Raw genomic sequence first — 1,130,659 nt, forward strand, 5'->3', positions numbered from 1 at the left:
TGCTGCATCAAAATGTCAAAAGTGATTTGATTGAATTTCTTTCTTTTAACACTTTAGAGGTCCTTTTTCCTTGGTGGGACAGAATATTTATATAGATGAAAACCAATGTAAACTGCAATAGGACTGAAGACTATCTTATATATTCACAGTCAGACAGAGGGGGAAAAAAATCTCCACAGAACTATTTCTTTTTAGTAATGTACATATTTTTCTTTTTACACACAAGATTATCCTAAATTTCAGGTGTGTAAGTAGAAAAGATCAGATAACCCACGTGTACTTCAATATGCTGGCTAGTACACAGGTTTCATTTTTGCTCTTTTTTTAGATTCTTTTTTCCCTCCTTCTTTTTAGTTTCTTTGCTTAATTAACAAGATTCAAAATAATCACATGACCTTTGGTGCTGTTCAACATATTGAATAATTTCAATATATTCAAGAACATCTATTTCTGTTTGTATAATATCACAGCATAAATAGTGTCATCTTCTAACAGAGTGTGACAGGAGCTTAATTCCTGGTGCCTATGAATCAGGTCAAGAGCTCTGTCGATGACAGTGAGTTAGAGATTTACAGTAGACCAGACAAACTATAAAAACCTATGGTAGGGATTATGAGTTATCAAGATGTGCTGAGCTGGCACATGCTGCTAAGTCTGTGGTCAGCATTATCCAGGGAAGCTACAGGGAAGCTACAGTGCCACAGCTGCACAGCCCTCTATTACTACCAGTTAGCATCAGAGCGAGTATCAGCAGTGCAAAGACTTTAAAAAGGTTTGAAGGCAGGAGGATAAAGAAGGGAAATCAGGAGGAAAATGCATGACAAACAGTAACATCTCCAGGACTGGCAACTCGTAAATCCAAAGGTTGCTAGCAAACAAGCTGTACGTTCAGCACTTTAATGAAACCATTCAAGGAAATAACATCAACATCAAATTGAAAGCTCTCTATTCCCTTGTTCTGGCAGGAGTGTGAGGAAGCAATAACTGGGAGAGGCAGCAGTTTTTCATGCAGTGATTTTTTCTTTGTTGCACATATCATCAACAGATTATTTGCAATAGAGGAACATGCCAGGCAGGAAAAGGGCTTCTTGTCCTGTCATGCTTTTTCTTGAACTCTAGCAATTTCTTTCTTCATTTTTAATATATATAAACACATTGCTTATGGCTCTATATATGCTTGCACCAATAAAAGTATATGGGCATGCTAGCTTTTCTGAATTACTAGATCTTCACAGACTACAGTAGAGGTTAAGTTCAAGTATTATTTACTCAAAATTGACTACATATCCCAAATAATATTCAGTTTGAGCACTGAGATATATTTAACAATGATTATTCATGCTTCCAGCAGTTTTCAGCCTTCCGCACTGAGATATGGACAGAGCTTACTAAGGTCTTATACATTCAAAATATTTGTATTTTCATTTAGGTGATGGGTTTACTTTTCATTTAGGTTTCCCTTTTCATCTAGATGATTTAGAAAATGACAGTCTCTATGAAAACTTTTAGGTTTCCCTGGATGCTCTCTTCTGCAAGACTTTAGAACATAATGAAAAGCCTGCCATGAGATCACAGCCTATCACAGACAGCGGTTTGAGGTATCAGTGTTCTAAACTTCTTTCAATGTCCTGGGCAAGGAAGTTGATAATACTGAAAGAGGTACAGAAAGTCAGAATAACATACTGGTTTTGCCAGATGAAAATAAAAATGTGGTTATACTTCTTTAGAACAGACAACATTTACCCTGTCAGCAATCATCATCAGGAACATCCCCCCATCCACACAAATTCCACTTTATCTCAACTGAGCCTCCCCAGAGGTCTGGTTCTAGAAGAATGAAGAGCTTAAACCTTCCAGTGTGATAGGAGAGAAAGACAGCTGGGTGCCACCTGCACGTTAGTAAGTCCACTTATAGTCTCAAATGTTCTTGCATACATAACAAATAAAAGAGCTGCACAGAGCACCATCCTGTAGAGTTTCCTATAACAAAGGGCCCACTAAAAAAATCATCCCATAACATCCTTTAAGATTTATTGGAAGGAAAAGAATTGCCTCAGCAAAGATCAACCATACAATTCCTACCAGATACCCGGGCAAGCCAAGAACATCTTTAATTAATTGTACAAAAAGCATTTGAAAGATATAACCATTATGCATTTTGGTCTGAAATGAGCAAAGCATACATGGCTTCCTGAAATAATTAAATGAGCTGCATGCACTTGCGCCTTGTAGCAAATTCCCTCTTCTTCAATTCCTGAGTTTGATTTCTGTCAGGCTTACCACAAGAGTGATATAAGGCAGCTGTACCAGCTGTTACCCATTGCAGAAGATGGATTTTTGAATGTATATCCTGAACACCTGCTAGAGGTAACCCATGTCTTATAATTCTATAGAAAAGTGCTGAAAACTTGGTTAATGAGCCATTGCCTTTTTAACAACCACACTTGGGTATCTGCTATCTGTCTTTAGAAAAAAGGTAACCGACAGCTATCTCCAAATTCTGTTTGGAAGGATTAAAAAACACCCAAGAACTTTGACATATATCTCTCCTAAAAACACACTTTCTCAGAATCTGCCTAGTAAATTTTTACATGATCATCTGCAAAGTACACATAAAGTCACCTACCACATGGCAAAGGGGGCCAACTACATGTCTGCAAGCAAGATGCACACTGACCTGCCAGCAGGGATTCCAGTATCTAGGAATTTATTAGTAGAAGACAGCCATATAGCAAATGGTTTTATTTACTCCTTTTTGACTTTTTCAACATGCAGGAGGCTCCTTGAACTCAATGGCCACTAAACTAAAGACTATGTCAAACGCAGGCACTGGACAAACAGATTTCCCCTTCTCCCAGTTAGAAGAGTGGTGCTACTATTAACATACTGGACAGTGGCCAAGTCAGCCCTTGCACTGAAAAACAAGGTTAGTGATCACAGAGGATCATTACTGGCTATGAGTAGGTAGCAGGCTACTATTTCTATATTGAGTGAAGCCATAAGAGCTGTAGTACTTTCCTTGAGACAGCCAAAGCAGAAAAAATTGAGTAAGCCATACTTCTGTCAGAATTTCCTGTTTTCAAGCTACAAATGAATGTTGGACAGATGTTTTCTCATACAGAGTATGTCCTTATTCTAGGATACAATAAATCCTGTACTATAAAAGCAATTTAAAAAAAATTATTACCTGATTTAACAGTTACAACATTTAGATGTTAAAAATGACAGTATATAAGAGAAATTATTTTGTTTTTATGAAACATGATTTTTTTAAAACAATTATTTACCAAAATCATGGCAGTTGCTCAAGCTAAAGGAAGAGATTTTAAATCCTAAAGTCCGGTGGCACCATAGTGGGAAAGTGGAAGCAAGAGGATTTTAAGACCAGGTACTTCAAAACTGACTAAGAAATAGCAGCAGACTCTGCACATGCAATGTAGGAATTTAATTTTCAAAGCTTTACTGTGCCATCCTTGTTCATCATATCAGACCCTACAATTAGAGTGGATGTACTGCTTTTCACCCCTGGGACATAAGCAAAACAGAATTATGAAGAGCATGTTTCCAGAACAGCCACTTGGTTTGGTTTCCAATCACTGAGCAAAGTATAACCTCTATCCCACACCCCCTTCATGCCTTCTGAGCCAGAAGAGCTACCCAGGCTATCAGCACTGACACCTGCTTCTGACCCAAGCACAAATAATAAGCAATGAATTCTCTGCAGCTGCTGTGGGCTCAGAATGGCAGATGGAAGACAGAAGAGATTGAATCGTGGAAGGAGCAGGGGTATAAAGGCATGGCCAAGAGGCTAGTTTCACAGGGGCAGAGGAGCTTATTCCTGCAGTTCACATCCTGGAAACTAAGACTAATATTGGATCTCAGTCTCTTCTCTTGTCAGCAGCTGTCTGTGAAACTCTTAAATGAAGTTTGTCTAATTCCTTTCTAACGACTAATGCAGAGAGAGGTCAATAACCCTTCTTTGGCTATCACTTGACAATTTAAATGCTTGACGTCTGTGCATAAATCTAATAATCTAAAATCCTTTGAAAATAAGCTACAAGTTATGCTTTAAATATTGCTTGCTCTAAATGTGGAACAGTAAACTCATATATATAATAGTTCTGTGTGTCAGTCAAGATTTAGGTAACAAGAACCAAACTAGCCACACACAGCCTGATTTTGTTCCTTTGTCATGTACACCACAAAGCTCCTGTTTATGCCATAAAACTACTGAACTACTCAGAGCACAGATTGGATGCTGTGCCCGGGTCAGTGCAGTCAATGAACCTGGTGTGGGGCAAGAGTCTTACTTCATCTCTTACTCAAGTTAAAATGTGAAAAAAACCAGTGATGGCCAATACCACTGAACACCACTGTTAGGAAATGGAGCTTATCTTTCTTCTGCCAATGATTTTTTTTATTATGCTGAACAAGTCACTTTAAGACTTTAGAGGGAGTCACCAGCTGTGTTATTCCTTGAGTTACAAGTGATCAACATGAAACATGGGCCAATTCAAACCGTACTTGGTATTGACTGGAGTTTTACTCTGAAATTTAGATCCTTTTTGTAAAAAACCAAAGATGGAGGGAAGTCAAGGCTGTAGATGTCTCAATATGAACATCTTGGAAAATTCTACCTTTTTTCTTTTCACTCTGCCAGAATTCTGTGTGTAAAACTGAAAAAAAATAGAAAGCTGAAAAAGAAAATTCAGTGATAGTTTTGAAGAATCTGTGGCCATACAGTGAATGCAAAATTTAAGAGGTAAACAAGTATCTTTCTGACTGAGTAGCAGTAGTCTAATGGAAATATCTGTAAGGACTAACCATAACATACAGTTTTGGGTGTTGGGGGAGAAGGTAAGAGCATTTTAGATGCTCTGTTTTCTGATTTAGAGAAACAGGTCCTAGTGAAAACTCCTCTAGAGAAGTATACAGAAGTCCTAAGGAAGTAGGAGCTAGCAAGCAATATTCTGTTTTGCTGTTCTGGCACTTCTTGATTCAAGATCTTAAGTTGCATTCCTGGTAGTGTTTTGATGGTTAAACTTGGCCTTGCAGAGATATTTCACTGTTTATGAAAGGTATCTCTGCAAGGTGAGAGAGGAATCAAGGTCGACAGCGATAATGTGTGGTACCCACCAAGCTCTGGGATGAAAGCAATTATCAGCTTCTCATGGGGCAGATGTTTGGTGATTCTCAGCCCCAGCATCACAGTGTGACATGGCAAGCTCACACAAGCAGCAGTCACACCTGGCTGCCAAGCCAGGAAAGGTTTGCAGAGAGGAGCAGAACAGGCCTGGCCTTTGTTTTGGGCTCTACAACTAGGCATTGCTAGGCAAAGTGCACACCAGCAGAACTTCTGACCCACCTGTCAGCCAAAGGGAAAACAGAAACACAGCCAGAAGCCATCATAAATACATTGCCAAGAGAGATATGCTGCTTGTATGGGATGAAAACATGACTACTTTGTAGACTACTTTGTAACTGGAAGTGGAATATCTTATCCCTACAACAGTTATCGGGCAGGCAGATAGAGACAGCTCAGCAGCTTCCAAACACAAAGACACCAGAGCCTGACTTGACCAGAGCTCAAGTGGAGGGGATGCAGGTTTAACTAGGACTTAAATGAGATACTTAAATCACAAATCCAACCAGGCAGAAGAAGTGGCACGTGCAATTTGCTTGAAATTGGCTTTGAAATAAATGTGTTATGGTATTGCATACAGACCTATGCACCAGTGCTGGTGAACACTTTTCTAAGACTGCAGTCCAAATGTCTTGTGATTATTAGAGGTGATTTGGCACTTTGGAAAGGAGTGAGTAAAGTGGTTCTACACAGGTAACTAAAAATGCTTGGCATTTAGATATTAAACTTTCCTACTGTTTAACTGAACATTATTCCCCATTTTACGTCTCCAAATCTATATGGCTCATCCTGTTATATTTTACCTCAGTCTTTGAGGTTTGAAGATAGTGCCTTTGTAACACGAAACATATAAGTTTAGAACAGAAATGCTTATTCACACAATGATTATAGTTCTCCACAGGTCTTTGGAGATTTGTAAAGACATTTTTTAAAACAAATAACAGAAATAAATGTACTGATATCTATTCCTACTACTAACACTTGATTTTACGTAATCATATCTCCAGTGATTCCATATATCCAATGATATTCCATAGCCATGCATCCATATGTATGATGTACACAAACAGAAATATAAGACCTGCCATGTAGTTAGAGGAGTATTAAAATGTTTTGTTTCAGAATAGGTGCTTGAAAAAAAAATTACAATCTGTATTATTTTCTTGTCATCTCATTTTCAGGACAAGTGTTAGGTTGGCAGGGCTGTACTTTCCTTATAAAGAGACAACTTCCATCTGCTATTCAACAAACATCAATTTCTCACTCTTTTTTTATAGTCTATTTATCAAAATTTACTGTAGAGTCTTAGTTTTCTCTCTCTGTTGCTCTATACCCTGTGCACTCAGATTTTTAAAACAGACTGTGCTTTCTCTTGCCATATGAAAGAAAAAAGAAAAAGATGTTCACTTTGGCTCATCTGCTATGTTAATCACAACTGCTTGCAAAGGATTGCTTTATGACCACTGGTTTAGAGTTTCTGCTTTTTAAAATTTTTTTGCTATATAAGCATGCTGTTGCATAGCCTGTCAGTCAACATCTAGAGCTTTGAAAGGATTTGAATATAGCATATGCTGATTATATATCCTTCTGCTTTACATTCCATGATTACAAACAGCTTTGCATCAAACTGATACAGGCTTCCTTCACCCCAGAAACAGAGTGATCTCCAGTTGGAAACACCAGCAAAGAGCTTTCAGTTGGAAAGGACATTCCAAAATCATTTTAGTCAAAATATGAAATTGCAGCAGGAGAAAAATCATGTGTTAAAACTACTTGAAAAATTCAGATGGGCATAGTGCTAGATCTCCAGGCTGGAACACAGACAGTGTGACAAATAATATAGTCTTGTCAAAATAGCCAGCTGGTGTAAGTCATTGTCAGTGTACTGCTTTCAAAATAACAATGCTGATTTACATCAGTTGTGAACCGGGCCAGCTCTTTCTCAATTTAGGATCCTCAGAAGGTGGATACAGGCAGCAGCACAGACATCCCCTCAGCTACTAGGACAGGGGCTCAGAGAGGTGCACAAGGCTCCTCCTTACAGTTTTCCCCCAGTGTTTGTCATCCAAATATTGATCCACAGCTCAATTCATTAAGATTGACAGGATTGCAAATTTTGCTGGTATGACAGGCCAGTTTAATTGCATTAAGTGTTTTGGGGTTCTTGATGAGCTACACAAACATCAGCAATGCATTGTGCAAAAAACGTTTAAAAAATCTCACAGTTATCTCTTAAGGTTAAAGGGACAACTTCTTCTCTCTAAAGAGGAGGAGGTAGGCAAAAATTCAATAGTTTTATCATAGGCAGTGAAATTTATTACATGAGAAGAGCCTGAGAGGCTTGGGACTGTAGAAAGTACTGATATATGCCTTTATGGAGCTTAACTAAAATGTTATTTTGTAACTGCCATAAAACATAAGAAAATATTGATGGCTTTTTTTAAACTTGATGTCAGCAGGGTATAATCAGAAAAGGAGAGGATGAAATAAAATGTGGAAGATCTTTCTTCCTTTACTGAAAGATGCTTGCATACATTTATTTTTAGAGATTAAAATCTAATGTAATGCTTATTTGGTTAACTGCGCTTCAGCTTGTGGTTTAGTTTGAAGATTTTTTGCTAGCTTTAGTCTTACAGGGATTGTCTGTGGGACTGTAATGTCTTTTGAAGGGACAAATTGGTGAGCTCAACTATTAGCTGGGTGACATCAAAGAGCATTAATCTTCTGTTCTATAGCAAGGCCAAGACCACATTAGTGCATTTCACCCAGTCATTATTAAGGCTGTAGCCCAAGGGTGTAATAAATGTTTTATGGCATGCAAACCAAGGTAATGGAATGCAAATTCCATAATACATCCATACATTTATTTTCTAATAGAGTAAATGATGATATATTTTATCTTAGAAGAACTCTGAATGACAACACAAATTCAGAAATTCAGAACTGAAGATAAATATAGCCTTTTCTTGGTTTGGGACAGCTGTGTGAGACAAGAGGAGGAGACATCTGCCCTGCTAGAAATTACCTAGTTAAAATCTTTAAGAGCAAACATTTTCATCTTGCTCTTTAATGTAAATCTCTTTCTGGGAAGGTGGATGTGGTTATCTTACATTTTTATTTCTAATTACATTTCCCTCTTTGAATATTAATGGATTATTTTGCTTATATTTGCCTTAGAAATATATGGGAACATTAATGTATGAGATTTTATAGGTATCAGGGCAGGCATTTTCCCAGCAGAACTTAAGTTATGCTTTATTATATTGTATTCAGAATCTGAGGGATTAAGAATTCTTCCTGAGGTAAAACAATATAAGTAACCTAAAAAATGACAGAAATATATATCAGTGTTCTTGTTACTTTAACCTATCAAACTACAGTGCAGACGTGCCAGTAGGCACAATGCTGGTTGAGTGGATTAGTGTGTGAAACCTCTGTAAGCCATTTTATCTGCCCCTAAGAAATGTTTTCATTTCATTCTTACCTTATTTTCTGATGATGCACAGTGCTTTTGATCCCACCTAATAGACAGTTTCATGTTCATTCATTGCTGTTTCTCATATAGAAATACAGTAACTGAAAGAGTAAATTGTATTACAGAGTGTAGCCCAAGTACACACTCAGTACTGATAAGTTCTAAGACTATAAAAAGCCTCATAACTAAGTAGGAGAATGGACAGGGAAAGGTTCTCAGTGACAGCTGCACACTAAAGTCTGGATCATGCACAGCCAGAACAATACAGTAATTCATGACAGGAAAACAAATCTGTTTCAATTCTATCCTCTCAATCCTTATTCTCCAGGGTAATATTTTTCTGGTGTCATTCATAAGGCAAAAGGTTTGTCTTTGTGGAGTAAAAGTTAATGAGAAGGACATCAAAGTGTTCTAGGCCCTCACATAATTTTTCACTGAAGTAAGTTGTCTTGATGACCCTGGATCATCTGTAGGATCCGCTTCCGAGTCACATTCTGGCTGAAAGCATTTACAGTATGATTCAAAACATGGAAGAATTATTGGAAAGATTCGCACTGATTCCACTGGTTCTTAGACCAGGCCTTTTATAGAAATATAATATTTAATATATCACTACTTGTGTTTTCTTTCCTTGAGTGAAAGATTATAAGATAACTCAAAGGGAGAAGCTCATTCCTGCCATCACCAGAGCTCCCCACAGCTGTGCCTGGGAGCCTCAGTCTGTACATGCAAGCAGCCCCTTTACGTCCCACTGCTCCCAATCTCTAGGGCATGCAAGCACTATTTCTATGGTGCCTGAGGACTTCCAGGTGAGGGCAAACCTTTTCTTCCTTTTAAAGGGAAAGAAAGAGAATATCAGTTTAAATGGATCTTGAGTAACACTGGTATTGATTGAGAAGGCACAATTAGTTGCTGTGCTGTGGTTCCTGCTGTGCTTGCCAGAATCTCACTGAGGTGGTAGTGCACTTACTTAGGCTTCACAGCCCAAAACTTCTAGTAGGAAGTGATGAAAACAAAGAACAAGCAAAACCATACAGAAAATATTCTGAACCAAGCAAACTGTTTTATTTAATTTCAACAGAGCAACAAAAGAAAAACCTGCTGGTCACACACAGCCTGTGGCACAGCTGAGATAATGAATATTTTAGCATACAAGGAAGTTTGACCAATTATTTTGCAGTAGAGAAGGAAGCCAAAATGAGGAAGAAAAGGCATATACTGTGCTACATCTCTCTCACCTTGTTGTGACAAACATGCCCCCCAGAAGACAATATGTTCTTAACTCTGGGAAGTACAAGAAGAAATGAAGATTTCACAGAGATATAATATACCAGACCCACTAGCTGCCAGTTGTGACAACAACCTCTGAAACAGCCCAGTAGTAGTTTGATGTTTCTTTATGTTTTTAATAAATGTGAAAGCCCACCTAGATTATTTCTGTGACCTACAGTCTAAGCAGAAAGCTCAGGCTATGAGATCACCTAGAATACCTGACTGAAGTCTCGGCTTGCTGCACTTTAAGGATTCACTTTTGCAGGCTGGGATGAGAAGTGTGGTGGGTCTTATAGCACTGCACCAGGGAACTCTCATCAAGCATGAGGGGCTACAGAAAATCTTTATCTGCAGTGTCTACCACAACTTAACATGACTAATTCCTCCCTATATTTTACTCATAAGGATTATAAAACTGTGCAGACTATCTACCTAAAATTCTAATTCATAAAATAGTGATATAGATGTTGTAGTTTATGTAACTTAGCAACAAATTTTACAATATTTTTCTCGAGAACAGGACCAGAACCATCCAGCTTAGATGTAGTTTGTCAGTATTAGTAATCTAGGTTTATCTAGTAAATGAAATACCTTCAGTAAGAAAAAAAAAAAAGGCTAAAAGCTGTAATGAATAAAACCATAAAAAATAAAAATCAATGTTCACCTGGCATTTACAATCCAAATTGAACAATTAAAATAGTCTCTGGCATGATGTAAGCACTCACTATTGCAACACAGGATTTATTGAATATCTGATAAGGAGTGAGAACCTTTGAGGACAGCTTTAGAAAGCATTTAAATTTACTGCACATTTCTGTAAGATTTTTTGAAATAATTGTTGTAAAACATGATGCTAACTTACCAGTTATAAAACTGTCTACCATATAGATTAACTAAGAGGCAGAATCTCATTGTTATATCAATGCAAGAAAATGCAGGTTTATTTACTCTTTTGAACATACTGTTTTGCTTAAAAAATTAGAAGTAGATTGAGATAAATTGTATTGCATTTATTTTTCTAACTTGTAATAAAAAAGGGGGAAAAGTTGGACAGTACTGAAAAATAGTTAGAAGCCCACTTCCAGCTTATTCTGGTTTGGGTTTTTTTTTTTTTTTTCCTGATGAGAAAATCAAATTTGACCAAGTTATAAAGCTCTTCAGTTTATTTGCATTTTACCATGGAATTTAATTTGCAAACACTGACTATATTAATCATTGATTCATCAGCCCATTAAAATGACAGTTAGCATTAACCTCTGCTAAGTGATATATTAAACTTGCAGCTTTCTAGGTGCAAAAACTAAAATGAAGTTCACTGTTGTATGTGCTCCTTCTCTGCCCCTTTATTCTGGGAATGAGAGCTCTTTCATTTTCTATTTCCTGATGAATGATTAAGGTGAAGTTGTTAAAATTAGTGCTCAAATAACAGATATTAAAGAGCTTAAAAGAAAAATACACAGAATTTTATGCACTTTTATGCATTTCCCAAGATCACAGGAGGTGCTTGAAAGCTATAAAGATTAATTAATTTCCCTACATCATAAGCACAAACAATTTCAGTATGAGTTTCAATCTTTTTTTTTTTTACTAGCGTAGCATGGATTTCAAGAAAGAAAAAAGGCAGGATAGTTATGAGCAGTCTCCAACACAATTGCCTCAAAGTCACACAAATGCATGCATATAGGCTAATCTCACACTGTTACAGCAAGACCTAGGTTAGGTTTTGAAAAATCAGCTGTCAATTTAGGTGTTCCTTTCTGAAGGAACAAAGAGCTCAGCATCTTCTGCTTTAAGGTATCTCCAGTTAGCCATCCAGAATCATTCATAAATTGTTAATAATCACTAATAATTGTTAATAATTCCAAACCTATTTGGTGTAATTTCAAACCTATTCCCAATAACATAGATAGTAAAGATTATTTTACTGTTGTGGTTTGGAATAAGACTCCCTGGCACTTCTCCCCATCCCCCAAAAATTCATCTGGAAATGCGGACCCTAAGTTAGCTCTACTTCAGCTTGCCTCATGTATCACCACAAACAATTTGCAATTAGATATATAGCCCTTACACTGCATTACTGAAGTGTAGCTGCTGAGGCAAGAGGGAATAAGAATCAAAGGTGCTCTCTCTACTCCTCCACTTATATTTTTCTTGCAGTCCTCTGAGCAAAACACAGGAACCAGCACAGTTGTTGAAGAGGTAACGTGAAGGCAGAAAGGTGGAATACTGAGAAAGAATACTATTGCTCATAGCAAATCCGTCAGGTGTGATTGTTATTTTCATGGGTTTATTGAAGAAAAACTTAATTTGTGTATACAGTGTAGAGGTGTAACATGGCAGCTTTATTGGCATTGTGATCTTAAAACCACATAATAGAACTTTCTAGCTAATCACCATGTAAGAAAAGACAAATCTGTTTATCATTTCTCCTTGCACTGATTTGCTCAATTGTTCTCAGCATTAATATGCTATATAACCCCTAAATGCAAATTAATTGGGTCAGATTCTTTCTATCAGCCTGAATATATAGTAATGTACAAATGTGGAATAGGAAAGACATGCTTTACAGTCTTCCTTTAAGCTAATTGCTTTCCTCTAAAATGAAGACACCACTGAGTCTGGGCTAAGACTTTTTATATAGTGGTATATTAAGGGACAGTAAATGATTCAGCACATTTCCTGTATGCTGCTTCATTGCCTACATAATATAGAGAAGTTCAATTGATTCCAGACATTTTAATGTTTTTATTTTGCCAGAAGAGACCTCTCTGCCTTTCACTTGGCAAACTAGGAACACATTTTTTTTTGGTCTCACAGCTTTGGGATATTTTATTCAAAAGTTTCTTTTATCATCATATTCACCTCTTCTGGAAAAATCTAAAATAGAAAATACACTTACAATTTACCATTTATCTGGTAGAACAGAGTGATGTGGATGGGGGTGACCCCTGTCACTACTGTGAATGCAAGTAATAAAGTGAAGATCTATTTTTCAAGCCAATTAATTTCTCTGTATTGCCCAGAGAAGAGCTGCTCTTGTATCTTTAAGCAGCACACAAATGATGAGGCCTAGGTCTACAACAAAGAAATAAAGAGACAAAGGGTAAAGGACTGTAGGACAACACAGGCGCATTTTGCTAGCTGTTATTGACAACACCCATTTTCTGATTTATGATACAGGTCTATGATTACAATGTCATCAATCGTCCAGTACAGTGAGGATGGGCAAAAAAGGGGAAACAATTTTGAGACAGGTAAGTCAATTTTTGGTTGCAAATGCTAAGTGAGATGTTGCACTAACTAATAATCCTGTACTCGTTCACTGATTTGGCTGAGAGCAACAGATTCCTTGGATCACAAGTTATGAAGCCCGTTAATTTGATAATTGTGCAATATTTTTCAATTTATTCCAGATTTTCACTCTCAAACATTTTAGTCTCTAAAACCCTCATTTAGCTCTGTGCAATACAGGCGGGTGAAGAAGGTGAAGAAAAGTTCTTTTCCAGAGTCTTATTATAATTTGAATGAGAGGGAGCAAAAGAAGTTTTCTGCCAGAGATGGTATATGAGACTTCAGACTGGACTTCTAAACTATTCCACACTCAACCCATTGGCATCCATTTTGTTGAAATTGATTTTAATCTAAATTTTGCTGCACTAATGTTTGGCTTGAGGCAGAAGAGAACTAACTGAGGAACTATTCCCTGGCTAAAGCCATAATTTTTAAGATGTCCTTAGACACAGTCCTAGAGTAGCTGGATACACTAACCATAAACGCAGCAGATGATATCAAAACTAAAATCCTCAAAGTTCACTTTAAAATCTAAGAGTCTCTCTATTACATCATTTTTATTAGGAGCTCAACACAAGTAGTCCAATCACAGACTTTTTCATAGTCATAAAGACTACATGTCAGTTTAGCAGAAGTTGATGAAATCTTCCAAGAACAAAATAGTACAAATTTACTTCTGTTAGAGATTCAACATTACTTCCAAGAGTTTAATTGCCTTAAAATTTTGTGTGGTCTAACAAAGTATACATTTTAGTATATATATACACCATATATATGACTCTATAGAAGTCAAATAAAAATCCCCTCAACTTTCATTGCCATTCCCTCCAGAAGAGGTGCACGCTTTCAGCTAATAGATTTACAAGTCATCAACACAAGAACTGGAAAACTGTAACTGTGGCTCAACTGCAGGTAAGAGAGATTCTGCTGCCTATCACCACATCTCTTCATAATATATGTATCCTGAAAGAAGAAGCAGGACAGGATGGCTACTCCATGATACTAAAATATTAGTATTCATCCCTTTCCTTTCTAGTCTCTGTGCACTGAGACACTGCACTGACAAATACAGGTCAAATCACAACTGATGGCTCTCTCTGAGGCATTGCTGTGTTTGGAGAAGTTACTCCTTAAGAGAATTGGGTCAACATATTTATTGGGAACGTTCTATCGAAAGGCAGGCTGTAGCAAGAAGTAATTAGAGCTATTAATTTAGAAGCATTTTCCCCTTCTGAATCACTAATAAACCCTAATAAATGTGCCCACTATTAAACTAGTACCTGTTAAAGGGATGCCATCTTGCAAAGCTGATATCCTGACAAATGTGATGACTGCCAATTCCACTGTGCTCTTGCAAAAAGTTCTGAGCAAATTCCAGTCTGAGGAATTACATTACATGTACTCCAGATTCCCCATTAAGTTTTAGCTGAAAAAAATGGCATCTTATATAGTGAACATATAAGGGTTAGCTAGCTCACAAGGGACTGTGTTTTGTCATTACTGTGAGGAATGATTCACTCTTATACCCTTATGCTTGGAAACAATTGCTCATGGAAGGACTTTTATCTGTACATATATCAAAAAGTTAAGGAGTCATGTCCCAGTGGAGTCAGCTGATGGCTCAGATCCTGCCTTGCAAATGATTTTCCAGAATTTCTAAGTATGCTAGGCACACAACAAATTAAATAGGCACTTAGTACACAGTGAGGCTGTTCAGTGACTGTACAGGAACAGAGTGACTAAGCACTCAGAGAGCAAGAGCAATGAGTGCTGGCACGGTTTGGAACTGCTGTCAGTGCAACAACATTTGCAAACATCTCTTTTTTGCAGGCTGATTCCTACACCTGCTTTCCATTAATAGCCACACATAGCATACTAGAGGAAGTGAAAATGGCCGAGGATTTGTTACTAGCATAACACCAGTTTAATTTAGCATGTGACTGCCATGGAAATTGTTGCCTACACATCTAGAAGCTTTCAGACCTGCAGACTTTACCCATTGCTTCATCTGAATTGACAATTTGCAACCCTGATCCTTCTCACACCATGGTCCCAAGACCTCTGTCTGTACCTTCACTTTTAAACCTGATTCTGACTTTGTGGCAAAACTCACTTTCATTTATGGAATTAGATTCACTTACAAGTTCAAGACCAGCAGGATATAGACTTTGTATGGATCTTCTGGACAGGAATCAAATCCATTTTATAAAAGGTGGCTAAATTCACGAAGTGAACTAGCCTTAATATGGGCAGAGCATTTTAAGTTCTCACTCCAGAGAATCCAATTTCCTTGGAAGAGGTTGATCAGACAAATCTGGTCAGAAGAATCTGGGAACAACCTACCCAGCTGTAATTCTGATGCAATGGCACTGCAAGGGAAGGCCATGTGGTTAGAAAAATCTAGATACTGCTAACCACCCCCCCCCCTTTTTTTTTTTCCCAAGTGTATGCTTGGCATCATTCTTGGTTTCCAATGGGGAAAAAAACCCCAAAAAACCACCTTTTGGCTTTAAGCTCTGAGCATATTTTTCAGTGATGATTAAATTAGCTATGATATCTTTTCATTTTAGAATGGGATTTTGAAAGGCTCAACCTAAACCTTTAAAAGATTTGAGCAAGAGTCACCCCTCTTGAGGTTTGGTGTTTGTTTTTTTAATGAGAAGAAACCTATAGAATTGATTTCTAAACATATTCCAATCTCTCCAGACCCAGCAAAAATATTTATCCCCTACAGAGAAAATATGAATTGTACAGGTGGATATAGTTGTCTTCACATAGCACAGTAGCCCTGTACATTGCTTACAAACAACAGTGACGGCTAATTCAAAAATGTGTTCCTAATTATAAACTGGAACTTACTTCTTCAGGTGATTGGTAGGTATGAGAAGCTTTATTATTTTGTATGCCTTACAATATATTTTCTTGTAAATGTATATTTCAGATTTAGCATTTCTAAATTTTGTAGCATCAGTGACACAATCAGCAATATTTCTCCAATCTCACTCTTCTGATGTCTTTATGTTATGTTCTCAAGTGCTAAATATTTCTACTTAGATGCAGATGCTGTAATCTCTAAAAGAAGGATTTGCAAGTAAGGAGAAAGTGAAAAAAAATTAATATTAATAAACTACACAAAAAGAGAAAATTATAAATACTATATGGCTCAGATCCATGAGAAGAGCAGGGCATCAATTTGTAATGGACAAATAATTCATAAAAAGTAACATATTCAATAAATTTCATCTCTTTTTTTTTTTTTTTTTTGTGTTCTAGCAAATTGCACACGAGCAGATAGTGATTTTCTCTAATTTACTCATAATTCACATTTTCTAACCATGTACTCTCTGCAGAGTTATTGGTCTTAAGCAGTTTGTTTCAAAGTATTCCATAGTAAAAGATATTTTAAGAAAGAGGAACCAAGTTGAGAGCAATTTTGAATTAAAACTTTAAATAAGTATTTATTTCCTGACTAGACAGGTGTAACAGTAAAGGTTCAGTTTTCTGTTCTAAATGTTCATGTTTACAGGCTTCTTCGATTTCAAGAAATATTCCCTATATCTAATTAAAATATTCTACTAGCTCATTGTCTTGAGTAACTCTAGAAGGTGACTAGAAAAGAAGCAAAAAACTCACAAGCAAAATTAAAATGTCTGAAAGAAAGAAAAAGGAATTGATACTCAACAGGGAGTCACAGCAGTTTTTAAGTATGGAATGGAGTAGTATTTATCAAGAGCTTCACGACAGTCAATACATTCAATAACTTTCTATATTAGCTGGTAAAAGAGATGGGCAAGAAAAGACAGTCCCTTCCTGCAATATGGGAATGAAAAACACGAGTGATGCACGAGTGAGAAAAAGGTTCCCTTTTGTGTCCTTCTTTATAATATTAGGGACCATCTGGGGTTTTTTTCTGCATTGATGTGGCTTGCTTGGGGTAATCAAAAAAATAAACAGAAAATCAGAAGTATACTGAAAATGCATAGCTGAGAGAAACATCTGCATTTTTATGGAGACTTGAATGTCCAAGAAGGTATGTTAGATATTATCCTTGTGTAAATCATGTTCAGTCTTTTCTGAGCTCATGCAAACTCCATTTTAATTAAAAGAAATCAAAAGTTCTTCCCTATTCACTTGCCTTATTCATCGCAGAGTTATGAGGCAGAATGCCCAGCGTGACCACTCCAGCCCTGTGCACTGCCCTAGACACCTGGCAATGCTGACTCTGGCTTCAGCAAGGGACAAGACACCACAAGTGGATCCACAGCCTGTGGCACTTTGGGGAAAGCATCCAAGGGGAGAATAACTCTGTGCACAGTTGCAGTGACGTTTTGACAGGTGTGAGTGTGTATGTGTTAAATCGATCCCACATGCACATGTGCATTAGTGTGAGAGATTTGTTTCATTTCACAATGGAAAGAGGCGGCAACTTTAAGCTTCTTCCACTGTGAAGTGGGCTGAAGGAAAGAGCCACAGAGCCATCTTTCAGAGCAGAGCTCAGACACTGCTTGAAGAAGTAATGTGCAGTGACATGAGCCTGGCTGCAGGAGGAAGCATCAGGCATATGTCTCTACACTTGCACTACACTAAGAGGGAATTCTTCCCAGTATGACACAGTAGTCTACTGAAAACATGTCTTTTAAGTGTTGCACATTTTTAAGTACCGTTGCTCATTCTAAATTAGAGTTTTCCTCTAAATAAGCAACAGAAGAATATCTATGCCTTCAATAAACACATATCACAAAAGTCTACACGGATCATGCAAGCTCTGACATGCCCAGGTGGAGGCTCATGAATACACTGGCTATGAAACCTCAGTCTCAATTACAGTGTGTGTGAAAGATTGATATCAAAATTCAGACAGCTTTGTCATTTTTTAATATGATCTTAGCAAGGGCTTGTTGGGTCAGATCTACTTTGTTATCTGCAGTTCTTTGCTTTTGGTTAATGAATATGCTGTTGAACTCATGAGTGTCTTTCCAGTAAGAGTGATATTTTTACTTGAGCTTTCAAGGACTGCAATGGCACCATCAACCAGCAAGAAACCTTTTCTTATGGGATGTAAAACATTGATAAATAGAAGGTAGAACTGCTCCTCTTCAATGCCTGTATCAGCATTGCTACCTCTAGAACCTGTCTTTTGCATTTCCTTCATGTACTGTAGTCTTAATTTCAGTGACATTTTATTTATAGTTCTGGCTTAGACCTCACAGTACCTCATCAAGTATGTTCAAGATGTCCCTAACCTCACTGGCAGGTGTTCTAACATTTCTAGCCATATCCTGCAGGTGCTATGAGTCACACAAACTTATTCAAAAAGTGAAATATCTGTGGGAATTTCCCCAGGAATGTAGTTACATCCACCATGAATACTGTAATACCATTAAATACACTTGAACAGTTTTGGGAAGACAAAGTCAAAATGAGTAGTTTCTATAAAACTTGTCTTACAACAATGTCAGTTTTTCAACACTCATAGATTTTCTATGTGTACTCAGCGCAACACATAATCACATTTTCCTAATTGCTCATCCAAATTAACCACATGGTACCAAAACAGAGTAAGAGGATTCATTTGAAAAAGGATGAATCAACTCAGAACTATCCTAACTCTGATTTTATGAAAGTAATGACTGCAATAGTGAAGAATGAATTTTATTAGAGTTCTGCAGACAAAACTGATTCTGCTGCCCTCAGGTAAGGAACAGTATTATTTGTTTTGAATTTGTTGCAAATTCAAGCAACAAAGCTTGAATTTGCAACACTCTTCCAAGCTGTGGCAAAGGAAGAGTGCATTGCATGGAAAGAGGTTTTTTCCCTTTTCTCTCAGACTGTGAAATAGAAGTGGAAGTCCAGGGTGTGGGAAGATTTGAGGATTTAGCAGAAAAACACATTTTCTCACTCACTTTTTCACCACTTCACTGTATAGCCTTTTACCCACGCCAGGTCGTTCCAATTTGCTGGGACCTGATTTTGTAGGACCTTGTGGTACAAAAGTACAAGTGGATATACTGTAAGCCTGGCCTCTGATGCCTCTGGTTGAGCTGGTGAAGAATATGTGGTCTACTACGAAATCCACTCTTCACAACACCACCTCTCCTCAAAAATTTTCCTTAATCCAGCCCTTTCCTCCAAACCTATGCAGCAGTAATATGGTATTTTAAAAACAAATATTAAAGAAAGATTACAAGACAGACTACTACATGCATTAATTGTGCCAATAATGTTCCTATTTAACTTTAAAGATGTTTTTGGAAGGGGAGTTCCAAAACACATGAAAAACTGGGCTGACTACTTTCTGTTGTATTGCTTTTGTCCCATGACTTGAGTTTTGCAACCTGCCTTTCAGTTTAAGGTAAGCCTTTCAAATTCAGATCACATTTTTGACTTATCATCAAGGCTCCTATGCCACGTTGTTTGGCATTCACCAAGAGAAACTTTGTCTCAAATTGAAAGTTAACAGGGTGATTTATTATGCCTGTCACAGAGTATGTAGCTTGGTAGCTAGTTTGCATTTCTAGTTAAACCAATGCAGCCCATCTGACTCTTAAACTACTGGTTTATCATTTTTATCCTTCCCTCTTTCTTTTCCTCTCTGTTGGAATCAACTCCATCTCCAAATATCATTAGGAATTGATGGACATAAGTTTTCCCATGCTTACTTGGACACAGTTCAAATGACTTATGAATAAATTGAAATGACTTATGAATAAATTAAGTTCCCCACACACGAAGTTCCATTGCTTAAGAAATCTCAGTGTACTGCTGGAAACAATCCTGGCTGGATGGGAAGATGAAATTGATTATTTAATAGAAGTTTTCCAACTCTCCCAGTTTTTTACCCTGTGGGCACAATGCTTTGAACTGGAGAATTTCAGAAGTTTAATGAAATTTCTCCTACTTCTATCAAGGCTAAATCTAGCTCTTCAACAAAAGCAGTTTGTTTTTCATGAGCAGTACCTTTTCCCTTTAAAGGCTAGTCAGAATGTTTTTTCAAACATGGCTTCAAGAGACAGTGGAAGGAGTACAGAAGGATTGGAATAAATCAAATAGTAGTGTTCCCAACCTGGAGCCAAGCTTTTTTTCCCTACTCCGTATTCAAGCAGAATTCACCATGCTGTAAACAGCCTGTTTGCTTGGTTGAGACAAACTGACTGACCTATGCATGGAAACAACCAACCAACACTTTCAATATGTAAGGGTGTATTTTCACCACAAAGCCAGCACAGAAGGCAGGTTCATCATTTGACACACATAAAAAGGAAAGTTATTTGGACAATTCTGTAAGAACAAACACTCATTATTGAGTTAGTTAGTAAATAATAATGATAACAGCATCAGACTGGTGACTGCCATCAATGAGTAACAAGCTTATACTCTTTGTGTATTTATTATTATATTTCTGTGCTCATCAGAAATTGAGTGTAGCTTTGTTCACTACATATATCTTCATATTGCAATCAATATAATGGCACACTTTTCATAGACATCAGACTTTAATATTAATTTGCTCTTACTTATACATCACAGAAAGACACAGAACATCTTCACTTCTATGATAAAGCCCTCATTCAAAATAAAGTATGGTTATATCATCACTGGGGTTAAGAAGACTTTATGTTTACTACTCAGAAGATTAATGGGTCACTCAAGCATTTACATTCTCATACATTTTTATGACAGTGCTATGAAGTAAATTTGATGTATGTTCAGAAGAGAATGATAGGTTTAAATGTCTAACAGCTGCTCTTTTGAATTTCTGCAATGTTTTAAGTGTTGCTACCATTTAGCATTTCCACCGCTCACTGCAATTTACTGTTTGCCAGCGTTAGTTATTTGTGTTTGCACAGGTAGACAAAGGAAAAAAATTAGGTGCAGCATAGGCACAGTTTTACTTTCTTTAAGCCACCTGAATCTAATCAGTCTTGCAGCAAGCACTGCTGTGGAAAAAACTGAAACTTTTCAGAGTGTTTATTGAAAGACTTCACTGAAAAAGCATCTTAGGCTGTGTGCACAAATACACACCCTTTCCTGGATGTAGTTTGAAGCTTATTCCACATTTTGAAATGCATTTGATGGCTCCTATATCGCAAAACCAGTTTTGATGAGTAAACATCCCAGAGGGGGGCTGATTTCAGCAAAACAGCCCATTGAAATTGCACGGAGTTGGGAGTGGCAGTAGCAGCAGGAAGTTCTGGTCTTTTAGCTCCAATCAACTGAAACAGCTTCAAATGCTGCTGTAGTCTTTTCCTATGTGACACTAAATGCAATGCACTGGGTACACTTCACTTAAGACAAGACTGTTTAACACAGCAGGGAAACACGGTTCTCTAATCACCCCCTACTATGAACCAGAGCCAACACAGGGGCAATTAAATAAGAAAGATCAGAATGTCACTACAGGCAAGAACAAGCTGTGTCAGGGGACAGGGCAGTCATCATTAGGGACCACACAGATCTGCTTCTACTTGCTTTTGTGACTCCATATGTAGCATCAGTTGTTTCATGAGTACCTGTAGACTATAGCAGGCCCCCCAGCAAATACGGGAGGAGTGGATAAAGCAGGCAGCTGGGGATGCTGTACAAAACCCTTCTCTAGCCCACTCTGTACTGCATACAAAGACTCAGTTCTATGATGAAGTTACATGTGTGACCACACATTCTCATTTGTCCCCATTTTGAAGAGGGCTTAGTTCACCCCTGAGTCAGAGTTTCACAACTGCTTCATTATGTGAACAAGCAAAAGACAACTATGCTGAATTCCAAAAGCACACAATAAATCTTTCAGAAGCCTAATTTTATTTTAGGAATGGTGCCTCAGGCAAGACTTGTGTGGCTTAGAAAGGGAAAACGTTTAAAACATTTGCAAAAGTTCTGTAAACCTGGTTTAGCTAGTTTCTGCTCCATGTTACACTATTCTGAAGAGACTTGAAGCTGAATGGCTCCATCAAGTTGAGAAATAGAAATACTTTGCCACTTATAGAAGGCACAGGCACTTGTTAAGTCTAAGGTTATCATTGCAACACACTTATTTCATAGTCAACATTGTGACTGCCTGGAGGAATATAACATGGAATTTAGTCAAAGAAGGACTCTAACAGAGTTCTAAAATGACAAGGCAGAGTTCATCACCCATGCTACCCTCACTTTCTGTCATGCAGAACAGAAAATACAATCCTGGTAAATACCAGCTATGCACCTCACTGGATTGGTTCTAACCTTCCTAACAAGGTTTTCATTGTTCCAAGCCCCATTACTCAACCCAATGATATCCTCTGGTCCAAGAACACTCTGCAGAAGAGCAACTGTAACAATTAGCTTTAGCTCCTGGCATCTCATAGCACCCCTAATCCCTCAGTACCTGGTCCACCATGAGACACACACAACAAGAATCACATGACTTCTGCAGAGCCAATCTGTGACTACCTATCATGTCTCAGGGAAAGGCACTTTGCCATGTGCGAAGTAAAGTAAGAAATGCTTACTAACTCTGCAGCAAGGCTTGAGACTTTGGAGATACAAAAAAGACTTAAAGAAGAAAGAGGGGAAAAAATAGAACCAAAGAGAATATTTTTATAATATGGAACTTAAAAGAGGGTGGAGTAGATAGTTCATCATTCTCTGAGTGATGTGCGTCTCTGAAGACTCTCTGTACAACAACATTAGCAGCCATCCAAAAAACCTATGAAAATTGAAGAACAAAAGGAGAAAATGTCTCATGAGCTTTAAATGCTTCAAAGGAGTGAGGGTCAGCTCACTCAGGCATGCAGAGTAAAGTAACTCACAAGTACAGAGCAGAAATATCACAAAAGAACTGCCTATTGTGATCTGGATGCTGGCTAAGCAAAGCTTTGAAATAATTCACAGATTGGTGAAAAATAAAAAAATATGTAGAAAAAGTTTATAAATGTCCAGTACAGAGAAACTGACTTCTTAAGACATTTTAAGTAAAATATAAAAAAATCTGGTCATTCAAATTTATTGGTTACTTTGCCTAAATTCATTGTCTCTTATTTCCCTGTGCTTGGGACTTCTTCTGTACACCATAAGGCTCATACTGGTTTTCCACTTGTCTCATATATGGATGAATGATTTTAAAGCATTTATTCAGACTCAAAATGTGTCAGAAGAAATACAAAATTTTAAGTTATTTAGGATATAGCACTATGCCTAAGAAATAACTCACTCCAATAGAAAAATTTAGACAATTAAGTTCCCTAGAGCTTTTAAAAATGCTCATATCAAACTTCTTCCCACAAATATTTTCCAGAAGAAATTAATTTCCATAATGAATTAATAAATTATTATAAATCAGGTTGACATTAGGTTGCATTAACATGTGAATTTGGAACAAAAAATTCTTAATATCATTTTTGAACAATTTCATTTCCAAGGTCAGATTCAGAATTATTTTTTACTTAGACACTTATTATGCAGGCAACTGTCCCTGAAAATAATTTTTAAAATATATTAAAAACCCTAATCACAAATTTATATTATTATTTCTATTCAGTAAATCAGAAACAGCCTCTCATTATTATAATGATATTGTTTAGCATTATCTTTTTCTGTACATAGATTAGTTGCACAATTTCTCCAAACATGCTTCATTATGACTAATAAAAAACACAGATAAATAAGTGTAGATACATAAATTAGGAAAGATATCATGTTAATAATGTTATTTTAATTTATACTCCCAAGAAAACTTACAGCAAGGTATAAATTTACTTGCTGAAGAAAATAAATGAAAAGATAATGAAACTCTAATTAAAATTACACTCTGATGTACAGATGCAAAGATGAGCAATTCCTGCTAGAGCATCATTAACCATGTACACTAACATTTGTTTGTACTTATAGCTAGGCATGAATTTATTCAAAAAACCCCCAAGACCTCATTTCAATACCCAAACACATGCTTAGTGCCCCCTAAAGATGGTGTGTTTAAGTTGCTCAATAGCAGCAGATTACCCACATGCTTAAGAGCAAGCCCGAGTGAGTGCTTTGCTGAATTAAGTCAAAATGTGACTCAGACACAGACTCAATTTGTGCTTCTGTGCTGCATGAGGGGTGGAGTGGGGAGATGTGGAAGCAGAGTGCCTCATCTTTCATAATTTCATATCAGGGGTGTGAATTGTGTCAGTCCTTGAACTCCTAGGGCAGAAGTGGGAGGGTTTAACTCTAGAAGCTGGACAGACACAGCAAGAGCATGGCTCACCCACTGCTTGACAGCCAGCACAACCAGACTGATAGATATGCACTTAAAAGCTCAGGTGGGATCAAGATGTAAAGCACAGCACACCAAGATCACAGTGTCAGCACTCTGCATGCAAATTACGTCGTGCGTGCCACTGATACCATGCCATGCACAGCTGCAATTCCTTGTGTGTTTCTTTGCAAGAGCACACCACAGCTAACTCTGCATGCCAATTGCCTATGCAAAACAAATATGCAAAGTGAATGCATATTCGCTTATGCATAAAGATCAAAAGCAGTGTCATAGCATTTTTTTGAAGCATGCAATGAGTCACTGAAGAGCCACTAGTAGAGGGTAGAAGGCCTCCTTCGGTGCATCTAGATACACCCCTACCACAGTCTCTCTCGCCTACTTGATCTGAAGCTGAGTATGTAGCAATTCTACACCTTTGTCCTCTATGAGGTCTTCAGACACCACAGATGGCCCTTATATCCTACAGCACCCTAGCAAACCAGCCCAGGCCAACAGCTCAGCTGAGGCTCTTCTCTCTCCCTTCATTACCCCAAGCACATTTTTTGGTTTCCATGTTTCATAGCACCCTGATGTTTGCCTTAAACACAACTGACAGCAAATACTCGCCTCTGTAAACACAGAGGAGGGAGTGAGTAAACATGTACCCTTCTCCACTTTGAGGGGTTGGAAAGGTATTTCCAAAAGATATGAAATGAAATTCACTGATTTCTATACCCAATGCAATCTCTTGATGACTCTGGAATAGCTGGAGTGAATCATCTAAGATGTAAGGACGCTGCAGCTTTGTTCTAAATTGCTCTGCACATTTTGCAACTGCAAACAAAGTGAATCTAAAACCCTGCAAGTCAGAACTATTTGGTTTTACATTTGCTTCCCTAGGCTGATATGATGCAAAGATACTCATCAGTCTAGAATTACTCAGAAATTTTTATATGCTTCTCAATAGTCTTTACAGAAATAGAAACCTTAGACATTTAATCTTACAATGAGTTACAATGATTTCTTTTTTATCAGCAGCTATTTATATGCTTATGTTTTCACCATTATCTACACAAAATATTTTCAATCATAAAACCAGGCAGCATTTATTTTGGCTTTTGGCCTTCTATTTCTCATACCTCACTGATTATCCTGACTTGCCTTTAGACTAGCAGCACCTTACTTTCACAATTTTCACTTTGGGAAAGGTCTCTCCTTTGGAGTCTATGGAAGAAACATCATGGGACAAAGTACAAAACACTCCAGACTCAAGGCTTCAGTAATCACACTGTGGTCAGCATTAAAGACTGGATTATACAGCTAGAAAAATGACAGAGAGACATCTCTGATGGTCTTGAATTCATTCTTATGGAGAAGGAAAATCTGTTATAGTCTTTGTAAAAGGCTTCACAGGAAAGGAATATTTATGGAAGCCTCTAGAAAAAGCATTTCTAAATACTACTGTCCTTCCATTGAAATTAATGATACAAAAATTTGTTGACCTTAGGAACATGACTTCCAAGTCTATAAATAAAACATAACTAGAAAGCTATACAACATAACTGATGGCATTTTTCCTATAATCTAATGGAAATAATCTGTCCACACTGTGTTTTAAGGAAACTCTTCTGCAGTTTATTCTTTCCACCATACAATATTTTGTTTAATTTCTAATCCTCTCAATAATCAAAAAGTTCTAGAGTCTGCCTAAATATTTGTTTGTTTCAGGCAAGAAAGAATTGAGCACCATCAATTCTGCCTTATCTTCTCCGCCAAATATAAGGTTATTCTGATTTGCAAAGCTAGTTCATCTAAGGTTACAACAGCAGAACGTTGCTCTGAGCACACATGCTGTGAAATACTAATAAAAAAATGTTCAGGCAGAGCTAACACACAGGATACAGAGGAGATGCATCCAAAAGGCTTTCCAAAACGTGCTAGTGCTCTTTGGCTCTTTAGAGACTCTGGGCCACACTCTGGCCCCTGCTCTCCACACCTTGTACCATTATTTTGCTGAGTTGACTCCAACAGCATACCTGGCTGTAAAAGAAAAGCTCAAGCAGTCCCAGAGTAGACTCTGTGGTGAAGAGGGGGAAAGGGCAAGGCAGGCTGCAATCAGCAAAGCTGGGCTTCACCCAGAGGCCTGGGGGACAGCACCAGCAGCCTTTGAGGCCCTTGCATAATCCTGTGTTTGCAAGAGGGGACAGTGGCTCAGAGCACTGAAAGCCATGAATTTTCTAACCTGTCTTGGGAAGCAGATGAAGCTTGGGCAGTAAACCTTTACTTTAATCCTCATTCCTGACAGATAAAAATGTCTCCTGCTAGTTGCCTTAAAGAAAAGCGAGAAGAAATGAAAACAGACACAAGCTTTTTTAGCATTATTTGTTAATATTTTTTGGCAGCTGTACATGCACTACTCTCTTGCTGTGACCATAATCGAAGCCTAATGTTGCTCCCAAGGAATGCTGTGGCAGTATTCCCACCGACTGCACTGCAAGCAGATTTGGGGCCTTTGTTTGGTCAAAGCTGTTCCAGATGGAGTCCAGAGGATTCCCACCCGGCAGTCCGGTTGTAAAGAACGACTCTGCCTTTCTCTTCCAACAGGAGTTCTCTGGCTTGAGGTACAGTTGACCTCTTAGGATCAACTGTGGAAACAAACCATTGTGTAGGATGACTGACCTCTTGGGAGAAAAGGGCAATGCCATGTTTTATTTCCTGCATACCTGTCTAATCAATGTTAAGGTAATTCAGTTTAATATTGTTGTATATATTGAAAGGGTTTTTGCTGATCAAAGGAATACAGCTGCTCCTAGGACAGAAATATAATTGTAGTACACCAACAGAACAGATTTTTGAAGGGATGTGAACTTGCAAATCCTGGTACTGGTGTACCTACCTACATGAAACCATACCAGGAGTATGATTCAGGAAAAATGTAAGGTTCTTCAGAAGGAAATCTTACAATCACAAAAGGGAAAATTATTTCGTTCTTTTGGGATCTTTAATGGTGAAAAATGGCTTAGAAACTTATATTTGCATCACACTTCATAAAGTAGTAATATTTTCTGTCATTATTACTGAACTATTAGCCTAGCAGTAATTTTTGTGACAAGCTGGAGTGGGGCTATTTGTCAGATGACAGATGTGCAGAAACAGCAAGTTTGCTGGTACTTTCTATTTCAAAACTCACTGGTCACTTCTGAAAATTTAGGCTGTTAATATCATTATATATTACTTTGAACCAAAACTCTTCCTCCCTCAATTTTGTTAGTAACTCACTGCTGATCTATGGCTCTAATTTTGTAAGCAAACTGGTGTTTGTTCATGCAAGTAGGACTTCTGAGCAAAGGCTGCAAATTTAGGCCAGTAGAAAAATAACCACCCAAGTTACCACAATACCCAGCTTGAAATTTTGGTCCAAAGCATTGGATTTAACAATACCGTAAAGCATTGCCAAGCTCAAAATTCAGATGAGAAGATTCACCAAATCATGCATAGAAGTTTTTCAAATCCATACTTATTCAGAAACTTCCAGGATAAGAACTAAACGTTGTCCTCTCTTATGTTATGAGGCCGAGTCTGTGCAGGCCCAAAGCCAAGAACCCTGACTAGTATTCTAATCAGAATACTAATACAGAGAGAAACACTGTGACACCTGTGTAGAATCCATTGGCACAAGGCACCTGTATGCTTAGATGGAAGATTCCTTGGTGGGGATGGCTGCTGGTATACGACATTGATACCTTTGGTACACACTGCAATCACCAGTTTAAGAATTTGTTTCATAAATCCAGATTTCCTAGTTCTGGTCAGTTTAGGCTTAGAAACCTGACAGACTTCAAACACATAGTGACATGCAAACCCTGTTACTGTGTTCTAAGAACAATTATGCTATAATGTGACCATTTAATTATGGCATGCATTGAGGAACAATTGCACATACCAAGCAAATTATTTAGGCATTCCTGTAACACATCTAGTATGCTTGTGCATTGAATCAACAATCTGAGAAAAACAGTAGTTCTGACCAATTATGTGGAGAAGAAAGCAAAACAATGAATGTACAGGCTTCACTTTCTTTTGAATCATTGTAGATGTTCCTGTTTGCAGAGGGGCTTCATTGGCTCAGTTACTTTACAAGACTAGGAAATACATATAAGCTTACAAACGCTAACAGACAGCAGGGGGTGTAGGAGGGGAGCAACTTTTTTCCTACATTCACTATTATTCACTGAAATAGGCTCGTTTGCTTGTTTCCTAGTATCTTGGGAGCAACGATTAAAAACAAACCCAGCAATATTTTCTTGTAAGGTTCTGAAGCAAGCAGCCTTCCTTTGACTTCACCAGACACTCAGCTGGGCTTTGAGTAAAGTTGTGATTGCCTCCAAGTGACACAGCAGTGACCCAGACTTTGCAACCAAGAAGTAGAAATAACTGTAATGCCTTATGGGCTTCCAAAACCTGTCTAACAGTTTTGCCTTTTTTAATGCACATTTCAATCTGATGAAAGATGGGCAAGGAGCAGAAAAAGCACATAAGGTATGTGATACTTTGTGTTCAGCAGGCAAATCTGTATGACATTTTCTCCTTCCATTTTCTCGATGAGTGAGTGAAAACTTGCACATGTTTGTCAGACTGGCCCTCCATTAAATGTCTCTTCATGGAAATAAGGGGATATTTATGCACAGTGACTAATGAATGGATGCATTCCAGCATCTGCTATTGTGTATTTCCTGTAAAGTCATTTATTATTCTATCTAACAAACACAGTGTTCTTGGGTTGATGCTTAAGATTAATGAGGCATTTACTCCTATTCAAGAAACAAGTTCAGAAGATGCATTTTCTCCCATTCAGCTGTGCTGATAGTTTAATTAATGCCATTAATACATATAAGTCACCAAAAACTGTTCTATGGTAACACTGAGGAAAGTTGGCAAAGCAAGGAAATTTCAGAGGTAAAGCTACAACATAACACTTCCCTTTGTTTCCAGGTAGCATAGGATTCTCCAGAGAGCGGGTGATCTTGACTACATGACTACATGAGTAACAAAACCCCAAGATGTAATGAGCTGAGGTAATGACAGAATATCAGTCTTAACTCTCTGCTTGTGTGGGCTTCGTCAAATCCTTAATGTGATTTCACTACAAATTTATTTTTATGTAGATGCATGTCATATTCCCGTCCCCACCCACCCCCCCAGTATTAGAGACAAAAAGAAAGAAAACGGCCTCTTATTGAAACGTAAGAGTTGGTACTCTAGACCATAACCAGTGCTATGGTCTACGGTTTAAAGATATATTAGGGGAATTTTTCAAAGTATGTACAGTTTCACTGATATGACAGGAGGAATTTAATGGCTCTTTCAATGCTTGTACTATTTTTTTGGTCAAGTTTCTGCATTGTGCCTTTTTCTGTTAGGGAGGCCTAATTGCCAGGCCCACTCAGGCCAGCACAGAAAGCCAGGTGCAAACTGGACTATGACTAGGTTCATATTTCAGAAACAGAGAACTTGAAAGAAAGAAGTGAGAATGAGAATATGCACGTTTAAAGGAGAGGATAGAATATAAAAATACAATGAAAAGGTGGTACTTAACAGGGCTTCACAACCTTGGTCCCAGAAGAAAACAACACATAAAGGTACGTCACTCAGGCATCAAAACACAGGCCTTCTCATGCTGAAGTCTTATCTAGAGCTAAATTTTCAATTATAGACTCATGACTGGGTTAATCTCCCTGTTGTCACCTAAAGTGATCATCTCATGACCTCCCCAGATGCAGAGATTATGCACAAGAAGCACCTTGAAGACATCATTCTTACTGAAATACAGCAGCAGTGCAAGGACCAGATCTACTAGTGATACAGAGAAGCAATTGCAACAACCTACAGCCATATTACAGCTATAGACAGCTGTTTGCTGAGCTTCTAGAGACAGAGCACTGGTTTAATTTGTTTGAGCCTCCTAATGGAACTTTTCTCATTTTCAGTTTTTATCTCAAGGACTGGTAACAGGAAAAGAAACAAACATAACAATGACAAAATCCCAAACCAAACAGCCATTCAACATCATTTTAACTCTCCAAACAGGAGACGTAAGCAAATCAAAGCACAACTGGCACTGCTCATAGAGGAGCAGCAGATCTTAGTGTGCCCAGGCTGTTGGCACTGCCGTGCAGTGCTTTGTCACCATACAGCTTTGCTGCTTGAGCTAACACCTTCTAAAAGGCCACTCCCAGTCTGCAGTGGACAACTCCAGGTACAGGGATGGATGTTGAGTTTGGTATAGTGCCTGGTAGAACAAGGAGCTCCTGGACAGCTGTACAGACAAAAGCCCATTACATGCTCTGAGTGTTACTCCAGTTGCTTAAGTAAATCAACAAAGCCCACATAGCTCAATAGGATAAAAAAAGAGGCTTTGAGGGAGACATTTAGGTCTTCAAGAAATATTTCTAAAACCTATCCTTCAACAAAACAGTTTTTCTCATAGTGAAAATTCAATGATTAACAAAAGAACACTGTATGAACTGTATTCATTACTTATAAAAATACCTCCTCTTCTCACTGTCCTGGCCAGAAGCTTGAAATGGGCGCAATAGTGTAGTAAACATCTGAGCCTGAAACAGTGATGCTATCAACAGGTGCAAGGACATGCTATGGGCAACCATGCAGTAAGACTTGCTAGACAGGCATACAGACACCACCCATCCCTTATTGTAGGAGTTATACAGATAGAATTACATGTCATTTGCCCACAGAATAAAATATAACACACAGTGTAATTCTCAGCATCATTAAACACAACAAATCTACTATTAAAATTTACTTCTCCAAGTTGTTTGTAAGAAGTTTGATCAACAGCCTCAAGAAATGTTTTTCTTTTTCCTGCAAGGGTTTCCTAGTGCTCAGCCTGCAGCTGTTAGCATTGGATTTCAAGACACACTGTACTAAACCGCATTAGGCATGTGAAAGGACTTTCATTCCTCATTAGCTGCGCATAAGAAAGGATTGTAACTTTTAAAAAGAACTAAGCAGCTTTATAAAAAACTTGAATTTTGCTCTAACAAAAATCATACTTGTTAAAACTTTTTTTTTATTCTCAGCTGAACTATGCTTCAACTCAAAGCAAATAAAGTCATCAGTTGACTCAATTCTATTAGAGGACAGCATTTAGAAAGGGAGAAGGGGGGAAAAAAAGAAAGAAAAAAAGAGTCCAATAGGTCTTTGAACAGTGGTCCCTTGTCTGTCACATCAAGACATGGCTTCTGCTTCACACACTATTGACCACGAAAAGCAATCTTGCGACTTTTGAAGCCCCATCACAAAAAAAACAAGTGCGAGAGAAAACTTTTCTTGAAATGTCAAGGATGGGGGGCTGACTGCTCTCATCTCCTATGATTAATGACTTGTGGCCCTCTTGTGTAGAGGCTGCTAATTAGCTTCAGACTGATTAGGGCTGCAGAATGCAAAATTCAGCTTGATAAACCTGAACAGCCTCCATACCCCACCTCTCAAACAAGCCTGGTGCAGAAACTCTGGCATCTAGTTTTGTGGTAAAAACATGCTCATTGGAATTAATGTAATTCCCAGAGACTCTGGGCTTCACCTATTAGAAACCTGAAGTGCAGTGTTTTCCTGTATAATTACTTTTCAGTCCTGTCCTAGTTACCTGCCTTTTATCTAAATACTTGCTTCACACTTTGAGTAAGCAGACATCGTATACTAAAAATTTAGTTAAAAAGCAAAACAAAATAGCAGGAGGATACTTTTAATATTCCATTATCCCTTTATTAACAAATGAGAGCAAGTTCATTATAATGCTTCTGAAAAGTTGCACACAGCCTTCTTGGATGTTCTTTATAGATGCATTTAAAAAGAGAGCAGAAAAGTGGCAGTTCCTAAATTGTTATTGACTAACATTCTGACCACCTGCTTTACTGGAATACATGCTGAACCCTTTATTTGGTAATAATCGCCTGCCATAGCTTTAGAGGTGGAAGTCTAGTACACAGGGAGTTTCAATCCCTTCTGCCATGACCCCCCTCCCTCTCTCCTCTCAGTCTTGGATTGATTCTTCTCGTTACATTGATCTTCACATAGAAAAGCATTACATTCTACCAACACAGGAAGGTTGCAAATACTTATGCCAGATTTTTAACATTAACCTCATCAAACTGATGCACTACAACATAAGGCTGATTAGCTTAATAACTGATTACTCATCCTCTGGGCACTAGCAACCAAAATTAGAAACTTTAGCAGCTCATAAAACAAAGTAATGTGAGCTTATTTTTTCAGATATTTACAGTTCTGAGAGGGAAGGGAAGAAAAAATAATGTTTCTAGGCTAGTAACAAAGAGGGAAAGTTTCTTGATTTGGGTGGGATGGATTGAAAAGCTAATTTCCTCTCCACTGAATACCTAGATAAAAAGATCACGTAAATATCTGTGCACAAAGATAAATTAATAGTTGGATTAATTTTAATTTCACATATATACAAGTCTGAATATCTTCAACACATGAGCTGCTTGAACTCAAGAGGCTTCTTTTTTTGCTCTGGATTTCTCAGAGCATCCTTCACTTGTACCAACAATTACTCACAATGCTTTAAACCCACAGGGCACCTGTTACACCAGGTACTGTATGTAGTGAAAAGACAGTCATGCTTCAAAAGAGTAAGTTCAGTATTGCAAAAATACTGCCACATGAGTAGGCAGCAGGCCTTGCCAAGGGGAGAGTTTGCAGGGGTAGCGCTCAATTTATGATGAAAGGCAACAGGTGGCCATTGGAAATAGTAACTTAAGGGACCATGAGATGACTGTGATGGACAATGCAGGGAGAGGACATCATCCACAGCCTCTTTCAGGTCCCCAACAGGAAGCCTAAGTTTATGCCTAACTTGAAGCATGCAAGCAATCTCTTTGAAGCCAGCAGTAACCAGATTTTTAAGTACTTGTGTGTGTATGTATTTATTTTCACTGTAAGTATGCAGCATGTACACTGTGTGGTGTAAACACTAACGGACCAACCTCAGCATCCCGTAAGGTAGCACAGTTCCTCTGTCATCAATATATTGCTCAAGACCTAGGATTTAACTTACTGTTTATAAGCATTTTTCTATGCCTTACCCTGTTTCTTTTTTGCCTTGTTTTGCTTTCAGCAAGGCTCTCTGTAGTATCATAACTCACAATCTTTCTAGTCAAGACTTTGTTTATAAAACCTCTATTGTTCCAGAACAATGGAGTTGTGACCTGTTCGAAGGCAGGACTGCAATCAGGGCCCTCTCCGTACTTTCTCAGGGTGTACTTTGTGATCAAGAGAATAGACCACACAACCCTATTGATGTCAACCAGGAGGGGAAAAATAGGCTCCCTCAATAAATCTCAACATAAATCTTCTTGCCCTATCTCACCATCTGTATTCACCTAAAGCACAAAATTAATAAGCAGAACAAGTATCTCCAAGCCTAAAAGATTGAAATACTGCTTGCAGACCAAAACAGATTTGTTTCATACTTAGGGCAGTTTTGGGGAATTCACAGGCATAGAAAGCAACAGGTGGAAACATAGCTTGGGCCAAGACAAAGTGAATGAGATTGACCCTAGCATCATGAATATGCTTCACCCTTCTGTGTCAGTTCCCCACTATAAATTTCCCCAGTGGCAGGTTTGTGGCTTCTGTTGCTTTCTTATCACCGATGACTTTGGTTTCTAATTTTGCCTCCAGTGTTACAGAACAATTATCCACACAACACAAGCACTAGCAGTGAAACAGCCACAGCTTTTTTCATAGTTCTGGTTTTGAAGGTCAGGAAAGCGCTGCTTAGAAGAGGTTGAGGATGATCTAGTCACTCACCAGTACCACCCAACGTCATTCAGCTTTACATATTTTTTGTACTTATGTTAAGAACATGAAGAAAGATAGTCAAAGAAATCTGCAGACAAAAGAAATAAAGAGGTTTTTCCTTATCTTCAGTGGAAACAGCCTTCACATGTTGCCTAGGTGTATTCTAGGCAGTTAAAACATGTGCATTCAATACAAATTTTCATTATCATTCATGAAAGAGGAAAACAAAAAGGCCAGAGCAAGCACCAAAACAAGCAAACAAATGGAGCCTCCAACTTAATTGCATAAGTGTTTGTGGGAAAACTGAAAGCACTTCATAGCAGTGCTACCTTTTTGTCCAGTGTCAATACATCTTCTAGCACAGCAGGGTTCCAGATTGTGACCAAGTCTTTCAAACAGTGCTGCATTGAGCAATAACAGTGTAAAGACAGCTAAAGCCAAGTTATTTCTAAATTCGAATTATTATTTATGTTTTTAAGCATTCACTCCATTTTGACAACAATAAAATTCTTCTAAAATGTCTTCCATCTGAGTGGAGCATATCAAAGTGCTTTGCAACAAATTACTGGTTAAAATGTGTAAAAGAAATTTAATTGTTATAATGGAAGGCAAAAGATCTCAGTCAAGTCCTGCTGGAGGGAAAATACTACTGTAAATTCATCAGGACTAAAAGCATGACAAAAACTGATTTTATAAAGTTGTATTTCTGCTGAAACAAGACATATTTATCATATATAATCTTATATAGAAAATTGCAGGCAACTTGTTATATTGCTGGTTAGAAAACACTTCAACTTAAAATGATTGTTTAGGCACCATCAGTAAAATTGCACACTTACTGGTAATACAAGCTATCATACCAGATCAACATTTGCAGATCTCTATCTGCTGACCTGGTCATATCTACTCAACGACTAACCACTCTGAATGAGTGAAAAACGAAGGGGGGGGAAACACCCCTGTGAAGCAAACACTCACCTTGGATGTTCTCAACAGAAAAGAAGGAGAGCAATCAAACAGAGCTCCTTATGTGAGAGACACATGCAGGGGGCCAGCCTAGGGGTGAAGTAAGGCAGGGGAATCCACTGCTGTTTCTCCAGGACTTGTGAAGATATAAGGGAGTTCTCCATAAAGCGCCTTCCATGAGGAATTCATTCATTTCCCTGTGTTGAAAATACAAGATAAAAAAATGAGCAACCTTAAAAAAAAGCTCAGTTATGACATCCCTCCCAGATTCCCTCCAGATAGGCAAACCTATTTAGAACATCCACAATCAATTCATTCAGTAGCACTGAAATTATTAAAAATGTGTAAAAATGTAACTACTTCTAGTAAAGCCAGAATAACTATGCTTTGCTCTAGCATAAAGCATTTTACAAGGTACTATAAAGTAACCCTACCATACACAATGCCTTTGTTCCCAAGTAATATGCAAAATACTTTGTTAATTCACCTCACTGCTTTTATACTCTGATGATTGGTTCAACAGCTGAATATCAGCACCAAATCAATTCAGGTGTCCTTCTTAATACCTTCATTCCCTGTGGCTACAGGGCATAGGCTGATTCCCTGAGCACTGAAGGGAATGGCCACAAAACCCAGCTCCCACTACTCCTATCAGCAGAGGACCTGTGGAAGGCTGTAAGGATAATTGGAGTTCAGGAGATGCTGCAGTACCAGAGAAGAGGGTAAGGAAGAGTGGGGCCAGGGGTACAGCTGCCCAGGCATCCCCACATCTACTGAAATACTGTACATGAAATTAAGTGTGGCAGTTGAGAAGGGAAAATACTTATGTCTGTATTAGAGTTTGTGTGTCTGAAGCACAACACATCAGCCAGGTAGCTAAGGAGTCAGAAGCAACAACTGGAGAGATCAGAGTGCAGAAGTGCTACAGGAGGCTCGAGGGAAAAGAACTGGAGAACAGATGTGAAGATATGAAGACCTGTGATAACAACTCAAAAAATACATTCAGGTTATGCATCTGTTTAACAAATTAAGATACCTGAAAATAGACTGTCTGAATACTTTGTAATAAGTCTAGTTGTTGGACATCTAGAAGAGTGTAGCAGGGCCAACCAAGTCAGCACCAGAAATAATTATAGGTCCAACAGTGAGACCATCACAATCTACAGACACCCTTGAGGCAATAAGAATACAATGGTTTGGCTTGAAAGCAGCCTTTAAAGTAGTCCAGTTCTAAATCCTCTACTGTGGACAGGGACACCTTCCACTAAACCAGGCTGCTCAGAGCCCCATCCAGCTTGGTCTTGAACACTTCCATGGATGGGGCATCCACAACTTCTCTGGGCAACCTGTTCCAGATACTATGTGTTGTTAGACAAATTGTGTGGAAGCTTTTGAGTATACAATCTTTTGTTTGATGGCATGAAGGACCTAAAAGTTGGTTACATGGGCAATCTTGGCCTCTTGGTGTTTTGAATATGATGCACAAAATTTTGGAGAAATAAATTTCTTATTGCACAATATAAACCAGCTCTCCCAAGCTAGATCATAACTGACTGAGGGACACCCAGAGCTTCTATTTCCACTTAACAACTAGGAAACTATTTTCAGCAATTTGTGGTGTACTACAAAGCTACCCAAACGAAAAACACTGTGCATTTTTAGATGCTGTATAAAAATTAGTGCCCTGGGATGTGTGTGGGAAATAACCAGTACTTAAAGTTGGTAATTAAAATTATTGATAATAGCAAAAAGAAAAAATTCCAGTCTCCAAGCAAGGCATCATAATGCTTAATAATTGATTGTAATTGTAATAAATACTAATGAATTCATTTATAAAGTAATATAGCTTTATATGTTTATTCACTCTCCTAAGAAATATTTGTATTGTGTTATGTCAACAATTTAATACACTAATATAATTTATAATTATTTATTATTAGTTTCAACACTTAATAAAAAGCAGTTGTTTCATATAAATACCAAAGCAATCTTCAGAGCACATCTGTGTCCCCAGCAAGCATTCAGTCTGGCTTGATTCCTTTTACCATCTGTGACCCTGCAGGATGGAGCTGCACCAGCCAGCTGAATGTCCCAGAGCAGGCCTGCAGGGCCTAACCTTGTCCTAAGCTGGGGTTTACCAGCATCCAGTCTGTCTATCTCCACAGCCACACATTTCCACTGGGAAGAGAGCAACTCCTCAACAAGAAAATCATATGTCCATAGTGAGTGAGTAGCTCTGAATAATCTCTGCTACCCCTATACAATTTCCCACCTTTCTGAAATCTGTCCATATACTGCTTCATCTTTTAACAGCATTCCTCTTCCTCCATTAACTTTGCTAGGGATGCAAATACTTATGACAGTTTTTTCAGCTCAGCTGTTTGCTTCATCTGTGAAGGTTATTGGGTACTACATTACCTCTTGTGTGCCACTTGGGATGTATATCTCGGGCTGCACTCACATTGCTGATGTGGAGCATCACTCAGCAAGAGTGGCAACAATGAGTAGGGCAGTGCTCTCTGTGGAGCTCCAGGAATGTGATTGCTGGTGGTTCCTGCAAGGCAAGGGGACACAAATCTGCCTGCTGTGAGCTCAGAGCTAATGGTGAGGCCAGCTGGTCACCTTTTCACTGTGCACACTGACAGGGAGATGCTGTCCTGCATAGGAAACACAAACCTGTAATCCCTGGCTCTAGGACTGAGGTGATTATGTGGTCAGCACCATCCTGCCCAGTACCTAGAATCCAGTCAGGACTGGACCAGGTGTTGTCCCTCTAGACACAAAAGATCACATCTACTACAGCACTAGTAGGGATGGTGGTGAGGCATGTGGTAAATAGGACACATCAAAACTCTCTCTTTCTAAACCTATCACACCTGGATCCCCACTCCTGTATCCTAGGGCCACCTCAGAAGGCCCAAACTGTGCCTGAGTCAAACAGTGGCCTGCATGCCCATGCCCTTGTCCATGCCTCTACAGTACTGTTTTATGCAAGTCATGCCATCAGCACTGAAGCCTGATTAGCAAGGAGAACAAAAGGAAGGGGATTCACACTGTTCTTCTAAGGTTTACAAGTGCTGGCATGCCTTTTTCATTTCTCTGAACTTGAAATCCTGGGCACACTCACCACCTGCCTGCTTTGTTAGGCTCCTCCATGGTGTTTGACAACAGCAAGTTGCCATCTCATTTAAATGGAATTATTGATCTGACCCACAGGATTCAGTACACACAGTATAGGGTGTTTTAGGTCAAGGAATAGACCTTACCTCAGCCCAAAGTACAGAAGAGTACTGAGAACTTTCAAGGACACCACTAACTGACCTGTTTTTGATTCCATCAAAAACAAAGCAAATGACAAAGTCCTGGGATGGCAGTAGCCAGGCCTGTTCATCTCAAGAGCAGTATGACAATAGCTGGATATTATCCTAAGTGCTTCCCTTGCTCTTTTAAAAGAGCAGGTCTTGCTACAACCACCAAGACCTCATGAAAAGTTGCTAAATTTGCCACCTCAAGGGGTACTGCAATGCAGTAGTTGCAAAGAGGAGGAAGCCAACCTCAAGGAGCTCAGACCTGGGACAAATTTTTGTAAATGCTTAGCTGCTATTCTGCTCAACCTTTGCTGTAAATATGAAGCTCTACAGGATGAGGTTAAGAGCTAGGCTCTGTGGCTGACTCATCTAGCGGACTCAGAGCTCCTGTGGACTGTGTTGAGAGACAAACACAAGGAATAAAGGGATTATACTGTATTGTAGGTTGAGAGCCAGTTTTGGTGGAGTGTTAATCTCCAAGAGTATCATTGCCAAAGTCACTCCTTAATGTAGCAGCTCAAGAGACAGTCTCTGTCTTAGGACCCGAGGCTAACCTATTTGATGTCACACTACAAGTAGAGCAGGTGCTGGGTTTGCAATGTATATTTGATGTCTAGTGTTGAAAAGTGAATTGATTGAAATGCTGTCAGGCTGCATTTTGAATGATTGCACTACTAATGTCATCTAGAGGCAACTTGATGGACATTCTGCCATACACAGACTACAGTAGGCTGGAAATCATCATTTGCAAATCATCACCTTTGAAAGTACAACAACCAATCCAGCTGAAAAAAAAAAAACAAAACTGGAAACATGTTGAAGAAACATTAACCTGAGGAAGTGAGCAAAGCAGGAACACCAAATATTTAGGCTCATGGATTTCTCATTATGGGAATTTTCAGCCAACTGTATTTCTTTTGAGCTGTTGAATTTCAAAACTTGTATTTTGTTTGATAATGTAATTCCACCACAGGAAATCTAATCAGTTTGTCTTCCAAGGTTTTAGTGATATACATTTGGGGTTTTGTTCATTTATGAAAGTAGTTTTACAAAATCTGTCACTATATACAAAAGTGACAAAATTAGTAGTAACACACTGGCATATTTTTGAAAGGATATAGGGATTTAGCTAACTAATTCACATTTAGATTAATAAGAACTTAGTATTTAAATTCTATAGTTGATCATATAAATCATAGTTTTGACTTATATTTCCCTGCCCTGACACCAACGTGGGTTAGAGTTTATAAACATTCACGTCATAGGACAGAGTAGGGAAGATTTACTTATTTCCAGTGTCAGCTCTTCTCCACAAAAAATTAATTCTGCAATTAATTTTACACCAATCTGGAGATTAATTTTAGCAATGTGGTAAAACCATTGGCTTATAGGTGCTCTCAGAACCAACATCCCAGAAAGAGGAAGAAGCAGGACTAAGGAAACATGAGTATTTCACCACAGTCACCTACTATTGTAAGCTATTGTTAGCTCGTCAGCAATAATGCTGAAGCCTTTCAAGTACTCTCTATCAGATTTACTGCGAAATTTGGTATGAATTTACTATGAGTGTATTTTTCTAGAAAACAACAACAGAAACTGAGATACAGGCTAGATGTTCAACTGTTCCATTTAAAAATCCTGTGGGGTTTTTCTTCATATACCAGTGCATTTATATATACCCTCAAGGATATTATGATTTCCTTAAGCATTACAGAACACAGCATCTCATCAAGAAGAACATTTGAATTTCTATATGAATTTGGCACTGCACCAGGGAAACTCTATCCCTTCCACTAACAAATGAGGACAGGAAGCCATTTTGAATCTGCACAAAGTCACATAGCAAGTTAGAGAGTTCTGTTCTGTGACTACTGAAAACAAAAAGATTTCATGTTGAAGCAGGAACTGCTTTCAAAACCAAGTAGAATCAGGAACAGAATTCTTCTCCAGGCCCTTGAACACCCCTTGTTCATGTTACCATGAGTAGCAGTGAGATGTTCAAGCAGACTCTGCTTTTCTTGAGCAAGGAACATGGGCCATGGGAAGGCCAGACCATGACTAAATGCAGGCTGCCTGGGAGGTCTCATGCTGCAGTGCACACACGGATTCCAAATGGGGCCACTCATCAGGGAACAGAAAGAGCAGGGCATCTCCAAGGAGAGAAGAAGCTGGGGAATGAAGGTAACTTGAATGAAGCCCCACATTGCCTGAGCAGGGCCAGGCTGGTGGTTGTAATAGAGTCCATTGACAGTCCCAGACTAGGTGAGATAAGGAGTCAATGGCAGCTTCCTTCCAGGAAGGACAATCAAGAGAGGAGGCTGAAAATGGGTTTGTGACACAGCTCTAAGGTACACCCAGGATACAGACAGAAGTTATAAAGTGTCTTGTAGGGAACTTCTGGAGTTCACCCCAAAAAGCCAGTCAGGAAGCCAGAGCAATGAATGGATGGCCTGGAACACCTATAACTTGGCTTAGCAGACAGCCCAAGGCTGAGTAGGCATGGACCTGCAGGCAGGTCATCAGGTGAGCCTCACCAAGCTCCTAAAGCCTGTCAGGGCCTCATACAACCCATATACTACTATACTTTGGGAAGAGATGGGAGTCTAAAGCCTTGTTTCGGCAATAAATATTGCTGGTTTACCTTTTAATAAAAATACATACCTGCTCTTATGCTGAAAAGCTGTAATTTGGCCAACAAAAGATCAGGTTTTTGTTCAGCACCTGATATAACCTCCCATACAGGCATGTGTTTGGGAAAAAAAGTTCTGCACAAAGGGTGATGGGCAATCTTGCCTCTTACTTGTCTGCTGTGTAGACTGCAAAAATCAGTTTAATGAGCAAATTTAAAATATATAAATATTTCCATAAGAAACAGAAAAAAAAATGTACCCAGTATTCTGCTTTCTAAATTTAGCCTTAAACCATTAACCATTAACTCCTATTAAAAATCTCTAAATGAGTAAAAGTCTTAAATGAGTAAATGGTAGGCTCCTCAGTCTGTCATTTTAAACATTAAATTAACATCTTCTAAGGGAATCTTTCAATATTTAGAAATTTGATGGCTGCCAAATTATTGAGAATTTGTATGCACATTCTTTTCTTTCCCTGATCTGCTCTTTCAACATCAGGAATGGTAACACTCCGGGAATTGTTTACCCAAGATCAGCATGGTTCAAGTGTTACTTAGGATCTCAGTTAGCATTTCTTGGGTTTTAAATGTTTAGTCCTTGGGGAGAAGTGAAAATGACAGCAGGAAGAACCTGGAGTACTAAGTCCTGCTGAAGCTGGCACTTGATGACAGGAGGAGAATGAACACACAAGGCACTACATTTTATGATAGAGCAAACAGGGAAGTTTGTATTAGATTGTATCAACTTGCGCTGTGTCTTGAGCACATGTGAAAGAAAAGAAACTGACGAAAGTTACAGGGTACAAAAACAAGCAGAATGCATGGAGAACAGGAAATTGGGAATATACATAAAATGGAAATAAATAGTAGAGGAAAAAAAAAGAGGCTTGTCACCTCTCACATGACAACTGTTCTAAGTGATGGCTTTGCAGTTCAGATGAGAAAGAATTTGTTCCTTCCTCCGTCACCCCCAGGCCCACCAGAGGGAGACACTTTGCCCAGGGGGGAATGGCTATGGTATCTCATGATCTGAGACTCACGTCAGAAAGATGGATAGAGTAATTTTCTCTGAAGTAAAACAGGCAAAAGGGTAAGGTGTGTGCAGGTAGTGTGCAAATCTGTCTTTGGTTGGCCTAGAATATTAGAAAGGCATCCACCACACAAGGAAAATATATCCCACCCAAAATGCTAAGACCCATGGATTTGTGTTTGCAGAAAACTGACATCAGGCTGTTTCAGAGCTGTCAGCCCTCTGTGGACCAATTGATTCATCCATGGGTACAAGCACCCCAGCTCTGAGCACTTACACAGGGTTTGGACGCACAGACACCGGCAAGCATCTTGCTGACCCTACTGTATTACCTACTGCTTCCAAAGGCACAGAGATGTTCCATCTGGTCAGGGTCCTGCCCTCCTAGGCAGTGTTCCTGAGCACAAAGAGTGGACCTTTATTTCCTGCTGCCATCACTTGCCATCGATCAAAGCTACAGCAGGGTGATAACCCACTGCAGACCAGAAAGGCTATAATACACTCTTCCAGGAAGACAAATGCTTTCTGAGGCTTCCCTATAGCTATAACATAGCCTTCCATCCATCCATCTGTCCCTGCACTTAGAAACAAGTTGGCTTAGTAAGGATTCAACAGCAACAGACAGTTTGCTCTCCCTTCCAGATGTGCTACTCTCTTCCTCAGTAGGTCAAAGTCCTCTCCCTAAAGTGCAGCCATTTTTGGGAAATGCTACTGGGAAGAAGAATGCCTGCCTCTCCTGTGTTACCTTCAAAATATAATTGTAAATCTGCAACACTCTAAGCAGGCCACAAATTCCACAGGTCAAACTGTAAACACTGCAGGAGTTTGAGGTCCTTGACATTTCACGGCAAGCAAAACTGTGAGACTGAGGAAAACAAGCTAAAGGCTAAGTTAAGATATGTCTACTAGCTCCTAAGAAGGATCAGTTCAAATAAGAAACTGCAGTCACAATCTCCTGCTTGATTGTCACTTTCTTCCAGTGAAGAAATAGTCTGCAACTGGCCCTTGTCAGGAACAAATTACTTTCCCTTCACTGCCAAGTCAGCTCCACATGCCCTGCACAGAAGAGAAGCAGCACTGCAAAAAGCCAGCTTTCCCCAGAGGTTAGGAACTACAGAGGCTGGAAATCTGTACAGATAATTTTAAAGGGGTAACTTACCCTGCATTTACTTGAGAGCAGTATAAAGGACTAAGTGGGAGTTTCATTCTAAATTAATTGAAAAAAATCTGCCATGCAATATTTTGCATAGGAATTCTCAAGAATGAAACTTTTTTATCCCCTGAGAGCAAGCTTTAGGGAGGGCTAAGACAGAATCTAAATCCAACCGTAAAAGAAATGTGATGAAAGCATATTGGTATTTTAGCTTATGTTCTCAGATAGAGCCAATCTGTACCAATAGAAAAAGCTAATTAAAATTAATTACAATGACAAGCTTTTAAAGACATACTATTTTCAGACTTTCAGTTTGTTTGGTTTTAGTGTGGGCAAGATGCCATAAGCATTCTGCTTAGGCCTTCCTCACTTCATTCTTTCAAAAAATATTATTTGTGTGAGAAAAAGGGAAAATCATCAACAATGAGGGTCCCAAGTGCAGGGCAATCATACTGGAGGGCCATTTGGGGTTTATTCTATGGCACAGTCTAAGAGTCTTTATTCAGCAGTTAAAATCAATGGTAACTTCACTGAGAAAGGCATATCTGTCAGAGTTCAGGCCTCTGAAGAAACTGTTGAAAATAGTGAGAATAAAATCCCTAAAGCAATGATGAAAGCTTTAAATTAATTCCATTATCAAAAACACTTCACATGTAGATTTCCTAGTTTCTCAGTTAGGAGGTGTACTTTGGTGCTTTACCTTTCTTTGTTCAGCTGAAATGAACTTTCACTTCTATCATACTTCAGTAAGTCCTGAATTGGATAACTCTTGACTGCTTACTCAAGTTTTTGGACTTGTTCTCTCCTAGGCAGAGAGTAACTTGATCCATGCATCCTGTTGATTCTTTCAATGTCTAAAATTAGCACTGTGCATGCACGATTCCTCTACCTGGGAGCATGCTCCCCAACAGAACCAGGGCGCCACTCAGGCTCAAAGGCCTAACTGTTGTTTTTTCAATAGAAGAAACCAGAGATTTTTACCTTTAACTTCACATACAAGGAAGAGATTCCATCCCACTCTCACATCCAGAATATGTGACAAGTACCATTTTGTTCAGCTAAATGCTGAAAATGGTAATATGGTTTGTAATCACAAGTGGTGGCACCCATCCCAACATATGATCAGCAGGACCCATGGCTCTGACAAGTCCAAGCATGGCAGAAGCTGTGTGGCAGTCACTTGGAAAGGTTAAAGAGAATCCCCCAGCCTCTCATCTGTCTCCTCCTCCACTCTTCCGTTCTCACAAGGATCTCTTGGGACACCCTTGCTAGAACAACATTTATCAGAAAACGGAAGGCAACCCAATGGGAAACATCAGTGAACCTGCATTTACTTTATTTAGAAATGACACCCCATCCCTGTCCCCTGGGGTAAAACTTCTTTTCTAGACATGACCTCAGAGATGTGCTACATGCACCCTGCACAATTTATCACCATGCTGCCTATAATTAGGTTTGTTAACATACAGCCTAGTGCAGTCTTGTTGACTGGGAACTTAATCAAGTTACTATTGAGTTCTTGTATGCATTGCTTCGGGTGACTGTTTTACTTGTAGAATTATAGCTGTGACCAACGTGAGGAAATTAGCTCTGGACACAAGTTTTTTACTTTTTTTTCCCCCTACATGTGAAAATATTTAGCAAACAGTGACAATGATGGAAAACAGTAGGAAACAAAATGTTCTACATTAGTATAAAACATGAAAAATGCAGCAAGGACCCTCAGTGGTACAACATGTGTTATGCTGGCTGGCAGTCCATTAGGCTTGATAGACATTTCACTTACCTAAGTCAAATATAACAGTCTAGTATTCATTAATATAAGAAGGGGGTTGTGGAATCAAGCCTACCATCTGGTTAGAACGACAGAATAATCTACAACTCATGATTAGGTCTAAGGAGTGGAATTTCACTTTAATCTTTTTCATTGCTCGAAATTTCCATCTGCGCAGTACGGCACATCATTTTTCTTCAAGACAAATGTGCTGTTTTTCATGTTCCAAAATTAGATCAGAAGAAAACGATTAATCATGTCATGGCCTGGGAAAGGAAACAAAGCCCTGATATTTCTCTCTCTCTCTCTCTCTCCCCCCCTCTTTCCCCCAGCCCCCACCCCTCCCAGCTCTGGCTCTTTGCAAGGTCCTTTCTTTCCCTGCCTCAATTTTCAGCATAACTTTTAGAGATTCACATTGTGGTGGGCTAGAAACACTCACAAAATAGGAATCTTAAATAAAGATGCAGCTTTGATTTGCACGGCCGTTTTTATTTTCCCCTTGCCTCTCCCCCACCCCCAGTTTGCCACTTCATCGTTTCCTCCTTCTCTCTCGCTCTCTCTCCCTCTCCACCCCCTACCATGTGCCCCCTGGCACAGGACGACAGATGGTGACCTGTTTGCATGTGACACGGTAACTGAATCTAAACTCAAGGAAACAAGTCACCGGGCTGCAAATTAGTGAGACCACACAACTGTCAGGTGGCAGTCCCCTTTGACAGTTGTAGGCCATTATAGGAACATTGATGTTTTCGCAGTGTGACAAAAAGGAATCCTTTTTGCAGCAGACCTGTCTGTCAGCTGGCTCTCAAGTCATAACAAATCCCTGGCACTCAGCTGAGGCTGAACATTCGCAGCGTCAGGAGGATGATAAATGACCTGCAGGGCTTTGAAGTGCCTTGGCAGTTCAGATGGGTCCGTAGTGCTGACAGAGAAATATACACAACAGCGTAACCAATAATGAGAACATTAAACATTCCTGCTTTGTGACAGGCTGACAGAAAAACCCAGCCTCACATCAATCATCTGTGGAGATATAACCTTGACAATTAGCCCCCTCTCTGATACTCAGAGTAACCTTTTTTCCTTTTTTTTCCCCCTCCCCACCTCCCCTTTTTTTTTTTTTTTTCCTTTTGCCTGGCTTATCTTCCCTGATCTTTTTTTTCTGGTATGGCAGAGAGGGGAAAAAACAGCAGAAAAAAATCTGACATCAAAAACGATCTTTTCCTTTTCCTCCATGCAAAAATAAAATATGCCAGGACAAAGTTTACTTGATGGACTTCCACCTATTTCCCTTTAGGAGAAAGGAATATATTTTTTGCCCTATCTACCAAAGCATCTGTCACTACAAATACTCCTAGTAGAATATTGTTTACATATTATGCTTATTTTGTTCCTTAGGTTTTTTTCCTTTCCCCTACTCTCACATTCATATCAGTACATTCTGTTGTCAAGCATCGTTTCCACTTGTAAGAGTGAGATGATTAAGCACATGACTGTCCCCTTGTTCCTTGTTACAGTATTCCAGGATCATTCAATAAAACAGATAGAATCTCAGCTTCTTTCCATAACCTTCTGTTTTCTTTTTTTTTTTTTTTTGTATGTGTCTATACTGGTTTGCCATTTTTTAGAACCCTTTACAGAGAAAAAATAATCTTCAAAGGACAAATGAAAAGTGTGGCTGATCTTCCTGAAAACTAAACACTTTTTACAACCTCCTGCAATCATTCTCACTGAAGGGCAGGAATGCATCCTGATCTTGAGGACACTCTCCACTCACAGAATTTCTCTTGCTCTCCCCAGTGTGGGATCAGCAGAAATTCCTCCTGATATACATGACTGAATTCTTGCCATGGCTCTCTTCTGACAGCAGAGGCATTCAAGCAGTGGGGTCAATGGGAGTGTTTGTACTCTGTGAGAGGCAAATTAGGCTTCTGGGCACTTTCTGCACTCCATCCTGGTGGCCTGGAGTCTCCTAAGTTGCTAACTCAACCCCACAGAGAGGTTTCAAAGGAGCCTAAGAACCCTTGTGCAATAGCCTCAATAATAAATAGGTTCAAAATGACATTTTTTGCAGAAGATTTCATCTGGAGAAATGTCAATAATGTAAAATCCCCAAAACTTTCTGTCACTGAATTAGCAACAAATCTTCTATGGTGTGTTGTGTTCAGGTCTCTGTCTCCCTGTTCCCAAAGAAATTTCTGCTTCACTTATGCAATGACAAACATGCACTCTTGCTCTCATCAAGTACAGCACAGCACAAATACTTTGATGTGAAGTTTGGTTAGTGAAACAGATTTACACACAACCAAGCACTTGCAAATTAAAAAAAGCTGTGTTTCTAACCCTGAAGTAAAGTCTGTCCCCAAGGTCCCTTTTCCTACACACAATTTAAGATCCCTGTGCAATGCTCATGTAGTGGAAAGAAGATGAAAAGAACACACAAGGCCTTCAACCTTCAATAGAGTTAAAGAAGAGCCAGCTATAGACCCAGATGGTGCTACTGAAATTATGTATTCCAGAGTCTATCAGCTGAGTCCTGCTGCTGTCAAAGTATGTCCTGGGCCTGTGGCCACAGCTGACTTCACTATTAGAAGAGATCAATGTGAAGGAGAAAAGAAAGTTATTAGAAAGATGATCAACAGTAAGTAGCAAAACCTGTTCAAGAGTTGCCTGACCTCATTTGTACTCTGATCATACTATTCTGATAAAAACACAAGCTATGCAGTGCCTTTTTCATAATACGGCAATGGAAGATTGGCCTCTGCAGAACCAAGAGGAGCCATTTCACTCCCAGGTAAATACTTTTAAGACACTGGGCTGACAACAATGGAAACAAAAAGCTTTTCTTTGCCTTCGTTATACCTGCTTAGTGGTTACTGACTGACTGTCACAGCACACTGGAAACATACTGTGTACCACATTCCATACTCTGTGTGGAGGATCTAGAGTCAGGCATTGTGGTTGCTATGCTCTGCTCAAGCTTTGGAAAGCCCAGATGTGGTAGTGCTTGCCCACTGCAGGCTGAGGCTGTAGCAGAGCCAGGCAGTGAAGCACGAGAAGGGTACTCTTTCCTCTGGATCTGAGACTGGTGTCTGGTGACAGAGGGACATAATTCAATCTTTGCTTCTCTACTGAGAGAATGAATTTCCCAAAGACTAATTCTTTATCTCATTAAAAACATCGACCTTTTTGTTTTGAGCCTGTCTCATAGCCAGATGACCTTTTCTCACCATGACAGCAGGTACAAAGGAAAGGGTACTCTCAGCTGGTGCACTGTATCTGTGGGATCTCTCACACACCTTCAAAGAAACAGCCACACCCCACTTTTTAAATTGCAGCACATATGAGTTCTAGGCCTGCCAGACAGGCTGGATAATGCCATCCCCTCTGCAGATAGCAGCACACAGAGAGGGAGCGACACTCATGGAGCTCCTTGCAGTCAGTCTCTGGCCAAACAAAGTGTGATTTATGACCTATGAACACTGAGGGCCCAGAAAGAATATCTTCCACCATCCTAACCCATTCCCATGTGATGCTTTATGGCCTATCCTGCAGCATCACCAGTAACTATGTTTGGGTAGTAACTGCTGATGACCAAATCTATAGACGATCTTCATAAGATACATGTGCAGAATAAATGAACACTCCTGTCTCAGCAGCTTTTTCCCCTTCCACCTGCTTACCCATGGAACAGGACAGGCTGCTTTCCATACTTTCCAGTGGGCAGATGGATGAAAAGTTTGCCCTTGACCACCAGGCAAGGAGCTTCAGGCCTTCTCCAACTAACATTGCAGAGTTTATCTCATAGAAGACCATGGCTGTAGGAGTGGGTGGACGCATTCAGGTCCTACCCTAAGAGTCCTCTCAGTGGAAAGGCATGAAAGGCCTGAACCATTTGCTGAGAAGATGGCAGAGGTAGAGTGTAGCCACTCACTCCTTTTCTCCTGATCATATTGGAGGACTGAACAAGCATCTGGTGTGCCCAAAGACTGGTGAGGCCAAAACTGGACTGAGGCATAAACAACTAGTCATCACAAAGGCTAAGGAAAGGAGGAGTCTGGAAGCTATTTGGCTCCTCTGCCATTCAGGCAGCCATCATCCATGTTGTCTGTCTGATTAAATTTTTAAGAACCAAATTTTTCTGAAATTATCAAATCTCCTAATCTCTTGGGCCATAATTCTTACTCTAACATTTCATTTGGCTCACAGCCTTGAGCTAATCACCACGCCCTGCCTCAGTTTCCTCAAAAACAGGAATGGATGCATTCAAATTACATTCACCTGAAAGGCACACTGTAAAATTTAATTAAGCCCTGAAAAGTGCTCTGCAATTGTGAGATGAAAAGGTGCCATTAAAGGCTTCTAGTATTATATTTCACTAAGACTCTCAGAAATATTTTGGATGGAGTTAAAGAGAGAAAATAAAAGGCAAATAAATCATAAACATTGCAGAATAAATGCTGCCTGCCCCTTCTTATCTGTAACTCACAAGGCATATAGATTACATCTAAATAATCCTTTGTATGAAAAGCTGTCCATACATTTGCACACAAGATGTAAGGACAATGCTGGGTTTATATGAAAGGGAATATACATGTTTCCTTGCACACCCTCAGTGAAGTTAAAAGGGTTAATAAAATATAAGTTGAGATCAAAAGAAATCTGAGGTGACATTTTGGCCTTGAGGCCTTCCCTTGGCTGTGGGAAAACAGAATGAGGCTGCTCTGCAACATACAAGCTGAGGTACAATTAGTGATGTTTTCAGACTGCATGTTTTTTTCTAACTTAAATCTGTAGAGATATAAGCATATGCAATGAAAGCACTGTGAATTCAGTTTTACCAGTCGAGAATTACTAACAGTGTTATAGATATAGATAGAGACAATTTGAGAAAATTCAAAGCTATGTAATTAGAAGATTATATCCAGCCAGAGCAGAACCAGATATAATAGTAAAATGATGATTATTAAATGCACTCAAAAGGGAAGGGCTTGGCGCATGTGTATGCAGCTGCAGTGTCATGCACACATCCTGAGGACAACTGGAGACAGTAGGCCTTTTATCTTCTGACTCAAGACCTTCCCAAGACCTCTGCATTACAGCACGAAGAGCCACACACTCTATCAAACATCGTTATTTACATAACACATGGCAGGGAGTGGTTATGGAATAAATCAATACTTTGTGATATTTGTTACAAGCCACATGGCAGCTGAGCATTTCTAAGGCCTTATCCAAGGTCTGGCTTGAAGGGAGCTTATTACAGCTATATTAAAATTGCCTAATAAGTGAGGTTACCAGAGAAGTGCACTCTGCCTTTTTTTTTCCACTGGAGTGTAGCCTAGTGAGGGCAGGGCTTTGACTTACAGTTGAGCTCCTGATCTGACCCCCTTCAATCCAGACTGTCTTCTCTGTAAAAGACCAGCTGATCACCTTTGCCTGCAGCCCCCTCACAGTGACACTGATCCCTAAGCATAGCTGTGATTTCAGAGGTGGACAATTGTCCTAGATTTAGTGATATAACTCCTCAAACAACCCACATAACTGTTCACTACTGAGACTCTGCCTGTGCAGATCCCTGCTTGAGGACAGCAGTGTGGCTGCACAATGGGAGAGTGATACCTATTCTTAGAAGTCCCTCGGCCAGCAGGTTTTATGTGAAAGGGGATCTTCCAGAGGACAATGAAGAAGGGGGTACCTACTTCTCTTAATTCAGTATATGAGGAGCCCGGACCTCCTATACTCACGCATGCACGCTAGATTGCTGAATTTTGATTAAGTAAATCCTGCCTATACCCCACAAAAAGCCTTGGGCATCGTGACAAGCTCTTGCAAAACAGCACCATTTCTGGTTTAAATACGATCCAACCATCACTCTTCTGTGGTCTTATAAATTAGGTTTTAGTTAAAAAAACACAATCAGGAAACACAACTAACCTCTCCAGTTTCATTCTGCAAAAGCATATTCATTAAAATCTCCAGTGTGGTGAAGACTGTTTTAGAACACTAACAATGCTTAAAATACAATGTTATCAGTTCCAAATGCCAGAGCAGCACAACAACCATTAATAAGCTGTAAATTCACTGGGAAAAAGCCCATGCTTTCTTTGCTTTTGCTCAGCACCTGGTTCACAATTAGGCCAAATAAAGGATCTAAAATAGGAAGTGGCAGTGATTGCAAAATATGATCCACTATACTGGATATATAGTGATTAAATAACACTATAAAAATCACTAAATAAAAAATTCCTCTTTAAATGTAAGAGACTTGTGTAAAAAGAAACACAGTAAACAAAGTATCTCATTATGTTCTTTCTCCTGTGTTAAGAATATAGGCAATCACAAAAGGTAAAGAAGAACAAGGAATTAAAAGAGGTGTGCCAGCCCAGTAAGGAATCTCCACCAAAGTCCAACAGGCACAGGAAAAAATAATCTCCAAGAACCATGAGGCTGTCTGAAGCACTAAGAGGTTACATAAGGAACTTGTTACACTCTTACTAAACTGCTGCACAGCTGAATTTAAAAAATTAAAATTAAACTATGTATGATACATTAGACATTAGTAAATCATTTAATGGAAAGATACCTGAAATATTCAACTACATTTGTATCGATGGTAACATAAAAGGGGTCTAAAAGCTAAAAATTCAGCCTTTTCTTTATTCTACTGCTCAGAGTTCATATATTAATCATCTGCTGCCTCAGCTACATCAAAGCATCTTTTTTCTTTTTTTTTTTTTTTTTTTGGTCTCAAAACTTTCTTACTCCATTTCTTTTTTAAATGGACATCTCAAGTATTTTTTCTCTTTTCATGCTTTTCTTTCTCAGCTCCCTGGCTTCCACTTATAAATCAAATTCAACACACCATTTTAGGGCACTACAGAGCACTGTCCTTGGACATCTTTCTTCACCACTGCTTTCACTAGTCCTGATCCTTAAAAGAAGTCTCAGGCTTGCTTGGTCTATCTAAGTCTTCTTGCCCTATGGTAGTCTTTCTTTTTTCACCTATGACATGAAGCATGTTTGTGACAGCTTTAAATTCACTTTTTGCTAGATGTTTCCTGTAGAAAACTCCCATGTGCTATTGCACAACCATGTCCCTATGCCCTAATTATGCTGTTTCACACCTTTGAGATGTCTGTAGATGAAGTCTTTCAGAGCAAAGAAAGCATTAATTGGCATCAGCAATTTCTGTTGAGTAGTCAAATGTACATCCACAGTGTCATATACACTAGCCATGAACAAACCCCCAAGAACAAATGATTTGAGGGAACTGCCCCTTGGGAAATTTGCAGAGACTGTGCTAAACTGAAGTGATACTCAGTAATATTTTAAAACCACTAATCAGGTGATATAAAAAGTTGATATAGTAATTAAATTTGTAGAAGATGCTAAATTAGGAAGTGTTACAAACATAAGCGAACACAGAGAATAACACAGAGGGCCTGAAAAAGCTTAAAAATAAGAGCAGAAAATAACAAAATTAATTTCATCCGGGACACGTGCAAAGGTATCACACATCTGAGGGAAATGTTTCAAAATTAAATGCCAAAAGTAATCCGATCTTGTGGTTCAAGGTGTAAACTGATTGCCACAGCTGAAATAATCCTCTCAACCTTCCTGCTCAGCAACATATAACTGGCAAGGTACATTACGAAGGGTTTTGAAAGATCAGGCACAAGATATTTTTGGAGGCAGGATGCCTGTCTCTTACAGAAAATCCTCTGCGACATCTAAACTCAGAGAAATAGGGAGGTTCATTGAGAACATTACCACTCGTGGGCAAGCAAAATATTTGCTTACTTTCATGCCCAACAGTTTACCTGCATGTCCTCATTTGCATTCTTACTAACAATTCAGCACAGGCCCATGACACAGTGGCAGTGGCACTAACAGCACAAGTTGAAAAGAACAGGCAAGGGGGATGCCAGGCTGGTTAGAGGTTGAATTATCTGGGCTCTTAATATCCCCAGCCTCTGAGAAACCGCCTCAGCTTCTTTTCACTCTCAGTGGCCACAGGGACTCCTATACCAGACAAGCAGTAATGTTGTCAGAAACACAGAACCAGATACTCAGTTGATGTCAATCAGGGCTCTTCTGCTGACTTCAAAGAGAACAGCAAATTTAATGTGAGTTTGCAGTGAAATAGGATATTGAAATTCTTCAGTGCTCCTTAGTTTTCCATCCTTGGGCTCACCACAATCAGGAACTAGAGAAGAGATGAGGCTTTGTACAGCACTGATAAAACTGCAGCAAATCTATCACTAGGCTTTGGCCCTTGAATGCCATTAACTCATAGAGAAACTGAAGGAGTTGAATGGAAATCAATAACAATGAAGGATCTCAAACAGATGGGCTTTGGAGAAAGTCACTGTCTTTTGTTACACATAAAAGACAAGAAATGTCATTAAAATAAATAAATTCATGATAGCGCTATAGCAAATCAGTTGCTTTCCATCTCTGCTTCAGAGCAGAGATTCTGTTTAGGAATTAACTTTCTACTACAGCTCTAAAGAAACAGCACATATATCCTCACACATTCCCTGCCCTGTTCTTCCTAAATAAACAATCTGTACAGGAATGAAATTAGAAACGAAGATGAGTCATTGGTTTCACCACTCTTCCAGATCTGTTCATTGTCTAAGCCCCCACGCATTCAGTTGATTCAATTTCTTATGAAATCCCAGAGGTGTGAATGGCTGGACAATAGCTTAAGGAGGCTTTGCAGCTGGATCACCTCTCGTCACTGGAGTGTAGCAGGGTTAACATGGGCCAAGAACAGGATTTCATAGAAACTAAATTGAGATTGAATACCTTTCCATAAAGATTTGCTGTAGCATAAAGAACAAATCATACACTTTCACAAGAAGTTTTGAGTCAAGTTTACAGTTTGTGTCAAGCTGACAGCCTTTGCTTCTGTCTGATGAGTGTGAAGCCAGTCTTGCAATGTGGCTATCCTTAAAAAGTCATACTGAAGCATATAAAATGTCCAGCTCCTGATCTCATGGAAATTACTTCTCTGAGGGCATTTATGCTAGCAAATGGAAAGAAAAAAAAACAAAAGACAAAACAAATTCTCGGAATAATCTCACGATAACTGTGGTCAGCTTTTTACACTGGGATAGCTTGAAAGGAGCATGTGGTAATGCAACTTAAAACATTTAATGAGGGAACTGTTACCAAACAGATACCAGAGAGATAAGGATGATCTCTGGTTAAAAACAATATGTGGATCTTAAGTGGTCTGGGGCCTGTCCTTCACTGTGCAACATATTTACTGTACAAACCTAAGCAAATGGCTTTAGAAGCACCCTAATTCCAGGTCTGCAAAGTTGGAACTTTGTCAGCCACTTCTATTCATGCTTCAAGCTACATACATCTGTAGTGTATCTCACAACAGGGAACAGATTTGGAACAAAGGAGAGAAGGTATTTCGAAAGCAGGTACTACTATTACGGGTAACTGGCACCATCAGGCATGTATGTCTAGAAAATCTTCTCCAGCCAGAAGAGGGAGATCTGTGGTTTGAGATCTCCAGACCAACAATTCATATGAATCACTTTGGGTGGGCTTACCTTGCACTTCATCATCAAAACCTATGCCAAGCTTATGGGTAGCACCATTATGCACAGTCAGATATCTTTGGCTCTCTGTGGCATGTAGGTTTTCCAGCTGTCATGAGCCCCTGCTCTCCACAAGCTTTTTATAAGAAGACTGAGCATGAAGATGGAAATGCAGTCGTGATATAATGGAGTGTGGTGCCTGATAGTATCAGGGTTTTTAATATTAGTCTCATTGCTGCGGGGTTTGAGCACTTCCAGCTGAAGTTGGGTGCTGCCATCATCCAACTGTCTGATAGAGAGACCTGCAGGCAAAGTTGTGGTTGTAAAACTTGAGATGAGCAGATCTTCTATCTGTATAATGAGCTAATTAAAAATTAATTTAAACATAGTCTGTATAAAGTGCTGAAGCATATGATGTGGGGTATAATCCTATGCTGGATTTGACAACTCACAGCTGCTACTGCATATTCAGTGTTTTTGAACAAAATTATATGTTCCTTCTGCCAGACTCCAATGGGAATTTTCTCTCACTGAAGACTTGAGAGTCTGACTCCAGGATGCAGATTGAATGGTTAGTCTATGTGATGATGTGCAGAGATAAGAACTCAGATCTAGAAGCCATTTGACTGTGCTTGCACACATGCTGTTCCTTAGACTAAGCAGTGTTCTAGAAAATAAGCATAGATACATCCACTGTCCTTCCCACCATTCTTTGTTCCAGATTTCTCATGCTGCACCAGCTTCTGTGTCTCAGCACTTTCAGTGTTGATGTATCCATAAATAGGATGAAAATATCTGTATTGGCAATAAGCACAAAAGGTTTTTTGCCTTCAAGGCATATAGACCCCTGGGAACTATGTGGAAAGCTGAAAGGCAAGCTCTGATTGCTTTCCTCTGCCAATGACTCTCAGCTGGGACACAGATATATATGAGGTATCCGAAGTTGGGGAAGCAGAAATCAGAGAGGTAGGAGTGCACTTAGGAAGCCATGAAGAGAAAGAGCTCGTACAATTCTTGCTCTCTTCTTGGACAGGGAACTACCACAAGCCAAAACTGAGCCCTGCCCCATATGAAGTGCTAGTCACTGTAATGGAGAGACATTGGGACTCCTGGATACACAAACTCTGCTCCTTGCAGCCATGCCAAAACTGGGATAAAATAGTATGGTACTGCTTGCAGAACCAGCTAGAGGAAGAGGCATTCTCTTGCTTGCTTAGCAATGATATTTAAATAGCCTAGAATGAACAAATATTGCAATGGACTTAAAAGAAAATCCCTTCCAGTTTGAATGAGAGCAACAGGATGGTTGCCTTGGCTTGAAGACGGAAAACCATATAAATATGAGTCCAGCTATATGAAGCAAGATAGGAATAAAAGGATTGCTTCTGAAAATAATTACTTAGTGTGATAGTTTTTGAATCTGAAAACAACCACTTCCACTGACAGTTCACTAAACACTGGTGTGTTGCTTACTGTATTATTAAATAAAACATTTTCCTTCTTGCCCAAAAAGCATGTTAATTAATCGTAATGAGATATAGCCTAGAAACACAATTAGGTAAGAATTATGCATGGCCACACTTTTGTGGTGTTACCAGGTACAAAATCACTATGACTTGATGGAAATAACATCAAACAGAGCAAAACAGAACAGCAATTATGAAATAACTCCCTAGTTACTACAAAGAAAATCTTGCATATTCAGGAAGCTTTTTTAAACAGCAAGAAAACATTTGTTCTTTACTCACCACCTTTATTCTGCCAGTGTCCCCAAAGCAGGAAAGGCACAGGGGCCTCAGGACTCTCTGAGTTGCAGTGGAGAAGCCCAAGGATAGCAATCCTCAGATTAATAAAGAGAACCATGAATAACAGGTAACTTACCTGAATGAGACACAGAATATTTAATTTGAGAAAGAGTCTTCCATTATTCCCTTAAAAATTCAGCAGTAAAAAATCAGCATAGAATGAAACCATTAATTAGCTTATTCTAGCCAGCTACTGTGTATTTCTTATTGAATTCTCATAAGCTCACAAAGGCCTTGGTTGTTTCCCCTAAAAGGGGGCATTTGTATGTTTTCACAGTAGTACTGCCACCAAGCTACTTTTGCTTTGTGCTACCTATGAAGATATTACATAAAATTTCAAACCAATATCAAAATTTTTTTTAATTTTTCCTGAATACTTATGTACATATTCAAGACCATCATCAATTAGAGCCCACTGTCGTAAAAGGACACTCTACAGAAAGGCCAGAGTTCATCAGGACAAGAGATGGGTTCTCTTGTAGGCTCGTCAAGACTTCTTTACGGGACAAAGAACAAATCTTCAAGAACTAAATAACACTGAAAACTTTGGCCTCTTTTCTTCTATGCCCATAATTGCCCATCATTGTTCTATGCCATCATTGCTTGCTTTTTCATAAAATGTAATGACACCTACATGATATTGGAGAAATGACCATGATACAAGACCATGTGCAAAGCAGCATACATAAGAGATTGGATAAAACATTCCTTCCTAACCCTTCTTCACATACATATGCCAAAGATTTGGTAGCCCTGACTGTTAGCTTAATATCTACCAAATGAGATCTGATTGATGTCTTCCCAGTTGCAGGCAGTCAAATTTTTAATGATTGCCTGTTACAAAAGAAGAGAAGCAATGCATTAAGTGTTGAGCATAGAAATGCATGGTAGAAAACAAAACCTCCATCATAAGAAATAATACTCTCACTTCCTCTACCTCACACTTCAAAGCTCTTTTGCATGTTTCCCCTACCACACTTATTGATTGGTGATTTGTAGAGCCCATTCTTTAGTCATTTACCCACGAATATAAAATTTAAAGGATGACAAAACACACATCATGCCTATTTCCTCCTGCCAATTTTATACACAAAAACATTTTAGTAGAAAAACCAAATGGAATACCTGAATCTTCTCAGTGTTTTTTTATGCAGTGCTGATTAAGGATGTATTGGGGTTGCATGGCAAGGTTTTTCCAGTGGGGGAAGTTACACGGGTGGGCTTCTGTGAGAAGGTGCTAGGAGCTTCCCCTGTGTCTGACAGAGCCAATGCCAGCTGGCTCCAGCACAGACCCACTGCTGCCCATTAGCAGCAATGCCAATGGCCTCTGGGATAGCACAGTTAAGAAGGGGGAAAAACACCCCTGTGCAACAGCAGCTGGGACGGGAGTCAGCCAGGGTCACCCCTCCCAAAACAAAGTCCCCGGGAGCTGTCTGGAGTTCTCTTGCAGCCCAGGCTGTTCAGCATGGAGGCTCTCCACAAAAGTTTGCCACAAGGAAGATGCAGAGCAAGGTTCCCATGGCAGTTAACTCACACTCAAGAACAATTTTAAAAATCCACAGTTTAATTGCCACAAATAGAGTTTTCTCCAATCTTTTCTTGCTTTTTTTTTTTTTCCCTGCTTCATCTGAAAGGAAACAGTAAAATTATCTTACAGCAGATTTCTTTTTAGGCTGTGGTTAGGTGCTTGGAGAACAGATGACTCTTGTGTAAGGTCCGTGCAGCAAGGGTGAGAGTTTTGAGATATAATGTGATCAAAGATTTTTGATGGCTGTATCTTTCTCAGGCTCCCCTGACAGCCTATTTTCAAATTAAACTCCCCCTTATAAATACTCCTTCAGCTTAGGTTTTCAGAAAATCCCTGTATGTGACAGATCCAAAGCACAAAACTGCCAAGAATAGTCTTTCAGTTTCCATTTACAGCAGCGTTGTTCTGGTTTATCAGGAAAGTAAAACACACAAGTATTTACAGGAAAGACTTTAATTGTTTCAATGGCTTTGGTCTTTTTATCCTGAACATTTCTAAACACATGAAGCATGTCTACATGTTTCTTTTTTTCTTTTCACTTGCTGAAGGATTCATCTAACAAACTGGGGTCTAAATGGAAAGAGTAGAGATGTAGCTACAGTATGGGAGTGATTTCATGGTCAGCTTCATCTAGTTAACTCTGAAATACTACTGCAAGGGACAAATCTTCCCCCATCTCACCTGTCTGTCCTCCACGCTTTGTGTCAGCACATGGAGATGCATCCTCAGCAGTCAGCCAGATCCAGTCCTCTGTGCAGCTGTACAGCTGGATGAGTGCTGCTGCTGACACAACACAAGGACCAGGGACAGACACCCTTTCACCACCTTTTTGGTATTTAGAAATAGATTAGCCATGGTTGATATAAAACTACACCCAAGTATCACCCCTTTTTGGTGAAGAAAGGAAATAGCAGATTCCCATTATTTGTTATTTGCTGCACAACAACAAATCAAATTATTGATAAATAGTAAGCATTTGAAATACCTGCCTTTATGATATGATGGTCATTTGGTAATACAAATGAAAAGAGATACACCAGACAAATGTTTGTTTCAAGAGATTGGACAAGAAATGTAAATTAAACCAAATGAAATTGTAAGAGAAGCGTTATGGACAGGGAAGTGTGAGGCTTGAACATTCATTTTTCATTCCTTTCATCTTCATCTCAGAAGAAACAGCTTCCAAAACTATACAGAATATTGGTGCCATACTATTTAACATTACATGAAAAGGTGGCTTAGGAGAAAGTGCTAAACCAAATGGTGGAATGGAAAAAACAATACACTAGTGGCCTCAGCACTTTAACATTGTTTGTCCATTCCCCCGCTGTCTGCTAGACACACAAAAAGCAGGAAAACTTCAAGTTCTGTAAAAAGACAAGTTTGGGGACTACAGAATGAGTAGTGCAAAGTTAAATTCTTTTTTTAGAAACAGATATTCTTACTGTTGAGAAAAAAGGGCCGCTTCATATCAGAAGATTTAAATAATAAGAGAAAAAGAGGCAATTTCTCCACAGCAGTTAGCACTAGCCATTTTCAGTGCCAAGATCCCAGATTAGATAGACCACCCCTCTGATCCTTATATCCAACTCACTGCCCTTCCCCTCAGCACCAGTGGCACAGTGTCTCAAGCCTTGACTCTGCAAGACAGCAGGATACAGACACCAGCGCTCTGTTCTGCAGTCGGATATACAACAGCAGTTCCCACAGCCATCACACGGAGCTACATGGATACCTATTGCCAGGAAGGGTGGGGTGAGAGCACTTGGAAAGCAACTACTGAAAGTTCAAGTCAACAGGTTTGGAAACTTGGCAAAGACAGCGTAGACAAATAACTCAAAGTTTGCAGGGCACCTCTGTGACTGGTATAAATCAGATGAGTACTACTGAGTTCAAGGGAACCTGCCAATGCATGACAGATGTGCACCCACTCCTTTGCAAATGCTCCTCTGAGTCCTGGTATCTGAACTGCTTGGATCTCATCCAATTTTCTAGTGTTTCCTCCAGGCCAAGATGAGAACCATGCAAAGTGTTCTGCCATTCTCAATGCAGTGAAAAATGAAATCACAATTGATCACGAAAGTTGATCCCCCATTTTTTTACATCAGCAAAGATACAGAGGAGATGTAAAAAAGATTAAGGAACTTCCTCTCCTTCTTTCAAATCCCCACCCTGTAAGTGCTTTCCTGCTGCTGACAGAAATGAAAGTCAGGCCTGGATGAATCCAGCAGAGACACCCAGAGGCACCGGAGCAGTGCTGGGCCCCTCCCAATGCCACACCGCAGTTCAAAGCCTTGAAAGGCGGCAGATCTCCCACTATGCTGCAGTTCAGCTCCCGCCTGAAGAGCCGCATACCTTGTAGCAGTGCACTCTGCAGCAGTGTCTCCTCTGTGACAGCAGGTCCTTATCTTCTCTGCCTTCTACCAGTACAGTCACATGCTGCTCTCATGGTGCACAAATGCTGAGCAGCATCTCTGCTCGTCCTGCTTGTTTCACCTGCAGCCGCAGGTCAGTGCCGGGCAAAGTTCTTTATTTGCTGAGTGTATTTGTTCTGGTTTAGGGCAAATTTGGGAGGAAACTTCCAAAGGCATTCCTCTAGAAAGCAGATTCAATTGGCCCCTTCCTCAGCTGGGTCAGGAAAAGATTTCCTTGGAGAAAAGCGGAAAAAACCTGTTTATTTAACAAGAAAAACATTCACAAGCATGAAAAATGAAAAATATGAAACAATAAAACCTCTCACTGTTCTGAAGAGACTGCAAATTCAGAAAGTCCTTCTCGTGGGGTGTAGCTTGGCTTGCTCAGTCTGCTACCAGTCTCTCCTGTGCTGGAATGCAGCATCTCGGGCCCTGGTGGGCCACAGGTGTGTGCTCCTGGTGTTTTTCTGGGTTTTCAGTCCAGAGCAGGGCTGATCAGTTCCAAGAAAAAGAAAAGCCACAGTCTGGGGAATTTTTCTGCCTCAGCTAGCTAAAAAAACTAACAGAAAGCAAAGGAGAGCTGTCTCCTGCTGTCTGTACTGCAGACAACACAGTCTGTGAGAGGGAAAGCTGAAGCTCTTATCACTATGTTTTTGAATATAGCCACCTCAGACATTCCACCACTTCTCTTCCTCCACCCTTCACTCTCAGATCTAGTTTTAAAGGTGCAAAACTTATTTCTGGGCTAAAAAGATGAATAATGATACAATTCATCATCATAAAGTCACCCTAGGACACTGAGCTTTGCCCACTGCTTCTGCCCCAGCTCCCTTTTGAGGTGCTGGCTTTGACAATTGCCTTTCTAAACAAGATTGTCATAAGGATTTTTGAGACAATGAAGTCTGTAGTAAATGGGAGTCTTGATAATAGCAGAGAGATCAGATTTCACTCCATGCATGCTGCACACACCCAGGTCAACTGCACAAAGTATGCACTGCTGAGCCCTGAGATGGAGCTTGCAGAATTGCTTTCCTGCATATGCAGGAAAGTAGCATAAGCAAAATTGCTTTCCTGCATATGCACAGTAGCTTTTTCCTCAATAGCCACTGCCACCAGTGCCAAAAAGGCACCCAGCTGATGTGAAATATTGGAGGAAGCTTTTCTGTAAACTTTTCATATGAAGCATAAGACTTCACTGGGCATTTAGAGAGGACATCTGGCAACTCCTTCAGTGGCCGAGAGGATTTGGAGATGCCTCCAAAATCATGCAGCAACAGACTGTAGTTTTCAGGTTTACCGATGAAAATAAGTATGAAATAAAGATGTAAAAATGCAAATGAAACAAATAAGTCAAAAGCAAATCAAAACTTTTCAAAAGTTAAAAGGATTTAATACATTTCTTAGCAGAGTAAGGACTCAGTTCCTTGAACTGCTGATTTAGCTAATATTTTGACTACAGTAAAAGATGGCTCCTAGTTGCAAGACCTGGCTCTATTAATACCAACCTCCAAAACAACTGAAATTGTCAAGCATCTGGTTGAGTGTCTTACAGAAAGTCAGGGCTTGAACTCCAAACAGAGATTTGTATTTTACTGCATTTCAGGGCTGATGGTGAGAGGGTTGAACTATCAAGTTCCTCTTACGCATCTTCAGTAAGACAAACACAGTTCTCTAACCCCATGATTATCCCAAGATGCTGCTGTGGTGACAGCTGAAGGGCTGGGAGAGAAAGGAGTGGAAGAGGAGAAAGAAGTTCCTCATCCCTCCCTATTGCCCTTCCTGTTTTCATGTCTTTATGCTTTATGCAGAGGATTGTCTTTCCACAAGCAAACAACGAGAGACAAGCTCAGTCCAAATGTATGTTCTCTCATGTTTCAAGCACTTGCTCTGTTCTTGCTGAATGTTTAGTTACACCATGAAAAATGGATATGTGGAATTAAGACATTTCCCCTTTGACTTGCACATTTGCTGAAGGTATGTCAAGGATCTGAGGCAAGGGGTATGGGCAAGCTTTCAAGAGTTCCCCCCCCCCCACCCTTCTCCTTTGCTTGCTTATTAGAAGAGCAATAAATATCAAGCAGACAGACCCTTCTCACAGTTACAAAGCCTACCTGTAACTGAGCTGGATAATTAGCAGCCTTGAAGATGATATATGACTTTCATTACCCTTTGGGACTGGAGACTAAATGAGGACAGAGCTAATTGCCGTGCAAAGCAGTTTGGCATGAATGAGAAAAATGCAGGCGCTGTCTCCTGCCAAAAAAGGGCCCTATTGCTGCTCTGATCTCATGGCTGGTTTTTGCCGCAGGAGTTCACTTGGTGTCCATAAATCATGGTCTGCTTACAGCTGAAACTGCACTGAGTCATCAACATGCAATAAGCTGAGTGACAGATTCCAGCCTGACTACATTAGAACTTCAGACTTAGTCCTCCCCCCCCCACTCCCCGTACTTAACAGAAAATTAAACCCAGACTACACAGACATGAAGGCTGTGAGAAACACAAGGCTTGTTTACTTGACAATAGTTTTTTAAGACTGATGTTTCCAGGAAATAACATCATGCATTTTGAAAGGGAGAGGGCCACAAGCACTGAATTTATAAAATGACCCACTGCTATAGCACTTGGCTTGTCCTTCCTCATGTAGTAACTGATTAAAATGTATTGCCTTCCTTTAATGATCTAAAGTGGCACTTTGTCATCTTAGTTCTTATGGAGATAGATTTAGTCAGCTAACTGAGAAAATATTTTGCTGCTCTTTAAAATTAGGCCAGAAGAACCTGAAATTTGATTGCAAACCTGTTTCCAAAGTGACCTGGGGCATATTAACATCCATATTGTACCCTTAAGAAGTGTGGGCTTCTGGGGAATCTAACCCATCAGTGCAAAAGAGAGTCCTTGAAGATACTCTTTTCCTCTCCCCATTCTGTTTTACAGGAGATCTTTTGCTTTTCCCTAAAGGTACCTTAGGTCTATTTTTTTTTAATGGAAGAGATTGTGCTGAATTTGCAATATGGTATCCTGTCAGATCCTAATCAATTAGCCCACATCAGCTCAGCATAAGGCAGATACCAATTTAACTCAGAGAGCTAAGCCTTCTGATTTTCTCTAAGGGCAGTCACATAATTCATTCTTTGTAGTGCCAAATTATATTTGACATTTAATTTAAAACTCAAGGTACCATAATGCAAAATCTCACTAAAAATAATGGTGATAAAGCAGAGGAACATTTCATTTGACAGTGAGGATTTTTTCAGCTTATTTATGCACCCAAAGTTTTCCCCTCACCCACCTTTCAAAGGCCCAGACTCAGGAGGCAATCACTTTCAGGTGATTTTAGCCTCTACAGGTGCTTGCATACAGTGAAAGGGCACTTAAAGGTGAAGCATACATGGTGGTTGCTGATCACCTTTTGGTGGGTGAGCTCTGCCTCCCTGATGACACAAGCTCTACTTTTCATTTTCTATTTTTGCTGCTGCTGTAGATAGTAGAAAGAAATATTCTCAAAGAGTGGCTGGGCTAATTGGAATGGTTGTGTGTGGACTGGGGGAGTGGGAGTCAGCCTGAAAAGGTTGAATTTTTTGCATTTAGAAGACCCAAGAATAGAGAGAAAAATATAAAAAGCGTTTAATGGCTTCATTCACCATGCTCTGCCATGCAGCAGCTCCATTCACAGCTTCCTAGCACAATGGAAGTCTGGTGGTTCATCAAGCATGTCTAGACTCTGACAATGCTGGTTCATGCACAAATGATAATAAAAATCCCAAGTTCTCCTCCTTTCTTGAAATGTGCAACACACTGTGAATCCATGGGGAGTTCTAGCCATGGGCTCACTCAGCACTTCCAGTAACAGTCAAACTCTAATAAAAGCACTACTTAGAAAAATTGTGCAGCTGTCTCTGTCAAGGTGAGTGGCTTGCAGGGACTGACTCTTTCTGTTGGTAGCGTGCAAAATGCTAAGCAGCCAGAGATCTGCCTGGCTGTTCCAGAGCAGCTCTATGAGAAGAGAAAGTAATGGATAACAGCAGGCTCTGTCTGCATTTTTGAGACAATCCCAGATAGCAATAAGCAAAGGACACTAGTAGTGTAATCCTCCTGAGAGGGACTCAACTTTTGTCCTGTCAAGAAACAGCAACTACTTTGCAACAAAAAGAAGCAAATGTCTAATGTTCTCATCCTTTATGTGCCAGATTAGCTCTTGGGGGAAAAAAATCATCACTGGTCGCAACATGCTTCTCAACAGAAGATGGATGACTCAGATTCTGGGATGTTAGGTCTTAACTGTGGATTTCAATCCCTGATTAAGCTGAAAACAGTTCAGGGCTAAACTCTGGTATTTTTAGAGTAAGTGTAGGCCTCAGGTTAGGCATTCTTGCCCTATTTCACAGTTGCTTGTAGGTGCATGCATATGCTACTGGGAGACAAGCTCAAAATTCTGCCCGTGTAAGTGGATCCATTTCTTTTAGCACTTGCTATGTGCTCCACATTTGTGTCATACAACACACAAGGCATTATCTGGGGTACGAAATGTGGACAGGAACAAAGTTGCTATGTACCGGAGTGAGAGAGTGCATTATCAGCATATTTGAAATCAAAGAAACTGTATTTGATGTTGATACAGAGTGGCTGTGTGACAGGTTTAAATTAGTGGAACAATTGTGAGAGCATAACACCGCTGTAGGATTTCCCTATCTTCCATCAAATTTCATGGTAGAATAAAAACACAACCGCAAAACTTCTGGAAAAGCAATTCTTCAGCATTGTATAATACAGAGAGCTCCTTTCTGTGGTGTGTATCCTGGAATTCAGCTCTTCCAGACTTCCTGAGCTGAGACTGTATCAAGACATCATTTTCAATAGCAAGGATTTGGTATTTTAATTGTAAGGATAAGAGTACCTTTCTCAAGTCTAGATAACTGTTTTCTTAGTCTAATTATACTTTGGCTTTTATAGCATACTTTACAGTTCCATAGTTTATTAATATTTTTATGTGGAAAACCACTTCCATTGGTTTAAGGACTATTAACAATTTTAAGAAATAGAGATGAAGCATTCCTTATTGCTTTTTCATAAAATTTAAGATTGTATCATGAGGAATTATGCAGCCTTCATACCTCTATTTCTAAGCTCATTTTACTTAACATCTTCTCATCTGGAAATCTTTCCAGAAACTGGCTCACTGCTTTTACCCATTCTAAATCCTGTATTAGGGTCCTTTTGAGTCGAGGGCAAGATATAATTTTCAAGATGTTAACCTACTATAGATTCATATCATATCAAGTACTGTCCCAGAAATTTTTACAGTTGTGAATCTGTGTAGGTATACCTATAACACCTCACCAATTTAATAGCAATATCTCGGCACACAAACATTCAAGTGCATAAAATCTTTATAATATTTAAACCAACAAAATATTCTGCACCAAATTCTTAAGAATATTCAGCTGGCAAATACTTCAAAATAGTTTTAATCTTCTCAGAAAGGAAATTATGCAGGAACTAATACAATTTTATTACTGTAAAGAAGTTGGATTAGCTAAATGGCCATTTTAGTAGTCCATTTATATCACTAAATTTTTAATATTGCAGGGACAGAGGCTTTAAAAATAAGAAATCATTTAAAATGGTAGTAAAAAGTATGCAATCAGTAAATATCTAGATTGGAAAACTGACATTTTGTACTACAAAGAATCATTAAATAGAAGTGAAGGCATAAGGGCACTGACTGAGATTTCAGACCCTCAGATACATGAGCTGGTTCCAAGTGCTGAAAACACTTTCACTGAAAAAAAAAATGTTAACAAGAGTCTAATTTTAAATTTATGCTTTCTGAAGGTCTTGTTTATAATCTCTCTTCATACGTGGGATTTACCATATTGCTTTTAAGGAATCTATCAAACATGGAGAGCTGACTTCAGAGTCCTTGCATCCAATAAGGAAGCTGATTTTTAATTATGTTGTACAAAAACTTTAGCGATAAAATCCTCTTATAAATACAAACAGAAAACTAAATCATAGTGTAGGAAGCCATAAGGAGAGAGAGAGCCATAATGCAGAGAGAGACTGAAAGACAGGATGCAAATGACCCTGCGACACACAGCCTAATTTCTGAGGAGAATTCTACTTCAATTTACGGTGATGTAAAGGAGGTTCAGAAAACAGCTTGTTTAGTCCTTGTTTAAAATACTCCCAGAAAAATGGATTATAGTTTCTTTAAATCACTCCTGCTACTGGATTTCATAATTAATAGCTCAGACACATTTGTCACCATTCTTAATCGTGAATATTTGTGTGAAGATTTCAACAAGTTCTATTTTGTCCCAGTTTAAATTCCTTTAAATTCTTCCAAGCTCCATTGTGGAATAACTCTCTGCATGATTTAAACTTGTGTTTGACCCCTGTTCTGGGTCCTTTCCATATCTCTATTGAGGAGCATTTTTCTGAAGCACAAACAGCAATAATTTCAAACAATTTTAATTTCCTGGCCACTGTCCATCCATCCAATCTGAGGAGCTATAGTATCTTACATTTCCTTGTTACTGACCAAAGTATTTCTGAAATTCCAAGTTAATTAGCATCGCAATATTCCAAGGACTGTTCAAAGCTAAACCCTGGTTTTCCAATGGAATAAGCAGGGGTTGCTGCTGCTCCACATTCAATAAAAATAAATTCTCTAGACAAAAACAGTAAAGTCTCAGTTGCCAGATAACAAAAGATGAAAAATAAAGGACTTCTTTTTCTCACATTATAGTTTAGGAAACAAAGGCTGAAAGAGAACAAATGTTTTGCCCAAGATTGCCAAGACTAGGCAAAACAAGGACAAAAATTGAGTCCAGATTTCTTCAGACTCATTATGGTTCCTGTATCACATGATCATTTTGCTCACTAAATGAATGGCAATCACAGCCTGACCAGCAGCCTACTGAATTCAACATGAAGAGCTCTTGCTATTTCCAAAGGGGATTTTGATTTTGAGTCCATTGAGTTACTCAATGCATACAGGCAAAAGAAGCCTGCAGCTAGAACAAAAGCTGAGGACATGCCATAGCAGACTAGATTTCTTCTTTTTTAAGGCATCTCTAATTCATTGGCCATGAATAATATAATATTCACGGAGTCCCATCTGGTGTTCAGTTTTGTGTATAAGTGCTTTGCATTGCTGGTCTGATAATTTCAACTAAAACCAGTAAAGTGATATACAGGACACTGAAAACAGTAGTGGGATAAAAAGTAACAAATTGAATAAAGGAGAAAAAATAAACTTGCTTTAGTCTGTAAGGAACAAAATTGATGCCTTTTAACCTTACACATAAGTTCTGCGCCATTGCTTTTTAAAATCAGCTGGAAATCATTTAAAATCAAATTGATTTTGGCTTTTACATTCAGATGCACTTCAGCTTCTCACTTACTGGCCTATATAAGTAATGCCTTCAGCCAACCTGTGTTTAGAATGGGTTGAAAATCAGTTTGTACATTCACATGCTTATTTGGAATTTTCTCATTTCCATTTCACTCAGAGCCAATCACGATCAGTTTAACTTGCTGGGGAATATGTCAAGAGGCTGACTAAATGGGTATTGTAGCAAAGAAATGGTTCTTAATACAGTGATTTTTTTTTTTTTTTTTTTTTTTTTGCTTATAACACATTGTCTATTGCCAATTTTGTGTCAATAAATGGAAAGATAATCAGAACTGCTAATACTTATTCTGAAGAGCTCTCTTCTCCATCATATGTAGACAACCATGAAAGAACTGTAAAATCCCATGAAAATATTTCCTAGTTTACATCTGTTCCTTTCAACTGACAAAATCTGGAGTATCTGCAGCCTTCCATGTATGGACTGGCAGGGTAGGCTTCTGAAATGGACACTCTCCTGTTCACCTGCTGCCATCCAACTGTGTATCATTTGGATTGGATAACTGCTATCTGAACTGACATTTAGTCATCCAGTCTGAGAGCAAGTATGCTGAAATGATGCAACATAACATGCTATCAAGGCTGTAATAGGACATAGAACACCTGCCATTGACTTGGATAGAAAGGATAAAATGCTTTGAATTGCTTTGTTTTCAACATACTCTTGCCCATACTCCTCACATGTCCATTTTTACTTAATTTGTCACTGATGCATTAAGGAGAGAGAAATGGCATGGTTGGAGAACAAGAAAATGTGAAGCAGATGCCCAAGTTCTATTACTAACTGTTGGTGACTGCATAAGCTGTTTCTATCATTGTATCGAGTTCACTGATTTAGATGGCTTAGTTTTAGGTTTCCAAACTGAGAAGATGCGCACTGCTTTCCACTGTTAGTCAGTACTTCAACACTCATCATATTCAAAAAAAGAGTTAGAATGAGTCTGCAATTAAGGTAGTAAATATGCCTCAAGCTCTGCATCTAAAACCTCAACACTTACAATTAAATGGTATCAGGAAAATACTGACTGTAAGCTCACAGTAATTCAATTAAGTTGCCTCTAAATGAGAAATTAAAAATGCATCACAAAGAGAGATATTATGGGTTTAATCAATTGCTTTAAGGGTCTCTGCAAATCTAAAATAAGATGTAAAAAATCCATGTGCAAATATTACATTGCAGAGATGATGAATGGGAATGGAGTGGGAGGTTATATAACCTGATAATATCAAGGATGTGAAAGAGCTTAAACTATTTAACTATTCAGCAGTGAAGAGAAGTCAAGAAGGATCACTGGAGACAAGGACTGGAAATACAATATAGAGGCTGACTTGCGCAGCCTGACATTCTTCTTCAAAGAGTATTAGTGCTAGAGAGTGGTTACAAAACTATAAGTCTTTAAAAACAAGTCTGATTTAATAAATATTTACTAAATTGTATAAGGATTGCCTGGCATCAAGCTATAAATATTCAATTGTAATGTATATGTAAAAAGAATGATGTTTTTTCAAATAATCAATTTAAGATTATAAGAATTTTTGGGTTAAAAGTAAAAATAATAATTAAAAAATCCCTGAAAGTCAAACAAAAATAGTGATGGTTAAATTCCAAAAGAACAATCCACTCAGAGTTCCTTTCATGTGCCAAAAACTATTATTTATATTGTTTATGCACTTTCATCATGACAGCCCTAACGCTGAGCAGAGCAGATAGAGCCTAACAGTTACCACATTAGAGAAAAAAATCTCTCAAAAGGTAAATAAAGTGAAGTGAGGCTATATTTTTGGATCTTGGGGGATGTAAGGCCATTCTGATATGCTGCTTATATTGATTATTTTTATTGTTTAATGAATTTCTGTACTCTTTCTACAAAACAAAGATTGGCTCAATGACTAGAGCCTGCACTTAAAGGAACCACTCTATTAAAACTGGCTTTGTTTGTGCCTGGAGAATCAGAAAAATTCCAGACAGTTTGTTTCATATTTTACTTGAAAGCTCCTGTTCTATTAGTATGATATAATTTCTGAGACAAAGCTTAACCACAGTGTCTTTCCCCTTTAAAAGGTAATGACACCATCTAAGCAAAAATAACAGTGGGGGGAAAAAAAGACCCCCATTATAGCAAAATGTGGTATTAATGAAATTCTGTTTGTATTAAAATTTTCTTTCAACCCTGGTCTTCCTGTTCAGGGGGATGGTGTCAACCTGTCAAACTTTTAATCAAGAGCAGTTCATTGATGCTTCCATTATGTCAAAATGCTTCACCTAGGTGACTTCAAGGGAAGACAGCAGGTCTGACTTTCTCAACATCCAAGGCTATGAATTTTTCATTTCTTATCCCTCAACTTTTAATTTCTAGTATATGTATGTGGATAGACACAATGTCTTTTTTCTTGTATCAAATCCATAAATAGTGTACAGTTCAATCAAGTGGTAAGGTCAAGAGATTAAAGAAAGGTAAACACATGAAAGAGTATTTCTTAAATTTTAGGTTGGTAAAAGGGGATAGTTAGAGGACTGAAATCTATGCCTTCACAAAATCTTTTAAATGACAGCTTCTTCAGCCAAAACTTTACCACAAAGTATCATGATTTATAATCTAGAATCTCCCTACAAATTATTTCACTGAGGTGTTGCATTTGCAGATGTGCTGATAATAGTGATATCATTCAGCCTACTAAAGAATCCTTACTTTATTGCATAGATGTCAAATTTGAGGTCAGATCATGACCTCCTGCATGTAGCTGCTATCCATCAGCAAGACTGAAATGTACAAGATGTCAGCTTAATGAAGCTCCTGAACCTCGTGCTCTGTTGGCAGAATGCTTGATTTGGACGACAAAAATAAAAGCCCCCACATGACAGCTTTACAATGCCTTCCTCTGCAGCTTATCACTTACTAACCTGCTGCAAGTGAAGTTATAAGGGAACTGTGACTAGCAAAGGCTCCCTCTCCCCAGTTCCAGGGAACCAAAGTGATTGCTTAAGGGCGTTAAGAAGGTGACTGAGAACAGCCTTAAGAGAGTTCTGATTTCCATCTCAGCATCAGCACAGTATGTCATTGACCCTATGTGATAGGCAGAAAGTTCTTTATACTGTGTGCTACAGACAGAAAGCAAGTCCCAAGGAAATGTACAGTCCTCTCAGGATCTCAATTTAGTCCTGCAAAAATTTTACTGAATTTCTCTGATACAGCTTTTGATTCAACAGTTTCTATCATACTCACAAACAAAGCTACATTTTTGCATTTACAGTAAGATCCCTTATCTATCAATTAGATGTATAGTGAGATGAGTTTTGACTGAAAATACTTTGTTGCTTCATGATTAGGAAGTGAATTCAGGAAGAATTACGACAACCTAGACATATTGTTAAAGGAGCTTCCAGATCTTGAGTTATTAAATAAGTTTGCAAAGGCATATTAATGGGGAGTATACTACATAATCCATCAAAAATATTTACTTTTCACTCTTCTGCCAAAGGAAAGATTCTCACCCAAACAGTTTGGTAGGTTTTGTTGTGTTTTTTAAACATATCATGTATAATTAAAAGATGACTATATGAGTCATTTATAAAGCCAAACAACAGGACCAGAACTCTCACAATGTGAAATGACCAGCTAATTACAAGACTGGATTAAATTATGTTCCTAAGTATTACTTGTTCTTTCCATAATGGGCTGGATATCTGTACTATTAATTCAGCCCCAAAGACCAATTTCATTCTTGCAAACATATTGCACATTTAAAATGTAGCAAGGTTTAAATCATCCAAGCTTATTGTTTTAACTTCCAGTATTTCATTATTCTACTTAAGGGTTTGAACATTATTTTATACAAGTACAATATAATTTTCTTGCAAGATGTAAATAAAAACCAACCAAAAAAGGAAACCTATGTCCCATTTGCTTCCAAAAGAGATGAGAAGTGATGGGACAGTAGACCTAAAATACAGTGATGTTTTGCCTACAGACAGGAAAAGCTGAAGGTTGTTCAACATATGCTTAATTGGAAGGTACATACTCTGAGTATTAGTAACATTCTGAATTTGTCCGCCCCTCAAGATCGGATTGGCAGAAATATAAAGAAACTGAGCCAGCCCAATCTCTCTCTTATTGTAGTGAACTGGAACATTGACAGCTTTGGCTGGGCCAAGAGAAGGCACTAATTTAGGCCCTGTGGCTTCTGCACTGGAGCAGGTTTTGTAGCTGGGGATCACAGTTTTGAGAGACCCATCCTGGGGGGTAAAATACGAAATGTGCTGCACGATCCCTCAAAACACAGAGGAACTGAAGGTATAGCCTGCAGTCTCGGACACAGTTTCCTTCTTCCCCTGGGAAGCCTCAGGTGGCAGTGCCTGGCAATCAAGAACTACATCAGAGTAGCTGATGTAGTTGATCTCTAGGACTCCAGGTGCCACTGGTTAGAGGGATGGAAACAAAGGCCCCAAAATGAGTGGAAAGAATTCTCATGCATTGCCCCTACAAAGTGCAGATATTTGCCTTTAGCATTAGGAGATCAATGAATAATTAAAAAATATATTTTAAATTGTTCTTTTGTGTGCAATACATAAATTACTTTTTCCCAAAACTATTTTAGAAAATATTTCCACAAAGCCTATCCAGTGAAGCACTGTATCTGCCAAGATGTTAAAGGATCAGTGCTTTCCAAGTGCCCTCAATTGCTCCTGTTCTACTTGCCTTGACCTGTTGCATCATGTTATGAGATATCAAACTGCCATCACGTTCCATGTTAGAGCTGATTATGCTTCATTGGTGGGCAACGTTGCTGCTTGCTGAGGGTTTGTGAAGTTTGATTAATTAGTGCTTATGAAGTGCTTTGAAATTCTTGCATGAATGATGTTACAGAAACACTGAATATTGCTGCTGTTATACAGGCAGGTACATGATTAAAGATTTGATGTTGCAAGGTGTGGCTGGGCCTTACCTTCTCTTTGGGAAAGTGTTCTGGTTTCCTCTGAATTCCCTCTGGCAAGCTAGTACAGTCTTCCAACCAAACCAAACCAAAACACTTCAATTGTCCTAGGGTAGGGAAAAATAATAAAAAGAAAGATTAGATGAAGGATATTTCTGAGAACTCATTGCCTGTCTAGGATATTGCACCTCTAGGTGGTCTAATAAACTTCAAGAGCACCTTGGTGATTAAGATTATTCTCAGACTGACTGCATTTTCTTCAACTTTTTTTAATCAACTATAGCTCTTTTAATTGCTTTCTCCTCTTAGGTATTTTACATAGATGCTTGACTGCCTGTTAAAGCATCTTCCTTAAGCATACTTATCTGTGATATCCTCTGCTTGGCTGAAGAGACCTACCTATTCCCTCCTCTCCAATCTCTCCTGCCCAAAGGGAGCTCTTACACATTGCATCCCTTTCCATAATTTCTGACTCTGAACCCGACAGCTCCCATCTGCTCTGGGAAATGCAGCACCCCACAAGTGATTCATTCTCAGCCAAGGCAGGAAGCTGTAGGGCTCAGCCCACAGCTAGCCTTAAAAGAGCCAAGCTGAACACAATTATTGCACGGACATACCTGTTCAAAGATTTGTTCAACTTGCTCACTGCTGCCATGCTTGGCTGTGACCATGACCACACTGTTGTGGCCCTTCAGGAACGTGCTGCTTCACAAAGCAAAGGCCAGGATTCCTGTCCAAGGCACAGGTGCCCAGTGCCATTTGAGAAGGCTGTAAAGCATCCAGGATATCTGCACAGGAATAGCAGAGATGACGCAGGACCTAAAGCCGACTGACACTCCACCATGGTAGTGAATGGATGCCAGGCAGACATCTGCAATAGCTGAAACAACATCAAATGCCAAGAATGAAGCCACCAACTTCTCTGTGTGCTGTCCAACTTCCCTGTTTTCTACTGCTATTGAAGGCATTCAAAAGGATTGGCCACATTGATCCTTTGTGTTGACCACACAATTCACATACTTTTGGTCTTGCTTACATTAGCTTAACAGACTATGATCACCTGTGCTATCTTCAGTTTAAGTCACAGCATGGTATCTGGAATTTCATTTTTCCTGCTTGTTCTACTCATTTCACATCCTGCACCCAGTAACATTTTTTGTTACTTTTCATAATAACCTAATGGCTACTTTTGTACACGCCTTTCTGCATACAGTAACCTCTCGGGTTTCGGGGCTTTGCGCTTGCTTAGTTTCCTAAGAACTGTAAAGAAAAAATATTGATTGGTTTTGCCTCAGGCTTTAGTAGACAAACTTACCTAGACTGCAAGGACAGAGTCTGAGTACATGTCACTATTTAAACCATGGGAACATTTAGCACTTAAGAGGTTCAAAATAACCAGGCCAAACACCCTTATTACTATCTAACACTGCCAGTTTCCTGGCTGCTGCCAAGGCTGATGCCATAGTCCTATCCTATTGCATATCTTCAGAAACATAAATCTTATTAAGAAGTATTTAAAGGTACCACATTTTTCAAATGCTTAAATGAAGAGTATCAGGAGCCTCTCACTCACAGTCAGTGAGTTTTTGCACATCTCAAAAACTGTTCCTTCAGTTTTCTGACTGTTGTTCTTGTCTGTGCATCTTTCAAAAACTGGGTTATTAATCTACTGTGCCATAAAGTTACTTTCATTAGAAATTAACAAGTTTGTTCTGACCTTCTCCTAGGTCTGGGCTGGAATTCCAAGAGGCATTTCTCGTCAATCACTGTATTCTTTGCACAGCTTGCAGTGCTCCATGTATGCTTTCAACTGGGTATTCATGCCTGGCCTGTAGATACATTTCCTGGCTCATCTCAGGCATGTCTCTATTCCCCAGGTGTGAAATATGTACCCACCGCATGATGTCAGCTCTTAAATCTATTGGGATTACTGTTCAGCTCCATTTAAAACAAAATCCATGCAGTTCCTCATTCACTTCCTTGGGGTGGGCACAACAGTCTGTGGCACTTACTGCTTTCTCTAGGCTGACCATGGATTGCACATTGTTTTCTTGCCTGTCACACACCACGCTGTTTTGTAAGACTGCCTTCAATAAAAGTAGTTGAAGGAGCAGAGTCAGTAGTAGGTCTTCACCTCATTGTTTCCCTTTGCTGGATATAGTAGAACTCCATCAGTAAACACTGCGCTCTGCATCTTTACTCCCAGAGCTGGTTCTGCTCCCCTTTCTCAGGCCTCCCACACCAGCACTTTCGGTGCATATAATGCTTTAGGGACTTATGCCCCACTTTAAATTTTCTTCTCTCAATGCCTTTTCTTTCTAATACTTGAGTATTCTCACAAGATTCCATATCAATCATTTTCATCAGTCAAGAGAATTCCAGTGGGATGGATAGATCTCTAGTTGAGCTCACTCTCAGTCTGCCTTCATTCACCCTAATATTTTGTCTCCAGCACTCACTGAGAAAAGCTATCACAGATAAAGATACTGCACTTTTTTTGCCTGTTATTTTACATCTCTTTCCTGAAATAAAGATGCCCTAAGTTACAATGCTGGCAACTAGAGGCACAGTTTCCAGTTAATATCAAATATCTTTGAATTTGAGCTGACACTGATAATCGTATGTGCTCATCAATACCTACTACAAGGTGTGGCAAAGGTTCTCAGGGAGCTGAATAGCTCTTCCTCTTTAGCATGCAAGTTATTGACTCCCTGATCTCTTTCTTAATTCTTTAATCACCTACCCCATCATGACAGGATATATCCCCACAGAAAATAATCCACGTAAAAAGGACACAGATGGGAGTGGACAGAATGGAGGCATACACCTAGCCCAAGCCAGGTAATTACTCCTACTTTGCCAATTAAAATCATATTGCCATTTTTGCTGGTTTAACAGCAAGCATCTATTTTACATTCAGCTCTTTGTTTCAGAGCAGATGTGTTCATTCTTACTTTTTAAACTATGTCACCTTTCCCTCAACATGGGCTTAGGTTAATAAACTGTACATCAAACACTGCTTAAAAGCTGGCTTTGCAGGATGATAACTGATGAGGGAATTGCTTTTAATTACTGTACAAGTGAGCAGATAAAAATCACAGTCCTAATAATCAGCTCCAGAAACTGACAGCAGCAAAGTCTCACATTTCAAATGTGGATTATTTTTTCTTTCAGCATTCAGCTACAGAAGGCAAATGTTAGTGGTTGGATCATCTTCTGTAAGCAAGCCAAAGTTATGCGTAACATTTTTGGATGCTAATAGTACACAGTTCTGGCAGAAAAGAAATAAGGGTAACAGTAAAGATTAGAGCAAGCTTGGAAGGGAAGAAGAGTGCTTTTCTCAATTCAGACTTTCAGAAGAACAATAATCTCACCTACATCTGCTGCTAGAACTTCAAAAGTCCAAGGACAGAAAAAGCAAACAACTTGCTTGCACAGCTATCAAGAATGAGAGAGAGCATGAGGCTTCCCAGATTGCCTTCAAAACCAGCAGCATTTGGCCCATTATCATCCACACCAGGCTAATGTATTTTTAATAGTTCACCACCTAAAGAGATACTGTAGGCCATGAGATGTAAATTAGGCAGCCAAAACTGAGCGAGTTTGTGCTATGAGAAATTTCAAGGGAGAATGAAATAAATGAAAGTAGGATTACAAACTGGGTTTGGTGCTCTGGTGAGAGGAGAAAAATGTGCTCATAAAGGCCAATAAAACTTTCTTTTTCTGGTTTATTAGGTGTTTGCAAAACGTCTCAGTTGCAAAGTACGACATGTTCTTTTTCTGAAGACTCATTTACAGCATGGAGGCTCTGATAAATCAGCCGCTTTCTTTTTCAGCCAACTACACAGTGTATGGGAAGCTGAGGTTACTATTACTGCTTTGTTAAAACATTAGATGTTGCCTGAAAGCTGCCATGTGTACTCCATTTTGAATGTATTTCAATGCAGGTTTTTACAATAGGAAAAATAAACACTTAGGAGCTCAGGAAACCAGGATCTAAAATACTGAAGACATGGATTTGTTTATTTGTTGCTTTCCTGCTATAGATCAGCCTGTCAGGATACCTCCTTCATGTAAATATTTAAGATGTACAACAAGCTACAAAAGATCTACAACAAAACAATTCTGATTAAAAAAAAATTAAGGAAAAGGAGGATGCAGAGTTTATTTTAAAAAGGAAAAAAAAAAAAAAAAAAAACACCAAACCAAACATGGATGCGGGTCTCTTTGGATCTATCAAGTGTACTGTTGATGAAAGGGAAAAATATTCTGACTGTAAAAGTGTTCCATCCAGCAAATGGCCCTTAGTTCCTTGGAATCACATGTTCTATAGATTTCAAGTTAGCATACTCCTTTTTGACTTTTTTTTTTGTTTTAATGGGGCAATAATATTAGCTCTCAAAAGTCCACATGAGAAACTGAAAATCCAGGATTTGAGAACTAGAGAAGTTCAGAATAGTAGTCATCTGGAAGTCTCCTCTTTTCATGTCGGTAAAGTATAATGTTACTTCACGCCATTTGGCTGCAAATGTAAATTACACCTTTTTTCAGTTGTTAGGACAGGATAAAAAACCACATAATTCTAATGAGTCATAAATGTTTCACCATTTTTTTCTTCATTTAATTCATATGGTGCCAACACCTGTGAAAACAATCAGCATCATAGCTGTGTGCTCTACTTAAATTTGCTTTAGGGTATGCTTGAGTAAAAGCTTTTATATCTCATTTCTCTACATTATTAACAACATGATGCCCTGAATCATTCTATAATTTAAGTATGCTCATTTCATTCTCAGCCATTTTATTAGGACTAGAAAAGATGCTTAAAGACTATGACAGTCTTAAAACAGACACACACATACCCATTCCTGATTCTTAATGTAACAAAATATCCATAACAAGATCTTCATTTTATTTTTTTATGTGCTTTGGCGGTTTTGCACCTTGAATTACGAATCTAAACTGTTAGTACAAGAGCCATACTACAAAGCTTTCTCCCAAAAAGCTTTGCAGCCATTGCTCTAAGGTGAGTTCTTTTCATGAGAGCAACATCTGCACTGATCTGAATTTTAAGCTATTGCCTAAGGAGAGCACGTCTTGTTCTGCAGTGGGAAAGAGCAATGGTTGGAAGAGTCGTTCTGGAATCACTAGATGGTGCCAGAGAGAATGTGCAATGGCAACTGCAGTCCTGCTTCAGTTACCACTGGGCAATGGGGTGGGTAAGCTTGAGGACAAATTTAAAAAACACGCTTCAGTGTCTGAAGAAATAACTTAATGACTGGAGGACACAGAGAAGATCCTAAATTCTTGTCTTTCAGTGGACATCAGGCCTTTGACCACTTTAGGAACCCTCGGTAATTCCACCTGGCCTCTACATAGCCCTAAATTACTTCAAATTGAACTGTCTGAAAACTTTTACCTACAATTTTATAACATAATTTAAGGGGATACTGAGCCCTCCCTATATTTCAGTGGGATTGTGGCTCAAACTTCCTTTGTAAAATTCCCCATCTTAACCCAAGCAACATAATAAATATAGATGAGTGAGCACAGGGCATGGAAGCTGGAAGGTGTAGAGACCATGATATTTCCCAAAGCGATCCTTCCCCAGAATGTACATTCCAGTGTTAAACAGCATATTACAAGTGACCATCCAAGGCCAATTCATGATGAGAAAGCAGGCCAGAGCTGATAAACACTTCAAGAAAAATGTTTGCAGTTTTGATTCACTGCAGTAACTCCCTTGTAATCCAGAGGTGGGGACATACTCCAAACAGCTTAAACCAGCTAGCTCAAATCCAGAGAGCAGTGCAGGGCCCAGCAGGGTCTTGGGTAAGGACTCAGACTGTCACAGCTCAGCAACTGAAGTCAACCCAAGCTAGTCAACTTAAAGCTTCTGAATTGCAGCCTTCTCTTCACACTGAATCACAGTATCACCTGCATCCATTAAGATGTGAGGGCTCAGCTGACCACCCTTTCATGCCTACAGAATTTCAAAACTGACTTTGAGGTGGTTAAAACTAAGTAGTCTGCTAGTCATTTCAAATAACTTTATAATAAAGTTATTCCAGTAATCTGCACATTTTTACATAGTCTTTGGTTTCTTCATGGATAAAAATCTGTGCTTGTGATTACTCACCAGCGCCTTTAGGGGCAGGTTGCACAAAAGATACCAATAAGCACAAGTCAGAGGATGAGCCTTCTTTTTTTGCTTTGCTTCTCTTAAGGCTTCTTCTTAAGAGGTCTTCCACACAGACATGGGACTTTGGGGAAGTGGGGGGGGAAACATGAAAACCAATCCTACTCACAAAACACTTATTTGCATATCTAATTATTTACAACACCATGCACCAGACCCAGTGTCATTCAGTGCCAGATGGGTACACACAGCAACATGACTAGATAAGGCCAAATCTCAGCCAAACCTTTCTCTCCATATTTCAATGCTTTCTGTTTACTGGGACCAAAAACAACTGCTTCTTCCAATTTCACCTTTTTCTAACTTGCTTCCTCTTGATCTACTAGATTTCACTTTGAAAGCCTAATGAAAATCCCTGTGATCTAGATAGAACCTGTCTTCACCCTTAGAGGAAAGAGGTTGCCCTTGCAGAATCCATTCAAAAGGCCACTCAGCACAGTAGGACTGTGCTTGCGTTACATTGTTCAGTTCTCAGTAGTTCACTCAGCTGAAGGTCTGTTTGATTTGGATTTCTACTAGGAAGTTTAGAAAATATGAAAGTAATGCATTTTAAAATTTCACTGAAATAATCTCCATATTCTTGAAGATATTCAAACTTCCTGGCCAATACAGCACCCAGGAGATGCAGCATTTTCCATAGCACATACATGCATTCTTAATTTTGAAATGGAACAAGAAGGAAATATTTACACTGGCTGTACCTTAATTAAATTAAATTAATTAATTTAGCTAGGAAATCCTGAAGTAAAGAGCACTGAGTATGAGCTTTAATTTTCTTTCTCAATAAAACTGATCTGTTATGGAAATGCTCAGCTGAAAATCAGATATTTTACTTCGGGGAATACTCATTTGCCTGGCTGTAAGCTGCAAATCTTTCAGTTTCAGTTCTTCCACTATGAAGGCAGCTTCTGTGCTAGGAATTTTAGGAGGACAGTCTTGAAATGTTATTAATAAGAACTTAGTGTATACTTCATATTTGATGTAGGTGCACTCTGCCTCCTAATGGAAGTCGCATGTGTTTTTTCCCCAAGTATGCACCGGTAAGTAATGACCCATCATCAGGCAGTAACTGATGACAATTGATCATATGGCCATCTACAGCAGCAAGAAATTAGAGTAATCTCTCAAGAGAATAATCAGGGAACAATTTTCCAGGGCCATTACTAGCAAAGAAGCTTGCTGAAGAAGAAAACAGTCTCAGTCTTCACTCTGGATTTTCTTTTCTCCTCTGGATTTCATTTTATACACAAGGTTTACATTTGGTTTCAGAAAATTTTATGAGGCAGACTGAAATGTTAAGGGGATTAAGGAATGGAAGACAGTCTTTCACCTCCAAGTCTTCAGTTCAAATCCAGCTTAGGCTGGTAATGAACAAGAAGTATTTACCATTGCTGTTCACTGTCTGTGCAAAATGGATTGGTGGCTCTGGCTCAATTCCCAGCAATAAACCTGCATGCCACAACTGGCAACTCCATTGCCATTCTCAGCAGACAGAGCCAAGAATTAAATGAAGCATAGGAAGCAAAGCTACCTCTCCCCCACTACAGGCCAGGGTGGAGGCACATTGGGAGGAGAAGCCTTCTCTGCTGCTGCCTGAGCAGGGTTGTGCCGCAGTCGAGCACAAAGACATTGCTGACAAACTACCACTTTTTCATAAACTGAATTTACTAATTTTCTTAAAATAATAATAAAAAAAAAAAAAACAGGTGCCATCTAGGGTGGGGCAGGTTAGTGACTCAGACTAGGCCATGTTGTTCCTTATGCTAAAGTATAGATTAACCTGCAATTACAAAGAGATTGAAACTTGGTGTAAATGCAATGAATCGCCACTAGAAAAGGCTTATCCTGCCTGTGACAATACCCTAGAAGAGAAAAAAATCAGGACTTTTTTTCCCCCAGAAGTCACATGAAACATAATTTCTCAGTCTAGGAGACTTTGACTCATTAGCACCAGAAGCCATTACACCAAAAAGTTTTTTTTTTTTTCCTCAAACCATGAATTTGGAGTAACTCCACTGAAATAAATGGAGCTAACCACCCACACAGAGCAGCATAAAAGGAAGCAGAGCACACCCCAATCTTTATTGGTCCAATACTGGAAAGAAAAAGTGACTAGCAGAAAATAAAACATGCCACTATACTTCTGTGTATGCCACCATCAACAAGAAGGACACTGAACATCCTTGCACATGTGCACAGCAAGAAAAGAATCCAGCCTAGGCTTTAAGCCTTGGAGTGATTTTGTCATTGAACAGTGCTGATTGAAAAATGCATGAATTTTATTCTAAAAATAGCAAGATGGGTAAAGAGAATAATGATCTCAGTCTACACAGCTAGATGAATTTATGGTGATGCCCTCTTTTATATTTTATAGGATATTCACTATGGACCCTACATTTTCCATGGCTTTGAACACTTTATTTATCCATATTTTATTACCAGTGTAAACCTAATTATCACAGCATCTTCGTGCTGAAAGTGATTGATAGATTTTGCTACTTGCTTGTCAAGATGCTCATGTTCACTGTATTCAGCTATCACACCAACCCAGAGACTGATGACTGTTCTGGCCTATTTATAAAAGTCTATTACAGTGCATTGATGCTACTTCTCTCAAACAGTATTAATGCAAGCTCTGCGGCAAGAGGCACATTTTTTACTTGCTACAATACAATGAGGTCTATTTCATTATAATTACTAACTCTTTTACATTTTACTCATGTCCATTCTTATACATAAAGAACAATCACAAAGTCTTCTCCCTTAATTTCCCATTGTTTTAAAAATGAGTTGCTCACCAGCCCATTATTATAAAAGCAATTAGTGATTTTTCAGTACCTGTACTTGCAACTGCTGCAATTGAAACAACATGAAGTGCACTTCATACGAAGACAACTTCATGAAACACTGAGTAGTTACCCTTCAAAAACAAAAGATTCACAAATTGACAACTCAGATATTGAAGGATTCAAGACCAATCACTGATTGTGAAGATCTTATGTTCAAGCTCAACTGGTAACAGGCAATGAATGAAAAGTATTTCTGCAAATAATATGAGATAGGAAAGCAAAATGATAAAAAAAACCACCAACCTTGAACATGCTCAAAGTGGTAAAGGCAATATGCTGTCAATATGTTTTTCTTCTTATCAAGCAGGACATTCTATTTTCCTATAAATGCTCCTCTAGGATGAATTTGCCTTACGTCACTTGAGTTTTGGTTCAATATTATGATATTCAACCAGAAATGTCTCGATCCTGCTAAAGAAGCTAAACTATTAAGAGTTAAGATACTTCCAATACTTCTAGATATGGAGACAAAACTCAGCCTGCAAGTCAGGAAAATGGCAAATGGATATAAGATACTGACCTCTAACACCTCAACTCAGCTTCTTTTTTTTTAAGTAGAAATTGAATAAGCCACTAATTCCAGGCCTTCCACAGTTACTTCACAGTATTTTAAACAGAAAAACCTGAAAAACAATAAAACTGACTCTGCCCAACAAAATGCTTACAAACTGTTTAGCTTTAAGTATGGCATCAATACCTGCTAGTTTTCTTTGATGAAGATACTTACCTTGCAGCAGTTAAGCATGTACTTAAATGTTTCACTGTGAGTCAATAGCCTTATAAAAACTGACAAGGTTTCAGTATGAAATGACATCAATACTTCGGTTTTAATATGTATAATTTTCCAGAAAATCTAGTTTCAGCTATCATAATCTGAATGAGCATGCCTAGATACTCAGCCTGCACCAACTGTTGGTGCTCCTCTGATTTTAAGTAACCCATTGAAGATACAGCCTCAGGACCCCCAACAGTGTGGGGAGCCCTAATGGCTCTCAAAGGCTGAAGGCTTGGAGCTCACTCAGAGAGGTTGTGCTGGATTTAGTGATAATGGCTTAAGAGGTTACCTCTCCCAGCTGTCTGCAGCAGTCCCCCACCAGAAGCTGAAACAGAGCCATCAGAAAGCGATATGGTCCAATCCTCATCCATAGAGCTCTGAGCCAGCACATTAATTTTAACTGCCAATGGTCTGCAAACTGTAACAGTTGATAAACTGGCACTTGCTTACATCTGCTGCCTCCACTACTAAGGTGAAAGTCTGAGGCAAAGTGGTAGGGTAGACATTAAAGGCAGTAACCCCTTCCTCCAACCCACCAAAATTAATAGCACTTGTTTGCCAGAACCCTAATCTGCTCAGAGTAGAACAGTATGTTGAAAGAAGCAACTCCATTTAACTTCGTTTGAGGGGAATGAAGAGCAAGGATTTTCTACATTTCATGAGGCAGTGAACGGCAAAGAATTAGTGTATATACAGTACCCCTTGTAATTTTAATTCACATTGCCCCCTCTCAGTGAATAAATCTTGTTAAACCTTATCCTCTCCGAGACCATCTGGATGAAAACTATTCAGGAAACGTCACCATTGGTACAAGAACTTAAATCTCACCATAAATCTCAGCATGTCAAAGCCAAGCATGCATGCCTTAAAGAAACTCCGCAGCTGTGACTAGCTCAGAGTTGCAGACATGTGTGTGCAAATGGTGCCTCCCAAGAAACACACTGCTACATTTCAGTAACTCTTAAAAACAAATGAAAGCAAACTCAGGAATTTTCTCATTTTCAGATAGCTTTACCCTATTTTAAGTATAAAAGAAACAAAATGGTTTAATAAAAGCTACATAAAATTTACTGCCCTATTATAACTGTACTGGTTCAAATGATCTCCACCCTTGTCCTTATCTTGCTCTGATTACTTCTCCCTCTCTTCCAAAGTACATGTGCTAATGTGGCAACCTATGCTGAAAATCAGAAATCATGATTACTTTGCTCTGTAATCTGATTGCCTGTATAGTTAGACACCTGCCTTCCTGGCAAATTTCTTTATGGTAACAGGGTAGGAGCAGGTTGGCCTTTTAAGTGCCAGATACTGACAAAACGGCTCCAATCTAAGCTCAGTGAGAGCACTACTGTTATCCAACAGCTCATATTCTCCTTTCTCCACCCCAAATCTAGTATAACTGTTTTTACAGAAAAGGATTTTAGTTCACTGACTTCAAAATATGGTGAAACATAATGCAAAATTTACAAAACAATTCATACAGTAAGTGAAAAAATAGAAAAGTAACTAAGATAAATAATCTAGACTCAATGCTTTGACCAAAAAAAAAGGGGGGGGACATAAATGCAGACTTGTTGAAACAAAAGGTTCTGCAACTTTGCTTCATTTTTCTCATTTCCATATAGGGAAAAAAACCCAGAAATATTGGAAAACAACTAAAATTACTGACTTCTGGTAATTTTAAAAAACTATTTCTGAAAAAATATTCAAGAGGAGCTTGTTCAGAAGCATTTTTCAAGTTAGGGAAGAACTTATTAAACATAGGTAAATCTTATACAGTGCAGGTTTTTTTTTTTCATTTAGACAAAATATTTTACTTGACTCAAACTGAAATTTTTCAGTTTTCTGTCTTCTGAAAAATTTGCACTTTGGAACTGCCAGACAACTTAAAGAACAGCTACTTTAACACTGTGAAAGTAGCTTTGGAGCTTGGGAATAGGTTAATTAGATGTGCTAGATGAATACAAGTTTCATCAGCCAAAGCAAATAGAATATTTCTGATACATCAGTGTACCACAATTGATGAGCCAAGCTTTCTTCAAAAGTTGTGCAGGTTTCTTGATGAGTCAGCAAAGTAAAAGTGATGGACTCAATGATCTTAAATTTTCCAACCTGAATGACTATGATTCTAAGATTACTGGACTTAACTCTTTAATTCAAATACAAGTGATCCAGGTTTATTTTTACAAGTTAGTCCAGTTCTGTGCAGCTGCATATCACCACAGTGAAGCATTTCAGCTACCATCACAACAGCAGACATGGCCTGCTAATGCAGGTTCTTGCTTGACTAGCTTAAAAAAAAAAAAAAACAAGACAAAAAGAAAAGAGGAACTCAATTAGCCTTAAAGGTAATAGGTGCTAGTAAAACATGCCAAGACTGCCCTGGTGGCTCCCTGTGAAGTAACCATCCTTTCTCCACAAGTGCAGAGATGGTCATTAAGAATTATCAGCCTCCACTGGAAAAGCAATGCTGGGCCTCAGTAAATGGGCTTTAGCACACAGCTCCCTAAGAACTGTAGAAGGAACCAGTTGTATCCCCCATAAAGGAAACATTTACTAGTTCAGAATGCAAGATCCTTGGCAATGCATTGCTGACATGCAAGGTGTATTGTTTCTTGTTTTTAAAGCTGCATCCCATGCTGGGCTCTAATTCCTCCCACATGAATTTCTAGATCAAACTGGGGAACTAAATGAGGAAGGGGAACTCTTTTTCTCTGCCTGCATACTCAATGGATGAAGACACGTGGGCTAAATTAGCCTCTGGAGGTGCATATCACTTTCCAGCATCAATGGGGAGCCTTGGGTGATTAGGTACTAACTTAGGTGCCACAGTTTTATGCTTGAAGTCAGGTGGCTCAAACCCAGGAGCAACTGTGCTTCTCCTTCTGTCCTAAATTGGTGCGTGCTGCTGCTACACATTGCAAAACAAATAGCAAAGAGTAGTAGTTTTCATGGAAGTGATAACAGCTAGTATAAAAGTTAGTGCTTTGGATTTAAACCTAGAATACTATTATTATTACAGGAATCCAGCCTGTTTCATATGTCCTTTAACTTCACTATTAAAACTATGCAGTGCTGCATAACTGAACATACTGTGTAAGATTATTTCCACTTTTCATGGAAGCTTCACCCAGAGCTAGCCATTACTGGAAGCAGGACAGCAAATTTTCAAGGCCAACTTGCTGCTCTGGTACAGTAAATCAGTTGTTCCTACAGCAAGTAGCATACAGATTTTTTTTCTTTTTCCAATGCATAATACAAGGAAAGGATGACTCAAACTGAGTTTCACAGGTGAGGTTCAGATGAGTTCAGATCTATTCAAGCCCTCTCAATGTTTCCATATGCTTGACTCAAGTCCAAACATTCAATCGTAGCTCCAAACAAAAACTTCCAATGAAGAAGCAGAGCAGGGAATTGTGAACTCTGCTTTCCAGCACTAAGGACTTGAGCATTTTTTTTTTTATAATCTGTCATTTGTACTTTTTCATACTAAAGGTGACAGTCTAATTCACATATGACCAACACCCATAAATCATGCTGGGGGGAGGAAATATTCATAAATCCATATCAAACAGAACCCAAATTATGACAAATGACATGGCAGTCATAAAATTGCACAAGCACAACTCACCAAGTCATTAATTTCATGGCCGTGGAAAATAAACAGACACATTTTTTTCGCAGCCCTAATAAATTTTAAAAAACTCAAAGAATGGTCCATCTGCTTCGAATAATTTTTAATTTCCTATTCTGTCTCGTTCCCATTAGCTATTCCACTGAGATATTTGCTAAATTCTTTCATTTGCCTCCTCCCATCTGTATTCAATTACTCTATTCCCAAATAGAGTTAGTTTTTCTTTCTCCTAAGTGCAGTACAAAATATCCCCACCTGTACCTTAAAGCAAATGTTATGTGTGTTTTATTATCTGTTAGACTCTATGAGTCATTCTAACTCGATTGCCTGTGCTGAAAGACTTGGAGGGCAATCTGATTTTGATGTTTTCTGGCTTTGGTGAAAAACACCTGCCTGATTCTCATAGCTAATCTATTAACTTGGTAAATGCCTCAACAGATGTTCTAGAATCAGCTAGGGATCAGGGTCTGTCCTCGTGACAGCGTCCGCTTGTAAGCTTGAAATATTTAAATGTTCAGAGATCAGAGGCCAATGATGTGTTTTGGGTACAAGCTTTCACTAAATCATATTTTTTCAGTCAGTCCCTGGAGTGCATTCCACATACAATAAGTGGCTGGAGTGTTCTGACTGTGCAGGCCAACAATACAGGCCTCCTTGAACTTTGAAGGGACATGAATTTCAAGGCAGCATTGGCTTCTTTTATTGAAAAATGGAACAAATTTTAGACTGTGCCGATGCTGTTCCCTTTTAAGCTACATGTCTTTTTTTCCAGTTCCTTTTATTTCTCTCTAATGAAACCCATTAAGAAAGTATAAGGCTTGGCTGAGACCTCCCTTTCCAAGGATAACCTAATGTCTCCAAGGAACCTGCTCTAAGCCATCATCCTCTGTTTGGGTCAGCACCGGCCTGCATGATTCACTTACTGTGTGCCTGATCCTCCACTTTTTAACACTGATTTTAATCCAGGGTTGCTCCACTGACTCTAAGCCATTCCACTCTGTAACAGCCCCTGAGGCTCACAGACTGGCTGGGATCACCAGAGCAGAGCAATCCCTTGAGAAGGCCTTAGTCCTCCCATAGGAAGGGTGGGATAGATGCATGACATCAGCGTCAAGCCCACATGAAGGGGCTCCCATTTTGAAGCTTAAGGCACTTTTCTGTCAATCTAGCACCACCAGAAAAAAAACACAAATGAAGTACAAAAACTCAAAAAGGCTCACAACACAGAACAGCCCACAACCACTGCTGGCCTCATTCTGCTATAAGAAATTGCCTCTTGAAATTCAAAGCTGGACCTGAGAGCCTAAAAATGTTCATTACTTTTATGAGCTTTTATATTACCTTGATTCTTGTAAAAAAAGCTCAACATTGTGATAAAATGTCCAAATGTTTCAAACTAAAATGGCTGCAAGCTCCACTGAAAAAATTTTCTCAATGAGATCACATAAAAGCAGAACAAATAGAAAACAGGAGACCTTCCTCTGACCTTCACTTATCACTTGACTCTGGTCATTTCACCCTTTGTTTACTTGTTTACCTCCACTTCTTCATTTGCTTAATGGGTGTCATTAATGCAAACATACTTTGTTGTTTTAAAGCTTAATTAGTTAATGCTTGTAAAGTGTTTTGAGATCAATAGAGCAGTATTACCAACATATTCAAAATCTCATCTCTGCTGCTATTTGCTCTTGGAGGCTTGACAAAAAAGATTTCACTGTTCCACATCTTCAATAATGCTCAGAAGAAGCTCTGATGTTAGAGCTCTCATATGAGTGATCAGCAGATGGAGTTGGAGGAGTGAGAAGGGTAAGACAGATTCTTACTCTTACTGCTGTTACACATGCTGCTTTCTAGAAAACAGAAAATATGAAGGGAGGGTTGATATCAAATACTTAATCAAGTAAAGGAAAACACTGAAAGTACAGAGAACTGCTTATGTCTGTTCTGAAATTACTGCATTTTTCAGAAGCACCCTTCTGGGAAAGCCATCAGGTTGGCCTCCAAGCCTGACAAGGGCTGGAGAAAGGTTCAAAATGTGAAATGAAGGAGGAGAAAGAAGAAAGGTTCACTAGAAACAGTGTTTCCAACTGAGGATCTAGGGTGCAATTCACTTCATTAAGGAGGAAAAAAAGATTTTCTGTCTGTAATCAAATGCAAAAGAGTTTGTCATTCTTAACTTACCTCCAGAAATAGTTTCTTCCTTCAGCTTTCAGACTGTACCTCTGCTAAAACTAAACCTAATCTTCCCCTGTAACGGAGATTAAAATAATTGAACCGGTTACTGGAAACATACAATAACAAAGTTTGATTTTAAAGTATAATCCCTGCAATATTTTTATTATAAATTAGGCTAAGATCATAGAAACACAGAATACAGGGAGTTGGAAGGGACCCATCACGATAATCGAGTCTGACTCCTGGCCCTGCAGAGAACACCCCAAGTGTTATACCAGGAACCTCAGAGCATTGTCCAAACACTGCTTGAACTCTGCCAGGCTGGTGCTGTGACCACTTCCCTGGGGAGCTGTTACAGTGCCCAACCACCCTCTGGTGGAGAACTTTTTACTAATATCAAACCTAAACCTCCCCTGCCTCAGCTTCAGGCCATTCCCTCAAATCCAGTCACTGCTCACCAGAGTGAAGAGATCAGTGCCTGTCCCTCCTCTTCCCCTCAGAGGAAGCTGTAACTGCAGTGAGGTCTGCCCTCAGTCTCCTCTTGTCCAGGCTGCACAGACCCAGTGACCTCAGCCGCTTTGCATTCGGCTTCACCTCCAGACACTTCACCATCCTGTGGCCCTCCTCTGGATGCTAAAAGTTTAATAATGCCTTTTTAAATATACTTATGCCCTCAGGAGTCAAGATGAGGCTGCATCAATTTGCAGAGCAAAGTGGGACAGTCAACTCTTTTGTCCAGCTGTTGATACTGTGCCCATGCACCCCAGATATGTTACACTCACTCTTCACTTGTTGTCTATTTTGACATTTTAGAAGTGGTATCACCAGAGGCAGATGTGATACGATCAGTGCATATGGCAAATATAGGCTTTTTCTTGTGGACTCACCAACCTGGAGCTGATCTACAGATTGAAGCAAGGTTGCCCGTCTACACTTCTATTTTGCAAAGGTTAAGACTACGGTTTGGTTTCTGTAATCTACAACAATTTAGAACCTTTTGTTTGTATTCAAAGAATACACAAGAAAAAGAATACATTTTTCACATTCATGTAGCTCCATTGATACAAGTTTTATTACATTTGTAAACCCTTTGATACAAAAGAGGTACACAAGGTATAAAGAATAATCAGTATGATGTTGTTATAGCTGTCCACAGCAGAGGGTGCTAAGATTAAAGAGTTAACATTTGGTGCAATGGGAACAAATTTGCAGCAAGCAGAGATTAGTGATTAGAGTTTGTTGATTAGTGAAGCAATAAAGATATTGGTGGACTCTTCATGAATGATCTCTCTGCTGTTTGGGTTTTTTCCCTGAAATGCAGGTTTTTCATAAGAATGGAAGTACAACATCCAGAGCAGAAAAATGATGCGTGGTTTCATGCATCAACAATTTTACTCAGAAATTGAATTTAGCTTACACACTAATAAAAACAAATCAGATCAAACAAACAAGCAGACTGTTCTCCTATACTTTGCCTCTTTTTTCCCCAGAAGTCTTTAATTGTTCTCAGGAAGACACATTTATCTTACACCAAAAGCAGCCTTAAATAACTAAAAGCACAAAATTCAGAAATACTTCCGCCAGTGAAACTGGCTGTTACTGCAATGAAAATGAGCTATCTGACTGATAGCTTAGCTTCTATTGTGTTCCAGTGAAAACACATCCTTGAATTTAGAGCTGTGTAATGACATTATTACATTAAACTTGTTATTTGATAATAGACAAACAGCTCCAAAAATATCCTGCTACCAGACACATGTTTGGCTTCATCTCTTCAGAGATGACTGAACATGTCATTAAGTCCTCCCTCCTCACAGCTACCAACCCATCGGTTTTCACAGACTGTTAGGCTTGCTCATGGGGCAGAGTGAAGCAGAAAGAAGGGAAGAAACAAAAGCCCTGAAGTATATGAACAAAGGCTTGGAAAGATCACAAGTTTGCAAAGGATTACCAAGTCTTTGGCTAATGAGTCATTCTGAAATCAGAATAGGAACTAGTGAAAATTTTTACCTTTTGATGCAGTGTCCTTTATCAGTAGTTGCTCATCTTCATCACACAAGGGAGGCCTCCTGGATTCACTGCTCCTTCACTCACATTAGGCTTCTCTCCCACTGAGCCCTGCAGCAGCAATTGATGTTCTCACTTGGAAACACCTTGGAAACTGCCATCCTCAGCATCAGCTCTCTGACCTACAACACCAAAATCCATGAACAAAAAAAACCCAAACCAAAACAAAAAAAGTCTTGTAAACAACATAAAGTAAACCAAAACCCATAAAACCCCCAACTTTACAGATATCAGCAATCAATATAGGTTTTTCGCTTTCTAGTTTTGACATCAGAGGAACTACTGATTTATACCAGAATGGGAAGTCACAACTGGGGACAGAACAGATGGTTCGACAGTTCTGCTTAAAAACTCAGTATACTCATGCTGAAGAATGAGAAAAGGCTAAAAGACAGCCTTGCAGAGAAAACCACATACACTGCGTCTGGAAACTTGTTGGAAATCCAGGCTTTGATCATCAAAGCAACTGAGGCGGCTCTCCACAGACACCTACTTGTTTCAGCAGAAGTTGGGAGGCTGAGTGGGAACTGGGGTGTTCAGCATTTTGGGGAATCTGGACTTCATAACTCACTAAGACCATCATGCATAGAGCCCCAATTTCTAATCTTGTGGCAGGATGATAGGAATCTGGTTACTGATGATAAGCTGAAAAGAAAAACACAGTAATACTCAGTAGAGCATATACACAAGTCCTAATGGAAGAATTCCTGTTATGATGGGCATCATAATACTGAAATTCATTTAGCCACCATTCAATTCCATACTTTTTTCTTTCCCCTCCAAGTCACCACTCTCACTAGGCATGACTGCTCACTGAAGAGTGAAGACAAGTAGTAAATAAAAAGCAATGAAAGCTGTTTTACATCTCTTTTCATCTCCACTATGCAGCTCCCTCAACCTTAAAATTTAGGGGAATAAAGACCAGGTTTTCCATGCAGACAATGAAAAGTATATGCATTGAATGTCAATTCTATAGGAAAGAAAAGAAGTGACTGAAAGAAACCCATAAAAGGAAATGCACCACATTCTTCCACCCTCTACCCCAACAAATCCAATTAAACTTGCCAAGACACACACACATGCTGTCAATCATTCCAGATCCTATCCACCCTATCAATATTTCAGCAGCATTTCACTCTCTTACTTTCCAGGACTATGCACACTCCACACAGCATGCATTCATTGTTCCCCATGCTCCTTCCCTGCCCCTCTTAATCAGTCACAACAAGTCACATTCATTCCTTTCCTGCACCTTATGCTACACCAAACTAGCTGGTTAGCTGGCACAGACGAGCTTCTTTGTGCTCCATTGAAGCTTTGGGGCTTGGCTGGTTGGGGGAGAGGGAGGAGGCTGTTGTTTTGTGGTTTGTCTGTTTGGTTTTTTTAAAGGGTGAAAGGCATGATGCAAAATATGGTTATTTATAGACAAAAGGACACCAAAGACTTGTGTTCATGCTTATAAAACAGTTTTGCTTATTATGAAATACTGTTAGCCTATTATAGTAGCCTCATTTTAATGAACACAAGGACAGTAGACTCAGAATTTCTAGTATTAACAGACGCAAAAATTCTCCAGAGTCCTTACGTATCTGACATGGGCATTCTCAAAGCCTGCCTAGATGCAACATCATTATCAAAACATCATTATCAAAATAACTTCCATAATTTGGACTGTTCTTATGCAAACAGTTCTGGCTCAGAATGCAACTCAGTCTCCTTAATGGGAAGGGGAGATGTATGATGCCTTTTTCATTCTATCTCATGCACTCTCAGGGATGCCCTTGAGCATGGTCATACACAGTAACTCATTTTCAAACATAAGGATTATTTTGGGTGCACTAGAAAGATAACACTCATATCTTGTACCAATATAATAACAGAACAGGTCAATCAACTTTCTCTTTGAATTCTCACTTGATATCACCATGAGAAACATGGAAATCTAACATGACAGAGAATTTCACCAACTGTTGGGCTGTCTTTAGTGACGTTACAGGCAGTAACCTAAAGTGTCTCCAAAACAATGGCAGGGCTTTCAGGCCGGCAGTAGCTGTTCCAGCAGAGAAATATGCCTATAAAAATTTTTCCCTTTTCCAGTGTCACTATGTCCTGAGCTGTTCCAGTACTGAGTGGATTCTAGGCTTGAAGCTCTGTTCCTGCTGTGCATTCCTATTCCTAGAACAGGATGGGAGATGAAGTTATGCTGTCCAGATGAACTCCCTCTTGCTATTGAGAGCTGAGCAAGCATTCACTAATGTTTAAATGAAACTGAAGCTGCAAAGCTAATGCTTAAATTCATTCTGTGTAAAAGTTGCAGTGAAACCATGAATCTTTTATCTCTGAATTTTTTTTACTGATAACAAGAGAAGATTTATAATCATAGAATTCACATTTTGTGCAGCAGCCTATTAAAATTTCACTGGAAGTTAGTGTGGTTATACAGAGAGACAATTCTTAGGAGTGTATCTGAAAACTGAAGGTGGGACTTTGAAAAGCATTTTTAGACTCAGAAATTTGAGCTCAGCAGGTGGAAGGCTGTGATTCCAGAAAAGTAAAAACCCTCTTTGCAAAAGAGGTAAGTTTTAACCTTTGCCTGTGTCTGTTTGGATTCAAGGAAGAGTACAGACTGATCATTAAATCCTATGTATTATATGTATTCCAAGCCAAATATATCCAGTTGCACGACCGGTCTTTACTGTCTGGTGGCTGTGCCAGCACATACAGTGGTCACCAGTGTATTTCTGTGCCATTTCATTTGTACACTCCAGCCCCTTTGGACTGGATAGCATAACTTCATCTCCCATCCATGACAAGTACATTCCCTTGGAGGATCTTGTTCTGCTTCCTCATGCTGAGGCATAGCACACAGTCCTGTGGGGCCCACAGAAAAAGCCACTTGATCATGCCTTGAAAGTGCAGGCAAGGCCAACTGCGTGTGGAGCACCACAGCTTCCTCCAGCTGACACCTTGCTAATCATTTGAGAGTGGGCTGGGATTAACAGGACCTGAGTAAATAAAGGCTTCTTATTCAGATAGTTAGTTCACTGACTTTTTCAGCAGTTCTGCTGGAGATCTATGCTTTGGAGAACCCCAATCCATCATCTAAAAGGGAGTTTCAGAGCTCCTTTGAAGCAAAACTTTCTCAAAGCATGAAGGGAGGTTTGCAAACTTGGATCTGAGGTAAAAAAAGCAAAAAATTCACGTTTCACAGTTCCAGCTTTAATATAGTCCTCAAAGTTTTGAAAACAGACTTCCCTGAAGGTGCTGTCCAGAAACTGTGTCTTCCTTGACCCTCAGAGTTAAAAAGTTTTCCAATTTTTAACTCTGCGAAACTTGCTTCCACAAGGCAAGAATCCAAATTTTGAGGAGACAGAAGAAGAAAATGGGAAAATGAGAAAAGCTGGTGATCATTGCTCCTCTGGGCAAGTATCTATCCTGTAAATAATTAGTGTTTACTCACTTTTGTAATATGGTTATCTGCCAAACAGAAACACTGCTTGCTGCAAATAGCTCAGCTAGAAAAACCAAAGTCAAAAGCAGCTCCTGAATGAGTCACCAATCAGACCTGACCATTGGGCACCTGGAAAATATTGACTGCAATGCGACCCATTTCCTATATTTGGTGAGCAATATGTGATTTCCAAATAAATTGTAAAATTACTTTTGACTAAAAAAAAAGTCAAAGTTGTGCAGGCATGCAGTCTGAGTGCCAACTACTTATCTCTGGTAACATGAACTCAGCTGACTTGGGGATTGCCTGGAGGCCTCCAGGGCACTAGCAAACACAGCATCAAATGACTCCAGCACAGCCTTTTCGGAGAATTGTTTGACACAGAAGGATGCTGTGAGTCATCCTGGTTTTATGTGCAGTGCTTGTGGGAAGCCAGTGCAAAAAAAGAGCTGAGGAGCATTCAAGAATGTAGCTGGCAAGGTGATGACATGTGATTCTAATAAGGAAATTACAGTTTTTCTCAGCCCTGGTTTTGGTAAGGGGTCACTTGCGGCAATGTGTGGAATTTCTTTAGAGTGATGCATCTTGCACCCTGTTCTTGGGAACACAGTGGGCAAAGCTCCCAGGGTATGATTGATTAAAATAGCTACCACATGTTTATCTGTGTATTTATCTGATGGCAGAAACCATGTGTATACACACACTGCAATTCTGACCTTAATTTACAACCAGGTCGCCTGTTTTCTACTGCACTAAGGATGTTACGAGGTAAAAATCACAGCTGAAAGGAGTAAAGCTCCCTCTGTTTATGTTGGAAGGAAAAATGAGTTCTGAAGTACTCAGCAAGCCAGATTTGCCTGTGAAGGATGTTTGCATTCTAATATTTGTTATAGTGCCTGCTCATGGAATGCAGAGAGAGTAAGGCAACCAAAAGCCAGCATCCTCAACAGGGAGCAAATAAAGCTTGCCAACAGGGAGTTTAGAGGAGCCTCTGTCTTCTGACTTCCCAACTCTCTTTGCAATTTAGAATATATCTTCTCAAACCCTGACCTTGGTAACTTGCATTTAAAACTTACATCCTTGAACATATGAGGCTTGGAATTATAACCTCACTACTTAGAAATGAGGAAGGGCTAAGAGCTGTTGTCTTTCCTAACATATCCTAGAAGGGTATGTGCTCTGTTCTAATCCATAAGCCTGGGTTTTAGGTCCTACACACAGAACTAGACTTCTGAGAGAGTCTGTTGGTGGTAGCCCAGCGAATGTGCACTTAAGCCTTTAATCTGTGAGTCTGGGCGAATTTTGATTAAAGCAAGGCCCAGAAAGGGTCAGCAATCTCAACATCAAGCAGCATTTTTGGTCGTTTGACAAGATTAACATCAATGGGTTTTATTGTGTCTTCAGTGCTGGGTGACAGCCAAATAGGTTTTTGACAATCTAAACAGTTTGTCACTTAGACCACTTGGTAGAATGGCCTTGTCCTCCTGTCATTTCTTCTTCCCCAATGAGCCTGCGAAGCTATGATCCTTTCTATGCCTCTACTATTTCCTCATACACTTCCCTTTAAACCAGTCTGCCACTAGAGATGCCGTTTGGAAGCTTTCATCTCAATTGACATTTTACTAGGTAGACACTTAATGTGTTCTTCAGTCAGAAAAAAGGGAAGGATCCTCCCACAGACTTATTCTGATTGTTTTTCCTGCTCCACCACACCACTCAATTCCTGAAACCCCAACCTCAATTGTACAATTTATAGCAGTCAGAATATGAGCAACACCTGCATGTTTTGTGGAGAAGCAGCTAGCCTCCTCCTTTGAGTGAATGGAGCAATGAATTCCTTTCCTCATTATTCAATCAAATTGAAAATTATTGCTAACACAGCACCTGGACAAGCTGCCATTTATCAAACAAACAAAATCCCAGAGTGAATGAACTGTTCTCATCCTTCCATTTTCTGACACTGTTGTTACATATTAGGTGCAGTTAGCAGAATGTGTTACCTAGGATTCGTATTTGAAAAAGATAAGAATTTCAGACGTAAACCTAACTCTGTATTTTCCCTGCAGTGGTGTATGGGGACATGGAACAGGATTGAAATTGTTCATTCAAAAGATGGCAGCCAGATGCAGTCTGTGTCTGACCTTTGCATTAGGTGGGTATTCAGATCAAAAGCATAGTTTCACCACTGTCTCTGGCTGGCTCCCTTTCCACAGATCAACTGATTTTTCAAGGTGTTCTGGAAAAGATTAATTTAAATTAACATTTTTAATTAGTTTTTAAATTAATTCAAGTTAAAGTGTGTTGTTACTATCATGTTATGAAAGGCATCTAGAGAAAAAGCCTTCAAATGAGGGACATATCCATCAAGATATGTCAAGAGACTGATATGACTAGTACCAGTCTTCAGCACAATGCTTTCTGTCAGATTTGCAATGTAATGGGTTTTTTACTTAAAAACACACAGCTCTCCCAGCCACCCCACACCAATCCAAACGCTGGATTATTTGTAAAGACCTAGACTAGGATGATGCCTGCATCTTTAATGTATTGCTTATATGTAGCATCTACAAGTATGTATTTCTTAGAGACACTTTTTGTGTTACACTGTTATTTGAATGCACATGAACAGTTTCCTGTGACAAAAGATGATAAATAAGAACCAGTAAAGGCATAAACACAAACTAGGAAACAGAAATGAACACAGACACACCAAGCAACTCAATGCAACAGTAAAGCAGCCAACTGTCCTGAAGTCCTTGCATCATGATAATTTTATTGCAAGCATTCAGGACTTTTGTTTCAATATTTTCACACAGACCTCCTGAGTAAACTGTAACAATATTCTTCCATTAGTAAGACAAACAAGTCCATGTTATGGGAAAATCTATAACCTTCTAACTCCTCCCCAAAATGTCTATGGACAAGGACAAGGCTGTTGAACTCTGAAGGACCGCTGGAAATTCCTTGCAAAAGGCTATTGGACTGCCCTTGATGGAAAGGAGAACAGATTATTTACTCCTCCTAAGAACAAGCTCTCACAGATGAGATTTGAAGGCCAACAAACTAACAGCCCTTGAACAACCCACATTTCAGATTTAGGTGCAGTTTACATGCCAACGGAGGCTAGGGGCTGAGTCAGGCAGCACAGCTGAGGTTCAGCACACAAGCCCTGTATCCACATGAAGGTTGTGAACTGTGAGGGCTATAAATGGAGGGAAAGGGCCTTGGGTTGTGCTATGCAGCCACGAACCCTTCATCCCCTTCAGGGGATGCAGAGATGCTTTTACAGGCAAGTAGAGAATTCTTTCAACTCTTTACTTGTTCAAGTTGTACCTAGACAATCAACAGGCTCCTACGTAGATTGATTTGGGTGAGCTTTTCTTCTTTCCCTAAAAATTCACCTTCTTGGCCATAAAATATCAATTTAAAAAACATTTAAAAAATCATGCTAATGATTTTTCGGGGTCCATCTGCATTTACATTTCAGACAACCCTGTCTCCACAACGTCTAGATAACAAACCAGCTTGGTAGTATTCATTTGTTTCAGCAGTTCTACAGAGCTGTTCAGGTGCTGGGATTTATCACAGAGGAAAAGGTTTAAGGCTCTCCTGAATTTAAAAAACCCCAAATCTCAGTTTCTAAAACAGTATCATGTTCCCAGGCTGTAACAATAACAGATTTTACTGTTGGGTGAATCATCCTTTCAGATCTATAATTTATTATAACAGCAGCATGAAAAGCCAAGCTGTGTATGAAACAGAGTTAAATTTAGATCTGAAACAAAGGGTGCCCTGCAGAACAGAGGGTCAGCTGAAATACACATTGGATTTCTATGGAGAGGTAGAGCAGTCCTTTGATCAAGAAAAAGAAGCAAGACTCAGAGAAGATGGGCTCCAATCAAAGCACACTTCCTATAAGGAAAAATGATCTCCCTCCTTTCTATCTTTATTTCCTCAGTGGTGGCACAGGTTGGCTTGGGAAGACAGTAAGATCCTGAAATGATGGACAGTATTTGGAGAGCAAGATACTGCTTTTTCAACAGTTGCAGATGAGCCCAATTCCAGATACTTCTCACACAAACTCACACACACATTGCTTCATTTTGTGAGATTTTTACTGTGATCATCATAGACCAAGAACATTAACTAAAGTGTACTGAAGACAATGACACTTTTTCTGAGTCAAAACATGCAGAGTCTGGCCTTGTCTGTGGACAGTGAGGAGACACCTGAGTTCTCATTTCAGCAGTTTGCTCACATATGTGTAAATGTGAGCTGTTAGTTTAGTTAACACTTTGTGCACTTTATGTAATCAGAAATATTTTAGCTGATAGTTTCAAATTCCAAACAAAGCTACAAATTTCAGGTGTAACCTGTGATTTTTACAACCCTTCATGAATATATTTGGTTTATGATTTTCTTCTTATGATTTAAATAAGAATCCCTTTACAAAGCATGCCTGAGCAAAATCTCTCCTAATGCTGGGGGTTTTTTATTTGTGAGATAAATAAATTATCTGTTTGCCATCTCAGCACCATGTTTGCGCAGTTTTGTGCATGAGGGCAGTGCCAGCTGTGAAAACTGGGCTTAACAATAAAATTTTAGGCAATTAAAATCACTTTTCAACAATTTCCTAGCAAAGGGGTAGAGGGGAGGGGAAGGGAAGGGTATTCAAATTCAAAATCCCATACAATTTGTTTGTCTGTTCTGAAAGACCTGTTTATTAATTAGGACTGTTTCTGATTTGCAAGTGAAATCAGAGCTCGAGAAAGTCATAACCTTCACAGTTACGTACCTCAGCCTCGAGGCACTCAGAATGCTCCAAAACAGAGGACATCAAAGATGCCCATCACACTTCCTAAACACTTAAGTATATTAATAGAGATGATGGACTATGTAACATCACACTTTTCTTAGTTAGGGATGAATGGGTGCAATTTTGTTTTTGAAAATGTATTTTTACTTCTCTGCCAAGAGCAAGGAAAATACAGGGAGCTTTTAAAAGAACACAAGCTGGTGAGGGGATTGGGTATATTTCATATTATTTATTTTTTTAAGAACAAACCACATATACCTCCATCCTGGGACAAAAGCAGACTCACACAGTATTTGGGCAATATCCTCTTCCAGAAGTCACTGGAAACATACATAATACTCAGTTCTGGGGATGTGGTTATATCCTTACAGTAGTCTTCAACAAACCACTGAACAAAGTCCTCGTCAAGTCCTTTAGGACTCCACATAATGTAAAGTAACATAGCTTTTCAACTTTAGATAAGAATGTACTGACACATTGCTAACATTTTCAAACCTCAGAAAAAAATGCATCACGAGAAAACACCACAAACATGCCTTTCTATTCCAAGGGTACCATCTTTGTGACATATGGGTAACATGGGTAGGTCTGACTATTTGTTATGTAGTAGTAGTTATGTAGTGAGTGCTATAGAAAAGGAAAAAAGTAAAAAATTCCTACAGCAACATTGACTCTTGAATGCGATATGTCCTATGTAATTTTAGCCAGACAACAGAAATTCCATCTGAACAAACTTTTGTAGAAGAACAACAACATTGTCCATTTTGTAGAAGAAGGACAACATTCTTCAAATTATGAAAAGGTGACATTTCTCATCCTTAAGAGTGCTTTATAAAGATAGGAATAAAGGTAAGGGTGCTGCCAGAAGGCAGTGAAAGGGTTAGTTGTTTTGAACATGGTGTGTGTTATGTGGTCAGATGCTACCTATTCATCCCCAGCATGAATTACCTCACCAGGCCTGTGATCTAAACACGTGTAGTTGCTAAGCAATACCAGTCACAAGGTCTCCTGTAATCCATACCATTTGCTATTTTACTAGAGATGTGCCCTGGTCAGTTTGCTAAAATGACACCTATGTTCCCACATTGGGTAATAAACTCATTTACCAGTAGGGCTGGTGGGTCTTGTAAAATAAACTGTTAGAATGCTTCCCCTATTAAAAAAAAAAAAAAAATCAATAAATAGATAAGTTAATCTATTCTGTCTACAAAAGCTCTTCATATCTTTTCTGCTCACTGCCATAAGTCCACCCAGCACTGATGACATGCACCTAGGGTCTCCGTTATACATGACAGCTTTTCATGCTGTAAAGAACATTATTTTTGAATGAGGAGGGAAGGAGAAAAATCTGATTTTCCTTCTTGCAAAAAGATTTGAAAAGTTAGTCAATTTACTAGGGCTGACCAGACCATGCAGAGAGGCTCCTTGCATTTATTCCTGGCTTTAAGCAATCAGTCCTGATTGACATTAACTTCAGCAGTCAGAAGTCTATGTTCTGGAGCAAAATTAAATGATCATCCTCAACAGAAATGCTTCAAGTCTGGGGAAAGAACAGAAAAATATCATTTCCTAAGATACTCAAGGACACACAGATCACCTCTGCAAGCTTGCAGGCTGACAGGACACTTGAACTCTGCTCTCCTGCTTAGGTGACATCATAGGATTATGCTAAAGCAAAACAAGCTCATCTTTCAAAGACATGTAGTCCATTCAGTGCAAATGTTAAAAATCATTAATAGAAACCGTACTGAGGCTAAGATTCCTCCCCCCATCTTAATAATCCTTAATTGTCATTACAATAGCAAAATTCAAGTAGGAACTCTGGATATCTGTGCCCTAAGCAGTACTCAGGAGCTAAGTGGGTCTTTTAACACATGATTTGAAGGTCAAAAAACACCCCAACAATGAAGAGACACATGGTATAAGGATAAGCTGGAAGCTGAAAACACTTCTCTCTCAGGGTCTGGTTCTGCAACTCTCATTGAATTACATGATCAGTCAGAATCCCTACTCACAGAAGTTGCCCAGTGAGATTAACGCCTGTGCAGGAACCTGAGCTGGCTTAATGTCACTTTAGAAATTGTGACAGACTGTGAAAGCTAACACCTAAGATAATCTTACTGTCATTTCTACAGGTAGTTTGTCAAGTCTTGCCCTTAAACATCTAACCTATGAGCAATTCAAGTCAATGCAAACTGCACGTGTTCTCTCTCTTCCTAACATACTTTCCAAAGAATTAGGCCCACCCTAAAAAATAAGAGAGGAAGAACTTGTTTCATACTTTACAGATTTCCTTTTCCTCCTAAAATGAACAAACTACTGTTAGAATAACTGTTGTAAATAGTAATTTCCAGCCTCAGACTGCACACCAATAGGGTTTATTTTAATTTCTTTAGGACTTAGTGTGACAGGAGCTGTGAATTTGATAAACACCTTCAGAACATATTATGCAGTCACTCCTCTTAATCAAAAATGTGAAAACCAAGCATGAGTCGACATGAAATACATATGATATAGCATAGAGCAGGATAATAGGTCTAGCACATATGGTATTGTGAGAACTGATTTTCTGTGACAGCCAAGTATGACAATGAACAGAAGACAAATGAATTTCCTGCACTTCATCCATACAGTTGGCTGTCCTGCAAAGACTTATATAGAACAAACTGACAAGATCACCTGGAATTACCTAATCTGATTGGCATTATATGTGACAGATAAAACATCTGTGTAGAGAAAATAAAATGTACTTATCCATGACTGAGATACTGACCAAAACCAGACCAAACAGTGGGAAACATCCCTCAAAACAATTTTAACAAGTTTTGCAAAGAGGTCTCAAACAATTTATGGTAATGCAGAGACATGGAACTCAGCACACTTTCACTTCTAATGACAAGCATGCCACAGCTCATTTAAATGTTCAAGTTGCGTGATGAGTAGAGAAAGGTATGTAATTTTGAAACTAAAATCATCTGGAAGAGAAATAGGTGAAATGGGAATAATTCAAAATAGTATGCACCAAGAAAAAAAAATCCACTGTTGATGTATCAGAAAGAAAGGTACTTTCATCACCACTGTCATGTTGTCTTTTCCCAAGAACAAGTTTCTATCAATGGATTTTAAAATGCTGCTTTAAATCTGGAAACAAACTGCCCTTCAGAAAACCAAACATTCTTGATTTTAGTACCTGGTGGTTGCAAACAGCAGAAACTTAGCAAGTATACACATAGCAGAAAATCTGAATTTTGAGAGGAGATACACAATGAGATTCCACTGACACATTTATTCTCATTAGTAAAACTTAGCAAACTAACCCAAACCTCATGGATTTTCCCAAACTATACAAATTATCTCCTCCTCTTGAAGAATTTGTTGCCTGTATCTTAAAACTGTATATGAGGTTGCTTCAATTTTGGCGACAGAAGAGCAGAAATTTTTAAGTAATGCATACAGACAGGAGATTTAGAGGGAGAGAGAGGACAGAGCAGTGCATGGGGAATGGGCTAGGTAGAAAACATTGAGAGTCTAGATGGAGGACTGCTGTGGTAATAAGGGTGACATGGTAGTTGATGGGAAGGTGCTGCAATTAGGGTGTGGGTGTGACAGCATCAGGGTGATGAGAGGAAAATTACTTTACCAGACATGCTTGAAATGAAGTGGAAGGGAGAAGCCAGTCAGTCAGAGCAATGCTCGTTATACAGGTGTCATAGGCACAAGGACTTTGTTTTTTCTAGCTGGATACAGTAGGCACAGCATCCAGGCAGCTTAAAAATGCAACTTCCACAGGAGGCTGCACAGGAAGGCAGGGGCCCACATGATCACAAGTTGCCCAAACCCATTTCAACTGCAAGGCCAGGAATCTGCTGAGGTAATCACAAACCATGGTTCTGCTACATGATTCTGATTGTGGAATCATTGTAGCTTGGGAGATAGCATGACTGCAGTGATACTCAGACATGTCCTCCAGTTGCCTCAAAAATCAGATATGAGTAATTTAATCAAAGTATGCTATCATGAAACAGGCAGCTCCCTTCTTGTTAAAAATACCAACATTAATAATGCCCTCTTCTTACCTTAGGCCACATCCTGAAGCTTTTCCTCTTGTTGAGCTAGTGCCTTCAGCAGGATTATTAGGGACAACTCAGCTGTCAAGCATATGTCTTTAACAAGGACCTTCTTTAGGTAGCAGGCCTCCTTTCACCCATAAGCATGGTACAGCCCCACAGAAGTACAGACCTAACACTTTAACTGTGGATCAACAACTTCTCATGAGATACAGCTGTTCCAGGGGATCCACACTGCAGTAGGCCACAGGGACTTTTTCAAACGCTCATCACCTTACAGCCTAATAAGAGATTTCCAACAGGCAACTCTACCTGACAGAACTCCATGTGGTTTTTTTGGACTACTTGCAATCATTCCCACAAATAGCCAAAGCTAGTCCCGGCAAGATGTAGCTAAATCAACTTTTAAGAGAGTAAACCAAAAAATGGCTATACAAAAATCTCACTGGGATACAGCACTGCTGCTTCAACACAAGTTTTATATTCCACCTATAATAAATGGAAGAGACCAGTCTCTGGAGAGGGAAATTTACAAGAGGTGTGTCATAAGATGCTTTGATTTTCCCCTCTGGAAAAATTTCAGTTTCTCCACTGTCTGCAAGGAGCCTGGATAGGCCAGGCCACAAAAGCACAACAGCAAACTCTCTCCATAAGAGAGAGTTATCAGAAAAATCATCATGAGAATTTTTCCAGGCAGGGTAGTCTCACAAGGCAGACAAAAATCTGAACAATAATTATGCTTAACTTTCTCCAATAATTTCGATGAAAATTTTTAACAGCAAAAGAAAGTAGACAAATAAGTTTGTACACTGAACTACTTCTGTAAATAATATGCAGAGAGAGGAGAGAACCTGGATTAAATTATTAGGAACAATGAAAATTCTTTGGGGGTAAATCTGAAAGGAAAATGTATGCTGTATTCCACTTGGGAGGATCTGTTTCATGTCACGTATGGCATGAGTTTGCCAGGGCACTGCTTTACTTTTGTAACAAAATACTTTGTGAATATCCTGGTCTCCAAAGGCAGACATGAGGAGCAGCTAGGAATCCTTCAGTTCAGAGCTTAACCCATCTGATCAAACCCATACACTTCTCTTCAGCAGGAGAGAAGCACTGTTGCTGTGTCGTCTCAGACCCTGTACATCCACCCTAATCTTCTTCCTGTTTCATCTTTCCCAGTATTTTCAGTCTGGACAGATCATTCTGTTGTACTTGAAGATTCACACACTCTCGTGGAACTGTTTTATTTCAGCCCTCGCTCAGCAAGCCATGCAACAAAAGCCAGAGAAGAAGAGCAAGCTCTGCGTACTGTCAGTGCTACATACTTCTGACTATTATTTCCGCTCCATGGCTTTGGTTTTATCCAAGGATTATTCAGTTTGGGAATAATAGGAGATTTACATGCTTGCACACAGGTCAAATTACAGTCAGAAAGCACATGTGTTTCAGTTTCTTCACCTGCAGATTATTCCTGGTGACTGTTATTTTAAAGCTTCCCTAACTGGCAAACAGCAGAAATTACTGTTGGAATCCTGTTTGCAGATGAATGCTGATGTCCTCCTGGCATTCCAGCAGGATATTGCCCTGATTTTGAATGATAAATTGTTTCAAATAGTATCAGATTAGCTCTTCTAAAGAGTAATTCTTCATGACTGAATAGATCACTAAAATTCAAACTTACTGGAAATTTTTTGCAAGTAGCGATTCTTTAACCAAGATTGTAACCACGTTATTTTGAGTCGAATACCATTTCAAGCAAATTAACATCAACTGTAAAGCCTTCTCTCTGAACACAGGAACAAGTGCCAACGTTTTATCATTATGGTATTTCTAAAGGCTTTGGTAGTCATTTGGAGATATTAATAAGGAAATAAATAGAGAGTTATGCTGAAAGTGAAGCAAAACCAATGTGAATTTCACCACCGGTCCTGTAACAAAGCAGGGGAAAAAAATGACAGTTTTGCAGCTTCTGAGGAATTACTGTGACTGAAATACAACTGTGACTTTTGGATGTAAATAATGAGAAGACAATGTAGGAAAAAAACAGTACCTTACTGATCGAGTTATTCATTTTTAATGATGATGTATACACAGGCAGGATAAGGAAGCGTACTGGCACCCAATTTAATTTTCAAGTTAGTCTAAGTTTTCTAGAACAACATAGTATGATCCAGACATGAAAGTAGGCAAAGGATTCCCCTATTCCCCTTCACTTTTTGGGGTTTTGTCAGTAAGTATCTCCTCAAAAATATTCACAGTCACACGTTCAAATCTAGTGCCCAAAACAAGACACTCTACCTGGGGTTACACAGGGTTTAAAATTAAATTAGTAAATGGTCTTTTCCACCTCCTTAACATGTAGCAATAGATGTCTGGGTAGGGAAGAGAAAATGATAATCTCAAAGTGGGGCTCCTAAATTCACTTACCAGAAGCATTGGTATATCAGGCACTCCAGCTCCATCAGCAGCACACCAGCAGGGTTCAGCCTCTCAGCTCATTCAGGACATTGCCACTCTGTTCTTCCTGAGCAAAGAATTTTGGCCACAGCACAAAGGTAGGCCTAACCTCTGGAGCACTTCCCTCAGCTCTTAACCCCATATGAGGCTTTCTAGGGATGAAGGATGTGCACCAAGGAACATCTTTGGAACAGGAGCTTTAAGACAGAGGCCTATTCAGTGACTGTAACAGATCAGATGGCTTTTTTGTTTGCTTGATTTTAATAAAGAAGAGCTCCATCATAAATCTTCACTTCAAATTTGATTGCTTTATAATATATCATACTGTGATGTAACTGGCATCTGCACTTGGCTCTTATTAGGTGATACCATATGGTACAATTAGAAGCAGAGACACAGAGTGACACTGAAATAAGTTAAACTTCATTCATCTATGATTAAACCATCCTCATTCCCCTGTATGCATTCAAGATCCTAATTTAACTTCTAAACAAATTCCCATTCAATTGTGCATATATATTTTGCATTTTTGAAACTCTACATCACTCAGCTGAATGTCTCTTAGAGCTTCTCTAAGTTATTTATTTGCTTTCTTACTAAGATGGTTTCAGTCTATGGCAGGGCCATCCAGACGGGGAAGGTGCGCAGTTTCCAAAACTTCCCATTTGCAAAGCAAGCACAGGCTTTTTGACACATTGCCTGCCTCCCTGTGGGAGATCTACACAATGATATTCAGCTTTGTCTTGTGGTACCCACGTTCTAGCTATAGCAGAAAATAAATCTGCAGGTTATCAATAAAGGATTTTTAATTGGCAAGGCTGTTTTATTTATTCATGGGAAGATAAGAGTCTCAGAATACCTTCTTTCCCAGAAGGTTAGGGGGTTGCACACAACTCACAAATCTTTCTTGATAATCCTCTAGTTGAACCAGAAATTATATTATGCTTTTGTTCTTTCATGCCTAAAACTGACCAAGCGGGCAATGATTTATTAAGCTAGAGTCTTGAGTCTCCTGCCACACAACCCACTTAGTCACAGTAATGGCTATGAAACAGATCATGCATTCTAAGATAGGCCATAATTTGTGTTCAAGAAACTTTTCTGTTTTAATGACCAAATTTAATTTGCAAAGCCTTATAAAGGTTATGAAGTAAAAAGGAACAAAGCAGCTAAACTTTAGGTTGCTATGTTATGTGTTACATATACAGAGTAGGAGAAGAAAAAAAATTAATTTGGCACAGATCCAAAAGATAAAGATCAAATGGCTTCAAATAATTAAACATAGGATTCTTCCAATCTACAGTTTTGCATCCTGAGTCTCTGTTTACAAATAATCAGAGGTAAAGCAATAATATATATTTCATTTCCTCAGTGAAACACTGAAATTGGAGACCATTTAGAAAAAAAGTGGAGAGGCTTCTCTTCAGGGACTGAGTTGGGGTCTCACACAAAGTACCACCACACATTTTTAGATGCTGATTAAGAACATCTTACATTCGAATTTTAGTATCACTGATTTCAACTTATATTAAAGGCTAGGTGCATTACAAAGTAATTGAAGTTGGTGTTCAAAAACTGGAGCTTTCAGGGAATGCACAAGAAAAGAAATAAAAACCTTCACAATTTTCAAATAAATGTAATTTTTCCAGCTACCTGAAATTACTTGAAATATATCAATTCATTAGAACTCACTTTAATGATATATATAGAAAAGACCGAGGCAACTGTAATGTTACTTTTCAGGTTAACAACCCAATTTTTTGCTTTGAAACAATGGATAATAGAAGATATTATCTATTATGACCATTGCAGCAGATTCTACCAGCTACTTATTATAAAGATGAAAAAGGAGACAGAAAGAGGCACTTTTGGAAGTTTCTCCAACATAAAGTATACACTGACCTCAAATATCACAATAAATTTATGGTTTTCTTTTCCTGTGTGAATGTGCAGTTAGGAGGAGGGAACGCTCACGGGGAGGAAACAAACAGAAAGGCAGAGAGAGAGTGAAAGAACTGAAGTGGAAGATGCAAGGGACAGGCACAGCTGAGATGCACATGGGGAGGAGAAAGCACAATGAGTTCATGGCTAGCAAAGGCTGGCACCTGACAGAAACAGGCTCAGAGGGAGAGCCCCAGCCAGAAGGTAACATCCTTGTGATAAGGGGATGCTTTCCAAGCTGACTTGGATTATTTTGAGTGTGAAGGGCCCACTTACATCCTGCCACTGAAACTGATTAAGTATCATCAAATAATTTCAATAGCCAGCATCAAGACTTTCCCTCCACATTTAATTTTATATATCATCTACTTGTTCAAGAGAATAAGAGCATTAGGTTTAGGTCTCAGTCACACATGTATCAGGCAAGGTGGGAATTTCCTTAATTTGGAACTCTGCAGTAATAATATGCACTTCAGAAAAGGGAGATATGGTAAATTTCTCCCCATGCCCACAAGCTCCTTTCATGATAACCCCAAGCAAACTGCTTCAATTACCTCTATTTCAACTTATTCTGTAAAGCAATTACAGCAGTATTTGCTCAGTCTGAAGGAATTGGAAAATTATGCTGGAGTTCACAACACAAATTTTGATCCCTGGACTGCAGCTGTTATTGGTTGAAATGATTATTGTGCAGCATTTTATTCAGACAGAGAAAGTTTCTGTAAGAAAACAGAGACTGGTGAACCATTTTAGACACCTTCGAAATATTTGTGAGGGATAGATGCAGATCTATTCTAAAGATCTAGTCTAGCATCTGTTCTAGATGCAGATAGGTCTGGAGAGAGATGAAGGAAAGGAGGAGTTAGGAAATGAGGCAGCTGTAACCACAGCACTGCATCCATCACTGACAGTATTTGTGGGTGACAAAGCCTCACAGAATGACACACACCTGTGAAGTGTGTATCAAGATACAGGCTTGAACACAAGCACACTCACCTGCACCATCTTAACAGCCACACACTTAAAATATTGACATTCCTTTCCTATTTCTCCTCCACTACTCATTCAGCACCCTGAACCAATATATGATTCCCATATATTTTATAGTAGCTACTTTTCAGAAATTGCCCTGCATTCTTCCCAACACATAGTTTCCAAGCAGCACTCCAAAATGCAGAGATTGCAGGATAAGATTAAATGTTTTTGACAAGATTTACTCTGAATTTTAGACCTGGTAATCTTGTTTCTTTTAGTGATTGATGAGAGATCACTATTGAAACCTTCAATGGGGTCAGCAGCGTGTGCAGCACAGATGAAGTGTTGGAAGTACGGAAAAACATAGACCAGAAAAACGGTCTTGAGGCTTCCTATTAAAATATACAGCCGTGCACCTGGAGCAAAAAGGCACAAAGCAACCACCTAAGGCTTTTCATAAAGGATCTCTATCACAAGAATTACAACTATGAAAAGATGTTGTTATTAAAACATATAAACAAATAAGTAAATTATAATTTTTGATAAAATTAATGAATCAAATTTCTAGGGTGTCTACTATCTAAAGAAGTCTGCACTGGAATGGAAAAGCACAGATATTACTAACCATCTTCAGCTGGCCATGCTGTGAGGGAAATTCCTGTGATAAAATAGCACCAGTGTGGGAAAGTCTCAGACAAACATAATGTTGTATTACCCTAGGGCTTGAGGTTACTGAAGTCTGACCCACATATGCAGCGGGCAGGTCTTTTCAGTGGGTGTTTTTGTCAGGAGCTGCAAGACAGGGTGCTGTATCTTACAGATGAGGCTTTTTCAGGACCCATGGGCTTGCAAATATGATGGCATGTGTAAAAATGGGTGCTCTTCACACAAACAACAAAGCCTATAGGCAAAAAAAGTAAGTACTTTGACTAGCCATTAGTTTTTACTTTTCACTTAGTTTCCATTTATGTTTCTTACAGAAACCTTATCAAATATAGGGGGAAAACTTCCCATGAACAGACAGCATTGATGTCAGCGAATAAACAGCTCTTCAATATATTTAGACAGTATTTTTAAATAATAAAATATTGCAGGAATTATAATCTATTTTGAATTATACATCTAGACTAATTTTCTGACATTTTTATGAAGGTTACTTTCAGTTGGTCAGAACAATTTTTGATGCTGAAAAGGGCATAATTTGTGCTACACAAGTTTTTCTCCCTGACAACCTCTTACATGGCAGGTCAGCCAGAGACAAATTGTTCCTTTCAAGCTCTACCCATACTTGACTGCTGAATGCTGGTCTCATAGCATCCTGAGGAGGCAAAATGCTCATTACCCTAAACAGATAAGGCACCCACACAAATTAGTGTGGGGCCAACTTACCACTGAAATAGTTCCATGGAAGCTGATCCTATTTAAAGTGACTATTGATGTGAAAAAAATGGACATGCTTTTTTACTGGTTTTTAGGAGCCACTCTAAGAGATTTTACACAAGTGCAGTTGCAAATCACATTCCCCTAAAGTCTCTTCCTTGTTGCATTAAGCCAGTAACAAAAGACAGTTTAAAAGAAAGATGAAAGTCCTGACAGACTGGTTAGAGAAGTACAAGAGAACATGTGACAGGAAATGATGTATGAATATTGACTGGGATGAATGGGCATGCTCAAGGAGGGACAGCAAATTCAAAGGTGCACAAGAAGTCCTAAGCAGCAGCAAACCCTGGAGCCCAGAGTCCCCAGCTATTGTTTGTTAAGTGTCTGTCAAAGCTGGGAAGACTAAATTTATTCATACCCATGCTTCTGTTTTGGTAATACAGGTTTAGAAAGGGATAGAAAGCATAAGAAAAGAGAACCATACAAACACATCCAGTAAGATATTGTGACTGAGATGGGCTTTCTAGTTCTGCCTTGGAAAAAAATGACATTTTGCCCTGGTATCATGCTCCCAGACTGCAAAAGCAAAACCAAATTTTCAGCCACTTAGAATTCGTGCTTTGAATGAACAAAAAAAAAAAAAAAGCCAAAAAAACCAAAACCAAAAAAAGCAAAACAAAAACCAAACAAATAAACAAATAACCCAACAAACCACCCAAATCATACCTGAAAAGACCTGATGATATTACAGGGAATCCAAACCCACTGCCACTACTGATTATGAACCAAAGAGCTCCCTGAGTACAGCCGGCTTGCCTCTGGAACAAATGCAGTACAACACTCCCCAGCTAGCACTGGAAATGGGACAAAGCATCATCTTTGTACACGACTGTTCACCTATGTCCTAGGGAGTTGGGACATGCCTTAGAGTCATTTGCATGTATGAATCACCCTAAAAATATTTATGGCAGGAAAGTTTATAGTGAACCTTGGACAAGGTCACATGTACTGGTGGACCCTAGGGTATTTTCTTTGCAACCAACACACAAGTTGTCTTTTTAATCCCCGCAGTGGCCAGGCAGACTTTCACATACCTGGCTTCCTACTCTGCTGTGCATGATGGGAGAGGTTCTCTGCTTTGTGAACTTCCTTTGACTTAACCTTGGCAGAGGTTAAATATCTGGAAAGCCTAAAATCTTCCACCAAAGGGCTCAAAAGACATAGAGGTGTAAGTTTACTTATGGCTTTTCATGGTTTGCAGCCTAAGCATGCAATTTTCTACCTTCCTTTATCTCTACTAAACCCTGGCAAGACTCTGTCTGAGGCTTCAATGCCACAGGAGCTGCACAACTGTAATATAAGTAGGTCTTCTTAGCTGCTGTACACTTGGTGGACTTGGGCACACTTCAGAGACAATGTGAGTAGCACATTTTCATCTCAAGTTCACCTATCTAAGCGCTCAAAGCATGTGATGAAGCTAGCTATGATTATCCCTGGATGACTCCTGCTGTCTTCTCTCAAGACAGATGCTGGATTTAATTCTGAGACTTTTCAAATTTGAAATTCTTTGGTATTAGCAACCTCCAAAAGGTCTCAACAATAACTCTTACTCTGAATCAAGCTTTGATGTGCCATAGATTGCTACATTTGAATTAAACATTGCCCAGTAATACTGTGCTTTTGTTTAGGTGAACCATTAGGTGCAATCCCTGCTTCAGTGCGGACTCAATCATGTACAGACAGCTAATCCTGAATAGGTCTCTGCAAGCATAATTATCTAGTCTGATTAGGATACAGATTTTATACCACCACTTTTGAAGCTCTGAAAAAGCCAACTAAAGATTTTGAAGATAAAGGTAATTGTGTAAGAGAAGAATGATCACCACACCTTTCAACACACTCTTTATAAAAGAGACTCATCCTAATGCACAAAAGGAATTTAATTGTACAGTTATTAGACATCACTAACTTTTCAGCCAAATGCTTTTAATTTAAGCGTGACAATGCAAGAAGCTTTTATTATGAAGGGAATACCCTACAAAAATCTGTGAAAATATCTGGAGGCCCCAAAACTACAAATAAACATATATATAATGCTACTGCACTGTTTGCCATTACCAGTGCTATTTGGTACCCTGCTACCAGCTGCATGTCTTTCAGGCCTCTCATCCTAATAACATAAAGTGATTCCTAAAATTTACCCAGTGATCTAAGTGATATTAAAGGATCTGACTAAACCTTACAAGAATGAAGTGTAATTTGGAGTGAGATGAAGTAGCATTGGAGAAAGACTCCACTGCAAAGACCAAAGTGGGATTTCTAGGGGATAAAGCACGTCAAGAATGTAAGAAGGACAGCTCTGCAGAATGACTTTATAATTTTCAATTTATATCACGTGCCATGAGGCATAAGTTTATTACTGAGTGCAAAGACTTCAGGATGCTTTAAAACTACAGATTACTAAGGGGTAAATGGAGCACAGCTAGCATGTCTCTGCTATGAATTCCTAGACATGTTCAAGATGATCCACTTTGCAAGAGGCAGATTTCATAACAGGTATAAATGAAGCCTGCGTTGCTAGGGGTACACTAACTCCAGGAATTACAAATCAGCAACATAAGGAAAAATATCAATTTATGATATTTTTTAGTGCAACAATACTAGAAAATAAAATTTATAGTAACAGAAAATATAGAAGTACAAATGTATAAACATATAACAACAAAAATATATTAACGCCAATATAAAGCAATAGAACATAGAACATACGCTCATTAGTTTCTTCTAGTATTTCTACTGCAGAAGTTCTATCCAAGCTGACAGAAAAGAAGATATACAAACTGAAAAATACTATCTAATCATAGTAAAGTAAATGTCAGATTTCTGTTTCCCAGTACAATTATTTCCATGTTAACTGTTTAAAAATTTTATTTGGACCTAATACAGTTTAACAGTTGGGTGTGGGATGCAATCCCAAAGAAGAAGTCTTACAAAATTCAATCCAAGATAGTCATATTCAGGAAAAGCAGGTGCCAAAATCCTCTGAATTCCACTTCAGCCTAAAAGATACTTAGTTCTATAATATTTCTAAGTGCAGTCCTACAGTTCAAACTCTGTGCTGGAAATGGAGCAACACCTGTAGAAAAAGGCTGCTGCTTCTATTTTTGGGGTCTGTTTAGGTTTTTTTTAAATTCAGAATCAATGTAAAATAGAAATAAGACTGGGAAATGAAAAGGGGGCTTGGAAATGAGACATTTACTACCTGAAATCTCTATCCCTCTCACATTTTCCAACACTAGAGGAGAATGCAAGGCCTGAAGCAGTGAGATGCTGAGTGGACTTAGCTTCTGCAAACACTAGAAGGAGTGAAGGATGCTCACCCTTCAGCAGGTGGAGTTTAAAACCCAATGGGATCTAGCCCCCACCATGCATGTGGTATTCCTGAGCTGTGGCTGCACATGTGTCCTGAACAGAGTGTTCTCGTCCCAGCAGTAACAAATGTCAGACGTGAGGCTGGATTTCACAGCTTCAAAATAAAGCATGCTATGTTGCCCTCCAGAATGTTAGCCACATCTTTGGTTTTTATTTACATGACTGCTCAAGTCACAGTCAAATTTGGCTTCTACTTGTATGAATCTATGACGAATTTTTCATTAGAGGGCCTGCACATATGCTGGATCTCTACATAAAGTCCATACTAACTGTTTCTGACATGGAATCACTGCAAGTTATAGAAAGTCAAGGAGCTGACTCTGGTTCCAATTACAAACATCCAAACCTCACAGTCTCTAGAGCATCACTTCACCCTAAGGTTTATTTAATGAGAGCACCTGTTGATTGTGTAAAATCTTTAATTTTGTATGGTAAGCTGAGCAGATAATAAAAATACAAAGCATGACAAACTCATCGAGTGTATGCCTCCACACTCCAGCAAAACAAAGGCCAACAACAGTATTGAACAGGGATGGGTGGGGGAGAAATTTTGCTAGCTGAAGGAGGTATGCCACCTCAAATAGAGCAAGTGCAATAACCAGGTGAAGTGATTTCAGAATCTAGTTACTTATAGAGAGCCTTTTCAGATGCTGACACTATATTTCCAAAGTGAAGAAGAAGAATCTTTGCAAGGGTATTTGGAAGAATGTTCAAATTACACGATGCTTGGAGTTTGGATCCACAGAGCTAATTGAGTATAGAATTATAGCAATTTGGCATAAAATAACACAGAACACAATATTTTTTTTTTTTTTTTTTACTATTTACCTTTCCTGAAGTACTGGAGGAATGAAATTAAATGGTTCCAGTTTTCTGACGTTTATAACATACTTGAAAGCACTGAAGTGCGCTTCCCTTTCAAAACAAGTGATGCACACCATTCCTGAGGAATGCAAGTATGCTGTCACACGGCTTGCTAGCATAGTGATACATCTGAAATGAAAATTAGAGTCCAGAACAACAAGAGTCAGAATATCATTGGGGAGAATTCTTTCATCCACTACAGTTCTGGCGCTTAAAAGAAATTATTTTGATACCGATGGCTTTTGCAATGCCATCTCAATGACAAAAGTCAAATTATCTTATCTAATATTTGACTGGGTAATCGATAATCCTAGCCAGGAAAGGTCTGAATTACTACCCCCACTTTGTTTTTGCTTTTATCTTTTCTTCTAAAATTGAAATCCAGGAGCTCTTCAGAGAAGAGGATTTCATTCTGACAGATAAAAGGAATGTGATGTTTCCCCGTCAGGGTTGGTGGATTAAAGACAGGATAACATTAGGAAGCAACTCCGCACATAGAACAATCCACCAAGACAGAAATCTGCATCCTTACATTGTTGTTAAGGAAAATTATAGTGACACATCACTGTGAAAAATCAAATATTGATGCAAAATGCATCGCTTTTCTTCAAAATAAAAGTCATCTAAAATCAGAGAAGGGAGATGCTTTATTCTGATATCTCGAGGTCCATGTACTGCACTCACATACCAGTACACATAAGGCACAGCTCAAGTGCATTTAGACCAGATCTGTTGTGTATCAAACTTCACCATACAAACACATATATTTTGGAAAAAATTAAAAAAAAAAAAAAAAAACCAAGAAAAAAAAAAAAGAGCTGGTTGTAGCATATCTAACAGGTGAAGCTGTCCCTTGCAACTCAGAATGAGGCAAAATACACCATCTTCCATCACAAGAATGTTGCATTTTTGTGTAATGACTTACAAGGTATTTCAAAGGTTGACATACTTTATATTCCAGATTAGGACCTGCTAAAACTTGCTATGCAAAATGGGGCCCTGATCTTAGGATTACCAATGTGTTTCTTAATACACTATTGCCCTGACTTCACTGACATAGCAGGCAGCTAGAAAACAAGGACAAGGGTAGGCTTACATTTGTGATCTTACTCTTTTCTTTTACTGGAGGGCACTTAATCTTGCAGAGAAGAAAATACTGTAATTATTGATGAGTGAAGGGACAGGGTAGCAACTGTGCTTTCTGAAAACCACAGATTCTTTTAATATACTACACCTGGGGTTTCTTCCCTCTTCTTTTTCCTGCAGTACTTTCTGCAGAACAATCACTTCAAAGGCTGTTGTTTAGTTTATATCATAAACATCATTTTCTCCTGCCCTCAGGATGCCATCAATCCAAGGAAAGATACACCAGTGTGCTGTTGTCAGGGACACAGATGTTTGGAATCTGCACATTGATTCCACTGAATAGTTTTAATGTGAGATAAACTAACCTACCCCAGATTGAACTATATGTAAATGAGAAAACAAAGAGCAATCCTTTCTGTTCAGGTACACGTAGCACCTGATATTCAAAGTAATAATCTTAAATCTCAAGAAACATTTGCCTTCAGTGGTCCATCTGGAATGGGAGCACTCATAAAAAGTATTGATTCAATGCCAGAACTGCAGAAATCTTATGGAGACGCTGTCTATGAAAAGCTAAACAGGGGTTTAAGAGGATTGCAGAGCTGGTAACTGCTGTTTGGTCTAAGAAATTTGTTCTGGCAATGACAATAAGACACTTAAAAAGAAAAGCAGAGTTGGGCTTAAGTACAAGCTGAAGTCTACAGCATCGCACAGGATTGAACAGGCATACAACATCTTCTTGTACCAGCTGCCTTTCCTATAGGAGGGCAGCTTTAAACCCCTCCCTCCTCCTATAATCAGGATATTTGTCCTTCTTATGGCATTATTAACCTCACTAAGCTGTTATTTTTCCTTTCTTTGGAAGCTCTGGAATACAAATGGAAGTACGACCTAGGAGAGAGGTGGAAGTAAGAGCCAGGAGGGACTTGTAGAATGAAACCAAGAAGCAGCAAAGAAGAGAGCAGGAGAAGCCAAACTACACACACGCCATACCCACCTACAGCAATTGCATGTGAACATAATTAAACTTTTAAAAAAGAATTATTGAGAGAGACATTGATAGGAGAGCTAAATCCTGCCAATATAAAATCTATCTTCTGCACCTGGAAGAATTTAATAGAAAGGTGGAGTCAGTGTTTCAAGGACACACAAGTATGACCACAATCTCCTTTCCTCTGAGGGTACTAGGGAGCGTGGAAGATGGATTTCCGTGGTAAAGCAAATGCTGTAGATGCGTTAAGTATCAAAAGACTAAGTCACACAGGGAGAGAGTGCATGTAAGTACACACCAAGAAGCAACATCAGATTACATTTGTAGGGCATGGGAGATGCTAATAGAAGGGACTCTGGAAGGGAAACAAAAATAACTTTGATAGCTAATTCTTAATTTAACTCAGTGACAAAATGAGAGGAAGAGAAATGATAGAGAAGGGAAAAACAATAGGACAAAAAGGAATGGCTCAAGACTCTTAGACAGACAGACTATTAACTTAGCAGGAAGCTAAATACCATTCGTGCTGGGGACACGGCCTCACATCTGTTACTCCTACTTCCAATTATTGTACAAAGCATCTCTTTACATTAGTGCTCCCACAAAAACACCAACTGACTTGTCATAGATGTGGTCCATTCATCTGTTCCACATGAAGTTATATAGTGAACAAAACATCTTTGGCCAAGTGGCATCACAAAGAACAGTAGACCACAAACAACAGTGGAGCTGAATAGGAAACAGAAATATTTATATTGAAAACACAATCTGTGGATAAATAATTCACTCTATAAAACATACAATTGTTGTGACCAGACACAGGCACAGACATGAAACATACACTAAGAAGGGCTAGATCTTCTACTATGAAAGTAATATATTTTATACTCTGAGGTTATTACTTTAGTATTTTACTTTCATATTTAGGAAACTTAAATCACAGCCAGCTAGAGGGACTGCAGCACCCCAGCAGGACATGATTGGCCAGCTGTGGTCAGTGAACAAATGCACAGTGACAGAGCCATGGGCTGAACTGTAAGTTAACCTCTAGTCATGGGTGGTTTAAGTGCAAATTTCCTTTTTAGGAAAAACAAAAAGATTGATGGATGGCAGGGACTGCAACGCAGGCCTACCGCCCCAGAAGCAGGATGAAAATTTTGATACTTTACACAATTTTAGACTGTGTACAATTTCCAAATATCACTACATTTGGCTTGATCCCATTCTTGGGTTTTGAGTGTTCATTATGGTCGTTCTCTGTGTTAAATAATCCTGACATAGGTTTTCAGCACCTTGCAGGCACTTTTTGTATGGATAAGCTGCAAACTTGGGAGCCAGGCTCATCTGGTTACACAAACCCACATCTCACACCAAGTCTGCATCCTGCCTCCCTGCTTATCTACAAGGGCACCCCAAAAACAGTGCTTGAAATTCTCCACTTGAGCAAAGCCCCAATCCAGGCAGATCTTTAGAAAAAGTAATAGCAAAAGACACAATTTTTTAAATTTCTTCTTAAGAAAGGTGTGATGCAGCAGGAATGGTTTGAAACTGTATCCAGCTAGACACCCAATAATAACAGGCTTTAATTAGTGGATATTCCAGGCTTGTCTGGAATATCCACTAATTAAAAGCCCATCAGTAGTCACAGTCCCCCATACTCTCCTGAAAATGTATTGCCTTATGCTCCAAGTCACTCATTTAGAGCCACATCTATTGGTATGTTGATGTGCCTTAAATATCAGTTTGAGTCTCCAGCAATTACACTCCATCATTACAAATGATCTTTCCTAGTTTGCATAGTATCTTTGTAGTAAAATACTTTCTAGAGCTGAGACATTTTGGGATGGAATGAGAACTGACACGCTATTTGTTATTTATAATAAGTAAAAGCTAATACAAAGTAACAAATAAAAACACAGTCATCTGAAACCACAAAATAAGACAATCAAACCCAAGTGTATATATGACCTCAGAAAGAATATAATTCAGAAGGAGGTAACAGCAAATTTTAAAAAAAAGTGTAAGCATATAAAAAACTAGTACGTAGATAAGGATACTTCAGCTTTGTCACATTTTATGTCAGAGCCATTGGACACCTACGGACAATGTTCCATGTCCCATTTTACAATACTTGAGTGCAGAAAAGTCAAAGGACAAACACCAAATATATGGCAGGGTTGCTTCTCCATCACTCATTTTACCCTCAAATCTTTTAAACCAAACTCTGAAATCTTAATATATGACATCCCAAATTTAGAGCAAGTTCAACAGAATTTCAGAAATACTTAAATCACAAATCAACAAAAATTTTAAAATTTACAAAGAGAGACCAGTTAGAAAGCTTTTGGAATGTTTGCATCCTCACCCTGAAATACAATAAATTCCTGTATGAACTGTATGTCAATATAGATACTCAACTATTAAGTAAATTATTTTATAGCAACATGACTGACTTTTCCCATGTATATTCCCCTGTACGATTTTGGTACACAAACTGTATATTAGTTGCATGTGTGTATATACTAATTGTATACAAGAAAAGCAGTGTTGGTGGCAGAGTTAGTAACAGAGTTGCAGCATGTGGAAACCGCTTATCACAAGTGTCAGCACTTGCTGGGAGGTGACGATTTAGTCTGGGAGGCCTATTTACTTTCCAGTTTGCTCGGGGAAGCAGTTATCTGTAAATCAGTAGAGCACTTTTGGCTTCCATAGTTCTTACTGATTTATAGCTAACACCTTTACACAACCAGAAAAAAATCCAAAACCCAGAGCAAGGCACGGGAGACCATTATTTAGGTTTCTATATCAGCACTTGGAGACAGGACACACCAGCTATACAGCTACTTCTACAAATTGAATTACACCATAATGCATGCTCACCACTACACGCTATATATAATGGGGTCTTATAGAGGAAAAATGACACTTTATAATTGTAAACAGATTGCAATGCCATAGTAACAAGACACAAAGGAAACTATTAAGATAAAGGAGCCCCTTTTCCTCTCACAGTTCATCTACTCTGTGGTACATGTAGGACAGACTCCAGAAGCTGGGACAGCATCCTGGTCCTGTGAGAGAAGTTACACACTGAGTGCAGGAATCAATGCAGTCTGCAGGCATTGCTGCTGCTCCTGCTGCTGTGTGGTGTCAGTGGCAACTCGCTGCAGAAGGCCCAAGCACTGATGCTGCTTTCACTATACCCTAGTATTGTGTGGAGGTTCACAGCTGAGAGAAGAGGGATGACAGTTTTCCAATATCCTTTTTATTTCAGAAAAGGAAATTAATTCATTACCTTACAAAGTGTTTTTCTTCCCAAAATTTTTCAGCTGTTTGGCACAAACATTCACACATTAGTGCAAACATTAACAAGTGTCAACAGATAAAAGAAAAAACTTCTCTGCCAATGCAAGCTTGCACCAAGTCCAATATTATACACATCAGCTGCAATGTACTTATTTTAGAGAAGTATTTATAACCTGAAACATATCAATATAAAGGAGATATTTCACACTGAAGCCTTTGAAAATCCTAATCAAATACTTGTTAGATTTCTCTGTTCTACCATAAGCCCACAAATTCTCTTAAACCTTTCCAGTTCTCACAATTAAATTTATTTGCAAAAACGTTACAATGCAAATTACACTGTGCAAGCAGCACTAATTCTCAGTGACATTAAACAAACTGTATAAAGAAACCAGAGATGAAATCTTAAAAGCTTTTTGTTTTAAAACGAATTCAAAACCTGTCATTTGTCGTAGTAGTAGTCAAGAGGATTTGGGGTTTCATTTACAACAGGTAGAAATGTATTCTTTTAATTTGGAGGCATTTAAAGGAGAAAATAAGATTCTTTTTTCCTCAAAGCATCTTTCCCACTGTGCTGTTTCACAGCAATCTACTGGACTCTGGGAAATGTTTCATCTGCTTTTATGGAAGATGGGCATAAGTGACTGCAGGTAGCAAACTGGACAAATCCCACACTTCTGTAAAATATGCAGCCCCATTGAGTCTATTAGAATTAGATGTACAGAACAACTTATCTTACACACTTACTCAGTTGAATGTCCTCTGCTGGAACAGAGAACTAAACACTGACTTCACTAAAAAGCATCAAGATCCCTATAGTGTTCCTGAGGGGTAATGGAAACAAGCAACCAGCACTTAGCATGCTTCTCTTATTTTTGTAGCTAAATGTCAAGTGTGCCCTTTAAATCAGTAAACTTGTTAATAAACCTGAACTGAAATAAATGCTGAAATTATTTACATGAAAGCTGTTCCAGGCACAAATTTGTGAATAAATGGGGGCTGTTTAAAAAAGGAAAAAAGCTTTCTGTTTTCTTCACTCCTGGCCACCTGCTATCAAGATGTGATCAAGGTGCATTGTAGCTGGCTGTCTCCAAGCAAAGTACAGTAGGTATTTTAGGGTCTTTCTTACAGCTGATATGCAACTCCATCAATCACACTTGTTTTCACCATAAATTACTGAAATCCCAAGATGCTTTATGGTCCACCATACTTCACACATCCCTGTTCCCCCTTTCTAAAATCTCTTCAGTTATACAATATACATGAGGAAGAAAATAATCTATATTGGTTTAAATGCATGGCTTGTCAAAATAAGTTTTCCCTACAGCTGACATTGAACTTCGTAATTATTCCTGAATGTTGTGTTTTGGAGGCTGTCCCTTGATAATATGGAAATTGTTTTCTCTACATCTTGACTACATGCATGCCCCTCTCTGAATAAACAGGAATATCATGTCTTTTTAAAAGACACTTCTCTTCCTCCCTTCATCTTTCTTCCCTTGTATTTTTTTACTCAGATACTTGAGCCCTCAGTTTTGAGGGGACTGTCATTTGACTTTGAGGAGCAAAGTCTCAAGAATAAGGACAAAAGCACAAGGTGAAACACTCATGCACATCCTGAATCTGACAACGGCCTGCAACTGCACTCTAGTTCAAAGTCCAGATGCATGTTTTAAGTGAAGGAGGGGTCCAGGGAGAAGAGACATCATCTCACCTCTAAAGCTCTTGGGCATCACTTTCCTTCCACCCTGAGCACAAACACCTGAAAGAGCTACTTATACAGTAGCCCTGTAGCTAAAGCACTCACCAGGGAAGTCAGCCCAGGGTTCAAACCCGCACCTTACTCTGAGGAGACTGTTCTGCCACCAGGCTCTTGAAGAGACTGAAGTGGGAGCATACCTCCTCCTGAAAGTGTAGTAATGTGCAATCAAACATACAGGAGGTGGCAAGAGAACAAAGCATTTGAACAAAATGAAGTTATAGGCTACTCTCCATGGCACACACCTGAGTGGACAGGTGAGGGTAAAACATGAGTGTAAGTTAAAAGAGTTGACTAAAATAACAAAGATTTGACTCATGCAAGTAAAATATCTAAATCCTGAAGCAGACTTTATTACAGAGCACATACCAAGCCTGCTTAAATTCAGTACAAACATAACTGTCCAAACTCAATAAGAAGTAAAACCCTCTAAATTACATACCTTTAAAATAAAATCCAAGATGTTTCTGTGATTGAAGGCATATTATGAGCTCATAATTCAAGCTGAAAACCAAGCAGATGATACTGGGATGCAAATTACTGCATATGTGGTGAAGGACACTCTCAGAAACACCAAATATACCAGGAAATGTATTAGCTCTTGGATAATCCCCATTAGAAGCTATCATCCCTGTGTTACAGGGCTGCACAGCAGCTTTTGTGATATCTATGTTAGTCAAGCAGGCAAAAGGTCACCAATAAGAATGATCGTAGTACAATATTCAGATTTAATATTGCAAAATTAACATCCTTAAAGGATAAGCAAGATAAGCTGAGATTACAGTAAATGACATTCCCTCTTGCATATCTATAGAAAGAATGAAAAGGAGTCACATTAAAAAAAAAAAAAAGGAAGAAGGGATTTATAGAAGCGAATGTTGGCTGGATGGCAAGATCAGAAATACATGTGAACTATTTTCGTCAGTGGCACAGTCTTCTTTCAATTTAAAGCTCCCTTTTGTGTCAAGCTAGGAAGAAAGGGTCCACAAGGTATCAATATATCAGCATTTTGTTCTCTTCATGACCTTTCAGAGGTGAGCCCATCTACCCAACTAGGCAATTTCCCCTCTCCCCTTGCATTTCCCAAGAGGCAGCTGTTGGGATAATCACCTCCTTCAAGATCCCAGAGACTCAGAAAACACAAATAATGCACTAGGCCAGCAGTTCAGCACTCTCCTTCAATTACCAATATACGTAAGTCAGGAGAAGCAGGTAATAAAATATCCACTTTAAGGTAGACTTTAAGAGGCAGAAAAAACAAACCCACACATACACCCTCCTCGCCTCACCACATAAAAGTAAAAATTTGTTCCCCCCCTCCTGCTTCAAAACATCATCTAGCAAGGAAAACTTTTTTAAAAGGAACAAAACATATATTCCTCCTTAGACTCTCCTGTATCAGAAGGGAAATTTATCATTCTGTGTGTCTCAGCAATATTTTCTCCTTCAGCCTATATGCTTTCAAATTCCTGTCCAAACATAAAAGCAAAGCATCGATGAAAAGAAAATTGATGTACCAACAAGCAAGAGCTCTTGCAGTGACTACAACCAAACAGCAATTGGCATGAAGAGAGCCAACATTTAATACCATTTTAAGATATAATTAAAAAAGAGAGCTGCTCAGAAAGAACTCTTTACTAGAAAATATGGCAGATACACACTACAAATACTCCACCAGTTTTTTTCCCATGCAGCACAAGCCTAAAAATCTTCAGATGAAAATGTATGGTGGGTTTGCAGAAGCCCTTTACAATAACACTTAGGGGCCTTTCAGCACATAATAGACTTTGGCACCCTGTTCTCTCTGTCATCAAGGGTGGCACCAGAAAGATTTAGAGCTGGAGTTTGCCTCCTCCCTATCTCACAGAGCAAGTACTATAAAAGGTTGGGGTGCTTCCACCACAATCTGATTTAGGGGAATTTGATAGGACGACAAATAAAACCAGATTTTTTTTGTTAAATGTCTTGTCTCCTCTTGAGTAATACCACAGTTTAAAAGGAACTGTGGAGTGAAGGGGAAACCCAGAGAAGTCTAGCAGCAGAGCATGGTAACTGCAGAGATACGAGCTATTTCACTAAATGAAATAGGAAGCTCATTGCCAGGAATTTACTGGTGCAAAGCAGGGAGGTGTTCAGTTGTCTGAAGGTTGGTACAGTTCTTCATTTACACAAGGGCTAGCTGCAGCTGGAACTGGATCCAACTTTCTCTCCAAAGCCTAGGATCTAAGTGTAATCTCAATGCATTCAAGTACCTAACTGAGCAACTAGTGAAAACACTAGGCATCACAGCCAGCTGGGGAGAGCTTAGCTACCTTATACCATACTGGAGAGGAGACTCAGTAAGATGTGCCCACACCTCTGATGGCTGAGGCTTAGTGCTGAGCTGACAATCTCCTCAGGCACACTGAGACACCTTTTCTTTTTACAGGACAAACATATTAATTTCAAGGTGTAGAAGCTAAGAACTGCTTTTACAGTATAGAAAAGTCTTTTCAGCTTTGGGAAAAAAAAAAAAAACAACAAAACCAAACAACTTTTCACCTGGCTCTACCAGTCATCACAATGGTTTTGAATTGTTTCCATCTTTGACTGTAGAAAATCTGAAGTTTTAGCTTTAGTCTTTTAAAACCATTGGCTGCAAATGGCCTGAAAGAGACAAAATTTCTCCAATTCACCTCTAACCCTTAAAATACAAATAACATGGTCTATGCTAGAAGTTCAAGCAAAGACTTGCCACCAGCAATTGTGGTGCAAAGTGAGGCACAAAGCAGGACACTTGTATCACAGAATTGCTGAAGAGCAACTGAAAGGTGGAGTTACAGCATCTAAGAGAAAACTAACTTCCTGTGAGTAAATAAATTAAAGTGCTACATATTAAAACCCTAGGTGTCTTTTGGCTAGGGATTGTTCTGCAAGACATCATAATATTTTTAAGATAAAATTGTTTTGTCTGATATGCAATCACATCATCTCTGCTCAATTTCACTGAAAACCAACAGGAAAAGATCTTTTAAAAATTCTTCTTCACTCAGGTTAGGGGACTCCATTCTCAAGGACCTGACAGCTTTACTGGCCTTTTAATTTAGAAATGTGTCAAAAAAAATCTTTTTTCTGGAAGCTGAGAAATAAGTCTACACTCAATTCCCAGCAGCAGAGAGGGCAAACTCCTACTTGTTTTACTCCCAACTTACTTTATACTGTTTAAGAGCCATACTAATGCAGCCATCCTTGCCCAACAGTGCAACCTACCAAACTCTTGATAGAAAATTCAGCACTTCCCTCCTCACAAAGCACATACAGAAGTACCTAGTTTATTCTTCCAGTTTACTAGCTGGCATTTTGGGTCACCAGATGAAAGCAGGTCCATGAAATATTCTAAAAGTAAATACAGTTCTCTCTGGAAAACCAGCAACTCTTGACTCAATATATATTTTTTTAGAGAATGTCAAATTCTAGGCAGCAAATAAAAAGATGGCCACTATTGTGGCAGCTTGGTGCACACATCAGTTGAAAGCACATGAGAAAAACATCCATGAGAAACAAATAGGTATAGAAAAATCACTTCTGTAATCTCCGTTAAAGAATAAAATCAGGTATTTCAAAATACAAGGCCTAAAAATTTGTTTAGCCACAAGAGGGAGACAAATACACAAATGGACAGTATTTCACATCACCTACAGCTTTCAGTGACAATCTTATGGAAAACATAGATGTGGTCAAGAGGCATAAATTTAACTTTCATCTTATCAAGTAATTTCCTGTCCCTAACCTTAAAGGATCCCTGGATCTAGTGGAATTCAAATCCAGATCAAGATAACCACATTAATGCTTGAAGTAAAAACTTGGTATTTCTTTGCATACAACAATTCCAGAATATCAAGATTGAAGAGAAAATTGAATTTCCATTTTAAGCATATTTTCTAGGAGAAAGACCTTGTTGCAGTGATGAAACACTTCAGCCATAAAAATCAAACTTTTCTGAAACATCAGGGTTAAACAGAGTTCACAGCATCCTCAAGATACATTTTTATGACATCTATAAGCCTATCATATGTTATAAATTAATGGCAGATACAGCACATTCTAATTATATCACTCATGTCTATATCATTTAAGTAATAGCTCTAAAGGGTGGATTAAAATGATGAAAACCTGAGGAATTGCTGCAGGTAATTGTGCGAGGTGCTACAACACAGATTTACAACCTACTGTCCACCATCACCCTCTGCTGGGCATTGGTGAGGAGTATTTACATGGCAGCATCTGACAAGATTGCCTCAAGGCTCCAGGGGCAGAACAGGACTGGTGGTGCCTTATTTGACTGAAGCACATCATCTGGTGCACAGTTTAGACATTTAGACTATAAGATTTCATTACAGCTCATCATAAACCAATCAACTGACATCACAGAACAAAATAGCAAAGGTACATTGGATGTGCCACAAATAAAATAATTCAGACACATGGTTTTACAAGGCTCTGCTTCCCCCTCACCTGCTATGGCTGAATTTGAAAGCACAGAGAGCCCTACACAGACAGGATTAGACCCAAACCACATTTTATATGTTATTTTAAAGAGAAGAACTGCTTGGAAAAGAGCCATTTCACAAACCAATGAAAACAGCAGACAACTTAATCCTTATTTCATGTAATTCATATAAGTTGGTATTTGCAATATCAGGCTACCCAGGCACCACTGTTTGAAGGTACACACCTGGCATTTGGTCTGTAATACCACTGCAGCAATATTGCAAAACCCATAAGAAATTCCAATAACGCAAAAGGAGAGGACATAAAACCTTACCCATGTTTCACAGGTAGACCAATAGTTAGCTCTAACATCACAGAACACCAGTCCATGAATTAATTCACTCAATAAGAAGAACAGGCACTCATGCCACTGAGCACAGGAGGCTAAGGAAGGGCAGGCTGGCTGCACATCCCGTGTTGGTGGGCTGGGTTTGACACTAGCCAAAGGCAGCTGGAGGGCAGGAGGCAGCTCCACCCAGCACCTCACCTGGCTGAAGCTGTCCCTAAAGCAAGCTGGAGTCCCCCAGGCAATGCCATGTCTTGAGTTAGTTATAGTGGCCTCCTATGAGACCATTTAGCAGGCTAGAGTAGCTAGAAGGCAGCATGACTCACAGCTCATTCTTCTTGTGTCTCTGTGTGGGCTTTAACCACTGGGGAAATCACCTTTACACCAAGCATGGTGTAGCACTAGCTCTCCAGCCCCATTTCCCTGAAGGCAGGCCTTATCTCCATCATTTGTTCATTATATTTTACATCTTGCATTCTGAAACAGGACCAATAATGCCAGAAGCAGCTGTATTTAAATCATTTTAGAAAGAGCCACACCATTATACAATTCTGTTCTGAGCAAATTCACACAGGCTGCAGTTTTCCCTGACTCCAGTGCATGCTGGAGACAGCACATGAAGATGTGTTAGACTGCCAACCTCTCCAGAACTGCGAGCTGCTCTGGATTTAAGATGCACTGCACTGTGGAAACCAACTTCAGGAATTTTTCTCTCTTACACGTGCAAGAGAGGTAAAGTAACTGAAGTTCTTTTTTGTTTCATATATATAACAATATTTTTTAAAATTATATTTATTTCATTAAAAGGTGAATTAATTATATGGCATAGAAACAATCAGAAAAGCAAGAAAAGAGGAATGACACTAGAAGGAAGAACAGACTTTCTAGACAGGTCTAGATTTCAGATTTTTCTCTTAAGTTCAGAAAGTCAAGGCTATTTTGTGAACTTCTTTTTAATCCATTATGAATGGAAGACATGCAGATCAAATGTATTATGAATTTGCTTTCAAATTAAGACTCCATTTGCTGATTCTGATTAAATGAGCATAAATAAATCTTAAATTGAAATCAATGTGATTATCTCAGTTTGCATCATGAGTTTAAAAAATTACCTATAAAAATCGAAGCAAACACTTGTAATCACATGTTTTAATTGACCCAAAGTGTGAGAAAATCAACATGTTCTTTCAAGCTCTTGCAGGCAGCCAGATAGAATGCAAACAAATCATACTCCAAAGAAAGATGTACGAGCACAGTTTTAAAGTAATACTTACTTTCCTTTTTCTTAATAAGTCTGTTGAATGTTAAAGGAAAGTGATTATCACTGCCATATGAATCAGGGTCTAAGAAACTCTGTGTAGCAACAGACTGAAAACAAAACTCTCACCCTTATATGACCCCAAATTGTGCCATGAACCTCACTGGTGCACCTCATGTGCACAAGGGTGGCAAAACAGGACTACAGAATTTTCTTGACAAGAGAAAAGTTATCTCCAGTCCACAAATTTTGTTTTTGGGCTGCAGATAAGTCAATAACTTCTGTAGTGTAAACTGCGGAGTAAAGCCCTGCATCTAAGTCTTGTAAGTGAACCCAATGTGCCTGTGTTTAAATTCCCAGTGAACAGCATAACCCATCTCTGCCTAGGAGAAACTAAGCCAACAGCAGCACCAATCTCAATTTTATTCAAAACCACAAGTCGTGCCTTTAGGATATAAATTTATCCCCTCCCTTTCCCATCAACACACACGTTTTGCCACTCGCCTTGGGAAGCATGTTATTAAAAAAAATTCATTTCCCTCTTGGATACATTTTTATATTGTATACTAAATTATGCATTTAAAATCAAATAAAAAGAATTTACTGCCTTAAGATTACTGCACACATCAGAAAGCTCTCTGTTTCTAAATTTTGGAAGAATTTTCCACCTTCCCACCCAAGCCAAGCAAACATCCAGTGTTGTTACAGCTGAAGCAGTGGGGAAAAAAAAAAGACAAAAATATTTTTCACATTAGAAATCTGTGCTTCAAGTAGTAGGGAGGAAAAATGCACATCCCAGAAAAGCTACTGCTCAATGCCTCCAAGAGGGAAAGGGAACTTTTAATTTTGAGGGAATATCTAAAAAGTTCACAGTTTAGGTCAGTCTAAGATAATAATCTTTTGATTCTCTCCTAAACAATGTGAACCTTAGACACTGATTAATTAGCAGCCTAGTGCTGAAGTTGATCTTGCAGCATTTCATTTTTCAGTCACAGTTATCCTTGTTGGGAGGAAACAAAGAGGTGAAACAACACACTAGGACAGTTCAGACATGGCAAACAATATTCTATGGTTTTGTTCAGAGGAAGGCAGAGGATGGTGAGAAGAGGTGACTTTTTTCCTGGTATTAACACAGACTGAAACCTACACACAGCAGGAAACATTCACAAAATCTGAAAACGTAAAATATAAAAACCCCAGTTCTTATTTAGAGGCTTAAATTAAAGTGCCTGGTTTTCCTCAAATGATTTCATAACACATCTCCTGCACCTGGATTGCAGCTGCTCAAATCTTCCAAAAAATCAGGAGACTTAGACCTTTAAGTATAATTTTATGACATTAACTGCAGGTAGTCATATTTGAGCAAGTTTAACTTGGGTTCCTATAAGGAGCAACTGCTGCCTGTCTCAGGCTTTGTCTACCACAATGTTCATTCTTTCACTTACACAGAAGAAACGTATAAAATAAGGAGAATAAAGACAAAGCAGGCAAAGATAGGCTTAGTTTAACTATATACTAGATTTTTTTTTCCTCCAATAAGTTACATTTAAATAGGTAAGAAACCTCATCTGGACAGAATGGTGACCCATTGTACAAACTGCTGACATTCTCCTGGAAATCCACCAATTCAGGTAAGACCTGCTTCCCTGCTATTCATGATGCCCCTGAGTTCATCAGTGAGTGGTAGCTACAACTGAAGAGAAGTTATGTGTGAAAATAGAAAGGAAACAGGAGACCCAGGCTCAGGAACATTCTTGGCTAGAGAAATCAAGAGATAAGTCTGAACAGAACAGACAATACACTGAAGAAAGGACAGAGGTTTCAGACACAAAGGTACATATATGGTGCCTGCCAGAATAGCTGAGGAGGGAAAACCAAAATAATTTAAAAAGTCAGCATAACACACCCAAAGATGGTCTAGGAGCAGTGAGATGAACAGGTCAAGAGGTAGATAAACAAATCTGCCAGGCAAGAGAAGAGAAGACAGTTTGGCACTAGGTATATATGGTGCCACAAAAAAAAAAAAAAAAAAAAAAAAAAAAAAAAAAAAAGATTTCCAACCAAGAATGCCAAGGACAAAGCACATCAAACACCTCAGCCTAATCAGTAACCAATTTTGGTTGATTTATTTTTAATACATATACTTTTAACAAGCCAGGTAGTATTACAGATGAAAGAGTACCTGATGCAGTAGCATCATTATTTCCCCCCTATATGTAGAGATTGTGCTTCTCTTCCCTTCTGGAAACTGCAAGCAGAGAGATTCAGGTGGCTGGGAAAATAGCAGGAACCCAGTGGCAGCTACAGCATATTTGTTGGAAAGGTTTGGTTGTACCCAAAGCCTTCACATAACTCCACTATTTCCTCACTCCTATGGTGCAACCAGATAAACCATATGTTGGGTACTGTCACTGAAATGGGTTTAACATTCCTACGGCCTTCCCCAGATTTCAACTCCAGGCCTCTAGGTTGCACGTAAAGGATACCATCATAATTTAACTCAGCTCACGGACACTGAAACAGGTCAAACATTTGTCAACTCATTTTAAATGTCTTTTAAAATATTTCCAGAACCACTAAATAAGCCCCCAGAGAAGCATGAACAAATAGTCAGAGTCTGCTAAAGAGAAGCGGAAGGATTGCTCTCTCCCAAAAGGGGATAGTCAGGACATCTGTTGAACACTCCAGGTTTTTTTCCTTTCTTAAGGTAATTGTTGACACAGTCCCATGGTCCCACTTACACTTTCAACTGGAAAACTACAATTTGGATATTGTTATAATTCATTGTTGGACCTTTCTACCCCTGAATTAAATGAGTAATTAACATGGCTCCAGGGACTGTGGTTGGACTCCTTGTCATTGTGCATTTGATTGAATTGGAAGTCTCCATAGTCCAAAGCAAAGGGGAAAATTCCCTTACCAGGCTCAGTGTAGCATACCACATACAAGGAAGGGAGTAGGTTTATACCATCAGTGGTGGTGAGCAAGAAGTCACCAATTCAACAGACTGCACAGGACCCTTTAAGAAAAAAATTAGTTTTGCTATGGCCATACTGCAGTTTTGCTAGAGCCATACTACTGCTCTAGATTCTATGCTCTAAATACAATGAGGGTATGACAGACAGGGTTCTACAACAGTGGGGACACAAAGCTGATCAGGAAGAGAAAGTCTTCCTGTGCCCCACTTTTGCTGAAAACAGCAAATTAGCATTTCTGCCTCCAACAAACCTGCGGCCTTCTCTGAAGACAGCAGGTGTTGCCTGGCCCTAAAAAAAAAAAAAAAAGAAAAAAAAAGAAAAAAAAAAAAAAAAGAAAAAAAATCCAACCTGCGTGTGTTTCTTCCCCCACCGCCCTTCCCCGTCAGTGAATCTAATGATAGTAACAGTTGCCATATCAATGAAAGAGGAGATACAAGTTTTCTGCTCTGGCAGAAAAAGTTTGTACAACCTCCTCTTTGTGCCTGGTGAAAGAGAAGTTCTGTATCTTCCCCGGCACTCCGCCTCACTATCAGATCACAGGAAAAAAAAAAAAAAAACACACAAAAAAACCCCCTTCAAAACAAAACAAAAAAAAACCACAAAAAAAACACAATTAAAACCCCAGAGAGCACAGAAATAAAGGTGGGAGACATACAGAGATTCAGATCTCTGATGAGTTGAACTGAGGAAAAAAAATTCCTCTCAAGAAGGCCATGATACAGGTGCCTCAGAAGTTAAATAAGAATGACCCCAGTGCTCATGTTATCCAGGTTAAAAAAAAAAAAAGGGCTCTACAAACCCAAAGAGCTTTGCTTGGAAATGATAACTTAGCTGATTCAACTTTTGAATTTCTGATAAACTCACAAACCTTATTCAATGGAGCTGATATTCTCACACAGCTCTTCCCTCTAAGTCCTGTGATCAGCTTCAGCATGGCCAGGATCTGACACTAGCTGAGAGACACAGACCCCTAGTTAGTGGAGTTTTATGTAAAACCTGATGCTCAGCATGTAAGCAAAACATCAAACTGCTCAAATATTTGTGAGTGTTGGTGACAACATGTCAGTTTGTCTTCTAGAGATTCTGTCAAGTGAAAATTGTGGCTGCACTGTAGATGGGTGAATGCCTGCTGGCATGAGGCTAGGTTATCACCAAAACTGAGTACTTTTAAAGGAAACAAAGAACTAAACAATTTTCCTGGTACATTCATAGTCGATAAAATAATTTAAATTGCACTGTAAATTCACTTCTTATAAAAAGCCTTGTGCATTCATATGAGAAATCAGGATCTAGCCTTTGGTGGTTAACTGCATCCCACAGTAGATCCTGGAACAAGCAAAGATGCTCCATCTAACCAACAAAGATTAGAGGGTGAGAACTGTGTTGAAAAGTTCCTGCTGCCTGGTGAGCTGTCAAATTCAGTGCCAACCAGCAAATGCATCTTGCGTGACTACATGAAAGCACTACTGTATATAGTGGAAAGTTATTTCTTAAGGCTGTCCAGTTTTGAACTGTGTGACAAAAATTGCTTTTGTGCCAATTCAAGAGGAGTTGATTGTCAGTAGGAAGTGATCTACCTTTCACACTAAATGTTTTATACACACAACAAAAATTGATATTTCTGTATTTGTTGGTCATGTGGTCATGGTTCTCTCAACTGCTCACTAATGACATGTAGTCAAGTGTTAGATTTTATTTGCATGTTTCACATGAATCATTAATGCAGCAATACAGAACATAATGTTGTTCCTAAAGCTATGGGAGACAGAGTATGCCCATATAACACTTATACAAGGCAAATGACAAAAGAATAGGCATGGGCACATGCTTGTTTGACTTTCACAAGCTGCTGTGGGAAAGGGCCCCTCATGCTTCTTTGTATTTACCTATTTTCATTTCGGTTTTCTATGTTTTGTTGTTTTGGGGTGTTTTTCCAAACAGTCTGTTTACACTTACATTTGTTTTGATTTCTTAAAAAACAGTTTTGCAGTGTTAAATGGACTGGCTTAAACTAAGTCAAACTTGTGGTAGGCAATCTACAAGATTGTTGCCATGTGGATCACAGACGGTAGGTTTTTGTCTCAAAAGATATTGACGCATGCTGGCACAACCAAGCTAACACTTCACAATGTATCCCCAAGCAGCAGCTGCTCCTAGCTTTTAAGACAAACCTGCACATATTTTCTATCTCATTTCCTAGACTCCTTGCTAATGCTACAAATAAGATGACTCCATCAGCCAAGAAGGCCAACCAACTGGTCAAAAAGATAATTTACAGTTAATGTAAACCTACTCAGCTGGATTACCAGCATATTTATACACTTACAAGCATTCATGAGTGGCATATGATGCTAATGGACATTAAAAGGAAGGCTGCATGATGAATGATGGTAATTAATGATTAAAGCATTACACAACACGTTTCTCTGGGAGAGCCATGTTAGTGTAACTAAATTAAGATCCATCAACCTGCAGTTTGAGAGGTCTTGGGGTTGCAAATCGCTATTTTAAAAAAAGGTATTTTTTACCCTTGCACTTTTTTAACCACACACAGGAGATTATTACAAGACTGAGGACAACTCCAGTTTGACAAACATATAAGTATGTGCATAGGGAGTGTGCACGTGACCCCTTTTTAGAAATCTTTAGCGTTTCCTAGCTTACAAATCTGCCTTCCCCTCTTAAAATGCTGTTTTAAGACCTTACATTAAAGCCTTATTTGCATCAATTACTTTTCTAATATGTATAAGAAAACACATATTTCCTTTCCTACTATAAATTTACAAACAATCTTCCCTGAAAGGAAGGCAATGACAGAATTTGTGGTATCCTGGTCAATGTTAAACCTGAGGTGTTGATTAGGAATACATCAGGGAACAGCAGCAGTGCGTGTGACACTAATGGCTAGACAGCAGATACCTGAGGTTACTTAACTTCTCGTCTGAGCAGGTCTGAGGGTCCCTGGCTGCTGCCTTGTGATCTTACAGTGCCCAATGCCACGTCAAGCTGTGCTCATGCCTGGCTCCAGCTGCACTCAGCCTGGCATTAGTTGCTGCAGGGTCACAGGCTGCTGCCTGCCCAGCCCGTCACCAGCAGGGAGCAGATGCCACATCTCAGTCAACTCCTTTTTGCTACCTTAGCCCAAACACAGTGCTTGAATTTAGTAGTTTCAATTGTCTAATGGAACAGATAACACTCGGGTACACATGACAGCCTACCAAAACGGCTGTAGAAGCAGGAACCTTTAGAAAGGGAATTGGGGTGGACAGACAGATATGGAAACACCTTAAACTGCAGCAAAATGATAAGCAAGAAATGAGTCAGCCAGAATCCTTGCTTTAAAAAATCTCCAGGTGGTGACTAACAGCCTGTGTTGGGGTTTTTTTGGTTTGTTTTTAGGGTTTATTATTGTTATTTCTTAAGCATGTTCAGTCTTGTCACAGCTTCAAGCCTCAACAGACCTATCTGCCATGATTTTTAAATCCTATATATCCAGCCCGTTTCTGGGAGGATTAGGTTGCACAGTGCTGAAGAAGCAAGAACATGCAAGATGCAGGTCAGCATTAGAGCTTCCTAACACAGTAAAGATGTAAGCTGGTCTTACAGGAATCAGTTTGTAGCACAAGAAATCAATTTTCCCTGTCTCGTGTGCTAACCAGACAGACTTGCTACTTTAACATAGTATCTACTGGAATGATGCTGACTCTGCTAATATAAGTAAAGCTAGCTGTTATAGCAAGAGATGCAGGTACTGGAAGAGCTGCCTTGGCTCTGAAATTAAAATTATTCCCTGTATTAAATTACCTTTAAAAATAACAGAAGTTAATTTAAAACTCATACAAATTCAGAGAACACCATTGTATGCAGCTGCAAAGAATAAGACACACATACATTTCCCCAGCTATATGGTCAATCAAGTTTATTCCATCAACCATCTATAGCCTGAACATATTTTTCCATTCTCAGTACAAACACAGCACAGTGTTTTCAGGGCATGAGAAGCAGCCAGTTAGAAAAGAATGAGAAACTTGAAGTGATCACTTGATCCTCATAAATGCTGCTAAAGCTGATTTCAGAAGTGGGCCTTTGTCTTCCTAATCCCAGTAATTCCTTTAATTGAAACTGCAGAAGTTGTCTTTTTCAGCCAGGAAATGCTAGTTCTTCATTCTTAAAGTGACTAAAAGGGGGTTTTTCTCAGCCTAGAAGGTATGTAGGATTTGCACAAAACACACTAGCTGCAGAACCAAGAAAAAGCAATGATTGAACAAAAACTTCTATGAAATTGTCAGACAATTCATTTTCACAGATTGAAAAGCAGATGTAATACTGTGAGGAAGGAAGGAAGCAAGTGGTGGAAGGAAGGAAGTGGCGGAAGGAAGGAAAAGTTTAAGTCCCTTATTTTCCAGGGACTTAAACTAGAAAATTAGTGGTGATGAGCTGTTATGAAGTGAAGAGGAATTATGCCTAACAGTGGTGTTCCAGTTAAAAAAAGAGTAGAGGACAATTAGGAGTCACAGGTTCTGAGTTCTGTTTTATGCTTAGTTAGTGACTTTGAATAAAAATCTTGGGGCCTGGTCCAAGAGAATATGGGGCCACTGAAGGGCATCCTTAATGTCAGTGGAACTTCCACATGGGATCTTGAACCATTCTAGGGGTGGGTTAAGTAAAGCAAGAATCATCATAAATCCGATGGTTTGCAAAGACCATAGAGATGTTAAAAAAAAAAAAAATTCACCATTGTCAGATAAAATCTAATCAAGTCCAACAGCATGAACACTTACTTCTGATTTCCAAAGAAACTTAGCCCATGGTGTTATGTGCTTTCCCAACAAAGAATGTCACTTTTTCCTGGAGCAGGAGCTGGAGAACTACAAAGTGCACATGGTGTATATGCCAGGACACCAGTCAAAAGACAACCGTGAGACTGAGATTCTTTAAAAGATACTTGTAGTGGTGTCTTTAAGAGATGGTTCTCTGAAAAGTAAAGGGTTCTCTGAAGAGTCTTTCCAATTATTTCTGCATCTCAAAAATAGCTGGGAAGAGACCTGAAGGATGAAAGCTGGCAGACTTCCACTTCTAAGAACCTAGGCCACAATCCACCTGCTTTAGGATATTTGCTCATGATCTAATTGCAGCCTGGTGCTTATAGGGCCCAGCTGAAGATACCCAACAGACTGCATTTGTTTTACATGAAGGAATTAATTAGACTTTCAAAGACAGAGAAGTCAATGGATGTCCATGGTAATGAGTGTACCAATGCCACTTCAAAAATAGGCTTTTGAAAGAGAAGTCAGGAAAAAAAAGAAAATACATTTGCTTCCATCCACAAGAACAGAAGGAGAGACAGATTGCAGATGCTTAAGAAATTATGATAATAAAAGTACCAATACCAATATATTACACCAAAAGTACCCAGCTATCAGCTGAATAACTGGAAATGAAGATTTACAGGTTTCAGTAGCACTACTCTAGATTTCAGCTTGTATAACTAAAATTGGAATATGGCCTGCTGTCATTAAATTGTACAAAGCAATACCAGAAGACTTTTTTTGCAAGCAGAAATGCAGCACCAATAAAATGTTTTTTTCATGTGCATCACGGTAAAGTGAAGTATTTTCCAGAAGGAAAACTTCAGAAACTCAGCAAGCACAGTAATGTGAGCCCAACTTTAAGAAAAGTCAAGGCATCAAAGTGAGGATGAAAAGTACTAATTACAATTTCTTTTTTATCTCCAACTACAAAATTAGCAGAGATCACAGGAATGCTACTCATAAAGCCCTTATGAAAACATCTTCCACTATTTAGCGCTCAGGCTCTTTCACTGTGGCCTCTTCTTGCTCAGTTTGCCATCAACTATAGTAGACACAGTTGGTCATGGCAGTTGGGTGAATGCAAATGACTGCACCTTTCCAGCCTTGGAGGCACCAGCACTTAAAGTAAACAATGCAGTTCAAATGATTAACAGTGCTTTTCCATTCCTATGTACTGTGATAAGTATGTTACAAAGTTGTTACTAAAAGCCATGATTATTTCAGTTGGTACACAAACACCTTAAACTAACACCATCCTCACCTCGCTGCTCCTGTATGAGACCACATGCAAACTATAGCAGGCATGACACACCAAGCACAATCAGGACTCCCCCTTAGGCTTCCCATACATTTAAATATTTTTTTTAAAAGTCAGTAGTACCTAAAAAAGGAAGGCTAAATGTCTGCAGCTTGAAAACAGACAGTACTATGCAAATGAATTTAGTGGATTGAGACTTTTCAGAAATGGCTTTATGTGACAAGAGACTCTCAGTACATGGGCAACTTCAAGCAGAGGCACTTTGGTCTCCATCTAGAGATTTGCAGTTATCCACATGAGAATTTACTGAGCATGACTACCTACACTCTGATTATCACTGAAGACATTTTTGAGCGCTTTTTTTTCCCATTAAGATTTTTGTCTTATTTCACAGGAACCTAAAACTTCCCATTTTTTCAGGTTTGGATCACTTCATCAAAACTATCTAACGAGAAACCTACTTGTGCTTGAGCACAGCTTCCTCTTGGTATGAGGAAACTCTTAAGAGTACTTGCTCATTAATCTCACTTCCAAAGAGGAAAAAGTCCATCTCCTATCACCAGTGCCCTGCAGCATGCAGAACGTAAGCATTAGTAAAAGGCAAAATTCAACCAGGATGACCAAAAGTTATTTTAATCAATTTACAGACTTCTACAGCTTTTGCTTCTATCAAAAAATGTTTAAATACTTCTCCTAATTCAGCAGCATTTCCAATCCTAATGAAACTAGGGAAACAGTGAAGAAGTTACAAGACAGTACTTTTTTCTTTGACCCACAACACACACTTAATTTTTGTGATTTTCTTTGGCAAGATAATCAGATGAATGCTTGAGACTTGAAAACAACTTCATGACACTCCTTGAAGAGGAAGGAGTTGGGCACAAGAATCTTGTGCTACCCACTGAGAATTACTGGTAACACACACCTTAACCATGATTTTTTTTTTGCCCTTCAGATAAAAATGGTTTAACCTAGTCTAAATTATAGCAAAAAACATAAACAACACAAATTGTTTGGCTACTCTTTTTTTAAAATGGGGGGAGAAGTGGAAGAGCAACAACTATTCACACTTCAAAAGATATTATACATTGATGTCTACCCCATTAGCTACCTATGATTTTTAATTTTTATTTTAGATACATTAGTATTATTCCTTTCCTGAAGAACAGGGAGGACTGTGAAGTGACAAGACTTGATTTGAACATCTTGAATGAGTGAACTTAACTACATCAATAAGGTCACAATATAGGTCACTAGCAACATCATTTTCACTAGGCTGGTAATAAGTTCTCAGATTTGACATATGACTTCTCTGTCACAAGATGTTAATTATTCCCACTGAGGTAATATGCAGGCCAACATAGACAAGTGCATGTTCTCTTCTGATTTATTAGAAACTGTATTAATTTACAAGAATAAACACAGAACTCATTAATTTCAAATAATGCAATTTAACTACACTGAATTACACCTATTCCTTAGCTCTACCACAGAACAAAAAGACATCAGGTATAATAAAAACCTGAAAAGGATTAAAATATTGAGTCAGGCTGGGGACTATTGCCTTTTTTATTTAATGCATGCATTGTCTATTACGAGCAATTTTCTGAAGGCTATTGCTCTTGCATAATATCCTGTATGAACACGCAGAGGGTGGGGTCCCAACAGCCCCATTCTTTTAATTCACTGAAGTGGAAACAGTCAAGAACAAATGGAAAGCAGAGATCAATTGCTCCCACTGGTGATGTCACCAATTATGAATTCTTTGGAATTAAAATGAATTTACCATCTTGGCTGTGTTATTATTGTTACATTGTGTAACATTATGAAAAGCACATTCATCTCATATATAAAATTAGCTGAAATAAATGTATAATTTTTCTCCTTTTGAAATACTGTACACGGTAATGATACTTGATCTGTTCTAGCAAGATGTCTCAGGCTCACTTTTTAACTAGCCACAAAACAGCTGTCAGCAGTGTCAGGAAGCAAATTCAGGAAAAAAGGTAAAATTCATTTAGCCACACATCAACAACATCTGGAACAATCTCAGTGAGACACCAAGGAATCTGACAGCCCCATTCTTCCACACTACTTCCAAAGGTGAATTGCCTTGCTTTTGAAGGGGTAGATTCCAATACACAGTGATAAAAGAAGAGACATAAATTTGGTCTTCAGCTTTGAAAGCAAACTACATAACTCTGTGTTATAAGTATCAAATAGGCAGCACCATCCTATAGAGAGTAAGCATACAAATAGGAAAAGCAAACATTGTGTTATTCTTTTCCAACAATATTCATCACCCAGTGTTATCCAGTAACAACCAGATCATGAGTGACTGCAGCTGAAGGCTAGATACATGGCAATCTCCATTGTGTCATCAGGCCCTACAGACTTGGGGCAAGGAGTAATCTTTTTAACCACTCAAAGTAAATTCAGCAATACTTATTCATCACAGCTTCTAGACAGCTCCAAAGTCATTTTGTCTTTTGGATGTGAGAAAAGGAAAAGGCTTCTTATGGACAACTGATACTCCAAATTTGCCAAGTTTGTGTTTGGAAATGAAAGAGAGATAAAGCAAATACTTCATTGGTCTTATTAAAATTTGGGATGGAAATTAGAAAACATATGACTACTTTACAAGGTAGCATGAAAAAAAAAAAGGCTTACTTGCATCACGAGCTCCTAGCAAGTAAAGGAGTGGTTTGGCACATGGCAAGCAGTACAACTCACAAGGACCTCTCCCATTATGTTGATACCAGGCACAGACTAAACTTAAGGAACAGCATTGTGAAAGGAAGAGAAACTGGGGGAGACAAAAATAAGAAATAAAAGCTCTACAAAAGCTTAGATTCAACCAGAAATAAGATCTCCTAATGGCATGAGAGAAGGAAGGCAATTTCAATAAATCAGAAGAAAGAAGCTTTTACAGAATAGAAAGAGGTTGCAGAGAGCATAACATTGGAGAGGAAACCTACACCATCAGGACAGCACTGCACAATGACATTTTGCACAGCCTGAACAGCAAAGAAAAGCACATCAGATTTGGTTAGAAAATCAGCCTTTGTACAATGTACTAAGACAGCACTGATCCACAGCACTTAAATGGAAATGACTACACTGTCTGATGATATAGGAGAGTCTAGAAAATTACTGTAGATATACTAAATTAATTTATGGGCATCTAACAGCATTGAAAATTTGCCTCCCATATTGGTATTTCCCTCTAACAAGGAAAGGACAGATAGTGTCCCTCAAATACAGTTACAGGTAATATTTTAGAAAAAAACAAAACAAAACAGGTGAGCCACAAAAAGGAATGTTTCAGGTACTTTCCATCATTTTTCAGCAGTTCTAGTTAACTGAGGATGTCATAGTTGAGTGGAATTTAGCAAATGTACTGTCCATCCAGAAGGATTGGAAGGAGGATCCAGGCAACTTACAGGTCTGTCAATATGGGACCTTATTGTGAGGGGAAGGTCGCAGAGCAGATGATCTGGAGTGCCACCACAGAGCACATGCAGGACACCAGGCTAGCAAGCCCAGCCAGCCTGGGTTTATGAAAGGCAGGTGCTACCTGACTATCCTCATCTCCTCCTATGACAGGGTGACCCACTTGGAGGATGAGAGAAAGGCTGAAGACTTAAGCAAAGCCTTTGTTACACTGTCTCCCACAGCTTTCTCCTGGAGAAGCTGGCAGCCCATGGCTTGGACAGGCATACTGCTTGCTGGGTAAAAAATTGTATGGATGGCCAGGCCCAGAGTGGGATGGTGATTGGTGTCACATTCAGATCAATCATACTGCTAATAATAACAACATTCTTGAGGAACAAAATAATTGTCTGTCTAGGACAAATGTGAACTGTCCTCTCCCAGACAAAACTGGAACACTCAAATACTTCATTAACCCGGTTTCACATCTACAACACATCAAAAAACATAACACTACTTTGAGCCCCTGGAAATTCTTTGAGGATGGACACTGAAATCTCTGACCAGCACCCAAAACTACAGGTGTCCCTGTGAAACCCAATGTAAAGATTCATGCTCTTGCTAATCTGATCCAATACACCATCAGGCAATAGCCATCAGATCATGGTAATACATAATAATGGCTTTTGAACAATAAACTTCAAGTAAGTGATGGACTATCACAGATCCAAGACTTACTGAAGCTTGAAAAAGCCCCCTCCAATACAAACCCCAACCAAACACACCCACTGCTGTCACTTCTAGAAAAATGGAGAGAAAAGAGATTTGGGGAAAACCCTGCTACAGAACACCCAGATTCCCTTTGTCCTCCCTATAGCAGTGTTGTACAAGAAAATCAAGGTGACTATGCAAAGGATATTCAGAAACATCCTGCAACAAGGCCAAATTCAGCAAGCTGCTGAGTAAGTACCTCCCACAAGGTGCTGAGTGCCCCTGACTCCTGCTTCAAGTTATATCGCAGAAGCCTTGACACATTCGGACGCATGGAGGACACCCATTATTTCAGCCATTTGAAAGGAAGTCTGATTGATATAAGACACCCACAGGGGCAGTAGAAGATGGCTGCAGTCTGCTCAGTGACATAGGAAGGTCAGAGAGAGAGGTAGGGGGACTGCACTAAATCAGATTTAAAAAATAAATACCTCATCCCCCTACCAGAGCTTTGGAAATGACCTACGTATCATTCTATCAAACAGTTTCAGTGGTGATACAGGCCAACCTAATAGTAGTGGCAGCAGCCCTGATTGGGACTGGGCAGTGGGGAGATGTAAATGTGCAACAGAGAGAGTTTGCTTTTCCCTATTTGCAGGTCTGGAGCTCACAGCAAAGTGCTGCACTTGGGACCACAATAACAGCTTTCTTTTTGCTACATTTTAAAAACATTAATTAGCTAACATCAATTAAGAAGTTTTTAAAACCTATTAAACCCTATTAGTAGCACATAGCTTACTAGATGTACAGAATGAAAGAAGCATTGCTTTCCACTAGTTAGTAAACATATCTAAAGATAAATTTTTTGCTTTGGTTTAAGAGAGTGAGGACGGGTAAATTACAGAAGCAATCTTATAACATACATTTTCTGCCTAGAAAAAACCTAGTTTCAGAGTCAGTATTTCTAGAAATGTAAGTACTGAAACCGCACTTTAGTTGTCAGTAAATTCATTATCACATTAACTAGGTCTAAATTATTAAACCTTAATGATGTAGGTTCTCAAAATGTGTTGGGCTTTATTTTCCCACACAGAATCAATGTTAAACATTAGCAGTATAAATTAAGTAATACTTTACTGTGGCATGCTGCTGCTTTGAATTGAGTTACCCCAGGAAGATGTATATTCATGGCTACAGGCTCTCTTTGGCCTCCTAGCGAGGATGATATAGTTTATTGTAACAAATGAGCAGTCGACCTGTAATGACTTAAATGATGTATACATTTTTGCCAATGAAAATGTACCAGTGAGGGCCTTTCTGCTTAAGGGAATGAGAAGAAAACAGGAGCATGTACTACAAACATGATTTCCATGAAAGCCTGGGGGAGCATCTCCCTTTACACAGTTTAGAAGCATGGCGCATATCACAAAACATTTTAGGATAGTTAAATTAATAGAATATAGACTCAGGCAAATTTGGGAAGGATGATTTTTTAGAAGAGTATTTCAGCTTTAACCCTGTGCTGCTTTTCTTTCCTTGGCATTCAATCTGAACTGTGCAAAAGACAGTTAGGAGACTGTACAGTTATCTTGATGCAATTTATGGGTCCTTAAAAGAAGAAAGTATTTATATTGTGAAGTCATCGTAACTATTGTCACATATTGCTAGGCTTCAATTTCTTTTCTTGCTATTTCTTTTGCACACCCAAAGGGCTTAAAAAAATGCAACAAGCAGTTTATCTGATAGTCTAAATGTTATAGCAGTGCATGCTTTGCAGAGATACTTGAAACAGAGAGAGCAAGGTAAACATTCATCTTGTATTGCTTTTCCAGGATGCCAAAATCAGGCTGAATAGCAATAGATGCAGCTTGTCAGAGTCATCAGCGACTATCAGCAACACACATTAACAGGTTGAGAAGAACAAATTGAAGACTGATAATCCAGGCCACCCGCCACAGATCCCTTGACTAAACTGCAAGGACTATTTCACCTCATTTGGAAGTGTAAAATGAATGCTGCATCTGCCCGGATACAGAATCAGAGACTACTGAACTGAAAAGAGGTACATGAAAAACTGAGGTGTGACAGACTGTAGTCAGTGTGACAGAGATTCGCTTTCTCCTCCATTGTTTGAAGTATCAGGAGGTAAAAGAAATATTTTCTCTACCTATCATGAAGTACAAAAGACAAGTTACCAGAGACAGATGACAGAAACTTACACCTAATCCAGGAAATAAAGAGAAAAAGGATGAGACAAACTTACGAATGTTGATAGTGTGGTACAGTCCTATGAGTGGGACGTGGAGATTCATACATGTCCTGTCTCTGACAATATTCAAGTGATCCAACATTCTCTCACATTTCTCTAATAATTACACAACGACTTTTCAATAAAATCTTGCTAAACTAGGTCTTTTCAGTACTGAAAAGGCAGCCTATCTCATTCATACCAGTCAGGGTGAAGAATAAAGAAATACGGAGAGCAAGTTCCATCCCCATTCAATTAGAGGACAGAACTGCCAATGCCAGTTGGACCAGCCAGAGCATAAAGATGATCGCACCATGGTGGCATAGGATGCTCTTTTTTCCTGCTGGGGTTGTGTATGTGATGGACCTTTATATACAAGACTGCTACTCTCAACTGCACTGAAGTAAGTCCACAGAAAATTTGCATCCCAACCTTCCCAAGAGACTGGCACACTGTCAACAAAATGCAACAAGTTAGATAATAACATGGAATTTTAAGTCAAAATAACCACACTATCCACAAACAAAACTAAAAAACCCAAAAATCCACAAAAAACACCAAAACCAAAAAACCTGCCACTATCACCACCCCCAAGAAAACCAAACACAAAACTAAAAACCACCAAAAACCCAAAAAAAAACCAAAAAAAACCAAAAAACTAAATTCCAGGAAGCTCTGGGAAGGCAAAAGGAAGATAAACTGCTTTTTTAGCTACTACCTAAAACATTTTTACCTCCACTGCAAAAACCTGCAGTGGCATTCACATATTCTGAAATTACTTCCAGGTAGCCAATATTTCAGAAATGTGAATCACTGCCTTTAGTAATTTCACACCTGGATTCTATTTTTCTAACCGTTGTCAAATCTACAAATGACTGATATTTAGAAGTAGGAATATGAGACAGGACCTTGGCTATCATCCATATTAAATAGTAGACGTCACATTCCAAACAAACAAACCCAATCACCCAACACAAGCTATTGTGTTACTGGTGAATTTTGCAAAATTTCAGGTTCATCTTTTCTAACAGGTGCCTTTTGAATAGAGATCCATTTTCACACTTTTAATTAGTCTAAAGGCAAGCAATTTCTAGAAAGTTAACAATGAAACAGACTAATTTCATCAGTCTTATCCTGCTTGAAATAAAAGACTGCGCTTCATGGTATTGCCAGCTGGCTTCTATGGACTCAGATTTATGAGTCTTTTTTGAAAAGTTAGATTAGCTAGGGATGCTGGCTTATGAGAAGAGGGGCATTAGATCTCCAAACAAAGATATTCACAAACATCTCAGCCTGATACAGTACCAAACACTGCTGGTGTACAAGTATGTCCAGAAATGCTTCTACAGTACCATCTGGCTATATCTGTGCCTTTGCTACAGTATCTTGCAAAGACTACCATGTAATAGTTTGGAGAAGATGACTTTCTCATTCACATATTATCAGAAATGGTTTGAGTCAAAGGCTGCTTTCACTAACACTTGTCCTAAAGAAATTGGCTTAACAATACTATGAATCAATTTACTTCCACATTAAAATACTTATTCAAAAAGAAGAGAAAATTGCATAGTGCTTTGAGAATCTTCTACTAACAACTAATGCATGTTGTATTAAAAGTATACTGTTCGAGCTGCAGAAACTGCCATAGTAATAATGGCGGCCAGACAAAAAATAAAACTAAATCTGGATTTCCATTTAAATAGTATGCTTACAACTGGAATTATTTGTATTTATATATTTCCTCTTGGGTTTCATTCCTGACACAGGGGATCTTTAGCTCCTGTAACCCTATTGCAGCATTTTTATACAACAGCAATTCAGGTACACAGTATAGTTTAGAGAACATTTCTAGCCCATGGGAATGAGTTTTCCACTCATGTAACTTTAAGGACACAGAGTGCTATTGCCTGCAAAGTAGTAATAAAGCCCTTCCTTGACTCATTTGGTTCAACCACCAAGTAGCTCTCAAGTCTATCTGTTCCACTTGTTTAGTAAACTCACAAAATGCAGCAAATTGCTTCTCTTCTCTTTCTATCTGAATACTGCTCAGAGGACCACAGAAAAGGGTCTGTTTCCAGTTTCATATTAAAACTGCTCCATCAGTGTCAGTGCTATGACCAGTAGCAGCAGAATTAGGCTGGGCATCTCTTGAGTGTTTTTAGGTACCATGGCAACATAACAACAGTAGGCCTGGGTATGAAGGTGTAATGTTACCATCTATTTACACAATCTCTAATAAACAACAGTTTTGTGCTTCCTGTTAAAAGGAAATTAACCTAAAGAATGAAAAAGGAGTTTAATCTATTTCTAAAGAACAGCAAAGGCTCCAAAGTTTTGTCATGATGACATTCCATCTGGACAAAGAATGCACACGTGCACCACAGAGAGGTATAAATTCAGAGTAACAAAAAAACTAAACACACCAGATATTAGGCCATCAAATTCTAACACTGTCATCATCCCCATAAACATATGGGGAAATTAAAGAGAAATTAAACAATATGTCCAGGAATTTATGCGTAAGAACACTCTTTAGTCCTGTAACGGCCATCTCTTGAGTATACTGGCAGGCTCCTGCCACATACAAACAAAACCAGAAAGAGTCAATTGCCACCAACCAATTGACCAGTTGAGAGGGGATCTTACTGGTGTATATAAATAGCTAAATGGAGAGTGTCAAGAGGACGGAGCTTTCTTCTCAGTGGTGCCAAGCAATAGGACAAGAAGCAACAGGCAGAAACTGATGCACAAGAGTTCCACCTGAAGGTGAAGAAGAATGTCTTTACTATGTGTGCAGGTGACTGCACACTGTAACAGATTACCCAGAGCAGGTGTGGAGTCTCCCTCACTGGAGATATTCGAGAACTGTCTGGACACATTCCTGTCGTGTGGGCTCCTGAATGACCCTGCTTAAGCAAGGAGGTGGGACCAGATCCACCCACTGTAGCTCCTTCCAACCTGACCCATTCAGTGATGCAGTGACCACATTAGAGCTAACACACATCTCTGGAAAGTGTGGTACCTCAGGAAGAGGTACATCAGAACCATGAGGGGGACCACAGTTAAGAGGCTACAGTCACAGCATACCAATCAGACCACCAATGGGCATCCCAGAGAATCAGATACTGAGAAAAACAGTAGTGAGATGTCCAAGACACTGCAAAGTGTAGGAGTTGCATTTGGCTGACTCAGTTGTTACACTGCTCCCACTCTGGATTCATTCACTGTACATAAAGAAACAGAACTGCTGTAATGCAGTTGTGAGAGTGGTGCACAAGCATACAGAAGGTTTCAGTCAAAAGCAGGGAGGTGTAGATAGCTGAGCATTTTCAACTGGGAAACGAATGACATTATGTGCCAAATAAATAGACGAAGGAATGCAAACCCTCCAAATCTGTTTGCCATTGTATCATTACATTACACTGAATTTCATTGTTCCCACTTTCAACTGTCCAAGATCAGCCACTTACAGAAATTATGTTCTTAAATTTAACTGTGTCATCCTTATTTAAAAAGAGAAACTTGAATGTTTGGTGCAACTCCATCTGTCTGTTTTCATTTAACAGAAATTTCTTTATGCGGCTAGAGGATAAATTCCATATCTTATGCTAAGATGGAAAAAGTATAAACCTATTAACATAATCATAACTATTGGTTCTGACTCTGAAACACACCATTACATCCAAGGGGCAGCATTAAACTGTAGCAGGTTCTTTTAGGTTACTCCCAGCCAAGCAGAATTAATTTAGGGCCCTTCTTAAAGATCAGTTTTTCCTAACACAAAATGAAATTATGCTGTATGTTTTGGCTACTCACAGCAGCACCTTTACATTATGTCTGGCTCTTGATTGCTCTTAGTGTGAGCAAATTGCAGAGCACACTGTTAGGGATTTTCACTTTAGCCAAGGATGGGAATTTATTGCTGGTTTTATGCTAACACATTGGTGTTCTGAGTACTTAACATATCGTTGCATTTGTTATTAATAGAGCAGTCTGCTGGAGAGGGATTAAGAATCGATAAAACACTCTTACATCTGCATTTATAGTATTTAAAAATAAGGTAATACATACACAGTCCACAGGGTTTACTCAGAGAGATGTGTTTCATGAGCAATTTCTTCATTCTGCCTTGGGCAGGAAGTAGGTCATGGGTGTGGATAAAGGGTATCATTGGAATGTGATGGTGAAAATAAGAAATTTAGAAGCAATATAATCTACAGGTTGAAAAATGCTAAAACTCGAAGTTCTGTCCCACATAATTTATATACTATAGGGCAACTTTTAAGAGTACTTGACTGTCTAAAGATGGTAAGTCATGGGATTCCCATAGGTGTCTCAATCTCAATCATTTTCAACTTCTCCCAGCTCACTAAATAAAAGTACCTACACCATAAACTAAAGCCACAATTAGTTTGACAAGCTCTGAGTTGCAATAACATTTCATGCAGGTCTAACATAAGATCTGAGTGGGTGCAGAACCTAATTCCTAGGCAGCCTGCAAAGGTTACATATACATGTGAGTGTTTAAGTGGAGAGAATGGTGCACAAACATACTACTCTGTCTAGCTCTGAATTTTCCCAGTCTCCATACCAAACTTCCCTTTTGTCACCTGCAGGGATCTTATATCTGTGTTCCACCTATTGTGATAAACCCAGATTTGGTCTTTTCTGAGGCTTGTGTGCACCCGGAACTCCACACCATCACCACTTCAGAGATCCCTGCCTGTCGGGCTGTCCATCGTCACATTTCCTACCAAAGGGCCACACACTCCTGCTTGCACCAGTCATGTCCAATTTTCTATGCCTTGGCAAAGCACTCACAAGTCAGCAGGATGTATTGCATGCCTTTTGCAGGTTTCCAACTCCTGTTGGGAGAGCACCTCAACAAACCTGAGCAACATGAAAGTGGCAGAATCTGCCAAAGGACTGTTCACAAATTTGCACACCAGCAGCAAACAGGGAGCATAAAAGATTTTTGCATCTTCTGCCTAAAGGCATTTTGATGGGTGAAAGGTTGGTAGCTAGGGCAGAGAGTTAAGGAAAAGGCATATGAGTCTGCCTCTACCCAAGTAACAAAGTAGACTGTGAAACACCCGTGCAGTTGTGCCTTGCTCCTCCTGCAAGCATCAGCTTCTTACTCTTCACAAAAATTTATCTCCAGATTCAGGTCTCTCCCTTCTCTAACCCCTTGAAAAAGACACTTTCCAACACCTCTACCCTTATTCATTCTCTCTACCTATCTTGCAGTGTTTCGATCTTCTTGCTTCTATTTATAAAAGAGGAACATTAACATGTTTTATTTTAGATTCACAGGTAATTTTTAATCTCATGTGGCTTCTGGACTAAACCTTGCCTAAGGACTCCAGTTAGCGTGCAGGAACTAGTGATACAAATAATATAATTATTTGCTAAGAACTAGCAAAAGAAGAAGTAAATGGTACCAAGAAAGCAACTTGTTTCCAAGGACCCTTGTACAGGTCCTAATTTATGTGGCTTTAGCTGCAAAGGTGTTCACAGAAGTCAACAGCTCTGGACCTGACAATCTGGAATACAGCTATATCACAATAATTAGATGACAAAAACTTCACTCCCTTTGGTTAGAGAAATTTGTACTTGTGGGTGTGGCAGTAAACAGAGTCTATGTTGCAGTCAGTCCTGAGTGACGTTTCCCTTAGTGCCATTTTTTGGGCATAGAAATGTATCACTTTCTGTGGGTGCCAGATTGGTTTCAAGCATTTGCGGATGGGAGCGCTAAACTATGTAGATAAATTTCAAAAGACAAACGAGCATCTGCACTCCAATATAATTTATATGCAATAATACATGTTATTTATACACTCTGAAGGCTCTGCCAGCCAAAACATCACCATTTTGTCTATTTTCTGAATGTATAAATAAGAGATAGGATTGTACAGAAATTATATTGGAGAGCAAAGGCTCATTTATCTTTTTAAATTTACTTGCATACCCTTTACACTAAGAAAAATAATACCATCCACAATTTACAGAGAAATAAAATCAGTCAGATGAAAGGCTTCATATAAAAGTGTTATGGTAACATGTTCAAATTAGGTAAATTCAGCCTTTTTCAAATTCATTAATCCCCACTATAAACTAAACCCAGTTTTAACTCTACATGTGCAGAAAACGTGATTGCAAAGGCTGGTCAAGTGAGCTGAAAACAAAGAACAACTCTTGCAAGTGGGGCCAAATATTTCTTTCACTTACACCAAGTTAAGAGCCAGGGACTGAAAACTATCCTTCTAGTCTTGCACAGATTGAAGCCACAACATGATCTGCTCTAAGGGAAGAAACACTTGCTCAAGCTTGAACTATCTCTAGACTCAAGCATGTATAAACTGAAATACCATTTCTAACACCACAGCTCATCTCCACTATGCATAATTAACTCCTGCACAAAAAGAATTTACATAATATACTTATTTATTACCAGCAATTAAAAATTCACTCTTGTTATGTCAAGTGATTAGAATTAACATCCTTCAGTTACAGCATTTGGAAGAATATATTTTGAAAATATTTTCCCAGTCTTTGTAATATAAACTTCAAATTTTTTTTAGAATAGTAAGTCCAATGTTAGAAGGTCAGATCCCTCTGTCCTCCTGATAACCACCTCTTCCTTTTTATACAACCTAGTCATTTAATGCATAAGCCCCTATGGTTTCTGTTTCATGTTCTGGGAAAACCCACTGTTTTAATGACTAGGTGGGGCTACGGTTTTCTTGTAGGAGAGTTAAGACTGACAAAACCACCGGAACACAGATGTTGTCAGAAAAGCTAATCCAAAGGCACTGAGCTTAAAGGAGACATTTCAGCTTAGATATCAACAATTAAGTAAGTCAATAGTTTTGCTCATTCTCCCCTAACTGCTCTCTCATCTTACATTTTTAAACCTTGTCTTTGTCACACTTGAACTAAATAGCACTTTTAATGCAGAAAGAGCACTGGGATTTCTTACTTTCAAAAGAGATGGGCTAAAACTATTTGAAACTGCAAAATACACCAAATCCCACATGAAAATGACAGGGTTTAGAGCACTTTTCTCCTTACAAGTTAGAAAAGGAGAAATCACCCTGTGAAAGAAGAACCACATCTAAGAACATCACAGTCCTTTCTAAAGAGGATTCTTCTTGTTTTTTCTACCATACAGACATACAAAACTTCTTCTCAAAGTAAAGAATCAGAGAAGGATAAATCAAAACAATTCAAAATTTCCTTAGATAGTCTGGAAAACTCCTTTTTCTAAAGAGACAATTTTAGAGAAATCAAAGCTAGACTCTAGATCTCCTGCTTCTCCAGTCACAAAGCATAACCAGCAATTATATTTCTTCCATGTAATGCAATTCTTTAGATACCAGTTCTGGTATGGTCTGTTTAAAACCACGACAGGGTGCTAAAACTTCTGCTACACAAATAAATAAGTGATGTTTAAGTGCACTGTGGGATGAAAGCTTTCTAGATCCAGAAATATTTTTCATGTGCCAAGTTTTGCAGCACATACCTGCTTAAATCCTTATGGCAACATCACATGTGGCCACAGTCAGAGAGTTCCCAATCCATCAGTCTATTCCTTTTTTTCTCTAAGCACATTCCTAGTACCAAACAGCAGAACTAACATTTGAGAAAATGACAAAAGACGATAAAGCATTTCTTAAAATATAAACAGCCAGAAGCAAATGTAATCACTCTATTTCTATACTTTGGAAGGCTGTAAATAAATACAGGAATACCTCATTGAAACTACTGAATTGAGCTTGATATCCAGGTCTGGGTAAGGTGACCTCTGACGGTGACTTTTTTATTCACTACAGTAAAAGAACATCTCTATGTTCACAAATAGTATTTCAGATTTTTTTTTTTTTTTTTGCATCAGAAAATTAAGAAAAAAAAAATTAAATGCATCTCAATTAGATATAGCCAGAACAGATTTTAATTCTTAAATATAATAATTTAAAAAAAAAAAAGAAGCCCATTCATGAATGCAGCCTGGAATGTCCTTTCCAAGTTGAAAGAGGGAAAGTAACTGACAGCAGAAAGGAGACTTTCACTGGTACAAATGCATTATCCAGAGTTTTGTAGCTAGAGCCCATTCAACCCATGAAACTAGCTTCCCTTCCACCCCAAAGAAGAAAGCATTTCTTGATTCTAGATATTAACCTAAGTTAAATGTAAAATTTAAAATGTAACTTCTTCTCCAGGTGTTCACAGATGTCAGGTGACCTCTTGAACATGTCTTTCTAATACATATCAAAACCATTGCACATTTTTTTGACACCCCAATCAGGAATTTGTGGAATGGGACAGTCAAGGCTCTCGCCACCATTCAGATGCCCAAACAAATTGGATGGGACACTCCAAATAAAGGGTGCCAGTCCAGGTAGGTTTGGCTAGGAACAGAGATGGATGGAAGAGGCAGTCCTTCTCAGCATGATGAACATGCAGAATGACTTTTGCACTGATATCTCATGAAAAGGCAGCAGAGCAGAGGTCATACTAACAATTAAAAGGGCTGTTTTGTCTAAACTGTTCTTTCTTAAATTTGAGAAGAGTGTGTTGGTAGGGGCTTTTTTTTTTTTTCCTGTTTGAATTACACGCATACATGAAAAAGAAGAGATGATGGAAAATAGATATAGCTCCTCTTAGAAATACATGATTTCCATCCCTGTCATGAATTCTCTCCAGAATTTTTGCAATAGCTATGAAAAGATTACTGCCTGCATTTCAGTTAGGGAGCTGAAAGCAGCAGCAAACAAGACTCCAATCCAGCAAAACCATATTTTTTATTATTGTAGCAATTTCTAGTGTGAGAACAGTAGGAATTTGCAGTCAGTATTGACTATCCCCCTAACTGCTGCCACTTAGATAAGTTTGCACTTGAAAGATAATATATGCTGAGTTGGATCAGTAACTTCTTGTCACTCCACTCACCCACACATGCCTTTGTGTCTAATTTCCAAGCCTGGGAAGAAGGCTACAAGCTTAGCATGGAGATAGGAGCCCTTTCTCTGGAACAGGGTACGCACAGCTGAGCACCCGCTGCGGTCACTACACCATCACAATCTTCAGACATTGTTATGAGACAGGTATGCCTGTGGAAATCTGGACTTATTTAACCTAAGAACAGACCTGTTTTAGCAGCATGGAAGCTGATTCACTCTGTTTTGCAAGCAAACTTCACATCCAATGCCAAGCTTAGTGCTGCTGCGGTCAGATCACAAACATTTCAGCTGGCTGCTTTGAAATCAGTTCATGCAAAGCTCTTCATCTGCAGCTCTCAGACAGCCCTGCTACTCCAGCAGCCACCTCACACCCCACCACTTTGACAAGTACTTCACCACTGAGAGGGGACATTGTCCAAGAGCTCCTGGGAGCACAGTGAAGGAATGTGCTAATGTAATGACAGCTCAGCCCAACGGGTGTAACACAAAGATCCACTGAGCCAGCTTCATCCAGGGAAGATGCAGACAGAGCAGAGAGCAGAAATGACACTTGCATCAGTCTATGACACCTCTGCAGGATGCATTATGGCAATCCCAGGTTTTGTCATCTCGTCATCCCTGCTCCCCACACAGTCAGCTCTTACCTGGCTTAGAGCATCCCCAGCACCACAAGAGCCTTACCTGACATATCCCAGTGCACTGGCACTGCCAATCCCTACCAACCACTCTTTCCTCCCTTACAAGATATAACCCACCTGCAGCCCTCCCTTTGACGAGGCTTTCATTTGGTTATAAACTCTTTTGGGCAAAGATGATATTTTATTATGTGTTGGTACAGTGCCCAGAAAAATGGAGTTCTGATCTCAAGGCACTACTGTAACATAAATAACAATAATTCACTCCTACTAGCCTTCAGTAACTCCAGGAGTTTCACTGGGAGATGGCAAGTCATGCTAACATGCATTTCTACAGCACAGAAATAAATCATTTTTGCACATTCCAGTATTTTGGGAAGAAGGAGGAAACAGAAGATGCAAAATGAATCTAAAACACATTTGATTCATTAAATCTATAATAAATCTAAATGATTTACCAGAACATAAAATTCTCACATGCAGAGTCAAGGACTGAATATTCTATTCATGTGCAAGAGTCACTTATTCATTTATAATTAGATAAAATGAACCGCAATTTTTTAAGAAAAAAATTTGCATGTGGCAACAGTAATGTATTACAGAAGGGTGGCACTTTGTTACTATCCATTTGTTAGTCAGGACACTGGAGCTGCAATTTAATAGACAAGAAATAAGTACAGTAGAGGAAGGGAAAAAATTAAATTCCGCGTGATCAGCAAGGTTTCGAACAATCGCTAGCCAACTGAAGTGGGTGCCATATCTATAAGTCATTTTGTTTTATAGGCCATTAGGATCTCCTGAGAGAGGCTGCATGGAGACCGCTGCTTTTTGTTGAAATTAAAATGTCAGAGAAAAAGAAATAGAACAAAACAGGGAATCTGCAATTAATTACAAGGCCATAAAAATTCAATAATCAGGAGGCAGTGCTGCTGTAGGCACAGCGGTATCTGATTCAGGCTAACAGGAATGGAATACATTAATCTTTTCAAATTAGTTTTTTAATCTGACAGGGATATATAGTGACGTGTTCTTTTACTGTTTGAGCAGAGCCACTGTCTAATATATAATGCTGAGTGTCTGGAATTAGGACATCTATAGCCGTTTTGTGACTACAACATTTTCACGGCATTTATTCAACCCTATCTGTACACCTGTCCTACAGAAATCAGGCAAAACATGGTCAAAGTTCATATCCTAGATACTGCTCATGAAGAAAGAATTAAAATGCTGGGATTAAGAAAAAAATAGCAGGTTTCCAAAACAAGGTTGGCTCAAGGCTGCTTAAAATTACAGTCTGCTCTTCAGGATATACCACCAGGCTGTGAAACTGGCTTCCCATTCCTTGTCTGCATTGAGCTCTCCCTTTCTTTTCCCCACCAAAAGTGACTTGCAAAGAGACTGTCTCCATGCTGCTATGTTTTAAATCGTTTAGTCCTATAGAGCAAAGCCCTAAGAGTTTCAGAGATTACAGGACTTTTTTATTTTTCCCATTAAATACCCATTACATCCCTGAGACCTACCCTCCTGGTGAAAGCTTCACCAGTCTTCCCAGCAGCCCTATAAGGAGCCCCAAAAGCACACTACAGAGTCTCACATGCTACTTAAACTCTCAAGGTGGATGAATGCTTACTGGACACCAGTTATCCAAAGCATGTGTTCACTCTCAGAGAAATATACAAAGACTATTTGACCCTAGTTTTTTTACACAAACATCTTTCCTTATTTGTGGGAAAGATGTTTGTGTAAAACAAACATCTTTCCCTAGGCTTTATCCCCTAATTCTACTCAAATTACATTTTGGAAAAAAAGACTTTCCATTTAAATGAAAACCCAGGAGTCAGGTCCTTCTTTATCAACCGGCCCAAAGATCTCTTTCATTTTAAAATTATGCAAACCCCCCCACAAAGCTTACTTCTACACTTTCTCTCACATGATTCATTGGAAAAAAGGCACAGAAAATTCTCCTTATACATTGTTCAGAAATCATTTCTCATGTTTTTTAAGAAGAGCCTTTTTATAAGGCATCTCTCTAATGTTACCCTACTGAAAACAGCAATATGATTATCAAAGCCTACTGGTTCCAAACTTTCCTGTAGGTGGCTAAAATCACTGTCCTCCTGTTTTTCCTGGGTGCACTGGGCACACTCATTTTGCTCCATTTGAGGTTTCAGTCCTGTCAGAACACAATCCAAGAAAATCAACCTCCCCAGGTGAACATTAAACGTCTAAGTTCAGGTTGAATTACGACTTTAAACCTTTGGCTAACTCCTTTTTTATTTTACAGATTTTTTTTTTCCAATCAAATTCCAGCACACTCACTTGATAAGATGTTTTTCAGTTCTTCACAGTTCCTCGATGTAAAGTAACATCATTTATGTACTCATTGCTTTTTCCTTCAAGGCAGAATAAATGGGCATGGATGCATTCTTTTCATGACTCCTTCAAAAGGATAAATAATATGTTCGTGTGGACACAGATGAAAGAAAGGGAATGAGGGAACAAGAAAATAAGGCCTAATACGTTGAGATAGAATTTGCAGGTCAAAAGAAAGAGTAGCTCAATTTAGGAAACATATTCAAAGCATAGGAAAGGGTACAAAAAGCTTCCTTCAATAAGCATTAATCATTTTCTATACTTTAGTTTTCTTTTAAATCATGATGACAGCAGGGCTCTACCTTCTGTGGTTTGTTTATCTAAAACACTTCTCCTACAAGTGTACTCTATCATACTTATGCAATGAATTGATCTGTCCTAGCTCTCTACTATCCCTCTGTTTAAAAACATGCTTTAGCAATTTCAATGCAAGATAACTACATTTTCTCACCATAATCTTCCATTACCAAATTCCTCTCAACCGAATGGGTCCCAAGATGCAATTTTCTGACTACAAAAGCCATGTGTAGCAAAAACATACCCTTGACAACGTTTCAACACAGCATCCATTCCATATAACATCTTAGTCCAGAACAACTTGAATGTGGAACACAAGAGCAGTTTATATGACCAAAATTTCAGGGGAAATTCAGGCAGACATATTTCCTGAGCTGTAGAACAGCCTGTAGGGCTGTGGTTCTCATCTCTGCTACACTTACAGTGCTTCATGGAAGGCACTGCATAATGAACAGGCCAAGGAGAATTAACTCTCATGCTCGTATCCTAAATGTGGCCTCACCAGCTAAGAGGTAAAATCAGAGCTTAAAAAAACTGGTTTAAAATTAATACATTAAAACATTTCCCTGTTCATAAAGTGTAATGAGCACGTTGAACAGAATATTACTTCCATAAATGTTAATGGCTCAAAATTATTTGCAGTATCATCACAGCAAGTTGCCCACCACAAGTGTTGAATACTCAGAACAAGCTGGGTCTCCTCGCTCATTCAGTTTACTTTTCAGTCCTAATGAGACAAGCATAATCAATTGGAAAGACACAAAAAAAGAAATGTTGTCAAATTCAAAAAGCTTCCAATACACTACTACTACTGTTTCAAGAAAAACAAAGCATGAACAGAGCTATCATAGAGGGGGGGCTCAATACAACAAACTAATTTATTTAAAAATTTGCAAAAGAACTTAAAATGTCAACCTATTGCACAATTGTCCAGCTCTGCTTGCCACAGCATGACTTTGTCTATACAACTCACTGACAGTTTCAAACACTGTTTCACAGCTGTGCAGCACTATTTAGAGTCAAGTACTAGCAGCACTGAAAGCCAGCCCAGTAGATTTAAACAGCAGATACCCAGCTCTGAAATGAATAAATCTTGGAAGACAGTGGCTGTAACCTGTGTCAGTATCCTCACACCTCTGCTACTGCTGAAGTTGCACTGGTGATAGTGACTAGGAGAACATTTTTTTAAAAACCCCCCAACTTATATACAGCATCCACAAGAAAGGGTAAAATGGTTCCGTTGGCTCTTTTTTCCTACTGTCCAGACTCTGAGGATAAACAGATGTCTCTTGAAACATGTCCTGCTGGCAAGAGACAGCAGCCTTAAATTCATTTAGGACAATGACACATTCCAGTGTAAATATTCATTGTGACTTATGGGGAAATTAACCATGCAGCTCTGATTAGCAATAACAGAGACAAGAACAGCCAGTATCTACAACAAAAAAAAAGATATTAAACATACACCATTGTTTCTTGCAGTCCCTTTAACAGAAAAGTAACACATTCTAAAAAATGTCAAAAAGAGAGAAAATACTTTCCAGTTGTCTTGCATTCTGTTCAGCTAAACACTAAGTGTTTAAGACTTGTTATATCCATAGGACTTATTATATTTATATAGAGATGATAACCTGACATCTGTTAACATAAAAAAAAACCAAAAAACCACTTTCAGTTTGGAATTCTAGGCAGTCTTTCAGTTCTAAGACACATTCTTGGTCTATCAAGATTATTTTTTTATATAAGAATTTTCAAGTAATGTATATGTTCATAGTATGATACCAAATAAGATACAAAAAGTAAAATACTATAACAAGTTGATGTGAGAACAAGATAATGTTTAACCAACCTGAAAGCCTTCTACAAGGTGACTAGCTCATTACATGCAGGAAGAGAAGTGGATTTTGTTTCTTGACTTTTGCAAGATTTCTGACAGTGGGCCAGAATATCCTTACAGACAAACTGAAGAGGGGCTAGATAAAATGGCTGTGATATAGGCTGAGACCTTGCTGAACTGCCTGGCTCACACAGCTGTGACCAGTGCATGAAATCCAGATGGAGGCCAGTCACTGATGCTGCAACCTCAGAGGTCAGCACTTGCATCAGTACTAACATCTCCATTAATGACCCGGATGACAGGACAGAATGCACCCTCAGAAAGTTCGCAGATGATAAATTGGCAGGAGGGGTTGAAACATGGGACCACAATGCTGCCACTCAAGAGTACCTTGATGTGAAGAAATTGGTCAGTGAAAGTCACATCAAATGCTGTGTCACTGTGGAGCTCCCCAGGAGGGATGGGGAGGGAAGGAACAGACAACACAGACTAGACCAAATCCAGCAAATGGCCACATAGATGGTCACAGGACTGGAGCATTTGTTATCCAAGGAAAAGCTGAGATAACTGGGTGGGACTGCTCAGCCTAGAGGAGGTTCACAGGGGATCTTATTCATGTATATAACTAAACAATAGAAGCAAGTAAAGATGACAGATCCAGGTGCTGTAGCAGTCAGTGAAAGACAGCTGGCATAAACTGGCATGTTGTATGTTCCATTCAGCCTTAAAAGAAAAAAAAATCATATTTTTACTGTAAGGGTGATTAAACTCTGCAAAAGCCTGAATAAAGAAGAGTTCTTGGAGTTCTGTTTAATCCGTGGAGTTCTGCCTAATCTGACTGGACACGACCCTGAGCAGCCTACTGTAGTTGACCATGGTTTGAGCAGGGAGATCCTTTCCAACCTCAACTACTTGGGGCTTCTGTGAATAATTCAGTTTGTAGGTATCATGAAGATGACTACTTGCACTGTGATATCCAATACAGGGTCCAGCCATGAATGCAAGTTGAATATTGACATGTATATGTTGGGGGCAGGGTAGGAGAAAAGGGGAAAAATAGAAGTCTCTCTCATCAAGACATTGCTCAGCTTCTCTTGAAAAAATTATACATTTAATAAATCAGTTCTCTGCTCTGATAGCCTCACAGGATCACAAACTGGCAACAAATTCTATTTCCTCAGCACCCTTTAGAGTATGAAGGCATACACTTTAGCCTTCGGTCTATTAACAATAGGTTCAGTTTCAGCTTTCCCCAGATAATCAGAAATCTGGAAATGGCTTTGCATGTTCTAGACAGGTATCCTGCTGCATTTATTCTCACCATGTGCCTACCTCTAGGCCTGTGACACAAGTACTCACTCCATGTAAGAGTAACGAAAATGTGTGTGTTTTTAACATACATAGTCTCACTCATTTGATGTGCCACCATTAATTCTTCTGGTAGGCAAATAGAAGAACAAAGAGTAGATAAGCATGAAAGCAAAGCAGGCCAGAAGTCAGGTTTTGCAAATCACTGAAAGTGAATAGCAGTGAACACAGAACCCCAACCTGCTGGGATTACAGAAAACAGTCAGAAAAAAAGAGCAAAGAAACCTGTTTCATATGAATTATTCAGAAAGGCCAACTATACATACTACCTGAAAATACTCTTTACAAGCCTGGATGTCCCAAAGTGCTGATGCTCTGGGCATTCAAATTCAGCCTGTAGAACTGAGGAACTTCAAAATCCCATGACTGGAAAGGGAAGCAAGGGAGTGGGGGTGGGAAAAAACAAACAAAAAAACAAACACCACCACAAAAAGCCAGGAAAAAGGTTGAGCTAGAAAAAAACACATAAAGGCCCTAAAAGAGAACATGACATAGGAGAGCTCAGCTCCATGACAAATGCTGAATTGACATGAGAATGGAAGGAAAATGAACAAAAGCAAGCGTTCCAATAGCTGAATGGTTCTCAGAAGTCATCTCTGCCCAAGAAGTAAACCATTAAGTGTCATTTTGACACCCTCTTCAAATCCAGAAACCTTGTAGAAAACACTAGGTTCAACCTACTGAAAATTAATTTAAAATGCAGTCCATGTTTTGGCATTTCATATTGACACAGCATGCCCTGTCTCTCTGTTTTACTCTCACATGTGCAACAGCAACACCAACCTTTCAACAATACACCAAAATAACAGATGGCACAGGCAAAAGAAGCCAAAAATGCAGCATGGGACCTTACTCTGACTAGCTCATGGTGTCAAGAGATGGAGTAGTATAAGTACATCACTTATGAAAAAAATATTTTGGTTGCATGAGCCAGGAAACTTGACTTAATAGACAATTTGTAAATAATAAAAAATAATAATAAATAATAATAATAAAAATAATAAATAATAATAAATAATAATAAATAATAATAAATAATAATAAATAATAATAAATAATCCATTGTCCTTTGAGCCTTTGCTAGGCTACCACTGTTATTTTACATTCTCAAGACATCTTCAACAGCCATTCTCCACTACCACCACTTCTTAATCTTGTTGTGCAAGAGCCTCCAGAAAGGTGCCAAGAACTGCACCAGTCTCTGCAATAACATTGTTTGCCCAGACCATCCACTGATAAAATATTCCCAATTGCAAAAAACTGAGAATCATGTGGGCAAAATGACAGCTCTGATTTCTAGTCTTCTGCTCAGATGCATCCCTGGTTTGGCTGGAAGAGCTTACAAAAGAATGTGAATCAAAAGGTGAAAGTACTTCATATAAATAGATATAAATATATCCATAAATAGATACAATATATCTATATCTAACAAAAAAACTATGTAAATGTCTTGCACATTTCATAGCCTCTCTTTTGGCTCCAGTAGTAATGGAGGGAAGATGTTTCAACTCAGCTGCTGTAGATCAGAAACCCATCATTTCTGTGCATCATTACCTTGGTGCTATCCAAGAACCACAGCAATTAGAACCACACAAAAAAATTTCATTGTTTTCACATGACACAACATACTGACACAGCACTCCAACCACAACATGCACATTTCCTAAATGGCAGCACAGCATTCAAAACAATTCATTCAAAGTATTTAGAATATAGAGGTACATATATTTAGAATATAGGAGTAGGGAGGATGAGGGCAGAGTGAGCACTGACTGGCTGCTGGAAGGCCATGGTAGATGTAACTATTGTAACTCACACAGCAAGGAGGAGGCTGGGCTCAGAGAAGAATCCATAGCAGGATATACAGCACTTTCCTCAGTGTGTCCTGGCCTACACTAGGCAATGTCAAACACTCAACATGGGCACTCAAAACCACTGTTATAAGAATGCTTTATTTTTTGCCCAGTCACTCCTACATTATTCCCCCCTCAAGCTACCCACAGAGAAGTAAGCCTCATCATGTGAGGTGTTTAGAAACAGACTGGACAAGCATTAGAAGCTGTACTCCAGGAGACTGGCCTCAGGGGACAGATTAGATGACCTCATGCAAATTTTTTTTTCTCTCTAATTTATGCAGTTGGATGAATACTCATCTCTTACTGAAGGTTCATCAAGGGTGCAATGATTGCAATAATCATGATTTGATACAACAGTTTTCTTCCAAATTAGATGGCTAATACAGTCTTTGTCTCATTCCTGTCTTCCTTCCCCCAACTCTAATTAACTTCTCTGTGCAGTGGCTCAGGAATGCATGTAATCCTTCCTAGAAGGGTTTTTTCCTAATCCTCCAGGACAGGACTCACAGCATGCTGATATGGACTCCAAAGACAGATGATCCAGTGCAATTAGAGAAGCATGCAGCAGACTTGCTGCAAAATCCTACCACATTCTGCTCTGCAGGAATGATGAATTTGAGGATCAACATTTTTTATTTGTTTTGCTTCTTTGGTTCTGGAGGTGAGGTGTTGTTTTTTTGGTTTTTTTTTACATTAGCATCCAATTGATTTCTGAGTTGACTAAGGAAACAGGTCAGGAACTGTCCAGTTGTGTGGGATTAGCATCAGACAGGTGGAGAAAATTAAAAGACAAAAAGCTTGTTTAAGGGGTCAAACTGAACTGCCATCCTGTCTTCACTGAACACCTGAGCCTTGTGAGGAATCTCACTAACTCCAGCCACAGAAACAAGGCTTTCAGAAAAACTGTAGCAGTAGCATGAAACAGCATAGAAGCTAATCTGAACTCCAGACAGCTAACAGCTAAATTCACTCATAATTATTTCCTTCAATGATTTTGAGTGAAAGGAAACTAAGGCAAGTTAAAAATAATCCAAAAGATTCACACTAGAGTAGCGCAAAAGGCTGATAGAGAAAAAAAAAAAAAAACATAGGTCAGAGTGGAAGGAAACTGCCTTCAGAGTAAAAGAGAGAGTCACAGATAGGTGAAAACACAGGAAAATGAATCTAAATTGAACTACCAAAAATGACCCTGAAGATGATCAAGAGCCTGTTTTAAAATAATATGATAAAGTAGATGGGGAGAGACTCAAAGATGACAGTTAATGTAAATGTATAAAAAGTTGCATTTTTAATGTTAATTGAAAAAAATGCACAATTTTCAATAAAAAACAAACTAAAAAGTTCACAAATAAGATGGGGGTAAGAGATTAGCAGGATGGAGCCTGCAGTAAACTGGATATTAAATAATACCAGTAATAAATTAAGACTGTAGGTCTAGGAACAAATAAAAATTTCACCGTCCAGTAAGCTCCAGGAATCCAAAACACATTCCTTATAAGTTACAAGGTAAATTGTGCAACATACTGAAATGAGTGTTGTTGACAAAACAAAAGTCAAAAATAAGAGAGCATATTTCCATGGTTTATTCAGATTCTTGACTAAACAGTGAGAATCCCTAGTTCTAAATTTAACATTGTGCTCTAGAAAAATAAAGAATTGGGGGTGTTTTGAACATTGGTCTGGAAATGAGTGAGTTGTCATATTTTGGACAGTTCCCCAAAAGTTCCATATGAGCTACATCAGAACTATTCTGTCACTGTTTAAATAAGAATCATATAAAAATCTATCCTGAACTTCTGAATATTCAAATTATGCCACATTAAGCGCTGGTGTCATCCTTATCTGTAACCTGTTAGAAACACCACTCCTGGAAATTATGATAGCAAAGAGGAGTGTGTAGTAACACGCTTTCAAATTGACAGGACTCTAAATGAACGATCTCAAGAAAGTCACTTGACTTTCACTTTTCCCCAAGAAAGCATTGGATGAAAAGCAAAACAGCTAAAAATACACACCAGAGTAAGCCAAATTTCCTGACATCAGAGCCAAACATGATGATGGATTGCTTTCATCAAGTAAAGGAATTCAGAATTTGGAGTTCTTTCACAGTGACTCTGACCATGTCTGAAATACGACAGCAGATTCCGGGGAGATGCCCAAAGGATTCAATGTACAAGACAGACGTGATGAGAGGGTTCAGGGTGCAGAAGAAAGTTGTGATACAATTTGACTGGTGTGGTTTGGTATAAGATGATAACTATTTTATTATAGAACTTGACAATTGAATTAATATCTGGTCAGTAAACCACTTAACAAAGCAATTTTCATACATTACATAGATTTAGAAAAGAGAGTCAAGGTAACTATTAAAAACATACTGTTTAACTGCTATAAATATAACATATGTATATAAAAATAGCTGCCAATGACAGCAGCCAGCCACTCAAGTTTATAGGCTGCTGCTGTCTGTCGCAAAAGCACAGTTTCTCCAGAAGATGATGCTGAGCTCTGGTGTCAGTGGTTCAAAGGGGGGGTCTTACTTCCAGCACCAAAATAACCCAATTTAACTGAGTTTCACTTATGAAAAGGATACGTATTTCGTGACCACAATTACATTTTTTACTTTTACTTTTGCCCAGCTCTCCATACCTTCTACTCTATCCAGAGAAACAAAAACCATAAAAGGCAAATGACTGATATAAACACATCAGTTTCACATGTTTTAGCATGAAAAAGTGAAATTATTACAGACTGAATATAGACAAACACAAAGCATGCAGCAAATTAATTCCACTGAATTTCCAAAAATAATTTTTCTTAAAGATTACAAATAAATATAGAAATAACACTAAGGAGACATCCTACTTGAATAGTCAAAAATACCCAGATTTAATAAGAATTCCTCACAAGTAGTGAAAAGATAAACCATAAAACATATACACGCAGGAGAAGTGTTTTAAGTGATAGAAGAAGAAGAAGAAAATGAAAGGGAGTAGAATGCCTTACATAAGACTAGGGAATAGTAACTATATCCTGTACAACAACTAAAATTCTTTTTAAAACACACCTAAATCCCCATCCAAAACCCCACTCTTAGAGGATGACAAGTCACAGAAAGAAATTAAACTGTCAGGCAACTTAAGACTGCAAGTTATGATTATCCTAATCAACTTAATACCCAAAACTGAGGAGTGTAAAATAAAGCAGTCATTAAATTCCCCTTCAAAAGGGCCACAACAACATAAACATAGGACTTCATAGTCAGATAAAGATATAATAGCCATCTCAGACAGGGAAAAATCCAGTTCTTCTGGATTTGCAGTAGGTGAAGCTTAGATTAGAATCCACCCTTCAATAAGTATATTGGCTGTTCAGGCATAAATCTACATGAACCGAAAAATATTTATCTTCAGGAAACCATGGAGCAGCCCTTAGAACCATGGATGTATTTTTAAAGCCCTATGCAGGATATAAGCAACATTGCTTCCTTTCATGATCTGCCATGTTGGTCTCCTCTGCAGAGTTACTGTAAAAACATTGATGTGAGGTTCCACAGTTCACGTCTTTCAGCAACTTCAGATCAAATATATTGAATTTATAAAGAGAGGAAAAATATTTTTTCTCCCAGCCACCAACTCTGAAAACTCATCCCAAGCTGGGTTTGCTCCTCCAAGTTACCAAGCCCTCCTAATTACTACTAATTACAAATTAAGGTCCCACCAAGCAAGCCAGGTCTCTAAGGTAAAGCTCCAGTACATTCTCATTGTCCCTGCTGGGCTTACACAGGTGAAAAAGATCCACCACAAGAACCCACTGCACTGTTCAGCAGAGGCATGTGATGAACCCAGTTGGAGCTACTAGCTTCCCTCCACCCTTTTAGCTTGTATTCAAAAACACTGCAATGAATGCCACTGAGAAACAATTGCTTTACTTGCCAGGTGGAATAGAACACGAGACTCTTTTCCAAGAGTTTTTGGTGTATTTTGATTACAATAAAATTGAGTAAAGAAGAATGCTTTACTGAGTTTTCAGATGAGAGAGAAGGATATTTTTTGCTGCTAGCAAACTTTATATTCCTACACGAATCCAGATGGAGCAATATTTCTGTACCTATCTTTATTTATTTCTGTGGTACATGAACTGTCCTTAGACTAAATTTTCCTGAGCAGTACAACTTACAACAAACAAAGAACTTCTTGAAGGAGAAGGAAATCTTGGCGGGGGGAAGTGGGGGAGTCCTCCCTAAATTTTAAATAAAAGGTCATCCAGGGTTAATGCTTTTGAGGGCAGTACATTATGAATATAACTTGACTTATTACTTCTGTTACAAGATAAAAAGTTATGAATCAGATGATGAGCTGCAGGGTATAAAAATCTCAAAGTGATTGCTTAGTTTGACACAGTTCTACTCTATCTTAAAACATGTAGAATTCCCTGGGCTCATGTAGAGGAAAGCTCTTATAGGATTAAGAAGGAGTGTCAGAGACAATGCTATTTGTTCAATTTTTTTTTTTTTTAACTTATTTAGCCATTCAGGTCTAACATCTCAAAAAATAACTCATTACTCCTGGGAAGTACTGTCAATATGATAAATGAGAACTAAAAGATGAGAGTATGGCAAAAAAGTATGAAAGTAGAAAGCTTGTATAACCTGGGCTTTATCAGTAGTGAGAAAAAAATGTCACTAATCAAAAGTTAGTTAAAAACTTTCCTGCTCACCCCATAACTTTGTAGTCCTCTTCGGCCTGGCAATTTATTTATAAGAATAGACAGCAGGCCTTGTCTTATAGCTCTGTTTGATGAGATCCCTCTTACAGCTAACATTGATCAGGGAATGAAATACTTTCAAATATCAAAAAGATCTTCAGTCAAACAGGTCTTTACTTGCATGATATAAACATGAACAGTCAAGCAATGGAGCATACAGTGTAATTCGTGGCAATGGCAATGACACAGAATCAGAGCCAGAAACTTCAACGAGAAACTTCAAACAAAAAAGGAAGAGGTGGCTTTCTAGTTTACGAGCACAAATATTTCTCAGCAGCCAAATGTTGTTGTTTCTTATCCAAAATATCTGGAAATGAGATACAGCAACCAAGTGCTAAACACAGATTCCCTGGACTAATTACGCCAGACAACCTGACATCTAACCAGACTACAAATTTCATTACAAGAGGAACTGCTACAGAATTTAACAATACAAGCTGCTGTTCTTTCACAGATGCCAATGTAGGTCTCTATCTAAGGTATTATTTAAGATGTGCAGACAATTGTGTGTTATTACACAAGATATTTCAGTAAGATATTCATTACTAGTGGGTCATCATTCACTTTATCAAGGCAAGAAGCCAGTATTTCTCAGTGTTCCTGGGAGGCTGATGTTTTCTTTCATCAAACAATACACACTGGTGCGAAGCTGTAAAATAGATGGTTCCTGACCTAACTATACAGGACAAGGCAACACAAACTTTGGTATTCTTGCCAAGCATAAATATTTTCACTCTTGGGGTTGACTTTGTATGGAATGCTGGTCCTATAACAAATTCAACTTCAGGACACGACTTTTTGAATGAAACCCAAATCCACTGTTTGCATTGGAAGATTCTAATGAAGCCAGTCATCTAAATGGATATGATTCAGAAGTGGAACCCAGAAAAAACATTACTTTTGGTTAAAAGCCATGTCATCATTGGGAGTTCCAACCAAATCAACCAAAAACTAGTTGAAAGAAAGATATCTTACACTATCCAGTGAACTGAAAAGTATCAAAATAATCAGCTACACCGTAATGACTGGAACACTGACATTGGTTTCTGTGATGTAGAGTAACATCCATCAGCTCACATGCAGGGAAGCAAAAAGTTTTGGCAAGTATCACTTGCATTATTTTTACAACAGTTACTAAAAAAACCCCCCAAAATTCTCACATAGAAAACCAAAACAGTCACCTACTGAATGGTCTACTTGACTTCAGTGGAAACCAGGCCTGAGCAAAGACTGCAGGAAGAAACCACATCATGTTACCATGAAGAGAATGAGCAGAGAAAACAAACAAAAATTTCAAGGAACATTGGCAGAGGATTTCAAAAATAATAGAAGGAATTGGAAGTTGGATATGCAAGTCCCCTGTACTTGAAATGTTATCTTTTAAGCAAAAAAACAGTGACCTAGACAGGGCTCCAAACATGACACACATTGACTCTGGAGAAACTCAAGAACTCATGATCCACACTAGATAAAAGTAACTTTGATTTGACAACTTTTTGGTTTTCCAAGGTGCCAAATTCCTGACTAATTCATCAGAAAACACTATGAGAAACCACTAGCAGAACCTGGTACTATTTTTATATTATATCCTTCTTCACACACCTTTTACACGTAACTTGGTGTGTGTAAGGCTCCTCTGGGACCCTTAAAAACTGGCAAGAATTTCTCAAACATGAAAGAAGTGGGGAGTGGGAAATAGGTAATGCAAAAGATTCCTCGCCTGTTTTCCCCATCTGGTCTTCTAAATTCTTAAAGATGTTTAACTGATTGTTTCCAAGCCGAATAAAGTAGGACCCACTCTCAAATAAATGGAAGGAATTTGCAATATTAATTATAGGAGCCAGAAAAACTTTTCACTATCTAAAACCTGCCATTGTATCAATTACTAACTGCAACTGTCCCTTACTAAATTCTATTCTGTTTATGGTTTACGAAACAATTTGAACTCTGACTTATCTGAAATTTAAGTTGCTCATGATATTTCAGAAAACTTCGTTAATTCACTACATTAAAAATTGATGCATTATAGGTTTCAAATCAAGAAGAAAATAAACATAAATGCCCATTAGTAGGACCATTTTTTATACCAAGCAGCATAAAGAAACCCTTAAAGCTGTGCATAAGGAATAAAATAGAAAGAAGACTTCAATCTAGAGAAAAGGTTTCCTGAAGACAGTAACTGACACACCTCAGTCTAGTGCTGTAATTCTGAGACTCCCTGTTTTTTTGTCTTGCAAGCAGGGAAACCCATGCTAGTTCCACTATTGTGGTTTGACCACTGCCTAAGCAAATTTATCAATTGTGAAACAACTGTATGCAAATTCTAGCCTGAAGAAGACATTTATCTGTCCTGGTGATAAATACAACATGATCCAAAGAATATTTAAGATAGAAATTTGATGTTGGACACAAAGCAATTCTTTTCTACATCAGTATATCAAATAAAATTCACTACATTACTGATGAAGATTCATCATCATCTAAGTGGCTTTTCACTTGCTTTGAAATGCATCCATATTCTTGTACACAAAATTTAGCAATTCACAATCAGACCCTGTTAAAAGAAGATTTCAACTAGACAGCAAAATGACTTTTCAGATGACAAATACAATTTTGTCAACAATAAAACCTTCTGGAGTATTGATTTCTATGATGGAATATTTAATTTAACTTCTTAGGTTTGTCAGTTAGGCTGTATTTCATTCTGACTTTTAATTTTGTATTACATTTTATTAAAATATCGGCATATATATTCTCACATGAGGCTAAAGTGTTCCAAGATAAAAGCATTTTGACATCTCTAAAATGAAGTGCTCCTGACTTTTCATGCCATGTTTAATCTTACACCCAATGAAAGAAGAAAAACTGTTTTTCCAAAACATTATAGCTACCCTCCGGGATAGCAAACCTGTCAGCTAGATACATCCACTAAGAGTAGCTTCATGGCATTAACTTGCTAGATCCTGATGCATGGGCATCCACAGACAAAACACAGAACTACCTCTATGCCTGAATGATAAAATCCAGAATCAGAACTGGAAATGAAATTACAGTCTACTTCTTTCCACAGACAGTCTGAAGCTTTATCAACTATTTGCATCATTTGGATCTGTTCTGTGCCTAGAGAGGATTTTGGTCTCGAGTACCTTTCTCAAGAACAAAATTTGTACTAAGAACATAAGGGAGGAAAGGGACTTATAGGCAGAACATGTTGCAAGCCAGCAGTTTCAAGGCAGCAGATTACAATTTTGTCAGCTGAGAAAATTAAAGGCCTTCTCTACGCTTTTGTTGAAACCAGCATTCAGTGAGTTCAATGGCTAACACAAGTGCAGAAATGCATTTCAGGTATACATTTGAATGAGGTGCAGTAGTACATGTAGTGACTATCATTTATCAACCAACTGAAATTAGGGAGCACCAGAAAGGGGAAAAAAAAGACACACAAAAAGACCTAGAACTTCTCTACCTCACTATTATTTCATACTTTTACAAAGCCAAGACTCCTCACAAATGAAATACTCAAGTAACATACCCTCGTGAGCAGGCTGATAAATTACTGTTTCAGATGGTTGCTCTTCTCAATATCACTTGCATGTTCAATTTCAAAGTCAAGAGAAAATGAACTTTTTCCAAAACTGTTATTGAGAAGCTGCTGCCTGTAAATGTGTATTCAGACATTGTTGCAGGCTACTTTCACAAGACAGAAAAAACATTGTCCAGCTAAAATGTGTTTTATGAAAATATAAATTCAATTTCAATGGTGCCAGATACAGTATATTGATGGCATTGACAATACCCCTTTTGATCCACAAGTCTGTGAATCACCTTCCTGAGAACATAGTGGCACCGGCTGTGTGAGACAGCAAGTGTCACTGTCTACTGAAGGAACCCCCTCACATTTATACCCAGTCAGCTAACCAACCAACCAGACTTAAGGATAAACAAATCCTTCCTCCAAAGTGCCACACCACACTTCTTTGTACAGATGCTGCCCTCCATTATTACACACCTTAAGCAAGGAAGCTTTTAGCAGCTGTTGACCTGATAAAGTAGCCACCTTTTTGACACAGGGCTCTTTACAAAGCAAAAGGAGGATGTAAAGGATAAAAGTCACCTACAGTAACCAGCCAAAGAGAAGAAACTGAAAAACTACAAGCAACTAAAACAGCTACATTAACCTAATATTTTGCATGTGCAAATTCCTCATGTTAAACTCAGCAAATTGCTGATGCTTCTTCTTAAGGCTCATGTGTCATTACTGATGGACCCCATTATTTTCCTTTTGCTCCAAATTCTGTCATGTACAGAGTAAGCATTTTTCCCAACCCACTTTTTATGATATGACTGCTTACATGCTTAGAAAAGCAGCACATTAGGTATCAATGACATTAACCTTAGGCCAACGACTCTGAGGTGTATTCAACAGATTTCTTATATTATTAGGACAACTTAAAAATACAGCCCATTTCCCTTCCATGAATTAGCAGGGGATTGAAGGCAAGTGCAAGGTTAAGACCTCGTGAAGAGTTGGAGGAACTATTCCACATGGTGGCAGCAGTGGTCTAAAATACAATGAAGTTCCATGTTCCAAAACATAGTCACACCTGCTCAAAATTCATCTTACAGAAAGAAGCCTTCCTTTCCTTGATAACCTCCCATAGTTTAGTTTCTTTCAAACACTAATAGAGTTGTTGTCTCTCTGCTCTTTTTCCACGTGATTTTGAACTTCATTACAGGACTGAAAACAACTTCCAAGTCAAGAAAAAATTCAAAGCAGTTTCTTTCTTCAGTGAGGTTGGCATAAATACAAAACAATAAGCTAAACAGTAGTCTGAGAGGGAAATTACTTTCATCCAGCATATCCACTGCATTCCTCCACCAAACTTTCACAAGAATGATATGGAAAAAATGTCATTTTCTGTGGTGGGTTGACCTTGGTGGTTACCTGGCATCCAGCCAAAGCTGCTCTGTCACTACTTCTCTTCAGCTGGACAGAGGGAATATTAAAAAAGGGTCAAGATAAAGACAGGGAGAGATCACTCAGCCATTACAGTCACAGGCAAAATAGATTCAGACACATCCCCCCTGCCCCACCCCACCCCCCTTTCTCAGGTTTAATTTTACTCCAAATTTCTCTACACATACACACACACACACCTCCACACCCTTTCTCCCAGCAGCACAAGGAAACAGGAATGGGTGTTGCAATCAGTGCATCACACACCACCTCTGCTGCTCCTTCCTCCTCATGGGGAGGACTCCTCACACTCTTCCCTTGCTCCAGCACAGGGTTCCCTCACTTCAGACAGTCCTCTACAAACTTCTCCAAGATGAATCCTTCCCACAGGCTGCAGGGCAAGAACTGCTCCAGCGTGGGGCCCTTCCAGAGAGTGCAGTCCTTCAGGAACAGGCAGGTTCCCTATGGGGTCCCAAGTCCTGCTAGCAAAGCTGCTCCAGCATGGGCTCCTCCCCATGGGTCCACAGGCCCTGCCAGGAACCTGCTCCAGCACAGGCTTCCCTTGGGGCCACAGCCTCCTTTGGACACATCCACCCCACAGCCCCACTGTGGGGCTCTCCATGGGCTGCAGGTGGATGTCTGCTCCACCACGGACCTCCATGGGCTGTGGGGGGACGGCTGCCTCACCATGGTCCTCACCTGGGGCTGCAGTGGAATCTCCACCCCAGCAGCTAGAGCACCCCTTGCCCCTCCTTGTGCAGGGACCCTGATGTCTACAGAGCTGTTCTCTCACATCCCCTCACTGGCTGCAAATGCTGCTGCACAACTTTTCCCTCTCCTTAACATCTCTGGGATAAAGGAATTACCACCATCTCTGATGGGCTCAGCCTTGGCCAGTAGCAGGTCCATCTTAGTACCAGCTGGCATGGGATCCATCAAATACAGGGAAAGCTTGTAATACCTTCTCACAGACACCAGGCCTGTAGCCCCTGACATGCACTATCAAAGCCATGCCACACAAACCCAATACACCTCCTCACAGTGTTCAGTGAGTTCAGTGTTCTGGAAAAAGAGACACTGATAGTGGGCCCATATATATGGCTTTTGATGCCAGCTCCATCAAATAATATTAATGTAATATTTTCATTCCATTTGATGAAAATATTACAAACCAAAATCTTGTCCCTAGAGCAAATCCTGGGTATACAAACCATGCCCAGTGACTCCTTCCTGCCAGCAAGACAAGTATATTGTTAAACTCTATCACACAAGCAAAACTGCTCCACGATAGTGGTAGCAGTTCTCCATAGATCTCTATGTTCCCTTTCAAGTGATACACATAACTTTTAGCAATAATTGACACAGCTGCAGACTAGTACAGCATTAGTACAGTACATTTGATGCTTTTAAAGTTGATGTTGGGTTTGGGAGGGGTTTTGTTGTTTTGGCTTGATGGAGGGAGGGGGTGTGGTTTGAATGAGGAGAAAAAGACAAATTACTCCATCTACACAGTTGGTGCACAAGTTATCTGCCTTTCTCTTTGTGGTTCCCTCTTTGCTCTACCACAGATTTTCTGATATTGCTCCTATGCTGAAAACTGCATACAAAAACTAAATGCTCTCCCTGCTTCTTTTAATTGTAGGTGAACTACTTCTAGGAACTTGCTGCCCTAAGCAAACTAGGAAATTAATGGTGCTCCCAGCTCAGCTGCTTGGGCACCACAGTCAGCAAGCATTTCTTTGCCCTAAGCAACCACCTGCTCCAAATGCATTCCAGGGTCATCTGCCCTTTGGGTGAGAGAATACTCGGTCCCTTACAAGAACTTCTGGTGACTTACACCAGAGAGTTATTATTAGTCTCTCAGTCATGAGACAGGAGGAAGAAAGGGCAAGTACTTATTAGAGCAGGGAATTATTCATATTTGGCTATTAGAGATGAATACACGCCAAAACTGCTCTCCAGTCTTAAGTAACATAATCAAATTTCATAAGGAAGGCTTTACTACACAGACTTGAAGCATGAGAGAAAGGAAGGCATCAGCTGAAGGAAAGGCATTTATACCTAGTCAGCCTAGGCAATTGCATTCTTCTACAGTTGCGGCCTTGGCATTTTGTTTTCCCTTGGGCATCTTCCACCTGCTCTTTTCCAAACTTGCTGCTTGTGTTTTAAACTCACCTCGGTCATCTTGATCCTCTGAAACCCTTTATTATCAAATAACTACCTTGAACTGAAACAGAGCTACTTCCTTTTGAAAATATGCAGCTTAAACTGAAGAGCAAGGCTTTCTGACCTAGTGGCAGACAGTACTTTTGTGGATAAATATAGAGGAGAAGCCATGACATTTAAATGCTAGAGGGTGGGTGCAAATGTTTTCAATGTGCTTCTGAAGACCTCTGAACTAACAGGATCTTCATCAGGTCCCCATGGAACTGCTGCAACAGCCACAATTAATAAGCTGCTTCACAAGTGGAACTTGTTCCTAGTTTGTAACACAAGAACATCCTCATTCACAATTACAGCTCTTCATTTAAAATTGCCTATAGAAAGCTTTTTTTAAAATTTGTTTGGGTTCTTTTGTTTAGAATGTGCAAACCTGCTAAATATTCAATTGTGTAGATTGATTCAGGTCTGGGGAAGAAAAGATCTTTTAAAATGTCAGTAAGTCATTTAAAGCTCATTTTCCTTTTTCCCTTCATACTAGTATGTTTGAAAAAGCAAAATCCATTTGTTACCCCCAAATTTATCATCAAAACAAGCCTGACATTAATTGCATTCTGTTATTACAATCGGAGGTCATATGTGCTTTTCTTAATAGAGTTTGCAGCTTTTATTTTTATAGATATTCCATGTAGGCCAGATAACACTAGGAAAGCTAAGGTCAAAGCCAGTTATTTCAAAGGAATAAAGGAAAAAACAAGACATCTGGTGAGAACAGTTTATAAGGGGAAGCAAGGCTTTTCTTCTGAGATTACACCAATTGAAGCCTAAATTGGGGAAGAAATCCCAAAGGAAGACAAACTCCACTTGGTAAATCAATACTGCTCAGAGATGCAACAGATTTGATCCTGAATTTCAAATAGATGATAGCCTCTCACATTCCAGGAAACTTCCCGACAAACACGAAGTTTTGATTCCCATAAAGCACCTTTGGATTTTCTCTCCCTTAAGCTGTTCTCTTTCCCTGCAATAAAGCAGTCAAATGTCCTGTTCAGGGGTTTGCCACTTCCAGGTCAGCCCAGCTATTTGTCACCAACCCATACCTGCCCTCACACATACATTCTCTCAGGTTTGCTGATGTAAATGTTTGTGAAATAATTTCCTTAAACAACTTCAAAGTTATTTGTCTGGGTTAAGCGTTTTTTTCTAAGCAAACTGATTTTAACCACTATTCATTTAGCAGCATGGAAAGGAAGGTGATCCAGCTCAACAATCAGCCCTACCCTGGGCTCAGAGTTGGTGTTTCTCAGCTGGCTCTATTAATCCAGCTCAAGTGGCCCTACAGCTGAACATGAAACTACAGCTAAGGCAGCACTGAAACATGAGTGCAGCAGAATAAGGGACATGGGGCTGAAAATTCAATACACCAGCACTGCCACTAAAAGTTGTATTGTATAAATATAACACAGATATACACAGAAGACTTTGGTGAGATACTTTTATGAGTGATTGTGTCTGCCCATATACATTATCTTGGGTAACACACACAGTTGAGTAAGAGTTATTCTATAGTTTCCAAAACATGTGTAAAAAACTTTTCTCCTGAGCATTCTCTAGGCTATCTGCACCTCAAAAATAAGTTTAAGCATCCCTACACCCAACTTTGGACTGCAAGATCATGGTGAAAGAAAGATCGAGTTGCATCTCTCCCACCTGTTCCAAATGCCAAAAGGTAGCAGTAGACTCAAAATTGTGGATATCTGCACCAGATACCAAGCTCTCAACACTGAAGGAACAGTCATCAAAAAGTGTTAAGTTTCAGTAACCGCCAGATCTGAGCTTAATTCAAATTTCTGCACTAGTCTGGAAATGGTTAGTGCTGTCCAGATACTATTTGCTTGCTTTGTTACCCAAACCCCTCTCTCTGTGGGAGACAGTATGTGTGGCTGAGACCCTGCTAATCCATCTGGAGATGGGCACCAGCACTCAGCCTCTCACCTCTATGTGCTCTACCCCATGAGCTGTAATACTGCCTGCAAATGCATTAGCAATGTCTTCTTTTACAGGTTATATGGCAGAACAGATGCTGGGTATCAGGATGATAAATGACCCAATTTTGGCAACCCTAAAATACAGGGACAGTGAGATAGGAATGAGTGCAGCATATCACAAACTATACACACCAGAAAAAAAACCCCACCATGTCTACAAACAAGAAGTTTCAAACTTTGCATTGATTCTTAATAATATGAAAAAACACAACTCTCTGAACCACAGAAAACTATGTACAATTGCTCAAAAGCCTGCACAATAAATGTCCAATTCTCTAATTTGTTGAGATGTTGACTGCAGCTATATACATTGGTTCTTTTTAAAAAGGCATTCCATTACTTCACTTTATACGAAAGGTAGAACATTAAGGCTCTCTCTAATCAGGTCTTTTCCCCTTAGAAAACTTAGGGTTATTCAGCAGTTTCATTACAGTTCCATATTAAAAGATGTCATGCCATACGATCTTCATAATCTTTTAAGTGACACTATAAAAATGGGAAAAGAAAAAAACAAAAACAAAATCCAATCCTATCTGTGTGACACAGAAGGAGAAAAAAAGGTAAATGTGTTCTAATTTGCTGGCTTTTTCCTTTTTGCTTTCCTCCTATCTGTTCTTATAGCATAATTAGGTGGTCCCTCTTATCCCTCTCTTATTCAACAATTCCTCTTCAGTTCCAGGGTAGAAATCTGCTGGGAATCCCACTGAGAGGTCACTTTGGGCGAGGCTAAAAACTGCTGATATTAGTCCTTCTTAAAAATTGTAACACCTGGGTTCAACAGTGTTCATACACCAAATCTGCATCATCTGCTTTAATTACCCTCTATTTTCATCACTCTCGTTCTACTACTCTACCTATTGGAATACTATTTCCATTGCTGCCGAATCTGAGGCTGGATTTTATGCATCTTCAATAACTTTGCAATTAAGTAGCCTAGTATGACATCTTGCCCCCAAAAAACTGTTATTCAACTGCCTTCCTACAGATATGGTGGACAACCCCCTCTTCCTCCTCTCAGTGATTTCATCAACTATTATGAATATAACACATTGTCTAGATTCTTTCCTTTTTAGCCTTGTCCCCCAATACCTATTTAAAGACTATGATCTATTATTTGCATGGCTTCAAGTTAGAGCAAAAACTTACGTGGCCAGCTGCAATATCTATAGCCTGTAGGTTTGCCTCAGGCTAAACCATCTCCTGTACTAGTAGTCAAAGCAAGTACCATCTCATTTATTAAAGATGTGTTGCATTCACATATCTACAGCAGCTGCTGTGGCTAACTACATAAAAGATAAACTACAGCCAACCTTTTTGGATAATGTTCACATCAGACTTTTGCACGCCCATCTCAAAAAAAACAGGTTAGAAAGAAACAAATGTAAAAAATTATATTTTAAATTTTTTTTTACGAACATGTGGAATTAAGACATATCATCTAGAAATCGTGGCCTCAAAAAATCAGGGATAATACAAACAGGCTCAAGTTCACAGAACTTCGGAACAGAGATCCCAGTACAAGATAGGATAATCAGAACAAACAGAGTAAAGTCATGATCAAAGCTTACCCTTTAGACCAGTGTCCTTAATTCAGCCATTTGGATTTAAAGGTAATTGTGGATGTGGCAAAATCCTATCCACAGCTATAGGTAATATTGGATCCAGCATGAGAGGACATCATGCTGCCTTTTAGTGACCCAAGTACAACTGTTCAGCACATTAATATTCCTCAACCTGTTACAAAATCGAGATAGCACACCAGATCTGGTGGCAAACAGCTGGAACGTTTCCAAGTCAGATTCAGAAGATAACACCACTAATCATACATCTCTGCCATGGCGTCACCCTGTGCACTTCAAGGAAGCTACACACAGCCTAAAAGTCTGACTAAAAGTCAGACAGCCCCAGGCCTGAACCCAAGAAGGTCCCACAGCTTCCTTTCTGGATATGGTGCTGGAAGCTGGCATTGACTGAAGACTTCCCCACTCGGTCCCTTTCAAATTTAGCGGTTTCTAGCTCAAGCAGAAGCAGTAATCACATTGCTATGAGAGGAAGGTAGAAGTATATTTAACCTTTTCCTCCAAATTTATTCCTAACAGACCTATTTCTCCTCTGGTGCTTCTCAGGCAAAGTCTTCAGAAACAGGAGGAGATTTTCCTTTCTTACCATGCTACTCTCTAGGGCTATGTGTTCAGACAATAGAGCCCTAAATTGCTTTTGGAACCTTCTCCAAAAGCCATCAGCTATATAAAGCAGGGAAGGGCAGAAGCCAACCAGCACAAAATTTCATAGGTTTGATGAGAAAAAAAATCACTATGGGAACAGTCTTCACAGTATCAGGTAAAAAACATTGCAAATTACCTCAGGATGCTCCCAGAGCAGAGCATTTACACCTACATGCCCCCTTGCTACAGGGCCTTCTGTGTAAAAAATTGTTAAAGAACAAGAAAAAATTTAAAGAAACAAACCCAACCCAGAAAACCTCCATAGGTAGAGTTTCTACAACCTGAGTACTCTACTTCAGCATCCAGCTGTCTTTAGCTGAGAAGTTCCCTCAGCATCTCAGCTAAGAACACCAACATTTTGATTTACCTGATCAGGAAACCTGGAAACACTGATACTGGAGAAAGTTTAACAGCTCGAAATTTCAGCTCAACATCCCTAAAATAAGTAGTTTTCTGAAAATACTGAAGTGCACATTTCATAGAACAGACACAGATTCAGTGGGAACAAGACCTGCTTGCAGGAGTCATGGATCTGGTCCATAGCCCTCGGCAAGGGAGTGGTGGGAAATTAAATTCTTTAAGTTAATTCAAGTGTAATTTGCAATGAATAAGATACAGAGAGACCAATGATACTCCTGTAAGAAGAGCAAAAGGCAAAAGATAAAAGCTTGAGAGAAAACTACTTGATTAATTTCAAAGCAGAAAATATTTATCTTCTGATAGTTCTGCAATAGGAACTTTTCCTCTACTGTTCAGGATGACTAATATGCTACAGATACTATGTTTTATCTGATGGATACAGATTCAGTACAGTGAGAGCTACTCCTTGCAGTATTAGTGAAAAGGCACATGCTGATAAACTTTGAGATGGTCTTGTTCTGAAGCTCTGGCAAACCAGAAATCAGCTTACTCATAAAAAGGCAGCTCTTAAAAAATTGTATATGGAAATCTTACCTATAAACTACTTAGCAATAAGCTGAAGTTTTACCAGTATTCCTGCTGACACAATGTGGTTTCAAGTCACAAAAATCAGAGTCAGAATTAGAACAACCTGATATGTCAAGAAACAATTGTTACATTATATAATTTACTAAAGCTACATGTATATTTAAAATTAATTAGTATTGAGAAGTGGGTTTTTGCAGTTCTTGTCTCTTCTTCAGCCCATAAATTTTTCCCTCAGTTTTATGACCAAGAGCCTACACTAGAACCTGGATTCATTTCTCAGTCCTGCAGTTTAATTCCTGGAGGGCCTCTGTCAGTCATTTAACCTTTTTTCAGCCAGGGTCTCAATTACTTCTGTATCTGTCAACTCAATTGCTCTGTCTCAGAAGAGCAGTGATAGTACTTACTTGCTTTTGCTTGTCTCACCCAATAGCAAACTTTTTGAGCAAGGACTGACTCTTAATATGGGCCAATACAGCAGCTAGCAAGCTGAGGTCCTGTCAGCTGGCTAAACCAAACAAAACACCCCAACTTCCTTTCCCTCCACTACCACAAGAAACTCCAAAACGTTGTTGATTATGTATTATGATTTCTTTTCCAGATGCATTTTTTTCTTCCAGTATCTTCTAGCATCACTTTATTTGAAAGAAGGCAGCTAATCTTATGGTAAAACAGAGGGAGGGCTTCATGCATAAACCATCAACTCTACTCCACCTCTACTTGCAGTGCAAACCCAGCTGTTGTGTCTATCCAGTGGAGGAATTCTGCTCAGCAAAGGAGTCACCATACATGTTCCAGAAGAATCAAGCACAGAAATAATTTCTGCACTGAAGCAAGTTCAGGAACAAAAATTTTGAGTGATTTTAAAAGATGACCCAACCTGAGTCTTCTGCACAAAAGCAGAATGTATTTTCTAAGCCCAGTACAGCAAATATAACAACACAGAAAGTGATCAAAGTATACCAGAGTTAGAAGACCCTCCAGTGATTCCTACCCTACCCTTGCTACTGGCCACCACAGCAGAATTACAAAATAAAAGCCTAGGGTACACAACAGGTAAAATGAGATGTGTTAAAAGTGTCCCTTCTGGCTTTATTTCCCAGCTTAGATGGCAAAAGAAATAAGACAGGTAATAATATTAAGCCTAATATCAGCTTCTAGCTACAAAGATACAGGATTTTCTATAGGCACTGCTGCTCTCACCACACAGCAGTGGAATTACAATTACTTGGGCTCCTTGCAGATTGCTCCTGACAGCAGCTTGATTTAAGGCTCAGGCATACCTGAGATATTCCACTAAGTACCTATTTAACCAAAATTTTCTGAAGACAACTACACATCTGTTCTACTCAAATTTTCTTAAGGGAGTCTACATTTTTCATTTCCACTTGTTACTGTGCCTAGGACCCTCAGTTTTTCAAGAGAAGCAGCCCTTGCCTTTCAAGGGATTATAATCATCTGACTAACAAAAAGGCCAAAAACATGGCATATATTAAAATATGGCCTCTTTTCTAAGTGAGACACTTGACTCCTTTCATCAAATTCATAGCGAAACAGTTACTGAGTTTTCAATGCCATAATGTCAATTTCCAATTGATCTGGCAAACGTACAGAGACACAGAAAACAATGGTGTGTAAAGTCTCCTTAAAAGAATTTCCCTAATTTTCATTCAAATAATACCACAATATATCCACACTAGAAATCAAATTCCATTGGTAAGACATGAAATTCTTATCTAGCACAAACAAAAATCTCTTTCCAAAAGATCCCATCAAGACATGACAGGAATTACAGACACAAGCCTGAGGCAGGCACACAAATTCTGAGAGTGACCTAAAATACCTGTTAAATTTTACAATCTAATATTACAAGGATTCATAAAAATATATAAAAAGGTACCATGTAATTTTGCCAAGATCATTTTCAGTGAACTTCCACTTTTTCTTCATGCCAGAGTCCTGGCAGTTATTTTTCTAGCTTTTTTTTTACTCATATCAGAAATTAATATGGCTTATCAAAGCAGCTTTGGTGTGATGGTTCTGTGCTAAGATAATACACCACATATAATAATTTACATTAAATCTTTTTGCTAAATACATATTGTTCCCATCAGTGAACAAACAGCCTATCCAAACGTCCAGATAATTTGTTTTAACAACATGTTACTGTTCTCGGGTAATGCAACAAAGCAGGCAATCACAGATGAGTGAGCAATATGCCAATAAAATTGAAAGAAATAAATTAGTATCATGGTAACACATGTGTCTTCACAATTAATAAATTCCACTCCATCAGTCTGTGATTTAATTATGCATTATGTATAGGGCTACCATGAATCATTCATGTATTCTGTTAACTAAATGGCTAGATACAAAGCTTATGATGAGAATATTTACATAAGTTTTCATGAAGAGAAAGATCCTTAATTAATTTTTTGTTCCTAGGGTTGGTTTGTTTTGGGTTTTTTTGAGGGGAAAAAAGGTCTTTTGGGGTGTTACCTAGGTGTTTTGGGGTTTTTTGGGGGGGGGAAGGGGCAGTGGAAGGGGGGGGGGGGGGTTGTTCTGTTTTGGGGGGTTTTTTAAATAAAAAAGATATCCCTTTTGGCCAGACAACATAGCTTTCTTTTTTTTACATTCAGATGTAATGAAGTGAGTTTTTACTGCAATATTCCATAGCTAAGGGTACTAAACAATTTCTTAATGGGCTCCTTTTCAAGAGATCCAGCTCCGTCCAGTGTCTGCCGGCAGAACCCTAAATGAGGTTGCTCAGAGTCCTGTGCAACCTGTGGTCTTCTCATTTTCCTCACACTCTATTGCTCCTTTCCGTCAAGAACCATCTCTATCAGGACTTCCCATCTCTTGACAAACTGACAGGGCTGCAGATTAATATGTAATGCTTCCTACAGAGGAGGAAGGCACATATAACAGGTGCAGAACACCATGTAGGCAGACAGGACCTTAGGACTTACATCTAGATCAGTGGAAAAGAATAATACTCAGTCATTCTCTGCTTGGAGGAATTATTTGGTCTCTTACTTTCAGGCCTGATGAAGGGACTTGCCCTTTCACAGTGCCTGCTTTAAAGATCACTCTAAGAGTATTTTGTTTAACTATAGTGAGTCATAAATGAAACACTGAAACAAGGACACATGACTGTTTAGGATTTGCTGCTTGTCACTAAGACCAAAGTTAACTGAAGACATGTCACAGTGAGGGAGGCTTGAGACAGCTCAATATGAGAGTTCAGCAAGCTTCGTTTATTGATTAGAGCATCAGACATTTAAGCACAACATGTAATAAGCTCATGCATATTCTGTAAGCTAAGCAATCTATTGGTTATTCTTACTTCCTCGTTCTTTACAACTTACATCTCCCTTTTCTCATGCTCTGCTCTCAGCTACATCATCCTGCTATCGGACTACAGCTATACCCAAGGCCACTGCAGCCTTGCAGGTGCAGGGACTCAGATTAGCTGGGTTCAGTACTTTTCCAATTCTCAGCTGTCCAGAGCATGTCTACGTGGCTTTTGTCATGTAACTATCATCCCTCCACAAAGACACATCACAATTCAACATGATCAGGCATTTTAAGAGGCAAGAAAGTCTTGCAAAGGCAAAATAAGAGCAGGAGGTCCCCTTCCATCCATCACTTCTGGCAGATTTTCTTCTAGTCCTATTAGAGTAAAACTTCAGAACAATTTTGTGAAGACAAAGATGGTCTTGTTCCTGAAGCTACTTTATACAATCCTTCATTTTAATATCTATTTTATGAATATGGTATGGACAAAGGATTCTGACATTTCAGTCATATGATAAAGAGTTGGATATTTCTAACATCTTTTGAAAGTTTATCCAGATTCATCCTCCATTTCCAGGGAATTGTCCTGAATAGTACAAGAAAATGCTGTGATTCCATCAGTTCTTGACTAAGTCTAATAGCCTAAGGAGCTTTGGAGCCCTTTATGTTAAATTCACCAATAAAATGCTCTGTGTGACCATTATTCATGTATGTAAACAGGAACTAAGGAGAGAAATTGGCTAAAGTTAAACTTGGATTTATTGACTTTCATTTGTCCAGAAATACTAAAATGTGTTACCAAGTACATCCTGCCCTAAGTTGAAAAGTAGAAATACAGTCTGCTCCAACCCTCCACAGTTTTACCTGACACATCCTGTCTAGAAAGAACACTCCAGGTCCTTATACAACACACTGTATCAGGCATAAGCAATCTGCATCATGTCCTAATACCAAACACTTCCATCTCTAAGGCTCCAGTACACCTTGCAATGTAAGTACTGTTCTGCAAGTCTCCACAGAGTGGGTAGCAGTAGACCACCTCCTCTCTCACTACCAGAGCAGCTTTTCTTTCCTGATATTCCTGAAGCTGTCTTCCTGCATAGCCCTCTAGTCCTGCAGGAGGCAGAGGAACAGAACATCCCTCACTCTTCCACTGCTGGTTTCATCACTAGGTGCACTGGCAGCAAAAGCTTGTTGTACTTGCCCCAGTTAGAGTCAGCTAGTAAATGATGTCTCCAAAATACAGCAGGTACTGCTGAGGCCACTTTGCAGAGTTTCCTGCATGACAATAAGCTAAACACCTCAGAAAGGGCATACATGTTCACATCTAGAAAATATACTCTGGCTCATTGCCAGTTTAAGGGCAGTGAGGGAATCCCTATGTGTATTTAATGAAAGTTGCAGAGCTAGTGTCAGATAACAGCAATAATTTCAACTGTGTAACTGCTGCAAAGAGCCTGGAGGATCAGGAGCAATTTTATACACTGAGAAAGAAGCAAGTAATTTGGGAGATGGAGTGAAAAATGTAACTTATCAATCAGATACATATTTGGGGATTTCAGGATTATCTGGTTCCTGGTTCTAGGAAACCCTAAGGCTAAGTCCAGTCTGAGCACTTCAAAGTTCGAGGAATGTGGGCAGCATCTTCTTTTCAACAGCCAGGTCCTTGAAGGAACAAAGACTGAGCTCCATTAGAAGGCGTCTGCTTCTGGAAACACACAAACCATGAGACTCAATGCAGGACTCTAAATCAAAGGAACATTATGAATATCTGGAAAGGATAAAAGGGGGGAATAACTAGAAGGGGGGAAGTGCTGGACTGATAGCAATTGCCAGGACTCAGTTTGTGTCAACAGTTAAGAACTTGTTTACCTAACAAGGAAATCCAAAGGAGAGGTTAGTTCAGAGCCACATACATTTTGGTGGTATTTTTTAATTTTCAGTCTACCTCTCTCTACTTGAAGTATTTACCTGGGATAAATAAATCCATGTTTTCAGCAAACTACAGCTGCTGTCTTTTCAAAGGCTGGATTGTGGAATCCTTCCCAGAACTGTAAGAGGGGTCAAATCTATCTGGGCCTGCAAGGAGGCAGCATGTCCCTGCCCAACAGAGACACTGCATGTTCAAGTAGTACATTATAAAAACAGAATGAAAACTGCAGCTTAAACATCTCTAAGTACAGACCTAGAACTGGATAAAGCAAAGTTTTCACCAAAAAGAAAGAAACATATATACACATCTAAAACACTAAGACTAATTTCAGTTGTGGAAGAAGCAACTCTTTTCCACCAGTTTATGTTGTGCTGTCAAAAAGGCAAAGCACCCAGCCTTTCTTTACAGAATGCAGAAAAAGCCTTGCTCAGTTCTGTAGGCAATCAATGAAAAATCCTGACAGAGCAGAAGAAACAGACTGAACTGGGCCTTGCTAAGTCAACACTCTTCTCCACATTACCACTGCCATCATGGATGTTAACTTGATCTTCAGTTCCATAGTCCATACTCATAAAGGAGGGAGATGAGGGGGGACAGAAGTAAATTTAAGAATATGTTATGCCCATGCCCTCCTTGTTCTAGTTTTGCCCTTTCTCCCCATCTCCACTATGGTTTAACAACAGTGCTGCAATTATCATTTATGATTAATCCTAGCCACAGTAGAAAGCTGCAATCGGAGTTTTTTCCTGGAGGAGATGTTTTACTTAGTACAGTGTAAAAATTTGTAATGCATGCTGACATGCTATGCAAGTCTTGGAGGAGGGTATCAAAAATGAGATATCTTGACTCTTTGGAGCAATAGGGTAAGGTAAAATGGATCAGGACTTCTGCTTCATCTGGACCCATGAAGATTTATGTGTTTTTGAACATTGCCATACTGAGTCTATATACAAGAGGATCAGATTTTCATCCCCATTTTTAAGGTGTTGATGTGTATAGCTTTAGTTGTGGTGGATAATGCAGGAGACCAAAATTTTCATATGGTAAAGTCTCAGCAGTCTAAGTTCAAGCATGAGGAAACAACATCTGTATTACAAGGAAGCTGAAAAGGCAGTTAAAATGCCAAAGAAAAAGTGCTCACAAGGCAACCACCTATCATACACCTAAAACTTGCTCCCTCATTACTGAGAAAGGAAAAAAAAGTAGTTTTGCCCAGCAGCTACATGAATTAGGAAAATTTTCTTAAAAGGAAGATATAACAGACACATTATACAGAAAATGGTTTACATTACCTACTGTGGGGAATAAAGTTGCCTACAATATGTTCATGCTTCATACTAGATCATTGTACAATTTCAGTCCTGTCCAAATATTTAAATAAGAGATTTTAGTGCACGGATCTTTCTAAACAGCATTGGACAATTTTCCTACTGTGCACTGAAGCACGGGAAATTTTTTTCTAGACCAGTTGAAAGACTCGGTAGATAAATCCTAGAGAAAATGTCTGTAGCTGTACCAGTTCAGAAGCATGGGATCTCCAGCTTTCTGGGATGCCTTGAAGCATAAGAACAAAGTGTCTCAGCTTATTAGGAAAGGGAAAATAGAGGAAGAAGCTTGACAGTTTTCTGGCTAGACTTAGCCTATGTGTATTATGCCAAGTCTGCTCTAGAAAATCACTTTAGTAAAAAGCTTCTTTATGTTTCAGAACTAGTTTGGTTTCATGAAGTATTAAAGATCAGCCATCAGAAGGGAACATGTCACTACGAACATTCCTCACCCATTCAGAAACATCCCACAGTTAAGTGACATGACATTAATGTCACGTTCTTGCCCTGTTACTTCCCAATGACTGCCTGCTGCCTGGGCCTTTAGAGAAGCCACAGCCTGGTTTTGAGAGTCTGTTGTTTCCTGAACCTTTACCTAATACAAGAGAAGTGGATGTGGAGTAGGACAAGTTTTCTAGCAAAAGTGAATTGTTTCAGTTGAAGAGAGCTATGAAATCTGAGACACTACAGTTGTACTGGGACATTTTGAGGGACCAAGGAACACGCTGGCAGATGGTATTTAACTTGCAGGAGTTCAAACCAATGTACGCTGGCAAAACAATCTCAACTTCTCCTGTACACTGTGGAGTTGCTAATACAAAGGGAGGCCTTCCAGAGGAATAAAGGCGGAGGAGTCAACCCAAAAATCACAGTAAAGCTGCCCACTCTCTTCCCACTCAGAAGACTTACTAAAGCAGACATGTGCCCTCTTTCTTGGCTCTGTTTAGCAAATCTCAAAAACTATCCACACAGAGATAGGCAGCTTCTAAATCAAACTGTCATCTGAAATACCTAGCTCAATCTTCCCTCCAGAAACACAGGGAAGAGACCAAGATAATTGAAAGCAGATCTAGGAAGATGAGTGGAATAAAGAAGAGGCTGCACAGGAGCTAGAAACATTTTGGTCTCTTATGAAGTAGTTTGTGCTCTCTGCCACTAAACAAGGCCACATAAAGGGGGCTCAAGAAATACCCTTTACTTCCAGTGCCTTTTTCATGCAATGATTGAAAAGCAGTCACCTAAGATCAGGAGAGGTTCACTAATGAAGTTAATGACAGAATGCAACAATGATTACACTGATTCTTTTGAAGCAAAGCAAAATGCAGCACTAGAAGCAAATTTCCAAGATTAGAGACTTCTAGTGTATTAAGAAACTAAAATCTGGTAAAAATAATTCAAGTGTGGTACATGGGATCTGGCATTTAAAAAGGACAGTTTCCACAGAGCAGAGTCATACAAATTACATTATCACACACACAAAGCTGAAGCCAACATCTTCCTCTCATGATGAGAGGTCACCAGCATCCACTACATCTAGAAGTGGTTGTCAGTTTTATAATTAATCTGTGCTGACAGATCCATTAATTGGAGCAGATCACATTGCCCAAGCAATGTAGGTCACAATGTTTTAACAATACCAATACAAAGCAGTCAATGTTTCAAATGACCTCATGCCACAGCCATTTCTTTTGCAAAAATGGCCTCCGCAAAGTAAAATCCCTGCACCTTTCTCCCTTTCACGGCAGTCTCCTATGATAAGGAAAGATCAAGCTGAGGGCAGATGTGGGAAAAAGTCATTTACTATGCTGGTAAATGGTAGAGGCAAATGCTGCACTGTCAGTTGCAATTTAATCTTACAAACTGTTTCATTGGAAGTTTTATGTATAGCAATAAGATTTCCCTGCTGCACCAAAAATAAATCTGTCCATCTAATTACCAGCAAATTATCAACTGTTAACTTCATTAGTGAACAGTAATTTTCTTCCTATCCCATAGGGGGAAAGTAAGATAGAAAAATCCTACCCCTGCCTGGCTTGAGTGCAGTTACAGCAAAATTGTTTCTAATTCACAACTCTTTATGTGCCCAGAGCGAGTTCCCAGGTCACTATAGTGGACTTTGAAAGTAACACAATATTATGGAAACCTGTGATGGCAAAATAAGCTCTGAATGGAGTAACACTGTTGAATCACACCTACACACAGCTTCTCTTCTGACTGCACTGATGCAGGTTCCTTATGACACCCTGCAGAGACATCTGTTCTACATCAGACATAGCTGGCCTGAGGACACAGCCTCCTGCAAGGCAAGGACAGTCCAACTCCCAACATACACTTGGGCTGCTCTCAACATCCCAAAAGGTGAAAGTTTAGCCGGAGCAAGCTGGAAGTGAAAGCATTCAGAATCACAGCAACAAGTTCTTAAAGAACATCTAACCCCTATCTGTTCCTTGGGGAAAACAGATATGATTAACTACAGACTAAGGGACTGAAGCCATTCTTGCACAAGTTTCCACTCATTCCAGGCACTCTAGTTTTGCATGCTTGTTAAAAGCTGATATTTTGTCATACACAAGAAACTTTTTGGTCCTATGAAACACAGAGGCATCAGCCTGTATATTCTTGATTGCCACCTACTGGCATTTTACATATTAGAGTAAGGTTTACAAATGCACACAAAGTAGAAATTAGGCAGCTTCAGGTAATCTTTGCTGAAGCACACATGACAAATAATTTTCTAAATACTAGCTTAAGTACTGTGAACAACAAAGAAAGGAATGAAGCTTCATAAAGCCACTACTTCATGACTAATTTAAAACATTACAAACTTAGAACCTGGTTCTAGAAAAAATATCAAGATGCCCTAACAAGGATTTTTCTTTCCACCAATTTTTATCTTATTGACAGAAAAGTCCTTCTTCCTGCTTCATTGTATTAGAAATTTGAAACTAAATCTTTAATCTGAGTTGGAGTTTCCTTAAAAGGTCTGCAACACAAAGAGGTAGAATAAACAGCACCTAAAACTTCCAGTAGCACTTTTCACCAGAATATCAAAAGTACCAGGATAAGTCTTGTCCTGCACTGGTAATGCTCACAGAGAAAAATTTCTATATTTCGCTTTGCATCTTAAAGGAAACCAGAATCCTCAACCCTGCTCACCAGTTACTGAACTGGACACAAGAAATGGGCATGGTTTACCTGAGACTACCCAGCAAACCAGAGACATGACCAGGACAGAATACAAGTCATCTCTAATCGCTCAACCACAGGACACATTCCCAACTAGAATCCAAGCTACACTCCCAGCAGAACAATTTCACCAGTGATGGAGCCAGCCTTGTAGAACTTCTGAAAGCAATCATCCTCTTCTAGGACACAACTTTGCATGACTCCCACTACAGTCAGCTTTCAGAAGTCAATAACAGCTTTTCAGAGTTACAACCTGACCTGACCTTTGCATTATATTTATTCGACAGTTGGTCCCTCCTTTCATTCCAGTGCTGACTTTCCACATGGCAATAATTAGGCTACTCAAAACGTAAGGAATAAAATGAAATTATCCAGGTTTCGCAGGTTTTCCAGTAAAACCACGCTTTCTGAGCGGGTCTTTTAGGCAATGCTGGAGGGACAAAATAAGAGTGTATTAAGACTATACCAGGTTCATAATTATGCTATGGCACAAACTAAGAAATAAATTCACAAGTTACAGAAAGCAAAAGTCAAAGTCAAGAGAGTGCAGAAAAAAAACCTTGTGTATTTTCCTTCTTATAATGAGTCAAAACAGTGAGATTTTTACAAAGTAAGAAGAAAAGGAAATCAGTCTCTCTATTAAGCCATTCATCAAAAAACTCGAACATAGTCTACAAACTTAAGTCCAAAATTAGTAGGTTCCTTCTCCTATTACTGTTCGACCTTCACACCAAATTTCAGGTACTTGTGCACCTTAGTACAAAGTAAAGACTTAAATAGCAAAATATGATACTCATAACGTGACACCTTCACAGAAATCACAAGCATTTACAAGTTTGAAACCCAGATCAAACATAAATTCATTTCAAAATAAAGCACGGTCCTTTGTGGAAGAGAACAACATACTCTGAAATTTGTGCAACTGTAAATGGTCAGTTCTCCTAGTAGCATTTTGAACTGATATCAGCTTTAGTGTATATGCCAGGGGTTTTTTGTCTCTAATGCTTAACTGTTTCTATCCCTGTTTATTTTAATCAACTATTTGCTGCTAACCAGTAGCAATACTTGACAGAATTTCTAGGAAGAAAAAATCTTTATTTTTCAATTTGCTTTTCTTAAGTGAGTCAAGTAAATCAAGAATCAATACTCCAAAAACATTTTTTACACTTGAAATGTAAGCATTCTTCTCAGTAGAAGCCCAGACCTGAGGTAACAGTTTCCTAATACAGCAAAGACCAGATCCAGAAATACTACACCATTAGACAATCACCCTTGCAAGCTACCTCAATCAAACCCAAAATAAATATTTCATTCTGTCAGAGTAAGAAACTGAAAATATTCTCTCTGTATTTATTTTTCTCCAAATCTCTGCTTTCCACCCAAAAGGTAAATTTTTTGATGAGCAACAAGAACAAACAACAGTTCCATGCCAGCACAGTATTCTTCTTCTTTACCTGGTGATCAGACTGTACTCAGTCTCCAACCAAAAAGTGCTTAAAATAAATAAGCCACATTACAAAATTCTGATTGCCACCCAGGCTATTTGCTGCTTAATTATAATATTCACATTTCCTGCCAGACAGAACACAGATCAGGACCTTTGTCAAGTCATTGATCTAAAAACAAGCTTATCATAGATAGGATTAAGACAAAAGCATTACATTCAGAACCAGACTTTCTAAAGTTGAGAACAATTTCACCCAGGCTTTGTAATCAGTTCACTTCTACTTCAGAAGAAAAAAAATAAATCATTACTTATTTGCTCCACTTCTATTATTTTCCTGCCAACTTCTCTGTAATCTCATAAGCCTCCCTGCATTATGTGACTATCCAAACCATTCTTCCTTGTCTCTCTTTTCTCAGCAAATCAGATAGAAACTGATGGATCAAACTTCCAAGGGCAAGTTTATCTTTGGTATTCAATATTAGACAACTTATTTTCAAAGACTAAAGGTTGAAACATATGTTTATACATATTCTACCTCAAAAAACTAATGATAGTTGAATGTTGTGAGGATAGTTTTCATTAATTGCTCTCCTAGCAGGAGAGGAAGAACAGACCTCAATATTACAATCACCCCATGCCAAAGTCTTGGAATAAAAATACAGGGAGGTTATATTATACAGCCTCTGTATTGAACCATACACATTCAGGCTAAAATCAGGAGTTAGTCAAGTTGCATGACTACTCTGGAAAGAGAAGTCTAGAAGCCTTCTATGTGAGTCACAGGAGACAGTACTGACACTGTCACAACTGCAACTGCTTTGAAGATCTACTAACAGAGGAAACCATGAAGCCAGACACAGCCTCCAATAAAGAGTCTGAGAGAGAACAGAACATCACCATTTTAATTAAATATTATGCAAGTAGCTGAATGACACTGCAGTGCACAATTAACTGTAGATTCTCACCTACCTCTTTATTTCATGTTCAAGCAGGGGGCCCTCACTTTACAGAGACAGTCTTCATAATGGCAAAAGACAAAAGCAAATAGAGCATAAGGAATGTGCTCCTAGATGACAGTGCGGAAACCAACAGGAAAAAAAATTAAAAGGCCTTAATTTTTTGCAGCTGCTAAGACATACAAGGCACTCCAGACTGGAGATCAGCTTTACAGCTTCTCTTGGAGAAAGCTGCCTGAGTTAGAAACTAAAGGTACCAGAATCAGATAATCTCAAGACCAAACTGACTTTAGTGAGGTAGGTACGGCTCAAGTTAGCACCTGGCTGTGTCAGATAAGGCTTCATGAAAACCAAGTAGAGATACAGCTCCACTTGCACAAGCCCCAGTTGGATTCTGTCAGTGCTACTCAACTACTCTGTGATTTACTCTTATGAGTCTCCTCCCCTACAAATACTTTCCTTTGACTAGGTTACCATTCAGTTATTCTAGAAACACAGCTCCTACCCAGCCTCTGATCAAAACATCACAGGAAAGATGCAGGCAGCTAGATAGGTATTGTACACAACCGTGTTTTACCATGCATACACAGTGCCCACTAACATCAGCCATCCTGTTACCTGTCCACAGCACAGGAAAAGTCAAACCTGTGCTGCCACAGGGCAAGGGTTTTCACAAGGGCCCAGGCACCAGAGAGCTCTTCTGAGGTACCCATATATAGTACATATGTTAAACAAAGACTCCCACTCAGCCAGCTCTCAACGTACCCAGACCCTAAATGTGTTCATTAACCAGTTACAGGATTTTCTGTAAGGTGGGAAGCAAAGACTACAAGTTTCTCAAATCCTTCTGCCTATGCTATATATAGAGACCCTCAGGAAAAGCCAGGAAAACCTCTCCTGCCATGAAGTCCTCAATATATCAAGGCAAGACCTATAAACGTTGCTATTCATATTCGTATTACAGGCAACAGGAATAAAAGAAAGTTTTGGTCACACCAGAGTCCTTTGGCAGGAGACTTAGTAGATGATGTCAGGTCTCCCAAGTCATAGAACAGTGCTTCTCTTCCAAGAAAGAAGGTCAGACAATCACTTAAAGCCTTTTAAGCTCCAAACTAGACAGCCAATATCATAACCAGAGCAAAACCAAATCTAAACTCAGAAACAAGCAATTTCCTCCCTCTGCATGACTACTAAACAAAGCAGGAAGGACTTTTATGCACTCATGTATCTGTCGGTTTGCCCACAAGGAGAATGTGGTGGATTCCTAGTGATTACTTGTAGGGGTTTGGGTTTTTTTTGCCAGGGGGAATATTAAAAAAAAGTCTAAATTCCAGAAAGATGACACTCATGCTATTGGATGCTAGTCTGTAAAAGCAGAGGAGCATCTGACAGGCTGGGTTCTTAATCTAAATGATCCACATTGACAACTGACAGTCCTTTCAATGAAGAAGCACCTGAGTACTTAATAACAGAGAATTAACAATCTGACAATGGGTAAGGCACTTGCTCAGGCATTAGTAAGGAAACAGAGTGACACCTTACATGAAAAGCTACCTGCATGCCATTTAAACTTGTCAAATTGCAGAAAAATAGAACTTCAAAGTGATAAAATCAAGGTTATTCATTATGTGAACTAATGTCTAATTTTCTTAAATTGCATCCATTTCACACAAGTTAAAACAAGGGAGCTCTTCTTTCTCCTATTTGCTGGAGCAAACTACCCAGCATTGCCAAGAACTACTATAATGGATTCTCAGATCCTGCAGCTAGAAGACACCAAACCAATCACCCTTTCTGACCTCCTGTAAAACACAGATCATACCAGTCCCTAAATGAAGTCCCTGGTTTGACTAGAGCATGCTGTCAAGGAAGACTGAAATTGCCAACAGAGAAAATCCATGACAACCCTTAGTAAAACACTCCAGTGGTTAATTAGCCCCATTCTTTTTAAACACAGCTCTTCTTGTCTAAACTTGTCCAGCTGCAACTTCCAGCCAGCAGCAATCACAGCACACTTGTCAGCTAGATAGAACATTTCTGGTCCTTATACAGGTACTTATAGACTGGTCAAGCCACCTTTAAACTTCTGTGAAATAAGCTAAAGCAGATTGTGCTCTCAGAGCATGTCACTAAAGGACATCTTTTCAGACCTTTTAATCATTCTGACATTGCCTCTGATCCTCCTCCAATTTATCAGCATCCTTCTAGCTGTGTTGAAATGAGAGCCAGGCACACTATTACAAAAGCAATTGCACTAGTGACAAAGGAATTACCTCTAGCCTCTCATTTAAAAATCCCTCGTTTTCACACCCAGAGACCTCATTAATCCTTGTGGTAACTTAGGAATTGGTTATTCAGCAGATGCCTCAAGTCCCTCTCAGAGTCTGCCCCTCCCAATAGGGTCTCCTACTCTGGAACCACTACCTCTTTAGTTCCTAGACGCCAAATTGAACTTTTAGCCCCTACTAGGAAGCTCCACATTTGCTTGCTTACATTTTCTTATAATATACTACTGGCTTGGAAACCTGGCATTATGGAATAGCATCTTCCTTGTAGGCAGAAGACTTGGGGGACCATAACTGCAGACTTTAATCAGTAATGATCTTGGGGGTTATTCCACATTCATGTAATTAAAAAGCATTAAACAGATCTGGGAACAAAATGCTGCAGAACCTTACTAGAAACACATAGCAATAATTCCTTGTTCACCATCATGTTTAGAGACCTGTCAGAGCTGGCCAGTTGGTAATATCGTTAGTGTGTGCCATGCTAGTTCTCTATCCCTTTTTTCCAAAATGTCCTGTAGTAGCGAGTCAACTGCTTTAGAGATGTCTAGAGAATTTCCTTTAATCAACTAAATTTATCAAAAGAGATATCAAGTAAGTTTGACAGGATCACTTTTCCATAAACCCAACTTGACTGACATTAATTACATTACTCTTTTTAACTCTTTGCTACTCAAATCCTTTAATCAGCCATTTCATTATTGTGCCCGAGATAAACATCAAGTTGACAGGGCTATAATTACCAGATTTGTCTTGTTTTCCCTTTTTGTGCACTGGCACAACATTAAGTTTCTTCCAGGCTTCTGGAATCTCACCACAAATCCAGGAACAAACATCATCATCGGTATCACAGAGAGACAGATATGCCATCATTTTAAAAACTGCTTATGGTTGTACAGGGTAAATCAGCTCCAGAACCTACATACCTGTCACAGGATATGCATCATGTATCTCACTGAAGCACAACTAAGCTAGGAGAAAACACCAAGAGAGAACAAGTTAAAATGCTAGATGGCAGGTGTCTCAATCTAGCACACTTTGAAGGCCTCAAATTACCACAATAGCATTTCAAGACTCCTTTGAGAAAAAAGCCCTCTGCAGCTGCCTCCTCATCTGTCCATTCAACAGAAGTAGGGAGAGGACCCCTGAAACGCTGCCCTGCTTTGCATAGTTTGATCAGAGTCCACAAATCAGAGCAAGTGTTGAACTGTGCACAAATGAGCACATTTGGGAAACTGGTAACAACAACTCATTACCATGAGAGAAGATGCTGTTTGCTGAAGCCTTCTAGGCATGGGCTGTAATTGAAATCAATGCTGAACTCTCAAAGTCAGGAGATACAGAAGCTTAAAGATGTCAGCAAAATCTAACTCTTAATGAAAAAAAGATTAGACAAGTGGAAACCAGGCTAAGAAGGGGCTGGAGGGCCTAGATGGAAGTGATAGTTGATGTAAGAGATGGGGACATGTCAAAGAGTAAAAAATATTGCAGAAAGGCAATAAGGCAGCAGAGGAGAAAGAAGTAGTTAACATGGAAAGGATGGTGGAGGAGAAAGATATTAAATCAATGATACCACTGCAAAAACAGATGTAATTGCTTGAAAGCGCATTTCAACAGTCCCCTCTCAGCCTGCTTCAGTCAGCTTTCACAGCCTTTGCTTAGTGCTGTCAAGTGCCATCCCACTGCACAGAGGGGAACAAATATTACAGGCAGCAAGAAAATAAAACAGAGCTTGCAGGATGGAAACCTGGTTCTCCTTACCAGTCACTGTTGTCATGTAATGGTAGTTGCTCTGCTCTCCAGGGCTGTAACACAACCTGTGTTAACACTGGGCAGAGCCAGAACATTTGTCTCTGACAGAAATGGTAGACAACGAAAGTCTTACTGGTGGATGTGCTACAGGTCAAGCTTCTTATTTGCCTCCTGACACAAGCAGCATGATGGTGCATTGTTCTGAAGAGAGGAAGTCACCAATCCAAGAAACTTCAACATTTCAAAGAACCACTCTCACCCTTAAAAGCAACCTTGGGCTTTTAAGATGGATTGATGATGGGGGTTATGCATTTCCAATCTTATTCAATTGCATTGTCCAAATTAATTCTCGTGAAAGAGGCAAAAGGAAGGAATAACATTTCTATCTCAGAAAAAAAAGCAGGATGTCGATGGCAGTGATGCACTATGGCAAAAAACAGAAGAGGGATATATTTTGAAAGGACATGGATAACTGTAACTGACTGCACAAGGCCTTCAACTGCAAGGGTGACAACACTGGCAAGGGAATGCTAGCTGTGCCTCACTTTAATGGCAACAGACACAAGAAAAGAAAAAAGTATCATCAATTTACTAGGTTTAGTAAAACTTTATTATGCTATGTTCAAAGTATCTTTGCCTCTATTGAAAACAATACCAAACCCATTGCAGACCTGGCCAAATTGGCTGGCAACTCAGAAGAGATGGCACACCTAACAGCAACCAAGCTAAAATGTTGGGACTAAATCAAACTGACAATGTCCCTTTAAGGGAACAAGCATACTCAAATAGGTCTATTTTTAAACCACTTTTGCAGAAGGCTGCCATTTCTGACACTGTTACCAGCAGCCAAGACAGCATCTGTGGCAGCAATTTAATAGAGACAGTATAATGGCAGGATGTTCCTCTACCACCTCCCCCCCCAGCTTTGTCTTGGGAAAAAAGCAGTGGAGAGATTTTAATGAATTTTGTTCCCCAAAAAACTCAAAGCAAAGCAACCAGCTCACAGTGCATTCATCAAATGGAACTACAATAGCCATGGCTGTACACACTCCATGCTCTGATCTTTCAGGCAGTGGTGTTATTGTTAGTCAGACCACTTGTGGCTCTAGAATATCAAAGAGGGAGAGATGCAACAATTCATCAGTATCTGTAAGAAATGGGCGAGATTTAATCCACAGCCAGAACCACAAGGCAGCAGATTTCAACTCCCGGTAAAGATGGGTCTCTAGAGGGCCTTTCCTCCTCTCCTCCACCCAAACACAATTCATTCATTTTTCAGAAAATCTTTTAGGCATTAGGGGAAAAAAAAACTTTTTATTGTCATGTGAAGAAACAACACTAGTCCTTGCAGAGTAACTTAAAAGACACCACAATTTTTATATGTTCTTAAACCAATTTCTTTTATGACTTCTCTGGTCATTCCTATACAATATTTGGAAACAAGTCTCAAGAGGAGATGTAGCACACCAAATCAAAGGACCCATTTTAAAATACTTAAGACCATATTAGGCTTGGAGGAAAAAGCCTCCAAAATGAAGTATGAAGTATTTTTCATCTCCCACTAAAGAAACACTAGTGAAGAGTCAATTGATCTAGCTGATTCATTCAGATGTAAAATCCAAACAATGCTTAGGAAGGCTGTAGTTTTAGATTAATAAATTCATCTGACATAGCCCTTAAAACTTGCTTATTTGCAGACTATATTCTCAAAAAACAGGCAAATAGATGCTAATTAACAGCAGCGCTTCTGAGAGCTGAGTAGTTACACCCAATATTGGCAACATTTTAGGTTTCCACACTAGGGAACACAGCACTTGGGTCAAGCCTCTTTGCAATTCTTCAGATTTCTTTCACATTGTGGGACACAATTTAATAGAAGAACAACCTCCCCAACACTTTCCCTTTCCCCATTAACAAACTTCTAATGTCCCTGTGGCACCCTCAGCAAGTGCTTATGTAGCAAAGAACTAGCAGAGAGACATTTAAACTGTTTCAGCTGTCTGTCATACAGTTTTAACCATGTGATCAGCAAACCTTACAGACCACAGCAACCCACAAACTGTAACTTCATTATCTACTGCAAGACTGGACGGCCACATAGATTGCAACAGTGTAGCAGAGAGCTCATAAAACAGCCTATTCTAACCTTAAAAAGCATAATTTCCATAGTAGAAAGTGCTCCCTTATTCATTAACATCAAAATGTCACTAATAGTGTCACTAGACATCAAGCAGCATCCTTTTGAGAATTTGGCACATTCTTCACTCCCAGCTTTCAGATGAGTACAGCATTCAGCTGAATAGCTTTTTCAACAAATGACATGTCACAGCCTTGACACAAAAATACTTGCACCTTGTCAATCATTCACTCACCATCAAGTTCAAATGCTCATCTTCACAGAGATGAATTTGATCTGCACTGCAGTTAATGTTAAATATGGACTCACAGAGGAGAAGACAAGCGCAAGTAAAAGTACAAAGTAATTTTGGCAAATCAGAGAAAATACCATGTCATTTGTACATTAAATAGGCAACTAGGAACTTCTGGAGCATGTAGACATTCAGGCACATGGAACAACAATAGCCGAGTGTTAGATGACAAGGATGGAAATGTAAGCTGATATGGATGGCCTCCAATTTTAAACTGCTGACCTAGACATCCCAGCCCAAAGGTTAGCTACTGTTTTATCCATCAAGGTTGTTATATTGCAACCATCACTATAATATAACACAGCCAGTCAGGTACTTTATTGCCAGAGAGAAATCCATGTGTCATTTCCAACACCCCAGTTATTTTTTTGATAGATGTATAAAACAAAGCACTATTGCGCACAGCAAGTTGCCCCTACTAGCCAAGGCATCCTTCACCACACAACTCAAACCAATTCAGTCTGAACTAAAAAAAAAAAAGGTAAGAATTAAACATAGCCGCCTCAGAATTATTCAGGAAAAAAAATAGTAATTGCTAACTTTTGTATATAATCTCTTTGGGTGTATATCACAAAAATAATTCAAATATCTTAAAAATGCCAGTGAGGAAAGAGCATAAGCCACCTCAAGACCTAGCCTGGCATTTCAAAGAGGTGCAAAAGAATTAAATTCAAAGGAGCTGGTTCCTTAATACTTGCAGGTCACTTCAGAAATAACAACCTAAAATGCCTGAAATGACAAAGTTGTCCCCACTGAATCCAGATGCTAGGGGAATTGATAGTAATGCAAGACATAAGCTACAGAAAATGTCTCAGTATTACACTCTTCCTGCTTTTCAGAGTGATCTTAGACTTGTCTTGGCCTCATTCTGCCCTCCTCCGGCAGCGGGCTTTACATTGAATTCTACAGTATTTCACAACTGCATTTTTAATGGAGAACTACATTTAATAGAGAAGGCCATTTTCTAGCATAGCACCACTTTGACATGATGTTTTTAACCAGCCTGTTCCCGGAGTTTTCCCAAATTACCTGGAGCAGACACTTTAAACATCAGTAAAGGCTATCTCCAGTGGAGATCCTGTTGGGCCAACTCACATAGCTAGGACACAATTGAGTTTTTAATCAGGCATGTCTCACTCTAGAGTGAAGGACTGGAATATATTATTCCTCTCATGTAACATTTTGTTTATTTCCTTTTTATCTTGACACCAAACACCTTAGAAAATAACAGATTAAACAAACTGGTCAGTCATCATACATCATCTAAATTGATATGCAACAGTTCTAAGGTTATTGATTCTTATAGATTTTAATATCCTGTTGAACAACCCAATGTGATTAACTCAACTTTATTCAATGCCACTCATTCATTACTTTGAGCTCTTAACTTCCACATGCTAGGTCAGCTGGATTTCTGTCTCCTAAGTTTTCTTTTCATCCTTGCGTCACAGATCAGGTTACTCTATACAGTATTTGCAGTCAAAGACCTCAGGGAATCAATTCAAGAGCAGCAAGCATCAATAAAGCAGTCTCTCCACTAAAGAAGGCTTCAAATAGCCTCTCTTTGAATGAAGATGCTGCTGCTTGGGCATTCCCAAGACCCTAAGCAATGGATAACTGGCAGGATGGATAGCCAGGACACACTGGAATACCGTCTCCATGTTCAGTGATGGCATACAGAAATCACAGAATCATCAAGGTTGGAAAAGACCTCCAAGATCAAGTCCAGCCTTTGGCCAAACATCACCGTACACTATTTGGCAGACCAAACTAAACCATAGCATTAGGTGTCAGATCCAGTCATTTGCTGAACACTTCCAGGGATGGTGACTCGACCACCACCCTGGGAAGTCCATTCCAGTGCTTAGCCACCCTTTCAGTGAAAAAAATTCTTCCTGATATCCAACCAGATCCTCCCTGGCACAGTGTGAAGCTAATGTCCTCATATCCTGTCACTGGCTGCCTCGGAAAAGAGGCCAACCCCATCTTGCTGCAGCCTCCTTTCAAGTAGATGTAGAGAGCAAAAAATCATCACTGAGCCTTCTCCAGACTAAACAAACCCAGCTCCCTCAGCCCTTTTCCTCATATGACTTATTCCCTAGACTCTAAGAGCAGCCTGCTCTTGTGCCTCTCTTGGCATTTTGATTCTTTTTGAAGCTACTCTGGGAAGGCTGGAAGCACTACACATCCTCTTTTCACAGTGACCTCTACGCACAGAGCTTCTCCTGCATTACTGTGCCAGTACAATACAACCATATTTCCCATTCTAAGCCCTTTCATCTAAGGAGGGCTCTCAGATATAAACACTGGCATGAGGGAGAGAAGGAACATAACAGCAAGTACTGGAGCTCTTAAAGCAATTTATTTTTCTCCTGGTTCTAAATAATTTTATTACATCTCAGATTTTCATCACATTTTCTCAAATGGCAGGAACTGGCCCACCACTTGCTTACATAGCATTGCCATTACTGGAAAAGAGCATTTCTTAATGGTGCCAGGGCTATTGCTCCAACAGAAAAAAAAAAAAAGGGATTGTGGTAGGGTGCCCATTTACCCACTGCCACCTCATTTCATCAGCCATTTATCAACACATTCTTCATTTGGAGAAATAAAATCAATGGTAAGTGGAGCTCTTTCAGTGCATTTAACTTCCCTGGCATGATACAGGTGGTAACACAGCTGAGATCAAACATTTTCATCTTTCCTCCAGAGCCAGGTTGGCTGCAGACTAGCTGCTTCTCAATTAGAGACTGCAATATTTCTGGCAAGGATTATGTGTGCTTTCTACAGCTCAGATTTGCTTCATTGTTGTTTTTATTTAAAGAACAATCACTTTCTTACTAGATTATTCACCTTTTACCCAAGGTCTGCAAGAAATAAAAAGGCCTGGCTCAAGTTATGTATGTGACAAGTCTGCGGAAAACTTTAGGCATGCATGAAGACTGAGATTTTAGAACACTGATTCTGTGTTACAGTTTATAAATCCTGTCGCACACTGCAATAAACATTTCTCTGTTGGTTTCCTAAAAGAGAAGGGTTATAACTGCATTTTGAACAAAGACCAAGGAAGATTCAGAAGATCACCTGGTCTGTTGCTAAGTCATTTCTGTATCCAGGACATCTTTACGCCACATTAGGATAACAACGGATCCCTGACAATTGCCTTGCACAGCAAATTTTATCAAGTTTAATTTCTTCAAATATCCATGACGACAACAGAAAAGAAGTACCACCATTCCAGTGCTTTGCAGGGAGAAAGAGGTACTTGTAGTAGCTTGTTCCACTTTCAGAATTCTTTTTCCCTTTCTTGTATTTTCGTTCTTATATTTAATATGCAATTTAACAGGTAAAATTAGCTATCCCAGCTCCAGAAAGATTAGAGATCCAGGAATCAAACTGTTAGTAATGCCTTATATTTCCACAGCACCATAAGTGAGATCTCTGTAATGGCTTGTAAGAATGGCTGCTACAGAATCAAAACCTAAAGAGAATTCATACCAATACAAACCTTTTCTTTTTGACAGGGTGGAGTATTTTATAATACAAACCAAGGAACAAAAAAGAACAACTAGAAGTTCCTGTATTTGACATAAATTCCCCACTAATGACACTTATTACTTTGTGACCTTTATCTGCATCCACACCTCTCTACATCACCTTCAGGGTCCACAGGATGACAGTATGCCACTTAGTTCATTTAAGCTTCTACATATTTGTTAGTATTTGCTTCAGTTGGTCACTCCCTGAAATTTGTCACCCCTTCACAACTAACGTTGCAATGAGATGCCTAGTTTTTAAGTTTAAAGCCAAATTACCTAGTAGTAGTCTCACCCATGATAGTGAGATCAGTAATATTTGGCAGACAGGTAACATACCTATTTTACACACACAAGTGTTTAAAATGCTGCATACTGGAGACATTCACCCCCCCCACCACCATCTTCAGGCTAGCTCCTCATCCAGTAATGTACACATTGTGTTTTGCACCTTATGAACTCCTACTAGGCATGTAGCTCAATAAATCAGCCACAGCCTCTGTGTTGAATCCATCTTCCCACTCCCTGTCCTGAAATGCTTTGCCAGCAAAGGCTTGAGCTATTGGTTCTGCAGGTGCAGGTAGATCAATATTAAACACATGGCAGTTTAGTCTGCATTGACTAATTTTAGCTCTGCTCCCCCAGACATTTGAGAGTGCACATACCTGGCTGAGATTAGCAGAGCACTCAGCACTGGCCAAAGTCACCAGTATAACTCTGGTTGACATCCAGTATACAGGTTCTCCTGTAAGCATCGATTATACTGGCCATGGACAAAAATGTTCCTGCGAGATGAGGAAGTAGGAGCACCTAAAAAGGAAAAACTGGATGGTTCAGAATAAGCTGTTGTGTTGTGGCTAACAGCTCCTTCACCTGCTGAAACCCACAAACTTCAGCTCTCCTGAGAACAGGCACATCTTTCCACATCCATATCACATAAAACTATCTGTCAGCTTAATTTTTAATCTCTTCTACAGAAGAAAAATGGGTACCCAGAACTCTCACTTTACTACCTTTTGCTGATATTCAATGCAAAGAGAAATCCAATTTTTCTACACATTTTAGGTTGCACCTTGCCTGACACTCAAGGAAATAAAATCATGAAATTTTTAATAAGAAAGGAAAAATGCATACCAGAGACCAGGCTGAAGTAGCACTATTTTGTACCAACTGTTTTCATCTCCAAAAACAATCCTGACTCTTAATTCCATCAACATTTCCTCTTACCAAAACATTCGGAAATGGCTTTGCTGCTTAAGTACCACCGGATTTTTGGCAGAGTATCATCATAAACTGATGAAAACCAGAGAACTGGATATTATAGGAAAAAAATTATCTGTCGTCTACTTGGAAAGGATGTAGAAAAGCAACATCAAGGAAGCAGCAGTGTTTCAGCCACAGGCATCACAGCTTAGTACAGAGTCCCAGAGTCAACATGGGAGGGCAGCAAGTTGATCCAGGGGTGCAAACTCAATCAGAGACCATAACTGATGCTTCATATAGAGGAAGCTGCCAGCACTTAAAAAATAAGCAAAATACCCCACCCCACACTCACAAAAACAGTGTCAACATACTCTGCCTGCCGAGCTCAGCTGTGTGGACAGGCAATAAAAATAATTCATACAGCAAACTTAGCACCTCTGTCAAGGAAGACAGCATGCCTATCATGGAGTGTCATGACATACTACAGACAAACAAAGCCCTTCACAGCTTTCAACTGACAGGTAAATCAAGCACAAGAATAACCTTTTTCCTTACGGCATCACCACTGGAATGCAGTCTCCTCCAGAGCAAAACACTGGAGAGATTTAACAGCAAAAATGTAACACCACACTGTAGATAGCATAAAGGATCCACAAAGGTAGGTGAACTAAGGAAACAGAGTATAACTGGAAAAGAGCCAAGTACTGGAGAAAATTCTGGTTACATAGAGTGATGGGAAGCAACACCACTGGTTAATGGCCACTTAAGTCTTTGCCTTATAAACCTACCTGGAAGGAGCTCTACCAGTTAAAATAAAAAGCACAAGTCACCCAAGTCACCTAATAATTCATCACCCCATTTTCTGCAACATCCAAGGGTTCTGCATTCAAGAGCTCACCTGAACATCATCAAGATCTTGCCAATCACAACCTGAGTGCAGCTTTCAGAGAGAAGGTACAGGGAGGCTCTATGCTGCTATGACAGACTGTTCCATCCTGTCAGTAGGAGTCATGAATACTCTGTCAGACTGGATCCTTGCTCTGGACCAAGGTGGCACAGTTTAAACCCAGGCAGCAACCCAGCCCCACACAGCCATTCATTCACTCTCCCACCAGCATGATCCAGGAGAGAATCAAAGGGTAAAAGCTAAAAAAACTTTAAATTGAGATGAAAACAGCTTAATAGGCAAAGCAAAAGCCACACATACAAGCAAAGCAAGGAATGAATTCGTACTTCCCATGGGCAGGCAAGTGTTCAGCCATCTCCAGGAGTATGGGGCCCCATCACATGTTAACAGTTACTTGGAAAGACCAACACCATCACTCCAAGCATGTTCCCACTTCTTCTCCCTGATCCCACAGGTAAGGAAGTGAGCCAGCAGCTGCATGGTACTTGGTTGCTGGCTGGGCTTAAACCACAACACAAGGGCACATTTTTACAGGCCCCAGTATGAAATATGCAGGCTATTACACTTACATACAGCCTTCATGTTCCAGCTGCTTTGGGAACAAAAAAAACACAGTCCATGGAGAATGCCTCTGCTCTTTCCTCTTGTTCTTTTGCTTTGCTTTTAGCCAAATGCCGAAGATAACAGGCTTTCGGGATCCATGGCAGGACTGTACGCCACAGGGAGACACATCAAAGCTGTCAGTCCTACACACACATCACCATTTACTGAGAAATTGCCCTGTCCTATCACCCACCCACCCCTCAACAGATAAGCAACCCTCACCACGTGTCGGTCTTCAGCATGAAACGGAAAAGCCTGCAGTGAAAGCAACAGCTGCCACAGTTGATTTAGCCAGTGGCAGAAACAGAAGTGAGGGAGAGAGAAGGCCGCTGAAACTCTGTAGACTCCGCTGTTATTTTTATTACAGAAGACCTTGATCAACACCGTTTCAGATATAACACCTATACACATTAAGACCCTGGATCAGGGCAAAATCCCAATACAGGAGACATGCAAGAGAACTATTATTTCTGTTTCTACAACTCAAATAATATAGTGGCCACATGACTAAGGTCACAAAGGGAAAACTAGGATTTGTGTCTCCTGTCACACTGATCAGCACCAGACTAGGGAATAAGGGACCAGTCACGTGCAAGAACTCCAGCAGCCCAAAAGAAGCCTTTAAGAATAAAATTCAATGGGTTAGTCTCAAAAGTGTCACAAAACTTTCATGCTAATGCTCCTAAGCTGCTCCCAGGCCCTGAAATGGCTTCATTATTTATGTGGAATGCTGCAGTAGAGGTGAATACCAAACACCAAACCCACAGCACACATTCAGACCAGACAATCCAGCACCAATTTTCCTTCTCCTGAGTTCACTTTTACTAAGCCTTCAGCAGAAAACTCTACTCAAGATCTCAAGCCGAAGGCTCTAAGTGGTGTTTTGGTGGAATGTTTTTTTGTTTGGTCATTTTCCTCCTATGGGAGCATAATTTCCACTCATGGATGATCCAAGGGGGAGACAAAGAAAGAATTAAGGGAAGCTATAAGCCTTTTGGCTATTCCATTAGCACCAAAGATGTGCATCTATATTTCAAGATGCTTCTGAAATTACATAAATTCACAGCCCTCTCTACCTTGCAGGATGCATTTCCCCTGTCCTCCAAGCATATCCATGTCTGTACTACGGTGGCAAGTAATGGCTCCAACCAGAGGAGGACTCCATGATGCCAAATGCAGCCCACCTACAGTAAAGAAGCAGCTCCCTCCCCTAAAAGCAGTCATAATTTAAAACAAGGTGAAATGAGGGGGATGAACCAAATACAGAGGACAAGGTAAAAGGATGGAAAAGCTTTCATATGAACAGGACTTTAAACTGACCGTCTCTACTCCCCCTCCTGTTTTTTAGGGAGCTTAGCTGCCCACAGACAACACATCATAAAGGCTAAAACAATGAACTGGTGTTTGAGGCTTTTTTTGATGCAGAAAAGGGCAGAAATATAACAAAGAGTTACCTTAATGCAGGGAAATTCAGCTGTTCCCATGCTCTTTTAAGCAAGTAATTACAAGTGATTGGGTGATTCTCTAGAGGTGTGTTAGGGGAGGCAGGGATTTAAATGCTGCTCTGAATTTTACAACAGGGAAAGGTACTTATCTACCCTGACCGGGCCCTGCTTTTTATGACTGGCTTATTCCATTCTCAGATGCCTAAAAAGGATAGGAAAGAATCAGAAACTGTGGGAGTACTCTTCTTTTATCCCTGCCTGAAGCAAAGAGAATGTTTAATTTATAGCATGCCCACTACACACACCCCTCCACAGCTTGTATCACTCAGAATCCACAGCAGAAGGACACAACATTTCTCCAGATTGCAGTATGTCCATTTATTTTCAGATACCAGTACTGCTGCTTAGGATAATTACTGAACACCACGAAATTACCAGAGGGGAAAAAAAGAAAGAAAAAACAAAACTGCCATGTGCCAAGAGAAGAGGGGACACATGAGCCAAGCTCTTTTCCAAGAAGATTATGCTAGAAAACTAAGCAGTGATCTGAAAGGATAACTTCAGATGAATAGACTCATATGCAGCCCATGTATTTAGCCATGTATGCCAACTGCCAATATAGCACAGCTCTGCTATTCATCCCATCTGATTGTAAAAGGGTGGGAGTTGAAAGCTTTGCACTGCCAAAATGCCAGCCACAAGCCAAAAGGTACATTTGGTTGCTTGTCAGCACAGCAGATGTGAAATGGGCAGCCTTTCCCTTCTCTGACCTCCTCAAGGACAGCAAAAGCAGCTCAGAAAAGAACAGAGATCAAAACTAATTGATTTTCTGAAAGTTCTGCTTTTTGGCACTATTCCTACATGATGGGATTTTTCCCACCAGAAATTTGTCAAGAAAATCGAGTCCCCTTAATGTTTATCTCTTGTGTAAGAAAACCTAGGGAGCTGAGGACATTCAGATTAAACAAAAAAGAAGAGAGTTATTGATAGCAGCAAGTAGGGCTTGTGCTGACAGGATTAAGTGGAATGCTGATCAGCATGGGGGAATACTGAACACATAGGACTGAGACACCACAGAAAGATGAACCCATAGGAAATCTCTCTGTTTTCTCTTACAAATGCCCTGTTTACTCACAGCCTTTTGAAGCACTAAAACATATAATGGGGTATCCCATATCTGGAGACACTTCTTTTTAAGTTCTATTGCCATCTAAGTACTGGGAGAGAAGTTGCTTCACCTTGCTTTGCAGCACAGAAAAAAATTACTGTGACCATAAATAGAGAAGGAGAAGGCAGGAGGAAAGGAGTTTAACTTGTTAACTTGTTGGGGAGAAATCAGATGCAAACAGGGCAGCTAGAAATCTGTATGTAACAACTCTACCCTTAGAAGATATTCCTCCAAGTAAAGATATGACAAAAAAGCAATCTTGCTGCTTAACGCAACAACAAATATTTCACCAATCCTACCACAATATAAAACAGTCAAAAGAGGGCATTAACTGCACCAGCTAGACAGATTTCATGCAAAAGAGAGACAGCAGAGATATGAGTAGATTTACAGAGAAGAGGCTTCACAGAGTTACCATTCTGAAGAGGAAAGGAGGCTTGCTCCTTGGTATGCTTACCACCTTCCAGGAACTCCACCAAAAAACTGACAAGCCAAAAATACTCAGTTTGAGCTTTAAAAAGGCTAAGATTTTTACATCTGCCTGTTAGGAAGAACTCCTGTATTACATATAAATCTAAGCAAGCTGATTGGATAAATCCATGGATGATAAGCTTTTAAAAGTTACTCATTTAATTAGCCGTTGTATTTTCAAATCGGAAACCATATTTAAAGCCACTGGGACACTGAAGTTATTAAAAGTAGGGTTTATTTACAGAGCCATTCTTAGCAGCATATTTAGTTAATAAAATATAGGTAAATTGTATGTGCTATTAATAAGCTTATTAAAACAGTTACCCCAAGCATATTTCTTACTTAATACAGTAAACCATAACCTTCTCAGAGAACCTCTCCTTCCCTGTTCAAGGAAATTTACTGGGACCAAACTCCTATTTTTGAATTCAGGCTATAAGTGGTATATTCAAAAGGTTAATTTTAATGACCTATCTTTTAACACATACTATCTAATCAGAATAATAAGAATTTTAACATGTGCCACTTAGTCACAACTCCTTTAAAAAAACAAAAAGTTCTTCTGTTATCCTGGTAGTGCCAGGAAATAATGGAATTTCACCTTAGCAAGCCCGCAGTAATAGAGTAATTAAGTAATAAAGATCAGATGGAAACACCTCTATAAGTAGAAAGACTTCCATCTACAAAAGCACCACCAACACATCCAGCTGGAAATGCCAGGAGACAAAGGCAAAGACCAGGAACCAATTGTCTCAATGAAGAACTAAGTTTCTCAGTTACTGTAGTGTTATTGTGTTCTCTCAATTACACATAAATAACTTTGAGATTTCCCAAGTACTCCTGAAAGGAATTAACATTATTCTCACTATATTCCATTTCCTTTTCCAGCCCAGAGAAGATGCGAGGTGATAATGTGTCACAGTTACATGCAAGGAGGAACTGGATGATGTGCTACACCAATCAAAGAGAAAGACAAGCCTTTTCCCTTAACAGCTGAAGGTTCATAGCTTTCCATCTCTTCTGCCGCTAGTTTCTCTACTGCCATCTCTACACAGAGGTAGGACAACTCAAAAAACTTTCCAGTTCCTGAAATTCAGTTTCTCATAACACTATTTCAGTAACTAATGTCTATTCTTTGTTAAAGCTTCCAAAATTCACAAATGCTTCATTCACTCCATGCAATATGAGATACTTAAAACTCTGACATCTACACTTGATCTAATAATACGGAGTCAAGGAGCAACAGGCATTTAAAGAACACAACCAATCTTCAGAGATTTTTGGCAACCTACCTTACTATGTGTTGTGCATCCAGAAACACCTGTTTCTCTGTACCAATGATATACAAAAGTCTAGTCAGATGCAGGTGGCTAAAGATATTCAGCTTAATTTAACCACTTAAATTCAGATTTACAGAGCACTTCTTCAGAGAAACAGTAGATGAAGCAAAGACACAAAATTAGTAATGAATGGTGCCAGAAATACACTTGCAAATAATATTTAAAAGCCCCACACTAATTTCCCAACTCAAATTACTTGTCACAGTTGCAGAGTTTTTCAGCTCACCTCAGAGCCAAAGTCAAGGGTATCTTTTTGCCGTCCTGCACATGAATTTTCTTGCATTTCCCATAAACAAGTCCAGCTCCCAGTCCTCATTTTCAGGCCCTCCTTTGAGTGAGTTTGATCTGATGATCACAGTTCACTACTTCAGTATCTGTTTGCATAGTGCAAGCCTGAAAACACCAAAAGCCCTTTCTTTACCTGAGACAGTATCTTGTAAACAATCCATTCCAGATCACTCTGCATCAGGTCCAAGATTTTTTTCACCCACCAGCCACAGTGTTACATTAGCATAGACAAAATGGAAACAAGCTCCGTAGTATAAAGTCCCAAAAAGGAAGGGAGGTAATTTGGAGATGAGGGAGAGCAAAGCAACCCCAACCACCAACAGTTTGGTTGAATACAATCATAACAAGGTAATTATGAAGATTAATATTTTGTTTTTACAAACATCTAGGAGGAACTGAACAATGCGAATGCTCTGTACTGACTGAACAGACAAATTCCTTTATAATGGCAGAAAGCAGGATTGTGACAGGAAGCAGGATTTTTCACTTCTGTTTTCAGACAATTACCATTCATATGGCTCAGGTTTTGGTTTGTACTAGGGATATTTCACAACATTTCGCTCAGAGACTACTGTCCCTTCGAAATGGATTCTGAAAGGATCATTTTGCTACCTCCTGTGTTCAAGGCTCTAAAAATGTGTTACATCAAGGAAAACAGAAGTGAAGGAGAACTTGCTCTAGTACTACAGTAGCAAACACTAGAAAAAAGCAGCTTAGCCAGAGTTTGAGGTATGTTAGTGAAAAAACAGAACAATATATGGCATCAGCCTGCAACACCAGCAAGCACTATTCTCTGCCAGAGAGTTGGGTGGACCCAATATGTGTACAGTCAAGTATTAATGCCTAACAAAAGCTCTTAGCATTTTCCATGTGAGGCCAAAGCTTTGAAGGCTCCAGGGAATCCCCAGGTACTCCTGAATTCTCACACTGCATCAGACTGTGTGTGGTGACAAGAACAATCCTTCAATGCCTGCACACATTAGAGCTCTCTCCTTCAATTCAGTGAAGGAGAAACCACCTTCTACTGAAAGATGCCCCACCGATGGAAAATTCTCTGTCCATGGCTAGGTGGACAACCATTCTATGATGACGTTACATTCATGGTCTCAGAAGGTATAGCTTCTTTCAAAGTATCTAGATTGCTCCTCTTTTTTCACTGTCTTTACTTCATCAGTTTATTAAGAACACACCTGTTGTCACTTTTGTGCTTTAAGACAGGAAATAGGTCTGATCCAACATAACAGAGCCAGGCTTTAAAGCCTGGTAAATAATTGGGTCAAGTTTATTTCAGCACAGAAGACCGACTGCTTCTTCTAAGGATGTACCAATACAAATACCATGGAAAAGGTAGAGAACTGGGGAAGGGCAGTCAGCCTCATTTACTATAACTGCTATGGGATGTACAACACTTGGTTCACTGTGCCATTTGCCCTTTTTAAGGCCAAGTTGATTGCACAATAAACACCAAGTCCACACTTCATGCCTTATTTTACGTATACAAAAATTCTGTGGGTGAATAAACATCAAAAAGCTAAACAGTCCATGAGAGAGACTGCAACAAGGCTGGAGTGGTTACTAAACCCCATTTGGCCACAGAAATTGTCTCTGCCATGGAATGAGACAAACAACTTTGATTTTCCAAAAGGCGTTTCATCAGGAAGGTGTATGGCACACAGTAATTACCCATGTTCTCCAAAGTGTTGAGACAGATGACCAGCTGCATACCTATCCTCCTCCTGGCCTAGCTCCCAAGTACTCTGGCATTTCCTCCTGTAGCCTACATGAATGTGACTGAAGACAAAGGCAAACTGCATTAAGGTTTCTGGCAGTTGGGTAGCACTTCATGTTTTAAGGACCACAGGCTAGGATTCAGTTACAACAGTAACTGTTTACAACATGCTACAAATACCCTGTTAGGAAACATAACAGCTCCAAACTGCTCTGTTCTGTGAAATTTGTCAGCAGAGCTTTGCCAGGGTACAGCCATGTTAAGTATTCTGCACATCCTTGAAATCCAAATTTTTATGCCACCAAACCTGACTAACCTCTCACATACACTTCCTGGATAAGAAACTGAAGGTGGCAAGATTAATCTCTACATTTCTATGTGGATGGGGGGATGGGGGGGTGGATTTGCTGTTTCTTTCTTCTGGGGTGTTTGTTTTGTTTGTTTTTGTTTGAGTTTTTAATTTTTTTTTTTTACAAATAAAAATAGTGTTTATTGTTCTGCATCATTTGCTTCTGTCCTTATAAAACAGGACATGTGAAAATCCAGAGGCAAATAAAAGCAGCTTCTCTTCAGTGATATGATATGACCAGAACTTCAATATACCTTCTCCAAGTCACCTGTTACCTCTGACACCTCATTCAGAAAATCACTTCCCTCTTTTTAAGGAAAGAGCACTTACAGTAATAAGGAGCTACTGCTCTCATTACAGCTTTAATTTAGTCTAATTGCCCAATTACAGCTGCTCCCATTTTCACAGGAGACTATATTATTTGAAGTATTCCTCTACCTAGCAGTCTTTGCTGATATCAAGCAGGTACAGCGCAATTTATTTCAGATAAAGATGAAGAGAGAAACAAAGTAAAGCTTCCAGGAAAGAGCACAGCACGACTGTGTTTCCCCTCTGTGGCAAAATCTAGCAAATTCAAGAACAAAAGGGCACCAGAAACCATCTCTAAAAAACACATGAAGGTACGGGGGGAGAGGGAGAAAGAAAGATTAAAAAAAGTAGTAAAGGACTAGCAGTTTTACAGCTGTATTTGGAATAAGGGACTACCCACAAAAGGAATGCAAGGTGAAAAGGACTATAGGGAACATGAGGTGCAAAAGGAAGACTGTGAAGTAAATTTCTCCCAGATATTTCTTCAAAGAGCATGGCGAATTCAGGAACAGATTCCATAGCAATTGTGCAATGCAACCCAAAAGAGCTAACTGTTGTCCAGGGATATTTATGATGCTTTATACAGGGAGACTATTATCTCTTGGAATAGACTACAGAAGAATCATTTTGCTACCTCACAGGTCCAAAGCTCTAAAAATCTGTGTTACACTTAGGAGAGTAAAAGTGAAGTATGCAGAAGTGATCAAAAGAGAACAGGCTGGGTTTATAGCCTGCAGGGGAAACAACTGATCATATATTCTTCCTATGACAAACAACTGAGAAAGTAATTGAGAGCCTAGCAGAAACCAATGTTGTTACCTCAGCATTATTGATTTTCAGCAGACATCTTAATCTAACACATGACAAAACTTTGGTCATTCCAGTAAGATATAGCTTTCAAGGAAAAATGGTATTTATAAAGGTAGTTTATGGTTCAGTTAGAGATTCTTATGAAGTCAAGCTCAGGCTATAAAGGAACAGAAAGAAAAGGACTTCTTAAAAACAAAACTAATAGAAAGTTTGATTAAAAGGTGAAAATATGATAAAAGTATACTAAAGCAGAAGGATCTTCTGATGTTCAAAACACTAAAAGGAGGTAGTAAAAACATAACTTTAAAATACTGTACTAAGAAAGGCTCATTCTTATTAAAAGGATGAGTGGCACTGAAGACTCACAGTTCACCTGTTAGGCATTCTTTAAAAAATCTCTCGCAAAATTTACTAGAAATGTTCCCACTGCATATAGCAAAAGAAACTGGAGTTATTTACACACGTGTATATATAAAAAATGAAACCATAACAGGATAAGAAGATAAAAGTCCATGTAGTCCTTTGTTAACATTCAAACTCAAAGAAATACAACAATAAGAAAATAAAAATTATTCATATATAGAGCAAAACCTCATAAAATTACAAGAAACATCTTATAAACATACATTGAGAGAAAAAAGTGAGTGTGGCTCACAGCAATTACAAAGACTGCATCTTCAATTAAAAAAAAAAAAAAAGGCAGGAAAATAAAGGGAGCATTGTATACAACTAAAAAATTCCTTCCTACCTTGCCTCTATTTCCTCCTACAAGCAGCCTGCCCTTTACAATCTCAGATATCATCCTCTGCACATCTCACTCTCCTGTTTCCTGGGATAGCTGAGCCATTCCCCCCACTAGGGCTTTTTAGCATGCATGGAATAATGCACCACTCATGGAGTTTCAGGTGATGACACAAATTGGACTCTCTCTTCAGCAGGTGTTTTCTACCTGCTAAAGTAAGTACTGCCTTCTTCCCAGCTGCATCACATTAGCAAACCACAGCTGATTAACACAGATGGCCCCCTCTTTGTTTTTCCAACTGACAAATAGTCTACTAAGAATTCTTGCTTTTAAGTCCCAAAGATAACAGCCAAGCACAGTTTTTACATGCTTGTGACAAATTCTTACTTGTGAAATGAAATCTGACCTAGAGCTCTCTAGAAATCAGGCCTAGTGAGATGACCATTCATCATTCTTTAATATGCTTGGGGTAGGCTATCTAATAACAACCTAGTCCTGCACCTCTCCTGCCATCATGCTGCTGCTGTTGCTTTTGTGCACTCTTGGACAAATGCCTTTAAGGGAAGGGAAAAAGAACTCGCTTCCAAAAGTACTCTTTATTTTTGGTATCCATTTCATGGCTGGTATGAAACAAATCCAGCTTGCTGAGCTTTGACATAGATTTTTTCAGATGTCAAAGAAGAGAGGCAAAATATATAGGCATGGGAGAGCCTGGTTAATGAGGTGTCACAGCTATGGTTGCTTTGTTCACTGCTTCTTTAATTGTATTATTTGTGTAAGAGTGATAAGGAGCAGCATTTCTCACATTTTGTTTATGCACTATACAATTTAAGGCTTAAGTGGAGCAGCTCCCTGAGACTTACAGCAGGCTTTGTAAGTGAAGCAGAATGCTCCACTCAAGTTGTGTCTATTTCAATCACACGGGGACCATTTGTAGGAGCAAATGAATGCTACGCTTAATTCCTCAGTAATAAACATCCATTGTACCACTGTCCATGCACTTGTTCCAAGTGTGAGGCTGGACCGTGACCTGGAAGGAGATCATTCAGAAAAGTCTGACACTTGTTTTGAGGAATTCAATGTGCCTCTGATCCATGTACTTTGACTCTCTTTGTGAGGAGAACTGCCTCTCTCATTGGATCTGTCAAGCTGAGCCACTGAACAAGCCATTTCACTGGGCCTCCCCCAGTCAAGCTCAATTTGAGTTTTACAGTCCTTGATACTTGTGGGATTTTGTCATTGAAGCCATTAATGTATTTTGCACCGGGAATTATGCTGCTTGGCAGGGGCTATCTCTCCTCACAATATTTGTATGTCCAAAGCTCAACCTAGTCTTGTAATGAGATTGCAAAATGTAGTCATATATATTCAAAATGTTGGCCTGTAAGCCAGTAAGGCCTGAAAATATTTACCAATATGTCAAAATGCTTCTAGCTGAAAACTGTTTCTAAACCATTCACTGTTTGCAAGTTTAATGGCTTAAGGCTTATGGGCTCATGAATCACCTGCTTTCTTAGCAGCAGCATTTGAAATGTTGATATCTTAGCCTTGAAATAGATGTGAAGGTACCACAGCCTTTACAAGCTGTTATGGAAAGACATACTTTAAAAGCTCCCACAAAAGACTGAATGCAATAGAAGTAGCTGAGCAGGATGATAGTAACTGAACCAACTTAGTTAAAGTCATTGTTCATGTCTGTTTTCCATTTCAGTGATTACCCTCCAGCTGGACAATGAATCATATTAAAGGAAGCTTTGCTACTCACAGTTTGTCTGATAAAAAATCCAGATGACTTCAGAAGCAATGATGAGTATTTGGGAAACTATTAGTCTTATTTCAAATTACTGAATTCAACAAAAAAAAAAAAAAAAGAGCGATTTCATTTATCACAAATTTTTTTGTTAAAAAAAATGTACCATTTTAAAAATTTCAAGATTTTTAGCTGAGAAGATGAATGAACATTTATGGGGAAAAAATTGCTATCACAAATATGTCTGAAATTAGTATCTCTAAGGTCAGCTAAGTTATGCTAGTAAATGGCATACCCTGCTTTACAGAACTGCAAAATTAAATGTTAAGCATAATACTAGAAAGATAACAGGGGTGGAACAGACAAATACATAGCAAAACCAATTAGAAGAAATAAGAAATCTCAATTCTGAATAAAACAATAATTTCATGTACAATCCTCTAAAATATACCATCATCAAGTGATTTATTGAGGTCTTGCAAGGGGATATACACTGTGGACTGTAAAATTATAAAATATACACATTTTTCATCTACAACACCCAAGACAAATGAATGAAGACATAAATACGGTAAATATGTTGTGTTTCAATTTTTTTAAAAAGATATTACAAAAACCTATTAAAATAGAATAAATGAATACAATTGAATGCTTATGGGTTTGCTTATTTGTGAATATCTTAAAAGGTAAGGAATTCATGGCCTGATGTCTCTTCTGAGTATCTGGCCCAATCTATGCACATGTCCATGCAGACAACTTGCAAATATGCCTCTTCCCTCCTATCTTTTTAAACCAGATTAAAATCCCAATGTGTATCAAACATTTCTCTGAGGATGGCTAAGATCAGGTCAGCCTCAGCTCTGCAAACTTTTTGCTCCATCAATATAGATAAAAATTATTATTTGGCTATCTCTCAACCTACAAGTCTTCATTGTCAACACTGATTTCACTCTGAACCCTCACACTCAGCTATGCGTAAACAAGCAGAAATATTTTGACACATTTTCAAGATTGTATTTTCATCTTCACAATTAAAAGGTTTGTCTAAGATGGCATTACCTTGCTTACTACAACTTCTTCCCCTAGCTCTCATCTCATTCAAGTCCCATTCCCAGAGAATTTCAACCCAAACACATTTTCAGCAATTAATCTGACCATAGAAATGCATGAATGCATTCTTCTTTGGTTTCTCCTTGTATTTGGGCTTTTACTCATTCTGCAGTCATACTTGAGGTAAACTTTTAAACAGCTCCAAACTTCATTTTCCTTCCTGCTGATCATTGCTTTAAACTTTGCTCTGATTTCTCCTAAGAAATTTGAATTAGGCTACTGCCAAGCACACAGCTCAATACAATCCAATTCCCTACACTTCCTGCCCATGACATGGTTTTACATTCACATTGCAAGCTTTTGGGGACAAAGACAGCTGTCTTCTCTTTCAGCTGTAAACAAGTATCAAACATTTTTTCCACTTTACTCACTAAACTAAATACATGTAGCATTTACACTTGCTTTTCAACACTTTGACATGATTTACAGGACTGTGTAACTGCAATCCTCATTGTTAACAGAGGAGAACAATGTCTAGCTAACTAAGATTTTAAGCAAGCAACATTTAAATTACACCTGAAGCCACACCACTGCAGTCTGAATGAAGCAGACACAACATGCAACTCCACTGAATGCTTTCCAATGTCATAGGCCAATATAGCCTCAACAAATATGTAGGGCAACAATACATGTAGGGCTTATTTCCAGCGAGTTGTGCAGTTCAAACATGCCTCTACATACTTCCTTTGGGATATCTGTGATACACAGCGATTTTCCACCACAGAGTATGATTCTGAAAGAGTCATCTTTACCCAGGCTGTTCATGCTGGACAGAGGCTGAAACGCCCATAGATTTTACTTCTTTTTAGTGCAGCAGTAAGATAATCAAGATACTCACTACTCTTTACCACCACCTTGGAGCAGGCCACAGAACATCACCAACGACCTGGAAAGCACAGCCTGCTAGAACAGGCTGAGTTCAGGAAGTTGACACATGGAAGAGTGAAGAGGGAAATAAAAACAACAACAGAAAAAAAAAAAAGGTAAATTATGAGGACAGTGAAAGGAAAAACTTTCTATACTCAAGGCAAGTCATTTAGCATTTTACAGCGGTGCCTCAGTTACCAGGCACAACTGGTCCATGTAAAAATAGTTGCAAACGAAAGGCAGAAACCCAGAAGTGAGATGACAGCCTTATCAGTAGGCTAACTCTCTGCCAGTCCCATTTCTACAAAAAGTCTACACAGATGACACCGAGGCAGATGGTGTGCAACATTCTCACATGGAAAAACACTCCTGGAAGGAAGGTTCCAGGAGAAGAACAGGCTATTTCATATATTCATTACCCAGGGTCCGTAAAACCTTGAATAGATTATCAATATAAATAAAGTGAGGATTTGTACACCCTGAGGTCAGCCCCATCCTGTCTGTCCCACTCCATATGTTTTACAAATGCGATCATGTTCTGCCTCCAGCCTGAATATGCTGCCAAAACCCTCCTACCCTTTCTAGAATGCAGTCCAAGAGAGAAGGCACTTTCAGGAACAGCAAATATGCCTCCTGACTACAGCACTGGGAGCAATCCTGAACTCCCATGAAATCTGTGCAAATGAACTCCCTACATATTTATGGAGCCATGGGGTTTGTATCCAAGCCCATATTACACTCGGTTTTTAATCTCTAGGTAGCCTTCACCCTACTTAGCACAAGTAGAAGGCAGAAATCTACCAAAATGTTTAAATGCTCAGGTAGCCACAGCACACTGCAAGCACATGTCTAATAAATTTGTTAATCAAAGGTTTCTGTTCCATATATATCACAGAGTTAAGTAAACTGAAAATGGAAATGGCTCAAAGAAAAGCTGATGGCTCCATTCTATCCAGCTGGAAGATTATAACTCTTTTGAAGCCCTCATGAAAGTTTTTTATCATATCTTAGATATCTGAAAATTGACTTCCTTATCTAAAGGAAACAACCTGCTGTCCAGTACAGTGATATCGTAAAACACCTGACACTGCCAGCAAAGGTAAGCTATTACTGATTAACAGCTTGGGGTTGTGAGGAATTTCAGAAACACATTCAAGTGTATTAGCAATTCAGTTTACCAATTCTCTTGGAGCTTTCAGAAACTTGACGTTCCCAGAGATATCCAAATGGGTCATTGCTTCAAGTCGAGAGGTCAACACAGCACTGGAAGCTTGCACACTTTGTGCGTCACGTTGAACAGAGTAACCCACGGTTCCTCTCCCTTATGCTGCAGTTGTAGAGAAAAATCACTAGATGGAGCCGCACCGTCACAAATCTGATTTATGGCCGCTGCAAGAATTGTTGCCTCCTACAGTTGTTTGGCCTAAAACTGACACGTTGCAGCACATGCTGATAACTCATCTTCTGAAAGACGGGATGAAATGCTCTCATTTACAAACGCAAAATGTACACAGAGAAAGTGACAAGACACTGAATGAAAAAAAGCCACCAAGAAACCAACAACACTCACAGCTTTCAAAACCAAATAAATTTTAGAAATGAACTGGAAGTTATTTTATCTGCCAAAACAGATCATATGTCTTACTTTGTTCCACAAATCAGAAATCACAGCAGACTCCCTAGTGAGTGGCATGATTAGTTGCTGCAAAAGAAATACAAGAGCTCTGGGGGCAAGTCTTTGTAAATAAGCTCTAACACACTAAAAATGCAGGGATAGGCAAACACATTTCCCATAAATACCCTGGTGATATACTTAATCCCACACTTAAGATGTACTTTAAAAGCATCTTTTTCTTCTAACTGCACTGACATTTGTTTTGCTAGCATAGGGAAGTAATTGAAATGTTTTCATCCAAACCTACCAACACACAATTCATCTGGCTTTCCAAAGATAGACTATGTGCCAAAACAGAATTTTTTTCCGGCCTTCATCCTACATCTGTGGAGGCCAAGTTGCAACCCAATCCATTCCTATGTATTCCTAGTCTGTGTGCAACGGCACTAATTTCATTTTCCATAGAATGTCAAAATTACGGATCTCCATATTTTGCTTGTGTTTTCCAAAACCCAGATATTACCTATACTTCACACAATGAAAACCGAATTCCCAGCCCATCTCCAAAAGGTACAGAGGCACAAAAAACTTTAGGCTGACATTAAAAAAGATTACACTTTACTTGTTACTCATAAACCAACTCCCACAGCAACAGATCCAGCCAGGGATGAGATCCCTCAACAAGGCTGCTAAAGCAGCAGCAAGGGCACTACTCCACCTCACCTGAAACGTACTGCGTAAGGGGGCTGAAACAGCAGTGGAGGAAACCAGGCCCCATTCTCCCTCTCTTGGAGAATCCTCCTTGACTCCTTTCACCTGGAAACTCACAGGTCACAAGACTAAAATTCCAAAATCTTACATGCTTTTTGACGAGTAATTGCTCACACCTCAGCTGCAAAGAAACCTATGTTCTAGGGGAAGGAGAGAGCTCCCTTCCCGGGCTAGTTGAAGTACCAAGCCTCTTACGAGCATATTTCTGTGAAAAGCTTCTCCACGAGAGCCCATTACGAGCACACTTGGTGTTTTGAGACGAAGACTGCAGCGAAGTTGTACCAGAACCAGCCTCTGAGGAGGTGGTGGCACGAATCCCGGGTGCTGTCTTTATCACTTTACGCACCACAGCCGAGTATGTCACCGAGAGGAAGGCGCACACCTCCCGCGGATGACCCACCCTCTCGCCACCCCAGCCGAGCCCAGTATCCGGCACGCCGGGAAGCGGGGACCCTAATGGCCCGCAAGACGAACCGAAGCCGCCGGACCGCCACCCACGGGCAGCGCGGCACCGCCCTCCCGGGCAGGCGGAGCGCACCGCACCGCCCAGCGCCGCGCGTAACCAGGCGGCGCCGCTCCCCTCGCTGCCGGCTCCAAGATGCCGCTTCTCAGCGTGCCCAAAGAAGTCGCCGTAGGGACGGCGATGCTGGGGGTCGCCTTTGCCACGGGTATGCTTGCAGGTAAGCGGCGCCCCCAAGCCGTGCCACATACACGGAGACGTAAAGGCTGCGCCTTCCTCCTGTCCCCACCGGGGACGGGACGGGAACCGCAGCGCCCGGCAGGTCCCTCCCAGGGCGGGCAGGAGTTCCGGGTGCGGCCGTCAGGGAGCAGACCCCTTGGGGCTGCCGTTCGGGCAGAGATTTATTTTGCTGAGCTGCTGCAGTAGATACAATGATGTTCCTAAAGCCCAAGCCGCTCCCTGTGATCTAGCGCTACCGCAATGTGGGGCCGGGACAAAGTCCAGCGAAAGCGAGGACATGCTCCCCGCCCGGTCCCCTGCCTGCGTTTGTTCGGCGAGCCCGGAAAGGCCGGGGTGTGGTCCTTGCGCACAGCATTGTTCTGGTAGCAGTTTCGCCTTCATTCCCCGGGGGCCCCGGAAGAACGAGCCTACGATCCGGGAGGGGAAGGAGGCTGGTGTTGGGTTTGTAACTCGGGCACTTACTTAATCTTTGATTTAAGGCAAGTTGAAATAATTTACATCTCGGCGTGATCGTCTATAAAAAAAAAACCATTAACAAAAAATAAACCCCTCGAAATAAAAGCGTTCTGTCGTAGCAAACAACTACCAGGAGATGTGGAAATTAATTTCTTGTTATTTGTTCAACATAGTTAATCCATTTGGTATAAGAAACATTGGGCATGAAAGCTGCAGTCGGTTCTGTGTTTGAGTAGACATGTACTAAAACTTCAGCTTTCAGCACCTACTTTGTCTGCATACTGGTTTCATGCTAAAGAAGGCATTTTGCAATACGACATTTCCCCTGGCTGGAGGGCAGGACAGCATCATGAGGAGAGCACAGGGTTTGAGAAGACACATCAGCTGATGGTGTCAAAGCCCAGTGGCCTCTATTTATCTGCAAAAGAAGGACCACAGACTAAAAAAATTGTGCACCTCATTCATGTATCTCTCTTTAAACTTGCCTTTTGAGTTTTGATGGGGTTACTTTTCCTGTAAGATTATGGCAGTTTGTAACCATCACACTGGCCACTGAACAACACAGTACTGAAGCCTTTCCCTTTCAGCCTTTGGAGGCCTGGACTAGGACATCTTAGAGACTAAAAAGGAGAAAGGAAAAAAAGATTATTGTCCACCTGGTTGTCCAGCTATGTTGCATTTTCCATTTCATGGCTATTTTAGAGCGGAGAACTTTTTAACCTTTGGTAATACTTCAATGTTTACTTTCTTTAAAATGGCAATAACTGAAAAGTGTAAAAGTTCTTATTACTTAATTTTTGGTAGGTAAAAGATACCCTTCTTTAATCTTTGGGACCCCGAGTGGTATGATCAGGAAAAATAGTCCTCTCCGGCAATACATACTGGATCACTCTTTGCGGGAACATCCAATTCTAAAGAAGCTGCGTCTGGTCAGTATCACCCACACTTCGTCCTGAACTGCTGGGATCCTGGTCACATTTCCCTCCTCCATCTCATTTGCATACCCACTAGAGGGGATTTTAAAGGCTCATCTATGTTCAGGGCTACCTACATGACTGTTTAATAGTATTGGCATACATTGTAGACATGTCTTTCTATCCTCGGCTCCCAAGGCCATGTGTCAGGGCTGCATTTGATTTGGACTTGAACAAATGACTTCTGTTCACTTTGGTTGGCATATAAGGAACCTGTAGCTCAGAGAGGTGATGTCTTCCATCAGGCTCCAGTGTCAGAGATGAGACCAAATATCCTGACTCAGGTTTGAGTCATTTCAGGTGAGACAAACTGCTCTTGTATAAAAGAAATTAAATGCTAACTGCATTGGTCAGAATGATCCCTAACAGAAGAAAGGAAATAGGAAGATACACTTTCCCTTCAACTGTCGTGGCACAGTCCTGCTTCTCTCATTGCCCATTACTTCAGTGCCGAGAGCCCTTCCACCCTGAGATGGGCACAGATTCTCCACGTTTCTAGTGTGTAGCTTGGACTACGTGGTCTGACCTTTGGCAGAGATGAACCTAGCAGTTCATTAAAGCATTCTACACATCTTAAAGGAAGTGCATCTGTTTGTGCAAATTCACAGAAATAAAGGACTTTCACAGTCAAAGTTCCTCTATGATTCTTCATTTAGTTACAAATATTGCTGCATTTGCCACAGCCGTGGTAATTTTGGTGCATATTACTGCTTTGAATATCCACTGCTTACGACACACATAACATCCATCTTATTTATAGTTAAATTCAAGCCAATTTCTGGCTCATAGATGGCTCCATCTAGCTCCATCCACAAAGTGATCTATAAGAAGACAGAGGTGTCTGTTTTTCCTGGAGTTTCACTGGGTTTTTTTTCTTTAGGATATTGGTTTGGTAGATTTGGTTTTTGTTTGATGTGATATGTTTTTTTCCCTTTCCTAGCTCACTGCTGATCATCCCCATGGCAGAATGATGGTGTCCTCTGAGGAGGCTCAGCTTATGGCAAATTTGGCCAAACTCATTAAAGCCAAGAAAGTTATTGAAATAGGTAAGAGTGTCCCTTTGTAGTAAAATAAAACTCTTGACTATCACTCTCCAAATAGCAGGCATGTTTAACATAAAATATCCAAATACAGGAAGGTACTGCATAACTGTCAAGAAACAGGTGGGCAAACTACAGCATGAAAAGGAGTATCTGATTCGCATCTGGTTGCCACTTTGTCTAACTGTGCATTAAGTAGTTCTGGCATCAGCATGAATGGCTCATCCATTCTGAGGCAATCTGAAAAACTGAGCTAAATAGATCTCCTGAGTCTTCAACAGTTGCAGGACAGAGTGTATATTCTCCTTCCTGTATCACTTTCTTGCTAGAAGAAGATATTTTGCTGCGCAGGCCCTGTATCGAATCCACTTTGCTTGACACACCTATATTACAAGGATGTCCTAAAAGACAGACTGATGCTGAGCAGCCAGGTACGGGTTCCCACCATCTTCATTCTTGGCCTGGCTGTTACAATTCCCTGGTATTTTGCTGCTGATCCAGTCTCTCTGGGTTACACATTCAAGACTGGACTCTGCCTTGTCTGTCCATGAGCCTTTTGGAAAAAGCTAACATTGAAGTTTGCTAAAAAAAAAAAACTTCTCAACATACCATTACATTAAAATGGAAGGAAAAATGAAAAATCTTTACTGTCCATTAACAAATTGCCATCTTTGATTCCTTTGGGGATTTTATTCCTAAAGAGAACCGTGTAACCCTTTTTCCACAATACAGTAAGTGTTGATGTCTCTTATGATTTTCCTAGGTGTGTTCACAGGTTATAATGCCTTGAGTATGGCACTTGTCCTGCCAGATGATGGCCGAGTTATTGCCTGTGATATAAATGAGGACTATGCCAAAATTGGAAGGCCACTGTGGAAGGAGGTGAGCAGCATCTCCTGTACAGTGGGGACAGCTGGCTTTACGTGTGAAGAGATTTTGTTATTTTAGACTTGCAAATTAACACAGAAGTATTGTTACCATTAAAGGAGGCTGATAGAGTTCTGTTTGGAAAGAAAAATAAGTGGTGTTTGGAATACAGAAATAATAGGAAAATTATCTGAATCCCAGTCACTCCCTGAGTACAGCCTACTAACAGGTTATTTCTTGACCACTTTTATCAACACTGTTCTTTTTCATCTTAGGCAGGAGTAGAGCATAAAATTGACCTGCGGATTAAGCCAGCAGTTCAAACACTTGGTAAGTAACCTGAAATAGCAGACTGTTTCCCCTTCCCTAGAAATAGAAGAGGGATGCAATAGTGATGAAATTTAAGACCAAATATGGTTGTGAATGTGATCTCTTTTGCTAATAGGGAGGCAGCTTCTCTTATATTAAAAAGTAAAAATCTTTAGGAGTTCATAGTTTTCGTACCTACTAGGAAAGAGGAAGAAAATGCTTGTCCTGTGTTGTTGGCTGTACTGGTCACTCACCTGTTTTGTCCATCACTTTGTTTAATTTATCAAATACTATACTGCTTCTGGAAAGCTGATTAAAACACATTAATCAAACAAAGCCAAATTTCTCTTAGCATTGTCCATTCTAAGCAAGTATTCCTTTGTTAAGAGAGGAAGAGTTCTCTGAAAGGGCTGAGGCGCAGAAAAAATTCAGAAGCTAATATAATTAACTTAGGCTGAATTGTGTTCAGAAAAGTTCAAATTAGGATGTGCCAAAAGCATGCAAGACCATTAGTGAGGCAATGACTTTTCTCATTCAAGGAAAGAGAAAATGTGGGGCAGAGGAAATACTAAAAAATGTTCTGAAAATGCAATACATTTTCTAGGATTGTTGATGCAGAAAGTTTCCAGCAAAGGTATTTGGTGGATCCACAGATCCACTGATAACCTTGTATTACTTTCAAATCCATCCTTTCTAAAGAGGCGAATACAGGCAGTTTACTGCTATGCACACTCCTTGAAGTCTATCAAAGCAATGCTTTGTCCAGGCATTGCTTCAGACAGAAAGATCTTCTGCTGACAGAGACTAAGGGCGAGTTAGAGGGGTGTCAGACTACCTTAGGAGACAGAAATCACCTCCTCTGAAACTGGCAATTTGGAATTCTCAGTCAAGAAATCTGTTTAGGAGAACTTAAAACTGAATTCTACTTGCCTTGGCCCGGAGAGGGACTACTTACAGCAGTTTTTTGCTGTAAATATCTCTGGCAGGGTTTGAGCATGACCAGTGTCATAGCCCTTGATCTGCAAGCAGAGATTAGCATTTAGAACCTGTTCATAAAGTGAGAAAAATTCTAATCCACTCAAGAAAACACTTCTCAGCTGAAAAAAAGCTGAAGGTGTAGAGTATGTCCAGTTTCAAAGTGCTTGACTTGTTTTTGCTGTACCTTTCAGCAGTCCCAGCTGTATCCTTCAGGTTTGGAGCTACTCCACAAACTCCTAAGCATGCAGACCTCAGTAACTGGGTGTTTTATGGCATACATAATGTCTAGATTGGTTTCTGTGGGATAAGCTTTTCTAGTAATTACCTGTGGAGGAATAGGCTGCCTGGTCAAGGCAGCAGAAAACATTTAATGAGAGCTTTGACACAAATGGATTACTTCCTCCTACACAGCACTAACCAGGGTATAACAACTCACTGTGTTGCTCATCTAGATGAACTGTTGGCCAATGGAGAGGCGGAAACCTTTGACTTCGCTTTCATTGATGCCGATAAAGAAAGCTACAATGAGTACTATGAAAAATGCTTGCACCTCATAAAGAAAGGGGGAATAATAGCTATTGATAATGTAAGTACTGCAGTTCTGATGGTAATGCACAGGCAGTTACACATAACACAATCAAAAAGAAAATTCAACATAAACTCTTTAAGAAAGCTATATAAAACACTAATAGAAAACAGAAATTTTTTTGTTATTTATTACAGAGAATGCTGTGTATTATTCTTGTTTGTCATGTAGCCTATGTACAGTACTTACACAAGATCAAAAGTAGCACTTGTAATCACTAACTATTAAGAAGTTACTAATTAACTACTTTTACAAGAAACAAAGGATATTGAACTTCAGGCACCTTTGGGGTTATGGTGGCAGCCAAATAGGAGCTCTTAAAAAACCTATATTTATAGACATCTTTTTTGAATTTGCCTTTAAATCTACAGTAGAAATACAATTAGCAAGTTCTGTGTACTCTCAGTCCCACTTACTTTTGAGAGTTCCATGTCAGAGACCATTAGACCTCTGAAATTTAACAAATAATATCAATCTATAAGAAATATACAGGAACTTTTCCAAAGCTTCCTTTGTGGTCCAAGGACCATATTAGAACAAAGGAGGTGCATCATATTTCTTTTTTCAATAGGTCTTTTGGAATGGAAAGGTGCTAAAACCAAGGAAGGATGACTCGGCAGCGCAGAGTATCCACCGCCTCAATGAGAAGCTTCTCAGAGATGCACGTGTCAATATCAGCATGCTTCCAGTGGGAGATGGAGTCACATTAGCATTCAAGTTGTAACTCAAGGAAGCCCAGCAGATGGGAAATATCAATCACATCATCAGGAAAAATGGAGGTGGAACAGTGTCAAAAATTCAATTTAACCTATATCTCCACTGGATAGCATAGCCTGGGAAAGTGGATTTTAGGAGCAGCTGGTTCCTAAGGGCAACTAAGTAGAGAAGAGAGATTTATTATGAGATCGACTATGGTTTCTTACTTTAATTGTAATAAAGGAAATAAACTTATGTGAAATTGTCCTTGTAAGACAGTGGTTGAAAAAAATCTCCCTCTATAGATTGTCCAAGTGCCTTAATACAACAAAGTAATTTTCTGTCCTAGAAGAGCCTCTTGAGCAGCAGAATAATCAGTCAGTACCATCAAAAGTAAAAAAAGTGCAGTTTATTAATGTTTATAGCCATAATAGAAAAATGGATTTTTAATGAAATGACATAAGGAGATTGCTAGCTTTCTCAGACTAAAAAGATTATAAGTCATTCTTTATCTTTGAAGGATACTACAGAACAAGCCTCAAAAAGACATTATCTGAAAAAAAAAAAAAAAGTTGTTTTTAAAAGCTTGCCAAAGGACAAACAGTATTCGCAATACAGTAACTGTATTCTCTAAAACCTTTTTGCACAAGAACTGGATTTCTTTAGCCTAGGTAACAGTGCAGATAGATTTTTTTTTTTTAAGTCAGTATGAGGAAAAGCAAATGGGCAAGAAGTAAACCAAAACAAGTCTCCCTCTTTCCTGCATCCCTCTCCCTTGCCCCCTCAAAGAAGCAACTTGCTAGATGCTTGTTTCCTAGAAAGATGCAAGCACAGAGTATTGGTGCAAGCCTGTGGAAGGATTCTGATTGTATGAGGATGCAACACAGCTGTGAATTGGCTGTTCAAACTGTTATTGCAAACAGAGATTCCCTTCCCTAGGCAGCATGTAACAAAATTTCAGCCTGCAATTCTTTAGTACAGATAAAAATTTATTAAATAAGGAACTGAAAGTAGGATTTTAGAGGCAAAAGCTTCACTGGTAACTGTTTTGGGGGACTAATAACACTGCGTATCATATGTATAGAGGAAGGAGATGTTCAGTTTTGTTGACATCCTGAAGGGAAGTATCAGAACTAAGAGAATACTTTGTCCATTTGCTTAAACAGTGCACTTGAATGACTCGAGACACTGGGGGACAAAGATTTCTTGCCTCAGAATGTTTAAGACTGTATACTTGGCTTCTGTTTTTGAAATTTCAGCTGGGTGGCTTGGGTTCTGGTAAGGGGCAGAAGTTCAGAGCATGGCTCTTGACTGTCCCAGACACTTGCCATAGCATACTGCAGTGGAGAGAAATGAAGGAAGGAAGCATTGCCTGATAGCTGCAGAGTAGGGTTATGACTGAAGAGATCTCAATTTTATTTCTGTCACTTCCACTTAAAACCCTGATTCAGCAAAGCATATCAGGATCTTCTTAATTAAGGACTGACTACAAAATCCATGTCTGGGAGAAGGCCAGGACAAGGTGCGTGTTGCCCTTAAATGAGAATTTAAATAGGGTATGAAGTTTGCCCAATTTATTTTTCTGAGTACAGATTTACCCTCAGAGCTTCAAACCTCTGCACTCCTCAAATATCTTCTCTGCATAAAAGAAATTATACCTTATTAAATTCTTAGTGGCTATAACAGCTCTCAGATGGAGCGGCTAAAGGAGGGTACAGGATCATTACACATTTGCATGCAGAGCTTCTGGCCATGTTCTACTTTACAGTTTTACTTTGTCAGTAGATACCAAAAGAATCCTAAGTGTTAAAAACACAAAACGGGACACTTTAATGCAGGGGTATCTTCTCAAATTTTCCTGCTTTTAGAGGCTAGCAGGTGATAAACATGAGCAAGCTAGAAGCTGTTAAGAATACATACCCTGCCCTAAAAGTACCATGGTGGCCTTTCCCAAACATGGAGAAGTCATTGGAAGATAAATCACAGACTGCAAATGTTTTACTACTATTTTCCAGATTGCCAGAATCCTCCCAGTGAAGCTGAGCCAAAAATGGACAAGCATCATGAGTATTTTTGCCAGAAACTAGAGTTTAACAACATTCAAAACCAGATACAAGCACTCATAGTTGAATAATTAAAAAATAACTATTCTTTCTGTGGTGGGATCTAGCACAGTCCCCATTATCTGTGCTAGAGGAAGACCTATCAAGTGCCTGAGGCTAAAGCCATGTACAGCAGCCAGCTATTGTTTTGCCTCTTCTTTGGACTCATATTTTAAATATGCAGATCGTAATGTGAGTATTTCATCAAACCTGTCTCCATCCTGATCACCTAATTACCATTAGAAAGAATAGCAATGTGTCCCTAAACTATAGATTGATGAGCCATCTGTAAGTGGAAACAAAGAGCAGAAGGAAGCTTAATTGAATCAAATATTTAGAATACATTACTCTATCTAGTAGTTACACAGAAACTAGCCTTCTCTTTCAGACTTCTGTCTTGCACATCTGGAGTTCATCACTGCTAACTGCATTTGATCCTTCAACCTTACTATGAAATGACTGCTGATAATATATAATCAGGGTTTAATTCAAGTGGTGAATCAGCTATGGGGAATTTATGGGGCAATGAGAATTTAGACTTCCATTAGCTGATGAGAATGGGCCACCCAATAATGCAGTGGCAAGTCTTTGTCTCTCTCTAATGGAGATGCCAGGTATGGAAGCTCGTGGGTCTGCTCACCCCTCTCAGGCAATACACCTGCCTGAGCTACTGTAGAGGCTCAGGATTTTCTGCCCCATGAGAAGAGCTGACCCAGGGGCACAGCTGTTGCCCAAACCCTCCCAGCCCAGCTGTTCCTGCAACACCAACATCTCTTCTGGTTGCAAGAGAGGATCCCAGCCAACACAGGTGACAAATGTACAGCTGGGACTTGCTCAGAAGCAAATGGGGCTGAAGGATGGCCATTAAACAGAAAAGAATGACAAAAACAATGAAAAAAAGAATATCCCCTAGTGTGGTAACTCCCAAAAACCACCATGAGAATTAAAGCATGTAATCCTAGCTGCTGGTTAAGTATCTGAGTCCCTGCTCCAGATACATTCAAAATGGTATGGTATGATATTTACATGAGTGACAGGGAAAGGAACTGAAGACTTTTTAAGAGTAGGCTTTGCATCTCTGCTAGCTAATTAAATAAGAAGGACTGAGACTAAATGCTCAGAAATCTAGAGAGAAGGCCACCCCCAAAAAAAACAGCTCATTGTCCAAGCTAGACACAGGGCTGAAGGCTCGGTTCTGCATTTTCAATGCTGCAGCTTTTAATTCTGCTAGGACATTGGGGGATGCAGGGAGTATCCTTAGTCTTTCATGTTACTAAAGAAAGCAATGGTCTAAAGAAAAACTGGGCTACTGAGTGTAACATAACTTTCAGGCATTTACTGAACATCTGACACCACTTTCAGTCCTTCTTTTAACACACTCAAGTGTTTTTAATCTATTTAAATTCAGTCACATCGCACACAGCACTTTCTGTGAATTGCTGCTCATGGAAGACAATTAGCAAACTTGTGACAAAGCCCTTAAGATACAGAAAAAGGAACATGAATATAAACTTCATCCCAACTCCTTCCTTTGAGGCATGAGCAGTTCCCAGAAACCCTTGCAGCTCAGATCTGAGGGATATGCCTTATCTCAAGCACTGCAATCTTGATACTGGAGTGGCAACAGCAGAAAGTGCCATAACTGGCTGTTTTTTTTTTTTTTATGTGGTAGCACAGAGTTGGCTGCATCCCTGCTTATATTCTGTTTTTCACTTGAAGAAATCAATCCTAAATGGTCACAATGGGAGTAAAAAAGCTAAGAGATCAGTACCATTTTAAGAGATTTTTCTCCTTGTGCACTGGGTTGGGCTGGAGGAGAGTTCATTTTTTTCGTAGCAGCTAGTACAGGGCTATGTTTTGGGTTTGTGCTGGAAACTGTGTTGATGTTCCTCTCACTCCACTGCACCAATGAACAGGCTGGGGATGCATGAAAAATTGGGAGGAGGGAGAGCTAGGCCAGCTGACCCAAACTGACCAAGGGACATGACATCATGCTCAGCATATGAAATGGGGGGAAGAAGGAGGAAAGGGAGGGCATTCAGAGTGATGGTGTTTGTCTTCCCAAGTTCTGTGGGATGGAGTCCTGCTTTCCTTGGGATGGCTTCCCTGCCTGCAGGTGAGAAGTGGCAAATGTTTTTACAGCTTCTGCATTGTTTGTTAAACTGTCTTTATCTCAGCTTACAAGTTTTCTCACTTTTACCCTTCCAATTCTCTCCCCCGTTGCACCAGAGGTAGTGAGGAAGCAGCTGTGTGGGGCTTAGTTACTAGCTGGGGTTAACCACAACATCCTACTAGCTGAGATTAATACAGCTTGGTTTTATCTACCCCATCTACTGAAAGTGCACAGGTCTCCTCCATTGTGTCACCAGCTGTGTACTACCTTGAGGAAGGTGACCATGCTGTGTGGCTCCATCCAAAGTGCACAGGTCTCCTCCATTGTGTCACCAGCTGTGTACTACCTTGAGGAAGGTGACCATGCTGTGTGGCTCCATCCCTTCTTCCAAAGGGATGGAGCCACAGTAGAATAACCTAAAGCACCCCAAACACAAACAATCTGGGCCCATTTCTGCATCATTTGCAGCACATTTGATTTTAATGCTTATTTCATTTTAATGGGAGAGGCAGCTCTATCATGGCCTTCCCAGAATGAAAATGTGGGAATCACAAATGCAACAAGAAGCATCTTTTGGGAAGGGATTGGTGATGACATCCCAAACAAATATTGAGCGAGAGAATGACAAAGCTGCTTTTTCCCTCTGTGCACACCTAAGAGCTGCAAACGAGCATTTCCTGCCACAGTGAGCACTGAAGTTTCTTCAGAGAAGCTTAAAGAAATTCTTTTGTTTCCTAACTCATCGCTTGCTCTGCTCTCTGGTCTGTTAAGCCTTTTCCCAGGGCTGTGGCATTTCTCTGCTGCTGCATATTGTGCCAGTGATCTGCACTAGATGAAAAGGCTCTGCACAAGTATAAAGCATTACCTCTCCATAATTCTAATCACACAAAATTGGCCTCATGCATTTGCAGCTACTCATGGTTTCCAAGTCACCTGTTTTATAATAATATCTGAAGCAATGTTTTGAAAGAGGAAATTAACAAACATAAAACCTGCAAAAGAGGGAAATGAATGGGAGATTTCAGACAAGTTATTTATCTTCCTTTTTGGCTCAGTGCAATACTGTAGGTATAAGCACATAACTAGCTGCTTTAATATTTACTCTGATTATAAGAAAAATAAACATTGATGATAAGTCACTGCTTTCCAAGATTAGATTTCATATTTTAGAGACTGCTTTAAATTAATGCAGAAGCAAACATTATCTTTTCTTTTTATTCATATATTTCCCTAATGAGTTCCAAGCAAATTGTGCCTACTTATATTTTATGATTTTAAATAATTAAAACATTTTATGGAGGCAACTAAAATTCTCCCCAGAGTTAGCAGAAAGATTATTGATTGAACAGATCTCAGGCTACAAGGAAAAAAATTATTATTTAGTTTAAAGGCTCATAATTTTATTCCTATTGACCTACTAAAAACCAAGAGACTGTGCATTTTTCCAGCAGCCTTTTGAGTTATGCTGGGGTAGGGACTTGGGTTATATTGGTGAGATGAAAGTAGTAACTTTTTGACATCATGAAATTAGATTTCAGAAGATAGTTAATGAGAAAGTGTTATTGCTGCTGTCACAAGTAAATGCAATACCTAAATACTGCACACCCACACACCACCACAGCATTCATTACCCAAGAAAAAGCCCTCCTGTACATTCACAATGCCAAGAATTTTAATCAAATCCACAAATACAAAACATCAACAGAAGAAATCCACTCTCAGAGAGGACTGGTTCACAGGATACCCAGGCTGTCATGTCATGTGGTATGGCCAGAGAAGTCTGTAGGGTTATGGCCCAGATGTCACTGTCCTGTAGTACAACAGCCAAACACCCAGCAACCGAAAAGGGGGATTCTTCCAGCATGAAAAGAAAAGCAAACAAGCCACCAAAAAAAAAAAAAAGAAAAAGAAAAAGAAAAAAGAACCAAATCTAAAAGAGACAAATGCATTTTAAAACAGGTGCAAAGAAACCTTCACAATAAGGGAAATGGATGTCTGCAAATTCAAATAGAAGTAACAGCTGCTGGTAAAATTTAGGCTTATTTTTAAGGAACCTTATGCTTGTCCATGATGCCACCATGTATCTTTTGTTGTGTAGGGGTTTAGGAAGCAAATATTAGGAGTTTACTTTTAAAGGTAAGCAAAGCATGTAACTCCTTGGAATAGCAAAAAAAAATCCAAAACCAACCAACAACCAAAAGAAAGCAACCAACCAACCAGAAAAGACCCAAAACACCTACAATACTTAGCTCAAAAATGCTGATTTTGAGCATTATTTTTACCCTGTGTTCCATGTCCTACCCTTTTTCTTGCAACAGCAAAATCCACACAGGCTGTGGCTCACAGCTCTCAATGTTTACTTCATAAGGTGTGTATTTTTCCATCTCCCTGCCAGAAGTCAATGCTGCTGATATCTGCTACAAATCAAAACCTGGAAAGCCGAGGAGCAGAAACAGCTGCATGAGCAGAACTGGAAAGGTTTGTCAGACAACAATGGACACCTTTGGATTCAAGCAGAGCTGTAAAGACTACATGGGGTCAGGGAGGGAGTCGGCAATGAGATCTCTCTGCTGCTCTATGTGGAGGGACACATATCTGTCTCCACCTCTGGCAATGTTCAGCTCCACAAACAGAGGTGAAAAAGGGTACTAATGACTGTGCTGGGACTCCGTGTACATCTCTGCTACAGCTGCCCACACAGAAAATGTTAGGAAATGTGACTCCGAGCCCAATTGTTTTGAAAAAGAGAAGGTGTTTTGGTTAGGTTGTGCTGTCTTGGCAGAGAGGCTATCAAAACTGCTACATCAGTGCTCACCCATGAACTCACCTTATCATGGCCATGATAAAACTAAACTAGGGGAGCTTCAAGTAATTTCAACACAAGCTCACATAGTCTAAATGCAGAGAGGACCTGTGCTACAAAGCATTAAAACTCATCCAAAAGCCAACCAGTCTTGCACCGGGACTGAATGCTGCAGCAGATTTCCTAAGGTACTTCAAAAGACTAATACAAAAGTAAAATATTTTCTCAAACACAGTGGAAGATCAGCCTTCTAAGACTGCAATATTAGCCTACATCCATAGTAAATTACAGCACCATGAAGACTATTTGTGAATTGCAGTTCTCTTAAAAACATTTCATAAAACACTGATTCCAGAAACACGCACACTTACCTAGTGCCATCTCTCTCAGGGCAAATTCTGCAGCTGACAGCATAGAAGGCTTGCCACATCCAGGGAATGTCTGTCAAAGCTGCTTCTGTTCAGCCCAACAAATGAACCTCTCAGGTATGACAGCAAGAGCTGCTACACACTCCATCACAATGCACAGGCTTCTGTTAGGGCTAAGGGACACACTGCACCCCACCACCAAGAGAAAGCAAAAATACTCCCTACCCTGCTCCCCAGAGCACATGCTGACAATTAGAGAAAGGAAAACAGCTGTCAATTTGGCCTGGGGCCAGGCTCAGCCCCAGGGCAGCTAGCAATACACCCATTTCTCTGACTCCCTAGGAGCTGAGGGGGTCAACACAACTGGCAAAGAGGTGTTTGCTTGGAAGGGAAACAAAGCCCCAAAGACCAACAAGGGTCCCCAAAGAGAACAAGGTGAGGCAACAGCCAGGAAGAGGCCATGGGAAGCCTGCGGCAGCAGTTGACTACCCAGCATCATGGATGCACTAGTCTTCCGTTTTTGTCCAGGAAAGACAAATTTTGTATGTACAAAACAGCCCAAACAAAAATTGTGTCTGCTCCCCATCCTCATCTGAAATATTCTGCACAGCAGCTTTCTAACAGCCCCTCTGTTGCCTGGGAGAAGAGGCTGACCCCAGCCTGGCTACACCCTCCTTTCAAGTACTTGTAGATAGTGATACAGTCACCTCTGAGCCTCCTTTTCTCCAGGCTAAACAATCCCAGCTCCCTCAGCTGCTCCTCATAGGACTTACCCTGTAGACCTTTCATGAGCTCTGCTGCCCTTCTCCGGACGTGCTCCAGCACCTCAATGCTCTTCCTGACCTGAGGGGCCCAAAACTAGATGCAGTGCTCAGGGTGTGGCCTCACCAGTGCCCAGAAGGACAATCGCTTCCCTAATTCTTCTGATCACATAATTTCTCATACAAGCCCGGATGCCATTGGCATTCTTGGCCACCTGGGCACACTGCTGGCCACATCCACATGGGACAGGCCCTTTGCAGACTTGCTGGGCTCTCTTCCCTGTCCCCGTGGTCCAGTGGGTCGATTGACACAATCAATTGCAATTACAATCAATTGCAATTAAATAAATTGCAATTAATAAATTACCATTAATTGTGATGGGGGAAGAGTTTGTGAGCGACCCACACTGGAGCAATGTGAGGTCTCTGGGCTGTGGCCATGTGCCCGCACTTCTAATGTGTCCTGTGGCCGCCACAGCGTTGGTCCAGCCCCACCACACAGCCTGATGCCACCAGCCATGGGAATATCACCAGTCAGCAACGTTTCAAATCCTTCCCCTTTGCTTGCTGGGTTTTGGCAGCTGGTGTGCCCTGTCCTCCTGCCAGCAAGTGTTTCTTATAGCCAAGGGTGGCCAGAACATCTCTTTGGAAATCAAGGTATCTCAAGCCATTTGGGGATTTCTTGTAGAAAAGTACAGTCACGTCAGGGGCTGAGCAGCAGTCGGGAAGACAACTTGTTGCGGTAATTAATTGCGTTTAGTGGAGTGGAGGATCCCAGGAGTGGAGGCTCCCAGGAGCCAGCCGCCGCAGGCCGTGAGAACAGCGCTGCCTGCTCCCTCAGAGCCCACGGGCGCTGCCCGGGTCTCAGCCGCAGGGATACAGCACCCCGAGTTCCGGCGTACGCGGGGCCTTTCCTCCTCTAATTCTATTTCTTCCTCTCAGAAGGAGCTCGGGCTTGCTGCCATCATCATTTCCCACTGCCTCCCTCGGTCGGTGGGCTGGGGACGGTGCCCGCAGGAGCGGCTCCTCCTGAGGGCGCAGCGGCGGCCGCCAGGTGGCGCGCGCAGCACGCGGCGGACGCGGGGCGGGCGCTCGCGCCCCCGATGGCGACGGCGGCAGCGGCCCCGGCCGGCCCGGGGCGATCGTCCCCATCCATCATGGCCAGCCGTGGCACGGACTGCAGTGGATCACGAGGAACCAGTCAGTTGGCAACAAAGCTCTTTCGGAAGCTGCCGGGAAAACATCCGGGACTCTGCAGGAGAACTCAAACACATCCCTCCCCACGCCGCAGCCAAACCCCAGCCACAGCACAGCGAAATTTAGCGTTTCTTAAACGAAGGAACCGCGTGTGCGTACTAAAGAGTCACTTTAAAGTATATTTTTAATAATGCCACCACAGACCGCTAAGAATCCGAGGGCAAAGCTCACTGGTTCCTTGTGGGCACCCACCCCAGCTCTCCCCTCGGTGCCGGCTCTCGGGCTGAAGCGGTGACACAGCTAGAGAAAAGGGACATTTCTGTAATAGTCATTTAGTGTTTCAATGCTCACAGGAACAGGCAAAATAAACAAACAAACAAAAAAAAAAAGTGAGTGTTAAGAATGCCAAACCCTTGAACAGCGTCGTTGCTTCAGCATTAGGATGTTCTCCCATGGATCCAGCACAAAGAATAACCCACAAAAAACCACAAAACATTTCTGATATGTGTGCTACTGTTAGCCAGCAAGTGAACTGCAAGTTCTGCCATGGTATTCGGCTCAGTAGAAAATCCTCATTTAAAAAGATCTGAAGTAAAGGTCAAATATTTGGAGCTGAAACAGACCAGGCTTGCCATCTTTAAAGGTCTGTCAGCACTTTTCCCAACATCAGCAGATACACGAGGGTAGATATGAACCAAATCTCAGTATGTAACACCTCACATTTTGTCTAATAGCATTTTCATAAGTTTTAATTACAGTCTCAGAAATTGCTTTGCAAAAAAAAAAAAAAAAAAAAAAGTTTTCCTCTTTTTACATGAGCATTTGTATCAAACTTGCAGCTGAAGTAAAAGATGCTGCACATTATGCTCAGAAAAATCCAGTTGTTTATTGCTTCCCATTTGATCCAGCAGCATGTGAAAGAAGGACCCAAACCACAACTAAAAGGCAGGCCCAGAAACAATAATGAGAAACAAAACAATAATAAGAAACAATACCATTGTAAATACAATGAATGCAAACTACACTAATGGATATAATCTATGCTTTTATTACTATTCCAGATTGGGAACAGAAACATTCCACTGCAAAGGGAAACTGACAAACACAATAAAACCATTTACAATAAACCTAGCCTTTTCATGCCCCATAACAACCCAGCCAGCTTTTTCTTTGGGTTTCCCTTCCTGTCAGCTGGTTCCAGGAAGCATTTCTACCTGCCATTAAGACACTACTGCTACTGGTGTGAGCCAGTTATATCATTACTGCCTCGCCTTATAGAACTGCTTCTGTCTTCGCTCACTGGTTTGATAAGGAAACAAGGACCTTTGGTAGAAGTAGGGCTGAATCATCCGCGCATGAGCTGTCTCGTTGCCGGGTTCTACTTCCCCTAGGAGAGCAGCCAACAGGGATTAATTGTGTATTTGTGCCTGTTGCAGCAATGAGCCGAACACCAGAACAGGACATTAGAGGGCAGCAAGAACTCTTACTGCTGTCTCGCTTTATCCAGCGCCAAGGGCAAGGTAAAAACCCGTCACAACGCTTGGGAGCAAAAGGTTTCCCTGCCCATTACCAAAATAGTTCAAAATGTCCTGCTTTTGAACAACTTCGGTGTGCAAGAGGCAGATTTAGGAATATACCACACCCAGTTGAACCACATGAAGAGTGCAAGGTTAAATTAACCAACCTGGAGAATTTCTACAGCACAGGAAGAGCATAAACATTCAAGACACTCAGACAGTAACTCGTGAAATTCAGGGCATCATAATCTCATGTGAAAGGATTTTTATTTATGAAAGCGTGATTAAATCTCCTTGCAATGTACACAGACACCCCCTTACTCCAGCTGTACCAGGCAGGAATGCAATGCTACAATTCACACAAACAAGATGCAGAACGATGCTCTGGTCATTGGTTATCTCAAGTGGTGGGGGTTTATTTAGAACACCTGAGGAAAGGCTGTCTGGCACTGAAAGTTATCGTTAAGGCTTTTTACATATTTTAATTAAATGGAGCTATATAAACTACCAACATTCCTTACCACAGAACTCCAATTACACCACAAGCTTTTATAAGTTGAAAAGTTAGTTTGAAAGCCATTTTCAATATGCCTTACTTGAGAGATATTAAGAAAAAGACACTGAACTTCCTTTTAATGTTTAAAGTAGTGATTTTTGACAGAGTATTTTAGAAAAACTCACATTTTCACAGTTCTCTTAACTACTGCAGAGCCCTTTTACTTCTCTGGCTGCCTATCAGCACGGTAACAACTACAACTACTTAAGGTTTAAAGGGCTAGTTAAGTCATGCACATTTACAAAGAGTAAAATGAATAGGTTCAATACTAATTTTTAAGAGTTGAAGAGAAACTCAGCCATATATGCTTTTGTTTCACTTAGCCATTTTGTAACCTCAGAAAAAAAATATCTAGAGGAACAGGTAGTGAAGGAAAAGGTTATAGTGTTTGCTTCGAAAATAAAAAAAAAAAACCCAAAACCACTACCACCAAAAACAAAAGTCAATTACAGCCCCCTCAAAAGCTGAGAAACATCAGTGTTGCTGGTTTAAGGATAGAAACAAGGCATTCATAACCAAAAGACATAATCCATTATTTGTCTGGGCGCTGCAGCTGGACAATGTCTACAGGCACACGATGTTTCAGGGAGCTTTTTTGGTTTTGGTAGGTTGTTTTGGGGATGTTTTGGTGGTTTGGTTTTTTGGGTTTTTGTTTTGGGTTTTTTTTTTGGTTTTTTTTTTTTGTTTTTTGGTTTTTTGGGGGTTTTTTTGTGGTTTTGGTATCAGAAGCCCAGTCTGTGACATACCAAAGATGGTAATACTGAAAAGAAAACACATACAAAAATTCAATGTCTGTCTGCACGGTTTCTAGCTTTTAAGTGGTCTAGCACATAAAACCACCTCAAACTAAAAATATGCACAACATGCAATAACAACAACAAATTGCACTTTACATGCTTCTTCCATCCTAAATGGTGGAAATGCACCTCAGACACAGGCATTCAGTGACAACAGCAGTAAAGGTACCCCATAGTACAAATGCTTTACTGTCATGTAAGAAAACTAGTCAAACACACCAGCAAAGCCTGCTCAAGAGCCTGAGCTGGAGGCTTAAGCTCTACTCTGTCTTCTGCAAAGAAGGTGGCTCAGCTACTCCACAGCTAAAGTCTAAACACAGGCAGCTTATAACATTCATATGAGAATTTCAGTCTGAGGGCAACAACACGATGGAACAAGACCTCGGGCAAACCACTGATACTTTTATGGACATTAATTTTAATCCAGTATCAACTGGCAATACTTTCAAAGCAGAGAGAGCTTCCTCATCATGAGCCAGCCACCTGCACTCTGAAGGGAGCTGCAAGATTAAGTATCAAGACACCCTTCTCAGCTATGAGAGTGTCTTAAGTAGGCTCCAGGCATTCCCCCAAGCTCAGTAAATTCCAACTCTTAAATGGAAGCAGTAAAACTACATGTATTTAACGTATTACACATTAAAAGCATTCACAGCTAGTTCAACCTTCAGGGATGTTAGGTCTGTAGACTAAATATCCCTCATGCTTATAATCTCTCTTATTACTATTCTGGAAAAAACATGAGAGTTTTCCCATTATTCTGCAAGTTTCTGGACTTAAAATGGGTATCTGCCAAGATTTATTAGTTAAAGGGAAAGCAAGATCAGATGCATATTCCTCTGTGTCCATTTAAAATTGTCTTTATTTCAGTCATTTTAAGCAGAAACCTCTCACAGCAGTTGGGATAAGCAGGCTGTTATACCATTACACTGTTACATTCAATTGCAGAGATACATCTCACTTCATACAAATATAAGCAAAAGGTGTGTTTGTGGTGAGGTTTTTCAAGGAACATTTCTTAAATGTCTCAGTGTGCCAAGTACACCGATCTGCACTTTTTGCATCAGAAGGCCAACTAGGAACACAGTACATCTCGCTCGTGGATCACAGGGGGAATAAACCATTGTGTCGTGACAAACCTTACCTGACAGAAAAGCACATTCAATTTGCTTGAGAAATCCAGCTGTTCACATATATTCAGTATTGTCATGGGTGGGGGTCCTTAATTGCACAAAGGTACAGAGCGACTACTTCTTGGATTACTTGAAGTTAAAACTTAACTGAGCACTCCCCTCGTATCTTCACTCTTAAAATATGAGGCACAAGTATGTGTGTGTACTTGTTTTATTCATAATTTGTCTTGGGATACCAAATGTATTTCTAGTTCAGGTCATTCAACAAAATTGTTGACCTCATTTCAAAACATCCAGTGATCCATTTTTCATTCAATGGCAATATCGAATGTTAAAAGGAACATAAAAACAAACATGCACACAATTGTACAGTTTTCATAAATGTCTATTTCATTATTTGTGGGTAGCGCATTAAACAGTTAAATACATTTAAATAATGTTTAAGTGACTGCACTAATGCAGAATTTTAACTAGATGGGTAACCAATTTAACTAGAAACCAGCTAACAAGTAACTGTCTAAATACTTCAAATACAGCTCTTGTTCTAGGTCATCCTTCCTGGAAAAAAGCCTGCTGGTCACATTGGAAATACATTTTAAGGCCAAATTCTTCTGATATCCCTTCTCTGCAGCAGTTTCTTCACCTTTTTAAGCCTCCAGTTCCAGGCCAAGACCAAGTTTATGGCCACCAGCATTGATGTTCTTTCCATCTATCAGGGCGGACAGTGTAAGCTTCACACCTGTAAGATTTTTAAGTATGTTTAAAACACGGTAGCTTTCATGCAACTTAACGTCTGTCATCCAAGTCCCAATTGTAGCTCTCTTTTTATACAATTACTTTCCTCTAAAGATTTTTAGAGGAGAATACATCCATGAAATCTACTGAAAGTTAGTCCCATGAAGAAAGCTATATGATTTTTGTAAACAGTTATAACATCAATATACAAAGTCTCTAATTGCTAAATATGCAAGAGCTCTCCTCGCCTGCAATAAGACATGCAAAGGAGGAAGAAATCTGTATGTAGACAGACACTCCTACCTATAAAGGGATGGAATTAAACTAGATTTTTCCAATAAGGAACTAACCAATGGTAATACAGCCTTAACAGGTACTTTCATACCAAAGTAGACCAAGTTAAGGTCTGGAGGGTTTCTTTACTAAATAGGAAGAACAGGAAGTGTGGGGTTTTGACAATCATAATTTGAAGACCTGCTATCATTCAACACAGTTTGATTGGACAAAGCAGTGCCAAAAAAGAAGACATGCTTTGTCTAGCCTAAAGCTAAGCTGTCAAACATAATACAGTCCACTCCTGCACAGATCAGTGAGGAATATAATATATTAATATCATTAGATAAAACAGAGTTTGTCTTCCTTAGATAAAGGTTTGATGTACAATTGAAGCTACTGTAAAATATCTACTTGGCATTCAAAAAAAAAATATTCTGAAGGAAAAAGACTGGATATAAATGCAGAGACCTCTGGTTTTTTTAGGATGCATAAAAGATATATATATGATATAATTCACATGATAGCTCTTACCTGGCCTCAGGGTCTGGGTATAACCCACTCCAATTAGACTAGAATTGTTCACCTTTGCCTAAAAAACAAACAAACAAACAAAAAACCCACTGAAATGCTGAAACTGTTTAGTTATTTGTTACCATTTAGAATCTAGAATAACTATGGCAACACTGCTGTTATCACTTTAACCAAATGTTATCTGTTCTTTCAGTATGCCTGTGTTTCCTGAATTCTCTCCTTCCAGCTATGCCCTCGTCCTTCAACTTACAGCTGAAGCAGTAACATATTTTAAAGCAACAACATATTTAAGAGCAGAAGGAATGTACGGGTAGGAAGAACTGTTACTGAAACACAGTTTCACAGGTGAACTTCACCACTTCCAGTTTTTCAAAAGGCCAGAAACATTTAACACAGTCTCCTAAAAAATGCCACATCAGAGGACTCCTCCATGTTTATATTACACAGCAATTAGTATCTTGTCAGTCGCACAGCAAACATTGGGTAATATCATCTTAAACAATAGCTAAAAAATTATTTATCTCACTTTGCATCACATCCTCAACAAAATGATTCCAACTTTGTAACATACAGGAAACTTTGCTGCTTATCAACTTTTAACCAGTATTGCCAGAGTTCTTGGAGAATGTGACATAGCTCCCCAAAAACTGGTTTAAAAAAAATTCTGTAAACTTACAGAACCAGATACAAAAGTTTTTTTAAATTGTGTTTTTCTTTTTATAAATACATTAGGATCTCCAACATAAGCATATCTGACAGTCAGATTCTATGAGACTTTGCTGTAAGCAACATGACAGAATTTAAATACTGCTGGTTTAATTATAATTGCTTGGACTGTAAGAGTAATTCCTACAAGGCCTCCCAGCCTATTTTGTACTAATAACACAGGGATTCACAGCAACTGAAAATGCACTGTACTTTGCACAACCCTTCAAGTTATAGCCATACTTACTGAAAGAGAAGCAGTGGGATCCAACTTGTATTTAGCTGCAAAGCCAAAGCGAGTGCTGTTGCTACCTGCTGTCCAAGCCAGGTTTATAGCAGTTTCAAGAGACTCACTCACTTTTTGGTAAATTGACCCACCAAATTCGGAACCATCATTGCTGCACAAATTAAGAGAAAAGTTAGCTTCCTATTTGCATATCCACTCCTTTTTTTTAATCCTTTTTTTTTTTACTACTTCAGATTTTTAGTCAAATAAGAATTTCAAAAGTTTGAGTTGTTTCACATTTTTTGAAAAGAGAAGGGGAGATGAACAAAGGCTTCAGGGCAAAATTAAACTACAGTAATTCATAGAAATAAAAAGGTATTTTAGAGTGCAACAGCTAATTCTCATGGTAATTGCCAAACAAAGTCCTTGAACAAAATTCTAGATCAAATCCTTACAAAACTGACCAATATGTGTTAATGGTTACAAAATGGGCCTTCTGAACTTATGATTATTGAATATGTGAAACTCCTAGAGAACTGAATGACCTTTCAAAAATCTGTCACAATGTTTTACATTAGCAAACTGAAATGGAATTCTTACAGCCCGCACTCTAAAGTATTTTATAGTTTTCTCCTATATTCCTCAATTTCCATTAATTCAGAGAGATACAATCCCCATGCTTTCCCTTCAAAAGCAAAACTTCTAACTATCTAAACACACTAGAACTCCACCAATTTTATTTACTTGGATTGAAAACATCGTGTTTTTCTCTATGTCTTGATCAGATTGCTCTGGAGTAAGATCTAAAGGCAGGAAGTCTGAAGAAAGATGTCTTACACTTGTTTACACTGTTTCATGCATTCTTAATCCCTGACAAGCAAGAAGATGAACCTCTACAAAAAGCCCAGAAGCAATGCTCTAGTCTTGCTCTAGAAACTACTACAGCATTAATGCAACACTAATTACTACCTCTAACAAATCAACTGCCCTTAAATTGTAATCTGATACAATTCAATATAATGGGATAGCCAGAAAAAGCATTATGATCAGTTCTGCATAACTGAAGTACAGCACTTCTAATCTGCAGGTACTTCAGTATCTGTACCACACATGCTGCAAGCATTTACTGTTTAGAAAAAGAGAGATACAAAGTATCATTTACATTTATTTTGAGTTTCCTATTGAAAAATGCACTCCATTAATGGCCTTGTAAGCACCTCTTGATATTTCAAGCATTTGTATTTTGACTAGAAGGTAAAGGAAGCCTGCTTCTGGAAAGCTGGAGCACTTTTCAGTACTTACACATTAGTGTGCAGTTGGAAGTCTCCAGTCTTGTAACCCACAGAGAAATTATTTCTTGTCAATTTTGACTTGGCAGTATCAAAAGTCATCTGATAACCAGCAAGCCAGCCTTCATAACCAAAGACAGCTGAACCATGGACTGCAGGCCCGGCAAAATCAAAGTCAACATCACAGCCTAGGTTTATGCATTCACGTTTGTAAGATGACTTAATTTTACCACTTTTCTTTCTGAAACAGAGAAAAGAGTTATGTTAAGACAAGCATACATGATCTTCCTCAATGACGGCAAGAATCAAGCCCTATGACTCTACACAACACATCTAAAAGTCTGGCACATGCATCCCCTGTACCAGGCAAAGTACAGCCAGCCCATTCAGAGCACCCAGGGCTATGGCAAGCAGGCATTTTCTGATAAATGTAGTAACAGTTTCATGTTCCCTGCAATCTTCCAGTATTTCTATCCCAGAAAATAAGCAAAGTTGTGAAATGTGCAATACTAACCCCACAGTGATGTCATGGTAAAGAGGAGAAGCCTTTAGCACTGTGATTTGCTAAGCTGGATCAATAGCAAACCACACAAAAAGCTCTGTCAATACTACAGACCAGATCAATGGACCATGGCTGCTGTTACTCCCTAAGTAAGGTAAAAATGTTAACAATTCTTACCCTGTGTTTGGTGAGAAAGTTGTATCAAATGTCACCTTCAAGCCTTTGGCAAGCTAATTGAAGGAGGAAGATAAGATAAAGCTATAAATTCAGTTCTTACACAGAGTTAAAACCAATAAATATTTTCCTAATCTATTACCTGATCTTCAATTGCAATTTCTGTTCCCAGAGTGTTATCTGTGTTCCATTTTTCTGTAAAAGTCAGACCATACTCAGCCCACTTGTATTTGGTCTCCAAGCTTCCATTCACTTTTCCAGTGTCTGTGTTCGATGAACCAGATGTTGTGAATTCCTAAAAAGCACAGAAGATAGATATGATCCTGAAAGCATTACACAGGATTACTTCAGCAAGCACTAAGATCATCTTATTACATGGAAAAAAAGAGAAGGGAGACTAGCACAGCCAAGAAGAATTAATGACTCATGCCCACATAGAGGACTCCCCACCATCCCCATGTCAACTGCAGCGTTCCTGCCACTCTTACAAAACCTACAGGGTGGCAAATTAACTCCAAAGTAAGACAGTAGCCACCACAAGGACTCTCCTCTACAGCAGCAACAAGTTCTTGAAATCTAAGGTTCAGTTTGATACTCCCAGTGAGCAACTTAAAAATCAAACTAAGAGCCAAGAACACTATTAGGCACATATTACAACTCCAGTAAAATTCTTTAAGAATCATACAAGTATTTTGTGATTTTGACATACACATACGTATTTTGTGATTTAGCCTATTTTTTACATTTTACAGTGTGCAATTTCAAAATGTCATAGAATGGCATCATTTTTCAAACTGAGGGTGGGGTGGGTGGTTTGGTTTTTTGTTTGGGTTAGGGTTTTAACTGTTTTTTAATGAGTTCTTAGTCTGCCCAATGCACTAGCTTTTCATTTTAGCCATAGGCACACCTTCTACTAACACCTATAAAATTCCTATTGCCACTTTGGTTCAATAACACACAGAAATGCTGTTTGAAGTGGGAGCTTAGCAAACAGGCAGGGTTTAGAGTATGGAATGATCTGACCTGGAATTCTTGAAAGTAACTTAGAAATCAACAGTATCACTCACATTTCTTTATTAAAGGAAGTAAACACTGATGTCTCTCACTATTTGGATTCTCACAAAGAACAGAATGAATAGTTTCTGTGTTCCACTATTCAAAAACTGAAGGTAATTAGAAGTGAAAGCCAGGTTTGCAAATATCTTTTAAAGAGTTCTTTGCAGTGAACTATTATTGCCCTTATGATTTAAGAAGTCCATTATTTCAACTTTTTAAAACATATAAATAAGCATTTTTATCTCTGTCTTCCTCCATACACAACATTATTTTCAAACAAAATTTTCCCAGAGGGAAACAGAGATTTGAAATTGCCAGTCCTTAGGTACTCTTAGTAAAAGCCCCAAGAGCACAAAACAAACATGGTTGAGACTGTTCTTTAATGGTGGCTGATCAAATTTGACCACATCAAAGACGTTTATCTGTATGATGTTAGTGACACCACACACAGTTGCATAATTCTAGCAGGTCTATTTCTTGGCAAGGGATGGGAGCTACACAAATACCATCAGCTTTAACTTCTTGCTTTGTGCTATCCCTACTGTACAGGGTCTCTGTGACTGTAACCATTGGGGCAATAGCTTCATGAGAAACAATTTTTCAGGAGAAACAAATTATTATATTATCTTCTTATCTCTGCTTTAAAACATCTGTTAGTACATATATGCCAGCAGTTTCTCCTCCTGGGAGGGATGGCTTGTAACTGATACAGGATTCACATCAGGGCTTGGATTTTTCAGAGTTTTACCAGCATAAAAGGTAGTCCTCCAAAGAAACAAGCTACAGTAAGAACTACTACCTCTGTAATAGGGCTCTTGCAAACTGTGTTTCGGTTGGCATACAGACTTCTAGAAAAAATAGAGCATATAACCCATGAACCTTGTTTCTAACAGTAAGTTACAGTACTCAGGCTCCAATTATGGGGAGAAAAAAAAAATCTACCATTATATTTTGCAAAGTCTGCTCTAGAAATAGATAAAAGTTACAGGGGGCACTGCTTGCATGACAAGACATCTTGCATGGAACACTACTGCAGCACTTAAGTACCTAGAGGAGCCAAAGATTCAACATGCTTATTCAATGCCAACTACTTCATACAAAAACCAAGATGCCAGAATTTTCCACCAAACAGTACCACAAGGTATTTCAGAAATAAAATCTGTATACTATAATTGGTATGTTAAAATCCTTTATTTGTTTACCTTCACATGTAAGACCAGGGACAATTAATAAGCCCTTTTATTATAAAAATATTACTAAACAAGGCAATATTCCTGATACATTCAGAACTTTAAGGGCTCCTGAAATTATTTAACACCAGATATTTATCATTCATATAATCTATAAAATACTTAACATAGCTAGAAAAAAAATATAATGAATAAAAGTTATTTAAACTCACCACTCCACTTGCAGATTTTGTTTTCACATCCAGTTTCACCAACCCAAAGCCTTAATAAACAGAAGTCAAAGTTACATGATTAACTAAGGCCCTGCACAATTTTCAATAAGCTGGTCTTTCAGGCTCAGTAGTGTCCTACATATATACATAAATATGTATAAACAGCTATAGATTGACTTCAGCATACAGATGCCACAGCAGGTAAAGGAGGCATCTCCAAAATAAGGCAGGGAAGTGCCTCTCAGTTCTACGTGAGTACATTTAACTACCAAACGATGCCTCTAAAAGGAAATACACTTCCTGTCCCTGGAATGGAACAGTTTTTATATAATAGTCAATGCCTTTTAAAGATCTATCCCAACCCACAAAACACCTCTTTCTGCACCAAGAAAAAACATCTCAAAGTAAAAAACTCTAAAAGCAAAGTCACTGGGAAATACATAACCAATGGAACTGTAATATAAGTAGGTTTTGTGAGAGTGTCAATTCACATTGTTATCCAGAGAGGTGAGGAACAGTCTTAGTAAAAAAACCCCCACATTTCCAAAGACCAGAAAGAAACAACACTGTGACAAAAAATGATTTAACTATGCAGGTATCTGGTATTAAAGCATTTTAAGATGTGGAATGATTCTTTATCCCAACAGCCATTGAACATTCTAGTCCAAAAAAGGCTACATTAGACTGGTATATAACCCTTTCTATATCAACAAATGTTGTGGCACAGGCAGACCAGTAAACAAAGTGCTGCTAAGTTAAACTACACTTGCTGCTGGCATTCTCGCATACTTGTACACCTCTGACATTTACGTGGCTCAAGCAGTAAGACTTCACAGCCTTCACATCAAAACAAGCCACGAAAGGCCTTCAACGATCTGTTTGTTGGTGGCAAAGATAAAAAACACAGCACACCTTCCTCCTCCCCAAAAACACTGGCATTTGATCATTAAATTTTCCATACAGACTTAAAAAGGCAATTCATTGCTGCAGCTCAAACACCACTTATAAAAGGTACTATTCTTACCATATCCTTTATTGAAGATATCTCTGGCAGGTTTGCCAAGGTCTACATATGATGGAGGAATCGCCATCGGAGCTGAAAGGTAAAGGGCTAATTAATAATGAACCTTCTCCCACTGCACACGTGAAAAAATGCTACCAAAATCCATTCAAGATAGTTTTTAAGGCAGATTCATCTACATAAAAACAATTAATAGATATAACTATATATTTAAAATTAATAGATATGATACTACAGTATTCTGTGAAACACAGATTTTCACTGAAGGTCACTGTGAACATGAGATGTTTTCTTGGCTTATGCAGAGAAGGGGCATTGCAGAGAAAAGGCATTGCAAGACCATCCAGTTCTTAACTTTTCAAGTAGATTTATCCATACATCTTTCATTACCAGAAATTAATTAATAACTCACATTTCCAGAGTTGCCATAGCTACTGCCAAAAACCTGGATACTAGAAATCTAAAAACCTGTAATGCACACAGTTATTCCCCGAAATTCCACAAAGTCAAATTTGACACATACTTATGAAAACTACGTAAAGAGAGAGCATATCTGCTCTCCAACATCATTTTTGCCCTATGTTTTACATGGAAGACATACAATTTTAAAAAGAAGATCTAATGCCATTAACCAGCAATCAATCTAATAAGAGAGTTTAAGTTTGGGAAGCTGTCCTGTTAGTTTAAAACATCCAAGCAGGAGGAGTGTGGGGTCTGGGGGAAGAGATCTCTTTACAAGTGCCTTTCTCAGACAGGGAGCCTCTGGCAGCCCCGCTGTTAAAGAACCTGCCACTGCAGATGAGCTATGGCCCAGCTCTGGCCCGAGGGACAGACACCAGGCTAAGGTCTCAGGCAGGCCCCTATCGCTCTCGTCCCTGGGAACACACACTCTTATCTGCACTTCCTTCAGAGACTGTTTTCCCATGATTTCAATAGCAAGAGGCTGCTGTTACAAAGGCCCTGTATTTTAAAGTTGTGAAATATAGGAAACAGAGTATATTAATAACTCCCCCCCACTGTGAAAGGGGGGGAAACGAAACTAACTAGACAAGGCCATGAAAAGGCTAAACACATGCAAACAAAAAATCTTATCTTCTCAAACTGATTGGTCACATTGGTTTAGCTGAGAGACTCAGATTAACATAATTGACTTTTTATCTTCCTTTTGTGTGGTGGATTGATTTTTTTTCTTTTAAAGTAAATGAAAAAATTATCTTTAGAACTTGAAAAATAACAATGGCAGTGTTCTCATATGTTAACTTCCTAACCCTAATGACATCTGCCATATACAGCCAAATTGTATGAACTGCTACTAATTAAAAACAAACAAAACAAAACAAATCAAAAAAAATTACCCTACTTTAGCAATCAATGGGAAGGCAGAAGACCACTCCTTATTTTTCTACAGTTCATAATGCAGATCTCCAGAGTACCCTACTTCAGCTCCCTACTGCCCCAAGGGGATAATTTCAACTTCCTCTAAGAAACAATATTTACACTCAGTTTCACACACATACACACAAATTCAGAAAAACTTCTTTAGCAAAGATGTCTAAACTCTACAACCAAGTCACTATATCAAGACATCTATCACTTGCTCAAGAAAAAGTCTGGTTTTCCATGGAGTTAAACTAAACTTTTTTTTTAAAAAAAAGAGACATGAAAATGGCTTAAAGCATCTGAAGCATAAAGAAGCTTAGCCCAAATTCAAGTCTATAGAAGGACAGACCCTAATCCCAGCAACAAGCCATTGAACCGTTCCTATTATTTATGCCATAGAAAGAAGCAGCTGATAGACCAATTACAAGAGACTGTGAGGACTCGCCCGCAGAGTTCTGCTGTACAGCACCCCTGCAATTCAGCAGTTCAACATCTTACAGCGAAGGTTTAGCTACACATTTCCTCTAATGAACACATCTCACCTCTAATTAGCACTGCCAGAAAAATAATTATTTCTAGTTTTGGAGTTTTATATTAGCCTTTACCACAGACATGCTTTTAGAGTATAAATAAATGAGCTTTTCCCTTTTGTTTTCAATGTTTCCAAACTGACTAGACAACCAGTACAGACAAGTGATTTATGCTAAGCAGAAACATCCTGAGAAGTTAACAAACTTGTATCTGCATCAAAATTTAGAGGATTATTACAGTAAAAAGGATGCTACTGTTCTATCTGGCCTAGTTAAGCATCCTTACCACTTCAGGAAAACCAACCTGTATTTGTCAGACATTCCAGTCCACAGATACAAGTTTTGTAATAAAATGTTGAAAGAGAGTACAACTGTCACACTGCTGTTCTAATAATATACTGTAATACTGACAGGGATGGATGAAGACAAAACAGGAAACCAAGAGTTAATTTTGGATACACTAAATGCCTGATAAACCAGTGTCACCATCAGAACACTCGTTAAATAAAACAGGGCCATAAAAAAAATCAGTCCTGTGTCCTTCAATGTTAGATAGGTTCGCAAATTCTTATAATCATAAGTCATTTTTTTCAAGCCTATTTTGAAGCATTTTCCTCTTAAAAACTACTAATTAGAAGTCACTAAACAATAAGCATCATTTAACAACTAGAGGTTTGCTGTAAAAACTGTAAAATAATCGACTTGAAGTACAGAATATACTTGAGCCAAGTGAGAGCTCCACCCTAATCTTTGTATCATGCCACCGTGATGAAAAAATTTTAATTAATCTGTTACTCGGGAAACACAATCATGCTTTCTTCTGCAATTAAAAAAAAAAAAAAAGTCACCCCAAGAACAGAAAAATGTATTAACGTTATTGGAATTACTACACCACAGTTCTCCTTGGAGGCAGTTTTTCCAAAGTCTCATGCTTTACAATTAAAAAATGCCACAGGCCTCTAATAGGATTTTTAAAACTTTTAAGATCTCAAGATATTCAAGATCAAACTATAAAGCATATCAGCCTATAATAGATTTTTTGAAAAGTGTACTCACCAATTTAAAAAAGCAACAACCACACCGAAATTATCCCACTATCCAAATAAACAACAGAAGAATTGAGATTATTTAAAAATAATTTGTTAAAATACATCGGACACACGGTGACCTTCAGGCTTACACTGATAGTGCAGAGAGCTTAAAAAAAAGCCACCTCCTTACCCGTGCATTAACCGTCTATTCACAGATCGGAGGTGGACACGCAAGCCTAATATTGGCCACGCCAACGTAGAAACTTTAAGGACAAAATCTGGAAATGGACTACGGACTCAGGAAGCGAAGCGGGGGCAGTAAAGCAGCGCCTCCCGGAGGGGAAGGGCAGCGAGGGGCGAGCGGGGAGGCGGCCGCAGTCCGGGCAAGGCCGGGCCGGGCCGAGCGCCGGCCCCAGGCGCGCCGCCCGCCCCGCCGCAAGGTGAACCGACCCGCTCGGCGCGGCCATCTTGGGCATCCCGGCCTGACCCGCCCGCCCCGTCGCGCCTCGCGCAACCGAGCCCGGCCGCGGGGCCGCGGGGACAGCGGCCATAGAGAGCCTCCCGCCCGCCCCGCGAACCCGGGAGCGCTGGAACGAGCCTGCGGCCCCGCAACCCCCGGCCCACGAGGCCCCGGACCCGCTGGCCGCCAGGCGAGCCCCGCCCGCCCCCCCCCTTGCCCCGCGGGGCCGGTCACGGCCAGGGCCGGCACCTGTTTGTGGCGGGTCGCCGGCGCAGGGGGACTCGAGCTGCTCACGGGCGGGTGCAGTCGTGCGGCAGACCGCGCTGCTGCAGCCTTGGGCAGTGGAGGGCGAACTGAAGGAGACACCGGTCCGCCCGCCCGCCGCTGCCGCCGCGCAGGACCCCAGTACGCCCGGGCCGCCCATCCTGCCGCCTGCCCCGCCCGCCGCGCCACACCACTACCGGCCCCGCGGGAGGCGCCGGCGCCCGCGGCCCAGAGCTCGGCAGCGGCGGGCGGCGCCGCAGCCCCGGGCCAAAAGCCGGACGGCGGCGCCGCGGCCCAGCAGGCGCTCGGGCGGGCAGCCGCGGCGGCGGCGGGGGCCTGAGGCCGGGCGGGGCCTACGAAGTGGTGAGGCCGGGCGGGGCCGCTGCTCGTAGGGCGGGCGGAGGGGCTGGGGCCGCCTGCGGGGCAGGAGGGGCTCCGCAGCGGCCGCGCCGGGGAACCTTCCGCCCCGGGGCCTGCTGGGCAACGTTCTTCTCTCCTTGGAGACGGGCGGCCGTCGGCTGTACATACAGCAGCATGCACGCGCCGCTGCCCCTCCTGGGAAACTACTGGTCACCCTCTCGGGGCCTACCCGCCTCCCGCCCTGGCACACGGACTGCAGAAGGCCTTCAGCCGCGGCCAGCCGGGGCCTTTGTGCCGGTGGCGCTTGCCGGGCACAGCCCCTGCTCCTTACAGCCCCCAGGAACCCTTTCCTGCTACGGAGAACAGCTTTCGCGGAGCTCTGGGCGATGACGCAGTGCCCGGCATCGCTCCGCAGAGCTGCTCGCCTTTGCTGTCCACTGCCACTGAACACAGTACACCTCACACGTTCCGCTGCTGCTGCCCCAAGGGCTCAGACACACAGGGAGACCCCGCAGGAGATAGGGCTGTCCCATTGCTGGTCTGGCAGTTGTACTCCATCTAACAAGGTTTCGTGCCTCCTGCAGATAAGTTAACACAGACTTTCTGATTGTCTAAGCTCCGTTTTTAGCAGTCACCACCCACAGACACCCCCGTAAGAGCACAGCGTGTCTCAGACCAAGAGAAGCAATGACCCTCAAACTTTTCCTAGATAGTGCTGTCTGACCATAAATCATAGCTGGAGAACCCAGTCACAAGACTATTGTGCAGGAGCCACTGCACAGCACTGCAGGAGCAATTACCGAGTCACCAATGCAGACCATTGCAAAGCCAAGGAACTGCACAATAGCCATTTCTAAAATTCATATTCTTCTTTCCTTGCTTGTATTATGACATGATCTCAATATCCTCAAGAAAGTAAAATTCATTTACAAATAAATATATTTTTCTGATATGAAAAATACATAATAGCACAATTCATTTTCCAGAATACATTGTACAGCAGTAATTTTCCAGGATGTTAAGAAGAGAGCAGATTAGCAGCAAGGCCCAACATAATTCCAGTCAGCACCTTCTTGTTTTAGCAAAAGATAAGCAACAGATTTTTGTGTTTGTGTGTGCAAGTCCAATGCTTTCACATCAAAAGATCCAAGAGGTGTTTCATTCTGACAGTTTTAAGTAAGACAGTTTGGCATTGCACAGATAAATACGTGTTGATGAATCAAGAAGGAAAGCCACATTACTGAGAAAATAAATAACAGTAGGAAAAGAAACCCAATGTGTCTTACTTTTCATGGAAACATAAATTAAGAATAAACAAAGATCTGATTAAGTAAAAATAGATTGTGGAATAGGTTGTTCATTATTTAAAGACATGCATTTATTATTCATACCAGTACTACAAATCCATTCTGAATAAAAGTTCAGTTGCTTATAGGACACATCAGCATTCTGTCTTTATTTTTTTCCCTTTAAAGATTAATATTTGAGTAATGGTTTGGCTTTATTTTTAGCAATCCAGGAAAGCAATTACTGCCCCGCCCTGAGCAAAAAAAAAAACCAATGAATCACTTGCTTTGTGAGACAAGGCAGAAGCAATAATCTGAGACAGACAACAGCACACAAACTCCTCTGCATTACAGGGTTCTGTAGCAACAGCCTCTGCCTGCCGGGGTTTGTTACTCACTCTTGCCCTGCCCCTGCCTCGTACAACCATACCTTATTTCTCTCAGCATATCTGCTAAAACTCAGAGCACCAAAAAGGCACAGCTTCAGGCCTCCAATAGCAAGCCTTCTGAATTACTCTGGACCTTCCTTCTTAGCAATGTCCTCATACCATTTAGTGCACACACCTCCTATGTAGGTACACTTCCTGTGAATGGGCTGGTTTTCTATTGAAATTCAGAGGTTTAGGGGCCAGTTGAACTGTTACCATTTTGTATGAATACAGCCATATTTATGTATAACTGACACCACTTGGAGAAAAACAACCCACAGGTCACTGTAAGTTTATTGCCATTTGAACACAAACTCTGCTTCTCTCTCCACAGTTTATAATCACAATTACTGTAGCAGTGCATGTGAGCAACAAAAAGAGAGCAAGTGCCTACAGTACATACCAGTGTCCACCAAAGAGTTCACATAACTTACGTTATCTTCTGACACGAGCCTGAAGTCATTGTTTGCTCTCCCCTCCGGGTGCAGATCTCCAGTTGATGACTCAGTGGAGAAGCCTTACCAAAGGTCTAGCTATGAACAGCTGCCTCATTCTGAAATAAGCTGATTTAGGGCATATAGCAGAGATTATGAAAGTGTAACCAGCAGAGAAAGGGTGGAAAATGGTTGAAGCTACCAAGAAACAAATTCAGAACAAACAAAGCCAAGGGTTTTTTCTGCGAAGGAGTGCAATCCAGTGGAATTACCTGACACAAGAAGCTAAATATTTATATGTGCTCCAGGGCAAACTAGACAGGCTCGTGGAAGAGAAATCCAGCAAGGATTACTAATTACCAATCCATTCAAGAATTACATATGGCTGTATAGCCTGAAGTCAGAAAATCTGAGTTGCAAATGGAAGTATCATTTAAGTTTATCCTATTCTTAGACTGTTTCCTATAGGGGTGTGCTGCTAAATAATTGTTTACTTCATCATCCCAGAGGCAAGGATATTAGATTGTCTGTACCTTTTGTTTGATACCCTACAACTGCCCTTATATGCAAACTAGGTCTCTGGAAAGCCTTAAGAGGACAACCAGCAGAGGCCCACACTGCCAGGATCCTTCAGACTGACACACTTAATGCCTTTCCCTTTTTTTCCTTAGCAGTTTTAGGTAACCTTCTTTCATTTTAGCTTAAACTACTAGGAAGAACCTTAACTTAAACCAGACTCTAAGACCCACTTTAAACAGGTCCAAATAGAGCTAATACATTTAAGAATCTGAAAACGATAAGAGCTTAGCTCAGAGGAACCAGCTGATATTAACAAGTGACTTTTGGGCTGAGAAAGCGCCGTGGTTTAATGAAATGTGCTTTTCTGTTAGTGCCGGCCCACAGGCTGCAGGGGTGGTGCCCTCTGGGGACCTAGCCAATCAGCTGCCTGCTTTGTAAGAGCCAATCAGCTGCCTGCTTTGTAAGAGCCAATCAGCTGCCTAGCTTTGAAGATTGACACCTGGTTGAAAGAGTTGAACACGCTTCTGTATAAAAATGAGCAAGACCCGGGAAAAGCTTCCGGCTTTGGAACAGGCCGAGCTGGGCCGGGCCCACATCGCCGGGCTGGCACGCAGCTCGGCTGCGATTCCTGCCGCTGCCAGGCCATGCCACCGGGACTGTCCCAGCGCTGTGGGCAACCACCCGGCTGGGAGTGGCCCTGTGGCCGGACTGCTCGTCCAGGATCCGTGCAGCCTTGGCAGCGCCATGCAGCCGGGGGCACACCGCGTGGCCACGGCTATTTCGGCATGGTTCACAAATGAGCTCTGGGACCACCGCCGGGAGTGGCCCTGTGGTCAGCGCTGAGGGCAGCCCCAGGGCCAAGAACGGCCGAGGCCGGGAGTGGCCACTGCCATCCTGGACTGGGAGCAGCCCTGTGACCAGGACTGTGTGGCCGAAATCGGTGCGACTGCGGCAGTGCCATGTGCCACAGCTGTCTCGGCATGCCTCACAGTGGACTTTGTTTGCTTAGCCGCTTTTAACCAGCTGGACTGCAGACAGAAGGACAAAAGCAGTGACAGCAGGTTTTTTCTTTCTCCCGGCACCCTCCGTGAAAGAAAGGTGCAGCGGTGGTGCCGGCAGCCAGTGCGGCTGGTGCGGTGCTGGCAGGGACCGTGTGATCAGCAGAGACAGACACAGCGATTCCTTAACTGCAGAGCCTGACAAAATCAGCCTTTAAATGTTGCAGGACTCTGCTGTTTTAATTGATAAAGCTGGAGAGCAAATGAACCTATGAACACTAATTCTCTCCCAAGTGAGGAAAAGGAAAGGGTGAAGACACGTAGAGAAAATAACATGGGACACTGAGTTCGGTAAAGGAGTCAAATTCTAGATGGGAGGGAATTGACCAGGTGCCTTAGTCTTGGGCTGAAATTCTTTTTGTAAGACTATGGTGAAGGTATATTTGATATATCAAACTCTTTTTTCCCTGTAATTCACGGAATGTGTTGGGGGGATGTGTTCTAACTACAGCCATGAGCAGAACCATCAGTGTTGAAATAAGCTGATGTTGCAGGAGCTGTGATCCAATGAAAAGTTTGAAGAGAGAGAAATGAGAAACCTTGCCCTAGGAACAGAAGAAGAAAATCTCTGTTCCCAGGGATGGATTAAAAGAACGTTAGTTTTTATGCTAGAATAGCTCATCCTTAAAAATAGCACCCCAATAAGTTGACATGGTCCATGAATGCAGCTGTGGGAAGGCTGCAAAAAAGATGGGAGGGACTTCATGATTGCAGATTTCCGTGTGGCTGCTATTCATGGAAATTAAAAGCCAGGAGAGAACTGTTTCTTGTGGAGAAGTCTCCATGACATTGCAAGAGAGACTCCCCTCCCTAAGAGAACTGAAGAAAGACTCTTTTAGAGGTGGTAAACTTACTGAAAGTCCCAGGTTTTGTCTCTTCACGTTGTTGGTGGGAAAGAAAAGAGGGTGTGGGGGGAGGAGAAGTGTTCTGAAAGTTTATTCTGATTTTCTTATCATTTAATAAAGTTTTCTTTATACCCTTTAAAGTTTTGAGTCTGTTTTGCTCTCCTCCTCCTAATCCATATCTCAGAGCAGGAAATGAGTAAATTATTTCTAGTGAATGGGCATTTAGCCAGCATTAGACCCACTACAGAAAATAAACAAAAACCAAATTTGAGAAAGTCAACAAGGGAACTTGTTTGCAGTACCTACTAAGACTCATGGAGACACAGAGCACTTTACAACTACGTAACTAATGAAAGGTGATTGCCCATAGCTCTACAAGCAAAGCAAACTAAAAATCCAATCCTACCTGTTGAGACACTGTGGCCTGTGAAGATTCTGCATGCTCTTCTAGTGCATGTTCAATACTAAAGCATCTTATTCCCAAATAAATAATAAGAGGGATGTGGAAAAGGTTCTGTTGAAGAGCAAGAAGAAACTGAAATATAAAACAACCCCATGCAGAAGAGCCTGTACTTATTCATTCTTCTGAATTTTAATTTGATTGATAATAATATTTTCCTTCTTTTTCTTGCAGTTTTCATTGCCTTCTTGTTGGGGTTTTTTTATCTTCAAGGAATAAGACATTTTTTATCTTCCTGATAGATTTACAAACCATCAGGTGTCCTGACAGCCGGAAATAATTAATAGGCCCCATTCTTTGCAGGGGATCAATTCAAGAAAGGGTGGGGCAATCACACAATCAGATGCTGACCTGTAAGCAAAACACAACAATCACACTGAGAAGCTCAAAGCGATATGCCCAGCGTTCCAAATCACTTATGCCAAACACTAGGTTTGAGAGATTGGTGCAACAGTTCTTACCTGAAACAAATGAGACCAGCTACTGTATTGTTGAAATTTCTGGTCGTGGTGAAGGCTGTAGCAGTTACTGTGTCAAATGAATGCATGGCACTTAGTTTTAGAGGTTACATTTTTTTCTGTTATCTCAAGTTTTTTGTAAGAAGTTGACTGAGGATTACAGGTCTTGGAAAACCCAGGACACTTTACACCAAAGGAATTAAAGTGCAGAGCAACAGACCTTCAAGATTGTACTTGCCTTGTTGAAAAGAATTTGGTTGCCTCCAGGACCCTGCTTTTCTTCTTGTATAGCTTGACCCAGTAAGGGACACAGGCGCACAAGATGTTGAGCAATGTTTTTATGGCCTTGTCTCTCACTGAAGCCACTCCAGGGTTAAACCTAAATGTTGTAAATAACACCTTGGTGGAAACAAAGCAAAGCTGAGCCATGGAGGAGGAACATGCACAGGACTGTGCCCAGGAGTTTTGTTCTGTGTTCAGAAGGGGGCTTGGAGAGGGGGAGTAGAAAACAGGCAAATCCCTCTCTGAGAAAAAAAGTTCAACCCTGGCTTCACAATCTTTCACATTATTTACAGGGTGTCCTTATTGTGCTCAGAATATTCTGATGATGGTCTTTATTGTAAACTGCTCTAATGTACAGCTCTAAAACTGAGAGCATCTCTACAGTAACAGCACATGTTGTTGGCTATTTCCTTTTGAAGGACTAAGTTTCCCTCTTAAAAAATTAGCAATGCTAAAATCCTGATAATATTTGCTGTCATACCAATCCGCACTTCACTCAATTTCTCCCTGAAAGTAGGTTTATCTTAGGGTCACCTGTCTTTCTAAGCAGGTGATGGCAGGCCATTTGCAACAGCCAGGCTGGGGGGGTTCAGGCTGTTGGAACCTGAGCTCCTGCCCCAAATGGGCTCGGACTTCGAGGAAGCTTCAGCCGGGCCAGGCTGGCTTTGCTCTGACACGGAACGTGCCTTGGCTCCGGAGGCCGAAAGGCGCCATTCCCTCTGGGTGGGAAGGAAGATCCATGGGTCATGAACAAGGAGAAAGCAGGAGATTCTTGGAAGCAGATGTGCTGTGGGAAGGATGCTGGTGCTGTGTGACAGGACGAGGCTGAGCTGGCCGGCGGATCGCACACCCTGCGGCGGCTGTGGCGTTCGGCTTCTGGGGGCGATGCCTGGGACCCCGAGCGAGCGGGACCAGCCTTCGAGCAGCCTAAAGGAGCGGGGCGCGGCCCCTGTTTTATCCTGCGGGCACACGGGAATGGAGAGGTGCCGGCCGAACGCTGCCGCTCTGTGCTGCAGCCCCGGCAGGGCCGGCACTTCTCTGAGCGCGTCATTCCCTGACATTCCCTGACATTCCCTGTCACTCCCTGGGCGCTGCCTTGCGGGAGCGCGGCAGCGGAGGGCAGGCTTTCCCGGCCGGCTGCGCCACCGAGACGGAGCTGGGAGTGCTGAGAGACAGCCCAGGCTTTGGACGAGGAGACAGCGACACAGAGGGAGCTCAGGCTCAGGGCACCGTCCTTCTCAAAGCAGACTGACGTGCCGGAGAACACCGAGTGCTCCCGCACACCCGGCGGCACCTCCCGTGGGGCAGTGCTCAGCGCAGATGGAGCTGACGGAAAACCGACTGGTCTGTGATCAGCTGGAGTTTCCCCGGAGCAGGCTGACACAGCTGGTTCCCTGGGAGGAGAGGCTTGTCTTGATAGGACAAACCTACAAGAAGTCATTTATCTACAGCTGTATTCTGACAGCAGTCATGCTAAGAAATATAAAAGTACGAATTTGTTACTTTTTCTGCCTACGTGATTTTCTTGAACAGCATGTGGAACGTGAGCAAACTTTGCCAACAATTGTGTTTCGTCCAGTCCTTTAATGGTTGCATTTTCATTTGAATATGAGATAATAGAACACACACCCTCACACTCACTCGCGCACACACGCACACACACACGCAAAAAAAAAAAAAAAAAAAAAGACCTGTGGCAGATTTTTCCTCTTTTACAGAAATTTGAGTGTATATGTACAGTCGTGTTCTAGTTATTGTCCAGTGCTGGACTTAGCACAGCAGAACTCATGACAGTGGTTCTTATAATTAGATATGCCTAATCACCACCAGCAAATGTCTTATTTTAGTAATACCTTATTTCATAGATTCGTTTTTATTTAATCACGTTGGAGATTCTAGTCCAGAAATTAGTGTAAGTCAAAACATATTTTCAGAAGTTTTAATTAAAATGTTCAGTGCTCTATAAGGAAAAATGCCATTTACCTAGTTGAAATAGTTCTTAAAATTATTTGAGACAGCTCTGTGTATTTCATGTAGAGGTAGGTATTTCAGATACCACATGAAAAAATTGCCCCTTTGCTGTCTAGTAAAATTCACCCACTCAACCTGTAAACTTCAGAAGGATCTCCCCTGGTACAGTCTGGCAATTGATTTCTGTTAAGGGTGTACTGATGGAGGCACAGGCCTAATCTCTGCTGTTAATGTAATTGGTCTAAGCCATCTCCCCAGAGCACCTGTGCGTACTGCATCCCACAGCTGAAACAGTGAAATGAGATTTCTAATTTAACCCTGTATTGTAAATTTGACTGTAGTTCTGAGCAGAATGGAAAGTCCCTACATGTAACCATTAAGGAGCATTAGAACCCTGAATGTGTTCCTAAATGTAAACACCTCCTGTGTTCAGGAGGAAAGAGAAAAGGGTGTAAAATCCAAAGGCAGACAGACAGAAGCATAAGTACAAATAAAAGGGGATAACAAACTGTGACAGGAATGAGGGCAGAGGTGTCTGCTGACAAGAATGAAGAAATCAGGGCTTTACTACAGGTTTACCTCTAGCAATTAATTTCACTTCTCTTCAAGACTCTTTGTCCTTTCGCAAAAAGAGAGTAATGACATTGACCTCTTTTGTAAGGCCCAGCAGAAAGTGAACATTGAAAAAATTGTCCTGCTTTCCAACCCTTACATAACTACAACTTATATTTTTTAATGTCACTTTGAAAAACTTGCATACCCAGGTGTAAAATTAACACAGCATGTAATAGAAAGATAAAATATTGCTTAAAAATCTACACACACTAAAATCCTCCACATTCTTAGGTAACAAGACAGGTACAACAATATCACATATCACAGTCTAAAGAGGTCGTATTATTTGTGTACAGCCAAACCACCAGGAGAAATCATGCACCATTCTAAAATAAAACTAAATCACTTCCTAGCTGTCCCCTTCCTGTTTGGAAGGAAGACATGTCTAGGCATACCTATTTCACACCCTCAGAACACATTCACCACATTTTCACAGTTCAGGCATTTAAAAAATTTCTCCTACGCTGTGGTTTGGAGAGACATTTGTCTGAGCTGCTGCCTACTAGTAGAAGTAGCTATTGCTAAAAATTGCTGGCTTTCAGATACAATATGCTGCAGAGACTTGAAAAGCCTGTGCTGTGGAAAATGGATAATGTGTGGTTGCAGATGGGCTCACAGGTGCAGGTTGTGGAAAATTTCAGTGTCACTCACTTCATCTGTGTCACTTACAACCAGAGCCCAAGACAGATCTTTAGGACAAAGATCTGCAAGTAATGATCCACAAAATACATAGTTCTAAAAAATGTCACTGAGGGCTGTCAACCAAACAGACCTCTGTCTCTGCATGGGCATTCACAGCAGGACATGGGCCAATGATTCAATTAACCCAGCAACAGATTAAGGAAGTAATAAACATTAAGAGGCTAGCCAGGACCTATATAGAGAAATAGCACGTGGTTCATTGATCATAAGGAGTGATCACAAGGAAGGAGTCCTTTCAGAGAGAGAAATGAGCCTTTGCTCCATTTTTGTCATGTAGAGATAAAGTTTTCTGGTAGATGTTTTCAGATCCAGGATGAAAGTTTCCAGGCAACTCACGTGATTCAAACAGAAAATATAACAGAAAATATAACAGATAAATAACTGTAACAAAGAACTACAACTCAATTCAATTCAGTTCAATAAATTATAATATACCTTTTAACTTCACATTTCCAGCTGCATTTTGATTAAAACTTAGGTACACACTGCATATTAAGTTCATGAATGTAGTAAAAATATATATTTTGAAACAAGATGATTATTTTTTTCTGAAACAGCTTCCAACATTTTAGAAAATTACCAAACATATTATAAACCCTGCTGTTCTGTAGTGGTTGTCTACAAATGTATTTTCCATGTGAACATCCACAGCTTAGTTATGCTTCCTAAGTGACACTGACATTGGATTATTACAGTCATCCAGCACATCCAAGGGTCTCCTTGTGTGAATCCATGCATTTTTGTTTGTCAGGGCCCATGAAACTGAAAAATAGAAATGGTTTTGGTATGCTTCAGTAAATGGATATTTGGCTTCGTGCATTTCAGGAGCTGAGAAACTTAAAAACTTTTCTTTCTATTGTCTCATTTGCCCTAAATCTGACTTCTCAGGTCTTCAGTCCCACGTGCCAAACTGCTTTAGGTTATCCCACCCCAGGTATCCTTGTGGGGGAAAAAAAAAAAAAATCTTATTTTACTTCAGTACTTCTATTCTTCTTGCAGACAGGCTTGGAGATTCAACCAAACCACAGTAATTATAGTTCTAAGTCAGGCTTTAGCTGTTGTGCTTTCTTGATAATACAGCTTCTTCCTATTTCTCCTGGTAAGAGGGCCAAAATTTATAACTTTTTATGACTGTAATAGAAAGCTACTAATTAGAATAACCTAGATATATTAATTATTTCAGAGAAAAAAAAGGAGAAAAAAGGAAAAAAAGATTATGCTGTACCAAGGTTGCAAGTAATGGAAGTAATAGAGATTCAGCTATGGAGGGAGTCTTAGGGTTGGTGTAGGCAATCCTGCATTTCCAGTATCACTAAATCAGCAGCTACCCAAAAGTCATCCTTCAATGTGCTAGATTCATCCACCAAGATTAGATATTCATAGGAAAAGACTGTAATGAGATGAGAAGATAATAATATAAGATTTATTATACAGAATACTAAAACAGAAGGTAGAGAATGACAAAGATAAAGTTTGCAAAATGCTTTACGTGGAGATCTTGGCTCTGTTTAGACACAGGAAACAGCTCCATCAAGCAGCAGCCAAACATGCCTCAGCTTGATGGCAACATCCAGAGTCCTGCCATCACTGAAAATTCACCCAGTAGCAGTAAATGGAAATATCTGCACTTTGCAAGTGTGAACAGTGTTTTTTTCAAACACTTTCAAGCCGGGAAGGGCCAAAGAATCTGCGCTTTGAAAATCTAACCCTGTGATATCCAATATTTTTGACAATTTCTCAGGTTATAAACAAAACCAAAAATCTTAAGATAAAGATGGCTTTTTCATTAATCAAATGCAGTTCCAGGCTGTATATCCACAAGCCCAGCACCCAGAATGACTGATTCAGATACAGTGAACTTCTGCACTTTGTGCCATTATATGGCTGTTAACATTTGTTCAGTACTATAGCATAAGATTAGCTGCACTAAGTGCCAAATATAACATGAGTCATATTGTGTAGGACTTCATCCTGGGGTGTCTCAGCTGAGTTGTGGTCATTCTCAGGAGGGGGACATTCTGTTCCAGGCTTTCATGCCTCCAGCACCATTTTCAATATAGTTGGCAGCTTTCTTCTGACACAAGTTGCAGTGAAAGTAGTGTGAAGTGTTGCTGTGGATGCTTTCTGATACATCTGCCTCCCTGGCCTTTCTCCGCAGCATCCAACCTGCCAATCAATCCACAGCCTGGTCTTCTCCATGCCTCTACAGCTGGCACTGCCAGCAGCTCCCAGCTCATCAGGCGCTGTCAGCTGGCTTAGACTGCGTGATGCATGGGACCAAGAACAACAGCACACACGTTTTTCTCTCTCTCTCTTAGTTCTTTGGGGTTTGATTCTTTGGGGGGGATAGAGGGGGAGGAGGTTGGGTTTTGTTTTGGGGTTTTTTGTTTATGATTTTTTTTTTTTTTAGTTTTACTCATCTCCTCATTCCAGGCAGCTTTATTAGTAATGTGTTTATTTTCTTTTATTGTAGTCCTGATTTCTTACAGATCAGGGAATTTATATATAGGAGACTTACTTGAAGATATTCTCACTCTTTTAAATAAGCTCTCTGAGAAGCCAGGGCAGTATAATAGGCTTGTCTGATTAAGCCCACTGCAATCTTTGGCATGCCTGGGACTGCTGTGCTCTCATTTTCCAAGAGGATGAATCTCAGATGTGCTTTGAAATCCTCAGAGCAGGACACAGATGTTCAAGTGACAAAAGCCAGTGCTCAGAAATCCTAATGCACAAGGATACTTCTTTTGGCAGGATCCTGGCACTCAAGCTGTTATTCTGATCTGCTGGTTGTCTGCTTTTCATTAATCACTTCTGGCAGAAGAAAAGGCCTTCCAAAAATCTTTCACCTTTGGCCTATACTCAGGCAGCAAACAGGATGTAGCAGCACACAAGGTTGGTGCCAGACGGATCCTCAGCCTGAGAGCACGATTCTGAGGTTTTTGCAATGAGATTCCCCACAGGTCTGTCCTGGAAGACTGAGCAATCCTGTCAGCCACACCCCATCTTAGGTTTCTTTATCTAAATAGGGTGGTAGTCCTCAGTTACCCTGCCTGTGTTTGTAGCAAGCTGACAAGTTAGTTCATGCCTAGCACAGATCCTGCAGGACAATATCCCAGGGAAGGTGATTGGAAGATAGATAATGCTGTACAATCTTTTTCTTAAGGCTTTTGTGACTGAGGAAAGAAAAGGAAGAAAGGGAATCAAGAAAATATGGATCTGAATCCAAGTCAACTTCAGCCTTTTCTGCACTTGGGAACATTAATGTACAACAATCTTTAGAGAAAACTAAACTCTTCTTAGTGATCTAAAACAGAAAAAACCTTTCAAGAACACCACATATTACTAACCATTAAGATAAAATCTTCAAGAAAGTCAGCACTCTTGATTAAAGAACCCAAAATACCTTTATTTTACTCCTGATAAATGTCTTCAGAAACACTGAATGAATTTATGTATCTGTCACTCCACCCTCAGTTAAGCTCCCTCATTTCTCACGAAAGGAAGTAAGAAATCCTCCTTTCTAAGCCAGCAACTTTGTTACCTGTCTGAGAATGAATTCTCACAGTTCTTCAGTGGTCAGACTGGCATTTGAGATACCAGGGACCTGCATCCCAACCACCTACTGCCTCAGGATCCAAATGGCTTTATACTCCCACATCTTGCACAGCTGGGTCTGGTGACCAGTGCCTCTTAAGAGCTGAAACAAGAATAACAATGATAATGATATGTGCATTAAGCCTTATGTGGGGGATTTCTTCAGATTAACCCAAAGAGCAGAGACAGGTCTTAAATCTTTGTGCAGCTCTAGGTGTAAATTCTTCCTACATCTCACATAGTAGCATTGGGTTGGCTGGAACTGAACTTTGAACATCTAGGCAAGATGTGAATAGAGATAAGCTCAGGCTATGGTCTTCCTCTGGATAACATGCTCACCACACCATTTGCTGGCAGGGAAGATCCTGTGGCTTCCTGTGGTGCTGCAGTGGTCTGGGCTATTCTGTCATTCATTGCCAACTCTCCCATGCCATAGAAAAAGCAGAGCATGGATTAGTATTTATAAATGGTATGTGGAACACCAAGGGCAAATCAACAGCCATCAGATGATAAAGTCCACATCCCCCTGGAAAGCAGAAGTGAAAATGACAGAGGCTGTGAACCATCTGTGAACCACACCAGCTAGGGCAGGTGCATTTGCATGTGGTAGAGATAATGCCCGAGAAGGAGCCTGTCTGTGGATTTGGCTCTAACTGTCCTATAGGAGACTGTTCCTGGAAGATAATAAAAGAATTCTGGCATATAAACTCCATTCCTGGTTAATGTACACACATCAGTACAGCCCTGACTTGGTCATGCCTTCACACCAGCCTGTCCCTGCAGCCTGAATCCCAGTCCAAATCATCAACACAGCATTTGTGCAGTGCTGGGACGAGATAGCACCTGAGTGGAATTCCATGTTCCAGCTGGCCAGAAGCACACCCAGCCTTGAACTAAAGCTCTGGTTTTCATTTGTGGCAAGCCACAGCTTGGGGAAACAGCTCGATTAAGAGAAAACCAGAACCAAACAGAAGAGCACTCTTGGGTAGGAATCATCTCCAGAGCAGCCAGAGGCCTTCAGCAAGGGCCACCTTCAGCAGAGCCTGCTGAAAACCTCTCTGCTTTTTCCTGTACTCTCTCCTCATGATCATCTTATAGAACCTGCAGAAGAGCAGGTGCTTTTCTAGGTATTTCCAGCCTCCTGACTGACAGCGTGCACCTGTCCCATGTAGGGCTGTTACATTCCCTGGCATTAGCCAGGGGGCTATTTTTAATTGGCAGGACAGAAACAAGAGGTAGAGCCTTTGGCCAAGTGTTGCAACCCTGTTACTCAAGAGTTTGAATCACTTTTTGGCACCCTCATTAAAGCACTTGCTAACAAACTTGGCTGTCTTTTGAGGAGCACTGGTGCTGAGCAGTGCCCCACAGCGCCCTGCAGTGCTGTTTGCTGGTGTGGGAGCAGGAGAGCACACCTTCAAATCACTCAGCAGGAAACTGAGCTAAGGCAACATCCTCCATAGCCTAGTCAGTGTCTCACAAAAGAAGGCAGAGCTTGCTAAGATACACTGGGATTCACTGGGAAGCAAAATAAGGACTGCAAGAACCCAGGCCTAATCTGGGCACTGACTACAGTCTGGCTGGAGCCTGAAGCAAAAGAACATTTGTGATTTTACAGAAGATGAAGCTTGTGCTTTATGTTTTTATTGCTGCCTTCTCTCTCCATAACTTGGACTCATTTGTAGGTCAAACTGCCACTTGGAGCAAACAAAATTCAGGAGCACCTCTGAAAGGCCCTTTGGAGCCCAGTGCTGCCACAATCCTACTCCTCCAGCACAGCAGGATGTGCTCCCTTTACCTTCTGCCATAACGTGAAATGCAGCTTGGGTCCTAGCTTGGAGGGGAGGATGGGCACAACATCACTCACTGTATTTCTGGCAGAATCATGCACAAAAGTTTTTATGATGTGTCACAGGTTTCATGCCTATGTAAACAAGTCACATCAGGTTATTGTTCTGTACAGATTAAGTATTACAAACTTCCCTGCAGTACTAAAAAAAACCCACTAAGGAACCTTTTTTGAAGTGCCATTAGGATACAGAAGTCTTATCTGTTTAACTTCGCCAAAAATACCCCACAAACCCATAACATCATGAAATAATTTGAATCAAAAAACTCCGGAAGGGGCCTTTGTGATGAGACAGTTACTTCTCCAGAAATTATTTGAGGTATATGCAAATACTTGTAACAAATTCCCACAGCATGTGCCAATTGTATTTTGTCAGCATTACTTACTTCCATATTGAAGCAAGACCTCATAGCACCATCACACCTGAGGTCAGGAATACTTTCACAGTCACAGCACTAACAGAGGCAATGAGCCATCATTTTGCATATAAAATAAATCAAGCATTTGTCATCTTTCAAATATTTTATTTTAGTATTTTTAAATATGTTTAACACAACAAAGATATAAAACAATATATTAATTCAATCTGAGTTTAGAATCAAAACAATATTTACTTATTTACAGTATTCTACACTTCACTGGCATACCTTCTAGCCATTAGGTAACACTATTTTCTCAGTCAGGACAAAACTGAAGTAACAGTTCCGTGTGAAAAGCCAGGTTTCTACATCCTTATTAAGTACCATGTACAATGCAGTTTGTGGATTCTCAAATTTGACAAAATTTCTCCTTTTTTGACAAAAGTGAATTAAAAGAGCAAAACTAAGTTACAGTTAGTCTTTCTAACTACACAGTCAGCGCCAATAGGTCAGGTTATTGTGCTCCACATTTATCACCTTAAGTTCTTACACACTTATTACAAACTGGCTTTTAAAATGTGCATGTCACTGAATTATGTACATAATACTCACTGCAAATTTGTTAGGACACAAGTGGTAAGTCTGCAGGATACTGCTATATGGAAGATTCAGTGTTCACAATACTGTAGTGTTTGAGGAGTTGTGAGGGTTTTTTTGTGGTTTTCTTCATATAATCAACAAGGCATCAGTAGGTTCACTCTAAAGAACTTTTTTTCCCCCAGGAATACTGTTTCAATTCAAATAGTGACAAGGTCAAAGATAGATCAGAAATATTTTGTATTTTCTAATTTTATAAACCAGTGGTCTATCAATTAACCCTTACTGTTGAAGTCTAATGCACAAAATAATTCAGAGGCTAAGCTGTCTCACTGCTAGGACTTCTGTCAAATATACTTCTATCTTGGAAAGACTATGGTGGTATCTGCAGTTACAGGTCAGATTTCTAAAAAGGTACCCATGGTTATTAAAAAAAAATAAATCAGTACTGTCTGTAAATTACTGCAAATCCTCCCTAACTCTTCAGCAGGAACTACACGGACATGATGTAACATCATCTATCAACATCATCAACTATTACAGTTGTTTTGCATTCTTTTTGTTACACTCCAGGTCCATAAAATCTACTGGTTTTTTGTTTCGGTTCCTTTTTTTGTTCTGTGACTGATGTTTGAAAACCAAATGGGCTTTCATGCACCAGAAAACTAGCTAAACAGTAATAGACGAGTCTAGCACTAAGCATGCAGGCAATGGTTAAAATGCAAGGAGGGATTAATTGCTGCAAAACACTTTTACTGGTGTCTGAGCCCAACTCTTTCCTCTTTACTCTCTTTTTGGCACTACACAAGATACAGTTGTATAGAAAAGATTATGGGAGCTTGTGCTTTTATCCTCCTTAGAGGGTTTCAATATTTCTCAATGACATTATTTAACATGCTTGCATCAAAAATAACTTTTTTTCCCCCAAATAATTTAACTGACCCTTGCTTCTTAAAGCAGGTAATTATCAAGGTTTTACTCAGTCTTTTGGTTTTTGACAGATTTCTTCTTTCAGAACCCAGTTAAGAAAAAATTTCTTTGAAATTCTACTGGAATGTTTTCTTCTACAGTAGATAGGAAGGGAGACATCTGAGAAAATCAGAAAGAAAGTGACATTGCCTATTCCCATTACTGTAGCAGGATACCACACAGTATGCACTGGGCCTTATGCAAAAAATGTTTAAACTAAAATGCTAACACTCACTAAAGTCAAGAGTATTTAGTAATTTGCTTGAAGTTAAGCATACAAGTCAAGCAGTGCACTTACGGAATCCAATTCTTGCTGGTCTTGGACATTTGAATACTTCAGGCCTATCTACCTTTCTGTACTGACGCTTTGTGTGTTACCATGTTTGCCACTGGACATGAAGCTAAATTGCACTTATGGAAGCTTTCTATAGCATTGTACAAGATCAGCTGGAGAACCTTGCTTAAAGATCCTTTCACAAGTTTTTGTCAGCGTAATCAGAATTTGTTAAAAAACACATCTATGAAGGTCTAATTCTGTGCAGGTGTAATGTCATAACCCACTTTAGGGATCTTTGAGAAATGAAAAACTAAAGGCAAAAGGTTTAGGAAAGCTATAATAAGAAACTGCGTCATAAGGTACAATAAACCAAAGAAAAAGGATGGGAGAAGAGCCTGTGTGTCTATCACTTGCAAGTATGTGCATACATATCCCCAGACCTATTAGGAAGAGTTCAACCCTATTGCCAAGTCTCAAATATTACAAAATTTGCTAAGCTAGCAAAAAAAATGTTTCTCCCCTTCTTTTGTATATATGGTTACTAATTTCAGACTTTGCTACTTGATTCCTTTGTGCACTTTGTAGCACTAATGTTGAGACACTTGCACTTGCTGGCATTACACAGTAATTAATTCATTATTCTGAGTTCAGATTTATGTGGGCACTCACACAGACCACAGAAGACAAGTCAGCACAAAAGAGGTGCAACATGGTAAAGGAGAGCAGCGGTGGCATGTGAACGTAAAGGAAGACACCCCTGGACATACTAACATTAAACCCAAGGCCCAAGGTGCTCTGTTGCCTTTACTTAAAAGTGCTTGTCAGCAACAGAAGCAGAAAAATGCTTTTAAAACACTGACTCAAAAGGAGGTACAAAATGTTAAGCCTATCAGTTACCTGCAACTTGTTTCCATCTAATTAACAATAAAGCTTTCATTCCCAACTTTACAGACTGACCTGTGCTCTCTTGCAAGCAAGATCACATTTTTCTGTCTTCTGTCAACTTCAAGCTTTCCTCTTGCATGCTTACAGACAGACACAATGAACTTCCAAAACAGCAGAGGACAATTACCCTGACAATGTTTCAATCCACTCCAATGCTAACAAAACCAACCATTTAATATTACTTACCCTGGACTTAGGTATCTAGCATCAAGGGAAACAGCACAAAAGAAAAAGCTTCTTTTAGAAAACAATGATAGACAAGGCTGATTTAAAATGCAATTTACTTAACGAAATCTGAAAATTAAATTAGAACAAAAAATCCTTATGTTTCAATGTATATGAACTTCACTACAAAAAAAAAAAAATTGAAATGACAGCTTTACTTTCTGTAAACATTGCTACACTGGGCTGTACTTGAAAATTCTCCTGCATGTCTAAGTTGCAGAATAGTATTTCAGTTTAGATGCAGTTATGCCAGTTACTACTCAAATGGTTATTTTCAGAATCAACAGCTTTGCAAGTTTAATTGCATACCTCTCCATATAACTCAGATTACAATCCTGCACATCCCAAGAACAGATGTTTCCTAGAGTTTAGAAAAACAGCATTCATAACTGTGTGCATTGCAAAGGCAAATATAAGTTAACAAATAGAGCTCTTTCATTATAAAGTCTCAAGAGGAATGTTCAAATTGCCTTTCTGAAATCAGAAAGTTAAGAGCAGCAAATGGCAAGTCTTTAAATCTTTCAGAATATTTTCTTTTTTTTTAAGTGTAAGCATACTCCCCCAATTTGGATGGCAAAAGCCATCAGGCTATGGTAGATTGAACAATATATTATTAAACCTGCAATTTTGCTAAAAAATTGGAATGTTATAAATATAAAAATCTCTGTAATAGTACAGTGTACATGTGCTCGTTGCAGTTGGCAGAGATACTCCAAGATGCATAATTTTTCTGTGGAACAGGAGCTAAATTAAGTTACAAAAATAATATACTACGAAGAGTGTAAGGTAGTCAAGTTAGTACAATCAAGGTTTATAAAAAGAACACAATACAGCAAGGAGTAGCCCACAGTAGGTTACAAGCCCCCAAACACAGAACCTCGCAAATTCCAAGTGGATTCATTTCTATGCACACACAAGTACATAGTGCCCATTAAGTCACCTTGTACCAAGCTGGGAATTATTTGTGTAATTTTCTAAAGCTGACTTACACTACATTTGCACATCTGAACTTGCAATAATCAAATTAAAAGGCCTATGCCATTTTTATGATTTTGTACCTTGTACCTATCAGTTTTCATTTAGCACAAATCTAATTTCAAGGCTCTAGAGACTACATTAGTATTGTCCCTTCACAATCCACTGCCTAAGAGATCATCAACCCTAGTGTGACCCTGCTCATGCACTATGGACTGAGAGTGTTGGTTTGAGGTTTTGGGGGATGTTTTGTTGTGGGTTGTGGTTTGGTTTTTTTCAACAAGCAAAACTCAACTGTTCATGGTATCTTTCAGGGTAGTAAGTAAGCAACTTAAATTAAGAACTAGCCTCTTTTCATAGTTGTTAGAAAAACATATACTGTGTGTTTATATATATATAACCAAATATACTGTGCATAAATATATATCCAGAGATAGTCACCATATTGCTGACACCAGAGTGCTAAAACATACATCAACATGAGCACTATTTCCAATACTCACTATTATTACTATTCCTGAAAGAGTTACTACATGCATTTTCCCCATCCATTTACAGGACAGTAAGACACACGAAGACAACTGTTCTGTTTTTCCAACATTAAAGAACTGCTCCTGAAAAGCATGCACGAATTTGGGTATAAAGCAATTAAGACCACACAAAAGTTACTTTGTGGCTTTAAACTCACGTCAGCTAAGTTTACTTTCAGTGGATGTTCCACTCACTGTAACTCATTTAAACATAAAAGGGAAAACTTTCAAGTGCTAGAACAACCATACAGACAACTGATAAGACTAGACTAAATAAGTTCTCATTTAAAAAAATATCATCACTGCACAGCCACAAGGCAGACTTTCATTTTTGGCAACCTGTACGCAGATCATTTATACTGTCAAGACTTGAAATTTAACAGTTAAGAGACCCTCTCAGCATGGAACTATACTGTTTTCTTCATTATGACACAGATCTCCTCAATCACTAAATATACACAGTTTGTTTTAAAAATTACATTTATGACTGCTTTCAAAGAAAGGCTTTATAAAGTTTTAAATTTTTTGTCAGTATATGTAAAGGCTGGCACTCGGGTAACAAAGATTATCTGGACCTGTAAAGGGTGTGTTATATTCAATACATATTGCAGGTTAATGTTCCATAAACATTCACACAGAACCTTACCAAGGGTAACAGTATTCTGGTTTATAGTCGTGCTTCACTGATAGCCTTTATGCATCTCTGCATTGTTTTCTGTTTTCTCAAGGAGAAAACAAAACACATCCTTGTAAAGTATGGAAACCCCATTTTATGGCTAAGAATCCAAGAAACAAGGCAAGGAGGAGATCATGGAGTGAAAAATGTTACTTGACTTCCCCCTTGTAGCAAGCCTTGTAGGATCTTAGTAATAATGCTTCATAAAACTGTGAACTGACCCACACAGTCCTCAACCAATTAATCTTTTTAGTATAGTAGGTTTTGAAAAGGGCCAGCAATACTCATTGGGAACAGTACCATTAACATTGCATTCAAAAAAAGAAAACATTGGAAACCATATCCTTGCCCTCCTACTCTGATGATATGCTCTAGTATTAGCCAATGTATGGTAATACAAAAAGAGCCTTGTGGTGATGTAAAAGGCAATGAAGACATCTATAGAATAATGTTCATGTGCAGCCAAAATGAAGAAGATTCCAAAGAGATTCAAGACCCAGGACAAGGTGTGCAAGAAGTTCCAGCTCCTTGGTGTATCTAGGAGGAAACAGAAAGTGATTAACCGTGACTGTCTCAAAATGCAGGCCTAGACATTCAAAGTTTTTATACAGATTTTTCATCCAAAAATGAGATTAAGGTCCTCTCTTCATTCAAAAATGTTTTATACAGGTCCAATAAATCCAACAAAAGAAAACACACAAGTTATGTATGTCTATCAGTTCATGACTTCATTTACAAATGCATTTCTGAAATAACAAGAGTATCCTTAAATGGTTTAGCACCCTGCAAATCAGAATTCTTTGTTCAACCAACTTCTTTTATTGAAAATCATGTCTTTCCTATGTTACAAGGAGGAAGATGTAATGAAAGCTACATTACTGTGATTGTAGTCATTATATCATAGCTGAACTCCAACTTATTATCTTTGATTGCTATAACATGTATCAAATCACCCTTGGTGTTTACAGAAGGGTACTGCTGTTTCATATATTCTCGCTTGCTCTGGGGTTTGGTGTTTGGCTTTAGGGATTATGCTAAATGTATAGAAACCTTGCCAGGTTTTAGCTGACAGGAGTCAGCGGCAGATACCTAAGGAAGGGAATAGTAACAGACAATCCTAAATATCTTCCCAAGTATTCTCCCAGTAGAAAGCCAGGAAGCCTTTCTAATTCCTTGGCTCACATTTACTGAAAAGTGCCTTATTCATCCCCCCATGCAAGGAGGTGGTGTTCTTTTCCTCGCTGTGACTTGGCTGCCACAAACCTGAGAAATGGAGCACAGCAATCTGAATTTGTATTTGTTTGCTTAAATGTTACACTTTGAACTTTCTGAGAAGGTCAAGGAGCAGATATTCTTAATACTTAAGGACATTTAAATGTTTACACTCTCACACCTCTGTACATACTCTTAAGGACATTTGAGTATTGACACTGTACTCACATTCTGTGACAAAGAAGTTGAGCATGGTCAGGACAACAGTGTGACCACTGAACATATAATCTCCACACGTATGCACTCCAGTCAGAGTCATTCCAAAGCCACTCCATATTGCAAATGCCCGCTGGAGTTTTGCCCAAACATTGCCATACAACTGAAAAACAGTGATATTAACCTTTACTAAGTTCCAACTCCACTGCCCAAACAGTATATCCCTAAAGTTAGCTGTACTGCACTATGTTTGTTTAATACCATTTATCATGTTGTGTCTTTTATTAAAATGCAGGTTAGCACATCTTTGGATTTCACTGTGGCAATGAGTCACATTAGTAACTGCAATTACTAAGTGTATTCATTATACCTCTTATGAATACTGGAATTTAGAGCAAGTATTTTGTTCCAAATGATTTACCCACAGAGCCTGCCACCTTTTTTTGAATGTGTTCAGTCTCCCAAATGTATCATTATCAAGCTTTCCATTTGTTCAGCTCAAACCTCTCCAAACTAAAAGTTAGGATGAAATCATAAAATCTCACATTCTAAGAATATCCCTTATGAGAAGGGATGAAATAGTAATTGTTTGTTGGGTTATTTTCAAAACCATGAACCAACAAGACAAAGAAACAATTATTTCCCTTTCAGTCTTTCTTCATGAAGTTAGTAGCTTAAGTGCACACACCTCTTTGACTTTCTATCTCTTTTTTACAGTGTGAAACATTGTGAACACCGTTCCCCGAATAACCATATACTCTCCAGAGTGGCAAGTGCTTCTAGGACCCCTAGGGATGTTTGACTGCCTATGGTAATTAATGCAAAGACAAGGAAACAGGAGAGAAAAATGATGTTCTTAAAAAACACACATCTAACACTATGGTTGCAACAATCTAAATCACATCTTAAGTATTTTTTTACAAAAGGAAACAGGAAAAATAATTTAAAGCACTTCAAGTTTTTACCTTTCCAGTACACTGCAAGTGCTGTCCCGGCACCGAGAGTGAGGTAACAAACATTGTAATGCAGCGTAATAGGAACACTGTCCCCATGAGGCTGCACAGCCTGCGCAGCAGTATAGATCTGGGGAAAATACACAGGAACTGAGATCAGGGAAGTTATGATAAAAATATTTCACCTCACCCCAGCTTAATCCCATTAAGTCTGGTCATCATCACCGCAAGTTTCACAACAATTTTATTTTTCCAATTAAGTAGTACTGTAAAAATAAGGTTCCACATGACAGGGTAAGACATGAGACATTGTAGCAAGCTTATTCGCACCAAAAAAGTACAGCTCCACCTCTGCAGCTACTCCTGTGCTAGCTTTGGCACTCATACCTTCTGTTAGCAAACTGATAAAATCAATGAACCAGTGAAAATTTAACTTAAAATACGCATACACACAAAAACATTTTCTATCCCTCTGTGAAAGCAAATTGCCAGGCTGGCTCAGACATTCTGTGGTAATTCATCCTTGTGGCACTTTCTTATATACAAAGCTCTAATAGCTGTTATAGCATGAGTGTATATAGTGACAACTCTCTGAAATACCTATGTTCTGAAGGAAATTACTTATAAATACAGTAGAAAAGTAAATTCAGATTATTCCTTTGAAAGATTCACAAGCCGTCATTCTTGATGAAATCTTCCCTAAGCCATTTTAACAGTGACATACTGGGAGCTGACAAGATTTTAAATAATGGAACTTCCTAATCAATCATAATAAATTCTTGTTATGGTCTTTTCTCTGCATCAAAGTACCAGTTAATTTGGATTTTATAAAATCTACCTGTGTTTGTGAAGCAGAAGAACCAAGAGCCAAATGTAGCAAAGAATTACACCACATACTTCAGTCATAGCAAAAGCCCATGGTATCCTAGGGACACTAAAATCAAAGACAAAGCAGAAAATTATACAAAGGCTTAATTTTTTTACTAGTCTTGGTATTGAAAATAAGGGCATGTGAGGGTCTAATCTCAAAATTTATTTCCATTCATCTGACAACAGTATAAACTACAGTCAAAAATACTTTTGTTAGACTGAATGAAATAGAATTTAAAATATATTCAGTTATGTTATCTCCTACCTAAGAATGTGCTTTCAGTTTCCACAGATTTCACTAAGGGAAAATCTCTAGTATGCTCTCTTAATTCACATGTGACTTACTAACAGGATGTGTTCCTCCACTATTGTTTCACAACAACTTTTTTCATTCTGACAAAAACTTGCATCATGTCTATTATGCTGCTTATGCTTGCAAGAATGCCATGTCAATGCAATGAATTCCTTCATCCAAAGTTTTTTTTATATCAAAACACCTTAAGCTTCATGGCAGAAACTGGATTTCAGAAAATGCATATGGCTGCCTATCTATGCCAGCTGACCATCACACTTTTTACCAGAATGCAAGGATGGACGAAGAAATTACTGCGTTGTAATGAGTTTAAGATGTAAAACTAAATATAAACTAGGTAGAACAACAACTTAATTTATTTTCCCCTAAACCCAAATTTCTTCATCTAACTGATTGGCATTTCCATCGTAGTAGAAGGACTTACTAGACTTTCATTACTATTTTGCAGAGGCATCTTCTAGAGCACATGAAACTTTCTTATAGTGCATATGAAACTTTGAAAAGAGAGAAATGACAGCCTATATTTTAACCATCACATTACTATTTTGCTTAGAAAGAAAATGTCTTACCTATCTAGAAATATGTCCGGCAGAGGTGGATATGTTTGCATGTCAGGTACTCGCTCGTGTACTATCACCATGACAAACGATGTAAAGCCAAACACTATGAAGACATACACACAACTTAAAACTGTCTTCCAGTACTCTGGGTCCAGTCTTCGTGTGGCATGTTTGTTTTTTCCATTTGCATATTGATACTGATCACCATTCAAGTCAGTAATTGGTCCATCATAGTCCCGAGGTACTTCACCATTACAAAACCAATCTCCCCCCTGTAGTGAACCAGCTGGGCACACTGTGCCAGCATGACCATCACTGGTGTAACCCAGCTCTTCCAGGACATCAACGTGCTGCTTCTGCAGTTTGCGTATGGACAACATCAGCCTCTTGATATCCCCCAAGATTTTGATTTCCAGAGGAGGAGATCGCAAGTCATACTCAGTAAGTGTCAGCAGGGTAATTCCATCTAGCCTGTGTCTGTTGCACAAAAGATCCACGTATTCACAGAAGCCTTCTTCCTTCAGCCACTTGGCCACGTTCTTGGTAGTCCAACGTCGAATGCAGAGTTGGTTATTGCCTGCCATCCTGCCCCTTTATCCGCCAATCACACTGACCTGCTGCACAGCCAACACGGAGAGACAACACCAGAGCGTTTAACACAGAGCACTGATGTGCCAGCATCTGTTGTGCAATTTTAGATGCTTAATTAGCCCAAGACATTTTACATAAGAGATAGCTAAAAAACAGACCTAATTTGTAATGCAAGTAATATAAAAATGCCTTTTTTTTTAATTCAAGAAAAACTAAATTAAGGTTATCTCATTTGCTCCTAAATAGAAACCTAAAGCTTCCAAGAAGCAGAATATTTCCTAGATATATCCAGTATACTGTTCTAATTTTGTTGCAAATAAGTAAATAAATAAATAAATCCCGCTTTGTTAATTACATTTGGCAACGAAAATCAAATACTTCTCTTTAAATACCAGCTTAATCATTAGACTTTTACACTGTGTGCAGTTCATCAACTACATGAGGAAGTACAGCCAGCAAACACACAAAACTGAATTAAAGCTGAAATAATACATTTCAATACAGTCCAATATATCCCACTGTTTAAAAATACATACTGAAGCTTTGATGACATAACATTCCCCCACTCCTTCCAAGTAAACCTAAGTCTAGATACCTGCAACAGTATTGAGCTGAAGTACGTTAGTTGTATTATGATGGTACAACCATCCCATTTCTTTGTTTGATCTCAATAATTAAGATAGGTACTTACTGAATTGTCAATCCTTTAAAACACTCAGCTTTCAAAAATAACATTACTAGAAATGAAGTACTGGTTTAAGCTTCAAAGCATTTTTAAAACGGATATAGTAGTAGATCGCATAGTAACACACCAAAACCAGAGGAGAGATGTTCTCTTCATACAGATTTCTCAATAATTGTGTTCCTGACTCTAGAATATTGCCTGAAGGAAGGAGAGACAGCTCAGCAACATTTTAGTCACATGATGGTGACAAGTCACCAGAACAACAACCAAGAAAAAGGTAACCACAGGACATTATGAGGAACACAACAGAACTCTGAAAAGGCTACCAGTGAAGTAAAAGTACTGAAACATTTATGCAATATTGAAGACCCACAGCAGCAGAGAATGGATTTGTGCATAATTTATATTTGGTGGCTCACATACAGCTACCATCTAAGAAACAGCTACAATTTCACAGCTCTTTTGTACTCGAAAAAACAGTCTAATTAACTAAAATGCTTCAATCATGCCAACCAAATCTCAGAAAATACAAGGCACTACAATACACTACTGCCACATACATCATTCAAGGCTTTCAGAATGAAAGCAAAGAAACAGTGTATTTAATCTATTATTTAGCTGCTGTCTATAGTAAACTGGTACTCAAATCCATGATGAATATTCAGCACTTCTGCATCTTTTTCAGGGGCACAGCTCTTCCAAAACCAGAATGTCTTTCCTTCTCAGTTCTTTTTTTAAGGAGGTACAGTACCTACTGTACTCTTAATATAATTACTGGATGCAACTTTTTCTTCTGGCTTTCATCTAACAGAACCACAAACTATTTTATACTATATCAGAGAAGATTCAATTTGCCAAATAAGATTTCCCAGCAGTGCAAAAACAATATTTTAGAAGAAAAATGAGCACATGAGTCACACTTGCCCTTCTAAAATAATTAAGGGCATAATCTGAAGATATTCTCTCAGGAGTTGATTGTATATTAACAACAAGTACTGAATTCATTGCTAAAATTTCTCAATACCTCATATAAAGTCAATAAGTATATCAGCTTTAACACCTTGATTTAAATAATTGCCCAAAATTAAAAAAAAACCAAACTACTAGAATATCTGTATGCTATATGCTTCCTTCTCCATATGAAAGGGTATTTTCTCATTTTTATGTTACCTAACTATTTCTGAAAGTGTAGCTCAAAAATAAGTGTAATAAATTATTTTGGTCACACGGCTAATAAAATAAATTATGACATTTAATTCAATTAAATGTCCTGGCCCACTCCCCCTGCAGTGGGATGGGGGGGGGGGGGGGGAGAACTGTAAAAAGGTAAACCCAAGGGGTTGAGATAGGAACAGTTTAATAATGGTAATTAAGTAAAATACAGTAATAATAACAGGGGAAAATAACAAAAAGTGAGAAGAACAACACCCAAGAAAGACAAGTGATGCACATTACAACTCCTCAGCACCTGCTGACCATTGACCTTTGTCCAGCCAGCTCCCCAGCAGTGGTCGGCCCCTCTGGGCCAATCTCCCCCCTCCATTTATATACCAAGCAGGGCATTCCATGGTATGGAATGTTCCTTGGGCCACATTCAGGTCAGCTGTCCTGGCTGTGTCTCTACCAGCTTCTTCTGCCCCTCCCCACTGGCAGAGCAGGGGAAAACAAAAACTCCTTGATTTAGGGTCAGCACCACTGAGTAACATCTAAAACACAAGTGTATTATTAGCAGTGTTCTTATACTAATCCAAAACATCCAATAAAAATAAACAAATTTGAGTTGCTTATCCGAACTTCCAGCTTTCTTTACTCAGAAATACAGATCACATACTGGAAAAAAAGTTGTTAATCACAGTGAGTTTTATAATATAGTAATCATCATGAGTTTTCTAAAAGCAGTGAACATAAACTCACGACCACAAATACACTCAACTTACTGATACTGTCTTCTAACCAAAGCAACTTCTGAGGACAAAGGCAGAAACTGTTCCTAACCTAAGAGAATTCTACTCATTTGTTACAAGTCAAGTAGCCTAACAGCAGCCTAGTCTTCCTTCATCTGGCACTGCTGGAATAAAAACTACCCTTATCAAAGGTGCAATAAAAGTAACCTTACAAGACTGAATGAGCACACCCATCAAAGGTCACTATGGGCTGGACCTGGGAGAAAGTCTACATTAACCTCAAGATGCAACTGATAGGACCTGCTCTGTTTTTAAATGCTGCCAACAAGAAGACACTTAACCAACTGGAAAAGAGAAAGAAATGACCACAAAACACAAATTTAAAATATTTCACAGAGCAGGTCGCTAATTTCATCTCAACAGCAACAGTTAAACTCATTTTTCAATGACAAAGCAACTTCTTAAACACTGAAAGTGCCTTCCCTTTCAGACTACTCAATTGATGACACTTGAGTGGTTTAAAGGGTAGAAGGCACTCTCCCTAATGATTCTAACACCTGGAATAGAGTACAGAGCCCTGTGTGCAACTGCTCTTGTTCCTTTTTGAAGCTGAAGAATGCTGCATAACTTTGACACCACTAGACTGCTATGTAAGAATAACACAGGAGAGGCCAAGTCCCCTAGATAACTGCACCTGTCTTCTGAAAGGAAACAACTCTGGGAACTACTCTGCCTTCCATATTACTAGTTTTATCACTAAACCAAATAATGGGTAACATTATTTAATGATGAGTAACACATGAGTAACACAAAGCAAGCACAGACTTAGGCGTCAGCGGGTAAAATATACTTTTCACCTGACATCAGCAATGTCTGTAGCTAGTTAGTTGATTATTTTCCTGGTACTGTGACTTAGCAAGCTTGTCAACAGTATGTATTGTGTGTCCCATTTTCGTGCACCAGCCTTTCAATTAAGAGCAAGAACACAAATGCATATGAACTGCATAAGTATTTACTTTTTAAAAAGACAAAAAAATTATTTTGTGAGCCATAAACATTCCTACAATTTGACTGTGGCATCTTAAGAAATAAGATGCCTCTGAGAGGCTGACTATACCCTAGGTGATAGCAAAATTTCCTAGATGTATATATAGAGAAAATTAACCTCCCTCAACACAATTGTCCATGATTCTATCATGTTCCCAACTACTGAATACTGCCAGTCAACCATTAATTCCCTAACTTTCCTAGCTTACAGACTTAGAGACTGTATATTGAGGTAAAAATGTGGGAAGTTGAATCTGCTTATCGCTACTCTAGCCAAAGAAAAGTAGCATTAATACCATAGTAACATGAGGCTGCAAACTTGATTAGAGCAGAGTCATAGCTGAAGGGTTAAACAACCTAGTTAGGTCTGCAGCACTCAGCAAAGTGCTGACTGGTTTTGTTTATTCTAAACACATGCAAAATCTCTACTGGCACCATTATTCTTTACCACCTGCCCTCAGGGAGAGCCTTGCCCCTTGATTTTTTCCCCCTTGATTCAATTCCCACCATCCTAGAAAGGAATTTTAGGAAGGATGCTGAACAACTACCAGATCTCAAGTGATTTAACCTACATTTCTGTGTGAAGGTTTCAAGCTGCAGTTTGGAAACAGGCCGTACCAACTCGGCCCCCCCTTCGCTGGGTCTGCTGGAGCACATCCCACACCTCAGGGGAGAGGCTGTTCCCTGCAAAGGCTACTTCACCCATGGGGACAAGGCCCATGTTGGTGGCCTTGGTTCCCCAGCACAAAAAAGCTACACAAAAACATGTGCTGAGCCAGCCTGCAATAATAAGGCTACTGTCACACACCAAGTTAGCAATGCTGTGCTGGAAAAAGAACACACAGCACTGCCTTGTTATGCAGCACAAGGCTCAGCTACTCTGCTGACTCTGACTTACATGAGAAGCTTGTCACCTGCTCTTCCTGGAAACTCTAAATTCTTCAGTGCTTATTTAAAGCAAATAGCACCAAAGATTTCACTGCCATATAGCATACAGTGGCTCAGTCCTTACCTTCTAAATGCCACCAGACACATATAATACGGTAGGTGTCTTGTAAGCAGGACATAAAGAACACATGCAAAAACAATACATGATTTTTCTAGAGTTTTTAAATACAATGGCTACCATATTACATATAAAATTGATCAAACACAGCACAGTGCCCACCATGAGACAACATACGGTATTCTTCTCAAGCAAGAATACAATAATTTCAAATGCATAAATATGCTGTAAAACTTGAGTTTTAATTAGTGACTTTGGTATCATAAGTGAGATGATCAGCAGTAGCTTAACTGCACTCAAAGGTCTTAGTGCTATGTATGAAGGTAAGATAAGAAATCTCAAAGTAACACTAGTTTAGTCTTAGGTTTTAAGCCATCAAGGAAGATGAGCTTTCTGAGAATTATTTATTGAAGTGCAGCTTGTGGATCAAATATTAGCTCTATATTCTTAGCAGAGTCTTTCTGTTGAGACATCTCCATGCAAGAGTGACAGCAGCTGCTACAGAAAGTCCTGAATGTTACATGTTTGTCTTAAGAACCATCAAGTACAGTTACATATTGCATCAACATGAACACAATACATACTGCTCCCTGACTCTTACCCCTCATTAAGCCAAACAGGTTGTATTATACTCAAGTGAACACTAAGAGCAGCTGACCACCTAATCTACTAACGAGCTAACAAAACAAATTTTTATACTACTGCCATAATTCAAGGCACACAAGTGATTTTTAAACAACTGATCAAGTACTCCACCACTTATCTTAGGATGTCATTCACAGTATTTCACTACTATTTGACTAAGTTCTTGAACATTTTACATGCTAAATATCAAGTGTCAAGTATTTTTCTTCCGGTTTCAAGTAGTATATCCCTTCTGTGACAGAATGTTAGCTGCTCTTTATCCCTATACAACTTAGGAGTACCAACTCAAGTTTCTTTCTCCCCTTTTCTCCCCACACCCACAGCTTACAATGGAAAGAGGAGAAGACATGAACAAACTCTCAATCCAAATGAATACCAGAACAATATCTGAAGTGAAACTGTGTTTCATCTTACTCTCCACAACCATTTACAATCGGATCTTTCTGGTCTAGTGAAAATCTAATAGTCTTCCTCATTTTAGATGCATTAAAGTAGGTAAGGAATAAAAAAACTTCTAAAAAGTATGTGATTATCAAACAAACATACACAGTGTAATATGGTTAGTGGACCTCAACCAGCTAAGTGGGCTGCAAAAGCAAGCTCTGTACAAAGAAAAGCGATACTACAGAACTCAAAAGATTGCAGTTCCTAGGCCAACCTGTATTTTAATAGTATTCTACTAAAATAAACCCCCAACCAGCCAGCAAAACCAACACCACATAGAAGAGCAAACAAGAAAATTAAAAATTCTTGTGCTTTACAAATCTACAGAACATTTCCTTCACATCTAAGCAGTACTTACACAAAAAAAACCTTACAAACTTTATCAAATTCCTTTCACCTGGTATAAAAATCACTTCACACTAATACTACAGGTTAGTTCCACCTTTCTTCTATATCACAGAAAGCAAAAGGAAGAAAAAGACACAGCCATTTCCTTACCTCTGATATCCAGCAAGACGCACCCCCTACCAAACAGGAGGGGCACTTAAATGCCAGGAAATGTCTTCTGAGCCCTTGCCACTCCAGAGCACAGCATGATCAGCTGCTCTGTGGAGGTGGCACAGACACTGTGTCCAGCTGCACAAGGGAGCTCTGTGGAGACAAAGCAGACATTAGCCAAGTTGAATCTTGCCATCAAGTCATCTTACAACACAGAATGAGCATTGCACATAAAAAAATTTTATAAAATTAATTTTGCAAACTGAAGCCTCAAATACAAAACCATGAGATCACTTCAACTTCTTACAAATGTTAACATTAACACTACCTCTCATTTGCCTCTTCCATTAACTTAGGGAGCTGGAAAAACCTATCTTCTTGAAGTGTTGGGGTTTTTTTAATAGCAATCAGCAATAACTAAGTGAATAAGGCCATATAATGCATCAGTAATATAGATTTAAGAGACTGAGTTCCAGTAGTTTCAACTACCTTATGCTCAGGCCCTAAACTTGCACAAACACTCTCCCCACAGGCAGATCCCACCATTTAACCCTGAAACTCGAGGAGCACACATGCTAACCAGTAACTGCACTGTTCCATGCTGCCTAAATAATCAAATCCTACACACTCAACAGCATTTTTATACAAAACTGAACATTTTGTCCTCAGAAAACACACCAATTTTACTGAAAATAGTAATATCTATTTTGACCGGTACAACCGTTTCGTTACCTGACTGTAAGACTGACACAAAGCATCTTCTCCAGGAACGATCTGTTTGCTGGGGAGCTGAGGCGGGAATCAGAAACCACACGGGTCCCCTCTGCCCCCAGGCCCCACAACAAACGCACAGGGCCCGCAGGCCCCGGCCCCCCGGTGCCAGTCCCGTCCCCGCTCGGTGCCGTCCCACACCTTCCCACGCCTCTCCTAAGGAGGCTGGCAAAGTTCACCCGAGAGCGGCACAGCCGGGCCCAAGGGCTGACCCCTTCAGCCCGAGCCCGGCCGGCGACACGGCCCCAGCGCGCAGCAGGTGCTGCCGGGCCGGGCGCTCACGCTCGCCAGAGATGTGCCGGGCCGGGCGGGCGCGGTAATTTCGGCGGAGCAGATTTTAGCGCGGACACAGAGCACGGGAGGCTCGCCTTCCCCCCGGCAGGCGAAGCTGCTCTCCTCCCGCACAGCCTCTGCGGCGGGGCAGCCCTTTTGCCCCGAGAGCCGCGGGGCCCAACTGCACCCTGGGGGTTCACGCCGCAGCGGGGGCAGCGACGGGGACCCGGCGGGCTCCCGCCTGCGGGGCGGCCCCGCGGGCAGGAAGGGTCCCCGGTACGGGCCTCCCGGGAAGAGCCCCGCGACTCGCCCCGCCTCACCTGCCGCCGAGTGGCGGTGCCGCCGCGCCGGCCCTGGGCGCTGCGGGAGCGGCTCCTCCGCGCCCTGCCCGTGCCTCTCCTCGGCGGCGGCGGCGGCCACCGCCACCCCCCATCCCCCGTCCGGAAGCAGCGGCGGCAGCGCCGGCGGGCGGCGGCGGAAGGGGCGGGGCGGGGCGGAAGGACGGGGCCGCTGCCAGGAGGGGCTTCGAGTTGTGCCGGAGGCGTGGGATCAGTGGATCGGCAAATATTCCCATCCTTCAACTCAAAGCATATACCAGAACAGAATAACAGAGGAAACTTACAGGACCTTCATAGCAGGCAGTCATTACAAGACATTTCAGTTGCATCATTGTTCTTTACTGGTGTCTCTATAAAAAGAATAAAACTGGCTGTCAGCACTTGGCCGACAGCGCTCAGTCATATATGTGCGTTGGGATCCAAAGCACAGATGTGAACAGCACACGTGACTTAGGAAGGCTTCAGCAAGGCGCCGCAGTTTTGGGATCTCCATAGCCTACAAACAGTACAGGTGGAGGGGATAGAATGAGACAGACAAACTAGAAGCAAATTGCTCCAGAAATAAATTTATTTTGGATATCAACTGCCTGGGGTAGCTATCAGCCCTTTGCAACTGTTTGAGTAACAGTCAGAATTTGTTTTATTGATGATGTAATTACTATGAGGTCCAAATCAATCTTAAGTTGTAGCTGCAGTTGAAATAAAAGGAGGTGCCAGGGTATCCATGAAGTTAATGACACTGCCTTTTCAGAGAAAGTGGCCTTGAGATCCTTGTTCTAAAAAAAAAGAAAAAAGAAATCTATTGCAAAGTTTATATGCTGCTAAGAGTGAAACAAGAAAATTTGCATTTCAAAATTCTTCAAAGCTAAGTCAAGTTGTCGAGTCATCAAGCAATCCTATGCAAATATGCACTCTTGTACTATCTCAATTGTAATGGACTGTCTATCTACCAGATATTCAGAAGAGAAACTGTGAAGATCTCTCAGAAGGTGTGAGAACATCTGCTCCTTTCCCCAAGCCTTGATTCTGGTTCAAAGATGCTTATCTCTATGCAGTCTGTTCTGTCCCTCTTTTGTTTTTTACACTAAATGATCTGTAGTTTCCCAAAATGAGTTGCTGAAGTTGGAGGGTGTGTTCCACCGTTTTTGCCCGTTTAGCAGCATCTGCAAACAATGTAGGAATCAAGTGCAATTTCAGTCCTCGCAATGTTTTCCTTCTCTGCCGTTAAGGCACTAGATGAAAAACTGACGAGTCTGAATTAATCAGTGACAAACACTTACATGTAAATCTGAAAAAAAATCAAATGGACCTTGTCTTCCCATTTCAATTAATAAAGCTCGTTGAATATTGAAGTAATTTTGCTTACTCCAGGCCCACATGTTTATATTCAAAAACCCCTAGCATTCATCTGAGAAGGAAAACAAAATTACAGGAGAGGAAGGCAAGTAAGTTAAACGAGGTTTTGTGCTTCTCTATTATGTGCATTCTCTACTGTTTTTGACATGAATTCTTGTTCACCAACTGCCAGTCAATCACAACTTTTTGCACACTTCCAAGTGCCAAGTTGGTACCATCTACAATACATGGCTGCATTTGCTTCTATCTGAACAACTGGTTTAAACCAAAAATGTAAAAATAAGCACAAACTAAAATTAAAAATTGCTGCAAAAACAACCATAGCAGGCTACAGAGCTATCTTGTCATGGAATAGGTCACTGTGACAACCTAAAGCACGTGCCATGAAGCTAACTCACCATTAGGGATCTCACTCTTTTCATGAGAGGTACCAGGAAATTGCTGCTTTGTTCAGAGTGCTATGGCTTTGTTGTTTTATTTTACATATACACATGCACTAGGGTCTACCAGCTCACCAGATTCCAGGAAGGAAACAAAAACGGAAGCAGAAGTTTCCTAACCCTGTTCCCCTGCGCTGTAGCAAAACCAGCAATCCACCTAAAAAAATTACATTCCAAATTCAGTGTCCAGACTTTAGAAGTCTGGGTTGGAAAATGAGCTGGATTTAGACATGCATGTTAATCCAGGACTATCTGAAGTTTACAGGTCCTAAGATGTGTTCTTCCAGAAACAGATTTCCATGCAGGGAACCCCTGGCCAAGAGCTGCATCCAGAGCAAAGGTGAAGAAGACAGACAGACACATATACAATGGAGAGCAGCCTGGGTCTGGCTGTGGAGGCTGCTGGGCTGGTTTGCAGAAGCGATTTGCCCAGTGAGAGGACAAGGAGTAATGGCCATAAGCAAAGAAACAAGAAGTTCCACCTCAACATGAGGAAGAGCTTCTTTATGTGAAAGTTCGAAGAGCACTGGAACAGGCTGCCAAGGGAGAGCATGGAGTCTCCTCTAGAGACAGTTCAAATGCACCTGAATGGTTCCAGTGTCACCTGCTCTAGGTGACCCTGCCTTGGCAGAGAGGTTGGACTGGATGATCTCCAGGGATCCCTTCCAACCCTAAAGAATCTCTGATTCTGTGAACCTCAGCACTGGAAAAAGGCTTGGTGGTCAGTTTCTATCTCAATTTTCTGTCACTGCTAATGGCATTTTTCTGCTCTGTCTGATTTCATCATCTAGCAAATATTTTGAAAATTGCAAAATAAGCCTGTACAGAAAAGTAATAGAACATAATTTAAAACCTGTAACACTTAGATATGTAATAGCTGCTTAGTTGTTGCACTTCAATACTGAAAACTACTTCTCCTTGCTAACATTTCATGTTCTTTAAAAGGGTGAATTATCTAAATAGTTAGTGCTTTATTTAACAGAAATTTCCAATAAACCTCATTCCGTCACTTTGAGTTATGCCACTTCATGCCATGTGACATGAAGGCATTGATGTAAGTTTGACAGGCAGTGCCAGTGCTGACAAGTCAGTTTGAGGATTTATGACAAATTATATGCTACAGATATTTTTAAAACAACTGTGGATTGCCAAGGAAAAAAAGAATTTAAAATGTGTAATAACACTGATATATCTTTAGATTGAAAAAATTTATTAAATTCACATAGTTATACTGATTTAATGTTCAGGCTGACACTTAATGCAATAAAAGAAAGGAAATTTATATCGAAAATTCCCAACTAGCTCAAGTTACAATATATTATAGAGCAAAGGGAAATGAGATGTGTTAATGTAATGGGCTTTTTTTTCTTCTTCTTTTTTTTTTTTTTTAACATTGTCCTAAAGTAATACTGTTAGCATTTAATAATTTGAAATAATCTATCTCAAATGCTAAGGCCTTACACAGAAAAAAAAGGGCATCTGCTGAACAGAGAATTAATTGCTTATGAAAATTCTTATTCAGCAAAGAATACAACATGGCAAGGGCACGGTATCTTTCACTAGAAGTGCTAGTGGATTTAAATGTTTTTTCCTTTTTCTGGGTTTGGGGTGGGGTTTTTGGTAATCTCATTTTTCTACAGATCAAGTCCTGCCTCATAATTTCTTCACAATCTCTGTATTTCAGTTGAAGCCTGCTTAGATCAGTCATGTGTGAACGTTCATACATCTATTTTATCTTCAAATGTCTCAATTCTCTAAGGGAAGAATAAGAGATTGAAGGCCTAAGGACTAATCAAATTAGTGAACCATAATAATTTTTCTAAGACGAAAAACAAGCTTATTAGAAGAGTATAATAAAGGAAAAAAGAAAAAGGAATAAACTCCATGTCCTCAGCAGACAAAATTGTTCCATGTGTTAAAAGTACATTGTTGTAGATCACCAGAAAACGTCTCACTTACTCACTAAGTGTTGCTCAAAATGTACCAGAGTTCAAGTACTTCTATTCTTCTTTAGCAGTTAACCATCCCAAAAATCAAAACCTGAAAACAGGCTACTGAGTGAAATGAGAAGAACCCTTTTGCAGCTGGAGATACTGTATCTATAAAATCCTATCTAACTGAACTGTCATGCTGTAACTTTTTCACTGTAAAAGCTGCCTTCTCTCAGGGTATGTGAAAGAAGTCTGATTTTGCCTTTCTTTTTCAGTAGAGAGATGGCATGGCATCGGTTAGAACTGATAGGAATATTTTCAAGGGAAGAAATAGAAGAAGAGCAACAATGAATTTCCTGTTTTCAGCTGCTGCACATTTTCCTGGCAATGCCATGCCATGTGCTACTAGAGCACTCCATGGCAATTTACACTGCTGCCACCTAATACATTATTAGCCAGGAACTGTTTGATTTAGATTATTGCACCAAGTGCTACCTTCTAAGCAATCACAAAGGCATAGTCTGGTTAGAATGACATCTGTTGCATGTTCCAAGATAAGGCATGCATTAATTTCAGCTAAAACACCAGCTGCTTAATGTTCATATATAATTGCACACAAATGTTTGGTTTAGAGTTGCCCAGCATTCAAACAGCCAGGAGAACCTCCAAGTGACTGGAATCTCAAAAAGGGCCTCCTGTACAGAGTGCTAAACTTGCCTCCATTCAGTGTGACCAAATATCAGTCTGTTGCTTTCTACATCCTTTCTTAGCAGATGTTGAAAGGGCCAGACAAGAAGCATAGATGTAGAGAGGCAAATCCATCTGAAAGCCAGATCTCTGCCTCCTGTCTGTTTCAAAGGCAACTCCTGGCTAAAAAAGGTCAGTGGCTTTACCAAAGCCACATTTGTAGACTGTTAAATGTTTAGAAGATGTTAGATATAGAATGGCAGAATTTTGAAATAGATAGATGTTATGCATACAAATGTTCGAGGCACAGAGGACTTGGGGATCACTTTTCTGGAGTTTGTGTTTTTCTGTTTGTCACCTTTCATACCACAGATGAACTTTGAGTTCTTAGTCATTGCAATTGGTGGAGAGGCCAGTAAAAGTTTTACAGCTGAAAAGGGCTAGACTTAACCATGAGTTTCGCCTTTTTCACAGAACTTGATTAGCAACAAATGGGCTGGGGTTATATTTATAAAAAACTGATAGTAAAGCCTCACCTTGAGTCTCCACCCAGAAACCTGAGAAAAGTAAACTAAATTGAACAGCTTAACCTGCTCAGTCATTTAATTTTCCTGATTCATGGGCACTCATCAATCAGCTTAAAGCATGCTGAAACAACAGCAACAAACCCAAGAACAAAACAGAAAAACAAGGTAATGTATTAAGGGCATATACATAGTGCTTGAAATATAACTTCAGCCATTTTTCCAATCCTTTCCTCTGTTGGGTCTGGCCAGCTGGTTGCCTGACCCACAGCAGAGCCTGGTTGCCTGTCCCACTACGCTCTCTAAATAAGCACTTGCAGCACTGTTACTTGTAGTTTCCCTCATTCATTATTTTAGGTCAGAACATTTATGGCAGTGGGAAGTTACAAGTCTCTTTGTATACCAGAAGCTTTTAAACAGTTTCTTCCCTAAATACCACAGAATGTAAGTAATTTCTGCTTCATGAAATATTCTATACAAAGTCTCTTTTCCCTTGTTGCATATGATTTTGTCCTCTGATGCTGTAAACTATTGCATTGTATTATGATGATCTCTCATTGAGAACTCCTAAGCCCAGTTAATTAATCCAGACTTTAATATCCAGCTTGGAATGTTCATGATATATCTCTTGATAAAATAAAGCAAATCTGTCATAGTATATCAATGCCTATGGAATGAAGTTGGCTCAGACCTGACCAAGAGTTTCTTCTATTCATGACCTTTTTTTCTACAGGGGAAACTCTTAGCAACTCAAGCTTCTCCTCTTGGGTCACCTTCTCTTCTGGATTGCCAGGCTTACAGAGGAAAAGTATGAGCATTTCTTTGGTTCTGCCTTGTAGCTCTACCACTGACAATTTTGCAGCCCCTGCTATGAGTCATCCTGGAGAAGTACAGGCACTGCCCTTCTTGAAAAGACCCACTAATACTACAATTTGATATCGTGGATCTCCAATTTATGGCTTGCCAGACTTTCCTCTATAAACTAACTCAGTGGGCTTACAAGTTTCACCTGACAACCATTACACTCCTGGCTTTTGTTCTCTTTTCAACAGAAGAGGGAGGTATCATGCAGTGTGTGGCAGATGTACCGTATTAACCCAGTGAAGGACTGCTATATGAAATATTAAAAACCAGTAGCTTCAAGAAATAAATTTCCCTAGATTATCAGTGACAGGCAAGGCATCATCATCATCCACTTGGTATTAACCTCCTGGTGACTGTGTTGGCAGGACCCGCTGGTGCATTTCTGACCCTTTCACCTCAGACTAAATGACGGGCAATTGTTACTGGGACAGGTTGCTATTTTTCCTTTATCAGGCTTTAATTGCAGTGATGCCCAGATCTCGCTGACTGCCACGGCTGTGTCGAGACACGGCTGGGGGCAGTCACACAGTGTTCGTGTCCTGCGGGCAGGGGGCTGTGCCACACGTGGCTGACGTTCCCCGGCTCCAAGACTGCTGTGTAGAACAGTGCGGCTCCGGAGACGAGCCCAGAGAGGCAGACTGGATCCAGCAATGCCCACTTTGGAAGCTGCATCTGTTTAGAGCGGCTGTGCCGGTCGGGGCAGGGCAGAGGCGAGCGGCCAGCCCTGGGTCGGGCATGCCTGGCTGCCAGGCTGGCTGCCCGGCACCTGCCCCAGACCATCTCGCAGCCTTCCCGGCTCTGAGCGGGGCTGGCAGCGCCCCTGTGCCGCTCCTACGGCCGGCGGGAGGGAGCGGCGTCTCGCCCTGGATCTCAGCATGTCCGGGCCAGGGGCGCCGGACACCCAGGACCCTGAAGGCGCTGGGACATGCCCGGAGGATGTCCCCTCCCTCAAGGAAATCGAGCAGCTCCTGAACACTGGGCGGCCCTCTTGCAATCACGTTGATGAAGTATGGCCTAATCTCTTCTTAGGGGACCTGTAAGTACAGCTTTATGGACACACCTCTGCCATACCTTCTGTTAGTGTGCCTCATGGGTGCGGCTTTAGACAGCTCATAGTTTTGCTAATTGCTGTCGTTTACGCTGCAGACAGCACGATTTCTGAGATAAAATTATGACTAAACTGGTATTCCCTTCTCGATTAGCCCTTAGAATAGATGCATGAACTGGTGCTCCAGCAGTGGTTTAGGAGATGCAATCTCAATGCTTCTGCTCTGTGAATATCACTGCACCCATCTTGATTTGTCTTTGTCTTTCCTTAGAGTAACAGCACACAATAGATTTATTTTGTGGAAGATGGGTGTGACCCATGTTTTAAATGCTGCCCATGGCACATCATACAGCCACGGAGGCCAGGACTTTTATGGAGCAACCATTGATTATTATGGTGTACCAGCCCATGACCTGCCAAGCTTTGATATCAGCCAGTTCTTTTTCTCTGCTGCACAGTTTATCCACAATGCCTTGAACACGCCAGGAGGTATGACATTTTTATTGGTCACATTTTGATGTGAGTCAGCAGCCTCATGTAACAGGTCAGCTCCACAAAGCTCAGTGGTGGACAAGTCACTACATGGTGTCCTGCCAGGTGCTGGTCGCCTGCACGGTGGGTGGCAGGAGAAGGGACTGCTGTGTATGTGGGTGTAGCTCTGACTAGGTCCCAAAGAGCTCATCTGACAAAACAAGATGAACCGTGCAAGAGAGAGCCTGGGGAGGAGAAAGTAAATAATTTGGAAGGTAAGGCTCATTCAAAAGGGGAGAAGCAAAAAGATGCATTGGAAATGGGCACCCTCTTTTGAGACTGTCTTACTCCAAGAACAAATGAATAAAAAGACTAATGTCCTGGTTTCTGCAATCACCAACTGTATAAAGAGGTTCATATATTGCAGATGAGTTTCTTGTGTGAACAGAGCCTGCAAAGCTGTGCCTCCAAGAATCAGGTTTACTTTTACCCAAGGAGATTTACAGTGAGTTCCACAAGAAACTCAGCCTCTTGGCAGTGGTGCAATAAAATTCTAATTGACCTGTTTTAAATAAAAAACCATTTCTTAGCGTGAGTAAACTGGCATTAATGGAGCTGTCTCTGTATCACAAGTTCTGACTTCAAAAAAGAACTACAGTTGCATCAAATTGCCTGATTATGCAATAGTACTAGGCCAGTCATTTTTCTTGGTGGCTAATGTGGCTGTGCCATCCATTCAGGCCAGATTTTAGCATTCTTCCTTGCATAAGCCAGCCTGCTGAAACGAATGGGTCCTCTTTTCCTCATGGTCAAAACAGAACAGCTTCATTACTCTGAGAGGGTTTTCTTTGATTTACAAGTGTTTCTGGTAAGAGATCAGTTTGGGGTCTCATAGCATTTCTCATGCAAGTGACTGTAACAACGGCAAATTAGACGTAACTAATTAGCAGTTCATGTGATTTATCAGAAGTGAAAAACATTTAAATTAAACTTCATCCACTGTACTGCTTCTCTTGATGGTTGTATTTTTTTTTTTTTTACTAGCCAAAATATTGGTACATTGTGCAGTTGGAGTAAGCAGATCAGCTTCTCTAGTCCTAGCATATCTCATGATAAATCACCACCTCCCATTAGTTGAAGCCATCAAGACAGTGAAGGAGCATCGATGGATTTCACCCAATCGTGGTTTTCTGAAGCACCTGCGAAACCTGGATGTTCAGCTACGGCAAAGGAAGGAGTGCTGAACGGGCAACCCCATCTACATTCACTTGACTGAGTTTCACCCTTCAGAGCCGCTGTGCACATACAACTTCCCATGATCAATGCACATGATAAAAATGAAGACAATTATGCATAGACATAAAAGGCCAAAAGAACGGTAAATGGGTTAATTCTGATAGCTCAGTCCCTCCAAAACCAGCACAGACAACCAACACTATAACCTCTGCACAGGGTGGAACTGCTGTGCCTTGAGTGGTGCTACTGGATGAATCTACTGAAGTGATTTAGACAGACCAAATTTGTCTCCGGTTTCCGTTCATGCCAGAGGCAAGTTCAATATTTGCATCTAGCTGTAAGGATGTGAGTCCCCTTTACTTGGGAGTGTAACATAATCATCTTTCTCAGTTTGGTTACAGTTCTCACATGCATGTTCTCCTAAGAAAAAAATGTCTTTCAGTTTCAGGCCTGATGATGTGACAAGGACAGTTTCTTGAGAGCCCAGGCACTCCTACAGAAACGTTCCTCTTTTTCTGGTCTGCTAAATATTATGGTGTGTCAGCCACAAGACCCACACTATCAGAATAAATATTTGTGATACTTCTGCAGCCTGGGTTAGCAAACCCCATGAGTCTTTTCTTATTAAGTATGTTTTCAAAAAGATAATGTATGTCATGTAGTAAGTATATTGAGGATGTTAAAAAGACTATGTCAGATCTTCAAAGCATTTCGTTAGTGGGACTCCTCAGTTCACTTGCACTCCAAGTTATCCCAAATCAGTTCTGTGTCAGTGGCTTTGGATCACCCATGGTTTAATATCAGGTAGACAGTTTACATCAGTGGCTTGGCCTAATTGATACAAATTAGTTTTAACATGTTTTGAGGATGTCAGTTTTCCTATCACTAGTTAATCAGTATTTAAACCAATGTGATTTTTAATACAGCAACAGCATTTAAAATTCATGCTACCACTCTGCCTGAAAATTAGCTTGTTACCTTGTGGTGAACCCTGAAGTGATAATCAAATTTGGTTTTGCCCTTTGCTGCTGGTTGGATTTATTGATTAGTTGACCTTAAAAGATTCCCTGACAGATTAAGTAAATACATTTCTGCTTGCTTGTTTGCATTTGAAGCATCAGTTCTGATTATTTTATTCTCTGCTGGAAGAGACTTGCAAGGTTATTAGAAGACTAATATAATGGTGACTTGGGAGTTGAACCTCTTCCTTTCCAGACCATATTTCCTTTTTCATTCTTGCAGAGGTTATGACATGAATGCTGATTCTGCTTAGCATTTAGGGGAATGTAGAAATCCCTCCCTATTTCACTGTACACAAGTGCTTTGCAAAATAAGCATATTTAAGATCCTTTCAGACATCAGTTTGACTGTTGAGATTTTCCTAAACATGCAAAAGAGCTCCATTGATGAGAGAAAGGTAAGACATTGTTGTGTGAAAAGATCAAATAGGAAATCAAATTTAAAACCCAACAGTGCTAGGACAATCTTTATACCTCACAAAGCAGCAAAGCGGTGGAGGAGGAGCTTTGTTTGCTTTGAAGTTCACAGAAAAATTAATAGGGATTTATATGAGTTAATATTTCATTATAATTTATACTTCATTCAAATTACAGTATGTTTTAGTCTGGAAACCTTTTGAAGACACAGCATTGAAAAATCTGAAATTCATGTGAGTGAAATAATGCATCTGAATGGCTTTAGGCTGGGCAAAATTAGACACATGTGAGCAAGATTAATGGAATCCTCCCATCAGGATAATGTTTTGCATGCCTCTGAGCATCTGTCCTACAAAGCCACAGCTGTGAAAGCTGCTCCTGTTGTAAATTAGTACCTGCTCTTGAATATACTGCTCATCCTGGGAGAGTATTGTTTCACCACGGGCAGGGAAAGGAAGAGCACAGAGTGAAGCTGAGTCAGTAGGGCATCCATGCCACCAATGGCATGGTAGTGATCTTGTAAGCAAGACTTACTTACCTCAGTGGAAGGAATGAATTGGCTAGAAACTTTTTTCAAGGGCATTGTCAAATCACAGAAGTGCTTTTAATCTGTGGAGTCAGTGTTGCTTATATTTCCTGCCTGTCTGTATTGCTTCTTTATATACAGATTTACTTTGAGTGCACATTTGTGCAGGGGAAAAGCTTCCAGTCAACATAAGCAAAAGCAGAAAAACAGTCCTGTAACTTCTTAAAACAGAAAGCATTGTCTGCTGCAATGTGCTAAGAGGAAAAGGGACCTCCTCACCTGTCACACTATCCATAATTCAAGTAATGATGTGACATGACATTAGTACTTCACTGCTTTCCACTATCAGCATAAAAACTTGTATTTTGAATGTTAGTTTGGCAAGTTAGATTGGGGAACCAAAATGAAGGAAAAATACTGCCTCCCCAGTGGCACTTCATTCAGAAAATACACATTTGTCAAGAGGGTCTGCAAACCTGGGAGAAGGTGCAAGTGAACGGAACTGTCCCTGCTACAGCTCTGGCAGACTTAAATCTGCTTAAAGCAATCATAAAATCAGTGTCACCTGAAGGGACCCATGTAAAGTTCCAGTGAAAACATCTCTTCATTTTATTTTCCACTACAAGAACTGAGGGCATCAGATGAAGTCACTAGAAATCAGGTCTGAAACAAGAGGAGGGCTTTACGTGAGCTGTGTAACACTTGCCACAGGATGCTGCAGAGTGTAAAAGCCTATAGACATTCAAGTGGAAAAATTTGAGGGACAGAAATCCATTCAGGGTTACCAAATACTTAGAAACTCCATCCAGATCAGCAAGCTCATAAACTGCAACTGGAAGCTGGGAGAGTGTTATTATTATATACACAATTATGATTCGTGCTTGTGTTCTTACATTCTGTAGGCATTCACTTTCAGTCACAGTCAAGCACAAAACAGTGGGCTTGGTGAACCTTGGGTAAGGCCCAGGACCAGTGTTCTCATGGTGTTTATTTTGAACTCACCCTCAAGCTGTGCTGTCCCCTCTTTCGTGGTAGTTTATTATTAGAACTGGGTCACATGAGGCATTTGGGACTGCGTCTCAGTTGCACTGACTGACATTTCTTTCACAGGGAAAGCTCTATGCCGGCAGGAACAGCACCATAGCTTATGTGAGGATGAGAGTAGCATTTTTTTGCATAAGATTCACTTAAAGCAGAAGGTTCATTTTTCTGGCTGTTCCCAGTTGCATCAGGGATGTAGTGCTGAGCTAATCCAGGGAGGCGTCAAGGCGCGAGCTGTATTTAGAGGCAGCCACCTGCCTGGGAACATCAAGCGGCAGAAAGAGCCTGCTTCAGCAAAACCCTGCCTGTGCATTCCACAGCAGCAGCTGCCAGCAGGCCCTCCCTCCTCGGCCTGACTCTGCGAGAGGCCTCCAAAAGGGTCAGCACCTGAAGACAGACCCTGTCAGCCCAGGAGTGCTCTGAGCCTGGCACTCCCTCTGCCCAGGAACTGCCAGATATTTTGGACAGCTGCAAAGTGGAATTAAATCACGTGGGTGAAGAGTGGCCTAATCTCTACATAGGCAATATGTAAGTGTTTTTTGAGGCTGAGCTGTTCTGAAGGGCTGGGGAATACAGTGCTCATTAACATATGGTGTCCAACTTTATATAATTAGCATTGGTAAACTTCATTGCCTTAAAATAGACAAAATTAGCACAGAAGAAAGCAAAAGGACTATCCATTAAAGAAAGAACCTACTGCACAGAAAAACAATTAAAAAGAGAATTCGACTTTCTTTATTGCTTTGTAATAATTTATAATTGTGCAACATACAGATTTTATAAATGCTACAGCATTTACCATACAAAGCACAAGACAGACTCATGATCCTAAGCAGCCTTAAAATTGAACAATTGGTTTTTACCTTTTTTGGTGTAATTTTAACTAGAACGGAAATTTTCACATTAAAAAGTATTCTGATTTTGGCTGTTTATATAACAACTTGATTTGCAGTTGAAATTTTGACAAATTATGGATATTCTGAATGACAACAGACTTCACTATTTCTGAAAACTGTGCAGATGGGTATTTCACTCTGGAGCATAGAGAAAGCATGCAATCATCTTCACTCAAAGTGCCTAGTGCCCAGTGTGATGTCAAAACAAGGGTTTTTTCCACCATCATCAGGTTGCAAACTTGTTGAAATATCTAGAAATGACAATAATTCCTACAGGACAGAAGCAGGGGAAAATAAAAACCCTGTTGATTGCCCACTGATTACAGCTAAAGTGGCCATTCTTTTAGCTATGAAACAGCAAAGCCAAAAAATGAGCTAGGTGACATTGGGGAAGTAATCTGCATTTACAAAACTTGGTTTCACAGATGGCCGCCTGCTTCCTGATGTCCCTGCTCTTGCAGGCAGGAGCGTGGCAGCCGGCAGGTGGCCCTGTGCCGTGCGGGTGGGGACACCAGCAGCACGGGGCCCTGGTTGGAGCCTGGCTGTGCTAAGGCAGACGCCACAGCGGCGTGCAGCGCTTCGCTAGGGGAGTGTGAAACTGACACTTGCCTTTCCGGTTAAGCCTTGTAACTACACTTGGAAATTACCTCTTTTACTTATTAGAACCATGTGTAGGGATTTGTAGAATTGAGCCTGACAGGTAGTACAGGCAAAGATTTAAGACAAACATCACTGAAATTGTGTTCTCTTAACAGCAACATTTGATTTTAGACAGCCTTTTATGTGCAATTTCAAGACCTCCTTTTAATGCCTGTGAATATACATGTTCTAAACTACTCTTGAATGTTTCTTTCAATCACATTCTGTCTTGTAGTGGGAAAGAAATGGTAGAGAATATAATGAAAAAAATATATAGATAACAACAGTGTGTATGTGTAGTAAGGAAAAGATTAAATTTTGAGAACATTCAGCTAACAGAAATAAAAATGTAAACCGGTTTCTTTGTTAATGGAACAGCTGATCACTAATACCAGCTTAAATACAAGTTACAGACTCCAAAGAGTGAAACTGAAGTTGATCAAGTGCTACAGATGGAATTTTCTTGATTGTGCCAACATCAATAAAACAAATAGGAATAACACCTGAGATTAAGGTTTCATGGGCTCTTCATGAGATAGAAATGGGGAATGGAGAGAGTATGTGCATTTAGGGCCCAACCCAGTACTCAGTGAAGTTAATAAACAATGGATGTTTCTGTTACTGAGCAAACCCATGCCAGCATCAGGACTTGTGCCAGAGCTAAAATAACCCAGAGCAGTACCATGTATTGTCACTTCTTGTTTCTGTGGAACCATTTATGTGCAGTTTCTGAGCAGCTACTTGGAAATCAAAGATCAGTCTAGAATTAATGCTGTATTTTATAAGAACTATTTCTCTGTAGGCTTTTATCAGAAATCTGATGTTCAGCATCTTTAAACAAGTTAAATATATCATAAAATAAAGTAAGGATGGCTGACTTAACATGATGACTTTCATCCTGAAGGACTTTGAAGTTGTCAACAAACTGATTATTAAATATTTGTCTGGCTATCAGCCATTGCTGATTTACAAGGCCAAGGCCAAGACCCTTTGGGTTTAAAGGTACAATGTTTTCTGAAGTGCTATATAATAAGCAGCTGAGGGCAAAATATGTAAAACATCCTGCAGAAGTCAAACTTCATGCTGATCTTAAGCAGGCAGGTTTATTAGCTGGAGTTTAACTGGATCAGCAAAGGTAATATCACTTCAGCAAAGAAACATTGTACAGTTATGCTAAAACCTCAGTGTGTTCAACTATTTGAAACCCAGTTATAGAGGGACCTGAGCTACCTCCTGAGGTGTATTTTTGTAGGGTGTTTGGGCTAGCAGTCTTCAATGTGATTGTAGCCATCTGAAGTCAGTAAAACTTGTTACACTTATTTCTATGCAGAAGTGAAATAATGTGGAATTCTGCATTTCCAGATATGAGTATATTCAGAAATTGCAACCTTGTACCATTCTTCTACTACCTTACTTTTTCTTACACAAAAGGGGAAAAAATGTCTTAGAGTGTGGTGGGCACTGGGCTCTACAGACAGGAATACATTACAAGGCAACAAGATAATTTGAGCTTCTTGTAATGATGAGCTTTCATAGAAGACACAGTCAACTTTGACCTTGTTGCACATTTCTGTACATTCTGTGTGCATTCACAAGGGCAAATGATGAGTCCCTGTCTCGGTGGTAAACTGCTGCTCTTACACAGCACTCGCATTAAGCAATCATAAATTACTTTAGCAGCATTAACTAAATGTCACTCAACCACTCAGGTAAGCCTAATTATCCACTTACAGACAATGTCTTCATTGGCTCGTGGGAAAACAGCAGGATCCTGAGAGATTAGGAGTGACCAACAAAACCATATCCACATCAGTGGCAAGGATCACACATGGTGTACTAGTAATCATCAGAATGTATCTGCTGTCACAGGAGAGAAAAAAGAAGAGCAATTATAAAAGGGAAGCGAGTTTCTCTCAGTAAGAAATCACCAATTTATTATTTTTAATTTTTCTGTATTGATTTGTCAGAATACACAACAAAAATAACTAAAAATAGTTACTTTCTCATCTGAGAAATAGTCAAAAGCTGCAAAGAGCTATTGCAGAGACATGCCAGCTGGCCATTTTCAAAGCCTCATGCCATGTGTTTTTCTCTGTTTCTGGACTCAGATCTCTAGTAACAAAAAGCAGTTCTTGATTTATGAAAGGGCTGTATGTAATACCCTGGAGGCTACTTTATCTCAGCTGCTGTAAATTGGATCTCTCAGAGATGAGATGAGATGAGATGCGAGTGAGGCAGAAGTACAAATTTATGCAATCTGTGACCATAGCACTATTCTGTGCAGCCTGGAACAGCACTATGTGTATTCCTTTCTGTTTTGAAAGGAAAAATCTTTATTTGCTGTATTCTTAGAAAAAAGCAAATCTTCTTCCTTTATGCTGGCTTACCTTATGATATTTTGCCACTTTCCTCTAGGCAATGCTACCTAAAGAGTTACCCAGTCGTGAGCAATTCCATCAAGCTGCTGAACTAAGATACACATACATATTACATATACACTTCTGTAAACTCTAAACTCGTATGAAATTAAAAGAACACAAAGTGACAAAGAGAAATGTCAGACGAACAATCTGAATATGAGATAAAGATGAATGAAACATGACCTAAAGCTTTGGCATCAAATGTATTTTTCCTCTCTGTTTAGGGTATAGAATGTTCCTGAATGTTGCATGCTCCTCTCATTCCTCAATCAATTGGTTAAATGAAGGCAGCAAATATGCTAGGTACTCCTCTGGGATACATTCCTCATTTGCTGTCCATTCTGCTCATTAAAACTCTTAAAACTCACCTCCAAGAGAAAATAGGTCCCTGTTTAAAATTAAAGCTCTTAAGTGTATCCCTGGACACAAAAAGCTGCTAACCTGTTTTGCTAATTTGGATCAGCAGATGAAAAGGGGAAAATATTGCCCAACCTGTACAAGTCACCTAGATGGGAGACAGTTTTCTCACCCTGCTGACAACAGATGCTCAGTGGCTGAGGACTGGAGAAGGTAATGCAGTGCTCCATCAGAACACACCAAAGCTGGGGCCATGCTAGTCCTTGTGGAAACTCCCACCCCAAACCAGTAGTGTAACCCAGGGGTGAGTTTGCCCTCCTGTTTCCAAAAGGAGACGTCTGCCAAGGACAGTATGGCCTAAGAGGCACGCATTGCTGGCAGGCTCTCAAGTGTCAACATAGAGCCAGCGCTGCCAGCAGCATAGATCCTGCGCTTCGAAGGCAACACACAGACAGGGAAAACAGTCAAGTTGTCGAGTGGAAAAAGCGGCTTCCCAAGATTGCTCTGACCATGGTGTGATTGTGATCAATCCACATTGGCAAGTATCATCTTTCCACGTGTGTTTCGCCTCCCGCAGGCTGCCTGTGGAGAGCAGCCTGGGCAGGCTGATGCATGCTTGTTATTGCCGGCGTAAATATCTCTGCCTTGTGCTATTGTGGCACAAAGCAGCTGGACCATTTGAAAATCATTTAAAAAGCACTATAAAATTAGGGCTTCAGTGCTCTTATTTTATGGCTTTCACGAGCAGCCATTGCCTAGAGAGAAATTATCCTCTTTATTTTCAAGGCTAAAGGTTCTTTTAACATTCATCAAAATCAAAGTGCACCCTTGGTAAAACATTGAGCTGTTACTTATTTAGTACAGACTCTTTACTTTCTGCATAATATCACATTTGAGATCTCAGTTCTTCATATACAACTCATTTCATTGTGTCTGCTGCTGTTTTCACCAAGTGAATTTGCACAGTTTCAAGAGAGGCTGGATGATGACCTAAAACATATTCTTTCCATAATTCCTTTTTTTTCCCTTTTTAAAAAATGGTTAGAACAACAGCCTCAAGTGTTTTTCTTTCTGATCCTTCTATAAAAATGGCCAATTACCTCTTAAGCAATGGATTCGCACAGACCAATTAAGCACTGTAAGTGAAAGATTTTCAAGGGCAGAAATAATACTTAGGTGCATAACCCAACAGACTCATTTTGAAACATCTTTTTCCCTTGTATATTAAAAATCTGTCTTTGATAATTTTCTTTTTTTCCATTCTTGTTTTCACAGACAGTTTCTTTACCAAACTGAGGAAAACGGTGAGTGAACCAAAGCAGCATGAAAAAATGCACACAGTACAAAGGGAAAGCCATTCTTTTTAGAAAAAAAAAAAAAAGCACAGCTGTATTAACCATACTTACAGCTCAGATCTGAAGGGCTTAGGAAGAGATACTGCATGAAAGCATCCATCAGCCACAAAGGTGGCAAGTGGGGAATGGTAAGGCTCTGCACATGCTCTGTGCTGCAGCTCAAGAAAACCACTCTGTGCCCCTCTGTTGTTTAACCTGCCTTACATTTCTGTAAGAGACTGGTCATTTTATTATCCAGACATCAAATACAGACTGAATATAAACATTTACAAAGTCATAACCTTAGCTCTGTTCTCATGGTTCCCTCTTTGGCCAGGATTTTGTCTTCATGTTCTCTGGGGACAGCAGGCTTATTCCTGTGACAAAAGGCAGCACTCTTTCAGATCCCTGCAAGGAGGGTGGTTGGTGCTGATAGATCCTGCTGTGAAAGCATGTGTAGCCACACAGAGCAGCTGTAAAGTCAAGATACACCATCCTGCCTGGTGGAGATGTAACTGGGCAGAAGGCAAGGCTGCCTGTGTGCAAGGGCAGCTCCATCGCATACCAGCACCTCTGAGAGCAGAGGGAGTTTGAGTTTTTAATGACAGAGATTTTGCCTGTCATCACCCAGTCTGTGATCCATCAAGGGAATGGTTAAGCTAATAGAGAGATGAGATGAAGTTACCTGGTAATCACTATTGTTTATGAACCTAGAAAGGCAGAAAATGGGACAGGCATGACAGACATCTTTATGGAAGAAGGAGGTGGGACAGACATTAAGTAAGTCAGGATAAGAAAAGCACCTCAGCTCTGTGACACATTTTTCTGTTCCAACAGTCAGCAGCCCCCTTCCTGTGCCTGACAGTCTCAGAAATAGAGAGAAGGGCCCAATTAAGCTCACATAGCTATGGGCCCCTGCATTTTGGATCAGATTAGATCTTTTGGGTTAAGACTTATCCATCCAATCTCAGCCTTACTTGCGGCAATAGTGGAAAGTTGCAGAGAAGAGCAGGGGTCAGTGTAACCTCTCAAGACATGATCCAGCACCATGAGGGAGATTATGTCACCTGTGCAGGGGGTTCCTCCCTTCAGAGCTGATGTGCACATGTGTTTGTTCCCTCTCAGGCATATATACCTTGCTCAACAGAACAAAAATTAAAAACTCAGATAGAGTTTTATTACCCAGTAGAATAGAAATAGAAAATCCCTTCTACCCAGTGGTTTCAAATTCCTGGACAGCCCTTGCTTTGGGGATAAACTACCTGTGGTAAATGGCTTCTCAATATTGTTTTCTCTATAAAAGATAGCAAATTGACACTTGAAGTCAATGCTTTAGTGCTGAAAGAGAATTTTCCTTTCAAGCACCGAAGGGGCGCAAGTGTCTAGAGAATGCTGTTTTTTTCCATACACACATAAACTACTAACACCTCAATCTGCAAACTATTGCTCACCTCACATCCAGAGCGGGATTAAGCATACCCTGGAGCTGTTTTGACCTAGATGATCAGTTCCTGAAAGCCTGACAAAAGGACCCAGGTTGTAGGATGTCCTGCATGAGCTAAATTCAAAGTAATTTTGTGCTCAGTTTAAACTGTTAATTTCAAGGAAGGCTTAACCTACCTTTAAATAGCAGGTGGGACCCTATAACTCAGAGGTGGACAGCCAAAGGGCAAAAGAAGGCTCCTGGGTGCTGGCAGTGTTCTTGTGGTGTTGCCAGCAGCTGCAGACCTTCCATCACTTGTTTTCACCACAAAATGAAGCTTCTAACCGCAGAACCAAGCTGGGACCACAGTAATTTTATGAAAAGAAGCAATACAAGAAAGAATATCTTTAAAATCCAAGTAGGATCAGAATCTGGAAAAGTGTGAAGGCATTAGGATCTGTTTTAGCATGTCATGGGACAAGGGTGTTCCTGCCTAGGTGAGGGGCACCCATATTATCAGTTCTTTTCCCCTCATCATCTCAACAATTGAAAACTGCTGTAAGCATTTTGCTTTTGCTTCTTCACTCTTGCTGCCTTGTCATTCTCCTCCATGTTGTCACTGTGAAATGAACCTTGGTTCATAATGACAAATGTATTGCCAGCCTGGGAGGCAGATTCTGGATGTTTGGTGCCCATGTTATAGAATTCAGTATTTAGTAATGAGTAATGTGTACACGGCATTCATAAGACAGGTGGGAAAAGAGCCTGTGCAGGTTGGACCTGAAGGGCTGGCTAGTTATTCATTCTCCATCAGGTCAGGTCAGAGTTTAGAGAAAGGCAGCATAAGAAACAGGACAGCTGTGTATCCTCTGGCTTTTGGCTCTCAACAGATTGGCTACTTCTTAAACCTCTTGATGCTTTTAATCTCTACAGACTGAATAGAAGAACTGGTCCTAGCACAAAAGTCCCTAATTGCTCTCATGCCCCCAACGAGCCCCTTGCCTCCATCAGTTCCAAGGATGGCTGAAGGCTGGGGGGGGGGGGGGGGGGGGGGGGGGAAAGAAAAGGAGGAGTGAAGACTGGGTGAGAAAGAAAGGTGAATGGACAGCTGAGGAGCAGGCTGGATGGACGAGGAGGAAGGCTGGATGGACGAGGAGGAAGGCTGGGTGGGTGAGGAGGAAGGCTGGGTGGGTGAGGAGCAGGCTTAGCTGGACCCTCAGCTGGAGGAGGCTCTGGGGAGGCCACTGCCACGGGGCAGCACAGCTGCCATGACCATGAGCTTTGTCCCCTCACCAGTCAAACTGCAAAGGCACTGATGAACGTCCTCCATGTCTCGGTGAGGGAAGGCCAGGCCGGGTCGGGCCGGGCCAGGCCAGGCCATGCTGGGGAGCAGTGGTGTGGCAGGGCCGGGACCAGGGCCGGGACCCACCGGGCCTGCGCAGAGGTGCCATTCACAATTAACTTCTACCAGTTAACGAGCTCCTGGTGAGCAATAATCTTTGTGAGTTTTCCTCAGCTTTCTTTTATCTGTCAGAAGAATGGAGGGGAACCACCACACTGGCTGCTGAGGAGGAACGCCTCCCGATGACTCAAAACCCCCAGCCAGTCTGGTTGTACTTTCCAAACCAATTTCTGTTCTTGTAGAGGGTTTACTTCCTTTAAGAAAAGTATTTGAAGTGAAAGCAGCTGGGGAGAGAGCATGAACAGCCCAGACTCCTCCCTTCCAGCCCTCTTCCAGAGCCCCAGCAGCTCCTGTGACGCCCATTGCATTGAAGGGCCAGTTTTCCCAGGAGAACAGGCAGGAGGGACACTGATTTGACCCCACAGCCCAGCCCAGCAACCCAGTGCCACAGCCTGTTAGCACCCAGGCGTGCCCTCCTGCCCAGCTGCTGTCCCTCGTGTCTCCCAAAAGCCAGAGCAGTGTCCTCTAGCTGGGCTTTTTTTCTACTATGGCTGGAGGAACAGGAAATGGGAAGAGAACCATATTTGGAAGACAGTATAAAAGACTAAAATAATCACCTTGCTTTTTACTTTAGGTGAGTGCATTATGTCTTGGACTGGTTTGTACAACAGATTTTGCCAGCAGAACAAAACCAGGCCAAACTGCACAGTGTTCAGAAAAAAATGAGCACTGTCGCAGGCTTTTCTTATACACAAAACCTGCATGGGAAAGGATACGGTGTAGATCTTTTGATGTATACACCCAGGTCAATACCAATCTAATTAGTTCCATGCATGTCACATTTTTCTTCCATCCAACGTGCAGTTTCTTGTAAGTTCTCCCTTTAAATGCCGGCCAGGAGTGTATTCCGTTCTGCGAGGCCCATCTCTGTGTATTTTTAAATTCCCCAACATTGTTTTTTCCTGCCATCTTGTGGCAGCAGGAAAAATCACAGCGTTTCACTAGCCGCAGCACTGCCCACTGGCTTAAGACAAGGGTTGTCAGTAAAACATTCTAATCTAGAATTAGATTAGTTGGCATCACTGCGAAAAAAACACAGCCCCTCTTGGATATTTAAAAGCTTGACTAATTTTTCCAGCTCCACTAGTTGATCTTGTAGCAGGGGTTCTTTTGTTATCCCAGAGCAAAGTGCCTGTTTTGTAGACCTTTGTGTTTTCTGCTGTCTATAAAGAGCAAAGGAGAGTTGCATAACAGGTGAGACTTAATCATGTTATGACAAGACTTCATCAAGTGGACCCTAAATATTTTGAAAAGGCTCCTTTTGCCAGTGTTGCTCTCAGGTCTTCATAGCTCCTTAACAAAGCCATCTTTGTTTCTTATCAAACCGTAGGAAGATCTTGTCTGATTGGCATGTAAAGCTTTTCCTTTTACTGCAACCACTATTGCTGTCTGGTCTCTCAATATAACCACCACAAAACCTGCCCAAACATCTTGCATTATTTGCTTAATTCTAAACCAAAACATTTTCATTATTTTGTTAAAAATGCATGTAAGATTTATATAAGACTGAATTTAGGTTCCTGGGTTTTTCCCCCTTTTCCTGCAATTGCACAGAGGATTTTTCAAAATGAATACTTGTGATCCCAGCTGTACTGTCACAATAGCTCTTCCCACATAGATGAGGTAAAAATATGAAAATTATATATGATTTTTTTTAAAATTCAAAAAGAAAAAAAAGCCAGTATTTTCCCTTAAAGTAAATGCAAAATTCAGAGTCAGTAAGAAAAACTAGTCACTACTTACTAAGAAAATTTCCAGCCTGCAAAGAGAATGTAAATAAAAGCTCTTCAAAGCTTTGTTCATTTTCACTAGCACCCGCAAAAATGACTTTTTGGATTCCAGGCATGGAGAGAAAGGATGTTAGTGCTATTTATAGCTCACAGGTGACTCCCATTGCCATTGTACCTGAGAATGTCACAGTCCTTAATAGATTCCTGCTCGCAGCAACTTCCTCAGCCAGGGGCCAGCCTTCCCAAGGCTGTGCTGGAGGCACAGAGGTTTGCTTTGGGAAAATGGACTGTTCTGTTTGCGGTGTGTTCCCAAACTGTCTGCTGTAAACCACCTGCAGCAGGCACAACCTCCAGCAAGGACATGCTCCTTCCTTCTAGCTCTGCTCAACTCTTCCTCTTGGGAGCCCTGAGGCTGCTGCTTTGCTGGAGGCTCTTCTCCCCTCCATCTCCTACCTACCAGCCTTGCCATCCACCTACAGTCCACACCTAGGGCATGAAACAGAATCAGAAAAACAACAGCATAAAACCTGGCTAGATATAGTGGAACCTGGCAATAAAGTGAAAACACTCTCCAAAAACTTGCTGGGACAAAACAACCCTTTTCTGGCTTCTGCCCTGCCTGACCAACTGCAAGGCTTGCATAGCTTCAGTCTCAGAAGTGGGGACGCTCAGTGCTGCCTGCTTCTCATAGAGATATTGTAGCAGGGCCAGGCAGGCAAACTCCTTCCCAGTAACCCTGGGACTGGGAGCTCCAGGGAGCAACAGCACGTCCCCACTGCCTTGGCCCTCATCCCTCACAGCCTGGAGAGGCAGCTCCACACCCTGCTTTGCCCACTGATGAGGCAGTTCCTACCTCACTCTGATTTACCCGGCACCCTGGAACCAGGGAGGTGCAACAGAAAAACCACTCACTTGTATTTCTTCAAATTTAAGGTAAGAAATGAGGAGCAAATATTCATGAGACACATAATCAAAAGTTGCAAGAGACAGGAAATCCCAGTTTTATGTCTTAACATCTTCTTTTAGTTATTCTCATGTGCTCATCAGTGGTCAATTCCTCTGTGACATACAATCTTTTAAAAAGATTACTTAATCAAAATCAAATAATGATTTTAAAGTCAGCAGTTGAAAAAAAAAATCAAAAGAAAAAACATTCCGCTCTGCCCCAACGGAGCTGAGAGTGTCACTGGAAAGCTCTATGATATGCCTGAAAAACTCAAGTGCCAAAATAGATCTACTGCAGAGTTTTGAAGTTTGCTCTTGATTCCATAGCAAAGAATTTGTACAGCTTTGTCAGCCTTAGAAAAAGGTGCCTTTTTTGTATGTACCCTTTCAAGAAAGGCAAAGCAAGGAGAGCACTACTTAAGTTAAAAGTGCAGGGAGAGACAGCTCAAAGCTACCCCTGCCAAACGACTGAGGAATATCAAAACCCTTTTCTCATGCCTTCAAATATTCTGAAATCTTGCAAACTTGACAGCATTGTCAATTTTGTATTGATAACAGCAGCCAGATAAAAATCATTTGAGGAGTAAATCAAGGAGAAGAAAAAAAACCCTTTAATCCACAGTCGCACAAATCCATACTGCCTGCAGAAGTCAAAGTGCTTTGGAGCCCCTTTTAATAGCAATATATTAACATCCTTGTTTGTCTTTCCTGAAGCTTGCAAGACATTATTTCCCCACATCCCTCTCTCAGTCTGGCCTCTGACACCATTTTTATCAAAACTGACCATAACTTACACCTATCGACAGCCTGTGATGCCAGTGAAGTCTTGGCACAGCACTGGCTGTGACAGCACTCACTGAACTGTTATCAATATCAAGGTAATTTTGTTTTTCTTGCTCTCACTGCAGCTGCAGCTTCTCTGCCCTCAGGGCATGAGCTGCCCAAGAAAGCTTTCTAGGCTCCTCAGAAGCCACAGCCTCTCTGCTCCATTACTGGTGTTATGTAAGATTAGAGTGAAGTTTCTACTATTAGAAGCAGTTAGCTGCATGGTGATTGTGTGCTCCCCTGATTACAGCATCCAGCAGTTATGGCTGCTGGCAGCAGGACTTAAGACTATTTTAATTCAGGGAGAAGCATTAGCACAGTTGAGATTCATCCAAAAAAATCAGTAGTTTTGGGGGTCTTGAATTCCTAGCTGTACCCTGGACGGGAATGCCCCAGAGGAGAAATAAAGGGGAAAGCATCACCCTAGGCTCGAATATATCCACAGACAGTCGGAAATTGTGCTAGCAGCCTGTGGAGGGCAGCGCTGTCTTGCTGGGGATGGTTCATTCCATAGCTTAGAGATGCCAGCTGCTAAGGTAATACTTCTTTTTTTATCTCTTTTGAATCTGAAAGCTGGTGTCATGCCACAGCCATGACCTGTCACTGCCAGCAGGACTCCCCATTTTTCCAACCAGTGCCTCCATTTTTAAGCCATCCTTTCCTGCAGCCTTAGCCATGTGCGTGGGCAAGTGCTCCTTCCTAGGCTGCGTGACTCAGATAGGAGGGTTGGGGGAGGAGGGAGGGAGGGAGGGAACACAAGGGTTCTACCCCTTTGGAATGACAAGTTTTGGGAAAATATTTGCAGGTCTATTACATTGCAGAGAAGAGGAAATGCTCTCCAGGAGCGCTTCTGTAAGGTAGCACCCTCTTCCCAAAAACTAGCAAGGCACAGGTGAAGCTCACCCCACTGAGCTCAGCAAGCTCTGCCCCTCCCGGGGGCTTGCCTTATCCAAGGGCAACAGTGGCTGTGTGACCTGGGATGGGGCTGCTGGGAGGCCTCACCGGGGCTCCCCACCTCACTCAGGGGTCCCTCTGAGCTGAGAGGCTTGGGCTCCACCTCCACCTGCATGCTTGTGTCTAGCCATGTCTTCCTACTTCACCTGGGACCTGCCTCACCACCAGAAGCTCTCTTCTGGCTATCCAAACCCTGTCTGAGGCTGATTCCTAGCACCTGCCCTGCCCTGGGATTGCTCCCTCTACTGAAACGGCCTTGTGCATTCCTGCCTTCCCCAGGTGGAGGCAGCTCCTGTGGGGCAGCGGCACAGTGCCTCCATCACCATGGGCAGCCCTACACAGGAACAGGAGGACTCACAGAGGAAGAGCCTTTAGCTTTCCAGCCCAGCTCAGACTCCTTGCAAGCAGAAGTTGGTACCTTCCAGCTCAGTTTGGAGACGTGAGAGGGCCTCATCATAAATGTACAAGGCTGGATGTAAATGGAGATGTCAGGAGGGAGACCAAGCGGTGACGAGGTGTGAAGACTCAGATTTTCTCCCACCCTGTAAAACGCGGTTGCCAGTGTAGGGTGAGGGGCATCTGCAATCTGAGCTGGGCTGGGCTGAGGGGGAAGTCATGGAGGAGGCTTGGAGGCTGCTCCTGCTCTTTCCTGACACCGCGGTTAAAGGGCAGGCTGTGTTTTCCAGAGCCCTCAATCTGGCATCCTTCCCAGGTAGTAAATTCTCTTAAAACCTGAACCAAACAGAGCTTTAATTGTACATTTTGCTTTTCTCTTCACTCCAAAATAATGGCAGCATTTGTACAATGCTGCATTGAACATGAACCTGCTCTGAGGCTGAGGGACCGATTCTGCTTTCCATTATTCAGGGGCACTGCCTCTAGCGAGGCAGATCAGAGTTTGAACACTGAGCTGGAGCAATGAACTTCTACTATTCCCTGCTGTTTGACTGTGGGCAAAATAAAAGGCCATAATATATGATGCAGTCAGCCAAGAAAGCAATATTGCTCTGCCATGTGCACAGTCTACACCAAGACAAGTCCAGGATCTCATTTCTAAATTCCCATAGGTACCTCATTTAAACCATCAGCCATAACCTGCTTCTCATTTTCAATACCACTTGGTATTAGAGCTGCAGTGAACTGCTGGTGAGAGATTCTAATTCCTGCAAACAAGCCCCTGTAGGCTTGCAAGGCAAACAGAGAGTTCCCCTCTCGGTTGCCTGCTAGGTTCCCATCTGGCTGTTTTAACTTTGCTATTGCTTTTAAATGTGCCTGTTTCTGCACACGAAGCTTTCAGCTCTACCTCAAGAGACTCCTGGGCTCTCTTAGCATCAGATTCTGACCAAAGTATAGAGACACAGACTGGGTCTTCTTAACAAAAAGGAATATCATATTTCATGTTACAGTATCTAAAAGATTATTTCGACTAACATGATCATTTCCTTGTGAAACACACTTCTTTCCATCTGGAATTTTCCATCAGGAGGACAAAGAGCCATAGTGTTACACATTACCTGAGAGAAAAGAGCAACGAGTGTAAAAGAAGAGTGCAGAGATGCTTGCTGAGAGAAAAGAGAAGGAAAAAACCAGAGTAGACAGCATTTTCAAATGCATCAAGAGGCTGTTTTTAAATTTTTTCCCTTTCACATGAATTATATTCTGACCCCATGCTTTGGAATTTTGAACCATTTAGTTTGTCAGGTTTTTGATACAGGAATTTAGGATATTTGGCTGGAGAAGCTTTCTGTATCATATTATTGTTAGGTTGGGTTTGTGCTATTGCAGTATCCACAGGCCCTGCTGTGCCTGAGGCTCTCAATAATCTCATGTAAGGACTTGTTACTGAAAGACACCTGTCCCCATCTGGGCTATCAGCATAACCACAGGCAGAGCTGTGCCAGCCAGGAAGGTGCTAGCAAAAGGGAAGGAGCAAAGATGATTTGGGTCCAACTAACGTCCTGTCAGATTCCTCTTGGGACTCCAGACATTGATTTAATCTCTTTACAGCTCAGTTCCATCTTGAGGAGACAAGGGAACAACCAAGGCAAAATGGCAGGGAGTTACAGAGGTGAAAATTTGGGCTAGGCAAATAGGTGGCTATTCAATCTGTGTTCATTGTTAGTGAAATAAAACATATTTTTCTCAACAAGGAGCAAGCTATTTCATCTTGTTTCAATGTTTTAAAATATTTTGTGCAATACAGGAGAACAAATTCCAAAACAAAGTAGCTGAATAGAAAAATGGAAATGGTAAAATTTTTTTGAAATAACAAAATTAATTATGCAATATCTTAGAGTATTTGCATTTTTACCCCCAAAATGGCGCTCAGATTTTTTCCACTAGAATCTTCAAGTGCAATACAAATCTATTAAGTGCTTTAGCCAATTCAAGTCACTGGGGCATTTGTGTGGATTTTTTCTTTTCTTTTTTTTTTTTTTTCCAGAGATGTTCAGTAGAAAAGGGCAATCATTTCCACCACAGAGAAAGGAAGGAAAAAAATAAACCAAACCAACAGACCAAAAACCAAACCAAAAAGCTTTGCAGACTGTAGTATTCAAGCGGCTGGACAATATTGTGGAGATACAAAGCTCCACTAGGTTGTTGTAGACAATGTGCTGGCATGACTTACTCCCTTAGGAGCTGCCCCCAGCTGCATGCAGACAGCATGGAGTCACCCACAGCCTTTCCTGGGTGCTCCCTGCAGCCAGGAAATGTCACCTATGGCCACCTCTAGCCTGGACCTCCAGGGCAACTCCTGGACCACTGGGGAAACCCAGGCTCCACAGGCCAGACGGGTCTAAGCTGGCGCTGGCCATTTGGGCTGTACCCCAGCGCTCCAAGTGGGTGGGAAATGATGCAAAATGACAAGACAGTTTTAAAGCCTGTGTGCTACCTTGTATTTTGTGGATTGCCATTAAAATCTCTGTCCGGCCTCAAAAGTCTCCCATAGGTTGAGCTGTTTTGTTTCTGTTGTTTTACTTTTAAGCAGAAAAAAATAGGAAAGAAAGATAGAAAGATAAGAAAGATGGAAGGAAGGAAGGAAGTGGCAGAAGTGGCAGAAGTGGCGGAAGGAAGGAAGTGGCAGAAGGAAGGAAGTGGCAGAAGGAAATGGCAGAAGGAAGGATGGAAGGATGGAAGGAAGGAAGGAAGGAAGGAAGGAAGGAAGGAAGGAAGGAAGGAAGGAAGGAAGGAAGGAAGGAAGGAAGGAAGGAAGGAAGGAAGGAAGGAAGGAAAGCTAATGAGATGACCACAGCTTAAAAGAAAAGTAATCCTATCCTACTTGCATGGTTTAAATCTCTGCAGAAAATGTTCGTGACCTTGTAAGACAGAAATTTTTCCCTCAGGTACAGGGATTCCTGCCCTCCTATTGTCACTATTTCCAACTAGAGCAGCTTCTGGGAGCCACCCAGAGGGGGAAGCTAAAAGTAATGTAATCAGTGGCAGCACTTTTGCTACCTCTGCAGTATCTCAAAGTAGAAGGTGGGGGAAAACCTTCACCAAAGTCCCTGGCCTTCAATTAAAAAACTCATATTGCTTTCCTCATTAGTCCAGTCATCTGCTAAAGCTATTTCAAGCCTTACCCTGAAGGCCCTGCAGAGCACTCCAATTTCAAGTCAGTGCAGCGCAGGCGGGAGCTGTGTTCTTGGGAGGAGCCATGCTTGTGTTGACACAAGGAGCTCAGTTGTCTGACATTAGGCATGTGAATAAAACAATGCTGGCACACCTTTTGGAAAGAGGATTGCTTTATGAAATGGAATTCTGTTGCAAAGCATTTCCCTGACTGCAAAGGCAAGAGTCGTCTGTGAAGTGTCACTGGCACCAATATGACTCAATTTTGGGAGAACCTCCTCTAAGTCAGGTCTTGGACAAGTGGCCACACAATCTAATTCTCTTTGCTCATCATCTCCATTACTGAAACTAACTGAGAGGCTACAATAGAAGTGTAAAGCAGCAGGGTCTAGAAGTGAGAGTTTGGTATCTATCTGCTCCACAACTTCAGCCCTTAACTGTTTGCACCAACTCAGAGTCAGCCACACTCCTTGAAAATGAGCCCGTGGTCCTATTAATCTCCTGATGTAGAAGCTGTATTATCTTATTCTTGATTTTCTTTAACTGCTTCAGCTTAACATTCTGTGTCAGTGGAAGTACAAACAGGTCATCATGAAGATGCTGGCAGTAGCTCTTGAGCACAGTGCATGACTTTCACAAGGCAGTAAAACTTGTAGGGCAATGCACACTATCTCTTTCTGTGCTATTCTTCACGCTAATCTGGGCTAGGATTGCACAACATAGTCCTTTACCAAAGCTCTTGATCTTACATTATCTGCCCTGAAAAATACCTAGGCTTTTATCTCTATTCTATTTCTCTCTACTTCCCTGCAGTTCTTTTCCTCCATCATTAAAAGTAAAACTAGTCTTTTTTTTCCTATGTCTCCCATCATCTTTATTGTGCTTTTCATATCTTGCTTATTAAGTAGTTACCCTAGGGAGACCTCTTTCTTATTGGAACATACAAAAAGCTATAACTGCACTTAACATTTGTGGGGAGGAGGAGGGAGGAAGGGGCAAAGGAAGCAAATTTAGACTGAGGATTCAGAAATATATGTGAATGTTCAGTAATATGCCTCACATCAACTCCACTTCTTTTCCTGTAAGCAAAAATATATTCTCCCTTGTTTTCTGCTTATTCCCCAAATCAGCCTACATTGTTAAAAATAATGTACATGGACAAAGTTGTTGTTTTAGAAGCAACATCCGTATGGCTGCTGCTGCTGTGGGGCAGGGGACAGACCAGATGACTTCTGAAGGTCCCATCTACACTTGTTTTCTAAAATTGCTGAGAAAAGAAACCCAAACTTTAGATTTAGGCATTCAGGCATTAGAGTGAAAGCTAATGCCATACCAGAATAAACACCATTTACCCTACTTTGGGAAGAGTTCCTTCCCAAAGAAGAGTTAGTGTGCCTTCCACATTGATTATGACTCTAGTAAGAACAAGCAACCAAATAAATCTCATGAGTTTCAGGGGGCAAGAACAGCAATTCAGGATAATGAGATCCAGGCAGGAGAAATGTTCCTAAAGTCTCAGAGAAGGGACTGCCTGGATATCTTGCTCTTGATTGAGCTTGCTTCCAGCTGAACCATCTGACCTGGGCTTGCTGGGTCTAAACCAGCAAACAGCATTGCAAAAGGGTTGCCTATATTCCACAGCATGATTTGTGAGGGTTCAGAGTCTGTGATCTCAGAGACCTGTGAGGGAGCCCTAGATGGGATTCTCAACAGGACAACAATGCCAGAACTTTTAGCTCTATAATTTCAAACATACTCTTTTTTTCTCACATTCTGGGTAAGTACCCTGCCCCTCAGACAAGAGAAATGGCCCCTCTCTGGAGGGAAGTAGCTATCACATTATTTATACAAAGTGGAACAGGTCCCAGAGGAGAGATTGAGACAGACAGGCACAGGACTACCAGTATAGCTGAGTGTCCAGGGATATTCAACTGAGACAGGAAAAACTAGTTCAAATCCTCTCGATTACTCTTTCGATACATACAGACATATACAATATATATGTTTTTACATGCATGTGAAAATCCTTTCCTATGTATGTATGTATGTGTGTAGGTGTGTTTAAATGCATCACTATAAATGAAATAAAATTGTATGTACACACTGTATATATGTGTGTACACATGCACAATACAGATGGCACTCAGATACACATCCTAAGATTTTTACTGTGGCCCTAGAAACTTTGTAAGTCAATTAACTGATGCATTCAAAAACTTCCAGTTTTAACTAATCAGAATTAAGTGTACCCAAATACTCTGGTAGCACTTCAACAAAAAGAGAAATGTTACCTGTGCCTACAAGGTTCATCCAGTCTGCATTCAGGTGGTGCAGATGTTCTTTACCAATAGTGTTACTTGACAAGAAATTAAATCACATGATCTTATGCTGCTTTCTCAGGGGAAGAATTACATATCTACTGTAGAGTCCTACCCCTGAGTCAGTCCTGCTCTCTGGATGCTTTTAGCAACGCCTGCAGGCCCTGCTGCACTCACTAGTTCTAATAATGGAATCCTATTTGGAGGGTAATGAACAGGTCTACTTTCTAGGGAATAGTATTTCTGTATGAAAATTTACTTTCAATTCATTTCAGAAAAGCTGTCCCTAATACAGCCTGAGTGCATGTAAAGGAGCAGCAAGATGCTTCACACCAGAGACTCTTCATCTGTGACTAGCAGCACTTCCTACGAAACACCACCACTATCAGATCTTCAGCAGCTCCTGTGGCTCAGAGGAGGCTCTGATAATCATGTGGACCAAGTCTGGCCAAATATCTACCTGGGAGATGCGTAAGAACACTTGGTCCTATTGTTAAGCTGTTATCAGTCCCTGGGGGGGGGGAGGAGGAGGAGGAGGAGGAGGAAGAGGAAGAAAGGGTGTGGTACTACTGGGGAGCAGCTTTTAGGTCTTCAGGAATGGTTTTGTGATACAGGCTTTCAAAACTGATGATGTAAAGAGTTTGGATGTCAAGAAACATATGACACGCAAAATGGTGATTATTCATAGCATGTCTGAATTGGCTTTTTATATTCTTTGAGCCACCATAGATTTAGCAGGGTAAAAATTATTCTAGACTAAAGTCCTCAGAGAACCTATGCCAAATTGATCAATTTTGAGATGCATTATGTGGCCTGGAAATTATGCTCTAAGGCAGCAGACAAGAGGCCAGTAGTCCTAACAGTCAAATAGGGGTAGCAAGATTAAAACCCAGAAGGAGGAATACCCAAATGGATTGTACAATAGTGATCTTGACATTCAAAATCCAAGCTTTCTTTCAAAGATGATAAAACTGAAAATATCAAACATGAATTTTCATGCAAATACCTTATTCTTGTGACCAATAATATTTATTGCTATTTCCTTCCAATTGGATTACTGCAGATTACCTAGATCATTACCTCATTTTTCTTAGCTACTCCTCCTCTTCATGAATATATCAGTTAAGGTTCAGAATTTTGTCGAATGCCTATAGTCCTAGTCTGTGGTGGGAAGTGGGGTTTACCTAGCTGGTGAACACAATGCATCCTCTTCATGTCCAAACCAGGAACAAGGTGTTGCTGCATCTGTGTGAACTCTCTCTCTTGAGACGAGATACACTACCAATGAGAGATTAGCTCTCAAATTTCCTAAACAAATATTTAAGGAAAATCTTGACCACTTCATATAGTAAGCCATGTTCCCAGGGATTATCTGATGGGAGGCATTTGTTTAACTGACAGAAACCCACTGGCAAGTCTGTGCTCCCGCTGTTCTCCACACCTCCATATCACATTTTTCATGTGCAAAGCACTATGTGCTTCTTGAAATTTGCTCCTCTGTAAGCACGATGCAGTTCCTGCATCCTTCCGTAGTGGGAGCAGGCACTAACTTTAAACCATGCTATTTTTACAGAATGTTAGGAGCGTTGCCAATGTGCCCTTCATGTCTTTCAACAGGTGGGCTGCTAGGAGCAAAACTACACTTCAAAGCCTCAACATTACTCATATCCTTAATGCAGCAGATGGACCATATAGCATCAACACAGGAGCCAAATATTATGCAGATCTGAAAATAGAGTACTATGGAGTAGAAGCATTTGATGATCCTTCCTTCAATTTAAGTGTCTTCTTCTATGATGCTGCCAATTTCATACGCAAGGCCTTAAACTCTTCAGGAGGTAAGAGAGAAGCAAAGATAAGCTTTGAGGGGAAATTTCAACACAAGCCAAATGACTTTTCATTGCAGTAACAGGCACCAACAGAACTCAGAATCAACATATGGTTCAGGGGAGCACATACAGAGCCACTGAGCAGAGGATGGAGAAAAGTGCCTATGCCATGTGCTGCAGGGAAGTTGGCTGTGCCAGGTCCCCAGGAGTTGCAGAAGACTGCCTGCCCCCAACCCAGCATGGTGGAAAGAAGGGCAAGCTCTGGGACTGGAGTGAAGAGGGAAGGGCAGAGGTTATGGCACAGCAGATGCTGCCCCATGGGCCCATCCTGTAGGGATCAGCAGGATCTGTGTGCCCCCACAGGTCCCTCCCACCCCTCACACACTGACAGGGGCTCCAGCTGGGGATCCTGCCCTGCATGTTGTTCCTGCTCCTTGTGGGAACAGCAGCACTTCGGTGCTGGCTCGAATGCTTCACACGCTCAAGTACTTCACAGAATTGCAGCTTTATTCAGCCTGTCTATTAAGCTAGAGAAGCAGCAGAAGTTAATGAACTAAGTCAAAAACTACGAGCCTGATCTGCAGCCTGCTGAATTTTTGTCAGCAGAGTTTGGATTAGGGCCTAGTTATCATAATTTCCATTTGTTCCAGAGTTTGCTCTCTGACTGGCTGCAGGATCTGCTGCTTTCACTGGAGTGCTTTATTAAATCCTCAGTTATAGCTCACACTGGGCTGCTGAGATACAGTAAATTACAACTCCATTTTTACAGGCAGACTATCCCACAGAGTTTGTGGGACTTGCCAGTGATCACAGTCAGGGCTGGGCCAAATTTTTCTGCCAAAACTTTTTTTTTCCACAGAAAACTATACTAACAAGTTTAGTCACAGAAAGCTTCTCCTTCCACAGAAAATTTCAACTATTTCAATCTTAGGCCTAAATTAGATGCAGGAGGTTATTATGAACTACTACCTTGCCTGAGAGGTGATCTTCCTGAAAGCATGAAGATCCACTAATTATCACCATTGCTTTCTTAACTTGTTTCTACTAATTTTTTCTCTTCCCTTTGTCTTTTCCACTTTAGAAATGGTAAAGCACACTCACCTTGCTGTGCCTTTTTGTTTGTGCAGGTAAGGTGTTCGTTCATTGTGCCATGGGAGTGAGCCGCTCAGCAACTTTAGTGCTTGCCTTTCTAATGATCCATGAAAACATGACACTTGTGGATGCTCTGAAGACAGTGAGTGCTCACAGAAACATCTGCCCAAATTCGGGGTTCCTCAGCCAGCTCCGGGACTTGGACATTAAACTGAATGAAGAGAGGAAAAGAAGCAGACCATCTGCCACCATAGGCCTGTAAGAGGGTATTGCTGAAGAAAGAGGACAAAATCCTCTTGGAGTTGCCTGCATCTCTTCCAGATGAACTGCATTTATAAATTTAGGACACAAGTTTATGGGACACCAGGACGCATGCTATTAATAAAAGTAGATTTTGCTTGATCTTTCCATTTTGCAAAGCCTTCCTAGATTTATATTTATGTTTGGTTGTATACTCTATCCTTCACTCTCCACCTTAAAACATTGCTGTCTGCTAGCTAGCCAGAGAAAAAAAAAAAAGAAAAAGAAAGAAAAAAAGAGAAAGAGATCAGGTTCCACTTCAGAAATAGCTGTGTTTCAGCAAGTAGTGGAGCTCATATCACTTTATGAAGTGTTAGGCTATTTGAGGTGAAAGATGCCATATTATTTATGCTACAGTAATGCTTAGAAGTTTTCTTATGAACCTATCCCCCACCCCTTTGCTCCCTGTATCTCAGAGGGTTTATATTTTGAGACTTGAATCTGGCACTGGTTAGTTCTTGCTTTTACAATTGGCGGAGCTCCTGAGTTGGGGTAAGAGGCTGTTTAAAGGCAGAGCAACTGGGAAACAATGTAAGCCAATCTAAGAAATTATTCCAGGTATCTCTATAGGCTTTTCCTTTTGGCTGTTCATCAGAGCTTTTTTCCTCCACGTAAATACATTTCCTTGAGAGGGCATTCAAATATTGTTCATCTTATGAACTAAAAATCATCCAGGAAATGCTTCAGAAAATGCTTCTAAAGAAGAAGGTGGGTTACCAGCTAAGGCTGGTGCAGGAAAATATTTGACAAAGTTCAATGTATCCCACATTTGTCTGGCAGTTAAAAATTACAAAACTTGGGATTTTCTTTCTCAAAAATAAAAGGTTATTAACATTGCAACATCATATTCTGTGGCATTTGCTTTTGTGAGGTGGACTGAAGTGAAAACTGAAGACACACAGGAATGGCAAGGGAGGTGTTGACAGGCATCAGGCTTTCATCTTTGTGTCTCTGGGCCACCACAAGAGCACTCAATAGCTACTGTCATGTCATGGATCAGTGCTGCCTGGAAACTATGTGAAGCACATCTGGCTTTTGGTTCCCAGTGGACAAGCATTTGCAGCACAAAGCCAGCTCCAAAGCCAGCTGGGGATGGCAGTTTGTATTCCTAGTACCAAACTCAGGAATGCAGAGGCATGAATACTCCCCACTATGTGAGCTGACTACTCAAAAACAGCACGGCAGCAAGGGAGAACATTCCTTGCAATTTCCAGTATTGTCTACAAGGCTAATTTCTGCCTTCAGGACAGACAACTCAGCACCTTTTATAATACTCTTAGGTGATACCTACATCTGCTCTGTGGGACTATAAGAGTCAGAGCACAAAGCAGAGTATTTGGCACTGAGGATCTGACCATCATACCAAGGATGTCTCAGGGGATTTTACTTTGGACTAACCCTGTAGATTGGACATCCCTGAGCAGCAGTAGAGCAGTATGGAAACACTTCTTTGCTTTAGTTCCCTCCTGCATAAGGAAACCTCATGAGCTCTAGGGCTGCTCTACAAAGGCAACAAAACCTCAGTAAGCAGGAATAGCCAAATTAAAAGTATGCTTCAGACCCAAGTCAAAATTTAATATGAATGTTTCCGTTACCAATTAAATCTCATAAAGTGATTCAAACTTACAGAACAAGTCAGGAAAAACCCCTCAGTGTATCTGTCTACAGAGATGCCCCCAGCCTCAAGCAGAACCACATTTTCTTATCCTTTCCCCTCTCAGAAGCAGGAACCAACCAGCCATTTTCAGGCTGGGGCAAAGGGCAGAGCTCAGGAGTCAGTGGGGGTACTAAAACAGGGGCACATTAAATACATTTCACAGGATACAAATTTACCGCACTTTTATTACACTGACTGGTACAACTGGAAACCTGGAGCTTACTCTAATGGTAAAAATACTGTAGACACAGCAAAGTAACACACAGAATGAAACTTCTCAGGTTGCGATGTCTCGCGCGAGGCTTTTCTCCCAACGGCACGCACCGCATCCCACCCCACATCGCACTCCGCATCCCATCCGCGCCCGCGGCTCCGGCTGCCGCCGCCAGGTGGCGCGGTCGGCCCGGCGCGCCCCCGGCCGGTCGGGAGTGTTCCGGTAGGGTGCCGGCGGGGCCGCGCCGAGCGCTGCCACCGTGGCCCGAGCTCCAGACGCCCCTTGGCCGCTCTGATCCGAATTCGGGTCAAACCCCGGGGGAACCGGGGCAGACGATGCGGGGCCTGTGCTCGGGAACGCGCTCGCTCTGTCTCGCCGTGGGCGGCCCGCGCCGCCTGGCAGGCTAGGGCACGACCGGGACGGACCCGGCTGCCGCGCGCACGGGCTAAGGCCAGCCCTCCCCTCACGGCTCTCAGCTGGGCTGAGCAGCAGCTGCCCCGCAAGGAGCAGCCGTGGCACCCCCCGCTGGCGGGGCAGCCCTCAGGCTCCGAGTCCCGGGAGCGGCCGCACCCCCGGCCGGTCAGAGCCGCTGGCACCGCCTGAGCCCCGGCGTTCTCCACAGCTCAGCCCCGCAGCTGCCTCACCCCGGCTGCTGCTGCAGGTCCAAACAGGGTAGCGGAGTACGGGTTACAATTAACAGAATTAAAAATAGGCTTTGAATAAACTGAGCACCCGGAGAGGCTAGAAATTTGTTGTGCAGGTGGCACGTTAGGAGGAAAATGAGTGGTATTATTCAAACAAAGTTAATCCAAGACACCCCAGCGCGGGAGCTTCGATACCAGGCAAGTACCTTTAAGCTTGTTTACGAACCAAGCCCAGTGCGGGCAGCACCTGCACCGGGCAGTGCAAGCCCCCAGAGCCAGCTCTGCCAGCAGCGAGCCCCCGGCAGGGCCAGGCCAGAGCCTGGGCCCTTGTACTCAGGAACTCCAATATTTGGGAAATTCGAGTTTGCTTTCCAGCTGGACTTAAGGCTGAGGATCTCTCGCTGAAAAAGATGCTACAAAAAAACAAGCCTATTTTATTTAAATACCAATCTGGCTTGTATTTAAATTTCTTACAGATCTATCTTTAAGATAATAGCCATGAAACACTGGATGTGGGTTTCCTTCCTCTCAGCTGATGTTCACAAGTCGATCCTGGGAAAGGAGAGACTGTCCAGCTGGTTACACTGGAGAAAATGTGAAACAGATTTTGAATAAAATGCTGTGCAGTTCAAAAACGAAACCTGGGAGAAACAAAAGGAAAGAGTAAGAAGTTGGGGGGGGGGGGAGGTGTCTTTTTTTTTAATACTAACTCTTTATAGTTTTGGGTATTTATGGATTATTTATAACTAGGATCGAGTTTTCAGATAGAAACGGGATTTTTAATATCAGCAGTCTTCAGAATTTTTTTATTGAGGAAACATGCTTGTATGGCTGTGGAAGCCATTGTGATGACTGGAGTAAAAGAGTACAGATGGAGAAGACTGGGTTAAATTAATTCCTGTTAAATACCTACCAGAAGGTAGGTAATACCTACCAGACTTGCTGTCTGTATGAGGAGCTGGAGACAAGAATTGTACCAGGGTAAAAAGGATAGTGTGGCTATTTATAGTGCTGCCTTCAACACCATAGGAATTCAAAGGATAACTCCACCTTGGCACACAGTCCTCTCATCATCTTCTTCTGTCAAGATTAAATGGGGCCTGAGATAATTTCCCATACAAATCCTTTCCAGGAAGGATCTGTGCAACAAGGAGCTACCATGGTACAAATCACTGCAGAGGCCAAGTCCTCCTCACCCAGCCAAATGTCAGCACTTTCCTTTTGGTAGTTGGAGGAAGAGGAGAAAAAGACCCTTAGAAGCCTCATCACTTAAGCAGGAAAGACCAAAACATTTTGCCTGCCATGCATCCTTTCTCCCTGCACTGTCCCCTGCCCTTCTTACAATGGGTGCTCTGGGGGACTTGCAAACAAAGGACAAATGTAGCTCCAGCACAATCCCAGTGTCAGGCAGCAAAGAGAGGAATAGGAGTGCAGTACTGGCACACAGTCATGGTCATTCATGGGTGCCACTTGAGGTGAGGCCCTTACCCTGTGTGCCCCTCTTTCCTCTGCAGAACCATCCATCTCTGGGAAGGAATGGGCTCCAGTAGGTGTGCAGGGCACCTATTTATCCATAGAAATTAGCTTTAATGTTGAGAATACAAATGAAAGCAGCTTTGGAAAGGGTATTAACAGAAACCTGACTGCCACTCTAAAAAAAAGATACACTCCTGGAGTTCCTTAGCTTCCCTCTTCTTTTAGCATCATGGTGCCTCAGATCTTTCCTTCTCATCTTCCACCTTCCAGTTTCTTTTTAATAGGAGCTGCTTTTTCATTCTTCACAAAGCACTACATACTCTGTCTCAATGCTCCTCTTTTGTAATTCTGTTACCAAGCTGTCTGCTAGGTGGGGAGCAGAACGTGCAGGACTTGGTACTGCCTTTGAGGTACAGGTAATTATTATGTGCATCTGTTATTGTGGTTACTGCCTCAACAGGTGGAAAACATGCTGTTCTCTGATAGATTTGCAGCACTCCATGCTCCTGCCTTTTCTTTTCTCTAAAGCCAGTCGTGTGGTGTTCCTAAAATAATAAACACAGCCTCACTGCTGCCACAAAAACCCCTGGTAAATATATTTTTATGGGAATGAAGTATTAAAAGATTTGAACACTTACTCACTGAAAGCAAAATATGAGCAGTAAGGTTGGGTAAAGATTCAAAGGCTGGTTTGCTTCCTTTCCCTGGGGCACATCAAGGCTGTACTGTTTGCACTTCAGAGATGGATAGTGGGGAATTACTTAACCTGAAATGATGGAAACAATTCAGACTATAATAATATAGCATAAGAGTTTCTCATATTACATCTATTCCCCATACTGCTGGCTATACTCTGCCTTCAGATTCACGTGCACAACTCTCATTGGAATCTGGAGGAACTGTATTTGAAGCCAAAATGCATTTCATTGTCTTTCTGAAGTCTCTCTGCAGCTTAGTGGCTAAATTCTGAGCTCAAGAGCTGGGAACAAAGCTTGTCTAAACATTTCCCAGGGTCTGTCTCTGTGAGATTCCCATCTGTTGTGTTGTATTTTGAATTTCATCTTCCTACTTTCCTAAAAACACAAAGCAGAAACACACATTTCCTCTGCCCTGGAGTACAGCAGTCACCTAATTTCCCAGCAGGTTCTCTCAACAACATACAGTGGATCCAAGTTTGTCTAAAAATGCTACAAGCCCTTTGTGGAGAAGAAAGGGAGGCGACCACAAATGTGGGCCAAGTTTCTGAGTGTTATGAAAAGCCCCTGCCCCCTGAAGGGGCTCCATTTCCTGTTTCCTCTCTCCCAAAATTGTCACCTGGGCTTGGGTTTTGTTAAGAGAAATATACATTGCTCAAGTCCAGGCTCTAGGTCTTTGGTTTGTGCTTCCTGCTGATACTGCAGAGACTACAAGAGCCATGAAAGCTGAGTCTGACTTTGGGGATTCACATTTGCAATACCAGAACAAATTAAATGGAGAACATGTTAAGTGAATTGGGAGATTGTTGTTGACCAACAAATCTTCATTAAGTTCCCACACCAAGCTGTGCTGCACCTCTAATGAAACTGATCATTGTTTCTCCTATGTTTCAGCTATTTTGGCACCAGGTTTGAGAGAAATTCAGACTTACTTGAGGTTTAATTAGAAATAAAACACAATCTATCTTGCGCACCCAGTTTGGAGTGGTTGGTGCATCTTTCCAATAGTTTCATTCTGTTCCCCACCTGTTACTTACTGCCTTGGTTTTTGCTAGTTCTTTTATTTACTGCCAGTGACTCATGGAGACTTTGTTCACTGGTTTATAGTGACTTTCTGGATCACTGGTTTAAATCACCATTAGTGGTTTGCATCACCAGATGTTTCAGCTCAGGAGTTGCCAGCATGAACCCCAAGAGTTTGTATGACTTGCACCTCCCAAAAGCTAATCCTATGCCCAGAATAACAAGCTTTCACAGGATTAGAGCGAAGTCCTGTTCTGATGATTTCTGTGACTGAAGGGAGGCTACCACAGCTGGGCCTCTGAGAGCCTTCCCTGCAGACCATTAGAGAAATATGACCCCATAGGTATAACTCAGATACCAAGTTGCTCTGCTGTATGGCTTTAAAAACACTCTGTCCAGTTTAGGACAGAGAAGTTTAAGGGAAAAGTACAGAGTGAACATGAGGAAGTACTCAGCAGTACTGAGAATGACACAGCCTAAGCAGAGCAGGATCCTCTGCTCCAGACTGTCTTTGCCATGAGGGAAGAAACAATTACTGTCTCTTTTAAGAATAACATAAGAAACAAAATGTACATGCAAATATAGCATAAGCGGGGAAGTTAGCCTTCAGTGTTATCCTCTGACAGATACCCTTTATGGTATGGTGGCCAATCTACTTGTTGGCTGTGGAGCTTGGCCATACCCCATACCACGTTGTCCTCTGAGTCAGATAACACTCAAAAAATTTAGATGGCCCTCAACCTTTTCCATACATAAAAGAACACATCAGTTATTTGGATCTATGCAGTAGCACCCCAGCACACAAACCTATGGGTTTCCAGCACTTGGGCACTGCAGCCTCCCCTTCACAAAGGTTCCTCTTGTGTCCCAGGTTGCACTGAAGAGTGCAACCGCAACAGCTGCCTTCTAATAGGATTTTTTTTTTTTTGTATTAGAAGTTACCTGTTTGCTATGCTGTGGAAGAAAATATGTTCTGTTTTTGTAGTGGGTGATCTATGACATTTGGGGACATATTTTTAACTGCTGGTTTGTTTTAGAAAAATGGTAAGAGTTAACCTGAAGGACAAATTATCAGAAAAACCTATAATCCCAAGAGCTAACACAATTGCTGAGAAATTCTAGGCCTCAAATCAGCTCTGCTACAGATTATGATGAATTTTTATTTTTTTCCCCTGCACAGACTTAGAAGCAAGATTTTACCATAAGAAGAAAGCAATTTTCTTAGCTAACTAGGGATTTCATCTCTTTCCCTTGCATCTCTTAGACTATACACACATAAGCAAGCAAGTTTCAGCTGTGTTCAGTCTCACTCTGACCTCTGTACTAACTAGATTTACTGGTTTTAGTTCTCAAATAGTGTATTACGTTATAATTCAAAGGATCTGATTAGAACTAGCCGGTATTTTAATGATTTATGAGGGGCATCTGCAACTGCATGGGTAGCATACACATTGTGTCACTGCTGTAGGAGGAATTTGCATTGATCATACCAGCATGTTTCAAGACAAGAGCATGTCAAATTCCTGTCAGCCTGAGTTCACAAACTTGATCTGACAGGTGGCCAGGCTTGCACTGGGACTGACCATAATTCTCATGGTGGGAATAAAACAAACCAGCTGGATTGCTTCTAGCCATTGCATTATGAGCAGATTTCCATTCCTTTCTGTTGTTTTGTCTTGCAGTGCTTAAGAAGGTGTTTATCCTTCCCAGTTTTGCAGCCAGGAACCTGGGCCACAGGAACTTGCAAAAGCTCTGTCTGTGGTTTATCCTTCTGCCCTCTTCCTCCTTGATTTTTTCCCCTGATCTTGCAGCATCTGTCAGCTTAGACTGACAAGTTTTGGTCCTTTGCAGTGCAGCTCTTTTCCTCCCAGAGCATTTTCTTGTAGTCACTAGATGTCCCAATTTTCTGGTTTATTGTTTTTTTTTTTTTTTCAGTTGCATTTCATTTGATCCTACCTCCTTTCCAGAATGTTTGTAAGCCTTTCTTTTCTGAGGAGCAAAATTCCGTTTCCCTTCCCCAAAGGAAATGAAATTTCCTCTGGGGAAGGGAAATGGAATCTTGTGGAACAGCAAAAAAAGGCTTACTAACATTCTGGAAAGGAGATAGGATCAAATGAAATGCAATTGAAAAAAACCCAAAAAAACCCCAAAAATCAGGAGATTTAGTAACTACTAGAAGGTTGTCTGGGAGGAAATGAGGTGTAGTGCAAAGGACCAAATCAGGCCAAAACTCACCTCACAGATGTTGCAAAAGCAGAGGAAAAATCAAGGAAGAAGACAAAACTTTGAGGGGAAGATACGAGGGGCATTGCATGGCTACTTAAAAAAAAAATCTTCGTTTAAGTAAAACCCATTGAAAGGCATGGCATGCCATCAGCTGCAGGGACATGCACCAAAGCATTCCCAATGGATCCCCATTGAAATCTTGCGGAACTGCAAAAAAAGGCTTACAAACACTCTGGAAAGGAAATATGATAAAAAGAAATGCAATTGAAAAGAAACCCAAAAAACCCCGAAAATCTGGAGATTTAGTGACTACAAGAAAGTGGTCTGAGAGGAAATGAGGTGCAGTACAAAGGACCAAATCAGGGCAAAACTAATCTCACAGCTGTTGCAAAAGCAGGGGAAAAATCAAGGAAGAAGACAAAACTTGGAAGGGAAGATATAAGAGACATGGCATGGCTACCTGAAAAAAAAAAAAAAAAAAAAAAAATCTTCGTCAAAGTCAAAGCTATCAAAAGGCATGGGATACCATCAAGGATATGAGATTGGAGGAAAAAAAAAATTTGGGAAATTTAGGGACTACAAGAAAATGGACCAGGATTACAGTAGGTGCAGTACAAAGGACCAAATCAGGGCAAAACTCGCCTCACAGCAGTTGCAAAAGCAGGGGAAAACTCAAGGAAGATATCACTGGTGGGAGGGTCTATATGAACAGGAGGGGACTGGTGTGGAACGTGCCTTGAGCTGTTTTATTTTTCAGCATCAGTTTCATTACATGGTTATGGCAATGGGAAGATGCCATCAGCTCACATCCCGGGCAGCAGACCAAGAACTTAATGTTACAACTTAAGTTTATAACCTTTTTGACCAATAACACAAAGCAGAAGCATATTGACAGTGGTTCCATCCAACCAAGCACACATACCATTGGTTAAAACAATGCCTGCTTATTTTGAATACAATCCCCGCTTGTAAGCCTTAAAATACAATGCACAGAGCTCCATTAATAAGTTTCAAACTTCCTAATATCATGCTAGATAAACTTTTCAGCAGCTTAGGGAGTTGTGCTAGTCAAACGTTAATACACGGACCATTGTTCTATTCATCCTGTCTTTTCTACTTTTTCAATAATTTTTCTCTGGACAAATCTCATGACTACTGCTTACCTCTAATCACAGTTCTGTTGTCTCTGAGGCATGCCTATTGAAGCTTTCCCAAAACCCCCTGATTTCGTGTATTCCCATTAAAGAAGACAAAACTTGGAGGGGATGATATGAGAGACACGGCATGGCTACTGGAAAAAAAAAAAAAGAGAAACGAAATTTTATTTAGGAACGGAAACGAAATCTTGCGATTTCAATGGGGATGAATTGGGCAAGCTTTGGTGCAAGTCCCTGCACTTGATGGCATGCCATGACTTTTGATGGCTTTGACTGGGCGAACATTTTTTTTTTAAGTGTCCTTTCCATTTCTCCCTTATCTTCCCCTTCAAGTTGTGTCTGCCTCCATGATTTTTCCCCTGCTTTTGCAACAGCTGTCAGGTTAGTTTTGGCCTCTTTTGGTCCTTTACTCTGAACCTCATTTTTGTCACAGCCACTTTCTTGTCGTCACAAAATTTCCCAATTTTTTTTTTCCCCTTGAATTTCATTTCCTTTGATGGTATCTCTATTCCTGAGTGTTTCTAAGCCCTTCCTTTCTGTTTTGGCCTTCAGCAGGGATATGTTTTGGCAAGCCTTGGTGTACGTCGTGCATGTCCCTGCACTTGCTGGCATGCCATGCCTTTTGGTTGCTTAGAATTTGGTGGAGACCTCTTTTTTAATTTTTTTTTCTTGAAGTATTTTTTCCATTTCTCCCATATCTTCCCCTCCAAGTTGTGTCTGCCTCCTTGATTTTTGCCGTGCTTTTGCAACAGCTGTCAGGTTAGTTTTGGCCTCTTTTGGTCCTTTGAACTGAACCTTATTTCTGCCCAGACCACTTTCTTGTAGTTACCAAATTTCCCATTTTTCTTTTTTTTTTTTTAAATTTTATTTCCTTTGATCTTATCTCCATTCCAGAGTGTTTGTAAGTCCTTTTTATTTGTTTTGGCCTTCAGCGGGGATCCATTCTGGCAAGGCTTGGTGTATGTTATACGTGTCCCTGCAGTTGTTTGCATGCCATGCCTTTTCATGGCTTTGACTTTGGCAAAGATGTTTTTTTTTTTTTTAGTATCCATGCCATGTCCCTCATATCTTCCCCTCCAAGTTGTGTCTGCCTCCTTGATTTTTGTTTTGCTTTTGCAACACCTGTCATGTTAGTTTTGGCCCCTTTTGGTCCTTTGCACTGCACCTCATTTCCACCCAGACCACTTTCTTGTAGTCACCATATTTCCCAATTTTCCCTTTTTTGGGGTTTTTTTGCATCATTTCTTTTGATGATATTTCCTTTCCAGAGTGTTTGTAAGCCTTTCTTTGCAGGGTCGCAAGATTTCGTTTCCCTTCCCGAAAGGAAATTTCATTTCCTTTCGGGAAGGGAAACGAAATCTTGCAATTTTAATGGATTAGACCTGGAATATTTTGATTGTATTGTTGGTGACTTAGCTTTGCCTGTTGAAAGATGTCTGGAAGGTGTGCCATTTCATCAGGAGCTGCATGGGAATCTGCTTTGCGATTAACTTCTTCGATGTCTCCTGGCAAATCGGTGGTTGACCTCACATGCATCACATAGAAAGGGTGCTCCGGCTGCGAAACGAAATAAATTAGTTTTGAGAGCAACCTGTGGAGATGCTCACCCTCAATGTCCTTGAGAACTGCCTGCACCGCCCTGGACACTACTCCCACCACGTAGGCTGAATCAGTAACCAAATTAATTGGCTCCGAAAACTTTTCAAAGGCTCTCACAACTGCAGTCAGTTTAGCAATCTGGGGCGACCCCTCCACAAACTCAACATCAGCTTCCCAATGCTGGGTCCTGGGATTTCTCCAAGTTATCACCGACTTGTGGGATGCTCCAGATGCATCAGCGAACACTGTAAGTGCCTTGAGTGGCCTACGACTCCTCTTCTCAGGAGCAATGAGATGGAATTCCTCGTTGAACAGCTTGTGTGACGGGGCCTGGACTGATACCTGTCCACTGTAGCTGTCCAGCGATAGCTGGAAACTGGCATTTTTCTGGAATAGGTCATTGAACCTTTTCTTTGTCAACTTCTCAGGAGAGCTCTTTCCCTCCTTAGCAAGATGGACTGGAAGGTGAATACACCTAAAGTCACAACCGGCCAGCTCACGCAATCTTATCCTGGCCTTCCAGATCAGCTGAGCTATCAGCTCCTGTGGCTGTGTGATGGTTTTGGATCTCTGATGGGAGAGGAAAACCCACTCTATGATTAGAAGTGGATCTTTTCGTACTTCAAACCACTGGAATATCAACCCATGTATGTGTGGTAACTTCCCCAAAACACTGAATTCGAAAGGCAGCTCAGGCTTGTAACGATGAGCCTGCCTCTCGGCCAAAGCCTTCTGAACTTTTTGGAGGGCAGTTTTAGCTTCTGGGGTCAGTTCCCTGGGAGAGGCTAGCTCTCTCTCTCCCTTCAGTAAATTTGAGAAGGTGAGATGGGTCCCTGTTGGTGAGACCCAGCCAAGGCCTCACCCAGTTCAAAGACCCACACAAGGAATGGAGATCTGCTCGGGTTTTGGGATCACTCTTTAATTTCCAATTTCTGAGGAACAATGGTCCGCGCAGTGATTTGCAAGCCCAGGTAGTTCCAAGGTGGCATCCTCTGAACCTTGTTTTCCTGCAGTTGGAATCCAGCAGAGGTTAAAACTTTTACCACTAGGTCAAGTGTGTCTTGGAGTATTATGGCATCGGGGGCACACACAAGCACATCATCCATGTAGTGTAGGATGATTGCCTCCTTTTTCTGGGCGCGCACTGGGGACAGCAATGAAGCCACGTACCATTGGCAGATGGATGGACTGCATTTCATTCCCTGTGGCAACACTTTCCAGTGGTAGCACTTCATTGGAGCTTTTTGATCGGTGATAGGAACGCGAAAAGGCAAACCGTGAGGCGTCTTCCGGGTGTAGAGGAATATGGAAGAAACAGTCCTTGATGTCTAGGACAGCCAATTGCCAATTCTGGGGGAGCATCGTTGGGGAGGGCATCCCTGGCTGGAGAGACCCCATGTCCACAATTCTCTTGTTTATTTCTCTTAAATCATGGAGGAGCCACCACTTATCCTTCCCTGGCTTTTTTATTACAAAGACTGGGGGATTCCAGCAGCTAGATGTCTCTTCAATGTGTCCTTTAGCCAATTGTTCTTCCACTAGCTCCTCAAGCGCCTTTATGTTTTCATTACTGAGTGGCCACTGTTTTACCCAGACTGGATCATTTTTCAGCCATGTTAACTTGTGGGCAGGATGCTCCACAGTGGCCGCTTTTAAAAATCCTGTGGTGTCTTAGGGATGACCAATTTGACTCCCCACTGGGACATGGTGTCTATACCCCACAAGGGAGCTTTGTATTAGTAACAAATGGACGGACACTGGCCAATTTTCCGTCTAGTCCCTCAATTTGCACGATGCTTTTTGATATCTTTGCCAATGTGACTCCTCCTACACCTTGGATTTGACCAGCCACGGGCTGTAAATCCCAATGTGACGGCCACAACCTTTCAGGTGTGATTGTCACATCTGCCCCAGTGTCAAGCAACCCTTTTACGTGGAGATGTTCTGTTCCACGCATTAGGTTGCATCCCATGATGGGTTTGTCCTCGCCAACCACTTCTGCCCAGTACACACCAGGTGCCTTGTCATCTACTGAAATTTCTGCTGGAACAGGAATGGCCTGGGCGATGATTTGCCCCTTGGCCAAACAGAAGGGTGGCTGTGGACAGCGCTTTAGGAGAATGAGGTTAGGTGTGTCCCCTTTGATGGTCATGGGAACCACCTCAATCTCCATGGGTGTGTGTGCAGTGTCCCCCATAACAAAGTACTCACTGTCCAATCCTGTGCAATCTTTTGTCAAGTTCTGCGAGTCTTCTGGTAGGCCCACTCCAATGACTATCCATTGGGTAGACCTGAAAGAAAAAGCTTTGGTGGTCACAAGCTTGAAACGCTTGTGAGACCACCAGATTTTATCCTGTAAATGGTTATTTTGTTTTCCCCCACCCTGCTTCCCTTCCTCCCCCTTTTCTATTTTGAGGGAGGTTTTCCCCTTAGGGAAGCCCTCCGCATTTATGTCGTGGTGCTGGGTGGGTTTGCTGGCTTCGGAGTTTTTTGGTGTGAAGGGTGTCTTTTGTTGCTGGCTCTGGGGGCAGTCCTGGGCAAAGAGTCCTGGTTTTTTGCACATGAAGTAAATGACATGTTGAAGTTGTTCTGGTGACATCTGTCGCCTCCTGACTCCTGGAGATACAGCTGCCACCACCTCTGGGTTTGTTGACCTTGACCATGCCTCCCATGCAGCAAACAGTTCCGCCTTCCTAGCACAGGCTTCGATCATCTCTGCCAGTGTAGGTGGGGGGTTGAGAGGCAGTCCCAGGAGGACCCTGCTGCAGACTTCATTGGCATTCCTCTGTGCCATCTCTTTCACTTTCTCCATTTGTGTCTTGGGGTCCCGTACTTGTCTCTCAACCAGTGTACCGAGTCAGTTGACAAACTGCAAGAAACTTTCTGAAGGAGACTGTTTAATGTCAAGGAAACTACCACTAGGTTCAACAGTTGGTAACTGGTTAAAAGCCTTGTATGAAACTTTTGAAATCTTATCTAGAATGAATTTTGACAACACCCGAGCTTGGTCCTCAGGCTTATTCCACTCCTCCTCGCCGCATAAATGTTCATAAGTAATGTTATTGCTTTCTAAATCTTTGGCACCCTGACGGGTTTGCTTAAGTTCCTCCACAAGATCCCTGAGAGATCTCTTCCAGGAGCTTTCCCATAGATCAAATTGACTGCGTAAGCAGGCACCGGAAAAGATCTACGACATCAGTAGGAACCAATTCAAGGGATGTTAATGTAGCTCTCATCATGCTTCTAAAAATTTCACTATTTCTCCCAAATTCTAATTGACTTTTACAGAACTTGCGCTTTGTGTGATATGAAAAGGGCTGGTAGGTTCTAGGACCAGCCCTACCACCCGTGTATTGAACAGGGGCTACCAAGGGGATTACTTCTTCCTCCCGGTTTTGGACCCCAGGATTTCCCCTTTCAGCCCCACCCCCGTGGGACCTGGCAGGGGGACCACCCCGTCCCCCAGCCCCACTCCCATGGGAACCGGGAAGGGGACCATCCCCTCCCTCAGCCCCACTGCTTGCGAAGCAGGCGGGGAACACCCTTCACCCCACCCCTATGGGGAATGGGAGAGGGTACACCCCCTGCCTCTGCCCCCCCCACCCCAGCGCCTTGGAAACTGGGAGGGAGGACATCCCCTCCCCCTGCCCCACCCCCGTGGGAAGCAGGCAAGGGCCCACCCCCCCAGCCCTCAGCTCCACCCCCCCAACCCTCGGCCCCACCCTCTTGGGACCCAGGCAAGGGGGCGTCGGGAACAGGCAGGGAGGCGGGGCAACTGTGGGAACCAGGGGCGGGGCCACAAAATGACATGACGGGGGGCGAGGAGACAAAGGGAGGGGGAGAAGCGTCCGAGGGAAGGAAGGGGTTGTGAGACCAGAAGGGGTTGGGGGAGGGGACGGGTGGGTGAAGGGGAGAAGAAGGGTAAGTGGAAGGCTGAAACACGTGGATGCCGCCATTCTGGGCTCCGGCCATGTGGTCGGCAGTATCCTGAATGCCAACCATGTGGTCCCAGCCATTTTGGGAAGTGGGGGAGTCAGAACGCAAATTCGGGGTAACAGAAGATGGGTTAGAGGGGTGCAGGGAAGGTGCTCTGTCAGCCTGGGCAGAACTGCCAGGGCCAGGGTACGGAGAGAGAGGTGGGAGGCCAGGGAAGCAGTGGCAGTGCCAGTTACCCTGCAATTGCCAGATATAGCCTCGCTTGACTTTCTCAGTTCAGGGGCAGAGGGTATGGGAGGAGGGGTAGGAGAAGCCGCGGGAGGGGAGATTTGTGCTGGCTGTCCTGTAGAATTCCTCTTTAGGACTTCTTTCCAAATCACCAGGAACACAGGAAAAAACTGAGACAGTATCCCATCTGCCTGTTCCGCTTTTGTTGTTAACAAATTTCCTATTTTGTCCCAGGCAGAGACAGAATCAACATTCTGCTGGGTAAACTGAGGGAAATGTAAAGAAATCCACCGAACGAACCGTTTCAAAACTGCTTTGGAGGCTGTAACGTTTCCACTACTTAGGGTGTCTAAAACTAGGGTATAAATGCCTCTCTGTGTCGCAGAAAACCTAGCACCCATAATTGCTTTCTGCAGCACTCAATCTACCTTCTTTACAGCTAGTACAAACAAAACTGAAAGCACTGAGTCCACAGCCAATACGGGAAAGAATCCGGGCAGCCTCCCCCACTTCCTCTCCGGGGAAGAGACGAACTGCTTGCGTACAAACCGCGCGGCTTTTTTAAAATGGCGGGCGCCAGCTGCCGGCTCCTCCGTGCCACGTGACCGCCACGCGGGTGCTCGGAGCCGCCCGCGCCGGTCCGCCGCCGCTTACTGGGCTCTGCCGCTGCCCGGGGGCGACCGCTCACGGCAAAAATGCGAGCCGCAGCTGCTCTGCCACTGCCCACGCCGCCGCCGCCGCGCCGAAACGCGCCCGTGCCACAGAATCGCGCCGCGCGCAGCGGTGCCGCCGCTTTTGGGAGCTGCGAGCTGTGGACAACCTGAAACTTTTGTGGATCATCTCACAACCTCTAATTTTGCCATACTTGTCCTTTACTGCGTCACCTGTAAGGACTGGAACCTTCAAGTGTGATCTGGGGCTTTACATGCTTTGCTGTTGCTTTTAGGCTGGAGTTTTGGGGTTTGTTTCAGGTTTTGTTGGTTTGCTTGTGTGGGTGTTTTTGAGAGTACCTGCTTTATGAAAGTCTTAAAGGGACAGATTAACTTTGTAATGCATGTCATGGAATTAATTAGCTCTCCTTCATTTTCAAGACACAACATGTCCAACACTATTGCACTATGGGTGGATGAAACTGTCAACTTCATTTTTATTCATAGGCAATTCCTGTATTCCATGACTTCCCACAGGTTTGTGAGTATACACAATTAATTACAGCATATTGGTGCTAAATTTACAGCATTAGATATTTCTGTTTTTCTTTGGGAAACAGTGCTTTCTACTCACAAAGATTTTTACTGTTAACATTTAACTGTGCTGTCCACATCAAATAGCTCCCATATGCAACTAATTTCTTAAAACTGTTAAGGAGTTAAAACTTAAAGAACAAGCTTTGGTTTCTTTACTCTTCAACCAGTCTGCAAATTAGTCACTGTAATGGCATTCATTAACTTTTTTTTTAAAGAGTTAGCAAGAGTTTAAAAAACACCCTCCAGAATTAATGACTCAATGTTTAGATTTAGGATGGATTTAGCAATCACATAGGTGGCTTGTAGTGTTCATCCAGAGATTCCTAAGAGCATTGTGCTGTGAAAAAATTATCCATCTTAAAAGCTCCAGGTGGTTTGCCAAAATGCCTCTCTCAAAGCAGCAGGCTGTCATCAGCTGGGGCTGCAGAGGAGAGCACTGGCAAGTGCTGCACTGCTCATGGTCTGGTGCCTCAGCTCCCAGCACAGTTCCAGTACAGTGTCTGACTCTCTCCAGGTTGCATGCACATAAAGTCTGGATTATGACAGCTATGAGAAGTTATCACTTGTAGTAAGGGTTACATTCAGGACTGTTGTTTCCATCAATACCCAAGGCACACCCAATTCATGGCCAGGCATATTCTGCAACAAAGAACAATAATGATGAATAACTTTTCAGGTATTCTACTCTCAAACCATTTCCCAAACTGACTGCAGTGGGCTGCCACCAGGAGTGGGGGCAGCATTTCTTCACCTCCTGAGTTGCATGAGCACACTCTTTGAGCTACCAATCCATCCTCACATTCCCTACCCTTCTGCTTTTTTCTCTCCCTTTAACTTCTCTTGCATGACTCAAGCTGGGATCTCAACCTCTACCACAAATTCCTGAGATAGAATTCTGACACTATGCTGCCCTTGGCTCTACTGCACCACCACAGGGGTCAACCTGGACCATTACTTCCCTGCTTTCCTACTCCACACATAGCACCATATTCTCTTTCATCACCAGAACCCAGCAGTGCTGTGGTGTTTTGAGCCAGCAGCTGGGGGGGTGGCACAGAAAACACAGCAGTTCCCTGCCTGGCTGCAGTATAAGCTCATGCAGGAGTTACAGGGCAACGCCCTTGCACCAGTTATGCTGTTTTGTTTGATGTTGTGTGGTGCAGTGGGATCCTCTGACTGGCTGTCATTTCCCCTGAGGCTCAGTAAGGAAATTAAAGGGTTATGGGGACACAGGTCATTATGAGTGGGAGGGAACAAATAATTATGTTTGTCAAAACAAACATTTCTAAATTTAGAGTGATTTATGGACAAAATGATAACAAGAGCAGAACAAGTAGAAGATTTTAGGATTAAGCTTTATCAGTCTATTGGCTTTTGTTCTTCTAGCCACAGTTAAAACTACAGGGCATATCTGGGAAACTCATTACCTGTCAGTGGGGTATCCTCCTTCACAAAGGTTGACCAAGGCATACAGCTGTCTCAGTGCATACTCATACTGAAATAAACAGACATTGTTAATCATTTCAGTGATGAAAAGCAGGTATTGTTTATCCAGACTAAATGGTGGAAATAATTTAGAGCTGCCTTATTTGAATAGGAACATCAAGATTTCACAGGTGAGGTGTGTTCAGATGTACCTTTTTTTAAAACAAAAATTGCTTCATAGTCACCCCTTGACTCATTCCAGATACTAGAAAAGCAAAATCTGATAATCTGCAGTAATTTATTAACATTTTGCCTGTATGTGTTGCATATATCATTTTCAACCTCAGCGTTTAAGGATGAAGTTCAAACAATTCAGAGCAGCAAGTTATTTGACTATTGTCCTGCTGCTTCTTTTTTATTGTTCTCCTCAGTGCCAGGGTGGGATTCTTCTGTTCTGTTTCATTGCTATGCCTCTAAAATCAACTGTCAGATGAAGATAGACTTCACAGTTTTTCTTTAACAAGGTTAGTCCTTCCAAATGGTTGAATTCAAATTCTTAAAGGTTTTATAGTCATTCTTATACGTAGAAAAATATATGATATAGCTCATAACCAATAGTCAGAAATATAGTACAACTTAGTAAGGTGGCATCATACTTTCACATCTCAAACTCTGCAGGAGCAAGATGAATAACTGACATCAGGTATCCTTCCAAGATTTATTATTAGGCCCTGAAATGTATTAACTACATTCTTGAATAATCTGAATTAAATAAGCCATTATAAACTATCAGTAATTATAAATCTTACATTCCACTTAGCCAAACTATAATTTATTATTCTTCATATATTAAAATACTGCAAAACTTAGAATCATTTGTGTAGCTTAGTTTACAAATAATTTAAGCAAAATACATCACTTACAAGTTTATTTGCTCATATTACTTTTTCAGTCACAAAGATTTTTTTCATTAATTATAAACCATAATTCCACTTCATTAGAAATGGAATTATGATTTATACTCAGCCTCAATAACTGTACACATGCTACAAAGACCAAGGCTGGGATTAGGCAAGCAATTCTTCCAGCTGATTAACTGGTAAAGCTCTCTCTGTTCCTCTGCCACTCACTGCTAAGTCTGGTCTGAGTTTGACCTAAGTCTTCTGCTGATTAATCAAACTGTTCATGTACATTAAAACAAGCCTTGGAAAATCCTTTCCAAGGAGAAGGAAGTCTCAGAAGTCTCCAAATTTTAGCCACACTATCTTAGAATTGCCATTCTTGCAAAAGCTAATAGTCTAAATAACAAATACCTTAATACAGTTAATACTACCCTCTAGAACTTTTATACCTTAATCAGTGAAATATCAGCAGTTGCTTTCTTGTGATGCAGAGTTTAAGAAGCTAGAACCACTGTGAAGGACCTGGAATTGCCATCAATAATTTTGCTGGATTCTTAAGTTCCTCTAATTTATTATTTTGTTGAAATTAGTGTCAATTTACAATGACACATGCAATTATTTTCTAAATTAAACTTCTCTTACCTTTTCAATACTTTTCCTGATCCCACCCCCTTCACTGCTTCCCCATCTCCTCTGAGAACTGCAAGAAAATTCTTAGGAGTAACATCCTAAGGATTTGAGAAGATTAAAGTTAGAGCTGATCATAAAAACAACAAAATCTTCATTTAGAAAGATGGCTTCTTAAAGTTAGAATCTATGCATGGATGACAAATTTAGCTGGCCATCCTTTTCAATACATCTTTATCTAATGACTCACTTGGCTGCTGAATCATGAAATCACGGAGTGACTGGATTACTGTACTGATTTAATGAAACAATTAGGTTTACATAGCTGTTTTTCAGATTGAGTTACAGCATTTACAATCCAAGACCTTCCTTCCTTTTATTTCAGGTGTCAGCATGGAAACAGTGTAAAGGTTCACTTTTATGACCAATGCGTCACTTCAAAGAATCTATTGTCTATGTTCATCTTATGAACACCAAACTTCATGCTAAACCATGAAGGTGAATAAACTTGGTGCTTTATATTACGTGCATTTTGGAGTGTAAGCTACAGGGTGAAAGAATTTATTCAGACATTGTAGAAGTAGAAGAAGACACTAATCAGGGCTTCTCTACACTGATGGATGAGTAGACCATAGATCCCTTCTCACTCTTAAAATATCACACACCTCTGTGATGCTGACAGGAACCTTTACAGGCTGGCAATAGGGAAATGCTTAGGCATGCAGTGATACAGTATCACCATATTCAATCAGCAAGTGTCTGTGCTCCCACAGATATGTGGCTGGCCAGTAGGGACTTTGGAGGTGTTTCAACTTATCCCAAGTACCCAAAATAAGTTAAACTTTGTAAATGCATATTATCAGGGGTTTTGTTCTGTTTCCGCTCCTTCCTTCTGGTTCATTCATTTACTCAGTATGTCCTGTCTTAGCAAATAGTAGTCATTAGCAAAATCCCTACTGTAAAGGAAGACAGATCCATGTAGTCAATTCCCTTCAATCTCAACTTATGCCTGTTTGGGGGTTGTCCCAGCCTTTTAAGGCTTCTGCTAAGGGAACTGCCGGTAGCGTAATGATATCACCAGCAAAGGCTAGAGCAGCAAAAAACATGCATTCCTGCTAAAACTCCATTGACTAAAGTAGGATAGTTATGAGTAAACAGTCAGGGTTTATTGCTAGAGCAGGGAGGTGTATATAGAGTATTTCCTGTTGATGTCTAACTGCCTCTCAAATACTGCTATTTGACCCTGTTTCTCTCTGAAATATTTCTGGTATATCTGCAGCTGTAAACCCCTCTAAAAGAAACAGTTGTTCACTTGTTTCAGATCTCTTATTGGTATTATTCTTGATGGTTTAATATGTGAAATGCGTGGTATGAACATTTACTGGATAAACTGTCACTAAATCATGTTTCTGTGACTGTGATTTGGGTAGGGCAGCAGCTGCCCCATACAGCACAGGAAAAGGTGCAGCTGTACAGCTCCTGCTGCAAAACTGACCTTATGGGTAGCTCCAAAATGGACACTCTTAAGGGCATGGTTTAGACCTTTCACCCCCTGGTTAGTCTAAACCCTTTGCTACATCAGCAAATTCTGATGGAAGATCTGCTTAAATAATTAACTCCTAGATTTTGAAAGTATGGGCATCAGAGAGTGAATTACCCTGTTTTTCTGGCACCCCAATTTTCCTCTGCCATACAGCTGTTTACACATTTGAATGACAGAGCTTTTAAGCAAACTGCCTGGGGGGATTTTTGGAAAAATTAAGTTGTTTATGACACGAACTTGCATAAATAGTTCCTAAAGGGAAAAGCTTGGACTTGTGTGAAATTGGTTACTTCTTGTCTTGTGACTGCTAGGTTCATGGCTGAAAGGAACTGTCAGCTTTATCTTAAAGCAGCACAATTCCCACTAAAGCTGTGCTGAAATGTCACAGCCTAAACAAGAATGAACTCTAATATACTAACAAAGTAGAAGGATATGTCTGAAATCCCAGCCATATATTATTCCTTTGCTTAAATATACATCAGTGAATCTGCCCAAAGATATAACTCTATCAAGAATTTAGGAAAGGTTTCCTAAACTTTTCAGTTCAGTTGAAATTTTGTAAGCACAGTGAGAAAACATTAATTGAAGGCCAAGGCAGCCTTAGTGTCTGTTACCTACAAGACAGGAGAATTTAAGACTGTCCTGGAATAAGATACTGCCCTGGCTGGTAGTGTCTAGGACATTGAATAAATAGTCTCTGACCCACAAAGCTCAGTAAGTGTAAGACTAAAACAACAATGGAAAACGGACTCATGTATACAAATTCATATTTTTTAAGTTTTAATTTTAACTTTGCCAGACTTTTTCAGCCTGGCATTTCTCTTGAGGATGCATTCCACCTCTAGTAAGACTCTTGTTTCACATCAGGCTTTTCCACAAACTATGTGAGTTTGAGTATCCAGGAAGCGTGGGTCTGTTTCTTTTTCTGATCTGATGTGAAGCCAGCTTTAGATTTGAGTTAGCTGGTATGTTCATCACACAGAAGAGCCAGATTATTTCTTCTAACGAGAACTAGTTTGTTGAGTCATTCTCTAAATCTGTCAAAAGCATTTAGTACTGTATTTGCTCATGTATGCCACCGAGCTTTCCAGAGGTGTTTTATCCAGCTCTTTGTGCAGCAGAGAGCTGAGCCACTTTCCCTAGGAACAGGGGGAGTACTCTTGAACAGTAGCCAGTCTTGTAATAGAAAGCTGCTACAGAGAAGCCAGAGTAACTGCTGAGGAGCAGAGAGGAGCACACTGATAGCCCTTCCACAGCCCAAGCAACTCTAATCAAAACCACTAAAATAAGGATAAAAAGGCCAAAGAACTGAGAAGCCACAAGCACAAAGCAATGTACAAGCTAGCCCTGCGGTGACAGTAAGGCTATCACACTGGGGTCTATACTACACAAAACACTTACATTTTATTTTAGGAACTGGATGAAATAAATGTGTAAAACAAATTTAGGTCATCCTGATTAGGAAGAAGTCCCAGCTCAGCCATCACAGTGGAAGCAACTGCCTGTGAATGTGAATCTTGCTCATATTAAGCACAAATGGTGGTTTTTCTCCTTTTCTAGCCTTGGTTTGTACTGATAGTGAATCCTGACCACTGACATCTAAATAACCAGTCTTAAGCAAAGTTTCGGATTCCTTGAGGTTACAGGTGCAAACTTGGTGTTTCCTGGGTCTGCAAAGTCTTTACAAACTTATTATTCCTGGGGTCTGTACAGCATTTCATGTATGAAATTAGGTATTTTTGAATATGTAATCTATTTCTTCTGCTGTTGTGGTTGCTCAGTCAGAAGAACACATTACCAGAAGATAATTACATGTCTGTGGTTTATCCTTCTGCCAGAAGACACTGGTGTGAAATACAGGCTACTGGAATTAACCTTCCAGACCTCTCCACATCTTGCCATGGCTATCAAATTGCTAGCAAGTCTTAGATCAGAGAGGCTGGGGTGTGAGAAAGATAAAGAAACAATTAGACAGCACAGTTGCTTTAAAGCCATAATGTCCCTGGATTTAATAAGAGATTATACTATTTTTTTTTAAATAACTGAAATAAAAAGACTTAGCAAGCACAGAAAGAAGGGTATCAGGAGCACCATTATAAAAGTGTTTCTTGTCCTTCGTTTGATTTTATGTGTTCTTAATTTTCTTTTGAGTATTGAAGTCAATATCTGGTCAAAGCATTCCTAAAATCCTTGCCCCCAAGAGCATGGAAGTCCAGCCTTGATGGTTACTCACCTCCTAAGCTGCCTTTTGCTCACTAGTGGTGAGTAAAGGCTTTTGACCCACATTAAACCTGAGAGCAGCTCTTCACTCAGGTCCAGCTATCACTACCAGTGTTTGGCAGTACTCTGCCCTTCAGCCGCCTCCAGCTCAGACTTGGGAAGAGATGTAGGAAAGTCATTAAGCTTAACTTCACCATCTGAGCCTGTGCAGTGGGAGCAGCCCTGTTCCTCACAGGATCACTAATAATATGTATGAAAGGCATTCCAGTGCCCAAGAAACACCACAGAATCTTGGCTGTCTGCCTCCTGCTGTTTCTCATCTTAATTCCTAGCAGGTTACTCAACCCTCCTGCCACTGTAGGGGATAAATGTCTGCTCTCTCCTCTAAGTTGGGTAGCATAGAGCTGTCTTTGTGGTGCTGGTAGAGACCACAGGACAAGAACAAAGAGCAGTGAAACTTCTAATGCCCTCAAACAGAAGAGACACAAGAAAAAAAAAAAAAAGAAAAGGCAGCAATATATTGTTTTTAAGATAGAAGAACATACCAGAGCTAGTCACAGGGGAGAAAAGCTTTGCATTGTGCCATCCTTTTGGTTAGATCCTTGGGGCAGAAACCATTCACTTTTAATGGGATTCTTTGAATTCTGAAGCCTGATGTTTTCAGTTCTGGGCTGGAGGACACTGCTATATTAGTTATTGTTAACAGCAGCCTCATTCACCTTCAGATGTGGGCTGCTAAACTCTCTTGGGCCACAAGATGATGACCTAAGGGACTGCATTCCAATTGGGGTTTTGTGCAAGGCACAGCACAGGAAATCCTTGGCCTCTAAACCTTGCCAAAGTAGGAAAGAAACATGACTTCAGGTCATTTAGCAGGTGACCTGGGAAAATTAGATGAGGCTAGATTAAGAATATGCAACATGGAGTAAATCTGAAGAATGAAACCATAGCTGAGAGACTGAAAACAACACCCAAGTGACACTTCATGCTCCTTTGAGCAAGCTTGATGCAGCACACCCAGCAACCCACCTGGCTTTCTCACATTGAGTTCAGCTGGACATGTGCTGTCCAAATCAACACCCCTTAAACAGCAGACTGTATACAAAACAGTGTGGGACTTGGACTCTGTGGTAGCTGCAATTTCAGCCCAAACAGCCATGAAAATGGAGCAGAGCTTGTGCTGCAGCAGGAACAGGCTCTGTCTCCTACACAGCGACAGTGTGAGGCTGAAGAACATCACAAAGGTGAGCCTCCAGGCCACCAGGTCTGTATCAGAGAACAGATTCAGCACATTTCAGGCCATCTGTGAATAAATCCAAGCTTGTATGTCTCCCCAGGGTCATGCTGTACTAACATCATCCAGTAAGGAGAGCAACACACGCTCCCTGCAAGTGCAGGCAGCAAATACTGGTAAAGCATTGCTACAAGCCATGAGAAAGCAGCTAGGATTTATGTCGTTCAGGAAGGGTGAGGACTTTGGAGTAGTTGTACCAAAAAACCAATGTCAGCCAGACAACCCAGCTGGTTCCGACTGGCAGCTCCAAGAGAAAAAGTGGCACATGTTGCTCCTTATTTAGAGCAACCTGCATCAACTTGCCAGCCTGTCTTTCAGAAAAGCTTCATCCTTCAACTTTTCAGTAAGCTTCTGAGGGTGTTTTTAGGAGGAAAAACAGAGTTTACCAATTCAGAGAATACCAGTTTTCACCCCCAACATGTTATTGCTGGAGGTAAGAGAGATACAGTGATGTAACAATTCTTGAGCCCAGAAGAAGAGCCAGCCTTAACACAGAACAACTAAATTTTAGGTATGCTTGTCTTCAAGTGTAAGCACAGTGATATCAAGAGTGTTTCATAGCATGTCTAAGAACTGTTGAGTGTGCTAAATACTATAGCTTGGGATTTTTGTTTTCGTAAGAAGTAGTGAAAAATGTCAGTATTGAATGAAGTAAGGAGTTAGAGACTGTCAGAACTGACAGTGAAGTCTGATGGCTGAAGTCCATTGCAGGAGAGGACACCAGCAAAAATATTTGAGTAGGAGAAGTAGCCTGGCTGGGAGCTATAGAGACTCTCAAATGTGGGCATGGTGCTGCAGTCATAAATAGCATGGAGATGTGGGAGATGCATTTTGGACCAGCTACTGTCTTTGGGTCCTTTGAAGTGTATCTGCTGGTCTGCCAGATCAGATTGGGTTAACGGGGGTAAGGATGCAGTTGGCAGCTGAGCACAGAGGTACCAATGGACTCCAGAGGGCCTAGTTTTGCAGCTGAGCTGGGCTCACAGCCAAAAGTCACATCTTTGCTGGGCCTAGGGCTGGAAGGGAACCAACTTTGCTTTACCTGCTCTGACTTGCCAATAGCCAAGTTCAGGTCCTCAGAGCTCTACAGTGCTCTTGCTCCAGCTGATGACTTCACGAACACCTAGTGCTGGGAGGAACACAGTTCCCTGTACAGCCTTAAACTCTCTGTTTCCCTGAATATGCAATGACATCATTGCCACCTGAGGGCCCAAACTCTGGTCTTGGCAGGTAAAAGCCTTTTGGGTCACCTTACATTGGGGTTCTTGCTTTCAATGCATATTTATGTAATGATCACTGGATGGCTGTAATTAAATAACTGTAAAGCACTACCTAAAATGCACCAGTAATAAATTCTTAATAGCTGATGCTATAACAACCAGTTACACAAAAGAATATATCGTAACATGCAGATTGTTAACAGTGTCTGGGCCTGTTTAATGCTCAGCTTTAAATAGTTACAATGCACACTATTAAAGAGCATGTAAAATTTGTAACTAGTAAATAAAAAGTCCAGTTCAGAAACAAAATATACCCAAGCTTCAGGGTGAAGAAGCCACAGAAGAGCTTGGGGATGGATAAACTACCTCTTACCTCTGCAATTCTTGTGGTGGTGCTACCTATCAGCCATGGTTTCTTGGCAGAGATTCTGTCCATGCCTCTGTCCTGACTCATAAACATGGTTAGGATCCCACTTACATTACAAATATGTGACCAGGTACAGCAACCCATGGTTTTGCATTTTGTGAGGAAAGGATGGGTCAGGGAAAATTAATTTGCTGCTCTTATTTTTCACTTCTCTTATCCACTCAGAGCTGCTGGGAGGGCAGTAGCTATATAGGGTTGGTTTCCCATGGCTAAAGAATAAAATAAACATACCTTCAAGACCCAGAATAGTTAGCAAAATCAGCAGGTGGCCAGGTTTTGCACACTTGGTACAACATTGCTGCACATCAAAGGATGGCTCAGTCTGTCTAGCCACTGTCAGGATCTGCACACATGGTTGGTAAATACAAATGTACTAACCAGCTGATGACGAGAGAATATTTTATACTACAGTCACAAAAAAAGCCCTCCAAGACCACCCTGCCTTGGGGCCTGCATGCTAATGTTCATCCTGAAACAGTCAAGACTATTAGGTTTGAGAACTACGGCCTGGCCCACAGACGTGCTATGAAAAAATTAGACATTTTTGAGGCTTCTGAGGCCTGGCAATCCATAACATCAGTGGAAACAGTGGTAAATTCAACATATTTGAGAACCAGGATGGGTTGATTAAATTCTTCCTTACATTTGAGTTGTGCTTTGTACCAAAAATGTAGCTGCTGATTTCCCTGGATGGCACACAGAGAAAATTTTACTTTGACAGTGGGGAAGCGTCATAAATCCTCTAAAGTTAGAACAGAAAATGTTCACCAATGCAATACTGAGAGGAAAAAAAGTCAAATGTTTTTGCCTTGCGCTGCTCAAAGCTGTCCAGTACAGAAATTTAGTCTGTTCCTCAACATAAGCCTTGTGTGAGCTGTGGAGAGCAAGTCTACCTAATGGATTTTGCCACATCCCACCAAGTGGGTGCATTGCCCTAAATGCATAGCTGGGTTACACTTATGGGTCTGAAAGCCTCCACTAAATTTGGAAGTGCTGTTCAGATTACATCCTCCAGCTGCTGAAGAGATTTTGTTACAAACAGTTGGCTACTCAAATACCTTGTGCCTCTCTAGACACTGCCTCTATCTCAGCTTTCAAGTCCAGCCAGCCCTACCTCAGTCATTGCTGTTTGATTCATACCATCTATATCTCATAGTGCTCCTAGCAATTGATAAATTATGACTCCTGTGAGACTATTGGGTTAAACGCTAAGGAAGAAAGAATGATGACAGTAATACTTGTCATTTGTGTGGCGGTGTAGCAACACAAAACCTCTCTCAAACATAGGTTAGCTTGGAGGAACTTTTCCGGGGGATAGGCTTTCTGAGAAATGTTTATGGCTTTTGAATACATGATAGGCATGAACTTGACATGACCTACTTGGCCAAGCCCTGAGCTTCAGCCTAGTCTTTTACCATCACAAATCAGTGTATTCGAAGTATAGCCAGACTGGGATGGCAAGGCTATAGCACATAGCAGCCTGAGAAAACACAGGATGGAGGCTACTTTGTTCTCAGGATTTAAAGACTCAGAAATATTTTTACTAATGTCATAAGAAAATGGCTAAGTTCTACCCATACAGAAAAGCCAACATAGGCCCTGGGATGATTAAAATATTTTACACTTGATTGAAATGAGCACATTAACATCCTTCTAGTATACACAGATTCTTCCTTTATCTTAGCATTGGAAAATGCAAGTTAAAGCAGAGGTTGTTAAGGCTGTCTACTAAATATCCTAGACACAAGAGTGCTTTTTCCTCCTGACTTACCACAGTATCATGCTGCAGGATTTTCTGCAGTTTCATCTCAGCCTTCCTACCATCCTCTCAACGTGATCTTGTATCAGGTGTAATGTTAAATTGTCAAATTACAATGACTTTTCATTTTGTTATTTAATTAAATATCATGGAATTGGAGAAATTGGATGAAAGGTGGCATATATTTCCAAGGATTGAGACACCTGTAAAGGAACCTAAAGTGTCTAAAGGCCCTCGCCCCAGCGTGGCACTGAATAGCACCAATTCTGTTACAGATAAAGCTGTAGTCACTGAGTTAACTGAAACCCAGCCAAAGGTGTATGCTCCGTAGGGGCATTCCCTACTGGGCAGACAGGAATCCTAGTCACGAAGGAGATGTTATGTGGGACCTCTCGCAGGACCACTTTTCTTTCTTCCTGGGATAGTTGATATATAAGGAACCATTAACCTGGTTGCTCTCATCACCCAACTGCAGCAATGCCACTAACACACTTCAGTCCAGGGAGGTGGCTACAGGGGCAGGCAGGGATGGTGGCACAAACAGCCTGTGTCATACTCTGGGTTACTCTGCATCATCAGAGTGACCTGCTTGCAATACTCCTCTGATTGCAATCCTCCTGCTAGCTGTAATTAAGGAAATTCTATTGCATAGTACAGATACAATTAAAGTTGCAGTACCTGCCAATTCAAAATTAATATAAATATAATGGCAACATTTTTCCTATGTAATTGAATAATTACCATAACACAACTCCAGTAGAGCAAAAATCAGGAATGTTTCATGTCATTATCATCCAGTATCATCATCCAGAAACCATCATTTTAAAACTGTGTTGCCTGTTCATACAACACACATCTTAGAAATAGATCCACCACAAAAAGTCAGTATAGAGGAAGTGAGCTGAGAATCATTAAAAATATATTTTTTAAAGTAACATTATTACAAATAATCATTCTCCTTTCTCACTGTTTTTAATCTATCCACGTTCCTTATAAAACATTGCACATAGCATTGTTTTCCTTAAACATGTGCATTTCAGTAATGAAACTTGCATGTATAAATTTAGCGAGTTAAGATGATAGACTGATGCCAGAACTGAGTAGTCATTTTAACAAGATTTTTTTTTTCTGAAAATCTGTCTGTAAATTTTCTACGTAAAGCTATTCTTTTTTCAGTGCATTCAATATTCACCATATTAGTCAAATAGTCCTACTGAGGCCTCCCTGGTTTTGAATCATTTGCAGCCTGTTAGTTACAGTTATTTCACATTTGAAATTTGAACTCTAGTCCTTCCTTTTTATTGGATGTAGAGTTCACGCAAACTGATGCTATTCTCCAGTTAAAAAAAATGTGACCAGAATGAAAATGAAATAAGTTAAAAGTTATGAAATAAGTTATGCTCCCTTTTAGAAACAAAACAAAACAGTCTTTGAAGGAGCCCTTTTCCTTAGGTGCACTATATGTCACAGTTATCTGCCCAGCTCCTGTGAGGCTTAGGAAAGCAAGGCTGACAGCAGCCTTCAGTCCTCTGAGGTAATAGGAAAATTAAAGTATTTATACAGTGAAGAGGGCAAGAGAAAAGGATAACAGGCAGTACTGAATAAGAAAAAAACAAAACAGTTTAAAGCAATTTTACAGGGAGTGACAAGTGCCCTGGAGTGGCCATTAGAAACACTGCAAGGAATTAGGTACACCAAAAAAGGGGAACATTTGCTGCAGATATTATGAGGTGGGAAGGATTGGAGAAGGTTGTTATTCTTGAAAATACTTAATGAACTGGCAGATGGCCCTGTGGTCAGGGCACAGGAAATCCAAGTCCCATTTCTGCTGCAGATCTCCTGTGTGGGATCAGAGAGGTGTTCAAGATCACCAGCAGGAGCCAGGCAGAGCTGGCACAGGGGACACTGGGGTGGCCAGTGTCAATGCAGTGATCAAAATCAATGGCAAATGCATGTTCCAGTAGGGAATTCCTCCATGCCTCCTCTTGCATAAAGCCATCCAAAATGGGCAAGAACATCTGCTTTTGTTTTCACAGTAAAAGCTGACACTGGAGGAGATATGCACACTTGGGAGGGGAGCACATTCCGCAGTGGAGCTCTTTGTAATGCTCTTGTAACAATACAATGCCATTCTGGGAACATCACTTGGTGAAAGCTTACTGTATCCAAGAAGCCAGAGCTGCCATAAGGGGGCAGGAGAAGGTGTACTGAAATGATAGGGGGCTCCTCTTGGCAACTGAGTGGCAAGGCAGATCACCCCATGCACATGTAGGGGCCATTCTGTGGCCTGACACTTCCCTCCTTCTTTTCTATGGGTATTTCTGTGGGAATTAGTTGCTCCATTTGCCCTTCAGCAAGGCACTGTATTAATATGAAGGTGCAATGAGCTCCCTCAGCAGGCTAGCCTTCAGATCCTCTTGCTTGGTCTTTGTGCATGCAAAATAAAATTACATCAAAATGTAAACTTAGGGCTAGAAAAAATATCTGGATGGGAAACTAAGAGAACATTTCACCACAATTGGTGTTTGAAAAGAAATGGTCAGTGAAGGTGCTTGAACTTAAATACAACCTATTTGTTAACAATAGATATATTCAGCAGAAAGATACAAGATTTCAGGTTTGCTGTCCTGGACTATTTTACCCCAAGCCACACTTCAAAACATTTATGTACAAGACATGCTTCAGGCAGTGCCAGAGCAAGACTTTGACTCACTGGCCACAGCTTCATCCATGTCCTAGACAGGTGCTTCTGTTCTAAGGCTCATGAGTTGACAGACTTCCTACTATCTCTGTAATGCAGATATTTGGGTCATTTTTAGCACATACAAGAAAAGAAGTATAATATTTTCTTAGAACAGAACTCTGGGAAAAATGTAATTTCTATTACCCTCTTAAAAAAATCCACCCAACGGTTCAAATCTACAGCTAACACTGTAGAGGAACCACTATTTCAAAAGAAATGTACCATATGGAAACAGAGTAATTCCAAAGATAAAGTGATGCCTGAAAAAAAAGGGTTTCTCCTTGTAACTGAAGTACTTGCTTCAAGATTAGAAATGGGATAGTTCTTGGAGGGAGCAGAGAGGAGAGGAATGCAAATTAAAACAACTTACTAAAAAAAATTAGTCAATGCTCATATAAATGCTCAGCTGGAATCACTGTAACTCATCCAGATTTTTCTAACATGAACATTTCTCATGAGGACAACCAGTATGGCCAGTAAATACCATTGGAAAGAACCAAACTACTCCTTACAGAGTTTTCCCCATTGAAGTTGGCAATTAATAGCTAACCAGTGAATAAGATTTTGCATGACTGATTCTACTCAGTCCAGATCAGTTTGTTGAGCAAATCAGAAGACAGATCAGATTAAGTATATATAAGAAAGCCCTAGTTACCTGGTTAAAGGAAAACCTCAGCATACCATGTTAATTCTTTGTTTCTATGCCCTTTGAGTAGATGTATTTAAACAAGACATTTTCCATAGCATTACCTCTTTCCATGTGAAAGCAGAAGCCTTGTGCTGGCATATCAAGGGCTGGGCTTTTTCTCTGTGCTAATAATAGCATTTAGAATTCCAGACAATATTAGGAACTTCCCCATTTCCTATGAAGAAAATAATCTTTAAAAATATAATGACGTTTTAATCAACTTTTTGACAAGGTAAGAGGAAGAAAGGAACCTGTCAGAAATATCTCTGGCTGGTGGTGAGTATCTTCTCTCCCCTTTCAGGATGGCCTGGGACACCTTGTGCAGCCAGGACTTATGGCCTAGGATAAGAAGTGCCTCAAGCTGGATGCCCGACAGTGGGAGCAGCACCGGGACACCATCCCTGGAGGAGCTGCGGCGCCTGCTCTGCACATGCACACAGCCCACAGGGCACGTGGATGAAGTCTGGCCAAACCTTTATGTGGGAGACCTGTAAGAGACAGGAAGGGCTGAAGGTTATTGCAACTCTTCCCCCAAATCTTCCACTCTTTATTTAAAAACAGAGAGCTAGGCAGTAATCTGGGACCTTTCACAACAGATCTAACTGTTGAACAAGATTGAACTGTGCACAGGATGCTGTAGCATTGAGAAAATGCCTCTTAACTGGCTAAAAACAATATCCCCCGCCTCCTGGTTTCTCCTCCTGCATTAGTGCAGGAGTGACACACTGCAACAGCCCACTGGAGCTGTGGCATTGCTACTTCAGGCAGTCATGCCAGAAGTGCCTGTTTTATCCTGGGTAAAACAGGATCCAGCTCATTTTCTCCTCACTTTGCCAAATGGCATCAGATCTCTGAACACGTGAATACTCAGCAGAGGTGACTTGGGGAGAAGGTCTTTGAAATCAGAAAACCCTTAGCTGGTGCAGAAACGTCTCCACCACCACCTTTCATCAGTTGAGAACCATCTAAACATATGTTTGGGAAAAAACGGAGGGAAATCTAAGAGTTAGTTTCTTAACAAGTCACTTCTGTCTTAAAGCATCCTGATGAACACTTTGAACCTGATCAACCTGTCAAAAAAAATAGCCACTACCACTTCCTGCAGTTGTAACAAACGCCCCATCAGCAGCACGTTCTTCCCTGTGTTGCAATGCAGCAGGCAAATATAATCCCCCATCTTTCTTCCAGGTACATTGCTCGTGACAAGGCCCAGCTGAGCCGCTTGGGCATCTCCCAGGTTGTGAACGCCGCTGCCGGGAGGTTTCGCATCAACATTGGGCCCAAGTTCTACAATGACTTGCCTGTGGATTACTACAGAGTAGAAGCAGAGGACAAACCAAACTTTGATCTCAGCATTCACTTCTATCCAGTTGCTCAGTACATCAGAGAAGCACTGAATTCCCCAAGAGGTAACTAGACCATCTGTGCAGGCTGCATATTTTCTGCACAGTAGACAAGCAGGGAAAGTTATTAAATATTATTTAACGTAGACCAACTCACCTGCATGTGGGTAGGAATGGAGATACCAAAACAAAGCAGTATTCTACCTGCCTCCTGAACTCCTAGTGGTAGTTCTTCTGTTTCACTGAAACAGGGAAGGATGCACTAAACAGGCTTTTAAAGGGGTTCTCCCTATGCCTAGTGTTATTCATCAGCAAAAGACAAAATAGCAAGTATCCTTCATTACCTACAGGGACACACTGACCTGGGAAGAGGCACATTATTTGATATTTTCAAATTAGTGATGGGATTTAAAATAAAAGACAAGGGCAAGTGTCATATTTGAGTAAGAAGATTCAACTGTAATGCTACGGTCTGTGCAAATCCTACAAACAGAATAGGGAAGAACTTGCAAGAAAGCAGTTCTATAGAAGGGAGATCAAGCAACATCACCAGTCTGGAATAATGTCATGCTGTTTCTAGAAAAAGTATAACTTTTAAATAGGAAGACAACCCACAGAATCCTCAGATTCACTGAAAACGTGCCAGGTGCAACACCAGAGGCTTGGGCCCAATGGGAGATCATTACTACTAAGGTCAAGCCTTCACAAAAGGAAGTCATCACTGTGCCACAAAACTGTACAGATACTACTCAAAAGTAAGTTATTTAATAAGAGAACAGTTGTATACTCAGCAAACCATTTTGCTTGCATCATGGTGAGCTTCAATTGCAATCAGGTTCCTAAAGTACTAACTACCCAGCTTAATTGTATGCATTGGTAGATATGATCCACATCCTACTAGCCAGGAAGGGGAGTCACAGTAACTGCAAACAGTGTACCTTCATGCTAGGTACCTGCGCATTTCCTGCTCTTTAGAGGGCTTGTTCTGTTCTGCAGGAAAATATTTGCCCTTGTGCAACTTCGGGCTGCATTTGGGGAATTTGGATTTTCACCCATTTTTATTACAGCATACGCTATTTGCAATTGAAGTCATTATTGGCAGTGCTCCAGAGAAAGGTAAGATCCAAAATCTGTTCATGTATGTGTAATAGCGAAATTCCAAATCGATCAACAAAAGACAGAAAACAGCAGATGAATTGTAGAAGCCACAATAGCAAACAAAACTAGTGCTTTGCAAAATGCATGCCAAAATACTAAGTTATGAATGCAGAACAAGTTACAGCTCAAGGCATATTTATCCCAGCTCCCATGCTTTAAGTATTGCTTTACTGAACTCCATATGGAAGTAGAGTTCTGGGAATGGAGACAAGGTGAAATTTAATCATGCACTGTCCAGCTGTTGCTGACATTCATCATTTTGAGGAAAGAGCAACAGTTTAGAAAATACATAAACAAGATGTTCTGGAAGCATAATTTCCTGAGGTACAGAAATTTAGCAGCTAAATACCCATGACCTGTGCAGGGATGAGACAGGGACGGGATTGTTATTCACATCATTTAGAAGAAGAAAAAAAGTGGTGTTTATTATAAGCAGTGAAATTGAACAACAAACAAAACATACCAGGTGATAAGGGGCCTATCCATATTAAATACAGGGTGTAACAAGGTACTACTGCTAGGTTAAGAAGTCATTTAAGACTGCTACTTAGCTGTTACAAGCAAATTCAACATAATTTTTTCTTTAACATAAATATATTATCCTTTTTACCTAAGAGGACAAGTCAAAGTTAAGACTGTATGAGGCACAAATGTATTTAAAACTAAGAATCAAGTACTCATTAGAATTAGATAAGAACTGTAATTTCCATCATGCTTGAAAAAGAAATCTTATGCTTTACACCACAAGTCCAGAAAACAGCATAAACAGATTTATTCCAGATTCCTACCTTAGCTGAACAGAATATTATCTTTGATGATGTAAGGAGTTTGCTTTTAAGGCAGTTTCTTAAAACTCAGGTGCCAGAGTGTTAGCAAAAGGAAGCAGAGACTTCCTCCTACGTGGAAGCTGTTCCTGTCTCAGTGGTCAGTGGCTGCATTGCACTCTGACTTCCTTCATAGTGTTTGTTGCAGGAATTAGACAATGTGTGCACTACTATTGCAGCCATGCCACATTAGAATTGTTTTATGATCCCTACTTCCTTGACTGCCTTTCCTTCAGAACAGCCCAGCAGTTTCTTTGCCCTTGTAACAGAGCTGTTTGTGAAGGTTCAGACAAGAGGGAACAGATGCACAATCTGTCCCCTTTCTTACAAGGAAAAACATGGAGTTGGGAAAGTACTAGCCTCCCTCATGCTCAAGCTCAAAGGACAACACCTTGAATATCAATCTTGACCCTTTGAATGGCAAATTTGCATTTCTCTGGAGTGCAGCTAAACCTAAAGTAAATCATCAGGGTTTTGTGAAGTCTAACAGAAGGAGAAGGGAAAGAGAACTTGATGAAAGCATGTCATGAAAACTATTAAACTAAGGCTGTACTTAGAGAAAGATTCAAAGTAGAGAGCTTTGCCTTTTATTGACCTCTGAACATGTTTAAAACAGGCAGGTTAAAACCACCCATTAAAATCTTGAAATGGCAGAATCTCTCAAAGTAATTTACCTTCCTCCACTTCAATAGAGCAAATGAAAAGCTAGGCTCTCCTAGCCACCTTCTTGTTGGTGGGAGTTATGAAAGCTGCTTAACTTTGGAGAAAAGGGTCTTCTTGCTTGACTTCACTGTAGGTGCATTACATACATCAGTCTGACCTCCTCCCACTCTGCAGCAGATGACAGCTCTTACCTGCTCTGACTTGCCACTATTTAAAGCTCTCTGTAGGCTTCTTGCTATTTTCAGCTGTGACAAAACAGATACTGGGATAATCAGGAAATAGGCAGTGGATTCTGCACCTGGCTAAAACCTAACAGGAGATGAGAAAATAGTAGAACAAGCCCCTAGGGCCCATTAGCCCAGCTGAGCTCTCCTGCTGAGCAGAATACTTCAGCTGGATCCAATGGAATGAGGGCAGCGGGAACATTGACTATGGGTGACAGATCTGGAGCCTCATCTTAAGCCAAATTGAATCCATCCTGCAAGAAAGCAAGGGCTAGTTTAGGACATTTAGCTCATTTAATGATGATTAGCAAAAGGACAATAAGTTATTATGTGTTTTAATGACTGATCTTGTTCAACAACATTGAATTTCCTAACTTGAATTTGGCCAACAAAGTTGAATGTGCAAACTTTATCCCTAGTGCAAACCCTTTGATGTTAGTAGAGTTACAGCAGGCATGAGCTGGATAGAATATCCATAATCCGCTGTTAAAAACCAAGTATTATTGTTCTGCACAAATCCCAGACAGATGACAGTTATTGTCTGTCTCTGCAAAAAGTAGCTTGAGATGTGTGGTGCAAAATTTCAAAAAAGAATTGCAAGATTTAATAATGCCAGAAGCTAAGTGGCCCTTCTTCTCCTCAGTTAATCCCATTATTCCTAAGGGATCCTGTTTCATGCTCGGAGAGGAGGTTGCAACATGGTCCCCTAATGTGGGACCAGTCCAGCCTCTTTTTGCACTGTATGTTAAATCAGATGGGGGTGGGGAAGACAGAGTTGGAAGATGACAGCTCATGGCACGGATTCTGTGGCGCAGGAGATGTGGTTATAACCTCCTTGCCTACCACACAGCAGGGGAGCTCTGTGAGTGCTGCTCTCCATGGCTGTGCTCCAGCAGCCACCCAGGAATCCCAGCCTGAGGGCTGGGCCCTCTCAGCTGCATCCCACCAGGGGCTGATGGAACGGCCACAATCGCCCACCGCAGTCAGCCCACGGAGCAGACGTGCTTCAGGCGCTGGTCACATGCAGGATGCCACCAGGGGTTCAGAGTGTCACTTCACCCATTTGCAGCCACTGCTAAGAGACGAGGGTCTGACCCTGTAAACAGAACCAAATAGCAACACAGCTTTTGTTTCCTTACTCAAGTTTAACATTCAATTTGTTTGCTAAAAATACTCGCACAGTAAATTCAAATCTGCTTTCATTAGAGCAATTTTACATTAATTAAATCATTTCACATGACTGATTTATCTGCAACAAACAAGTCATTTTATTGTCAGTGTACCAGCATTTATCATAGCCCTTGTTTCACTGTGCACAGAGGTTAACAATGTTGGAATACATATTGCACTTGTAAAAGAGATAATACACCTACATCCTCATGGGAACAAGTGATTAGAGAACCAGGCAGATTAGGACCAAGGTCAGTACTTGGGGCTTGTCCAGGTTTTTACTGAGACACCTTCTAAAGCTCTTTGCTGATAGAAGAGAACTCTTCTGAAGTGCAGATAAGCCAGAGAAACAGGGAAGAAAATTCAGTGTATTCTTTTTGGACACAGTCTTCTCTCAGACACAGACGCAAAACAATAGAGAGCCAGCCTGTACAAGCAGGAGCCTGGCATTTGTTCTGCTTTCTGTGCCTCCAACAAAAACACAACAGGCAATATTTAATAGCAGCATTTATACCTGTGCTTAGTTTGATCTTCAGTTCAAGACTGCTGGTGGGGCAGAGCATTTTCAAAGGCAGAAGTCTTCATATAGGTGGGGGGGAAGGACTCAAACAGTTTTACAAAAATTAGATTCAGAACATCAAGCCTCCTGTCCCCCATCCAGTTTATGCACAAATTTAGATTTAATTTCAAAATACATAGTGATGCAAAATCAAATCTAACATCAAGGCCAGTTCTTTCTGGTTTTTTTCCTGTTTGTTTTTCTCCCTTATGATGCAGTTCAACCCATAAATTCTTATTCTTTTAGTTGGAGAGCTGGTTGCTCAGAAGTTTTCAGACAAAGACAAAATAAAACAACCAAAAAAAAAAAAAAAAGAAAAGAAAAGAAAAAGAGAGTGGTTCTGATTCCAAGAAAAATTTTAAGAGCATTTTGTTTCTTGGCTTCTGTTATTCGGGGTGCACATTTTGGGTGAATGTCTGGATTTCCCATTCCTGCCAACACATTGCAGTTAGGCCTCCTGCAAACTACTGAAGCAAAGACTTTTCAAAAATCTTTTGGCCTAGCCCTATTTGCAGTATTTTTCAAAGTGAAATTGTGCTCCTGATTCCTTTATGCTCCTCTGAAAATCTCAGACCAGGGTTATTTGGATCCCAAGTACCTCCTCTGGGGAAGATAATATGACATACATACTCTACAAGGGTGGTGGGAAGGCTAATGGAAGTGCAGCACATTGAATAAGAAGTCTGATGGAAATTCAAATTAGCATTATCTTTTAGCTGGGGTGCAAAACATTTCTCCATATGCCCATAAAAAGCAGGACTTTACTTCCAAGAATTTATATGAAGTTAATGAATTGACAGATAGATGCAATTTAACTTGAATAAGGGCATCAATATCTCAGTAAATTCTATGAAACTGTATCTGGATGAGAAAACAGCAATAGAAATTCTGCAAAACTGGCCTTACATTGGAAAACCTCTTCCTTTCCCCAAAGGTTTTGATGCCTGGTCTAAGTCTGCTGTCACCAGAGCTGTTTTTGCCACTTCCTTGGAGACTATATTTGTCCCTTTATTTGTACTAAAGACATGTCTATCTTTAGACCAGTGCTCGGATTTCTCATGCCAGGATAATGAGAGGTGGCTGTGTCACATACATTGTGGAATTCAACACTTCTCTCAACCTGCTGGCTGGAGCAGGTTTTCACAACACATGCTCACCCTCTCTGAGCATGTGGCTGTGCCATCATCATTAGTCAGAACTAGAATAGTTGCTAAATAAATACTCTGTCATAAACAAAATGGGATTTAAGATTAAAAGCTGTGCACAAAGTACCCAGAATTAACACCTAGGGGGATGGGGCAGTCAGTCTGAGGGTTTTGTCTGGATCTAGGCTCATCATCCAACAAGGATATTTTTGTCTTGCTCCCTAGTAATAGAGAGATTAACATGCTGTAAGCACAAACAAAACGAGGAGCTCGCCCTGAAAAGCTGTCTGTTCTTTCTACCCCTCCTTACATTTTGCAGAGAAGCAGCATCTGAGATAGTCGATTTCATATTCAGAGGAAAAAAGTAACCTGGGATTGTCGTTGCTGATTTTTCATCTTTTCTGGATATAAACTGTACTGCCACTAAATTGCATTTTGTACAGCTATGCAATGAACCAAGAAGAGACCACATATGTGACAGTTAAAAAAAATATTTTAAAAAGTAGGAAATACTTTGTTTCAAACTTGTGAAGATTTCCAGTGAAGAACTGTTCAGAAATTTCCATGCTAAAAAGACATTTTCTTCAGCTGCCTTAATGGGAGGTTGTCCATTTGGTAGTCAGAAAGTTCATATCTACTTCTAATCACTTGTTACTCTACTAATGCTGAGTTTCTGGGCCACAGTCTCTGTGAGAAAAATAGATCTGATTGTAGCAAAGGACAAGTGAGCTTGAAAATGTTCAGGCATGGTTATAATTGAGTAGAACAAATATACAACAAGTGAGTTTCATTCTCAGTTAAAAATTTCTCACTTATCTTACCATTTTTGTGAAAGTTGAAGCATTTTACAATATTTACAGGATGCAAATTTTCAGGTTTCAGAATGAGCTCTATGTTTATATCTGGAGGGGAAGAACCACAAACTGGAATTCTTCCATCTGAGAGTAAAATTTTCCTCTAATTAAAAAACTTTCTTTAATTTCAAATAAGACCATTTAAAAAAATATTCATCTCCTTCAATGGGTCAAAGTCACACATTAGGAGGCAGTTGCAATACAGAATTGAGCTTCTTAGGCTGCTTCCATTCACGAGCACAGCAGGAAAACAAAAAGCAGAGCAGAGGGAAGGAGAGAGTTACCCTGCTGGATCCCTGGAAGGTGTTCCCTGAGGCTCACTTACAGCAACAGCAGAAGGACTCATCACATTACTCTTAATAACTCCTAATGAAGATGCACACCTTGAAATCTCTGGAAAACTAAAAACAATTCATAAATTGTCTTCCTACTGGTCACTTAATAAACAGAGGAAAATAGAGGCATTAGGGAAGGACAGTCATTAGTATGGGGTAGGCTATGGAAATAAAAATCCATAAGTGAGCTGGTGCAAATGCCATATACAAACAGGTGTTCTTAATGATAATGCCCATTTTCTTCACACACTTCCAAAAAAGCCTGGGCAGCAGTCAGCACCCTCAGAAAGCATGAAGCAGAAAGAAGAATTGGTGGAAAACCAGGAGTGTTGCTGTAACAGCAGTGAGCAATTCTGAGCATTGCACTTCTGAAATCCCAAGTTTCCAAGCCCTCTAGCAGTAAGTAACCTGCCAAGGCTACTTCCCACGGCATGGCCATCAAGCGTGAACTCTTGAAACTTTGCCAGCAAGTACATCACTCCCAAAACCACACATAAGCAAGCAGGGACACAACGGATGGCAGGCTGGGCACGAGGGATAAGGGTGTGCTGTCAGGCTGGCAGCTAAGATCAAACAAACGACCATGGATCCTGGAACAAAATTACAAATTTTCTGTCCCCAGCCAGTAAGAACCCCATGTTCCCCAACCAGGGGAACTGCACCAGGGCTGCTCTGCAGGGCTCTACACTCCTGCTTGCCCATCCCCAATTCCAGCTTCCATCTCTGCTCCAGCACAATAATGCCCACCCTGAGGCTTGCTGGCATAATTACAAATCTCTCTCCTTTTTCTAGGCAAAGTACTGATTCACTGTGCCATGGGAATCTGTCAGTCTGCAACTCTTGTCCTCGCTTTCTCAATGATCTGTGAAGGTATGTCCCTCACCACCGCCATTCAGACTGTGCGCCCCCACAGAGGCATCTGCCCCAGCTCTGGCTTCCTCCAGCAGCTTTGGGACTTGGACCTCCAGTTAGGAAGGGGCACAGGCAGAGGAGCAGAGGCCTGCTAGTGCCAGGAAGAAGCTTTGTCTCCTGGCACCAGCCCAAGAGATGCTGCCCTCGCTGAGGTGTGCAAGGATGCTGTCAGGACTGCTCCGTAGCCGCATGGAGAAACTCTGGGGAAAGGCTGAGCATAAGCAAACTCTCAGGAACTGTCAGGCATGTATTTTTTGCATAAGCACACTAATTGGAAAAAAAATGGAATAAAGAAGGATTCAAGCTGGCAGTTTCGCTCACCTGGGCCTGTTTATTTAACTACCTGTTGGGCAGGGCACAGGGAGCAGCTGGGTTTTCATGTAGAATTAAATTCAGCACAGTCAACTTGAAAAAATACTTTTTACTTGCTTATAATTGCATTTATTTGGCAAGAGGGAAAATGACTAAAGTAGTAAAATAAAAGGAAAGCATAAGGCTTTTAAGCAAATCTTTAACATTTCACATCCAGCTGGCTTAGGGTGAGAGGGCAAGCTTTGCAAGCTGACAAGGTCCTTTGGTCTGATGTGGTAACACTAGTCAGGATCCAGTTCAGACCATGGGCTCCCTCTACTACAAGCCACAGAGGCTCTTGCTGGATCTTCACAAGTCCATTTTGCTTCAAATCTATGGCAAATACCCAGAACTTAAGGACCATGAAATCCTCAGGAGCCAACTCGAGCTCTGAAGCAGACGCTGCACTCTGGGGCCCAGCTGGCGACAGCCTCTCTGCTGGTCAGAGAGAGGAAGGTGTGCCCTTGCCCTCATGGAGCAAGGAACACGCCCAGGGCACACTGCCCACTGGCACACTGCAGGGCAGCACAGTGCCAGACAAATATCCTCCTCCTAGCTTGCAACCCGACGCTTGAAATCACATTCCCCAGATTTCCCTGTTTTAATGGAAAGTCAGAACCTAGTGTCGTCATGTCAGAGCAAAAATGAGCAATGCCTCTAACAAATCCAAAGCAGCAGCTCTGCATTTCAATTACTCTTTTACGCCCAATTGGCCACATTTAATCTTGTGAAGAACTCGAAGCAGATATTTGCTTCAGTGCAATTACAGCCACATACAGAACATTGGCAAATGCAAACAATATAGAATTTCCACTTGACGGCAGATTAATTTGGTGTGATGTTTTCCCTCGAGAAGTCTTAAAGGCTCTCAGTTCTGAAAGTACCCTGCAGTTTGTATTTATAGCACCATGGATGTTGAATAGAAAGAGGGAAGCATATACTTCTTCTGAACTGAAGTTTCTTTTACCTCCATACATTAAAAATATTAACGGAGCATAGCACACCTTTGCTGCTTTTCTCATAATGCAGTATGGAAACATGATTTCCCTGCAGAGTCTATAGAGGAATTCAGGTGGTATTTCCACTTTCATAAACATATTAAGCAAAGCATAGCAGTGCTACAGACTAATTTCCTCTCAGGGAACAGAGGCACAGGTCTTCCCTCCAGAAAGGGTCCCATCCTTTGAGACTGGAGTAAGCAGTCAGAAGCGAGGTCACAGCTAATGATGGAAAAAATCAGGTTATAGTTTTCACAGGCCTCTTATTGCCTGCCACAGCAAGGAGATTAGATTTCAGTAAGCATGGTGACTGAACCACTCCTGGCACTTAGGTCTCTTGCACCTTGGTCTGTCTGGCGATTCTTTTTTATTGCAGACTGTGCTGAAGCTGTTTTGTGAGTGGTGTTTTAAGTTGCCTTACTAACCACTCCCTTCAAGTCTCTGTAACTTGACCCATGCCAATCCCTGTATTAAAGCACAAGGGGTGTATGCAACACAACAGTCCAAAATCTCCATGCACTGAGCCCATCAGGACCAGGTCATAGTTTCCAGTGCATTGCATGTCTGGAAACATATGTGTCTGCAGGGCAGAACTCAGAGTGAACAACTTGTGAGACTGACTGAGCCTAAAGTTACCCCAGATGAGGCTTGCTGGCCATTGTATGACTATTTTAGCCAGCCAGGGCGGGCTGTAGATTTCCCTGCCACCCATGACTTGCAGCTGGGATCAGTACATCTGTCTGGAACTACAGCGTGCCAGGTAAGGGCGCTGGTAGAGCAGGGCTTCTGGCTCTTGTCACCATTCCAGGTGCACATTAGAAGCTTCCTCTTCAACGTGGGAAAAAACCCAACTAAACAATAAAAACAAGAGGTCTAAAAAACTCAAAAAGACCCCAAGAGAACAATGCAATCCCAGAACAAAAAAAATCCTTTTATAGTTGTGCCTGAGCTATTCTGAGTGCTTTGCATTGCTGTGAAGTATAGACAGTGAGAGGCAGGTCCCCCATCTCCTTCCAGGTTCTTCACCCTTCAGGAGACAATGTTCCTGAGCCCACCATTAGCTCCCCTCTCTGTGAGGGCTGCAGCACCATGGAGTGGCCTGGCAGGGGCACAGGGGCAAGATCTGTATTGATGACAATTGAGTCCTAAGCTCTGACCCATATGTCCTGCACACTGAGGCTTATTGCCCCTGTGCTTAGTTAAACAAAAGCCTCTTAAAATTGCAGCTGAAATCAAGGCAGAATGAAAACAATATTGAGGGTGGTTCCAGATATATCTTGTGGTATAATTTCAAGATCCGGAGTTGTAAACAACCAGCTCAGCCTGAGAAATGAGGAATAACTTCCTCCCCCAACAGCCACCCGTGCTAGCATGAGGTGTTTAGTCCTGGCTGCAGCTGTCCATTTCAGTGCTGCTGAGTCAGCTGAAAGGAGCCCCACGTAGCCCTGCAGGTTTGGTGCCTCTGTGGCACTTACCCAGTGCCCTGGTTAAACATTTCCTGCCCAAGCCACATCAGTTGAGGCCACAGGCAGGGTGGACACAATTGGAACAGCAGAGATGTTAATGGGCAGAGTGGCAGTGACACTCTACCCCATGAAGACCCTTAGCTGGTGCAGAGCAAATGCTCAGGTTTATTTATGAACACTTGTGCATTCTGTCCTTATGAAGGAGAAAGCACTGTGGTGAGCTGGTATACCTCCCTCACAAAAACTCTGCCAGGAAGGATGGGTGCCTTCCCCTTGTGCAGACAAGACACCTGAAATTTGCCTGAGCTGCAGCAGGAAGTTTGAGAAAAAGCACAAGAGGATTGCTCTCCAACCTCCAGAACTGGCACAAAAGCATGAAAGGAGTTTTCTCACTTGAGGTATCATGCCTTCACTAGTGTTTCCTCTCAGACTTTCAGCAGTGATACAGAGAATATTGCCATGGGCATGTCTGCACTGTGTTATTTATCCTTTGGATTTGTGCTTAGGGTTTTATTTGTAAAAGGGAAATGAGACCATAAATCTGCTGTGCAAGGAGCCAAGGGAAGAGAGGACAGAAATTTTCAACAAGTTTCATGCAAAGAGGTGGTGCCAAGGACAGGTTTCCCATTGAAAGAAATGCTGGCCAAGATATTGTCCAGGTACTCACCATGTGTAGTGGCAACAGCTAAGAGTGTCAGCCTTTTTCTCGCAGGTGCATTGATTCATTCCTCCTTGCACAGGTAGCTTTGGAGTTGCTGCAGCAAGGATGGCTCTCCTATGGGAGCATCTTCATCCAGCTTTTGCTTTCAGCACACACAGGACTGCTCTTTGGGTACAGCACCCTAAATAACCCCCCATGGCTGTAAACAAGGGTGGAGAGAAACAGTGTCAGGCAGAACCCAGCTCTGCATTACACTGCCCTGTTCCAAGTTAGCCCATGGCTCCGATTCCACTTTAACCTTGGCACTGCCCACCAAGCCCAGGCAATATTCTCCTGCATTGCTCTGATGTCTAGACCAGATCTGCCCAGCTCCTGCCAGCCCCACCAGAATTGCAAAGCACTGTCAAGCCCACTCGTCAGACTTGATCCTCCTCCCATTGTCTTTTGTCCTGTATTTTTCTGATAACAATGCTATGTGTTACTGTGAAAAGGGGCTTCAAAACAGCTTGTGCTTTGCAAATTTACTTCGTAGTCTAAGGTTCAAACAGTTCCTGAAGCCAAGTCAAACAGGAATCTAGGGCCTATGGGACTGTCAACATTTAAGTTTTCTTTAGGCTACAATTATTTTGCTTAGAAACTAGACCCTTGATCTGTTGCAGGAGGCTGCAGTTTAATAAAGTCAAACAGTTTGCTCTTTGCAATGTACTATTTGCAGTACAAGTATCATTGAGTTACACTGCTCCCCCTCACCACTGCCTCCTGGAACCTCAACTGTTTATACACAGAAAGCACTCTCAGGAAGCACTCCTAAAAATACCCAGCAATGTTAGCTGAGGATTTGGCTTTGTCTCTCCTCCGCCTGCTTCTGCCTCCTTGACATCCTTCCGTCATCTTGATGCTCAACAGCCCCAGCTGTTCAAGCAAACTTTTCCCTGTCTCATTCTCCAAAAAATTGTCCTTCTTCCTCCTCTGCCAGCAGCTATTCTCCACCCTGCCACAGAGCAGCTTCTGTGATGCTGCCATATCATGTCTTATCTAGAGTTTTCTCATTTGATTACTAAATTAAAGTGAAGTCCATGACAATTTCTCCAAACCTTTGAGCTCTGCCCACATTTCAGACAATAAGGCAGCAGCAACTGAGGGCAATAATAGTACCTGAAAAAGAATCACATCTTTTACTTTACTTTGTAAAGGGGCATCTGAATACTGCAAAACAAGATGCAGGATTCTCCACAGATTAACTTTTGAAACCACTCTCAGGGAAGCTACTCTGAAGACAAAGGCATATCCCAATGGAAATACCATTTCAAATAAAAATATTTTCACAATAGTGCAAATAGAAAATCTGCACAAACAAGTACAGTCAGCTGATAAAAACATCAGTTCTTAAACATTAAATTCAAAAGCAAGACTGGGATTCAGCTCACACTTCTGATCTGTCTGTTGCTTAAGATGTGGGCAGAGCCTCCCCTCACACAAAATGTTACTTGTCAAGGAATAGGGTCCCCAGTTGCTGCAGATCGGTCCTGCTTGTTGCTAGTCATCCTCATGACCACAAAGATCTTCCAGCACATTATGCAGACATCCAGCACAGACCAAGTTCATAGCAGCACAGAGGATCTTTGAAGCTTCTGTCTATCCACACATCAGCTGTTGAGTTGAATGTTTCACTTCTGTAGGTGTTCAGCAGGCAGACACTGAAAATGAAAGCTCAATAATTCTGCTATTGTAGTGGATAAGATCTAGTGTAGTTATTTCCAGTGTAAAACACTTCTGACAATTGCTGTTCTACAAACCATTTTCTATGAAAACAAAGCATCTAATTCCTTCTAATACAAATAACAATTTTAACTCATCAATTAATCTAATATTAAATATCAAAAATGAAATATTCCCAAACATTTACAACCAAAATGATCCATCAAAGCCCTTAAGATTGCTTTTGGAAGATCAACAGCTCTTCAACAAAAATTCCCAAGAAGCACAGAACTGTAAGAAGTGAGACACTGAAAATTTTTGCATCAACATGATTTAGGTTGCTTACAATGAATAAATAATAAATCAGTTCTTTACAAAAACCCCACCCACCACTGGAAAACCATCAGCCAGTTAAGAGTAAGCAAGGAATTATTTGCTCAGCTCTGGTGACAATTGGCTGTTACTAGAGTTATCCTGACACATTGTTTTCAAGAACATCTGTTTCTACTCCGACTCCTTTAACTTTCAGATGTGAAAAACAAAAGCTCATTTTCAAGCCATGTCTCCCATCTTCAGTTGGCAACAGTTGCATGATTATAAAGTTATTGTTGTGCTGGGTGATCTGTTTGTCAGTTTACATTTTCCTATCATATCTATTTTTAGCTATTCATTAGTATTACTTGGAGTCTCTCCTATAAATCTTAAACATTTATAGCACATCTCGACAATTCATCAAATGGAGCCAACCTCCAAGGAAAGGAAACCCAAACCACTTCCCCTGCTCAGCTGAATGAGATTCAGATCCTTGTCTTTTAAACTTGAAACTCAACATTTTCCCATCTGCTTTTTATACACAACAGCCCTTTTGCTCTGCATCAGTATTTTATTCTCCATTCATAACTTTTTACTTCCCTCCAGAGGTTTTCTGATGCTTTTAGTCTGCTGGACTCATAGAAGACTTGGATTTTGGAGGTTTCTCCCCCCACACTCCATTGAAGGGGAAAAATAATCATTCAGCAATGAATGGCCACTTTTCATTGCTCATTCACAAGAGAGACGCAGCAGGATCCCAGGCCTGGACTCAAAGACAATTTGCTTTGCTATTCTCACTATAGGGAAAAACATTTTATCAGAGACTATTCAAACTAAGAATATTTGGAGAATTAAATTTACTTTTTGTTCTATTCATTGACTTGCATTTCCAATCCTTTGTGTATGTGTAGCTATCAAAAAGCTGCACAATTTTCGTAGCTATGGCCATGCTTGGAGGTACCAGTACACGTGACTTGGCTAGGTCACCCATGCAGAGAACGTTTCTATAATGGCCAACAAGAAGGTAATTTAAAGAAATAATAACCAGAAGATGTTCCCTAGCCAAGGGTTTTGCAGAAAGAAAACCTACACTAGTGAAGACTCCCTCACTTCAGCCAGGCAGCACTTGGCTGCAGGGAGAGGCTGCATCCCAGCTCCTGGATCCTGGGACCAAATACTGTCACAGGCCAGGGGAGACTGCTCTCTTCCTCCTCAGTTGTCCTAGAGAAGTCCCAGCTTTGCACTCCCTGCACAGGTGAAAGCTAAGGAACACATTTCTCAGATGCAACTGCTAATTGTCCACGTGTAATTAGTCTGATACCTGACTAGAACACACAACTGATTAAAAATCAGTGACCATCTTTTTCATTTCCTACGTACTTGACTTAATCAAAGGAGACATGATATAACAAGAAATGAAAACTGTACCAAGGAAAACAGTTCTGGCATGCATGTTAGTCTCAGAGTGCTTTTAATTTAAACAGCTCATCTGATTAGGCAGAATAGCAGGATGTGGCTCTTCAGGGAGGTAGGGAGTGCATGGGAGAAGTCAGTAACACAAAGGAGTATTTAGATGTTTACAACCAAAATTGTTTTCTGTTGATTCACACCATTCTTCAATTTGCCTGATGTCTTTTCCTACTGTCAATTTTTTGGAAGAAAAAAAATAATTAGTTTATACTCTGTTATACCTCCATGGTGTTACATGCTGGTTTTACCATCACTGTTAACCTCCAGCAAGTCCTCCAGTTTCTAATCCAGCCTGCTTCACACCAGACATATGTCAACTTCACAGCATCTCTGCTATGCCACTTCCTTTTGGTCAGATGTCACGTAGCAGTGCCATAGCAGAATGACTAGACAGCCATCCAAAAGCATTTTAACAGACAAATACTAATATATCTTTCTCAGGCTGGTCACCCTGTCATCCCAATGCTCAGAACTATTTGAGCAAAAAATAAAAAATAAAGAAAATAATTTTGGGCTACGTGGGAAAAAATCCTAAAAACAATCTACATATTCCAGTAGTTTTCCCATGCAATGTATTGGAAGAGCACTTCAAGAACTCTGTGATTATACTGGCAGAACATTGCACCACAGAATATCAACTTACAGTGTAGAACTTATATTTTGAAAAGAAATTGTGCAGGCACAATGATTCAGTGATGAGAGATTACAACACCAGACCCAAGAATGTCAAAGAAAGCGCCATCATGTCAGCATCCCCTCCCCACTCAAACCACTCTTCTCATGAAAAGAAGTATGCCAAATCCTTCACAATTCTTTCCAATTAAAACAACAAGATTAAACTGAAGATTGACACAAACTACAAGTTTCAAATTCTATCCAGATTTCCTTTAGCACTAGACATTTACAGCTCTGGGTTCTTAAAAAATTATTATGGTAATAGCAGTCTTGGATCCAGAATCATAGCTAGACTCAGACACATGCAAATGACTCCTGTATCTACCTAAGCAAGAACTGTATTTCTGCCAGCCCCAGATGTTTAGAACTCTTGTATCACACACATATACACCCCTTCCCATTGTGAGGATGTCTTTATAAAGCATGGGATTTTATTATTTGTCTTGAAGTTCATTGTTTTCATTATTTTCTTGACAAGGGCAATAAACTTAGATTCTACCTCCACTTCCCTGTCAAGAAAAGCTGTGATCCTTTGGTAGATTTAGGAGTATGTACCATGTTACAAGACATGGAAAAAAAGCTACAAGAGTAGAGTCCTGCCACCTGGCACACCATGTCCTAGGGCTAAAGCAGCTGGGAGCATATGCTGTTTCATTGATTTGGCCATGTCTTTTAATGAGCAGTGCCAGGGAAGGATGTATACACACATATATATTACAGCATCATCAACACCCGTGACATTGGGACACTTAAGAAATCTTTTCATTTACCAGTGCCTCCAGTCCCTGCTTTGTTAGCCCTGGGAAGGAGCAATCCTCTGTGAGCTGTTGGTCACACTAAGTTCCCTACTCAAACCGAGATGATTCCCACCAGAAACTGGAAATTTGACCAAGCCCTGTGTTATCATATACAAACTGATGGAACAAATCCCTGTTTCAGTTTGAAGGGGATTGTTTCCTAACAGAGCCATAACCAATCAATTTTTTTTTAAACATATGGAAAGACTGTAGAATAATGTGATTTATTCAAAGCTTTAGTCTTCCGAAGGCAGATTTAGCTACATTAGCCCATAAGATGCATGAATTGCCCAATTTTGGAGCTATCCTTTTAGCAGTGTTGTTTATACACACTTGCATGAGTGTTCAGCTGCAAAAGCAGAGCAAAACTTTCGTGTCACTAAAAAGTAAAGATTGTAAGATGAACCACTGCATAGTCCAAAGGAACTCATTGGTAACAACGAAAACATTGTAATTTGGTTTAGTAACTAATGGGACAAATATTCCATATCATCAGGAAACAACTCAGAAACAGAAAGCACTTGCAATCACACTCCAGCCTAGCAGATGCAAGAGCTTGGCCCCCAACACCACTGAGACGACGAGCTTGCAGCAGGGGCAGGCACCCGGTGTGTGCTGAGACACCCCTCTGTGCCTGCCTCACAGGAGAGCCTCCTCAGGCGCTCCTGCTCATCCCCACTGCCCCCAGCACAGAAACATCAGACACACAAATGCAGCAGGAGCAAGAGAGAGACAGGAGAAGGGGCCAGGGCATAGTGGGGACCAGAGGAGGACAGAACCCCTGAGTCACTCCTGTGAATCACAGCTCATCTCCTCCAAAGGCCTGAACTCCCACCAGGGCATGGAGATGGTTTGCCCAGGTTGTTTCTTACAAACGTTAATTCAGACTTGATGTTTTCACTGTCCTGTCATGGCTGCCCAAAGGATTTAGAGTTCAGGCTGAAGGCTTTTAGTAATTTCTGCCACGGCAGCATAGCAGGGCTCTGGAGACACTGATGGTATTTATAGCAGCCTAGAAATTGTACCTCTTCTCACCAGCTGAACCAGTTCCCTGAGCTGACTGCTGCAGCTAATTGAAAGAAGACTGTCATGTACCATCAGCTAAATTTACTGCTGGTCCTCACGACTGGGCTGTGCTGACTGCATTGTGACAGCAGCGTCTAAAGGGAGGTCATCTTCATTTCTACGTTTTCTCTCTAGGAACAAGAGCTTCTTCTGTATCTGCACTGCTAGGTTTCTATTTATAGGCTTGAACTCTGTGATGTAATCTTCCTTTTTGTTTCCAAGGAAACAATATTTCATGTATTCTACTTTCAAGTTTTTCTTCTTTTAGGTTTTCCCCTCTCCACCTGCTCTCTTCCTCTCTCTTTAAAGAGACAAGTCAATAGGTAAAACCTGTATTTATCTCTGGCATGCCATGTAGGTTTTTTTCTCTAAAACCAGACTTATTTATAGCACTAAACAATTCAAGACATTTCAAAAATATGCTTAGCAATAATTTTATGCACTGTTTATACATATTACTTTTCTGGTAGCAAAAGATATGTAATTGCATTAGGCAGCAACTCCTGTTGATAGTTCAAATTTTTCAAAAATTTAGGATCTGCATCTCAGTCCCAAATCCTCTTTTCCTGCAAAGATTTTTTAAAATCATCTCACTGACCATCCAGCCAGTTTTCCCACAGTTTTACTCCTCAAGTAGGTGTTCCTGATGGCCAGTCCTGTCCCCTGGCACCCCCTTTTTGGCAGCAAAGCATCTCCTGACACCCTTTTCCATGCTCCTTTTTGCCACTGGGTTGCATTCTCAGGTCTGTTGTGGCTTCGAGGTCATTTTCATTCAAGTGAAAATCCTCTACATTAATCCTCTTTTATAATAATTTAAAATTCTAAAATAATAACTTTACTGTCTGTAAGTCAGAAAAATACAAAGGACAGAATCCATAACTGACAGTGAAATCAGCATTTGTAACAGACAGAATAAGTTGTGTTGAATGGATAGTTGCACAACTGCAGGTGCTTTGCTGTCTTACTGGAAAAGCAGCAGGTCAAGCTAATAACTTGTCTCTAAATTTTCAGCATTTGTTTATCTCTATGGGTTGAAAAATGTGGGAGAGACTGGCTGTTTTAACAAGAGACTATTTTAACACTGCAGAAAAACTAAGAGCAGCACTGCTCATAATGTAGTTGATTAATTCTGACTGGGAAAACTACTCTCATTTTTATTGCTACTGCCTTGTGCCTCCATGATATAAAAACAATAAATGAGTTGGACTGGTGATATTCTGCTCAAGGAACAACAAAGTAACAGACAAGATTTTTTTAAGGACCACCCACTTCAGAACATAGAAGAGCAGGTAAAATTCCAAGCTAAAGAAGAAGATGTGGACCAAGAACACTCAATAACAATTTGTGTGGTGAAGGGGAGAAAAGTTGTTAAAGCACGATAGATATAATGATATCATAGATATATGATATAGATACAAATTTTATGCTTTCAAGGAAATTATCAAAGTAAGCATGGAAGTGACCTTTAGTCAGCATCTTGCATTTTGGGTCATGTTATAGACTAATACCCATCACTTTCTGTATCAGTTCAAGGAAGGCCAGGCTCTGGTGAAAGGTATGTGATCTTGATGCAGAGGCAACAAGTCTTTCCACAACATCTCTGACTTGTCACATAAAAGGATGTGCTATGGAAACACTTACATGATCTAGACCTCTGCCAATATCTCTGGATTCTTTCCAAAAATTCATCACAGTCTTTCCTCAAATTCCAAAAATAAGGGTTTCCCACGCTCTACAGTCCTACTGGAAGCTATTCCAGGAAGCCACTTGTCTCCTCCTTCCACCTCCAAAGCTTTCATAGTTTTTTCCCAAAAGACCATGTTTGTTATCAAGCTTCTGTATCTCCTAATCTGGCCATGACTTAGTAACTTATCCATGCTCTCTCCTTCCTAATGGCTACTCAGACTCAAGAACCTCAGTAAAAATCACATTTGACAGACATGGGAAAAGTAGCAAGGTTCAGGTGTTTGTCATTAGGTTTTGTTAGTTTATTTCTGAAATAGAATATTTCTGGTAGCTGAAATGCAGAGCACATTTCATGGTCTGGCAATGCATTGCTTTAGAGATTGTGGCTCTGTAAAAAAAAAAGAGCTTTATGAAGTTTGTTTGCTTCTCAAAGACAATCCTTGGCACTGGACAGGTCCTGTTGGGTCTCAGTAAATCAAAAGCTTATTTGATGTCAGTGAAACTAAGATGCAACTGCTGTTTTGCTTCAGGTTGTCAGAAAGCTTCTCAGTAATCACTTTCAGTCAGAATAGATGCTCAATTGTTCTTTCCTGCTGCAAGGGGGAAAAACAGCAGCTTGCTCTTCCTCAATAATTCCCTCATATTTCATTTTTAATCTCTTAAGCAAATTACAAGTGAAGACCTTTGATGTATGTGCCAAACTCATTCATTTCCCAGTACTTGCTGGACTAGAGAGGATCTCCCGTTCTTATGCATGTGGATGATAATAACAACTTCAAAGCCCCCAGGCATGTGTTAGCTCTCCCCAGTTTCCTTTATAAGTATGCATTTCGTGGGCCAACACCAGTTAAGAACCATATGCAGCTGTACTTGAATGCCATCTATTAAGGCAGCCTTCCTATCTCTCTCATAATGTAACAACCCTATTTCTGCTTTGCAGATCTACTCAGTCTGGATTTTGCATTTTTCCTGAAATGAAGTACCTAATTTCCAGCATTTATGGTGTTCTCAGCTTAAAATAGTCTGGAACCTGATCAAACTCAGAGCAAAAAGTCATTAAAAGGAACTTGCCCTGAGGTGGTTTGGAGCATTCCTGGTGGATTAGGAGTCATTGCTTTGCTGTTGTGGGGTTTTATGACATGAAGTGCAGCTGATTACTTCTAGAAGGACGGTAGGTCATAGCCATATGGTACCACAGGACCAGATGTTCCAAGTACAGCAGAACAGCTGCACCTGAGCAGTGGCTGGGTAAACTTCTCCAAGCTTGCTAAGGAAGAATGGAAAGGGGACATATTTCAAACCAGTTAGTGCTATAGTTGTCATCATTATTTAGTTTGTCCAACTCATTATCAGAACACTTGGAGGCAAAGACAATAGAAGAGTTAAAGGGAATACAATGTAGTCAATAAATAAGAAAAACCACCATCAGAGACTATTTACATTGGAAGAAAATAAATAGTTTTGGAAAAGATGTAAAACTTCAGGCTTTCAGCCAAGCTTTATCTAAGGAGGTGGAGTGGGAAGAGTAAACAGTTTTTCTCTAGGGCAGAAAATTTATCCCCTAAGTGGGGAGCACAGATTTCATGTAATTTCCTTTAACAGGTTTGTTACTGACCACAGTCAGTGGAACAGACACCAGACCAATGGCACACCAGCACAGCAACTCTGGTGTTTCCCCATTTGCCCTGCCAGCAAGCCAGAAGCCTGTACCAAGAGGACTGCAAACATCAATCCAATTTCTGTCTCCCAGCTCTATTTAAGTCTAGATTTGGCACTCCATATACTATGAGATTACTCTGACCTGAAACCTGCTCTCAGCATGTCTGGACAATTTTTCTGATCAGAGTAACATACCAAGTATCTACTATTTTTGTTTGTTTTTTAAAGTGTGCTATGCTTAGGAAATAGATTGGACCCCACATTTCTGGAACATCTGCAGCAATATGTTATTAATGATACAGAGAAGTAGAAGAAAAAGAGTTTCTTATCCCCCATGAATAGCAAGAGTAGAAACAGACTATGGCAGTTTCCCAATTCTCTTGTCAAGAGAATTAGGTGCAATTCTCTGTGTGTAACTGTGGTAAATTAGGGACAAAACCCACTTGATTTTTGGCAATGCTGTTTCAATGCTGTTTTCTTTAGAGGTCAGTTTAAACACCGACCAATTGCAGATGCCCTGTTTTTGGGTCTGAGGAGCACATCAGGATGCCCTGCACAGCACAGAATCAGGTGCTCTCTCTGCCTAGGGTTCCTCTGGTAGGTGCTCTCCTTGCAGGGCTTTCTCTTAGCAGTGACTGAGCAACAAGGGAGTCAGCAGTTTGGGGCCCCAGGCTCTCCCTGTTCCCAGCATTCTTCAGTAAGGGGAGGTTACATGGAAGACCTCATCCTTATTTTCCGCATTACTATGCCTTGGGATCTCTACTCCATTTCAACACAAATCTCCCAGAACATTTTTTCTGCTGACAGTGAGAGAAAAAGCAGAACAGTGAACAAAATGCCTTTCAGAGCCTTGGCCCCAGCCTCACCCCACAAACTCAGGGAGCCTTGTTTGGGATTGGGGTCCTTCCTAACCTGCAGGGAACTTGCTTTGTCCCTGTCTCACATAGTCTCTTACAAACACAGGCACTACACTGGGCTATTAGCCCTGCCACAAACATAGCAAGAGAAACACCGCTCAGTAAATTTGACTCCTATCAGGTCAAATCCAAATTACCCTCGTGACAATATGCCTAAGAAGCTCATAAAACAATGTGCTTGCTTGTTATATGACTTGGACAAACAGCATCAACCTTTATCTACAAGAACGTTTGCTTACTAAGTAAAAAAAGAAAACCGCAAAACAAAGTAACGTACCACAAGTCTTTAATTTCTGATGGACCTTTAGGTTCCTTCTATTTTCAGACTTTTAGAAATGCTCCTTAATGTGTCAACTTAAAACATTCAGCCACTGAAATCCTTACTCTGTGAAGCAAAGCTGCCCCTTTGATTTGATTTGCAGAATGGCCTCACAAGTCAACATAATTCTGATTCCCCTGCTGACAGCAGCAACACAGCTGACGTCTGGCTGAAATGAAGTAATGAACACAACAGACAGTGCTTATTAAAGAATCAAATAAAACTCTGAATACATCAATCAAAAATAAGCATACAACCAGTATTTTCTGGCAATCCAAAGCTGGGAGATGAAGAGGGAAAGCACAAACCCAGGCTCAAGCAGTAGGTTACTTAGGGCAGCAATTGTCATTTTTGTTTTATGGGTCTGCAATGCCTGTCTCAGCAGAGCCCCAACCCTGATGGGGGCCATTAAGCAATACCTCAGTATAAAGAGAAATTAAATGAGTAACGCCCAGCAAGATACTCCTGCACACAAGGTATTGTCAGACAAGTTTTATGTAGTGCTTTATAAACGCCAGTTGACTTCAGCAAGAATCAAGGGCATGCAGCATTTTGTGAGGAGGGTGCAGTCATTTAAAGCATTTCTCTCTATCTGCAGTAATCAAAACAAGTTATAGCCAGGCTACAACTATATGTCTAGTTTGAAGACTGCTTGTCTGTGTGAGACAGAACCATCTGGATTTACTTTACAGTTAACTTTAAAATATATATATCGGATTTCTTAACTTTTGCCAAACAACTGGAAACATAATGGTTTCTGCATGCTGTTAGCATCTCACTACAGCTGCAAATGTCCATTAGGACAATCTTATATAATTATATACTTATTCTTCCCATGAAATTGTTAAAAATCCAGCTTTTCCAAATAAGAACATATTTTGTAGCAAAGAGGAAATCTTCCAGTTCACCAGGTTGGAATGGGGGAGGGAAGTCTTCTAAAGCAGAACTTTATTCAAAGCTAAGCTAACATAAAAATTACAAGTCTTAGTGTGTCAGATTTTTCCAAATGTACCTCTAGTGTGCTCCAGCCAGAAATCTACTATTTCTTTCCCTTTTCCTTTTCTTTGTGGAAGAAGCTCATTCCTTCTAAGAGTTTTTTTCCCAAAGAAAAAAAAAAAAAAACCAACCAGCTTTTCCCTCCCTCCCTCCCGCTTTTTCCAGCTCTTTCCTCTGCATGGGACTTCAGTTCTCATCCTTCCCACAGTTCCATACTCTTGTTCAACAGAAAGTGTCAGTGGCACCTGGTGCCACTGGGCTACTGCCCTTGGGAGCTGATCCCTGACAGCACACAGATCTGCACACAGAACATGAGCAGGCTGGATGCAGGCAAGGCTCCAGGAATGGGGGGTGATCTGTGGGTTCAAAGCACCAGCATCAGTTTGGCCACGATTTTCAGAAATTACCAATAACACGGCACAGGTCAGTTTTTAGGAGTCTAAGGTAACAATTCAACTTTCCAGAAGGCAGGTGCTTCCCTCTTCCAAAATAAGAACCTTCCTGCTGTGTTTTCTGTGTCCAGGCCCAAAGCACTCCAAGTCACTGGCCACTCTCAAAACATCTCAGCAGCTCAGATTTTTTAGTTAACAAAAATAAAACTAATGGAAACACAAACAACTAGTCCCAAAAATTGGACACAATCCTGTGCAATGTGCTCTGGGATGACCCTGCCTAAGCAGGGAGGTTGGACCAGATGACCCACTGTGGTTCTTCCAATCTTACCTATTGTGTGACTTTTCCAGGAGGTGAGTGACCTTCTGCACATGTTCTCAGGACCCTACAGAGAGAAGGGAACAATGGCTCATATTGTTTTGACAGCCATTCAGACAGAATAACACTTATTTTTCAGATGCCTGCCTGAAAATAAATACCACAAAATGCTGTGATGCTATTGATCTCATCAGAAAGACAACCTTGGTCAGAGACAAGCAACAGACCACTGCCCATCCTAGGGGCACACAGACCTCACAGAGCAGCCTCCTCCCACCAGCGCTGCCAGTCTGCTGGATCATCTTACCCATGTTACCCATACTGGGTCACCTGCAAGGATAAAGATAAAGCAACTGCTGCTAGTTTCTTTTCTATGGGGTCTGTATCTCCTCCACAAAGTTTCTCTGTTATCAGTATAGAAATAATTTGCACAACAACCTTACAAGTTATCTTAGAAGGCACAGCAGGTTTCTAGCATCCAAGCTCTCTCTCATTTTAGGAGTGACTATCTGAATAATTGGCAGGGAGGAGCTTGGCTGCTCTGTACTGCAGAAACTTGGCTAGAGCGATGCTGTTAGCATGAAACAGCAGCAGATCCAATGCCCAGAACTTGAACTGAAACTGTTTGTTATTACTTCACATCTGTACTGCAGCATTAGCCACAGGCCATGACTGAGTCTGGCCCTGGTCCTTCTGGGATGAACTTCTATATTTTAAACAGACAGGGGATGACAAAGGTGATTGAAAGGATTTAATGCAACATTAAAAATAACTGACAGAGTCAGGAATTTTTGTCCCACTGAAAATGAATGGCAACTATCAGAGGGCTAGGGTACTTTGGAAAAAAATGGTCCGGCAACCTGGATCTTTGGTAGGGCACAGGCATTTGCAGTCACAGAAGACTGTTTCTTTTCTTGCAAGAAATAAAAAACTTCCACAAGAGGTTTCTATCAATAGCTGGCTGGTTTTTGCAGGCACTGGTGTGACAGTAGAGAGCACTGTGAGGCAGAAAGATAGGCAAGTAGTGCATGCAGGTGTGCTCAGAGATATCATTCCCAGGATGGTCAATTCAACAGAAGAAAAAAGGTCCAGAGACCAAAGGGCTGCTTCCAGTATCACACGTTTGCCCTGACTGGTCTCTTTGCCTCTTTTTCCCACTCTCAGACAGAAGGCAAAGATCTGAAGAATTTATTTTAAGAAATATCAATACTCACATGACAGCTGGATGTTAGATGCAAGCCTAGCTCCAATAGCACCAAAATCTCTTCCTAATGCTGTGATGCAGGTTGCAGCTCTGGTTTGCTGCAGAACGAATGCCCAGGCAGAGGATGTTATGTGTGATCCCCAAGGCCTTCAGCCCTGTGGCCATGAAGGTCACAGCAGATGAAGTACTGGAGTGGAAGAGGTGTGGCTCTGACACCAGGGGACCCAGCTTTGATCATTGATGAACCTGGCTGTGATTTAGCAGGGAAAGTTTTAGGCTTTCTTCAGCAGGTAGTCATGGAGCTTTTTAAGGAAGTAGAGAATTTTTCAAAGGCTGGAGGATGCACCTCTGCCTTTTTTTGGCAAGCTGTCACCAGAACTGGTCCATGCCGAGCGCCTTGTTGCTCTCAGCAAAGAAAGGCATTTCATAAGTTAGATGGGTACTGAAAGTGTTGGCACTGGAGAAAACCAAAACAAGAAGGAGGGGAAGATGGTTTTCTGGTGGAGCTCACACGAGAGACAAGGACCTTGTCAGGATGCCACCTCTCCATTGCCCATTGTTGTGCCAGTGCCAAGTCACTTGTGCACAGCATGACAGGAAACAGCAGTGCAATGCTCCTTACCCATAAGCAGCAGTAAACATAGCATCGGCCTTGACAAGGGGACAACATCAAAGATGATATTTGTTGTATTATAGTCAACATGCAGGCATCGTGTTATCTTAGTCACACCAAGACTAGGTAACTAAACTGCCAGGTTTAATGTTTCAGGTCACATCAGGGAATAGTTTTACCAGCAGATGTAAAGATCATCATTTGGAGTGGGCAGCACTCAAGGTCAGAGTCAGCAAATCCTCCTCTAAAAATAGACTCTACTTGCACAGTTAGTGAGGTTTCTTTTGTCGTTCTGCTGCACTTCACAGGACCCAGTTACTTACTGCACCCACCTAAGCTTACAGGTAAGGCTAAGCAATATGCATTTCTTGCTGTACTTCTGCTCCTTTTTCCTTCCTTTTGTAACCTGGTTTAGTAAAGGAGAGAGAGGGCTGAGAACTGGAAAACTTGCTGAGGTAACTATAAATTTCATTGGCTTGTTGCAGAGAAAAAAAAATAATTATTACAGACTCAAAAAGGTTTTAAAAGTATAATGCCTAATTTTAGAAATTTTAGAAAACTAAACTTGCTGTGTTACAGAAATCACTTTATAAATTAGGAAATTAGATGCAGAAAGTATAATTACCTTGAAGATAATTTCAATGTAAAAGTTAGGGAATGAAAATGCAATTTTTAAAGACTTTAACATCTGTCCCAGAATATTTTACATATTCTTCAATAGTTGTTCCACCCTCCAGTCAAATCCAGCTTTTCCAATTGAATTAAAAATCTCTCAGATGATGCTGTGTTTTAAGTTTCCTTGGACATTCTAATAATATTTAATAAAATCTCAGCTTAATCTGTTTTCAATTAACCAGTCCACTCAACAATAAAGAATGAGTGCAAAAGAAAGTTTTTTAAAAGTCATATGTGGCTTAGAAATTCATTGAAATAACTGGTTAGTTTTGAATATTCACAGCAGGAGGTTCTGGGAAATAATTGCACAGAGGCTACAATTATTCTGGTTTTAAGCTGTTTAAAGATGACTGCAATAGATGAACTGTTTTATAGTCCATGAATGCTTTAAGCATAAGAATGCAGGGCTAAAATAAAGGAACTGAAGTGAATGAATTTTGGTGAAGACTTGGACAGGAATAGGAAACACGGGATTGTACTTTTTTTGCTTAAGTATCCCGCAAATCCAGTTTTGGAATTTGATAAATTCTTTTTGGGGTCTTTTAGAAAAATGTTTTTGAAAGACTTCTCCATCACAAGAAGTATTTGTAAAAAAGTAACCTTTTTGGCCTAGTGTTAGGGAAAAAAGCACCAACAAAACATAACAAAACATAACCCCATCCAAGGAGCCTTTGCAGTACCCTGGGGTGCAACAAGTGTGAGGTTACAGGGGAAGCACACAGCTCTTCAGGGCTGCTGCCAGCCTTCCCAGTCTGAGCAAAACAGCACGGGGTGGTGTGTCAGGGAGCACCATTCTCAATGCATTTCATTAAATCATCTGACAGAGCAAGATTTTGTCACTGCAGCTGACCAGCTCTCAGCTCAACTGATGTACTTTGAGTTACAAAAAGCTTAGAAACCAAAGCTCTGTTTACCCTCCTCCCAAGTGCAAACACTGTGCTCCAGACGTGTGCATTGGCTTCTGCAGGAACTTTCCAGTTTATAAAACAGCCCTCTGCTTAGTCATACTCAAAAAGGGCAAGCACTTTTTCACCCTGAAGGGAGATATGCATCTGGCATGTGGGCTGGAAATGGAAGAACAGAACATTTCTTAAAAATTCAAGAACTTGCTGAATAGATCCTCCTTCACTGTTTCTGTAGATTCTCCGTCATTAGATCTGACTTTTTTTCTGCTTTCAGCACTGAGCAAGTGTTTACTTGAAGACTGGTTACTGAACTAGATTCAAGTCTTCTGCACATTTTTTGAAAGTTTAGAACTGATATTGTCCATCCTTACCTTCTCTTGGGTCCTTCCCTCTTGTACACACTTGTTACAAACATTGTTCCTCCATGAGTTCTTACCTAAGGTGGTTATTAAACTGAAAGAAGGAAGTAAATAAAAATAAAACCACTAGTTTTGCAGTTGTCTGTAAGGCAAAGTCTCAGTTTTTACTCCCAGGTGAGTAGACGTCCAGCAAATTCAATGGTGTTGAATTCTGCCTGATAAATAAAAACATTTAAATAAGTCTGCCCTGTATCCAAGATCAGAAAAGAAAATTGAGTAATTTCTTAGTAACAAGCTCTTCATGCACAGAAATGATTTCTCAATCAAAATTACAGGGTTTTTTTTTCTTCTTTTTTGTTCTTCTGCTGGATTTAGTGTTCATGCCAGTAGATTAACTACTTTAGTTCCCAGTTTTGAGGGTCAAACTACCAATTAATTTCAAGGGCACTGTGTTTATCTCCTATTGCACTGAGGTGGGTATAAAGGCCAGTAGATATGTCATCATTTTTGTAGAATCCTCATGAAAGGCTCAGCCATGATAGGTAGTTCTCTTTCCTTCTCTTGGCATCTTGGAGAAAAACTTCTGATAATATCACAGTTCCACTCCTTTTTCAGAGACAACAACAGGTAGGAAGCAAAATCTGAAAGCATCAGAAGAGGAATAAGATTAAAATCTTCCTCCACATTTACAAACAGGTTGTATATTTAGGTGTTTGCTAAATGCTAAAAACTTTCACTTCCCAGCTAAACCAGGTGAATTGGTGATTGCCTGGTATTTTCAGGGAGAAGTTGCTTTTAGACAACTCTGAGCACAAAACCAAGGCTTGTACACATGTGCACATCAAATTAAATTTAATAAAGCCAGCATCAAAATCACCACTAGCACAAGTGATCAATATCATGAGAGCTGGGAGAACTTCCAAGAGCAGGACACATGGGTGGCAAAGAATATAAACCATTCTGCTGTATAAATATACAACAGAATAGTTGGCATTAAGTGGGCATTAAGGCAAGGAAACCCTGTGCCCTGTATGACAGAAAGCCAATACTTCTAAAGGAAAGAGTAAGGAAAATTGTCTTCTCTCCATTTTTCTTCCCAGTTTTTACTTGTTTAGCCCCTCTCATTGCATATTTATGCCAATGCCATTGGGCTCTGACTTTATGGAAGATCTGAAGGGTCAGGCACACAAATAAAGTTACAAGTTGGCAGTCAGAGTAGCTATGGTGGGGACAATAGCAGTGATGGAGGAACCCCCTGTGCCAGGAAGGGGTGCAGAAAAGGAAAGGATATATAGGCCTTTGTGCAGGAACAAGGCAAATGCAGTCCTTGGCTGTGCATGCCTGATTTTTTTTTTTTAAGTCTCTACAGCTGACTTGGATCTTAACTCCCAGGCAAATATCTTGCCAAATTGTTTGGCAACTTTATACACAGCACTACGGCTTGCACAGCATGTTGAGCAGAAAATATTAATATTAAGAAACATAGAATTTTGTTAGGTAGCTAATGACTTAGAGCTTTCAGTCTCAAAGTACTCAGAAACTTCCACTACAAGTGGAAAACCAGCATTAGAAATGTACACAGCACCACCAAGGCTCTGATGTTCATCTCTAGATAAAAAGCTCAGTTTTCCTCCCCCATCTATGGGAATACCAAACTGCAGAGCTCATGACTGACATTTCCAAAAACATTAACTCACCCCTGCAAATTTTGTTGTGGGACTGGACATCCCTTCAATTGAACAGATTTGAAAATGGGCCACTACATTCTATGACTTCACAGGGCCTTACTGGAAATTTTGGGTTAATTTGAGTAGTTCAAGGGACTCCAAACATGGTGCAGAAGGCAAATCTTTCACTGCCATATTAATGCTCCAGCCCTAGACTGTGTGCTCTGTCATGGTCTTAATTAAACAGCAGATAGACTGGCAGATTTTTCTTTTTTTTTTTCTTTTTTTCCTTGCACTTTATTTCCTCCCGCCCTGCTTTGTTAAAAATAAAATAAAAAAAGCTAAAGAGCTGTATAAGAAATTCCATCTGGCAGCTGAAGAGGAGATAGTGAATATAAAGAAGAGATTCCTTTGCTGTGCCTAATGCATGCTGCTTATCCAAATTAGCCACACAATTACTCCTATCAATGCAAAACTAGTTTAATGTTTTTTTCCTAGTGCACAGCACTTGAGAATGACTTAAAATGCAGTGTAATTTGCCACAGTGTATGTCCTGAAGTGGCTCACTAATGAAAAGAGGATTAACTCTCCATTATTCTGAATTACCATTTTGCAAAATCACTAACAATATTTTCATTTATATACATATAACCCAAGGGGGACAAATATTCCAGCCATCCAAGCGATTAACAAATAAAATGTATTAGATAACATGCACTTTGGTCTTATTTATGAAGAGAAAGATTAGGATATAAAAATGCAGATGGCTGGATTTTTATCACCCTTGTTCTGATAATACCCTTAAGTCCATGACAGCAGAAGTGGGGAGCACGGGCGGTTCAGTGCTGTGTGCACACTGCAGTGAGGGCAGAACCCAGGGGATGCCAGGCCCAGCAGGCACAATCTCACAGGCTGCAGCACCTCTGGGGCCCCACACCCAGCTCTCACCAGCCACCACAGGTGGCACAGAGAGGGAACAGGAAGGTCTCACCAGCTCACACAGCCTGCCCTGGGCACAGGCCAGCAGAATCAGAGGGAAGCTGTGCTCTGGGCACAGGGGAAGGGTGAGATGAGCTACAGACTGCCCTTCCTCACTGGGAGGAAACTCCTGGCCCCAGATACAGGGCTCTGTTCCTCAGTATGCCCTGAAGCTGGGCTCAGACCTTCCTGCTGGGGAGAACCCTCTGGGACAAGGGCAGTTCCACAGCCAGCTGACTTTGCATCCCTCCCCCATGAAATAAAAAGGCTGTCCTGAAGCAGCATTTCCAGGAGCAGGCAGGGTGCAGAGTTCTTTATGCAAAGGACATAAGGACAGTGCCTACACCTGAGAGCACCCACATGACCCTGGGATTAGCTCAGTTGGTCAGAGTCGGGTGCTAATAATGCCAGGCTCACAGTCTGCATGTGGGCCACTCACTTACAATGATTCTTGTGGGTCCCTTCCAAGCCAGGCTATTCCGTGATCAAAGGTTGTGTGTCCCCAACACAGGGCAGTGCCATGCAGTGACTGCCAAGCTAGCACAGCACTGGAACATCAATCAGCCTGTACTGACTCATCTATAGCCCACATGAAGCACCACGAGGGGTGGGAGCCTGCTCCAACAAGCCTGTGCAGAGGTAACCCTGCAATCTGGCTGCCATCTGACTGCACTGGGTGAACGCTCTGCAAGAGGATGGTCTCCTCTCCACACAAGTCTGCCAGAGAATCTGAGGTTTCCCTGCCTGGGTTTGTGCTAAACATTCATCCCTTATACCCACAAAAGCATCAAGAACAACCACCCAAAAAAATCCAATCTAATCTACTTTTCACTTTTTTTTCCAAGAGGCCTGGCCTAGGGAATAGTCTTCCTAGAGCTCTGTTTGGTGTATGTAGAACAACTAATACAAGATGGGGTTAGACATCTTTGATTCCTGGGAAGATGCAAGCCCTTCTGCCCCCAACCAAATGCTTCATGGCAATTATTTCCTGAGTTGAAATAGCAAACCAGCCCTTTTGCCCCCTTTTCCCTCCTCCTAGTTAAACTCTGTTACTTCTGACATAGTTTAGAGTCAAATCTGAAATACACGTTTTATTAGAGGAATTTCAACTGATGCTTTCCTGTGCTCTAATTCAATTTTAAAATCCCTGCAGCAGATAATATTGGCAAAGCATAAAAGAACATAGTGCACTTGAAAGTTCAGGGAGCATGTGGCTTCCCAGGACAGACAGAAACAAGGATTTCTCAGCAGTGGTCGAGCTTTCAGAGTGTTAACCAAGCTTCAAACTGCGCCAGTGTTCCAGTGCCACAAACGATCATTTGCAGATGTAATTGCCCTGTTCTGAGGTGTAACAAATCAATGCACTGTGGCCACCAACTGTGATTACTGATTACTTTGCTTTCTCTTCTTCCTTTCCTCCATCCCATGTTACGGAGCCATGAATAAAAGTAGTCAGTCCTTCAGCATCAAGGCAACAGGCTCTCAGTTATGATTCCTTACTAGACAAATAGAACTTCTTATCAATTTCTAGATAACAGCCTAATCACTCCCAAAGTCAGACTGACTTAGATTTGTATCTCTGACAGACAATCTACCCTGATGAGTCTGCCTGTATAATTAGCATAATTCTGGCACAGGAAGGAAAAAGGCTCTCCCAGGGCATGGCTACTGGGGCAGATAGATGGGACTTGGTACTACACATGCAAGACAAGCCTGAGGTAAATTTACTACAAGCTGGAATTCTCAGAGCCCTTTAAAAATCTCAAGAGAGGACCACTTAGCTAAACGTCATCATGTTTTAAGAAGCTTGGCTGAAAGACAGATCCCCTTGCCAGTAAAAGCAAGCCAATTTTTGAACAAAGGTGTACACTGGCCAATCAAAAACAGACTCCACAATCTTACACAGCTTTGAGTAGGAAAACAGCAATCATTTGGCTTTTTCAAGCTTTGTAGAGAAACAGAATATGACAGGCACAAAAGAGCCCAAACTGAGCAAACAAACCCCATGGGTACATGGGATGACAGTGAAAAATGGACATCCTGCTTTCAGCTCTACAATAGCCACATAAAAGCATTAACCAGATTTTTTTAATTAAAAGGACACAAACATTCAGCAGCCAACACAAGAAAAAAAAAAAATCGGGAGCAACTACAGGATTCATTGCCTGCAAGAAAGGTGGATTTTTGGCAGCCTCTACTTGCACACTTCATAAGATCAAGCCCAGCTCCACATCTTGTTACAAGTCTCCTACAGAACCACAAGGTTCAGTTTCTCCCTTCAAGGGAATGAGACATGAGCAACTGCTACTCTGAGACAACAGACAGTCCAGAAGAAGAAATAAAAACAGAGCCCACAGGGAGATGCAGCAAACAGGGAATCTGCAGCTGGCAACATTGGAAAAAGAAGACTAGAAGAGAGTACAACAGTACAAGCAACAATCACCTGAACAGACACATTTCCTCTCCCTATGTTGCTGATAATCACAAAAGAGGAGCTTTTAGGAGGGTCTTAGTTAATGATAAAAAACCCCAACTACTCCAATTTGCACTCAGTTCCCCTAGGTGCTTTAGATCCCTAGGCTGTTAGACCTACCAAATTCTTGCCAGTGGATTTTTCAGGCAACAAAATCCAGACAGAGACTGAACTTCAATAATCACAAACCTTTGAGTTTTGTTTCCTTTTCTGATGAGCTCATCCAATAACATATTCCTCACCTCACTCTGGGGAGGCAGAAATCCGGGTGCGAGTCTGTGTTTGCCACAGAACAGGTACACCTGTCTGGAGCAATGCTCCATCACACCTGGTCAGGGCTGCTCCCAGGGTCCCACAGCTGGAGCAGGAGTCACTTGCTTTGTGCTCCCTTGGGTTAATGTTCTGTTTTGGTTGCATTCCAGTTTCTCGCACATCCTGAGACCGCTACTTCATGGACAAGATGTCATCAGGAAGCTGGAATGCTGGGAAGAAAAATGCATATACAGCAGTCAAAGTAGATCCTGATGAGGACTATTGTACCCCAGGGGCATTTGAACTGGAGAGGCTCTTGTGGAAGGGCTGCCCAAAGTACACTCACGTCAATGAAGTCTGGCCCAACCTCTACATAGGAGACGAGTAAGTGTACACAGTACCCCCTGTGCAGCAACTGAGTGTACCTGGTGCATCTCCTCTACACAGGGGATGACCAAGCTCTTCTAAACACAGCTCACTGACAGGGCAAAGTGTTTGAAACCACTGACACATGTCAGAGCCGGGCATGGCCCTGACTGTTACTGCTGCTTTGGGAAAGAGCAGAGGAAGTGCAGCCGGGTCTGCTATTAAAGACAGAGTGACAGCACTGGTTGTGGCACCAGTATAGACTGCAGAGGTTGAAGCTCATCATGATCTATTTTTAAATGGTTAGTTCAAGGAGCAATTTGTTATTTATCTCTGAGTGAAAGTTGTTCCACAGTTACAGAGCATGGCCTGGGTGTGTTTGCCACACCTTAGGTTGGTTTAGGCCTAAAATGTAATTCTTGAAAAGTGACTGAAGAGACAGCTGGCCCTGAAGTAGTATTTCTGCATTTCCAAGCCTGTGCTTGTGGACATAGAACACTCTGCATTTCCAAATTGCTCAAGAGATTAAAGCAAACAGAACCCTGAGGAAGGCAAAGCTGCAGAGATGTGTCTCACTGATCAGACCAAATGTGATTTGGAAAAAAAACAAACCCACAAAACAGACTTAGTCCTGCTGAGCACAGGATTAACTAGAAGCAGTCTATTCCAAGAAGCAGAGAAGACTGCTGCAGCAGGAGACATGCCATCAGGAAATCCCCCAGCCCAAGCCCTGAGCAGAGCAAGAGAGCTTTTCTTACCCCTTTGGCATTATTGGTCCAATTCCAATTTTCCTCTATACCCTGCACTAACATGACATATATTTTTACATCATCACTGAAAGACACAAGTAGGAGCCCCAGTGGCTCCAAAGTTCTCAATAATTTTTTAAAAGGTCCTAAAATTCATCTGTTGCAAGCTTATAAAAGAGGAAAGATATACAGCTTTGAAAGTTACAACACTCCTAATATCATCCACCAGTTACTTCTGTGGCGCCAGAGGCAACAGAAAGACACAAGAATTCTGGTCTTGTACCAAGCCAAGGCTCCCACTTTTAGAGACAGGGATGGGAGGGGGTGTGTGTGGGATAAAAAAATTAAACCATGGGAACAGCCTGTCCAAATGATTCAGGAAGAAAAGGGGATTGAGTTTTTGAGTTTTTCCCTCCACATCCTGCCCTGCCCCTCCTGTTAGGTATCTCTAACTGAAGATTTACCATAAAGAAGAGCCTCTACTTCCTTGTTTAGAATCACCATCAGAATTATTCTGAATGAAGCTGTTAGAATAGTTTTCCTCTAATCTTTGTGATGAAACTATAGCTGTGCCTGCTGAGCAAAGGGATGTGACCAGACCAGTCAGTCTCTCAGCCTGGGACAGCAGTCACTGACTCTTTTCTGTAATCTTCCTGTAGCAGTGGCTTCTTACACCTTGTAATTTAGTAAAAGGTAGCAGGCATGACCCTGAATACACCACGCACCTGGCACTTCATACAAGCTAACCAGAGGAACAAAGATACAAACTTCTTGAGAGGCACAGAGCTACAACCCATCATGCTGGGCAGTGTGTTTCTGCTGAGGACTGGTCTTAAGTGAAGAGAAAAACCAGTGGTGCTTCAAGGGAAAACAAATCCCCCACCATGACAAGACAAGAGAAAACCAATGGAGAAGGAAAAACAAGTGGAGCAGGTAGGGGGGAACAGAAATAAAATTTCACCAGAAAACGGGACTCCCCAAAAGAGAACTATTATTGTCAGCCAGGCAAGGGCAAACTTGACATGGCAGAAAATCTGAGAGGAGAGCTGGTCTGCATGCAAGATGCAGGCTTTCACTACCCTAACTAAAATTTGCTTTGAAATTTGCGAAGTCCACGGACCTTTATATCTTTCCTGGAGCCAACTCCATATTTTACTCCTGACCAACAGCTTACCCCCTCAGTGTGGCAGGGTTTTTAGAGATGCCACAAGCCATGAACACATGTTGGGTGCATTTGCATCTTTAGCCAAGCTAAATTAAGGTTGATGTTGAAAGAATTTGGTGGAACTCATCAACAAAATCAAATGAATGCACACATGCAGAGTTTATCTTCAGAGTCTCCACATCTGTGCTTCATTCCTGCCTCCTGCATTTACAAGGTTAACAGGACTTGTGACTGCTTATGGAAATGCTAATTAATTACCCTGACTACGTAACCACATCTTCCTCCTAATGCAGTCCAGGCTATCAGGGAGCCCTGTGAGGCCACTCCATCCTTTTGTTACAAGGCCTCACTGCAGATGTTGCCCAGAGGCAATGAAATCTCTATGAGCCTGTCAGACCCAGAATAATCAAAGCCTCAAAATATAACATGCTGTGTTCAGCTCCAATTGAAATTTTCCCCCAGCAAGTTCCAAGGGCTTTTAAAGAGCAGATACTGGAATTTGTATGACACAGCTCAGCAACAGGAATAAAACACTCTTGGCCAAGATTTTGATTCAATTGCCACCAGGATTAGTGTTTGCATGTATCCTCCTCATATTTAGAAGTCTTCTAGAGGGATAGAACACAGCCTTCTTTTTCTCCTTTGTTCCACTGGCCCCCTGGTTGCTTGCACAGGCAGTTTTACTGGCAAATCCCAAACCTGCTTAGTTCACTGGGATCGCCTGGAAAGTCTCTGCCAGTTACTCATCTTGTAGTTTCTTCTTGCAGCTCTTCAGTGATGGTCTTATTACCTGAGATGATGCTTAGGCTTCCACATTTCTGAAGTTCAAAGAATATTTCAGCTGAAGACAAAGGCCTCCCAATTTGTTTTCCTCTTAAACATGCACTAGATCTCCTTAGAATTTAAAGCCTGATCATAATTTCAGGTCTTGCCATGTTCTCAAACTATTCCCAGAAAAAAAGAAGTCTTCTGAAATGTAATTCTTTACAAGCTAAGTATGAAAAATAATTTTCTGGGTATGCAGCTGAACTGAGCTTGCAACTGACAAAAGCTATGGTCTGTGCCTGTGCCTTGCCATGACTCATGGTGTTCAGAAGTGATGCAGGTAAGGAAGATGAGTAACCCAAACCCACAAGTTGGAGTGCATGATAATTAAGATAAATAACTAAACATGAAATGTGTGCATAACTAAAACTCTTTCTCTCCTCTTACCTTTCTGCAGAGAAGCAATACAGCATGGCTTTTTCCAAGTGACTAAGTGAAAAGAATTTACACTAGCCTAGAAGAAAACAGATGGGACTCACTCAGACTAGAAAACAGCTACCTCCCACCATTTAGCATTACCAACTCCTAGCATCTTCATCAGTATTAATCATATAAAAATAGAAGCAAATACAGATTTAGATTATAACAGCACTCTTGAGGACATAGTTTTAACTTGGGTAGAATGAGAACCTGCCAATTGTAACAGCAGTTTAACAATCCAGAAAATCAGATCTTTAACACTGGACAGTAAACCTCAGTGCTTCAATGGTTTCCAAGACAAGTAACACTTCTCCATATAAGATCTCTGCCTATCAGGGATTTCTAACATTTGATGAGTGACTGAAGTCAAGATCAGGAACTGCCTGACCACAGCATGAGTGCTTGGTGCCTTTCCTGTATAGAAAGCAGAGAGCTATTTCCTCTATCTAGGTTGTATCACTTACAAAAACTACATCTACCATTTTGGGCTAGAGGAAAATGAAATACTAAATCTTTTCTATCCCATATTCTGATGATCCCGCTCAGTGTTTTCAGTGGTACCTAAAAATTCTTTCAATTCACACCGAGCAGGAGGTACCCAGAGAAATGGAGCAACACCTCAGAAGGAAAAGGGGATAGATACAATGCTACACTATCTCCAGACTCCCTCAGTGCTAGAGTTACCAAGGAAAATTGGGTCAGTATTATTGGAAATTCTCAACATCTCCCCTCAGGAGGGAGAACTGCCAGATTTTCTTAAGAAAGTGTCAATATTGCCTATATTCAGCAAGCTTCTTTCTGACACTGACCATCTGGTAAATTATCATCCTGCATCGAGCTTTCCTTTAGCGCTTAAGAAAACGGAAAAGTTCGAGAGAGGCGATTCCTCTCCTAGTAACATGTTGCCTCAGATTTCCTGGTGTTTCGTCAATCTGGGTCACATCAATCTGTGGCTTTAACAGTCTATACTGAAACATGTTTGCATTGCACAACCTTTGCATGAAGTTTAAAAGACTTGACTCTACTTAGAGTTGATAAGCACCCCAGTCATCTGGTGGAGCAGTACCAGCTGTAAAGTGCTAACTTACCTGGGGAGGGAGTTGCTCTGCCCACACCCTCCTGAGCTATTTTGGAGGACTGCTTCCTTCCTTTAGGTGTACTTATGTTTTCCTCATGAGCCACGTAGCTTCCCTTTGTTAGCTGCTTTCAGTATACTTAATACTGCGTGTGAAGGTGCAGGCTGCAGGGTCTGCAAGTTCTTTTCCCCTCCCTTCCAATTCCATTGATTTGGGCAACTTTCTAACAAAAGCAGCTGGGACTAAAACTTGTTATGACAGTATTTTTGAAAAGAGAGGGGGGATTTGGTACAGTGGAGACAGCAACCTGAAAGAAAGCATTCTTTTTCATGTTCTAACTACTTACACATTGTTTCTTCCAGAAGGACACAGAATTTGCTGCAGCACTTGCTATAAATCCTATGAAACTTAGCCTTAAAACTGACAGCAGGCACAGGTAACATCTCAGACAAGCCCTCTACTTGCCCTTGCACAACCCAAGAGAGGTAAACAGTCTTTTGGGAACCATCTGAAAATGGATGTCACTTTTGTCTGGGTCAGTTTCCCCTTTTGGTGAGTCTGTTAGTATCAATATATGTGAAAGTGATTTATCTCCAGTTTTCACCATTGAGGTGGGATTCCCACATCAAAGTACTCCCCCTTGCCTCAGAACTTTAAAAACATGTTTATGAGTCCATCTGCCCTACAGTAAATGCAGGGTCAGATTCAGCAAAGCACTGAGCTTTTGTTTAACATAGAGAAAAGGACTTCTGGGTATACTTAACTTTTACCATAAGTTTATGTGCTCTGAACTGAAGAGCTGATGAACATTTACATGGGACTAATCGGCACAGGTCATCTCTTACTAAACTGATTTACATTGAAATTTTCATTGTTAGCTCCCAGTGCCACACTTTACCTTCCTTGCATGGGAACACATTCAAGGCAGACACTGGAGACCACAGCTGCACCATGTAAAGGAAATCAAGTGCTAATAGCACAGATGGTGGAGATATACTAAACAAAAACAATTGCTAGAGTAGCCAAGTGCTTACAGCTTCACCTGCACTGACATTCGTAGCAAACTCCTCTTTACAATGGCTACTTAAAATTCAACCATAATCACAAAGATTGAAGAATTAATCACAATAGGAAACAGCAGCATCCAAAAGAGGGAAAAAGAAGAATGTTGTTATCTTGACTATTACACTCTGATAGTGAGCAAACTGCAAAGAAAAAAACCTGATGCTTTTTCTAGTCAAAATTGAATTAGAAATGGAGTCATAAATCCTCCAATAAGGTAATGATTCATATAGCCCTGAACAATCCTGTGCTATTAGTAACCTCAACCAATCAGATATTCACAGTTATTTATGCCTGATTTATTTCTCTCTGTTACAATATTGATACCTCAGGCATGGTAAAAACTGCAAGGAAGGCCAAGAGCATTCCCTTCTCCTTGGGGTGTAATCAAAAGTATCATGCATGATGAAACACAGCAAACCCCTCAGGCGCTGCTTACAGGGTACAGAGGGATGCTTTCACAACAGCCTTGACACTGCAGACTCAGCTGAGGGTGGAGAGCAGCCCAGTCCTTCCCACAAAGCCAGAGCTCACTGCTGGCTATGGGCAGTCCTAGCAAACGTGTTGAGGGGCACAGTAACATTTCCACTTACAGGCACACAGGTCCCACACATGGGGCCTTACCAGGCTGCTGCTTGCTCTGCTAACTGGCCACCAAGCTGCTGCAAACCCGGCGTGACCCCAAGTTTGCCTGCTGCACCATGGCAGTGCCAGTCTCAGCACAGGCCTTCTCTGCCTCGTCATGTTCATGATCAAAGTACAAAGTACTGGCTGACAGCAGCTAAAAAGCAGATAAACCTGAGCCAGTATGACACGTGGTGGTCCAGCTGGGCTCTTGGCCTAGATTTTGGGGAAAGATTTTACAAGGGAAAAAAAAAGAGGAAAAAATTTCAAAGAACAGTAGTGAAATCTCTTATGAACATATAATTATCAAGTATAAGACTGGGGGGATAGAAAGACAAAGGAGCTAAAGTACTTTATAATCTCCATATTAGGTTTGAAACCAAGCACTCTCGCTCTTGAAGAGGACTAAGTGCCACTTCAGCTTTCTTCACAAGATGCAGATGCTAAAGCCCAAGGCTTTAGAATCCTCTTGCAGTCCAGTGAACCCTATTTTCTATTACACAACAACTGTTTCTTCATATCACCACACAACAAGACTAGAAACCTTAGGAAAAGCTTTCCATAGATAAGTGTCTGGGCTATCTGCTGTAAGAAGGGTGCCTGGCACCTACCCTGTTTACAGACTGTGTGCACTAGCTTGGCCTGCAGATGCAAAAGCCACGTGGCCACAGGACCTGTACTGATCCTGCTCCACTTAGGGCAGGTATTTTAGGTCCTGCTTCCACTAACAGGTTCTACAACACCTACACACAGTTTGGGTGATAGCTATTCCAGTGAAAATGTGGAGAATTTAACAGATTTGAATGCTCAGCACTGAGCATTCAATTTCTGGAAGTTTTTCAGATTAACAATGTCAGTAGAAAAAAGAAAATCTGCATCCATATATTAAAGAAAACAATTCCATTGGGTAAGGTTCTATTAGTCCAAAGGGTATTGCCAAATCAGTCTGCATATCAAGCATATTTAGAAAGCAGGTAACATTTTACAGTCAGCCTAGCCCAAGTATTGAAGAAAACAGAGCATGAAATCTTTGGTGCACGTGTAATTTACTGTTAAAAAAAAAAAAGTTATTTCACAGAAGATGATACAGTTACATCTGAGCATTTATAAGGAATTTTTGCAACACCATTCCAGGCTGATATATTGCTGCATCTCAGTCCATTTCCAGCCTAAGTTGGGAAACAAACGGAGCAAGCAATGTGCAATCCCAACCTCCCACAGGTCAAGGGCAAAACGACTGCTAATGCATTTGTGATGCAAAATGATTAAATGGATTAAATAAAAGGAGGAGGGTGAATTCCATCCTGAGCCTCAAATTCACAGAATGCAGCTACAGGCAAGACTGGGAGATGGAAGGGGAAGTTCAGAGGAGCTTGGTCAGGCTGAGCTGACTGCTTATGCAAGTTACTGAAAGACAGTATCCCTTCTTTCTGAATACCTACTGGAAAACTGAGGCCACCCAACACTGCAAAATCAGGTCGTAGGAAACAGACCAAGACTGTGTGACTGTCAGAAAAATGCATTAGTTGCACCCACTGTGTCAAAAGGCAATCTCCAATCAAGGAAAGAGGAAAATTTGATTTCATATAAAAACAAGTGTCAAATGCTAATGACTGTAACCTATTGTTTGACATTGTCCTTGCTCAGAAAACTTCATAATTTAATTCTAATGCTATTTATTAGCCTGAGCAGCGCTTGCAGAAGCCAAAGTGTGATAGTATGTACAGTCCATCAAAAAATTTGGTTTCCTACTGACCCTAACTACTCTGCAGTCCTACTTGCTACTCAGCATGTAGGTCTCCACTTGCAAGGGTTCTCCTTATGCATGGGTCTCTGACCTGAAGCCCTCAGTCTTATATGGCTTGTGGGATACATGCTTTGAGCCAAGTCTGATGGATGAAAAACACCTTTTCTCCATTCCAGCATCAGGGAGGTAAAACAAAGGCAGGCTTAATTTGAAAGCAGGAACTGTATCTCACCTCAAGGACATCAAAATGAAGAGCAGTAGTTACTCACTGCACCACTTCAGCCAGGACATTTAACCTGTTTTATTTTAAGTACTCTCCATCCTTTCAGTATGGAACTGAAGTGTCTTTGCTGGCAATGTCTACATACAGGGAATCATAAGGCACAAAACCTCCTAAAAGAGGGGAGAAGAAAGGAAGTCTTCCTCAGTCAATCACTGCTATAGGAATACAAAGGGAAGGAGTGAGCATTATTTAACATGAGGTGAAGGCGGCAACTTACAACATTAGTATTGCTCCAGGGTCTACTAAACTTATTAGGTAGGCATCACCACACTAAGAGAAGCTTTTATTTAACTTTTACATGATTGTATAGGGGATGTGTGGCATTATTTCATAGCAAAAATACCAGTACTGTCAAGACATTATCATTCCTGACCAGAAAGGAATTTCTGCCGGGCAATATTTACTCAGAACAGCCAATGATCATGGGCTTAATTTAAGTAAGAGCAAGCACAGGTAAAACCTTCAGTATCCATATCCCATTAAGATTAAGTGCTCTAATCATTAGGTCCTTGACTGCTCAGAAGGGGGTTTTGACTTAGAGCTTGGAAAGGCAGTCAACTTCAAGCTATTGTGGGCTGTCACCACTAGAATTATGAAACACAGCAGGTAGCTCACCACAGTGTCCTGCGTGACAGCAGCTACATTTACACATGGAAGTGTTCAGGAAACATTCATGGAGAGAGGTACTTTTGTTTGGAAAAAGCTTTTTTACATCATGCAGTAGTTATGTGAAAATATATTAACAGAATAAAGGCTATGCCATTCTTTCTTTTTGTAAAAAGCTTTGTAGTTTTCCTAGGCACTAATGAAACTTGACAGCTTTTTCAGAACAAAATTTTCCCAAATGAAAAGCTTTCTGTAATGGAAGAAAAAAAGTTTTTACATGCCTGGCCACAAACTCTACATTTTGTTCGGAATTTTATCCTAAAGCAAGCACCTACAGTGGGTATTAAACATACAAATCTAAGCTTTCCTCTCTTCTCTGACTTCCCTTGTCCGAGGAAGAGAAGACAAAAACAAATGAGAACCTTTGGCTAAATACATGAATTCCAGCTTCCTCTGAAGGCTAATATCCAATTTTGTTATATAGTTCTTTTTGCTTTAGACCTCTGGCTTGACCAAACAAGACAGTAAAATGGAGTTGTGATAGGAAGTTATATTCACACAGGGATGTGATTTTAAAATTGTATTTATCATTTATAGAAATTGAGAAAAACTCAGTAACTTCTTTTGGAGAAGAAGGATTTCTTTTTGAATCCCAGATGATTTTACTACTCCCATATTACTGACTCTTATTACATCTGCAATATCATTTGATAGGACAGAAGGGGAAAACAGCATTCATGGGTCCCATTTCAAGTTCTGCCACTGATTTCCTTTTCTGACTTTAGATAATTCCTTCTATTTCTTTCTGTATCCCAAGTTTCTTCTTGTACGAGATGGATGGAAGCCAGTATTGCCTATGTGCAAAGGTAACGGGAAAATTAATCCATATTAAACATGCTCTAAGGACCTGGGGGAGATAATTAAGAACTCCAAAAAGAATGACAGCTTCAAACAGAATGACAATATCTTAAGATCCTTGAAATGGTAAATTATGCATTGTTAAAGCATTATCGGTTTCACTAACATTTAGAAGATACCAAATCAGAGGCTTTCTTAATTTTTTTTCTAGTCTTGAAGAAGCTTCTTGAGTTACATGACAGCTCTTGTTTTACCAGAAAAACGGCGCTGGATCGCTACAGCCTGGAGAAGGCGGGATTCACCCACATCCTCAACGCGGCCCACGGGCAGCGCAACGTGGACACGGGAGCACAGTACTACAGCAGCATGGCTGTGCAGTACCACGGCGTGGAAGCAGATGATCTCCCCACTTTCAACCTCAGCCAGTTCTTTTATTCGGCTTCCAAATTCATTGATAATGCACTTCAGGATGAAAGAAGTAAGGAGAGTGCTGAAAATGGTTCAAACCAATATAAAATTTACCACGACTAATTAAAAGCATAGTTCCATGGCATTTAACCTTGCAGGAATGAAACAAGTCCACTATAGTTTAACAGAGACAATACAACTAATAGCAGGGAATGAGTTTAAGAGAAGGCGGTGATGTATTTAGGACCCTTCCCACTAACACCACCCCAAGAGCCTCTTACCAAGAACTTTTGTCAAAGTTCTCATCACAGCTTGTATCAAGGGGTCCTGTCTGACAGAGATTTTTTTGTTGCTGTTTGACTCCTTTAAGAACAAGTGAGACAACTGGAAATTGCCTAGGTGCCATGAATATGCTGTCTTTTCCTCCTTTTCCTAATTAGCCCCTATCAAGACAGGTTTAATGAATATTAGTTGCACAGTGGTGGAACACAAGTGGTCTCAGACATTCCATACCGTCATTCCACAGCTTCATGCTCTGCACCATGAGATTCTCTCTATAAATATAGAAACCACCCCTCCTACCTGACCATCAGATCTACCCCAACCTGTAACATTTATTTCTCTGCCATCTTCCAAGCAGTAGGGAACTGATACAGCTCTGACAGCAGTAAACTAGAAACATTTCATTAAAGTGTTTGCAATTTCTCAGCTTGATTACTACAATTCATTATTTGCTGATCTCCAGCAGTGTTCTATCAGAAAGCTTTACACTGATGTGAAGTGCTACAGCCTAGGCCTCACACTGAATTTCAATATTACTCCTACTCCTTCCCCCCACATACTTTAAAAAAAAAAATCTCAGCAAGATATTTTACCAGAAACCAGTTGAGAAACTTAAAACTTTCCTGCTGACCTATAGAGACCTTAATATCAGAGGGTCAGATATCAAGTTTCTGGCCTTGTCAGCTTCTGTTCTTGGCTGTCTAGCTCAGCTGCAGGCAGTTACTACCTGACTTGCTTCCAATAGCCAGCCAGCTCTTTACACTTCTACTCTTGCAACAAGTACAGTCCACACAACAGTCCCTTCCCTTGCTCAGGAGAAAACCTTGAAAGCAGATCAGTTTTAAAAAATCAAAGTCCTAATAGCAGGAGAAACTGCTTCAGCAGCTTACTTGCTTATGAAGAAAGATATCCAGCATTCTTAAAAAGTGTCTGAAGCACTGCCTTTGGAAAGGATAACTAGCACACACCGGTGTCTAGCTCTGGCTGGAGGCCAGAGGTCAGTGTCAGACTGGAGTAGCTGGAATAAGAAATGCAGACTTCCTCATTCCCACCACCCTCCTGTTCCCATAAGATTTTATTCTGCTGCACTGAGGTAAAGAAGCAAGCACAAGGGAAGCAGCAAGGGCAAGAAAAAAAGGCTTGCTTCCCAAAAAATATTGTAGGAGGAAAGGATGAGATGGGAGGGATATTAACCTTTTTGTTTCAAAACCACATCAAAGTCCAGGAAGTCCTGAGAAAGTAGCAAGCATCAGTCCAGCACTGGAACACAAACAAATTGAAGAGCACTGGAACACAAAAACAAATTGAAGAATGACTGGGTGAACAAACAAAACAAATCAAACAAAAAAATCTGCACTCAAGTAGATACTACAAATGACAGTGATTTCTGTAGCTGTAGTAATTTCTGCCACATTCAAATGGCTTTTAAACAAGTTAGCTAGAATCTTTTCTGATGAAGACCTACTGCAACACCCATGAAGAAAAAGAGCAAGTTCTTAGCTTTCTTATGAGGGAAAACTAAAATGTATGTATGCACACCTCTAATCACAGCCAGAGATGTGTAAAGACACTATGCGTGGCCCAGGAGGACACTGAGGTTTAAAGCATGACAATAACTTTTCAATACACATTTACAGAATAGAATGACTCCAGAAGCTAGACTCAAGTGTGGGCTGATGCCTCCTATGGAAGAAAAGACGAGAGACACCTTGTGCTCTCCCTCCAACAATCTAAATGTATTATTTGTGATTGCACATCTAGTGCAGAAAGCTGTTCTGCATTTCAAGTGCCAAAAGAACAGGCACATGAAGGTGCACTTGTGTGCACCTTCCTGATGGACAAAGAGCATCCAGATTCCTAAACAGGATTTTGCATGAAGTAACCAAGCACCTGTCTCCAGTGGTAATGACATGGGACTTCAGAGTGTGGTGCTAAATACTTCTGATCAGTAACAGCTTTGCATTGCTTTGCTGCTTTGTACTAGAACTGAGCAAAGGCAGAGAGGGAAAGGGGGAGAAAGGAAAAACCCTCAGCTTGTGTGACCAGAATCTGTGTGTTAATGAATTTACTCTGGCTGTATCACATTCTGGCTGTATCTGGGGTATGACCTTCAGCCAAATGATCAGACTCATTGAATAGATATCTTCAGATAATGATTTTTGCTGGGAAGATGCTCAATAGTCAATGCTGTTGAAACAAGTTGTCATTCTAATGAAGAAGGCCCTCTCTGAAACAGAGCAGAAAGCTTGGCAATTTGGATGCTGTCAAAACAGTCCTAATTCTGACTTAACATTTAAAATCTTTGTGATGATGAAGAAACTCCCTGATCAGAACAGTATTTGTAGGGTTTAAGCACGGGCTGATGGACATAAGAACACTTATAAGAGTAAGATTGAGAGGCAAACTCTAATGAGTCACAATTATACATGCTGTCATTCAGCTGGGCAGAAAGCTTTCCCAAAACACGCAATCCAGACCACAGAACAGCTTAAAATTTTTATTGGTGAGGCCTGTATAACATGAAAGGAAGACATTATTTTAAGAATTTTTTAGGTTTCCTACTAAGCTACAGATTTAATACTCATTCCCTTGAAATTTTAGATCCTCAAAATGTAGAATTAAAGGGGAACAGCATTTACGCTTCATGTTAAAATTTCTGCGGAAAATACACCTAAGACAGAGATTTTAAAAGAAAACAAAGTGGGAAGAAACATATGAGAAAATGACAAAGACCTGAGGCTTTTGAATGAAGACCTCAACATTCCTAGCTCCAAATGATTCTGGAAAATAGAGCTGTATCTAGACAAATTTTCAAGAAACACAAACCAAAGTTAAATGAACAAAGTATTTCAGAGATCTGTCACCACTCAGCAGAAACCTGTCTCTGTGCACTGATGCTGCATATTCTGGCACACCTTGAAGATATAAGTGGTTAGAATCCAAGACTTCAAGAGCTGACTCCCTTTTGGGGAATGAGGGTCCACAGTGGTCCTTATACTAGAAGGGAAGAGACTACAAAATAGTACAGAAGGGACATGGCACTGCAGAGGAGTGTCAGTGTTCTGCTGTAACAGGCAGTTGGCACTTGACTATTCACACACAACTAAGGACAGAGCTCCTTTTCTGCAAACCAGTGGACATTTCAGAAGATGGTACAGCTATTTTTTGCCTTTGATAACAAAATAAAAAACTGTATTTTCTCTTAGATCTCCGCCCTCTGCCACCCACAAAAAGCAAAGTGTTCCTCGTCCCATCACGTATTTTATCACCTCAACAGCAACAGATTTACAAGGTGGGAAGCCCTAAAGAGAAGCACTGAAGGGCTAAACAAATGCGTCTTTTCACCCACTTCAAATATTTGCAGTAATAATAGATGATAATTTTCCAGGAGAGGAAAAGGCACTTTTAGTTATCAGAAGGACTGGAATTTTGCCAAGATGCCTCAAAGACTATCTGCTGGGATTAGGCTGCAGACTGTAACCATTAATCCTTTAGTGTTGGCAGTTCTTGATGCATCCATTACACAGCAATGCTACTTGTGCCAAGGCATTCTCTTGTGCCTGGAAGCAAAGGAGTTAATCTGCAGGAGTCATGGCTTTGCACCCAGCACTTCTCACCAGGCATAGCTGACAGAGATAAACTATTATTGGCTCTGATAGCACAGTTTTTATTTTTTTCTCCTGTGGCAATTCTGCTTAGCAGGGTGTTAGAGAGTGTGCTCCAAATCTACTTCCTTCAGCAGTTCAACCTTTTGCGAGACCCCCTTGAGGGCTTTGAATCATTTTTGGAAATCTTTTGAAGTGTTTCAAAACCTGTCAATCAGGCCTGAACCCACTTACTGTTCTCTTCCCCCACCTCCCCCAGATACTGCTAACAGGGAAGGCTCCACAAGGCTTACAACCTTGTTACTATCCAAAGCCAATGACTTTCTGCCTCTGGAAGTTCCAAGCTAAGCCAAGCAGCATCCCAGAGTTAAACTGTAGCATGTTTATTTGGAGGTGAAAACTCTTGGCAAAAACTCTGCACTCACAGGGTATGACAGGCTCCTACTGCAAGGAGATGATCATATTAGAACACTCAGATGATGGTGGTGGTGAAACATTACTTGCATTCAACACAACAGGGTGCTAGCCAGAAACTTCTACAGAAGCTTTTCTATAGTCTAAAAGGTGGCTTCTTTTCTTATATGCCTATGGCCTTTTTTATCCTCTGCCCTCCAACACTGGCATAAAGTGATGTGATCTAGATCTCAAAGCACATTATCGCCTCAACAAAAAACCAAGATCAAATTTGGTTACTTTTTGTGTCTAGTTAGTAGAACTGAGAAAGGCACCCCCCATGAATTCCATTTATTCTCATGGAAGGATGGTCTGAGAGCACACCAAACCCTCCCACACCCTTGTGCTTTGGTTATTATTCCAAACACAGGATTGCAAACACACTGCTTGTGAGGCATGCAAGTCAAGGCTGCAGCAGGGCTTGCTATGATACTTAATGCAGCCCCCAGGCCTTCTCTGCAAGCTTTGTCCACAAATAAAAAGATATTTGGTGTAGGATTAAATGGATCATCCCTACTGTAGATGGTGTTCAGCTGTAAGATTTTTCACACGAAGGAAAACCGAGGCTGTAAGAGAGGCGTATTGAGTGCTGGTAAGGGTAGTCAGACACCAAACAGAGCAGGGGCACTACAGAAACCTTCACTGTCAAGAGGAAAGGATCACCCAGTGTCACCTCTGATGGTGTCCCTCTGTTTCCACAGGCAAGGTGCTGGTTCACTGTGCCATGGGCCGCAGCCGCTCCGCCACACTGGTCTTGGCTTACCTGATGATTTACAAGAACATGACAGTGGTCGATGCCATTGAGCAAGTGGCAAGGCACCGCTGCATCATGCCAAACCGGGGCTTCCTGAAACAGCTGAGAGAGCTGGACATAGCGCTGGCACTGCAGAGGAGGAACAGCAAGAACAGCCTAGCACCTGCTGAGCAGCAGAACAGCACCACCATCTAGCACCGACCTGGCACGGCTGTGCTACTGGAAAAGAAACTCCATAAAAGGAGGGGAGGGGAGAGTCACAGAGTCACAAGGATCATTTGTTATTTGCTAGATAAAAAAAACAAACAAAGTAATTTCAAATACAATGTCAAGATCAGAAAGAAGGGAAACCAAATTTAAAGCTCATCATCTTAGAAAGTTCAAGCCTTAGAAGAATCCTTTGTTACATCAACAAATAAGTTTCTCTCTGCAAAGAAACCCCAAACATTTACAACACAAAAGCAAACAACTTAAAACTCTCTTCTAGCTAAGTACTCCCAAAATCGTGATCCTAACTCAAGCCCACAGCCTTTAAAGAAGTGCAGATAGGCACTCCTGAAAAAATCTTGAGGAGGAAAGAAATCTTCAGGAGTAAAGTGTTTTTCCTGCAGGAAAAACACTGAATTGTTTAGTCCAGAGTCCTGAAGGGTTTCACAAGAGTTTGCCTTTTTGTGCTGTTTCCTGGCAATTTTATTTCTTTTTTCACAATGATAATCCAGGGCTGCACAGCAGTTAGAGACCCTCTACATGAGGATCAACTACACCATGAGCTTTACAGACAGGAATTCTATATCAAATGATAAACTAAAAGATAACAAATATCTGTAAGGATTTCCCATTGTCAAGCTACATTTGTCTTCTTTCTTGTATCCTCTATGAGATCTTGATGACTGCTGTAACTGAAAGAGGATTTGTCATTGATTCACATGCATAATTGATCACCCTCAGCACTACAGAAAATTGCCAGGGCCATTCTTTCTATTTACCATGCTGATATAAATTGAGTTTATTTCCATCAACCACCCTCTGCCAGATGGACAAATTAAACAGCTTATAAAACTGAGACACAGACAGTGATCTAACATCGAAGATTAGTACCTTTAGCAGTCCTTCGTTTCTGCTTATATCAGAGATTCTTACACTGTGAGTAAAAACCTGGCTGCATTTTGCCCATGCTAGGGGATCAGGCAGCCTGAGTGTAACAACACTTACCATTCCTGTCTTTGCCAAGGGGCTGAGTGCAGCTTCCAGGAGATCTGGCATTTGGCAGCTTCCAGATGAAGTATGTATGTCCTGCTCCAAAGACAACTTCTTTCCTAGAACCAGGTCTTTCCTGACAGACTCTGCTGGCACAGCTGTGCCAATCAAAGAGGTCTGAAGTGAACATACTCTCATTTACTTCCCAGCTTTTTTTTTTTTTTTTTTTTGCCTACTGTTCTCCCAGAATTATAGAGACTAAATCAGAAAAGCAGAACTTCTGGAACACATGACTTCCTAAAAGTGAGGCAGCTCTTGCAAGCTGCTGATCAGCTGATTCACAAGTACCAGCAGCACTGACTCCAGCTACAAGCCAGGACTGCAGGAAACACACACTGAACAAGGCAAGTTGATTTCTTTCTTGCCAACCACCAGTGGCATGGAGCATTCTGTAAGAGTGCATGGCCAAAGAAGCCTCTTGCCTTTCACAAGAATTGCAATCATCTATTGCAATTCTTGAAGAATTTTTTGAAGACATAAAAGCAAGAGCTCATTCCCCTCTGGGATAGTGCTAGAGCACACAGTCAAAACTGACACTGCAAGGTGCATACAAGACAGAGAACAAGTACATCTGTCAAGGAAAAAACAACCTTCTTATTTATCAGAAATTTTAGTGCCATAATGCAATTCACAGCTAAACACTTGTTATGGGAAAAGATGTAGGATAGTTCCTTGTCCTCCTGAAAGGAATTAAATTCTGAAATAACAAGATTATATTGGAAACTTGCCTGTTGTGCATACACTATGCATCGTTTCCCAATCAACTCTTAACCCATATATTGTAAACACAGAATTTTAGCAATATGCTGGAGTCAGGATGCTGTTTCATGTTAGCAAATATCTGAAACGTTAAGAAAGTTTGATCTGCTTCTATGTTACTGGCTTCAAAACTTGAAACTGAACAGCAGCAGATAAAGACCCAGGTGCCTTTTTCACTCACTATAAAAACACACAAATGACAAATCACAAGACATAAAGCTAAACACACCTGAAGGCTGCACATAACTGCATCGAGGTCCACTTTCCTTTTCTTAAGCATAAAAAAAGTGAGTTACTTTGTAAAGATGAAAACAAAGTGTAACTACTATGGATACTCTCTGCCTTCAATCAACAAATCTGACAATGTAAGCGCATGAACCCAGATCTTTTTTGTATGGTGCTTTCCTTATCAGGTGTTCTGAACTCCTAAAACACAAGTTACTCCAGATTACCATTTGACCAGCAATTTTAGCTCTCACTCAGATTCACTATTTTAGACTGCTGCTCCATTGTATTAAAACTCAACAGGGCACGCACATGAATCTGTAGTATCAATTTCTTGATTTGGCACCATCACATATGAAATATTACCTTTAAAGCTGTTTTATATACTGGAATGAGGACAGTTTTCAGTCAAGATGGCCCCTCCTTTCACCTTAACTACTAACCTTACTGCAGTGACAGTGGCAACATTCACATCAGAAGCATTCTGAAAAATTATTACAGGGACTTTTTCTGGTGTAGGTTCACACATCCCACATTTGAATTTGTCCACTCACGAGATCAACATAGAGACAGTCTTCTTGTCTTTAACAGACCTTCTATTGCTACATGAGAAGTGCTCATCTATGTGTATGTTTGTGTGTGCCCACATACATGCATATACACAGAACCCATACATTTAATGCAGAATTTGCTTCATCTTGTCACCCAGCAACAATGACAAAGGAAGAGATTACAATTCTATCACATTAAAATACAGTTCGAACACCATGTCTGTTACTATCATATATCCTTTTATATAGATATATATATATATTCACACCTTCTGTAGGAAAGAAGTTTCATACATTAAATATTGACAACCTTGTAAGGTATTAAATACATATTTATTCAATATTTTATTAAGATTATTTAAAAAAATAATCTTAGGTATTCTTTATTTTCACAGGGTGTATGCAATTATGATGAGTAACCTACACTTAAGCTCTAAACAGCCTAATCCAAACCCCACCAACTGTAATGGGCTTTAGATCAAGCACGTGAGAGCACTGCAACAAACACTGTTTCAGGAGGTAATTCCCATGCAACATCAAACTATGACAAGACACAAGAGGCTAAAAATGGCTCATCATAATTTATTTTATGTTAAAATGTACAGCTTGGGGGGGGGGGGTGTAGTTTTTGCAGTTTTTATTTTTGTTGCTTGGGTGGGTCTTTTGTGGGTATTTTTTTAAGTGACTGACTAAAAAGATAACAGATAAATACAAGAGTGTCACTGGGTCCTATTTTTACATGTATCAAGCCTCTTCTGTTCGGCCCTTACAGTCACTCTGTACAGGTACAAAGGCTACAAAAAAGGAAGCAATATAAACAGACACAAATAACTTTTGCCTTTTTACATGCGATCTGTAAGCTTAGTTTGAGCTATTCACACGCTACTGCTCTATTTTTTCCCTTAAAAAATAACTCCAATATTTTATAAAGATAGAAAAATCTACAGATGGAATGAAAATGTAAAGTTAGAGGCATTTCCATAAAATAGCAACTTTACACCAAATTCACTACTTTTTTTTTTTAAATCCTGCCAAGTATTTGGACATATACGAAAATGTTTCAAAACTTGACAAATAAACACTGAGATGTTTCAATCAACAAAAAAACTTAAGTTTTTATAAAACAGAAAGCTGCCTTTTTTCCTACCCAGCCCCAAAGAAACTGGTCACAAAAATGGAAAAGAGTCTCAACTTTACACTAAACATACAGCAATAAAACCCTTTGAACTAACCAAAATGTGAATAGCTTTTGCAGCCTTTTTTTTATTATTTTTACAAGTTTTATAATTAACAAAAATATAGTTCTGGTTTTTTTACCCCTCAAACTAGGGTAACCTAATCAAGGCAAAAAAATTAAGAAATGGCTTACTGTTAAGCACAACACTTGTACAGTACTACAAAATGCACTGTCACTAACAAAGACATTAGCGGCATGCAGAAGTGTCACCTTCAGAAACAAAATAATACAATAAAAGAACTGCTAAAAGGCATTTACATGTGGGGAAAGGAGAGAGAAAAAAGCTCATGATCCAGTACTGTCTGATAGTTTTGGAGTCTGTTTATCCACATTTTTAATGGGAGCAGGCACATAAAATGGCTCTGAACCATCAGCTGCTGTGTAATTGCAGTTCATAGAAAGAGTTCTTCCTTTCCAGAGAACTTCAAGCTCAATGAAATAAACAAAAAATGAAAAACCACCTAATTCCCCCCAAAGAAAAGTTAAATCTCACAATGTTAAAAAAATAAACATAAAACCCCTAAACAGAACAAAACAAAACAAAAGGAAAAAAAAGAAAAAACCAACAAAGCATGAAATAAAGAAAAACTTGTATAAGGCTTTCTGCTGCATACAGCTTTTAAATGGTGCCAACAAATGTTTTTGCATTCACACCAATTGCTGGTTTTGAAATCGTACTCTCCAAAGGTATTTGTGCAGATCAATGCCATACGCCAGTTTGGTAGCGTGTCTCTCCCAGGGCCTACCTTCTCATGTAGGATCCATTGAGAGACTGTTTGGACATGCCTGTGTTCATGTAGCCGTGGTGGCCTGGGGGAGTGTACATCATGTTACTGTGGGGTGCAGTCTGCATTGGCTGCTGTGCATATGGCTGAGTTCCCATCATTCCCATCTGCATCTGCATAGGGTACTGAGGGGTTTGATTCATATACCCATGATTACTGTGATACCCACTATTCATCATTGGCTGGGACATACTGTAACCATTCATAGCGTTAAGGGTGTTCATATTCATGTTCACTGAATTGACATTGTAAGCAGGGGCTGGCATCAAATTTACACTCATGTTCATGCCACGCTGCATCGTCAAGGTCCGTGCGGGCCCTTGCATGGCCACAGTCTGTGAAGCTCGCCCATAAATTTGGGGCTGATGGGCTGCAGCAGCAGGCGGCAGAGGTGTGGATTTGGTTCTTACAGAGACATGTCCTTTGCTGGCCATCTGAGTCTGCAGTCTTTGGGTGTGGGATATTCCAATATTCGATGAAGTCATGTTACGCTGCAAAAGGGGAGGTGGCAAATTCATGGGAGGAGGAGTAAGGTTGGGGGGAGGGGTCATGGTAGCCTGTGCTTGGGGTCCTCCCGGAACGGCATGTGGAGACTGAGAAAGCTGAACAAGCCCCGTGTTACTTAAGGGGGCAGACAAAGAGGCACTGTTTGCATAGGAAGTTACAGCAGCTGAATGGCTGTAAGGCAAAGAATGATCCATAAGCGTATTAGTTAATTGTTGCAGTTTAGCAAGGCTGAAGGTGGCAGATGGCTGTGAGTAATGCCCTGCTCCAAATTCACTCTGCCCCATTCTTTCATATAATCCAATGTTGGCATTGCTAGTCTCGGGGATTTCAGTCAACTGCATAGGTGGAGTGAAATTAGCAGCCATGCTGCACTGGGATAACTGTTGGTTGCTGCTTGGAGGCCTTTCAACAACACAGCCTTGGGGAGATTTTACATTACAAGTGGGAGGAGAATTGATGTTTGCTTGTTGCATCATACTGCAGCTTCCATTAATGTTAGATATCTGCTGGGTCACTGCACAGCTACTCTGTGTTAGGTTACTAGACGTAAGGCTGCTGTACGAGCAACTGTTTTGAGAAGAGCTGTTTCCACAGATACTACTACCCATTGTAGAATCGTAACTGCTTGGGTTTTCATAGTTTTCTGTTGTGCTCTCAATACTTCCCAAGTCACTAAACCCACTATCCACAACTTGCTGCGAATGATCAGAAACTGAAGGAACATCCATCATTGGGCTGGTCTCCATGTTCTGCAGAGACGGCACAGAAATGGCACTTTGATCTGGGCTGATCTGAGCATAGCTGTTCTCTAAAGGAGCAACATTTGGACTATTAACAGAACGAACTGACTGGCTGGGATGAGAGTGCACAGATGAAACTGGGCTGCTGTGGTCAGACTGCTGACAGTCATCCAGGGCGGTCATCTGGGGACTTTGGTCGTTGTGGGCATAGTTCTGCAAACTTCTACAGGCCTCTTGAGTCTCTGTACAGTCCTGAAATGTATCTTCATGTTCACTTGTTTCTTGGGTTAGGGACTGCACTGCCTGAACGGTCTCTGAGTCAATCTCCATGGTCTCAGTACTTTCTCCCTTGAAATCGGAATGTAATTCTTCACCAGCTTTTTGGTCCTGGTTGTTGTCTGCATGATCATCATCAGATTCAGGCACTGGGTCTGAATCTGTAGCAAGTTCTTTCTGGTCACTTGCACACTCATCAGCTGCAAGGTCAACACCACAATCCATTAACTCCTCCTGATTTGAATTACCAGTTTGAACATTTACGTCTAAAAAAGATTGCTGAGTTTCCAGCATTTCTTTGAAAGCTTCACCAGGCAATTCCTCTTTCTCCACTTCTGTTGAACCCATGTGACTATCATCTTCATCATCTGCATCATGATCTTCATTGTGAGAAGGTTCTTCATCCTCCTCCTCCTCTTCCTCCTGATCATCCAAATGCACAGACTCCTCTTTCTGCACAAAAACTTCTTCTGCTTTGTCTTTTTCTTGATCTTTTGAATTGATTCCATCTTCCTCTATGCTCCTTTCTTCTTCCCCAGCTTTCATAGTATCATTTTCTTGTTTTTCAAAGGGTTCACTGGGTGGATGCAGAGGTTCAGGTTCCACCTCTTTTGCCTCATCATCTGGTGGTGGCAGTGCTTCAGCAGGTTCTTTAATAGCTTCCTCTGTAACAGCAGGAACTGTACAGGGCTTGTCTTCAGCCACTTCTTTTTGTTCTTCCACCTGCACCTGATAGTCAGGCTCCATGGGAGTCTCAGGTGGAGTGTACAAATTAAGTTTAAAGCCAGGTTTTCTTTCTTTGCTTTGCCTCCATTTAGATGGACCACGTTTAACTCCTTTGGGCCAACCCTGCTTACTCTTTAAAGGTTCAAGATTGTCTTTAGTGCTTTCTTCCAACACAGCTACATCCTCTGTATTATCTTTGGGAGGTAACAGAGACAAAAAAAAAAAAAAATCTTAGCTTGCAGACTAATCAATATTTTCCAATATAAACCTGAAAACAATTTATAAACTCAAGGTGTATTAAGAAAGTATGAAACAAGAGTTATAAACAGGTCTCAAAACACAGTAGGACAATGCAGTATCTACAGCTCAAACACACTACACAGATATGTTATGGATTGGTGGCCTTTAAACAGACACTATCAGAACCACCATTTATACATTAGAAAAATCCCAGAGATTTAAATGACAAGACATGTAAACTAAAGCAAATACTGTCCAAATATTTGATTTTCCACCTTTGGTTTTAGAATAGAAGTAGAAGTGAAGATGCCTTCACTTTATATAGACATTGATGTAACACACATTCATCTTTTTTGACAGTAATGACATGAAAGTCTTGAGTTTCCTCTTTGACCATTCTGGAGGACAAGCCATACAAATATATATAATCATGCTTTAATTCCAATACTGAAAAAAGGTGGTTCATTCTAGTACTTTCTCATGGGCAACATCTCATGACATGGTTCACAAGAGATGATAGAAGGCAAAAGATAATTAAAATGACACACAGAGTGCATCAAAACACTAAACTAATCCATTGACTAAAGAAAAAAAGAACCCAAACACATTCACCTCTTTGCTTTCTCCCCACATACCACTTACACATCCTCCAGAAAAAAGGAAAATTATCAAGATATAACATGTAGCACTTGGGAGTGTAATGGCTTCAGTGATACTTCTATATTGTGATGACATGGCCCATGGGCAAATAAAAAACACCAGTCTAATTAAAACAGTGCAAACCTAACCACTGGGACAGAGCTGGAACTCAAAGAAATAGTTTCTCAAACTCAAAAGAAATAGTTTCTTTTGAGAAGGTGGAAAAAGTGGTAATATTCTAATGCATCACATCACACAAGAGCTGTTTGAAATAGAAATCAGCCCATGATCCCTAATTGAGGATAGCAAGGATGGAACTTCCCATGCAATTACAAAAATACTGAAATAGTAGCTACTGGCTTCTTAGAGAAAATACAGAGACCTGAGAGTGTAGTCATTCATTCTGGAATTAAAACTCATAAGCATAATTTGAGGGCCAGGAGGTCAAGGGAAGAGTGTACAGTCAGAATAGCTCATTAGTAGTTTCACTATCCATCCATTAACTTTTCTGACAGGAAATATCCTTGAAATCCAACTAGAAAAGCAGCTTTGAAAGGACAGTTAAATTTGTCTCTTTCATGGGGAAATAAAACAGGATCCTGGTGCTGAGGATATATTATGCCACAGAAGCACCTAACATCTCACTGAATTACCAACAACACTGAATAGAAAGATATTTGTGTAAATCAAATGTTACTTTTTGCTTGTATTCTTTACCACTGACACAAAAACTGTATTGGACAATATTCCAGTGATACCCTTTGCACTGTTGAGTATTAAATGCCCTGCTGTAGGGACAAAGAAGTTGTTTTTGACAATATGACAAGAACTTCAATGGCTCAGACTGGATAAGATTTGTTTCCTGAACACAAAAAGCAAATTATTATAATAATAACAACAGCTAAATACCTCTCATTAAACATTTCCAGATGCATGACCACAATAAACACTTCTTTTGAAGGCAATCCAACAAAATTATTTTTGTGAAGATATGAGAACATTTTAAGTTTACCTGTACAATTTTCATCACGCCTGTAACAGTGAATATCCTTCTCCTCCTTGTTCTGCTCTTCTTCCTCCTGTTTCTGCTGCCCAGGTTGATACTCAAAAGCTTTTCTAATCACAGGCTTCAAGTCATCATCTTCTCCATCCATCTCGCAGGTGGGTTCCAGCTGTGGCATGGGACGCTCTTCATCCGAGTTATCAAAGGGCTCATTCAACACCTCGGTTGTTTCAGAAATTGTCTCTGTTGTAACACTGCTGTTTATCCTTCTGCGTTTACGGCCCCTTTTCTTTTTCAGTATGAAAGGTCTCTGAAAAAGAATTCCACAAATCAAACTCTTCCTGCATTCCTGTTCATTAACTGATTCTGGACATAAATTTTTGTAGAGGGAGTTTATAATAATCCATTTACTCATTCAAAAACAACACCTTACGTGGCATCAAATTCAAATATAGACACAATCCAAAAGTAAAATGTCTGAACAGTTAAAATAGCTATGTATACAAACCTTTCTGTAAGTGAAAATGAAGAATAGAATTTTCTTTATATTGTAGTATCTTTTATCTTATCTTCTTCTGTCAAATAATATTCATAGCACTGTTACATAAATTGTACTCACACATTTTTCCCCTGTAGATTTATAATTCCACAACAACCTTCACAAGTAGCAAAGCTAATTCTTCTACATTTTGGGTTTCTGCTCGTTTTAGAAATAAGTATGTACACAGAAAAATAGATAGCACTGAAGAAGTTCACCTCAAGCATCCTACAGTTGGCTGCTATAAAAGAAAAATTGTTCAAGATATTGTTTTCCTATTATTCTACATTCTCAGAGATTTATGGTTACTTTAAATTAGGCTCACAAAGTATAACCAAAGGCACAATCCAATTTCCTAATTCTCACCAGAGACGCCGAAACACAAAGGCTAAGGTTGAGTGCTTCAAAATTTTGGGATTCTTAAGTTTACTCATTTAAGCAACTCAAAGAGTTGATTCTCTAAGGAAATTAAGAAATTAACGCAAACATGGCAGTAACCAAAATTTAATGTTTAAATTAGAAGAATATGGGTAAAAAAACCCCTTCTGTTTTAACAACATTTCTTTTGAAAAACAGTATTTCACTTTTAGGAGCTCCTATATTAAAAAAAAAACATAAAAAGACAAACCCCACAAGCTGGACTCCATCTTAATACAAAAAAAGAAAGAACCATTAAGATATTGAACCAATACCAATGCCAAACACCAGAGGGCAATCTCTAGTTTAAAAATTAACAGAAAATTCTCATTTTTTTATGTCACTAGTATTTTATAGATCTGTGAAAAATCCAAAAGACAGAAACTGGATGGAGCACAGAAAGGAGAAGAGAGGAGTAGTTAAGTGTCCAAATAACACATAAAGGATTAAAACAGTCTAATAAATGTTTGCAAAAAACCAGGTTGTTATTCAGATGGTAAGGATTTGATTGAAATCAGAGACAAATGGCTTCGAACCGAAGCACTAAGGTAACACACCTTTCTCTTCATGGCCAGCGACTGGGGCTTGGTCAGCCGCGGAGGTGAACTCTGCTGATTCTCATCCCCGCCATCCTCCTCACTGCTTTCCTTAGATTGTTCTGTGCACTGCCCTCGCTCCCCCACCACGGCCACACTTTCTGGAGATCGCAAATATTTATTTTTAGATTGTACTTTTGCAGGTGATTGCCTACTATTAGTTCTTGTGGAGAATATTTCTTGCTCTTCCTTTTCCCAGCAGCTAGCTTGTTCCATAAGACGCTCAGCCTGAAGGGTTGAGGTTAAAATAACAGGTCACTGAAACAGCATTTACTTAGCCATATCCTTTACATTCAGCTAAATAGTTAAAATAAGTCAACCCTGATTAGCACTGCTGGCTAACCTAGCAACAACATTTCAGCTGAATCATCTAGTTGCTCCTTTACAACAGTTAACAGATAACAAACCAAAGAAGATTGCATTTCATGGGATATTTAGCACTATTAATGATGCAGCGAATTGATTTAAGTCCTTTAGCACTACATTACATGCCCACTGACTGGATCACTTTGAGCAAGTTGAGAACACAAAGAATCGATTCAAAGTGCAGCCCCTGAGCTCTGCACCAAATTTGATCTGATTACATGCTCTTTGACTACCTCAAGAGTGATAAATACAGCTCCATGACAAGTGATTCCCATTTTAAGTTTTCATATGCATCCCCACAAAGTTACCATGTGCTGCAGCGCAGCTTCCAAAAATTCTGTATCACAACAGCAATACATAGTGGTCAAAGCTAAATCTGCTCTATTTAAGACAGTCTAATGTTGAATGTTCAAAGTTATGAAAGCCAAAGGAAGAGAAATTCAGAAGATATTTCTGATATTACCTCCTTTTCTGCTTCCCTCTCTTCTTCAGAAACTGCAGCATTAGAAACTAACAAAGGAGTCCATCTCAAGCTTTCGGGATCTACTTCATTGATCCGTGGATTCGCTTTCAGTTTCTCCATATGACTTGAAATCAGCTTTTCCCTTCTAATAATTACAAATCTACAATCAAATAAACAGCAATTTAATTTAGAAAGGGTTCACCTGGAGTGGCCTTTCTATAGTTGACATCCTTTTGCAAAACAACCTGTGAAAAAATATGGGTAAATGAAAGAATCCAACTAAAAATACTTCTAATAACCCAGCTTATGCACAGTGATAACTTCCTTACACTACTGACTGTTTACTGAGAGGAAGTGAAGGAACAACAGTTTATGAAATGCAACCTCAATATTAACCATCACTAGGGCAACAGAGAGCAAAGTTAAAGGTTTTATGGTTGACTACCCTAAACCTAATTGAAGAGGCACAGTGTTGGCACTTCAATCACTGCCAGAGCAATTCTAATTTTAATATTATATACAAACATAGATAGAAAACTCTGTGGATCAGCAAGTCAAGAGTGAGAAAGTTATAATGTTACAGCTGAAGAAATAAGTTAACGGGACAAGAAAGCAAGTCAGAAGCACAGGTTTTCTAACAAAGAATACAAATATACTTTAGTCCTGTGCTAATGAAGTACAACACAACATTCCAATTACTATGAAGTGGCATATCAAATGTAGGTAAAGACTCATAAAATAGCACAGTATGCTAATATTAATATATGTGCACAGTATGCACCCATCAAACTCCTCTATTACAAAGAACTACACAATTCTAAACAACAAAGATTAGCAAGTATTTCAAGCACTTTAAAAATCAGGTTGGTGAAGTAACAACATTATCTCAGTGAAAAACTAAGTTTAAAAAAAGAAATCAGATCCAGAACCTTTTTCCAGAATTGTGACAAACTTCTACTTCACTACATGTATGAAAAATTTCCCTTGAAATACATTTGTCCTTAGGTTGTCCATAATAAAGTACTCCAGAATAGGTTTAAGGCAATGCCAGCACTCCTGTTACTACTCTCACACACCATCTTGTAAACCAAACTCCTTTCTGAAGACTTGCATTCTTACTGGTTCAAAAATTACTAGTTTCGAATACTAGTGCTGAGACACAAAAGATACTGAGGCCGAACTTTTTCTGATTTTAATTTTATTGTTTTGGTAGGCCAGTGTTTGTAAGGCAGCTTTGCTTAATTATAAAGTTTCTATGATTGGAATATCCAGAAAGAATTAAGATCACCTTCAGAAACACAAATACCATTGAAAGCCATTTAAGACATTTTATGGAAAGAAACAGAACAAACAAGAACAACAACCCAGAAAAGGTCTAAAATACCCATCAAGAGCGTGAAGAAAGAAGATATTCACAAAGCAGGAACTCACCTTCTCAGTGCACTGACTCTGAACATTGATCATAACATTAAACAGAAACTTGTATTACCAGTACCTTGAGCAGGAGCACTTCATGAAGAGCTGATCTGATTCCATGGTTTACATGAATTCAGCAATGATTGCAAGAGGAGGTGTGGAAAGAGAGACTGCTACCCTCAAACACCATTTTTTCCTCTTACTGGTATTCAAAGCAAAATATTTGCACAGCAAGAGCTGGGAACACTTAGGGAAGATTATACTGAATGAAAAAAACCGCTTAACTGAAAATGTTTTGAGCTGGCCACATACTTCTAGTAACCATTAACATAAAAGAGCATCCAAAAAATCCCCGGGAAGAAAAGCTCTGTACGAAAGACCCATCTGCACTGACTTCTATGGTAAGATGCTTATCACTCATTTAAAGTCAAACTTTTACACAGACATTTTTCACGTCAACTGTTTTGTAAGTAGAGAATGTTTTTTCTCAGTTTTCAAAATTTTTTTACAAGATTCACTGACCTATCTTCTCTTTTATCTATCATGCTATGTTGCTGCAGGGTTGTGGCAATATCGTGTGGACACATTCCAGTAGCGCGGCTCATCCCTTTGATGCTGATTTGCTTTTCATGGTGGCAGTTCAGGTATTCCAATATGACACTTTTCCAATAAGCCAAGTAGGAGAGACGACCCAGATCAGACAATGGCTTTTCAGGGGATCCTGCTTGACCCTCTCTTCTAGAAAGTAAATAACCTAGAATAAAAATAAACAGGATACCTTAGGGAGATAATAAAAGCAAGGAATTTAATTAGCCCATAAGAAAGTTGGAATTAATACAAAAGATCATCAGCATGACTGATTGAACTACTGGAATGTCTTGCAATTAAATAAATCCTCTCTATAAAAGAGATGAGTTTTCATCATTAAAGTGACATAGGAAAGATCAAATTGTTTTGAGTGACTCAGATCTTATGTTATGAGAATCAAATATTAACCAAAAACCCTTTTCTAATATTAAGGCAAGGATGAGAAGGAAAAGCCAACATGTTTTGGAACAGGTCCCATCATACATGTTCTCCTTTAAAACTACAACTCTCTGGTCCTTTGAGAAACATTTACATCACAGTTACAGTAACAGTGTTACTGTTAAACGAGTTACATCACTGCAGACAAGAACTTGCAGAAGAATCTCAAGAGGAAGTATCATGGGTAATATCAGTTAAGTCATTTTTCTTCAAGAAGCCCCAGGTGACACAAGTTTTTGATTAAACAGCGAGAAGTTGTATTTTGGAGGTAACATAATTCACAAGATGAATTACTCAGAGAATTAGTTAAGAGAAATAATTAAAAAATAATCTCCCTTAATTCACATTTAACAACATTCACATAATTCCTGCTTGCAGTCTTCAAGACAGTAACTGATCCACTATTACACAATATAGCACCTTCATTTTATAGTCTATGTATATTTTAAGTCCCTTTTAACTCTGCAGCTCTAAAAGCATTTTACAGTTTAGAGTAGAACACACCTGCTTGGAGATACCAGAAGATGCCACCTGTAAAACCAATTCAGTATAGAGAAAAAAATAACACCATTAATAACAGGTATCCTTTCATAGTAATTCATCCCTCTGTGATACATATTCTGCATTGTGCATTTCCAAAAACTGCCAACACACAGGCCTTAAACAACCCAGGTTACAAAAAGCTTCCTCCACCATAAGCACAGACATTATGTTTATGGAATTACATTACTTAAAGTCATTTGGAATCCACCAAAATACACAGTTCTTGTGCTTTCCAATATTCTTAAAACACATTTTTCACTTTTATTTTTCCAAGACTGATGTAAAACATATCTAGTACAGTCATGTCATGTTTATTAAACAAATCCTACTAACCTCTTCACAAAGTTTCTCCCAATCCAATCAGCTATACATTAAAAGCATATTATTAAAAGTTTGCATATGATATCCAGGTTGAAGAGAAGCAGTGGCTGTTTCCTTATTTTGCTGTATGGTCTACCATACACAAACCACACAAAGAGGTATTTTTCTTAGATAAAACCATGAAATATGCATACAAATATTTGTCCGATTACTCTGCCTGAAACATTGGTCTTCTCTTTTTTGGACACAATATCAAAGGTCCACAACAGAATTTAGAAAAAACACACACAGATATGCATCGTAGTCTTATCTCCAGTTTGCCTAAAGAAATTTACATAGAAAAGCAGACATCCTACTACATCTCAAGTGATCACAAGATAGTAGTGTGCCTTTCATATCTATTTGCATGATTTGTGATAAAATGGAGGAGCTTCAGGAATACCATCCCACATCTGCCTACTCCTACAGAGCTACATGAAGCCTGCTTACATCTGCATGGTACCACCAGAAACTCAGCAAGGTAATTTGTTTTACAGAAGAAACACTACCATCAAAATTAAGGAAATTAAGGTATTTTAGCATTTAAAGTTGCCACATATTAAACTTTTCTATAGCTCGATGATACATTTTACTACATCTTGGCACTACATGCACCCATTGTTGACAGGAAACATCAAACTCCACATTCAACACCACAGCGCATCCTGAAGGTTCAAGGTAAAGAATTGTTGCTTTAATTCCAATTGCTCAAAAGCAGACCTATAGTGTATAGCCTATTCTGCCTAATTTTAAACAAAGCTTCACTTGTATCAAGAAAGAATTCTGGATCACCTTGTGTACAACATACAAACCCAAGTTTTATGCTAAGATGTCACTGCCCATAAAAAAACATGCAAAACTGAGGTAGGTAAGAAAAGTAGTGATAGAAGCCTTAACATAGGAAAAGAGAGGAAGAATAACCTAGATTTTAAAAAGAAATCCATGAGGAGAACTTAATGCTTCAAGTAACTTTACAGTTTATCCTACCAGCTTCACATTAAAGAAGTCTTGGGCACTAATATAAAGTGTTTGAAGGGTATTTGCAAGACCTAGGTTTCATTCTTGCATTTCACTACAGTCTAAAGTTACTTGGACCCTACTTTCATTTTCCTCATAGATAATAGGGCTGCACCTATAATTTCTTGGTAAACATATTATGAAGCTGAATAAAAAACCATGATCCAAACAAGAGTCTGGAATCATTACTTAGGCAACCACAAGCTCCTTTAGAGTTTTACTAAACTGGCTCACTGCATCTTTCCTGTGTCTGGGGATATACAGACTAGTTTTTAGTGGTCATTTTCACTCTACATTAAAGCAGTGAAACATTACCTGCATGGCAGTAACACCTGCCAGTATTCTTCCCCTACCTTTCTAAAATATAACCTATGCTTTTCCAAGATGCTCACGAGGATCAAACATATAAATCAGAGGTAACAATCTTGGTTACATGTAGCAAGCACTGAATGGAAAGGCTCTCTTAACGGATTCTGTTATTTGAATAACACCTATTAAATAAACTTACCAACACTGATCTTGGTAGCTCATGTATCTATTCTGAAGCATCTGAAATGAGCACAATATGCCTCTGTTAAACAGATACCTGCAGCCTCACTGTCTACCTAATCTTAATAATGGGCAGTCTCCAAGTGGCAACCTGAAAGAACCTTCTTAAAGTATAATCCTTGATATCAGCTTATGAACAGTAGCAACACTCACAGGACAAAACAGAGCACTTTACCACCCACCCCCAAGAGCAAACAAGCCAGACTGTATACTACAGAAAAAACTAAAACCACAACAAAATGTAAGACCTAATCAAGAACAAAGAGTTGTCTATCTTATCTTCTGGCCATATGAGTGAAAGTATCACAAAATTCAACAGCCAAAATATCATTAATGATTTTTATTTCTTGCCTTATCTCTATCCTCCACAGCAAAGCAATGCACCAAATGCGACTTACAGCCTTTGATTTCTGTCACACAAACCTCCCCAGAATCACTGAGGTTTCATCCAAGATTTGAAACAACTAGAAGAAATGCAATTTGAGGAAGGGAAAGTTCATATACATATATAAATTTTATGCCTTCAACACAAATTAAGGAGATAATTAGGCATTAAAACATATGTATAAACAAAGTGACTTGTGATTATCCAGTAATTTCAATCTACAGGATTCCTAGTAACACCCCTCAAATAGCTACAGAATCCACAACACACTTATGTAAAAACAGTAACTTTAATGAATCTGTGCCAGTCTCCAGAAACTTTCAGTTAGTAAACTACTGATTTTTTTGATACTTGGTTCTGTATTTTCAAACAAGTTAAATAGCATGAGATCAGAGGTCCAGGTTTAATAGTAGGACAGTGGTCAAGAGAGAAAACCAAGGGACAATCTGAAACTGGCAACCACCACCGGAAACACAGGCAAACAGAATTAGTCTGGCTTCATCCAAACAATTGGAACCAACCAGAAGAGTTTAATGTCCACACTTTTTGGCATTTTTAAAGAGCTTGGTAAGATTTATTAAGTATCACTCCCTTTTGCAAGCAGTGCAGAGTCCACCTTCCTCCTCCATTCACTGCATTTACTTGTGTGTTCACTAGGAGAAATGTATCGTCACGTCTGCTGTGAAGTAAACAGACTTATATCTCATGAGCTCTCTCCTGAAAATCTTCTAAAAATCAGGATCAGATCAGCCCCCTTTCACTCCTATGGCATGAAAGTAGTTTCATGCACACTTCAAGTTACAAACTGCCAAGAGCAGCTATTTCATTAAGCCTCATATCTCCAAATGCCCACGACACATCCTTCTTTCCCTACCACACACCTCTAAACATCACTACCTCAGCTTCATAATATTAAGCAAAAATCACAACACGGTTTTAAATTTAGCTTGTGACAACTGAATTGCATTTTTTAATCTATTGAAGGAACACATTGGTTCTTTTGCTTTTAACATGGTAGCAAATGCAGGCTACCCTTCAAAGGTGTAAGACAACAGAAATGCAGACTGCACAGAGGCCAGTGAAATACAAAGCAGCAGCAAACAAAGACATTAAACAACTGGTACACTGGGAAAGACCAAATGAACAAAATAAAACTGACAGAACAAAGTCAAATGAAGGTTGAAGATTTTTTTAAAGACATTCCTGCAATCTGAGTGCTCTCAATACGTGTTTTATGTTCTATAGCAATGAACAAAACAATTTATCATTTCATTTCACAGAACAGTTAAGGTTGGAAGGGACCACTGGAGGTCATCTTGGCCAATCTCCCTGCTCAAGCACATTGCTCAGTATTGTGTCCTGACAGCTTCTAAACATCTCCAGGACAGCAGACTCCACAACCTCTCCAGACAACCTGTTAAAGTGCTCAGCTCCCCTCATATCCACAATCTCTGCTGAACAGCCAAAGAAAAGACATTTAGACTGAAATGTTCAGTTTCCTTGAGCGCAATTAATACTGACCATAATAATTATAAAGCCATTAGGCTTTCAGTAAGTTAAGGAATTAATCCTAACGCAATCAAACCAGAAAACCCAAGTTATGAATTGGTTGTAGGTGTTTGAATTACACTTGTTTGTGTTCACACAAGACTGCGTGGTCACACTGTTGCTCAGTGACACACAGCAACAGCCAAACCATGGTATGCATATTGCACAGGACTGAATGAAGACTTTGTGGCTTCCTATTCACCTGAGAAGCTAAGGACCTCAGCTAATATGAAGGTTTGAACAAGCATTTTTGATAAAATTATATTTATTATTTCTGCTTTAAAACTACCTAGAACAGTCCTAGAAATGCTGTATTTTATTATTAAATACAAAGATTACTTTGTTTAGCTTAAGAGCAAAGAATAGTCAGTCTGTTAGCTTTCCACACTGGAAAATAAATAATCATAGCTGAGTAGCTTCTAAGAAGGTGAAATGGAGGGTTATAGTTGGCTTGTAAGTCTATCACTCATTTTATGAAAGGATCACAACACTTCTCGCCTTCTCCAATGGGCAATACGGTCGTACATATTACTAAAAATTCCACATAGCCAGAATATAATCCATCCAGAGCACCCTGAGGCAGCTTCAACACAATATTCTCCAGAAGATGCCACTGGCTGAAACTTTAGCACAATTTCCTGTGTTCTATTAACCGTGTGCTCCCCTAAGGGAGTATCTGACACAGCAACCTCTCCACAAAGAACAGTGACATATGCCATGGACACTGCGCTGATCTAACAAAATTCCTCCATTCCTTGAACTTCACTGCTTACAGACAGGCAGGTTCTTTGAGAACAGTGCCACAAAGAGAGGTACTTCACTCTTGAGGGCACCACGCATGATGTTCAACTATTGTTTTGAAATATCAGTGCATTGCATTGTCTTCAGCAGAAACAGAATCAGCAAAACCATACCTGAATGGAAAACAGAGTACTGAATCTCTGCACAAGCACTTAGAAATTGCAGTTCCTTTCTCCTAAGCTACTAGCAACAAATCAACGCATTTGCTTTTCACTTAGGGAGGCTACAAACCAAAACTAACACAGTCTTCAAAGTGGACCCCAAGGGTAAGGATTAATGAGTCCTACTTTTTAGCTAGAACAGATTTTTTTCTGTCTGCTACAAAAAGTCTGGAAATAACAGTTTACACTGAAAAACTGAAAAGTATTTTATCTGAGAGCCTGTGATCAAAGAAAGAGTTTTATGTGTCTTATGTATCAATCACATCATGCACTGGAGACAAACATAGTTCTGATCTTATTTAACAAGTCATGTTCAATATCACTTTCTAGGAAACCAATCATATCAATCTCCATGAACAAGAAAGTTACAAATACTAGTAAAGGAAGTCTGTTATATTCTTGTAACTGAGACAGAGCTCACCTTGCAAAAGAAACAGCAAAAAGACAGATATCTTGAAACTATGCGTCCTACCAGAGAATTCCAGCCCTTATCTTGGATTAGCCCAGTTGTTCTAAAGAACAGAATTTCTACTCAAATTTTGTAATTCAAACTTATATCTTCACTTTTCTCAAAATATCTACACATTAGATAGGCTTTTACCTTAAAGAAAAGCTGCAACCAAATAGTCTTTCTTTCAAAAACAGAACTACACCAATGGTATTTTAATGCAGAAAAGGAGAGCTTTGCTTCACTGCAAAAACTCATTACAGAGAAATGTTTGCATCTTGTTTCATAGCTGCACATTCACAAAATTATCAATAAACTTTACACATGTAGCTCTTCAATAGGAGCAACTCTTACAGGAGAAGAACCATACAGAAAATGCAATACAGCAAAGGTCCCTGGACAAGAATAATTCCTGAGTCTTACAGGAGTAACCCTGCCAGTGGTTATTAACCTACCTATTAGCTTTTGAACAAGAGAAGACTCAGTCTTAAAAGCACAAGAAGCTGTCTTGATGAAACCCTGCTGAACATAATAAACATCTGCTTTTTGCAGTCATCTTCCATGTGCCCTGGTAAAACTAGGTGAGCATCGTCATGGCACCTTCAAAGAGAAAAATTTCTATTTTCCTTTATTGGGAATCTTTACTTCATTTATATAAAGGCAATTTAGGCTCCACCTCTTAAAAGTACAAAGGATCAAAATTTAAGAGAAGCATCATTGCAAAACCCTTAATTTATTGCTTATGTATTAAAATACTCACAAAACAATGTGTATGTCATGTGTGTCATATGTATGTGATATATTATCATTTCTGAATAATCTTCCAATCATTTTTAAACCCAGAAAATCAGACTGTGTGCTTTTAATATGTAATGACAGAGAATCAGAGTGAGGAATAGACCTTATGAAGAAGCAAATTCAAATCTGTTAATCTGGCTTCCAACACGGAGTCTCTTTTGCCACTGTAATTGGCCTCACAGCAAAACAAAAAAGCAAACTTAAATGATTCCAAACTTCCTCAAGCCTAGCCTGCACAGAAGAGCCATTTTAAAATCAGGTTTCAACTCACAAGCAGGAATGACATAGCTTAGAACAAGTGTCAGGCTGTCAGTCATGGAACAGCTACTGAGCTGCTACGACATACAGCAAGCCATAATAAGGTGAAGTGGCAGTAGCTTCCCTTTGCCTGTCATCGCTGTGTGCTGGGATACAGCAGAGAGCTGCCAATGGCTGAACTGAACCAAGGACAACACAGACAGCAGAGACACAGTGTGCCAGTCTAAAGGACAGCCTTGCTCTGCAGCCATGCACTAAGGCCACTGCAATCAAATTCATCTGAACAGCTACACAGAATTGCAGTCAATGCAAAACTCCATTTCATCTTTCTCCACCTGTTCAGCTATACTAACAAGAGGAAAACACCACTGATCCTAGAAATAGGCTGGAGGAAAGCTGCCAGTGTTAAGCATCACATTATCAAGGCCACTTCAAAATGCACCTATGCAAGACACTGCCTAAACGACAGCCGACTGGCAGCACTTCCAAACTTCCTGAAGCTTACTTCAAAGTTCTCCTATCATGAGGCATTGTAATGCTAACAACCAAGTTTCAGAAGATAGCACAGAGGGAAATACCTGTAGACAGAATTTCTACAGACCTGTGTTATGTGACTTACACCAAGTCATATGCTCTAAAACGCTTGTGATGCACAACCACTTATTTCACTCATTCATCTTCCTTGAGTTTCTTGAAGATGCATGTAACACTCATTATCCTTCAGTTACTGAGAATGTTCCCAATTGCCCTGACTTCTCAAAGACAATGGGGAGAGGGGCTGGAGTCATGTCAGGGAGTTTCCCAGGGAGAACCTCACGATTTTACTTAAGTGCTCTGTAACTTGATATTCTTCTAGCAAAGATGGCATCTCACTCTGCTGCTTACATTGTGTCACACCTGAGAACAGGTACTGCCAACGAAGTACAGAATACCTCAGATCCCTTGTGAGAGCCACATCAAGCCCCTCTGTTGTCACACCATGCTTATCCCATTCATCAGCAGGGCCATGTTCTGTTTACTCTTCATTTGGCTGCCCACATATTAAGAGCTCTCCACATTTGTTTCTACCTCCCTCAGTTTCAACTCCAACCAAGCTTTGGCTTAACGCTGCTGTACATTTAAGCAATACCAGTGCCTTTTGTAGAATTTGGCTTTGCTAAAGTCAGGAACTCTCCCTGCAGCGCAGCAGGCTTATTCTAATGTTCATGACAACAGCAGGCATGACAGTAAGTCATTTTTGTAGTCTAAGGAAACTGTCTCCAGAGATCAACATGTCCTGTGCTCCCTTGCTCTTCACAGCAAGCCTCTTGGAGGACACCACTTAGCAGGTCTTTAAACAAGATAAAATTATGGACCTTAGTCTGATAGTTACCCTCCTAATTTCTCTCAGGATCTGACACCCTGCTAATCTCCCAGCCACTACAGCCTGGGCTGCCAAATACAAAGCATTCGCCCTAGCAGGTCCTTCCAAAATCTGTGTCTAAAGAGTGACCCAAGCATCTTGCTGTCCTTGCAGGATAGTTTCAAATGGTCATTGGGAAAAAAGGTCTTTCACTAGCAGGTATCACCCAGCTGCTTGGAAGGTTCATCCTCTTCCCTTTTTTTGATCAGGCTATGTATAACAAATGCCCAGCACAGCATCAATGGCTGCTGCCTTGCCCTCTGATCTGAAGCATACTGAAGGCTTGACAGGCCTATGACCTGCTCATTCCACAGCAGAGAACCATGCTTCCAAGTAATTCCTTTGTGTAGAGCACAACCCCCTCTGCCTGGCTTCCCTGCCTGTCCCTGAAGAGACTGTGACACTTCTATTGCAGCAGTTCAGTCTTAGGAGCTACTCACTGCATCTCTGTAACCCAGTGAGTTCCAGCTCAAGGACAAAGTACAGTCTACTAAGTCCACCTTTTTGTCTACAGGCCATGAGAAACTGGAATAATGGGATCTCAGATGCAACACAAGAGGGCCCCCTTCCCCTGCCCACTCCAAGCACATTATCTCCTAAAAATCCCATTCTCCAACAAGCCCAAGACCAGGATGGCTATTTATTTCTCTAGAAGAGCTGTCCAAATTGATCTCTGATGTGCTAGTGTGGTCATTCCAACTGATGCCTGTGACACATCACCCTTTTCACTCGTGTCAACTCCTAACACCTCTCTGACCTTCAGGACAACTGATTCTGGGCCAACTGTTCCATTAATTGTAAGGTTTGCATGTGTTTGTCATTGGTGTCATCCACTTGTTTGTTACAACTCAGGATCCATCAATATGCTCCCTCTTTCTATGCTATGCTCCAAAATGCATTAGGATAGAAATTTACCCACTATCAGACAGCTCTAAAATGCAGTTATCTTGTTCTATTCTCTGCTATTTAGCCCAAATATTGCTCAGTACAAGGAACTAATACCAATATTTTATTGTATTTTACAGTGTACTGAGATTACAGCAAGGGTCATTGCATTTGCATCTTTTTTCTGTTGTTACAAAAAGTAAAAAAAGCACTTAAGTTTGGATCTATATAGTGTTAAGATAAAAAATTATAAGAAACTTCACCAAGAAGTCAGCATATACTGCTGTTAGGAAGAATTCATCCTGGAGAGCACTTCCTATGTACTTCTGTCCAGACAAAGGCTGGGAAGGGTTTAAGACATCTGTGCTTTTATGTTAATATTCTAGATCTATTTCTGCCCATTTCAAACACTATTTTTCTATCAAATAGTATTATATCTAGCATGAATATGCCCTATAAACGAATTAGAGCAACAATACCTGTAATTAAGAATTTGGATCGTTTGGGTTATTAATGTCATCATGTTGTTAAGCAGTCAGCAATCAAGTCTACTGATGTGGTCTCACTGCCAGTGAAGTTAGACCAAAAACATCAGCACTTGTCAAGAGCTGCTGGAGGGCAAAGGGATAGGAACCATGCACTAATGTCATGCAAATGGAGTCAAATAAGAGCAGGTTTTTTGAACACAAGGACAGATTTTAGTCTACTGATCTTTTCACAATTTTAGACTGAATGTAGCCTTCACAGCAGAAATCTTTTAAGAACTACATCCACCACACTAAATCTGCAAAATAAAGTAACACCATGTAGCTAAGTAACACTAACATTCTGGACTTCAGTCTGATTTATAAGGATAACAACTTTTTGCCATGCACTGCCTAACTTAAACCTGTCAATCTCAGGTTCATATTTATGTATGCACATCAGGATCACACGTACCGACATCTACATACAATTCCACACACAGCAAAGGGAACTCAACACCACTGAAGCAACTCTTTTACAGAAAACATAACCAAGGTAACTTCTGAAAGGCTTCCAGGCACACACTTGAAAGATGCCAATACACAGCTGAAAACCATGAGCAGACAGGAGTGTCACAGCAAAATTCAACTACTGCTGGGAGCTGAGAACAGCTTAAAATCTGCTTCTCAGAGACCCCTACTCCCAAATCAATGCTTTGTGGAAGGTCCTATGCAACAGCTTGTGCTCAGAATCTAATCCTTACATAATCAGCACTATTCAACTCCTATTTATGTTTTGTTAATATTGGTGTCAGAAGAAAGCATACTCAAGAGAATCCATCCAGAACAAAAGAAGCAACCTGTGAGCTGTTACCCTTGTATGTTTGGAGTTCTTCTCCGTCTCTTTAAAGGCCATCCCCCACAAATTAATTACCAGACTCAGACAGATGGAATCAAGCAGTTTTCCATTAAAGTTTGTTTTGTTTGAAACAAAACCAAGCAAAATAAATCCTTTAGTATGATAGGGAAGAACTTGTCAGTTTTCATGTAATGTTCTGTATCAAGCCAAAGATCTGAAAGAACAGCAAGTACTAGCAACTGTTTTAATAACACACCAGTATCTAAAGTGAGGATTTACCTCAAACCAACATTTCAAGCTATCCTAAGAGCTAATGTTTTTTGTCATACAAAACATCACATCCTTTGTTTTGATAGTATATGAACAAGTTGAGAAGACACAGGTTCAAAAGGGTAGTCAGAAATATCAAAACAGCTGAGTATTCAGACAGGACAGTTCAGTACAGATAGGTCAGCTCAATGCTGCAAGTTCAGAGGTATGACCATGAGTGGAAGGCAGAAATAAGTGAGGTGAAAGTGTGAGCTTATTAAGACTTAGAATTCCTAAAACTGTAATTCATGTTACTATTTTTTCCACAACTATTCTGTGTGCCTCTGAACTGTTCTTATCTATGTCAGTGGGAAGGAGGTCAAAGATAGAGGACCTTAAATAGGTGTTAGTACCCTCTTTGAAAGCACTTCTGAAACAGCTTCAAACGACCCCAATCCCAAGATCCACACAAACACTATTAAAAAAAAAAGACTAGCCGTAACTTGAGATGCTCAGATCACTGAACAACCTGCTACATTCTCTTTTCTTTGTCAGAGTAAAGCTTTCTTCATGATGAACAGAGTAAGCCAAAGATTCTCTCATTATTGTTACAAGAAATAATGCCAGCTCTCATTCCTCTCCACATCCTCAAGTAAACCCAACACAGGAGGCCCAAAAACCTTTAGCTCCTTTATAGAAAGCTTCACAGAAGAGGTTAGGGCTAAACAAATGCCCTTCATGAATAAAAGGAAAGGTAAAGATGACTGCATTACAGTCAGACCTACAAAAGGCATCCTTTGAGTAAATTAATTTGCTAACACTTATTTTACCTGTGCCAGTTGCCAGTAACCCCCTTGAGTGGAGGTTCTGTGTATGAAGTGGACTACTTACAAGCAGAGTGAAAGCATAAGAGAAAGAGAACTGAAGTACCCTTAAAAGCAAGACTTGTATGTGCAGAGGGCATCCGTCTTGAATACCAATTGAATGAATAAATCTGTCAGTAGGTTAAGTGGCTTAGAAGATCATTAACAACTCCATATTGTTCCTGGTTTTATAAGCAATATCTTAAGTTATTTAAATCTACATTTTAAAAACTATTCAATAAATGACACCGAGAGGGAGATTGTTTATACAACTGTAACTGTTGAATGAACTCCCTTCAGGAACTGCCTTTACCTTCTGCTGTTTAATGCTGACAGCACATGAATACTGGGTTGTAAATATATCTCCTGTGCACATTAGACATCACCTGCTTGCCTTCTTACAGGCTCTATGTACTCTACAAGACCAAACTGACAGGACAGGAAGATGGACCAGGAGGTTTTGCCTATTATAACAAGTACACTGAATATTCTCAGAATCTTTATATGGCACTGAGGCCAAGCAGAACAGACAGATGGCATCCATACCATTAAGCTCTGACTCTCAGCTGGGGTGTTAACCTGGCTGTTAACATAATCCTCCCAGACTCACGGCTCAGGAAGATTGTTATCACACTTGGAAAGTGACAGATGCCCTGGACAAAAACTGTATCAGGGACGGTTTTAGCAGTTTTAGAGTAGATAAAGTTCCAGAGCCCAAGAGCTTTTCCTATCATTATTTTATTCATACCTACAAATGACAGCCTAGCAGCACTAAACAACATGAACAAAAGTGAAACAGGGAGCTGAACACTGAGAAGTCAAAAGACACATCTAAGAAATCACTGCAAGTACAGAGTTTGCTCAGGTCAGTGGTCATGACACACATAAGATACAAAAGATGCAAGCTGTATTTGTCTGACACAAGCAGCACAATGTCACTGCTGTTCATTTGCTCTGCTAAAGCATGCTGTGTAACAGGGAATTAACCAAATAAGACTTGGAAGAAAAAAACCCCTAACAGGTGAAGAAGATTATTATTGAATTTGATGGTAATATCTGGTTAGTCAACATATACAGAAATTGCATAAGAAAGGGCACATTACCTACCAAGCATTGAACACAAATGTACCTATTACAGCACACTTCAAAAAGCTAAGCCCAAGATACAGTAATCTGCTAAGTATCTACTGTCACACAAAACAGCAGTAAACAAGGGAAAACCAAAATGTCTTTAAAAGGAGGTAGAGCTGACTGATAGAAATGCTGGCACTGGAAACAAGACCAACATTAAGGAAGCCACAAGTCTCTCTCTGTGCCTTAACAACGGCTGTGACAGGCCTTTGCCTTCTACTGCCTGGGCCATGGGCCTGGAGCAATCACTGCTGAAGAACAAGTCATGGAGCACCTAAGCCTCCTTCATATACTCAGTAACCAGGTCCCCCTTTCCTTTCAGACAGGGCTCACAGTTTCCCTATTCTTCCTCCTATCACCAATGTATCTATAGATTTTTCTTGTTTCCCTCAATGTCCCTAGGCAGATTTAACTTTATCAGGGCTCTGGCTTTTCTAACCTGAACCCTACCAATTCAGACATTATGTGTTTTCCCCCCCAGGCTCCCTTACCCTCTGTAAAAATTTTAATAATTAAAGATGCATTACTTAGTTAAAATCTGTTTTCAGCCACCAGTACTCAGCAGATGGCTTTCCATGTTCACTAATGCCCTATAAATACAGCTTTGTCCAAAAAATACTTACTATCATTCTTACCATGTTTAGCCTTGCCTTTTCACTGTTTTCAATGTTATCTGGAATAAAGATGCTCTTCAGTTAAAACAGCCTTAGCTTCTGTATCTGAAGTGACATGTCTGCTTTCTTTTGCAATTCTGATAAATGTACAGTGTCTTAAAGCTATATAAAAGTGATGCCAAGAAATCCCTAGAGGCTGATTTTCTTGGAATAATCTTAAGTCAACTAAGCTTGATTCAAAATCCATCTTCATTCCCCCCTCATCTAAATCTCAGCTTGACAGAATGCTCCTTATTAGTTATTTAGGAGAGGCCAAACTCAAGCCTTGGGGTCAGCAACATAATCAATCACCAAGAAAAGTACAGAAAATAAGCAGCAGCAGTCAGGCTCCCTCATAGATTTACAGCTACCACAGACACTTGAAATTCATTCCTAAAGAGAGAGGGGAAAAAAAAAAAAAAAAGAAGAATAAAAGTAATTCAACCTTTCATCTGGACACAGTGCATCTGTAAACATCACCACAAAACAATGAGGAGACTGATGCAGTGTTCTGTACTGGGGTACACAAGTCAGTCAGTCAAGCACAGAAAACCCCACAGCACAGAATGATTCAGCTGGGCCACCACATTTAACAAAATAAAGAGGCCTGTTTTACACAGCTCCTTAACTCTTCAAAAGTTTAGTTTGAGAATACACCTTTCCAAAAAGCCCATTAAAAAACCAAACTGCTCCTCTCCACCCTTGGTCTTGCATTTTCACCTTCCACTGTTTGCCACAGCCCCAGCAGCAACAAAAGAGTACTTTCAGAATTGCAATGTGAAAAAGGAAATGCTCTTAAAGTAAATTTTATCTTAAAAAAAACCCCATGGTCCCACTTCATCCCCACCTAAAATCTGTTTACAGACCACAGCAAAGTATGGCTGTGAACAACCCTTTAAAAAAGTGTGTTTATTCCTAGACTGTATTTCTGTCATATTTCAATATTTGTTAGGGCAAACTGTAGAACATCTTAACATCAGATTCTGGAAAATAACAGTGCAAGAGGTGTTTACTGAATGTGCTCATAATTTCACAGACAATCTAACTTTGCAAATGCTCTTTCTGCTTCATTTTTGATTAAAGTAGTTAGACATTAAAAAAAATTCCATGATTGTCTTAAAGCACATTTACTAAAATATTACTTTCTGGCCAACAAATTATTTCTCACAAAGAGATTAAGACTATCACTGTTATATAAACACACCCCACACAAGTGGATCCAACCACTTACAGCCTCCTGCAGCTCAAGCCTAGCTCTAAACTGCAGACAGGTATCAGACAGTGGCTCTCAGCACTTCCAGAAGCATACCAGAACCTAAATACCACACATGAACACACTTCCTCTGATCTCTCCTAACACATTTGTTTCATTATATCATCCACCTTTATATTTTTTTAAAAAATTGTTTTGTTTTCCAGAAGTCAATTCATTAATTATTAGAAGAACTTAAATTTTCTCAGTTCAGGATCTATGTCCTCTTTCCATCTGAATAGTTCAAAAGCCTCTTTAACATCGTACTTTAAGAGAAGTCTACACATGTACTTACCACCAAGTAAGGCTACACAACACAAAAATGGTGTGAATTCATCATAATTAAGAACACATTTGCATGACTTCTACCCTCTTTTGCCCTCACAGCACTTTTCTGTTCATAGTGTGCCATTGTTTCCATTTTCAAGTATACTTTAAAGAAGAAATCACACCATTTCTGTACAGTAATGGCTTTTGCTTATTTACCTCGTTCCAGCTTCCTCCCAATAAATGAAAACACTTCAATCAAGAAAGCCTTTCACCTCTTCTGAGGCTCTTCCTTTACTGATATACTAGTTTTTCAGAGGCCCTGTAAAAACCTGAGACAGCATTTTTACTCTGTTCCACCACTTATAATAATAAAAGTTATTCATCTTCCAAACAGGGTTGACATTTTCCCAAATGCTAGTATCTTACCAGCAATATGTTGCCCTAAATGAGAGGCCACATGTTAGTCCATTAATAGTTTAAAGTTTTGCTCAATTAGATTTTTTTTGGATGGCTGCACAAACATGGTGCTTCACAAAAAAATCACTGCTTTTCAGGTTTCCACAAAGTAGCAGCCTAATTTGCTGTTAAAGCAGAAAGCCTGGAAACACTACAGTGAGAACCACAGATAAGTGAGTTATAAAATAGATCTTTTGGCACAGACAACATTTTCAAACCTTCTTGACACATGATAACATCACAAAGCCACTCTGGAAGATGAAACTAGAAGAAGAGATTATTGTCCAACTAGCCATGGAAATCTAGACTGATTCCTTCTGAAAATACTGCAAAAAGCCAAGACACAGGAATGTGTACGAGTGAGAAAACTAGGCCCAAAATTGTCTAAAAGGAATTGTTGCTTTTAATCAAAAATAACCTTTTGTCTGTATCAGAAGAAAGAGCTTTTCAATTACAGGAGCCACAAGGAAGTTGGTTGATCCTAGAGGTGTAAATGCTGTTTGAATTGAGCATATTAAAAAATAAGGGGTTTATTTTTGAGCCGTATGCTCATCTCCAAGCTTAGCAGAAAGCCAAATCTTTTCCTTTGACAGAAACATTGATTTTAAAGGTTACACCAGCTCTTTGACAAACTTGATGGAAGAACAAAACTGCATTAACCACCAAAAGAAAATCTTATCCTTTTCAGTCTTCTTAAGCTGTGCCTGAAGACTAACCTAGGTTTCAGGGAATGCAGTTTTTTCAGCTGGTTTCAAAAGTATCTCAAAACTGCTGGCCAGAAGAAATAAACTCACTGCCCCCATTCTCATCACTAGAGGTTTATGTTACCTGTAGACACTTGTGGGACAGAAAGCTTCTCTGCCTACAGCAGTTCTCTGGGCTCAATACACAATGCTTACCACTTCTGCATGACTGGGCACTGAGCAGTGAACATCTTCCACACTTCCACAGAGAGGTGCAGATCTTCTGAAACAAGTGCAGACTGGAAGGAATTCAAGAATGCACTTTACAAAGCTATGCATCTTTTTTTTTTTTTTTTTTTTTGCCTATTCAGTGCCTCATCACCATCCCTCACTTCTCAAGGAAAGTGCATACAGGATCATGTATAACAAACACTTTTGAAGACATCTGTACTAACTCCCCACACACTTTCAGCCCAAAATATTTCTGGGCTTTTGTGCTCATAAGCCCCTAAATGTGAACATGAGATCGTAGGTATTTGTAGTCAAGAGGACAGGATTAGAACTGAGAGCAAAGAAACAAGCTTTAGTTCCAGATCTTCAGTCAAGTTCTTCAAAGCTGTGAACCACAAATAAACACTATTAAGAAGCAATGTAGCCTTATGATTGCTGCCACTAACCAAGCAAAAGAGTGGTTACCAATTATAAAACATCACTTATGGTACTGACCTCCTTTATCACTGGCTCTGATACTTACTCATGAAAAACTTACTCACTTAGGAGGAAAGAAATAATTTTTCATTAACAGTTTTCCCTTACTCGTAGAGCAAATTTTTTTGTTCCTCTCATCCTTTGGAAACTTGCCCTCCCTGTGCTATACCTTAGCCTGTTGCAGTGCTATTACTGCTGCTGCCCTGCTGCTTCTGCACATCAGGACTTGAAGATTTACTCACCTGTTTGGAAAGAACAATAAACAAACACCAACACTTGACCAAGAAACGTACCAGATTTGGGGAAGTGAGCAAAAAAACACTTAACAGAGCCGATTTTCCTACACCACAATAAAAGTTCTCAGGTAATATAAATTCTATTTGTTTCTTCCACTGTCAGACTTGAATTGCCTTTCCCTTTAAGATTATGGTTTTCTTACAAAAAAAATCTGAGCTACACATCCTAAATCCTAAAGATGAATCAGGGGTTAAGTCAAGCTAAGGGGAAAAAAAAAATTCCAGCCTTTTCAAGTTGCATGCAATAAGTGATAGGAAAGTTTAAAAAGTTAGCACTGACTTCCCCACACGGACAAAGGAACCAAAAGAGACCCCAAAACCCCACAAAACAAAGAATGTATTTAGCCCAAACAGAATCCCAGCATCCCTAAACATGTTTCATCTCTTGAGCAAGAATAATAATTTCACACAGAACAGATAAACCAAATAAAAACAGGGAATTCTGAAGGGGAAGAAGAAACTGCTACAATCAGTTAGACCAGAAACAGCCTCAAGATAAGTAACAAAAGGCTACCAAGGACTTTGCTCCTCAGCATTAAGCCCAGTTGTTACTATAATGCAAATGAACTGTCAACATCCTAGCCAGCACAGTTGGAAAGGTTTATCCTAACAGTCACATGCATTTCTTTTCTTCCAGCTGCTGGCTAGGCCTCCAGCATGGAATTTGCAATCCAGTATGCAGAAATGTGAGACTGTGACAAGATGAGCTTTGTGAAGAAGTATGAATCAAAAGACAACTTTAAACTTACAGAAAACAAATACGAAATACTGCTGTATTGCATTCTAGTAATAATGAACTCTGTATTAGATATGCCAAATAAAGAAATACTAATATGTTCTGGCACTGCAGTTTAATGAATAGAAATAGAAAGCATATGAAGATTCCAGGCTTTGCAAGAGCTCAAATCAGGAAAGCAAAGAAAAATGTCTTACATAGAAAAGCTGCTAAAGTTTATAAAAGAACTGGATCTGCACAGAGAGAAGCTCCAACACTGTGGCTTCAGGGCTTGCACTGTCCCTACCAGAGCAGCAATACAGGCTGAGCTGGCAGGGCCAGCCAAAGGCTCACCCAAATGCAAGCACACGGGAGCAATCCTTGGGACAGGAACCATAGCTGTGCAGCACTGCAAGGGACCTGAGCTGCAACAAACCCACCACAGGCTCTTAGGCACTAAAGCCTGCTTTCTGCTTGGTTTCTAGAGCAACTTCAGCTGGAGTCTACTTGCCCAAAATCTTTATTTACAGCAAATATAGAAGATGGATGCAGAAGTCAATTATTCTCCCTCAGAAAAAACCCTGTAATCACAATCCTGTAAATCCCACAGAATACAAGAACAACAAAGAAATGGAAACAAGACAAACAGCCCAAACCCAAGAAGTTTGGCAGGAGCTTTCAGTCCTGTAAAAGGCAGGAAGGTATAAATGTAACAAGCAAATTAAGACCCTTATTCATTTTCAGGAAATGCTTTTTATGTTAGCTACACTCCAAGTGAAAATCAGATTCCCTATCCCTATGTGAAAATTCAACCAACTCTTACAAAATAGTATTTAATAAAGCATAATTAGTGTAAACAAAGTGCAGACTTCATGTAAACCATTTTGTCTTCAGTATAACATGCTTCAAGAAAATAGAACAGGTAAAGCTGATTGTCTTAGAGTGAATTAAACAAAATGAAGCAGTATCAAGTCTTCAATTTTACAAATCAATAGTTTAACCATTTAATAAAATATTTATAACTAAACTCTTCTCAATTTCTAAACAGCCCAACAAGTTTCTATCACAGTCAAAATCTCTAACTTCTCCACAATTAATAATAATAATAATAAAAATCTTACCAGGCTTTAAAAACCACAGTTACAGAGCATATTTTTTCATTTTAACAACACTTCTATTTAAATGAGGAATGACATACAGAAAACTAGAAATTACATTACTACTGAAGGCAATCAGAGTAGCAAACTCAGGCATTTTACAGCACACCTGCTTCTGACAAGAGTTAATTTCCTCTTTTAAAAACTCTTCTCTCCCATAGGTGAGATTATAGATTCCTGAAGAGACAGGCTGATAGACCTTTATATTGGTGTCTACACAGTAAGAAATACTGCTATTACCAGTTTGAATTTGAAATACAGGTAAGTTTAAATGTAGTTAGGAAAATGTTAAGGTGAAAAAAACTAAAAATCAGTGGTCAGAAGACAAATACCTATTTTTCCTTTAGCAAAATGAAAGAATTTATTTTCCCTTGCTAGTTACAGAATGACCATAAAAGACTCATCTGTGAAAATTAAATTAGTTTGAGACAAAAGAACGCATCACAATCTGAACAAACAAATGCATTTCACTTACCAAAAAAAAAAGAAGCAAATTTTTACCACAAACTACATTTTCAGCAGACTGCTGACAAAGCACAAGTTGTGTAGTGGCTTAAAGGCTGTGTTCTTTCCAGCCTATCAAGTGTCTAGATACATACAAAATAATGTGAGCAGTCAACTGCTTGCACACAATTTTAAAATCTTCCCTTCTGTGGTTTGTAACTATCATTTTCTGAAAATTACTTGCTCAGTTACGTTTTTATTATTATAGTCTAAACACTGTTCTGGTTACTGTTATAAAAAAAGACAACTACCAGTGACTGCTTCACAGATTTCAAAATCTGAGCAGTTTGCAAGCATTACCCATATAACAAATGAAGACTTAACATTCAGAGCATAAAATTTATCTTGCTATGACTTTATGAGAACATGACAGTCTAGATAATGTCACTGGCAAAGAATGCTTTATGATAAACTTGGTCTGTTCAAGTTTAGAATAATAACTGGAGGGGTTTATACTGGATCTTCTCACACCAATTAGAGCAACTTATACTCAGGAGACCACAAGTGAACAGAAAGAGTAAAGCACAAAGAAGAGGGGAGTTAGTCCAAAGGCAGAAACACAACAAATTACAAGAAACACAGTAAATAATTCATTCTGAAGGGTTTTCCTGTAAAAAAGGTTTTGGGGTCACTAATTCAGATGAAGCTATGCCCCATTCCACGGCATACAGCCTCCCTCCTGAAAAAAGATACAAATACATCGAAGGAAAACTAGCCTTGAAAGTTTTCCCTTCCCTTCTACACCTAAGGAAAAACAGCCACAAGGAGCTCCCTCACTACCTTTTAGGTAGTTTGCACTTACAGTACAGAGACAGACTTTCTCAGTCATGTCTTGGTTCCTCATTCTGCTGGCAAATGAACTAGCTTGATTCCCAGGTAGTTAAGGGAACCTGTGTCCAGAAAACAAAGGTGAAGTACTGAAGGACTGCCTGTGTGCTACTGAAGTGGGCAGTCTGGTAGCCACAGCAGAAACTAAAGGTGTCTCTGGGCTGTGCCCAGTCGGTACAGCTGCGGCCCACACCTGTGATCTGAATGTGTCTGCAAAGAAGGGGGTCTAAGAATAGCACCAGGTAAGCTCCAAGCAAGTTATCACATAAAACCTAATGATTCAAACAACCTCATGTACTTCCAGATCTTTCCAGAAGGACAAGAAGGCCAGAACACCCTATTGATTTTCCCAGACTGAGCAGCACAAGGCACAGTGGTAGAGCACACATCCAGAGAGACACTGCATACTCATACCCTGACCTTCTGTGGAATCCATGGGTTTCATGGCTGTGCCATCAGTTTTTTTTTTGAGAGGGGGAGAGAGACACCACAGAGTAAGAAACAAAGGAAAAGCCTGGAAGCACTCACCAGTGCCCACTTAAGAGCTCCTCATCTCCTTTTGCAAAAAAGAAAGGGTTCCGATCCTAAAACAGGGCCAATTTCTACCTAAGTAAGCTTAAAGCTGTCTCTACAGATCCAGCAATCCGTGGTACTTCTCACAGCCTTTGCTAAGAGGTTGCAGAAGGCGCACAATGGAACAGCTGCTGTGTTCCACTCCAGTGACAGCTACATTTCAGCGGTGGATTAAGTGGTCCAGAACCATTTTTACCTAACTCACAGGGGTACAGTGAAGGCTGTTTATAAAGCCATGCAATGACGGGACATATTAAGTATCTTTATACACTCTAGCACAGTCATGCTGGGTACAACACTAAGAACAGAACTTGAAAACTCTGCAGCTACAAATGATTGTCTTTGTCCTGCTGTTACACTGCAATGTATTATTATTTGCATTTTAATGTTCTTGCATACACCTTCAGGGCAGGAATCCTATTATCTGAACTATCTCTACCCCCATGTAATTCTACAGTGCCTTATAAAACATAATAGTGAAAAGAAATCACGTACAATATACACTAAGTCCTTATCATCCTCCCTCTAAATTACAGTAGAAAGATGGATTCAGGAGTAATGAGGACACTCAACTGAGAAGTTTTCTTAGATAATTTTGTTCGGAGTTCCCTTGTACAAAAAGGTTTGGGGAGTAACAAATCTAAATTTAAACCAGTGTGCCTGAAGCTTTCTAACAGGTCAGACAGCTCAGCAAAATAAGGCAGCAAGTATGGGTACAGACACTAACACCTACACCCTTTCTGCTAACAATTTTCACTAAGAAAGTGATGAACACAAAAGCCAAAATACTTTTCTTCCATGGGGAAATTCTTCAATTAAAGCTTTTTTTTTTTTTGGCTAAAAAAAGATACAAGCTAGAAATATTAAAATGGAGAGAATGCCTCAGACTAACACCTTCTTAGCTATAATCACAAATAATTGCCTCTTCTCATACTAATGAGCAAAGCAAAATGGAAAGTAATTTAGACAATTCATTCAGGGTAATAGCTTTGTGAGCTAATATTACTGCCGAGAGATCCATTCTCAATTTCCTCGAGTACAATAACAGAGCAGCACTAAGTTTTTCACTTCAGGGAGCTTTTCTATCCTATGTAAATATAAACACAAATCCCATTATCTATTGATAAAAACAACAGAGTGAATTAAATAAAGTTTCATATGTTACACTTTTATATAACAGCCATCAGCTCCTTGGATCACAAGTGTAAATAAAACACTTCACTTACTGAAATCAATGAGAAACCTTCCAAATCCTTGCCTTTGGTATTGGGGCATGATCATTATGCAGGAGACATTGTACTTCTGCTGGCAAAGCTTTTCCTGTGGGAAGGAGAAACAGATCAAGTATGTCAAAGCACTGCTGAAGTGGGCAATTGCCTGCACCTGCTACTGTCCTTGTAAAATATCCCAATAAGGTGAACAGATGCATGGGTTCAGTACCAAAGTCAAATAATTCCATGTTAATGTCTAATTTTAAGAAAGAAGTATCAAACATACCCTTCAGAATACTTTTTTAATTAGTTAACCACTTGGCATCTTAAAAATTAAACACATTGTCTGAACAGCATAATAAAGTTTAAATGCTGTAAAGGAGAAAGACAGTAAGAAGAGGGAAATATTTTCTTGCTTCACTGACCATTCTCTCAAGGATATGGAAGTGGAATATAATATCCCTACACATGGTGAAATTGTATTTTCTATAACTGCTACACTAAGTGCCTGCAGGTTTTCACTTTTTTTTGTTTTTTGGTCTTCTCTCTGAATATGTGGCCAGGGTTCAGGGGAGGAACCCTATATGTGCAGAACTAAGAAGTCATATTTGAAGCACATTAAGTTTTGCAAAGCTAGATGCTTATCATCAGAACACAAATCAAGGCAGAATGCTCAGAAACAAAACTTTCAGACAGAATGAAGTCATATACAGGCAATGGAGACAAACAGTACACTGATTGTTTAAGACAGAAGAAGCTAAGATTAGGAAGCTACAGAAGTTTATAGGTTCTTTCCAGTTTATTGATAAGAAGGAAGAGTTTTGTTACCCCAGAATCAACACCAGGCAGTTTTGAGGGAGACCAAAGCAATGAGAAATATCCAGGTCAGAATAAATGACAAGGAGGTGTGGTAAGCACGCATATAGTTTAAGACATTATAGCTGTATCATTTCAGCCTCCACACAGGATGACACTAGAGCAGTGATGAAATGACAGGATCACATGCCAGTACATCCATTCCCAAACACTCCATCAGATACCCAAGCCAGATTTCACAAGGTTGCTTAGATTCTACAATATAGTTAAATATTTTCTCTGTACATGCTCCCAAACTCTCAAGACTACTGCTAGTAGGAAGACCACATCCTGGCAAAACATCTATAATTAGGTAAGAAAAGCCAGAGCATTTTTCCCAGCAGGAGTACACACACATGTTCTTTAAAAAAAAAAGGAGGGGAGAAGACATGGATGACATGCAATAATTTGAGATGAAGATTTTTCCCTTAGTTTTGGTGGTGATAATATTTGTGATCATCAGATCACATTGTGATCAACACGGACTGGCCAAAAGCAACAGGGGTGAAGTGGAAGTAGAAAATGTATCTGTTGTTTGAGGGAAGGTGTGCTAACAACTCACCTCAGCCACCTCAATAAAGGCAGGACATGGAGATCCCTGTGGCAGCAAGGGTACATGGGTTACTGATGTGCTAGAAACCATGAAGTGCCTGAGAATGGTCACACAGGAATTAGAGCTGCTTCCCCCAAGAAGGCAGCAGGACAGAACTGCCCAACTCAAGTGCACCTACACCAACGCACACAGCATGGTCAACAAACAGGAGGAAAAGGCAGCCACTGTGCAGCAGGAAAACTGTGACACAGCTGCCATCACAGAGCCATGGTGGGATCACTCACATAACTGGAGTGCTGCAATGGATGGCTATAAACCCTTCAGAAGGGAAAGGTGAGGAAGAGGAGGCAGTGGGGTAGCCTTGTATGTTAAGGACTGCCTTAAGCTTAATTACAGTGATGAAAGACTTGAGCAAGAATCAGAAGGAAGGGTGACAGGGCAGCTATCCTGGTGGGAATCTGCTATAGACCACTCAACCACAATGAAGAGGGAGATGAATTGTTCTGCAAGCAGCCTGGGGTTAGTCTCATGAGCCCTTGTTCTTGAGGGGGACTTTAATTTACTATATGTCTGCTGGAAATACAGCACATCAGAAAGGAAGCAGACTAGGAGGTTCCTGGAATGTGTGGAATATAACTTCCTGATACAGCTGGTGAGTGAGTCAAAAGGGGAAGGTACACAGCTGGACCTGCTGCTTGTGAACAGAGGACTGGAGGGTGATGTGATGACTAGAGGTCATCTTGCACACAGTGATCATGAAATGACAGCTTGTCTTTCTTGAAGAAATAATGAGGGGGGTAAGCAGAACTGCTACCTTGGACTCCCACAGGGCAGACTTTAGCCTTTTTAGGATGCTGGTTGAGAAAGTCCCTTAAGATGCAAAAGCAAAGGAGTCCAAGGTAGACATGATGAAAGAAGGAAAATTTTGAAGATACAGGAGCAGGCCATCCCACGTGCTTCCAGATGTGCACGCAGAGACAACCTGACTGGTTGAGCTGAGAGCTTTGTCTCAAGCTCAGGGAAAATGAGAGTCTATCACCTTTGGAAGAAGAGGGCAGGCAACAGGAGGACTTCAAGGGTCTTGTGAGTTTTTAAAGGGACAGTATTAGAAAGGCCAAAGCACACCTAGAATGCAAACTGGTCAGTGGCACATAAGACAAGAAAAAATTTTTATTCTATACCACCTACATAATCACTGGGGGTGAAAGTAAGGAATTCTCCACTTCCAAGAAAGGGGCAGGGTTTCAGGTGGAGGTAAAAGTGTGTTCAGAGGGTCCACAGACATTTCTGTCCTTTTCCAGATGAGTGGGTGCATTGTAGTGCAGTGCAATGCTGCTGGTCCTGACTGGAGGGCTGTCCACTACTTCCTTTCACTGCCTCTGTCTTGGGGGGGGAAATTTGGGGGGAGCAGTAGGTCACCTCTGATGCATTGAGCATTTTGCTGTAATGGCCCTCTTTTATACACTGTTTTCTTAGTATTGTTGCTGTTACTGTTCAATTTCTTATCTCATTGCTATTTCCAGGAAATTGTTATCCCAACCCATAACCTCTACATTTTGCCTCTCTCTATCACTGGAGGGAGTGAGGAGTGGCTGCATGGGGTTTAATCTCCAGTTGGGGTTAAACCACAACAATAAGGAAAAGGCTGAGGTACTTCACGCCTTCTTTGCCTCAGTCCATAACATCAAGACCAGCTGTACTCAGGGTACCCAGCCACCAGAGCAGAAACAGGGAGCAGGATGATCCCCCCTGTGATCCACAAGAAAATGCTTAGTGACCTGTCATGTCACTTAAAACATCTACAAGTGCACAGAGCCCAAGGGAACGGTTGAAAGAGCTCACTGAGCCACTCTCCACCATTTACCAGCAGTTCTGGTTAACCATAAAGGTCCCAGTTGACTGGAGGTTAGCAACTGTAAAACAAATAAAAAGTGGCAGGAGGATTTGTGGAACTGCAGATCTGTCAGCCTGACCTCTTGTGCCAGGGGAAGGTCACAGAGGAGATCATTCTGACTGCCATCACATGGCCATGCAGGACAACCAGGGAATCAGGTCCAGCCAGTTTGGGTTTATGAAAGGCAGGTGCTGCCTGACTAACCTGATCTCCTTCCGTGACAGGGTGACCCACTTGGAGGAGGAGGGAAAGGCTGGGGGTATGTTCTACTTGGGCTTTTCTCTTATCCCCAGTCAGTAGCAACAGGTTGAGAGGAAATGGCCTCAAGTTGCATCAGGCCACGGAAGGTTCAGACTGCATGTTGGGAAAACTTGCTTCACTGAGAGGGTTTATTAGCATTGGAGCAGGCTGCTCATGGGAGTGGTATAATTGCCATCTCTGGAAATGTTCAAAATACTTGTAAATGTGGCACCTGGGAACACTGTTTAGTAGCAATCATGGTAGTGCTGGGGTAACAGTTGGACTCAATGATCTCAAAGGTATGAACCATTCTATGATAAGGAACAAAAATCAAGAGACTCACCTTAAGCTGCACCACCTTAAGCACATGGAAAAAATACTTGACTAAATAAAAGTTGACATGTCTGTCACAAGAAGTTCTGACTGACATTAAAGATAGTGTAAATTGTGCCTACATGTCTCACTTTAATTCCAGCAAGGCTCACTCATCAGAAGGATGCAGCCAGACATGCAAAAGATTACTGTATAATATCCAGATATTCTGACAAGACTTCTCCTAACTACCATTTCCCCACAAATCACTTATTCAAGAAAGAAAATATACAGTCAATAGGAAGTAGCAATACTAGGATCAGGAAGTAGTGAATTTCTGAGTAACTGTACCTATTCAACACATCCTTTAGGGGCAAACTATTGACAATAATGGAAGCTTTTCCCATTGCAGACACATCTAACTATAGTTCACCATTCTTCTCGGTCATCTTTGTCAAGACAGTTCACTTAAGTATTATTTTTGTCAATAGCAACCATCTATTACTTGAAAATCAGTACTACAGCTGAGACATCCACTCTAAACAAGGCAGGCACCATGAAGTCAGGCAATGCACTCTTACATGGGAGCAGCAAGTAATTGCATTAGATCAGACTGCACACAAGAGAGCAACAGCAATGCCCATTTACATCTAAATAGCCAGCTGGAACTGCCAGCAGTCAAGCCATGAAAACACATCGACATTCCAAATACCTGCAACTCTTACAAGTTAGATTTGGCATACTAATGCAAAAATGCTGAGGAAGAAAAAAATATGTAAATATTCAACTGAAACCACAACAAATTCTGGAAACAAAATCCCTAAACATGAAAAAAACTACTCCCATCCATGTGGCTGAACAAATTCTGAATTTGCATCAGTAAGAGACAAGAAAGTACCATGTATTTGAGACAATGCACATAATAGTCAAGATTTACAGAGAGGCTTTCAAGCTTATGGGTTTTTTTCCAACTTCTGATTTTTCTTTGCATTTGGGAGAAGCATTAAGGAGAGCAGGACATTACAAATATTAAACCAACCCACTTTTAAAAGTTTTACCTTAGAGAAATATCCAACTAAATGGCAGCCTTTCTCATCATTTTTTGTAAGGACATAGAAGAGGAATGGTTCAACATCATAATACAATGTTTTGTGGTCCAGAAAGAGCTTAGCTAACAAACAAAGATTCTGACAATAAATTTTGCTCACATTTCCATCAACCTAGAAAAACAAGACAGATGCAGTTATTTCCATGGCACCAACAAGTTAGGACAAAACAACTTATTGAACCAATCATATCCTAGAAGGAAACATGAACAGTATTACAAGAAACAAACAAAACACATCAAGGTTCAAAAGAGAAACACCCACTTCTTAAATAAGAATCCTCCAGTAGGTGCTAATTACTCTGCATTTTTAAGTAACCTCTGAGTATCTGGATTTATTAAACAAAGTAACTTCACCTTTTAGCTGTTCAAGACAGACTTACCTCTTTCATTTTATTCCTGGAATGAAAATGAGCACGACTGGCAGATAACAAAAATGCACTAGTTTAAACTGCTTTAAATTGCGATTTGCTAGAAGGCAGTGGAGTACAGCAACTTTTAAAAAAATCCCAAACAAAGAAGGGTATTCTGGTGAATCCTTAAGATGTAAGGCCAATAAATGAGTAGCAAATTACATATCAGTCACATCAATGTTTTGGATAAATTAGACAAGACAAAATTTCCATGCCAGGCTAAAATGCTATTGAGCGAGAGAGGTAAATTTCCTGGCTAAATAGTACAATTAGTCTAGGTATATTATGAGTGAAAAGAGTCAAGCTGTGATTCAGACAGCTACAGAAAAGCCAGACACAAATGCAGATTTCCTAGACCAATTAGGTACTTCCTGAAAGGCTCAGTCAAAGGCAACACATTTTTGAAATAATCTTAATAGAAAGGTTTGCTTGTTCTAATGTTTTTGATAATGACAGTAGCTGTATTTCATTCAGAGAGAAACAAATGACAAGAACTGTGCAGAAAAAGAAGCCATCTTCTATTCTAATTTGTTTTCAGTAAGAATCCTAGTTACAAATCTAAGCAAAACCCATCCTTTTGGATATATTTTGGGATTTTAAGGGAACATCAGTAGTATAGCTGCATTAAGTGGATTGAGGAAAAAACATTCAATGAATATCTACTGCTCCTTAAGGCATCAGGATAAACTTGTACACACCTCTTAAGAGCCTATCAAATACATCAAACTCTCTTACAGCACACTCCATTGTCCAGGTGCTTTTTATTACTTTTCACACTTATTAGCAAGTGTGCAAATTAAATGTGAACATTAAGTAAGCAGAAATCACTACTGGCTAAGCCTGAAAAGGCAAATTATGTGAGCTGTCTTTTTTAGTAAGAACATTTGTACAGAAATGTAAAAAAACTTCTTAAATTTCAGGCAAACACAGCTTGTTCGTCAGTTTTCAATGTGAGAAGCAGGGAAAAAAAGAGGGACAGCAAGCTCAAAAGGAAGCATCTGTCAAAAGTTGCTTGGCTACAGCATAATAGTAAGCTATGTCAAAGTCTGCTCTCAAATCTGTCAAAGTCATCCTCTGGGCAGAGGTACATAAATCACAAAATGCCAAACTTATTTCCATTTCTCTCAAAAACACAAAGCATGAAGGAAACCACAAACGCTTCACTCTGCCTAAAAGAAAATGGTTGCACAGAATTCTTGAAAGGATCTAGGAAGAAGGACATCAACTAATGACGAAGTTTCTACAGCAGCCAGTGACAACTGACATTAACCTTTGAAATAAAAAGACCCAAACCAACTACATTTATTTCAGAAGGGTTAACACAAGTGCTTACTGAAGCACCCAAAACAGACAAAGGGAACAAAAGCAGTGGAGACAGTTGGGACATTGCTTTCACAACACTTTTTTTCCATGTGCTTCTTGAAGCAATCCCCCACCTCCCCATTCCCTCAGTTTTTCTCTGTACTTAATTTTCTTAAGAATTTTTCATTTACATGTTTGCAGTAGTTAATAAAACTAAATGAGAAAGCACAATTTGCCTGTTGTATGCTCCACAGTTCTTAACACCTGCTAACAGAGAAAATCAAGTTAATTTAAACAGTCTAGAGCAATTTCATTCTTGATAGAAAATGAAGTAAGTCTATTTACAACATAAGTCTTTTGCTGGCAGTTCTTCAATATTTATTAAAACTGCTCAAGTCAGGAAGGACACAATCGTGATGCAAATAGTTATTTTTTTAATAGCATAAGCATAACCAAATGAACCAAATACATAGATCTTGTTCTAACTTTAAAAAATTCCAGACTGCATCTACCATCATTTGAACAGATAACGGCAATTATAAAGAACAAAGGACATGTATACAATTTGAAAATACAAGTTTGAAGAAGAATATGACATCTGCAATTAAAGAGAAGTTATCCATACATGCATCTCAGTAACACTGTTGAGAAAAATAGTCCTAGTAACCCCACCAGTCTTTTCTGCTATTACTGCCTGTAATAATGCTTGAGAAACTGGAACGTGAAAGTTAAGGCAGTTTTAACTGCAGGTATGCTACTAGAAACACAGAATTCTCTTGTCCAGGATCTACATAAAACCTCATGCTTCAAATAAGTCATCTCCCAAAAGAAAAACATAGATTAATACATCCAAAGTTGAAGGTGTAGGATTTTTTTTATATCTCAGGGCAAGTTTCTCAAACATCCAAAATGAAGGCAGAAGCACTGAGGAGCTACATTTGTCATTTTAGAACACAGAAGAAGCTGCTTTACTTGCTTTTATACTTTGGGAGCACCTGCGTTATGATTAGACTTCTCCCTACACCCAAGACACTCAAGCAGCCAGAAATGAATGGGTGTCAGGGGGTACTTTGGCTGACAAGGGAAAGGCAAACCAATCCAAGATGAGAGGTGCAAAGGAAGTCCTAAGATTCATGCCAGGCAAGTGTCCTAAAGAGCTTGGCTAAGGCATGAAGTACAAGTAAAGAATGAATCGTAAAAGAACATGGCAGGGTAGAACAGACTTGAGAAGATGGATTTGTTTTTGCAGTATAGGCAGAATCTCAACTTGGTTTTGCTGCATAAGAAGAATCTCCAAGGAAGTACTTAAAGATGTTAAAGTTTTCACTAGTTCTACAGCTAGTCTGTACCATCTACAAACTGAAAAAAAATTTTGCAAAATAGCAAACAATTTTTTGGTTATTTTCCAAAAGCTTATACTTTTGATACACCTACCTCAAATACTGAAAGGTCATTTCTTCTGTAGATTTCATTGGCTGGAGGATGAAACCAGCCACATTTCTCTGAGTGTCTTAACAAAATGTTTTTACTTTTCATGTATTTAAGACAGAATTCACACAGGTAAAGCTTTGGTAATCTGTAGGAAAATTAAGAAGATATTTTTTACAAAAAGTTTGTTACATTCCATAAACAAAGTTACCACAAATGAAAACCCTTTCCATTTAAATATAAGGTGTCATACATAAATGCTGCTAAAGCATAACTAGATAAGTAAATAGAACATTACACACACTACTCATCAGAAACAATCAGCTTCAATCAATCAATCAACCACAGTGAACCTAATTCAATAAAGTTTTGCTGTGGTCAGTTTGTGGTTTAGCCTCTGGCAGATCTCAGTTACTTCCCCCTTCCCACCCTCCACCCTAGCTTTTCCTGTGGTCTCCATCAAAGTAATCACACTGGAGTAATACTTCATATTTCATCTTTCCTGTTCCTAATAAATATAAAGGAAACACAAAGCAGGATACAGGGGATCTCCTTCCCTTTTATTTTCCTTATTTTGCTTCTGGGGAAGGCTTGGAGATGACTTTTCTTCCCAATGTCTTCCAAATTCTCGGGCAAGACAGCAAACTCTGGGATCTTACCCCCTCACCTTCACCTAAACCATCACTTTACTACAGAAGCCAACTCAAAGAGTTCATATAAAGGCAAAACATCTCCCCTCCACAATCTCCACAGCACAGGCAACACAGAGAAGTGCACTTCTCTGGGGAGGATCCAGTTCAGACTACACACAAGTAACCCACATGCCCTGTGCTCTACATACCATCAGAAACCACTCCCTTTGGTAATTTTTATGGCTACTTACCTTCATTTTTAAATTACTGAATCAGTGGAAGACTGCTCTAGAAATTAATTAGTCTGCAAAGCTTTAGGGCAGGGGACAATCTTTATCTGCTCTGAAGTTACTAGCACATCCTGGGATTACAGCCATGGTTTACACCATTCCAGTATCCTAAGGAAGTTCATCAACAACATAAAAAGTAGTTTGAACTATTTGTTCAATGGTGTAATCCCACTGCACTTAACTGAGAGCCACAGTGCCTCCTACAGTGTCATCCCACTCTAGCCTCATACTAACAATTAGCCATCGTTATGCTTCTATCTGGGATTAATTTACTTGATGGGATAGGTAACTCACCCTTTCACAATGAATAGAAGGAATAAAAAGCAAAACTGAAATAAAAAATTAACACTACAAAAACTGTGGTTATAATGGGAAATGGAAACACTCTCCACACTTTTTTAGCCCTTGATTTATATATGATGGATACATGACATATCCCTTATTCCCACCACACAAACAAAAGGCAGTTTAGAGTAACGCTATGCAACAGCACTTTGGAACAGATCACGCTGCATGCTATAGTAGTAGAGCTTGATCAACATACAGTTCTGAATATCTTCCAGTGTGCCACAGAGACAACAGATTAATAAAACATTGATTTTCAGCACACACAAAATTCTGCCAAGATCTGCTGAGCACATGTACTAGTCCAGGCTCTCTGCCTGACTCCAAGGTACACCCTTGCAAAGATAGTCAGAAATGAGATGCTGTTGCCAGAACTTGCCCGCTTTTACTTCATTTATTTGGCATGACATCTGCCCAAGTCCTTAGAAAAAAGGAGGTTAACAAACACTGGACCACAACCAAAAGCAATTTGTCTAAAGGGCCAGAAGTCAGACATACCTCATTGCAATGGTGTAAGAAAAAACAAACAAACAAACAAAAAAACCCAGACAAAACCCCAACAAATAAGTGAAAACAAAACCAACAAAACAAAACCAACAAAAATAAACTTCGAATGAAACCACACAGATACACGATACACTTTGACATTTATACAAGACCAGGAAAATGACTTTTTATTGCATCCTTGATTTAGAACTAGCAAAAAAGAATGACAAATCCCTGTTTTCAGTTATAATTACAAAAGCATATTTACTTTTAAAGGCTTTACATTATCAACAGTTACAAAAGAATAAAAATAAATTGTAAGTGCACATCAGAAAAAATTCCAACCATGTATGGCAATCTTGACAACTTGCTACCTTGCATATTCCTGTGGGTAAGGTGAAGAGTACCAGGTCTGGATCTCATATTTTCCAAACTCAATCACTGAAGGGTATCGCCCACTTGTTTCACCAGTGTTTTTACACCCAATTTTCTGTCAGGTGCAATTTAAAAAAAAAAAAGTATTAGTTATAGAAAAGTAGAAGAAACTTGAGCTTTATATAAGCAATTTCACCCACTGAAAGCATGAGAAACCTGAAGTACCCAAATCAGTTGCTTAAAGCTCTTTAACCCTGATAGTGGACAGAGTTTTTAAACAGAAAATACAAACAGCAAAAGCCCAGCCAAAGAAGGGGCACAACAGCCTCAAATTCTATTCTCCCACAGCACCTACTGTGATGACATCCCTATAATTCTGGTGAAAACTCAAAGCTGTCCTTTCGTCAAAAGAATGAGAGAAAAGGTATCAGCACAAGCCTTCAAGAGTAACAGGAATTTACCTCAAAGAGTCAAGAATATGCTAACACTTTGATTTCAGCTACAATACTGCATTTAAGCTGATCAGAAAATGACTGCTAGGCTCTAAAGAGATGGCAAAATATAAAATAGTAAGAAAGGTGGGGGAAAACACGCAATTTCTACATCAACTTTTAAAAACTTTACCACCTAACATTTTTAGAGACTGCATATGAAGATAAAGAAAGCAAGTAGTGGGAACTATTTCCATGAGGAAGCAGAAGTAAAAGCTAATAATGAAACTGAATCTTTAAACTCAATTTGAATTTGTTAGTTAACATGCTGTGAAAGAAGACGGTAAAAAAGTCACTGTGTAATGTCAGTTCTTGTACACTAAACCTGAAAAAAAACCTGACTTCCATTACTGAAAAAAGTACAACACACAGCCATTTATGATGTCATTTTAAGAAAGCAGCAATTGAAACATTACATTCACCCACCTTCTGACCCGGGTTCTTACAGACACTGGTTGTTCATTTCACAGACACAGAAAAGTAAAAGTCTGGTTCACTAGTCTGATTTAGCTCAAATATTATCACTGCTAGATAAAGTCTACAGTATTTAAACTCAAAGTGTGGTGACTAATCAAGTAAAATGAATTTATGGACTCACTAAACCTGGTTTTCTACCAAGCAGTGTTTTGTGGACTTAGCTTTTTAGAATATCTGCTTTATTTGCAGAGGAAAATTATTACTGACCAATACTCTCTCAGTTCTGACCAGGACATCAGCTACTTTTAAACTCTATGTTTGATCCTGTAGTCCTTCTTTCCAAAATGCTCAAGTATATCTTTCAAAATCTATCTTAAGTGTCACTTATGATCTGATCCATTCCAGCACAATGCCTTGTCTCCTATCTGCATATACAGTGTCTCCCAAACAGAATTCACAGCAAGCATGATGCATTAGATTAAAAGGAATATATTAGAAATAAAGATGAAGAGACTTTTTACAGTTTTTATTTACAGAAATAACTATATTTTGGCAACATGATTCTTACCTCCAGGGAAAGTTCTCGGGCCTGCTTAAACACTTCCAAATCCTCCTGTGTAACAGTGTCCTTGCTTCCCAACAGAAATACATCCGTATTTTCTTGTTTGATGCTTAGTTTGATTTCAGTATCTGTTATTTAAAACCAGCAAAAAGTTTATTCACAGACATGAAGGTTATATGTGCATTAGCAAAGTGATACTACTAAACAGGATTGCAACTATGGCTGTTAACAACTCCCCATTTTAACCAAATTTGGGATTACTAAGTAACAGAAGTGAACCCTTCACCCCCGCTTCTTCTTTTGTAGCTTGCTGCTGCACAACCTATTTTTTGGTACTTGCTTGTCTGTCTGTATAAGCCTTTATAGTCCAGTTCTACTAAACTAGTTTTGAACCTCATGAAATGGAGCATATTTGATTGCTAGAACTATGCCACCTGATAAATTCTGGTAAACTCTGGAAGGTAAAAAATAAACACAAGAGAAAAAAAGCTGCCCTTAAACTTGAAGATTAATGCTAAACTATGTCTGCATTCCAATATTATAAATTAAAAGTAATTTTTTCTTAAATAAAAGTAATAAAAAGGTAGTTCACAGCAGTAGAGATCAAGTGTTGTGGAGACTGTAGCACGATGGAACTGTTCATGAAAAAGCAATGGAGCAGAGGGAAATGAAATGCCCACCATTATAAGCACTGACAGCACACAATCATGATGACAGCACTACTGCCACAGGAAGGGCAGGGGAAGAACAAGGAGGTGGCATGACAAGTGGCTACTCATGCGCTACTACACAGCCATAAGCAACATTATGAAGGCATTTGGGGCTCCTAGTGTCACTACAGATGCAAAAAATAATAAGAAAGTGGTGTGGTATTAGTCAGAAAATTAAAAAAAAAAACAAAAATGTTTTGGAGATTTAGTCAGCATTAGATAAAAGGTCAAAGTTTTGTTGTTTTTGTATGAAAGTGAAGTAAGAACAAGAGAAATAGCTAAGACCTATGTGATAAGAATTTTGGTTTTGGACGGGACGCAGGTTTGGTTGGCGCTTCGACCTTTGCTTACCATCATCCTGATCAGGTTTAATCCTTCCGTCTGTCAAGCTCCCCTTCCCTGGTGAGGGGGTCCCCATCTGAGGGGTCATTTTATACTTTATTCTGCCTAGAATCCTGTGCTTTTTAAAGAAAGCTGTTCTCTTGAGGTGAGCAATTGCTTTAAAAGCATGTCCTCTAGACACACCCCATCCAGAGGCACAGGCATGAGACACAAACCTACTCCTAAGCTCTTTCTTTCCATAGAAATGACTATTAGACGTTGATGTGGAAGGTAATTCTGGTTTACTACACAAGTGCTTGAGGGGTGCATAGCTTGGGTGACTCTTTTTTCGAGACTGTTCATGAGTGGTATAGATATGAGAGAGTCCATCAAAGAGTCCCTTTAGCTGACTGCTGCTAGGAAGGCTACTAAAGGAGGGTATGCTTGACTGACTGGAAGAACTTTGGGGAGAGTTAAAAGAAGTCAAAGTGCTGGATTTTTGAGAACTGGGGCTCTGACCCGAGATGGGGATTGGGGGTAGAAGTGAAGAAGGTGGAGGTTTTAGCTTTTGTGTGGTACCTGTAGCCAACACAAGAGAAGTGCATGACTGTTTCTGAGAGACCTTTTTCCTTGGACGATAGTGCTTTGAAAAGTCTATTATTTCACCTCGTGATCTGCGACCATCAGGTGATGGTGTAAAGAACTTAGTAAGGCCATCAATGAGACCTTTGGTTTTCTTGTTAACTTTAAGTGTAGAGGCAGATATGTAGGTGGAGGTGGTGGTGATTTTGGTGGTGGCACCAGGCCGAGTGGGGTCTGTAACAGGCAATCTGCTGCTTGAATCCTTCACAGATGCAGCATGACCAGATGAAGGTGTGGTACAGACTTTAGTCTTTTGACCCCTACCAGGTGACCCCCTTCCTGTGAATGCATTCACGGATCCTTCATCACTGGTTACAGACCTATGCAAAAATTTGAAAAAATAAAAATCAGCATTCTAAATTTTTACTGTCAAATAGCACTACAGTTTATACAAGTTACCTGGGCCACTGTACTTAAAAACCTTTAAAGAAATTTAAAGACACATACACTTTGGAAATACATTTCACACTACGACATTTACCTTTTCTTTCCCCTTCTCCTTTTTGTTCCCCCTCCCCTCTTATCTCTAAAAGACAGTCCAAAGATATATAAAAAGTGCTGGCATAGCAAGATCTCCCAAGTATACAGCCTTCTCATATACTTTCAGGCATAGCCAAAGTGTGCCTCTTTGGAAAAAAGATCATTACATTGTGTTTGTACAACAACTGCCCCATCACCACAGAGTTTACTGTACACATAGAAGATGAATGTTTTCAGTGTTAATATGATATTAAAAAAGTTAACTTCAGACTACATTTGTTTAAACTGTAGAGGAAGTCTATTAATCCTTCAAAGCAAATAGTCAATCCTCAAGAAACTGCTTTTTTCACCACACTCTAGTTGGATTATGTAAACCATGGCAATAAAAGTTACCACCAAAGACCTAAAAGCCAAACAAGGTAGTTTATTAAAAGCATTACAAGAAAACCAAAGAAACTGACTCTTTAGAAATTCTAAAAATAGCAAAAAACAAAAAACAGCAAAGGAAAGGAAAGAGTAAGACTAACCAAGGTGCATTTGCAGAAAAGCCATGAACTAATTAGGCCTAACACAGAAGGTGTTAGGAAAAAACAGAGTGGTGAATCTTATTTAAATGCTAGGAAGAAAAAGAACATACTAAAAGTCAACATTTGTGAGAACAGAATTACAGGTTTAACGAGTCGCTAAGAACTGAAGAGAGGAACTACACTGCAGAGTAGTATATTCTAGCATACAGAAATAGAACTTTTGAAAATATCTGCAGTAAAAGAAATAGTTACCAGGACATACAATCAAATTACAAAGCCAAACAAAGCTACACAGTTGTATCACATGCTTTCTTTCATTCCCTTTTCCATCCTGTTCTTTGAAGTCAGCCTATTTACTTTGCAGCAGAAAGTTTTCTTCCACAGATTTCTACCCTCTTAATTGAGATACTGAAGTAATTAATTGCAACAGGTTACTTCTAATTAGGGATTCCACAGCCGAGGGCTACCATCTGGTTACTGACCTCCAAGGGACCACCAGCTTAAGAACCAGCCCCTCTTCCACCCACACATCCTTAAATTTGGTTAGTTCCTAAGAGGAGGCAGCAAACCCAAGAACTTCTAAATCTTTTGAATCCTTTGGCGTCACGTGCATAAGTCTATCCCAAGACCTGTTCTCAGTGCCAGATGTGGTAACCACCAGCAGTGCTAGAGGCCAGCACACACCTGGGTTAAGTTAATCTTACACAGTAATTTGCCTGTGAAGGGCTTCCTACAGATGGTCAACAGGCAAAAAATTATTCCAGTACCACTCGAAAGATTTTGTTTGTACTCTACAAGGACTAAATGGCATTGGCTAACCTTCTGTATTTCATGTGACTACACACTTTTTATGTTTGACATTATTGTCTTCCATACTCCACAATCACTTTTGAATAGAATTTCATGCTGAAGAGTCTCTTTTCTTCTAACCACTAATTTTCCAACAAGATTACTTTGGTTTTATATTTGAGACACTGAAGTAATAGAAATGTGTTGGCAGCTTTGCAAATATTTATTTTACAAAGTGCTTCCCAAGCACTCCTTTAACATGCTTTCAGCTCACATGTTACAAAGAAAACCTTTCTGAAAATGTTAATAATCTTCATATGATACTAAAAGAACTTCTGCAGCCTTGGTAATAATCTTCATATGATACTAAAAGAACTTCTGCAGCCTTGGTAATAATCTTCATATGATACTAAAAGAACTTCTGCAGCCTTTAGCATGATGTTCACTATAAAAGTTGCAGCTCAACATCTCAACAGCAAAAGATAACAGGAAAACCCTCACAACATTCCCAACCTTTCTATTACATGTATGAGGAAGGAGGAGAAGCAGAATTAGTGTCCGGGGGTACACTGCTGCTAAATCCACCCGCTGGGAACCCAAACATCCAGGTCTGCAGAGAACAAAGATGGCAGGACTGATTAGAACCGGTCCTGGCTCTGCTCAGGGCAGGGTTATTTTTGCAGTAGCCAAGGGGAACATTTCCAGGACCAGTGGTTATTCTGTACCATCTCAAGGGCAGGGAAAGGGACTCTCTTCCAGGGAGAAGGGGTTCTTTGTAGTGGGGTAAGCAGGGAGCAGCTGGGTAACACCATGTCAAATAATCACATGTGAATCGTTTTGCCTGTCTTGTACACTTTGTTATTGGTACTGTAGCTGTTACTGTTTGCTTTCTTTTCTCACTCCTGTTTCCAGTAAATTGTTCTTATCTCAGCCTGGATCTTTACTTTTTGTGCCTTCAATTCTCCTCTCCAGACACTGGCAGGAGGAGGGAGAAGCAAGAGAGCAGGGAGTCTCAGCAGTAGACTAAGCTGGGGAGTATCACTCCTGAACCACAAGAGAGCCCTAACCTCCAACTGAAGGTTTATGTGTTTTCAAAGGGTAAATAATAAAACCAGAGGTACAACTAAAGCCCAAGGCATAGCTAGAGATATAGGGAATATTTTTATTATGCACACACAATGATATACAGAAATCTCAATGACCTTCAGATTCCTAAGCTATTTATTCAGGAGGAGAATGGAGAAGTACAGTGTTTCACCCAGTCTAACAGCATGGTCTGTCACCAGCTAATACAACTACATTTTTTACTTTCATGCAGCGTCGTACTTTATTCCTGTCCTGAACTACTTTACTAGAACAACATACACTGAACTTTAGGACAAGAAACAAAAAGACAAGATGAAAGATCCTGGCAGAGAGAAAGGCAAAAGAGAACACAGCAAGATGCACAGGATCAAGTAAATCAAGTTGACTAGTGCATTATACTGCAAGTACTTTTCCTTCTATTTTCACATGCGGGCTTCATTGGCTTCAAAAATCCTTGTTTTGCAAAATGCAAACTTTTACAGCAGCTCTGAATAATACAAGACAGGTTTTTAGACTGTGGAAAATAATTACAGAATGAGTAGTTGGTAGTCAGAAAGATTTTCAGCTGCTCAGTTAACATAGCCAAACAATTAAATAATACTTAAATGGGGGCAAAAAAGTGTACGTGGATAGGAACATGTGATGGAGGACAACATGCTACTGTAGCTGACACAGAATTTGTTCCTATTTAACACTCAATGTAATGACAACTCATTATTTCAATGCTACTTAAACAATCCTCTAACCAAGACTTAGAATGTCCAACTACAGTGTTTCCTGGGAAGACAGATGCTAAAAGAAAATAACAGCACACTCTTGTTTTAGATAAACACAGTCCTGAAAAGCAAGAGGAATTGCAATCTCTTTTCCTAGTAAATGGTAGCAGGTTAACAGCAGAATTCAAGTAATAATCTTTTCCAGAGTACCACTGAAACCAGAACTTCTATGTTACTTGTATAGTTTGCTTCTTGGAACAGGTTTTGTGGACTGGTATTAACTAATAAAGTAATTTTTATATAGTTTTCAAACAGCTCTTTGAGCAGAACGGTCCCCTGTAGTTGTATATAACTAGCTTGATATTATTCACTTTGTATTCTGTAGGTACTATAATTATTTGAAGCTATACTTAAAAGATAGCTGTGACACATGTTATTATATAGAAGTTTATTTGCATCTGTTAGAGGTACAATCTTTGATAAAAAATGTGTGGGATCTGAAAAATTAAGTTACAGTAATTTTTTTATCACTGCCTGACATGACACCAAAAGCACCTACGATAATTTAGGAGTTATTGAACATTGGGCTGAAAGGCACATACAAAATCACTCATTACGTTTTCCCCAATCTGAAACAGAGTTAAAAACAGTGCTGAAACCTACATCAAACTCTTATCTGACTACATTCTCATCTAAAGAAAGAAAAACCAAGAGAAACTTACAACATTCGTTGCTTTAATTTATTTTTCGGTCGTCCAATAGGTTTTGCATATCGTCTCCTTATTTGCGCAGCCTTCTCATGAAGCAGCTTTCTCCCTTTCTTCTTTGGTCTACAGACCTGGCAAATCCACATCCCTGTATAAAGGAAAAAGAGTTTAGCTGTACACAGGTGCGTACCAAGATACATACCAAGTATATACAAAGTCAGCAAATCATCTCTTGAACAGGACATAGGCAAAGGAAAGTGGATAAAAAACATGATCCACCTCTATCTGTACTCTGAAATTTTGAAAAGCAAAGTGCTCATGGAAAGGGGGATACAAGAGGCAACAAGAATCACAGAAAAGATTATGAGCAATTAGATTCCTAAAAGAATTTCTGTTCTAGCTTGTCCCTCCTTATATTACCTAGATCTTTTTCCAGACAGAATTAAGACAGGGTAAAAAATTTACACGTGTGTTACAAAGCCACAAGGGTAGAGCATGCTAAAAATACTACTTCACACCCATGGTATATGTGTTTAATACACAACTTGAATTTAGCATCCTTTTAACATTAGATAGCCAAACATTTATTGTAGATAAGGCTGGGGACTAGGAGGGGAGGAACTGAATAAAGTCTTTAATGTAACTTTAAGATAAAATAGGGAAAGCCATAAAGATGTAAGAGCAAAAGTGAGAGGTGCCGTAGGTAAGAAACCTACAGATTAGAGAACCTGAAGGCACATGCATTTTGTTTTGTTTGCCTGTTTTTCCAATTACTCCTACAAAAGGCAGAGTATCTTCTACATGTTCCAAGAATTTTATCAGTGTATATGCTCCAAACATTTAAATGGCCTTTTTAAAATTTCACCTTCAATAAATGGGGCAACAACTCATTACACAGTGAATACATCTGGTGAACTTGATGTAGACCTTTATTATTTTCCTGAGGGAAAAAAAACCCTCATATAATGACAAGTAAATTTTCCTTGGATATTAATGAAATTGTACTATTTATCATTGAAAAGAAAAATGAAAACAGCATGCTCAACAGGTTTTGGTCACTTAATACAAGACTGCAAATGGAAGTACTTTCATGGAAAGGATTTTTTCGATCACCTTTTGGCATTCGGGATAGCGGCGGGTCACAGCACTCCATGTGGAACCCTCTATCACAGGAGTCACAAAAAAGCATGTTATCCTGGGGGGCAAGGATGAGGGGGTGGAGAAAAGGAAAAAAAAAGACTTAATACAGCATTGCTTGAAGTTGTACACCACTTACTTGCATTTGGACATGTGCTAATTATAAAGCAACTATAAACAAAGAGAAGCCAAGTAACACTGAGCAAGTCTAACTTACTGCATTTTTGCCTTGGATCCTACATGCACTGCATGTCTTGCATTCAATACACTGCCACCTCAACGCCTTCACATTTGTTGTTAACTCAGGACAGAATTTCAAACATGATGGATGTCCTAAAAAACACCAAAATGTTATTGAGAGGCTGAGATTTAAGATTGGTTAGATTGATTCTGAAGTTCAGCAGGATGTAGCCAGCACCACCAGAACGCTGCAAGTACCATCTGCTTTCAGAATTCTTCAACAAATAATTTAGCTCATCTACTTCATACAAATATACAGAATAACTGTCATTAAACCCATTCATGAAGACAGGTAGAAAACTGACTCTTACTGTAACTGACAAAAGTGAATGGTCTACATAAGCACCTAAAACTGAACTTTTTATTTTCACTAGGTCATTTCCATAGCATATTAAACTGTCACTGGTTCTGAAAAAAGTGTATTTATAAACTTAACCATATTTCCCTTTCATAGCACTGCAAAATAAAGAGAGGAAATCTTCAGATAAAATTGCATTAGCTATTTTTTAAACTATACTAAGTATCTACCAGAGAAACTGAAGAGCCAAACTATATGCATTTTTTATTTCAACTAATTACTTAATTATACACAAAGAACAATTTCAGACTAATAAAAAGAGAAAAAAAAATTAATCAGGCAATTGGCATAAGGAAACATATTGCAATACAAGGTTTAAAATTGAGGGGATGGGTGTGGAGTACTGAACTACCACCTCCCACAAAACACAAAAATTCCTCAACAGGACCACCCTCTTTTCACAGTAGTCTTGTCTCAATTAACAGCAGATACCAGGCAACTGAACACATCCAACCTGAGGCAATACTGGCAGAGATTTTTTCATGTCTTCAACAACCTCGGAGTGTAGCCCTAATCCAGAAAAGATAAAAGCACTGCTATATAGGAAGGGATAAGCCTTCCCAGGGAAACACTTCATGATAGTATTATATTCAGAGATTATCTATCATGAACATGAACACAGAAGTTGTCAGAGAGAGAAGAATCCCCAATGCCATGCTGCACTTATAGATGGCTGCAGCGACATGGCATGCATCAAAGGTGCTTTCTTCTCACTGTCAGAGTTGGAATGAGTGCTTTCTTCTAGGTAACGCTGTAGTTACAGTGATTCAGACTTTCTCCATCAGTCCAGGACTGACCTAAAACACCACAAATAAAAATACAATCTAATCTATGAGCATTTGCTATTTTTGTCTCATGGACTGAGGCACGAATGGCAAAGACTGATGGAATGCAAAAACCACCTGAATAAGCGATAATTTCAGCTTTTACTTCCTTTTATTCTATTATCCAAGGGTTAAACCACTTTATTGTTAAACTTTAAAAGACAACTTGAATTGTGCATTTTCCTCAAAATAAAATGCAGAGATATAACCTATTAGGAAGGAGCAAGCAATAATAAATTCAAAGAGTAGTTTCAGAAAAATATTGAAAAAGCATAACCATTTGATTCTTTGCATTCAGTTTAAGATATACCAATATTTTTGGGGTGAAAATTGAGTATGCACTTTTAAGAATGTGACAAATATACTACAACAGCAGAGATGAGTTCAATGAGATACTGTTCATTCAATGAAACCCCCTAGAGAGGCTGATATTAGTAATCAATATCACATAAAGATTTATTTTATCAACTATGACTTAACAACCCTATTAACACATTAAAGCGTAGTCATAAATCAATCACCTCCATGTAAATGTATTTAACTCCAGTTATCTTCCCTGCACAGAAGTGATTTATTTCAAGGAGCAAGTAAGTTGCAGTTCAAACTGTTGATTTTAGTTTTGTTTTACGTAAATAACTGTGATGTATAAACATATGGAACATCCATTTTCACTGGTTGGTAACCACTGCTTGAACAAATTAAGTGTGATACAGTGACATGGCAGAAATAGGTGAGACTAGAAAGTCAAAAGTGAGCATCTCATTCCTTTGTGATTGAAGGCAATTTTTTAAACCTGTCCACTTTTGTGTCTTCCTCACAAAGCAGAGCCTTTTCTATTCATTAAAGGATTTGATGAAAAAGCTAGTATTTTAAAAGAACAAGCATTAGATCACTGACTACACTTAAAGTGCAAAATTAGTTCTGCCAATACCTCTAGTTATTTTTAACTTAAACGCAAATGCTGGGAACTACTGTGTAGATAATTCACAAAAAACCCCAAACCCCTCGTGTCCGATAATCTTTTAGGTAGAAAGTGTTATTATTATTTAGGGAGACTTTAGCTATGAGCAGAGATGGTCAGTGCACCTGTCTTGGGGATGTACCAGTTTTTTCTACCTGCAGGTTTCTTAGCAGTTCATTTTATCCAACTAACCCAATATCCTTATACAGACAGCAATAATTAAGATAATTTCTATATGCCATTATTACTAAAGCATACCCTAAATCTCATTTAGAAAGCGATCTCTACCCAGTTCTTTCCAAATATTTTCTTTCCCTATTCCTTCTGACCTGAGTCCAGTGTCTCTGTTGCTCTGCTCTCCAGCCTTCTCTACCCATCTTTGATCAATAACCCTCTTGCCTCCTCAAGATAACATCCAATTTGAAAGGAGAACACCCTTTCAAAAAATGCTATTTTTGCTCCCTTTAAAAAACATTTATTATAATTCTCCAGTCACTCAATTTTTCCCTTCCTCATTCTACAACTTCAAACCCTTATAAAAATCTGTCAGCAGCATTAATCTTTAATTGCTTCTGCACATCTTGTTTGGGTTTGGAAAAAATAGAAGAGTTCGATTCCAACTCTCAAGTGTATTGATTTTTCAAAATCAAGAGATAGGGAAAAAGGAGAGAAAAAAAAACAAACTACAAAACCCAACCAAAACCAAGAGGAACTATGTCTGCTTCTGTAATGGGATTTGTTTTCTCACATCTGACATCCCTCATCTTAGTTCTTGAGAAAACCCTCTGTGCCAACTTGACATGGCAGCGCACTTCATTTCTAATACCCAAATATCTCTCTTCCCAAATACCACAAAAATGTGCACCTAGCTATCCAGCTAAGTTTCTGCTTTCAGAATGCAGAAGCACTACCTGAAAAGACAAAAGTGACTTGACACAAAAACAAAAAGGGAAAACAGGCATGCCAGTAGTGGGCACTGCAATTTAATCTCTGATCAACTGAACAATTTGCTTGCTGTGCACAACATGCAATTTCTTTTCCATTTGTTAGACAGCAAGACCAGCTTTGAGATACACTGCAATGTGCAAAATTACAAATCCAATTACAATAAAACTCCACTTGAGTGAAGTTTTGTTATTTATAAATTGTACTGAAATTGGTTTTTATTTTAGTTAGGCATCAGTAGCTAAAGTTTAACCATCCAGCAAACTGATTGGCAGTCTCACCATTTCATGCCTTATATCCAATACATCTGAAGAACTAATTAAAGATAATTTAGTCTTAATGAGGCAGAGAGAATGTATCGGTGTTAATTCAAATAGAAGCTGATCCATGAAAGTCAGGACTTCCAGTTCTAAAGTGTCTTAAGACCCACCAGGGAATTATTACACAATAGAAGAGTTGCTGATACCTAAGCTCACCTGATAAACGTAAACTCTGTGCACCAAAGTCTAACCAAGTATTAATTTTGTAAACATCACAAAACAGATTTGAAAACAGAGGAAACCCGTAACCTATAAACCACTAAAAGGAAGACAATTTAAATTTATAAGGTTTGCTGTTGCATACTGGGTTAAAAAAGTAATTTTCTTATTTCAGAGTATAATAACTGGCTAAAATATACTAAAAAATACACTGGCTAAAATACAAAGCTACTATCAGGGTGACAACTGAGAAGCAGAAAATCAATAACATATCCTGATTAACTGAAAACATGTTTTTATCCACAGTATTTTTATTTTTACTCAAGTACTGATGTAGTACCTGAGAACTGCCATAGCTACTGTCAGCACAGCAAAATGATGATATTCATGGACTCCAGATTCACAGAATCAAAGAATATCGAGCTGGAAGGGAGCTGCAAGGACCATCAAGACCAACTCCTGGCCCTTCACAGGGCATCCCCAAGAGTCACACCATATGCCTTGAGAGCATTGTCCAAATGCTTCTTGAGCTTTGTCAGCCTTGATGCCCTGGGGAGCCTATTCTAGTGCAGAACCACCTTCTGGGAAAAGTTTTTTCCAAACCTGCCCTGAAACAAGTTCAGGCTGCTGCCTCATGCCCCAGCACTGGTCACCACAGAGAAGAGAAGCACCTGCATTAGGAACAGCCACAGTCTGCAAGAGCTGCTGCAGCACACAGGAGTAAGGTACATGCAATCAGCAGTGTCATTATATTGTGCCTGACAAGTAACCAACCAGCAGCCCACCTCATGTGCTATGTTACCTAAAATATTATTCAAATTCCCTCTTGAGTAATACAAAAACTGTATTAAAAAAATCAACTGGATACACAAGATGTGCAGCAGCAAAGACTGCTACAGTCTTTATTACTATGATTATTCACCAGCTTCTGAAATGTTCCAAATCTGTGCAAGCAAAATTCTTGATCATCATTTGATGTCACAATGCAAAACTGAGTTTTCGGAGCCAACATAGATCCCAAACAACTGAATTCTTGTATTGTAAAAGTGCTGTTTCCCCCTCTTAATTTACTCAGCAGATCCATACTTCGACATAAAGATGAATTCATACCTCTCACTTGTAATTATCCTAAAGATGACAAAATTCTAGTTTAAAAAAACCAAACAAAACCAAAACAAGCAATCCAAGAAAAACAACAAATTCTTCTATCCCCCCCAGTTTCAGTTCTTGATCTATGTTTGTTCAAAGAAAGGATAAGGTTCACAAGTTTAAAATATTTTTTAAAATACTAAAATACTAAAACATTTTTTAAAATACTAAAATATTTTTTAAAATACTAAAACATAAACATTCCTAGTATTTGTAAATTCAGCCAACTTACCACTGCTGCCACAATCTGCACAAGACAAGAGCTCTTCTGGTTTTTTTTCACGATTTGATTCTTTCGTTCCCAAGCAAAAGCTACATATTGGGATGGGATCAGCTCGTGGCTAGATTTAAAAATAAACAGACAGTTAGCTAACAAAAAAACTCCAAACCAAAACCCACCAGTCTCCAAGGCTTTTACTTGGTATTTTGCTGTAGTACATACTAATTGGCAAGGCAAATGTCCACTTTACTAACTTTGTTACAAAGTTTTCATCTTAACATACTTCCTAAACTTCAAATTGGCTCACAATAAGCCACCCTGCACAGGTCTGCAATACAAGAGTAGTGCCAACAAAAAAAGGGAAAAATTAGAACTTGGGACACTATTCTTGCACACAATTGCAACTCCAGAACACAACTACTTGTTCTTCAAATGGCAACAGAGCTCAAAGATAAAGATGTAAACTAGTCTTTATTACAGACAAATACAGTTCCTTTACACAAGACAAAAACTCAAATTCAAGACATGCTTTACTACTTGGAAGTTCAATACAACTCATACCCTCTCCTCTGAAATTACCATTTTAGGGTAAAAGCACTGGATTTAACAGATCAGGGGTTATCCATGCCAGTCTGAGTCCCATCAGCTTTGACAGACATTCATAATAAAAAACATGCAAATCTTTTAATGTCTAGAAGCAATACACAGAATGCTCCAGATAATTACTTCAGAATTGATATAAATTTACTTCCCATCTTCCTTATCAATTACATAACAATCACAGAATATTAGTTATATAGTTTCTGCATTATATTTTAGCGCTTTAAAGAAAACACTAACCTGCAACATCCAAAATATGAATGTATTAATGACTACATGGAAGTATTTGTAAACATGTCTGTAACAAATAAAATTATATGCAACTATTTCTCCCAAATGGGATAGTCAAATAACAGAGAACCTTCTAGCAGAAAGTATCACAATAACTCAGATTAAAATGATTTCTTTCGTGAATTCACAGCTTCCAGATTCAGGTAGGCAATGCTGTTAGTTTAACATACTAAAGCAATCATTTACTGGCTTTACCTTCATTTTCCATTTCCTCTTTATGCTACAATACTTTGAAAGCTGGCAGGCTATCTTCACTTGACCTATAAATCTGTATTCCATTACAGATCCGGGAAGTGGGGAAAGCTTGTTTTTAGGGGTATTCTTGTGAAAGAATTAGTTTCATGGTGATACGCCCTTATACCTCAACACAATGTAACACAGAAACATTGAAACTACTTTTGTGTTATTAAGCTTTATGATCATTTTAAGTCAAGCAGCATGAAAAATGCTGACACCAGAAAAATAAGTCTGTCCTAGCCATAGAAGAAGAACACACATAAACATACTTCCATATCAACATACCCCAAGGCACCATACTTTTTCTGAAAACTTAGTCCTCAGCAGGTCTGCTCACTGTTCAACTCTTCACAATACAATTACTGAAATATTGACATACTTGTATACCCCAAAGAATACACATAAAAGATAAAGAGAGCTGAACTTTTCTCAAGTAAGGAGATGTGTGTTCTCTCCCATCGTCTACAAATGGGAACTGCTGTAACCTTCTTTTAACCAATAGGAAAAAACGTCATCTGCAGTCTTTTGTCTTACTGAGGTCTCCATTATGGATTATATGGTTAGCTGAAATATGAAATGGCAACTTGGATAAAACAGCTTTCAAAAATGGTCATGCTTCAAAAAAAAAAGCACTATTGGTATTGTTAGTTTTAAAAGGATGACACTGAACGAGATCCGTAGTTCTAGAGGTGGAAAGGGTTGTACCAGCTACTTGAAGGACTTTTCACTTGATAAAACCAATGCATGTATAAATAAAATAAGAAAGAAATTATTAGTTACTATTCTTGCCAGTCAGATATAATTCAACAAATCTTTCCCATAATTTTGCTTTCATCAGATATGTCACTGGAGCAAAATGATACTAGCAAAAAAACCAAAATACATCAACTATGCTAATAATCAGCAGCAGAAAAAGGGTCCAGAGCTATTCAAACAGATTTTGCAGCATTGTGTGGACATTTCTTAACTGCTACTTAAAGCTTAATACAGATAATTTTAAAAGACAGATTATTCTTTTAGCAGAATCCAGTAAAAATCTCCTCTTGGCAACCATACCATTTTCCTTCCCTTCAATGTAACAGTGCTTTAGCCATTTCAAAAAGGCTAGTGCTGATAAATAATTTACAAAGCTTCACATATCATTCAAATCCAGGTCCACAATCTCATCTATCTTTCCAAGATTTTTTTTTTTTTTTTGCTCTAGGAAAAGACATGGCCATTAGCCAACATTCATTTACTTCCCTATTTCAAACATGACCCCACCCCATCCCCCCTTTTTTTTTCTGAAGGTAAAATAAAGGACAAAGGTTGTTGGCAGTTCAGGGCTACAAAGACTGATGTTCCCGTACCAAAACTAATCACAAAGAGCTTGCAAATCCTATCACTTCACATACAAGTTTCCAAGAAGCTTACAGGCTCCAGTATATTCTTTGAAGCCATTTACATTCATAACTGTATTACAGGGTCTGTTCTCTCAACTACTGAAAGTTACAAATACACACACACACTCCTGTCAGCACAGTAAACAAGACATCATTTCGCTTTGCTGTAGCTTGCACAGTCGAAGCAAGCCTGAATTCATACTGCTAGTATTAGTTCTGGCTCACCACTGCCTCAGTTAGCATCAGCGAAGGGTGTTTGGGGTTAATTTGGTTGGGGGGGGGGTGGTGGTCCAATTTTTTAGCTGTTGATTATCAGCAGCAGAATGTCATCCAAACAGCAATGCACCTCCTACCTTAATCATACCTTAATCAAAGGGAACTCTAAGAGAAATTAATCTATTTTTCTAATCAGTAGTTTATCTTCTAAAATATAGCCATCACATATCTTTTGAAAAACAATTTGTCTTCAGGAAGGTTAATTCCATTTCATCTCTTACAAAACGAGTTCTATTCAAGTCAGTTATTCAACACTGCAGAATTTTGTACCAGATGAGCCAGTAATACTGTCGGTGTTAATATTCAATATTAATATTTGTGTTACAAAAGCTTTAGGAGTATGGTGTCTGCTCTGTCTCACAAGGGAGGTCTGAATAACTCTTACCCAGTAACATACTACTGCTTCAACAGAACTAATAAGCTGAGAAGAATTTTTCTTCCCTTTAGTTCTGCAAATAAGGTAAATGACAACTTGCAAAACAATATAGTTTGCTAGGTTACTAGAAACTGAACATTCAAATTTAGACTGTCTTGTTCTAATAGCTGTATTCCCAATTGCAGTAAGAGCAAATTTACAGAAAATTCATCCCTTATGCCAACATGCATTCAGAAATTGAAGTTCCACATAAAACAGTCAGGAAACTGGATTTTTAAAACATTAAAACAGACACACCATGGAGCAATAACAGACCATCAACTCAGCACCTGTAAACAGGCTGGGTTTTTATTTTACTTCCCAAGTAGAAATTGAACTGTACTTATTTAAGCATCACACATTCAACTGCCATAATCAATCAATCCCTCAAAACATCATACATACAACAACTGCAGTCCATCAATCCTCTAAATAGTGTTAAAACCATGTACTGTATGACAATATTGTATCACCAAAAAACACCACCAACATCCAATTTTACAACATCTATAATTTGTAAATTATTCCAAACAGTAATTGATTGTGCTTATTCTAACACTTGAAACAGTTTTCACTAACAACACATGAATGTGCGTACACTAAATTCTGTTTAAGTTTCATTATTTCAGTCACTAAAGAACACAAGAATTAAAACTATGTTTAATATAACCACGTTTGTGCTACAGATAAAGACTTAAAAAAAGATAAATTGTTTAGTGCCTTCAATTAGTGCTCTGTAATTGATCCAACTGAAAAAAGCCACCCCAGAGCCCCCAGAAAACCCCAAAGCATTTTAACTATTTGACATAGTTTACACATTCTGAAACATTAAGGACCCATTATCCTTACTGCTCACAGTCTTTACATATTCTGCATTCTAACTGGTCCACAAAAAATAAAGAACCATAGAATGGTTTAGGTTAAAGAGAACAAAAATCTAATTCCAAATGCCCTGCCATGAGGAAGAACACCTTTCATATCATCACTAATTCTGAAATAACAATATAGTCCTAGCATTTAGTCAAACTAGTGCAGTGTCCATGTTTAAGCAAAGACTTAGAAGTCATTTATGCAACCAGTAAATTATTTTGTTTATTTTAACGACTCACAGCTATCTATTCTAAGAAACTAACAGGCTTTGCCCCGGCACAAAATTAATCCTCTGTAAAATTCAGCTGGACTTCTGTTACCTTCTGCCAGAACTTGTCCCAGAACTAAGGCCCAAACCAATTTTTTTCCTATGTACTTTTTGTGCTTGTGGAATTTATATGCTTATTTGATTATATTTATAGTTACCATGAAATTCTTAAAGCATTTAGTATGTTCTAACATCCCACCCTCACAGAAGTCACATTCAGTCCTGTAAAGTTTTATTTTACTTTATTTTTGAGTATGCAAAGTTACCCAAAACTATAAATCCCACTCAAAGCAAGCAGATTCTTATTTGCATTGCTATAGCACTCTGAGGTTTTAAACAGATTGTCTGAAAACTGTTAGGCATTAGCTGTGTACACACAATTACAGTCTTAAGTGCTATCTCATTAAGTGTTATGCACACATTAAAAGAAATTAAAAGTTTCACACACACTCCCAAGAAATTTTACTAGCAAACCAAAAACCTCAACTGTTCTCATTTGCAACTGCCTCTCCATGCCTTTTCAGAACCACCTCAACATCATCTGACTACCTGCTGGAAAACACATCCTTATGCATGATACCCAAACATTAGATCTCTGTTATCCTATGAACAGAAACAGCATGTAAGTAATTACAGGGTTACCAGGATAGAGGGGCAAATTGTACTGAAAAGTGAAGCTGCCATGACCCTCAATACAGATCCACTGTCCTGGTCTCAGCCAGCTTGCTGCTTCTGTCCCTCCTAAGGCTGGAAATAAGCTCTCTCAGAATACCTACATTTTCACAAAGTACCTTCGAGGGCTATCTGTACTATTTTTTTTTTCCTTTTTTATTTTTACCATTGTTTGAAAAAAAGAAGTCTCTGAACATGAAATACTGCCAGAAGCATCCCTAAATACTGTTTTTTGAAATATTAATATTGAAAAGCAAAAGCTTTATCAGGAACAGGTACTGATTTCTGTCTCATCTACTGAAGCAGCTGCTCTTGGTCCCACACAAGACAAAGTTCTGTGAGCACTTTCAGCTGCAATCCCTTTCCTGCATCCATTCTGTGTGTGTGTGTACAAAACAGTTTCCTTTCCACATCTGAAAAAGAAAATCATGCTTCAGGAGCTGTAAGTTAAACTAAACTCCGAATTTTTAAAACAACTTGCTAACTATCCAGTAGTTCCCATACTAGTCCTACAGGCCTACAAAGCATGGCAAATAATACACACTACCCCAAATCATGGTAAACACATCCTGACAGGCAGAAGTGTGGAAAAATTACACCTGCTATGAACCTTAATGTAGCAGTTACGCATTCAAAGAGCACAAAGCAAAGGCCAGTACAAGGGCAGTTCCAAAAAGAGAGGACTGACCAGGCTGTGAACTTTCTTTATTACACTTTTAAATCAACTAACTGCATAAGTGGTGTGTATTGAGGAAAAGCTACAGACAAACTTCTCCTCTTCTCCCCAAAGATTATCATCACTGCTAGAATGCAGGTTTGTGTGCCTTGTTTTTGTAAAAATGTCACTTTCTTACTACACAGTGGCTTTGCGGCTTTATCTGCTCACCTCCCTCCAGTACTTTGAAAGGATATCTCTCTAAAAGCATTGTGATATATATACAAGGTAACCATCAGAGATACCTAGAACTATGCAAAAAGAGTAAATTTAAAACCTTCCTATCCTCCTGGATTCACATGCCCCAAAGCCATCTAACTGCAAGAGTAACACTAGATTAGCTTAGACTTAATTAGCTGCACATAAAATAACCTGCATTCATGTTTCATTTGTAGTTTATATCCACAGAAAATATTAAAATTTCTATTTCTGTTGAAAAAACACCACCCAGAGCAAGCAGAGAAAACATCTAGAGAAAGGTGCAAAGCAGCAGCTCAAAAATACAGCTAAGTGTCCTGGTCCTTAGCTTTCATTTTCAACAGAATGAATATAAAGCCTCTACACTTACAGAAGGGAGGATTTCCAACTATAGTCCAGATTCAACAGACACACAGAATTACTGAAGTCACTCTAAAAACAACCCTTGGATATGTGCAGGCCGTGCTACTGTTTCTGTCAACAATCTCTGATACTTTACTTATTTAAATTGCATCCCTTCTGTGATCTTGCATTAATTTCTATGTGTCACGGTTTAACCCCAGCTGGCAACTAAGATCCACACAGCTGCTCACTCACTACCCCCACATAGGGATAGGGAGAGAATCAGAAGAGGAAAAGTGGAAAACTCGTGGGCTGAGATAAAGACAGTTTAATAGCCAAAGCAAGAGCCACATACACAAGCAAAGCACACCAAGGAATTGATGCACCAGTGCCCATTAGCAGGCAGCTGTTCAGCCATTGCAGGAGAGCAGGGCCCTTCACATGTAACGGTTACTTGGCAAGACAAACACCATCACCCTGTGTTGGTGCACCCCACTGCCTTCTTCTTGCTCCCACTTTATACACTTACCATAACATTTTATGGCATGGAACATCTCTTTGGTCAGCTGGGATCAGATGCCCTGCCTAGATAACCTCCAGGGTTCTTGAGTGTACCTACATCTTAGATGTCAAGAAAACGGAACTGAGTTATCTTTATGCAAAGTCTAACTCAAAGGTAAAGTGCATTATATGTATCTAGCTTTCAACTACCCTGCTCATCACATAGCTAACTTCCACAATGTCTTCTTTATCTCAGTTTCTTCATATGCTTAGGAGACTTCCAGACATGGTATTCCTCTGGTTTTTGTCAAATGTATATACAGTTGTTCAAATGGGATTGCATTTTCCAACTCCAAATTTTATCTTTTACTGCAACACAACTAGAATGAAGCAGGTAATGCACATAACCACAAGGTAAGCTGTGGTGCAATTCACAGACCATGATCCCATGGCCATGCCAACATCTATATTCTTTGGGGAAACAAATTGTTTTTACACAGATTAAACAAACTCCAGTATGAAAAGCACATGCTTCATTGCTACGATATTATGTTTACTCAGATGTTTGTATATATGCATATTTTTATCCATAACTTATTACCAAAGTCATCTTACATAAATGCAGATAATGTTTGCAGCGTGGCACAGGATAATTATTAGTTGTCTTGATGCTAATTGCTCAGGGAAAATGTTTAATTGCATATTAAATTGATCATATGCATATTTTATCTAGTTTACTCTTTGGGGCAAATCTACTGTCAGCACAATCTAGATTTGAATAGCAGTATACTAAATACAGAAGCAGGGCTTTTTGAAACTGGGCTAGCGTTTGAAAAGCAATTATAAATAAAACAAGCAGAGCCCTGTTCTACTCCAAGATTAAATAGGTGAATTTCTGCACAAAGTCAAGACATATCCTGCCTAGTTGCCTCATATAAAGGAAAAATATTAGGACCAAAGCAAAATTATTATGGCCACAAACTCCAGAACCTGATATGGGATTACAAGAGAACTATTTTTTAGATTTTCTCCACTGATATGATTAAGAAATAGAAGCTTTAAATAGAGAGCACATACATTTTGGTTTTGTTGTATACATTTTGGGTTTTTTAAACAAAAAAGCATTTAGTTTTAACTCATGCATACAACTTGAAATAATTGAGCTGAAAGGATGTTTAGAGGGAATGCAGTATGAGTTACATCACTCTAAATAACACAGCCACATCTCATACTTAGGTCCAAGTAGTAGAAAAATGACACAGCTAAGTTCACATTCTTACAGGGAACAAGCAGCAGCAGCTTGGCCATTGACCATTTGGTTTTTCACCACTGGTTTCTATCTAGTAAAAAACACCAGCACTAAGATACTTTTCTACCACGTGAGCTGCAAAGTAATACAGGTCATGAAAATCTATTTATTTATCTATTTATTCTTTTGAAAATGAAGCAATTCACGGTCTGCTTTCTGAAGCAAGAGGATGTGGACAAACAGCTGATTAAATGCTAACAGCTTCATTTTCTTTTTCCCCTGACAGGAACTGAACTTTATTCTTGAGAGAAGAAAAGCAGTTTATTCAACAACCAAGACACTGAAATCACTTGCAGGAATTTACCTTTACAAGCCATTGCCCAAGACACAAAGCCATTGAAAATCTGCCAGCTCTGTGAAGTACATACACAATGCATTTTACACAAGACTTGGAAGAGCAGCATTTTTTTGCTTCCTCGTGTGCTGAAATCCATGGCAGAGGATAAGAAAGATGAATAGGCATGGTAGCCCTGTACCCCAAGGAGTTACTTAAGAGGCTGGCACTTCCAGTGAATGACACAGATTGCTTTGTCAGTCTCTGCTTCTTCCTGTGTATAGATCATGTTCAATAGTGACATACTATCAAGAAATCATAACCCCCCCAAATCAAAAAGATAATTTTAATTTCATAATTAAAAACTCAGATCACTGGAGATGATTTTACAAACAGAGTAAAATAATCTCCCTTAGAATATAATAAACCAATAAGTAGCCATGTGATGTCAACCAGAGCCTTGAACAGCTCAGAACAAAGCCAGTAAACATTTCACAGAAGACCAGTTTTTCTTAGAAAGGCTTTCAAGTAGGCCTATTATATAAAATTAAATGAAAGTCTCTTGAAGGAAAGAGGCTTAAAATTTGCCTTAAGGATTATATTTATGCTGGGGGACTAGAGGGGAGGAAGGGAAATTAAAAAAAAATTATTGCAACAACTTGTATTGCGTGGCTTTTAGAAACAAATCCAATGAGGCTCTCAAGCACTGGTTCCAATTTATCTTCTACACTATTTCCAAGTCTTAAAGTCTATGAAGCCCATGGGGCCATTCTCTGTCCTACCAATAATATTAAATTGCCATGTTACTCAGGGAAAACATAGGAATTTGAGCATCAGCATTTGTGCAAAAGGACACAAAAAAGGACAGGAGCAAGGTAATAACAAAGTTCATTAACTCAGCAGCTTGTTGACTGTAATTTCATGAGGGATTTTTAAACAGTGCTTCAAAGGCAGCTACACTCTGCTTCAAAACCACTAATGGCCTACAGAAGGTGATAAGCAACTTCAACAAAAAGGCAAAACCAAAGCACAGAATGAATTAAGAAACTGTCACTTAGCAAATCCATCTAAGAGCACTCTTGGACCATACCCAAGTATGAAACTGAAGTCTTCTAGAATCAACCTCCTTTCATCTCTGACAGGAAGCAGCTCCTGCTTGCTTCCATCCAGTAAAAGAACTAACCAATGAAATAACCTGTACCTGCAGCATCATCGACACTTAAGGGCCCTGGCCATTAAAGTAAAACTCTCACCAGTAATACTCAAACTACTTCTACTGCAAATTTTCTTGTACAGTGGAACTGCAAAAACACTTTTCATTTAATTCCAAATGAGTGCAGAGCATGGATGGGACAAGACACAATGAAATACTCATTAAAACACACTGCAGGAATCCACTTCATGACAAAATTTTCTGTGCAAAGATGTTTCCCTCGACTCTTCCTTCACACACAGGAGAAAATACAGTATCACAATGGAAATGGACAAGCAGCATGACAAGAGCTACCCTGTATAACTCACTGAAACGTCTTTAGGACTGGATTAGCCTGCAAGACCAAGAGACAAGTAAACTCAGTTTTATATTTCACTTTTTCAGTTTGTGCATGCACTATTCAGCTGTTTTAGCACCAACAGGTAAGTACAACAAAAACCTGATCACTGCAATGAAGGCTGCAATTCCTATCCCTACACTGTACATATTTCAGGCTCCCATATAGGCTCATATGAGCAAAGCACCTCCCTTAACCACTCAGAAGCACCAAGTAGATAGTGGATCCCAAGACACAACCAGAAAATTGACTATACCAGTGTTTCTTAATAGTCTAAATAAAATTATTATTTACAGCTCTTGTCTGTTCGTGCCTTAACTTTCCAGTATTTACAACTAGGCATTTACACTTACACCGTAAGAAAGAATGTTGTCAACTTTGTGAAAATAAAAAGTTACATGCAGTATTAAAAACTGCAAAGCCGGTTTAAATGAGTAATTGCATTTAGGATGGGCACAGTATCTTGTTCAAATTTCCAAAAAGCAAGGATTTGTGAAATTGCACTTGTGCAATGCAAATCAGAAGTTTCACAGAGGACAGAGAAAGTTTTGAAAACTACCTGTCTAAAATATGATCACTTCAGTAAGAGGTTGGTAAGACCTCTCTATAGCCCAAACCACAGAAGACACCTTTTCTCTCTATTTTCATGCTTACAATAAAACCTAGATGTGTTCATTCCTAGCAAGTAATCTTAAAAAATAAATCAACATCTGAAAGATTCAATATCTGTACCTTTGAATTTTCAGATTATAACCTAACTCCACTACTCCACTAGGATACCTTTTTGGGGTTTTTTTTGTTGGTTTTTTTTTTTTGTTTGTTTGTTTTTTTTTTTTTGTGGAGGGGAAGCAAGACAAAGCCCTGCAGCATAAATAATAGAGAAAGTTCCCTCGTGACTTCAAATTCTGCTTGAGATCTTGACTCCACTGCCATGAGAGCTGTGCCATTCAAGTCCATACAGTTCAGAACTAACATATCATTACTCCATTTTTTAACTTCCAGCAAGTTTTCTTTGAGCATGCCATTTAAAAGGTGTTCAGTTTTAGGCAAACAACTATAAATTTTACAATTTGGGAAAAAAGGAATACCTGCAGCCCAAACTCGTTTCCTTAAAAAAAAAAAAATGAGGTTCACATTAAATGACCAATAAAAAAGACATACATTTCATGTTCCAAATGTAAACAGGTAATGTATAGAATAGTTAATACAAAGAACTGTGAAGTTCCTTGATCTGACCAGAGTGCCTTCTACCCCTGCCAAATAAATAAAAAATATGATCTAGTTATTCCACACACACTAAAATAGTTTTGTGATAGGCTAATTAATCATGAACATAACTTTTCAGACATTACATAATTTCATAGACTTGCCTGTAGCTCCTGCCAACAAAAACAACAGTTTGAATGAGAAATAAATCTACACTTGAATAAATCTATGCTTGACAGTGACAAAACATGACGACAGTAGGAAAAAGAGGGGGGAAAGGAAGGGGAAAGTATTAATATCGCACAACCCCCCTCTATAACTTTATTACCCTAAACAGAGCAAAGCTTAAAAGCCAAAATACATTAATCAAGCAACTGAAACTAACTTCTCACTCTAATCTTTCTTACTTTAAAGTTACAGACTATTTCTGGAAATTTTGTTTGAAAGAACTTGAGAAACAAACCTAAATCACACAACTTATCTGGGATCAGGAACCTCACTGTAATAGCCCTGGGTTCACTTCTTGTTCGGGACACATCTAGAAGCATTCAGACCACTTTTATATTTCAAAACAGTCTCAAATCTGTATTTCCAACCTGCCAATAAATTAATACTCGATTAACTCAAACTACATATTAAGGAAAGTCCGGTAAAAAGAAAGGTAAATATCAATTTTTCTTCAGAACTTTTAATTCCCCCTTAAAGGCCCCTCTCATAACAAATTCAAACCCCAAATAGCCAAGGCACTCTAACTGATACAGTAAGACTAGACAGGCAGACAGAAGTGTTGATTCAGGAAATCAGCAATTTCTAGTGTTATGAAAAAGTCTCTTAAAAAGTCCCTCCAAATCTTGTATCAGTGACAGCCCACACAATCTGTAGATTTATATTCCTTTTAATTGTAGTATTGCAACTCAATGATTGAGTATTCATACGAGAACAATTATAAGTTTGACAGTTATTTACTGAAGATCATTGTTCAAAGAGTGCTGGAAAAGACTGATGAGAACTAATGACTTGATTACATATCATGCCCCTTGCCACACTAAAAACAAGGTGAAGAACATCTCTGTATTATAAACCACCAGAAGAAAAAACAGCAGCTGTAAGCAAAAACTGCTGTTATCATTGTGATTCTGGGTCTCCTAACATCATCTCTTTTCCAGAAGCTCAGGAGAAAGAAGTAGCACTGTAACATCCCCAAAACATCAACTTTACTTATAAGATCTTTCATGCACTGACAACATTCTCCTTCACAGTAACTACCCACAGGTACACAAGGAAGTCAAGTATTTTTTACTTTTTTTTGCATTTTATCTTCTTCAGGAGGAAGGACATTACAAGAGTATTCTACAATTTAAGACTTCTGTTTCCTGGGAGAAAGGATGCCCCTGCCCATAATCATAGTTAATTGTGCAGTACAGTCACTACTCCAGCACTGCTTTCTAGGAAAAATCAACACTTTCACTAAGACATCTGCCCTACTCATGTCAATTTGCAGAGCCATAGAATGGTTTGGGTTAGTAGGGACTTTAAAGATCATCTAGTTCCAGCCTCCTGCCACTGCAGGGTGTGTGTGTGTGTTTCACTAGACCACCTTGCTCAAAGCCACATTCAACCTGATCTTGAAAACTCACAGGGATAGGACATCCCCAGCTTCACTGGGCAGCCAGCTCCAGTTCTTCACCACCCTCACAGTAAAGAATTTTCTTCCTAGTATCTAATGTAAACCTTACTCTAACCATTTCAGTTGAACCTGCTCTTAAACCTTTTCCATTCAAAGTCATTTCCCCTTGTCCTACCACCACACATCCTTGCAAAAAGCCCTCCCCGTAGGCCCTTTTAGGTACTGGAAGGTGCTACACATTCTCTCCAGAGCCTTCTCTTCTGCAGGTGTAACAAGCCCAACTCTCTCATCCTGTCTTCAAAGGAAAGAGGCTCCAGCCTGCTGAGCATCTTCACAGTCTGCTGACCAGCATCCTCTAGAGGACCTGCACTGCTTGGAGGGGAAAGGTGGAATGAAAATATAATGGAATACTGAAGTCATCAGCTGAGGGAAAAGGTATTCTCCATACAAACCTATACACACTCCTGGAAACCTTAAGACAAATGACTTCTCCCCAGAACACTTCTGCTGAATCTTCTCTGGATACACCATAAAAGGAGATAAATTCAGTGTAAAAACACAAATTGATGTCAAGTCAGACAACAGGGAAACACAGCAAATCAATATCAGAGTCCTGAACACTGAACAAGGAGGTTCAATAATCTCTGGGCAGCCTCTTGATTTTCTCAAGCATAAACCCTTGTATCAACTGTCACAAGCACATTTTCTAAAAGCCTAAAATCTCTGAAGCAAAACAGAAGTAAAAGTCACAACCTACTAGCAGACAAATCACAATGGTACCACCTGACAGAGTTGCATAAGATGTCAGAGCCATGTTGCAACTTTTGTTTATACAGGGGCATAAATCTATTACTGCATTAGTTAATCCCACATTTCCCCACTTGAAATTTATTTCCACTACAATTCTGAACAACGTACTGGGACATTTTTACAGCTTTCCTAAGTCACATTTAACTAAAAGCATCTGCATAAAGATACAAACAGCTGCTAGAATAATAATTCAATGAAGAGCTTCAGTTTCTGTTTCGGATCTGTAATTTTCCTCCTTTCACACTGTCTCTGGATAGCTGATTAAAGCAACACCATTTAGAAAAAAACTCAAACCTTAAGGACAGTTCTTTGCTCTTCCAACAACATCTAAATACCACTGAAGAGAACCCAGCACTTGGGAGCTCTGGCCCTATCCCTTGGGACTGAGGCTGAACATGCAGCTGGTCTTCAGTTCTGCACAGTCACTGTGTCAAAGTCAGCATAGACATGCATCCCCCAAATGACATGAGGGGAAAAAGGAGAGAAGCCTACAGCACACTTGCCATCTAAAGGTGTCAGCTCAGAGAAAGTAATATGATAAATTAACACTAATTCATTCTCAACGGTGGTTCCATAAAGAACTTTTCAGATTAAAGACTAAGTTTACAGAGACATGGAACCTACTTCCCACCCCAAACTCCCAAGTACACTGCAGACAAAAGCTAGAGGCCTGTGCAGCAACTATTGAAGTGACGTTTCTGGGACACATGCAATATAAAGCAATTTAGAAGTGATTGTCAGTCTTCATTCCATGCTCTGACTTAGTAGAGTTAAGCAACATGCACTCATCTATTCTCAATCTGCTCAGAGATTACACCAAGTATAATTTCTCTGAAAGAACTTTACTAATTGCCCTAGATATCACATTAGTATATGTCATCACAATTTTGATGCTGAGGACAGCTACAGCCAAGCACTTAAATTGATTTGCCACTTCTAGTTTCTCGAGTAAGTACATAATCATCTGATCAGAAGATGTATAAAGCAAGACTGAAGGTAAACATAAGACAAGATCATTCATGCTTTCATAGTAAATTTAAGGGTAATGGCAAGGTGGCAGGAGAAGTTTCTCTTTCAAGTTTAACCTTCCTGAAAGACTATTACATCTCATAGCTAAGATGAAAGAGCAGTAGAGAAATACACCAAGAGGAAAAAGGGAAATTAATAATGTTTTGTAGAACAGGAATATTACTGAAACCACTTTTGCCTCCATAAACTTAGTATCATTATCTCTAACATGACCTGCCCAAAGTAAGTTATAATGATGAAAATCCAAGACTACAATGTTCTTGTAGGGCAGAGTTTGGACTTGTCATATACTGAAGCAACCCCTATTCCCATATCAACAATGTACAGAGAAGGAAGATGAATATTGGCATCTCCTAAAGTCTGACCTGCAGACTGCTCTGCCAATATAATTTCTCAAATTCAGTTATAGTTGCTGTATATATCTGAAGAAGGCTCTGCAGACCACACCAAACAAAACTGCAATCTCCAAACAGCATCTTTGCGTGATGCCTTCCTCGAAGCGTGTGCCACTGGATCTTAACATGGTAGAAAATAAGTACATAGTACAAGAAAAAAAGCCCCTTAACCCTAGTACCACAACCTAAAAACTGGTGAGACATAGTGGTAACAAGGATTCAAGAGTTCACTGCTGCAAACACAACCTTCTGAGATGCTGTCACCCCTCAAGCCTAAGTCATATTGGATCCCAGGCTGAGCAGGCACCAGACCACGTAGCCAGGAACACAGAGGTGCTGCCATTCTCCACTACTGATCCCAAATCACTGGCTAAGCAATACACAGTGGCATTTATAATAATGACTGGGGAAGAAGACCCTTCCACCCTATATTCAAGATGCCTTTCTGATTCCTTAAGGGAGCGGCATAAGAAGAACCCATATGAAAGTAAAATATTTGAGTGCAAAAGTCAAAGCAGACTCAAATCCCAGAAAACATTAACACCAGCACTGCCATCTCATTCATCCATGTTAGCCTGGTAATATCTGAGAATTAGGAGACCAAGTGTTAGGAGATCCAGCTCAAAACTAATATTCCACCCCATAATCACCCAAGAGTCTTCATTTCAGGAAGAGAAAGAAAAAATAAGTAAATAAGTTAGGTTTCCAAAGCAAAAGTAACATGAAACAGATAGCTTTGGATGTAACAGGATGATGAGATGGGACCTAAACACGAACTGACTTTCGCTCCAAAACATGTCATTTCAGAGCAGCTCAATGCCAAACATAACCACCAATCAAACACTAAAAATCTGCAAGAGCAACACCCGAACCCTCCACCAGTGAAAATATCAGCATTACTTCCAGTGCCCAGACTAGAGAGCAGTAGTGAACAGGGATTTGGGAAATTAGAGAGACGAGACCCATGTCATTTTACAGCTGTTTACATCTCTTGTGCAGAGAGATGTGGTTCGTATTTATTAGCTGCACTTAATTTACTGTAGATCTAAATAATAAAACATCTATTTTTATTTTTAGCTTTATTAGCCTATTATTAGTTACACAAGAAAACCAGCATTGGATTCCCCCATGCCACCTCCCACCAGCAATACTCCACTTGATACTCATTCATCTCCAGGATTATCATATAACTACCAGTTTAAAGCTGGATCAATGTTTTTTCACTTCACTGAACAATCTAATCAATAGCAACAAGGACATTCTGCTGTCAAAAGCAAGCTGCTGCTCGTGCTGCTAGTCCCCCCTGGGCTTGGTGTTACAGAACTATGTTAGATAGATCCGAGCACGCAGCACTCAATGTGACACTGATCTCTCTGCAGGCACTGAGTGAGCTATTGGTACCAAATACACAGCTAAATCAACACAGCTAATTGCTGGCACCTTTAGGAAATAAAGCTGCAGTCATGACAAACAGGTTGTAAAATTATTTGCACCCCCTACTGAGGAAACTAACCTAGTCTGATTTCTGGTTTAATTACCTATGTATGCATTGATTTTTTTAGGAAGGCAAATTAAATGGAGAAGCTTGCAACAAAATAATTCAAAGGCATTTTCCTACACGTGTAAATCTACATATATAAGTACTACATATGCACTACATATGTAAAGTTTAAACATTGTCCTCCCAACCACTGGAAAACATATCACTCTTACAAGTCTACAACTTTTGGAGAGCCTGCAAATGAAAAAAATCTCACTGTACACTTCTCAGGCAAGAATAATGTTTTGTACTTACATTACATGAGATCTAAGAGGATGTGGGCAGTTGTATACAGAAGAGATTCCAGCTTAATCTCTTACAAATACTTGCCAAACAGCACAACCAAAGCAAAACTCACTCACTGGGCTATTTTGTATTCAGCCTGTCTGTAGCAACAACAACAACAAACCCCGCACAAAAATACAAGGGTAAAAGGGCTTAAATTTGACTACACGATCATCTTATTAAATAAAATTAAGCAATTCCTAGCTGTATTGCCTCTTTCATTAGGGTACACAAACAGAAAAAAATGTGTGGTTTGAAACCAGTTTTGTGTAATGGGAACAAGATGGGAGAGAAAAGGTCAGAAAGACCAGAAACATCACACCAAAGAAATTAAGGCATTGTTCCTCATTATGTCTGGCTATCTTGGAGAGCTAACTGCACAGAGCATGTAGATCCCGCTTTTAAACAAGATGGTGGAATCTATTTCTTTGCTATAAAAGCAGAAAAATAACACTCAAGATTTCTCTCCTTATTCTAGTTATGAAACAGCCCTTAAACCCATGAGATTTTGAAAGTACTTAGTTTCACACTAAGAAACATTAACTTAACCTAGAATCTTGGACATTCATGAATAGTTCATTCCTCAGCACAACACATCTAGTGAAATTGGCTTCTGCCTGGATTACCTATCTTCACTACCTCCTCAGCTCCAAATTCTCAAAATACATCTCTTATGCTCACACTTAGAACCCCAATATTCTTCTTCCTTGCTATTTACCTACCCTGGATCTCGACCTTACCAAGAAGGAACATGTGCCACATTTAATCCAGTATCATATATTAATTCTATATCTGGCTACTACTTCTACCATTATGTGAAATACCAAACACAAAGATCAAAATAGAGAGCTGTCCTCCCTCCTCTTTCAGCAGTAATGCTTCAAAAGACATCTACTTGCTACTCTAAATTGTCATAAAACCTACTTGCCATTTTTGCTTGAGTAGAAGTTAACAGTGTGATCTGGCTATTAAGCTCAACTTGACTGAGGGAAGATGGGCAAAGCACATCTGACGGACACTGTAAACTAACTGCAGCATCACAAAGTAACTGCAACTGCAGTTTTTGCTTTCTTTTTTTTTTTTTTTTAATGTAGGAAAGCAGAAAGTAAATCAGCAAGCAGATATCCTTAACAAGGGTACCAAATGTAGCACTTTCCCCCTCAGAGGAATTGTTGCTCCAATAACTCTACTGCTTCTGTATATTGGACCAGACTCAGCTTAAGCACCTCCACCCATGCCAGCAGTGTGTATCCAAGATGGATGTATTTCAGAATAAACTAGCACTGCTGAAAGAAGCATAGAAACTAGATACTTTCCATCCATAAAAAAACCTGTCAATCTACCACAACACTGAGGGTTTTTTCCCTCCTGCTTATGGGAAAAATGGGATGGTGACTCAATCACATCCAACTCAAGTAAGCCTGAGTTGAAGTCTCTGTACTATCAGCAAAATTAGCTGCTACCTCTTGGGTCTTAGAAGCAGCCACAGCTGTCCCCATGACTCAAGTAGCAATTAACAGACAGTTACCTGCAAGGTCCCAGGTCCTACCAAGAGAATGAGAAAACAGAAGAAACCTGCCAGCTTGCTATGGTATCACTGCAATAGGCCTGGGAAATGTGTATTTAGCACATACAGCAAGTACAGCACATGGAGTTTCCTCAAGTGTGTTTATCAGGCGGCTACAAATACATTCTGAGAAATCAAATCAGGAATTGCTCTGTTAAAGGGCATTACCTTCACATATGTCCTTTGCCACAGGGAATCAACAGGCCAGACTGTTGAGACTTGCAAGACCATGAAATTACCCTGATTAAGACTAAAGTGGTCACCGGTTCTTAAAGAACTGGACTTAGACTCCTTGTCATTTACATAAGCCTGCGAGCAGCCAAGGTAACTTCCCACAGTAAAGGGCCTGAACTATATTTCCAATAGTCCTCCGGAGGTGAAAGGCACCACAGCATCGGCCTTCCAGGGTAAAACCATGCAAAAATAAAGTGCCAAAATACTGCTAGCTAACATTTCTACAGTCAAAGCAGAATCTGAAGAAGATCCACAAAAGCACAGAATGCAGCTGAAGTCTTGCCAGAGGTTTCTAATACTAACGTACTGCTGACAGCCACTTTCTGTCACTGATGTCTGTACTTGAGCAACAGTTTTAGTAGAAACACAAGCTTCAGAACAAGCTACTGCACCAAACAGTGATGACAGATCAGAGAAACAATCTCAGCATTTCTTGAGCTTGACAAATCACGATCAAGCTCTCAAAATATAGAAACAATTAAAATCCCCAAAGATAAAATGGCCATAAAATGAGTAACTAGGAGGCGAAAAACACTTTAGAATTTGCTTCCCTTTCTTCACACACATAAGTCAAAGACCAGCAACGACCACCTTCAGCAAGGGTTGAGCAGTTATTTCCTTTTAATGCCTTTGCAAAAAAAAAGATGACTGAAGAAATGACCGTGTGCTGGATCCACTCTGGGGCGTCAGTCAGCATTACTGCAATTCTTTATAATGCTTTCAAGCTTACCCTGATCCGCTGCTTGATTCTAGAACAGAAGTGTTGAATGCATGCATCCATACGTATCATGTTTATCAACTGCATCCTAGGAATATGAAGAAAGCTGTAATAAAATAACCTACACCAATAGAAAATCTATTACATTTAAACTGTAATTACCTTACTGAACTTGAGAATAAAAGTTTTGTTTTGATAGAGCGAGAAAAAGGGATTTTAATGAATTATTGTTTTGTTTGGCATAGTGAGGCACATTTGTTACAGCATGTGGAAGCTTTCTTGTAAGCAGATGCAGTCTTTGTTTAACATGTACTTTCAAGCTATATTAATACTCTTTAGCAACAAACAGACAATATTTTACAACACTGTGTTTTAAGGGTAGCTATATTTCAGAGTAAAATTCTGATTTTAGTATTGTTATTTAAAATACAGAGTTTTTGGGATTACTAAAACACAAGCTTAATCTTGGTAAACCAGATTTACCAAATCTTGGTAAATCTGATGGCAAATTTTAACAGCAGCGCACTTCTGTCCAGCCAATCTTTAGGAAATCTAACAATTTTATTAAGTCTTGGAACATACACATGGAATTAGGGAGATACGGATCCTGATGTTTTTCTCTCATTTCATTCCCAGCTTTGTGACTAGATTTAATTAATAAGAACTGCCGCCCTGTCTTGGTACTGCACAGCCTACTTCATTTAGACACCAGATACTATGCTGAAACCTACTTTGATACTTACAGCTTAATCTTTCTTCTACTTCATTGCCACCCCTTTTCACAAAAATTTCAGCTGATACAGTGACGCTTGTTCACAAACATTGAAGCCTTTGTTTCCCCCCACCTCTCCATGGCTCGTTCTCTTTAAAAACATGCTAAAGAAATACTGTTGCAGGCACAAGCAGGGAAGAGGCAAAACAAAAAACACCAAACAACCACCACCACCAACCAAACAAAAACTTGCAGAAGCATTCAATTTGCCTTAAACTTATGCAAGCTCTGACTTTACTGAGTCCAAACCAATATACAACACTCTAGAAACAGAGCTTCCTAACCTTAAGAAAAGTTCTGACAAGAGATGAACTACAGTACAACAATTACCAGAAACATGTAATGTAAGAATGCTGAAGATATTCAGAGAAAGCTGGTATCTTCTAGAACTCCTTTTTAAACTATAATCTAGGACTAGCAACTGTCATACAAAACTACTTCTGCTCTTTATTTCATTTTTATTACTTCATCTGATTAGCATCTTTTTAAGAGCAGATACCAAGTTTTTCCACTGCAATTAAAAGCAACCCTGGCCAAGAAAAGATTTGCCCATTAGCTGCACTATCTCCACAAAGACAGCAGCCTTATTAAATTACAACTGTTTGAACAAGGTCAAGCACTCAGGGTTTAATTCAAAGTGTTTCCAGGTATAATGCTGTCAGGTCAACTTAAACAAGCCAACAGAGGCTTTGAGCTTGATTAAATATTAAAACAGAATCTTTCACATCTGTTTTTACCCAAGGATGAAATTACTGTACATCACTTCAAGCAGCTCATTAATACACTAAACACATATCTTTCCTCAAAAGGTTACAGGAATATCAATGCTTTCAGTGTGCCTGCAGTGAAACCTACACAACTCAGCTAAAAGTGAGGTCACTGCATACTTTAGCAGGATGTCAATATTATTTTAAAAATGTGAGAGGCAATCAGTTAGTCATAGATACATTTTATATTAAAAGATGGGAGCCTCCAGTGAAGCTAAATCAGTTGCCTTTGATCTGAACCTTTTAAATGTTCATCTTACTTTATTTGATAGATAACTTGATAACAGACACAAACCAGAAAGTTTGATCCAACAGTAATTATGTTTCAAGCTGGAGAACTGTTATACCCAACTAGAAATCTGCTTTAAAAAAAAAAAGAATGTACAGCACAATTTTTAATTGAAATACAAAAAGATCTATCAGGATCATCTATTTCAACACCTATCAGGATGATGTATTTCAAGACCTATCATTTCTAACGATCCTTTGATGGCATGTTTGGGTACAGGGGAAGAGAATGCATTTGAGGATACAAGTTCTTTGACAATGATAAACACACAGTATTAACTACTCCACATGGCATCTGCAGCCCTTTAAAACACAACCAAAAAAATAGATACTCCCCTAGCATTATCTTTGTATGAGACAGGAGATATTAGTCAAATCATGTTTCCTGACTGCAATCCATAAAAAGCAGAGACAAATGAAAGTCATCTATTTAGAGCAACAGATGTACAAGACAGGACTTCGAAGGGAAGCTATGGGAAGTGTTTTGCATCTAGACCATGCTCATCCCAGACAGAAAATGGTCTCTCTATTTGTATATGCTGAAACTGAACTTTAACATCACTTGTAAAATAAAATTGAAAAAAACCCTAGCTAATTTGCCACAAAGCATTCAAATCTACTACAGTCTTAGCAGCACGCTCTTACGGCAAGGCAGGAGGAAAACTGCTTGAATATATAAGTTCTTACATAATGAACAGGAGAAACCCTAAAACCTCTGAAAGCCCCAGCATCTCTTTGGGCAGTCAGAACTATATATTTTAAGCACTGCTAATAAGGCATGAGATAATTTGCTAAAGACAAAATAAAATTCCAATACAACGCAGTCTTCTACCACCCACTAATTTACACTTGAACAATATAATCAACTAGACCAAACTATGCTTAATGTAAAGTCAATAAATTCTTTTTTGGCAGTTGACACAAAAATCTACAGGGAATTAAACACTTGAGGAAATTAATCATTATAACACACTGGTTCAATGCACATGTGTACTGAAATAATTTGGTATTTAATTTACTTTATTTGTAGTTGGGTTTAAAGCAGCAAATTTGATAGAAGCAGGCCTCATTAAACTGATCTAGTTCAAACTGCTTTTCGTTAAGCTTAGTGTATTTGAATGAAGTCAGAAAAGATTCATTTCCTTTAAAACAATTGTGCATTATAAAGCAACCCAAACAAACCAAGACCATTAATACATAATAAAGACATTTACATTTGATCTGAGAAAAAGCCAACATTAATTTTCTGTTCGATTTCAATACTTTTTCTTGAGGCACAGACACACTCTTTTCTTACTGCCCACAGAACCTCACATGGACCAGTAGTTGGGAGACCACCAAAATAAAGCATCTAGAAGCTCAGGCTATTATGACAACCTCACAACTTCCTGCTTTAAGAGTTATGTTTAATTTCAACACAGACATACTTTAGCACTGTGGCTCCCAGATTTAGTTAGTTTGGCAAGCAGCAACAGGTGGCTGGTGCAAAGACACCTTGGGAGACACCACATCCATGTGCTGGGGAAACCTGTGCCAAGTTACCTGACTGCTCAAAAGTGACAGATCCAGCTAAGAGAACTACACCAACACTCCTCTCTGCATGAATTCAAACCAGCAGCAGTCTGCAAAAAGTAGCAGCAATCACAGCTCCATATGTAACTGCCAGGACACTCTGAGCAGCTCAGCGGCTTGAGCATGTCTCCAGCTTGAAGTCTTCACCCCAGTCTCTCTCAGGACAGGGCACGGTGTCACTGCATATTACCACAGGAGCCCTAATGTCAGCATAACACACTATAGGAACATCTGGTAAAACAGAGACAGTTACACTAAAAATGCACATAAAGACATGTGCAGTAACTCAGGAGCATAATGTTAATCACTTCCACACATATTTACCTCTCTATTCTGTTCAAATGACATGGCAGACAGCACATTCTATGCCAAGGGACTGCTTGCTCTCAGGTAGACACATAGCAAAATCCTAGATGATATGAATAAGCTGATCTCTCTAGAGATTTTTATTTTTTCCAAGTACACACATATTCCAGATAAAATAGAATATTTTTGTGATTTCAAGAGGTGAAGAACTTTTCAAATTAAGTTTTGATCTTTCCAGGACAACACTGGGCCCTGTCTCATCCACCTGCTTTCATCACATCTAGCTCATGCCTCCATGTCCACTCCTTCAGAAACAGAAACAGGAACCTGTGGAATTTCAGCCTTACTATGCCATACAGTACAATACCTGTGCTACAACTGAGTTGTAAGTAGCAGTCACATGTTAAACTGGGGTGGGAATGAAGAAGGAGATAACCTACCATGAAATAAAAAAAGTATTCTTAGCAATTAGAAAAAAAAAAAAGGCACAAAAACCCCCACTCAACCTGAGCCCTTATGAAAGTTTTCCCATTCTTCAAAAAAGTACCACCTTCCAAGTCTATTTAGTTACACTACTTTCTTATCAATCCGTTATTACTACAGTACTAGGCCAAAAGAAAGAGAGGACATAAATAGTTTGCACTCCTCATAACCATTAACTTTCCATAAGACTTAGTCTGATATACTTCTGTGGTTCCAGGATCTGAATAGGGATTTAAGAACCTAGAAATCCTTGCCCTCCTCCAAAAACAAACATCACAGGGTTGTTCAAGTGATGTTCAGGTGACTACCACTTATTCCATGAACAAGCAGTAAACAAGCACAGTAGTGCAAAGACAATTCCTTAAGCTCCTACAACTAAAAGGAGAACCCACAATGAGCAGAATGGCTCTACTGCCAAGTTTCTCCCACCCCTCATATAAATTGGTCGTAAAATTACCTCACAGGTGAGGAACCCACTAACACTACACTTTGCTAGTGATTTCAGAAGGCATCAAACTAATCAGTAACAAAGTTCTGGCTTACTACAGCTGGACAGGTTGCCACAACATTTGATACAGCACCCCACATCTTTTGGCCCAAGTATCTGAAGCTGGCTGTAGCTAGTACCAAGTTACTCAATTAACCTGACAAGTCAAAACCTCAACACTGCTAAGTGGCTGACAGTACCTGCAGAAAGGAAGCTGCTCTCAGGAACACACATTACCATTACAAAGTTTACAGCAGACAGAGTATTTTCTTCTTTCACCTTTCTTTCATTCCCTGTAGTCTTCTGGGTTTCTCTTCCATCCTCACTCAACCTTGCACCTCATTTTTTCTATTTTTAAAATCAAAATCTTTCAGTCTTCACAAAACAATGAGGTTCGTAAATCATTGTATAAATGAGGGTGGCACAAATAAAACATTGTATATATACATTTGTGAATGAATATGTTTAAAAGTAGAATACCTCAAGGCAAATAAAAATCACTTCCAAGAAGAAAAAACTCTCTTCCCTGAAAGCTGTTTAAAACTGTTATTTCCATCAATTCCTGAATTGCTACTGCTAAGTGGCATTAGAATATAAAATCACACTCTACAGTTTTCTCCTCTTGAGATTTACAGCTCAATGATAAGAAAAATACTTCCTGGTTAAATTGGACAGATAATGCAATACAGCTTTTATCAAACCAATAAATATGTTATAATATACAAGCCTCTGGCCCTAAGAGACTTCCTTCTTCAGGTGCTGGCAGTCTATAAATTAGCTCATTTGTAGCACAGAAAAGCTCCATAATTAGTACCTAGTTTATCATTAAAACCTTGCATTCAGTGTATGATGTCACAGACTACTGAGTCTGGCTCTCATTTACACACTCAATTATTTTCTGGCATCCCAGTACAGTTGATCCCATTACTTCCTATATAATTGACCAACTTCAACAGCTGCAATTCTTCTCTTGTAAATACAGAACATATTGTAGTTGACAGGATCATAGTTATCACTCTTAAAAAAATTCCACATAACATACAGTTTAAATTTGACAAAGCTTAAGATGCTTTGCCCTGCAGCCAGCAAAAGTTTGATTTAAAAAGCACTGTACAGTAATTAAATTTAAGCCACAGAATTACTTAAAAGTACTACTCATTGACTGGTAGAGCTTTTATTGCAATAGATTAGACTCATTACTTAAAAGTCTGAAAAGCAGTTGAAGATCATTTACCTCTGGTACTAGAAATTAATACACTTACTTTTGATTACAGCTGCAAATGAGACATACAGATAGCAGTTCTGCAGATTCAGGCACAGCCTGGACCAATGGAGGGCAGGAAGTGTCCTAGCTGACTCAAATCTCACCTAGTGACCAACATGGTAGATTTTCCTAAATCCTTCTGGCAAAACCTAGGATGCATGCCCTTAGAATTTCTTCTACCCAAACAGTTTGAAATAGCAACCCCCTGTTGCTATTTGTAGTGCAGACATGTAAGATAATGGACAACTCAGTAAAGTACCTAATTTCACATGGTCATGAGAAACCCAGAGATGTTTTCTCCTATTTCTGCAAAATCATTATATCCAAGAACAAGAACGTCTGAGAAAATACCTTATCTAGCATAAAAACTTCTCCAAATCTGAAAGCCAAGAAGTGCTTTCTAATTGGCCCTCAAACATATCAAGAATGGTCTTAATGACCATTAATGAGTGTAATGATTCATAAATTAAAGGAGAACACAGTATTAGAAAAGACAGGACTCAACAATATGCAACTGTACTGTGCAGGAGTGTTCAGCACTACAAATCAAAGGGCAAAGGGACAAGGCAAAGTTTTGAAAATATAACATGTTGTACTGCATCAATTGCATTATATGGCCTTTTATTGTGGATTTAGGGTTTTGTTAATACCATTTCCACATCAGGTATATTCACAGTGGCTTGGAATTTCAGACAATTTCAAGGATTTTTCTTTGCATTAACTAGGAGCAACAAAAAAATCCAATCCCAAAACACAAGAAAAAGCAACAAAGCAGCTCCCTGTTAGAATCCTGCCCTTTAGTTGTTGCACTTCTAACATGTCACTTGTAAACCCTGACAGCCAGGACAGAAAAACCTGTTAGCACTCAGGCCATTTTCCTCCAGAGCGAATGTATTTTATCAAGGAGAACACACTAGCCAAATGACTCCAAAAGCTCTCACAGGTGATTGCCACAAGTACTGATGACATTTGGAAGGCTGTTTTGGGCATCTGCTGCTGTGGTTGCACTGTCTGAAGCGTTTTTTCCAATGCATCCATATGATCCATGGGGAAAAGGAAAAGAGAGAAATAGGGAAGATTCCATTTCAAAACCTTTACACAATTTAAGTTTTGAGTTCGGCATTCCTGTTTTACACCATTAAAGATACATCAGGTTTTCAACACACAAAATAATGCAAATAATTTAGGTCACTATGGATCTCGCACGTGAAAATCTGTACTGACCAAATTTAGGAAAACAAAATCAAGGCAAATACCTCCCTCCTTTCTACAGGATGGCTGCAAGATACAACAGCATAGCAGTACAACAGAGTGGCACAGCACATCATCTTTTCCTTCAAGCCCAGTATTTTATCACTTAAACTATTTTATCATTTATCAGTGTACCAATGATGACATATTTTATTAATCTGCTACAAATACAAAAGCAAACCTGCAGCAAAGCCTTACAGCAAAAGAACAATAATCATATGGAATTACAGTTCCAATAGGCACTAACTAATGAGGAAGAAAGTGACCTTTGTGGTGGAATGTGGTGAAATGTTGGGCAAAAAATAGGAAGTCTGTAGTGCTCCATTAAAAATATTTGAATATTTCTGTTCAAGACAAAAATTCAAAAAAACCAACTTCAAGAGAAATGCATTCCTTAGACACGGATTGGGCAGCTAGGGAGGCTAGTATTTGGAGTCCCGTAATCAGTGACCACTAAATGAATTTCAAGTTAATTACGAACATCCATTAGCTACGTTCACATATTAATAAAGCTAAAGATAACAGTATGGTCCTCTGTACAGAAAGGTTACTTTTCAACTTGTTGCATCATGGAGGAAAGTCAGGATCTTCTTTAATCAGGTACATTTCAGACATTAAACAGAAGAAAACTGCAGTACTACAGAAGTGCTTTTGCACCATAAATGAGGCTACTCAATTCCAAATAATGTGCTATTAACAAAATTCCATCATTCTTTATTTGTCTGCAGAACAGCGCTTGCCTGTAATCTAGGTAAGAACCCTTCCATCTTCAAACACAGCACTGCATCATACCTCTCAAGACAGAATCTTCTCCCAAGTCAGAATAATTAAGCATTAAATTAAGCTCTTACAAACTGTCTTCACTGCATTCACTTGGTCTTTTGATTCTACTCTAATGGATTATCTATTTAACTTAGTCAGAATTTAATCCAGTGTTACAAGTCACGACCAAAGAAAGATTATTTTAATCCAGCTATAAAAGCTTGAGCTCTTGAGCCAACACACTAGATAGACTATTCTCAAGCTCCACCTGTGCTACTATACTAGCACTGCAGATCCTGAAGCACAAAAAAACCACGGGAAGGGATTGATGAGTCCTGACGTTAGACTTTGGAAACATAAACAGCACATTAAGCCTGCATTTTCTACCCAATTTTACATCAGTCAAAAAATACACACAAGGAGTCAGGGCCTCAAACCAGCTATGTTTTTGAGCTGTGTGAACTGATGGTGGAAGGCAGGTAGGTGCACAGAAAAAGGAAAGGCCAATGAAACAGGTGAAAAAAAATGGCATTTTTTTACTCCTTCAGCAGATGAACAGTCCAACATTGCCCATATATGTGTCTCCTTTCCCCAAATTACTGTAGGCTAAATATAAAAATAGTAAACTCTGGAAAAGAACCTAATAGAGATTACTGCATGACAGGAAACAGCAAGAACTCTACTGTGTCTTACACCACAATGGCAAACTCAACTCCCAGCTGGCTTTTTCTTTCCCCTAATTATGAGTAGTCAAACCTCAAAACCTATGTTAAGATCTTACCAGTTAAGGTTCCCTCATGGGAAAAGTTCAGAAACAGCTGTACACAGAATCACTGCTCAGCTTCAAGTCTCTGAAGTATTCACAAGTTTAGAAGAATGAAATCTGTCCATTTTGACATAATATTTGGGCTTCTTCCATCAATTGAGATATTTGTATTAGTGACTTCCTAATTAACACTCTTGAGAAGCATTCAAAGCAAAACAAAAGAAACAAAAAAAACCCCTAGTATACTGTTTTTACTGATATTGGTATCACCTAGGAAGTACAGAGTCTGAATACAAACTGGTAATTTGGGCAAACTAACCCAGAGAATGTAGCTAAATTGTATGTCATGTGAACAGGTTCTATACAGATGATACATTACTGTCCCTTACTTCCATAACAGGACACTTGTCCGTACCCTCAATGGAAGCTGCTAAGGAAGTATTGACTATAGCTTTTCACTCAAGCTGTACATGATGAAGCGAAACAACCAACACTATTCACAAAAAAATACCTTCAATTTACTTCTGCTAAACTGGCCTAAAATATATATTTAAAAAATACTTTTTTAAAATCAAAACAAAACCCCTCTGTGTTTTGCTACTGTTTTCACTAAGTGGGTTCTCTCTTCTAGATTATGCTACTCTTGGACAAGCCTGAAAAAGCACATCTGAGAAACAAAAAACAAGCATAGAGCATAAATACCAAACCTCTCTTCTGTGGTACTAACCACAGCAGGACTAAGTGCTGATGGCATAAGCTGGATCAAACAGAGCTATGATGGAATTCAATAGATCTACTAAGAAAAGAACTTCTGTAGACTAATTATTTACAGGTTTGTGAATACAAATGCATTAAAACTGCAAATAAAATATAAACATTACTTTCTCACAGCACTACATTAAAAGCTCTTAGGAAAAGTGGTATTTGTACTTGTATATACAAGTCAGCATATGAACAGAGTATAGCAGAACAAATGCAACTTCACAGAGCTCTTAACAAGCAAGAGCTGCTGCCTTAGTTTGAAAGGCAGTTCTAAGTCATGCTTCCCCATTGCTGTCTTAGTTGTATCAAAACACTTGTCATTGTACCTCTGCTAATATCAGCCCCAATTAACAATATAATTACTCCCTTACTGGCCTTATAGTCAGCTCATTTTCAATGAAGAGTGATATAGTAATATTCAATATTCCCTGTGGTACCTCCTCCCAGTGAAACTCGTTCCAAGAAAGCAGTTTAAATTTAAAATTACAAACTCAAGGGCTTTTTCTCTAACTGTAGCATTTTGCAATATTTTACTGAAAAGCTATCCAAAAGCAAGCACCCTTTATTACATGCCTTAAAAAGATCAGAGGTGAAGGTGACTGCTAGATCACATAACTGAGTTCCAAGTATGCACAAAGCTTATCTGAGCCATTTTGGGCTAGACTGTAACAGCAGCAAGGAAGAGCAATGCTGTAACCCAGGCTATGTCAGAAGCCGCCATTTCCAACTCTGATACTGGAAGCTGTACTTTTGAGGTCATCATGCAACCTGCCTTATAATCATCCTTAGCTCCAACAAGGCCACAGTCCCTCACAAGTGAAGGATACCACTGTAGGAGCTCTTATATTTTTAGTCTGCTTTGCCTGAAGAAAGAATATCAGTTTACCTTAAGTCATGCAATATATTATAGGGAAGGTTGCTAAGAGATTAAAGACTTAATTTTCATATATAATATTATGCAATAGTTAGTTTTAACACTGAGGCAGTCTTAGAGATGCTAAGCAGACCATTCTTTAAAGCTATGACAGTATCTCAGATTTTTATAATTAACTTTCAAAATAAAAACCAGGTGACAAAAGAAATCTGTTTGATACAAAGCAGAGATGGAAAGGAACTATTGGAAATGTACTGGAGTTAGATGTCAGCATTTCAGTAAACTAAAAGGCAAAGGAAAAAAAAAAAATCCCTAAAAACTCCACTAGGTACAAGAGAGCAATTTCTTCAGTCAGAGAAGCTATTTTGAACATTTATGATGGAATGTATTTCACTAAGTGTTTTAGCACTGCCTTCAGAAATGGAAACCAATTTGCTTATTAGGGCAAAAATATATTGGGGGTAATGAAACAAATATGAAGTTGCTTAGTTTTCACGTAATTTCAAAGACGTATCATTTGACTGTGGTATTTCTACAGCAGAAAAAAAAACACTTCAGTTCCTGGGTTTGAGAATATACTATCCCATTGTGTTACAGCTTTATGTAAGAAAATTCATTTAACATAGATTATTTTCATTTTAATCCTAGCATTAAAAAAGAATTTCTATTTTTGAACAATATAGTTTTTACAGAAACAGCCCAACAACACTTCCTGAAACTGCATGGAAGATGGTCAACTGTTTATTGGTCAAAGTCTAATCCGTGTATGATGTGGGCTGAAAGGAAACCTAAGAACTCTCTAGAACATTATACACTTGATAAAATAAATGAACCTCCAAAGCTTTCAGGAATGAAGTCAAAATTACATCTAACTAGGGCAGGGAAGATGAACCTAAACTGGATCTGAGAAACATTTTTCTATAACATGCCTTAGACACCAACCCTTAGACACATGGTCTATATGAAGAAGTGTCTATTACCCCCTTCTATTTAGCAAGGTACATAAGCACACTCCTTTATATATAGCTGACAGTACCTTATTTGAATTATATATTACCCACTGAATTTATGAAGCCGCTGTGAAGACCTTGACTGTTTTATGAAAAAGTGTGTAGACACTAACAATCCAGAATGTTTTCTGCAATCCAAGTACTTGAAGCTTGATCTGGAGAATGCTACAATTCCTTTCCTAGTCCCTTTCCAAAATCACTCTAGAAATGAAATACTTCAAATCTTGAAAACAGTCCTTAATAAAATTCTGGATATTAATTTATTTTCTAAAGGATGGGGAAAACAAGTCTACATGGAAGCTTTAACATGACAGTGAACTATGACCTTTAAATATATTCCCATAGTTTAGGTGTACACTCATAAATGTAATCCAAAGTAAATCTATTTATGAACTTGCTAATCATCAGATTGCTTAAACTATATTTGAGGGAAGTCTAATCAGACAGAAATAAGAGCTTATCCCCTTGGCAGCACTTGAAGAAGGCAGAACTTTCCAAGTTTGAAAAGATCAATAAGCATGTGGCGACAACAAAGTCTGAAAAACTCAGTTTAGTTAAAATGTTGAACACAGTTACCAATCCAGTAAGATACCAACACTTTAAAGGTAGTGTGAAATTAGAAATTCTTACAGAAGTCCAATGCTCAGTACCTAGAACAGGACTAAACACCTTTTATCACAATCTTTGTATTCACTAAATCCAGAACTGAACAGCAGAGCAGCTGCTCAGTGCCTGCTCTGCAGAATTCAATGAATTCAATGACAAAAGGTTACCTTAATTCAATGAGATAATCAGCACACATTTATCCTCTACCAAGAGCTTTCCAACCATCTGCAAGGCGGCAGAGCTGACTGCCTATAAAACAACTGGTAGCATGCTGACATGTCCTCACATCACTCATGTCAATGAAAATTTATCTCTTAGCAACAGCTAAAAGAAGCTGAACTTCCAGAAATATTTTAGATGCATCACGAGCCAACAATTTCTTCACAAGTGATTTTGATTGCTGCTGATCTCCAAACAGATGTCTACTCTAATTGGTAAAATTTATTAAATACATATCTTAAATAAGAAAAAGTCAAGTTGTCATGTCCTAAGAAAGCAATAACAATGGGAATCATTCTAGCTCTGCACATAAAAGACAAAAGCTAAACTTATTTGAAGCTGCTGGTCTCACAGTATCTGTAACAGTGAAGTAAACATGCATGTGTTGTCGGGAAAGGAAGAAATTTGCTATTAAGGTTGTTGTCAGAAACTGAAAGCTAAGACAGCAATCCACTAAAACAAGGATAAATATTTCTGACAGGAAAGCAAAATAAGAGATTCAATGCTAATACCACTTAGTTACTAAAACTACTTTATGATTCCCTTCCCTGCTACATGGGAGCAAATACAAAATTTTAAAGCATTAATCTTTACAAGTAAATTTCATACTAAACCTCTGATAAAATTAGAAATACACTTGTTTTAGCAAAACTCATTTGCATTAGCAAAACATCAAGCAAATTAGAATTTTAGCACTAGACAGATATCAGGAAATGGAAAGAGCTTGTTCTCAGCTATATTACAAGCTCTTCTCTAGAAAACAAGTAATGCAGAGGCCTCTTCAAAATACATCCAAAGACAATAATGAGAAAGAAACAACATAAATCATTCAGATTCTGGTTCATGTTAGCAGAAAATGAGTAGTTTTGCTTTCTTCCATCACTAGTATTTTTCAGAGACATAAAACAAAATCTGTCAATCCTAGGCTGAATAAAGCCACATTTATTTACTTGAATTCACAGTCAGAATTGAGCTATCATCCTGAATTCACAGCAGTAGAGGAAGTCGGGAACACAGAGGAAATATTCCTGCGGCGGTTTATTAATCCAAATAAAAAGACTCCTACCACCCATCTTGTGTTCAGATCAGAAAAGACTCCTGCAACTCTCCACTGAAAGACTGAAAACATGCTGCAAGAAGAGCAGCTAGTCACTGGTTTTTAAACACAGTGTACAAATTCATAGAGCAAAAACTGCCCAGTGTCACAAAAACTCCAAATGCCAAAGCACAGAACTTACTGAACACCAGTACCAGTAATTTCCTTCCTTAAGTGCAAGGCAGACAAGCAAGTCAAGTGAGCCAACAGGAGCAATTCTTAGACTGAGCCACAGAGCAAGTCACTGGCTTCCAAGAGAACATGAGCTCCAGTTTGCACGTAGCTAAATGTACGAGCACAGTAACAGACCATCCCACAGGCACTTAGCCCATGCTGCTACCTTGAGAACCCAACGTGCATGTGGTTTGAGTCATTTCTTGACTGATTTAGCTATAAATTTCAGACCTTCAGAAAACATTTCTAACATCCAAAAGCCTGCTTTGCTAAATCAGCATAATGCATGCCAAACATAAAAATAAATACATTTGGTTTACTATACAATTTTTCAATATTAAAGCAGATGAATATTTGCAAAACAGCATTAATAATTTTTTTTGTGACATTCAGTCTTTCCAACTGGATAAAAAGGAAAGAGAAGAGAGATAGTTCAAGGCAGAGCAAAAATATTAGATCAGAAAATACCATGTTTATGTATAACCCCATTGTTTATTACATTAATCTCTGTGTTTATATTTATAAACTGACTGATAACCAAATACTTACTTGCAAGAGTCAATGCACTGTCCTCTTCCTCTACCATTAACAGATTTTTGTTAAACCAAATCCTACAGCAGGCATACCAGAATTCAGAGGTCAAGAGAGAAAAATCAAAGTAGGACATGAAAGCTGAGTATCTTTAAATTTGGAATAGAAGGGAGTGATACAGCAACCTTCATAAGCATAGAACTTGTTAACTAGCTACTATTAAGCTCAGTGATCATAACAGAGCTTACTTTGGTTTTAACAATCTCTTCAGGCTCAAACATTGACTTTTTCATCAGCCATTTAACTGTATTTTTGTATAATGTCTTTTCTAACTACTGCTCATTATCCACTAATGCTAAGCATTTTAAAGAATTCCACACTACTCGCAAGTTTGGTAAAAATGTGATAATACCTATCAGGTTACTCAGGACATTGCCTATCCAGCTCTGGTCACCTCTGAGGATGGAGATTCTGTAGCTACTCTGAGTCTCTCCATCCTCATTTTAAAGGATTTTCTCCATCTATCTGCAACTTCCCTTGATGCAACTTACACCAGTTACCTCTCATTATTTTGCCATCTGAAAAACAGCAGTTTTTCTCCATCTTCACAATAATCACTCAACAGATAGTTCTGAAAGAGGTGCTTGAACACAACAGTCCCACACCTCTATGGCAATTTAATCTTGACTGTACTGCTTTCAACTGTTACATGTAAATACTTCCTGCTACCTAGGGAAGTGTTGCAATCACTATCTCTGGAAGCATTCACAAAACATGCAGAAGCAGCCCTTAGGAACATGGTTTAATGGTGAACATGGCAGAGCTAGGTTAACAGTTGGACTCACTGATCTTCGAGGTCTTTTCCACCCTAAATAATTCTATGATTCTACTTATTCATTACTTAAGAACTGCCTGTACTCTATGTCTGAAACACAGGTGCCACTGACATTTGTCTATTACTGAGCCAAATGCAAACACTGCTATTTAGTGTTGCCATGGATACATGGACATTACATAAAAATCAGTTCTTAAAACTACAGTCACTCATCAGCACCATTTTGGAAAAAACAGATGTGAAATTGAAGCCAACTTCAAAATACCACCAGTGATGAAATTAACTCCTGGAGAGCATGTGGAAAACGTGTGGCAAATTCACCACAGCTTAAGCTAGCTCTGCTCCTATTCTGAGATGAGGAAACATCAGCCATGCCTACCTCTGCTGAGATCATAGACAGCTTTTTTCCTGTGCCAGAGTCCTGCTTGTAATTAAAACCAGAAGTCTCAAGCCTATGCCACCTAGAACTGCTTTAATTGGTAACTGCTGGACTGTACCACCACAACCACAAGGGGAGAAAAATGGGAGACTGCCCCTCTAGACCCAAAAAACTTGACAAAGCAGAAATTCATGCATATTTGCAGCTAGTACTGCAGTGATGAGACATAAGAGTAGACAGTTCACAAGTCTGCAGTTTCCCCCACCACACGGGATTTTTCCTTATGTAACATCTTATCTACAGCACAACCTGAAGTCAAAATAATCCACACAGACCTGGAACTAAGCCCAGCAGCCCTGGAGTTGCCTGCACAGGCATCCCTGTAACATGTCACACCCATTCATTTCAAGAAGGCTGGCTGTGCCTGCAAATTCGAAACTTTAAGCTCTTCACAAAGAACCTGGAGAGGAAAAAAAACCCACAGGAAAATCCATGTGATACCAGTAATAATATTCCTTAATGAGAGATACAAGCAGATTGGGAAAAAAAACAATAAATGCAAGTAATTTTGCAACTGAAGGAAATCACACTAGTTTAAAAGTTGGTTTGTCACTTACCAGGCAACCACAAAGGACAGGAGTGGATCTGCCAGCTAAGTGATGCCTGATCTGATATGCCATCATGTTCAAAATTCTACAGCCATCATCTGAGCCTAACACTGTTCCAGTACACAGCAGCTTGGTTCCATACAGTCCTGGCTTGAAACTGACTCAAATCATGAGTCTGTTCTTACACCCAGGCAAATATAGTCCTGAACACAGAGAACCAAGCTGCTAATAGGACCATAAATGGATTCAAAGTTGTAAAGAAAACTTTGGAGTTTTTACCAGTTGAGTCTTTTCTTAATGCTAGCTTGAAATTCTTTCAAAAGTGAGTCTCTTATGCCATTTCCAACTACCAAATTGGAAAACTGCACTTAATTAGCAGTCAATCTATACCTGGTATCTTTCTTGACAAAAAAATAACATGTCAAAAATAGCAGACAACTTCAACTGCAAGTTATCAAGATTTTTCATCACATTTTACAATAAAGCTCCTGCAGCAATAAGAAACAACATGGAATTGCTATCACATTTCAACTGACAGAAAAAACACCCAAGAGTCAGGACCATCACTATCATTGAACACTGAAGAGCAAAGACACTGAACAGAAAAGAAAACAGCACTGAGAAATGATGCTGTGTAGCTCTCCTTATTTCTAAAGCAGCCTTCTGGTATTTCTGTTTGAGGAGGAATTTTGATGAAGGAGATATCTGTGCATTAACTAGTTGAAGAAAAATTAGTCTGGGACGAAAAACGCAAAGAGTAAAACCTCGAACCATAGTTTAGGAATTCAATGTCACTCCCAGTTAAGCCAGAGGAGTTCACAGAAAATAGCATAGATGAATAAACACCAATAGAACTGCTGGAACTACACAGGATTTCTTTAACTCACTGCTGTCAGTTTTAATACAGGACTCATCGCAGAACCCCACACCAATTAATTTCGAAGGGAAACAACAAAAATAATCTAATTTTACCATGCCTTAGGAATAAACAGCTTGCAGTATAAGGTTTGGAATCACTCCCTGCAATAAACAAGAACCACGTGCACATCATGCAGAACTATGTTCAGAATATCTAGCTTGGGGGAGAAAAAAACAATGAGTAGGGTCTTCCCTCACAAATCTATAGGCTACTGCAAATATAACCCTATTTGCAGAAAATAATTCTCATCAGAAATTGCAAACAAACCTCTACCCAGCCTTACAAAGGAACAGACCAATGTAATTCAGGAAATAGCAGTATTTAACTTACTTCCCAGAATTCAAGAAAACTTCTACAAATATGCTTCTCGTGTTGGTCCAAATGTGCTGAATTGTAAAATACATCGAAATAAGCCCCCAAAGCCATATATATCCATCTATACAGTGGTATGAGTTGCTTCTCCACAATATGGGATGATGAGAATTTTCCACTTCCATTTCTGGTAAGCTCCAGTATCTTAGGTATTAAAGGACCTAAGTGTTCCCTTGACTTATGTACAGAGTTGGCACTTTTAGCATTTCAGAAGCTACATAAACAGAAGAAAACCAAAACAAAATCCACCACACACACACAAAACAAACCCCCCCCCCCAAAAAAAACCAAACAACAACAAAACCCACCAAAAAAAGATTCAAAATCCAAAACCTAAACACCCCAAAATGCAAGAGCAGCAGAACCTAGCACTCATCCCAGAACTTCCTGGACCAGACCTACACACAGTTAAGGCGCAGGCCACCCTTACAAAAAATAAAGGTAACTTGTGAATTGAAATAATGAGAAATATAAACATGAGACTTCATGTTTGCCAAGTAATGCCAACATTCCTCAGTATTTTGTCACCATGAGGATGTTATGAGGAGAGAAACAAAGGTTGCATCTTAAGAAAACAGTATTTAATGGACTGACAAAGTTCAAACCTAGATTTCTCTTTTATTTCCCTGTGTACAGTCACTTCAATTGCAGCACTGCAGACTCTCTAGAAACTTTCCCTTCACAGTATTTTGGTGCTCAGACTCACCCTCAGAAGCCCAGACACCACATAAAGGCAGCTCCCAAAGTTCAGCATTACGAATATCCCCTTATGTGTATATCTGCAAGACACATTGTGCATTCATTTCTGCCTCCCTTTTCTGTTTCTGCACAATAGAAATCTAGAGGACAGAAGCAACAAGAAATCTCAACCAATGCTGTCTTGCTGCCTACCCACAGGAAGGCAGGAAGCTTAAAAACTGAGCAAGGAGGAGCCTGAATGCCAAAAAAGCAATTCGCTATAGATTGGCCCTTTGCCTGAAAGACAGAAGGAGGAACACCCAGTGTCTGCACTGGCACAAGATACATACCAGAAAACTGAAATTCAACCCATGCCAAGTTACATTTGAAAAGCTAAATGTACATAGGCCAGTGAAAACAAAATTAGATGGGAGTTCAGGGTAAGAAAAATTAATAAAACAAGTTCAGTTTTGCATGAAAGTCAGTTTAGAAAGACAAACTGAAAGTAAAAGAGATTAGTAAATTTTTTCATGCCAAGAATCAGATGGAAATCACAGTTACTGAGATGTTCAGGAGAGCATTGAGGAGAACCAACATCAAACCATCTCCATTTGAACAATATCTTTGAAGTTTAAGTACTAATTATTCTGAACATAGCAAAGATGAAACTGCTGAGACAGACTATGCATTCCCACAGCCCTCTGATAATGTTACAATGGCTACTCCCTCTTCATCTTTAAAAGCTCAATTTATCCTTTTAAATTATGTCTAAAAATAAGCAAATAAAGAGCTGCCTACAGCTACAAATATCTGTTTCTTTGAGTTTATAGTCACACAGCACTTGTGCTCGGCAGATGGCTAACTCCCAAGACTTACTAGGTTTCATGCAGCTCCCAAACTGCAGAACCTTCCTAGTGCTTGTCCAAGTGACAATGAAAACAAGAGAAAATATCAGCAATATTGCCATTCTACAACTGACACCAATAAAGTTCTTAAAACTAACCATAAGTTTTAAATACCACTTTGCTGCATTTCCAGAAGTGCATTTTAATGCTTCAAAGGCTTATTGAAAAGCTAAGTATCACTCAATTTTCCTCTCTCTTCACACCCTTCCCTACTATGTAACCAGTTTTTACACTGCATTTTCTGGCTAACATATTCATACAGCCCTTTTCAGGAAATGCTTGGTGAGAAAAGGTGTGAAGCAAAAGGGAGGGTATCTATGCACCATACTCTTGAGCATAAGGAAGAGCACATAAGAGCAGTTAAATTGTTTAAATATGCACTGCAACACAGTGAAGTGCACGAGATCAAACGGCTGCATAACAGAATGAATTCTTTTGCTGCTTCCTTGTGTGTGTAGGTTTTTTTTGGTTTTTTATTTGAGGAGGATTTTTTCTGGGTTTTTTTCCAGGACAAAAAAAAAGACACTGCAAGTGTTCATCCTGAAGGACGCCACTGTTCTCAGTTTAAGGCAGCTCCACCTCTGGCTGGATGCTGTCCTTCACACACCCAGTTAACACTGAATCAGGCACCTTTTGATTGCATTGATTCAAGTTACCTGTCCTGACACCAAGTGAGCATTTACCTCAAAGTCACCAGAATACTTCAGATAACTGAAAAGTCCTCTATATAATATATACTACTCATGACACTTAAAATATACCACCTAGACACCATATAGCAGCCAAAAGCTCCCGACCTTCCAACAAGATCTATCTTTCATGAACCTTGTACTTGCATCTCTTCATTCAGATGTGGAAAAGCAACCCTCCACACACAGGGGAATGGAAAGGGATTGAGCAGGGGAAAATTCAAACAGCTGCACTGCATCCTTTCTCTTGCTGCAATTCAAAAGTTGATACAACTTCACCCAAATCCAGAAAAGCCAGGATAACACTCAAAACACCATTTTTATACAAATCCTTTCTTCCAGGCCTATGGATAACAGGAGGAAACATGACTGCTGTATTTCTGTAACTATCTGCAGCTATTTCTAAATCTAATGAAACAAGAGAACTATATCTAGTTGAATTGGATCACCCAGTTAATAGGGATGAGAAAAGCAGCTCCACAGCATCAACACTAAGACAAATGTTTAGCACTTCCAGCTCCCTGTTCCAAGTATTCATAGAATGCAAACCACTCAGCACTCCTCTCACATAGTCAAGGCTCCAGGTCTGCAAAACTGAATTCAGTGACACTGCATTTCAACAGTATTTATCTTCTCAGTGCACTACATACTCAGATGCTTTGGGTGGGTGATTGAAGCAGGCAAACAAAACCAAACAACCAAAAACCAAACAACCAAAAACCAAACAACCAAAAACACTACAAACAAGCCAACAAGAACCCACACACAACACAACTACCTTGTCCCACACAGGCCATACTGTATCTCTTTTGATCACCTTTCATTCAGGAAGAAATGTTCAGAGTCTGTATTTGGTACTCTGAGTGTCAATGTTCAGACTACAAAGGGACAGCTCTAATGCACTTCTAATGGACCAAGTCTTCTGTCTCATCCTGATGAGCTGTTAATTATGCATTAAAGAAAGAAAAACAATGAAAATTACTCAAACTTCCACAATCACCCAAACATATCCCTGTGCATCCTAACATTAGTTCTTCTCCTCCAGAGAAGTCAACAAAAGATATACTAGAACATCACCTCTAGTATTTGAAAATAAAAAAAAAACCAAAACATAGAAAATTAGCCACCCCAACAGAAATCATCTCTAACTTGTGCTAGCTACAGAAAGAGCCAAAGAAACTTTAAAACATGCCAATCTCGTCAAATATTAGCCATTCCCAAGAGATGCCAGTTGGATACATTTATTGTATTAATTTCAATAAATAATCTTGACATGCCCCATACTGTCACTTAAATGCTTCCAATAATAATAGCCTAACAGTTTTCTTGCAATGTCATCCTGCTTATATACAAATTAACATCAATTTCAAACGAAGATGCAGTCACATCCCAGTGACAGGGACAACTCATGTACACTTACTTTCAGAACTGCCCCTGAAGTATTTAAAGCCATACATAATGAAGAACAGTAAAAATCCCGTATTTAAAACAAGTCTCTATATATTTGTTCAGTAACCTCAACAACATAGCACAACTAAGTGGTAAACTACACTAACATGGAACTACTGATTCACCAACCTCACATCAAAACTATTTTTGTCAGGAAAAACCGTATGCCAGTTTTTAAACACGCAAGTCACACTGCTAATTTTGAGGCACCCAAATGAAAGCTTATTTCTTGCCAAAGCACTTGCTAGAGAACAGATTTGTTTGGCTAACTTCTAGAAGACAGATTTATCCTTATACCAGTATTTTAGTACGGCAGTAATGGCTTTTTCAGCACCATGACCCAACTAACATTCCTTACAAAGGCTGCCAGTCCCAGTAGGTAGCCTGACATGGGAGAATTTTGTTTCTACAAAATTCATGTTACTTGGGTTGCTCAGTACTCCAGCCCTCAAATTTTTCATGTCATTACAGTATCAGAATCACAGTAGAAACCCAAAGTACTTAAACAGACAGCTTTATCATTACAAGTAATTAAATGTTTATAGTGTACAGCTACAGCAGTAATTGCACAGTATGCAGCACTTTTGAATTTCCATTCTGAATATAGAGTGTGAAGCTCCATGCATCCCTCAAATACCCGAGAAGTCAAACTTGACAGAAATAGATATCCATACACAAATGCAATCATATTTAACATACATTTAGAGAAGCTCACAAAAATAAAGCTACAACTACTCACCTCTGACGGTTCCCCAAACAACTGTTCCTGAAGACCTCACTAAATAATCCCAACACAAGAGTTTTCTACTCTGCTCCCTCCAGCATCTCACCATCAAAGGAAAAAGACCACTGAAAACCATCATGCTGCTTCCATGAGCCACTGGTGGCACCTCTACAATAGCAAAGCTGCCTGGACTATTCCATGTCTAAAACAACTGCCAGCAAACTTGACCAGCCAGAAGAGGAAAACAAAAACAAAAAAAGAAAAAGAACCCCAAACCATCAACTTAAAATATTTTAAATAAACCACTTGGACTACAACAGGTAACTTTCCTCCTCCCAAAGAAAACTGAGAATTCCAAACACACTTCACCATACTAAATGGGAAATGATCAAAGAATGCCTGCAGACATGTCTTTGACACTATCCTTTCATAAACAAAAAACTAATTGATAGCCCTTTCTCCCTCAAGGCTGAAACTCTGTGAACAATTAACTTCAAAACAAGACTCAAGTAATAGCAAAAATAAATCCAAGGAGGGAGCGCAACAAAAGTAAAACAAAGTAAAAGAAGGAGGATACTACAGTTCAGCTCAAATTGCCACTTTAACACCTTCACTTCTGTTCCTAGAATATTAACATTAATTCCAGTTTCTATTCACTGACATTTTAAAGCTCACTATCTACATACAAATATCATTAAAAAATAATAATTCTAACTGTCTTAAACATCACGAGTCCTACCAGTGGCATCTCAAGCCATCAAATCACAAGAAAATCTGTATATCCCAGCAGAAAATGAAGGTAAAAGGCCACAATCAAATCACACTGCAGATTTCAGCTACACCAGTCTGTCAGGCAAGACAGAACAATCTCACACCTACAACAGAGTGTACAGCTGTACTCTTCCCTGCTGCTCTGCTCATTTACTGAAAATTCACAAAGCAAACTATCCAATGCAGAATGGCATGACACAGGGAGCCAAGTAAAATTCATTTACCAGAACTGATTCTGCATAAATCTTGGACATGCATCCCCACTCATGTACAATTAAATGGGTAAATAAAGCACAAGAAGAATCATTACTTTTGTATTAGGTAAATAAAGAAAGGATAACAAGAATAGTTTTCATTACTACATTTTCAGACTTACCTGGTCTTTTTCATGGGGTAATAGGCTGACAGGTGGAAGGGAAGCTGGGAAGGTGCTGGAGTATTTTGGAGCTCCTTTGCTTTCCAAACTGCCATAATTCACTCTATACTGAGGACCATCCTTCAGTAACCTCCCATTGTTCACAGCACGTTTGGCCCCCAGCCGCAACCTCTGCTGAAAGGCAGGATTGTTGAAAATACTTGCTAGGTCATTTTGACTTCTCAAATACTTTTCTATGTTTTTCAGTGAGGAGCCATTCGGTTCTTGAAGCCCTTCAATTGCTCTTCTCAAGAGTTTATTCCAATCCACATTACGAAGCTCATTACAAGCTCCTCTAGATCCCTTAACAGATTTAGGAATAGTGCCAGGTTTAACACATGAAAACCGTCCAGGATTATCTGGGTCCTTGTAGGATGCAAGACCTTTGTTAGTGACTTTAAGAATAGAACCATCTTGAACACTAAGTTCCAACTGTTCTGAAACAGTCTTCTTATCTAATCCATGGGAAGCACAAACAGCATGACATATTCTCTCTTCAGAAGGCCTTTGCTTTTGCTTTTTAACTTTTTGTATAGCTTCCAGAATCCACTCCGTATAAAGAGGGTTGGCAAGTTTTACCATGGTTGACCAGTAATTGTTTCCAGCCAAGAGTTACCCATAGAGGTTCCTCCTTATCCTTTTAGTAGATCTTTCAGAGGCTGTTCACACCTCAAACACAAATGAAAGGATTCCACACACTGCTTGGACACATGGCAAAAATATCCACCCTGAGGAGTCAGAAAAAGCAGAGAAATACCTGCCGACTCAAACTTTCCAACTATGTTACTGTTACTGAAATGTAGAAGGGGCTCATCCGCGATGACTCTTGTACCTCCTTAAGAGAAAGTTTGTTGTAACCTTTAAAAAGAAAAGAACAAGAGGCAGGGAGAGAAAACAATTAATGCTGAAGTATTAAATACTAAAAATGCATTCAGACATGCATTCATACTATAGATGCTGCAGTACAGAAAAATCTTTGTGATATTATATGACACATTTGTCAGCTCCCACCCCACACCGAACAAGTCATCATAAAATCCTTCTGCTTCTCATAACAGTCAGTGGATTTAGTTTTTCTAAATTCCATCACCCCAACACTTAACCTACTACCGACCTGTCGGACAATTTCCATTCAGTCAGGGATCTGAAAACATTCTCTAAAACAAACCGCCTCCAGATCATTTCTACAGGGATTATACATGCACTAGAAAACCCAATCGAACAGAAAACCAAACCCCAAGCAATGAAAGATAAATTATCAACCACTACCAATTCTTACAGTATCTTGTCTCTAAGTGTCCCACCACGTTGATTACACAACTCAAAAATCGAAATGAAAAATATCAGAACCAAGTTACAAGTATTACATCTTTCATTAATATTTAGGTACCCTACAAAACCAAAAGGCATCACAAAAGCACTTCTCATTTTAAGGCGTACAGCACAGAAGCATTTTTGATACACATCCTTAGGAACAGAAATGAAAACAAAGTAACAGGAGGCATCTTCACATAGACAGGCTGTCAGCACAAAGATGCATAAAGAGATCACATTGAAAAACGTTTTATTGACTCACAGCTTAACAATTTTCTTTTTTTTTACTTATTATGGAATACATCACTCCAACAGAAAATTCAGTGGCTAGAAAAACTCATTAAAGAAACCTGAAAGAACATCTTGATGAGGAGTTTCTTCATTCTGGGAACACGTGAAAAAAATAAAACCATTTTAAAGTCTCACAAATTAAACTTAGACAGGAGTTGCATAATGAATAAACAAATATATTTGAAGTATTAGTTTTTTCTGCCATGTAGCATGAGAACTTTTGAAGGCATTAACAGAATTGCATAATTACTTCAAATCAAAGGAAAACAAAATACAGAAGAGAAAAAAATTCATTCTCAATACGTAGGTTATCTTGTAAAGTAGAAGATTCACCAGTTTCACAGCAAAAATTTGAAACTAGTTAATATGCAAGTATATTTATAAAGCTATGGCAAGCAGCCTACAAATAACAAAATCACCTATGATTACACAAGTCCTGGACCTCATTTTTTATATGTTTATTCTAGCCACCCTGCATTTAAATCATGTTCAAAAATTTCAGTAAATTACAACTAGAAAAAAACCCCTGAACTGATACAGTAATCTACATTATTTTCAACTTCATAAAAAGATTTCTCTGCAACTACAAAGATAAGGAGTACAACAGCACATACTTTTGGCCCTAAACCTCTTTCTTCTTCTACCCCTCAAAAACGTCTTTAAATATCAATTCCAGCTCATGTTTCACACATTATTATACCTACACAACAGAATTACTAACCAAAGTGCAGCTGGTTACTGGTGAGTATAAAGTTTTTCTACACCCAAATAGTCAATATTAATCAATTCATTTTATGAATCTGTCCTTCTCAAACCTGATCAAAGCTTAAACAACTTAAACAATATTTATAAATACGAAAATTCAAGTGACAGCCAGACTGAAAGAGACACAAGCCTGATGCTAATGCAGGGCCTGAACACTTAGCTGGCTCACATACTGAACCCTATTAATCTACATGGACTGAATCCCGTTTCTTGCTTCCAGACCGTACTCATGGAAGCTGAATTTGATAACAGTTTTGTGCATTTCAAGTATCTGTAAGCAAACAATAACTTGTTCTGTAAACAGACCTTTTCTATTTACGCCAGCTAGCAAAAGCCATTCTTTCCCTAACAGAATTGTTTATACTCACTGTTTTCAGATCACTCCAAAATAACACCATAGCTACAAAATGCAGACAAATATAGGGAAGGAAAGAGTTTCCATGGTATTATAAATCCTACAAATTCTCCCACAAATCTGACACTGAAAATTCAGTAACACAGCAAAGCAGAACCCTAAATATAGTGGAGGCTCACTCACATTTAGACTATTTCATACACTCTTTCTATAGATTTGAAAGTTCTCTGTAGCTACATATAAAGCCCCAGATTCCTAGAAAGCTACTTTTAAAGTTATTTAGTCTGTTCCACTGTAAGTCTTCATTAAGATAGTCACGACTTAATTAAATGCTGAACACTGCATTTGCTGAGTCAGACATACTTGTCTGAGTTTTACATCTACTGCAGTACTGTTGTATTAAATTTCACACAAGCAACCACATCACTTCCATTAAATTCCAGAACACACAGTACAGGGTCTGTTCCAACCTGCTGGACACTGATGAACATTTCAGTATAAATGCTATAACATGTGGGTTACAGGAATTTTTATTGGCCAATGACTGTGGCAAAAGGTTAGCATAAACCTCTATCTTCATATAAAGTCTACTGCTTGGTACAGAAATTTCACAGCCATATACATTCAGAACTACATTTTTACTTATTTACTTAAAACTCCTTACGTGTAACACAACCTCCTGCATGCTAGCACCTACTAAATCAACTCCAGTAGAGTGGATCAGCAGGAACAGAGTTTCCAATGCGCTGGACAGGATCTTTCAGAAGCAAAAACCAAGTCATCTTAAATAGACACCTTCCAACAGTATCCAAGTTCATGCTGCCTTAAGGAACCATGCAAAGTGCATCCAAGCCAGGTTTTAAATTGTTCTGCCACAACTCAGAGCCTCTCTTACTCTGGCACTCTGAGCGCACGTGAACTTGAAGTGCAGCCCCCTGACCCCCATGACTGCCATGCCAAAGCCTGCCACACGCTAGAGTCAGAATAACTCAACACTAACAAACATCTTCCCCAGGAAAACAACTTATATCCTGCAGCTAGAAATTAAGGAGATCTTTCAGAAATCAAGACAGACTGATCCAAGATTGGCAATACAGAAATAGACACATTTACATGCAAAGTGACTAGACAAAACAAAACAAATATATTAAAAACAATCTTGCAAGATTCAACATAAAAGGATACTCAGAAATACAAATTACATTCAGGTTTCTAAGTTTAGAATGCAATTTTACCAAAACTACAAATAGGTGGTCATACATGATTTAATATAAAAAGTGTGATGATTACCCAAACAGATTTTGAGGAAATATCATTTTAAATAAGTGATTATAAATTAGTCTATTTAGGCACTCATGTCTATTTATTAATCTTCTTCCCCTTGTAATTAACTAACTTTTAATCACGATCAGCAGCACTCATTCAATCACAAAATAGATTTTCCATACTGTGAAATGCACAGGACAACTTCCAAGTTTTATGGCAACAGTCAAGAAGTTCCTTCTAAGTAATTCGTCATATTTCAACTTCTACACTCTATGGTATCTTCTATTGACAATAAAAGCATTTGAGAAAGTTTGGCCCTACTATATTACTGACCAAATCTATTAACAAGTCTGCCACTGAAGAGCAGAAGCATTCGAGGGTGAAGTATAAGCCATTAGCTCTAAAACACAAAAAACCATCTCTAGTCAAGGCTTGTCCCTTTGCCTAGGTCATAAATTATCAGATATATACAAAGAAGTTGCAAAATTTCAGCTTGGGATTTAGAATGAATGCAAATGCGCCCTTTATAATGCACACACCTATTGCACAGATGATTATAATTAAAGAAGGCAGTGACTGAACACTTCAATCTCAGGTGTCATCAGTAATCCTATAATCCTTTAATAAGGTGGTTTTTAGACTGAACTAGTACCTGGAATTGCTTCCAGGTGATCCCGATTGTGAAAACAAGCGGTGTAGTCAAAAAAACAGCAACAAAAAAAGCTACACTTCTCTCCATAACCAAACCCAAAAGTTACTACACAATGATCACAACATACAATCTAAAGGTTGGGGTTTTTTTTAATGAAAAGTCTGCTTCGGCTTTGATAAATGTAAACGCAGTTAAACTTTAAAAAACTGAGGTTAACACAGCTATAAAAAACAAAAACAAAAAGAAAGGGGTGAGAAGATGCAGCTGGGGGAAATGACAGCAACTTGTGCAACCTGCCGGTGACCTGTGAAGCTCAATCTCATTCTGCTCCCTCCTACCTGCTCTGCACACACTCAGGAGAAGCAGCAGCAGGCCAGCTCTCTGCTGCAGCATCAGGGTCAGGTAAGGATTGCAGCAGAGGAGGAGGAAGAGAAGACTGCCATTGCATTCCATTTTTGCCATTTTTCCTTGCTCCAAGCCACTACTTAGAATTCTGCAGCTAATCAACTCTGTATTCCACCCCCATCTCAATTAATGATGCAAAACAGACAAGATAGTTGTTTTGCTATCGCAAAAGACATGGACCTACAAAGAGATGGGAAGAAAGCAAATCCTGGTAAGGACTCCCATTATGCATATCCCTCTTAAAATTACTCAGGTCATGAAGCCAGCTATTGTATTATTCTTTACACAACATACAGTTTCCAATAATAAGAAAGGGCAATGACACATTTACATGCTTTAAAAAGACAGGTATGTAGACACTACAGTAACTTCAAAACTGCACCAAAGACTCGGGGGTGTAGAGAGAAGAGTGGCACATGTGAAAAGAACTGATGGAAGTGCTTGTGCTCTGAGATACCCCACAAGCTTCTTTGAGATCATACACTTAAAATCATTTCACAACATGACAGCAGCAAGCGCCACCAGAGGAAACAGCACCAGCACAACATGACAGCAGAAAAATCACCCAAATTCACCTTTCCCACCTTCTCCTCTGGAAGTTCTGAGCACTTTAAAATACAGAACTACAGAACAGCAGGAAATTTGGGAAGGTAATAGTCACTGCCAAGAGTTCACCTGGAAAAAGGTGAACTAAAAACATTTCTTTTTGGGAGAGTGGCTTTCAACAGCAGGTGTGGGTATCCGTCTGCCCTTGCCAGAGGGGGTTATTTCCAATGCCCAGTGACGGAGTACGAGAGGTGAGGTCCGGGCAAAGAACACACAATGTGAACATCACTTCCAAAACGTGGCACTGCCAGGCTGGACTATTCCCCTCCCCAACTTACTTAAGGTTTTCGCAGTATTAGCCCAGCCACGGAGACGTGCAACGCCTAGAGCCTCGGGCCAAGGCATTGTTGCGTTTGAAGGGGCCAAGCCGGGGCTGGCTCTGCGCCCTGCCCGCCCTGCTCCGGGATTTGCCATTGCCGAGGCAGAAGCCCCCAGCCCGCAGGCTCTGCGCCCCGGGGCACGGCGACCCGTGGGCAGGGCAGCTCAGGGGCGCGGGGCCGCGCGCGCCCCTGCACCGCGGGGCGCCGGGCGGGGCCGGGGGCGGCGGCCGCGCGTCCCCCGCGGGAGGCAGGTGAGACCCCCCCGGTACCACTCACCTCCGCGGGGGGAGGAGCCTCCTCCGGGCGCCGCAGCGGCTCCCCCTGCTGCCGGCTCTTCCGCCGCTCCCGCCGCCGGGCCGCGCCGGGCCGCCTGCCCCGCTCCGCGCTGCCCGCGGCCGCCGCGACCGCCCCGCTGCCGCCGCGCGCGGCTCGGCGCACCTACGCCGCCATTTTGTCTCGCCCTGTTGTACTTAACGTGAATCCGACATGACACTGATTACAGCCCAATGGAGGCTCATTAAAACCTTACCTACCCCGCGCCCCGCCCACCGCCGCCCGCCATTGGCCCGCGCCGCGCACGCCGCTGCGCGCTCACGGGCCGGGGGGGGCTGCCCGTCACCCGCCCACATCGGCTCCGGCCCGCCCAGCAACCGGCCCGGCGCGCCCATTGGCGGACGGTGCCAGTCAATCACACGGCGCGCCCCTTCCCTGCTCGCTCAACACCGCCCACCGGCGGGAGGGGGCGGGGCCGGCGGCTGACACTGGCCGCCGCCGCCGCCACACACTCGCGCGCCCCGCCCACCCACCCGCCTCGCGGCTGGGCCTCGGGCGCTCGCGATTGGTCACGCGCCGGGGCGGAGGCGGGACTTCTCGCAATCCCGCCCTCCCGTTGGCTGCCGCTGCCGCCCGTCCGCCACCCCCCGGCCTACCTACCCCCCCCCCCCCCCCGCTGCCGCCCCACCCGCTCGCTCCCGAAGTTTGTTCGGGAGCGCGAGAGCTGCCGAGACACCGGCGGCGGCCGCCCGAACCAGCTCGGCAGGGCGGGCGGGCGCGCCACACACACTAATGAGCCGCCTTAAATACTGAGCGTCACGCGCGTGCCTCAGAGCCTGGCACTCGCCCGGGCGGGCGAGATGGAGCGGCATGCTCCCAGCATAACCCTCCCAAGGTGCCTGGCACTGGCAGCCGCTTATCGCGCACACACACACCCCGCACCGCCAAGGGAGGGAGGAGGGAGTGGGAACGGGGACGACGACAATGACTCCCAGCTCTGCAGCCACATGCAGGTCCCTGCAAGTTTCGCCATGCGAAGCACAGGGACTTCTCTGTCACCCCGTCTGCGAAGGAACAATTGCCGCCTCAGAAAGACAGGGTGGGAACATGCAACACAAAAACCTCAGCCATCCCCTGCTTCCCTCCGCCACTCCATTCCCCCTCTCCCCACCCCATCCAGCCCAGCCATCACCCCCTGCTGCTGCTCCCCCTCCCCTGCAAAACGCAGAGCATTGCAATGCATTTACCCAGCGCAAGTATCTGCAAACACGTGCATCAGCCTCCGATGCTAAAGGAAAAAAAGTACCCAGCCTAGTGACAAGCCCCCTGCGCTGGGAGAGGGGAGGGAAAGGGGGTTATTATGGCAAATTGCAGCCTGTCACCCAATGCAAAACAAACCCCATCGCATGCTCCCTATTATCCCCCGCATAAACTCCTGGGATTCTAACCTCCGATGCAGGTTCCCCCCTTTGCTTGCAATGACCTCCTTTCTCTGCCCGTGTGTGTTTCTGCAGCAGCGGTTCCTGCGGAATGTGCTGCCCCTGAAACGCGATCGCGGCTCCTCTCTCTCTCTCGCTCGCTCGCTCGCTCTCTCCGCTCTGTCTCTCGCTCGCCCGCTCGCTCTCTCTCCTGGCTGCAAGCAGAGCCAGGAACACAACAACAACACAGCCTCCCCCCACCCCCTTCCCCAAACACATACACACTGAAGAGACCCAGCCAGGAGAGCCAGACGAGCCGGGGAGGGGGTGGAGGGAATCCCCAGCCAGCGGATTGATTGCACCAGTTACCTTCCCTAAGCCCCTCCGCGAGAGGGGAAAAAAGAAGATGAATACAGAGAGAATACCTTGTTTCCCCTCCTCCTCCTCCGCGGGGCTCCTCTTCTCACTCCAAAACACTAAAAGGTGGACGGGCAGATCAGACACACGCGTTCAGCTCTCGGCGGGGGAGGGGAGCCACGCGAGCAATTATCATTAATTTAGAAATTAAAACAGAAACCCACCCCAGACCTCCAGCCTCCCCGGTGCGGGCGGACGCAGATTGCGAGGACTGGTGCTAAGACACAGGACCTGATAACAGCTAATTGAAAGGTTAATCTACATAGGCTGTGACAGAAGAGGTCCCTCCCCACTTTTTTATCTGCTGTTGGCAAGTGGGAAATTGAGCTCCCCCCACCTTTTCTCCCTATAAAAAAAAAAAAAAAAAAAAAAAAAAAAGAAAAAAAAAGGGGGGGGGGGGGAAGAGAAGGGGGAAAGGCGATAAAGTTTGGGGGGCGGCGCATCCCCTGGGCGGGAAGGCGGCTGCGGGGAAGCGGCCACCGGCGCCTCCCGGGGGCCCTCGGCCGCCCTCGGGGGGTCGCGCTGGGCTTTCGGTCGTGCGTGGGGCGATCTGACCTGAGTCGGTGGGAGCCCCCCCAGGGCAGCCTTTGGGGCTTGAGCACTCCCCCGGGCCGGGGGAAGAGGGCTGTGCTTGAGCTACCATAATTAGTCTGAGGGATGGAAGCAGCGTGAACAAATCACAGATGTTGTCCTCCCGTTGAGTTTGTACATGTAACAAGATGTTAGGAGGAATTTATATTAAAGAACAAGGTGATAACACGTACGCACTTAAAGCTCGGTTTTCTCCTCGCCGTCTTGACCGGTGCTGCCAAAGGCCTCTCATCGTGTCAGTGTTCAGCAATCACAGAATATGCCGAGTTGGAAGGGACCCATCAGAACCTTCGAGTCCTACTCCCGGGTTTTAATACTCCTTGTGATGATTTTCTCACCTGAGACCAACAAACAGCACTTTTCACCCAAACATCACTTTTTACCCTAGCATGGCATGACAAAATATCATGGGATACATCCACAGGGTACCACACAAGGGAAGGAAAGGCAGCCTACCTGCCTGAGCATCTACTCAAGCAGCCACAGCTAGACATTCCCCATCTTCCCAAACATGATGGCTCCAGACATCTCCTCAACATCCTCTTTTCCACATCTTGTGGGTGACATGTTGTGTTAGGTGCCTGCCTGCAAAGTTTTCTAAAAATATCTGGTCCTGAATAAGAAAATATAAAATTCTAAAAAACCTCCTTAAGAGTGGGTGGAAAATGATCTTCTACAATAAATTCTGAAGGTCGTCCCTAGATGATGCACTGCATGTAGACTAGTAAGGAAACAAAGTTCCCGTAATAATATTTAAAAAACCATCAAGGTTTAGTGCAACTTCTTTCAGAGTCAGTTTCTGGAGACACTGTGTAAGGAAGCTCTTTGGTGATGTTTCAGAGCACTGTAAAATTGTATGACCTACTTACAGAAAGCTACTGGGTGAAAATAATATTCCAGCATGCATCTATCACACCCTAACCATTGACTGAGGTTTTAGCCTTTTAACTGCCAGATGCAGCCTTTTAAACATAAAGAGGGAAATTGAAATGTGTAGTGACCTAATGCTTGTTGGAGAATCCTTCAAGGTTCATGTATTATGCAGGACCTGGCAGTGATTTAAAATAGTTTTTAAATTATTGGAAATGTTATAAATCATTTCAGCACAATTTGTAGCACAGCGTCACATTTGCAACACTATTCTGAATGTTGTGTCAACATTTCCATCAGAAACTTTTTTTTTTCTTTCCGGGAAATTTACAACTTGGTTAGTGGTAAAAACATAAAAATAATTTCTTGAAACTGAAACTTGGCATGGCCACATCCCAGTTCAGGAAACAAAACACTGGAGAAAACTCGATAATATGTTTGGCCATTTTGGAATTATGAGTGTGCCGTGAAAACATAAGTAACAGCACAGAGAAAAATCATGAAAGTCTCTGGTTTAAATAATTCCATTCTTTCTTCTCAATTTAACTCTTTTCCTAAAAATAAATTTTATAGAATGATATGTCATTGGGAGTTGTGTTCCAGTTTTTAACATATTCAAGAACCTTTTGTTTAGAGGGAGAGTCCCATGGATCTTGACATTTACAGACGCGCCTGATATTATGTAAACTGTGAAGTCTGAGCACATGAACCTCTTATACATGAATCATTGTCCAGCAAACTCAGATCCACTGTCACTGTAAATTATGCTATTTTCCAAAATTATAACTTCAGAAGAGCTACATCATGGCAATTTAGTGCAGTTCAGTTTGAGATAGTGCATGGTACACAGAGAAACCTATGTACCTGGAATGCTTTGGATCTAACTGAGATTGTCTATTAGCATTTTGGTTGGTCATCTAGATCAGAAATATTTTTGATTTACTGTATGAAAACACCCTCAAGCCTATATTAAAAGTATCTATGGAAAAGTAGTAAGCCCATCAAGGAAGTCAGTGCAAACAATAAAATTTACACTTTAGTGTGTCTTTTATGGGCAGACTTTGCAGGATTTCTCTCCCATAACTCCTACAAACTGATGAAGTACCACTAATTCCCCCAAGGAGTAACAGGTGTCTAAACACTTATACATTGAATACACCCACTTTGTGTGCTAAAATCATGTCCTTAATGTTAAAAAAGAGTATCTAAAATCAAAATAACTTTCCCATGTATTCTTGTAGAGAGAACTACTTTGGCCCATTTCACTTTGTTCTATTAGTCTCTTTGCTTTTATTATATTTTAAATAATCTTATTTATGAGATTTTCATGCCACACACACCCTCCATGGAAAAATATATATTATTGTACATCTACATTGTAGAGTCTGTAGTAAGCATATGCTTCTCCTCAAAAGTCCTTAGAATTATTCTAAAAATGCACTAACGCTGCTATTTTTTGATCACAAGTGAGAGAAAGCAAGAAGTTAAGGACTCTGCATGGTCTCAGTTAAATTCAGTTCTCAAAAATGAAAATCTGAAAATTGCTGTATGGCTGTGGTGTAAGACATGCTGGAGACTACTGCTTAAATAAAGCCCAGATATGTGCAGAACAAATTCATCAGTGTACAAAAAAGAACATCAAATCAGAGTTTGAACACTTGCTTGAAATCAGTAAGAAAATTCTTGTGCGTGAAATTACTGCCATATTAAGAATTTCCCTGTGAGGGCTTTAATCACTGATGCAGTTCCATTAGAACTAGTGGGGCTGTTACATATTTAGAAACAATTATGTAGTTGTCCATGTTGGTATGGTGACAGATCCCTATTTATCTTTGGAGATGCTGGAGGGTAAAATCTTGGCCCCCATCAAAGTCTGGCAAAATGTCCTATGACTTCAACCAAGCCAGGATGTTCCTTCTATTATTACCACACACAGCCACATATTTGACCACAGTCACCTGGAAATTTCATCCCCTGGCATATGCTGTTGAAAGAAGTGACCGTGGGGAGAAAAGTCATCCTAAGAGTGCAATGAGTTTTGTCCCAGCCTCTAGTCCTCCCAAGCATGTCCCTGCCTAGGAGTTGAATGCATAAATTCTTTACCTGCACCACCTCCTCGGCTTAGCTTACCTGCCAGCAGCTTCCCTGCAACTCCAACCTTCAACCTCATATTCCTTTGGAACTAAAACAGCCTTTTCTTAATTTTTTTTTTTATTTGTGATATTCCCCCCCCCCCCCCAAGCCTTTTATATTTTAATTTAATCTGAAAGATTAATCCATGAAACTACGTCTGCTCCTCTGAACACAAGCAGAATGCTTCTTGGTTTATGTATGAGGGTATGCATTGCTGCACACAACAGAGCATCACTGCCCAACTAAAGCACTATAGATTATATTAATATATACACTCATGTATTTATATACACACAAAGTGAGTAACCTGTGTTTTCTGATCATTTGCTGTCTCATCTATTACATTTAATCAAATTAAATAATAGTGTAAAATAGTCTCCTGCTGCCATTTTACTGATTCAGGTGCTTTTTAATTCCTGAAACTAGCAGATTATAAGGTAAAAGCTATAGCAGTTTCAACTCAGGAGTTGTAATTGGCATAATACTGTAATTTGGAAATAAGTGTTTGTGGTAGATCAGCTGTCATCCCACAGGGATGGAGACAGTGACTGTTTATAATAAATCCCACATGTTCCTTTCTACTCTGGCAAATATACCACACTGCTTTATCAAAGTTCTTTACAATCCTTAATGAATTAGTTCCTGTAAGAGCTTTGTTAGGTGAGTGAATACCATTTTTCTTGTTCCCCAACCAGAGACAGACAAAGTGTAAAGCAAAGTGGTTAGAAGAGGACGCTGGCCTCAGGAAAAATCTGGGCACCTGAGTATTAAGGGCTCTACTTTGGGCACAAGAGATCCAGTTTCAGAGGTCCCATGCTAGTCGTGGAGAAGAAACTGCTGGCCTGTTAACACACATTTCAGACCTTAGCAGGAACATGTCTTTTTGCTGCATTAACTATGCTACATGTTAAAGAAGCAACAGGATGAAGAGAATTTGGGAATGCAAAGGAAAACACTAAGAGCAAAGGAAAAAAACAGGTGGCTCTTATACATGACAATGTCTATAAGAAGGTGTCTTTCATATATACAGTGTCTCAGAGTACTTGATGTGAAGGTTCTATTTATGCCTGATAAAGGATTAGTAAGTGATTAATAGATGTTTTAATAAATGGCAATCAATTGTTATGGGTCCAATGGGTCAGTAGGGTTTCTTACAACAATAGCTCATCATCATCTGAAACACCCTACCAATGTATTTAACCTCTACAGGCTTTACATTGAAACACCTGCTAATCTTGTGTTAAACCTCACAAATGGAATCTTTATAGAATGTGTGACTCAAAACAAATTTGCTGGAGAAAAAAGGATTAGCACCTAGGCTCCACAGTAAATTGTTAGTTATAGCTGTACTGGATTTAAGTTTCTCCTTTTGCCATGTAAAAGGCACTGATATGACAGGAAGCATTTTGCTGCTGAGTGCAAGAGTGGTGTTTTCAAGGCTAATCCCAAGAGGAGGGCTGGGATATTGCTGGACTCTGTACCAGCCAGCATCGCTGAACTTGATGCAGCCTTGTGTTTTTATACACATTGCAGTAATACTTGGTGAGGACAGCTGACAAGATAAAGGATGAAATTGAAAATGAATAAAGATCATTTTGTTCAGAGGTAGTGAAAACTGCCATAATCAGGGGCTGCTCAGGTCCTTCTTCCTACTGTCCTGCTGTGTTTAGTTAGTCTGGTGAAAGGGGAGGATGCTGATGTTTGCAGGGGCCATTTTAACACCTCAGCTTGTCTTTGTGGGCTTTAAAGTAATTAACTCTCCAATCATTACCGGTTGACTTTGTCGACAGGTTTAGGTTTCCCTCCTGCTGTTCCCTTTGGGGATATTGGGTTGTCACTTTATGAGAGGGGGGATTCATTTTAAGGTTCACACCAAATCCCTTTCACAGCTTCCCAACAGCTCATTGTGTTCTCCATACTGCTGGAATATTCTCTTGGTCTCTGTCTAAATGCACATGACGTATATAACTTTTTACAGATCGAACTGGACAAGCCAGGGGGAGGGAGAAGGAGAAGCTTCTCCAAAAAGGCAGGTAGCACACTTGCTAAGCCCTTCAGTTGAAAAGAGGGCCATCCTCGGTACTTAGAAGTCAATAAAAAAGACTGCAGAGGCAGTTTTGCTAAATAAAGTTACTTTGAGCTGCAAAAGGATTCTGACAGTCCTTAATGTAACTGAAAGAATCCTCACAACTTCCAGCTGTGATATGGGTGTACTATATTATAGTTCAGTTTTAGCCAGGGGAAAAATTCCAGATCTGTAGTTGTTGCAATTTTTTATTGATTAAAGACTGCCAAGAAACATGGAGAGAAAAAGGTAGGAGAAAGCTTGATCATATTTTTGTTAATCCTATTCTCATCCACTTTCCACTATATATTTTTTAAAATCCTATTAATAAGCTGAAGAAATAGTAATGATCAGAGAGGCTGTTACCAGCCACATAATTTGGACACTTCTGATGATACCCAACTCTTGGTGTATGGCAGCACCAGAGTTCTAAGAAATGTGACTGATAGGCACCACGACCACTTTTCAAACTCAGAGGACAGTGAAAACCCTCACCTACTGCAAAGCTGGTTGGAGTACTTACCCTTTGAACTTCTGCTCAGCATCTCCTGGCACACCAACATTCTCACCAAGGGTGGGAGTTTGGGAAATAATCCATGTGGCAAGCCAGCTCTGAAATTGCTAAGCCAAATTGCCAAGCCCAGGCTTAGAAAAACCTTTGGTCTGCTCTGCAATGTTTGGAAATTGAGCAACATCCACTCTAGTAGTTTCTTTTTCCAGCTTGAACCAAGAAGAGTTTGACTGGCGTCAGGGACCACACTGCTATCTCCAGCTGGATTTTTAGTGGTGTCTGTATGATGTTTTCTTTACTTTCTTTGTTGGCAGCATTAGCTGTGAGGTTCCTTTGCTAAATAAAGCTCTGGCTGCACAAACAATTTATTTCAGTCACTTCCCATAGCTGCCGGTACTGCAGCAACTCAAGCTCTGTTAGCTAGACTAGGAGGCCTGTCAGAGTCAGGTGGCAATACACCACATCATTTCAAAGACCCTTTCAGGAACCTTTAGATCTGCTCAATGCTCCCTTAAAAATCACCACTGGCTTGCTTGCATTAAGGCTCCCAACCTGACTAACTCTGGTTGTTAAATTATCATCATGCACAGAAGGATTTTGTATTAAATATCCTTTGGGAAGGAAAATCTGAGTGAAAAGGGATTTGGAGGGCAGGAGACAATTGTTGTTCTGTGTCAGGTAATATGAAAATGCGAAGCAGAAGCTAGGAAGAGCCAAGGTAATCACATATCAATGTTGGAAATGTGAAGTGTCTTCTTCATACGCCTGGAACTACACAAACTGTCTCCTCAGGGGTGCACAGGAGAGGTACACAGCTGATGATTTATCAAGGTGCCAGTTGCATTATCCAGCATAATTAAGGCCTTTGTTTATTTAATAATAATAATAATTTTAAAAAAAGAAAAAAAGAAGAAAAAAAGGGAAGTTCTAGTTCTCAGCTGATGGCAGGACCTGAGCAAGCTGTGATCTTGTTCCTTAGCACTGGCCAGATCCCCTCTGTTCTCCTGATATTATTCCCCTTTGTTATTCGATATCCCACAGTGCCAGCTAAGTCAGGAGTTGTCACACTCCTCACTGGTGCAGCAGGATACAAAATAGCTGGGGGTGGGGAGGAAGACTGGCATGGTTAGGAGGTGGAAGGGAAAAGGCCTTTTTTTTTTGTGAAAACAGTAGCACCAGCTGCATCCTGCAAGTCGCTAAATTAGCCAGTCAGTTGTTTTTCTTTTAATTTTTGTGTGAATTCAAGAATAGGTTGTGGATGTCTTGGCAACTCATGAATGAGGCTCTTTATGAAAGAATTCACCTTGCAGAGGGGCTGCTGTCAGATGCACAAGCCTCTTTCCATTAATTAAGCTGCAGAACATCCCCTCTTTTTTTTTCCTCTATCCCTCTCAACGCCTGGATAATCAGACCCTGTGTCTTTCTGTAACATCCACCACTGCCTCTCTCCTCACAGTATTTCACCCACTCTGTTAATTCTGGGCTGCCAGATTTTTTTTTTTTTTTTTTTTTAACACAGCTTATTGCTGCTAAGTGAGATATCATGCTGCCTGAGCTAATAACTAAGATGAATATTCTGCTCCACTGCAACTAGTAGCATTCTCTATGCATTATCTTCAGCTGAAGGGTGGCCTAAGAGCAAAGTTGGATATTTTCAAAAGCTCAGCTGGGAGTTAATCAACTCTTATTGTTTCTCGACAGGAGCTGGATGCTTAACTTGCATCCAGTGAGTCATCCCCTGGATTGTCACCCCCACACAAACAGCCCCACAGAGGGTGCAGAGAACTTTTCAGACATGCTAGAAATGACTGGCCATTAAAAGAGTGCAAGCTAAACTGTAAGGGGTTAGGGAGTGATTACAGATGTAATGGTGCCTGAACAGACACTCTGGGGAGAGAAGGTGGGTATCTTCTCAGGAACCTCAATCAACTCTCAGCTTTGCTGTGGTCTGAACAAGACATGTGACTGCAACTGAGCAATCTGGAAGGTTTTAGTGGGGATATTTAGATACTCATGTGTGCAATTATGAATTTACACACCTGCTTCAGGGAATAATCCCAAATCTTATAAAGAAATGAGGAGCAGACTATCATACTTTAAGTATTTGCATGTTTGGGCTTAATTTTGTATGGCTGATTTAAAACCCCAGTCATTAGGAATAGAAAAATATGTGTATGGTATTAATGACAGGCTGTTATAAATGACCTGTTCGTTTTCCTTCACTTCCAAGTAATGCTGAACATTAATTTCCTGCAAATGAAGCAATCTGAAGTAGAGCACACCAAATAATTAATCTTTGGAAACTCTGGACTAAATTAAAATAATTTGAAGTTAAATAAAGAGCTCATCTGTGGCCCCAGTGCTCTTTCTGGGAAGCAAGGGATACATAAAAGAATCAAAAAGAAAGCAAATACTGAATTACCTAACAGAAAAGGAATCTACAAATGTATGTAATAAATTCCCACATTACATCATAAAACTAACTTTCTCACAAATGCTATCATTGCAAATGCCAAGACACATAGGAGACCTTTCAATTAGTAGCAAAAGTGAATAAGCAAGTGGGAAATTATTTGCATTGGACATATGCATTTTCTACTTTGGGGCTTGCTGGCCTGTTTGGATTTTTTAAAAGATATTATCAAATTATCGATTATACTAGAGGTCTCCTTATACTGAGAATTGGGTGTAGTAGAATTTAAATTTCCATTTAAATGGTCAACTAGAAATTCTCTTTATTAATTCAGGCAGCAGATTAAAGAATGAGCACTCATGATAAACTTTATGCTTTTATTAGCAAAAGTTGACTTTTTAATTCAGTGCTGTAATTTGGTTAAAATTAAGACATAAGTAGAGTTGAACAGTTATGTAAATTGAGAATATTCAGGAATATAAGAAAAATAATTCCATCTTTACTAGATCCAGGAACAATGAATATCTATATTTCAGAAAGGACAGTAAATAAGCCTACTAGTCCTTTGTTTCTTTAAGAGTTTCACTTGTCTTATTTTTTTCAATCTTTCCTTGGCTGTAAATCTACAGCTATCCCAAACTATCAGAGACAAATAGTCTAATGGAAAATAATATGGGTGAAGAGATGAAATAGTGGGCAGCAGGATCTTTTGAGTTTTAAAGGCATGGCATTGTATCTAGACATGCTGAAAGCTCCTTGCTACAGTTTTCTTGTTTGCAAGCTAGGAAAGATATTAGCCTGACTCTTGGCGAAGCTCAGAAATGCTCCTGTCTGTATAAATGCTGAGGATTATTAGAGAGATGATCAGCTTGGGAGTGGGGCTCTGAATATAGTGATGAACCCACTCAATTTCAATTGCTGCATATAAGCTTCTTTCTTCTTATAACAATTAACCTCTTAGAAAAGAATTACCACTGAGTTTACATGTTGACTGTATAGACATTGGATAATTGCTTTTAAAAAAATCATCTATAAGTCCAGGAAATTACATTTCTCCTTTTGCTTCTAAAATTATAAACTTCTGACTTCCCAGCTGGTAATGCAAGCAATCAAAATCAGGTCTCTTGAGTGCAGTTGCATGACACACATGAACAACAATCTCATTTCATAAAGAATTAACCCACAGCCAGCTACGTTAACTGGCTCCAATTCATGCCACAAAGCCTGCCTGTTCCAAGCACTGTAGTTCCTGCTTTACACAGACAGAAATGCACTGGTGAAACAACAGCAAACCTTTTTGGAGTCCTACCTAACAAAGCTCCCAGGCAGAGGGAGAGTTTGGAATGAAGCACCAAACTGAAACTCAGAAGCTTTGGCTTCATTTTGTGTCTTTGTTACAGGCTGCCTATCAGTAAGGCAGTCACTTAACCTCCCTGAGTTTCATCTTCTATCATACAGAGACAGTAATACCTCCTTTGGCTGTCTTTTTGATCTAGAGTATAAAGAAAGTGGCATTATCCCTCTCCCCGCCCCAATCTCAGCTAAGACATCTAGGCACTGGTGTGATTCTAATCAGTAACAGCATTAACTACTGTTTAAACAGAAGGACCTACTTCAGTTTGAAATTGCCTTTATTTTATCTAGTTAAAAATCTCTTCACAACTTCTCTGATTTTTTTCCTTCCTTTTCGAGAGAAAGTAAGAAGAAAGAAGTGACTTGTTTTGGTTTGATGATTTAGTTCTGTAAGTGCTCCATGTATAGGGTCATAGAGAAGAAGCAGAGAACATAGACCCAAATTAGGAAAGCTTGGTAAATTTAATTTCTTTCATCAGGACCGCTCCTTAAAATGTGTTCTTCAGAGCTTAAATTTAAAGATGATGTGCAAATGAAAGCCCAGAATAAACATGTTGTGTCCTTTTCTCAGTGAGCTACCTTAAAGTGACATGGGTGGAAGTTCCCTCAATACATTCCCAGCATTTCAGGGAATACACACCTTGCAGCTTTCTGGCATTTTTTCTTGATGCTCAATCTAAATCTTTCTCTAATGTGTTTCAACCTTAATTGTAGCCCTAAATCAGTTCTTCTTAGTGTTTACTGCAAATGGTATCTTGGGTAAGCAACTTTCATATTCCTCACTAGCAACCTATTAAGCAACCTGTAGTGACTTTCCTTTCTGTTTTCAAATAGTTTTTAACTGAAAGATCTGAACAAACTGCACCACATTCAGTAGTGCCATAGAATGCCATTTAGAGGATTCTGTGCTACACTATCCTGTCTAGAGAAAGGTTATTCATACATCCAGGAGTCTGACTTTGCAGGCACATGTACATGTTTGTGTTTGAAACTTCTAGACTGACAACTTCAAATCCAGTTGCCTTCTCTTGGGACAGAAACATGAACCTTTATTTCTCTTTGATTTGAGAACTGACACCACTGTGATCTCCATTATGAGTCTAGCAATATTAAAGTGAGTTGCTCTTTACAGGCAGGACTGACTGCTTGGGTTGAATGACTACATGTTGACCTTGGGGGAGCTGCAGGGGTATGTGTTTGCTTGGTTTTTAAATTCATCTTTTCCAGATTGAGGGGAAAGAAGCTTTTAGACATTGCAAAATACACATGGATTTAAGCAACAATTGATTTCAGGAGCATCTTATATTTTTCAACACTGCTTTAGGAATTGCTGAGGCTTAGTAGAGCTTTTTTTTTAAGATCAAAAGATGTGACAGTTCACAAAATATGCAGTGAAGAAATAAAATCGTTCCCTGCACACACCAAGAAGCACCAGAATCCTCTGATAAAGGTTTCTTCAGCATCAGTCCAGAAAATTTGCACTCCATGCTATGCACATACTTCAAGACAGACAGGTGTCTGCCAGCAACCAAAGTCTGTCTTCTCTTATGAAGAATTACAGAGGAGCAGAGCACTCGTTGCCAGTTCGGCAAACAGGGAGGTGTGTGTGATGTGCAGCTCAACTGAGGGGCATCGGAAGGACTCACCAAGGGCTGGAGCTGGCAGGTTCCTCAGGCCTCCTGCTTCTGCCCAGCCTGGTTCCCTGGTGCACTGCTGGGCAGAGCAGCCTGTCACTGTTCTAGGTACAAGGCTTCTCTGTTCCATGGACAGCCCTACGGCTGTATTTTAGCAGGCAGGATTATTATTTCCTATGGCTAGACAGAGTTAGCCCTCCCAAGAGAAAAATATGAGCACTTGTGACAGAGACAGAAGAGTTACATCCATTCGTGGAAAGAAAAACAATCTTATGATCATGCAACTGAATTGTTTCTAATTAATTAATGATCTATATTTCATGCTGCTGAAGCAGAATCTGAGACACACTAGAAAAAATCCTTCATGTGGTCCATCCTAATAGTGGCAAGGGTGTTGAGACACAGATTCCCTTATTAACAAGCTTGTAACTCATCCCTTAGTCTCGTCTCTTGTTGCTGGGCACACACAATGAGAGGTTGGTACCACGTCTGGGAGCAGCAAGGGTCACTTGCTCCCTGCACCCCAAGAGCTAAAGGGTATCCCAGGACTAGCAGCAAGGGAGTGGGGAAGGGCAGACCCCAATATTTTACCCAAAACTCAAACTCACCAGGCAAGTCTGTGGTGATGAGGCAGGTCCGAGGTCAGGCCTGGCAGGATCTGTATGGGGTCCAGTGACCCTTGGCAGGGCCATGCTGATGGGGCAGGGCCAAAGTCAAGGCCAAGCTGCAGAGCTGCTGTGGGCTGAGGCCTGGGAACACAGATCCCCTGGCCAGGCACACGTCTGGCTGCACCTGAGCTCCTGCCCCAGAGCCAGGGCTGAGCCAGACTGGGGCTCTGGGGCAGGGCTGGGGTGATGGGGATGCTCCAGCTGAGCCTGCTCAGGGCTGTTAATGCTCTCCCAGAGAGAAGCTTTGTGTCTCCAAGTTCTCTTGGTAACTAAATGTCATGAGGAGTGCCATATATTGGCCTGCCAGATAGAGCAGGACTTTAATGTTACACAAATAATAATCTGATCCTACAAACCCGTGTATATGTCATTGAGATCTTATTACAGCCCGGGTAAGAGGATGCTGGGTGTTTGCACTGATGAGGCTATTTCAGTATGATAAGCTGCACTAAGTGGGCTCAGTTGTGCATCAGTGGAGTGTATTTGCATATTGCACTGCCAGGGAAAAGAAAACCTTACATTTTGCAAGAGTTTGCCACGCACAAAAATGCCACTGCAAATATCTGAGTATGTGAACAGCTCCCATGAAGGCAATATTCCATGGAAGGTGCTAGCAAGGGTGAATTAAAGGGTATGTGACATTTCTGGGGTTTGGGATGCTCAGTGGAAAACTCATCTATATACTTTCAGGACTTTTTACAATATCCATTGCCTTTTGATTTATAACATTTCACATGGAAAAAGACTGGCAAATATTTTTGGCTATAAGAATTCAAATTGTCTTTTGAAAGAACCATTATTAGCACCAGCCTGAACTCCAGCTAAATATTCCTATTCTCTTTCACTCCCTTGATATACACTTTCCTGGAGAAAGGAAGCCTGGAAGAAGTGAGTTTTTCCCTATCAGCTGCTGATTTCCAAGTTTGGTGTTTGTTCATTTGGGTTGTTGGTTTTTTGTGGGTTTTATTGTTGTCTTTTTTCTAAGTTTCAATTTTTTCTATTTTATAGGTTTTTAAATGGAAAGAAGAAGGCAAAATGTATCTTATATTTTCAATTCTATGTTGTATTTTGCATTTTTGTCTTAAAATTCTCCCATAAGTCTAATGCAATTTTATTCCTATATTAATACAATTATTTTAAGCCAGGACCTTGAAAAGCTGGCACTACATATAAAATCTAAGACGACTTTTATATTAAAAACCAAATGACTTCATATCTCTATAAAATTGTAGAGACATGCTCATACATGCATATGCACACATATTTTTGGTGCAATGATATATGGTTTATATATAGACCATTAAAATAATGTAAACAATCTAAACAAAGCAGTTACCAGCAAAACGTGCAGCAACAAGTTTAAGATCCCAGTTGCATTCTCTGAGCAGCTTGAGAAGAGTCGTAACATCAGTAATTTCTCTCTGCTCCTACAGCATTTGTGTTCAATGCTTTGTCTACAAAAGGGGTTTGGGGTATGGGGAGAGATCCTAAGGCTCCCAGATTGTTTCTCCATCCAGATTCAGGCTGGGTCTGGCTTGGCTGCAGTGTAAACACACCTTCCACCGAGTCTGAATGAGAGACTCCCGCATCCCTCCCAACAGCAGCTCTGACAGAGAGACACCAGTGTGGGACAGGCCTTTAGGCATCTGTGGTGCCCTGGAATTTATGGAATTTAAGCAGAACCTCTGATATAAACCAACAGCCCAGGTCAAGCACTCATCCCTCCCTCTGCCATCCAGGAATGGAGCAAACAGAAGGGACCCTCCTGCTCACAGCTCAGTGCAGGCTGCAGGACAGTGCCAGTGCAGAACAAGGTGTTACCTCCAGGCACCTCGGGGGCAAGGAATTAATAAACAACCTCACCCACGAGCTGAGAGTGCAACAGCAACGAAAATGAGTGATTGTACACTGTGTGAATGCATGGGTAATTCTTGTAGCAGATAGAACAGAAGGCACACAAAGCATTGCTCTGGTAAATGGTGTAGAAAAGGTCTGTCAGCTATAGGTGTCACATGTATACTTTGTAGTTTCACTGAGGTATTTTGCAGCAAAACAATCAAGACAAATATGCAGATCCCAATTATGGGACAAGAATCTTCTTGCATTGTGGTGCTAGGAGCTCACTGCCAGTTTGATTTGCAACATTCAGGTTTTTTATACTGTGCTGGGACTGTCTGAGAGATCAGATCCCAAGTAAGACCTCAGTCCAGCTGCCAGGTGTGTTTGTGTAGCCTTGAGGGCACAGGGGCTGCATGGGTGAAGTGGAATCACTTTCCCCACCTAAACTGTGCATGTACAGAAAGAGCTTGGTGTTTAGTCTGGGTTTGTTGTCTTTTTTGTTTTCCTATTTTTAGCTTTTATTTTTGTTTGGCTATAACAATGTGCTTCATTTCTGGCTGATCAGCTTCTGTGCTTTAATATTGATGACTCTGCAGTTGGACTCTCCAGGTGGTCATCCATCTCACATCGAGCACAAACACAGGGTCCTCTCCATCCCACATCCACCAGAAGGTTCACCAGCAGGTGCTGAGTAGTCTCATGATTTTGTCAGACCTCATAGGTTTGGAAAAATCATTTGCTGGACCACCAGGCAACAAGCAGCAATTACATCTGGCAAACCTAAATCCAAAAGGGAAAATTATGGGATTTAAAGCCTTCAGAGACCATTCCAAACCACAAAGCAACTTTCTGACTTATTCCATGCTTCAGCAAGGGCAAACAGAGAGATGAGGGCCCTGAGAGCAGGTCCCCTCCTGGCTGTTCGGCTGTCTGGGCTCAGGGCCAGCCTGGAGCTTGCAGAGCTGAGAGCTGCCCCACTCCTTTGCTGGCCTTGGACACAGCCAGGGCTGATCCCCCTTCCTGTGGGACTTGCTTTTAAGCTAAGCCCCTTCCATCAGGCCCCATCTGAGCTAAAGCTCCTGCTGTGTTGCAGCCATGCCTGTCCCTGCCTTTGGACCCATTGCTCTGGACCTAGACCCTGACCTGGAGCCGACTTCCAGCCTGGTCTCAGACCTGCCTTCTCACCAGGAACCTGCCTGGTGCTCACAGACTGTGTCTGATCCTTGCTCCCCACACTGGATCTGCCTTGCTTGGATCACTGGGGAGCCATGGGGGCTGCTGAGACTCCTGCCCTGCCAGCTGTGTTGGTGTGCTCAGCTTCCAGCTCACCTTTCCTTGCAGAGAGCCAGCTCTTGCTGCTTCCTGACAGGCTGCTCCTCTCAAAATCTCCGCAGCTTTTAAAGACTGATGATCTCAGCAAAAATGTTAACCCATTTTCCTTCACAGAAGAGCAGAAATGGATTCATCCAGGAATTAAACCTACCACTAATGATACTGAACCACGGAAGGAGAAAATGAGTAGTGTCACATTGTTGCCACTGTCCCAGGGATAAGAATGCTGGTCTGGACACTTTGAGAATTCTTTTTCTTAGACCTCCAGCCTTTCTGTACACAAAGTATAGAGGTGTCCTGGAAATAATGCCATGAATTCACAAGCAGAAGAAAATAACTTATGAGAGCAGTGGCACTTAGAGCTCTTGGAGTCCAGTGGGTATTTCAGTTTTGTGCCCTTCAGCCCAACATTGCAACTCGTATCACACAGGTGCCATAAAGAGTATCACTGCCCCAGCAAGTGGCATGAGACTAAAAAAAATGTTTAAAAATTGCTCTTTGAACAGCAAGTAAAACAGAGGGGGTCTGGAAAAGCTGTGGTCAACCCACCAGGATCTTATTTTCTTCTTTCCATTCTTTCCTCTCATGCCTTCCTTCCTCTGCTCCTGTTGATTTTGGTGGAGATTCAGCTCCATTCCTGGAAGACATCTATTTGTGCCTACTGCTAAACTCTGCAGCAGCTGCTCAGACCTTTTCCTACCACTGTGTTGTGATGCAGTCATGATTTTGCCAGAGAAGTGGTGTTTGCCTGCCATGAACCCGAAAGAGTTCAACACTGATTAGGAAGGAAGGCTGGCTGGCTGGCAGGCAGCATGACTGACTAAGCCTGGTTTCCTTAGGAACCCAGACTGAAAAAGTGAGAAAGTAAGAGCATGTGTGTTCTGGTAGGCAGTGAATAATCCATTAAAACTCTTAATTAAAAATTTAAACATGTGTCTGCTAATTACATCACCCTTCTCCTGCCCTCAAAAAGCAGCAAATGAGCATGGTTGCACACCTGCCTGTGTGTTTATTTCCTTAGGATGCTGCTCACTTGCTCAGCAACACAAATACCAGCTCAGGTAGCAGCTGCCATTGTAAAAACATTCTGGGGAAAAGTGATGACAAATATTTTCTTTTTGTTAATGAATGGCCAAACTGTTCGCAGAAATCCTGCTCACTGTTGCTGCATGTCCTGAATTTGTTGGTGTTTCTCACATATCAATCCTGATGCTATGAGTTCTCATCTCAGGCAGGGCTATTTAATGTCAGCAATACACACTTGGCTGAACAGCTACCTGAAGACCTGTAAAAAGAGAAAGAGATGGAGTAAATGTCTTAAAAAGCAGGCTGCAAGGATATGGAAATGAACATGAGCATTGCCTGTAAACTCAGAACCTGCAGAGAATGGTCTGCCTAGGCTCTGGACCCTCTGGAGCTTCTCAGTCCTGCAGGGATAGTGTGGTGCTCCACATTTGAAACACACATGGGGTGAGGAGCCTTAGCATGGTAAAAGGACAGCTCAGATTAACTGTTTTCCATGCAAATGGGCACTCCCAGCAAATGAAAGCTGCTTCCCCCTCTGTAAGTTACCCTGCAGTGAATCTCCTCTGGTCTACGTAGCCTCCTCAGCTGCTCGGAGTTGGCTGCGTTGCAGCCACTTGACATCAGGCCACAGCCTCTGATTTGGGAAGGCTGTTTTATTCACTGCCTAGAGGAGTAGGATCATGTTCAACATTGCTGTTGTTATTTATTACAGTCATGAATTTGGCAGGAATTAGCCAGATTCTGGCAGGTAGCGTATGTCTCTGTACATCAGCATAGCTGTGCTGCACTATAGTGGGTACACTGGGTGAAAAATCAATTCCCTGGTTTTTGGCTCCTGTCAAAACAGGCAGGGGCCAGAGCAGGAGGGCATGTGTGTCCACTGGCACACATATGGACACTCTCACCAGATGCTCCCCCAATATGCTCTCCCCGAGACCTGCCTTCATACCATGGCCCTGCTGTGGCACAGACTGCTCAACCTCTGAGGAAGGGTCCAGCTGGGATGTGGGTGTGTTTCCTTGGGGGTACTGAGAGCCTTACTGGTACTTCTTAAGGGCCTCTTTGACTCAACCTAAAAAGGACTCAACAGACAGCAAGAAACTCAGAACTCCTACACCTGACACTGTGCATCACTAACAAAGCACTGCCTCAAGACTGAATGACCTTATGAGGTTATCTTTAAAGTGGTATTTTAATGCATTCACTGGCTGTTTAAAAGCTTCACAGATGATGTCTTAGGATTATCTACTGGAGAAGGCTTCATTATCCTCAGGAGTACAGACAAGGAGACAGCTGGCCCACTGCTGAGTTTCCCTTGTTGAGCTCACATTCATCCAAGATGGCTGGAGTCAGGCAACTCAATTTAGGGCTTCCAGAATGACTGAATGATTTTTCATTGAAGTGAAGCATCTTTTATTGCAGGGTAAAGGCCTTTTCTTTAAAAAAATGGGGGGTTGTTAAAATCTGAGGTATATGTAGAGTTTAGGATGCCCCAGGGCAAATCTAGGAGCATATGAAAACCCCAAGCAAGGCTATAAGGTTTATTTGCTCTAGTCAGAAATATTGGGGCTGGCAGGATTGGGCCCTCATCACAAGGGAGGGAGCCCAGAGGTGCAGTTCAAAACAAAGGCCTGTGTTTACAGGGTGTCAGCTCCCAGTCCCAGGGCTGAATTCCTGAAAGCTCATCTTTGCTCCTTTTGCCTTTCCCCACCTTGACAGGAGTGTGGTGTGCGTATCTGCGTGGTTTACTTGGTAGAACCCTGCTGGACAGCACTGCCCTGCTTTGTGGGGGTCAGGGCAGGGCAGCTGGGGTGAGGGAGCAGGTCGGTGAGGCAGGTGTTTGACACAGGCTCATCCACTCTGCTAAATGCCCTCAGGTCACTCTGCTGGGCAATGCTCACTCTGCTGACCAGGCTGAGCTTTCTATATTGCTTTTGCCCAGCTGGAAGGTGTAGTGGCAGAGCCCTTGAGGACAGCCTGAGGCTCTTCACTTGTTTGTCCTCTCCAACCCAGACTGGACAGCAGAGTGAAGCAGTGTGGTGGGGGGAGCCAAGACACAGGCACAGGGCCTGGGTTTCTGCAGGTCAGCATCACCACCCTGTGTGCTGCAGTGGAGGAGAAGCACCCAAAGCTTACACCAAAACCTGCTCTGGAAGTGGGAGGATGTGTCCACAGCTGTGCTCTCCAGACAAAGCTCAATTACGTTCCATTTGTGTAAAGAATGAGTGTGTTTAATCCATAAACAGCAGCAACCAAAAGTCATTTCATTGAGTAGCAAGATCATCCACCACTTGGGAGCACCCAGAACTATTTACAAAATGCTTTCATACTTCAACAAGGAAGAGGCTGCATGTTTCTGACTGTGAAGCAGAAGGCAATCCTATAATAATGCCTCATCTTTACCAATCATTCCAAATTATTCACATGAAATATCCTGCTTTCTCTTTTGGACTGTAATGAAGCTCCTGTTGAACCAATTACTCACTAGCTATTCATGTATTGTCAAAAAGGAAATAACAGAAGCTTTGTCATTAGGAATAAGATTTGATTGGCAAGGCACATGGCTTTGGGGCGGGTTTGCTTATTCCACCTTTTTGCTCTCAAGCCATAGCTTTCAGCTGGCAATTTCCACTGCTATAATCTGATGGAAAGTGATAAAATGCATCAGACTGCAGTACTCAAATGAGAAAACACTCCAGATTAGTAGGAATATAATTATGTTTTTCATGACATTGATTTTTTATTTTCTAACTGATAAAAGTAAACAACTGAGGGGAGGGGGGGGGAGTGCCAAAAACCAACATTTAGACTTTAGTGGGATAATTAACTCAGCAATTAAACATATTTTGTATGCAGCATTTGTCCTCCAGAGCACACAGCATATGTGACGTTTGTCCTTCATTCAAATTCTTGCTTCTTGCAATCTTTTTATTTCAGCAGGAGTGGCAGCCAGTGGGAGTCCTGCATGAAGGCCCCTTCCACAGCACTTTCCTTTCAAAGATGAGCATTCACAGCTAGGATTTGGAAGGAAAGGGGCAGCCAAACAGAATTGTGAAATGAGCAGAAATGAGAGGCAAGAGGTCTGTGCAACAGGCATTTGTGTCTGTTTTCTTTTTGCCAGTGATGTTTGGAGGGGAAGTAAACGGAGCCCCTTGTGATCCTTTCTGCCCTGTGTGCAACCCAACAGCTGCACAACTCTGCTGTGATTGGGGCTGCAATGGCAAATGCCCTGTGCTCTGCTCCCACTCCATATCACAGCATTGGGATGGGCAATGGAAAATTAAAGAACAAGAATTAAAGCAAATTAAATCAGAGGCCAGTCCTAGGGCTCCCTGCTGATGTAACAGAGTTGATTTCTCACAACTGTGTGAAATATAGGACCAGACATAAGAAACAATGGATTGTTAGAAATCTCACTGGCCTTTTTAGCACAGGCTAGTTCTTCTGTCCTCAGTTCATCAAAGAGTGAATGAGTCTTCAGGGAAGCTGATTTTCTCAGATGTTCTCTCCTGTGATACAGAGGAGATGTCCTCCCCACTGCTCCATCTTGATCTCTTTTAGAAAAATGAGGTCATTAGGAAAAAGTTCCTCATCTAGAATCAATAAAACTTACTCCTTATGACTTTGTAGGTAGGATGAAGAGGGACAAGCAAACACTGTGTCAGGAAGAGATGAGCAGATCTGTCATGCTCAGGCTGACACAGTGCCTCTGTATGTCAACAGAAACTGCAAAGCTGCAGCTGATGGTGTGCAAGTTAATACCCAAGCACACCACAATTATTTTTTTTTCTTTGAAACAACAATATGCAAAGCTTTCTTCAGGGCAGAACTCTGAGCCTCAGGGAAACCCAAATAACTTTCTATTCCATGAGACTCCCATGGCCCAATTTAAGCTGCTGCTGCTGCTGCTGCTGCAGGGTAGAAGGGCTAACTTCTGAGCTCACATAAATTTCTATAGTAAACACACTATGACAAGTCATTCCAAATTAATTTCTTCCTTTCCGAAGCCAAATTTGCTGGGTTATGTGCTAAAATCTTGTTTCTTGCTTTGTCCTGAAACGTTGTGGTGCATAATAAACATCAAGTCTCAAAAGGCTGTTTTACTGCTAATTTCAGGCAATGAAATATATTACATACGTATTCATGTTACATGCAAAACACTCTGTATCTGGAGCACAGCCTTCCCCAAATCCAGAGTGTTCAGCTTGTGAAATCTGTTACCATTTACAGAATGCAAAAGTTGCACTGACAAATGCTTTTTACTATCAGACATAAAATGTGTTTGTTATTGTACTGACCTTGGGAGACGAATAGGGAAGCTTTGTCCTTACCCTGCAAGACAGCCACAGCAGCTGGCTATGCTTTAGGACAGGCCAGACTAAAATAGGTCTGTCCGTGTGAGGCTGACAGAAGAACACTGGAAATTCTGCAAGTTATTTGAGTGCCATTAATAGACCCCAAAATAAGTAATATCTCTGAAAATGAATCCCAAAGTTAGATCAATGATTTAATTTATAATTCACTGATCCACAGATTGGCAACAATCTAATTTTTTGAAAAAAGCTATTGTGATTAGTAACTGCCTCGCCTCCTAAAAAACCCAAAACCTACTCTTTTTATAAAGCAAACTGGGGCAGAAGGTGTGTTTGAACTCTGCCTTGTCCTCTGGAAGGACACTATGTAGCCAGAGCAGCATAGCCTTCTAATCACATACATTTGGTAATTATCACCACAGAGGAACAGCAAGCAAATATAAATGGGATGAGGGAATGTAACTATTCCCAGGGACCCAAAAACTAGGTATGTTCCAAGCCGAGCAATTTTTATGTACAGGGAAGTCTTGTAGCATGGATAAGAAAAATAATAGGTAGAATGAGAGGTGATTTTCAAGCTGAACTTTTCTTGAAATATTCTCTCATATGCTGTTAGTATTCCACAGTAATGCTTCTTTTCGGGCAATATTTTACACCAATGTTACCATCTCCATGGCACCACAGACAGGGAGGCCTTCTAAGCACACAATTTCTCTCACACTCAGTTTTCCATTTTTCCATTTTTTTTCCATTTTTTATGCATTTACACTGCACCACTGACTTGAGATATTTGATCCAGAAAAATGATAATGCTTTGCTTTTCTTCATTACAGCCCTTACTCAACCTCCTTTACAAATGTCACTCGGAGTGCCAGGGCCTTGGGAGGCAGAAAGCCCAGCCAAAACTTGCTTGTGAGTACCTGGTAAAGTGAGGACCTGAAGACAGATGCACTCAATCCTTCTCTCACTTGAGAGGCAGCTCAGGTCAACATGACTCTAAACTTTGGAGATGATCTGCCTGCAAAGCTACAGCACATTTATGATTTGAGGGTTTTGAGTTTGACTTGGCTTCATTTTTTAACTTTTGCATCTGGCAGCTGACAGCTATTAACTGTCACACTCCAATAACCAGGGGGTAGTTAGAACAGCATTAAATATTTGCACTGTGCAGCAAGGCTATACTTCATCTCAGCACACATGAATCCCGTGCTCTTTTCACACTGGAAGAAAACCCACCTTATTGCTATTCAAATCTATCCGTCTCTCTTCCCATACTGCCATTACACATGCAAGGCTCGTCAGTGTCACTGACACAAAAAACCCCTCATGCTTTATACCAACGCCAGTGACACCTGAAAAAAAAACCCAGACACAAAAGAATTACTGGTTTTTAAGAATTTTGCTTATTTGGTCTTCATCTTCCAATAAGGTCACTTATTCCATGTCTTCATAAAAGTATTTCTCCTGCCCTGCAAGGCTGCATGTTTTTTTTTCACAGGAGCAACTTACAGATAATTCTATATGAATGAAAAGTGGGTTTTGGTAACTGAGGTTTGTCCATTTTGTATGTCCCTGGTAAATTATGAAGCCTTGTTTTGAAGACAGTTTTTTCCCCTCCTTGTCTAAACTGCCATTTTGAATCTAATATTTTAGGAAATATCCTACATAGGCACTCCTTGTGGTCCGCTTTTAAAAAAGCAAAATTTATTTTGGCCTCTGCAGGAAGCATTTAAAGCACATAATGAATAATGTTTGACACAGGAGTCAGTTAGCAGTCATTTTAGATTAATAACACTGCCCAGAAAAAAACCTTGCAGCGGATTAGACCAAGGGAAAGATGCTTAGGCAATAACCTCTGAGCCAGCTGGTTGCTGAACTATTCACAATAGACATAACTATCTCTGAAGGACTTAAGTGTGAGAATTATCTCTGGGAAGAGAACAATGAGTTAGTGAGATATAAAACAATAGTCTCATGCTCTAACACAAGCAGTTAGCACTGCACATGTTCTCTTCTCAGTTAATCTGCAAGACTTTCAGACAGTAGCAGTTGGTGCCCAAATTAAGACTTCCTCTTTCCCTTTGATCTTATGTAAAAACTAATGAATTGTATAATCTCCAACACCTCTGAAATCCCGCTGGTTAAAGGGAAACTCTCCCTACCTTTCCCCTGCCTGTCTCAATTCGCTAAATGGGAGCTATATTTAACAGCAGGCCAATCACATGATCACTGAAAAGGAACAGCACAAGGATCTGTAATCCTAATGCTCTGGAGCTGTGATTGCTATAAATCCTTTGCAGAATGATTTCCTTTAAATCCCAAACATGTCATCACACTTTTAATTAACATTTCTCTATGAAAACTGTGGATAAGACCCTTTAAATTAAAGATTGTTCCCAGACTTGTCATCTTAAAACAGTGTGCATTCCTATTGTCATTTTCATGTAGCATATTTTATTTCACTTTCATATAAGTAAAGCTTTTTACCTCCCCTTTCCCCTCCTTTGTGTCTCCTATCTTAACCCTCACACAAGTAGTAACAGCTAGCACTATTTTTCAAGGGTAAACAAATAGCCCCACATTAGTTCACACACAAAACAGAGCATTCAAATATTCAAAAAAACAGCAATGAACACAGGCAGAGATGTGGCTGATACTGCCCTACTTGAATTATTCTTACCACTTTCACTTCTCAAGTTTACCATCTAAGTGAGCTTATCATCTTTACATATGGAAAGAGATTGAGAGAGGAAAATGATTTGCCCAAAGTTACACAGTGGCTCACCTGCAGAAACAGAAGCACAGCCCTTATTTCCTGATTCCCAGCTCATCATTCTGTTCAGCTATTTAGCATGTGGCTTTTGGAATACTGGGCCTGTTTCCTTGCCTGTTAATCTGAGCAGCATTGCTACCCACTTGATATTAAAACAAGCCTAAAATGCCCAGTGCTGGGCTCAGGAGATGCAGTTCTATTTCCAGCAAAAGGAAAGTTTTATATAAGTGAGGGATGCTTTGGCTGTTGGCTAGTGGAAAGTGGATTTCCAATATTTGTTTTCCTGACAGTAACCCAGGTAAAACGCTGTGTTTGAATAATGGCTCAAGTTCAGTGACAGAGTCACTTCTGTTATCCCATCTGGGATTTGAGAAGTGGCACACATCACTGGCAGACAACTCTTTCAATGATGGTTTTCAGAAAGCCCAGTTTTCTAACCTCTGTATGGAATAAGCTGGAAGGCAAAGGAAGACTATTTGTGAGAGAGAATATCAAGGGTGAAAACATTATCGATTATATAGATAAACCCCCCCTTCAGCAGTAAGAAGCATGAAAGGAGTACAGATCCACAGATCCTGCAAAAATTCCAGAATGAAGTCGTCAGGCAATCTGACAGCACAACCTGAAATTATTTAGCATGATTTAGCAAGATGTTTCTAAGTACCTATATAGCATCCAAAAATATCCATTGACAGATATTGGAGAAATAATGAATAAATAGAGCAGGTCAGACTCTGATGCCCTTCTATGAATTGGGTGGTAGTTTATTCCTCAGCTGCTCCCACTGGCTTCAAATTATGCTTTGTAGCTGACACTCAAAGCCAAATGTCAGGAGCCCAAGCTCATTGAACAGATCAGTGGAAAAGCTCAGAACAGAACCTCTGACTTGACTTTCTTGCATCCTGAACTGAAAACAAGGAATAGAGGAAGGAGAGAAGGAAGGAGGAAAGGAGGGAAGGCAGGAAGGAGAAAGAGAAGGAGTCTCCACAATGTTATGACTACTTGCCTTTACATATCCTCCTTTTCTTCACAGTATACAAGTGTCTTGAAGTTCCACTGGTAAGATAAACAATGTTTACATACCTATATTCATTTTACATCAGTCATAATTATCAGGCTGGGACATTGGTAAAGTTTTTTCGAAAGGAATGGAAAGCGTCATGGGTGTAGAGCAAGAGGAACAGCAAATTTAAGCACCAAACCACTGGGGTTTTCCTTACTGACAGGCAAATGCAGTAAGAGTGGTGTGGCATATGTGACCATATATTAAAAGCAGGGACTACAACACATCCATCTTCAGCCTGTCAGTTTTTCTTGATTAAAGCATATCACATGAATGCATCAAGTTAAGAAATTAGAAATTAACTATGAGATATAAAAAAAAATCTCATTCTTCTGCTCAACCCATAAAGCCTGAAGACCATGCACATCGCAGTCTTTTAGTTTTGTTTGCCATTCTATTTTCACTCCAACATATTAATTTCTCTTCCTCTCACCTATGCTCGAACATGAGAAATGTACAGCCTAAAGCACTTTTGAGAGTGGAACTATGATGAAACCAGAGCAGTCTTACTTGGACAAAGCTGTAGCATTGGCAGAGAGACAAGGGCTGTACATGGAGCCTTTCTCAGGTAGCCATTGTGAGCCAGAGGCCCTGCAGAAGGGAGACACTCACCGAGCTGTGCCCTGTGCTTGCGGCGCCGCAGTTCCACGGACCCGGGAGCATTTGCAGAAGTCACTGCTTGATGCACTTGCAGGAATCTCACACCAGGTGATCTCCAAGATGATAGAGCCTGTTGTCCAACGTGTCAGACTGGACAGTGACCAACAAGGGAATTGGGATCTCAGCCTTGATTCCTCCCCATGCTCTTTGCAATAAACTGCAAAGAAGCATTCAATCTCTGTGTGTCCATTGTTCCGTGGACACGCAGTAAAGTGTGAACCCTGCACTGACTTAACATTCTTTGGTGAACCCTAGCCTTTAATTTTTCATCTTTTCTGTGGTACAAACACCAGTTTGATGTTCCTTCTCTTCCTTACTGCTGAGATCACCCTTCAACACCCACTTGGACACTGAAAGTCACATACAAAACATTCAGATTTAGCATGCACTGTGGGTTAAGCACCCGTATCTTGTTCCCATTTCAGTAGGATACACAGAAAAAGACAGACACATACCAAAACAAAACCAGGAGTTACTGTATGACAATTTTTTATTTATCAGTATCAAATTACATAGCAAAGTAATGAATGCAGTGTCAGATTACCTTTTTGAATACTGTAAATACAAACAAAATCCACCATATTGCTTAATTATCCAAAGTAAATTAAAAGTTTAAAAATGTGCGTTTCAGAGATTCCATTTGGCATATCCTGTCAATGTATCCTGCATAAATATTTCTGTACCTCATTTTCATTATGTGTACCTTAATGCAGCCTCTAGAAAACACACATGGAGGAAATAGGACCTATTTGTATGTTTATTTTCATCACCAACTCATGCATCTGCCCTGAAATCACTGAAAGTACCTATCTGCTAGCTCACCTGACTTATAAAAGTGACTGTACCTACACACCTAGAGATGTACTGAGAGATAAAAGTGGCCAGACCCAAAGCTACTGCCATCAGTGCAAGATGGCTGAATGCAAGATAACACAACCGTGGATCAGGCCTTTAAATTACTGACAAAACAGTGATGTACTTTCATGGAAGCTGGACTATCTGATGGCCAGATCTTGTACACTCCAACATGTATGGAAATGCCTGGGACATTTACACTACTCCTTACACAGGTCTGACTCTACTAGATAGATAGAACAACTCCCTGTTTATAAGGTTAAGTTATGAATAAAGTCAGGTCTGTTGATTTCACGTAAGTTGAATAGGGTTTGGCCACAGCTGGATACAAACTAGATAATTCAAGAGAAGTATTTTAATGGTGTTAATCAGCAGTGTCATTTAAATGGGACTTCCTTGGAAACTGTGTAAATAGTACACTTTTTCCTGATGGATGAGATAATAAGCTTCACTTAGCACTGTTCCCAAAAGTTAAGACTACTGAGACATGGTAGATGTATGAAATGGAAAACACCATAGAAATATATATTTTGTTTAGAATACAATGAACAGAAGTACAGAAGCGTTGATGCAGGTACTGGGAAGGTAAGGAAAGGGAAGGAGGAAAAATTTAGGCAGCAATCCCATGGCAACACAGAAGTTACTCTTGATCCCTCCAATTCACCACTATCAGTGGAAGTCAGGCTTCTCTGGGAAGGTGCAACCTGAACGCTTGATAATGACGCTGGCTGCGTAATGCCCAGCCCGGATGCACTCGGTCACCGGCCGGTCATAGACGAGCTGGGACAGAAAGCCTGTGGGACACAGTGGGAGAGAAAGAGAAGGAAGAACATGGTCAGATTAGTTTTTTGAGTGTATCAGTTTGTTACAGGCCAAAGCACTGAACTACTGGCCTGCCTGTATGTACCCCTGCAGCCCAGCCAGTTTAAATTGAGAATCGCTCCTGAGTGAACTGCAGGGCTGGAATGGTGGTGCTGCTATTTCTTCATGAAGTCTCCACTTGGTAGCTTCCAGTAAATTTAAGATTATCAAGACTGATCATTATTAGTGTTCTCAAAATGATTTTAACAGAATTCCTGCTCTCTTCTTTATAGAGATAACCCCTGATTCCTCAAAGAACATTTTAAAAACAAAGAAGAAGCTTTCCCTGCTGGAGAGAGTTCCTTCTGCTCTTACTGGCTACAGCTACCAACACCAGCCCCAACACAACTGTGTGCAAGCTTTTCTCCAAAAAGGAGAAAGACACGTAATAGAGAAACATTGTATGCAGAGTTACAGGTGCTCACAGTGCAAAGAAAGTGAAAAATTTTTACCTGATGAGGAAAGTTAGATGACATCTGCTGCCTTTGATAATGGGACATTTAATCTAAAACTTCAGCAACAGTAGGTACCCCATAGCATGTGCAGATACCCCCCTGAACAGCAAACTGTGCAGAGAACCAGGCCCCTCTCAGAATCGGGGCATGCCTTCAGCTGCCACAGCCTGGCATGCACAGCTTGGAAACTCAGGAATCGCCTGGAGCTGAGCACTTTGAAAACCTGAGCACCTCCTAAATGAACAGAGTAGGCAGTCCTAAAAAGCTACTTGGAGAAGTTTAGTACAAGCAGCACCAGAATGGATTTATGGATTGAGTCCCTCATTTCTGAAGCATTTTGTCTTGGCTGAAGCTATTGTGATCAAAAGCATGACAGAACTTATGGCAGAGGTGAAATATGTATTTTAAATTTGGAAGAGGCTTTCAAGATGTGAGAAGTAAACTTAGTATCCTATAATTTGAAACTCCACTCTCATTCTAGAGGTAATATTTTATTCACTTTTATCCTGTTTTTAATATGTTTCAGATGTATCTCTCTTCCTGTTCAATCACAGAAGGAAAGTGAGAGTTGCCCAAGAAAATCAGAATTCTAGCAAGCTGAAAGATGTTCTTTTTAAAGATTTCATCCACCATTTCAAGTTTCTGTCATGCTCAGGCTTTGTGCCTTGACAGTACAAATGTAGTCTTGAAACCATGTCTCTGCTAAGTACTGTGTAAAACTCATAAGTACCAACTTCTGACATATTACAAATTTTGATTCTAAGCTGATATGTTTTGCTAGCTTGCTTTCATATTCACTTTCTCTGTTCATCTGGTTTACTATTGGGAAAAGGTTCCACATCATATCATGATGCTGTCATTTAACCTGTGCTCTGTTTCTAAATATTTCCTTTTGTGATACACTACAGCATAATTTCAGAAGATAATAAAAATATTTCATCCTATGCAATGATGTCTGCTCTTTGGAGATTAAATATTATGTAAAACAAGAAAAAGAAGGTTAGATTAATGAAGGATAATACTGGTGAGCAAAATACCTGTTTCCATCAATTACCAATATCTATCTTGGCTTCTTGGTCATGACTGATAGGGAAAAGAAGCCTAATTGATATACAGTTTTCTCTAAACTGCACCAAATTGGAGAAGAGTTTGAAACTGCAAAATCTATAAATCAAACACTTTTCATTGGAATAGGCAGGCCATAGAGAGTAAGCAGATTAGTTAAAAAAGGATAAAACTTAAATGTTACTGACATCAGTATTTTCTAGAGAACTATGTATTGGCTGGAATTTCACAGATATTGCCTGACACTAGCTGGGACAAAATTACTTATTCATCAACAAAAGGTAAGTCCATAAGCACAAGTGAAGATGACAGGAGTTATCAATACACAAAGATAAGAATCTGGAACAGGAAGAAATTGTGCTGTGAGTGCTATCACTGATGGCAGTCAGGGATGACAGACAACACAACTGTGGCAGGATGGTCCAGCTGCAATAGTTGGGTAACAGTTGAGAAATTCAAACAGCATGCCTGGCAGAAATCAGATCGTTTCTGAATAACAAGATGAAAATGGTCTGCTCTCCATTAAATTAACATGCATTCTTAGGAGAAACTTTCTTGGATATGTGGAGGGTGTCAATCATTAAATTTAAACTGCCTGGGAGGCAGGAGCTTGCCAGTGTGCTTCTGGGTGGTTAAAACTTGAGAGCAAGTTGTAACCATATGTAAAATGAGGCTGTTAAGACAGTCCATTTCTGACTCAGTAAGTATGAAGATGCACTGGGCAGGTCTCCAAAGGCAAACATGGGGCTAGGTTTTGTGCAGAGCATGAATTCAGAAAGAGGTTTATACAAGAAAGAACAACTATCCTCTACATTTATGATCAAGGCATCAAGCATACATGAAGATGAGAAAATCCACAGAGTAAAGGACCATAAAACATGAATTACTTTTCAATACCAACTAGACTGACACTGTCATCACCTCCCAGGCTCATTGTAGTTTCAAGTTAGTATGAGTCTTTTTTCTTCAGTGAAGCTACTTCTTATTTATTCTGATCTAAGTGAAAGCGGAGTCAGGTGAAAAAACATCTTGTTCTAATTGGGGATAGAAATGAGAGATCTCTGTGATTTAAGGGTGTTGCAGAAATGACATTAAGTACAGCTGTCATATATGACATATGTAGAAACTGCAGAGGGGAGTTTGCCCTCAAACCATTCTCTTGTCTGCTGAGTTTCTCTTAAAAGGTATGTGTTTCATAGATGAAATGGAAATAGCAGTATCTGACACAATACCGCATCGAATGACAATACAAACACACATATCACAAACAGAACTACATCACACAGTAAGACTAGGCAGTTGGCAAAGCAGACCCCGAGGGAACACCAGAAAGCAGTGCTGTTTGAGCAGAGAAGCAAAGAGCTCTATCAGGTTGGCTGCCTTAGCTGCAGAATGTTCTTTTTAGTTAATGCAGTAAAAAGCAACATGGTCAGAATATAATTCAGAGTTTGCCTCCCCCAGTGTATAAGGCACGGTGATGCAAACCCCATGAGTCATACTCTCAAGGCATCAATTCAGATCTGAGTTCCAGCTGAAGAAGTTATTCCCCCATCTGTTTTTCACCATGCTGCTTTGCTGCTGGTATAACCTGATACCCTGTCAAAACGAGCCAGCTCAGTTTAAACAGTAGCTGTTGAGCAGGGGATCTTTGCTAACGCAGCTGATTGAAACTGAATTGGGTTAGTGAGCACTCAAACTGCCCAACCAGTGAGCAGGGTGATGGAGGGGAAGATGAGAAGCAGTCGAAGGCTGTAATCCCTTAAGGCGCCATGATTGGAAATGCAAGAAGATAAGTGAACATGGCTTCAGACTCACTTCACACTCCTACAACTTCAGAGACCAAAAGGGCAGGATTGAACTCCAATCCTGTATCACAGATCACTTGATCATCCCAGCACATACTAAGGTAGCTCAGCATCTACTTCATTTCCTTGTGGTCTGAACTGGTCCCTGGCTATCACAGGAACGGAGTCCACAAAGCAGCAGTAAACTTTGGCTACACCAGACAGCCTCACTTCAAGTATTTTACCAAAACAACTTCAAGCCATGGCACAACAGCTGCCATGTTCTAACTGCAGCTGTTGTGCAGGAGCATTTCTGCACTGCTGGAGCTTGGATGGTGTGGCAAGCATTGTGCACCACTCTTGCCACACTAGCTCGAGGCTTTCCCGTCTGCCTCCTGCCCCATTATCTGACATGCCAACTGTTTGTGGAGGAAGGGAAAATGCAGTTGCAGGATGTCTAGCAAGCCACCTTGATGTAATGAGCCATCTTGGTAAGCTTTCAGAGTAGACCAGGATGCCTTTTGCCCTTCACAGGCATGGATAGCCAAGTAATAACCTTGCACCCACTAATGGTGAGAACTCCTTTGGAACTGGGTCCCATTCATCCCATTTATCTTCCGAGAAAAAAGACAACTTTGCTTCAAAAATTGTTTTAAATCTTAGAGTAGTACAAAATGTATTTGCATTCTCAGATGATAGAAGTGATTACAACACACCAATAACTATTTTTGGCCCTTAATTATTTCTTTTCTGCTCAGGAGAAAAAAAGTGACTCTGGAATCACTTTGCTCTGAAAAGTATGCCTGAAATAATTGAGAGTTAATCTTTATTACCTCCAGCTTCCTTATTACATATTCTCAAAGACAATGTTTGTAATTGTTAGGTCTACAAACAGAATAGGGGATGGAAAAGTGAAGTTGCTTTGCTCCTTTTTGTGCACCCCAGCAAATGAAAGTCCTATAAGCCAAGTGCCAGAAGTGGTGCCAGACCCAAACCAAGGCTCTCACTGAGACCAGCTCAAATCTCTTTGGGGATGTCAGTATAACTTTGAAAAGACACAGCAAGACAGTCCACTGACTGACACGAAAGGTGTTGCAGTCACTTTGTTACTCCTTAGAGCTGAGTAGAACTTAAGCATCATTAAAGAAAAACCAAGTTGATTTTACAGAAAACAGATATTTCAGAGGCAATTTCACTGAAATCAGTAATTTCTTTGAAAGTTTCATTTCCAGATTATTAGTGGTAATTCCTAATGAACACTTAGAACTAGTGCAGTTGGGCAGGAATGTGGGAGTCTGATAGTGGAGATTTAAAACAGTTCTGGTCTGCTCCAGTAATGGTTTAACAACACTTAAAAACAGCTCATATTGAAGCCAAATGTTTCATTTCAAATTGTACACTTGACAATTAATTTTAATGACTGTTAATTACTAATGCTGGCTGAAAATCCATTTATAGCCTCCGACACCCAGCTCCCCACTACTTGTCTTTCTGCAGTTTCTCTCACACTTCCAACCTTTATAAAATGCCCATGGCAAAATTAATTTTTTTTTTAATGCAAGAGAGAAAAGCTGAAAAAATCCAATTATCAAATGCATCAATTATAAACAACTACAGGCTGACTCTGAGTCAGAGTCCCTCAAAACCTTTTTGCTATGTGATGTTCCCAGACAATTCTGCTTCCAGATGAACCCTGAGGTATATAACCTATGCTAGCCAGGCCATTCACCATCAAAATTGTCCCAGCCACAAAAAGAATCCTGACCAGCTTAGCTGATTCCTCTTTTTTGTATTTAAAATTTCTACAGCTTAATTTGCGAACTGCACTTTAAAAAAATGGTGTTATTCCACCATGGGGACAGTTGCAAGCACCTTTTCACACTCTTGTTCATATACAGAATTATCACAGTTGCTGGGACGCTCATCTATTTTTATGTGATCCCACCACATTTCCAGGCCAGGAGTGTGGGAAGATGCAGTTTTCAAGAAACATTACCCAGTCAATGCCTTGTGGCTGATACAGTTGGGGTTTTTTGGAGGTCTTTTAGCACTGTTGGAGCAGGCTAATGCAGCATGAGCCTGGTCAGTAGTAATCGGGTGGCTGGCAATTCTGCTGCCAAGAGCCAACCAGCCACCCTAGATTTTGTAAAAGATGTTGGCATCAGTGGATTCTGCAATATAGTCACTGAATGACCGTACGTCAACATGCTGAGGTTTCTCCTTTTTTAATTTTGTGGCAGATGGTGGATATTACAGCCAAGAACTGTGGTAAGCCAGAGGCCCTGCCCATTGCTATCAAACCAAATGTTGGCTATTCTAAATGGAAACGTTTTTGATTAAGGGTGGGATTTGGCTTCTGTTTTCATGTCTTTTGGCACTGTGGTCTGACACATCAGACTTACAGTATATAAGACAAATTAAATGTAAGCATCTTCAAACACTCTATATTTCTTTCAACCTTTAAGCACTTTAGCACTTTCACAAAATTTATTGTAAAAATGATGCCATACATGCATATATATGTTATTAACTACAAATGTATATGCATAGAAACACGTGTCTGTTTCTCTCCTTTAAAATGAAATGGCTCTGTGCTTTTACAGGACTGTAGTGGCAGGCTAATTACAATTGAGAGAAAAAAGGTTACCAGCCCTTCCGTAAAAATGGTCATTTAAGATGTATATCTAACAAGTGGCAACCTTGAAATCTCTCACTGGAAAGAACATTAGAAAATCCTCCCTGACTATACCACAGGAGGAAAGTTTTAATAAAAACTAATTAAACTACAAAAATCTCAAGTGGTTAACTGATTTTAGGGGCTAAATTTCTGGCAATTCTAATTATCCTCTTGTGGCTTCACTTAGTGTTTCACAACCATGACAGATGACAATGAAAAACTGCAGTTAAATTCATCCTCCCTGACACCATGCTAAGCACTAGCTTCTCCCTCTCCAAGTAAAATCAATACCATGTTTGAGTAAACACGTTTACAGCTTTATTAGGATGTCTTGCTTGTTCTGTAACAGCGACTTGAAGCTGTGGTAGCAAATCGACTCAACTCAGTTAAACCTAGAGAGCTGAGTAAGAGGCTCATCGATAAGGTTGTTATATAAATAAACTGCAGGAGACCAGAAAGCTGGAACAAACAGCTTGGTAAATGTCAATATTTTTACTTCCAGAGAATGACAAAACCATGAGATCACGACTAAAATGTTTCAGAAGTCTATATTTACTTAATTTATAAAATGGTCACGTGCTAAAAACATTTCACTGCCTTTGTACAAGAAACTTCTTATTTTATTATCAGCAGCATGAATACTAAACCAAGCACGTTTTAAGAAATGCAGCGATATTGGTATAGCTATGCCTATCCCTCTTGTTTTCCTCTTATTTATGGATACATTTTCAACACATTGAAGTCTGTAAGGATCACTCAGATGGGTGTACATATTTCTCAGTCTGAGGTTATACAGTCATTTATGGACACATGCAAATAATACAACTTTGCATTTACTAGACAACTATGAATAAGTGAAAGGAGTGTTTTCAGTTTAGCAGCCTTTTCCTGGAATGGAGAGGAGGTGTTGAATACACAAAACAAAAAAAGAACACAGTGTCTAAAGCTTTAAAGGACTACATGTGGAAAATGTTAATGAAAGATTTCTGCAGAAAGGTGAGAATAAAAAAAAAAAAAGAAATAAAACTTCATTACATCCCTATTATTCCATTAGGAATCAGTTACTCAAGGCTGAATAATTTCATTGCATTGCACATGATTGCCACTCTTTGGCTCTACTGGGCCAGCTCACTGCAGCTCAGAGAACAAGGTGTCATCATAGTTCCCAGGGCCTGCATGTGCTCAGGCCCACCAGAGACTCCCTCCAAGGAAAATCAGCAGTCTTGTTTCTCTGATGCTTTTGTTCAAGTAGGAAGGGTGTACGCTGCTCTGTTGTGGTTTGTTCCTGAAGCCTGTGCCACAGATTGAGAAAACAGACCCCGAGGTGAAGCCTACTTAGATTGATGTGAGACTTTCTATCACTGCCCTGTGCCTTGACTGCATACTGTCTACCTTCTGAGAGGGAACAGCTCAAAGCTGGAGCTTTGTTATATTTTGTTATAAATATAAGCAGTATTTCATAGTCTGACATCCTTCCACATTAAACATCCTCAGTGGACTCTATAACCTGTTGCATATCACTTCTATTAAATTCCCCAGTGCATCTTACTGTCCAAGAAAAGAACTATTTCAGTCTATAATGTGCTCCAAGAATAATGTGAAAGAGGAAAATGCTAACAAAGTTATAACTTCTCATGGTTTGGTCCCATTTTTCATTTTTAAGTCCACATGATGAGCTTTGGGAAATTTCCTTTAGGATCAGGATCTGGTTGCCTTAGGCTTGTCTCCGGCAGCCTCCAGGGGAAAACATTTGATTAAAAAATCCCCCTCCAAGCTTACAAGGAGTATCCAAGGCACTGCATGTGCCAAACCAGAAACAGATATTTTCATTGCAAGTATCTTCTCTATTTGAAAAAAATACTTTCCAGGCTGATATTTATCTTTGTTTTTCCTAAAAGCATTTCCTGGAAGTGTTCTGCAAAATCTAAAATTCTTAGAAATTTTTGAGACAGAAGAGTGAAATAAGCTTTCTTTTATTAGTACCTGTGGAAAGTTTCTGAGCCTCAAACCTGTAGTATTGATACTAAATGGTGCCAATTATTACATCTACTGCTTGGAATAAAAGGAAGAGAACTGCACTAATTTACTATAGATACAATGAAGTTCTAAAGATAATAAAATGGAATAATATGTCCTATCCTCTACTTGGTTTTTAACATATATTCAAGTCCAAAAAAGGTTGCATGAATGTAACTTCATAGCCAGGTTTCATATGCATGAATCTCAGGAGAGTTTTATTTGCAGGTGTGCTTCCACACAGCCAAGCCAGCAGTATGTAAGGAGAGTCAGAAAGGAACACCCAGTGCAGAGGGAATATGGGAGCTAGGCAGCCTGTGAATTTCCTGACTTTTGTGGGCTGAAAGAGCCTACCCTAGCATTATATTCATAATGCTCCTATTTTAATGCAGTGACACTTAATATCTTTTGCCTCTTTAAATATCTGTTAGAGTTCTGGAGTGATAGCAAAAATGTACTGATCACCAACGACAGCAATGTCCCTTTCCACTGGGTCAGAGATCAGTGTCAAATCATCCTACAAGCACTGCTACTACCACTGCTTTTAACTGCCACCACATTTTTCCTTCTAATTCCTTTTTACTGCAATCTTGCCATCTTCCCACTTCAAGTATGAGCCCATTGCAGTGTGGGGGAAGTGAACAAATTCAAGACTTTACCATGCTGTTATATAACAGAGGAGCTGTAAGTGAGAGAGGACCCAGCTTGTGAACATCACAGCCTGAGAAGTGTCCTTATGGTCATTGTGTCCATGTCCTTAGCACCCACTGAGGCATGTTAGATGTCAAACAGACAATATATTTCAGTGTGGTTTTGTATTTCATTGTATGGTGTTTTATCTCCTGCGAATACAGCAGCAGCTTAATCTGACACATCATTTCTTAGGGGACTATATCCTGCCCTGATTCCCAGGGGAATGTTCTTGATGATCCAATCTGACGAGTGCCTCTGTCTCTATTCAGAATACATTAAAATAACACAAAAATATTGCCAACAGTCTGCAAGCAAGGTAATAGTAACTCATTAAAGTAATTTCTAACCTTCCACATGAACATTTTCTTTATCATTACATGATTTTCTAACACATGACACATTAACATAAAATGAAATGTTATGAGGGTAGGCATAGTAGGCATGACAAAGTATTTTAAACGGTGATGACTTGCTTTGAGGCGTTAAGTCAATTTGTAATTGTCCCATAGCTATTACAGCAAAAATTGGAACTTTGTAATTGGTTTTCAAAATCTATTTTTAACAGAGTAGGTTTGTTTTTTAAAGTGTACACAACCTATGTGACGTTTATTTTTCACAAAACCTGTCCAGAATGCCACTGAATTCATGGTGAGGTAAATTAGGCCTTTTAAAAACCAATTTTGCAAAATATTAATCCTCTCTCCATGTACTGAGGCTCCCTTAACACTGACGGTGTCACTGACAGGAAGAGAGACAGAGGCTAAAGGAATCAAGTCCTGCTTCAGTCTAATTAGAAACTTCTGAGGGTTTTTTAATTCCATACACTGATCCTTTTAAGTGGATCTTTCGCTCCTACATGTTATTTAAGAAATGACAGCAAGTATACTATGTTTTGCCTTACTTTTATTCTACTATGTCTTTTTCTAGACTGCCTTTAAATGGAACAGGTGAAAACGTGAGTTCCTATATTTACATTACTGTGTTATAAGAATATATAGGTAATGAAATTAGGAGGAACAGTTAGAGACCAAGAAAAGGATAGCAATTAAAACAATGAAAGCAGTATAATCACAATTATACTTGGACAACACGTGCAAACAGGTTTATGTATAATATCAGCACAGAAGAGGGTATTCTTTGCAAAGAAATAATTTTGAATGGAAGTTGGTAAACAAAGAAGTGGGGAACTAAAAAGAAAACAGAAATATTCCATGTATTTTTCTGAGTGATATCTATTTTTATGGTTTTGTTTAAGTAGCTGCAATTCAAACTGTGGCAAATTTTGAAAATGAGCCAATACTAATGTTGAAGTTACTAGCAACTGGCTACACTATTGATCAGAATAATGATGTGCCTCTAGCTGAGACTGAGAAAAATCAACTGGGAACATATAATCTGGTCATTTTCTAGTTTGCAGAAGGTCAGTTACAGAGATAACGTGGTCCTCTAATAGCCTGGGTTTATGTGGGATGTTTATCTGACAGAGTTCCGAATGCCATCAGAACACAGGGGTGGTAAGTCATGGACATGTTGACAGGTTATCCCCTAGCAAGCAAAGATTGATGCCCTCTCTGCAGCTCAGCTATTATACTCCTGTATGCTGTTTATAAACCAGGAGCAGTAAAGACAGACAAAATGGGCTGTCAGTCAAAGTGCTGATGACACTAAGTAAGTATTTTTATTTCAAAGCTTCCTATCTCACCCGCCATGATCTCAGTAACAACAGGATTGCTCAGAGGCAATTAGCCACCAGTGCTGTACAAATGAAAACTAAGAGAGTGCTGCTTTCTGTTATAACAGTTATCTTTACTTCAAAAAAAAGCCAGAATGATTCAAAGTAGTATCCCCTCTCTCTTAGCTGGTGAAGATAAATTTTGTAGCAAATATCAGCCATTACAAGTTCCGTGCACACACATATTTAATTGATATCACCAAAAAATTATCCCTTGCTCCCAGCTGGCAAGTAGCTCTGCATCTCAGAGCTCTGCTGTTATCAGAAGGGAGTACTTCACAGCAGTAAATTTTTGTCCACTGTATTTCCCTCTATCAAATGTGATTAAAAAACGATGGCAATTTCCCAAGGTATTTCACACAAGTATAAAAACCTTATAAAAATTAAAGACCACTATAAGTAGATGAAGTAGCTTCTGATATCACGCTCCTGCTGCTCAGTTAAGAACTGTTCCTAGCTCCTTCTACTCCTATTTCAATGAATCTAGAATGTTCTAGGGGTGATGAATACTGGAGGGAGAGCAGCCCTTACAGCAGAGATTTATACAGAGAGAAAAATACAACAAATAAGAGAAATATTCATTTTTTAGTGTAAACAAATTCTTCCCCAGTGTTCAAGAGCCCTAAAAATCTATTAAGTAACTTTCTTTTTAATATAGTTACAAGCTTACTGATAAATTACTGAAAAAACCATTCAAATCTGCCTCTGCTGAAGGCATTATCAGATCTTTTTGCACGTTTTGCACTCCTGGAATAGCCATATAGGAACTATTCATAAGAGTTCATTTCTCACATGGGCACATGCTTCTATTCCCACAATGCTTGCACAAGAAATACACAAGGGACTTATTAGACAGAGTCCTAAGTACAGCCCCCTTTTGCCCTAGAAGAGATTTATTGCAAAAAGGTGGAATTCCCACTCTTTGAGCTTCATTTTTTCATTTGGGCAGCTCCTACTCTGGAGCCACCAACATTGCCCTCTGAAGATGATTGAGTCTGGATTTTCAGAGGAGCAGGAACTGGCACATGGGAACTTAATACCAATAGGATTAAAATTCATAGGATCATAACACAATTTAGGTGGGAAGGGACCTCTTTAGGTCACTTGCTCCAGCCCCCGGCTTCAGGCAGAGTCAACTCAGATGATATCAAATCCCATCAAGATGATTTTTTTATTTTGAAAATCACTGGATTCCTTCAATAAATGATGGATGCTACAGAGCAAGAGCATAAGAATTATTACACTGGTTTTAATTATGTTTCTATTTTATCAATATTACACTTGTTTAAATCCACCGGCTTCAGCCAAGGTATTCCAAAGCAAATCTAGTGTATTCAGAAAACAGAACCAGACTGTTCTTAAAAGAGGTTTCTGAATCAAACACTTAATAGTAGAGGAGTAATGATGACCAATTATTCTGTGCACTCTGTATTTTTGTGAACCTGTATTTTTATTTCTTGTACTGTGGTCTTATAGATACACATATATGTATATGCATAATATATTCAAAGAATGTTTCACACGAAATACAGTATTTCAATAATTTAGAAGTATATCAAATATTACTTAGTTCTGAAATCAAAGCTGGATGTCACTCTATTGAAAATCATTTGCATTTACCTCATGAACAGAGGCTAAAATTTGAACAGTGTGAGAACCTTTAGGCAAACTCCTACAAGTCCAAGGTCTGTATTTAATTTGTAGAGACATTTAGATTAAGATGGAAAAATAATGCTTGGAATTAACCTCTCTATTAAAGATGAGGAAATGGCTTTACTGAGACAGTTTGGCTCAAACAGAATCAGAAAGAGAGAAGTATCTTCAGTAATCCCTGTGGTCGCTGAAGAGGAGATAAAGATGCCATGAGGCCCACTCACAAAAGGACATGTAAAAGAGGATGACTCCTCTTTTGCTGCTCTCCCTGTTGCTATCAGAGTGGTCGTCTGATAGCTGAGACAGGAGTTGACCAACTCATAAGGCTCGTGCTGGGCTTCACAAGAAAGAGAAAGAGAGAGAACTGCTTATTCTGGAAAAATATGCACCAAAATAATGTGACTGTAGCTTCCAAACTCTAGCCAGCAGCTTTATGAGATTCCCCAGCACATGAAAGCTACCAATGCCATCTTTAAATTGACAGGTGGTTTGAGCCATTGACCTCCCCTTTGATACTGACAGAGGCAAATTGCTATCAGCTCCTATCTGGCACTGTACAATGCTTAATGAAGAGCTCCTTCTACCCTGGGATTCCTTTTCCTTGAGAATGGTATAACATCTTTATAGCAGGGTGATAAGTAATACACACTTGCTGCAATCGTTCTGTCACTGCCTTATCATGCTACTTGAAAATGATTTGTTGTTCCATTTCATACTCTAGTACTTTCCATGAATATATGACTAAATCATAGCAGATTATTAAGTCAATATATTTATATTGATGGAACCTGAAGAAACATTGATTTTACACCTTCTCCTATTCATTTGTTATGAACTCTGTACTCAGTTCCAGTGACTAGACAGATTCTAGGGGAGAGATTTTGCAGGGAACAATGGCAGCAACTATCAGAACAGATGCTTATTGTTTTCATTAGTTACGGTGGCAATGACAAAGGGGAGTTCAAACAGAAGGCAAGCCTGCTCTGGCTGAAGAGAGCAGGATGGCATAAAGGAAAGCATACGATGGTCAAACTGCTCATATTTATTGCCATTAAGCACACTTTGATTATCATTACTGCAATGGCTCAAACTGCGGCTGACTTGTAATAAATAAATGTTAATTTAAGGATCTCCCCAAACTCTACAAACTAAGGCTGTAATTCCATTAAGAGGACTCTTGTGGCATAAGCCATGTCAGCAAAGCTCAAGTGATTTTTCAATGTCACATGAATCTGGAGGTGGAATCGCAACTTTAATTGATGGATATTTCAGGGATTTATAACCAAATATCTGCCCTACTCCTGAAAACCACAAGAGGTGCTGAGATGCTACAAAGTAAACCATTATTGCTTAAACTTGTAAAAGGTAGCAGTGTTGCTGGGTAGCAATAAAGGCAGAACTGTGTTAGCGTTGTTTAGAGAGGTGTTTTTAGCATAAAGATACCTGCAGCAATTTTAAAACCCAGTCTCTTATTTATGCACTGCGCCAGCCTGAGTGGCAGATGACTTGATGCCTGTAGTAAGAGGCAAGAAATTCAGAGATATTCCTGGTGCCAACTTAATAAAACCACTTTTCAACTGAAGAATGTGGTTTATTTCTTGCTGCTAGCTGTTGGGGTGAGCTAGTTCTCCTTGGAGGCTGGCAGCTTCAGAAATGCTGAACTCATGAATCAACTCACAGAGTTACAAGTGCTCAGAAACTTTGTGTGCTTAAACTTTGTCTTGACTTTAAGGTCTCAAGAGCTTCGGTAATTAGACCGGTTCTAGTAAGAAAAAAACAAGCAGGTTTGTTTGTTGTTGTTGTTTTTTTTTTGGTGGTTTTTTTTTTTTTTTTTTTTTTTTTTTTTTTTTTTTTTTTTTTAACTTTTACATGGAGAAGCATATAAGGGGTGATTTGCCACATTGGCATAATTATTGAGAAGGAATTTCCCTACAATCTGTGAGTTATACCTCTGGAAGAAAGTGCCTCTGTAAAAGACCTTTCAAAATATGATAGAGTCTAACAAACTTGACCTCCTAATGCAAAATAAATCTTGTGTGATGGGGTTAGTTCTCATTATATCCCACGTTCCCCTCTCAGCCAAGACCTGCTCCAGAAAAACCACTGTTCAGTCATGTTAATATACTTGTTCCAGAGAAGTATGGGTAACTTTGCCATGGGAGTCTTATTCTCTGCTGTTTGAATAAAATAATTAGGTTTCCAGGAGGGGATATTGTCACACTGAGCAAATTTTTTAGTTAAGGGAATAATTTTGAAACATTTTACTACAAGGACACTGAAATCAAAACATTACATGTTGCCTAGGTAGTAACAACTGATAAAAAACCTCAATCAAAGAAAGAAGCAGAAAAGCACTGAAGAGAATATAATTTCCTGTTGTAAAAATTCAGTCAGGACAGTAACACTGCAGCTGGTCAGTGCTAGACCCAATGCCAGAAGATATGTATGTTGGGCAGTATTACCTACACTACTGCACAGGGCTGGCTGCTAAGGAGACATTCAAGAACTTCTCCAAATATGTTCCAAATACACACTTTGAAAACAGACAAGTGTGCCACAGATAAAATACAGACATTTCCCCCAAATGAAACACAGACCAAATCCAAATCGAAGCCTATCCAGTCCAGTATCCTATTTCCTACATATGGGATGGAAAATTAAGTGACCCCTTGAAGAAGGAGACCACAGTACACATAAGACTAGAATCAGCTGTGTACCTAGACTGTTATGAGTCCCAATTCTCCCATCTGGACTAAACTCAGGAAAATCTATTTTCTGAGGAGAATAAATATCAATTTATTATTTATGGAGTGCCAGAGGGGAACTGAGATATCCCAGAAGCCAATAGATTTTTGGATAGATATCCTAAAACTCATGTTGCTTTGAGTAACAGAAGAGAGAAGCATGGTGCAGCAACAGGAGGCTGAGCTCACACACCAATGCTCAGGTAAGTGTCTAACTGCAAGGACAGCTCAGACAGGTTTGCCATGGCTGAGCTGGCTTCCATTATAGAGGGAAAACCAGCTGTGGTCCTTTCCATGATAGTGAGGGAGAACTGAACAGACTGGACTGCACTGCTCTTGTGCCCAATGGAAAAGCATCTGATGCCTCAGATGTTTTTGGGGCAGCTGAAGATAATATACATCCATAAGCTGTGATACAGGACTTTTGCTAAGATTATCCCAAATATACAGGATCTTGCTGTATCTTAACACTTAGAATGATAAGGGAGAGTTAATAAGGGAGAGTTAATCTTTAGGAATATGGCCCTTCATCCCTCTCTTCCACAGCTGAGCACTGTCCACATCATTTTTCCCCTTTGAGAAAGGAATCTACAACTGGTCCAAGACCAGCCTGACAGGATGTGCCCCAACTCCTTACACTGCTGGTGGAAGGCAGCAGTTTGAAATAGTGACTGATCTGGTTTATATCAGCTTTATGCAGGATATTCTGGATAAAATAAATGTTTTAGCCCTTCTACAGAAAATCAGTAGCTATGGCTGTACCAGGGAAAAAGATGTAATTTAAAGAGGAAGGCTTTTGAGAGTTCAATTTTAAAGTTTGATCTATTATATTACAAAACGGTTCTTAAAGCCCTGCTTTAGTTGCAATATTGTTCCTGCAGCTAACATAGCAAAGAAAAAAATTAGCATTATTAAAACAAAAGTCCTGATTTCAAGAGGCCTAAAACTGAAGAATGGAAAATAAATACAACCTGAGATAAACATAGCAAAAGCATGAAAACAAAACAGGCAAGAGCTATTCTCTCTTCCCCCCACCCCCCGCCAATAACAGCAGCTATCTGGCACAGATGATAAACAGAGCAAATGTATACAAGGACAAGCACGTGAAGATGATCTTATTTATGTTATAGTCACTGTTACCTACTGGTTCAAATTTAGTCTGGTTTGTGATTTAGGAACAATAGAGAGTGACAAGCATACCCTAAAAGGTGTATGAATAATATGACCTAATAGGTTTCCCTCTATTTCTGTCCTTTTTGATTCATGAAAGCACTGAAGTAATGAGTAAAAACATTCCTATTCTCAGACAGATTTAAGTACCTACTGAACATTTATCTTTGGTTTAAATGCTGTATTACGTATGGATGGAATTACTCATGTGCTTAAGATTAAGCTTATGTTGAATATATTCTTGAAGTGGGACACAATTCTGAAGCTTTAATTTGGTAACACACTGCTTGCTACAAGACTGAGCCCTGCAATTCTATTTATAAAGTCTCTTTTGTAATATTTCCAGTAAATTAGTGACTAAAGGAGCTCCTTACAGCTACTACAGATTAGATATTAGAGCCTTCAGGATGCAATAGTGCATCACAGAACTACATGGATGAAGGTTACAATGAATGACAGAAATCTTGGATTAGATTGAGTTTTGGCTTATATAGAATAATTTTTTTAAACAGGCACAGACATAACATCCTCTTTTTTCCTTAGAGCTTGCGCCAAAAAAAATAGTAAGTTTGCAAATGGATATTAAGCAATGCCAGATATTTTCAGGGTTTGTTTTAACAAATTAACCCTTTGCGTTCTTTTCTGATGTCCAAATAATTGTATCGGAAGCAGATGTTCTACCAAAATGTACATGATCAGAGGCATTATGCTCACTTATTAACATACTGTTTAATATTCACTACAACCTGTTTTAAAGAACAACAATGTGTTAACATTTAAGCCAGGAGGGATTTCTGTACACTATATAGTACTTGATGCAGCTTGTTTATGCAACAGTCTGACAGATACAATTAATCTCATGAAAACGACCAGAGTACAGCATAATGGCATATTATTTTTGAAGTAATGGAACACACTTTCCCTTTGGAAGACAGAACTTAATTAAATCATATAACTTCAGGATGCAGAGAAAAGCTGTAAAAGAATGAAGCTTGTTCTGAAGGACAGCTGAATGAAAAAACAGTAGATTTTCTATAGAGACAATAATAAAATAATCTCCAAACAACAGAAAGAAGTAAGAAATACCTCCAACAAATGCATCTCCAGCTCCATTGGTATCCACAATTTCACTCTGATCACTCACCAACACAGGGAAAGTAGTCACTTCATTTTCTGTAGAGAAAGGGAAGAATAAAACATGAGTTACTTGGCAATTTGACTTTGAAATGCACAACCAACAGAGAAAATCAAAACAATCCAAAACTATGACCTTTAGCATGATAATTTGGGTAAAAATAGATTTGGTTCATAATTCTGTCTGTATTTACTTCATAGGAATATGGGAACACATTCAAGAAAGCCATGAGTTGTGGGCATTTTCATTATTTACTTCCAGCCTCATTTATTTCCTCTACTTCCTAATACTAAGGACAAGAGAAAAAGAGTAAGGAAAAGAGTAAAAGGAAAAAAAAAAAAACAGAAGAAACAACATAAAACACCTGGGCACATGCATTAAACTGAGAAAAACCCATCCTGCCCAAACCAGTGCTTTCTACTAGTTGCAGGACGGTGAGGTAGCCTCCAGAGTGGTCAGTACAAGCCTCCAAAAGGTCTACAAAAACTGCTGCATTGTTAAAACCAAAATAGATGTGAATTAACTGAAATAAAGCTGTGGAAAAAAAGCAAAAACAAGTGTAAATCAAAATGCTTTCAAATTATACCTTTAAAAAATCCATATATGTAAGAAGCCTTGGAACTTGCCATCTGACTAGATTTGGTTTCAAGATTTTAATGATTTCACTCTCTTTCTTAGTATTTATTTTAAAAACCCCAACTATTTCCTTCAGCTCCCTGCCCTCTACTGGCACTCATTAAATGTATTGCAATAGGTGGATACTCAGCATTTTCACCTCCAATTCACTGCCACACCACAGTTCAGCATAATTACACCACTTAGGTATGATAACTTTAGAGTTCCAGGGTTATAAATTTAATATATGCCACTAATTAATCAGCTATGGCTTTCCAGGTGGTAATGTCATAATGACGTGATAAAAATATAATTACCACCTTGTCACAATACCTTGTTAAAGTGTAAATTACCCCTGTAACAGAGCCAATGGAAGTTCTGCCTCTGGTAGTCAGTATGCATTAAACTGTCTCAGAGCAAACAGATTGTCCTTTGGCAGACAGCAGGAATTACAAAAAGGGGAGGGGGAAGAAAAGCCTGTCAACCAGTGAAAGAAAAACCATCAGAGCTGTTTTCTTATAATTTTTGGTAAAAATAGAAATAAAATGGAAAACAGAGGTGCCAGTAGCTGAAACCTGGAGATGAGCAGTTCCTTCACTGTCCAGCAACAGAGCAGATCATAAAAAAATCACTCTTACACTGACATACACAGTTACAAACAAGGAAACCTAGTTTGGAAGGCATATAAAGAATTCACAGTCTCAAATCAGGCAAGTCTGTGTATGCTGCAGAGGTACCAGAAGGATCCTGGTTTCTGTGAAATGCAGTGTATCAGCTCTACTGCTCTTCACCATCTGCTACTAAGTGAACCAGGCAGATATAATGATGCTGCCTCCAGAGGGAACTGTTGGCTGGCCCACCAGGAGGGGAGGGGAGCATTAGCAACAACCATCCATGAGAGGCAAAGGAAAAAGGGTAATGAAAAACATAAGATGAATATTCCAATTAAAGAACAGGTTTCAGTCAGTTCTCAGGGCATCCTACTCTCTACTCTGTTAAGAAAGCTATTTAGAAATGTGCTTCAGTGCTGTGTTGTGCTCTTAAGATAAGTCTTCAAGAGCAATGTTTTTTAGTAATTTTAACAGCATTCATTTGAATTGGAAATCATGAAAGAGAGGTCTTACATTAAACTCTGCCAGACAAGCAGAGTGTATTCATCCATTTCACAAGAAGGTATATTGATTTGCTCTAGATAATACTAAAACAATGAACAATGTGCTAAGTCTGTTGAAGACACATTGTAATAAACTAACCTGCTCCTTCCCAAGTGTGCATGGGCACACACAGATGTTCCATGTTAAATGCACAGCAGACAATTGCATACGCATACAAATGTCTGTGTTTGGGCACACAGAGTGAATAATGCACACTGTATTTTGAAAGCTGTAAACGGGGTATGGAATCAAATAAGATTCTATTCAAGCAAACTAGCACAAATTAAAGTTCTCATCATCATCTTTTTCCTTTCTTTTGCTCTGTCTTGACTCCCTCCCTCAGCTCCCTCTAGTATGTGCAGGTAAGTATTGCACTAGGAGTTCCTACTTTATTCTTTCTGAAGTAGATATAATTGTAATTAACTGAATTAGTCTGAAACCCCAAATATATTAAAAAAGTCTTCTCGTGTACAATTTTTTTGATTTTTTTTTTTCTGGTCATAGTTTTCCATGTCTACCTGGGTAATACATTTTGTTTCTGCAACTTCCTTTATATTTTCAAGCAGAGCAATAATCTCATATTTTGAAGTACCAAAGTTTAAGAAGGAGCCAGCATGGCTTTGGAGCACGTACTGAATTACAAAATATTACCATCTGCACATATCCAATAGGCAAATTATCTTTCTTTAACCTTAGGAGGACTTCTAGCATAGTAGAATCAACTAAGCTACAGCTGACAACAATATATACTGCAAGATCAACAAAAGAATACCAAGGTTTGGAGCTTTTTTCCCTTTTCTTTACAATAAATGAGAAAAGTTAGAATTAAAGCTGCCACTAAATTACATTGCTATGTCTGTGTAATAGCACCAAAAGAGCTAATTTCTCTTACTGATCTGTGTTTTGTAGCAACTAAACACAACAAGATGAATCACGATGAAGCAAAAGTCTCCATTCTGAGTATCCTTTTTTTTGGTCAATTTAATATTGCTTTAACTTCATTTTGATCCATCGTGTTATAAAACTCCCAAATCCATCATAGCAGACACTGAGACACCTTGGCTAAGTGCACCGGTCGTCAGTGGCCTTGCTTTTCAAAGTCAGTTCGGATTTCATTCATCATTCTGAGAGCTTATGAAATAAAGAATAATTACATAAGTGTTTTGAAGTCCAAGTGCTGCTGCTCTGGGCATAAAATCCAGTGTTCTATTTTTATGCAACAAATATCTTCTATGATACAACATATTTCACTTGGATATAATTTCCTGGAAGCCCAAAATTGTGAGTGCAAATTGCAACAAGGTGTCTACAATTAGGGAAATTTTAGGAAAAAAGCATTAATGAAATCTAAAATTTTGGGGCTTTGATACAACTTTCAGTGACTTTACATTTGTTAGGAACTCAACTCTTTGAAAATGACACAGAAATAATCAAACCCAGACATTAATGTGACTTCATAGGCCAAAGACAAGGTAAGTTCACAGGTAAGTCAGAAGGATACAGCTCATTGGTTGATTTAGTTCTTGTTCATCTCCCACATTACATACATAAAGAGGTGAAATCTCTATTTAATTTCCTAGGCAAAAATATATGCTAGCACATCCAGTTTAACATATTACTGTAGGTAAAACAGTCTGGAGAGATTAAAAACTGGACAGCAAGAGTAACTGAAAAAACCCAGTGCTCCTTCCATTCTAATACTCTAAAGCTCCCAAATGAATACAAGCCCATTTCACAACGTTAGCAGGAACAATCGAACCCCGATGATAGGTGCAAATGCTACAGGTCTGTCTCTAAACCAAACTACAATCACAGACTACATGTCTACTCTTAGTACAGTAATAAACACCAGCAAGCAATCGTTACATCCAATTAGGCTGAGTACTTTCCTTAACTGGGTCATTTACCAGTCTCTCTTGCTCTTAAAAGTAGATTAAATGTGTAAACTTACATTTAATTACCTGTAACAGAACTCTTATGGGCAACATGTTGGAGTGTTCTTAATTTTGTTTTAAAATAAAATGAAAGGAAGAAGGTAGACCTAAAATATGTACAAAAAAGGTCTAGCTATTTCCTCAAGTGATCTTTTGATCCATGGGTTGGTAGTGGTGGTACAGATGCTTACAAGATGGAGTCACATTCATGTTTCTTTCGTGAGCTTTTACTTGTAAAATAAAGGAACAACTGTGAAACAGAATTCTGTCCCGTCTCTTCCCCACCTCCACCCTCTCTAACTTTCTTTAGATCAGGGGCCAAAAAAAAAAAAAAAGAGATAAAAAGAAAAGAAGAAAAAAAAGAGACAGGAAGAACTTAACAGAACATAGAAACCTGAACTCAAAACCTATAAATGTCTCTGGGCAGCTGTAAGGTAAGAAGTAATGAGAAAAGTATTTGAAACCAGACCATATTGCTTAGGACGATCTTTAGCTCTCACCTGTCTCCAGAAGGTAAACCCCAAAAGGCTACAGGCTCTAAGCCTCTGTATCTTCTTCAGCACATCAATACATCTTCAAAAACCTTCAGTAGAGCAACACTTGCTCCTGTTTTGTTCGACAGTAAAATAATGCTGTTGCTGTCCTTCACACAGCGACACCGCGCTCGCTGATGTACATCAGAGACACTGCAGCTCCCCCACCCTATCAACACAGCCCTGGCCAAAGCTACAAGGCAACGTGGGGCAGGGCACTGAACCCCAGCTAGGAATCCCTCACACGTGCAGTGACGATGGGCTCCAAAGCCAGCACAGCTGATGCAACCTGTCCCTTCCAAGCGAACAGAACGAGATCTGCATTTGCAGGCTGGGACTTCCAGGAGCCAGCTCTGGATGGCCACTCTGGTGCTCCTGGCACTTTGTGGGTGTGTGTTGAGCTGGCTTTGCTTTGCACATCAACACTTCCTCCCTGCACTGTGGGCCTGGTGCTGTAGCTACGTAGTGCTTGTCAGAAAAGAAGGAATCTCTTTGTGCCATTCAGTGGAGTTACAGCATGACAAGCAAGATTCAAGTCAGCCACATGCTCTGGGATCCTTCTATCTAGTATTTTAACAGTACACAGCAAATGATGCTGTATTCTAATGAATCCTATATGTACCCAAGAAATCTTTATAACTAGTAATGCAGAAGTTGTTCATTCTTTAATGCTATAATAAACAAATGACCCTAAACAAGTTACAGGGCAGTTGTCATTTATAATGCTTTAGTATGTTTGTGGTATGATACAAGTAATACAAATATTAATTGAAAACCCCAATTAATGGGTCTCTTTAGCAATGGAGCTAAAATTCTCTTTGCATTTTGCTAAGCAAAAGTGTTGATCAGGATGCAAAGCGCCATCCCTCAGAGACAGCTAGTTCATTTTCAATAGAAACAGAAAAAGAATATGATGCCAAAGACTTCTAATCTCTTGTGGCTCTAGTCATAGTCCCATAGATACCCGCAAGGGAAATGACAGTGTGCAGGCCCCACTTTCCTCTGTCCTAGGAGGTAAATGAGACTTGTCTTCCCCTTAGAGCTCTCCTCAGACATACAAATTGTACCATTATCTGGTCAAGAGCATTTTGATTCAGAAGTCATATTTGTAGCCTCTCACTGAAGTGTGATTCATAGGATTAGAGTTAATAGGGGAAAGAAGGTTCATCTGAATCAACTTGTACACTCATACACATCAAGCATTAGCAATGATGTAAAATTAAACACTATTTTTGCACACAGCGTGTATCCTCTGAACCTACATCCAATTCTGTCTGCAATCCTGTTAATTCAACATCACTCCTTTGAAATAACCCTTGATTTATATCAGCACAAGATTGGACTCAGAACTCTGTATATAGTTACAACAACTGTAAGAAATGTAACAGCATTGACTAAGGGCTCATGAACATCTACAGGCAAAATTTGTTTTGTTTACTTTATCAAAGGTATGGTGAGAAATAAATGTCATTATTTTCTATATCATCACTGCCAGTGCCAAGAGGTGAATCTCTACTTTATTTTTCATATTAAATAGTTTTTAGCACAAGTAAACAGAACACTTTGTTTAAAAGATGGAGAAGAAAGAGGTCAACAGAAAATACTAGTTCTGCTTCAGTTTGTTGCTAATAAAACATTTTTTTAAATATATATATGTGCGTATATATATATATATGGAAAAACTGCCCTAAAGAACAAGCTACTGAATTTTTCTGGCATGTGTCACAATGTTTAAGGTTTAGAATGGCAATGAACTCTGTTGAAAAAGCCTTACGAGCACACAGGGGTATTGCCATTTGCCCGCCAGGCACTGATTTCAGAGGCAGCTGAAACTGCGCCCACTGAACTGCCAGGACTGCACTGCTCTAGCTCAGCATGGCTGCTGGAGACATAAGGTAGTGCTCAGAGCTCCAGCCTCTCCTCTGACTTCTGTCTGGGCTCACACGGGGCTTGAGGACTCAGGAAAGGCAAAGGGTGTGAAGTCACAGGCACAAAAATCAAGAAAAGGTTCTGCAGGTATTTATTTCACTGCTAAACACAATGACTGTCTGGAAGTACTACGAAGAGCTCAGATCAAAATCAGTCCTGAAGATAGGAGAGATGGGTTACAATAAACAAAGCCCATAAATTGTATGATCCTGGTCTCTTATGAAGAGCAAGCTCTACCACAGCGAGCTGAGCCCCACCAGTGAGCACAAACCCACATCTGGCCTTGGATATGAGGATACTTACAAATGTAAGTATCTCTCCCTGCATGTAAATCCTACATGCATTGCTTTGGGCACTGTACAGCTTAGTTGATCCTCACATGTAAAAAAACCAAGCCATGCTCCTCCATCATTATTTTTTGAGCTGTGTATAGGAATTAGAAATACAAACAAATCTATTTCTACTTGTAAAAAGGTAGCCAAGACTCATGAACACACACAGATGATGAGAGCTGGAATGTAAGTGTAAGGAACACATCACAAAGGTGTGTCTGGGTTACAGGGACATGTTTTGCTCACACACACCCTCTTCAGCCTTCTGAAGCGTGGCTATGAGGACTGTGCAAAAATGAAACATCTCTCAGCTCAGAAACCAGACCATGTGTGCATTCACTGACCAACACAGCAACAGGAAACATGTATGCTTCTACTTCACTTCGTGGTATTCTACAGATGTATTTTAAACCACTGCACAGCCAGGCCACCAAAACACTGTCCTATGGGAGAAGCTTCTGACATGCACCAACCTATAAATCATGTCAATGCAATTCCTACTCAAAAGCTTACCAAGGCATTGGCTAAAGACAAAACAAAACCAAACCAAAATAAGAGAGAGAAAAACACATTATAATTTGATTTTGAGTAGGACAAAAACTGTATTCTGCCTCACATTTTTCATACATTAAGCATATTGCCCTAGCGGGGTAAACACACCTGTCAAAACTTGCAAGCTTTCTTAGCTATACCTCAGTTTCAGAGTGGTGAACACAGAAATCACATCATTTAAATAAATGCCATGTTACATGACAGCATTTTTTATGCTACACGATAATCTGAGAAGCATGGGCTGTCAGTGGAGGCAGAAATGGGCCCAAGGCACTTCCATTTCACTTGAGCATCAGTAAGACTGAAAAGAGAAGGAGTGAGCATTAGGTCACTACAGGGCAGCTCCGAAGGAGATTTTTCTTCTGGGAGAATTTATATTTAGTTTCATAAATAAAATCAGTCCATTGGAATGAGAGAGACAGCCTTCCCTAGATATATTACTAAAAATAAGTTAATGTATATATCTGCTTCTCCTTGAAAAAAAAATTGTTAGGAGCTGAACATTGATGAGGTAGCTATACCACAGAAATTCTACAGCACTGCTGTTAAAAATTCAGATTACATGTAGGAATTTCAATTTTTCACCCTTTTATCTCAGAGCTCAGCTCTAGAATTTTACAATTTTTTTTCTTCTCATTCTGTATTTGTAAGCTCCATGCTTCCTTTAATTAAGATCTCCCAAGACTACTTGTTTGCTTTTGTGGTATAAAACATGCTTACTAAATGAATTTTATCAGACTTTAGCATGTTTTAAGTCTATTTAGAAGATGTCACTGCAATGGAGGCCAAAATTTGTTCTAACATCAATGAGAAAATACCCTACTCTTAAAATGCCAGTTAAAACAGAGAAATTCTGCTGTTTTTAATGGAGTTCTTTAAGGGTTATACCAGCCTAAGATAAAAATCTGGCCCAAAATAAAGGAGCTTATTTTTCCCCTACATTAGTTGCAGATAATTTCTTAGATAATTAAATACCCTATGATCTCTGTAGTATCATGTTATCAGTTTAACCATTGACATAAGCAGGATGGTAAATCTATCACCTTTTAAAATAACATCATGCACATTGTGAAGTAAATTATGCACCCCTGAATTTTTACAATTATTGACTACACAGTGGATTACATTCATTTCCACACAGTTACTGTAAGAGCAGCTTTGACAAACAGTTTCTGGCAAGAGCTCTTGGATCATATGTTTGTGTACGAAGGTCTTTAAAGCATTGCAGTCCCATGTGTGCACCCACAAAGGTAACCCAACAGGCTTTACAGGGCATGCACTGTCATTTAATGTAAACCCCAATGCTTTAAAGTCAGGCTGCTTGACAAAAGCAAAATAAGTAACCTAAAAGAAAAAACAGAATTGTCCAGCCTCTCTCTCTGCAGAACGTTGTCAGACTCCTATCACTCCTGGCTACTTTTCCTTAAAGTATTATTTCTGTAGTATTAATTTGCTGAATAATTCAAATTTAAGTGATTCCAAAATAATACCCAAAATGACACACTTATCTTTCTAGAAGCAATAAAACATTTTAAGATTAATCAAACGTCGGTTGGTGCCTACAGGTGAGTTCAACTCATGATCTCTGTGACATGTATTATTCTTGTATTGTCAAGATGACCACCAAGATATGTTTTAGAAGTAAAAAAATCCTGCTCTGAAGATTTTCCAATCTGAAAAGCAAGGTTGGTGAGCAAGTCAAGAGATGTGTATGAGCCAAATATGGACAGTCTGCTGATACAATTAAGTTATAAAAAGTTATGAAGAAAGGCAAGAAGCAGATACTGCTTTAAAAATTACATAGATATGCAGGAAAAAATTCTGGTTAGCCTACAGAGTGAGGTCATTTGAACTGCAACTCAAAAATGTGAGAAAAAATGGAAAATATTTGTTATTTGTTACTTTTAGAAGCATTTCAGTAGAAAACATACACTTAATGGCTATTTAGATAGTTTCACTGCTTTTTTTTGCCATCTTTTCCTAGAGGAAATAAAACCAGCTTTAAAAAGGAAAGATGTTAACATTTTTAAAGAAAAACTCTCCTTTTTCAGTGGTAACAAAATTAATGCCTGAAACTCACAACTTGCCAAATTCATCCATTTACCAAGCTTCTGCTCATCTTTGTGTAATCACTTTTCCTCTTTCCTCACATCCTTCACCATCACCTGTTGATTCTTGTTGATTAAAGCAATGACTGAGGTGCCTGCTGCTGACCAGGAGGCTAATTGTAACCAGTGATCCTGGCACAATTTGGATTTTTACACTAACACAAACTGAGAAGGCTTCATTCTTCTTCCACATAAATACTAATCTGATCTGGTTGCTGCTACTCAGTGGCAACGGTCAGGAGCAGACAGTGCCAGGAAGGAACAAAGCTGCTTGGAAGCAGACTAAAGTTTGGAGCAGGATTCTCTGCTGAATGCACTTGTCAAACTCAACTTTTGAGCCTGTATTGATTTATTCATCCAGTCTCTTACTTCCATTCTGGTTTAATTCTTAAATACCTGTGCATTTGCACATTCAGGATAAAACAGGAAGAGTGGTGCTCTCCTCCTGTAGCTCTGAGCTTTCTGAGCAGGCCTCTTGTTCCCAGGGAGTCCAGCAGTGCCCCCCTCCATGGAGAGGGGGGCTGTCCCTCCCCACCAATGCACCTGACTCCAGCAAAGGGTGAGCTTCAAGCCTAACCTATCCCTAGGGTTTGGCCTGGCCTGTGAGCCAAACCTCCTTTCTCTTTCTTACCAACTTAACATACCTCAATTTTTTGCATACATTTCCCTCAGCTATTTGAGAGCACAGCTTCACATACTCTCATCTTCTAAAGCAGTGCAGTGTCTCCTCCAGAAGCCAACACACAACACATATCCAGTACAGACATCTAATATGCTTTACTTTGTCTTTCCAAACATCCTTTTTGACTGCACACACGCAAGACCATTTTATGTTTTCTGTATGTTACTTTTCACAACAAAACAACTGTGCCCTGATTTTTGAAATGTTCGAGCTATCTAGACAAGCAGGAAATCAAAACCAATTCTTAGGTTCTTTTATAATATTTGGTTTTAGCCAAGTATAAAAATGTCAGTGCAAAAGGCAGATACTTATATTTCATGATGTGCCAGAAATTAAAAGAAATTGCATTGTTAGCATTCTTCTAACTAAAGTGTTTTATTGCTCACAAAAGGATTTTCATATTTTTGTACCAATTTACAGCAGACAATAGGTATTGTAATCTAATCCACTGCAATTGTAATTTTTGACCAAATTGCTGTTGATAAATAATGCAAGTATTAGGTTATTAAATTTTTTACAATTAGGTGACTAAGAAAGCTGTTTATTGCCTTCCGTTATACCCTCTGCTAATAAGATCGTTGTTGCAGATGTTCATGTGTGCTGCATTGATGTTTAATGGTGCATGATGCTCTAGGTGGTTCCCATAACCTTGCTTTGTCTACTATGAGCTGACTCAATTGATATGATAATAGAGAAAAGAGCTCTGAAACAAGCTGGGCTGTACTGGCACAATTTGCATAACCTTTAAATTTGCCATCACTTGATAGCCAACTGCTCCTAAAAATTCTTATTCAGTTGTCAACGACGACAATGTACTGTACAAACAGCGTTCTGCGCTTGGACAGGTGCGGAGGGAAGAGAGGGCACGCACACTTTGCTGCACTGTTTTATTCTATTGAGAAATGTGCTTATTATCAAATTTATACAGCCAACAATTTGGAGTACAGTTCTGCAGTTCCATTTTTGATCAATTGCTATTAGACACAACGCATGGCCTGGCATCTTTTCAGGTTCACAGTACAGTATCACAGTGTCACATTACAAGGGACATAAATATTTGGTTCCATAGACTCCTCTCTGATTTAGTTTTGACTGCTAATCCCTGGGGCAGGCAGAAGAATCAGGATGGATTAGGAAGGCAGCGGGGGGCCACAGGGTACCGAACTACAGCAAACAAAATCCGTGCATGCAGCCTCCCAAACTTTAAATCTGCTGTCAGACTACTCCATGCATTCTTTTTGAACAAACATTAGTGTTATATCATTCAGTAGGTGCAGCCAAAACATAACAATATAAAACCAGTCCATGTTTACCCTACTCACGAAATCTGCTGTCTGTATATACTCTATGCCAGGTCTGCTTACTTTACGGTCTTTATTATTCATAACAAAGAAAACAGGGTGAAAATAAGACAGAGCCTACTTTCATTCATATGGGATCAACTACATAACTACATAAACATTATTTTTGGCATCCAGAGGTTCATATCCTAACTGCCACTTCACAGTCTATAATGTGCTCAGGTGTGTCAAGGCCAGGTCATTGGTATCAGACTGACAAGCACAGCCTATGTTTCACATATGGCATTTAAATAATTTCCACTTTGCATTATCTCTAAAACCTACTGTGGAAGTCACTGAGCCAAACTGATCATAAAATCTCACAATTCCACCTTTAGACAATTAGCCATTTCAAAGCACTCCAATTAGCCTCCCAGCCCTCAAAGTTCATTCTAGACATTTTGTCATCTTGCACAAAATAAATTCCAAGTCCCCAAAGTCAGGCAAAGCAGGACCCGTTCAAATCCTCTTTGTCTGCTTTTTCCACTAGCGAGGATCTCTGCTCTGTCCCTCCTGGAGCTAAGGATTTGTCTTCCATTCAGCCATCTACTTCCCACAACTCAACTTTCATTGTCTGAAATTGGGTGCTACAGCAGAGAAACTTCTAATCAAAGGGTCAGTTCCTGCAGTTAATTTTCAACCAGGGACACCATACATACCCACACTTTACTGTCCTTCCATTCTGTGCAATTATTCTATAGAGACCATTTGAGCAGGTGAAGATTAGAGGCTTGAAAACATAAGTTCCATCATTTATGGCAAAAGCATGACACAGATAGCTACAATTTAAACTTGTCTACAATGTTCATTCAACTGTAATCACAAGATGGGAAATAAAATCTCTAAATTAAAGATGATGGGCTACCAGAGTCTGTAGGGCACCTTCTGAGTGCAGGTTCTGCTGTTCAAACTCCTCTGAGATGATTAGCTATGAAGTGAACTGCTGCCAAGTAAAAAACAGGCTAACATTGCCAAAATAATGGAAAAAATATCTCCTACAGAAGATAATCTGCCTAGGTGCCAGTGGACAAAGGGTGCAGTTCTTTGTGCCCCTCACTTCTACCACACAAAAACCTCCAGGTAAAATGTGTTATCAAATCTTTCTCTTACATGAAGTTTGCTTTCTCTATAACCTCTAGGTAAACTACAAAAATTGAATCACAGATTCCAGACAAGGTACAACACACATAAAGACATATGAATCAGTATAACCATTAATATTCATGAATGTTTTAAGTTCTCCATGACCAAAATCAATAGCCAATGAAGTTAATGAGATCTTTCCATTGATTTCAAAAGACACAGGCTTGAGCCTCAGAGACAGCAACATCACATTCTCTCAAGCACTCCAGCTGATAACATACACTTTGATAATTTGCCTCTTCCCACACAGAATTTTAGGAATAAACAAGAGATGCTATCTTATTTAAAAGTGGTTTTGTGGAATGAGCAATATACCATTATAAAGGTCCATATGGAGCATTTAGTATCTTTAACTGAAGAGCAGTCAAGGCCACAGTAGTTACCCATGTTGTTAATGCCAGTATGAGATCCATAAATAAGATCTGGTATTTATTTAAGGAAACACAAAAAAGGCCTGAATGTGTCATCCTCCCAAAAGGTTGAGATTTTGTTTTGCTTTAACTTGGTCCCTGGAAAGCAGTGATTCTAACTCTTATGTCTTCTAACAGATGTAAGCCCATCCAACGCATTTAAAGATTGATAAGTAGAGTTTTTAGTTCAAACTGGCCTTGACCTTGGGCAGTGTGACATTATCTGAAAACCATTAATGGTCTGAAACTAAAGGAAAAGCTCATTAATAAAAGCAAAACCATACAAAGGTACAAAGGCAAAACAAAACAAAAAAAGAACCAACAACCCCAAAACAAAAAAAAAGGAAGTTTTATTAAAACTATTGATCCTGACCTAGGGCACTACAGACATTGATCTTCCCACATCTCCACAGGAAAAAAACAACTTAAGCCAACAAATTATTGATCTATTATGAAACCTGCTGAACAAGCCATACATTTAATTTCTTACAATGAAAAAAATAATCACACCAAATTAGGATACTGAGAAAATCTATTTCCTCAAAAATTATTGGTAAAAAAATACTATTGGATTAATTTCATAAAACAGACATCCTGTTAGTATGATTCAACCCTAAAATGTTGGGAGGTGAGAAGTGTAAGCACTGTAAACCTTTAAAGCACAGGTTTCAGATTTCAACTCATTAAAGCACATGCTCTTAAGGAGAAATGGCAAGTGTCCATTACTGAATATTGCAGGAACATTGAATGACTGCACAGAAAAGGACAGTGGTGAACTTAAAACTTAAAGAATAAAGTTAATTAAAAGTGTCTAGGATTATTATTTTCTATGAAACAGAATACTATAGATTTGGATTTTCTTCAGTTTTTTCAAAAACTCAGAAAGATATATTTAGACTGACATAACATTGCAGATGTAGGGACAGTCGCTGAAGCACCGAGAGTCACCAGAATTCCCTGTTTGGTGTACATGCAGATGGGTGGGTAGGCAGGTAGGCATCATTTTCAGAAAGCAGGGATAACCTTCACAACGTTGCATCAATTACATGTTTATCTGAAAAGCACAATTTAAACTTGGAAGGCTGTTCCACTTCCAGCGCTTCCCAATTACTGATTCTGCTGTTTCACCATCCTTTCAGTTGAGTTCTATAACAAAATTGGTGGTTTTCAGCATAGGAGATAAAAGAGTTTGTTTTCTTTCTGTGGCTCTGTCCCGGTATTCTTCGCTCTCTGCTTTGCAGACATCATTCTACAGCATTATCAGCCAATGCTGAAGCTACTTCTATTCCAGCTTTGGAACTAGAGTTTTTGTTGCTAGATGGAAATTCAAAACAAAGCAGCCTGTTAAATGCCTCCCCGCCCCCCAAAAACCACTGCAGTTTAGAGGTACTTTCTTTCCAGAAAGAGAATGCTTATTTGGGATTTAATGGCCCCTGAATCAGTATGTTACTGTAAATTCCTTCAATTTTGCTCTCCAGAGTCAAGAAAGAAAGACCTGAAGTGATTTAAGGGGTTGCCTTACCCATATCCCCCTGCCTAACTGTGTATACCTGCTCTGGGGCAGCATCTCCTGTCTAGATATATAATTTCAGAGGGAGCAGTGCAGCAGGCACTGTCTTCATGTGAGATATTTAAATTAATGTGGGATAGTAAAAACAAAAATCAAATGTGAAGAATGGTTAAGGTGTCCAAGATTAAAGGGCTAAAGAATTCTTTGTCAATCAACGTAAAAAAGGTTCCCATTAAAAAAATTACCTAGCTCTAAATACACAATGATGGGCTCTAAACCACAAATTACCACACCATAAAGAACATTTGAAGTTATAACAGATAATTCAATGAAAATGTCAGATCCATCATAAGTGGCAGCCAGAAAAGCAAGTAAATTGTTAGGAACTATTAAGAGAGGAATCCAGAACAAAGAAAACAACAAAAGCCACTTGGTAAATTCCTCAGGAACTTGCAAGTTGAGCATTCTGGTCCCCACTCACAAAGACTAAGCAGACCTGCAAAAAGGTGCAGTGAAGGGTGGCTCAGAGTGTCAGAATTATGGATCAAACACAGAACAAGTAAACAGAATACAAAAAGAGTCTGGAAAAAAGACTAGTGCAGGGGAGGTAAGCGAGAGCTCTCCAAAATCAAAAGTAAAAAGACATTGTACATGAAATGGTTATGGACTGGCCAAGCAATACAAGCAGTTGGAGGCAGACAGGAACACTCGTAAGTGTCTGAATCCAAACAAATAAGGGGATGTATTTCTTTACATAACACAGTCTCTGTAACACTCCTTATCACAAGACATGTATAATAAAACCCTATTCTGGCCTATTCAGCACAAAGACAACATCTCTAGCTCACAAATCCCCAAGCAACATTTTGCTGGAGTGTAACATGGAACTATTACTCCAGATTTGCTCTGGTTTTATCCTCTTTGCCAAGTTCCCACTGCTGTACACTTGCAAATATCACGTGAGAGATAAATCTTTCATCTGCCTCAGTCTTGCTTCTACTCTTTCACTCTGTAGTGCCACTCCAATATCATATAATTTCTACTACCTAAGCAGTGGATTTAGCTGTTAATAGTTATGTCTCCAAGAATCCTTCTTAGAATTACAGTATAAAAACTGAATTTCTAAATCTACGTATCAGTATCTGACAAACAAGTACAGATATTCTTCCTTGGAAGAATAAATACAGCCTAGTTCTAAGGAATGGAGTAGGGCTCACTATTTATTCTCATTTAACAAACATGCATTTTTCCACAGCCTAAAGGGGTAATTTTTCCTCAGAATTGTAGAATGTAAACTCATTGTAGCACCTGAAATTGGAGCTAGGTTTGATATTCATTACTACCAGTGATTATACATGAATAAGAGATTTCCCATCTTACTCTCAATTTCTGGGCTAAATTAGTGTATTGACACAGTAGAGCAGAGAAGACATCCTTTTCTTAAATCAATATGAAATTACTGAAACACACCCATGTGCCTATTTACATATGTGTATACACATTCTTTGAGGTGCAACAGTTGGTACACTTTTAAGTCCAGTCAGGATACCTGTATCCAGGAATTTAGGTTTTAATAATGTGTTTCACCTGTCTAATAAAATTCTCAGTCTTCCACTCCCACGCAGCATAAAAGCATGAATGGTCTCAGTTACAAAAAGGTATTACCAGCTTTGCTATTCATTAATCCCTACCAACAAATGCTAATTATTAATTTAGATTCTGTGGTTTCATAAGATACAAAAAACCTGATTATTTTGGGCTTTCTAGCTCACTTGTTAAGCCATTAGGGGACTAAAATGCCTTTTTTTTTCTAAACCCACTTTTGTTTTTGAAATTATCATTTCTATTTGTGAATATAAATGGATAGGGAAGAGTGAAAGTGTGTAATTGTGTGAAAAAGAGAGCACATGGTAATAAAACTCAGCTGCTGTTTCCCTGGGTCCAAGGTACTACTCTGGTATGTATAAATGCATAGGAAGCCTAGCTGATAAAAAAAGGGCTAGTCAAGGTTTTCCTGTCTGGAAGACCAAACATAAAAGCCGTAAGCAAGGAAAAAAATAACATCTTTTCTTGCTTCTTAGAGAAGAACACATTATAGTCAGGAACTTACAGAGAGGAGCTGCAAACAGACCCACCATAAAATGTCAGCAGTGTCAATAGTATTAAATACTTCTATGCTACATAGATAGGCTTACAGGGCAACATGTCGGTCTGTGATTGCAGCACAACCTGACAAAGAAAACCCACTGACCTCGCTTTAGAGTGAGCTACATGCTTGAACATCAGCCCTCTTTATTCCCCTCAAAAAACATACACCATCATGCTATTGGGATCTAAGAATGGCTTTTAAAATCTCTCATTCCATATCCAGAATGTGATAAACCTTGTTAAAGGAAGGGTTTTAAAAAATCTCCTCAAATACTTAAGATCTACCATGTACTTACAAAGTAAAAGGAGTTTCATAATTCACAAAACATACTATCATTTGTCATTATTTTAATTAAGGTCAGGTTTTAGTTCTATTCAAACATAGAAAATTTAAATTTGTGAGCATATCTGCATATATTACCACAAGAACAGCTGTACTGGGTGACACCAACACCCACAGAGCTCAGTCTTCTGTTTCAGATAACACATAGAGCCAAATGCCTACTATTTCTTCAACAGCAAGAGCTTGGTGGGCAGGCTCCAAAATTTGGTAACATTGCAACCACACTGCCCTGATTTTAATTTATGGACTAGATCAAACAACAATGATAACACAAAAATCTACAGAACTGTTTCTGCATGCACTATGTGGTAGGTGCACTAATGAAGTTTTAAGATGAACCTCTCTCTTTTACCACATTTGCCCAGACTGCTAATAGATTTCCTGAAATATCTCAAGTAATATGTCCCAAAAAATGAAGATTTAAGTGGTTAGTAAGCCCAACCTGAGCTGGTTTTAATGCTTGAATCCTTAGAAAAATCCATTTTCACTGCCATAGTTTAGCAAATGAGGTTATTACAAACATGCCCTTAAATAGAGGTGGTCCTGCAAACATCAGGGAGAAAAAAGAATGGAAAATTCTATGTTCACCCTTGAACATGCCAGATTTCATCATTCATAACTTGAAAAATGCTGATGTGATTTTCTTTTAATTTGGATTGTTTTTCTTTCTTCTATTAAAGCTATAAGGCAAGCCAAGTTTAAAGTTTGTAGCTTCAGCTGGTCTTGAATTATGCAAATATTTCAATATAAAAGCATTTTCCATTGCTGAACTGATTTTGCTCAGACTTTCTGAAGATTTCCCTTTGAGCCAAGACCAGTCATAAAATGCATCTGACTAAAAGTAATTTGTTTAAAATTGTTATGAGCAACTCTGACAAACATTAGAGCACACATACAGATAGGACATACATGTTCCTACCAGAGCTTGTGATTTTTGGTGCATTGCTTAAAAGCTTCAGCTGCTGAAATCAGGAGACTGCACATGTTCATTAACTTCCCCTGCTCTCTCTGTTTAAGTATTTCTTGTGGTTACAGAAGAAAGTCTTGAAATGTGATATGTATCCTATAAGCTTAGTCAAACCTCAAAACTCAGTCAAATCTGTAATCTCAGGCCTGCTAAGAGGGATATCATGGAACAAGGCTGTGGTAGTGGGATCAGAGTCTTGATAGTGAAGCAATTCCCAGGACAGCTGGGGAGCATCCGCATAAGAAATTAACCCAATACTGTTCCTCAAATAAACTTTTTTTGAGACAGCCCATAGATCCATTTACAGCTACCAGTCCCTTTCCCTAAGCATAATCCTCTGTGCTGAAAGCTTTTGTCTCAGGTGTCTCTCACAGGCTGGCTTTTCCAAAAGAGTTTTATCAAAATTCAGTTATGTTGGGGATCAATGATAGAGAAAATTATAATCTTTCTGTCTGTGCTCATTCTTAAGGTCACTGAGAACGTTCAGCACCTCCAAGTTTTTCAGTGAAAAGATAAAATTCAACATCACCAAAAAACGCACCTCTGGCTGCCTAAAGGTGTTGCAGATACTTCCAGCCCTGGAAACATTCAAGGTCAGGCTGGACAGGGCTTTGAGCAATTTGTTCCAGGTGAAGATGTCCTTTCCCATTGTGGTGGGTAGGACTAGATGACCTTTAAAGGTTCCTTCCAACCCAAACCATTCTAGAGTTCTATGACATGGAGAGGAAAACCTCCCACCACAATAATTTCCTTGTGCTCAGTGCAGTCTTATTAGAAGGTGACAGTTAATTAAGTCAACACTTCATCTGTCACAGCTCCTGTATGCCAATCCTAAACACTCCTTCCCTTCCCTCTAAAACACACTGATCACACTCAGCTTGAATTTGAGCTTGCCTCTTCCTTGCAATGACAGAGAACAGGAAGGAAGGGGAGAGAAAAGGGGCCTTGGGGCTGGAGTACTGTGATGGAACAGATATGAACAGACAGCAGAAAGACCCATTGCACTCCAGGATAAAGACAGAGAATTTTTTCCTCTGAAAACACAAATAATTCCGACAGCCAAAGAAAGTGGACTGACAGATAGGAATGGCTTAGATTGAGACTGCTGATGTAGTTTTTGCTTCTTACTGTTTCATTGATCTGCTCCAGCTGCACGGACCTCTAAGCTGTCTGTCAATCCATACCTGACTTCCCAGAGCTTGTGGTCTGTTTGAGGTAAGCCACCAGTATTTTTGGTTGACATTAAAACAATGTTGTATAAATTGCAGCAATTCATAAGACGACAAAACCTTTGCAGTATGGCTAGGCCAGATTTTTGAAGGCAGGTGTTTTTTCAGCTGTCTCTCTCTCATATGCAAGAACAATATTTTCCAATCTGTTTGGTCAATCTTTTCTTTTGGTAATAAGCTGTGCCCTTCTGCCCTACGCTCCGCTCCTAAAATACCTGTTGATACTTCCATTCTCAGGAATGAAGAGCTGTTGCCACAGTCCTCTCCACATGTAATGACCAGCTGTATCTGCACTTCATATCACACACACCTCTACCGTGCCCTAGAAAGTCCAGGTCAAATTTTCAGCACGTATCATTCTGTGCCCCTTCATGAATGGCCTGGCAATCTGCTACAACCCCTTTTATCCATCTCATTTCCTCTCCTTCCAGCTAGAACTGTATCCAAGTATATCCCCTTATTATATCCATAACCTGATCCTCATTTGACCCACACATAACTCTTCAAAGAGGTGCACCCTCCTCTTGCAACCCAACCCCACAGCTGCCTTGGCTTGGAACATCCTTAACAGAGCCTTTGACGGAGCAAGCAGAGCTCTGTTCCAGATGTCCTCACAGCCTCTGTGCTGCCTGTCTCATTTTGCCACGCATGGGGCAAGGGGAAAGGGAAAGAGAATGGGGGTGGCCATCTGGCTGTGACTCTTCACAGAGCACAGCCTGACCCAAGCCAGACACAGCTGGCCCTCCTGGTTGCCAGGGCACTGCAGATTCATATCCACCTTGCCACTGGCCAGGACCTTCAGGTCCCTTTCCACAGGGATCCTCTCCAGCCTCTCCTTCCCCAGTCTGTACACACAGCCAGGGTTGCCCCATCCCAGGTGCAGAATTCAGCACTCGTTAAACTTCATACAGTTGGTGATTGCCCATTTCTCTAATTTGTCAAGGTCTCTCTGCAATCTGTCGAGGTCTCTGCATAAATATGTTCAACACAACAAACACATTGTTCTTATTATTGTTAACCTGGACAAAATATACAGCAGAAGGTATGAACAAGCATACCCAAATCCATAGCTGACTTTGCAAATACTATTTTAATCTAGGCACAAGCTCTTTGAGACTTTACTGTTCCCTCAGAAAGGCAAGATAAACAAGTACACACAGCCTGATTTTTCAAAAACCGTACTCCCATGCATTAGGAAAAAGATAATAATTTTATACTGGTAACTCCTAAATGTAGTAATTATTTTAAAGATCATTTAGAAACTTTTATACATTCCACAGCAGGTTGTAAGTGTAGATCTAGTTAGTTCTGAAATAAGTGTGTAAGCAACACTCTATGCCATTCTGTGGTATCATCATATGCTAAACTAAGGGACACATTTTCCTTCTTTCAATATTATTTTAATGTGAGGAGGTGAGAAAAAGATGGTCCACACCAAAGGAAAAGGGGGAAAACAATAACAAATTGGTATCTCTTTCGAGAATTGCCCCACAGGCCAAACATTTTTATGTTCTTAATCATTATTAAATGACTTAACATGACACACAGAGCCTGGCAAATGATTGCATCCTGACACAAGAACGAATTACAAATGAAATGAAAGATCAAGCTGTATTAGAGGACTGCCTCTGGGAAATGAAAATCTTTAATTCTCTTTTATTATTGACATTTATTTGGCTGCCATGAATAACAACATAGCAAAGAGATTCAGCTATGCTTGTGCACTGAATAGCTTATCCCACGGCTCAAAACTGCCTTAACATTTATCATGTTTGCTTTTGTAGCTGACACCATTGCATACAGTCTCTATCCATCTCACATTTATCATGCATATAAAGTGCATTCTCTAATTTAAGTTCATTTCATAGCGAACAAACAGCTAAGATTAGCAAGTGTCAGTCCTCAAATAAGCTCCCGGTTGTAAAAATATCAAAGTAGGGATTAATGGATTTGTTAACAACTCCAGTTTGAAGAATAAAAAAAGTACTCAGAGAAAATTAAATAAGAGCACAGGAGGGTTACACATAAGATTTAGGTTTACTACATTATTACTAGCTCACGTATAAAAACATTTTTATGCTGCTATTTTTCAGTCAAGTGTACAATACTCAAGTGGAGTGGCTCCACGTGGGCCATTCACAACAGGCAGTAACTTTCTGGAAGGAAAACTTCCATCATCATCAGTGCAATACACATAGCCAACTCTCAGTGACTGGTATCTATTCCCTTTAAAACAGTTTGTAGTTAACAAAACAGGGGAAGGAGCAAACTGTTGAAGAAATAATTCAAACTGCTGCTAGGAATGATCTTTATAGCAGCGACATACCTGCTTAGTGCCTAGCCCTGAAGCCACAGTCTGAAGCCAATTCTGATTTTGAGGCAAATATTGTATGAGTAAGCACCAGTCCCCCAGGTGCAAAGCTTCCTCTACTTCACTTGATCTCCAAAGGAGGAATTCAGCCCAGCCTCATAACTCACCTTGTGAAGGAACAAGCTACTAAAATGGCTCGCCACAGCACATGTTTTTAATAGCTTTATTTAGTCTAGAAGCATAGGTGGACAGAATTAAAGAGACTGTCAAAAGGTAGGCAGTCATGTTTATAATGCTTAAATCTGTGTGTCGTACATCATCAATTTAGACAGCAGAAACCGCTTGCATCCTGCTAGAACACCTTTTTCCCACGTACTCTTCTGAGAATTGAAGAGCAGACGGCTGAGAAAAGCTTAAGTGAGACTTTCTGCTCAAAGCAAAAAAAGCCTGGAAATTCACTTAGTACTGGATTTCACTTCCTCCTCTTTGCAAATGTTTAAATATACTACACTGTTGCACAGCTGTTCTCAGCAGGCACAGTGTATTCTTGTTTGCAGCAAAGATGGCTACACAGATAAAATCTCAAGTCATAAAAATCTGAGTAAAACCAACTGCATCAATATTTTAAATCTGTGTTATAAAAATGTTCAGAACAAAATTCTCAGGCATTCTTGTGAAATAGTAGCTTCTTAAATTCAGACTCTTGAAACAATTAAAAGCATAAAAGATGAAAAACATGGAGTAACATCAAAAGGCAAATGCTCTGACTATCATTTGAAAATTGTAAAACCTCAACTTGTAATTGATTAGCTGGAATATTTACTGTGAGTGACAATGGAGATTTGAAAAACATACCTGTAGCCAATACAGTGTCATCTTTGCCTTGGGTGAAGACTACAATTCGCTGCCTTTTAGTGTTCACCTTCGGCAGGGCTTGTGTCTTCCGGGCTATCTCTTTAATGTCTTCAGTCTATTAAGAGAGAGAAAGAAAATTCTTGTTATAGCACACTGGAGTGGTGGGAACTTTATTAGCAGATCAAAGATTTATTTTCTTACAGCTAGGTATAAAATAGACTTTACTGTCAGTAGAGGAAGATTTTTAAAAGGAAAAAGGGCATTCTCCTAAGGGCTTATGTAGTACTATGAGACTATTGTTTTTAATCTTGATAATGATAGTTCAGCTATTCCAACCACTGCAAAGCTAACAAAGGAATTACAGAGCATTTCTTAATGAGCAATTAGTGGGTTTCTCTGCTGCTGACTGGATTCTAACCATACCTATCATAAAATTAAAAATAAAATTGGTAAGAGAGTACTTTGGATAGACTCCAAGCCTGGTTTTCATCCAATTTAGCCAGGTTTTATACTACAGTCACACCTCTGACTTCAGCACACTTACAAATACTTTCTCTAACTTCCCTACAGTAACTGATCCCACCAAGCAAACTGTACACTGTACCCCTGAGAGGGTGTGCAGCCCAGCTCCCACTAGCTGGCTGCATAACTGAGACGCAGGGAAGCAAAGAGCAGAAGGTAGATTCAGCAGGGCACAGAACATAATACATTTTCTGAAGGAAGGCTCACCTGCAAAAGTTTCAGAAATCCTTGTTTTAAAAGGGTATTGTACTTCATTCTGCATGTAGGTAGGAGCAGAGAACCTAGCAGACTGAACCAAATCTCTCATTCATCCAGTGTCTTACACATCAACAAGTTTGGAATGTTTAAATTAATGCAGTAAACTCTAACAACACCACTTGTCATTAGAACATTATAGTTTCTATTCTCCCCACTGCCCTACCGTCTGAAACAAAAAGGTTTCAATTTCTAATTGACCTGGCTTTCAAGCTAATCTATAATAGGTATTTTTGTTATTTGTATAAGCATCAAACCCTTTTATAATGCTATATGGGAAACTTTTGTTCTCAGATTTCTAACTCAAGTCAGTAAGTTCTACAAACTAACTTTGGTGTAATCTATTTCTTGCCATAATTGATATATATAGTTTTTTCTTTTATTTTTCTAACATTAGGAAAGGAGTATGTATAACGGTAACTACTCACTGTGCTATTTACTGTGTACCACTTTGTTAACATCTGTGTTAAATAAAGCTGTATTTTTTCCCAGTTTCTTCTTTGTACAAGGAACTGCAGTGAAACATAGCAATGGCCTAGCCTTGAATATATGAAAACATAATACTTTGTGCATTGCTTTGTGTACTGTTTGCTATGAATCCAAACTCACTTCTTGACACGCTTACTATTACAGACAGAATATGCCTGGGTTAATACATTTACCAGCAACCCTTTATGTGAAAATACCTTTTCTGCAACACTTTCAGCCTCCCTCTAATTTCTTCCCTAACTTTGGGTAGTCAGTGAACCCATTGCTTTATACACATTTGGCAAACATGAAAATAGTTTCCCTTTATTTATTGGTCTCCTCATCTCTTTTTAAAATTCTCTCCTACTTTTTATTTCCATATATGATACTGTCACTTGTGTTATTTCCTCCTTCCTCCTGCTTAGACAACTAATAAAGCTTTTAGAAGGCAATGTCTGCTACCAGAGAAGAGAAGAACTGAGGACAGTAACAGGGGCCATCTTCCCACTAATTCTCAGAAGGCAAGGAGTCTCTTCAAGTGCCAGAGAAAAAAATTTAAATTGTTGCTCTTCTGTTTTGAAATGTTTTTTTAAGAGGTTTATGAACAGCAGGTATCAGCTGGTGGCACAAGCTGTTGAATATGGGATGGATGGAGAATGCAGCCCTCAGCCTGGTAATACACAGGCTTGCCAAAGCCTTGCCACAGGAAGGTTAACCTCAATTCTGAGATATTTCAGGCCTTGGTAATTAAGAGATCCACAAACTTGAAATTGCAATAAAGCATCATGAAGATCAAAGGAAACAGGGGAGAGGAGTTTAGTTTTTGCTAAGTAGGAAGTGGCTACTAGTGACTTTATTAGGCACATTTTCAGTGGAGTAAAGCAGGCACAGAAATCAAAGTGCTTGAAAATATTTGTACAGTGTATTTATGGGCATGATGAATTTTAAAAGGAAAATTATGAAGTTATAATAGGAGAAAATGGCATGATCAAGAGATGATTTCTTCAGCTTAAGGAAGAATAAAGATTAACTTAGATGAAGAAAAGAGGACCCCAAGGAAAGAGATTGTGAAGAGTGATGGTAAGGATGAAATAATGCAGAAAGGGAAAAAAAGTAAAAAGCACATATGTTTTCAGAAAAATTAAATATATCATAAGCATGTAACAGTAGAAGGAAAGTATTTAGGTCAAAAAAGGTAATTTTTTTAAAAGAGCAGGAATTTCAAGACAGAGAGGTTTGGACACTTCTGATTTTGCAGACTTTAGAAATAGCTGAAAAATGTCTTCTGTGAGAAGTAACTTCGCCATTTTTCGCCAAAATTACTTCCCATACTAATTTTTTTCAAAGGAAGAGAATAAAATAGAGCTTCCATGTGAGTGTTGAGGAGGCTTTAACTTTTGCACAGGTTTTTTTGAAGGTACAATTGTGACATTTTACAATATGTGACTATTTACAGCTGAAGACTGCAGAGGTACTAATGCCTCTCATTTTGTTGTCAGGCAAACTTCATCAAATGTTGCCATCTCTGATTTCTGTTCAGAATAAATAGCCAGAATGTATAATATTTGTTTTGCAGTGATTTTTACCTGCCCATTTACTGAGTCTTTCTTACATGTCCTGTGCCTCTGGACACGGCTGAATGATAAGACTGCAGTGCCTTGTGGTCCTAAGGCCTCTATACACTCCCCAAATTCACAGGACACTCCCACATACCCACTTATATACTTAGATCTGATTTAACAAAGCTGACATACAAATGTCACTAAAGCATGATTTGCCTGTTGGTGCTGCACCTGAAGAACCTCACAGGTGGCACTCGCGGCAGCAGGTAAGTGGGATAGAGGCAGGTGAAGGAAGCATGCCAGCTATCCCAGGGCATGTGCCAAACTGCATCCAGCCAGAACCACCACCAAACCGTGTCTTCTGAGTCCTGCCTCTGAAGTGATCCCCAGTAGCTGGGACTGCCATAGTCCTGACCTAAACAGGCATAAATCCTTCCAGAACAGTGCACTTGTGCAGTGTACCGCATTAACCTAAAGACCTAAAGCTGGTCCAGGGCAACAAAACTCTTTCTAATATGGCTCCCCAATGAATATGGACTTAGAGGAGACCTCTAACAACAAAAGTTATTTTGCATGGCAGCTGCTACTAATCCCTTAGATATTTACTGTCCCATTCATTTCAGTTTACTTCTTGGGTGGACAGACATAACTGAACCCTAAATTTTATGTTTAAAGTAGTATTTTGTTTTCCTAACTTCTATGTAGAAGAAACAGGAAGTTACTTTTATGTAAAAGCAAAACCTCATAAGCCTTTGATATTTGAAAATTATTAGAAATGTCATCAAAATATACAGTATGTGTATACATATACACTATAAACACACACACACACACACACACACACACACACACATATATATATATATATGTATATAGTTTAAAAATGCCATAGAACATGAAATTCACAGAAAAACCCCAGCCTCACAGTGATACTCAGGAAGAGACAACATCAGAAGTAATGTCCTATTTTTGATTATTACAGATAAGTGTTGGTCAGGGGATAAAGTGAAGGAAATAATGGTCCTCAAATATCATGACTGATTTTACAAAAAATACTTTGTGTTTCAGCAAAGTACAATGGAAAACTAACTGTGGGAATGGTGCAGCATATAAATTAAAATTCCTTTGAATGGAATTTCCCTTACAAAGAAATAAACAGATTTGTGTCATAGAGGTGTTTTCTCTCACCTATAACAAGATTTCATTTCTTCAGAAAAGGTGTCTATTTTGCTGAAGTTCTTTTAATTGTAACTTCTTTTTTTCCCCCAAAAACTGCTTCAGATACATTAAACTCATTTCATGTGTAAAAGATGAAGTTAGTATACAAAACTGTTGGAATTACTGTGAGGTAGAACGAAAAAAGCCATAAACAAACAAGCAACTACACAAAAGAAGTTGGTCGCCAACTGATTTTCTATGCTAAAAGATTTCTGATGGAAAAATAATAGTCTTTCCAGGTGGCAATTCAAATGCAGCCACCAGCAACTTTTAATCACTTCCATGAAAAACATCCTCTTGATTTTTGCCCTGGTCAATCAAGTCTTTTCCTTTAATTTGCCATGCTTTACCTGTTTTCTATTCTCAATATAAAAATCAAGCTTTTGAGAGTTGCTGGGTATTTTTCTTAGTTTTAATTGAAAGGCTAATTGAAGCTTTTCAAGTTTTTCATAAGAAGCTTTATCAGTATGATTTTTTTTTTTTTTTTTGGCCTCCACAGCACAATAGGAAAACAAAACTGTGGACACTATCAAGTTTTACTCATCTCTGTCAGCAAACTTGACATGTGAATCGTTGCCAAGCAAGGGAGTAATAAGAGATAAGATCATAATCATTGTGCACTTTACTGATATGCGGTAATCAAATGTGGCAGATTTAGGATGTTCAGGAGGAACTGTGCTAAAATCTCTAAGCATGCACTAATGGAAAGGTTAATATGATGGTAGTTAGCAGACACCAGCAAAAGCAGTTTGTCACTAGAGCTGAATTTAAACCAGGCACATTCAAAGTCTTTAGCTCAAGGGGGCAATAAAAATATAGAATGGGTAGACTTAATACACTACTTCCTTTCTTTTTATTGTCTAGCTACCAGAGGGTACCAATAATATCTTATGCTTCATATTTTGGAGGCATCTGTGAAATTCATTCATTAGCATAAACTCAAAGTGTATTTTTATGCCTAACAATACAGATTATACAAATGAAAATTGACAGTGATAAAAAGTCTTGATTTCTACAAAGCAGCCACGTGAATTTGGGAAACATAAAATGAAATGGGACAGCCCACAGTTTTAATAGCTAAAACAGTGATGGCATTGATGTACCTGCTGGCGTATGGTTCTAAAGAAATCTAAATTGTAGAACAAAAGCTGTCAGTCTTTCCCTCTTTTTTTCTATGCAACCAATCACCCACAGAAGTGGCACACTCTGTAAGCGGTGTGGTTTGAATTGCGCGGCTTCTATTATTTATGCAAAATGGGTGTTGAGCAGTCAAACTCCTTTCTATTCTTTTACACTGCAAACAAATCAATTAAGGTGGGTCTTATTCCAGTGAAAAAGCAACATGGAAAGGGATTTATGTGTGTTCGGTTCTGCTGTTTAGATTTCAGTAAGATCACTTACTATCTGCAAAATTAGCACAAGCCTTGTCACATTAATTATAGTATTTAAAATCTGCCTGTTTGAATTGGTTAGAGACCAATAGCTGATGGTTCTGCAGATTAAGCTATCTGAATGTAGCCAATGGGAGGTACTAGTCAAATAAATATCTTGAAAAGAAGAAATCAAAAGCTCTGAAAATCACTGTAAAACCAACAGCAAGCATTTACTTCAAGAAAGTATAGGATCAGACATTTTTAGAGCTCAGATGGAAAACACTGACTCGAATATGTTTTGAAACAATTTCCACACTACCTTTTCTAAAAAGCAGCTGTTTGTAGAAGCATGGTTTACATTAATCAGTACCTAACAATTTTATATACAACCTTTCTAAAATTCATTTGCATAATGATAATCCGCATATGGCAGGGTTTAAGTTATTTAAGCGGTGTTATATTTCACTATTTAGTGTTGCTTCACCACTGCTTTAGCAGTGAATCCTTCTGGAGTGTAATGCAGCTAATGAGGTAGCTTTTTAACTGAACAAACTGACAGGTCCCATATCTGCAGAGGCAGCTTGAAACCGTGCCCAACCTCTCGGCTTCCCAAGAGGCTTTTCAAAATTCAATAAATAACATCTGTAGGCGATGTTGGGTGCAGACCTAGCAGAGTGCGTCATAACACTGAGCTGGCAGAACAAAGAAACCATGACGACTGCCAAGTTTCCATGGCAACCGCTGCGAGGCTTGGAGAGTATAATAGCACATCAATCATTGTCCAAAAGAACTTCATTATCAGCAAGAAAAAAACCTTTAGGATCTGTTTAGTGTGCAATTGTGGGTTAACTCACCTCAAAGCCTTGCTCTCTAGCAAAAGTGGCAGCTTCCTGAAATAATAAAAAAAGAACAGTTAATTATAAAGTGCTAGATAATGAAGAAATAACACATTTTGAAACTCATTCAGCCAGTTTTCCTTTTACACGATTATCTCAACATAGCCATATACAGTTGTTCAGTTCTGATAGTCGCACCAAAAGCTTCTCCCTCTTCCCTCAAGCCCAACAACAGTACAATGTCAACACATTTCACAAGTTCAAATAAAGAAGGTACAATATGTTTTTTTCCAAGTGAGGAAAGTTACTTCTGCAGATAGGACTTGAACTAGGAAACATCCCTCAGACATATTTTTAATTGAAATCGTATCATATCTCCATTTATGAATGGCACTTCGTGGGATACATACTATCAAGCCACTTTAAAAAATCATTTGTCATCTACAGTGCATTAAAAAATCAGGATCACTAAATGTGTTCAGACCCTTGTGGTAGAATCAGATGAACATTTAAAAATATTCTGATGTCTTAATCACTGCTTTAAGCAATTTAACTATGTTCTTTTCCTGAAAGAACAGAGGAAACATCATGGTATCAGTATGTCCTCATTTATATTAATTGGTGCAACTAAAAATCTGTTTTGAAATAAAAGCAAGGGAATGGAAGACAATAGCAATGTTTTTTCTTTACTTACTTTCTATCTTAACATTGGAAATACTGCAGAAAACTCTTGAAGTCTTTGTTTTAACTTGCATTCTTCCAGATTATCTTTGCCAAGTACTATTAATAGAGGGATAATCTCGAGCCAAAATGGTGAGTCGATCTAACTAAACAGAAATAACTACTGTGCCAAACCAATCCAGTGTGCCCACGAGAGGTTTTAGTGCTTCAGAAAACACATAGTTGTGGACCCACATGATCTGTCAATTCGGGGGCAATAGAAGAATTTGAAGTGGGCACAATTGATTACAACAACAGTAAGTTGAGGTTAATAAAATGTGATAAGCTGAAAAGCACAACTCCTCAGGCTGCTTCACTGCAGAAACATAAGGCTGACCGGGTTACCCTTAGCTGATGTTGACAGAAAAACTGAATCATGGTCCTGACAATTGGGTGCGGGCAAGGTTAGCCACTTTGACAATTTACTTACAATTGAATCCCTTCTTGTACATCACACAGTCAATGACATTTGCTAGCCTGGCTGTCAAGGAGGAGTGTAGGGTTCAAAGATATCATGCAGTGTTTTCCTAAACCAGCATGTGATTAACAAAGCCTATGCTCGTATGAAAAAAGGAGCCTTGCAAGCTTCCACTCCGTAGTGATGCACTCACAATGAACTGCAACACAATCAAGAAAGCCTCAAATGGGACCGTGAAACAGAAGAAAAAACAAAACAAGAGAAATAAAGGAGCGATAAGGGGGAAGAGAATAAGAAAATTGACTAAAAATTATGTCTTGTAGCCTAATAATTTCTTTAACCTCAGGTTTTTGGTCATGCAATTGAAATCGGAAGCCACACTGATCTATCCTAAGGGATTTCTTTAAAATCCCAATCCAGCAGGACATTAACATCTGTGTTAAACTATTGTCTGGCCAGGAAATTGGACACCAGTACATGAAATAAAAACTGTTCCAGTGAAGTGGTGCTTTCTTGTGTGGGAGACTTTGAGAGAATTCATCTCAATTTTCTGTACTGGGGCACCCATGCATAGCACATGTGTTTTGGAAGACCTGGCCCTTCCACAAGAAAGGATAAATGATTGCACATTTGTTAAAAAGTATCTCACCTTCAGATTCTCCTGTAAGAATGTCATCTTTTAGCCTGGTCTGCTGCCCAGCTACATGAAAAATGGCAGCCAGCATAAAATCATAGATTTTCCTGCAGTTGACCTCTAATCTAAGGGTGCCTGAGAATGCCAAAGAACAACAGCAATCTTAATTTTCTTCTCTCCTATCAACTGAACATCAGAATGACTCCTGAGCAGCTAATTTCAGTAAGGATTGTGCCTACACTCCCCTAAAAACTAGCCTCTCTCAGAACGAGATCCCTTTAAGAATTAAGGCCTTTCCTGTAAAAATAATTAATAAAGCTCAAAACACACATTTGGACTGTAGAGTTTAGTGTTTGTGAAATGCTGAGAAATGTGAGGCAGGCTCTGATTGCCAGGGACAGTTCAAAGTAAATTAACCAGATAAAAGCGATGAGAACCTTTTAGTATCTATTCACAATAACAGTGAGAACAGGAAACAAGCAGAACCCATCTGTGCAGCCCTAGGGCACCTCATACTGAGCTTCACGTCTCTAATAAAGTAGTCAGGTTAAAGTCTAAGTGGATGTAACATGTGGAGACTGCTTGGGTTACAGCGGCCAGCCGGGGCGTTCCCTGGTGCAGGTGATAATCAGTATGATAATCACTGTATTTACAGGCTTTCCATTTTATATCTGACACTGAAAATCACGAAGAAGGAGGGATTAAGGAAATAAACAACCCACACAGAAGCTTTACCGCTCCCCAGAGAATGCAGCATTTTCATTCATGCGTGACATGCGACAACAGCAGAGCAAAACAGCGACAGAACAGAATTTTCTTGGGAGGCTTCATTTCACATCAGGACTTCTTTCAGTTTTGATAAACTTTACACATTATTCATTCATTACTCCAACTCAACATTTTCAGAGCTGTTTTCTGTTACTGCCTATAGAACACTTCATAAAACCCTCTCCCCACCTTATTGCTGTTTCATACTAAATGTATTAAAAACTCACACTCCTTTTTCTATATAACCTTTTTACTAACTGTGACAGCAAATTGATTGTTGCACCACCTAAAGAAAAAATGAGATTTGTTTTTAGTTGTGAAACGTCACTTGGCTCATGCTGTTTAGGGGAAAAGAAATCCTAAGTACACTCAAGCTGACGAAACCTGTGTGCAATGCCACTTAATGGGAGTAACACAATGTCACCAAAGTTAACACACACCCTCTCTTTACACAATAGTGAGCAGTTTACACAGGAAAGCGAGATTAATTAAGGAGATAACAATAAAAAAGACAATTTCCGTCAGTGCTGCCCTTGCTGTTATGTTAGAATTTGCTTGCTAGCTGAAAACTATTTCCATTCTTGCATGTATTTTACTGCTGTTGGAGTCCCAGCTGAAAACTATTTCCATTCTTGCACGTATTTTATTGCTGTCTGAGCCCCAGCACTCAGTAAAAGGAACTGTTTACAATCTACACACAGGCTAATTTTAACGGGACTTGTTAAAATCCTGAGGCCTTTTATCAGAGGCAGTACAAACTATTTGTTTATAAGTAAACAGAAACATACCCACCAAACACAGGATCCATCAGCCTCTGCAATCTTAGGAGTAACATATAATCCTAAGCTAGCCCCCTGTGCTAGAATACTTTTATGATTATAGAGTTAAAATGGCTCAACTTCAATAATTGCATGTTCAGTTTGCCATGAGACACAGAAGGCCCACCATATATTGAATATTCTTGACACATCCAAATTTTTTTTGTTGGTAGCAAGGTGTTATGATTACTTGATCAAATTACAGCCAAAACGGTAACAATATGCATAGTGGGTTAAAATTAAATCATGTAGGCCAACATAAAACTCACACAATTGCACTGAACGGCATTTGAAACCATGTATTGCCAAAATTAGCTGACAAAGGCTGTTTCAAAAACACCAGCAACATTATTATCTACAATATGCATTTTAACCTTTGTATGGAAAAAAAGGAGCACTGAAAACTAAATTTGCATTTCATTGCCGAAATCAACATTATCTCATAAAGAAATGATAAAACAGCAGGACAGCAATGATACCCTTGCACACTGAATGCATTTCCCATAATTGCACAAAAAAGCAAATGCAGGGGACGCTGAAGATAATCCCTCCCCTGCCATCCTTCTTGGTAGGGAAAATATCTCACAGAATAACCTCAACTCACATATTACAGTACTACCCCCTGGATTTACTGCTTTTAATTGGGAGATTACTGACAGGTTTTGAGGGAGTTCCTACTTCATTAACTGTAAACTTTCTGACTTGCCTAAAATATACTGATTCACATTTCCAGGAATACCATCCTCTTTTCTCTGCACAGCAAGTCTGTGACGCAGAGGGCTCAGCCCAGCCCGTGAATCAATGCAACCTCAAGCCTGCACACACACAGAGCATGTGGAACTGCAGAGGAAGGTCCTTGCAACCCAGTGCAGAGCAGAATGCATAACAACAAAAAGAAATAAAAAAGCAAACTCACTCAATGAGAAATAATAAATGACCATGAATACCATATACTTTGTGTCAGCATTTGATGGGACAATTCCTACTGGTAACAACTACGTTTGATTTTAATTTGACTAGCACTTCCAACACTGCCCCTTACAAGTCTTCCCAGACTACTAAAATCTTCTAAAAATTACTCTTAAACATTTTCTTCCTTTCTTACATTTCAGAAGTATGGATTGTTAGTTTTCTTCTATTTACATTGTTTCCTTGAATACACTGAATGCTATGATTTTCTTGCTCAGGTAATTCCCTTTTTCTTCAGTATAATCATTTACTACCATTCATCCCACTCCTGAGTTCATCTCCAATCCTGGTGCAAAGTTGTGTTCTTTGTATCCTCCCTTGCTTCCCTACAGATTGTACTGCTTGTGGCAACAAAGTTACTTTCACAAATGTAACATTAAAACCCTGTTATCCAAAAGCAATGGGTGACAATTGAAATAAACAAATTAAGGTATAGGGGTTATTTTTGTAGAACTGATTCCCACTGATATCTACAACTTCATTCTGTAGAAAATAGATTCAAATAATCAAGGTTGGCTTAGACTGATAATCTCCTTTCTTGGAAGTAGATGCTGAAGATTCATATTTCTGAAACAAAAATTTTTATACATGCTTTCCTAAAGGACAGCAGACTTGTAAAACAAAAAACCAAAACCAAACAACAACATAAAAAGGATTATTTGTCTCTCTGCACTATAGACATGAGTCTTTATTGTAACTACGAAGACTAGTAGTTCACCTTCCCTTAAGTAGGCGCATTTGCCCTTCTGTGTGTCCCTTCTACCATCTTTTTCTGTCCCTAACAAAGAGGTTTCTTGTATAATTCTGTGTTTTTAGAGGTATATCCTTGTTTTATATATCATAGGTACTCAGAGCCTCTGATTTCAGTGGTGTCTGTTGTGCCCTGTAAATCTGAGTATGAGCCAAAAAAAGATACTCGCTTTTGTTAAAATCTCCCTTCTTATTTCCTTGGAAGATAAGTAATGAAGAATGAATTACCATGTGCCCTCTTTTTGGTATTTCCTTCCTAAAAAACTTGTCACAGTGCAGAAGATCAACTAGTTTTTAAGAAAGAGAGCTGTGCCATGCCATGTTTTCCACTCTTCTAGCTTCAGGCCAGTTTATACTAAATATGATCCTGGAAATGGGACTGAAGGCCCAGAGAGGACAACAGATTTTCAATTGCTGCCTTTGAATTATAACAAAGATGTCATAAATACATCCACTATCTTCATGGCAGAGTTGGTGGGGTGCTCTATCAAACCATCAGGTATTTAATGCAGCCCATGAATGTGCAGCACTACCATCTGTCTTTATACCACTTTTTCCTGTATATCATTCACAAAGCCAGACTAAGGTAAATCTGATTTTATTCCCTGTCCCAATTCTAGGAAAGTAATAGATTCATATATATACACATACAGAGAGCTATCACTGCAAATCCACAGTTCTTAACATGGTGAATTAACAGCATACAAGAACTACAAGTACTTTCATGCGATGCAAATAGGGGTGATGTCAAAGCTGTGGTAATGATAATCATGACCTCCCTAAGGAATTAGAGGTAGATTCCACTAAAGACTCTGCTGATCAGTTGAAAACATGATTTCAACAAGCGGCTGCTATTATTCTGCTACTTAAAATGAACAGATGAAAAGTGTACAGGACACAGTTCCAGCAGGACCACTAACCTTTAGTGTCAACAGTACATTTATGGTAGTTAGTGGTAAGGTACACGTGTTCATCTTCAATCAGTGCTAAAGAGCTATCAGTGGTTACTCAAAAGCTGTAGATAGTCCTATCCAGCTTGTTATGTCATTGTAGTTGGATTTAGACAGGCATTACTTTAAGGTCACATTTCACCGTGTAAAGGCAATACAACCTCATATGCCTTTATTTAAAAATGGCCATATATAAAGGCATTAAGGGCTCAAAGGTAAATGTAATTTCATGCTTTTCCTTTTTTCCTTTTTTTTCTTTTCCTCAGAGATAGTTGCTTTAATATGGGTCAATAATAAGAGTTTGAGAACAGAAGACAAAAGAACCACCCAGTATATTTTCTGAAACATGTGGTGAAATTCTGCTGCAGCTGAGAAAGTTTGTGATATGCGTGGGGATGTGCTACACGGATGTAATGCTTCAATATTAGTTTTGTTTGACAACACAGAGGCCTAATCCTTGCTTCAGTCAGTAGTGTAAATCTGTTCATGTTTCAGAGAAGGCCAGTGAAAGGGGTTAGAAAATGGACAGACCCTGCACACAGTTTGAGAATCAACACTGAGAACCAGCAAGTATCCACCCCCCCCGGCTATTACTGGAAAAAACACAGCTGGCATCAATTGGATGGGCAGATTATCATAAAGGAACACTGAGGGTTTTTTTACCCCACTTTCCTTTTCTTATGAGCAGTACTAGACCCCAATTTTATTTTTTTCCATGAAGGATAGATAGTGAGAAGTCAAATCATATTCTAAAAAAAAATTTCAGCTTGCTCCAGAAATACTAAAGGCACTGGCAAATATATGCACACTGCCTTCACCCGGTGGCTGAAAATATAAAATAATGAGAATCAATTTAAGTGAATAATCAGAATAAGTATAAATACCATATGGGGTTAAAGTTGTAGTTTTCAGAGGGGGTTCTGGTAGAGTACCATAAGGTTTTGTCTGAAAAAGCCTAGTGTGAAAAGAATTGAGAAAGAAACATATTTCCTGTCCTGCTTGGGTTCACCCTGGAGTGTTTGTATCACGTACAATTCATTAATATTTAAGCTATTTATTCTCCTATTCAGGTTACTACCAGAACTATAGTTCCTGCCAGAATCTTCTGTGGAAAGAATCACCCTGAGTCAGAGCTTAATGCCATTACAGGGTCTGCAACGGCTGCAGCAGGGATGTGCCTCTGAGCCATTTTGAAATTTTACGATGGATAAAGTGCTGTTACTTACATCTCTATCTTACATCCTTACGTAAAGAACTGAACTTCTTATGACTCTGTATGTGTCTCTCTCCTCACATATTACAAGCACCAAATTAGTGAATAATACTTGTTTACACCATTTCTCTATACAAATATGTCTGTTTCTACCTTAAAAATAAATGCTTGATCATGAGAAGCGAGAAAGAAGAAAAAAAGACACCCCTTCCTTAAATATCATTAAATCAGGAGAACATAATAAAAATGAAAAAAAAAAAAAGCTAGAAGATAAGAGTTTTATTTGTATATAAAAATAGAAGATGTGTGGGGTCTTTTGAAGTCTTTAAAACTGCTCATTGAATGCTCCTGGTGCTACCTTTCTGGCTGGAGGGTGACAAACAAAAATAAAAGCTTGCATCATTTTCAATGAGGCCTTCTGTGATTGTAACCACTTAAACTAGCCTGAAATCAGACTAGACATTCTCATCCAGCAATTTCAGATGAAGAGAATAATCAGACACTCTACTAAAAGTGCTAGGATCTAGCAGGATTCTCTCTAGTCCTGGTAAAAGGTTAATATATTTTTAGCAGTGAAATTGAGTTGTTTTATATACTTTGTTTAGTGTGATGTCATGCACAGCCATTTAGAATTATAACTGAGGCTGTGGTATTGGGAACTCTTTAAAAAGCAATCATTGTGTCGCACTCTTCATGTGCTGGGCTTGCTTTGCTTGTTAACTCCAGCAAAAAATAAAGTTGCTCACTGCAAATCTTCAGCAATAACAATATCTTTGAAATTAATCTTCAAATTACATATTTTACCCTTTCAATGAATTTCAAACCCAGTTGACCTTAGGATTCTTACTGGAGTTTCTCATGCTGCTTAATGCAAATTCAATGATGCATTAATCTGTATTCAAGATACAAATACTCAAGATGAATTTTGTTTTCTGAAATTTTCACTTTTAGCTAACTGTAGCTACTTTATGGAAGGAAAAACCTAGTTCTCAAGTCTGTACCAGCAGTGCTCTCTCACAACATGGTCATTGCACAGAAAAACAAAATTTCAATCTGACCACAGTTAGATCACTGTGGTCCTGAGTGAAGAACACAAATTCTAATTCCAGATGTGACTAGGGCACTATTTATCATCTTGGAAAAGTTGCTAATTTCTTAAATCAATTATTAAAAAATCCATAGAAGTTAGAATTTAACTGCTTTTCACCATTAAGCATTTATGGATAAGGGAGTTTGGTAAAGTTTATATTTTTCTATTAGAAGCCATCCTGAACTTGAGACAGGCTCAAACAGATCTGAGACCAAAAGAATAGCCAAATAATGAAATTAAAGGGATATGATTCCAACATATTTTAAAATGGTATTAAAAAGACATGCAGTGGTTGAGTTTGGGAGGTGCCTCGGCACATCATCTACAGAGTCCAACCCCACTCCTGGAGCAGGGTCAGCTAAAGCAGGCTGCCCAGGACCCCTCAGTTTTGAATATTTCCAGGGATGGAGTCTCCACAGCCTTTCTGGAAAATCCGTTTCAACACTTGACACCATCACAGCAGAGCATTTATCTTATGCTTAAATGAAATCTCCCATAGCTGAATGTGTGCCTGTTGTCCCTTGTCGTGTCACCTCCCACCACTGTAAAGAACCTGCCTCCATTTTATTTACTACCTCTTGTTATTGTGCCTTGACAACATCTCCCTGGTCCTCCTCTTCTTCAGGCTCTCACTGTCCCCTCCTCATACAACAGATGCTCCAACCCTCACTCATCTTTGCGGCCCTTTGGTGGCACCACTCCAGTAAATCCTTGTCCTACTCACGCTGGGAGCCCAGAACTGGACCCATCACTGCAGACACACCTCATCAGGGCTGAGCAGAGGGGAGGCAATCTCTGCCCCTCCACCTGCTGGCAGTGCCCTTCCTAAAGCAGCCTGGGATGCTGAGCTCTTCCTTCCTTGTTGTGCAGGCACATCGCTGCCTCAAATCTTTTTTTTCCCCTCGTATTCTGAGGTCCTCTTTTGCAGAGCTGCTTTCTACCCAAGTGGTTCCAGCCTGTCCTAGGACTAACATTCCTCCCTAGGTAAGAGGACCTTCCATTTCCATTTGCTGAACTTCATGAGATTCCCATCAGGCCATTTTCTCCCTCTGTCAGGGTCTTTGAAATTTGATATTATACTGTGATTTTTCTTGACAAAGAGGGGTTCAGAATTCCTATGAGAAATGAAACTACAAGCATACTGAGCATTCCATTTTACTTTTAAGACACCACACCTAAGAAATAAGAAAAAAGAAGAAAATGACAAAAAGTAAGAGGCAAAAATAATAAAATAATAAAATCGTGTACGAATATGCATTAATTCCTATAGGAAAAAAATTTGAAATTAGATATTGTAATTATGGAATATTACATTCCTGCATTGAAGATCAGTAATCTTTCACCTAACACATAACAACATCATTATGACAACAACTTACTTGTCAAAAGTGCATAGTTTAGCAGGGATAATTGTATGCAGATCCCTTTCTTTCAGTGTGATCATTTGCCCTAAGATGCACTGGATAAGCAGCAGTAATACTGATATGCTGAATTCACAGTGCTTTTGCCTGCTGGGTATTTGCCTTCCCTGTTAAACCAATTCATGCACACACATACATATACATACACACACATGACCTTTACAAATGCATGTAGAGATCATGACAAAACAAAGGCGATCCCCCTCCCTAAAACTTCCTATGTCTCAGTTTTCCATATGCACCCATTTTCCAAGCCCTTCCTAGTTAAATCAGTGGATTTCATAAGCAATTATATTCACTAGACTTGCAGCTAGGGAAAAACAAGGTGTCTGCAATGGAATCTCACCCACTAAAATATAACAATTTATTGGCACCTTCACCTTTTCTGAGCACTTGAAGGTTTGAAGATCTACAGCTATAACTTGAGATACACTCGTTATAGTACCATTCATGTTAAATAGTACTGATAGATGTTTTTGTTACTATGAAGTTATTTTATCTTGTTAATATAGTTGGATTGACTTATTATCTGTTCCCCCTTCAAGATATCATTTAATATATTCACTAGTTATAAAATATTAAATTATAATTACATTTTTCTTTCAGCATAATGACTGAAGTTGTTGTACAATTTGCTGTGTTCATAAACTCACATAGATAACTTTTAAAGCCGAGCTGAAAAATAAAATTTGGACTCAGTCCACACAGAAGAGAAATGAAAGATTTGGTCAACATCTGAATAAAAGAAAATTCAGAGTTTCAACAGAGCTATTTTTACAAGAACAGTTCTCTAAATCTCTGCTAAGCAAGGACACAATCCTAGTGGCACCAGTTGTATATTCTACAGGATCATAAAAATCTATCAAAGTTTTCAATCAATAAAGTTTTATAAACTTGGTACAGAATGATACAAAAAATTACCATTTCTGATTCCACCATATGTGCATTCTCCACATACTTCCAGACTCAAGGAAAAATTTTTTTAAGCCTCAGCTATACTTCAGAAAGTTACCATTTAACCCCTAATTCTATGACTTCAAAATGCTACATTTATTTAAGGATTTGTCTCCAAGTATTTTTTAATTACTGAGATAACAGATTGACATTAAATTTTAGTATACATTTATATATTTGTTAACCAGTTCTATATGCTTAGTATATGTAAGCAAATGAATCTGCAATGGCACTTGATGCCTTTCTTATTTTACACGTGACAAGTGGAAACTACAAATTATTCTGAAGCTGAAATTAGCAGTCATAGTAATAGTAGTAGTAATTCAGTTTTGGACAGGTTATTTTTAGCTATGTACTTGTTCAAGCCCTTCACTGCAGATTTCTCACACCTCTGAGTGTTTCGAAGTATAAATAATCTATTTTTTCCTCTGCCTCTAGCATTACATTTGTGTTTAAATATAACAGAAGTTATTTCAAGCTATTTAGTTTGACTCACACTTTCCAACACAAAGGATTCCTGTGATTTTTTTCCAAGATGCTGTGTCTCTTCCATTTTATGCAAAATTTGAAAAGAGCTGTAGGGTCAGCTCAGTGCTGTTCTTTTGTTCAGACTGCATTCTGATTTGGGCTCTAGAAATTTACTTCTTTCTCTTACATTGGTAATAAATTTTTTGGCCCAAATACCAGATAACAAGTGAATGAGAACATTCTAAAGCAGTAGTGCTATACTCTCAGAGCAGAAGTAGTGGCAATAACAGCACACCAGATGCTGCATTGGAGGTTTTTTTTTTCTTTTAAAGACAGTTATTTATAGATTTAGGGAAATGAAGAAAAAATAGGCTGGGGCCTCTGAAAAGTGGCACAAATTTGTAGAATCTCCTTGGTTTGAGGTTTATTTTCTGTTCTAAAGAGCTACAAGGAATGTAGTGCTCACATAATGTGCTAAATCTAATTATGTTATAAACAAGTCAGAACAGATATTCAGCACTAGCAAACATGTATACTACAACTTCCTAATTCCTTACCTCTTGCCAGATTTTTATATCATGCATGCTCCTCTTTCAATCACGTTAATCAACTCTTCTGAACTGTGCTTAAAGAAGCCACATATGATATCTACCATGCCATGTTTTGAAAATCACCCTGCTCTAAAAAGGCATTTTGAGCTCAGGTTTGGACCATGAAAATGAACAGTTTATTTGGAGCCTGGATGGCTTACATGGCAAGCAGTGAACAGTTTGCAGAGGATACTGTGCTAAAAGTGTCACTTAAAAAAAATAATATTGAAGCAGTTCTTTACAAACATGGCACTTGTCCAAAGCACATATGGAACGTAAATATAACCGTAAAATTTTATGCACCAGATTTGACCAAGGTCTTGAGTGCTAATTTATATTTTCTCCATTTTGCTGAAAGACTAGCTGCGTTTGATAAAGCTACTTCATAAGGACTCTGTTCTCCTAACATTTACACATCACACATCTGGACTTGGAAAAGGATTCTGAGTAAAAGAGCCAACTAATGCAGATCTTGTTTATGTTATGTGCAATTACTCTTGTGTCATGAATCTCTCTGGGATATCAGAATGTGCTGAAGACACTCAAACAATATATACTTCAAATAAAAGTGCAAAAGCCAAGTGTTTCTGTCCCTACCAATGATCTCGGTACACATGATCGTGGAAGAAAATTAATGGTATTTGTATTTTCTAACAATATTGCACTTCATTTTTATTAATTATTTGTATGTAATTAGAGCTGCCCTCAGCATCTGAAGATCTCTGTTTGGATTGTTTTTCTCTCACAACTCGCTCACTGCAGCCAAGGGAACTAAGTGATGGCAGTTGCAACACTCAATTCAGTTACATAAACACATCTTCCTTGCCAGATTCCCCTGCGGTGTTCCCATTTCATGAAGTCAGTCTGTAGCATTTAGTAATGTACTGTACCAGCAAGTTTCTTTTCATGTCACAAAAGATTAGATCCTCTGCTCCTGGCAGCAGAGCTGCATGTGTGTGAGCATCACACACATGGAATCCACCCCACACCAGGTGGCTGCACCAGCAAGAGAACAGAGAAGAAATACAATACTTGACTAGCTACAGAACAAGGACTGGATGTCAGATTTTAGCAGGAGAAAGACAGCCTTCCCCCAGAAAAAAAAGAAGATTTATTCCTAAGCCTGTTGCAGTGTCAACAAGGATGAGTGTATGCTACACCTTCAACCATACACAAGATGCATGTGCTTCAGTCTGTACTGAGTGCATTTGGCAGTAATGATAAATAATGCTCTGGCCAGACCCTCCCTGTAGATGTAAACAGTTACACTTCTTAACATCACAGCTGGAACAAACACACCTCTGACTATGAAAGCAGAATGTGGTAAAAGAGGTGACATAGATAGAGTGACCTAATCCATCACACAGCCCATCAGCTGCCGGGATGAGGGGCTCTGGCCAAAGTTTCCCCCACACCTGCCCATCAGCATAAAGCTGGGTGGTCACAGTCCATTGATTTGCCACTGCCAAAGGCTAGCTGGGAAACTAGTGGCTGTATGTCTCTGCAAGGATCAGGCACAATCTGAGTCGCTGGGCATCTTTGTAGCAGGCAGTGGAGCATCACAGAGGTCTCAGAACTACCTGAGCTACCAGGCTGAGCTGGTAATTCATGCACAGTCACACAGCTGAAGGTACTTTTGAAGCACCAGCAAATTGAATCATCTAGTTTTGCAGGTTGCCTGTCCTGGGTGAGTTCAAATGTCATTGGTTGAAGAGCACACCAATGCACTTCAAGGATTACTTGTAAATTCCACTTGCTGCCTAGATAAATATAAAAACACTGAAGATTTTTTTTCAGAGAAAGAAACATAGGAGAACAGAAAGAATCCAAACAAAAACTGAAGTAGCTGAAATTACTTAATAATGGTTAAGAATTACAACACCATGAAAGAGGCTTTTTTTGATCTTTTTAAACAATTCTCAGTCAACAATGAAGCTGTGTAAAAAAGCTTCCTTCCTTCTTTCTAACTTAAGACTTCATTTTCCTTTGGGGTCCTCTGATCAGGTTAGAGTCTAAACAACAGCACTGCTATATAAAGCTGGAATCTGAACCACCTGGTCCACATGTTCACTTCAAGGACTTAGGGAGGTTGGATCAAACTTCCTAGCTAAAGTGATTTCCTTACTCTTCTCTAAAACTCCTACAGATAAATGTAATACCTAACAGCACCATGTCCACGTCCCTCCCCAGCAAAGTGAGATTCTTTCTTTCTGAGAATTTTGACACTACACAATGCAAGCAAAACAAGATCAAGCATTACATGGATGTAAATCAATTTTACTTCCACATTTTCACATGGAATTGCTAAAGGCTGGCTCCATGTTGACATGTTTGCTCAGTAACTCATGCACCATGCTTCTCCTTAGTTAAACAAGAAAAAAACCCCACTTCTGTTGAAGCTCGTCCAGCTTGTCCACAAGTTTACACAATACAAATCTGAAAACAAAAAAAGCTGTTGAGCTTACATGATGTGCTCTCTCAGTTCAGATTAATGTTTCCTTGTAGGCCAGTCTTTATTAAAGGAGAATAACTGATATGGTGGATTAAGTCTGCAGTCCTGCAAACTGCTTTTCTTCAAGTATCCATACTTGTAATTGTTATATGTATTCAGGCTAACTCACACTGCCTACACATGGGAAAATCTAGCTATGAAAAGGAGTGGTCTGCATGTGTGGTAAGAGTTTTCACCTTTTACTTGCCCAAGTCATATTGAGGTAATGCACTACTGTCCAGTGGTTAATGCTGACTTGGGAAATCTAGAACCTGGCTTCTCAATTCTACTGGTTAGTGAGCTGCACACCAAGGTTTAGAAGTTGCCACCTAAATTCTTTATAAATTTGCCATTTCTAAAGTAAAATTGTAAAAGAAGCAGCAGGTAAAAATCACATCACTTTCTGTAATGCTATTTTATATAATACTAACACCTTGTAAATAGCCAAAGGATACTTTTATTTAGTTAAAACTTAAAATCAGATAAAGTCTCTTTCTGTATAGTACACATTATTTTCTTGAAACATTGCGAGTAAGTACCAATATTCCACAGAAGACTACAAGTTAAGTATATACAAGTGGGGTCTCTTCTGATATGAGCCAGTGAAGCTTTTCTCGCAGCTTAGTGGTAAAGAATTTGCAGTACTAGGGATGCTAACAGCCCAACATCCATTTGCAACATAAAATGTTCTGTAAATCAGTGTGTTGCTGTTTAGAAAAGTGTGTGACACTTTCAACTTCTACTTTCAATACTAGTGCAGAGAATATTCACAGTTCAGGTGGCATTTGGGTATTTTGTATTTCAGAACTGGCAAAGAAGTCTGGTGACATGGTCATTGCTATGGTAACTATACTTTTGTAGTAAACACTGAAGTAAGTAGGTACATAAAACATGTATAAGTTGTCACTATATAAGTTACTGTTGCCCTGGGGCTGCAATAATTTCCTTCCTTTAAAATCGTTAAATCTAGCCATAAATACTTGGTATCTCTCAATGTCCTATAATTTCAATAAGATGACAAGGCTCCTCGTACAAAATATAGTGCAAACGCACAAGCACATCAATTTATCAAAATAGGAACTTTCTGAAGAAGTAATTTATTGGCCTGTAAGTAGCAAAGTATGAACAGGCTTCTGGCCTGAATAAAGAAAACCACTTCCAGGTTTGCACTCAGGAAAGACTGAGCTGCTGTGAGTATAAAATGCTAAGGCAATTTCTCCATCACTGGGAAATACAGAGCCATTTCCAGGCAGAGAGCTCCACTGGATCTTCTCAAGTCTTTCCCTTATTCTTTATCTCCTCCTCTCCTCAAATTATCCACCAATGGCTGAGATGTGGAATGCAAAAGACAGGCTAGACCCCACCTCCTTCAGCAAACAGCAGTAATGTGCAGAAAAAGCTTTTGGTCCCCCTTTTGTCCCAGCAGAGCAATATAACACCATTGTTGTGTCTTTCATCCACAAACTTGTTTTGGAACAGAGAAGCACAAGCTTAACACGGAGCTTAACACAAGCTTCTTACACATAGTGACAATGAACTGATACTCAGAGAAAGGAAGCACAGTTGCCTCCCAATTTAGAGCAGGGCTGTAACTCTGCTGGTCTACCCATGGCACAGAATGAAGGCAGGCACTGATAGGTCAAGGGGATCCCCTGGGATCATTTCCTTGGCTTACATTACATGTATGGCTTGGAAGTCCAACGCTTCAGAAACAAAGCGACCAGTGTTCTGTGACAGCTGCGTTATATCATGCTATCCAATGGATTAGGATGGCCATGGAGACTGGAAGGCCCAGCCAGCTATCAGTGATGAGGGAAGTACAGCTGAGTAAGTCTTTTACAGAACATATACCAACATATGCCCAGTGACTGGACAAATATCAACAGACACCCTTTTAAACTAGAGAATCCTGCTGCAGGAAAAAAAGAGAAAAGGTGCTAATTTTATGTATGATGAGAAAGCATCCATTTTAATGCATTATTGATGTTCTGGTCATCTCTCTAATGCCAATATTAAGTCCTATTTTTCACTTAAAGCAGATATTTGACCTCTGTTTTCTGTGACATATACTGTATCATAACCTTACATGCTTTCAATATATTTTCTGAGTGTACAAGAACTTTATTTATGAATCCTTTGACAACTAGGTCCTTTACCATAGATACTCGCTGGCTGTATCCCAAAGGGTTTACCAAATATCATAAGTAATTATCATTTGAAATTCGACATTTGGGCTAGATTCAAAGATGGAAATTGGTACACACACTATTCACAATGACTTTATCTAATTATATCTAGAAGGACTGAAACAGTGCAGGCAGCTTTAACATGGGATCACTGAAATGGTAGTTATCAGTCCTTGCCTCATGATTTTATAGACTGTAACAATTTATCTTTGGGAAAGAAGCTCAAGGACTGTTTTTTATTTTCTTACTTTTAGATGGACTGTCACTAAATAACTACATCCCTAACAAAAAACAAATCCATGTCTCTGCTGCCCTAGCTACACTGTACAGAGGGAACCTGAGACAGAAACTTCAGGTCTAGAAAGGGACAGCAGGGAGCAAGATCTCCATATTCCTCCAGCAGTAAATTCTTAGATCAACTCAGGCTGCAATGTGCAACTTCACACTAATATAACTGCAAATCACCCCTCACAGGCTTCATTCACCAGTGGTGCTCTCACTTCATTGTGCTGCTTTGCTGATGCAGAAATTACACAAGTACAGGTTAACAGGCTGGTGCACTGTGGCTGTTTGTCTCATGCTCTGTTACATCTGGAAATCTGCTTTTATGAGTCAACACCGATACAAAACAAATTAAGGTTGATACCACTTGAGAAGAATAGAATTTTTGCATTGCTGTGTAATCCTTGGTCTTTTCTTTGGAGTTCAGGTATGATGCTTTTAAAAAGCCATAATGATAATGATGATAATGGTGATAACAACAAAACACTATTAATAATTAATATTAATAAGGACAATAATAATAATAATCCAGAATGAACATTTACATCAAGTCGATATCAGTAAAAATCAGGGTATGAACTGATAACTTCAGTATTAAGAACTGCAAGGATGCTTTAAGAATTTTGCAATCCACAGCTTCAATATAAATTCAGAAAACTGAGGGTTAGGCTGATATTGAAAAAAAATCAACTATACTAAGGTAAAAGATAGACAAGCAAGTTACTCATTAACTCCTGCTGGTCTTGATACTACAAATGAAAACATAAAAAAGTCCAATGTTCTGAAAACGTAATTCCCAGCTAATTTACTTCTCCAAACACTAAAATATTTAGTAACAACAACAATTATTCTGCAGTTTTACTACTGCAGGATACTGTACCATTAGTACTCTCAACAGCAGGACTGAGACACGTCAGCTCCTTCAGGGTGCTCTTGTGCTAACAGAGGACCAACTTAACAAAGAGCCAGCTACTTCTTACAGATCTTGCATCACACAAACCCTGCTGTCACATTAAAAACTAATGTGGAAATGCAGGGAAGCCCAACCTCCTTTCCCTTTGCTCCCCTGCGTAAGAGTTAGGTATAATTCAGTTAATGTATTCTTAGCCCACAAGCTTTCACTCTGTTCTGCTAGAATTCAACAGTTGTTTTAAAACATGGGGACTACTACTGAAAGTTGCTGGAAGTATTCATGCAGGAAGCTGAAAAGATTGACAGTGAATTTTTTTACTTATATAGCAAAGACTAATTTGTATTTTACGCTGTTTCAGCAGTCTTTGACTGTTTTCTTCAAAATCACTGGCTCAGTGGCACCATATGGAGCATGTTGAACTTAAGGTACCAAGAATGTGTCCAAGATATATCTCACTCCAGTGTGTTAAAACATTCCACCCTGCAGCTGTCATTATAGGAATATAATTCATACCCTAAAGTTTAAAGAAAAACAGTGTAGCTTACTATGCTTACAAAAATACAAGATTCTTTTGGTTCCAAGTAACAGTCAGTAAATGGAAAACAGTTAATCTTAAAAACTGCTGTCTTAAATATTTGAAATTTTAACTGATCATGAACTGCTTTAATTCTGCATGATATTTAAGACTGAAAGCAAACAAAAAAAAAAAAAAAACCACCATGGAAGAGAATAAGAGAATTCCTAAAAAAAACATATAAAGGGACTTGTATATCCAATGTTAACACAGACCATCATTACTTTTTTTCTTTTCCAGTCACTGCATTTATTTTAAAAATTTATATATGAGATTATGGAGCAAAAACCTTTTGTAATGGCACTGAACAAGTGTATCATCAGTGTTACGAGATTCCACCTCTCTCTGGTCATTACTTCTCTCTATTCATTTTTTTAATCTCTGTTCAAAATGTAAGTTTCTCAGGACAAGGCATGCCTCTTACTCTGTTTTGCACAGTATAGATACATATTTTGCGCACTTACTACATTTTGCACACATACACTGCACAGTATATGTTTTGCAGTGTATAGAACTGCAAACATCAGCTATAAAGTTAATTGCTGCAATAATAAGGATAGGAGATAGGCAAGAAAAAAAGAACACATGATGGTCTCTTAGAAAAGCTGTCTTGGGATGCACACATAATTCAAATAGTCAGTTCACGAGATAGTAATGCAAGATGCCTTAGAAAAGGATCTGCAAACCCCCATTTTTACATGCCAACCCATCATCTAGTGTGTATAAGATATGTTTCAGATGAAAACTATTTTAGACACTTTAAAAATTTTATTGATACGGTTTCTCACAGGCCTTTCTCTGCAAAGCAGGAAGTTGTATGAGGCTCAAGGGAAAATGTTTCAGAAATCTTTAAGGTCATCTCATGATAGCTCACTGACAAATGGCAAACTCCTGTGTAAGGCTTAATACCCTGGAGGCCTCCACGGGCAGGCAGCGAGGGGTGTGTGCCCCGCCCCAAGGTGGGGATCTCCCCTGGACACCAGTGCCAATCCTCCATGAGCAGTCACCCAAGGACCAGGGGCACTGGGGCAGGCCTGAACACTGCCTGCCTGTGGCTCCAGCCAGGGTAACAGGAAGGAGACATTTCATACTTGCAGAGAGCTTACTGGGAACATGGGAAGGGTTTCTGCAGGTCGTTTACAACAGCAAGAGGGCAAGTTGGGGTGGTTTGGAGCACAGAAGGTGGCTCCTGGGAGACAGCAGTAACTCAGACTCAGTAATAAGTGCTATCAAAGACCTGGGTATGCTTTCCTCATAGCTGAAACGGGCAACATAAGATCCACACAACTGCTTGAAAATGTGGAATTGAAATAGGAAAACATTGCAGAGTTATACAAAACTTGCACTCCAGGCTGTGGCTTGATATGAAGTGCTTGATTCTAGAAAAATTAAAAGCAAGAAATACACAAGAAAAAAGAAGCCGTTAAGGAAATGTTATGAAATGGTAAGCATTGTGTAAAATATTGCAACTCCAATGTCAATTTAAATTAGTAACAGCGTTTGGGCAGCTTAGCATAGATAAAATTAGTTACATCTCAAATAGTTTTCAGGATCAATTGGTTATATTTCAAATCTCCTTTCGTGAATTTTATTTAAATGAAGAATAATTTTTCGTCCTTGTAACCCTGAGCAAGGATTTATTGAAGAAGATCTTACTAACAAATAAAAAACCAGTAGCATGGAAAATATTTTTCAAATCTAATAAAAAATTAATTTGAAACATTTCTACATATTATATAATTACCCAATTCTCTGCATCCACCTAACTCTCAAAATCATTACATTATCATTGAATGTACAAGATTGTAAAATAGAAAAATTAGGGAGTTTGCTTTGTGTTTCATGTAATGAAACACAATTCTAAAAGTTGTTATCTTGAACAGCATCCACAAGACAGAATATCTGTATAACTTACTCCTGAATTAAGCATTTTTCTGGTCTAATAGCATTGTTCAATAATCTATTACCTGCTCTCTTCCCACTAAATCTATGCAAATGTCCTCCAAAGTAGGTAACTTCTGCAAATTTATGTTGCAATATTTTACACAATGCATTTTTCAAATTCAAGTAACAATAAAGAGAAACTTGTTTAAGAGTAGCAGAGGTTAAGCATGGTTAAAAAGTGATAATTGAAATTTAAGTTCCTAAAAAAAACCAACTCCAATGGAAGAGGTACAAAATGAATCCCTATGGCCTGAATAAGGTTTGTTACAATGAAGACCCTCCCATAAAATACTTGATATATTTACCATAAATGAAAAGATAACTTTGTGATAGGTTATGTTGTCACTTCCTTGCATACTTAAAAATTATCCCCAGAACATGGCTGAAGATGATCTTAACACCCTTAACACTTTGATCTTGATTTTAGCTTTTTCCACCTGAAATATATACATGCACCACTCATCCTGGGACACAGAGCTCTTGCTTGAAATATTAAAGAAACTCATCTGCAAGTAAAGCTAATATGGACTCCTGAAACATAGGGTTTTCATGGGGTCTAAATAACGGGTCCAACCTCCCACCATTCTACACTTGAGAATGCTCCTGTGTCCACCCACCTCTGAGGTAATGCTTGCTCAGAGATGGGTTACAACTGGCAGCATAAGGCTATGTACTTCTTCAGCTCTTTTCATGACTTTAGATTCTAGAAGAAAGGAATTTGGTTCCAGATGATGAGTGTTCTTTTTTGAGCAGTGAGATTCAGTAGTTTGACTCATTATCGTAATTCACATATACCAAGATGCAGCTCCATCCAAATCTGGCATTTACTTTGATGTTCAAATCAAATGCATAGTGTTTGGCAACTACATATGCAGAATTTAAATTGACTGATCCATTTATCTGAAACTGGTATGTGTCCAAGACCACTCACAGATGTATTTCTCCTGCTCTAGTAGAAATTCCAACAAGACGAAAAAGACATGTTAATCAGAGCTGCTCCAAAATAACACATACAGCAAATATTGTGTGTTAAGACCATCTGACTGCCCATCCATGCTTCAAAAGAAGTTAAGAAAAACCAGGTAAACTGTTTTGGGTTATTTTTTTTACTGATGGTAAAAGATACCTGTGATTCCATGAATATTCAGATATTTTTCCAGTTGCAGGGAGGTCCTCCTTGCAGAGGAATCAGGACTACCACAACAACACATTTTATGGCTACCACTTAATTTCTCATGAAAATTCCAGTTCTTTTTTAATTTAAAGGACTGTTGCACACCCTGGAGAGGTCAACTCTCTGACAAGCAAGTTAAACATGCCCTGGTTTCTCAGAGGAATCTTGGAGCAAAAATACGCTTTATCAAAAGAGATCCTAAAGAGAACCTAATTCTGTCAGGTCTCTTACCTGCCAGGGATCAAAAATACTGTCTATAGCTTGGCCTCTCAGATTCTCAAAAACAGAATCCTACAGAAGGGCAGCCCCAGACAAAGAGAAATGAACATGCTTGTGCTGTTGATTGGTGCCTGCAGACTGGCTTAGACTCATGAGAAAATAACAAATAGCAAAATGAAGAAGCAGAATTTCTCAAGTTCTCAATAAAGATATTGAATTTCTCTCGATTTGAGATCCATGAGTTTCCAGCATCAGAAAAATTTAAAATTTTAGAATTCCTAACTCCAGAAATACTTGGGACATCTTCAAACAGCTTTTTCAACTAGCAAGGCTATACCTTGACAACAGCAAAACAGCTTGAGAGGTATCACAAAGGACAGGCTGGCTGGGGATCCTAAGGGTGTTCCACTGGAATGTGTGGAACCTTGCCACTGCCTTCAGGTGAGTTTCTCCAACGTTAAAGGTTTTTGCCTATTGAAAGCACAGCCCAGCTGGGGCTGAGCTGCAGCCCAGCTCATTTGGTGGGACCAGAAGCAGATGCTGATGGCCAGTTCCTTTGCAAGGGTGGACCAGAAGTCCTTCTCCTGAGCTGTGGAGGAAGAAAGAAACTTTCTACTTGTAAAATTATAGACTTCAGATAATATAAATTGAAGATGATGGACACAACTGTTCCTAGGATTTCAAGTTCAGAGTAGGGGGTTCCCCTCTACACCCCTAGAAACATAACCAACCAACAGACAGGTTTATGTATTTCAAAAGTTCTACTGTCCCAGCCATGAAACCGCTACAATTCTGTCCTTTAGAGGGAAGCTCCTGCACCTGGAAACCGCTGCAGCAGGGAAAGCAAACTGACTCGTGGCTGCTTGTTTCCCTGATGTAATTGCATTTGCTGCTGGTTCTGACACAGAATATGAGGAGTCAAAGAAGGGTTTGAGGACTTAAAGAGCAACATTTTGACAATGTTACTTATCACATGTGGATTAGCAGTAGTTTTACTAAAGTACAGGTTTAATGGATCATTTCTCTGGAGAGCAAAAAAAAAAAAAAAAAAACAAACCAATGCAATGACTAGGGAGGGATAAGTTCTATTAGCTTAGAACAAAAAACTTATACAGCAAAGCAACTTCTCCACATTCTTATACAGCAAAGCAACTTCTCCAACTTCTTCATTTCTTCCCTGATAGGTCAGTATTTAAACAAATGGATTTTTAGGTCAGAATATGACCATAAAACCTAAAAATACAGCTTAAGGACACACTTTGATGTGCCTGCAAAATTATCACCCAAAGGCTATTATAAACAGTGTGGCTTAAGTTTATAAATAAGGCAAGGTTTTAGAGATCAATTAATGCCTTTGGGAAAACCATGGATGCTTTTATCTATCTTTCCATAGCTGCAATATATTTTTTCTATTTCTTTTACAAGCTTATTTTCTGCTTTTAGAAAAACTCTGAAAAAAATTAAAATTAGCAAAATATTTTTGCAACCCTTACATGTATTTATGCCCCATTGCATATGCTCCATAATATATGCACAATTAGCTTTCAATTTAATGTCATTACCTAAACTCTGAATTATAATTAAAAAATAAAATACAGATTTTAATCAGTAATAGTTCAGCATAAGCCCATTCTAAATACCCTCAATGTTTATGTCAGCACATGAAGGAAAAATCTCTCTTCATTAATTTACTTATACATAGCAACTTTCCAATAGTCTTAAGGAAACATCCGTGGATTAAATTTATTCTTATAAAATCTACAGAAGGAATCCTGGTAACAGAAGATTATGTAGCTAATTGGAAAGAAGAGAGGGTTCAAATGCCTAATTTTGCTCTTTGCTGAAGCAAGCCAGAAAAATGAAACTAGCTAATAGATTTATAATGAGATGTGAAACTCTCTTGAGGGAATAAAAATATTATATGAGCTATATAAACAGAAAGAAGGAAGGTGTTGACAGAGAAAGATAACATGAGAGAAAGAACAAGGCTGAAACTGCAGTTTTGAAAAAATAGTGCTACGCAATAGTACAGAAAAATAGGTTAACATAATAATGATATTGCCAATTCTATTCCAAAACCCCCAAACCACGTTTTCAAGATTCTGAACATTAGCATGGACCTACTACTGTCTCCTCAACTATCCTTCCTTTTTCTCCCCTTTCAAGAACCTTTGTTCAGACTCAAATTCATAAGCACAGGAAGCATCAATACATACTCTTTAGGTAAAAACTGTCTCTTTTATATAAAAAACCTCTGTTCAAGAACATTTACAGCTAATTTACAACTTATCCATTCATAATAACATTTAAGTCAGTCAATAATTGTTTCTTTGCTGTACTGCCTGGGAGACCCTAACAGCTATTGGCTGCTTATATCTGATGAAACAGAGAGGTTATCATGCTTTCTCTTTCAAAGTCCTTTGTAGCACCATGCATTAGCCTCTCATCTAATCAGATCTAGTGATTGTGTTGTTCGAGAAAGCTGGACCAGCTCAGTGATTAACAGCAGTCTGGCCCACAGAACTCACTCTTGCTCTGGATGTAAAATTGTTAATCTGAGTAAAGGGGGCAGATGACATCATGTGATAAGGGCAGGTGAGAGAGGTCTGCATCAGCTCACACTTAGATGCTGTCCACGGGGATAACATGGTACTGCAGCCTTACAATCTGCAAGGACTATCTATAACCGGGGGACAATCTCCACCATATGCTGCCATAAGAGGCTTTAGCATAACCTAATCTTCTGAATAAGAAACTGGCTGTATCTGCCCTAAACAGGGCTTGAAATGTGGAGGCATGGAATTAACCTTAGCTGGACTGGAAAACAAAGCCTTATTGTAATGTATTTTTCACCTGCATTGTTATCTGCAAATATCTCTGTGAAATTGAAAAGTTCTGAATTTACACTGATTTAATGAAGCTTTTGTGAACATTTCAGCTTCTGTTCTTCTTGTTCGTATCAACTGCGTAACTCAATTTTATTCACACTCTTATTTTTGCAGTTCTTAAATTATATATTCGATATTATATATTATACATTTTTGCCCTAGTGATCTGAGTATTAAAAGGCATATGTTGTTTACCTTTGAAAGCCTTTCTGAGACATATTAATATTATAGAGAAACCTGAAAGCCAGATTCTGCAGGTTCTTTCCTCCAGACAGGTGAGTTTTGTCCAAGATGTATTCAGCAGCTGAACACATTTCAGGACACTTAACTGAAGAAAAAAGTTAGAATTCAATTTTGCTTGTTCCTGGCTCTGCTCTTGCTGTATGACCTTGGGCAAATAACCTTTCAATTGTCCACCTGTAAAACAGTCAAGACTACACACCCACCTTATTGGTTTATTCTGAGCTTTAATGTTTATGAAGTGTTATGAGACGCTCTGGGAAGTGCTACAAAATGAAAAGGGTTATCAATCATTGTCAGTAAAACACAAGCTGCCGAAAAACCGTGGAATCTGCTTTCCTCTCTCGAAGGACATTCTGTCTTGTGCTGCCTGTTCTCCAGTATTCACAGTCTTAAAAGTATCTCAACACTGCATAGCATAAGGAAGGATAAATATCCCTAAGCATTCTGAGAGACTACCAGAAAATATTTTTAGTTTTAAGAAATGAAGTCTGTTGTTAAGTATAAGCTTTGCTTCTAAATACCTGCTTGTTTCCCATAACAGGAAACAAGAAAGACATTTTTCGAGATAGGCTTCCTAAATTGCTTAAATAGCTAGATATTAGCTGAAAGCAGCACTAAATATAAATTTAAATACTTGGCTCTCAATTTTCCTTTCATTCATGATGTACTAGGTAAACTACACTAAAATAATTACTTGCTTATTACTCATGAATTTCAGTGCAGCAGCTGAGACAATATAGATAAATAAGATGATTAATTGAGACAGAATGAATCACAACAAAAAATGTTGCTGTAAAAGGTATGGTTAACTCCACAGTGATTCATATCATTTCAGATAACAGGGCTTTTATCAAAAACGGCTGCAAGGTTGGGAAATGATTTAAAAGCATTTTATCTTAGAGAGCCACTGCAGTTCACATGGGAGAGGAGGAAAAAAAAAGAGGAGAGAAGAAGCAGCAGATTCAGTGTCTGCAGCTGAAATAGCCTTGGGCTGTTTCAGCATCCTTCCCACAGCACATCTTTACAACACACCACTGACATTATCAACCTCCCTTGTGCTAGAGACCCTCTCATTTTTCAGATGGCCACAATTTATTAGATATTCCACTACTGAGAAAGTTAATTCTATGAATTAAGGAGCAATATTACAACACCATAGCTGTCCTATAATTGAAAACACAACATCTATCACAGGAAAAGGGCATCAAAATTCTACAAAGGCATCAAATAAAAATAGTATTTATTTTTCCTCCATTCAGAATTACAATTTTTAATTCCCAGGCTCCCTCCAAAGGCTTTGCAGAAATCTTAAATGTAAGATTTATAAAAATAAATACTATCTGTTTACTGCAGTTTGGAAAAGCAAACACCATCAGCAGCTGACCTTAAAAACCTCTACCTGTTAAAATAGAAGGGAAGATGAGATGTCTCCTCACAAAATTTTTTCCCATGTGTATTTAATAAACTGGGTCAGAATATCTGACTATGATTTTTAACTGAACCACAGATTCCCTGTAGGGAACTGTGCAAACCTCAGTCTCTCACCCAGCCTAGGAACTGAAGATAATTATCCTCACCTGTGGGGCAAGTTTCTGAGAACTGGAAGTACAACAAAAAAGAAAATATCAGTATATAAACTGAAATGCAAAACACCAACACCCAACTTAATGTAGTTTAACATGATTACTGTTTCTGAAAATTTAATTCCAAGTGAACAGAGATGTAGAAGGGAAAGGCTGAACTCTTAAGGATGATAACTTGCCAACAACCAGTGACTGAAAATAACCTCTCCATGTAGACCAGGTCCAGTAAGACAAGAAGAAAATGTTTCTTAAGGGCTCTTTACATAACATACATGCAAGTCAGCAGTACTAAAATGAGCCTCTTCAAGATACTCTGTTTCAAATAACACCTATTATTTGCCTTTCAATAATAATTATAAATGCTTACTTGAAAATGCTTCAAACAGAAACATCAACTTAGTGATATTTATGGCATGACCAGTGATTCTTTGCTATGTTCATCACTTCTTAGTCCCATCTGATGCTGAAGAACAGACTGAAATGTTGGTCTCTCTTTCATTATTTATTGAAAGTCAAGTTGTATTTCCCTTCTTCCCCACACCAAATTACATCTGCCATCTGATTTTCTCCTGACTCCTACTTCTTATATGTTTCCTCAAAGTCAGACAACTCACCAGTGTAAAGGGACTCTCATGGTTGTGGAAAGCTATGTGCTAGGTCTAGAAACAGTAGGAATTGCACTGTGTAAATTCATATCAATTCAGTTATGCCACTATGAATGCACACAAGTTTAAGAGAATCACCATACAGCTCATCTATCTTAAGAAAGTGATTATGCCTCATTCAAGATTTTTCTGGGCTGTGGGCAGATTCCCAAGCCTGCAGGTATCCATCTGATCCCAGGTCATAATGGAGCAGAGGAAATTTGCAGGTGGAACTGAAGGTTGTTCTCAGTGTCATATCTTGTATGCAATATGTAATATATCAAATTATGTGGCGTTAGAGTTTACAGTAAGGAAATAGACAAATTTGTTTGGAAACTGCCATTTAGGTGTAAATCCTAGTGTGTTTAACACAGTTTATGCCAGAAAATTTACCAGTATTTCCATTCCCTCCCTCAGCTAAAACAAGCACAAAACTACAGACTGCCTGCAAGTTCAAAATAAGGAGTTAATTAATCTCACCATAATCTCACCAAAATCCCACCAACTCCTCTGTTTTATATTAACTGTTTTTCATCACCATTGAAGAGAATTTTCCATGTAATTGAAGAGATTTACCTTTATAAGGACTTAAAAAGGGTATTAAAGGTTGCTGCCCAAACTACCTCTATTTGTAGGGATCTTTCTGCTAGTATTTGATACCTCAGTTGAAAATATTTTAAACAAAGGAGGCACAATGTACCATTCCAGTATAACTGTAAAGAGGAAATGATGACAAGACCCATTAGCTATCTTATTCCAAAGGCATTCATCTCTTTAAAGCTCAGGATTTCTAACCCTAGAACCACCACTCAAGTTATTGTCATTTCTTCTGAAAATGTACAAGTCTTGTACACAACCTGCTTTCTTTTCAGCACATTTGCTGTCACACGAGCAGCAATTTCCCAATGGGCTCACAGATGCTCTGTCTTCACAAAACTTCAGCTTATAATCCTGTAATTAATTTGTTCAGAGACTGGGTGTTTAGAAGTAACAACTCTTTACACTAGAGACAAATACAATCAATTTTTGAAGAATAATTCTTATCTTAGTTTTCTTTATTATTTTGTATTTCAAAAAAATTTCACTATTTCTCTTCTACATAACCTCCTAAACCTCTATGGATTGCTGTACACTGAATAGTACAAGTTTATCATTGGTTTATTGTTTCTGTTGTAAAGCACCAGAAGAAAAGTTCAATGTGTCTATAACTCCAAAGTTTCTAAATTCTAAAATTTTTCAGTGATGCCCTGCCTACACATAGCAAGAAACCCCGGAAGATCTTTACCACATCAATATCAACAAATATTCCTTTGAGTCATGACCTGGTGCCAGATGCGAAGATCAATCATGTGAAAACCTTGCAGTCTCCCTTAAATCCTGAAGGAACTGCTATGTGCCCATGCAAAAATACACAGACTGTTCCCCCAGGGTAGTTTCTTCCCTGAGGAGATGCCACTGTAATTCACATCTTTTGGGGTGACTGGAAATTTAACTAAGATTCCTGCGTCCATTATGGACTTTGATAGGTCAAGTATTTAATATACATCACCAGTTAGCCCTAACCAGGAAAATGGAAAGTGATACATACAAATTTAGTCTCCTTTACTTGCCTAGAAAAATTGCTGTGTAGAAAACTTTCTACGCCTCTGTGTAAAGGTGTTGCTTTCAAAGCTTTCCCTCTTTTGACCATCCTGTTACTGGAAGTTACTCTGAGTTGTAAAATATGTATTCTAAGGTGAGCTTTTACAGCCGAATTAAACAGCAACTTGTGACAAAGCAGTTATCATCAGGAGATAATTGACCTTATTTGAGAGTTAAGCATCCTGAGGCAAAGTAGAGTGTGCTTAATCCTGGCAGGTTAATTATCCAGTGATTATGGTAGCTTGGAAGGTATTACTGCTAAGAACCATTTGCAAAATGACACTATTAAAAAAACCTTAATTTAATAAAAATTAAAAGCGATGACAATAATCAAGTTCTTCAGTCATGTATTGCTAGATAATGACTGCAGAATGGCCCTACTTGGTTAACTGCAATGACCATATAATTCTTCCTATTCTGAATGTTCTGTGCTAAATTTGTTATATGAAGTACTGTTAATAAATACAAAAAAAAAATTAAGACAAGATGTTTAGGTGGGTTATAAATGAGATTTAAATAAATTATCACACCACCAGTGGTCACTGAGTTAATACACTGAAATTGATACATATACTGTTACATGAGCTATTACCACAGCATTCAGTGTCTAAACTGCAGTTAAGGGTATGCTGGCATTTACATTCAAAACTAGAATATTTATTCTGAGAGGTTTATAACTTGCCCATTTTAATTACCATCTGGCTGAAACTTGAAATAACCAATCTCCATTCAGATGTAAATTTTTAAGTAGAAGATGTAATTTAAAATCACTTTGCCAATTGTTTTTAGTTTAGGAATGGCAGCAATTTGGAATTTTGCTGCACTTGGATGTTTTCGTATTATTCAAAAAATAAACAGCTCAGTGCTTAACAATAGAATTTTATTGGACTATAAAGTGAAGATAAATATAGGGAAGAATAAAATTGTGTCTAAGAGTACTGTTTGTACTAATGAAGTAACAACCACCCAACTTAGTATGCCTTGCTCATTTGTTAACTTATGCACTTGCACTGATGGAAGATGCAGCATAAAGCAAAAGGAAATCACACCAAATGGACAAACACTTGGTGTTGGCTAGCTGAAATGGTTCATGGCCCATCAAGATACACACAGACAGAAAAAAAATCCTGAATGTGCTTGAAGTTGAAATTCATATGGGAGGAAAGAAAAAGCACCAAAAGCAAGGGTGGAAGCCACAAAGGCAGAACATGCCAGGCTGAGCTTTGAGTTTTGCAAGCACTCTTTATCAAAAACCATACGCAGAGAGCAGAAATGCCGACAATGAGAAGACACAGAAGCTACTCAAAACCAGAAGTACATCATGCCAAGAGCATGGCTTCAAGTCACACAGAAAGGCAAGACAGTAAACCACTGCAAGCAGCATTTCAACAACTCCAAAGCAGCAATAGCTAGCAGGAAGCTGAGAGTAAAAAGTGACCAGGGTTTCATGACTAGTGTAAGTAACAAAGAGGCTGGTACTCTGAAGTATTTATACACATTGTACTGCCAAGTTTAGGAATGATCACTTAAGTTTAAAAAATAATCTTTTATCCTGATACACACCAAAATGCTTCAGAAATTATATACAGAAAATGCAGGGAGTCTTTCAACTTTAACAAACACAAAAGTACTGCACAGTATTTTTAATAGCAGGTGAATAATACCATAACATACTGAAATGACAGAGGAAAATAACATAGTCTGAATAAAATTTCTGAAATGGGGGTGTCACCTGTATCATGGGCTACTGCTTATAAAATACACAAATGCACAAAAAGTAACAACCTATGAAAAATAGCACCTAATGAACCACTATGAACTGAATTATCCTAATAGGTCAGTGCAGCAATATTTATATAAAAGATGCTTAAGTTTTAATCCCAGAAATTTCTGTGAAGCTCTTCTTCTCTAAAATTATCTAGACTTGGTATTACATAATCTGTGAAGTCTGGCAGGATTTTGTGTTGAGATTACATCGCTATTTAATAAAAATACTCAAAACCATCTTTGTGAGGACTGTATCAAGAAAGATGTACAAAGGCAGCAGTTGGAAATAGCAAGAACATGTCTGGAAAATACTTTTTCTGTACAGTTAACTTTAGTTAAAAGGGTTTCCCTTAGCGTACTGCATTTAAAAACATTGCAATTTTCTTTGTTTGAAAAAGAAGTATTTTAATTTTTTTAAAGTCCTAGCTATATCTATAAGGTATTTAAGTATCTGTAACAATGCTAGCCCCTAAGTGGACATGAGGACAATAGTTTAAAGATTGACTTGTGTTGGTGCAAGTCTCTTTGTCACAATCAGGAATAAACACTCACAGGAGTAAGTTGCTTTTCCATCATTTTTCTGTACTCCTGTAGTTATCTTGAGTGACAAACCCACATTTCATTTAGGTGTGTCATGTGTTTCAAGGCTTTTTTCAAACTTTTCCTGCTGAGAAAACTAATAAATATTTAAGAACACTTTCTACAGTGAAGAAAAATCAAAAATGATGAGGGAAATCTGAATTAATTTGGTCTATTAACTTCCAGGCAGAATTTCATGCAATCTGTTTGCCAACTTACCCAGGAAAGATAAGCCTTCCTCTGATGGGCTGCCAGTCCATCCACCATAAAATCAATGAGAACCTTTTAAACCAACTCTTTATTTCTTAGTTTTCTCCTCCCACTTCTCCCCAAAGAGTCATCTTCATCAGAGAAAATGCTATTAATAGCAGCACTCTGGGTAAGGAATTAAGTTACAGGAGCTCAGTAGCAGCCCTTCATATGTTTTCTTGCAAGAGTTAAATTCAGGGTGAGGACATTATGCACGTGGACAGTTATTACAGAGCACCAATGTGTTGGGTGTTTCCTGCTAGAATGAGCAAGCTGTAAACCTCTAACAGGTCAAGTGACATCTTTGGCATCTACTGAAATATCCCAGTCCAGTGACCACAGATTTAACTTTCTAGTGAGACCTCACATGGTCAGATTCCCTCCACAAAAAAGAAGGACCATGAATTACAGAATCCTCAAGGTTGGAAAAGACTTTCAACATCATCAAGTATAACCTCTGACTGACCATCACCCCATCACTGCATCTGCAGCACTAAGTGCCACATCCAGGCTTTTCTTGAACACCTCCAGTGTTCAAGAAAATGCTGACTCCACCACGTCCCTGGGCAGTTTGTTCTTGACAACCCTTGCAGTGAAGAAATTCTTCCTGATATCCAACCTTGAGGCCCAGCTTGAGGCTATGTCCTGGGGAAGCAGGCTCTGAGACACAAACACCTCAGTGCAGGAGATGCAGACTCACCGTTTCATTTCCAAAGAGAACATCCACGTAAGGCATGACTTTCATCATCGGCTCCTTGTAGAACTGGCTTATAAATGGTGCAGAAAGATTCAAGCTGAAGATCTTGTTGTTGGCAGAAGCCTGAGCAGCCACTTTTAATACTGCTTCTGGTGACACTGTCAAGAAGAATCCCTGCAAGCATCAAAACAAATCAATGTATGTTACTAATTTTATATTAGGTACCACATGAAGCATGCTATTCCTGTAAAGTCTCTCCCAACCCACGTTTGTCATACACGTGCACAGATAAAAACTTCTGGGAAATACTGCCTTTCCATTAGGGTATGAAAGAGATGACAAAGAATCTGCATATGCCTACCATCACAGCCCTTCAAAATGAAATGTAACTCCTTACCTCTGCATTCCACGGATTACACTTTCCCATGGCAGCTAAGACTAATGCTCGTATCTTAAAATATGATGTATTACAATTTCCCTTTATAGCACTAGAGTCAATCAGACTGTGCTGCTTAATTCCAAAATCCAGTCTGATGGCTCTATACACAGCTAGGAGACTAATGAAATCCCTAACTTAAACATTAGTACCTTGTTTACAATAAAGGCCTGGGAAATGCTGACTTTGTAGCACTTGTTACTGTTCTGCACAAAAAAACCTAGGGGTTTTCATGTTTCCACATAGGTATTTTATTTGCCTCCTTCTTCCAAAAGTCCTTTCCTTTACTCAGAACATCCACATTGAAGTATCAACTTCCACAAATCACTACTTGTCAACTAAATTATGATTGCTGATTTCAACCCTATGAAGAACAAGGCTGCCATTTTGAATTTAGCATTGCAGATGGTTACCTGAACCACACATGTTCCAGGAGCCATGTAAAGATCCCCTAAAATTTTATTAATCTACTAATTAAACAAAGGCTTAGACTTGCACTAATTAAACAAATTCTGTATGTTTTGTTTTTATAATTCTAAAACTTATTTTACTAACCATTGTCCTAACTCAGTAAATAATAGCAATTTCCAAGCATGAGAGCAAGTGCTAAATTTAAAGCCAGAGATAATGTCTAAGGCACAGTGAGAAACAACTTTAAGGAGGGTCTGACAAATCAAACATCATCTCAGTCCTATCTATAACATTACCACCATGACACTCCAAAAGATGTAATAGCGACACAGTCTTATTTTCCAGTTTTCATCCAGATGATTATGCCTTTGAATCACAGAATAGCTATATTTTCATCCTGCATACTTCAGTTATCAGATCATTTTAGGAATTCTAATCACTAGAAAATATGAGTCTATAGATTAAAGACTACTTTGAGAGTATATCTATTTATTTCTCCTTACTGCACACTTTCCACAGTCTAAAAAATACATGACTGATTTCAAAATCTGGGCACGATTTGCTAGTTGACAATCAAAGTCCAAAGGGCACAAGAATCCTCTGCATGCTGTGGAGCTAGTTAGTACCCTGAAGGACTGGAAGCCTGTAAACATCCAAGCTTCTTTGCTAATTTTACATTCAGAAGAATTAAAATGAACAGTTTCTATAATTTCTAATCTCCATAGCAATCTCTACCATCTTTTAGTATTTTATGTAATGAACAGAGAGATGGATTTAAAAAAAAAACTGTTGCAAACACAAAATAAAATTTTTTCAAGGGTGATATGTTGCCAGCTCTGGATAAATGACAGATTGCTCTGCAGTGGTCTACATAAATAGTAACCTGGTCAAATAATTAGGCTTCTTACCAATTTTAGGCTGAAAACTTCATCTGAAGTAAAATACATCTGATTGTAATTTAAGGTACAGAACACTATCCCCATGAGATCTAACTCAGGCCTGCATCCAACTCCCTTTTCCTTGTAAAGGCATCATAAAAGTGCTGAGATACAGATAGGAGACTTAGCTTTTCAGATCCTGCAAAGAAAAGGCCAGGAAATCTCAAAGGCTATTGCTCTGTCTTCTGGGTTTCTTAAAAATCACTTCTGCCATTTAATTGAATTCTACCATGGTTTTGTTTATATTTTTTTAAATAACTGTTTGACATTAAAACATCTAGAAATTAAGAGTTCTGTATATGACAACTCTTTTCCAAGTATAAAATTTTTTTGCAAAACAAAATTGTAGCAGTACAATCCACACAATGGAATTAAGAAAGTAGGGAGAAAATAAAATTTGATCTGAACAGATATTGATTTAAAGAAACCTAATTCAGCCCCCTCTTCAGGTATTTAAATTGAATTTTTCACTACTTTTAGTAGAATTCCATGCAGCTATGGCCAGTGCAGTTACAGTAACCCAGCTTCCTAAGCTTAAATTACAACCAGAGAAGCCACAGGCCACCCTACTGCGGCATGCTACAATTGTGCACAGGAATGATTCCCCTAAAATCCCCAGGTTTTCTTATATCCCGCTGGGATTCAGAGCAAAGTTGCTCTGTGACTTGCACAGAAACTCAGCCTGCAGACTCTTGCAGCTGCCACTGCTTTTGGTCCAGGCAGATGGATACAAAGGAATGCCTAAGCCAACTACTCTTACCTACTCTAACAATAAACTGTCAGCCAACATTAGCTTTGAGTAGGAGAAGAAGTGTATTCTGTATCACTGGTATAAAAGACTTTGTACTTCACCAGTAGGAAGATCTATTCCCACCAACAAGAAGGTTAAGAGGCTCCTCAGAAGATATTCTAGACCCACCTACATACCTTAGACTACTACAGAGAGTTGTGGAGTCCTACTTACCTGCAAAACCCAAAGGTACTTAAAACAACCATGAGGAAAATACCTCTAATCAAAGGATGAGACAGCTAATAAACAGAAATTCCAACCTGGAAAATGTACATTGCATAAAAAAATGAAATTGCTGTGTATGTATCTACCTTTGTGAAGGAGGGGGATGCTGCTGGACAACCAGCTCAATATGAGCCACCAACATGCCCAGGTGGCCAAGGAGGCCAATGGCATCCTGGCCTGCAGCAAGAATAGTGTAGCCAGTGAGGAGAGTGTGGCAGTGATTGTCCCACTGTACTGGGCACTGGTGAGGCCACACCTCGAGTACTGCTTTCAGTTCTGGGCCCCTGACTCACTGAGCTGCTGGAGCCTGTCCAGCCTAACCAGGCTCAAGGAAGATCTAGAAAACTTGTCTTACAGGAATGGGAGAGGGACCTGGGATTGTTTAGTCTCAAGAGCAGGCCCAGGGGGAACCTCATTTCTTTCTGCAGCTGCTTGAAATGAGACTGCAGTGAAGTGGGGACTGGTCTCTTCTGCTCTGCCTACAAAGGACAAGAGGAAATGGCCTAAAGCTCAGACAGAGGAGACTCAGATTAGATATTAGAAGGGTTTTTTTCATTGTTAGGGTGGTCAGGCATTGGAATAGGTTGCCCAGGGATGTGGGGAAGTCACTATTCCTGGAGGTGTGTAAGAGGCATCAGGATCTGGTGCTGGGTGATGTGATTTAGTGGATATGGGGTTACAGTGGTAGTGCTGGGTTGGATTTGATGTTCTCAAAGGTCTCTTCCAATCCTGATGATTTGATGATAGAAGGACATGTGACAATTGGGCAGTACAGTCACAGGAAGTGAAAGGCAGGAATACTGTACACTAAGAAAACCTAGAAAACATTAAAGGCTATCAGATATATTAGCAGAACACAGCATTCCTTTGGCATTTGCTGATAGAGTATACCAGATGCTACTGCTTCATGATGTGCTACTATTTTCTGCTGCTCAAAATGTAATGAGTGTCTTTTCTATGCCAGGAGGAAGGTACCATTGTACCACAAGCCAGAGAGCAAGGCTGAACCAAAATACAGACCAGGAAAATAGGATGGTAGATTGAATTATTTATATGCATGTTTATATGTACACATGCACAAAGCAATACCATTCTCAGGCACTGTAAGCAGTCCTTTTATTTAAGTACAGTCCTTTGATGGGGAAAACCCCCCATTTTCCTTGTGGGATAAAAAGAAACAAAAAGGAAGAAATGAGAAAAGTGCATTCATGTATTGCAGACACATGGCTATGGGAGATACAGTCGCTTGTAACTTAAGAGCTTTTAAAATTCAATAAGGTGCATACAACAGCAGAGGACAAAGTCAACAGAGGATGTTACACTAATCTCACTGCTACAATATTCAGGAATTCTTTGATGCAGCTCATAAGATATGCCAGGGTACTGTGAATATTGGATAGTCTTTCACATTCACATCTTTTTTCTTTGTAGACACTAGCATTACCAGAAGGATTTGGTGAGTTTACACACCAGTAATTTGTCTTGTAAGCCACCTCTCTCATTTTTATCACACACACAGACCCAAAAGGTTTCTTCAGACCTACACTAAGCTCTTACGGCACCAGCTATAACAGATGTGAAGGCAGCAAATTAAGGATGTCAAAAGTGTCAGCAGCACAGAAACAGAGAGTTTTGAAGAGGTGACCTCATGAAACCAGCACAACTCTGGCTGTGGTGAATGCATTTGTGTATAAGGTGCTCTGTCCAAGCTGAGCAGCCTTGCCTTACACTGCGTTCGTGCACACAAATTCATCTGGATTATGCACATGGAATGTTTGCACAATCAGGATCAAGATTTTTTTTTTCTGAGAGTGTATCTCCAAACAAAAACAGGGCAAGATGATAACAAACTGCCTTGCAATTTGGGATCTGTTACTGTTTAATAGTAAAGAAGCAATATTGCCTCAAAAACATACAGTGATGATAAAAACTGGGATTTCTTTCAACTCACTACCTGTTAAAATGCATTTCTTTCTTTCTAGCTCTTCCAATTTCCTTGCCACTCCCCTTTGCAGAGTGGATTACATGAAAACAACTTAATCATATGAATGACGGGATTTTGAACCATGGTATTCTGAGCTGATTTGGGAATGCCATTTGGTAACAATGTAAAATCAATAAATCCTAAGCGTGAACCAAAATATTTAACTTTCAGGAAAACAGATACAACAGTCTGCTGCCATTTAAGACAAATTATATTCTGCCAACAGGAAAGGAACACATCATTTAATTCAAAATTATTTTATAGCAAGCATTTACATAAAAATACAATTATGATGACATCACAGTGCCATCCATCTGAAGGGTGGAATTTTTCAGACACACAGAAAGCTTGACAGTTATGTAGTGACAGTCCTGATAAATACCACAATTCAGTAAAGCCCTACAGAAATCATCTAACTTCAAGTGTGTTGGCAGTTCCAGTGAGAGAGTGAGAGTGCTGAGGTGCTAGAAAAACTCGCTCCATTACATGACATACAACCAAGCCAGAGCTTTTGGACCTGCTTAAGTTTCCTATGTTCTGCACACAAAGAGAACTTGAAGCCACACACTTGGGCACAAGAGGCATGCCTCAGCTCTGCTGTGCCATCACTCTCATCTGCTGCAGTCTAGCAAAAGTACCAGAGCTTGGAAAGGGTGAGGCGGAACACACGGCAGTCAGTCCCTGAGCTGGAGAAGGAACCACCAGGTAACTGCTCCAGACCAAAGAACTTGCACAAGGCTTCCAGGTGCTCTCATAACCAGAGGAGTCTGAAAGACTTCTGTATTCCAGCCCCTGAACTGCCTGAGCACAGATGGGGTGCAGCCCATGTACCACCCACTGTGAGACACGGCAATGAAATCATCTGCCCTCAGAACAGGAGTCAGAAGGAATCCTCTTGGAATGACAGAGCAAAAACTCTTCATCTTAGTACTTATGTGAGCTTAAAAGAGCAGGGAGCAATTTAAAAACTACCTTTAACATTGAAACATCTGAGCACATTACTTGGAATGTGCAAGACGGTCAAGTTAGCAGATTTATTGACCCCTTACCACTCCAATCTCTCACTTTTGAGCATTTATACTTGCATCTTGTTCCTGCTAGAAATTATTGTTAAATTATTTTCCTTACTGAGCTACGCCAGAATAGTCATGATGATGCAGATAATAAAATACTCAGTATGGGAAAAAACCCTTCAGAAATAATTAACAAGCCCCTACAAATTAAATAATCAACATGACCTTTACTAATAAACGTTCTGGTGACTTTAAAGTAGCATTTTACTTTCTCTAGAAAGGACAAAAGCTCTTTGTAACTATCCACTTGGGAAATGTTCCACTTGGGAAATGTGAAATACATTATTGTTATTTTAATCCATGTACCTGTTCTTCCTGTAAAAGGTAATTCAGGATTTTAGAAAGTACCTAGGCCTAGTATCAATTGCATTTTTGAATTATATTTTATCTCAGTGATAAATCTTATCTCAGTGATCTCAGTGACCAACAAGCAGTTACTTAATGAAACAAAACCCGCTGCTTTTGTCCAGTTCTATTGGAGACAGTTGTTTTAAATCAGGAAGCAAGGACAGCAAGAATGCAACAATTTCTCTGAGTAATTGTTTTGGCTTGTTCCTGTATGCCTTGTTTATTTTTATGAAAGTATTGCTTTATAACTGGAAAATGACTAAGCCATAAACTATTGTTTTATCATTCTGAGTGGCCAGTGTTTCTGTTTTTGATTAAAGCCAAGTTTCAAACAGTTTTCAGGAACATAGGAAAAAACCTAACTGTCAGTAAATGTGCTTATATTGACCATGACACTTTCCTCTATGATGATGCCAACATGTCAGAAGGAGAGGATTGCTTTCAGACTTGAACAGCTTCTTTGTTGCTGAAGTGAACTCTCATTATTGCCATATTTGTATCTATCAGTAGCAGAAAACCTTCAATATCTGGCATTGCATGCTAAAGAAAACAATTATTTTATGCAGATATTACCAATCTATTTTTAATTTTTTTCAGTTTGGAAACATTTTTCAATTCTGTTTACTACTGTTTAAATTTGGCACTCTCTGGGAGTTGTTCTAAGCCAAGCTAAGGACAAAATAATTGTGTGACTTTACTTAGGAGATGTGTACTCACAGTGTAGATGTGAACTTTAACAATGAGGTGGAATACGTGTGCCAGAGAGCATTAATATACCTTCTTTTGGCATAGAGAAACGTCATCCCAAATAAATACATTCTTCTATTTCTTTAAAAAGTACAAAGTTAATTAAGATTTAAATTAATCTTGCCAAAATGAGCTTAAGAATTTGGTTTGACAATGCTCCCTTAAGTCGGCCCCTCTGTGAAAAAGCAAAAACACTTCTCAAATATGCTCTCTCAAATTCAGTATATAGTTTTACCTGAGTTTATTAAACTCAGGGAGTGAGATGTATACATTTAATTATACTGAATTTTTAAGAAAATTTTGGAGGAAGTACTAAACATCATCTGGGAGATAGGAGCCCAGAGATTTTATTACTTCGATTAATAATTCAACCTCTTTTGCCTCTGTTTACCCACTTGCAAAATAGTTATAATGATAAATGCACCTCCATTGGCAGAACCAGTGGGAGGTTTAATTACTTAACATTACTGAAATGACTGAAATTTTGTGTTGAAAGGTATTATAGAGTATAGGGTATTACCATCAATAAAATATAAGCTGCAGATCAAGCAAGCTATGATAAAGAGCAAGACAATTCATTTCCCCTAGTACCCCAGAACCACTTTACCACAATTTTTTTTTCATTCATGCATCTTAAAAATTGTTAAATTGCTGATTAAAGACAGAAACCATTTCTTTCATCTTTCATCCTTTTAAAATAACTTTTATTAGGTTTGTCTAACTTGATTATTAATATGAGGATAATGTTGTGTTTGGATGATAAAATAGACTTCGACATAGTTTTTATTGTTGTAAACAATGTCCAGAAGTCTAAAAATTTGCATCAGTATTATTCACGATCTTTGGAAAAATGAGATAACTGGTTTTCAATCTTAATTGCCAAAATTTTGAGCACAATCCCAGGATCCTCATCCCAGCAAATGAACACTTCAGGAAGCACAGAATAAGGTATGGTGAATTTAGGCCCTCGATGATAGTGCAACATTTGCTTTTTTGTATATGGTTAGTTCCATTAATATAATGTGGCATCTCATAAATTATGTAAACATCAACCATATGTTGAATTCATTCAAGTTTGGTGTGTACATAATATTTACAGTATATTAGTAAATTGAGAGAATCTATGTAACTACAAATGCATAGAGAATTTCTAATTCTCTAGACAGTTAATCCTCAGTTTGAAAGCTCTCTAAGTAAATACTTTAAATAAGCCCATTTCTTGCTTATTAAAATAGCCTTGAACAAGAAGAGAACAAATAGGAGTACTTGCTTAATTAAATTGCTTATATCAGCACAATGGTCTGTTTCATGAATACAGGTTAAACACTCAGAGTGAAACAATGACTGATATTGGTAGATAATCACTGCAGACTGACTGGGTGTCAAAAGGAAAAACAAAGTCTCACCCGGCTCTATATGCTCTATACTGGCATATACTGCTATACCTGCGGCCTCTCTCATGATCCCCAGGTGATGCAGAGGAATGCAACAGTTCCCTAACATGAACAAACACAAGAATGAGTCCAGTGCCCTAGACAGTAAGTCCATCTTACAGATTTCCCTGTTAAGAATGTGGTCATGGTACAATATGTTTCACTTAAATTCAGGTTTGAAAGCAGATACAAAGTAATAAAATACAGGTATCTTTCTCCCTAAGCACTCGAATACTGAAACACTTCAGCAGAAACCTTTCTTCCCTCCCCCAGCTACCTCTGAGATCTTGTAATTTATAAGAACATAGCAGCATGGGGATTAAATATTAATCAAAGTCATTACCATCATCGTTAGAACATATTTCAAGAGCCCCAAAGAAAGAGCATATTATTTCACTAATAAAGATCGTATCATCAGAAATATGTAGCATGGTAGGTATGAAGAGGAAAAAAGAAATGATCAAGTGGTAAGTCAAAAGATTTCTGAAGCTTATAGCACTATTCAAATGCTAACTCATCCTTTAACTGAGTCTGTTCAAACAAGGCAGACTCACCATGGGCAAAACTGAGCTCTACACAGAACCATGGAAGTAACGTTGTTGAAGGAAAAAACCCACCTATGCTAATAAAATAAATTTTTTTTAAAAGAGGGACCCAAACTCCATCAATATATTAGTGAAATTCTGGAGCAGCTCCAAAACTTCATTGGAGATCTGAATTAATTTGATGTGCAATGGGGCTTTCCAAAGCACAACCAGGGCACCTGTAACCAACACTGCTCACAGGATGACTTATTCTTTGCATTAAGGAAATGACCAGCCTTATGAAATAGTAGGACTTCCATTATTTGCAAATTAAGGTGTAAATGATTAATAAAACAAATACCTCTCCCAGTCCCCAAGGTACTTCCTAGCTGATTTTAAAGGGCCTACATATTACTTTCATGTTTAAGCACCACTATTGCATAGAATTAAGGGCAAGTGCAACAAAAAGCTCAGAAGAAGTAAAAATATAATTGGCATATTAATAATAATAATAAAGGATACATTTTTTCAATTTCTGGCTTACCAAGTCACAACAAAGTGAGTTAAATATTTCTTTCAACTATCACTCTTCTCACAACTCTATCGTCTGAACCACAGTTCCAACAAAATGTCTTTCACAGCAAATATAACATTTCCTACGAACATGTAATTAGGTCCTAATCACTTGGATTAATTACCACATCAGGGTTTACAATAAAACATTTATTGCTCACACTTCCACACATTAAAATTAATTATTTAAAAGAACATTAATGTTATTGCTTGGCCTTTTAATTTTCATTATAGAAAGACTCTTACATGGCTGTTTCTGAACACAAGTAAAATGAGGGTCAGGATCTATGCTAATTCTAATAATTATTAATATAGTTGAAATGTGGACAGATGCTAAGCTCTAAACAGAGATATCTTCACTTAAATTAATTTGGGTAATAATAACTGGCTGTAGAATATTTTGAATACGATGAGCTATGTAAGTGTTTTGCATTATTATAGATTGAATAAGCACTTCCTTCAAATTCCAAGGGTGAGGGGGAAATACCCGTAATTATTCGCTTTTTGGAGCCAAGAAATACTTACATTAAGTTTCTATTTCTACTGAACTTATGCGTTCATACCTCAGAAACCTACTTTTAATAGCAGGACCACTACTGGAACCAGGGATAACAGAGTATGTCTTTTACTTCCAGATCTTATAACCTCAGGGGAAACTTCCCTGCTAAGAACATTATTTTCTGCAAAGACATTATTTTTTGTAATGTCATATTATTGGGGGAGTAAGAGACTTTAGTCGGGGCTCCACTTTGCACTGCTATTCAAGATGCTTGAATACCCTAAACGGGTTTATTTTTCTACTGAATATTTTCCACGCCTCTCTACCTGAAACTGACTCCACTCCCATCACATTATGTGCCCATCTTCAGAGAAAATCACACTCCAGATACATGAAATATGACAGGGCAAACACTTTTTTTTCAACGTAACTAAAAATGAAATTTAAAAAAGAAAGTTTTAGAACATTAAAACATCAGGTTAGATGGTCAGCCTATGACAGACATCTAATCTTTCTTGATGCAGAACATCAGTGAGATTACAAGTCCAATGATTCTGAGAACAGGAAGCCCCTGAGACTTAGGGAGCAAATACCTGTGTTTCCTAAAAATGTGTGACAACACCCCCTTGGAAGTGTAAGGCAGCCAGGGAGCTTCTCAGCCTTCAGGAATAGGTACCCCAGTTCACTGGGACCCAGGTGCCTGCTGTGGATGCTGTGCTGTGTTTAGCACCAAACACTCACCTGACTGTACGTGTACAGCACTGCCCTTCTCAGACACTCCATTAACAGCCCTCCTGTGCTTGGCAGGGTGGGCTCGGGGAACACAGACTGAGGCTGCTCAGACATGCAGCACAATGGGATTTTTCATAGTAGGATTTTGTGCTACTGATTTTAAAAATACTGTGCAATGTTACACACTTCTTCTGAAACAGTAGAAACATATGGGCACTAATTTTTAATGTACGGTAAAAAATGGATTTTGTAAACTGCCATGTAAATGAGAATTTATAGATCCAAATCAATTTACAACAGTGCAGAATACAACTAGCAATGAAGAAAATCACTGCTAACTAGTAATTAAATTACCTTTTTGGATTCATTTAAGTCTCCAAAACTTTTAATTATAGAAACAAGGTTACATTCAAGGAGATACTTCCAACATGGCAATTCTAGTTTTATAAATCAGACCTAACCTCCTGAACCAATGTCTCTTCTTGCCCAAATTAGTTTGTGTGTTTAAATTCAATTGGCTTCTCTTTGAAATGTTGAAGTGCATAGGGAAAAGAAGAGATTTATATGAGTTCATGTTCTTAACAATGGTATTTAAAATTATATAAATCAAACTGCTTTGGAAACTCATGTGAGTTTTACAATATTCAAAGAAATTTCACACGGAAAAAGAATTTTCATGACAGGGATCAAACATTCGAACATCCTTGGAAGTATTCAAAATGACTGAACACAAAGCAACTGAACACTTCAGATTTGCTCTAGCAAATCTCTAGGGGTCCCTTGCAACACAAATTACTGTAAAAATCTATGATATACTAGATCTGTGCATATTTGAAAAGCATGGACAAAAAAAAAAAAATGTGGACAAACAGTCTCCAATGTTCTATCAGCTTCTAAAAAAGTATCTCAAAGCAGAGCATCCCAGGTGGTCCCCTAACAACCAGAAATTAGCTATTTTACCCTGAAACAAACACCACAAAATGCATGCACTTTGCAAACAAACCACGTAGACGCATTAGAACACCTTAGAGTTTGAGATCCTTCTGCAGCCCTTCCTCTTCATATGGAGCATCTCTGAATTCCAAATTATGAAGTCAATGTGATCTTAATAATGCCTACAACCCTATATGTAGATAGTCCTTTGAACAGGAATGAGCTCTGTTACAGAATATTAATCAGAATATTAATTATGAAAAAATGTTCCCTGATCTTTTTTACCCTTTGCTTGAATCTTTGCCCATTCAATTTGTGTCCCTGAAAACAGAGAGAATAAGAAAAATAGACACCAAAGCTATCATAATGTATTTAACAGTGTTAACTTGTGTGCTAATTTATACACTATAACCAGGATTTCTAGATTAGACTATCACTGAATAACTTTGACATATTTGAGGCATATAGCTAAGACAAATGAAAAAGCACTTCTTTTAAAATTTGAACTCATGTTCCAGTGCTTTTATAAGAAAATGAAGATGGGATCTCTCAAAATCACCTACTTAGTTCAGAGAGTTTAAATCCCTTCCTTATGCTAGATAAACAGAATTTCTACTTTTTAAACAGCCAAACAAGAACATTTTGAAACTGTGTAACAGAATAAACTCATTTTAGGGAATAAAATTATTGGGCCATGTCAAAGTAAAATGCAGCATGCATTCTTCAAACATGGAAAGTGTCCGTCTCAAGTTTTTGACAGACTTTCATGCATCTGTATCAATGAATGCCTTAATTTACAGAAAAGTCAGATGATTTGGTACTTACTGGAGCTTGCTCTGTCTTCAGAACAGCTAACTATGGAAATGAAGGATTTCCTTTTTAGTCCTGTCCCTACAATGCCTCCTCATCAAAATCTGTGGTCCAACCCAGTCATGAATCTAGTAAGAAACCAAAGCTAGCAGAGTGGTATCAAACACTTCTGTAAATAATAAGAAACAGAAGTGATGATGGTACCTTGAAACCAGCACTCAGCAGTCATAGATAAATTCTTTACATTTCTTCAATTTTCTGATGTTTAGAGCTCTAGTTTTCTTTAGTAAAGGCAGTTGAGACACAAATCAGCCATTTTTACAAAACTTTGCCCTGGAGAGCAGTATCTATACGACACTATTTAAGACATCTTCTGCAGAACTGAATTAAGCTTAAGAAGTTTCCTTCTGAAATAAATGTTCAGAACTGGTATAAATCACAGAAAAACCTATTCCAACAGTCCCGTTTACCCATAGCAATAATCACTGATAATCAAAGGGTTAAGTAGTTGGCAATGACATGAACAACAGAAAAAATTATTTGACAAGATTCCACCCTCATTCCAACCTCTACCAAAGCATCAATTGTAATTATAAATTTTCACCAAAGATGTCAGATTCTTATGTTAATCTCTGCACAATCTGACATTGCCATTCTTCCACTTGTATAGATGTGAACAGTTATCATTTTGTTTGTATGTCACCACAGACAACATAATCAATAGTTTTCATATCTTTCTGTTCATACTTTTTGTTAAAATGAATTTCATGAGTGCTGCTTACTTTTGTTCCACTATGAAACTTGTTACTGCTTGAATAGAGAGTACTTAATCTCAACAATAAACATTATAATGTATGATGGAGCAGTCAAGGGAAAAAAAAAGTTTCAACATTTTTTTTCAGTCTCCATTTTAACACAGTGTGTCCTTATCAAATTAATATCTAACAACAGTGACACAAATGCCACACAATGGATGGCTTTGTTCAATTTATTTGTACTAATCTGAAGCCCAAACTGCCTTTCACTCCTTTTCCTTTTATGCTCTATAACTCTGTAGTACGGAGATCTTATTTCATGAAACTCAAAGCAAAAAATTTTAACTGGAAGTAAATGGTTTATGAAATATTACATGTCTGGATCAATGATTTAAAGAAGATCCACAAACAGATGGATTGCTTGTTTATTGTTTCCATATGCAAAGAGCCACCAGGAAGGCTGGAGAGCTATTCTTTCTGACCTGTCACTCAGGTGAAAGAACCATGCAGGCACAGTCAGCTCTTCCTGCAGTTCTACAGCAGAGCCCCCTCACCCCTGAGCTGTCAGCACAGTTGCTCTGTAACAGAAACAGACACTGATAGATTTTCATAAGAGTTGCAAACGACACTTATTGAAAAATTGCTCATCATAGGACAGTGGCTCCTAGGTAGGTAAACTTGATCCTTACTGTGCTGATCCATTTACCTATTCTTCATGGATGCTACTTTTAAAAAAGGTAATTTTTTAAATCAGTCACCAGAGACACAAACTGAAATGCAAAGAGGAGAATAAATTTCATGCTGGCATAGGCTTTACTTCAGCTTTTACAAATGAGCACCACTGCACCAATAGTGACACTGGTCTGGATTTTGTTTGCTAAACTTGAGTTTGGAAGCTGACTTTCTTCATACACTTCCTTTCCAGGCACCAAAAGAGACCAAACTGCTCCAACAGAAAGGACTTCTTTGGATACAATGACTTAGCTAAGGTTTGAGGCTCTAGCTTCACCAAATGAATACTTTAGACACTTAATACCCAACAAGCAGTGTCCAAATCTTCTACTGCTAGCACCCAACTGATTTTATCCACTGTGAAACAGAACGAGTTAAGAATTCATCCACACCTTACCAACTTACAACTGATAGACATAAATCATAGAATATGCTTATATCACCTAACTGCTAGGTTTAGCCAGAGGTAATTACTGTTGGAAACTGCAGGCCTGGCCTTGTCTAGAAGCAGAGAAATTACATGAGTTCCCCTTGAACGAGAGCCTCAGGCCTGTGACGCTTATGCACTTAACCTGGTAAATCCAACAGGACTCAAGTCTAAGCCTAATGTACATCCATAACCTTGGAGTAATAATACTTCAGGCTGCTGAAACAGCAGACTTCAGAGAATGGTTTGCAGCACAGCAGTACTTCTGTATATTTGTAATAAACAATCTCTGAAGTGTCTTCTGACCCTATTTATTCCTGACAAACTGCATTCATACACACAGGAGTTGCAGAAGTCTTCCTGTGAACTTGCTTTTCTAGCAATTTGCTCTCCACAACAATTTTTTACATCTCACGTACCCTGCCATATTCCCTGACCATTATAATCATGGAGCAAAGGAACTTTAGAATATTCACTGTTAATAATAGTCCTTGGAAAATATTCGACAATTTCAAGACTGTGACACATTTTAGAATTCAGGTATTTAACACCACTGATGATTACCAATTTTCCACAATCACCACCATAGCCATTCTATGAGGATTCTATTCTGAGAAGAGCACACAGATGACCAGGAGATGCTAGAAACTTTCATAAAACATCTTCTGAATATCTGGCATTTCGACACAGTGATACTTTGTCTGCTCTTCTGAGTGCCTGCTACAAATTTGTACTTGTCTTTGGATATTTTTCTCACAGCAAAAGAGTCTGTTATGTGGAGACATGTACCTTGGTTTTACTACAGTGAATTATGCATCTATTCAGAGATCATGCTCTCCCAAATGAACATCCAAGCCTGCTAAAAAAGTCTGCCAACATACTGTGAAGATCTGGGAAATGGCACACCCTCACAAATGCCAGATGTAATTCTGCCCACAAGAAAAGTCAGATGGATTCCTCCAATAAATTCCTACTTTTTTTGTCTGCCTCTTGGTTGATATATGATACCACTGCAGATGTATCCAATTTTATTAAAATTTGTCCCATCAGCTCTACTCCAAAAGGAGAATTTTCAGATTTACCCTGAGTTTGTGCACATTTGTTAGAAGTTGTTTTTAAGCTGAAACCCAAGTGTTAAGCTTTATTCCATTTAGTTCAGCAAGGTCCATATCTGGTCAGGCAGTCTTCTGTGTCTGTGAGTGTGAAAAACAACTGTATTTTTCTAAGACTGGATATTTGAGCTCCCATATCAGTAAATTTTTCAGTTAGCCCTAAAACTGGAATTATTATGTTGAATTTGGCTAAATTTGAAAATCTTCATAAATAGTGGAGTTAAAGCTGCAATACATCCCATGAGAGTACATGCAAGCCACAAAGATCTCCCCACAGCTAGCTCTTCAAATCCTAGCAGAAGCTGCACTAAAGAACTAAACTGAAGAATAACAGTCTTCAGTGTTTAAAAATTAATATTGAAAGCTTTTCTTTAATGAGTGGCTAATAAAGTAGTTCTCTATGGAGATACTGGTAAATGTGTAATTACAGATATCACTCAATTCTCCAGTTCCAAAGACATCCCTAATGTTAATGAGTACACAGGAAATTCACACAGTTGAAAGCCAAAATAGTTGTCTTTGGGCTTTGCTCAATTTGACACTAATAAAATTGTGAACTACTCTAAAAACCTCATGTCCGAACAATCACTACCTATTAGAAAAGTATCCATGAGAAAGTTAAATGAAGTGGCAATTCAAAGGAATTTTGAAAAGGTTTTTTGAGTGAATATTTACTGTCATTTAAGCACGATAATTTAAAAGCAGTTACATACACTGGAGAACAACTGCATTTGCTACAAATTCAAGACTTTCCTAAGAGGGAACACTGAGGAGGCCAGGTCAAATTTTTTTTAATTGGGAAGTATTAAGACTTGATATTGAGCTAATATTGTAACATCTTGCACTGAACTACCCACACGTTTAAAGACTGATGAAATAACTCCACATAAATAAATTCCCCTCCTTCCTCTACCCCCCAAAATACAGCTACACAAATACACTGCTTGTCCTGCACTGCTTCATATACAGAAACTAAGCTTTTCATTCAACTTGTCTTTCTCTAGTATTACTACCCCTTAGAAAAGCACGTGTTTTCTTTCTAAAAATGACATTTTCGGCATTATGCCCACATTACTTAGGATTCTGAAGATATTGTCCACAGTCATCCTCCCACTTAAAGTCATTCATTTTGCAACTAGTGTTTGCAGAGACTGATGATCTACAAAGTCCCTTGTGGTAAGATTTTGTATTCCACTTTCTTTTTTCTCCACCGAGGGTAGTAAATTCTATTCTATTCACATTTAAAGGAGCACGGAGTGTAAAAGTTAGTGATGCCCACAGGAAGATACTTTTCTGTTTGGGACAAAGAAGAGAGTAATATTGTGTGAGAAACAGGGAGATAAATTTTGACACAAGCATGAAAATGAACTGGGGTTACCATTTTTGTCATTTTGGGGCCACATCTGGCCTTGTGATAGATAAGCTTTAGTCTGTGTATGAGATTAATATACACAAAAACCTTTATTAATGGAAGTACTGATTACTCCAAGATGATGGCATACCTTGGGTATAAATCAGATACTGCTCAAGAGCACACTGGGAATAACTAAGTATTGTTACATGACTGCCTTTCTCACATGAGAAAAATAGAGCAAATATTCTATACATTTCAGTTCTTGCAGAAAACTATCTAAAAGCATATTGGGGCTTCCTGTAGAAACAGAAAATCTCAGAAAGGGGCCTTTAAAGTTGGCAAAATCAGTAAATTTAATCTATCCACTTTCTTCTGACCTTTAAACCTGACCTGAAAAAAGTGTTCAGCAACATAAATTTGATCTCTAAAGGCTGCTGCAGATCTCATTTTCTGCTGTTTTTCCATTAGGCATTTATGGGACTTGCTGGTGTTACAGGGGACTAGTAAAATGTCGAAGTAATCCTGCAGTTCCTGTGTATGAATTCAGCTTTTCCCTGTGAGATGACAACATTTTTTTTTGTCTGCCAGGGCTTTTTCAGATACTGGAGAACAAGATTAATACCATAGGTGTGATGCTTTTTTTTTTTTCCCATTTGGTAACATTAACCAGATCTAGCAGTTCAAGTGTTGAAACAAAAGAATTCTTTCCTGAGCCAATAAGGTGGCTTGGTGCACATCTGCACTAATTGAAATCACAGCATGGCTTTTCAGGATAGGATTTGTATCCAAAGCATACAGAGGATTTGAAGATCTTGGTTGTGTGTTTGTACATTCTCACAAGTGCAGAGGAAAGCAGCTGCTTCTATTTATGAACTGTGCTGATACATGTGCCTCAACATACCAGTGACATAATGTGCAACTTTGCAAGCTAAAGATTGGCCAACTGTTTTAACAAGGAAAAGGAAAGGACAGGTATAGAAGGCAAAACAATAGAAAAGAATTTATAATAAAGACATCTAATTTTCAAGTAGCACATTCTATAATTTATGCTATAATTTTCAGGGATTAGAGGTAGAGGATGAAAATAACAGGTTAATACATCATCCTGCCCTTTCATTCACCAATAACGGCCCCTGACTTCCAAGTTCCCTTCTCCCATCTTTTTGGCTATTGCACTTTTTCCATAATTCAGCCACCAACTTCCAACCCAAATTCACTTTCCACTCCTTTTATGCTACAGTAAATTTTGATGTAAATTCTTCTTTCTGAAGTGTTCGTCTTCTCTCAACTTTGCTAACCTTTCCCTTTTAGATGCTCTTACCGAACAACTCTTTCAGTACCCCTTTTGCAAGATCCCCTTCTATAGTACTGAACACAGTTCTACAGGTAGGTTTAACATATCCTCTGCCCCCCTCCTGTTTTGAGGTAATCATCACCAAACACATTTCAGCTGACAGAGGAAGGACTTTTAGTTCTTCTCCTTTCTCTGTTTTAGTCTGCCTTACTCTGTCCAAGCTGAGATCCCTATTTTCAAATCACATTCTCAAGTATTTTTTTATGTTGCCACTTGAATTCTTCTAATAGTCTCTGCAGAAAATTTCCCTTACTTATTAGTCACACAGCTTAAATTGAGCAGACATCATCTTATTCCAACTGTGTTTGAAAAAGAAATACAAATAATTTTCCATTCATCATCTTCCTGAATTGAGTATTTGGGATTTGGCTTCTCTTCCAGGCTTTGATACCCATCTTAAACCAGATTATCTGTTTAGTAGCATACGCTGCTTGCTACTTCACTTTTGAAACAATTAGCTATCTTCTTTTATCCCATTCTGTCCCACAAGCAGGTGGACAACTTCCTATAAGCTCTCCCTTTCCAGGTACACTATAAAGCTTTTGGCACTGGAGATTCTGGGAATTCTGGAACACTCAGACCAACATCATTGCTATGTTCTTATTTTTATGTGCTGTCCCTACTGCACACTCTGCAACAGGAAATATGTCTTTGAGTAGCATCCCAGCAGGGCTTGGATCTGTCATTGGGCTCCAAGGCACTACAACAATAGGATGACAAAAGAATAAATCTGTGTGAAGGTTTATAGAGAAAGTTCCTGAGACAGAGAGGAAAAAGCAGAGTTTTGAGTGTGTTTTACTCACATGCAACTCACACAATACTGACCACTGTCAGTCCATATGCTGCAATCATAGTAAAACAAGAGAAGAAATGGAGGGGGGAGGGGATAGCTGCAATTCTTTGTTCAACAGCAAAAGTAAAATCATTCATTATTGATTTAGTCCTGGAAAACCCTAAAAGCATTTCTATACAATAATTAAATACTGCACAGCAGAGAGAATTATACCAAGGACAGTTAGGATCCTGACACTATTACAAGAGAAGTAAAACTAAGTTCAATCAATGAATTTCAGTGTCAACAGAAGAAAATTAAGATTGTGATCACATACAGTCATGAGCATTCCTTTGGAAAAAAATCATATAATTAAAGGTGCTAGTTTCCACATCAAATTCCACTTTGGATGTGGTTAAATTCCAGCTTGGTTAAGTATTTCCTGTCTATTTAATTTCATCCTGTAGATCCAGCTGCACATAGTTATTCCACACTTCCTGTTCTAAACTATCACACAGTGCCATTGTGAGTTATTGAGCAGCTTCATTCTCTTTGATTCTTTATATGATGTATCAATTACATCATCTAGAAAGTGCTTTGAGACTCTCTGAGAAGTCGCCAGAGATGTCAGGTTGTATCCTTAGCAAACAACATGTAGGGCAAACTTTCAAAAACTCCAACTTTCAAAAGGTAGCCTAAGTAAAAGTAAAGTAGGAATTCTTAGATTATGGCAAATTATCTAATATGTGACCAAAAAATAAAAGCTAAATAAAAATTAATTCCAGACTGAGTTTTCAGAAAAATTACCTCAATTTCATCACAAAGATGCTGCAGTTTCTACAATAGTTTTAGAGGGGGGAAAAAAAGCAAGGAGATTTAGAAGTAATTATACAAAACTAAAAAACTGATAACTGTATTCTTCTGTATTTCCTCTCTTTCACTTTTTTGCATTATATAAAAAGTAGCTGACATAATGCAAGTAGGCCCTGTCAATCACTCCGTAACACCCTAGCATTCTCACCAGCTCACAAAGGACCAGAGAAGTTGAGTCCTCAGATAACACCTGGTCTAAAAGCCTTAAAAGCATTTAAAAATACTGATCAATGTATAAAACTGCACCATATATAATCCCCAAAGGGAATCAGTTCACTTTTATGTTGTAGTAAGAAGTAGAAATAGCAGTCCTTGACTGTCCAGCATCCACAAACTTCGTAAACTTGGGCTTACCAAATAGGTTGCTGCTATTTACAGTTTTTAATTTGGGATTCAGTCAAATAATGCAGTGTCATTTGTTCATAATATTCTTCTATTTCTTCCTCAAGTCAGGACAACTAAGTCCTCTCTGAACTGAACTCAGAAACCAGGATCCTTTGACAAGCAAAGCGGCACAATCCACCCTTTAAAACCTTACATGGTTCTATGTGCGTGAAGGAAAAAGAAACAGTGCTCTAGCCATGAACAGGTACCAGGGGGCACTCAAGCCCATGGCCAGAATTACTGGTGATTCCAAGCATTCTCCACAGGTATCTCAAACTTGCAGCACTTGCTCAGTCACAGGCACCAAGTCTGTGCATGGAACAAGAAAAACATTTTTGGAGGACATGAACATAATGTCAGTATGGATAAGCAAAGCAACAATTCATCTGAACGAATTAAAACATTCATCCATCCACATGGGAGCTGCCCCATAACTCTTTCATCAGTTACAGCATGAATAACAAAGAGGACAATTTACCTGAAGATGGCCCTAATTCCCATCCCTTCGAAACCTAATTTCTGATTTTGCATTTGGAACATCCTTCAGGAGTTTGGGCCAGGCATGCTGGGAAGTCATGTCGATTTCTGCACTGAAGCTTCACTACCCAAGCCTCAGATGGACTCACAAGAACTCAATTCCCAGTGATGCAACTTCAGCAAACAAAATCCTCTCTTGGCTCTACCACACTGACGAGTGAATTCAACACCCACATCAATCCATTACTTCAGAATTTCCCTTCCTAAAGACTGACAGAGATTCTACAATAAAGTCCTCAGTGTAGAGGACATCAGCTCTAACCATACAACCTGCTGATGGGCACGATTCGTGTGGGGAAGTAAAAAGGGCACGGATATAACTTCAGCAGAATGCAACTTCCTGATGTTAATTGTTTATTAAAAGGAACGAACTAGTTAAGACAGGCACCTGGACATCACTGCAAGAACTCTACACAAACATTTTATATAAAGAAAGACTAGTTGGTAGCAACTTTTTCCCCTTGTAACCAGCACACAGGAGCATAGAACTTATTCTGCCTATAATATTTAAATAAGGTCTATCTACACATCACCACCCTTTTTTCAAGAAACCTAATTATAACATCACTTTTCTATGACATTCTAACAAACAGATTTCATCATTCAAATGGTTTGAAACAAATTAATGTTCTTAAAATAAGTCAGTGCTCACTGTGTCTCTAAAGCTAGACAAACACAAAGAACAACATATGCTGCCTATGATACCACAAGGCATCCAAGGGTTTGGATGTGGTAGCAATACTGGTGGAAAATCCACTTCCTACCAATACCAGTGACAAGTAAGATGTTAGTAAGACTAATTAGTAAGACACATTAGAAAGACAAAGACTTGCTATGATTCCTTCAGCACATTTCAGACTAATGACCCACAATAGTGAAAGACCTATTGGTTTTACAATGCAGATCAATGCTTATATGCAGTGAACAGCTTTTCTTGACTTCCACTATACAAATTACAAGTTGCTCTGGAGAAATGGTAACAGCACACTAAGTAAATGTAATTTCTCCTTTGTTTACACTTCTGTAAATCACAGCACTAGAATACCAATAAAGTTTCTCCACTCAAGTGAGGAGAAAGGAAAGCACTTAATACCATGTAAAGTTGCAAACATGGAAATACATGTCAATGAATCCGTGAATGTAAAAAAAATCCTGGACACACAGAGACACAACCTGGGAGACATCAGCTAAGCTATTTTCACATTCAACTTCAAATCAATTTTACTGCAACACACACATTATGTTTCACATCGGGATAACTTATAATAAAATTTACTTTATTCTTTCTAAACATATTTGCTGATGTAGGGAAACATGACCAAACAATGAGTCTCAATTTAGCAGTAGAAACACAGAAATTATATTTGCTTTTTTATTAAAATAACATGTGAAAGATGTATTACAGATTGAACTTCCTTTTGGAAACTTTAGCTGCCCTGGGAGACAACACAGCCTATAATATTTCTTTACTAAGAATATCCATAATAGTTTTGGGAAGGTCTTAAAATAAAATTTAAAATATGCATGAAATATATGTTTTTCATGAGTCCTTTTTCCCCCCTGTCTTTTCCTTATGAGCTCTAAACTGCCAATTTTAATGTTTTAATATTTAATTCAATTCACTTAGTCTTTTCACCCTTTGCCTTGTAGGACTTAGGAGAGAAAGGTTGAAAAGTTACAGAAAAGGGGAATTTATCTAATTAAATGGAAATCTTTTAATGATGTTATGAAACCACTCAGAGCAATGTTTTAGATTTGCTCCTGCTGTTGTTTGAAGCTGTGGTGTTAAAAATGCCCTGGTTAGAGTTACAGACTGCTCTAAAAAACTGTGAGGAATTTATGTAGGATTTAAAACAGACACATGCTTTTAAAGTCGAGAACCTTCAAATACTACAGCTAATCCACACAATAATTCAACAACCAACCATGCTCAAATCCTAACAGATACCATATGCAACCTGTAATAAAAACTGCATCAAGGTATTTCAAGCAATAGGATAATTTCATTTTCCACTTAAGAGCCCTATTTACTTTTAATTAACAAAGTCTTATAAGGTGCATGAAAATTATTCCACCATTTTGCATACAACTCTTATACTGAAATGGTTCCTGAAGATATTTTACTTTCTGAAGAGATTGGGTTATTAAGTAGATTCATTTTGAGAAAATTACTGATCGTTTATCTAAATAAAGTTGACAAACATATACCACAACAATGCTTTTTATTTTCTGTAACTACAACAAAAAGATAGGACAAAGTGACACACCTGGTTAAGAAGTAGCAAAGGTATGTTAAAAAGCAGTAAGAAAAGCAACCTCCAGAGTTCAATGTCATGTATCCTAATGGAATGGAAAATGGAGCTTTGCCAACATAGGAACACACTCTAAGGATACACCGAATTTAACGGTTTAGCCTTCACATTTCTCTATCTACTTTTTCATTCTAATATTCCCTCTCTCAACATCCTCCTCCTCCCCAAGGATTACACGTCTTCTGCAATTGGACTTTCTCACAGGAATAACTGTGGTAATAAAGCTGAACCCAAATTCCTGTAGTAGTTAAAAAATGTACTTCATACAAATAACAGGATGTAATTCCTCTTTTGACTGTCTCTTTAGTTAAGCAATATATTTAGTTGGCTAAATAATTAGGCCATTGCTAAATGTGAAGATTTTTCAAATGTGAATCTAATTAGCCTAAGTAAAGAAGGTATTTCATGGGAAATTATGTTTTGCCTTCAAGGAGATGATTCTACACTCAGTGAAATTGTGTCATCTTATTAACACTCAGTTTGTCTGGTATAGGTCCTGAATGATTTACTCCTGTACTCTGTTCCAAATTACAGATTCAGTAGTTCTTGAATACTAGCAATCTCTACTGAAGTTCTCAGAATTTCTATTAAAATGCTATACTTTGCAGAAGTAAAAATTTGACAGTGTGAATATATATTTAAAAACCAGTAAAGAATTCTATTATGTCAAATGAAACATTTCTTTAAATAACTGAATTAATTGTTCCTTACTATGATGGGAACTTGGCACTCTTAACTGAGGAGGTTCAACTTCAGATAAGTGAAGTCCATAACTGCTGACAGCCACAGGCTTTCAGAGTACCAGAAGATAGACACAGTTCCCCCCCATTTCCTTAAACAATTAAGGAATAGCTGACCACTATCAGATACCAGGTATTTGGCTAGATGGATTTTTGCCCTGATCTACTCTGATGGAATTTGTTTTGCAGATACGAGCAACTGGAAAGATTTTAATGTATCCTTGGGCATAGCAGCCTTTTACTCTATGAACAGATTACAATTCAACACAGCACAGCTATTTAATAAACACAGCATGCACTAAACAAAGTATTTAAACTCCTCCATAAAACACCAAGAGCTCAGTGGTAATTCCTAAAGATGGCATAAATAACAATACAGCTATACAACTCCAGAGAGCAAAAAATCTTACACTGTCCACCTGAGGTAATCATAATATTTTGCAGCAACATAGATTTCCTCTCATAAGAGCATAGGGAAAAAAGAAACAAAATTAATAAATACACCACGTGACAAAAAATTATTTGTCCTGATAAAATCACTTTCATTTTAATTCACTTTATAACTAATTAAATGGCCTAAATGTTGGGTGCTCCCTACTTCTGCTTCTGACTGGCCACATTGAACAATTCACAAAGCTTTCTTTGGACTATACAGTATCATTTCCTCTGTACTAACACTTTGTACAAACTTCAGCAACTTACTAGTGTTCACTGAGTGGAAGCATGATCAGTCCATCTTCCAAAGCCTGGTGTTCATGTCTCTTAAAGAAATTATTTGGGAGATAACGCTATACTTCAGCTGTGACTTCCTTTAAAGAACTACTTTTCAGAGTCCAAACTAGAATTAAACAATTCTTACTCTTACAAATTAAACATTTCAATCAAAGTATTTCTGAATTATTGCTTAATTCTATGTTTGAAAGCTGTGTTTTTATGTATTTATAAGCTACTCAATAAAACGGTGCTTTGTCTTTTTTTTCCCCTGAAGTTGTTTTATGAACAGATGAAGGAAAAATGATCATAAAACAAAGTAATTTCTAAAAGCAAAATTATTGACTTCAACTGAAATGCTTTCCAAAGATTTTTAATTGCCCTAAATTTGTGAAAAACTACCCAGGAGATCAACAAATTCATATCAATGAACTGCATTATACTATTGAGAGAACCCTTGGCCTCAAGCCAGGGAGAACAAATAGAAAGGACCATTTTCACTTGGCTGCAAATTATCAAAAAGCTAAGAGAAAGCTATGCAGTTAAAGTGACATGTTTGTATGGTGGGAAAAAGATCAAATATTGATCGTCCAAGCTGAGGTAATTAGAGCAGTTGTCAAGGAGATGTGATGCATGTCGTTAGCCCTACAGAAATGCATCTTTGTTTTATATTGAGTGAATTAGCTGTTCAGCAGTTGGCAGTGATTTTTTCTTTTCTTTCTTTAAAAGGCCATACACCATTCAGTAGCAACATCTTCCTGCAATCCAAATTTTTAAAAAATAAACGTACACAAATACACATTAAAAGCTTCTTCTAAATACTGAAAGTTTTTCTACTTAGACTTTTACGGCTATTTTGTCAAATGCATGTGTAAAACATGCATCTTCCCATGCTTTTACCCATGCAAAACCTCCAACTGTAAATGGAGAGAAAGACACATGGTGTGGAACTGAAGCGCCTGCTGCTTTTTTAGAACCCTTCCACTTCACCCTAGGCAGCAAGTCCTTGCAGATTAATGCCAGTCCACTGAGGACTGGAAGCACACACCACTAAGGACACCACAGAGACCCATCTGCTGGAGCTGGTGCCCCTCATTCAGCAGTGCAATGGTGCCCCTTCCTCAGCAGTGGGCCCGCAGTGCTCAGGTCTCTGTGTGCCTCCCCTCTCCTCCAGCAGCAGGGCCCAGGCTGGCAGCAGCACCTTCTGCCATGGCCCTGGGACACTCATGCTAAGAAAAGTCAGAACAGAACGTGGCACCTTCTAGAAACACATCACTCTGCAGGGTTACCAGACTCCCCACAAAGACATGGCCAAACCAACAGCTCCAGCTCTGCAAACTGGATTTATACATTTCAGTCATCCAATCTGTACCTAACAGCAAGGAAGATCATTGCAGATAGGACACGTAGCCTTTGTGGCAACTGCATGTGTCTGGTGTAATCTCTTCAGACAAAGAAGTGTTGTTTCTTGTAGTCATTTACTATATATCTTCACCTACTAGATCAGTGGCAAAACCCCCCAAACACAATTCCCCCCAAAATATCCCCAAATGACAAAAGGTGAGATGTACAAGATCTCAATTCACAACCCTAAAATACCCCCAGGAAAAACAGCCCACCTGACACCTAACTGGGAACTTAATTTGCTAAATCAGGGATTTCCCTTCAGTGTCATACAACTATTAAAGTGATTTTGCACTTCCAGTTATAAGACTGTTCTCTGTTGTGTATGGCTGTGTAAAACTTCCCACTTGGATCAAAATTTGTGAGCACTGGATGTCTTCTTTAGGCTAAAACAATAATCTTTCCAGGAAATGTTAAGCAGAGGACTTGAAAGGAAGGCATGAAGTAACTCTGACTTGAATTCAATTCTCCATAGGATGACAAACGTGTGAGGACTATGTTTTGTCTTAATGTGCTGCTAAAACATTTTTTAAATAGTAAAGACTGAAAGATATGAATTTGATCAAATCCAGCAATTTATTTTCCAAAGACAAAGTCACCTCTACGATTCTATCTTGCAGACATTTCTCTCAAAAAAATCTGGTCTGGAAACCATGGGAATAGAGAGTACAGCAAAGAGCCACCTTCCAGTAGAATACTGAACTAAGCCTCAAAGCTTTGTTTCCTTACTATGATGAGCCCAGATTTTTATTTTTTAAATACTTATCACCATTTTAAAGCTTCAACAAGCACTAATGATAGATTTTCACACTGTTTTCAAGAATTCAAAAAATTGTCATAAAGAGAAAACAAAACACAGCTGCTCAATCCACCAATAAAAAAACAACCTCTCAGCATATTAATTTACAAAATGAAATAGCCTGTCTTTACTGCTTTGCCATGTCTTTAGTTTATTCCAAGTAATTCAATAAAAATAACTAGCTTTAACAGAAGCAGACTAGGTACTGGAATTGATACTTTTTCACAAGCCTCTACTCTTTTCAAGCAGAGCTGTACAGAATACACAAAACTTTTACTTCCTTTGGTCATTTACTCTTCCCTATATAGAATCAGATTCCTGGAATACGTAATTGCTGGAAAAGGATTATCACCACCTAGTTAAAATGCTATCCTTATAAAAGACAAACTAAAACAAAATCTTGAGCCAAGTACAATATTTCACCAGTCTGGATGCTATGGGGTTCCATAACATGGTGATGCTTTATAAAGACCTACTAAGCAATCAGACATGAGTCTGAGAAACTGGCAGCCATTGGACTGCACATTGTTAAGGAAACTTCCCTGTCTGACCATCCAGGAGGCCCTCTGGCAGTCACATCTGCACCACCCATGTTGGCACTGAAGGCCCTTCATGGCAGGAGGCTCCAGTGGGACCCCCTGTTCATCCCCACACAGAGGCAGAGGAGGTTTCCTCACCAGCTGCATTCCCAGGCTTCCTACAGCAGAGGCTCAGATGACCAAATCCTTCAAATAGTTTTATCTTGGAGCAATAACTAAATAACACAATAACAGTTTGAGCTGGTCCCAAGAAGGGACCATGGACAAAGAACCACTGGGCTTTTACCTGCTCACAGTCCGAGCATGGGAAGGTCTGGGGCCCTCGGCTCCTGCCGTGTCCCTGAGTGACCGGTCCCCTGGCTCAGACACAGCTCCCTGAGCCCTTCCCTCTGCAAAGCACTGGCAGCTCACCACTCTTGACTGGGCTCCCACCCAGAGCTCAACCTGCAGCTGCACCCCGAGCTAGCACTCAATGTGCTCTTTAACAACATCCTCCCTGATAAATACTTCAGTACCTATTTCACGTTTGCATTCCTGTCATTGCCAAACTCACAAAAGAGTCTTCATTCTTTCTGCCACTAGGATTTGGTTGAAAACATGATGATACCTAAGTAAAAGCTAACCCTCAGATTGTGAAAAATTGCCCAGAAGAAAAAGTTCTCGTTTAAATTGTTACAGGATTTTATTTTCTTACTGCATTTAGAAGAAAATATATTTCTTATTTGTCATTAGAGTAACAACTTCCCTAGTTCATCCTAATGGAGCCCCAGATTTGATATACCATGAAAACTAAAAGAAAAGCAACTCAAAAGGCCAAACAAACCACTAACCCAATAACCACTGAACATAACTCTGATAGTCCAGTTTCTTATATCACACCCTTGGTCAATACTTGTCACACATAACAGCACAATGATTCAGAGTAGTCTTGTCCTTCTAAGACAACATTTTCATGCATACTGTATGCTGTAAGGTGATACTTATTCTCTAAGAGACACCAACACTGTGCAACAGGAGCAATATAGTGGCAAAAGAATCATGCCACTAAGACTGTTTTATAGATAGTGCCAGCTAAATGTTGAAAAATGCTGAATGTTTAATGTAACCAACTGCATATTTACTATCTTGATCAATAATTAAAGTATACTTGTCAGAATACATAAACAAGAAACGTGATTTCAAATACCTTCATTTACTATGTTTGTTTACTTGCTTCATCCAAAACCTGATCATATTTACTCATCACTGAAGCTAAGAGTTTCAACAGCACAGTAAATACCACACATTGTGTTTAGCATAATGAGACCTTTAGATCTGCACAGTATTTCTGTTTCAGTACCAGTGCTGAAATTAGGATTCTTCTTACAACATAAGTCAATTTTTTGGCCAACAAAAATGTTGCTTCAAAAACAATCAGCTCTTTTATTTACTACAGGCACAAGGCAGCTGGCCTCTGAATAGGAACAAGGGAAGGGCAGAATTTTCCTCTTCATGTCCTGCTCACAACAGTAGACCTTTAATCTTATGTGCTGAAAACTGCATCAGGCTCACAAATCTCTCAAAAAGGAAAGCCCAGCAATGGGCCCTATCTCCATCTGCTTAACAGCAAGGACAGACAGTTCAATGGCTGCAGAAAAGAAATCATAAGGTGGCATGCACTGCCCTTTAGTGGTTGGAGAAATCCTCACCCATAAAGTACACAACAGTTAGGTTATTGCTAAGCACCTTAATGTGCTTTTCTGAAAAAAATCCCAATATGTGCTCCCCAAACTTGCATTTCTCAACAGCATGAAAACCACTAGTCTCCTTTCAATGTAACAAATACTTAACAGGAAAGGATTTCAGGGGATATATCTAAATGTGCCGGTTTCTGACTCATCCAATTGCAGAGCAGGATAAGAAATGAGTAGGCTTGAGAAGACAGGAAAAGAGAAGAGCTGAAATTAAAGGGAAGGAGAAATTTATTGGTTGTTCATTATAACACTGGACACTCTCAAGGGCTTTTAAAAAACATACTGGCATGTAAGATATTAACTACTCTGGATGACCATCAGTATTACAAGACAACCAAGTAGCTTTGAGTACTGAACCTTTAAACTTCTCTTTCAACCTTCTGATGTTTTTATTTAGGTAGCCTCACATTTGCTTCCCACTCATGCCTTTAGATGGCCAGTGATAATTGCTACTTGACTTCAACAGAATATGTAAAGCTTCAGTATTCTTGCACAGTTATTTTTTGTACCACCCACAGTTACAAGATTGCAGGAAACAGCAGCATGACCTCTGAAAGACCTGATCTACTCTGACTGTCTACAGGTCAATGGTTGTCACAATTTCCTCTGGTTACTGTGAGACATTGAAAGGTTTAATAGAAGTTTAAAACTCATTTGAGGGAAACACTACCACACCTAGGCTAAAAAAGTGGAAAATGAATTTAGTTTAATTTTAAGGTCTTCTGTGGACCAGTCATGACTGTCATGTAAGTTTTATCTTCTATGTGGGAACAATATTTCAAAAGTGTACTGAAATGTTCTAACAGAAGGGATATATTTATTACCATGCATAGCAAATATTCAGTTCTGAAAATGAAGGCTTTTACGTTAGCTATCCAAGGAATTAGACTCAAAGACTCCTGAATTTTTGTCTGAAGTCTTTCCTTAACCTTGCACATGATAAACAAGTGAATGCCATCCTATATTTTCCTCAAAGCTACAGTGAAATAATGTTTACTGTGAAAATCCCAAGTGCACATTCAGAATTACAGAAGATGACCTGTTGGCCCTGCAAATACCAAAACTGAAGTACGTTGCAGATACAGAACATGAAACTGCTGCATCTTCCTGATGATTCTTGTATTTCACTAATGATTACTTAAGTCTCAGTACATTTCTTCCGCCTTTATCAACATAAAACCTTTCAGCAAGTCACAGAATACCACACAGAAGGGTGAAGAAAACACAGAAGTGTTTCACATGCAATTTTTGCTTGGGAAAAAAGAGGGATGGAGAAGGACTGTGTGTGTCAGATTATAAGTCATGACTACACAGTAAATATTTGTTTATTATATTATTAGGATGGCATACAATTAAAAATATCCACTTTTCTAAAAAATAATTTTATTTCTTATTGTTCAAATAGGAGCAGATCAGCACTCAAAGTCTTGGCAAAAACATACTTGCCCTGTGACCATGCAGACCATGGCACAAGTCCATAGTCCCTGATAGACAACTGTCACCTGATTTCTTTTGGTTTTTCAAAAGGTTTTCCCATAGTGTTACTACATGGTTATTTTACAGTTTTGAGTATAGGATTACCTTCTATGGTAATTATTATGGATTTGGTAAAAAGGGTATGCACTGAGAATCCAGTGGCAGTTGAAAATTCTGCTAGCTGTTCATTTAGTTACATGTCCTGCCAGGAAAAGACCAAGTAATATGAAAGCCTTCAAACCAGTCTTGTATCCCATGTGACTAGAAAACTAGAAAATGTTTTAACTTCATTATGTTAAACTAATGTTCTAAATTTACATTGTTCCACTGCCTTTCTTTCTTAGGTATCTAATATATGTTACCAAAATGAAAGGAAGTTTTATAGTATTTTCCCAAAGAAAGAGGATATATTTCCTGTTTAAAAAGGGAAAAATTTACACTTTTACAAAACCTGGAATTTCTCCAGCTCTCTCCTGTACATGAAAAACTTTCAGATTTTGCGCAGAATGGATTTTTACCAGCACACCCTTGTTCAAAGATGGAATTGAAGTTTGGTACTTTTTTCTCTTTGAACATCTTCAAAACTAAAATTAGTAGAAGCAGTAGGGTGAGAAGTAAAGCAGTCTTCTTCATGCATTAACGTGCTATCGACCAGCAGGTACAGTAAGAAGACAATTAGTCAAGATAAGAAATTAGCCTTTAAAACATGTGCCTTAAAAAACATTATTACTTAAAGTAATTATTTGTACTTTAAAAAAATTATCCATTCAGTTATTTTCACTATTTTCTCAGAAGTAGCACAGTGAGGCTGGACTCATCCTTTTTAAAATCTGCAAAACCTGGCATTCACTGTGTTTTACTGGATAAATCACTTGTGAAACAGAGGCAGTCAGTTGGGAGTACTAGACAGAAGGTCTTTGGCAGAACTCAGTTAATGAATCTAGGCCATGACATCCAATGGAGCACTTGGAGCACCTAAAGAACAGCAAGGAGTTAAATTCTATAAGCTTTAAGTTATTATGGGCTGCTTTCCAAAAAGCGTGACTTGCAATACTTGAGCATGCAAGCCAGATTTCATTTCTGGCTCCATCTCACAGTGCTGTAATAGTTTAATTCAGTTGAACTAGAGATTCTCTTTTACTATAAAAAACAAGAGCTAGAACAATGTAAGTGTTTCATTAACTGCAGCAAAATTAATTAGCAATTGATGAGAGAAAGGAAAATCAATAGTGTCGTGCAGCAATTCTGCATGTGCTGGCTTCTTGCAAATTCTGCTGGCTGCTGAAAACCCCCCAGTGACAGAAGATGCTTTTTTTTGTTGTTGTTAATAGTATATTATATATTACAATGCTTTTAATTATCTTTACCTAAAGTATGTGTTAAGTCTAGTGTATGTGTGATCAGGAAACAAAGTTTTCCTTAACTTTCTCTATGAGCACTTTGCAGGCTGAAGGTACCAAATCTAACATTCACTAGCATAAACAAATCATGAGATAAAAACTAAATGTTATTTCTCAAATCTGAAAAATTGTTTTAGAAATTACAATCAGATTTCTATTAGAATAAAGAAAAAACTGAAGTTACATTCAAAAGAAATTGCAAACTATATCTAAAGTAGATACCATCCTGGTATCTTTAGGAAAAACAAAGCCTGAGACTCCCAGGGATTCCAGTTAGAACAGAAAGACATGTCTGTGTGTACCTGTGCACATGCATGGAAGAGATCTGTACCCTTGCTCATATGGCCAAAAGCTCCTGCTGGTGACATCTCTCATACAGTCATCACCTCTTTGAAGCATTGCCCAATGAACTGGCCTTGGGACAGCAAAGCAGAACTTCGCTGACAACAAGGCAAATAATACTAATACTTTGCAATTATAACAGAAGCTGAGAAGGTTTCACAAGTGTTGGTTTAATTCACAAATTAAACCAAACAGGTTTCCCAGACAAAATTCTGTGAAAAATTCTAATTGTACAATCAGGAAGCAAGGTGTTTTTCATGGCTACAGACGCAGTATTTAATCTCAGACAAACTTTCTCTCATTCCCCCTCTTCTCCTCCTAATAATTCTGGAGAGAACACTTACATTTTGCAATTAAGAGAAGACTCACATTAATTACTTGCTTCCAACTTTGTCACCTTCCTCATCTTTCTTGCAATCTGCCACATGAACATTCCACATGTCATATTGAAAAGGTAGACACCACACCAGGGCTGCTTTGTGAGAACTTTGTATATGCACTGAAAAATGCAGTGAAACAACTCATTTTTGGTAAAAATGAATCACAAACTTTATTATTTACTATTACAAAATGATGGACATCTGAAGAGCAAACAGCTCTAATTTAATTTTTTGGAGCTCTCAAATGTCCTTGTGCAAAAGAGCTTGTGCAAAGCCCACTGCTTTGTTTTCACTAAAAAACCCCGAAGCATATTCTAATAAGGCAAGCTTTTCATAATGAGGTAAGAGGTACAGCACAAAGAAGCGTGGGTGAAAAACACCTAAACACCTTCCTCTTGCTTTTCCAGTCACATGCCATTTTCTGCTATCTGCTACACAAAATAAGCCCAGAGATATTAACGGAAAATGACTGAAGACCGTGTATTGCAGAAAACCTGTTGAATAAGAATGAAACTGATTGCCATTCTTAGAAAACTGAATAGGCAAAAAATACAGAAATTACCTGATTTTTCTCTTTTTTTTTTTTTTCTTTAAAAAGAGCTAGTGGGCACTCAAGTCATCTGACTCTCAAGGATGAAGAATTTAATTTCTAGTTCTAAAAAACTGCAGGTTTTTCAGCTGTATTTAAGTAGTTTAAGCAATAAAACCAGGTCTTGATGTGTAGAACATAAAGAGTAACTGCCTGATTTTGCTGAAGTTAAATGAGACTTAGTCCAGCTTTCAATGAGACAGAAACAGACCATAAGGCACATTTTGTATAATCACTTTTAACAGAAAGATAAAATGCACATAGCTTTTATCTGCTCTCTTAAGGAACTGTGCATAGATGGACAACATTTAGCCAAATACACAAGAGGATCACTTTTTCTCATTCATTTACCAACATCATAAATTACAAAATCTTTGTACTCACAGACTTAGGAGCAAACAGTATTATCTACCTTTGCTAAAAATGGGCTGCTGTTTTTGAATTTGTTTTGCATTACGTTTCTTAACCTGAAAGTACACAGGAAGAATTACAGCCCAGAATTTTCTCACACAAATACATAAACAAGGTGAGGAATCTTCTCCCTTCTCCCTTTTCCAATCCCAAGTTTCATTCAGTCTCAGACTGAGTGAAAGAAGCAGGTTACAATGACATAGTTAACAATTCATATAAATAAATTTAACAATAATTACTCTGTAATTATCACGTATTTACAAACATGTAAACACGTACTTTAGTATGCAATTAATCATAAAACAAATATACAGTATATAATATTGTAATTAAGTATAGACTTATTAATGACACATAACACTTGTAACTAATTAATACACACAGTTAATCATTAAGTATCCCGCTAAGTGCTTATTAGGGTGTTTCTATCTATGGACATCTGATATTTTTCTTTGTCAGCTGCCTGATATCTTCACATTTCAAAACAGCAAGGAACATAAAGGAAGGTAAGACCTCTGAACAAATTATTTTATAAGATGAATATTATTTCAGATTTCATTGTGCTACTGCTTTACAATTAGAAATGACCCAACAGCTTCTGTCTTGGAATACTTACAATCTAATAATTTAAAATCTCAAAAGCAGGAAGTTCTGCTAGATCCAGATAACTTCTATTTTTTGTTAGAATATACATGTTTTTTTCTCTTTATGGATATTTCCATACAAAAGTAGTTCTTTCGCAATGACAAATCCTTTTATGGTTTGAGGAAATTTTCTCTACACCAAAAATATGCACTAACTCATGAAACCCAAAGCTTGCAACTCATCTACAATTGACATATATAGAATTTAGGGTAGTTGTGCATCGTGTGCAGATGGGCTGCTGTTTCTTATTAATAATGTTTTATTATTTATTCATGTTGTGGTAATGTTCAAAGTTACTGATCTGGATTGCAACTTCATTATAGTACAGGTGATCTATACATAAAGGCTGACTCAATTCCTACCCTAAAACTCTAACTCCAGAAAAATTGCAAGTGAACAAGATACAAGGTACAAGCAAAGTAATTAAGAGCACAGAGAAACAGTAGTTACCTACTGTTTTTATAACCTCTATAAATTCCCTATTGCCTTTCCATTTCCTCCTCTGCCAATGTAAATAAGATAACAATTATGTCTCTTTTCTCAATTTCATGTTTTAGCTACAAGAAAAAAAGAAAGACACATACTGCACTGAATGAGAACTGCTCAATTTACTTAGTAAAGCATTCCTCCCACGGATAATCATACAAATCTCCCACAGATATTTAGAAGCTCCTGGTACCTCCTCCTCTTCAAGGAGGAGTGATGGCTATTGCCATGATTGGCCATCCCAAACTCTGGAGTTAGGCCAGCTGTTGTTCCTGGTGCCTTCTGAACATAGTCCTACTCCAAGGACGTTCCTCTGCCTTGCCCCTGTGGGGCACACCCTGCCTAAAAGTTGTTTAGGGGTTATACTTCTTTCATTTATACTCAGGTTTTTTGGAATGTTTTCCAAGTGTCAGTTTCGTCGCTGGGAATATTTTTGGTGTGATTTCATATTTTAAGCTGAAGACATACCCTCTGTATTCCTTGCTTGCCCATCTTCTCCCATCACCTCACTTCTTCATCCCTGTCTGCAAGTACCCTCTTTCTGCCTTTGTTAGTCAATAACTTGTCAGCATTTATAAAACAGTACAAGTGTCTGGAAACAGGAAATGAAGCTCAAGGATTGGGAGCACAAAGGTATCCAAACATATATTAATATTTCCATTGGTTCTGAAACCTGCAGACATGACAGGGCTTGGTTTACATGAATTCTCCTGCAATGGTAGTCAAAGTAACAAAGGTCCTCATGATCTAATCTCACTTAGTAAAATCTTCACTAATATCTTAGAATATCAGACAGATATAAAATTCATAACCAATGGATCACATATTCTTTATCAAATGCGGAAGACTGGATCCTAAAAAATTAAGATTTTTTAATTTACTAAATGTATAATTCTGTAAGCTTTTCAAATATTTCAATAAAATCAGTGATAGGTTTTTAGCAGAAAGCTGGAAGACACGCAGCTGCTTAGTATGTTTAGGTAGGTAGCTTTTTTTTGTTTTTTTAATTACGTCTCCAATAATAGGATACATATTCTATATTTTAAAAAATATTTTATCATGAAGGGAACTTCAACTACTGAAAATACTGGAATAAATCTTGGTGGCATTAATGTGTAATTTATATGACAGTAGCTACATGATAGATGTCCAGAGAATCTGAGATCAAAACACTGAATCAGCCAAGAGCACATGCATGTCATTATCTTAAGAGAAACAGTATGCCCCGTTTCTACTTCTGAAGAAATGATTCAAATTTCAATCCAACAATCTGAATTTTACTTGAAAACAATTAAGCTGCTTTCTCACTATGAAAGAAAACAGACATCATGAATATCTAGCAAGCATTAATTTCTACAGTGTTTGGTTTCTTGGTGTTCTAAATGGTATTTTGTTTCAAAAACAAACAACCCCCCCAAAAAAGCAACCTCATCATGAGCAAAGGCTAACAGATGACTAAAATGATCATGTTTAAATTGCCCAGAGAAGCTTTTCTTGACCTGAGACCTTGCAGAAATAAACACATATACACCTATCTCCCATGCAGAAAAAAGGACATAAATGCATTGTGAGCAGTGCCACACAATCACTCATACAGTAATAAAGGCACTGTAAACAGAACTTACTAAAACTTTCTAACAGAAACCAGTAAATGTGTGAAACATAATAGATTTTATTTTTTTCAGGAAGAAATGCATGCTGTGGGATGGGCACATTGATCTCTCACAACGGCTGCAGAGCCCCTGGCCAACCCCAGCGTCAGACAGCATCAGATGAGTAACAGGCACTCATCAAGCCTCTTTGTCATGCCCTTATGATTTGAAATCCCTGAGCTGAGACAGGACAATAAATGAAATAGAGTTAGAATTATATGGTTGATGGTCAAAGACACTGATAAAAATGGCAAGTCCAGTGAGCAGTGATAGCTTCACATATACAGAAAATTCTACCAGTGAAACATGCTTTAAAACACGCCTTACAATTTCAGGGATGCTGTTTCACTTTAAACTATTACAGATAGCTTTCAAAACCACATGTGTAAAGGCAAGCCACAGGCAGATCTTCACCTGGGAACCTTTCAAAAGGAATTCAGAGTAGCCCAAATAATTTTTATTTCAGTAACAATTGAGGTGCAACAGAAGAAGAATGTTAGCAATAATACTGGTAGAGGGACAGGCACTGAACTCTTTTCCCTGTAACAGTGACAAGAGCTGAGGGAATGGCCCGAACTTGTCAGGGGAGGTTTAGGTTGGATACCAGGAAAAGGTTCTTCACCCAGAGGGTGTTCAAGCACTGGACCAGCTCCCCAGGGAAGTGGTCAGCACCAAGGCTGCCAAAGTCCATTGTTTGGACAATGCTTTCAGGCACATGGTGTGATTCTTGGGGTGCCCTGTGCAGGGCCAGGAGCCGGACTTTGACAATCCTTGTGGGTCCCTTCCAACTCGGGATATTCTATTATTGTAGGTTTTGCACATCTCACTCGCAGAACGACCTGTTGCCATTACAGTGCAACATCTGAAATTAATTTTGGATTTTAGCTTTCTTGTGCTAAGGATTTTTCCAATCACTGTTTTTTGGCATGAGCAAAAAATGGGCAACATAGAGTATTTGAATTAGTGTTATTAATTGTATTAGATCTGCAAAAATAGATATTTCACTCCAAAGCAAGCTCTGCTGGATGAAATAACTGGGCTTACACAAAGGGTAAGTAACTCTTTCCAGTTCTGTTACAGCCTCTTAGAATTGACAGAACTATCAGCATTATCCAAGGCGTGGATTTCTGTGATGACTTAATGATATTTTGTCTTCTGTACCTTTTTCTCTAGTCCTTGCTTTATGGTTCCTAATTTTTGGGTTGGATTTTGTTTGGTTTGCTTTTGTTTTGTAGTCCTGTTGGCCAGCTGAGAACCGTGCATTCCTTCCTAATGTAGACATAGCTGTATTAGTTGGAGATCCCTCACCCACAGGTTTGTTGAGCCCTTCTAACAGCACAAATCAGATTTCCCTTTGCAGAAGCCATACTGATTTCTCCCAGGTGAACTATATTTAGCCAGGCATTCATTAATACTGTTCTATTAGTCTCTAATAAAATTTTCCTGGTAAAATTTCTATCTCACATGCACATAAATACCTAGAAACTTCAGGGATTCCTTGAACAACAGGATTATCTCTAATAATCTAAACTACAATGTTGAACTACTTGCTTGGGAAAATATTAATACAGAGGTTCCTCTGTGTACAACTAGAATCCATAGACAATGTGTTCTAAAAGACATACTCCTTTTTTTCAAGGAAAGGAAATACTAGATATGCTTTTATCTTGACCTCAGATAAGGTGGTAATAGATACAGTTGTCAACCAAACCAACTAAAAATATTTTTATCCCCTAAGCGTATTTTCAGTTTCAACTTTCCACCCCCCAAAAAGGACTTTTTAAAAAATATTTTTAAGGTAGGGATATGACTGATAAAAATATTTGCTACAGATGTGAACAGAGTCATGCATGCTTCTTCTATATTAACATATGGGAAGGGAACAATTTGCCTCTACGTTTCAGCCATGACACTACCTATGAAGCTTGCATTTTCTGGTAGAAGGATGAAATACAATTGTATCATCTCTGATTGCCACAAAGCTGCAGCTTAAAGTCATCTGTATTTATTAAACAGAAAGATACTGGGAAAGTCAGAAATAAATGTATCTGACCAGGATAATATTTATCAGTTATCAGTAACTAAGGAAAAACCAACCACCTAAAGGCTTATTTAACAACAGCTCCGACAAATCAATTCAGTAGTTACCAAAGGTCTTCTCATAAAAATACTCCCTTACCCACAAAAGGTATTTTTTGCTTCTAAAACATTGTTGCTGGCAGTTTCATGCTGCTCCTGATCTCCCATGGTTGGAATAAGCCTGGTGAAGCCTGGTTTGGCTGGGGAGCTGGCTGTGCACAGGAGTGACCCAGGTGGATTAGTTCCTCTACCTGCTCCAACGTGCCTAACTGGATGGGATCTTCTGTGCATACCAAGGGTTATCACAGGACTTTTACTTCCATTAAACTCTCAATGGAGGCTCTTGCAATCTAATTTCACATGTGTTTTTTGTTAGTCACATTTGCAATTACCCAGGTTACCCCCACCTCCTCATTACTCCTCATTACATTATTATAATTGAGACTTGACTAATTGAAACCATAGATGCAGCTTTAGAGCAAGATATAATTTTGCTGTAATAATGCACAACTCCCCCTTCCTTCCTTCCTCTAGTGGAACCATGGGAAATTCAGAGACAACACTTTTCAGTAAAAAGCTTTTAAATATTGATAATATGCATTAAGTCTACTGATGAATTGAGGAATCATCACTTTCTTACCCTTCACCTCTCTGTTCCTCAAAATATCAAAAGACAGAAATTTGATGAATAGACTAAAAACATAATGCCATCTCAGGAAGGCATCATACAGGAGACACAGTGGAGAAAGGACATCTACCTTTGCATCTCACATTTAATTTTTGACTTCCCCAGGGGGTGGACGAGAGCATTTCAACATATGCCAGAGCAGTGCTAATTGCTGCTCTGACGCATGGTGGTTGCCTTCTTTCAACAGCTGTTCTCCAGCACAGAACACAGAGTTGAAAGTGCTCCATCCTTTCAGGCCCAGATGCTCCCAAACCCTCCCCCAGCAGACTTCCAGTCTGCAGTTTGGGAAAGCCGTGGGGAAAAGTGGCTCAAGGGGCTTGTTACATTGCCTTTGAAGCTGGAGATCTACTGCAGAATGAATGCACCACTACAGACCTGCCCTAACAGATAATGCATAAACAAAGGCAATTCCAACTTTATATAGAATTTTAAAAAACCAACAAAACAAGCAAAACCAAGTAATATTAATTATATATAATTATGCTAAATAGCAAAATTATAATAGGCCCATTTATTTGAAACCTTTCAAATTTAACTTTGTGTGTATATAGCAATTTTTATGCAGTTACTACAACACCATCTACCCACACCTAAATAAAAATATATTTTTAAGACTAAGTTGTACATTGATGTCTTGGAAGTCCAAAATAATAAATTACAAGCATAATGGTATCAGAAATGGGGGTCAATAAATATACCTTACATGTACATTTTTTCATTTTTAAAAATGTAAACGTGACATAGACAGACCACAATTACTTGCACACTTTTACTCTCAGCTGTGTTAGGGGAAGTAACTCCTAATCTCTGCCTTCCCCAACTGTTTTTCAATATCCCTATACCATGGCCAGTTTTATGGGAGAAATGTTTGTGGGGTTGCTTGGTGTTTGGCTATAACCCCAACATTTATTTTCTTTCACTCAGTTCAGTTTCCTGCTTCACTTCAGAGTGTAGCCCAACAGATTGTTTTAGTTCACTAGAGAAAACACAAATAAAGGCCAGGGAGAACATGCTTGGGATACACTATATTCTCCGTTAGCAAAGTACAGAAATTTCCTAAATTTTTTTAGATATAGATATGGGAAAACACAGCTTTTTCTGTTGTTCTTAAAGACTAAGACTATATTGTCTGCCATGGAAATGCTGCAAGCACTTTTAAAAATAATGAGTTTGTATATAGCTATACCACCATACTATGCTACATAACAATTTTTTTTTTTCCAAATGACCAAATGAATCAATACAGAATTCACAGCTTAAGGACTGAAGGTGTAAGACAATTCGTGCTGGTGGGCACAGACATTTTTCTGTGAACAAACCACCTGGCTGCCATTTGGTGGTAGGCACAGAAGAGAAGCAAGAGCAGACTGCACTGCTATCCCACCTCAGCTAGGAGGCTTTCAAGGCCTGCTGATCCTCAAGACAATCCTGCTGCTCTCCCTCCACTCTGCTCCTTCACACTAGCCACAGGCTCATGCTTTGCCATCCCTGAAAATTACTCAGACTCAGAATCATGTTTTCTTCTGCTTCTTAAGTCTGTTTCCTTCAAGTCTGAAGTCACTCTTGGGGAATCCTGCAACCTTGAGTATTTACAGCTTAATTGGCCCATGCAACTCTGGATTTTTTTAATACTTGCAGAACCTGTTTAAGCTGCCATCCCTGCCTGGGGCGTGCTCCTCCCTGCTGGCTGCACAAATTTAGGTTCTTGCCTTCCCATGCAAACCAAAGGCAATGCTTCCCAAGTGGTCAGTGAGGAAAAAATGCATCACCTCCTAGTCCTCAGGCACTCCCATATCAGAGCCTATTCATTACACATAAAGTAAAAATTACTATTATACTAACATTCACAAGACCAGTGAGTACACTTCATTCATAGTTCTGAAGTGACAGCAAAAAAATACAGAGATGAATGCTGATTTGGGAAGATGACACAGACACTGGAACTGGAGTGGGGAAGAACTGCACACTGAGATTTCTTAGAGCTCCCACAGTCTGAAACAATTTGTAATGTAGTTTGTACAGTTACACACTCAGGATACAGTCATGGTTTCAAGCTGTCAGTCGGTGTTCACCAATGAGTTTAAGTATTAACTTCAAAAGAGTTCTTTAAAACATAAATACTAAAAAAATCTTAAACACACTGGAAAAGGTAGTCTTACAAATAAGGAATATAGTAGAAGTTGCTGCATATTTCTAGTTAAATGCTGAATGCTTTAAGCATTGTTAGAAACATAAAGGCAACATCATTTTAGCCACTAAAAGAGGCGAGGAAGTTGTTCTCATCCACAGTATATGAGTGCTGTTATGCAGTATATTTTGCAACATTCTTAAAATGAGGCAGATTAGAGATTAATTGCACTCACAGGCATCACTGAAACCATTATGCAAGCAGCAGCTCCAGCCAGAGCTCTGAAACTATTTTATAATTCTGAAATTATCACTGTCATGTACTAAGGACACACTTGCTCACTACATTATTATTTTACAACTAGTTCCCCCAGGTACTGGTAGCTTTCCAGATAAATTAACTTCTAATATGTTATGGGAACACTGTTATTTCGGGTCAACATTTTCAATATGAACTCATTGTCTCCATGAAGCAAAGAAATATTATAATCCATTAATATCTCTTTCAACAAAAAGGATGAAATCTTCCCCTGGTTATGCTGATAAACACTTTGGTGTCAAAACTAAGCCTCTTTATCATGATAACCTAGAGTAATGGTCTGCTGCTCCAGGCACTTTACTTTACAGATGAAAAATCAGTTCTACTTTCATGGAATTAGATTAATGCCATAACAGGAAATACTTCTGGGGCTGAACTTGCTTCATGCCTTCAAAGCTGGCTGTAAATTTAAAATACTTCCTGAACTCAAAAGATAAGACAGGAGAGAAGGAAAAAGAAACACAGTGAAGTGACCCTCTTTCTGAAGAAAAATATTGCTTCCTGAAAAAGCTGTCGAAAGCAACTTGCTAAGGGCATTGTGCCCCAGAAGGCCCAGGGCAAGTCTGGTTTAGTTGAACATGAGGATACTGGGTATATATCAGACACTTGCCATAAATCTGTTCCTTTCGTAATCCTCTGCGATAAACTTTTCTTTTTTAGTCATCTTACTTGGCAAAAGCTGGAGTAATAACTTTCTCAGCTTCTCACAAATACAAAACAGCTTGCTATTTTAGGAACAATATTCTTCCAGGATAACAGTTTTGCAAACTGAAAAATGCTGACCCCAAGCCTTAAAATTGGATTTCAATGGTGAAAATGGACAACAAGCAGCAAATTCAGTAACATCTTTATACACAAATAGCCTAACAATAAAAGATGTAAGGCACTCTTAAGGGGAATTTAATATTTATAGGAACAGAACCCAAAGTCTGATACAAAATATTACTATAAAGGCAGTCTTTAGGGAATTCTGTGTTAACTTTGCCAGGACAGGGAAGGGTTTCTTTAGTTCCCTTTCCCATTGGACAGTATATACTAAGGAGCGTGGTATGATGTGGTATGCATTTAAATGTATGTAATATCATATCATTAAAAACTAAGGATCAAATATCTTAGCAAATTTCACAGTTAAGTACTGAATAACAATAACATTTACATACGCAGAACTTTGAGTCAGAAAATGAGAGGAAAATAATATAAATGATTTCCATCCATTCTAGATCAACAGTTGTGCCTACTTGGATCAACATTTTTATGGATTATATAATCCTTTTTGCCTTTTATGTTTGTTGCACTCAGTACATCTTTTCCAGCAGCTGGAAAAAAACTCCACTTACTGTCTTGGCTCCCTGCTCCCAGTTCACCTCTGTAATATTACTGGTCCAAAGATGCATGAGTTTAAATGTTTATTCCTGTGCTAAGGCACCCTTCATTTGATCATGAAGCAAAATTATTAGTTTGAAAAAGTAAACAGGAAAGGAAGTTTGTTGACCAGCTCAAATCTAAAACCAGCACAAAAGGGAGAGTCAGCTACCTTCTTGTAATGTTTCATGTTCAGGCTTCCATGCCACATGTTGAGAACAGCAAGCTATTTCTGAATGCCAACTTTACCTCCGGGTTCAAACAGGTAAATAAGGAGCCCACCCACAAAACACCACCAGCCTTCAAAGGTCCTATCAGACCCACAAGATGCATAGCCTGCAGCTCACTACTCTCTACTCTTGTCTAAGCATCAATTTAATCAGTAGGAAAAACTACAGAGATTTGCTAAAGATGAGTGGGAGGTGAGAGAAGTCTGTGAAAAGGGCACATAAGTAAAGCAACCAACTGAATCTTATGACAGAATTGTGTAAAGCATGCATTTACACATTTTTGAGAGTTCAGCTTGAAACTGAAACACACACACAGCTGTTCAAATTTTTAGAAAGACACTAGCAAACCAGATGTTTTTCTTTGTAGATTATAACTGAACCTTTTACAAATTAGAATTGGAAACATTATTCTGCTACTATTTTCTGCAACACAAGACTAGATGCTGGGAAAAAAACAGCACTGCAGCAGGACCTAAAATATAGACAAAAATTTCATCTTGGACCTTACAGTATGCTCAAAAGTCCAGGAAACAGAAAGAAAAAACCTCAAAAATCTATTTTAAGATCTTCCACTATGAATTGCACCCTAAATACCCATTATTATCCCCATATACAAAATCCATTCATAATAGCCAATTCTCAGAGATTTGGAGGGGGGGGGGTAAGGATTTCCCTGCTATGAGTGTTCTTTTTGGTTTTAAGTCCCCAACATCAAGTACTTCCTCTTGAACACCTTATGCTATGGCAGACACATGCTGCAATTCAGGGACAAACAAGCTTAGCACCAGAGAAATGCAGGATTTCAGACCAGCCTTACTCAAGTAAAATAGTACTTTTATAAAACACATCTAAATAGTACCAAAGCTATCCTGTAAAAAATTGTGGGTACATTGCACCAGTTAATGCAACAATAGGACTAGCTGCTTCTAGGATAAAGCAAACTTATTGAACAACACATCACTGGCATTGAACTCCTTTGAAAGCGTACAGATTGATGAAGATTGTTAGGGAGACAGAACTAGATCTTAGTCTTGTTTGTGTTTTTCCTATCAATGTTTTACCCCTAAGAATATGGAAACCATGGGATTCAAAGGGAAAACGTAATATTACACCTGCATATTTATCTTAGGTGGCCTTCGAGCAGAATATGATCTTTTCCACTAATTTCTATAGAAATATTTTATGCTGATGCATTATTAAAGAATAATAAGAGCATCAACTTCACAAGAAAGTTAAATTAACAGTGGTTTCAATTGTGGAGTGGCAAGTGTATGAAAAAGACAGTATTGAAAGAAAAGTTAGGATATTACAGTGACAACAGAAATACACACACACACACAAAAAGCAATAATAAGAAATATAAACTAATTGGTAAACTAATTTTATTCCAGGTTTTTTTTTTCCTTCATGGGTTGGGTTTGGCTTTCTTTTAGAGATGGATTTGTTTTGTTTTATGGAAGACTTGCTGAATCTGAGACCTTGCATTTTCTGCGAATAAACTTGTGAGTCTGATGGCAGGATTGCTGATAAGCAGCGTTTCTACAATAGGCAGGTGTCCTGCTCTGTGGAACAGGATGCCTGCACTCCAGAAGTGTCAAGTTTCCATAGAAATCTCTACAAAGCTGGAGATAGCACTGCACCCCATCTCTACTTCCAGAACACTTCTTTGCATTCACAGACATCAGTTACTTTTCTTTTTCCTTCCACAGCACTGACATTCCTCTTACTGTGGCTGCAGACCACACATGAAAATACTGAGGCTATACAGGGCACAGGTCACTTGAAAGAAGAACCATTTGGATCTACTTTATGGAAAAGTATGAATTAAGGACATCCATTTCAGTAACCTATTCATTTGTTTTTCTGGAGTTAAAAGCATCATTATGAAAGGATTAAGCTCCTCTGCGAAATGGATATGTCATGTGGAAACTTCAGTGTAAGACTTTAGCCTTATCTATTATTCACAGGTGAAGGAAATTTTTATAAATTAACATTACTCCTGTCAGAATGTTGTTATATTTGCATGTGTTTAACAAAATGATGCCTCCTTACACCTACACTCACTAGAAATAGAGCAAACATTTCAGTCTTTTCATTAAAAAAAGCCACAGAAATACTGCTGTCCTAAACCTCAAACCCTCAATTTAATAAAAGGGAGGCTTTTCAAGCCTGAGTAGAAGCTGTATCTTTTACTCCTTGAATCTTTCACTGTGAATTTTATTACTTCAATTATTGTAATACATCAAGTCTAGAGTAAGACAAGATCCGTAAGCAGAACATGTGATCATGACAGGCACCAGCTGTAACGTTCATTCATCTACTGGTGTCTGTATTTGTTACAAAAGGGGTGGAAGACTTCACTTGAGTGAGCTCAAACAATCCTTTTCTGTCCCACACAGATACCACATCAATATCCACTTTTGTAAAAGACCAGTCTTCCAGAAAATATCTGTTTTAAAAGAAAAGAACTGGAATACTCTATTTGTTTGGTATATTTAAGAAAATACTCTCCAGATTTTCCCCTCAGAACACACACTTGGTATTTATGAGCAGGCTTGTACTACAAACAGTGATTCACAGTAAAAAAATAATTCTTGAGATGGCAACAATGTTACTGCTAAACATTAGCTCTTTATACGGATGGATTTTTTTTTTTTTTATATTTCAAAGTTCAATTCTAAGTGTGAACATTATCTTTTGGAGTGTAGTGCTATGGGTGGCAAGGGAAGAAGACTGTCAGCTGGATACATTTTGCCACAGCAGAAATGTCTGTAATACAATAAACAATAATATTCAACCTAGAACAACTCAGTTCCTGCTAACGTAACTGCTCTGAATGTGGATGCTGACAAGCTCCATGACAAGACTTTGAATTCTTTGCCACATGTAATTATGCGCCCCAAGAGGACTGAGTAGCTTTAACACAACTGCATAGGAGACATATGGGGTAGTGTTTCAGCTAAGCCTGTGATGAGCCCCAGGCAGTGCTGTCCCACACCAGACACCACAATGCCTGGGCACAGCAGCTCAAGTGCCATTTGCACACTGTGTGCCAACCCTCACTCACGGGGAGTAACCTACAGCGAGGCAACTTGAGCCGAGCAAACCTGACCTAGCAGAGTAAACGTACCCAATGTCCTTGTACAGAAACACAGGGACAGCACAGACTGAGGGCTCTTTCCAGGCAGCACTCAGTCTGAGTGCAAACATTGGACATGAACAGTCATTTCACACCAGGCTGTGTGTGCAAAGGTTATGCTGACAAATGCATATTTGTAATTCAAGAATAGACATAAAAAGATGCGAAAGTGATTTTGAGGGGAAAACAGATTAGAAGATCTGTACCAAAAAAAAAAAAAAATTAGAACAGGCTCTCACGGCAGACAGGGCAAAACACTGGCATGGTTTTACTGAGACCACTAAGAGCATATCCAAACAAAAAGAAACTAAATTTAATGGGTAGAAATATAGCCCATTCACACTTCACAGAAGCCATGCTCAGACTACTTAAGAAACGAGCAACCCTGCAAAAAAAAGCATGCCTGAATGGCTACCACATCCTCCTTGTCTTCCCACTATTTCCTTCTGAAAGTGTTTGTTGATTACTTTGTTAGATTTATCTATAAGTCTAACCTTACAAATCATAAGTGTTCTGTACAAACAGCCTGTATGAGTAAGAATATTTGGTGCTATGAAAACATAAAATTTTTTTTTTTTTACTCATTTTGAGCAAAGCTACAGGCAATTGCTAGGGTTACGTGTAGAAGGGTGGCAGTGTGACAAAATTCTTTTCAGACTACAACTGATTCTTTGCAAATGACTGACTGTCCTGGCATTTAGCCATGTGTAGCAGCCCACATTTTATAATTACCAAGTTTGCTTTGTTGTTTTGGGGCAATTGTTTGGTGTTTTCTTTGTTGTTGTTTGTTTTACCTTTCTGCTACTGGATATCCAATAGTCTTAGGCTTTTAAAGCAGCAGAAGTCTACACTCTTGGGAGATACCCACATGTGCAACATTTTGTGAGTTGTCTAAACAACACAAAACAAAACCACAAAACAACTTCAAGAAAACCCCTTTGCATACCAATTCAAAACAATGTAAGAAAGATTGATATTCTTTCTTTATATATGGGATTTTCAACTTCCTGAATGCTAAACTATCAGAAACCACTTACAAAGAAGCAAACTGATTTCTGATCAGAGAGTCTTTCAGTTTGCCCTCTTCTCTACCAGCAGCACCAAATCAGACATAATGACTCAGGCCTTAAGGCAAGGACTATTCTCACATGCTCCTAGCCAGATACACCCTCAAAGTTTACCCTTTTGAGAAAAATTCATTACTCAGCAACTGCAAAAAAAGCAAAATTCAGGAAATAATTCTGAATAAATTACGGTCATACATTCTCAGCTGAAATACAGTGTTCAGCTCTTGGGAGCCAGAAGCAGGATTCGGTGATTGCAGGGAAACCTGGTGTATGAAAACAGAGTAAGATAACCACAACTAAGAAATTTAGAGCCAGGATGCCACAATCATGAGGCATCATATAATTAAGAGATACTATGTTTTATATGAGATTGGAAAATTGGAAGGATAATTAAAAAAGAAAAACCCAAATCTACATACACTTGCTATATTAGGGCTTATCCACATTGCAAAATATATATAAAGTAAACTAGACTGTAATAGAATTTATAGTCATTAAGGTTGAAAAAGACTTGCAAGATCATCAAGCCTAATCTCCAAGACAGTTTGTGGTAACTCATAGCAAGACTACACTTGGAGCTTATCCCTGTTTTTGGAATGAAAGTACATCTTGCTGCTCCCTCAATGTGGTGTACATCCAACACCACCGAATGGGATACCTCAGCAGAGTGACTGCCAGGCTGCTCTTGCCTGGCTTCTGCAAGCAAGCCTTAGCACTTCCCAGCCTTTGCACACATCAGCCTATTCCACCTCAGAAGTTAGAAGTCCTTCCTCACAACCTGCCCACACTAACCAGATCCATATGGGGTCACTCTCATATGACTGCTTACTCCATGTCAACCACCTGATATAAAATCATTCTTTCTAGAAGCCACAGCCAGCTCTGTGCTTCAGCAAGGACACAGAGAACAATTGCTCAGTGTCTCTGATGCTGTGGGGACTAAAGGACATCCAATAAAACAACCATGTGGCAAGTTTAAAATTAAAAAATTCTACTTCAATCATACACTGCTTAAGTGTATGACTTGTTACACCAGGAGGCCACAAAGGGAGAAGTTAAAAAACCTATTATTTACATTTACTTGTAGAAAGCCGATAAACCTCAAGAACTCTTGAGCAACATGCCACTGCCTTTAGCTGAGGAAGACCCTGAGCTACAGATTCCTGAAAGCTGAGAGGGTATTTTGTGCATATTTCCCTACAGCATGGCTATCATCTCCTACTCTTCCCTTGGCACTTCCTGTACTCCATTAGCTCATTCAAGAGCTGTAAGTGTTGCTCTTGCTTTGTTCCATGGTTTCATTGCTCATTCATGTCTCTATTTTATTCTGTTGAAAAAAATATTTTAAAGAAAATAAACAGTATCTAAACCCCAGTTTTTAATATTTTTTATTATCAAATGAGAGTGATATAACAGGAAGAGTTTATGTAATAAACAGCATTGAGTTAAAGCAACTAAAGGGGCTAATTCTTCTTTTTGAACTTACAAGGAAAATCAGTGACAGTAACTTTGTCCAAACCAAGCCTGAACGTTTGTATTAAACTATGTCCCTGTAAGTTTGGAGAGCACCTTAAGCTATCAAGATCAGAGCACAAAGTAGCCCTGAACAAAGCATTGCTCGAAGTAGCACAACTCCCATTTAGCTAAACTCAACTGCCAATGGTCCTGCTACATCCCAGCTGGAGCAGCATGGCCACCTCTGAAAGCAGCCTTATCCAACTGCTTTCAAGCCAGTCATAAACAGCTACAACTGCATGAAATAGCAGCTTTGAAAGTGATAATAAATGTTGTGCATTTCATAGCAAGTTAAGTAGTTTTCATTATTTCTGTCACGTACACCACTTCTTGGGAGAATTCACTTAAATCCACAGGAATTTCCCTAACTAAATCCATTTTGACAAAGCAGTAAGTTGAAAGTGTGCTTAATTTTGCATCTGACTTGTTAGTATCTGAAAATTTATTTTCTGAAATGAAATTATTTTTCCTTTCTTTTTTAGGATTAGCTTGCCAGAGTCAGACGACAAGTTATATTTTTATTAAACTCACCAACATTTATATTAAAAATTCAAATACCCATTATGAACATATGACAGTGTTGAATAAAATTTTAATAAAACTTTAATTAGCAATTATGCAGCATAGTCAACATAATGCATCAAATATTTTGGTGATCTTACCAGCACATAATCTCTTCTAAAAGAGATATGAGATGTATATAACAAAAGTATAGGCAAAACTGGGGGAAAATTACACTTAGATTTACAGCTACATCTGAACGACCAGCCACAGGCACTCACATTAGCAAAGGCACATCAACCACTGTTGGTCTGGGGCTCTTAATGCCAACAATCACTGAACTTTAACCACACGTCTGAAGAAAATGATTTGTTTGCTTTATTGTGCTTAACCAATGTTACCCTCTCAGGAAAACCACATTGTAAACTGAATGAGGTATCCCACATCCGAACAAAGAATATTCAACATGTTGAATAAAAATATGAGTAGCATTACCTGTAAGACTCCAAACTCTCTTATAACATGCTCTTTGCCCCCCTCTCACTCGATTTCCTTCTATATTGTAAAAAAAGTCACACCTCCTATGTATGACAACTGCTGCAGACTGTACCATTAGAGCTCTGTAGATGATTTATGAGGTCCACAACTCAGTTTTAAAGGCCCACGTGACTGTGGGCTACCAAATCCTGCAGCTCATCAGCAGGAGGGATTCCAAGAATGACAAGATGAATTTTCACGTTTTACATCAAACTACAGCAAGCAACAGAAATCTTCCATGTGACGCAAGCAAATTAAACTATAAAATAAATGACAAAGTACAGAAAACATTATCTTGAGGGACATTTAAAAAAAGAATCTCTGGAGACTAAACCAACCATCCTTTCAGCGTAAGCCCTTTGCTTTCATACACTTAAAATCCAGGATTTTGTTGCAAAATAGCAGCAATCTTTTTAATGTGGCAAGTTAGAGGGAATAAAGATGACAAAAGAATGAAATCCAATTTTTCTGGCCCATTATTACCAAAACAGCAGAGTGTATTAGGGGGTTGAAGGATGTGTGGTATTCCATTATTTGAAACATTATGCCAAACAAGGCTATACAAAATAAGACAAAGGCAGATCAACCATATGTGCACCCTTTTACAATGAATTTTAGACAAAACCTCAATTTTTATCAGACATTATAAGCTAAGAGCTTTTGAAAAACAAACAAACTATAAAGTTCAATATAAAAACCAGTGTACTGAGAAATTTTGGGAAAGCTGTTTCCTCATCAGAGGTTTTGGTAATGAAAAAATTTTATGGCAATTACAAAGCCAAATGACTCATTAATAATAATCCTTAACATCTGGGAAGAACTGGGTAGTTTATTATAATATATTCTCAAACATTTGTGGCAATAAACATTACACAGAAGATGAACTCACAATGTTTCACAGGATTTCTAAAAGCTTTTTATTGTTTTTAAACAAGAGATTTTAATTTGGGAACCTCTTTTATGCCTGTTCTAAAACTTCTTACACATTTGTCATACCAGGCAAATATTAACTCCCATTGATTCACACAAGGCTTATTTTTGAACCCTCATCCATTCCAGGACAGTCATAATTTCTGAGTATTGCTAGGCAAACTTATCAGTGAAGGCAAAGAGAACTCCAAGCAAATAATACTCTTGTAGAATTTACAGGTAACATATTTTACGCATTTCATCAAAATTCCATATTTAGCTACAGTTTTTCAGCTTCAAAGGACTGTAAACACAGTCCTAGATTTGACCCAAAATCTGTACTGGATTGTTGTGTAAGATTTTGCCTAATTCATAACGCAATATTTCAGTTTATTGAGGTCATATTAAGTATTTAATCCTATTTCATCTGAAATAATTAATGCACATAAGCAAAACATAAGAGTGCACACAAACTAAGTGATATTTCTTTTTATTTAGCTGTGGGATACTGCTGCCCTTCTGGTACAGATGAGTCACTCTGCAACACTAATTTTTTGCCATTGGCCACATCAACAAACCAAAGTTGTTATTATCTTCATCCCCATTTTCTTGCTGTACTAAAACCAGAAATTTATTTCCACTAGACATTTTGAACTGGCAAAACCAAAACCACAACCAAACAATAATATTAAGTTTTTTGGGGTTTGTTTTTCTTGTTTTAAGTCTTCCAGCTACCAGTGGAAGCAGCTTCCAGGAATTCCATGTGAAGATATGTATTTTCTATTATTTTTAAACCTAGCCTATTGTTAAATTGAAAACTTACCTGAATTGTAACAAGAGGACAAGACAGTGTTGTAAAACTGATGCAATATTAAATAGTGCCTATTTACAATAAATTGTCAGTGACTACTTTTACCATTATAATATATACAGTAGTAATAAGACTGAGAAGACAAAATTATGACCGAGCTTAGATTTTCGGAAAAAACCCCTCTTACTATAACAATACTGCCTAATTATTGTTAGGAGAAGAAAAAAAATTACTTTCCAAACTGCAATTGATTCATCAGTTGCATATGCACAGATATATTTATGAGTAAAAAAAGAGCAAGCAAGAGCAACATCCAAGGTTTGCTCCGTTCTAACCTAATTGGGATGTGAGGAGAATGGGAAGAAATGTAGAAATACTCTTCCTTCCTGGCAAATATCACTCAGCACCAAAATATCCTGCATTCTGTCCATAGGTCTGAACAATTCCTCTATATGAGTAAACAAGGAGGTAAGGATGACTCTGAAAGCAGCTCAAATATACATTGACTGTGATTCAATTATAGCTTTTTAGGTATTAGGACCATTTATAGCCCACAGCTAAGAAAATGGAATTCACGTCCTGGGTAACATGCTGGGTGTTGTATTCTACATATAAAAGTCTAAACTCATCCTGGAATTTTCTACTTACTTAGATGTTATTACATTGTACTATCAGAATTAAAACATTTGCCTTCAGGGCAGATGTTAATTGTTGAGTTGCTTTCTAATTGGTAACACAAGTTTAAAACAATTATAGCTTAACCAAAATCTGTTTTCAAATCTAAAACCAATAGCTTGAACAGTGTGGAAAATACATTAAATGCTCTACCATGGTTCACCAACATGTAAGCTGTATTCTACTACAGTAACATCATCACAATATTTCTGAAAATATAACATTAAAGCATATATATTCTTTTTATGCAAAAGTCAAAGACACGACATTATAACTTGCCCAGGAGAATTTTTTCCCCAACATCTAAGGATTCATACTTTTCTTTTTAACCTCTGACGCTTTTGTCTTACTTTTCATTATTGTTTCCATTTCAGTTCTCACACTAGGTCAAAAAGCAAGAATGAGAGGTGCAAGCCATGAATCTTTTGAACTTAAAAGCTGCAATAGTAAATTATCAGTTCAAAGTCCTTCCTAGTCCAGTATTGCATCCCAACAGCAGCCACACGTGGATGTCTAGACAAGACTAAAACAAGAGAAGCACACACAATACCCTCGCAGCTGCCAACTATTTTAAGCAGAGAAGATTTCCTACACAGATCTGCAGTTGCAGAAGGAGTGGAGTACTCTTCTGATACTCCTTCCTGTCAGGTCAGTGGTGACATGACTGCTAGTGATATGAAAATCAGCAGACACAATCAGATTATCTCTAAATTAGTAAACAAGTTTCCACAGTGCTATCAATCTCAGGTTACTCTGTTAAAATCTTGATATTATTCCAAAGTGCTTTTGCTGCTGTACCCGTCTCCTCCAACCTATGATGTCACTTTATTAACAGAGCAGACAATAATCCCATGTTTTTAAAACAAAATTGAAATTAGCTTTCCTACAGATGAGATCAATACAACCTAGAGCTGTAAAAAACCCCAACAAGACAACTGTTAAGCCTGTAATTCTACCTTCTATAAAACAGGGTATTTGGTTGGGGAGCATGACTGAAGTTTTATATTAAACTGGTATGGTAGAGTGACTGAATAAAGCAGAGAATATGCCTCCAATTACAGGAGGGTTTAATACCCTTTTTTGATATCTATCTCCTAAATCATAATATTGGATGATTTTCTGTTGTTACTTTTACCACTGTACAACACTTGGTACCAACTCTGCAATTGGGCAGATTACTGTAATGACATTTTTACTCAAAAGAAAAGAAAGATGACACATGCTTTCAATTTTACTGACATAATTTTATCATCATACTGATAAAACTAAGTACTTATTATATTCATATTTTGAATGTCTGTAGGCTTTGTAATAGAAAGAAAATTAATGTTTTCAAGATAATTAGAATCTGATTATTTTATTTAATGTATTTACCAAGCTAATGTCAAACATTTGACTCTGCTGCAACACAAGTTTCACAATATTCCATAGTCTAAAATATTTTAACATTTCTGCTCTTCCTACATGAACTACATTTTCTACTTCTGCTGTTACTGTGAAATGCATTAAAGGCAGGTCACATGATTTCCCTCATGTCAACAAATGATGGCTCAATTAGGCAGATAAGAATCTACAGTCCTCAGCAGAAACTCTCTTCTCAGCAGTATAAAGAAGCACTTAGGAACAGCACTAGTTCTGGGGAATGAATACTTGCTATCCTTTATATACACACTCATTGAAAATTTCTCTCTTTCTTCAGCAAAAATTGGATCCTTCTTATTGTTGAAAATTTTCCATCACTTACAGTTTGTAATTTTTTTCTACATTCAGTTGTTGTTCATGATTGAAATAAATAAAATAATGAGAAATTTAAATTATAGTATGTTGGTCTATTAATTCTAAGATGGAATTTTTCCTCTTGGAAATAAGCTGTCTTAATAACTAAACAAATAAAAGGTATTTCCCTTTGACTACAGTCCTCAAAGAACAGGGGAAATTCATATTTAAGGAACAAAGTTCATTCTTACCTTCCTTTGCTGTGATCAATGACAGTATGCACAGCTATAAATGCCAGTATTGTCCTGGGTGCCCTCAGCAGATGACAAGGTTGTCTCAGCTTCATTCCAATTACTCACACAGTCTTCCATATCCACTACCTGCCACTGTTTTGCTCAATTTCTTTATTTTAACCCTACTGTGAAGAGAAATCTATGAAAAATACTGTGGGTCTCTCACGTCAGGTTATGCAGAGAGCAAGACAGAGTATTCAGTACCACCCTCTTTCTCCCATTTCTTACATTTGCCTCATTCTTTCAGATTTTATGACTCTTTATAATGCTTAGCCTTTACTTTTCACAAAACACCTCCATGTTGTTCAGCACCAATTATACTCCATATGGTCTTAAAAAGACATGTTCAGAGGCATATGCTGAGGCATATTTCATGATAAATACTGTTAACTGCTGTTTTCCACCATTTTCAAATATGCAGGAAAGCATTGTTATATTGCATCTGGCAATACCATAGTTGGAAAATCTATTAGGAGCAGTGGCATTCTGCAAAACAACTTCTGAAACTTCTCCATAAAAAGTGATAACAAGACATATCCTCATCTACACCTCTTCAAGGGTGAGAATTGTTAGCCATGTACTAACGATGGGAAATCTTCTGACTTCGGAAGAGCTTTGCAATATTTATGGACCATGAGGTCTGAGTACTCATGGTGAATACTTACCAGGTGTTTATGGCCAGGTGTTTATTAAATTATTTTGTCCAAGCAGCTAAATTATTTAGAAACATGAAAAACCCACATTATCCTTAACCAACACAGTCCTGCTGATAGAAACACGGTGCAAGTATGATTGGGAAGGTGAGAGCTCTTCTGCTGGGGCAGCAGCTGTTACAAAGTGCCTCCATATTAGGGTGCTTATGCCAGAAAGAAATGTAAATCCCCAGGACAGTTTTCCATAGCAGCTGCATCAGCAAAATCCTTCTATTATGGAAAAATTCTAAGGGCCTTTATCTTTTCTTTAAGTCAAACATTTGCAAGGATAAGTACTGATGTTTTTATCATGTTCATATTGCTAAAATGATGTTTTATCTGTAAAGCACTACCTGCTACCATGATGATCTGTATATTCCTTAGAAAGAAGCAGTGTCTCACATCCACTTTTCCAAATGAAAAAATTCTTCAAAACCAAATTCTTATTCCTTATTCAAAGAATGTAGTGTTTCCTTGAGCATTCTACTCTTAATTAAATGAAAAAGGAAAGAAAAAAGGAGAATCTTCTTTCTTTTGACCAAACCAGACAGTCTGAAACACATTTACCAAGGTGACCTGGTGCACTGCTGATTGAACAGCAGCCTGACGACCAGAAGGATTAAAGCCACACCACAAAAACTCCTCAGCAGCTCCTTTCAAATGAACTTCCAGAGCCTGCTTTTGGGATCAGTCAACTCCTGTTTCAAATAAACCTGATAACAAACAAAGCTGGCAGGACTCAGCCCTTCAGCCTCCTAAAGGACCAAAGAATTTATCACAAAGTTGTGAAAAGCCCAATCTGCAAGGCATACTATTTATGTGTTAGATGTACTGTCACTGAAAATCCATGCAGAAGGATTTTAGCAATATTAGTTTTTTTACTATTTTTTTTACTCCACGTACACAATTACTAAGCACAATGTAGCACAAAAAATCTTCTTGACATAGACTATTAGGATATTGGTTAGCTATGCTGTAAAAACATTTTTACTTTCTAAAATGGTTTGTTTCTTTCAGAATCAAAAAGTAGCCTGTAGGTTCCTATCCTGTTATTTCAAAGCACCTGTAGCCTACAGTGAAGATCAATGCCCCTCAGCACAGTTTAAGTTTTGGGATAAGAAGCAGCATATTTGAATCCCCTTGCATCATGTGCATGCATATTTTAACATTCTATAATTTTACTGCAAGTTACTGGCTTTGAAATATCATGCCCAAATGTTACCACTTCAATGCTCATTTCAAAGCAAATCATTCAGCAGAACCCTTTGGAAAAAAAAAAAAAAGTTTTGCATTTAAACAATGGCACTGTCCTTATTATAAAAGGAAATAATAAATGAAATTGTAATTTTCGCTTCAGACCAAGTAGTGGGCTATCATAAATAGCTTAGCTCTAATCTTTGCTGTTAAAGAAATAAACTTTCTTCATGCAAAACAGAGCATAGTTGCTGCAGCATTTGGGGTTTTTTTAATGTAAAAGTCGATGACATAGATACAATACATATTTCAGTGTTATGTAGACTATGACATTTCCTCATGTTAATGAGATCAAGTCCTTTATAAGAAAGAAGGAACCTCACATTTCAACCAACTGTACTCAGAGTGGTGACTACGAATTTACGATAAATTTTGGTAGGTAGCAAACAAAACAAACAAGTTAAACTAGAAAAATTCACAAATTTCAAGTTCTGGTCTTTAGAACAATCTTAAATTAATGGCTCTTTTAAAATGTTATCAGAGAAGTACTGAAACAAAAATTAATACAAGACAGAATCAACATTGTTTCAGAGCATCTAATGCCTTGTTTTGATGGTGCTCTAGTTTTGAAATTTTGCTCTAAGAAAGTTGACATGGTAACAGACAAAATTCTTATGCTCTCATAAGGAGAACATCAAATAAAGCCTGACATGCAAGAGAAGCTACAGTAAAAATTTCCCTTCCAACTGAGTCACCTTATCCCTTAGAGTATGAAGTCTTCCCTTTTTAATTTACATTTAAATAAGTGTGTTAAGTCTGCCCAGACTTTATATATGACTTGAGACTCAGTGTCCCTAAAGGCAGAGGCACCTGGGAGCAGAGGTCTCTGCAGTGAGCTGTGGGTGGCACAGCAGGTCCCTGTCCCTTGTGAACACCAATTCTCAGCACTCCCCAGCCTGCTGCTAAGCCTGATTCAGTCTTTGCAGACAAGTAGCTTACAACCAAGAGACTGATTTAGTATTTCAACAGATTTACATATTCTATTAATGAAATAAAAGCATGCCCTTTCCCTTCTTCTCCCCGCCCCCCCTTTAAAAAGCAATATACTTTTAAAAGGGTAATGCAATCACAACCATTATGTCAATGAAAATTACACGCTGGGTTTATCTCTGTAGGTATCTGTCAAATACAAAGCATGCACAACATCTTTGGAGTAATAATGATGTTTTATCATTTTAATTACAAACACTTTGAAAAAAAATCCCTAAAGTGTACCAATTGGGGTGGTCTGAATTAACAGTAGCTTGATAGCCCAAGGGTAGCAAAAATAGATTGAGCTACCAAATTTCATAGTAGTTATAGCAGCTGTCTTCTTGCCTCAGGGAACCTGGGTATTTAACAAAGCAGACAGCTTGGCATTGGCATCTGATTAGTAATGTGGGTTTTGTTGGACAGAATATGCACAGTTCCATTGTCTCACTGTTTGGTTCGGAATTCAGAGAGCTACGGAATCATTTCGTTTTTACAGTTAGCTTCTGTGTATTCACTTGCAGGTATTGTAAAAGGTTATTTTCTCACTTATCACTCGCCTCAAGTAGGGAATATTGTCTTGAAACGAGCAATGAAACATGACAGGATTTAAATGTCAGGGTCAGTTGCTTTCCCATTTCTGTGCCAAAATTTTGTTGAACCAACTGTGTAAGTTTTTCTAATTGGGCAGAAAAGTGAATAAGGTGAAAGCCTGCTCTCCCCTTATCACAGAATTATTTGGAATTTAATATAATTGTAAAACATCATTTATTCTAGCCTAACTTTATAAGGGAAAATTTCTCTTCACAAAAGACGTCTCAGAGGTAAAATCCAACTATTGGGGCTTCTGGGAGAGGGGATTGATTTTTATTTTTCTAATCCCACAGTAGCCTGACAGTTTGGGTAACTACTGGGGTAAGAGAATTCTAGTTCAAACCTAATCTGCTTAATAGTAAAAAATCTCAGTTAACATGTTTTATCTAAAAAGGTTTGATCTTGGGACATAACCTTAGCACATACAACAATATTACTCCAAGGTTTATGTTTGAACTTCATACAGCCAAAAAGACCCCCCACGTGGCTCCTCTCTCTTTCATTCTTTAAGTATACATCACAAATTATTGGGGCTTGTTGGCAGAGTTCAAATCACTGAACTCATTGCAAATAGTCTACTTCAGCTAGAAGTACATTCTTTTACTCTATCAAATCCATCTGAGGTAATAAGACTTGATGTTTTATTCAACAGAGCTGAGGAAAATTGTTGCACAATAGGTTAATTCAAAATGGCAGCATAGAAAATGCATCTGTCAGTGGGGATCAAATTACAGGGCAAGCTCCTCTCAATGCTTAGAAAAACAAGTCTGCAGTTCTACAGATTATGTGCATGTGTGTGTTTAAAGGGGTGGGAAAGGAGCTAAATATCTGAGCTAACCTCCAATTAAAGTCAATCATAAAAACAGCCAATTTAATGAGTACGGATTTCTTTGGGTAATTATAACACCAACCACTTTTTTTTCTCCCTCTCTTTTAAATCTGTAATTCTGCCTTCTTTTTATTGCTTGCTTTGTCATTAATCGCCTCAGGAACTTGATTTCCTAGCAACAGACTCTGCCACCAAACATTTGGCTCCTTTTCAACATTTTCTTTGTGAAAAATGGCACTGCTATTGCCGCCTGGCTGTTGCAGCTAGACTGGCTGTGTAAGTGTTCTAATAAGGCATTCTTCTAAAAAAACCACACAAAAATCACATGATAAAAGGAGCCATGACTGAACTTCACTAATTACTGTGCTGAAAAAACATATCTGCAATTTAAAGGCTACTGGGGTAGGAGGAGAAGGACTGAAAAAGAAATATGTATGTTCTTCATCTTAAAAAATACAATTAATAACATCGAGGTGAACATTTAGAACTAAATATTTTTACAATGTTACACAGATTGTCCTTAATTTTATCCTATAGAAACAGGAGGTACAACCTTCGTTAAAAGCTAAAGACGTATTTTTCTCCATAAAGTACAGAGCACTCACTTAGAAGAATGGCATCTTGAAGACCAAATTTCACAACAAAAAAACAAGAAAGAAGTTTCTCATTCATTTTTTCACATAAGTTACTTGATACATTAACAAAATAGTTTATGCATGACAAGTTATACCTGAAATGGTAGCATAATGCACTCCCTAAATATATCACAGGATGACACACATGTGGCTGGTTTAGACACAGTTTTTTTGCATTTCAGTCAAAGAAATAAAGCTGTGGATTTCTGTATTTATGATAGAGAAAGGCTTCTTTCCCCATATTTGTTTTGGAAGCCAGTAAATGGCAGATTTACTTACTGGTTAGATACAGAGTCTACCATCTCACCACAATAAATGCATCCCACTTCAGCTATGACTCCCAGAAAACACAATGCCTCAAGATGGTGGGTTTCAGTAAGGGGATGTTATCCCAAGCCACCAAAAGAGGCCACAACTAACTGTTGCTAGCTGCACTTTCTTCTCTGTGGCTAAGATATTCAGTATGGTGTTTTCCTGGCCATAAAACCTATTCATCATTGTGAGAAACAGTTTTGCACGTCAAATGGCATAACACACTGGTGCCAGAGCAGTACGGCAAAAGTTATCAATGAGAAAAAAACTATTGTGAAGTCATTCAAACAAATGTCCTTTTTAAGTGATACTTTGCTTCCTGCCAGTATCTTGTTTCCTGTGATGCCCACACACAGACCTAGCACATCACAAAGGAAAAAGCCTATCACAATCCATTGTAAGTTATCATACTCATCATAGCAGTAAATTACAATAAAAATGCATTCACTGAATACACCTCTAAAAGGAAGAGACAGCACAAAAGAAATTTCATTTATACTAACATTGTTGTAATAATCAGCATTTTTTCTCAAGTAGAATAGCCAAACCCCATGCAAAATACTGTAGAATGTTATTTAAGCTTTGCTACTCATTGCTGACATCAAGCTTATGTTTTGACAGACTCATGTTGAAACCAGGTAATTCCTCCATCAAGCCCACTACACTACCATAGTATCTCTCTGCTTAGACAAGCACTTAGGCATTAAAAGAAAATAAATATAAAAATACCACAATGTTCGTTGAAACAGACCAGGGAGTTTGGAGCTTGAAAAATTTCTCCAGCAGTTAGATGTGGTGCATTCAGTTCATTATGACTTGCTGTAATAAATGACATTTCGTCCCAGAAACTTGGCCTAAACCCAGAATTCCTGGTCTTTATCAGAACTGCCATTATCATCAAAATAAACTACACTTGATATTAACTTTGAAAGCACAGAAGATGCTGAAGGTGGTGAATGTAACTCAACTGTGGGCTAACAAATCTAAGCAGCATTAGAAAACTTAATACTCAGTGTGGTACAACTGAAGGGCATCACCATTGAGAAAATTCAAGTATTTGCTATGCAGAAGTAGGAGAAGAAAATAGTTTAAATTTTTACAGATTATGAAATAACAACAGCAAAATAGCAAAGAAGATTTGTTTGGGTTTTGGGAGCTTTTTTAAAGATCCATACTAAGGACTCACATTACCACAGATTGGGAACACAAGTGCAGTCAATACTGCCATTTCAGATGCTTAGTAAAGGAAAGTTCTTGGGAAAGAAAAGGAAACCAAACAAAAAAACTCAACTGAAGCACAGAAGGAACTTTCAAGAAGAAACACATTACTTCAGCACCAAGAAAATACAAGCATCAAATGCCAGTGTTTCATTCACCTCATAATCAACAACTGCAAACATTGAACAAATGCAGGTGTTGGACCAAAGGACAAATTGAGTAAAACTAAATAACTGGCTGAAATAAGGATGGCTAACTGGAACAGGAGAAAATAACTATCTGGGAAGCCACCACACTTGTAAACAATCATGTTCAAGTACAAGGAGAAAGTTAAAATTCAGCTGTCTCTATGAGCAAGCCATATGTATTAATTGATACAGTTAAGATTTCACAAGGTTAAGTGCAGCTTTTAATGAAGGAAAGCATTTTCTCCTTTTCCATTTTCTTCTGATTATGGAAGAACAAATGCAAAATTTCTTACTTACATACAGTAACACAGAGTTACCCTTTGGAGTCAATTGACTAAAACTGACTTTGAAGTCAATTGACTAAAATTTTTTTTCTGCTCTTTTAAGTAACTCTTATCAACAGATTATTTTTTTAAACCAAAACCACTGACAATAAAAATATCTTTGCATTTCAGGCCTCCGTAAAAAATGAAAATTACCAGCTATATACTGCAAGTTGCATTAATAATGTCAAAATGTTTGTGTGCAATGTTAAAGAAGCTGAACACCAGCAACTCCCACAGATGTCTCTTAAAATAAGACAAGGTGCACAAATATGGAATTTTATCACCCAAGTTTGTAAGATGCAACTCTGACACTTATGATTTCTAAAATGCAAGTCCTGACAGCAAGCACAAACTCACAGAACAAAAAGAAAACAAAACAAAAATTTAATTTGCCTGTTCCTCACCTGAATTTACAATTAGTTTCATGTTGTGTCCCACTCACAGCTTCAGAGACTGAATGACAATGTTTAGTGCTATGATGACTCTCAACTTATTCTGAAATAAGGGAAATGTCTGAGGAAGAGACATCTTCTAGCCTCAGTAGGAACCAAATAAAATTCCTCACAGTGAATTCTAATCAGACACGAGCAGCACAGTGAGCTGATGCACAGTGAAATGAATATGACAGACTGGAAGATATTATGTCAATGGTATAAATTACCACAAGTATAGGAATTATGTCTGGAGAAGGGAAAGAAATTGCATAGACAGAACATGTAGTCTATCTTAAATGATTCAAAATAGAGTAATTTTAAAGGATTAAAATACACCTTCAAAGTTTACCATCTTTGAGAAAGCTGGGGAAGCCTCTGTATTTTGCTACTATCTGTGATTTACTGGGTCCTATGTCTGCTAGTCTTTCTCAAATTTGTCTGCTGGATCTGATTACCAGATGGCTAAAATAAATGCATTGTGCTCATTCATGGTAACAGCAGTTGTTTTTTAAGGGTTCTGTCATAGCTTCACTATCTTTTCCGTTTTACCTGCTCCTCCCTCTGTGAATTGATTAGATTTCAGAGCTAAGTTTCACGTGAGGGTCATTCTGCTGAATGCTGCCTTGAAAAGAATATTATCTATTCTAGGAAGCACATACAGATGACCACAGGATATCAGAGACCTGTCCTAAAGCAACAACTGCCCACTTCTGCCAAGAAAATAGATTGTTTGATAATCTCAGGACATGGATTTCCAGAATAAGTATCTGTCACTGACATACACTCTAATGCAATCCCAGAAATAGGTGACAGTTGGATAGAAAGAAGGAAATGAAAAGCAACATATGCACAGTGCAAAGTCAAGGAAGGTAACAAGACTAAAGTGAAGACAGACAAGAGCAGACAAATTAATGACTCAGAGCTACCCTCTACCTCAGGAGCAGTAATTGATCACTACATGGTTTTGTTTAATCTGGTAATCACTGCAAACTCACAAGAAAAAAAGCTAAATGAAAGAAAAGGGCATGAGCACACTGTAGCATGAAGAACCATGGATGCTTCTGCAGCGTCTCCTCTCCTTCAGTAAAGTTACATATGCAATCTGTAATCTGAAGTGATAATACTGTCCTAGAAATTTGATTGATCCCATCCTTGAGGACTTTTGCTATACATGTGAAGAAGGTTCTTCACTCAAAACATCTCCTGCAATCATATACTTCCCTAATCTGAATTTCATATTGTAAATATATAATACCATTTATCAGCAGTTCAATTTAATTTTTTTATCCCTTATCACATGCTCATCTTGGGTTTTATTTCCAGTTTAGTACAGTAATTCTCTGTCTCCTAGACAAAGTTTGGATGTTGTAGAAGTGGCATCTGAGAAAAACAGCTTTTAATATATACAAGAATCAGTGCAGTGAATCACCTAGTCAAAATTTAAGTGATCAAACTGACCAAACACACAAGAGCAACTTCAGAACTAAAATAAGACGAAGGTTTTATCTTAAAAAGTACAAATCTGTTCAGCACCTCATATAACGTTTCACAGTTTTCCTGAAGCATCTCCACTATGTTAAATGTTTCTAAATTATACATTGGAAGCTTCATTGGGAATGATATATAGGCATGGGAAAATTTAAAAAAAAAAAACAACCCCAAACTTAGTGCAGTAAAACTTCAGGGAATATTTGTTGTTCTTCTTTATTTAAACTATACTCTTAGCCTTCCAAAATTTTCCAAAGCCAACAGCAGTAATTCCCAAGCATGGCATTTGGAAAATAAAGAACTCAGAACATGAAAAAAAGCAACAATAAAAAATTGGTAGACAATACACCCACATATATTTTAACCACGGCACAAACATATGGTCATAACAGCGGGATGTATTTTCTTGGTACACTGAGAAGGTTGTAAGTGTTTTTTGACACTTAAAAAGGGGCAGTCTTGGCCATACACAAGAATCAATAACAACCATGTAAAGCCTACAGCAGTGCACACTAACTGGCTGTAGGAGACATTAACACTGCCTAAAAGAAGTAACTGTATTTTCAATGAACTTTTTCCTCCTGGATAATCAATTTTTTACACTTCTTGCCAGCTGTTCCCATATAGCTCAGGTAGCAGAATGGAAACAGTTGCCATACAGAATCCATATATTACATGCATGTTATGAGGTTTTAATCTGTCATAGATGTTCTATGTTTGTTAATCTTGACCAGTCATATCCACTTGAGAGCAAGGTGAAAACAAATTCACCACTGCTATTTAGGCAAGACATAATCTGCAAAAATACATGTATCTGGCTTGATTCATTCTGGATGGTAAAAAAAGAATACTAATTGTGAATCTACTAATGCCCCATCCTCAAATCCCCCTTTATTCCAAAAGCAAGATTTAATCATTAAAATCAGTTTGCCCCACCACCCACATTTAAGAGATTTGTCAAAATCATTGTTTCTGAAATATTGAGTTATAAGGTGCCACAGTAATTACTATGGAATAAATAGCAATTAAGATTGTTCACACAAATAAGCTCAAACTGTTTGCAGTGAATAATTATGCTAATAGTGTTTTTCTACATAATTTGTGCATCCTTCACAACAATTTACTAGAAAATGCGAAATGTAAATTTGATGCATTACTACAAAAGCCCTGAAAATATGTTTAGTTCTTATGATTTTTCCCATCAATTTAAGTGAACATACAACTAAAACATACTTCTGTATTTGTACATCAGATTTTGAAGAAATCAACCGATGCTGAAATTGAAGCAGTTATTTCCTTTCCCTGTCTTCCTATAAAATCATTTAAAACCACATACAAGAGACATACTCACTGGATGAGTACTCAGATACTTCAGGATACAGAAACACAAACTTTAGCAATTTGAAAGGGTCTGAACTTACTGCTATATAATAAACTTTGGCCTTTTCTACCAACTTCCAGTTCTTCTCCAAATCAAGATGCTTTTCCTTCTTATAGCAATTAGCAGCAGCAAGGTTAGCTACAAGAGACCTGAAAGTGATTAAAGAACAAGTATTAGACCCTCTGTAAACAACAGTACTGCCAATTTCTCACAATGAACACAGTTTCACAATGATTCTACAGAACGTAAAAGCAATTAACAAGGAGCACCACAAGCCACATATACTTTATTTGACCATTTAATGAAAAGTAAATAATATATTTAAATAATAGATTAAACATAATTTAAATCTTATATTAAATAATGTATCTTAAATCCAACTACATAGTTTAGGTAACCTATCACTATTACATTCTTCTGAAGGTGCCTTCATTGGCTTTGAATCAACCTTAGTTTAATTCTGTGACCCACTCCCTCCATATGCTTTAGCATCTGCACATTTTCATTAAAACTCCTCTAGCAACTAACACCTAAAGAAAAGTAGTTACTCCAGTTTACTTTCTGAAAACTATTTTCCCTCACTAGAAGCAAAAGGCTGATGGATATGTAAGTCTTGCCATTTTAATTTTCCAATGAATAGTTATAGTATTTAAAAAGGGGCTTGTCTGGGGAGTTTTCCCCCCGACTAGGTTCACATTTTCCTTTTGCAAATAAAAAAGGGTCCGGTTCCTACTTTTAGATGATGAACTGTTAAAAAAAAACTTTGGCTTAGCTGTGGATTACTGGAACACTACCAAAAACTCATTTGTACTTCCTTCTTTCCCAACAAGTTATAAGACAAGCTGTGGGACACAACTTCCATTACCAAGAACAAAAATACTTGTATCACATTGCCTCTGTTACATGCAAGATTCATTCTATTTTAAATCATCTTCTTCACCCACTCCATTCAGCCTTATGAAACACACAAAACTTACACATGTACTCCTAAAAAGAGGTCATAACAAGACCTCTACCTCTCCACTCTGGCTAACATGACCAAATTCTTCTATGCAGTTGTATTACGAGAATGTTTAATAACGTGTAATATTTAGAGAAAGAGCATTGGGAAACAGATTATTTCCATGCTGGCATACAGAGCTTTAAATATAATTTTCAAAATTTAATAGTCAATGGATGTCCTTTTAAATATTTTGTGATATTTAAGTGCATTAGCCAGATAATGAATGTGTATTACAGAAACAACATTTGGCTATTGAAAACTTTGGCCTTCTCAAGGTGCATGCAACTGATGCTGTATACATCATCCTCCTCTGTACAAGTGCTACTACAATCCAGAGACATCTCCAGGTGGGAGCAAAGTGCTCATCTGCTTTCACCAAGGTATGCTTCTGCTTCCAGGCTCATTACCATGTGTTAGGAGGTAAGTAAACGAGACATTCTTTACTTAATTTAAATAAACCAGAAGACCAAAAGAAAACTTCTATGAACAGTGCAAGCAACTCTCCTAGTAAACTTCCTGAAGTACTCATCACTGACAATCCTTGTCAGTTAAACAGATCACATATACAAAATGACAACAAAGACCAACTTTATCGGAGTATATCAAAATTACTGTTCTGTGTCATTTCATCCCAAGAGCAGATTTGGGGCTTATCTCTTTAATTGTAAAATCTAAATGCAATGAAAACTAATGTACATTTGGAATAGAGAAAAAAAAAAGATAAAAATTTATGAACAAAGACACTGAGCCTCTGCAGCATTATAAGTAACAGGGCAACAAGTTTCATTCTTCATAACTATTACCATTTCAATGACAAGAAATCCAGTGGAGAACCAAGTAAATCCAAGAAAGACGTGCATAACTGTGGTAATTTTCTGTAAATCAAACTTTAAAGCAAGTTAAATCTTTCAGTTTTGGCAAACCCTAATATCCATCAAGGACATAGTTTGAAAAAAAAAACCAAAACTTGTCTGTCTACTTATGTTACTAAGTGAAAAGCAATTATGTTCCAGAAAACTGAGCAAAGACTTTCTATATGTTTCCTTTCACTTACCACATGCCCCTGAAACTGTAAACCTAGCTCAGTGTGGCTACAGCCAACTGCAGAGATGCTCAGCACATATGGGTAATAAAAGATTGCTACACTGATGACAAAGCACTGAACTTTTCCAAATTAAAACTGTAAGTCTGACAGCACTCAGTTCAACATGTGGGGCACAGACTAGGTAGATATTTTTCAATGAAATACAGTAATTTGAGACAGCCAGAGTGCTTCAATGGAAACAGCTTAATGGAGACACTGTGCATGTGGTTATTCCTAAACAGAACACACAAATCAAAGTCATAGACTATGACAAAGTGTAGGTATTACTTTAGAGTTTAACCATGTGCTAGGATTTTCTTGAAAAGCTCTGAGAAAACAAAGCATATTAGTATTGCTAAACTAGAGAATTCAGGATGGTAATCACACATTAGATCAGACCCCTTTCCTGCAAAAAGCTAGACAGAGTTAGCAGAAGCAAGAAACATTTATATCAGGGCATCTGGATACAGTCACTTCCTAGAAAAACCAGGAGTGCTACTAGTCAGGTGCTCCAAAAGAGACAAGAGAGCTGAAGAACGAAGTTAGCACATATCTGAGCTAGGACAAGAGATTCATCAATAAATAGTGTTATCAACTGGGACAAAGTTGAAGTGATTCTTACCAATATAGAAAATGCTAAAAACCAAAAAACAAACAGAGGGTAATTAAAGACTGAGAATAAACTTGCTCTCACAGGATGGACAATTGCACAATAAAGCCTTCAGCAGCAACCATCAGCTAGTCTTTCTTCTCCCAAGGAGCATGAACTCCCTGCCACTCTCAAGCATTGATTGAGCTGAAGCCACTGTCTAGTACTTGAGCAAATATTTGATATTAAGAAAAAAGTGGTTTATGTTAGCAAACCAAAAATACTGCTTATTAAGTCAAAGAAGTATTTGCAGACATTCTTATGAACAAATTTACCTAAACTTTTAAATTCCATTGAGATGTGTTTTGTTTTAATTCATACTGTGTGCCTATTGACAGTCTTGACTTCAGTTTCCCATCATGTTTTCTAGAAAATGGTGATTGCTACAGCACGTATACACAGGCACTATATGACTGAAGACAGAGAGAATCAGAGAGCAAAAACATCTTTATTGCTTTTCTTCTTTGAAAAAGTGAATATGGATCTTGGAGATGAAGGGGGAAGTCTGTAGACATAATTAGTGTCAAAACTCAGATGAAGATGAATGAACTTCCTTCCTCCACAGAGTATGTACATTCATTCCAGAGAGTAAGACATTATGTACAACATTAAATTGGGAGGGACAGGTTGATAAGCTGGAGGACAGGGCTGTCTGTCATTCAGTTGATCTGCAACAGCCTGAAGAATTGGGCTGGCAGAAAACTTGAAGGTAAATGCAAAGTCATGCAATTACACACAACAATATAGGCTGAATGTTGACAGGGTACTACACAACTTTTCAGAGAAGGACCTGGAGATGCTGGTGAACCAGGCTTGGAACATGAGTCAGCAGTGCATGACACAGAGAAGGTAAATCACATTCAGGTGTATATGAGCAAACTTGCAGACAGGAGGACAAAGGAAGTTATATATCCAGAAAGGAGGAGAACCTTTGTCTCCATACCTTATTTGGAGTTCTGTGTCCAGCTTTGACTTTCCCATTACAAGACACTAACATAGAGCAGTGAGTCCAGGAGTGAGCCATAAATATTATTAGGAGGCTGGAACACTTAAATGCAGAAAGGCTTTGGGTGAACCTTAAGAAGGGTACCTAAGGGGAGACCTTCCTGCTTTCTTCAAATATTTAATGAAAGTTTACAGGGGAGATGGAGCTATATTATTCTTGAACACAAGAAAGAACACACACAAGCTGGAAGAAGGAATACTGCAACTGGGCACCATCAAAATAACTTCTCCCATGAAGAGCGATCAAACACTTGAACAGTTTGCGCAGAGAGCTTGTGCAGCCTCTATCCTTTGTGATATTCAAAACCCAGCTGGACATGGCCATGAAAAACCTGATCTACCTTTGAAGCTGGTCCTGCCTTCTGCAGGGGTTTGTCTCAGATGCCTGCTCTAATAAAAACTGTTCTAGAGTTCTACATGTTATATAGAAAACACTTCCTCCTCTGACTCTCATTTCAATTCATGTTGCTGTCCACCACCTTTTCTAACTCTACCCAGAACATTCACCAACTTCTCTGGAATTATGGTGTGGACTTTTAATTGGGAACTGCTATCTGACCTTAATAAATTCTATTAACTCCTGATACTGCTTTGAAAGGAAAAGAGTAGGTCCTCAGGACCAATGGCATTGAAGGCCACAGAGAGAAACCCAAAGGGATAATGACAGATATTTTTATCTTATTCTGATAAGCCAAAAAGAAAACATTCTTCAGGGTAACTGATGCAATTTTCATTATTGATTCAGTATGTAGTAACAGAAAATTTAAATATTGTCAGAAATCAGGGAGGTTTGATGTGTGCCAGTAACGTCTCAAAATTAAGGCTAACCCGATTGGCTGCTTTGAAATCTCTAAACAAATTGTCAGAAGATAATCAGCACAAGTAGAATACAAGTTCAAGAGTTCTGAGTAGAGGGTGAAAGAATAAAGCAAAGGGCCATGCTCAAGAAAAGTTAATAGCAAAAATGTAACAAATGAAAACATGAAAGAAATTCAGAAGAAATTCTTAAAACGTAGACAAACAATTTCAGGTACTAGGAGAATTTCTCAACAAGTGCAACAGCAAAACAAAAAGCTTTTTTCTTGTAGTTAAATTAACCCTTCCAATCTGGCTATATGCTGACAGCTATCAGCACATAGCTAAACTCAGTATCTCGCTGAACTCAGTATCATATACCTGAGGGATATTTCTCACTTGCAAATCAATTATAAGCCTTATGTACCAATCAGCTTGCACATAGGCTGCATAAACATACTTCTTAACCAACTGCTGTCTCCCACATATTTTCTCTCTCCAGACCAAGTGGAAGCTATCAAGTTCAGGAAGAAGTAGTGTATTATTATCTCACACTTTCTGGCCACAATACAACTGCTGTTCTCTGAAAGTATATTAATACTGCCCAGCCTCAAACTATGGCCTAGGCAGTCCTGTGTTGTCTCAAACCAGTGCTAACACTTTATCATTCAAATCACAGTTTTTCAAGGCTGGATACTCCAAGCAAATTAGGCTACATTCACTATGCCAACCGCATTTGTACCTTCAGAAGACATCAAAGGCCCCTGACCTGTTATCACTAGTGATGCAGGCAGCACAGGTTCCTGTTGGCTCCTCACTCTGCTCATAGTAATGGGCATCCACATGAGCTTCCTCAGCCTTCTTCTTCAAGATCTCTCCAAATTTATCTTTGCCAATGCACCCGAAGAAAGTTGCAGCTTTGTGAGGTTTCTGAATCATCCACTGCAGATTGGCAGAAGAAAACAAACAAACCACAAAACAAAGTTAACATATCTGGGATATTATTTTTGCCATTTTTTCTCTCCACTCACCATATTTACCTCCATGCCTACATTTTGACTTAAAGAACACTTGCATGCCTGAAGTAAAAAACATCTTGTAAAACAAAGGAGGAAAGGGCAGCAAAGAAAAAAAATCTACCCTTTATGATCCCACTGAGCCTGTAACACCTAATGTAAAACCTAAATAAATGTAGCTCATGATAAATAAAGTACATTAGTATGTTTTACAAGGTATACAAAAAGAAGTTCCCTTGCACAAAGGAGGTGCCTCTACACTTACATTTAATCAAGCAACATATGGTATCTTCAAAGAAAAATTGTAGAAAATACAAAAGAAAAAAGGAAAAAAATAGTCCACAAAACCCCTCCAAACAAACAAAATAAATAAATAAAAAGAGATAGCACATAAGAAAAACAAAACATTTGAGAAACATAAACAACATTAATAATATATATAAAAGCTAAGTGGTACTGAAAATAATCACTTTGCCTACCATTTAATTGCATGCAAAAAGGAAATGCTCCCTCTTTACACTGTTAAACCACACGTGAAAGTATCTAATCTCCAACTTTACTAAGAACAGCTCTGTCACTTGAATTGTAAAGAAAGAAAATAGATGCACAATGTTGCTAAGGTGCCAGGTTATTTCATAAAGTTTTCCTTTTATTAATAAAAAAATGTATCATTCGTCTGTAAATGTAACTCCATTCTGTGCTAAGTTAAAAACCAGCATTTATCAGCAATGTGAAATCAAGAGTGATTCAAAAATATAAATGTGAAGAAACAATCATAGGCCCTACTCTGCTGGTGGTGAGTCAGCCAACTGAAGTCATTATAATTCATTCTAATTACAGTCAGCAAGCTTATCCACTCAATCTATAGTATGAATTAAAGGCTACAGCAATTTTCTGCTATACTAAAACCCTACTTATAATTGTTTCCTAATCAAGATTTAAATAAATGATAATGTCTCCATTACAAAGCAGCATTAGTGGTAGCTGTGGGTTGTAGAAAGGTCAAGTAACTAAGTTGCAAATACATACTTAGTCACATCTTTATTACTACCAGCTCCAGAGGGAAGAACAAGAGAGAAAAAAAATAAACCTTTAGTCATGTAAAGTCTTCATTAATAAGACAATGGAGGACAAAAGTTGCAAGGTCTCCTTCTTGCAGCAATTTTGAATAAAGTTTAAGGAGAAAAAAGATTTTGCCATCCGATGGTGGCAATATTAAATCTGTCATTCATGAAATGCATATGCTCTGCTTATCCATTCCACAGCACTCTAACATAAATTAAGAAAACCCCTAATAAGAGAGTTCATACATTTTATACAAGGATATCAATTATATCCTTGTATTTGACACACCTTTGCACATACATAATATGCATTTGCACAGTGTTCATTTAGGATGTCTCAGGAACAATAATCCTTTATATTTGAAGGTATGATTAAGTGGAATAGATAATTTAAAAAGATGAAAACTTCTGTGACCAACTGTAAGCAAATATGGAACAAATTTCCACACGGGTAAGAACGGAAGTACCTAAAGCCTTGTGCCCCATGCAAGCACGCTTTACTGTCACAAATAACAAGAATTAATAGAGATCACTATGAACAACATTTATCAAAGAATCAAACCCCAAAAAATATTCAAAAAACATAAGGCTTTAAACTGCACCTTAGGCTTACAACATTTTATCATATGGTATTACTTTATATATAAGTCTGACAACATTTATAGCAGTAGTAACTAATATTTCACACAGATCTCTGAAAAAAGAATTCCCATTCAAGTATCACAAGTTTTGGCTATTGGCACCAGCTCAGTTTGAATTCACATGTGATACATGCCATATATAAGCTGTCACAATCCTGATTTCAAATTTCAGTCAAGTTATACTTGAGAATTAAAAGTCACGATCCAGACTTTCCTGAGATGAATCTCTGCATGTGGTGCAAACTACTTCTTCCATCAGCAGCTCTGCTCATATTCATGATTATTTAAAATACAGGTATTATATGGTGAGAGGACACTCCCACTGTAGAGGTACTATTTTCATTTGAGTATATCAGTTAAGCAACACTGAGGAAGATAGGAAAGCAGTTCAGCAGTGTTTCTGCAGAGACCCTCTCATCACAGATCTCCCGGTTCCAAGAGTCCTTCAAATGATCTGCTCTTATTCCCACAATAATGGTGGTGAGGGGCTGTCCGCTGCAGAACTCGCCCAAGCTGATCCTCCTCTCCTCAGCTAAAAGGCTACATATTAGTAACAGTAAAAGCAGACATCACATTACAGACTTGATGAAACTGAATGATAGAAGCATTCCTCTGGTACACCACCAAAGTTGCACCTCATGGAATGAGCCACAGAGGCATCTTTTGCATACAGGCGAAAAAACCAAGAGAGGCTCTTCAAGGCAGGCACTTGGGGATTTCTTTTTTAATTTGACCCAGAACTTGATTCTAAGTTTGAACAACCTGATATGAAAAACAGCTTCTCTGGGCTATTTCACACACTTGTTATTAGTGACTCTTTGGCTAAAACATTCTAAATGGGAACGGGAGTCAGTCATTTTGAGGTGTTTATCATTGTGAAGCAGCCATGCAGCATTACAGCCAGTATCATATGCGGGCCAATAATAAACTGCACACATTAATGCCAGGTATATGGTTATAGAGACTGAAAATTAGTTTTATAGATTTATGTGAAATAGAAGATTTAATTGAATGAAAAAGACTCTCAACAGAAACAGAAAATGACCCAGCTCAGCAGGAATCAGCATAATGAGTTAATTATCCTGGGTTTGGCTAGGCAGAGAGGCAGCTACTAACAAACTGTATTGACAGTCTGGTCAGGAGAGGTTGGCACCTGGCCACACCATGAATCCTCACCAGCACCCAAGGGAATTTGAGGCTGCTAATGGACCAAAGACAGAAGTGTCAAAAGTAGGAACTTATGAAAGAACACGACAGCCTCAGGAGTGGGATACCACAAAGGAAACTCAAGGAGTGGTTTATGAAATCTAATGTATTTCTCTGCTCTAAAGTTTTCTTCTGTCAATACAGCTTGGACATCAGGTACACACAAGGATGGGTCCTGACCTTTTCAGTTAGCATAAACATGTGTGACAGAGAAAGGAGCACAGAAAATAGAACACCTTTCAGATGTTCTCTTGAGTTAAACAGATAGCATTTTCCTCACATTTTTGTTATATGCATTCAGATGAATGCAAAGAAAACTTTAATTTCAATTATTTTTTTATATTTATGCCTTGCCTTTAGCACAAACCTGTCCTAAAATTCAGCTGATTTCAAAATAAGCATAATCTAATATTAGGTTAATCTAATATCCCTACAGACACATTATTTCTTATGATCAAATACCGAGGCCAGTACTTGCAAAACAAGCCAGCACCCTGGCTGCTCCAAGACACACTAGAGGGTGACAAAATACTTCTCTCCCTATTTTCATGAGGTTAACTTGGGTTCACAGTGGCAAGACTATTTGTTCATGTGGTTTTTGATGATCAGAGTTGAAGAAGATGAACTCTCTGGCAAGCTTTAGCTATCAGAGAAGCGTAAGAACCTTTGTGTTCCAGGGAGTGGGTGGTAATTGCAGAGAACAGCACCATCTTTTCTAGCAAGATGCCAAGATGCCAAGAAAACTTGGTAACAAGAAAAGCTTCTGAGGAGTTGTGACTTTGTGAGACTGCCTGGAGTGAACTATGTCCCACTCTTTCACTTCCTCAGACTCGAAGATGTAGTACACCTATTTCCCACTTTTGTCTGATTAGAAAATGGCTTTTGGAAACAACCTTTCTCCTTTCTTCTGAGTTACAGAAGCAGTCCTAGAAGCACTTCTAACACTAGAAGTGACTTGACTTTGATTGGATACTCAGTGCTGTCTTTTGAGAACCAATACACCTCCAGAACCCCCCCCCCCCAAAAAAAAAGAAAAAGCCCCTTCATATTATGTGAAAGAAAATCAGTGGCCTTATACAATTAGGGAAAGTTCTTTAACTTTGAATTTCCCAAGCTTATGCTATTTATCTTGAAAATGCCATGCTTCTGCCACAGGAGCAGAGTCCAGCATCCCCTATCTCAATACTTGATCTGCATTTGAAGCTTTTCTTTGCTGTTCCTGCAAAGCTTCTTGTAGAGGAGGACCCTGCTAAATCACCTCACTGTCTTCAGTTGCAAAGACACTTTCCTTGCAAAAGGAGAGTTTTCTTCTGCTGGGTCTCAGCAGAAGAAAACTCATTACCATAAAACTTAAAAAAGAAACATCCTACAGATGAATTTTAGAGCAGCTCTATAGCCTTCTGTCTATAACAAAGATCCTTTAGAAATTATTTCATTTTACTCCAACTCTCTGCTTTGCTTTAAGTGCCACCATTAACTGGACACCACTGATAACTGGAACAAGGAGGCTGATGAAGACACTTACAACCACATTGTTCTCTGCCTGAGTTCCTGAATTAATTTTTTAAGTGGCAGCTGGAAGTGCATTTCCACATCTGTCAGTCATCTTAAACTAACAACGCCAAAGCATCCAAACCTTTGCTTAGACTGACATACCTTCTCTGCACATAGGAGTTTTCAGCTGTGGACTTGAATCCCAAATGCCTAGGAACTGACAACACAACAGGAAGCATTATGCCCCTTCACAGTGAAGGATCTTCAAAACTCATTAACACAGAATACAGACATCTGAAGTGCATCTGAAGTACATTATTTGAAGCTGGACTCTTCTCTGCATGACCTGTCAAATCTGATCTTATTTTAAATTGCAGTTCACAGAGGAGAGGACTCTAAGGACCTAAAATTAGCTAAGATTTAACATGCCTGCTAAAATCTAAACTCAACAATGTGAGCAACTACTCATGAAGCGTAAATCAAAACAGGAATGGAGTATCCCTTATTTTGATATTCTAGATTTTAGAATGAGTCCATATATTTTTCAAAAGGTTTTACCTGTCTGTTGTGCCCCTCACCAATATTGTCCCTGTTATGTCCAACTACCAATATATATACAGTCCACTAAATGCCTGTCCATTAAAACCCCTTTAAGGAATACTTTAGGAATATTTTAGATTTTAAAGGAAATTAAATCACAACTCAGATGGCCATATAAAATGAGAACACATGGGATCAAAAATCAAATCATATATCTTAAAAACTCAGAAGCCTGATAATATGCAAAACAATACTAAAAAAAGAAAGTGTCACTGTTCCAAGTGAGCTCACTTATTTGTTGCGTATGATATGACACACCCAGAGCTCAAAATTAATGCAATACTTTGTTACCATTACACATTTAATTTCACATTCATTTAAAATCCCTACTGTGGTGGGGTAACCCCAGCCAGCAGTTAAACCTCCACCCAGCAGCTCTCTCAATCCTCCCTCTGTGAGGGATAAAGGAGAGAATGAGAAGTGCAACAGTGAGAAAAAAACACAAGGCTCAAAAGAAATTATGCAAAGACATTCATTCACTACCTTTCATCAGCAGACTGATGCCCAGGCACTGTTCAAGCCCATAGCTACTTGGAAAAACACCCCCTCCCTTCCAGTTTTAATGCTGGCCATATTCTACGTGGCCTGGATTATCTCCTTGGTCAGTGTCCCTTTAAAACCTCTTTCCCTCTACACAGTCTATTTGCTGCAGGCAGCAGAGTGAAAAAAACATTGAAGGCCTTGATGCTGTGCAAGCACTGTTCAGCAATAGCTAAAACATTGCTGTGTTAAATAACAGTGTTTTGGTGACAAACCTAAACCACAGAACCATATGGGATGCTATGAAAAATTAACTTCATCCCAAGCAGACCCAGTACACCTAAGTCCAGAATCACTCCAGAATCTGTTATGAGATGACAGCAGCAAGACCCTGGAAGACAGATGAGTTACTACAGTTTGTTCCAATACCTTTGCAATTTTCTTCCTTTCTCTTATTTTCACTTATGGATTTTTAAACATTGTGACAGCTATTATCACGTAGCGGCCATATGAGAAAAAAAATGGGAAAAGGAAAAAATAAGCTTATCTTTATAAAAACAGGCTTGTGAAAATGAGCCCCATGTCCTGTACAGTAATTCTTCCACCATTAGCTGAAGCTGCCAAATCTTGCATGAGGAAGTGATATTGTTAAAATGCATGACAACACCCTCAAGCAACTTCCAGTCAAATTAGATAAAAGCGATAACATTTTTTTTAAGGAAATTACTATTTAAAGCCTTGCACTGAGACCAATATCTAAATCTTTTCAGCATTTGGCTCAACACATGCAATACAAATCCCTGCACAGGAACATCTATTAGTTTTAACATGGTGCCACAAGAGCCTTTTGCTACAGCTTTTCAAATTAAGATGCCTATCAAAATATTAATCATTCAGGAGCAGAACTTCATTCACTTCTACATTTACAAACAAATTTAACAAACTGCCTCTAAAAAAATATTTCTATAACCCAAATAACTCTTTCCAGTGCTGCTATTCTTCTGTATTCCATTTCCTATTCATCATTGCTCTTCATCTGCTTGTTCACTGTTTTATTTTTAGTCTAGCTTTAAGCTTCTTGCTGTACAAGGAAATACAAGCATATTTTCTGTAATTAAACATGTAGTAGCCATATCCCAAAGTTTCAATGTGACCAAAAGCAAGTGCTCTTTTTTACTACTCCCTTTAAGTAACACTTAATTCCAATATACCTTACTCCATCACACTCTTATACTGCATTTATAACGTTACAGTTCTGCCTGAAAGACCTGAATGCTCTCTTGTGAAGGTTAATTTATGTTATCTGAGGCCAAAGGCAGAATGTGTCCTGCAAGGCCTCACAAGGCACACAACTGAGACACAGCTGGTCTTGTGTCCTACTCCCATTTGAAGGGCAGAACCTGAGTCAACAACCACTGTCCCACTGCCTGATCTGATGAGTCACCCCTGTCCCCAAACTTTGCGCATTCCCTTCCCAAAACCAGGTAAAAGATGACAGACCTACAGAACAGGGCTGGTCACACCAGTTTTTCATCACTGTCACAGATGACAGCTACTTGAAGGGTATCAAACAGAAAGAATTCCAGATTTACTTGGGACTCTTCTGCAGCTGTTTCAGTGTATACAACTATTTATTTAAAAATCACCAATATTGCAAAGCTGTACATGAAGTAAGGATTAAGAGCATCTTTATCAGTAAAAGAAATCAAAATATACCAACATCCTTCTTGAAGACTGAGCGTGAAATAATGAAAAGTGGCAAATAAAGTACAACATAAAGTCTTGTTCCTCTCTGGTCAGAAGCAGAAGTGTTCAGATGTGAATAGAAGGATATAAAAAGCCATGAAAGTGGAACATCATACCCAGGTACAGTAAGACAGGTTCACTGGGCAACTGTAAGGTACTTTTAACAATTCCTCAGCCTACTCTACTTATAAAGAATTAGCACTTCAAATAAATTTTAAAAACTGATAAGCAATTTAAAAATACCTTAAAATTCTCCCATGTAAAACATTGTATATGTATTTAGGTACTACTCTTTAAGTGAAGCTGATGCTGTTGCAAAGTGACATTTTTAGGATATTTTATGTATGATTTTGCATATCTGTAACAGAAAAATAAAATTTCCTTTTCAAAACCCATGCATATGTCAGCCACACTCCCCTGCTAAATGATGTGCAGTCTCAATGAATACACCCACACTCAGAAAAGGACAGCATAAAATCCACAAGTGGTGAGACTTCTTTCATTGTCTGGCAGCACAGAATTCACATAGCACAAACTGTAAACAGCTGCCTATCAGCTTCTATCAGTAACAGCATCAAAAACAGATGGCAAAGGTCAAGTCAAAGTTTATTGACAATGATGAACTCGGACAACCTCTATTAAATTACTTCTTCCTTTAAGGTGTATGTGATCAAAGCAGCAGAGAGATTTTCACTCAGTCACATAACAAGCTATTTGTTGAGATTGAAACATCTGGTCAATATCTTCTAACACTGCAATTTCATGCACAGTTAGCAATAGGGTACATTTCTTTTCTTCTTCTTACAGGGTCCATAAGGGTGGCACATATGGCTGATCATTTCATTCAAAAAGGTTTCAATTCCAGGCATTACATACAATTGTCTCTATGCTTTATAGTATTTTAAGTCTACCTACCATCGTTTTCCATCATCATTGCTGTCTGCTCTACGCTTTGCTATAAAAGCCCACAAATATGACAGAGCACTTAAAGCTTAAAAGCTTTTGACTACTGGAGTTAGAAAGCAGTAAAGGCAAGGGAGTTTTTAAAGTGGCAGGTCTTCATCTATCTGTTGTCAAGAATTCCCAGTGCATTAAACTATTTACCAAAGCTCTCGTAACACAGATTATAATTTTTGTTGCAATAGCAAACCTTTCATTTTTAAGGCATGCCAGAGCGACTGGAAATCACCCTTTTTACTAATTTATAAATTATTATACATTTTACAAACATAACATACATTGTATTTTAAGCAAATATATGCTAGTTATAAAAATTTGACAAAACATAAATCCTGTTTCTCAATCTGAAATAGGAAAAAGACACTAAATGCTATCTACCCCAAAGGCTAAAAAATGCTTGCCTTTAAAATTATGCATCTATGTTGCCACAGCAACAAGTACTGGATAATGTAAAACGCACTTCACCCTTCCATTTCTAAATCCCAATATTTTTGGACAAAGAATGAAGGAGGGCTAGTTGCAAACTTGCCTACACAAACTACATTTCAAAGAAATTTCCATTATTACTGAATAACTTTCTCTTTTATTCAGTTAATATTTGATTTCCACATCTTGTTCCCACAGTGACTGACTCCAAGTACTATCTGAACCATAGAAGTTTACCTAGCAGTTGTAGGAATACACTGATTCTAAAACTCTTTGCTGTAAGGATGCATCGTGCCCAAAGGCACAATGGAGGCATGGGCTGGGAAGGAAAACCTTAGATAATCTCCATGAGGGAAAAATGGACAAAATGCTTGAACAGAGACATCCCTCAGAGATGTCACTGAAGATGCCTCAGGAGTGTGTTGACTTTTGGCCCGATGGCATCTCTTCAGGAGATCTAGTCTAAAGGAATGGGATATAACCTAGATCTAACAACAATAATCAGCCAAAAAACCAACCAAACAAGCAAAACCAAAGCCAAACAAAACAGAACCAGGATAGTCCACTAGAAATTGATGGGTTTCATGTAAATGTCAAAATATGGCTTATAGGTAACAGAGCATCTTTTCAGGTTGCAAACATGGGCCTATGTCAGAGCCTGTCACCCCATGCCACAAAGACAGACAATCCTGTCAGGAAAGCAACCAATTACATCACTTAGCACCAACAGCATCAGTGTAGAAATTAAGCAACTAGCCAGATTTTAACTGGGCTTTTTAATACAAGTTCAAAACAGGAAAGGAGTCAGGAGCTCCAAACAAATTCAGAACTGATGGGATTAGCACAACTGAATTGCAATATTTTTCCAAAGAAACAGAAAATTGTCACACCCAGTAGCAAAGAGTACAAATACTTTATTATATATATCCAGTAAGGCTTAGAGCATTGTGGTGGAGCATTCCATCTAAGCTGATATGGAGTTTATTTCTTCCAGAGTTAATAAACAAGCTTCTCCAAAAGAGATTAGGAGAAAAGAAGTTTTAAAAAAAGATTAAAACAGGGTGTCTTCCCTCTAATTTCAAGGCTTTCTTTTACTGGATTATGAGCCCTCTGAAAGACCAAAACATTGGAAAGATGATATTAGGTTTTGAGTAGATCCCTTTAGGAATTAGAATTTCAGGATTGGCCTCTCCTATTTGTTGTACCATATACTTCATCCACAGTTCCACATGGAAATAATCCCCCTCCAAAGTTCAACATTCTTAAGGAATAATCTTTATTCTAAGAAAGAAAAATGTGAATCAACTGAAAAATTACTGCCTCAGGATAGGCAAATCCTAGAAAAGCCTTTGGATTCCTCATGTGTGATTTCCAACCACATTTAGTTGGAAATGCTCTGTGTCCACCAAATCTATGACTGGCAGAGACCAAGCTGGGATTCCAGGGGAATACTGGTCCACAGTGTGCATGTGAACAATGCTTTGGAGGAGAACTCATACATGCTCTCAAAAATTATAAAACTGCCACAGTATTCCCAATGGGAAGTACTCCCTCAAAATTAGAATGGTTTGTTACTGAAGCAAATCCATTAAGTTCACTGCTGCATGTACAAACAGAGGTGTCTTTAATAGTTCAGAAAAGAACAAGAAACCTTGGATAAAGAATGCACTTTCACATTTCTAACAGCTTTCTATTCTGGTACCAGCTAGACACAAAATCAAGACAGGATATAAGCTGCACAGCTCCTTTCTTCTTGTCTCTGCTACATTGGGAATTCTGCACAAATGTCTCCAGGAGAAATGACATGAAAATTGTGTAGCCCAGTGCAGAGAACTTCTTTAAGCCCTTCTGTCAGATGCTTCTGCCAATCACTTAGGGGAGACATGGCATGTGGCTCCTCCACTGCAGTTAATGTTAGCCATTCACATAAATAGATGGGGCTTTATTCTAGTCACCAATACCTGAATGGCAAAAAATCCCTTATTTTTACTATTTCTTAAGCATATAAATACTGCATTTCATCTTATTTCATCTGTTCCAATCACAAGAATCTCTTTTTGCAAGTTTTGTCCATAATGTCTTTAGATTTGCTGTGGTGGTACAACCAATACTTTTACCAAATTAATTTAGGAGGGTTTCTATTTGCTACAAACTAAACGACATCCCATTCTGATTCCCAAGATACACTAAAAAATAGCAAAATAGATTTCTTTTAAACAGACGTATTTCTTCCCTCACGGTAATTTTTATATTTCATTGTAACAAATCTAATTTTTTAAAAAAAAATTATTTTAACTAAATGTATTACCAAAGTCACATATAATTATTTCCAGTTGAAAGCAGCGCTTGACATTACCTGGATTTCTTGGCACATAGCTCAAACACTCCAGTAAGTTGAAATAATTTTCACAGAACAGATAATTTAGTTGCCAACTCCTGTGTACTTCTGAAAAAGAACTGCAAATTGCTCTTAAATTTGTTTTTTTCCTGAATTCAATCCCTGCTAAGGCACTTGACACTTTACTCCCACGATCAGCTCCACCTCAGCACTGAAATCCAAGACCTAATCTGGCAGGTGTGGAAGGCAATGGAAAGCTTACATTTACTAAAATGCTGCTTTTGATTTAAAAAAAAGAGTCAACTTTTTGGGCACTGCCTTAAAAAAAAAAAAAAAACAAAGCCACAAGATCATACCCGATGAATTTTACCTTATCTTTTGTACAACAGGAAATATTTTATCCACTTGTAAAATCAAAATCAACATGAAAGAAGAAATACATACACCAAACACTGAGAAGATGCTTTGCTAGCAACTGTACATTCCTGATCCAGTTAATATTCTTTCAGGTCTGTTTTGAAGTCAACAAATTCCTTTTCCAATTTCTTCTGAGAATCTGGAAACACCTGGCCCATTTGGGATCTCAATTAGTCCAGTTTTATATGGATGTCTTACAATACTACGGGCAACTGATCCTTAAACTATAGGCAAAACCAGCAACTCTGAAAATGTGTTTGTTTCTATCCCTCAAATTCACAGACTTTGAATTTTTTGGGGGGACTAAGGGGGTTATCTGTATTTTGGAATGCATGCTATTGATGAGGATTGTACTATAAGGGTGAAATGTGGATTCACAACTTAATTTTAAAAGGCAAGAGTTGGAAGGGCTGACACACAAGAAAAAAAACAAACCCAAACCAAAACCACCCCTCCCCCAAAAGATAGAATCAGAAATATTTGCAGAAGGTACTATTTTCCAAAACATACTCTAGGACTAGAGTAGCTTCTACTAGTATCACAGGCAATAACTGTTATAAAAAAAAAAAAAGTCTTGTGGCCAAAATTTGGTGTGACATACTCTGGGCCTGTATATGTCATAGAGGACAGTCAATGCTATTGAATGAGACAGAAATCCTCAGCTGATGCACCAGTAATACAAGAAATTAGGTAAATCTGATTTCATAATAAATCTGTCATAAAATATCTCCATCTGAACACATATAATAGTCCATTTACTTTTTAAAGCAATATTTTTAGGTATGCTTTATAGGAGAAGATAAAGAATAGTCTAAGCAATAATGTCATTCAGCAAACTGTTGTTTTCTGTTCAGGGACATTGCTGTTTTCAGCAGCACCAGGTAAGCCAACAGCCCCATATCCCCATACCCTGCTAGCACTGGCTGCAGGGCATGCTAACCCAACATAGTAGACAGCATGTACTTCATGTGAAACTCTAACAGTACATGTGTTAATTAATTTGGATCTATAATTAACTTTCATTACTCTGGTATTTTGTATCATTTTCTGTACAGCACAAAATCTATTATATTGGAAGTTCATAAGTAGAATTGTATTTAACTTAACATCCACAGAAAACTAAAATCAAGGGATTTTGCACTGTAAGTATCTTGAGATACTTCCCTTCTCAGAAAGACAAAAACTGCAACATCATTTAAAGCATTCATTCTGGAGTTTTTTTATCTTAACATTATTTTTAGCTGCTATATTAATTATATCATTAAATGATTTCCCATCAATAACAACTTGTAATTCCGTCTATTTATTCACTTCTGAGGAACACAGTAGATTAGAAAGCTGTCAAAATGATAACCTGACGTAAAATGCAAATTTGCTTTTTTTTTAAATACAGCATGCAAGATTCAGAAATGCTTCTTAAAACAGAAGCACCAAAGTAGCTTCAGGCAGCCTCTGTACAAAAAAATGCAAATGCATTAGAAGATATGACTCAACAGTAACAACAAAAAAAATCTACCTAAACTTCGTTAAGAGGAGAATCTGTCAATAAATCAACTGTAAAATAAGGACAAGTTTCAATATTGATATATACCAGCTATAATGACCATAAAACTGTTTCCTTTCTGCAAAAGCTAACAAGTTATTATACAGAAGGTGAACTCATTAGTCCCTATTTTAATTTTCCAGAACAAATCCCTATCCATTTCAGACACTTTTAACCTAAAAGCCTATTTATTTTCTGCTCATACTTACTAGCATGGAATGTGATTGATACCAGTGGGATTATACCAGTATGCGTTAAAAGAGAATTTGGTCCTATTATCTTAATTCTGTTGGTAAATTGTTAATTGTTCTACACTGTGTACTACCACTCAAAATTAAGTCCTCAGGATGGAAAGACATTGCTGCATTAGTTGGCTGTGAGAACATTAAGTAGTAACCATAAAGCAATCTGAAACCAAGTAGACCAGATCAATGACAAATGCTGGTATGAAAGTTCTCCCTATACATATGATTTCAAAGGCAACAGCACTTTTTATTTCTAAGAAAATACAAACACATTTCTTTTTACCAGTTTAGGTATAAAAGCTACTTTTACTGAATCAAAGCAATTTAATATAAAAAAGAACGAGTTAAAATTAAGTTAGACCACCCAGATATTAACAAAAATTATTTCTGCAGATCCGTTATTTTAACAACATTCATCCCTTTAGTAACATGACACAACCCACACTCTGAAAAATGCCATATTAGTAAAAACAATTGGGGATAATACAACAATGTGATTACTCTTATTTTGAGGCAGCCTAGAAGGACTGGACAAAGTGCTACTGAAAACTAAAAGCCACCCATGACTGCCCAGTAGCAGCAGTGCCAGTGACAGCAGATATGCAGGTTTATAAAGAGCATTCCTATACTTACAGGTTATTTTAACACATGAGTGTACAGCAGTGCCCTATAGATAGATGGTATGAGATGACCAGGATGGGTTCCCTCTCTAGCACCTCACTCTCCAGGGAGAAGGTATGGATTGTGTACTGTCACCTCATCACATCATTTGACCAGGGACTAGTTAGTGTCACCACCATGGCTTCTATTTCTAAAATTATTTACACTTCCTTTTGCCTTTTTTAATTTTACTATTATTTTCCAGAAAAACAAACACAGCTGTCACAAAAGGACAGGCTGATTTTTATGAGACTAAAATCTGTTATGTACTGGTTTTCACATTAAATGAAATTTCAGAGGAGCACGATCACCATTACAAGCTTCTCAGAGGGCCTGACAACTATTTACATTTAAATTTAGCCGACTAAGTTGAATATTTCTAGTGATGAAATGCAACATGGTAATGAAAAGTCTTCATTTTCAGACCTTTCCAGTTGTTTCCTGGAAGTGCATATTCACTAGATTTTTGCTATACAAATGAATCCAGAGAGCAGACAAGCATTTCCTCCTTTTATTTCTATGGACCACTTAACAAGCCTTGATCTAAGAGGATCACTTGATCACACCATGGACAAACACAGGGTAAATACTAAACCATATCCACCTTCAGAGGGTAAATTAGAAATGAACCCAAATTCAGCAAGTTCAAGTTGACATCTTCAATAGCTGCTCCACCACCAATCCCAAACAGAGTTACAAAGGGAACAATTAGCTTACAGCTAATCTTTGTTGAAACACTGTGTGTCATGCCTGCTGTGTCCAAATCCAGATTTATTAACTCTTAGGTTGCTTTCTCAAACAGCAGAAATAACTGCCAAAGTAAGGACTCCTTCTTGATTTAGTGACACTAAAAGATCACCCTTCAGAGCAGTATTTTTGATGACTTGTCTCTTAAAAACTCAGCTCCAGCTCCAGCACACCATCTTCTAGAACTTCTTATGTGAGCCAAAATAAACACTTGATTTTTCCAAATTTTTTCTGTTTAAATCCCAGTCTAACCCAGTATTTTAACATTTTGGAAAGGTTAGGATGACTAATGTAGGAAAACAATGCTGTTGCAGTCATTCCTGCAATTAAATGACTTATTAATCATGTCAACTTTTTCCTCTTTCTTTCTTTCCTCTGCTAAAAGCCAAAAGAATTCTTATGTCAAGAAATTGTATCCAATTTCCTTGCTAATCCATTATCCATTTTAAAAATTGCTCAAGCCAGAAGAAAAGATAGCAATGTTAAAAAATGAGAGCTAGAGATATGACAAATCTTGGACTGTTTCAGAATGAGGCTTTAAAAAGACAACAACTCTGATAGTACTGCAGGCTGCACATGCAGAAGATACCAAAGTAGGGAGCTGCAAAAATCCTTTTTATCCTGACCTTACCAGACATCACACACATCTAGACAACTCCCTATGTTACAATAAGCTAATCTTCTACTTCCCCTCCTCAAAAAAACAAAACCAAACCAACCATGCAAAAACCAAAACAAACCTTAACACGAATACAGGAGTCTCAGCTTTCTGAAAAAGTGCTTTGGACTCCTTAAAAACAAAAACAAACACAGAAATCCTCCTAAATTGTTACTAATCTGTCTGTCCACATCAAGCCAGTTTGCACATAGCACATTTAGAATTAGCAAATTGCATTCCTGTACACTGAGGAACAACTGAAACTGAGAAAAAGACATTTCAGGCACAATTCTACAGCATATCAATGAATTGCGACAACCGGCAGTGTGCAGTGACAGATCCCACTGAGAGAGCAGGAGCAGCCTCTATCAGGTATGGAGAAATCAGCTGATTTACGGTGTTCAGACTCTAACACTGCACGTGAAACTTCTGAGAGAAAACTCCTGAGTTTTGCTAAGATGGAAATCACCTTAAAATAAAGAAGCAGTTATAACTACAGCACATATGGCTGACCATTATCCAGTCATTCAATATTTTGTCACTTTAACAGCATAAATCCATCTCAAGATGTACCTTCTTTATATTCTTCTTGTAATTCATAGCTATTGTACAGTCATCTCTTTATAGCAGGGGACTACTTCTTACGCACAATTGCATCACCAGAAGATCATGCTGACTTAACTGATTTCCCCTGTAAAAATTCTAGTTTTCTGTCTCGGAGAGTACACCACCTCAAAACTTCCTATCACAGCTACTTGCAAAACAATTGCAAATTGTTCTACCTTGAACAACCTATTATTCCAAGACAAGGTCTCCTTGAACTGTACTAATGAAACAAATGTACCTGGAAGAGAACCAAGCTATTGTTACCATTACATGGATAAAATTTGTTCAGTCAATCACAATAAATTGTTCCCAGGCATGCATATAAAACTGTTCTGCTTTCATTAAGACAGAGAAAATCTTCAGCATCCCCTAGAAAGCACTGGGAAGCCATTATAAAGCAATTTTCCATTCCTATGTTTTGTACCAAACTCCAGTGAAAGCCTAAAATTTGGTTCTGAAAATATGGTAGGTAATAAAGTACTTAAACATTCATTATACTTTTTCATACCAAAAATAAAAGAGATTCTGCATATTCAAAACTGACTAAAATATTCACCTAAATGAAGCAATAAATACTCTACAAACAAATAGTATTATATGTGCTATTCACTGTGTCCTGAAGACAATGTCTATACCACAAGTAAAGATGGAATTGCATCTAGTATTTGGAAAACAAAATGACTTCAAGTTGAACATTCCGGAAGAATTTTTTTCACTGAAAGGTTTATTAAGCATTGGAATGGGCTGACCAGGGAAGTAGTAGAGTCACCATCCCTGGAAGTATTCAAGAAACAGCATGGCAATTAGAACTATGGTTTAGTTCTCGTGGTGGTGTTTGACCAAGGGTTGGACTCAGTCTAGAGGTCTTTTTCAACCTTTATGATTCTAAATATGCAGTCTGAGATCTGGATCACTCAGTGAACCTTCTACATGAACACTAACAGAAGCTATGGTTTACCTTTTACACAAATTGCAGGGTGTTACTACCTATTGAGGAAAGAAAAAAATTCAAGCTAGTCTATCTACAAATCTGTTTTTTGTTTCAGATCACGCTGCACTCAAGAAAGCATTCATATTTATTTTGAGATATTATTTGAAGTAACAGATGCATGGCAGAGAGAACTGGTTACAGAATTTCCAGAACAGCCAAAATAACTGGATTAGTTTGTGTTTGATAGTGGGGCTTAATATAGAGGCAAACAAGAAAACAAGAACTCCAACTACCTGTAACAATCTGACTCAACACACAGAGAATAGGGAAAAACCAAGCACATCACTATTAACACCAAACGGAGCAGCAGAAGGGGTTTGAATACATACCTCAGTGGTTCTCTTAATTACAGTTCCCTAACTATTTCTGTGATCAATTCTTCATTAAGTTTCTATCAGGATATTAGATGTCAAAATGGCTAGCAAAAACAAGTCAGATTTTTCTTTATAAGCAACCTTCAAAAAAAGTCTTATTTCAGCTTGTTTAATTGAAGAAATAAAATATGCCTCTTTTACATCTCATGGAACCATCAACCAGTACTTTTGTCACGCTATACATCCACCATACTTGTACACCAAATACCCAAATTTAACTATCTCCTAATAGTTCTGCCTTGGCAAATCAAGAGGTTTCAGCACAGGACAAAGTAAACTAGTCTATCACCCTAATAGGTTTTTTTTTTCCTTTGAGTCTAATGATCACATTTCAGTAACCAATGAACCAAACACAGCTTAATTAATTCCTTTATTGCATTGGGAAGTGATTCTTCTCTTGACATTCCAGCATAGCTCCCATTAATGTTAATGGAAGTTATGCATGTTCATCACAGTGACAACAAACTCTTTCCAATACACTGTACAGTCTGCAGGCAAGCGGGCAGATGCTTTGATAAGAAACTGCACTTCCCAATTTTAAGACAGAAAATCTCTATGCTTCAGATCCCAAGCTATTGATTCACAGCAGAGAACTGCTGTACGTGGGGATAGTCCTTGTAGCTGCTGGGAACTACTTCTGTTTCCTTACTCTGAACAGCTTAACTCTTTCATTTGAGAGCCATACAGAGAAATGCTGAAAAGCAAGAATTTTGTCTTAACTTCAAGCTATTTAGATATAATAGCTTAAGTTTAAGGCATTAAAGAGTGTTCAAAGAAGGGCTACGAAGACAGCGAAGGTCCTTGAGGTGAAGCCACATGCCAAGCGGCTGAGGTCCCTCGGTCTGTTCATCCTGGACAAGAGGAGACTGAGGACAGACCTCACTGCAGCCATAACTTCCTCTGAGGGGAAGAGAATGGGCAGACACTGATCTCTGCTCTGTGGTGACAGTGACAGGACCCAAGAGAATGGCCTGAAGTTGAGTTAGGGGAGGTTTAAGTTGGATATGAGAAAAAGCTTCACGTGAAGTGTGGTCAGGTACTGGAACAGGGTCCTCAGGGAAGTGGTCACAGCACCAGCCTGACAGAGTTCAGAAAGTGTTTGGACAATGCTCTCAGGCACATGGTGGGACTCTTAGGGGTGTCCTGTGCAAGGTCAGGAGTTGGACTTTGATGATCCTTGTGGATCCTTTCGATTTAGGATATTCTGTATTCTATGAACTCTGAACGTATGAAGAAAACATAACATGTAACTTTGAAGAAGAGGAAAAAATCATATGATGGGACAAAAACGACAATATATTCAGGAGGGTGGATTTACAGCTCTGAGAAACAAACCTCAAGTGCAAAACAGAATAAGATCTTGAGGAAGAAGTACAAGTTTAACTGTCAGGGAAGAAGCTGGAGTAGTTTAACATATGAAAAGAAGTCAGAGTAGATTTAGATGTCATAATATTCTAGACACAAAATTAATTAGATTTAAGAGTTTGACACTGAATTTAATTTGGCTAATGGAAGCTTACCTGCAACTCTACCTTTTTTTTTTTTTTAACTGCAATTTGTGCTGTCATTTTGTCCATTTCTTATTTCTTTAATCTGAAATACTGATGAGAGTAAAACAAAGTTATATATCAGGTGAAAACTGTGTGTTTAGATTTCCTAAATTTAAATTTTCAGAATAAATTGTACCTAATAGATTTTTAAGTACTTCATAAAAACTGTGATACCCATGTTCAGTTTTACAGCTACAGTTTGTATAATCTAAACTCAAGTTATTTTTAACACACTGAATAGAAGACTGGATTGTTTCAGCCACAAAAGAAAAGTTTCTTTGAAAGACTGCCAGAAATACTTCCAGAGCTGATATATAGCTGACACATTAACCTGCTAAATGTTTGTGGAAGTACTAATGACTAAGCAAGGAATATCAAAGAGAGTGAATAAAAGAACAAACAGCTGCCAGCACTTGGCATTTCATTCTGCTATCATAGCTCATATAATTGGCAAAGGAAGTTACACCTACTTTATAATAATAATACTACATTTGGCAAAGACTTCTAGATGGAAGTATTCCAGCACTCACTTTTCCAAAAGGTGTTGCATGATTCATTAGAAAGATCAAAATAAAATACACTACTAACTGTAACTGTAGTACTGCAGAGAATTAGAAAATTAACACATCCAGATTAGCAGTCTGCTAAAATATATAATCTGTATTATTTTGACAATGATACACATTTTACTATCATCTGATTTTGATCTCATTGAAAGCATTCACTTACATATATATTAATGGCCAACTGACTTGGTGTGGAACATGCTACTGAAGAATGGCTTTTTTTGGATATTATGATACTGTGAGATTCCAATTTTAAATAATCCATTCTATGTTAGTAGCGATAGGAAAAATTTAAATTTCAGTGGACTATCTATTGAAAAAATGTGAAAATTAATATATAAAAGCTACTTACAGCTTTCAAAATGCCCCAAAGATCCCAAGTAGCACAAAAAGCAAGTTGGACTTTATACCTTACTTTTATTCTTGGTCTAGTAAGTATTCAGTGTAAAATGAACCCTGTCTGTGATGATCAATATTCATAATTTTTGTTAATTTTACCTAATATATGAAATTATTTGATCAGGATTAGCATGTCTTCAACATTTAATAGATTTCAATACTGACTGTAAATAATAAAGTGATATTAAAAAAAATACTGATTTCAGAATATATTGTTGTAAACCTGTAGATTACAGAATCATTATTATGATGTTGACAGGAAGTATCATCATAAATCAGAAAAAATGAGACAAATATTGACTTTAAATTAAATCCCTTGGGGTCACCAAAAAATCTAATTAATCAGCCATAAATTTAATAGATTAGGCCAACATAAGTACAATTTATATAAAGTAATACAAGGAGTTTGTTTTCAGCAGGTGAACATAAACACTATTGTTCGCATGAAAGTAATTTAAAAATTAAAGTTTTGAATTTTTTTTTATTTTTGAATTTTAAAGTCTGAAAATACTAGTTAAACATGCTGTCACAAAATTCACAAAATAATGCTTCCTTAAAACCTTCTTTGTGGAATTTATATTGTGAATGAGTATTCAGAAATACTCAAGTATTCAAAGACACTTCAGTGTCTTTGTCTGACTTAAGACATAAATAGAATCACAATATCATAAATATTTAAGCAAATGAATAAAACAGTTCCCAGGGGGGAGGGGGGGGGAAATATTTGTTTCATGTACTTATTTTTCAATACCCTCCTGTTAGCAAGCAAAAGTCTAGGGATCTCTTATCCACAAAAGCACTATCATCCCCATGTGCTTAATTAGCTCTTGATTGGGACGAGATGGGAGACTAAAAATGAGCTATATGTATTTATTCTACTTTAGCATTTGTACTATGCATGATTACTAATGCAAAAATTGATAAAATGATAATTCAGATTCAAACACAAGGCACCACAGGAAATGGGAGACAGCTTTAGCCCTTGTTGAACACACCTAATGAAATGAGATCCTTCGGGTAAGAAGAAATGGCCAACTGCCCTCATTGTGAGGTCACAAAGGACTGAGTTTGATGTCTCTGGGAGACACTGCAGGGCACACGAAGGCTGCTGTCCACAGCAGAAGCTGGCTCAGTAGAATCCCATGTCAGGTGTGTGCACTGCATGGAGGGACTGGCAGCAGCTCCCCACCACTCACCCTGTCTTGCTCCCACCTTCGCTGCACTCTCCAGCGTGCCGCTCTGACGTCAGCTCCAGCAAGGCCTTCCAGGGCTGCTCCCAGAAAAGCAGCAGCCACCCCAGGGAATGCATTTACACAATATTTGTTCATTTAACTGTGCCCAACAGCTGCCTACTACTTGCTTTCCTGCTAGTTTTCACCTACACTTCACAAGCCTTGTTTTCTGTGTTCCAACACTGCAGCACAATTTGAGCATTTTGAGCAGGGAGGCACAAAATTTCAGCTGGCAGCTTTACAATGAGCATTCTAAAATAAAAGCCACATTCATGTGCCCCCACCAACTTCTTGACCACTATCCCAAACCCTGAAAAATGAGGAGTATTTTCTGAGATAATTTATTTAACTTTTAACAATAATTTTTTAAAAAAGCAAACTATCAAAAGTAAACCAGCAAAGATTTTACACCACACACTATGAAGTTTTTATCTGTGCACTTAGGAAAGCTTTGGAAATGATTATTCCAAAACAGATAAAAACATCCGTGGCAGGATAAAAATTATGTTCTAGATCAAAAACCTGAAAAATAGCAGAGTTCTACTAAGGAAAACTATCAATCTATCATTTAATTAAAACTACTACAAATTTGGTTCATGAAGTAAGAATATGAAAAATGCAGAACGAATTTTCAATACAGCTACTGGAAACATGATCAAATACCTCATGCATCATTTCTCACAGAAAACATCTGCTTCAGACGTCTGCTATACTTAGAGCTTTTTGCCCACAGGTATTAACTGGCATGTAAAAAAATTATAGGAAACAACAGATTGACTACTGATACAAGAGACTGACTACTGAAACATCATGCACTGCCAATATGGGGAGAAAGAAATAGATCACACACTTAAGAAAAAGCAAAACATGACATGGATAAGTGAAGAAGTTCAATGTGACTTCAACATCATGCAAGACACTACCGGCACTCTTCTTAAACAGCTGAGTGAAACATATGGAAGCAAAAGTGAGAAAACTTGCATGGACTTCCTAAGGGTAGATCACACCAGAAAATATGACATTTGTCTTTGATATTTAACATATCTGGGCTTGACTGAAGTATGTGATTTAATGCTGTAGAGGGATGTATTAATGAAGCTGCAGAAATAGCAACTAGTAGTACACAAATCTCAGAAAGCAATAGGCAGTGGTGCCTGGGTTACACTGAAATACTAGTCATTATCAAGCAAGTTAATGCTGTAGCTCCTCCAGGATCAGCCCTAGGACAGATCTTACAAAACACTAATGAAAGACACCCCAGAACAGTGCAAATGAGATTTGCTTACAAAGGAGCTCAATAAAGAAGAAAATCAGACAACCTTTCAGAAGAATAAAGTGACTTTAAGACCTATTGAACTGTGAAAATAAAAGTGGTACGAAATGTTTCCACATTAAATGCAAGCTCACATGCTAAATGTGCAGTAAGCATGTAGGTTTATTTTTTGGAGAAAGATCTGGACATAATAATTGACCACAACTTTAGACAACCTGAGATGCTGTAAAAGACGCTACTTCTGAAATTACATTAAGCAAATAAACAAAAAAACCAGGGGGCATTTCCAATGTAGAGAGTGAAGCATTACGTCTGTTGTAAGGATCCCTGTCATGAACACAACCAGAATCAGTCTGGTCACTGTTTACAGAACAGAAAAATAAAAATTGAATAGAACAGTAAGATGATACAAACAAAGAAGGTATAAATGGATCCTAAAACACTCTAGCTTTGTGTAGCTTAATAAAAAAAGGAAGACAAGGATTTTTACTTTAGATGATACATCTTTCTACAGTGAGATTACTAGGTCAGTGAATGAAGGGAATGCAAAGGGTGTTGTTTATCTTGACTTCAGCAAGGTTGTTGACAGCTTCTCTCATAACATTCTCAAATGAGGAAGTATGGCCTCTGTAAATGGACCATGAAGTGAACTGAAAACCATCTGAGCTTCTGGGCTGAAGTTACATAGGTTTTAAATTTTTACCTTAGAAACTAATTAATTAAAACACCTTGAGAAAAAAAAAAAAAAGATAATGGAAGAAACAAAAACCAAATGACTTCCAACTCCCAACCCACACCGCCCCAATTATCAACTTTCCCCCAAACACAAAAGTGCAAAATTTCTATTAGACTATTTTAAATGCCTACATTGAGAATGATTTCTGCAATTAAAGATAAAACCCTGAACAAATAAGCACCAGCTAAGAGCTGCTAATTTTCAAACATACACCTCCTTCCACATGCAAAAATGGAAATATTTAGAACAAGTTAAGTCACCTCTCCTTGACTTCTGGGTCTCAAGACCACTGTATGGAAGAAGCCTATCTTTTCCTGAATTGATTTCACTCCAAAGCATCTTCAGTGCCTCACCAACTATGGCATATCATACCTTATGAACAATTGATTTCATGGCAGCAAGCAATTAAACATACTTTTGAAGAAACATTCAAGATCTAGAAAAGTTGAGGATTTTTTTGTTTTTGTTTTGGTTTTTTTTAACAGATTAGCAAGATATCCATTTAGTGTATGACTGTAATAAGGAAGTATCAAACAATATATGGCATGGAATAATAACTACTAGTCATTATCAAATGTTTTGCATGCACAAGAAAACAAATATCTGCAGACGTCATCTTAAAACTGTTTTCTACTGAAGCACATGCAAATACAGCAGTTTGTGGTTATCCTGCCTTTTCATTGGCAGTTTTTAACGGTTATCACTAAATTTCCTCTCTTGCCAACAGCAGCTGTCCCCACAATACACAAAATTGAATTGTAATTACTTTGAAATGGCAGGATTTTCTTACACATTTGACCTATGCTGGCATTCAGCATATGCTCTTTATTGGCTTTTAAAAGTCAGCCTACTTCAAACAGTGTAAATGGACTACTGTAAAGTTAAGTAAAAATCTGAAGGTACTACTTCACCACAATACCCTTTTAGTAAGCTTTTACTAGCCCCTGATCTTACAAAATGAAAACAACATAAAAATATTCTCCTTCCCTTCTCATCACACTTCCACAAAGTACAAGCAACCAAGCAATTTCTGAAATGGCTGTTGGGACAATGACATATTGTTTCTGAATTTAAAACTTTGATAAAACACTTCAAAAAATGCTGAGGTATCTACCCTAATATATTTTTCCAGGGAGAATACATAGATATTCTAGTTACAGATTATGTGTTATTCATTTTTGCTAAATCAGAGGAGTAATTCTGCCAAATACTTCATTTGGTAATATCCTGCATGAAAATATGTCAGAAAAACAAATATATAATAGCTATAAGCAAAAACACCCTACAAGGCAAGGGGAAAAAAACCCAACCAACTACCCTGGGGAAAAAAGAGTTATATTTAACTGTTAAGAAGCCATGGGACAACTATATTTCACTTTAACTGATAACACCAGACTTTTTTTTTTTTTGACAACAAACATGCAGAAACTGTCAGTTACTAGCAATCTTTCATCTCTGTAACAAGTCTTTGTAGCCACATTTTCAATCCTAAAAGAAGGAAGCAACTTAACCTTTAAAAATGTTTCATTTTAATAGAAATAGCTTCTATCAGGATTTCTTCAGCATGAATCCACACTCATAAAAATTTTCAAGTGTACATGCCTAAATAACTGAAGTTCAGTATTGAATATAGTGGCTGCCATGTTCAACAGTATTAGCTAACTCCTCCATCTATTGACATTGATTGGGGATAAAACACTGAATGCCAACGCTGAAAGCAAGGGGCTTGCTCAGTGGCTCACTCTCAGAAACAGAGTGTTTCTGTATGACCATTTAACCAAAAGAGAACATGAAATCTTTCATGGTGATCTCCCATTCTCCTGTACAGTGTAACCAATGATCTCTGACACAGCTGAAACTGGCTGTATCAGTCTCCCATCTGCCAGCAGGATAGAAGATTTAAAGAACTGGCATCAAAAAATTCAATTCTCATTTAAATAGCTATGGTTCCTCCAGATTTACTGTTAGTGAGTGGGGACATAAAGGCGTGCAAGAATCATTTCCTACTCAAAATACATCTATAATTCCAAATACAACTTCAGACATTTACTCAGTTCTACAAACACCTAAATGGTTCAGAAGACAGTAGCCAAAACTGAAGATGGGAAGAAGAGCTAGATGGCAGAAATGCCCTTGTACTTGGAGGCTAAAAGTCCCACCAAACAGCAAGCCCCAGATATGTAAGAATGGTACTTCAGGCAGTCTGCAAAGATCAAGAGAAAAAGCAAAGGGCAGACAGGAAGTGGCAGCCATCAGGCCCTGCCTGTTGGTCAGCTCCCTGGCAATGTGCAGCTTCTTGACTCCTCAGGCCTCTTCCATACACATATCTTAAGTACAATCTAGCAACCCTGGGCAGTATGAAGATTTCTGGGGTATGCCACCTAGTCTTATTCTTTAAAATTATAAAAAATAATAAAAAATTATTAAAAACTCCAAAACAAGTGGTCCGTATTATTTGTAAAGGTCAAAACCACTCAAAAAGTGGTCAAGTCAATTTGGCTTTGATCTATGGTGAATCTAAATTCCTTTTTCATAGTTCAAGAACTGAAACCAGCAAGTCCAATAAAACTGGATTTCAATAATTTTCTGTGACATCGGGTAACCATAAGCCAAATTAATACTGTAAAAATCATTTCTGTTATAATAATCATCAGAGCTAGCTCCTGTTCAGGACAAATGCACAGTGGAAACACCACAGTTTCTCTTTTAGTAGCACTATGGGCTTCCTTTTCTTTATGTTATATTATTCAGTACAAAGTTAAGAGAGATACATGATCTCATGCTTACTTCACCTCCTTCTCTACTGTAACTATATGAATAAGACACTTTTTATCAGTCATCCTCTGCATTTCTAATGTTCAAGACAAAAGTACTCCAAAAAACAAAATGAAGACATTAAATATAATGTACTTAATCACTTTGATCTGGAATATGGCTGTTTTAGAAGAAAATAAGACAGCTTTCCTGCATGCATAAACAAATATCCCTACTGGGTTTTTTTCTTAATTGGCACATGAAAATCGTGGGTCTTGGAAAAATAGAACAAATAAGATTTACCCTAACCTGTATGCAATGTTCTTAAATAATATGTAATTTTACCACTTTTGAAACTGTTAGTTAAGAAACAAAATTGATAAAAAGAAAGTAACAACTGCAGGGCACTGTTGTAGTTTTTCACTGAACTACCAATAACACACACAGAGAAAGACTGGTGTTGAAAAATTACTGCCTGCTAAAATGGATTTAGTACAAACCAAAATGCATAGTATAAAAGAAAATTGATCACTACGTACAGAGTGCTATAAATGAACAGAGGGCTTTAGAGATAAACATTAACAGGGTTCCTACCCCTTAAGAGCATATAATTGAACTCAAATGGGATACTCTGAATGACAATTAAGGATTGTGAGAACGAGCAGAGACATTGTTATTGCAAAGATGGATATAGAAAGAAACAACAGAGACTTGCATACTCCCTGCTTGATTTCCTGCAAAAGCCATAATTTGCACACTGCTATTGTTCTGATGGCTGCATGGATTTGTCCAAAGGAAAGACTACATACCTTTAATTTAAAGGGTAACAACTGACTATTAGAATGATCAGGTTTGATATTTCTTTTATTAATACAGAACACTAACAGAAAATATAAAAATTCTGTAATCGATGCAGTTCACTGCCTAAAGTAAGGCATTATTTTTCATCCCAGAACAAATGAATGTAGTTATAGCATGCATTTTGTTCACCTTCTGGTTGTGATGGAACAGACTGAAAGCTGTTTGACACAGCCAAGGAGATCAATATAGATGAGAAGACAAATGACCACCAGCTGTGTAGAGTACATCACAGATGCAATACACAAAACCCAGAAGAGAACAATCAGAAATAAATGACGTGAAGTAGGAAATGGTCTCTGTCAAAAGACAATTTTAGAACAGTTCTTTTGAGGGTTCTGAGGCAATTCACACATTAATTCACAGAATGAAACTATCTGTGAACCTTAAGAAGTAAATAGGACAGCTCAGGATAGTCCCCTGTCACTGGCAACCATGTAAAGTTAAAAAAAGGAAAAAAAAAAAAAAAAAATCAAGTGCCAGGTGAGGTCTTAGGCACTCTAAAAGACAAGCTAAGAACATTTTAATGCAAATACTGCAGTTGAGAAAAATCAAGCAGATACTTTTTATAGTTTTGGTAAAAAGCTATTCCCTATTCCAGAATCCGTTCCGAATGCACCAGCACACAAAGAACTGAAAGGACAATCAGAGACTCTAATAAATTGCATAAAAAGTGATAAATTCAAAGTTTTCTTCAAGAGTTAAGATACTAGACTGGGAAGAAAACTCTGAGGGAGCAGATGTCCTTGCTTGTTAATGCACATGATGACCACTAAAGAGAAAGGTCTAAATACCTCAAGAAGAGGAAAAAGGTAAAGCACAGGTGAATGTAACACCATCAAACCAACACAGCAGGCCTCAGCACTGCAGTCAAGTTGTTTAAGAAGTACTTGAATAAAGGCTGTTTTGGTGATTGTTTGGGGCTCATTGCTTTGTTTTGGCTTTTTTGACAAACAGGCAGAAAACTTGAAATAAGCAGGCAAAAAGAGAAATACAGATACAGCAAGAGAAAATACTCCTTTTCCAGTAAAATCAGTTTCTACAACAATGTTTAGGTACCTACAGAGACAAAAGGTGATATACAAGTAACTGAAAATTTTTTAGCCATATAAGGAAATATTCTTAACCATTCATTAAGATGTTGAGTTTCAAATATCATTCCTTGACACAAGGGGAAAACCACCTATTTTTAAACATCCTCATTTCTTATCCATGATATCTGAGAAAAGGTGTCCACCCACATGTAACAATATCACAGTGCAGAAGAACAATCCAACCACTGAAAAGGAAAAAGAGCACTGCTGTAGGATCATCCAAAAATCTGAAGAGTTGTCACTTGTGACAAAAGGCAAAAAAATAAGGTGAAAGTTATGTATACTATTGTAAAACTTTGTTAATATATCTTTCTTTAATTGTGTGTAGATTTTCACACACTAACTTTTCTACCTAATATCCAAAAAAAAAAGGTATTGCAATTTTTTTTAATCTGGAAATGGAAAATAGATACATATGAAATAAACAAAAACTCATCAATAGTTATCATAAAGATAAATTAAGCTACAAATAGCATTCCATATTTTATCTGGCCCAACAAAATACCATCCAAAAAGGGTGGCAAGGAACAAATGAAACCCCATATGATTAGGCAGCTAATGCTTTCGCAGGGCACCTTCAGAAGCATTTCTTCTGTTAGTGATAGCTCATCTGTTAGAGCCTCTGGTTTAGTAACTAGGAATTAAACACCATGAGAGTCACATTTAACTGTACAGATGGGCAAAAGAAAGCTGTAAAGCAGCAGCAAGAATGCATTACTGAAACATGACACTGCAAGCAGCACAAGCAATGCTCCCAACTTCTGTAACACCATAACAGTCGGTGCAGCACCTAAACATCAAATCTCACTAGTGCTGTTGCTTTAAGCCTTTTCATCTAACATAGATCCTGAAATAATATAAAACTTGAGGAAAAGTTGGAGTGCTATTTTGACAGGATTTTCAGTAACTCATATTATACATAACAGAAAGTAGATGTTTAAGAAGAAGGGGCTTAGAGGTGCCACTATACCAATATTATTATTCATATATTTGAGAGAGGAAAACTGCATTTGGTCTGTGATTGCAGACTGCCTGATCTCACCACAGAATTTCAACCATAACCTGAACTATTTCCTTCAATGTAGAACTGCAGTGTACCCCATGAAAAAAGATTTGAAGCAGGTATGACCAATATCTTCTTTCAGTAAAATGCACTGACAAGCTGGTAGAAATTTGTGGATTAAAAGCCAGTTAATACACAAGAGTGACGAAAGCAACGCTGGCATTTGCAATGTTTTTGTTTATATTTGTTTCTTTTTGAAAAGAAAATTTGAAATATGAGCAAGTTTTCAATGAGTTTTACACAGAAAAATTGAAGAGAACACAATACTTCTGCTAGAAGCAAATCACTGAGACAAAGAAGTGCATTTAAATTAACCACTGAGAACAATATACACATTTAGAGGGATGGGTATTGAAATGTCAATTCCTTATGCTATTTAAACATGTAATAAAAGCAGGCTAAACATTTCAGCTTCATTCACAGAATCTGTTTTACAGCATGCCACATAAAGTGAATCTAAATCTATCTCTTAATTGTAGCAGATGCAAAATTAGTGAAAGCTTATCCTTTAGTTATTACAGGACTGCACTCATGTCCATAAATACTGGCTTCAAGTGACAGCTGTATTATACAAAATCCTCAGTTATAAGAATCCTGATAGAAGCCTCACTGCTTTTATTGGGTAATAAAATGCAAGTCACTCCAGTGGAACCATTAGAAGTAATTTTTTAATATGTCATTAACACTACCTCATAAACTAAATTGTTGATTTGAAAAGGGTACGAGATAAACAGCCCACATTTCCTGGTGGATAATTTACACCTAAGAATGCTGCAGTATAGTACTTTTACTTTTTATAAGGTGACTTTGCTCCTGTTCTTATGCCACACACACTGTATTGGAGGCATTTCTCAGGAAATTTAATTTCTAGAAGTAATGTAACACCCAGCATCGGCCAAGTGCTGAATTTCCCTGTAGTAGCTGTATTACTGATGATAGTACTCCACAGGACTACATATTTTCCACTTCTACACTGTGTTTTCCATCTGAAGATTAACATGATGCTGTTGTAATAAGATTTTATGTAAGCATACTTGCCAGCACACATTGTACCATTACTTTATACAGGTTTATAATACCTTTAGGTTTGAAAATACACTTGTTTCCCCCACTAAGTATAATTATTTTCCTCTTTTTTACTCTTTTCCAACAGTTTTTCAAGTTGTCTATAAACTCTTACAACTTAGTGGGAGATATATTTTCATGAAATTTTTTAATGTTTTTAACAAAACCAGAGTAAAGTCTCAATAGCTTGCATGGGCTAATTAAAAAAACACTTTAAAATATGGTATTTGCAAGACTTCTGCACAAATACCCAGACACAAACACAGGCAAACCTGTCTATTCCATGCATGCACATACACACACAACCAGAAGCTCCATTTAAACTTCTTAATTTTGAAGAACCTCCAACACTTTTTAAATTGTTTACTGAATATAAGAGTCCACTCAATGTAGTGAGTTAGAGAAATAATTTAGAACATTTATGTACTTGTTTAGTGCTGCTTCTGAATCTCTATTCCTGCCAACGTGCAGCTCTTCATTTGTACTGTGGCTATTTTAGTGCACTGTGTCTCAGCTAGGAGAGGCTTAATCACTTTAAATCATCTTCCCAGCTGGATACCAAAGACTTTTCACCTTCCTCATTAAAAAAAGTTTATTACACACCCATTTAATGCACACGGGTAAATGTGAATTAAATCTGCAAGTCTTCCTCTATTTGTCAATATTAATGTTGAGTTTAATACAAGGGGAAAAGATCCTATGAATAACTACGAATTCTGAAAACAAGCATAAAACTAAAATAGCTTTATATTGATGGAGAAAAGTGTTCCACTCAATATATATCTCTTAATTTTTATGTTCCAGATCTCACCATTTTGCGATTCTCACCATTAATATAGCTGATTATGGTAACTTAAAATATTTTTCCATCTTGCAATTAAGAAACTATTAAAGACTGGGACATGTTAATAACTCTCTCTCATTACCACATTAGAAATCATTATTGTCACCACACAGTATAATGTAATGCTGGATTAATATAGTGGAAAATTGCTAATCATATAATAACATTTCAATGTTTTTATTACATTAGCAAAACTGATTAGGAATAAAGTGCAAATAATAAATAAGACAATTTTACAAGCAAGGAGGAAATTACAAGCAAAATGACAGCCCTGAGAATGCTGCCATACCAAATAATATAAATATCAATTATGTTATGCTTCTGGCTAGAATTTAAAATACTTCAGAGTTGCTGATACACAGCACTTTTGGAAATTAAATCTATTCTTCTATGTCTTAAATAAAGCTAAAAACTGTTATGGCCTTTTCTAATTGCAATGGAATTTGCAACCAAATGGGAATTATTTTAAAGGTTGGAAACTATCTACAATTTTAACTTCTCTTAAATTGTACATATTTTTAAGCACTAAATTACAGCAAGAAAGTTAGCAGATAATTTCAAGTTTTGGTTAGGAAATAACTGCGCTATTTTAATAATTCCCTGTAGCATATTTAGATACTACACTTTTGACTTAGCATGCATGAAATGGAAAATGCCAACAGGATCCCATTTTTGTTAACATCCAAGTGGTTTTTTGTAAGAACTTTCAAGCAACCACAAACACTACTTTTAATTTAAAACATCCTTTTTGTAGCACGCAAGTTCCAAAAAGCATGATGAAATATTAGATTACAACACAGAAGCCTTTCCCTTTTATCAGGCTTCATCTTGAATACTCTCTCAAAGTATGGAAGATTTATTATAAATGGATTTATTAGTTATTTAAATATTCTGAACAGTGCATATTGCTTCAAAAGCAGTTAACAGCATATATTCAGATGCTTCTGCAATTTTTTTTTAAAATAAAGAATGCAAAACAATTGTAACACAACTTTCACTAATTCTAGCAAGTCTGCTGTAATGCAGCTCACAGAATTTGAACTTACCTGAATAAAGTATAATTAATCTGACTTAACCTAAATGTAACTTTAACATTTAAAGATAACAGGAAACTTTAGACCTTGATTCATTTCAGTAGATGTTTTTAGAAGTACTAAAAAGAAGAAAACATTGCAGCAAAGTGTTTAATTTTCTACCTCTCAGACAATAATACCAACCTAATGAAAGTGAAATTTTTGAATGCCCTTGCTTCCAGCCTGTCTGCTAGATTCATATTAAATTCCAGTACTAACTGACGTTGTTTCCACCGACGGTACACTTCACCATGTAGCCTCAGTCTCTGAGTCCAGACAGCTCTGGCACTCAGTTACTGTTAGAGGTTAACTCAAGCTCCGTGCAATGCCAATAGGCACTGTGTATTGTTCCCTGTTATTAAATGCCCTCTCTTCTCACTTGGTTTTAAATTAGAGAAGAAAGTGGATCATGAATCCAGTAGATTGGGAATTTCATTTAATTGTGCAGAAGGGTATCTTTATTTGACAAGACTTTTATCAAGACTGCTCATAATGAAAATGAGAGACAAAAGTCTCTCTCATCAGAGAGACAGACCTGAGCACATCCAAGAGTTTTGCTGCAGATCATGCAACACATAGAGGGATGGTGACTCTACCACCTCCCTGGGCAGACCATTCCAGAACTTTATCATGCTTTCAGTGAAAAACTTTTTCCTAATATCCAACCTCTATTTCTCTTAAGAACAGCTTAAGACTCTGGTGTCCTCTGGTTCTGACACTTGCTGCCTGGTGAAAGAGACCAACCCCCCCCTGACTACAGCCACCTTTCAGGGAGTTGCAGAGTGTGATAAGGTCACCTCTGAGCCTCCTTTTCTCCAGGCTAAACACCCCCAGCTCCCCCAGCTGTTCCTCACAGGCTTTGTGTTCCCAGCCCCTCACCAGCCTCGTTGCCTCCTCTGGATGTGCTCAAGTGTCTTGATGTCCTTCCCAAACTGAGGGGCCCAGAACTAGAAGAAGTGTAGTTTCTGCAGACTAGGATTACTTCCCTCATGAAAGACTCAAGTAATGCAACTAAATCCATATCTTACCAAGGTGGCTCATATTTTGTCATGGGGTTTTTACAGTTAATTCATTTTTATCTGAAGTACAATCTCAGAAAAACATTCCTCTGAAAAGAACGAGGTGATAATTCCTGAAATTCACAGGAACAAGGGAAGACTTGATTCTTACAAAACAGATTTGTAAACCAATCATTTTCTATTCTATTAACAAAAACAAGCACTTAAATTATTGATATAATACTTTTTTTGTGTCCTGAAAAAAAATCTTTTTTTATTTGTCTCAGTGGAAATTTAAGTGTCTACAGATTCTGCCTTGCTGTAATTCAAAAGCATTGCTTCAAAACCAGTTTACTCACATAATCACCAATATATCACTGTTTTAAAATTAGAAGTTTAATAGATACCTAAATTATTTTGTCATATAGAAGATAGGGTTTTCAACTTACACAAAGAAAATATTATACCATAAAAAGCCCAACACTCAAGTTGGACCAGGCATTAAAAGCCTGAGTTTACCAACAGAAGCAAAGGTATCCTAGCAGGATACCTTAACTGCATGGTGTCTAGGTAACACACCACATGCCATGAAAGATCAGTCAGAGATATGTAATTGTTACAACACCTAGACACACACACTGCACTGAAGACAGCAAGTTGGTACACACTGAAAAGCTGTTACTTGTGATTGCAGGATATTTTATTTCCTATTAAAGAAACATCAACAGTCTTGAAAGTGAAGAAAGCAACATATTTGAACAAAAACATCCATTTGTTTTGTTTCATTATCCAAAAAACCTAAACATATGAGTAGATGCAAGTTAAGCTGCTACTATGATTAAATAACTTTGCTCTAGCACCACAGACAACGTCAGTAAGGAGAAAGCTGAGCCCAAGCACATTTTTGAGAAATTTTACAGTATTGTGGATCAATCCCAATAGTAAATCTTTTTATTTCTACGTTGTTATTGGAAGTGTTTGAAAGAGAGGTTATTTCTACAGACAAAGCTGACTTTTCTCATCTAGTACTTCCCCCCTTGCAATCGTCTCCATGAGAAATTGATGGGTGCACATGCTACTTAATATACTGAGACACAGGTATAGAATGAGACTCTAAAAGGTCAAAGAAAAAGTAGGTGAAATAAAACTGCCTGACAGCATTCTACCAAGAGATACTCCACTTCCCCAGGAACAAATATTTTACCTCCTAGCACAACCACAGAGCTAAATGTTTCTAAAGGTTCAACAACAAAAACCAAAAGACAACCGAACACCCCCAACCCAAAAGTCTTTATTTTCCCCTTAGCTGCCTTTCAGTCCTGTCTGGACGCTTTACTATGTTTATCTTGCTTTTTTCTTGCATCTGTAGTTATTTTACTCCATAGAAAGCATTAAATAAAAACGGTTGTTATCGTAAGTAGCTAGTGAATAGCTACCATGGGTTTCAGTTACCACTGAAAGCTTAAAGGTGGTTCAGAAGATCTGAGGTCACAAATTTCCCTTGCAAGAAAATATCTGGAGGCTGATCATCAGAAAAAAGTCTAGGTGATGTTCCAAAATGATATAAAACTCTCATAAAATGTATTCCATTACACTGACTTGCCTTTTTTAGCCTCTGTTAGGATGCACACATTAGAGTTTATACCTATAAATGACCTCCTTCTGTCTCTCAACTTGATTATTTATTTCCAGTTGTTATTTTTAACAGCTCCTCTGTTCCTGTGGAGGACAGCTGTCATGGGAGAGGTAGAGCAGCGAGCTTTGATATTTAGCACCATGCTTGGTAGCCAGTTTCACTGTGTAATAGTGTGCAAAACTGTTGCTTGGACCTGAAGCTTTCAGTTGAACCTTAAGCTGCCATGTTCTGGACCAGAAAGCATTACCTTAAACCTTAGGTCTTTTCCAGGTATATGATTGTTAGTTAGAATAACAAGCATGCAAGTCTCAAATGTAAGATCTGTATGTGCCACAGTAACAGCACAGACTTGTAATCAATAAAAAGCAAATTTTAAAGGCTCTGTCCTAGACTGAAGATCTTAAGCTGTACATAATTTTTAACAAAGTGTGACATTTGAAGCACTAACTTCTAGCAAAGGCTTCATCTTTCCATTGCTATCAGTTCTACACCAAGTTCAGTCCAAATATATTGATTTTCATTAATGTTCAGATTCTTCAGAAGCCTTTGACGCTCCCTGCACTGACTTAAAGGAAATATACAATTATTTCATGTCTGCATACTGGCAATATTCGATAACCTCCTGGGGTTTCATGTGAAATCAAACTACCATGGAGAAGAAACCAGAAGTCTGAAAGACTCCATACAAGACAGCTCATGCAACAAAGATGTCACTTCTCATAATATGAAATTACCAGACTTACTGCTACTGACAGTAGCAGCAGCATTTGGATCCCTGAGCTGTGAAACAAACAAATAATGAACATGACTGTGGAAAAGTTGTTTCCACCTCTTCTTTTATTACACCTCAGATTATAACCCTGATATAAGCTCTGTTAAAATTCATGTTTACCCACATCCAAAGCCAAACTAATGAAAGAGCCAAGTGGAATAGCTCCACAAGAATGGCACAAGATGGGCATTTTTTGGAATTGTCCTTCAATACACTTCTAAAACAGATTCTTCAGAAGTGAAAAGCTATCATTCAATGAGAAAGATACAGAAGCATCAAGTGTTTCTCTTTTTAATCTTCCCTTACATCAAAATTATACTTCATACTTGTATGCTACATATATTACTATTGGGGGGGGGAAAAAAAAAAGCAGTCTCCTTGAAAGAGTGAGAGAGATGCAAATATCTACACTTCAAACATAACTCTATAGTACAGGCTGGATCCTACGTCTGGCAACGACACTCCCAAGCATACTCCAAAACCAAAGCAAAAAAGGAACAGTTTGGAACTGTTTATAAGGTACTCTTTCCATAAGGACAGTGGAGACTGCTGCTTGTTGACAGAATAAGCAGCACCTGACAAATTCTGTACTAAGAAAGAGCCATCAACTCCTCCCTAAGCAGAAAAACTTTCCATAAAAGAAAACTTTCTAGTAATGACATCTTGCCACTGCAGTCTGGGTCCCACTGTTTTAAGAGGAGGGGGATTTCTACTGTCTTGACAATAACCTGGAGTGGTTCCCTTGGAAAAAGGGAAGTTCCCTTCAGATGAGAACAAGGGAAGATTACAGACTCCTAAGAGGTACAGTGAGCTTGTACTAGAGGACAAATCCAAAGCAAACACTTGCTGAGATCTCAGGGTGAAGAGGAAATTGCACAGAATTTGTCCAGTGTCAGAAGCCATTTCAGTCCCTAGACTACAAAGCAAAACCATCAAAAAAGCCCTAAAAAGAACAGAACAGGGTGGGATTTATTTTAAAACTTTTTTATTTTGGCTGCCTCACCCATATAATTTTAAATTATAGCTTCAGAACTGGGAATATTTGGTGTTGTTTGCATGCTCACAACAAAAAAAGGCATGGAAAGAGATCATGCAAAGTGGAAGAGGTCACTTCTTATTAAGCCAGACACATTATAAAAGAGAACTTCAATGTCAGTGGTCAGAGAGTAATTCAGAGCATGAGTTAGAAAAACAATTTTATGTCTTTTTTGTGTCTTTGATGGAACAGATTTTTATTTTAATAGGCAAAAGCCTGCTTTCAGCTGACTAAAAGCATCTTAAAAACTAGACACTTTTCATAATGCTAATTAAATAAGAAAAATCTGACAAGAACCCAGGTCAGATGACTGTCAAATTCTTCCCCTCCTTCTAAACCTTCTAGAAAAGAAGAAACAATAACTAAAACTCATCTTGATATGACTAACAAAACAGTTTATCAATATGTCTCAAAGAATGGATAGGAAAAATTACAAGATTAAAAACATTACAAGAGTAAAAGAAAAACAGAGAACTCAAAATGACAATTAACTCCATCATGTTGCAATTAAAAAAAAAATCATCTCACACATGTTATTGCTTGCTTGACTTGGAACATACCCAACTACTATACCTGAACATGGGTAATAAAGCATGCCATGTCATTCTCCATTTTGTGAGGGAAGCTGCTTTGGAATTTAATTATTAATCTTTAAATGATTCTAAAATTTAACTTGGCCACAATATTTCACAAAAGCAAGCCTGGATGTCAGGCTTGTGCTGCCTCACTAATTGCTGCACTGAGCTTCTTTTATTTGCAAGAAAAGTATTAGGCTATTGACACATGGGTCTCTTGGAAATGTAGCTTCTGATGACCAGGACACAGTTACCTATTCTTACAAGTATCTTAATTCTCAGCATCTTCATACCTTTGAACTGTATATATGAGTTAAATAAAATACCACAAAAAATATCACATGGACAGAAACCTGCTTTTTTTTTCTATTTGCAAATATATTCTGAATTTGTGTGTACAGCTCAGATTTTAAAACAGAAACCTGCTTTATTTTTAGCAGGGCAGCTTTGAGTCATCTAGTCTACAATTCTAACACAGTTAGATTGTCACAGAAAATCACACTTAGTCTACTTCACAGCAGCATTCCCAGCATAAAGCTCAAATTTACATTATGTATGTAAATATAAAAACTGTCATTGCTACAGTTTTTTAAATCGTGTTAGTTCTTCTGAAAAAATTATATGTGTCATACCTAAATCCATTATCCAACTATACCAGAAACAGGGTAGCAGAAAGAGACAATTTTCCTTTGATTCCTGCCAACTTGCTTTATTTGTGACCCATCAGTCTCAGCTCATTCTAGATCTCTGTATCCTAGAACATGCTTAGTGGAAAACAAGGCATGCAGTTTCTTAACGAATTACTGCAAAGAATTTAAAAAGTAGCTAGAGCTTCATCAATAGCAATGGCAAAATTTAGTAAGTTCCCAGTTTAGAGGGCCAAGGCTTGTAATAAAAAAAATGACAAGGTTATGAACCTAACTAAATAGGCAGACAAATGCTTATTTGAGACTAATTATTTCAGAATAATTTATTTGGAAGAAAATCAAAACTTTTCTTGTACTGTAAAGCATGTAATTGTTTAAAAAATGCAATTAATGATACAATAATTAAGTATTAGATATAATAGTGGCATAGGTATATTTCTGCAGTGTTAATTTTTTTGCATTTCGTACATTTCCATTTAAAAAAGTTTTGAAAGTAATAGTTGGAAAAACTTCACAGTGACTTAAATAGGCAATCCCTCAAGACTTATAATCATGTGTTACCATCTTATGTCATTTATAAGATGGGAGTAGGGCAGATTGTTAGAAGCAGCAGTAGTTAGCAACTTTTCACAGCAATTTTAAAAGGTAATGCATATCACCATGTTATCAAGGTACCTGCATTTCATACATGATAACCATTACCAAAAATAATGTGGGGAACAGTTATCATAATTAGACTAAAGCTGAATCTTGGACTACCTCACAATTATCTTTAGGAATATTCCTAAATAAAGGATACAATAATCTGAGATCAAATTCCCTCCCACAACAGTGCAAAGGCCCATGCAGACCCAGCTGGACCCCAGTGAATGATGCAGATGAATTCCTGTAATGTGCATCCCCTAGGGAAGAGGAGCTGATTTCCTGGGTTCTCAGCTAGGTGACCAGCTCTGACTCATGAGAAGGAACAGATTTCCATGGCAGAGTTTAGGGGTGTTCAAGTAGCAGCCTACCAATCTCTTTCCCAGGAACCCTTGCTCTCATGCAGCAACAATTCACTGGCTCACGACACAGCTGCTGAGCTACCCTAGGTGACAGCCTGGTAAATTAAAATAAACCAGCACCTATGCTCTCTCAGTATTCCAGCCTGCAGGTTGCAGCAATTAAGCAGCTGTTACAGAATAAGCTGACCCATTTTGAGATCATAGATGAGAACTGCTGAGGCCACACAAAAGTCAGCTCTCTTCATCCGTCACACCCACTATAGTCTCTATTTGTACACAATGTTTTTTAAAAACTTGAAAAATGAATACTAACAATGTTAAACATTAATATCAACAAGTCTCCTTTTTCATTTAATAATTATCTCCTGTAAACTATGGAATTCATCCTATAGTCATGCAGAATTTACTCCACAAAAGATGCATGAAAAAGGCAGAAAATCTTAGCCAATCTTAAGATGACTTCCAGTGAGCTCTCAAAACTTGTTTTTAAAAACCAAAACCCATTTATTTTATTTACAAATGAAGAATATGAGATTGCTGATTTCAGGCTGTATTTTTAAAAGACAAGCTAACCAACTTAATTGATCTTACAGCTCACTTATACCACTACAAAGACAATAAAAAAAAGATGAATTCTTAGGGTTTACAAGTGTCAACACATTAATGCAACCATTGGCAGAACAAGAATAAATAATTTTATTGAATTAGTTTATTTGTCAGACTGTAATGTCAAGTAGAAGCTCAGTATAATTGGGTGTAGTCATTTCACTTCAGCAGGATCTCTAAAATTCACTCTGCTTATACTGATATGTATGTAATATAAAGTATGTCTTCCATATGTAAATACCATTCAATTCCACAAAGTCTGCATCTGACTCCTAAAGCTGCCTTAGTAAATCAGAGTAGTCGTCTTATAAGAAAAATGGAAAAAATAAAACTGTGTAGAAGCAAACAAGCTGAATACTTCAGACACTGTTCAGTTAGTCCAGTGAGGATAAAGAGTGAAATATAGATCCTTAGGAACAGGATCTTGCATAGCAAGGCAAAGGATGAAGAATGCAGCTATTACACATAAAGTTTTCTTCCTCACTATTGAAAACAACCCCTCAGTTAAAAGCAGAACACAAGCACAGCACTTGAAGTGAATAACAGCCAGCTTTCAGTACTTTATGGGTATAATACAGCAAAAAAACTAAGTGGAGCTGCTGCATATTTTTTTGTGCTTTAACAAATTCACACTATACAAGAGCCATATTTTTACCCTATAGGTCTTGTGACCATTTTGAATGGAACTCCAGAAACATGAGGTAAATTCTCTGGTACATTTTCTACTACCGTTGAGATGATAACAGGCCTAATCCATCCAAATATTATTTTGCAGCAAGAAAAATAAAACTGTGAAACTCAGTGCATATCAATGAGATGAAATTTTACAAAAGTTTTGTTTGTTTGTTTTACTAGACATACGTACCAATAACAAGATAACCTACAGGACTACTCTAATGTGTCAGGGTGTAAGTGAACTGCTAATGGAGTAGTCCAAGGATTAGACTTCTCTATGGGGAATTCATTGCATTATCCCATATCCTTTCTTTGAAGAAAGCAGCACATAATGCTAGTCACTGTAAAAGCCACTGAATCACAGTCTCTTCATGTGATTGACAATTTGTCCCTTTGAAATCATGCTCAGGATCCTAAAAAAAGCACTACTGTACCTCCTGACAAATCAGTCCTTACCCTCTGAGCACTGTTAATAAGCTTAAGTAAATTCCTATATTAAATTTCTATTCTGATAAACCACTATTACCTCCACCATATCCATAAGAAAGAGAAAGGTACACTAATATATTACAGGCCTACAATGTAAGGTAGCAGTAATCAAAAGCAGAAAATCAGACATACATCCTCTTGGACTGAGCAGAAATCATTGGAAGAGAGAAAAGAATGGTTTCAGGCAACAAACTTGGATACAACAAAAAAATGTATAAGGAATTTATACCAATATATTTAAACTTTCTGAGGGAAGGATTTCCAGGAACAGTACATTATAATACCTGCATGGAGTTCTTAGCTAGCAGCAAGATTGTCAATGTTTGTGTTAAGGGGAGGGAAAAAGTATACTTCCAACAGGAAGCATTCCAGAGCTGTGCAAGAAACCTCTCTAACTTGGCATTTCAGATTTCCAGGGCAATTAACTCCCCACTGTATCACATCACTTAACATTAATTAATTGCTAAAGATGTAGTTATGTAACTTATTGAGCTGCTAAGGATAAAACAGCTCCCGAGCTCCCAAGGCTTGAGTGGCATGCCAAATTAATATCAGTGAAGCACAGGGATTTACCCTCTCTTCTGAGATTGCCAAATCAAGCACTCATTCTCCTTCCAGTGTCAACCAGTGGGAGCAAGTCAAATAAATGTCAGTCAAGCCATCAGCCCACTGCTGCATGAAAGTTTTATGGGGCAAATGTTCTGATAAAGCCGCATTGTCATTCCGCACACAAAAACATCGGGGGGTTCACATCATGGCACCTTTGGAACCAGGTCCCCTTACTGTGGGTTACAGATTTTTGCTGAAAAAGAGAAATCCCAGCCTGCACTAATTACTGCATTGCCTAGAAACAGCTTAATTTTCAGGATAAGATAAATTAGGGAATGTGCTAATTAATATCACTCATATATAGCATGTCTTACAAGTTAAAGGTGGCATTGACTCAGGGAAAAACAGAAGCAAAAACCAATGAAGTTTGAGTTCCCTCATTTAGCATTCAGGTGGACATAGCTTAGAGACAGTCTAAATTCTTTCATTGCTTTTGAAAAATCCGAAGAAGTTTTTACGGCTTCAAAACAAGATGTGATCATAGCTAAAGAGACATATAAACTGAGTCAAGCAGCAGGCAGCTGAAATGCATACCCAGAAAGAACCAACTGCCACCACTGATATATAGTGCCTTCTGATTCCATGTGGGTGACTGATGTTTGATTACTCCAGAATACGGAAACAGTTTCTAATCATTGAAATAAATTACAATTTTGGATGGATGAACAGAGGCTGCATATGTACGCCAAAGCTCACTCAAACACACTGAAGAAGAGAGAGTTTCAAGGTTCTATCTGAATGGATTTAGCAGGAATGTCATGGTACAACTGCCTTTCTGTTTTTCTAAAACATGTCACATCCAAAATCACTTTGAAGATCATCTTCCTACAATGCTATTGATGTTGCTGGCCAGGAGCAAGACCTGAAAAAACAAGTGAATATGATTCTGGTACATCAGATAGACAAGTCCATGGGAGGAGCAGTGAATGACTCAATTCCACACCAAAGTGATGCACATAAGGACATTTGTCTTTCACTGCTTAACAGTTACCATCTAACAAAGTCTGTTCTCAAAGTGACAATGGTGTAACTGGAACTCTCTCATTTTCAAGAGGGCAGATTTAGGGACCTGGCATTGCAGAATCTGAAAAACAAAGAGCCACAGGCTCTTTGGACCTTTACTTTCTGACCATCCTGATATTGGATGAAATTATATTCCCAGGTCTACAAATAGGCACTGTCATACACAGCTACTTTCCAGTGTACAGAAAAAAGCCTCACTATTAGCAGCCTCAAAAGGTCAGGTCCTCCAGTCCACTGCTGCATCTTGCATCATCTGATCCATAACCACATAAACAATGGATGAGCTCCCTTCACAAGCCCAAAAAATGCTTGACAAGTTCCCAGTTTTGTAATCTGGAGGGATATTTGCTTACATTTTTGCAGAGTTTGTCATTAGGATGAAAAGGCTTTGTTGCTTTTTTTGAAATGTCCATGTAGCTCTGAATAAGGCTCTGAAAATCATCTCAGCTACAGCTGAGTAAAAAGGTCTGGCAAGGTCTTCTCTCTAAGATGTTCCAATAAAATCTAGGCAACTCTCAAATGTTACAAAATTTCTCTGACATCTGTACTGATCAGTTTAAGCATTACACCAGTTTCCCAAGCTGCATGTTTTAATTCTGATGAGGAAAGGCTGTCTGCTCTGTAACAAGCAGGGACACATCACTGTGGTGTTTGACACAGACTGATTCGGAAACACTTATGAGTGACACAATGTGCTTGAGAGAATAAGTAGCTCAGGAAACTGATGTCACTGGCATGTGGTACTGCCTGCTGTGACACTATCAACAGGACATCATCTCTACCATAGTGGGAATAGCCACTGCTGTATTTCCAGAGAGACAAACTTAAATGACTGTTTTTGTTAGCTCTGAGGCATGTTTTGCTACTCCTTCAGCACATACACATCTCACTGATTAGGACTGATCACAAAGAGCATTGAGGACAAGCATTTAAGAAATCCACTTAACTGACTAGTAGCATTTAAATTTTAGTAAGATATAAATAAGAAAAAATTAGCTCTAAGTCCCAGCTCTTTGTCTGGTTTATGTGCTTTTACATGTACCAGGTTTGAGAAGCAGGTATGTGCACTTGCAGGACAGCACATGGCACTGACAGCAGACCACACTGAGAACGCTACCCCAGCATGGCAGAAGCATGTGAGACCTGGCATAGAAAGAAACACACACCTCAGGATTTTTTTTCTGAAGAGAGGGTAAGGTTATTATCCCTATTATTAAACCATACCAAACAGAAAATCGTTTAGAGACCTTTTTTGTACTTTTTCTTAAAAGCTGGATTAAACCACTGAAAATATTGGAAACACATGTTTGATGGGGCCACCAAGCCCATATGAGCAGAGCTGCCTAAGGAATGAAAATGAAGCTGCTGAAGGAATATCAAGCGTATGGCCAAAACTAACTCTGAGGAATTTAACATTCCGGTCCAAATGGTTCAGAAAGCAAAAAACCCACCTCTCTGAGCAAAAAAAAAAAAAAATTACCTATTCCCTTTTGGTCATAAAGATAAGGAGCTAAATGTTCTTTGCTTCACTAAATAGGAAGAAAAAGTTGTTTGGGGGACTCGCTTACACTTTCTTGGAGTGATAGTCCAGAAACAGTATTTGGAGAAAGCTATTCATTGTGTAAGTGATTTTAAGCACACAATTAAGCAGATCACTTGTAGTCAATGGCATGATTGATTTCATTAAAAAATCACAGCGCCTGCAAAGTTGAGTCAACATGAAAAAAACAGAGTATGCTTGGGGTGACCCCTCTGATAGCCTTTCCATTATCTCCATGCCAGTTATCATGTTCAATACATTTTGAAGCCTGCTCCTGAGCCAAATCTTGTCTCCTGCTATGCCTCAGTCTAATCTACTGCAGAGAAGTAATCCAGAAATTTTCACAAGTGAGGAAAAGATTAAATTCACTTATCACCATCACTTATATGGTCATTTATACAGAATGACAACAGAGTGAGGAGGAAACCACTAAAGGACTGATGGATCCCTGTGTAACGGGTCTTGTAGATTACATTCAGTAAGTACTGAATCTTGTAGATTCAGTAAGTACTGTTTAACCAAGGGTACTTCTTGGCAAATAGGTATAAACTTGATTTTAAAAGCACGGAATCAGTCGCAATGAAGCTGCTTAGATGTTTACAAGATTACAGCTCATATTGTTTATAAAATGCAGCTTTGTACCTGCAAGTATTCTTCATAGATAAATTTTTAATTTTACATATTATTTTTGGATTAAGTATTAAGTGACCCAGTAGACAGATGTGCTTAATATAAATCCAAGGTTTGGCTAATTATGCACATAAGTAGTAAAAATTTAAAATACTTCTAAGCATTTAGAGCATACCACTTTTTATAAACAAGCATGAATCTGTTCATTTTTCTAAAAGCCAAATTCTCATACTTATGAGTTCATTAGAATGCTAAAACGCACAATCCCTTTAAATTAACAGAACAAGTTAATCATAATGGAAGAATGAAAATTTGGATTAATTTACAAGTGCTTGAAATAGAGGCTGATATTCAGAAAAGTGCCATACTTCCCTGATGTGAATTCAAAAGTTCAACATAATTTAGCATATTATTCTCTCAATGTTATCCCTCATTAAAAAGTCATTCCAATCAACATTTTATTTACTCTTAATAAAGATGTACTCCTGCTTAAAGCCAAACTTCTTAAAAGTATCTAATGACAGAATGTAGGCTTTTCCCAAAAAGGTTGCACAGCTCCAAAATTGAAAGGTTACAATTAGATGGCAAGAAGTAATGTGGAAAGAAAAGGGGAGTTATGATGCTTTTGTCAGGTGTCATTACACAAACATTATTGCGAATTCCCAAGAGTTATCTATATGAAAGCTTCCCAAAAATTCTATTTTACATTTTTCCCTTTTCCTGCCAGTCCTACCAATTCAAGTTGAAATGTGTCAAGCTACATTCTTCCAAGCTCACATTGCATCAGCAGTAATAAAACTTGCGTAATGAGAATTTCACAATTCTACCAAGGATTAATAAACAATAGAATACAGGATTCTCTAGCTGCTAAGTTAGATTCACAGCAACACTAGAATTGCTAGAATAAAAATAAGCTACTAAGAAATAGGACAAAAACCAGGAGCACCCATTTTGACAATGAAGATTGCGGCATTCTTTATAAGTACTTCCAGAAAAACAAGAATGAAAATGTGCTGTTTGTATCCAAGGTCGTGTAGTTTAAAATCTAAGTTTTAAAATTCTATCAAGTTGAACTTGAAATCCAGCACTCGTGTTAGAAAGATAAAACTTCAAAGACTATTTCTTGCAGTTCTAACCTCAGCACTCCAAAAGCAAAAGAAATGCTGATAAAAATCATGCAAATACAGCCTGGTCAGCAATACTTGCCCTCTCTGCACGTGTAAGCTATTTGCTTTACATACTTTAAAGTCATGAGCCCTATTAAAAGACTCAGAATTTTTTTTTCCTTTCCAGATCAATGTCTGTTGTTAGATGGGCACAGGCTTAACTAAAATTACGGAAGGAAGCTGAGTAGTAGTAAAACACTGTCTCTAAGAATCTGAATTTAGTTTGTTGGCAGAACCCTAGAACAATACATTATTTATGAACTGCATGCAGTTACATGTATGCATATTTTATAGATTTAATATAATGGATCCAATCATCTGGAGAGATTGCAAGAGCTCAGATTAAAGCAAGATGTCACATATCATATTAAATATAAAGCCAAAATTTAATGAGACAAGTAAAGGTCAGAGAAGCACACTGCAGTTTCAATTTGATACCCCTACGCTTCTTGTTCTTAAGCATGCATCACAACTTCAAACATACAGCAAAACTAAATGTTCGTATAAAGGGATCATTCTAATGCCAAGCAAACAAGAAAGTCAAACTTTGGTTTCTATTCCAGAAATGAAAGGATTGCAATTCTGTCATCCTCTCTAGTCCTCATTTTCCAAAGTATTATCAAGCAATTTTTAGTGACTGATGCCTGATCAATTGAAACTTGATCCAGCAAAGTTATCAACATGTCTTATTGGTGGGTTAAGAAAAAAACACCAGTCCAACAACTGTGTCTAATAGTAATATAGCACCTTTAGAAGCACATTAAATGCATTTCACTGAATATCTGGATTCCATCCATTTTCTGAATTGTATTGCAGTCAGGAAAGCCCTTTGTTATTCTTTTACCCTCTTCCAGTTGTTTAGTTGTTTACATTCTGTCCCTATTTTTCCTCTGAGTACTCAAGTCTCAAACAAAAAGATGCTTCAATAAGACTTGTGTTTAAGGCCTTTTAAGTACTCAATCTGTCATAGTTAACCATGTTTATTTTGCAGGTGAACAAATTTACATGCAAGAAGGATTAGAGTTGACAAGGAAAGCAGATTGGTAAGGAAGTAACAAGAACGGGACAGTGAGGGAATACAGAATCAGAGCCACATTGGGATTTTTATACTGTTTTTCTCTTTCCATATTACTTATTAAATTTTCTCTGTTTTGTAATTTCTCTCACATTCTGTCTTCACTTTCTTCACTTCTTTTTGTCACCATTACTCTCCTAATATGAATTAGTATTTCTGAAGCATAATTTGCTGTTAATTTAATCTCATTAAGGAATGACTGAACTGTTGTCTCATTTATTTTATTTTTTTCCACTTTTATGCCTGCTACTGTCATTTCTGGAATATATCAATCACTTCCCCCCTGCCCCCTTTCATATCATGAGTCAAACCATGATAATAATGATTCCCTAACTCTTTCCAGGATCAGTTCAAACTTAATCATAATGAGCTTTAGCAGTGCCCTTCAATACTTTCACATTATTCTTGGTATTCCCTTTCACCATTTACAGGTATTTTTAAGAAATATTATGGTACTTATAAAAATGCTTATATAACACACTTTTGAAGGGTGTGATATTTCTGAGTTTCTGCCCCTTTGTCATTTATCTTCCATGCTCTCAATGTTTACTCCAATAGTCTTCTGTATTTCTTCTGCAACAGAGGAATTTTTCCTTTGCTCTTTCCTTTCCTTTTAAAGAGCTTTCCCTCTAATGTGTGATATGATTCTGCTTCCACATTTCATTTCCTGGAAATACGTCTTCTTCATTGTACCTTAGAAGCATTTCTACAAAAAAAAAACCACCTTTGCTATTGTCCCTCATATGTCCAGACCTTTCTCTTTCTGACCCTGCTGAGATACCCTCTCCACAAAATGTCTGCTTTGGGCAGTCAACAGGGCCAACCTTCAGCTTTCTGATTTTCACAATGCTCTCCAACTATTGTTCAGTCCTGCAGAGTGCCACACACTCTCCTGCTCTGCTGCAAGACAACACTGAAGAAATACAGAGATTGCCTTTCGTACCTTACCAGCCAAATTCCTCCTTCACGGCTGTACTTCACATCTTTCCTTTCTGTTAACATGCTGGAAAAAAATAAAACCTAACTCTGTTCTTCACAGCTTAACTGCAATTCTGGTTAATTCTTTGTAAACTTCTAAAATCTTCACTTCCTTTATAGTTTATGCTGATTTAAATTTTAGTTCCAAAACCCACAATTTAAGCTTCATTTTCTTCCCAGTTTTCTTCGTAATTCCAAACTTCTTCCTATTGGCTCTTTCTATGATTACCATCTCAAATTTTTCACACATGACAAATACAATATTTCTAAGACTTTTTCCTTTTTTTTCTTAAAGAAATTTGCTTACCCTGCTCAGAAACAGAGAGAGAGAACATTTATCAAGTAGATGATACTACCTTTGCAGGTACAAAGGAAATATCCAAAATATATGAGGACATATAACAGATGATGATGTGTTCATGCATCATGAGCAGATGATCACCAGATGATCACCATACACCATGTAAGCAAGCGTCTGACAGGTTCATTTTCTCTTTTTAAACACATTATACACTCTAGAGTTTCTCCACCCATTGCCTTTGGCTATTTTTGTTTCAACATAGTGTAGCTTTCCTGACCTTTAAAGAGGGTCTATCTATCTGAAACAAACAATTCCATAACCTTGAGCTGCTTCCTAAGTTCTTCCTTTTTTTAAAAATTTAATTTTTTTTTTTTTGCACTTTTCCTATTACACTCTTCTTTCCACTAAGAACTCAACTTTTAGAAAAGCAATTTGTCAGACTTCAGGGCCCATTTGTTCATTTCCAACCATTTGACTCTGTAGCATTTCATTGTAGTCAGGCTTCCAAGGATGCCTTTCTTTAACATCTCATTATTTCTGACCAACTTTTAAATAGTTGGAACAAACTCTTTTAGGTTTTAGCTCTCATTTTATAGCACACTTGTTCAAGTTTTTCCCATAATGTTGAGCAATTAGTAAGAGCTGTATTTTTAGGATTTCTTCCCTGCATCTTCTCACAGAGAATCCACATTCACTCCAAGTGAGGCTACCTTAGCACTCTGAAATTATTTATTGGTCCTTTACTTCTCAGCCATCAGGATAAGCCTCCTAAAATAGTGTTTCTCTCTCCCATTATTCTTTCTCCCATTACTTTCAACAAATTAATATATATTTAAGTTGGCTCTCTCTAAGGTTACTTACACACTCATTCTCTCCAATAAGCCGAAGAATATTGCTGCAAAAACTCTTCCAGAATTTCTAATTTAATTTTTGGTTTACATTTCAACTACTTTTTTCCTATCCTTCCAAATTTTTTTTTTCTTCTGCTAAAGCTTACAGAATAACAGCTTCTTTCAAGATTTCCAGAATTCACTTTTTTCCCTCTCTCTCACTCTCCCATCTCTCTTTTTAAAGACTTTAAGTGATGTTATGTTATTCATGCACAACTGTTTAAGTTTCAATCGTATTTAAAACAGAAACCAGGAGATGACAAACCTTCTGGAGACAAATACAATTCCAGATGGCAACTGGAGCTGAATGAGGCTCCCAGCTCTGAGCCAAGATAAAGGAAAAGTTCACTGACAAAACCTGATCAGTGTAAGAAAGGCACATTGACACAGAAATACCTACATTTCACTGATTTTCATTTCAGCTATTTCCTTGACTCTATATGGATTCTGTGTACTTCATAGTATAATTATTGAGCAATACCTGGTCTGATAGAATAATGACAGTTAAAGAATGAAACATAGTTTACTAATAAGTTAGCCAATGCCACAGAGGTCACTTCAAGAAGAAATGGAATTAAAATCCTGGGCTCTTTGAACACTTCAAAGTTTAGAAACTCAGAGTCTATCACATACATTTGCTTCTAAACCTCCCCAAATTAAATGCAGGAACAGAAGAATAATTTCATGTCTCTCAACTAATAAACAGCTCCAGAACTCTCTCCAAAAGATTCACCTCTAATCAGCTCTCATGAAAAGGTACCACCGCTACACCAGATTCATAGGTTAAGCACTAAAGATATCTAACAGAAAAATATTCCAGTAACTTGAGCTCCATTGATCAAGAGATGTTTTCAAAAATGACAGAAGCAAAAAATTGTCTTGACCCCATGGTTAAAAAAAAAAAAAGCTCAGTACACAGACTGTATTTTAAAAACATAACCACTTCATATAGACAATGCTATATACATTAAAACATATGCAACATTTTTTTAAAATCCAAAATATTTTCAAGACATTTGGGGTTTCTGAAAATGAAAACTTTAGTAAGTAAGCAACAACTGTTTTATAGAAAGAAGCAGTAATTATGACAATAATTTTTTCCTTTTTATGGAGGTGGCAAAGGGGGGAGCAACCTTTATTATAGTATAATTTTATTTCTTCCAAATGTGCATTTAATGCTATCTGGCAGTCAGTTTTAACTATATAGGGAACCTCAAAGTTAATATGCCAGGATCATTAACAAGAAGATAATAAGTGCCACTTGCATATTTTTTAATAGAATTTTAAGATCTCTTATAATATGAAAATATGCACACAGGTATATGCTTGAAAGTGTTGTGATGAAAAGCATACTTTAGTTATAGAAAACCTAACACACCTGAAACTAAATTCAGCAATACTATTGTTCATCACACCCATAGCCAGAAACATTCCCATTCTATAAAAGAAAGTTTTATGTTTCAGTCTTTTATGGACAAACTTTGAAGTTCTTACGGGATAAATATGGTTAGAATCACAGAACTGTGCAGACTAGACAGGACCTCTGCAGTTCTCCTGTCCAACACACCAAACAAAGCAGAGATAGCCTCAAATTCAGATTTGCCTGACCAAAGGACTCATCCTGGTACATTATGAAAACCCCCTAACACAGAGACTGAACAACTTCACTGTTTAACCACTGTCACTGTGACTTTTCCCAGTATAAGATTGCAACCTGCAGCTAGTGACTTGGTCCTCACCTCTTCTCCTCCTAGCATACATCTTTGATGAAAGCTTTTCACTCTTGGTACACTGGAGGTGTAGCTATAACCTTTGCAGAACACTTGTGAAAAGACTAAAGAGCACAGCTACAAAACAAGTCACATACAACACTACCAGCTGAGCAACAGAATCACGAGTAGCCACTCTGCAGTGCTCATGATGAAACAGACAACACAGAGCAGATTCAAACACAACACTTGAAATAATGAATAAATCTTTGCTACGGAAGAACAAACCTGGGCCACTTTAACGGAATTTTGAGTGGAACCACCAGCATGATATTCTACTTTGAACTTTTTCACAAGTTCCTCAAATCTGTTAAGAAAAAATAGAGAAAAAAGTTAAACTCTGCACTTTTTTTTTCCAAAACAAGTCATGAAGATTAGAAGTAGATGACTTCACATTACTTGAAAACAAGAAATTCACATAGATCAACTGTTACACATAATGCAAGCAGGAAACATTCATTTAGAGTTTGTCCAAATCACAATAAAAAGTATGACATCAAACTGAACTCTTCACCTAAAAGTTGCGAGTGGACTAAACAACCGGGGGAAAAAAATTATCTGGAGCATAAGCACAACTGCAAACTGTTAGAACTGAACTGTTAGATTGGCAAAATGAAGAAAAATTACATAAATGAAGATATCCAGATGCTTATTCCACCTCATTAAATTTTATATTCTGTTTCTAGCTTAAGAGAGAAGACTGGGGAGATCTGGTGCCTAGTTCAAAATTAACTTAACCCAAACAATAGTGCTATATTTTAAGATTTCATATGAAATAGTACATTTTGACAGGTGAAGAACTTTGATGAACAAATCCAGCAGCATGTGAGAAAATTTGATAACAGAAAAGGTGTCTCCAGGTGAACTTTCAAACCCTTCAAGCCATCCTACTATGAAAATATAGAATTCTCTGTCAACATTCAGTAGGTTTGAATACTAAAACAAATATTTGAACTTTTAACAGAAGTATCTACCCTGATATTTCAGATCAAAATTTCTGGTTAAGACCCAGTGACTGTAAGGCACTGTTCATTGTGTAGTATCTGTGTTACAGCTCTGAGTAGAAGATACAACCACTCAAAAAACACTCTCCTGTCTGGTCACAGGCTCTAGAAAAGGGAACAGGAATGAGGGAGTAATGAAGTCTGCAGGGAGGCTATGCACAAATACTGCCTTATGACTTTAAATTCCAAGCACACTTCAAAATGAGTGGATAAAACAGCAGGATTAGCAACTTCACAAGATGTCAGACTCAGAAGTACTCCTGCAAGCCAGTCAAAATGTTTACTGTAAACTTTGCAGATATGAGGTTCAAAATTACCTCCATTACCCTAATTTTAATAGCTTGTATTTGCCTTTAATGCCTATTAACTTTGCCTTCAACAACTGAAGCTCGCCCAGTCAGATGTATTCCAATTTATTTCCTTGTGTTTACCTTTAGCATCGCTTTAAGGAGTGACACATCTTTATTTCAATCACAGTGCAAGCTGAATGCTATCTACCAACCCCACCCTTTCCTCCTCACAACTCCAATCTTCTTACATTATGTGAACAACAGCTTTGGGGATAGATTTGTCAAATAGTGACTTGTTTGTTTAAAAGGTTTTTACTTTCAATACCATCTTATTAATAAGAGCATTTTTCTTTTTACAGTACTTTCCATTTAAAGTGTTTGAATAATGAGCTACTTACCCCTAGTGAACTACCAATGGGCAGACAATTAGAAAGAATCAAGAACTAAATTACTACATATGCTTTTCACAGCTATCCACACTACTAATTATCCACCAGTTCTAAGTCAAGCAATTGAAACCTCAAACGATAGCAAGTAGCTGAAAGTGGGAAAAAATAACAAAACCCAACAGGTCTCTTAACAATTGCTTTTCAAGCAAGACAAACCATTATGAACCAATTAAGTATTTTGGCAATATTTTTTCTTTAATTTAATTGACATTTTGCCTTTTCACTCGATTTGAGTATGTACTATGCAAGTCACATGGTTATTTTTGTACTCTTGTATATCTATAAGCATGCAAGTTGATATTTTAATTCTTTTACCTAAAGGAAATACAAGTAGTTGCCATGTCCACATTATTTAATGGCATGTTGAACCTTGCAATTTAGTTTAGCACCTATGTCTAGGTAAGTATGTGTTCAAATAATTAACTTGAAGTTCAAACGAAGAATAAAATACAGACTATCTGAATTTGGAGGAAAAAAAATTGGAAATTGCCAATAAAATACCATCTGTATTATAAAAATTTCAAGGTGACAGCTATGCAATCTAATTAAGAATCTGACAAATTACTTTACAATTACCTAATACAGTAAGACAAATGATGATTACACTACTTCAGATTGAACATAAAAATATCTATGTTCTTTTCTTCAAATTAAGATAGTGAATTTAACATCTCTAACTATCTGTTACATAAAATATGAGTTTATACAGCTGCAACTAAAGCAAATTTTGCTGGTCATTTTCCATGACACATCAGAAGGACAATATAAATTCTGTTGGTTTAATCCACAAGAGTCTGAATAGCATCAAAAATGACCTCAAAATTCAGAATGCTCATAGTATTTTATCTCCAGATGAACAGTCAGATGGACACTTTTCTGAATGTCAGCAGATGGCACAGGCAGGGTGGGAACACAGACTTTGTCACTGTGTGCTGCCTGCCTGACCTGCAAAGAGAAAACTCATTCCAACATGCTTCAGAAACATGGTGCTTGCTTTTACAAAAACCTCCCCTTGAAGGAAGGAAGTCCAACTGTAGAAACTGCTCCATGACTTGGGAATACTGAACAGAGCTGCTGTGTGTCCTTCAGAACTAAGCTGTTATCACACTTAGAAGAATTCCAGATAATTAGAACCTTATGAGCACAACAGAATATTATTTTTGCTTCATGTTCTGCAGTTGCTGGTTTTTCTGGGTATTTCTAAGGTTGTTCTGTATCTGAGAACCGTGACCCTTTTTCTGACCTTGCAACATATCATTACCTTAAATAACAGAATAATAAATCCCACAATCAGCACCATATAAAGGGGCCTCTATTTTTAGTACCATGAATTTGTCCACCACATTAAAGCATATTTTAACAAAAAAAGTTTGCATTTGCAGCAGCATATGTTTTCAGCTGTGGTACTGATGATCTAGCACTGACCAAAGGGGATATGTTAATGTTTTGCTCAGTTACAGTAAAGGCAATAACACTTCTGTCAGTTGCTTTTTTTTACCTTCTTCAAAAGAGAATGTATTCCTAATTGAACTCAATACTGGAAGGTGAAGCTGTTCACTAGCCTCACTTTTGACAGAATTAAGGGTTATCAAAAAAAAAATTATAGGGTGGTAGTAGAAGAAGCTATTACACAAAAGAACACAAACAAGAATGAGAATATAATCTGCCTTTTTTTTTTTTTTAAAACAAAATATACCTCCTTACTGTACAGGAGGTGGAGGCTGATTTTTAGAAGGCACAGACTCTTCTAACATATGCCATACTGTTACCTCAAACTGGAGACAGCTGTTAGAATTTACCCCCAGTAAATATCATTGCTGACAATTGCTCCACCCTGTTTGACTCTCAGACCATCCATAAGCCGAGCATCACTAGTCACTTTCTCTGTGTGCTCTTACTAAACTGTGCAAACCTTACACTATTCCTTCTCGTAGCACCTTTTACAAAACATGATTTACTGTACTGTAGAGAAATATGCATTTGCTGTAATATCTAATCCCGTCAGACACCTGCAAAGATCATCTGTGTCAGCTCCCCCTCTGACCAGCTCTTGCCTCTTGCCCCAGCTCTCTCACAGCCCCTTCTCAGTCAATGCAAGCAGAAGTCGCTTCTCCACATTTTCAAGGCCCTGCAGGGCTATGCAGTGAACATACCATCATTCATTCGGTACATTCACATTTACAACAGCCTCCGGGCACAAAGCTGTCAACAAAAATAGCTTTTCTCCCACTAACCCATGATATCATCCAATGTCCAGTTACCAGAATTTTCTATGACTATTAGCAAAACTACTTTAAATCTTCCTTCAAACTATCTTTCACCATAATGTCATAAAAAAGTCATCAGCAAGGCTGTGTGATTTCCCGAGGCTACTCTCCAGCCTAATAACTGGCAATCCTCTCGTGGATCGATACCCGTCTCTCATAACTCGCTTTATACACAGATTCTGAGGGGTTTGGAGCTGGGACTGTCTTCTTGTTACACGGCAACAGATACACTCATGTGTGGCTCACCATGGTTCCAAAATCAAACTGACAAGAAAAATAAGCACATAAAACATTCCCTACAACCAAAAACAGGCAACATAAGGCAGTGGAGCTACACTATGGAAAATTAAAGCAATTCAAGTAATGCTGTTAAGTTTTATGACATAATTTATATTAAACTACAAATAAACCCTTTTTGAAGAGTAAAATAGCCACAGAATACCAGTCTTACATTGAGAGTGCACCAGAAAAAAAAACAATCCTGATGCATATGTCAGAAGTGACTTATCTGCAAGAAATAGAGAAAAGTAATCTCTTGTTTTTCAGCAGGGTATGTTGCCCTGGATGTCTTTTGATATATATCTGCTTATTACATAAGATGTACTCAATAGCACACATCAGCAGGAGCTACACATAAAAAAATCACCTGCCAAAAGCAGCTAGAGAGGAGAGGAAAGTAATTTTAGCCCTTTTGAATGCCAGATAACCAGATAATAACAGCCTGAATGTAAGACAAAAATCAGGCTATTCCATATAACAATAATAAAGTATTTTCAGTGGATTGTATATTTTGTTTGGTGTTATAAAAATCTTCAAAACCACTAAGACAAAAACCTCTTAAATAATCAATAAAAGGTTGCAAGCTGCACGTAAGTCTATAACTCCTTTTCTTTAAAGGTTATGTTCTGGCTGGGGATGCAGCCATTGTTGATACCTCTAAGAGACGGAGGTAGACAAGGATTTCTATGTTTTTATGGTATTGGATAGATTTTAATTAGATTTTAATTAAAAATCATAATTAATGGTGATTCTGACACCTTTGCCAGATATTTATTTTTACTGGCAAGAAGTAGTCATATTAAGACATGGCAAAGCTTTAAATGTTCAGCTGTGAGAAGAGCCAGACTAATACGCTGACAGTTAGATGTTTGATCCTTTTAATTGCATTTTTTTAAAAATCTACTTAAATCTTCAAATTAGGTAACCTGTGTCCAATTGCCTATGAAATCACTCCATAAATTAAAGAAGAAAGTATGTAAGAGAGCAAGAATCATATTTTACAACCTGTTTTAATAATAATAAAAATTCAGTAAAACTACAAGAACAACACCAAATATTATTTCAATCTTTATGGAAACCCTCAAGGAATAAACCAACACAAACAAGGAAATAATGCCAAACCTGCATCCTGATTGTTTTGCAGGGCATGGCAGAAGTAGTTATGCGTACATCTGGACAAGCCTGTCATCTGTCACATTCTCAGTTTCATCACAGCCTGGGCCAGTGCCAGAACAATGCAGGCAGCCACACCGCCAGGCAGATGGGGCACATGTTGTTGAAAGACAACCTTCCCTGGTCAGTGTTAGCAGGCAAGCTGAAGCCCTCATAATCTCATCCTAAGAAAAATCTAATTTACATTTAAGAAAAAGGTCTAGTCTTGAGATTCAAACATGATAATTAAATCAGAGAGTATTATTTTAAACAGAAGTAGAAGGTAGAATATTTTAGAACTAAATCTGTGGGTTTTAAAAAAGCGCAATTCATATTTTTAACTCTAAATAGTGTACCTAATTTCTCTACCTAAATTGTACAATTCTGTGTTCAAAGTTCAAACCCTGGAAAGGATAGTTACATATATGAACACTTTCATCCCTACTCTTTGAGATAGAACGAATTGAGATACAGATATAATTGGTTGCTCTTACTTAAAATTGAACCTGAAAGAACAAAAATCCCCTTTTGAAATGAGGTACAATCACAGAGGTACATGAGGAAACTTCATAACAGCTGCTTGGCAATGACTGACTTTATGCAGAGCTAGTTCTTCTTATTGGTTTGGCACAGAATTAAAGAGCTTGGGAAGGGGTAGGGAAGCAAAGGGGAAGAACGAAGCATGCTAAGAAGGAAGTATTGCAGACAGGTTAGCACCACAGCCATATAACACAACAGAAAGCTAAATTTGTTAGGAATAGGACTGCCACAATTGAATAGAGCAGATCATCATATTTTTTTCCTTTATTTACTGAAGTTCATAGAACGGTGACTCTTCATGGAAGCATTTACTGCTGCAAACTAGAATTTCACATGAAGTATTTTCCTAATCACCTCATCCAAACAAACACCAAATGAAAAAAGCCAGTAATTCCAACCAGGTTAGGATTATGAGTACCAAATGTTATTATATGAAAAAAGAAAAAAAATGCATAGGCAAATTGCAAGATTCATAGCTTTGAAATATTTTACCACAAATGTTAGTGAGGTTGAAAAAAAATGCACTTAAATGTCAGTTTGATAAAAGCCAAAAGAACATTTTCCACATGTGTTTGCATTTAGGCATATTGAAACAAGATGGAAGAAGTAACAGTCATTCAAATGTAAGGTTAAAACATCAGCTCTTAAGATCATGATTTAAAGAAATTTCTCAAAGTTTTTCCAGCAGAGGCAAATTTATTCAAGTGTTCTTGAAAAGCCCCCCCTTATTCCAGATTATCTGGGTATCTTCCTCCACATTATCTCAAAAATATATATGATTACACTCAGAAGTATCAGCCACAAGGCAAGTTTTTCTGTTGATATTCTAACAACGGTGTAGGAAAATGAAAACAAACAAACAAACCCCACAACCCCCCCACCCTATACCACTAGATAATTTAAAGAGCACATTTCTGATTCTGTCTCTAAACACTACAAATACATACACTATAGATACACAGAGCACCTTTTCAAGCCTTAAAATTTGTGTATAATATATATTACTACAACATCCCATCCTCTATTAAATTTCTATTCAAAATATTTTAAGAAGTTTCATATAAGGGCAATAGTCAAGAACACTATTAAGAAAGAAATTCTGCCAGTTCAGTAATTCACTACAACTGCATGCTTTTCTCCCACTGTCTTTTTAAAGGAAGATCTTCCAAAATAACAGCCAAGACTCAACCATTTTGTGGACACATCTAGGGATTTTCACCATAGTGTCCGTTGTAACCCACCATAGGCAGAAACAGCTCTCTGCCTTTTACATAGCCAAGAAGGATCAAAAGGCATTGCAGGCAGGGAAAAGAACATAGCATTGACCTCCTTCATCCTTGAATGCACCAAGTCTGTTCTGGAGCACTAAGGAACATGGCCATTTCCTTTGTTATTTCTCAGCACCATTACATTTGCACTTGCTCCTGATGTTCCCAGTATACATCTGGCAGCTTGTGTGCAAGAACACTACTTCAAAAAAAAAAAAACCATGGCATTTTCTGTTTGCTTCTCAGAAGTAGCATGGGAAGAATATGTGCTTTAGGAGACCTACCAGTAATTTTTTCGAGTCCAAATTTACTTGCTAACTAAAAACAGTGAAAGGGCAAATTATTTATCACATTACAAAGTAGTGAACTTAATCCTTTTATCATCAGAATCTTTGATCTACAATAAAAATGCTGGAACAAAAGTAACACTAACAGGTTTTGAAAGTAAGATTAGATTTACAAAATTAAAAGCAAATTAGAGATCATAATCCTAATTATGCAACAAATATAAGAGACTGCAATAGATGCTTCCCACTTGGCACAGTAGAGACCAGGTGTTAACTGTCAATAAACCTTTAGTGAATGCTAATTGAAACTGCTGTTTCACTAGCATCAACTTATTCCAGCTCACATCAAAGTGAAAATTTGTTTATCTTAATAAAGTATTTGCCAAGAATATTTTAATATTAAGAGTTTTTAGTCATCAAGAGATCTTAGACTGTATCTTTGCTACAATTGGGATTATCTAAAGCTGTAGTGGAAATCATATTAAACTGTAATTAACTGACAAAAAAACCCCCACAAAAAATCCATAGGCACACTCACACATGCTAGACAGAAATGTTTTACTATAGAAATTTTACAGTTTGTAGTTTAATCTGTAAATACATAAAAATTGTAAAAAATGTGTTAGGTGCAAAGTTTGGATTCTGATTTAGAGCCAAAAAGATATTAGAAAGTTTTGCAGAGCTCTTTCAAAACCAAATTATAAACTAATTGTTCCCATGCATCACTCAGATCAAGAAACATTTAATCTATGTAATATTCTCTATTAACACAAAATCCAACATAATGGTGATAGTTGTAAACCCCAACCTAAGCCAAGTTTTTTGCATTGAAGTAATTTAAATGGTTCATGTCAATGCAACTACACTGCTAAAACATCTATTTTTCTTCAACCCTTGTGCTTTTTTAAATTCTCTAAATTGGTAGACAGTTGGCACATTTAAACCAGAAAAACATTAAAAATAGATCAGGAGATAGAAGTAGACCAAGAAGACAGTATGCATTCACTCTAAGCTCCTATTAACATGCAGTGAACTGTATTAGCTTTTCCTCATGAACAAATGATGAGTGCAGAAAACGCTGCTTAGAACACAACCATCAGTAAATACCAAGAGATATTTTTTGTTTAGTCCTCTTTATCCTCTCTGTTTCTCAATACAGCTCTGTCTTCAATATACATTAAGACAGTCACCTACTGATAGTAGGAAAAACCTTGCCTGTTATTGCAGCTGAACTGACTCTGATACTCACACAACTTATTTATAGGTTTCTCAACTGTTTTGAGCCCAACACTCCTGTCCGCAGTGTAGATATTTGCCAAATTTCTAAAATGTCTAATAATTTATCCTCGCTAACCCAGTCCAAGCATTGAGAGTTAATTAGGAGCAGCACACACTGGTAATATCAAAATCACTACACTGGATTGTTTTAAACCATTTTGTAGAATGATCACAGCAGTATGAGAAGCTGAGTTAAAACAGTATACATTGAAGGGTCAACACCTGCTGATAATGCAAAAATATTTATCTCAATAAGGTAAGAGAAAGCATTCTTTTTTATCTTAGACCTCCATTTATAAATCAAAGGGAAACTATTAGTGCTAAAGGAAATATCCTTTTGCCACCAAAAAAGAAAGGAGTCTTCAGATGTGTAATTTCCTTTACAGAAGGAAGATATGTAAACAAAATAAGACACGTGTACAGACAGTAAGTGGCATTAGAAGTACCAAAGGTGACAAAAGACTTGATACTCAAGCTATTCTTTAAAACAATCCCTTACAGAATAGGGTTTGGGAGTCTTTTTTATCTGTCTTTCAACAGTTTGCCCTAAATATTTGCCTTTTTTTCTTTTTTTTTAAACCAATGAATCATCTGCACTACCCAAGTCTGTAATTTCAATAACACAAAAATAAAGCAACCAGATCAACAGCTTTGATTAGTTACTCTTAAGTTTCTTACTTGAGTGTTGATATTGTCATCTCCAAAACAAAGCCTCCTATGCTCTATCAACACAAAACCTTCAAACCTTGAGGGAAGAAGTTGAAGAAGAGACCACAAATTGCACACAGAAAAAAAAAAAAAATAAATATAGTCTTCAGTAGAGAAAAAAAGAAAAGATGCTGGTAAATCCTAGAAAATAATACATAATGCTAATGAATTTGGAGTTCTCTCAAAGGCACAAGCTTTTTATAGCTTGTGCTAGTAGCTCCTCTACTTAGGAATCTTTTCACAAGATTCCTCTAGAACTAGGGAACACATTCAAATTTTAGAAAGTGTATAATGTTCTCAATTAGGAAGCAACTATATTTTCCCCTCTATCTCTAAAAAGTGACTGTTTTCAATTAAACTTCTTCCTCAAAAATGTTTCACTATTATACCATTACCAGGCTCTTCCCAAGTTTTCCAGGTTTTGAGATTTTCATATACATGATAATACAATAATAGTGAGTGCATGCTTATTCCGACAGGGAGATCAGTCTCCATTTCAGCACATTTTCTAGCCGAAGTTTTAGTTACTTGACAGAGTATCTCCTGCAGAGATTAGCCTATTATTATTTGCTACAGACCCTCTCTGAAAGCAAGCCCATTTTCTCCAGATGACTCATTAACAAGCACGACAGAATGAAGTGTTCCAGGCTGAAATGCCAACAGCTAAAAATAACTCATCCCACAGCCTATGACAATTCAGTCCGTCTCTTCACTCCACAGGCACCATCTCAGAGGGTCACCTTTTTGGGGGGGTAATTAGCATCTGCAATGAACTGGGGAGGGCAGGGCAAGGCACAGGGGCACCAACCTAACAAACAAAGAGAAAATCACAAGCTACAGCAAAGCTACAAGGGGATAGTACTGCATAAGTCATTTCAAAAATCAGTGTTCCAAAGAGCACTTAAAAGACTAATTTCACAGCAGAACAAGAATTAATGGACTGAAAAGAAAAATACAGAAATATTTGACACAAATAAGACAACCCTGTGTTTTCCTCTGAAAAAAGTAATTTTGACTTCCCCTGTCCATGTGTTCCCTGCCACTACAACACTAACAAGACATGTTTGGCGGCACCCTGTGTAACCCTTCATGCTTTTGTTAAGAAGCTTATGGTCAGCTGTCATGTTGCACAGAATTCCACCAGCTCTTTTGCTGAACAATATTTCTAAAAAGACAGCATTTTGTCACAGGAGACGAGCATTAAAAAATTTTTCTCCACTCCCAAGAAGGCTGCAATGAAGGAGGAAGAAACTTACCTTTCTACCTTTAAGCCTGCAAAAAAAAATTAATCTCTCTTTATGAACTACAGAAATACATTGCGGACCATGAAATCATAGACTAGCTTAGATTAGAGAAAACCTTTAAAGGTCAGCTAGTTCAAGTGCAATAGGTAAAGTATCTTTACCTGAAACAGGTTGCTCAGAGCCCCATTCAATCTCACCATGAATGTATTGAAGGATGGGGTCCTTCTCCTGACCCCTTCCAACAGGTGTGTCTTTCCTGTGCTGAGGACCCCAGAACTGGACGCAGCACTCGAGGTGAGGCCTCACAAGGGCAGAATCCCTTCCCTTGACCTGCTGGCCATGCTGCTTTTGAGGCAGCCCAGGATGCTGTTGGCTGTCTGGGCTATGTGCCCACCATGGCTCATGGGCAACTTTCTATTTGCTCATGACCCCAAGTCATCCTGGGCAGGGCTGCTCTCAGCCCCTTCATACCCCAGCCTGATTGAGAGCAGGGGCTGCCCTGAGCCAGGTGCAGGACCCTGCCTGCATCAGGCCTTGTTGAAGCTCATCAGGCTCACATGGGCCCACTTCTTGACACAGCAAATCCCACAAAAGTTAATTTCTTTGTCCAGAAACCACTGAAACAAAACACCTGTGCATAGATACCTGGTAATTAACTGTTTCACAGTTACCACTAATTTGATAATAACATTTTCTTCACAAACACATTCTTAAGAAAAGATTGAAAAAAATGGAGTTTAATGGAGAAAATAAATGTCTAGAAACAATATGGACAGCTTAACAATGACTCTTTATCACAAATACTTGGAAATGCTGGCTGTATCTCACAGCCCTTCTCTCTACTCTCAAATACTAGTAATTAAGCCTTTGAACTGACTGGATGTGAGCATAACTACATTGTTACATAAAATCAAACAGAGGAACATGAGCCACTTCAGCTGTTTTAGGCAGCCTTGGTCACAGTTGCATACTGCTTTATTATTGAGAATACTTGGTGCACTACACTAATGTTAGCATGGCTGAACTGCTTGCAAAACCACATTTGCTCTTATGGCCAAAGCTGGCTTGTGTTTGCCACACTACACCAATAGTACCCAATGCAAACACATTTCGAAATGTAGTTTTTGCTGGCTGTGTGAGATGATCCACAAGGGAGCATTATGGAGTAGAGAGCTTAAATAGATAGTGTCACTACCTATACACGGTGGGTGAGTCCCCCTGTAACCTTGAATATGCCTCTCTGTTCACAGGCAAAGTCAATCTTCTTCTAGCAGAAACTCCTTAGTTGCAGCATAGGAAGAATATCTCAAGTTGTGCAAAACTATTTCCCTCTCTAACGTTTATTCATAAATTCTGCAAAAACAGTAGAAATATAAAAGCTACCCTACAAATGCTTTCTGACATTAGAGAATACAAAAAAAGCAAGTTGAAGAAACAAACATTCTCTCTCTAGGTAAGGTGACTGAAGGTTTTCTGCAGAGACATTATTTGTATCAAAACCATATTCAAGTCAGTAGCAATGGAAACATAAAAAAAACAAGTTCAACTGATCTAACTTACATTTTCTCACTTTGTATGCCATGTAATCCTTCAAGTACGAAATTTCAACCAAGGTGAATTAAGATCAACAATTAAACCAATTTTATATTTTTTATTTAAATTCTTAAAAATCTAGGCTTTAAAAAATATGTTCTTAACATTATAGTAAAAGTCACAGTCAAGTAAAAAATACAAAATCAGAATCTTCAGTTTTAATAAGTAGTTTGATATCATGGTGAACTCTAATTTGTTTGCTTTTCCTAGGGAGTAGGAACAAAGCAGCTTTGAATCACAAACAATGCCCTGCAGTCAGTAAAACTCATGAGGTATTAATTTACAGTTTCATCTGTGATCAGTTAAACTGAATGTGAAATCTTAAACATCTTTTAAAAAAACACCACAAATAGCTCAGTAAGATATTTTTTCAACAGTGCTTTAACAAAAACCATACATTATTAAAACTATTGTCAAAACAGAGCCAAATGCAAGTTGTATTTAAAGCCTGCATTCTAGTAACTAAAAAATCATGAAAAATGCTATCCTTCAATAATATCTAAGAAGTTGATATGGAAGAACCCAATACAGTCTTCAAAAATCACTTTTCTGACTTTTAAATCATACAAGAATAGTAATAAAAGCAAAAGTAGTATTAAAAAGTAAAAACCCCAATTATCAGAAAGAAGTATGTTTATGTGCATATATGTAAAACACATTGTATGTCTGAGTGGATGTATTTAGATCACAAGTCAAACACTTGGAAGAATGTGTGAAAAGTTATGCAGGAGACCAGAAATCAGTCTTCCAGGAGATTCTTCAATTCTGCTGTACAGGAACCTGGATGGTTTTCTCTCTCTCTCTCTTTTCATTCCTATGCACACGTCCCATTATCCACAGTGTATGATGCTCTATGCACAAGGACATCTTGTAATTTCAAAATCACTTTCTATTTCATACTGTGCTCTGAACAGTTCTACATAAAAAATAGTGTATGATCATACTATCAAAGACCACTGGCATGGAGATACCACTTGTTATCAAGACTAAAGAACTGAAGACAATCATACTGCTGACAGCTACTGTCACCTTAGTGAGGAAGGCAATAACTGCTTGTATAAATGTGGATGGTCAGTTTTAGTGTAAAACTAGGCAAATGACTTCAAATCACTTTCAGAGATAATGAAGAGGCACATCCACACTGAAAATACTCCCAAAAGCAAACTCTTGTGTGACATATACAATCATCACGTTGTTACTGGAACTGGTATGAACCATGCACTTGTTAACTTGTAGAAAGAACAAGTACATCCACAAAATGAAAATATAAGATATCGCAGGACAAAGATACATTCTGAAGATCTGAAGAATTTAATACTCCAAGAATTTTCTAAGACCTTTTCCTACCTCCTTTTTCAGTTTAGATCCTACAACAGAGAAATCAGACTTGGCTGGCAAAGATTATTAAGCTAAATCTAGTCTGTGCAAACTGAAGAGATCTAAAAGGCTGATCTGAAAATTTGGACAAAATTGACTAAATCTGCTGTTCATCTAAATACAGGATTATTTTAATATGCTTTAAACTTTTAGGACAGGAAAATGCAGCAGCAATGTCAATGACAATCAAGGCACCACATACAAACCTCAAATTAAGATTTTTATAAGAAAAATAACTGTATTTTCCTTACTGCAAACCATCCAGATTTAAGAATTTAATGCCTGCATGTTATCAGCAGAAATCTTGCTTGAACATAGAGAAACCAAGAGCTTATTTATAGCAAAGTCCTGGTTATGGTGGTTTTTTTTTGTTTGTTTTTTTTTTTTTGTTCCTGAACAGGCAGAATCACAAAAACGTATTTTTTAAATCCTTTTCTTTGCAAACATGCATGTTAAACATAAGAGCAGGCCTGAAGATAGCAATCATTATCCATGTGTTCTCTTATTCCTGTTTTCAAGTAACAGTTTCCAAAATACTTTTCCCAACCTAATTGTCTTCCTGCTTTTTTCTCCAGCAAAGATATATGAGAACTTATCATACTGTCCTCTGAACAAGAAAATTTAACTTCGTTTATTATTCAATTTCATTCCTACCTAGTATTTTATGATATACCTGTTCAACTCCCTTATTCCCGTTCAACTATTTCTGAAAAGCACAGAGGTTTTTAAAGTGATCTCATCTGCAGACCTTGTCTTCTTAGCTGGGCTGTGTCCTCTATTTGGAAGATTTTTCTATTTGTCAGGTTAATGTCTTTATTTGGTAGCCCTTTTGCAAACCATATTAGCTCTGTGTGACCTCTCACTGTTCAACGTAAGCGCACCCTGCAACTCAAACTTTTAAAGAGTCTCCAGGTGGCAGATTTCAGTCATTCCTAGGCCCTGCACAAGGAGAAGGAAAAGAGCATGCAGACAGCTCCTTGCACACGTGTCTGTCTCACTGGTAAGTGCAGCAGATGGGTTAAACTCCTATGAAGAGTTATATATGGATGCCTTTAAAAGTCTGAGCAGAATTTACACATGTAATTTATAACTAATCATTTAAATAACATTAGAAGTGAGGCGACCGCCTGTATTAGGAAATTAGGTATAACATTCAGAACAAGCACCATGATCTGCTTAAATCTATTCTATTATCAGTGGTTTCAGCTTGTAACAATAATCTGTTCACAAAGAACTAGTTTCGGTTATACTTCCCTCAGGAAAAATTAAATCTTCTGTAACACATTATTGATAAGAAAGTATTTATAGACACTGTTTGGCCCAGTGACTTCCTTTATTTCCCCCTATTTGAATGCACCAATTTTTTGGTTAATACAGTAAATCTGTTGTATTAAATCTGAACCTGATTAATGATGCACTGTATCAAGCTAAGTAGAATTCAATTAGTGTATAATTGATTAGTGTGTAATTGGAGCAGAGCTCTAGATTTACCAACATTAATTAGGATGGCTTATTACAGATAATTTATGTTATCATAATATAAAACAGAAAATAGAAGTACTTGGTTTATCAAGAAAGCTTAACTTAAGATCAGGTGGACATCCCCACAGATTAGAGAGGACACAAACTAACGCCTGCAGAGTTCTTCAAGACATGTAAATCATAACAAGCTAAGTCTCTTTAAAGAAAGTTAAATTGCTGATTAACCTTTTACCCTGGATTTCCTAAGCAATTAGACTGTTCATACTAATTTACTATATTAGACCATTCTAACAGAAGAGGGTACATCTCCAAAGCTGCTACAATTAAACGTCAGATCCTTTCAGTCAGTACACAATATTGTCAGACTGAGAACCAAAGGATGATTATTACTCTTAAAAATTAAAACCAAACCAAAATCCACCCCAAAAAAACCCAAACCACCTTTAAGGTTAAAGTGTACAAAGCATATGCATTTATTAAAGCAGCATAGGGAAATAGGCAGCAGCAACTCGGCTACCAGACCTCATCCATATTTGCTTAAAGCTCCTTTGGATGGTAACTCCAGTCTAGACAGAGGGAAGAACCACACATTCCCCTGAGTACACTGCCACAGTAATTATGTTCATTATCTTGCATGCTAACAACAAAGATATAATAATCTACCAGTGAATAATTCATACATTGTCAAGTCCCTCTATGATGTTCATTACTAATGGCACTACTCACAATGAAAGTTAGAACACAATTTTTTTGAAGATGCATTTACTATATAAACAAAATCTTGAAGTCATTTCTACCTTCTTGGCCATTAACAAATTTAGCAACCAGTAGAAATATGGGTGGTTTAAAATAATTTTATAATATATTTAAATTAATATCAAGCAAGAAAAGTGAAACAGCCAGTTGGGAAGTTCACAGATAAAAGTTAAAAGAATGCTTTAAGTAAGACCTTAAATTTTTTTATTGTAAGTTAACACCAAAAGAAGACTCAAAAAGCTTTAAGAACAATCATTGGTTCTCTCCATCCCCTCTCCCAATGCTCGCTTGATTCATTACTAAAATTAAAACATATTACCACTATTTTTATCTAAATAAAGTATTTTTATCTAAATACTTACCATCTTTCTCAAAGAATCTAAACAAACATCAAATGTAAGCACACACATTAACATAATTGACCTACTTGCCTACTATAATCAATAATTACAGCATTTGTTCATTATTAAAACTAAATGCAATCTCTATACCTACTATTTTGCCTCCCATTCCCACTTGCATTTATAAATTTCTTTTATTGTATCTGCTGAACTTTGCTTGGAAAAGTTAAAATTAGTGCACCTTGATCTTTTTCAAAAATTGTTTCAAGTTTAGAACTGCCATAACTTGTCTTACAACCCACACATATAACTGAATTCCCTGAGACAATGTACTTAGGTTTAATAATCCAAACACAGTAAGGTACAAAATGCCCTTCTTCATTTTTTTTCCCACCCCTGTTCTCAAATTCTTTACTAGTCCCTCCAAAATATTGTTATAGGCTAACAGGTAATCTAATTACACACATTATTTATTCACACAGCTTAGCACCAGTGCTGCTCTCTGCATATACAGGGTATTAAGACTAGAGTGAAGCACAACAGGAATAACCACAATTATGATCATAATGTTCCGATTTAGTTTTTACACACTAAAGAAAATCCATTCACACTAAACAAACACAAAATCAGTTTTCTGCTGAACATAAGAATGAATTAGCCAATGTCAAAAACATGACTTTGGCAAAATCAAACACCGAAATGATGAAACTAATATGAAGTTAATTCAAAGCATATGCATCACCAGTACCCTTCAGCACCAAGAAAATATTTAGCAGAAATAATTGGTTCTCAGGCTCCCCTTGCACATTTCCATGACCATTAACAAAGGATGCCAGGTAGCCCAGTGCTAGGAAACTTCTGGCTTCAGTAAGGCACAGCACTAACGACAACGTGAGCCCCCTCTAACAAAGGGCACCTTCCCAAACCTGGGGCTATGCTTGGCAGCATTAAGAATCTAAGACAAATAAGAAAAAGCTCAATATGCAGACATTTAAATTCAGTTGTGTAAAAAAAACATTTAAAGTTTAAGAGCACCCTATGGATCAGAGGTCACAACATACATGAATTAATTAATTAATTAATGCACTTCTTGCCATTAATTAAGTAATCCAAGGTAATAGAATTAACTGCCTCAAGTGGTTAAAAATTTTCTATAACATAAGAGTTTTTGTCAACGTCACCTGCACTTGGTAATCCACTATTTAAGTTGCTTGAAGACTGTTATACTCCATGTTTGTGCCATTTTCCTTTGTTTGATATAAAACACAGTGTACATTTCCACATGGCCTACCTGTATTTACTGGCTCTACAAACTAGCCACAGGATTAACAGTTTAACCAGAATATTACCACCAGTTGCAAAAGTTTAGAAACAAAAAGAGTTCAGATTTTACTTTCACACACCTCCCCCAACTGTTGCTTCTCAGGGTGATTTCAGTATCTGACATCTTTTCAAACTTTCCAGTATACTTAACTTCCTAATTTTCCTAATCAGCATCTTCTGAATCTAATATGCTAGCAAATCATACTCACTTATTACACAGGAAAAGCCTTTTATTTTGAAGGTTTTATTAAACAGACATAACTCTTGCCAACCAAACCTTCAAAGCATAATAAAAAAATAAAATAAAGAAATGCAATGGTAAAAAAATGTGATGGTATGTGGAAACACATTTTAACAAGAACTCAAGAAATAATCAGGTATGTTTGATTTTTAATAGGTTACAACGAAATTATTCCCTGAACAAACTGTGATAGCCCTTTTATTTCTTTCCCAGCACTGCTGTCACTCCATTATCTACTTTATTATACAAGTACTCATGCTCCAGTTGGTCTCTAAATAAATCATCCTCATGTAAGTAAGAGAAACTAGTTCCATTCTTAAATTATGAAATTTAGATCAATTTTCTGGCACTTTAAATCAATGTAACTAATGGTCCAATTTCAAATCAATTTGATGCATGTAATTTACAATAAGCATGCACATCTTTCCTCTGAAAGGCTAACAAATGAATTTTACAACAACCACACCATGACTATGATAGGAATTCAAACAAGTTAAGAATGCTCTATAAAGTTTAAGAAAAAAAAACCCAAACAACCCAAAAAGAAAACAAACCTTTGAAACTTAGCACATGGGCAGCACATAAAAGGTCAAAGTGCTGCTCTTCACCACAGCAACCCAAAGACTATCCAGCGTCTCTCATCCACAGAAGTCAGTCATTTTTTTCATGCATAGTCTATTGACAATTTGAGACACATTGGTACTTTTCCCAGAAGTTTAAGAATAGAACTGATTTCTCTCTCTCAGTCACCAGTGATACAATAACAATACTCACCAGAAATCCCAGTTCGCTGACAACTCAGGATCTGGTAGACACAGAAAAACCCAAATCTATTACAGGCTGAGGAACAGTCATCAAAAAAATTCAAATCCTATACATTAGAGAATCAAGCCTCAGTCTAGATGCTTAAGTCTAACCTCAAAACCAAAGTCACAAAACCAATCCCAAAGAAACAGCTTAGCAGTCTATCAGTTGAAGAAAACTGATGATTTAACAGGCTTCAAAGCAAATAACAAGAAAATGAAAATAAAAAGTAAAACTCAGAGAGGACAGTAGATGCACCATCTATCAACTTCCTCCTCCCTTCTGTCAAAACTCAAACCACTTTCATTTATGTCAAGAGTCAGAGGTGGCAACTCCCAAACAATGCTGCTTATATCACTCACTAGCTGGGTGGTACAAAAGCACAACTATTCCATGTCTTTCTTTTGCTACTGTGAACAATTTTTTCTCTGTTCTATTGCTATTTAATATCTGTGAACTTTGTTTTACTTAATTGATTTTTCAAGCAGCAATTACTCTGACATCTTAGTATTGCAACTGAAATTAAAAATAGAAATTATACCAAAAAATCCTGCAGTGATGTTAAAGTCTCTATTAAAACAGTTTGTGCTAAGCCTAAATGTAGAACTTAACTTCAACTGCAAAAAGAGGAACAACCAACTATTACTACTCAAAATCCAGTTCCTGAAGAGCAAACTTTTTATAAAATCTTAACTGTATGAAAACACCCCTAAGCTAACGAACAAGCATTATTAACAGCCAGTACATGCATTCCAGTCCAGTCCTGACTTCTGTCTTTTCTTTAAATCCAACACTGGTGGTTATTCTTTTCCCAGAACAGTGTGAACTCTTCCACCACATCTTCACTTATTTATTCTTCAAATAAGATAAAAGCTTCAAATGCATTAACAGCTATGAGCTCAGCAGCAGCAGCCCCACATTTGAAAGGTTTAACAACGCCAACAAAAGCATGTAGATAGCTTGTGGATTGCCCCAAGAAGTCCTAGATCTAGAACTCATTTCAAGCTCCTATATGTGGAGCCGTGATGGAGCCAGACAATTAGCTGGCTTTAGGAGTAGCCATGCATTGATTGCACAAGTATTTCAGGGCAGCTGTTAGACTGCTGCTTGCCTGCTCCCAGAGCCTGAGTTCGCAGCAGCTGAGGCAGATAAGGACTGCTCCTGGAACATTCTATCTATTTTGTTTAGTCCAAAAAGAATTCCGTTTATGCGCTCCCAGATCACTCTGCAATGGCAAGTCAAGTGAAATAGGTGGGGACAGATGAAAAAATCAATTCAGAAGAAGAGGAAATTCAAACTAGACACTAATATCAAGGCACCTACAGAACACATTGGTTCAGTCTGCCCAGACAGAACCCAGATTAGCTAAAGGTCCTTACCTCAAATGCTAATTCCCTGCTGTGTTTTTAGGATTACACATAACATCCATCTTCCCAACTGGTATTCCTGCATGTAATTCCAGTGAGTCAGCTTAATTAAGCATCCTTCAGTTATGTATTAATACTGACTGAGATAACCTACAGTCTACTTAAAAAACAAACAAAAGCAGCATTCCAAGTCTGATTTCCAGAGCTGTGGTAACCTATAGGTAGCACTATACATCAGACAATCATGATACTTCCCCTCATCTCCCAAAACCAGCTATAATCTCACCTTTGCACTACAAAGTAGACAGAGGAGGTAAGGTTATAGCAGTGTCTGCCCCCAAGGTAGGGTACTTGGAGCAAATTTCTTCCACTCTATCAGCACCAGAAAGGATTAGGCTAACACTGATTTGCATCCTTGAAGATCAAGCCTATACTACCTCATTCCAAACCCATATTTGCATGATGAAAGAGCAGGAAGAAAAAGCAAGTCCAAATGAATTCTTCTTTCTGCTAGGAGAAATTGAAACATCAAGCACAATTTGGAAAGCAGTAAATATACACATCCTGGCTAACACAAATGTGCATATTACGTATAATACGCTAAATATGCTAATTTTAATTTGTTTAGATACACATTTAACACTTGCAAACAATTCTTCAAGATAAACACCAGTTGAAGTCTGCACTTAATTCAATCAAATGTTCTTCATTAGGATCAAAGTTCATCCACTTCAACAAAGTTGTTTTAAATAACGCCAAGTACTCAGAGACAAGTCATGACGTAATATGAGAAATTTCCCTACTCTGTTCCCTCTCATTGCATCTTTGGGTGTTTAATGCAAAATTTAACATCTGCATATGTCCTCTCCTACCTCAGTTTATTAAGGACTTAACAAGGAAAAATAATTCATATCATTAATTGTCAATATGCTGCTTGAATGATTTTCATTCCTTCATCCAACCAGCTTACCAATTTCAGCACGCTTCATCTTAGGACAGTTTGCATGCCTTAAACTTCCAGACTGGTTTGATCTTGGTTAGCTTCTCTTTTATATTAAAAACCACTATCCAACAGTCTGCATTTTCTCCCTCTCAAGGCCGTTGTCAAGTCTGGGACAACATCCCTAACGCTGAAGTTTTTAAGGCAGAAGAGGCAAGCTGTTCCTGGGAGAACGCCAAGATTTCCACCCTCCTCTTTTACTTGTGCGTGTGTCTGCACACAGTGAAAGACAGAGCTCCCCCAGACAGGACCAGTTACAGCACAACTGGAACAGGCCAACTCCAGCAATTCCATCTTTCAGACAGAGTGGAACAAGGTAACAAATGAAAGCCAGCTTACAGATTTAACACAACTGCTATATGGATAACTGATGAAAAAGAAACCAGGATATATTACTTAAAAAAAAAAAAACAGAGGAGCATTATAAAAGGCCAGTTTTCACCTTCCTTAAAATGCATCTATTAAGGATTCTCACTCTTGCAAAACAGAGCATTTGAATAGTATCCCAAGATGCAAAAGGTGACACAGGGTGCTAAGGTGTAACCCTGAGATCTAAATTCTTTTATTTAAGAGGTTGGAAAAAAGGAAATGATAGTTGGGAAAGAAAAGTTGAAATAAATGGGTAACTGGAAAAAAGTTGGAGAAGGGATTTCCAATAATCAGTGAAGATTCATGAATTTACACTACAAAGATGCTGGACCCAAAAACATAAGGCCTGGACGGTATCTTTAAAGAACTGTCTTTATTTGGATGGGTGATCTCAAACAATATCTGTTTTACAAAATCTATCACGACTACTGTACATTATAAATTTTAAAAAAGACATGTTACTACTACTTCTTGATGTTGAACACCCCATCTATAATCACAGTCACACTGACTAAAACATGAGTTTGTGATGTGTTACTTCATTACACTCAGAAAATGAATCTCTAGTAATACGAATTTAAGTGAGGCAGACCTATGACACATTGAACATGAGAACCCCATGTGGGAATGTACCTTGGATTTCATATTCCTTCAAACAAGGGATCATTGTTTTTCACTATTTCATACAGAAGCTGGACAGCACAGCAGCAGTCTCATAATAGAACATAATGAATGACTCTTCCACATGCAGACCAAATACTCAAGGAAAAAAAACGCTGAAAAACTGAGGTGTATCTGGAATCACATACCTAGCTATAGTGATTCAGAAATTTCATCCCAGTTTACTGACACTTTTTTGTATGGTCTGGTCATTTTTGAGCCTATAGTAAAAAAAAGGGGAATTTGAGAAAACCTAGAGTGGTGAATAATGTCAGGTTCTTCCTCCACCGTTAAGTAACATTATTTTATAGTGACCTACAAAAAAATGTGATATAAAGCATCATCAATAAAATCATAAAATACATTAATCAAATTCTTTTAATACCTCATAGAGACATGACATTGTCCAATAAACATGCACAGAAGACTTCTAATTTTCAATTACAAGAACAGATTCTTGCACGTATTTGATCTTGCAGATGATCTCAGTTTGTCCCAGGAAGAGGGACACAAAAATAAATGCAAGGTAATTTTCCCATTTATTCTTTCTGAAACGTATAATCTTCAGGTATTCAAGAGATGAAGAAACAAAAATATACCACACTGAAAGGAGTCCATCCAGCTTACAGGTTCGTGTACATAGAATAAGATTATCATTGAGCAAGATCGTCACTTACTTTTAAGCATTTTAGGTCCTTTTCAATGCTAAGCAATTTTTTAAAACTTCAGCCAAGTGGAAATAAAAAAAAAAAACAACCAAGATCTAACTTCCTATTTTCTTGTATCAAGTAGGAAGAGTTATATATTCTATTAAACTATTTAAACAAAGTGAAGAGGATTTTCAACTAAGATGATATCTCTTCTGAACCCTCAATGCAAGAGGAATGGGTCCATTATTCATAATCTTTTGAGGTAAATGTCCTAGACATACTTATTCTAATACTTCGCATCTCTTTTCAACTTCTACCACCACAACATCTACCTGCTTCAAGGAAGTACAACCTCCAGCCCAACAGACACTCCAAGTATGAGATCAATACCCCTTATCACTGTCACAAAAAACTTTCACATGAAGCTCCAAAGTGTGCTGGTCAACCCCTTGTAAACTCTTGCACTTCAGCTTCCAGCAGGGATTCCCTGCATCTTCTCTTGAACCTCTCCTGGCCCCAAGAGTCTCCATTGAGACGCAACACTACTGCAGCAGGTCCCTAAGCCTCTGAATTTCTTCCCAGACTTCTCTCAGAAATAATCTGCCAACACTTCAAGCCAGCTCCTCACAGTCTAATTCCATCCTGCCTTATCCCAACCCTGTTCTTGATCAGAGCTCTAGGAAGAGAATTGCCTTCTCTTTGAGATTTAAGACACATTACCTCATATGATTATACACTTACTGTTACCTCAAAAGTTTAAGTTGCCATTGACTATGTCTGTGCTAGATAGGGCCAACATCTACAGCAGCAAGTAAAGTAAACACAGCAAAAGAGCTGATGGGTTGCAACAGAAAGGAGAATAGTTAACATAAATCATGAAAAAATTGCATCTGAAAAAGAAGACTGAAATCTATACCTGTTAAAACAGAGACTTTGGGACAGGTTGTCTGACAACAAAAATGTTTTTACAAAGAAAAAAAAAGCTAGCTACTCTATTTAGAGAATTCAAATAATAAAAGGAAAATGAAAACTCCAGGACAGATGTAGCAGAAACAAACTAAGGTCTTTCAGCTGCAGATTGAGCAAGCATACAGCTTCTGATTTCAACAAGTAATGAACATATCCAAAAAGCAGCCTCTTAATATACCTGCTGAAGGTAAAACTGCTTCTAATAAAGAAGACTGGTTTTTCAACCAGGCTTCTTCTCTTAACCTAGTTTCTTAACCTGGTTTCTTCTCTTAATGCATATTCTATATTCTATATAATGCATATTCATATTCTATATAATGCATATTCTATATTTGCTATATCAACAGCCTTACTTCTCTGCCATGTTCTTGAAGTCCCCTCAAAGTACCTTTCCACTCTCATTCTTCTCCCCACCTCCTCCCACCCAGCTGCTTAGCTGGTGGAAGGGGAGGACCCACTGATTTGTGGTTCCCTGCATTGAGGTTTACTGGGTAGTGCCCATTGGCTGTTCCAGTCCATCAGGAATGATCCTGCTGCAGGAAAAAAAGTCTGTGTTCCACCTCCCTTCCCCTACATGCAAGTCCCTTCTTTATCAAGCCCTTAACTTGCTTGAAACCTTCAGTAACTTCTTATCCTACACATTTTCTCTCCCCTGTCAAAAATGGTTCTCATATTGCCCACTGAGCTTAAGAGTTATTAGAGACAGGCACAGAATAGCTCAATTGGTAAAAGAGACAGGCTATAAATACACAAGAAGATGACTTGCCAAATCTCATAATTTCTTCTGAAGACAGGACTGACAGCAGCAATAGTTTTCCTAGGTTCTAGGGACTATCTTTCCCTTCCTCTCCTCTCCTAGGCCTCTAAAAAATTTACTCCAATCGCTCCAGACAGTTCAAAACATGTGAATGAAAATGGAAGGGAAAGAGAAAGCAAGAACAAAAAAAAAAAAAAAAAAAAAAACAGAACAAAAAAAAAAAATTAAGCCAGCTTATAAGAAAATTGGAGTATGTTTTCAATTGTTCATCGCATATTCAAAGATGAATTTAAAAAATTTATAAAGCCATTTTAACACTCAAATCTCTAGCTTATCAAACTGCAATCTTTAAAAGAAAGTGCACCTTTTCAAGTAGTTATTTACTTCTTGAAATGCAAATTTATAAGAAGAATTCATTTTCTCCACCCTCAAAAAAACATGAAGGGCTTTCAAAAGCTGATTTACCTTCTCATTTATACAAGGTAATGCAGTATATTTGCATAAAACAGTCAAAACTTTTTTTTTTGTAATGTAATAGGTAGCTAACTATGTAACCCCTGCCGTTTTAAAAGACAGTCCCCTCGTTAGGAAACCGTTCAAAGTGACAATTTCAGTAACTCAGCATCTCTTTCTGGATAATTAGATGTATTATGAATATGCAGATTTCACATAGCTGATTGGCTTAAATGTATCCCATTCCTCAAGAACATCACCTTCCCTATGAACAATTGTATTAGCAAAGGCAGGCTGTCATCCAAATTTGTTTTAAACATTCATCTGCAAACAGACAGAATCACAGCAGGCAGAATTGCCTTAACCCAGCCTTCATGAAGGTACAGGTGGTGGATGACTATTTTACTACTGGTGACCTCTATACACAGGACTTTGTTGTAGCAGATCTTCACAATATCTTTCAGGGGGACAGGGGTGGAGATTTCATGCCATCCACATTATCACAGAAAGTAAGCTAAATAACATAACAATAGCACCATCCAGTGGCAGCATCTTCCCTTTGAGATATTCATCACTTGTAACACTTAGCATGAAGCAACTTTAAAACAAGAAGGTAGGGTACTTCCACTTCTGAAGCAACTTTAAAACATGTAAGCAGGGTACTTCCACTTCTAATCACAGGGTTTTTTTGAGCAGACAGCATCCAGAGAATATAGGGGTCTTGGTAGGAAATGCAGTACTAGCAAAGAGTTTGAAAAAAGCAACTGCACATGCAAATAACTGAAAAAAATACTGAAAAAACAAAAAAAAAAAAAAAACCACTGTGCAAGTTGTAAATATTGCAACATCTGTAATTCAAGTTTATTGTGATACTGAAATCTTCTAATATATTCACTGAGAGTTGACAATACTTCTACCTGAACTAGGCTGCTTCTTATTGCTTTTTAGGCAGAAAATTACTCAGTGTCTTCTCAGTACATACTTTAAAATTAAAGACCCAAACAAAAAGACAAACTTGGCCATTTCCACTAAAAAAATATTTGAACAATGGTACCCTGTGTATCTTACACCTGCTTGTTCCTCCCTCCAGTTTTTTTATTCATATTAATTTAAGATTTTCCCTTCTATTCACTTGTTTGATGTCCCATTTCCTCAGAAAAACAAGTATTTTATATTTTCAGTATCAGAGTGATAACCTTTACTCATGGTAAGCACCTGTGGCAGAGCCAAAGGAAACCCCATAAAACAATAAAGGGGGAAAAAAGGCTGTTGCACAGTAATTGCCAACTGTAATAACCTGAGCAACAAAAATAAAGAAAGTACTGGTTTTAAAGATATTTTCAGAGTGTTTTTCTCAGAGTAGACAGTAAAACAGTCATAAAGTTTAATAGTTCAGTGTCCAACCCTTGACACAGGCACATCCTTCCAGCTTAGGAGGGATTCCCACAAAATGTATCAACCAACATGTGTATTTGGACAACTATGATGGAACGACTTTCTCTTCATTGTGAAGCGGGATATTCACACTGCGAAGTTTTAACAAAGCTGCTGTTTGTTTCCAAACATTCTCATAGCTGCTGCTGGAATTCTAACCCAAAATTTTTTCTTAGAATTCAAGAAATTATGCAGGACTGTGTCAACAGATGGAAATTGGTAGGCTTATTCACTGATGCATAGACTGATATATCACTGTTGTTGACTGCTAGAAATATTAGCTCAAGAGATCAACCACTTTCAGAAAAGTTCTTGAAGTTAGTTCAGAAGCTTCCAACAAATCTGTGAGAAAATTTGCCACTACAGCTTAAAATCACAGCATTAGCTGCTGGAGCTGCATAGCCTGTTTAAAAACTCAATTTCAACTTAAAGCACCCAACACATTTTTGTGCTAATACTGAATTTCCCCAAATTTTTTTTCCCATAGTAAAAGACTGTGATTCTGCCCTCCAATCTTTGATAGCCCAATATTGGACCTGAACTACATTGAGGACAAGCAAGATAGAAGAACATTATGTGTCTTCAGGGTGTTTTACACAGATTTTAGAAAAAAGAAATTGGAATTATAAGTAATGCCATTATATTGCCACTGTCTGTAGCTCTCTTGTCACTCCCCTCACAACCAGAACCAGTGAGTGACATCAGTTAAAGACACAAGATCAGGCCGGGACTGACATACTGGGTGCAGGGTGGCTCAGATGCTCAAGTGGCACAGGCACTTCATGTCCATCACCTCCCACACACCCTTGCACTCGCCTGTATAAGGTCTGTGTGTTTCAGCTGCTCAGCAGAGACACTGGCATCTGCAGCTGCAACTGCACCAGCTGACTCATGTGACCAGAAGGTACCACTGAATCCCTTGCAGCAGCTGCACTCCATCTGTGATCGCTGGTTTGGGGACGGAAGCTGCAGTGTGTGTCAGTTGATGTTTCCACTTCTTGTAAACAAGGTCATCTGATCATACAGCCACAACAGCATCAGGGCAGGAGACCTCCTTCAGAATAAGCAGATGGCTCCATCGTTCAGGCACACAGCTCCTGAATGTGCAGCAAGTTTCCCATGCAATTTAGAGCCAGCTTCATTGCCTGTTGGCTTTCGCCACAAATCCATAAAATTACATTCTTATCTGGTACAAAGCTTGAAGAACAAATCAATTTAGATGTCTGAGAGACAATTACATGATACAATGATTATTGAACTATATAAGTATGTAGATCAGACAATATTTCCTGGCAAGTCTTCAATACTATTCATGAGCAGGAGGAAAGCAAAACAAACACATCTCTCTGCAAATGCAAAACTGCACATCCATACCAAACATATATCCTTAACACTGCTAAGCAGGGGCTTCCAGATGTCCCGATTAAATCAGATGATCAGTGTTATGCAACCTCCTCCACCACACTACTAAAATGGCTTGAATCTCAATATTTTTCTCTCACTACAGGCTACTCTCTCTGCTCTATGTTTTTGCCTGTAGGGGTGCATGGGTGCACAGAACCTTACTCTAGCAAAAATACATGTGCACATTCTCTCTGCACACAGCCTTGTCCTACCCTGTCCTGGCTCCCCTCCTTAGAACCAATAGCCTTTTTACCCCCATCACAATTCCTGCGCATTCTGCAATCCAAAAACTCCCTCTTCACTGTTTTGGGCAATAGTTCTCTGTTCCATCCTGCAAGCAACCTTTTCAGGGGGAATGAAGGAGCACACCATTACAAGTTATGTAGGAAGATTGCATTGTCTCTGCATGACATCTTACTATTTCCAAAGACCCTTAGGGACAGCTAGACAAATATCTGCCAGGAATGACAAAGATGCATCTCTAGTTGGATTGGGGGATTGAAACTAAATGATCTCTTGAGGTCTCTTTCTACAGTTCTGTGAAAGGAAAGGCAATTAATGGGCAGCTACTAAATTATTTTCACACAAGCCATTTAATCTGCTCTGATAGATGACCACCTTTAAAATAGCAGAATTCACTATTCTGAGCACTAATTGGTACTCTTGGGGCTAAGCTTAACTCAGAAAAGACTGAATGGGCAACAGAGACTTAGCTATTCTCTCAGTTACTAACAAATCCTACAGCTTATTTTATGTTTTATTTGTGGTGCTTACATCTCTAAATGAGGATACTTTTAGAGCAAAATTAGCAAAGAGAACAATACTGCATTAGCTGCTCTGGAAATGGAATATCTGATGTGATTCTGCCATATTTATGATACGGTAACAAGCAGGACATCAGTGGGCATTCTCTGGCAAGTCAATTCTTGAGAGTTTCATTAAGAAAAAGACTCCAAGTGAGAAAATTTAAGTCCCAGCTCAGGAAAAAGTTATACCATGTTATTAATTGCACAAAAATGTCACAACAATAAAGCTCATTACCTGATTATTTAGGAAAAATGCTGGCATTATATCCTAACTATGTCTCTTATGGAATTATGAAAAACCAATTCACAATAAATGCACATAATTTATTGATGTAAACAGGGCAGGCAAACACAAGTGCCACCAATAAATAAGTTCTATTCTTAAAATCCTAAGAGTTCACAAAAGCCTCAGGCTACTCAAAAATCAAATGAAATGTGCCTGCATTTGAAAATTCAGTTATAGTGTATCTTCTGTTACAGTAAGGTTTTTTGGTCACTAAAATGCAAAAATATTGGAAATTTAAATTCTCCATCTACTCTCAGGATTATAAAAAAAATTACTAAAAATTAAATAATGAATATTTTTATTCTCTTTGGCATTGACCAGCTTTTAGATAAACATACCAGCAACACGTTAAAAACCAAAACTAAATCAAAACTGAGTTTAGAGAAGAGATGATTATACACTCATTCTGGGTTTTGCAATTTCACTTAACCAGTTAACACAGCAATCTGAACGTGAAAGATGTTTGTGGTCTGAATCACACAAAAAACCCTCACAAGCCCCCACCTCGCTCAGGTGTAGCTCATCTCAAGCTCCAACTGCATGCACATGTAATACCCATTTCTTACCTCCACTGGTTTTAAAGAGCCTCAGTGAAAGCAGTAAGCCCCCTTACCTCAAGCTTAGAAGTGCTTAAGCAAAAAGATAACAGTGCACTGTCAAGTCCTTTCAAGTGGTTAAAAGCTTTAGCCATTTTACACCTTTTACAACAGGTTTCAAAGAGCTGCCACCAAGTTGGCTGCTGCTCTAAGCACCCCCTCAGCCGGCTGCTCGCCCAGCACCGACCACACCCTTTGCCGGGGCTTTGGAACAGCGCCGCTGCTTCAACAGCTTTGATGTTATGTCATTAAAATCAGAACAAAATCAAAATTAAAGCAGGATCTGCCAACAGAAGATTAGCTGAAGGCTCTCCTTCACACACAGTATACTTAAGGCAATAAAATTAATGTAATTCCACAAAGTGGTTGGGTGGGTATTACCTTTTGTTCTGATTCTGGTGCTATGTCTAGAGGACTGTAAGCAGAATACATGTAAGAAATACAATAAGAGAATGGAATAAAAGTCCCATGTTAAATTCTCACTCTTTGTTTCAGAATATGCAGTTCTTGCTGTGTAACTTGCAGCTTGAAGTTAAATAATTACTCTGACAGCCATCCCACAGCCATCTTCAAAACATTCTCTCCCTAAGAGTTACTAAGACAATGTATCTTCTAGGCTATTAAAAGGTCCAATTAATAATTTCTAAATTTTAGGAAAATCTCGAGTTTAGTGCTACATTGCATAACACAAAAATTAATACTCTCAAGACAGATCTTGTCCAATTCTAAACTGTGCAATAAAGATGCGGAAACCTTAGCTACCTTAGCTAAAAAGCAGCAATCCCAGGAGATTTTGCATGTTCTGTAGCACAAGACTGCGTCTTATTCTAAAAAGAGTGCACCCCATCCTCTATTGGAAAGAAAGCACTACAGTGACAGAAATATGCAGCAGTATTGAAAAAAAAAATCATTCTGCATATTCAAAACTCAAGCCTTCAAATACATCTGTCACTGCACACAGTCCCGTCACTACTGCATTAGCACCACACTTCACCAATACCAGGAGTCAGTGCTGTTGAAACATTAACACCATTTTTTAACAAGTTGTAAAAATAACATAAGTGCCAAGAGAAGTCATGAGGGAAGTTGTCTTCTGGATAATCATGTCTTACTGACTGCCCAACCTGCATTTATTGGAAATGAGCCCCAGGAGGCTGCAGCCATCCAGTGCTGTCTGTGAAGCCTTTGCTCTACACTGGATGAGAGGCAAGCTCAAGCGCTTTACTGGAGTTCAGATCACTTTAGTCTTCCAAGTCTGAGAGTTCAGTTCAGGGCTGTGGGCTCTCTGCTCAGTCTGTGCAGGACGGTGATCTTAGGAACAGGCAGCAAAAGGAAAAACGTTATTTCCTTGCTTTTTCCTTGCATGTGTGTCTAGTACACACTAGAGGAACAGTAATCACTGTCAGGAGTATTATCAAGAAGGAAAACAGAGTAACCTGGCCTCATTAGCTCACTACACAGAAGAACCAAAAAGGTAGTCCATGTCAGTCCACCTATTCCTGCACAAATTGTCAAAGTAAGAAATCAACATGAGAGATCAATTTCACTCAATAACCAGTACTGTGAGAGTTCCTGGGAGCAATGAAATTTGAGCTGGAATATTAGAAAACACCTTTCTGTTGAAGGATCTTTTGATATCTCTTCTGTACCACCTATGATAAGGCTGTGGTAATCAAAGCAGATCACACAAGAAAACCTCTACTGAAGGTAAGAGAAGAAAAATTAATATATGTGATTTAGAGCAAGACTACAGAAGAACAGTGAGTCTGACATTAGGATTTTTTAAGCAAATAAAGTTTCAATCCTTTAGCAGCTGTTTTTACACCTTGTATGCCACATACATAAAATATTTTGGATTCTCCATTGGCTTTCATAACCATCTTTCTCTTTCCCCTCCAGCACTCCTCCTTCCCACTACCATGGAAATGTTGTATCGCACAACAGCCTCAGATAAGCATCTCAGGCTACAAAACTAAGGTCCCCAGAGGAACATAAGCCTTGCTCTTAACTGCCTGCAATAGCTATTATCAGAAGTTTTCTTCTATTTTACATCAAATAAGCACTGTGCCATACAAGAATGAATTGACACTGATTTCCAGGAGCTGTTTAACAATAGAGACTATTCTAACAGAGCCTTTAAAGCCACATTGCAAAGTTGGGCTTTAATATACTATACACACAAAGGAACACGAATGGAGGCAGGAGGCTCAATTAAAACACTGTACTGATACATACACACAGTTTTAAAATACTGATGCAATCTGCTTACCACCCTGTACAAGTATTGTGCAGATTACTTATTTAACATCTCCAACAGCAGGATGCAAAATGAAATTATATACTAAAACTAACTTGAATTTTTTTATTTTAAATTTAAGCATATGTTAAGACTGCTACATGAAAGAAGTTAAAAGTATTTCTGCTATAACTTGGTATCCTAACTTTCAGAAATTTTATGCAGGACTGCCTGTTATCAAGAATTTCATGAGCTGATTTCTATACTGCTAATTTGCACTGGTGCTGTAATTCATAATAATTGCATAAAGGGCGGACATGCAGAAAAATGAAGGAAAAAATACAGAGGGAGGAATCTGTAATAGAAATTCTGTAGCTAACCATAAAATTATTTCTGAACATCTGACTCAAGCTTTTATGCATATGTGTATATATTACACAGAAGTGACAAAACAATTCTAGAGAAATCAAACTGCAATTTAAAGTAGTTTCTACAGAGGGAGCCAACAACTCAAGGAACTGGACTAAGAAAACATTCCAGATCAGTACAGATTTCTTCCCAACCATCAAGCTCATTCCTTACAAGTTTCTCCAACAGCACATCATCCATATTCTTAGTCTACAGAATTCCCAAGTGCTTAATGAAAGTTTCATTAAAGAAGTGCTGAATTACATGTCATGGAACAATCGGAGTCAATATATACAGAATTTTATTTGCTTTGGGAAAAAGTGGCAACTTAAGAGACTAGTCATTCTAAATTAGTATTTATTCGTCAAAAAGAGAAGTTTAAGAGTTTTCCTCTAAAAATATTTGATCTTGTAAAAGCAAGTATCAGTTGCACAGTAGAGATTTTTATTGAAGTTTTCAGACAAAATTCTACACCAGGAACAGGTCAATGTGATACTTCATTTAAAAAGAAATGAGGAAGAAATCTAAAATAAAGTTGTGCAAAGGTGGGAGCTGGCAGGTTTTTTCATGAATCTGAGCACCTTGTTATAACTGTCATAACAGTTTTCCACATTAATTCATTGCCAAATCATATTTAATAATATATATTAATCCACTCAAATGTAATTACAAATGAAACATATTATATCAAGTAACTCAACAGCTGTGACAGATTCATATATCACCTCATCCATATAAATCACATATATTGTCAGCATACGTTGAGAAGGCCAACAAAAGACTCAAAGCTTCATATTTCTGATATTTTACTCTCTCTTCCCCCTGCTTCCACAAACAATTTTCTACCCTCTTTTTTAGCTTTAAGGGGGAAAGAGGATGGATAAAATGCAAAGGTATTTTAGAGAGACTTAAGTGCAACAGGACAAATCCTAAAGCCCACATATAGGGAAGGATTTCTGCGAGTGTTACCGAAGATAAACTGCCCCCTCTAGTGGCACAGAACACTGGGCTGTTTCCAAAGGCGTTAGATGGACAGCTGCATCCCTCCCGTGACCCAGAATTCATGCCTCCCTCCCTGCAAGCTGAACTACCCATGACACACGGTTGCACTCTAATTGTGCTTGGGGTCGAGTCCCTTAGTTCTTGTACTGAGGTACTGTGACAGACAGTGACTAACATGGGGTAGCCCCCTCGCCCCCAAATACAATGAAACTGCTCTCAACATTCCTGCGACATGGTTCTAATCTCTTTGAGATCCTTGAGCTCTCTGACATACCCAGACTACTTCTAAACCCCCACTGTAGATTTCCCTACTTTTTCCCAAGCAATAGAGGCCCCCTGTAATCCCCCAAGATTCCTATTATGACTCCAAGATTGACCCTTCCACCTAAATATCTACATTGCCTAAGGCAAAGCAGAAAATAAGCTCACACCACCTCCTGCCAGATGTTACAGGTAAATCATAACTCCATCAGTCACCCAAACAGCTGTGCTCAAATTTAAGAGTCCCTCTCTCCCTTGTTCAGATTCACTATGAAAAATAGCAAATATGCAGGTAAGAATGAAATCCCTCTCAGCTAAATGAACCCCCCTCAGACAACTTGCAGCAGAGCAACACATCTGCCCTCTCCCTTCTGACCAACACATCAAAAACTGACTGAAGAGAAAGAAAGCTGATATTTATCTTCTTCCTCACTTCATGATCTTGATCTTTGAAAAAGAAAGCTTAAAAAATTAGAAACACAATGCGGATTCCACATTTCTTACTCTCTCCTTCAACTCTCTCCATCACAGCCAAAACTGCTTAAACAAAAATTTATAAAACTGTTCAACGAGGAGTCAAAGTTGCACTAAACAATGTTCTGAACATTGCTTACAGATTCAGTGGCACTACTGAATTTCAAACAATGTTTTTAAAACTCACAGTAACTATATTTCAGTTGCCTGTATTCATACAAGCTAGTTGAGCTACCAAAATCTGGCTAACAGCCCCTAGTTTAGTAAAAGAAAATATTAGTAAGAAACCCCAACTCCTCTGTCAACACTTACTCTACACAGTGAAGATGAACTCTGTATTAAAATATTCCAACTTAAATATCAAGACAACTTGCATCACACCCCATCGCTGACTGCAACTAGCCTAAATTTATTCTCCTAAAAAACTTCTGATGTGGAACCATAGTTAAAAAAAAAAAAAAAATTCAGCCTATGGAACAGCATACACAAGTCTATACTTGCTAATATGACCTTCAGTTAAAGCCAATCAGGCCAATTCTGAGAATTAAATAGAAACAACTCCTGTAAAAGGACCATACAAAGGGTCAGGAAAAATATTTTTGTCTCAGAGTTCATATTTTTTTATTGTTCTCAGAAGAAGAAAAAAAATATGTGCAACATTAAGACCTCACCCAGACCTTATTACGTCCAAGTTTCCCTAGCAGTCCTGCAGAACTCAGAGTTGAGGAGGATTAGCTGGGTTAGGGAAGGTGGGAAACATCTGCAGGACATTCCCTGAGCCACAAATGCATACTTCCCTTGTAAAACACCAATGCAAACAGAAGATACCACCTTTGTAATTCCCATTGCAGAAGAGTGAACTCATCACTGAAAACAAGCGTGTTGCTCATCTGATTCCCTACAACATGGGCATGGCTTGGCTTGATCACCAGTGCTGATGGCTCTAACTAATCTGCTAATTTTAATGGAAACAGTTTGAGCTGTGGGACAATATCCTCCACCCTTCATAAGGTACATTCAAAAATTGATTGGGGTGGGGAAGGAGTAGATATTTCCAGCTAAATTCTAAAAAGAATGCACAAACTTAACAGCTTTAGTGTTAATAAATTCCTGTTAAACAAAAGAAGTGTACACAAAATAAAAGACAAATTTAGAAGGCTGCTACAGTTGAAGTGAATTGAAAGCAGGGGAGAAAAAAGGTTATCTTTCATACCTTAGCCCTTAAAATAGAAGTTAAGCACGATGCCATGCCTGTAAACCAATGCCACTCCTAGGGGCTGTACTTCTCTCTCTAGATAACTAAGACTCAAGGACTAAAGGATCAAGCCAAGTCAGGGTAGCAGGCTCAGTTACCTTTAGGGGGTTAGGAATTCATTGCTGAACAAAATTTACATTTTTATGAACAACAGCTATATTGAAGTATCTCTGAGAAACTGAAGGACATTTGATAGTCAGAAAAATGACCATGATGGATTTTAGATGAAGAATGCCAAAAGAAGTCTTCTTTACTACTAGGGAAGACAATATAAAAGCTTCTGACATTTCAAAGACTGAAAGATAAATTATTTTAAGTAGGAGGATTTTGGAACTGAACAGTAATATGTAGAAGCTAACTTTTTATTTGACTTAAAAACTTTACAACAAGGTCAGGAGAATACCTTAATTATAAGGGCACTGTACCTAAGAATAAGTTCATAATCACATCAGCAACAGTTACTAGTGGTAAGTTGTCTTTCATGTTTCTTAGAACTGGCATTTTTTTTAAATATGAAGGTCTACTTAAACATCAGAAAAGGTTAATTAAGTATCTAACAACTCATCTATAAGTTAAATCAGAGAATTTACTTTGAAGGACTGAAAGTGCTTTGAAGCCCAACAATGTGCAATCGGTTGTGTTCACATGGTCCAAGCAGAAGAGTACACAGCATTAGAAATGTTCCAAAGGTCTCTCCTGGAAACAACGTGACAGTGACCTCCAGGAGTTTTTCCCTGGTCAAGTATCCAGTGACATTCAAGACGACAAGATCAGCGGCAAAAGCATGTTCAACCTCTTTCATTATACCCAACAACATATAAATCATCTCAGGAGCTAATGCAGTGTGTACAACAAAACACCAAAGAAGGGCTTCTGTTGCAGCTGATCCATGAAAATCTTGAGTTCTACTGAACTTTCTGTATTAAACAAAATTTAATAAAGAACTAATTTAATAAAATTAGTTCAATCCTCCATTTAAGAAGTGACTATGCTGTAAACATATCAATAAAAAACATGCAACTAAGTTATACACAACATACTTATAATAAAAAGCTAAAAGATAAATATTTCAAATGAAATATCTCACATCAAAAGGCTCAGTTTAATCAGTACCTATTGAACAAATAAATCTTGTGTACACAGTACAACTTGTACTGTCCAAAATACAGATCTGCATGTGATTTACCTTGTGTTTAACCCCTTTGCATTTTTTCTGCAGTACTTTTAATACTTCTAGCTCATAGCACTCAAAATGGGTTAATGGGTTAATCAAAGCTATGCTGTCTATAAGTGTTCTATCACCAGAGAGCGTGCTCTGCATAAAACCAATCTTATCATTCATCAAAGGAAACTGATGTTGCCTGTCTCTTGCCTGGACCTCAAGCAGTTTTAACGTCACAGGTACATTACCATGATGTACTAATTAAAGTTAAATGTCTTTTTCCATCCTCTGAAAGAGCATGGGACATTTGGTTAGTAATTCAATCACTAAGGCTTTTGGGGAAAAAATCTTTTCCAGAGGAATTAAATCCTTGTTACCAGAATACACTTTTACTGTTTGAAATCTTTGACCTTTCTAAAAACATCCAAAATTTAATATGGAAAAACTTGACAGCTATAGATGTGAATTCATCTGAAACAGGTACATCATCTTACACTCCATAAGTCTTCTGGGTGTATCATGAAATAATGCAAAACAATGCTAATGAAATAATGGAAACAGTCAGTTATGTGCAAGAGCCTAAAGTTTAAAATAGTAAGGAAAAAAAGGGGTGTTGTTTTTATATCTAAACATGTAGATGAACACAAAATGGACCAAATTCCCCAGTATCTCTACCCTGAAAAGAAGAAATGTGAAAGTAATCCTAGAAATCTGTATCTAATTTAGAAATGAACTTAGGCATTTAGGATGAACATTTAAATGGGGTATTTAAATTGCATTAGTACCAACTGCAGTTAATTAAAGAATTTTTAAAAGAAATTAATGCAAAAAGATTCTTAAATCTCTTTTTGTAACTATTAGTCTTCAGACAAACTTTGCAATTTACAGCAAACTAAATGCTAAAGAGCAAAAGCTAACATTTTTGCTTCAGGTATTTAACAGTAAAACATGTATATACATTAAAAAGTATATAGGTAACTTGCATGTATAACATAACAAAAAAGCTTACAGTTCTTTGTGCTTCTCCTCAGCCAAAATTTGGTCATTTGGCTTCAGCCCATACCTTGGGGGAAAAAAAAAAAAAAGAAAAAACACAAAGCGGTTACTCACGTGAGAATATGACCATTACAGTTTCAAATTCTTAAATTATGTGTTTGTTGATTCAGATACCACAGGTATTGCAAAGACAGTCACAAAACTTTCTAAAAACTTAAAATGTGTTTATCAAAGTAAACATCACACAAAATTTTGCTTCATATCTTGGCTTCAAACTCCACTGGATACCTTGGCTGATGCTATCTACCAAAAATCACTGTACTTCATACCATGAACCATACATGCATCTTATAATTTGAATCTGCCAAAACATGAAAGGGAGGATTACAGACAATAGAAACACTAAATGTGGCTGTAGTATTTCTCCCCATACAATAAATACCAAAATAATTCTGTAGGAGAAAATATACTTTAACAACAGGCTATTTAGGGAAACTTCTGCAGTCCATCCATACAAGAAACTTCTGATAAAAGTGAGTGCTTGAGAGAAAGAAACTTTCTTTGCTAGCTTAACCTAATAGCTCATTTAACAGAATAGGTTGCCAACACTGCCTGATCAGAGAGAAAAGAGAACGGAGTCTCTGCCAGGACAGCCTACCGCCAGCCAGGCTGCAGCCTGCACTGTCACTCAATGTGCAAAACCTTTAAAGAGTGACTTCACTTTTGTTCTGCATCGCAGTAAACTCTTCTGACATCTCAAAATAAAATGCTATAGTATTCTGTGGTGTTTGTTTTTTTTCTCTTGCATTTCGTGGGTTTTTTGGTTGAGTGGTTGGTAAGACAATCATTCATAATGTAAGCAGCTAGAAGTCAAGTGTCCATTGGACAACTCTGCAAGCAGCTATCTGCTTACACTGCTGAAGGTTCTCACTGTTCCTTTGTCCTCCTGTGTTTGTTCCTTGCTCTAGACAACTGCAGAACCTTAAGTTATTCCTCCTGAGGAAAGATTCTGGTCACCAACAACTACACTCAATCTATCTTGCAAAATTATTTTTGTTTTTAAAAAAGAGGCAAAATATCCTTTCTCTATTCCATACAGCATTTTCTGATGATACTCTCTGAAACTCATATTTTCAGCATCCATTGAATGGGCAATGCTGGACCAATGCCGGACACCTTCTCAAGCTCACTGGTGCTCACTGCACTCAGACATACAAAACACAGACTGATTTTTATTGTTTACAAACACAGAGACTTCCCTGAGGTTATTTGCTACAGTATCATGCTGACTTGAATCCATTTATCCACTTTGCTGCTAAATCCTTGGTGTAGACGCTCCTAATCAGGATACAGTGGTTCATCCACGTTCTCCTTCCAAGTGCAGGGCTCACATTTGACACAGGGTAGGCAGGGTTTCCTGTACAGATTCAGGTCACTTGTTTAAATTGCCCAATCCTCTTCATACTTTACCATCCTGTCAGTCTTTATGACACCAATTTTTACTGTTACAATCTTACATTTACTTCCAACTTAATTCTGTAAGCAACAGTTTTGTTGCTTACAGAAGGGTTTTTCTTACATGAAAAAGGGTCTAGCCAAATACCAGTCTCTTCCTAATGCTGCTACACATCCCCGATATCTCCATTTGTCATATCTTAATATGAATTTCACTGATAGCAAACATTCATGTATCAGAGAAAACACAGTGAGTTACCAGGAAATTCTAAAAGGAACATCTTTCAGAAGTGAAAGGACACTATCTCTTACGAAACTTGCAATCTGACTTAAAATGAAATCAGGTCTTTGTCCAAAGGATTTATCTGTCATAGATAGATATACTAATATGCAATCCATTTTGCAAATGGAGATCATTTTGCCCATTAACGAATATACCCACAGAAAGTCACAGACATTCTTCATTAAAAATTAAGCTGTGTGCTTTTCCTGTACCAGTAGTCAGACTACTTCAGCTTCAATTGTATACAATGTTCTCTGCTGAGAAACAAAATCTATCTTTGAGCTTTCCAAAGCTTCCAGAACATTTGTTACTACACCTTTTTTTTCAACCACAGTTTTACCCCCACGGTTATTTAGAGGGGAAAAAACCCAAGCAAATAAAACCTGTCTTACTCAGCCTAGTAAGTCAGCTACTACAGAAATCATGTAACATAAGGGGAATGCTGTTCAACAGATGTGTGATTTTGGGCTATGTTACTGACATACCACAGAGGGGCTGGGAGGGACGCAGTTGCTACCCCTAAAGTTTGCAGAATGATTCCTTTGGTGAACTTCAGCTTACACAATCTTTTTCACCACCACCACCTTTTTTTTACTGTGAAAATAGTTTTCTTAAAATATTCTTCCTTGATCCCTAAAGACATTGCTTTGATAGCAAGTTGTCAAAGAAAACTTCCCACAAAGGGACATGCTTGTAGAGTTCAAATTTTTACAAGTACTTTATGGCATTAGGATGTATATTATATTTCATACACAGCTGCTGAACTATTATATAAATTTAAATGTGCAACTAGCACAGCAAGCAGCTTATGTAATATTTTCCCAACATGTGCTTCATAGGCAAGATTGATATGCACCAGTTGGGTCTTCCTAACTAATAAAGGTTAGATTTGTGAGAATTTCTCTAAAGAACATTAAGGAGCTAACAATACTAAGTGCAAAATTAAAGCCAAAGATAAGCAGTCAAAAAATTTAAAATGAGGACATCTAAATCCTCTAAGCAACCAGAACAACCAATTGTGTATGTATTATAGATTTAATTGCCGGATATTAAACAAGCAAGTAGAAGAGAGCCATATATGCTATGGAAGTAAGCAAAGAAGTGATCACAACTTCCTTCTTTTCTACTCTGAAATTCAAAGTTCAGCACATCCTAGAACACAAAATAATTATTATTCTTTTCAACTATCCAGTAGCAAACTGTGATAGTTTCAAAACATTAACAGTCTCATCATCACTGCTTGAGGTCCTATTTAAAAAAAGGAGGTTTAAGAGTAAGAACATGCAAAAGGGTCTACAGCCTGACTGCAGGTAAGTGCCAGAACACACTGCAGTGCCTTTCAAAAATTATATATTTAAGCCCTTTGATTTGTCCTTCACAAACATTTAATCTATTGGAAGAGTAGCCAATGTTCCGGACACCCCTTCAGAATGGCAGCTGTCCATGAAGCTGGACAGCAGAGGGTTGGGCTGCAGCGATTCCCACAGCGCACGGCTGCCCCGGCGCATAGGGCTGCGCAGCTGCTGCCCATACGGCATCACAGCTGATGGCTTCTGACAGCCCCACGCACCACCGCACTCTGGGCAAGACTGCCAGGTCTGAGAGCTGCTTCTTCCCCAGACTCAGCTCCTTATGAACTTTCTTAGGCCACAGCAGCCTGGTTTAACCTCTAGATGTCAATGTAATGTGGCCACTCCAACATACCCTATTCTAACCAAAGCTAAGTGTCCCAGCTACAGATAGGTGCTAACAGAAACTACAATTCTATCATCCATCTCTAATGACAGTTTAAATTTTAAGTTTCACAGTGCTATACAATAACTTTTCCAGTGTCAAGAGAATTCTTTTAGACAGTATTCTTTCTGACACTACAAAAAGACATGTTTACACATTTAACTTACCAGGACAAATGAGCAATCTCATGTGCCTGTATTTCATCAATAAACAAAGGCACAACAAATTATAAATTCACGGCTATAGAAATCTCAAATATTTTTCCTCTCCACAAGCTTGGAAATGAAGTAACAGACCCAGACTAAAACATTATTGCAGGCATTCTGAGGACATGGTATTGGGGAGTCAGATGGTGTTGAGGAAATTTGCTCTAAGTACACCTAAATATACTCTATGAAAAAAAAGCCATGGCCACTTGGAAGAGATCTGCTCCAACAGCTAGAAGTACAACTCTGACATTACATTCTATTTGGTTACAGTGGTAAAAAGGTGGTATATTCTTCACTTCATGCATATTGAAGAACTTGCCTAGCATTCACCTGCAAGTTTATCATCTCAATTTCAGTTTTTGCCAAAATGTATCATTTTTATTATATGCCTGTTTTTCACTTTTTAAGCATACCAGAACTTTCAAGTTCAATTTCTGTAATGTATTTTAATGAGCCTTCTACAAGAGTAATCCTACAACTCCAGGATTTTTTATTTCCCAGCTTCTCATACAAGACAGAATGAAAATTTATGTACTTGTACAGTAGTGAGCATTTTTACAAAACTATTTTTAATGTAACAAACAGCCAAAAGGCACAGTTTCTTTCAGGCAGCATCCAATTTCACAAAGCCTTAACCAAATTAAAAAGAAAACACAACCTGCATGAAATATGCACTGCTGATAAACTCCAAGCATATACCAAATTCAGGTCTTCTCTATCAAAAACTTCCTGAAAAGATGGTAAAATTCACCTGTCCAAAAACCCAAAATGAAACTGGTGATGAGCAAACAGGTTTAAAAAATGGCAATAGATCTTCATAGCTTTAAAATTATGTCAGTTTTCAAAGTTTTTTACTTGAATCCACCAGCCTAAACAAAAAGTAAGTAATAATTGCACAGATACCAAAAGGAAAATAAGCACACACATGTATATATGCTGCTTGGACCAGAAAAGCCAAGATGAAATGCAGACCAGGATGTATGAAAAACTGCATATATATGACAGTAATTCTGATCACTATTTTCAAGAGTACTTGTGAAGAACAAGACACTAGAGATAAAAGTATTTTTCTAAGCATTAACCATCAATGTGAGTAGTCAGCAAAAAAACCCCTATATTTAAACTATGTCCAGACAGAAAGCTGGGACAGTAAAGCATTCCAGGAAGCCCTAAATATATATATGTGCACAGACATTCCTCTGCTTTGGTTGATGTAGAAATAAATACAAACTTCTTGCCTCAGTACACGGCTCTGAGTAACCTTGCTCACCTTTAAATGCACTTGGGCTTTGCTATTCCATCAGCTTATTGTATTTGACATGCTTTGCTGCACTTACTGCTTTAAGTATTCCCCAGATTGATTAAAAATTCAATACATGAAAGGGCAGATTTCCAACATGTTCTTTGAACTTTGCAGAAAAGTCATCAAAAAAAGGAACAGAATGTGATTTCTCCATCAGACACCTAACACCCATTCGTTGCATTAGCTGGACAAGACAAGTCAATTTTATTTATGCTAGGCTATACTTCATCAATAAAAGAAGATATCTGTTAAGACAGAGCTCAGCAGAAGCATTTCTTCATAAATTTTCAAAGAAGTCATTAAGGCACCTTAAAGATTTCCCTATAGTCTTATTGTTTTTTAGATTAATCTAAAGAAGGTTGCATAAGAGTGATTCAGCAATTGTGTTACTTCAAGTTCCAAGTGATGTTAAGGCTACCTTTACTAGTCTAAAAAAAAAAGGAATCCCTTCTTTTTCATAATTATTAATCTTGTCAAAACTAGAACAAAGCATCTTTGGGACATTGTATTCATGTGTCCTTTTTCAGAGTATATTGACTGATTTCTATGCAGTTCTCACATCCCACGAGATCATCAGCCATGTGTGAACCTGCTGCAACAGGGCATCCTCATGAGCATTTACAAGCCAACGCGCACAGCGAGCCCAGCTCACAAAATATTTCTAACGCCTTAGATTTATGGGGGATGGGTACAGAAGGTCAGCCTGTTTCTCAAGTTCCATCTGCAATTTATCAGACAGAATAAGTAATGCTGCCATAAGTGCTAACTCCTTTTCTTCTGACTTGATCTATAAAGAGATCAAAAAGCAGTAAGGAAACTGCTTTTCCTACAGCAGTAAAATAGCACTTGAAGTATTTTGGCATTTTTGACAAGGCTACAGCTGCTTAGAAATTTCAGTTAAATCTAATGTAGCCTTGCTCTTCCCACAAGCCCAATAATCTTTCCCATACACACAAATACAGTGTATCATGACTTGTATGTGTTTGGATCTTTACTTTGAGCTTGCTAAACCAGATTCAAGGGCTGTGAATTTTCTAAATCCAGACAAAAACAAACAATCCACAACCCAGACCACGACTTGTATGTAAGTTTTGCAGCCCAATTCATCATGGACCAGATGAAACCAGCTAAACCAAATTAAAGTTTTCTGCAACTGGCAGATACAAGGACCTTAGTCCAAATATTTAAGACATATTTTTTCCCTCCATTAAAAAAAAAGACAGACCCAAACAGTAAAAGCCTTTGATTCATATTCTGAAAGCCTCACTGTCTTGCCTGACTTGCACTGGTTTTACTCCAGCAGTTTAATACATTTACTTTTTTTCCCCCCTGTAGATTCCATGTTGCTTAGTCTCCCAGTTTCACCATCTGAAATGCACCACTCTCTCCATTCCCCTTTAGCTTCTCTCCTATTCTATAATAGGGCAGCTGGTCCTCCCTATCTTTTCACATTCCTTCTTGGCCTCAAGTTGACAGCAAACCAGAGACCTTTTTTACACTAATTTCTGGATTCAGTGACAGCTCATCATTATTCACTGTTACTTAAGGATGATCTTGTAACAGGTTATATCATTTTAGAAAAATTCCTTACTGAATAGATACTGCTTTGTTGACAAATATAAAAGTCCAGATTGCCATCCCTGAAAAACTGAAAGATTAAAGACAGACTGTACAACAGCAATACAACCCCAAAGAAAGCCAGCTTCCAGAAAAAAATCCCAAGTTTTGCAAGGGTCCTTTATACTAACAAAAGAAGAAACTGCTTAAAACACCTTCCAGACATTTCTTTAGGAAAATAGTAGAACTGTGAGAGAATGCATAAATCAGACTGATTTCAACATGGATCAGTGCTAGACCCAACACTATGCCACACATCCATGAGTGATCTGGCCTTAAGTACAGAAGCTACTGACGAAATCCACAGATGACAGGAGACTGGCACGGGTACGTCATGGCAACAGAGCATGCTAGCAGACAGTAAGAGCTCAAAATACTAACACATGTGAAGCCAAATAGGTAAATTAAAAGCATAAAAATATGGGTGGGGTTAAAGGCATCCCACAGAGTAGTAACTTGGGGAGAGGGGAAATGAGATGTTATGAACTGTAACTAATTCAGCCTGAGCTTCCAACTCACACCAAGCATTTAAGACAGCAATGAACTACTACAATACAGAAACAGGAACAAGCAAACAAACAAAACAAAAATTGGCAACAATTCCCCAGCATGAGCTGTTAGCCTCACTAATTATTTCATTTTCTTCAATTTTCAGACAGAAAACCTTGCAGCTAAAGTGTTCCTTCTTCAGAAGAAGAAATGTAGGTAGGATTAAAGCACACACCAGTGGTAGTGGGAAGGAGACTTGAAAAAAATAGCAACAGAAGGTTAAGATACTTCTATCCTAAATTCTATAGAATGTAGAAAACAAATTACTTCAGAAAAAATAAATTACTTCATATTTATTAGGAAATAAATTGCTTCATGGTTATCAGTGACAAAGAATCAAGTTTGGTTTGGGAAAGGGCATGTACATTGACTGGCAGAGAATTGCACTGCTTAACTAAACAAAAGCATCTGCTTAGGGAAAAAATTAACTGCAACTCAAACCACAGGTACTGGGCACTTCATTTTTAAAAAAAATTCAGACTTCAAACCTTGCTATGGGAATAGATATGTCAGAGCTGAGAGAATGAAGGACCACCTTGGAGAACACATGGAGCAAATTTCTAGTGTTTTCCTTTTTATACTCAGTTCCTGTCCACTATTATGACTGGAGTCTTATTTAGCTGCATGACTCCACATACAAACCTCTCTTCTTCAGAAAAAAAAAAGTTGGAATTTCTGAGCAAAAGAGATTCAAAAAATATTAGCAGAATTTTTTTAACACATTACTTATTATGAAAGATGGATTATGGATTAAAATGTCAACACAGAATTACCTTAAAATGACACTACTGAAACCTAAAAGAAAAAAAATACAGTTATTCATGTCATAAATTAAAGCATAAATTTTGTTTCCCCCATTTAACACATGGATATGATCACTACTATGAATATAAAAATTACTAGGTCCAGTTTTTCTGATGTTTTTTTTTTTCACCCTTGATCAATATTTTCCTAGTTGTTTCTGAATTATTCAGTGTCATAAGGTAAGACGCCCCACTGATAATATGGTTGGAAATCAGGACTTTAATCAGCTATTAATATTGTAAGACAGATTTAAAGGGCTTTTGAAATTGAAGTCAAAACAATAATAGGTTTAAATGATTAAAAGGGATTAAGAAAGCCAGGAAAGTTCAAAGCCTGTTAATCACCAGACTGCAAAAAACTATGATCATTTAATAGGGTCAGCCCTATCACTCTGGACTTAAGCATATAGAAGTGGCCTTGTCAAAACAGTTTCCTTAACTACAAACTAGGGAGCTAAAAATTTAAGACAGCTAAGCACCTGCTGTATGGAGATATAGAAGTTTTAAAAATTATGACCAAAAACCATTTTTCTGACCACAAGTACCTTTTTAAAAGCTGTACACACTCTGTATATTTTTTTTAATTGGTACTCTGAATTCTAGACTCATTGCACCAGTGGAAATACATTTTGTTGACCTTCAGTAACTTTATCAAGGGATAAAATATTAATTCAATTTGTGCAGAACTATAGGTATTCTCCTTACAGACTGAACTCTTAACATACTCCATTACTATTATTCCTTTGAGCCTCAAATATTTAAGTCACTTCTTTAGTTTTCCTAGCTCTTCTTGCATTGTTCCTGTTCTTAAATGACCATCTAACATTTACATATCTATTTTCTTCAACCAGAAATAAACATTCATTTACAGTTAAATTCATTTTGATTATAAAGACAAACCAGTTTCCACAATCTTGTCTTAAAGTTTTACTTGCATAAAACTTACTGAAAAACCCCAACTAAAGTAATATGTATATAATCTAAACTGAAGGGCTCCTCTTCTTTTCCTAGTTACCCACAATTATTTGCTATTACCACTTTAAAATTTTTTGTTTGGACCAACTTGCACCAGTTCTACAACAGATCCTGTCACCATTAGTACTGAAAATCCCCAAATACTTCCCCTGCCCCTGAGGAGCCTTGCTTTGAGAATTTTATATATATCCACACACGTATAGATCTAATTCAGAGAAGGCACAGTAGTGTGGTCGTTCATGTGACCCTCAGATTGATTTATTTCTTCTAAATATTGATGATTTCTTCTAAATAAAGACTCCCTGTTTGCCATATATGAATAGCACTGCCAGCTACTCAATTTACACTTGAAAACACTCTTCATTGCCTTCTCAGAGAAGGCAGACTTATAAAAAGCCATCGGGATGAACTTCAATAGGCTCTACATCTACAATAAAATACCTGTTAATACTCTGGACACACTCACAAACACAATAACATTACACTGCAAACATACAGCCATGCTGGGCTCCATTAACACGAAGTACATTTCCTAACTGAATTACAACTCTGTCCCCATACTAGATCTGTTCTATCTCTATCTCCAAAAAGAACAAATGAAAACAGAATCTCTAAAATACAATTATTTTAGTGTCTCTAGTACAAAGAAATAAATGCCACATCAATAAACATAAATTAAGACAGAGCAAAAGGCATTTATTCATCAGCGAAGACCTCACAAATCACAGTATCACCCCAGAATACTACCTTCAAGCAACAAAATCCTCCAAAAGGAAGGAACTGAATGTTCTGAGACTGTATTAAATCTTGATTGATATTAAATATTTAACTGTCTTCAAAATGCTAAGAATTGACCTTGTCATCATTCATAGGGAAACAAAGAAACAGACTGGTGTATCCTATTTAATAAAATCCACATTGTTCCCCTTTAGAAATGATAAGGAAACTAACAGCAAGTCTTACATATCAGTTAAAACCTCTCTTATTTCTTTAAAAAATATAATTTAAAATGTATTCAATTTTCCTGTTAGACAACTTTATCAATGTGCTTCTGCTTGAGACAAACTAGGCTGAAGTACTAATTCCACATTATTGCTGCAACCTAAATGAGTCTCAGTGCTGTCTAAAAGCTACATGTCTCTCATCATCTGTCTCTGCACGCAAGGGCTTAATACAGGGCAGTCCAGCTTACAGAAACTTAAATAGATAATTGTCAGGGAATTCATGTACCTTAATTTGCCTTCTCTACAAATTATTTCTAACACTGTTTAGAGCAAACAGAAAGCTACAGACAAATGTTACAGCTACTGTGACATTTCAGCCATGCTCAAAGAACATATCCAAGCCAATATAGTCATCAGCTTTCGAGGAAAAAGTAGCATGGGGAAAATGGCAGAGAAAACTTTTTTACTGCACTGAAAATTTTGACTTTATTCTGAAAAATGAATGAGCAATATCACGATGGAGATTTAGGGAAGTGTTCTTGAGAGATTAGGCCAGTGGCTCTGCTGCCACTGGGGCATTCCAAGAACTGCAACTGCTCTTTCTGGGAAGAACTGTTTCCTCCCTTTTGCCTCAAGTCATGGCCACTGCTCAGTATATATTAATTCTTCACCCGCAGCATCAAGTCCAGACATGCAAGGGTCTGGCAGAGGAAAGACTGACTGAGGTATTTGGACAGTTCCTGTCACTTTAGGCCTAGGTGAGTGTTTTGTCTCAGGACTGGTTGTAGAATTACATACAGAACTTGACACATCCTGACGATTCTGTTTAGAGCTTTGGCTAATACTGTTGACTAATACTGCCACATATAACATCACAAGCACATTTCAAAACAGCTTCAGCGAAACACATCGGAAGTTCATCTGGCAAAAATGGGAGTTACTGCAATCATATTTGGGGAAAGGTCTTTGATCTCTTGTCTACACAGTAACTATACAAAGTAAACTCTCAGGAGACATGTGAGATTCTGAAACAATTTGTTGCTTTTGCTGGGAAATATGAATGGAAGAAATCAGAAGATTTACATTTGTAACTGTAGTTCTCGTGTTGACACAGACCACATAAGGTATGCTAGCCTGAAGCCACATAGCACACCAGGCTTAACTTAATATTCACAGGTGAGACTGCATGCAGCCTCACCTTGGAGTGGTCTGGAAGTGAATTTGGGTATAGTTTCATTTCTAATGGAGGAAGTTGACTGTACACTTCCAGACCACAGTGACAGCCTAATGTTACAGTAATCTTTATTGCCTACCTTCCTACAAGTGGGAAGTTTCTGTTATTTAAAAAGAATAAAACCCAGCCTCAAGATTGAAGAAATAAATAGCTTCAATAATACAAGAACTGAAAAAATGTTCCTGGTAATGTTTGTATTTCCGTGGCTTCATGCTACCGTTCATGTTATAGCTTGTCATGTTAGACAGTCATTTGCTCTCCTTCTCACTTTGTCCCATGCACCTCAGATTCTACATTGAAACTTAATCCCTTTTGCTGTCACAAAACAAGGGAAGAAATAAAAGGAAAATAAAAAAATTTCCGGAACAATCTGCTAAAATAATCACCAAAAATTTTTAGCCACTGCTCCATATATTCATGTGCCATAAGCACACAAGTTTCAAGTAAAACTGAAAAATTAAAATAAATTGTATGCTAACACACTGAGGAGAGGAATCAAGGGTTGGTAAAATGAAAATTATCTGTCCCCAGCTCTGCATTTAATCTGAACTTATAGGGGAACTGCAGGCTTTGTAACATCCTCAAGTCTGCGATACAAACAGATCTCCAGAAACTTGGAATATTGATGATTCTGCCCTGACAAAAATAACATAAAACAACATTCAAACAGCTTGTTTACCCTACTCCAGCTCTTGGCTAAGGGAAAATATGAACACCGGTAATTAAGAGGAAGATGGGCTGCCTCCACCCTTTCCCTGTGGCTACAGCAGAGACCACAAGGCCAACAGTTCCTTTTTTTCCTCCATAAGGAACAGGACAAGAAGCAGCAAAACACAGAGCAGGCCTGGGCGGGGTTCTGCGCCGAAGAACAGAGGCACAGAGGATCAGCGATCTTCAGCAGCATAAGCACCTCATACCTTAGGTTACAGTTACCTGTAACACTGACATGGCGCCTGCACTTTGTTCAGGAATAGCCTGATGGAATAGCAAGCTACTAAAAAGAAATGTTAATAGTTAGTATTTAATTTCAAAAGGAAGGACAAGTCTCTCTCTTCTTGATTAATGTAACATGGGAAGAAAAACTGTTGAGATTGCATATTGCCTGACCTGAATGAAGCAAAACTAATCAAGCAGTAATGAGCAATATAATTTACTTAAATATCTAATTTTTTTGAAACTTAAGTTTTTAGAAAGATGAAGGTATTCCAACCAAAATGATATCACTAAAAAGCCATCTTTTCCAAAAGATGACAGATCAATTTCATCTAGAGTAAAAAACCTGAGGCTATGTAAAATAATTGCTAATTTTTGACTGGGCTTTTTTATTCTTCAAGTCACAAGTGATCAACCAGTTTCACTTTATTATAGTAGCAGAAAAAAACCCTCTAATCTGTACTATGCTATTGAAAATTTTGGGTTGGACAAGCAGAATGGGAATGGAAAACAATTTTAAAATCACATCTTAGAAATCTGTAATTAAAAAGAATGCCTGAAACCATATCCAGAACATGAATCACAATGTTTGTTTACTGTATCCTAAATAAAAATCAATCTTGTAATCGTGCCATCTGGAAACTCTAATATGCAAGGTTTCTCAGTAGAAAAAGCAAGTAACACTTTCAAAGAGAAAGTTTCACCACTGAATTTAAGATGGATTCCAGTTCTCTACTGACAAGACCCAGCTTTTTTCATCAAAGATATCTTCATCAAGGGTATTTTCATTTAATATTATTGCCTAATTAAAACCAGAGACACTTAGTTAATTCATAGATCTCTTCCACTTAAAGCTCCTTGTTTGCATTAAAGATGCAAATGGAACCCATTATTTCATCATTTGCCTTGTAATGCAAGTCACAAAATTTTGTTAAACAAATTTTCACTTGTAAGCAAAGGGAAAACACAGATAAGCCCTGTGTGTGTGTGTATATCTGTCATGTGCTTAATGTGATTCTAAAGAATACAATTAGTTCATTAAATAGACATGTTCTACTGACATGCATTAAATCTGTAAGTCTTCTGATGAATGGGAAAAATAAAAGAATAATTAATGATTTACAGTTTCTTAAATACTTGTTTAGTAATAAAGTGAAAACACAAAATAAGAGAAGAGTGGAATATTTCCCATTTGTGAACATCTTACATTCTATTTTACAGGTAAATACATAATTACAAGCTCCTCTGTAAACACTGAAGCCCTATATACCCTGAAAACATCAGCTCTCTATGCAATAGTGTCACTCCATAGTAGATTCTACAAATAGCCTTTTCTAAATGGAGCAAAACTAAAATCTTTCACACATTTTAACTACATATTTAACTAAATGCACTAGGAGAAAGCATTAGGGCTGTAGAAAGCTTTAATTATGTTGTCAGGAATACTACCAAATTTATACATACTAATATGAAGAGGACCTTCTTAAGAGAGATATCTTCATCGGTTATTACCTGCTTTTGCAAGCAAACACTAGAGTTTTTATCATTTATCAGCAGTCAGATTATGCAATTGGGCTCAACAGTTTCAACAATGCTCTATGTTCAGACCTTGTGACTAATTAAATGGACTTCTACAGATACAACTAAACCCACAAGGTAATAATATTGCGCTCAGCTCTTCGGCTTCCCTGCCAGGTGACCCAATGCAACAAATACATTCAGCATTAATCTTTCCCTAGAATTACTGAAACAATGGAACATCATACACCAAATAATCTTCTGCAGGGGGAGGAAACATACAGGGCCAAATTTTCAGGGAGATTTTAAAGTTTTTACCATGTACTTTACATACCTTCATCACTGTACAGACAGTACACACTAAATCCAAAACACAGAACACTCTAACACCTACTAGAAGGAGAATTAACCCTGTCTCAGCCAAAACCAGGACAACAGGTAACACAATTCCCAGCTCAAAGCAATACAAAAACCCATTAACCTCTCCTGAAGGCTGATGAAGCACAGAATCTAAGTTAACACATGAATGAAACTGCAAAGGCTGCAAGTCTGAAGGGGGTAGGGGGTCCCCACTTAAAAAAGCAGCAAAGCCCATGTTTGCTGGCTGTGCATTCCTGGATACTGCAACTTCCAAGTACAGAATCACCATTTGTCCTTCTCATTTTTCAATGAGTTTTTGGGGAAGGGTTTGTTTTGCATTGAAGCTGAGTTTGCTGAACAGAGAATCACCTCTGGTTGTCTAAAAGCTATTTACACCCTTGGCCACTTCATAAGACTTAACTGCATGAATGGTCTTTTGATTTTTTTTGCTATGGGAAGCTACAAAGGCTTCTGTTAAAACAGGAGCAAAGGTAACAAACTGAAAATGTTGAGCATAACACAAGCCACAGTTTATACAGACCAACCTAAATTTAACACAAGTAAGCACAAGTTTTTCATCATTGTCAACTGAAGCTGCTTCGCAAACTTTTTCTTAGTTTATAATCCAAATTTCCACAAGGCTGGAAAAAGGATCAAATATGTACATCTTCTTCACTTTCATCACAGCAAACACTAAAACAGCTTCACACGAGAATGTTTAATTTACTAGATGTTAATGCTATCACAAAAGTTTACGCTCAACTAACCCATCACTTTCTGCCAATACTTTGCAGTGAGGAAAGGTAAATGATGCTCATGCATCTTGGGATCTCCAGGAATGACCCAGTGCTACAGTTAAGTTGGTAGCACACAGCAGGAGACCCATTTCCATACTTGTGAAATTATGGATCACAATGACAGCACTTCTTTCTTCACTGAGATAGTCTCTTTTCATATAGCAATTCTTACCACCACTCCAACGATCCCATTCATTCTTCCTTCCCTGTTTCTTCAAACCTGCTCTTTCCAGTGGAGAGGAAAAAGAATATAAACCCATTTCTTGATTTAAAGATAATTTGTATTTACACCAGAAAAGGCAGGGAAGAGAACTAAGGAACAGATGGTAGAGGGCATGAAAGTTATAAAAATTCCACTACTGAGCATCCTAAACGAACTTGTGCAAAGATTGCCACAGACCCTAATTTTAAGGGAAAAAAGACCTAAAGAGGAAAAATAGTTGTCCGCTTGGACAACCAACAAGTAATCACACAGAAACTTGTAATCCTGGACCATGATGGTAACAAAATAGTCAGTTTGCAGGTTTTAACTGTAATGGAATTTGGCAGCCCAAGTAGTAAACATACCTCAACTTATAAGATCATGGCTCTGGTGAAGAGCCCAGAAATTAGAGTGAAAAACAGCAATATGATTCTTGAAACTTGCTGTGATAAATAAAACATATATCCTAATTTTCCCCTATATCTCCATTCCTTTTTAAGAGCATAAGCTGAAGGATATTTCCATGCTTATACAGGTGCTGGCAATTACTGATATTTTCCTTGCCTTCCCTCTGATCAGTCAGGGAAGATACAAGGTTTCACATATTGAGAAGTTTTAGGACTAGCACAGAATGTCGATTTGTCAGCATTGATTCTCTTCTCCTCCTCAGCCCATTCAGCCATAGACCCAGCAAGAGAAGATTTATCCATACCATGAACACACATTTCTCAACCACTGAAGTGCACCTGAGGTGACAAGTAACACCCAGATCTCTACAACCTAAAAATTAACTACAACTAGGTAAGCTAAATTCAGTGTCAAAAACTGAATATTTGCAAAACAGAGTGCTCTAGGGAGAGCAAGGACGCCATCTCCTAACTTTTAACAGCAGGACATTGGAGTATTTATAGGAGTCAGCAATACTGAGTTTAGTCTTAAAATGTCATTGGCATGTTAATCAGAATTTCTTTGCTCATTTCAGCAGAGTTTAATATAAGTAGTGTAGATTAAGTTATTTTTAAATGCCTTTCAGAGTTAGAAGGTAGAAGAATCATTCCTGTTAAATGTCATAGGTAGAAGTGAGTACACCAAAAGCTTTAATACCTGTTAGCAAAATTATTTTCATAGATTAGCGTAGCTATAGTTAGCAATTCACCCACAATGCATTAATTCTTCTTCTATTCCTTCCCCTTTGAGTAAGTATCCATATCTTGATAAATTAAACAAAAATACTCTTAGGTAATGGAGTTGATGCAAACTAAAAGGAGACCAAAAAAACAAAACAAAACCACATTTCTGATCTTTCTTTCATGCAGATACTAAAAATATCCAAAGACATATGGTGGACTATATTTATTTCAAGACTCCTTTCCAGTTCTGTAAACAGAAACTGAAGTGGTTTGTGGTATCACCAGTTTTTAACAGTGCCATCAACACTGCTAACACTTTTCCAGATTGTCTCCCTGAAGAGAGGCAAGAAATGGGACCCAGAAATCACAACAGAGGCTAAAGCTTCTCTGGCTCGGTAATGGCAGACTGCTGATAAGGTCTGAAAAGTTCAGATGGGCATCATGAAATTCTGTTGTGATATAAATTAAAACTGCCTCTCCTAGGAAAGGCTTAAAGCCCTCCTAAAGTTGTCGAAAGAGCAAAAGACTTTGGAGATCAGATTAAACCAAAATCCACTTTGAAAGCCAAGCATCAGGGTTGTGCTAACCCTAGCCAAAAATACCCACCCAGCCCTCCAACACTGCTCAGTTCCTCAAACCAGTATTACAGGGCAGCAAACTGTTTAGAATCTGCAAGGGTACTGCATTATATGTTTATTTTCAGTTTTATTTCTAACATGGATTGTAGGCCAATTAAATATTGCTTAAAAGGCCACTTTCTATACTTCCTTATGCTGCTTCAATTTGCACATTCTTAACAGAAGTTACAAAAATAAGGTGTTTACAGGACTCATTTTAATACTCTTTATTTCATTGACAATATATATTGATTAAACTTGCAACATCAAGTCCTTTATTCTGAACAAAGTTATTTATTCTTAAAACTGACAGAACGAGACGTGGATAAAGTAACAGAAACACTGTAAAAGTTAAATATATAAAATTCTTATGTGTGTTTACCTAAACTTTTCTTGTTTTCCTAAGCTACCTTCTCAAGTCAGAGCCCTGCTGGCCTGACAACCCCATTAAACATTCCCACCCAGTAGAAGAGGTGAGAAGCAGACTCAAGGTTGCCAAGACACCAAAAGCTGACACTACATGGCAAGAGATGGGTGCATGTCTTGCTTGACAAGAAAAAAGAAACTACAATGATCAACAAATTCTCTTTCAAATGCTTCACAGTCCTGAAATGTGTATGCTCTTGCGCCTCCCTGCAGCATTTGAACAGATAACTTTATTCTAGCAGTTGTACGGCTCCATTTTCTATTTTATCTCCCTTCACAAGCTGAGGAAGCATGGGATCTGATCCCCCTTTCAGGAAGTGTTGCAAAAGGTAATTGGACCTAGAGTAATTGGAGTAGAAACACTCTTGTCGGTTTGTTAAACGGACTTCTCTGCATACCCTGACAAACAGGGAGAGGGATATCAAATCAGGTGCAGGAGAAGGTAAACAAGCTCCTCAGTTTTGAGGTTATTACCAGAGCTAGCACACTACCAGCAGGCACCTGTGAAACTGCTGGGGGAAGACTGCTTATGGCTTTCAATAATGCAATACCCCACAAATGCATTCTGGCAGTAAAGAAATGCTCACAGAGCATATGCTGCTCCAGGAGATAATTTAATTTGTCTGACAGGACTCAAATTTGAGTAAATAAGACTTCTAATTTTTAAATTAAATTAATTCTGCACAGCACATCACATCCAGTGAAAAGCACAATGCACTCCTGAAGGATTTCAGTGCTACAGTAGAGATCCCATCATCTCTTTTATGTCAGCAATTTATAAGGATTAGTTAGGGAGTATTGTTGGGTTGGGAGAATGGTATTACTTATTTTTAGAGACTGGCTTTCAAGTTATTTCAGTGGAAACATGAGGCAGAGAATTACACCAGATTAATTCACTTTTTTATATATTCAAGACATAGACCGGATTTCTAAAGTTCCAGGTGTTTGAATTTGACACAATCCATTACATTCTTGTCTTTTGTTTCCAGCTTACAACATAGAGGCTTTTACTTAAACAAACCTTATGATAAAATATGAGTGATGAAATATTGATGACAAATTATTGCTATTAAAAGCTGCAGAGCAAAATATTTGTGGCTGACAATAATTCAAAAATAAAAACTCTGCACCTCTTCCTTATTTGGTGATATGAAATTTAGTTTTGATGCAATATTCCCATTAACAAAATAAAGAACTATTAGAAAAAAAATTATTACCACTTTAAGAATTAAAGAAAAAATTGCAAGCACTCTGAAAGATCAAATCAACTTACAAAGCAGAGAAATGGCAACAGCAATAAAAAATGGAGCTCAAGCAGAAAGATTTAAAAGAGCAACTATATTTTACACCTCTGGAAAAGACAGATCTCTAAGCCGATTCAAGAACAAGTAAGCTTGATGCCAATTAAGCAATCCAGCAATATGGTTTATATGGATGGTAACATAACAAGTAGGCTTAAGCCTTGTTGAGTTAATAGACAACCTGATAAGAAGTAGTCCTGTTCCTGACTGATAAACCGGAATTTTTTTTTTAAGGTGTTTTTGCACAACTTTTCTTGGTGCATTACAGAAATGGCCTATTTACCCCACGGACATCACTGAAGAAGAGTACAATAATAGTAAATCAAAAGTAGCACACAGAGATTCATACAAGAGCTACCTAAATCTTACTGAAATTGATGACACCTTCCAATTAAAGGCTAACAAAGACAGCATGAGGACACTAGAATAAATTGATAAAAAAAAACATATGAAGACACTGAAGGTTTTCTTAGATACCACCAACACAGTTTCATAGAGCAAGAACAATCAAATGACAGATACTGGCTACTTCCAGCACAAGGCCAGAATCCCAGAGATCAGCCTAAACATATCTTTATACAGGCAGGTAGCCCACCATTTATTGATAAGCATAATTCTGGAAACAAAACTGACATTAAAAAATAAAAATTAAAAAAAAAAAACAAGCCTTACTTGTCAAGGAAGTCCTTGTCCACAACTGCACAGATATCAAGCAGAGGATTTCCCATTCCAAACAGGACATTTTCACTGTAAGAGAACCAATTATTTCACATTAGGCTTATTGTTTCTAGTATATGTAAGGACAATTTTTTATTAGAGAGAAAAACAAAAGAATACACATTTTGCCCAGCACAGTAAACACACTGTGACCTGGCATATACACAGAATGAAATTTGAGTGAAGTACCATCCTGCAGTGATCTTCCATCAATACACACACAGCAATAATAAACACATTATTCTGTTAAACTGTCACTTACTCAGATAAAGAATTTAAGCTGCATGCCACGTTCTGGAGTTTTAAAGGATGACATTCAAGTTGTAATACCAAATTTTAGACAGGGGAAGCATCACACCAGAGTAATAAGAATTTCATTGAACCCACTCACATATTGGGTACCAACAAATAATTAACAACTTAAGTCTGTTCTACTAAATTGAAACAAAGAGACTACAGATTCTGCATTGTCAGCCTTTTTGAACAGTGCAGCTGTCTATTGGTACGTTGGATGTACGTTTTAAGCAATTTGACATTCATTACCATGACTTCTTTCAAATAGAAAAAAGATATCAAAATTACTGTAAACAGTATTCTTGAGATGGATAGCTTTAACCTCTTTTTTTAGATTAATTCATAAACCATGTGTTACATTTTCCTGAATAGCATGTTCTTGGGTGATAATGCAGTAATACCAAAGGATTAGATACGTGGCCTAGAGTCAAGTAGGAGTGAATGCTGCTGCTCTCTAAAACTACACCCAAGCCCATCCCATTCCTTGCCAAACTAACACCTACTGTCTCCAACCAGCAAGGCACACTCATGCTCCAGCGACCAAAGGTAGCTTCAGTATGACCACCTATACAGGATTTGTGTGGCCAGGTTTTCGTAGCCAGGGGCCTACAGGTGTGGCTTCTATGAGAAGCTACCAGAAACTTCTGCCATGTCCAGCAGAGCCAGTCCCCGGTATCTCCAAGATGGGCATGCTGCTGGCCACGGCAGGGCTAATTAGAAATGATCGTTACACCTCGGTGATAGCAGATTTCAGAAGAAGGGGAGAAAAAAGTTATTGTGCAGATATAATGAGGCCAGAGAAGAACAGGGTGAGAACATGTGAGAAGAACAGCTCTGCAGACACCATGGCCAGTGGAGAAGGAGGGGCAGGAGGTACTCTAGGCACCTGAGCTGAGGGTCCCCTGCAGCCCACGGTGAAGATCATGGAGAAGCAGGATGTCCCCCGGCAGCCCATGGAGGTCCATGGGGATGCAGAGATGCCCCTGCAGCCATGCAAGAGACCCACGCTGGGAAAGGTGGATGTCTGAGAGGAGGCTGGGACCTCAGAAGATGCCCATGCTGGAGCAGCCACCTGGCAGGGACCTGCAGACCCATGGAGAGAGGAGCCCATGCTGGAGCAGGTTTCCTGGTAGGACTTGTGACCCTGTGAAGGAGCCATGCTGAAGCAGCCTGTCCTTGAAGGACTGCACTCGGTGGAACAGTGACACATGTTGCGCTGTGGAAAACACGATTAATAACCCTGATACTGAGACACAGCAAACCATGCTTTAAGTATCCTAGTTTTTGTAGCTTTAAGAACAATCCTTTAGAGCCCATTTCACTGTAAATAAAATGTGGAAGATGCTGCTTGAGATGTGTGCTTGATGCTGCTTGTAGAAGATGGAGCCAGAAATCCAGCTCACTAACTGGAATAGTTAACATCTGCTTAGTAAAAACCTGTAAGACTGGCTAAATACTTTTGTCAGCGTGACAATAGCACAGTGTTTGAAATAGCATAACCATAAGTTACACCTGGCTAGAAGACAAGAAGAGTGAGAGACAGATGACAGCTCAGAAGACATAAGGATAAAGGGGATTGCAGTTGAAGTCACAAGACAGAACAAGAAGTTGAAGTCACAAGACATTCACTCTGTTGTAAAACCTAAGTGTTGCATAAGTAGTACTGTAGAACAATGAATGAAGTCAGAACTTTTCAAGTGTTGAATGCAGATTTGTCCCAAGCTATATGTTCCTGTACTTAATGTTTACCTGATTCTCACATGCTGTGAAATCCTACATATCAACAGATTTATAACTACACTTAAGGAGGGGGGAGTGAACCAAGCCTGAACCATTACAAACTGAGGGGGAAACAGAACAGCACAACACAACAGGATAACTTCTGTATAAGACAAGAGCCAGCACTTTAATGGTCAGTATGCCAGAAAACAGCAGCTGTACTTACAAAACAAGATCTGTAATACAGCTGACATGCTGAGGTCACCGCCTATGAAGAAGTTACCATGTTCAATGGAAAACCAAACATTCAACAAGCTGTGTGCTACAGAACCTGCAGGTCAATGTGCTCAAAGCAGCACAAGAGCAACTTTGTGCAGAAGCTCTATGAAGCCAATAACATGTGTACAAACTCCTCACATGTCAGCACCAGTAGGAACCAGAACTTTCGGTGCCATTTAATCCAGGCAGCTCTTTACATCACATGTAAGTCCTGCTCATTCCCAAGCCTTCCTTCGCCCACAATATTTTATTATCATCCCCATTCAAGTATTCCAGAGGCTGTATGTAGGGCACCATTTGGAATCAAGTTTGAAAAGCCAAGGTAGCTCTCATTAGATTAATAAATGTATGTTCAGAAACATTCCACTGAAACTTCTGGGCAAACTCTCCTTGAATTCAGTACAGTTGCTTCTCACAACTAAATGTAGAACAGCAGAACTGAAAAACATTTTAAACACATAAAAGTTTGAGTAGATTTAACATTGATTTTGCTGAAGAAATCAAGTGTTATAAACTGTTTATCTATTTTTGCAATCAATCTAAGCACATAAGATAACATATACTAATCTCTAGCTCTGTGTCTTCAATTAATATGTATTTCTACATTTTTGGTTCTTTCTAGGAGTTAAAATTACCTAAGTCCTAAGATAGTAGAACTTCTCTGCTTAAAAATATGTATTAACATTCCATTGGAGAAAAAAAAAAAAAAAAAGAAGAAAAATCCATACACTCAATTTGTACTGGGGACTGGAGTTGTATTTTTCCTTAACTGTCACTGTATTTGACAAAAACACCTTTATGGGCAAAACGGGAAAAGTCTAAAGAAAAGTCTGAGTCACAAGTATTTAAAAGTCAAGAAGGAGGTATTTAAGAGGTTGGATTCCATCTCAGAGGTCTTGTCCAATGTAACTGATTTTGGGATCCCCCACTGTGATCAGCATTTTCCAAAATGCTTTCTGAACCAATTTGGAAGGTCCTACTGTTAAAGAGGAAGACTTCACTGTGCAAATTGTTAGCGTGTTCAACTTGACTAACCCAACACTGGTTACATTTAGCACAACTCAAACCACCCTTCCCTTCTTGAGGAGCTGCAGTTTCCATGCTGTTATATTATTGCACAGCTTGTGGCACTTCATGAGGTACAGCAACTACTTGGCTTCAGGTTGATCCTCAGTTAAAAAAAAAAAAAAAAAAAAAATTAAATCTCATATACTCTGTAAAGCCACATAAGCCTCTGTAAAAGCAAAAAATAAACCAAATATTTATGATTCTGGAGAATGCTAAATTTACGAGTCTCCAGTGTGAAAAACTGAGACATATATTAAACTGTTATATCATAGTGAGGAAGCAGTAATAATTTCCTGAAATTTGAGATTCCACAATACATAGGTTATTTGGGAACGCATCTCTACCACAGACACAGAGCACACTTTTGTAGTCCCCAGCCTTCCCTGACTCTCCCCAGTCCCTTCTCCTCCACTGGAGTATTGCTATCACTCAAAAAGGATGTTCTTGTTTAACGCAACTAACCTATTGCTAAAGAATACCTGGATCAGTTCTACAAGAAGCAGGTGATAACTCCTTCACCTGCACAAATTAAGGGCATATATCATTGACTATACAGTCAGCATCAATGTGTATACACATACAGACACACAAAGAGTACATATATATGAAAAAGATATATACTTTTTAAACTCCAAACTACAAATAAGACGTACAAATCTAAAAGTTGTTTGGACAAAAATACACCATCCATCTAGCAGGCAAAACTACAGAACAGTAACTACAGAGAGCTTTGATGCACATCACATTACATTCATAGCTATTGACAAGCAGCAACATATTTTATGAATCTGGCTTTTAACTTAGGACTACATGAAGGGTGAGTTGCAATTACGAATTCAAGCAATGCAACTCTTTAAGTATAAATAAATATTCACCTGTTAATTAGGTGGTTTTTTCAGAAGTTACTAATATGACTGATTTTATACAAATGGCCAGTGTTTCACACCTTACTCTTATCACAAGTGGCAGAAGTAATAAAATGAAACCAAACTAGATAAAAACAAAACAACAAACCCAAACAAATAAACAAAAAAGAACCCACAACATCAGTACTGAGCTACCCTTGAACCTCTTAAGAAGTCAACAAAATTAACTGCAACTGAATGATCTGGAAAGCTGTGCCCAATCTCATGCTCTACTGCTGCAGGCATTTTTTAAAATATGGTCCTGATTCAAGTTGGCTGCTGAGCATTAGCTGCACTATATCCAACTATCACACAATATTGTTATCATCCCAGGCTGCTGCGCACTTCCGTGGAAGAGCAACATCAAAATATCAGTGAAAGCTTATTATTAGTTACTGGCACAGAGACAGAGGAATATTTTGGGCCTTTGGATACTGGCAACTCAGAAAGCCTTAAACATGGCTGAGACATTTGGGAGTGCAATTGCATGGCAGCACGCTGTGTGCCTAGTCTTCCTTTTACAAATTTAAGATATGGTCTTGTAAGATCTAAAATATTAGTATTTCTAAAGGGTTTCACTATGCCCTTTAAAGTAAGGCAAAACAAGGTATGTTTTACACCTGTCCTCAGCATATCCATTTCAGTTTAAAACCCCATATCACATAAGATTTGGACTTACCGAAGGTCACTTATATGTGTAGTTAAAGCAAAACAGCAATAGTACCACATTCATAGCACTTGACTAGCTATAAGCTCCTAACTAAGAGCATCCTTCTCTCATCCCACATACCCATGTAACATCATTACAAGTAGGATGATACTTACAACAGTAAGTAACTCATCTAACACAAAAGTACCTTAGAACTATTATTCCATCCTTCCAGAGTTCAGACAATTTTCTTGCATCACTGGTCAGCAATTCACTTCAGCATATAGACCTTAAACATACAAGGCGGCCTGCAGGACTACTCACATGCTTTCCTGACGTGGGTCTTAAGCAAAGACAATATTTGGCTAAGCAGTTACATATTTACATACTGACTTAGAGGAACATCTTCAGTGAAGATTTCATTTATTATGAAACTTTCGAAGTCTTCTAAAGTGACACACGCACAGGCTCCAACTTTGAAAACAAGCCTAAAAGCATTGGCCTTATGTAAGCAAGGCTGCCGCAAAAAAAACTGTTCCACCACTACCCTGCTCCTCACACAGCTGCGCTAACTTCACAAGCCCCAAAAGTGAAATACTATTGCAATTTCAAAGTTACCGTCTCGGTAGGAAACGGTGTAAGTGAAACCTGATACACAGAGTTTGGAGAGTGGAGAGAGGAGATGGGAGAATTGCCTTGAATTATCAAGGCAATTTGATAATTATTAAGCATTTCTTTAGCAGCCAAAGGCCTGATCAAAGATTACCGATTTACCTCACAATACAACCCCATCTGGAGATGAAGTGTTTGGAGGAGAAAAACTATTCACAGTAACTCCTTTCACTGAATGTTAAATTACGGGGATTTGTCATTCTCCGGGTTTCGCTGACAGGCTGATATCACCGCAGTTCCAACAGCCTACCAAGAGCCTGGCCCGCTATTAAGACCCTGCTTCTCGTTTGGGGGATTCTTTTAAAATCTAGTTCCAGTCACGGCAAGCTACAGTGAGAGCTTAAGGTTCCAAAGCGGCTGCCGGAGCCCCCGACACGCATCCTCCCACGCCCACGGGCGGCACCCCGCGGCGGGCGGCGGCCGCCCACGCCCAGGCGCTACCTGTGACAGCGGCACCGCCGCCGAGCGATGCCGCACGCAGCCCCCGGCCACCGCCCCGCGGATCACCTGCGGGCCCGGCCCGGCGCTCTCGCTCCCGATGCCGCTGGGCACCGGCATCGCCCAGCGCCGCCGGGAGTCCCGGCCGGGCGCGCCCACCTGCCCATGAGAAGCCAACGCGGCCCCCCGAGAGCGCTGTCCCCACCGGGCTGAGGGGCCGGCGGGGCACCGGCACAGCTCTCCCTCCTTCCTCGCCTCAGGGGAGCGGGCGTGCAGCCACCAAACCAACTCGCGGCAGAGGGAGAGGGATGGGACGAAGGCGCGCTGCCCCGCACCCTGATTACACAGCGGGGAGAAGAGCCCGGCTGCGGCGGAGCATCGCGCCGGGCGCCTCCGCTCCGCCAGCGGGAGTGCATCAGCTCCCGCCGTCCCTTCCCCCGGGATGCGGGGCTGTGCAGCGGGCGCTGCGCGCGGGCTCGACATTACCTGAGAGTGGCCATGGCTCCACGCCCGCCCGGCCGCCCGCGGCAGAGTCCCCTAGCAGCGGCACCGTCACCTCTCCGCCCGGCGCCCGCGCCTCAGCCGCGACTGAGCGCCGGGCAGCGCTCGGCCGGCCCACCGCGCGCCCCGCCCCGCCCGCTCGCGCGTCCCGCCATTGGCCGGGCTGCCGGCGGGGCGGGCCCGGGCCCTGCGCGGCGGCCGCGAGGCGTGAGGAGGCGCGGGGCGCTGCCGACGGGCCCCGCGCCCCGGTTCGGCAGCGCCCGGTACCGAGCGGTGCCGCCGGCCCGGCACCCCCGGTCTCCTCGGCCGCCATCTTTGGTACGGGCGGAGAGCGCGCGCCTCCCTCATAGCTCCTGCTGCTGCCGTCCCTTCTGCGAGCCCCGGCGGCCAGTGTGGAAGACAGTGACAACTGGCCAAGAAAAAAAAAAAAAAGTTTAGCGGCGGTAGCCCCGCCGAGGTGCGGGGCTCGAGCCGCACCGCCCACAGTAAAGATGGCCAGCGGAGCCCCGGGCAGCTCTGCCCCTTGGCTGTCACGGGGCCGTGGGAACCGAGGGGACCCCCCGCCCCGGCTCTGTCCTGGCCGCGGGCTGACGCCCGCGCCGACACACGATCGCTACACCCTCGACACGTACGCGTTTTCATTCTTTTTCTTTAACTATACGTTGAGTCGGACGCGAAGCCGCCCCGAGTGACCTCCTGCGGAGCCTGTCTTCTCCCGCAGGCGGCGGCCGCCAGGCGCGGAGAGCCCCCGGAGCACACCGCCTCATTGCGGGCTGCCGGAGCCCCTGGCAGCCACCTGTGGAACGCAGCGCTCCGGCTGCCCAGGCGGCCAGAGGACACCACTGGAAACACGGGAAGAAAAGGGCAGCCCGGCATTACTTTTCTTATTTGCCTGACACTGGCAGAACTGCCGCGTCAGAAAGGGAAAGCCTCGCTAAAGCCAGGTTTCTATCGTCACTCCTCATTTGGCTGTCAAAGTTACTGCCACATTGTGCAGATGTGGCACTTACTTTGTTAACTTACTAGCACCAGAAGCACTGATTCATGAAAGTGAAGCCAATAGGTTGTTTTTGCCAAAAATGAATCCCACGTTGTTAAGTACTGCTGTGTCACCTCTAACTAAATATTTGAACTTCACAACTTCATAATCCTGTGGTTATTAGTCTGAAGTTTCCCTTCCTTTCCATCTACAAAATGGGAATATTGTACTCAGAAAAATTAAAGCCAAACTTTCCATCTATTTTTGATTTTCGGGTCTCTCAGAGGAGATAATGCCAAAATATGACGCATTGATGAACGTCAAGGACCTGCATTGTCACATGAAAATAACAGAAAAAATTATGCCCAATACCTGATGTAGAACAAATCTCCTAGGTTCTCTAAATCAGACACTCAAAAAATAATCACCACTTATTGAACTCATCACAAAATTCTCATTATTGAAGTTTGTCAGAGGTCCTGAAAAGTCAAATAAGAATAGGAAACACATCCATCCTCTTACTGTTCTTGCAACACAATGTGTTAAGAGGTCCCCAAATCCTGAGGGAGGATTCTGAGCTCTATTGAAATGCAAATACATAGATCCATAATAGTTACATCCTCTGATTCATGTTGAACAATTTATTATGCCCAGTTTAACAGTTTCAGTGCTTAATAGCCAAACCTCTGTTTTGTAACCTAGAAGGTGGGGGAGGAGGATCCCGTCACCAGCAAATATAGTAATAGCTACATAACCTGTTATTGTATATAACTATAGAATGCAGCTGTCTTCTTGGTTCTATCACTGTATTCAAAATATTAAAAACATTTTTTTTAAATCTAGTTGTAAATTCCCTCATAAATAATTGCCTGATTTTAACAAGCACATAAAGATATGTAAATAAAAATAGATATATACATTAAATATATTTACAGTAATTTGCAACATACAGCTGCATATTACGAATAGTAAGCTACAGAGTAAGAGGTCAGATGAGGTACCATCAAAGGCCTCTAGATTTTACCACTTGAGCATATTTTCACTAAAAATATTAACATCATTTCGTGGAATAGCATGTATGACACCTCAACAGCAGCCAATAGCACTTTATAAGTTTCCAGCTCTTCCCTGTGCCCAATCATCTTGCCTGTGCTATCACATACACACAGGTTCTACTGCTACTGACATCTTGGAGACACCACCTACCCCTACTACCACTTATCACTGGGCTTTTAGTCATTTGCCAGGGAACTGCTAGACATCCAGACCGAACACTAGCCTAAGTATGTGGAGAAACAGCAACCAGAGTATTCCTGAAAAAATGGTCAGTTATGACTAATGCTTGTGCCCCAAGTTCAACTTGCAGTCCCACCATGTATGTGCTGGGCAGGCAGTCTGAGTTTGCTCAGGCTTCCTGACCCCTGACTTTCCAAACTCCCTCTGCTTGCATGGGGCAGCTGACCTTGCCTTCACATGTGGTCTGGCCTCATAAGTCCCTGAGAGAAACATGGAATTTACAGCTTTTGTACCTAAAAATATATAATGTCTGACACAGTCTAGCCACAACTTCTTGACTGCTGTTTGTACTACACAACAGAGAAATCTACATGACCATGTAAGTTTCTCTGTATATAAACAACTTCTTTGGGTGATTTCACTAAAATGTTTCCTTTCAATTACACTATGAATTCAAAATGAATTTCACCCCTACCTGATAAAATAACAGGTAGACATATAAGAAAATTTCAAATTGTACTTTAGTGAAGTATTCTATGAAACTCTACACATTATATATTTGTAACTTGTGTGTCCAAGAGATGGGCAATCTATGCCTTAGCCTTGGACTAATGTGTTGTTTTACACCACAAACATTTGGTATAAATCTTACAGTTTGCAATGTATAAACAAAAAGCTCTCTATTAACCCCCATATTTTCACTCAATTTCTTCAAAGTACAAAAGTAAGGTTGATCTTAGATAAGTTGCCCATCTGTTTGCAAGACAGAAGGGTGATCTTTTATGTAATAGCCACAGCAGACATTATAAAAGGGGACTAGTGAGCAGCAAGTCCACAAATTCTCTTTCAATAACAGCATTTTGCAGAGTTTGCAAATATCTTCTATTATAACTGCTGGTTTGGAAACTTTTCTACAGAGAGAATTTAATATCTTCCAACATAAAATAAGATGCATTTTAGCTTGTATGGCCTCTATTTGCTAAGTGTTAAAAATCTTTTATTATTTTTAAAATTCTGTAACATCATCCCATTTCTTTTCATGTAGCTTCCCAGAGTGTTCAGCTGTAAAAGCAGAGGAAAGTCTATAAATCTGCTAACTCTTCAGCATATTGCAGACATCTATTCTTTCTTCTATCTTATTCTAATCAAAAAGCCCTTGAAACAGTTACAACTGCTTTATACCACTGAATGTACAAGGAAGAAAACCCCAGAACAATCTTTCACTGTAAATGAAATCCCATGGTAGCATAAAGCCAGCAAGTAGCTTTATCATAACATATCCTTCAAGTGCAGAACAGCTTTGACTGTGGTCAAATAATCATTATGGAAATTATTACAGTTCAAAATGGAAAAAATCCCTTTCCCTTCCCTGAAATCTGAGTAATACCCGAAGACTTCTCTTCTTCACACAAAATGCGTTGATATTATATAAATAATATTATTTTGTACTACTGTTATACATTGTATGAATAATACATTTTTAAGAATCAATTCATGTAAATAAAAAATGAACAGCCTTGAAAAAAACATTGTGTTCACATTGTATCTGCAAATTCAATTTACTTTTTTCAAGAAGATAAGGTTTTCCAATACACTGTCAGCAAATAGTAATTAATGACCTTTAGATAGCAACCCATTCCCTGCTTCTGAAACTGGTTTTGTGAAATATTTGCGTACCATGCCTGTGTAAGTAACTACTAAAATTCAATATCACAACCTTGTATCACAAGCCAGAATTTTGCTTCCAAGATTTCCACATGAAATATACCTTAGCAACAGCAGAGTAAGCCAGGGTCTTGTGCTACAGAATTTCACATTGCTACACTAACACCAGAGTCATCTAATTCTACGTTCATTCAAGTCTCTTTCCTGGGCATCTTCCTTGTCTTTTCATAAGCAATATTAGTAGATCCAATGAGGTGAGTAATCCTACACAAACCGTTCCTTTAGTTGAAAAAGAAGGAACTCAAATCTCAGGAAAACACAATTTCAAGATGAAATAGGCCTATTTACACTGGCTCTTCTCTCACAGGTAATCCAGCTTGCAAGCAGCCTCGGGGACAGGACTAGTCCCAGTGACTTAAGGAGGCAAGGGATTATCCCAGCAAGGCAGAGCTGCACCTTTCTGCAGGGTATTGGCAGAGGCTGCTGTGTCTAAACTACTGCTGTGGGCGTGACTCTGCTGGCCAGGTGGGCTGCAGGTAACATCAGTAAGGAAAGAGAGCCTGTGGTCCAGAGAACTAAGAGCCTCCCCACAAACCTCCTTTTCCTCAGGTTACACACTCCCTACAATAAAGCAAGGAATTACTTCAATTAAAAGGATGAAACAGCACAGCAAGCTTCTCCAAAACAAGAACACAAAATTGTAGAAACATGACACATGCTGTGCAAAAGCCCAGAGGATTACATGAAAGGCCAGGTGAAGACACTTGACAACAGTAATTTGAGAGTTACACATCTGAACAATGGAAACCAGTGCCCGAACTGTAAGAGCACAGGAGATCCATGCTGCAAGTTATTCCGGGTTTGGATGTATTTCTGTCAACACAGCTTGGAAGGGAAGGTAACTGCTGTTACATCCTAAATAAAACAAAATTAGCAACGTCAGCTGCTAGTGTCCTCAAGAGCATTTGTCTGATTTCAAAAGCAGACTAAATATTCATCTTAAGAAAAAGTCTATTGCTTTAATTCTGGGAACAAACACAGCAAAGTAGTTGAGTTTCAGATCTTTCTTTGACCTGAGGGCATTATGTGTGCCAACATGGAAAATGTTACCTGTATTTGCAGATACAAGAAATAGGAAAGTAAGAAAACGATAAGCTATGAAGACAAAAACTAAAATTAATACAAATGGGGAGCAAGGTGAAATTAAAAACAAACAAACAAACAAAAAAAATCAAACCCAAACCAAGAGATAAAAGAGAAAGAAAAATTATTTACTAAATTCTAAATGAAAATTTAGTCACAGCTAACTTAAAATATTCAGAATCTTCTTTTATTTATAAAGAGTTGATGAAGGAATAAGCTAAATTAAAAGTCAGCTTATTAAAAAAAATTTAAAATGCGTGAAATGAGCAATATTTTTTACAGCCTCTCGTATCAAGCTTTCTAAAATCTAGTGGAGCGGTAATGACAAAGGACTGCTTTTGATAACAATTATTCACAGAGTATTTGACAATTTATTCTTAAAACAAAGAGATATCTAATAGCAGAAGAGGAGGAATACTGTACTTTTTACTCTTAGTATGAATTATTTGCCAAACTCAATGCTTACATTGTCTTCTAGATAAACTGATTTGTTCAAACAACTAGCCACGTCATGACTATTCAATCAATACAGCAGCTGCAGAACAGCCAGAAGGTCATAATGCAGCACAAGGGACTTGACAAGTTTGTGTACAGAAGGAAAAAATGAACATACCTATTTCTGTTCATAAGTATAAGTTCATATAAGTTCAAACATTTCTACAGACAACGTCCAAATTCTTTCATAACTGTACCAGGCTGTTAACAGAATCTGCTTGCTGTTTTCACAGACTTCCCTAACAAAACCAAATACAAAAGGACACAAATCCTTAGTAATTCTCCTCTAAAGTAACAGCTCATGATGTTTCTAGTAAGTTGATGCTGCCACTCCGTGACAAGCCATTTGCAGTTTTGCAAGCCCATTTTCTGTTCAAACAGTGCACTTTACACACGTACAATGATATTCTACTTCACACAGCAGAGATGCAGTCAGAAGCCTGAAACAAGGCAGCACACATTAATGGCCTTCCCTAAAGCCCATTGGTTTGTAGTAGGGATTTGCAAGCATCAATAAAGACAATGCGAAACCTGTTGCCCCGCAGATGAATGTCAGCACAACACATTGTTGAGCTGAGAATGCCAGTTTGGGTCTCGGGCTTTGTGTGCTGCTCACAGGGTGGCAAAAGCCAGCCATCCTATACTGCTTTCAAACAAGTGTAGTTTTCTGACGCCAGTCAGCTTTGCCTACCTCGTGAAGGAGCGATACCTGCTTTCCTTTAACTGAAAAGATCAAAAGGGTCTAAAAATGTATCCATGAAAGCTCTATGAAGCCACTTTGACAGAGAAACTGATTACAAAAAAAAAAAAAAACCAGGGAAAGGAAACATTTGCTATTGTTGATGAGTTTTGGTTTGTATTGCATTGCAGAATTAATTTTTTTATGTCATTTTTTATACTAAAATAGTTTTCATGGTAATCACTGGAAAGGCTGAGGTTGATATCACATGGGAGGATAAACATGGTACAACTGCCCTCGTTGAATCCATCAGACATGGTCTTCTGAAGAGACTGGAGAGCCTCAGACCTACATATTGAGAAGAAGGAATCATTCTCTATAATCTCCTTAAATTCTTGGTATACCAAGTAAAATGTTATTGAGCCCCAAAATTTTTAAGTGATTTTTCACTTCTTTTCTAATCTATAGAGGAACTGTTTCCAAGCCTATCTAGCAGTGCTTCGCATTAACAACTGAATCTCGTTACAAATACAGCCAAATCGTGGAACCTCAACCAGTCTGGTACTTTCTCTAGTGGCTTTTAAGCCTCACAACAGCACTCAGCCAAACACGTTCTTGCTAATGAGAGTTGAGGTCTGCTAAATCTTGTCCAAGTGCTTCATGAGTTCCACCTGTGGCAAACAGCACACATCAACTTTATTTGATCGCCAGTTAATTATGGCATTTCTCCTCTTATGAAACAGAGTTGGAGCCTATTTATACTTTGGCTTGAAATAACTTGCAACAGAATTAGCATATGCAAGTTCTAACAACATTCCTCATGTTTTATCTATCATACCTTACAGAAGCAGCATTTGCAGTTTAGTCAGTCATTACCAGGGTATGTCACCACTGCCTTTCATTCCACTGCAAACAACCTTTAAATTTTTAACTCAGTACACCAATAATATTCTCAAATTTAAATTTTTTCTTATGTTTCATCCTAAAATGCTGTTTCCTCTAATAAACTTTATAAGCAGAAACATTGCAGCTGCCAGTTTCTTGCCTCATCTTGCTTTAAGGGCCGTGGAGATAACTGTTGCTTTTTAACTACAACCTTATCTTGCTGTCTGCCATTTATTTGCTTTCAGAGCTCAGCTACATCTTTCCTCTTCTACTACCTGCAACTGAGCTTGTCAACCATTATTAAACTTGAAAAGTCACTTGGCTGCCAAAGAAGCAAGTATCCTGACTTTGACAAATTTAATAGGATTAGCTCTTTCAATAAGGACATCAGTACCAAAAAAGGCTGTTCTCATCTCAGTACTAAAGTACATCCCCTTTATGCTATATTTGAGTGAGTTATTAGTTATCGCCAAGATAATTTTGGACCTTTCAAGGCTTATGCCATTAATTCTCTTCATACACTGAACACTTGGAAGGAAGTCAGCTATCTTACAATTATATTCATATCTGAATAATCCTGAGAAAACAAACTTGAAACTGTACCAAAAAAAAAAAAAAAGAAAAAACTGCTCCACAGCTCTCAGTACTCAGAGTTCTCATTTTGACTGTGCATCCTCCATTGAGAAAACTTACATTTTTCTGCTATGACATTTAAAAATAAATTACTTATGTCTGTGAGGCCATCATTCAGATGGGATTCAGTCAGCGCTATTGTACTGTAATCACAGAAATGAGGAAGTACAGCAAATCGCACAGATTATTTCAATATGAAAATATTTTAAAATATACGGTATGTCTTCAAGAAAATGAAGACATCCTGTTAACGCGGATTTTCAGTTTCCTGTCCAACGGGGACAGAGACCCTCGCACGAGTACTAATCGGGGCATTTTTCAGAGACCGTTTTCAAAGGGGAGGCAGAAGCAATGACAACCCCAGCTGTGCTCGAGTACGGGGCCATCGTTGCGGGCAGCGTTCCGTTTCACCGCATCCCATCCAGATGCTCAGCAGCTCATTCGCACTGACCGACTCGACCCCAGGGCACAGCGCGACCCCCGCGCCGCGCACCCGCCCCTGCCTCGAGCAGGGAGCTCAGTGCGGCGGCGTTCCCGGGCACCCGCCGGGCCCGGGCAGCGGTACCGCGGCAGGAGCCGGGGCAGCGCGGCGGGACGGCCCCGCCGCCGCCTCCACGTGCGCCCGGTGCCGCGGCGGGGCCGCCTGCACACCCCGCGCGCTGCCCGGCCGAGCACAGCCCGGCGCGGCGGGACCCTGCCGGCGGAGTCTGACCGCACCGCGGCGGCGGCACGTGTCTCGCCCTCCGCCGGGGGCAGCACCAGCCACCCTCCGGCACCCGCAGGGGTTGATCGCGAAGCAGAGCCCGTCCCGGAGCCCGTTACCTCAGCTGCTTCTGCTCAAGCTTGAGCTTCTTGGCTTGCGGCTCCCCTGCTGCCATCTTCGTGCTAGGCGGCGTGCGGCGCGCTCCGCTCCCCTCGGCCCGCCCGCCGGCCCCGGCCCGCCCCGCCGACCGCGCCGGCACCGCCACCGGGGGGCGGGGGAGCCGGGACGAACGTACGGCCGCGCCGGGTGCCTGAAGGGGCGGGGAGCGGAGCCCGCGCCGCTCGCCGTCCGTGCCCAGCCGCACGCTGCCGTGGCGCCGGCCCGGGTGGGTTTAGCGCCCGGGGGCCGCTCCCGTCTCCTGCTGGCCACCGACGCCGAGCGGTGCTGACCGGCGGTGAGGGGCGGCCGTGGCAGCGGAGCCGGCGGGCCCGGGGTGGGAGGGGGCCGTGCTCGGACGCTCGGCGCAGGCAGCGCACCGGCCGCCCGCGCCTCCGCCGGGGGGCGGCCCCGCGCCGCCGCCGCCGGGCCTCGCCGCCATCTTGGCCGCTGTCCCGGGAGCGGGCCGGGCCGTGCCGGGCCGGGGGAGGTACGTGGGACGCAGGGGGCTCGGGCTGTGAGGGAGTGGGGCGGCGGTGCCCTTGCTCGGGGGGACGGAATCCCTGCCAGGCAGGAGCCGCCCGTGTTCGGTCCAGGCCGTGCTGGTTGGCCGGAGTCGGACAGGGGCGATATCCCCGCCAGTGGTGGTACCGGGAGTCTGCTCCGCAAATCCGAGACTTTCCGCTTTACTCGCCTCCCTTTCCGTTGTTCTGTGCTTATTTAAATACAAAATCGTTGCCGTGTTTGAATACCGCCCCCCCCCACATTCCGTTGTTCTGGGCTCTAGCGGAGGTGCGGAACCGCCCGGCGGAGAGTGAGCAGCCGCCCCGCTCACGCTCCGAGATGAGGCGGGGTGCGGGGACCGTGCACCGGGCTGGGGCTGTCCCGGCAGACAGCGCCGGCCTGCAGCAGGGGCGAGGTGGGAGCCGCCGTTCGCGGCAGAGCCTGCAGCAAAGGCCAGGCCGGGAGGGGCAGGGCGGGTGGGGGAGCAGTGCTGGCTCACCTGGGTCGATCTTCAGCAGCCCTGCTGCAGCCGTGGTGTTTCTACTCGTGCTGTTCTTGCTTAATTAGCAAGGGGCCCTGTGAGTACGGATCTCCATAATATGCGCTGGGAATAAACCAGTTATCATCCACTACTATGCACTGCACATCGCTCCTGCCCTGTTCAGTAGCCAGCGGTAACTGAGCGGAGGCTGTCGCTTCTTTCCTTTTGTTTCAGTTCAAATCTGCTGTGAATTAGTAATGCACTTACTATCTTTCCAGTATATGATGAATCGTTCATACCCATTAAGTGTTAATGAAACTGGAGGAATAGCGTCGCCATTCAGTGTAGCTTTTCTATAACTAACCAGGCAAAAAATCATACTTGAATCATGAAAATCTGTGTTCATAGCAGGCAGACTGCAGTATTGGAGAGGAAAAGGTATTTTACAAGAAAAAGCAAAACCAACTTCAATTACTCATGCAAGAGCTGAAATGATGGAAACAATGTTTTACAAAATAACTGACCAAGCCAACCATGAGAATGATTCTGCTGTGCCAGTTCCCAGTGGGTTTGAATCATACATAGCTTCTCATTTATTTATTAAAGGAAAAAATAAGAAAAGAAAAAAAAGAAGAGGAGGAAATATCTGAATTCTGTTTCTCTGTAAAAAATGTCTCGTGTTGTGTGCTAACTCAAAAACACAAGCAAACTTGGGTTTTTTTTGGGGGGGGGGAAAGGACAAACAGATTCTTTACTGCCTGTATGCACATATCTGAAAATTCCTTGCAAGTGGCAAATCAAACTTGAAGAATACTCCATACCCTCTCATGTTTGATTTTGCTGGTTTTATTCAGAAATTAAATTTTCTGTTGTACAAGACAGTTATGCACCAGCTAAATCCCAGTTATTCTCTCATATACAGATCTCCTTACATGAGGAATCTTTAATAAAAACCTTGTCATGAGGATCCAGAAAAGTGAAATTGAAGTCCTTGAGGTAGAGAAGTCTGAACTGTAGGGGACGAGTGATAGCTATATTTTGTGGCTGTAATAAAAAAATGGCAAGAAATCAAATTAAAATTTGTTTAAAATATGAAGTTCCTTCCTCTTATATCCCTTTAATTTCCCCCCAAATTACAGCTTCACATGTAACTTTAAAAAAATCAATACAGCAAAGATAAGTTACATCTTTTTTATGCTTATTTAACATAATATATGAAGGGCAGCCCTTTAACAGGAGCTGCTTAGAATAAGAGTGTCCATGAGACTCATTCATACAGGATAAAAGCATTCGAGTGCTGCTTTGCTCTGTCCTCTTGGAGGAGAAGGAAGGTGCAAATGAAGGAAGGTGCAAATGGTTATGTGCTTTCTTTCTGCCCTCTGTGTTTGGACTTTTTGGGGCGGAGTGCACACATGATGGGAAGGGCTGCCATGCACAGCAGAGTTCCAGTGATGCTTGCTGGCTCTGATGGAGTGTTTCAGTAGTGCATGGCTCTCTGGCACTGTCCTTCTGGAACCTTTAGTGGCTCTTCAAAGAGAGCCTGTGAAGGACAGTATAAAGCTAGTAGCACTGTTGCTCTGGCCTGTCAGACTTAGTGGAGGAGTGAATTGGGCAAGCATGGTGGAAAACATCTTCACAAAGAGCTACTGACTTGGGGCTTTGATATCCTATGATTGAATCCTGCTTCCTTGTCCATTCAGAGTTCTTCATGATTTGGCTGGAATATGAGCCTAATTATCAGTATTTTCCTGAAAATACTATGGACACTCGATATGTTACCTGATATTTACTTTATCTGTGTCCATTTGGCCCTACCTGTCTATTCACTATACTGCTTTCACAGAGTGAATTTCTTAAGTCGTCCCTTAGTAGTCCTAAAGCTACTGATTCAGATGTAAGTTGTGTTCAAATCTTCCATCTCCATGTAAAAATGCAGTTTTAGCAAAGAATTTTTGTTTTGGTGTGGTTTTTTTTTCTAAGAAACTCTTGCTTTTCCAGCAAAGCTTTCTAATCTTGCAGGTCCCAAAGGGAACTGCAGTTATTCAGGATCAAATATTGTTTGATTATTCAGAATCTAATATTGTTCTGTTGACAAGAGATGGAACTCTCTTGCCAGCAGTTAGAAGATTTATACTGAAACTAAATTGAACAGAGGCGCCATGCAAGTGTATTATTGGAAAGTTCATCAGACAGTAGATTAAATGCTGCACAAATTCTCATGTAGGCTGTAATTGCTGCTCGTAAAAGCACAGAGGAAGTTGCAAATTTTGTTATGGATACCAAACACTGATTTAAGAAAAATTTAGAGTATTCTCAAAGGACTACTTCCTCTTAAAAACAATTTCAGAAAGTTACTAACTGTCGCTATCGAACACGAAAGAACCAGACGCACACCGCTGCTCTAAGGTGAAGAACAAAAGAGGAAGTTTATTTTCTGACTCCAACATGTATAGTTTTCCAAAAGTGACAGTGGATTGGAGGGTGACCGTGCCACCTCTCCAATGCCACTGGGCAAACCAACAGTCTATCAAGTCTCTCCTCCTCCATAAAGGAATGCAAAACAATGTATTATCTCCAGACAGTGTGTGATAAAGTTCTCCACAAGGAGGTGAACATCCGAAGGCTTAGAAAATTCTAGAAAATCAGGGCGACATCTAACAGTGTTTTAAATGAGAGCGAAGATAAATAAATATATGCTGAACATCTGGGAAGCAAAGCATTTAGTCTTTAATAGGGATGATCTTGCTGATAAAATATGTCTGAGTAGTTGTACAGACACAAGAACTTCATGGTGTTGAGAAGCTAGGAAGTTTTGCTTGACTAACAGAGGGGGACAACAAGCAGTTCTTAAAAAAATATTGCAAAAATGTTTTTACTTTGATGTGTAGATAACTAAGCTGTGAGCATCTTATATGTACAAAGATTCACGGCACTTGAGCAGCATCGTTAAAACATACAAACAATAATAGGAGCATAAAAAAACCCTGTGAAATTACAGAACATTCATGTTTTAGTAAACCTGAGACAGATTTATCAACTTGAATCACAGCTGCTAATGATGTGACAGGTTGGTCCTGCCAATTACACAATATTTCAGAGCTGCCATGTTTGCTGTCTTGAAAGTGTTGTTCAGGTGTTTAATGGGACTTCTCTTTATTAGGTTTGCTGGTTTGAATGGGCTGGGGAGGTCAGGAACACATTTGTGGCACATTTTGAATTTATAGGAAAAAGCTAAAGTGCTGACTAGCTGATTGTGACAAAAGTACTACCTTCAATAAAAATAGAACTGCCTATTTTAGTTTATTTCTCCAGATTACTTTAAGTATTTGATTACTTTCCATTCACTTGTCACTAGAAGTTCATTTCCACAAATACATAACAGAGACTCAGACAATCTACCACCACTAATTCTTCCACCCTTCAGAGCAGCTATGCCAAATTCAGGGAACATTGAAGCTGTGGAATACTTTCCTAGTGATGGTCCTATTGGAGCTATTTTCAGTAATTTGTACTAGCTCTAAAGGGCATTGCAGAGGTCAGTGATAAATTCCTCACTTCGTGGTTTCAGAGCTTTGGATGTAACTCAGCTCAGTGTTGTGAAAAAGCAGCTGTTGACAGTATTTCTGCATTAATTACACTTTAGAGTACTTAATTGTAGCTAAGGACAAGCATGTGCAATCAGTCTTTTTTCCCATGCTCACAGCCTCTCTCTCTTGCCAGTGAGCTCCACTTTTGTCTTGTGAGCCTGCTGTGCCTTTAGTCCAGATGTTTCTGTGCCAAGAATTTAAAAATCAGTAACATTGCAAATCCAGATTTAGTCAAAAGAAAAGTTAGAGATATGGAAACAGCTCCTTGAAGGCATCTTAGTTAAAATGTGTTTTTCTTCTCTGTGGACTTCAAATTCTGGTAGGATGGAAATGACTGAGATGAATCACATGGAGTTTTGCATGTCAGAGAAAGGATGGGAAGTTTGTGAGAAGAAGCTGCAAAACTGCAGGGCTGCTTGTTGCTGCAGAGCCTGTAAGGTGCCTTGCAATCAGGCAGTAACATGAAAGGCTGTCAGTCTACTGAAAATGAGCTTGAACTGTTTGCTTTGGCCTAGATGCAAATAATGATCCATGTACACCTTCTTAGGTAGGCCTAAAAGCAGAGAGATGGGAGGCATGTCCTATAGAATAGTCCTAGAAACATCTTCAGTGCCTTACATAGAGTGGTTTTATACTGCCATCTCAAAGTGGTGTCTGTGTACACTACTACATAGAGAAGAATCTCATTATTCCTGAATTCTGGTGATGTACTTTTGCTACTGTTTTTTAAAACTTAGGAACTTTGTTTCAAGACCTTTACCTTCAAAGTGCTGCAGCTCTTAACACATTTTGCTGTTGACCTACTGGTGTGAGGAATTTTAATTTTACTGGATTTATTTCTTATGTTCAGCATTTGTCAGTCTTTTTTGCTTTTCAAATCATGTTCTGATGAGACGAAAAAGTCAGTTACTGCAAAGTTAGTTTAGGGATCTCTACATGTCTGAAATGAAATCTGGCACTCAAAACCAGAGTAACAGGGAAATCTTCAGTACTTGGAGCAATGTAAGTAATTTTTGTTAAATAATAGTTTATATATCTTGTATTGATATTTTTGTAGTGTTACCAGTTCTAAGATATTCAACATGAAATCTATCTTTAATCAGCTGGTGCCTATTGCTTGACAGTGTATGGGATAAATCACATTACTTAGTCTTGTGTATAATAGACTGATGTCCCCACTGCTGTAGGAGCATCTTTATTCTAGTCAGCACTAGGAAGTGTTCCAGCTGAGCTGCCCCTTGACTGATAGGGCAGGGCTTGTGCCTCTGGAGCTGCCTGCTCTGCACTTAGGCTGCAAGGAGAGAGCTTCAGTTTTCCAGAGCACTTCAAATTAGCAGCAAATTAGCATACTGCTAAAACTTGTGAAGGAAGAAAGGAGTATGTGAGAGGATTTGAACGGAAGTCTTATGCTAGAAGCAGAATATGTATCTGTAATCCCTATCTTCCTACTTAGAAGATAGGGTAGGCAACCAGGGGGGATTTTTCTGCTCATATTCCATAGGTACTACAAAGCTGTCATCTGCCAAGTGTGGTCCCCTGCATCAGTTTGCTACTCCAGTTCACCACAAGGCCACACAAACACTCCTATGAACACAGCTGGTACCCAGGCAGCTTGGGGCAGAGGAGTAAAGAAGGGCAGTGGCCAAGTGCTACCTCCCCTTCTGGCTACCCACGCCCTCCCTTGATTGCATATCAGGTCATGGTCTAGTATCCTAAGTGGAACTTAGGGCAAAAGAAGGGGCCCTGCTATTACAGTCATTTGGTGCACCAGGAGCTTGCTGTGATTGTGTGGTCTGCTGCACAGCTGTGCATGTTAAAAGTATATTATGACAAATGCAGACATTTCTGATCTGTAGATGAATAGAATCTGGATAAATGTTAACAGAAGCACTACAAACACTGTCACATGTGTCTGATACTCTGTCAGTGTATCATTGGATGCTGCCCGTTGTCCAACATAGCTCCTCCAGAGCAGTCTGTGGATCAGCTCCTCTGGAAGTGGAGTCTTACCAGTGCTGCTTGTACTGGACTCTCAGATGCAGCTTTGTGTGCATTTAATAGGAAATGGGTCTGATATTTGTTAACAGATATGCTATTGTATCAATTTAAAAATGTTCAGAGATCTGTTCTAAGCTTTACAGCTTAGATTGAGCACCTTTGTATGTGTGGGCAGCCGTGGTGTCGAACAATACTGACATTCAGTGGTTGATTACACTTGCCACCCTTGTGTGACTGTCAAGGAGATTTTGGAAGGCTTTAATGTTCAGTGCTGGCTAAATTCAGAACATGTTTACTGGAGCTGGATTAAAGCAAATGTTCAAGGCTCCTTTATAAAAATGCTGTGCTCACAGTATTAAAATTTTCTGGTTTTTTTAACAAACTAAATTAGAGATTAATTTGGTCCAGGAGAGAGATAGTAGAAACATGCAGGAACACTTTGTAGCTTTGTTTCCTTTCCCACTTTTAAGCAAATTTGCAATCACAGTTTCTAAAAGAACTTCCCTTTACATTCCCTGTTGGCTTAGATGAATATTTTTGTCCACCTTTTGGCTATTGGTCTTTTTTTGTTGGCTACCAAAGACAGCATGCTCTTGGCAGGAGGTATCTGAGACCTGGCATGGCCCCAGTGAAGATGAGCACGTTGCTGTCATGGTTGTGAAGGAGCAGCTGGAGTTTAGAATTTGAAAAGCTGGATTTTGGCTCTCTTCCCACATCTGCTGACTTAGGTGGAGGGAAGTATCATGCTGACAACCTTCCTGATCTGTCCTTTTTCACTGTCTTTGGTGAGCTTTGGAAGACGTACTTTTGTTTTGTGAAAGTCTGGAGGGACAGACCTTTTTCATTGTTACAAGTGTATTGGTAGATGACTACTACTCTGGGTAGTTCAGATTCAGACATGGCAACACAAGCTCACTCTGGGTGGATCTAAGTGCTTATTCCAGTGTTTTGGAATGAGATTTAACACTGTAATACAGTGTTTATACTCTTAAATTAAATCTCTGTGGGACTGGGCCATGTGCATCTGGATGCTTCCATGCTATTTTTAGTGTGCCAGAGTAAACAGAGGAGCAAGTTTTATCTGTGTTTTAATGGTAAAATTCATTTCATTAATGGTAAAATTAATGAAAACTATGATGGGTTTTTTGTATGTGTCTTTGGCTTCTCTTGGAGATGCAGAGTTCATGGTGGTCTTCCTGTTTCAAGGTGTGGACACCCAGTAATTGTCTGGTCTCTTTCCAGTCATGTTTGAATTCCTCCAAAGGCTAACTTTCAATTCTGGATCTCCATTGCTATCCTCTGCCCATTTCCACCACTTGCCCCGTGCCAGCTCTAGCACTCTCTGGCAGTGAAATAACTTGCATTAGGAAGTTGGTCTGACCAGCAGCTCCTTTTGCTGGGTCCGTTTCTGGCTGGACTGTTTTCCTAATGTAGATAATTGCAGAGCCACAGACCTACTCAAATCAATAGCTGAGAGGCAGAAGGGAAGAACAGCCAGTGCCAGGCTGTTCTTCAACTACAGATGAATTTATGCTCGACATTGAGTACCAGGTTAACTTCACCTTCAGATGCTGCTGTTGGGGTTACAGTTTGGTTTGTTTTCTAAACCCAAGTTTTAACTTATTTTTTAAGAAGATCATTATGCTGCAGGTCAGCTAAAGCATTGTATCTGTCTCATGTAAAGGCTGAAGAGATAAACGGAAGTTTGCCAGCATTTGTCTCCTCTGTAGATCCAGAGATAATAGTCTATTCATCTTATCAACTGCTTAGTTCACTTACTATCACATTGAAAGTTGAGAAATAGACTTGGAATTATTTTTTTAATAGGCACATAAGCTTCTTGCCCCATGAATAAAATGAAGGATCAGTGGCTGAGGCATGTTATTTGTAAATGTTTAAAGAGATAAGAAAAAAGTTACATTCCTTACCTGCAGTTCATACTCCCCTTTTACATAAGTGAGTTTTTAAGTGAAAAACATTTTATGTCAACATATTTCACGCATGTTTACATAAAATGTAAACATGCGTGAAATATGTTTACATAAATAATGTTGCCAAGAACATTTGAGACAATTTTATCCATTAAATCAGATTTTTTTATCCATTAAATCAGATTTTAAATGGCTAGTTTTGTGTACTTTTAATGAATTCCAACCCTTTACCCAAGTGCAGCTTGGCGTAGATCATAAGACTAATCTGCCAGCAAGTAAAAAGCACTTTTCTAGTTCAGCAGCTGAAAGCTGACAAGCTACAGAACTGTATCTTTAAGATAGAGCAATTCTAAGTTAAGTGGGCAACTGCCAGGCCAACTGCTGTAGGAAACTTTCTGTACAAGTAACACTTTCATGTCGGCAAACACGTTTGAGCGAGTGCCAGCTCATGGGAGTCAGCTTTTCTTAAAGAAATAAATTGCGAATACCAGATAGGGATGAAAGCGGAAAACAAGGGTGTTTTCTTCATGCTTGCATTATGATATACATTAGCAACTTAATCCAGCAGCAAATATTTTTCTGTGGAATGTTCTTGTAAATAAAGGAAATGGAATTCAAAGAAAAGCAACAAAGTAGATACTTTTTCCTAAATTCACAGTGCATGTTAATAAAGAATAACCATCGTAAGAAAGGGAATCTGGGATGTGGAATGTCAATCCACATATTCTTTTGTTTATTTTAACTTCTTTTAATGTGTTTCTAACAGAAAATGATCCACAGCCTGTTTCTTATAAACTGTTCTGGTGATATCTTCTTGGAGAAGCACTGGAAGAGTGTTGTGAGCCAGTCTGTCTGCGATTATTTCTTCGAAGCTCAGGAGAAAGCAATCGATGTTGAGAATGTGCCTCCTGTCATCTCAACTCCACATCACTACCTCATCAGCATCTATCGGGATAAAATCTTCTTTGTGTCTGTCATACAGACAGAAGTGCCACCACTCTTCGTAATTGAATTTCTGCACCGAGTAGCAGATACTTTCCAGGTCTGTCACCATTCAATGATTTTAAAATTCAGTGTCTGGAGGAGGCCTACGGGGAAGACAAAGAGGGACTTTTCATCAGGAACTATAGTGATAGGACAAGAGAAATGAGTACAGACTGAAAGAGGGAAAATTTAAGTTAGATATTAGGAAAAAATTCTATTTTGTGAGGGTAGTAAAATAGTGAATGGAACAGGTTGCCCAGAGAGGTTGTGGATGCCGCCACTGTGGCAGTGGTCAGGGTCGGGTTGGATGGGGCTTTGAGCGACCTGATCTAGTGGGAGGTGTCCATACCCATGGCAGGGGAGGTTGGGACCACCCCTTAACATTCCATGACTCTATGATTCTAAAATGACTTCAAGAGATTTGTATAAACTTCAAGGTTTTGTATATACTTCTTTTAGAGAAATGTAGTAAACCCTTCTGTGAGTGACTTTTCTATCTGCAATTTTTAAGTCAAGCACAGGTTTATAGAGTACAAAGGAAAAAATAGGTTTATTTTGTGCACTCACAAGCACTAGAACCCAAATCTGACTTTGTAAATGCTGGGGGTTTTTCTTTAAGCTTTTGTACTATTAATGTTATGTAGATGGGAAGAAGGAGCATGTAGTTGGGCAGCATGCTCTCTGTAGTGAGGAAAGGGCTGCAAAGGAGTCACTTCTCAACCAATTTCACAGATACTTTATATAAAGGAAACACTATGAAGATTGAGCATTGCCAAAAGATAGTATCTTTATTTTACAAGAGTCTTGTACCTGAAGATGTGTTAATGTTCACAACTAGAAGGACCTTTGTAACATAAATAGTAGCACATCACATTACATTATTTCACTGTTCATGCTTGTATTTATTTTCAGTTAGGCGATAAATATAACACTAACAATGTGATGCTATCACATTGTAGAAATAGGCCGTTTAGGCACTAAAATGCCTTCATATATCGGAGGGTTTCGGTAAGAAAAAACTGAACAAACTTCCTTTTGCTAAGCATTCTAACAGGAATAAAAATCCTCTCTTTTGTAATCTCTGAATTTGTTTAGGATTACTTCGGCGAATGTTCTGAGACGGCAATTAAGGACAATGTAGTAATTGTGTATGAACTTCTAGAAGAAATGCTAGACAATGGCTTTCCACTGGCAACAGAATCTAACATACTGAAGGAGCTGATTAAGCCTCCCACAATTTTGCGCTCTGTTGTCAACTCCATCACAGGTATGAAAATATGGAACTTAGGCAATGATGGCTGTTTAAAAAAAAAGCCCCATTGTTTTTCGTAGCTAAAAAATAATATATTGGTGTGAATCTGTAAGGTGAGGGCACTGTCCTGCCACTTCTCATCAACAGGAGTTGAATAAAAACAAGTCCCTCCTTATTTGCAGTTTACGCCTGGCCCTTTTGCTGTCCTTGGAGGCACTGCCTGGTTCAGCCACAGCTGCTGAAGTCCCTCAGACACAGCAGCTCAGGACACAGTCAGGACATACTGGAGACAGGTGTTCTGGGATTGGTACAGAGCTCACCCCAAGCCTTGAATAACTATGGGCACTGGAGAAGGTTAAGCATTTTGTAAGATATCCATATAGGAAGGTATATAATAGATATGTAATAAATCCTTGATGGGTGGGAACAGATAGCATGAGGGGAAACAAATAGCCTGACCTCATCTTCCACCCTGCCCCCACCACCGGGCAGCACATGGATTCATATGGATTTGATTTCGCAACTGATTTCAGGCTGTTGTAAATGGGTCTGTCTTGCAGTGATGAAGCCAAATGTCTGTCAGCTGAGCTGGTGGAATCTGCTTGTCTGGCAAGCGGGTGCAAGGGAGGTGAGCCATGAGTGTCACGTGGGGCAGAGAGATGCGACACGGTCACTTGTACATTGTGTTAGAGAAGGGAGTAGTTGGGCTGCAGGGCCACACACATAATGCTCAGAGGAGATGGTTTTTAAGGTAGTAGATGTGGTTTAGTCCTTGAGTATAAATCTCATCAGTTTTAATTTCTGTTATTTGGAGTTTAGCTAGGTTTTTTACATGTGGATTGGAATGCTAGTATTTACACTTATGAAAATAAGTGTTTTATCTAAAACCTTATTAAAATTCCCTGGGAGCCTAAAGTGCCTGCCCAAGGCAGCCTGCATCTTGTCACTGTCAACAGCTCAGTGCTGGGCAGGTGGAAAAAGCAGCCTGAGAGGTCTCCTATCTACCTGGCCTGGCAGCACTGCTGCACCCTGCAAGGCTGCTGAGGGACAGACATAGCAACTGTTCCTCTTCAGAGATGCAATGGGAGTGAAGAAATGGTTGCAACTCCTCCCCCCTGAGTTATAGCACATACAGGGGTGGACTTTAGGAAGGTTTTTTTTTTTGAGTAACTACTTCTACTAGCTCAAAGGAATGAAAACTTCTGTTTTCTGCCTTCCAGGCTAGGGCCTGCCCAAGCAGATTTTCTAGAAATGATACCGGCTGGCCACCAGCTTCTCAGTGAAGCTGCTTCACATGGCAAGACACACTACCACGTTCATTGTGCTAAAGGGCACAAGTCAGCATGAGCTGTGGCTCTATCCCAAGACCTACTTCTAGCAGAAGGAGTTGTTTACACTGTGCTGGGATTTTTTTTTCCTTTAAAGTATTATCAATTTACTTTATAACTAGGTAGCTCAGGAATCCTACTCATGCTGGGTGGTATTGAGAACCAGCAGGCAAGGATGAGAGCAAGGCATGCAGGGACAGTGGTATCATTGGTCGAGAGCCCAGAAGTTGAGGCAACAGGTCAGGGACTGGATCAGATGATTAGCAGGTCATCTACAGCTCAGTGATTGCCAGTAACATCCATCAGAATGGGACAGGTCAAGCCAGAAAGTCCAGTCTGGGCCAGGGTCTGAATCGATTTGACACATGGTCAGGTGTAGACATGGCTGTCATGTTGATGCAGGGTAGCTCAGATGGGTACCAAGAGTGAGACCCTCAGCCTAACACCAGCTCCAAGCAAAGATTGTAAGAAGCCTCTCTAAGGCTTCTTACACATCTTTCTTGCTAATGACTCTTACCTGTTAATCAGCCCTGAAGTCATCCAGCTAAAACTTTTAGGAGAAGGGGGAAGCAGGCTTAAGGCCCTGTCAGGGAGCTGTCTTGTCTTGAATTTGTGATGAAATCCTCCATAAGATCTAGTCCCGCATCTACTCCCCCACTCAAACCTCCTGCTGACTTGAGTACTGTATTTTGCTGTGCAAGATGTAGTCTGAAAGCTGTTAAGTTTGGACATGTGGCTCCAGTGCCTTCATGTCACCTCACAAATTACATTGAAGGGTCCAGGCTCTAGCCTACAGTACCTGGGGCAAGCCTTGCCTTGATTTTTAATTTTGGCAGTTAAAACATTCCTTTTGTAAGTAATTACTGATTTTAAGTTCCTTTTCATTTTTAAGGCAGTAGTAACGTGGGAGACACGCTTCCCACTGGACAGTTGTCCAACATTCCTTGGCGCAGAGCGGGAGTAAAATACACAAACAATGAAGCCTATTTTGATGTCATTGAAGAAATTGATGCAATTATAGACAAATCAGGTAAGATGCCTTGCAAACTGACATTTGTGTCTCTAGTGTGTTTACATGTAGCTAATGATGTTTTAGAGAGAATACAGTCCAACCTTCTTATTTTTTTGCATATGTTTTATATACATGCATTTATATCTTAGGTAGAAATATTCAATTTAAAATTATGAGCTTAAGTTTATTTCTGCAGTTCATCTTAAAACAGCAACATGCTCTGGGCTGCTTCGAGAACATCCACAAGAAGTATGTTTTCTGTTTGTATATTGATTATCTCACAACAGATATAAATGGGGAAAAAAAAAGCAGTTGAAATGTGACGAGAAAGTTATCTCCCATTGTTCCTGCCAACAATGTCCTGTAGTCCTTGAGGGCCCTCAAGTGAGCAAGACAAAATCCTTCTTTAGCTTTCTTCTGATAACAAGCTAAACTTGGTGCAAAATAGTTGGACAGTATTGTTTTCCTTATTATTAAGGAGCCAGATATTATAAAGCATAATAATACTCCTTTCTTTTCTGTGAATGAAACATATAATTTTCAAATACAGAAGTCTTTATTCTGAGACTTAACTTTGAGGGGAACCTGATAATTTGTATGGCAAGAGAAAGAAAAAAAATAATACAAAAAGAAATCTGCAAAGCTGTGGTCAGGAACTTGCTGTTTTGTTCAGTACTGAGGCCAGCAGTTGGCAAGGGTGAAGACTGCAAGACCCTTTTGTGGTGGTATGGAGCAGGGAGCAAACCTGTGATTATTCATTCACTGCTGCTGTTGTAGCAGTAACAAATAGCCATTGTGCAGCTCTTACTCTCCCCATCTTGAAGCTAAAAGAAGGTGGCCCTTTCAGGGTTCTTATGGAACATGCTGATGACTGTGTTGCTGTCCTAGCTCCTTAGGATTCCCAGGAGTAGTGTGAGTGCTTATTCTGAGAAGGTACCATCAAGACCGTAGTGAATTTCTGTGTGTATTTCAGGCCAAATCAGTGTGCACTGAGTGTTTCATTTCCTACTGAGGATCTGCTGCAGTAGTAATAGCTACTCTTTTCTGCTCTGATCCCTTGGGGATTAGCAATGCAAGAACCCCTCTTTATAGTCTTCACCAAGACTAAGGCAGATAAGGTTGCTCCCCTAGAACACGGAGGTTATCTTGTTTCATAGGGATATGGTCAACTGCTTTAACCTGAAACAGGATCACTTCTTTTCAAACAAAGTATAAATCCACCATTTCTCCTTTCCTTTGCCTAGATATGCCAGTTTTTACCTATCTTCTAAAATTACCTTTGCATGTGGAGTTAATTAATTAGTCCTGGGTCCTGCTTATGGCTTTTTATATTTAGAAGGTATTTCAGGAAATTACCATTTCCTAGGTAAAATGCTTGGTATTCTTGCTTTGGGGTTTGGGGTTTTTTGCTATGAATTTATTTAACATCAAGATGAATGTTTAATTTCATTGTTAAACAACCTTGACTCGTGAAAGCCAAAGTTAGCACCAACTTACTGCATTTTGACATTGAACATTTTGATGTGCTTCAACTTCCCTGCACCACTACACAACTTGCTAGTTTTCTGGAGACCAGGGACAGGGATGAAAGAAAAGATTCAGAGCTGGTGTGTTATGAAATTCTTATTTGCTTATTGCTGGCAACCAGTTCAAGCACATCCAGTACAAATCCTGTGTAACAGCTGGCACAAGTATCACGAACCAGTTTGGAACAGGCTGTTTGCTCTGGCTCATGTATTTTAGCAAGCTGCCCAGGACACAGGTAACTGGAATGACCTTTCCTAGCTGGGCTTGGCATGTTGATGAGTGTTGTGCAAATGTCATCTGTGCCCTCTAGCTGCACTTCACCACATCTGTTAGGCCTTTCATAATAATGTTAAGTCAAGTGTCTTGTTTTTCTCTGCAGGTTCCACAGTCTTTGCAGAAATCCAAGGTGTTATTGATTCGTGTATTAAGCTCTCAGGAATGCCAGATCTTTCTCTGTCTTTCATGGTAAATTCAGCCTATATTTGGGAATTCTAATTGCTCAGGGTTTATTTTTCTTAGTGATCAGAGTTAAACAACTTTAAGATCACTATTTCATGCGTTACACTTATGAAGTAACAAGTTTTGCATTATATGGTAGAAGCTGCATTCTTCAGTAGTTGGAATGGCTTTTGTGTGTACATAAAAATACCCTCACAGGAGCTGCTGTACCGGGTCAGATCAGAAATCCATCTCACTCAGTAACGTGTCTCTGATAATGGCTACTCAGAGTGTAAGAAATAGGAATTGGGTAGAGTTCAGTAGCTAACTCAAACTGCTGGTACATGATGAGATTCCACTTACCACTGTGCCACTCCTTCCAGAACCCACGGCTGCTGGATGACGTCAGCTTCCACCCGTGTATTCGGTTCAAACGCTGGGAGTCTGAGCGGGTCCTTTCATTCATTCCTCCCGATGGCAACTTCAGGCTCATCTCCTACCGCGTCAGTTCCCAGAAGTACGTTTCCATTCAGGCACTCTGCTCCTCCAGCTACACCACCTGCTGCTTTCCACCTGAGGAATGGCACATTCCTCCTTGCAAGGGGGAATTTGCATTGTTCTGAAATGTGTGTGCTCAGGTTTTGTCTCAGCTGTTGCTTTGTCCCTACTAAAAGAAGAAAGCCATTTTTCAGTGACCTGCAGATACTCAGCAATAGTTTTTAGGGGAGTAAATCACACATGACAGTGATATAGGGCTGTTCAGTCCTAGTAACTGTTGTTGGTGCTAGATGCTTTATGAGTAAGTCTCTGTGTACATGGAGGACTCTGAGCTTCGTGAAGAGAGTAAAGCAAAAAAGTCCAAACTGCAGATATTTCCAAACTAAAGCCTGATATGACTAGTGGCTCTTCTGAGATTTGGCTCAGTGAGATTACTTTAAAAAAAACCAAAACAGCAACCAGATGAAGAGAAAATAGGACAAGGGGTATTTTTTTCCTTTGATTCTCTGCTGATAAAATCATTTCAGTAATGATGCTGAAGAGCAGAGAGTCACTTCACTTATCACTTCTGAAACAAATCAGTTTTAACTTAACACCTACCAGAAACACAAGAAGCATTTATGAGAAAGTGCTTCAATTTCTCAAGCAGATAAGTAGTCAGGATACATTCAGCTACTGTCTTCTCTTTTCAGCTTGGTGGCAATTCCTGTCTATGTGAAGCACATGATCAGTTTTAAGGAAAATACTTCTTCAGGAAGATTTGACGTTACCATTGGACCAAAACAGAATATGGGGAAAACAGTAGAAGGAGTAGTCATGACAGTTCACATGCCAAAGGCCGTTCTTAACATGAACCTCACTGCTACACAAGGCAGCTATACATTTGACCCAGTTACTAAAGTAAGTCATGAATTTTTATTTATTTAAATATTGAAGATGGCATTACTACAAATCACCCATATTGCAGAATACTGGAACAGTGTTCCACACTTGGCAGAAAGCTCTGTTCAGCATATGTTTATGAATTAAAAATTTACCTTTAAAATTTGCTTTTTCAAATTTAGGTACACACCAGCTCTGATTTCTGACTTTAAAAGTATCCTTTTTCTTCCCTCTCTTTTCACCCTGCTCTTTCACCCACTGTTATCTTTCCTTAGTAGATGCAGCAGTATTTTGCCGATAGTTTCAGGCATGATATATTTTGCACATATGTTGTGGAAACATATTTTTCTGAAGAAAATGCTCTAGCCTTGAAAAATGGGCAGACAGAAAAACTGGGAGCAGGAGATGAGAAAAAATTTCTTCTAAAAGATCTGCCTAAAGACACACAGGAAAATAAAGTGTCTGAAAAAACAAGTCTTGGGCTTCTGATTCCTTGCCTCTGAGTTGGGGTTTGAATTTCATAAAGCTCCTGAAGCCTTTTAGTACCCAGGAGCCATTTTGCTGAAAAGCAGTTTGAGCCAAACCATTCTGCTGGCTCTAATACCCTGCTCTGAGCTTTCTGCTGCCCTTGGAATATCTCATTAAGCAATTAATTAAAATTGTTAGGGAAAGCTCTCCAAGTAGCATTCTCTTTCAAAAACAATAGACCTTGATCTTTTTAAAAGAAAAGCACCACCAAAAAAAATTCTCTCCAGAAATCAATTTTATTGTGTTTTTATCAAGAATTGGGATAACTAGGTGGATTGAAACTGCAAAAACATTTAAAAGCATAGAAAATTGAGGTCTTTCTGCATTTATGACTTTATGATAAGAACAAATGAACCACCTCTTGTGGGTGAATAAAGCACCTGCTTGGTTCCCTGTTTCTCCAATGAGTGTAAGAATCAATGGCAAACAAGTAAGCCTTGAGAAAATTAGTCTTTGGTCCAGTGCCTTGCTCCTACCCTCCTCATTCTTGTGTTTAAGTTTCTATGGTCTTTGTGCTGGTTACTGTCTTGGTTTCATGGATCCAGCTGACCCAAACAGACATCACGGTCAATTATCCTTAGCAAAGGGAACAAGATGTTCTCAGTGCACAGACCCACACTGACAGGGTGAGAAAAAAGACCCCATATCTGCAGGAGCCCTGTCCCAGCCAGTGAGGTGAGTCTCAGGGCTCCCAGGCTACTGTTGGTACCCAGCCTGCAAACTAAAAGCTGGACATAAACTTGACCTCATAGGTTGTTTCTAGAATGCTACTACTACTATCCTCTCCTTCCTGACAAGGTGCTAACTTGGGATGTGGGCAAAATTACCCCTCAAAAGCTACCAAACCTGAAGGGCATCGTGAACCTGCAATCTGGAGCCCCCAAGCCAGAGGAGAACCCAAGTTTAAATATCCAGTTTAAGATACAACAGCTTGCAATTTCAGGTGAGTGGGGGGGTATTACATGAAATTGGTGCTGGCAGAATAAGTTGGTGTAGGAAGTGAAGTAGGAAACTGTTAATCATTTAATTCAGGGTGCAGATCTGAAGTCAGCTTGATCCAAAATAATAAAGTCTGATTTACCCAAACCTGACAGTTACCCTTGATAGAAGATTTCTTTACTGGGAATTGTGAATTCCCAATTGTTTTGCTCAAGAAAGACTGGGAGAAGTATACAGAAGAATGGATTATTTCTTTGTTGACTGGTGCATTAAACATGCGAACGCATCCTTTTAGTGAAGATTGATGGATGATGATTTAGTGTGCTGCTCCTGACATGCTAAAGCTCTTTCTAGTGGTCATAAAAATGAATTCATTTTGAGAATGCCCTTCTTATTCTTTCCTTCTGGAGCTGGTTAGTTTTTCATCTTTGAAACAATTTGCAAGCAAAAGCAGAATGAAGTCTATAGGGTAAGTGCAAAAGTAAATTTAAAGCAGACAAGGCCTCAGTCTGCAAACACTTAAACCATGTGAGTTGTCCCTGTGTAAGTGCTTCTCCAAGCAAGCTTTGCAGGATTAAGGCTCTAACGATGCAAGAACTCTCATTCAGAGAGGCGGAGCAGGAGGGTGACTGAAGGCAGTTGATGAGAGTTGGTGGTGGTACATGTGGTACCTTTCTGGATAGGTACCAGGCTATGGTCTTTTAGGCCCCTAGACTATTTGGAGTAAACAGTTCCTGTGTAAGAACAGAATCCTTCAGTTTCCCCCTAAACTAGTTTAAATCTTACAAGATACAGCTGGTCCAGGGGGTGGACACCAAAGATAACAGACCTGTGAGAAAGCACAGAACAACCTGAAGCTGTAGGTATTTAATAGCTACTGGCCTTCCTCAAGGAATAGCAGAGGGATTGCTAGTTCTTGCAATTTTGACTTGGAGTGAAAAGAATTCTAAAACATGTCCTTTGCTTCATCTCCATGATTGGAAAGGAGTGCAGTGTACAGGAGCTGTGGAAGATAGACTCACTTGTTCCATAGTTCATCTCTTGGAAAGAGGATGTTGGCTTATGGAGTAGAAGAGAAAGAAGGTGTTGCCCTGCCAAGACATTTATGATTAGGTGACAAGAATGTTCTCATCTGCCACTCCAAACCAAATGAACTTGTGAAAGAAAGGAAAACAAGCTTCCTAACCAATCCTAGTGTGCTCCCAAGACAGCCGGATTTCTAATCAGACTGCTGTGATTCCTAGCATTCTGCTTTTAACTTTGTACTTGTCTCTGTCTTTTTTCAGGACTAAAAGTGAATCGCCTAGACATGTATGGAGAAAAATACAAGCCTTTTAAAGGTGTCAAATACATTACAAAAGCAGGAAAATTCCAAGTCAGGACATGAGAAGATGCTAAGAGGAAATTCCCCTTAAAAAAACTTGACTGCTTAGTGACTTATGTTGGTTAGGTGCCAATTAATTAATAGACACTGATTAGTTTGGGATCAAAGCATTTGTGCACAGCAGCTCTTAAAATGAAAGCATAGCTTAGTTTTTCTTAATATGGCTTTAAAATAAGGTACTTTTTTTCTATTACACTTTCACTCTTTTTTTTTTTACTGAATTGTTGTGCTGGTGAATAGTTTGATATGGGCAACCCACAGAATGTTGCAAACACTACACTGCCAGTCAGATACCAAAGCCCTGAGGTCAAGCACATTTTGAAGGCCAGACAGGCCACTGGAAGTCTTCTGGTGGCACGTTTTGCTGCTGCAGCCACCTGTGAAGAAAGCTCAGTTCCACCCACAGCCAGCTGCGAGCTGGCATTCCACAAAGCAACACGTAATCCCTTCAGAAACAGAGAGCAGCAGTGAGGGGGGCAGGGGTCCCCCACCCAGGGCCTGGGACATTGCAAGTGTCACTCCTAAAAAAGCTTCTGATGAAGTAAAAACTAATTTCTGTGTTGTTTACAAGAAATCGCCTTTCTTAAGAAGCATTTGCCTTAATCAGCTTTCATTTCTGCCAGCTGCAGATGAGCTGATAAAAATAACATCTGCATTAAAACTGGGAGGTGATTGTTGTTTCAGTAATCCACTTTCTTTCCATTCAATCGCATCATCCCCATCATTTTTTTTAAGAATACAGTTGCAGAGAGTAAGATCTATTTTTTATGTGAAGCCTTTGCTTTGATTTAGATGTTCCACTTGTTTGAAGTGGATGCCACCAGATCTGTGCAGTGTGTACCTTTGAGCGTAGCTTTTTAGATAGCACAGTAGAAGTGTCTAGTGTATTTAATGGTTGTGTGCTTTAATGTTCTGAAATAAAGGGAACTCCACTGCAAATACGTCTCACCTTATGAAGTGTTCATGCTCTTGGAAACGATTCATGGTGCTCTTCAGCAGGAGGCATCTGATACACTATTAAACAATGACTGCTTGCTATATCTTTACTGAACTTGAGCACTGTGCAGCTGCTTAGAGTTTTAAAAGGCTGCTAATAGCACAATAGGTAAGGTCCCTTTCATATTTCTTATTTTTAAATGGAGGACAGATATTTATGATATTTCAAAGGCTCAACAGTCAGAGCAAAGCTGACTGAACTTCTTGTTATACACCGACAAAACCATCTCTAAACCAATTCATACTCCAGAGTAGCTATCAGGTTCCAAACCATGCATTTGGTCAGCATCAATTAAGGATGGGATACTGGAGACCCTTTGTTTGTCTAATCTGTTTGTCTTACAAATCAATGAATAGGTACTAGCTTTGCTTCAGATGAAGAGTGAGAATCAAAGTCACTTAGTAGTCAGAATTTCAAATACTGGGACAAAAATGATCCAGTCTGGAAAGAGGAGGGGAAATCCACCTGAACCCTGGCAGCAAGTCACTAAGGAAAGAAATGGGCAAACAGTTTCTATTTGTAACTTCAGTAATATCATTAGGGTAAACTTGGCCATAAACAACCATTTTGAATTTTTAAAATTACAGTAGATAAAACAGCACTATAAAGAACCAGCACTCTGTGTTTCAGCAAATGGCATCCTTCAGTTACTGTACTTGTAGAAGAAATCTTGAAATCTTGTTTTCAGAGGTAACAGGTAACCTTCCAGAAGTCTGAGCAGCTGGAGCTGCTTTCTGCATTAGCAGCCTGGAAATGCTGCCCCATGGCCTTTCAGAGCTGACACCCTTCCTGAGCTAGGACATACAGAAGTGTCAGAACTCCAGTCCCGACCTCAGTGCTGCCTCCCACCTGTGACTGAAGAAGCCCCACCCGCTCCAGGACCTCGGGCACCAGGGAGGCTCCCACAACAGCTGTTGTCAGGGGAAAGGCCAGCTCATCACCACAACTCGCTGTCAGCAGGAACTGCACTCACCTTTAGGAAACCAGTCTAGGCATGCAGATGTGTTTTGTCAAGGAAATGGTTGCAGGTGTGTGAGGCCAGTACCTTTTCTTGTACATGTGCTGGTTCCCTCTGTATCTCCAAACACAGGAAGCTCAACTGCAGAAGGGGGCCTGTGTTTCTGTTCTGTCTGAAAAAAATAACATACCAGCACTTCCCTGAAGAGTAGAGTTTAGGGAATCAGATGGTATCATTAGCAAGGAATTACACTGTCAAGTTTTGATCTCCCCTTCTCCTCATGTCCAGCTTTGGGAGTGCTGACAAAGGTGGTTGTCTGTCAGGGTCTCATCTTCTTTCAGATATGGAGAGAACTGTAAATAGTACAAAACTCTGAATTTTATCAATTATTCCTAAATACCAGGTGCACTCTGGGCCTATGGGGCTATGCTTGGTCCTAGAGTCCCAATAAACATTGATTCCAACAAGTCAGAATATGGTGTGCTGGTATAAATTTTTAGCAAGAAAAAATGTTTCTAAGATGTTCTTACAGTGATGGAGTAAAGGAAATACAACAGTAGTTTCATACTCATCACCCCTGCATTCACTTTAGGAAGTAAAATTCACATTCATAAGATACTGGTCATAGTAGCAGTTCTTTCCTTACTGACAGGACCAGGCCAACCCCATTTTAAATTTCCACAATACAGCAGATCACTGTCAGGTCTCAGGAAAATCTCCTGTTCTCTCCCACTGAACACAGCTTCCAGTAAATTCTTTAATTACTAGTTTGACAGGTACAAAAGACAAAAAACCTTTGTTTAATCTTCTCCCGTTTGAGAAACTTTGCACTTTCTTTCTGTTCAGAACATGTAGAAACAACTGTTCTTTTGCTTTAGCTTTTTGCTGCTCTTCTTGTTACAGCATCATCCACTGCTGTTATCATGAACACTCAGAAGCTGATTTTTGTACAAATGCATTTTTATTGTTTTAACAGAACCAAAGAAAGGTTGAAAACATTAGACTATACAATACATTTTGGTTTATAAACAAAGTATTATAGTGGTAAAACATTTCTAAGTGACATTCATGGTCTTGTTCAAATTTTTGCTGCACATCAGGTCTGAAGACCAGTAGTGTTCAAAAAAGCAGTAATTGCATAAGGTGGTCAAGTATCTCTGCTTCTATAAATAGTTCGAGAACTTAGAGCAAACATTCTGGAAGAATATCAAAGGCAACCATGATTCATAATTCTCCTGCAAACATTCCTCAAGAAACAAAAAGTGATCTTTGGCATAAACAATTATGTATTAAAGGCATTAGTAATATTGCATTAATATCATTCAAGCAACTAAACAGTGATGCTAAAATAATAATAATTAAAAAAAAAAAATCTTACAGAGAAGCCTGGATGGCAGGAGCAGGATGAGGGGATGTGAGGGGCATTGAAAAGCAATACAGGAAGACTATTTAAAAAATCCCTTTAAAATAATCCCTACATATTCAGTGTTATGTACTATTAAATAGAAATTACTACATTAAAATTATGCTAAAGATCTGATATAAACCAACCAAATGCATCCAGGTTAAGGCTCTGGCACCCCTTCCTTCCTCTTCCTGTTGCAGGTAACTGCAAGAAGAGAGTACTAAGGAAAGATCCTAAGTACCAAATATTTCATGATACCCAGACACAAGGAGCAAATTCAAGAAGAACACGCCTTCTCTTGCTGAGGTCAGTTTGAGACAGCTGTATTATCAACAGTTTAACTTCCCTTTTTAGATAACAGTGCAATGAAGGGGGTGGAGGGGAGAAGGTCCAAGCACAGAATAACTGCTGCAGTAGAGGACAGCTGAGTGCTGTGTTCTCTTCCTTTGAGCTGTTAAGACTGAGAAGTTTTGCCCCAAGGACACTTCTATTCAAGGTGGTTTGATCGTGCAATAATTCTCAGCAAATTAAGAGGGTATTATGAGGTCAGTGCTGATTTGGGCAAAAGTCTGCAAGTATTCCTTGCAAATGTAGAAACTCATTCTCAAACAAGTTTTCCTTTCCATTAAATGAACAGGTATGAATACATGTATGTATGTGTGCATATATATATATGAAGGCAGATTCAGTTATGCAAGGATAAAACATCCTAAGTGTTTTAGTAAGGGGAGGGGGTTTGAGGGGGGTTTTATTGTCATTTTGTTTGGGATTTTTTTTAAAGATATAGTAACACTTTATTCAATTCACTTGAAGAAAAGATTTTGAGACTCCAAACTCCACAAGCAGTAAAAAATAATGAGGTATGTGCAGCATTAGGAACCACCACCATTGGTAGGCACCAGCTTAGCTAAAGAGGGTTTCATGTCCCTGCAGAGCTCAGGTTTCAAGCAGCTTATACATTGTTGGAAAGAAGAGCAGTGAGACTAAAGGTATTTTTAAACTGAATATCTTTAAATTTGCACCTTGAGTGGCTGGAATAACATAAGATGGAGGGATAAGGGAAATAAGAATAATTGCATGTGCTCATTTGGTTTTCAAAAAGAAAGAGCCAGCATGTGGCATTTTCTGGTCCTGGACATGCAGCTAAGTTAACAGAACCAGGATTTTTTAGCTGAATACATTGCTGAATTGAGCAAGGAAAGAGTTCCATGATTTAAGGTCTCCAGCCATAAGGCTCAAGCTGTCAACAGCGTGCCACTAACATAATCTGCAAAACCTTTCAGTACAGTACAAGAGTTCTGGAATGCCTACCTACAGGGTGACAGGAGGGGAACAGAGTCAGCTCCAGTTTCTGGTAAAGTACTGTTACAAGAATCAAAAGCAAAAAGCATTTCAGACATGGAGCTTTAATCCTCAATTTACAACTGTTCTGCTTCCCCACCTTCCCTCTTTCAATCAAAAACCCCACACCTTCCATCATTTCTGCATGGTTTTAAAATAGCCAGATAAAGTCCTGTGGAGAAGTTGAATGTTTCTGTGTCAATGATTGTTCCTAAAAAACTTCCAAGTAACCAAGTGTCCTAAACTCTCAAGACAAGCTTCAAGTGAGGTCCATGTTTTATATCATCACATGGAAACTACTGGAATATACAGTTCATAAATGAAATGTGCTTCTGGGAGTACAGAATTCACTAAGAGAATCATGAAAAGAAAAAGAAATATAAGAACTGTCTACTGTTGGCAGCAAATTAGAGGTGTTGGATATCAAATGTGTTCCAAAGACATTTGAAATAAACTATCTTATAATTCATACCCTTAGAATGGGGCATTAGCATAAGCTAATCTTAAGCTCATGTATACAGCACCTTCTGCTGTTAACACATCTCTTCTGTTTCCAAAAAAAGGCATTTTATGTTACAGAAAACAATACTAATGTGGCAAGTATTTACTGATACCATGGGGTCTTTCTGACCCAGCGAAGAGTGAATCCAGCATCTGTTCTTATCTTAATGGATGCTGCTTCAGCTTCTCTCACAGTTTCCTTCACAGACTGCATGAGATTCTGGGCATTATGAACCAGCATCTCAGTTGCCTGTCAAGAAAAAGAAGAATTTCCAATATATCAGTAAATACCATGATTAGGACAGTAGCATGTAATCTCTTTGGGCACAAAAACTCCCAGTACAAAGATATCAAGTCTGCTGCCTGAAACTATAAATATAAGTGAAGTAACTGTCTCTGGGAACCAGCATTATCCTGACTCAAAACAAAACTTTCCCGTTCCTCACCGTGTATTTGTGCAAAATCTGAATACAACCTTCGTGTCACTAAGTAGAATAACCTCCCTCGGAAGCCAAAGCTGCGAGATTTCTCCTGAAAAGATGCATTTGGAAGGTAATTGAGCTGCAGGGGACTCGGGATGATGTTGGAAAATAAACGTTTCCCCTTGAATCCACCCGAGGGCGCCCCTGCCCTTCCCAGGTGCAGTCTGCGGAGGCGAGTCCTTCCCTCTGCTTTTTACTGGTCAAAGCGGGAGATTAACAAGTTGTTGGTCACAAAACTGGAACCCGAGTAGCTTTTTGGCTTGTTCCTCTATTACACTGTAGCGTTTGAGCCAGAAAACAAGGTGCTGTACTAAAGTTATCCTCCCTAAACAACTGAGGTGAGCTTCAACATTGAATCCCAGAACACGTCTGCTAGATCAGGTTGTATATTTGTCCCCATAAAAGTGATCAACAATTCCATGCTACCATCAGTCTTTACACCTCTTACCTGTTCCGACTCCTCATCACTGATATTAGTTCTGCCCAGCATGGTAGCTTTGACAGTGGAGAGAATTTTCAGCTGTGTACTGATGGTTGGGATTCGCTCACAGACCTAAGTAAAAGGGATAAAAACCACTTGGTATTGTAAATTGCACCAATACATTATGCATCCATTTTCTTCAGATAAAATGTTTTATTTTCTTTTATATTAGAACATGAATGAGCATAGAGGTGATACTACACCTTTAAGACTAATCTGATAAATATTGGTAGGATATTTGAATCTTATTTTACTTGCTTTGGGAATATTTGGGATGGAGACAACATTTTTCCATTCTTCTTTTCCTTTCAAATGTCTGCTTGGTTAGGAATAGCATTTTATATATATTTGCCTGAGACTGAAAAAAATTGTTGAATTTCTGGTAATATTCTTTGATACAAAGGAATGAGTAAATAAAATACAAAACAATGCCGACTTAGGACAGATCAGTATTTGTAGCACAGTATTTTTTCAAAAGTTCTTTTGACATCAAATTCTAACTTTACAGAATATATGTTCACATAAATATATATATATACTTCCACAGGATCTAAAAACACAGACTTTGACAAAACTTGACAAGCCAAGGGCAGATACCCATGATTTACTGGCACAATCCCTGTGCTCACCCCCACTGAGAGAGGCACAGCAAAAGCAGCATTTGAGCAGCTCCCTGGTTACCTGCAGGAGGTTGGTTCTGATGCGCTTGTCCGTGCACTGCTTGGCCACCTCCTTGGCGAGCCGGGTGACCTCGTCGGACGCCTTGGCGATGTCCTTGGCGCACTGGATGAGGGCGCGCTTGTTGCCGCTGCCGCCTCGGACCAGGCGCGACATCTCCGCCATGAGCAGCGCCATGCGCTTGGCCGCCGCGATGATGTCGTTGCCCTGCACAGAACGACACGGTCACTGCTCCTGCCAGCACGTCACCGCTCAGTAGAAACACTCAAAGAAGTTAAAGATGGGAGAACCACTTGTGAACACAGAAGGGGTTTCTTCAAGGAACAGGGAAGATCTCTACTAACTACTTGTTTCAGACTTTTTTTTTTAAACGCTCAGGGAAAAAAGCTCACTTCAAAACTGAAAAAGAAGTTGTAAAGTGTTAGTTTCTCCATGGAATGAGTTACTGCTGTGATGACTAGATTTCAGAATAAAGAATGTTATTAACATTTGAAATTCCAGATTTTCCCCCAAAAAAGACTTCTTATAAAGTTAAAAAAAAATGTGCTAAACAACCTGTTAAACCAGTTGTGGTCATAACAGTTGAGCAGGGGATTTTCAGTGGCATCTGAAACTGAAGTTGTTGAAGCACCAGCTATGTTGCTAACAATGCCAAAGGATAAATGGGAAGAGAATGCGACACATATAACTTTTGTCACCGGTAATGTGGAAGTGAGATGCAACTTTTACTTTTTTAAAAATTATTCCTTGAAAATAAATCTTTTTTGATACAATCTCTCCCTTTAAAATAAAGCCTCCAGGAGAGAAGAACATGGATTATCAAAAGATAATCTAGTGATATCTCTTATATTAAAATCAAGATTTCTTGTACATCAAAATTTACAGTCACAGAAATACATCTGAGAAATATTTGATATGTGATTTAATTGTGACCAAGGCAAACCCATTTCTTATACACTGTTCCAAAGAGAAACCTAGTGCAAGGGAATGCAGACCTAGCTGTTTGATTGATTGTTAGTAGTCTGTCAGTACATTTAGTGTATTTATCTTATTCCCTTTCACAGAAAGTTGTTAGTCAAAAGAGAACTATTTGGTGCTTTGAAGCATTCCTACTGTGTGGATGAAATAGCAGCAGAGTGAGTTTAAGTATTAGTACACGCTTTCTCTGGAATAATCCCACAGATAATGACCAATGAAGTTCAGAGCAAGGAGTACACAGTGAGCCAAGGTATCCTGTACCCTGTGCACACACTTCTGTGACTCACTACGAGCAAGTTCAAGATGAAATCCCAGGCATTGTACAGATACAGTGACCCAAACAGCTGAACTATTCATTACCGTGGCCTATTAGCTAAACACTTTGCTACTATAACCAGTTAGGATATAAATGACATAAGACAAAGTTTTTCCATGTTTTCACGTAGAAGGATCAGTGTCTAACAAGTTATCCAAGCACCAGAATCTGAAAAGGACAAGAACATTTTTAAAGCCCTTTTTATTAAAATGGTTTAGTATAACTATCTATGTAAGTATACACACACACATACATATGCACACTCTCCTAACTTTTGTTTGTTATGGGACACCAACCTTATTTTTTGCAGCATGCTATGAAAAGTGCCCAGTCTTGCAAACATTTGTGCTTAGACAGAAGACAGGCTACTTGTGAATGTCTGAACCTTGTTAGATTTCCACTGGTTTCATATAGACAGGATCTCAATTCAACAGCTAACAGCATTCAGTGCAGCTTCTTCAGATAAGAATTCTCTCAAGACCAACATTTGCTATACAGCCCAGTGCAAGCCAGCAGTCAGGCAGTCTCTTCCACAAACACTGCCATACAAAGCCATTCCTTGTTGGAAGGGATGTTAATTGGCAGCATCAATTGAGGCCAAGCACAATAGACACCTTAAATGACTTCTTGAATTCTGTAACTCTGCTGTATCCGGAAGTCATTAGGAAACCATTAACCACGGCTTCCCAGGTAGCCCAAACGAATGGAAAAAGGAACCGAAGGGGAGGAAGACAATCCCTATTACAATTTGAAAACTGCCATAACAAAGAAGACCAGGCAGATGCAAAGGGAGAGGAAGTCTTTGAATATTAATAAGTGACCCCAATCAAGCTTCAATCCGGCACTGACAAACAGATCTAGCAAACTTGTGAAGCCACTCTCAGTCCTTAAAATGAAGTGCAGACACACTTATTCATTCAGGATGGCGGGGCCCAGCAGGAATCAAGAGTGATGCAAATGTGTCAGCGTTCCAAGTGGCCGGATGCACGCGGATCAGTCCCGGGACTCAGGAGTACCTTACTAGACCACTTGGTTGCTTCCCGGTGTAGAGACTGAGCAGCAGCCAGAATGGGCTGGTTAACGGGCTGATTGGTTGGCATTAACAGCAGCTCAGGCTCGTAATCATCTTCAATGTCATAGGGGAGAGTGAATTCAACATCTGCATCATCCTCCTCATCTATATCTACACCAGCCTCAGCCGCTTCATTAATCACAGTCACATCAGGCTTTGCAGGTGGCAGCAAGGGTGGAGAAACAGGGGACAGTTAGTACAAGAAGCAGAATTTGGTAGAAAAGCACAAACTGAGCAGTTTTAGTGACCAAAACATCCTCTTGGCCTCTCAGGATCTGACAAGGCAGCTCTAGGATGAGGTCAAGGGGAGGAGGGAAAGGAATATAAGATTAGCAGAAGGAAACAAACAGTTCACCTGTGAACCAAAGCTACCAAAAATATTGAAAAGTTACAATTCAAATATGCAGCAACATTTTCCATCTGAGCGTTCAGCTTCTGCAGACAGAGGCTGACCCACAGAACAATATTTTACTGGCAGGTCAACAATGAAATGAATGGCTTTTCTGTCTCAATGGAAGGTGTTCTGACTGCACAGGAGCAGGCACAGCAGCTGACTGTGGTATTTGTGCAGATACAAAGCTTTGTATGGAAGCCCATTCATATGTGTGATAAGAGCAGATAGCAGCAGAAAAGCCACTGACACTGCTTGCTGTAGAGTAATAGAAAAAAAGAGATGGGATGGAAGACACTGTAGAAGCAAGAACTGAGGTACCACACAGAACATGTAAAAGAGCAACGCAGGGTTCAAAAAAGAAGAGGTGATGTTGAATGCCATGAATACTGTGAATATTACACTTCTTAAAAAAGACTGAAATGGAATTAATTGAAAAAGAGAATTATGAAGCATATGATACTGTTTTGTCACAGTATGTTGTATCCATTACCTTGAAAAAGAAAAAAAAGAAAGGGGGTTCAAGCAAATTATGTTAGAGATATTCTCAAGGAAGAGGTGAGAGTTATAACAATATAGGCATTAATAAGACAGCAATATTTCAATACAAAAGTAGTCTACAAGTTTACTGACTGTATTTCTTCAACTAAAGCCAAGTGTGATAGAAGTAAAGGTACCCTTACCAAAAACTGTGCATTTGCAACTGTGTTTTGCTTAAGATACAGCCTTTTATAAAAAAAAAAAATCTTTGTCAACAACAACATACAGGAATTTTGGATTGCAATTTGTTGATTTGTAAGGCCAAATCAACTCGCCTTCAAAGGCAGCTCTTCTCTAAGTCTTAATCTATTGAAAAGTATCCAAATATCCCTCGTTTTCTGATTTATCCAAATGAGGGGGGGAGCCAGGGAAATTAAAGCAGTAGACATTGTTCAGCTGGTGTACCATGGGAAAAATGGAGTACATGAAAGCTCAGAAATCCACTCAGTGAAGAGCAGCTTCTGTAAAGAAGGAAAAAACCCAGATTTTCATTCTTAGAAGAATGAACAATGTTATCAACATTTTTTAAAGATTAAGTACTTGTTCACTCACCCCTCCCACTTTACTACAGGTAAAGTAACGGTAGACTGTCATCAGCAAAAAGACAAAAGACAGTTGACACACAGTCTGTTGGGACTTCATATAAGCAAGACCTTATAGTTCTGTTTTTCCTGGTCTAGTCCATATTCCTCAGTAGCACTGTCTATCAATTCCTCTTCCAACCAATCAGGTGAGTTCAGAGACTACAGCAGTGTTTTTATAACTTCTTCCCCCAAAACAGACTGTGAGAATAACAGAGCTCCTATTGCTAAAATTCTACTTCTAAAAAATAATTAGAAGGACAATTGGCAGGCTGACTTACTGGTCTGTTAGTCTCAAATGAAAGAAACCACAATGAATACAGTGTTTTATAATCTAAAGTCACTGAGCTTCGAGGTCTTTCATAATCAGCAAGGAGTTGTAAGGTCTGCTGCTTGGCTTTGCACTATTTAATTTAGAATGCATATAGTATATATATGGTACAAGCATTTTGTTACCTACTCTGTATTGTAAGTTCAGGGATTGCAACAGGGATCAGTTCTGGGATTCCAACATCAAAACACTTTTAGGAAACTAAAATTAAAGCTTTTAGCCTCAAAATTACCTTCTGAGATCACTAATAGATTCCAGTACTGTCTCTTTTGTAATATAAAAAAGTGTTTGGTATATCCAGAAGTATGGGGAAAATAGAGCTTTGGATTTTGGATAAGAGACACTCAAAGAGATCTGCAGAAACTTCTTTTATCTGTGCTTCCAAAACAGATGTCTGAAGTTGATTCAGTAAGCTATTCAAGTTTATCTCCTTACTCACCACCTAATTTAGTGCAGAAAAAAGGAGAGATTATAAAAGCCAAATTCTGACCCTTAAATATACACTTGCAGAAGCCTAAATCTATGAAGTTCTTACTGAGCACTCAGCTTCTGTCAGAGAAAAAAATGTAGCTCTTGGGGGAAGGAGAGAGAAAAGAAAAGCAAAACAAAGTGATATTAGCATTTATGAGACCAGCAAATTCACACTTCTTCATAGCACTGAAATGGGAAGGAAACTTAGGATTTCAGCCTTAATAGGAAATGTGACTCACTCCAAAAACAAAATGAGACCAGGCCACCAATATGTGGTCATTTTTCCCATCATAAATGCATCAGATTAACTGTGAAGTACCTTGCAGCTTCCTCCAGAATTAAGACAAACCAGGTCATGATTTCTGCAGCTGGCATCTGCAACATCCATATGGACTTTTCCACACAGACTTTTCAAAGTCAATTAAATATAGCAATCAGCTTGTCAGCCTGCACAAGCATAAGTATTAGTGACTCTCTAGGCAATACCAGCACCAAGGATCACAAACAGCTTGGCATACAGAGCATATTTGTGTTCTCAGGGGTATGTTAATAAAGCAGTCTAGCAATCCTAAGTATTGCTGACCCTAGTTCACACTGATCTTGAAAGAGTTTCTAATTCCTCATACACCAGTGTTTTAACTATTTAGCCTGTGAAAGACAATGTCTTATGACAAGACACACTGATCCTGAAAACAAAAGAAAATAAAATCCTTTTAGAACAAAACAGAAATATAAAATCCTTTTAGAACAATTTCCTACCTTGCTAGACCATTTCCGGGCTTCATCATGCAACTGTCTAGCAGCCATCATCATGGGCTGATTGATTGCTTCTCCTGCCTTTTGCTCTGGGAACTCCTCATCCTTTTCTTCAGGTGGTGGTGGTCTGGGTGGGGGAACCTCACCCTCTGGCAGCGGTGGTTTCGGAGGAGCGAGCTCGTCAGTCAGCTGAGGAAGGCAAGCATCTTATTGAGAGCAATGAAAAAGAGCAAAGACTGAACTAACGATGGTGTCATGGCAAGACATGACTGTATGACCTCAGGTCTTTTTCCAGTTTTTTCAGGTGCTTCCTGTTAAAGAAAATACCATGTTTTAAACTTTCCTTTCGAATGCTGGATTGATATTTTTTAGACTTGAGGCTACTTGCATGCATGGCTGGCCAGACAATACCTTTTATTTCTAAGGAAGAATAATATACTTAAGTAATTTCAGTGTAATCCACACATTAATGACAACTGTGTATTTTATTACAAACTACCTACACTTACATGAAGGTGCTCAAGGTCAGGTGGAGGAGGAGGAAAATCTGGTTCCTGAGGCTGGAAGGCTTCTCTGACTTTGGCCACAGCTCCCAGAATTTTGTATCCAGAATCCAAGAAACTCTTCTGCAAACCTGAACAAAAATTCCAATACCAGTTTAATACCCATTTAATAGAACTTGGTAATACTTAGAACACTACCCCCAAAAATTACCTCAACAATGTACTGTGGCAAGTACACTTACATGTATATTTAAAAACTACCAAATGTTTACAGCAGACTTGCATGCTTGAAATGTTAGTGTCACATGCAACATGCATACAATAAAGCCTTGACTGAATAATAATCACTGTCAATAGCCAAAGTAATTCCCTGAAAAACTTTTAGAATCAAAAAAAGTCATAATATTTTCTTCTATAAAGTAGTATTACTCAAAACTAGTAACAAATGCTTCTAATTAAGAACATGAAATTTCATAACATACTAAAATGCTGAATCCTTTTTCCTTGAATATGCCAAAGGCCTTTGATTGCATTTTAGAACAGCAGGATGCAGCAGTTAATGGTGTGAGCTTGATTTCATCATTCTGAGATGTAAGTGTACACCATATTTACATAAAAGGAGATACACAGCTGTATTAAAAAAATGAGCATTACTTCACATCATCTCCAGTCAATAAAAAGCGCATTTTAAATTAGCTGACAGAATCCTTACCAGGATCAGAAATGTTGCCTGCTACAGCTTTAGCATCCATTACCATGGGTGATATAGTTTTGCTCAGCTCATCAGAGGCTGCTTTAACAGCCTCCCGAAATTTGGGGTCTTCGGAATTTTCCACCTCCCGTTTTGCGACCAGCAGGATGCGGTTTGCTCGTCTGGCGATGCTGGTGGCACCAGCTACCAGCATCTGAGGTTGCATGTTGGCCATTGCAACTTTACATTTATCCAGGTCCTTCTTAATGGCCTCTTCTGATGCATCCAACAGAGATTTAGTATCGATGGCTTCATCCACCAACCCTAGAATAAAAGTTAAATACATTAATATTCTAGTTTCATCTGTGGAAAGGGATATTTGGTATTCCAGAGATAGTTCAAAACCAGAAAAGTATTTTAAAACTGGGGTCAAGGGAAGAGTAGAAGGGGCATGGAAATCAGACCAACGTACTACTGCAGTTTAACTTGTGATTCTGTTGTACCTCTGTGACAGTTACCATGGTAAAACTCGTTAATGACATCCCCAGCTCTTACTTCTCTACCATGGAATGTTGTTTCAGTCAAGAACTGGCTTACACAGAATATGCAGCAGAGATTCTTTCTTCACACCAAATTTCTTTAAGCATATTCAGTACTTTTTGTACTCTCCCATTCATCCCAAAGGAAACATCCCTCTGGCTGTGCTTTTTACATAGGGGTGATTCATAGTGACAAGGCAGTGAGATTTAAAATACCCAGGATTTAATTACTGAGATGATGGAGGAGATAGTACAGTCAGCTGTTCAGCAGGTCAGTGCAAAGGATCTGCACTTGGGAAGGAAAAACATTTCAGTGCCTCAGCAGGATCAGTAGCTTTGTCTTATTCTCTGTATTCATTGAGCTGTTACTATATTTTGAACATATTTTCTTTCCTTCAGTTAATTACCTGTCCTATTTCAACATGCCAAGATTATACAGAAGAAAACCTCAAGTTGTCACAGTGATATACTGCTAAAATAGCAACTGCAATAAAAAATGATGGTATTCTGATTTTCCCAAAAAAGAACTAAAGCAGGATTTGCTCCTCTACAGCTCAGTATTAACAGATAAGAAGCCAGCTATTTTGTATATTCTGTAACTTATACATATTCCTGGGGTGAGAGAGCACATTCCCACTTCTCTTAATTTCTTTTTAATCAGTCATTATTCTTTGCATGTTTCATCAATCCAAACAGCATGGAGAAACATCTATACAAGCTAGTCAGCCACAGGTAGGATCTTCAATAAAAATTCCTACTTTACCTGTCATTTTTTCTACATTATCAATCCATTGGTTTTTCATGGTCTCAAAATGTTCATAAGCAGCTTGATTTCCAGGATTTCTCAAGAGGATACGAGCTGCTGATACTACCTGCCAACAGAAGACACTTTTAATTATCAGTTCACATGAACATGATGCACATTCTTGAAAATGCATTTGTTTTTTCAGGACTAGATGTGTAGCTCCACATTTGAAAACCTAGCTCATTAATTCTAGTGCAGTATCCAGCTCCTTGAAGATCTACCATACTTCTGAAATTAGCTGGCATAAATACTTTTTTCTGGAACTTCAATTATGTACTAATTTCTTATAAACAACTCTTGAAAGCACTAAAGTACAATACTTATTACACTACAAACATTTAGATAGAAGTTTATTTGGGAAAAAAAAAAAAGAAGCATTTTTCCACTTACATATTTTACTAAGCCTCAAAGTCATTTTGTTTCAAGTCTAAGTCACAGACACTTCTGTCCAAGAGTTGAAAAATAAAATGTCATTTGATCATTTTGTTCTACTTTTAATATCATGTATAGAAATATTTGCCATTCCTCTTTTAAGAGTGTCAGCACCATGTTTTTTGTTGGTATTAACAACCATCAATCAACAACAATCTCTTCCTTTGAGAACAGAAGCATAAGGAAAAGTCCCCAGAAGTCATCCCCAGCCCTTTTAAAAGCCCTTCAAACCCAGCAAGCACCTGTGGGGTGAGTTCCCTTGCTGATTTCACTGTTGCCTGAATGCCCTCCACAGTAGTTTTATTGGCAGTTCCAACTGCAGCTGCTTTTTCTGCTGTAGCTCCCAGTCTAGCAGCATGGTTTTCAAAGTTTGCTGCTCTTTCATCAAACACCTAGTTGTCAGAAGAGAAAAAAAGCATTAAAAAAAAGCTCTAACCTCCTTAACAGAACACACAATTTCTTCAAAGTGTCAGAAGCACCTTCATAACATTCCCACTTAACTCATCCTGAGAGGATGCAAAAGGACACAAAAGCTTTGAAGGCATTTGGGTTTTTTAATCTTTACATTACCAGACTTTCTTCTTTACTAACTCAATGGGACAGTTAAGGAGATAGCTTTACACTTTATAGCTTCAAGGTATGAAGTTCGCTAATTCCTGATGACTACTGCTGCAAGAAATACTCTATCAAAATTATTTTAGCTCAGAGATTCATCTTCAAACCCATAATACAAAAGTAATTATATTTGAAAGAAAAATAAAGGGGTTTACACTCAAAATTCACAAAGGAAAAAAACTGCCTCCTTTTACAGTGCTTAGATATTCAAGAAACAGAATACTTGGACAAAAAGCTATCCTGCCATAAAGCTGAATTCTCCAAGGCCTTGGGAATTATTTTGATCACGTAGCCAAAAGCCAGAATAGTCAAACAGAACTGCCAGACACTGCATTTTAGGTACTTCATGTCCAGCCAGTGGCTTTCAAGTACAGGAAACAATATCCAGTAAGAGAACAGGTTTAGTCTGTTGATTAATTCTGGCATGAATTTGACTATTGTAATCAGCTCATGTATGCTGAGATATAAAAATCCACCAACTAGTGTGTTAGGGATTTTTGCACAAGAATTTTGTAGCCTGCTGATGGCAACGTGGTACCAGCAACGTGGGGAGACATTTTTGCCATTTATGAAGCCAGAGACAACACTGTTTTCAGGGTTATACAAGTCACAGTCTCCAGGAGTCTGGAGAGGTTTGCACAGCAATCTTTATGTTGTCAGAATTAATAAGCATGTACCACAAACTTGAGAAAAAATAGCAATTCATTTTTCAGAGCACTGATTTGTTTTTCAAAATACCAATTCAGGTAAAATGAAACAATAACTGAAGCTTTATATGGAAAGAAAAGACCACCTGGGTATACTTGCCTCATCTCTGTTGGGAGCATCAGAGGGAGCAGTAGCAGCTACTGCTAACATTTTAATAGGAGTCGTGGTGTCACTAAAAACATCAGAAACTTCCTGGGTCATTGCTTCTTGCATTCGTGCTTTAAGATCCTTTAAAAAAGTGGAAAATTATTGGAATTTGATAGAGGGATATTAAGTTGTAAGGGTCCAAATCCGATAAAACCTTCTCTTGCAAAAAAATGCCTGTTCCAATGGCAGACATTAAGATAAAATTACCTTAAAAGTATGACCAATTAATCACCTTTTACATAATTTGAAATATACAACGCTTACATATCACTCCTTGAAGCAGCATTAGAAGCGATGAACAGCATGATTTGAGACCTTGCCCGTCAAATCCGTAATGCCAGCATACTATTTTCTTTTAAGAGAGACTTACATTTTCCTTCTAAACTCTTCATCTGAAATTAACCCCCATGGCATGATAACAAGGCCTTTCTAGAAAATTTGCTTTAAACACCCCAGCTAAACCAAGAGGTCTGTAGCTGAAATTTTCCTTTTATGGGGGCCTCACGCACACAAGGCTGGCTCAGAGGAGCGAAGGGTTTCAGCGCGCCGTGTGCCTGCCTGCACAGACAGGTCCTTACCTTCAGCGAGTCCTGGAGCTGAGCAGCAATGGCCCTGGCCTGGGGGGACTCGCCCTCCCCTCGTGCGGCCAGCTCGGCCAGCTGGGCAGAGAGCTGCTCCACGCGGTCACACTTGGCCAGCAGGTCCTGCCGGTAGGGGCCCATCATGACGTTGGCCAAGCGCCGGCCTTCGGCAACCAGCCCACGGATGGCAGCCTGGCCTGCAGGGGGACAGGGCAGTGACACGCAGGGACAAAACCACCAGAGCCACCAGCAAGCACCGCGCGCCTCTGTGCACGCATCGCAGCTCTTGGGTTTTTATCAACACTTCCCTAGGTGGTAGAGAAGTGCAGTTTATCACTGAATAATTACAGTTCAAAACCACAGAGGAATTCAACTGTCTCCAGTTTCTTTTTGCTTAATTCTGCAACTCTGGCTAGAGATACATCCTTTTTAATTAGAGTGGTCTGACAAAAATTAACCATGGCAGCTGTCAGGTATTTCTACATAACTAATCTGTTGAATCCAATAGAAAGCACAAATTTCAAATACTGCAATTCATTCCTTCATTAGAAGATAAGCAGCAAGAAGGAAAGAAAAGACAAGTAGAAACACAACTTTAAAAGCCAAATGCCCTCTCCCAGAATTCCAGAAGGCATAAGTAAGAAGTGTCAAGTAGTTTGGATTGGAAGGGACAGTGGGGGTAGGGAACACCTTACAAAGCCTCCACAGTGTGTCAAAAGCTTTTCCATTAAAAAAATTATTTTTAGCATGGGTAATTTCCTTCATTGACTTACAGATGCTTCCTGCTCATTCACAGGAATGCAATTCTCTGTTCTTCAATAATACAATAGCAGTATTCTTCTAAAAGAACTCATCATGTATTAAGTCCAAAGACCTACTGAAGAATAATTTTAAACTAATGCTAACCCATAAGTAATCCAAGTTTGTGATCAAGCTTTAAATTACTTAGGAAGTTGTCACAGCATCAGACTATCCAAGAATCACTCAGCACTGCTGACATCTTTTATATTCTTAATTTACTTTTCTTCTGAGTATCCTGCCATGTGCCAGCAACTCCTGAACCACAGTTAGACGCTCATCAAGAGCAAAATGGGATTATCAGATCCCCTTTCTTTTTAATTGTTAGCATTCTCCTCAGATAACCCAGAAACCACACAAGAAGTGATACTTCTAGGTCAGGTTTATGAGTGTTTTTATCTTCTCAGAAGGACTTAATTACCCAATTTGCTGGAGTAGGTATAAATTCAAATTTGAGATATAATATTTGCATAATAAGGAAAGCAAGAAGCAATTTTGTTTTCTCTGCTGCACATGTTCTTCTATTCTTTAGGAAAGAACACAAAGAGAATCATGGGCCAGCTTAATTCTGTAATTGCAGCCAGGACTTAGCTATAACTCCCAGTCTCCACACCTGTAAAGATTCAATGCATCCTCAGCATCTCAGGAGCAGTAGTTTCCACCAAAAAAACTGGTGACAGGTTTGATTCTAAACCTGGGGCAAAAATCACAGAGAAACACTTACCTACTCCCCTATCAGCAACTGTGGGATTGTCTATCCACCTCTGAGCTTGTTCAATCTTGCCCTCCAAATGGACAGCTGCTTTAACTGGCCTTGTATTAGCTACAGCCCTGTTTGTTTTGGACTGTAAATTCTGAAGTGATGTAGCTATTTGCTTGGCCAAAGCACGGGCCTCAGGAGAGTCACCTTTCCCACTAAGGATTAAAAAAAAAAAAAAAAAAAAAAAAAGTGGAGTCACAGAAAGATCATTTACAGATTATCTCAAGTTCAGCAGGAAGACACAATAAAGGTACTTGATATTTTTAAATAAGGTTGAATTTGACACTTGGGTTGAGATTCTGAGGAGCAATTCTCTGCTGTGGTACCTGGACATTACAAATGTTCAGCACAGCACTGAGGTGGGGGAAGGCATAGACTGTCACTGCCAATACTGGTGTAAGAATTGATTTCCCATTTCCATGGCTGCCTTATGAGCAACTGCAATCATGCCATACAGATTACAAGCAGAAGAGTAAGCAGCCACAGACCAAAGGCTATATAGAAACCTGACAAAAGGTAGCACATTAAGACCTACAGCAGCTAAAGCTCAAAATTAGCTAGATGCTCAATAAAGCATCTAACTAATGAAGCAAGAAAAATATTTATTGCTATATTGCAACCAGCTGTAGGTGAAGATCACAATTTGTACAATAACAGCTTCTTTCTCCTCTTCCATTCTCAAGCAGCCTCTTTGCAAAACTGATACAGAAATAGAATTTCTGAAAGGCTTATCTTTTGTATAGTTTGCAATTACAGCTTAGAACACTGACAGTGATGGAAGTGGTAGGTATTCCACCTTCATATTTAGTAAAGTGCTTAGCAAAAACCAGTGATGACACCCACCTACATAAACAAACTTATATTTCCCATTACCTTGTTGTTTCAACAGTACAAACAAGCTCACATTTGGCTTCAGTTTCCTTCTCAAATATTCCATAGGCAGTAGAAAGAAAATACTTCTATGTCATACACATCTGGTTACCTTTTTTTTAAGGAAGCTAGTGCAAGCTAAGCTTTGAGATAGAAATCACTAGGCTGAACAACTTAAAAGGGTTTATTTTAATCATCAATATTCGGATCTTGCTCAGCATTGGGAAATGCACAGGAAAGTCATTCAAATAAATAACTGGTGATAAAACAAACACTTACTGTCGTCGCAGGTCTGACAGCTTGGCTGTCAAAGCAGAGATTTCCCCCAAGGAACGAAGGATATCATCTCTCTCTTTAGGCTCCTCACACAGTTCTGCAACTTTCCTTGCTTCAGCCATAATTCCCCGAATATGCTCCTCTCCTTCACTGCCCCCATTAGGATCTGCAAGCCAATTCTTAACAGAAAGAAGTTGTGTTCAAGTGAAGACAACAAGTAATGTTTATTCTAGACATGATTTCATAGAGAAAGAAAATACCAATATAGCTTTCAAAACTTTATTTAACAGAAAATACCTCCCAAAAGCAATTTCTGGTTTTTAGGTGCCATGAAATTAATCTACTGCCTCATAGTTTTTCTGTTTTGAAAAAAAAAAAAGCCTAACTAGATAAAATTTACCCAAAGATTTACATTCTCTCTCTCCCCTCAACATTTGCCAACAATATTTTAGAAGCTGCATCAGTTTTTAAAGGCAGTGATTCAATATTTTGAATCATTGCCTTTAGAAACTGATAATGTGACTTTCAGAAAAAAATGAAAACACATGCTCTTGAGCCCAGGGTGGTACACAGAGCTCTTCCTAAAAAGTCCCATTACCATTTCATTTGATGCATATATAATATTAATGTATCTTTATATATTGATAATAGACATATATACACATTTAGATAAGGTGTATTATTTGATGACCATCATAATCCCACTGAGTAAGAGACTGACCATTGAGGGATATTAAAAGTAACAAAAATAAAGGATCACTTGAAAGAAAATGTAGTTTCATTAACATCATTTCTCTTCTGTCACTAACATACAGTTCTAAATCCTGAACTCCACTCCCAAAACAGAGGCCAAAGAAAGGGCTCTGGTTTTATCCACAAATAAGTCTGTTCAATCTAAAACTCTTCTATTCTTTTCTTCAATAAGATTACTTTATACGCAAATTTAGGGTGTTCCATAATTTTAATTTAATAACCTTGAAATTTTTAGCAATGCCAAGTAAGTTACCAAAAAAAATCATCAACTGAAACAAAATTCACCATATGCTGTAAGTCACTGAATTTTAGATTTTTCTTTGTTAAAGCAAGTATCCCCTCTATGTTTTTCCTATCAAGTAACTGTGTTTTGTTTGAAAACAACTGCAGTAGTTCACCATAACAGCTCTGAGAGCAGCAATGTTCTGAAATATTTACTAATCATTAGTGGTACCTGAGCAGCATCAATCTTCTTAGCAATTGCCTGCTTGGAGTTGGTCATGGCCTCCAGCTTGCGGGCTGCATTCTCCACCTTGGCAGTGAGCAAGTCCAGCCCCTGAGACACCTGCTGGGCTTTCTGCATAGCCATGGGCGTAGCACCCTGTCCTCTGCCCGAGACAAAAAGAGCACCACAGATTCAGCTCAGGACTGACTAAAGTTATTTTCTAGTCAAGGGGCAACAAAATCTGTTTATTTTTATTCCCACCAATTATTGCAAGAGATAGAGTATTTAATCAGATTTTGTTTCCTCCTTAAGGAAACAAAAAATAACTGAGGAACAGAAGAAGAGTAAAAAACTAAGAACATATTTTTCCTATTCCAGAATGTGACATTTAGCAGTCTCAAGATGAATAAACATTTTTTAAGAGTCAAAAAGTAAAGTTATTTAAGGAGACAGTTCCATTAAAGTACCCGGGACAAGGCCCCTTTTCTCCTCATTTACAGACTGTTGAAGAAAGTCAGAATCTGCAGGAGTTAAAGTCTTGCCACATCTAAGTGATGACTGCAAGTCAATAAAAAAAATAAATAGGAAAATAAAATGTCTTAGCTGCCTCAATCATGTGACACACAAAGTTCAATAGAATTTGCCAATGAAGGATAAACAACCACCACATGTGATCTAACATCCCAAAAAACACCTAAAAAGTAGAATATCCATATATCTTACAGAATTGGGGTATATCCTCTTTGGAGAACAGACTTAAAAGGAGAGTTTAAAATTTCCTTTCTGCCTAATTTGGAGGAAGGTTATGTGTTAGACAGCAAGCAAAGTCAGAATTATCTACTTGAGCAATTCCAATCATCATATTATGTAATTAACATTTCTCTTATTAAAACATATTATTCTCATCAGAAAAGAAGAGACTGAAGTAAAAAAGGTTAAATACGATTTTGGCCTGCTTTTCTACAGGTTAGGAAGTGACAACTACAGAGAAAACATTGTAATAGCGCTTGGGAAGTGCCCGTCCCAAGTACAGCATTACCTAGCCCGGAGGTCAGCCAGCTGATCTGTCATTTGCCCCAGGGTTTTGCACGTGCCCAGGATCTCTCTGCGCTCTTTGCCGGCACACAGCTCTCCTGCTTTGCCAGCTTCATCAAGAATCTGCCTTATGGCCTGCTCACCAGCATCCCCTGAGGCACAGGGTCAGTCAGTACAGCAAACAAGACATTCTGTGACATGTATGAGAAAACTCCTGATATCATCATGTCACATGAACTGCATTAGGCTCAGTCGTGAAAGCACATTTACCAAATTGGAGACATACACCAAAAAACAACAATTCACATCCAGCTTTACAACTGTATTCGTTTGGCTTTGATTTCAGAAGAAGTCCATCTAATAAGGTCTTTCAACATCCAAATGAAACAGGCCTCTATGAAGTTTTGTTTATTTTAAAGATACATACAAAGGTAAACAAACCCCTTATATAAGTAAAGGTGATTGCAATTAAGCATATTTATGGCAGATTTTTCAACTAAAAAATTTATGTCAAGACTGAAAGAAAAACACTTAAAGAGATTCTGTTAGGGAAATCTCAAGTTATAAAAATTTGAAAATACAAAAGAGATTTTAAATATTAGCCATAGCTACAATTTAGTACTCTTCAATTCAAAAGTTTTTGAGTTTACTGCTGGAATGCAAATTAAGAACATGTATGTTCCAGAGAATACATATATTTTAGACCATTTAGATGCAGCAAAGCCTTTCAGGTCATTAGACACAACTTGTTCAAATCCCAGTATCTAAAGAAAGGAATACATACAGGCACCTTCAGAATGATCCACTATGTAAGGTTTATTAATGCTTAAAGACCATTTTGTCTTAAACAACAGAAATAATGAGACCTTAAAAATCAAAATACTTTAGGCTGTTGTTTGTGTTGAAATATTACCTGGAGGTGCATTTGGATCTCTCAGCCAACCTTTTGCCTGATTCATCTTCGAATCTATTAAGGCTAAAGCTCTCTTCATGGCTTCAGTGTCCTTTACAAAAGAGAAACCAACAAAATTATTCTCAAAACGAAAATATCAAAGCACAAGTAATCAATGCAACCAAAGCTGACAAAGGTTCTATAAAGCAGAGTCTACTTATAAAAACCCATTCGTATAAGCATCTCAAAACCCATTTTCAAACTAGCAGGTCATAATTGCTTCTTTCCAGTTAGAACAGACATTTTCATTTCACTCAAAATGCAAAAATTATGCATGCAATTTTAGTGGTTTTTCTATTTCTTTATTTACTAGTGCTTTAATTTCTAAAGTTGGAACTCTGATAAGCACACAACTTGGAGTTAGTTCCATTTTACATAAGAGTTGTGATGTAATTGGAGTATCAATATCTGGTAACTGGCCAGTGAATTTTACTACTTAGTACAAGAGGCTGCACATCTGCATTTCTCACCTGCTCTTGCTGCTTAAAGTCAAACAGTTACTGTTTACAGAAAAGTAAGACTACCAGCTAATTTCTGAAAGTCTCAGATACAGAGCTGAATGTCTTTGGTGATAAACACATGTATTTACATGTGATTGTTTAAAACTCTGAACTCCTCTGCCAGGATCATCAAAGAAGCTGTTTCTTTCACTATTATGCCACTACTATCCAACACCGAGGGCTGCAGGGGAAACAACCTCCCAGCTCTGATTTCTCTGCACAGTCTGTTCATGTGCCATCCCTCCACCAGAGGCCACAAGTTTTCCATCTTACATAAATGGAAGGACAGTGAAAACAGTAACATGTACCTAGCAAGCAAGAAGTTGTAGAAAAGCCAAAATAGCTTTTTACCACACACATCATGGAAGTGATTTGAAATGCATCTAAGATCCCATGATTGGTATAGAGATGACAAAAAGAAGTCTGGCTCTCATGCAGCATCTGAATCAGACTGCACATGTCCAATGCTTTTGAAGAGAAGCCCACTACCATCAGGGATCAGTATCTTGCTATAGCATGTGCTATCCTGACAACACTAAAGAAATGCCACATTTTTGTGGAGTTGTTCATTCTGCATGCTTAGTCTCAAACATACAACACTAATATTCTGGCATTTTTATTCAGGCATGTTGGTCTGTCAGCTGTCCGTAAGGTGCTATAATATAATTCAGCAAGCAACTTTCTAAAATGTCATACAATACAGCTGAATATTTTTAAAGGGTCTTGAATCACAGCCTGAGAGAGAGCACCAAAAGCAGAATTATTTTCACCTGGATGACTGGGTCTCAAACCTAGAAACTGGGTCTTCAAACTTAGCTGGGACCTGTTTGAAAAACCTTCCAAAAGGTCGGATATGCAGCTAGGGGTGGGAGATAGACACATTATTTTAAAAGTCATCTTCTCTGTAGCTCAATAATTGTGCATTCAATGCATGATAAGAGAAAAGCAAATATTCATTGAATATTCAAATGTATATATAAATCTTACTACTTATGAAGGTAGGTGTTACTGTTTTCTGTTGTTTATATCCAGCTGAAGCCATTTTAGCTTGAAATGAATGGTCTATTTCAGACCTGTCTACCCAGAAATAATTTGAAACAATTAACTGAATTTTTAAAAAGGCAACAGATGTTTCTTATTGTGTCAATGAGATGGTAGGAGCAGGCAGAGAAAAGCAGTGTTGGGAAAGCTGTCTTTGCCCCTCCCTTTTTACTCTCACAGGCTTTTGTGTTGTCTCAGCTGCCTGCAGACTTGCAGTTTCAGCAGAATTATACAGAAGCCTCTGAATCTGAAGTCTAATATCTGAGGACAAAATCATGGGTGCTCCAGATTTTGCATTTATGATTTTGTAATTGCCAGCACTGCCCCAGCAGCAACAGGAGCCATCTGCCCTGTCATATGAAGTTACGTAAGCAGATTGCTCTGCAGGGTGAGGCTGGCTATCCTGTGTTGTCCCCTTTTCCTATTTTAAAAAATCTGGAATTGCTAGCATAGTAGTTGAAGTGTTTCAAGACAATTGCTCTTAAAGCACCAATTCCCCACCTACACAGCCCAAGGAATCCCTCTCAGGTACAGCCTGATCAGGAGTTTTCATTGCAGTGAGCTGAATAATGCTATAGGAAACTAGAATGCATCCTTAACTAGGTTTGTTGGTACAGCACTTTTGTGTCTGCTAGAGCTGTGTCTAGTGTCAGACACCTGGCAAGCAACAAAGGTATAGCCATACTCAAAGGTATGGACTTACCAACCAATTCAGGCTGTTAAGAAAGAAGGAAGACAAAAGCAGAAACACTCCATCTAAAAAAACACAGCAACTTGCTCAAGGTCTCACTGCTTGAAAGTGTCTTGATAGTTCCAATTTCTGTAGCTGTTTAAATACTTTATTCCTCCCCTAAACATCTAAATAGGTTTAAAATGTAACTGGGATTTGCCAACAGAATATCATTCGCAAGCACTTTTTTTTTTTTAATCCTAATGCACTTCTGAAAAAAAAAAAAAATACAGTTTTATCAGTAAAAATTGATTCTTTCCCTCCTCTCCCTGCCAACAGTTCCCCTGTTACCAAAAGGAAGTTTATTAACAAAATCAGTGCTATTGCATTTTCAGAAGAGGTAAACTATTTCAGTTAATCAAATTAAACAACTAGGGCAACACTGTCTGAAGGGAAAAGAGCAAGCTGGATTTGTTCCAAACCAATTCTTAAAGCAAATATTATTGAAGACACTTCTATGCATCATTTCTGCCACTCACTACCAAGAATTTTGAACTTATTCAAGGAGCAGGTCATATTGGCTCTGCTATGCAAAAGAGCAAAATATATCCTACACAATTCCTTGCTGGATGTAAAACAACCTCTGACTCAATAAAGTGGTCTAGTCTAAGGATATCTGCATTTCATGACCAAAGAAGGCAATGTTGGAGGAAATAGGCAAAGCCAGTGTTCTGGCAAGATAGATAGCTTAGTCACCATTCAGGGTTCAATCCTGCAAGATATTACATATCTCTCAGCTTCTAACTGTTAACTCCCTTCAATTCCACGGAAATGAAAGATGTTTGAATTGAGTATTATTTCAAATTCATTTTAAAATAAACACTAACAATACACAAGAGAAAATTAAATTCCTCTGTAAAACAAAAAAATCAAGGAAAAAAGTTCAAAGCTATGAATGAAAAAATAGATACAATTCTTTTCCCCAAGATTTTGTCCAAGAATAGTATTTCAGTTCTAAAGCACCACACTATTTTTAAAATCCAGTGTAAACAGAGATTATTGCAATCCAGTAATAGTAATGTGCAGAGTCCAGAAAGACCAACAAAATAGTTTACCTACAGCCACAACTCCTACAAAACCTACAATTTGGCTCCATACCTTGTTCATTCTCCACTATCTCTAGACAGATTGTGATAACTCAAGGTATAAATAACTCAAGATAAAATAATAACCATAAATTCCAACATCAGCAATAGCATGTACTACACAGATAAAAATTCAAGGCTGGGCATCCCCAAACACATTACTTTATTCCAGAAAAACATGGGGAAAATTTTTTCTTTCATCACCAGGCACAAAATGCATGCAACAGTGATCTCAACTACAACTAAATAGCTCCTTCATCTCCCTCCTAGCAAAATAACAAGTCAAATGTTAGATAGGTGTGCAAATACAGGATAATGTCTGTGATAGGTAGCTATTAGCAAACTAGTTTCTGCTTCTTCATCCCTCTGTATTTTTCAACTCAAATGCTTTGTCATTACTGTTTGATTAATGCCCAGTGCTACAGTTCCAAATCATGAGGATATCTTAATTCAAAAACAAAATACAATTAAAAAGTTCTCAGTTCAAAACAGAATGATACTTTGATTATACTAATCCACACAACATATTTATGCATTAGGCATAGTGACCAATATTCTCCATTAGGAAATACTGCTAATATAGCAACTGTTTTCTTAATTAAATCCTTTATTAATCTGCCTCACCAGCAGTATGAATAATAGTTTCCTAAGCCAAAATTGCCAACTCCTTGCAATAGACATTTTTCTTTACCACAAAAATTTCCACATTTGTTGTGTAAAATAAAATAGTATTCATATTTCATAAAATACAGGAAAGCTTAAATGCAAAAATAAAACTGAATTGAAAAAGTACCCATGCAAGACTGCAGTTTTAAGCCTAGACCTAAAGAACATGAACCATCTGAAATGAAGGAAGGCTATGAGTAAAACACTATGGAATAGACAAAATTCCTGACTTAATAAAGCTTTCTGGCCATGCAGAAAGCTCATTCCTGCATGACTGGACCCTTTATTTGTCACTACAGAGATTCATAAATTAACATAAAAGCATTCAGCAAGAATGTGCTGTAAAATCTTGCCCTAACTCTAATCAGATTCAGAAAGAGTCTTGATGCAGATCAGCTTGCAATTACCATTCTCAGTGACAGCCAATGCTATACACAGCTAGACAGAGCTATAATGATCTTTTTAAAACTGTGTGTATATCCATAAGTATAAATGCCAGTGTCACAGCTGGCACACAGAGAAGTTGCACAGCACACAGTCTGCACACAGCACAAAATCCCACAGACATGCTTTGTTTGGGTTTAGTACAAGGTAGAGGTGGAGGGTGTGGAAGAAAGCTTACCTTCTAAAGGTGAGAAAAGGGTAAGAAACAGGACAACAAAAACAGAGATGCATACAGTAGTCATAATAAGGAAGTGATAGTGACAAAATAAATCAAGAGGCAAACTAAGGGTCAAGTGCCAAACAACATAGGCCAAAGTGATTTTTTATCTTGGTTACATCAAGGTTAGATTTCCTGCTAGGCTTCATTTACTAACCAGTCTGGCTTCAGGTCTCAGTAAGTTTTCCATGACATTTATGTTTATTTGTTGCTCATATTATTAACCCTTAAAAAATATTCCCAGCAATTTACTTCCAAGTACTCAAAAAGAACTTGGAAGGGATTTCAGCGATGCAGCTGCATTTATTTGTAAGCCCACAACACTTATGATTCTGTCAGACCTGCTTTACAGTCTTCTAGACACTTCAGCATCACTTCAGAGCAGCAATTAGCTGCAGGTTAAGTGGTTGCAGTCACTCACACAGCTGAACACTGGGGTGTAGGAACCAATCCTGTCCTTAAGCCAGCTTCACAGACATCAAACTTACCCAGAAAGCCTCTTCAATCTAACAGATTTCTTTGAGATAAGACAAAAACCTGAAGTTTACTCTCATGTCCAGAATAAAAATGGGGCAGGGAGAAACAGGGCAAGTGTTCAAGGAGCAATCCCCCAAAACCGACTAAAATTTCTCAATTCCAAGCCTTTTGCGCAAGGAATACAACAGTAGCCTATCTTTTCTGGCAGGATCTGAAAGGAAAATCTCAATCTCACTTATGAGACCAGATGAATGAACAATAGGTTTTATACCTAACTTTCCTATGTCAAAAATTAGTATGTAGGGTAGTTATAGATAGGGAAAATATCCTTCTCTGAGTGGAATATACCATATTCCAGGACTTCCTAATGATGCTGAAACTAGAGCATGAATAAATCTGTTTGACCACTGAGTTACAGTAAACCATTGAACTACCTTCAAATGCCACACTAGTTTAACTTTGCTTATTGAGAGAAAGCTCATTTTGAAAGATCCATGAGTATATTTATTTCTGAAGATATTTGACCTTGAAGTTATTATATGATGCGATTACATAGTGTTACAAAACTGATGCACTAATACATATTTCAGTGGTCTCAAACCCACAAGTTTAAAAGGGTAAAATACAGTAGACAAAAACTAGACTTCTACATACAAATGTTGATGTGAAAATACCTTGCTTGCCCAGGCATCTTCATCCCAGGAAGTGAGTTGCAATACACGAATTATTTCATTTATCTCAGCACTCATTTTCTCTACTGTGAAATTGCGATTTTTCAAGGCCTCTTCTATTCCCTGGCTTTTAGAATTTTTTGTGGTTACAAAAATCTTCATAGCTGTGAAAATACCAGAGATTAGAAAAAGGTATATGCAAGACCAATCAGTGGTCAAGTTGACCTTGTTCCATTTATATGGAACACTTTCTTTTGCTTGGACCATTTTATCTCAAAGAGATTGTAGTTTTAATACAAGAAGCATAGTGACTTTCAATCGATTACAGATAATGAGATTATTTTTAATTAACATAAAATATGGGAACTCCAGTTCAAAACATAATTCAGAATGGTATTAAAGAACAAAGCAAAAAATACCTGAAATAAGTACTGGCAATAGCTCTTTCACGGTATTCATGGAGTTTACCAGCATAACCCTGTGTTCCTGATGAGTTAATTCCTGTTGTCTCTCGTCAATCATTTTGGCCATCTTTGTCATTCCTAAAGATTGAAGTAATTGAACATTGAAACACTTGAGATTTCTTAACAAGAATAAGGCATAACGATTGATGCAAACTATATTGAAGTTCAAAACTTTTGTATTAGCAGCTGTTACTTTAAACACATTCCAGATACTTCAGAGAAGTCACCTATTCAAAACCTAGCCACTATGTGAAGTAGAAAGACAACTCAAAATTCTTCACTTAAAATCCTATCAATAAAATAGGAAAATACTTGAAATAGGACATGAAGTCAGTGAAAGCAGATTTAAGGGGCAGGGGGAGGGTGTCATCTTTTCTGTTAAGATTTGATCCATGCCTTAAGTGAAGGACAGAAAAAGGAAAGATCAGGATTTTGTTTGTTTGCTTGGAGGTTCTACCAGAGGTAAAGAACTGCATTTATTTACATTTCATATTTGCTATAAATACTTCAGTACCCTAGAAGACTAAAAAGAATTACATTTATTCTGGAGCAGTAGCTAAGACTTGTGAGGCTTACCACACAGTGCATGTGGAAACTTCAGACACAGCTTCACAAAACCTTAAGATTATTTAAATTGGTGCTGTTGTGCTCCTACTCTTTCTCCTCCAGGGTATAAAACTGGAAGGAAGCTGAATATTCTTTGGCTGAATTACCTTTCTGCTGGTGAGCATCTTAATACTGCTTTCATGACATCACTGAAAAGTAGGATCCTCACACTGACAGCACAGAGAGGCAAGCTGTGCAGAACCACATTTCCTTTTAAATGACAAAAGCCTTTATAGGTAATCATGTTCCCCTCTCTAGTTCCAGCATAAAACCTATAAGCACTTCCTTTGAGTGTACCTGCTGATACTCCTGTTATTTATAGAGTACTCACATGAATGGTTAAGGTCAAATGCCCATTAATACAACTACAAGGAACAAGAACTCTGGGCTTTACATTTTGTGGGCATGGACTGCAGATGTTGAGCAGCAGCCAGCTCAGGCAAAGACAGAGCTTCTACAGCATTCCAGAAGCACAAGGCTCACTATTTATTCAGAATACCATGAGTTTAGAGAGGATTATTTGCAATAAAGGTAACAAGCCTACATCTCACTCTAAGAAACTAAGACACTTACCCAAGACCTCTGTCATACATATGTAACAGCAAATTATGTATGAGAGGTTCAGTGAAATGAAAACCCAAATGCTTCTAACTGAGCCCAACAGAGCAGACTGAATTTAGGGGAAACTTCCATTTTAAAGATATGTAAGACAATAACCACAGAGAAACTGAAAGTGTATATACCGAGCCAAAGAAAAAGTTTCAAGGAAAGAGAAGATTGCCCTTTTGTTTTATCTTTTCCTCTTCAAAATGAGGCAAAAACTATTTAATTGAAGGTAATTTCTGATGGGAAATAAAAGTTTAGAGAACACTATACCTCCATATGGAACTTGAAAGTTTTTCCACATCTAGAAACAAGGTCAAGTATACACATGTTAAATAAAAACAGGATAATCTACAAACATGGTCTGTGCCATGGCAGCTCTTAGTCATTTAATTTATCACCTAGCCACATTACACAAGTATTTATAAATATAAAGTGCTAACTAGATTCCTGCTGGTTTTATGTAAGCATTCTTTAGTTCAGTGTAATTTTAATTCCAACATCTTCCTACACTACCACCACCCCATCTTAATTTTACAGAATGCATTTGTTAAATACTTTAGCTATTTTGTGCTGAAGCTAAATCATTTGAACTAGCAGATGACATAGATTAATGGTAGGCTTCCTCTAGAGCAATAAAGAGATAGAGACAGCAGCTCCTCACTTACCAATCACTTCCACCACTCAAAGTGTGAGTTAACACAATGAAGTCACAAGTAGAGAAGGAGCATCAAAGAGCAAACAGAGAATTTCCATAACAGCTGGGCTTTTGTATCATACTTCAAGACAGCTTTTTCTGCAACCTCATTAAGATGTTAACATATGACATGTAGCATATACTATTCCAAGAAATTCCTACTGGGCCTAACTATCTCAGCCAGTGCAGACATTTTATCAGCTTAATGGATTTTATATCTGTGAGTGCTTAGTTAAACAGCTCTTTCTTTTTTTTTTTATCCTTACTAATGCATGCTTACTTCCTTCATAGTATAGGAAAAGTACAGTACTTATCATTCACGTGCACATCTCATTTATCAACATCTGCATTCTTAAAAGAGACTGTGAAACAGAGTCATTCAACCCAAAATAAACTTCCAAAGCAACTGCTTTACCATTGTCCCAGTGTTCAAAACTTGGGTGAGGAAGATGCAGGCAGGAGAACAATGTAGTAGGAAAGACAATACTTAATATATTTATGAAAGACTGGAGCAAATCAAACCTGGCCCCAAATTCTTCGTGTAAGTCACCAGATCCTCCATTGTCTCTACCACTTCTGCCACAGTCAAATATTCCAATATTCCTTTGCAGACACGGATGATTTTACGGACCTAAGAGAGAAACATCCCATTATTTCTTAGCTAAAGCTGTTACACTTGAATTAGAAATGCAACTCTGTTATTAGAACAGTTTAGCTATAGCATTTGCTAATAGGACAAATGGGCAATTATAAAGGTCTGAGATCCTGAATAAGTTACCCAAATTCCATTAGTCAAGTGCTATAGTGGCAAGCCGATATTTAATCAGCTTTCCACTACTCAGAAATGCAAAATCCTACTTCCAATATTTTCACTTTGTATGATATATGAAGGATAACATTGAGAAAATGGGTTAGAAAGAGCTTCATCTGGTTATGCTGTCATGCTTGAAGCTTTTCATTGCAATTTCATCAATAAAAAATTTAACTTAAATCAAAAAGCAAAGCTACATAGAAAGCAGACTTCAGGCTTTCAGAGGAAGTATCATTTACCATACAGCTCTACATATGGATAAAGCATTACCCAGCATTCCAGCAGGGAAGATAGATCCAACATCTTAAACTTTGCAGAAAAATCTGTGAAGGCTGTATTTCATTTACCTCTGGACCTCTGCCTCAGCTTAACTTTTTTCAGTCTACATTTGATTCCCAAACAGTTCTGTCAGTAAATATTCTAAACTCTGAACCACACTACTTCTGACATCACTACATACAATTATTATGGAAGAACAAGTTAATTGACATTTAATTTGTATCAACCACATGCAGTGTTTAGCACCTAGAAAGACCAAAGGTTCCTCTGAAACTCATTTCAGTTTGTCCAAACCGTTACTTTATATTGAAACATAGGACAGACACGTGCTGACTTAAGTACTTGTGAAAAATCAATCATTCCTGACAAATGGCTTTCTTTTCATTACCAAGGAGTTGTCAGGTGAGTCCCACAAAGCATTAACTTCACAAAAGTCAATTCATTTCCTAAACACTAGAAAGAGAGATTAAAAGCTATTAACTTCCTTGAAAGCCCCATAGCACTTCTATTAAAAACCATTTCAGAGGAACATGCTAACATTGTCATGAGATTGTTAAATGAGACAAGGATACCATTGTTAAATGAGACAAGGATACCATGTTACATTACAGCAAGAAGAGCAACACAATTCCATAGGTTAACAAATTGTAGCAGAATTAGGACTGACATCAGCATTTCTAACAGCATGATCTTTCTTATTCAGAAATAAGCAAGACTCTACACCCCCAGAAATAGCATCAAAACTATGATTTGTAACCAAAAAAAAAAATTCCAACATGACACATTTACATTTCCTTGAAACTATGAGGATGGACAAACAGCACTTCTGAGTCAGTTTCCGGCTAGTGCAACAGCCAAAACATAGCAACTGTTAGATTTATCAGAATACATCTTCTGATGCCTGACGAGCCAGACAGTCCAAATTTGTATTACCTCATGCCCCAAGGCCAATTAAATTGCCAGAGCTATTGAGCCAGACAAACATGTTAGAAAGGGGCCTAGGGCTTTTCAATGAAGGGATACAGCAAATATAAGGATCAGTAATGGGTAAGGTGAAGGGAATACAGAAAAGCATCAGGAAGGTATCAGACAGCTGATGAGATCTGGCCTTCTTGAGCAATAATCACAGGCAGCACCTAAACATTGTGTCATGCAAAAATGCTCCTAACAAAACAGAGCAACAAGTCAAGCTCCTTCTGACAGAAAGGAACGCAAAATATGTTTCAAATCAAACTGAAACAGTCAAAACCTCATTAATCTATTTAATAGTTTGGTTTAGCTACTTTAGTTAGGGGGACATTTGAATTAATAACACTGTTGTGCAAGCACTTATGTCAGTTGGGCTGGGATTCCTACCTCTGCTTCATCAAATGTCAGGAGCAAGTCTGATGTTCCAGAAAGGATTCCTCTTGATCCATCAATGAGATAGTCACGAGCTGGTACTGAGTAAGGATCTGCCTGCAGCATCTGGGCTGCCCGCACGAGTTTGGTGCAGGCGTTCTCCACTCTGTGGAAAGCAGCAGACAACACTTGCTGATTGGCTTCTGTCTGTATGACAACAGGCTTGAGACAACATTGGATTTATTTTTAACTTTACCATTTGAAGCACAACAAAAGGATCATTCTACACCTTTATGGTATAAAAGGCAAGAGGGTTTACTGTATTTTTTCTAACAAAAAGTCACCAGCAACCATACAACCCAGTTTTTCAGAAGTCACACAACCTTCCCACATAGGGAAGGTTTGAAGTACCCCTTACAGAGCACATAGTACAGTGTCATTAAGGAGAGCTCCCAAGCCAGCAAAATACCTTACATTCTTCATGACAAGGGCAGGGAACAAAACCATGATTGTTTTAGGACTTCACAATCAAAGTAACTGTTAACTCTTAGCCTTGTATAGGCATATTAACAAATATTAAATGACAGCAACACATGAGGACAAAATAACAAAGTTTAAGAAATACACTGTGCTCTGGTCATTGAAGCTGTAGTCTAGGTCTTCAGAATGTTAACACTCATAGAAAGAGCATTTTATATAACCACAAAATGCAGTGGTAATGTACAATGATCAAATGCAGCTTGCAATTCCAGACACAAAAGCAGAAGGATTTTGCAAGGTATTAACAGTATGTACCTACAGTAACACAAAAGGTACTTACAATAAGAAAGTAAGCTCTGAAATTAGGTTCCATCAAATTATTTAATGTAACAATTTTAAACTATCAAAAATTGGAAGACTGAAAACATTTTGATTTTGTTCTCTTGTAATTACTTTGTGACACCTCTGGAGAATAAAAAATTCAGACTTCCCTGTCATGTTAGCTATGCTGCTCATGACTGCACTTTGCTCCACTGTCTCCCATTTCATTTAACTGTAGTGTAATACATAATGCTCTGTGCATGTGAATGCCATGTGCTTATTCAATAACATGACATTGCAACAAATATAAAACTCTTTTACTACAGCAATGCTACCTCTTATGACCACTTCTGCATGCTTGTCACAGAGCCCATTTTCTACTGACCACTTGGGCACACTCTTTTGTCATACTCATTAAAGTACTTTTGGAAAGTTATAGTTAACCCATTCCCCCCCGCCATGTTCTTTGCTAACACAAATATTACAACTTAATGGTTAGATTTAACAAGTAGAAATAAGACACCCATTACAGGAAAACACACTTTTGTCCAGAAAGTAAAGTTTTCAGCTAATAGCTCCCTAGAATAGATCACATTGGACCAGCTGCATTATCATAACCAGCTCTTCTTGGGAGACATCTGCTCAGTGTATCAGATGGCAGAGGTTCCTAACTGAGCAAGAAAGTGTCAAAGGATTTCAAGGCAGAAAGTGGAAATGGTCTGCTCATCACTATGCAATGCACTTAGTTGTGTTATCAAAGTCAACTGACTTCACTAAATTAGATTTCCATGCCTGCTTCTCATATTTATTCTTTTCAACTCTGCCGAGAAAGGGATTAAACAAATCACCTATTCAGCAGCTTAGAGCTATAGGCTCAGAAATACTTAATTTCCTACAGTTTAATTTCATGGTTGTCTGTTTAATACTGATAATTATCTCAAGGCTGCCTTTTTCATTTGTTAAGACAAGAATTAACATAAATGTGTATTACACCAGAAGCCACCATAATTAATAAAAATAGCGTTTCTAAAGAGTCAAAGTTTTCTTTTACAGTTTTTAGGGTTGAACCTCTTAAAGGTAAATGTGAATTTCAATAGTATAATGCCTATTTTGTATAAACTTCCCAATGCACTTAAAATGCTTCAGGAGTGTAAGCTGTGTACAAGAAAATCATACTGGTGTTTGAAAATCAGACACATTTCATCCCCTGCAAAGCACACATGCTAGGGAGCAAAAGATTAGGATTCATTTACTTCCATGAAAAAAACCCAACCAACGAAAACAACAACACAAATGACCAAAGCCCCTAAAAATGCAATGAACCACTTGTTCTATCATAAAAATCAAACATGTTCAGAAGTTTTGAATAGAACTTCATTGCTACAGTGAAGTTGCTAATCTCTGTATTATATTGCAACATGAAAAAACCCAACAGCCTATTTTAATAAAAAAAGTGTATTTATTTTTGAGGTGTGATTACAATAAAGCTATCTTAACACCAGCCAAATTCTTTATGGGGAAGACACTGGTCACAATATTTCTAACCATACTACTTTGCGTAGTCAATCCATTTCATTGCTGTTAAATGTATTCCTTACAAAACATGAGGGAAAAAAAGTAGCCTATGCTAAACTATCATTTTAGTTTTTAGTTTAGGATTGACCTCTGCTTTTCCCCGAGGTTGTTTTCGAGTTTAACCACTACAGTTTAGATTACTTGCAGTTCTAGAAATAGAAAGTAAAAATCAAATCTTTTATATGAACAATAATTTGTTAATACAGATACCAGCACTGCAGCTACAGCTCGGCTACCAAAATAACATTAACATGGAATAGCATTATTGCTTGATTTGTTAAATGAGCTTGTGCATTAAAGTTAAACAAATTTTTATTATCAGTGTAAACAAATAGTGTAACCCTATTCTTTGCCTAGAGACTGCAGTTCTTGACTTCTTTATAAGAGAAGCTTAACAAGTAATAGGAGCACATTGCAAAACATCTGATGTAACCTATATGCATTACTTATACTCCCTGGTGATTAAGACAATTAGGATAAAGAACTCAGCATTTTTTAGCTCTAAGTCAATAGTTCCAATGTGGTTTATGTCAGTAGCAAGTGAAGTGATGAATGATAGCTTTTCAGCAGCCAGCAAGTTATTTTGCTGCTCAATCACACTCCTACTGAAAAAGCTTTACAGATTACCATAATATATATTTATTAAGAAACCTCAATACCTGTATGAAGTCTTTCAAAATAGTAAACTGATATCTCCATCCTCCAGGACTAGTGATGCTTTTGAATGGAGGAAATACAAACAGGGAATGCAGTGCTAGCACATGTGTACTGCTTCTTACCCATCATCCATACACCAGTACAAATTGTGCCAGAGCACTCCCTTAAAAAGGAATGCCAATTCCTGAACTAATGCTTTAGAAACAAAAACTCCCTCTCAGGAAAACAAAATTTAAAAAAGACTCTCATCTGTTTCAATTCTTGCATCTAAATTCTGCCCTTTACAGAGTAAAAGATAAGGCTCCCTTTGTACCTCACCTGTGACTATCATTTGTCCCCCACAACCAAGATACCCAGGACAATACACTCTCCATGTTAACAAGAAACTGTTAACTTCTACTAATTCATTTTGATATAAACTCCATATTAACAAAAACCCACAAATGGAACATGTTATCATTCATAAACACCATTGAACATTCCTAACTCATGTTACTACATCTAGGATAGTAAGTACTTTGTGGAGTGAGTTCATTACTCTGACAGATAGCTTTGGTTCCCATTTTACATTATATCACAGCTCATGCAATCATGAATTGCTGCAGAAAAGGTTCTTGCACCCAGCATAAAGTGGCACTATTCAGCAGTACTTGTGTCACATTTCTACAGCAATTTAATTATTCAAGTCTTGCGCAATTTGCTACATTTTGATCAAAGGCTTAATACAGTATAGCAATTTAAAAAATCTCTTTTCCTTAATCCTTTACTTATCTGTATGAAAAAGCTGGAAATTAACTAAAAATTCTACACATCCTAGAAAATGAGCACAATCAAAATTAGATGTTTGCATACAAATCATCAAGAAGTAAGAAAAAAGCTTTGATCTCCTTTCATGAAATAAACACTCCCCTCAAAAAATCGAACCTCCCTACAGCCACACAAGACCACACACCAGGCACACAGCATGATAAATACTGCAGTGGATTGTATCAAAGGCCCATTTAGCTCAGCATCCTGTCTCCAATAGTAGCTGCAAGTAAAAGCCTAAGGAAGGTTAAAAGCAGGATAAGCATTTATCATACTTCCTCTAGGCACTCTCCCATCCTTCAACTATTTTCAGTTCTTGGGACATCCTGCAGTTTGTGGATTTGATGACCCACAATGGATCCCTCTAAGTCCTTAGCTTTTAACCTCCCAGCCCACATAAAGAGTTTTAACAGTACAAAGCTAGCTGTACAAAGAATCTCTCCCTACTGTTGGCTTACAAACTGCTACCTTAAAGCAATTCCCCCATCAAGTTCTACACCGAAAAAACACAAGTTTTCACCTTCTCCATGCAACTCCTACTTCCTTAGACACTGTCAGGGCCTCAATCCCCTCTGTCACTTTTACCAGGCTGAAGTGTTTCAGTCTACTCAGCTTTGCCTTATACAGAAGTAATTCTATGCCTTTGTTCTCCAAGCCTTTCTATGAGCTTTTCCAGTCCTACTACAACCTTTTGAAATAGTGTGACTACCAGGCCATGCAGTATTCAAGCTGCAGAACAGAAATATATTGTGACATTTTTATCTCTCATTCTTTGATGACAAGCCCAATGTTTATTTACTTTTACATTATGAACAGGTATGGATGCTCTCACCAATGTACAACAGCTCAGAGACTTTGCTCACTGTTGGTAATGGTCAGTTCAATCATCCTATCAGACCTTCTGCTCCCCCAAGCATGCATCATTGCAGATATTTAAAAGTAATTTAATCCACAGTTAACTTTAAGTCACTTCAATTAATAAGGTACTGTAATTTCCCAGAGTCATCCATTAACCTCTCTGCCCTGCATAAGACTTGTACTTTTCACTAAGTACTTTTGCCTCACAAGTCACCCTGGTCTCCAGAACATTTATTAACATGGTGAAAAGCACAATCCCAACCAAGAGCTCCACAGTCCTACTGATTTCCTCCTGCCATTGTCAGGGTAAACCATATAATATTTTCTTCCACTTACAATTTTCTTTTCATACAAAAATTTTTCTAACTACCCTACAGCTACTTCACCTTCTTAAAAGCCTCTAGACCCTGCCAAGTTTGGAAATCAGTGTATACTCTACCTGCACTACCCTTTCCCCTGTTGGCAATATTTTTAAGAATACCAATAGATTTATAAGGCAGCATTTCCCTCCACAGAAACACTGTCAATTCACCCAAAGCACACTATATATAGGTGAGGTCTCTCTGTTCTCTAATACTGAATTTCTTATCATTTATTCCAAAAGTGCATTAGACCTATACATCTTCTGTTCCCCAGATTTCCTTAGAAAGTTTCTCAGGCTGTAGCATCCCTTTGATTGACATACTGGTGGTCTCAAGTGACAGACTACTTCACTAATAATTCAACTACTTCATTCTTGAACTCATATGCTAATACCACCTGGTCCTAAGCATTATTTTAATAATTCATTTTGTCACCCTACAATGCAATAACAAAATCCTTATTCACTGCCTACCATAAATTTTCCCCTTAGACATCACCTCCCTTCTCCCTTTTATTATTTTCCTAGTTGTCTCGCTGCTTTCTTTTTTTGACTATCTGCCTGTTTGGTGTTTGGAAATACCAGTAAAATACTCAGAAATTCTGTATACACTGGACAATGCTAACAAAGAGGCTCCTATAGGTAGTAGAAGAAAGTTACTTCAATAGAAGTCTGTCAGATGGCAATAAGCAGCTTGGAAACGCCACAAAAAGGTGTGATCTATCATTTTTAAGGCTTAAGGCAACAGAAGGCGAAAGTCAGTTGTCCTTTACACCAAGACATAGAATTAAGACTGTGTGCTGTAAGGAGACTGTCTACTACAATGTCTGCAGTAAGTCACTGCTCTTCAAATGTCTTAGATGTCCAGGCAGTTATGCTATCACATTTTCCCATCAGCCGAATAAACAGAAAAAGATTGAGATACCACATTGTCTCTGCCCCTTTAGGCAAACCTACAGGAGCACACAGCTAAGTACCGTTGTTACCCTGATTAACTTTTGTAATTATTTTTAAAGGAAGAAATATCACATATATATATATGTACTTATATATACAGAATGTAACAAGACAAATCCCTGCTGCCAAAGAGGTTGTTCCTGACATTGGAGCAGGTTTCCTGTACACACAATACAAGATTTACAATAAAATTAGCATACTTGATAAATGCTGGCGGCATATCCCTTTTCAAGATCTGGTCTTCTGTTGTCTGCACGGTCTCTTTTCCAACCTGCAGGAGAAAAAAAGACATACTTAAAAATCAAAATTTCAGTGTCAAGGCCAGATAAAAGCAAATAGCAAAGCAACAAAAAAAAAAATGCTTTGTACTAATGACAGCTCCTTTCACCAGGTTCCTGTTGCTACCTTTGAGATCACTATATAGTGTGGTTAACTTAATGCTTTAGGAATCATAAGTTGTTTCCTATTAAAATCTCTACTAAATTAAATGAGGACACACCAATACACTTCTCCCTCTTCCTTCTCTCCACAACAACAACACTATTTTTTCCCTGCACTTAGTTGTAAAACTTTAATCTCAGAAGGTTTCCCTCTGTCGTAGTCTCCAGAGTCAAAAATCAAATTCAAAGATAAAAAAATTTACCCCCCTTTTGCTAGCAACTTAGTCTATTAGAAAAATGGAGTTAATTACTGAGAATGCACTCCACATCCACACTATTCTTTAGGCAAAAAATAATTATGCAGAAGCCAATAAAGAAAGAGAGTAAGATCTGGAGCTTTCTATACACTAGCTCTTGTGTTACACAATAGAAGTCTTTATAATTGGTAGCTGACTCTCTGAACTGTGAGATCACCAACTTGACAAAATATTTCCAGCTCCTTTGTTCGCTGTATTTTCCAGCTGAATAAGCTATTCAGAAAGGCATCACAAAGCAGAAGGTCTTTAAACCAGACACCACTTTGTGTTAAGAGCTGCCAGACCTGCTCAAGCTAGACAAGATAGCCCTGAAAATCCCTGATCAGCTGGTGCTTAAAGATTCACTGGGTTTGGACAGAAGATGCAGTGTGTCAGTATGCACAGCACTTGCCAATTCTAGGGCTGTATAGCCTTCCAGAACCACTGTTTCCTTGCAAATTTTTGCTGCTTGCCAAAAACTGTCTCCCTGGTCTGCTCCTTTTCAGAGGAACTTCACAGAAGTCCATTGGCCTGAGTATTTTATTTGCTTCAAAGACACTGACTGAGCCTAGCCTGCTTATTTTTCTTTTTTTTTTTTTGGAAATCTGTTAGTACTTCATTCACAATTAGTCACACAGATACTTTAAAAAAGTACAAAAAAAGTTAATGATCTTGAATTTTATGGTAGGTTTCTGTCTCTTGTGTTCACAGCAGGTTTACCAACAGTCATGCACTGTCCTAGCACAGCTTTGACTACTGAACTTCAGAGCAATGCCTCAGGAGCATGATTCTAAATGTATCTCGTGACCCACCAGAGAGTATGCTTGCTTTGTTCTAATTATTTCCATTGCACTCAGGAAACATATTCTTTATATTTCTCACAAGCTTGCACAGATACGTGCATGATCAAGATAACACAAATTTAGTAATTCTCAGTGACTCTGTTAGACAAAAGATTCTCACCAGGTGAAAATGAAGAGCAATACTGTATTTACAAGAACTGTGCCTTCAAGGTTTATTTTCCTGCAGCTGTACCAACCTGCATACAGTTGAGTATATTGGAAAAAGTATAACTTTAAAGAATGCAAAAAAATAAAGCTTACAGTGGGGGGGGGGGGGGGGCATCATGTTGACAGTCATTTTAGCAATTGTTATTTTATATTGGCCAGGTATTAGACTATGCAAAAAGCATTTAATCACTCAATCTAGAAAGGGTGAGTCTCTTCTATAAAAGGATAGATTTAGGCTTAGGATTCAAAGAAGCATTATCAACTACTTATAGGCAAATATATATCTACTTTATACATCTACAGATGCACACACACACACACACATATATATGGACTTTTTTGCTATAGCTAGCAAAGTAGCTATATAGCTATCTTTAGTCTTCAAATAGAAGTAACATACAGGATAAGAGTCAACTCGTCTTCTGTTGTTTGGGGGTTTTCTGCGGAGATTTTAATCCTCAAAAAAACCTGTCCTAAACTCCAATGACATTTCTCTTCCAAGTCCATCCATATCCTCAGCACTGTATACCACAGAAGGCACACAAGATTTCAAGGAGCTTCAGTGATGCATCAATTAAAAAGGTCCACTACCTTTCTAGTAAAAAGGACTTTCAACCTTGTTTTAAGTACCAACACAGAATGTACTCCTGAACTTGTTTAAATATAAAACCTTGTTTGCATAGCTGTCATTTAACCTTTCCCTTTATTGCTCTTTGCAGTCGTTGCCAAGATATAGAAATGGCACATAAAAACAAATGTACTCCACATAACATTTAACAAGAAAAGTCTCAAAACATAAAGACATATTAATGCGTAAAAATATACAACCTCAAAAAAGTTTAGTGGGTTTGCCCTCCTAGCTTTGTGGTTAGGGGTTTCTGTTGCTTTGTTTCCTACTTAGTTTTCACAAGATCCTGTTTCTTCAGATTGAACTTGACATGGCCTAAGCAAATTTTGGACACATTGCAGTGTAACACAAGGTTAACCACCATCCTCTGCACAGTCCAGTACCAAGAAAACAAGGATTTTTATTTTTCCTTGAAAATGTAGTATCTACATTCCTTATTTCAGACAGGTAGCTTGTCCAGCTTCATGCTAATATAAAACAATCATCTGAGAAACACATTTTATTTCTAGCCAACAGTACACATGTAGAAAAAACTACAGGAATCCTGTTTGGGTTTTGGACAGTCTTACCTCCTAAGATGATCTTTCCTTAACTTACTGGGAAGTGACAGACTGATACAGGAGCTTCTGCTATTACACAGTGGTGGAGTGGCACTTACTCATGGTTCCAAAGAAACTGATCTGACTAACACACTAAAATAACCATAATTTCAACGCTGCATATTACAGAGTAAGGGAAGCTCTCAAGCAAACCTGACCAAGACAGTTTCCTAGTTACAACTTCTACCCCATGTAATTTCCAAACTCTTTGGAGATTACAGACAAATCAGTTGAATAAAGAATGAGCTACTTTCCTTCTTGTTCCCTGTTTTTTGGAGCAGGGAGCAAGAGGCAGACAAGTCAAGAAATTTAGAGGAAACGGGACACACAAAAGTCAGAGGGCATATATAGCCACTGAAAAGCTTTCTAGGAATGTAGCTATAAGCAGGAGGAAGAGATTGAGATTTCCTGCTCCTGCTTTTAACTTTGTTTGTCAGTCTCCTGCAAGTCCTATTTGCCACTGATTAGTACAAAACCAGTATGCTTCAGGCTTTCTGATGTGGAGAATTTTCTTCGTGGAAAACAAAGAAAAGGTTTCTGACCAAGTTTCTTCCTTATAAGCAATTTTGCAATTTTTTGTCATATCTGTTTCTACTACAGGAAAAATAAGACAAGGTCCCTTGCCTACCTTCTTAGCCTGCTAGATATAGCAAACAACAGCTGCTCAGTGAGAAAGAGAAATAACTTCATCTTCTGTAATTCTGAGCGTTTGTTTACACAGACAAGCACACCCAGTAATATCTAGCTCTTTTTACTTCTGCAGTTTGAAAGTAAAAACTGCACATATCACATGAAATAAAACACAAAAATAATTAAGATGGGAGTCCAAAGTTTATTGTTTAGGGGTCATTTAATTTATTTTTTTAAACAAAGATTCCTCTGAATGCCATTGTTGACAATACTAGTTTGGCAACTTGCCAAATGCTGGAAGAGACATTTTCCTCACAGCTTATATGATTTCCTCTGTTAAAAGGGAAGATGACCTTAGAAGAATTAGTTCTTGCAATGTTCCAGAAGCTTAATTTAAAACATTTGTCATTTTAGCAAGGAGCCTTAAAATCTTCCTTCACCATTACCCAGTGAACACAGAACAGCCCTGGCTGTTACCCCCATGGCTCCCCCAAGAAATAAGCTGCAGTAGCAATTTTGCTTGACAAACCCAAGTGCCACACAAAGTGATATAAGTCTGTATGCTGCAAAAGCAGCATTACCAGAGGACAACTCAATAAAATTCCACTCCCTGGTTTATGCATTCATCCATGTCTTGCTCTCAGGAAGGACTGTGACACAATAGTAGGAGCATTAAATCTCAAATAAAAAAATTTTTATTCACCAGTTCAGTCCTATCAAGTTTCCTGAAACTTCTTCACAAATTTCTTTAGATGTCTATCCTGAAAAAATAAAATTAAGTATTTGCTTTAATTCTACAGTGACAACAGTCTCTACATTGCACAGCCACATCTAGAATCCATCTCAAAATAGAATTAACCAGTACTTTACCACACATCCTGCATCTTAAAGTAAAACTGACCTAGATATCATGACTAGGAACAAAGAATCAAGTTGAGCTAGAAGCAAGGCAAAGTTAAACCAAATTTATGCTAACTCCTTGCTGGCACAGATGACATATATTTCAGTCTGGACTGAAAAATACAACATGGGCAGAGAGAAATAAATCCTCATGAAAGAATTTTTATTTCAGGTTCCATACTGAGGGGTCTTACTCACACAAGACAACGTAAGGAAAATGATAACTGAAATTTATGATATCCAGTTGTGAATCCTATACCTTTCAGGGTTCACTCCTTGGACAAGGTTTGTCCACTGAAGGCCTAGAAAGGAGGCCCTTTATCCCACACTGATTCAGAGACCAGTTTATCTCAGTGGCTTCAGAAGTGGCAAGGGCTCCAAGTACTTTCCAAGTTCAGTTTTCCTTTTGCGAAACCAGTCATCAGAGCCCAATTACATGAAAAGTTTTTTGGAGAAGCTCTGGCAGGGAAGAGAAGCAAAACAGGACTTGGCTGTTTACCTTCGTTCTTATCAGTCAGGATTTTGATTGCAACCCACACTGCTATTATGAACATTGTCAAGAAGACCCAGTTGTTGGTTTTTCCTTCAATCTCACTCAGCTCTTTTAGAAATACAGGTGTTGGAGTGAATGTTTATCATGCCCTAACCCCTAGTTGCCATAATCCATGTGGTAAATCAGTCAAAATAGGATTGTGTACATCCTGGCATAGCACCCTAGCACCAAGCCTTGTCAGACACAAGTCAAACAGCTTAGGGGTACACCAAGAAATTACTTTGTCTCATCTGAACTTACAAGTCACTCAAAAATTATTATATAGAACCAGCTTCCAGTAAAGACAGGACTTTTGCAAACTCTGAACAGAAAAGTCAAGCAATGTCAAAGTGTTTTTAGAAAAATCAAAGTGAACAGGTTTGCAGGTCACTCCCCACAATCTCATCCTTCTCAGTTAATACACCTGAAAAAGTGAGTCCTAAGCTACAAATATTTTTTTTAAACACAAACTTCTGTTTTTCCTTCAAGGGCTCTCAGAAGCCTTTAAAAAAGCAAGTTTCCAATCTCTTCATCATTCTACTCATCTTGCTTTGAATTATAAATGGGATTGATCTGTCACTTGCAATCAGTGAGTTTACCACTGGTTTAAGAAGCTTTAGAGTTGTCTACTTCTCTGTAGGTGAACAGCCCTATATAATTAGAGATGGAAAGAAGTCCAAAGAAATGTGCAGCTAAATTCTCCTCCTGCTTTTAGTTTACACCAAATGAACAATGCACATATCCCAGCAGCAAGACAGGCCCAACATTTAAGAGACTGGTGAATCAGAGCCTATCCCCTTGTCCTTTCAGCCAGCATGGAAGCTGCATCCTGACTCCTGGTCTTCTAGTGATTGCCCTGCAGATTGCATTCCACCCATAGCAGGGTACAATTCCAAAGTCATCTGACAAGCAAATTAGAACACACCAGCCATCTGGTCCTCAGCAGCAGCAAACTGACCTGTCTTCATTGATGATTAAGAAAAATTTAACTGGCTTAAGGCTAAGGAAATCCTACTGTCCACGTAAAATACAGAACTATGAAACAATAATCATATGGAAAATAGAAAGCAATATCATTTGGATACCAAAAGATTCTTCATGCTGCTAGTACCTACTAACTCTGTTACCAGTACAGAGCTGAGGCCCGGATGGTTTGGCTAATTACAGGATTAACTTCACAGAAGTTAAGTAAACACATACTGATTATGTGATATATTTAACAGAACTATTATAATTTGGAAATTAGTTCCTTTATGAAATGAAGAGTTTCTTTTTCTAAACCAGTACTTCAAATTAAAATTACTTTAGGACATTATAACTCTACTTCAGTTAAATAACATAATTCATGTAAGTATTCTCTAACCCTTGGGCATTTACAAAACTCACCAGGAAAAATAAGATACAGCAACTGTAGTCTAGAAATGAGATTGAGAGCTGCAAACAGCTACCTTTATAAGAAAATCTAAAGACAACACCACATACCAAACAGCACTGCAGACTCCAAAAGCTCTTCCAGTTCATTTCCATGTACTCACATCTGTGGTAAAGAATTTCAGAGCACCTCTTGATATAAATCCTGCTGCATGTGTATACACATATTAGAACTGTACTAAAAGATAACATGATATTGAACGTAAGTTTTCTCATTATTCAGATGCTTGTCTGAAAAACAAGAAACCAAACACCATTACTCTGTTGGTAGATTTACCCCATCTTTGACTATATGCTAATACCTGCACGTTTCATGTTGGTGGACGAGGATCTCCATCATGCCCCAGTAACTCAGATGTATGCTGTCCTCCCAGCATTTCAAGTGTTAAGTCAAGTAGAAGCATCCAGAAAGTTATAAAGCTTATAAATTATGGCATAGAAGCAAACCTTATCAGTGCCAAGTCTTTTACTAAGGGATGACATAACCAATAAGATTAGTGTAATGCAATTCCTAGTTGTCACTGATTCTATTGAGAATTTTTTAGCATTTAATTCATTCTATAGACCTAACGTCTTTCACAACAATTATTATTTTGCATGTATCTAGAGTAGAATTTACTCTTAGCTGGCTGTAAAAGTACAGCCAGCATTCAGCTGTTAAAACTTACTGCCACCCAAATCACTGCTGAAGCCACCCTACTTTAAAGCAATGTTTTGGACTAATATACATTACATTTTATTTCTCTATGTTCACCTAACTAAAACATTACAAAAGCATTACTCCTGCCCTTGCAGTCCCTACTGGAAAGCATAGCTTGCATAATACTGAAATCTGTGACAATTCTTTATACCAGTGGATTTGTCTGGCCCTGTCATTGTAGGCAGTGCATTGTGCACATGCTTGACAGGACAAACTTTATCAGTAGCAGCTTCATGTTAGAGCTATACTCAATTCTCTTTTGAAACCATGAAGGAAAATTAGATAATACAAGCAAGCAGCTTGAAGGTTACAGGCCACATAAATACATAGGCTAAAACTGCTTCTTTAGTTATGTTCCCATGATTACCAAAGCTGGTCAAAGCCTGGGTTCACCTCTGGCATACAAAAGGAATAAACCTAGTCACTGTTAGTTCAGAAGTTGTAGAGAAGCAAAGCCTCTATAAACTGATCTTAAACATTTAAATTTGACATCTAATCGAAAAAGACCTTAGAAAGTTCAACTTCTTCAAAACAACAGCTTTTTTTTCTTCTTCACTGAAATTTGTTAGCAACTTTTAGAACTCCATCTTGCCAGGCACTCTACAAACACACAGTATCATCCATTTCACAGCCAACTGTAAACCATAAAGTGTGTCACATTACAAGAGGGTTAACAAATCAACCCCACAATAGGGAAAATAATTTAAAGGGCCACCCATTTCTAACTGTTAAAATCCTCTTACAAGTTTAACAGACATTAATGAAAAAGTCTTTAAATCTTGGTGAAAAAATATATTAAAGTTTCTGTACTAGCTACTAGACAGGAGCGACAATCATTACAGATGTCAAGCTGGGAAGAAGAGGAAAAAAAATTAAAATCAGCTCAACAAAAAGATACATTCCTGTCTTCCTGCTGCACAGGTAGTGGGCTGGGCTGGGCTCAGATGGTCTGACAGCTCAAGTGCCAGTGGAATCTAGTCTGAGAGCTAAGGAATGCAGGTTTTGCCAGCATCACTGAGGAGAAATTAAAGAAATGTCATGCTACTATGGTTTTTTTTACTCAGAGAAAAACTGTAAGTCTAAGTGAAACCTACTTAAAATTTACTGATGTTCCCATTCACCACGCTTTGACTTTGAGGAAAAGGGAGCATTTTATAGGTGTGGCAAAGACTCAAAGACCACTTCACTTGATACAGTTAAGCCAGTGGTTTGGCAATTACTAGGCCTTCACAATCCATTTTTTGTCATTGCATCAGGGCAAGCTAAATAAAAGTGACCTTTTTGCTACTACTCTGTAGTTCGAGAGAAACCCCATTTATTCGTCTCCGCTATTCAGCACAACTATTGTGCTGCAAAAGCTGCAAAGACAGCTATGCTCGTGAAAGTGATTATGACTGTAGTCCAAACACTAGTCAGTTTAATTTGTTAGCTCACCTAAAAACCTGTAAGGGTTATGCAGTGATTTGAAAAAGCAGTACTTGGAAGAAATCTTCTTATGAAGTGTAAAAACAGAAGCTTTCAAAGATTTAGCTGAAGGGCAAACAGACACCTGTATACACACTCAGAGACTGAAATGTGAAGCACATTTTATGATTTATCTTGACCAAAGTTACAAAAAACCCTATGATTTTATAACAAACAGGCACACTAAAACACGTTAAACTTCCAGTAACTTCCATCCAGGTACTTGATGCAGCTATCTTTTTCTAGTGATAACTCTTTAGATAAATATTCAGTGTATCGCACACTTCAGTATTAAAAGCCTCCCCTAAGCAAGTACACAAATGTCTGTTAGCAACTTACAAGGTTTTTCACTCAGTTCTGTATTACTACATCCCATTTTGCACTGAAGAGCTTAACCATTCCTTGCCTATGAACAGACAGGTATCATACTCATTTAGAAGAAGTCCATTTATTTTAACTGTAAGTTTCTGGTCACCAGGAACCAAATCCACCCAAAAGTGCTCACAGCTCACAACATATCTGTGTCTCACATGTACTGATTGTCAGTCTAGTCAAAGTCAGTTTCTGCTCCTTCTGGCAAGTATTTGTACAGGTGAACAAAACAAAACCTGCATAAAAGAAGGAAGCTTTATTAATGCTTCCTTCATTTAAAATAGTTGCAATGTGCAGCCTCTTGAAAATTCAGGAAAAGTTTGGAAGCCGGGAAAAGAAGCAACTCAGCTGAAATAAGTTCTAGATGACAGCTTTTAACAGCTCCCCTGCTTGACAGGAAGAGTCAGACTTCTGAAACTGAAGAGCTGATACCTAGTAAATGGCTGAAAGATGAGAATGGGCAAGAAGTTTATATGGACTTTCTTGGCTCAGCCTTCAATAAGCTTCCCATTTTGATGCACACATTCAAAAAGAAAGGCTGAGAACATTCATTAGTTTCCCACCATATAATGACTTAACTAAGGTGACCAGAGTGCCTCTCATCAGTTCAGGGGTGAGAACACATGACCATTTCTCATACTGCTACTATAGCATTTCTGTGACTATACTCATTCGTGAAATTAATGGCCATAGCTCTTTTCTTGCATGCTTTTCAGCATTTAAGGAGGGGCAAGCTTGTGTCTAGCTCATGTAAAGGTTCTGCTACTAAAATGAAGTTCAAATTGAATACCATTGTATTTTCCTATTCCCACAAACACAAGTTAAACATTGAGCAATGAGACCAGAACAACTGCAACATACCCAAACATTTTAAGCTGCAGACACAAAGACATCTGAACATAAAGCTTGTAAAATTCACCAAAGCAGTACTTTCTCAGCACTGCTATTCACCATTTTATTTGTGTACCATATGTACCTTAGGTCAAAGATTAAGCATGATACTTGCTGAAATGAAACCTTCTTAAGCCATCTCAAAAACTCAGTTTAGAATGAAAACTTCTTGCTTGTACTTTTCCTTTCACAGACTGTAAGCTCTAATTATCTTTCACTGGTAGATACAGACTGAGGAGCTGAAGGCAGGAAGCACTCTGCTGTTAGAAACAGGGAAGAATTGATTGGGAATGCCAATGACAGATAGAGTGACCGTTAAATGGTAGAAATTAAGAATCCTGAAAAGAAAAAACTAGACAAATCAGAGCTTGAGCTTCAGAACCAACTTTAGCCTCTTCAGGGACCTAACTGGAGAAATCACATAGAATACAGTCCTAGAAAGAGAAATTCTGGAGAGCTGGATCATCCTGATGAGCAGCAAGTGAAGTACAAGTGGCAGAAGGCCTGCCTGAATGAACAGTGCTCCTGCTGGAGGAGCAGAGACATTAGCTGAGCACGCAGGGATGGGGTCCATCCCAAAGTGTATCTAGAGCTGAGCCTAGTGAAGGGCATGAAAGACAAAAAAATGCAGCAGCAAAATAAGGACTAGATAAATCGTGAGCCCACTGTGGGATAGGTGTGGATATCTGACCAAAACACAAAAGATTACATACTCAGACTTATATACCTCTGTCTTTCCTGAGAATATCTGCCTTCAGCAATCCCAGGTCCCTAAAATAACCTGAGAGCTCGGCACAAGGAAAATTTACATTTGCTATTCTGTGGGTGTAACCATTGATTTAAAATGCAATGCAACATTATTACAACAGGTCTCTTCATAAGTATCCTAGGCCAACACCAACAGAAACAGCTTGTTTCTTTCTCCATTCTTCACTGGAGAAACCCAAGTGAATCACCAGTTTCCTACCCTACCCATGAAGTCAAAACACTGGGAAACTGTTCCAACACTTGTTTTGTCAGTGAGAGAAAGGGTTAGATATCATCATCAACTAAGAGTCAACGAGCTGACAGTTTCAGAAACTCTGGAATGGGTTTGATAATGAAGAGGTTTTTGGTTTTTGCCTTTGTCCCCCTTCATTCGCCACTATTGTTATCCATTGTCTATTATTTATGCTGTAAATAGCTCTCCTGAGGCATCAGAACAATGCTGACTTCTGAATAGGAGATGTGTTACAAAGTAAGTTATTCAATATATTTTGACACAAATATTTGGTTCTAGTCTCAGGATATGGACAAGTACAAGTCCTATCTCAGTACACTTGAATTATTAGGCAAAGTAAGCAAAGGAAAGGTTTGTCCCCTCTATTGATTCTCTAGTCAAATCATTCATATGCTCACAGATGCACTAGGGCCTGATTTACTCCAGGGACAAACAAGAACTACTTCCAACTACTATGCATGTAGGGTCATGCCGCATTCTACCCCCTCCCAGCCCAGTTTTGAGCTGCTGGGATGCTCAGCTTGTGTTTAGAAGAGATCCTTATTGGTGAGATATCTGCAACTGAAAAGAAGATCCAGCCTTCATTTGATCATTTCATCTCCCTATGCAGCAAGTCATCTTGTATCCACAAAGCATCTTCAGAAATGAAGGTAGCTGCAATATTCGTTCATCTGGTCTATTTCCAGATGATTCAACACAAATTGTTACTCTAGACTCCAATTACAGGACAATATTTAGAGTTAATTCTCTCTCACCTCGTCATAAAAATTAAGGAAGAATTTACACATCTAAACATTACAATTAATGTAATGGAAAAAATTTAACAGTTATACAGTTACCAAAAAAGGACACTTCACTGTTCAAATTCAATACCAGCAATACTCTCATGGCTGTGTTTAAAGATAAATGTCAGGAAGGCTATCAATCGGCAAAAACTAAGAACGGTGGCTGCAGTGCAGTTCTGTATCAAGAACTGCTTCTCAGCATTTGACCAAGCAAGTGATAGAATATAATTAGTGGCACTAAAGGAAAAAAATATTACATTGCAATAATTGCAAATTACTGTGTTCTGAAGGTACATATTTCTGACCCATGTTTTGTTTGGTTTATTTTTTATTAATCTCTAAAAGGAATTCCACATCTACAGTCCAATATCACTATGTGGAGAAAAGTATTTTCTTGTTTCGAAGTACAAAGCAAAACTACATCACTTTCTAAAGTTACAAGACATCAGGAAGAAAAAAATTGCTAAAAACACTGGTCCTTAACACGGGTTTAACTCTTCCCACACTGATGTATTTGACTTATGCAGAAAAAAGCATTTATTAAGTTTTTTAAAGCAGGAGTGGTATTCACCAAATTCTTGGCATATGGAACTTTTTAGTCCAACTGCACTTAAAGACTATCCATTCCACAATAATAGTCTCAGGTTTTATGTCCAAAAAAGCAAGCTGCATATGAGGAGACATTTAACAATCTCTATGTACATTCAAAGGAAGAGAGAACAAAAGATTGCTTTTAAAGCTGATGGAGGAGACTGGAATAAATTAAGTATCCAAACACAATAACAGAACAAAGATTATTCAATTCAAATCAGAAACTAATTAATCACTTATGTAAAGATGATTCCTAACAGATAAAAGCAAGAAAGACATTTATGATGTGCTTTTGTTTTTACAAAGTTGCTTTCTGTCCGATTAATCACTCTTCTCCCAGCCCCTCCCATACACACACCCTAATGGGGTTTATCCACTTTCTCAGAGCATATGGCCACAGTTCCCAGAATGGTAAATGAACCCTGAAAAAATTTCTGTACACTGAAGAAGGATGTTCTAATTAAAAAAAAAGAAGGAAATTATTATTATTATTATTTGTAAAACACTAATCACAATTTTCTACTACCTAATACCTAGAAAGCTGTAGTGAAAAGACATTCTTTCATGAGATCTTCAAGCTTATTCTAGTGCTCATTCACTTGTCGCTAATTTTGAGTTCTTTAGAGTTCAGATTATCTCCTCTTTTGACCATTTCTTTCAGCTTCAAAACATAACAACTTAATAAACTGGAAATGGGGAGGCACAGATCTATACATATCCCAGGAAAAGTTACAAACATCAAGGAAAAATGCAAAAACCACAACCTCCTTGAAAGTCATCTTTCGTGCTGTGTAGAAATTCCGCAAGGAAAAAAGCTTATCTTTTTCCTTTCTTCTCCATCCTTTTCCAAGATAAATAAACATATTGCAAGCTCATTTTTCCCCTTAAAAAAGAAAAACACTAAGATGCTCACAGCAGCTCACTCTCTCTTTGTAGCCTGAGTTACAGGCAAGTCAGCTATGCCAAAAGAAGACTTAAGATGATAAAGCTGTTTTACCATCCACTCTCCTCAACAGTCAGACCATTTCTCCTCCTTCCAGGTGTTATCTATGTATTTGACTTTTGCTGCTGGAATCATGACAAGGATTTCAAGGCAGGCTGCATTCTTCACAAATTCATTTAAACAGGTGATTTCCAAGCTGGTGGTTTGCAGGTATCAGTAGGCAATTTACAGCCTGTCCAGGGAAGATGGACAGCCCTTTCCAAATGGCCCTACAACCCCAGGCAACTTCTCACCTGTCAGAGGCCCATGGATGCAGACAGAACATGCCAGTGGCTTCAGGTGATTACTGCTTCTTCCTCTGCTGAGACAGGACAGCTGCTATAGCTACAGTAAATGCAACACTCCCACAGTTAACTCTTTTGTTTAATTTAAACTTTAAGTCTCTGCCAAAGTACCGGTATTTAGTTCCATCTGTTTTAAGAGCTATCTGAGTACTTGCTGTTGTGCCTAGATTGGGTGGGCTTCAGCTGGTGTAGTTTAAGGAGATGGACCTCACAACTTTAGGAAGCCACAAAAACCTTTGACACACATGACTTCGACCCAGCAGTACAGGGTCCTGTTCCAACCAAGGACAATCTCCAGTCAAGCTTAATTACTCTAGACTGTTTTTATTTACATTTTAAAATAGTACTTGGCCCAGACCTACTTAAAGGTAAACCCTACGAGACAGAAGATTTATAATCTAAGAGACCCTCCCTCTTGATTAGCCTGACCTAGTCAGGCCTGACCTTGCTAGTCACAGTTAGTAACTGAGAAAGGTGTCAGTAGTGTTTCATAAGTCTCCAAACCTCAGTAGGTAAATAAAGTCATATCACAGCACCCAACAATAACATCTTCTTGATAAATGTGGTCATCACCAATTTAATAGTGAGTAAAGAAATTTCTTCCCATTAAAAATAATATAATAGAAACTGGAAGCATATAGACACTTGTGAAGCAGACTCGCATATAAAAGGACAACACAGAGGATGGAATGGCAGAAGTTGCATCATCAAATAGACAAGCACTGTGTTTTTTCAGAGCAGATCTCTGTTCTGAAACATCTCAGTCACTTGTTACCATTAGTGTCTTAAATTTTCCATTATGAGCATTTTACAGGAGTATCACTTTGCTCATATGCCCCAAGCTCTATGAAAATAGGGTAAGTCTTAAGCAATTGGCCTCAGATAAAGCAGGTCTTTTAGGCCATTGACTTTGTTCAACAGCCCAGACTCTGAAAAACCAACACCTCCTTGAGCTGCTGAGCCTGCTCCAATATTTTAAATTGTGTGCTTCCCAAGTCCCTTCTACTACCTTAATTTTCATGCAGAGAATTACAACCCAATCCGCCAAACTCAGCAGCTTCACCCATGGTATTGTTGGCATTTGGCAGAGCAACAGCAACACTGCTCTGAGGCAGCTCTGTCTGAAACAGCAGAGAGAAGTGACCAGAGTGGGCTATGCCTGTACTGACAGAATGCCAGAATCCAAACAAAGCACTATGGAGCTTACAACATCAGGGTAGAATTTGCTTTCTCTGTTTGGCAATAATGTAACATTGATCTTAACATAAATGTTTGTAAATTCACTACTGCCAAGTACCAATTTTTTTTCTCTTCCATGAAATAAAACCATATATATAATGTGTGTGATTGGTTTACCACTTCTGCATCATCATCAGCCACCGTTAATAAAAATCCCTGTTTTTAAAATAGGCTAAAAGTCTGGTGAAGAGGGGGGAAAAAAAAACCAACCAAGAAAACAAAAAAAATTAGGCAGGGGAAAAAAAAGCCTGAAACAACTAGAAATTCACCACATGGTTTATTTCCTCCCTGGGAAGTTTGAGTAGTTAAAACTCAATTTCATTTTGCTGTCCTATAAGCTAATACGATATTTAGCAAGCTCAAAATTATTCCATACCTTTTAGGCAGCCTTGACTATAACTCAACACCAGCACCACTTCTGCTGACTTACAGTGTCACATCTTTTAGATAAAAGAAATACCAACTGCCAACCTTGCTTCCCATAAGAGGCACACATCCACTACAAATTTAAGCCAATAAAACAAAGATTTTCAGTTAAAAGAAATACATTCATAGTCTTGGGGTATCTGAAGCCTTCCCTCAAATTCTTGGCTCCAGTCAAAAGTTGATTCCTGTGTAATAAAGCTTCTGATGTTACCTACACATTATATTTTTGCACAGGCACCAAGGACTCCACCCCACAGTTAAGAAATTTCATCAAAATGCTTCAGAACAATTTGAGACTTATTGTGCAGAAGCTATTCCCAAAATAATTAAAATACAGTAGAAGCAAAATGTCACATATTGGAAACATAATACCAAGTCTTTGGTATTTTACTACAGCAATGACTAACTTGTAAAAGATTTAGTTATTTCATTAACTTCAATAATGACTTGGACTATCTCTTCTCCAGGATTACTTTACAATTAGGTCCTGACAAGGTAGTATCTCTAGGATAGGTCCATTTGAGCATGCAAACTTTACAGTAAAAAAGGCATGTCATTTAAGATGGCTTCGAGCAAACCTTGAAATACAGCATAACCATTAATGACAGAAAATACAGAAATGCATGCCAAAGGAAAAGTTCTCTTATAGAGGTCTCTAGTCAGTGTATTTAGGAAGAGGACTCCCTTTTGACTGACCTAATAGTCCTAATATAAGACTCTCATATCTATCAACTTCTATTCCATCTTGAACAGTGTATTTTGCTAGCTCCGTCTCAGGAATGTTCAAGTTGTTGCACACAGGTCCTTCCTTATAGCCATACAGTCATTTCCTAGCTCATTTCCCCTCACAGTACATCTTCTAGGCCTTCAACAAGAATGGGTCTCAAAACTTCAAGCACTGCTACCAGCAATTACACACAGACATGATAGTTCAATCAATTAAATATTGCATTTTCCAAACTGCAGAATCCTTACTTGAGGCTAGGTAGCTAGAGCGTGTTGCTGCTGTATATGAAAATTTATCACTAAAAAACTCCCTGCTCCTCAGTACTTTTCTTTATGTACCTTGTGATACTCACACTACACTAAGAACCATGAGCAGACAGCAAGCAACACAACGAACCAGCAACCACATTACTCTCTTGGCTGTACTGATAAGTCCATCTTTGCTGCCACCTGGGAAGCCACCAGAAGGCTCGTAATTCGAGAACCTGTCTGCACAAATTCTCCTGCTCTTGTGAAACTGATGTTTCATAAACCACCTTTACACTTCAGAGCGATGCACTGAAAACAGAGCTCCAGATAGGAAACAGAACTTTATTTCTGCACTTTTCCTAATACAGACAAAGCTGTATTTTAACAGATAATCAGGGCATCTTCCTGGTAATTACCGCCTCAGATTACACCACTTTTATTTGCCCTTTTTGAATAAACACAGAAAAAAAATAATTCAACAATCTCTTTTTATCACACGAGCAGGCAAGAAGAGAAAAACAGAGGCTTCCAAAACAGTCCAAAATGAAAGAAGATCTAGCATTAGCAAGCTGCAGAAGGAAACTAAATCTGTTTCTGTATTTCGCTAATAAATGAAATTTTATCAGATCAAGTTTCTTTTGAGAAAAAGGTGGGGTGAAGAAAAAAAGAGTCACACAACCCAGTGTTATAGGGTTAGCTCAGAGAAGCAAAGCATTATTCCAATGTCTTCCTTTCAAGGAAAAGTATTTCATATACACAGGCTTCGTTTGCACCCTTACAGCCAAAACACCTATTACATCAGTGAACTGCAGCAGAACAACTGTTCTTCATAAAGAGATGAGTGTCTGCTATAGTCAGCAAGAAGCAAAAGTATTCTAGATAGTCTGTAATATTTATAGTCATGGCGACCAAGAGACCTAGTTACACTGTAGTAAACTGCAAAACCTCCAAGTGGCAAGTTATTCTAGCAGCAGTGAGTAGTACAGGCCAAAACATGATTAACACATCACATACATTAGTCATCTTGACAGCTTCTTATGCCCACAAGTCTCATGATTTCAGTGCACTCAAACATTGGCTAACAGTGACACAGTATTTTAACTTGCATAGCTATTCATTTTAAGGCAAAGTTTACTGGCAAGAGGTATTTCTCGCTAGGAATTACTTCAGAATTTAACAGCATTCAAAATGAGCAAGGAACATGTGATGTTCAAAAGCGTACTCAGCATTTGTAAACAAGCTTAACAAAGGTGCAAGGTAAGTTTTACCAGGTAATTCTTAATGCAGTAGAAGAGTACATAATGGCACAGTGCTTTCTATATCAAGTAAAGTATTTCTGCCTTACAACAGTATGTTATTCTTTTGTTTATTATAAAAGTGCTAATAGGACTGAAACATTTCAAATGTATTAGTCACTTGCACTTCTCATACTGCAGTGTCCATACTGCAAGTACTCAGATCTTAAAGAGACAAGCTATGCATAACCGCTTTCAAGAAGTCGAAAGAGTCAGGCCAAATTTCCGTCACCTTTAGCTTACCACAAGCAAACAGTAATTCACACTCGAGGCTAAGTAACAAGAACAATTTACAGCTCCAGACTTTGCCTGGAAGCCACAGGTCTGTCCGGCCTCAACTTCTGCACTGATAAGGAACGGCCAGCCCTCACCGATTTAAAAATGAAACCCAAATGCCCGGGAGGTTTGGGCTTTATTATCGGTTGGGTTTGGGATTTTTTGGATAGGCTCAGGCCAAGTAACTATTTTGCCATTTATAGTGCATACACTTAAAATAGGAGTTTCCTAGGCAGCAAAGAACCACGCAGCGTATCAGAGCCATCTGTGAAGCGTTTCGGGGCGGGTATGAACAGCAGCAACTACAGCGCTTCACTGCACTTTAATGTGATGCCGCTCCTCAGGTGGGCAAAGGCTTCTTCGCTCCGAGACGGCGAGCAACTCGCTGCTGGGACAACTCTCTGCTCCGCTGCACGGCTCTCACGGCTCCTTCGCCGGCCGGAGCGTGAACAAACGAAGGCGGCTTCCAGGCGGGAGCCGCAGAGGTCCAGACAGCCTTCCAACTTAACCCCTTCCTGGGCCCCAGCACCGCGCCCAGCCGGTCCTCACGGGGCGGGGGCCGGGACACCTGTCCGCGACAGCCCGGGGCGGGCGGGCGCCGCCAGACTCCCAAGTTGGCCGCGGCGGCCAAAGTCGCTCCCAAGAGAAGGCGCGGAGGAGGCGGGCCAGCCGCCGCTACTCACCCGCACCAGGTTGCTGACAGCGGCCTGCACGGCCGACACGGGGGCGGTGAGGTCCGGGATGGCCTTTCCGTCCACCTCCCCCTCCTCGTGCATGATGACCAGGTGGGAGATCTGCTGGGCCACCGGCTCCAGGATGCTCTCGATGGTGCGCGTGTGGAAGACGGGCATGGCGGCGGCGGGGTGGGGGGGCCGGGGCCCGAACTCAGCACAAACTCCTGGCAAACTCTGTCCCTGCGGGCTGGCGCCCCACAGAGAAAGACGCGGCCTCCGCGCGAAGAAGAAAAGGAGAAAGATTAGGAAACCAAACGCCCACCCCAAGCTCCCCTCGCCCCGGAGCTGAGTGCGGCGCACGGAGAAGCGCTGCCGGCTCAGGCTCGCGGAGGCGGGACTCGAACTCGCTGCCCTCCTGCCACCCGCTGGCAGTGCCCACCCTACACTGGCGCCGCTCCTCAACCAGGCGGCGGCTTTTCAAGCGCCACAACCCGCCCCGCCCGCGGCTCCCGCCCCCTGCCGCCTCGCCCAATGGCCGAGCCGGGGACGCCGCTCCCAGTGGCGCAACGCCGCGTCCATCAACATTCCAGCGCCTCCTTCCCCCTCCACCCCCCGTCTTTCCCGCACCACCCGCCTTCCCAACCAAGCTTGGTTGCGCGGGCGCTGGTTTCCCAGCGTCGAGATGACGTCAGACATTCTGGTGTCCATATAAGGAGACGATCATTGCCGGGGCGCCGGGATCGCGGGGGGCGAGGGCGGTGGGATTCCTGCGCCACGCCCGCCGCCGGAGCGAGTTCGCTCCGTTGGGCTGAGGCGGAGCGTGACCGCCTGGCTGGGCGCGTGGAGCTGCGCATCGCTGGGACGGGGCTGGCCGAGTGGAGGTAGAGCTCCTGGCCGGACCCGTAGTCCTCAGGCTCCTTGGGGCGCGCCGCTTCGTGCGGGGCGTGCGTTCTCCCCGCAGCCGGTCCTGCGCGGCTCGCCCTGGGCGCGGCCCCAAACGCTTCCGCCCACACTGAGGAAAAGTGGCGAGAGGCTGTGGGCGCCGCTTCTCGACCGCGCTCCGCTTCTGATTGGGAGGGCTGTCCCTGCCGTCCCGCTCCCCGCGCGCCGTCCCTCAGGGGCTGAGGGGACCCGGCGGGACGGCGCTGAGGCGGCGGCGGCCCTGCGGGGCGGCACGTACCGGGAGCGTGAACTTAGGCTCGGGTTTGCCGCTATGACTGGTGGTAACAGCGGGAGCTGGTTTAAATACGCTTAGGTGAGCGGTGTGGTGTCGAGAGAAGGTGTACAAACCCTAGTCAGAGAGGAACATAAATCCCCAGTTTCCCGTAGCGCCGGTGTGGGAGCGTGGCTGCCCGGCACGGCGCGGCTCGGGGTGAGCCCGTACCAGCGCTGCCCGCCTTCCGGCGTGTCCCGGGCACGGTCTCTTGTGGCACTGGCAACACTCCGAGGTAATAAAATAAAACGTCAGTAAGGAGTAAGGCTCTGCACTTCCTACTTTCTTTGATAAACGAGCACAGGTTCAAATTTGGGAAGTTATTGCTGGCTTGTAGGTGTTTTTATCATTGTGCTGCTATTTTAAGCTATAAATCAATGTCCCTGTCAGCCTAGGTTGCATTCTGAAGTGGTCCAGAGCAAACAATGTGTTTTCTGTGCAGTGTTTGAACACAGCCCCTCCTACCAGAAGACACAGGGACGTAAAGAAAAAGCAGTTAAATCAGCAAGGCTGGTGTGAGCTCAAGGATCTCTTTGTAACATGTACCATTGTTGTCACTGTTGGAGCTGCTGGGACAGCTACAAGTTGTAGGCCTAAAAAGCTATAAAAAACAGGTTTTGTGTAGTGTAGGGTTAAGACATCTTAGCAACACCTTTAGCTCAGAAGTTTTCTTTTTATTTTGGTTTGCTTACTGTTCTCTTTTTAGTATGATAGAAATTGTATTTCTCTGGGTGTGTTTATTGAATTTCCAGTAGTAGAAATCATAGTAGTAACTTCGTGTTGTACAAGCCCACTTGGTTTGGAAAGAGGTATACCTGTAGGCTCGATAACACATAATCAAATGATGCTAATGGCATGCGAAACATAATTACAGTATCAGTCTTTTGGCAGTAATGCGTGTTTTAAGTTACTGGAACTGTGCACCATAAGAGTAGCTTATGTTGTTTGCTATTGGCTGTATAGCAGGTGCCATTTTTTAGCATACACGTGCCTAGCAGTACCTCTTTCACATACTGTGGATCAGTAGTAACGAGAATAGCTAAAAATCCTTCTGGACAGCAGTGTGCAGGATCTCAAAATTGCAAAAAGCAATTAGTCCATGTCTAATAATCTGCTAAATTCTGTTTTATGGAAGTATGCAAACTTAATAAACCCCACATATTTAGTCATTTGTGGGACTGGCGCATAAGTGAACTCTTTGATTAAAAAGAAGTGCTTTAGATATAGGATTGTGTGTACTGACCTATGGCTGAAATATGCAGGTTTATGCATGTGACTTTCAGGAAAAAGTGTTTTCTGATCATTATAAAAGGCTGTTCTGGTAGCTCTAATAGGTATAGTTACTACAGGCAAATTAAAATACAGAATAGATGAAAATTTTTGGTGGCCTCCCAGAACTTTTCCTGCCTACAGGACCAAAACCTATACTTGTATTTGGGATGTGTTGGTATTAAGAGTTTGCTTCACTATTTCACTTATATTGGTGTAATTTTTTCCCATACAAAATAGAAATTTTATTCCTTGCATTATGTGGCTGTACTGCATGTCCATCACTGAAATTTCCTCCATGCTGTTGGTGTGGCTGACTAATTTTTGAAGCCACATCCAGCAAAATTCCATGCCATTAACAGCAATATATGTAACATTGCTTTTCTTGTTGTTGGCAGCTTTTTTCTTTTGAAGTACAAAATTTACAAAGTTTTCTCTTTCCTTTGCAGTATTCACAGCTGTCACATTGATGTCATATGCATAACAGCGTTGAGGCAGGTATTTTTTTCAAAAAGTTCTGTTTCTTAGTATGATGTTGCTTCCTCAGGTTCTACATTAATCATTAATTCATTGGGTCCTAGCAGATTGTTAGAAAGTAATGATAGATTTGATATTTTCTGTTTGTAAAACCCAGGATGAAAACATGTGATTTCTTTTGCCCTCTTCCAATATGGTATTGCATATCAAACAAAACAAAGGGATGCAAAATCTCCTTTCCACACATGCAAATTGATAGCATTATTAAGAAGTAGTATCTGTTACTAGTATGGCAATGGTGACCAGCACCTCAAATAAGTTAATGTGCTTAGAATTAAAGGATTAGCTGTTAAGGCGTTCTTTCCACGTCTTTTATTATTTCATACAAACTCAAGTGAGTCTAGCTAAACCCAGTTCTGCAGAGAACCTGATGTCAGCAGACTCTTCTGCTTACAGAAATCTCCATTGTCATTAGGGGTATAATGTCTCACTGACCCAAATGAGCAAATAAATTCTCCTTTTTTCGCAAATCTTTTAACAAAGCAAAGAAATTCTCTCTTTGCTTCCACTGAGGTGAGATGCATGAATACAGAAGCAATAGGCTTAGGTGGAAAAAGGGAGGACACTGTGTGCTTACAAAATGTGTAGCTGCAATGCAGCCTCTGCCACAGTGTCTTTTGGAGAGTTCTGTATCCCATTCTCAGGGTACATGGCACTGCAGCTGCAAGTGGTAGGAGCAGTAGAACTGAGCTATTTGCAAAGAGCTTTATGAACCTGCAGTTGTCTGCAGTTATAAGGTATTTTGATAGTATTAATACTTAATGGAAGTGAGCATGTCTGATTAGCTCGAAGCACTAGTCTCCATTTTACAGTAGTTATTTTCAGTATTAGGTACCAGAGCAGAGAAGCATTATGCTTTCTAGGCAAATCCACTTGTCTGTGATTAATCACTTTTTCCTGGAATCATCTGATTTTATTCCTTTACTGCACCAACTTTTATGTTTTCTGAACAAAAACTAATTAGCTACCTGAGAAAATTTACAGAAATGCTATTTTCATATATTGCATAGACTGGATTGTATAAATGTCTTGATCTTATGAAGATTTAAGCATATGTTGAAATGTAAGGTTTAGAGTCCATATTAGCAGCTTCTGGAGAATTGGAGGCTACTGTCGACCAGTGGATGTTCTGCATTTCCCTCTTATCAAGCATTAACTGGGTAATATAAGGAGTAAGCACTGGATGATTGAATTTTAAGTAAAAAAGTTTTTTTTTTTTCTTTCTGTGGTAATGTCCACCTTAAACATCAATTTTAACTATGTCATGAGTTTGTTGTAGAATGGTATTACTATAGTGATAGCTCTTGTGTGTAGGTGACTGGTGTAGGAGAAATAAATTTCATGCCTAATAAATGACAACCTTGGAGAAAGAGCAGATTACTAAGGTGTTTGACAGTGTAACTTCTCCCAATGGCCTGTCAATGTGCTTTGCCATTATTTAAATGACTTTTGCCATGAAACCAGGTTAGCTTCTGTTTAGTTCTGCATCTTGGCTGGCTGTGTTCTAGGAACTGCAGTGACACCAACACTTCAGAAATTTTTATACGCTGACTCACTATCTGAGTTAGATGGGAGCAGCCCATTACAACTGGAAAATTTACATCACAGTTGTCATCCAGCTCCTGAATACAAACTTTATTTCATCATACAACACTACTTGGTTCCCAGCTGCCCTTCTATAGCTGTGTTCTGTTGCTGTGCAGACATAGTGGGGCTTAGGTCAGCAGAGAAAGCTGCTACCAATTCCCTGTCTCCTGCAAGGGGCTTCTTGCTAGAAGTTCTGCTGGGAAACCAAGAGTGTAAATGTAGTTAATTTTTTTCATTTTCTCAGTTACTGTGTCAACTGCACTGAACCCAAAACTTTTTTTTAACTACACTACATTCTGAAGTGGTTTATTGTGAAGTATCACAACAATTGTAACAACAAAACTCAATGAATACTTTTAAAAACATGAAACATGTAGAAAAGAAAGGTAAGCATAATTAATATATATTTGTGTGTATTTATTCTGGAAATTGCCAGCTAGGGATGAGGCTCAAAAAAGCCTTTTGCAACTTTTCTTCTAAAAAATTGCAGGTGAAAAAAATTATTATGTACATGCAAAGCACACATGATAGTGTATGTGCAGTTAAAATTGTACAGTCTATTCACAGTAAATGCAAACAAAAAATCTTTCTACTCTTGTGCTAACATTACTATTAACCTACAGTATACTTTGGTGTTTCGTAGAGCAGGAGGTGGTTTTCAGGAGCTTGACTCCTATACTGGCTCAGAGTCAATATGATTGACTACCTGGTAAACAATCCTAGTGCTTTTTTTACAGTAGGTGACCCTTTTAATAGTCTAAACATTCATTTTGCAAGTAGGGATTTTGGCTAATATTTATGGTCATTTCTACACATGGACTCAAGGAAATTGAGGCAAATAAATGGAAGCTGTCAAATGTGTTTAAATTAATACTATTAAACATCATGTGTATGTTGTTGTTTGGCTTTAAATGGCCTTTGCTGCTCCATGATTCCTTTCCAAGAACATGCTTTGTGAGAGCAGTAAAGCTCCTGTTATCAAGCAGTTTACAGAGCTGCTGGATCTACCAGCTGAGAAGTGGCAACTAACTTCTTGTATGGGCTTGGTGTACTTCCTTAAAAATAAAAGGCTGTTTTAATTACTCCTGTTGATCAGTTTAAGCTTACCCTGATTTGCTTTGCTCTGAAAAGCACAGATATCTCAGGTGAGATGCCTACAGTTAAGTTCTCACATTTTATATCTGCCTTGCAAGAACACATCTTGATATTCAGTCCCTGATTAAGTATTTTTGCATGCAGATATGTTCAATTTCATTTCAAAGACCTCTGTATCCAAATCAGCCTCCAAGATTATCTAAGAAATACTTTATTTTTTTGGGAACAGGGGTACATGTTCATCAGTGCTTCTGCAGGCTTTTTTCCTGATTTCCAATGTTATGTTCTTGTATGTATCAACTCCTTTCCTAGTGGTTCCTTGTATTGGATTTGACTTACTCAAGTATTAAAGCATGTGTATGTTGGGAAGTGTAAGTTTGGTCTGGAATTTCAAATGTTCTGCTGGTTTGGAGTCTCATAAGTTATTTATATCCCTGCTACAGGATTAACAGGTTTGGGGGGATTCTGCAATTCTGTGTATGTTCAAATTCACCACGAGGTCAAAGCTTTTAGACTGGGCAGTGCTTCTGGAAAAGCCACTGGCTGAAATTAAGAACTACTACACGGAGTAATAATGAATCTATCTATGCCTGTATGGGATTGGTTTTTAACTGCATAATTGTAGAGATATTTAACATTTTTGTAGATTCTTTATGGCCTATGTAATGATCTGATTTAGTGTGCAAGCTAAGGATTTTAGCCATATATTAGTAGATAAAGGAGTTTACTGACATCAGCAAATACTAAATGGCCAAATAAGGCTTCAAAGAGAAAATGCTAGAGAGCACTTAATTTCTGCATCAATTTATAAACTCCCTCCATATACAGTGGAGATAGAAATCCACAGAATAAATGTACTTTTTTGACATACTTTTGAGTTTCTTATCTGTGTAGTATTCAGTAATATGTTGTGACTGAAACTCTTCAAGTGTCTCAGAGGAGCTTGAAGTAATTACAATAGAGAAAGACAATTAACCTAATGCAAAAATATTCCCTTCTTCCTGTCCCCAGGTCCTGAACTTGCAGTTATTTTCATATAATTGGACCTTGTACTTGGGGAAAATTCAGTAGGATTCATTGTAAAATTGCTTTGTGAACCTTTTTGTTCTCTGTTCCACATAAAATGCAGTGACATTACAGAAAGCCAGTGTGTATTCAACACTGGCACTCATGATTTTAAAGATCATTAGGATTGTAGTGAGAGTTTTATCTCACTGCAAAGGGAAGAAATAGATTCATGCTACCTTACTGGGCCTGAAAAATCTGTTGTCGTTTGTTTTAGAATCTCTTCAGTCTACCAAAAACATTATCGTCCTTCTCTTAGTCTCCTCTATTAACTATTAAATATCAAACTGAGAATCTTTTATCCATAGGGAAAATCCCTGTGCTGTGTCTTTCTTTCCTGTAGGTCTCAAGTGTTAGTGGCATTTTGCCCCTTACCACAGGTGATATTGCCATGTCAGTATTCAGAGTTAGGAATGAGAGGTTCATAAATCCTGTCCTAAAGAAGCTTGTCTGTAAACTATTAGTTCTGTTAAAATGTTTCAAAATAATTCCTATTTAAGGCATTATATGCAATACAATATCATGTATTCAGTGTACTTATAAAAGGCAACAGTTGGTTAATAAAAATTTTAATGTTTTTTGAAATTAGGAGCTGTTTAGGTTCTGCTATCTTGAAGCTGCTGGAGGATGAGAAGCAAAAATTATGGGCTCTTAAGTTTGCTACAAATGTCCTAAAATGCTAGGGATGAAATTAAATTCCTGTTTTGGTTTTGGGCTTTGTGTTTAGAAAAATGTCCCTGATGCCAGGCAACAATTCTTTCCATCTGAGTCCTCCACTGTTGCATATGGTGTCAGCACTGCCAACTCAATGTTGAAGTGTGTGCAAACTGGTGCTGAAAGAGGGGCAGTAGACTCAGCAATGTCCCCCTGTGCAAAGCATGCTGTGCTTGTGAAACATTGCCTCCTGAGACAAAATTTCTGCCTTCATCACAGCTCCCCTTGCAAAGCAGTTAGCCAAGCCTAGACTCACATTTTTCACTCATACTGTATTTGATTTACATCAGCTGAAGGAAGTGGCAATGTGCAACAGTGACTCTGGAATTTAAACAGAAACCCACAAGGGATCTCCATGCTGAAGGCCAACTTCCAAATATGGGAGAAGAGAAGCAGCAGTAGTAGCCTGGGAAGACATCCTCAGCTCAGCAAAGGACAAAATAGTTGGAAGTATGTGAGCTTTTTGGAATTTGTTCAGAAAGGTAACTGCTGTCATGTTTTAGTCAGAGTGACGGAATGAAATACAAATACTGTGATTGCAGAAAGAAGCACAGTTTATGTTAACTGTCTAGGGCCTAAACAACAGAAGTGCAGCTATTTTTTTCAATTCTATTTTTAAGTATGTAATAGTGCACTTGCTCCAGATCCAAATGTGTATCTAAACTCTGCCAATATCAATCTGTTAGGATCACAGTTTAATCAGGAAAACCCATAAGAAAAACATTTGTGAGGAAATTAGTGGTGCTTAGTGCCAGGTCTGGTTGAAATTCTGCCAGAACATTTTCTCTCAATAAAAATAAATTCACCAATATTTAGACCCCACATTCTGTAAATTCTGATTCAAAGGCTTGAGAAGAGCTTTTAAGATACATTTAGCCCCAAAAATGTAAAGGCTCAACAGATTGTATTTGCTGGTAGAGTCACTAGTATTTAGCTGTTCCAAGTTTTTGGGGTTTCTCATTTCTATGAGCAGCACTGGCTGTGTGTCAGCCAGGCACATAGAGAAGCAGTGACCTGCAGGCCAAAAGAGTACAGGGACAAAGCAGCGAGGGCAACTGACAGAGCAGGGGACTGCAATGTGGTTCACATTTCTACTGGGCCACTGTTTACAGAATTCTCTGTAAGTGGTACCCTTGTTCACTGCATTAGAGACGTGGCTTAGAAGCTTTTTGTTAGCATGTGGTTAGATCTGGCTTTTAGAAACAAACAAGGGGAATTAAGCCAAGGTCTTACAATTTGAAATGCCATTAGAAAAGCCTGCTTCTTAGGGATGTGGGCTTCTTATTGTCAAGGTGAAGGTGGAGCAATAGATTCTATTTTTCCTTATAAACTCCTTAAAGCAAATGTCCTGTGTTCTGTCATAAAATGAGAATTGATTGCAGTGTGTTTCAAACTTCTTGAACTGACTCTGCTGTTTAAACAATGAGTGAATTTGAGTTTCTTTAAGGTCATATTGTATTCCATATAAGAGTATATTATTTATATGTCATTAGGTAGAAGCATCAACACTTTTCAGGTTGATGAAAAGTGCAAGTTGTAGTGGAAATGGCTCCTAAATTTCAAGTCAAAGTCTCTCAAATTAGGATTGTATGTTAAAGTTGAGTCATTGTGATTCTGCTACCGTGCCATCAGTGAAATATTTAGCAGGAGTGTTACTAAATTCCACCCTTATCTTTCAGAGATGTTCAAAATAGGAATGTAGCAACTTGGATAAAGTTGTTTCTGCCCACCTGAAGAGATTTTGGACATTATTCTGTAAGAAGGCATTCTTACAGAATGCCTTCTTACAGGCGTGGCTGCTGTTTGGCAGATATATTTTATGCCTCAAGTCTTAAACCCTCATGCCTGATTTGTTTCTGCTTTTCAGCCTCCATTCCTGTACGTGATCATGGAGTCCAAAAATTATTTTGCAATGTTAAAGATTCCTCCTCCCAGTTCTAAAAGTGCTAAAAAGTGTTCAGACTTTAGTTGAAGAATTAAAAAAGAAGTGCTACATATAGCTGTAAATTACAAAATAAGGGGTTCTGAATGTTAACTGCTTATAACTTCAGTAGAGATACATTTTCATTATATCATCATCAAAAAAGTTACTGATTCCAAAAGCTTTTATGAAAAAAATTCAAAAGCCATTTTTACAAATTCACTAATAGACACGTCAGGGTCTATTAAATACATAGGCACACTATTTTTAGTTCAAATCCCCAGCTTTAGATTCTCCAGCTGAACAAATGTACTTTAGGAATTGTTATTTTATTCTTTCCCCCTCTTTTGTACTCTTTCATAGACAAATGCCTTTCATAGACATTTGCTGTTGACCACCATCAGAGTCAGTACAGTGGTAGATGACCCACATAGCCTGACTGGGCATCTTCATGTTGTTCCTGGGAAATGGTTCTACTCTAGCACCCTTATTTATGAAAGAAGGACCAAAATTTGTGTCAGAGTAATAAGAAACTTCAGGGTGATAATGTGTGATACGAAAGTAACTTGTTATCTGCTGTTCCCCTTACATCCTCTTTTCTGTGACTGAGCTTTTCCTCTCCTAGAGTTGACTCGTCTCTGTTGCAACAAAGATATGTATTGTATAAACACAGTACTGTTCCCATTTGATAATTAGTGATAATGTGAGGAAAAACAACACGTGCTGTGTCATCGTATCCTGGCACTGTGGACAGCCATGGGCACAGTGATATGGGAAGCACAGCTGTGGATCAGGTCATGGAGTGGGCTTGCATCTAGTCATGTGGCAGGGACTACTTGCCGAACAAACTTTTAAATGCTGTGCATGCTTTTATCACGCAAAACATGAGCTGTAAGAAAAGAATTGTACATACATTAAATATATGCTCATAAATATATTAATGTGTGTACTCCCGTGCACCTGACTGACATGCTTATCCCAATATGGGTAAGGTTGGGGAGGGATCAGAGGTGAAGTCATCTGGTTCAACCTCTCTGCTCAAGCAGGGCACATTGCACAGGATTGCATCCAAATAGTTCTTAAATATTTCCTGTGAGGGAGACTCCACAGCCTCTCTGTGCAGTCTGTTCCAATGCACAGTAAGTTTCTTCCTCATGTTCAGGTGGAACTTCCTGTGTATCAATTTCCGCCTGTTGCTTCTTGTCCTGTTGCCCAGCACCACCAAGCAAGGGCTGGATCCATCCTTCCAACACACTCCCTTCAGACACTTACAGACACAGATGAGATCCCCTCTCAGTGGTCTTTTCTCCAGGCTGATCAGGCTCAGCTTCCTCAGCCTTTCCTCATTAGAGAGATGATCCAGTCCCTTCATCATCTTTGTCACCTTGTGCTGGACCTGTGCCAGGAGCTCCATGTCTCTCATGTGTTGGGGAACCCAGAACAGGACACAATGCTTCAGATGCCCCTCATTAGGACTGAGTAGAGGGGCAGGATCATCTCCCTCAGCCTGCTAGCAGTGCTCTTCCCAAGGCACCTCATGGTACCTTTGGCTTTCTTGTCCAGAAGGGCACACTGCTGGATCATGAGCAGCTAGTTGTCCGCCATGACCCCTGAGATCCTTCCCTGCAGAGTTACTTTCCAGCAGATTAGCCCCCCAGGTGACAGTATTTATGGCACTCTCTGTGAAATATTTTCCTTGCATCTCCTTTATGTAAGTTGAGAGTAAGCTTGTGGCATCTGTCTCCGAAAAAAGAAGTCTGGAAACAACTTCCCATGGCTTCCTGCAAGCCTATTTTCAATCAAAATGTCTCTGAGTAATATAGGCTAAAAATGCCATGTGTCTTTAATTAGGTTTGCATTTCTCTTGGAGACTGTGAGCAAAGGCAGAGAGAATATAATGCAATAGAAACCCTGGGAAAATTAGATCTGAAAGTGAGGTAAAGAAAACAGATTCTGAGCACAGGACTGAGACAGAAAATTTATTTTGGGAACATTATTTAGGCTTTCTACTGACAGAATTGCTTTGAGTAGCTGAGAGATTTCATGTAAGGAGATTTTGTTTTGTCCATGAAATGACAGTGAACACAGGAAACATGCTTTCTATGTTTTAATTTCAAATTAATGATAAAGGAGAGGGAAAACATGGATCAAAACTGAGGCACATCATTTTTAAGTTACACACACACACACACACACACTCATCTGAGTACATACAGTTCATGTGTCCACAACAGAAACCCCTTGGGATGTCAGCTTCCTTCTGCTCCTGTAGGAAACCAGTACTTCTATAACTTTCAGGAAGAGTTTAAAATAATATCACTAAGTGTATTTCCAAATGTCAGTTTGAGCAGGAAAGGCCATTTGCTGCACTAGCTGTTGTCAGGAAAGCTCTGTACTGAGTTTCTGAGGTCTAATTGGGGTCCTCGATGGTTATGAAGTGTATCACTGTGGCACAGCTGCTTTCTAAATCTTGCAGCTGAGACAATCCTGGGACAAGCATAGTAACCTTCACCACTGGACACTGAAGTCTGGTTCTCCTTTTAACTGTCTTGTTGCAAAATACAGGAGTGTTAGTTAAATAGCTGAAGTACAAGGTTTGTGGATTTGTGAGGCTCAAACCCTAAGAGCAAGTGCCCTTCAAGTGACTATAGAAAGGGCTACAATACTCTGTAGAAAGCTTTGATTGCATGTCAAATGTACAGTGACAAGATGAGATATACATATCAATTGCCACATTTATTATAGGGAATAAACCTGCCAATGAAAGAGCAGATGTCATTGCATGAAGTCTGTCTTACATGGAATAGGAAAGAGATTATTATGTCCATTACATTGATCAGGATTGCACAATAGACAACAAGGTAATTGAATTTGTGCATTTGGGGTTAGGTTGTAAGAAAATTTAAGTCCTATTCCACTCTAGCAAACAAATGTCATTAGTCTTCTTAAAAGCAACAAGAAAAGTGAGTACAAAAAGAACATGAATATATTTTTAAAGAAACAATAATATCACAGATGCAAAACTCCAAAGCAAATGTACTGATTTTATAGTTGTGAGAGATGTCCGTTTTTCACAAAGCCTCTAGTTGGTGCAAGTGGGTGCACACAGAGATGCTGTGTGAGTGGGGGGCCATGGCCTTTGCACTGAAATCCAGCAGATCATTGGCAACCGTGCAGCAAGCTACCCCACAGAGGAGAGAGAGTAAACACTGCATTCTGGCTGCTGCCATTCTGCTCTCTCTGCCCACAAAATAGGAAGGAGTTGCAACTCAGACCTGTGTCTCTAAGAGAACACTAAGAAAACATTAAGAAAAGAGCAAATAAATCTAAAAAAACAAAAGATATGTGCCCCCAAATACTCCCAAACCCACCTAAAAAAACCTCTCTTCAAACCCAACATACACACAAACAAACAAAAAAAGCTAAGTCCCCCTCACCCACAAACAGCCCAATAGGCTGAATCTGCATAGCTTAGATTCTGCTCAGGGTCTCTCCAGTCCAGGGCTGGAACTGGATGTTCATAAAGGCAAGAACTTGGGAGGTCCAGGAGTAGAACAAGAGGGAGTGTAGACATGCAGAGAGCAGAGAGAGAAATCCTTTGTAAATGCAGGACTAGAACAGCAGCTGCCAGAGGCCAAGGGTTGAGGTGCCTTGTCCCAGAAGAGCTATGCAAAGAATCTTGCCCAGCACCTGTCCATAGTGTCCCAGGCTCGGTCGTTTTGTGATAACATCTAAAGCTGCTACTATATATTGGGGGAAAAAATATATATATAAACCAAGAAAAGACAAGAAAAAATAAAGCAAATTAAAGGTTAAAAAAAAATATAAAAGAGGACAGCAATGATAATGATGACATTCATTTGGAAAGAGTCATTTAGAAAAGATTCAGCTCTGGCACAAGCTGAGACCAAAAAGGAGACCTAAGGAGAGGAGTAGCCATTATGATAAAATAATTTGTTTTTTTTTACCAAACATATAAATTATAAATTTAATTATAAATTAAATTAAAATTATAAAACTATCTAAAACTGCATGCAAACATAAACTGAGTTATATTCAAAGTGGTGATAATTGCCTCCAATGAGCTTTGAGCCTTCTATAAACTGTTAAATACTCTCAAGTTATGACTTACTTTGAGTACATTGGAATATACAGATACTGTAGGAGCATTCCAGGGAGTTAGCCATGCAGCTGATAAAAACTATAGAGTGGAGAAGTGTGCTTCTTTTTTCCATATCCAGTGTGTGCCTCTTCCACCTCACCCAAAATCAAAGGAATTTTGTTTCTTTCTACTTTACTGTTTCTTTTTATTTTCACCTTCTGTTCTCTGTATACTGAATTTCAACCAGGTTAATACATGGGAAATAAGGTGCCACTGCCCCCTTGGTTTGCAGAATCCAATGCATGATGTATGGAATATGTATGTGTACGGAATGTTCCAGAGCTTCATGAAGATCTCCAGGCTGTTTCTCTTTTGTCTTTCCCAACTAGCATTCTACAGCCACACTGAGTTCAGACTTCTTAGTATTCCAAAAGAGAAAGATATCTTCATTTGAGATAAGAAATAGAAAGTACTTCCTCTGTACATTTTCCTAGGAGCACAAATACTTACACAGGCATTCCACAGGAAGGTAGCAGTTGTCATAGCTCAGACCACTAACCCCTCCAAGTTCCATCAGTCTGTGGCCAGTCCTGACACTTTCAGAGGAAGGTTTAAGAAACCCCATTTAGGGATTCCCACCCATGGTAGGAGACTGTGGGTGTTTTTTTCACCCCAATAATGTGGCAGTGAATTCTTACTGTTACTTTTGTTGTAACCTGAAGATAAAGCAAACTCCTTTGGACATGAAATAGTGCTGAATTCAGAATTTAGATACATTCTTTCCCCTACACATGGAAATCCCATTAGAGTGGGATTTCACAGGCTGCATGATTCACATACTGGCAAAATGACATTCATAAGTATTTGGATTTACAAAACTGATCAGCTCACAAAATTCCCACCCATTGTAATCTTCAAGAAATACAGATATAACATAATGATTTGAGATTATGAACAGTAAATTCCCCTATCTTTTTCCTGCCAAAATTTACAGTTATTAAGAAACTGGAGGTATTGGTTAGCAGTAATAATAATATCAATTTATCTGCTGGTAGATTTTTCTCCATGGTTGTGGATTATCTGTTTTCTCTGCAAGCAATGATATTGCTTATATCTACTGGTATGCTTTGCAAGTTCATTCATCACTGTATTTTTCAAAAGATGGTTTAGATATTAGCTAATGTGTAGTACTCTCTTCTGAGGTTGGCATGGGCCATTCTTATTTTAGAAAAGAAGGAACTGAGACTTTTTAAAAATAAACAGTTTTTCCTTCTTTAGTAGTGCCTGAAATTGCTAAGTCATATTTTTAGGCTTAGTCTGTACTGCCTCTTTTTGGAATATTTGACAGCACTGTCTCTATGTGCTTTTATTTTACATAATTTGACATGAACAGAGTAATTACATCAGACTCAGAGGTGTCAAGAAGTGGTCTCAGAATTAGTTTCATAGTCCAATCCTATTATGGGTTTTAGCCAATGGTCTTGGATACCTCTGTGAATAAGCACCTGAGTTACAACACCCCAAGGTGTTCAACACTGTTTGTTCTATTCTGCCAGTTCTGGGTATTCTGAGCTGATTCTTTTGACCTCTCTGGCTCCAGTAATATACATGGCTGAGAATCCATTCTCTTAAATTCTTAACTATAGGTGTTAGATTTCAGATAGAGATGATGTGATACCACTTATGTCTTGGCAGTGTCTTTTTCTCTGAGCTCCCATTCCTGAAATGTTTGGCATATTTAAAGCTTTCTTACATGGGGGTGGTTTATTTATTCTGTGTAAATGATACTGTTGTAAGACTTCTACATATCTCTCAAATTTTTATATGAACATTTGAACATGTGGAAGAGTATTTAATATAAGCTACTAGCTTTATATATATTCAAACAAGACAAAAAAAGTGCAGCTTATACCTCAGTCTTCCATAATTTCTGCATAAGCCATTATTTGACCCAGATTTCCTAAGTACTTAGACCAACTTTGCAAAAATTTATCCAAGTCTTAAGCACCCAAGGAAATATCTTTACTGAAACCTCATGTCACTGAATTATGTAATAGAATCCACACATACTGTTATAGAGCAAGGAATTTACCCCTGAACTTAAAGGACTTCTGTGACCAGGAAAAAAAATCTGGAAACTATTTCCCTGTTTTAGCATTACCAGGACTAATGGAACAGAATAATATTTTTAGGTATATGCATGTTATTCCCAAACACATTCAGTCTAGACTTAAACACTCTTGACACTCCAGAGATGCTCCTGGATATTGCAAAGGGAGCTGTAAAGCAAACCAGAAGCTGCCCTTGGACTGTGTACCTAAACACTTCGAATGTTACTTAGTCTGGTTAAAACTAAATCCAACTTCTTGAACCAAATAAATTTCTTCTTCTGTCGAAATTGCAGGTAGTAGCTCAGCAATAGATAAGGTCAGGAAGGAATAAGTAATATACAGGAGGCTTTACAGCTGTGAATGGATGTTGGGGAATATCCATTCAGTCATGAGTGTTGCTGGCGAGTTTTAACATCTTCCAGAATTTCTCCAAAGGTCTGCAAAGCTTTCAGACACTCTGGGAGATGACAAGCAGCTCACACAGGACTCTCAGACAGAATTTTTATAGTCTGTGACATTCCAACATGCTTTTTGGTAACAATTGTCTATTACTGTTACAAAATTGCTATTATTCTTCTGAGAGGTGAACATATCCCCTTAGTTATGTTTAAATCCCTGACAGGAACAGCAGTTGAGGGCAGTGCAGCTCATTTGCTAACAATTGTCCCAACATGCAGAGTAGAACTGTAAACTTTTCCTAGCAGATCATTTATGCCATCTCCCCTAGTAATTCTAGGAATAGTCTGCTCACTTCATGTGGGACAGTATCAATTTTTTCTTTGCTGAAGAACGGGACATACCAAGTAGCACACAGAAGGCCAGCAGAAACACAAATATTCTTGCAGTGGGAATTGTATAGAGTTACTATGAGAACAGTCAGTAAGGTGGTGTAAACGTGTATTTAATTAATGCATTGTCATCTGTAAAGACACAAAGGCCTTGCCTTTGTTTGGAATTTGGCCTGAAGATACCAAGGTAGAGGAAACAGTACCACTTCCAGTTCTGTAAGAGAGAAAGCAAACAGGTGCTTTTCTCCATCTTGGCGTCGTCTCTGCTCACACTATTTTTTGTCCTTGTTTCTTGTGAGTTTGCCTTGTGTAGGGACAGCAGAAACTGTAACTGTGGTTTACAGACCAAACAGTGGCCTAGATTTCAAATGATCTGCAGTGTTTCAACAATGTGACCTCTGGCAAGGTCAAGTTTTTGAAGAGCAACACCCCAGGGTGTACAATTCATTGTGAATGAGACAAGAGTTCTCAGTTCAAAGTATTTATATGAAGTAAAGACTTTTAAAAAGAGGTAAAAATAATTCATGTGTATAAAAGCTAGTTTAAAATCCCCTTTAAAAACAGATCACCCTTAATCTGTTCAGATATGCAGTTCATAGCTCTTCCTGGAGACTCAGTGACAAGCTCCCTTCACACCCTGTGTATCATCACTCCCATCTAGCCCTTTGACTAATCTACTTGTTAATAGCTCACAGTCTGAAACAAATTAATCACTCACGTCTTTATTGCCTAGGCTGTAGCTTTGTCCTGGACCTGACACTGGTGGTGCAAAAGAGGCATTAAAACTGAATACTAATGCAGAGAACTCTTCACACCCACAAATTCCGTGGTCAGCTAGATAAGCTTAAATTGAATTCCCCTGTGACTGCATTGTCTTCAGACACTCAGTAGTGGGTTTTGTTTAATGGCTGGAGTGTTGTTGTCAGGCTTTTGTTTTGAGAGGCACAATTTTGTCTGCTTATTATCAGACGAAAAAAATCTGCTTTCATTACATCAGTTTAGATAATTTTCTAATCTCAGCTAATTTACATTAAGTTTTTCTGACTACAATTTCAGTTTTTGTCTTAGCATTTGTATTACTATTAATTGAACACTAGTTTTTGAGTTTTCTAATTATTTAATGTCATAAAAACTCTAAAATTAATATGCCTAATTCCTGTATCTCATTTGGGGAGAAAAGCTCAGGACTGGGGCACTCTAATTCTAAAACCCCAGAGAGTAGTTCAAGTCATAACCCTTAATTAAAACACTACTCATAATTACAATACTACATGACTTTTCAGAATCCAACTTACTTTCTGTTGTCCCCATTTAATGTGGTAGTTCATTACTGTATTTACTTTGCATTGGGCTTATCTTTATTAGTGGCCAGCACCAGCCTAGAAAGGGATTTAGAATTTTCTTCTATTTAGTGTCAAATATTTTTGTACTGTGGATAATGTCTATAAATCTATTGCAAAGAAAGTTGCTGGTACTCTGGTTCCTTCTGAGACTTAATAATCTCACAGATGGTGACTCCTAAAACATACCTTATTTCAGCTTGGGAAATTAGCTTTTCAGTGCAGAATGCTGAAGTTCATAAATATGAACTCTACTTCTGCAGATATTCCTGGTTTTTGTTGGGGCCTTTGAGGTCCTCCAGTGCTTCTGTAACAAATACTCAGGGAAGCTGTATTACCTTCTCCAACTTAAAGTTGTGTGGTGGCTAAACTTGTATAGAATATATCAGTCATCTTTATGATGGCTTTTGGAAATATTTCTTTGACGTGTCAGGCCATTTGATGGCTGAAGAGAGTTCATACTTTTTAAATGACTGTTTATAGTGCAGTTCAAGTCTCAGAAGGAATTTATGAAGTGTCTTTGGAATGCTCTCCATTTGCACATTGGTACCTACCTCAAATCTTATCTGCTTATAAATAAAATGCTATTTTTGACAGCTACTCCTACATATTTTGATCGGAGAGTGAAAGCCAAGGAAAGTTTTCTTCCTGTTCATTAATTCCTTGCAGTAAAGAACTCAAGTTAGCAACCCAGATTAGGAAAGATATGATGTGAGAACCCTTGTAAAGACTGTCAGTTTGCAGCCTTAGTATATAATCAGGGGCCAGAATAAAGAGCACATTCTCAGAGCGGCATATAATGTGCGGGTACTATAGGAATAAAAGAAGATTTCAACTTTTCTCACTAGTGTTCATAGGTCTGGTTAGGAATAGTCCTTAAAAAACAAAACAAACCAACCAATCAAATCTCTACACCCCTCACACTCCCTCCAACACACACACACAAACGCACACACACACAGACACACACACCCTCACACTCACTTACTTGTTTGGGTTTTAGCTGGCACTTTCAGAAGTAATGCAACTCCTAGCATAGAAAGAACCAGGTGTCTTTTGCTTGGGACGGTGGCTGTAGTGGATTCAAATACAAACTTAACCCAGGCTTTGTCTTGAAGCTATTTGAAATAGAGTGTCAACATTTAGGAGACTGTTGGATTTTATATTTTGTGGGACACTGAGTTATACAGACTCCCTATATTACTACTAATCTTTTGAACAACCATTGATTCTAGCAACATGTGTAGGCAACTCAGCAAATATTTCATCCAGATTTCTTGCAAGGGTAGTACATGCTTGTTGCAAACTTTCTCCTTGTCCACACCAACTGTGATAACAACTTAATATAGTTGTCAGAAATGCTCTGTACTTCTGAAATCTGTAAATCCACACTTGCTGTCATACACAAAATAGGAGAAGGATTCAAAAATAATGAGGTTGAAGATTGCTTACAAACTGAATCAAATCAAATTTAACAGCAACCAAACCCACAAACTTTTTATCATCAGATGTTTTTTGTTTTAGTGGAAAAAAGAGATTTGGGATCCTGTAGCATCAAATCCTAGCTTTTCATCCCACTAAGTGATCTGTGAAAATAGTTTCTGTGATCTAAAATAAGACATGCAGACCGGAAGTATAAAGATACTGTTTTTCTGTGGGAAACCAAATGCAGATTTAGAGTTCCTTGAGTCAGGCCTTTTGCATTGTTTATTTGGAAAGACCTTGGTTTCAGTTGTTCTGTCAATATAAGTCATACAAGAAGAAAATTCTTCAGTGTGACAGCTACATGGAGAAGAATTCTTTTTCCTTGCCCTGTTTCACTCGATTGTTGCTGGCTGTGTAACTGGCCAATGCACAAATGGTCTATCCCGTTCCTGAGAAAGGCCTTGAGGCAATAGCTGCTAGAGATATTAAAATTTGGGGTTTTCCTGTTTTCCTTTTCCTTTGATAGAAATATGATGCTTGTATCTCTTTCAGACTAATCTATTAAAAAATTTCACCAGGATTTGTTGTTATGCTGACATGCTCTGCCCCTGTGAAAAAGTACACATATCAGAACTGATATGTACTTATTTTTTGATGTTTTAGTTGCTATATTTTTTCCCTGCAATGTTAAAGACTAGTTCAGGGTAAGGAATGCCCATCAAATAGAAGAGACAGAATAGCCTGTAGTGCCTTTGGAAAGCAATGCAGTCTTGCTGCCAGTACCTTTGCCAGACTGTTACAGGCTGGAGCTCAAGCGTCTCTCATATGGGAAAGTGAATTGTTGCCTGTCAGCTACAGCTGCTGTGTGTCGCAGTGGCTGTGGATTATTTCTTGCTTTGGGGAAGAAAATTAAAGGTGGGAAAATGGGGCATCTGTTGAAATTCCTAGAAAAGTGTCTATTGGTTGGTGCAGAGATCAGGGCCCTTGAAGACCACTCAGGAACTAAGACCACTTCTAATTCACAGGGCTCAGCACCACACAACCCCTCAGTAGTCTGAGATGATGCTGAGAGCTTGTAGCAGCTCTGTTTGAGTGAGGGATCTGCTTCACTCCTGCTGGGCATCAGGCTGAGGAAGTGCTGGGGAGGTCACACTGCCCAGAGCTGTAGGGAACAGTGTGGATATGAGGAGTAAGGTTAAGCCTGTGTAGTGGTGCAGTCTCCACTTTGTCATGGTGCAGCTTCTGAATTGTTAGCAGTCAAAACTGCCCTCCAGCAATTTTCTCTCTTCCTCACTGAAGTGGATACAGCTAAATTATACTCTTTCTAGCTGTTTTCTTGATTCTTGCAGTTGTACCCTGCTAGGATATTTTCTTGAGCTGCCACATTCCTGAGGTAAATTAATCCTTCTTCCCACTCTCCAGCCCTACTGTATCTTCCTTGATAGGGAATCTTTTATGTCAAACCCAAAACATTTTCATAGCAGATCTCATAAATGGATGGTTATATACTGCTGTAGCTCTTTTTCTGTTTACATACATTTAACTTACCTGCAGTACTATCAGGGTAGGAGCAAGACTCATCATATGATCTTTATCTGTACTGCACCTTTTTCCTTATTCTTGCAGAACCAATACTAGTGTGCACAGTTATCCAAAATGTTATAATTTCTTTGTCTTATCTCTCAATGGTAATGGCAATCTCTACATTAAACAGAATTAGTATTGTTAGTATTTTTTCTGATATGTAAGTGCAATGATTTTATGACCCCTGTAGCCAAATAATATTTAAATTCAGATAAGTTTGACTCAAGGAATTCTAGAATCTCATGACATAACACTGAAATTTGAGAATGAGATATATATATATACACCTCATGCAAATTTAAAACGTGTTATTTCACTTTAAAATAGAGTCATCAGCAAATGTAACTGTCCCAGTGCTCACTGATATGATCTCGTGACAGCAGGAGGGGAAAGGATGGCTTAAACAGAGACCTATAGAGACTTCTAGAAAGTAGAGCCTGCTGCTCCAACAATGTGATGTCTTCCTTATAGTGGCATATGTCTTGAGATTACCCAGAGAGCACCAACATTTCTTACAGGGAAAATAAAAAACCAGAGTCCAGATTTTTATTGTCTCTTTTCTGCTCCACCTCTGATGTCTATTTTCAGACAAATCTGAGCCTCCATGGCTGAAACAGGTTTAGCATTTACACAGCTCAGAGCAATGAGTCACATCTTGGTTCTCTTCAGTAAAGCACATAGAGTTCATAATGAAATACAAAGTTATTTCCAGACAGGGCCCCTGTCTGAAAAATGTTAACAGGTGGAAGCCCTAGTAGATAACTTAATGTCTGCTCTTCAAGAGAGGGTTATTTTTACCACCAGCCTGAGTTTGGTGAGTGCATGTGTACCATGCAATGATATACAGAAAGCATTTATAGCTGGAATGCTCTGGAGTGCCATGTCCCGCCCCATTTTTAAAGCAGAAGAGGCAAACATCTGATAATGTGTATGCATTTGTGCATTCATAACATCTACCTGAGGACATGATTTGATTTCTAGGCACAGAATTAATTTGATCACTTTGAGAACTGGCTTATGAATAGAGAGTACCCAATATCAAATCCATAGCTGCTTTGATAAAAAAACAGTGTACAAAAATATTTTTCATGAAAATGCAGCTTATCTTTTTGAGGTTACTGATCATAGTAAGTTTACAGCCATGTAAACATTTCTAGACTTTCGAATGCTTATATATAAGAAGTCATCTAAGAAAAAAGGTATTTTTCTCCCTCCATTAATTTTTTGCTTGAGGAAATACTATTAATTTGTAGCTTCTCTGAAAATTTTTGCTTTTTCCCCAGTGTCTAGCTTTGTTTTTTAATCCTTGAAGAAACACATGCCCATGAAACTGAGGAACTTTATGAAGAAATTTGAGGTGGTAACTGACTGCAAAAGTCTTGTCTGATGGCTGAGGAAGAAGAGACTTGATCACTTGTGGAATTCCCCCTGCCTCAGCCCACATGGATGGGCAGTGACTGCATTCTCCCCCTGGCTTGGCAGCTCTGGTCAAGACTCATCACAGTGACTTCAGTGCCTTTGACAGCACTGTCTGCTGAAGTACTTGAGGCCCACTAGTGTCCCCAGTGAATGTGGGACAGCAGTGTCTTATAAAAACATAATGCATTCCCAGTGTGATCCTGAGAGAAAGGAGTGCTTTGCTCAGGTCCAGCTCTGAGGGGAAAAGCTATAGAAAAGAAAGCCCACGACAGCAATGTAAAATGGGAAGTCCCGTTGTGGTGTAAACAGAGTTTAGGTTTACAAATGAAAAATTCAGTGGTGAATCACATGAGCTCTGCTTCCCACTTACTGAATACATTACAAGTTTTTAGAAAAATCTGCATTAGTAATACTATAAAAATCTGCTTTTATTGAATTAGGGATTCCATTGCATATCCTCAATTGAAAAAAGGGAGGTTGTGCCCCCCTCCCGCCATGCTTCTAGCTAGGCCACTAATATATCTTATTGTAAGAGAACTGCTCTGTGTATTTTCATTTCTTTGTCTTTTCTGAAACACCTAGTTTTGCCAGAATGCCAAATAGAGGCATGTTTTTGATGAGTATCTTTTCTTTAGAAACTGGGCTGAGAGCCATAGACTTGCTTCCAGTGAACCACCAAACATTCTTTTAATTTGATGACTTCAGTAACTGTTGTATTTGGATGAACCCAGACAAGTTTATATGTGAAAGTGCCTGTCTTTCATTGCTAATCCTTTGAGCTATTCAGTCTTTTTACATCCTTGTCTTTTTAGGCTTAAGAGGGTTGCATCTCTCCCAGACACTTACATTATTCTGTTTTTAAGACTTAAATAACCATTTCAAGGCTCTTCCTGTATTTAAGATTATACTGATAACTGCAAAGAAATTTTTTTAAGCAGTGATTTTTGCAACATTAGCCAGCATACAACTTTTTTTTTTTTTTCAGTATAGATGTGCTTAATAACTAAAGAATACTGCTTGCATAGATTAAAATCGTCTTTTCTAGGAAGAGACATGAAGCATGGAGTCAGGTTGTCTGATGTTTTGCTTAGAAGAATTCTTCACCTCTAAAACATGGGCTGAACATGGGCTTGCAGAATGTCCTTTCAAAAAAGGTGAAATGATTTAATGGTTTTTAAGACTACATAACTAGAGACTGGGATACTGGACAATAGCAATGAAATGGAATAAGGTGTCTGCCTTCAGAATAGTCAGTGCTTCATATAAACAGGCTTTGAGATGGTAGAAGAAAGTTTTGTGCCATGGGCTCTCAGATGTTCAGCAGACTTTGGCACTGTAGTCTTCCTTCCAGACCTGGGCAATCAAAGTGGTCACTGTTTCTGTGCTATCACATTGCAGAAAAGTGAGAGTTCCCTGAACCAAGCTACTCTAAGTGTCTAAACTTCTCAAAAATTACTTCTCTGTTTATGATTAGCTTTTTTCCTATTTTCAGTTCTTATTTTGTTTCAGCTTGAAACAAGACCTTTGATGATTTCAACAGCCAAAACAAGTTTAAATAAAGAAAGTGTAAGTCTGGGGAGTTCTACAGAGTTTCAGTGATACTAAAGATGTTCTGGCAAGTATCCACATCTTTATCTTAAAGCTTGCTGAATCAATATGGTGATCATTAATTCAAATGAATTTTAAGAAAGATAGATAGTGACATGAAAGGGATTATTTTCTTCTTTTGTTTTTCTTGATTTTAGTGAAAATCCAGAGCACCACAGAACATAATGTATGTTTTCATGAAGTTCTCAACAGCAGAAGTTGCCATCTTTTACTGAACAAATTACAACTTTCAGCTACTCATGGAAATTGCTCTTAGAATACTCTTTTAAGGTCATGGAGAGCTGAAAGTAATCAATTATGCTGGAAATGGTGTCTGAGAGAATCTGAATTGGCCTAAACTTGTCAGCATAAGGGACTCTGTGCTTGCTTAGTGGAAAATAAAAATATTCACAGCTACCATGAACAGTAGGAGATGCAAGATACTTAATTTCTTTCAAAACTTCATAAAGTGTTTTAAAGCACTTATGTAGGTGCTGTACTCTGGTAAGGTGACCTGGTGGTAGCATCTACTTCTTAATCTGCTTCTAAAGGACTAGGTAAACACATTCCTACGCCTTGCCAGATATTAAAAATGTATTAGGAAATATCAAAAATAGAGAGGCGGTTCAGCCTTCAACACAGTAGGTCTGCAGTTTTCTGTGGTGGAAGACAAGGGTTCAAAGGAATTATCCTTAACCTTTTAGCTTCCAGAAATAACTGCACTGAACATGGACTTGCTTTAGTTTTAAAACCCTTGTCTGACAACTGCCCCTCCTCCTGCAGTACGCAATGATGCATACAGGTCCAAGAGCTACAATAGCCTTTAAATCCTGAAACAATCCTCTGTGCTTGCTGTTGTCTCCATCATGGAGATGGATGCTAAAGACTTGGCACTTTCCTCTCTGTGAAATACAGTATTTTGTATTAAAGAGCATAGGTCAGTTTAAGGTTTGCTAACAGATGCAAACAAATTCCTGAGAAGCAGAGCCTGGCCTCTCTAGTGTGATTTTTTTCTTCCTGTGTCTTACTCCACAAACTTTGAGAAAATGCTTCCACTTATCACAAAGCCTCCCTTGTCCAGAAAAAGAGGGAATGCCCTCGTTTCCATGCACCCTGAGGGGCTTCCTGAAACACCCCGAGTTGCCCTGTCTCGCTGGTGCCCTGGGGGCAGCCCGACTAAGCGGAACATCGGATTGGTTCCAGGCACTGCTGCCTGCCAGCACAGTGTAGGACTAACTTGCAAGGAATGTTCCCCTTGGCAGGCAGCCTCCTCCTGGCATCAGTGCCAAATGATATCAACCATAATTGTTACTATTTATGATTTTTCTTGTTGCTTTTATGAATCACTGCTAAGAGAGCTAGGTTATTCCAAAGCTTTGAATAACTTGTACAGTGGAAAACCTGATGATAGGTAGAGGATAGTATGAATTATTTTGAATTGAGTCTACAGTTTTTTGAGCTGAGAGATAAAAGCATATTCTCCTTGAGCTGGGAGCTCCAAATAAAAGAAATGCTGAGTCTTAGGACTCCAGCATTGACACTGTCTTGCTGTGTGCCCTGGAGAAGTTTCTTGAATGTCTCTCTTTGTTTTCTTTTACTTATACTTTTCTCTATATTCTGTTAATTTGCACTTTTCCCCAACTGATTTTAAACTAATGTAAGCAAACAGGACCACATGTAAATAAATATTTCAGCACTGAGAATAGTAATATCTGTATGCCATGGGTCTGACTGTGTACTGAACTTCTTGGTGTGTGGATGAAATATATAGATAAAAATGGTAATTCTGTTTTTACCTGAAAGTAACACACAATTAAAAATATAATGACTGTGCCCTGTTTTGCTTTTTCCAAGTAAGCAAAATGCAAATATATGTGAAATTCCTGAGGTGAACAATGCTGTAAGTGCCCAACAGCTCTGATTCAGGTTTGCACTTCCAGAAACCCTGGGCCTGCTGTCGCAGGCATTCTGGAAAATGTTGAGTGAAACAGCTATGCAAGCACAGTAATTCTGGCATGTCCTAAAAGCAGGTGACTACTGTCAAGTATAGTGTCATATGAATGCAGACAGTTTTTATCAGGAACTCCCAAGCAGAAATTCATTTGTCCTTTTCTATATGTCATGACTAAAGCAGACACAAAAATCCATTTTCTGTAGACGAGAGAACATTGTATGCAAGGTGCTCTGAGGTGGGTGGGTTTGTATGCCCACTGTAACAGCAGAGGAAAATAAGTCTAGTTTTTGGTGCTGAAGAATAACCTTCTGTAGCACACACAGCCTAGTAGAGACTTCTGTGGTAGTACTTGAAGGATGCTTTAAGTTCTAAACAAGGATGTTTGTAAGTGTTTTTCTGCACTTCTTGTGATTGACTGTGGGAAAATAGAGTACCCACCTCTTCTTCCATTTCTAGTGTGTTTAATGCCTCTGCAATGATGTTATATGAATAATATTGCTTTTTAAACTTCCATACTGTTGCTGAGTGTCAATAATATTCATGACAGAGTTTGAGTTTTTTATTGCTTTTAGTTATTATTACATATTTAATTCTAAATGCAGTACTACATATTTCATTTTGCAAATGAGAAGTACCTATCAAACATCACCATTTATACTGGCAAGCTTATGAAATATACTTTTCAAGCAAAAAACAATGTTTTTTAAAATTTGAGATATCACAGGCGTGCACGTGCTAATGTGGGCATATAATGCAACTGCATATAGCCACAAATATTTGCATTTTCATCAGGCTAAGCTACATGAGGAAATGGGATGTTAGCCAGTGTAACAGACAGACCACAATTATGAGGCATCTGGAGACCCAAGCAAGGCAGCACAGCTATGTTATGCCATCAGAGGTCATGACACTGTACAGAAATAGAAAAGCTTGTAGCTTGGAGGCAAGAGGCAGAAGGTTTGAGCTGATCAGGGATGCCCTGCCCATGCCAGTTCTTCTTCTTGCCTTCAGACAGGCATTATGGCAGAGCAGGCACAGTGCTTATCCTGTGTAGAAAAGCAGGATATTTCTTAGTACAAGGCATGGAGAGAAGTGGAAAAATGTTGAGGTACACTGCATAGGTCACTTACTCCAAGGAAAGGAGAGGGTAATTTTTTCAGTGTCTCAAATCAAAGACTGAACTGTGGGGAAGTCTCTAAAATGCTCTGAATGCTTACATTGAGGCAGCAAGCAAACCCTCTACATCAGCTTTAGAGAGTCACTCGCTCACTCCTGGTGTCCAGCACAGCAGTCTCCAGCTCACATTGCAAGGATCTACGAGTTCAGTTGTTTACTCTTCCGACCCAAGCCCATAAATGCACAGAAATATTTTTCATATCTTGTTTACTTTATTCCAAACTCTAGTTAGTGCAAAACTCTGAAAACACAGTTTTGTGGACAGCCAATGAGATGCTTTATTATTACGTAGTTTCAGAGTCAAGAATCAAAGGATTTTTGGTGTAACTCTGTCTTGAAAAAGTTGTAATACAACTGGGAAATGTTCATGTTTTGTAAACATGAATTACAGAAACCAGAACCACTAAGTTTAGTTTGAGGCCATTCTGATTGAATGGATCTAGACATACTGGCATTTTAAGTACAAACACAAGCTTGGTTTTAGTTGTTCAGGTTCCTCTTTCTTTTTTTAAATCTTTGTAATTCTTAGAAAATAGAATGCAGCTGGGGAAAGGATGGTAGGGAAGTTCATTTGGTCAATGCTACACTGAAATGTTTTTTCTGTCTTTTTTAGTGAAGAAAAGGCTTTTCCAGAACTTTTTTCCCCCACCCCAGTAGTAATGTTTCAATTGAATTACCACATATGTTAATTTTCAGCAGTCATCTGGCCCACCCAGGAATGTGAGGCTTGCATTTTCCCACAGCTAAAATCTTAGAACTAAAACTCTTCCATGTTTTAGCTACACTATCAAAGTATATTAGTAGTGTCTTGAATTGCAGATCTATCAAAGTGTGAGTCATTTAATTATGACTAGTTCTGATTTAATAATTGTTACTGTAAATGTTTTGTCTTCCATTAACTTTCCTCTGCCCTGAAGACAGCAGGCCCCAGATTGCAAGGTGTTGGCTGTGTGGCATTATGTACAGTCTGTTCAGGTGTCTCTTATTCCCTGATAAAAAGAGTCTTTCTGCTGCTTTAGCCCTTGGATGTTCTCTGCGGATGACTGGAACAGTTTTGAACACACCAGGAAGGCAGTGGCCAGAGAGATGATTTTGCTTTAATGGTGTATTTCTCAAAAGTTGTCCAAATGCCATAGTGATGGACAGCTTTGAAATACATATTTAGCTTATAAACTTTAAATTAAGAGCCTGTTTGTTGTGCCAGAGCGAGAAAAAAGCTTTAGAAATCAATTGTAGCAAAGCAAAAGGTTTGATTTATTGGTCTTTCTCACTTCTGCCTCTCGTATGTTGTTCCTAGTGGCCACACTGTAACAGAACATAACTTTCTTCTTTTTATTATTATTTTGGTTTTTCTTGGACTATAATGTTCTTTATAGAACTCTGACTGTATCCTTTTCCTAACCTTTTTCACTAGTGTAATTTCTCTTTGCATAGTGTTTCATTTTACTATAAAATTATGTGCATCAGAAGTATAATTCTTGTATTAGTTACTGATGCAGGCCAGAGCACCTCTTCTTGTTTCCATCTCACAACCAACTGAACAGAAATAAAAGGGGAATAGGCAGGACACAGACTAACCAAAATTTCTTAGGTTTCTATTCAAAATTGTATTTGGAATCCTTATTGTGACAAGCACTGCTGAAATTAGCTGGGTTTACTGTGGAGATGGGGAACTGACATCATTCTGTTGCATGTGGTTGCCGTAAATTGTAGCTTTTTATAACACAACACCTTTGCAAATTGTACTGGTAATGCTGCTGGGCTTTCAGGGGCACTTTTCAAAGAGCATTTGCTGGAGTCTCAACAGGATGTAACACATGTGGCCTTGTGATCAGTGTCTAGCAGTTTTTAGCAACCTACCTGACTACATTTTGCTCGGTAGGAATGCATGTTTAAAAAGATGTATTTTTAAATTAATTATAATGTCTTTGCTTGCTCTTGATGATTTAGGTATTTACTGCACTTTAGAATTTCAAACCATTGTCTAGCAGTTAACAACAGCAGTTAAATGCAGCATTTTTAGAGCACACATTACAAGGCACAGAATTCCAGACTGTAACATCTGGCTGATAAATTAGGTTGTACACTAATCAGAATGTCATGGTGGTCAATGGCAAGTGCTCGGCAACTCTAAAGCAAATATATCACTATTTCTGTCTCTCCAACCAGAGCCTTGTCTGTAGAGTAATTTGCTTAGCACCCGGTAAGCTGTAATTTCCTAGTTATCTGGAGAAAGATGCAATTACCAATAGGGAGAGTGGTTCTGAGGGGAGAAATCTGGGTGTGCTTTGACATTGCAAGCTGAAAAGTTTCAAAATAATATTCATAGTTTATGAAATACATTTTTTCTTGACTAGGAGATACTGTTTTTCACATTGATGAATCAGCACCATAATTCTAAGTGACATTTTTGTCCTCCAGATCCTCAGAATCAACTTGTGATGTGGTTATTGTCTGATTAGAGGCTTGGTGCTTGTAGAAGGAGCCCTGCTTCCATTTCATATAGGAAGGCAAGCATGAGACAGCAAATAAGTGTATGTAGCACTTGCACATGAGAGATGTGCCTGTACATAGATGTCAGATTAAAGTAGATAGATAGGATCAGTAAAGGAAACTAAAAAAAAAAAAAAACTACCAGTGAAACAGAGCTGCAGTTTGTTGTTTTTGTTCATGATTTCTGTTGCTCGCCAATGGCTAAAGATTTCTTGCTGTGTGAGATGTTAGTCCTGGCAAAAAAGAATAGAGTTGATATAACTCTTTAGTTGTTGGGAGCTCTTATAGTACTGATGCACCTTATGACCTGTAGAATATAATGTTTCAATTCTGATTGTAGGAAAAATTCAGATTCTATTTGTCAGCTCTGATTTTATATGTTGTCTGGTAATGAGCCATTGTGTTTTTCACCCACTCAGCAGTGCAATGCTAATTCTGGATGACTGATGAGCAATGCTAGCTCATCTGGCTAAGTTTACAAAGACTTTATGCTGAGCTGGGCTTTCTAGGCACCAGCAGAACTCCTTTTTGTTGCTGCCTTGTGTACATGCTGCTAGGCAGCAGCTGCACCAAATTTCAGATCTTCTGAAATTCAAAGTTCTTCTGACTGAGGCACAAGTGAGGAGTAGAAGTCTAAAAGATGGAATGTTTCATCTTTTGAGAAACTTTACTGCTTCCTTCAATGACCAATTAGATAAGCTTGTTTTTCTGTTGGTTCTGAAAAATTGCTGCAAATGCTTCTATTATGTGGATCTATCCTGTTGGTAAGGCACAAGCTTGTAAGGAAGTGACTAAACCATATGGTGGCTGGGTGATTGCTGTGGTTAGAGATGGTGCTGGGTGTATGGGAATTTACGGAAGAGCAGCACACAGCTGAGCCCCTTGTGGCTGGGGCTTAAAGTCCAGGGTAATATGTGTCAGTCTGCTGAAGGAAGTGGAATGAAGGCATGTTCATGAGATATACTGTGTTTCTAAAAAGGAATCATAATTGGCATTTTATTTATCTAGCCTTGCCTTCACTTGCCTTCCTTTTGAAATCATTCTGTCACAATGAATGGAGGCTCCCAGTAAAATCCACTCCCTAACTGTTGACTCATGTAGATTTATTTTATATTTTCTGACTTTTTGCTTATGCTGCCTTAAGCCTGAATCCACAAGCAAGAGCTACAGTATGGCATTGGAGGACAGAAAATAAATGCACTTCAACAGAAAAGAATACTGGCCCTATAAGAATTTTCTTATTTAAGGTTTGAGTCACACCACATTGACAAAATTACTTGCTTCTCTCAGTGGTTCAGCTGCTATTATGTGTGATTTTGAGTGTGCATGTGTTGCAATGTCTAATTTAGGGGGGAATAAAAGCATTACACTCACTTACACGTAGAAAATTATTTATGAGCCTGATTTGAGCTTTTGGGAACACTGACTTCAAGGACTAAAAACATTTGCAAATGTAGTTAATAAAAATTATTTGGAAACATAGCGATGAGACAAAGAACCACTATAAAATTTACTCCAAATCGAGATTCTACCTCTGAATTTGCTAAGACTCTCAAATCTGTGTCCATGAAATTGATGTTGTCTCTCTCCTAGGGATCTTCAGCAATCCCAAGGGATTACTTCAGGGTGAGCTAAAAAATGTTCTTGCATTATTTACCAATGACTCATTTGTAGCCATCTGCCACTCCTCTTCCTTGAGTAAATATTGGCAAATGTTATTGCTGCAAAAACAACAGTCAGCTTTCCATCACAGCTTTCTCAGATACTGGCACAATGGCTGTGCCAGGATAAGACAAAGGGCTTTTCTGAATGCTGAAAAAACCAGCTGGGGCTTTCTCAAAATGCCGGTCAGAGTAACCCTAAAACTGTGCCATCTGATTAGGGGAAAAGCATGGCCGAGATCAGGAAATCACAAAGAATCTATTCCTCACTTGTTGAAGTTGTGCCAGAGGACTTGATCTCTTTTACCTTGGCAAGGAACAGTTTTGTGGCTGGAAGAATAGAGCATGGACGGTTCTGTGGAATCCATCTGGGTTCTCATCTCTTGGAGAGCTTTCTGGAGGCTGATGATGCTGAGTGTTCTTGCTTTCTTCTGCAGGGCCATGAACGAGGAAAGACACCTCATGTACATTATTTTCATGCTGTGAGATGCAGTAGCATTTAATTTCCATGTTTTCAGCTTCTACTTCATCTTCACTGGAAGATGTGGAATTGTGAAAATCTCTGTGATCTGATGCTGTATATAAATGACTCAAAAAGTGGCATCTTGGTGTAAAACAGCAGACAGTACTTTTTTTCTAGCTCTAAGAATTGGCCTGTTTTTTTTCAAAAATGACTAGAATATTTTTGCTGCATTCTTACTCAGTGATCTAAAATTATATCTTCATTGATTTGGCACTTACCAGATTTCCCAAATAAGACATTTCAAGATCCTTAATGGATGTACTTTCGTGGCTTAGTAGCGGACTGGCTGCTGCTGTTTGCTTTCAAGGTAACCTTTCATGTTTGTTACATTTTTAGAATACTTTGACTGAATGCCCAAAACCACCAAAGATGTTCACCCTGCCCCATCTAACTGAAAAGCTATTTCAGCCACTCTCATGAGCAAGTGAGGTTGTTGTAAGAGGAAGATTTGTCTAAGTGGTTTTTTTCTCTCTGAACTGGTACTTACTCAATGCATACCAAATCCTGTGCCTTGCTGTGTGGAGGTGCCCTGCTAAACCTGGGCAATTTAGTTTGGCTGCTGGAAGCAGTGCAGTTATATGAGTGCTTGTCTTCACCCTGGCTAAAATTCTCAGCTTTCTGTTCAGCCTGGTCTTTCTGAATACAGTGTCAGTCTAGTGAAATGCTGCCTAGCCAAAAAGAGGAAAGAAAATACATTATTCTTTCCTATTTTCATATGTTATCCCGGTAGATTCTGATGATTAGGTATTGGGTCTTTCCAAGCTGGCTTTTCAATGAAGAAGAAATCACTGATGTGGAAGTCTACTGCATCCTCCTTGCTACATACAGGCCTAGAAAATAAGCTTTTCTTCTAGGACTTAAAACTTGCTTCCACATGAAGAAAAAATATTCTTAAAAGACAGCGGTAATATTGCTGGGGAGTATGTAGACCTAGTTTGTGGAAATTAGTTCTTCTGTACAATTACTGGTTAATGTGAACATTCTTAGAAATAGGCAGGAGATATTTAAAGACTGAATTAAAGCCTGCTGGTTAGCTACAGTTTGAAAAGTAGGGCTACAGACATGGTGTGTGAAAAAGCCCATTTAAAACCATGCCCTACCATATTTAGAATCATGTAGGATGAAAATTCACAGTAAATATTCATAATCTATATTCAAATATTAGAGCAGGAATTTAGATTGTCCTGAACTGTTGTGTGGTTACAAAAGTATGGAAATTATTTTCCTGTTCCCATTGCAGAGGGAAATTAACACTAATTTTGGGAACTTGAAAGATTCTGCAAGGCAGAATTAAATATGCTGGTCTAGTTCTGTGGCTTTTTCATTTTGGTCAGCATGTGAAAGTGAAATACAAATGTTAGCAATCTTAGAGCCACTCAGATTTGTCTTCTGTTTGCTTAGGCTTCCCTGTGGATGATCTTTAAAATACACTGTATCACAAATACAGTTATACAGGATTCAAGTATAGTAATATTTTGTGCAAATTCCTCCTCTCCCCTTCCCCACCCTTCTGTAAAATCATGGGCTATTTTTGTGTGATCCATGGGTTTTTTTCACTTATTTCTTTGTGTTGTTTAGGGAAACACCTGAGTCATGATTTTACTTTTTCTCTCCAGACATGAGGAATGCAACTTTTCTTGTGAGTGAAAGCTTAAATCCTTTGACATTGGGATCTGAGCTAAACAACAATTTTCATTGCAAATTCTCATAGCTTTTCTTACTCCACTTTGGATGAGTGGTATCATTTCTAATTGAAGGAGCTGCCGTTAAATACGAGTGGTAATTCACAGAAAGCCTATATAGCTTGTTCTGCAGTACAGGATTCTTGTTGACTAGGCTGCTTGTTTTAAATAAAATCTTATCTCTGGCCATGAAAGATGCTGAGGTGAAGGAGGAAAGAACATTGCAGGTACAAAATGGGGACCTAATTTTATTTTTTATACTTGACACACGAGCACCAGGTGACAAACACAATTCAGTTGATTTAATTGCTGTGCCATGATCTTTCCCAGTATGATAATAAGCATTTAGCAGCTTGCTGACGCCCTCACAAAGTTATGTTAGGAAGGACTCTAAGATTTCCTTTGTCAGGGTCAGGGATGCAGAAGCACCATTTCACTTCTTTGTACACAGACAATAGAAACAAAACCCTCACATGTCTGCTGCCCATCATCTTCTGGCATCACCATTTGCCTTCCTGTCATCATGTAGGTTTGCATCATAGCTATTTCCGAAAGCTGTCATTATCCTAAGTCCACTGAGATCAATGTCTGCTGAAGGAAAGTGAAGAAGCTTTCACACTCTGAGCTTGCTTTGATTGTTGGTATAAAGTCTTGTAGTCCCAACACAAGAATAACCACTCATGAAATCTAAATATCTCATTCCTTTTGGTTTATATATGTTTTAGCTGGTTTTTTAATGAAAAAAAATGTTACTTATAGCTAACCATGAGTGTCAGAATGTCTGTCTTCACAACCAATATGCTATTTTTAATGCTTTAACTACCCTCACAGATTCCAAATGAAGACTCATTTCCTGCACATTTCCTTATTGTTGGAATTACCTGTTTTAGTGAGTTTTCTGTCTCCATACACCACTAAGCTTCACTTCCTTCTGAACATACAAGCAACCAGCCAGGTACAGAATAGATGACATTGTAATATTGTTCACTTTGATTAGTAGTGCAGCTTTTGCAGAAAATTCAATCAAGGCATCAATTTTAGACTGTGATGATGATAATAAATTCCCTATTTAACAGAATTTATGCTTTCATGCTTTTTGACAAGACATTTTAATTCATCAGTATAAGTGCTAATGAAATAATGAAGTGGTTTGAACCATAGAAAATAATTGTCATCTGCTAAGTACCATGTGAGAAACAATAGCAGGACTTACCAGATGGATACATAAATTAATGTGGCTTCCCTGAGTTTATGGTTTTCAGCTTTTTTTATTTTGTATTTCCATTTGTGCTAGAAATGTGTCACAAAATGAAGTAACATACAGCATGAAAGTCCAGTGCAGAAAGTTAATGCTTAAGTTGTGTAATTACAGTCAGTAAAGGATGTGATTTATAAGTATAATTAGTTCTTACTGAATGGTCTTCCACTATGCCTTGTAATGGGAGTCTAGTTCAAATGGGAATACAGATGAGAACCTGCACAAAGTGTAGCCTTTTGATTCAGTCATGGCTTTGAGAAACAGAGGAGATGAGTTATCTGGCTTTTCATGCTGTGCAGGGCTTCCAATCTCATTCAGTCTCAGAAGCAACACTGAAGCCACAGGCATTCCTCCCTCAATGTTTGAGCTCCATTTGTTGCTTGGAGCAGAGGAAAGTTGCAGTCAAGTTGGTGACTTGTTACCAGTCGCCATGAATCTGGCAATGTTGGCGGTTTGCTTCTGGTAGATTCCACTTGAGTGCAAGCACTAATGAGCCATGAAGAGATTTGTTGAACTGTATTCCCTTTGCTCACTCGGTCACTGCTCCGAGCAGGAATCTTTCAGCAGATATTGCCGCTGACTCATGGGACTCCAGCTGATGAGGGATTGTGAGCGTTGTGCATCTGGTGTGCTCAAGGTCGTGTCATGGGTTCGTGTGTCTGTGGGAAAGCACAGAGCTGCAGGCAGCTGCCCAGAAAATGTGCACTGCTGCCCCGTCTGCTCCTTCTGAAACACCACGGACAAGGCACAGCAAAGAGGAGAATCCCAGCACCCCAAATGCATGGAATGCAGACTGAGGCGGAGGTGTGAAAGTGCATAACCTGAGGTCTGATTGAGTGAGTCATCACTCAGAGCAATGAGACTTGTCAGGTCTAAGTGAGGAAAGGCCCGGAGGGGCTCTTGAGAGAAAGAACACTATTGCTACCACAGTTCAGTTCCTTGTCAGCCTCTTGCTAGAGCTGCAGCCTAGCCTTGGAACTATGACTTGCAAATGTTTGCAAAAATAAACTGCATAAGAAATTCATACTTGGGCATTTTGTAGTTCTGAGTCTCTTGTCTTTGCGGGAGTTTGATTTTGCTGCAGTATATTTCCATTTCACAGCAAACTACTATAGGGTAAAAGCATGTTGCCAGATTCTGCCTCTGGAATAAGTCCATAGTGCCTGTCAGATTCTGTGGGAGCTGCTGGCATTGAGGTGAGGGCTGAATATTTGGGATTGACCCTGAAGAACAATTTCAAGTCCTGCTGTTTTATTCATTGGGACATAATCTAGACAAACGGGATTTGCAGAGGATTTTATTTTTTATTTCATGTGAGATTCTTTAGGATGTATTTTGTATTTGGTAAAATAGTTGTTTGAAAAATGATGCAACATAAATACCATTTCTGAATTTTACTCCAGCTGAAGAAGACACATGCAGAGGAGATGGGGAAAAAAAAGCATAATGGGAAATCTGATCTTAACCTACTCCCTAGCTGGGTTCATGCTTTTTAACTCAAGAGATAGCCACAAGTAATAGAATTTTTAAAACTCACATTTTTATAACACTTAACTTAAATTAGCAATGCATTTGAATAAACATGTTCAGCCATTTCTTTGCAACTTAATGCTGCCATGGTGTTTGGTTCCCAACATTGCTTTTAAAGCAATTATTGGCTAATTTATTCTACACCTACCTGAGTCTTGTCAGTTCTGAGAAGTCAAGCAAGTCGACAGCTTAGTTTTTATTCCTTTCCTGTGACAGAGGCAGAGAAATAGCCCTGCTGCTGGGCTTGTTCAAAGATGAAATTGCTCTGGAGTCTCATTAATATAATGAATCAATATGTTCTCCTGAACTGGCAAGTTTTATGTACTTATTCTCTCTTCCCTAGGAAGACACTATTATTTAGGAATCAAATCTATCCAGCAAACTAAAATTAAGTAATTTTCCTCCTCTCTTTATATATTTTTCTAGCTAAAAAGTATTCCAAGCAGCATTCTAAATTATTCAAAACTCTCTAGTCTGTGGAATTTTCAATCTGATGGAAACAGCTGAAATATAAAAACCACATGCTCCACTGGCTCTGCATACAAGAGTCTGCATTTTAATCCAGAGCTGCTGCATATGCTGTAGCATGTGCCTCTATCATTTGGTGTTGACATCTGCATTACGATGAGAGGAATTATTCAAAGCTAAATTACTATTCTGGGTGGTAGTGTGAAACAATGAAAATGAGATTGCTAGAGGGGAAAATATATGCAACAGTTTGTATAGTTAGGGAAGAAAATTGGATTCATTTGCTGAAGCGCTGCTTTCCTCTTTAGCAGACTTTAACCCCTTTACAACAGCTAAAATAAAGCTGTGACGTGGTTCATGACAAAATTCAAATACTTTTTCAACTGATAGTTGTAATATTTATGGACCAAATCAGAAAATGTCCCATAAGTAGGAAATACTTTGTTTAGACACACATCTATACTTTATTTGAACAGTGGGAATAATTTCAATCAAAAAGTAGAATACAACCAAAGAATTACCACCCTTTCTTATATTAAGCTGTGAATGCACCGATTTTCCATTTTTTGTTGTAAAAGGAAAAGCTTTTCCTTCAGTGTGGATCTTGAGTGAACTGGGCCCATGCATTGTGAATATTCTGCCACATTCTGTATTGGTGAGCTTCATGGCACAAGCTCAGGATATTAATTTCTTTCCCTAAAATGGTTTCTACAAGTTTGTGCTGGTCTATACCTCTTTTAGAAGTAGAGTCACAACATTCTTCAGCTATTTAGAAGTCCTAATGAAACTTTTGGAAAGTCATCCTTGCCCTGTACTCTGCAGAGGGGTTATGGATTCTTCCTATACTTAAAAATTATCTACAACAGCTATAAATTAAAGAGTTTCTCTGTAAATTTTGGTCAGAATTCCAGGCTCCATCGCATCTCGCAAAATAAGATGTTTAGAGCTTACCATTGTTTTATAGCTCCTTGGCAGAGCAAAATTTCCACCTATTCTTGAAAGGTTTATGGCAAACTGTAGCTTTATCCTAATTGCTGCCTCTGAATCTCCCTCCTTTTTCTTACATTGTCTGTCCAGTTATTTTACAAGGGACGTCAGTACGTCAGGTCTGGGAGGTGACAGTGTTCCCATTTAAGTTCTTTACTTCTTGAATCATGTGCCAGACCAAACACTGGCAGATGGACACATTTGAACTGGTTGTTAAATAAGCAATAGACACTTGTCTAACTCCTTGAGGGCTGTTTGCTTACTTACAGTTTAACTTCACTTATGTGTCCTCTAACTGGTTGCTGTAACATCCTTTATGTGTGATTACAAGAGCTCACAAAATCCCTTACTGACCACAGAGAAAATTTTAAAGAGGCAATAAAGAACTGGAAATTCAGATTTAAGACCTGGGAAAAAGTGAATAATGGTTTTAAGGCTGGCTTTACTTTTATTAATATTAGATTTGTTAATGTTTTGAGTCTTCATTTATACAAACAAAACCCCTGAATTGAGTTGTTTCTTTTCCAGCAAGAATGATGGGTTTATCAATGTACATTTTCAACACAAGAAATAAAGTAATTGTTACAATTTTATGATTACTTGAGAAAGAATTATAATAAGCTATTGGGGGTGGGGGGAGAGGAGGGCTGGGCTGGGCTGGGCTGTGAGAAAAGGAAAAGACTAAATAACCAGATATTTTTAAGATCCTCTATTCATGCTGTGTAGCACCTTCTAGTGGAATTCTGCACTTTCTTTGGAATTTTGTAGCTTTCTTGCAAGGGGAAACAGAAGAACTGGTGCTGATCTCTTCTCTCTGGCTGCCAGTGATGAGACCCAAGGCAGTGGCATGAAATTATATCAGGGAAGATTTGGGTTGGGTATTAGGGAAAAGTTCTTCACCCAGAGGGTGGTTGGGCACTGGAACAACTCCCCAGGGCAGTGGTCAGAGCACCAAACCTGCCAAAGTTCAAGAAGTGCTTAGACAACACTCTTGGGCACATAGTGTGATTTTTGGTGCTGTCCTGTGCAGGGCCAGGGGTTGGACTTCGATGATCCTTGTAGGTCCCTTCCAACTCAGAATATTCTGTGATTCTATGATTATAGTAAGAAAATATGTTCTGTATATATTTGCATGATATGCCTCCTTATGTAAGGTGGACATACTCAGTGAATAGAGAAATGTTGCAACTATTAATTTAGAGATGGACAAGCACAGAAGCAGAAAGGGAACACACAAGTTAGAGTAGGTTTTGTGGTGAAGAGACCAGTACACTCCAAAGAGTGCAGGAAATGCACCCCAGGCTCTTGAAGTATCTGTAACTACTCTTAGACTGAACATCTCAGGTTGAGATTTGAGAACTGAGTGTTTGATAGCTGAAGAGTGATGTATCTGCACCGTGTTCCAAAAGATCTGAAGACGTTATTAGCTGTGTTCATGCTTTGAATGGCCCAATAAGCTTTGCTGTCAGAGAATTAAGAAATCAGGAGCTGTCCATGATGAATGACACTGGTAGAAGAATTAACTTATGCAAGCCAATAAGGATGTTTGCACTAAGGTGCACAATTCTGTTTTCATACATATACTAGAAGATATCATTTCTCTGGACCGTGTTCATCGCAGCAACACATGTTTAAGTATCTGCCATTGCTGTGTCTTTAATAACCTTCCTGCAGATGCTGGGGGGCTGCCACATAGAGTGCAGCCCGGGCAGTAACAGCAGGAGCTGCTTCATTAGACTCCCTTCTTCAGCAGGGCCTGGGAATGATGGCTACTTAATTCCCATTTTTGCATGAGAGAGATCTTTCCTGTGTAATGGAATCTTGAATTTATGGACCATATGTTAATAGGTCACATGAATCTTGTTGAGGAAATTTATTACTTGATACATAGCGTTCATTTAATTAATAACTGAATGCTCTAGAAAGACTTCTATGCTGAATTATGTTCACATTCTCAGGTAGAATTTATCCTTTAAAAAAAAAAAGCAAAGCTATTTACTTATCCTTGACATTTAAATCACCGATTTTTGCAAAAGATATCAATTCTAGAAGTATTTTTTTAAATCACAGAAGATTATGACAATTATTTGCCTCTTCCTTTAACTTCTGAATCAATACCGGTTGCCGCAGCTTGGTCACATTTGCTGTCAAAACACAGTACATCATATCTGTAGCAGAAATAGCTCTAAAAGGAATGGAGGATTTGGCATCATTTTAGAACTTAAGTGATGCATAAAGAAGATCGATAGTAACCTAAAAACTGGGTAATTTTTATGTGCTGTGCTCTTGTAATAGTCTAACAGAATAAGTAACAAACCTATTTAAATGTTACAAAACCTGTTTCTAATGAGGGTGAGTAATTTGTGAGAAATGCAGAATATCTCAGCATTCTGACTGATGTCATGTTTGTTTGCCATCTGCAGAATGAAATGAGTGTTCGCTTTTGTTAATTTGCTTCTTCAAGCAATACTGAGTTCTGTTCATGTGTAAAGAAGAAAATAATCTTTGAAGTAATCTTTAATGGAACGATGAATTAGGATTCTTAATATTTGCCACATATCTTATATTTCTTAAAAATATGTTAATTTGGTAATTCAGAGACTGAAAAAGTTTCTTAATCTTAAAATTTTCCAATTCTGGATGCTTTAACAGTTTCTTGTTTCCAAGGTTCAGAATGATAGTGTTTGTGTCATGGGCTTCCTAAATTTGGTAACAAGTGATAACACAAATCCGACAACTGTAGCAAAGGGATGTGCAGACTTATTTATTAAACACATTCAAGTGCTCTCTGGCTGAATGCTCTGTTAATCTTTGTGTTACAGCTATTTTGATATTGTAATGCTATTCTTAATTTCAGAACAGGGACAACTTGTTGAGCAAATTGATAAGATTTGTCATTTTAGTTGTGCATTGATGCCTGAATATATCACAATAATTAGTCAATGTATGATCAGTTGGGCTCTGAAAATGTTGATGCAGCTTTCGGTGGCAGCATGTTTTCAGAAATCACTTGACCATCCTTCGCTTCCCTGCCTGAATGTGTCAGATGTGAAGACTCATGAAAAGTAAATTGTAAACTTTTGCCGATTATCTGAGCGTGTTTATATTACCTTGAGAAAGTAGTTAAGGACTGAATAGAAATTTTGTGAGTGTTGTCTTGAAGTTAAAATTTCAAACGTCCAAAATCCAAGAGATTAAACCAATTCAAAACAAATTGCACTGTGTTCTAACTGGGGGACAGTAAAGAACTTGTCTCTGTTTGTAGCAAGTGACAGAAGCTGTCTGGAGAAGAGTCAGCACCTCTCAGGCCAGAGCGGCGAGTTGGTTCCTACTTAGAAGTGGCCATACGGCCTGAAGTTAGTATTCTTATAAAAACATGGGAATTACTACTTCCATAAGCGGGGTAACAGCCTCGCGCTACTGCGGGTGCCCGGGATGTCCCTTGGGGAGAGCACCATCCCCTCTCCACGGCGTTTGTATGACAACACTCATGGCTGTCGCAGTCCGGGCCGCTCGGCTCTGTATTCGCAAGCCCCGCTGGCCGTGGGCTTCCTCCAGCCGCCGTGCCCATCCCGTCGTGCCCATCCCGCCGTGCCCATCCCGTCGTGCCCATCCCGCCGTGCCCATCCCGCCGTGCCCATCCCGCCGTCCCGGCCCCGCCGCCCGACACGCGGGCGCCCCCAGCGGTGCGGCCGCGTGGAGGCGTCGGGAGATGCTCTAAGCAGATGCTCTCAAGCGACAGCAGTTGGCGAGCGCGTTTTAATGATCCAGAGCTTTAGAGCGGCTCAGGGAGGATCACTGTCAGCACTCCCACTCAACACAGTTATAACTGTTACTCTTCTTAGGTAAGATTTAGTATTGCCGCGTTTGCTTGTGCTTTGTTTGCCAGATTATCCTTAGCTGTGCTATTTCAGTCGAGCGTGTGCTTTGTTGGAGGAAAATGGTTATGTGTTATGTAGTATGCTTTTGCAGGTTCTTCTTAAACACTTTTCCCGCTGTTTCCATGTCTTCCATGATTTCCTGTGAACGTGACATGAAATAATGCGTTTATTTGGTTTTGTTTGGTTTTGGTTTTGGTTGTCGGGGTGTTTTGATTTTTTGGTTTTGTTTGTTTGTTTGCTTATGTTTTGTTCACGAAGTAACTGTCTTTGTTGTGGCAAGAGGTTCTCATAAGGACAGCGTTCTGGCCATTCTGCTGCTGTAGAGGGTGGCAGCATTACCTGAAGTCTAGATAGACCAGGAAAATGCAGGATTATAAATGTCAGAGAGGAGTCACAGACTTGTCTGGCAGGATCATAGTTAGAACTGACGAGTTATATACTTAAATGGCTGAGTGGCTACTGTTTGTCCTATGCTTACCTTTTCATAAGTACTGGGGTGGAAGGGGGGCAAAGGTTATTCTATAATTAAAACCACTTCACTGTGATTTACGTGCTCAGTGAATTGCCTGTGCATTGGCTGCGAGCGACAGCGTCTCCTTTTCCGAGGCTGCTCCCCCATCTAGCGGCAGGTCTGTGCCTTGGCTGCCGGGACAGGGATGGAGATGCTGCCCGCCGTTGGCACCTGACTTCTCATGGATTTGAACAGCAGCGAGTGCGGCAACCATCAAAGTTGGAGTCTATCTAGACCCATCAGTAAAAGACATAGTTTTTCTGCAGATGTTCATAAAGCTTTTAATAGAGAAGAATGGGATTTAAATCAAGGAAACCACCTTGTCTGCTGTGAGCTTTGTAGGTGTGAGATTATTTCATGTAAAATGAGAGCTGAGGCTGGCCAAACACTTAGTACTAAATCTGGAGATAAGAATTCAGTCACTCTTGTAGATCATTCGGTATTACAGGTGTGCTTGTCAGTGCTATATTTACATTATCCCTTTAAAACATTCTTTTTCTAATAGCTCACAAGTCTCCAAATGGATCTGATTACCTGTATCTTTGAGCTGAAGACTTTTACATTTCTTTTCTGTAAATGTATAAACCCTTAATGTATAAGCCCTGTCTCCATGTATCTTTGTTTCTATACCAAGATTCTGTTACTAAAAATACAACACTAAAGGCTCTGTTTGGCAGTGGGTTTGTAATTAATAAAAAATTAGCCATTGGCTCCTGTGCAGATACCAATAACATGGTATCTGCACAGGAGATACCATAGAAGGTTACTGGTAACGTTCTATGTGAGAAAGCTCCTACAGAAATGCTCTTTGCCATTGGAGACTGTAATGTTAATGGTAGTGTCCAGGCAAGTTTAACAGATACCAGACAAAGAAAACCCAATAATTAAATAGCATCTAATATTGATTGTCCCTATAGAAACTAGAACATACCAGCAGATATAGCTATTTTCTTGTTCAGGTTTAATGCAGGAGCTCAGTTGCTGGAGATTTGTGGGTTTCTTTGGGATTAAGTCAGTAAAATACATTACATATATATAAAAACTTCAGGCCTTGACATGAATGTTTAGTAGGAAAAAGCATAGCAGAAAATCTCTGGTATTTGTGAAATTTGAACCTTATTACCACAGTCTTTGTATCTGTGAAATTGTCCCATCAGGCAAAGATAATTAACTTGTTTAAACTAATGTAGAGGAAACGATAATATTTCATTGTACCTGCATACTCGTCTCTTTATTTATACTGACACAAAGTCTGTCAGTGTAAGTGCCAGCACGGGTATGGATCGGCTGGCCCTGGAGTCTGGCGTATTTTCATTGAGATCCGATATCTGGTTCCAGAGAGTTCTTTAAACATTGCTGTCTCCTGGCATTTTCAATGTATTAATAATGCATCTTTTTATTATTATTGCATGGTTTTTGATATAAAAGAGTGCTGACATAGATCACAGTCAGGTGACAAACTTCGTTTTTAAGCTTTGCAGTTCAAAGCACACACAAACTTGGGAAGCTGAAATCCACTGTTTCTTTATCTTCTTCCACCACTTATCATCTTGTATGTTTGACAGCTCTGTTGCCTCTGAACAGTCACTACTTTTCCTGGCCATATGATTGTTTCTATGCTTGAGGAGGACGTATGTGTATTTTATGTGTAGAATAGGACTGTAAAAATAAAAACTGTTTCAAATTTTTAAGAGAAAAACTTGTGGCTGGTATAATTTTCCCTGTGAATGTTTTTAAATCCCTTTAATTCAATTTTAAGGCTGAGTCAAGTTGACCATCAGAAAACATTTCTGTAGCCTGGTTTCAGCTACAGAATGTTAAAAAATTCTGATTTGTCTCTCCAGGTAATAAACACAAGATCTCTTGATGCTGTGTGTATTAAAACAAGCCCATTGTAAATAGAGGATACAGTTATTGTAAGACAGAGTGTTCTTAGAGGGCAAAATATTTAATATGTAAGATAAACCCAATTGCGGTTGTTTTAGATGGAACTGGGTTGTTCTGGAAAAATATTTCAAATTTATCTTTGTATGTCTAATTTGAAATTAAATTAGCAATTGCTTGTTCTTTAGGAGGATACATAAAATGTGCTGTCTTTAATCAAATACACTGCTCCCAAATGCAAGATGTCTAAGGAAAATAATTTCTGAGATAAATCAATTCAGTTTTGAATGGCAGCTTCTTAACCCCTTTGCTGTCCTGCAGTGTTGCCTCAGGTATGGTCTAGCAAGTTCTAGAGCAAAATTTGTCTGAGATGGTCACAGGCAACTGTTTGAGGCAGTCCTTCATGTGGCTGGGGCTCTGTTAACATAGCACGTAAGCATGTTTAAAAATAAAAATATTATCCAACCACACAAATTTGCAATGTGTCAGACTTTGCAGGTGCATTTGAAGATGAAGGAGTTGGAACATAAGTGAAGATTTTTTTATCATGGGTGCTAACATGCTGTAGTAATGCCAAGTACATGCTGTGATCTTCATGGAACAGCTGCAATTTCAACAGCTGTAGTGATGTTCTGGTTTATGTCACTTGGGCATGCTTTGCTTTAACTTAGGCTAAAGTTTTATGCCACAAGGCAAGAAAATTTAGGGAAGAATTTGTGGTAAGTAATTCTTAACTACTACTGTTGATGTTATTAATTTACTGCCCTTGGAACATCCCAGCTGTGACAAGCAGAGATACTTTGGTTCATTTCTAATAAATGTGAAACTGCCTGTGGAGTGTAAATGTGTCCATCTGGTTTTCCGGAATTATACTGTTGCCAAACAGGCACCAGGTCCCAAAATGCATAAGTCTGTGACTAGCAAAGTCTCCTGGTTGCCTGTAATTTCCATCTTCTTCCATGATTGCCTCTTACAATAATACTGAGCTTTGGGTGATTTTATCATACACCCAGAGGCCTCTAGCTCAAAGCACACTGAGGTAATTCATGTGTATGATGCCAAGTCATAGCATTACATACAAACCACTTTTCAGTTACTCAGTAGAAAAAATAACATTTCCACTATCCAATGGGGGATAATAATTTTACTCTCTTGCCAGTTGCACATGTTATTCATTGACATTATTTTGTCCAGTGGGACATGGAAATAATTTGATTCTAGTCCTTTCTAGAATATTATTTTGTTAAGAGTCATTGAAACATTTGCTCAAAACTCTATAGTTATTAGTCTAGCATTAAGAGGTTTGCCTTTAATTGTTAATTCAGAAATCCAGACTTTTTCTTTCATAGGACCCATTTCTTAAAGCTGCTTTTTTAAAAGATGGGTAAATTGTGTAATATGATTTCTAAATCTCCCTGCAATGTCTGTATTTTAAAGTAGTCATCTCAGTCTCTGAGCATGTTCTTTGATTTCGTAATAAAACAGGGAACCTGAGGTTAGATGATTTCTCAAAATACCTTTCAGTTGCATAGCAAGAATCCATACCAACTATTTTATTTCTGTTTATATTTTTCTGGAAAAAATCCAGTGAATGAGGCTCAACACCACTCAATTCCATTTATTTTATGCTTCACTACTCTTACCAGTAGAGTAATTTCATAATATTTCAGTTCAGTTTCCCTTCCTGCAAACAAGTATATTGTTTTTCACCCCATCTCTAGAAGACACAGAGAACAGTTTATTCCCTTCTCTACTTCAGCCTTTTCTCTTTTGAAGAAAATGTCCCTTGTAGATTTTGCTTCTCTGGAATGTTTTCAGTCTTTTCTCCTTGTCATGTTCTCACCACTGATTACTGATATCTTCTCATCAAGAAGAATGACACTCAAAACACAATGGAGTGTTTGCCTTGTCCTGATGTTTACAAACTGTGCATGTCAGTATGTTTACAGTTTTTTACCCAACACTGTTGACTTAAATGCAGCCAGTGGTCTGCAATGCTTTCTGGATCTGTTTTAATACCAATCATCACTCGTCTACTTCTGTGCATTTGGTTATTCCTGTTTGTCTTCGTTATCTGGTTAATTTTCATTGACCCTGGATTGTTGCATTCACTCTGGATTCTGTTTGGATGCTGGCATTCTCACAGCCCTTTCCAGCCTCAAAGATCATTAGAGTATCCTACCAGGCAGATGCTGCCTAAATCCCAGTGAGTCAACTTGTTGGCTGTAGCTATGGAACTGCACACAGGAACTGAGCATACTGCTCATGTGGATCTGCATCTCACTTTGCTGTTCATTAAGTACATAGTCCTTGTTCCTTCAAATGCATGTGTTTCCACTTCTCATAGTTCCATTTCATTCACTTGCCAAAGTCCTTGTTCCTTCAAATGCATGTGTTTCCACTTCTCATAGTTCCATTTCATTCACTTGCCAAGTCCTGTTCAGATTGTCCACTTGTATATTGCATGAGATGTGATGGATTTGGAAGGGTTATGCCAGACCAAGTTTGAACTCAGATTTTTTCTTCAATGAATATGTAGTGTTTCAAATATGTCACTTTTTTTACTTCAGCTTAAGATGGAGATATCTGAAACCAGAAATTACAAGACTGATGGATGCAGAAAGATTTGATTCTTTTTTTATAGATAAATTCTGTACTTGTTAGGCCTGAAACAAGAGCTGTGGGTAGGTGTCAGAAGTGAGCCAAAGGCTTAGTGACCAAATAGTCATGTTGGGTTTTTAGTTCAGGTTTCAATAAGCACAAGCAAAATACTCTCACGCATACAATTCCACATGGAAGTGGTGTAACAAATAGGTGATCATGTGTTACATTTCCTCATCCCTTAGGTTTTTTTAAAAACAGATTTTATTTTAAGTGCTTTGAGTCACATTTCAGTTTCACTTCCATGAAGAAAGCTTCAGCTATATAAGGTCAAGTGGTTTGTTCATTCAGGATGCCTCACTTCCTTCTAAGAGCTGACACCTTAAACAAGCTTCCTCTGTGCTCTGGACACATCAGATACTGCTTTTTCCTTTTTATTTGATGTCATTCTTCTGTGGAAGGATTGAAGATAAGTAGGAACTTGAGATCATGTTAGTCATGCTTCTAAGGCTTCCGAGAGTATGATCTCTTCACTTGGGCTGATGCCCACCTCTGAGCTACTTCTAAATTCTTGTTGGACTCCTATTTTGTTCCTCTCTAGTACCAGCAAACACCTGAAGTCACTGAACCACATTAACCAAGAGTAGCTTTATGATAACAAATTTTGTCTTGCATGTATGTTTGTACCCCGCAGATATCCAATATCTTCCAAAATCATTCTCTCTCTGGTCATGCTCTTGTCATTCTGCAGGGGGTGTTTGCCAGCCTCTATGCACAGCTCTCTGGGCTGTTTACATCTTCACCAGCACCTCAACCCAGATCAACACCTGCTCACTCTCTGAAACATGGAAAGAGAGAATCCTGTGGATTCTATTGCAGGAAGAGGAAGTTTTGAAAAACTGTGCTCTCATCTTTGCCCTACATTTTCCAGGCTCTGATAACTAGCCAGGCAGCTGATACTGTAGTGGGGCCAAAATTATGCAAAGAACATTGAAGGCAACTATTTTAAATGGTATAGCAGCCAGAGAGATGTATATAGCAGCCAGAGAGATGTTTGTCTAAAAATTTAATTTTTGTTGGAATACTTATCCAATATAAACTAAACAAATAAGATGCACACCCAGACAATATCTAAATGCTCTCTGCTTTCAAGATCCTGTCTTTATTTATACTTTGCCTAGAGTTCCCTAGATTTCAGACTGAAGGACACCTAAATGCAAATTTTATTTTTCATTCCTTTTTCATTCTTTCTTACTTATATTCACAATGATGGAAATAAGTTGAAATTTAAATTATATCTCTGCATAGAAAAAGCCTAGAGAAATTGATAATAAATGTGCTGTTCATTGCAATGAAAATCATATGCAATGGCTATGAAGGTATTTATATTCTCCACCTGTTGAAGACTCACTGATTTAAGTATTTTGATAAGTATTAAAGAGGAATAGTAAAGTAAGAAAAAGACATGCTTAAAACCTAGAATATTTTTGTTTAAAACTGTATTGCCATTGCTTTCTTTGGGCCTGAAGCATTCTCTGCCAGCACTGGTCAAGCTGTCCTGGTAGTTGCTGTCAAAAGAGGCAGGGAAGAGGTATTTTTCTTCTCACAGTCTCTAGTTTCCCTCTCTCACATGAGATCTCTAACTCCAGAAACAATGCAATTGTAATCAACTCCCTGCACAAACTTGAATCACGAGTCCACAAACTTGCCCCAAATAGCTTTACCACACACAGTAGTAAACTCCACTAATAAGTTTACTTGCAGATCCCAACCACAAATTGTATTGCCTAACAGTTTGCAACCCAGCAGTGTCAGTAATCATTTCACATTTCAGTAGTGCTTGGTGGCCCTGTCCACCACTAGGCTGTCAGGGCATTAGTCACAGAGTTGTCAGCTCTCACTCCTGACAGCTCAGAGCCAGGCAGACCTGTGGGAAATGGGAAGTATTGTCCCACATCTTTTATAGAGAGGGGACTGAAGTCTAAGGGCACGTGACAACAATAACACCACTACAAAGTGTGGAGATGTTACCTAGTTGAGTGCTGGGTCTTAAGGACCAGGCTTCATCAAGGTTCTTCTTCCCATCATTCCATCACCAGTGTGCAAGGTACATGTACCCAGACTACATGATGCTACAGCTGTAATAGCCTTTCACAGACACCCAGTTTTGAAAAAAGAATTTAGCTTATGCATACCAAATCCTTCACTAATATTTATGTTCTACAAAGGAAGATTACAGTTTGATTAGAACTTAATAATGACAATTCTCTTTTGAGTCACCCTTATATTTTCCAGAGAGGAGAAACAGACATAAGAAGAAGGGTTTTTTAATGATAGTTAACATCCATAATACAAACAATAATTTAAACACAGTAAAAATAATTTAAATAAAGCTTGAGGTTCCAGCCCTCTTACAAAATAATTCAAATCTACAAAACAAAGACAAGTTTAAAAATAAACCCAGAATAAGTCTTGGAGAAAAAAAAAAAATCACATCTATATAATATCAGTTAAATGAATGGAGATACATTTCTGACTTTTGATGCCTGCAGCATTTGACAAATGCCAAGTCCTTAAATCTTCTCCAGGGTGTATAGGTAGATGTAGAGGTTGCATAATTAGACTTTCCAGGGGACATAGACACCTTCACATGTGACTTGGAAGTCCAGCAAGTTTCCAATTTGCCCCCTTGCAGCACAATTCTTAAGTTAAATACATTAACAGTTTGTAATGCTGACTCAGCTACTACTTTCCCCCCCCCCCCAACTTTTTGATGCCAAGTCTGATCACTCTCTCAGTACTGGTCTTAACAGGTTAGGTTTGTGAGACTTGAGACTTAGTATTATTCAGTACAATGAGGGGAGATTGTAGACTCAAGTCATGTATAAAATGAATACTTGAGTTAAGTAAGTTGAAACTGTATCAATATTTCCAGAGCAAGTGCTGGTTCATAAATGAAGTAGACAGCTAACTTGCTATGCATAGTATCATGCATGGGAATACTCATTTAAATGTTAAATATTTTAGCTTCCCACTGAGTGGTTTCCAGGTAATACATTATCTTACTACTCTTAAGAGTAATGTATCAACCCTCTCTCTGCCTCATGCCTCAGGAACACTGATGTGAGTGACTGACCACACAAGCATTCAAAATGAAAGCCTCTTATGACATTCAGGTCTTCACTGTCCTGGTGTCAGTACAGGCAAAATTTTGTTCATTTCAATCCAGCTGTCAAAAACAGGTCACTTTGGTTCAGGAAGAAAACGACTCTTGGCAGCTAACCCATTCATGCTGGAGTCAATCCAGTTAAGGTATTGAGTAACTCTGGTGTAAACGCCCGGCTTGTTTTCCTTTGCACAGCCATCTCCCCAGCTGACAATCCCATAAACCATCATCCTGCCATTGTGCTCACAGACCATGGGGCCACCGGAATCTCCCTGACAACAGAAAGAGAACATATTAGGTCATTTTCTGCAGCTGGAGGCTGTGATTGTTTTTCTAGAGTTGAGCAAGCTAGTGAGGACCTATGAGCTAAAGCTTTGATCTTTGAGAACATTCTCTAAAGCTAAGGTCTCTAGTTCCCCCATCAGGGTACGAACAGAATAGTCACCTTGGAAAACAACCCTCCTTCCCCATACTAAGTCTATAAGCACAGGTATTAGACTAGTAATACAAGGTCAAGACCAACATGTCCTATTCTTCATCACAGAATCAACTATCTCCAGGTTCATAAAGTACTTTTACACTTGAGTATGCTTGTTCTTTTCAGTGGCTCTTATGGTGCAGGGAAATAAATGTAGTTTTGAGGAACCTGGAGGAGCTCAGTGTCCCCTGTAATCTGCCCTTGCAAAGTTATAGTTAACATCCAAGGTGAGATGAGAACAGTTGCTATATAGCTCTGATGGATATTTATCAGCTATTGCTTGAATGGATTGAAAATTAGGCCTCAAGGAAAAACAGTAGCTAAGGTACTGCACTTCTTGCACCTCCAAAGGAAGGCCTGGAAGGGGTAAAACCTAACTCTGGATTCCAACTTTATTCCAGATATTTGGCCACATGACAGATCAACTCCACTTAACATAGTAATTTCTAGTTACATTAGAGCCTCTTGTGACTAGCAGAAATACAAAATGCTGCCAACAGATCCACATAGTAGTGTACATGCATTTGAAATTATTTAGAAAATAAACCAAACCAATTTTACCTTGCAGGCATCAATCTGCCATGTGGGATCCCCAGCACAGACCATGTTGTCAGTAACTCTAATATTGTCATAGTATTCATATTTGCATTTTGTCTGTGACATTAAGTTCACAGTAGCTGACATCAGTCTTTGAGCATAGAAGATGTCATCTGGAAAAACAAAAATTATTTCATTATTTTCACTCTCCAAGTAACAAAAAGCAGCAAGAAACTCCCCATAACACAATTTCTGCACTTAAATTAGCATAACCATTCCAATTCTCCACTGATGTTCTTACTTCCACCTTATGCAGTATTGATTTGCTTTTACTGTTCATAAAAAAGTTTCAAAGAGAAAAACAAGTTATCCCAATAAAAAATACAAAGTTTAGTTTTCAGAGGGAAAGAGTTTAATAATTTTTGATGGAAATTTTGCACAAATGCAATCCCTTGTTCATCCTCCCGCATGACTTTTTTTTTTCTGCTCCTCATCACATCAGGAATGATAAAAATTGTGGTTTATATCTTGCCTTACTTTGTATGGTTGATGAGAGAGAGAAGCATCAGATAGGAAATGCCATAGACAACCAGAGAAGATGATAGCAAAGGTCATCTTCAAGACATGCACATGGAATACATACAATAGAAAGGAATCCTTTTTTAATACTTCACAATCATGGTGTAAAAATCATCACATTCCCACCATTGTGGAAGACCAACTTTGGGAAGAGAAGTCATTTACTTACAAAAATCTTGTTTTCCATAGCCAGCTATTTCACAGTGTGTATTCTCTTTTAAGTAAAGGTTCCTCTCTGGCAAGCAGACTGTTCTGACATACTTGGATTCTGTTGCACACTGTCCAGAAGTTGTCCTTATCCTTATCAAAGCTATGAACCAAGTCAGAAAAGATACAGTTAGATTTGTAAAGGAAGTTTTTCCCCTCCAGTTCTGACAATAGCAGTACTTGGTACAGTTAATGGGAATAGCTGCAATTATATTTAATTCTAGTTACACATGGCTCCCCTCATTGCTTTTGGAATGAGTCATTACTTAATAACAACATTAGTTTCCCAACACTAAAATTGACAAATGTTCCAACTTAAACTTGCTTCCTCAAAGGATAGGGGCTGACTGCTCAGGCAAAACAGTCTTCTGCAAGACTATCTTTAGATGTTTTAAAAGATCAACTTTCTGACTGGCTGTAGAGGGTGATGCCCACTATCCTGAGTGGCTTACAAAGATATTCTTAGATTTTCTTTACTTCAGCAGCAGCAGGAATCTGGAAGGGGTGTTGGAGTTCTAAATGTCAAGTGCAAGAGTGAGAAGTCTGGTCTGTTCAAGTTGCAAAAACCCATCTCTGACATGGTTGCTTTAGGAACAGCCTTGTGAAACCCAGACTCTCATACAAGTCTGAATTAATTCAGGATAACCTTGAGCTAATGAGGTGGCCAATATGGCATTCCCATGCTATATGATGAAACCTACTGTGCATGCATTTTTTCATCTTTTACTATACACACAGTCTGATCTTTAGGCACATAATAAAGTAGAAATGCAATGCTGCCACCAGTGCTTATAGAAAAGCCATGTCTTCCACAGCTCCAGAGACTGCCAGGTAATGCATCTGATATGTACCACAATCAAAACTTAACAAGTACAAAACCTGTCAGCACAGGCCTAGTTTTCAGACTGTTCCTGTTCCCCTTCTTCCCATCTCTGGTTCTACATCTTTTAGAAGTATGCCACAATTATGCCACCTTCACCTGTCCCAGTGTTTTAAAGGCCTATATTAAGACAACACTTACCAATATCATTCTCATTGCCACCTGTGTCATCTGTAAAGTCAGGGTGAGAGATGATCTCATCAACCATAAATACTTGTTCTTTATCATCAGTAACATTCAGTATGGACTTTCCAAGGAAGACTTTGTAGACAGATTTGTTTATTGGTCTTCTTGACCTGAGTGAGGGTAGAGATTGATGAAGACTACTGATTTCTGAAAGTAAGGTCAACAGCTGAGATCCAGTCCCAGTTCTTTTTCATATTTATTTGAATGCTGATAAGAAAAAGTGAACTTTAATTTGCTTTGAAAGTTGATCCAATATTCTGAAAAAAAGCATCCTAATTTTCCATTTGAAGGGAATAAGATAGATATTCAGACATTTTGAAACATGCCTAACCAGCTGCTACTAATGAAAGGCGTTGGCCTTAAGATCCCCTGCAGGATGCCAAAAGGATCAGCTTTCTATAGAAAATTAAAAAAAAAAAAAAAAAAAAATCAGCCATAGATTTATTACACAGCTCATCATCATCAGTACAATTATTAAGCTTGGGGAAGGGCTGAGGAAAAAATGAAATCCTGGCACCAGTGTACACTGAATTGTTTAAATTGCATCCCACCCAACTGTCCACATCTTGCTAGTTCATTCTATGAGATGTGGACTCCCAGAGGCTAAATATTTCTTTTGCTGCCCTTGCTTTGTTCAATCAAAGGAACACTGTTATTGTGGTGTGTTCCACAGGGCTGCTCAGGGAGCATCACACCAAGAAATCAGTTGAAGGAAGTGTCAACTAAGAAGCCCGTGGAATTGGAAACTTACGGAGTCTGGAAGCAGTGTGCTGCTGTCAGCACCCAGCAAGGGTCGATGAGGCTGCCACCACACAGGAAGTGCTCTCTGTCCCTTATGGTTTGGAAGATGCCTGCTATCCAAGGCTGAGACTCAACCTCTGCCTGCTTTCCACCAACAATCTTGAACATCTTGCTGATGCTCCTTTGACCACATGTAGGCCCTGTGAAAAGAAAAATTTCATTCAGATATTCTTACAAATAAACTTCAAAATTGTGCTATTAAAAATAAAATTTAAAAAACAAACAAAACCCCAATTGTGTTGAAACTAATATTACTTACCACACTTCTCTATGTTGCAAGGTGTTTCTAGAATGGCAGATCCCCTTTTGGTGTAACACCAGGGTCTGCTCCTTCCATTTGGGTTTCTAAAAGATAAAAAGAGTGTTCTTTTCATAAAGACAATTTTAAAGAGTCATAGTATTTTAAAATTCCAAGTGTTTTGGAAAAAACAAAAATATTTTGTTGTAATATATACCAGGGAAAATAATGCATCAGAAACTCACATTCCAAGTATTTTCAGTCAGTAATTCAGCTCTGTAATGTTATTTTTTTAAAAAAATGTTTCTCAGTGAAGCATCTCTGGGGCTGTGATAAAAGTTTTCACAAGATGAGTGATGCTTTTCTTACCTGCAGTAGCTGTGTTTGCCCAGCCCAAGCTGCAAAGCATTCTCTGAGTAAGCATGGTAACGACCCCTCCTGATTAGTGAGGGCAAGTTCCATGGTAGACATTTGTCTTCTGTTGCCATCCCTCTGTAGTTCTCCCCATTTTCAGTATAGCATGTGCTGTCAGTGTCTGAGAAAAGAAATATTTTATTAGCAGCATGCTCTTGTTTATAATTGTTCTGTGACAGACATGGACAAATCCTTCAAATGAGGAAAAAAGTTCTTGTATTACATTCAAAAACAGATGCGAAATCCAAATTGACTAGATGCTGTTACTAAATTTGCTCTGTATGGATTTTGAGCATCAACTATCTTACTCTTTAAAGCATGCATATTAATTCTTTAAAAGTTTAAATGAATTTCACAGTCTAATGTTCTTCTGCTTCTGACCACCCACAAACTAGTTCATTTTTTCCACCCCAAACTAAAAGTAAGGTTGAGATAAGCAACCTGAGCGATGAGGCACGGACAAAGAAATTAGAGATCCTGATTTTGCACCAGCATTTTCTTGCTTCTCCTCATTTAGTCTGTTAGCACAAACTGCTAAAGGCTATCCAGTCATATCTCTGGGTAATGCTTTCACTTGGCATTTCATATTAATTCTTTGACTATCTTTTAGACCTTTCCAATCAATTTAGTCAGCATTAAGAATGACAGATACTCTACCTAGTTCACAGTGAAGCCCAGTGTATCCATCTGGACATATGCAACGACCAATTCCACTGAAGAGATAATAGGTAACGCATGTTCCTCCATTCAAACAAGGGCATTCTGTAAGTCAAAGACATCACTAATTATAGGCAAAACATTTGAATGTGGAGACAAAATGTAATTGAAAATTAAGTTTTAGGTGTTTCAGTGTCATTAAGGGTCTTTCTTCTTGTATAAGTACAGGATAATAAGTTCTTTTCAGGTTCAAATAGAACAGGCAGATGCTTACCCTTGTGTTCTGATCTGCGTTTATATTGCTTGTAGTATTTCCAGCTATAAATCTACAGGAAAAGTAAAAAAAGGATTTTTAAGGAGGCAGTTCCTTTTATGTGATTTGACCATCTTTTCCCTACTCTGTTTCCTACTGCATACCTTCAACAATTTAGTTTTTTGCATGTAGCTACCTGCTGAACCCACTCTGTGGAATCCGGATATGAATGAGAAGTGAAGCTCTTATTAAGCAAAGCAGAATAGGGAAGAAAAACTAATCCCATGTCTTGCAAACAAAAACCACCGAAAAAACCCAAAAAACCCAGGATCAGAAAAGCCCCACTGATCTGTGCCACTGTGTCAGATCAACATTGCAATTATTTATGCTGTAGTAACATTGACCATTAAGAGATGCTTTTGTCCTTAAAACAGAGAAGGAAACTTCACCCTCTCCACCAAGCAGTGCAGCAAAGATGCAACATTCACCAATTGCCCCTATAATTTTGCTGACCTTGGTGCTTCACATTTGTGCCATAGAATTAAAGCCAGAAAATTTATTCAACAATGGATTTTTGTTCTGTCCTTCAAGGTTTCCCCTTTGCTTTGCAGGCTGTGTATGCCTTCCTCCATGAAATAAGATTAGGCTTTTGATATACTTAAAACTTACAGACTGTAGCCCCGTGACAAGTGCACCCAAGGTTACTGTGAGGAAGATGAGTAACTTCATGTTGTTAGTTAACTTCTCCCTTTGTTCTTCTTCTATCTGTATTATTTAATTCTGAAAATAAAAGAGAAATTTAGCGTCATGCTGTATCCTGCCATGCCAGCTTTCTTGCTTCTGTTGTCTTCAGTTGGTTTCAGAATAAATTACAACACAATTGATGAAGAATTAGGCTTTTACTTGCAGCAGGATAGCTGCTTATTATTTCCATATATTAAAATAGAGGTTATACTTTGAAGCTTTTTTGCACAGGCAGCAATACAACCAGATTTTTTTTAAGAGTGTAATTGAAGCAGGGAAAGAGAAATTGGAAAAATCCATACTCCATTTTTGCAGTATGGACTAAAAGTTGGAAATTGGCAGATGTATTTAGCTGCTGCCCAACTGTTTGTACCTATTTAACTGACCCTTGCTACCTTCAACAAAAGCACTGAGCATGCAGCTTCAGGGGATGAAAGAGAAAGCTCCGTTTTTCAGTCCCTGTGTAGTTATCAGCTGCATATTGCTGCTGCTCAGCACTTAGGTAAACCTGGCCACCTGACCGAGTGCCTCTGACCACTGCCAACTCTTGAAAGTCTGCTGGTGATGTTGCCTCACTTATTTTCAGTATTAGAGGTTTACAACATAGTCAGTCTTGACTTCTTATACAACTGGATCTTGTAGCCAAGCATGTATAGCAATCTTTCCAACAGCAAATAATTATCTTGTAATAAAAATGGGGTTACAATAAAGTCCCATATGTCTTTTTCTCTTTTTAAATTGCAATGAAAGTCATGGGAGTATTGTTTTTAAAGCATTCTCACTTTTAGAAAACTGTAAAACTTGATTTTTAAAAGACTACACGGGAATCTCAGCTATATTTACATTAGCAAAAAAAAAAGCAATGCAGTAGAAGAGGATGTACAGAACTGAGCTGTACAGTGTACCTGCTTCAGGTTTCTATATTGGACTAATTCCTGTTTGGTCCTGCAGGCATTTGCCTGCTGATATGTGGATTGCACTTTCTAGTTTTACTTTATTTGGAAGAAATGGAGTGCAAGTACTCTATAGCTCATTATTGAACACTCCTAACACATGTTAAGTTCACACACGCAGTGGTGTGGACCAAAACGCAGGGTATAGAGAAGTTCACTAGTTTAGTTTGGAAGACAGACACAATACAAATGAAAATGCTAATGCAGATGCAACCTTTGCTGGTAAGCAGGTATCATAAAGCAAGAAGGCAAATCATGTCACAGGTACTTGGCTGTGCATGTTTTTCAGATTCAGATGAAATTTCAGCAGATATACTTCCCTTAAACATTATTATGACAATTATTTTTAGCATTTTCGGCAGCAACGAAAGTAAATTATTCTTTACTACTATAATTAGTTTCTCAGGCCCAGCCTCCACACCATAAACAGCAATACTGCTGATTCCTTTAAAAATTCTGACATACTGTGGCAACTAGAACCGACCTTCCCCGCAGCTGCGATACTGCATCGCAGCAGCTTTTTTCCTTTTTAATTTCTAATGCAATTTTAAGAGCAATCGCTTCATCCCGATCGATTTAGACGCGGCGCTGGTGCCTTTAGCTGCCCACGGGGTTGCAAAGGCACGGCACTTACCGGCGGCGGTGCCGAGGTGGCGGAGCTGCGGCGCTGCCCGGGCTCAGCCCGCTGCGGGATCTATAAAGGCCGGGCCGGGGCGGGGCCGCCGCCGCTGCCGCCCTGGGGCGGCTCCGCTCCGGCCCTCGGCGCTCCAGAGCGCTGCGAGCAGGGCTGGGGGGTGACTCAAGGGGGAAATCTCTTACGCTGCTTTTTAGTTTCGGGGAAGGGGAGTACGGTCAGGGCGAGTAAACAGCTTTGGACGGGGTAAGATTTCTGGAAGGGGCTCCTTGGCTTCCCCACGGCAAGTCCTTAGGGACATTTATAAAAACAAAAGAGAAATGTGAATGAGAGCTATGAAAGGAATGACTAGGAACATGTCTGGAGACTTGACAGAGCGATAACAATGATAGCATGTCTGTAGATATGCACTAGCAATAAGCATAGAATGACTATGAAACGTGCCTGGACATACAAGCAAATGTGGTGTATCAGTCATATGGTGCTCCCCATAATGAGAGACGCACAAGTACTAATAGAGAATTAAACTCATTCAGGTGTGGGTAAAACACAGCCCGCTGGGAGGGAGTATTGGGTCAGAATGCACTTGAAGCTCTGGGTGTGTTTTCAGAGAGCTGTCTTCAGCTGAAACACAGGACATCGGGGCGAGTAGGGTGCAGTTCTCATGCCAGCTGGAATCTGTTAGGACTCGGGGCTTACAGCAGGTGCTAAACTCATCTCCTCCAAATTACTTACGCTCCCTTGGCCCTTAGCAATCTTCTCGTGAGAAAGTGGTCATGATTTTCTTAAAATTTCTGCCTCCCAAAGTATTCAAAGCAGCTCATTTCATGACATAAGGATGGAAATTTATAGTGACAGATGTCTAAGAATGCAGACCCAGCACAATAGATAGTCTTTCCTGGCCCAGTTAAATGTGATTTTGTTCACATTATGCTGTGATGTTATGCCAATGCAGTGAATAACAGCAAACCAGTACATAATATTTGTGGGTGTATTCATAGGGTTTAGCTTCAGGTAGTGCAGGTGACTAAGGTGAGGTAGGTGTCCACAGGCTGTGTAGCTGATGAAGAGCAGTTTCTTTAGAAGTCAGGTCGGAGAAGCAGTTGACGTGAAATTCCCTCAAGAGAAATGTTTTCATAACTTGACAATTCAGAGCTCAAGGAGACTACCTTTCTATGTTTGCCATGCAAAAACTGGTGTGACTATGGCTCAGCTTTCTTCTTCCCTCCCCATTTTCTGTCTGTGCCAAGTCTGTGGTATAACCATACCTTTATTTAGGTACTCTCTCCTTGCATGTTCTATTTCTTTCTGTTCAGATCTTGAGGCTCACATCAGAACAAATCTCACGTTTGCATGAATGGCAGGAACTGAGTCAAGAGAAACATCTCAAGCTGGGAGTCCATAAGTGAGCATAGGTAAGGAATAAGCCTTTCTGAATTTCAGGAGAGAAATGTGTCTCACATTCTGTGGTGACTTAATATATCAACATCACAAGTAATTAGACCCTCTAAGAAACAGGGCAGAAAATATAAGAGTGGAATCCCCATGGCACTCTTTATTTCAGACGAGTGGCTATCAACTAAACTTATCCTAAGGAATCAATTCTCCAGAGGAGGAAATAATCCAGATTTTAAAAGCAGTCTGGAACATTTACTCAATTAATTTTAATACACCAACTTTACACATAATAAATGAAGAAATAGGTCATGGTCTCATTCAGCAGGGAGAGCAGGGAAAAGCCTGGATGCAGGGAGAGGGGGGCTTCTCAGGCCTGGGCAGCACCTCTCCTTCCTCCTCCATACTCCCAAGGAAGAGTCTCTAGGCTTCCTCAAACTATCCTTCTGGGAAAAAACCCTAGAGCAACTGTTTCCTCTTTGATATTTTTGTTTCCTGAGAAGTGTGATCAGTTATCCTCTCCCTGAACTTTTGACCAAGCTTTGAAGATGCCCCTTGTTCCTAAATTTCTCCCTAAAACCTGCAGGTTCATACTTGTTTTCCAGATCCAAGAACCAAAAACTTTTGTTGTCTTCACTCTGACACACGATACAGCAAGATTCAAATCTCCCTTTTTCTGCCATTTGTCATATACTCAGGTTTTACTGAAATACTGCACTTCTTAAGTACATCTAGAAGGCCCCTATAGAAGGACAAGCGGTTTTGGCTGCGGTGTCACTGTCTTTCAATCAGACTGGTGACAGCTACAGATCAGAAATTCTGACATGTTTGCAGCGCTGCTTTAAAGCTATCCAATTCCTGTGGTCTAAATATTTGTACTGCCTAGATAGGTAAATGAGTTACAGTTGGCACTGGACTGCTCTGAACTGAAAATGGTTTAGTACAAAGATATCCAAGCCAGCTGCAAATAAGTTTGTTTTGGTGTTCCAAGTAAATTCAAAGCTGCATTATCTTTATGATCATTAAATGACTCTTGGGGAAGCATGAGATAATTTCCAGTGCCTAGATTCACTGAGCTGGCTGATGGCTGGCACAACGAGAGCTGAAGTGAAGTTTCAGGTAAAATAAATCCTTGGAACCTTGTCACGTGCCCTGCCTTAAGTCAGAGACCTTGGAAAATCTGTAGCATGGCACTTCTGCCATGTCCTCTGTCTGACCTCAAAGCTGGACCTGCCAGCCCAGATGGGAAATGCACATGCTCAGGGAGTGGGAGGGATGAAACAGAACCGGTTCTGCTACCAAGGGATTTTCGGTAGCTTCAGGGTCAGCATTTGTTCTCCATTGCATGTCTCAAGAGTTTAGAAGGGCCTGGTTACAGGCCATGTCTTCTGTCCAGGACAAGACTGTGATAGGACAGAGGAAAAGCAGGTCTTTGTAACTCAAAAGCAAAGTTGTTTGGGAAAAACAGTGAATAAAGTTAAATGCCTACTGCAAGACTCTCAGTGGAAGTGTAACTTACTTGCTCAGTAGATACTGATTATGAGAAGTCATGAGGCTTAAGAGAGAAACACTTGTACAGACTCGTGAACAAGTTTTGTATTTTGAGAGCCATATTGTGCTTTCCGCAGTATATTTCCTTTTCCTTTTACACGTCCGTGGTTTCATCACTTCAGTCTCTTACGGAAATTTGGCAGAGGTGTAGGCAGGAAGGAAGGAGGAAAGACTTCTGAAGAAAAAGAGGTGGTAAAGAAGTGCTAGAGCGACCTTGTAGAAGGTAGTTTACATGCTTAGTAGGAGGACAGCATCTACATGAGTAAAAACTACTCACAAAATCTCAAGTCATTTGCTTATTTTTGTAGTCAGGGCTGTTAATAATAGCGCTTTATGTATTTATCTTGTGTGCACCTAGATTATATCACAGAATAAAGAAAATGTAAACACCAATTATGAGCTCCTAATGTGATTTGAGTCTGCAGTTATATAGCACTTTTCTAAAACAGAAATAAGATGCAGTGGATCTAACCCTGAAGAGCAAGTAGTATCAGACCCACAGCCAGAGAGTTCTTGTGTTACTGTGATTTTGTGTTTTAATTTTCAGTTCCAAGTACAAATCTTGCTGATTCTTTTAATTTATTGTTGAAGTAACTTGAATGTTTCAGACTAATCAGCCAGTCTGACTTAGCAAATTTAGGAAAGATAACATTCCATTCCAACTAGATGGGAACACTGACCCTCAGAGAAATACAAGGGTTTTATCTCATGGTGGTGTACTGAAAGAGATTGTGAGGTTTGCATTGTTCTGCAGAAGTTGCTGCAGTGGAGCTATTATTGGTTACAGTGTTCATTTTCACAGCTGATAACAAAATAGTAAAACTCAAGAAAAATACCATCCACCACGCATTGACTCTGGTCGTCCATCAGTAAACCCCAAAAGGCTAGAACTTTCAGGGACTTAAATAACTCTATAAATATTAGTAGAAAGAACTGGTACTGAAGTGCTGTTCTACAAGGAAAATTTGGGCCTGAGGCTTCATGTTGCCTGAAGTCTGGTGGTCATGTGGTATGTGTTCTGGTTTATATCCATCATAAGTAACATCAGAATTAGTCCTTTGACTAGTAAAATGTGTGCTTTGCTGGTTGGCAAAGGACTAATTCTGATGTTACTTTTCAAGTCCTCTCTACTTGTGGTACATTATGAATGGAGAAGTTTAAATTTACATAAAAGCAGTTTTGTGTGCTTAAACCTCTGCCATCTCAAATGAAAGAGTAGGGTTAAACCACACAGTGAGTATTTGCTTAGTGATTAAGAATACAAAAGTTAAGAAAACACCTAGAAGTCATGCCAAAAGATTGAGTGACTTGTCATCTCTATAACAATAATGGCTTGTTGTTGTCAGTTTTGTTAAAGAAATTAGTTTGTCGTTGAATTAAGTAGCCCCAGCTATGGGTATAGAATTTAAAGAAAATAGCTATTTTTACCATTGCTTTGTGTATTGGAGTGTAGCTTCAAACTCAACTGTTTTTGGTTACAGTCAATTTGGGATTAGAGTAGAAAGGATTTTAAGTCAGTCAGAAAATGTGTTACAAGTTTAAGGGAACTTTTTCAGTATAAGGTTGAATTAGATTATTTTGTCTTCATCTTGAAAAACATGGGTACTTTTACAGTAAAACATTTTGTATTCTCTCTCTGATGTTATTCAAGTTAAATTTTTTAATCAGTTTACTTCTAGCTCTTGAGATAATAACTGGAATTACTGAATAAACCATTAGATTTTGAAACGTAAACAACTAGATTTCAAATGTTATGTTGTCACTATTCATAAAGTTAAAAATATAAAGCTCACTCTTTTAATCTTATTTTCTCAAATTACTGTTTGTATGAGTCCCAGGAATTTCCAGAGTAGCTGATTTTAAGTTTAAGATGAATGTGATTCATAAAAATTCTTGTACTTTAATGACTCTTGATTACTTGTCAGTTGTTTGTGGTTGGAATCTGAAGCAAGTGGTGATCTCATTTCCTTTAGGTACAATTCAGCTACTCCAGTTTCTTTCTTTAATTTTTCTTTCCTTTTCCTTGCTGCCTACTGCTTTTCCCCTTATCTCTGTTATCTGTGTTCGCAGAAGTAGCACAGCATTCTCACTTGAGGGCCACTGGGCTCTCTGGGATGCCTGTGGGCGCTGCTTGTGGCTTTGCAGGCAGGGGAGCAGCCAGGCTTTATCTCTGGCCTGAGGCAGTGTCACCTTGAGCGCCTGTGCAATCCCTGGCCTCCGGCTTCCCGCCTTCACGCTGGGGAGCAGCTGCCACACGAGTGTTCTTCTTGTGTACAATGAAGTGTTGCTTCAGTGAGCTGTCCAGATAGGGGTATTTTTCAGAACAGCGATGATCACATCTAAGGGTTTCTTCATCAGCTTGATGTGCACCTGCTCTTAAACTATGCTTTGTATCTCATTTTGCATTTATGAAAATTCATTGATTATGAAAATCAGCAATCTCTTTGACAGTTGATCAAATTGCTCATTTGAGGCAGCTAATATCTAAAATTTAGAGATTAGTTGAGCTACAGATCTTGCATGCAAATCATAAATACTTGAAAATCGTGTTTGTGTATAGGTCTAGGCCTGTCTTTAGTTGAAATCAAAGTGCTGCTAGCACTGGGGGAAACATAAAAAATATTTCTGAGTCTGAAAGTAGAAGGCAGAAAACAATTAACAAGGGTTTTTAGGGATTCAGTTGTGCTTCATTTGGTGGTCTTAAATCCTGAGGTAGAATATTTCTAAAAGAACCCTTTTTCTACCCTACCATCTGGAATAGCACATTGAAGTCCAACACTGGAAATTTACAGAAGGAGCTGATTTGGGACTATTTTTTCTGCAGTGCATCAGTCAATGAGATGCACATTCCACAGGACACCCAACAAACTGAAAGCATGCCAGTTAGCATGTTTCTGGAGAAAAAATATTTGCTAAAATCTTGGAAGAAAGCAGATTCTGGGGACTGACCTCTGCAAGCTCTGTCTCGGTGATGGCATATCAAAGGAAGCAGCATACCCTAAATCCCCTGTGCAGTACAGCCCTGGAGAGAAAACTGGCACTGTTCATCTCTGTGAAAGGCTGCCTGGGAAGATCATTTAGGATTCCACTCCCTCTAAAGCATTAATTACCTAAAATAAATACAAGATACAGGAAGAATAACTCTTATGTCTTGACATTAATGACATTAGTAATGGACTGTTCTGAGGAAGCTCTTGAGGGAAAACAGCAGCTCTGTGGATTTATAGTTGAATGAAAAGGTTACTAAATGCAAAAAAAAAGGTAGAGAGCCTGTAAAGCCATACTGCAGGCAGTCTCAATAGACTTGCAAGTGAACAGCTATTGAACAATTCAGAGGATAAAGAGTTTTAAGGAGAAAAAATAAGTTGCTTCCTGGGTGCTGTTGAATAACTGCATTCTTCCTGCATAAGCTCATAAAGAAACTGTACTGAGAAGAAAGGAGAAACAGAATTAACTTGGATACTCTTGGGTAATAATAGTGTGTATCTCGGGTGCTCTAATAATAGTACTTATCTTCCCCCCCCCCCCACTCCTGTGGGTGTTTTAGCTGCATTCTTCCTTTTTTTTAGTTCACTTCCTGTAACTTATTTCTACTATGGACACTGTGCTATTTTCCCCAATCTTTGTTTGCTGATTGTTCTTTCAAGTTTATAAGCTTTAAGTAAATACACCTCTAAAGAAAGCAGTGCTTACTCCCCTTATCCTGTCTATAGCAGCTGCAGATTTTATGGACAAACGAGGTGGACAAAAAAAAAACCCCAAAAAGAAGAAGAAAAAGGGAGATTGCAGAGCCTTCTCCTATATCATAAGCCCAACAGAAAAACAAAACTTTAAAAAATATGTTTTATTTGCAAAATAGGCCTCTTTTCTTCTTTGTGCAAAGTCTTCCAGAGGGAGGTTCTGGCAAAGAGTGACCTATCATCAGTACCAGCAGAAGTATTCCTACCAGAAAACAGAAATATTTACTTTCTGCCAGTCCCCTCTGTCTCCAAGGCTTTTTCTTGGCCCTGCTTGCTACTTATGCCATTCTGTGATTTTGGTTAGAACAGCTGGAAATTACAATGATTTCTTTCTTCTGAAACGTGTGGTTTTGACGAAAATGTCTCAAATTAAGATACAACAAAGTCTCCATCACATGGAGTTTTTGAAGTGTGTCTTCCCATTGTTCCCCAAGAGGTGTCAGGAGTATGCTCGCTTCTTTCTATGACCCCAGCAGTGAGGGAGACCATCATTTACAGGGAAGATGAAGGCAAGGTGGAGAGCACATTCCATGTGAATTAATTTGTGAGGCTCAGCATCTTGGGCTGTGAGCTGGTACTGTTGTAGTCATGATCAGAAAGATAGAGAGGGAAGTGGGAAGATGGGGGAAGAGGCAGTGTTAATGTCACTTGCAGGGAGAGGGGTCAGAAATGGAAGAACACACTGCTGCAAAAAGTGGAAAGATGCTTATCCATGGACATAATGTCAGAAAAATTACTGTGTGGACAATGTAGGTTGGCCACATGAGTTATTCAGGAGGACTCAGCATCCAAAGGATGAGTGTGAGAGGATAGGCCTAGAGGGCATAGGTCATGAGGTGCTCTGAGAGTGAAAACAAGTTATGTATGGTTGACTCAGTGAAAAACAGGCATAAGATACAGGATGACTTGATCAAAGAGATGCCTTTGCAGGAACTTGTCTGTGTGCAGACAAGAGAAACATAATTGCAATTTTCAAGGCTTCTGTCCAGCAGAAAAGTTACATGGCTTTCAATGACAGCCAAAGAAAATAGAAGATGGTTGTTTTGGACCCAAAAGAACTAAGAAAGATGGAGCTCTGTTATAACTGAGTTAGATCTTATGCAATGTCTTACAAAAAGGTAATACCAGAGAGATGTTTGAATTTACTTTTTGACAGAGTTTACAGAAAGTTTACAGTAGAGATGTAACATCACCCACATAGAAATGGCAAATTAGTTTGTGTTTCCAAGTGGAAAAAAAGGAAACCAGAAGAGAGCCATTTCAAAGTAAAAAATGTTGTGTTAGAAGAGTGTGGAGAGATTCAGTGAAGAAGAGAATTGTGGAATGTGGCCAGTGATGTGTAAAGGAAGCTTCCCAAGCTCAGAAAAACAAGGACAGAACTCTGCCTCGGAGCAGTTCTGTGAGAATAGTTTGAATTCCATGTAAAGGACAGAATAAGATTGGAGGAAGCCTAAACTGGAGTTGGAGGAGAAACTCCTCTGCTAAATTTGTATTTGGTAAGCTCTAAGGAGATCACCATGTGAAGGAGTTGCAAGTGTGCAGTGGGATATTGTTAAGGTAAGACTTAGTGTAGGAAAGAACTGGATTTTCCCTCATGGCACCTGGTGATGAACATTCATGTTGCCATCCAATAGGAAAGCTTTTGTAGCCCATGTGAATCCCCCTGAGATAAATGGAAATTTCTAACATAGTCTGTGTAATACAATTCATTATATGGAACTACTTCTATGAATAAGCATTACTCAGTGGGTGTAAGGAATGTCAGGACAAATCCTAGGCTACTGTAATATGCTATACTGAATATTACTTAAATTCACCTTGAGCTGCACTGAATATTATTTAAAAGAAAAATAGCTTAGGTAGATGCTAATTTTCTGTTCATTTCAATGGAATGGGTCCAAAATACCTACTCAACCAGAGATGTGAACTCTCCTCTGAAACACATGTTTATATGCTCAATTGCTCCATAGCATCTTTATACTACTCTAACAGGGGTCAGCATTTGGCCTGTAATAACTCATTACTGTTTTCTTATATGCACCAAATTATGGAAAAGCCCACTGTAGAACATATATTCCAATGGATCAGCTTTTCCTGAAGGCTACTTGGTTATTGAAGTGTCTCTTGGGCCTCAGATCTGTTTCTCTCTCTGCAGGGTCTCATCAGAAAAACGTGGAGATTGACTCTTGCCCTGGTCCACCCTTTTCAGAAAAGCTAGAAATCCATGCCTTAGACTGACAAGAGCCTGGAATCCAAATCTTTCCTTTCAGGGTAAGTGCAAAATGTGAGTACTGCTACTGCTGGCTCTTTTGTCAAGGTCTGCTCTTAGAAGATAGCTTCATATGCCTCGAGAAGGAAGCACGTTTCTAGTGTAGGCACTGAATGCAATGATTTAAATATACCAAAGGACCTGTTTTTGTTTTTAGGGGATGCTCTCATGGGACATAAGGACATCAAATACCTACTTTAGGCATTCTGAACCAGGTAAAGCAATTTTTTTTTAAATGTTTCCATGCCTAAGTTTGATACGTACAGAAATTAAGCTGGTAAGAATGATGATTTTCACTAAATTCCAATAAAGGTAATGTAGGCTACTAGGTCACTTGCTTCAGATAGTTTTAGGTGATTAATTGCTGTTCCTCTGCCTTTCATTCATCCCCCTGTATGATTCATAATGAAAAAGGCATTTATCCTGTCTTTCACAGTATGGTGATATATTAGTAGGTGATTCCACAATAGTATTCAGTGCCAGGCAGAGGTGTTTCCTTTGACCCCAAAGCATGTCACTACATTAACATGAGATCATTCCTCAAAGTGAGGTTCATTAAACTTCCAGTGCTGCCCAGTTGCAGTTTAACAGCTCTCAGTTCTGGAGCAAGATAATTTAGCACACTTGGACTTCTGTGTTTCTGTGCATTGACTTCTATAACATGTATGACATTTTCTCTCTAGCTGTGAGACTGATTCCTAAAAAAAAAAAACAAAAAAACCAAATCCAAAATACTAAAGAGGAAAGACACAATCATTTAAGGAACATAAGAAAACCGCAGTCTGAGCATGTGACATTCAAGTCTGTGCAAGCATATATCAAGTACTAAAAATTGAAACAATTTGTGTAAGTAACTTCAGGCTAGGCAGCGGCAAGCTTTCCCTTTAGCATCTTCAAAAAAACCCTATTAAGCTATTAAAGTAGACGTATAAGATCTACTACATACGTATGTAGTATTGACAATTCAAAAGGCAAGAGAAATAGTATAAGCTATGCTTTGGTTGTCAACAAATGACATGGACATTTACAGCAATTTCATTAAGTGAAAATAAGAGTAGATACCTAAACATCTGGTGCGACTCATTTACAAGACAATTTTTCCAGATGTTCATTGGACCAGTGTTATTAGAGCCAGCAGAGCCCAGGAGCTGTGACTCATCAGAAGTGCTGAGAAACCTTTGATTTGACAGGTAGTTCTCTGAATCCTGGCATGAAAATTACCTTCTGAAACAATGGTAACACTTCTTTCAAAGATGTCTTTCTAGAAAAAGAAGGGGGCAAAAATCTGAGCAGCTGAAAGTCAACATCGTGTTTTCCTTTTAGCTCTTAATAAAAAAGTATTTGTAAGCACCTCTTTTAGGTGATTAACAATGGGAGTGTGTCCTTATCTGTTACTCTTATTTCAAAGCCCTGGAATGGTAGATCGTATGAATGACTGAAGGAAAGTGAATTCCTGAGTTCTTGTAAAGTGTGATTGTCATTTCATCTCTACTGAAACCTGTATTTCACAGCAGGGCAATCATCAGGGCAGCACTGTGTTAGATTATGGCCATAGGAAATTCCACAGTAAATACTTAGAAGCTGCAGTTCCAGATCTATAGGTATATTGGGCATGCTGTGATCTATTTGGGCTGCCTGTATAAGCTAAAATTATATTAAATGCAAAAGGTTTGGTTCAAGTCTTAGTGCCTGGCACATATGCAGCCAACCTTAGGTTGAGAATTTCTGATTTGAATTTTTGAGTTTGCCAGTGATTCTTACTTTTGTCATTCAGGTATGGAATAGGGTGTCAGTGCTGTTACTCTACTGACAAAAATAATGTCCTAATTCCTTGAGCACTAAATCTCAGAGAAAATTGAATGTTTTAGCAATTAATGGTTAGGCTTATACAGTTGCCTTCTCATTCCACTCCTCTCCTTTTGGACAAACTTCTTCAGAAATCTAGTAGTTAACTGAGACTTGAGACTAGTAATATCTTTTAGAAGGAGAAGTTTTGCCTATTAAAGAAGATGTGAAATACTGGCTGCTTTGGCAGACATGCAAGTAGTCAGATATATTTTAAATAAGCTCTCAAGGGAGAGCTTAGAGCTGGGCTAACAATGAGAAATCTAAACAGAAGTATCTATTACTTACTTAATCAGCCTGATTTCATGCATATTCCTAGGACTTGACAAACATCTAAGCCCAACTTGCCAAAACCTTTGCTAATGGAAATGATAGCCGGAGAGTCACAAAACTGTAGGAGAGTGCCTAGGCTTGGCAGGGTTGCAGAAACAGCTCTGCTGTCCCATGCACAGCTGAGGTGGTTTGGACTGGCATGCAGGCATGACCTCATGATAAACTCACTGATCCTCACTAGGAATTAATCATTTGGCTACTTGTAGCCAGCAGTCTATCACCAAGAGGAAGAGGCTGCTGTCTTCTGTTTGCATATCATAAGGACATATCATATATTTATCAGCAGTGTTGACCAGAGACTTCGCAATGAATTTATGAGCTGATTTCTGCAATTTCTGATAACAGTACCGTGTAAAATTTCCCCACTAGTAATTTATTTGTTTTAAAGATTAAGATCATATAACACAAAATGCTACTGCGTTTGAATAACCTCATTCAAAGACTATGGGATGGAATGCATTTTGAACAAAAGTTACAGAAACTCTGTGTGTTGTGAGATGTTATTGTCTTATATTGTGAGACTGATTTTCAGCCAACCAGCCAAACAGTCCTTGGAAATACTAGAGGCAGCAGGAGTCCCGCAGGAAGTGGTATTTGTGATTCAGTCAGCGGCACCTTGCCCACTGAGTCAGTGTTGAGCCAAAGTCCAAATGCGTTTCTAGAGTGTGGACTATAAAACTGAAATCATGACTGCTGCAGCCACTGGGAAATTCACTGAACTATTGACGAGAACAGGGATATTAACCACAACATCCCAGATTCCAGACAGGGATAATTACAACTTTCCCCCACTTACTTCACTGGGAGAAGAATTCTTCTAATTTTCTCTAAGCCTTGTACTTTTTTTTCTGCACTTAACAGCTCACCATCCTCTAGGCATGTTGGAAGGATGAGTGCCACAACTCAGATGTGCAGTCTGTCTTTCTGTGTGCTATGCTGGAAATGCCAGGTGTGGCACCTGCATTTTTGCAATTCCATGACTTATCCCACTTGGAGATGTCAATGGACACCATCATTGTAACATACCTGAGCTTTTCCAGCTAGTTCAGTTTTGCAGCTGACTGGATGTGCTGGGGCATTTGCAGTATGTTTCTTCTCCAATTCATGACCCACTAGATTTGGGTCATGAACAACACCAAAAGTTGCTGTGAAAAATCACAACCACAAATCTGAAGTTGTCCAACAGGCAGTATAAGTGCTGTGACCCTGCATGTTATTGATGATATAGTGCTTAGAATTGTAAATATTTTTCATGTAAATTGTTCACAAACATATTTTTATCCTTGTCTCAATTTTAATATTTTTGTAATTATGAAATAATATCTACCTGCGTTTGACTTAAATTTAGAGAAAAATTAGTAAGACTTTTGGTAATGCTTGTTTTGCACCTGCTAACATTTTGATCAGAGTCATTGCTAGGTACATATAAATGGATCAAATTTTGTAGCAGGCAGATGTGGTTTGGACCATTGAGTTAGACTCTGTAATCTGTATGTAATGACTAAATGATTTCTAGGGTTGTGGAACATATTAAATATTAGGTAGCTCATTTAGCAGAGGGATAAGTTTGTCAACATGTGAGTTTCCCCATTAATATTGGGAATGTATTTAAATGTTACACGTATCATCTTGGCTAGAAGGGGCACATCAGCCAGTGATGAAGTATCTTCCAAGCAGACTAAGGGACATAAGGACGCAAAATTCACTTCCCTGGACACAGCAGAACTACCTCTGATCACCTGCTAGGTCTGGACTTGCAGGTCCAAGCCTCTTTGTTCTTCATTCCATTGGAGTGAGGAATAGAGGGTTATTCAGTGTGAGAAACAGTGACAAGATTTCACTCTGAAACATATCAAGAAGTTCTCGTGGTGTCATATGAAGAACACAAGGTTTATGCACAGCACACCAATCAGTCCTGGTCTCTTCCCTTCTTCCTTTATCTTTCCTCCACCCTTCAATACAAAAGATTCCGCTTGGTCATGAAGGAAGTGAGGGAGCCTGGATGCCACCCCAAGGGAGAAAGCTAGAGGAAGGGCTGGGTGACTTAGTCAAGCAAAGGGGAGGAGAAGGAAATGATCACTGAAAAATAAGGTTCTAAATACAGGATGAATTTGAATGAGAAATATGTGGAAACATTTCTTTAGAAGTGAGAAATGGGAGTAATGAATGCAAAACAGTTTCATCATATGCAATTAGTAAATGGAGATTTCAAAGCCTGTGGCCTTGTGTGAGACCAACTGCCAGCAATGAATTAGTGTTGATTCTCACTATGTATTGTACCAGAAATGCCTATTTTTATGGAACTCCTGATACCACTTTGCCCTATAGTCCACACACATGGCAGTCTGGTTGACCATAACTCCATTTTGATTGGAATCCTTGCTGATGCCTTCATCTGTCATATCCTTGCAGCACCTTTCTTTGTGGCTTCTCTCTCTCAGATATGATGATTTAGGCTGTCTGCATTCTAACACTTAAAAAACCTGCAACAATACAAAAAACTGATCGTGTCATATCCAGTTACCATATTAGAGTACTTTGCATATGTCTATTAGTATTTTTTTAGTTAGAAAACCAAGGAATTGTTGGTAATTATACTGTGCTAACATTCATTAATGTATTTTGTGTTACCCCATCCTAAGGTTTTTTCCCTCTTTTTCAGATCTTTCTTGGCTTAAGTCTTGTTTTTAAGGTATTTCTTCAACTAGCACTTCTCCTATAGTTCTGTGAGCATCTATAGGAGCTGCTTGTGAGCATGCTGGGGAATTGTAAGTGTATTGCTCTAATTTTATAATGCTGAAAAGACTTGCATAGTGCAGAAAATGAAAACCTTTTAAAAGTTCTTCCGTCAGAAATTCTGGTATCCTACACCTGTATTTGCATGGAAGCTCATAGCTGACAAGAGCTGTGTGATCACAGGAGCCCCTTTGCAAGCACACAGACTTCCTGAAAAATTCTTCTCTTAAGGGCTGGCAAAAAAGAACTGAAAAAATAGTAACAGTGTTAGGTTTTATGACTTGACTACCTCTTTCCTATCCTGAGCTTCCTTTCGGATATCCTTTCACATCCTGGGCTGCATCAAAAGCAGTATGGGCAGGAAGTCAAGGGATGTGATTGCTGCCTTCCAGTCCACTCTGGTGAGACCCACCTGGAGTGCTGTGTCCAGTTCTGGGGTCCCCAGCAAAGGAAGGACATGGATCTGTTGGAGCAAGTCCAGAGAAGGGACACTCAGGTCATAGAGGGATGAAGTGTCTACGAGGCAAAGCAGAGAGAATTTGGATTGCTTAGCCTCCAAAAGAGAAGACTTTGGGATGACCTAATTGTGGCCTTCCAGTACCTGAAGGGGGTCCATAAGAAACATGGAGAGAGACTTTTTCAAGAGCATGTAGTGACAGAGCAAGGGGGAATGACCTCAAGCTGAAGAGAGTAAATTTAGATAACAGGAAGAAATTCTTTGCTGTGAGGGTGTTGAGGCGCTGGAGCAGGTTACCCAGAGAAGCTGTGGAGGCCCCATCTCTGATAGTGTTCAAGGCCAGGTTGGATGGGGCGCTGAGCTCTGATCTAGTGATGTGTGTCCCAGCCCATGACAGATGGGGTTGGAACGAGATGATTTTAAGGTCCTTTCCAACCCAAACCGTTATAGAATGGTTCCTAGCCTTTGGGGTACTGTGAAGGTATCAATACATGCTGAAGTAGTTAGTTGAAGTTGCAAAGAAGAGTTAGTAGTTGAAGACTTATTGGAAAGATCTTGCATTGCCAAGTAGCTAAGACAGCTCAATCACCTTAGGAAGATATTTTACAGTGTGTCAGTGAAAAGTCATTGAGTGAACAAAGTGCATAGTCCTTTCCTGTAGTAGGCCAGGTTTATGAGTAGAATTTTTGCCCCTTCCTGCACTCTTCTATTTCTGAGCCTCATGATATTGTGAACAGGAAAATGTTATCTGCCTAAGAGTTGAAAGGGCAGAATTATTTCACCCTCTCCTTGGAAATGCAGGTTGAATGTAAAATGGTTAGAGCCTATAAGGTGAACAGCCGGTACCACTCCTTGATGGCTGTTTACATTGTGCTTATATAACTCCCTGGCTTACAGTGGGCCTTTTCGCTTTATCCAGCCCTGATCAGCATGAAGAAATTAGGTGCTGTATCCCCTAAATGTAAACTTATTAGCCAGGGTATACACAGCTCTCTGGAATGAAGATTAAGAGACTGAAAGTCAAATATTGAAAACAAACACGTCTTTCCCCCACAGATTTTTTTAGGTATATCGGGGCAACTTCCCCATTTCCTTCAGACACATAAACAAGAACACAATGTTTAGTGGCACAGGAAATTTCTGTTAATTTCACTTCCTGGGAAAGTACTTCTCTTGATTTTTTTTTTCCCCCTGTAGTATAAAAAGCTCTGCTAGCAGATTCTTCTCTTCTTCAGCCTGCTGACAGATTATTGTCAGTTCATTCCCTGAAAGAAGCTAATGGAGTTATTTCCAGGTGCAGGAAGATGATACATTTTCACAGGTCCCTTTCTAGCTCTGAGATTTCATTCTGAAGTGTGTGGCAGTAGGAATAGCCTCCAGATGAAGACCTCTGTCAGATGCAGGCCTCAGTACACCTGTGTATTATCTTCAGCTGCATATCTTCAGCTGAAGATGCACATATCTTTCCTGTCTCTGCCTCACATATTCATTTGCCTTAACTTCTTACCTATAAGTGCAGGGGGAAGGTAAAGCAAATTTTTCAAGGTCATAAGAATTCAGACTGAAGAGTAGGGCAGAGACCTGGCCATTATTATAGTGCTTGAATTTTAAGCCTGAGGTTTCCCCAACTATTGCCTGAAGAGATCTAGGTTATTATTTACTACAAGTCCCCATTCTGCTATTTCCAGTGATCTGAAATAAACCCAGACTTTTTGACAGCTAGCAATGTGAGAAAAAGATAAGCTTAACCATCTCCCCTCCAAGCCTTCCCAGGAGAAGTCATTTTCAGGCCAACTAGGTCGATGTACCGATCAGCAATTTTTAGGAGTACCAAAGACACCAAAGACTGGTGCTGGAAACCGCTCTATCTTTAACATTGCAGCCATTTATTCATACCAATGACTGCACTTCTCCACTACTTTTTTGAGTTTCCATGGCTTTCTAGGGAGGTTGTGAATGTAAATGAGAGGTGGGCATATGTTTGCAGCTATGAACGAAAGTAATGTAGGGCAAGGTCCCTGTTGAGGTGTGGTGCATTTGATCTGGATATTTCTGAAGAGGTTTGCCTGTGTTTCATGGACAAAAAGTCAAATACCTTAGAATAGATGATATTAAAACTTAAGTTCATTGTCTCTAATGGAACTTCATACAAATTTAGTTCCTTTTCCCTGTTCTTGTTTCAAAATAAAATGTTAGAAATGAAGGTCCAGGTTTAACTCTTTTCCTCTGACTTGTCAGAATTGAGTTCTGTTTCCAAGTTGTGTTTTTAAATGCTTATGAACTATCAGCTTCAAAACAGGAGAACAAAAAGTTGATAGTTTTGACCATACAAGAACTAGGATGTAACAGACATCCTGAAGCCCATTTCATTTTTGAGGTAATGAGACAGGAATGAGTTTCACATTGTGAAATTAGTTTGCTTCAATTCCATCTACAAGTAAGATTAATTATTTTGCCTGCACAATTAATAATTTCTGTTTCTTTAATTAAAACATCATTAATCCTTTCATGGAAATAATTTCATTAAAGCCTTCTAAGAAAAACAAATATTTTTAATGCAGCTGCTTGCCTCAAAAAGTAGCAGAATGTTTCATATAGTATTATTTTATGAAGATCAGAAGTATCTTCCACACCTGAAAAAGATGTAAAGAGAAACAGTTGCATGGAAGAAAGCTAGAGATCATCTTTCCACTGCACTGGTCTGGTAGGATAGGAACTAAACCTATTGCCAGTAGGATCTTTTTGGGAGGAATAATCTTTTTGCAGAATTCCAGGCAGATCAATAAACCAGTTCTCACCTGAGTAAGGTGCAGCTGGATATAACCCCTCAAGCAGCAATAAATGAAAGAAATTTATCTTTCCCATATTAATTCTAGAATTTTTCTGACATGATAGAGTGATGAGTTGAAATGACATCATGTCCTCACAGGGAAGAAATTCTGTGTTACTCTGAAGATATGCAGAAGGCAAGGTTTCTGTAATATGTTTAAAAGTAGTCTGTGATAACATAATGAAAGAAATTGTCAAACTCTAAAGCCAGGGGCTTAATCACCTGACGTTGTATTAAAAAGCAAGGTGTACTGCATATTATTTTCTGTCCTGTTATGGAGGCTGTTTGTTTTCACTATTCCAAATAAGCCAAAATTTGCAAATACACATGTTTCAGGGAATGCTAGCAATATGAGTTTCTCAATGCAATGACTTGTGTGTTCTTACTGCTCATCTGCAACATCTCAGAACTCACCAGTGCATCCTGCTGCGTGACATTGCATGGGCATTTGGTCACGTTGTATTTGAATTGATTTGGGATAAACAAGAGGGGGCTGTACAGTTTTGTTTAGTTTTTCAAGATTTTTAAAGTATGATAAGAATAGTCCAGTGTGTTGAAATAAATGCCTTGTGAGTTCAAAGTCATTGCTCATTTATCTCGTAATCTAGAATTAATCCTGACAAGAAGTATGTAAACACAGCTGAAATTCATTAAGATATCTTCTTGGGTAAAAAAAGAAAGAACAGGCTTTAGTCTGGCTTCTTTATAATATATATTTTTGAAATAAAATAGTAGTGAACAAAAGAGTTCTTAAAATTATTTAATTATTTCCCAAATAACCAAAGTGACCATTTAAATATAGGAAGATTGAGACAAGTAAATTCTTTACTATTGTTAAAAGCAATAAAAGAAGCAGGCTTTGGAAGAACGATTTGTAGCTGTCACACATCATGTCCTGGTCTTGCTAGATTTGAACTAAAAACACATTAAGGAACATAGCTATTTTAGGACACAACCTAAAAAGAGCTAGTTAACTCCCTGCAAACTGTATCTGGAACTTCCTGAAATCCAGATGTGAAGTACAGTTGCTATTGGTATTCCTGAGGCAGCTTTACACTTGCTAGCTTATCTCCATCTAGTAGAGCTGCAGGGACATGGAGGTTCCAGTGTTAGGCTTAGAGTCCCTTCCGGCCATGCAGAGCTCAGGCTGCCCCAGCTATGCTGGCAGCAGTGAAGAGCTTGTGCTAAAAGCTTTTGGGATATGTTTACACAAGTTGTATTGCCAGTGGATTGCCCTGTAGACAGATCAAAATTGTGAAGCACACTCAAATCTCTTCTGCACATACAGCCAAGTTGCAACCATTTCCAGGCTGCTTTTCTGTGAAGCCCACCTCTGTCTCAAACCCACAGCGCAAATCTTATTGATCTCCAGTTCTCTTGCAACTCTTTTTGCCAAGGCTCACAGACAGATCTCTGAGTAGCACTATCCTGCTGCCCGCTCAAGTGCCAACTCAGTGATTGATCCAGCCTCCAGGCATAAAGGCAGTAAGATAAATTATGTTCTCACCTAAAGTGTGTGTTTCCTTGTCCTATGTAATTTTTGTATCTCAGTTCTGAAATCAGTGAAGATGTATGTGCTTCTGCCATTCAGTTTGATGAGGTACATGAAACATACTGTACTGAGGAGGTTTGTCATAATTGTTTGTTGACTTTGCACTTGAGTGCAGGAAACTCTTTATTGAATCACTAACCTAGAAGAGGAAAAGCAAGGTAGTATGACCAAAGTAGCTGACTGATGGAGGACCATGAATTAGTCATATTTACTGTAGTATGTCATATTTACAGTAGGATGTGTTCCTAAGATAGATGAGGGTGCTCTGAGAAATTTGTGTGAAAGGTATCAATGACTTGTCTATTTTCCTCCTACCTCCATCCTGTGCTCTATCTTACCACATTCAACTATTTTCCCCAACTATCTCCTGATGGCCAATCTTTCCCTGAGCAGGCCAGAGTATCCTCCCACAAAGCTACCCTTGTGCCATCAGAGGCATGTCCAGCAGAAACCATTATTCTGTCAGCTCCCCACACCTCTTAGGGTTTTGCTTACCTCCTCTCATCAGATTGTTTGCTTTTTGAGGCAGTCATGTGGTTATTGAAAGAGATTGTTTTTCTGGTCTGAGTGTTGTGTGGAGTTGGGACCGGAAAGTTGTGTCATTCCACAAAGATGGGGCAAAACAAGGGTATCTTTTACTTATTTTTTAGCTGTATGTTAAATGCTGCTGATATGACTATGTGTCCCATCAATTTATTCACAGTAGAGAGAGACTACAAGAGTGAGAGGATCACAAATTGCAAGACTAGTAGACAACTTTCAGCCTGGTTTTTTAAGTCATGTTGCTATTTTCTCCTAAATTACAAAAGAATTTGAAAGTTAAGGCTTCCTATTCATCTTGGTTTCCATCTATGTCTGAGCATTTCTATCTGATGAAAACTCTGCAGTCAATAACCAGTGTAGTTCTCTCAAATATGTATCGTAAGAACTCTTGCTGCTGTTTTTTAACTGCTGAGGTAGAAGTGGAACTCAGAAATTACTCACATTAACATCTGGGCTGAAAACTCAGCAACACCAAGGTACTGAGTCCCCAGATAGGATTTCAGTGAAAAATCAGTATTCACAGATGGACTAAAGAAACTGTCACAATGTCTTCACTCTCAAATTCATTCACAGACTTGACTAAAACTTGTGATTAGAAGTACATAAACAGCTTCCCATTTTAACTTTCAGGTGTTTCAAAAGAACTCAGGCTGTTCTATCTGCAAGTTCCTGCTTATTGTTTCCCATGGGCAAACATAGAGCCTAGAGCTGTGCAGTCTTGACAGCTGACAGCAGTTTTGCCAAGATACTGTGGTACTACCAGATATTGTGCTTGTCACACTGTGTTTTGAAAGGAAACTATTCAGCGCATATAGGAAGAGAGCAGCCTTGCATTTTTGTTGCTAATGTATGAATACTACTTAAATAATTAGAAAAATTTCTGAAAAATGGTTAACATCTTGCATTGTGATGAAGTAGCTCAGTTTCGGACTGGTCATTATACTGATCATTTACAAATAGTGAGTCAAAATATGTCCCAAGCCACACCCTTAAAATGCCACTGACGTCACAGTTTGTGACCTTCAAACAGTTGTGTTCGCTGTTCTTAATGATGCAATTAGGAACTATAATGATGGTGGTATTGTATGCTACTTTTACAGAATATTTAGTTGTAATAGTGAGAGCTCTGGTACAATTAATAGGAGGAAGTAGCACTAGTAGTCACAGCAAGCAAACACTTCTGTGTTGCTTTTGGTCAACAGGTGTTCAATTTTTTTTTCTTTTATTTTTTCTTTTTTTTCTTTTTTCTTTTTTTTTTTTTTTTTTAATAAGGAAGAGGGCCAACTATTTTTAGTCACTTCAGATTAACTGGGGAGAAGGGCATCCAATTTTCAAGCCAGCTTTCCCTCAGTCCACTAAAACATTCTTACTAAAAATAGAAGTAAAAGTACAATTTTATTTGCCTTTCTCATTAAACAGAATTTAAAGTATTTAAATGCTTCCTAGCTATCAGGTCAGCCCATTTTAAGAACAAAAGACAAAATTAAACCCATGTCCATAAAAGTGGCATATACAGTTTAAAAATGGAAGAGAGACCAAATTGTGTTTTTTCCTGCTCTCCAGTGTAGGTGAGAGGTGGAAGGAAAGCTGTGGCAGAAGCTATAGCTAAGGGTACGTATTCCACTGATTGCCAGCTGGAGCTGTCATCTCCCACACCCTGATCCTTCCTGTGAAGACAATCACAGGAGCACATTGGATTTCTTGCAGCTCTGGTCATTACTCATTTCCAGTGGTGCCCTGGAAATCACCTGCTCTACCCAACTGCCGGCGCTTTGCCTGCACCGAAACCAATCCCACACAGAAATGTAAGACAAAGTCTCCTTGCAGAGTTTTAAAGTTTCCCTGAATAGCCTCAGAGTTAATTTTCCATAACACATGATCCAGACTAAAAACCTTAATAAACATACTACCTTTCTGGGGAACACCTGCTGCAAAGTGCATCTGATATTCTGCATACATGAATGCATAAATAAATGGTTTAGCTGCAGCAGGAGGCACCAAAAGTTTAAATTACATGGTTTATAGGTCAGTGGAAAAACAGGGTGCAAATTTAAGTCTTGAGTTCCATTCCAGGGCTCTATTTAGATATCTTCAGTGAAATCATGTGAGCATTGAAGTGCCCTGAGGGCTGTGTGTGTGACTGTGCATGATGTTTTTGGTTTCACTATTTCCATTTTTAATGGTTACACAGTAATGAATCCCCTCAACTATTATTTCTGTGAGAAAATATTTAGAAAAGTCGCCTCCTCTTCTAGAAAACACGAGGTAGTTATGAAAAATACCATTAATAAAAACAAACTCTTTTTTAAATTAAGACCTTTTCTGATGCCCGTATTTCTCTGACTCCCATACCTGACTTTTCTTGAAACTTACAACCTTATGACTTAAAATAAATGATAAATATTTGTGTTTTTATGTTGTTGCATACTCCACATTCTTTCTTAGAATTTAATGTGTTCCAGTTTATAAATACAAGCTGTTACAGGAATCCTTAGTACTTACTAATTGGAACAGGTTTGTTTATTCATCGAGTTTGAAATAAAGTGGCCTGTCAGCCAAAGTATCCCATTCTTGGGACATTGCATTTGCCCACACATCTGCTGCCTCTAATGGAGTCAAAGGAACTCTGGGTCATTCATGGTACATTAGTTTAGTTTGGGTGTGGAGTAGTTTTTAAGATTACGTAAAAGACCTTGATATGTGTGTTCTATATTTAGAATTAAGAACCTAGCCAAAGTCATGTGCCATGCCAGCAGGAGATTCACATCCACAAGGTGTATGCAATTACCTTGAGTACATGAAAGTGCTGAGGGGGTTTTTTAAATGTGGCTTCTTCAGTTCACCTTTTTAATGATTTTTGGAGTTTGTGCTTAACTTTGATGTTGACTTAAGTATCTTAAGCTGATCACCCTAAAACTTTGGTTTTAGGTATTTTTTGAAAGCTCTTGCAATCTATACATATTTTCTTTATTAGTTTTTCAAAAGCCTACAGTAGAATAAGATTTTGTGGTTTTAACCATTTTATAAATGCATAGAAAGTTGTGCTCTAAAATGAACTCGCAACTCAACTAATATACCATTATTTGGTAGGAAAGGAAATGAGAAACTAAATTATGGCAAGTTCAGCTGGCAGAGCAAGGTAATAAAATTGAAGCATAGAAAAAGGAATCAATGACACTAAGATAAAGATTTCCCAAATAATTTCCATCAACTGCAAAGTCAATTCCTGTGTATCTCTGTCCTCATAAACATCTGCCCACCTAACAGATATCACAAATATTGACAAACTGCAGTCTTCAGTCTTAAAGATGATACGTCTATCACAAGCAGTCTTTGCTATGGTATGATATGGAGGTAATTTTTGTGGAGATTAGGGCTTTGTGTTTGATTGAGTTCCTCCATTTGAGACATAGTAAATCAAGAATTGTTTACTTTCCAATGATACATGGTATTGGCCTTCCAGCTGGAATGTTTACTGGCTGCCAAAAATGTGCTTATATGCTAGCTCTTTACAGAACAGAGCACTTGAAAAATGAAACTTCAGACTTTTAAAAACAATATATGCATACTTAACAGCAGCAGTCCCATCTGCTTCTTCCCAGCTTTAGCACTATTATCAGCCATTATCTGTCAATTCCTGGAATTAGTTTCTCCACCAGAAGAAAATCTGGATTATTGTTATTTGAACTACCATCAGTCAGTACTAATAATGTTGCACTTATCTAAGTCTGGTATTTTACAGATTCTGCATTTTTCAAGCAAAATGTTCTTAATTTAAGTTGAAATGTCCAAAGAAAAAGATCCCTGTTAGGAAAAACAGTTTCCTGTGTGAAAGACAGTGTCCAGCAGCTGGTAATGGTAACAGTATCTTAATCTGACCACTGTGAAATGATGAATAAATCTAAAACCGTAACTATTTGGCATAAGGACTGCCACAGAACACAGATGTTAAAGTAATCAAAGTTTCTCTTTTCCAGGCTGAACAGTCCCAATTCTCTCAGCCTTTCCTTGCAGCAGAGCTGCTCCATTCCCTTGACCATCTTGGTGGCCTCCTCTGGACTTGTTCCAACAGGTGCATGTCCTTCCTGTGCTGGGCCCCCCAGAGCTGGCTGCAGTACTCCAGATGAGGTCTCACCAGAGCAGAGGGAGGAATCACGTCCCTCAACTTCCTGCCCACACTGCTTTGGCTGCAGCCAGGGTATGATTGATTTTCTGGGCTGTGAGTGCTCATTGCCAGGTCTCTCATTGCCTCTTGTGCAAGGCCCTTTTCTCTCAGTGTTCTGCTGTCCGTTTTCTATCCTTAGCCCTCTTCCATTCTAGCATAGTGATACCAGCACAAAGGTTTTTACTTGTATAGAAATATTATAAAAAATTTCTACTTGCTTGTCATTGGAAAATCTTTCTAATGGATCCTGGAAATTTATTCTAATCTGAAATTTTGAAAAGTTTGAATCTTTAAGTCTTACAGATGTATTCCTAGGATGTACATAATTCTGATCCTCTTGCGACTCTCAGGGAAGAGTAATGGACAGGTGCTCTTAACTTGTATATTCCATCACTTTTCTTCACCAAGAAGACAGGATTTATGTATGTTTAAACTTCTTTGTTTCTGAGAACAATCAATGCTAATTAAACTTGAACCACTTATTTGATGCCCCAGAAAGTTCTTACTGACAGATTTGAGCATAATGAATTCCTGTACTGTTTGGAGCTCTGTGTTCTGCCCATGCAACAGACCTCTCTCTTCTCCTTAACAATATTAAAAGCCTGTGTGCTTTCCTGTCCTTGTCAGGATCTAATCTATAGGATTATTTTGTTGTTGCTGACATGCCCAAATAGAATCTGACACTTGCAGCCACACAGCTGTGTGAGGTTTACCCACCCAAAATCTTTCAAGGGATAGGTTTTTGTTCTTGAATACATACATTAAAATCTACATTTGAGTTTATTATGTATAAAATATGCAGAACTAAGTTCTGAGATTCAGTCATATAAATTGGGGAAAGAACAAAAGTATTTAGATGAACTTCTTGCATTAATTTCTTTTGATGTTTCGTAGATATCTTCAATGTATAGTGAGGGTCTGCTGTGCATCATCTTTTAGTACCAGTGTTTCTGTTGGTGCCAAGAGGCATGCATTGAAGTGCCTATATTAGCAATAGATTTCATGATATGCCCCATTTGGATAAGAAAATTGGATACAACACCATGCAAGTACAGCTCTGTAAACCAGCTTGCCCCTGTTTGTGGGCTGAGTGATGATAAAAATCAAGGCATATAGAGATGTACCTCTTCTGACAGTACTGGTGCCAGAGCAAACACTGACTGAGTTTTCCATCCAGTTATCAAAGAATTCAAAATGTGAGTCTTACAGGAATGAAATATTGATTTAGTTGTACCAAACACAGCGTCTGAAAAATAAAGTTCCCCTCGAAGTACTTCTTGACATTTCATAAATATAGGAAACAGCATGGCTCTCCTGAAGCATGTTAGAGCTCCTCCTTAGAAGCCATACAATATGGCTTCTTCTCAGGTGTCACCTTATCTGAACTTGAGGCCACACAGGAGGATAGGCCACATGCTTGCAACCCATATGACTCATTCCTCAGATCCAACATAAAACTGAGCTTTCTTTGCATATTCAGTGTTTCTGATGGCAAGGAACAATTGTTAGATATTTGCCCCTTTGTGACTTTGCTGATCCCCACAGGGGCGAAAGGATTGCAATAGCATGAGCAAGAGGACTGCCCAACATCACTCAGGTTTTCAACATCTTTCTCAGATGCTTCCTTTATTTACACTACTGTAAACAAGTTTATGCAATTGTGACTTGACGCTAAGTCTCTCTTGCTTTACATAACTGTGAGCTGGCTTTCCTAACAAAGTAGGATGTGACTTAAGTAGCCTTTTAGAGTGAATAGACTGTCAGCCTTGTAGGGTCATCTTTATTCATTTCCTCTGCACAGATACTGCATTCCGTACATTGAGGCCTCTCTTGGTCTGTTACTGCAGTTTGTTAATGACTACTAACCACCAGCCAAATTGCTTTTATTCTTTCCTTGGAATTTACATCTCAGGCCTTGACTGATCTATCCACATTCCTCCAAGGACTTTGTGATCTTGTTTCAGATTTTTTCCCTCTGGCCTGCCTTTTTTGGTGCCCCACTTGTATGGCATTGAAGCCATTATTTGACACTTGTGCTGTTTCGAAGTGTCATTGCATAGGTACAATGGATCATGTTTGATCAATTCAGTCAATTTAAATTCCTTTTAAAGGAACTGGAGCAAAATATAGAAGTTTGAAAAAACATTTGCTCCATTCAGTTCCAAAGAATTGTTTTGGCTGCATGGTGAGGTTTGAAAACCCATTATGTCCACACAGAAGTCTTTGATGGATGAAATCAGTAAACTGAAATATGAATTTTTTCAGGCATTAAGAGATAAAATATTACAGATAATTAAGAAAAGGGTTAATGCTGTAAAATCAAACAAAGAATCAGGTGCCAGCTTAAGTTTATTGGGAAAGAGAAGCCAGTGACTGATTTGGTCAGCCTAGAGGATCACAAGATGTTAGGAAACATGAGGAAATGTAGACAATTGCTGTGACTGCAAACCAACTTTCTGTATCTATCTTCTCTGTTAATTTTGGAGTTGCACCTGTCTTAGACATGCTTTCTCCTTGTAATGTACATTAAAAAAGAGATATCCAAAGGAGGGGTGCCTGATCAAACCTGTAGTTCAGAAAGAATAGTGCTGTTAGGAGGTAAGCAGCATCTCAAGCTTCTGAATTGACTTTAATTTGAAGTACAAAAATGTTAAAAACCATTCTGCTCCTCAATTAAAATTGCTACTGATGGGGATCAGAATTCATAAGTAGTGCTCTTGTGTTAAAAAATATTCCATGGTTAACTCAATGTTTTATACCACAAAACCTTACCTTTATTCCCAACAATTTTTCGAAACTGTAGCTCCAATAGAGAGAATGTTAGAAGATGATGTTCTCAAAGTAAGACAGAAAACAGGTTTTGCAAGGGTAAATCTTGCTTCTCTTATTTGACCATGTCAGTATAATGAGGAATGAATATGAATGAGATTATTTAGTTTTATGTTTTAGAATCTTGATTTTAATATGCTGAAGAACTTGAATAATCTTGTGATAAGAACAAAAAAAAAATTTGGAATGGAGTAAAATAAGTAACTTTTTGGACCTTCTGTTGTTTTTCCTGCATATTGGCATGGCTACTCTGATGGCATTGATGTGGAACTAAACCATGATTATACTGGTTTGTTCTGTAATGGAAATAGTCTTTCAGATCTGACTTCAGCTGTCGTTTTTCTGATAATTGCTTATGGAATTCATTGCAAAGCTGCATAATTCAAGGACATGTTCAGAAACTTAGCCCACCCTAGGAAATAAAATAATCCTCCCATAAATTATGAGTGTATGGAGAAAGTTGTCACATTGTTTTCCTGACTAGTTTTAAAAGCTCAATAATATTGATCAGACAGGACTTTCTCTTTTTTATATTAGATACAGTGTGATAGTTTGAAGTACCTTGAGTGCAATTCTGGCACTACACAATGTAAATGTATTATGATAACAATGTGCTAGAGAAAAAATATGTTGAAAAGGACACATGGAGTTTGGTGACTCAACATTGCAAATACTGTAACACATAGAAGCACAATAGTTTGTGAGATTTCATTCAAATACTTTTCAGGTACTTGTGAAAATGATATGTTCACATGACCCAGTGACTAGATATGAAGAAATCAGAAGTGACTCATGAAATATTTGCAAACCAAAAAAGCCTTCAGCATGAACGTTAAAACCAAACCCATTTACAGTGCAGTCTGTCCTTTATGGGGCTGTAACTGACTTTTTGTTGTATGCAAAAGCATGGGATTTTTGGAGTAGCCATTGATACAGTTACTATGATAAACCCCCCTGTAGCATCTTTTGTTCCCATATACCAGTGATTTACTGGAAAAATAGAAGTTTCAGACCTTTTCCATTGAATGGGGCATTCAGGAATACTGTGTCAAAAGCTAAGTCACGCTCTCAAAATTCTGAGACAAATCTGGATTTTACTAGTTGAATTCCTGTGGAAGTGAAGCAACTTTTCCTGGCCTTTGTCAAATGAACTTGGGTTCAGTGAATCTCAAGAGGCACAAATGGCCTACTCGGATGAAGCTGACATGCTTATAAGTTACTTGTCTTCATCTTAGTTCAACCAGGTTAACCAGTGGAGTTCTGTATTTCCTAAACTCAGTTAAACTTCTTGTCTGAGATTGCCCAAGAATCATTTATATAACCCCAAGGGGTTGTAAAAAAGGAGTCTATAAAATCTCCAAGTCTGTCTTTTCTGCAGGATATAATGCAGATGTGCAGTGGTTTACTCAAGATTTTAAAGAGATGGAGATGAGTAAGTGTCCCCAGTATTGTTCTTGGCCCTTTTTTCAGAGCTGAGGTTGCTGGGTCCATCCTCTGTAACCTCTGGTTTTCTGTGGTTTATTACTTTGGAGGCCTTGTTTAGAAAACCATTCCTGTTTGACAATTTGTCTATTAATATGTTTGCCTTTAAGATCTTAGCAAATCTTTGAATTTTCTTATATGTTAACAAATTCTGTCAGATCGGGAGAGGCAGATGGGAAAGTTCATTTTGAGTGGTCAGATGCAGAAAGGGGAGCAAGAGCCATCGTGTTACCACACCAGTATTTTGTGTCTTACAAGTGTCTTCATCAAACTGAATGAAGGATAATTATCTTTTCAGACAGATTTTTACAGGCAGTTAAAATGTGCTGGTTGTCTGTGCTGGTTGTCTCTGTTATCCAGCCAAGAACCCAAGATTTCCCGGGCTGCAGGATTGTGCCCATGTTCCCTGTCAGAATCTAATTTCTTCTACTGCTTGTAGTGCTTGCGCTGTGTAAATCTAGTTCCTTAGCAGATGGTGGGGATGTCTATTTTTTTCTCTTCTGCAGCCCACTCTTTGCAGGATTGTAATCAGAAATGAGGTTCAATCCCTTGATCCAAGTATTCTAACCCGTGAGTATGGATGAGAATTATGAGTACTTTATTTCTCTCTTATTTTGAGTCCTCAGTCATCATAAAAATGCTCTCATAAGGATTTTCATTACAGTAATACTTCCACCTGGGAAAAAGGATCTTTAATTTCAGATGTTCTCATGAAGAAAATGTATTTATTGAATCTAGATATCTCTTACCTTCTGCAAGTCATTGAAGATCTTTTAGCAATTACAGAAATTCCATTTCTGAAAATGAAAGTGTGGTTTTTTGCTTGTTTGTGTTTTTCCTCGTTTTTGGATCTTTTTGAGATTTTATGGCTACTGGAGGCATCTTCCAAATAATACCGAAATAAAATACTGATAAAATACTGTTGATTTTAAAAGCTGTATGTATTAGGATTGGTTTATGTGCTTTCCAGACAACATACTACTTAACCTAGTCCCTATTTTTGTATGTATTGACAAGGAAAATAATGTTTTGAGTATATTGGGATTTATCTGTTTAGTGACTTTTCTTTGACAGTCATGCTTTTAAGCTTTAATATTCCCAGGAAATAAGAACTGAGGCTTAGGGAAATTAAATAAACCTGCAGTCATAGCAAATTAAATAGTTTAACTAATTCTTGGGCTTCTGGAGGCAGTGTATCTCACTGATGCTTTGGGCTGTGTAATGGATTATAATGTTGGGCAAGAAATTAATTTATGGAAGGAATAATGTTTGTTAGAAAGATTTGAGGTTAGTGTGTCAAAGACTTAACCATTTCCATAATAGGCATAAACCAGAGAATATTTTTTTCTGTTGTTGGACAGAGAAGGAACTTGTGTTAAAGAGGAAGAGAATGATTTTCTTGAGGTTCTTTTTTTCCCATGTTAGTATTTTTGTTTCTACATATCATAACAGGAATTGGTAACATTCACATCCACATGGTCTTGAGAAGGATGTCATCTGAGAGGCAGAGAGTTGTACATAAATTTTTAGATTTCTTTTCTATTATAGTTTTAAGTTCAGAAATTATCCATCTTCAATAAATTATTAAATAATAAAAAATGAATTATATTAAATTATAAAAATCATATTCAAAGGAACCCTGGGTTCATCCCTCTTCCAAAAGCAGGGTCATTCTATCTGTGACATCGTTTCACCTGCTTTAAATAACCTATGCTAATAGAGGCAGTTCCTCATCAATTTATTCTGATGAAAATCAGGCACTGCAACTGGAATCCATTTATTGTTGTCCTGTGTACCATGGGCATTTAAACATTTTATTTCTAGATTCCTGATGTACTGTAAGACTTGTATGGCACCCACCTTTTGCCTGTGCTTGGTGCAGCGTGTCTGATCTCTGCCCACAGGCAGCATTTCCTGAACCCCTGAATGCATTAGTTGGGTTCCTTCTGTCTCCTGCTGGTGTGTGTCCTTCTTGGCACTTAGAGCCACACTCAGTGCTGCAGCTGAGGCTTTACAAGTGCCCAAAGGGACAGTGAAGTGGGATTATTTCCTGTGCTGTTCAGGCCATACTCCAGCGTAGACAATGAGTACAATCCCTGCTGTTTTCACAATGCCATGATGTTGTTCACTCATCTGTGAATGATTATAACCCTGGGATCTCTTCCCACAGACCTGCTGCTGGCACAGAAGGATCCCAGCCAGTGCCATCTTCTCGTTGAAGTTCATTTTCTTGTACTTGCCCAAAGAGATTAGCATTTTTTAAAAATTGTTTTTCCAGTTTGCCAAAATTTCCAAAATTATAACCTGCTCTTCACCCTATTATTTGGTCTTCACCCTAATACCCTGCTATTTGAGCCCTATGTGTTGAATAATGATAATCTGTATTCTACCCTTCTTGCTGTTTTGAAAATATTAAACAATCCTGGGTCAAAGACAAACTAGTTTTTAAAACCCCACCCAGTGAAACCCCAACCCATATCTACCCTATGGCAATTAAAACAAAACCAAAAAAAGCAGGTTTCTCAGGTTTGCTCTGAAGAACATTGAGTGTGCCAGGATAAGAAATCTGGTACTTGTTGATCATGCAGGCCAGCCTGCAGAGGCTCACTCACAGCCTGCACTGTGAGTGAGAAAAGGAATGTGAAGAGCAGCCTCCCTGCACGAAAGGTGGTTGAGGTGTGGCTCTAGATGGCCACTGCATGGCCCTGCTCTTCAGGGTGGGCAGGCTGAGTGACGAAGGTTGACACCGAGGAGTCACGTATTCTTTCACAAGTCTACAGGCCCCACAAGGGCAGTCTCTATCCATAATCCCTATTAAAAAAGTGAGACTGTTTAACATTGTTACTGCAGCTGATCTGACGTTCAGTACCATTAAGTTACCAGTCTTAACACTTCATATATGAGGGATAAAAAGGAGGAAGAGAGAGCTGGGAGATTCCCTGGTGGTTTTAGGAATGCATACCAATTTGCTCAGTGCTGAGTGCGTAGCAGGGATTTCAGAGAAATTGAAAACTGATTCTGTGTTCTCTTGGCTCTTTCAAGACTTTCTCAGTTTAGGGAAGTTATTAGTTCTGTGCTTTTTTTTTTTTTTTCTATATGACTAAAATGATCCAGAAATGTGAAAATGAAAGAGAGGTTTGAGAGGTCATGTAACCTCCCCACTGAGGTATCATTAGTTATAAACTCCTGAGACATATTTGTGTCCTGAGAATGGGACTCCTGAGAATGGGACTTAAAACCTCCACAGCTAATTTCGTCAAGAGCTTTTTCCTTAGTAATGCAGTGTTTGTACTAATCCTCAGGTTCCACATATTATACTTACTTCTTGTTTTCCCTACCATTAAAGCTGGAGAAAAGTGCATTGCTATTCTTTTAATAACATATTTTCTTATCTTACAAAGCTTACACCTGGCTTTTTCCTCATGGTCCTTCATGGTTGTATCTTTTCCAGATGCTGTCACCCCAATTTCTTCAACCTCTTCTTTTAGGCCATGCTTTTTAGTTGAGTCAGCATTCATGTCGCCCTTCTCTGGTCTTTGTCCATATCTCTGCCTTCATCTTTATTTTGCTTGTCTTCAAAGCGATACATAGTGTTCTTCACCAGCATTCAGAAGCACTGTATTTTCACCTCCACTGTCTAATTCACAATGAAACTGTAAATTTAGAATAAGTTGAGATTTACCTTTTTTGTACCCATCTTGATGTAACTACTTTATAATCAGGTCAGTGTGGTAGGAGAGCACTTTGTAATTAAAATGTAAATTGTCTTGATTCAAGAAATCATTTCTTGTGAGATCTGCCTGTAAGTCACATATGTTGGAAATTAAAGATCTGCTTAAATGCATTTCTTAACCAGAGTTCCTGAATTTGAAGTATTTTAATTGGAAGAAAAATATCTGTGGTGTTTATACTTCATCATGATACTGTGTAACCCTGGCAGTTTTCAAAACTTCTCCTCAAATTCTTGTTTATCACATAATTCTTGTTTATCACATAATTCTTGTTTATCACAAAACTTCTAAACATAAATACAATGGAGTTCATTCTGCAATGGATGGAAAAGGGCCAGAACTGCTACTGACCCAAGGGCAGCCTGACATTTGGGGTGAAAGTAATTTATTGTAGAGTTGTTACAATGCAGTGAACAGAGGGTTTGCATTTGGGGAAATTGGTGTTGTCTTCTTCCATATTTCCCTCTCAAAGTCATGACAGCTAAGCAAAAACAGGAGGTGAGACAATAAAACAGCTTAATGAAGGATGGATGGGATTTTTCTGGTTTAAGTTCATGTTCAAGTTTTTTTATTCATAGGTCACATTTAGAAAAAAACACTTTTCACTTTCCTGCCACCCTTGTTTTGAGAATAGACATTGTATCATCAATTACTTATTTCCAAATATTGCCCCACCACCTTTTCACAGTGAACATTGTCTCTGTCTTGATCCCCTTAGTCACAGGCTGTCACTTCTTTTCACAGAAATTAGGAGGAAGACATCAAATCACAACGCATTTGAACCCCCTCCCCATCCCCCAAGGACATATTTTTACAGAAAGTGCTGGCAGCATTTCAGAATTTGTAGAATTTTTCCTTTCCCTATGGGTTGAATCAGACCTTGGCCAAGAAAACCCAGTCATTAAAAACAAGCCATTGTAATAGCAGTGCAGCTGTCAGATGTGACACTGGGCTGTGAGTGATGTTGTAGGTGGTGCTTCTAAGTAATTTTTGGTTATTTCATTGTTAGTGAAGAGCTTAGGGATAAGGCTGAGAGAACATGACCCTTAAGAGACCATGTGTCCTCCCATGTACAAGTCTGTTACATTTACCCAGAGAATGTGCCAAATTTGCTTGCCCTGAGTTTTGTCATCCAAATCATGATGCAGGCACTGTTGGTCATTGGTAGTTCTGAGCACTGTTCCTGAGAGGAATCCACGTCCTGCCAGCCTCACGCCGCCCAGCACGGAGATGTGTGAATGCTGCCCTCGGTAACTGTGTGCTGGAGCACACACTGAGGAACAGCCTGGTACCAACCAATGCAGGCAAGCTCAGAGGAGCTCCAAAGGATGTTACACTTTAGTGGTTTATGGGGCTTTGGTTTTTCCTTTCCAGAAGTGAGTGTTACAGTGATGGACCGATCTTAGTGCAGGTAATTTGCCTGGGAAGCAGATATAGTGGTCAAAACAGAGAAGAGCCAGCATGGCAGAGCAGGATATTGAAGAGCTCTGATGTCAAGAGGAAGTGTTCCATCCCACAGTCTGCCCAAGTGGGCGCTCCAAGCAAAGCACATCTCTCTCATACACCGTTTCCTGGTGTTGATAAGTTAATAAGTGGAAGTGGTCAGCAGGGGAAGTGATGTGTCTGTCACAAGTTTGAAAGTCTAAGGATTTGACTAGGAGAGTTTGAGGACAGCTCAAACTCTCAGGACTGCAGCTGTCAGTTCAGAGCCGTTCTGTAAAATTAGATTTTTAATTCACCACATTGCTGAGAATACCTTTTGTTGTTGTTGTTGTTGTTGGGGGTTTTTTTGTTTGTTTGTTTTGTTTTGTTTTTGTTCTTCACCTTCTGAGCATGTCATAATTCTTACTTGCATAAGAAAGACAGAGGTGCTGAACCCAAACCCACTTATAAGGCACTAGGTAAAGGAGTAAACAAATTAAATGAGCCACAATAAAGTCATGCAAGCCACACCTTTCTCCTGAGGCTGAATATAAGGAATTTGAAGAATTCCTAAAGTTAGCTGCCCAGCTATGTTGCAGCCACACCTCCACCCCAGCAGCACAGATTCAGGGAACACTACAAGGAGGAAAAACCTATATTCATTTTAGAAATTACGAAAGTTTCAATAAAAAAAGCAAAAAAATTCAAGAATTTTGAGTTCATGGTGGTCATGTTTAATAAATTCATGGAAACATTTGAGGTGTTACATAGAGACCATGTCACAAAGTGGACCCAAAGGAGTCTGTGTAATAACTCCATTTCCTTGCCTGGCTGGGTGCTCCTATGAGCTAATTATAAGGGAGCTGCAAGCCACTCTCGTTTGTCAGTATTGCCAAATTTCACAATTTCATGGCAAGACTTTCTGCAATTGCTTTAATACTTCAAGGTTGCTTGGGGTATCAAAGCAGTGGAGAGTGTGGGTTACCTTTTTATACCTTCCTGATTATTGGAAAAAAGAATTGAAGCACAGGAACATGGATTTCATATAGGAAATCATAGGACCACAAAATATTGTATTTTGAAAATGTCATTAATTGAAGCAAAATGTTTCTTTAAAGCATTTGAGGTGATAATTTTTCTTTCCAGTCATTACCAGGCTCCCAGTTGATGCACTATGTGACACACTGTATTACAGCTAGGTAATGCCATGTTGTGATAAAATAATGGTGCAAATCCTTGCCCATTACTTGCCCACTCTTGAAGATTGCAAGCTTGAGCTGGTGGCTTGTTTTCCTCTTCTGGCCACTGATCAGTAGAGCCAAAGAATGAGTTGACAGGGATGAATCTGCTTTTCTATGGATTTTGCTTTTTTTGTGTGTGTTCCATCTAAAATTCAAACCCACCAACTTCATGCAACTATATTGTGGGAAGTCCTGGCCTCTGCAGCAAAGATTTTAAAGAACAGGCATCCAGTGAAATGTTTATAATCGGCAAGCACCGTAGTGAGTCACCAGTATGAGTCACTGACCTAGTTGTAGTGCACGGGATTGTGGAAAATGGGATCAGACTTCCCTCTGCCACACAGAGAGGGTACACTCAGACTGGCATCTGCACTGTGCCAAAGTGAGGATGTGGCCCTGCATGGTGGGTACTGGTATGATCACAGAACATGTCCTCAGAAGTTTTTCCACAGGTTGAAGTTAAATGAGATACCATATGAACTTTAAATTAGAGATTGCCACTAGCAGCAACAGAATCTTTACAGTCCTGAGCACACTGACCAGTGCTCTAGCACCACCAACAGTGTTATCCTGATGTTTTCCAAGTTAAGGTCGGTTATGAACACAGCCAGAGGGGGCTGTCAGGCAGGTTGTATGGTTGTGGTTCAACCAGCTGTCCATCTACTGAGCTATACTGAGCAATATACTGAGCTACTTACCAAACTGAGGGAGAGAGCAGCCTAGGTCAGCTATTGAAATGGCAGGCTCACCCTTATGTACAGGTCACTTTCTTCCTTACCTATCAATTTCCCTTGTAAATATTTCTCAAATGATGGACAAGCATTTTGCAGGCATGTTTGGTGTTGGTAGAAGTTTGATGTAAACCAGAAGGTTGTTGTAAAGGGTTGATTACATTCTGTTTACTCGTCTCTAAGCTTATTTCCCACTGGGAACTGGGTGAAATGTATTTCACAAACACTGTGGAAAGATCACAGTGTTTCAGGCATCTTTCCATGAAAATGAAAAAAATGAAAAAAATGAAAAAGAGCAATGTGGAAACTTACAGTGAGAATGTATGCACTGCACAGGCCACGTACCAGAAGCTGCACAGTACCGTGGTGTGGGAGAGACCATGAAAAGAAATGAGGCTGGCCAGTAGCAAGAGGCTTACAGAAAAGAAGAGACCATGGAAAGGAAAGGGCTTAGTTGCAAAACCAGTCAAAGGGTGAATGTTATGGTGTGGTGCCCATTCACAGAGCAGCTGCCCTCAGCTTGACCACCAAATTGCTAGACAGTGAACTCAGTGAATCTCACAGATTGGACCAACCAGATGTCATAATAATTAATTCCAACTGTTCACTAATTGAAAACAGCATAGAGACAGCAATTTCTTGTTGACAGCATTAATAGGAAATCATCTTTAGTTGCAAAAGGCTCAGGTTTTACGGTTTTGAATCATGCAAAAGGAAAGAATAAAATTTTGAGTTCTAAGATAGGCTTTGCTAGTAGTGTTTGCATCTTTCAGAAGAAACTCACTCAGCAGCCATAATTCTAAAATATGCCTTTGAAAGCTGGTGTCTGTGTGTAAGGCAGAGCTTCTTCACAGGTATTCATCTGTCCATTAAGAAGCAATAATTTCAAATCATATTTCACAAAATACTCTGGAATTTTATAACGGATTTCCAAAAACTTTACCAGAGGAGTGCTTTGCTTCTTTTGTGTCAGTCCTAACTTTACTGCATAGTGTAATTATCCTTGAAGTAAATCATTCTTAGGCCACTTTTTTTCTTACTTAAATGTGATATTTTAATGTGTATTTTTGGCTGAGGATTTAAATGCCCATGTTGCTTTGAAATGCTTTAGGGCCAGAGCACACAGTTCCAGTAAAAATTGTTGCCTCAATTAGTAACTCCAAGGTTCAAAAGATCCAAAGTGAAGCTTCTTGTCTGCATATTCCTGTTCTGTTTCTCATTTTATTTGAAGGGTGTTGAAAATGAGGAAGACAAAAAATGTGCTTGTAGATACACATAACAGTGCATGAAGAGTGCTGGATCTTCTCTTTTTTAGGATGAAAACCTTTCTGTAAAGTAATATGGCAGTCGTTTGCATCTGATCTATAATGTTCAGGTCTTTTAATTGACTAGCAAAGCATGGTCCTCAGGATACCACAGGAAATTAATTAAGCAGAGCTACTTTGTTTACATGGTGAAAATGGGAGCAAAATTTACCTGCAGCTGAGACATGATTGAGATTTATGTATTACATCATAAAATATTACTATCACTTCTAAGATTTTATATATATATATATATATATATTTAAGAACACTATCACTTGTGAGATTTGTGTGTCATTAAGAGTTGATAGTTTAAGAAATTGTTCATTAAAGAATTCACATATAATTGTTGCAATTACAGTCTTTTATACTGCCTAGCACTTTAAATGGAAATCCCAGAGTTTGGTTTTACAGTTCTTTGTTTGCCACAAGGAAGTGGAGAAATGAAACAGATAAATAATTAAGGCATTAGCTTTAATGGAGGCTTAGGAGTTTGGTTAATTGTTTGGGTTTTTACAGTACAACTAATACTTGGTATTATAAAAAAACCCCCAAGAACAATCCAGCCAAAACCAACCAAAAAAAAGGCAAACAACCATCTAGCACTTAGTGTCTTTAACACAATAACAAACATTTCTACAGTTCAGCACTTGTGAGCAACCCTAGAATAGCAAACCTGTGCAAACAACTCAGATCTTCTGAGAAACTTTGAAGTAAAAAATTATTTTGTGCAAAACTCAGCACTTTGTGACCATTGAGATAATGGCAAACCAATGTTCTCATTCAGCACTTGCCTGCTCTTCTGCAATAATATGCCAGTGTGAATGTATGACAGAAAAAACCCACCAAAAACCAAAAAGACAAACACTTCAAGATTTCTTTTCCAAGTTCATACAGAGTGAGTAAAAATAGATCTGGTAATTTATAAATGTATAAATATTTTATAATATACAGAATCAAGTGCAAAGTGATATACTTGGGATTTTGATATTCTGGAATACTTGTAGTTAGTACAGGTAAATGTGATTTTTGTTTTCCTCCTTACCAGAATCCTGAGGTGACATTAAATAAAGAAGGGTGAGCTAGGTTGGGATAACTGACGAGCTGAGATTAGGTATTTGTTTCATTTCACAGCAACTTCAGGTGAAATTCTACTGTTCACTCTGATGCTTCCAGGGTGCCTTTCTGGCTTTTAGCAGTGTGCTGCAGGAAACCATTTCAGTGTGTGCTGTGGGTGTAGCAGTGTGGCAGGGACAGCTGGACAAACTGCTCCAGTCTACAGAGTTGACTTCCATCCCCATTCTCTTCCTGATCAGAAACATGACTGCCCTTTTCCATATTCTCTGTCCCTATTTCTGACTCATTTGCTGTTTCTTTTTATATGCAGAAAGGAATTGTGCAGGAGAGTCAGAGCTGCTTCTGCAACTTTGTGCTGCTCATACAAAGGCAGTATCTGGATACCTCTCACATAGTGCTCTGCAGGCCTGAGGGATCAAAGTATCTGGCTCACAGCAGACTTTTTTCCTACAATCTTCAGCTCCTCTGTATGTGTCATCTCCTGGTGGCAGTGGAGGAAGGGGGGGAGAACAGAGCAGCTAGATTGGCATTTGTCACGTGGCAGTAAAAATAGCAAATCACCATTACAATTTTGGCCTGAGTTATAAGAGACTCAAGGACCTTTTCATGATGGTTATGAAAGTGACCTTTAATAAATGTTTTGTGGTCAAATAAGCATGAAACTTTTGCAAAAGGAAAGTCCAATTGCATACAGATTTTCTCAGCTCTTACATAGAACTAGAAATCTAACAGTTAGATTACTGATGAACCAGCATAGTCAGAACGTGTTTCACAAACTGGAGTTAGTCTATGGAGTATTTATCATGCATTTAATCAGAAAAAGTCTGGAAATTCATCAGGAGCACAAGCAGCCTTTGTTCAGCAAACTGCTGACATGTTCCTTCAGGCAAATTTTTCCTTTGGCTGGATTAGTTAAGCAAATAACTATGCAGAGTGCTTAATCCTGGGTTTTCAATTCTGAAGGAAATTTATCTCCTTTACGGGTGCACTGCATATATGAGTATGTCAAAAAAAGATCAAAGACACAGTCTTTGGGACCAAGTTTTGATTCAGTAAAGTTCAGGTCCTTTGAAACAAAGGAGAACTCTGGTTCTGAGTTATCAGCAGGACTGCTGGTGATCATCACCAGGTGGTTAAGAAACACTTGATACCACTGGAGTCCTGTTCATATTTTTGTGCCCTTTTAAACAAGGAAACAAGATTGAAATCAAATATTCTGATTCTAGACTCCTGAGGCAAGATGCTAGCAAGCTAGAGGGCACTTGGCTGTACCAAGTACTTAATGAATACACACTAGTTGTCCCATAACTGTAAGATAATGGCCAATTAAGAGTATGGTTTTCTATATGAAAAGAGATGAGAGAGAGCCCTCTAATAGTAAAAGATAAAATTTATAATTTAGAAATCCTTTAATAGACAATTGCTTGGTAGTGAGCTAGCTCCTGTACAGCCAGAGTTAAAAAACTCAATACTTTTCTTGGGGAAAATAATGTAATTCTCTCTGTATGCCTTTTAGAAGTGTGCAAGGGAATGTCAAAATCAGTAGAGATGATGCAGACTGAAATATCTTATGTTATTAGCACTACCTGAGAGATCAGTTTTGTCCAAAGGTGTCCAGTGGTGTCTTCACCTAAGTCTTAAAGTACAGTCCACAAGTATTTGGCAAATGGTTAAAATATGTTTTTCTTTCTTGGCTAAGATCCATATTTTCACTTAACCCAAGACACTGTATTAATTTTTTAATGACTGCTACACCACTATGGAGATGTTTTCAATTATGTACCAGCTGTGTACTTTTTTTCTGAGAGTGTTCTGCATACTTGATTTTTCCTCACATGTTTCACAGACTGATTAACTCAATCCCACCTCCTTTGCCATTAAGAAATTTGAATTGCCATTCTGTGACCACTACAGACTTGCCTGCAGCTGCTTTTGGACTTCGGCAACACCCAGTTGTTGTTCATAGGCCTGAGTGATGCTTTGACTTGACTGGGCCTGTGTCTTGTTCTGCAACATGTAACTTGTGCTTGTATTGTGCAGCTCATTGCCCCACTTTACTTCTCCTGAATTCCCGTCCTCACTGCCTTTCGTGGCTCAGAGTGGCAGAGCTGAAGTCAGTGAGACTGTCTAAGGAAGGAACTGGTCACATCTGCCTTTCCTGTTGAGCTTTTTCCCTTTTACAGTTTTAGTAGCCCTATTAACACATGAAGGAAAGCCAGGGAGTTGTTCCTCCTACAGAGTACTGTACACTGTAGTGGAGGTGTCTCCTAACACCCCCTCCCTGTGGGCAGAGTGAAAATGTGAAAGCATGCCTGGGTCTTATGAGGGGGTCTGACCATCACAAGTCAAAGTCCACATTAAGGTACACAGGGAATAGAGATGCCAGGTCTTTCAGAAACCATTTTGAAAATCATGAGCAAAACAGGAAAGCAAACAATTAGATAATGAGTACATACTAATGCAGACATGCCCTGCACCCAGGTGAGAGAAGTTAACAAAAAGCCAGGGTGAGCTTCCAGGAAACCCTCAAAGGCTCTGTGTAGTGGCTGAAGAGGTTTGGGAATCTGGAGGCATCCTGAGAGCACGAACAGAGGAAATGTAGAGGGCTGCGATGGAAGCAGAGTTTGGTGTTGCATACATGAAATAGGACAGAGGTTTGCAGAAAGCTGCTTGTGCAGTTTTGAATATAAACCACCAGCCAGCCCCCTAAAGAGAGTGTGGAGAGACAGGAGTCTGCCTCTCTCACAGCTACTAAGATTACCCCTCAAAAAGGGAAATGGTCTTATCCTGTCCTGCTCTACAGACACTTCAAAACGTTTCTCCAGTTTATTGAATCTCATGTACTCTGCCTTTCAGGAGCACCCATGTCCTTCTCAGTTGTATAGAAGGATCATGCAAACAGACAAGATATGGCTGGGGGAACAACAAATGAGCTGGGATTCACAGCCAAGAGAGAGGAAGTTCACCTTCCTCTATTTCTATGTTCTGTCTTACTCTTTTGCACCTGCTCTTCGATGGGTTTGTTTCCTACTGAATGAAGCTCTTCCTAAGCTGAGCTGCCCTTTAGCAGATCTCTCTCAGATGGCCACATTGCTCAGTCTGTCTGGCCAAGCTGATATTTGAGAGTGGCAACATCCAAGCCAGCACTTTTAATATAAATTACTCACTATCTTTAGCTGTATCTCTGTGTTGAGAATTGAGATTACAGGGTTGTGGGAGAGAAGAAAATGGCAACATTAATGGAAACTAGACAGAATGCCCATCTTCTTTCTTGAAATATCTTGACAACCTGTTGAGATTGTAGCTCTTCTTCCATCTCTGGCTGTCTGTATGGCCCCCCAGCAAAGAGAAGGTAGTTCTGACTTTTTGGCTGCCTGCCTTGTGTCCTAAAATCTTGCTAAAGGAGAAGCCTTATAATCTGCTCTCTCTTTGCAGTGTAGAGTATTGCAGCTCTTTGGAGAATATTTATTTCTCTTGGTTATTGGAGGTTTATTGGCTGTTTGGTAGAGAAAAGCTCAAGCAGATGTGTTAAGGTGGGTGTCATTCTTTCATTCAATGCACAGGGTTTTCTATCCAGAAAGAAAAATTGTTGAGGACTGGCCTTCTTGTTAAATGTGTCAGACAGCAGAAGCCGTCTGGCTTGACTCATGGGTTTGACAGAGGAGTTAGTAAGTTTACCTGAGGACATTCTGAAACATCATGAGACTGGTAGTAGCTAAATATAAGGCAAGTCTGTTGGTGCCACCCTGAGAAACAGAGCTCATGGGTGTGTGGCTCAGAGATAGCAGAGCCTGCTGGGCAGAGGCAGACAGGCTGTCCCACTGACCACTTGCAAGGCATCAAGGCAGTCAGACTCGCATTTGTAGAGCTGTGGCTGGAGCTAATAATACCCATTACCTGTAGGACATTAGGGAAGGAAGAAGAAATTATAAAAAGATACAAGAATTAATAGGACAAGGAGTACAGATAGTTAAAAACTGAGAGCTTCAAGGGATTCCAGATTCTAGGATTTTGCATCTTTGAACATGGAAAGATTCTCACCTAAACTAAACATATATCAAAATAGCCAGAAAATAGACATCTGCTGCTTTTCTTTTGACTGCATACTTGCAGATTTTACTTGATACCCTATAGCAACTATGCTGTAATACACATAGGCCCAGATGTTTTCTAATATTAAAACTGTAGCTTACTAACACTTAAGGAGGAAAGATGCTGTCTCTTCTTCAGGAAGAGAATGGTGTATCCTGCTTAGTGCAGCAGGACAGAGTTAACCAGCCAGAGTATTTGCTGTACAGAATAAACCAGTCTCAGCACCAAACAGCAATCTCCAACCCCAGGTACTAAATTAAGCTCCTCTTTGTCACAGGTATAAGAGACATGTTCTGATTTTAACCTGCCCAGATCTGGCTTTCAGTTATGGATGTGGAAGGACTGTGTTTTGGAACTTGACTCTACCCACAGGTAGCTCTCTCTCTCACTGAATAGTTCAAGAATTTAACTAGATTACCTAACTCTGAAGGTCTTGACATGTGTGTGTAGTTCTTGAAACTTAACGTCTTCTCAAACTGATTCTCAGCTGTCAAACCGGGCTACCAGTACTTCCTTTCATCCACTACTTTCTTTACTTTTTCTTTCTTACTTAGGACCTGAAATCTTTGTGGTTTATCTTCTTAGGGCATAGCACTTCAGCTTCTCATAAGTACTTCCAAAGTTTAAGGGAAGAAAGAGAAACAGGAGCATGTGTATGGGTACAAATCCATGGTCAGTGAAGGGTCACCAAGCAAGGTTTGCTCTTTCATTGACTCCAGAAAATACAGGACCATCACAGCTTGCAGGTGGGACTGTCAGCAAAAGAGAATAAGAATTAAATTGCCCCATTTTTGTAGCACCTGATCACTGATCTGTATGAAAAAGTCATACAGAAAGCAGCTACCACAGTGGAAGTAAAAGCATACTAACTTCCAAAATCTGAAAAACATGGGTTTTGTTATCTTTTGGTCCAGAGTTGAACTAAGGGAGATATCTTGAAAAGAAGTTAAAAAATCAACTCAGTGTCTCAAGGATCATGTGACATATATTTTCAGCAAGCAGCCAGAGGGTGGGGAAACTCCCAAGTTAGCAATCCCATGAAAATTACAATATTCATTGGCAGCACCCACAGAATGTCCATCTCCCTGTAGAAACTGGTTTTGCTGCTACAAGCACATTCATGTTTAGATCATTATCTACTCAACAGTTCTTGATCCTTGTACTTCAGAGGAAATGCTATTTCGAAGGTGGATGACAGAGAATGTGAAGACTGACTTTATATACAGGTAATTTAAAGCAATATTGCACATTTATTTTAAACTAGAACACCAGTAGATTTCATATATACCATCTTACTCCAGAGTCACTCTCCCTAGCCCTTTGGGTTTTAAAAGAATATTACAGACATAGAAGATAAAATTACACTCTTCTATAATTTTCCTCTATTTCTATAAAATATAGGAATATATTTCTAGGAAATATAGAAATAAATTTCTATGAAATATAGAAATAAATATTTTAGAACAACTTATTCAGGACTAGTCATATCTATGGACTTTTCTTCCTCTCCAGATCTTGCTATGTGAATAACAGTCCCAAGTCTTTCTGTTCTGGGTACAAACAGGTTTCAAAGATGTTTTCAGCCTATAGTTCCAGGCATTGTTGTTTTTTCAGCTTCATTCTGCCTGACCACTTCTAAACAACTTGTTTAGAAGAGAGCTGTAATTTTTTGTTAATACAAAGCCCCAGAAAAATTTCCTTATTACTTATACATCTAGAGGACAGAGGAAGGTCTTGAGCACTGACTAGAATAATTTGCATGCTGGCATAACAATAAAAGGCCAGCATGCAAATTATTCTAGTCAGTGCTCAAGACCTTCCTTTGCATTGAAGTAGACACTTACTCAAGTGTCACTACTCACAGGGAAGCAAAATTTCAGCTCTTGCCTCTCCTACTCTGCACAGATCCTCAGAAATTCTATTCACAATTGCATGTCCTGTAGTACTGTTCCACCCAAAATATGTGAGGCTTTTGACACCTGTTTTATTACCAAATATGTGAAATTTCTTACCTTTTTCCAGGTACATATATGAAACACCATTAAATGTAACTCTTAGCCTTCTGCAAGCAATGCAGAGCCATCAAATAGACAAGGCAGTCAGATAATGATCACTGATAGCATCCAGGTGCTTCACAGGGAAGTTGCAGCAAAGTTTATTATCTCTTTCGGTACCTTTAAGGTTTTGCCTGGAGGCCAGTGCTGAAATCAGACTTTCAACCTGCCAGAAAATTTACTAGTACTTGCTAAGTCACCCTCCTTGCCCTGAAGACTTTCTATTCTAAAAAGTCCCTTTTCTATAGATAGAAAGGTGATGCATAAACCAAATCCAGACTCATATTTTGCAGCAGGTTGACAATGATTTTTTTGATGTCTTACCATGACAGAATCAGGAATGTTATCTGGGAATGCCCTGAGTTTCAGCCCTGTGTCTTTCCCCACCAACCTCTTTTACATACCAGAAAGACAGGGAATAGTGTGTGACTGAAGTATTTAAGTCACCCTATTCAATGGGGCACTAATGGTTATGGAAAACATCCAAAAGTTCTGATAAAAGGGATATGCAAAGCCCCACTCGCTATAGAAATGAATATTCTACCAAACACCGTGTTTTCAACAGAGATCAGAGCTAATTCTGTGGGGTTTTGGGGGTTTTTTTTAAGTCTTCTCATGGAAAATCATACAGTTTATTTCATCTGTGTGAGAAAGGGCAGGATGTTTTGCTGGTTATTTCATCACGTGTGAAAAATAAAATGTTGCCAAAACCTACATTGAACATACTTCCTCAAGAAAAGCAGGTTAAATTACATTAAGCCTCAAGGGGTTTTAGTCACTGTAGAAAAGTCAGCCTATAGTTTCTACTATACTAGCAGGTTGGAATGCCCATACTTGCCCAGAATATCACTTCTCTATTATACAACCTTCTGAATTTTATTTAACATACTAATGTCTAAATACAGATGGCTTTTTTTCTATATGTGAAATTTTGGAAACTCATAAAATCCTTTGAGACAACATTTTCTCTTTTTCTCTACATATATCACAGCTTGACCCAGAATTCCTTAAATCTGAAATATCTGTACATGAAAGGAACAGCTAGTGTTGAACTGGAAAAATGCAGAAGTCTGATAGCATCTCAATTAGTTCTCATATCTTTATGTTGCTGGGACATGAAGCATGAAATGGCACCTAAAACAAGTTAGGCAATTGAAGGTGATCCGTGTTTGCCACTCAAGTTGTTTAAAGCTTTTATCAGCTTTCTGAATGCCTGTTTAAGAGATGTAACTGCCCATCTTGCAGTCAATGATATGTTGTTCTCAGTAAATGTACTTAGCATAGAAGAACGGGTGTTTGCTTCTGCACAAATTAGTATGAGTCATCCATGTGATTTTACAGCAGATTTTCATGAAGCACCTGCATGAAAAAAAGGTTGTCAGAATCAGTCTTTAATTCCACAATGTATTTTCACTTTTTTTTTAGGATTTTGCAGGGTGGAAAAGGCTGTAAAAAGACAAATATGAGTAAGTCATCAGCAGTGAAATGTGGCAGTTGCAAGCTTTATTATTTGAACGCTGACAGGTCATTTCCCCTTTGCCTCTTGCATAGACTGTAATATTATCACCAGTCAGCACCAGCCATCTGGCTTGTCAGCAGAAGGGCAGGGAAATCACACGCTAGGCAGGGAAAGCTTCTTCTTTTCTTTCCCAGGGAAGTCCATGACAGGAAACAAAGGAAGAAATTATAAACTATGATCAAATAAGATAGAATCATCTACTCAGGAATTTTCTTCTCCTTTCATTGGGTGATGAGAACAAAAGGCTCAATGTTCAGCTGCTCTGACCTCGAGAAAGCCAAGTCAGTTCTCTGAGCACTGGGGCTTTAATGGTGACTAAAAGCAAATGCAGAGAACGGTTATGTTCCAAGGGGAGGACAAGTGGAGTAGGTTGGGAACTACACTTCTACCAGCGGTGAAACACTACTGAAGAATCCATCTTTGCAGAAAAATATATTGGCTAGAAATTTGGCTTTTTTCTTGGTGCATGTGAGTCCGGCCTATGAAACAAGGTGCAGCACTGCAAGTACTCAAATATGTCACCAGACCTCAACAAAGCCCTTAATTATACCGTGGTTAGGGAATTACTGCATTGCTAGGAGCATGAAATTCTCAGTAATATCCCACAGCTGTCTGCAGAAACCTTTGTGCTGCTGCCAAATAGTTTGTGGGGACATTAAAACAAATAGTGAATTCTCAGCAAAAAATTAGACTGAGCTTACAGAGAACTTACTTACTTACAGAGAGCAGCAGTGTTTCTGGCTCCAAATCTGGGCAATTCTGCCTTGGTGCCTATGCCAGTAAGAAAAAATGGCTCTTAAACCTTTTCTCAGTTTCAGCTTTTGAAAGGATGTTGATATCTTCTTTATCCCTGCTTTTTATTGGTGAATCTGGGCTGTTTGTGGTTTGTCCTGTGTGTCTTGTCAATTTGTGTCGTCTCCCTTTCAAATACTGTTAGCATGCTTGAGTCCTTTCAGACAGATGTATAAACCACTAGAATTTAGACCTTAAGGGAGTGATAAGTTACCAGATGCAAGGGGCACATCCTTATTGGATGTGAATTTACAGTTTTTTAAAACCTTGAAAGTAGCAGAGTCATGGAAATCTGTGATATGCAAACAATTTTTTGAAACATAGTTTTTTTAATACCAGGAAGCCTGTTATTTCCAGCCTGGTCAGTGTAGAATGGGAAGATCTTACAGGTATGGAATGAAGAGAGTTATTTTTGGAAACAGAGTTGAAGAGTTCTGCTAGTTAACCTAAAAGAATAACATCAAAAAAAGAGAAAAATGTTATTGTGTAGATCTGAATTATTTGCTATCACCCTTTTTGTTGCTTTAGGTGAGTCAGAATTTTTCAGTTTCTTACTGACATATTAATTTAGTGGACTATAAACCTTAGTTACTGCCCAGACATGCTGTGCAGTTTGACTAATGACTATGTGAGAAGCATGCTGTTGTCCAAGATAGATCTTACAGATATGCAAAGCCAAAAGTGTTTTTAACACATGAGAATCTGAACATCCACAGTACTGTGGCTTGGGTTTGTTCCCTGTGTAAATCTTTGTAAATCTTTTTTGACAAATACGCTAAATACTTTTCTCTGAAATAATTCAGAACTAAATCTAACGATTAAGGTGCCAAATTTCATAATGAAATATCCTGACACTTGTGTAAACAGCACTATCAATTATCAATTACTAAGCATCAGTCCTGGGAAGGGGGAAGGTCAGGTGGTGTTTCCTCAGGGTTCCTGTCGCACAGGACTAAAAAAACAAAAAGAAAGGGCTCTGCAGGGCAGAACTGTTGTAGGGAAATAGGCTTTGATTATATGCCTCTATCCCATTTTGGCTCCATAAAGTCTTTTTCAGGCCTGCCACTCCTTGCTGACACATTACCAGGTCACCTCCGCTTCCGTCCTTTTGCTCTCTTTTTCCCAGGGAGGCCACCCGCCAGGTCTTTTTGGACAAGTGCCATTCAGTGAGCCTCTGGTCTGCAGACCAGAATTATTCTTCAGACCAGATATAAATCTATTAAAACTGCTGTATTTTTTAACTGCTTTTATGGGCCATCAATATTACACTTGTTCATATCCTTTTGTGGAACAATACATATGGCTTCTTGTGAGTCAGAATAAATTTTCTTGGCTACCAACAACATTCAGGAGGTGAATTTGCCAAACCCTATGTTATTCAGTGTCCTTCTGTCTCTGGAGCATTTTAATCTCTGCAGCCATGGGGTTCTTGAAGTGTTTGTGTCAGGCAGCACTCTCATTGCACAGGAAGATGGCTTTTCTGCCTGCCAGTTCTCAGTGCATTTCCTGCTCAATTCTGTGTCTCTGCTTACAGAAATAATTGGTAAAGTGGCCTTACCTTGCTTGCATAGGTTTCTGTTGTCTATGGCATGAGTACTGCTAAGAAAAGAAGTACCAAAATGCAGATGTATCTTTGGAAACTCTCTTCCAGCTTTTCAAATACCTTTGCCTTCAGTTTGTTTTCTATCAAGTTTTTGCATGAGTTCCCAAGGGAACAGTAGGAGTTGGTCTCACCTTATAATGTGACTGATAATGACACTCTCAGCAACCGGGAATGAACAGCATGGTGAATGTGTGGTTTTAGGAGGAAATGGTTCCTTGTTTCCTTTCACACTGGTTTCCAACAGGATGGTCTTACTTTCCTTCATTGTATTTATTAATAATTACAGACATCCTTTATAGGATGGCTTATCTCCTTCCTCCCGTGAATAATGTTTAACCTTCAAGGAGCTAGTTTCTCAGGACATCATGAATATAGAGTAGCAGTATATCATAATATTTTGAATACTTTGGAGTTCTCATTTTGTTCTGTGGATGGAAAACAACCAGAAGAGCAGTTCTTCTCCCACCTGCTGGAAAGAATGTTGGTGGGGCATATAATTTATTCTATTTCTGCAAATTGTTGATGGAGAAATTCAAGCACATCACCACTCTGTGCTTTAGCATGTCTGAAGCTGAAATTTGAGCCTGAATGTTAAAAGGAACAGCTATCTCTAATGAGAAGAGCAAAGAATGATTCCTTTTCTTCTGCAGAGATTAAGAAGCTCTGGCTGCAGGTTAGCACCTTTGTATACCACTGTCAGTGTAAAGGTGAGCACATTTGAAGGTGCTGATTCACATGCTATGTGATATTGCATTACGGTTTTGTTACTGACAATGGCTTGGGTAAGTGATTCCAGAGAAACCACAATCCCCTGTGCTCAATGGATCAGTTACTTAAAGCTTTATTTACTTAATTAATTTATGCTTTCACTTATTCTCAGGCCTTGTGTTTGTGGTGAGGGTTAGTGCATTTCTATAGAACTAATGAAAAGTTATGGGTTGCTGTAAAAAGTTGCATTTAGAAGCCACTTTGGTGTGATCAAGTAATTTTTCATACCCTGTCAGCCTTTGAGAAGGAATCCCTACTTATTTGACCAACCACATGTGGATCATATTCTTAAAATGTGTGAATAATTGAAATTCTTTAAATTGTAGTGAATTGTGAGGGAATTTTCAGTTCAGTTCAGGAAATTTTCAGTTTCAGGCAGAAGTGCCTTACAACGTAGGTATGTGAAGAATATGTTCACTGCCTTCAATCCCTTTAAATTTATGGTGCTTCTCTTTATTGCAGGGTATCTGTATTGGAGAAGGTCAGTAACCAGAGAGGTACAATTAGCTTCCCTTAATGATGAACCCATTAAATAAAGCTGCTGCAGCTGAAAGTGTAAATGGATTAAGCTACTTTAAATCTGATTTATACAAAGTTAGCTTATACCTACAAGTAGCAGTTTAGCCTAGAGTTAGACAAAACACAGGGACAAGGATCCTGTTGGAAACCACAGAGTGGACATTAAAAATTATTCTTCAAGCTTCCTGCTTGATCTATTCCTTGCTTACTTGGTACATGATAATTGGAAAAGCAAGGCAAGTACACACTCCCTACATGGTGTTAGGGGAAGGACCTTGTATGCAAAAGCTACAAGACAAATATTCTCATTCCTTTCCCAATTCATTAAGCAATGCTGTGCTTTTTGTTGCATCTGCTTTCCTGCTTTCTCATGTATCAGTGAGGGGTTTTCTTTCTCTTCAAGCTAAGACGAGACTGAGAGAATGCTGAGGAGCTCAAATAAGTATTGCTTTTGATCAACTGGGAAATTCAGCGATACGTAATTATAAATTATCACCTACTCGAGTTGCCTGGATAACAAGAGGTCTAGTCCACAGAATCTGTCAATGCAGCTTATTTCAAATGCTTTTAGCAATGTCAGCATAGATAGATATTTGATCTATCTAATTTGGCCTCCTGCCTTTTGACCTGGCTGTTAACTGAGAGTTAGGTGTGCAGTTTCCAGTCTCTTCTCTCACCCTGAAAATACACATAAGCTGCCCTACTGTAGTAGCTGTAGTACTGTAGTGCCTTAGAAGGACCTTGGATTCATGAGTTGCAAAGCTAAGTTTTAGTACCAGCTCTGTAACTGACTCACACATTGGCTCTAAGAATCTTACTTCCTTTTGGATTGTTTAAAATGTCCAGCCCACTTATTTAAAGCTTGTGTTTTCCTAGGATTTTTGAGATCTTTTGTAGAGTTATTTATTTTCAGTTCCAATCAAATCTATTCAAATACGTTCAAATTAATTCCCCGAACCAACATCTTAAAATATGTTCTTTAACTGCAAGTGCCTGAAAATTCTGTTGATAGAAAAGTTAGCTGTCTGTCAGGCTTGGCAAGTGTCAGTCTGTTGAGTTGAAGGTCTGCCCCCTGGCTGACCTCTTCTCATGTGCCATGTCATCTGCAGCTTCACATCTAGGAGATGAGGATAAAGGCCTAGTGCACTGATGAAGGCTGGAAAGAGGCGTCTTTTCTTCCCTTGCATATGGCTGATTATTCTGCTAACACTGTATGTTACACAGACAAAAAGCTAAAAAATACAGAACAAGGATCCAAGGAAAGAAAAAGCAGTAAGCAATAGGTACCTATAGGTGAGTCTGGAGGAAGCTGGGCACCCAAGGAGTGGAGGGTATAATATCTGTTTGAAGAGATTTGGAGAATTATTGTGGGCACAAAGAAGACTGGATGAAAGGGATGTGTGTCTCCATTGGCATTTACATGACAGAATTTGTTTATGAAAAAAGTGTCACTTAGGGGAATCCCTGGAACAGACTGTTCAGATTGTGTCCACTGGTTGTAAGTATGTTTAGGCTAGAAATTGAAATTCTCTGACCATCACTGCTGTTGGTCTGGGGCATCTTCCCAAATGATGAAATGAGGCATGTTACTGTTTCACAGATAAGATCAGTCATTTTAAGAAACAGGATGTTTTGAAGTGACTTCCTTCAAAATCCAAGGCTCAGCATGTCCCCTAACTGATATTCTTAATATTTGTTCTCTAGCAAATTAAAGCATTACTTTTCTAAGTATCCTTGTACTGGGGTTCTTCTATGTTTGCTTTTGAGCATCTGTGTTTGGATAATTTAATCTTTGTTTTCATCTCTGTCACTGGACTTCTTCAAGGAAACCAAAATATTTTGTAGAAAGAAAAACAGTGCTATTAGGCACAGGCTGAAGACATAAGGGATATACACCATGCAATGTAATCTGCTTTTAATTGGTCATATCATTCAACTATTGCTAGTTAGAGAAGACACTGGAAACAAAATGTTTGGCCTCAGAAAAACTAAAATGTGTTACCAAAAAATAAATATAGAAAATTGATAAATTAGAGTGAAACTAATCATATGGAAAATCTCAGCAAACAATCATCATGCAATGGCTGGGATAATGTCAAGTATATGGGCTTGAAATAATATGGGGCTTTTTGCTTTGAGTTACAGCATTAATATTATAAAGTTTTGATTCTTTACTGCTGTATTTACCCAAAAGAGAGACTAGCTTTTTTAAAGCTAAACTACTTGGCAAAAGTAATTCTAGATTCCATCATTCTCCCTTTAGTTTAATGTGGTAATGAATATCTGCTTTTTAAAACTGCACAACTATTCAAAAGCTTTCCTTTTTCATTCAGATTATCTAGTGCACAGCCACGGCACAAAACTATCCTACCATTTTACTTCTACTTTTCTTTCCAAGTTGTTTTCTTTGTCCTATCCTTAGTTTGTCCTGTGACAACCAGCTAGGCTACCTGCCAGTTGTACAGGGCAGTTTTCTGATATCCCTTAAATGCCTCCACTATTGAACAGCTGTAGGAATATCAGTTACAGACCAAAGCCCCGTTATGCTAGGGAACTGTACAAACACAAGGAGAGGACCTAATGCTTTGCCTTAAAAAGCATAGGCTAAGTGGAGTAACATTCTAAGTGCCTGTGTCTGTGTCTAATTGGTCAGCTGGTAGCACATTTGTTTTGAATCTTACCTGTGTACAGGATAGTGACAATTACTATCTCTAGTGAGCCAGTGGAGGCTTTTCTGACTGTCTTTTTTTCTTTAGATAATACATGATGCATGTACAACATTCAGCTATGCTTTTGCTTTCTCCCCCAGGTGTGTTTACTGGGGTTGTATGACACAAGATGAATGTGGTTGGTGTTTGCTACCATGCCCCTCAGCAAAGGCAGGCCAATGTGCCCAGATGCCAAGACAGTGTGTTCATCACCACCCTGAGCCCTGCCAGTGTCACAGGCAAGGCAGGTTTGTTTCAGACCGAGTTGGGCTCTTTGGGTGAGTCAGGGTTGTTCACACTGCACCTCCACAGGCCTCTGCAGAATGGCAGCCACCTGTGTGTATGGTGAGAACTGGTGATATGTGCATGTGCTGAAAGCATTCAGCAGTTTCCATTTTAGATTATAGAAAGTTTTGGGGTGAATTTTCCAGATATAGTAGTTTCATTTGTGAGTCTCATCTAGGCACTTGTCCTGTAAGAGCAGAGTTTCCATCCAAACAGATTTTGTTATCAATTTGCAATGAAGATTAAAGCTAGGTCATCATAGGCACAGAAGTATGAAGGGGCCTCTATGAGCACTGAAGCCTTGTGATGTCCCCCTGCTTCGGCTTTGCTGGAAAGAGCTGGCTAATAAAGAGGAATGGGAATAATGGAACTAGACAGAAAATAAAAAACTTTAATAGCAAAAATAACAAACGCCATGCAGGTACAGAAACTAGGTTCCAAAGACCCCGGGGGCAGGGCAAACACAGCCAGGTATAGGGACACAGGGCCAATTAGAAAAGTGAACTTAGAACATGACCTTATAAGAAAAAGGTCTTGACAAATGGTGAAGGAAAACTGGAAACTTGACCAAATATAGGAAGGTTCTATTAGCATACTGGCTCCCAAGAAGCTACAGTTCCTACTGTGTCCTGGTCAGGTGTTCCCTCCCCTCAGTGCCCTGCCTGCCAGGGTTTGTGGCCAAATCCCTCTGTAAAAGCATCTGAGGTAAAAACCTCAGTAAGGGCAAGATCCCACAGGTCTCTGCTTATCCAAAGCAATCAAATAAATCATAATTTTTCATCCAGAATAAAGAAAGAGAGCTTTTTTTTTTTTTTTTTTTGCACCTTTGATCCCTTTGTGAGAAGGGGAGAGGGGTGCCAGGGAGCAGCAGGGGTGGGTGCTAGCCCAGGAGGGCAAGCTGTGCCTACGCCGGCTGGAGCAGAGTCAGTGAGCGGGCAGGCGCAGTGCCACATCCAGCCCCAGCCAGCACAGCTGCCAGCTGAGGTCAGGCCAGGAGGGCAGCGGGGCAGGGAGGCAGAGACCAGGCATGGCCACACCCTTGACACAACCTGGGCACGGATGGAGGCTGAGGGTCTTCGCTTCAGCACTGCTCCTCAGCTGTTGCCTGGAATAAAAGGGCAGGTCCCACTTTCCTAATCTGAATCCACATTACAGTCAAACACTATCAGGACAGACCTGGAGCACAGCACAGAAACCCTGGGGCAGGGGAGGTGCGGGCAGGGCTCTGGCAGGTAGAACTTGCACAGTCCCATGTTGCCCTGGCTACAGGGACTGGGTGGTGAAGGTATGGACTTGCCTCCATTTGCTCAGACCTGTTTCCAGTTGTTTATGCAAGAAGTGCCTGTTTATTTGCAGACATTGTTCATATCAGTAAGGTATGCCTTTGGCTTTGATTTTAACAAGGTATGTAAGTGCAAGTGTTTGGGGTTTTCACTTGTCAAATTAACAGTTAAAAAGCCAAAATCTTTAGAAAAGGTTAAATTACCAATTGCCTATTCCTTATGTGTGAGGTGGACAGTAATTAATCATATCTACTATTGCATAGCACTATTCAGACAAATTATAGGGAGAGATATCATTATTATGTATATAATCCAGAGGAGGAAAAGAGGTCTCAGTCAGGTCAAACAAGAAGTGAGCCAGCACGTGTGTGGTCAGTCTTCCAAGAATTAATATTTGGCACATGAAAACAACTGAGGGTCTTGTAATTTTATTTTTCCCCAGAGATACTGAACAGCTTGCTTTGAAATTACCAGGACCTCAAGCATTTCTGAAAATCAGTTCATATTTGTTACCCACTTCTAAATAGAGATGGTTACCCACTTCTAAATAGACATAAATTGCAGTTTGAGCCAAGCAACTTGCATACAGAGAATTCACACCTAGCTCTTCTGGAGGATTAGAAACTAGGATCCAGGATTGAAAATCATGTTTACAATCAGGTTTATTTTGAAGTTTCGGGGTATCTGGGTGTGACAGGATGAGTGCAATAGCTTTGCCAGTTTGAATCTTCCAGTTTATACTAGTTGCCTGGCTGATGGTTTTTTCCTCATTTTCTGATTTTTCCAGCTCATAGCTACAAAAGAAAAGCTGTCTGTGGAGTCTATACAATACAGCTTTGCTGAAGAAAGTCTTAACCCTCTGACATGTCATTCCCATTTGGCTCATCTCTTGCTAGTGAAAAACGCACTCTGCATTTGGGGCTGAGACTACACAAGCCCCAGGAAGAATCCCACACTCTTGGACTCCAAGGGGCTGGATGAAGCAAACTGCACCATTTCCCATCACAAGAGCATCCAGCTGTGACCAGCACCCACACTGCACCTCCAACACACTTCTAGGTGAGTCAATGGCACAGAATACCAACTGCCTAGCAGAGTGAAGAAAAGAACTTCCTTTATACATCACCAGCTGAGACCAGGGACTGAAACCTTTTGGGAACAGCCTCCACATGGTCATTAGCCTGGAACCGGAGTGTTCCCAAGTATTTGAGGAACCCCTCTGAGCCCTCAACCAAGGTGCCTTGCTGGCTACCCATTTCTAACCCAATAACAATGCTACTAATTTCCAAGACAGTTCTTGCTGGACCAAATAACTTGTGTAAATCTGATGTTCAGTGTTGCTTTTACAATAAGAATTCATTAATTAGTATCACCGTAGCTCTGTGGATATAGCTGGCTGCTTTCTGTAGGGTCTTCTAAGGAAGGGCTTAGGCTTCTGTGGATACAGATCCAAGATAAGCAGTGATATAGACCCACTTCTTTGGCTGGGTAGAGCATGTCTAAGATCCTTCCTTTCCTTCCTCACTCCCCAGGATACTGTCAACATTTTACAGAGAAGCCTGCAGAGCACATTGTGAACTAGATCTGCTGCACAACAGAGCTTATTAGTGCAGCTTGCCAGTCTCTTCCAAATATCACAGTTGTCTTCACATTTTGAAAAGCAATTAAAATCAACAGCACATAACAGATTACAGCTGTAGTAAACATTTCTCTTGGCCATGGCAAACAGCCCTGGGAACCCTAAACTGCAAACAACAGCCCCTCCTCCTGTTTGCAATGGGGATGCACATTTAGGTTCAACTGCAAAAACTGTTTCTCTCCTGAATTTTTATTTGTCCTTTGTAAGTCACCTGGGGATCCATAGCCTCCAGAGTATTACATTTAGAAAAATTAAGTTCCCTGAGCAAACTGGGGCTCATTATTCTGGAATTTATGAAAAACATAGACTCTAGTAGAATCTATTAATCATGGATTTCTGAGAGGGATGCACACCCTACATAGTATTCATTTCTCACTGGCTACAGGTTTCTCTGGTTAATCCCACTCACTGATATTTATTAGCTAAATGAATACACCCACAGCCAAACAGCATGAATTTGCGGGGTTGTTAGTTGGCATAACTTCAGTGACTGTTAACAAGCCTTCATTCTTTGTATACCAGTTGTCAGTCAGAGCCCTGTTTGTGATTTATGGGAGAGATAACTGCTATGACATCTTGCAAATAAAGAGATAAAAGGAAAAAGCATAGGGCTTGCTGAGGCTACCGTGGAGCAAGTGACTTAAAATATGACAGCTCCAGGTCTATATTTACCAATGTAAATTGTCTGGTGGCATTGACCTTTTCTCACTAGTCTCTACTCCTGTGAAGCGCCTTAGGCCACAAACAGAGCCTATATTTGAAAATAATTTTTCAAGAATAATGAGCTCTCAGAGCCTGTGTTAATTTTAAGCTAGATGTTGCCACAGAAATGTGTCATGTTTCATGGTGTATTTTCTTTTTGCTCTTTGATCAGTTCCTTCTTCTTGTTGTGTTTACAATCAAGAGTCTTGCAGGAGAGTCCCAGTTTTGATTGGGTTTGCTGATTACTGGTCGGGGCATTGCAGGAATTGGACTGCAGGAGGGTGATTTGTTCGAGGAGGGCGAGCACCACACCCAGACATTCCCTCACACACCTCGGGGCCAAAGCAGCCCTTACAGTGGGGTAGGTGCTGAATTTCATCACCTGCACTACAGTCTGTGCTTGGGGCTGAGCTGGGCACAGCTTCACTTGTAACTTTACAGGAATCTTGAGTTGCTGTTCAGATAGCAAAAAATCCAAATAAAAGCACTTCCTGCAGCCTGCATAATCCCATTGATTTATTTGAATTTTTTCTAGTGTAAAGTTAGTGTAAATTTTTGAAGAAGTTGGAACAGGTTGTGTCTTTAAAATCTTGAAGTCAAATTTAAGAGACTATCTAGGACACAAAGTACGGCTCAAAAAAAAAAAAAAAAAAATCTCATCCGTGTCACATTTTTAACCCCTCACGGATAAAACTAAGTGCTGTTGTGTCTTGGGCCCCAGCCGAGCAGCAGGCAGGGCGCAGCCCGCAGGCCAGTGCAGGCACCAGCCCACACGGACCCGGTGGGGGCTGCCCCTCCGTGCCCGTCCAGGGTACACGGGAATGTCCCGGGATACTCTGGCACACCCCGGGATGTCCCGGGATACTCTGCACACCCCGGGATGTCCCGGGATACTCTGGCACACCCCGGGATGTCCCGGGTTAGCCCGGGCCCAGAGAGGGGCCGCGGCACTGCCCGGGGGCGCCCCCTGGCGTCCGCAGCCGCGGGTCCCGCCGCAGGCCCCGCCGCGTTGATCTCTCCGGTGTCAGGCGGGCTCGGCATTCGCAGGCGAGGGTTTCCATCACTCTTCCCAGGTACATGGAATGTTCTTACTGTCGTTAATTGCAATATCCTCAGATCACTCTAGTCTTCATCTCACCTGGCTTGCCTATGCCAGGTATCCCTCTGGATCCCTCCCCTCTGTAGTTCCAGGAGTGCTGGTTATGCTGTCACTGAACAGTCGATTTATGAAAGCATAAATTTCACTTTGTTTACAGCAAAGTGTATTGTGGGACCAGAATTTAATATTTTAACCCTGTTAGGAAATGATAAAGGGAACTATATTACTGTAGTTGTGTATGTGCGTTGTTCTGCAAAGGGGAAGTTTGGAAAAGGCTGTAAAACTCTTCCAGGCATTGGAGGAAAATACTATCTCAATAAATGTAAACAAAGTTATTAGACCGTGCAAAAAATTGCACTGAAGGTGGCAGCCACTTAAATATCCTTGGCTCTCTCAAGGTCTGCATACCTCTGCTCAGAGTTGTGATCTACTTGTGCAGGCCCAGATGACAGCTGGAGGGAGCATTCAGAACCTTGTTTGGGATTGTGGAGAATTGGGATTACCCAATTCCTTCAGAAAGTACCAGCTCAGTTCTTATTAGTCCAGTCCATATCAAGGCTCAGGCTGTGGGGTAGGAGGGTGTTTCTGTCTGGCCCTGATGTACTTTTGGGGAGCCCAGGGTGGCAGCAGTAATGTGAGGAGCTCTGGAGGACCATGTCACCCTGTTCTGAGGCCTACTAGCCTGACACTCACCTAGCAAGCCTAAGGCTACCTGGCTTGCTGAATTCCAGGGGACAATACCAGGACTAGCTACTTAATGGACAGGATATGTTTATGGCTTATCTGCTTCTTCTTTCCTTTCCTTTCCTTTCCTTTCCTTTCCTTTCCTTTCCTTTCCTTTCCTTTCCTTTTCCTTTTCCTTTTCCTTTTCCTTTTCCTTTTCCTTTTCCTTTTCCTTTTCCTTTTCCTTTTCCTTTTCCTTTTCCTTTTCCTTTTCCTTTTCCTTTTCCTTTTCCTTTTCCCTCTCTCTCTTTCTCTGAATCCATTTGTTATTTTATATGGAAGTTTCACATCACTTTAATTTGTTACCTTTCTAATTTGAAGAGTCCTAGTTCACTTAATGTTCTGTGTAAGAGTGGTGTTCCATGTATTTAACTATCCTTGGTGCAGGCAAGTGAGAGGGAGCAGAAAAAAGCAACATGAGTGGAAAAGTGTGGGATGCTGCCTTCTGGGGGCAGTGTGCGCTTGTGTAATTACAGGAACTGTGATGATTTCTCAAGTGCAAACTCACGGTGGTTGTTTCAAGAATACATTTTATGCTGGAACTACCTCCCCATAGAGCCTAGCCTGGCTCTTTACACCTCCTGTCCTCATTCACAATGGGGCCATTACTTCAGTAATTGAGTAAATCCTTCCCCTTCCTGCAACTTCCTCTTCCCAAAGTTTTATCTCTTTTTACTTTAACTATCTTTGGAGTAATTTTTTTCTCAATAACTAGGCATGTTGATTTTTCCCTTATTACCTACTCCTAGTAGAGGGCTATTTAAGGGGTTCTGCAGGAATACCCTGTGTGGAGGCCAGACTTTCAGTAAAGATTCTCAGCAAGCTGCCAAATCCAGTGATCAGAGGTTCTCCTGCCTGTTGTGTGACAGAAGCAAGTGGCATCTTCAATCTGGAAAACTTTAATTCACATTAAACTGGGTGCTGAAAGGTAGACTTTGGGGTCTTTGATATCTCCTGTTACAGTATATATGCAATATAGAGTATCATTAATTTCTGAAAAGTACAAGAAATTGCTAATTGACATAGGTTTGATTGTTGTAGTACAATGCTTAGAAATGTCTTTCAGTAGGTGCTGTCTGAGATAAATACAAAAGGAAGGAGTACCTCATAGCTAGTCCAGCCTGATGTTAAATTTGCAGTAATTTTCAGGGAAAATTACTTAAGTGAATTGTGATGGCATAGTGGGGTATGCTTCTGTATTTATTCTTGTGCTTTTCCCACTTCTTTTTATATGCAGTATTAAAAGGCTGTTTAAAATAGGTTCTTAGAAATTAAATTTGAATATGCGTACTTGGCTGTCTTGTATAAATCAGGTATTCTCCTCAAATATATTAGCAGATATTTGTAATTTCTTCTCTAAATGGTTAAAAATACCAAGTGATAAAGATAACTTCCTAAGTGCCAAAAATCTTTTTAACCTGGTAAACGGAATCTAAATAATAGTTTCTGATTTCACCATTGAGGTAAATGACACAGGAAGGGGAGAGAGAATTTTCTTCTGAGTCCCTTCTTTAAACACTTTTTTGCCTTGATTAGGAGTTCTGCCTCTGTAATGATGTCCAGTCGACTTATTAATGCAACTCCCTAATTATCTCATTATATTATTGTACATCACTGTGTAAATACTTGCTGACCTGTGCAAATAAGAAGCCCATCTCCAAAGAGCTCTGTTTGCTACCAGGAAGGCACAAAATCTGTTCAGTAGAGGAAATTGTTTATGATAAGAAGGCAGGATCATCTGCTTCAAGATCCTGTGATAAGGTTTGATTTTAACAAGGGAACACTGGCAAATGAGCACAAAGAGTTTTGCAGGAGCAGAGGACAGCAAAAGCAGAAGTTGCGGTGTCGAAAGCTGGACACACACACAGCTGAAGCTGATTGAAAGGAATGTAGTTTTGCCATGTGGGTAATTCATAACTCCTTGAACTGGAAGTGTTTTCTTAGCTAATTAAACCGCAGGATTAAAGTGACTGTTGTAGATGCTCTTTTAATCCTCGGGCAGTTTAGGGATATTGACAGCTGGGGTCTTTGCCCCTGGGCGAGGTCTGTGTGTCCGGAGCCGCAGCCCGCCCAGGTCCCTTTGCCGCCGCGGTCGCCGCACGCGCGGTCAGGCTCGGCGGCCGCTCTGCAGGGCGAGCGCGGCCGCTGCCGCGAGGTGTCTCCCGACGGTGCTTTCCGGAGGGCGTCTGAGCATCTCGGGTTCCTCCCTAGTGATCAGAACTCTTCTAGCGCAGCACGCAGCTCTTCTTTTCAACTAACTTTTTTGACTGTTAAGGAAGAAATTTGTAGCTATTTGGTTTGGACTGTCTTTCACGGTATTATGTACTATGATCTCCTGATGACTTTCACTGTCTGTAGGTCTTGAAATCTTGCCATACTTATGCCTATTCTATAAGTGCTAAATTGCATTAGCAATAGATTGCAATTTTTCACACAGTGGCCTCTTTTTGCTTATGAGTCAGTAGTAGCAGGACTGTTCCAATAGTCACTGATACTTTTTTTCTTCCTCACCCTTCACTCAGATGTCCCACATCTGTTTTGGCTGTATGCAGCTTGCATCTTTTCCCCTGCTGCTTCTTAAATATTTACTGCTAGGAAATGTCCCTATACAGCACATATGGAGTAAGTACTCAGCAGTGCTTCCCTTCCCTCTCAGTTGTGCTGGTAGACTTATGTGAGGATGGGTCCCCAAAAGCACCATTCCCAAAGGGCATGCCTGCTTCCAAGGTGGAGCTGAAAGCTGCAGATGAGTCCTGAATGTCACTTGTCCTGTCCTCCTGTTCCTAAAGCAGTTTCAGAAGCAAAAATAGTCCCAGAAGCAACACACATTGTCAGGGTGGCACACAAGCCCAGCATGTGCAGCATGTTATTGACTGAGCCAGTGCTGGAATTTGGAGAAGTTATACTGAAAACTTGAATTGTGAATGTCACTGTGGCTGGGCCTTGTCTTTGTACCAGCCTAAGGCCAGAACAACCACGTGTTGTGTGTTTGAGCAAATCTTTATGCTAATGTGCTCTGAAGGTACACTTGAGGCAGCCAAAAACCACTCATAATATATATCCTTTTCACTTAATACAACATTTGCTATTGTTCTGACTATATACTTTATAGCTAACAAAGTTCTAGTTTGAGAAAGATGTTGGAAATACAGGAGGCTAGATTCTAATCTCCAGCATTGAGATGATTTCTGTACGGTTCAGCCTGTTAGCAGGTGGACAGAGACAAATAAATAATAAATTCAATGTTCAAAGTGTGCATGGTGTCCATAAAAAGGCTTCATCTCTAAATCAACTGGTGGTAATCATAGCTCATAACTGTGTCCATCACAATGTTTCACATACAGAAAAGAACTGCTGATCTAGGCAGTCACCTTTGTGATATCAGTGTTGGTAAATATGCTTTAGAAAATGATAAAGAAAGTTTTAGTTACCAAGAAATGCATAGTATCCCAAGAAAACAAGAGGATTAGACCCTTGAGATGAAAGGATGAAGGTATAGATTTAAATAAATAGGCAATATTTAGGTTTAGAAAGCATCTAAGTTTTTTACAGAAAAATACTAATATGATATTAAGCTCTTCTAAAGCAAGAGAAATGGAATCACATGAGAATTCCAAACATTTTGTGTGTGCCTGTAAAACTCTTGAGTTTTACTCTGAAATTTCTAGTGACATGAAATACAACTAAGTTTTTAACTCCCCCGTTCTCTCTTGCCAAAGGGAAGCGTGGGGTAGGAATAGGACTTTCAAGTCCTCAACTGGCATCATTCATTCCTCAAATGCATTACCCCAGCTCCTGGACTTGAGGACCATCCAGTGGAGTCAGGGACAGTCCAGATTGCGTTTTCACCTACTCCTGTGCATATCTAGGAATAGAGACAGATGCCAAAGCTGAGGCAGATGTTAGTTCTGTGAATTTTAGTTATAGCCATCAGGTATGATTTCCACAGGGAGCTTGCTCTTCCTGTAATAATGACAGCCAAATGTTTCAGCTGCATGGGATCACAGAGTGCACATCCTCTTCCACATTCACTCAGAAGCAAAAGCTAAATGGAGTTTGGCTCTTAATTGTATTGACAACATTAATTTTCTCATGTAGACATAAAATGCTTTGTCACTCTCTCTCTGACACACCCTAGCCTATCCTTGTTTGCTGCATGGAGCTCACTCTAAGTCAGTTCCTCCCTATTGTTTCTGGGTCCTTAGCCTTTGCACGTATTGCGTGTCTTGGAATATATATTTAAAAACATCTTTCATCTTTCCTTGCAGTTTATGGTATCTCTGCTTTTGTTCCCATTTGTGGAACTGCAGTACCTACTTCTACTGGCCTGTGCACCATCCAGTCACATGTACACGTGCACACCTCAGCATGAGTCACCTTATCCACATCTGTGTGACCAGAAGCACGCTTCTGCTCCATGCACTTGCACGCACTGCAGTGATTTGCAAGTATTCAAGAAGCAAGCAGCCATGAGCTAGCATCTTATTCTCTTGCTGGGATATATTTCTTTCACTGGTACTTCTCAAACGTAACATAAGGTCATTAAACATGGAAATAACACCCTTTTCTGCAGTAGAGAAATTAGATACTTGAGGGCTTCTGAATGTGCAAATATTTGTGTTTCCACACAGTCAGGTGTGTTTGCCTACTGCCCTTCAAAGGCAGGAAGTTTGTGTCACTGCAGACTCACAGTGGTGGATTCTTAATGGGGATCCCAACCCAAACTGACAGATGTTGGGTGTAATTTTTTTAACCTGTCAAGAATCATCTATTTTTCCTTTGCATTTTATTTTTATTAACAAGATACAAGGAATAAAATGCACTCAGAAGGAGGCATGGATTGCAGTGGCAGTCACAGCCATTCCATAGGAAAAAAATGCAGGAACATAAGAAAGGTTTAGTGAGTTTTTAATTGTGGGTGGCACTCCATGCTGAGGCATAATTTTGGGGAGAGCTGCACATTTAATTCAGAGTGGCACTACTGCATTAACTTCACCCAAAATCAAGATCCACAGGAAAGCTCTATCTGTTCATGGTGGAGGAGCAACCTGAATTCTGCCTTCCCATGACAGATGCACTCCCATGAGGTCATGAGAGAGTCACTGTCCCACTGTCTGGCTCATTTCTCTCATTGTAAAACATGATTTACTTCAGTTATTCCCACAGGTTTTGTGGGCCCATTTGTAATGGGGAGTTGAAATCATTGTTTTACTATTACTCTGGCTGGGAAATCAGGTCTGTCTTTCTTACTCTGTGTTCCCTGTTCGTTACACGCAGGCAGAACTGGAACCTGGAGAAGCCAGAGAGTCCAGCTGCTGAGTGGAGGTTTTGCTGTGGTTCCCAAATACCCTCTTGCTGCTCTTGTTGGCTCAGGCTGTTTTTGTAAACATTCACAGGCCCTCTCCTTTGGATTGTTCCTTGGAGCCAGATTTTCTTTTGATGTGAAACAGGATGTGTGTGTTAATTAATTTATTTTACTCAAGGTAGAAAATTACTGCTAATGCTCTTTGAAGAGTCCTGTGAGCCATCTCTCCCGTCATGTAAACATTCAGGCAATTTTGGTTAAAATGTTTATTTTTTTAAAATGATGCATAAATGTTAAAGTGGCTGGTTTACAGTGGAGAGGTTTTACAGGCTCTTTTAAAGATATCAAGGTCATCTTTAAACAGTTACTATTTAAACCGAGGAGGTGAAACACTGGACCCAGAGGATTCAAAGAGGAAAAAAAGGAAAACCAGTATTTTCTACTAACAGGTGTTATTTGAGAGTTTTGTGCTGGTGAAAGTGATGGTGAAATACTCTGGAGATATTGCTTCTGCATCTACTCCTTTGTACTTGTACTGTGGACATTGTTAGTGAAAATACACCCTTCCTGCCTTAGTCCTAAATTTGAAAGGACTTCTGCCTGGTGATGACAGGAAAGCACAGGCTCTGTAAATGTTGATTTCCTGAGACTGCCAGGAGGGGCCAGTTCATGCCAATTTTGGCAGTGACGTTTATGCTGTGGAAGTACACTACTTCATGGCTTATAATGGACCAGGAGCTTTGATGATTAAATGTTGCTTGTAATGTCTCCCAAATTCAGAGTAATCTCTCAGGATAAAAAGGTTTGAGAATCCCAGTGCTGGATGATTCTGTCATGTTACATATTCAGCACTCCCATGAGGGCAAGGAGCACAGGGTGTTCTTTGTGAAAACCAAAAACTTTCAAACTACAAGCTTAACAAAATTAATAATAAACCCCTGTATTTTTTTAATAGCTTTCTATTATTTTGTGTTAACATTAAATAACTCCACTCATGGTTTGATGTTTAATTGGTAGGGTGGTATGATTTGAGAGTTTAAAACTGATCAGTCAATGATGTGCTACCAGATATGCACAGTGTTTTACCAAACAAGACCAGACAGATGCCTTGTTCTTAACAGCCTGCAGTTTGAGATTGATCCATCAATATACTATATGATAGCAAATTCCCCAAGGGAATGATTTGGTCTCTTTGTAATCTCAAGAGTCTGCACACACTTCAGGGTATCTTTGGTGTTTAGCACTTTTATTCGGGGACAATAATCCACATCCATTTAGATCAAGAGCTAACAGAAAACTCAATGGAAGTTTAGTATCTCTGCAAGGACTGTGCCATAAATTCAACTGAGATGACAAGATGGCAAAATGGATAGTGTGAGATACATTAATCTTAATTTGAATTTAATTCAAATAGAGCTGGTAATAGCCAAATGTTTTCATTACTTTGGTTGTGAGAGTTAAACTGGAAGTTTTCTCAGTGATCTGTGCTCCATTTTAAACAGCAAAGAAACAAAGTTTGTTGCAGCTGGCACTAAATGGAAGTCTTTTCTTTCAGCAGTAGCAATAGATTGCAATGACTGATCACCGAAACCAAATGCTCATTTCTCATTCCTTTTGGTTATGGGTGAACCCCAGCAATGAGGGAATTACTTGTTCATATTCTTCTCAACACTCTGAAAGGCAGCATTCAGCTCTTGTAGCCTGTCCATCCATCATCTTTTTTGCAATATTAGCCTTTCCTTTGACAGGGACCTTACCTTAAAAAGAGGGAGGCTCCATTCCAGGATGTGGCATTAGTTTTCAATATTCATTCCATAATCAATACCATTCAGCATGGTATATGTATAGTTTCATACAATATTTTAAGTTGGTAGAGATAGTTGGGATATAGGGAGAAATCTGCGTTCATCCTTTACGTAACAGTCATTGAGTCATGCCATCTTGTTTAAACAAACAGTGTGAATCTTAAAATAGCCCTGAACATTCCACTGCGATGGCCATATTCAAATGAATGTTCAAGATGTTTCCCCACTATCGTATACCCACAGAGTAACCCTTCAGTGACAGCAGAGCTGCCTGGAGCCCCTATTAAGCCAATAGTGACTGGGCACTGATCACATGGATCTGTCCACTTTCTCTGGTGAAACTGGAAAATCTGTTCCTCTGTCATCCATCCACCAAGGGAGGCAACAAAAATTAAATGTTTTGAGGCTAACCTCATCTGATAGTGATTTTAGCATTCCAGTTACTGTTACTGGACAGTTATTAAAGGAGTTTGAGGAACATGACCTTGTTGCCATATAAGTGGTGGGAAACCCTGCTCTTCACCATTAACAATTGACACTAGCCAGTTTCAAGAAGATAGAAGTGAAAACTTGGGTTTTTTTTAATGCATTATTATTAATATTCTTATAGATATAGAACTAGAAGAAGTTCTTACTCACATTGTTTGTGAGTAAGTGCTCACATTATTTGTCTGGCTTTCATAATCCTTACTGTTTTCTATAGGGTCCTATGGATAAATTTCAAAGGATAATTTAGATGTGATAATAGCATAATACGTTGTAAAACTGATCAGTTAAGAGAGCAGCCAGCAGATACTGTAGCTCAGCATTCAAAAATTGTTTAGTGATGTCTCTCTAGCAAAGAAAGTTTCCAAGAAGAATCCCCAAAGGTGAGTCTTCTGGAGCTCACTCAGTTTCTAACCTAGAGCTCATGCTATTATTGAAGGGACTTGGATTTTCATGAGATGAAAAACATAAAATCAGGCTGCTGTAGCCAGTTCTCTATTGCTCTGTGGGTGAAGTACTCAGCTGTTCCGGACTATCCATGTGTTATCTTCCACTAGGCTTTGCCTATATTACATTTAGTTGTGCAAGAATCCATAACAGCTTGTGAAATCAGTCAATAAACCTGATATTGATCCCTTATTAAGGCAGGATAGGGCTCTAGAGAAAAGATAGTGTGGACTGAGCTTTTTCCAGTTAAATATGCAAAATGTGAACCAGATGCTTCCCCTTCCTAGCTGGGGACCTAGCCCGTTCTTCTGAAATCCAAAGTTGCAAGCTCTTCAAGCTGAGAGGAAAATACCTTGTGTCTAGCTGATCCCAGGGAAAGGCATGTGCCCCCATGGCTCACTAGGGGGGCTGGGGATGCAGGCAGGCTGCCAGCAGGTACACAGAGCTTGCCTGGGGACACCCAGGCACTGAGACCCTGCCAGACACAGCTGTCCCCTCCTTGGTCTGAACTCCTGGGGCAGTGACCCACAGCACTGAAGAGTAGAGATGTACAGAACAGGGCTGGCCACTTGGTCACACCACCTATACTGACCCTGTCTCGTAACAGTAGAAAGCACTCAGAGACATTAAAATAGAACAAATTTGCAATGAGATCAGGTTATATGTTTTATGAGCCATATAATTAACATGCGACACTCAGAGCCATGGGATATTATTGACTTAAATAGCTTAGTAACTATCAAAAAGGATTAGGCGTTGACATGAAACAGAATAGCATGTGCACTGACACAAGCCAGGATCAAAATTACAGGGGCTACCAATCCTGGTGCTTCAGGGCATATTTTGATCATCAGCTTGGGGTCAGGAGGAAAGCCAGTCTCTAATCAAGAAGCATGCAATATGCACATGGGTCATTGTTACATGGATTTCTTTTTTGGCCTGCTTTGATTCCTTCCCCTTTTTCTTCTCTGCCTTCCTTTCATACCATTGTCTTCCCCCTCTCTTACATTTATCATCTGGAATAGGTCACTACTGAAGACAAGACACTAAACTAGATGGATGGCTGAATAGTCACTGCTAATAGGGTAATTTCATATTTGCTTCTCTCCAGAACTCTGTAGTTTATTTCAAATATAAATTTTATATTCATTCACTCAAAAGTTCCTCTCTTTCCGATCTTCTTTCTATGCATGCTACTTTTTATCAGCCTCACTTAGAAATCCTCAGAGGTAGCAAATGAATGTCAGTTTGGGAGAAGGAAGAAAACAACCAGGCACATTAAATAAAATTTATTTTCTTGTTAGATAATCAACAGTGGCATAAGTAAAAAAAAAATTTGAGATTTTTGTATAGCCAACATGAATGATAACCTATGAAAATAAGGGGGCTTTCTTCTGTGAACATGAATGTGAGTCCATGAACAGTAATGATAAAAAGATGGTTCATTTAGGTAACTCTGCATATTTCTTTGTAGATTCAGAAGCAAGATAATAGTTAAGAATTTCAAAACTTTTCCTCACCTGCCAAAAAATCTCTCATTCTAGGATGATGGAATATTTCACACAATTTTAGATGCTTGGGTGTTTTCTTTTGCATTTTTGTTTGTTATTATACTGAAGTAGTGTAAGGAAGCCCCACACAATGGCAGCAAAGGTTGAATTTTATGCCCTGTAATATCTCTGTGAGAGGTAAGACCTACCTGGAGCTATTCACTTTAAAGAGACAGGCTGGAGAGCAGAGACATTGAGAGAAAAATTGGCTGATTCTTTGTGGGACCCCAAGTTAATAGCAGAAATCCAGAAAATGTCTATTTAAAAAATATGCCTACTCATTTTCTTTACTGCATGTTTCTTTTTTGGTACTTGCTTTCAACCTCCCTGACTGATTTTTAACTCCACCCATTCTTACCCTTCCCAAGTCCTTTACTTTTGCTAACATCCTTTCTTCCTATCTGGTACTAGCCAGTACTGCTGCACTCAGCACACAGATACATGCTGTCCATAGGCTTGTCCAGCCTTGCTGGAAAGATGCTACCATGCATCTTCTCTAGCATCCTTCCCATTTTCCACAGTGGTTTGAATTCCAGTTAGTTTCTGTGAAATATTTTTTTAGTCTTTCACTCTGCTTCCCTAAAGACCAACGCTTTTGTGTAATTGCCTTCCCACAGACATTCTTCAACATATCAAAGCTGACCTTAGGCTCCATGGACAGATGGGGCCTGATCCGCAGTCCATTAACATCAGAGGAAATGTCCATTTATGCCCATGGGCTTTGCATTAAATCCTTTGCATTTTACTTACTTTCTTTAGTGCCTCTTACTCAGCTCCAGTTATTAAAATCAGATTATTACCTCACAGATCCCTGACAGTTTAGAGTACTGTATAAGCCAAACTGTGCTACTTCAAAGATAGAGACCAAAACTGCCGCTCTGCTAATGTGAAATCTGCACCTGGCTAGTACTAGAAGCAAAGCTTTACTTCGATTTCAATCCTGCATATAACCTAGGTCAGGATCTCACTGCTCATTAGCTGAATTTCCCATTACTAGTGCACAGGCTTTCAAAACCATTTCTTATTGTTCAGGTATTTTCTGGTCCCTGCAATATTAGTCTGACCCAGCACCATACAGATTCATCTCGGTTTGCAGTTTTGCTCTCAGTACAAGTAGACTGGAATGTCAGCCAGAACATCAATATTTCTTTCTGTTGACACAATACTCTCTTATCCATATTGCCACCCCTCCTCCTGCTTCATTTTGTCTACATTCCTTTTAAAAACTCTACTCCCATAATTTAGTCTCCCACTCAGTACTTGGTTTAATCAAGTCTGTCACTCAATTTATATCCCACTTCTCACTTAACACAAGTTTCTCAGTTAGCAATCTGTTTCTGTAGCACTTGCTATGCAGAACACATGGTTAGCTTTTCTTTACATACTTGCTCCTCTGTTCCCCTTCCGATTTCCAGACCTCACTTTTTCTTGTAGCACTTGAAGATGAGAAATGTCCTCTTCTGTCTCCTTCTTTTTACGTTCCTCGTGTATTTTTATAAGACCACTGCTATCGGAGCTTCTTAAATATCATGGGGTGCTTTGTGTAGAGCATAGAACACTCCGTGAGTCCAGTTAAAACAGTTTTCAACTGCAGAATAGCTCTCAGTTTAATACATAGCTTTAGATAAACCTCTCCTGTTGCTGTGCTTTTTGGTCATGGCTCAGCTGCTTTCCTCTGCATAAAAGTAAGATTCACTCCCTCTGCCTGCTTATTCACTACAGCATGCTAAAATTTAGTCCTAATCCTCCACTCTCAGTTTTGTATTGTTGGAACAGAGCTCTGTTCCAGTTGCTCTGTGCATCTTAACATTAGGGAATGGGTTGCATATTTCTTGATGACATCGCCTAGTTCAACCACAGCACAAACTTAAGAGCTCACTTTTCCTGCACAAAGGACATCTAATGTCATTTTGGGTGGTGGAAATGCAGTGCTGGTTGTGTATCAGCAACAGTGCCCACCTCTGTATATATAATCTCCCACTTGAATTTCATGTTATCAGCCAATTCCTCTGGTAAGGACCATGGGTTGTCAAACTGCTTTCCTCCTTGGCTGCAACTGTTCTGTTAAAGAAACTGGTGGACCACCAAATGATGTTGTTGGAACAGTTTTATCTTGGCAGGAGCCTGATCAACTGATACCTGTTGGATAGATTATTTGTTGGTTCTCTGAATTATACAGCTGTGTCAGCAGATTTCCAGGTTTAAATGCTGGCATGGTGTAAGACGCAGAATGCTGTTGTTTCATAATCACCTTCTAGAGGTATTGCTTTGTTGTAATGCTACTGTTATGTTGTCCTACTTTTGCTGTCTACTTTCTGCATAGGAGGAGGGAATTTTTGTCCACTGCATCACTTTGGTGTAGTCTTTGCAGCACTGGGCTGGCTGCATTTAACCTGGAGACAGGGAGCAGGGGGGTTTATGCAGGTGGCTGCTGTCACTGCTTTTCATATGATTGAATAACGCAATGATTTCATAGTCCAGACATGGCGCAGAAATATATGGTACTTATACAGTACTCTTAATTTTCAGATCAGTTTAATGCTACTCCTGGCTTATGGTACACTCATCTGTCTCTCTGAATGTTCTTAACACAGCTTGCACTCCCAGTCACGCAGGAGAGACCAGTGCAGCCCTTCCCTCTCTGGCTGGATCAGTGACTGCCCTATATAAATCTGCATATTAAGCAGATTTGGCAATTGTTCAGACAGAGACAGACTCACTTAAGTAAAAGGAGAAAATAAACTTGCTTATGAAGGCACTGCAGCAGCACTCTCAGATGCTGTGCTAGTAGAGACAGCACAGAGACTGGTTTGTTTTCTTTTGTAGTTGGGAGACTAATGATTTCTGTTTGTCTTCTGCGCCCAAGTCTCATCACCATAAACCACGCGTGTGTGCGAATGCCGGTTCGCACTCTCTTAACAGTTTCAAGCCATTTCGTGTGTTACCGCTTTACCTCTGCACCAGATGGTTCATTTCCTCGGGGACTTCCACACGCGTCCCCAAGGTCGGGCAGCCTGACAGCGCTCAGGAGCACAGGGCCCAACTTTGAGGTGGATCCGCAGAAAGGCTTGAGGCCCCGCTTCCCCGGGTCGCGGGCGGCAGCGCAGCGTGCCGGGCGCCCTGCGCTGGGCTCTGACTGCGGTCGGGACGGGCGGCGGCGGCCGGGAGCTGCCGCTTCTCCCTCCCCGGGCACGGAGCGGCCGGAGCGAGCCGGGCGGTTGCTGCCGGCGGGCCGCGACACGCAAGGGCCGGGTGGCCCGGTGTTAGCCCCGCTGACGTGCGCCCGGGGGAGGGCGGCGGCGGCGGCTCCCTCTTCCCTCCCCTCCCGCCGCACGCAGGAAGCTTATCCGGCCGCGGCTGGCCCGGCGCCCCTCACGCGGGGAATTAAGAGAAATACCCGCGGTGCCCCGGGCCGGGGTCCGCTCCCGGCTGCCTGCGGAGCGCGTGAGGAGGGGGCGCGCCCGCCGCAGTCCGCCCGCCCTTGGCGCGGGGCGGGGGTGCTCACTGCAGTGCCCGCTCCGCGCCCGCGGGCGGGGGGAGCGGCCGCGCCCCGGCTGCAGCCCCCGGCGGGCGACGGCGCTGCGGGCGCCCCGGGAGCGCCCCCGGCGGCCACACCCCGCGGCGGGCCGGGGCCGGCGGAGGGAGGGGGCCGGCGCGGGGTGTCTCCGAGCCAGTTCTCGCGGTGCTGGCCAGGCTCAGCCTCCTTCCCCTCCCCGGCGAGCGGTGACTGTGCACGGCGGAGCGGGGAGCGCCGAGCCGGGCGCCGGGGGAGCCCGCGCCGCCCCGCCGAGCCAGGAGGAAGGCCGCCGAGCAGCGCGCCGCCCGGCCCGTCCCCGCCGCCCTGCCCCATGCCCCAGCGACGCTGAGCCTCCCGCAGCCCGAACATGGCCACCACGGCAACGTGCACCCGCTTCACCGACGAGTACCAGCTCTACGAGGAGCTTGGCAAGTACGGAGCCTGCTGTGCGCCCCGCGCCGCGCCCCGCCGCCCTCCCCGGCCCCGGGACCCACCGGCGCTGCTGGGAGCACTGTGCCGGCGACCCGGCTCTCCCGGGAGCCGGAGAAGGATTAGCTGTCGCGCTGTAATCCGGTTCTCCAGCCCCCCGTCCACCCCAGCGGCATAGCCGCCGGAGGGAAAGGTGTTCCTGCCTTCCTGGGTCGCCCCGCCGCAGCGGGTGTCCCTGCAGCCTGTCTTGGGCTGCGCACTCCTGTTGCACCCCGAGATTTTCTCTGTTCCCTCCTTTCCTTCCTCAGGACCTGGCTGCCCCGTTCTCATTCCTGCACTGTCTCCCAGCTGCGCGTTGCCGTTCCCTGCAACTGTTTCTGCGCTGGGACGCGACACTGTTACAGCCACTCCGCGATGCTTCAGTCCCCACTTCCTTGTCCCTGTGAAAGGACCAGGTGCTGCTGCTGCACCGCGCTTCTCTTCCCTCCCCGCTTCCTCGCTTCTTCCCTCCCTCTCTCCGCACTTGTCTCCGCATTGGCAGACTTGCTGCTGCACCCTAGGACAGGGCTTTGCAGGGGAGCGCAGTTGGGCAGGAAAGCAGTGCAGAAAGGGCTAGAGTAGGATTATGGGGACAGTGCTTTCGTGGGTGCTACTGCTCGTTCCCTCCCTTCCTGCACCAACTGCTGGGCTCTGCTGCATCTCTTCTCTGTAGCCCGGTGTCCCTGTCCCTCCCCAGGCTGCTGCAGCTGTGTGTCACCAAGTCCGGGCCCCAGTGCTGGTGCTCACCTTGATGCTCATTGGTTTGTATGCAGAGGTTGAAGAAGGGGAAAAAAAGGAAGGATTCCGCAGTATTGGAAGGATTCAAGCTATTTTAGGCTCCCTGTAGGACTAACTGTCTGTGGGGCCCTTGTGCAGCTTCTGTTCCCTTCTCTCATGGTTGAAATATGGACATTTGTCCCTAGACATGGGTTTGCATTCCTGATCTGAAGGACTTGGAATTTTCTGCTAGTTTTCTCATATTTGTCCTTTCCTCTTTTCAGATATTCCCTGTAAAGCTAGTTGTTGTTCTTTACCCACCATGGGTTTTTTTGTTGTTGTTGTTTTTAAAAAATAAGGGGCTGTTTCCAAGTGCTAATTGTGTAGTCCTGTAGATTTTCAGTCTCTGTCTTTTTACCTTGGTCTCTTGTATTCACTTTTTTCCCCTCACAGAAATCCTTCTTGCCTCTCACTCAGACCTCTTCTCCAAGAGTCATTCTCTTTGGAATAGTTGTAATAATGTCAATATTTCCAGCTTGAGGAAATATAGAAAGCCTTGTAGTTTTCTGCTCATTTCATTAGTAGGTACATGTGTATCCCCATTTTGCAAGTGGGTTGAGTGATATAAGAGAACTAGTAACTTCTACAAAGTGTTGCCATGACTTTGTGACTGAGCTTGCACTTGAGCATAGGAGATGTGAGTCCTGGGTTTGTGCTGTGATTGCCGGGGATGCTGTCTCTGGGAGATGGACTTACCAGCTAGTGTTTGCAGCTCCATTCGGGGCTGTTTGTGTCTTGTTTATCAATCCCTTCTTCTCCTGTTTCTGTGCCTGTATGGTCTCTCTCACCCCAAACAGTGCGCTCTTCCTACTGCACTGTCTGTGAGGAAGCTTGAGGAGTCTTCATGAGGCTTGAGTACTGTATAGACTTAAGTTTTTTGCTGATCAGACAGCATACATTGTTCATCAGATTCTCAGGTGTTGTGTACCTCCTCTGTATGTCTTCTGTCCTCTGCTTAGTCTGGTCCACTCTGGGAACAGGAATTGCTGCTATTATAGTTTCATTTTCAGTTTCATAGCACCTGCCCTCTTTATTTTTCTTCCAGGGGAGCCTTCTCTGTGGTCCGCAGATGTGTAAAGAAAAATTCTTCACAGGAATATGCTGCAAAAATCATCAACACCAAAAAACTGTCAGCCAGAGGTTAGTGTCTCTATCTACCTTTCTTCCCGGTATTAGTAGGAAAATACTTCACTGGAGTTGAGGCTGTAATAAATTTAAGGGATCTGGAGTTGCTTGTTTCAGTCATTATTTTTAGACATTTCAAAATAATTGAGTTGTGTGGCAAAGAGGAGCCTGAAAGAAGGTAGTGTAGGATGATAGAAAAATTCCTGTGTCTGGAAATGGATACTCTGTAAAGTGATGTTGTCCTTTTTCTTCTTGAGATCTTTCTTCTTCAGCGTGAGCTAGAGGTAGATTCATCTATGTGTGTGTCTGTACCAATCACTCATAATAAAGAGAAGTGTTGCAGACTTATTTTGCTGAATGTCTTTTTTACCTAGGAGATCTGTCTTACCAGAACAGATGTGATTATTTTTTTTGAAAGATAGATGCTATATGCCTTGCTCCTTTCATGCTGTAGTTAAAGGTGGTGTGTTTGGAAGCTAAAAAGCCTGCATTCAAAGGCAGAAATATGTTGGATGGAGAAATCATGCCAATTTGACTTCTCAGCATATTAGAACAAGGGGCTTGTGCTTTCATTACGCCTGGAGACTTGCAAAACCTGAAACTAGACCGTAGTGTTATGAAAAGAGAAAAAATCTAACTCTTCCAAGCTGTTAGTCTTTTGCTTTCCAGGGACATACGTATGCATAAAGAGTGTGAGGGGAATCACTACAGGGATTGGGTGGGTGGGGTGGGGTGGATGAGGGGGAGAATGAGAGAAATTGACCTTCAATGAAAGATGCTGAAAACAGGGAGTACAACAAGTTGAGATGCCAGAGGCAACTCTTTCGAGAAAAGGTGAGCAAGAAGAGTTGTAAGCCTTTAGAGGCCTTTCAGATTTCACAAAATTAATGTATGAAGCCCTTGACTATCTAGCTAGTTGAGTAGAGGGCTTAGTAGGGGGGTTGACTGAGAAATGAAAGGGAAAAGCATGAGGAGAAAGCAAATGATCTTGAGAAATGATTTAGAAGTGAATAATGTTTTACCTAATCCTTACAAAAAGAAAAATAGAATATGTATTCTCCTTTTTGCCAGAATATGAAATGTGATGATAAGAGCAGAAGACAGCTTGAAGAATAGTGAAAATTTTCCATTTACTGTAGTTTGTGTGGTTTGTATGAAGAAGTAGTGTCGGTGGTAGTGTGCTGTGAAGCAGTGATTTTTTTCTTTTTTTTTTTTCTTTTTTTTCTTTTTCTTTTTTTTACTTCTGGAAGCAAGCATATCTACTAAGGTGTTTAGCATTTAGCCTGAGGGAGGTGGTTTTGGGGGCCAACCAGTGGAGCCCTGGATTGTTAATGAAATGGCTGCAGATCTTTTGAGAATCAGTGTCCCCTCAATGATCACATGACAGTGCCTGCTGATGTAGGTGGGATATCCAATCTCTTGAGTTCAAAATTAGTTCAACTTAATATGGGAGAGGTCTGAAGAGTGGCTTTGCTTTGCTGACAGCCATTAATGCCATGTTTGCTCACCAGACTTCCCTCTCCATCCTGTGGTGAGGACTAAAGCTCAGGAGAGCCTTTCTCAGATGTTAGTGGACACCAGGCTGCTTGGAGAAGGGAGGGGAAGTTTGATTAACTGATCATGAAGGTTAAGCCCTTGTCGTACAAAGGACAGGGTATTGAAGTTAGCTCTGGAGATAAGATAAATGGGAAAAAAATGCATGCTGAACATAGTTGAAAATTCAAAAATATATTAGCTGAAGGCCAAAATTCTTAGAAAAACTGATTGAATCAGTTTTTAAGTGTTTGGTCATTTAATGAGTTACAGAGGGAGAAATGTATAATTCAAATTGTTTTTCATAGTAAGGTGATGACAGTTTAATGACCCAATAAGTAGGAAAAGTAAGTATGGGTGAATATAGGCCATGTTTTGATCCATACTTACTATTTAGATTTCATACCCTCCTATAAATAAAATACATTGAGGCTGCTAGCCTGGTCATAAGCTACTCAACTCGAGGCAGCTGGCAATGATATACTTTAAAATGTACTGATTAGGTAGGGTAAATGTGAGGAGAACCAAGAAAGAAAATGTGTGTTTCTGCTACTACAGAGGAGTATCAGAAACAAGGTACTGATCAGGTTGTGTTGAAGTTTTAACTGAGAACTGAGGAATCTGTGAAAAGTGGATGGTGACTTTAGCTGAGTATGTTGGTTCCTCAGTTATTCCAGCTGTGTTTGCTGAGAGCTCAAGGGGTAAGAACAGAAAGTACTTATAGTAAAAGACATGAGTATTTTGATAGGAAGTTAGTGAATTCACCTTGGAATAGGTCTTTAAAATATTGAAGGAGAAATGTGTGCTATTTAGACATTGCAGCTGTAAATCAGTGATTAGGGAGATTCAATGCAACAGCCTGAAAAAGAAAGTATTGGGAAAAGGCGTTTTAGAAAGCTGTCTCCCTTAGGAGCCGAATTATGGTGTTAATTCTGCAGCATCTTGGATATGTGTTGCCTGATGTGTCCTTTCCCCAAGCTGGCACTTCTCCTTGGGCTGTCCATGTCTCTGCCCATCAGTACCTCTGTCCAGGGCTCTCCTGTGCACCCAGCTGCACGCTGTCCATTGTGCACGGTAACCCACCCTCCTGACCTTCCTCCCACACTGCTGGTTTCCTTCTAGGCATGGTCAGAGAGCCAGAGTATTCCTTTATGTGGGGACAGCCAGCCCCTCTCCAGTTTAAGCATAGCTACATTTAACATTTTATACTATCTCTAGCAGAATTTGAACCTGTGTGGACACCTGATGCAGTAACTGCTACTTCAAGAGTCAGCATCTTGCTGCTGCTGCAAAGTATAGCCCATTGCTCCTTCACAGAAGTTTTGCCTGCTGTAGTGCTTTCCTTGAATCTGTTCAAGGCAATGGTAACAGAGCCGTGCGCTCCTCCTGCAGTACTTCTTGTTACCTTTGTTTTTAAAGACTTGTGATGAAGAAATACTAGATAAGTAGCTGGGAGGTGCTGAAAAGCTTACTGTATGTGGCTGAAAAGGAGGAAGAGGAATGCTTCAGGGTGAATTATATGGAATGAAAGGGTAAAGACTTGAAGAGGCACGGTGTTTTTCTGTGAAAGCAAGGAGGGTGGACAGAGTTCTGATCCTAACAGCTTCAGTCTAGTAAACTTCACCCTTCATAAAATACCAAGTCAGCAGTTGAGAGGAGTCTCTTTTTTTTATATTGTCTGTGATTTTTGGATGCCTATTCTCTCTTTTAATAAATTTTGTCAGTGAGAGCTGTTCTAAATTAAAATTCATATTTTGGCTTTAGTGAAGTATTTGCTATTATTCATGTTGTGTTGATGCTTAAGTCTGCCCAGTGAAGACCATGCCAAGATGTGTAATGTTAAATAGGGTCCAAATGCTTGTGGAAGGGGAGAGGAACTTCACCTTAGTCAGCATTCAGCTGACATATAAGAGCAGTTGTTATTACACATGGAGGAAATACAATGCTTCAGTCATCTGAAATTCCTATGGGATTGAATGCACAGACTTTTACCAGCGCTACGGGTAGAGGGAAGTAATAACTGTAATTTTTTTGAAAGTTGTCTTGTGGCTTTCACCAGAATATACTTTTTGAACATGAAAATTCATAGCAAGTAGTGCTACAGTGCAGTTCAAATAAAGTAAAATTACTTGCAGTGATAAAAAGATCAAGAGAGAAGCAGCAGCTTCAGTAGCAGTAGGGAGATATCCCCAATTTAACTTGCTAGCATATACTTCAAGAGAGAGTCTGACTTTTGAAAGAGGTAGGCAGAGCTTTAGGATTTGATAATTTTTGGGGTGTTTTTTTATACCAAATAGTATTTAGTGATCCTGCCACCACCTGTAATATTTCTGCCCTTTTTTTAGGTGCGGGAGGAAAAATCTCTCTGTATTACATCTATTGCTAAATTTAATTTGCTGTTGAAAATCTTCATCTTTTAACTCTGGCAAGTGACATTTCTTGATTAAAGAATTAAAAACAGCTGTCTTGTAAGTTAGTCCACTTCACTGTCCTTACTGTGGCTTTGCTTTTGACTGTGAAATAGAGGCGGCTTCTCTCCCTGTTTTTCATCTTTCCAAATTTGTAAACCAGATAAAAATTTGCAGTCTACCAAGTTATTTTGTTGTTGTTCCTGTAGGAGATTATGTGGATTGTGGGAGGAGCAGGGAATTACTTCTGTGTATCAAACCCCAACAGGAAAAAAACACTCTTTCTACTTCCAATTCTGCTATTTTCCCACATCACTGTTGTTCGGGTTTTTGGTTCTGTAGTGGTTGCTGATTTGGGCTCTACAATATGTTTTGTTGAAAGTGTCAGCTGTAGTTCCCCTGGACACTAAAACCTTGAGCTTGAATGCTGCAGAGGAAGTCTAGCAGCATCAGCCCCTAACATCTCTCTTGATCTGGTCTGTACATGTTCCTAGCTGCTGCTTGCATTAAAACTCCCTTGGACTGCTCTTGAGGCTGCCAGGTTTCGAGTGTCTGTGGGGCAGTGCACACTGCTGGCACTGGCTGTGTGCAGGCTGCTGCACTGCAGCGGGGCCACCGGCTCCGCCAGGGCAGGCGAGCCCAGCACGCGCGGGGCTCAAGCGCAAAGCCAGACTCGCATAGAAATGTCCTGTGATGGCTGTCCTCTATGTGTTCCTGTGTTTGTAGGTTGAGGACAAATGTCCTTTCTTGCAGAGGATGGCAAATCAAACTATGTCTGCTCAGCTGTACTTGCTGAGCAGCCAAATCAGGTCCAGCCATTTGGTTTGGGAGAGAAGATTTCCTTCCTGCAGCATGGGCTGAGTGAAGACCTTCCCTGTGCCCCAGCTCCACCCCGTGCCTCCCCTTTGCTGTGTGCAGAAGTTTGAGAGATGCTGGGAGCATATATAGCAGACCAGCTGCAGTAGGTTGGAAAGTTTTTGGAGGTCTTTGCACACATGGAGGGAAGCAGAGAGCAGAGTGCTGCACACTCCCCAGAGCATTGTTTGAGGCTGGGAACTGCCTGGTGGAGTGACTAAGTCTGGGTGCTCGGGATGGGGGCTGCAGGGGAGGAATCAGTTGGTGGAGTGGGCTTGTGGGTAGCAAGCAGCTGAACTCTTCACTCTGCACCACAGCACAGAAGTGCAGCAGGGGATGGTGGTGAGGCTGCTCAGCTCATGTTAGAAACAGTAGCCCTCTACATCCCACCAGCAGCCTTCCTCCCCCTGTTCTTCCTACCTTCCTCTGCTTGCAGTCCCCTGCATAGGGGAAGAGGGGTTCAAATAGTATATATACATCAGTAGGGGAAATTTCATTGGAAGAGGTGTTTGGAGAAGGAGGAGAGGTTGTGCCAAAGAGGAGACCCTGACCTTGGAGGAGAGGTTGGACCTGGGAACTTAGTGGGGGGCTGCTGAAGGTCGGCTTGGCTTTTTGTCTGCCCCAACATATCAGTGCGGGCAGGAAAATACCCTGGTGTGAGAGCCAGCAGAGATTGTTGGGGTGGTGAGTGGTGGAAGTCTTGCTTTACTGAGGCTCACTATGGCTAGAACCTGGCTTCCTCCCACTGTGGATGTTAGTGATGGTTGGGGTTACCCCAGGTTGCCTCTCAGTTTACGCTGTATATTTTATAAAGGAGCTGGAACAGAGCAGACAGGATTTCAGCTTGTGTCTGTCTTCTCAGTGGTCACATTGAGTATTAAATTTCCGGCATTAACAATGGGGGGGGGGGGGGGGGGGAAGTGGGCACACAGATTGGGCAGGAATTCCCACTGCCTCTGCACGAGGTTAGAGAAAGGAGCTTGATGAGAGAGTCAGGTTTCTTGTTTTCCCAATATAAACTGGATTTGTGTATGGCAGAAATGTGATTAGACTAACTCCTGCACGTGTCCCAAAGCCCTTGGCTCTAGAGCATTTACTCTGATCAGCCAGCCATGGTTGAAATATTTGTAGGTGTCCTTAGGGTGAAGAGCGGGGTGTTGAGCAGCCTGTAGATATTTTGGGTAAGGAGAGTTACTTGGAGTTCTTGTAAGAAGGATCCAGTGAAAAAACTATTTGCTTTTTTTTTGCGGTGTATCACAGAGATTTCATTGTCTCCAAATTTAATCCTTCTCTAGACAGTAGCAAAATCATCACTAGCAGAGGGGGATTCATCTGTGGATCAGAAAGAAATTTTTAAAGAGTACCCACCTCCCCAACAATGGGTTAGCAACACTGTTCCACTGTTTTAAGAGAGGACTATGACAATATTTTTGTTCAATTCCACGCCCAATTCTAGTTGTTCTTGCCCTCCAGATTGGGTGAAGACAGCTTTTAAAAGGGAAACATGCTAATGCAAAAATTTCTCTCCACTGTGTTGTGTGTGAGCACAACCCTGACAATGAAGGCATCACCCCCCACTTTTTCTGACCTGTCACCTGTTTTGGTATTTCAGGTGTTTCTTTTTGTTTCCTCTGTTCTTGAAATCTTCTGATTTTTACCAACATAACAGATGTAAAAAAAAAACCACATTCATTTGCTGGTGTTTGGCTGTGAAGTGAGCTATTGCTGTTGGCTTGATTGGGCAAAGAGGCAATATTGCCTGGCACTAGGGTCACCAGCACAGGAAAGAAGCCTTGAATGCTGTAAAAAACAAATGTGGAGTATCTCACATCATTGTGTGTTTGCAACTGAAGTGATGTCAGTGCTCAGAGTAATTATCTTTGAGAAAACAGAGGTGCACTGATTTCTGATGGGCAAATGCATCCTTAAAATTTTGAGTTGCTCACTAGATGTTTTGGGGTTTTTTTAGTGTATGGAGGAAATGTGACCCTGTAACTTCAACCACTGTAGTTGCTGCTGATCCTTACAAAAATAAGCTTAATGCTTCAAAAATTGCGGCCCTATGAATTAGGCTGACATCTTGTTCCTTTTTATACCTTAATAAATTTAAATACCACTTTATACTTTGGTAACATCTCCCCAAACATTCTGGTATTGCTGCCTGTATGATTTTTGGACAACAGTTGCAGAATACCTCCGAAGAAATGGGCTGGCACTATCTTAGAAGTAAGCTTTCTGAACACTAAGGGTAGTTAAAGATAAGTGAAGCATGGATTTGACTTTCTGCTGAAACTGAGTCTATAGTTGTTAGATTTTATTTCCTTGTAGCTTTTTTCACCTTTTACTCTTCATATGCCTTTCTTTCCTTTTTAATTTTGAGTTCATTTTGAATGTTCATATGTTTTTCATGGATCAGTTACTTTAACCCATAATTATATTAATTTATAATGCTTTGATTGAAAATAGCCCTTTAGTAATGCTGCTTTACTCTCCGTCCCTCCCAGAGAATATTGTACAATTTCTGTTGCTCCCACAATTTAGATGACCAGACTGGGAAATGTGGATGTTGGTACAAATGACTGATTACTGATGTCTGAGACTAATACAGAGATGCCAGGAGAGCTGGTCAATGTTGTATCTTGCCTTTTTATGATGGAATCAGGAGAGGAGATGACCATGTGGCTTTACTTCTGGTGTCAGGATCTGTCTCGCTCTGCTCCTGGCAGAGCCAGAGAGAGAATTCCCCATCTCTGAGATGTGAGTTGAGTAAATGTGATGACATTTCAGAGAATGTGTGTGCGCGTATAACTTTCGCGTTATGTTCCCGAGAGCACGAGTTACATATCTCTCTGGTGACCCCCTGTCCTGCTGCTCCTGTCCAAAGTTCCCGTCCTGAGTTAGCTGTTGTCCAAGCCTCCACAGCCATGAGCTCTTGTCTTACCTGTGCCTGGTGTGCTTACCTGTGATGCTGGGACAAGTCCAGGTTAGTGTGGTGCTTCAGAGAAGGTTGCTAGCTAATCTTTTCTCTTTGCTAGAAGCCGCAGGTGATTGCACTGTTAAACACAAAACTTTTCTTTCTGGGACAGCAAAGACAGCATCTCTTTTTGCAGTGCTATTATTTGTGTGATTCTGTCAGAGTCCCAAAAATTGAGCTGAGAATTGTCTCAGGCATTGTGGGAATGAAGACTCAGTTAATTTTAAAGAAAAACAAATGCCATGTCAACTTCTCTAAGGAAGGAATATGCTTGCGAAGATGAGACTGGGAGTGGCCACAGCTCTTTGTAGGCCTAGGAACCAAAGGCTAAATGGCAGATCAGACAGGGAGTGGCAGCCTGCCTGCTGTGGCAGAGCTGCTGGGTTATCTCTGGGGGCTGTTGCCATGATGACAGTGGCAAACAGGGACTGAAAAATTTACCAGATGCATGTGAGCCAAAGGATCAAACTTTCTTATAGGAGGGAAAGGAGGGGAGGAGGGTGAGAGATGAATTAATGAAGGACAGTATCCTAGTGAGAAATACCAGGCTCCCTTTCCTATACTACTGGGATGGCGGGGGGAATGCAGACTGGCATTCCTCCTCCAGTCTAAACTCTGAGCAACACTGCCCTGATAGATTTCCTCTTTGAAGAGAGGGTGAATGCACCCTCTTTTCACTGCATAAGTCATTGGGATTTGCATTGCTTTGGCAGGTGGAAAGTAAGAAGTGGGAAAAGATGGTCTCTCTTTTTTAGTCTTTTTTTTCCCTATTCCTACATGTAAAGTCTAGTTCTTTAGTTTGTGCTTAGAGATTTTCTGTACTAGAGTTCATGGAAATCAAGTTTCAGTGTTGCCTGCAGGTTGCAGACTATCAAACGTGGTTCTAACCAGCCTGCACTACTCTCATCAATAGCACAAGACTGTTGTCATTGAAAATGTCTCATGCAAAACCATACCAGCACTACAAGGGCTAGTAGTGGTCTTGACCAATATGCTTTTATTCCTTTCCCAGAGCTGGGGGCAGTGTCCCTGCATAGCACAGTTGATAGCACAGTGGGCAGGCAGTGCATGAGAGAAGCTAAGCTTGGCAGTTTTCCCTCCTCTGGAGTGTGAGGAAGTCCTATGACGACCCTGTGCTGCAGCCTCCTTTGTGAAGGCTGACCGCAATAAGGACTGGTCCTAGGAGAATTAGTGATTTGCAGCTGGCTGGGGTGCACAGAGCTGGTGAGGGGGTCTCTGCACTCAGTGCCCAAAATCTCAGTGCTCTCCTTTTGCTCAGCAAAATGTGGTATCACTTGGTTGTTTGCAGTTCTGCAAATTATTATGATACCTGCTTTCAGGCGGCTTCAGGAAAGACATATCTGGCTGTGCCTGGAAAACTTCTGAACAACAATATACTAGTATAAAATGTTTGTCTGAAGGCTTAGTAAAGTAGAATTGTGGTAATAAAAACTAGTTTCACTCTAGAAGGGCTTCTTCAACTTAAAACATTTATTTACAGAATGAGACACTTGTATCTATGGAAATTATTGATATAGGTGTTTCCCACCACGCCAAATCCCAGTGGACTTTTTAAGCTCTTGTGAGTACAGGCCATATGTGAGGACAAGGATTTTAAGCCTCCGAAGCCAGTTCCTGAAAGACTATGGAAAGGATTCTTTCCTTTCCTTCACTTCTACTCCTCTCTAGGCACCTGAGTTAGCTGGTGTAGGCTGCAGCTTGTCTTATGAAGCAACTCAGTGTTTGGATGTGCTTTATCTTCTGCAGTTACTGTGTCATCCCTGATAACTCAGTTGGTGTAGACTGTGGTAAGTGATAGCTGTGAAGACAGAGATGTCATTTCTTGATGTTGAGGATGACTCTTTTTTGAAAGAGGTTTTCTCAATCCCAGGGGAGCAGTGAGAAAACGAGAAGCAGTCTGACATAGCCTGACGTCTGAGATGAAAAAAAGGAAACTGAAGAGCTAAATCCTTAAACTTTAGTGTACTTCCTCTGTTCCCTGTTCTTGTACAGGGACCTCTCTTTCACAAGGGGTCTCTTTGCCTGTGCAGCAGAATTTAGTCTGTAAAGTTTCCTGCAGCTCTGGAGGGGGGTGAGATGTGTGTGTTTATCCAGCTCTGTTTGCTGCTAGAGACCTGATCTCATACACCTGACTTGAAATGTGACTTCATAGGGGACAGTCCAGTGCTCTCTCTGCGATGCACTTTCTATATGCACATTTCAAATTACATTTCCTTTTTCAGGGAAAACAGCTGGTTGAAACTCATCCTGTATTGGTCTCCAGTGCCTGCCAAATAAACTTTGTGTTTCTACTGTATTAGAGCAGCTGCCATTCTGAAAATGTCCATGTGTATCTTGGTTGGTTTTTTCCTTTTTTAAAAAAAACTTATTTAATTCCTCATATTTCTTTATGTCAAAGCATATAACATTTCATGAGTAATGGGCCAAGAAATTGCCCATTGGCTGGAGGAAAAAAAATAGATGTAGAAGGAGGAACTTGTCTTTACTGGCCCCTGGAACATTTTTCTTGGAGGCCACTAGAGAGTATGGCCTGATGATGCCAAGCAGGACTTTTCTGTTGTTTGCCAATAGAATTGGTGTGCTGTTAAGTTTAATTTTGCCTGCCTCAGGGCCTGTCCATGTAAGCTTTGGGTATCAAATGTCCTCTGTTGAGATTGTGTCAGAGAGATTAGGAGCATTGAAGTTGCACAGCTTTATTTTATAACTGGTGCCTGTGCAGAGACAAAGCTTGATTGTCATGATGTGTTTCCTCACTACAAGTTAAAGTAGTGATTCATAGCTCCTATGTTACTTTAAATATTCCTGATTTTTTAATTGCAGATTGAAAAGTGGCTTTCAGCTCTCCCCTTTTTTGTTTGACTCGTGTGTCATCTGGCCTAGAATCTGCCAGCTCCACAGATTAGGGTATTGTGTTGTGTCTGCTGCTTGTTATGAAGTTGCCTGGATTAAAATTTTCGATGCAGAGCAATGATCCACAGCCTTCTCTGTCTGTCTGAATTGCTCTTGCACTTAATAAGGATGATGTAGAGGACTGAAGTGTTGGTCAGCTTGTCCTTTGTGTGGAAGCACTTCTACTTCCAGTAGTAGACTGGGAGTTGAACTCTCATTGTCTTCTCCAGACAGCCAAGTTCAGCAAGAAGATATGAAAAAAGGGACCCAAGGCAGTTGGCTTTTTTTATAATCATTATCAAATATTGCTAACAAATTCAGCTGCCTCTAGTTGCTGCTAGCAGTTTGTGTTGCTGCACAGCTTGTTACAGTTATAAGGAAGGACATTATGCCTTCTTAACTCTTTGTGGCAATGTACATTTAGTTTCCTCAGTAGTCCTGAAGCTGAGCTTAAAAAGCTTTCCCTCCCACCACTTCACAAATAGTCAAGGAGTTTCCTATCTCCCTGATGAATTATGAAATGTTAATTGCTGAAGTTTTTCCTCATTTGAAAGCACAGCCAAAATTTCTTCCCTGTCTTGGAAACAAAACCTGGGTTTCATGGTTGCAGTTACCTTATCTAAAGGGGTGGTGGGGGTTGGCTCAGGAACAAGGCAACATGCAGCTCGAGTGAGCCAGAGGAACTTAAATTCTTCCTTCTGCATCTTTGAATTCCTGGATCCTGCATTGCAGTGACTTGACACTGCTGAGATCTGCCTCCCTGTCGCACTGTTACCTTGTTTGCTAACCAGCTGTAGTCTGATACTTACTTAGCTGGTTCATCCAAAACCACGACACCTGATGTGGTCAGCTGATGGGGAGAAGAAGGGAACTTATGTCCAGAAATAAGCTCACTTGGTCTGGTTTCTCTTTGTTAGGCTGTGTTCTTCAGGACCCTCTGTGCCTAGTGAGTTTAAGACAGAGGTGCTGGAGTTCTTGCACATGTACAGTTGCTGTGAATGCAGCAGAGAAGGTGCTAATATGGCTGTGTTGCCTTTGGAGCAGCTCTGTGTCCTACTCTCTCGCTACGTGTCCACTTTAAGAGAGTTCATCTGCAATGCAGCTGTTAGCAGGGAACTTCTGTAAATCAAGAGGGAGTGAGTGCGAGTGAGCCCAGTGTCTGCAGTTGTGGCTGGGTCCTCCCCAAAGCACACGGAAACTTGTTCAGAAAAGACTTTTTGCAGGAGGAGAAAGGGATGGCAGCGCAGTGCTGATGGTAGGAGCCCCTCCCTTCTGTGCCTGTGTATGCATCAGCTGCTCAGGGGCAGGAAAACATGGAAAAGCACAGTGGGCAGCAATCCTGGAACTGGAAAATCCTGTCATGCTTTTCCCCTCCTCACTCTGCCACAGTCTAACCAGGTGTTTACTTAGGGCCAGTCCTGTCAGGATGTCTGTATAGCACACTCCCTTCTTACACAGGATGTCCTGTTAGAATTTGGAGCTTGTCGTGAGCTTCTGCATGTCAGTCAGAAGTGCACAGAGGCCCCATGGGTTGCACGTTTACAACTGTGTTGTCTTTTGTTGCATGGCTGTCAGAGAGACCAAGTGCTAGTGCAAAGGGATGATGCCAGGGAGGGAGCCCACGGGTGGAGTCAGTTGGAGTGCCCTGGCTGTTCAGGTGTTGCACCTGGCAGGGTGGGGACTGCTGCTGAGTGACTTGCTATGAGGGGAAGGAGGAGGAGAAGAGCCATGTGTGCAGTAGTCCTGCTACAGGTGGGGTAGATGAGCCGTCTGAGAGGATTGCAGCCCCTCCAGCACGTCAGGAAGGCTGGCTGGAGAGCTTGTGGCTTTAAGCATGTGGCTGAGGAGTGGACCACTTGTTGTTCTGCTCTTCCCCTGCCTCTCCTCTGCTTCTCCAGGAAGTAGAAGCTCCTCGAAAGACTGCCTGGCTATCAGCTATGACAGGAGCACTTGTACAATTGCTTTCTTGTTCCCCATCCACAAGTTTCTGAGGATATTCTGGTGAAGGAATTCCTCTGTAGCTCACAGGGATTCCTAGGGCCCCTTAGGCCATTGCTGGAGAGGGCCCTAAAGGACCTTCCTCCAAGGTGGCTGCAGCTTATGGGAAGTGCATAATGGTTTTCATTCTGGTGCATTCTGGCAAGGCTTCTTCCTTCACTGTATTTAAAAGTATTCTGGGCGGACTTGGTTCCATATTTCTATTTCAATTTATTTATTTCCACTTGGAAAAGCATTTCCAATTGACAGTCATTGGTGATGCAGAAAAAATTGATGTAAGATTCAACACCCACTTTTCCTCTTCTGCTTCGTCTCTGCCTCTCCTGTTTTCTGGACATTTGTTGTCCCTTTTGTAATAACCAAATTGTGCTAACTGTGTGTAAGCAATGTTCCCTCCCCTTTTGCTGGGGGACTGTCTGACTTGTTGTAAGAAGTTATTTTTAGGGTTTGCTTCCTGGGATATTCTACCCGTGGCCAGTTATGGTGATGAAAATGTCACAGAGATGCAGAAAGGGCTCCCAATTCATTGATAGCATGCCTGATCTTTCTTTTGTAAAGATGCCCATGGAGATCATGAGTTCCTTACAAATACATTGCCAGCACTCAGGGACACAGCCCCAGTGACTGTGCAGCATAACTCCTTGTTAAAAGTATAATGGGCTTCTGAATTAGCCCAGGGGAAAAGAAGAAAACAAGGAAAAAGGAACTAAAAAGAAATAAAGCCTAACTTTGGTTGCAGTGGAGTTTGTTTCTGCCCTTTTACTTTTTATTTTTTGTGTATAGGGATGTCAGTGCTGCAGAGCTGTGTGTTGGTGTACAGGCCAGTCCCTCACAGGCAATTTGCTCCTTGTACTGGATGTATTATGTTGCACTGGGTTGCTGCCAAATGGCTGGTCTCGGCTAGAGGAGAAGGTGTGTGCTTATTCTTTTGAAACACCTCTCCCACCCCCCAGGTCTGTGGCTTGCAACGCCCAAAAGGTTGATCTTTATGGCATCTATAGCTAACAAAGCATGAATGTAATACAGGCAGATTGCAAAGCTCAACTGACCAAGGCTGTGGGCTGACAAAATACTTGGCTTAAGAAGCACCTGTGTCTTCCTCTGAGAGGAAGATGTCTGTTCCCTCTGTATTGCAGCACATTTCTTTTCCTTTTCAGTCTTATGCCTTGAATCAGGAAAACAAGTTCAGAAGAACCATTCAGTAAGGAATTATTGAAGTGGTGGAGATGGGCAGTTATTTGGTTTCTGGGTAGACTGGATATTTCTTTAGAACTTTGTATGTCTTGGAGCAACCATAGAAGGGGCTACTTTAGTGTAGCTCTGGAAACCAGGATCTTCTGCAGCTGGGTGTGAGAAAAGTGCATGTGGAAAGAACTTTTGGAGTGTATATGGAAATAGCTTTTTTGTGCCAGTACTGTACTCCTGGAAGAGAGCATAGGAAGCAGAGCCCCTTGAGTAGCTTTGGATCAAGGTAACAAGTTTAACCAAATTAAATTTGGTTTTCAGGCCTGTTGCTGTTGGGATCAGGAAGCTGTGTGGCTGCAGTGCAGGGATGGTGGCAGCAGTCTCGAGTGGGTGGGTGCTGTGCCTGTGCAACACAGAGACTTGTGAACTGCCTGCAAGAAAAGCCAGTTACAGAAAGATTGGGGGAGACTCCTCCCTGATTAGATATCATGTTCAAAGTTATCAGTGCTTAAAAACTCCTCTTTATGCTTTTACATACAAAGAGATTCTTGCTATGCGTGTAGCATACATGCATAACCCTGTGTATGTTTTTAAGTAGTCCTGACATTTGAAGTTGTTTTAGTGAGTGGTGGCTTTTATTATGTCTTCTTGCTGTCTTGCTTCCATACAATACCTTGAAGAGCCTGAGCACTTTATATGCACAGGATGAAGTTCTTGGACTCTTCAGAAGCCAGAGGCAACCACGCTGTCTCTTTCCCTGCTGCCACATGGATTTACTGAGAACATGGTGCGCTTTGCTCTTTGGTACAGAAGTATTTTGGTGGCTCTGCTACAGGTGGTATCTGCTGCGGCACATGTGTGCATTTTAAGTCTTCTCTCATTGAAATGTCTGGTTAGCTGCTCTGTATTTACTGCTTGCTCTGCTTAATTTAAAGTTCTCCTAGTATTGCTAGGGGAACATAGCCTTAAAATAGATGGTTTGACCTTTTTTTTTTAATTATTCTAATCCCCTAGGGCTTGATGTTCCTTCTTGTCAGAAGAGCGTATTTTAGCGGAGGTATTATCTCTTTCGGAGGGAAGTCATTCAGCACTGGGGTGCAGCGCCATTCATCTGTGCCTTTAAGAAGATTTTCTTTTTAGTTTACTTCTCTCATTCATGTCTCTCAAATATCAAATCAAGGCAGCATTTCCAGCATCCTTCCTTCTCCCAACTGTCTAGAATAGCTAAAAAGAAGCAATGGATGTAACCTTGGTGTTGCATGGACAGAGGCCCCACAGCATCTCCTGCAGTGAAGGATGGCATTATTCATTGAACAGTGATGTCCTGCTGAATACCAGTATTAGGAGTATGCAGAAATTCTGAGGTTTTGTCTCCCTCCTGAGTGTCTCTCATTTTCATTCAAGCATAAATTTCCTTGGTTGATTCAAAATAAATCCAGCTGTTTGGTGACCAGTGGCTGCATTATCATGTAGCATTTTATTCAAGAGCCACATTGTACAGCTGTGTCATTGGAAAACTGGGACTGGATGCAGTAGGTGTGCAGGCTTGGACAGCTCTGACAGTGATGGCTGAATCGGAGTGCATTGGGTTTGAGAAGGAGCTTTTGTAGCCCCTTGTGCACAGGGAGAGCATTATGGTTTCTGTTCATGTGTTGGTAAAGGTGGAGTCAATGCCAGGAACTTCCTCTTCCAAGTAGGTTTTTTTGCAGGGTGCTATCACTTGTGGGTGTTTAATCTTGTTTTTCAGGAGCTTGGTTCTCTTTGCCCCCACTGCTTTGTCCTTCCAAAATTTGCATTCCTCTACCTGAAGGAATGTCATCATTCCACTGCAGTGTGCTCCTCTGCACTACCAGGAAATTGTTCCTGCAGCTTTTTTTAACCATGTACCCTCAGTCTTACTTGGTTGTTCTCTCTGTCATCTATGTAATACATCAACAGGTTTCATTAAATATCCTTGATCCTCCCAGTACTACTGCTGGGCAGGGAAGTATTAGCCCTGTTTTACACTTGGGAATACTGAGAAAGATGCGAATTTTCAAGTGCTTTCCAGAACACTTGGCAATGAGCCATGATGAGTTAGGAAAAGAGTCCAAGTCATATTCTTTGCTGTAACAGTGATAGGAAGAGTGTAGGTAGAAAAAAAACTGTGGGCATTTGGCAGAAAATAACGTGGGCTAAAGCATGTAGTAGTATGAGGAGTTGTGGTATAGTTTGCTGGTTACAGGGATAATATTTTGATGTGTTTTCTGTACTACTTTGTGCTCTGATTTGCTTACTGTTGTGTAATACAGCTCCAAAATATGTTATATTTGGTATGCCTTTGGACTCTCTCCCTTTCTGTGATATTTCCAGATGAAGAGGATTGAAAACTCAATCAGAGGTAACTGCTGTTGGTACAGAAGGCGCTTACAAGACAATAAGCACACAATGGTTTTGTTTGTATATATATGTGTGTGTGTGTTTGAAGACCAATCAGAAGAATTAAAGGAGGTCACTTAGATGTAAAATTACTACCTTGTGTTCATAACTACAGGGACAGTACCATCTGCAATAGTTTATTTTCTGAAGTGTGTTAAAATAAGGTGGCAGAAATGAAAACTTTAATCTCTAAGATAAGCAACTGTACCTAAGAGTTAAGAAAACCCCAATTTCATGGCAAGAATTTAGATAAACTCTAAAATTGTCTGCATTTTGAGATCTAAGTAATTGATTCGGTTGTGAAAATTTGGATTATGGGATGCTGACAGGAAACTGTTCTGCCCCACTCTTGCTGTGTCTTTTGGCTAATAATCTGTCTGTTAGTGCAAAGGTTTCTGCCTTCCTGGAGAATTTAGAAGCATCCATATTAATGTAGGGTTTAGGCATTTGAAATCTTTCCCCAGGAAACAGCTGTTGGTGCGCAAGGTATACTACTGCAAGCCCTCTTGACCATATGATAATGTCAAAGTAATATGAAGTCTTCAAGAGCAGAACATCCTTTACCACCCAGGGAGGAATAAAATCTTGTGTGTGTTTAAGAAGATTACTGTTAGCTCATTGGAAGGAATAATGAGAAGTTATAGGACAGAGCTGAAGACCTGTCATTAACTTAAAGCCAGGCCAGGGGAAGGAATAAAAACCGTGAGGGAATGACCAGAAAGCTATTCTACACTTAATAATGTGTATGCTGGGGGTACTGCTTACTTTTCAAATAGGGTGATTCAGGTTTTGTTTAGAAGACAGTTAGAAACCATACTGTGGTAGTGCTGCAAGGAATAGCCATATAAGAGTAGAGGGAAAAGGAAAATAGTAGGGAGAGTTGGAATGTGATTAAGGTTAATTAAAGTGTAGTGTGAAAACTAGTTAGAGGCTCTGTGGTCTGCCCTTTCTGTAATAAAAACAAATGTGGTTATGCAATGCATAGAAAATTTATCTTTTCAATAATTCATTTCAAACTTGTTGCCTTTAGAAAAATACTGTAGATAAGAAAAAAAGAATGAAAAACTTGCGTGTAATTTAAGTCAGTATATTAGAAGAGGAATGTTTTTAAAAAAGGAAAGGATTTACAGACTTATTTCTTCAGGTTGTGTTTTGCATTGCGAGATTCAGCCGTTCTTTCCTTTGTACAGGGTGACTGGGATCATCCTGAAACATAGATACATGTCTTTTTTTTCCCAGTTGACAGTTGTTTTCTTTATAACTTCAGCAAAGAATACAGGCTTCCCTTTGGAGAGAAAGGTGCTCTCCTAACACCAGAGCAGAAGAGTGAAAGATGGAGGAAGGGGTGGATGCTGGACTCCAGCATTGGGAATGATTCATCCTATGTCTTGATACAAATAGACAAGAAAAACCATCAAAATGAAACAACAACAGCAGAAAAAAAGCAGCAATGTACATCCAGACACTATCCTTTTTCAGTCTGTCCTTTCTGCCACCTGGTTGTCCTAATGTTCTGGCATGTTGCAAGTTGTATTGTTGCTATTCTACCTGAATTAGCAGGTTTCAGACACCATTGGTTACTGAACACGAGGCAAAATTAATTAGAGGTCTGGCAATGAGTGTATATTAAATTTAGGTACTGCCTATCATGACTTGACTTTCTCCACTTTTGGAAATTGTATTTGTCTTTTTGTGCTTGAGCTTTGTTTTCATCTTTAGCAGGTTTGCATAGTGTGTAATGCTGCTGAGGACTAATGCTCATGCATGGACCTATGCTAGCGCTATTGTACATAATGTTTTGGCCTCCAGGTTGCAAATAATTTTTCTGCTAGTTTGTTGGGGTTTTTTTGATGGAGGACAGAGGAGAAAAGAAACGCCTCAAGAAAATGTAGCATTCCATGATGCTGTTTTTAGAAATTCGGTGTGGTGCAGATTTATATAAAAGACACTTAAGAAGCATTTCCCTGCCACCCCCAGTTTTTTACCTCCTATGAATAAAAGAATGTTAATACTGTGAAGGAAGATGTGAAGCACTATTCTTCCAGGTTCAGTCCTGTGAACAACCTCTATGTGATTCATGGTTGGAATTAACTTTTTACGCTGGAGCTATAAGCATTGTTCTGCTTCTCTCTGTGGATGATATGTTGGTCACCTCCAAACAAACAGGGTGTCTTTTCATTATTAGAATTTCTCTTTGAGTTAAGCAATATTTGAATTGAAAGTGTGAAGAGCATAATGTCAAGCCTTCTCTGTGGAAAATTATATTAAAAGTTGCTAGCTGTTTCAAGGCACAAGTTGTAGTGGTGTCAGCTATATTACTAACTGAAAGCGCTGGTGATTGTACTTGTGAAGCGCTGAAACACTGAAACAAGTGGAGAAGGTACTTCTCTGACTCTTGAGTGGATTTCAATTTTCGTGGAATCACAGAATCATAGAATGGCCTGGGTTGGAAAGGACCTTAAAGATCATCTAGTTCTAGCCCCTCTGCCATGGACAGAGACATCCTTCAGAAGTCCAGGTTGTTCAGAATCCCATCCAACTGGCCTTGAACACTCCCAGGGATGGGACAGGCACAGCTTCTCTGTGCCTGCAACCTGTGCCCATGCCTCACCACCCTTACAGGGAAGAATTTCTTCTTAATATCTAATCTAAACCTCTTTCAGTTTGAAGACATTCCCCTTTCTCCTGTCACTACATGCCCTTGTAAATAGTCCCTCTCCATCTTTCTTGTGGGCTGCCTTCAGGTGCTGGAAGTCTGCAGTTAGGTCACCCTGGAGCCCTCTCTTCTCCAGCCTGTACAGTCTCAGTTCTCTCAGCCTTTCCTCATAGGAGAAGTTAATTAGATCCCTCTAATCAACTTGGTGGCTCTCCTATGGACTCGTTCCAACCAATCAATGTCCTTCTTGTGCTGGGTACTCCAGAGCTGAAGGCAGCGCTTCAGGTGCCCGTTGTTGGCTCATGTCCAGTGTCTCATCCACCAGCACCCCCAAGTTCTCAGCAGGACTGCTCTGGATTGGTTCATACCCCAGCCTGGATTGATGCCTGGGGTTGCCCCTGCCAGGTGCAACACTTTGCACTTGGTCTTGTTAAATGCAATGAGATTCCCATGGGCCCACTTCTTGAACTTGTCCACATCCTTCTGAAGGCCAGCTTGGGCTGACTCTTCTAGGAAGAAGTTAACTTTCGCTGTGTGCTCAGTAGTTCTGTGGCTTCATAAAAGTGAAATTTTTATTCAGGCTTCTCTTTGGGCTTCCAAATACACATATTATTTCTGACTTTCAGCAGAAGTGAGAGTTCACTGTTCTGTCTGTATGTGAGAAGGGGGCAGGGGGGAAATATGTGTTTGTTTCTTTAGGTTGCTTATGTGCCTGAAATTTAAGGGTGTGGTTGCATATCTTCATAAATCCATTATGTGATCATTAACCCCAGAAAGGTCTGAAAGTTTGGCTTGAGTAAAGCTTCTGTTTTAAAATAAAGTATTGTTCATTTTTAAGTCATGAGGCATAGCTTAATTGCAAACTGGAGATCTATAAAACCATCCTTCTCTTAACTGTCTACTAATTTGAAGTAACTGTGAACCCAAATGAAGAGAAAATAGTACTTGGGTTTGAATTGTTGGTATTTATGGAAAGGCAAACTGTTTCCTTCCCTCCTGCCCTTGCTACAATAAGGGCATTGCTTTTGTGCAGTGTAAACTGCATTTAGTAATGGTCTTGTGCTTAAGAGCTTCTAGTTAATGAGACCTATTAACAATAATGAAAAATGGCATCCCTAAAGTGCAGAGCTAGTCAGAAAAATAATTCTTCAAGAATGACTGGATGGCTGTGTACTCTTTCTTGGCTTATTTAATTTAAGGGGTGGGGGAGGAGCACAGTCTTGGCTCTGGAACTAATTATTCTTCTGCATATGTGCCTGTGATCTGCAGCTCCTGCTGGGGATTTGCAGACCTGGGGCTTCTAGAGCTAAAGAGCTTCCCAGACTGAGCCTAGCTGAGACTGGGGCATGTAGGCTTGGCTTTGCTTTCCCAAGCCTCAGTGGGAGCAGAAGTAGTAAAACCCTTTTCTTTTTTGTCTGTTCAAATCAACGCATCTGAGTCAACAACACAGAGCAGTTGCATGGAGTAGAAAAGTGATTTTTTTACGTAGTTATTCATCTGGCTATGTTTGTATTTTACTGTGTTGCCACCTCCGCATCATGTGTTGTTTTAGTTAGACAGGATATACATTGCTTTTCAGTATGTGAATAATCCTGCTTAAGGAAAGGGGAGGATTGGCAATGATTTTATTGGATTTGAGATACAAAAAACCCCAACATTCCTGCCTAGGAAAGGACACAAGGAGACTGCCTGGATGATGGCTGTTCATATGAATAAATAGTAAGGCATTACAGGGAAAGTCTAGAGTAGTGAAAGCCACCTATATCTCTGCCTTGGTGTCCTCCCACTCAGTATTGCACTCCCATGTACATTTTAGTAATTCCCTTTTCAGCTAGGACAGCCTGTCATGCCAGCCAGCAGACTCGGAATAGCTTCACTTAGTACAGGACCACATTGTCCGTCTTCATTGAAAAGGATTTCTCTGGTTCTGTTACTGCTCTGTTTGTACTAAGAATTACAGTTTTTTGTGCTAATAGGTTCTGTATACTGGGAGAACTTCCATGCTCCGGAACGAAGTGGGCACATTTTAGGACAAAGGAGAGATTTTCATGTATAGGGGATGTTTCTTCTCCTGCTTTGGGGGCAGCATTGATTAGTGAAGACAGACTTAATTTCTTGGTTCTGTACCCTGGCTGCCAACTAAAACTAACGGTACCACACCCCTCAGGGTTTTAATTGAACTACATCTCCTAAGAAGGCACCATCCTATTAACTGCCATCTGTGGCAGGATCACATGCTCAAAGCAGTCCTAGATGGATAGACAATGTCCAGCTCAGTGGCAATTCTTCTGTCTTTTTATCCTCTGGTGCTAAGCAGAAGGGTGTTAGTGTCTGCTTACAGAGGAGCTGTTTCTGTGCTATAAAGAAAGCATTTCAAACCACTTTGTCCTTGCCTCTAGCAGGTTTTGGGAGGCTCATGTAATTTTTCAGGATATTTTATATGCTAATGTATGTGTCCTTTGTGGAAGAGAGGAGTTGGAGTGTTTGCCATAGAGCACTCAACCCCTACTTTAGAGACTGTTGAGCCATCTGGGGGAGAAAATCACCTTCTTGAAAACAGACTTCTGAAGCTGTTTCTGTGTGGAAATTGGAATCCACTGGATACCTAGGGCATGTAGGAGCATTGGCTAGGACCTTCTTTTAAAATGGAGCTGACAAATATGCTGTATGGTGAGCTGCTGCATCCCTAGTGAAGCTGCAAGATTGTTAGACAGGAAGCAGGCCAGTGCATGGAGCAGGAGGCGGCTGGCAGTGAAGTGGGGAGCGGAGCACTGATGGGGGTGTGCAGAGCGCTGCTCTGTAGGTGGAAGGAGAAATTAGTTCTTGGTGCAAAGTGTTTTGTGACCTGATGGCCAAAGCCACTCACCAGTGCCAGCTTTACATGCATATTTGGCCAGATTTTCTTTTCCAGGTCTTGCTCTTTCCTGCTGTACAGTGCCACAAGTCCAAGATTTGTGTGTTTGACCCAGAATTGCAAGGATATGCCTCTGCTCTGTTTTCTTAGACTGGTGTATTTGAAAAGATTGGGATTTCCTTACTGAAAAGTCAAAACAGAGATGATTTCCCCTGGAATTTCATATCTTCTAATAAGGTGTTTACAGAAGGAAGGGAAAAAGTAATTCAGCAAACCTGAATACCATGATGTAAGCTTGTGCTAAAACTTAATTAATTGTTTCTTGCTCTCCTTAGCTTGTCTGTTTTTGAGGTGGAAGCACTGAGCACCCATGCTTCTACTGGGCATAATTTATCCTGACATTCCCATTGTTGAGCGTTCCTTGGGATCAAACATCTAATCATGCATTCTCTAATCACATCTATGATGTAGCATCACTACCAATTTGCATAGACAATGGTAATTCTGCTTTGTAATAGAACTTAGGTATTCCATTTAAAAAATGTGTGTTTTGCCTACTGGATCTATGTAAATATTCTTCCTCTTTCTCTTCATTGACTTGGTCATTAAGTGCTGCAATCCAGTGTTTTATTATTCCCACTCCTGGGCTAACTGTTGGCTGCTAGGGAAGGAAGGCTTTTACATCTATGAATCCTTTGCTAGGGGATAATGTCTATTGCAGTAGCTGCCACTTCTCCTTCTATCACCCTTTCTATAACTTGTGAAAAGTATGCAAAAGAGCATGGTGATCAAAGATGCAGTTTATCACATTCTGCCATCACTTCCAAGATGTCTAGAATGTCTTTTGACTCTGGAGAATCGGGATAAGTGGCTGGGTGCCTCTTCAAAGTGCATTTAATGTTTGTATATCAGAGCATAGTTTCTGTGTAGCTGGTATGGAAGAGGAGGCACCAAGAAGTGCCCTTTATTAGAAGCACCTATAGCAAGTGGGTATCTCTGGGGCAATGTTGCCCTTTTTCCTTAAAAGCCTTACTCATAGCTTGTGTAATAAGGTGATAAGGCAGTCATTGCATTTTGGTGTCTGCTGAGGTTTGGTATTAAATTCAGACAAAATGCCCAATACCTCCTCTTTTTTTTCATCCTTTTCTCTCCTGTCTGTCTCCATTCTTTCAGAAGTAGCTAATGTCTGGTCAAAGCAAGTCTGATTGTTGGGCAGGCATCATCTGTGGAAAAGCAGAGAGTCATACTGGGCCTCAACCTTTTAGAATGCAGACAATTTTGAGTCTTGGATTGTGTTTCTGTAAAATGGTGTATGCTGTTCAAAGCATCTGAAAATCTAGTGCTAGAAGTTGTCATAGGAAATGCTAGGTGTTCTTTTTGCAGCCAGTATGAAATGATAGATGTGTATTTTGTTTGAAGGGTGTTTCAAATTCTTCTTGATGCTTAGTCATGACCTGTCTATATGTTAACATCCATTTTCTACATAGTAAATGCAGACTTTACCAATTTATGTGCTGAGCATAAGGATCTTTCCTACAACATAAAATATTTGCTAATAAGCTGTCATGTTTTGGGTCACTCTGGTCTACTGAGGTAGATGATTAGAGCTCTTCTAGTGATGCCCTTAGAGCTTTGCTAATCAGAATCTTATGAACTGATCCAGGAGCAAATATTTTATCTTTGTAATAAAATTTCATAAGCTGAGGGATCTCAAAGTGCATTCCAAGCTGACAGTGGTAGTGGGACCACTGAATTGCAGTCATAGGCTGGGGAATCACAGAACAAAGCTGTATCTTGAATTGGTGCTGAGTCTGAATTCTCCTATTGCATAATTCAGATGTGGGGAAGACAGTTAACATGTTGGGAATATGATGGTTCAGCATAAAATCAGAAGAAATAATAAAGCTTTTTTCCTGGAGTGGGGGGAGTGGTGATAGTTATTGCTCTTTTAAAAGTATGAGGAGCAGAGGGAAGCAGCCTTGCACTGACAAACACAGGAAGATGCAAAATAAAGATCTGGTGTATTTTTGACAAATTATGACTCATTGTTTCTCTTGTCCGACTTATATTCCTGGGAGCATCTGATCACAGAGTTGCAAACTGATTTTGCCCAGTGTTTAAGACTAAAGGATGCATCTTGTTATTATGAAGGCAACCAAAAGTTCCTAAGGACCGTCTTTTGTCAGAATAGCTGGATAAGGCAAAATATGCTTACTCAGCAGGAGGCAGAGAAGACTGGAAAAGCACCTTAGAGCAGCAGATATCTGGTTTTCTGAGATATGTTGCCCTCTTTCACCCCTGATGGCAGGAAGCAAACTGCCCCAAGTTCTCCTATATGAGGACCTGCATATTTGATAAACAAAGCAAACTCTTCAAAATCCCCTCTTTTCCTGGTAAAATGGGTGTTTTCCCTCTCTGGAGTCTGCTTATCTCATTTTCCCTGTGCTGCAGATCAGAGAGGCCAAGACAGGTTTATCTTAGCCCACAGCAGTGCAGCCTGCCATCAGTGTGAGTCTGGCACAGCACTTCCTGCCAGCCACGGCTCTTGGTGGTGTCGCCTGGCTCTTCCTTCTGAAATGCCTTCTTCCCACATCTGCCTGGGCTATTTGGTAGCTGCTTTCCCCAGACATCTCTTCACTTCCTTTGTTCCTGTGGAGCCATCTTTGTGATGTTTCTCTTAGCGTGCAGAATTATGTACAGGCTGTAATAAAGAAGAGCTTCTCACAAAAGCAGTCACTGATGTGCTTTTCTGGAGAAGTTGCTGTTCCCTTGAAGCTTCCATCTCTTTTAGTTGCGGAGTCAAGTGTCCTATTTCTCTAATATTTGAATTTTTCTTGATGTGTGCCTCTATTCTTGTCGGGCAAACTGGGAAGCTTTAGCTGTCTCCAGTTTTAACTCTGAATGCTGTAAATGCCTCAGTGCTTTGACCTGGTGGTTTCCTGACCAGCTAGAGCTAGAGAGAGAATTGTTATTTATGCTTATGGACATAGGAGGAGATGCTGCTCCTTGCGAGTTTTCCAGTACATTGAATGTATGAGAGGGGGCTAAATGCAGATTTAGGAGTTGGTACACTGTAGTTTTGGCTGCTCTTGTTAAAGAGCAATAGGCAATCTGAGGGATATCACGCAGTGTCTGTTCTCATGGGAGAGGTCCTTGGTTCTGACTGTAAGCAGCCAACTGCATAATTACTTCTTAGGAAATCACTGTGTTTCACTGACTGCTGAACAGCTCATCTCTAAGCACTGCTGTCCCAATAGCAATGTCCTATTTGCCTTGATACAATCCAGATTGGATGTGATATTCTAGCATTCTATGGATGGGATTTTATTTCTTTCTTTTAGGCACAGGATCTGACTCCTTGCAAATTTGAAATAAATTGCTGTATTCTCACTCTACTTTTTTGATCTCCAGAACTGAGTATTTTTCTTCACTACATGAGGCGGGGATGGTAATAGATATGTACTTATAAAAATGGTCTCTTTATGAGTGCCAGAAGTTATGAAGGGAGAATATTAGGGGAGCTCTGAACAGTTTTCTCTTATGATGGGTCAGAAACTAGGGGTAATTCAGTCAGGAGTCTAGAACATCTCATGGTCTGACATGAACTATATGTGAACAGTATCTTGGAGTATCACAGCAAAGGGTAGTTGAATTGTCCCCCATAGCAACACGAGCAGTCTCAGCCAGCGTGAGCTCTGCTGCTGCTGAAAGAGGCAGCCTTTCTTTTGGCTGTTCCCTCCTTGCACTAGCACAAATTCTTTATATAGGTGTGTGGTGAACAAGGTTAATGATGGATCAGTTCAGTTATCCAGTTCAGTGCACTGCTGCACAAGTGCTTGCGTCAGCATCAAAAGTAAAGAGGATACAGGGCCATTTGCAAGAGGCAGGGGAAGGATGTGACTGCCGTGAGTGCCAGCTTTGCAACAAGGGGATCTCCTTTACCTGCTGTTGGACAAATATGCACCACAGACAGTGCCAGAAGAGTGATCTCTTTTTTTTCCTAGAGCTACGAAAAAAAAAAAAGCTTTATCTTAGCTGTGGCCTTTCAGGGGAGGAAGTTGGGGTACTACATCAGTGCTGTAGAGGGATGTTGACTCCTACAGCTGTACCACTGAAACCCTTAATTCCAGTAGCTTACGTAAGGAATCAGAGATGCTGCTGCATCTCTGTGCAGCTGAATTACTAAAATACTATCTAATCGGTATATGGGCTCTTTTGGAGGAAATGTGGGGTTCTTTAGGGTAAGCACTGTCTAGCTGTGGTGCTTGCTTTGCTGATGTGCGCTAGTCTTTGCTGAAGGAACTCTTTTAATGCAACATCCTGGAATTGCTATGCCTATGAAATTTATTTACTGGTAGACACGATCCAGACAGAAAGGAAGACCAGCGGTGGTTAGTATCACCTCTAACAGGTAATTTTAATGTTCTGGAAGCATAGTCTTGATGGTGTATTCTATCCCCTCAAGCCTCCGTGTCAGGTGCTGAACCCAGCATTTGGGTCTGAGATTGGTCTGATTGTCTATTTAAAGCTACTGCATGGTTGAAGAGAATGTCATACAGTCTTAAGATCACTTGAATGAAGAGATCTCTATGCAGTGTGTCCTTTGTCTCTGTGGCGAGTGATTTCATACAACTGAGGAGCTAGGCTCCGGGAGTGGGAGCGGTTATCTGCGTGATCCCTCGCAGTGTCATTGCCCACACAGTGAGTCACTGGTAATGCCTGAGTTCTTATTTTTAGTCCTGTTGCTGCCATCGTGCTGAAACCATTGGCCGGTAAGAGACTTAAGCGAGGAGATAAACATGTTAATCTCCCTAGACCTTCCCCCTCAGCTGCTGCCTCTCTGCCTTTGTGCATCTCAAGATGTAACCTTTCCTGGACTACTGGACAGAATGATGTCCCCTGTGTACCCTGGTGGGATGCCACTCAAATATTTTCACAATTAAGTGCTGGAGCTGGGAGGAATACCTTCCGTGCACATGGGTTTGCATGTGCAGGCAGGCCACTGTGCTTTGTCAGCAAGCAAAGCAAGCTGGGCAGGCTGTTACTGTTCCTCCAAGTACCTTTGCCATCAAGGCTTTACAGGGAACATCCACTCTTTCCTCGGGTCCTGTCACCCAAGTGCCTTTCCCTCAGTTCCCTCAGAAGAGTTCTGAAACAAACTAGCAGGATTCCTTTGTATAAGCTTGCTGTAACAATTAAGCAAGTCTGTCCCTTTTGGTGAGTTTTTAAAGTATCCTGTTGAATTCTTGGGCGACACCACTGGTCTCTCTGTTATATTATTTTACTCTAATAACTGTTTTTGCATTTATTCTTAGGCTTCCTATTTTACTTGCTTTCTTGACATGGCAAAATAGAGGATATGGGAGTACTAGTGACTGCTTCTTTGCCCAGTAGTGGGCTGGTAGTGATGCAGACTGAATAGAGTGTTTTCTTCTGTACTTTCCTTCTTGTGCTCTCTTTCCTAGATACTTCTGATCCTGCAAAATTAACTAGTTTGCAGATCCCTAGGGGTCCAGCTAGTTGTTTTCTGTGTTAATTTTGTTAGCATGTGTGTCTCCAACTTTGGGGACTCTTAAACAGATTTACACCGTGTGAATTTTAAGGGAAGAAAGGATTGTGTTCAGCCACTCTATGGTTTTGTTAGCAGGGTTGATTATTTTCTTAAAATACGTATTTTGAGGGTTTTTCTTGGTGAAGAGAAGTGAAGGAAATACAATCAGCTGGTGGGGGCTTGCTCTTGTTCCAGCAATAACCTGAGCCCTCATGGACCTCATTGTTCCAGAAGTCGCAAAACACACATCCATAGTTAGTAGCACTGTGTGTTTATGGGTGATCTGTGTCTCAGTTTCTTTAACTCAGTGGCCTCAGGTAGCCAGGTGCAGCTGGTAATATGAGTATGGTTCAGTGGTTCAGACTCCTGAGCTCCTGGCAGCATGTTGGCGGTACAACAAGCACATGCTTAACTGGGATGGAGTTCAGTCCTGTTGATGATGGCTCTATTGGTGTCATTCTTCTGACCTTCCTGGTCCAAAGCCTCTTTCAGTTGTGTACCCTCATTTTTGTTCCTGTCCATGTGCCTTTGAGGGTGGCCCAATCTTTTTAAAATTCAGAATGATAATTTTGAAAATGTCTTTTCTTTCTGATGCCTACCTTTTGGAAGGAAAATAATGCAGTACTGGGTGATTGAGGCCTGGCCTCTTTTTTGTTGGTTTGTTTGTTTGTTTGCAATTTCTTCTGACTGTCAGACCTGGGAGAACATTAACTCAACCTAGGAATAGCACACTCAAGTATAGACTTGAGCCATCAATTGAACACAGTTACTATCAGTACTGCCCCATCCTGCTGGGTGACATGATGTAGAAAGGCAAATGAAGGAAGTGATCACAGTGAATGAGGAAGTAGTGCTGCCAGCATGCTGAGATAGGTGACCAGTCCTGTGTGTGACTGAACTCACCTGCAGCTTCTCTGGAGGCTGCTCATTGCACTGAAAATGAAATTGACTGTGGACAATGGAGTTGTGAGAGAAGAAGTGTAATCACTTCACCCACACGTGCTGTGAGTTCCTGGAGCTGGTCTTCATGTGTGTCTCCCTTTTGGTGTGTTTTTATGTTATTATTATTATTTATTTATACAATCACTATTCTTGTATAATTTTGTTTCTGGATGTGCTCAGTGTTTGAGCGTGAAAATGCGCAGGACTGGACAAGCAAAGCATGATTAGTAATATCTCAGTGTCTGTATTTTCTGTCTGTCTCTCCCTCTGTCCATTCCTTTTACTGTGCTGCTCCTAGTCTAAACACAAGAACTAAACATCTGAAACTGATGAAGAGAGAGCTGAGCCTCTGTTAGTGTAGCAGAAGGTGTGATTGCAGCATGGAGGACATAGTTCACTAACTTTATTCTCAGTGTTGTAGAGATAATAGCATTGAAGCCCCAGTGATATGGGTTTCAGTGGAGGCTAGCAGCTTAGGCACATATGTAGGTCCCCAGCAGGCCTTACAATTTATGTTCAAGTCTATGTATCCCACTATTACTAGTCCTGCTAGTGAGGTGTAGTGCTAACATGAATATGTATGTTCGTGCTGCGATTAGACCTTTGATTGTGGAGTAGACATCTCCATAAAGATTTGAGCTCTTTTGCAAGGACAGAAGGTGCCCAGCAGGAACAGTATCAGAAGCTGGGCGTCTGTCTCCTGCTCATGAGTGCCAGTTCCAGAGGAAATTTTTATGCCGTTTTCTTATCACTTCAGTTTTACACCATCTCTCTCTCTCTGCTGCTGTACTTTTAAAGTGAAGGTCTTGGCTTCTCAGAGGACAGTTGCTCATGATACCCTCTTGCACAGGGTCTCATTCACTAAAGCCCGGCCTTCTGGAACTTTTCTTCTTTCTAACCCTATGGAGAAAAATCTCTGTGATCACTGGAGTCCTTATAGGCAACAGCTTGTCCACGATGCTGGATTAATCATCATCATGGGATCCAAGGGACAGCTGATTTCTATCCCCTTAGCTGAGGTGAGGAAGCAGATGGATGGAAGACACTTCAAGAGCCATCCATCTGTCCTTTCATGGCACAGTAGCAGAGAGGGTTCTAGAAAGCCAAAGGATTTTGATAGCCTCTGTCTGTGCTAGCTGTGGTGTGGTAAGGGTGCTGGTGGTTTTAGTATCCTGGAGGTCATGAAAGTTAGTACTATAGCTGTAATATGCATGGGGAATTACCATGACTCTCATGGCTTATGAAATGTGAAAAGGGATCTAAAAACTAGGAAAGTGACCATAAAGCCTAGTAACCCATGTGTGCTGTAGTATACCTTACTTTGCTCCTCCACACACCTTTCCTGCCAAAGGAATGAAAATACAACTGTGGGAATTATTAGCTATGTTGGTGTCTAAGTTTCAGCGGTGGGATTGTTGGGTTGTGGTTTGAAGAGGCCTTGGTTTTTGCTGGATTTTTTTAGGTTTTTTCCTCCCTCCTCACAAAACTCCAGAGAAAACCGTGTCCTTGGAAAGGTGACTCAACTCTGCCCTGTGGATGTGTCAGCCCTACAGCTCCCGAGGGCAGATGCCTCAAGCACTGCAGTAAATATGGGAGAACTGTGGGGATGGCAAGGCTGAAACCAAGATCACCTGATTCTTGAAATCAATATAAGAGATACCTGCTGCTTCCCTGCATGCTCTGGGTGATCTGTCAGATCTGGTGACAGGTTCTGTGAATTTCATTTTTCTGGTGCTTGGCTCTTGACACAAAGTTCACCAGCAGTATTGACTGTGATCATTGCAGTCATGGCCATGCAGAACTTACTCTCTTGTCCCTGCCAGAGACCTTTCCCTGCCACCTGGTCCTGTGTCTGTTATATGCTTCCTCCAGTTTGCCAAGCAATTTTCAGAATCTTTCCTCCTGTTCACTTGGAATCTCCCCAGCTGTAGATCTGTCAAGATGCCGTTCTAAATCAAGGCTGTTTCCCCACTCAAGATATCACGGTGGATTCCTGGATTTATTAAAGGCTGCTGTTAGCATCTTGGGCTCTGTGAAGCAGAAAGTGGACAATGAAGGTCGTTTATCATTGTTGGATGGGATGCAACTTTCCTTTGTCCCTAAGTGTGGTCAAGTAATCACTGTGAAAATCCTTGCTGACCTGTTATTCAAGACTTGTGGAGCCTCTTTTTCTGGATTAGACAGAGACTCACCCAGAAGAAGGAAACAGCTTGCATGCAAACTGATGGTTCAGCCACCTTCTGTTACTCCTTTGCAGTAGCCTTAACTCCATTTGAAGGGCTGCTTCTGCTGGGCACTAGAGTGAAATCCTGTCCCTCTTGGTGCAGTTCCCTCCCCCACTTACTCTTCCCCAGGCAGATATCCACAGATGCTCTATGCTGGCCATGCCATGGACTGCTTCTCTGAGCATTCAGTTTTTCAGTGTTCCTGCTGCTCCTCAGCTTTACCCAGCTCTGGATGCACTGCCTGTGTTGTCCTTCTTTGTTGTGCTTTACAACCAGTTCTGTGCTCCAAACCTCAGTTGTACTGATGCAGGGAGTTCCTGTCTCTGTTCCTGTGAACAGAGCTCAGTGGCAGGAGATGAGAATTATCATCCAGCTTCTGAATGAGGGTACAGCCAGAAGGGAATTAGCCTCTGACGTATGGTTGAAGGGACAGTGAACGCACAACATCACTGATGGCATGTGGGCATAGGTTAAGAAGGTCAGGATAGCAAAGCAACATCTACGTAATCCCTTTGCTATTTTGTGTGAAGATGAATGAGTGGCTGGGCAGGGGAAGGAGGCAGCAAAATAACTGTTAGCAGGGCAGACTAGAATGTGGTTACAAGTTTGATTTTTGTGTGTTTTTGTTTTTTTTCTTTTTTAGCAGGAATGAACAGGTTTTTGGTATAGTATCAGTAAAACATGCCCTGAGCTGGCAGCCCTCATCTCAGGAATTTGAGAACTTCCTAGAATTGCTCATGTGAACTGGAGGCAGATTCCCCACACCTCAGAAACTCTCGAAGAGTTGATAACAGCTCAACATTTGAAGGGACAGCATACTTACTCTGTGACTACTCTTGCATTCCTCAGCCTGCCTGACCCTCCAGCCCTCTGGAATGTGAACCTCTCTGCAGGTGCTGGTGGAAGCACAGCAGCACATTTCCTTGCTGCTCCCTTGTCTTGGTTTGGATAAGACAGGTGCCTGCTAAAGAAGGCAGGAGCTTCCCCTGAAATGGAGAATGCAAACCCTCCCCACCCCTCCAAATTGCTATGAATTTTAAATTAAGGGGCTCTCAGGCAAAAAAAATACGGGAGCAGGAAATAACAGTTCTTTAATAGGGAAGGGGGGAAAAACCATAAAATGATAAAATAAAAACAATGCAGTACACTAAAATGACAGAGTCAGAACTCAACCTGACACCCTGTTGGTCAGGGTGCTGGCAGCAGTCCAGTTGGAAAAGTGGCTGCAGTCCTCCTGAGGTGTCAGGTGTGGTTCTGTTGGAGCAGGCGGTCCTGTAGAAAAAAGGGTGATTCTTCCTCCGCAGATCCGTGGAAGAAGAAGCAGCTGCTGTTCCTCTGGTGAATCCAGTGGAGAAGCTGTGCTGGTGTGTCAGAATCTCCTGATTATATCTGGATAGCAATGCTTGGCTCCTCCCTCTGGGCGGAGCATCTCACAATGGGATGTTACAGTTCTTATCAGCCATGCAGTGACATTCAATAGCCTCTTATCACGGGATGCCCCCTGCTGAGGGAGGAGTGATTGTGATCTCGCAGGGAGAGAGATAAGGGGAAATTGCCCACTTAACACCTAGACAACTGCCATACAGATGGTAATAGAATACATCCTGCCTTGCAATCCAGAACATCCCTTCATGCTGAGGGGCATGTCCTTCTTGTTGCAGCCTTCCTTGTTGGCTGTAGCCAACATAGAACAAGAAGGTGTGCAGGAAGAGATGATTCCTGTCTGACTGCTGGGGAATAAGGTGTGCTCAGAAAGCTGGATCAGGCACAGAAGCCATGCAGAAGTACAGTGTAGTTCAGACACCTCAAACTGCCCTGGTTAGGGGAGAGTCTCTGTGTATTTTGAGCTTTCTGCAGCATGCTGCAACTTTAGGGAGGAAAAGAGGAGTGGCTGTCTTTTCAAAACATCTGAATTGCTTGCCTTGCACTCTTCCTTTGTGGATGAGCTTTCATGGGAACAGTGACAGCTACTAGAGAAGCTGCAGCCTCAGGATTTTCCTGCGTCTTCCTCCCACCAGAGCTGGCAGTGCTGTTTTGATGTGTGTTTAACAGACCAAGCCTTGACACAGTGTGGGCCAATGCCACTTGGAAGGATCCATTTTCCAGCTGCATCTTCCTAGTTGATGTCTGTGAGAGAGCAGAAGGCAGTGCCTAGATGAAGGGATATGTAGACCTTGTGCCATTATGAGCACTTTCTGGAAGGAAATGTGCAGAAGCTGCACTTTGGGGCATGGAGGCCTTGTCTCCCATGGAAGCTGGGAAGATTGAGCCCTCCTCAGCTTCCTCTGGAAAAAAAAAAAAAGGATAACTAATGCACTCTTTGTAAATACAACTTATCCTATCAGTCCTATCAGTGACTAATGAAGGCTTTTTTCCTCCCTTCCCCTCCTATCTCACTAATATAAGTGCAGTTCTCAGAGCTCTCTTTCCTCTTGTTTTATTTTATTCTTATCAGTGGTGTAGCAGGTGATGCAGGTCTTTTACAAAAGGCATCTTATTGCTCCTTTTACTCATGTGATACTTAATTCTAGATGGTAATTTCTGTGTTCATTTTTTTATGAGGGTCATGATGCACTCCTGAAGTGATTTTTTTGTCCCATATGCTGATCTTTGTTTCTCATGTTGTAACCTGTGTCATGTCTACAATGCAGGAGAATAAACCCTTTCTTTAATTTTTTTGGTTGGATGTGTGACAGCATGCAGTTAGTCCCGTACATTGTGCTCAGACACTTGCTCCTGATTGCACACCTAATCCTTGTGAAGGGGCAGCCTATTTTTTTCCTGGCATTCTACTAATAGACAGCTGCCAGCCTGCCGGTTAGGAAGCCTGTGGGCTTGCTAAAAGCTCTTGGAGAGAGCTCACTATGCTAGTGCCATGCTGTCTGGCCCCAGATACCCACAGTATGCTAACAAGCTACCCTAAAGAACCAGAAACAATATTCACCAAGATGTCTGGGGAGATACAACTCCTGTGGAAAGTGCATTATTAAAAAGAAGGACTTGTAATTCAATAGAAAGCTTCTTTTTAGGTGGAAATAACCTTGCTCTGAATTTTCTCCGTGGTCTCAAAGGTTATTCATCATTGGAGACAGATCTGTAAGGGACTTGGAACGATAATATTCTTGAGTGCTGTCTTGGATTTGGCAAGCAGATTCCATAGAAGCCTATCTGACCTTGTCACATTGACCTTTTCTGAAAAGAAATGTAGAAAACTGCTTGTGAGTTGGGTCAGGTTGTTTTGCACCTCAGATATATTTCTATTTTCAAGGCAGCAAGGACAGGAAGATACCTTAATGCTGTCAAATACTGTCCTTCCAGCTCTGCCTTGTGAACCTTCTGGAGAGAACAAAGAGCAGTGCTTGGTGAGACCATGTGTCGTCTTTTGAGGAGGCCATCAGGAGCATCTTCTTCCTTCCCAATCTGTGCAAACCAGCCTGTGTAACATTCCTCTGGCAGTTCTATGTTGCTAGAGTAGTAGTTTAACTGTCACTGCAATGTTAGAAAGAAAAATTTTTCAGATTTTTTTTTTTTTGGTCCTTTGTCAGGCAGGATCATGCCTTGTTTTCCTCTCTATTTCGCTCTGCACCTCCCTTCTTGCCCTTCCCTCCACCAAATCATGACTTGTTTTCTTTGATTGCTCTCTCTGCCTGTCCTGGTATGACACCAAGTCTTCACTGCAGCCTTTCCCCACCCTCTCTTTATATCCAGCTTATAACTGACCTTATTTGCTCCTCCTGTGGCAGGCTAGCTGCTTGTTCTTGCAGCTACACTTGTACTTGCAGGTCTCTGGGGTGCTTGTAGAAGTGTATCATAGAATCACCAAATATCCTGAGCTGCAAGGGACCCACAAAGATCATTGAAGTCCAGCTCCTGGCACTGAACAGGACCATCCCCAAGGGTCTCACCAGGTGCCTGATAGCATTGTCCAAACACTCCTTGAACTCTGTCAGGCTGGTGTTGTGACCACTTCTCTGGGGAACCTGCTCCAGAGTCCAACCACCTGCTAGGTGCAGAACCTTTTCCTATCCAACATAAACCTCCCCTCAGCTTCAGGTCATTTGCTCAGGTCCTGTCATTGGTCATCAGAGAGGAAAGATCAGTACCTGCCCCTTCGCTTCCCCTCACGAGGAAGTTGTGAGTTGCAATGGGGTCTCTTGTCAGTCTCCTCCAGGCTGAACAGGCCAAGTGACCTCAGCCATTCCTCATAAGCTTTCCCCTCAAGTCCCTTTGCCATCTTCCTAGCACTTCTTTGGATGCTCTTTATATGTTTCTTAACATATAAAGAGCACTCGAGGTGAGGAGGCCCCAGCCCAGAGCAGAGTGGGACAATCCCCTCCCTTGCCCAGCTGCCCATGCTGTCCCTGATGCCCCCCAGGACATGCTTGGCTCTCCTGTCTGCCAGGGCACTGCTGGCTCATGTTCAATTTGCCATTGCCCGGGAGCCTCAGATCTCTTTCTCTAGGGCTGTTCTCCTGCATCTTATTACCCAGTCTGTACACAGAAATGGAGATAGCCAAGTCTTATGCTCCTGCCTGACTTTCAGAGGTCACCAGCAGTGGCCCTCAGCTCTCTTTTGGGTACCTTCTAAATTAAGATTTATATGAAGTTACTGACTTTAGTATAAAGAGCCAAAGTATGCATTTTCTTCTATAAGCCTTTTGAGTTTGTTGTTTATATTTCAAAAAGAAAAATAGTTTTATTTATAAGCACAAATCTATTGGTTTAAATGTGTGAAGTAAGGAAAGAGTCCACAATTAGGGTGAGATGGAAGGAATATAAGAGGGAAAACTTGGACTTCAAAAGCAAGAAATCTGCTGGAATCAATCACACATTTATTCAAACTCTGGTCATGAAATGGAAACAAGTTTGCCATACAAAAGGTAGCATAATTGCAGGTAGCAGCAAGCTGCTTCTCCTAAAAATGTTTCTTTCTCCAAAGAACACAGGCTCTATCCCACACAGATTGAATAATCCTAGTGACTTCCTCTTCCCACAGACCTTTTATCTCTGAGTTCTTGGTCTCCTTAACAGCTCAGTGAGCAGTCTCTTGCCCTAGGCTTCAGAGTTAGGCTAAAGAAATGCCACTCTTAAATATGACAAAGTGTGATTAATTGCACAAGCAGAACCTGAGCCAGTTGATAGGAATCTGCTTTGGGAAGTTAAGCAGAGATTACTTTAGAGTGGTATTGGATAGACCAAGCTGGGCGATACAAGGAAATAAAGAAGTCTTCCCAGGTCTCCAAGTCCACTGGTTGATTTGTCCATTGCTGTACTTTCCTCTGCCTCTCCATAGTTTATTGAGTCCCTGGACCATTTTCTTCTAAAGCAAGGATTTGCTGTTTGAGGATACCTGTGGTAGAGCTGGGTGGAAGACAGAACTTTTTAAGGCAGGACATCTTGGCATTTCCAGGAGATTTTAGAAGCTGAATGAATACATCATTATCTTGGGCTAGCCTGTTTCTTGGCACATCGGCATTGCTAGCCAGGTGTTTTCTTGGAACAGGCAGCAGCATTGGCTGCTTCAGAAGAACCAGTGTGCTGGGGCACCCAGATGGAGACTGGACAGAGTGCTTGTGACTAGAGTAAGTCAGTTTGCTTTGCCTGTCTTGGGGTACAGTAGGCAGTACTTCGTGTCTTGACCACTCATTTCATTCATTCTCTTACTATTTCTCACTGTGCAATGTGTTGGTCTGAAGGCTGTAGAAATTATCATCTCTTTCCTCTTCACTTTTAGTAATGCAGTAAAGGAGCTCAGATATGCTTGTTTTGGCTGTTTCATTAGAGAAACCTGGCATCAAAGCTTTCAAGCAATTCCACCTGCCTAGGGAGCAGATATAAAGAGTGCACAAGTAGTTGAATCCATTGACCTTTTGTCAGTATTTAGTTATATCAGTGACCCTTTATAGATTTATTGCATGTATGTGTGCTTGGTAGGATTTGTTGTTACTGTGCCCTGGGTTAAGGCACGTGCCCTTTACAGCACCTTACTTGCTGCCTTGTGCTGCTCTCTCTTCTTCATATATTCCTTGCTTTTAACCACATGTGGCAGCACTATAGTCCTCCCATTGTGTGTCAGAAGTTGCAGGCAGGAAGTTTTACAGGTGCATCTAAAATGATAGGACTTTTTTTTTTTTTTTTTTTTGGTGGTAGGGAGTAGGAAAATCACTGTAACATATATCTTCAGGCCAGAGGAAAAAAATGGATTAGATGAAGGGTAAGCTGATCTTTTATATCTTTGGATTCTATGAAATACTTATGATAATGTTTTGGAGGAGACACCAGTCTTGGTCAGTTTTAACTGTGAGTACAGCTGTGTTTTTCCCAGGGTTCCATTTGTCTTGTCATTTCACAACCAACATTCATGAGGGAAGTTTTCAGAACTGTGTGACATAGAAAGTAGAATTTAGAAAATTGCAAAATGTAGCATCGTTAGCCTGAAACTTGGAGTTTGTGGCCTGACCTTTTATTCTTGGTATGAGTATCAGCTAGCCAGCTTCTGTTTCTGAAATCCTTAGCATCCAGCGTGTACACCAGTGTTGTAGATGCAGCTAATTGAGACTGCTCCTTCGAGGTTCTTTTTATCTTCTTGCTGTGTTCCTTCTGGTATGTCTTGGGAAACCAGGTAAAAAAATCTGTCACATTCTCAGGGGGTGAGGACAGTTAAAACTTAATAGCTGTCCCACAGGGATTGCATTGGGCACAGGACTTCTTCATACTTAAAACAATGACATGACTGCAGGATTTGCAGCTGTGGTGCCTCAATATTACAGCATTTAAGGCTTTGTCTTACAGAGATCAAACTAGCTGGAGTGTCTGTTTTAGACCAATTCCCTGACCTTGGTGCATCTGTAGTGGAGATGTTACATGTGGTATAGACTTGATATGATTTGCACTTAATTCTGATGCATTTTGTGCTTTGGGTAATTCTGCCTTCATCCTAAACTTCTGCACCAAGGTAAGGCAGTTATTATGTGATCCATCACTTGTTGCTCAGACAGTACAAGTGAGCATCCTGTACTGTAAACAAACTTAATGCCAGTGCAGGGACTCAGAGCAACATCCTACACTGTGTCTTTATTACTATTTTTATTATCTATTTGCTTTCACACTTTTTTCAGCATTTTCCTTGTCTGAATGGGCAAACTTTATTATGCATGCTCATCTGCCTGAGATCTCAGCCCTTGAGGGACAATTCCTGAAAGCAGGAGGAAGGGCAAGAAGAGACATAAAAGTCAATCATAGCCAAAAGGGAACACCTGAGCCCATGATTGTGACTACCTCTCTTGCTTGCCCTCTTGCACAAAGATGGTGTTGTTCAGTGCAGGCTTTGTGCCCACCAGGAGATGAGCAGCAGGGATGCTGTGGGCTTGAGTCAGTTTGCTGCACCCATCATCGACTGGCAGCAGTATTTATCTAGGCCAGCAGGGATGCAGGGAGTGAGTGACTCACTCGAGGATTCATGCGCGCTTTCCCCCTCTCCTCCCCCACCCGGCGCAGCTGTGGCTTGGTCATCAGCCATTTGGGAACTAGCAGCTTTATTTGGTTGCTGTTTGCAGTGGGCAGTTTCTGTTAGGGTTGTTAATTTTATCAACTGCTTTCAAAGCTAACTGACTTCAGAGAAGACTAAATTGCCTTTGCTGCTCTCTTCTCCTTCCCTGCTTGTAGGGCTGTCACCCAAACAGCTGATCTGGCACTGAACTTGGCTGAGGAGGTGAGAACAAGCAAATGGGCTGGAGGCAGAAACTTCCTGAGCTGATCCGCCAACAGCATGGTCACTGTTTTGGATGGTGGCTGTTGTGGTTAGGCTGAGTGCACTCTCCGGGCACCTCCTTGGCTATGAGGACTGGAGGGTCTTATGGCTTTGCTCCAGCTGAACAGAGAAGCGTGTTTCAGAGTGTGGTGGAAGAGTAAATATGGGTACAGTGTGAAGAACAGGAAATTCTTTAAATAATTGTAAAATGAAAACCAAATTAATTTATGATTATAACAGTTGCTAAACTAATCAGAAGTTGCCAAACTTAATTTCTGTTGAACTGTGAGTGACATGGTCAGGCTGCTGAGGGTTTTGGCCCATGAAGGAGAGCAGCCTGCCCTGGGCAGCCTTGTGCAGCCCTTTGCTCCTGTTCACCAAGGCCAACAAATCACATCTGAGTTGGGCCTTCTCATCTCACATGATCCCATTTTCCTTATGCTGCCCCTTTTGGTGGATTCTCTGTCCTTCCCATGCTTCATACACGTGGCTTTGTCTTCCCTCTGGACACTTCTTTAGTTGTCTTTGTCTCCTGTCTCTCTTCCTGTCTACAAGTGCTGTTAATGTTTTTCTTTTAGAAGAACATTTTATGTTTGCGTTTCCCAGGGCCTGGAGCACACGCTTTCTAGGCCTTCCTGCCCGCTGGCTGCTGTCACCCCAGATCCTGGCTGTGTTAGATATAAGCAGCTTGGGAGCAGCTTGCTGTCCCTAAGTCCTGAACACTGCTGCTTGCTCTGCTACTGCTCCCCTCCTCTGCTGGGTCACAGAACCCAGGAACCTCTTTTTCTGCAGAGACCAGTCCTACAGCACAGGTGACTAGTTACTTAGTTATTTTAGGTAATGGGCCATACTGCTTTTTTCCATGTTCCCCAGCTGTCTGTGAGCTTGTGAGCTATGTATTTCTGTGCTGAGGCTGCAGCAGTATCTTCACAGTATATACCTGTAGTTGTCCTCTGCCTGCTGTGCTGCAGGACTGGGCTATTTGGATACACTTCTTGACAGAAGAACTGAAGAAGAGGAGAGAGGCTTAGGAAGGGGCAGGGATCATGATCTTTGCTAGCATTCCCCTTGAAGTGAAGATGGCAGCTTTAGTGATAGGATGAGCAAGATCCCAAATCTTATTTTGCTAGACCAGCTGTCCAGGTAGAGATGGTAAAAAAAGTGAGCATAAGGACACTTTTTTTTACTGTGCTGTCTGCTGTGAATGGTCCCTGTTCAGAAGCTTGTTTTTCCAGGGAGTGCTGCAGTCTATAGCCTACCTTTGTGCTCCACAGAGCTCATACTGGACTGTGAAGACTCAGGCACAGGCCATAGACAACAGCATGATCTGCTGTCCTTATTGGATTTGAAACTCAAACTCTTTGTGGAAATAACATTTGTAGGGCAGAAGTGTTCCTTTTAGGTCAAAGCTGAGGCTGCCTGGTGGGTAATGTGGGAGAAGATTTTTCTGCCACTCTTCTCATTTATGTGTTCTGTAGACAAAGGAGGGTTTAGTCTCCAGACATGTTGGCTTGACATCTTAACCGCCACCTCATTAAAACTGAATCTCAACAGAGAAAGTTCCTTTGTAGCTATCAGTGTTAGTGCTTTAATAACTGTTTCACTGCATTCTCTTTCTCCATGTGACACGCCACCCTTTCTCCTCTCATTTTTTGCCTCAGTTAGGCAGCAATTTACAGAACTGTCTGCTCTGAGATAACATGAGGGCTACAGTTTCAATCCCTCACGTTCAGTCTTTCTTTGTGGAGGGGTAGACTTCATCAGTGAGAATGTTCTGGGTGTGTTGTCTGTTAATCAGCAAATCTGACCATCTCTTGAGATTCAGTAAGTGTCTGTTGACTTGATATGGTGCTGTGCAATTCAATGCCAAAATGTACCACATAATTTAGATCGAAATCACAGCAAAAGACTTGGTGTGGGGAAGCTGTAGATGACCTTAAAATTGGTATTACAGTAATGTAGCAGTATTAAATGCCTCCAGGCAAACAAGATCTAAACTGATCTAGCCAGGAGCATTAAACATTGATCAAAACAAGAAATTAACTTAGCCAGAAAATAAATCAAAACTGTAGCATAACAGCTGCTTTTTTTGGAAAAAGGTGCAAGTCAGGTGCCTCATTCCCTGATAATCTGAAAGCAAGCATGGTAATGGAACAGGGTGACCACTTTAAAGCTGTTGTGCACACCAGATTGTCCAAATCTGGAGCTTTCATGTGAAGGAAGCTATTTTCAGGCTGTGCTCTTGTCAAATGCAATGCAGTCTTTGTTGGGTGGCAGTTCCCAAAGAGACTAAATGTGGGTTTTTTTAAAAGAAAAATATTTTTTTTCCAATTCTGAACACCAGACCTAGTAACAAAATTCCTTAGGTCCTAGCATGCCAGTCAGATTTCATGCTTCCCAGAGTGAGGCATGATGAGGTATCACAGCAATACTAATGCTGCCCCTATCAATTTTTGCTTTGAGTGTTCAAAATCCATTAGATCTGAACTGCATTGTTTCTATCTTCATTTTTCTTTCTGCAGAGGGATGAAAAACAGCATAGTAAAAGGCTCAGATTCCAAAGATCTGAGTTTCTTCACAGACTTGTCACTGACATGTTCTCTGGTTTCAGTACCTCTACTTTTCTTCTCCAGCTCTTTAAAGGTAGAGAAAGAAATCTCATGCTTCAAGGGTTTTCTGGCCTTGGAGTAAGTATTTGTTAGACACCTAGAGAGATTCTCCAAAAAAAGATACTATGGAAGTAGTTGTTATTTTATGAGCATATTTTGTTTGTTTTTCTAACTTCTTTTCCCCCACCATTTAATTATTTGTCTTTTAGAAATTTGCCAGAATTTCTTTTTTCCCAAATCTCTGCTTGTGCTGTGTAGGTTTAGGGGCAATTCAAGAGAGGTGTCTAAAGGGCACCTAAGGAAATACATTATTTTACAACTCTGTGTGAGCTAAGAGATGCTGCCAAGCATATTATCCTGTCCGTCTCATTGCAGAAAGCATATGGAACCCATCTAAAATTTAGACTGTGTATTTTTTAAAAAAATCACTTATCCCCTCCCCATGTCTCTCTGAGAGCATGTTGGGATGCTCTTTATTTAAGCATACATCCTAGAGCCAGCCTCTTTGTTCTAAAACAGTCCCCCTCAACTTTCTAACCAAAATATTGTGGTATATTTGTGCAAGTTAGCATTGGTGCTGCAGCCTCCTGCCTCAGCGTCTCCTAACCCACAACTTCTCCCTTTCTCTGTGGGGGAGCCATAACCTTTGTGGGAGAGATGAGCTCCTTGAATGTTCGCCTTCAGTGGATCTGCTGGGATGCAAAGCTGGTGTCCCACCTCATTTTGGACTTGATAGTTGGCCATGGGCATGTGAGCTGCCAGATTCTCCTGTTGTGCATTTGCTCTGCACCTCTGCTGAGAGAGTGTCATGGGGAAGGGGCTGTGGTAAAGGAGGGGTGTGGGTGGAGGATCTGCTCTTGGTCTTAGTGAAGTTCTGGTAAGCTGGTCACATGAAACAAAAAATGCATCAGCTCCCTTCCCCCATACAGCAGAGTGTTTCTTGGCTCTGCACCCAAACTAGCAGCTGATCACGTGATTTACTTGTAAAATGCAGTTTAAAAAAAAATGGTGCCCTTGCAGATGGGAAACTAGGGATGGGAGAGCTGGGCTGGGGCTGCCCTCTGTGCAGCTGGGGCTGCCGTCAAAAGGAACGGGGTTGTCTCCCTGCGAGTTGCTGAAACTGGGGGGATGTGGGGCTGCACAGGAAAGTGCAAGCTGCGGGAGGCAAAATGGAGGAGAATGTGCTGAACCACAGCCTTACTGGGGGAAGGAGGTGGGCGTGCTGCATGTGGGGCAGGCACAAGGAAGGGGAGGGCTCTGTACGTGGTGTGGGGGGCTGTGCTTTGAGAGTTGGGCTGCACAAGTGCTCTGAACTGAAGGTCTTCTTGCAAGAAACAGTCTGAAGTGATTGTGACAGAGAGTTGTAGTCAATTTTGCTCTGGTTTGGTGCAAGAAAGGGAAGTTTGTTTGACCATTCACAGTTGGGGAGCTCAGTGTCTTCTGTTTTGAAAACTTCATTCATTTTGCTAGTTGTGTTTGTACCCCACAGTTCTTCTTTTCTCTGGGATATAGGCTTTTGAAAGCTTTTAAAATTACACTTAAATGCCCAAGAAGAGCTAAAATAAGCTGTTATGCTCATCTCACACTTAGTGGGGACCTTCAAGCAAATGCCCCAGTGTGCCAGGCTGACCAGTAGCGCAATCACACCATTCTTAGGGGCTGTGCAATTGCACCACATTTCTTCCTGTGTCAAGGCTGTGATGGGTGCACTAATGCCTCCTGGCCACAGCAGATAATATTCGTATCCTTTGCTGTGCTTCTATCAGCCTGAAAGAATTTGTGGTTGGTGATCTTCATTGCTTCAGATTAGGAGGAAGGTGGCTGCATTTTTCTTCTTGTCAGCTGGAGGATGTATTCTTTCAGACGGGAGCTACAATCTGCTGCTGTGGGAATGGTTGCCAGTACCTCCCCACTGCAGCACTGATTTTCCTTGTGTTCCTTCCCACACTGAGCAAGGAAGAAGTTTGTAAAGCAAGAAATTGCATTCTTTGCCGTAGCCAATGGAACAGGTGGAGTTGGTGAATGATGGGTAATTTTAATGGTCAGTTCGTAGAATTCTTAATTATTGCAGCAGTCTGTAGGTACCAATTTCGTGTCTGTAGGTGTTAATCTAGCACACAGCTTTGCAGGCAACCTCTGAGCTGAAACATTTCCTTCCTACCCATTCACCACCAACCCTGGAAGGGTACTTCCTTCTATGCCTTGCCTCCATTGTGTTGACATGAAATAAACTTGATGGTTAGCAGGAAAAAAGAGGAGGAACGAAATTCAAGTCAGAGGCTCTTGGAAATTCTTCATTGGTTTTTAGCAGCTAAAGTCAATATTTGATGGGAAAGGCAGATAATAATAAAGCAGAGTTGGCACAGGCCTTGTATGTCCCACTGGCAGCATGGGAAAGATGACTGGGGAGGTGGAGAGATGTTTATCTTGCCAGCAAGAGAGACTGATGTGCCCTGAGAAGTGTGGACCACAAACAGGGCTTGTGCATGAGATGGCGTGCATGTCACATCAGATTTTATTGAAGACTCTAACTGGGGTCTCAGTGGTGCTTTGGCTTCTGTCAGTTGTTCTGTAGGCAGGTATCCTCCACTCTCCTAATGCAGTCATGCTGCTGGCTCATTTGTCAGTGGCTGCATTGACACCAGGGCTTCCAGCTGAATCCACTGGGCTCTGCTTGGCTCATTGCACTTTGCTGAGTAAAGCTTTTAAAACAGCCTGAAGAGCAGGGCTGCAGAAGCCTGTGGCTAATGGGGAGGGGGCAATGTGTGTTGTGGAAGGATGTCTCATGAGGGGGGTTTACAAAATAATTCCCTGAGTGCCGTAGGAGAGTCAGAAGAAGTTCCCTTGCCCAGATTCTGAGTTTATCTCAAGTTTGAAGCCTAGGACTATGTGGATGGCTGGGGTGCTTGCTCCCTCCCCTTCCTGAATGCCCATGCAGTTGTATTTCATGTTGCTTTGTAGTGCTGGCTTTGGTCAAACGGTGGGATCTTCTGGAGGTGAGAACCTGCAGAACCTGGTTATCATTCTGTCTGGGGTAGTGAAACACACAATATGGCTTTATCTGTGCCTTTGTAGGCAAAGAATAGCATGCTAGGCTTGAGCACACTTAATCTGCTCACATCATTAACTGTGACAGAGATCACTCTCACCTGTAGCAGTGAGCCTGTGCTGATTCACTAATTTGACCTCCTTTGATTCTTGAAGTTCCTGGAAAGTTGCCGGTGGCTGTGAGAGCCCAAGCTCCCCACTTCCTCTTCATGTGCACAGCAGTGTGCTGCCAGTTTGCTTTGTAGGGTGTACAGTAGGTAATACTCAGGGTATGTGTTCCTGTTGAAAACAAGTGGATAGGAGTTCTCTTTCTCTTACCAGGTCCACCTGCTGGATAATTCAAAGCAAAGTTTTCGACAAGTTGTTAACTGATAAACTGAGAAATATACATGTGAATAGAAAAGGCAGCTGTGAGTGACACCAAGTGTAGAAAGTGCAATGTCAAAGGTGCACACTATGACTTTTTTAAAAAGATTCCTCTCCTCTAGGTATTTTTAATAGCTTTTTTGCTTTGGCCACTGTTGTATACATATTAATGTCTGCCTTCAGTCAGATTATCTTTGCAAGGTAAGTACAAGGTAATGAAATGCAGGAAAAGAGAGCCCACTCTTCTATCTCAAATAAGCCCACTGCTCATTTGAGATAGAAATAGAATTACTTAAACCATCTTGATTTCTACTCTGTGGTGTTCAAAGTCTAATTTCTGTGTTACTTGAACAGAAAAGTAGAGACTGTGCTAAGTTTATGTAGGTAGTTTCTTTTAATTTGTTTGTTTTGGTGTCTCAGTACAGTAATACCAAGGGGTTCACAGATACTGGTGTGTGTAAACAGAGCTTGTGACCAACGGTGTGGATTTAGGGTTGTCTTTAAGATCCATGTGTACATGTACTGGTAGGGGTCATATTACACTTTTACGCATGGAGTTGTTTCTGGGAAGTAGTGAGAGCATGGGAAAAGGCTGTTGCAAGGTGTTGGTGTTAGTGTTTTTACTGGGGAAAAGGCTTTCAGAAAATATGTTTGCCAGCATTTCTTGAAAGTAATCTTATATTTGTTTATTGTGTTGTGTTGGCACTTGAACCTCCTCCTTCTCTCTGTAGCTGATGGCAAGAGATGAGGATTTTGCCACTGTCTTGTTTCTCTAGCTTTCACTGGCTGAGAAAGTGGAGCTTGGCTCTTTCATCTTCACATGCTGGCTCCAGACATGTGTTCCCCTCGGTGACTTTGTGACTCTTGCACAGTTGCTACCGCAGAGGTGCTGGAGGTGCTGTTTGGGTGTGGGAGCCCCTCCGCACTTGCACTTGGGACATGGTGGCACTGGGATCATTCTGAACTGAGAGGCTGGAAAACAGACTGGCTTTCAGAAATGTCACCTGCAATGGCAGTAGTATGCTGCTACAGAATTAATAATTTTAGCTGGTCTTCGAAATGACAGTGTAGATACACTGAAATGAAAAGGAGACAGGAAGGGGTCATTATATGCTTATTTTCTTTGCATTTTTTCTTGGGCATCTACTCTTAGCTCTTGTCAGAAAGGATATACTGACTCAATGTGAGCCTCTGGGTCATTCCTAAGGCTTAGGATGATTTTTTATGTTTGTTTCTACTAACTCTGCAGATGGGGAAGTGGTGTCAGTCTAAGAACTGCTACTATCCCTGTTTAAGTTGGTGGTTTGGTATGGCATACTGTCCTCTGCTACCTGTTGCAAATGCTGGGACATGTCAGTTGTTCTGTAGTACAGTCTTGCTGGAAAAAATGAGAGAATATGGGGAGAAGTCTGTGTCTTGAAGTGCAGGATGAGGGAGCTAACTCTCTTTCGCTGGGAATGTCTCAGAGAGGAAGTTTAAATTTAAACAAGCATGAAGGAACCTGAAGGTTCAGACTAGTCTCACACTACAAAATGTATTTGATGTAAATTTGATTTCTGTCTTGAAGCAACTCAAATGATGTCTTAGCAGCTGGCACCAATTGACTATCTCCCGGAATTGGCATGATGACAGCAATCAAACTGAATTTATTGCTTTGAGTTTGATTCTTCTTCCGGACTCTTCCCATTCTCAGAAATGTAACCTAGAATGTGTTCCCACAGGAATGATAGTTGTAAGCCTCCTTTAACAGCAAGGACAGAGCATGGTCCTAATGCAGGATGAAGACAGATGGACTGCAGTATTGAGCACCCAGATTGTATATTCCAGTTGAGAATAGTAAAATTATGCATTTGTAACTGGAGGAGGACTGGTTTTTTTCTTCATGACATAGATTCTTATCACAGAGCTGACTCACATCCAAGTCTTTGTTTTCTTGATGCTTCTTTTTACTGCTTTAGGAAGTTTCCACTAAAGTGGCTAACATTTAGGCTGCTAAAAGTTATCCCCTGCTCCTTTATCTTTTTCCTTTCTTCAGGCAGGTGTACTATATAAAAAGTGAGCTTTAGCCACAAGACCTCAGTATATATATTTTTTATATATTTTATATATATATAAATAATTATATTATATATATTTATATATATATATAATATAAAAACAATTATATATTTAAATAAATAAATAAATATATATATATATATATATATAAAACCAGCACACTGTGGTTTGGTAAAGTAAGCCAGTAAATGCTGCAGCAGATGTAGTCCTTTGCACAGGGAACCATTTTGAAACACTGCTGTGTTTCTAATGCTTGTTGAAGAAAGTATATTGGAATTAAGTTTTTACATCTTATTTTATGGTCGGTGTGAAATTAATCACTTTTACTGATAAATCTTGTTTTATGTCAATAGTTGTTTTGTCCAGTATTTAAATTACTTCTTAATGCTGACTTCTACTTCCTCTTGCCAGAAGAGAGAATGACCTGAAACAGGTGTTCTTTTGCTCACATTTGTTTCCTAAAGCAATAAATAAATGTCAGTGGTCCTTGGGCAGGTGGAGGGGGATGGGATTCAAAAAAGGCAATTCTCTTTCAACCTCCCTGGCCAGTGATTATTTGTGGAGCTTATGGCAAAGCTGTGGCTGGAGCGTGTTCACATGGCAGCAGCCCATAGCTGAAGCAGAAGCCCTCTGTGCATCTCGTGGAAACAGGAGTCACTCAGGGCATCACAGCTCTGTCTGAAGTCAGGAGGATTTCTTACTGTGTTGCCAGTGCAGGGTGGCAGTGTTGGCACCTGACACCTAACCAGCTCCTCCTGCTCTCTGGCTCAGGTTTGGCCCTCACCCCACCTACTTGGGACTGATCTCCTTTTTGGGTTTATGGTAGGTGTTGTTCTCCAGGCTCTGCCTCTCACAAGCATACCTCAGCTCCACGCAGACAGGTCTCCCTGTGCTTCCCTGGCAGCCCCTTCTCCTCACACGGCTTCTTAACAGGCTGATTAGGCACAGTGAACTTTTTCTTCAACTTTTTGTTGTTGTTGTTATGTAAATGTTCTCACTTGGCAGTTCTAGACTACTGGGATTTGTAGATATCCTCTACCCTGTCTGTGTCTGAAATTGTTCTCCGGGTCTTGGGTACCCTTGGAGGAGAAAGACCTGGTGAGGATGAACCTCCTGCAAAGCAATCATGTATGTAGAGGCTAGAGTAGAAAACTGGGAACTATTTCCCTGAAGAAAAATGGAGCCTAGAAAATGGGTCTCATGTTATTCAGCCATCTCTGCCACCACATCCTTGGGATATCAGACAGAACTGGTCAGACAATAAAATTATTTTCTTAGCAAAGAGTAAGAAATGTGCATCAGTATAAAACCAGTCATATTCCACACTCTTGCTGGAGATTGCCAGGTGGGATTTCTTTAGCATCCAGTTATCCTGCGTATCTGCTGAAGTTTGATGCATTGTAAAAATGCATCAGGACAAACTATGATGGTTTTGGTCTGCTGTCTTCTGTACTCAGGCAGGGTTGTTTTTTAACCTTCTCAGTTAGAGTTTCCTACAGCAGTGACTTTACTGATTGTTCACAGCCATTTCTGTCCATCCATTGTGCAAGAAGGGTCCTGTCTCAGTGAGTGGACTGCACGTTTGTGTAAAATGCAGCAGTTTCATTTTTATAGGTCCTTAACTCTTACAAATGATGCTAACACAGCCATTCTTGTTTTCTATTTAAGTAAATCAAAATCAAAAGCCATCCCAAAGAAATCCCAATTCTTTTAAAAGGCATTTTCTCATCAGGTATGGTCTAAAGAAACCCAGAAACCCAGCAGTAATGTCTAAAATGACAGTGCTGTGTTTGCAGAGCAATGATGTTAAAAGTACTTGAGTTAAATGTAGGTTTACATGCGGAACAGAGATACAAAAATCATACTATATAACGAACTGATAAAGATAAATAGATATTCACATTTTAGTTTGTGTATCAAACACAAGTAAGTTTTGTCTTTTTTTAAAGCACCATCTTCTTAAGCATTTACATTTTAAGTTTTGCTACAAAAGAGATACATAGACTGCACTTTCCTGTCTGTGTAGATACTCATTGCTTCAGACTGCAGATAGAATAATTTTCCAAATAGCAAGATTTTTTTTTTTTGGCTGGAAAACAGTAAATGAATATTAGATGAGTGTTTGTAATATCCTGTACTTAAGTTTTAAGCATCATCTATTGTTCAGGGCTAGACAGCTCTGTAACGTAGCAGGAAAAGAGCTTAATGAAATCCAATATTTGGAAGCAGGAGGTAGATGAATTCAGACTTGGAACAGCAGTGCTGAATTTTAACAGGAAGGATAGCTAACATTTGCAGTAATTTCTGTGGGTGTATGACTTTATTTATCACTTGTATTCTTGAATGTGAACCCTTATGTTTTCTAAAGGATATACTTTGTTTTAGGCAGATTATGGAAATTACTGGTTGAATGTCACAGTTTTGTGAAAGGTGGGAAATAGGCCCAACATCCCAGGCCTAGAATCCTGTAAGGTAGGTCAGATGTGTTGCTGTGCTCCTGTTAGCTATGATGTGTAGTTCCACTGTGCATTAGGAATAAACACCTACACTCCACAAATGACCTGCAGAAAAAACTTTTATCTTTAGGGCAGAGGGAGGAGAAATTATTTCTTTGCAAGCTCTTTGTGAGGAAGGGATCTTTTGTTATTTTAATACAGTTAAGAGTACTTTGCATTTTAAAAGTTCGGGCAGATCCTGTATGAGAAGTGTTAAAGCCAACCCATTCACTCCTCTGCTGGACTCAAAAAATTTTGGGTATTTTGTCGCCTACTGAGACTAAACCTTTGTTAGACTAGAGTAAGGTAGAAAATCGAGGTTCTGTGTTTATTCCTTATGCATTTGGGTACCAGGTTGTTGCCCATAAGTACTGAATTGATTCTGGTGCTGATTTGATAAGAATCAAATATTTATACCATGCCAAAGGCCACCAGGTGAAGACCTTTGGGGATGGGGTGGGGGAATGTTTACCAAGTCACTGGTTGGGCCATGTGCTGGTGCTGCCTGGAGCAGGAATGGGAGCTGTGATCCTCTAGGGCTCGCGGCAGGAAACCCGCCCAGCCTGACCTTTCGCTGCTCGCAGTTGTGGCGGCTGACTGCTGCGGGCTGCTGCTCCCAGGGCTGGAGTGTGCTTTTTCTCTGTGAGTTGTGCTTGAGTTGGCCTGTTTTGTTGCCCTGGAGACAGAAGAGTGTGGTATGCTTTCCCCCCGACCAGAAATAGTTTCCTGTACCTTGTGACCGGAGTGCTGTACTCCTCCTCTGGTCTCCGGCCAGGCTGTGTGGTGCTGGAGGTTTGGAGTGTGGGGTGGTGACCTCTTGTCACAAGTTCTGGTGTGGCTGCTGCCCATGAACACTAGCTGCCCTGCCAGCTCCCCTCCCTCTGCACGATGGTGTAGGATTTCAGGGGAGCAATTGCTCTTGATTTACATCTCCCATGGCATTTTGATGGTTATGTCATTTTGTTTGAGCCTTGCTCCTGTCAGCTGTCTGTCCTGACTGTCAGGACTTGGGAGCTGAATAGCACGTGGTGAGCTCTTGCCTCTTCTTCCCCCTTTGCTCAGCTGTTTTTGCTGCCTGCTTCTCTGTGTCCTTGTACTTGGGAACAGATTCTCAGCAAGTATAGCTATGCACGAGGGCAATGTGATCTGGGCAGATGAAGGATCCCCTTCTGTAGGAGTTCCAAGTAGAGCTGAGAGGGAAAGTGGGGAATTTGCAAGGCCAAAGCACACAAGCAGGCTGTGGATAGTTTACTTTAAACTGTTGTCCTGCTATGAGACTTGATCCTGAGTGCAGAGTGTGCAGCACTGTGTGTTACTTTGCTACTGTGTTTTACAAAACTTCATTTGTGAGAGATGCTGCTAAAAGGGAAGCAAGGACACCCCCACCCCTCCCATCTAATGCAGGTGAGAAAGTGCTTGCACTGCACCAAGGCCTCAGGAGCATGGAAGCTCTCCAGGCTTTCTTGCTGCCTTGTATTTTATTAGAGAGTGGTTCTGGCACAGAACTCTGAAATATATGCAACAACAACAATAATTTCCAGGACTGAGAAAGAAGGAGAGATGAAAGGAGTAATTTACCTTCCCCATGCCTGAACAATAGCAGATGAGGATGTAAGCACATCTCAGCCCTATAATGTATTATTTGGGACATTTTCTATAGTTCAGCAGTGGAAAAGAAGACAGGAATTGTGCAATGCCCTGAGCTTCTATTCCCAGCCTGGGAGAGAAAAGTGTTTGGCGCTGAGATTTGGCTCAGTCTGTCTTCTGCTCATGGGGAAGAGAACAATTGCCCAAAGCCACCTTTACAGAGAGAAGGGAAGATGATGCAGAGACCAAGAAGCTGAACTGGCAATTTTCAGGCAGAGTAGTGCAGCGCAGCTTTGTTGAAGTGGGTCTCCAGTGGGGTTCCTATAAATCAAAGGGTGCTGCATTCCTGCCAGTGATCTGCTGAGTAGTCCAACCAGCTAAGGGTCCTGCTTACTCCTGTGAAGGTCTGTGTGTCACAGGGATACAGAGTCACACCTGTGCTGAAGATCCACTAGAGAGGAAATGTCAAGAGTGGGCAGGGACTGCTACTTCCCTTTGCTGTGTTCTTTAGATGGCAGGAATGGGAAGTCCAAGGACTGGACATTCTTACTTGTCTTGTTCTAGGCATCTGCATCCACAAACATCTAGATTTTAGCAGCTGCCAGGGCTGCCTAAAAGACTTTGTCTCCTTCAGTTCCTTTCAGTCAACCTGTGCTTGTCCAGTGTGAGCATTTCACAGGAGAAGATGGGGTTGTTGTAGTCTAAATTCAGGAGTCAACCACTGCTGTAGTGAAAAGTCTCAGTGGCTAAAAGCCCCCTGCTTCTTGGCTAAGGAAGGCAGAATTGTTCTTAAGTCCTTCTCCTTTCCTTGAACTCACACATGGGAAGAGAAACCATTTTTTACTCTCCTTGATATTTTTCTTTAATCCAGATGAATGTCGTGCTTGAACTGATGTTGCCTTTGGGCTGGAATAAGCATACTTAGCATTTGAGCAGAACTTCTTGCCTGGAGATTTCTAAGTGCGTGATCAGCATTTCACCAGCGAGTCTGTCCATGGGTACTGAAGTATGGTTACCTTTACAGTTCACTGAAGCTGGCAGAGTTCTCTACTTCATGTGATGACTGTGCACTAGCAGAAGCTCTGTATTTCTCCCTCCTACTCTGCCCTTCTTTCACAGTGTGTCTTTGGAGTGGAAGCAGTTCTTTTTCCCATTTCATGTGTGTTATTTCTTCTGAGACTTTTCCTCCAACTCTCCAGCCTTGGAGAAACGATACCTCCCAGAAGGGGTCTCACTGGGACTGGCTTTGCATATTTGGAAAGCTGATGGAGGAGCAGTACCTTTCAGTGCCTTTCTGCAGCTACTCATTTTAAATCAAAGGGTGCAATAGCAGTTTAGTGCTGGCTCTGTAGTGTGAGCAGCAGTCCTTGTGCAGCCTCAGCTGTATCGCCCTCTCCTGAAATGCCTGTGAAGTTTTGGGAGACAGACATGTTCCAGCAGTTCTCAGCCTTTGGGATGTCTGCTGGTCACTGTGTTCCTCTGTTGAATATGAGGAAGAGTTAATTCTGAGTTGTGGTACCTAACACTTCGTTTCTTATTCTCTTTCAGATCACCAGAAACTGGAACGTGAAGCTCGAATTTGCCGACTTCTAAAGCATCCAAATATTGGTAAATTTATTTGGGCTCAGAGGGGTAGGAGTGAGACAAGAGTAGCAATATGTCTCAGCTAGCATGCTGTTAGAGAACAGATGTATTCTGAATGTTTACAACAGCTTGTCAAAGTTGAAATCACCTCAATAGTTTATCTCTCTGACAAATTCTGCATCCAACCCTGTCCCATGCCTTAGCATCCTGCCCCAGACGATCACCAAAGATTTCCATGTTCCTGCCTGCTCCCCCCTGCAGAGCTGTCCCTGCTCTTTGGGTGAGGCATGACTCTTGTCTGCTCATCTGACATTCTGCAATGGAAGTGAGGTGGTGTGTTAGTTTTCTCCACATCCATCTTCTGTTTGTTCTCCTTGGCCCTTACTGACATGTCAGTTTAAATGCTGTATTCAGAAACAAGCCTGACCTTAAAGGGGGGGTGGGCTAATACTTCAGCTCCTCTCATTGCAGTGGCCACTTACTCTGCAAACAAGGGACCAAGGCTGGATTGCCTGTGTTGAAGGAGGGGGAAACAAAAGAGTACTGGAGTAAAGGGAATAGTTTGTCTAAAAATAAAGAGAGAGGCAAAAAAAGGCACACCATGAAAAAACCTACCTTATTTACTGAAATGTAGAGAGAGGGCATGGATTTTTATCTAGTTCCAAAGCACCATGGAAGCTTGGACCATTAATAATCCTCTTTTTAGCTTTTTTAAATAAATAAAGCCTCTGGGATCCTAGCTACAATCTGATTTGAGCTAATTTATTTAAGAAAACATTAAGAAATACCCAACTGCCACTTTTAACCAAACCACAGTTAAATATCCATTCCTGGGAAGACTATGATTTATTACTTTGTATTACTTTTGCATAAATCAGTCAGTGGAGATCATACTTTAAGGGCATCTCTCTGGTCTTCTGACTTTCAGCTTTGTAATCATTTGCTTCTGCTCTGAAGGGCTGGGAGAGGAAAGGTTCCTTAGAGCATACCCCATGGACTGGCATTTGTACTCTATTCCATGTGTGATCAACAAGCAGTTTCCACAAGCTCAGGACCGGAATTAATGCCAAGTTCCTTAGCAGCAGCTTTTAATCAGAAAGCATCAGATGCATTTCTTGCATCTGAGTGTAGCTGTGATATAGGTATGGCTTGAGAGGACCAGGGGCCACCTTCTGCAGTAATTTGCACTGATGAATATATAAGCCAGTACATTTATTGCTGGGCAGTATTCAGACTGACTAAAACTCTGGTTATTGCACTTCATTTTCCCTGTAAACCTTGCAATACTTAGTTTAGTAGGTGATGTTACTTTATATTTTGATCTTAACTTCAATTCCATAATCTCTCCTTTTTATAATTTCTTACCTCTTTTCTTTCCAAACCTCTCACAGAGTAAATCTTATGCACAAAAGGAAAACCACTCTTATAAGTAAACAGCCTGAATAGAGAAATTTATCACGTTCCTGGTTCAATTCTGCCATTGTAATGAGTGGCAGTGCTTGTCTTCTGTTGTGGTTCGGAAAAGACAGTCTGGGGGAATGTCAGTGGTCTCTTGCATTTTCTACAGAGAATTTCTCATCTTCCTAGAAAGAACAGTTTTTCTTTTAAGAAAAGGAACTAGTCATTGTCAACTCAATGAGTTCTTACAAATAAGAATAAGGGAATTATTTTTTATGCCTACAACACAGAATCAAAGCACATTGAATAAGACCTCAAGAAGTCATATGGTTCATTCAGCAATCCTGTGAAAATCTTTTATACCTGGCTGGTTCCAGGCATGTTTGTACTTAAAAACCTTTAATCCTTTCACAGCCCCTGGTGGCAGTCTTTCAAATGTTTCATTTTTCTGTCAGTTAAACATTAAAAACATAATTTGCCTTTCTCTTAGCTTGTTGTTTCTAGTTCTATCTGGAGTATCTGGGGAAAGTAGTTTTTCTTTCTTGTAACAATCTTTTACATATTTGAAGACTGCTATCATGTCTCTTTTTAGTCTTTTTCTTCAGACTAAACAAACCCAGTTCTTTCAATCTTTTATCATATGTCATATTTTCTAGACCTCCAGTCCTGTTTTTTTCCTTTTCCCCCTCCTCCTTCTCTGGACTCTCTCCAGTTGCTTCATATCTTTCTAGAAATGTGATGCCCAGAATTGGATGTGACTGAGGTCATGTCAGTGCTGTCCAGAGGGGAAAGAATTGCTTCACCTGTCCCAACCAAAGATGTTTGTTTTGTACATCAACCTTTGAAGCTTTTTATTTAAATATATTGTTGATGCACAATTTTTTTTGACACATTATTGCTCCAGACTAGTTTCTGCACAACTTCTGGGAAGCAAATAATTATTTTTTTTCTTGTATAAATGAGGACCCCTATTGAACTGACTGTATATTACCTTTATCTTTATTTAAAAAAACCCCCAAAAAAACAGAAAAAAGAAGAAATCCAGTCTTGGGGTTCGCCTCTCTACATTTGTTGAAACCATTTTGATTTATCTTCTGATAGTGTAAAAGGGTTTCAGCTCCCACAGGAACGTGGTCTTTGATAACAATGCCATATATTGAATCCTGTAGCTAGTTAATAACCCTGTTGAATACTGTTGGACTCCAGTCAAACTCTTGAAGATGTCATTTGATACATTGTTCCAATTTGACAATGATCAATTTTGAGTACTTTTTCAATGAGTTGTATACACTGTTGTCAGCTAGTTCTGAATACACATTTTTTCTTAATTGCTTGTGGAGAGAGCATGTAAGATGCTGTCAGCAGCCTTGCTGAAGTCCAGATGCTACATGCATTGCTGCTTCCATGTTCCTTGGACTTGTTATTTTGTCATAGAAGGGAAACATGTTGTTCTGATATAGTGGGATTTTCCCCTCAAAATGTGTATTAGCAGTTAGTAATCACCAAGTTACTGGCATTTCATGTTGTAAACTCTTCTAAGTGAGTGCTTGGTGTGTTGCCTCAGTGTGAGCTATGTAAGTAAGACTCACATAAAGAATTCTGCAGCTTTTCCACTTGCTTTCAATTTCAACTGTCGTTGTTACTGTTTTTGTTGCAAACTGTGTTGCAGCAAATCAACTGGGACCTGAGCCTGTAACGAGTCTGGGGCAGAAGACTGGAAGTTAGAGCTCTGTGAGGCAGGTTGCTTTTCCCTCTTGTCTGTACACAGGAGATAAAGCAAGCCTGTTGCTGAATTTGTGGTCTTATGCATTTGCTGCAGGACAGTTGATTCTGACCTGCAATGCACTGACCATAACACTGCTACTCTGATAAAATAAAGATTTCTCTAGATACAAAGTAGAAGTGATATTTCCATTTGCTGTTGCTTTTTTTTTTTAATGACTACTTTCTGAGTTATCCTAACATGCCTTCATCAAATATCAGCTCTAATTACAGGCTTTGGCTCTGTAGCTGGGTGTTTGGCTTGTCTTTAGATGCACTTTATGGCCAAGGTAATCACAGTGGAGTAATCATTCTAGAAGCTTGGTGTTGCAATAAGGATTTTTTTTTTTTTTGTCTGGACAAAAGAAAGTTGACTTGAGGCAATTTTCTTATGATTTCCAACTTATGGCATGTATGATATGGAATGTGTCATTATAGCTGGTCAGACTTCACTCTAGAGTAAGGACTTCTTTCCCCAAATTTCAGTTTATTTCAGTTTGTTCTTTCTCCTTCTGACAAATCCAGAGAACTTTGCATTCTGGCCCAGAGACACATTTGCCAGCCATGGTCATCAAATACAGCACAATTGGACAGAGATCAGTGAGTGGTCCGTTCTTTTCAAAAAAGGCACCCATTACTGAGGATATGGGTGAAAAGGCAGAAGACAGCATCATTAAAACCCCACTGTCCATAAAGAGATGAAGTGCCTTTGGAAGTTGGCAGGAGTTATGGCTCTGTGGGAAGTTCCAGTTCTAGAACAACTTAGTGTTCAGTGATTTACTTAGATATAGATCTTGTGACATTAGACATGGATGTATTTGTGAACATGTAGAAGAGAATGGTACAGCTGCTTGCCCCTTAATCCTTGTTTTGCTGGAAAGAGGCAGATTTCTCTAAGAACACTCACAGCCCTGACCCTTCATTTGCAGATGCTTTGCTGGTTGTGCCACTGAAAACCGTGCAATTGCTTAGATCAGAGCTAAACTTACAATGTCTTGAATATCAGCTCCTGCTTACAGGATCAGCTCTTTTGGTCTTCTTCTTAGTTGAAAACTTTAGTCATTCTGAAAATCTGGATTTTTAAGTCCTATAGTTCATCTACTACAGACACTGTCTTTGTGAAACATTCATTTTTTCCCCGTGCTTCCTGCTTCCTATCAAAGGTTTAAAGCAGTAACAGAGCTGGGAACCCTAGAATCTTCCTGCAGGTTTGTTCAGTGCAGATGTGAAGTTCAGAAACATGTTAAACATGACCTTTCCTGTCTTATTTCCCAAAGCAATTACGATGCAAAATTTAATAAAAAATCATCATTCATAGTTTTGAAAAGTCTTTTCTACCATTCTCCTACAAAGTTAGGGCTGTGACTTGTCCAGTGTACAGAGCAGAAGTCTGCTCTGTGTGTGGATTTTGTCCACTGTGTTGTTAGGTGCTGCCCTTCTCCTAAATTTTCTTTGTTAGACAGTCTAAATATGGGCCTCTTTTCTGGATTTGTCGCCACTTGATCTGTATTTTTTCTTAGGTGTTTTTAAGCTGACTGTACAAAAGAAGTTCTTGGATATCTTTTGTTCATAGTTGGAATTGAGCACTTCTGGTTGGTCATTGTGCCCCAGCTCATGGCAGCCCATTGCTGGGAAGAACTGCATGCACTTAGGTCTAGAATAATAAAACCACATGTTTTAAGAGAGGTTGGTAGTAGCCCAAGAGCCAGAGCCAAAATATTTTTCTGATTTCTGCCTTTGTATCCTCTGCTGAATGCTTCAGAGTTAATTTCTTTGAGGGAATTTATAGCAATGGTGAAATGCTGTCCTCAGCATCTATCAGAATTATTGCTTTTTCAGGTTTTTCCTACTTCAGACTTCTTCTCCAAAATATGCTTGCACCTGAATTATTCTTATTTTAACTTCTATCTGTTGGCTTTTCTCAGCACAAACCTACAATTTTGTCCTTATTTAAAATGGGGAGAAAATGGTATAGAAATCTCCTGTGAATTAGAAGAATTTCTTTTGACCCAGTTGAATTTTATTTCCTTTGACAAGTGGTCTGTCCTCCTCCTACCTCTGAGTTGTGGGAGTGATTTTGATGGATGTGTATAAGAAAAGGGCTCCAGTTTGTGTGCCCTTAAATGATGGTTACAGCTGAGATGTGAAGTGGGGCAAAGACAGAAAGAAGAATGCTGTGCTTCTGTGTCCAGCCCAGCTGGATTATCCCAAACACTCATAGTGAACCTTTGTGGGAAACAGGGTGTGTGGATCATATCTGCAGACTTAATACTGGACTTGTTGTCTTCATGGCATCAGCCACAGCTTCAGGTTCACTCATTCCTCATTTTAACATACTAGTCTTGATTACAAAGCCTTCAGTATTTCCCCCCTGCTGCCATTTGGAATGTTTTCCTATCACCTTTTTCTTAACAAGAGATTTGAATTGCTTCCTTAGTGAATAAGAAAAAAACTGTAGGCTGTGTTTTGCTGTAAACAGCAGATTTCCTTGTTTTCATTTGGCTGCAGGCATCCAGACTGCCTTTGCATTTGGGACAGAAAGGATGTAATGTGCAAAGAACAGCTAAAATGCAGGGGATTCTCCAGTGTTTTGGCCATGATTGCTGCCCTGTGGATGCGCAGTGGTATCCAAGTGGGATGATCCCATGCATGGCTGGCTGTTTAAATCTGCTGCCCTGCAATTTCTATTGCTGAAGGACTGTTTCTGGTGCAGAGGGGATGCTGTGGGGAAGGTGGAGTAGAGGAAAAGAGACCTTGTAGCAAGAGTTATGCTTTGAGACTTTCTCAGTTACTGAGCAGCTTTTCCTTGGAATTGTCATGGGGCTGTCTGAGAGGACAGCAAGTTGCTGAGCTTCCTAAGAGGTCAAACAATAATATTCTTGGACTTATACCTTTAACCTGCTTTCCTCCTACCCTGCCAAAAGGAAAAAAAACCCCACCAACCAGCCAACAAATGCTCAAAAATCCCTCAAACAGACTATCAGCTGAAGTGAGTTCCTGCTACAAAGTTTGAGCCTTTAAGCTGCAAGTTACCATTTGTTATTTCTAGTCTCTGTACTGTTAGAGATTTAGGTGAGTGACCATGCATGTTTGCCTGATGGAATGCTCTCCAAAACCCCAGGCAGTCCACCTTTTCATTTCTCATTCTGATTTTCGCAGTTAATTATTTCACTATTATTTATATCTGCATATTTTCTTTTACTGACACCTCTTCCTATAGCTTTTCCTCTGGTTTTAAGAAAGCCATTTCTCCATAATCCATCTCAATTTGGGAATGGAGTAATAATTGCGTTTTTTTCCTTGCCAGGGGATATATTTATTCTCTATGTCTCTCTGGTCTGTGCTAGAGACATATTTGGATTCTGTTATTCATCTATTTAGCTGTGAGATTTATCTGTATGCAAGCAATCCCTTAAAAAAATAAATAGTGGGATGAGGGCCAGATTCTGTGCACTCAAAGGTACTGCAAAAATCAGAGGAGGATTCCCCTGCGTTCTGCCTTCCCCCCACACTGAGGAATGGAGAGAGCCTCCTTTGGGCTCCCTCTGCCCCAGGCCTGATGGGAGCAGGGGGTGGCTGCACTCTGGTCAAATCCTGCAGGCGACAGGCAGCCTTTGGAGCAGAGCCTGCGGCCGTGCCGAGGGCTCGTGGCTGTCCTGGGCAACGAGGCACGAGCTGAGACCATCAGATTGACACAGCAAGGTTTGGGGGTCGCAAGCACAACACCTGCCTGCAGGGATTCATCCCTGATGGCAGACATGCCAAGATGCAGAGCATTGTATGAGAGAGCTAAAATTTGTCATGGCCACTATCTGTATTTTAATTATTTTAATAAAATGGTTGTTCTCTGCTTATTTTCTTTGAGACACCAGTGAAGTTGGCTTGTTATTATTTTGGGTGTTTTTAGAAAAAGCTCTCATATAGTACTAGTGGTTATCAGAAGTACTTTGCTTATCTGCTATGTGGCTAATAGGAAATTATTAATAACAATTCTGGATGGTTGTGATTGCACTGTTATCAGGAGAGCAGGAAATATTCCTGTGAATTCACTCATTTGGCTCATCTAATGTTTAAGTAGGGCATTCTAGATGTTATGTATTGTGTGCTGAACTTCAGCTTTTCAATACAGACATTATAAAATCAAAGGAAAAATAGCATTTAGTTGGCACTGAAATGTTTTTTAAAAATACTTCATGGTTTTTTTTCTTTTTTACTTCCTCAGAATGACAGGTTTCTTAACAGGAAAGGTACTGTTCTCCCTGCAGCTCCTCTCTAGGCTGTGAATATCTGTGCATGAGGGAATTTCCCAACTGGGCACTACCTTAGCCTCATTTTGTAGGGCTGGAGAGTGAAAAAGGTTACAGTAAGAACAATGGTGAGAGGGACGGGAAATCCACCTCTGTGCTTGTGGGCCTTTTCATACTTCCTTAGCACTGTTCCTTGCCTTTCTTTGCAGAGCCTGCAGCAGCTTGGTTCTGCCTGAACCTGAACAGAGTGTTAACAAATCCTCCTTCTCTCCCATTTTCCAAAGCTTTGGAATTGCAGTTGGTGTAAAATGCTGTGTGCCTGGGGGGTTTACAGCAAGCTGGTATATGTCCAGCATACCCTGACCTCGCTGTGTCAGATTTGGGAGAGGAGGGAAGGAGAGCACGTTTCTGAGGGGCTGGGGAACAGCAGCCTGCTGTGTCCTGTTAGCTAACTGTCCTGCTACTGCTGGTTACTGCTCTGACAAAGCTGGGCATTAGCTGCTGGGACAGATGATTTCTAGAGGATTATTTGCATTACACAATTTAATGCTTTTTAATAGCAAATTTTTAATTAAAAGGAGAGTCCTTTAGGAGACAGCCTGAGCAGCTGCAACTGAATTTTGCGTGTTTAATGTAATTAGAGAAACAGCTGGGGTGGGAGCTGAGCACCCAGCTCACAGGCAGTCACAGGTTGGTGGTGGCTCCTCGCGGGACAGACATCCTGAGTGATGTGAAGCGTGCAGGAAGTGTCCTGGCACACAGCCAGGCTTGGAGATGGTGGGACAGTTCCCATCTTGGCTGCCCAGGCTGGTGAGCAGCTGGGGTAGCAGGGAGTGTGGGTGGTAGCCATCTGCCTCAGTTCACTTGTCACTTGTGCTGCCATGGACAATTGTGCTCAGTTTGCAGTCTGTCAGGCCATGTGTATTTGTAATAGTTTCGGTACCTCCTGGCACATTGCAGAGTATCCATGGAAGAGGACATCAGGTAGATTTTACCCTCCAGTTTTATTCTGCTGCTTCTGGTATGCAGAGTGGCGTGAAATAAACCCTTGCAGCATCTCTTACCTCCTCCATTTCTCCATGATACAGGCAAATGTCTGATGTCTGGTTGAAAGTTGCTGAAAAGTGAAGCTGTGGTTTTTCCTAATGAGTGGCTGATGTTTAAATAACATGGTTCAGGCCAGAAGATCCCAGAGCACTTTTGAGTTTGCACTACTAAGGCTGCATGGAAGAGTTCCTGTGTTGCAATTACCATGACCCAGGAGACAATCATAAACCTCTGCATTGTCTTTTATTGGCTCTGCAACACTGGCAACTTAATTTGAGAGCCCTAAATATTGCATTATGCACTCAATGTGCGTTGGTGCAGAGGTAGTTGGCTGATACTGTTCTTTATGTGCCCATAGTATCAAAATGCTTTACACTTTGGAGCACCAGTGAACCTAGATTTAGCAGACAAGATTACCTGTAGCTTGAACCCTTTCCCTAAGGACAGGCAAAGACCACTGATATGTAGGAGTAAGCAGATTTCATCCCATGTTACCTTTTCCTAAGCAGAGAGGAGTGTTTGCTGCATGAAGATACTGGGAATTGTCCTGTGAAGTGCTGCTTCTGTACTTGCTTTTTTGTTGCAACTTTGGAAACTTCTTTGCTTTAAGATACTTACTTGCAACAGGTTGCCAGAAATTGCCCTGTGTTAACCACAGCCTTCCTGCCCTAGCCATGGGCTAAGCCCCTGCACAGCCCTGCTCTGCTATTTCCTGTGGGTATGGGATACAGGGAATGTTCATCCTGGGGCTTATGTGGCAGGCATAAATCCTCCTGGCCTGTTGTGCTTGACATAAGAGTAAAAAGATAATAATATTCAGCACACTGGACAGAGTGAAAAGGAGATGTGGGTCAAAACTAGGCTAGCCATATTCTGTGTTTGTAACCCCAATACCAATTAGCCTTATAGATATGACCTTTTAAAGATGAGATGCTTGTTGCTTTTCAGTGTCTTATGTTTTTGTAGTCTGGGTGGATTTTTACAAAATTTGATAGCTCTTTTCTGATTTCTTAATTATTCACTTCAACTTTTGCATTCACAGAGCCTTGCTTTGCGTGACTCAGCAGCAATTTGCATTTGTTGTTGGGCTGGTGCAGTTTGTTATGAAGGAGGTTTTCCTCTTTTGTTCAGTTGGTTTGTATCACACTCAGGCATCAGAGAGCTGAGGCTGTCTGTACTAGGTCACTTTATTCAGGCATGGAATGCAAACCATATGGCATAACTGTTACTGCATTGCTGTTTTTCATGAAAATGCCTAATTTTCTCTCGTTACTATAATAGCTTATCAGTATTATTTCTTTCTAAAATAGAAAAGGTAAGTGCACAAGGATTTTGGAACACTTTGAAGAAGCAGCTTCAAGTTCTGTTCTTGAGGCAAGATTTCCAGTGAGACTCTGAAGATAGCAGGCAGGGAAAAGTAATATTCACAGCAGATGTTCTTAGAAAGTGCTTGAACTCCAGTCCACAGCTGCTGTTAGGTTCAGTAACCACAGCACGTCCCTTGAGCCACTCAGTGTGGTATCAGGCTCTTTGCAAATGCCCTGGATTGCGTTAGGGCCACGGACCTTGCACACACACCCACACAAGACAGAAAAAGCTTGCCCTAACTTGCAGGGTGTGCTCAAAATCTGAGGTTTTGGGGAAAGGGAGCCATTTGGTATCTTTGTTTTTCTGTTGTTAGTTACTTTTCCAAAAGACCAGTGTTGTGGGAGGTGCTCCCTGTACAAGTAAAATCAGTTTACATAGGAAAAGGCTGGAGAGAACACTGAGGGAAGAAAAGGATGCTTTAGAGTGGTTAGCTAGGTTGTGTCTTGTGTGTGTCTCACAGCTCTTTAAAAGTGCAGTTACCTGTGTGCATTTATAATTGGAGGGACACCTTTGAGTAGCAGACCCTTGGTGGAGTACCACTGCAGTGCCAGATTCAGGAGATACTTTAAAAAACCCCTTAGGCTTTCTTTGTGGTTTGCTGAAAAGATTGTTTCATCAAGATGCTCTATTGAAACCACTGCTTATTCCTCCCAGAATCTATGTGCTTCTTGGCAATATCGTCCAAGTGGTGATGTACACTTTCTCCTGACTGAGCAGCTGGTTTTGTTGGAAAGCTTTCTACCTACCAGTCTGTAATTGATGCTGCTCCTTTGGACAGCATTTGTTCTGGCAGTGCTTACTAGTGCTCTGTGGTTTTTTAGGTATTATTTCAAAAGTTATCTGTAAGACTTGTCAGTCTTACAAAATTGGATGTGCTTGTGAACTCTACAAAACCTCTTCATTTTTTTGTGTGGATGGGACCTTTTTTGATTTCTCCTGAATAAAACTTTGGGTGAAGTCTTTCACCATATCCTGTAATTGATTTAGTGCCTTGTTGTCTGACTTGCTTCTTTTTTCTTTCCTACTCCCCTCTCTGTCTGCTCATGTGAACCTAACCACTGTAGTACATCCATCAGAGATCTTTGAATGGGAAGAGTCATCAGGTGACTCCAGCTGTGAGTGGTGTTGGCAGGGTCTAATTTCCTAAATCCAGAAGAATCCCTGTGTTAAAAGGGTTTGGCTAGGAAGGAAATACAGTTTGAATTGCTGCTTCTTGGTAACAGAATCATCTAATAGAAATAATCCACCTCATCTTCTGGTGAACAGAGTGTGATGAGCTTCCTTGGCAAATACTGATCTCTTTTTAGTTTGGTTGTATTTTGAAAGACACTCTGTTATTGTTGTGCAACTTCCCTCTTGCTGCAGCTTGAGACTCCTTTTGTGATGTGTGCATTTGTCTAGCCTACCCTGCTAGACACATGCATCACTGGTCTCCTGATGAGAGAAAAAAAAGAGTACTGTAATACTTTTGAAGAAAAGTTTAACTGGAGGAAGACTTTTGTTTTTATTTCTCTGTTTTTCTTATTATGGATAATCAGATTTCAGGAGTACTTTGCTCTCCAGTGTCTCCATATTATTATATTTTTTACTCTCTTGTAACCTCTGTCAACAGGTTATACAGATATGAGCAGCTGTTGTGGGCTCTGCTCAACCACTGTGTTAAAGCTGAACTTATGGTACAAAAGGAGCTGTTAGACAGTGTGTCAGGACCAGCAGCCTGTGGAAGAAATGGGATCCTCTTTTCATGGGAAGATGTTTGAAACAGAGGACAGCCCAGTACTTGAGTTGTGCTCTTGGAACTGGCATTTGGGCCATTGGAACTGGGCCATTTGGGAATCTGTGTTTTGCCTTCAGGCGGAGGACATTTGCACAGGTGTTCTTTAAGCAGAGAGGGCTCCACACTGTCTGGATGGTAAAGGTATCAGAGTTTTCTGATGTTTGTGTTTCTTCCTGGTGAATACTCACACAATGTGGATCATATTTGTGAATGACCAAAGTGGAAAGGAGGCACTTTTAAAATGTTTTTTGGAGAAACTTTTAAAATGTTTTTTATAATTCAGTTATTTCTGAATATATGCCATTAATGGACTAGCTGAATAGTTTTGGAAAAGGCAGGTCATGTTTTTATGCTAATCATCCCTTAGTTAGGGATGTTAGCACTGTAGTAGAAAGCAGAGCATTTGAACTTTGCATGTCAGCAGAGTGAACCATGGCCTCAGAGCTGTCCATTGTAGACTCTTTGCTAGTCAGGAAAGCTCTTGTGGCTCTGCAGGAGGGTAGGTAAGCAAAACTTCAGGGTGAAAGGACACTGGGTTTTATTTCTGTTCTGCTGCTGTGTATTGTTTTTGTTTCTTTGCATCAATGTGAAGTTAGGGCTGGAATTGAGAGTCATGAGAGTTTTGGTATATTCAGAGTTTTATTTTGATCCTTTCTGACTCCCCTCATTGCTGTCTCGCCCCACACTTAAAGCCTACTATTCTGAGCTGTCACTCATTATTCCTGTGCAAGGTGGTGGTGCCCAGTGTAATTTTTCCTACAGCTTTTCTGGATTTTGCTATTCTACCATTACTCCCTGAGCTTCATTACCTCAGCAGATGAGGTCCCAGGCAGATTTTATTCCAGCATCATTGTGGGCTGTTGTGAGGAGGCAGCTCCCTTGTTAAGTTAATAACCTCTGTCCTGTCTTCAAGGCCTTCTTTTGCTTGCAGCCCTAGGGTGGTGCACAACATCAGTATTTATGAACTGTCTCTGTCGTCCTGTCATGGTTCCTCACCTAAGGACACAAGTGGTGTTTTACTGTCCTTGAAGGCTCTTTTTGCTGCCTCTGCCAGTCTCTGCCAGCTGAATTGCTACTTCCTTCCATTTTCATAATGTAGCTGACAAAATTGCTTTCCTTGGGACAAAGGAATAGTACCAGTCGGCTCATTTGTGTTTTATTTTCTGATATAATTTGCTGTCCAAGTCTTTGCATCAAAGATTATCATTCACCATTTCTCACTTCTACCTGCCAATGTTTACATGTCTTTTTCAAGGCCACTGTTCTCAGCATGCTGGTGGCTGTACTCCTCCATTGTGATATCACTCATGCCACTCTCCTCTGTGCTTGGTGGTTCTTGCAGTGCTTTGCTGACCATTCAGGTGCCAGAGGAAGGAGAACACTTCTTCATGCCCACTGTGCATCACCAAACATGACCTTGTTAGTACATTCAGCTTTCCTTGAAGTTTCTCCATCTGTTCATAATGTCTCTCGGCAGACTTTTGCCTGTGTTCTGGCTTTCAGCTCTTGTTGATGTGCTTTTGTCCTCAAGCAGTCTTCACTGGAGTGAAAACTGCCTTGCACTGGAAATCCAAGTGTCTTTTTCAGCTGCTTTCTATCCTGTTTCCAGTCTTGAATGGAAGTCTTCTCTCCTAGGAAATACCTTTCTTCTCACTTGTGTTTTTGTAATTCTGCCTCTGCCAAGTTCTCGGGGGGCAAGTTTTCTTGTAAACACAAATTTGTGTTACAATAAAGTTATTACAAACCCAACTAAAACTGCTTACTTGGAAGAATTTTTTGTTTGCAGCAAGTGACTTACGGGACATAGTTGGTTCGGGTGATGTGTCTGTTCTCACGCATTAGGAACAGCATGTTGCGCCTGAATGCTGCACTGGCTTGTTCGCAGCATTTTGCTGGATGGAGTGCTCCTCCCAAACCCCTGCAGTTAGATATGCAGTAGAAATGCTAAGGAAACTGGCCAAGGGACTAGGTCAGAGAGCTTTTAGATAAAGGGAGAGAAAAAAAAGGTAGTCAGCAGGCAAAAAGAACAAGGAAAGAATGAAATCCTCTGAGGAAGGGTACTCGCAGTGGTCTCTGCACATCTGTGCTACTCTCTCTTCTGGGTTTGAGTGTGTTTGCATTCACATGGAAGGGTGCCTGAACAAAGGAGAGTTGCAAGGAGGAGTAAAGAAGAACACTGACAACGTGCAAAAGCTGTTCCATATGTGCCCAGTGCTAGTTTGAAGCCTTCCCAAGACAGTGATGATGGTAGCTGATGTCATGCATGGACAAGAGATGCAAACTGACTTCTTGTTACTGACAGAGAGAAAATCATGATGCTGGGAAAATAAAGGAAGGTCACCTGTGCTTTATGTGGAAGAGAATGGAAGATAGGGAAGGGAGGCATAGGTACCATTGAAGTGACAGAGCAGGATAATGAGATTTTTCTTGTAACGATGAGAACGGTCAACGCTACTTTGGTCAATACTCAATTACAAGGTGTTAAAGTGACTGAGACCCAGTCTTGTCTCAGCTAGTTGCTTTTCTTGGATGAATCAATAGGCAAAGATTATAGATGGTTATATGAAGAAGACATCTTGTTCTAGTCGAGATGTGAAGGCTTAGGAATTGAGTGAAAGAGAATTGCTAACTTGTGACTGATTGGCAGGGAAAAGAGTGATGTTCTCCAGCAGAGGAAAAAAGCAAAAGGTATGGTTTCTGTAGCCATATGAAGTTTCTCCTCTTGGGTTAATAGTGCCTAGGTATCCAAGAATGGTCAAATAAATGGAGATTTTGATTCAGACGAGAGGAAATGGCACTGTGCTGAATGCATAGATACAATAGTTATTGCCTGTGTGTAACATGGGGAAAGGAGAACAGGACCTCAGAGAACAGGATCCCAGAATATCAGGGGATAGTGGCCCATCATGAGCCTGGGACATGGAATGGTAAAAGATGAAAGTTAATTTAGGTAATAGCAGCAGAATTAAGGAGGGATAGCTGAAGGTGGATGAAATTTTGAGAAGCAGAATGTGATCAAATATGTCTTTGGAAACAAGCAGGTCAGAAAAATGAAACAAGAAACTGGTTCTGAATTTTGGGTAAGGATTTGCAGTGTAAGTCAGAATGAAGTGAGGAAAAAGAAATAACAGAAGAGAACATAGTTAAGCCTTACAGATAAATGGCAGAAAGTAGACCAATGGCATGCCAGTAGAGTCAGAAGTCAATTTATGGATTGAGGGCTTGTTTCGGGACTCGGAAAAAGGTTTGTTTTAGGAAATAATGGATTAGGAAAGATGCCAAAATAGGAGCATGTAGGAAAAAGTTGGCCGATGTGAAACAGGGTACTGAAACATTAGAGAGGAAGAATGAACAAGAGGTCAAAAATACTCAGAGCTTGTTAGGATGCTGGAGAGGGGTGAATGTATGTACAGGACACCCATCTGTTCCTTTGAGATAACAGAAGAAAATAGGTCACTAAGGGAGTACACAGAGTAAAGGGCATGGGGAATTAATAGACTGAGTGGGTTGAGGGAGAACTTGGTTGTGTGCATGAGTTTGATTTGTGAAGTGTCATATTTGCTACATGCTCTGTAAATCTCCAATTCTTGATTATTTTTGCAGTGCGACTCCATGACAGTATTTCAGAAGAAGGTTTCCATTACCTCGTCTTTGATCTGTAAGTGTCTGTCTCTGATGCTTCACCAGTGATGCAGGCACATTGGTGGTTGACTAAGAGTGGAATAAAAAGCAGCTGCATTAGTATCATTCTCCCTTTCTCTTTTGAGACCTTTAAATACCTCTGGCCTATTTGACAAAAATCCATTGACTGTGTGGTGGGGACAGACCAGGAAAGCTCCTGGCTTCTGGCACCAGGTGTAAGTGTGGGATGACAAAGAATGTCTATCCTTTGTGTGGAGACTGATTTTTGTCTCTGAGGCAGCCCATCAGGGGTCAGAGGAGGGCTGTCCTTCCCAAGCTCAGCATACACTATGCTCAGCAGAGGTGTGTGGGCAATTCGTGCACAGTGTGTCAACAGTGTCTTGTACACTGCTGGTGCAAAGGCTGTCCAAGGGCTCAGTCATGTGGATATAGCAGTGCTCTGCCCTGGTTCCCCTGTAAGGCAGTATCCCATGCAGGCTCTGGGAAAGGACTGAGGTGGGTGGCCATATACACCCTTTAACTGCACAAGCATGGACTCTCTAACATCCTTTGTTCTTTTGCACTTCAGGGTTACTGGTGGGGAGCTCTTTGAAGATATTGTTGCTAGAGAATACTACAGTGAAGCAGATGCCAGGTAAGATTGTTTCCAGACCCTTGCACGCGTGTTCCATGTACACGTACAAGTGGAATGAGTTTCCTGACTGCTGATCTGTGTGTGGCTTTGTTCTAACACTCTTGCCCCTTGTCTGGATAAAACAAATCCTCTTTCTGCTATTAGCATGAACTTAGCTGTCACCAGACAGCCTGACTCAGTACAGCTCTAGCCTTTGCCCACTTGGAGACATTGCTGTCTCTGCCACTTGCAGATGCTGTGCTCTTTGCTGGGAGAGCCACTGCCAGCAGCTTTGTCGTACTTGGCCTTTTTGGTGACAGTATGTCCTTACTGAGCAAACATAAAGGAGAGCTGTGAGGGTGCTGCCTGCTTGGCCTTCTTCTTCTAGCAGGGTTTCCAGTGATGTGCCACTGCGGTTGAGCAGATCCATTCAATCTGCCTGTGTCTAGGTAGTGGTTTACAGGACAGTGAGGAGAGGAGGCTTTGAAGGCTGGGTTTCTGTGGAAGCCCTCTCTGACTCTCAGCTGGTCAGTGCAGTGACAGAAGGCACAACATGAGAGAGCAGCCTTCATATTTTAATGTAAAAAGATTTAGAGTTATGCCCTTCTGTTCCTGAATGTTCCCTCCTCTCCCACATGTGAGTTTCTTGAAGTGGCCCATGCATGTCCCTGTTTATACAGAGTGGATGTTATGTGCAGCAGTAGCTGAGGGTGTTGTCTGACCCATCCATCTGCTGGACCTGCAGCATCTGGAATCAAAGCTGGGATTAGGCCACTCCTGCTCTGCTTTTGCATGGCCTCGGAGTGGCCTAATGGTGATACTTCACCCTGCAGACTGAACACCCATTCATGTTCTTATCCCATGCTAACCCTTGCTGAAGCAGAAATCAGGGGAGCCATGAGAAGAGAGGAGTCAGAAGGAAGTAGTGGGTACTGTGGCAGGTTGAGTTTGGTAGGCAGTACTTTAAGGACAATGATACTGAGTGCAGGGAGTGAAAGAGAGTGTGACCTGGGGTGCCGGTGTAGGTACTGCTAATGGAGTCTGCAGGCACTTAGTTGCTTTCCCCGTGGTTCACTTACAGTGTGTGTCTTCTGGTCATTGCAGGCTTTCAAATGAGGCACTGCACTGTGTGCTCTGCCATCTGGTGATTGGAAAGGCCAGTGAACTCATCAGTTCTGCTGGAGCTCCTGGCAGAGAGGTCTGAGAGCCCCATAGATGTTTTCAGTGGGGTGTACAGATCTTGTAGGCAGAGCATCTCAGATCAATCATGTCGCTCTGCCTTGAAGCTGGGAAGTTTTGAGGTTATCAATCACAATCCTTCCCCTGTTCCTCTTGCCAGTGCCTGTTCCCTGAAGTGCTCAAAAGCTGTCAGTGACTGACACTGCTCAGGAATATTATGGCAGGGTTAGGGGAGAAGGAGGGACTGTCTGTTGCTCTGTGAGCCCTCCTTAGGGTGCTCAGTCCTCTGACTGTCAGCTGGTCAGGTCTCCAAGTGCCCACAAGATGACAGAGTGAAACTCCTCCCTTTCTCTCCCCATGCTGTGCTGAATTCCAGAGCAGTCTGAGAGAGCGAGGGAGCGAGGTCTGTGCCAATCTGCCGTGTTTGGCTCGCCTGGGACACCTCACACTTTTGCCATTTTTGGCCAGAAAATCTCTCTCGCTCAGACTCAGCTCTGTTCTAATTATACATTTTTGTTTTGGGAGCAGGGAGATTTTCATGGATTCCGACCCCGAGGATCGTACTGCCAGCTCCAGAGGGCGGGGGATAGCAAATACACAGTGCTGTACCTCTTCTCTTCCTCTCCTCACCCTCTTCCCATCTTTTCCTGTAGCCTTTTTTCCTTTCCTCAAGTATTTCACTCATTTCAAATTTGTTCCTCTGAGATTTGTAGAAGTCAGTGAAGGGTCTGAGAGATCCTACAGTGAGGACATAGACCTCTCTGAGTTGTCCACATCTGTGTGCTTACTGCCCAGCTGTAGCTGTCAAAATCCCTATTCCATTCCACATTCACCCTTGGGAGCCAAGTAAATTTTTAGTGGAAGAGATGGTTCCAACCTGGAATCTCACCCATGGGTGGATTGTGCTGTTGTTATGTGACAGGTGTAAATAACATCCAACATCTTTATTTTGTCCCTGTGGTTTACAGCAGTGGGAATGGCAGACAGGGTTTTCTGTGAGCTGGGGGAGTGCAGCGCGCTGCACTTAACGGAATGAGTCTGCTTTCCAGATTACTAACCCCTTAAGTGGGATCTGTACTTAAAAGGCACCCAGCAAGCGGGTGTGTGTGCACATTGTGTATATAAAGTGCTTGAGATGCTGCTCTGAAAGCTTTGCAAACTGGCAGGCACCCAGGCGTCGTCATCCTGAATTTTCTGGGGGAGGCTGCTGCTCTCCCAAAGTTTATTCTTTGCTCAGGACTAGCCCAGTGGAATGTTTCCTGGAGTGATTTGGTCTTGCTTGCACAATTTTAGCTGCTGTTTGAAGATACTCAGATACTTTGGTTGTTCTGTGTGGGGTGGGCACTGTTGGCTGAAGGAACAACTGAGAGGCTTAGTATGATGGGAAGGGAAGGAAGGAAATGATGGGAGGTAGGAGAGAGGCTTTGTGGTCCTGCTACAGAAAGGATTTTGGCATCCTGTTACTAGGGGGGGGCTGGGGTTGTACAGCTGTGATGGTGCTGAGCTGTAGCATCCACTGGTCATGAGGAAGACATTCAGCATGAGATCTTGAATGCCCCATAGTACAAATATAAAATTTAGGGAAGTAGTTCTGGGATGAGATGAGATGTTAAATGTGTGTGTGTAACTTTGTGTGTCTCTCCCTTTTATCTTACAGCCACTGTATTCATCAGATACTGGAGAGTGTGAATCACATTCACCAGCATGATATTGTGCACAGGGACTTGAAGGTAATGTTTCCTCTGTGCTGTAGTCTGAGGAGAGCAGCCAGGGGATCATTGGACAGGAATATTGTGTTGCCAGCTGGCAGGGATTTTTGTGTGGGTTTTTTTGGGGTTTGGTTGTTGTTTTGTTGGGTTTTTTTTACTTTAACTGGGCTCAGGGGTTCCTGAAGCACAAATTTGCTCCTTCAGAGTTTACTAGAGGGCTAGAGGGTGTGATGAACTCCCAAGGAAGTTCTCAATCTTTGTGAACCTTGCCAGCTCTCAGCCTCTCTGAGGCAGCTCCAGGATGTGGTAGTTGTGAATCTTGGAGAGAAGTATGCTTCCAGAGAAACTTGGGTAGGATTCATTATAATGAAGGACACTTTCTAGTTTGTGATTGAAGAGGTCTCTAGAGACCTGGAGCAATCTTTGTTCAATCTGCCAGGATGAGTTTGTCTGCACAGAGCATGTATATTTTTATTCTGCAGTGTTGCCAAATACATGCCACTGTGCTAGGGCAGAGATGTTCAACAAGAATTTTTTGTGTTATTTCTTTCTTCTCTCATCAGTAGAAGCACTTTTAATCTAAAACCAAAACTGCTGTCCAGTTAAAGACTGGATGAATCAATCATTTGACACATTATAACACATTTATAGCCCTTAAGTCTCCGCAGTAGAGTCACCTAAACTCGCCAAACTGGGCAGCTGTGCTGGGAGCTGGGCAGACTCCAGAATAAAGAGATTTGTGCAGGAAAGTCTGCGTGCCCTGGAGCCTTCTCTGTCTAAAGTGGCAATGGTGATGGTCACCAACAGTCCAGTTAAATTAATGCAGGATGACACCTGCTGCTAGTGTTGGTTTGGGCTTGTTAAACAATATATGAGGGGGAAGGTAGAAAAATATTCTGCAGAGAGCCAGGTAAAAGCACATTGCAGGCTTGGTGGCAGTGTTCCTCTGGTGTTTTGATCTGGTGGAGAGCCCTTTGTGTTTCTGACAAACCCCCATGCAACACTTTTGACCTTCTGTTTCACTACACTGTGAAAAAATGCAAATGATCTACTGTGGTCTGTGGCTGCTCCTGATTAGACCCAACAACAGCTCCTGAGAGAGCAGCATCTCAGAGGCACTAGTGTCCAAAAGTAGGGAGTCTGTGAAAATCAGTAATGTTTTCCAGTACAGAACAAGCTTTCATTGTGTTCAAATATAATCCGGTTTCCTTCCAAAAGTTTTGTTTGTAGGAAAGCTAGAAACTTGTTCAGAATGTATCAGCTTCTAGACACTCCCTGCTGTAGTTATTATGTTTCTTCTGTTGCTTGCTCTGATTGTCTGAAACTCTCCAGGCCTGAGGAGTAACCATTCCTTTTGGCAATGAATGTTCCTATGCTTTTTAATATTTTTAATTATTTCATTTATTATTTTATTTTAATCTTTAGCTTCTCTCCAAAAGCTTGGTCTTCAGGGTCAGTGTGTAATAACTGCAGAGCCTGCTTCAAGTAAAGTTTTGTCTTTTGCACCTCACTCTTATAAGCCTGTATTTTGGCTAACTTGTTATTAAAAAATGTCAAATATTGAGCTGCCTATAGAGGGACTGTAAGAAATTAGAGAGTGTGTTCACATCCTCACCAAAAAGTATGTGAAACCTGAGACAACCCATATGTTGGCAAACATGCCCATGGATAAGCGCCGTTAGCCTTAAGGTGTTTGCTTCTAAAATAGAGGTACAAAGTGCTTAACTATCACAAGTCTGTCTTAAATGTTGCTCTTAGTCAAGCTAAGCTAGGTGCAATCTGGAGTTGAGAGGGACTTTCAGAATATTTAATTATCTTCTGCTTTAGGGTCTTGTTTATAGAGGTGAATTTTCATTAGTGTAGCTTAATTGCCACAATCTTTTCTTCTTGCCATATAGTGAAAAGCTAGTGGCATCCAAGTTTATTGAGACCCAGATGTCCTTCCTTCCATGCTGCTTATGGCAAGGACTTTGTTGAGGAAGGCTTTTCTCCTTTCATTCAAGGCAGAAATAGGCACATGCCCAGTACTTTAGGACAGATGAGTGAGCAAAGCATCTTGTGCCTGTCAGGCAGAACAGGTGTGAAGAGTAGCTATAGGGTGAAATAGTGAGCAGGCTACGAAAAAGACCCTTATCAGATTTTTGAAACTGAGACAAGCTCCTGTTTCTGGATTTCCAGGTATCCATCCTGCTCAGTTAAAAATCAACTTGATAACGAATTGCATAAAAGATGAGAAGAGGTTAGGATGAGAAACCACCGTTTGACCTGCCTATCTTCCAGCTGATTTTCCTGCAAAGCCATAATAGCCATCAACTTAAAGGCTTTGAGGTTTCAAGGGGTCCCATGAAGCACCAGCTGCTCTGGTGCTTCAGAGGAAGCTGCCAATTCTCAGTCCACTTTTTGGAGCTGTGTAAGGCCTTCTGCTGCAGTCCTCTGCTGGAACACAACAGAATTCTGGTTTGAGTGAGATTCATTCAAGGTGAAAATATGAGGGTCAAAAGTCTGTCTCCCTTTCCTGACACATGGAAAAAGGGACGTGGTTGCTTCTTGTATAGGTGATGGCAGCAATAGCAAGAGAGAATATTTTATGCTGCTGTAAATGTGTAGCATGAAAAAATTGCTTACAAGAACACTCACTGCTGTGCTGCTTATGCCAGTTTGAGGCTGAGGCTTTTTCTGTAAGGGATGAAAACTACTGCCTAGCCAGATGATGCCTTCCCACATTACAGCAGTGTGTTTGGCAGCCCTTGTTAGCATCATATTTACTTTTTCAGTGCCTTGGGGACTGTCTAATGTTCAAGGGGAGAAACATCACTGCAGATTCTATCTCCTGCATTGTTTCTCCCTTCTTCCCCCACTTTCCTTTCCCCTCCCTCCAGTTATCCTCTTTGAGGAGGGCAGAATAGAATTTTGGCTTAAGTGCTGCAGGAGCTGTACTGCCAGTGCCCTCTGGTGTCAGCATGGGCTGGGTTGGAAGAGGCTCTCTCTCCCACGGAGGGGCCAGAGGATTTGTGTTAGACTTGACAATTTTCTGCCTCTCTAGGTCAAGGCCATTCATTGCTGTTGCTGTGTCTTCATCTGAACAGGTTTAGTACTGCATGCTAAATTCAGTCAGCAGGTGCAATTTAGTGATGTGACTACTATGTGAGAGGTTTTAACAAGGATGTCAGTCTTTCATTCTTACTCTCTTTTTTTCTTTCTTCTCCTCAGCCTGAGAATTTACTACTAGCGAGTAAATGTAAGGGTGCTGCTGTCAAACTGGCTGACTTCGGACTGGCTATAGAAGTCCAGGGAGAGCAGCAGGCCTGGTTTGGTAAGACTGTTTGAGCTTTCCCAGCTTTGCTCCCCTGTTTTCTGGTGGCTGGTTGGGTGCATCCTCCTGAGTACTTTGTCTCAGTTCTTCCAGCACATTTCTCTGTATTTGGCTGTTTCTTTGCCAAGCATGACAGCCTCTGGGTCTTAGGCTCAAGCCTAGGTGCAATAGAAAAAAAACTAATAAAGAAAGACAGAAGAAATGGCTATGTGTTTCTCTATTTTTCTTCTCAGTTTACAGTAGATGCTAGTGTCAGAGATGAATGCAGCTGCTAAGTTTAGACCCTGATCTGAACTTTCCTACTGCTCAGAAGTGTAGACATCTGGAATTTTGTTTGGTCACTTTACAGAAATGCATTTGACCTAGCCTTCTGCAGGCACATTTGGATCTGACCTTATTTTTGTTTAGCTAAAACATAATTAGAAATTAGACCTTTTCAGGCTAAACATCAGCTCTGATACTCTGCAATGCTGCAGAAATTCTGGAAAAACAACTTCTTCTCCTGGTCTCCCCATACCACTCAGCAATCAGATGTGTCCCATTTGTGTCTTGTGTTTTCAAACTCCAAGCCATTATATGTAACAATTATATAAGGCCTGGCATACAAGTTTGTGCCCAGCTGGTTGACATGGTCCCTCTGACTTGTCTGTTTTCCTTGCAGTACATAGGTGCTGGATCCCATCTGATTTTCTGTTTTATTTTGGGGTTTCTTGCCTCTTTTTGTTGGTTTACCAAGAGACAGCTCTAGCAAATAAGAGATGAAGGGTGGGAGAGACAGGTTTTGGAATTTGTTAGTTACCACTAGTGGATTTTGTGATACGGCAAGCTCTCTTCTGCTTGGGTACTGTAAGTACTTCATGTCATCCATTTTCTGGCAGGGTTTGCTGGTACTCCAGGCTACCTCTCCCCTGAAGTCTTAAGAAAAGATCCTTATGGAAAACCAGTGGATATATGGGCATGTGGTAAGATTTGACAAAATGTTTTACATTTAACAACATCATTCCATGTAAAAGAGTGGTTCTTTGTAGCCTGTTGCTGGGAGGGTGCACAGTGCTCCTTCTTACCGGGGGGACACATGAAGGCACAATTGAGGATAAGCACCTTGTGTAGATGGAAAGAATACTGGAGCCTGCACTCACTTTATTCTGGCTCCCAATCTTTTCCTTGGGCCGTGTATCAGATGTTTGAGACTCAAGAGATAGGACCTGTCTATGCTTTGCAGAGTCAGTTGTTTAGATAACTGTAGCAATTTCCTATTACACTAACTATGTAGAAGATTAAATACTGAAGAGGGATGATTTTTTAGAAGAAAAGAAGTGTTAATGTATCTGGGACAGATAAGTTTAAAGATTTGTGATATCAGTGTTGCCTGACATGGACTAAATGGTTCTCTGCAGGCCAGGAATGTCAGCTTTGTCAGTGTCATTTTTGTCCCAACACCATGCACAGTAAGCATCTAAAAACGGAGTCCCTTCCAAAATGTCCCTTGCTGCCCAGGAACCCAAGGACGTGTGGCTTCATCTTACTCTTAGAGCAGCTGGGAGTTGTGGCTCACCAGCCATAATAGCCAGCGGAGGGTAGAAGGACAATACACAGCTCATTCTAACTCCTGACACTGGTGTTAGGAGCTGAACATGAAGTGCCAGGGTGAAGTCCAGCAGATGACAAATTTGTACTGTGTTTTGCTATCTCAGAAGGCTAAATATGATGGCAAATGGGAGCAATCATTGCCTTGGGGACTGCCAGGAGGGAAGGAAGAGGGGCTGAAGGAATAAATGGCATATTAGCCTAACCATAGTGTATCTGTGTCTCTCCCTCCCAGGAGTGATTCTGTACATATTACTAGTGGGGTACCCTCCCTTTTGGGATGAAGATCAGCACAAACTCTATCAGCAGATCAAGGCCGGAGCCTATGACGTAAGGGCACTTTCTTGCTGAGTACCTGCATGGGTGTAGAAGCCATCCAAAACATGGCACTGTCTTACCTGGCATCCTGCAGCAGGCCAAGCTTCTGTGCAAAGTGACGTTTGACGTGCTCATACACCTCATTGTCTTCACCGCCTGGGATACAGTCCTGTCTGGGGCTGCTGAAGGGATATGAAGGGAAAGCATCACAGTGGGCACTAGAACATTGACACTTGTTAGGGAAATGCAGAGGGTGGGAAACAGTGTCTTCTAGTAATGCTGAAATTTTTAGTGGAGTGGAGGGAAGATAGAATGAAGGAGCTGGTCTTTGTCAAGGCCTAATAAAAAGTATGGGGATGTATTCTGTAGAATATTAGCTTCAGTTATGATCTTTTAATCCTCTGTGCTGTAGTCCTTGGGAAGCATGGAGCCCAGTGAGAAGAATGAATGGTTGGGGGACCCTTGGAGGGGTGGCTTTGTGATGGGGATCAGCATGGTGGATTGGGTTGGAGGCTCTTGTAAACAGCCAAGCAGATCATGGAACGCTTCTTAGAGCGCAGCAAAACTGAGGTGTAAAAAGTGCCTGAAAGAGGAATAGCAAGGAGGTTAGTACTGAGGGAAGCAAAGGTGGAATAAAATATAGTTTGAGTTCCACAGCTTTAATGTTGTACATAAATTCTTCCATGTAAGGAGAGGCTTGAGAGGGAAGAAGGAATTCCTGGAAATCCTAGCTCAAAGCCTGTGGGCATGAATATCAAGAGGAAGTTGGGGAGTCCTTTTTGTAGGCTGTCTTGTGGTTTATATTAAACAAAAATAAAACCCCAAAAGGTGAGGGTTCTGCTGGACTACCTTCTGCCAGTTACCTCCCAGCTTCTGTGCTTGAGACCACGAGAGCAGCTGTGCTGGTGAGAACAAAGCTCTGCCTGTGTCCTGGCTCTGTGACTTTCCTGAGTGAGAGCAAAGTGATGTCTTTGTACTTGATAGCCTTAAATGGACTTGTGTTCTTCTCTTGCCTTTCTGCCCCTCAAGTTTTTGTGTTGGTGGTTCTTATTTGAAGCATTTTTCCACTAATTATATCAATGGGGATTTTCAAAGCACTTCAGGGATTAAATACGTCTTTCTCTAAGTCATGAAGAGTGAAGAGCCTGATTCCTCCTTACCTATCTCTCGTTTTTGAATTCTTATCTATAGTGAACAAATTTCACTAGATCCTCCCCTCATTTGGGGCCTGTAGGCACATGACCAGTCTTTTGTTCTCCCTTGACCAGACAGTGGCAACAGTGAAAAACATTAATTTTTTTTTTCCTAATTTTTTTTTTTTACTTTGTGCTGTTGGGTAGGGGTTTTGCAAGACATTACATGTATCCTTCAGAGTTCAGGTATGGGAGAATTGTCCTTGCTTGAAACTTCAGTATCATGATTTTTGAGTATCCTCGTGCAATGTTTGCAGAGCAAATTGTAAAATGCCTTAGTGATGCCTGCAGATGCAGAAATGAGATTACATACAAATCAAATACAGCAGGTGTATTGGTATGACCCAACTGAGTAAAGTGATAGAAAAGCATGAGAAAAAAAGATGGAATAAACTTTTTCTAAATTATGTAGTACTGTAGGGAAATGTTTTCAGGATAAATCCATTGTTTTCTCCCACGTAAAGACAGGGAGCTTCACCCCAACAGCATATTTGTGTTCTAAAGATCACCTAGATCATAGGTGGATTCATAGGACCATGTAGATTCATAGGATTTAATCTCAGCATGCTGTCATCCATACCGCAAGCCTTTACAGGATGGTGTAAATATCTCATCTTTATCATTGCTGGAATTATAGCAGAAAGCAGTTACCCCTTGTGGATGATCAGTAGCTGAAATACTTAAAATTCTTTTCTTTGTTTTCATGCTTCTGTATTCCCATCCACTGCTACATCTCTCTTGCCCCCAAGTAAAGATCTTGGTATGTAGGTGATTGCTAACAGCTTGCTGGTGTGTTGCTACACCCAAGTGGTATTGTTCCAGGATATTGTGCTTTATGGTGGGAAAAGTGTACCTGGTGGGATGTTCCCTGTTAGTGGGTTTTGCTTTCGGGCAGTTTTACTGTAGTTAACTGTGATTTTTCATAAGCTGTTAGAGCTTTTAGCGTGCTATAGAAACAGACAGGTGGGGTAAAAAATGATAGTGCCTGTGTTTTTCATGTAAGAACTCATTTAAAAAGATCTGTGACTTTACTTTTTTAACTGTTGAGTGTGAAAGAAATTCAAAGGTCTGAGTGATTCCTAAAAGGCTTTTAAACTCCTAATCTTCTTGCTTATGTCTGGTGAATGGTACAGGTGTGTCTTGCTGTCTGGTACCATTCATTTGTTGGATTCTGGATGATTTTTGTTCAGTATGAGTTTTCACAAAAATTAGTGGGTTTTGCAAATGTGTTAGCCCTGGTATGAAAAGGGCAAAGGTTGGCATTTAGCTGTGTAGCAGGGAAGAATCTCTTGTGCTAGTAGAAGATATTTCTATTCAGTTCATCACCTGTTCCTTCTTCCTCTTTTAGTTCCCATCACCTGAGTGGGACACTGTGACTCCCGAAGCCAAGAATTTGATCAACCAGATGCTGACGATAAACCCAGCGAAGCGCATCACAGCCGACCAGGCTCTCAAACACCCATGGGTTTGTGTAAGTGTTCTCCTTTTTACAGGTTTGCCTTGAATGGACATGCCAGGAAGACTTGAAGGACCCAGTATATTTCTGTGGTGGCAAAAGCACCACATTCCACCCCTCACTACAATTTCAAATATTTCAGATGGTTTGGTTTGGATTTTTTTTTTTGGTATGTTTGTTTGTTTGTTTGTTTGTTTTTTGGATACTGACCTTCAACAAGCCAACTTTGTCATGCTGATTTTATTGCCACAGTAGTAAAAAAAAAAAACAAAAAAACCCTTATTCTTTTAGAATTTTGTCAGTGTCCAGAGTTTCTGGTTTTTTCCCCACATCTTTTCCAATCCATAGCATCCTCAAATGGAGTTTGGCATCAGACAAAAATTTTAGGACCATTTTGTTCTTCATCTCTGCTTCAGTTTACAACATAGCATCTTGGCAATATTTGGGACATTTCTGCTATGCTGCAGCTTAACTGGCTGTAAACTTGAGAATCTAAATCTGTAAACTAAAAAAATCTTTTGCTGTTCTGTGTATGTAGTTTCTGCCTTGCTAGACCTCACACATAAGTGTTTTTCGTCTTTTGAAAAGTTGGCAAGGAAATCCCAGAACACAGCTGAGTGTGGGTGTAGGGGAGGGCAGCAGTGATGCATTTCTATCTCTGCAGGATGAAATAGTTTGACCTAAGTCTTACCAGATGCTCTGGTAATACCAGAGCATACTTCTGGGATGGGTATAGTGTGCTCCTTTGCTCATTTGTTCTTGAGAAACTGTGGTGGTGGTGTTCTATACCACAAATCAACAGATAGCAATTTAAAGTCAATTATGTGAACATCTGTCTAACAGGAGAGTCTGCTGTAAAATGGTACAAGTTCCTTGGAAGTCAAAACTTCACACTAGCTGAGACTGCCTATCTTTTTTTTTTCTTCCCTGCATGCTTATAATCAAATTCCTATGTATTCAACTTTCCTCCCAATGCCTGTAGCCAAAGTTGTATTATGATAGCCCATTCCCTGTGGCAACCTTCCTACTCTGAGCTAGGGAGAGTCTGATTGCACTTCCCAGCCATGTCATCTTCTTGCTGAAACTGCCTCCTGTCGAGTCTGTTGTTTCCCTTTGCTTTGCAGTCCCTGTGTGAACAACATCTGTTTTTTTCTGGATATGTATGGCTCCTCTAAAGTAAATGTTGTCGGAAATCTAAAAAAGTTTAAAACTTTATCTGAGACACAGAGTGTCTTAGCATCACTGAACTTCTGAAGTACGTATCCTGATTCTTGTAAGTGCACATTGAATAACTGGACATCACTGTCTCTCCTGAAGAGGCTGGAGGAACCAGCCAGAGTTGTTTGAGGACACTTTGGCTATATTCTTCTGACACACTGCCATGTGTACTGCCATGGGTGACCAGCTTTGACAATAGGATCAAAGCAGAGACTTCCCATGAAACTAGCTGAATATACACACAGTTTACAGATCTTTTGGGTATTGAAGAATTTTTTCCAAGCAAGAGAAAGTTAGTGGAGACTTTGTTCACACTTATCTGCTGGGTTAGAAATTCACCCACTATCCTCATAAAGGGAATTCAGGCTTGTGGTTCTATGCAAGAGCAACAGCTACTTTGGCATTAGTCACTGGCTTCCTCATGTGCTCTAAATGCTTAACAGTAACAGTCTCTGATTTCCTCTTGTGGTCTTAATGGCTGCAGCCCTTCTGGGGAGTTGTCTTTTAGCAGCTGATGGCATCCCAGTCTGCTGTGGATGACAGATGTGCATCGCTGCATAGAGATTATGCTCTTTTTTTTTTCCATTGGTACAATAGAAATACATGATCTTTTCTCTAACGTGCTGAGAATCTGTTTCTGCAATACTGATACAAAAATGCCAAGGCCTCTGCTAGTCAACCTCTTACATTCAGGGGGTTGCCATGTCCAAGAAGGCTGCTGCTCAGAAGTATTCCCTTACTGGTTGAAATTTCCCTTTCAAACTGTAGCTAATGCAGCCCAGGTCTTTTCTGCAGTGCCTCTAACTCAGTTTCCCAAGGGTATTCTTTGTCTTCTTCTTTACTATCTTAAATCCTGTATGTGCCTGAAAGGCAGGGAGCACTGATTCTCACCTTTACTTCAGTCATAAATTTCTTGAGTGCAGTCATAGCCCATCTTGATGGAAGTTCTCAGGTTATGAACTAGTTGCAGTGCTTTGCATCTGTGCAGTGGTGAGAGGCTTGGCCGTGTCAGCCTGAATGCGTTGACTGTGTGCAAGTGGAATGAACTTCCCTGGCTGATTTGGTATGGGTGTGTTCTTGATCTTCTGCTCTTCCTGTTTTTCAGCAACGATCCACTGTCGCATCAATGATGCACAGGCAGGAGACTGTGGAATGCTTGAGAAAGTTCAATGCTAGAAGGAAGCTAAAGGTAAGTACATCTTAATTCACTTTAGGTTTGGTTTTAGTTCTCTGAATTTGAGGTTAGTGCCTTCCTAGCAGCAATGCTTTTTTTCATGACTAGCACAGTGTTAGAGAAGTACCTTATGTGATCCTCCAGTACAGGGCATTGAAGTAGTGTACTGAGGAGCTGGGTAGTTTCTTTCTCTAAGCTCTAAGCTTCCTATGCCTCCTCTGCTACATATTCAACCCTTCTAGTTTCTGCCAGTGAGTTGAAACAGAGCAGGTAGTTCTGGGACTTTTAGTTCTGAGCACTGCACCTTCCAGTACTAGTGTTACCAGTTGCCTGCAGCTGGGGCAAAGCCTCTGGCCTATGCACAAAGCAGCTCTCTGCTGTGTGAAATTAGGAAGCAGCTATGTGTTTAATTCTTAGTGCCATTTCAGATTTCCTAGGCTATCCTGCCTGGCATCTAGCTGCTGCTCTAGAAAGGCAGAACCATGAGTGGTCCCGTGTCAGGCCTAAGAGCCACACCTGGGAATCCTGGATAGACTGGGGCTCTTCAGGGTACCAGTGGTATACCTCTGCATTGGTAACTGACGCATTGTGTCCTCCATGGGTCAGCCCAGCCCCTTTCTCAAGTGGCACTTTCTGTAATCCCTGCTTTGTCTTCCCCGCAGGGTGCAATCCTCACAACGATGCTCGTGTCTCGGAATTTTTCAGGTAAGTTCTCAATGTTCCCATCCCTTCCTTGGCTTTGTTTTGTGTGAGTGACCTGGAGAATATTTTAACCATTTTGGGGTCAAGTAGGAGGGGAGGAAACATGGTTTCAGTTCATCATGGTGTAATGGTGGTCACTTTGCCTGAGCTGGTGACCAGTGTGAAATGGGAAATTATTTTTTTGGAGAGAAGCACATAGTATTGTAGTCTGGTACAAAACAGAAGTAAAGTCAGCTTCCATAATCATCTCATGATATTTTGTTAGCAAATTACTTGTGAGAAATTCTAGCTGGTATCATTAGCTTTGCCATCATAAACCAGGAGTGAAGAGCTCTTATTAGGTAGGAGTGTTTCCTTCAGACTTGAGGCAGGGACAGGGAAGTAATATTGGTGAGAATAGGGACAGGAGCTATTTAGGTATAGTATTACTTTGACTCATCAAAAATGGGTCTGAAGTGTCTGGCTATTAGTTTTCCTTCTTGGAGTCTCAGAAGTGGTTTTCATCCTTTTAAATTTAATAGCTGGTAGTCTGGCTCCCACCCAAGTGCATTACGTAGTGCATTTACTGAAAATGCAGATCTCAACATGTAAATCCATGCTTTTTGGAAGATTACTGTCTTGGCTCAGCACACCTAGGTGACGCAGTCTTATCTGTGTTCATTTTCATTTGGGTGGAAAACCTCTATTTGTAAGTGCTTTTGGTTTATGGGATCTTTGTTTTCTTTACCCTCTTTGTAATTTTCTTTCTCTTTTAAAAGAGCAGTCATTGAATGCATGAGTCAGATTTTTATTGCACCTGACTACAGCTGCTTTCAAGTGGAAGTCTGCTATGTGGATTTATGTGATGATGGAACTGTATTGATTTCATCTGGCCATTTACTAATGGTGGATACCAATATTTATATTCTGGATGTTATTACAATAAACTTGTAATTGGAATGAAAACCTCTGTGAAATGATCATCCCAGCACACAAAGTGCACATTCATGCATACATTCTTCTGTGAATTCAAGGCAGTGTTTTTAACCTTCTGTATGGTGATGTAAAAAAACCAGTTATGTGAAACTATGCTACAATTAAGGGCCAGCCCTCACCAACATCCAAACTTTTTTTCTTGTTTCTCGCTTTCAGGTAGACCTGTGCCAATATGTCAGCATTACTTGTGACTACAACAATTCCTTTTTTCTGCATCTCTCATAGTTTGGCCTTAAAGGGACAGAGTAATTTTATCCATTCATCTGTCCCACATTTATGCTATTACATAAAATGCTATTACTTTAAAATTCTATATTGTTTTCTGAGACTGATTCTGAAATAACTGTTTGAGAAGCTATGGCACAATGACAGGACTGCCACAGGCCTGTACAGAGCTAAACATTTTCTTGGGCCTCTGCTGGTGTGAACTGTTTTTGTTCTATTTACACAGCTCATCTTAATTTCACTTAATTGATGATTCTGAAGTAGTCAGGGGTTTTATTCTTTTTTTTTTTATAAACAGAAGTTTTAGATCATTTTTAGTCTGCGAATGTTGTCACTTCTAATGAAGCTGCAGGAGTGCTTGGGTGAGGAAATCTCTTATGGGTAAGATTTTGAGTACATGAAATGCCAGAGAGAAGGGTTCTCCTTAATGGTGTGTGACCTGTACATCCACTTAATCCCTGAGCTAGTACTGAGGAGGAAAAAGCTTGCTCTACTCATTCTTCTCTGTGTCAAGAGCTGAAGCTGCTGTATCCACTTCAGTTAACAGCTGAAGAAAAGGAAATCCTAGGTGGCCCATAGTGAGTGCAAGGTTTGCAGTGTCACTGAGTTCTGCTTTGAATATAAACTGTGATTCCAAGTATGAGACACTCAGAAAAACTGTCCATAGAGAGATGTTGTGAATTTAAATGCAAAGCCTCTGTCCAGAGTAGCAATTCCTTTGTATGTGTTTTTAGAGGGATGAGATCATCTACTCCTTTTTCCTTTGCCGGACTGTGTGTAATATGAGCTTGACTTTTTAAAATTGTAATTATTTTTTAATTTACTTAGGTTTTCTTGTTGGCTGCAGTTGAAATAGATACATCTGCTGGAATTAAAGAATAAATGCATGTTAACGAAAAGTAATAAGTTTAAAAGTTTGTGTGGGAACTTTAGGGAGACCTCAGACTTGAAGGGTTCTGCAATAATATTTCTCTCTTTCCCTAAAGCCCTTAAGGGGTTTTTATTTTTCTCTAATTGGGTGACACTATTTTGTGGATTTTTTAAAGTCCCATTCCCAGCAGACAGGGAAGTAGATTTGTGAAGAGAGAAGCTTCTTCCTGCCTGGGGATGAGATCTCCTAAAAGCTTCTTTGGTAGATGTTTTGAACAAAGAGGAGAATAAAGTCTCATGTGACCCCAGTATCAATTAATTAGGCACGATTGTACTATCTGCAGGAAATATGAGAAGACTCCTTTAATCTTGTTGTCATTACTATCTCCTGTGTCACATTTTGTAGTATGGAGATCCTTCTCTGTATAGGCCTGACAAATTGTATTCCTAAAGAATCTGTAGCAGTACTCTCTCTCCCATTTTTTAGCTCATCAAAAATTCTTGCTTTTTACAAAGAAAAAAAAAAGTTTCTGTTCTTTCGTGAGTAATTTGTTGCTTGCTATGTGCCTTTTGCCCCAGGCCAGTTAAGTTAAAGGATATCTGGTTCCTTTCCCCAGTTATGATATATTCAGCCATTTAATATTGGCTGCTTGTGGCTCTTTTTAGAAGATTGCATCTCAGGCCAGCTGCAGGCTGTTTGTTAAAAGCATGTACAGTTGCACTTCTTTCAGCATAAGTCAGGAAGATGAAACCTGGTTACAATAAGGGCTTTGTGGCTTCTCTTCACACTCTCGTAAGGTGTTAATTCAGCTGCAAGAGAGAATGATGCAATCTAAGTTTTGCTGTAGGATTGTTAGGGTCACACCAGGGTATACACAGGATTACTTGGGTGTTCACTTGGGGCTTCAGATGTTCAGATGATCCAAGCAAGCACTGATCTGATCTGCATTCACTTAGAGAATTCAGAAGTGCAGTTGGTAAATCAGCTGACTAGATCATATGCAAGAAACTCCTAAATCATCTTCTGAGAAATAAATGTAAATTTATTGCTAGAAGAGAGTTGGCAAGGTTTTTAGAGACTCCTGCTGTATTTAAGGGTGCCTGGACTCATTTATGTAGATAAAACTGTAAATAGGCTTGCTATAAACTGAGTAAAAGGATGAAAAAAAGCTGGTTTTCATCTTAGGAGCAGCCATGATGCCAGGAGAAGCATCACAAAATGCTGAGAAGTGGCTTTTCTCCATAAGCCAATTTTTATGCACAACTTACAAGTGGCCTATGTGAAATTCTTAGTACTGTTTTCCTAAGTGGATTGCAACTGTTAATTTGGGGAGCTGTTCAACAAGCTTTCACACTGGGAAATTAATTTCTATCACGTGGTTCAGCACAAGTCCTCTATTCAAAATAGATCCTAAGGCAGACATTGCAGGTAATTATACCTTATGCCTGAAACCTCTATTTTTAACTGATGTTGAGCTTTCTTCTGGGTTGTCACTGCTTGCTCAATCAGTTTTGTGAGGGAGCTATTGTGGCAGAGTGTGACAAAAACTGGAATTCGTTACATGTCTCTTACAGATCTTCATTAACACTCCATTGTGCAGATTTGAGTTTTTGGCTAGATAAGTGAGATGGAGAGAGTCTGGAGGCAGATTTGAGAAGCAGAGTTCTTTTCAACTAAGTAAAGAAGGCCTGAATATCCTTGTGCATATTTAGTGCAACCTGTACAGAGACATTTTTTTAGCTGGCTAAAGAGCCGGAAGGAGGAAATAATACAAATACTGAAGTGGTACTGGAATATTTTGCTGTCTTCTTATACTTCCCTTCCAGAAGTGTGAAACAGAATTTTTGCTATTTTTTTGGTGCATGTGTGTGTATGTATATACATATATATCTATACTCAGGTTGAAATTTGAGTTCTTTTCTTTAACTGATGTGAAGTTTCTACTGTGTTATGTTAGGTAGATATTGATTCAGGACCAGAAATTTGTATCTCCTGGTAGGAATCCAAAGGCAGGAAAATAAGGAGGGGGAAAAAATTATTAAGGTATTTGTAGAGCTTTGACTAAATAAGTATAACATCACTGGAAACCACATTTCCCAAGTAGAAGATGAAAGATTAAGTTGTTTTTAAGTGTTTTCTCTGTATCTACCAAATCTCTTTAGAAACAGTAAGGGTTTCAGTGATGGTGCTCACTACTACAGTGTGGACCTGCTGAAGTAGTGGATTGCAGTTACTAACTTCCATTTGCAACTTCCTACAGTGATACGGATTTCATTACTGCATTTAATTGTTTATCACTATAGCCAGAGAGTCTAATTTAGCATCAAAAGTGGATGTAAATGATTAGAATAATTTCTTCTACTTCTATGTTCTTCTCTCTAAAGTTCAGGAAAGCTCTGGGAATACTTTTTATTGTGGTGTTTGTCATTAATAAATAGATATTCTTGAAGTTACACTGCATTCATGGTTATTGCGTGTGATGGTAGCAAGAGTGCCTCTTGTGACTGCACACCGACTGTTGGCTCCTTGTGGTGACCCGAGATGTGACATCAATTTGAGAAATAGTTAATATTACTTTCTTTTAACTGAGAATATGAGAATGACAAGCTGCAACTCTTGTATCATTGTATCATTGGGAAGTCTGTGTTGGTATGATACAATTTTTATTTTATGACATCTCAGTAAAGTCCAGAATTCTTCAGGTATAAATGCTTGTGTTTAGATGTCAGAACTTGGCTTGTTTGTTAGACTAGCATCATAAGTTAGTCAGACTTAATAGAAGCAGCCCCAGTGTTCTTCTTGCATCCCAAAAAAGAATTCTCTGGAAGCTTAATTGAAGTGAGAGATGTAACTGAGTTTGGCAGTTAAGGACAGAGCAAACCCAGGGACAGGCTGAATGAAGGGTTGCTCTCTCTGGAATAGTGGGGCTGGCAGTGGGGAAGGCACTATCTGTGGCTGTCTTTGGAGTGAGTATTTCCTCTTCAGCCCCCCCTTGGCTCTGGTACATCCAGAGTGTCTGGTGTTTATTGCTGATGAGTTCAGCATTAAGGATTTGTGTTTCTGCCAGGAGCATGGTCCAGAGCCCAGGCTGTTTACTATGGATGCCAGAACTGAAAAATGTGGGAAGAGGGAGGAGTATGTGCAAGAGAGGCCTTTTGTGTTTCTCTTCAGAGTTTAACTGAAGAGTGTCTTGTTAAGCCAGGAGCAGAATTGTGTTTTTAAGTTACTGGGTTAGCAGCATGTGCTTTCATGTTTCTTTATTCTAGAAGCACTCTTAACTTATAGAAGTTAAGAGAAGAGGGAATTTAATCCCTTTAACATGCAGAGGAAATGGGAAAGATAGAAAAAATTAGTCCTAGCATCTCACACTTGGAAAACCACAGAGCATTGGGACAAGGCTGTTTCAGGAGCAGCAAAAAATCTGCCGGCATGTGTCTTCGGATATTTCCCCTCCTGTTGTCTCTGCTAATCTACCTGTCTTCTAAAAGGATTATTGTTACAAGAAGTCTTGTCTGTTGCTTGTGCAGAAATTCCTCTTGCATCCCCTTTTATTTATGTCTTGTCATTTGTACAGGTTGATCTGTGGCTAGACCTGCATGCTTCCCTGGTGTCTGAGTCATCTTTGTGTGTAAATGCATTTCATGGGCTCTCCAGCTCTTTATAAACACAGAATGGTGCATGAACCAAATACACCACAGACCAAGTTTCTTTCTACAGTCCTGGGATGCTGTCAGGCCTGTGGGAGAGGAGTGTGTGCTGTGCAGAGGTACAGTCAGGGAAGGAGGCTGGATGGGCAGGCTGCACCAGGGAACACGGATCAGCATTACATAGTGCTGGGCTGCAGGGAGGGACTCAGCTGAATGTGCTCTAACGTTGTAGACCGTGATTTTAGCTGTCTTCTGTCCACAAAGACAAATGTGAGGTTGTGGGAAAACTGCAGAAAGTGTGAACAGTGTTGCTTCCCTGCTTGTCTGGGTTGTTCCCAGAACATATGGTGGTACTATTTTGCTTCTCTGATGGTGGGGGTTTTTTTCCCACTTCAAGGATGTCCCATTTAGCATATTTGTTAAGTTGCAGAATCCTTTACTCCTTCTGAAGTGTTGTAAGGCCGTAACAGTTTCTTGTTTTCAGCAGATGTTGTTTGAGATGCCTTCATGCATGTGTGGTATGAATGCTGGATCCCTTTTGACCCCATAGTCACATTGTTCTCCTTCTCACTTGCATGTAGAATCAAGCTAGCCTTTGTCATGCTTTGAAAGTGGCAAGAACTTACTTGTCTTGCAGTCTTGCAATGCTTTGTGTACACTCAGAAAAGAGACTGTTGCAGGGCGGATGAGTTGCTTTACCCACCTTTATGTGTGCACATTGGAACACTGTGTTTTGACACATCACATTCAGAAAACCTCTGCATGAGATTCTTCCAACGTTCTTGGCTTCTGAGAGCTGGAATGAAAACAAAATTGTAATCTAGCTTTATACTTGCAGTAGAGAGTAGAATTAGGAAACCAGTTCAAAGATTCTAGTAAGCTTATATGGGGTGCCACCTCTTTGTTGGGAGGAAATGCTGTAGTCATTTGCACCAACTCAGCTAATATTGTGTAGTTAATCCATGTCTGTAGGGTCTTGTAGAGAAGGCAGAGTGGAAAATGTGGTTGACATAAAATTTGAACAGTTGCTTAGGTATTGCAAAAACCTTTTTTGCCTAATGTTGCTGCTTCTAGAGAGACTGAGCACTCTGTGCAAATTGGTCAGTGTGTCCTTGGGAATTTCAACAGTCATGTCAGCATTGTCTTAGGACTTGCCTTTTCTCTAGGCTTCATCTTTGCTGCACCTAAAACCCATGTGCCCAGACCCAGAAGGTAGCTGCTTAGAAGAGCCGCAGCATGTGTTGGTACAGTAGTTGTCTTGCGTGCTGTTTACAGAACTTGATACAACTGAATACATTCTTCATAAGTAGACAAGAAGTGGTTTGTATCTGTTGAAGTTGTAGGTGGGGTCTTGCTGTTGAGTCATGGTTAATGTACCACTTTGCTGTAATAGATGAAGCAGCTCCTTCATCACTCCCAAGTATGCCTTCTGCCAGGCATTTGTAGTGGGCTGTCTGTGTGTGCTTATCATTCTCAGTTTCATTGATAGTGCCAGTTGTTCAAGTTGAGCACAGCAGAGCATTTTTATCTTTCAATTAAGAAATTTAGCCTAGTTCCCTGTCTCTTTTGCCATTCTTCCTTTTTTTTTTACAGTTTTCAGATGCTGTCTTTTGCACTTTTTCAGTCCCTTTCTTTTAGCTATCCGGCTATTCCCAGAGAAACTGTGAATAACAGTAATTAAAAGGCTTCTGTATTATCAGCACCCCCTTTATAAACCACATCTTCATCCTATTGCAAAAATCAGACAGGTTTCTTTTCCCCTTGTAACTGCTGACACTTCTGGGTGGGGTCACAGTGTGTGAATGGGAGATTTACAGAGAAGCTCTAAATTGCCATTTCAGATTTGGTCTTCTTGAGGTGGTGAAAGTGGTAGTATTTTGTCTGAATAAGTGAACAATCGATAGGATAGATGACCCTCTGCTATCAGGATGAATTTGATGAGTGACTTGTCCTGTTTTCCAGGTCTCTTGCTGCTAGAGAGAAATTATCAGGATGGTTGTGCTTCTGAAGTTTTGTGCTTTTTTGAGGGTAGGGGTGGGAAGAAAGAGAGAGAAGATAGTCTTGAAACCAAAATGTGATCTACTTCTGCTTTTCTCCACAGCTGCCAAAAGCCTGCTGAATAAGAAGTCAGATGGAGTGAAGGTAAGTTCTTGCTTTGTCATTTCACTGTCTCTCCCACCATCTGAACAGAAGGCAGCCAGTCTCTCTGGTGCCTGTCGCTTTCCAGGGTAAAACCACAGTCCTGTGTCTTGTTATGGAACCCGGGGTGGGATCTTAGTGTTCCTTACATGCATAACTAGCTAAGTACACTGTTGCAGCAGCAGGAATTCCTTTTCCCCTTTCTGTGATGTATGGAGAACTGGTCAGCACTGGATTAGAAAGACCAAGGACTTGCTCAGTTGTTACACATGCCTCTGACTAGTCTGTTCTGTTCAGTGCTTCTGACTGGGAAAATTGCACAGAGCAATTGTGAGTGACTGATGATATAGCCAGCAGACCCCGTGGAAGTTTCTCGGTCTACTCACTTGGATAGATGCTGAAGGCTGAGCTGAAAAGAAGGGTGGGGAAGGAGGAGCCTCCAAATGTTCATCTTTGGACAGAACAGAAACTGCGGATTGTGTTCAAAGTTCAATTCATGTACCTGAAGTTGAGGCACTCTCCTATTCCCTTATGAAGGGAATTATTTTTTCCCCACTTCAATGTCACTCTTTGTGTTGCATGGTCATCATTTATTTCTGGAGGTCATACAGGCCCTTGCCAAGGCTCTGTTGTTGCAGGCAGCAGCCCTTTATTGTCTTGTACTGGAGGAGAGACAATTATAGGCTAGAGCATGGTCCTCCCCTAACTGTTCTGAAGGTTAATTGTCCTCCACATGGAAAAGAAGAGCTGAAGTCCAAACCTTTCTCCACAGCTGTCAGGTGGAACAGTTCATCTCCTGGTTTAGCATTGTGGGCAGTCTTCATTCTCCCTGTGCTGGGGGGCTGACATTCACACTGAAGGACCAGCACACTTGTTCTTTCCTGCTCTCTGAGCCCTTTTCCATTTTAATGAGGCTTTGTTCCCAGAGGGCTCACAGTACAAGCAGGCTGCTGGAATAAGAGATGTTTTCAGAAGAGTTGTGTTTGTTTTCAGGACTGCTCTAATAAAACAATGCATTCTTACAGTTCTGCTGTATTCTGCCCTACTGACATCCAGGTTTTGGGGTTTTGGATCATAATGCTCTGTGAAAATGCTGTTCCTGTCCTAGGATTCTTGTCTTTGATATGTGCCTGCAAGAGTGAGCTTTTGGCCATTGCACCAGCTTGCCTCTTGCACAGACATGCATTGAAGACATGCACACTAATACAGCAAGTGTGTTAGAGTTGTTGCATCTGTTGATATTTAAAACATTACAGTAGAATTCCAGTGGAATAAGAATGGAGTATCCCCGATGTTGTGAAATGAGATCCAACAGGTTCTTACTTCAAAATCCCAATGAGGCAGGGGAGAAGTAATTGGAAAAACAGCAGGTATCAACATATCTACAAAGTTTTGTTAACCTATCTAGATAAAATTACTTTCTTCTTAGGATTCTTGATTTGTAACAAGCTTTCAGGGAGTGTCACATCTTGGGTTAAAATATTCAAAAAATGGACAAAGGATGTACACATATATCTTGAGGCACAACTTCCTGGTAATGTAGTTACAAGGAGACCCTGTACATTAGAACCTTCCAGCTCCATAGAAAGCTTATGGTGTTTGGTTCATGGAGTACACAGTGTCTTCTTCTGTGAAAAGGATAATTCTGGATTTACTTTTCTTCATCCCTTTGCAGTGTATGTTGCTCCTTGTATGTGTAATTGAAAACCTTGCTAAAGTGGACGGTATATTAGAGAGAATAGCATTCTCTGTTCGTGGTGAATGAGATTGTCCTCTGGAAACCACTGCTTCTGCAGTCAAGAGACCATGTAGCTTCCTCCCTCCCAAGTGTTACAGCAGTCTGGCTTTGCAGTGTGAACTTCAGTGTTGTCCAGGAGGTGCATTGCTCATGTTCACCCTGGGCTGAGGGTCCCCAGGGAGAGGTGTTTAATCTTCCCATTTTCCCCTAAGGGTGTCTTCCTTCAGGTATGGATTTTGAGTCCTCATTTCTGTAAGTGTTAAAACTCAGAAATAAATAATGTATTTCTTATTAAATCTCCTGTTTGAGTTACTCTTCTGCTCAGTAATACAGACTTTTAAAAGTACAAGTTGTTTTCCCCCAGTGCTAAGCTTGGACAAGACAGAGAATACATAATGGTCTGTGTATGTTAGTAGGGCATCCTTAACGCTTCTGTTGTAGGATTTCTGTGTCTACATGCTTATCTCTTTCTTTGTCCCACTGAAATGGGCGCTGCATCCCATTTGAAGTGAAGTCTTTTACCATGTCCATTTGCTTGTTGGAGCAGTACTGACCCATTGACTGCTGAGGACAGTCTTTGTGCTGGTCACTGGTTGGTGGCCTCACCATTGTGACCAGCATACTTGTCACATGTAGCTCCTTATGCAGGAAACGTGTAATTTTAGCTCCTCTCATGTTCTCACCCTGTACATTTCTACAAATGATTTGTGCCAGTGTCTGGTTGAGGTAAGAGCGTCTGGTCTTACTCGTGGCAAACAGTGATTTTCTGCCCATTGCAGTAGTGCAGAGCACAAATACTGTGGCTTGAACACCAACCAGATTTTCAGCTTTGTGGTATCCTTTTCACTCCCACTTCCGATATCAATTATTCTACATCTGATGTAGGTTTAGAACAAGCACTGCATGCTGTACTTCTAACTAGAGTCTGCTGCTGACCATATGCCATCTGGTTAGGCTTTTTCTCGTGTTTCCTCCAGATAAGAAGACTGGTTTGTTTGATTGTAGAGTTTTCTGTTTGTTTCTTACAACCTTCTTGGTAATCAAGTCTTTATGGAGATTTGAGAGGAAATATGTTTCAGTTTCTTCATTGGTTTTATCTGATCCAGGATGACTATGCACTATAAGACTGTTGTCACAGATATCCCCAAAGTAGATAAGAATTGAAAGAGTATTTCTTCCACAAATATATTATTACACTAGTGTAAAACTTAATGGCTATAAAGACATTGAGAAAAAAGCACCACCAGTTTGTGTTAATTTACTTTCTGTTTGAGGTAACTTTCCCTTTTTTTGGCTGGTATTCAGAGCTGACTGTGCTAGAATTCTGCATTGTTTGACAAGAATAGTAGGAGTTTCTATTACATAGTATTTATTCCAAATAACTCCATGAAAATGTGTGTTGGTGAATTTCTGATGCAAGGCACACCATGGACTTGCTGACATAGCATAAATGAGAGAGGAATGATTTGGTAGTCATACATGGTGATATGAGCATCTAGCGTGAGTTGTGTTCAGCTGATGCTAAAAAAAACCCCACAATTATTGTGTCTCTAGCAATAGTCTCAAATCCTTTGCTGAAGAAAGCTTAGCACTAAAGCAGTGAGGATGCATGCATTTTACTTGGATCAGATAATTTTGAAAGGCAGTGGGAGAAGCTTAAATAAGGAGGACAGGAAAGAAACTCCTTTTTTAAATTCCAATACTAGTGTGTCCACGCTGAGGTTGTTTTGATAAATTTCCATAGATATGACTGCCCCCACCAGAAAATTCCTTTCCAAATTCTATTTGAAGCATTCCTGGTTTTCATTTTGCACTGTTGCTTCTATTTCAAGTACTAATTCTGCTAATTGGTAGATATTTCATCAGCTTGGCACTTGAGAACTTTTCCATTATCTTAAATAATGAATGATTTCAACTGCCTTGAATCTTAAATTCTGCCTGCTCACCAAACCTTTGTAGTGCTGCACTCACTTTCATCAAGCAGAATTTGGATCCAAGCTGTTGGAGTAGCAGCAGGAAGGCCCAAGTTTTATCCCCAAGGAATATTGTTTTCTGCTTTCAAATCCAGAAAGTGAGGCTAGAAGATACTGAGTGACGAGTTGCAGAGCCCCTGTAACATACCATCTATCTTGTGGTCATCTCTGTAGGTCCCAGGTATTTTTTTAAGATTTTAAATTTATGAGCAACATTGTGCATCTATCATTAAAAATTTTACTTTAGATACTTTCAAATCAGATTATTTGGTTTCTTCTTCCCCTTTATGACTGTTATGTGGAGTTGCCATCTACTGCAAGGTGAGAGGGATTAAGGAGTGGGCTGGGGTAAACACCTGGATGAAGATTAAGGACACTTTATGCTGAGTGTCCTTCCTCTAAGCTTGTCAGGGTCTGGGCTCCCTGTAGTGAATGTTACAGTCCTACTGCTGAATTTTTTTTTTTTTTTTTTGTTTCTGGGTAGCATTTCAAAGAGTCATGTTCCCTTTTTTCCGAAGGGGTATTTCACTTCCTGCTGTGAGAGGTTGTGTGTGTTTCCAGTTCGAGCAGGGCCTGTAAGACCCATTTCTATAATCAGAATTTTTAATGCGCAAAGTCCTATTTTCAATTAAGCATGTAATGCTAATTATTTTTTAATTGGTCCTTCTCTAAGCTCTTTGTCAGTTTATTTTTTTTCTTTCTTGTTCACTTCTGACCACTTGGGTTTGTGACTATGATTTACAAAATTATATCAATAATATTCTTCAGGCCCACTGTAACACTATGTGGATAGTGAATTGTGGAGCATGCTGTGGGATGCAGGAGATTTTAACAGCATTCACTTGCAATGCTCCACCAAGTCTGTTGATTTTCTACCTTTTCTTTCTGCCACATGCACTGTTTTCTTTCCCAGTAAAAGCTGAATAGCACAGCTGAAAGGAGAACTCGACTGAAAGAGGAAAAATCCATTCGTTTGCTTTAACAAAGTTAGTGTTCTAAAATCTGCCCTATATGTTACATAACTACAAAGAGGTACCACATACCATTTGTTTTGTTGTTTGTAAGGAATATTGCAGTAAGTGTACATTTTATGCCTGATGTGTACCACTTTCCCTGCCCTTTGCCCAGTAAAGAGTATGTGAGGAAGGGAGGATGCTCTGTAAACTGGCATGGCTGCTGGGAAGCAGTTGGTCAAAGCATGCCTTAAACAGAGAAAGCACAGTAGCAAGGTAAAGCAACCTATGAAATCTGCAAGGGTCAAGTAACATTCACACAGTGACCAACAGGAGTTAATGCTCCTATCTCTGTATCTGGACTTGTTATAATCTTAAAGCCATACTGTTTAAAGTATAACTGATTGTTTATGGTGAAGCTAAACAGGGAGAGCCCAAGTTCATCTGAACAGCAGAGTGTTATGCAAGACACCTGGGGAGTGCTTTAGATCTGTTTAAGCGCTGACATCCAGTAGCACATTATATCCATCTTTGATGCAGTCAGTTTTTTCACTGCATTGTTGTAATGCCTGGAAACACCAACTGAGATCAAGGGTCCAGTGTGCTTAGCTAGTGGTGGCTAAGCAGAAAATCCCTGCCTCTTAGCTTAGAATTTAAATAGACAAGCTGACAAAAGGGCAAGAGAGGAGATGGATTGACAAAGATTAAATTATTTGCTCAGCATCACACAAAAGGGCTAAAGCAGAAATAGAAATAGGACCTCAAATTTGCTGGTTCAAGATGACTCTCACTATGATGATCTGGTTTTAGTTCAACATTTTTTTCCTACCTTAAGTTCTGAAATGACTATACTCTCCATAGGAATATGAGTTGCTGCAAGCATGATATTTTAACATAAAGACTGTCAGTATCAGACTGGGGGAGAACTGCATGTAGAAGATGGAAGCACAGAAAGTTGTCATAAAAATAAAATAGCCATGTTAAGTTCCCGGGTCTGTGAATAGGACCTTGCTTGGAATCACTCTATTTCTTATAGTATGTTTTAGTATGTGCTGTGGAATGATTTACACTCGACATTTCTAGTATTGCTGCCATGCTGAAGAGAAAGTGATTCTTCAGATTGTCTTCTGTCTCCTGCTGACTTCTGTTGATTGTTACCTAAAGCAAGACTGTTCCTTAAGTTGCACTGTAGAGAATCTGCTCTTCTTTGAGAGATGAACACCTAAAATCCACACACATAATAAAAATAGAACTGTAATGCACATTCATCCATAGGTTTGTTGTCTGTAGTGCTTTGGGAGAATGTTTTGTACCTCAGGTGTAGGGAAACCCTTTAAGTGATCAGTGAGGTACTTTACCATAGGCTGTGTCTGCCTTTAACAAATTTTTTTCATTCCCTGGGACATCTCTGCCCTGCTTAGTAGTTCTTACAGGGTTCATTCCTATAGAAGGCAAAGAGAACTCTATAACTAAACTTCTGTTCTCTTATTTACTTTGCTAAGTTGCAGTCACATTACGAGAAGAACAAAAAAGCTTTGCTCACTCAGCTAGTCACCTTGGGAAGGTAACAATAGATGGTTCTGATACAGCTGTTAAGATGTACTGGGAGATTGACCTGGTTTAGTAACTTCCTTGTATATGATTTGACTTAATAAATTTTGATGCTTTAGCACTTACTGCCAGTGCCTCATGTTGGCATTATCTAACCTGTCTTGTGTTTTTGTAGTACTTTCATGCTCTGGTCATAACACAGACTTCACCCCTGCCCTTTTAGTACTGCCAGCCTAGCTTTTCTTCCCCATGTTATTATAGTAGCCAGTAATAATGTGCTTTCTGGGATTTCTACACTACATCATGCCCTGTAATAGACTAACACTGTTTTAAATTTAGCTTGTACTCTAATTAAGTTCTGATCTGCAGAGGGTTCTGTTTCCTCATGTGTCAGTGTTATTTGTGCCTCTGTGTATGAGGGTGTGTGTTTTCCGCATGGCTTGGTTGATTCTTTTCCTATTGAACCTTTTGCTTGTATCTTAACATTTTCTGTCCATTTTTTCTTTTGTAACTTACTGGAAGTCTGTATGAATTTCAAATGAGATGGTCTTTCTTAGAGACAGGTTTACCTCAGTATCCATATAGTTTCTTTTTGTCTGCTGCAACTTACAGTATTCATTAAAAGTAAAAGCAGTAGTTTTTCATTGTTGTGAATTTTCACTTTTCCCAGTTAAAAATTCCCTGTTGTGATGGGGTACAAGGATTTCTCTGGGTTGATAGCAGTCCAAGTGTTATATTCATGCACATGCTATTTTAGTTCTAGCTTGAGGAAAAGCCTGTGGAGAAGCTAAATTGTCATGAAAGAAATGAGAGGAAACATAATGTAATGGCAAGCCCTGTGTTGTGCCTCCATGAAATGGAAGATTTGTGAACCAAATGGTGAACAGATGAGAGTCTGTCTGTTCTGGAATTAATGATCAGATGAGGTAGAAGCTTTGCTAGTTTGAGTCTGTTCATGCAGTGGTTATGTGACTGTGGACTGTATGGAGTGATTAGGAATGTGGTCTGGGTATGAGGTGAACATGGGCACTTCTGCTTTCAAACACATGCCAGTGTGTGTGTGTTCTTGAGCTCTGATGTGAGGATAGCAGGGATGAAGGCAATATTCAAGGTAAGAGTTGTGAGGGCTCAGTAAGTGTATGAAGTGGGGAGCTACAGCTCCTGGCTTGTTCTGTGTTCATAGGCTGCTCCAGGGGGTGCTGTGGTAGTGTGCAGGAGTCCAGAGCTACAGAACTGAGCCCACACCATCCTGTGTTTTGACTGACATGAAGTGTGCTGTGCTATACCACTCTGTGGGCTCGATTGTAGTAAGGAGCAGAGAAATAGCCTAGATAGTACCAAAGGAGAAGGGCAGATGGAAAATGTACGTGGAGACAGCAAGGGGAAGGCATAGCATTGTAATGCTGAAAGACTTGCCAGGCTCAGCTTGAACTGGATGACACTAAGAGTTTAGTGAAAGAGGAGGGAAGTGCATGCTGAGCCTCATTTACTGGAGAGTGCAGTTTGGTGTGAAGGTGTCTTTGAAGATGACTGAAGATGCCATTGAACAAGAGCAGAGTCCAAGAACGTTGAGTAGTGTTTGAACCTGTTTGTTCTTCTCCCAATATCTGAGAGTGCAAAGTGTTTTGGCTGTTGATTGCTTCTGTCTTTCTTGTTTGAGCATTGCCTCTCCAAACAGGCCCAAATTCTATGTGAGGGAGCCTTTCTCCTCCCCATGCTATGCACACAAGTTCCCTCTTCTTTCTTTAGTCTCTGCGTGTGCGTTTCTGTTGTGGCCTCCTCCCTACCCTCTAATTTGAGTTGAAAACACACCACTGCATTCTCCAGATGTGAACACACAGGGGGTTTCTGCCTACCTCTTCACTTTGACTGGGGAAGCTGCCCCATTTTCTGAGGTGGGAGAGCACGGAGAGACACCCCCCTGTATCCCACGTCTTGTGCTCTTCTTCTCTCCTTATATCAGTGTGTGGGGCACCTATATTCTGACCTCAGTGTTTGAGGAGATGGGGGTCTTCAGCCCTGCCCTTTCCCCTGGTGTGTAGTCGTGTGCTTTAATGGTGACTTCTCTCTCTGTTTCTTTTTTCCGTGTCTGTGCATTTCTGCTGCTGCTTATACCTGCCTCAGGGGAGCATTATTGGCAGGGTGGCCCTTGCTGGCACACTAATGTGTGAATAGTTTCTGTGCTTTTCTTCTCATCTCCTCTCTTCCCTTCTCTTTCCCTCTCTCAATGATGTGTCCAGAAAAGGAAGTCGAGCTCCAGTGTGCATTTGATGGTGAGCACCTCCCGTAAGCTGCCTGCGATTCGTGCCTCCGCCATTCTCCATGCCATGCACGCTCGGCTTGTGCTCATCACCCTACATAGCATGTCCGTGCAAGGGGGCGGCCGGGGGGATCAGTGTGCACCCAGGGGTCCATGTCCTCACAAAAAGGGCTCTGGGATCCTCTGGCCACATACAGCTCCCATTTTGTGCAGAAAATCCAGCTGCCAGCAACTCAGTTTGACTTTACCTGCTCTGAGTGTGAAACGAAAAAAGACAGTGGTTCTCCTGGGCTCAGCAGAGCAGGTGTGTGCCTTGCCTGGACAGGAGGCTTTGTCATTCTGTTGCAGAGGTGCCAAAAAGAGGAACAGGTGCTTTGCCTGGTGTTGGTGTTGTCATCCTTGATAGGAGTCTTGCAGTGTAGAACAAACTGGGAGTCACTCCAAATGTGGCAGAGACTGATGGGGCTCCACTGTTCAGATGAAATGTGCGGGCACAGCACCACTGGGCATCTCAGAGCTGCTGGTCACTTCTTTTTTTAGCGTACTTACAGAAAAGGTTTGTTCAGAGCCTTTATAATCCAAAACTTCCTTTTGTCCTGATCTTGTTTATGTATCCCAGCATGACCAAATACCCAGTAACTCCCCCACCCCGTCCTGTTCATTTCCTTTTTCATTCATCAAGGTGTTTGGCATTTATAGAATTTGTTAAAAACATAGTCAAATCCACTCTCAAGGGTCCAAAGAGGAAATTGGCCAGTGTCATATTGTCAGAAGCCATACACAGCCCAATGACACACTTTGACACCAAGATATGAACAGTAACCAAAGGACAAGAATTAGTTATTGTATTATCTCCTATGCACAGAAAAATAACAGAAAAGATTTCTCCCATTTCAGATAGAGGTGGGAACGTTACAATACCAAGACAGCAGAATAATTGTTTTTGCATTACTACCTGGAAGATATTTCTCCTCTTCTTCCTTCAATGACACCTTAAAACTGTTTTTAAAAAAAAACAACACAAAAAAAGTAATCCCAAACTACTGCTTTGAAAATCTGAAGAGAGTGACTAACTTTTCTCCAGCCCTGCCTCTATGCGGGGCAGAAGTTCACTTTGCCTTTCTTGCCCTTCTGCCAGCAATACTTAAATTCCCTTTGCATATTGTTTTAAAGTAGCTGGGATATGTAAGCCATGTAAGCATCAACCACTGAAAACATGGAAGCAGTGAAAGTGGCTGAATAACCAGAATAATAGCCCATGTAGTGGTAGTTTCTTATAGCTGGCTACATGTGTGTGCCCCTACGATATGAGCACTGGTCTGTTTTCTTTCTCTTGCACCCTCTGTGTTGCTCGTGCCTGTCTGTCTGTCTCTTGTCGAGCTCAGGAAATGTTGCCAACTGCTGTGCCAAAGCGAATTCTGTTACAGATCTTAAGAAGGGCCTAGCACCTTTTTAGGTGAATGGGCCTCTTTTAACTTGAGTTGTACAGAATTACCAAGGATTGTACCCGGACTGATGGTGGCTGGCAGCAGGGGGGGAGGAGGGATAAGAGTTGGCTGTGCTGCCTGCATCTCTGTGAAGGAAAGGCTAGCTTCTTCCAGGGAAGAGCACCTGGTTAAATGGCCACATGATGTGAGTGTGTGCAGGAAGCTCAATACGTCAGATACCTTCCTTCACCCGAGAAAGAGCTGTGAAAAACATGCAGGTTAAGCTGCCTCTAATTTCATTGGGACACTATCCTTTAGTACAATGCTATCCAATTCTGGACTAGCAAACATGATACTTGGTTGTCTTCTGCCCACTGGCTGGGGAAGAATATCGTGGGTGAGCTGGGTGCTCAGTGCATACTGGAGGGTAGGCTGTGTGCTTTGACTATGTGGGGCTTTGCACTTTATAAGGCAACATAACACTCCTAACAGGCTGTTGTCAACTTTTAATTTGGAACAGTGGCTTTGTGGGTGTTTGTTTAGGTTTTGGTCATTTTGTTGGGTTTTTTTCCCATTTGGTTTTAGTTATAGAGCCTTCCAAAATAGTGGAATTATTTTTGTATAGCTTCTTCCGTGCTAATTTTATCTTCTTATCCCAGTGGGCTAAGAAAAATGGGTTACCTTCCTCTCACTGGAAGAGGTTTGGAAGATAGATCTCTGCTTTAGGATGACTGTTTCTGAAGAAGTACAAGAGCCTCAGTGCTGTGTGGAGAGGTGGACCATTGTCAGAAGTTTGTGTTTGTGTCACAAAATAGCTTGGAATTAACTTTTTCAGGTTGATCTGCTCCTCTTTGACATCTACAGTGACCTGTTATCTCTTCTGCCATCAGGCTGGAAATACATGCATAAAACAAAACTCTTGGAAGGCCAGAGTCTTAGGACAGTGCAGGGATGTATAGAAAGAGGCAGAAAACCATCACTTCTGTGGTATTTCTCCTTTCTTAGGTTGGAGTTTGAGTGTAAATGTTTGGGGTTTTTTCCCCCACGGACTTCTAAAGAGTTAATTTCTGCCTCGCTCTCTTCTACTTCCTCCCCCCTCCACCTGCCCCATCTTCTTCTTTTGTTTCTCCCCTCTCTCTCTCCAAAAAGGATAGTTAAGCCAAGACCTGTTGCTTGTGAAGAAAAGCTGAATTGTTAGTAGGAGTTTGTTAAGTCTCAGTCTTATAAGATCTGTCACTGGTTGACATAATTATACCTTTGGCAGATGTTTTCCAGCTTAGCATTTCACTTCTCCATTTTTTGTGGTGGTTGTGGTGTGGTGATGAGGGCCTAATGTTTTGCAGTATGAGTTTTCACTCCCTGAGTGGGATAGAGAGCCACTGCAACGAGGGCACACTACTGTGAGCTCCCACCAGGTGCCCTGATCTGTAAACTAAGGAGTGTGAGCGAGGCTCCTGCAGAGACAATTTTGACCTTGCTGCTGCTGGCATCCAGTGGCAAAAGAGACGTAGCCTGGTGGGGGGGGCTCACGTGGGCTGGATTTGTGGGCTAGAAACCCTGTACTTATGGATAGGTTTGGCTTCCTACAAACACAGTCTTGGTTAATTCCTGACATGCATGACTCAATGGGATGATTCTTTTCAGCAAGCTGGTGATGGCCTCACTGTTGTGCTGTATGAATGCAGAAAATTGAGATTTTATTCTTCTGCCACAGCTACAAGAGAGTCTGAAGAGGGGAGAGATGAAAAGCTGCTGGGCACCATCCAGAGAGCTTCCTACTTGTGGAACTATATGGCCTTTCCCTTATGTCCCAATCCCATTCCTTTCAATATTTTGGTTCTGAAGTCTCTTTGTTCAGGTTACAGCAGGGACACAACATATCATGCATTACCTTTTCTCTACCATTTCTAGGGCTGACCACATTTGTACTTGGCTCACTAGATTCCCTGGAACTCTCACCTAGAACTGTTTCTGTACACTATGGGACACCTCAGACTTGACTCCCATTTGTGCTCTGTTTGAGACCATGACTACTGTGTGTCTCTCACTTCTGTAGTCTCTCTCTCAGGACAGCTGCCATGTCTCATTTTCCTTCAGATATTTTTTGTTAGTGCTCATTGCAGGATTCTCCCTACCCCTTTGGGCTGCTGCCTTTTTGCCTTCTGTTCTCCTTCCTTTTAGCTCTAGCAGTCCATTCACATTTGAATTTTGGTACATCCCTTACAACTTCTGTTGCCTCTGGAGGAAGGATGATGTCCAGCAACTGGGGCAGCACTCCTCCTTCCTCCCTGTTCTTGGTGATTGAGCTTGTGGGAAGGGTCGGGTCTGAGGAGATGGTGGGGTTGAAGCAATGCTGTCATTTTCTTGCTGCCTCTGCTGCCCAGCATGGGAACTAAAACCGTGTTTTTCTGTCTCAGCCACAGAGCAACAACAAAACCAGTATAGTAAGCACTGCAAAAGAAACACCCCCAGTGCAGACGTCCATGGTATCTTCCCCAACCGCTATTTTTTTTCTTGTTTGGTTTAATTTTGATTCTGTCCTCTCCCCTTCTCCTCCCAAACCCCTTCCCGAGTGCTGCTTGTGCCACTCTGTTTCAGCTTATGTTTTGGCTTCGTTCTGTGTGTCCCTGTGCTGCTGTGGGGCCTGATCACAGCCTCACAGGCTTTGGGATGGGGGTGCTGAGCAGAGCTGTGGTTGGATGTGGGGATCGCAGCTTGCCTGGACTTCCCCGTGTGCCACCCCTGTATAGTTCTGTGTGTCCCGTTCAACTGTTCCTGCTGGCTTTGGGGAGGATGGTTTTGAAGAAGAGAGTGTCAAGCTCCATCCCCTTTCCAACATTCAGGAAATGGAGGATGGACTTCAGGACACCAGAGAGGAAATGGCAGACAAACGGTTTTTAGAAGAATCCTTTGCTGGCCCATTTGGCCTGCTGAGTTGAGTGGCTGATCTCCTGCAGGTCACTGACTTGCTGGGCTGGCACTTTCTGTTTGGCCTGTGTGCAAGCTCTACAGTGCCAGTACAGTGCCAGTGCCAAGTACATTGAATGGCACAGCTTGGGTGCGTGGCCTGCCTCAGTACCCGTGGGATCAGGCAGCAGTGCAGCGGGTGGCAGAGGCACATGGGTGAGTGTGCAGCACTGCCCAGCACTGTCCCTGATGCCCTTGCTGAGCCACCCAGCTAGAACAACAGCAGTGGAGGAGATGGTGCAAGATCCTGAAGTCTTGTCCTGGTAATGAAGGGATGAGTGCAGGAGCTAGTTAGCGCCCATAGGCCTGGTAGCTGCTCTTTGTTGTCTGTCTCTGGAGAGTTGGATTTGGTATTTTTGGGGCATGGGAGGGTGGGATTTGGTGTTGGGTTTTTTTGGTGTAGAATGAAGGATTCTTGGGACACTTCATAATTTTCAGCTTTCCTTTCACTAGCTTTTTCATTATGTTTTTTATATTGAGAGAGCCTTTCTAAATTATTAAATATGGTTATTATTGAAATTGGAGCTCATTTCAGAGACTTTTAGAAAAATGTGCCTTTTTTCACAGTTCCTTAGCAACTCCTCTCTGAGAGGCATTGAGGTGGTCTGGCTCATCCTATTTTTATTATGGAAATTATGAATGTCCCTTTTTTAGGGTAAACTACCCAGCAACTTTTCCAAAAAACTGGGAGACAAAGGCCCCAGCCCAGTATTATCCTTTCTTCCCCCTTTCCTCTTCTGAAACATTTTCCAGTGAGGGAGCTGCTGAGGGGTCATTACCTCATGAACAGCTGCATGGGGTGCAGACTGGCTGCTTGGTTGCCCCCTGGTGTCCGTGCCAGCCTGGTTCACTGGAAGTGAATTGGGAATTAGGGGCAGTTGCAGGGAAGCTGGGGGCTTTGTCTCCTTGTGACTGTAGCTTTTAGTGCAGCCTCTCTCGTAATGAAACCTGTGCAGGAAGTGTGTGCGCACGCACGCAGGCACACGTGTGATGTTTGAAGTTTGTGATTTGATTTGACTTTTTTTAATGTCAGTCACCTATTCTCCACTTGCTGGGGAGTGAAAGTAAATTAGAGAATGCTTTGGAACTAGAGTTTAATGATTATTCCATCCTTTCCTAGGAGCCTCAAACAACTGTTGTCCATAATGCTACAGATGGCATAAAGGTAAGGGATGGGAGTGTTGTTAGAAAAACCTCTGCTTCTCTCTTGTTGTCTTCATGTGTCTTAATTCAGATTCTACTTTTCCAATGTCTAGTTTGTAGCATGCTCCTGAATACTGATGACAATAGACTAGGAGGGTTGTGTTATATGGCTGTGGATCTCTGAGTGAGGCTGAGTAAGAACAACTGTTCAGATAGTAACACATCTTTCCTATTGTGGTGTATAACCACCACTCTCTTTCATATGTGGGATGGAAGAGGAGATACAGGCACTTATGCTTTTTTTTTTTTCTTCTGCTAATGGACACTTCCTCTGAGAAAGCCTAGGAGCCCTTCTTTAGCTTCTTGTGGCTATTCTTCCAAACAGAAGCGACTCTCATTAGATTTCAGTTGACAGAGTTTGGTAACTTCCACACTTGTAAAAGTTCTGGGTTAAGAGCTCGAACATGCAAAAGCTGAGCAGAGATGCTGTTATGTTGTGCTTTGTATTTGGCCTGCTTACATTCAAATCTTCCTTGTATCATCCTCTCCCTTCCATCCCTGCCAATGTTTTTGTGCTTTTCCCCATCTTTCTTCACAAAGAAATCAAACTATTTGCTCATTGTCCCGACTGCTGATGCCTGGTAATGCTCTGTTCTGCCGTGCAGGGTTCCACAGAGAGCTGTAACACCACAACTGAAGATGAGGATCTGAAAGGTAGGTATTTTGCCTGTAATTTCTAATATAGCTAAGTGTAGGCAAGGAATTCTAGAGATTCAATCATTGCCTTGAACTAGCTTCCCAGATTTCTGTGTCTGACTCAGTTCATAAATTCGCCATGACGCTGTCATTCCTGTCACAGTGGGACCATGCATTGGGGAACCGTCTGACTTGGCCTCTGTGGTATATAAACACTGAGCTAATTTGTTTTTGTCTCAGAGTTGGAATTCTTTTCTTGCATATATCATAATCTGTTCATCTCCAGTCCATTTCTAGGTGTGGAAAATCCCTACCAGCCCCTGGAGGTTTGAACTCTGCTTGTTTTTTTCTGCTTCCCTGTAGGTTACAGAGAGTTGAAACCTCTCTGTTACTACTCAGTCTCCCTTTTCACCCCTTTCTGGGAATATCTTTTGTGACATGCAAAGACTTCCCTCGTTATTTTTTTCTCTTTGGGTCTATTTTTATTAAGATGAAGATAATTCTCAGCCTGTTGTCCTTGACTGAAATATCAGTAAAGGGAGAGGCCGAGAAAAATTTTCATATCTTTCAGTGACCATATCATGAATATCATGTGCTTGTAAACCTCTTAAATGAAGGAGCTCCAAGTTCCATATCTGCTCATGTTGTTTGAGCAGCTATCTTTTGCCTAATCTCCGTAATGAAGGATGAGCAGACATTTTCCTGAATAAACAAGTTTGAGATGGGTGAAGGTAGTTTGCATTCTGAGACAAATGTGTTAATAACTTGCATTTTGAGGCAGAGGTATTCTCGTTCTCCCTGTAGTTCATCTGAGTTACATACCCAGGGAAAAATCAGTTCTGACCCTGTGATGTAGCAGCAATGTCACATCTGTCAGTGGGGTAATTCGTGATGCTTTTCCTGTGGCTTGTCACAAGCTGCTGGCTCCTCTTCTGAGGAATCACAGGGAGCAGAAACACATGCCAGTGAGTGAATGAGCTCTGCAATAGAGATTGTTTCAGAGAAGATCTGGCCTCATTACAGGACAGTGTTCTAGCTCCCACCTTTTTGCCAAAGAGTAAGCTGTGGTTTAGGAACCTAGCTTTGAGTGACGGGAACTGGATGGGTTTCATAGTGCAGTAATAAATTTGATTTATCAGCTCTTCTGGATAGCCATCCAGAATGGGTATTTGTCCAGAACCTTGTCTCCTGTGGCACTTTTTATTTTGGAGAGGTTCCATGGTTGAGCTAGCTGAGCCAATGGGTATTGTAAGTCAGGAATACAAATGCTGCAAGGAAAAGGAGTCTAGGACTGGAACAGAAGGTGGGTAGGAAGGAAGGCAGCTGCTCAGTGTACAGAGTTGTATAGGGCTACATTGCTACAGATCAAAACTGTGCTTTGGTGTTTTTTTTTTTTTTTTTTGCAGAGGTTAGAAAATTTTGTTATGATTTTAATAGAAGGGAGCATTTGAATGGTGATTGGGAGGGAAAGAGTTTGCACAGTCGTGGTTTGTGCTGTGGCCAGCTCTGGTAATTTTAGTCCTCCAGTTTTAAGTGTAGCTGTGTTCACCAGTGTTCTTTTTCCATTCCTGCCCTTCCATATTTTAAGATAAGCAAGCACTTGAGCAAAACTAAGTAGACCAAAAGGTTTGGGAGTGTCGAAGTTCTCAGTGCTCTACATAGCCATGACTCTCAGAAAAGGGAAGTGCTTGTGCAGTTCCTCTGCCAACTTCTTGTTTTAAATAGACACCAGGATACACAGATCAGTTCTGCTGCGCTGTAGGCGATGTTATCTTTATCCATCAATGACAGTTGCCTCAGGGATATGTTGTTTCCACTGTGGTGGGGCTAAAGGCAGTGCGTGTAGTCCTTCTTCCTCCACCCCCCGCCCTTGTGTTGTTCTAAATTGCACAGCAGGTTCATGTTGTCGAGCTGTCTACTTGGCTTTGCCCTGGAGGATACTCCTGCATGTTTTGTGCCCAGCATTGTGGTTTCTTTAATGTTCTCCTATTTACTTTCTCTTTTTTTATTTACTGAACTTGCGTGTTTTGTTTGTGTTTGTGTTTTAATTCCCTGCCATGCTAGCTCCCCCTCTCTCCACCGGGGACGGCAGCTCAGTGCTTGAAGGACGGAGGCACAGTGAGAGCAAAACACAGACTGAGTCCATGCAGTCCCAGCTTTCTCTCTGTTTCTCAGCCAGTAAGTCCAGGGGTGCAGTGCTTCACAGCATCTTTTTCTCACCCCTTCCTCCACCCTTCCCATTTCTCCTTACCTAAGATTTTTCCCTTCCTCAACTTCCTTCCAATATGTTGATTTTCCATTTCCAGTGTTCCAGAATACAAAGAAATCATCTCCCTTCCTGCAAAATACCCTCCTTTGCACACTGAAATTTTCCAAACATTTCCTTCCCTATCTGGAAAAAAAAAAAAAAATCAAAAACCAGAACCTCATCCTAGCTAATTTCATTCCCTTGCTTTCATCTGGGTGAGATGTGGAGTTCTCTGCAGAGACACTGCCTTTTGGGGTTTCCTTGGGCGAGTCACTGCATCTGTTAGTTTTCCTTGTGGTAAATGGGGTCAGTGGTGCAGGTCTGCTTATGTGATTATGGAGGGGATGTATGAGACTGAGTTCAGTCTCACTCGTCAGAACTTCTGAGGACTTCTGACACTGACGGTGCTCAGAAGTACCAAAGGAACAAAAACCAGTTTTTTCAGACTACTTTAAGGTGCTTTGAAAGGGAGGGTGTGGCTCCTGAAAGACCCCAAAGCATTTTTTAATCCATTATCAGGTGCTATGAGTGAAAATTCTGGGATAATGTTGGCTCTGAAGAGCATTTGTCTGTCACGAGCTTTACCTTGTGTGTTTGTCTTTAGCTCAGTTAGCTGGTACTATGGTTAGTCTATGAGTTATGATAAGTTCTGCCTGATATCTACTGAACTTGCTAGCTCTGTAGAGGAGCCTGTGGCTGGAAAACTCTGAAAAATGCATATGAAAAAAAGCTATTAGGTTGGAGAAAATCTAGGTGGAATTCACAGCCTTTCTCCTACACAGACATACTGTACTAGCTGCCTGACTTTAAAGCAATAGCAGAAGGCTCTTTACTGTGAGCTGGGAACATCTGGAATATTTGATTCCATTCAGGTCAGTTTAGGAAGGAAGAACCAGGCGTGTCCTCTTCTGTCTCTTCCTGTCGTATTTCCCTGGTTTTCTACACACAGCACCAGCATCTCATATGATACAGCAGTTGGAGCATCTCTGTTAGTAGCTCAAAGATGTCAGACCGCTGGTTTGTAAGGTGCAATAGGAAAAGTGTTTTGCCTAGCCAGAATGGAAGGGAAATGATCTCTTCTGAAGTCCTTTTGCTGTGAGCTCTCCATCACTGCTCTCTTATCAATTCCTTCCTCTTGCTCATAGCAAGGCCCTGCTTGGTACACTGAGGAGCGCTGAATCACTTCTCTGCCAAGTGGGTCAGTGTCCTCCCACTTCACTTCCCTCCAAGCTGAGATGTGCAGTGATTTGGATATCCCTACTTTCTTTAACCCCATCTTGTACTTGCCCTTGTGCTGCTGTCATTACTCCAGCCACTGTTTTAGGTCACCCTCAAACTTCCTCCAACACTGGTGCAATTCCTGCTGTGCTTTTTTGCACCAGTGCCCGGGTGGCCCCTGCCGAGCAGTGTCTGGCCCAAGTGATGTGACAGAGGCAGGAGAGCAGGTAGAAGTTATTGGGATGTGGGTGTGTTTGTGTGCTGGCTGGGGCTGGGGCTGTGTGTGTCTGTACTTCTTTGTTGGTTTTTATTTTACTTTCTAATTTTTGTCCGTTTATTATTTTAACGCTTACATTTGTTTTGCAGCTACACAGTCTTGTGAAGAGAAGCTCCATGCCTGGGACAGCCCAGGGCAGACATTGGAGTTAGAGCGTGCTCGGTCGGAGCCTTTGCTAACTCCAGTAGTTCCCTTTGTACTTAACCGAGCACCGTGTAAGTTAGCAGCTGGGTAGCAGTAGTGGAGTAGTGCAACTTATGCTAGTTACCCTAGATGTAAAGTTCCCTCCTCTCTCCTCCCCTGCCCCTCACCCCGTCCGTCCGAGCCGGGCTGGGCGCTCCGAGCTGGCGCCATCGGTCCGGCGGGGGCGCGGCCGCAGGAGCGGGTGCGGGGAGCGGCGGCGGCCGCCGGGGGGCGCCACGCGCAGGGGCGGGGAGCGGGGCCGCCTCAGCCCGTCCCGCCCGCGGCCGCCGCCCCGGCCCGGCCCGGCCCAGCCCGCCGGGGACACGGAGCCCGGCCCGGCTCTGCCCCGGCCGTGAACGGCGCTCGCCGAACGCGCCCGCGGCGCTCCCCGGCCGGCGGTGTAGCTGCTGTGGCGGGGCTGCCTCCTGGGCTCGTACAAAGCAGGGTGGAGCAGCCGCGGGCCACGCTCGATGACCGTGCTGGTGCATGTCGCCTCCCTCTTGTGCCTCTTTGGAGGACCCGCGGATTCATCGGGAGCGGCAGGCGCGAACCCCGTCCCCCTGGACATCCCGAGGCTCTCTGTCCTTTGGACAGAGCGGTCATCTCCCCTGTGCCGGTTCTAGCTCGGGACATGAAGTGAAAGCCAGGAGAGGAGCCCAGTCTGATGGGACGGACTAGTGCTGAAGGACAGGCCTGATGGCACTGCATCAAGGCACCTTGGAAGGGGATGCAGATTTCCTTAAGATGAGCCAGCACACCGTGACTGTGGACTGCAGACTCCCTCACTCATCCCAAATGCAGCCTTTCCCATGTACTCCATCTTCTGGACATTGGTGGTGCGTGGTTTGGAGGTCCAACAAGTAGCCCTTCTTCCTGTGAAAGTAATCCCAGAAAACTTGCTTGTAAGGACATTTTTCACAACAGACATAGCCCACTGTATTGTTTTGACCCATTCCCTGTGTATATCTTTTCACATGTGGAAGTGTATACAGCCTGCATAGCAAAACCAGCCACCTTACTGTTATGAGCCAGATGTCCCCTATATGAGGGCTTTCTGAAGCTGGCTCAGTAGTAAAATTCTCTTAACTGATTTCCAGAGTGGGTATGGACATCCTTCATAGCCAGTGAGATTATTATTTTGTTGCTCTTCGGCTGCACTTACCAGTGGTGGGATGAGGCACATGGGCAAGGGGGAGAGCAGTTCAGAGTAGCATCTTTTGGCATTTAGAATGGAATTCAGTTTCCCTGACTTGAACGTCTAAGGGTAGGAGGTCGGATTTAAACAGCATACCCCTAATGATAGGCATCTAAGATGCCTATGTGAGACTTCCCAGAAGTCCCAATTTGTTTCAGGGCCCAAAGGGAGAACAGTCAGGGGACTGGTTCCATTTCAGACACGTATATTTTAGATGCTGAAAGGGACAAGAATGGCACTTCTAGTGGTAGGAATTTTATATTATCTGATAACATTGAAAAGAATGCTAGAGAACCTCTTAAATGCCTGTATAATGTGTGAGTCTACCTACATTTGTAGGGAAGGCTGAAGAGATGTGATGTTGTGCATATAGGCTCAGGCATAGGTATGGTGCATGCACGAGTCATAGAACAGAATTGTGTTGTTTAACATACCTAATTGAAACTTTGTAAATGTTATTAATTCTTGAGATCAGTGTGGATGATGGAGCACTGCAGAGGGGATGGGGCCTCGGCAGTCTGCTGTGGGGAACCAAGAGAAGAGAGTGCAGAAGGGCTGGCCAATCAGGGGCCAAACAACAGTAGACTGACAGCCCTTGCCTTCATTCATGTTGAAGGCCAGAGTGCTGGGCTGGCTTAATGGCAATGATGTCAGAGTGCTGTAAAGAATTGTGCCATAGGGATTGGCAGAAGCTAACTGCCTGAGGAACAGTGTGCACTCTCAGACATAGCTAGGACCTGCTCATCCAACCCATCTATCCTGCTGCTGTCATCTTTCTAGCTTGCAGAAGCCATCCCTACATGTCCCAGTTGCTTGTTTGCAGCATTCACAATAGCTGAGGTATTGATGATGGTGATAGGCAAGTTGTTGGGAGACTCTTTCCAATTGGCTTGATCTGTGTGGTGGCCATTTGTATATGATTACTGTGGTGAAGGTTTTCCACATCTCAAGCTGCCAGACAAGTACTTCACATGGGCGGGGGCCACTGGCATTCATTGGTCAGACTCTCCCGAAGCAGCTCTGGCCGTCATTTAGGAGACACATCTGGTGTCTTAGACCTTTCTAGAAGAAAAAAAAATGAAAATGAATATGATCTCTTTATTTCCTTTCTCCCTGCATTATGGGATCACCATTTCCCTTTCATACCACTGCCCCCCTACCCTCATGTGGATGACTGTCTTAACTGCATATCTCCAGATTGCAGGGAGCAGCATCCTATGAGATCTAGACTAATGGTGCTCTACAAATTGCTTGTAGGAAGCACCCACTAGCCTCGTATTTCTACTGAACTCTTGAGCACCACTAAATTGCTCTTTCTTCTTGTTCACAGTGCGTAAGCAAGAGATCATTAAGATAACAGAACAGCTGATAGAGGCCATCAACAATGGAGATTTTGAGGCTTATACGTAAGTAGAGATGCTTTCTGACAGGTTGTTTATCAGCTTGTGTGCAAGTGATGCCCTGGCTCCTGGGTATGAGGAGCTGTCACACAGTCAGGGATGGTAAAAGTTGTTATCCTTCTTAGCCTACATCAATTAGGAGTAAGGGATGGACTAGTAGAGCTCTAAATGAATATCAGGTAGCAAACAGCAACAGGAGCAACAATAGGAAAATGTCCTGGGTTTGTAAGAAAAGTGCAGGAGAGGGCAACGTGAAGAGCAGCAAGATAATAAAATGAAAGTCAGTAACCTCAAAATTTATTTCATGTGAAATGCCATCTAGTTGGCTCTTTGAGTTACAGTAGGGCTGAGTCTTCAGGAACTTACTTCTTGGAGTAGGGAGATGTAGTTAGGTGGACACAGGGTGTGAGTCAAATTGCATACCAGCACTTCACTGTGTGAATAGCTCTTGGGCTCAAATGCAAAGTGTAAGCCTGTGCTGCTTTTCTTTGCAGAAAAATCTGTGATCCTGGCTTGACCTCATTTGAACCTGAAGCACTGGGGAACCTGGTTGAAGGAATGGATTTCCATAAGTTTTACTTTGAAAACTGTGAGTGGGTAGATTTGGTAACTCCAACCTTTCTCTCTACTCTTCCTTTAGATCATGTTTGGGGAGGAAAGTTTGCCTCGTTTTTACTGGTTATCAGAATAAGCAGGAATTTGATTAAAAGCCTGTTCAGCAACAATTTCAATTCTAACTCCCACATCCCTTCACTCCAGGCATACAATCTGCCTGGTGGAAATGTTTTGTACCTGGCATGGACTGCAGGAGTTTTAAAAGTTTGAATCACTGGGCTTCTTACTGATACAAAAATGGAAAAAATGATCAGATTTTGATGGAGGCAACGTGTATCAGATTTTGATGGAGGCAGCATACTGAATGGTCAGGCATAAAGATGCTTTTGCTTTGAGTTTTCCCTGGATGGTTTCAGCTCTCTAAGACCTGATGAACCTTTTACATAGACAAGAGTCACCTTGTCAGCCTGGGGCAGGAAAGAGTTTGGAGAAATGGTATCATTTATACTATGGGATTTGTCTCCCTTCCTGGATGTTTCCACAGGATGAGATAATTGAAATTTAAATCCTGAGCTGTTCAATATGTTTTATTTTCGGGGTTAGGTCAAGGTCCTTAGTATGGGCAGTATGTAGCTCTCTAAGCATGCAGAGACTTTGTCTCTCTCAACAGCCTATTTATGGAGTGATTCTAACACTTCTCTGAGGTTTGTTCATATTTAATGCTGTCCTAGCTTAAAGATGTCCTGATTATTGACTCCTTTGCAATGATATTCTGTAAGTGAAAGATCTTTCCCCATAACTGAAGACACAGCAGCAGAGGAAGTGGGGGCCAAGGGGCCAGGGGATTCCTGGCAGTAAGTGTGCAGTTTCTAAGGAGAACTACAGGTGATAGGGGTAAGAATTGCTTGGATTTTTCCTGAAAAATTGTAGGACCAATTTTTGTGGTATTCCAGAATCCAGTGAAAGGTGAGTAGAATATAGAAGAGGTTGGAGAATGTGGGACACTGTTCCTTCTGAATTGTAAAATGAACCCAATGGTTTTGCATGTCCTGCCAGTACTGTCGAAGAATAGCAAGCCCATCCACACGACCATCCTGAACCCCCACGTGCATGTCATCGGGGAGGACGCCGCCTGCATTGCCTACATCCGCCTGACGCAGTACATCGACGGCCAAGGCCGGCCCCGCACGACGCAGTCCGAGGAGACCCGTGTCTGGCACCGCCGAGATGGCAAGTGGCTCAATGTCCACTACCACTGCTCTGGAGCTCCTGCAGCACCTCTCCAGTGAGGATCAAATACGGGTATGGACTCTCAGGGAAGGAGTACATCACACACACAGCTGAGGCTGCTCTGTGTGGGAATTCAGCATTCAAGGCTGTTTAGCTGGCCGTGAGAGAACCATATTTAGTTGTCTGTAGGACTGAAAACTTTGGCTTGTAGATGGTGTTCCTTTAAGTCCTGTCCTCTGGACTCAGTAGGGTTGCCTGCCACTCCTGACAAATGGGAGTCATGTGCCAGACAGCTGTTCCTGGGCATAGGTACCCTTGTAGCAGCTGGGCTACCTTCCAGGTGCTCAGGTCTGTGCTTGGACAAACGGCTAATCTGGAGCAGAGAGGAAGAGTATCTCATGCTGTGCACAGGTTGGCCCTTTCATGTCTACTGTTCCATGCTGGGGGTCATTTCAGAAGACTTTTTTGATGATTATGTCATCTTCTAGGAAGGATATTGTGGAATCCATACAGAACAATTTCTGTGCCATAAGGGGTGAGGTTTATTCATATAAATTTTACTACTGATTTTCCAATAGGCAAGAAGTATTTAATGTACCACGTTGAGAAAACTCAGAATGGAAAAGAATCTAAACAAACAGTAATATCAGAGGATGTAAAATATCCCCCAGTTAACTTGCCACAATTCATAATTGAAAGAAACTTTGGCTTTAAAATATGTCATTACAAGTCGATTGCTGCTGAAGGACATCAGATCAAATTACTTCTTCAGCATTAAGGCATTCTCGTTTATTGCCTTAGTGGTCTCTTTTAATTAGATGTACAAAGTCTTTCTGCATCCTTTTGTTTTATGTTGAAATACATGTTACATTCATTTTATAGCCCAAAGTTTCTTGATCTTAGGACCTTTTTACTAAGTATTTTCTATTTAAGGGCAAGCACAACAAACATTTCCAACTGGGAGGCAACTTTTTCTTAATGTGGTCATTTAAGGATGAACCACTCAAGTATAGTTGCTACTTCAGTCCTATTTTTGTGAACAACTTTGTACTAAGCCAAGAGCAGTTTGTATTCATGTGTTGTGAGGTATTCAACCCTACTGAAGGCAATGGGAAGGAATGTGAACTATCACAAGCAAGCTGCAGAGGTCACAGATGGAATTTGAAAAGCAGAAGCCAGTTGGGGGCACCAGAAGCAGGGAAGCTTTCAAGGGAGCTGGAAAATCAGCTGAATTTCCAGGGAGTAAGGCAGTGAGAAGGAAAAAGCCTTTGCAGGAAAACAAAAAAAAACTTACATCAGATTTCATCACAGAAATGTTGAGGGAGACGTCTGTCCAAAAAAAGATGCAGAAGAAATTATTAAATTAAAGATCAGTATGGCTCAGTGGCTATGCCTATGACTTCTGAGTAAATTTAGGAATGGAAAGTCTGCTGCAGAAGAGGTATGTTTCTTGGCTGTGGAAATGCTGAAGCCCTCCAAAAGTATGTGCTGGAGGGTTTCTGAAAACTGCAGAGCAGAAAGTATTTCCAAACCACAAAATGTTGGTTAAAACAATATTTAAAAATACCCTGTAAACTAATAGAAGTTGAAGTATTTGCATGCATTTCTGGGTTCTGAAGGAGGTATACCTACAAGCAATTGCAAATGGGGTCAGTGTGGGCAGCCCCCATCTGAATGCACTGAATCATTTTGGAGTAGTGTTATCCCACGTGCAGTGAAAGCTAAGGATGAAGAATGAATGAAGTGAGAAAGAATGCTTAAATAGAAATTAGTGGTTTCTTCTCACCTGGAAGGCAGAGTTCAGTTCTGGGTAGATCATCTGAAAAGCAAACTGCAGCCAGAAAAAAAGTTTGATGTTAATCAGAGAACTTCTGTGTAAGGAGAGAGTGGGAACCAAGAAGGGAAAAGACTTATAAGAGAGATTCTGCAAAGATTTTCAAACTAAGAAATGGTAGGTAGAAAGAAGAGTTTGGCTATACTTTCATGACAGGATAATGCTAAACAGACATGAAAAAACCCCAGACTTAAAACTGATCAAAATAAATCCTGTAATTTGGCACATGAGGGTTAACTAGGAAGGGCCTTTGCTAAAAGCAGTCACAAGGGCTACAATTTCACAAAACTGCAGAGAAGCTCATACATTTGTTTAAATATTAAGTAAGTTCAGAGACAAAATTACTGAAGATTTGAAAAATAAAAACCCTAATAAAAATATAATTTTCTTTCAGTTCAATGCAAAAGCCAATGGAAAGTGAGGCAGAAAATGTTCCTTAGGACCAGAGCCTTTGAGCACTCCTTAGAAAACTTCTTCAGCTTCTGGGTCATGGCTGTGAGAGAGTGGGCTCAGGGCTGCTCCAAATATACATTATACGTAATACATTTTAGCAATTACTTAATTTTCACTGACATTCTCAGCCACCTGGAAGGAGAAGTGAGTGCCTCTTACCTTTAGAGGTCTCCTCATGAGCTGCTGTTTGTCTTGTGTTAGGGGTTTCTACCTACACCAATTAACCTGTAGAAAACGTGATTTTTAAAATTGTGTAGAGCTAATGTATGGCTTTATTTCCTTCCATCTTCCATCCTGTTCTCCCCTCTCCTTTCTGGGTGGACACTACCTCTTCCTGACTGCAGCATCTTGTGGAGATACTCAGCTGGAGGGCAATATCTTCTTAGCAAGCAGCTCTGGAGTGCCTGAGTGACAGCAACGGTCATGTCTGTTTTGACATTAAAAAAATAAATACAAATTACAAACAGGCAGCAGCCAAATGCACGAAACCCTGCATGCATCTGATGCTCCGGGCACTGCCTTTCTGTTGTTTTCCATGGATCCATCGTGTCTGTTTCTGCTGTACGAAGGTGTTTTTAAATCAAAACAAAAAAAAAAAAGACATGTTGTTTGTATAAAAGAATAAAAAAACAGGAATAATGCTAAATAAATGACAGATTATCCAACATGCCCCCTCCCCCAGGGCTAAGAAAGTGGCAGCAGCCGGAACATCTTTCAGAAATGAAGTGAGGGGGAAAGCAAAAGTGAAGGAGAGAAAGAGAGAGGGAGAGCAAGAAAGGAGGCAGCTTGAACAGCGGATGGCTGAACCGTGCTCCGCAAAGCGATGTGGAAGTTAATACCACATTCGGGCTGTGCTGCAACTACAGTCGGTGAGAGGTGGCAAGGAGACCCCAGAGGAGCCAGTGTGAAGACTGGGGTTCAAGAGAGAGGAGGTGCTTCTCTTACTGTTGCCCAGCAGACTGACTTCAGCCTGTTTCTTCTTCGATTTCTGCACAGCAAGAACGCTATGAAGACCTGGTTGCTCGGCTGCTGGATCCCAAAACAGACTTTTCTTTTTTTTTTTCTGTTTTTTTTTTTTTTAAGAAATAAAACAAAATGGAATGTTGATTTAAAACTAAAGATGGAAGTAGGGATTTAAAAATGGGTTTAAGTAACCCATTATTAACCCAATTAATTAACTTGAATAGAAGCTCGCTCTTTAGTGATACTGGTTTTAGAAACAGCCACTACCTGGACAACCATGGAGTTTTGAAGCCAGCTTATTTAATTTAACAAAATAAAAAAACCATTTCATTAAGAGCAGAGATTTTAGAGGAAGAGAGTATTTGTATGGGATTTTCTATTTTTTTCTTTTTAGTAGCATAGTTGGGATCCACAGTGCTGCAGAACACATGTTCCTTAGGAAGCAGACAAAAAATTTAGTGTTATGTTCTTCATGAAAACTTGCACATACACTCCTATATGAGGCATAAATAGCGTGTGTTTTTTATACTGAAATATATGCACCCGTAGAATTAAAGGGGTTACCTGGCCTCCTGTATGATTTGTTGGTCTCCAGTGAAATAGCAATGGGAGCCAGCAGCCCCAGCCAGGTGCTTCTCCCCACCACTAACCCATCTGATGTTTGTAAGTGTCATGTTTCCTAGTGTTTATTTGGGTAATTTTTCTATTTTTTACAGTGATGTTGTAACACAGAAAACTATCAGATCAGAACCTCAAAAGCTGTAGCTGAAGGAATCCAGGCCACCCCCCACCCCATGTTGCCTCTGGGTGTTAGAGGATACCTCATGAAGCAGAGGGGAAAGGGAATGAACACGTGATCTGACGTTCGTCCTTTGGGCCAATTCATCTTCCTTTTCTTTCTTTGCTGCAAAAGGAGTTCAGTTCCTTTATTCATTGGGTGGGAGATATGGAAGTGTTTTGTTGACCTTACCAAGGAGGGAGCCTAGCCCCAAGAAGAAAATGGCCTTTCTGGCAGACCTGATGGGATTTGTCTTGACCAAGGGAAGGCATCACTTGCAGAAGTTGGAATGGGCTTTTACCTGAATTTATCTACCCCTACTAATTTTTTTGGATTTCTAGAGAGAGTTAAAATTATTTCTGTGACAGTGTACTAAGTGTGTGGCAATCTTTTAGCAGACTATAGAAGAAAAGAAAGAGAATTTGGAATTTTAATCTTTATTCAATAAAATGCAGAAAATAAAAGCTGTTGCACAAAGCGGAGCTGTTACTTTGCAGCAGATAGCACTCTGCTCCCTTTATTGGAGAGGTGCTATCCCACACCAGGATTAGATCAGCTGACCACTGATGGAGGAAAAGACCATCCACGCTTCCCAGGGTTATTTGAGCAAACATCCTTTTCTTCCTCCCTTTGCTATCCCAGGGGAGGAGTGAGGAGAGGATTGAACCCATGGGGGGGCAAACGCTAGATTTTATTATTTCAAAACATTTTTAAGACGGTGACTGAAGTGGAAAAGTAAAAAGCCTTGATATTTCATTCAGAAAATTTTTTAAGCTACAAAGAAAGCAAACAGATTACAGTTATGCCACTTTAAAAAGATAAATACAAAACATTATGCATGCCTTCTTTCGGTCTGATCTTCCTTGTCTCTTTACCTGATAATTGTTAATAGTTAAAAAAGAGAACCCTCTGTATTAAGTATATGCATCTTTCAGAGAAAATTTTAAAAGAAGAGAACTGTTGGGTTTTTTGTTTTTGCACAGTCTTGGAGACAAACTCTTTTGGATTTTTTTTTTTTTTTTTGTTTCCTTTTAAGTTAATGAGAACCTTAGCTTGGTATGGCCATTATCAAACACAGCTGTACACCTTTAGCATTCTTAATGTTCTCTTATGGGGCTAATGTAAGCATCTATATAATATATATTATAAATATCACATTTTAAACAGGAAATGGAAGGCATTTGATGCAGAATTTTTGCATGATATAGAAATAATTAAAGTTAGCTAGTGTTTGTTTGTTTGGTCTGAATGTTGGTAGAACCTTCATAGCTTTGTTACAATGAAACCTTGAATTGAAGATATTTAATAAAATAACATTTAAACAGTGTAAAGTTTGGAGTGTCACATTATTCTCCCAAACAATATGAAATTGGTACTTCTGGGATAAGAATCAGTTGACAGAGGAGGTTTTTATTCCTGTGTCACTTAACTTTTTAAACATTACATTTTTAAGTCATACCATAACTAAAAGGAGGGAGGGGAGAATACTAGCATTATAAACACAAGGATGATAGAACCTGTTAAAATTACCTTTATGGCATTTCCCTGACAGACCAGGGATAATAGGGAAATTCTGCTTTTGTTCTGATTCTTGGCAAATCTATGCTATTTCTTCCTTTCCTGGTCTTTGTTTTCCTCACCAATATTTAAGATTCTTCTTGTGGGAGAAGCTATCTTGCTATTTGGTTTGCCTGATGTAAACATGCTGATCTCAAGTTGTGACAGTTATTTGTCAACTAGTGTATTTTGTGTCCTAGCTGGGATGCTTCTGCAGAGGCACAGAGCTTGTCAGTTCTAGCAGTGTAAGCATCATTTCTTAAGTTAAAAGTTAGTTGGATTTAACTTGTTTTGTTTCTATATTGCCTCTTGTTGTTAGCATTTCATGTGTGCCCCGTTAGGTAGGCTTTGTTCCGCTCAGGCCTTTGCTGCTTTGCCATGTCTCTGTTATTCCCACCTTGCAGATCTCGGCTGCTCCTGAGGGCAGGTGGCTGAGCCGTGAGGCTGCAGCAGGTGCTGCTCTCACCCTCCGCTGAGCCTGCCCAGCGCGGGCGTGTGGCACGGCGGCGCTCGGGGGCTTCTCCGCGCCTGTGCTGCCGCCGGCCTTGTGTCCGGCACGGTTACTGCTGGGGTTCTGCGGGAGACACACATCTCCTTTCGGCACTGGCTGCGGCAAAGCGGCTCTAGCCAGCAGGCGGCCCTCCATTTGGCAGGCCTGGCTGGCCTCCATTCCCCTGAGCTCTTCCCAGGTGTGTCCGGGAAGTGCGGCAAAGGGGAGGGGGTGGCTTTGCCTTATCGCTGAAAGCGAGTTCATTGTGCTTAATCCCCTTTAACTGCAGCAATTACCCAGTAAATAGGTGTCAGCTGTTACTGCTTAGAGACATGATTACTTTTGCTGCCTGATGAAACAGGAGGGAAAAAATCATCCTTAGTGCTTAAAGGGAGAAGGTAAGAGTTTTATAGTCCGTTTTACTGGGACTTAAGGCAATCTGCTCGTGCTCAGAAGAAGTGGCTCCTGCTATCTGGGGAGCAAAGAGACGTTCTGCTCTTATCTCTCTGGCGTATGAGGCAGGAGCATTCACCAGGTAAGGTTTCTCCCGAAGCAGTTAATCCTGTCTCGATGATCTTTGAAGATATGTTGCAGTATGAGCCGATAAGCACTAGGAAGGTATTAATGAAATTAGTGGTGATATCCCATGTTTTTAGGAACTTTTTTAACCAGGATAAGAGTAATTTAAACACTTGTTGAAAGCTAAATAGACTAACACTCAGGTCAAGAATATTTATTGTAGCATATATGGGGCCTGTTTTATGTCTTATGTCTTATGTTTTAGCTGACAGCAGGGATTAGGAGTGGTACTTCCCTGCATTGTAATAGCTCCAGTATTGAGGTACCAAACAGGGATATTCCCAGAACCTTACTTCCCAGTATGCTGTAGCTGTTTAAAATCTGTTCATCCTATTAGATGACGTTTTGCCGTCTTCCTACCAAAGACGAGTGTCTGAGCATGGTTTGTTAAGTTCCCTTCCAATTTATGCACATGCATTATTGTATTCACATGTGGATTACTCTGTGGGAGACTTGTAATTGATGGTAGCTTTTATTTATGCCCAAGTAGACTTCCTTTTAAACTAGGATTGCTCTGCTCTCACTTGCTGGGCTGGTGGCACAAGGGCCTGGCAGGATGCTCCTATGCTTATGGTATCTATGAGATGTGGGGAGAACTATGAGCAGAACTGGACCCTGAATGTCAATATCCTTTCAATTTTATTATGAAAATTGTTACCTCTTACTTATGGGTAATTGATAATGTAGAAAAACAAACAGAGCATTTGACTAATGATTGGATTTGTGATCTGGTTTTGGGTTTGCTATGGCTTTGCAGGGTGACTGCAGATAAGCCAGGTGTGTGTTCTGTGCTTCAGCTTTCCCATTTGTCCATGAAGATGATAAGTCTGACCTCTGTTGAAACCATGGTAAGAGACTGATGAACAGTGCTGCAGAGAAGCTAAGGTGGTATTGCTGCTGCACTTCACAGTTGATTATTTTTGCCTGAGAATTTGAAAGGTTTGGGGCTGCAGATTAATGCACCTGGAATGCTTGTTTATTTGGGTTTGGTATACATTTATTTAAGAGTAGAGATAGGTGATCCTTTGGGGGCACTTAAAGCAGCTTGAGTGGAGGATTATGAATTTTTCCCTCGAGATCCTTAGTGCCTGAGAACTCCTCACCTGCCAGAATGTCCTCGTTGCCTGCTGGCAAGGAATAGGAATTTACTGGTTGGTGTGTAGTACTCTAAAGAATTTTAAGCCCATTTCTTATGTACTTAACAAGTATTAGAAAACAAAAATGCATATGTTTGTGATTTTTAAGGTAGACTGGCTACAAGGAGAGGATGGATATAATTAAGTTAATAAAATCTCATTCTGAAAGTTTCTTGTGCTACAGGAGGGTCCTCTTAAGCACTGGTGGATGGGGGAGAGGGAAAGGTGGTTGTGCCTAATTTGTTGCAATTTATATAATTTTACCATAATTATCTATGAATGGATGGGCAGGATGACATTTATTCACAGAAAACCATTTTGTTAATGCATCATACGACTGCATGTTGGCAGACTTGGGTTTTGGCCAGTGCTTGCAATGAAATACTGTCTCATCATAGTTTATTTTTCCTTCACGCTTCTGTGGGAAAGAGTAGTGCTCATACCAACAGAGGACAGCCTGCAAAAATGTTACCAGGGCTCTGCTTCAGAGGCTTGTTTACATTGGAATGTGCTATAGGTTACATCAGAGTCAGAGCAGTGCTACTGCCGTATGGTTGTTCCTGTTCCACAAAGTGTTTGTTTCTTGCTACAAGTCTAGTTCAAAATAAACTGAAAAAATTACTTATACAAAAAAGATATGTTCTTTTAAAGTGACATTTGAAATTCATTGCTTTAGATTCAGCATATTTTTCTTGTATTAAAAAAAGGCCCAAACTTGGCATAGATAGTCTTAAATGTTTTTAAGAATTATAAACAGATTTCAGTCTTGTTCATTCCAAAAAGCATTAAAATGCTGAAATTGTTTTATATATGGTAAATTAGCAAGTTTTAACACCTTCTAATCTGTTTTAATATCAGAAAAAATCTTCCATACTTATTACAAAGACTATATTAAGCCTCAACAGAAACAGCAAGATATTTAATCTTCTACTTTCCCTTTAGGAAGAAACAGGCCTGAGCCATTAAATGGACTATCCAGGCAAAGATGGTTTATGTGACCTTAAGAAAGAGAAATTGCTTCAGTGAAGTGCAGTGTTACCAGGCATAGCACATGCTAAGTGAGCTAGGCACAGAGCAATATGATAAGCTGGAAGATGGGAGTCATAAAGCCAAGCACTCAGAGTGGTTTGGAGTGTGAGGAAGAGAGTGGAGATGCAAGATGGGGTTGAAGGTGTTGATTGGGTTTGCAAGTGAGCAGAAGTTACACATGAGGTAGCTTGAAAGGCAGTGAGGACAGTGGGATGGAGAGTTGTTTTGTGGGGAAATGAGAAGGAAAGCAGGGGAATTCTGTGCTGGTGGTTTGAGGAGGGGTTTAGAGAGATGGGGCATATTTTGCGGTAGTTTCTTCCATGGCACATTTAACTAGAGTTTTAAGCTGATACTCTTCTGCCTGTATAGCAAAATATAGTGTACAACATGCCTTCCTGTCACTGATTTCCCTCCCTCACTGTAACTGAGATAGGTTGGACTGAGAAAGAAATCTTTTATTTTTAACCAGACTATCAAATTGTACTTTGAAATGGTAAATCCCATTTCATTCTGTGGTACTGGATGATAAATGCTACAAGCACATGACACAAAGTTCGGAGCTGCCACATATTCCCTCTGTTGGCTCAGATTTGATCAGCTGCTTTGGAAAGTGCAAGGTCTGTGGTAGACTGGGCATCACCTGTTGCTGCCACGCTAGCTTTGGGACGGCTGCAGGCAGGGGGGCAGTATTAATCTGCTGTGAGCACTGTGGCACATGTTTGGATTAACTCAACAGAAATGCAATCACGTGTTAAAATATGTGCTGCTGGGTATTTTGGCAGCACAGACCTGTGCAATGGGACTGCAGGAGGGGGAGCAGCTGCTTCATCCACGTCTGCTGAGGCGGGGGTACTGTCAGCCAGGGGCAGAACAGGCTTTTGAAGCATGCTAAGATATAATTGCTCCTAGCTTTTTCTGCTTTTCTTCAGTTATTTGATTCACCTGCTAACATGGGCTTAACAAGCTAGCAGAAGTCTGGTCAGTGCTTCAGGTGCAAACTGATTAGCTGAAGATTAAAAATCCTCCATAAATCTATCCATAAATCATGATTTTTGAGCTTTTCAAACTTTTTAATAGAGGAGCATGTTCCTGTACAGCAAATCTGCATGCTGCATTGCCTTTTTGAGGGTTTTCTGAGAGTTATTCACAAGGTGCCAGCGGTCCTCTGACAGCAGGATGGGAAGCAGAACTTTGCCAACACGAGGCCTTATTCTCTGAGCACCTGCTTTCCCTTTTCTTCTGTCGCTTTTGACTACTCCAGGTCCGAGTCGTGTTACCTTGTCCCAAACGTTCGCTCTCTGCAGCACGGTGGGTGGGTTCTTTCTCCACAGCAGATCCAAAAGCAGGACGGTGTAATAGCACTCCCGGACTACTGTCCACTCCTCCAGCCTCCCCTGAGAATAAATGTTTCTGTGATGTGGCTTCATATCCCATTCTGGCTTCCTACTACAAATTC

The 1,130,659-nt window shown here is 39.7% G+C and overlaps 13 protein-coding genes and 4 long non-coding RNA genes across 41 annotated transcripts in view; 8 read left to right on the forward strand and 9 right to left on the reverse strand.

Moving 5' to 3' along the window:
- Positions 1-35,389, reverse strand: part of LOC132329822 (uncharacterized) — a 58,962-nt gene extending 23,573 nt beyond the window's left edge. Inside the window, exon 1 of the long non-coding RNA XR_009487196.1 lies at positions 35,212-35,389. This is a non-coding gene — a long non-coding RNA (uncharacterized LOC132329822). The remainder of the gene's footprint in view (positions 1-35,211) is intronic.
- A 24,518-nt stretch (positions 35,390-59,907) lies between these two features.
- Positions 59,908-73,278, reverse strand: LOC132329565 (uncharacterized). The gene is made up of 3 exons (XR_009487101.1): positions 73,152-73,278; positions 72,765-72,859; positions 59,908-60,637 (listed from the first exon to the last, which is right to left on the reverse strand). It is a non-coding gene; the product is annotated as an uncharacterized LOC132329565 (long non-coding RNA).
- Positions 73,279-217,063: 143,785 nt separating this feature from the next.
- COMTD1 (catechol-O-methyltransferase domain containing 1) lies at positions 217,064-223,419 on the forward strand. The gene is made up of 7 exons (XM_059851319.1): positions 217,064-217,219; positions 218,500-218,624; positions 219,610-219,715; positions 220,473-220,591; positions 220,852-220,906; positions 222,316-222,449; positions 223,021-223,419. Exons 1-7 carry the CDS (start codon positions 217,138-217,140, stop codon positions 223,171-223,173), a joined length of 774 nt encoding a protein of 257 aa, XP_059707302.1. The 5' UTR covers positions 217,064-217,137; the 3' UTR covers positions 223,174-223,419.
- A 12,781-nt stretch (positions 223,420-236,200) lies between these two features.
- Positions 236,201-248,246, reverse strand: VDAC2 (voltage dependent anion channel 2). The gene is made up of 9 exons (XM_059851320.1): positions 248,057-248,246; positions 244,410-244,481; positions 243,386-243,435; positions 241,070-241,222; positions 240,931-240,983; positions 240,265-240,492; positions 238,984-239,134; positions 238,032-238,089; positions 236,201-237,228 (listed from the first exon to the last, which is right to left on the reverse strand). The coding sequence occupies exons 1-9, from the start codon at positions 248,229-248,231 to the stop codon at positions 237,137-237,139; spliced, it is 1,032 nt and encodes a 343-aa protein (XP_059707303.1). The 5' UTR covers positions 248,232-248,246; the 3' UTR covers positions 236,201-237,136.
- An 18,584-nt stretch (positions 248,247-266,830) lies between these two features.
- SAMD8 (sterile alpha motif domain containing 8) lies at positions 266,831-280,945 on the reverse strand. Of its 2 annotated transcripts, none has more exons than XM_059851322.1 (7): positions 280,791-280,945; positions 279,427-279,579; positions 272,616-273,220; positions 271,702-271,797; positions 270,876-270,993; positions 269,923-270,073; positions 266,831-269,019 (listed from the first exon to the last, which is right to left on the reverse strand). In XM_059851322.1, the coding sequence occupies exons 3-7, from the start codon at positions 273,188-273,190 to the stop codon at positions 268,715-268,717; spliced, it is 1,245 nt and encodes a 414-aa protein (XP_059707305.1). In that variant the 5' UTR covers positions 273,191-273,220; positions 279,427-279,579; positions 280,791-280,945; the 3' UTR covers positions 266,831-268,714. The 2 variants fall into 2 exon arrangements, with proteins under 2 accessions (XP_059707305.1, XP_059707304.1); XM_059851321.1 differs by having other exon boundaries at positions 272,616-273,223.
- Positions 280,946-287,389: 6,444 nt separating this feature from the next.
- DUSP13A (dual specificity phosphatase 13A) lies at positions 287,390-290,479 on the forward strand. Its single transcript, XM_059851325.1, has 3 exons — positions 287,390-287,646; positions 287,930-288,147; positions 289,174-290,479. The coding sequence occupies exons 1-3, from the start codon at positions 287,486-287,488 to the stop codon at positions 289,371-289,373; spliced, it is 579 nt and encodes a 192-aa protein (XP_059707308.1). The 5' UTR covers positions 287,390-287,485; the 3' UTR covers positions 289,374-290,479.
- Positions 290,480-290,628: 149 nt separating this feature from the next.
- LOC132329827 (dual specificity protein phosphatase 13-like) lies at positions 290,629-315,307 on the forward strand. Of its 2 annotated transcripts, none has more exons than XM_059851323.1 (5): positions 290,629-292,896; positions 297,956-297,984; positions 311,517-311,712; positions 312,859-313,079; positions 314,198-315,307. In XM_059851323.1, exons 3-5 carry the CDS (start codon positions 311,564-311,566, stop codon positions 314,422-314,424), a joined length of 597 nt encoding a protein of 198 aa, XP_059707306.1. In that variant the 5' UTR covers positions 290,629-292,896; positions 297,956-297,984; positions 311,517-311,563; the 3' UTR covers positions 314,425-315,307. The 2 variants fall into 2 exon arrangements, with proteins under 2 accessions (XP_059707306.1, XP_059707307.1); XM_059851324.1 differs by lacking the exon at positions 290,629-292,896 and adding an exon at positions 297,029-297,222 and having other exon boundaries at positions 297,960-297,984.
- Positions 315,308-316,571: 1,264 nt separating this feature from the next.
- Positions 316,572-354,909, forward strand: LOC132329830 (dual specificity protein phosphatase 13-like). Its single transcript, XM_059851326.1, has 4 exons — positions 316,572-317,175; positions 345,714-345,902; positions 346,601-346,821; positions 354,480-354,909. Exons 2-4 carry the CDS (start codon positions 345,715-345,717, stop codon positions 354,692-354,694), a joined length of 624 nt encoding a protein of 207 aa, XP_059707309.1. The 5' UTR covers positions 316,572-317,175; position 345,714; the 3' UTR covers positions 354,695-354,909.
- Positions 330,437-350,671, reverse strand: LOC132329831 (uncharacterized). The gene is made up of 5 exons (XR_009487198.1): positions 348,702-350,671; positions 345,475-345,900; positions 333,534-333,619; positions 331,992-332,059; positions 330,437-331,203 (listed from the first exon to the last, which is right to left on the reverse strand). It is a non-coding gene; the product is annotated as an uncharacterized LOC132329831 (long non-coding RNA).
- Positions 354,910-372,388: 17,479 nt separating the features above from the next.
- DUSP29 (dual specificity phosphatase 29) lies at positions 372,389-395,167 on the forward strand. The gene is made up of 4 exons (XM_059851334.1): positions 372,389-372,541; positions 379,677-379,890; positions 389,545-389,765; positions 394,737-395,167. The coding sequence occupies exons 2-4, from the start codon at positions 379,706-379,708 to the stop codon at positions 394,982-394,984; spliced, it is 654 nt and encodes a 217-aa protein (XP_059707317.1). The 5' UTR covers positions 372,389-372,541; positions 379,677-379,705; the 3' UTR covers positions 394,985-395,167.
- Positions 395,168-398,143: 2,976 nt separating this feature from the next.
- On the reverse strand, positions 398,144-504,821 carry KAT6B (lysine acetyltransferase 6B). Of its 6 annotated transcripts, none has more exons than XM_059851331.1 (17): positions 504,710-504,821; positions 496,581-497,477; positions 454,587-454,695; positions 449,616-449,731; positions 449,375-449,456; positions 448,277-448,409; positions 443,345-444,276; positions 442,290-442,411; positions 440,813-440,928; positions 438,692-438,833; positions 435,496-435,657; positions 430,599-430,692; positions 408,053-408,284; positions 406,115-406,274; positions 405,247-405,513; positions 403,744-404,044; positions 398,144-402,046 (listed from the first exon to the last, which is right to left on the reverse strand). In XM_059851331.1, the coding sequence occupies exons 2-17, from the start codon at positions 497,199-497,201 to the stop codon at positions 399,561-399,563; spliced, it is 6,075 nt and encodes a 2,024-aa protein (XP_059707314.1). In that variant the 5' UTR covers positions 497,202-497,477; positions 504,710-504,821; the 3' UTR covers positions 398,144-399,560. The 6 variants fall into 6 exon arrangements, with proteins under 6 accessions (XP_059707314.1, XP_059707311.1, XP_059707316.1 ...); XM_059851328.1 differs by lacking the exon at positions 504,710-504,821 and adding an exon at positions 504,315-504,472; XM_059851333.1 differs by lacking the exon at positions 504,710-504,821 and adding an exon at positions 504,315-504,471 and having other exon boundaries at positions 444,221-444,276.
- Positions 504,822-530,417: 25,596 nt separating this feature from the next.
- Positions 530,418-800,837, reverse strand: ADK (adenosine kinase). 2 transcript variants are annotated; one of them, XM_059851341.1, is made up of 11 exons: positions 800,686-800,837; positions 785,579-785,653; positions 766,530-766,583; positions 729,517-729,595; positions 678,920-679,092; positions 673,655-673,763; positions 608,955-609,125; positions 577,133-577,168; positions 570,881-570,995; positions 548,737-548,823; positions 530,418-531,594 (listed from the first exon to the last, which is right to left on the reverse strand). In XM_059851341.1, the coding sequence occupies exons 1-11, from the start codon at positions 800,739-800,741 to the stop codon at positions 531,470-531,472; spliced, it is 1,080 nt and encodes a 359-aa protein (XP_059707324.1). In that variant the 5' UTR covers positions 800,742-800,837; the 3' UTR covers positions 530,418-531,469. The 2 variants fall into 2 exon arrangements, with proteins under 2 accessions (XP_059707324.1, XP_059707325.1); XM_059851342.1 differs by lacking the exon at positions 800,686-800,837 and adding an exon at positions 792,134-792,266.
- An 11-nt stretch (positions 800,838-800,848) lies between these two features.
- On the forward strand, positions 800,849-822,424 carry AP3M1 (adaptor related protein complex 3 subunit mu 1). Of its 2 annotated transcripts, none has more exons than XM_059851340.1 (9): positions 800,849-800,951; positions 809,990-810,265; positions 811,303-811,474; positions 813,680-813,817; positions 815,706-815,791; positions 816,148-816,281; positions 816,955-817,162; positions 818,471-818,615; positions 819,898-822,424. In XM_059851340.1, exons 2-9 carry the CDS (start codon positions 809,993-809,995, stop codon positions 819,996-819,998), a joined length of 1,257 nt encoding a protein of 418 aa, XP_059707323.1. In that variant the 5' UTR covers positions 800,849-800,951; positions 809,990-809,992; the 3' UTR covers positions 819,999-822,424. The 2 variants fall into 2 exon arrangements, with proteins under 2 accessions (XP_059707323.1, XP_059707322.1); XM_059851339.1 differs by lacking the exon at positions 800,849-800,951 and adding an exon at positions 801,114-801,212.
- Positions 822,425-822,892: 468 nt separating this feature from the next.
- VCL (vinculin) lies at positions 822,893-878,645 on the reverse strand. Of its 3 annotated transcripts, XM_059851338.1 has the most exons (22): positions 878,223-878,645; positions 860,033-860,103; positions 853,832-853,982; positions 851,908-852,016; positions 849,435-849,557; positions 849,019-849,179; positions 843,146-843,236; positions 842,237-842,384; positions 841,207-841,360; positions 840,003-840,178; positions 838,818-839,008; positions 837,293-837,492; positions 836,667-836,795; positions 835,487-835,636; positions 834,771-834,879; positions 833,490-833,792; positions 832,784-832,908; positions 832,278-832,463; positions 829,149-829,358; positions 826,842-827,045; positions 826,128-826,232; positions 822,893-825,447 (listed from the first exon to the last, which is right to left on the reverse strand). In XM_059851338.1, exons 1-22 carry the CDS (start codon positions 878,388-878,390, stop codon positions 825,301-825,303), a joined length of 3,411 nt encoding a protein of 1,136 aa, XP_059707321.1. In that variant the 5' UTR covers positions 878,391-878,645; the 3' UTR covers positions 822,893-825,300. The 3 variants fall into 3 exon arrangements, with proteins under 3 accessions (XP_059707321.1, XP_059707319.1, XP_059707318.1); XM_059851336.1 differs by lacking the exon at positions 829,149-829,358; XM_059851335.1 differs by lacking the exon at positions 829,149-829,358 and having other exon boundaries at positions 832,778-832,908.
- Positions 878,646-926,843: 48,198 nt separating this feature from the next.
- Positions 926,844-935,370, reverse strand: PLAU (plasminogen activator, urokinase). Its single transcript, XM_059851343.1, has 11 exons — positions 935,307-935,370; positions 933,645-933,755; positions 932,997-933,048; positions 932,723-932,827; positions 932,021-932,186; positions 931,673-931,758; positions 931,364-931,553; positions 930,568-930,722; positions 929,509-929,649; positions 928,785-928,933; positions 926,844-928,017 (listed from the first exon to the last, which is right to left on the reverse strand). Exons 2-11 carry the CDS (start codon positions 933,702-933,704, stop codon positions 927,823-927,825), a joined length of 1,299 nt encoding a protein of 432 aa, XP_059707326.1. The 5' UTR covers positions 933,705-933,755; positions 935,307-935,370; the 3' UTR covers positions 926,844-927,822.
- Positions 935,371-944,149: 8,779 nt separating this feature from the next.
- Positions 944,150-989,273, forward strand: LOC132329566 (uncharacterized). Its single transcript, XR_009487102.1, has 3 exons — positions 944,150-944,263; positions 944,419-944,476; positions 988,950-989,273. It is a non-coding gene; the product is annotated as an uncharacterized LOC132329566 (long non-coding RNA).
- A 16,370-nt stretch (positions 989,274-1,005,643) lies between these two features.
- CAMK2G (calcium/calmodulin dependent protein kinase II gamma) lies at positions 1,005,644-1,125,743 on the forward strand. Of its 14 annotated transcripts, none has more exons than XM_059851345.1 (23): positions 1,005,648-1,005,867; positions 1,007,726-1,007,820; positions 1,059,776-1,059,835; positions 1,075,013-1,075,067; positions 1,075,620-1,075,685; positions 1,078,501-1,078,573; positions 1,081,763-1,081,865; positions 1,082,744-1,082,827; positions 1,083,688-1,083,782; positions 1,086,312-1,086,434; positions 1,088,743-1,088,826; positions 1,089,474-1,089,516; positions 1,097,333-1,097,373; positions 1,105,826-1,105,858; positions 1,109,690-1,109,758; positions 1,111,360-1,111,404; positions 1,112,048-1,112,096; positions 1,114,143-1,114,256; positions 1,115,911-1,116,036; positions 1,118,530-1,118,605; positions 1,119,094-1,119,188; positions 1,120,211-1,120,456; positions 1,123,354-1,125,743. In XM_059851345.1, exons 1-22 carry the CDS (start codon positions 1,005,803-1,005,805, stop codon positions 1,120,441-1,120,443), a joined length of 1,827 nt encoding a protein of 608 aa, XP_059707328.1. In that variant the 5' UTR covers positions 1,005,648-1,005,802; the 3' UTR covers positions 1,120,444-1,120,456; positions 1,123,354-1,125,743. The 14 variants fall into 14 exon arrangements, with proteins under 14 accessions (XP_059707339.1, XP_059707328.1, XP_059707327.1 ...); XM_059851344.1 differs by having other exon boundaries at positions 1,005,651-1,005,867; positions 1,123,016-1,125,743; XM_059851348.1 differs by lacking the exon at positions 1,109,690-1,109,758 and having other exon boundaries at positions 1,005,651-1,005,867; positions 1,123,016-1,125,743.
- The last annotated feature ends 4,916 nt before the right edge of the window (positions 1,125,744-1,130,659 follow it).

Source organism: Haemorhous mexicanus, chromosome 7 (genome assembly GCF_027477595.1).
Source record: "Haemorhous mexicanus isolate bHaeMex1 chromosome 7, bHaeMex1.pri, whole genome shotgun sequence".
In the NCBI taxonomy this organism is placed as follows: Eukaryota; Metazoa; Chordata; class Aves; order Passeriformes; family Fringillidae; genus Haemorhous; species Haemorhous mexicanus.

Excerpts from the sequence above, each read along its gene's own strand:
- COMTD1 (XM_059851319.1), top strand. The coding sequence starts at position 217,138 with ATGCCGCTTCTCAGCGTGCCCAAAGAAGTCGCCGTAGGGACGGCGATG. Across the intron at positions 220,592-220,851 it reads GAAGGCCACTGTGGAAGGAG|GCAGGAGTAGAGCATAAAAT; the intron begins GTGAGCAGCATC and ends TTTTCATCTTAG. Across the intron at positions 220,907-222,315 it reads GCCAGCAGTTCAAACACTTG|ATGAACTGTTGGCCAATGGA; the intron begins GTAAGTAACCTG and ends TTGCTCATCTAG.
- VDAC2 (XM_059851320.1), bottom strand. The coding sequence starts at position 248,231 with ATGGGCGGCCCGGGCGTACTGGGGTCCTGCGCGGCGGCAGCGGCGGGC. Across the intron at positions 243,436-244,409 it reads TATCTTCAATAAAGGATATG|GCTTTGGGTTGGTGAAACTG; the intron begins GTAAGAATAGTA and ends CTGTTTATTAAG. Across the intron at positions 240,984-241,069 it reads AAATTGCAATTGAAGATCAG|CTTGCCAAAGGCTTGAAGGT; the intron begins GTAATAGATTAG and ends TCCTTCAATTAG.
- SAMD8 (XM_059851322.1), bottom strand. The coding sequence starts at position 273,190 with ATGGCAGGCAATAACCAACTCTGCATTCGACGTTGGACTACCAAGAAC. Across the intron at positions 270,074-270,875 it reads ACTTGCAGTGTACTGGAAAG|TTGTATGGCAATGTTTGGGC; the intron begins GTAAAAACTTGA and ends ACTGTTTTTCAG. Across the intron at positions 269,020-269,922 it reads CAACTTCTTTGTCACAGAAT|ATACACCAAGGAGCTGGAAC; the intron begins GTGAGTACAGTG and ends GTTTCCTCCTAG.
- DUSP13A (XM_059851325.1), top strand. The coding sequence starts at position 287,486 with ATGTCCGGGCCAGGGGCGCCGGACACCCAGGACCCTGAAGGCGCTGGG. Across the intron at positions 287,647-287,929 it reads AATCTCTTCTTAGGGGACCT|AGTAACAGCACACAATAGAT; the intron begins GTAAGTACAGCT and ends GTCTTTCCTTAG. Across the intron at positions 288,148-289,173 it reads TGCCTTGAACACGCCAGGAG|CCAAAATATTGGTACATTGT; the intron begins GTATGACATTTT and ends TTTTTTTACTAG.
- LOC132329827 (XM_059851323.1), top strand. The coding sequence starts at position 311,564 with ATGCTTCACACCAGAGACTCTTCATCTGTGACTAGCAGCACTTCCTAC. Across the intron at positions 311,713-312,858 it reads AATATCTACCTGGGAGATGC|GTGGGCTGCTAGGAGCAAAA; the intron begins GTAAGAACACTT and ends GTCTTTCAACAG. Across the intron at positions 313,080-314,197 it reads GGCCTTAAACTCTTCAGGAG|GTAAGGTGTTCGTTCATTGT; the intron begins GTAAGAGAGAAG and ends TTGTTTGTGCAG.
- LOC132329830 (XM_059851326.1), top strand. The coding sequence starts at position 345,715 with ATGGCCTGGGACACCTTGTGCAGCCAGGACTTATGGCCTAGGATAAGA. Across the intron at positions 345,903-346,600 it reads AACCTTTATGTGGGAGACCT|GTACATTGCTCGTGACAAGG; the intron begins GTAAGAGACAGG and ends TCTTTCTTCCAG. Across the intron at positions 346,822-354,479 it reads AGCACTGAATTCCCCAAGAG|GCAAAGTACTGATTCACTGT; the intron begins GTAACTAGACCA and ends TCCTTTTTCTAG.
- DUSP29 (XM_059851334.1), top strand. The coding sequence starts at position 379,706 with ATGGACAAGATGTCATCAGGAAGCTGGAATGCTGGGAAGAAAAATGCA. Across the intron at positions 379,891-389,544 it reads AACCTCTACATAGGAGACGA|AAAAACGGCGCTGGATCGCT; the intron begins GTAAGTGTACAC and ends TTGTTTTACCAG. Across the intron at positions 389,766-394,736 it reads TGCACTTCAGGATGAAAGAA|GCAAGGTGCTGGTTCACTGT; the intron begins GTAAGGAGAGTG and ends CTGTTTCCACAG.
- KAT6B (XM_059851331.1), bottom strand. The coding sequence starts at position 497,201 with ATGGTAAAACTTGCCAACCCTCTTTATACGGAGTGGATTCTGGAAGCT. Across the intron at positions 449,457-449,615 it reads GGATCCAAGGCAAAAATGCA|GATAACATGCTTTTTTGTGA; the intron begins GTAAGTTAGACT and ends CTTGCCCCCCAG. Across the intron at positions 435,658-438,691 it reads ATGACCTTTCAGTATTTGAG|GTTGATGGAAATGTGAGCAA; the intron begins GTAGGTGTATCA and ends TTGTTTTTCTAG.
- ADK (XM_059851341.1), bottom strand. The coding sequence starts at position 800,741 with ATGGCAGCAGGGGAGCCGCAAGCCAAGAAGCTCAAGCTTGAGCAGAAG. Across the intron at positions 609,126-673,654 it reads CCAAAGTTTATTATATAGCA|GGATTCTTCTTGACAGTGTC; the intron begins GTAAGTTCAGAC and ends TGATGCTTGCAG. Across the intron at positions 570,996-577,132 it reads CTAGAGAGCAAGGCTTTGAG|ACTGAAGACATTAAAGAGAT; the intron begins GTGAGTTAACCC and ends CTCTCTTAATAG.
- AP3M1 (XM_059851340.1), top strand. The coding sequence starts at position 809,993 with ATGATCCACAGCCTGTTTCTTATAAACTGTTCTGGTGATATCTTCTTG. Across the intron at positions 815,792-816,147 it reads ATCTTTCTCTGTCTTTCATG|AACCCACGGCTGCTGGATGA; the intron begins GTAAATTCAGCC and ends CACTCCTTCCAG. Across the intron at positions 817,163-818,470 it reads CATTTGACCCAGTTACTAAA|GTGCTAACTTGGGATGTGGG; the intron begins GTAAGTCATGAA and ends CTTCCTGACAAG.
- VCL (XM_059851338.1), bottom strand. The coding sequence starts at position 878,390 with ATGCCCGTCTTCCACACGCGCACCATCGAGAGCATCCTGGAGCCGGTG. Across the intron at positions 841,361-842,236 it reads CTGGCTGACCTCCGGGCTAG|AGGACAGGGTGCTACGCCCA; the intron begins GTAATGCTGTAC and ends TGTCTCGGGCAG. Across the intron at positions 836,796-837,292 it reads AGCTCCAGGACTCGCTGAAG|GATCTTAAAGCACGAATGCA; the intron begins GTAAGGACCTGT and ends ACTTTTTTAAAG.
- PLAU (XM_059851343.1), bottom strand. The coding sequence starts at position 933,704 with ATGAAGTTACTCATCTTCCTCACAGTAACCTTGGGTGCACTTGTCACG. Across the intron at positions 933,049-933,644 it reads TTGTCACGGGGCTACAGTCT|ATTTATAGCTGGAAATACTA; the intron begins GTAAGTTTTAAG and ends CTTTTCCTGTAG. Across the intron at positions 932,828-932,996 it reads ACGCAGATCAGAACACAAGG|AATGCCCTTGTTTGAATGGA; the intron begins GTAAGCATCTGC and ends TTTGACTTACAG.
- CAMK2G (XM_059851345.1), top strand. The coding sequence starts at position 1,005,803 with ATGGCCACCACGGCAACGTGCACCCGCTTCACCGACGAGTACCAGCTC. Across the intron at positions 1,081,866-1,082,743 it reads AGAGCAGCAGGCCTGGTTTG|GGTTTGCTGGTACTCCAGGC; the intron begins GTAAGACTGTTT and ends ATTTTCTGGCAG. Across the intron at positions 1,082,828-1,083,687 it reads AGTGGATATATGGGCATGTG|GAGTGATTCTGTACATATTA; the intron begins GTAAGATTTGAC and ends TCTCCCTCCCAG.